This window comes from Halictus rubicundus, chromosome 10, assembly GCF_050948215.1.
Source record: "Halictus rubicundus isolate RS-2024b chromosome 10, iyHalRubi1_principal, whole genome shotgun sequence".
Classification (NCBI taxonomy): Eukaryota; Metazoa; Arthropoda; class Insecta; order Hymenoptera; family Halictidae; genus Halictus; species Halictus rubicundus.
The window spans coordinates 6,700,360-7,816,306 of record NC_135158.1 but is presented as its reverse complement, the minus strand read 5'-3'; the positions used below and the strand labels follow the sequence as shown (position 1 = coordinate 7,816,306).

Below are 1,115,947 nucleotides of genomic sequence, written 5' to 3'. Positions count from 1 at the left end.
TTAATTTAACATAGACGTTGGGCTCGCACAAATGATAAGTTAAATAATAACTGGTATTGCATTTTATTTAACACGTCCACTATCAGCGTTTATTTCAGCAACAACCTTCACAACTATTAAATGCAATGTGTCTTCTTGTAAAACACAAGGAACGATATTGCCATAGAAAAGCTACAAATTCTTGAATAATGACATGTGCAAAACTCATTCGAGTTTCTTTATCGTAATATGTATACAAAATCGTGGTCGTCACACTTGCGTCATGTTGGTATTTAACAACGTGTTAATTTGTATATGAAGGGGTCTGGACTAAAAAATGAAATATGTATGTATTTTTATGTTGCAGGAAAGACACGTTTTCTGAATTCCCAATGATAATATTTGCATAAAAATCGTCTTACTGTGATATTACTATAATTTCCTGTTTTCGTCAGCCACCCACCTGCAGGTGGCAGCAAAAATCGGTCGAGCCTCTCGAAATCTTGCCGGCGATCCGGACGTGGCAGAATTCACTTGGAAATTCGCGAGGAAACGTTCAAACACAGGAATACGATTTTCCAATCAGCCCGTTCACGGTGATCGACAAACTTCGGTGAAAATGTCCGCGGCTTACGCAGGCTTGTTCGGAAGCGAAGCAAATGCATGGTCGAATAGTACATCAAGTTGCCATAGCGATACGGTAATGCCAAACATAAGCATCAAAGTGTAACGATGACATTGTCCGACGCGTTCGAAGGGTTCGCGCGCGGGAAAGCGCGACGCGGACGGATCGATATGAAAACAACCCCTCGGGCGGTTCGCGATCGGGACACCGGAAAGTTGCCTAGTGCAACCTGCAAACCTGCAGCGTGTGACGCGCGACGACGTGCGACTCGTTTCGACACGGATAGACACGGGGAAACTGTATTTAATCGCGGGGACCAAACGCCCAGACACCGCGAAAGCAATTGCCGACGACGCTTCGGAACCCGAAACGCCGCCTCTGTTTAACAATAAATCGAGACTATAACGAACGGAGAACGCTTCCCGATGATTGTTCGTGGGAAAAAGACCACGATGGATATTATTGCGCCTGTGCATTCGCTTTCAAGTACAAGTGAATTAATACCACACCCCAAGCTAACCTTGCTGCTCTTTGAATCCATAGCGCAGAGTTTACAGTGGTTCTTTACGTGTTCGTAACAGGCATCGATCGCTTTTGAGAGGAATCATGGTGGAAAAAACGTGGCATGATGCCTGTGTTCTTTTTTTCTGCAGATTTATTGGGTTTATTTTGCTGTAGAATTTCTTTGTAGCAAATCAAACTGTTTAGATCAATTGATTGATTGTTCGTTCCGATTTTGTAATAGGCATCACTTTGAGAGGAATTACGGTGCAGAAATCGTTGCATGAAATGCCTCTGTGAATTTTCTGTAATTAGGCAATTCTAAAGTTCTAGAATAAAATTGATAGAGCAGATCCCTAAGTGTCTGTTCTATAATTTGTTTCGACAACTTAGTTCGGGAACATAAGAAGTATGATACGTAGACAATCAGTATAACGAATTTAGGTTAGATTCTTGAACACCCTCTGAGGTTCCCATTCAAGACGACAAAGTAATAACAATGAATCTAATAGTAATAATAATGCTATGTATACAGACTAAAAATATTACAAATTGGCAAAGCTATGCTTACATACGTTTACAAGAGCGTTTCGTTTAGAATGAATCGAGTAATTGTTTTACAATCGGCTTGACTATCCCGATCGGAGGAGTCTTGCACTTGGTTCACTCTTCGTATCCTCTTAGCGAAACAGTTTATGGGAATCTATCAAAAAAGACCTGCTCGTACATGTGAACGGACGAACATAGGTGCGCTCGATCGTATTCACTCCGTTTCTACTGCTTATTTCCATCCCTATCTCTCAGGGACCTTTCTTTTTTACGGGCGGCGAATGTTCGAGAAACGCTTTCGACCACCTGGGGGAGGGTCCGAAGGTAATGTGGGATTTTTGTCCACTATAAGAGACGGCTCTTGGAACTCTTACGAACAGACGACTACCCTTCCAGAGACCTGTCTTCTGCTGGATAAAATTGCAAGATAGTGGTATAAAATTTTTTTTTACACGAAGGGTTCAGAGATCGACGATGTTTCGGTTATAGGGTAGGGGACCCAATCACAGTGCCCGTGGTGATTATACTTATTTTCAAAGCTTAATGAACATTAAAAAATAGATATTAAATTTTGTATCTATTTTTTTTTATTTAAAAATAGAAATTAAATTTTTTATCTATTTTTTTTTTAATTTAAAAATAGATATTAAATTTTTTCTTTTTTTTATGCTTTAAAAATAAGTATGATAAATATAGGCACGGTACCCCCACAGTAATTGGAGCCCTGAACACCACTCGAGCGTTAAACTTAAAATTTAAAAAAGGCACACAAACGAGAAAAGACAAAAGTTGAAGCAATAGAATCTGTACATACGAGCAAAGAAAGGGAGTAAATAACACTTCTAAACAAACAAATAGCCAGCAACCAGTCTCGGGTCTTGAGGAAATAACCATAACACTGATCAGCCAGGTGAATCAAAACAAAAGCAGCGAACGCTGCGAGAACAGTATCTATCGGTCTCTGTAATCACCTTTCAGCATCGGAGCGACTTGCGCATAAAGGGGGAATATTTTACAATAATACGGAACCCTACGAAAGCCGGGTGGCGTAGCAACGAGCTGTACAGAAACAATAAATTTCCATCGGGACCGATTGCTTCTTGGGAAAAATCTATATGTAACGCGGGCGTGGAACAACAGGTTCCAATTTGATAATCTTTCCTCGCTGGAACTTTCAATAGTTTGCCGGTAGTAATATTAAACGCGTCGATGCCGGTGATAGACGGAATTGTCGTGACGTTCTATTAACGTGGGCCATTCGTTTCAATAAATTTCTTTCATTACTGTCGGCACCTGGAAGCGCCGGCCCGCGATCTCATTTCCCCGGACAATTACATGTGACTTGTTACTGCGATATAATTTTAATTGGCTGCGAAAATACATCGTGGCCGCGCGTAAGATAACCACGTGCAGCCCGGTTGCATTGTAACGTTCCGAGTTGTTCATAAATTCATAGTGTAACGGCGACACTGTATTCTCTCTCTCTCTCTCTCTCTCTCTCTCTCTCTCTCTCTCTCTCTCACTCTCTCTCTCTCTTTCCAGGAGCTCATGGTAACGGCCCGGACATAGTATTCCACCAATTATTCCTACGGTATCACGAGCAACTAGAAGCATTGATTATTCGACGAACTAGAATGCAATTTGAACCGGAATGAATGTTGCCAAAACGTGTCGCCAGCCCGCGCAACCCCCAATTTATTTATCGGCGTACCCCTCCCCCTCCCCGTTGTTTAAACGGTTTCATTACTCAACTCGCGATTAGAGTGCCTTGTAATACACAACGAGCACGGGGAACAGAGGGTCGAAAGCCTTTTTCATTTTCAGAGAGACGGTTTTTTGGAGTGGATATTTTTTAACAATTGATTAGCACTAAGAGCTTTAACACTTCCAGCGATGCGTCTTCTAGATATCTGCGTTAATGCATCGAGGATGTACTTTGAAGGGTGACAGAGCACTTCTAGAACCGTACACTTTAATATTTATTTTGTTAAATAGATTCTTGATATTTTTATGAAATTGTTTAGACATAAGTTACACGTAAATTTGTATTCGCTTAAAAAACTCGCATTTAGGCTGTGATAGGTGTACAAATTTTCAAAGGTTGATAAATGAAGTCGCTCATTACTTGCCAAAATATGTACACGAAAAATAAATTTTCTTAATAACTACTGGCATAGATATTTTTCAACTTCCAATGGAATCACACGTATGGCTGTACTCCACATATGTGCTTCCCCAGCACATATTCATGAAATAATTAAACATTTCCTGGATTTTCGTAAATCTCGCTGGGGGTTTCCAGGCATTCGTGGTGCTACAGTTCGAAAAAACTAATTAAATTTGGTACAATGAATATATGAACGTAAAAATTCATTCTAAAACCTGGACAAATAATTCGGTCACCCACATATGGGTGACATGGCGGTCAACGTGTTAAAGCTAAAAGAATACATAATATAATTTTAAAAAAACATAATGTAATTACATAACAGAATATACTGTACAAACGAAATGAACATGATAGAAACAGAAATCTTCACTTCAAAAAGAAGTGTTCACTTCAACTCAATAATTTCACCCCTCAATCATTTGATTCCGCATACCTCTCCTCCCATCGTTAAAGCCAACAAAGACGCTTCATCCTCGAACATCAAGCAACTCACCCTAGCAACTCGCCTCGCAAACAACTAATAAAACCAAGTATAAAAAGCGCATCGCCGCCATCAGTTTCAACACACCTATTTACCGGGGATCCAACAAAAACACCGCCGATAAAAGCCCGGCCAACAAAAGCGCGAGTCGCAACGAGTACTGGGCGGCGGCGGCGGCGGCGGCGGCTATCAAACCATTCCATTGATCAAAATCTATCAGGAAGTTTGAAGAGCACTGTTCTAAAGTCACTCGCTCTCGTCTCGTTCCTCCGACGAGATCCGAAGTCAGATTCGAGCGGCTCGCCTCGTAGAATCCCAATCGTCCCATTAATGAGGGGCGAGCCGAATCACCTGTAACGTGCATCGGCTCCCAGACTTCATCAATTATTTGCTCGTCACAATTCGAACGGCTAATGAATGCCGTGGGGATCGGAGGATGGGAACGGCGAAGGGGTTGCGGGGTCCTGTGGAAGGGTTCGATTCACTACGAGCGTAACGAGACAGAACGAACGATAAAGCGGGGAGCGTTGCGGGGATCCAATACCAACGGCTGGTACGATAGCTTCTCTTTGATCAGGATTTCCGGAAATTTTCTGCCGGGTGAGAACCGAGGATCCTCGAGTCCCGGAGGATTGGTACCTTTTCAAGGACACCAACCGGGGCACGAAGGGCTGGGTCATTCTCGCGCAGCTGGAATCCTCGAAGCGTTTCGCGACGCTCGTCGGTGGCCCGCTCGCGGGATAAACGGCGCGACTATCTCGCCGAAGCCGGTCGATCGACTCGAACGATTCCTCCGGTTTTCGTCCGGCGTGTCCCATTAAATCTGCGGAATGGCACTGATAACTATTATCGCGTCTGGCCAACCGTCGATAACGTCGCGAAGTGATTTTGCATCTGTTCTCGTCTGGCCGGCCGGGGCCGGTTCTCTCGGCGACCGGGTTATCGCGCGCTGGGTGTGTCCGCGCGCGCTATAACTATCGATTAGGCGAGCGGATCCACTCGGATGGAAAATGGAATAGCCGCGATCGTTCTCGGCTCATCGGCGCCGTCATGGAAATGCAGGATCCGGCCGAGATAGCCGGTGTTTTGTTTCGACACGCGCCCGTCCCCGCCCACACCCCCGCCCGCTGATCCCTTGAAATTACCGAGTCTCCAACGCTCTGCAGCGTGGCCTAATAAATTTTTCCTATGTTCCCGAGCCTCGTTCCTGCTCCTTCTTTTTTTTTTTCGTTTTTTGTTTCTCCTACCCGGGTGTGTCACAGAATGCAGTAACGACAGGAAATGATGGATATCCAACGCGATATCCGGGAATCCTACGACCCCGTCGATGCTTCATCCCTGAAATAGGCGGATCACCTCGGACACGTCCGAATGAAATTCCGAAATTTATCCTCGAAGAGTGTTCAAAGGACCGGCCAATGGCGGCTTGAAACGCGTGGATCCCGTGTTCGAGCCCAGCGATCGGGGGAACTTAACTACAGTGATTTCTCTATATATGTCGCCAAGACCTGAATGATAAGTGTCGCGGAATTATCCCTATTACCGCGGGGTATGCCCTCTGTGGGGCCAAGTAGCTTGGGAGGTCTCGGCCGCCGAGGAGTGTAAACATAACATGGCTCGGATATGTCTCCTGGACGATATTTGTCGCTGGCAAGACCCGTGTTGCTGACATATATCGAGACTTCACTGTACCGACGGCAGGATATTGTCGGGAATCCCGCACAACGGCCTGAATATTTCATCCGCGTGTATAGCTTTGTTCAGTAGGTTATGAATAAGTTACACGGCCCAATGGAAAGATTGATTTCTTAGGAGACCGGCCGCATCGATGGGGGATTTGTCTAGCATTAATATTCGAATTAGCCAAAGGTTAAAGCTGCGCTATCGTTCGTGAGCGAAACGCAGTGCGCCGGCGAAACATCGATTCGGCATAAGACGCGAATTTCGAAATATGAATTTTATTCCGAGCTGCACAGACGAATCGGAACGCAGAAGTTCTTCCGCGGAGAACGTCCCGAAAAGAACTCGAAGAATTTCGAAGAAAAAGAAACGGATCGGAACGTTTAAGCCGGCGTCCTCCGTTTTAGATTGCGCGGCGCCGTCCACCGAACTTTCGGCAGTTCGACATTTGACAAGGAGAGACGCTGCTGACCGAGACAGAGCAAACAACAAGAAATCAAAGTGGTCGCCGGCGGCATCGTCGACCACTGCAATCGATAACGACGCTGTTAAACATTTTCTTAAAGTGTCCTGCGTAGCTTGTACCCTAATTCTTTCTGGCTTTACGTGCTCGTAAGTCTTTAGGGGAACATCGTTCACGATGTCGCCGATCTGGCGACAGAACCTGCGAAAGGGGTGAATTTACATGAAAAGGTACGGGGAAAATTTCGTACATTATCCCATACCAACTACTCAGTAAGAAATGCTACTATACATTTTTAATTCACTTCTTAGCATTTATGGAGAATATTCGTTCTTAATAATTCACTTTACGTGTATGATTTATGCTAGCGAACGCAACTGCATGATTTATTGTACAGATCAGCAAGAATTCAAAATTTTGTTACCGAGACTGTTTGAATTAGTACGGATATTCGAGATTCTGATGCGTCGAAGCTTATTAGAAAAAGGCTCTGTATTGAATAGAAATTTCCAGTTACAATAGTATCCTGATACCGGAAGAAAATATTACCTTAACGGTTTACACGTTTCTATAAATGACCAAGAGATGTTTTAATTTTTTACTTGGGATTGGTCTTAAACGTGTACGCTGCATTTTCGGAACGTTTTTAACGCGTAGATTTAATTGGAATATAGATTAATTCGGCGAATGGTAGAACATCCTGGGGGCGCCGCGAAGGTGTTAAATACAATTAAACTCGCGAGGCGGATTATTCGAGGGAAAAGTTGAAAGTGAGTTCGGTTAGAACTGATTAGCCGGGAAAATGGTCCAATTCTTGGCCAGTTTCCTTATCTGGAAGTTCTATTAATTACATATTGCACGGAGGGGCTGTAACCGGGGGAAGTTCGGAACTCGCTGCGCTCTTGCATGACATCCCCGGTTCAAAGACTTTTGGCGGTGGCTCGCGGATCAAAGTAGCACGATACTTCAAAAGCTTATGAAATTCCGTCAGCCCCATTTCGTTCGCGAGTCGCTCTCCTCGTCGATCGTTAACGGACGAATCCGATGACTTTCGCTTTGTGCTCGCCAATTAAATCTCGGATTCCAGAGATTCAACGCTCGGCCAGCGACGACATCGACGGTGAAAATTCGATGTAGGTACACTATGTAGAGGCTCGCGTATACATATTTTCGTCATAAATGCATCGAATCTGCGGTGCAGCGACCAAGTGTCCAGTGAAAAACATCGTACGACGATTTCGGTGCTATACCATGGTTTCTGCGCTCCTTGAGCACAGTTTGGCCGCAGCTAAGAGGCGAGAGATAGCGTACACGTGCTCTCATTTGGTCCAAGAGCGTAGGAAAAATTTTTTTCCTTCGAGGGAAACTGTGTTCTCCGAGGGAACAGCCGGGTAAACGGATCAGCGGTGCCGGTCGACGAGCGAACGTTTCGCGGATCCACCTTCGAGCTTTAAACCGGCAGCTTAAAATTCTACGAGCTCCGATACCAGTCTCCGGCGGATACGGAATGACAAGCGTGTCTCGTAACAACCAATTCCCTCGGCGGCACCTTGAGAAAGCAGACGGAAACTAACGCGTTCACTGGAAGACGGTTCGCAGTAACTCTCTGGAACTCGTTGGAACTCGTAATATCTTTGCTACTTCTCGAGTGACAACGAAGGGAACAGGTTGGAAATGTATACAGCGAGATAAAGCCATCTTCCTCTGGGTGCTTTCATTCGTATATATCGCGGCCTGTCGTCGTGGTAGTCGTGCGACTCGTGGTGGTTGTTGTCCTCCTCCTTGTCCTCCTCCTCCTCCTCCTCCTTCTCCTCCTCCTCGACGTCGTCGTCGTCGGCGTCGTCGTGGTCTCTAGTCACTGAAAGGCTTTGATCTTTTACCTTCTCTGTCCATATCGACTGCACACCCTAGCCTACCGAACGGTGAATATTCCCGGCGAACTACAGTCGCCATTTTTATCTCGACACCTCTGATTTGATTAGTCGAGAGCCCCACTCGACACGCCAGGCACGGTCTTCCATACAGTTTGCGAATTGGACACAAATCCTAAGCGAATCCTCGGTTTGTTGACCCCAGCTGACAACTCGTTTGACAGCTGCGTCGGCTTAAGGGGTTGTCCGGCGTGGCGGGTTCAAACTATCGATTTTTCTGCCGTGTGTATCGAAGGCGCAGTGTTTTGGAAGGCGCAACATTTCGTAATCGAATTCGAGAAGATAACGAAATTATTGCTCGACTTCTATGACGCTTTGGAGAACGAGGATTTATATTTTTTGAAATCATTACTATGATACATCTAAAAAGAACTACCGAACCACTCAAGCATATCAAAATATATGATTATCTAATTTTTATAACCTCCTTTCGAGGTCTCAAAACAAAGTTAAAGAAAATTGTAAATTTCTATTCGAAGTTTCGCTATTTATTATTATTTTTTAATAGCTCACTTACAAACAGATCTAGATAAGATTCAATTAGAATTTTCTTATTTAGTGTAACCAGAAAGGTTATATTTTTGTATAGACTTTTTAACAATGAACACATTCATTTTAAACGCTAACTGTATTCGTGACATAATATTCGCGATGTAAATTGTTTTCCGATTTATGAACGTACAATGAACATTATAATAACGACGTAATTTGTCGCAAGGATGGCTAGTCAAATATCATGTACATTGTTATCTCGGTTTGCTGTTGTTTTCCTTTGACGTGTTTGATCTGCAATGAAAACCATTATTTTTTAAACATTTCATTTAATGAGAAATACTGTTACACTGTAATCTTGCAAGAAATTCTGTCGAGTTTGGTTGAGAGTTAAAGATGAAGTGAAAAAAAAACAGTTAAAGATTAAAGTGAAAATTTTATTTGAAATAGCAACCACTGAATGTTCATCGAACCACGTAGTCACGAACATTATATCCAAAGAGTAGGGGACGAAGATCATAAAGGTCGCTGAAATCGACGAGGTCTGAAGATCAACTCCGCTTTCAGAACAACGAATACTTCGAGAAATGTCGTTATGAGAAGAGATGAAGTTAATAAACTTCGCTCAAATCGATGGGAATCGAAAATCACCAGCGCAGTCTGAACGACGAATACTTCCATGCAACCGGCAATCGAAATATATATCTTTCAGTCGAAGAGAATACTGTTGTTCAAACTCTACATTTCAGGAGAATATTTATATACTTTTATATTTAAATATTTCTGTGAAACTTTTATGGGAAAAAATGTTACCCTAAGGAACTTCCTCAGAAAGCGTTCCTGCCATTACTAAACTACGGACTTTATGAATTTGTAACAAAGAATTTAAAAATACTGTTGGAGTTTTTCGGCTTACTGACATTATTCCGAAAAGATACAAATGGCTATGCAGCTCCTGTATCTGGCAATTGATACAAAAATTTTTATTTCGCATAAAAATAATCTATTAATTATTTTTTGACCTTGTCATATTTCACAGACGATAAACAAATTTAGGGCAGCCCGTCACTGGCAGTGAACGAGTTAACGTTAAAAACAGAACCTATCAGAAAATTCCATAAATTTTGCAATCGCTGTAGGCGGTACCGTAATGGTAATTTTGAACCGGACACCCCTAATTTGATTAGCAAGGTGGCACTAGCTGCGCCGCGCGCAGATTTTCTATATGCGCGGCTCGCGAGCCGGACGATACACAAATCTTGCACGAATCGTCGAATTTTTGGCGCGAGCAGCCCGCAATAATCCCGGGTAAAGCAGCCGGGGCAGAGCCCGCGGGCGGAGAAGCATGGTTATATAATCGACATTCGGTCGGTTTTAAATTTATCACTTTTGGCTTGAACCCGCGGTCGTAAAATACATCTGCCCTTAACGAGATATCGATGAAAGCGATCGCTGGTTTTCGAGAACGGCGGTTCAACGCCGGGGATATAAACCCTACACCGGTTCTCCCTTTCCCCTACCCCTACACCCCTCGCCCCTGCCGCTCTCCATGGAATGCGTTATGAAGTGGATCAATTAAGGCGCGGAACGATGGAAATTTAGATGTTAATTAACTCACGGCGTGGAATATAGATGATGTTTAAATGCGGCTGCGAATTAATGTGGCGAATCATTGCTTTCCACTTTGCCGCGGCAAAAAGAATTGGTTCTTTGATAATTCGATGTCGCGATAACGCGTCCCATTACGATTACTATAATCTTCTACTCGACACCCGCGTAAATAATGCACAGCGAACGTAATTCCTATTTACACGAGAAACCAACAGGTATAACGTCGTCTAATTCTATTATTAGTTTACAGATGTCTCGCTGAACAGATCTTCCTTTCTTTATAACTTATTCGACAATGCATTAATTTATTCAGCAGATGTTCGATCATGTTCGTCGTTACGCGCAGTACAATTTAAAATTTCGGAAAAGTAAATTCTATTTTCATTATACAGTGATTTCTCTATATATGTCGCCAAGGCCTGGGTGGTAAACGTCGCGGAATTATCCCCGCTGCCGCGGGGTATCCTCTGGAGACCTCGGACGCCGAGGAGAGTGCAAAATGATGAATTTCGAGTTAAGTATAATAATTAACGAATATAGTAAAATCTATCGGTTTGAATTGTATGCAGCCAGATCATGGCACCGTGGGATGATTATCTCGGCTGATGGTGGGATCATGGAACTCGTCGCGGACGTAATGGTATTAAGCAGGGAGGATGCTTGTGTTTGGTATGTGCTTACGGGTGATTACGGAGTTTAAGAGTCGAGTAAGAATATGCGTTTAATAGTTTGTTATTTCCGGAGTTCCAAGCATATTCGCCAGAAGACGCACCTGCTGCAACTACAGCCTTAGCAGAGCTTCCTAATGGTCCACGGTAATCTCACACACAATAGACTTACCATGAGTTTCGGGAACGGCCCACGTCGTGCATTGGGCTGGCTATTATATTGTCGAAGTTTCGCTGATGCGGCAGAAATTGTCAACAAATTCCTGTTGCACGTCTCCGTCTGTTAATGCCAGCCAAACCGCATCGACTGATTGATAACACGCTGCTTAGTGCTCTATGGAATTAACACCAGTCAGATCTCGATTTTTTCTTATTGACACTTGCAATTTTTTTGCAGCAAAAAATTTGACACTAAAATTTTAATGATACGGTGATAAATAAGGAAATTTATTTAACGCTCCTCGCGTGAAGTGCAAGAACGTGTTCTCCGTACATTTGAAATGTAGATAAATGTGATAATTAATACTTTAGTGGAAGAACATTCTAAAAAATTTGCAGGAGCAGCTTCAAATGGAAATGTAAATGTTTCTTTGTTAGAATTCTAATTACAGCGTCCTACGTAGGAAGTAATGGACGTACAAGTAACGGTACGATATTGTCCCCGTTCAGACTGCATTACACCGTCTACAACAATTTTCAGGCAATGTTCTCGCCTCTTTTACTACTGAAAACCATTTTACGGGACAGTAATATTGATGTCACAATACGGTGACGATAATAAAAGCACGAAGTCTCAGACGACTCTTTTTCTCGATTTCGCTCGAAAGACAAAGGGTCTTCTATTATCCCGTTGAAAAGTTCTCCGTGCCGAGCACAGTTCCAATACTTTCCAATATCATTTCAATAACAGCATGTTCAATAAGAATTTAATAAAGTGCACCTTAATTAGCAGCAATATTTGCAGCTTACGAAGCCGTTGAATCAAACTGTCGAGTAATTTCATAATAATCAGCTAATCGCTGAACGTATGAAAAGTTATAATCGTTCAGGATTTATTAAAATTGCGTGGTTTAATACCTTTTTCACTGGAAGAGTATTTATGAAGTAATTTATCAGCAAATATTTCCAGTGTTCATACGAATCCTAAATTTCTTTTTCGTGCATACCAGTGTGCAAAAAGGGTTTAGCCAGTTGAGGGGTTCAAAAATTCCCTTCAACCGATTTTGGCCGGAAATGGCTCGTTCTTTCGCTTACCAAGAAAGAACCTTTCCTGCAAAGTTTCAACCCTCTACCTCCTCCGTGAGAGTAGTAACGGGGAGAAAACTAAAAACCAGTTGTTGCCCCATTTTCCCCATTCAATCGCATCTCAAAATTTCTAAATAAAAGCTGACGCAATTAACGTACTGAATCATATATTCGTGAATTTTTTCCGATTTTTCAGTTGCAATCTCTGGTTGTAAAAAAATGAAGAACACGAAAAATTTCGAAAAAATACAGATTTCATATTGAAGTTTAAGAGCAATCACTGGTCCAAAATAATTCAATAATAAGGTAACGTCATCAACGTCAACTCCAATTTTTTCATACTTTTTGCTCGAGTGCGTTGTAATTTAAAAAAAAATTAAAACCACTTTTCCGACGCTTTTTCGAAGTAATACCTGTATTTTCTTAGTTCTTTAAATATATTATGCTTCAAGATTTTCGCAAAGGGATTACGTTTCTTGGAGACCCTCGGGGCGAGTATTGCGCAGTTGAATAGTTCTCTTATCAAATCGTCCAAGCACAATGGTGCTGGAAGCAGCGCGAAGTCAACAATCGTAATTAAATAATCATAATCCGCCGACGGCTCTGTTTAATCTCAATCAACCATCACCTCGGAACCTGGCGAGAAAGACTCTATCATAAATCCTTCGAGGACGGAACAGCGTCTTACCATCGATCTTCGACTCTGCTTAAAACACGTTGACGCCAACACGGATGACGACTTAAAGGAAGAATTGAGCTGTCAATCATTTAAGTATAAATGATTCCCCCGATATCACGACCCAGATACGAAATCCATATCTGCTTTTTATAGAGACCCTTTAGCGTCCGACAATGAGTGTGAGAGCGTCGAACATTATCACTCGGCTACCTTTGATTAAAATGTTTCGCGTGTTACTTCATTTATCTCTGCCATTTCTCGGTGCCAATATCTCGGGTTCAACGGCATTTAATCTTCCTCCGCGGAAGGATTTTTCCGGAAGTTCTTGCCCCATCAAGGTAAGCATATTATTTACGTCTTTTCGCCGAGAGCGATGCATATTTTCATGCTCGCATATGTGCATACATATTTGAAAAGAACTGGATACGTTTCTGTTTTTCCCCGAGCGCCGCGTGCACGTCTATATTTTTGCTTCTAAAACCGAAGAAAACCAGTGAAGCATCTCCCAATGCGGAATTACAAATTTATTTCAAGAACGGCGATACATGGAAATGTTTTATCGATAGGTCAACTTTTTTTCTGCGTGGCGGATACGTTAATAATTTTTCCGCTCTAACATTTACGTGCTCGCGATCAAGCGCGGCGCATCACATGCATAAATACAGTTCTCACGAGCACGGAATAGAAACGATGTAAAATGCATGAGGCTGATTTAAAACGGGTGTTATTTATTATTACGTATTTATCAGAAAACATTTTATTCGTTTGTCCAGGCAAGCCTGCTCTCTTTTTTTCTTCTTTTTTGTTTGTTTGTTTGTTCCCCGGGAAAATCGAGTTGTATTTCACTTCGTCATTTCGCATTCCGTTTCCGCAGCGATATACTTTTCCATTTGAATGCCGGCGAATGAAGACGGTACACAAGATAAAATGAAAAGAAAGTCAAAAAAACCGGAGTCACCTTTAGAATTCCATTCTACACCAACGAAGTATATTTCGAAGCATAGCGAAAGCGTTACGAGTAAGTCGATAATTATTACGCAGTCCAGGATTTTTATTTGCAAAAGAATAAATTAGCAGACGTTCGTCAAACTGTTCCACACCGTCCTCTTCGATTTTCACTGAAAATGAGGTTTTCCTGTTACTCTCCAAAATGACGTCCTGCCGATCCGCACCGGAGTATTCGCCAGCTAGGAGGCCATTTTCTGAATGAAATCCGACGAATCCCACGGGCTGCGTCTATTTTCAAGCGGCTTGGCTGGCAAACCGGTTCGCTGGTCACTCGCGAGGCATTAACTATACAACACGATCGCTTGCCGTTTCTCCGTTAATGGTAATTCATCAGCAGCCAGGTTGCATAATACGACAATAAGCGGTAATCATCTTAGTTGCTTCTCTGATTATCCGTATCTACGTTGTCCATGCCGGTATGCCATTAGCATTTACCTATCAGCATTGTGTAGTAATCGGCGACCGGTGAACAACGGTGGGGAACCGGTTCGGTTCTGCGGGCCGCTTAACGCTCGTGCTTATTCTTGAGCGGACCGCGCTCGTGGGAATCGGATGTGTTTCCGGCATGGATATACGCCCGGTACGTATGAATCGGCATTAATTCCGGCCAACAGTTTGCTCTCCCGCGTCAAATTGCGGCGGGCCGCGTGGACGCGGCACAAAACGCGCGGCAAATACGCCGCCACCCGCGCGAGTAACTGGCGCGTACCATCGGTCGCGAGTACGGGTAGTGCTCGCCTTAAATTTCCAAAGTTCGCGATCCAAAAGTCAAATTCCTGCGTTATAGAGCAGCGTATTTAAAAAATATCCTCGTATTGTCCAAGGATTGCCAAACGCATCGCCAATAATTTAATATCGATACGTCCGCTAGTTTTGTTTGAAAAACTTCCCAAAGTATCACTTTCTTCGTGAACTCCTCGGGGGGATGATCTTGAACGTCAGTTTATGTTTCTACTGATAATCCAAAATCGGTCATACATGTTGCAACGGCTGAATTAAAAAATTTGCATTATTGTCCCTCTTTCTCCAGTAGTTTTATTTTCTCTCGTTGTCTAGTGAGACGAGGTGTAGCTGAGCCGAGCTCGAGGCACTGGACGGTAGGGGAAGAGTGCAGATGGCTCGTGCAAATTTAAGCGTTACGGGTCTAGTCAAATTTAAGTGAGCACTACTATATTTGCCACGGTTCCTTACGAAAGGCCATGGGAGTGGGAGCACATTTTCGGCGACGCAGAAGGCGAGGAGGAATCAGCGAATCTGGAAAGATTATACGTGCGTGGTATGACAAGTACGTTCTAGAAGAGGAAGAGAGCTAGAGAGAGAGAGAGTGAGAGAGAGAGAGCACGAGCACGTCCAAGAGTTTTCGGATCTTCTATCGGATCGCGGCGTCGAAAATGCCGCGCGTTCGCTGTACTCCCGACCACCAGCCGTGCAATAATATTCGCATAAATAAGGACCGCGGAACCCGGCGTTCCCGACAAGCCCACCGTCGAGACAAACGCGCCCGGAAAATGAATAAAGATCGTGGGATATTAATTTTGACCCGGTTGGCGGCGAGGGGTGCGTTTGCTCTGTTTATCGTGTGTCTTCTAATGTTTTATTCGGTCACGCTGGGCGACTACTCGGAAGTGAGAGTTATAGTGATGGATAGCGAGGCAGCGGTTTTTGTGCGGGAGTTATGCTTGTTGAAGCGATTGGGAGAAGCTGGAGTACAATGGAAATTTGATCCTTGCAGTGTTTAGGTTGATGTGCCACGGGAAGCGTATCGGTACAGCTAACCTTCGCATCACGCAACATTTAAGCACCCTATTCATGGGGATCATTCATTTCAGTTCTTACTTCTCATTCATGGTTCTTACTCATAATGTGATAGTAGTCAAATTCGAATGCCATGCACTTCCAAGGATACAATCAAACAGAAGGCTACGGGGACCATGGTCTGACCATGCAGGCTTAATCTACTGAAATTCTCTTTTCCAGGAAATCACATTCTCACTCGTATCAGTTTCGACAATAAGTAAGTTTTCTATATGAATCACAGGCTTAGAAGAGTGGCATCTACTTAACCATGAAACGATTGAATTCGTAAAATCAAATATACCAAATACAACAGTTTGTCTTCGTCTTTTTCCGGCTGGATGAGCGAAGTGAAGGCAACTGCAGCTTTCTTAATTGGACAATACCATCGGCAACATATTTTCCGAATTTTTACTTTGTAATTATTCTTTTTACTGTTTCGTTACCCTGAGGCCGCTATACCAACAGTCTGTGAACCTTTCCCTGTGTATAGAAGGCCAGCATAGAGAACCAAACACAATCGATGCATTATTCATCCCTTAGCATAGGTAGGGTCACTCAGGTAGCCCAATATGTGTTTTTTTAAAGGCTCTCGATAATTGTTGGAAGCACAAGGCCAGCGATTTTTCGGTATTCTTTGTTATTAATTCAGACAAGCATAGAACACAGACAACTTATATTGTTATAAGTCTGAACGTTTAAGTGCGTTCGAATGAGTTTAACTTGAACTATTAAGAAGTGAAATTTCCGATTTCAGTTTCACTGTTTCCTTCGAACTCTTAAACTGAACTTTTCTTTCAATTTGTTAAGATTCAATTAGCTCGGAATGTTATAAATGATTTAACCAACGATTTTCACATAATTGTCAATAACACGTCGGCAAACTAAAACAAGTATAAAGCGTCCAGAAATAAACTTCTAATACCGTGCACCTTTATTTCGACGCGACCTACAAGCCTCATTAACTCGCGTTAATTCCTTGAGCTGCCTCCTCAGAGGTAAAACAATTTGAAGCAGTTAGTAGCGTTATGATACTTCTGTCGTGCGAACACGCAATTAGCCTAATGACAATTTCAATGATTCACCGCTAACCTGGCCCTAAAGTGGCGAGGGAGATTGCCCACCCTTCGCCCAAACATAATTCATTGTTTCTGCCAATATGTAATCCTCTGTTTAAAAAGCGAGCGAGACAGTTAAAAATTTAAGACATCTCTCCGCTTGTTTTCAATCTCTTGCTTTGTAATACTAATCGATAATGTGTTCTTTACTTCGCATCAATTAAACAGAAACATTAAGGGAAAATATCAATAATAAATCGACCCTTCGGGTCTGCTGCACGAAATAATTTATAAAAAGAGGGAATAAAATGTGGTTGATTGTGAAAATTTGGTTTATGAAAGAATGAATATTGCATAAGGTATAATGGATTATTATCTGATTGCTGATTTATTTAATTGCTGTGCTAACTTCAATCACGAATCAACATCCATCATTTCGAGTAATATGTATAGATTCTACTAAATTCATTCGGGACTGTTATTTAAAAGATGTTCTTCGAGTTTCTTCTTTACGTAATTAAGATATTAACACACTATACTTCTTTTGCAAACATTATAAAATCGTCACGAAACAGATACGAAGTTCCAACTGTACTGTACTCGCATTAGGAAATACTTTTCATGTTAGTCCGTACATACTGCATTGTTAATGATCGCACGACGTTGTCAGTCACAGTGTTTCTAATTATTTTCTACTGTGACCGGTTCTATTCCCGGGAAACGCCGGTAACCGGGAAAGGAATCACGTTAAACGTGCGAATTCCTGGTGGAATTGCAGCCAACTGAATCGGTCTCCTTATAGAACCGACCAAACCATGTAGAAATCAAAGTCACTTGACGTGAGATCGGTGGAATTTCATTTGCTAGATTCTGTGCTCGGAACCTTTCGGCCGACTAACTCGAACGACAGTCGGGGACGCCGGTACAACTTTGTAATGGCTCGTCCGTGCGTTTTCGAGCTATCAATTCTTCGACTTCTGCCCAATCCTCTTCACTATATTACCCTACGGACCGAAAGACGTAGCGACTATTCACGGCCAATTAGGCCTCGCGTTTTCAAAATCGGCCGGGGACGTTCCCTCCAGCATACGACGACCGTTTAACACGTTCGAATTCAATAAGTGTGTGCTCCATTCTGATCATTCAGTTAGGAACTTGCTAACCCCCCATTTTGAAACTTTTCACATTTTCAATTTCCTTGCGCAAACTACACAACTTTTTACCGCTGAAAAGGTGACGCCGTAACGCCATAATGCTCGACTATTATTACAGACAAAATACATTGAGCGTCGAATTTTTTGTCGAAGATACAAATGCATGAAGATCTGGAAGTAAAATACTCAAATTCAGAATTGTATTCAATGTAATACAGTTTTTAAATGAACCCAATTGGAACAGTGCATGGTTCAAAATCGTGAATAATATGACAACACAATCACGTGAATCACGGCTTCCAAGCAGTCCTAGTAAACTGAAAAATGAATGTAGACGTGGCTGACCATACCGGATTAATCTACTGAAATTCTCTTTCAGTCATTTCAGTTTCTCCACATTATTCTATTACGGCATAAAGAATGTATGAATATGCACAGTGGGTTTGATTTAACATGGATACCTAATGATTGTTCCATAATGTTATACCTATTTTTCAGTTTACCACTACAGTCGATCGACCCTCGTGCGTGAAACCCGAACCGTCATATCGGTATCCGGCAAAGAAGCCTGTGCCCCGCAAGCTGCCCGAGATTCGTGTTCCTAAAGTCTAGATCTGGTCCAGGGCCGTTTGTTTCTCGTTTCTCGTATATTTCAGCGGTGCTCACGGTTGAACGGAGTGTCAGCGGAATCGTGTAAATATCGTCTGGTGCGGCGGAGGTTCTCGAGGTGCCTGCGGGAGTCGCAGGTGTATAACTGTCGGTTAGTCGCACAGAAACGTACACCCCGGTGTTTATTTTCTAGCCACAGTCTACGGCGCATCTCTCTCTCTCTCTCTCTCGTTCTCTTCTTCTTCTTCTCTATTTCTCTCTCCATCTCTCTTATTCGCCGAGATACGCGATTGCGTGCTTGTTTGCGCGTGCACGCATCCCGGCCGTTTTAGCGAGCTCTAACAACGCCGTACCTAGTCCGTTACGGGCGAGAAAATTCTTTGACCGAGGAAAATTCTGTATTAAGGTCAACGGAGTGGCAGCGTTCGCGTGCACGCGCTTCTGTCCGCGCGGAGGTTTAATCTTAAGAGAATTTCCAGTACCACTTCAACAGCACCGGGCGCTAGATGCTGGCGACTGAAATTCTATCAGTACGGTTCGATTCGATTGCGGTTACATGTACGGGCGAGAGTGCTCATTTTTGCGAACCTTTTGCTCTGCCTCCTTTTTGCAGCCACCCTGTTAATCTATATTTTCTCGGAATCCTATTCCACGGGCAGGACCGTGAACCGCTCCTTTCACCGTCGCGAAATAATCGTGTTTACTCGATCTAATCGTACACACGATTTTCATTTTCTGTATTAACAGATTCTACCCTTGCTCTGCTCGATTAGAAGACCAGCTGCGGGCCACTTTTTGTGCTGCAATTCGGTCTCAGCGAAAATCAAATTTAAAAAATGTAGTTTTCATTATCAATTTCTTACGAGCAGAGTGCGAACGATTTTCCTGATTTATGAAACACCGTGAACCTCCGTTTCCAGTTTCGAAATCTCATCTGCATTTATCAAATTCATTCATGTATTAATTCACTCGCTAATTAATTCGTTCATTGATCACCGTATGCTTACATATTACGAGTGAAATGATCAATATTTTCTTGATCCGTGTATTCAGCATGTATCTGTTCTTCTTATTTGATATTCTATACCCGATGTTCATTGCGCAACTCTTTGCAAATGCTGCACCTCGTGACTTCCTCATTACAGTCGAGTTCTCTCCACTTGTTGAGTCAACTTCTTTTCCAGAACAAGATCATCTGTACTAATTTTTATGAGAAAAAAGTTGAAATTGGATGATAATCATGTAAAACATTTTTAGAGTTTAATGAGGAAGATATAGAGAACATTTTAAGATCAGAACTATTTGTTCACACCAAACAATATGAGACGAGATCATTTGACTACCCGAAGCATAAGAAGTCTGCTTTGAAAATAAAAATGTCACTGTACATGTTGATCATTGCTAAACACAGGTAACGCAAAAATTAGAATATACATTAAAAAAAAAAATAGTGTTGATTTATCTGTATATATAAAATGTGTGATTACCATAATTGACAGTGGAAGCTGGAACCAGATTTAATTTGTGAGTGCTACCGTCTCAGAAATTTAAATAATGGCCAAATTTAATAGAATTGCACTTTGACAGCATACACAGATTGCACACGAACGTAAATCAGGTGACAAGTCTATTCATTTGTTAATGACGCGTTGAATCAGGAGAGCAGTTTCCAAACACAGATAATTATTCATTCCCGTTATGTTTTATATAGTTTGTATTGTATTGAGTTTCAATCACGTACGTGCTGTCCCTTAATTATTAAATACACTTAACTGTACTCAAAGTTTCGGTACCTGTTTAGAAATGAATGCATAAATAAGTAAGTAAAACATCAACCGGTAGCCAGGTGGAGAGGTACTACGAGTAATGTCTTGGAGGGGGGTAGTAAATCTTGAAAATATCTTGGGGGACTGGCTGGAAGTCCGAGACCCAGATTTTTATGAAGCACAGATGTAAAGCACCGAAAAATATTAGACACATATTTTTTTATTGGTCGAGGTTCACGGGTGAAGGGGTGAAAACAGCTGTTGAAGTTCGGGGGTGGAAAATCTATTTTGCCAAACATATCGAAAACTATTATCAGGAAAGTGAAAACACTATGCTGTTTCAAGAGAATCTAATTTATTTTAAACAATGTTTTTTCTTTTACCAAGGAATCAAAAACTTTGTGGAATTATTAAGTTAACGAGACTCGCCTTGAAAGGCTGTGCCTAAATTGCGCAGTTTCGAAATATTCGGTTAACAAACTAGTAGAAGAAATAGAAATAAAAGTAATTTAGATAGGATGCATTGCCTCCTGGAATATAACAATCTCAGCTTTTCATAATTTGTAATACCATTAAAGAAGTATAAGATTGTTTTTGCAATGCTGGGATTCTCGCTGTCTAATTCATATTCAGTCTGTAGCCACTGAGGTAATGTAACCGGGACCAATCGAGCTACAGCTGCTGAATGGCCAGGCACTGTTTAATCAAAGTATCGAGAATGCCAATCAGATTGCGACAGTAACGTCACGCATTCCGGAATTGCATTATTTTGCAAACGATTCCGAAATATCCTGTCAAATTGATCCCCAAACTATGCAAAAAGATCCACGATATTATATTAATAAATTCAGCTACACGGTCAACGTTTCGAAGCTTCTATAAAATTAAGCGATTTTAGCGTGAGTTATCAATGAATCATCATTTCGTGGCGTGGATTAATTTCCATGAAGGATTCGGGAGCCGTCTAATTATTTACAGTCGGTGCAGCATGTGTTAAATATTATAATACCGGAATCTAAAACTTCTCTGTGGTACTAAATGTCGATTGATATATTATAAATTCAAGCAGCGCCATTTCCAGCAGGGGATTATGGGATTGCGAGCCCGTTTCTCAAATTAAGGAGGCACCCGATGTCCATGTGTTACATACCTCTGTGCTTTATGCAGCATGCTTGTTCAGAACGCATAGAAAATTCAGGAATCTACCCTAGAAATCCACACCGTCGTCCTCGTGGCCTATATCTATCAGTGTCCGTGCTAGAATGTCTTAGGGGTCGAAACGGGGAACTTATGTCGGGGCGGCGATATCAATTTTGAAAACCCGCCTAGAGGTCGATTCTAATCGCGCAACTTCCGGAATTCCGAACCAACGGAATCTGTAACTCTTGGACTTCTTCGAATTGTACCTCGGAACCGTTCGACCCCGGTGACGCGCGACTCGAAAACTTTGGAGTCATCGGATCCCTTGACTCCTCCCGAAATTCGTGAACCGTGGGAAAAATTATTCGCCCCCGGTCCGGCGAGCTCCGGGAAACTTTCCCAGAAGATCGAAACCGAATTGCGAAGCAAACTCCTCGGGAAAACGTAATTGAATGTTTCGAAATTAAACACAAGGTTGGTTATTCTACTTCGCTCGAGTTGCGATTGCGAGGTAGATTATCGTGTGCTGGCTGCAATCAACTCCCACGGCTTTTCAGTTCGAGTCCGAAATCTCCAATGGCCAACAGCTTTCACATTTACCAGCATAAATTCGTATTTTACTATGAATCCGCGTTTCCACGGTTAACGTTGCAGTTGCTCCCAGATGGAGAGTAACCAACAAGCTTTTGAGTAAGCACAAGCTTCCCAAACTGCGTCCCAAAAATTAGAATTTGAAGTTGCTCATTCTATGCAATGCGCAATAAATTATCAAAAATCGCTCTCGGTTTGTACACGCTGGTACTCTCGCATATGTTACAAACGATTAAAATCTCGAATCGAGAATATTAGCTCTCGGTGCACGATTTACCATCCTGGTAAGTGGAACACATAATTGTACAAGCAAGACATAGAAATACACGGCCATTAAATGTTAGTTAAAATTAACAGAAACGTCTCAACGTGGATTGTCTTGTTGGCAAAACGCCGAGTTCAAATTTCCGAGTTTACTGAACGTGGAAGAACATTGTTCGAATCGTTGAGCTGGTGACATTTCATAAATCAAAAAAGTTTAATATTAATGTATAGGGGAGACTGGGGTTCGTCGACTGATTATTTTTCGTTACTATTAGACCGATTCTACTCTATCGCGAATTAGAATGTCGTAAAATAATTTGGTCACTGAATTGGTACTATCTCATTTATGCACACACTTCTCGGCGCGACTGGTATATTTATAAAAATTGAGAACGCTAAACGTTAGCTAACCCAGTCCGGGATTCCCCTATTTTTCTGGACGTCACTCGTACGAGCAGTTTGGACAAACGACCGAAGCGTTTGCAACGGCAGCGATAAAACCGTTCGAACGCGGTGGGCAACCTCTTGCCGCAGCCAGACATCAATCACCAGGTACGGAAACAATAAGACAGAGATATCAATCGGTGGTTGGCATCCGTCGGGTTCCGGGTACTCCGGTCAACGAAACTGGAAAAGTCCTGCTCGATACAGGACCGACCCTCTCCTCGGTCTGTCACTCCCCCCGCCGCGAAGTGTCAGTTAGAGTCGTCCGCGTGGCCCTCTTCTCACCCTCTCGCTGCAGGTGTTCTCAAGTCGCGGCGATCAGAACACGCGCTCACTCGTTTAACATCGGCCCCGTCCCCATCAATCCCGCCCCGCCCCCCACCCCCGGCGAAGAGTCAATTACCCGGGGCTAAGATCCCCCTTGGCTTCTTCTGAAATGTCGTTCACGAGCCAGCTCGTTAATCGAACCCACCCCTGCGAGACGTGGTGGCGACCGTCGCACACCCGCTGCTCGATTTTACCTAGACACCCAGCTGGACAACATTCAGTTACGAAATTCTCCTCATAGATTTCCAGCACCCGGAATCACGGCCAAGAAATTAATAGATCGAATAGGCCTTCTCGCTAAAGGCATAATCAAGACAAATTTAATTGCAAGTCGGGCAATGTTCACGAAAGAACAGCCAGCCCCGATTTTGACGATTTATATTCGATTGTAATATGTATTATACTAGGAATTTAGTGCATTTGCGACAGAAGTGAGTACCTACAATTTGAAAAGTAAAGGGAATTCGATATATGTCATCAACACGGATCTTGTCCGCGTCATGTATCGTCCAGGAGACATACCCGAGCCGTGTTATGTTTACACTCCTCGGTGTCTGAGGCCTCTCCTGCTTCGCAACTTCTCGCGGGGAATATTCCGCGACGTTTATCATCCAGGCCTTGGCGACATATATCGAGAAATCACTGTAATAGTTTCATTTCTCCAATATTCTCATTCTGACACATCGATAGCAAACAAGCAATTATTCGAAAGGGTGGAAGATTACAAATCTTACGATTAAAACTTTTACGTATGTACCAGAAACAAGCGAAAACCAGGATTCCTCGCGACCTCCGTAACCCGATCTCCAGAATCGTTCGAGTCAGTTCCCCGAACTCTACAATAAAATCGCCACACCCTCGTTCCCGAAGCACGTACACCTGCGCCAGCGATCACGCGTTTCCCCATCTCGCGTTAATCAAGCCGCACGTCCCATGGAAATCAGCTAATTAACTTCACGCCGCAAATCAAAAAGACGCGCGCCGTTCGGCCGACAACATTCTCCTCCGGATTCATCCGGATTCATGGGATCGATCACGTTGCATCGCGGAGATTGTCAGTCGGTTGACGGCGGGCTAGGCAGCGAGCGGGGCGTCCTCCTGTCAGCCGGAGGCGAGCAACCAGCAAAGCAGTGGCGCGTTACGGGTGCGCGCGGAGGGATAAGATGAAACGAGGCGCACTTGATTTCTGGTTAATAAAACGTTACGCGAGACATAAAGCGATACGATGATGTATCACGGGGGTGTACGCGGAGGCAGGGTGAGTAGCTGCAAGACTACGTGTTGCGGCTGAGGGGAATACGGCACGGTCTGAAGCGGTAGGCTGGGAGACCGGTGGCATGGGTCGTTGCAGAACCTGAGAGACACAGAGAGATACATGTACAGGGTGGTTCAGCTAGAATCGGGAAACACCACAACCAAAGATTTGCAGAAACCCTTACCAACCTGGATCGTATACTCCTCAAAAAATAAAATACTTTCAGTCAACAAATTCTGCAAAAATATCAAACGGACGAGTTCATTTATTCGTCTATTCACAACTTGTATGACACGATGCGTACGTCTATAGTTTTCAAGTGTGCAATTTCTGTCCATTTGTGTGTATAAATCTTCCTACCAATAGAGTTCATTCACTTCATGTTAATCCAAGTTGTGTTTACATGTTCGTAGAAGCTAGTCCTCGCATATCGTTCGGTGTTGCCGCACCACCGCAAGTATAACACGAGAAGCTGAAGGTAGCACGCATGTGCTATCCCAAACTATGAGGACTGTTTTCACCCCTTGAATACGAACCGCTAAAAGAAACATATGTCTCATATTTGTGAAACTGCTATGTCCTCCTGAAGTTTCATTAAGATCCGGTGCTGTCACTTTCAGATCATCACTTATTATAGACCATGAGACGTGATTTTGGAAGATTATATTCTTAGTAGATATGGACCTGTATGCCATTGACCCTCAATTTAAGCGTCACTGAACCGGATTTTAGAAGTACTGGACGAAGTTTCCGAGTTACGGTTCGCAAACTTTGATGGCTATTTTCACCCCTCGAATACGAACGATAGCCGCTAAAAGAATAGCATATGTGTGTAATATTTTTGCACGTACCAGGTCATCCGAAAGTTTCATTAAGATCCGTAGCTGTCACTTCGGGATCATCCCTAGTTAGCTGAATCGCCCTGTAGGGAAAGAGATAGAGAGCGAGGGAGTTGGGATAGGACGTGGCCAGGGGGGAAGAAGCAACGCACCAACACAAAGAGGGGGAGCGAGAGGGGTGAAACGTTATTATAGGGGAGCGCGAGCGCACGGTTGCCGGCGTGTTAGCCTTACATCGTACACCGGGAGAGCCCCCGTATGATAAGGTCTGTCGTGTCGGTGTGTTTATGTCTGTGAGCTTGAACGGGTGAGAACCGTAATGGGTTGAAGAGAGCCGAAAGGGCGCAGTCGCGAAGCCGGAGCCATCCTCGACCCCCGGCGGGCAGCGGCGTCGGCGTCGGCGTCGACGGCGGCGGCGGCGGCGGCGTCGGTAGCAGCGCCGGCGTCGGCGTCCTCGTCATCAGCATCCTACCGGCTCGAGAAGACTGAGTTGGTCTCGCGCGAAGGTTCGAGCCGCACACGGTTCGCCGATCCTCCGAACACCTCGATGGAACGCGCGCTAGCAAGTGTCCGTTCAAGTTGGTGATCGATAACCGATCGATCTCGGTTGTTTCTCATCAACGGTGGTTTTCCAGTCTCTATCTGTCTCTCTTATTCTCTCTCTCTCTCTCTCTCTCTCTTTCCCGCTATACCCCGATATACGGTCGTGATCCAGGAAAAAAAGAACGTGTCCCCGGTGTGAGGATCGCTTCCTGAGGTTCGTTTCATTTCCGCGAACAGAGAAGTGCGGCAATTTTCAAGTGTTCAAGGAAGAATGATCTGAGCTGGACAACAGTTGCCTGTCATGCTCGTCGGATAGAGGATCCCCTAGGGAATCGGTGAAATCCGGTTTGTACAGCGTTCCCCAGGATCACAAGCTCCGAGGATAGAAAAGCGTGCACGTATGGGTGTGTGTCTTCTCGCGATGGCCTGCTACGATTGAGTCTACGACAACCATTCTTCCGTACCCGTCGACGAAACCACGTAAGTACGTCCCTAGCCGGATTCACGGCGAGTATGATCGCACCACGATCTACCAACGAGTCGTATCCATGTGCCGCTGTGTGTGAATTTCTTTGAGCGACGGAAGAGAACGAGAGCCGGTGTATATCGCGCAGGATATTACACTCTGGGATCCTTCTTCTTCTTCTTCTGCTTCCCCCTTCTTCCGAGGTCAGTTAAGTTTAAGCCCGTCTGTGCAAGCCTGTGGCGTCACCGGGGGCAAATAAAGGGGAGGATAATATTTTTAACGCGCTGCTCCTCTTCATTTCGTTAAAAAGTTTCTGCGCTCCCCGATGAACGCTTCTCACAATCACGCCAGCGAGGCGGAAACGCTTCTCGAATTCGGATCGAGGATCGATCGATCGATCTCTCTCTCTCCCTCTCTCCGTCTCTCCCCTCACTCTATATATCTCTCGTTACGCTCGCCGAGGCGCAAGGTTAAGCGAGGGGCCGCAATTAATCGATCGCGATCCGATGGGCGAACCGATACGAATCCCGCGGGATGAGTTTCCGCGATAACCGGCGATGGATGAGCGTTCCTCGGCGATCACGCTGCGAAAACATTCCGCTCGGTTTCATCGAATTAGAAGCCCTGAATTAATTGGGGGAACCGCCGCGCCGTTGCGCGCTCGTTCGCCCGACCGATCAACGGGAAAAGAAGATCGCTCGGAGCGTCCGTTGTATAGGACACGCGAAAATATTGCCAACAACGAGAGAGGAGAGAGGAGAGCGCGCGAGAGAGAGAGGGGGGTCGTCCATCGCCTTAATTAAAACCGCTCGAGTGACGCGGCATCGAACTTTGTCTCATTAGTCCCGTTTCTTCGGCGATTCATCGGCAACGATGACGCACGTCGAGCCGGTCCCGAGGACCCAGCTTCCGTTAATTAACCGTGCTTTTAGCTACGGCGCGAGTGCCGTCGAAGCCATGATACTTGTGCATGCCCCCCCCCTCCCCCCCTCTCTCTTTCTATTTGCAAAAAGGAAATGATTGCGAAAGAGTTACGGCCTCGAATTCGAAACCGACGATCGTCGGAAACGTACCAATTTGCGAGCAGTAAAAGAACTATAAAACCAAAATGCGGACGGGTTGGGGGGGAACGGGGGCTTTTCGAAGGGGTAATTCGGAAAGATGGCGAGATATTCTCAGCGATTCGCGAACGAAAGTTACGATACGGCCGTTCGATACCTATTCCCGCGTATTAGAGGAACGGAGCCTCGTCGCGTTATGCCGGGCACGTAGAACCGCGAGTATAATGCAAGATCGTCGCTGGATAATTTCATTTCGCCGAACAAATTTTCTGTTGGATATTACGCTCCGTTCCTTTCTCTCTTTGCCCCGCTCGACTCCCGCTCTTTTCGCGCTGTGTCGTTCGCGACAGAGCCCGGGGAAAAAAAAAGGAACGAGAAGAGAACAAATTAAACGGGCTGCTAGAATACCGCAGCCGTCGCCTGACCTCTGAACCTCCACAACCCCCTCCCTCCGCGAGCTAAATCCGTGCTATTCGACGTAATGATATTACACGCGATAAATTTTCGGGCCAGTCGTGACTCTTAACCACTTGCTGCGACGGATCCTCTGCACACGTCATCGCGATCTTGATGCTTGAGGGAGACATTGCGGGTGGAGGATAAGGGTTTAGGGGCCTGATCGTTAGTCTGATACTGTGTCGCAGATAAACGAAATTCTAGCAATTTTGTGTGCGCGCGTGTGTGTTAACACAATCGTATGCCCAGTGTTATGTAACGTCACTCGTCTCAATCAGGTGTCCCTGATCTCGGCTCTACCGTTGAGAATTAAGACAATTAACGTTCTTTACTAAAATGCGGATCTTTACGCAAAATAAAAATTTTCTAAGCTCGTTGCGAGACTCAGAATGAGCAATAATATTCCTAGATAATCTGATATTAGATTTTTCTATTAAGTTTTTAATATTTTCTTTTATTGACTGTTCACAATTTGACGCATGGAACTGCAAATAAAATTCATTTAATTCTCTTGACGCGAAATAGAAAATCGTTCGTCTAATATCTAAGCACTTCGATTAACAGTTTTCTTTGATTTTCTTTGAATTGATACTCGCATGAAGAATTTTCGAAAATTCATCAGACGCGGCACCGAGTTTTACTGCGCCATTTCGTTCGAAAAAACGGGGAAGTCGCGCTGCGAATCCGTAAAAATTTATGCAAGGTGTGCCGAGAAATTTCATTCCGGAGACCTTCTTCCCCAGGATGCAGCGCATCTGGCCAGCCGCAGGAGATTCGCACCGACCAAGTGAAGTGTTTAATCGACAATGATCCCCGTTATACAACGCGGAAAATTGCACAAATCCGCGCAGCACCGTGTAAACAGTTGCTGAATAAAAATACCGTTCGTGGAGAAAGGTTCTTCTGCTCGTTGAAAACGCTCAACTTTCTTGCTCCCGGTTCAGTATAACAAAGAAAAGCCCATTGTAGTCGATAAGCGTGGATTTCATTGAATAAGGATTACAAATGGCGGTAAACAGTGACAACGATTTTGCAGATATGATCGATAAAGTTATCTAGCGCTGCTTACGTGCTGTAAATTGTCCAGGCTTCTCGGCCAATCGAATATTACAGCCGTGATCTGATCTGTGCTTATTTAAACTCATTTTGTTCGTTAAGCGCACGCACTCTGTCCAAACATTCTATAGAAATGTACTCGCTGAGAATTGCTTTGAACAGATTTGTCACGCACGACCGTCAATCAATTACAAGCGCGTGTCGTCGTCGCTGAAAGTTAAATGTCCATCAAACAAAATGTTCATTACCAATCGTCTAATTCGCGGAGCGGAAGCTACAAATAAACGTGGACGTAATTAAACCACTCTAGTTTTTAATTCACTTATTACTTGTTGCTCGTTGCACCTATGCGGCGACGCGGGTACGTAATTAACACGCAAATTTTGAATTACACTTCTTGACGGGAATAAGTTACGCCGACAGTAATAAATATATTGCTGATTTAATCCAATTATAAACAGGATTTTATGCATTTCTGATGAAATCGAGTGGGAGAAGCTTGAAACAATGGAGAGGTTAAAAGAATTTAATGATATTGATGTATGACTACATGATGTATGGCTCGTATTTCTTGCAGTTGACGCAGACGATTTCTATTTTGCACAAAAAATGTTTACTCTGATTTTTGTGCTAACATTTAGAATTACAAAATATCTAAAAAAGCTGAGTGAAATTTCTATTTCCTATTAAATATAATATGCTTCGTGATAAAGATTCTTCGGTAGTTCTAATTCTAACAAAAGTTCGTGGAATAGTAAGATCAGACATTGACGAACAAAGAAACATTCAATTGATAAGCGAACGAGAAGAAGACATTATCGCTTCATTCATTCGGTGCAGACTTGCCGCAATCGGTGCAAGAATGATTCAAACGATTACACTTTCCATTGTAAATCACGCAAATTTATTTTGCATTTTATATATTGCTGAAGAAAGAAGGTGCAACGACCAACAACGCCACTAATTAATATCCAGCAAGAATATTGTTACGTTTCAGTAAATCGCGCTTATTATTATTCAGCAGACCATTATGCAAATTATGTAAATGCAATTTCTTGTAAAGAGCAGGTCGACGGAAACCATTTAGAATTTTGCCACTTTGATAAAGGTTCTTCTGTATGAAGGAAATTTTTGGAAAATCTTTAATTCGCCAAGATTGTTTTTCTACGAAATAGATGAAATTTGCGAAACAACTTGCACACCAAGAGACAATCAATTTTCCCCGCTGTGTGATGGTGCTGCACATCTCGTTCGAGCGAGGGGGAGGCGCGACACCGAACGGTGTGTACCGCGTTCGCGGTCATAATTTCGCGGTTATTAGATAGCGAAATTTTGGCACGCGAACGCTAGCCGCCTGGGGGGTTGGCAGGGGGAGGGTGGCGGTGCTTGGCCCGTAATTAAGAGAGTCGAGGAACGCGCGAGAGCGAATGGCCCGCGGGTGGTTAGACGGATAGGCGGATAGGTCGTCGTCGGTGGTTCGATTCCGGGCTCAGACGTTCTTGTGAAATCCGAATTTCCGCGTAGGACGGATTGACGGGATACAGTACAATGGCGGATGGAGCGTCGGCTCCGCGAGGCCGCGAAAATCTGATCCGAATGGTACATAGGGATTCGTGCGGTGTTCCGTAACGCTCTACTTTCCCGTTAGCTGCATTGAAATTTTTAAGACGGCGAATATGTCAATCCCGTCGCGGATGAAAGTTTACACGAAAGCACGGGCGCGTGTCTCCCCGTGAATATTGAAAACGGGAAATGCGTTTTCGTATTTTCCATTAGCCGGTCACGTCTGATCGGATCTGCCCTGCGAATTCCCTTTCGGAACGCGAATTTTTTCACGCTGACACCGCATCGACCGGTCCGCGACTTTTATTCGAACATTATTTTACCTTGTTAATGCGTCATCGCCTCTCCGCGACGTGTATTTAACTGACGGATTACGGGCCGGTTTTTCGCGAATAAAATTGTTGGATTAGTTAGTTTGGGTTAGACCCAGCTTTCGGGGTGTTTACAGAAAATTGAATACTTTATTCTTAGGCTGTTTAACAATGCCTTATGAAGTTAATTTTTTTTTTTCAACGTACGTTTGATGACTTTTACACGTTGGCGAATTATTAAATCAACATGTAAACAACGTAGCAGTATTTCGCAGGTGATCAAAGTGAATTTAATTCGTGAATTGTGTTCCCCTAAAATTGAGTGACCTAGATTCTTGTGTGAATTGTTTCATTGATGTTTCCATGGGCGCTGGAAAATTCTTGAAATCAGTCCATAACTAAATACAATTAATGCGATGATATTATTGAAGAATATTATAAAACACCATTTAGAAATACAAATTGTAAGCGATGATTAAACACTTCAATTATCTCATAATTGTATCAGAAAAAAAGAAATACCACGGCATCGCTAAAATTAAAAAATGGAGATTCTAAGTGATGGATAGACGTTTAATTGTATTAAAAAATGCTACAAACCGAAATTCTAAGTAATGAATGGACAGTGTAATTATCACAAGTGCCACGAGCGACTTTCAAATATGTTTCACCGTACCCTACTCGATGTTGCGAAAAGGAATCGCCTTTTTTCCGGTTATATAGCAACTTGACTTTCGTTGCATTCTGTATACGGATAAAACACGTAGCGGACGAGTGACACAGTTCCTAAGATCATTACATTCTTCTTTGTGTTGCTTCTCCTGAACTCTCTCCGGTGTCACTGGGAAATATTATCAAAGTTCGTGATAAGGTTACAGTCGTCTGCATGATGACAATAGGGCTACGAGATTGGATTTTTAACGAGAGAGGAGATACACAAAGAAGACTGAAGTATCAAACATATTTATGAACGTTTCAAATCGCATTTCTCATCTTACTGTGTTTGCCGTTTGTATAGCCGCTCTCGACCCTTAACAATTTCAGCGCAGTCTATATCGTCGCCAGATAAGATTACTTTGCTTCATTGATTCAATTTGCTCTTGAACATTCGCGTTCCTATGTTTTCCGCAATTTCTAGCGATAGCGAGAACGCGCGCTGCAACCTGAAAAATCTTTCGCATAAACAACTTCCAATGCTCGACACAAATTTCGAAAAACGCAAGTGTTCCGAACCAAATGAAATCTAGCATAACCTAATGAAAATCTTCGATGACGAAACGAGTGCTTACATAATTTTTGCAACCAGATATTTCCGTTAACTTTCAAGGCTCGTCTTGATTCTAATAAAATTAAAAACACTAAAAAGTAAAACCAAAACTAAACAGAATTATATAATAGCATTTCAAAATTCTCCTAACATTTGTGTAGTTTACTATGTCGTCTAGTCATTTCTCCAGAAATAAATATATCCCGTCTCGAAGGAAGCACAGAACGAACAGTACGATAAGATAAAGAAACCGCAGTCAAATGATTCATTCGTTAAATCATACAGCGATGTATAATAATGCAGAATTGGCAGGAAGTTGGTACGGATTTCCCACTCATTATCGAATCGTTGAAAGTGCGAACAGCGGCAATGTAAAGAACGATAGTGTGGACGAAGTGTAAAATTCGCTCGTCCGTTCTGAACGTGCAACGTCACTCATGGCTGGCTCTATTTTTTTTTTTTAATAAAAAAAAAATACTCTACGAGGCGTGGATTTAACGATCCCCCGCATATCGTGACCACTTAATTACTACAAAAGTACTTAAAAAATCCATATAACAGCGCGATAAGTCGTAGCCAACTTCGCGGCAACTATTTTCATAATTACCCCGGCCGCCTTATCTCTCGCCGAGGGTTAATTCGTACGTAACACGAGCGAAAGTGATTTACCACGCGAATTTTCTAGCGATTTTCGATGCTCTCTTAGAGGTCGCGACAAGCGAGCCGCCCACGATTTTCGCTGACACGCCTAAATTACCCGATGCACGTGCGGGGGCGTGCAGACACGATACGTTTAAATAGTCCTCGCGTACGCTATTGATCAAAAGCTCCCGCGAATTTACAGAGGCTCGCGAAAGTAATCGAGCCGTTCCGTTGCGAACTGCTGACGCAGAACGCTCTGATCGAAACCGAGTATAATAATATATTTTTATTGTTTCCCTTGCATGTTCTCCACTTGTAAGAAACACATATGTAACTGCAGTGGAAAATAAAATTAGAATTTGCAAATCTGAACCCTAAATAACCAAACATTTTTCAAGTGTGAAGAAAAACTAAATATTTAGGTGCAAATGAATTTTTTGGTTAAGAAGCGGCGGTGTTAGAATAAAATGTTTGGTCAAATTGTAAGAAGGTCAGACAGCATTATAGAGGGTTAAAATAAAACAGAAATCATTAGGACACATTTCAAATAACTTCGAAAGGAACAGAAGTTGCGTGTATTCTCGTGACTGTGATTGCTTTAATATTGCTTCACGAGTAACAAAATACAAACTATGTGCATGCCACAGCCAACGACAAACAGAAAATTCCAATAAAAGTGGCAGTGTACAGTCTAATACCATTTATTACAGCGATGCGTCCATTTTTATGAGGTTCATAGCAGCCATGTATGCTTGCAACAGTACTATGCAGTTGGCACGGGCATCTCTTGGCAACAGTTGACCCGCTTTTATTTGTATACGCACTCTTGCTCTTTTTCTGTTCACTTCTCGGCGGAACGTATGGTAGCTCTTCATGTAATAGAGGCTTTATTATTGTTTCGAAAATGCACGGTATCGATTGGAAAATTCTACCGGGTTGATTTCTCGTCAATGAACAGAGTTATCGTCTCATAATTCACGGGGCAACGATTCACCGGAGTTGCAAAAGAAAAATGGGGAAAAAAAGAATGAAAAATTCCTTCCTTTAATATGCATAGCCTGTTGACTGATAGCACGGGCGCAAACTCTCCCGAAAAAGTTGGAACGAAAAGCAGCCCCGGTAGAGAGAGAGAGAGTTTGTTACATTTGGTGACAGTGGACAGATTCCATTTCCATTCAAAGTGGCATCTCCATCCAGAGATAAGCAAACATTTCGTCAATTCGCCGTCTGTGCATCGATAAATGTAGCATTAAATATTTACAGAAAAATCGTTCCCCCTTACCAGGGAAAGGTGAAGTCGCCCGATTGAAACGATCGATAGCGTTCCGGTCCTCGAACAACGCCAGATCCTCCGAAACAACTCGACGCCATCTTGCCGTAGTTTCCATTCGGTCGTTCCGCAGAAAATTATGTTCGGTTTAATACTGCTCGCGATATAATTTCGTCGCGTTAAATCAGGACCATAAGACAGGGAGATAATTAAACCGTTTGTGCCGAAATACGCGGTGCCGTTGCTTCCACCTACACCAGGAACCGTCGCTATTTAGCTAATGCCCTTGACGAAGATCTTATTTCCGACCAAATTTGTCATCACACGTCCCTGTCCTAGGATATACGCAGCTCGTGTACCGGAATGGCGTGCAATACAAATTTCGAGGCGACTAATGGCACTGGCTTTCAAATTGAATTGCCTTTTAAGCATCGATGAAATTAAACGAAACACCACGAAATAAATTTAACCCCCTCCCATGTATCACCTTCACAGTTACAATGATCGGAATTTCGTTATCTTTAACCTCTTCCAGCAGGCATTTTTTCCAGTGCAAAAAAGAAAAAATTATTCGTAACAGCATTCGTGCAATTTGAATTTCGAAACGTCCGACATGGAAATGGAATTGCATTTGCTGTTTTTTAATCTGTTTTAGCGTTGGATTTTTCGTAATAATTTACGATCGTGGAAGAAAGTGCGGTCGTCGTCCCTGTAGAGTTAAAGGGTTAATACGAGACGTGTAAATTCGACGAAAAATTTTTTGCCGAACCGAGAGACAACAGTTCGCTCCAACCGCCGATTACAATTCCAATTAGCGGGCGGAGAGAATTTTCCAGGGTGTATCGTCGCCGAGTCGGATCGGTAAACAGCGTTTGCGCTATGCAAATGAGGGGCGAAGACACGCACGTCAAAGGAGACGCGAGGAGGGCGGTCTCGTTTTGCACGTCGTAAATCATGGCGGTAGTTCCGCGGCCGTTTTTGACGCGTTTAGAGCGCCTTAAAACTGGCCATTAATTATCGGGCTGGTGTGTCCGCCGGGGGCCTTCCTGTGTGCGTGGGCGTGCGCGAGTCTCGTGCGGGGGGTGCGGGGGTGAGAGCCACCCCTGGCGTGCCTCTTCCAGGGTCACGTAAATCTCGAGTATACATCTGTCGCCGTGTCAGGCCACGTTCGGGAAATAAATTCACCGGTAAAAAAGGATCTCGCGAGCAAGAGTCCAACGAGTGCGCACGGCCTCTGTACGTGCGAGAGCTGGGAATTAACGGCTGTTAAACGATCAAGGCTACTTTTTCTACGCTTTTCCTTTGAATACGTTACACGGGGAGCAGGTTTCCGCTTTACCTGGAGTGCCTTGGATATCGCTGACACACTCTTTGACAGACACACGCCACCCGAGCACCATCGCCGCTCTGATCACGGGCAACTTTGATGCGGCGCGCACCTGTGACGCGACGCCAGCGTCGCGTCGTGTCCAAATATTACACCGTGTAATATTTGTCGGGCTTAATCACTTATTTGGCTCGGTGGCAATTGTTTGCCGTTCTGGCTACGCTCACCGGACTGCATGCAGTGTTGCGCCTCCGATTTCGGCCGACAGGTACACACATGCTCGAGTACCTTGAAATTTCGGTCTTCTAATCAAGAGACTCGGGCGTTTTCATTCGAGTACAGCACTTTTCAGTATTTAGTACAATTCTTCCGAGTATTTTTGTGATCTACTCGATGAGAACGTGGCTTTGTGCTTGAAGCTTCACCTTGCTTCAAAGGTAAAAAGGGAAGAGGTCTTTAAGCTTGATATAATTTTCAACACTTTAGTACCGACGTGGTTTTCGAGAAAACGCAAATATTTGAAGAGTTTTCTTACTTCGAACGATTAAAAAATGATTAAAAAATTTGCCTGCAGTGTTTCCGAAGCTGCTTACAACTTTAGAACATTTAAGTGAAACGTGAACATCCGGGTTACTGGAATCACTTTGCTGTGTAATAATCGTTGAATATTTTTTAAATACACCGTTCCCTTGCGTTTGATTATTATTTTCACACTCTTGCCAATGGGAAAAAAGCCAACAGGGTAAGGAAATGTTGATATAAGGTTTGAGTGGAAAAATTTCTTTCTCCCTTCGTCTCCGTTTCACCGTTTCTCCCTTTTACTTCCTTCTTTTACGCTTCCGTTTAATTTTGTGTTATTTGTCTTTGTCGGCCAAGGAATTTAATATCTCATCAACTGTTTACATTTCATTTTAATTAACTGCGAATCTTTGTGCCGTTTACGTCGTCGTCCTAAGAAAATATGCGAAAACCATGAAGACCTAGACATTTCTACGACATCCAATGAGTTTCTTTCATTTATTTTGCAAACGAGTCCGGTAATAAGTATTTAATATAGCAGGCAAATCGTGTTACGCCGCTGTGCAATTCAGCAAATAAATCTTGAAGAGCGTGAACACGAATGAACGTTCACAATCAAGTTATCAGCAAACTGCAAAATTCTCTCGCACTTACACATACACAATTTTCCGCGATTTCATGTAGTTGAAAGTCTGATAAAGCCCGACAGTATTTCATGCTGTTTGGACCACGATGAAGCCGCAAATAACATAAACGAATTTCCATTTGATTCTTGTTGCTCTATATAACTCCACAATTACAATTTATATTATTATTAGATTTTATGCATTTGTGGGAAAAAATTGATACAGTTGAAATTGAAAACCGTGGGGGCATCAATTTATAAGTATTGTCGACTTATTACAGTTATTAAAAAGGGGAAACACATTTTTATTTAATTTAAGCTTCATCTAATTGAAGAGGACAATTTTTTATATTAACGGGGCTGTAAGTAACATAAGCTCGATAGTTTCCTTTAAATAATAATTTCAGAGGGGGTTGTCGCACTGTGTAAATTCCAGAAGGTTGAATTATGAATGAATAAGCCGTCGCTTTTGAGCAATTTATTGAGAAAACTCTGATTTCAAAGTGACTGTTACAAAACTGCCAGTGAATAAAGCGTTAAGTTCACTAGGAAGTTAAAGTATAAAATCTTTTCAACGCGGTTATAGAATTGAATTTTTCGATTTCTTCGGGGCCGTTACCGTCCAAACTTTCGACTGCACGTTGTTCTTGTGGGAAAATTCGACTCCCGATAAAGCGAAACGATGAGATAATTTTTCAAGCAAGAACTCCGCAACGCCGCGCTCCCGATGGCTTCAGAACTTTGATTCTTACGAGTAATTTCTCCGTTTCTTACTTCTCTGAATTTTATCCCCGTACTGCACCTAATTTATTACTTGTTCGGTCATTTCAGTAACTTTTAATGCGAAAGGATTCTTTACGTACTGCTCCCTCGAAAGAAAACAGAAGGAACTTCCTCGACTTAAAATTTTAAGGGAAACATTTTTCTTTCTCTCGTTTGCGTTTTCTTTATCCCCCCATTCTTTTTTGCTGCTGTATTTTAAGGGACGACTGCGACAGATTGTTCACAGATAGAAGTTGCTAAAGATTACTTGTAATAGCGTCGCGATATTTGCGCTGGAAGCAACTGTCGTTTCGTTATATACTAAAGTTAATTCGATGCGACAGTGATACATGAATTAAGTAGGGGATACATATTTGATGAAATAATTTAATTTTCAACCCACTAAAATTATTAAGAGAAGAAGTAAATGTCTATGTGGCTCCAGTATCTTGAAACTGATTTAGTGATTTTCAACTCACTAAAATTATTAAGAGAAGAAGTAAATGTCTATGTGGCTCCAGTATCTCGAAACTGCCATAGACAATTTTTATTTCGTATAAAACTACATTTGGAAATAATTTACTTACACTGGCATAATTTGCCTTTTTTTTTTAAATATACTGTACATTTTTAAAGTCTTATCTGTGTTCTGTTGGATAGTTGCCTGATTGTGACTACATAGTGATATTCGAAGTGTTGGTATAGTGCACGTACAGGTAGGAAAACCTCCGATACAGTTACCATGCATTGTTTCTGGAAATCCTGGCCGTTGGTCGTCTACTAATGACGTCCTATGGTCAGAACCTGATTGCGCGTGATGTGCAACTGTCCAAGAAACCTAGTTTATGATGTTTTGCAGACCGTGTTGCCACCCTGAGGTTTCAAGCTCATTATGCCTCTTGTTTGCCTGCGTTAGATCGTGACACGAGCTGATCATACACATCACACAAATTTCGTCTTAGTTAGTTATCATTCAGACAATTTTATTCGAACATTACACCAATTTTATGACTATCATTTTATCAAATTGTGACAAAGTAGACTGGTGATCTTTATGCAAGATAAAAATGTCCTAAATCGATTCTCAGAAACAGGAATTCACTAAAAAGTGTATCCTTTCTTCTAATCGTTCTAATAAATCGATAACAGTGTTCAGATATTCTTCAAATGTCTTCACAATTTTGTATTTCGCCAATTCACTGTAGCCATCGATATGCATAAAATCCACAATGCAGTGATAAACTTGAATAGGGACAATCTCTCTTCTCAGAATAAAATGGTCCTCGGGGGCTTCGTTTTAACAGCCGAGGTTGCCGAAAAAGCCTCGGAGTACTAAGGGCTGATTTTCCCCGAACATTTTCCCTGGGCCGGTGTCGCCAATGAAAACATTTCCTGCAACGTACAATATCGATAGTCCCGTGAAACAAGGTTTACGTATTTCCAACAACATTGCCTGCGCCGTTGGTTTAATCAAAGCTCTCGAACGAGTTATCGAGGAAGAAAGGAGAACGAAGCATCCTTAGATTCCAACGACCCGAAGAAATCATACAAGCGCGAATCAAAGGGTCCTTCGGAACAAGTTCCTGCTGTTTAATTTACTCTCGTTACGGGGAAAAGCTCGAGAGTTTTTCGAAAGCTTGGATTTCTCCCCCTCGGCTGAAAAACTTGGATCCAGCGAACGTGTGACACGTATCCCCGGCGAGCTTCCCTTTCGATTCGCGTGTATGCGCGACACACATCGGCCACGGTGCGCGGCGGCGGCAGTGTGTCCACCAAAAAATTTATCGTCACTCTTTTGTAGCCTCGCATCGTTACCGCGTATATCCCGCTTTTTATTCTCCCCGTTTGTTTCTCATAATTGGCCGAGACTTTTAATTGCGCCTCGCCGCCGTAACGGTTACACGGTGTTCCCAATTATTAATTCGCTTTCAGTCGGATTATCGTGCCGCTCGGATAAAGTACGGCCGATGGAGGGCATCGGGGCGATAATAAAACAGACCGAGTCGGATGAAATGACTCGGAAATAAATTTTCGAACGGGCAATATCATCGCGACGCTCCCGCAAAAAGGCATTTACCCCCTCGAACGCGCCATTTCATACGAGCGCGTGCTGATGCACTCTTCTCTCACGGTTTCCTTTTTCCATTTTTTTTCTAGCTCTCTATATATTTCCTCTCTCTCTCTCTCTCTCTCTCTCTCTCTCTCTCTCTCTCTCTCTCTCGTTCGTTCTGTCTCTCTCCCTCACGGCTCGCTTCTAATTCACATTCCGAGCGCGATAACGATCTGCCGCGACAATACCGCCATACGCGTCCCTTCCATTAACCTCCTTCTTCGTCCCGATCGCGATGGTTATTGCTGTCTCGTCAATCGATCGGAATCGGCATGCGAACACACCTTCTTCACCTCGCGCGGAACCATTAGAGCGCGGAAAACCTTCCGCGATGTGCCAAATTGCATCGGGCGGCCGGATCATATCTGCAAGGCCGATCCACCTGAACGCTCGTCAAAGCGAACGAAACCTCCGGGCCTCCAGATTAATTTCATTCCGACCCGCAGATTCAATCTTCCGGATCCCGAGAGTCGGCCGCTATATGAGAACCACTGTGCTGTAACGACGCCGGACCCTGACTTTGTCAATTATGGTAAAGGAGAATTTCAATTAGGCGGTTGTCCACTATGCACGTCCATTTTTCATACGGCACGGAAGTCCGTACCGGTTGTCGCGTTACGAATCTTTTAAGCGATGCGACCAAGTGTCTGCGCGTATGACCGTTCGCTCGTTTATCATTATTGCAGGGCAGATCTTTATGTAAAATAAAAATTGTCCAAGTGAGTTATAAGTTAAAATCGCTAAAATTTAAACACGCATAACTTTTGAACCAGTGAATTCCTCGCGTTAAAACTTTGATTTCTCGCAGTTTCTCGTCAAGATACGTGGGATTATATAGTGAAATGTTCAAATTTTCTGGCTTGCCAAGGTGAAGTTTAACCCAGAAGTTAACCAGCTAAGGGTTAATCTATAACCACTTATGCTTTATTCTCAAATTAGCCACGAGTTTTTCTGATCATTCAACACGAGCGAAAACGTCACGTGAGAGCTCCGTAAACACCTATCGACAAAGGGTGTCCATAATAATCTGGCTCGCAGATAACGCGAGGGAATCAATCGAATCAATCAAGTCCCTTTGATACGCTGCTTGACTTCAATCCGGCTTTTATACTCCTCGAAACACTAAAGCCAGTCATTGATTGGTTCCTGCTCTGATTCTGAGAAAGGGAAGATTTCGTGATTGATTGATTCGAAATCGAATCAGCTCCTCTGATGGTGGACAGAGCGAGAGAGAGAGACAGAGAGAGAGAGAGAAAGAGAGAGAGAGAGAGAGAGAGAGAGAGAGAGAGAGAAAGAAGGAGAAAAGTGCAGTGGCGCGCAGGTAGTAAAGGTAACCGTGACAAGTGCCCGAAGAAGATGCGGCTGAGACGATCCTAAATGGAGCCAGGGTAACCCATTGTGCGCGGGTGTGCAGATTACTTTTACTGTCCAGAAGTTTGACAGCGACGGTTCCTTAGAAGTCCGACTTTTAATTAGGTGCATATCTTTTGTCATGTCAATGGGTTATTGTCCGGCCACGTCACGGAGAGGTAATTGGGGAATTTTGGGCGTCTGAATACTTTTGTCGGTCGGAGAATGTCCGAAGAGAGCGAATTGAAAAATTCTTTCGTTGTTGGAAGGCCATTATAATTTTACTTTATTGTTGCCATTGTTATCTATCCTGAGGAAAATATACGTAACGTTTCATTCTTATTATTAGTAGGACACGATTTCTGGAAAATGATTTTCTATTGAACGTTGCTAATTAAGGGTTTAATGACGCGCTATTATCAACCAATTATTAGTAAGGAAAAATCTGGAGTACCATTGTTGTTAGGGGTCATTCAGTGCCCTATTTTTGCATGATTGTAACCCTTCGACGGTAAAGTACATCATGCGTGTAAGCGTATTATAAAGGGTTTAACAAGTCTTTATCGATAAAAGTTAATAAATGATAAAGTGGAACTTAAAATCTTCCCATTTCCAAGTATATACTTAACTTTTTTTATTTTTCCGTAGTTTTCACCTATGGTAAGCATATATCACTTTTAGAGGATAGAGTATAGCGTTTAATTTTAATGCTAGCCAGGTAATATCACGCAGCTAGAAATTGTATGTTGGAATATTTATTCAATCTGCGTGCTGCAGGTGTCTCCACTCTGTAGTACGAAGTCATCCAATGTGCAGCATCAGTTTGTTTCAACCCCTGTGCGATTATTAAAATTTAATTAAGGTTATGCATTATTTCGCAAACGTGTGCTTACGTATACATATTCATGAATTTTAGTTATGTGTAAAATGTCTGACTGTACAACCGGCGTAGAAACAAATATGTATTTAATTTCTTCAAATTGCAATGTAATTCGAGTAATATATAATTCAGTGAAATAGAAACCGGTGTTTTATCTACATGCTTTTTGCGCTCTGAATCACCGCGAGACGACAAAACGATTTCATTTGAACACATAATTTCACGTTCTGATCTACGGTACAGTGATTTCCCGTTCATCAAACGCGACGAGAATATCGTGCTCAGCTGGTCGAATTGATTACTTCAACCATCTATTCTATAACTATGTACAACGTTTCGTCGTCATAGTCATTTAACTCGGATCTGGCAACGTGATTGCAGGGAACGGCGTATACATAATAATGCTTCTAGATTGTTTAATCCATGATAACGTAATGTTTATCGTATGCAATTAGTTATTCCAATAGGACAGACCTTAATACAATATAGAATGATTATACTAACAATCTTCGTCTGGTTAAGAACATTTCAAAATATGCATCACGGTGCAGTTACCACGAATGTTAAGATTAAAATTGATTAAAGCGTTTCACTTTTTTTCGGCGACATTCCGAGCAATAGCAATATAAAAAAAAAATGTTTACACATTACTTAATAAACTAATTCTTCTTATCTCCAAAAAGGTCGAGTCGTTTGGTCCAATTTGAAAAAGTTGTTAGTTTTCTAAAAGTGTCCACTTAATATTGTCCCTGACTGTACATCTGAAAGCAATACTTTTGCATAACTTTTGAACCATTGAATTCCTAGCTGTGAAACTTCGATTTTTAGCCTCTTATTGTCAAGATGAACAGGATTGCATAGTAAAAAGTGAAAAATGTCTGGGTTGCCAAGGTGAAGTTAAGCCGAACTGTTGAATTTCAACCGTTGAAAGGTATGTAACCCCTTGGGGAGGGTATGAAGGATGACGTGCGTTGCTGTGACCACCCTTGGAGCATGATTTAGCCAGACCGAGCTCGGAACGGGACAACCAACCATAATCTCGACTGGGCCGCGCGGTTCTTTGTTTCTTCTCGTCGATGTGTCCGCGAGATAAAGTTCCATCGGGCCGAGTGCGACTGTAAACAACGCCGGCCGTTGTTGCAAGCATTCGGGCCGAAGGCGGCGTTGCAGGGCAGGGCGGTTAGGTCGGCTCGGGGGTTGCTGTCCAATTAACCAGCACCGGTGCAGTAAATTCCCCGTGAAGTAAAGAAGAAGGATAATAGAGGAGGCGTGCCCGGCTCAAAAGAATCATGATTAGAACACGGATTTGGCTCACGGTCCCAACCGTTCCGTGGCGAAATGCCGGCAGTGCAGCTGGAGGGTGGAACTGCAACCAGGCCGAGGAATCCGCCGCCCTGCATTCTAACATGCTAGGCTTTCTATCTGGAATACCACTGAAAAGCTTAGATGCATCTAATGCCGAGAAACGTGCCTCCACACTTCGTCGCAGACCAAGGGGTGTGACGTTTCTAATCAGTGGATCTGTCTGCGAAACAAAAACTGTCTGCATCATTTGCAAGATCCTGTTGTCTTCTCTAAGAATTTAATATGTCTCACAAAAATTTCCGAAATTTTAAAAGCAGGGTGGATATTTAAATCGTTTAAACGTCTTCATTATATTCGGCACACTAAATTTATCAAAAGAAGAAATATATTTTTATTCAACTTTTAATTATTGCGGTTTACTTGACAAATTTTTATTTTCCATAAAGACCCGCAGTCTAATCTCACTGTTATCTCTTCTCCTTCATTGATATTGTGTATTTGCGTTTTCCTATTTGTCTTTCCTTGATCGTTCCGTTCTTCGCGGTTTAAATACGCCCAATTCTGTTTCTATTAAGCAAGGTTTGCGTTGGTAGTGGTGTCGCGACACGGCTAACCGTGTTTCCCCTGGTGTTTTTGATAGTTTTCCCTTTCTTCTCGTGGCTCGTGTTTTCACGTCAATTTCACGTTGACGGTGGACAGTTGCCGGCTGGTCGCGCGAACGAGCATTTCACGCGTGCCGTCACTGACGCGAATTCAAATATCTTGTGTCCTGTGTCTCGATAGGTGACAATTGTATCGCGAACAATCGCCGATGCGGCAGAAAAAATTACCGAGCAAATATCACTGTTTGTTAGTGAAAATATCGGTCGATATTTTTATTCCTCCGGCGCGTCGTGTCTCCCCCTCTCCCTCTCTCTCTCTCTCTCTGTCGATATTCGACCGATGAGCGAAATGAAATGTGTCACGCGACAAGCGACAGTCTCGCGTCAGTCAATATCCCTGATGCTTTTCATTTTATTGTTCCACTTTTCTGTTTTTTTTTGTTTTCTTCTTTTGGAAAATAGCCCTCCGATATTTCGCGTATTTTCGACCCGGAATTTTTGGTTCTGTCGTTCCAGGCACTCTGATTTAGTGCCACCGACAAAAAAGTATTCGCATTCTTACATTGCACTGTGCTGGAACAAAAATATTCCGTAGACGATATAAATTCAGGTTGTTGCATAGCTTTTTTTCATGTTTGGCAAACTGTACAGCGAGAAAATTTTCGTGGAGCTGAGAATATCCTCTGTTTAAAATAGATCGAAATCGATTGAAGAACGTGAAACGGATGGCGTTATCAACAAACATAACTGTATGCAAGCTTTGCAAATGTAATTCGGAGGCTATTGCCTAATATTCTGGTGGAAGTGCAAAACAATTATCGCGACAGGTATTATGAGATAAATGAATATCCACAAATACTGTATGTAATTAATATTATAATTTCAGAATTTGATGAATAGTTTGTATAAACTGAGGTGTATAATTGAATGTAATGTTGTGTGCAGATAATGCATTAATTTCCTGTGACGTATTTCATACGACTAATTATAGGGGTTTAATCAATGCGTCCAATTTAATGAATGTCACACCGTACGGTAAATTAACGATTAAAAACGATAAATATTCTCTTTGTTCGTTATAAACGAGAGACACTGGCGTAACAGGCTGAAAAATATTATACAACAGCTTGCTTGACGTCATGTGCTTGATATAAACGCCGTACAAGCATCAACGTGTTATATGTATAGAGGGTATAATGGGTCATTCCACGCCAACTCGATCACTGCTCTACTCGATGTCGAGTATTTTGTTCGCATTGAAATATGTTGTGTTCCATTCGCGCGTAGAGGGGATGGTTTAAGTCATCGTTTATCAAGGTTTAGCGATTTTACGGATTTTTATCGGGCAAAAGATTTTAATAGTGAACATAAATTATTCGGTCACCAACAATCGAATTAGTTTTATCATACTGGTATAAAATGATACTTTAATCGTTCATTTATCGTTTACTTGTCTGTTCAGCAATGTATACTGGGTGTTTCGTGACGCAGAGAACATTTCTGGTAGTTTAGTGCACTTTCAACCCATTTAGATCCAACGTACCATACACGGTACAATCCATTAAACAAAAATTTACCGACATACTCGCTCAAGTTTCATGGTACCAATTTAGCTTGGTGTCAAGTAAATGCTACAAATAATACTGTACACATAATATAGTGTGCAGGAATTTTTATTCATATAGATATATAAATAGCTTTAGTTTCTTACAGCCTTCTTCTTTTTAAATTAAGACTCAAGCACTATCTGTCCTGGATTGCGTCAAAGTTTCTCCCGGGATCTAGATTATTTTGTAAATAACTGAAAAAAATGCAACGGAGCAGGGTAGATGAGTTATTTTTTAATAAAGTTGGGGACAAGCTCTCCTCTCTTTTTTTTTTTTGCTCCGACAAAGAATGTCACACAATAATTCCACATCGATTTTCATGAAACTTTTCGCGTTCATAGCCAACAAATATGGGTCACGTATTTTTTCTCGTCGATAGAGATGTTTAAGCGGTGAAACCGTCCTTTGAAAATCAGCATTCCCGAAACTGTCTCGTAAACTATTTAGACTAGAAACGTATAAAGTGAAATAGCTGGTACAGTTTGGATATGAAATTCCGAATTCAACGATACACTTAAACACACACGTTCCACGTACAGACTTTAGTTCGTCGCGCTTAGCATATCAAGTGTGGCGCGGCAGAAAGCTTTCAAAGTTCTCCAGCTATTTTCAATCTATCGAAATGTTAGTTCCACTTTCTCCAAATTTTTCGATAAGAAACGAATTCGTATCGTTCGCAGTCACTTCGGAAAATGTTTAATTCCACCCGAAGATCGGCAGCGACGGACGACAACAAACGCGCGAAACGTCAGACATTCGAAGTTACGAAAGTTTCTAAGATTTTCGGAGCACTCTGCGAAAACGGGTGAATAAACACGCAGGTTCGACGGCCAAGTCCAATCGTTGTTTCCGATAGGAAGTGTCGCGGAACTCGAAGCGAAACAAAACCAGAAAAATGGAGATCTAGGCGTGGGGGCGAGAATAGGAGACGTTTCACGCTTCCCTCGCGACTTTAGATCCCATCGTCGGATGTTTTCGAAGCCGTTGCACCGTGAAACGACAACTTGCAGCCGCGTGCTCACGGGCGCCGTTTGCGCCCGGGGTAATTGCATGCAGGATATTCGGCCGCTCAGTGCCAACTGGAAGTTTCTGACGACTTTTGTTTGGCGCACAAAGCCCGGCCGCTGTACATGTCCCGGCCCATACGTTCACCTTTGATTGGCGACGGGCCAAGTTAACGAGCGTGAGAGTCGTAACGTCAATAAGAACCCGCGCGGCCAGCGTAAGAATTCTACAGGCAGAAAATGCGAGCCGGAAAAAGAACGAGCGGAACGGAAACAAGGCCGAGAGAACGGCCAGAGTGAGCCGAAGTGAATCGCGAGATTCGGCTAAAGCCGAGTACCCGCGTGCGCAATCCTTGGAATGTTGCAAATCCGAGATTTCAATGAGAAATCGGCGTTAATAATTGAGTAGGGATTTTTTGGTGTTGGAAAAGCCAAGATTTTTCATTTATTTGACAATCGATAACATTGGAAGTCAGAATCCATAATTAAAACAATTTTTCGAATGCTATAAGTAAGAAAATGCTTCTCGTGTAAAATCACATTTTCTCGACATTCAAGTGCCTCTCAATTTTTTTTTCTTTTTTGAATAAAAATCGCATTACCCTCGACGTAGCTTCTTGCAAATTAAAAAGAAGGAGCCTTCAGCGAACAGCGGAATTTTCGGAAGGGGTAAAGAGGATTTCGGAAGGAAATTGAATTTTGAAGGGGGTTCGCAATAATAATTCGCAGCTGCGGTCGGTCGGGGCTTTTCGAGGCTAAATTAACAAAAATCACGGTGGCCCGTTAGTGGTGAGAGCAAGCTGGCGTGGTAATAAATTAACACCGTGCTCGTCGCGGGACGGAAAGCGGTTCTTGATGGGATCGAGGAATCGGGGATTAAGATGCCCTGGAGAAGAACACCATTTTGGGCGTCGTGAAACGGCGTCGAATGAAGCTTCTAAATCTACGAAGCTGTAAAGCGAAGGGTAAACGATTCCGCGGACAGCTTCTTGTGAAAGAATCATGTTACCAGGAACACGGCGCGACGATCAATTCTTTAACCGATGCTTCGAGCATCGCGATAGCACACGGAATCCTTTATTAATGAGCGGAGGATGTGGTTTCGAAGCTGGCGGCCGCCATTTGCGGCTGCTTCGCGAATTTCGGCGTTTCTCTGTTTCGCTGAAGACGACGGCAAAGTTCGAAGGTATTTGCTGTTCCGTCGCGGAACAGGACAGTTCAGAAAGTAGAGGCGTTGTTTGATATTTGGTACTTTGTTAGGCCCCGGAATGCGGGAGCCATGATAAATACGGTAAACTATGGAGTTTGGGGACCAGCTTTATGGTGGTTACGGCAAACTGTGCTAGGCCATTCTATCCGCGACGAGGATTATTTATTTCCACAGACGGGTTCTTCTTTCCACCGAGTTTCATATCGTAATGCAACACAATCATGGAGAAATAAACAATTTCGCTCAAGCTAAATTTCAATATCGAAAGCCATGCCAGGATGAAGAATACTAAATACTGTTATTTTATTTTCAATTTAATTCAATTTAATTCGAGTCTGTTGAAATTCTTTGGACGAGAAATTAATTTTTATTTGAATCCTGTTCCCTGCAGTCATTTCAGAATAATTACGGTAAACTATGGAGTTCGAGGATCAGCTTTTATGGTGGTTACGAAAAACTGTGCTAGACGATACGATCCGCGACGAGGATTATTTATTTGTACCGTGTAGACTGGTTCTTTCTTTCATCGAGTTTTAAATGGGACGGAAACGGTGCAATTAATACTGGCTGAAATTCTATGTATTCACGCGATAAGTGACGCGTCACCAGCTCCGATTACTGTCTGGCTTCTGGTTACCATCCACTGCGAAACTGTTATTTTTGAAGCGGTCTCCAGTGCGTGTACGGTCTCTAGTGTTTTTGGGAACGGTCCGGTGGCACTCGTGTTCGGTTCACACGTGTAATTTAATCAAAGGTGCTCATCACTCGTGTTAATGTGTTTGAGTAAGTAATATATGTGAAACGTTGGGAAATGTCCGCAAACAATTTCAGAGGTGATAATAAAATACACTGTGTCACAAAATTAAAGGAACGCTGAATTGTATAACAACTGGTCGAAATATGATTGAACTCTTGTTACTTCGTGTAAAAAATCAGATTTAGAAATTGGTTGCTGATATTTACTAGAGCTGAATTCAACTATGAAATTATTATACCGAACAGTCCTTTTGCGATATAAATGGTTAAAATCTAGTCCAGCCATAACTCGTCATAACGATCGTCATTAGTCAGCGCATTAATTAGCGACCACGCGCTTCTTCTAGTACTCAGGAACGATATTAATCATGCGCAGTCGTTAATGCTCGCACGGTTATAAGAGGATTTTTTTAATCCAGCAATCACATTCCTCTCACATCTTCTCGTCCTTAATGTTTTAATGCTAAGCTTTTTAAGTACGGCATTTGCAATTTGGAAAAATATATGGAAACGTTTACAAACATTAAATGATATTTTTACTATCTTAAGTACAGGAAATTATTTAATCAGCGAGAAATGAGTTTTATTTATTCCGGGATTCAGAAAATTATCTATGAAAACTGGAATTTGCATAACGATCCGCAGTCTACTGCTTTCATCTCATTAGCGTTTCTAAAACTGGAATCTCCAGTTTTAAAAGAGGACTTTTTCTTATAGAAATGAAAGATATCCAGCAAATAGGATGGTCAAGTGGATCAATTATACCGGGCCGCGGATAATTATAGAATATAAAATTCATTGGGGAAATTTATGCATTTTATAACCATTAAAATTATACAAACGTTCCTCGTCTCTCTCAATCATTTTTATGTATCCGTATTAAAGCGAAAACCTGGTTAAATTTTATTTTAACCTGTAGCTTATTACTGGACTGCAGATCTTTATTCGAAATAAAAATTGTCTACGTCAATTGCAAAATTCAGGAGCCACATAGTCATTTATATCCTTAATAAACTTAGAAAGCTGAAAATAATACAATAATCTGAAATTCATTCCATTTTTCTCGTAAATACATAAAATCCGCGGCCTATAGATTAAATATTAATTTTGGTATAAATTACTTGTTACAACAAGATATGCTCGACTCGTTTGAATAAACACTCCTTGCCAGCAGTGCAGAAGCATAAAATCTACAGTCGACTTATTGCAGCTGTACGGTGCACGCGGTGACAAAGTAAACTGCGCGGGCTCGATCGCGTCTAATTCCGTCGCCGATTACGTATTTAAAACGCGAACTGATCTTACGAAATATTCGTATATCCCGTTATAAATTACGCCGCTTATCTGTCCATTTGTTACGAGGCTATATCCACACCGTTAGCCGACGGCGGCAACAAAAGAGCCGGGCGGAGATAAACGTGTCAAAAATTTCTTGCTCGTTTACGACGGGATCGCGTGTCCCCGTTCACAGCCGTCGTCGTCGTACCTTAAACGCGTCCTGTCACGTGAAGCCCTCGAAGACGTACACAACGGCCCAGCCAAAGGATTTAAATCTCGCAAAAATCAGGGCCAGGGGTTTTCTCGCCTTTTCCACCCCTAAACTTCGACTATCTACGGCTCACGTGACAATTTCTTAACTCGCTGCTACGTACGCTCTGCTTTACAGCCCCGGGACCGTTCGGGACTGTCTCACTTTCGCATTTTACGACCGGTACTTTGTGTCCCCCCCCCCTTTTCACCGTTCCCGAGTCTTCCAGCCGCCCATCCCCAACCCCTTACAAACCCCTTTTAGATCCGACCTGTCTTTTACGCGACGCGAGCTTACGTTCCTTCCAACTTTATCGGTAATTGACCTTTGTACAGCGTTTAGAAGGCCACTACCGGTGCCCGGTTAATTTCCGAACGTTGAACAGTGTACTTGTGGCCGACGGTTTGCGGCTGTGCGAGTACACATTAAAGGGAACCTGCTTTTTCCAACCGTTTCGATCGCCTCGAAGAGTCGCAGGTTCTAATATCCTTTCCTTATCCGAGTCGCTTTTTTATCAAAACGACTAACTACGCAAATCATTGATATCTGAGACACATATCAATATGGCGGCGCTCTTACCCGTCAAAAACATTGAAAATCACACGTATTTACACACGCATTAATTTTGAACTACTGATCTCCTACGATTAAAACTTGGATTTCCGACATTTTCTCGCCAAAATCTTCTGGATTACATAGAAAACAGTTAAATATCACTGGTTTCCCGAAGTGAAGTTTAGCTCCGAAAAGTATTGGTACACTGACCGATTTTCGAAAAATTCTCAATATTTAAATTATTATAATTTTGCGAGGAAAAGTCGTACGATGATAAACCCGGGTTCGTTTTAAAGCTTGAAGTCGAATGATGCGAATGAACGGAGTCTTGCCGTGACGCGAGCCTCGTCAGAATCCTTCGCCAGTCGACGACGCTTGCCATCGGCGCCGTAATGATGCACGGTGGCTGGATGGAAGTCGTTTGCAGTTACGATCCGTACGCTTTGCGCGGCGCACGCACGCGACGCGTGGAGATGAAATTCTGTTGGTCTGCCAGGAATAGGGTGTCGCAGTTCACTGAATGGGGGGGAGCTTAATCCAGTCGGCTCCTCAATTGAAAAGCAGTAAAGTTCACGGGGGTTTGGGAGTATCTTGCGGGGATGGTGTTGCGGGGTTTGGTCGCAGCTACTCCATTATTAACTCGCCGCCGCCGCCGCTTGGCCGTGCGCTTCGGAACAAAGTACGTAATCTCCGAGTAAACTTGAAGATCCACCCTATCCGCCGCCTCGTGTGCCTCTCGCAACTCCCATACGTCACGATATACGCGCAGGGGCTGCCGAAAGCCGTCCGACCAATAAATCATGTCTGACTAATTAGCGTAAACTAAGCGATACGTGGCCCGGAAGCGATCGCTCTCCAATATCGTAAGAATTCTCGGATTATTGCCGCGAGAAGCGTATTCGCATCGGGAGTTCTAACAAGCCCGACGCGGCCCGACGCGAGCTTCGACGTTTAACCGTCGAACGACGATGCGACGCGACGGATCGAAACGTTTACCCGGGCACCACCGCTACCTCGTCGCGAGTAATCGCGCTTCCGCCCCGCAGATCCCGCTGAAACGCTTTCTGGGTGACCCCGATGGATGGGGAAGAAGTTATCGTGCCGTGAAGATGATTTCTTAATTGATTCGCGGGAAAAACGGAAGCTATCCGCGCTTCTTTCGCGCCCCTCCACGGTTCCGGTTATTGATGCGCAGCAACATTGATGTGCAATCGATTGACGTACAGTCTCGATATATGTGTATGCGAATAGAAACGCTTATGTCGTGCAGAGACGTTACTCCCGGGTTCTTGTCGCTGGGCGTCGAACGTGGAAAATGATAGCGAGCGAACATCGACATCGGTGGGACAATGATAAAACCTTTTGGATTTTAACTATTTTTTTTTTTTTTTTTTTATATGAAACTCTTACCGCCGCATTCGTGATATTTTTCTGGTTAATATGACATCAAACACAACACGGATTATGGTTCAACAGCATACATTTGCAACAAATGATGTGATACCTTGCATAAACTAAGTCAAATTAATCATGCGGATTGCATGTGGATCTATGATATCCCTGTGCTAACTATATTTCAGAATGCACAAAGTGGATGAGTTGTATTTAACAAAGTATTGTGCCACGAAATTATTAGCGCAAACGAACGATAACAGCGGACGTGTTAATGAATTATATAATGCAATTCAATTTCGTAGAGTGGGGTCGCGGGGAACAATGGACGTTATGTGATTTTTAAACATGTATAGAACCGGCAGTATTATAAACGTTTCTATGTTCGAAGCGGAAACACAATGAAAGTTGCTAACACTGGTTGTTTGTAAGTATAACGATTCATTAGCGAAATATAGATAATGCGTCGGAGGTTGGAAAAATTGCAAGCAGCTGCGAGCCGCCAGGATGCAATTGTATTATACGGTATTGGCCCCATTTTGCACGAATAAACTTACAAAAGCTGTACGAATTGAAGTATCGATTCTAAATCAGTTCGAGAATTGAACGGTTGGATTGCTAGAAAAAATGTTCGCGTCGATAGGAGCGAAAGAATGTTTATATTTACAGCGAACAGAAGAAAAATTGAATGAAGTTCCCTGAAATTGTCGCTCCATTTCGAACGTAAGCCGTATTTAAATGACATACAATTAAAGAGTTGCCGAGTTTCCGGTCTCCAAGTGGCACAGCATGTCTGACTAGATACTTATCCATTTCCCTTCGTCACTTACACTTGCTTCTTCTTCTTCTTCGTTGTATAACTGTATGAATAATTAATGCCTTGACAGACGATACTTTGCCGTCTCTACGACATTCTTTCGACGCGAAACGCGACTCGGAAGAGAAGATATCTTTTCGAAGATATTTATCACTACAGCATTCGCAATTAATAACTATTAGTACGGTCGTCCCAAAAATTTTGTCGGGGCCAGATGACCTTCAAGCATTGATCAGAATAAAAATATTATATACTATATTTTACTTTAAATATTTAAATAAGACCACGAATTAAATTTTTAAATAATTAAATGTGTTTCAAACGAAACAATAAAAAACGAAGATTTATTTTTTGGTTAAATTGACTATCGAACGATGAAACATATTTTCATAGATAGTACTAAAACTATTGATTGAACGATGATGCAATTTTTATCCATTTACCGGTATTACAAAATTGAAAATTATTTTACTCGCCGTTGATATCGGGAATGGCACACGTAACAAAGTTTGACCAGCAATCGTTTCCCGGAAATTCGATTCGGTCTTACAGAATAACACATAAACAAGCGGAAGGATCGAGTCGTATAAAATTGCCGGGGCAATTTGAAAATGGAAACAAGGAAAACGTTCCGTCGCAGATAAGATTTTATTACGGCAACTCTTTAGAGCGAAATTGTAAACTCGATACAGAAATTAATACAGTCAGTTTACGGCGGACCCTAGCCCTTTATGCCCCTGCGTCGACATATACCCGTTGTGCACTTTCATTGCTTTACATGGGCGCCGCCGTGATGTAGACGATAAAAGCCTTTATGTCTTATATTACAGATAAAATTCTAATATCGCCGGCTCGCTCGCCTCGCTCTCCGTATCAAAAAAGACCTTCATATTAAGTTTCGCAACTTTTTCAGTTGCGATTGTCTCTTTCATCTTGCCGAGCACCGTAACAACTCTCGGAAACGATTCACTGCCAGCCAATTTCCATTATGCTTCGTTCCAGCTTGTTGGAATATTTTTATTTAAAAGGTGAACGCCATTCTTGTTATCAACTGAAACTTTCCACATACTTTTCAAGCATTTTAACGAAATATTACAGCAAATTGTCGTTTTCCTGTTTGTGTTCTTTTATTCTGGCTATTAAAAAATTAATTTAATTCGATTTGAAACGTGGAATTTGCCATTTAAATACTGTACAATATTAGAAAATGTGTACACTGGCAAACACTAATATCATTTCTATTCTATGTTCACCGAAAGGAAAAATCTTGTCTTCGAAAAAGTCATTGTTCTCTTATCTTGGATTTTACGAAATAATTTACGAGTGTGAACGAGAAACGAATCAATTCGTTTTGAAATTTAGAAATGATAAAGAGTAGATGTACCATGTAATAAAGTCAACAACCGATATTGCACGAGCCTATCGGGTTTCCACGTCGAAGTAAACACTGATGCGCCGTGATGCGTATCATGAACTACGCACAGGACATTTGGGCACGGTCGTATGTTTTGAAAATCGAATCATGCGATTCGACGCGATCCCATCCGCAAACTGTAACCGGCGAAGAACACTCGATCGTGCCCGGGGGAGCATCATTATACCGGTCTCGTGACTATCTCCACTCGTGTAACAGCGATACATTAGCCAATGGCCCGATATGAAACACGCATCGCAGGGAATTAATGCCGGCCGCCATTCGACAGCATATTTTTTCCCCGCACCGTCCCCGTATTTCCTCGTGAAAACCGAAAACACGCTCGCATACCTTGTAAATTCGCGCAATGACACGTCCCTGCATCGATTTACGAGGCGACCATTAAATCTACCAATTGAATACCCTTCCCCCGCGGCTAATGTATATAAAAGTGAAACGCTGTCGGTGAGTTTGTTTGTTGCTCAATCATGCAAACACCCATTCGACCGATCGACTGGAAATTTTGCATGTGCTAGCCAGTGCATCCGATTAACGTGTAAGACAGAAACCGCTCGGAATTTCAAGCCTGTTGTACAAGAATACTCGAAAAATATCCGCTTTACTCTCGGCCTGACGCGGATACTTTCATTTTTATACAGAGTGTGTGAAATAAAAAAAGAATATGGAACACAATTTTTTCATCCGAAGCTTCGCTTTCGAGACAATCGAGCTGGAAAATGCAGCGAATACGCATGCTATGCCGTAGGATACGTCCGACGGGTCTGATCGTGACCAACCAATTCTACTTCCTGGATATACTATGTGTATAGCAAGCGAACCCGACGAATCTTCAAGTCCTATGAAAGCCACATAGATTCTTTTCATCCAAACGTAAATACAGAATTAATAAAGCCAAAGTATTACAAGATGATAAAAATTGAGTTAAATGTTAAAACGATACATTAATTATACGATTAATACGCGGAAGCAAAGCCAGGCGGAAGTGCCAAAAGAAATAGAAATACCAAAGAGTTATGGAGTGTGCAAATGGTCCGATTAAGAATTGGGAGAAAAAGGTAGTGGACCGGGGCTTATTCGCCCGGCAATTAGATCACGGAGCTCCTCGTGAAAAGGAATGATCGAGGACAGTGTCGCCGGCAAATAGCTACATCAACTGAAAAACATATTGCCGGTCGATACGCAATTTTGTTGAAATTTCCTCACGGCTCGAGAGCAGGCTAGGGCGAACGAGAACGACCAGGTATACCACGATGACGTGCGATCTGGCATGGACATTCGTGTATCCATAACTTCCCGGTGTAATCGAGTAGAAATGAAAAATTAGGGGCCGGCCAAATGACCAGGAGAAAAGAGCTTTTTTTATTGTGCCCGCCGTTCTATTTCAAGACCGGTTGATATTAACCCTTAACCCTTGTTTTTTTTTTTATTATTAACCTTTAATTAGTATTAACCCTTGCGCACCGTTCCGTTAATCGTTGCATGAATATTTCGCGAAACCCGTGGGATCGAAACCGTGCGTTCAATTAGGCGGGAAAAACTGAGACGTGAAATGTCTAGACTATGCATCTGTACGCAAATTCCTATCCTAAGGTAAACTATTTTATAAAAATTTGAATTATGTCGGTCAATAGAATAAAATTACTGGCTTAACTTTACCTCAAGAAACCAGAAATTTTTAGCTTTTTTCAATGTAATCCTCTGGATTTTGACAAGAAAATGTCGCAAAACCAAGTTTCAATCCTAGATCACCAGTTCAAAAGTTATGAGTGTGTAAAATAGCACATCTTTACACACGCATAACTTTTGAACCAGTGATTTCCTAGGATTGAACCTTGGATTCTGGACATTTTCTCGCCGACATCTACAGGATTATGTTTCAATAAGTTAAACATTTCTGGTTTCCTGAGGTAAAGTTAATAATGGTATTAATTTGTTCACATAAGTATTGAATGAAAATGCTACGAGAAAATCTGAAGTTTCCTTTACACGTAGAAATGTTGAGGAAATATGACAAAAGTGTACGCAATCGCAGGATCTAATATTTTTGAGATGAAATTTGGGTCAATTATGGGATTAACTGCAATGTTCTAGTTCTAGAACAGACTGAATTTAGAGTGAACGTAATAAACGCATCATTATTCATTGCCTATTCAGTGCCTCAATAGGTCTTTGGGAAAACTGGAAACCCACAAATGATGCATGAAATAGACTTGGAGATCTATTGGTAGTATTCAATCCAAATGCTTGAACCAATCTCTCGAGATGCGATGGCGTCTACGTTATTTCAAGCGGGGTCACCCAACAGTTCCTGCCAGTCTGAATAGATGACATGACAATAAATTTAATCCGAGAAAACGTAGTTGAATAATTGTCAAAATAAATGTGTATAATTGCTTCTCCCAATTAGGTCTAGTTTTTATGAATGAATGATGAACTGTTCGCTGTGATCCATGATAATTAGACTGCGGATGGTAATTAAAATATAGAATTTTGGTTGACCAATTGACGGAAACTGGAATCAAACAGAAAGGTGTATCAAACGTTCCATCGGTTACCAAATCGACGGAAATGGTCGCTAAATTTTATTATTTTTGCAATCAGTAATATTTTAGTTTGCTTTAAATTCATTGAATATACAATATTGTAAAGCCCTCGTTTATTTATTCTACTGATATTTGGTAATATCATTTTGAATTTGATCAGTATAGTAATTTTAGAACTCTTGAGTGTACAATATGTTTTTACATTTTCTACCATATTTTCAATATTCTAATAGTTTTGTGTATCATTGTGGATAAGATGTGTGACAGAAAAAGCGAAAGATAAATAATGCATTTGAATGTGCAGAAGACACGAAACACGATAAAATTATTAAATAGAATTATTCCGATTCATTGTGCATATTCCGATACGTTTTGCATATTTTGATTTATTCTACGTATTCCGATGTATTCCCTGTATATCAGCGTGTTTTCTGTATTCTGATTTATTCTGCATATTCCAATGTATCTCCATATTGCCATGTATTCTGCCTATTACAATTTATTCTGCATATTCTTTATACCGGCATAAATTCCAGACGTTTTCAACGTGCATTCACGAGATAAAGGACATCTCATACCTTAAACAGATATATAAAAAATATATACAATCCCTGAAAATTTAAAATAATTGACTCGCAATAATTTTATAAAATAAAATATATATTGTTAAAATGCTTGAGGCACAAAACGAATTTCCAACTTCTGCTCTCGTTACCGTTAAAAATATGCTGTTCTATGAACCCCTTACAGTGTACTCATTATTTCAGTATGTTTCCTGATGTTTATGTCATGCTATGTCTTCGGTATTTATAATAGAACAATCAAACTGAAGTATATATAAATTAATTTGGTAAAATTTGGAATATAATCGAAAAGTTTACTTCATCGTGATAATTTAATGATCAGCGATAATATAATTTTAATTTTTCCTACTTTCTTTATTTCTAATAGTAATTTGCAGTGGACAGATTAATCCAATATGTCAGTCACAGTAAATAAACACTGCAATGCCAGTTTCTGTGCATAATTAGATTTTTCGTTGAATTTTTGTTGCACGAAACTCATTCCAACAACATTCGCGTAGTTTAATATACAAAATTTCAATTTCGCGCTATTCTTCTAGAATTTTAATTCGCATAATACTCGTAAAACTTTTCCTCTTATTATCTAGATCCTGCTCTAATGGGAAGAACGAGATTAAACGTTAGTGACAAAAATTTTAATTTTAAAAATATTTCAGACTCTGGCGAGTCCTTATCATAATATTTAGATATAGCTCTGGCTGTGCATATGCGAGCGCGCGTGTGTGTGTGCATAGTGAAATTTCTGCGATACTTCGTGACTTGAACCTAATGAGTTAATTCCATGAGCAACTTTAATCAACCTAGTTATGCGGAAGATAAGTAACACATTATTTTCCATTACTGTTTATAATATTTCTACATGAAACAGCCACACAGTAAAAGCTACCAATTTACTAATAAGTCATGACAGGCGATTTATTATGCTTCTGATGTGAACGATCTAGCCACGCTGCATTTATTGCAATTCATTTGAAATTTTAATAACGTCGTGATGTTCTAAAAATTAAGTAGTGACGTTCAAACGACTCCGAACATTCACTTTTACTATATTTATGTGCAGAAAAATTAAGAAAAAAACAATTCAAAATTATTTACGCTTACATTTTATAGAAAATAAAATTCCCTAGAAACAATTTTGCTATCTGTTACCGAGTAACAATATTCTCTTAAATATTATTGACCAATAGCTTACATTTACATTAATAATTTATATTTTGTAATGGCATCGATTCTATTTGGATTATTTCTTACATTGTTCGGTGGTAGATTGTTCGATCGTTTAGCAGACTTGCCAATCATGATTAATGCTTGGCATCAACGAGCTGATGGTTGCTACTATTATTTCGGACTTGGTAACAGGTCGCCTTAAAAACATATAAAGCGAACGTAGAGAAAGGTAGATTGAGTTTATTAGCCAGAAGTTATAGCGGGTTAAGGAGGGTGCATACAGATGATCGCGGCTGATTATCTCGTTTTAACGTTAGAATCCATCGGGGGTGAAAATTTGAAATAAAATGGCTGCATGCAGTCACGAAACCCCAAAGGCTTCGTTAGTTGCTCCTGTAGATAGGATCGCGAAAGAACCGTACACTTGAAACAAACAGTTAATCGACGAATAAAATATTCAAGGCGACGCTGAATATTCATAAGCGCGTAATTATTAAATAGAAACACGCCTACGTTGTTAAATGTAGTTCAGTACTTCATAATATTCCGACCGAAATCATAAGCCACTGTTAACCGTAAGGTGTATATTTCAACGTTTGAAATCGTATTGAAATCAGTTGATATTTAAATAGTAACTTTGACACTGTTGTCACTGTCTTGATCAAATTTGGCCAGCGCTTTGAAACGGTTTCGTGACCGATCCCGACTCATTTCATTTCCATCGCTAATACGAACACCGGCGATAATATTTATCTGCACCGCAACAAAACTGAGCTTTATATTTCAAGTAAATCACAATCTCCCGGGCGGAACATTTCGTGTCCGCTGTAAAACAAAAGGAAAGAAAAAAAAAGAGCACAAAGCACCGTGGCGTTTCCAAGATGTCGCCCGGAGTTATGTATTTATACGGTTCACGAATTGCGTCAGTTTTTTGTGTTGCCGTCAAACGATCCGGGACCGACGTTATTGGTTCGCCGACGTTTTTACGAGGTCTCGTTGCAGCTGAAGGAGCCCTGTAAAGTGTTTTACGAGCTGTGTTACTCGGGTATCGGGTTGCGGACGCAACCGGGTCTCCTGGCAAGACGCATCGTCGATCTTCGAAATTAAATTCGAGATTAAAATTGAAAGCTGTTCCACCCACGCTCGTGGGAAGGGGGGACGGGGACCGGAAGAAGGGGGGACGGATTCATGAAATTTCATAAGACTCCGTGGCTCCGTGGTTTCCCCGGGTTCTCGAAAATTATGTTAATCCGGGCGCTCGCGCGCTTCGATGACAACGGGAGTTATCGTTGTCCCGGATCGTTCGCACGTTCCCTGCTAAATTAGACGGGGCTGCGAATCTCGTCTGGTTTTTAATCGAGCATTACGTGATTACAGATCCAATCCCGGAATGATGATCCGCCACTATCTGATGCTGCTCTCCTGGCTGTGCGCGGTGCAAGGGAAAATAGGTAAATGCATGCATGTGTACGTAAAACTGTGCCAGTTTACATTTACCTCGCGTCGAGCACTTCTGTCGTTATCGGTGGAGGTGTTTGTCAAACTGATGCTCAAGATTCGAACGGGTTTTACGAGTTAGAATTGCGGTGGACCAATAAAATCTATTCAGTGTGAATGCTATACTTTTCTTTCGGCAAGTGATTTATTTTTAGCAGAAGCCAGTGGATACACTCATCGAATCAAACAATGTCCAGAATTATTGCCTACTTCTTATTAATTCCACAGTCGTTGATGCACTAATTTTTATATTTATCGTGTCACTGACAAGAGTCACCGTGCAACTCTGCAGCATCAGATTGACTATATTCTCCTGTCACCTTGTTCGATTCGTTCTCTACAGGACATACATATGCAAAGGATTTAAATTGTATTTTCAATTGGTAGAGGGGGCAGGTACATAGGTCAAAGTATCAATGAAAAGTAAAGTGTTTCATTAGGGCACTTAACATAAAGTAATATTTTAATAATATCGACAATTATTTAAAACATACTTTGAACGATCCCGAAGACACGAAAACAGTTTTTTAAGGATCATTATTTAGAGATTTTTGAGATTTCTTTACGTCAGACTAGATTATACTGTTGGACCATGTGAAATGTGTAATAAATATCCGAATTAGTACAAATGGGACCCAGCAAATTATCTATAGTGAGCAGTCGCAGATCGTGTAATGCCCTCTCAATTGTTTCTAGCACAATAGCGGCGTAAGCCCTGATCATTCGATACACTGTGTCCTTTATAATTGTCGGTCGCAGATAAACGTGTTGTTTTATGATCACGAAGCGGCGAAATCGAGAGAAAATACCTATTCCGTTTGTTTTTAGTGGAGCTAGATATAGAGAGTAAGTGAATTAGTTAGATCGTAGCAATCTTTAATGGTCAAGTCAGCAGTATTTGTAGCATACCTCGCGTAAAGATATCGGCAATCCTGAGCATTAAAAGAGAAACTAATCTCGTAAAAATGTTTACTGGTGTGTTATTAATTTCCACAAAAGATACGTTGTCCGTAACATAGACATAAATTGTCAAGAGATTTATTTCGAACGAATCGAACAAGGTGAGTCTATTAAATTCTAGGGCTGGTTAAAAAATTCTTCTCTGTGCTTGTTACAACATACAACGTTTTAAAGTAATGGCTATTTTCCTCGAACATTGTTAAAACGTTGCCGAGGAAAGGTACGTTATTTTCAAACTCCCAGGTGGTACGCCGGATCATATAAATTCTGTGGGTTTCCGTAGTTCGTATAATGATCGGCAAAAACCGAACTTTGCGAGAACATCCCCCGAGCGATAGCATGCTTCGGGTCCGGCATGTAAATGTAGGCAAATGAAGTATAGCGTAGCACCATTTACGCGACTCAATCGAATTTTCGGTTAGTCGGTGAATTAATCAGCCCTAGAAACATCGCGATTCATTGAGAGACATTGTACACAATGCTCTAATGATTCTTGCCGTTAGAACGCCATTAGTCGGCCATACGCGAGATTCATTGCAGCTCGGTGTGTACACGCTGAACCTTACGATGTTGGCATGTACGTCGCACACATACACACGCGCGTATGGTCCACAGTCGATTATTAAAACGGGGAAAGTTTAGTCGAATGTGGGTCGATGTTCTTCGAACGCGGCCGCCCGAGAATTTATTCGTTAGTCGTACGTTAACTTGTCCCTGTGCGGTTAATTATGGATGGGGTTAACAAGTTTCCGCGGCGCACTTGCTGCGTAAGTGTTCTAATAATATGGCTGAAACGACGGTAACGCCATGGCCTAATTTCCCAACTTTGACTCAACAGTGTTAAGTCTCTTTGTCATAACTTCCAAATGAAAAACCGAACGATTCGTTCCTTCCTCGTTCCACGCATCTCTCCTCGTAGTTCAATGTTACCCGAGGGTGTGAAAATATTATAACGTTCGAGGTGTTGTTCCAGTATTTCGTAACATTCTTGCCCGTAAGCTTCGTCTATTTGATTAATAATTGCAGTCGAAAGTTCGCTGAACTAATATTGAAACGGTGAGCTCACAGTTGCTTAGCTTATTCGATTAATTGAAACGCTTGCCCGGCGTACTAAAATTAGTTTGGACCAACTGGAAATTTTGAGCTTTCGAATGCTTCGAGGGTGCTCTTTCCGCGTATCGAATATTTGGAAGCATTAAATATGTATTTCTTTTTTTGGCAAATTGAAACGCATCGAGAGCCGTTAAATTCATTTCGAGCGTTCTTACTCGATCGGACATCGATAAATTCGAGGGCTCTTGATTTGTCGAACTGTTTCTCATTGAGAGGAAAAATTTGAGTGCCGAAGTAAATAATAAATGACCAATCCAGTGGAGTCTGCCTACAGTTTGCATTCATCGATAAATCAAAACTTCGATCACTCCAATCGCCTCAATTTATCTAACTTTAATCGCACGTGTTTGTATGATTACCGAGGTAATTTAAATTATTTTTTTTAAGCATTTCAATATTCAAACTTCCCGATCGAATCGATAAAATCGAGGTTAACTCATTTAAACCTTTCCGTTCTGAATTTGTTTACAATTTTGTTTCGAATAACTCCTTGTCGTTTCAAGTGTTTCATTTAAGGCGCGCTTCGAAAGACGCTTCGGATATTGATTGGTGCTAATTTTAAACAATTCCGTTGACCAACTGGGTACAGTAAAAATAGCTATTGAAAGTAAAGGAAAACCTAATGTTACGGATTATAATGCGTATTTTAATTAGCAATTTGAAAATATAGGATTCACACCACACAGCGGAGCGCACGGACTTAATACCTCGCTGATTGTCCAACTTCGATTAGGACTTGATTGGAGCATCCCGAATTTTTCCGTCGCGCCGATGTGTGCAAATTAATCAAATTCCCATTCATAATCGAAAATCCGAAATTACGGGGAAACGCGAAGCGCAGAATTTCTCTGGAAAACAAGCGTTGCCGGGGGCTGTTTGAAATAAATTCGTGGGTAGAACAAACAAAAAGGCTGGCAAAAAGAACACCGGGTTTCTAGTTAACGGGTTAATAAAGAAGAATCCGGTCGAATAAAACAATCATGGGTCGCGTGTACCAATCGCATTCGTATTCCGTTACGGTTTCCATTTGTTTTGATAAATTTAACGTCCGTATCGGATCGATCTCCGCTCTAATTACCTTGCAAAGTGGCCCTCGCCTTGTTCAGTCGTCCGCCCCCCGTCCCCCTCACCCCACGAACGGAGCACCCTCTCTCTTTCCGGTTAATTTAAAACAATCCAGGTTACATCAAGAAATCGAATACATTTCAATTTCAACTCGGTCTCCTAGAAATTTCCACTTCCAAGGGGGATCGGTTCCCTTTGCCCGTGTCTCCCGCATCCTCTTCCACGGGACACACGGGACCGCGTATCGTTCCGTGATTGCGCGCGGACAAAGTCTGTTCTCGCATACACTCCCAGGAAAACGCATAGCTCGTCCTCGATCCCTTACCGACAATGTACAATTTCACGCTCGTGACAAATGATAATCTCCACTTGGACAATAAGGGAGACGTTCAAGAATAGTCCCAAATGACTTTTCATGTGACCCTTCAAAGTGATCTATGAAAAAGAGCGGCTAAAAATTTGGATAGATGCAATCTTGTTAATTTATCTTGTTAATCTTGATACAAAGTAATGTAAGATTTTTATTGCTCCGTGAACCTAGTGTTAAGGACACGAGCTACCTTTTCGCCTGGGAGTGTAGAACCCCTCCACCGTTTCCCTCTATGGCGTACCACCGTCGTCCGCGGCATCGTCCATCCGGAGGGCGACGTTACATCAGTTTGCAGGGCAACCGGGTAGGAAAGAAACGTAGAATGCAAATGCGGCGCGCGACGGGATGCAAATAAAAGCCCGAAACGAAACGATACGAAAGGCGACCTCGTTTCTCTCTCTGGTTGCAGGGTATTTCTGGCACATCACCGACATCCACTATGATCCGAGGTATACCATCCAGCGGAACGCAGCTAGTAAGTAGTTCCCTTGCTGTACGACAGCGGTCCTCTCCAAAGCATGCACGCATCCACCTAGCCCCCCCCCCCCCGCCAAAAACGTTCACAGAGAGACTAGCAACAGCAATAGCCCCCCCGAGCCTCTTTTATATTCGGCCTCCGGTGTTCCCTTGCATCGAGCCTATATCCTCTGCTCGTTCCCGTCGGTATTTACCGATCGTTTTAAAGTACCTGGCGTGTCTGGCTGGCACGAGGTTTGCATGAAATAGCATTGCCTCAAATTGCGTCCCATACCGGGCGGACCCCAACAACCACATGCCGCTCCACTCCCCTCCCTCGCAAGTCTCCCCCTGACTCCGTGTCATTTGGACGTTAGCGAAGCTGTACGTGACCGACCGGTATGCTTTTCCCTCCCTTAAAGGTCACCTGCTCCCACATCCCCGCGACGTTTCCCTCAACAACGCCCGGTTTTTCTTTTGTTCAACCCTCTGTTGCCAACCACCCCCGTCAAACCCTACGGTGTGTTCACGTGTGCCGTTCAACCCGGCCAAGACCGGTCGTTTACTCCGGTTACATTGGAATCGCCGACGAGGGTTTCTCGCTAAGGCTCGCTTCACCGACAAGAATTCGCCGGAACCGGATCCGAACGACGCTATTGGGTACGCCTAAACGGCGCCGGAATTCCTCGAATGTTACAAACTGAAAAAGTATTCCTAACTCTTCAATCTGCCCGAAACATCTGCTTACCAAGCTAGACCCTCTAAGACCTTGTATCAATCGAATATAAAATCTCCTACAACGGAGTTGGGCCATCAATGTACAAAGTAAACTCGCGATTCAAAGAGAAAGGAAATGCTTCTAATGGTAAAATTAATTTGAACTGTAAAGTTTGAGTAGCTATTTATAATTGATAAAGCTTGACAGTTTCGTTCGATCCTCTACAATTACATGAACTCAATGATGAACTTCAATGTACAAAGTAAACTATCTTCAAAGAGAAAGGAAATGCTTCTAGTGGTAAAATTAACTGGAACTGTAAAGTTTGAGTAGCTATTTATAATTGATAAAGCTTGACAGTTTCGTTGGATCCTCTACAATTACATGAACTCAATGATGAACTTCAATGTACAAAGTAAACTCCCGATTCAAAGAGAAAGGAAATGCTTCTAGTGGTAAAATTAACTGGAACTGTAAAGTTTGAGTAGTTATTTATAATTGATAAAGCTTGACAGTTTCGTTGGATCCTCTACAATTACATGAACTCAATGATGAACTTCAATGTACAAAGTAAACTCGCGATTCAAAGAGAAAGGAAATGCTTCTAGTGGTAAAATTAACTTGAACTGTAAAGTTTGAGTAGTTATTTATAATCGATAAAGCTTGAAAGTTTCGTTGGATCCTCTACAATTACATGAACTCAATGATGAACTTCAATGTACAAAGTAAACTATATTCAAAGAGAAAGAAAATGCTTCTAGTGGTAAAATTAACTTGAACTGTACAGTTTGAATAGTTATTTACAATTGATAAAGCTTGACAGTTTGGTTGGATACTCTACAATTACATGAACTCCGTGACAGACTCGAATCCAGTAAACCTCGTTACGGAACGCCGGTCAGCGACCAAGCGGCTAATGGCGCAGCTGATGCCCGCTGCCGTCAAATCTGGTTCCGATGAATTCTTGTCGGTCCGGTACTGTGTCAGTGGAGCCGGGTGTCGTCGGTGTCAATGTAACCGTCGTTTGTCCGTATTTTCAGAGTGCCGGGACACGAGAAACAGCGGCGACAGCGGTCGGATACGGCTCGACAGAAAACTGGCAGGGGAGTTCGGCGACTATAGCTGCGATTCACCGTGGGCCTTGATCGAATCAGCGGCGAGGGCAATGAGATCGGAGCGCGGCGAAGGAATCGAATTTGTCCTCTGGACGGGGTAGGTTCTCTTTCTGGTGCATAGATAGACAGATAGACAGACACAGAGACAGAAGAGATAAAGTGAGGGAGAGAGAGAGAGAGAGAGAGAGAGAGAGAGAAGAGTCGATCGCCCCGGGCCGCCTGCGACGCCCACGCTCGATTAATCGCTTTACCACCGCACCGCGCCGGCCGGATAAGAATCTACCGAGGAATTATGTTTGCCGGACATTAATTGGATGGTAATCGCGGCGTAGGAAATTCAACTAACCGGATCTTATGGAGATTATCGGGCCGGGAGCGGCGCGGACCGGAGCGAAGCGGAGTTATCGAATCGGCGGACTCTTTCAAGATGCATTCCGGATCGATAGATCGTTTCAACCGGAAGAGTTTGCCTCATTAGGACGCTCGAATCTAATCAATGGGAGTGTACCGATGGAATTACTGTGATGGCGGAGCCAGACAAACCCTGACTCCCGAGCTGGAATTATTGACATTCATGAATAACGTATTTTCTTTTTAAATAAAATATAGCCTCTTTGGAAGTGCTTTAATTCGTTGCTCGATCGTGATTCCTGGTATTTTTGGGCAATGCACCGACGCAGCTTGGTTCTTGCATGACTTTGATATACGACGCAGCGTTCCTTTCTCCGAAATGGATTATGGCTCGGTTAAACGGAGACGTATTAATGAAGGTACCTTAATTGAGACGGGGTTTTAATCTTGAATTAATTCCTTCGGCTATAAGAATTACTTGAACGGTTTTGGGTAATGTCTAATCGTGACTCAAATTACGTTTGTTACGTTCTGAAATTGAGCTCTGGAATAAAAGCGATCGATTTTACCGGAATATGATCTGATCAGACGATTCGGAGTAGCTGTTTATACAAATTATGTTCATTTGCAACAGAAGTGTATTTTAATGAAAGCGCTCTGATTGGGGATCGAGAAGATTTAGTCCAGAATCAGAATTTTTTCGTATTAATGGGAAATTCGTTTTTGAATTTCTTTTTAATGGAACAGACTTCGGCCGAAAGGTATAGAGTTACTTTGGTTCGTGTGTTCGATCGTGACTCGTATTATGTTTGCGCAAACAATATCTCATCAGCGCGTGCATGCACAGGCCTGTTCTATCGCATTCCGGCATCTCGGACATGAGTTGTATATTTCGCCGGCATGAAGTCTTTTATTTTCGATGATAAAAAATTTGCATATATGATTTCGTGCATTGTTCGTTCTTCGTTCAATAATTTACGCCGGCCGATGCTCGAAAAGGGCATTCAAGTAAAATCCAAGTACAATAAAGCGAGCTTCGGTTCGAATATCGATAAACCGTTCTTGTGATACTATTTATGATCGGTTGATTTGATTTACTGGATGGCAGAGTCACCGTACGTAGAATGTTTCATTACGAAGAGATATATTATATTTCTGTACGTGACTAATTGATGAAGGCACCTTCTGTCGTAAGAAAATGTTTTGACGCGTCGCTGATGAGTTTTAAATTACTTATTGGATTCGTACTGTTCTGAAAGTGGTTGACCCAAATCTTACATTCCTAAATTTTACATTAAATTGATAATATTTCATTCGCATCAACTCGAAAGAAAATAGATTAAACATTGAAATATTTATAGGTTGACACATTTCAATCCACGCAAATATCTTGTAAAGTATTTGTTATTCAAATTTTTAAAGAGATCCTACTATTTTTAAATGGAAGTGAATATTGTTATTTTATTTTGTTTAGCAAGGTCTATTTCTTGATTCGTGAACCATTCATTGGTGTATAATTTTGTTAACTCTCTGAGGTAGTTTAAGATCGTTTACCGCGGCTAGTCTGACAAGTTGTTCCTATTCCACTTGTTTGATTGCAGGCCGCCTGTATTCTATTTGTCTGACCATGTCCGTCTTCATTCCACTTCTCTGATTGCGGGTCGTCCCTATTCTACTGTTTGACCGTACGCCACGCCTGTTTCACTTGTCTGATCACAGGCCACCGTTATTCTACTTGTTTGGCCGTAGATCACCCCCTATTTTCCTTGCCGGTCGTAAGTGGTCCCTGCTCCCTATGTCTGACTATGGCTATCCCACACTACTTATCTGATCGGACGTCGTCCTATCTTATTATTATTTTGATATATTCTGCTCCACTGTGTAAATTTCAACGAATTCGTCATAGGATAGACACATCTGACCAAACAAAACCACATTTCCGCATTTCAACTCTTCAGGAACGAATGTTTCAATGCGAGAACAAAATTTAACATTTGGTTCGATTAAAATATCAGTGCTTCCATGCGAATTTTTTGTTCTTATCAGCTGGTGAATCTTCATGGTCACATGAGAGTGTATTTGTTTTAATAAGCCAGAAACAATTTAACAATATCAGATAATCGATGTGATGCGTTGATGACTTTTTACTTCACTTGTCCATTTTAAAATCAGTTATTATTGTTGAATGAATCTGAAGTGACTCTAACTTGGAATAATTTAAATTTAAAGATACTAAACGTACACGTATCGATGTCTCTAAAATCATTATTTTTGAATTGAAACTCTACTTTTTAAATAACGTATAGCTCGATTTATTGAAACGAGACAGACCGTATATTGGCTAACAATCTGCACAGTTCGCCATTTGCATCTGTTAATAGCGCGGCTAATTTTCTGTCAAATTTTATTTAAATGTCCCGTAAATCGGTATACCTACGGAATTCAATTTAACTGATTCGGTGCGCTGGTGAGTCGTCGCGTTCAATTTATGATCTCGCCGACGCGACGGCTGTAAAAGTAAAACGGCGAGAGTCTGATTTACACGGTACTTTACAAAATTCTAATCAACGAGTAATTACAAGCGCGCGCTCGCAACGCAATCAGTAAATTGAATGATGAATCAAAACGAAACAGATCGATCTTCAACGCGGTATGCGCGCGGGATACGTTAATCCAATAATTGATAATCCGCAAACTCCGAGCACAAAGATCCAATGGGCCGTAAGAATTTCTGTTTGCGCAGCGCGCCATAGGTACGATTGCGATTCCCATATAAATTAAACAGCGCAAATTGCTAGTTTAATAGGGTTTGATCAATTCATCGACGACTGAATTGCGAAGGTTAATACACCGTTGAATAATTTGTCGGAACAATCAACGCTTCCTGTCTGTCTCGTCAAATCGAATAAAGATTGATTGACGTAATTTGCCGGGTTAAGTCGGTCATTTTTATAATATCCTCTGATGCTGTACGCATCGGACCATAATAAAAATGTCTGTTAAATTCGATTTCACCGTTCCAATAAATAAATAATCGTAATTCACATTCTCCGCTCTCCCGGTGAAATATTTAGTCGAACCTTTTCCGAAAATTTCCCTTCAACTTGTTTTTGCGAAATGACTGAATTTATATCATAAAGTCGAATTCTTTTACATAAATTTGTTTCGAGCGATATATTTGTTTGATATTTTCTCGTTTCGAAAGCGAATAAATATTATCGGATAAAGATTCTTTATTGAATATCTGACAAAGCAAAAATATTTATGGAATCATACGCCTAAATTACGTTTGTTGTAAATATTCCGTTAAAAATTCGTTTTCATGGAACAGAAATACGGTGAAGTTCGTTATTATTGTAGTAACGCTAACCTGTTCAGTGTAACAGGATATATGACAAGATATGAGTATAGATAGGCAAATTGTTTGGCAAATTAACTTTGACTTGCAAGTTTGATGAGATCCATGCCCGATTTAGAGTTAATGCTCATAAAAGCCATATCTTCGAAGGAGCCCATTCCAGGAGGAATTCGAAGTTTGAGGTGTCCCAAATTCATTCTATTAATATCGTGTTTCATAGTCAACTTATAGCACAATGATGATACTGCACGGTTGCACGAACAACGTATGCGCTCTGGTGGATCTACACGCGAAATCCGCCATTTCGTAACTCGCGATTCTCGATTTGAAACTTTTCGCTGCTTAAGCTTTCAATTTTGTTTCGTGTTTCCGGCTGATTCAATCCTTTCTGCCAAGCATTTTCATTTTTTGCTGCTACCACTCGTTCTAGATACCTATTTCAAAACTGTTCGCACAACATATAGAATGAAACACGTTTTTCGCAATTATTAAGTCACAAATCAATCAAATTTCATCAAAAATCGAAGCATGTTTAATTTACAATAGTATTTCTATAGAATTAGTATTCTTAAGTATTTTAGGAAATATGAAGGAGGAAATGAAAATGATTCATGTATGTTTCTGTGATTATCTCTCTGTAAAAAATCATTTGTTTCGAGTAGCATTTCTAGATATTTTAAAGAATGAAAAAATTATGAAATCGCACACTTCGACATTCAAAAATGACTACAATTACAATACATTTCTGCGATTATCTCTGTGTTGAAAATTATTTACTTCATTTTTGGCTATCTTAGGGAATGAAATATAATTCTGTGATTATTTCTGTGTTGGAGATGAGTTTGAGTTCAAGATCTCTGAGTTTAATCGTTTCCATCCGATACAATGCTATTCGTGTCGTAAAAGTAATGCGTGGAAATGGCCGGGAGTAATGGAACTATAAAATCGAATCAGATTTCGAGAAATAAGCGACACTTATTTGTAGGAGGTAAAGCCAGCATTTACTGGCTTCAGTCACGGCTATCTTTCTAATAGCGTTACAGCAAATCACATTTCAAACTTTACAGGTTGCCGAGTAAGCTGTAGCGACACGTGTGCTCACGCGATACCTACAATTTCCCGGCTTACTTTCCCCACTTATACCACTTCATTCCGCAAAACCTTACATTTCGCAGTTTAAACGTTTTAATCTTTCATTTCGTATTCTATTGTGAAATTTTTCCCCCACTCGGCAGTTTACTAAAACGAACAAGAATCCGACAAGAAGCAATTGAAACGCCGTAATCAGTAGACTGTATCTTCTCTCTAACTCGTAATTTTCAATATTTATTACACAGAAAAATTAAGGGTTTTATTTCCCTCACTGGTCAGAAGAATTTAATTTGTTTCATCGTGAAATTTTTCTACTCGACGATTTACAAAAATGTACAGGAATCAGACATAAAAATTAAAATGCTGTAATTAATAGACATTTATAGTTTCGGCGTACCTAACAGTTTTATATATTTATTACTGAGAAAAATTAAGCAGAGAGTAATTCTCGGAACTAGCCAACTGTAAGTTTCTACTTCACTAAACTTTGCATATTAAGAAATGTAATAAATACAGAAGTTCGTACAGTTTAAAATTTTCGCTCAGGTCGTAGGTGTTAACTCGTGCAACGGAAATGAAAAATTAGTTGTTTCATTAAGAATTTGATTACAGACCTCCAAGTTTCAGATCTATTGTATCGAGAAAGCTGGATACATCGTATTTTTCCAATGATGTTCTGATAAATCAGCGTTTAAACTTCCGAACTCCGAAACTTTGAAGTTTCTTAGTTGTTCGGTTTGGCAGGCATTACCAATTAATTTTCAGCGACATGTGAGAAAACGCAATATCTACGGTCGCTCAACTTACTTTTCGCGATTCATACCATTCGACTTCGGAAACTTTCAGTTCCCTGTTTTAAATTGCTACACATAAATCATACGGTATTTTCAATGTAGAGCTTCGGAACCGCGTTCTCGTAAGAACTGGCACAAAAATCTGATACTGAGGGAAATAATGAGAATATGACATAGATTTTCCAGGAATTCACTCGAGAATCATCTTATAACTGAACATAATGCGTACGTCATCTTGTCATTAAGAAAAGAACGCAAATCTGAAACTGAAGAAAATAAAATTGAATTTGCATTAGGCCGTTCGATAGCTTATTCAGAGAAAATACTTTCTGCTAATTTTCAACCCTATATGTCGACATGGGTGGTAGTAATTCCGTAATCTCTCATATCCTCTTGAATTGAAAATTCTGAAAAAATCAGGCATATTTTAGCTATTAGAATGCACATCTATGAATTTTCTCAGAATTTTTAGCTCCGAAATCGAATTTTAAAAATAAAAGAAATTTTGAAATGCCTATTTCTCGTAGAAGTTATGAGATAAAAAGTTTATATTTTTACAGTTCTGGCATCTCTTTATGGTTGTTAACATACAATTCTTTCGGATTTCTCAAAGTAGGGGCACATAGTTAAAAAAATCAAAAACCGCTATTTTTTACTTTTTACACCTACATGACCGTTGACCTCCTTATCCGGCTACGCCCATTCTTTTTCTCGTTGCTTCGTTACATCGGTAAACTTGTTATTTAATTTGCACAATCGCTGGTATCGAACGTAGCTCTCTTTATGTTATAATTTAATTATTTCTCACTTCTCGGTTACGTCAGTGTACCAGTTAATTAATTATTTTACGTAATCTTTCGTGCCGAACGTATCTTTGACGTTCAAACAGTTGGAGATGGATAATCCGATTAAATGTAATATTACATTCGCGCTGTAGTGTACAATCAGTGCAAATGTCTCGACAATTAGACGGAGAGGACGGTGTAGCTCCCGCCTATTTCCTGCGTCCTTCTGTTCGCATGTATCTGAGATGAGTTATAACGCATTGTTGGTCGATTTCCCTCATGGAAATTAGTGAGCACGTAACGAGGTAGCAATTAGAGGGATACTCAAATGTAGTCTATTTATATAATATTACAAACGAGAATCCTTTATTTTCAGTAGCACCAAAGGCTCTGAACTATATGGTCCATCTGTCTCTTGGCTAGAAAAATGATAGTGAAACCATTAATAACAAAAAAATGTTCAAAAAAGTGTGAATGCAAAAGTTCACTCTTATTTCATTTCTACCTCTCACAATTGACTCAGACAATTTTTATTTGGCACAAAATACAGCCTATTTAACAAGACATTACAAACTAGAAACTTACAACTGGTACGTCCACAGTTTCGAAAGTGGATTGCCCAAAAGAGTCCCGAGGGAACAAATGCGAAAAAGAATATGAAAGGTTCAAAAATATGTGAAAGAAAAAATTCACTTCTGTTCGATGTCTGGTTCTCAAAGTTGACTCAGACAATTTTTATTTGGCACAAAATACAGTCTATTTAACAAGACATTACAAACTAGAAACTTACAACTGGTACGTCCACAGTTTCGAAAGTGGATTGCCCAAAAGAGTCCCGATGGAACAAATGCGAAAAAGAATATGGAAAGTTCCAAAATATGTAAAAGAAAAAATTCACTTCTGTTCGATGTCTGGTTCTCAAAGTTGACTCAGACAATTTTTATTTGGCACAAAGATCTGCAATCTTTTACAAGATATTACAAACCAGAAGCTTGTGCTTTTAGAGTCCCTCCCAGAGCTTCTAAACGGTATTGCCCAACGATTCCTAACGAAACAATGATTAAAAAAGAAAAGAATAAAGCGTTAGAAAAAGCAATGTCGAATAGTTTTGAATTTCCAAGAGCTCGTCGTTTCGCATAATCTCGTCGAACAAGTCGACGGCGTGCAGACGCGTTCCTGCTTGCTATCGTTTCCTCGTGTTTACCAGCGAATCGGAGTAATTCCTCGCAGCGCTCTCGTCGTATGTAACCAGTGCTAACGAGGTTGTAACTACTTGTTGCAGTGACGCGCTGACGCGCACCGCCGAGATGAGCGCCGAGCAGCGTCTGCAGTGTTTGCGGAATTTGACCGATCTGTTGTCCCGCACGTTTAAGGAACAATTTGTGTTCCCGGCGCTCGGACACGAGGACCTCGGAGTAAGCTTCTCGCAACTGGCCGTGCTCTGGCAGCAATGGCTGCCGCAGGAAGCTCTGGACACGTTTCAAACCGGTGGGTAGGCCAGCTCTCCGAACCCCAGTTCTCTGATTGTGCTCGTCGCGGCGCGGCGTTTAGCTCCACGGACCGAGAAAATTCCTCGCTGCGGCGAGCGATACGTGTCTTGTAATGGCAAACAAGGCTGCGGGGAAAATACGGAGATGGGATTCAACCGATAGCGCCGATGGAACTCCGAATTTTCGAACTGCTAACCCTCTTAGCACCGAACCACCGTGACGTTCACGGAAAGTGTCGACGACGATATACTGTTCTGCCTAAATCACCACCTGTCTACAAAATACGTGCACGTGTTAGGGACATCTAAAGGCGTTGAATAAAATAATTCTAATATAATTTTCGCCTGGCTTGCAAACGTAACGATCTATTTTTTGAAACGAGCTTCGAGTTGACTTGATAGGCGTACATGTAAAGTTATACGAGCTCGTACTAAACGCCTGTTAAATTACAGTTTTATAAACGGGCAGTATCAATTCTTCGGTATGGCTACAGCACTTAACAAGTTACTTGTTTTACACATTTTATTCGATAAACAGATGTTAATATCGCCGGAAGCTTTAATATCGTTGCAGGCTTCCGTGAGAACGACGGGGTTTCGTAATTCGAAATTTATTCGTGGAATAGCCGAGTTCTTTCTCCGGCGGGCCAATAAAAAGCTAATAATACCGAGCAGCACTGTTGAGGGTAGAAAATTACGGAAGAGGAGGCGGGAAGTCGAACATAAGCTCCTGGCAACTCACTCGACGATTTCAAACACTTGTTACAGCCGGATATTACACGATAGAGCAGCGCTCGGAAAAGTATCGAATCATCTTTCTCAACACAAATTTGTGGCTGAACGTGGTGAACGTGGTGAACGGAGCCGACAATCGCATGCTGCATCGCACGGCCGCCAGCACGATCGATAACACGGAAGATCCTTTCGGTCAATGGTCCTGGTTCCAGTCGACCCTCGACAATGCAAGGAGGAAGAAGGAAACGGTAAGCAATTTCAACAATCTGTAATATTAACACTCCAACTGTCCTGGAATTCTGCGCGATATGCAGCCCCCGTTATTTTTATTATTATTCTTCGACCGACATGCAAACTGGCAATAAGGAGGGCTGCATGAAATGTTCAATCTTAATTGAACGCCTCAAATGTTCGGATGGCTTTTGACTTATGCATTTCTGACAATTTAAGACATTTAAAAGAAGTCTGTCCATCTAAAATTAATGAAGAAAGAAGAAAATTTTTAGTTAGACTAATATTCTTATTATTTCGAAAAATCCTCGTCCGCTAAAAGTTTAATCACTTTTAATGTTCGGTTGTTCCATTTTTAAGGGATGTATGGAAACTTTATACTGGTACACTTTCACCCGGACAATTACAGTATTATCAATATCGGTGGTTAGCCACCGCCACCTCGTTGCGCAACCATAAACTTTTTAATCGTCGTGCTCTCGGAGCGTTCCCTCCGCAGCGCAGCATCCCGGGAATCCTGGTGGAAAGAAAAACCTTCCACCCGCAGTGATATCGCGTAATTGTTCCGCCTCTGCCGCATCGTCAAACATTACAGTTCGAGGCGGACGTGTTCTTAAAGCGGGCGAATTCCGACGAACAAACAAAGGCGGATCTCGCTTAGCGCGGAGTCGTCGGGAGACGATATTATTTGCATCTTCCCGGTCGCGTTTCCCTTTGTTCGCTAAACCTGCTGCGCGAGTCGGTAGCAGAGGAGCGATACGTCGTTCATCCGATAAAGGGTGCGAACTGTTCCGAAGACGGAAGCATAACTTAGCCGTTAAGCATATTACTCCGTTCACAAATTTTGCGAAGAATCACACCAACAAAATTTATGGCTCCAAATTTCCTTCCGAATGTGAATCCAAAAATCTTCTTGCGAAAGACACTCTCTCTACTTGTTTTGAAATTTCGCAAATTACCCACGTCGTTCGAGAGTAACATGTACGTGCCAAAAACGTTGCCATAAGCGACCGGCTCACCTCAGGCTCGTGAAATTTAGCGTGCTCGTACAGAAGACTATAAACAATATTTCTGGGCTGAAAATATCCCCGCGGCGTTGTAAGGATGACGGTAAAAAATATCATTCTATAAACTTTCCAAATAGACTGGTATTTAGCTTTGAAGAACCGGTTGATGGTATAGTCTTTGCTAACCGGGATCGGATCCGGGACCGATTCGGTAATTAAAAGGATCAAGGGGGTCTGTGTACAGGGGCTAGTCGGGATATGTACATACACGCGTAAAACGAGGCCGCGATATCCGAGTCAACGGTAGAGAATCCCCGGACCGATGTTGCAGGCTCGCTCGGCGGCTAGCAGATCACTTTATCGGCGAAACGTCAATTCCCCGGGATAAAAATCCTTTGGCCAGGCCGGCTCGTTTCCTCCATTTTGGTCTCTGTCGCGATAAATTATTTACTCGGCACGCAGTTATCGGGTTGACAGGCTATCAGTCAATAACAGAACTTCCGGGACCCCGGAACTTTACACTCCGCCAACGACCGTCGAATCCCGTTTTCTCCGCGAGGTGTACCGATCGACGGAGGAAGTATTAATATTCGATATTGTTTGACGGCTCCGGTAATCGGTGCGTCACTCTGTAACGCTATTTTTTCGCGAGGTTTTTTTTTTACCGGGGACATATGCCGGGGGATTTCGGGAACTATGAGCCATTCCCGTGCCGATAGACGCCGCTCGAAACGGCTGTCAAATTTGAAATTTTTTTTCTGTGTTGGCCTCCTAACTCGTTTCTATTTATTCAACTATTGAACAGTTTAATTAATCGTGATCGTACAGTTTCCCCAAAGATTAGAATTGTTTGATAACTCTCCATGCTTAATACCACCTATAGACTAGTGCCCATAACAGTCACGTAGGCTAACCTTTGCTTCAGGAAACCAGACATTTTTAACTTTTTATTATGTAATCCAGAACATTTTAGCGAGAGAATGTCGAAAATCCAAGTTTTAATCCTAGGAGATCAGTAGTTCTGAAGTTATGTTATAGTTTTTGACTGGTAAGGGCGCCGCCATATTGGTATGTACTTAGATAGTATATGTTTGATTTAAGAAATGTATTCCTGGAATAAGTAACCTGTGAATGGTCAATTTGACCGGCGCTGGTAGGTATAATAGTTTAATCATTCGATGTTACTGATAGCATAACACTGAGCAAAAGTAAAACTGAAGTGTTCGAAACGATGCGATATTTATAGCAAGCCATAAGTCTCAAGATTACAGAAATTTCATTGCAGTTTAATGCCGGCGTAATTGTACAACTTGTTACAGAGTTGAAAATATATTGCTCTTTAGGAGCTTACCGTGATCATCGAACTTTCTTTGAAAATGTTGTACTACTCTGAATATACTCCGCGAAAGCCGAATCGATATTTAATATCTATGCCAGGAAGTTATGGAAAACAGCACAAAAACTAGCACACAGCAATAAGCCCGAAGCACTTAAACTCGCGGCGAACTTTAGAGAAGAATAGGGTCCGAGATGGTTATAAATGTGACTGACATAGACACACCAGTCAATTAATTTTAAATAGTTAAGCTCGGATTTGGTCATTTGAAACTTTGCTCGCGTGCGCAACAAATTTTTATTTAGCCCCTTAGTATTATTTTGCATTAATATTTTTAACGTGCATTAACAATTTAACTAAATACTTTTGCCAACAACAAGATATTTTCTGTGTCGCTGAATCGAATTTGTTTTCAAAATATTAAACACGAACGGAGAGTGCCAGAAACTCTCCGGGCAAAAGATTTCCGTACGCCGAATACGTCAGTCAACCCGGCGAATCAAAACTGTTGAACAACATCCGGAAACTCGGCGAAGAATCTGGCGCAACGAAAGCTGAAAATTTATTAGCCGTTGCCGGATGGGTTGACGCGGAAGTTTAAATTAAACCTCGAATTTAATTGTCCCTTGGGAAACGTTTCCGCCGATACGACGCAATAATTTCGTAGAAACTGATAGATACCCGGGCAATGTGTCTCAAGCCGAACGAACCAACTTCCCTCGAAGATTTACTCTCCGGCCCAGAATGAAACCGGGCCGGTTTCCTCGGCAAAGTCCGTGGCAAACGTCTATTTCATATGGTCGGGGACGCTGAAAGAAATTCCAGCGAAGGGGGAATGTGACCATCGATGGTTGCACAGAATGGCAAAAAAGAAATGGTTCCGAGATTTAAGTTGGAATTCCCCGTCCAGGACTCGCAAAATATTCTTGTAATTTCCAAGCGAGGAGAAAAAAACGGCGCATGATTTATCGGGTAACCTTCGGTAACCTTTTAGATATATGGACCTTCGAAGATAACGCAACTTATTAAAATCGTTGGAAGAAGGGATAACATTGTCACCCAAAATTTTGTTGCTTACGTTCGACTGAAAATATTTTCACGGTTTCATTTCACTGGATGCTGCTTTCGTACTCGACGAGCCCTGTCTATCAACAAAGTTATAAACCCTTTCCCGCCACTCTGGTCGACGATGGAGCAAAGGATGTGCGAATTTCTGCAACCGGGCAATTACCATCCGCTCGCTGTTTCTGTTCCTTCGAATTGCGAATTCGCCACTGGTAGGTAACCATGCCCGCCGCGATTTCGATGATATCGTGGTGTCGGATAACGCGCCTTCGAGATATCGGTTATCGATTACGCCCCGAGGCGTTTAGAACGAGGCGAATCCTTCAACCCTGGCTGGAGATGCTACGGCCGGTGATAAATTATGGAAGGACTTTGAATTCCATACATGCTACGGAGATCCATATAGCTAAACCGTTGCACGACGATCCCATTGATCTCGATCATATATATATATATACACGCATACACACATACGTGTATACACAGATATAGGCATAGCCTCCTCTCGTGCTTGTCCTCTCCTTTGGCATCTTTGCTACGCCGCCGCACACGCTCGCATGTATACATAGATGAAAGCGACCGTGTCACCCCGTTACGCATAAACCCGAGAATCGTGGCAGGTCGCACGATGACGGGGTGCCGGCATTATCGTCATCAAAATTCACCGCGATCCGACAAAAACAACTTGCTCCCACTATGCACGGAACACACCCTCTCATCCCTTCGCATCCGCACCCTATCGAAGATCGATCTATCGCGGTGAAATACGGCTCCGTGGGGATTATTACTGTCCCTCGGAACAAAATCCGGGCCGAAAATCGGTCAAGGAGCTTGCAAATGGCGATAGAGTGCGAGCTGTGCGTATAGTTGTCTTCCCATTTGCATGACGAGCAACAATGTTTTTATTGTGTTTAACACTAGGTTCACGGGACTCGCCAAATCTCCGGTTTCTGATATTTTTAATTTAAAATTATTGATGTTCTAAGGATGCATACATGAGAAATTATTTAGCAAATTTATTTCTATCGGTATATATTATTTTTTGAATATTGCTAAAAATGTGGGCAGCACGTTCTTGTTATTTTTATAAAGTAATGCGAAATAGTCACTTTTAGTGCTCCGTGAACCTAGTGTTAACACTTTAAGTGCCAAAAATCAATTACAGCGATTCTTACAAGATCAGTGTAATTTCATCAATGCAACCAAAACTGTCTTAACCCCTCTGAATTCTAAAGATCTTAATAAAATTCGGTTTATCTGGATATGTCACAAAAAAAAAATGTTAAAAATGATTTCCTAAACCCAGTCAAAAATCACTGTCAGTCATATGTAACTGACGTGGCAGTTAACGTGTTAAGCAGAAAGATTTCAAAAAGTAAAGACAATACATGTCTCGGTGTACGTTTGTACGTGGTTATACATATTGTTATGTAAATAAAATAGTTACAATTAATAGTTTAATAAATAAAGTTGCAAGAGAATTTTTATTGAATACATTTTATATAATGGGTTTCAGGATTTGCTTATTCCCCGTTTCCCCAATTATACAGTCGTACCACTTCTTTAATAGCTTTTCCATGTCAGCGGCAAAGAAATATTTTTCTCGTAGAGTTTCGGAGAATTCTCTCCATTTCTTCGTCGCTCCGAGACTTCGAGACTTGGACCCACGAAAAGACTTGAAAAATTTATTATCCGATTCATGCAACTCGAACGTGGACACTGCTTGAACGTCTGACCGAAATTTCCTGATGATTTTATAATCGTGAAGATTAGAAATCTTAATGCTAGTGCGTATTCTTAAAACTTTCACAGGATCAATAAAGTACTCTAGAAGAGTTTAAATTGTTTGAAAGCTTCTAAATGTTATATTCTCTAAGTCGACCTATTCAAATTTAACTGAGCGTTGCCGCTAAAATTTTATAAAGAATTTTTCATTGCTGCATAAGTGAAAATAGTGCTTTTAAATTGACGAGGAAGATGGTCAGAGATTTACGGTTGTGGAAATCGCATCGTCGTTCTTCCTTATTTATTTTACAAACCAGAACTGTTTGTCTCTCTAAATATCGAACAACCAGTATATGTGCAAAACTAATATTTCATTTTTAAAAATACATACCCCTAAGATTTCATACAAGCTCTGCTAAAATGCTTGGTTTGGAAAAATGTGTAACTACACATGTTTTTTATGAGAAAGTTATATCAAAAGTAGATTCTAACAAATACTCTGTATTTATTCTTGCTACCCGAAAACGTATTCAGTTTTTTTCGGCACGGGCCAAAAATCAATACTGCCTATATTTACTACTAGTAGCTTTCAGCAACGTAAACAGTTGTACAGTTTTCATTTTGCCACTACTAAAAACATAACTAACAAAAATGCTTTTTCAAAACATCGTTAGTTTATACACTGAAATAACAAATCACACAAAAATTCCAAAATAGTCTTTTAATATTTCTAGAAAACTAGAAAGGAGCTTCGTTTTCTTGGTATTTCTAGTATTAATCTTCCGACGGCGGAGTCCGGGTCTATTTTGACCCAGAGTATCAAAATCGTCATTCAATTACCCAATTTCTAGGGAATTCGTCGTATTAACAGCTGCTGCATTAGGAATAATACTACATACTACATACTACATGTACATACAATACTACATACATATTAACGTATTATACGCATATGCCATCCTTTCGACAAGGGGATGTAGATGCGTATGATGTTCGTACGATGTCAGCATTTCGGCAATGTGCGTTTTCCATAAAATAAACATTTTCACCGACCAAGTTTCACCAGTTTTTACATGCATCTCGAACAACAGAGGTTCCAAAATCCGCCCTGTATATTTCCGGACGGAAAACCGAGTTTTGCCGTTGAAAAAGAGGAACGGGAAAAGTCGAATTTAATTCTCGCTGGGCTAGAATAACCGCTGAAAAGAAACAGATACAAGAGTTCCCTTTTTTTTCGAATAGACGACACGGGAGGTCGGTGACTGATTTCGAATCAAAACGGCCTCATCGATAGTCGGTAAAAATCACGTCGCCATTCGGCCTGGTCGGTCGGCGGGCAACAATGGTGTCGTTGATTGGTCAGTTTCGCCGCTGACGCGTCTAAACGGTCCCGTAATTTGTAATCGTATTACATGTAGGTTTTGCCGGGGCGGATCGATCGATTTCTCAGCGTGGCCGCGAGAGATTCTTGCCGGCTTTCCAGATCGCTTGACGTGAAACTTACGAACCTGGGGTTGACGAGGGGGTGAGGTGGGGGGATGAGAAATTCACCAACGCCGCCGCCGCACCGACGGAAAGCGGGCCAGGGGAGGGAGGGGGGCAGGATTATATCTGTCCAGAGCAAATCGGATTTCTATCTTTTGTTCAGCCCGGGTACACACGGACCAGCAGGATTTCGGAAAATTCTACGGGGAATCTCCGGAGATGCCGCGGCGAGTGGTATTTCACGGCGCGGCTGCTTGAAAAAGATTTATTGTTGCACCGAGACGCTCTGAAAGCTGACACGCGGCTGATTCGCTTGTCAATTACCGTTACTAATCCCGCACATTTTTTCGAGACCTATTTGCCTCCACGCCCTCCCTCCAACCCTCCCCCGGCGAAATTAATGGCCCGTTTAACACGCTTTTTCCGTAATTAGCTCGTGATTTCTGCGGCTAACGGGCCGCGATCGATTTGCCGTTCGGCGTTTCGATAGTTCCAATTTTTACGCGTGTTCTGAACACGTTTAATCGGATGTGTGATTTTTCGATTTTCTGTCTATGTGCGTACTGTATGCTACTGTATTCAAACTGTGTTTAAATTGGTCATTTCTCTATTACCGTGACTCTAACAGATGTAAACCTGTTTTCAAGTAAACCGACGATTATTCCAAATGGAGCACTTTCGCGATGATTTAATTAATTGTCAGTTGTTTTGATCACGCAAATTTTATTGAGTAATTTTGATTATACAAGCTACCGATAACAGTAACTATTAACGGCGACTATATATTAAACTCACAATATTGAAAATAATAGTAAAATCATTTTTTTTTGTTTGCATAAAACTCTGTAAGGTGAAAGGACAAAGACTATAGAATTTCAAAACTTTAGGAGGAAATGATTGCGTTGCGTGTAAGAATTTACAAAATAAATTTGAGATTCATTTACAAGAATGTGTCATTGATTTTTATCTTATTTCGTGGGTTTGCTGATTGCAAACAGTTTTCGCGAATTCGTGAGGCAGCGTTGTGCTAATGGATTCTGTTTCTGGATTCCGTAGACTTCCGAGGATTTTTACAAAGCCAGTTTGCGAGCGATAAAATTGCGATAAAAAGGTGGTGGATCATAATGCTCGTACGACCTATACGGCACAATTAATTACAGGAATTGTCTGGCACATGAGAGATACGAGTTTTAAGCTCCATACATTCGAGCCGCACCGTTGGTTTTTTCTTTATCCGGGGCATTTATAACGTGTAATGTAGGTGTAGCCGGAAGCACATTCAATAAAGCCGTAGATTTGTAGACGCCATAGATTTCGAGAAAAAATAGCCTGAAAAGGCAAGAAATGTGGAAAACGCGTCGGTGGCTCTAGCGGTTACAATTTCTAATTAACAGTTTCCAATTTATAGCCGTATCGATTACAAATTTTCAAATTATTGGGCATGATGTGTTATATAACTCTATGCCTCTTCAAACGGCGCAAGATTTATCTCTACAATGAAAAATTGAATTCAACAAATCTGATGAATTTAATCAAAATTTGATTGGTTCGATAAATTTCCATATACGCATCGCACGCACCGGCTCTGTAATTAATAACAGAACCGATATAGCAGTTTATAATACCAGAAACTTGCGAATGACATCGAATGGAATGAAAATTATGGAGATCGTGGATTAGGTTCGAATAATCCGTAGTAATATTAAAATTCGGTAACCCGCGAAAGCTTTATCATTAATAGCTAAACCGCGTTATGCACTTCCTGCGCATGCACGAGTAGCATTGGAAATATTAATTGCTTCGTTTTCAAATCACCGCTCACAATTCTCATAACGTGATTGTTAAAATCTAAAATGTTTAAACACAAACCAGAGTAACATTTATATTATTTTCAACCTATTAAGCAGTCAAACAAATTTTTCTTTCGTTCCAATTTGTTGCGACTGAGATTAAGAGTTTTCATTTCACATAAAGATCCGCGGTCTTGAATTATTAAAGAATAATCGAAAATGTCGAAGAAAGCAGAAGATAAATCCGCGTAAATTTTGGTATTTTCATGCTGGTCCGAGGAACTGGAACTGTAGCGCAGCATCCGAAATTCCAAGTTTCAGTGCTCCGCCGGTTTACAGCCACCAAAGTAATTTTACGGTTGATGAAAGCTTCCGTGTAAGCCAAAACAATAGTAGTTTGGACACGTTGTAAACGAGTTATTCAATAAGCAATAAAAATTCTTTAAGGGGACGGGCGAAATTACTTTGCAATTATGCGAAGGAGGAACAACAGCTATTTCCTGTTGTGGCCGAAATAATACGGGGGACGGGAACATGATCGCGGGGCTGTATAGAACTCGTATACGGTTTCTCAGTATTAGAGTATTTTATGGAGATTGTTATGAACACCGTTACAACGCGGATTACAAGTTCAAGTAACGTAGAATTAATTCAGTTTATGGGAATGCTCGAACTTAGTTTCTATGGCCCCCGATACGCGCCGCGAACGCTTCAACCAATATTTCAAAAATAACTTGCTCAGATACCGAGTCAAACTTTATTGGTCGCTCAGCGTTCCTTTATTTTCATATCCGGGGCTGACCCTGAAAACTTTTTATCCGGTAGTAATCACTGCTTAGCGTGCAATGTAAATTTACTGCTACCTTGGGACAACGAAATTTTTTCTTTTTTTATCGTTTTCCTATAATTCGTTCGCCGACGAACTAATTTTAAGCTTGGAACGAGGACAATTTCCAGCGACCGTAAAAGCGTACGAAGCGTTTCTCCTGTTTGTTCGTATCAATATCATTTCTGAAAAGGTCGTAGAATGATTACAGAACTTGGAATAGTGAGGCTCCGACAGCCCAAATATTGTCTAGAAGACATGAATTTAAGATATTTAAATGAAATCATAAAAAAATCCTTTTCACAATTTTTTGCACGAAACATAACCTTAAAATACAGAATACAACGAATCAAAATCTTCGTGACCATTGTGGCCAGAGTTCAGTGAAAAGTCTTGTTCCGAATGTGCAAATGAAATATCAAACTTTTCTCGCATTAATGGCGAAATGTTCGCTGATTGAAAAACAAACTGTGTATTTGCAGACGTTAATTTTTCGATAGCAACAATGGACGCCTGTGTATTGTGAACGAAAGTTAACCTTTTTTTTCAAGCCGATATGACACGGAATAGTTCTTCGATTCCCTTTACCCAGCGGAACGCGAGAAAAGCCGCAAGAGCTACGAGCACATGTATCGATTCCCCGTATTGCAGTCGAAATAGTTCAATTTCACGCTGCAAACCAGATTTTTTCGGGCTTCTTCTAATATATAAGCGTTTCGATTCAAAGCGAGCGGCGCGCCCATCTATTCGCATGGGAACGGAAGTCCTTTAAAAGGGGACAATGCATGCGAGGTGTCCTGGAAACCGTATCATAGTTCCGCTCCTGGAAATAGGGTGTACAAAATCCACGATCAATCTTTGCGGACGTGCTACGCGAAAAAGGAAAAATAAATGAATATTATAAATATACCGCGTACCTCCAAATCAAAATCTTCCCAGTCACCTGTGTGTAACGAACGTTAAACGAAAGTGGATCTCTGCGTTTAATAATTTCCATGTACCGACAAAAATATAACAGTTTTCAGAACGAAGATATTTTAAAATGCTGAGAACCTTTTTTCATGGAAACACGGATTACGCGTTACATAATCCGAAAAATGAACAATAAGTACTGTTTTCTGTTTCTGTTCAGTACAGAATATTTAAAGATCCGTCGGGTTCGCGTGCTTTAGCATGCGTAGGAAGTAGAATTGGTATGTCATGGTCAGACGCAGCAGACAATTCCTATCGAATAACACGCGCATTGGCTGCATTTTCAAACTCAATTTTCTCGAAAACAAAGCCTCGAACGAAAAATTTTTATTCTATATTTTCGACTTCTTTTTTCGCGTAGAATCGCCCCTTTTCCGCTTGTACCACCAGTTACCAACCACCCTGTACAATTCTGATTTTAATGCGACCAGAAACGAACTTCTATCTGGCCGGTGAGTCTAGCAATTAACTTGTACAATTTTTAGTTTAACGATGACGATCTGCAGCTACATTAGAAGGAGCCGCACAACTATCATTTTTCCTTCGACGATCAAATACCCGTGGACGTCGAGCGAACTTGAAAATTTAGGCTGAAACCGCGGGCAGCATTCATCCCCTGACAATCCCTTAAAATTGAACGCACTTTCAAGCAACCGAATAATACCACCTGTCAGATTCAAACTGTTAAAGTGCTTCTGTTCCGCGAAACTCGATGAATTTCAGCTTCTTGCTCTGAAATTCCCCAAACAAGACGCTTTAGCAAGCGGGGCTGCTAGGAATACCTATTAATGCACTCCCATACATTATTAACAGCGATAACTTTCCGCGGAATAGGGAATGTAGCTGCTGTTCATAGCAAAATTCGCTGAGGAAATCTCGCCGGGGAAATATTAAATATCACGGCGGGGTGTAGAGGGATGGCGAAGAGGGGAGAGAGAGGAGGGAGGGTTGGCGTCGGGGAATTCGCTAACTGAACGACAAACTGCGAATCTTCGGGAAAATCCATTGCATCGCTCTTCTAGGGAAGTTACGGCGGTGTCGGCCATAGTTCCTAGGCGTCCAATATCCAGCTGCCACGCGTACCAAAGACAAGTAAAACTTAGGCGAAACTGATCGGCTCGGTGCGGTAGGGTGCCGCGCCGCGCCGCGCCGTTGCTCGCGCGATACGAGGCAGAAAGAAGAAACTGTAAGAAAAGAGAGGGGTTCATAATGCCGGTAGGGAACCAAGCTGCCGTGGCTACCGAACCGCGTAACACTTATCTCTTTCGGCCGACAAAGTTTTGCTCGAACGAAGGTGTAGGCATGGCTGGACGAGGAGAAAGAGGCGGAGATGGCGCCCGATCGACGATATTCACCGTTTAAAGAAATCTACTTTTTCCCGGCGGCGCAATTCGTTCAGAAAGAATCTCCGTGTGAATGGAAATGGACTTTTTCACCTTTTTTCTCTTATCAGCTTAACGAGCTTTTCTTTATCCGTCCGATAACGCTCCTCCCGACCAGCCACCTCTCCGCCTCTCTGCGCTCTCTCTCTCTCTCTCACTCTAACAGCTACTTTTTCCTTTTACGCTTCAGTTTCTGTGTGTACCTTTTCTTTCCTCATTCTTTGACCCCTCCGCGCTCCCAGTCCTCTCACCCGTCACACTTTCTCGCCTATTTCTGCATAAAAACGTCATCCTTTGTTATCTCCTCACCTGCAGCACTTAACTGTCTCTATTCCCCCCCCCCCCTCTCGGTTTTTGCAACGGTCTGTTTTTGTTCCGTAACCGTTTCTGTCGATTTTAGCATTAACACTGTTATATCGTCTTTCCAGCTCTTTCTATCTCACTCTCTCCCTCTCTTCTCGTTTTTTGGTTCTTTTTCATCGATCCCGTTCCAGGAGGATCCTCGCGCTCCTCCGACATTCATTTTCTCGCTTCCGAGCATGCCTAGCATCCTTTATCCCATCCTCCTCGTTAAATTGAGTGCAACCAGGCTTGCGAGGCTCGGAGCTGCGCCGAACAAGATCGCTACGAGCCACGTCTAATTTCGCGAACGTGCTCGATTAGCTGTCTCGTGGCTCCTCGCGCGCCTGTATATACGCATTTCCCGAGTCAATGCCGACGCGCGGATAACAGTTACGATATTCCTCCGTTTACCGATCCTAACGAGAGAGTTTCTCGTTACGCGAGGGGACACCAGCCACGCTTTACATCTCAATTCTCGAAGCGACGCGTCGGCGACGCAATCAGGACCGAGGCCCCGGCGCGGCGAAGTTCGTCAATGGACGGGCCCGGACCCATCTCGCCCGGCAAATAAACGGTCGAAATCTTTCACGAGCACGACGATCCTTTCGCAGATTATATGCAGCCCGACGTTCACCGACCCGCGTTTACGGAGCTCGTTCAACCCTTCGCCGGAAGGGTCCGCGGGATCCATGAAAAATATCGCCACCCTTCTGACCCCGTTCGCCAGGTCGCAGATTCCTTTTATGGACTAAATAAATTCTTTTACTCCGAGTCGTTCCGCGTGATAGCTGGATTATCGTGAACTTGGAGTGCTGTATCTATCGATGAAAATGTACAGGAAAATTTGGCCCCTCGGTTATTTGTTTATCTGCGCTATACGTGCCTTCACGTGTCACCACAACTTGGAAATTATCCGTATTGACTGGAAAATCAATTGTTTCGCTGGTAGATGGAGTGTAATTTTCCTTGGAATCTGTAAAATGCAGGAGGAGCGATATTGTTTAATATTATCGCTTTATTGGGAGTTGTTTCGCAAGATAAAAATGGAATAAGAAGATTAACTACGTGTCTGACTTAATAGAAAAATTGATTTGATTTATTCAAGAGCGCTAGTTCATATATAAGTAAATAGCTACGTTATCGATATCACCGAATTCTTGTGCTGCCATCTAGTGGCTCCGTTCATTAGGGGACGCGTGACCTTGAGTACATACCAACATGCCGGTACCCTTACCTGTGAAAAACTAAATCTACGTATAACTTTTGAACCGGTGATCTCCTAGGAATGAAACTTGGATTTTTAGAATTTTCTGGTCGGAATCTACAGGATTATATAAAACAAGTTAAAAATTTCTGGGTTGCCAAGACGAAGTTTGATCAATTATTCGTTTTGGTAGTTCAAAACAGCTGTTCGTGGACTATGCAGTGACTATTAAATGGCTATTAAGCTGAGAATGTTTCCGCGAACAGCGTCGACATTTTATTCGATCGTGAACCGTTTCGGAAAATCCGAAGTGAACTGCATCGAATTTGAACGAAGTTTTTAATGTGCAACTCGTTTGCAGATATTTATACGCTATAAATGTGCGTACTTCAGAAGTTCCGTGATCATAGTTGTTTCGAATTCGGCTGTCCACAGGAAACGGTACATTTGGGTCTGACATTTCGAGCTGTTTTATTATCCAATTGAAAACTTCGCGCTATGAATGTGTAATGCGAATGTTATTGTACTAATAAAATGTTACCGCTTCCTGGAATAATAGACGGAGCCAGGATAAACATAATTAAAGAGTCACTATGCAGGAAAAGATTCCTCGTGTAAACGTTTAGCTCACTCAGTAAGAGTTGGGCAAACGTAAAATATTATACTGTTTCATTTCAAAATCTGGGAGATTCCTACTGTCGGAACTTCGGTGCAGAAAAGTATATTACAACGTTAAATAATTCTGATTCTGTTCGCAAAACCTAAGTAAAAAGATACATTTTTTCGTTCGACCCTTCGTTTTCAAGTAAATCGAGGCAGGAAACTCTTGTTCGGTAACGCGTGCTGATGAATAGGAATCGTCGGACGCGTCTGGTCATGGCCAACCAATTCTACTTCTCGTAAGTGCTACGGCACGCGTGGCCGCACAATTTTCAAAACTCGATTTTCACAAAATAAAAAATACAACTCGTCAACCCGAGAAATGTTATTCGTTTTTCTGAAATACATATATTTCCGAAATACATATATACGTGTCGTAAGTTACGAATCCCCTGTCATATAGGAACAACTTCCCACGCAACTTATTACCCAACTCAATAGCCACCAGTCCACGGTTGCTATACTTAGCTCACGCAACCTCTTGACCAAACGCAACGCCGGTTAAATATACCTCGCACGTCGTTCATCGTGTTTAAGTTTGCACGAAGGTGCTCGCGTATCCACGCTACACCCCTCTTCTCCACGGTGCATACACCCCCGCTCAAAAGTATATGGACATCGTGTTGTGGACGCGTGTTTGTCAGATTGACAGTGGCCCTTTTTGTAACAAACGTTGTCACATTTCTTTTTGTCGTATATTGGAACAATAGTAAAAACAATATGAACAGTATTAACCTATTCCCGTGCCAATACTAGCCGAAATGTAAATACCTGTGACACAGTCGTTTGTAAATCATTCACTCTGACTCGTGATGTTTACATTTGGCAGATTTTCGGTCCACGTGTCGTACTCGTGGTGTTTACGTTTGTGCGAAAATATTGATCACGAGTCAGACTCGTTAAAGTACGGGAAGGGGTTAAATAATGTTAAAGGAGTGAAAGTCATAAGGCAAGGGATCAATTGTTCCGCAAATGGCAGAATAACACATTTACGTGAGAAATGTGTGAGACTGACAGGAGGTAGGGACGAGGGTGAAAGAAACGTCCAGATACTTTTGAGGAGGGGTGTACGGTAGACCCGAGCGATATCGCAACCAACGAGGCTCTTTGAACCATTATCCCCTGGTGCCTACGCTATAAATGCCTCAGAACGATTGCAAAGGGTGCGACACCGTCGGTGATAAATTGTTTATGCGACTGCCACAGGTGTACATCGTTGGCCACACGCCGCCAGGCGTGGACGAGCGGGACAGCGGCGCGGCGGCTTTCAGCGAGAGCCACAACACCAAATACCTGGAGTTTGTCCGGCTGTACGCGGACATCATTCGCGGGCAGTTCTTCGGTCACTGGCACTCGGATACCTTCCGCGTAGTTTACAGCGACACCGGTACGTCTCTATTCTTTACAGCGGCACAAAACTGGTACGTCTCTATTCTTTCTTGCTCGTAGGCGGTTGAACAGGCTGAATCGACCGCTTCGCTCGGTCGAATCGATGCGCCGCCCGTTCAGCCTTTTACACTCTGCGGTTCTCTGGCTAGCAGCCTGCTCACCCTCTCTCTCTCTCTCTCTCTCTCTCTCTCTCTCTCTCTCTCTCTCTCTCCATCCCACTCCGTGCCCCGTATAACTTGTAACTTACGTTCGCTTCGCGCCACATTTTCCCCGCTTTTATAGCCGCGCGCTCCTCTTACCTGTCCCGCGGTTTCAATTTAATAACGCGATCGCGGAATTTTCGCGGGCGACGTTTAATCTGCCATCGGAATGAAATCGGAACCGATGGCCGTTCCGCCTATCCGCCGCACCAGTCCCGGCGAACAACGCGTTCGACGGCTATTGCGATACACTTGGCGACTCTCCGTTTCTCGCAATCGGTTTTTTTTTCCGCTCGCGACTTTGTCATCGGTGGATTGAAACGCGGTCGTTATTTCTCTGTTTCGCTTCGTTCTTTCTCTCACTCGCTTTCCCTCCTTTCTTCGTACCGTTTGTTTCCTCGTTTCTTTTTTTTTCTTTTTTTTTTTTTTTTGTCTCAACGATATACAGCTCGTATTGGCCGAGCACAAACGCGCTCCACTTTCCATACGGAAGTACGGAAAAAATGCGCGCCGCGGTGGTGCTTTTATTCAATCCTGCCACCAGGCGGATACGTGTTTGACGGCGGAATCGCTGAAACGCGTTTACTGCCGACGTTTACTTCGCCAAGCGGCGCGGAGTCTCAATACCGCTTTGGCTGCAGCAGACGCTTATTACAGGGCCGAAAAAACAGACGCACCCGTCGCATTCGGTGGTCGTGGCTTGGCGGCGTTGACTTCGAATTGTGGAACGTGTATCGCGCGGGACTTTGTAGTCTTAACCCCTTGAGCGGTAGCTTTCAGTGCTGGCAATGCGTTCCGGTTGCAGCACCAACTTTTCGTAGACGCTACATGTACACCGTGTGGCTAGGAACCGGGCCGAGTTGTAACTCGGTTATTATTGACGATAGGAAATAATCGTGACGGCAAGTCAGACGGTTTAGCAGTGTCATGCAGCTCTTTGTGGAAGTCTATCGGTGCAGTTGCAACATACTGTCGTCGTACTTTTTTTCTTTGTTTAATGCTGTTTTATAATTGTTTTGCATGAATAGCTCGCGCTATTCTGATTAAAAAGTAATTAGAGTTCTATCGCGAGTAACTCGGTGCTTTTCGCAATACTCATCTACGTTTACTATCGTTCCACTACCGAGGCAGCGAAAATTTGCACTTTGCAACTGCACCGATGCAGTTCCGTTGAAAGCCGCATTACAGGATGGTAAAGCTTATTAAACCATGCGAAACTTTCCTTCACAATTTGTTTCTATCTTCATTAACAACCGTGTTATAGCAGACATTATATTACGGCTCGATATTGAATTAATGGGTTGCAACGAAAGTTCGTGGGGTTTTTAAATAACAATTCAAAGATGAAGTTGAGATGTTTATTCGTCAGTTTATTCAATCAGACGATAAGTTACCTCAAAAATGGCAAAAGTGGTGGAACAGTAGGAGAAGTAGTATTTTAGATTAACTTCGACTGGGCAACCCAGAAAATTTTTCAGAAATGCACAAACATTTTTATAAACCGAGTACGTCCGTCGTTTTCACTGCGAATTGACTTTGACCATGACGTATATAAGGCACTACCGTCAAAGGTTCAGAATAATACAGAATATACTGTTTTCGTCTTTTGTATGATTCCTTTTGAAATTTTTTGGAACGGCGAGAACGAAAGAGTTTATTGGAGTGTGACGCTGAAACAGTATCTGAAATTCGACTGTTTTCGGGGGGTAGGCGAGCTTAACATGAAATTCGTGTTAGCTTCGGTCGTCGCAAACCGAATCTGCGGAGCAGAGGAATGGTAAAAAAATTATTTCATAGCGTGAAAAGAATTGAGAGATTATTTGTTAATGCGAACTGACTGATGGATTACTTGAGTCAAATCGGTGTTCACTTTTCAGTATCGTTAGCTGTGTAGATTTCATTAAAATAACGAGACAATCGTTGCTTTCTGCGGGTATGCATATTCCAAAGGAAATTAGATACGGTTGTCACTTCGTGGAATTTTAATCTAATTATTAAAGCAACGCATATTCATACGGATTTATTGGATTAATAATGACGCTTAAACTGAATCAATGAAACCGACTGTTAGATTTCTATGGTAATATAACCGATCGACTTTAAATACGGTTTCATATTTATTATAGATTTCATTAAATCCTGGAAAGTTCAATTAATTATACTAAATAAACCAAAATTATAATAAGACGCGAAGTCTGGTAGATACCAATGGAATAAATGACCTTAAAAATTAAATTAAAATTAATAGAAAGTAGAATATGAATTTCCGTTTGCCAATAATAAAAATGAAGACGTACAAAAGACGTTTGGATAGCAAATAATCCATTTTCGGCTACGGAGAAACCAATATATTTCTTTTGCCAATTATACGACCGACTTTCGAGAAACTCGCATATTATCCGAAGATAAATATTCTTTATTTCAACCCTGAATTATGATCCAATCGAAAATCGGTACTAACTTCTCAGTCCTCATATCGCTTTCGTGTCCCGAACGCACACACAGAAACATCTCGAAGATTTACAGTTAGTCACATGAAATAGCGACGGCGAACGAAGAAACATAAATTTCGTAAGTCTATCGAGCTGCATACTATCAACTTCCATTTATAGAAGTAATCCTTTGGAAACGCCAGGAGCCAAGAACGATAATCAATAAATTCCCCGGTGTGAGCCGTTTAGCTGAGGAATACTTCGCTGCCGTTTTACAGGCTCCCTTATTGGTCACGCCACGTGGTTGATGCGCTTTAAAACTGTTCCGCCTTTACGTTCCTGCAACCCTGTACACGTGCAGGGTGTGTTTCGAAAATGATCGACAAATGTAGAACCATCTTTTCACATTTGAATAACGAAACACAGCTTTTCTTTACTTTTCAAAAGTATACGAATGTCGATACAAATATCCTTCGAATTCTTTATCATTTTCGTGGCAAAACACATGTTAGGCTCAGCAATAAGTTCATTCGCGACAGAAGTGTGAAAATAATTTTGATTGAACGCACACAAACATTTTATGAACAGGGTATACTTAACTGAACCACGTGAGACGAAACGAACTTTTTCTTTTAACTTTTTCTGTCGTGGAAGTGACTAGAAATTTTTCCAAAAAAAAGTAATTGAAGCGATAATGCTTATTCGCAACCGGAAACAATTTTCACAGTGGATAATAGTTATTCATAACTAAAAATGGATTCCGTCGTAGTCACCAAATGATTAGAAAAATTTCATCTGTAACAAAAGCCATTTACAGAATAGTATTAACCCTTTGCACTCGAAGCTATTTTAACTCCAAAACGAAACATTTCTTCCGACCTAGAATATTTCCATTTTAAAATGGTAGAATTTACTCGTACAATACTGAAATGTTTAGTAATTTACTAAATACAAGCAAGTTTAATGATGTAAAAAATATTTTGAATAATGATATAGCCGTTTTTGGTGACGCCTTACAATCGCCATTCGAGTGCTAAAGGGTTAACTCTTATGCCGCAACTTTTTGGTTATAACGATTATGGTCTCTGAGGGCAATGGTTAACGTCACTGCTAAGCAGATAATAGGTACGGTTGGTATTGTTTGTGATCACGAAACGATTTTCGTGCCGCCAGGTCTGCCGGTATCTTGGATAATGATGGCACCCAGTATATCGCCGAGCACGCCCGGAGGGCCCAACAATCCAGGTTTGAGACTGTACAAGTTCGAAACCAATACCGGTCAGGTAGGTTGAAACGCGTTCAGCGGCGTCCATAATCTCTGTCCGGGCCCGCGTGACGCTCTATTTATGTGACGCGTCTCGATTGAAAGAGCTGCGAATATATACGATCCCCGTTGGTTCTGTCGTATTCAGGTCCTGGATTATACGCAGTACTATCTTGATCTGTCGAATGCGAATATAGTCGGGAAGGCAAACTGGCAGGTCGAGTACACTCTACTCGAGCAATACAAGCTTCAGGAAATAACTGCGATCACTCTTCACGACTTGGCTGACCGGCTCACGCAATCCGATGATAACGCTTTCGTCAGGTACGTACGGAATTACCGGCACTGACAAATTTTTCGATCCGACGACGACGGGGGAACGGCGCGACGGCGTGACCGCGATCCTATCGTCGACGTTTCATCGATCATCTGCGTTTCACTATGCCGAAGCTGAGGCGGCCCGCCCGCGAAAAATCGAATATTACCGACCAGACACTCTTTAACACCTTAATAGGACGGGCGACGTGTCACATTATTCCTGTCCTATTTTCTACCGAATTTAACACTAAATCTGTCGAGCACCGAAACAACACAGGCTGACACGCGTTGTCTCCTAAACATTACAAGATCGAATTTGTTTAGAACTGCCGAAATTTTATAGACGATCACAACCGTAACAGCGACAATTTCAACCCCGAGTTCCTGATTTTAAGCGACGGCACTCGCGACAGGTTACTAAAACGTTCCGAAAATATTTACGACCCGATTCATAAAGCTTTGGGCGCTTAGTCGTTCTGAAAAAAAAAAATACCAGATTTATTACCGTTGTGTCGTTTTTACGTGAAATAATGATCTGTCACGTTGTATTTCAAAAGTATTCTGAAAACTCTCTTACAACTCGAAAATAATGCAACTTTGAACTCACAGATGCGAAAAAACGTTGTCTTCCTAAATAGCAGTTACTAAGGACAATATACAAATTTATTTGTAACTTGTGTTTCAAGAAATCATTGTTTCAGTGAAGCTTTGTGAACAGTAGACAGAAAGTTTGTTATCCTGAAATCGATATTCAAGAATCACTATCAAGCCGAAAATTTTATCTGTATTGAAGGCAATGGAAATATCAATTTTATATTTGAACGGACAGGACAGCTTTCAAGAAATATTGCAGAAAAATCGCAATAAAAATTGCAATCGAGGTGAAAAGAATTCCGCGACTATCGCAGGTTCATAGATTTGATTCCATACAAAAAGTTGACGTTAACGTTAACGTCGACTAACACGTTGACTGTCAAACCGTAACACCTACAAAATTCTACAAACTCGAAGTAATTCGGTCAATGAAAGGAAAACTGAAACGATGAAATCTGTCATAGAGATTATTGCCATAACCCTTCTGCATGTTTCATACCTAATAAAATTGAATATTCTCAATCCTGATAGAATTTTATTTTGTCCAATATATTACAGTGAAAAATTAATTTGGTTAAAACATAGCGTCGCCCGCGTACGACTAGCATGGCAGTCAAAGTGTTAGGAAACTCTGAAAAATTTAATCTCAATGTAAACAATTGATAAGAAGAAAGGCCTCGAGAGTTCTGCAGTTTCAAATAAAAAATAAAAATGACAAGAACAGCACAACGCAGAACCAGCCCCTCGCCCCCAAAAAGTTCATCAGAGCAGAAACTTCTCTCGCGTTTGTTCCGGGACCCCAGCGTAAGATCATCCCGCCCATTAAACCGAGCAACATTCCTCCGAAGTTCGAGGCGTGTACCGATGTCGAACAATTCCCTAAAACGCTGGTAGCTCATCGCTGGTCCCGTAAAACGGTCGCGTCTTCTCGCAAGGGGGACCTTGAAATATCCGGCGGGCGCGGGCGGGCGCAAAGCCCGCTAACAGACGACTGACGCAAATTGCTCGTGACAAAGTTACACAGCGACGCGGCACCTGTACCCAGCCCAGGGTGGCAAAGTGCCCGACACCGTGAGGGCAACATTTCCATGATCCGATGCGGCGATTGCGTGGGAGGCTCGCCTCGCTTTGCTGAATGCCGCCCCCATTCAGCTAGTCGAACGACGGATTAATAATTTCCATATTTCCCGAATAATTACCCGGACCGCTGATAACTTCGGCCGGGTTGACGATGATAACTGTCTATCCTTTTCAAAGCGGAGCCATTACGATGCCCAGCTCTGCCGATAGGGTCCCGGGACCTACAAATTTCTATAAGAACGCCATGATTTATGAAGACATACAGCTGTGTTTCATGAAAATTTATTTTTAACTTCCCTTTTGTGTGCCATATCGACTTGAGGTTACAAGATGTGCTCGACATGTGCAAAATCTTCTCTTTTTAGTTATACGAAAAATTCGCAAACTCCCGGGTGAAAAAGAAAATAAGAAGTGCCCTGATCCGAGAAACGGCAGAAGCCGGTTCGCAGGCTGTGCCGTTTCTCGATGCAAGACCGTGGCAGGTGAACTTTTGTCCGCACCGTAACGATTTTAATACTGCCGCGTTCTATCCGAGAAATTAAAGATAGCACACAGGTGCGAGCATATGTTTCTACATATGTGTACGTTTACGTTCTCGCAGATATTACAAAGCGAACACGGTGTCCCTTCCGCGGGAAGTCGAGCAGATTTGGGGCTGCGGCGGAGCGTTGAACGGAGCCTGCGCCTTGCACCACTACTGCATCGTCACCAGGCTGAACCCCGAGTCCTACAAGGAGTGCTACTCGTCGTACGCGTACGCGCTGGCAGCCACGGGACCATCCACGTCCCCGTTGCACCTAACGATCCTCCATCTGCTGGCGCTGCTAGTCTGCATCGAACTGTTCCGGAACCGGTAGGTGACGGTCGATCCATCAAGAACGAGGGACAGCTGCCAGTGACTAGCAACGCAGCCGCGCCACCGATGGCCGAATCCTCTAACGCAAACCGTGGTGGCGACAACAGTGGCGCAACCTTGAACCAGATCTTGCTCGTTGGACAACCTGCGTGTGGTCCGTCTACGCGTTACAGTTCCAGGGGAAACCGGTCTATCTTGTCTGTGTCTGTCTCTTTGTCTCTACGTCTTCACTGTAAGGGTATACCGTGGAGGGGGGGAGGGGGAATTCTCTCCCTCTTTTTCTCTCTCTCTCTCTCTCTCTCTCTCTCGCTCGTGCGAAACTCGGCCCTGAACTCGTTCTGAAACGATGGAGCAGATCGTTTACCCAGGCGACACGTCCGCGCGATGCTCCCTTTCAACGAAGCGGCCGGGACGCCATGCCAGTAAACCGATCGAACGATCGTTTAATTACTTGGTCCGCGAAATTTCACGGTCCCGAGCGCAATTGGCATCCGGTTGGTGGCGAGCGGTTTCACGGACGGGGGTTGAAAACCGGGGACGCGGGGGTTGTTCCGATGCGAGAGCCGGTACGATGACCTGGCCTGACCGCGAAACGGGGAAAGGGAGGCAGGGCGAGAGACTAAAGGTCCTCGGGTCGAGGGGTTGGACGGGGAAACCCAGTCATTGATGTTGTACTTACTTCTCTTAAACGTTCGGTGTACGTTGTTTTAAGACGGGAGATTGTCTTTGTAGCGCGAGGTCTCGCGCCGAATAGCCGTCGGCCGGGGATCACGAGCGGTGAACACTGTGCGTGCGTGTGTGTATGTGTGTATGTGTGCGTGTGTGCGGGAGAATCTGCGACACCGATCCGAACGGGTCGGCGATCGTTTTGCGAGCCACGCGATATTCTCCGTCTTGGTGGACGCAGGGACACACGCGACGAGAACGTAATAGCTTCGAGAGCCATGATATTCGTACCAACGTTTTGCGATTGTCGGAACAATACAGTATTTCTTAATAAAGGAATCATGGATTTGTAGAGAGCTCGTCTTCATTTCATCCTGCCTCGTTCGCGTTTTTTTTTCCCCACGGAGCTTCCGGTTCGGCGGGCTTTCTGGAACACTGTATTTCGTTTCGCGCGAGCTCCGTTGGCCGGAGATCGCTGGATTTGGAGCAGCAGCTTGGTTGCAGCTAATTTATAGCCCATGGTCGACTAACGCGACTGTAATAACACGGTAAGTATTTCTCTTCTTTTAAATATTAGGTCGCCTCTTGAACCGTGCGGTTTTTCGACACTTCAAAAGCGAGATTTCCCACAAAATCAAAGTAATTTCATTAACGGGACCGAAAATGGAAAGTTAAAGTGGCTAAGTGGATTTGTTCAGATTTTATACAATTTTTGTCGTAATTCATGTGCTGAAAAAAGTGGCTCGGTTCTAGCAATGTTAATCATTTTAAAAGACAAGAAATCGGAAACATGGAATTTTTACTCTTGCAAATAGTTCTATTACATGGCCAAGTAGATTCGCAAAGATTACGCTCAAAAGTTTGACACAATGTGTTGAAACAATTCGCAATATCCTTTTCGCCTGACAGATGTGGTGATCATTTTAGTGCTTGTTATAGTCCAGGCTTTAAGTCCCTTTGATTGGTTTCCCAATTTGTACTTCGCTTTATTCAAAGCACGAACCTAACTTTTAATGGTCACTTTCGTTCTGTAATATTGTTCGATGTCAATAGTTTTATCACCAATGATATTACAGTAAGGTTCTCCCGTTGAAAGTTTATTCAATTGGATGACTGACGTTTATCTCGTACAATGTATACTTGTATCGACTTTTATAAATTATTGATCTTAATACTCAGTTTACGAGGCTTACAAGAAAGAAAAAATATTCCATATGATTTGGAAAGAGCACATACCTGTTACGCCTGCACGAATCCATATAAGAATAATTATATCATCATCTTTCTAAATCCATTTTCACCATCTCTACTTGCAATATTGAAAATACACTAACAGATTTTTCAATCAACTTTCTAGAGTTCGTTAATTATTTCTTCATCGCTCTCGGCAATTATTTCTGCACTATTATTACTGCCCTAGCATCTCACCTGTAATATCATGTTTTTTGCATCGAGTGGCCCAATTTAGCCGAAACGTGTTCAACCGAATTCAAATCCGGTAATTGGGGTGCTTTGCATAATTACTACGGCACATTAACACAACCGCCACTCCTTAACAATTCAAGCAGTCTAGCGAGACCTAAATGTCCGACTGAAGTTTGTAAATTATCTCACGCTATATTGAGAAATTTAAGGTGCACAGTACCTTCATCGAATGATAAATAACCTGCCTTGGGTGTTGAGGGTTACAGCCCATACTATCCATTCTCGAACTCAGCACGCGTACAAAATTCGGCCATAATCGATCCTATCAGCTAACAGATTAATTGCCAACAATCGCACATACAGCAAAACTTCAACAAAAATCTGGTGAACCGATAAGAAACTGAATCTCCAAGGGCCAGATATTATCCTGGCCGATCAGGCTAACAAGACAACCTGTCGAAGCCGAGACGGCCTTTTTATTTCGATCCCTGAAGCTCCTCTAATTAGATGAGCCGGCTCGTCACGGCTCGTTTTCAGACGGCCGATGAGCAGTTACCTGAATCCAGAATTTACTCGGTTAACAAGATAGACCGGGGAGATCTCAATTAATTCCGCAGTCGCTATAGTTAGCAGCTAGCCAACTTCCGTAAACGAGCTCCCGGCTGGCGCAGGCGGTGACAGCAAATATGAAGATAAGTCGTTCATTAACACGAAACGGACATTTAGCGGAAAATGCGAGAATTTTGCCGGGGTAATGAGACTGCGAGGCTTCGCATCCGCCGGAACCAGGGGCTAAACGAACACTTCCTGACCACCGGTGGCATCCTCTCGGACGCACTTCCGTAAGTACTGACACCCCTGTCCCAGGTGTTGCTACTACCCACGCCTTCAACTGGCAGTTACGACGGCCCGGTGATATTGCCGCACGTGTCGCGAATCGCTCGCAAGGATTTCGCACAGCAGCCACAAGGATTTCAAAGTGTCTCTCTCTCACACACACACACACTCTCTTCCTTTCTCAGCAAGCAGACATCGTCAAAGTGACGCGCCAATAAAATTCCTATTGACGTAAACTCTTTTACGTCGTCTGGAATTCCGATATTTCTCAATGACGGCCAGGCAACCACTCGCTGCCAGGCGACGCTTTCGACGGCATGTAGAATTCACAAAGCGACCCCCGACGATGTCAACCATCTTTCACTCGTGTCGATCGAGAGGAAGAGAGACTGCGGAAACTTGTTCGGAATTGATTTAAACACTCGGAAGACGCGTGTACATTATACATAGCTCGGCCGAGAAGTTCCGTCGATTCAAGTTCGTTTCAATCACTGCTGTTCAATATAAGCTCCCGGAAGTTAGGAACCTGCCTCCGCTCGAGCCACGTCCATTAGCTATCCGGCCCCATTTCCGCGCGACGCCGTTTAAACTGCGCTCCCGAGTCGAACCGCTTAAAATAACACCACGGTGTAAATAAAACATCCTTCTCGTAGGTATTTATGCGGTGGTAATTTTGCGAGGATTGACATTTTATCTTCCTTTCAATACCAACATTCGTGTTCCATTCGAAATACACTTTCTTTATGTTCACAATTTATAGTTTTATCAATTGATTCCTTTCTCTTGAACTCGCCACTGAGATGCACACAATAGTAATTTATATTTTATTTCTGCCAGAGAAATTATGTGGGGACGAAAGATCCAGTTATGTGTGTAGGTTTGAAGAAAATTATAGTCAGTAGTACAAATGGTATTAATACAAATTTTGTCCTGTGTTAATACCCACACTATGTCACAACTGTAAGAAGGAAGATGCTATCGTCGTTAATAGGTGCAGAAGATGGCAGAGTCGATGCACTGTGCATTTTGTCTTATCTCGATATCTCAATTCGTTCTCGAGATATAAGCAATCAAAGTTTGGAGTGGGGGTAATAGTGAAGACTGACCTGCCTCAACTGGCGGCGCGTAGGGGTTGGTCAATACACACTGTGCGTGAAAAAATTACCTTTGCTTTGCACGCCGATATCTCCGGAACCAAGCGTCGTATCGTGATGCAACAAAAACCGTTTTAAAGCGCAGGCTTCGTGCTCTCTAACAGCCCTAGTTTCAATAAAACAGTACCAATAGTACCAAAGTTACAACAATTTAAATATTAACTAACTTCAATACGATTTCCCCGAGTGTTTCATGTATTCAAATTGGCTCGATTGAGTAGATATCCTTTATTTAACACTAGTTAACATATATTTTTATAATAATAAAATAGACTTACTGAATGTAAGAAGCATTATTAGGAGAAGAAAAAATAAGGGTGAAACGGTTTTAAACAAACGGCAGAAAAAATTTTCTCACCGATCAACGCGCACAGCTGTTCCAACTCGCCGAGCAACATTATAAAACATCGTTCGCTTCGTGTTCTTTTTAATCAACAGAGTACCGACATTTCCGTACAACATTACATTTGAAGAAAAACTCAAACCGACCTCAACCCTCCTCCGGATTACGGCGGCCGCTGCGGTTCCACACAACTTCAAACTATGCGAGCTTTCATGTGTTTTATGCTACTCTCTGTAATCTCATCAAATTCCTAGTGCTGCAAAGCAAATTAGTTTGCACTCACCAATCCGGCGAAATGTACATTACACGGAAGATCCATAGAACTGAAGTCCGAAATCCGAAGGAGAGTTTAAATGTGTAAAAAGCGATGTTACGCCAACCATTTAACCCGCGCGAAACCTGTCTGAGTGAACGTTACTTTGGTAGTTTTTAAATTACGTACAGTTCACGTCGGAATTTAAACAGCGAATTGTAACGAAATTTCCACTAAATTCAATTTACTTGATTTGTGACTAAGAACATGTACAGATTACAAAATTTATTCACGAATTTGTATCATACATCAAGCAACAATTTTTACTGAAATATTCACTCTGAACTCCTGTAACTTATAAAAAAATGTAGCAATATTTAAAATGTTTAAGATAAAATTGTTCTGAACCCCGGGACCTGCTACTATTTTTTATATCATAAGACTATCTTTAAGTAGAGCAAACGCGGCATATTTCAGCCCCTACCAAATGGCCGGCCTTCCCGAAAAGGAATTGTTTAAATATAAATATCTACTAACAAATCTAATCTACCAAAAAAGCTATTCCTCACTTCCAATGTGTGGTTTCATGCCCCAAAATTATAAAACATTTAGAAAATAGCATATTAATAATGACAACGCCTGAGATGGCCGACCACTGGCCATAAATGGCGCGCTACTGGAACAGTTCCCACAGGATGCTTCGTAGTCCGAGTAAACATGGTACCACTCAAGGATTAATAGCTTACAAGCGCCTATGAGAACGTCTCAACGTTACAGGAACCTCCTCGAAAATTTCGTGTACCGACAAAAGGTCTATTCGCAGAAACGTTCGCGATCCGTAAGAAAGAAAGGAAGCGTGCGTTCGCAGCGGGTGCACGTTTGCTCCCGAAGGTAAAATATTGGCCGAGGAGAAATAGTCTTCCATTTTGAGTCGGAACAGTAGACCGATATTCGTATTTGCCGAAATTCTGCCGGGAGTGCTTCGCGGTCGCGACTGACAGGATGTTACACAATGCGCGGGGTAAAGTCGGGAATCCTCGCGTTCCGCGAAATGTTTTTCATCGGCGCGGGCGTAGGAGAGCACGAACAACGCCGCGGACAATTGAATACGTGTTTCCGTGCGGGTGCGTGACAATATTCGCGTAAACAGGAACCAGAACGCCGCGTGTGCTCGCACACGTCTGACGATGAAGCCTGTCACGCGCCATGAACTCGGAGCTTGCGACGATCCTCATAACGCGACCGCCTCCTGCACCCCCTCTATAATACACCGTGAAAACCCGAAGAGAAAGGAAAGTCATCGGGCGTCATCGATCAATCCGCCCGGCACAAAAGCAAGCCCGGTCCCAGGATACGCTCGAGCAATTACATTGTGAGCCGGGCGCGCCGCGGCGCGGCGGGGTCAGCGCAAAGTTTCTTTTTAAGCTGACTCGGTGCGACGCGAGAGGACGATGTTAAGCTCCCTGCCGTATTCGACCGAACAAGAGTGCTGGGATTGCTATCAACCGACACGCCCCTCCCCCCACCCCCCACCCCGCCACATTTTTCGGGCTTTTCTACCTTCCCCCGTTTCGTGCTCACATTGTTTTTAGACGCTGTTTGTTTGCGATAACTAGGCCGCGGGGATGTTTATGAGCGACGCCGGTTTTCGAGCCGCAATTTGGCACAGTTCTCACTGATCATGAATAAACAGTGTCGTCCGCGCGTCGTTTTATTTAGCTCTGTCACTCGTAGCCCCGACGCATTCCGAAATGCGGAAAATTAGACGAGCCACGCGGAAAATTGATTAGAGAACTTAACGAGATGCGCGAATCGAAACGAAACGGAGAAGACCGCCTGAAATTCATAGAATCAAATTCATGAAAACACTGAGTGGTCGTTAATGAGTGCGGATTTTTATGCAAAGCCAAAATTGTCTGCTTCGAAATGTATGCCTCTTCTAGTTTACATTGGTTCCACTCATTTCGAAGTCCATTATTTGCAATTTTCCGCGAATTGGCGGAACAAATTGCTACTTAGCCACCTCTTCGTAACCAAAGAATTAGCTGACGATAATTGCCAAGTTTTCCAACGTAAATCTCGAACCATGCGGCACACGGCACACTCTTCGTTTAGTCTGGAAATACGTATGCTTGTAGGAGGATCAAAATTCGCATGATCCGCGGCTGTAACGGTGCAGCGAGTTGTAACTCAGGTTCTCGCAAGTCCGACGAAACAAACGGCCGAGAACAACGCACGTGCGTATCGAATGTTGCGTTTCTCAGATTCGTTTTTCCCCGAATGAATTCGAAATGCCTCGAACGAATAGCTAATAATTTGCGTGGCGCGGCACAAAGTACAAAGTAGCGGGTGTTGCCGTTGGTCTCGTTGCAAAGTGCACACTGCCAGCCGAACTGTCCCGTATAACGCGGGACGGCGGCGACCGACTTCGGTTAAATGTAGACCGTCATTGTTTCCGAGCGCGGTGGTCCGATATAAGAAAAAAGGAGAGAGAGAGAGAGAGAGAGAACTGTCTTCCATTGGAACGGTTTAGGAGAGAGCTACGGGATCGCGTGACGAACGCGAGACACTTTATATCGAACGGAATGCCGTCCATTATCGTTAATCCTCGTTTGAATTGCAAGGAGCGCCAGCGAAAAGTCGAATGAGAACGGAACGTCCAAAGTACTTGACGATTATGCGAACTGTGAATTAGGCCGGTGGTTGAAAGTCTCCTCGCGGGAAGGGTAGGGAGGGTCGGCTGGAATCGGGACCCCTGGCGAGCTTGCGTTTACAACTCGAAGAGCTGGTTATGTTCGATGCTCCATATTGAAACGAATCAATCATCCATTTCTGCTGTGTGCTCGAAAAGGCTGCTATACGAATTCGAATGAAACAGCATGGCCTATCTAGATATCAGACGTCCTCCGGTTCGAACACTCCACAACAACAGCCTAAACTATTCGAACATTGCGCGTCTCTTCGAAATCGCGGAACTGGTCGATCAATAAATCGAAATCTAGCAAAAAACCCAGAAACGTAGAATCGATGTTGCATCGAATCTGCAGTCCACTAACGTGATAGAATTAATAAGCCGATTATCCCGGCTCGTCGTTTGATGCATCGTATTCGTGACAGTACGATATATCACGGTTGCTGATGGCTCAGTGTTACGGTATTTGACAATGAATGAAGTTCGCTTGAATTCCGTTTTTCCGACCCTTTTATAGTCACGTTACCTTCACCATGATACTTGTCTTCGGAAAGAGAGAGAATGCGAGAGAGGGAGGTGATGGAACGGTACGTATGAAAGGGGAAAAAATAGAAAGGAGTGCAGAACCATGTTCACTGTTCTTTGTAATTACATTGCTAGTCCCGCCGATGCGACTATACAGGGGGAAAAAAAGGAAACTATGACTTTCAAGCACATACGTGCAACTTGTGGTCCCGAACTGTGCGCGAACTATGTAAAAACGTGTGCGTGCAATCTGTACTATTGTTACGAGTTAAGTAAGAAACGTTTGTTTCAGTCTGTGGGGATAATCAATTTTGATTCCATTAAGTATTTACGCGATTTCATAAGTATACGATTATTATTGAATCTTTTGACGATTTCATGGCAACCGTGACTGTGTCCATTCTGACCGATATTTTTAAGCCTACTTTCTTGACATTAATGTTGACTTTCTTATTCGAGCTCATACCAATAGCTAATCATTTAAACTGTCTACAAGAAAATTAGAATTGACACATTTGTAACTCTGAGTCCAAATGGACCTACCATTCGAGGTACAATAAAAACGACTCGCTTATTAGAATAGCGTGAGACTTTTAGGATTATTTTTTCGAGAGTTTCGTCGAAGATTATTTCTCAGCAGGCAGCGAATATATTTCAGGATTAGGGCCCTTCGAGTAGTTTTATTGCTGCTCACGGTTGGTTCTGACTCCCATGTTCAACATCGATTGAATCAATGATCGTAAGCCTGAAGACCTGGAGCCCCTCGAACCTGCCCCCTCACCTGCAGACCTTCAAAGGGCAATTTTTCATAGCGACCCTCCTCTCAGCGGACTTCAACCCTACGTATAGCCTGATGGCAGTAGCAATCCCGAAAATGACTGCCCTCCAAACATTTCCGTTGGCAAACGATTTTCTGAACGTGCTGCTGCCCTCTTGAACCGTCGGAGTATTTGCCACAGTATGTCACTAGCCTAACGCATCAGGACAGATATTAATATTGAGACGAAATCGGAAAGTTAATAAATGATATTTCAGTTGTACAAAAATTCACAGTTCGCGAAATTCTATTAATTCAGTTCTTTTCCAAAACAATCGGAAAGTCTGAATTGTTCACAGTATAATAATAGAGAAGTGTTTGAGCATCTTGTTCGGTAAAGACATTTTCTAGGAATATCTCAACAACTTGTAATATTTTTTGCACCACAGTACTGTTCTTCGTACTAGAATATCAGAAGGAATCCGTTCACGTTAAGAGAGCATGTATTTCATTCTAAAAACGTGATTTTAAATAATGTACCATTGTGCTCTTCGAATCACATTCTTTCTCCGTCTGTACTTGCAACACGGAGTTGCTACCAGAAACAATAGAGCCTACCGGCCTGTATATTTATGTTCCCCCATATTTCTGGTTTGCGGTAGACTCTCCTCGCCGGATGTTGGCCTCCTGGGTCCGTGACCAAAGTTTCTCAAATCGATGTCCGTCGACTGTCAGATACACGTTAGTATACCATGTAACAACGGTCGGATCTTTGTCTTTGATGCTTGCTCTGGTAGTTGCTTAGCACGAGGGTGGGGGGTCAGAGTGCAACTTGTAACTAGATAAGATATCACAAGAGACCACTGTGTCCCAGACCGAAATTGAAAGTACTTAATAACGCTAACTGTTGTTCCGAAGTAACGGTGACGGTGTTGCGGCGCAGTGACGCGTTGGGAAAACGTAATTCTGCTCTTTGACGTTTGGGGAACTTCATTGGTACTAAACTATTTAGTTTAACGCTAAACCTACGAGACTAACAGACTGCGGATTTCTTGTGTTCGTAATAAAAATGAACGAGTAAAGTTTAATCGGAAAAATTAAAACAACTTTCTTTGCAAAATAAAATTGAATAGATGAAGGGAGAAATTTTAATCTGGCACTTACTAGAACATTTTTCTTTTGTATATCTGCAGTCTACTTAGACGCGAACGTGAAGCTATGTTTCGACAAAACGTCGGAAATATTGTTTTGCTTCCTTGTTTTCGAATATCGGAATTTTGTCAGGCGCGTGTAAACTTTTGCCCGTAGGCCCTAAAATCCGTTCACAGGGCCCGGGCACCGTGGGAAACGTGGCTATCGCGTAAACCGAAAGCCGGTGCACGCACATTTGACAATTGTACCGAGAAATCGCAAGCATATTGCGATCCGCGGCAGAATGCGGACACGGCCTCAACCGGTTATGCGCTCGATGGACGTTGTTGAAGTATCCGAGTCCCGGTCAAAGCGACGTAAAACGCAGATACTTGATGTAATTTCGCGCATCGCTGAACGAACCTTTTTTTTTTCCTTTTTTCGCGAAGCCGTCCGCCCTTTGTCGCCGCCTTTCTTCGAGCCTTTGTCAGCGACTCGTCGATATTATTGAGGGTTGCATTAATTCGTGCCGCTATTCGATATGGAATATTTATTATTTTCATAACATGTTATAATCGGACATCGATCAAATAATGGTCGTTCCTTCCGGCTACGCTTCACCGTGTTTCTGGTAACAGCTGCACCCCTACTTTCTGAGACGATCCAAAAAGTGGTTAGTGTCGGGTAAAACGTATATTCTATATATGTCCCAAATCAACTATCCCCACTATCTCCTGGCCGATACATGTGCGTGCTGGACTCGTGTTTTGGACATACATCGAGTAAACACTGTGTTACTTTGTAATAATGATAGGATTGAATTCTCGTCGTTGCTTCGGTGTGGACATCGGCTTAAGGATCACGGCATGAATAGAAGCAGAAATTCCATCTATTCCGAACGGCACGAATTAACGTAACCTAGTAGTAAAAGTGGCGTCGCACGGCGCCGCCGGCTCGGAATAAAGAAAACCGTGTAACCTAACGATCGTCGAAGACAGGAATTTCTGCCGAGTCTGCACCGGCCGAGAAATCGTTCCAATAAATGGATTGCAATTTCAAAAAAATTGCCGAGGCTCCGGGAAATACCGGGCGAGTCACGCAACAGAACCGAGTCACGTATCTACTCGCCTACAAAGTAGAGGCAGCCGGGAAAATTGAGAAGATTGATATAACAAAGAGTATTTACATATTACCCCCGTTTTCGCGTACACGATCCCGCGAACGGGGGTCGCGGGACTGCAGCAACACCGTTTTTAACAGCCTTATCTGCCGCTCTAAGTAGTTTGTTCCTTTTATCGATCCGTGCTGGTTGGAAAAATGTGTTGAAATCGTAATTAACCCCCTGCCTTACGATTTATTTCGTAACTCCGCCCTGCAGACGTAATTTACCGTTAATTGTTTGCCGGAAGAAACCGGAATTTTATGCTCTTTGTTCAGCGTGTATTTACTCTGCCGGTTAAATATTAAGCTGACTGCGGACTTTATGCACTTATGAGAAAACGTAGAGCTGTTAGAAGATATTAATTGCAAGGTATTACTTTTTTACATTCTTGAAATGTTTTCTGTAGTTTGAATTTGGTTAGCTCAGTTTCAGTACAAATGCAGAAAATCCTGGTAATAGGGAAAAAGTCGCGTTTTAATAGTTGAAGCGGAAACGTCTTTCTTTCATTACGACGAGACGGGACTGGATAAAAAGTTAACACAAATGGTTTTTGACGCTTTTCATAAAACTGTTGTCTAGTATGGAGAACGCAATATTATTGCGTAGATTCACGCTTTTCTAACCACTGTAGCGTAACACGATGCATCGTAGACTCGAAACGCAACAAATACGTTGACACAACTGAGTAATTGGTACCTTAAGTCCTGAAACGTTTCCAAGGTTTGCGCCACGTGAAATATTTGTTTTAATATTATTTCGTTTGATTCGAACGCTTCCGAGTACAACCGAGTCAATTTGTCTTGTCGAAAGCTGAACTATGATTCACTCGCAGTAAAATATTGTCGTGGCATGTTGTCGAATTTTCGTAAATTGAATCATTATAAATAACGAAGAGATCGACCAACAGTATGTACATGCAACGGTGAAACGAACGAATGACATTTCATAATTCGAAATTGTAGTTGCGTTAATAGAAATTAAACTCATTAATACGAAGTCGCCGGTACATTTAATTACTTTGGCAAAGGGTTTTGCCTTTAATTAAAATTCCACTGGATTACAATACCTGAAAAACACGGTGTTCCTGTCCATTAACGTGGATTTTACTTGTCATTAAGTCGTCGCGTAACTGGACTAATTATACTTGCATGTTTCATACATGAAATAGCATGCCCTAATTGAAGTAAAAACTGGATATCTTTCTTTCGGGCTAAAGAGTTTCGCGTTACGGTAAGTTAATTCGCGGTTACATTTTACAATTAGACCCATCCCTGGTCTCTGTTTCTGGTGCGATTCAAAAGAACGGGGAGAACGGCGAAAAGACGCGAAGGAGCCGAAACGTTTGATGTGAAAGCCCACGACCGTGTTTTTTATTACAGCATAAATAAAGCGGTGGCATTAATGTTCGCACTCCTGAAGGATTTCTTTTTTTTTCCCAAAAAAACGGAGCGAACGTGAAAACTGTGAAAATAGTCGACGAAAGCTTCGCGAATCATCGCGTACACGGAGCTTCGTAAATTGTAGAAAATTAATTACACGAACCGCGATTCGTGACTTTCGTTTAGTTACTAATTATCCTTCAGTGTCTCCGATCTTTTTCATTCCGCTTGCTTTCCGAGAGTCAAAGATATTTTCAATTCAAACAAAATCTTCGAAGCCATTTCGAACTCGTCTTTTTCCATCCCACCCCACCCCCAGCCACCAACCCCCTCTAAAACCGGCGAGTAAATTACCGAGCACATAATTAAAACTTCCGTGTGTATTAGTAGGAGTTCGACTCTTTGCTTTACAAACACTCGATAATTTCAGTTCGTTTTCTTCAAAAAACAATCATTACTTTCGGAAACTAATTTAACTAACCCCCGTCCTACTGCGCTTCGACTCGGAAACTTTGTTTTGCTTCAGTTGTACAGTACTTGATATTTCCTTCTCGAGTATAGTATCGTTCCCATGCTAAATATAGGCGAAAAAATTGGAACACGAGTTTAAGGCAGCTGTGCACTCAAAACCGGAACTTCTTAAGATCCATCGATTCGACGGAGGAAAGTTTAATTGGAGCCATGGGCTGATCAACATTTTAATAAGGTGTGTCGGATCATTTTTGAATACGTTCTGTGTACCTCAATTTACTGTAAAAGTGTAATAGTTCTCTATTCGGTAGATTGCCAATTAAACGATATTGTTAGAAATTCAATTAAATTGGCAGAAGTAAAACTGACCACAGCGTGTATAAAATTGTTATTATTATAAATAACAGCATGCTAATATAGTAGTGCAATAGTACCATCACGCTACAATACAGGGTATCCTGTCAAATCCTTTTTAAGTTTTTAAGTTGACGGTCATTTGAAGGTCATGTCACAGGACATATTTGAATGTATTTTTTTTAATGAGCTAAGCGAAACAACACGATTGTTTAGTCTCTACGGGATACTGACCACCTGACACGACTCAAATTGTACATAAAAATTTGTTTCCTTCGTCAAAATGAAAGGAATTATTCTAATACTAACACGCAACCACTGCGCAACCATAATATCGTTGACAACACAACAATCTCTATTTACGTACAACATCGTAAACACAATTTCCTCGGTACAACGTCCACGAGTATCCTACGCATTCGAGTAGAGGGCATATAAAAAATGCAATTATGAAATTGCACTTCACGTAACGCACAATGTATGCTATGTTAAATTATAAAGTTCCAGCGCGCTTACCGTTACCAGCAGGAATTGCGGAGTAAAAGAAACGGGCACGGTTCGTAAGTTGCGCTACGGTTCTCCTTTTTTAACTCGACAGCGCCGAGATATACTACGCAACGACGATTAAACGACATTTGAAAATCTTGCTAAGAAAGTTCGGGGCTACCTACCCGCGCCATCGCCATAACTTCGCGGCATAGCGTTCGGTGGACGTGGGAACTCGGCGCCGGCGAGCCGAGCGTACCGGTGCGGTGGCGCGGCGCGAAGCAATTTCGAAATTAATATCACCCGTCGATATGTGGCCGAAATTTTCAAACTTCCGGTTGGGATGTGCGTGCAGAAATCCCGACTCCCTCCCAGACAATGGGGAGCATCACGCTCTCCTGGTGTCTGGCCGCGACGCGTTGCTGTACATTAACAAACAAAAGTTCGCGATCAACGTCAGCAACGAACGGTGTCCGTCACTGACGCTGTTTAACAAATTTTCACAGGGATTTCTGACAAAGAAAAATAGACGCGAATTCATTCTTTGGATTTCCATTGTTTTTATAAAACTAGAGGACTGAATTAGCTTACCTCGGTTTGTTACTCCTCAGAAATAGTTAAAATTTATTTCTTTAATTTCGTTACATTTTTTGGTACGCTTCAGTTCCGTTTAATTTGCACAATTTAGTTGCTTTATGCAAACAAGCAAACGAACTATTAAGACTGGGAAAACTAATGAAAACAAATTTAATTACTCTGTGTACGCACGGTGCGCTTCAATATCGTTCTGATGGTATATTTGCTGGTCATTGATTATTTGTGTTTGCAATGATGTTTATGAGCATCAATATAATATATTTATTTAGAAACGTGAATATGCGTCGATTTGTCAGAATAACTTACTATAGATTTCTACCCAAAGTAGTTCATGAGATATCACCGTCTCTATGCACTAAGTAGAAATAGTCGGTTATGGCCAGACAGATGAGCGAAATCGGACTTCGTCATAGCGCGGGTGATTTATTATCATTGATTTATGTACATTGCTAACCAATTAGTGTAGATGCATGGAGAAAATACATTAAACCGGCACACTTGTCTATTACGATAGCATTAGAGGTAGGCGTTCAAATGAAAATAACACGGGATAACGTAAGACGGCACGATAATCGATATAATGCATTTTTAAGTGCACGAGGTCAATGGCAGAAGAGATTTACACAGTCCTGCACATAGCTGGCGCTCTACTCGTCATTATTTGATTACAGCAATCGTTAAAGCCATTAAGAGTATCACGTGTTTCAGTTCAGAATAGGAAATGGCGTTCTCTGTGCCATCAATATTGAATATTTCCAACATGAATAACTAAACCACAACCAAAGCAATCACAGAGGATCATATTGACAAACAGGATTAATATCCTAATATATATATATAAATATATTTATTTATTCTCTAATTATATTTAATAATATAATTTTCTTATGTTCCAAAATTGATGAACCTTATTATTTATATTCTTATCAGAGATGATTTTCTTGCGGAGACAGTACAAATTTTATTTACATGTTAGAATTACGCTTCGACTAATTCGTGTATCTGTTAAAGATAAATTAGCATAATCCGTCCACAGTTCGGATCAGAACGCAAGTTTTACTTTCAGTCTTATAAATTTTCATTAATGATTTTCTTACGAAGAAAATTCAATTTTTATTCGGCTTTAGTTTTCTGTTTCTTATACTTCAACTAATTTTTCTTCCAATAAGATTGCACGCAGTACTGCCGTAAAATGTATACAAATATAAATTGGTATAATCCATGAACAGTTCCCCTCAGAAAGCAAGTAGCCCCACAAGAAAGTTAATTTAAAATATCTGAGCTGCCTTTAAACGTTGAAGTCCTGAAATTCCTTTCATCGTGAAGTGCATCATTTCACATGAAATATCTTAAGAGTGTCTTTTAACGAACTACGAACCCATGAAACACTTTGGCATAATCGATTCCGAGCGCGACGGGGAACGATTTTATTAGAATCTACTCTTCTACGTTGCAGGCGCTCGGCATCCGTTTGCAGTTAGTTTTCCTGTATCGAAGGGCCAGGCACGAATGACAGATGAAATTACAGAGGGACACGGTTTCCATAGAACTCGGAATTTCTGCCTGCCTGGCAATCATTTCTCCTCGAATTACAGTCCCCTCGCCTTTTATCAATATACAGCCTTTTGTAAAACAAGGAAAAGCTGCTCATAAACGTCCCCCGTCGCAAACATAATATTACATTAAATCGAGGCGTAATTACACTGTTACCTAGATCGTTGGACACTTGTGCGAACCCGTCTCAGATAAATACACCGCTAATTAATCCCTCGAAATTTCATAATTTTCTACTGCTTCTTCATATCGTTGAGAAAAATGTAAATCTAATTTCGTAAAACACTCGTATGACGTTTGTAGCAAAAAAAAATGTCATAAATTATTTTAACAATCAAATAAAATTTGTATTTCTCTCTTGAAATTTTGCAAATGTCTACTGTTTCTTTACATAGTCTGGAAAAATTTAAATATCGCAGTCAACCCTAAATGTACTTTTAATTTTGATTGTGTAAACTTCCCGCTCTAATATGTTTGAAAAATCGTCGAATTTTCCGGGAAAGTTTAATCCAGATCTGTCTGATTAGTTCCGCAGGTTTTGTAAAGACATGTCTGCGGCAGCTTAATAGCTTCAAACAGTATTGTTCGCGCATTGACTTCTCTGCGCTAACAGAAAGTTTTTTCATTAAACTGATATTTCGGGCCGGTATTACGCGCCATTCTTTCTCACATCTGTTTTTTCGAACACAAAAGGCTGCCTCGTCAAAATTTACTAAACTTCATTCCGCGAGCCGAGCAGCGCCGCGCCGGAAGCCTGAAAAGACTGTAACGAACGGGTGCGATGAATGCGGCTACATGGCCGAACAAATTTTCGACTAACTAAGTGCTCACGCTCGCAGAACGGCGGGTTTTCAATAAGAAGTACAATTTCTTGTGTTCTCGTGCGTGAAACGAACGTGAACTGAACGAGCAAACATGTAAAACGCGAATGGTAGTGTCTATTTAAGAATGAAAAAATCATTTTTCGTGAATTTCCATTCCTTCAAATAAAAGAAATCCCACAATAAACACTGAATAAAAATACAATATTCGCTGATTTTCAGTGTAGTCAACGTTGAATCTCCCCTGCTAATTATTTAAACCCTTGCAATATGATTTTCTTCACCACTACATTGATTAGAACTTTGTCCTTAATAATTTCTTAGTACAAGACGAAAATCAGTATTTAGCAGAAAAGTTAGAAGAAATATATCATATTTAACTCTTTGCACTATAACCTGTCAGACTCATGAGAATGAATTAAATATTTTATTAATTTCTTTTAAATCGAAATAAAGTTCTACGGTACTACATAAGCATGCGAATGCGAATACAAATTTCCTTCTTCTTCCAAGAAATGATGAATGACGAAAAAGTTGTGATCACTGCAGTCATAAATTAAATCGTAATAGAAACGTGTTAATAAACCTCTGTCTGAAATGTTCTTCATAAATCCGACTCGTTATCGCACGGTGAACGGTTGAGTGAAATAATAAAGTGGGGAATAACATTGTCCTGGTATAATCAGATCTTGAATTATAAACGGCACGTTGAATCGTTACAACTGACGCTTCGCGAGCGGCGCGGGCGACGAAATATCAACAAGTATAAACAAAAACGATTCGGAAATCGTTTGAAGCAACGTTTTATTTTCCGGGCGGCAGCGAGAAATGAACAACGAAAATTTCGCCCGTTAATATTTCAAGATCATGTTTTTCGAATACCCGCGGATTACAGTTAAAATCCGCCGTGAACATGCACAATATTCCAACTGCGAATCAACGCATCCATCGCGGCAGAAAGTTGCGGAAAGAGATGTGAAAAACAAATCGAGGACGTTTTAACCGTTTCAGTTATTCCTGGTGATATTAAAAAAAAAAGGAAAAAACAAAAAAAAATCATTCAACGGATCGACCATTTTTCCAGATATTTTTTACGCGATTAGTGATCTTCCCAACGCGCGCTGGACACGCTTAAAAATATCTACCAACTGGCAACTGTGAGCCGACTGCAGTTCGGCATTTGTATTTTTCCAGTTTCGCAGCATTGACAGCCGCGCCAGCTGTTTGGATTATTTTAGTTTGTCACCGGTATTTACAGAGCCCGAAATCGCGCGAGGCTTAAAATCTTTTTTAATTTGTCCACCGTACCGAGCGGAATTTACGAAAACATGTGCAACGTAAACTATGGTTTACACGAGTTCGCACACAGATATTGTTAAACAATTCTTCGGTTTGCTGTAGTAACTCAGAGATACACTTTTGGGTTTTGCGTGAAAGAAAGTAAAATTAATTGTGTACACGTTGTTAATCAAACGTTACAACGGACGGCGCGACATTAAAGGGAGTCTATAACCTTTAGTATTTATTGTTTTAGAACACAATAGAGTACAGTGAAACGAATATACTGCGACAAACCCATTTCATCAATAAAGTCAGAATGCTACAATGACCGGGGGAGATACTATTTGCCGCTCTACCGATACTGCATTGCTTATAAATAAAAGAATAAATCACTGCTAACAATGTTTATTACTGTCTGTGTAACAACGATCTCTCCGTTTCTTTCAGTTCTATGGAAGTTATTGTGAGAATAAAATTGTATAATTTCCTACAAAATATGTTTATTAGTGTAAGAAATGGACCGCAGATTTCATGCACTTTTGATGAAGGTGAGAAAATAGGTAGGTCACAAAAACAGTAAATAAACGAGAAGAATTTGAAAATATTAGACTGAAATATTACTAGAATAGTACTAAAAAGGAATGAGAAAGAATTAGAGTGGGAATATATTTTTATTTGCCTCCCGTTTATAATAATTGAGGCGGATATTTTCTATTTTGCATAAAAATCCCCAGTCTGGTAATGGAAGAAGCTTAAAGGTCTAGTTTAAAATCTAATAGTGGAATCAACCCTTTATAAATATTTACTATCCTATTCTTACTGCTGTGCTGCGCGGCTATGGTCTAGAGATTACGGTTTTGTACGGGACTTCTGCTGGCGTCCCACATAGTCTCACTTCGCGATCGCAATTCGGCCGACGTTGCCATAGCGAAGGGGTTAAAAGCACCTCGAGACACAGTGTTCCAGATGGGAACGTAAGGGAACTGCATCCAAGAAAGAGGATGCTGTTCGAGGCGAGAACGAGGACAGCTGCACTCTGCTAAGCTGAAAAAATGGCTACCCAAAGGGATGCCAGTCTGATTGTTTATTGGACACCCGTGTCTCCGCTATTACAACACATAATAATATATAAAGGTGAACTTTATTTTTCTTTTCCTGAAAAAAAAGACATTTCAGCCTGCTTCAGGACATTATTCCAATGAAAGTTTGAATCGCTCCAAATTTTATGTATACAATCCCGATACTTGTATCTTATAGCAGTAGGACCTTTATGCAAAAGAAAAATTTTCTACTCGAATCGCACCCAACTGGAGTGAAATGGAACTTTATTTTCACCCTTAATATGTTTGATAAATTGAAGATAGTATAACAGTATTTTTGAATCCTTGCAATGCTTGTACAATTTTCGTCATAAGTGCATAAAATCCATAAAATTTGCAGATTAATTCTGAAAAAGATAGAAGAAAGAAAAGGTGCCGCGCTTGTGGCGCCTCTTCCCTATCCAGGAACGTCCCCGAAGAAGAAGAAGAAGAAGAAGAACCTGAAGACCGAAGTATGAAACGCGTAGGGTCTATCCGTCGGCTGAAACGGAAAGAAGAAGGGCGAAAGGGGGAGGCAGAAAGGGTCCTGGATCTTATGCATGTGTCCCCTGCTACGGGGTGGATGTTTTTGCTTCGCGAGAAATGGCAAGCGATTTCGGTCGAACGAGAACTGACACGGCGTCAGCCGGTAATGGAGTTAATATTTTAGCGTTGTCGGTTGCGGAGGGGGCGGGGAGGGGGTTGAGGGGTAACGGCGCATTACGCCGACGTTTACCCTGGAACGCCTCCGACTTCTTCAGCCGACGGGGGTGGAAATGACTAAGGAACTTCCACGAGGAACTGCCTGGAGGCCGGCATGAACGAGAGTCGCATACATTTCACGGTTGTTTTCGTGACAAACGTTACGCGGAATTCCTCGACATACGGGAGAACGAGCAGCGAGAAGAACAAAGTACCTTTTTCCCCTTGGCTTTCCTGTTCGTTCCGCCGGCACACAGACCACTCCTCCCCCCCCCCCTCTCTCTCTTCTCCTTCGTCGAGTATATACGTCTTGGAAGACGCGGACGCTGTTTGCGAATCCAGCCTGGAACGCAAGTCAACCGTTATTTCTTCCCGGACCGGGGAGACGCGATGACGCCACGCGATTCGCGCTTCGACACTCTCCGTGATCCGTTTTGCAAGCGGCTTCGCCAGAGAGCGACACCCCTCCAACGATCCACGTCCGACCGCGATAAATCAGCCGCAATGAATATTATCTGACATCTACGACAGTCGTTGGTACCGCGAGGGGACGGAAAGTAGGCTATCGGGACGCAACCGGCCAGGATACCTGCCATAGGTGCTGCGATCCTGTTTGTTTCCATGTGAAACGCGCAGCGGTGCCTTTCTTTCTTTTGAACCGTGCCTGTAAATGCAGCACCACAGTTGAATAGTCACTTTCATTAACACTTTGAACGCCAAACCAGAAACCCCAAAAATTCCATAAAATCAAAGTAAGTTGTTTAATGAAATAAAAATTGCAAAAAATTAAATGTACGATACTGAGTAATCCTCCAACTTTCTTGCATGTTACAGATCCTAATTAAGTTTAGTGCGATGAATATATCGACGTAAAAATTCATTTTAAAACCTGCACAAATAATTCCGTCAACCACATATGGCTGAGGTGGCGTTCAACGTGTTAATACTCATTTCTTTCACGCGTTGCGTAGGAGAAAGCATGGGACCGATCGATCAGACTGGCAAGCGACGTGCAAATTGTTCTTCGGTTAAAATTAAAAGCAACCCCTCTCAACGTACGCGCACGGGGAATACGCAGACACCTATAGGCGATGGTCCTGGGAGTCTTCTTCCATTGAATTGTTTCGAACTTCTGGCACACAGTTTTTGGGCGTCTTCTGTTCTGGGACACTAGCTTTTCAACTGACTTTTTATCTTCGAACGGGCGCAGAAGTAACGCGGATTAAATCTGGGTCACCGTTTCCTCATGGCGGTTCTAAAACTGTTCTATTGATCAAAAAGTTCCCAACATTCGGCAAACTTTGACGCGATGCATTCGCGATGCACGGGACTTTCAGTTAATTTGGATCTACTTCTAGCACCTCTGCAAATAACGTATGTAAATGACGTACCGAATTTACACTTTCCGCTGGTTGTTAGTTTTGCGAGTTAGTTTTGAAAGTCTGAAATTTTGTGAATTCATACATATTTTTTTTTACGATCACGGCGACCTTCTTTTTGTGCCTCGGAGGATTCTTCTTTACAGAAATCGGAAATGATAAAAGAAATATTTCGTTGCGAATCCAATTTCCACTGCTTTCACTTCACAAAATATAAAATCGTATACGAATATTTGTGTTTGTGTGCGAAACAAAAACAATGTAGTTTTATGTAATAATAGCACGGACCATTTGCACGGATGGTTTTTTGCTCCAAAAGGATTATCCCGTATATTCCAATTTTTGTAAAAACGGTTTTGACTGGACTTCGATTATTGCAATTTCATAAATCCTTGATACCATCCATGGAACAGATATTATGTATAATCATACATAGTGAGTATTGATATAAATTTCAATGGTTCGAACTATTCGCGTAGATATTCAATATTAAAATTGTCTTAGTCGATGATAGAAGAAAACGAGAACTAATCATCTTTATATATAAGAAATGAAAAACGAATCTAGAAATGCAACATCTCCGACTCTTCGTAAAACAAAGAATAAGAAGAACGAACACTGATTTGAAGAACCATTGATTCATCTCGAGCCGTTGAAAAAGGTTTCCGATAATTTCTACCATCGTCTTTTCTTTGGAGTATTAAATGTGATTTAATTAGATTTTTCTTGCTGCTGACGGAAGCTTTCATAATTCTCACATCTCAGCCACCGAGTATTGTTTCATATTATTTAAAGAAACAAGGATATTTGTTACTTTCATAATAATTTCTTAAAACATCAACTATTCTATGAAAACTTTCTAGCGTGGAAACGATAATACTTTCTTTCGTGATACCGTTCGACGACAGCATGTCCCAGAACAAAGTGTAATCGCTCAACTTTAAACGCCCATAACTTTTGATCCAGTGAATTCCTCGCCTTGAAACTTCGATTTTTCGCACTTTCTCGTCAAGATGTACAGGATTATATAGTAAACAGTTAAAAATTTCTGGGTTGCCAAGGTGAAGTTTAATCCTGATTTCTGTTGTAAACGCATAAAATCTGCAATCTAGTAATAACATCCTTAAATTCTTGTAATATCTTTCCAGTTTTGTATTTCACTAGCTCAGTTTTGTCGCAAAAATAGATGGAACCAAGAGTTTCAGTGAACATACTTAATTTTGCCAGTCTCCGAGTTGAAATTGGGGTCGTCCGATAACGAAGATTTCTTTTGAAGTCCCTTCTGCATTCGATAAGCACGCTCGGGTTTCCAAAGCGATCCTGGTTTCGCGTCGATGTATTTGTTGGCGTGTCGCGTGGATTCATGGGGCCACCGACCGTGCCTCTTGGTGACTTTTCATTGTGAGCCGGAGATGCTGTCGCCGCCACTTTATCTCCCCGCAGAAAGGAATAGGTGACACAAAAGGGGAGCACTTTAGCGATTAGTAACCCTCTTCCGCTGGTTACATCGTCGATGTTTACACCGGTTTGAACGCTACAAGCCTATGCAATCTCGCGGCAGCCCGTTCAATTATAATCGCTGGGGGTTCGTCGCGGCTGCGTCTTATTCAAAATCGTGTCATTTCTGGGTTAACGGGTTCGCTGTCGCGGGAACTGGGTCCAGATAGAGTGAGCGTTGAAGGTGTCGAGAATTCGAGAGACCGAGTTTCATCACGCTGTCTTCCCCTTGATTTGAATTAATGAGACAGAGATAACTTGTTTGCGCTGTTCGCGTTGCGGTTTTAAGGGACCATTGTCGTTTCCCATTCGACCCACTTTTATATTCATTCCTGCTTCGAAATACCATCGATTGTCGGCACTAATAACGTTAAGTTGTAAACTTTTGGATGATCGCGAACGTTCCTGCACGCTTTTCGGAGACCTGAAGCTCTGCGAAGAAAAATCTTTTGAGAAAAAGTATCCCACCGAATTGAAAATGTTGGAAGACAATTGTAGAAAATGCTGGTGGATATTTAATTAATAAAATTGTTATTTTAAAACCTAACTGCTTGCGTTCTTCGGAATTTCTTCGAAGAAATTTCTACATTTTATCGAAGGGTTTCCACTGAAACAATAAAAAACTAACTGATTGGATTAAACGTTATCGATCGGATTAAACGAGACTCGATTAAAAATTAACCAGTCTAAAAGATTTATACGGAAATGTAACTGTCAGATTCGTGCTAGATTACGCCTATCAATTAAAACTTTGAAGAACATTATGAACAATGTAAGAATATTAAATGAAACGGGGTCTTAAGAGTCATGGCATAAAACGTCGTCGGTAATAATGAAACTTTCGTTTGATAGAAAATCCGTTCGAACGTTCAAATTGTTCGGCTTTATTGGACATTCAATTAAAGACTGTTATTACGAAATTAAAGAGACAGTTCGTATCGCGCGCAACTTAGTACCCGATAGATTTTAATTCACCCGATACTTTCTTGCCACGTATTCTTTTGCGTAATGGCGGTGAATAATGCCGAGGATCCTCGCGTCCCCGAGGCAAATAAGGTCCGATATCGGATAATAATTCACACAACCCGGACAAAAAGAATATCGCCGAATATAAAGACCGTCCCTTAATAAACGAGTTTATATTTTCTCCGGCGCCTACGCTTCATTATTTATCGGTAATAACGCGCATCGGCTCATTGATTTACCCTACCGCCCACGTATTCTCGGCCGAACAAAACGGCGGATCCATATGCGATCGCTTTTACACAACGCTCATTGTCTTCGTCTCTTCCTTTTGTCTAGCCGTCCTATAGACGCCTATTAAAACACTTGGACGGGAAAAACCACTAAAATATCGGTGTTAAATGCTCGGGACAGCCATTCGCTACGGTTCGATTGAATTACTCGCTCTAATTTATCTCACTTCACAATATAGCGTCTTTGTAGGATCGCAAACAGATATTATTCCCCATAATAATACATTTAAAACCGGTAGCTCATTATTTCGTTAGTAAACTCTAATTTATTAAATAGCAAACAGTTTATTACAAATTCCTACACAGAATAAAATGTTCATTGGACCCAGAAATAGAAGAATTCTTCTTCTTCCAGAATTCTTCTTTTTTTTTCATTTACATATTTTTTACGCCACATTATCATGCAACCACAATTTCTTAATAGCCTAAATGATTTTTAAAATACCAACGAGCTTTGTTGCACTTATTTTAGGATTTTGTTTAGTCGTTCGAATAATAATCCAACCATTATACCGATAGTTGTACAAATACATATGTACAAACACATTGGCTCACGAAAATTGGTTGACAACCACGAAGTGCTCAAAGTCTTGTTCGAAATTCAAGCGAAATCAAATAATATGGTAATCGCACAACAAATTGCCGCGTCGACAAACAGAGAAAATCGCGGCACAAATTCAACTGAAATTATTCACAAGACTATTATCATTTCTCCGAGCGTTTAACTTTTAACTCGTTCAATTACTCGCATAAAATTGCTAACCATGATTACCTTTCACCTCCCCCCCCCCCACCCCCATCCCTCTCCAGAAATTAATTTGTTTATTAATTACGCGTGGCGGACAATTTTTTGCCGTGGCGTCGCGAATAATAAAAGAACCAAGCAATTTGTGTCGGTGCGGTTTTGCTCTATTTCGTGACCGGCACAAACTTCTATCCGGGAAAACTTTAAAGATTAATTCGCTCCTTCAGAGTGAACTTCCGTCGAAAAAAAAATTGTTTCTCGTTTAGTCCGAAGTGCGCTACAGTCCCACGAAATTTTATTAAACTCGGAATCTTCGAGTTCCCCCTGTAAGAAACACGAAAGATCAACATTGCGGACAATTATTATTCCGCGAAAATATTTTCTTCGCGAGCGTGAAACGGCTACTTATCGTGCCTGTCCATTCCGGAACGGTAATGTCCAGGGAAATTAAAACTTTTGTGAAAAGTAGTTTTTAGAAATTATTTAAATTACTTGCGAACATTAGGTAGAAATTCAGTCTGGCACAGATAGGGAGGGCAATGATTCGTGTACACAATTATAGTAGAGGCAGGAATTTTTCCACGTAGGTATAAATTCTGGGATAATAATTACACCAGGAGGCAGCAGGGTTAACAAAAAGATCTAATTTTTTAATATTTATTTGGCACAGCTCTCTCCCTCGCACGGAACAAATATTTTACCTCGAATTCTGCCGGTATGAAGCTGTTTTGTCCTAGTAAAAACGTTACTTTCGCACGAGCCCTTCCGGAAGCCGTACACCACGCAAAATGCTAGTTCTCAGTTTCGTTGACCCTCGGGCGAGCGCTCGTAAGGAGAGCAGCAGACGCTCAGGCACTCGAAGTAATCGTTGGATCGTGTGTCGACTTCCGGCCGAGGAATATTCGCCGGGTGCCGGCGAAGTAAAACGGAGAACCGGATATTTTACCGGTGCAATATTTAGATTAGAAGCCGATCCACGAACTTTTCATTTGGCCGGTGTAAAATATGGCCGACGCCGACCGTACCGACGAACCGAGTGGATCCTAAACGACGCGGCGCGATAGCGGCTCCGAACATTCTATTCAATTTCCAAGTGGGGAAGGGGCTCACGTGATTATTCACTGATTAAGTTCTGCTGCTGATTAACTTCTATTAATTCTGGCTACAGCCAGCCGTTGTATCCGATCCTGTTGTAATTAAAATCCTGCACGTACCAGCGAGCCCGAGACCTCCGGGCCGGGAAACTTTGACTCTTCGACTTCTTTGACTTCTTGCATCCGTACAATTGTAAAGTATTAATTGTAGAGCGCATTTACGTATCAATAGAAAATTGGCACTGAAAAAATGACTTTTCGATTTTATACAATGCAGTTTACGTCACTACGCAAAATTAAAGGAACGCTGGATTGTAACAGAGTAATTCTTCACCTTTGAACTGCCATAACTCCATGCTAAAAAATCGTAAAATATTCTACCGGTGCACGTTTTAAAGGGAGAATTCTCTGCTTTCGCGCCCTTGTTCCTGATTTTTCTCAAATTTTTCTGTGGCTAAAAATAAAGACAGTGGCAAATATTAATGATTTATAGTACAAAGAATTAATTTATGTAGTTGATGCTCAATAAATTCACGTTTACTACGGTGTCACGAAGCACACTGTCACATTCAAAATAATCTAGTCGTGAAAGAGACGCTAAAGGACGTTTCAATGATCGCAGTTGTAAAATAAATCGCGAGGCAATTGGTTAAGCAGATTTCGTGAATTGAAAGCATTCGTTTTCCAATTTTGCCCACGTTTTCAGGGCAAATTAACCGCCTTGTCTTCTGCCGGGCACACCGGCGAACTTAGCCGGATGAACGAGCGTTCCGAGATAATCAAAGATTGTTCGGGGGAGCGCTGTTATGGCGATTAAAATAAGCAGCGACGGTGACGGTCTCGACGTCTTTCACGGTTGGACAGGGAGGAGTGGGAGGGGGAGGGGGGAGAGAGAGAGAGAGAGAGAGAGACGCGGCAGAAATAATTTAAAACGCAAAGGGTCCGGGGCGCGCCGAGTCAGAGAAACTCGTTCAAGCCGTTTCAATTAGGCGAATACATTTTACGAGCCGTCCTGTGTGCCCACGATCTCGACCGGAGTCTCCGCGCGTCAATTATTAAATGGGTCACCGGCCGGTGGAATTTTATTCTTTTCAGGTGAGAATGTAACGACGTGATTCGATCTAAAATTCCTTTTCCGCCGAGCGGAACTCGCGGAGAATGCGCAAGGCGAGTGGCGTCAACGTCGGACCGCGTCCGAACAATAAGCTAGTAATTATCATTCGCTCGAGTACCTCTGTTCATTCATAGATATTGTCGTTCGTTCGTTTGGCCCATTCATCGTTTAATCCTGTGACAGTGTTGAATAATATACCGAACCTTTTTTTAACACGTTTGCCAGCATCGCATCGTTGCGCGCGTGTGACGTCGAATTAATCTCGTACATGCTGCCATTCAACGGCACGATACGTAGGGAGTGGCTGACTGTCCTCTGCTAAATTGGTGTAATATGTCACGAAGATATCGCACTTAAATAAAACATTTCAACGACGAAGACAGACGTACGGTGGATGAATGGCGTACGGGGCGGTCGTGTCAATGAACTATGAGTTTCCTAGAAAATCTCGGACCGCGCTGTTTTTGCGGCTAACAATTTCGCTTTTCGGGACGTCGTTGAACAAGCCGCACAATCTACGACGTTGTGTTACACCGTAATCGTAGAATACCCTGTTCCGGTCACGATTACTGGTTTAATCTTTCCACCGAATCGCTCTCGGTCCGATTATACCGTGTAGCGTGCTGACAGGACCCGTTCATGCACACCCGGTTCCCGTCCACTTGGAGACAAATCAAGGGGTTTAAAGTGTCGAACAGCTCGTCGAGTTAGAGCGAGAGACTGAGAGAGGGGGTGGTAGCGGGTGGTTGGAGGTCACCGGGTGTAATGAACTATTTCGTGTAGAAATTAGATTGACTCGGTGTTAAATGGAACGCGACGTAATTGCGTTAGCAGCCGCGATAAATATTAAGCAACGGGATTTACGGTGACCACGAACGCCGAGCCGAATCTGTAAAGGACCACGGAATAATTGAAGAACGGGCCGGGCGCGACGATGCGTGAATTACATTTCGGTAACCTGGCGAAAATCTGGAAAGGGCCCCTCCCGTCGCCTCGCTGACCCCTCCCGCACACCTGTGTTAACGACAGCTACATACCTTGGTATTGATTCTTTTCTCCTGTCCGCCGCCGCCGCCGCCTCCGCCGCCGCCGCCGCGTATATCACGGCCCGATTCTTGCAGCGCAATCGTGAATTCGGGAAGGAAACGGGATCGTCTATTTGAATTTTAAACATTGATCGCAGCCCGTAAGAAAATACTGCCGCGTTTTTTCTCTTCTTGCTTTTTTCTTTTGTTCATCGTGCTTGTGTTTGATCAGTTAATAGCACGGCAGCAGACATCCCCGCGACCGAATACCCATTATATCCGAATATCTCGATATCCGAACGATCCCCTAACCGAACAGTCTCCCGGGCGTAGTCTCCAAATACCTATTGTTTTGGCGCAGTCTGCACTTTTCAATTATACCTCGTGATTTCCTCTTCGCGAGAGGCATCGCAGGCTGGGAAAATACGCGGCGCCACCGTACTTGCTCATGTTCCTTGTACAATCAAATCTTCATGCGTTCGATAGCAGACGGCTTGACTCTGGATCAAAATGGACCCATCGTCCATGGTCCTATCATTCGGGAAATAATGGACTCGATTCGTTTACTATAGTTCAAAGGATCAGTTTACCAGATGACGCGGAAACGAAATTTCTGGAAGAATTTCAATCGGTCGGGATTCCGGAGAAAGTGCTACAGGTTGCTGTTTACAACTTTTTTCTTTTTGTGCGGGTCTCTGTAAAAAAAATTTAGAAACGGCGCCTCGAAGATACGATATTGGTTTGATCCACTTCCGAACCAATTGTTGTGAAGTTCTTTTAAAGGTTGGACGAATACTTAGGCGGCTCGCTGCACATAAAAATTCCCGGTCGGCACAACTGGAAGAGACGCGTAGACGGCTCAATTCCGATTGCACACCTTGCAACGGACTGCACGACGATTTCCGATCGCCTTTTCCGGGCAGGTCGAATCAAGAGAGGCAGAGAGAGAGAGAGAGAGAGAAAAGAAGAGCGTTAGTTGGTTATTCCCAACTTGATTAGGATTCAGGCAAAATCCCGTGGCGCGCTGGATCACGTGTCGAAATGGGCTGGGTCGTTCGAATCTACTTCCGTTTCCCTGGCGCCACTCGATCCGTAATAGAGGGAACAGCAGCCAGTGCTTGAAGCAGATCTTTGATCGAAGCCCGGGCACAGATTAGCCTCTCCTGTAATTTTAATCCGCGCAACGATACTCCGTGCTCGATAGAATGTGACGGGAATAGTTAGGTCTGATCGCAAACACCGTCGCTTTGAGGAGGAAGGGCTGCCGGTCGGTCGACCGGCTTCGACATGCACAAACGCGCACCCACACCGAGGACCCCGCACGCGCACCTATGTAATACACGTGTCGCCGTGGTATGTAATACGTGCTACTTTGTCCACCGGTGTACAGCCGGTCGATAGACCGTATGAGCGTTAACGCGATAACCCGATGCTCCTCCGCTCTGTTCAAGTGACATACCGAGATCGGCCGGCATTCCGTTATAATGAATTTAGGTGTAGCTTAGGAACCAATTCGTGCCGACCACCGGGCCAAACAGTACCGCCAGAACAACCTTCCACATTCCCCTTGACCAAACCCTCACCAACAACGTTCAAATTGCGTACCGGTTTTCTTTTTTAAAAACCCATCTCCTTTTTTACACGGCCTTCTTATGGGCGAGCGTATTAATAGGGGAAAAATTTTTCAAGATCACATAAAATATATTATTTTTGTGTTTGATGTTGGATATTCGTCGAAGCCAGTCTAATCGGTAACGACACCTGGTAATGAGATTCTGGAGCAGGTGTCACCCATTACGATTACGTCACGCCTGTAATGTCACATTTTTCTCTTTCTAGCTTGTCTATGTGTTTTTATAATGTAAAAATATGAGCTAGCAAATATATTATTTTTTGAGAAATAACCGACAGTTGGGATTACCGATTTTCCCTATAAAGTTATTAAAACTACAAACTTCCTTGATCTTGAGTATTTTTATTTGGTAAAAAATTAGAAAGGTAAAAGGACAAAAAGTTGCTCGATGTTGCTTCGGTGTGGACATAGCTTTAAAATTACAGAAAAATGTCCACCTGTGATTCGTGTCCATCACAAAGCATTCCTCTCGAAAAACAGCAAGCTCGAAACGCTTCGAACAATGAGTACTCCGGGAGATAATTGCGTGGACAGATTAAAATGGGACACTCTGTATGGAGAAACTACCGAAATATAATGTACCATTAACATACATTCGGTCTATTGGTTTCTCATTGGGGTCTGCAACAATGCATCGTTACCTACTTGGTAACGTAATTTTGCTGGCCTAATTTGTCACCGTTTGCTCATAGAAATTAGTGCTCGAGCCAAAAGTGATATATCCGTGAACAAATTTATCATTACTGTGGATTTTCATGAAAAATCAAAATTTTGTTAATCATAATAATGAGTAGAAAATAAATGTATAAAATCCGTAGTCTAATTATTAACACTGATTAATACTCAAAGAAATACGCAGAGATACTTCCGCACTTATAAAATTTCTAGGTACCTAAATATTATATTCACATAAATTATAATAGTTTAAAGTTATTCTTGTAGAATAAAGAAGGGGTAACAATTGCTTTTGTCATCTATATTATCATATAGAACATTCTGTTCTTGTAAATAAAAATTATGGAACGAAGCATATTTCCACATGTTTTTATATCATTAAAATTAATGAACGAAATACGTGAATCGTGGATTCTATACATTGAACGCACAAATTATACAATGTAATAACGAGGACGCATTAACTGAAATTTAAAGTAGTTTATACATTGTTATCGCGATAACGAGGTCCACAATAAAAGGAGTAGTTCATTCGACTCTAGCTCTCATAAGAAACGATTCCTATTAAGAACGGTTGCTATGTTTTAGCCGTCATAACAGTTGATCTATAGCAATTGTTAATACAGTATTCAGGTCAAAACCTTGGTGTCTCATACTAATGTATACCTAGTTTAAAATTGGCACCGCATCATCTGCATTGCTTATTCAAGAGAACTGACTTAACTGTTCATTTCCATCGACAGCAAGTTTCGTTCTCACATTTCCCACGGTACCAAGCGAAACCTGAACAAAGAAGCTTGTCAACCGCGAGCGTTAAAAGTGGAAAACACTATGCAGAGGTGGAATCGCTGCGGTAGCAAACGGCCGTGCGTGTCTGTCGGTCATACTTCGTTTTTCGGGGTGAAACAGCGTCTAAGGACTCGCTTCTTCCGTTTTCAGGGTGGGCCGGCTCGTCACGGTGCGGGGAACGGACCCGTGGATCGAATTTAATTTAAAACTTGAATCCCGCCGTAAGATTACAGAGAAAAGCTCGGCAATTAATTCACGAGAATTACGCGACCGGCAACTTTCACGGAGTTCTGGGCCGTGTCGGGACGGGCTCGGTCAGCGGGAATGTCGAAGGTTGCACCAACCCCCTTGGTTGCACCCTGATTGCCCCCCTGATAGATTCAAATTGGTTCCATGATTGATTATTTTCTTCGTTTCCAGGCTGCCTTGTAATACGCTCACTTATAATCCTCAATCGAACGACGTAACATATATGTACGTACTTTACTATTAAATTACGTTCTGGCCTTTTAATTCTACGATTGATAATTTGGAAAATTATTAGTGGCCCTAATTTTTTGATCAGGGACAGACCCGTGGTTCGCGTCCTATTTTGTTTGTATTATAGTTAACGCCACGTGATACAAGCGATTTTCAGGGAAGTTGCAACAAAAAGTTCGATGTTAGTAATCCCATATAGCAAGGAAACGCTTAGAGGATAATGGCATCGAAATTGCATTACGCGATTCATTGTTGTTTACGACATTATTGTTCCATTATAGACGGCTCTCGTGCTGATAGTTAAGCAATTTCCAATAAGGAAATCGAGTTTGCATTAACGTTTATAGAACTACGAAAAGAGAAACCTAGCACAACAATACTGCGGCGAAATCGTGGAAATACAATGACACTTCTAATATCGCGAGAGAGAAAAACGTGAAATAATGACTTGCTGTAAAAACGGCAAGGTAATAACCTTAAACTGTTTTCAGTTTTTTCCGAGAACACATTTTAACTAGCCTTTTTTAAGCCGCTACTATTTATTAAAGTTGAAAAATAATGATTCTTTTGATTGTTCATTATCTTCTCTCGCCTCTATTATAGTATTAAATGATCACTAATAAACTTTGTAATCTTGTGAATGCTGTTATCAGATGAACGTCCACCATAGCAGTTAATTGTATGATTTTGCTTCATTACGTTACGGATATTTGATTTCCAAATTCTGCAGGTGGTGGTTAATGTAACCCGATCTAATTAGTCCCGCATCCCAATCGATATATTACGTGTGATAAGTGGTTTCAATAGATAAGACAACATGTTTTTGTTTACCGACATTTCCACGTAAGCAGCGTGCACATCGTTAACAGAATCTGACATAACAACGATTGTCGTTTCGAAATAAAAAGGTAAGAGCAAAACAAGAATATTGTCTACAACTACGTATTCCTTGTTTTTATTCGTTAGGCAACACTGGTTGGATACTTGAGCGTTCCGATAATCAAATTTCCCGTTAATCAATATTCCGATAATCGATCGTTCCGTTGACCGGAGCTCCGACAATCAAGATTCTACTGCATTTGCGAAGACTACAATACAGTAGAACGTCATTTCATTTTTCTTTTATAGATAAAAAAGTTTTCAAAAACGAAATAGAATGCCTGTAAAGTATTTGTCAGTTCTTTGTCAGACTTCCGTAAATTTGTATTCAACAACAGCAATAAATCAAAATATTTTCGCGTACGTAACCTTCTGTTGAAATTTATGAAAATATAGTTTTTAATTCTCTTTTTTTCTTTTAATTTCATAATAGGATTTTTGGTAATAGATGAGAAATAATTTCTTTTAAAAATCGCAATAAAACATAACTACACTTTAGAGACTGAAGCATGCCATGGATACATAAACACTTGCGCTTCAACGAGTCTAGTAAGCCCTAACACTCGAATGGCGACTGTAAGGCACCACTAAAAATTGCTGTATCACTATTCAAAATATTTTTTACATTACTAAATTTGTTTGAAACTAATGAACCACTAAACATTTCAGTCTTGTACGAGTAAATTGCACCATTTTCGTTTGTGTAACACGAAAAATATATATATGGAAGGGAAATATTCTAGGTCGGAAGAAATGTTTTGTTTTGGTGCAAAGGGTTAAGCCTTCAAAGACGGCTGGGAATGTGTCGGTTTTCGGCAGACGCGTGCGGTTATAACGGATCCGTGGTTACGAAGGGTTAAGAAATGTCGTAGCGTTTGGCCACGTGGAAGTGCCGGTAGCAAGCGGCTTCCGGTTGTCGTAATATATCGTCGTTAATGTGGATCGTTAGAGGGAGGGTGGGAGGGGGGAGAGCAACACGAGTTATAAAGTTAAAAGGCTCTCGTTCGTCTGCTGCGCCTAGTTTGTCCTCTCGGAACGTTTCGCAACGATGATATCGCCGATTCGTTTTACCTCGGTGTTTCACCGCGGTGAGATTCGACGATGTATGGCCCCGATTCGTCTGTGCCGTGCAGCCAGCCGGGTAAGATCGGCACCGACGGATATTGTCGAGCGTTGCCGGTTATCGTTTGCGACTCGTCGCCGCGGAAACGTGAGAATTTGAATCGCAAAAGGGAAAGGAAAAACGAAAAAAAAAAAAAGAAAAAAAGAATCTCCGAGGCCCCCGTTCGCTGCGCCAGGAATTTCGCACTCGTTCCGAAGCCGAACGTGACGGGAATCCGCGAACCTCCGGCGAATAATGAAAGCCGTTTTAACCGCGTCTGTTTCCTTTTCGTTTCGTCCGCTCCCGCGACTAGTTACTCAGCTACTTATCCCGCTCAAATATTGAAATCGGGAAACGATGTAAACGCCGCGCTGGTCGTCAATGGACACGACGCCCGAAGGCCGTTATCGTTTTACGGGCAAAAGTGTAAAACGATCCGTAAAACGGTAACCGGGAGTTTCGTACCCGATCTATGCTCCAATATCGAAGACAGAATTTATACAGGTTGCCAAGGATTCTTTTGTGGTGAACCGCGAGTGATGTGTTTCATGGGATAAAATAGGGGTCCAATTACTCCGGGGGTACTTATTTTTACAGCATAACGAATAGTGCGAAATATTAACTGGTTTGAATGAAAAAAAATTCAACATCCCCTTTTTAATGTTCATCATGCTTTAAAAGTAATTGTAATTACGGCACTTGGTAATTGGTGGAAAAAATTTCGAATTGCTAGGACGATCGTTCGAAAACACGGCGCAACATCTCCGTCGTCCCACCCCCTTATTCACAATTTGCCTATCCGGCAATTTGCTTCGAGCGGTTAATGCTCTTCCTCTCGGTCGGCGTAATAATAACTTGGTCGCAGATTTTCAATTTTTCACGAAGGAGATGAAGCCGGAAGCCGAGGGGGCGTACGGGGAGGTGTGGGGGCGCTGATGAAAATAGAAGTGGGTAGCAAAATGCGGGTAGACCGGAAGTTGGGACTGGGTATTCGTCGGTGGTGTGAGTGGATCGAGGAAAAAGGGGGTTGTCGGCGAGGCGGGAGGGGGCAAAATGGAGGGTACACGCGTTTTACTTGACGAAAACCGGGTGAAATCGACGATGGAGGAGCGACGGTAGCGGTTGCCTATCACCGGCGATGCTCGCCATCAACGCGACACTGATTTATCATGCCTTGACGTACAACGTAGACGGATCGAGGACGTCGCAGGATAAAACGAATCGTTGCAATTGGCGGTGGCAGGCCGTGAGTTGTCGCCGTGCCGTCCCACTTGTTTACGCCGTCCCGTTATTTTGCCCAAGGGACAAATAAAACTTGGTTAATAAATAAATGCATAAATATAGCGGCCCCGGCTACAATTTGTTCGGCGGATCCCTATTTTCCCGGAGCGGCGCGGCGATTCAACGCGACGCGACGCGACGCTCGGCGTCGTCGTCGTCCCGTGTCTTTCTTTCACGCGAACAAACAGCCCGACGGTTTTTAGGACAGACCCGAGGAAAATACGACGACGACCGAGGAAGAAGCGCTGCGGATTCCCTTCCACGACACAACAACGGGACCGATTTTTCAATGGTGATTACCGGCGCGCCGGTGAAACGCGAGTTTAGGGGAAGTTTGATTAGAACGATCCGTTTGCGAAGCCTGCGCGAATGCTTTCGCCCGGCGAACATTAATTTTCGATTTACCGGGTGTACCTTCTAACGTGATTACACTGGGTGAAGGTGTCGTTGGTGGAGCGATTGAAATGTTTTTCGTTGGGGTTGATGGGGTTTTTGGGGTTGCGTGCTGTTCGAGATATTGTGCTGTTGTGGCAAGAACGAAAAGAGGAAACATAAAACAGTGAAAGAGTTCGAAGAATGTAAGTGCTATTCTCAAATAAGTTAAAAATAATTAATTGAACAACAAAAAATTGCATACTTTTATTTTGCATAGTTCAAATGTCCAGTTAATATTTATTGTGATTACATTGCATTTAATTCAATATACAGTAAATTCTCGATATATGTCAACAACACGCGTCTTGCCAGCGTCATGTATCGTCCAGGACACATGCCCGAGCTGTATTATGTTTACACTCCTAGACGTCCGAGGCCTCTCGTATTTCCCTCGTATACCCCGCGGTAGTGGGGATAATCCCGCGACGTTTAGCATCCAGGTCTTGGCGACATATATAGAGGAATCTGTCATTTTACCTCAGACAATTTTGATTTTGCATTAAGATCCGCAGTCTATTTATTATTCACACTTGATGCGACTCTAAGTAGTCTACTAATCTGCTAAAATCGTCTAATTTTATTCTTGACAAGCTAAACAGGCGAAACGCAACAGTCCAGGTCAATGTAAACCGTTCCGGCCCGTATATTGTGAGCGAACTTTTTTTTCCGGTTCGCGGACCCGTGGACGTATTGTATTTTTCTTTTTTTCGGGGGCATCTGATGAACGACACGATTATTAAAATTCCGTTCCCGGTCCGCCGGAGTAACGAATATTAAATTCTTATCTTGACTCCGCTCGTGATTTTTAAAGTCGTTCTTGAGTCGGCGTCCTTTATGCGCGTTGAGAAGAGACGAGTACCAGCTAAAAGAGCGGACGCGGATAAAAGTCTTCCGGCACCTGACTCGAACTTATTTCCACGTGTGCATATGATCTGAATATGATCGCACTCTTACAGTTCGGACCTACTGAATGTGATAAGAGAAAAATTTTAATCAAACGAATGAAGTTGTCGCCGCGATTTTAAACTAATCTGTACGTAATCTGTGATAATGAAAGCTTGAATGTTCGTGGATCAAGATTTGTTAAGTTGTAGAGATAATTGAATTGAAAATACTTTCGATTCAACATGTATTTACACAAGCATAAATTCTTATTTCTATCGCTAAATAATATAAATTCAGAGTTCGTCAAACGAGAGATCAAATATTTCAGGCTGAGACTGTACAGGCTAGCTTCCAATGTAGCGTGAAATTCAGATTAAATCGGTAGATTAAGTAGCACCACTCCATTAATCTAATCATCATTAATATATATTTAATCCCATGTTGATAAAACTTTGTGAGGCTTTCAAGAGAGAAATAATGAAGTGATCAATATTGAACACAAGATTCGTATGAGATTACGTCTTCGTTTCTTAATAAATTTTCCAAGAAAATTGTACAACTTATTCATATGGAAGCTCGCGTTATTCTTTGAATAATTGAAAAGCTAATTCACTTTAAACAGGCAACTAGATATTACTGGCAATTATTGTTCAGGGCCGCTAACAATCCGCTAATTTCCAATATGATGTGAAATTCTGATTAAATTGATCGACTAAATAGCATTATCTTGTTCATCTAAACACGATGTAGTATTCCGGGAGCTTATCAATGAACCAACATTTCGTTTAATTAAAATATACAGCGGAGCACGAGAACCACTTCCATTTCACAGTTGGATTATTTACGCGTCCGTGGGAAATCTCTTCTTTTCTAGAATCCTGTTGTTATCAAATGAACTTTCAAAAAAATAATTAATTGAATGAGCACGGGCTCCTCGCACTGGCGGCAGATCCAGATTATCCGGGCGCACATATGCGCCGGCCTCTACGTCAAAGCGCGCATTTCTTCGCTCCTAACGAGCTATACATAGAAATTACGCTGAAAACCTGGAGGACGCGGACCCGCTTCTTACGTTCATCCCGGATTATCGCTCGCCAGAGAAAAAAAGCGGACGAGCCGTGTCTGCGCGAAGCGAAACAAAACGATTGGATCTCGTGCTTCAATTAGGCAAATGAAAATGCAACGGATCTGTAATTTAGTAACACCTGTCAACGGTAAATCCCGGAAATAACTGAGGGATCTCGGGGGCCGGATCAGCCTTTTCAGACCGGCGAAAGGATCGTGTAAATTTCTTGCTTTACATCATCCGGACTTTTCGAATGCGACTCTAAGCGAAATCAAATTTTGCAGGAAATTAATCAGCAAATTGAGGGGGGGCGTTTCGCTTCGGGGCTCGTTCTTGCTACAACTTTTTATTTGTCGACTGCAAAAAACCGGACTTCTACATCTCGAAACCTCGAAGCTATCTGCCAAATGAAAATTTGTTCAGTGGATTTCTGATTGAATGCAAAAGAATGTAAGATACTCATATTCTCTGGTAAACAGACAGAAATATTATAGAAAAAAATATCATTAAACTAAGAAACTAAGAAGAAAGTAGAAGGTTCACGTTTTAAAATGAGCCCAAGCATATTAATGTACGATTTTTTTATTTACGAAGTTATAATAGTTCTAATGTAATATATAGTGTACGTAAAATAGTATGAATTAATAGCTGTGTAACGTGAGATCGCACGTATTGGCGAATGTATTGACGCGTGAAATTCACATGTGCAGGTGTATAAGAGTGTTTTTAATGCTCGTGGAAAACCATGATCTGTAATCTGTCCTAACTCCGGCGATAAGCCGAGCCTTTTGCTCTCAACTTCATTTCTCCGGGTCGTTTCGCAAACATCGCGAGCCCGCTCGCGCTTAGCTCATCTAAATCGGTCCTCAGTGCGCGACATCGGTATGCAATAAACATTGGTCGACGGATATCGAAGAGTCGACCACCTATTCCCGACAATACGGTCGTAAATCCGTGGCAAACTGAAGCGGCGCCGCATGCGGCCCGACCTGCATACATTCCCACGCGACTGAAGCTACGTATTCACAGGAAAATAACGCCGGCTTGAAGGATCCTGGGCAGACCTTTTTAACGGGGCCAGATCCGAGACGGATTGTCCAAAGGTAGTCACTTTTATTCCCAGACCATAGTACATATTTGCTTTCTCGAGGCGGAACCGCAGTCCTCAAATAAAAATAATCGGAGTTCCTCCGATGCGACATTTATCCTTGAAATGCTATCCTGCTTTCTCGGATTGCAAAGTGTCATCCTGGAATCTTTCCAAACTTTCTGTAGAACTTCACCAGAACATTTTCAACTATGTTCTTACAACTATGTAAGGTTACAATGTCCAAATTTTTAATAGAAGTTAAGAAATATTTCATTACAATTAGATTGCAACCAATGTGTTCCGTCCTCAACGGACTTTCCAAATTACCTGGCATTCATTAAAACAGCTGTTTAGATTCTTTTAATCGAACTAGCTGCAATTTAAATTTAATGGCTTTAGTCCACGAAAACGACCCATTCTTCAAATGGTCGTTATTCCTTTAGTTACATTAGGTTTATTGTATTAAATTGTCGAGATCCATGCCGTCGAACCGTCCGGCAATAAAACAATTAATACGCGTGCGTTCAATGGGACATCGGGCCTCTCCTCAAGCGACCCTACGTTTACGACGGTCCTCCCATTCATATCTACTTCGGTCTCTAGCTCGGGTACCTGATGTACCGATATTTGTACAATTCTTTCGGGTTTTCCGCACTAGCCAAGCAGCTGCCAGTCATTCACCTAAGCGTATAAAAAGGGTAGCCATCAGTTCAAAACTTCACTTCAAATTTCTACCTCGCTCAAGTCACGTCGATATCTAAGCGTTTCAAACTCGATTCAACTTGCGCTCGCCACGCCGCTTTTCTGTCTGGACTTTCGACTTGTCAAGTCCAGCAGAACCGTCGCATCGATCGACCGCTTACACGATCTGCGACACCAGTCTAGTCGATAACATTGTCAATTCATCATTGTTAAAATAAACGCTTCAACTAGAAACAGCTGTCCTTCATTAATTTGACGTACAGCGGTATCAGAATATCGTCATCGCGTAACCGGCCTTACAACCCGGTTAGATTCTAGAGAGTCGCGGTATTTCGGTACCTGTGTAGGCTCAACGAGCCAGCCTACGCTACATTTTTTGGTCCTTCGAGCCGGATTCAGTCACCTGTGGACGACTGGAAAAGTGAATTCCACGAGCATTCAACGGTAAATCTGTTCTCGATAATTGTGATTCATCGTCACTAGTCAACATGAGCACTGAAAACGGCATCAAAATCAAGCTTCTCAGCAAGAAAAGAGGTGGTATCAAGGCACACCTGTCACTTTTCGAGAAATTTCTGCGAGGATTCCCTGCATCTCCCGACATCGTAGGACTAACCTGCAGACTTGAACGTCTGAAAGAGGTTTATTCTGCCTTCGACAACATTCAGGCAGAATTAGAAGCTCTCCAAGAAGACATCGACCACGAAGACGAACGATGCACCATGGAGGAACGCTACATGGAAGCAATCATCGCAGCCGAGAAATTGCTGTCAGCATCCAAGTCGACCGATTCGAACACTGGGAACAACCTTGTTCATCGAGAGACACCTTCATCCGTCCAGCTGTCATCTCTACACATCAAGCTGCCCAAAACCGACCTTCCTCGATTCGATGGAAAATTCGAGGATTGGGTGTCGTTCAAGGACAAATACACATCGATGATCGACATGCAAGAGGGTCTGTCCAACGTACAGAAATTACATTACCTTCGTTCGGCGCTATCCGGTGAGGCTGCGAAAGTCATCGAAGCCATGGAAACCACCGACGCCAACTACACTCAAGCTTGGCAAATGCTGCAAGATACGTATGCCAACGAGAGACTTATCATCATGCGGCATGCCGATCTACTAGTGCAGACCACTCCGGTCACGCAGGAAACGGCAGCCGGTTTGCGAACCTTCACAAACCACGTCCAACAACATATGCGATCTCTGAAGACGCTCAACGTTCCAGTTGAGACCTGGGACACGATTCTTCTGGCCATTCTGCTGCCCAAACTCGCCCAGAAAACGAGAATTGCCTTCGACCGCACGCTGCAGGACAAGGAACTGCCAACGATCGCAAATCTCATCAAATTCCTCACGCAACGTGCAAGAAGTTTGGAAACGACCGCGACCACTTCACCTCCTACGTCGAATACATGGTCACCGAAACCATCATCTCCGACGCTTCCAAGGCATTCGAGAGGAACATCGAACATCCAGCACAGGAAGATTCAATCGAAGCAACACACCAAGGTGTTCGCAACCACCACGCCTTCGAGGATGGAATGTGCGTTCTGCAAACGCACCGGCCACACCGTCCACCGCTGTGAGAAATTCCACGCTCTTTCAGCCAGCGAGCGAATCAAGGCAGCGAAACAGGCTTCTCTCTGCTCCAACTGCTTACGAATTGGCCATACAGCAGAGAAATGCAATTCGTCGCACTGCAGAATTTGTGATCAAAATCACAATACACTTCTGCACATCGCAAGAAGTCCAAGGAAATCATCGCCTCCTCCAAAATCGTCGGACGCAGCTACCCCTGGACCATCATCCAATTCATCCTGACAAGATTCCACAAGGATGCATGGACGGACATCCCTTTCAGCCCGGACGACGTCCAACGAATTGATGACCACGGCAGAAATTCAGGTATACGATTCATTAAATCAACGAGTTTGTTGCAGAACACTGTTGGACACATGTTCAACGGCAAATTTCATCACCGAGCGGTTAGCAGCGAAGCTTCAACTACGCCGGAAAAAATGTTCAACGTCCATTGGGGTTTTGAATCAAATCACCACGTCAAGCAACCACACGATCACGGCAACACTCCGATCGAAGTCCAGCGGATTCGAGAAAACACTCGAATTTCTCGTCATTCCGCACATCTCGGAGAAGGAGCCGCAACAACACATCAACCGCAACTCTGTCCAGATTCCAGCAAATATCAAACTTGCTGATCCAGAGTTCCATAAACCAGCTCCAGTCGACATGCTACTTGGGACTGGTCCGACGCTGTCATTACTCAGCGTGGGACAAATCAATCTCTCTGCTCGCGATGGACCTGATCTACTTCTGCAGAAGACTCTACTAGGATGGGTTATTGGCGGCAGCATACAATCTCCAGCAAGCCGAGATGAACATCAACAACCGCCTTCTGCAGATCCTGACGCTCACTCTTCCATGAGTCAGGACCGCAACGCGTTTTCCCAAACCAAGGATGAAACGCAACCTCCAACAAACCAAGATGCAACAGACAACTCGAAGGGTGATTCAAACCAGTCTCCAACGAGCCGAGACAAGGCATCTTTAGAAGGGTATTCTCATGACACTCAAATTGAGTTCGACATGAAGAAATTCTGGGAGATCGAAGAGGGACCATCAACGCCTCATCTCTCCACTGAAGAAAAGGCCTGCGAAGAACACTTCCAACAACACGTACAACAAGACAGTACTGGAAGATACATCGTAGCATTACCTTTCAATCAGAACAAGGAACGTTTGGGAAACTCCCGTAACGCTGCGCTGAAGAGGTTCAATGCGCTCCAACGCCGCTTCAAAACAGATCCAGTCTTCAAGGAAAAATACGCAGCAGTCATGCAAGAGTACATCGATCTCGGACACATGACCGAAACACGTGCCTCATCCATGGACGATGGTTTCTTTTTACCCCATCACGCGGTAATCAAGGAAACCAGCATGACTACCAAGCTTCGCGTAGTCTTCGATGGATCGGCAAAAACCAACACGGGGATCTCTCTCAACGATGCCCTCATGACTGGACCAACCGTGCAAGACGACCTTGTCTCCCACATTCTCCGGTTTCGACTACACAACTACGTCCTAACCGGAGACATCGAGAAAATGTATCGGCAATTCCTCATACGCAAGGAAGATCGAAAATTCCAGCGTATCCTCTGGACCAATTCGAACGGCGAATTGAAGACCTTCGAACTCAACACCGTTACATTTGGATTATCATCTGCTCCATTCCTGGCAACTCGCTGTCTCCAACAGATAGCCGAAGACCACGGACATCAATACAAATACGCTGGACAGGTTCTAAGACGCGACTTGTACGTCGACGACCTATTGACCGGAGCAGCCACCTTGGAAGATGCCACCACAATACGAGACGAAATCATCGATTTACTGCATCAGGCCGGCATGAACATTCGTCAATGGGCATCCAACACACCAACACTTCTACAAGGACTTCCGGAAGGCAGCGTCAATCTGAAACTTCAATCGCATGAAGACAAAACATTGAAAACACTTGGTGTCGCTTGGAATTCGCATCAAGATTCCATAGTGTATTCAGTGAATCCCATCGCTCTCGGTACAAGGATTACGAAACGGACTATTCTTTCCGACATCGCGAAGATCTTCGATCCCTTGGGACTGCTTGGTCCAGTCATCATCACGGCCAAGCTCATCATGCAGAAATTGTGGCAACTGAAATTGGATTGGGATGAATCAGTTCCTCTCAGCATCCACTCCACTTGGGTCAACTACGCAACACAGCTCAATTTGCTGAACAATTTGGCCTTCGAACGACGAATTCTTCTCCCGGACGCAGTAAATATCCAACTCCACGGATTCTGCGACGCTAGCGAGAGCGGTTATGGAGCCTGCATCTACCTGCGGTCCAGCAACACCAGTGGCCAAATTCAGTCCAGATTGCTGTGTGCAAAATCTCGCGTAGCTCCTCTCAAGGCAGTCTCCCTGCCTCGTCTTGAACTGTGCGGAGCACAACTCCTGGCCAAGCTGTATCACAGCATCCTTCGATCCATTCACGTAAGAATCGATCAAACCGTCTTCTGGACCGATTCAACCATCACGCTACACTGGATCAACTCTTCGTCACATCTGCTGAAGACATTCGTCGCGAATCGAGTTTCCGACATTCAAACAAAAACTTCTGTCAACACGTGGAGACACATTCCATCAGAAGATAATCCAGCCGATTGTCTATCCCGTGGTCAATTACCATCTGAATTCATTCAGAATCCTCTCTGGCAGACCGGTCCAACATGGCTCAAGCAAGAAGAAGCTCATTGGCCATATCTTCAACTTCCCGCACTGGACCTCATTCCAGAAGCGAAACGGACAACTTGTCTCATAACATCCACAATAGCTCCGCTTGAAATACTGCAACGATACTCGTCCATCAACAAACTTCGACGAATCATCGCATATTGCCTCCGATTCAAACGAGACAACCGCTTCAAGGGTTTAGTGTCATCAGACGAACGGAACATAGCCAACAAGACGATCCTTCGCATGGTGCAACTTGAAAGCTTCGCCAACGAGATGCAAGATCTTTCTCAAGGACGAAGAGTTCATCGTAAAAGCAAGCTCACCACTCTGGACCCATTCCTCGATCGAGATGGCATCATCAGAGTAGGAGGACGTCTGAAACACGCGAACATTCCATATTCGCAGCAACATCCGATTGTGCTTCCACGATCCCATCACATTACGACGCTCATCATCCGAGACGACCACATTCGTAACATGCATGCTGGGATACAAGCTACTCTGTACAGCGTAAGACAACGATACTGGCCCATCGATGGTCGAAATCAAGCGCGCAGAGTCATCCGGCAATGCATGAAATGTTTCCGTGCAAATCCACCAAACACGGACTACATGATGGGAAACCTGCCGAAGGCTCGAGTAAACGAAGATCGACCATTCAGCAACGTAGGCATCGATTACTGCGGACCCTTCTACATCAAGGAGAAGAAATTCCGCAACCGGAATCGAGTCAAGGTCTACGTCGCCGTCTTCGTATGTCTCGCCGTGAAGGCAGTTCACATGGAGCTGGTCAGCGATATGACCACCGAAGGATTCCTAGCAGCCCTGCGCCGATTCATCGCTCGACGAGGGAAATGTCGAGCCATCCATTCCGACAACGGATCCAACTTCGTCGGAGCCTGTCGCGAACTCGACGACATTCATCGCCTACTCAACTCGCAGGAGCATCAACGGAAGGTAGATGCCTACCTAAGCAACGAAGGGATCAAATGGCACTTCATCCCACCACGATCACCACACTTCGGAGGCTTATGGGAAGCGGCAGTAAAATCCTTCAAGCATCACGTTAGACGGGTTATTGGTAACGAATTGCTAACCTTCGAACAATTTAACACTTTCATTATCGAAGTAGAGGCTATCCTGAACTCTAGACCTCTTACTCCGCTTTCAACGGATCCTAACGATCTCTGCGCTTTAACGCCGGGTCACTTCTTGATCGGCAGCGCACTTAATACTGTGCCTGAGCTTGATTTCAGTGAAACTCCTTCCAACAAACTCTCCACTTGGCAACATCTGCAAAAAATCAAACGAGATTTTTGGACGAGATGGCACAAGGAGTACTTGAACGAGCTCAACATTCGCCACAAATGGACCAGCGGCAACCATGGAATCGAAAAGGGAACGCTCATCCTCATCAAGGAGGACAACCTACCACCACTGCAGTGGGCCCTCGGACGGGTTCTCGAAATCCACCCTGGCACAGATGGCATCATCCGAGCTGTCACCATCCAAACTCTACAAGGAACCGTTAAGCGAAACATTCGACAACTTGCGCCGCTACCTATTAAATTAAGCCAGGATAATTGTAATTGATCGGTATCCTCTCAACGGGGGGAGTATGTTCCGTCCTCAACGGACTTTCCAAATTACCTGGCATTCATTAAAACAGCTGTTTAGATTCTTTTAATCGAACTAGCTGCAATTTAAATTTAATGGCTTTAGTCCACGAAAACGACCCATTCTTCAAATGGTCGTTATTCCTTTAGTTACATTAGGTTTATTGTATTAAATTGTCGAGATCCATGCCGTCGAACCGTCCGGCAATAAAACAATTAATACGCGTGCGTTCAATGGGACATCGGGCCTCTCCTCAAGCGACCCTACGTTTACGACGGTCCTCCCATTCATATCTACTTCGGTCTCTAGCTCGGGTACCTGATGTACCGATATTTGTACAATTCTTTCGGGTTTTCCGCACTAGCCAAGCAGCTGCCAGTCATTCACCTAAGCGTATAAAAAGGGTAGCCATCAGTTCAAAACTTCACTTCAAATTTCTACCTCGCTCAAGTCACGTCGATATCTAAGCGTTTCAAACTCGATTCAACTTGCGCTCGCCACGCCGCTTTTCTGTCTGGACTTTCGACTTGTCAAGTCCAGCAGAACCGTCGCATCGATCGACCGCTTACACGATCTGCGACACCAGTCTAGTCGATAACATTGTCAATTCATCATTGTTAAAATAAACGCTTCAACTAGAAACAGCTGTCCTTCATTAATTTGACGTACAGCGGTATCAGAATATCGTCATCGCGTAACCGGCCTTACAACCCGGTTAGATTCTAGAGAGTCGCGGTATTTCGGTACCTGTGTAGGCTCAACGAGCCAGCCTACGCTACACAATGAAATTAGATTATAATATGAACTATAAATAGAGCTATGCAATTGTAATAATTGAACTGCAAATTTTTATGCGAAATAAAAATTGTCTACCTCGATCACAGCAATCAAGAGTTGATTAGAGACAGGTTTTACTTTTCTATGGGATCAATATCCAGTGCTATCATAAATGCATAAAATCTAATAATAATTGTACAGACTATAGATTTTGTGGATTTGTAATAAAAATGATTAGGCAAAGTACACCACAGTGAAAACACCAGAAGAATTTAAGGAGTACTGTTATATTGACTTCAACTTCTCATGATTATTAAAAGAAGAATGAATATTTCATTTATACCATTTGCCATTCGCATACAGGGAACAATTAAGGTATGTACATCAAGATCTACAATCTAATAATATATTGTGCATGTAAATTTTCCTGTACACCTTTCATTCGATGAATCTAGTAATGGAGGAAATATTGAATCAAGATGTAAATAATTTCTGTCACAAATACTGAACAATAATTAAGTAACAAGCCAATGACAGGCATAATAACGTTCGAATTACGCTCGCGGCAATAACCAATAACGAATATAATAATGATTGACAATATGCAATATATTCGTTTTAATTGCAAATTATATCAAACCTTTACAAAGCAGTAAGTGGAAATCAATTACAACTCGATCAATCATATTTCTACTCGGACACAATTTTTCCATTTTTATCGATAATATTAAAAAGTGAATATTTATATTTAGGTGCGGAAGTTCTTTTGTCGGTTCACACATCTGGGTCCTCTGTTTTTAAATTTTTTAAAGAAACAAGAGTCAAATAAAAAGTTCTTTTTCTCTCTAATAATTTTAATCAGTTGAAAATACTACACCTAAATTCTCGTAACGCTTTTACTGTGTCAAATTACACCTTCTCATTTTTGTCATAAATGCATAAAATCCGAAATCCACTTATTACTATGCGTAATATCGGTCAGAAATATTCACCATTATCAGATAAGAAAATACAGCCACGAAGTCCTTAATGAAAGTATACAGGAATAAAACTTGCATTCTATTTGCAAATTCTCAAAGTAGGTAGGAGAGAATAGAATTTACCGTTCCATAGCGGGTTTCGCAAAATAGTTTAAAAGGGTCAACATTTGCATAAAGGTGCGCGGTGCGCTCTTTACTATCTCATTATTCTGTGTACGGTTTCTTTTCCGTCTCGCTGGCGTCTCTCTCTCTCTCTCTCTCTCTCTCTCTCTCTCTCTCTCTCTCTCTCTCTCTCTCTCTCTCTCTCTCTCTCCCTTTCTCTCTCTCTTTATCGGTTTACCTCGGCAATGGAAAGCAGCTAAGATACTTGTCGAGATGAATCGTATCGCGGAAATTCGTGCTCACCTGAGACACTATATTCCATTTCCCCGAAAGCACGCTTCCTCGAGAGGCTTGCCATACTCGTGGCGATTTCCCGTAGAACGGGCGCGCGAGCGCATCAACTATCTGCCGACATAGGTTTCCCAGCAGACGATAAAAGTGTTTTACGAACGGGAACACACCTTTCAGCCGGACCCGTGACGCCAATAAGTATCGCGACTTTATCGATACGTTTCTAATTGAACGCCTCCACGTGCGTTCGGCGTACATTAATTACCACCGTTATCGGGAAACGAATTAGTTGGTGGATACCATTGGCTACCTCCGACGTAACGTGGACAGCAAAATTGTGTTGTGATCGAATGCGCATTGACGTTCCCGATTTTTAGAGTCGTTAAATTCGACTGTAAAGAGCCTTTGTTATTAACGGATTTTGATGCATGGAGACATTTCTTATATCCCCTTCCTTTTTGTTACCTAAATAACGTAAGACGACTTCATGTTTCTCTGTTCATTTAGTAAGAAGTTATTATAAATACTTTCTAAGATTTAAAAAAATGTTCGTTCGCAAAGAATTAAATTAAACGCTGAATAAAAAAAGAGACACAACACTGGTTGAAATGTTAGATTTTATATATTGTTCGCATTGGAATATTGTTATCAAGTACGGTCTGCAGCATTTTAATTAAACTGTATGCTTATAATTAGTCAAATTTCTTGGAGCATGGTCGTTATTATTATTAATATTGTTCTGCTTGTAACATTCGTCCCCCACGACACAATAACACAGTATATACATGACGGACAATTTTATGAAATTTTAATGAACGAACGTCTCGTTAAGTGATTCAGAATTGCATCGGGAACGGAACGACTTCCGGTATCTCAGTTTTATCACAGCATAAATTAACGTGTTAAGAACAGTCGGAGGAGCATACCTATCGCGTAGGAAAACGAAAAAAAGAACAAAGTTCTGTTTGATTTACACAATATTAAATTGCGGAGCGAAACGTGCAAACATATTTCTGCCTAAACTGCACGCAATTTAAATACCACGGGCTATTTAAAAAAATATATTATTTCGCTGGCCGAGACTATTTCCGTACACGAAGGAAACCTATTTACGGATACCGCGTACAACACAATGCGAATAAATGCAAATAAAAACATAAAATCATTCTCATTTGAATATGCCATGGCTCGCAAGGAATTCCCGTTCCACCATTCGCACCGGCCAATAATTTTAATTAACCGAGGCATAATTTATTTCGCGCCGAGTCTGCAAGGAGAATAATTTCCATTCATGAGTCGGTGTAATTAAATCAATTGTTTAAGCCCTTTTACGAACATAGAATTAGTGTAGGTGCTAGCCAAATATCGGCGAATATTTCCTGTTTCTATAGTCGATTATTTTCCATTGTTTCCACCGTGCTATTGATTATGAAATATGAAATTGATTTGAAACTGATTAACAGAACCATAACAATTTATAGAACGTCCCATCTGTTCGAAGAATTTGATGACTTCTTTTCATCGAACACACGGAAAAAAGTTAAGTTCTAATGATCCTTATGTAAAGCAAAAATTCCTATTGATTCGTATTTTGTATTTGAGTATAGCATATAGTAGTATCTCGCAAAAAAATATTCAGAAATGTGGATTAATATTTGAATGGGAAAATGGACAAACAATCCCTACTTAAACAAATAAAGAAATTCTAACGAATATCTGATGAAATAATATAAAGTATTGCTATTTGAACTATCCTGCTAACAGTTCCCATTATATTTGAGGAAACGCGATTCCGACCCTAAACTTTAAGGGTCGTTTTCACCCCTTTAATACGAACGCTGACCAATAAAAGAGATGTGTCAAATATTTTAAAATGTCACTAGGATATGCTCCCTTGTTAGGAGAGAAAAGTTACAATGTAGGAAAAAAATATGCTGCTACGTTTCGTCTTTCAATTAATTGTTAAAAAGAATATAAATGAAATTGTTCTTTGTGATATCATTTTCTTCCAAGTGCTTATTAAAATACGATAGATCTCCTAATGCGATAAAAAGCACTTTTTATTTAAAAACTGTTTAAAAAGACCGATATATAGTAGCTCAATTTTATAAAAAGAAAATGACTGTAAACTCATCAATTTCTTTTTAAGGAAAAAGATTGTACTTTTAGTATTTTCTTTTTACATAAATTTTTAAGAAAAAGACTGTATTTTTTGCAAAATTAATTACATGTAAACTTTCTCTTTGAAAGACTTAAAAAAAGACTGTGGATTTGCTGCCACGTAAGGTGCATGTATACGGTATTTTTAAATAATTTCTCGCGTTATACGGGGATTTACTGTAATTTTCAGTTTCTCGGACAATTTTCGTCGCTCCTTGAGATTGTTAGTGGTCACAGGTCTGCTAGATTATAAAAGACGATAAGGAAGAGGGGGATAGCTGGTCTGATACAAATTACCAGTGTGTTGGGTGAAGTTAGATGGAAACTAGTGTTGGGAATTGAGGGACGCGCGCAGGGAAATTGCTATGCACCTTTTACACCCACCTACCCTCGCCCTCCTTACCAAACATTTATCCTCTCTAATCCGCTTCACTCCCTTCCTGACTAGTCGGAGACGGAACTAGTACAATACTGGTCATCGTTAAACACTGCAAACAGTGGTCTTCTCCTTGCTGAATTTATATATGTATTTACGTGTCGCGATCAAATTCATTAGAATAACATGGAAACGATATATACCACCAAAAATGCTTCTTGAAACATCAATTTTACGTAAAACAATAATAAAAATTCAAATAACAGATATACCAATTTATTTTCAATTTGTTTTCATTTTATTTTCAACTGTTAAATACTTTTTCGCATTCTCATTTAGGTAGCAGCTAGCTTCATTAATGCCTTCAATGTAATAAAACCGCTTGGCTTTCCTAGTAATGATTTTTCTGTTTTAAATTACTACTACAAGAAAAATTCAATATTTTCTACTTTTTCATCAGGATTGTGTTCCTTTCTTATCTTTTAAAGAAGTGAAATTTGTCTCTCGGAAAGTAATGTTTTCATAAAAAATAGTATTGCACTTTCAATGTATTCAACCCTCGTCCGTCCCTTATATTACCTACTTAACACGTTCCGCCACCAGCGTCGCATATTTGTGACGTCCACGATCTCATATTTCGCGTAAGAAGGTAAAATTAGCTTTATGCACGTTGTTATTTAAAGTCCTAAATAAACCGTACATTTCTATAGGTGTAATCATTTCCACGAAATGGTTTGCAACAATTTTAATGGAATTGGACGGAATTCTCTCTATTAAGATCAAATTCACGAATTCTTTCGAAATAAAATACCAAAAGTTTCTTACCTAAAGGGGCAAGAGGAACAAAAATTTGTTTTTATTCTCACGCTTCATAATAAAGCGACGAGCCCCAGTTTTTTTGCGACAACGCGGGAAAAGCACGGTGTATAGGAAGAACGTGTGAAATTGGCACAAGGGCTGGTCGATGGCCACCGTCGGATTGTTAAAAAGTCAGAGCCGAAGATAAGATGAAAATAGTAACGCGCGGCTTCCTAACCGAACTACCCTCGGCCAACTTTAGCTATTGATACTGCAACACTGGAAAGTAGGGTGTACCCTTGGGTTTCTCGGCTCGTTGCTACATCCCGGGCCTCCTCGGGCCACCCTTTTCCTTCCTCCTCCTGTTCCCACTTACTATAGTAAGGGAACTATAGTTCCCTTTCTCTTACGCCCCGGTATTCAGCCTCGCTCCGTCCTCGTGCTCTTGTGCTCGGTGTTTATGAGGGTCGAAGATTCGCGATGTAACACCTGGGGCTTATGATTCCAGGCATTATTGCCCGAGTAAATTAACCGTGCGATATTGTTCTTCTCAGCCGATGTCTTCCGGTCCATTTGACAAATTCCACTTACCGGCGGATTGCGCGGCGAGCGTTTTCGATTTCGGAGCCCGTGTCGCATTTTAACGAACTTCCTGCTTGCGACTGTATCGGCCTCTCATAGCTAAATCTGTCGCCATTTTGCCCTTTATGCTGAACCTTCGCTCGATACTTGCCATTTGAATACCGTGGAACGAAGCGCAATGCGTTATACTTGACTCGAAAATACTGAATCGACGATATCTGATAAGAACGATGTGAAAAATGTATTTTCAGCGATAACGAAATAAACGGGTTGAATCAATTATTTGTATAATAAATCTATTAATTTTATTCCACGAAATATGCGCTTGAATTACAGGATATTTGGTTATTATTTTATTACGCAGTTATTGATTCAAGGGATAGGTCCTGAACATTATCTCATGTCTGCAACTTATAAAAACGTTTATCTGAATGATTGCAAATTCTTTGTGTACTGTCAGCTTACATTCTTCCGTAAAGTCAATTGTTAATTTAAAGTTCACAAATGGAAATGAAGCGTATAAACTATTTCTCAATTATACAGGTACATGTTTATGGTTGCCTGAAAAAAACGTCATTGTAAAGCGTGGCCAAAGTATGGCACTTTGGTCCCCGTGAAATAAACTGCAATATTTTTCTAGAATTAAATTACTGGGTGCAATTTTTCAGCAATGTATGCATCGCAAATAATTCAATAGCCCGTATCAAACCAACGTCGATGCATTGTGTGTTGAGACTTATTGTTAGTTCATAAAGTGTTGATATACAAAATGATGCGCGCAGTTTAACGGGGAAAAAAAAAGGTCACGGATTATTGCATGGGACCTCGAGTTTTACTCGATCACGTTTTTGTAATTCGTTTTGCGTGGTGAAATATTCATTTCGATAAAACAGTTAGAGAATATCGACGAAATTCAATATAAATGAAATGTAAAAAACAAAACAAGGTGCGCCCGATGTCGAAAATGATTAAATTTACGTTCACGTATAGTCCTGTTACCTTTTGTTTTAACTATTAAAAAAAAAAAAGAAAAAGAACACGCGAGGTCAGCGAGTGGAACAATGAATAGTTTATTTACCGGACACTTTTTTCTGTAGGTTCTCTTGCCGCACGTGACAAGGTACTTTCTTTTATTAACAAACGCGGAATTGCTTGGTTGTGTTGACAGAATCGCTGCGAATGCTTCTTCAGCTGTCGTACCTTAGTGAGATTGTCAAATAAATACTACAATTTTTCCTATTGTTGAACGATGTGTATTATTAGCTGGAATTTGCAACAGTTAAAAAATGTTGCAAATTGAAGAATATGGATATACGATTTTTGGCCTAATGGAATTATTAAAGGAAGATAGAAATTCTTACCTAACAATTGTTTTGCCAATTTTCTGTGGAAATGAGTGTCCGTATAAATATAGGCAGTACTATTGTATTTAAAACGATGAGTTGGGTCTAAAATATGTAAATTAATTTCGGATGTTACGCGAGGCCATGTCCGAGCGAAGGGTGGAAATATGTAGTCACAAAATAGTCACTGTAAGTTGTTTAATTTTGAATTTCATTTACTAATTTCCCGGAGGTTGTTGGGTCCATAATTGTCTATCACCACTCGGGCCCCTGAAATTGTCGACGTTACAGCATCATTATTTAATATTAATAACGAACTTGTGGAAGATTCTGTTAAACAAAATCTGTTATGGTTTCGAAAAATTACAAAAATTTAAAAGGAAAAGAGGTCCACAAGAACCTAACACATTAATTGCAAATAATAAATAATTATCAAATAGTATTTAATACGTGGCTGATAAAACATTTACAATGTAATAATGTGATTATAACGAGAAATGCTTCGCAAATGTTACGCTGCTAACTTTTAATGATTCCAACACGTCCAACGTTCTTCAATCAGATACACATGTCACAATTTATAATCGAAATATAGATATTATATAGAATATAGATTTTATTCGGCAAGTTCTCGGAAGACCACAGAAAACGAACAGAAGGCAACGTCTAGAGCGTCATCATCGATCGAAGAAAACGTTCTAGACGCACACGGAGGGATAAAATCATTTCCTAGAGTATTCAATTAATAGATTAAAATTATTTTTAGCATTCGGTGGTATATATATAATTTGCGTACACAAATGTCGGCATACACGCGGACACCGTTTGAATATGGAGGTAACCGTTGGCTACAGAGCGTATCGGTTGTCGTTTCCATGAAATTAATTTCCTGCTCCGAGGATGTTCGAAAGGCTCTCTGGAGAACTGTATATAGGTACCGGTACGAGCTCTGCAAGCACTCAAGATCGCCGTCTAGTTCGCGGTAAAGTCAGTGTCTTACGACTTCAACTTGAACTCCAGAATAAAAGGAGGTAAAAGGTGAAACGTGGGGAGACAGAGAGAGGAGTATAATTGAGCACGCCTTGTTCGTTTGTAGTGCGCCGTGCTTGCTGCGCCAAGTAGACAAAGACATGGAAAGAGTCAACAAAACGGGGATTTGTGCAGATTTCATTCGGTTTTTTCTTTCGTTTCTTATCTTTTCTTTTCGATTTTCAAAGGACCGTAAGCTCTACTCCGGTGCGATGACACTTCCCATTCTAATAAAAAAATTGCATCTCCGGATCGGCGCATTGCGTAAGAATTCTTGTCAGAAGAAAGGGAGAGAAAATTGATTTCAATATCAGATTCTTGAACCTCCAGGTAACATTATCTCCGCGTCCTGGTCGTGCGTTTATTGTATAATACAAGTTTTCGCATAGCTATACACATACAAAACTGAAATATTCACTGAACTGCGCTTTAGCTTTATTTTAGTGAAATTATTAACGCGTTAACGCGTTAACTTAATTTCGATTATTATTTTATTCACGTCGGATCACATGTGAACGTTTAAATTAACCCTCCATGTCCTGAAGCTACTTCAGATAGTTTAAGAACGTGATTTTTTATTACTCCAGAATATAAAATTGACACGAATGGCAATAAAAGAATAACGCCACAAGTTTTTACCCCAACAGCACTATGACACACGTACATTTCGCCTAGATATTATTTAAACGGTGCTAAAACCACTCGAGCAAGAATATCTGGAAAAATCAAGCATTTCGGAGCGCGAGCGGTTAAAATAAACTAAATTTAAAAGCGAAATATCAACTGTAATAGTTAACAACGTACGAACACTTGTTGAACTATATTTCAAAGCGCACGTCATAATTTTTTTCCATTCTACAAACGGAATTTATGGTAAAAGTTCTCGCACACGCGCGTCCCACGGTGGTGCTATCTTTTAATTTCGCGGTTTTCGCAACCGAACAGGAAAGCTCACTTTCTGCTACCCTAATCTGATCTACGGTTCCAGCGTCATTTTTTCGCTGGAACTTTTCCGATCGTTCAGAGTAAGAAAGTTGAAAGCTGCTCAAGCTACTCTCTTCCCGATAAACAGTTCTTAAGCGATTTAGCATTAACGAGTGTCTAAAGGTATTTCTGGGTTTTGCTGGTGCGGTGGCTACACTACCTTAAACCTAAGTGCCTTACTTTTCTCGGCTTTCGGTGCAGACGCGACACTGCCGGGTTTCGCCCCCTTTGTAAACCATCCGAATCCTTGGTAAACCTCATACACAGCGCTCGGCGCGTTTCCGTGGTAGTCGTTCCTTCATTACGACCATTCACAGGGAGCAAACTCGAGTCCTCGACTGGGAAAACAGATCGCCGCGAAGCAGCCCCGACTATTACGTTCCGAATTCTAATAACGTTTGCGCAAGATCTGCACGCGGTGTCAAAAGAAGGCGTTCCGAGCTTACGGGGTGAATAACGATCACTGGCCCGGCCCCGCGGAACAACGTAAACGGAAAGAAATTTTTTTAGAGTACCAGGAAGTTTTGAACTTCGACTTTGTTCGATCTTTCCGGAACAGAGACGCGGAAAATATTTTTCAATGATAATTTCGCGGATCTCCGGGCGAAAACATCCCTTCAGTTAATTTGTTTGTTCCCCGTGGAAACCTATTATGTTAAACGAAGAACTTTTCAAACTGGGATTGCATTCTTCGAATACAGTAAAGCGAATTGATCCAAGCCCATCCCTCGGGTCCGTGCCGTGACATAGATCGCGTAGTACTACTTTATTTGGTATATGTACTTTATTTCAGGTAGTTCTACTGGAATTTCACATTTCTTAAGGAACCCATATACAATAAAGAAATAACTGTTTAAACTAGTCATGGCAAGTTTGGAGAATGGAAAAATGTTTGTTTCATGGAAAAATGTATTACTAAGTTTCCCTCGACACACTATATGCATCTGAAATAATTCTGTACATTATTCTGTATTAAACGAAAGAAAATGTCGATCGAGAACACAAAGAAACAAATGTAGAAAATTGTCCGTACTAATTTCTTTGCGTGCATTCGTCACACACGTCTCCATTTAGGTCAGCGAGCAGCTACACATACTCTATAAGCTTTAAAGCCCTCCATTCTAAACAACTGTTCTTACACCTTCCGTGTCCCTCGTCGGAAGGTGGAGCGCATGTTTCATAACATCCGAGCAACAATGCTGTCGCCGCCCCGATTCTTAAAAACTGTGCGCCCCTTATGGCTTATGTCGCCGGATTACCCTCACGCTGACTATGAACCGAGCTTTTACACGTCACCCGGTAATTCTCCCCCATCCCCGACCCCAAACCCCCTCAAGCTCCATCCATTGTTTAGCCTAGTTTGGGGTCGGGCGTGGCTGTTCTTCACGCGACACTCTAATTTCTCATAGAACGGATAGGCTAACGATTGTATCTTGATCGGTTTTGAACCGTGGAACACACTAGCCCCGAGTGCAGTTATTCAAGCGACAGTTATGTACACGTTGCTGAAAACAATGGGGGATATTTTAGCCGGCTAGAGTGAAGGATTAGGCTGTCGTAAATCTTCCGCGTCATGATCTACAGGCTGTCCCACTTTTAATGGACGTCTAAATTCCGTTCGGTCATACCCGATGCAAGAGGAGTGGCCAAACGCTGTTTACACTTGCTAATTTCCTTATGCAACGTTTTAGAAAATGCTACATTGTTTGATCACAGAAAGAATGGTTCTTTTATCCATCATTTTCAAAACTATGACTCTCATATTCTATAGTACTATATAAATTGTTTTCATAATACGTAATTATTTCTGAATACGTCTTGGACTATATTTTTGAAATATATAATTGGTACATATATTTTAAAATTGTACTTAGTTGTATAATTTCACATTTCTTTAAAAAAAAACATGCTATTAGTAAGAATATAACATTTGAAAACGAGTACTATAAATAAATGAACATGTATAAGTTCTTTGTTAGTCTTTCTACGATTAAAGTAATTCCGGAGTCAGGGTGTCATAAATCTTCGAACTCGTTATAAAGTGCACTCTTGTTTCTAATTGCACTTTCCCTGGCGCGTTTAAAATTCTAATGGCATGAAAAGAGAGAAAAGGGAAACGTAACGTTTTCAACTGTAAAATATTCACAGTGACATCTCAGATAGTTTCATTAATCATGCAAGTCTTAGCACGGGGAAAAAACTCTGCGAAGGGAATGCCATGAGGATTAACAGTCAGTTCCGTTCCAACTTCGTTTAGTAACAGTTAGTCTCATCTCAACTTCGCATACTAACAGTAATCCCACTTAAAACTTGGCTTAATAACAGTAGACCCCGTGCACACTAACGTACTTCTTCATACAAAATCACTGTTGTCGAGCATGCGACATGGTCCGATTCAGAGGATCAATGTTCAGCCCATGAACACAGTTGTGGATAATCGCGGATTCGCATAACTGATGTCCAAAGATTTCCAGCGTCCCTTGTTACACGAATCACTATGATTGCATTACATTATTCTTTTAACTTGCACTTTTAATTATAAATTCTTGCCTTATGATTTCTTTTACAGTTGCAATCATTAGAACTACTTTGTTATCAATAATGTTCTATATGAAGAAGAAAATTTACATTTATTATATACCTCTAGCTAAATATTTATGACAAAACAATATAATTGTATTTTGATTTTGAAGAAATAGATAACATAAATCTCACATAAGTCTCAATGTTATCAAAGGTTTAAGAACATTATAGTTAAATAATATCAATCAGAAAACTCTAAAACTTTTAACAAACTCGCAATAAATATAATTTCAACACATATTTTATCTTCGTATTTTCTCTCCTTACTGTTAAGTGTTTCTCATTTTAATTATACAGCTTCATTTATTGCAATTTTAGTTTTCGCTGTTCCATTTCCAGGTACTAATTAATGTACGGTATTATTTAATGTTAATTTGATACGTGGAGAGAGATGTATGAAGCGCGCGTATAGAGAAATATTATTATTTCATCGAAGAAACTCAATCGGACTGTATTATAGCCAAAATGTTGATACGATCTTGAACGTACATATTGGCGAAGTAGCAAACCAGATGATAACGGTCATGTGAGAGCTCCAGATGTTGACGCAATGATCAAAGGCCCCTCGATATGAAGTGTTTACAGGGATACTGACCGGAAACTAACTGACTAAGTGATGGAGGCTCAATTGTTTCTAATACACTTTAATGACTGCCGACTAATTCGAAATTAATTAATTTAATTGTCCCTCCTAATTCATGTAATTATCGCATTAATATTAACATTCGTTCTCCGTTCAAATTTTAATTGACATATATTACTGTTGCAATTACCTAATTATCCATGTCTACTGAATTAATGGATCTTTAATTTCATTGTTACTGCTCCCACAATATTAATTTCATATTTTTAACATATTGTTCAGTAGACTGATACGTGAAATATTAATTCTTTCGATAAAAATAGTAATATGGTTCGTACAATCAGTAACAATATGTACCAAATTTATTTTCATGCAATTCTTATTATAAAGAATAATAAACGAATCTTCCATTTCGTTAAGCAAGTTGCACACGGTCCGCACGAAAACCGTGGACATATAAATTTACAAAGCCGTATAAAACTGCACCCTAAAGGAGAAACTGGTGACTAAAAATTGGATAACCGGATAACAGGATTACGTGTCTGCGTGCGAACAGTTTCAGAAATGATTTTATAACTTTTTCGCGGGTCGCGGTATTGCATGATGTGGCAAATCGAAATACGATATTTATGGGCAAGCCGTGTCTGTCGTCCGCGACTTGCAGTTGTCGAATATTGTTGCGACACTTCTCTATTTTTCTATACACCCGCAGAAGGCCGGCACGGTTTCCGTAAATTTCGATTGAACGCAGAAAACGACCCCCGGGGGAAAATCGGAAGCCGATTTGAAATTAAATGAAAAAATTTTCGTTTTAATTTAAAATTTTCATACCGTGATGAAGTATTATGCACCCGCTCTGAATGCAAAATAATGCCTCGGTAGGTTTCCGAGTACTCGTTATTGTTTTTGTGTGTTCTCGTTAATACCTTCGTGATAAATTATCGTTGGTGAGCAGATTCTCGCGCTGTACAACTGAAAAGCAGTAAGTCCGTGTTTCGCTCCGAATATTTGTTATTAAATCTCTTTGTGATGCCCGGTGATTAATGATCCCAAACAGGAACAAGCATTAACAAACCCATTTTATCTTTTATTTGTTATTTCTAACGCGTTGTTCTGTTCGACGGATACGCATCCGAACACATTTAACAATATTTTCCATTCGGAAAAGATATTTTAAAATATTCCAAGTTAATTTCACATTATTGCCGATATCGTGCCGTGTTTTTCAACGGGAGATATATGATACGCGGAGCTTCTACCTAATTTCGTCGCGCAGCAATTTTACAGTTCGTTCGCGAGGGAAAAATTATATTCTCAAAAATACATGAATCGGCGCCACGTCTTTTTTCTAAATCGCAGAGCAGAGGGACGTCACGTTTTCCCAATTTCTAGATTTCATCTAGATACACATGGAAAAGCGCATATCTCAATTTTGACGAAAATTGGACATATCACAGTTTGCCATCTGAGCACAGAGAAATACCGCAGTAAATTCAAAAATATGAATCCAACGAAACCCTGAAAATAATACCGGCAATTTCGGAATCGAAATTACGTAAACAATTATGTTTTCTGGCATCACGTTTTTCGATGAAATTAGTATGAATCAATTTGCCGCTGGAAATTCCCCATTTTAGTTCTATAAACGGCACGGATGAGAAACGTTTGGATAAATTAACATTAACTTTAATACAGTAGTTCATTGTTTCAATTGAAAATACTGCATTGCTTAATAACATTTGGACTGTTTCTTCATATTTCGATAAGTATATTAATCATTTCTGTAAGTACGTAATCTGGTTTGAAGGCAGTACTGACAATAAAGAATATTAATTTTATCGAAACAATATAGAAAACGAAATATTTCTCTTAACATCGTACATTTCGAAAATAAACTATTTCTTCCCGGTGCTTTTAATTATTAGACAGGCCAATAAATCTTCACTAACAATACTGCATCGTCATTGTCATTAGAATAAGGCAATAACTTACAATTAATTACAACACGTGACACATTTTAAGATTAATTACCATAATACCACTTAACTCTGACATGAATAGAAACTCAATTTCATTAAACACACGGTGCGTACCATAAATGCACCAATTTATCAATGTTTCAATATTTGGATAGTTTAAGAGAAGATTAGGATGACGAATCATTTTAGACTTTCAGGTAATACAAGATAAAGCAAATGAATATTACTTTAGAGCATAGAAATAGGATTGTAAAAAGGTTCGTAGGAATACGCCATTATTTCAGAGGCTGCATACGCCACGAAAAAATCCTTTTAAGGATGCAAATGTGAACTGTATTATAGAGATGAAGACACGAAAAGAACGAAATATAGGTAACTCACTTAATTTTTAATACCACTGAATAATTGATTGAGACAGAAGAAAAACCAAAATGGGGGAATTGCTACCAGGACTTTCAAGCATTTATAAGGGCCCCCTAAGGGTTAATTAACTTTCTCGTTGTCATTGTTACGTATTTCCTGTCAGCTCTGTACGGTTCCGCCGTACTCTATATTCCTTATCTTAATCGTTTCACGGCTAATTCGTATAATACTATTTATCAGCGCATTAAGAAACACGATAGGAGAATTTATCGGGGCGGGGGCGGGGGGTGCAACGGTGCATAACTCACGACCGTCTTCCTGGATATCATTCTTGCGTAACGCTGTACAGTTATGCCCGCGTAGTTACAGCAGCGTCGCGGCCCGGGTCATAAGTCGCAGACAATTTTCTCCTATTCTGTGACCACTTCCCTTTACTCCGTATTATTCTCCCTCCGTACTTTTATCCCGCGGCCCTCTCTGTTTACCGCGCCACTTATTTCTCTATCTGTCTCCGTCTTAACGTTTATCATCCGCGCCGCCACCCCCTCCCCCTCCCCCGCGAGACAACACGGATAGCGATGGCGGATAGCTCTGCTACAGAAGGTTTGCTCGTGGGCGTCGGAGAACGGTCATAGGGTAGAGAGGGAATTGTCTGCAACTTATGACAACTTTCCGACGAGGGGTATCGTAACTGCGCGGGAATTGTAAACGAAAACAGCGGTAGGAGGACGGGGGGGGAGAGGGGAAGGGGAACGGGGGGCAGGGAAACTTCAGAATCGGGCGAAATCGCTTGCTCGAAGTTAGGATGTAATTCAGTGTCAAATCTACTTGGGAACTATTTAATTGTGCCGTTCCGCGGATCCGGGAAGCGCGGCGAGTTAAAGATTGTTTGCGCCGCCCCGGCTGATACGTGAAACCTTTGATACCGTCCGGCTAACTTTCTTCTTATTGATTGCATTCAACCGGGGAACTTGATGAAATCGTTATTCAATTGGAATCGGAATTCTTTCCGCCCCTTTTGACGACGACGTGACGCCTTCCCACACTCTCCGACGATCCCGAGAAACGAACCCCTTCATGGCCTCGACGAGAAACAATATTTACTGTCTTCTTATACTTCTTGCGCGTCTTTTGTGCTCGTTTTATACGTAAACAATGAATCTATACAAACACGAATTATTATTGCAGCTGGGTAACTGTTCTAGTAATCGAAGACTCGTGTGTTCTACCGACTAGTTGTCACCGAATTGTATCGTGTTTGGTATCGTTCTAAGCCGGAAAATGTTGAAAAGAGAATTTTTCAGGTGTATCGAAACTGTGCTAGAATTATGGGTAAACCTAAAAAAAAATGTACAACGTTGTGTATTTGAGAAAAACTTATATGTGCCTGCTAATCGAAGCAAAATCGAATATCAGCCTGAACGCGGGTCCGCGGAGGAGGACTATAATTTCTGCACGGATAAATCGGAACGATGTGTCAATAGAGGGTGGTGGACGAATAAACAGAAAGAGATGAGATCGTGACAAGGGAAGTGACGAGCAAACCGTTGAGGGGGGGTTAGGAAATTGGCCGCGATTTATGAAACCCTTCTAGAACAGCGTAACGGGCTGGCGATGGCGGCTCGTAGACGGCGATGGCGGCCCCGACATAAATACTAATACCGTTCGACCGATACAGCCGGGTTGTCACCCGGAATTACGTCGGAGTCCATACGTTAACTGATGAAAAAGTTTTAATACCGGTCCGGGCTCCCGGCGGCGCACTATATTTCCATGAACTTATTGTCGGGGCCGCGAAACTCGGCTTTTTGCGGGACACGTGTTGCCTGATGTATTCCAGGAGCTCGAAAACTTATTTGCCCCGGAGACTGCGCGCCACATTTCATAATGCGTCGGTATATTCCCGACGGGCCCGTAACGTCGCCGGAGAATCAAAATAAAGGCGGCGAACCCGGGACGCCGACGCCGGCGCACTTTGCATCCCCGTTGTTCTTCGGTTTTTCCGTCGGCGAATCGCCGCGCATAAATCTGTTATTTTGTTCTTACGTAGCCGCGAGCTCGTTCGCGACCTCCTTTACTGCCTCGTCCCTTCTGGTTTTCCTGCCACATCCGACCGCGGAAAACCGACGGAGACACGGCCGGACATAGGGAGAACACAAGAGCAGAAGGGACGAACCAGACCCCGGACACGGACAGCCTTATTAAAAGTTCATGGGAATCATTTCTATCCAATATACATAACGTTAACCGGATGCCGCGGAAGAGTTACCTCTACAGCGTCGCGAAAGTTCCGTCTGGCCTCAAGTAACGAAGACGTAACTACGCCTCGAGTTCAACCCCCTAACCGCCCACGGGGATTGCTCGCGTTTCTTCTTTCGGCCGCGAATTTTTCATATTTTCTTTGGAATCGAGCGTCTTTATTCCGCATTTTGCAGTTAGACATAGACCCGGATGAATTTTTATTCCAGAGGTATTTGAAGGATGTCCTGTTTATAGTGAGAGAACAGGAGACCAAGAAGTGCGAGAAAGTGTCTAGACGATTTTAAATGTCTAACAAGTGCTATATTATTCTTTTTAAAGATGAAAATGTATATGTATATTTCATATTTTAATATTTAAATCGTGCTTTTATGTCAGTGTGATTTTGGATCCTAAACAAAGCGAAAAAGTTATTACAAGAAAATTCATGATTTAGGATAAAAAAAAGTGCATTAAAAAGAGTCCTGATTTCTGATTGTACCTTTTCATGTGTTCAAGGAGTTGCCCTCGTACAGTCCCCGTATATTATATTGTGTAATTGAAAATGGTATTATTTAAAATGCTTATGTCAACAGATTTTTATCCGAACGATAAAAGCTGTGTACTGACAATATGAAATTTGTTTTTACATGTGTAGTTCAAAAAGCAGATTTAAACTGCACAAAGGTGATTAGGGCCATCCGAATTTTCAAACAACGTTGCAGTTGACGGAAATGAATCCGCGATATTGGTTTCTCTTGCGGTTTTCAATATGTCCGAAACCGATGTACTAAAATTTTGCCATTTTGCGGCGAATGCAAAAGGGTGGCCAGGGGAACGATATAATACGAATCCGAAAATTCATTATTGAAAATCACGGGAAAATCGTCCCTATCTTAATATTAGCTAGCGGTTGGAAATGCGTATTGGATTGTGACCTGGATTTCTGCCCGATGCCTCGTATCGGTTGTCCCTTTGATAAGGATTGTTTAATGATCATCCGGGGTTTACATGAGAACGGCGTGTCTGCGTTCCGTTATTGATTAAAATTGTATTGACAGGGCTGAATAAACGTGTCGTTTTATTTGACGTTGTCTGTAATAATGTGGATTTCCATTGGGAAATGATTTACGAACGACAGAGACGTCAAACTTTGTGTTTTTACGTCGGAACGATTTCAAACACTGATATCCATGAAAGTTTCCATTAAAACTCCACTTGATTGCTGGCTTAATATTGGAATTGTACGAAAAAATACTTGTTTAGCCTCTCAATTTCATAACCGTCATTCGAGTGGAATAAACCGACGCCGTCCGTGCCAATTAAGAAATTTGTAGAAAAATGTATGCTTTAATTTAGTTAATAATACATTGAAGAATTTGTGTTCACTGTTGTAAAATTAATTCTACAATGTGTAGATGTTTTATCAATACAAGTAGAGCTAATTTTAAGGTAGATAGAACGTATTCGTACATATGAATGATTGTGAAAAATTGTAATACAAGTACATACAACTTTACAAAATGGAAGGATCACTTTTAATCATCATGGGAAAATTTTTGCTTTCGCAATTTCACATTCTGTAATTGCATGTATGAATTCTATTATGAGTCACAGAAGCGTTGCATTCAATATTTCCTGCTCCACAAAATGGAGGGACCATTTGAATATGACCGAAAAATTGTCGATTTTTGAAGTCCTGTAACTTCGTGTAAAAAAATCCGACAACATTCTGCCTTTATTCATTTTAAACAGCGAAGTCTCTACTCTTATATGCACGAACCTTATATTTTCAAAGGCATCCTTCTTTGTTGTAAAACAGAGCGAGAGACCGAAGCTGCACAGTCTACTTAGAAATTCTACAAAATGGAAGGACTTAGAGGGAATGGTTGCTACACGAGTACTCATTAACACTTCGATGCAAACAAATTCCCAGAAGTCGTACAATATATGTAAATAAGTTCCTAGCTCAAAACAGAGGTCTAATTAATTTTCCCAGAAAAAATTCTCAAAGATCGCATTTGTCTCGGATGGTCAACTGGTCGCTCAAATTGTTAACTTCTTATCGCATTAGAAGATTTCGCGTGCCAGCAAATCATTGGTTAGTTGTATTATGGAAGACAGAAGCGACCAGTGATATTTCGCTTTGTGCCTCTTATTAATCATGTTCGCCACCGATTTCACGGGCCCGCGCATAAATGTGCGATTTAGTGCGCGTGTATATCCCCCACAATGTGCTACCACATCGGTTCGCGGTTACTCCATATTCACGCACTGAGTGCCGAAATTTGAGAAGCGTGAACGCAATGCGATTCACCGTCGCGCCGCGCGGCGTCGCGCAAAGTGAGGCCCGGCCGAACCGTAATTTTATAGAGGCCGGTTATAAGGCTTTGTTCAAGTAAATTCATGGAGACTGGAGAGGATAATTAATTCACAATAGGTTAACGAATCGGTAATATCGAAATATTAATCGTCATTTATTATTTCAGCGCAGCGCAACGCCGCGGTGGGTAGAGACTGCCGACGCAAGAACGCGCCGCGCGTTTCATTTCGCTGATTTATGTTTCCTGAGGTATTGCTGAACAGCGAATGTTGCCGAATTCTACGGAATTCGCCGGAAATGTTTTCCGTCTGATTACTCGTACAGTCGGCCTAAAAAGCCTCCGGGCATCCTCTGAAACAAAATAAATGTTTTACAATGAGTGTGAATTACTCGAGTGACTCTGAGATGTATCCAAGAGCTGTTTAATTTTAATTAAGAAAATTACGGTTCTACCAAATTTTAAAAAACGATGCAACCGGAAAAATAAACTACAAAGTAGTGACTGTAGAAACATGCGATCAATATTATTAAAAGACCGTTTCGTATTTATTGATATTCGCGTTCCGCGTTAAAACGGTTTTAATAAAACGCATCGATTTCTGCGAGCACTCGGGTATCCGTCAATCGATTAATCGTCGCCGACGCGAAATCGATTGGGAATCGGTATAAATCTGTAACTGCGAATAAAATAAATCGGCCGATTTCACCGTGGCTTTCCCCCCTTCGTCGATTTACGACGATTTCGGGCGCGGCGTCGAATGTTGCACGGTTTAAAAGTGTTAACGACGACAATCGCGTCGATCGCGATTAATTATACTTTAAATTATTTCGCCGGCCCGTTTGCTCGTCGATTCTGTGCTCCTCGGACCTGTAGCGCGCCCCCGAATTTTGTTTCGGATACCGTGTATCAGCGCCACGTCTCTTATTCAACCGAGCATTATAGTTATTACCGCGCGCGCGGTGCAATTATTGCGCGATTTTTATTCATGAAGTATAATGTCGTGTGCACAGTCGAGTTTCATTGAATACGATATTAACTTTGTCGAAAGATACGCAATCGTCCATTAAACAATTACCGCGCTGATACAATCTAAATGTTACCGAGCGCGCTATTGTGCGCGAAAATAATACGCATAATCAGAAATGCCAGGCACAGAATGAGCAGGGAGGTTGTCGAGTTCATTAATATCAAATATTGTTTGTTGTTTCGTTTAACTTTGATTGTTTGCTGGAATGAGTAGGTAAAATACGAAACAGTAAAAATATTAGGAGACCCAGGGAACAGGTATTTCTTTTGTGACTTATTAAAATTATTAAGAGTAAATGTTTATTCGAGTCCAATTTCTTAGACTTGGCTCGAATAATTTTTATTTTTCACGTTTTCTAGGCTTGCATTTAAAACATCTTGAAGCATATAGCTTTTTACAATTTTTTTGCCGTGCCTTTAAGGAAAATGTGAAACATATGGTTTGTTGATGTATGTCATTGTATGCAGTTTCCTCGAAATGCCTGGAAATGTCAACTGTTGAAACCATAAGAACTGTATGGCAGTCTCCTCGCAGACATCGAAAAAATGACGGCCATCTGTCGACCCCGATTGCGGAGAGTTAATATTTTCTAACTGGCGGGCACTGCTCAACAAACTGTCGCTCGACGCTCTAAAATAAGCAATTGAAACTCTCGGATCTGCTTTCGCTCACTTCATTCTCTCGCGGGCTGAATACACTTTTCTAATCTCTTTCCCAGCTTGCCGGTCCCCGTCCCGAGGAGCTTACCCGCCGCGGAAGTCAACAGCCGATATTGCTGGGAAAAGTTTCATCGAATATCTTCGTCCGACTGGCAACAGTCTCCTGAAAGTGAGGAACGAATGGTAATCGCTCGGAACCGAGCCGTGTGTACACAGTGATCTAAGAGTCCTGGGAAGAAGTTCCCGTAAAGTCACCTTTGATGCTCGGTCTTCGGTTATAATACGTTGTTGCGCAATATGCTACCACGCGAGGACACACGTTGTCCTCTGTCCCCCACGTGCTCTACACTGTGTAGAGTACCCGAGAGCAAACAGCCTCGGATGCGGACGGAAGCGACGACGAAATGTCTGAGATTTGCTAGTTACGGATCATTTGCTATTCCACGGCTGGGTAATGCAGTAGAATGCGTTCGTGTACAGACGTTCCGAGGGATGGGAGACCTGACATTCGTCATGGGTAGCTGCTCATACTAGGTAAGTCGAGGAACGATGGCAAACTTCTTTTTAAAACGTCTGTACATTGTAAATTTAATACATTTCTTTATATTCGCTCGAGAGACGTCATAAACCACGTTGATACCTTGTTATTAACACTGATAACATAACCCACAGCTCTTAGTTTTAATAGAAACGCGTCCATTCGTGCAAGTATTATCCAGAATTTCATCGATCACGGTATCTTCACATTTTTATGGGAATTCGGCACAAATGGACAAAAATTGTTGTAAACAAGTGGAAAACAACCGGGATCGAAAGCCCTCGTGCACCTCTCGTTTGTGTTTTCGCAACGCAGCATATCAAAAATACTTAGAGCAAACAATTTGATAGGAACACTTCGTTGGGATTTCATGCGTTCGCGTTTCAGTTTATATTCGCGTACGAGCTCGCCGTTTTCGTTTCAGTTTCGCAAGCGCGGAACGGGGCCGCGTGCGTTTAATAACGCCGCAGCCACCAAGGAATTAATCATGCGCAATTCGTAAGTAAACACTTTTTTTAATTAATGCGTCGGGGTGTAGGCTCGAGACAACGTAGGAAACTTCGACGACCATGAAATTCAGATGAAGCCGTCGCGTCGCGTCGCGTCGTGCGGCGTCGCGCCGCCGCGCCGTGCGTTGGTCAGAATTTCGAAGCATACCCGATCGCGGCGAGGCAACGTCAGACGGGATTATAGAAGATGACGGGCCAAAATAATTTACGTCGGTTTATCCGCGGCCGCTCTGTTATTTCATTTGTTTAATGGCCGGCGAATGCATTATTCACCGGCGCCGGGGATTAACGCCATGTACTCTTTCTCTTGATCGATAGCCTCTGATCCGGTTGATCTCGTAGAAATACCTTCAGTCGAGTGATTTGTCAAAGGATTATGGCTGACCGAGTCTGTTAATCCTATCGCAATGAACCCCGTTCGATTGTTCATTAGCATCGTGCCCCAATGTATCGTTCGACGGAAGAAATCCCGTGACTTCGCGAACGCTGTTTGCAAAAGGTGCAGAATACTTTTTCAGGTGCAAAGTATCGACGATTAAAATACACCTGATTTCTTCTCAGTGTTTATACAGAGAATAAATTTTTAGGGTACAGTCGACGAACGCACACGCCTCTCTGCACCACGAGAATAATGCTCTATTTTATTATTCGCAGGGATGGACATTTGTTTCCGGGCGACAATATGAATAATAATGAGACTCCATTGCTTCAGTGTGCTACAGATGTTGTAGGAAGTAGAAAGGAAAAATATTCATGCATAAATAAAACAAGGGCCGAGGGTGCAAAAGGTGTGCCGCTGCGCGGCGTTGAAGGCTCGACACGCGGTAGAATGAAAAGAAAAACTTTTTTAAAGTGGAATAATCACAATTATAAAATACGAAACATATAAATGTATATGTTTCGTATTTTGTAATTGTGATATTCCACTTTAAAAATATTTTTCTTTTCATTCTTTATATAAATATTTAGTACCTCTAGTTGAATTTTCGTTCTGAATGTTTCACTCTTCAGTAAAGCATTCTTATTACTTAATCGACCAACTTTTACAACTCTGGTGTAATAAATGAATTATTATAACGATTAACCATTGAAACAGAATTACGACTACTGAACTAACTTTAAAATGCTAATCGAGTGAGTGCGCCATAACTCTACACGGTAGTTCTAATTATTCAACGGAAAATATTGAGACAATAATATCGCATTTGCGCATAAGTCTGTAATTTATCGGCAGCAAAACCGTTCGGTTAAATCGCCGAGAAATTAGAATCAAAAGCTACAGTGAATTGTTACATTCTGAATCGCAGTTTAATTTTAACGATTAAGGTACTGCCAAATTATTGATACCAAAACGCGTTAAGCGGCGGCATGGTATTTGTCGAATTTAAATGGAAAACACAATAAGCGCGCATCGAACGAGCTTGCAACAACGAGACAGATTTGAACTAGGAGTTTATCAATTCGCCATTCGGACTGTTTGATTGTAATTGATTTTCCGTTTGTACTACGAGATAAATGGAATGACTGATCGTTTCGATGGACATGGTTTAAACAGTGAAAAGGCTACCAGTTTGGTCGACGCGACGTTTCCGTGGATTAATACTAACTTTTGTATTCCGTTCGTTTTTCATTTTGCGGAGCAAAACCGGAGACAATATTCCCGAAAGCCAGTCTAAAATTGGCTCTTTTTTCAAAATGGTTACTTTCACATACACTCGAATAGTTTCAAGTGGATTAAATACTTTCTAAATGTCTGTAAAATGGATTTTGCAAGCAATCTTCGAATAGCAATTAAATATTCAATCAAGACCCAACAAGTCAGCATCAGCAACATGATCTAATCATTTCTTCCGGGATTATAGTTTAAAAGAAGCTTGTAAGCTCTTTTCTACTGTACCGGAGTTATCGAAGACCCCTTTCTGCAGGTGAAACGTTAATTATAATGTCGCAATCCCTATTAAAAAAATGACTCCCCGGTTATTAATAATTGAACCCCGAGAAGGAGCTGATTATGAGGCGCATAGTCCGCGGTTATTTCACACCTCATCCAAGTCCGGACACTTGTTTAAAGCTAGACATACTTTCTGCGCTTACTGCACTTGCGAAACTTTACCACCAGCCCGGCCTAACAAAAGACGAAGTTTAACGAAGGTTAACGATTATGTGCCTCTCGGTCGTTTGATATAATAATAACGCCGTGTCGTGCAAGGAAAAACAATCTGGAATAACAGTTATGTCGTTAGAAGGTGTTCGTGTTTTTGCAACGTGTTCCGGCTCTTACTTCTACGCTACGTTTCAGACATTCCATTGTTAACTGTCCTCTGTTTCGAATAAAATATTAGTCGCCTTTCTGACCGAGTTTCTACTCGATAATGCACGGCATCGTGGAAAGTTTCGTAACCCGTTGTGGGGCTTATATAACCTAATCGGTTATCAGCTCGTTGTATTTATAGATTGCTATAGTCTCATTTGGTTCATGCGGCTAAGGTGGTTAACACAGGATCTGTATACATTATCGCGTTGAGATGGACACGTGAATGTCAGAATTGTTTTTCTGTCAATCTTGATTGACAGAAAAATTGAAATTATAAATTGACAATCATAAACTGGCCTGATACGTGCAAATAAGGTTTCATTGGAACCTGACGTATCGATTTAACGTTTCTCTGCGAGCCGAGCGATAAATACGCGACCTGACAGAAAGCAGTACCTGTTACGCGACAATAAACGTTTTACTGTTTAATAAACTCTTGATTGCGTATATAAAGCATGGTTTAATAAGCATTAAAAGAAAAAATACGAGTCAGGTTTTACAGCAGTCCTTGGGAGTGAAGAGCAAGGGTGGCAGTGACAATGAAGCTATCAAGAATTGTTTGGTCGTCTGAAAGTCATACCGTCAACCCTAACAACCTTATACAATATTAAAAATATAACAGTTACACATGAGGTCATACTGTTATCTCTCCGATAAATCTATAAAATTGTTTGCCAAAAAGAATTATTTAGTAGAATGCAAAATTAGAATTTAATAACTTCATTCTTCTCGATCGGAATTAAAGAATGGTTAGGTCAAATACTCCTTGACGAAAGCGTTGATAAAATACGTGAGATCACACCGAGAATAATATATTTATTTCTCTAGGAAGCTAAAGGCACAGTGTTCGATAAGAGGGATTTAGTAACTTCAATTTCATCGTCCTGGGTAAATATTCTGTTTATTTAGGAGACTGGCACGCGACTTTAGGAAGATTTAAGACAATGAAGAAATTAATAGAGTTGCGTACACAAGCCAGCACGGCAAGGAAATCTGAAAAGACACGGTGACAGAGCTGGCATGCCCCGACGGGACGGCACGTTCCCCGGGAAGATTTATGAAAAGAAATAGTCGTAAATTATAAACACTGTCTTTCCGCGAGCCTGATGCTGCCCCGAGTATGTGGTTCGTAGCCGGTTTGATACATGACGTGCAAACAGAGCAACTCGTGCCAGTAGCTGCTGCGAATCTGGCTGGAATTTACTATCTATCAACGTGGACCGCCATAAAGCATAAAAAAAAGTACGCTCTTTCGCACCGGACCGGAAATTAGGACGTATCTCCATTTCGATTTTGTATCTTACCGAGCCGGCAGCTAAATAGAGTTATGCTGGACACCGAGCTAGTTTTATGCGCCCCATTCTTCTATTCTATCGTTCTCGCTCGTAAATCAGTTTCCGCGTTGGCGTGTAATTTTTGCGCGTTTGCTCGTGCTCGTTTCTAATATCGAACAATGCTAAAAGATTCACAGAACCCTCAAATACTTTGTTTTATATTTCGAACGAAATTTCTCATTGGACGATGTCTGAGTACGTGCCAATATGACGGCGCCATTATGTGAACTACTGATCTCCTGGGATTAAAACTTGGATTTTCGGAATTTTCTCGCCAAAATCTACTGGATTGCAGAAAGAAAAGTGAAAAATGTCTGGTTTCCTCAAGTAAAGTTTAGCCGTCACTAAATATTTCTTGACGAATTTCTCTTTAAACGTTCAATTTTCTCGAGTGATTGTACATTGAATTCTTACAAATTTATTAAAATAGTATGTGTTATTAGAAGAATCGTGATGGTGGTACGATTTACATAATTACGATTCGTTAGATGACTGTCAGCAACACGAGCTACGTATCTCGTGTAACAAGTCTGATAAATGTGTTATCCGTCGCCTCGGTTTTCGGATGATGCGCTTAGGATAATTGTCCCTTTGCAAACAACAGAACGCCAGTTACTAGTGTTCAATGTTAACGCGTTTCGAGGCAGTCTAGTAAACAACGCATCGATGTGTGTTTACGATCATTCATTGTACTATTACCGAGGCCAATATTTCCAACGCTATTGTATCCAGCGTACCATTTAATGTTCGCCATTGTGCTTCACCAGGCGTAGGGTACATCTCTGGTGAAGTTTTGTATCTCGTTTCCGCCACACGAGTCTCTTACTGTTGAATAACAAGTTTAGAAAACATTTGACAAGTACATTTGCAACGCTTTGAAAAAGGTTTAAAAAGTGCGCGGCTTTTTGTCCCACAAAAGGTCAGAAATCGAATAAATACTTCAAAACAGTATGACGAATAAGCTGAGTGTATGGACCATGTTAAAAAATGTATTGGTACGAAATTTCGTCAGCTGGAACTGCAAAACAAAAAGGTATGCAATAACTACGGTAAAACAATTTGGGAATGTAAGAGCTTCGTTGATAAATGAAAAACTGAACAATTTTTAGGGATTTAATAAAATTGCTAAAAAATATAATTTTACTATTCATTCAGTATTATGTTGCCTTCGGGTATTTCCATGAAAGATGTTGTGGAATAAATCTTTTAAAATTGTAAAGTAAAAGACCGTTACCATTTTCATCGCGATTCCAAGGAAATAGAATTTTTCTAAAATTTTCATTGGGCGTCATTCACTGAATTAATCTGTCGTTTTAACATCGGGGAGATAATGCAATCATTTGGCCGACTTTTAAAAAAGTTATACCAATTTGAAGGATATTCGAACAATTACGTGCATCGCTCTAAAACAATTTTTACGCGAAAGCCGGTCGAATCCCGGTGTTATCGTCGAATGGTTGCTCTTTTCCCATTGTTTCCCCGGGGATGCTCCCGAGAGTGATAAATGTCAATCACGTTTAAGGATCGCCGGCAGCAATCGGCAGGAAGTTTCGCATCCCTCGCTTGTTCAATGACATATCAATGGCTGCTCGTACGTTCGTTGTAAAACCTATCTCGATGGTTCGGCGAGTTTCGGCACGTCTGCTCCCACACTGACGTTTAATTTTCCTCGAAGCTACGATGCATGCCAGCAGATTTACCCGGGGCATCGGTCTGGGAGGCACGTAGACACAGAAATTTGTGTCTTGCGTGTGATTTTGTTCAAAGTTTCCCTCGACGTGTTCAACAACATATCGTGCCGTTTGGACGTAACTCGGAAACGCGAATACACGACGACAGTTCAATGCTCCGATCAAGAAATTCTACACCGAGCTAAACAATTTCTGACACATCGTTTTGCGACGTCCAGCCAATTTATTACTAACATTGCCAATTTTTTAGTTCGTCTACTTTCCAGTTTCTCGCAAAAATGCTAGTAGACAACGTTTGCTTTTTACTGACAAAATCTCAACACGTTCGTTAGCATCTTCTTGAATGCTTGCTTAATCTCACAATCAAGACGCCATTAAGAAATAAACAGAAAATATTTTTTAAATATTACAAAAATGTAACGTAGTAAAATAAAATGTTAGTACCACTTCCGCGTTTCTCTAGTTTCCTGACTGTTGTTTCGTACAGCGATTCAGAGAATAATTAATAATGCAGAAGCCTGCCTTTTTAATGGCAGAGAACAATGAACGGTGGGAAGGAAAACAGAATATTTCTGCGTCAACCGTAATTATTCCATAAATCATTGTTTTTGGGGAACAGGTGCCCCATCGCGCTGCATATTGGCCACAATAAATTTCTTCGGATATGTGCGTAAATTAACTGCTAAAGAGACTTTTATGCACTTGTTGCGCTAATTGTATGTTTGCCCGTGGTTGCGTGTTTTTTTTTCTTTCTTTTTATTATTGCCATGTGTCCTTACGGTCACTAACTCATTGCTTTAAGCCTGACGAATAGCCAGCTACAGCAGCGGAAGCACCGTCGATGACGGTGATTCGTTGGGTAAACGTCAGCTCGTGGATGACGTATGAATATGTATCCAGGCGGAATCTTCATCTACCAAAGAGTCTGTTTAGTCGCTTTCTCTGTCCCCTCGTTGTACGTTCCGTTCCTCCCATTTGCCCGATAGATTCATAGAACGGATCTACAGATTCGCATTCTGATCCAAAATTTATCAGGAAGGCTCACCTGAAGCTGGAAATTTTAGACTTAGATTTGTTTTACAATTTAATTTGTAAAATTATCAATTTTTACAGAGCCTGTAAGCTTCTAAATTCGAGACAAATACTTGATTTTATTTTCAGCGAATTTCTTTCTCTATAGATGTTAAGCCGCGTCGCGTTGTACGGCCGTAGGATTTTAATATACACGAATGCTTTTAGTTCGCAGCAATCGTGCTCCTCGAAATGATAAAATAAAAATGAAATGCGTCTCGCGTATTCAGCAAACAACTGACAAAAGAGAAAATTACTGGTCGGTGGCTCTACAAATTTCCGAAAGTACCAACTCATAAACATCGCGAGTTTATCGAATATATGTCAATAAATATTGGCATTGAGGTAAAACAGAAATATTTACTATATTAAATAAATCGAGAAAATGTTTGACTTATATGTAGAATTATTTTATACTCTTTTAAGGATTCCTTTAATTCTATAAACTCCGAATAAAAATTAATATTGGGTGAATACTTATCAAGTTGCCTGACTACAAAATTTTACAATCTAATATAAGCTGTACAAAATTAGTAATTTAATATAAACAGAACAAGACTTACTGAAATAGCACTACCGAATTCTAGAAATTAGTATAAACCGTGAACGATTAAATTAGAAATTTAATATCATTGGGGCAAGACTTACCAAATTTATGACACTACTAATCAATTCTAGAAATCGATACAAGCTATAAATGACTAAATTAACAATTTAATATAGTGAGAGCTAGACTCGCCGAAATAGTACTACATAATAATTCTAGAAATTAATGTACGCTAGAAATGCATAAAATTGACAGTTGAATACAATCAAAAAAATAACACACACGAGGATCGAGTAATTGATTTTTAAAAATAGAGTTTCCCATTCCCCGATGTATTTAAAAATCATATACGGCTCGATATCAGTTTATTTTACTGTAATAGAAATTCTGATGTTGACACGTGCGCTCGACATCACCTTAAATTTCATTCCCCCACCCCCATCCACCGACAAAATATTAATAATTTGCCGGCGAGGTACGAACGGTGGCTTGTGACGACGGTTGATGGAACACAAATTTATCGGTGATTTAATTCACAATTACGAATCATTAAACCCGTAAAACATCTGTCGCGAAATAAGTTAATGAGTCCATCGAGAGATTATAAAGCTGTCGGGTTGCGTAGAACAGTCTGTTTGTAAAAACAGAGCCTTCAATCGAAATTTATATTCATTAAGGTGGGGGATTAAATTACCGCGAACGACGCCGTCGGTATTTATAAACATTACCTAGCACCAAAAATAACCAGCAGACCGACTGACATACGAACCGTTTTAATTGTAAATGATATTCGAACGCTGCATGTGCACCGAACAAATGAATTCCGTGTTTCGACGAAATCGAAGCTATTTCTAGAAAATATCTACTTATTCGCTCGCTGCACTAACTATGCACCGTATATTTAAATTGAATTTCCATTAACTCGGGACAAAATAAGCACATTACCCTGTTGAATGTTCGTGTTCATTACGTTATATTTATCCTCGATCTCCAGCATGTTCATTAAGCTACTTCTCGATTCAATTCATTTGATATGATAATCCTAAAATGTACCGTCGCAACACATCACACTTCTTCAGATTTTTATAACAGAATTTAGAGAGAAAAGCTAAAATTACACAGTCGTCTAGTTATCATTGCAACATTATTTACGTTGATCGCTTAAACAGACTGGAATGTGAAAAATGGATGGATTGAAAAGGGTGGCGTCTTGAATTCCTTCTCTTAGCATTACAATTAACTATTGAAATTTTATCAATAATTTCTATTAATACTTGAAATGTTGATGGTGCTACGTATTTTAGAACGCTACCAGAGATATAAAATGTTTAGAACCGTGGAGCTCACTATTACTACTTCTTTGATGCCTTCTGAGATGCTATGAAACGATGCCAACGCTAAGAGATACCATATTCAGGTGCAAAATCCGGAAATTTCATCACATGTATGCACGCTGTACATTCTCTTTTTTACTGGTGCATATTGTTGCGTTTCTGAAGGCACTTTTAATTTCCGCAGGCTGACAATTTTTATGCATACTCTATATAATCGAAATAAAGGGCGGAAATAAAAGTAATGTGAATTATTTGCAAAAGCTTTTGTTCAATAGTAATTTCATGGGCACGTATGCTCCAGAAACTACAGCAAGCACTCCTCGTAGTATCTAACAACAATTGTGCTTGAAAGTAATGATTGGAGACCTCAGGGCTTAAATGGTTATTTTTTAGGCGTACTATATATAGTCAATTAAACCACTAAATACAGTTCAAATTATATCGTGTTTGGTGTCATTTTAATCAGAAAAATGCCCCGAATAATTTGGTGAAAACCCCACAAAAAAATAATGAAAAATAAAGAAGTTTTGTAATTGGATTTGTAGTGGTTCACACCGATATACTATACAGTGGAGGGGATAGGCGAACTAAGATCGTGTAGCTCCGTTCGACTTAGATCGAGACTTTACTGCAACAGTTGGACATAATTATGAAACTAGACAAAGTTCTCAAGTAGACGTAATAAAATGACACAGCAACTAGATTGTGAAGTTCGACTGATAACTAGGCTGGCATTTACTCATTTATGAAAAGAAAGAATGAACATGTAAAATTGAAAATAGAATTTATTGCATTCCTCTTGAAATCGCTGCAGAAAATGTTAATATTCCATAAAGATTTGCCGTTCAAGGACAACGGATGCAGAAGAAATCGCGACCGGTCGCGGTTTAAATCCGAAGAGGACAATTCGACTTCGGCCGGTGCTTAACTTGTTCATCGCATTAATCCCCGGAAACAAATAAATGAAACTTTTATCTGGGGTGAAATCCGGGCGCATCCGGTCGTGGGCGGACAGGCTGTGCGTCGCTTCAATCCATTAATAAGGTTGATCAGCATATTGCGCCGGTTGCACGAGGAGTGGTTCGTACAATGGCGAGTGTACATCGTCATTGGCACGTGAGCGCGATTCGTCGCATAATCGCCACGTCGTACACAACGTTTGAATATGCAAATGTACGAACGCGCGCATTATACGCGCGGTTCGCTCTAAATTCGACCAGTGAGTTGTACTGTAATTAATAATCATGCCCGTCGATCTATATACAGAACAAACGGCGATCGGGCATCGGCGGACGACTTCTCTCGCGGAAGCAGTAGCTTCAAGGATTAGGCTTCCAAAAATGTCAATCCGTCGGGTTACATACCTTCAGCCATCTGTCACTGTTTGGATCAATTTGACCAGAAAGCAGATCCATGAATTTAATTGTAATCTCTACTTGAATTATTTAACTTGTAAAATATGAATTTCTACCATTTTGTTTTTTAGCACGAAATGATGTTTCGTTAAAGAAAAATCGATGTGATCGTCAATGTGAATTTCCAAATGGTGGCAGATTGTTCTAGGAAGGTTGTACTGATAGAACAATGATTGAAAAGTCGATTTCTTTCGCTTTAGAAAAGGTACGCAACCCCATATCAGGATCTTCCGGGTCGGCGTAAACTCCAGAAAAATGTCAGCTAAATTATTCACTTACGACTGCCATGGTAATCACAGTGGCCCTTTAAACGTCCCGCCCGGCGGTACGCGTGTAATAAGCGTGTCTCTCTGGATGAATATAATGGCTTCTCGGAAATTTCACTCTTAGCGGGGAATTACCAACACGTGCGGAATAAAATTACACGCTGCCGAACGCTCAGCCACCAACAACAAATTCGTCTCTCGCGAGGATTCTGCCGGTATAAATCTCCACTCGGCTCTTTCATTCGGTTATTCAAATCTCCATTTTCATCGCTTATTCGATCAAAATCGTAACAAAGGGAACGTTTCTTTCACCGGAAGAATGTCTCGTAATTTTTACCGCACTTCATTAAACGGCATTATAACGTGAACATACGGAAACATCTTTTTTTTTGTCAATGATTATTTATTTGGGAAGCTTTCACCAGCTGCGCTACTTGCACGCTTAAAAAGTCACTTGGAACGACCTAACACTAATTAGTCTGCGGGTCTTCGTGCAGATTCTCATTTCCAAGCTGCATTTTATCAAGACTTGAGTAAGGGAAAAATTCTTTTTACACATTTTTAACAGCTTCCAAATAGTTTAATTAATGAAAGAATAGTGTGACTGATTGTGAGATACGTTGTACCGTTAAATGAGGGTTTTTATTACGAAAATGTAAAATGAAAATGTATCTCATCTTCACACACGGTCCCGTCGAAACCGGTTTCTTATTTTCGTGAGAAACGAGGTGAAATATAAATTTCGATATGCTATATGAGCCGTATGCAAAATTGTGTCGATACTTGGGACGTTATTGATGGAAAAAGCGGTGACAGTAGCATGGTTTCGTCGATTCGATACCGAGGGAAGTGAAGAAATATCGGCAGACATTGTGCCAACATGCTGACAATAAAAACCGAATAATCCACCGACCATCTGCATGTATAATCTACACATTTTTCGACGAGTTATCTCGTCCTACGCGTTGCAATAAAAATTGTTAAATATGAATTTTTCAATGAGAATTTAACTCTGTCATTTGTATTTGAATTTTTATCCGAGCTAGCTCCTGAATGACAGTGCACCTTTAATATAATTTTACTGGGAAGAAAAAAACCTGTACTAATAATAGTTTTCCAACCCTTTCCTTAAATGAAGAAGAATTTTGTAAACCATAGACAAAATAATAGCAGAAGATTTAATCATGGTAATATTACAATAGCATTGTATTGTATGTGAATATAAAAATAAATCCTGATGTTATTAAGAAATAGATAAGATTAGCAAAACTAATTCTAATAATTCGCAAGGATTTCTACAATTTCCGAGAAACCGTGTTTAAAGAGAATGAACGATTTTAGAAACACGGATGCAAGTGTTATTGATTGGGAAATCCCCGAATGTTATGCTCGATAGACATAAAAATTTGTTCGAGCCGCGACACCGATATCAGCTCTCTTTGTCGTGCCATAGGAAACATGATTTGACATAGTAACTTCTATATTCGATAACCTATTTACACTAGAGTACCTGGATAACAATTCGGGAGCACGTCGCTTATCTTCAACACCCGAGGGACATGAACCACCTAGGGCAACACACGCCCCTGGTTTTCCGGGGCCACTCGAAATATACAGGACGCGCAACAAAGTGGATCGAAGCTGTGTATACACGCCAGCCACGGAGTAAAACGAAAAAAGGCTGACAAACATGAATTTTAAAATTGTTCTGGAAAACACCGCTCGGTAATTGTGAACGATCGATTGCTGTAACAATCATGTTGTGTGTTTACCATCACGGTCTGGGTAACTTAGCGGTTGCAAAGTAATCACTTTGTTACAAAACGGGCTCTAAGCTTCTGAAAAACACCAGGTTCGTTTACCAGCCCTGCGCAAACTATCGATTCTTCTCCTCCAATAATACAAAATACACTTTTTCTTGTATAAATCATCTTCCTTAGATCGATACTTTATAAAGTACAAATAAATGAGATTTCCCAACTTAATAAAGACCCTTTTCCACCTTTAATATACAAAGTGGGACTGTAATAAATATCTTCCTAGCGTCAGTCAGCAATTTTTTAGATTCAGTCTTATAATTTTCGAGCAATATTTTCGAATTGTTTTTACAAAATCGATAACAAAGGGATACGTTGGCGACCGAAGATCGAATAAGGATTCTTTTTAACAGCTGATCCAATGATTACACGATCTCCTACAAATTGATTTCTGAAGACATCACAACCACCCATCCATTGCCCCGTTAAACTCAATCTGGAAGAGGAAATACAATTGTATCTACCCCATGTTCGAACTCCGATAACTCCTGTCTCGATTCTCTCCGAACAACTAATTTATATTTCGTTCTTCCGAGACACGTACATAACCTATTCTGTTCGTTCATCGCGGACAAATATAGCGAGCGTATTGAATTTAGAGCGACGAGAACTTCAATTTTCGTATTCACCTTGAGCTTCGAAATTATCAGGGATGAGAACGTAACGAGTTTCATTATTTCTGATATCGTCGGAACTGTTTCCCGTTGGCCTGTATATATTTTTAATAAAATTAGGTGGCTTTCATGTCGGAATACTCGGCCAACGAACTTCAAATAAATTAGAAACAGTAATCTGGAAATACGTGGTATTCCTTCAAAAGGACAGTTGTAAAATGCGCCCTGTTATGTCAGTTATGAAAGATATTTATCCTTCCGCGAATTGAAGCTGCTTTTAAAAAATGGCCGCACAACAAAGGAATTCCGAAATGTCTGCCAACGTTTCATAACAGAGTACGTTAAATGGAATAATAACGGATGAAAAAGACTTTCTTAAATTTTTAACAATTCCTACATTTAACCGCAACATTGTATATTTATTGCAATAAACTATCCCACAAATTCTATTCTGAATGAATACAAATGGTTTACCACTACGCTTGACGAATCGAACAATAAAAATGAAGCGAATATGTAACACGTGTTCATTCTTTAGTGACATAATTATGTAGTATTGAAAATACGAGTAAAATTCGTTGAATACGCCGTTCGTATTTCAATATGGTTTTCGCTTATTCCGTCGAAAATACGAATTTTCAAACAAGAATGGATGTGGCATCGTGTTTACCGCAGAATCGTTAATTTAGATTCAATGGGAAATCATAAAACCGCTGCGAATCGCATTATTTGCCGCCGATAGAAAATCTTTTTGCTCTTATTTTCTTATTTTGATGAAATCTTAATTCCCCGTGAAAACGCACAATCGACAATACTTGTTCGGGAATATGTGGGAAACGAGATGGGGCGGACGCCCGATTATTGTGGCGATGGAAACGATTCTTCTGGAAATGTTTATCGACCTGTTCAAAGATTTTTCGCGTGCTCGTGGGTCACACCACGCATTATGAATTCCCGCGCAAAGGCTGAGAACATAATCGCTTGCAACATGCATGATATCACGTACGTCTCGTTCCCCGAACCTGATCGTGGCGTTCTTCCCGGCATTTGCATTCGTTCGCGTCCGCATTGCTTGCTCGGTATTTCGCCGAAATTATATCGTTAATTCCTATCGTAAATTTCGTGACAACCATAAAGCGGAACAGTTTTACTGACAAAGACGGTAACGAATAGAACGCAATAAAATCACACAAGCGCGGTAGAAACAAACAAATTGATATTTAACTACAGCAGTTTTGTCTTTTATTGCTTCGAGCTTGCGTATTTTCGTCGAAATTAAAGCTATAACGAATGGGCCACGCTACTATTCGTTTCTGAGAAATTCAGATTCACTTACAAAACCGTTTCTTTGATATGAAAAAGGTGTGCCGGAGACCGAGCACGAAATAATAAAAGCGCTTCCATTCAGCGAAGTTCATAACAGTTTCTTTCACATTAATGCACTCGCTGTGAATTGTGTGTGGACGGTCGACGTTTATGCATTTATGTTAAAACATGCCTGTTCGAAAACATACTAATTCAATACAATTTATTTCTATGTCGATGGGGGCGAAAAAATAATTACTGTAATAAATTCATAGAGATACAAGGATCCTTTTTAATTTTTGTTCCATTGAATAAATTGCTTCAATTTCGTGACATTTTTATGGGTATTCGTGCACAAACTCGTACAATTTATTCAATATTTATATTCATAATTGCCTACCTTTATCACAAGCTTTTAGAAGTGATTTTTCTTTTGATCGAAACGGAATCCGACTGCGTTGAATTGAACACATAAAAATGACATCTACTTGAATTATCCTAACCACCACCGGAGATTACGCTGCCATAAATTTATCAAATATTCGACAATTTATTTGTTCGCTTGAATTATAGTTTGAAGTCTCTGGAATAAAATCTAACAATTTTTAGACACTTGTCAAGACAGTGTCCACGAATTTCAATCCGTAATGTTGCGAGACAAAAATTGCGAGAGATCTAAAGAAATTTAGTCTTGTAATTTTTACAAAACGGGGGTGTGACATTTTGTGCTCGATGTAGTTAGCGTTAATCGGACTGTTACATCAGTTCAAATGGCATAAGTTATTAGTTCGTTACACCAGACCACGTCTCGAATCTTTAATTACGTGTTTCGAGGGCCGTTTCGACAACCGACACAACAATTATTGACAGGCCACGGGGGACAATTGTTTCGCATCACAATTTGTCCCCTTTCGTCTGGCAATTGAATTGGAAGTTTGTCGAGTTGCGGATCGAATTACAAGACTCCATTGCCCGCGACCGATCCGAATTCTTCCGGCGGTTATTTCCAACAAACCGAAATACATGAATATCCCCGTAGCTGACGTGCCGAACCGTTAAGATAAATACCACGGCGCAAGAATGGCGCTGACTAGACGTACAACGTTCATCCGACCATATTGCGCAGCTATTTCCGGAATTTGCATCTCTAGCCTAACCCCCCCCCCCCCAACGGTTTCTCCTGTAGTATTGCTTTGCGCGACCAGCAAATATCTAGAAGAACACATCGTTTAGCAAGGGAACGTATTCTCACATCTCAATACACGGCGCTCGCCTTGTTAGCACACGCATTTGTCACGTTGAGCGGATCTATTCTAACGAAACTGACAACGTGTACCTCTCGAAACGGTAATTGGACTGCACGTTGTTTCCAAGGGAAATCGATTTAACCTGTTCCCGCGACGTTTCGAATTTCCCTTTGTCCAAGAATTGTTGTTGTTGTTCACGAAACTCAATTCAGTTCGCAAACCGTAAAAGTGACTAACGTGGTCCTTTTCCATTCGTTAATATCATTCTTATTTATACAGAGAGGTGTTTGCTTTCTGTTTTACCGTAGAATTCGTAGCGACACCGATTAACACGCCAAATATCAACTCCAGAGATTCTCACAAAATCAGAGTAATTTAATTAATGAAACCACAACTAGAAATTTAAAATGTATTATAGGGGATGCTGTCTTAACCCTTCTGAATTCGAAAGACTCCGATAAAATTCGGTTTATCTGGATATTTTATAATAAAAATGTGACTGACGTGACAGTTAACGTGTTAAACTGCCATTACTATCCCGCGGATTTGATGCGAAAAATCAAAAGATGTGAAGACATTTAAAAAAACTTGAAAATACTGTTATTTTGAACGGGTTTAAATTGTTAAGAAATCAGTTTTACATGAAAATCGTCACTCCAGCGTTAACCGCAAGGCGTGATTCTCTCTATGGGAAGGCCGGCGTTCTAAAACGAATTGTCGCAAACCGAACGAAAAAATCCGGTCGCGAACGCTGTAATATTTAAGGCGGCGTAACGATCCAGCCGTGAAACGACTGGTAAAAGTTTGTAGCGTCCTCCGCGCGCCGGTGTAACGACGGGCACAGAGTCGTAATGTGGGAAACCATCAGTGGGAAGCTCGTGGCGCCGGGCGTGCATGTATGTCCATTCGTTTCGAGCGTTTTTCCGCGGACGACTTTCGTTGCGAGTCGTTTGAAACGTGTCTCCGGCGTGTTTCGCGTCGCTTCGGGGAAAGGGATCGCTTCTCTTTTATTCGCCGGTACGACGATAATGCGCCGGGGAACGCCGAGCGAACGTTTTGCGAAGGAGACTGCTACCTAGTACCTTGCAGCCGACGGCGACGGCGACGCCGACGCCGACGCCGACGCCGACGCCGACGCCGTCCGTTCTCGTTAAGAATATTACACCGGAAACGGGTCGGTTCAAGGCGGATGCAGATGTTGTCCAGATTGTACGAGCCGTCCGAATACTCATATCATCGCATTATCCGGCTATACGATCGATAAAGTCCAGATAATCGGATTACCTTGATCCTAATGCCTCTCTCCGTTACTCGTTTTATTCTGCTCGCGGGCGCGCGATAGTTGCGAGCGTAACAAGACGCCGAGGACACCGAAACTTTTCACGAGTATCGTCGTCCGTTTATTACGCGAAGTTCACGGGAAAGTCTTCAGTCCTCGGTAACGTCTGGGACATTCTATTTTCATGCGCTTTTATTGCGGCTCCCTGAATCGCTCTCCTCCTTGCAGCCCCTATCTCTTCGCGCAAAGTAATTCATGGCGACGTACTTTCATTTCTGCCGCCCACCCCCACCCCCACCCCAACCCCCCCGGGTTTCCTGATTCCACGGCGAATCCACCCGTGAAAATTATCGATTCCTGATGAGATCTCGGCGCGGCTTCTACACGCGTGGATTTTGCCTTGCTTGCTTTTTTTCTCTTACTTTTTACCCATTCGCCTGATTTCACCGGCAGTGAGAATTATTATTATTACTGACAAAGTGTTCGTTTTTTAGAACAATATCTCCGGACTGATAATTTATGGAAAAATCTCGTGCGGCCAAAGTATTTTACACCCGCCGGTGGTCTTACGGTGGCAGTAGCGCGTGACGTTTCATATAAAATTCTTCGGAGAGATAAGGCGTTTAAGAAGCAAAAGTTTGTTTGGTACCAAGCTTCAAATAGCTTGGCGCACAGTCCGAGAAACATTTTCCGCTTCCTATGAAAGTTTTGACAGTCCTCCGTATAATGCGTAGGCTTGTCGTTGCTTTGAAGGAGAATTAGGTTGCAAAATGTTGAAACTTAAATAATTCGTACATTTCATAAAACACTACGTTTCTAACTAAATCTTTGAACGAGAAAATATGTTTCAATTAAATATAGGAATGACGATAAATACTTCATCAAATCGAGTCACAGACAAATCCTCTTACGTTAAACAATTCGGGCACTTCCTCTTTCTATCTGGTATGAAAATTTCAATTTCCTGTTTCTCAATCCTCGAAGCTATAAATAATCCATCGTCGCAGAATCTGTCGCGCGGCCGCTTTATGAACCGTCCGGAGCTTCCAAACATCAAAATTCTTGAAAAGTCTGCGCATAAATAAAACCGAGGAGTCACAATAACCAAAAAGAAAAAAAGAAAAAATGGCGTAAAGTGAGCGCCGCGCGATCAGGTGTATCATAAACGTCCCCATGCGTCAAGATAAAATATAATCTACGGCAAGTTACGCGTTTAGGCTGTTAAACTTACCGGCGCGGCCCAATAAAACAGTTTTCCCCCGTTCCAGCATCAGAAACTCCGCAACACGGTTCCGAAGCGGCGTGCCGCGTTTCCCGGTCGTTTTACTCGATTCCTGAATAAAAGTGCCGCATAAAGGGGACTTTGTTTAACGAACGCGGCAAGTGTGCCGCTCCTCCCGGATATTTCTTTTTTTTCCCGGGCCGGTTTCCCTTCTAATGAAAAGTTCCGCCCGTAAAAGAAACATGCATCGCGGCACGACTTCATTCAGGCACCCTTTAAAATTTTTAGATAACCACCGGAGTGGTTCGTAATCCGTACCAGCATGTCGTGCCTATCGTTTCAAGCACGAAAGATAAATAGACCATGGCAGCTCCGGGCATTCCATCGCTTTGCTTTCTTTCACCTGCACGTTGGTCACTTTTCTTTCAACTCTCGACTTTTCCTTGTCTTTCGCCTGCCAACTGCGACGCATGCCGAGAAAATGATATCACACAGAATTGGTTAAATATTTTCAAAATTTCGTACGCATATACAACTATATTTCAAGGTAGAAAAGTGTAATTTACTTTTACGGAATGAAAGAAGAAGAGGGCAAGAAAAACTAGTCCATTTTGGCACACATTATTTTCTCACCGAGGGTACCAAGTTTCCGGGGGTAAGATTTTGTAGGTAAAAATCTTGATAGTAACTTTCGAGCCCTTCGGTCGCGGACCAGCCTGGTACGGGTGTGCCTGGTATTTGCATCGGCCGGTGCATCAAGTTGCAGAGAACGCTATGCAAACTCCTGAAATGGCGACACACGAGGCCACCTCTTGGTCCGGCGACGCTTTGCACTCGATTCCGAAAATGTTTGCACCGGTTATAGAATGCGATTCCGTTGAGCAGGTTACACGGATTCGCCGGCCGTCAAGGAACCCTACCTTCTGTCATGCCGATATGTTTCTCGCGTCACTTTGAAATAGCGGACTCGAGTGCACCGGTCTCAGGCGCTCTCCGAGTTTCCTCTGCACAAGTTGCTGCAACGTGCTCGCGCCTGGGTGTGTTGCACCCGCACTACCGCCTGTAATTATTCGAACGACGGGTTCGAAGCACGACTGAGAACGTCTAACGACCCTTTGTAAATGTTACTCTTTACTATCGCCGTAATATAGCAACCGGTGAATAATTTGTTTCCGGGTTTAATCGAGCGTGGAACTCTCGAACTTCAATTTTTAAATATGTCCAGTTTCAGGTTTATACGCTGAACGCATAAATTACTGTGCGAAAAGGAGCATTAAATTTTTGTCGAATATTTTCGTCTGCGATATTTAACAACTAGAACTGTTAAGGAATGATCTGGAATCCGGAAATTCAAAAAATTATGAAACTTTGGGGATATATGAAAATTAGTCGTTTAATGGAAATTAGCGAATACTACAATTACGAGTCATTCTGTATCACTGCTTAGGAGATCCCTTGGACACAGTCATTTCTCCGTAATTGAAATCATTAAGAAATTCTCGGTGGATACCATAAGTGCTGTTTCCCTGTTCAATTAAGTACAGTTCATAATTACGTCGGACTAGTAGTGGTGATTACGTCAGGTGTTGCAACCAAAATTCAATGAAACCGAGAGATCCTCTGATAGACAATAATATCCCGGATGAAGACGCTCATGCGTATGTATATGTTGCTTTAAGCTAGGTATCTGGTTAACGCACTAACTACCGTAGGGGTCGTTGTTGATCAGCACTTGACCTGTCAGTGGTGCCATGGGAGTCATCGACGATCAAAGCGCCGGGATTCAAGCAGATTCCGTGGAAAGATGATCGACACTTAACATCCTCTACATGGTCTTTAAGAGTACTTAAAAAGTGCTCTTTGGACCACTTACTTTAAGATGCTATCACGATCAGAATCTTGCTGCATGTTTCAAGTCTTTTCCACGTAATCATCTAATTATCATATAATTATCATATCTAATTTTGTTTTAAATAATAATAATATTATTTCTCAAATAATATTTGAGAAATTCATAAGAAAACCGATACTGATATTACTAAAATTGTTAGTCCTTTCTAGGAAATTATTTCAAATTTTCAAAAATAATTACTTCCACGTTGGATTGGACTCTCGAGTTCTTCATTTTTCAAAAATAATATCACACACGGGAAATTCAAGAGAAAACTCATACCGATATTATTAAAATTGTGTCTCCTTTCTAAAAAGATTATTTGGAATGTTAAAAAATGATAATCTGTTTGCACGTTCCTCGAGTTTCGAGTCCACGATTTACATTGCTTTACACTCCCGCGGAAGCGGATACTTCAATTGCAAAATATTTCCATTTCATACAGGAATACACCGCATGTTCGCTGCATTCAGCGATCAAATTTTGTTTGATTTCAATTCATTTATTTTAATAAAACTGCACGCTCTTGTTCTCGCCAACGCGCTGAATCCGCGACACGAGTTCCTCTGTTGATCGGAATGATCCTCGAATATATAATTGATAGGCTGATACTCAAATATGCGGACTAGAAAAGATAACAAACTGGTGTAACAATTACCGAAATCGCCAGCCGTGTAATTCGAGATACATCCCTAGCTAATTGGTTGAAGCCTGAATGCTGTGGATACGAGCTAATTGAGAACGATGGAAGCCTGAATGCCTCTAATGATTCTTGTTGACCACTGATTGATTGAGGATCGCCTGAAGACTGATGGAAGCGTGAGGGAAACTGTTAACTAGTTGTTCAACATTAGTCAGTTAATATCCTTCAGCGGCAGTCGGACTTACTATAATCTTTATTCTTGATCTCACCGTTGAAGATCAATCGATCGATGTTTCTTGTCCCGTATCTCGATAACCACGTTCTATAACGTTCTGCTGCATTGTGGTCGTTGCACCGCATTGCTATACATCAATTTGACTGTCTGTCAACGAGAACACGCGCAAAATTTCGAAAATCAATTCAAAACAAGTATTTGATCACTATGTTATTTAAAACAATAGTTGATTTGCACGAACCCTGAAATAGTGACTGGCTAGTCTATTGTAAGTAGTATTAAATGTTAGGCTGAATCATTATCTATAGCAATTTTTCTACCTGTCAACAAGAACATGCGCAACATTTAAAAAATTTTTTTAAATAATGTAAAAATTTTAAACACGATTTTAATTTGTTATTCAATTCGCTTCCACGCTATTGTAAGTAGTACTAATTCACAGGCTGACTCGTTGTTTTACATTTTATACAGAAACATTTTTAATGTCGATTAAGAATATTGCAATTTGCTGCGTTGGAGTACTTATTTGATAGGAACTACGGTTTCAATTTTCAGTGAACTAATAGATAACGAGAAGATCCAGGATAAGATGAACTTTGATACAAACTCCTAATGTAAAAAGTAAATACGATTATGTTAATCAGCCAGGAAAATATTTCAAGAAGAAAGGGTTCAAGAGGAAATTAAATTCCGTCGTAACTTCATTATTAACTTGAATTTCCTTGCTTTCGCTTTCTCGTGCTTCTCTTACAAATTGCACTTTAATACATACGAACTTTTGTTCGTTTTGAACGAATTGTTTATTGGAACATCTAGTTCGGTTTTTCTAAGACAAACGGTCTAAATTTTTACCTGTGACGTTTTCGATTTTCATTTTGGTTGAACAGTTCAAAATTTCATTCGAAATTTTCTAGTTTCTTTTTGGATTATTTACTTTCACTTAGAAAGTAATTTGCATACTACTATATTCAACGTTCTAAAATTTCAATATAGAAAAGTTTTAAAACAGTGTTTAAAACAAATATTTTGTATGACGAATAATCATGAATAATTCTTCAGCTTTCGTGGAATAAATAATTGAATTTCAAGGAGCTTTTGCTGGCTCGGCAGTAAAGGTGCTAAAACTGGAAACGTATTCAGTCCGAATCGATTTTACGAGAGTCTTACCTGTCGCGCTATCGATATTTTCATTGAAAGACACCGATCTCTCGCGTCAGGAAGCATCTCGTGTTCTCGTAACTGTGTCTAATTCAATTCGGAAGTGCATATGCCAATTGTTCGTCGGTAGTCGGGGGACACGCTGACATAGTGATATCAGGTCGGGAAATGTTCCGGTATCGACCGTTTCACCTGTGAAACTATGCGAATACACACAACGGGGAACTGCCGTCTCAGGAAACTTAATTACTCCGAAGTTAAACAGCCCTTTGAATTTCACCCGTGATTGCGACAAATGCAACAGTCGACTAATAGTTTCCTTCGAAATGTTTCCATGCCGTTTCTTTTCTACGTTTCGTCATCCGCTCGTGTTGCTGTTAAATTGAAACGAAACTGAATCATCGTGTCGAATTATATCGCAAAACAGGGATTTAGTATTCGGGATCAGTATCGGCCAAATAAATAGGATCAACCATTAAATAACTATTTATCTTCGTCTCTTATTAAACACAAGCGCAATCAAAATTATATCTGATGAATTCGAAAGCAATGATAGAATTGTCGAAATGAAAAATTAATCGCAACCGTATAGAGTATCGATTAACTAATTTTAGTTAGCTGACAATTATCAACGACGATGTAATTATTATTGAATCACATCTCTCGTTTGTCAATGTTTAATAGAATACACGAATCCAGTTGTCCTTTCACAAGTTCCCATGAATAATAAATTTTAATAACAACTTTCTCCCGTTTTATGCGTTCCCATGAATAACAAATCTTGTTCGCGTATGTAAAATTAATTATTTGCGAAACGTTTTCAGCTTTCAACAGTTACGAAATTATATTGTTGTTGGAGCGTCTAGCAAAGTAAACCGTGCTCGTATAAAGACTAGAAATAACTTGGTTGTTCACGCAAAAGTAACTCGGGAGAGAATCCGTGCGCTGGAAACTCCGTTCTACCGAAAATTGACTGTGAATATTTGATAGATTCAGTACACGTGTTTGTAGAAAGTAGAATGGGTACGCCACTGAACAGACACATTAACAGAACCTTACGAGATAACATCAGCAGAGATTTGCATTTAACGTAAACTTAAAGGAAACAGATGCGGACATTGAACCACTAGCACGTCTAAACCGGCAGAGATGAATACGAATGATCGATGAGACTGTAAGTATGCAGACAGTTTCAATTTGCTACATCGACAGCTTCTATATAATACAATTTATTGCGCAAAACGTTGTACCGCAGTGTTACGGTACAAAGGACCGTGTTATCAATGTTTTATACACGGATCGCGAACAAACAGTCCGTAATTGTTTTTTCCGTGACCAGTCAATAATGTTATTCTTTTTTTTTTTGTTTTTTACTTTGAAAGCGTGCTTCTATTCGATCTCGTGACTTTATTGGCACACTTCCATTCTGTGAAAACACACCAGCTAAATAAACCGTTCTTTTTAGCAACGTTTCGAGCCAGTAATAAGAAATACATATTTTAACGTCCCTGAATGGTGGAACAAATTTTTCCGATATTTTCTTTGTTCGTTAATTTTAACGATTTTTCCAGCAGTCGTATCGAATATTACAAAACACGACTGCAAACATTTGTGAATTCTAGTCCCCGCGTTTTATCGTTCGCACGGGGTACCGCTGTTTTTTTTTTTTAACGTTCATTTGTAAACTTTGCAACGTTTTCTCTGTGATATTGGAAACTACGGATCTCACCACGCCCGAAAAACAAATACCCCTGTTGCTTAAACAATAATGATCCCTCTGTGCCAAATTCTCGCAAACATTTTGTCAAACTCGGACGCTCATGGTAACTAGATCCTTTCAAATAGTTATCACTGTTCTTTTAGATATTTTTAAACGTCTCTGAGATCATTGATACATTATTTGTAACAATTAATTACTGTGAAATCATAATTTCGATGGAACTTTCACGATTCTGGGTCAAAATGAACCCAACTCCAGCCATTCAAGGGTTAAACACACGTGCTCGATATTTATGAAGTAACCAATGTACACAATTTGTATATAAAAAAAGCTTTTTGCTTTACGTTCGTGAACGACGAGATTTTTTAATTATTCAGAATTTTTATACCACTTTTGTACAAATGTACGGAAATCCCTTCGATATATTTGCATAATTTTTATCGCGGTTTAAACTGTCTCTAAACAAACATAATGCACCAAACCCGTGTACAGCGAAACAACCCGAAACATGAACTTTTATAGCATGTTTAACGATGCGTTTAACGTTTGGCCGTGTACAGGCTAATTTTGTCAAGTAGTTTTCTTTATTATAATAGAAGCCAACTCCGAAGCAAATGCGCATCAAAGAATATAATCAGAATTGCGAATTTTATGCGTTTACGAAATGCGATTTTCGAAATCCCAAATATTTCTTTGGACATCAATTATACCTTCGAAAATATCCTCGGAAATTTTCTACGAAAGCAAGCATATTTTCGCATAACCGACTGTAACTCAAAATTTATTCGTCGACCGCCGCAGACCGTCGAAAATCATGGTTGCCCGACGATACTCGTTCGAGGGAGAGACACCGAATGAAAAATTAAAACAATTATGCAATGCGCAACTCGCCGCAACCGCATGCAAATAGTTAAGCAACTGCACAAAGTCACTATAATATGATATGCACGCGAAATAGTTGACCCATTTCGCTCGCATAGCGCAGCGTGCAAGTAGAAATTTTTAATTATGTGTGCCAGCAGTTTTTCCGGAGTTTTTCTTTTTTTTTGAGCTCCTCGGAATGTGTAAACGTTGCATCGGAAAATATTTCCTCTGCGAAGACCGTAACCCCAAAGCGCCTCGTTAAAAGAGGGAAATAATCTGATGCTCTGAAATCCGCGTCCTTAAAAAATTAGAGGCACATTCAAAAGCTAATTCAATAATTAATGTCGCTTCACGAATGTTCTCGGGATAAAGCTCGGGATAAATCTCATTTCCCGACAGTAAATTCGAGAGTTCTGAAACTCGATTGACACGAAAGCGATTTCTTGTATAAACAATATTCGTTCTAGGCTCTCGATTCACTTTTTGGATTACCCTACTGACGCGCATACTCTCGCGTGGATTTTTAATGCGATCAAGAATATAATTATCACACTGTTTGTCATACATACAAATCTTGTGCCTTGCGAAGAGGAAACGTTATTAATTTTGTACACGTTGTTAATTAACATCATAGTGGATGAAGTAACGTTCAAAGAACCTGTGACATTTCTTTGGCCATTCTCTGTCTAATTAGGTAATAAATTAATTTTGTACAGGTTGTTATTTAACACTGCAGATAGAACAATATTTAGAAAACCCGTAACTTTTCTTTGATCATTCTCTTTTCCATTTGGAAAGTTGGACTAGAGTTATTTATACAAAAATACAATTTTATGGGTTAGTTCATTAAAAATTAGAAACGTAGAAAACTGTCTTTATTCCGTTAGAGGTTTTATCGCATTTGAGAGGAGACAGAAGTCTCGTTGAACTTTATTAAATATTTTACGTCACCCAGTTTTGAAAGATGCAATAAATTCCTTAAATCCACAGTCTCTAAATGATGGTAATAAATAGATTCATTTAATTGAATATGAGAATTTATTTTAAAGTAACCTCGGGCACACAAAGAAACGTCGAGGAAGAGAAATCAGCTGATAATATTTCATAGGAGTCGCAGAGTGCATTGCAACTACCGCGGCGCACAAAACTACGTTTCTTGCGCACGGTCGTAGTAAATCAAATCGGCGTATAAATCGAATAATATATCAAACAATCTCGATGAAAGCGTATCGAACAATCTCGATTGAAACACGAGAATCTCGGACGAACGAGCAGCGGCGTATCTGTAATTTACAGTGTCTTTCGAAAATGTTTTCAAACGTCAGAGCATTCTCCCTGTGTGCGCTACCACTTCCGTGAGCCATTTTGAATTTACATCTTCCATATCGTCTTTCATGTCATGTTTCGATCTGTCATAAATCGTAGGACGTGTGTCTTACGAGATAACAGTGACATTAGGATGGGTCTGTGCTTGAGTATCGAAATAATCTTAAGGTCAATAGTTCAATAGTTCTTAGTCTATATTTACAGACGTTTCTTAATACCCGGATAAAATTAGCAATCAGGAATTATCGACCCAGCTCGTAAGTTTGCGCTCTTTGCAATGGTCTTGTTCGATATGCAACTCGATGTATAATGAATTTTGCTTCTTTATTTATCTTCTATGGGTGAGCAGATGATGGAGTACAGTAAAATCTTGATCTAAGCCCATTTTCGGGTCCGCGTTGTGACATAGATCGTGTAGGATTGCTACTTCCGTGTGATCGCGTCGATCGCACCGAACGTAGAAAAGAACAGCGCGAGTAAACAATGGATACAGTTCAAATTATATCGTGTTTAGCGTCATTTTAACAAGAAAAAAGCCCGAAATAAGTTGGCGAAAGTCCCATAAAAAAATAATGAAAAATAATGAAGTTTTGTAAATGGATTTCCACAATAATGTGAAATTATACTGACTTCTATAAAATTTTGCACTTCCTCGATCCTGTTAGATCTGTACAATACAATATGTCGACAATAAGATCGCAGATAAACGAAGAACGCAAAACTGTAGATCGAGAACAGCATCGATTCCATTTTCTTAGCGTTGAAACAAGTTGACACGATTCACCGCGGTCATTTCGAGCGTGCTCGGCGATTGCGAGATAATCGTATATGCCGGTCGCAGTGTGCGTTTCGCGCACGAAGCGCGAGCAAAATGGGGAAACAAAGACCGCACACTTCTCACGTCGGTTTCCCTCTGTGTGTCCTCTTTGTTCCGAGCGCGTCGAACACTCGATCGTTTGCTGTAACCCCTTCGTGTTGCACATCGAAATTATACCAGAAACGAAGTTTTTATTTCTCGCGTGTATTGTTTGGTCGCATTGAAATTTTGCGTTCCCCGGCCGGCATCGATTCTCACCCGTGTAAACAATACAATGACACCTGTATACTGTTATTTCTAGCTTTTCGCGTGCCCGATTTTTTCTCCTTTTTGTTTAGCTCTCGATTCCCGCCGCTCGTATTTCTGCGTCACTTGTTCCCTCGCCTTTGCTCGTTTTTTAGTTTACCGCGCGTGAAATCTCTATTCTCGCACGCTGATACGCGAGCCGCGCTAGGCAGCGCGAGTTCCAAATTGTTTGGATACTGACGCGAGTGTATTTTTCGGAAACCCGACGCCCGGCGAGCCTTATCTCGGTGCCCTAATAGAGGAGCTTTTTGATATTTTCTACGCCCCTGTTCAACCCACCACCGTCACTCCCGCTAATTTGGCACATTTTCCACTATTTCGGGAAAAGCGTGTTCCGCTTGTTTGATTTTTACTTATGAAGCATGCCCATAATCTCATTTCAATCTTTCGACTCGGTGATAATTTCTATTATTTACTTGATTATTTTCAACCTGTTAAACATACTAAGAATAGTTTCTTTCTTCGCAAAAATTTCTGTTGCACTCCGGTTTGTTGCAGTTCAGACAGAACATTTTTACTGTGCGCAAAGACCTGTTGTCTGGCTTTGACGAAGGCCTAACGACCGAGGAAATCACAATCTATTAGAAAATCTGGGGAGGAACGGGAAGATAAAGGGAGAGAAATTGCGGGTCGGATATTTAGAGGGGTTAATGCGATAAGACGGAGAATTAATCCCGAAAATGAACCTGTTCCGGACTGGCGCAGGCTTGACAGTGGCGGTGGTCATCTTTGGAGCCGGAAGGAGCAGTTTTCCGGGCGGATTGGCTTGAAATCCAGCGTGATGCCGCGCCGGGAAACTGAGGCGAAGAAAAAGAGCACCTTATAATGAGTCACCGGCATTCGGACGGATACCATTAGAACCGGTCGGCGGTTTTCGCGTTAACTCGCGGGACACACGCGACAACGGTAAATTCAACTACACTGACTATACACAGAAAGGGAGAGAGAGAGAGAGAGAGAGAGAGAGAGAGAGAGAGACGACCGCGCGCGCCGTCGGCTGGCAGGGTGTGAAAAAGCCATTCAGAACTCGGCGAGACTCGCGACACTTTGCAAGAACCTCTTTACGCTTCGAGCATTATATTCACCGTCTTAGCGGAGCGCAAACACGCGACTCCCTCATTTAACGTACACTTGTTAATTAGCGTGAGGGGGAGAGCGTAGCGGGACCGTTTCTTGCCGTCTAGGCCGACAGAGTCTCGGTTAATGTTCCCCGCAAAAACCGAGCATTCGCAGCACCGCTGAAGAATCCTCTCGCGGTTTTTAATCGCCCGTCGAGCAACGCGCGGATGCGTCTGCCACACGGAAGGGATCGGCGAACGATCAGGCTGCCACCGTGGCTCTATGTTTGCACGGCTAGACGGTGAAATACGCGGAGAGCCTGCCGCGATCGGATCGACGCGTTTCCCGCCGCTGCGAAAAACTCGCTGAATTCAACACAATTTGTTGAATAAAAATAGCTGGTACCGCTAAACTGTGATGATATGTTCGTTAACCCTCGTCCGTCCCTCGTGGATAACGTTATTCCGCCGTTTGTAGAACAATTGATCTGCGACTTTGAGACTTGATTTTTGCTAAAATGTAATATACAGTTAGTATATGCTTATGCAACTTGACAATTGTTTCTCTCTATTCGAACAACCTCTATTCAAAACCATAAAAGTCGAGGTACCATTTTGTTGCTCTTCGACCGAAAAATTGCTACTTTAATCTGGTATCAGTGGAATAAATATTTCCGTGAAATCAGATTGTTGAGTTAGTCCAATCATTGTTTGCAACGCAATCGTGTCCGGGAAAAAAGTTCGGATAAAACGGCACCGTCCTCTCCGAAGCGAAAGATAGTTACTTGATCATGACAAGCTCTTTCAATCCAAGAGTTTCTTGCTCGGAAAAGAATTCTTATCGTACCTCATCCAATTTCCTAAGTCTTTCCTTTTGCAATACTCCCTTCGAATCAAACGGAAGCTACAGGAAAGAAGATTTGCGAGAATCGACATAATTAACGTGAATGCGATAGTCCTATAATGAAATGTTCTGATTAAAGTACATAAAGTAAGTTCGGCAAGCAAGGTACCTAATGTGCGGCCCGTGAAATGAATCGTAAACTACAAAATTCGCCAAGTTTTACAAACACTGTACGAGCATTATCGCCGAAGTAAGGTAATTTATACTCCCGAGTAGGAGCGTTGTTCCTTCTTGTGTTTATCGGCGAAACTCTCGGAAATATACAGCGGATCCAAAAACTATTTGAACACTAAATGTCCCATTCACGAGAAATCATCGATCACCGTGATAATTTCATGAAAAAATATATCATAACAATAAATCTGAGCTTATTTTAAAGCTTGAGACTTCTACAGTAAAGTCTAGATCTAAGCCGAAAGTAGCTACACGATCTTAGTCAAAATAGTAGCCCCACACGATGTATGTCCACTGTTTTTGGGGCCTTTTTTCGACCAATTTTTCCACAAACGGATATTCAGTGTTTAAATACTTTTTCGATCCACTGTAGCAGGTTGAGTGAATTACAAATTGTCCGGAGAAAATTACTTTAGAGAAGACAGTTGGCGATTAAATTCGATGTGTTATATATTTCGTTTCGGATCTGGGTTCTTAGTGCTTTTTTAATCATTCCCGTATTCCGTTTGTGGTCGAGCTATCAAAATCGAACCTGTCGACGATAAAAAAAGCCCACACACACACACACACAGAGCTTGCAGATCGGCTGGCATCGAAAAACGACACGCGTAAACTGTTGCGGGACAGGAATCAAAATGTAATCGAGTTGTATACCAAGAGACTCGTGCAGCGGAATGGAAGGTAGCTGAATTTGATGGGCATAGGTGATGACCAAAAGAGAATCGTGTTTGTTTAAAATTTTTATTCGACGCGCGCGCTCCCGTGAATATTGACGAGTTCCTTCTGCGTCGTAAACTATCAAAATCTTTTTAATTAACGCGAGCATTTTCAAATACCGTCCCCATTTAGAATTCCGGTCCCCGTCTTTTTTAATCGTGTCGCGGACAGCTGTTGGATTGTCAGAGTCGCATATAATTTTGCAGAACTCGTTTAACACAGATTCCAACGGCATTCGATGAAAGTTTCATTTAATAAGAGCGATTTTAATCATCCCTTCGATCAAAAGTTATGGAAATGTGGAATTAAATGGAAGCGTTCATTAATATTTCCGTGTTCGCGATCTACAAATGTCTTATCAACGTTTCGACAGCCGCGTCCATTATTCACCGCGACGTATCTGTAATAATATTTCAGAACTGAAAACAAAGAGGGGTTGCTGTTCTTATTTACGAGGCGATATCTCTCATTTTTTTTCGGTGTACAGGTCCCTTTAAAAGCTCGGTACAATTTATGAAACCAATGTTTAAAAAATATACATACAGGGTGTCTGAAAAATTATGAGCTCCACAGCCTACTACAAAGTTAAAGAAATTTGAATACACTTCAAAATATTTTTAGATCTATTCGTTCCTATTAAATGACATTTTTAACACCGCGTGGATGTGTACATTCCAGTCATCCACGGTAAAAAGAAAGTTCTTTGCATGGAGATGCAGTTCGACTAGGCAATTTTTTATAAAATAACTAATAGGTCTATCTACATTAACCCTAGATTGCCAATCGTTCGTGTGTGGAATAACGCGAGGCTTTTTTCACAGACTCCGTTCTCCGTGGCATGTGCCAGAAGCATCAGGGGAAATCATGTACAGTGTGGCGCAGAAATTTCAACTCCTGTCGCAACAAAAACGTGAATAAGTCACTATCTGTTCAGAATTTATTCTGTTATCGTAATGCAGCACTGTAGTCATATAAACTGCACAACTTATTAATCTACTGTTTATTTCGAGTGACACCACGATATTTTAGTATTTTAAGGTTTAAAGTACGCGACTGATGACAGAAAACAATTTTAAATACTATACTTTTTTATTCCATGAAAAACGTTCTCCATTTCGGGATAGATTTCATTACAGCAGTTTTTCGCAGGACATTTTGTTTCAAAATGTTCTGTCGTGCAGGATTACCATACAGACACCTTGTACATTTCCGCTCGACTTCGAGCTGCAAAGCGCGGAACGTGTCATGCTTAACGGTTTTATCGAGAAAAAATAACTGTGGTATTAACTTGACCGCGAATTCGTGAAAAACACGGATCAAGTGGCGCGACAGTATAAAAATCGCGCAGACTATCTATGGAATAGATTGCCGTCACAGAGAACTAATCGATTCGCGTTTCCTCCTTCCATGTTGCCCGTCGCTCATGGTACTATTCACCAGAATGATTATTTTAGACGATACCGCCTTAAAGAATCAGATACCTATCTGGAATACCGAAAAGAATTTTTTCCCCGTCTTAGGTCTTCGAAAAATCTATTGACACGTAGGAAAAATGTCATTATTATCTTTAAACATTCTATACACTTCAAACAAAATGATCTTCCACGTGGTCTTCATTTTTGCACATAATTGCATAATTTTATATTCTAGCCTCTTCTACTCATTGCAAAACGCATATCTGGCGTGTTAATGAATTATAAGCAGCTAGCGGATCTTTATGCAAAATAAAAATTTTCTACCTGAATTATAAGAAACTGTAGTAAAAGAGACACTTATTTTCTTTCGTAATATGTACGTATAATAGGTTGAATAATAATGCGACAGTACGTTCGTTCTACTGAGATTTTAGGAAAAAAAGCCACGTTTGGCCGAAATCATGTTAAACCATTCCAGAATTAACGGTACGGACAGAAGTCTTTGGCGAAAATATATTTTAACAAGACATTTAATTGACAATTCAGTAATAATGTGATATTTAGGCTAGTTCGCCGGATTCGCTTATACTCTTGAACTAAGCTGTATATCCGATTAACATGCACTGATTGCACATTACTTATCTAAAGTTAATTCTAATCTGATAAGCAGTCATAACAGAATACGGTTTATTATATGCTATATGCACTCCACTAGAGGAGGAGAGGAGTATTTCCAGCAGGAAATAATTCGAATTAAATGTTCAAGACTTTAGCAAAAATAAAAATAATAATTGCCAAACTTTCTCAAACTTTTGTTGGTCCCAGTTGACATAATTTTTATACTTATTACATACCAAATTTTGATAACATTTTACTTAACTTTCATGGAACTTAGAAATTAATTTTTACTTTGATATATTGAAGGAAATGAATTTTGATTAGTAGTGAAGGATGCAGAAGGTTTAAGGGAATAATTACTGTGGTAAAGTTTATCCTTCTCGTCTCGGTTTCATTGGCTAAATCAGTTGGATTTGATTGGATTTCCTGGCGAGGTTATAATTTGGCGATCATCGTGTTAAGCGTCCATGCAAAAGATAAGCCTTGTTGCGCAAGGCTGAATAATATTTGCAGAAATAAACTCCGAAAATACTGTCAATTACCGACAAAAGTGGCGGCGCCACTTAATGGAACTTGAGTTCTGTTAATTAATACACACACATACACACACACACACAATGCGAGACTAGTCTCCGGTAGAGCCAGTCAGCTGTGATGGAGAATAAGAAGTGCCGAGAAAAAACCGTCGTTTGTCGTTAATGACGCTCATTATCGCATTTCCCGGGAGTTTTCATTATCACCGGTGAACGTTAATCCGCGCGACGTGTAATCTGGCTACAATTAACAACCTGCGATTTCGTGCGCTTTTAGAGAGGCCGATGGAGAGAAGTCCTCCAGGAGTAATGGACGAGTATACGTAGACTTGATATGTGAGCTGAAATAAGTCAACCGGAAGCTCACAGTACAATCGTTCTCCAAATATTTTAATTAAACCCCTTTTAGAATCTCCATTCAAACGTATCGCTTATTTTACAAGCTTACCAAGATAATTCTGTGTTACACTTTACAAAAAAAGAAAAGAAAAGAATAATTCACTGGCACTTGATAAAGTATAACGAGTAAAAAGATTGACGATATCGTAGAACCTTTCATACTAAAAAAAAAAAAATAATAAATTCAACATTAAATTTCCGAGCACTCGACACAACTGGTACACATTACAGAGGGTGTCATTAAAACTCAATTAAGAAATAAAAGAATCTCACGAAAGGAGGCCAGGATCGTTTTTCCGAATCCCCGTTAAACCAAAATCGTGTAAGAAGAAAATTCGTGGCAAAACACTGCTGGCTGTGCTTTGATTTCGCGTTGACTTCGGCGGTTCGGTGCTCGGACGGTTGGCCGGTTAAACAATTTCAAGGAACGTATAAACGAAGCTGCGGGCGAGCAAACAAAAAAGGGTCAGGGGAATCTCGTGTTGTTCCTCCGGACCACGTCGCGGCACACTTTCCCCGAGTGATTTTAAACGAACGCGATCGGCGCGGCGCGGCGGCCGCAAACCGAGCGCTTTCGGTCCTGATCCGCCGCGCGGTGAGTTAAATAGGTGGCGCTTGCAAATTGCGTGCGAAATAAACCAGCCGTAAGGGGAGGCTAGCCGGCTAGCCAAGCTCGCTCCAAAGGTCTTTTAATTACTCGCTCACGGCTGTCACGCGATTCGTCGATTCTTGAGCGAGCAGTCACGTAATCGTCTCCGCAAGCAAATAGGATACGCCATTAAAGTTTCGATTGTTGACCGACTATGATAGAGTCGCTTCCACCCGGGCGATGAAATTGAAACGGTCGTGTGGCGAAGAAAAAAAAGAAAAGCAAAATAATAGTTGTCCTGCACACTTATCGTGCCATATGCTCGAACGATTCGTTGTCGTGCGTCGTATAACGAGCAGAAAATAACAGTGCGTCATTTTTTATTCACGATCGAATCCATCGATCGTGTTCCACGGCGAAACCGACTTCGTTAGCATAATTCGTGAGTCGTTCCCAAGAAGAAAATATAATATTATACAAACAGCATCGGCCCCGATATCGAGATGTGGCTCGAAATATTGATACGGCTAGTTATCGCTTCGCGAAATTACCGGAGTTTCGATATTTATTCGTTTATGGCGCGTTTTAGTGCGCGAGACGCGATAAAACCCGTGTTGTAATACTATTTCATAACGTTTCCGCGTTACTATGGATCTATTCGGACTCCGTCGAGAAACGTGTCTCTTGAAATTTGTCTACGAAAATTGGATGATTTCTGAAGCACCATAATCGAGCGACGCGATACATGTTGAATACGCTCATAATTTCGTAGCGATAATGTATTGTACAGGGTGAATGAAGTAAGTGGAGCAACGGTGTCAATGATTGAAAAAAAAAGTGGGCAGTGTTCGACTGCAGAAATGGCATCGATATTGTCTTGCACTGACAAGTAGGACAGTATCAATCTCTAGTCAAGTAGAATACTGCCGTTCATATTCGGACAGGTGGAGAAATATCGATCTCTTGACATGCAGGCAAAATTGGATCGTTTTAGTCGCTCGTGTGGAATGGGTGGCCGTTTGGTCAGATAACTGGCACAACACAGCCACTCATCGTTTAAGTAGAATGGGTTTGTCAGTGGTCGGGTGACTGGAGAAGTTTCATTGCTGGCAGCGAAGTAGTAGAGGGTCGGTTTAGTCAGACAAGTGGAACGAGTGAATTTTTGCTCGGACGGGCGGAAGGTAATGAATTAAGGTGAAGCACGAATTGTCCCGATTTCAGAATTACGAATGTATAAGAAACAATTCCGAAATATCAATGGAGAACTGTTTATCGAACATTATGAATGAAGAATTATTTTGTCGGTTAGGTGAATCGAGTAAGAAATGATACACAGAGAAAATCAGGACTAATTAAGACATTATTTGCAAGGAATGTATTTTGGGGAATTGCGGGAATCCATTTTAGTAATCTTATAATCATAGGGTAAATAACTGCGCATTGTTACATTGAGGAGGAATCGAATACATCGGATTTGGCTTGTAAAATACTATTCCTTTGCTTTAAATTTGTCGGATAAGTACGTACAAGACCCATTCGGAGGGTCTAACTTAAATCGTATTCATGCTTCCCATATTGGCCCATATTCCCAAATATTGAGATTTCCCGGCCGCTATTCAAATGATCGTAATGCATTATTCTGCAAGCCGCAGTGGTACACGAATCGACTGCAGGTGACCTAATCGGATCCTTCCGATGTCTCTGTAAGTTACGTCCTCGTTAAACAGACGGCTCTTATTGAACGACGAGAATTGTAGTCGGCGTTCATATCAAATACAAAAATGCTCATCGTTACATATAATATCCCATTGTTGAATCCTTTTATTATTTTGTAATGAATTTTACCATTCGGTTAAAAGAATATTAAATATAAGCGGCAAATCGCACAGATCTTTTCATTAATATTGCTAAGCACTGTCAGAGGTATGGTATTATACATACATTATAACAGTTGAGCATGAATTAATTGTTTGAAGATAATACGCTTAATACAACACAAAGAATGTCAATTGACACAGTCAATTCTCATTGGAAGTGGAAACAGTCAATAATATTCAGCTGGTTTCCGACCTCTTAGTGTTGCTAAAAAAGGTGTTAGTAGTACTAGTTACGTATGAATTAATTGTTAGACGATGAAGGAACACGGTGAATATTCGAAGCAAGTAGAAATAGCCAATAATAGTCAGCCATAGACTATACCCTTTAATAAATTGAAGCAATGGAATTTAACGTTAAACTGAAGTTTTAGAATATTTATTATCGCCGTTTTCATCAGTCCATTCAAGAAACTGTTGTCTCATTTCGTGATAGCTACATTCATCTCAATCTATTAATTAAACTACCGAAATCAAGGAACAGCCGATTCATTTCAAAGTTTCATATGCAGCAGGACGTCCCTTTGAATAGCCAGGGTCATAGATGGAAACATCAATGGTATAACATATCGATCGAGGATCTTTGCTAGCTTGATGTACATACACGAAGGACCAACTTCCTTAAGCGGTCGGGTATATAGTGTAGGACTATACCAAAGGATCCTAATTACAGGAAATCAACCCGCTAATTAGGGTCTACTGTGGTCGGCTTTGAATACGACTACCTATCGATCTTCGAGATGAATTTCTAATGCGATAAACACTATATATATCTATAATAAAGGAATGCTAATCGTGTAATCATAGTGTACCATTGTATAACAACTGCGATTAATCCTGTGTCCCTGTCAGAATCTCGGACACACACTATATAAATCAAACATTATTGAATAACCATAACATAACAATTCTGGTTGTTCAGTATGGCTTCCAAATACCGTACAGAAAGTACAGTGATTATGAAAAAATTGTGCAGAAATTTTATTGAAATCATATAAAGATCTTTAATTATATCTTCACATATTTTTTATTCATGTATCATACATTTAATAAAATTTTGGAATATTGTAGATTTTAGAAAAATATGACCATCGAAGTGAAATCTTTGGTGTAAATGTAAATTCGAGGAATTTCAGCTAGCGTGGAAATATTTTTAGAATTAAATTCATGTGAGGATTTTTAAACATCGCCGTTTAAATCCTGCTGCATTGGCATGAATTCTGTGAAACTACAATTGGATAGTTTAAATAGTATTCTCTCAGAGTTGTGTATATTTAAAACGTTTCGAACGCTCATCCACCTTTTTCAGGTATTTCGCACTTCGGATAACGATATCTAAATAAAATAGATCCTGATTTTTTTCACGACTCACACCTTACGAAACTTTTTCGTAACGACGCCACATCGCCGCAAAATTTTCCCAAAATCAATTTATTACCGTCCGAGGGGATCCCGTCAGTGGCGGAAGTGAATGGTGGCGAGACTTTCAAGAAACCGGCTGCTGTCGTTTCGGAAATAACGAAATATTGTTACTGGCAAAAATGTTGTCAAACAATTTATTTTACTGAAACAAATCAAATTATATCCCTAAACAAATAAATGTATTATTAAATATTACATTTATGGACTTGGAAAAAAGGTATCACAATTTTGAGTTACAAAATAAACATTTTTTCACGATTAGCACGATACATGAAAATTGATATTAATAACAAATACACGATGTCAAAAATATGTTACACTTATTTCTCCAAATTGTGTATAAAAATTTTTGGTTTTACCTCAGAATATTGAAACAAAGTGTTGCAGTCATGTAAAAATTCGTATACTGTATTTTTATTTCGGAAGTATGAGAAGAAAAGTGTGAGTCACTTTATAGCCAATAAATAAGGTACACATCACTCTTAACCTTTGTTTTCCATGAAAAATATAAGAATACCAACAGCAGCAATGCTATCATCGACGTGCAGTAAATATCACCTTGACTAAACATGGATTGTCATATAAAAAATGCATTTAAGTTTAAAACACGTGCTGTGACACGATTTTACAGAGCAAAAGATTATTCTCAGCAAGCAATTTACTGGTTCCCATGCAGTAATTACAAGGTGTAAAGCATTTGAGAAAGGCCGTGAGGATGTTACTGATGGGCAGACTACGTATCTTTATGCATTTCTTATGCAAATTTATGAACTCTAAGGAAGCCTGCACATTAATCCAAGCTAACAGTCTCTTGATTTTCTTTTTAGTCTAAGAAATCTCTTATTCAGTGAAAGAGGTTATGACCACATTCTAATTTTATATGAAACAAACCAATAAGGAAGGAGATTTGCATAAAAATTTGCACTGCAATGAATAATATCGTAGCAAGCTTACACCAGCAATGAAAAATATTTTTTAACAATTCTGGTTGCCAAGAAATCACACAAAATCAAGTAATTCAATCATTGCAATAAACCCCGCAGACTTAAAGCTTATATTAATCCGCAGTTTATAAATAAATTTTCATATCAGTTTGAACGAAAAATTGTGTCACCCATATATACCCGACGTGGCGGCCAAAGAGTTAATACACTTTCCCAACGCTCTCGCAACTTCTTCTCCCGGGGCAAACTCTAAACACTATGCAAATCCGCGTGAAATCAATTTATTACCGTCGTGGATCGCGTCAAAGTGAAAGGTGTCGACACCAAAGGAACGTTCCGAGGTTCCCGAAAGCAACGACCCGCCGTTACGGTGTAAAAAAAAAAAAGAGGAAAATAAAAATTGTTGCGTGGAAGTTCGCAGCAGTTTCGGCCCAGCACGCGTAGAAGATTTGAAGGTTCCCCGATCAGCCAGGAATAAGATATTCGGGTTGGTAGCGAGCCGTTGCGGAAGAGTCTCGTAAATCTGGTCACGATCGAGTTGGCGTAGCAGTTCACCACGCAGAACGCATAAAGACGACTTATCCATGGGATTCCTTATATCAGGGAGGATGCGCGCGTCGCTGCTGGAAAGGTGATCCTTTTTCCACGGTGTCTCTGTGCTCGGCTGTGTCTCTCTTTCTCTCCCCCTGTACCTTTCTCTTTCCCTCTCCCTCTCTCTCTCTCGAAAATGTCCACGATAAATGAGATTACGACTTGTCGTTTCGCGGGCGTTATCGAAAGACGGCGAACGACGCTACAAGAACCGCCCCGGGAATAGAGTACTGTCCGCCCTGTCGTAATCGAAACTCGATTTTCCGAACGAGCCCGGGATCAAGACCGGACAGAAATCGGTCCCTGGTAATCGGAAGGCGAGATCCTAAGCGGGAACAATTATTGAAAAATCGAGGCCCGGGTGTTTGGAGGGGGATGAAGCCACGCTTCATCGATCGGATCAAAATCAAAACGGGTCGCGTACCGAAAAATGTCAGCCCCGGTTCGGTCGAGAGAGAGAGAGAGAGAGAGAGAGAAGTTTTGCGACGAGAGTCCTTCTGTTTGTCGAAAGCGTCCGAGGGTTTCGGATCGCAATGGCGGCCGAAGCCGGCCATCAGCGTCGAACTTTCGCCACCCAGGAACTCGTTGCCTCGGCTTCGGATCGTTCAGATTGGCTACGTTCGATGGCCACATAAATTCGTAGATTCGGCAAGCGGCGCAAGTATGTTACTCCACGTAGCCTGGACCAGCGATTTGCAAGACGTATGGTCGGTTGTTAGCCTCCTAACGAGGGTTTAAGCTCCGGCTGAGCGATGCCACTCGTTAACGCTGCCTACTACGGCTGTATACTTACTTTCCAGATCCCTGCGCGGCCCCCGGCCGCCATCATTTTTGCCCCCGTGTCCCTTGACATTGATCGCCGCCGATGCGACCACCGAGCCGGCCTTTTTTTCGGCGATCCAGGGCTAATTGCGCTGCTCTAGATCGCTTAACTATTAAATTGGTCGGGTGGCTCACGTTGCATCGCGATTTCTTTCTTTGGACGGATGCAGTCTGTAAAAAACATCTTTAAAAAACGTGTTTTCGAGGCCGATCTGGAAAAATGTGTGCGGTAACGTGTTAACGGACTGCGAAATTTTATGTGAAATAAACATTTTCATTTATTTAATTTGTATTTAATTTTAGAAAGTTGCAGAGATGTGTAATAATCATTTTAAACTCCTCTAATGGCTGTACATTTTTATCATAAATCCATAAAATCTGTAGTCTACTGACTGATTAATATTAAATGTGTTATCATCCTTTTAGGAAGATTCATGCCACAGATACCTGATTGATCACGGTTGGATCACGTTCAGCTAGCTAACCGAGCTGCACGTTATCTTGATAGCGATTCAAAATTCAAGAAGATGCTGGTACAATCAGTCGCAAAAGTCTACGTGCGCGAGAGGCATTTCGAATATTTGTTAGAAATCATGGAATCAAAGTTTTGAGAATTCTGTGGGTATTAATTCATTTGTTATTTCAAGTCCGGCAAATTCTGAAAAATTACAATTTTTTATAATTCGTGTGGGAAAATAGATAAGGAAAGTAGAAACGGACACAACACAATTGCAACTTTGTGCAATTGCACAATTGTGTTGATATGTTAAAACGAGGCAATTTTCGAATAGAATAATTGTAACATATTTCGATCCAGCATCCATAATTCATTTAAATTCTCAGGTAAGTAAATATTCAGTGTCAAACATCTAATTAACAGGTGGATCATTGATCATCAAGTATGTAAAATCTATTTGTTCTAATATTTGGAATTTGCCAAGCGTATGTAGACTTTCGTGACTAACTGTACACGTTTACATGGTCTGGTTTAGAGTGCTATGCTGTAATACACTAATACAGGTGTTAATTACGTTCACCTAGGTACCGTGTTACTAAGAGACATGAGTGGAACCATGGTGGATGAAAACTTAAATAAGTGAATGCAATAGTTAGGGACGAAGAGGTAAAATTATAATAATTAAATATCAAAATCAATGAAATTCAAATATTAAAATCGTCGTTCCACCCAATTAAATTTTATGATTAAATTAAATGAGTAACTGTTACGTTAGGAACTGTACTATTCATAATAGAGTAAAGGTACATCCATGTAAATGATTAATTTACACGAAGTACGTTCAAAAATATATCTGAAAAAATGAATAACGGATAATCAAAGCTAAGCAATGGTAGAAAAAAAAAAGCAATTTTCAAAAGACACAGATTCCCCGAGAAACACTGTTCCCGGTTCGTTACAGATTAAATAAAGCTCCGGGACTCATCGAGGAGTGAAATGATCGAAAATCGATCCCACGGGGGACCTCTCGTTACATCTTCGAGCGGAACTTGACATTGTTACAGCCCCGAGCGACGAAACGGGTTCTACCTGCGAGCTGTGCAGCGCGGGACGATAGGTTCAAGTGTTTAAACAAAAGAAGAAGAAAGAAAAAACCATGGTCGCGCTCGAAGTACCGCGGTTCCCGCGTTAAAACTCTTATCGGATAGTGTTCCGTCTCAATATTCTTTACAAGGGTAGAGTGTCTAGTACACGCGTCCCTCTCTATTTCGCCGGTAGAGCCGGGACGCGCTTTTCTTTTTGAGCCTCGTCTGTCGACAGTGAGTGGCGCGCCACGTGAAACCAATAGTTGTGAACCGACTCGGCTGTCAGACCTGTCGGATGTCCCGAGATAACTCGAGCGGCAGCCTGGCTTTAGTCGCAATAAGAAATGCAACGCGAAGTCGAGGATGAGTTTCAGCTCGACTTCTCTGCCCGCCTTTGCGACGAGATGGTTAATGAAAACGGGAAAAGGACGGGGCTGAATGAGACAGAAACCGGGAAAGAGTTTCGGCCGAGCTCCTCTCTGCAACTTCGCTAATATCGATCAAGTTAATCATCGTCATCCATTCGGCTATTGAAAAACCAAACTGATCGCAAACTTTTCTCTCTCCTCGCTTCCCCCGGTTGCCGGTCACATTTAAACGTCGATTAATTCGCTGAAAGTCGCCTTCTCCGTTGCATAATTTCTTTTTTCCAGGGGGATAACGAAAGTTGAAACTTTGTGTTTGGAAATATGTTGGGAGTATTGATAGACACCACAGCAATAGCAACTGCAATCGTAAATCAATCCCTGTAATCTAGTAATTCTGTTTGATGGTATTGCGTAAAGCAAAGATTTGTAATGTTCCCTTTAAAATTGTAGAAATTTCTGAATACTGCAAGTAATGTAAGCGTGAACGATTGAAAAAGAAATTTTCAAACCACCAAACGACACTGTGGTTTTGACTGTGCGAGACTCAAAGAATTTTTCAGAGACGCAGGCTCGGAAGGGGTTCAATTCCAGTATCAGCGTAACTTACGATTCCGAAGGCTATAGTTATGTATCTCAATTACGCTAGGTAAGGTGTCGCTGGAAACAGGAACTTCGTCGCGAGCTCGCTCGGCGAGAAAGCACATCACGGAAGACGAAGTGGAAAAAGATCGCAGAGTAAATAGGAACGCCGGGAGAGACGACTTAAAATGCAACCAGATAATCGCGCGCATTCGCTTGACAAATATTTGACGTTTCCGACGACTCGGGCGGCGACGACGACGACGACGACAACGACGAAGCACCGAGTCTCATTTCCCCGTGTCCCGTCACTTTCCTCGCACAATGCGCCGTCTATATTACTTGCGCTACGATTGAAGCCGTCGAACTTCATTATCAACTTGCAAAACCATTTCGGTTTCTGACGGTTAAATAACTGGAAGGATTACATAGAGAGGAGGTCGGGCGGACAGAAACTGGAGAAAAAAGGTGCGAAACGGGAACACTGCCGCGCGAAAAGAGAAAATTGTTAGCCGATCAAGTGTCATGTGTCAGTTACGCGAATACCTTAAATTGAAATTCTGATTTAGTAGAAATTACTGGTTTCAGCCCTGCGAGTCCCTTTAATAAAATGAACCCTGGAACACGAGGCCGCTGAAAAGAGTGTTCTCACGATGGTCGATCTTTCTACGCTAGAAATCCAGCTCCCAGCGTAACAGTCTATGAAGACCAATCTGGTGTGAACAGTTTTAATCCTGTTATTTATACGAACGGTAAAATACTCCCAGGACATTCTGAATTCACTATTACATAACAAACTGTTTCTTTTTACGGCTCCAGTGTTGATAGTTTAATTCATCCCCTGTAGCTACATAATTCAAAACTTTTTTTATTCTCTAAAATTCAGTTTCGAAGCTAAAAATTCTGAAAAAATTCATAGATGTGCATTCTAATAGCCAAAATATGCCTGATTTTTTCAGAATTTTCAATTGGAGAGGATAAGGGAAATTAGGAAAAAACCTGATTTTCTTTGTCACCCCATTACTACCAAGTATTTTCTTTGGGGGCACTTTTGACCTCCTTCTCCGGCTACTCCCTTTTAAACATACAATGAATATTATATAAAGGAACAATTTCGAGTAGACGGGTTCAATATCCAATTCAATTTATACAATTATCCCAAAACTGTCTCCTTTATTGTTTAAACAGTCGAAATATAATTCGGAGTTAACAACGCAGCCTCGATTAAATGAAATATGAATTTATATCAATCAAATATTCTTGTCAAGTATTAAGATGTATATAAATACGTCTGTTTCCGGATAGCGATTATAATAACCAATAACCAGCAGGAATTGTGTTCGCCGGTACAGAAGTAGGTCGCAACACAAAATTAAATTAATATTTAATTGTTGTATTCACGGCTGTGTCGATAATCGTGATGTAGATCTGTAAAAAGAATTTCTTATCAATTTTGCTGAATTCGTTCGCTATTATTTGCGTAGCTATTATCTCCACATTTAGCCTTACACATAATTCACAATAAGAACACGTTCGCTTTGAAACCTATTTTCTATATTATTTTCAACTTACTATACACTGCCTAACAAATTTTAACTTTCTTTTTGCCACTTCGATAATCAATTTCTGTGACCCTCTTTAAACATTGCTCAGACACGTTTAAATATTATAAAAAATACAACGTTGTATTCGGGAGAGTCTACAGAATAGACCTACATAAAAATTAGTCATGGTTTTACGGTTAAAGGAGAAAAAATTCTTCAAAATGAAAATTTGACCGTGTCCCTTAAATTATTACTGAAGAGAATAAAATTTTATTTGACACGAGATTCCTGTTGCTTGATCACGAAAATGTTAATTATCGTTACCTGTTCACGACCGGCGACATTAAGCACAGAGAATTAACGAATTTTTTAAAAAATATCCCGCAGTCACGGCTCGTCCGAACGGAATACTTTGGTTCTGTATGCCGTTGGCAAAATAGGCAGCGTCGAGGCCAAAATCCTGCAGGTAATTCCGACCCGTAATCTCGTCCGCGAAGCGGCGAAAAAAATCTGTGTATCTCTCGCGTCAGCCAGGGCGGATCCATAAAGTTCTCTGAAAATCAGCGCGAGACATCGCGCGGCTCTCGCTCGTGGAACGCCCTTTCTCGCGCACACCGGTCCCGGGGTTTCGCTCTTTCCATTCTAATTCATTCGCCATATATCTCGGAAGAGGCTGCCTGGAGTTAGCGAGAAAGTTCGCGCGGAGGTTGCCGGAATCGCTGGGAAAAATCCCCCCCGAGATTAACATTAAGTATATTCCTCGATGCGGTTTACCAGCCGCAGAAGTTTAGAATCGAAGCGTTGTTCCGAGCCCGCCGTAAGTATCTCCAAGCACCTTTTAGTCGATGCTCATGAATATGCATGGGGCGAAGGTTAAATGATTATTCCGGGCAATGCAGGGCCCCGGTGCGCTCGACGAGAATGCATCTGAAAACTAAACCTGCGTAATCACAGCCAGTGGCAGAGTCAGCCTGACGGGGACCGCGACCGGGATCCACTCCCTCTCGCGTTCTCTCTTCCACTCGCGTTGTGTATTCCCACCTTCCCTCTCCTCCCTCCCACACCAACCTGCACAGGCTCTCTCTCTCTCTCTCTCTCTCTCTCTCTCTCTCTCTCTCCCTCTCCCCTCTCCCCTCTCCCCTCTCCCCTCTCCCCAGTTTTATCCACCCCTACCTTCGCTATCTCTCTATCTGTCCCATTGCCCTTTTTCCCGTCTCTCTCTTTCTTTTCATCCAGTAATTTCTACCGGGTCCCCGGGTTTCATTGGTCTCACTCGCGCCACGGCACGCCGCGATCGATTACGGACCCTCCGGTAGAGCCATGTAGAGTCGTCGAATCGGATTTCAGAACGACTCACCTGAAATTCTAATTTAAGACACCGAGACCCGGGACAGGGATCCTTCTCCCGTCCGACCGTACGAATATCGGCCCCGTTGTCGTGCCCGACGAACCGAGCCCTCTAATTGAGAACTCGACGCTCGCCTACTCAACATCCGTCCTATCGCCGGACTGCCAAACACTCCATTCTGCCGAGGCTGCGAGAAAAGAACACGACAAGAAGTTGCCAAGCAACTGCTCACAAGTTTTACGATCCAAATTCATCCTTACACAGATCAAATTCCCCATTTTGTTATATTAAATGCACCCTCACTCCTTTTTTCCAAATCTCCTTTTTTACAAATCAAGTTGTAAATCAGTATCACCCTCGAAAACATTCGAGACGAAATGTTCGAATTACGGTGTTAAACTAGCTCCGATAATATATTCTAACAAAATAACAACCCTTTAGGCTTCGGAACAGTTGTTTTTCCAAAAGCATAGGTAAGTAAAATTAAGTAAAAGCCTAGATAAAAAAAATTTAATTCCTTTGGATTCGTGGAGATGAAATCAGAAATCTCTGCGCAAGGCTCCTCATCGTTGCAAAATATTAGAATTTATATATTCAAGTTCAAGAATTAATTAAAGTTATTCGTATTAGTATTGAACTTGAGGTAATCAAGAATGATCGAAATTACATGGAATTTAGAATGTATTAGTTTTTCAGTCAGGGTGAAACGTGACAGATAAGCGGTGGTGGATTACTTTTGCGCTGTACCACTGCGCAGATGAAACGGATCTCATATGAGGTTTTCGATGGTTAATATAAAACTGTGGTTACTTACGCTGCGAGTGACAAATATCATCGTCTCGCGAAAACGCGTATCGATTGTGCTCGAACCCGACATCTGGATTAAACTCTCTGTTCCTCGCGGTCGAAATCTCGTTAACGGGATCGCTTCGGGCTTGTCATGCGCTGCTTTAATCGCGCGGAAAGATCACCGTTGATCTGTACCGCTTAGCTTTTTGAGAATTTAATGCGCCACTATAGTGCTTTATCTTTTCAAAACCCCGTTATGTTACGGCTATCCCACCATGCGCAATATGTAACGATGCACATGATATCCTGTTATTAGTAGCTACAACACTTTCGCTGTCGTTACGTGTTGAAGCAATAATTCTCAGCTATCTTATTTATTAACTATCAGTCGACTCTTATGTGAATTTAACCAATTTTTTAACTTCTAACTTTTAATTTTTAACAATTCCTTAACTTACAATATTTTAGCGCTACTTAATACTATTCTCTAAAAGAATAATCTTATTTTAATTCTATCTCGCTGTGTCACAGTGTTCAGTTTCAAAGAAGGTATTTACAAATTTAATTATTTACCACCATATTTTTTGCCATTGTATAAATTTAACACCAAAGGATAAATTAAGTTGCCAAAATGAGGGACGAATGAGGGTAAATTTCCTGATCATCATTCTGTCGTTATAAATGCGTCAACTAGCACTGAATGTTCTAAGTGGAAACATCAACCATTGGTCAGACAACAGGAGCAAAAACAGTCTTTCATCAACATTCTTTAATCACTGTCTCTCTACGCATAATATATACATTCATTTAATATCAATATTTGTATTTTTAACCAAACCATGTTTATTAATATATATTATAGTTAGCTAAAGAAAATAAAAATGAAGAAGTACAATAATATAGAATTATAGCTACCAACATTAAATCCTACATTTTGATTAAAATTAAGAAGACAAGATATAATCTATGCACTGTTGCGTCCAAATATTACTGCATTTGTTTAAGTAAACTGAACGAGCACACGCGTTTAGGCTTGTTTATGTTCTTGTTTCCCAAGGGACGCTGGATCTTCGTTTACTTTTATCAAATTATGTAACTTAAGAAATCCTGTACTACCAGTCCGAGGAGGTTAATGTTTATGCGTTTACGAGGTTAATATAAATATAAACCACCAGGAAACTCGAGCTGCATAAAAACGAGATTTCGCGTGCACCAGCCTGATACAAAACTCGTTCCCTGGGCTTCCTATCGCCTTCAAAATTTTCCTTCCTTGACTTGCTCTTAAGAGAAGAACTCTTTAATGGTCACTGGCCTGAGAGCAACTCTTCAACGGCTTATGCCGTGTCTTCACGAGAGAGAGAGAGAGAGCTGCTTCCAAGAGATACTCTCACGTGAACATGTAGCATAATAACTACCATTCTTATCCTCCTTGTCGCCTGTATTTTGAAGAGCCTCGTTCGTGTCTACTTTTAAGCGGACACTAACATATTTTCATAATAATGTACTACTAAAAAGTTACACTCCACCCTAGCCTCAGATCAATTAATCTCAAACGGGTAACTTAAGTTAATATTATTTTCAGGTAATATCACATATTACATATCCCTTACTATTCTGCAGTTAATCTGTAATTTCTATGATGCGTACACACTGCAAAAGCTTCGCATTTGTAACCAGTGCTCTAATTCGAAGTGATGCATAGTCACTTTTAGTTCCCCGTAAACCTAGCGTTCAAGCAGCGCGGCGGGATTCTCGCCGGTAAAACAGCTGCAGTAACGAAGCGTCGAATTGAACATTTTTCCGCGGACGAATTAAAGCAGTCAACGGTGTCCATTAATTAGTTTCCACCCCCCCCCCCCCTCCACCTTTCAACGATCAGCGTTTCTAATCCGGGACGGATCCCGCGCGTAAACATAGGTTACAGAATATTTTACAAGGTAGCCGAGCAAACATCGCGATTCGAACCCTTCACCCGTGAAACGTATTCCGCGACACGCGTCGGCGTCGGCGGCGTCGGCGTCGAGCGACGGGGGCGAGGCTTCGCGCGAGAACTGACCGCCGCCCATGGAAAATTAACCGTGTTGGAAAAGTTTCCATCCTCGGGCGCCGAGTATCGTTGAAACTTTGGTATAATTAGCTTGAACCCGGCGAGAGATTCCGCGAGCCCCGGACCGGTCTCTTCGGGCGCGAAGGGCGGCCAGAGGAGACCGATCTCGAATACGTCCGGAACGTGTTTGTGCTCGCGATGTACCGGAGAGGCGTTCGCGCACGGGCTCCTTTCACCGCGAACCGAGTGCTCGCCCATGCAGAATCCTGGCCAACATTCGCGTCTGAAGTGTTCCGCCGTTTAAATTCGGACGAAATGTTTGCACCGACAGGTGCGTCATATCCGTATGTGCGAGCGCTATGATTATCCTGGGCATCGTGTATTGTAACCTGGTGGACAGGTGCTTCAATTTTGAATGACCTGATCAGGACGCCAGGGGGTTGAAATGCTTGATATAGGCAGTTAAAAATGATAAAACTACGTTTCCTTTGTAAAAAGAGAATTAGGAGAAATTGAATCATAGAATTGAGAAATTTATGTTCCGAATGTGTAAAGTACACACACACACACACACACCAATGATCATTTCCTCTATTCAACTAATTTGCGAAAATATTTGGTTACCTCTATATACTAATTTTCTCTATAAAGTCATCCTTTGACATCGTAGTCGTCCTTTGAACGATCCTTCCACATTTTCCAGGATTTTTGAAATGAAGCAAAGAGCCGCGATTAAATTTTGTTCGAAACGTAATATACTGCCGCTGCGCCAGATCACTGTATCACTAGATATGGTAATGAGAAAGAATTTGGTAATCATATTGCTCCAGTTAAAGAAAGCCACCAGAGACATCCAATTTTATGGAAATTCCATTTCGTATGGTTCCATATGATACTCCGAAAGAGAAATACTCTGATAGCTCTTTGAAAGAGTTTACGAGTGCTCCAGGACTTCTATCAAAAGGTAGGGGACGTTTGGAGAACTAATTAACAAAATTTGATTTAACTTCTTAGTAGATTGCGGATCTTAACGCAAAGTAAAAGTTTTCTGCATCTACGTCCCTGTACTTTCTCCTACTTCGAGGGGCAACAGCCACTTAGGAATTTCTTTCTTTGATCATTTCAGTACTATTTCAGTTCTGCAAATTTTTCTAGCACAAACTCCCTAGTCAACTTGTAAATCTCTGTTTCGTTAAAGCTTCGTAAAATTCTAAATACCTTTTAGCTGAATTCACCTCGAAAAGTCTAAACAGAGAATATCCCTGAATCATTCAAAAGAACTGGAGGAGTTGTAGTTAGTTTTGTGAACTTCCAACGCAAATACCGAAACTGGTCAGCAGACTATGTTAACTTCAATGATAACATTAGTGAAGTTCAAACTAAACTTTCGAGCATTATGTGCTGCAGCTACCTAACTACACTCTATTAATTTATTACACACACCGAAATCTGTTAGACTAACGCGTACAGTTCCAATACTTCACGCACCACCGCAATCAACCCCCGAAAAACCACCTAAACGAAAGTGTACGAGTACACCGAAATGAACTAAATTGCTAATTTGATATATCACGAAAATAATTCATGCAATTTGTAATTACATATTGAGCAACTATTTTCGTGAACATGGATAAATACTATTTTTCATCACCCTAAAGGTCCCTCGAAATCGTAGTAGTAACCGTTTATTTTGAAAAAAAAAAAATGGAGTTACACCACTTTCAGGATAATAATACGTAATAATAATAAAAATTGAGGTGGTCTAAACAGAAGATGTTGCGCAAAAGTCCGCAGTCCAGCAAGGTAAATGAATAAAATGCGTAACTGCTTGTGCGAGAGTCAATGTCGAGTGTGTCTCGAGACTTTCCGGTGGAGCCAGGAAGGGTTAAGTGACTCAACCCGCGCAAGCAGAATCACTCTTGTCCCGATGGCCATTAGTTCCTCGCCACCACGTACGCGCGCACGAAGGGCGCGCGCGTCTCGACGCGTGCACGTGTGCACGAAGGGTGCGGTGTTCCACGTGTGCGGGAGCGCGCGCGCGTTCGCGATGGAGGATCACGCGTTCGAGCTCTCGTTTTTTCAAGTGAATCCCGCGGCATCCTGGCATCGGCTCAATCGTCAAATTAGCCCGATTCCAGATGGCCCGCAGCTAGCCTCTTGCCACGTGCTCTTTATCACCGTGCCTCTTGTATTCGTTTCGTGTTTCCATGGCCCCGGGCAACATAGGCGCGCTGAATTGTCCCAGCCTCTCTCTCTCTCTCTCTCTCTCTCTCTCTCTCTCTCTCTCTCTCTCCTCCTGTTTCTCTCTCCCCAACTCGGCCGCTGACGTACAATGGTAACGTTACTCTCTGATTTTCCTTTGGCTTCTGTACACCCGGGCCTGTCTTGCTAATGGCTTCTCTCTGAGACTGACCAACGGCCTGAATAGCCTGTGACTTGTCGCCGCGAACAATTTCGAGGTTCGAGAGGACGTCGTTAAGGAGCACGGCGTCCTGTTTACCCTTTCTTGAGGCGTAGCCCTTTCTACGTTTGGTCCATGGCTACGTAGTTGCGGGATTATGAGCGGCTTGTTTGATGTAGACCGCCGTTCATACGTGTTTTGGTGCTTATTACTTCGCCAGAGACTGAAATGCACGCTCGTCGCGACCGAATATGTCCGAAATTGCAGGAACACTCGATTATAATCAAAACATCGTCAATATACCATCTCCTCGCGCTTTGCGTGAAAACGATTTTGGAAAATTCGATATATTTTTATTTTAACCCTCCGTGTGCTATGCCGGAGTGATTCGTGACCCGCAGCGGTGGAGACAAGCTCGAATGACGGTATGTACAAATTCATTCCGATATAAGACGATGCTTTTTATCTCGAATTAAGAAAATCGCTATCCCCTCTTCTTCTTCTTCTTCTTCCAATCATCGCCTTGTATCGAACGAAAACCGATAGCCGTGATCATTGCTATTGCGTTGGAATTCATAGAGCAAGGTGTTAGCAATTCAGATGTCGCTAAAATACTCGACAAGAAGAGAACGTTTCAGCAGCAAAGCGAAACAATCCCGCGGCAGGCAATTTTTCCCACAGTGAAAGGCAGCGGACACATTTTCGGCCCGTCGACGATAAATAGACCGTCGTGTGTACAAGCATCGCGCCAGCACACTAATGAACTCTAAATCACGCCGGTAAAGTTGATAATCAATTTCTCTTTACCCGGCCGAAGTTAACCCGCCGGCTGCAAAATCAGGCTTGAAATCGATTATTAATTATTTCGCCGGCTTCGTTGCTCCCAAGGAATTGCATTCTTGAAATTTGCCGAACATACGCGCGTAGGCCCGGCCATTCTTTTCTTTCCGTTTTTCCCGTCCACCCTCGCCTAACACGCCGACGCGATAAATAACGTCCGGCTGCCGTGCGAAAGCATTTCGCGCACTTATCGAACATCCCCGGCGCAATTTAATTACAACGTCGCGTCGGGTAGAAATAGTATTATCTCCATTGCTAACGACCCGCCGGCTCGTTATTTACGTGTAAATTTATGCATAAATTCGCGACCGCGCGGCGGCCAGGCTCGCGAAGAAAATTCGCACGGGCGAACAATTATTTCGGCGAATAAAACGCGCGCGAACTTTCGTCGACAAAGGGACACGGGAAGTGTTCGCACGCGACTGACGTAAATTATTTACGCGTGGCTTCACGCGTGGCACCGATAAAGAGAATTTATAGAGGCCGCTTCACCCTCCCGCTCCCTCCCTCTCGCGATCGAGCGGAACGCACTCTCGCGAAACCGGGCCGCCACCAAAGAGACAATAGCGGGGCCGCGGCGCGGCGCGCAGAAATTATTTACGAAAAATATTTGCGCAACGCCCAGCGACCCGATCCGGCGAATTGTTTCTGAAATTTGTTGCTCGCGAAAAAACGACCGACCCCGTTAATGACGTAAGCTGAAACAACAGAACACGAGGACGCATGATCCCGTGGCGTAATGGCGGATCCGCAATGCAATAATTCTCGATGAATATTGAACGGCCCGGAGCCAGCTTGATTCGAATTTTTTTTTTTTTAATAAAACGATCGCATACGGCGATGACCGGTGAAATTCATAGGTGAAATATTTCGAGCGTGTAGAGTTGTTCTATGGGGTGTTATGTGACCCAGCCAGATTTTCTGTATATATGGAGTGTCTTGAAAGTTCGTGAAATAACCCTTTCAATTTTTAAAAACCGACTTTCGACGATTGTTAGCCTCCGCAAAGATGATATTCCGCCGGCCCGATGAATATATTTTAGGATGATCCCGTGCTCATGTTTTATACGAATCTATCGTAATTCAAAGCTACAAACAATTTCAGCAAATCCCGTAAACAATCGAGCAAACTCGCTCGCTAGAGCAAACATAACGGCGCTTGGATCTGTTGAAACCTGTCGAACATTCGCGTCGAACAAGGCTATACGCGGTGGAACGGCGGCTCGAAAATTTTGTAGTTTCCGCCGCGGCGCGGCGATACGCTCGAAAGGCACAAATTCACTCTCGGCCGCTGTCAAAATTCCAAGCATTCGGTAATCCAATGCAAAATCCCGCCCGAACGCCCCCAACTTCCGCCGGCAAAGCGACAAGAATGTCCCCGTTCGGCCGGCATTAATTGCAAATTAACGCTGCCGCCATCGATTGCGAATACCATCGCGACGTGTCCACGTGTCCCCGACGTAACGTATCGATTCACCTGGGCTACGGGTTACGTGAATTACGCTTGTCGCGAGGGCCCGGCCGGTTGTCTTGCAAACGTTTCGCGAAGAATGCGACGATAAGCCCGGCTCTGTCCATCTTCCGGCGACCTGGCGCGTCGCGAAGCGCAATAATAAATTTCGCTCGGCGATGCCGTGCGATTATACGCTCTCCCACTATCTCTCTTTCTCTCCCCCTCTCTCTCTCTCTCTCTCTCTCTCTCTCTCTCTGTCTCTCTCCCTCTGTCGCTGAAAATACCTGGCGGACGGCTCCCGGGCCCCCGTAAAACCGAAGGCTTGTTCCCAACGCGTAATTTACTCCTGCTACCCCCTTCTGGTTTCCGGGGCTGAAGATCACCCGAAGCTTGTCCCGAGCTCGTTGCTATGCAAAGCACTCCGACCCTATGACAAACGGAAATACTGCGGCTCCAAAAAGTACGCTGGACCGAATTTCTATAAGAACACTGCGATTTACGAAGAAATTTTGATGCACTCTATGAAACTGTTTCGGTAGTTATCAATAAGTTGAAAGTTGTCAATATCGTGCTGCTTAAATATACGCAATAATAGTTCAAATGATTTCTCTTCAACGAAATATCTGCAGTAATTAGTAAATTCACAACGTGGAAGCAAAAGCTAGATTTTATGTTTCAATTGGAGAATAGTAAAAATTTGAAGTTCAAATTACAATAAGTCTTGCACAAGTGCTACTTACTATTTTATATGATTCCTTCATTGTAACATCGAATCGAACGCGTAGTGGAGATCTTAAAATAATGTATAATAAATATTCATAAGGTTGACTCGACCTCTTCTGAAAGATTTTCGATCGCCAACGATATCGGAAAGCATAATTAATCAATTGAGAAATGTAACATCAGAATCCTCCGAGAAATTTTCCATTATTCAACTCCTATTAGGGAGTTCGCATAAAAATTTAGATATACTCGGAAGAGAAATTCCGTGCTGCCAGAAAAGTCTCGTCTCTTTTCTTTAAAACCCTGATTTTACGGGAGCTCGTGGCTCTGAGCACCATTTTTAGCGGTGTGAAGAAACGCAACCCTAACATCTGGAGGTATAGACGAAATCCCCGGTTGAAAGTCTCGGGACTGTTACAATAAACGGCGGGAAATTGTATTACCGGATCACTAGAGTGCGGATGTTTCTGCTTTATCTTGGTACATAAATTTCAAGAGAGCGAAGTTAAGTACTATGATATTTTTTACCGTAATAGTTCACGCGGGATAAAAGTAACCGAAATCTATTCCGGGTTCTACTAAATTCTCGGGTTTATTACTCGCTGCAGATTACGATGAATTAAAAATGCATAAAAATCCGCCGGCGAGCGATAAGCTGAGGCAAACTTGAGGGGAAGTGAAAATGAAACAATATTACACACAAAAAGAGGTTATCAACCCTTAACTGGTATACCGGGGTCTCTCATGATCGAAACAAAATTTCTGTACACCTTCGCCTCTGTATCGTATAATAATTGCAAATATCAAGTTTCTTCAACTTCCTCAGAACATTCGGATTACAGTGATTTCTGTGTATATGTCGCCGAGGCCTGGATGATAAACGTCGCGGAATTATCCCCACTGCCGCGGGGCATACTCCCTGGATGATACATGACGCTGGCATATGTTGTTGACATATATCGAGAATTCACTGTATTTAGTTCGAAACTATATATTTTAAGGTATCTGAGAAAATATATACAGAAATTTAGGATAGTCCTACTGCGATATTTCGCAATCTGAGTAAACACTGTACAAGTGTTAATAAAAGCGAGTAACATGTTTATCTGATGGTAACAATTCTTCTTATTCTGGTCTTCGCAAAACGTCCCACAAGATCCAGCGATGCAGCGACCGGCAGTCTAATTATTACTAATTGACACAGGTCGAACTGAAATACCATGAAAAGGAGAGGCGAGTAGTTCGAAAGAAAATATAACAACGAGTCGGGCTGCCGTTGCACGAGCTCGGATTACAACCACAATACATTAAAAGTTCGCAACAATGAGCTAGGCAAAGTCGCGGGCCGAATCGATACACGGCTACAGCAAGTTCTAAAATACGGAGTTCGCGTATCGAACAAAAAGTCTCGTCTCGTTCTGTCACCATCCCCAGACGACACGCGCATTATCTTCAAACGGCAACGGCGAGAGGGAGAGAGGGCGAGAAAGGGAGACTGCCCCTCTCCCCCGGGCGACACGTTCTCATTACCGATAAAGCGAATGAACGACGGCGAGCGTGGAAAATCTGCAAACAGCAGGATTTGTTTCTTGCGCGAGTTGGTCCCTGAGTGGGTAGAATGAAAACGTCGGCGGCACGGGTGGCAAGGGGGGATGAAACGGGGGATGGGTGGGTGGGTATTAAGAATTTCCATAAGTCCGGGAGGGCGCGTGATTGAAAAGGAAACCGGCTGTGCGTGAACAAGTGACAACGCGACGAGGCCAGCAAAGAGATAATGCAAACGAGCGGTAATGGCGAAATAGAAACAGAGACGGATAGAGAGGAGACGGCGGTCGTTATCCGAGCATCGGGCAAAGCAATTATTCCTGAAGAGTGACGGTCGGTGAATGCGCCCGCGATTTGCCTGGCGTATTCGTGGCAAAAGACGCTCGCCAGTTTTTACTACCAATCCCTCGCTTTCTCTCTCCCCCTCTTTCTTCCTCCGTCTGCCACACGTTGTCTTACCACGAGACACGCAGCCATTTTTCACGTGTATCGCCGATCCCGACTGTTTGGACCCGCGATCTCCCCCACCATTGTCTTCTCTCGCGTCTTTTCTTCGCACGCTCCCGCCAAGGCTTCTTTCTTTCGGCTCTGTTGTTGTTCTTGCATCTTACGTCGGCACCTCTGTGCCCCTCTTAGAAAAATACTCGCCTCTACGTGCCGAGACTCGACAACATTTTCCAACAACCACCGACCATTTCCAAGATGGAGGGGTTGGGTACACACCTAACCGGCCAAGTCAAGCGAGTGACGTTTGATTTTAATGCGATTTTCGTATGATAGGATACTCGGAAGCTCAATGGCATTTGTATTGATTTACACCTGCATGTCTAACACTAAAACTACTGAGCAATAAATGCGACTGATGCATGTATATTGCTTTGTAACAGTGACAAGACTGCGCCCATTCAGACTTCATACAACTTTTATTGTAATATGTGCTTCAATGAAGAGGTTCATTAAAAAATTTCCGATGAAAACATTTTTACAATTTCAGTAATTGGAAAAGAAAAAATTAGGGACCAGTCATTTTGACTGTTATTTATTGAAAGACACGTTCTGTATTGAAACACGTACAAATTATTTCACGACGTTCGCGATTAATCAGCACATTACACTGACGTTTCTCCAATGATAATATTTATTAGAGACTCTGGGAGCCGTGTACGTATGCCACCCGTTGTTTTCGAGCGAACTTTTGTTGCAAGTCAAATGCGATTGCAGCCGTGGTGCGTGCGAAGTGAGTTGGTTCTTATAAGCTTTATATTTACCGTGAAGTTAGTTTGCCCTTTAAAGCGTTATTTCGCGCCACGGAGGAAATTAGTTTCGGGAAATATTTACAGTGAAAGCAAGGCGAACTGAAAATTCTACACCTGCGAGTTCCAAGCGAACAGTCTATGTGTACGATTATGATTACAGCCGGAAGTAGCTCCGCGTCTGAACAGTTTTTTTCTATTTACTCGATCCAATTCGCGCGCGGCCCGCGTGCCTCTATAATTTCGTGATCGCGAAACCCAGATAAAACGGTATTACACGCTGCAGATAATTCTGATCAAACGTCTGCAAACATGTTTACACAGGCCCGTATATACGTGCGCATACGTGTCACGTGGATCTTCAGATAAAAATTTTCCACTCCAGTTGCAACAACCAGCAGTTGAACAGGAAAGTCGATATTTCGAGCAACGATTACTCAACTTAAAAAATTATTTAATCGACTATACCAGTCAGAGAAGGTAGCGGAGTATCTAGTAAGAATATGTGTATTTTATTTGACACTTAATCAAATCTTATAGAATGATTATCTTTCTGAATGTCCGATGTCAGTTCCAGCAAATTGCTGGGAAAATATTACATTTGTATAATTGTTAATGGTCCAGTCGTGACAATAATGGCGCACTGCTGTACTCGCATGCACTGTCGGTATTGTATTGACGCGGTGCTGCAAGCGCAAAAACATTTGCAGTTTAATCATACGACCCCGGCCATGAGTTGCGGAACTTACAACTCTCTCTCTCTCTCTGTTTATATTATTCCACAGTTAGGGAATGCTATTTTTCTGCGTCCCGAGTCATCTCCTGGGATTGCGATACGTGTTCAACATATCGAGAGACTCGAATACCGCATTCATTGAAGGTTCTTCGAAAGATTCATTTTGCCGGGCGTTCCCCCGTTCCATGGTGAAATGACAACACGCTGAGAGACACACTGGAATACATTTTCTTAATGTAGTTCTTTACGCTCCTCGGAAAATACTTATTCACGCCGGCAGGGGGCCCAATGGGAGTCCCATTACAAATGCAATTAAACTTTCCGTCGGCGAACCATCGCCCCGGTGTCAGTTTATCAAGAAGAGTCTCGCTCAGTCGAATTTTAAATAACTCTCGGCCCGAAACGAAACGAAACGAAACCGCCCGGTGCAAACCTCTCTATCTCTATCTTCGATCCCGCGAAAGGGCCCGCCTTCAATTTCCCGAAATATGTAATTTTTTCGAGGCAACCGCAATCCCCGCGCCCTGTATATTCCCCAGCTGTCTGTAATATTCGCCCGAATACTCTGAGAACCTTCTTAAATTTGCCTTTTCGTGTCGTTGACGCGGGACACGTTCGCATTTCTTTCCGCGAGCTGTAACAGTCAAACCCGGATTTCAACCGGCTCAAGGTACGTCTTTACAATATACAGTCAGTCACACAATCGATGGCACACACACTTTAAACCAGGATTACGTCGGCTTTTCTGCCAACCTAGAATTAGCTTACTACGATAGTCTTGTAATAAAAATTTTGGAAAAATTGCGTTTAGCCGGAATCACGAAAAATTTGAGGGAGTAACGAATATTTAAAAAATGTGTTTTGTAGAGCTCATTCCTTACGATGGACTATTTAAAATTTTTATTTCGCATAAAACTCCACAGTCTAGTTGCACCTAACGACGCGAATTACGGAATGAAAATTATATTAATAAAAACGTCGATGTTCATTCGACAATATCGATCACAATATAATTAATATAGGAGTACGTAGACGGAGAGCCAGGAGTTCAGTAGTACAATATATCAGACATCATTAAATACTGTAACGTTTGACGGCGGTATCGGGGCAACGATGAATTTCAAAAATTAATTTTAATAACGTTCCTCAGCGTTCCTACGGTCGTGCGCGATACTCCGCCGGCGCACGCGAATTGTTCATTATTTTCGTCGGTGTGCTCGCAAATATTTCATCGCGCGTTTGCCTGAAAAAATATTACAAAACACGCATTACGTCTCTGCGTATTTTCTCGCGAGTGGAACGGGTGGCAAATGCGCAAGCATGAAAGGACACATTTTTATCGGGCTTCGTAGATGCGAGCACGCTCTCGCCATCGTGGATCTCTCGATCGATGGCCACTCTGGTTGACAAAGCGCGGGTAAGACGCAACTCCAAAATGAAGAACAGGAAATACCGAAAGGACGGGACAGCTAGATCGTCCAATAACTTTGCGCGATTTCTCACCGCTGTACGGCGCGTTCCTTTTCCAAAAACCGTTTAACTACTTCTAACCGCCTGTCACGTGGTTTTCCCATTGTTTACGAGCTTCTCGCAACAGCTTCGCAATGTTTTAAATGCACTTTTGCACGTTTGAACGAAGCGATTAAACAGAGACGATAGACGTTTCCTTTATCTCATTTATTTTCGAGTCGCGTTTAATTATAAAGGATCGACTCTGCGGAAAGCTTTAAAATTAGTCTCGAAATACCCTCTAAACGTCCCTAGAAAATGAATTCGTTATTCTAACCACGACTCGGCAACAGTTTTGCCGCGGAGCGTGGACAGAAGTGAAATAGGGAGAACAAAAGATGTCACCGAGGCTTCGGAAGTAATGAATAAGAATAGAGGATGAATAATGCACGCTGAATTGAATACGACGTACCAATGAGAAAGAGCGTTCGATTTAAGTTGATTGAATGTACCTGTTGTTGTCCTATGAAATTAATATGTCGGTCGGACACGATATTTTATCCGTTCTCGGCCTATGAACAGAACCTATGAACAGAATAAAAATAATCGAGCAGTAATTAATTTCTCGACGACAAAACTTCCATGAATAATAAAAGAATGAGTTTCCGAAATACTTAGTATAAGTATGTTTGTAACATTCGAATGGACAGCATGAATAAGTGGAAAACAGCACAAAAGCGCAATCATTTCTTTTTGTATTGTTTTACAAATTGCATTTTCTTCTCGTTAACTTTCAGTTCTGATAATCCGTACTCTCTATAATATCAATATAGTTTTTCTCAGACACGCATCCTTGCACAGCGGAAACGGTCGGCAGTTTTGATCGGAAATATTGGAAGTATTCAGTAAATACAAGCATTTGCTGAATCGGGAACGTTTTAAAAAAGTTTCATGCATACGAGTGTCATATTATATCGGAGTATAAAGTTTCTACATCGTGTAGCACAGTTTTTCTTTCGAACGAACTTCGTGGATTAAAGCCAATTAATTTCTAACAAGCTATTACTTGAATCTTGTCATAATCGTTACCGAAGTTAATATACATACAAAACGCTTCACTTATTAAACTGTAACGCGAAACGTTGTCAGAGCAAACATTGTTGACTAAATCCTGTTATCTAACTATCCGCCATTCTATCCATCTACATATTACTGTTCCGTTCGGCTTTCGGATTTTATTTAAAAGTGAAGTTTCGTACAATAACATTTTCTGTTATCGCTTGCAACAACTCTTTGACGGCGATTCGATTCGTTGAATATGCTGAAATATTTTTCCTACATAAAATGCTTTTGATTAATCGTTACTGCAGCAAGCATGGTAAAATTATTTGACCACGGTTTGCGTAATAAAGGAGATATTAGATGACTCTTCATCATACCGATCTAAAATACGGTACGGCATCCGTGAAACAACTTCCAGTCACAAATCATTTCTATAGGGGTTCGGTCGCCTCGAATAAATTTTCTACGAAAAACAGTCAAACGGTACGCAACATTTATTTTCCCGGAAGCACGCAAAGAGAGTCGAGGGAGTTTTTTCCGAGATGGTTTCGTTAATTGTCGGCGCGAGAGATGCCTGCTGTAAAATTCATTAAAGATCTCATGTGTGCAACTGTGGGCGCGCGGAACGCCGGCTCAAGGTCTTTGCAAAATTTAGTAGCAATTATGCACGCGCGATTAAAGCCGCAATTTTCTGAGAAAGAGACAAGTGTTTCCTGCGATACGTCGCGCGTCGCGTACCAACTTTGCCGCGCACGCTTCAGAGACATTATGAGAATAAACTTCCGGTCGATACGCGCCTATTTCGTTGTCCCACGGTGATCCAGTCGTAGGTGGATCCCCGAGCGAATATTTCAACGGGCAATTATGCACGCCGGGTTTCAGCGAGGGAAATATCTCGAGTGCAAAAGGAACGGTCCCTCGTATACTTCGGTAACCTAATTTCTTTCCCATTGTTATCGCGCTAAAGGCGAGGGGTCTTTGTGCCGCGGGACACCCCGTAGGTTCGCCTTCGCAAACAACTTTATTAAAATAATATGTGACGTCGCCGCTCGAGCGTTATTATCTCCAGTTCTTTCATGCTTCGAAACGCCGTTTACTACCTCGTAACCTGAGCATTGCAACTTTTCTATAACTTCTGAAGACAGCGTGAAATGTCATTGAATTTTGATATTTAACAGAACAATTTTAAAAAATAGAATATTATACTTATACAGTCCATTACAAGTGAACAAAATTATCTGTGAGCAATTCGTTCTCATAAAAAGTTGCATGATATCAAAGAGAAGACTTTACTTTTGCCTTTTCAAATATTGATGTATAACGTATACAAGTTCAATTACATTTAACATTTCTCTCGTTCATCAGCAAACCAGAGAATTGTACCGAGTGAATTGTCCGATCTCCGACTACGAGCAATTGTGCGAATGTCTGCACCCGAGAACGTGCAATACATTTGATTACTCGTCAACGTACAGACGCAGAAAACAGCTTTGATGTTCGCTTAAATGTTTAAGTGCTTGTTAGTGCCCCTATAAGTATCCTACAGTTACTTGAAAGCTGGTGGGAATTTGAGGATCAAATGGCGAGAAAGCTGCACACATGCAAACATGTACTCTATTTCTCATGGCTGCCCCTATTTTCTATGGCGACGAAGACACATAGAATCCTCGCAGAGGTATAACTTCGGTTTGAACCATCGATCCAGCATCCCCTTTTTGGGAATGGCACTGCTAGTATTTTTCAGATAACACGAGCTCAATACACGCCTGAATATTAAAGCAATTGTGTTAAATCATTGCTTCGATGGCGATTAATACGTGTGCGTTTCAACAACAATCCGTGACCTCGTAAATTTCGTTTCGTTGCGTTCGGCGATCGGAAAATTCGCGGGAAAAAACGCGAGTCGCGTGCATTGAAAATTAGGCACAATTTGCGGTTCCATTTGTCATGGAATTCCGTGAAGACCGTGCACCACCAATTATACCAACGGGTTAATCATGAACGACAAATGAGCGTATTGCAGACCCGTAATGACATGCGCGCGGGTCGTGAAAATTCTATGTTCGAATGGGAACACGAACCCCGTCGGTAATTCTGCACTGGTAATTAGTGTAAAATTTCGCACACGTGCGCCTATTGACCTAGACAGTCTCCCCGTGCGATCGACACACCCTCCACCGTAGATAGTTTCGTGCCAGTTTTACGCGACGTGAACAAAATTATTTTGCCCCGCGCGTATTCCCCGCGAATCGATCGACACCGCGCGTTAAATTCACCGCGCTTTCGTTTTCGATTAGTACATCATCGAAATTAGTGGAGCGTCGTCGGCGGACAAATCGTAAACCGTAGTTTTCAGAGATCATTACAAAGCGGAGACTCGAATATTCGAATCCCTAAAAATTTGATTCCCCAAAAAAGTATCTTCGTGTTTCCACCATTGCATTGCGGATGCACCTTTAAAAAAATAAACAACTGAGGGCTTCGAAAGTGGAAGGTTCCGGCTTGGAAAATGAGCCGAGGAAGATCGTTACAAGATTTTTTGTCACGAAGTTATAACAGGTTACCGGTAGTCCGTGTGACGGTGGCAGAGAATTTTTTTAGCGGGCGCCCGGATTGTACGTTGAACCGGCAAGACATAACAAAGGTTCGTTCGTTTCCATGATCCAATACACCCGGTGAATAAGCCAGCGAAGCTTAAGTCGGTCCGGGTGATTGAATCGAATTCCGTGAGTTTACATCACCGTGGAGCGACGCAACTATCGGCTATGGCGACGACAATTACAGCGACGGTGAATGGGAACGTATTGAAGGCTTCCGTATTCTTTCAGTAAGTATTAAATGTCGCCCAGGGCTCGTGAAAAGTGGTAGAAACTGGGACGAGCTATTATATTAAATTTCACACATCAAAAGAGGGAATGAAAGACGCCCCGGCCGTCAAAAGGAACGGGTACATTCGAAGCACGGTAGATTGTCAATATTTAAGAATGCTCCGCGCAGCCGGCCCCGGCTCCCTTTTTCTGCAGCGTGGGTGCGCGCGCGCGCTGCCTTTTCTGGCTGGATGAAAAAATATCTGCGCCACGGTTAACACCTCGCGCGACAGAACTTTTAAAGACACGACTACTGTCCGCCGGAAATGAACAAGCGAAACATTGGAACGCGCGCCGTTTTCACCCGTAACCCTGTTACGAGGAAAAAGAAAAGTCGCTGGCGACGAATTTGATGCCGACGCGCGTGGTTGCGCGCGAGCAAACACCGACGCGAATTGTTTAAGATTGCATTCCAAATGTGTACCCTCTGCAGGAAATTCTTTTTTCCTTTCATAGCGAACGTTACATCAAATATTTTAACTACGCGGTATCTCGTTAACTTTTGGCTGTGACCAATCTTCGAATGTTTTTGTAGAAATTATTGATAAAATTTCACGAGAAAATACACCTAATTTTTCTTTCACCCTTTTGCTTCCAGAAGTAAAATTCAATTTTCTCTGAGAGAATGAAGCAGATGAAACGTCTAACTTGATTTACCTCACTATGCGGTGATATTTATTGCCCATTAACAAATTGAGAAATTAATTGTGACTTTATCGATAATTTATTAGCGTCACTGACGTTATTAGAGTCAATCACGTCCAAACGCGGTGCGCTGCGTTTGACACATTTTATGTTCTCGACAATAATCAAAATCCCAAAAACATTTGTCACGCCCTATGATCTGCTAACGAAATTATCGGGAAATACACTGCACATAATTTGCAATTTGCGATGGGCGAGACATACATAACTTCCGCTCTAATCAATATCGATTGAAGACAATTCAGACCGGTGTATTAAAAATTATATAAAATATAATGACCGACAATTGAAATATTTTTCCTACCGTTAAATTTCTATTCACTGATTTTCCGTATTTTTAATGGCAATGTTGAAATGTGATTCATTATAGTGGAAGATTCAAAGTGCATATTCGTAGCGCGAAAAACAAAACGAGCTTTACCATATTTGTTTAATCGTGCATCGCAGACTTAAGAAGGTGGTTCTCTATATAAATTTATAATTGCGTTATATAAATAAAAGTCTGTTGAAATCAGTGTTCAAATACACAATTCACACTTCTGTCGGACAGTTAATTGCATCCGAAGCCGGTAATAATTTTCCAGCGAACTAGAAATAAATCTCTTCACGCATCCCGGTGAGACAAAACCATAATGTCAACTATAGTTTGAAAGAATCTGCAGCTAATTCCGATCGAACGGATCGGGCATTGTAAAGCGTTACATTTCATCGGTCTGAAAGCGACGGCCGATCGTTGGCACTAGCACGAATGCGTATATTCGCTTTCGAATATAATATTATCGTTGAATGAAATATTAGAATCGGCCCGGCTCGATTTAAACGTGCTCAAATGCAGCCAATAATAATTCAATCATAAATCTGTCGAAGGCGTCGGACGCACTCGTACATTTAATTATAAAATTATGCGTGTAACGATGTGAGTACGGGATCGGACGCCCGGAAATTAATATCAACCGCGCGGAAGCGTAATTTTTCTGAGATGTCGAATTTCATTCATGCTATCGCGAAACAGGCTGTCATAAAGCGATTAGTAAATCAATACCGCAGTTAATTACTCTCAAGCTCTCGTTGATTCGAAGCACCCGAAACAAACGGAAAGCAGAAGCTATACTAGGTATAATTATTTCTTTGAATTTCAGGTTCGGGAGAAATGATGGACGCGACCAGAATTATTTATAAATCATTAATACGATATTGTGCAAAATTTATGAAATCGCAAATCCGATTATTTTTATCCTGTGGCTTGAAAGGTTTTGCCATTAATCAATCATACAAGTTTTAAATGCCTCAATAATTAATTCACCACGGTAAAAGCCGAAAGAAATTTTCTTCAAAAAATCGGGCAATGATAATTTCAAAGTGTAGCTTTTTTTTTTTTGTTAAATTAGAAATTTGGGAGATATTTTAATCTTCTTTTTATAATTCTTGTGAATACAGTGAAACTTTACCTCAGGAAACCATAAATTTTTGACATTTGTTTAGGCAATCCTGTAAATTTTAGCGAGGAAATGCCGAAGATCCACGTTTCAATCCTAGGAGATCACTAGTTGAAAAGTTACGCGTGTGTAAAGATGTGCGATTTTCAGCGTTCACGAATAGAATCTGTAGATTAATTGTTGCTGTGCTCGATGTTCTAAATTTTGTTTCAAAGGGGAATTCGCAGTGCTGCGTAAAAAACGAACAGAGAGCCGGAAATTTGAATACAATGCAGCGGGTAGCATAGAGAGAAGAAGTGAAGTGAAACGAGCAACACTACAATTCTGCATCTCGCATTCGCGGAAAAACCGAAGAAATAAACATCATAAAATCACATTGAATTGGATCGCGAGCCCATAAACCGCCAGGAACTCGATAAAATATAAAAGCTCCGTACTGTTATGCTCCTCCATGAACTCTCATTCTATACTGGTATCGGATATCGCAGCACTTAGGACAACTTCATCCTTTCGCCGTCGTACCAATAAGTCTTCACTCGATCAAACAGCGCATGCACAATAATACACCTAAACTCAACTTTGTTTAACATGTCCTCCGCCATTGTGCACACGTTTCTGTTTGACAATCTACATAAATCATCGAGTCAGCGAAACAACTTCTTGCTGAATTCTTCTTGCACAGATGATTGTCACATTGATAGCGTATGAATTGTAGATAAACTATTCGTGTGTTCGTGTGTATCCGTGGAAGACATGAATGTTCACAAGAAACCGAGCACCTGAAGCAAACATTTTTCTTTTTTTTTTTTTGGTATCTTCAGGAGGCCAACTGCAGCTGAGCTTCTTGAAGTGTATTAAAACTTTTAATTAGACAATACTGCACTCAAGTTTTTATGGTCGATTTATGGGAGGGCGGAAAGGACCAGATGGCTCTGAACGGAACTACCGTGTAATATTAACATTTAGAAGTCTGGCAATACTTCGATTCATCTGCTTTATGGTGAACTCGGCGGAATAACGAAAGAACTATAACTCAATTTAAAGGCAGGCTGTTTAAAACTGAAAAATTAGACTTCGGAAGATACGTGTCTGTAGAAACATTTAATTTCTAATAGAAACACGTTTTGATTCATTATTCTTACTTAATTTATGCATTTCACCATCTGTCAGTTCAGTAGGAATTTGAGAATACACTTTATTTAAATTGAATGTATATTACTCGTTAAAGTATAACAAATAGGTTGCCGATTTTATGCATTGGCGTCACGTATTCATGAGTCATAATTTCCCGGATATCAACTTGTTAATGAAATAAACAATAATTCTATTTTAATCAATCATATGCGGTTGTTTAATGCGAAAGTGGTGTAAATCAATATTTCTCTGATCGGTTTTGCACCGCGTTTCAAGGGTTTGTCGTCATTGAATTAAAATAACTGTTACGTAATTTACGATTTCAATATTATCGTGTTTTATGGAATAATTACACAATCCCTTGTAACCAAATGATTACAACTACTAGCACCATTTTCGTAGTAAAAGTCACATACGTTCGCTGTCATTTGCAACGACTTGTTGCCACTTCGACTATAACGAGCAAGGTCAAGAGGAGTTCAGGCGACGACAAATTCGCGTCGGGCATTTTTCGCGGATCTCCCGCGACACGTAGATCGCCGAATTAATCTTCGCGAGGGTCATGCGCAACAAAGACGTCGATCGCTTGGAATTCAGTGGCGCGCGCCTGGCAGGGCAAGGATCATGCTACTGGAACGCTGGAAATCCTATAAATCGTGGCGGAAAGTACAAACTCACCGTAACATAAATAATGTACGGTATCTCGGCGCACAATAAATCTGTTTTGACGCCATTACGGGCGGCCCCGGGCGAAGAGAATCCGGAAGTACTTGGGACGGTTCGGCGATCGAGCTCTCGTATAAAATTCCTATTGATTGGCTCGCGTTGCGAACCGCGTTTGCGAAACGCGTTACGACACGAGGGGCCACTCGATGCGTATCGAACGTCATCTCTGATGGTGGTAGTTATGCGGTTCCGTCGCGGCCCGTTGAAACTTTTATGGCGTTCCCCGGTTCTTCCGGTGGTCTCTCGAGTTGATTCGCGGGCAACGAATGCGCCATGTGTGCCCCCCGGAACGCTGTTGCAACCGTGCAAAAGACCTCGAGTGCGAGGACCACTTGGGACTTTAATTATTTAATCGTACCTGCCGCGGATTTTCTTTTTTCTGCAGCCACCGCTCTTCTTGTTTTTTTTTTTTTTTTAAACACAGTCCCGGACGGTAATAGAGGAACCTGCACCTTTGTTTCGGAGCACTTGTGCCGAAGGAAAAGAAGGAAAGTTGATTTTTTTGAAAGTTCAAGAACAGAGTATCCCATTGAAACACCCGGGCTTGTTTTCGAACAGATGCCGAAAAGTGTGTTCAAAATTGCGAGCGAAAACCGAGCCGGATGAAAGTTTCGCAGCGGCGATTCGCTCGCGGGGAATACGGAAGAAGTACGTCTTCCGCGGCGTTTAATGTACAACTTCGTTGTATTAAAGTTTCGGGTAACAGCTTGTCTCGCGATTCATGGCGCGTCTTGTAAATTAGATGTGGCGCGTCGCTAACGAGCGAAAGATCGCGGAAAGTTTCGCGAGTGTAGCGAGCCGAGCGCCGGATCGGTATACCGGTTACTTAGGAACAAGGAGCCGACGACGGTTTTTCATCGTTCCGCGACGCGTTGTACGGTTGATTAACAATTTACCGGGGCGATTCGGTGTCATCGATGAATGAAAGCATATTGGACAGACAAGTAATTAAGCAACGTAATAAACGTTTCGCGCCTTGCATTAATTATGCGTACCCGTTGACGCGATAACGCCGCGCGGCATAATGAATGTAAAACTGTTCATTATACAGAGAATTTGAAACGAGAACGTCAATAATGGGGCGTAACGAGTGCCACCCTTTACGCCGCCGCTTATTAAAATTGCAGTGATTCTTTTTCTCTCTTTTTTTTTTTTCATTCGCCGGAAGTTTTTGAGCGCTCTGAATGAATCGGATTCTAGCGTGTGCGCTAATTTTTTTTTATCGGAAAGGAGCTTTTATGCTTTTCGGTTACTGGGGGATTGAGAGTTTTGAAATTTTGCGGATATAGTTTCCCGTGCAGTAGAAGTCACAATGTTTATTTAATATTTATTAAGAAAGTGAGCGGACTGTTTAGAAATTCGTGTGTTCCAAATATGTATTGCTAAATCGGTGAAAGAACAAAAGTGAAATTACTCTCTTTCACCATAGATCTCTCCAGATTGTGAATAAAGTAGAACTTCCACTAATTATGACGAAAAGTTTCATCTTAACGGGGGTTGCACATTTGCAGGTTACACAAATGCGTGAAATTCGCAGTTTACATTTTTCGTACAGTGAGGAATATGGCAAGCCCATCTTCAAAAGCAGAAAACAAAACAATTTTTATCTGAACGACGTTCTATCGAAAAATTTCTTTCGAATGCTACACCTACCTCTCAAATTTCTTAAATTTTATGTAAAATATCTACTGTTAATCGTTTGCACGTTAATGAAATTTAAAAAGAGTAAAAAGCACGTATTTCGTTCTGAGAAGCTTGATAAGGTATATACTTCCATACTAATACACAACGTGTAATTGCATAGAGAATATGCAATTGTTTAAAATGAATATTCGATGTTCCCCCTCTCGTACGACAATTACATTCTACTTTCATTCGGCAGGTTGGTTTTCAAGCATCGCACCATGTCAAATCAACTCCATTGAAACGCGTACTTTCGCGAAATACGCTTCATTACACCTTTACCGTTCTCCTTTTCATTCCTCTGAATAATGAATATGTCCACCGAGTCGGATATTTATCGAATGTGCAATTTATATAGTCTTCTTCCATTGTCCTCAAAGCCCCCTTTTCCTGATGCAGAATAGATTGCACGAATTGCACGTCATTTTCACGTCACAGTACGCACTCTCCATGACACACAAACAGAGGAATGTTAACCGCATCGACGAACCCAGTGTCGCAGGGCATTCTTCGTAAATTAATTTTTTCATCAATTTATTTTCACCGTTTCCCATGTGCCCTTAAACGAAAATATTTGTTCAATCGTTTACCAAGGAAAGATGAATTGTAACATGAACAACAACAGTTAATTGGTCGAACGCAGAACTGTGTGAAGACATTAGAAGAATGGAATGATGTTGTTAACAGTATTTCCAAGTTATTAACATTTGCTTTTGTTGCCTATTGTAAACCGATCGATTTATTAATTAAATTATCAAAAGAGGAAATGGATTTCCGTTTAACGGAAACACCTTGCAAATGACCTGGACAATGTTTATTTTGCATAAAGATCGGCGGTCCACTGATCGCAGCAGCCGCGAAAACGGTCGTAAAGCAAGAGGTTGGTAAAAAGGAAGTAAGTGATAGTCCATTCGAATAATAAATGATAAATATTTTCGGAAAACGTCGAAACAAACCGATTTAAAGCGTCGCGAACACGGAAAGGGCGGGGAAGCACGAGTAACGACGGAAGAAGTGTACTCAATTAGGGGACAAACCGAGAGAAAAAGTGGTGGAGACGTTTTTGCAGCGGCGAAGATGCCCATTCGATACGAGAGCCAACCGCTGGAGGGCTCGAGCAGCCATTTAGAAGATTTTCCTGGTATACGAGGGGCGTGCGGTTGCTTTCGAGCAACGATTCCACCGTGGGCAGAAGAGAGTAGTCAACAGCGGCCGCATTATTACACAATGTTGCGACGATTACGAGCCTGCCGGGATGGATATAATAACTGGCGGCTATTTGCGGGACCTAAAGCGCAGGCTTCTCTATTACCGTCAGGGATCGTGTTTTTAAAAAAAGAGGAATAAGCGGCGACGACGGCACATACGATTAAATAATTAAAGTGCCGAGCGGTCCTCGCACTTGGGCTCGATTAATATTAGCCCTCAAAAGGCGGCTGTTCGGTCCATTACCAACTTTAAACAGACTTTTCTATATGAGTATTTTAATTTTCCTCGACGATTCATTCGTTTCAACTCGATTCGGAACGGTCTACTTCAAACACCCGTAAACGTGTGTGCAAAATTCCAACGTAAAAAATTTAATAGTTCTTGTGAAAAAAAAGATCGCGAAATATACAGTAAAAAGTTGGCGTTCGAAACCAAAATGCCTGTTCGAAACAGCCACTTTTAAAAGAGCGACTCCGCGAAACGAGAAGCAACGCGGCGTCTGAAGTCGTAAGGTTAGCGCATATACGCGGACGACAGCATTTTCCATTTGTTTTCCAATTCTTTGTATTCCCTCTTTTTTCTTCGTCGCAACGCCGCGCCGCGACGTCCGCGTGTTTGCATATCCTGAAACGTACCCGACCGTACACGTACACACGTACAGTGCACACACGGAAGCGCAATTTCTATTCCTTCGCACGAGTCTGTTGCAATTTTCCAAACGCGCCCGGTCATCGATATTTTATGTTTCCGGAGTCACGCTTTTGTAATCCATACGTTCCTGGGATCTTGTAATCGAAAATATTTCTACGAGACGATACAATCGGAGCGAGACGGCCCACGGTGCAGTGAAAAGAGAAACGTGGACCCGGACCTCTTCGCTTGGAATATTAAAACCGTGTAATATTTATTGGAGGTACAGCGCGCTCAAATAACTGTGGAGCTTTGACGGCCCGAGGTACTGTCCGCAAAGAGAAAATCAATGTGTTGGTACATCGAAGATACCAACACCATCTGAAACTATGTTAACGAAACTAGAAGCGAATTGGTTAAACTTTACCTCGGGAAACCAGAAATTTTTTACAGTTTTTCATGCAATCCTGTAGACTTTGGCGAGGAAACACCGAAAATCCAAGTTTTAATGTTAGGAATATACTGGTTCAAAAGTTGTGCGTGTTCAAGCGCTTTTGAAAGGCGAGGGCGCCACTATGATTTGCAAGCATAATCGGTCAAACGGTCAAGCGAACAAAACGGTCGCAATCAGAGAAACAAGAACACGCCTAACTGTGCCAGTCGGCAACAAGTACAACTTCAGTCGATATCAATCCAAAAACACCGGAAACTTTTACTGTAATTATGGAAATTCCGCTGATTGTATTTTACAGAAGCTCGCTGGCTGGAAAATTAACGGTGTCCACGTATCCTCAGGAATATCACTTAACTCGAGCCACGACAAAAAAAAATGGAGGAAAGAATAATAAAAAAAGAAAAAGAAGTAAAGAGTCCAGCGGTCGGTTGCGGCACGGGGCAGAACAATATTTACCGGGCCGGAACAGTAAATATTTGCGGTGAAAAACGCGTCTGTGGGTCCCTTCTAGCAGCGCGGGAACGACGAAAAGGGCGGTTCAACGTTTACATTGCCGGGTCGGTAGTTGAAGTACTGAGACGGCAAATAACGACGCGAATTATCGTAACGAAGCAACCTGCTGGAGGCCCGCCCCGGAGCCGATCTTCCGCCCCCGCAAAACAGAAAACGCGCACTCGGCCGATCGCTGAAAACGCCACGAACCACGGCTCGCTGGGCAAATCTTGCGAGTCTGCACACATTTCATAAAAATCTGCGATTTATTAAACCCCCATACCACCAGAAAAGATATGCGAACCCCCTGCCCACCCCCATCCCCCTCCCCCTTCCCCTCCGCTCTTCCTGTTTACCCCGTGTATTTACAGGGTTGGTAATAATACGAGCCATTAAATCTTGTTATTCGGCAAATGTAGTTCGAATTTTGGTATTGTTCTAGAGAATGATTAATGGCGTGAATAATTAGGATTGCCTTGCTAGGAATAGCGACGCGCGACTGCGAAGCTCCCGTAAACTGCCGTGAAATGTAAAACGTGACAATGGGGTAATGACTTTTCCGCGAATTCAATCGAGACATTTCGAGTTTCGTGTTCTGTGATTTTTTTTTTTTTTCTTGCGAGAAAGCTAAGCGAGAACCACCATTTGCAGAATATTGTCGACGAGAAACAATAGGCATGAATTCTGGTGTGTCCTGTTTTATATAACATTCTCGAACAGGCCTAATTTTATATTTGAAAATAAGAACCTGCCGGTTGTTCCACACTCGTTTTGAAAGTTAATTTTAATATCACTGTTTCTGTTTAAGCGAGCGTGCGCTCCGTAAATGTTAATATCGCGACATGTTAAACGTTAAACTGGAAATTTACAACTGGGTCTAGAGACACCCACGTACCGTTTAGCGAGGGTTAATTGACAGAGGGTTGCCGAGGCTGCGGAATCAGATTAGGTGAACTATTATATTCTCTTCTGTAATCCAAAACCACAATTTCACCGTGCAAAATTCACGAAAACAAAGAAACGCGAGACAATTTTTCGAGCTTGGAAAGTCATTTCTTAATAAGCAGAAAAATAGTAAAAATTGAATTGAAAATACCAATTTTTTGCTAATCTTGATACTTGTAAGGGTACGCTTGTAAGACATTAATTGCTGAAAATTATATTCGAAATCAACGAGCACAGTTTCGATTTTTTAAAGTTAAAACACACTCCATGAGGGTAGTTTCATAAAGGCAGTTTTTCATCAAAAGCTTCTAAAACTATTCTATTTGTAATTAATATTATATATTTACCGGAGACATGAATTTTGTCCAGCTTCTTGCGATTCTAGCGCACTGTATTCTCCCTAACCGCCGAGGATTTGTCTCGAGGAGAAGAATTTCATTTAAATTAGAGTCTTACGAGCAAGGAACTCGCGGAGCAGAAGTACCGAGGTATTTCGTCGATGTCTTAAGGTGCCTCCGAATTCGAATAGACGCTTGAAATTCTGTAGCTAATGATTTCCCGCGTAGACAGTCGGTGATTTGTAGACCGACCGTGTTTATGCAAATTTCCATTTTCCTAGTCTGCTATCGAGGAACTTGGGGGAAATGGAATTTTGTTTCTTATGCTAATTGCTTCTGTATTTTGACGGAAGTAAATTTCTATTACACGTGAATGCGCAAGATAACAATAATTAGATACAATTGAAAATATGGTTATGAAGATTTGTGTCTGTATAATTTAATACATTATGTTATTTCGCGCGATTAGAATTGGAATTACTTTGCCATGGGGACAGATATGTGTAAAAGACAATGAAAGATGACAAATACTGTATTTGCATTCGCAGATTTCTCATTCGATTTTGTGAGCTTCGGCAGAACAGTCTTTTCTCATTGAACATTTTGCAATTTAGAATTCGAGCTACTTTTCTTATCTGATAATTGGGTTACGACGACACATATATTCAAAAGATGGGAAATGTCGTCTTTGCATTCACAGATTTCTCCTTCGATTTTGAGATCTTTCGTAGAACAGACTTTTCTCCTTGAATATTTTGCCATTCTCCGCCTCTCTGCAAAGTTTAATTGAAATTCGCGCATATATATATATGTATATATATATATGAAGCGGAGTCCCTTGTAAGTTAAAGTTCTTGATTGGAATCTTTCATTACTCGCAATTAGATGTCAAAACTGGCCCCATTTATTCATACCTTAAATTATGAAAGTTTGTTTTAATTGCAAGCGAGAACGCACGGATATCCTATCAATTTTCCATCGGGCGAAGTTGTTCCAAGGTTGCCATGATTTTCTTCGCCCGTCCTCCCATTTTACTAACACCAAAAGGAAAGAAAAAAAAATTCCATACAGAAAATTTAAAATTATAATTAGGACTTCAAAGACCGAAAGTTTCCTGAACTTTTCAATGGCGCTCAATTAACGTATCATAAACTCAAAGTCGCGGAACGGAGAATCAGAAGCCGTAATGAGTTTTCGAGAAGACGTACCGATTTTCTCGAGTCACCTGCATAACCTTGCATTTACTTCAAGTCGCCTGTAACGTCGGGAAAACATACTGTTCATACTACTGTCTTTCTCCGCAATATTTCCCAGTCCATGCTTAACCACTAACGAGCATCAATTAGCATTGAAAAAACTCATTTAAAAATAAATCTCGTAAGCAAATGAATGATCGAAATCAGAATTGAATTTTTGTTATTGTAAAATAAGTTACAAATTAATTTCGACATTTTTCAGCTTCAATTATGCACACTGTCTGTACACATGGTTTTTCATTCTAATTACCTGTTTTAGTAGGCAATGCAGTCTGCAGTTGCACTTTTGGAACAACCAGTTTTTTTACAATGTAGATATATTTTCTACCTTCTACACGAAAGGCATCAATCATCGCTTTTTCTCTCTCAGAAAGTTCTTTTCCTCGTTGCAGTTTTCTTGTTAGCCTTTCTAGGCAGCACAATCGACACTCGCGAATGCCAAATAAAACATATGGCGAAAAAATAGAAGAATAAACAATTATACGGCCGACGACATTATAGAAATATTTATGATTGGTACATTAAAGAAAGTCTTAAACTCTAGCACTTTTGGAAATTAAAATATCAATTTTTATACAATAATATTTAAATGAATTACTATTGCAAAATACTAGAGAAAAGAAAATTAAGTAATATTAGAGAAAATTGATTTTAAATTAATTGAATATTAGTCCCGCATTTTTCAAACGTAATCAAAATTCATCGGACCGAATAAAAAATTATTTCAACCCTTCTGCATCCTTCGGACCTCATAATTTTTAACCCTCCCGCATTTTTCAGACCTAATAAAAATTAAGAGAACAATCACTACGAGCGTTACGTAACCAAGTTCGGTTTTATCAACTACTTTGCTCTTGAATTTTCCGAGGGCTGTAATTTGGCAAGCAACATGCAAAGGACACAATGCACTAACTACCGTTGCAGCTTATCACGATAAGAACCGTCACATCTCCGAGCATCGTTGCATTGTCGTGCACCGGTCGCGTTTTTACGCAGACGCAACGCCAGACACGCGATTCCGCCTTGTCTGAATACGGTGACTCCGCGAACATTTTTCATCGCGTATAGCAACAGATTTCTATGGTCGGAAAGAAATGTGCTGGAGGAGATGAGTGGAAAAAGTTTAATATGACAAGAAACCGTGTACCGGAGGAAAAAACTTCGCCGGCGCGTACACACCGCTACATCGATCTGTCCTATCGAGTACGTTACATGCACAGAAGGCGGCCGCGACGATGAATGAAATGCAGCATACGTTCGTTGCATATTCCGTTGCACGTGCGCGCACACACACACACGCACATGTGTCTGGAAATAATAAGTAGCACTGCTCGGCGAAAGATGCGGCAAGTTAAGTAGAAGCAGAGGGGCCACGGTACAGACGCCGCCGGTTTCTCGGAGGTATTGAAATTTAATTTGTATCGAGTCAAGCGGAACGGCGAATAAAATTGCCAATGCCGCCGGTACGTTCCGCAGAACTTATTGAACATTTCGTAACCCGGAGCCAGCTTGAACACGGGGCAAAACGAAATTGGCTTAAGGAAAGGTAAATATCGACTTAACTTCCCGACGCTTGAATTAAACCGTAAACGGTAATGGACGATTTTGTTGGTCTTCTGCCTGCATTTTTGCAACGACAACTTGTCCGACGAGCTTTATAGAGACGGTTCCGTAAATCGTGGTGAAACTGCATTTCGTGGTTTCTGCATGTAAAAGTCAATCGAAAAGAAGGAATACATTTTTTCGTGTGACTATTCATTTTTGAGAAAATTTAGAAAATCTTCAGATTTGCTTCCATTGGCATTTACAAGTAGAACAGGAGAGCTATGGTCAGACAAGTTTACTCATTGATCAATTCATTGCCTTCTGAGAAAATTTCGAAAATCTTCAGATTTGCTTCCATTGGCATTTACAAGTAGAACAGGAGAGTTATGGTCAGACAAGTTTACTCATTGACCAAGTCATTGCCTTCTGAGAAAGTTTAGAAAATCTTCAGATTTGCTTCCATTGGCATTTTCAAGTAGAACAGGAGAGCTATGGTCAGACAAGTTTACTCATTGACCAAGTCATTGCCTTCTGAGAAAATTTCGAAAATCTTCAGATTTGCTTCCATTGGCATTTACAAGTAGAACAGGAGAGTTATGGTCAGACAAGTTTACTCATTGCCTTCACTCTTCAACGGAACATGTAATGAACGAACAGTTTGTTGCGACGGAAATCGAATTTGAAAACTCGCCGGATATGAGTGGAATTGAATGTAATAGCACTGTCGGTGATTATTTCTGCTTGCGCTAATATATGTAAATACTGATGATATTTGTTTTTCGCATTAATTGGATGCAGATTAAGAGGTGAGAAATATTTACTAATGATTACGTGTAAATTATTATAATCCTGGCGCAACTGAACACTTTCACAGGCAATTTAATGGTACTTCGAATCGATGTTGCTTAATAAACATCGACGTGTGTTATTTTCTAATATTAAATTCGCGTGCATTAATTTCGCGCGATTATTGGAACCTATAATTCTGTAAAGTGAAGACGGAAGTAACAAACATAAATCATTTATTTTACCCTTTCTAAAACAGAAAGTGACGAAGGTCGTATTCCAGTCTGTATTTTCCATTTATTTTCATACGAGTAACGCAACATTTCCTTAACTCCTTGATATATAAAGACGTCTCGAATGCGTCGTGTGTTTCTTATGGCATTGTAAACATTGAAGTGATATTTATGTTTGACAATAATAGCAAATGTTATCAGTAAGACGTCTCTTGCCATCCCGAAAACACATCCGTTTTGAATTTATACGAAAATCTGTTCTGAAGCTGGCATAAACAAGTTAAAAAAAATCACATCAAATGTCATTTAATGCATGTCATAAGAGTAATCAAAATTCGCTTCAATTTAAATCAAGTAAATACATACGTCTCTGCGCGTGTTAGTTTGTCAGAAATACGACAAGATATTATAAAATTTTTCAGTTCGATCTGCAAAAGTTCAACGTACTGTATTAGGTACCGTATTACCGTTTATGGCTGTTACAAGTAGAAACGGCGAACAGCAGCCGGGCAACTTCATGTCTGTAGCATTCAGGCCAATCTCTGGAATCGATTTTCTCGAATACAATAACATTAAATAAAAGATTCTAATCTACATTCCTTTTCGTATATGGGCAGTCATAATCGTCTATTATACCGCGTCATGATTAACCCTCCGTGGACGAGGCGTTTTCAAAATATTGGAAACATTTTTCTCAACAATCGAGATTATGCATAGGTACCGGATGTTTCCAATATCGTGGTACAATCTGAGCGCAAAAATAAGTAAAAAAACTTGGGATGAATTTTTATTGTCCGAGGTTTCGTTTCCGAGAACAGAAGCGTCTGGTCATGAACTGCCAATTCTACTTGTCGTAAAACTAACACGCGAGATTTTCTCGAAAATCGAAACCTTGCTCGAGTAAACTATTTTATATATTTTCAACTTACTTCTTGCTGTAGAATCACCCCCTTACTGTATTTGCCATTAAATCGGAAACACCTTGTGGAAAACAAATTTTCTTAAAAAAAAAGAATTCAGTGTATACGATGTAGCATGAAAATTTACAAATGCAAATCGTACCCGGCCAGTTTTGTCACGAATGCATAAAAGTCCGTAGGCCACGTATCAGTTGCGGGTCCGATTAAAAAATTGATCTGATATCTCCGGGGGCCTCGGCACGTGCTGACGGCGGCACTTAGCGTGTTAAAGACAAATTAAAAGTAAGTAGCTGAGACACGAGGTCCAAAGTGTGCAGAAATATTAACCGGGGTCGCTGCGAGCATTAAACCGGGCGATAACCCTAAGCGAAAACGAAACGGGCTCGTAATTCGAGGAGAAACTCTTCCGGCAAGCGTCCGTCAGAAGTGTACGTGTCCGCGATTGAAAACTGGTTGAAAGGGTCGTCGAGAAAGGGGTGATGCCGTTGCAGCAGCCGTGTAGAACGGAAGCGCGGCGACGACAGTAGAAAATCCAGCGTCGCATCCCGGTGTATTAACGTGGGAGGGTCGTGTCAGTCTTTGCGTGACAGCACTTTTGCCGCAAGCAATACAGGAGAGCCGAGAGCAAACATTGTATCAGTCAGTTCAATCCTTTCGTAAGATTTACGGGGGGTGGGGGGACGGATCCGGAGCCGGCTGCTGCGGGTTCCTGTGTATTTGCTTCAACGATCATGCAACGTCTTTTCCACGCATCGTCCGGGATTTCGGTGGATCGAAAGAGAAACGCGGGGAGAGGCACGGGAGAGGGGATGGTTGTTGCGCGGATCTGTTGAGGGGGTGAAAAGGGGATTGCGAATCTGTTGAGAGGAGGGGAGAATGGGGGTTGATGCAGAAAAAGACGGGCGCAGTCAGACGTATCTGCGTACCGAGGCCATAGCTCGCGTGCGTCGTCGACGTCGGTAGACGCCCGGTCAGGTTTTCCGGATTAAAGGAGACGACAGGAACAAAAGGTCGGCTGCCGGCGGATCGACAGAGAGACGTACTGACTTGGAACGGGGGCATAAAAATTATATCTCCGACGACGGGCTACTTGTTCCCTAGGCAGACAGCGGCACCCGGAAAGAAGCCGATGGTATCTGACGCAAGCGGATTCCGGGATTCCAGAGCGAGAGAGAGAGAGAGAGAGAGAGAGAGGGAGAGGGAGGTTACAGAGAGCATCGAGTGCTCGATGTTGCTAGACGAAACCCCGAGTACCTTTTCGGGGAGGTATTTCCCTAGCAAAAGCCTCCGTAGCCCATGCGGTAGCTCCGCGGTGTCCAAACTTTATGGACCTCGGCACACTAACTTGACGCAACTTCCCGGCGAAGATGAAGCCATCCTTGCGACTATCTTCATAGTTCGCCGCAATGCTTACCCGGAAAAACGACCTACCAACGCAGGCTGCATAACAGAAATTATTGTCCTGGTACCCGCTGACGGACTCCTCAACGTTTTCGAACGTATTCGCATCCTGGCTTTCGCGTTTTGGAGGTATGCTGCATGACAGTACACTGTAACGAATACTGGGTTCATTCGCTGCTGCTATAGCTAGTGTACTCGGTTTCGATTTTTGTCAGAAACATCAATAAATCAAACAATTTTTTCAGTATAAACAAAATAACTTAATATAAAATCGAGCTCACCGTTTATATCATAGGATACGTAACAACATTTCTTTTCTGTTCTTTCGATCCAAAATGGCGGCGTTATTTTGACCTAGAGAAGTACGTAGGGGTGTTTACAAATATTAATATTTTCAGAAATCGCAGACATTTGAAGTCACAGCTGCAATCCTTGCCACATCCTTGCAATCGCTGCACGAAACTTGAATTTTTCATAAAAATTCGCGGTCCAATTATGATCGTAGGTAATAACGTCGAAAAGGTGAAAAAACGGGGAACGAGTTAATTGTTTAACCAGCCAACGATCGGTTAATAAGCAATTTCCGTTTCGTTGAAATTGTAAGATGTTTATTAGATCGTCAAGTTTTAAAGCGTCGTTATTTCGCAAAGTAATCGGGCATCGACAATTAGTGCAGCCCCAATGAATCCCATTAACTGGTGATAATAATTCGCGAGAATTTGATGTTCCGTTCGACGAGGATTTAACGAGACCCCGTGGTACTCCTCCGGGAATTCTCCTGTTCGCCCCGCCGCCGTACATAACGATCAAAAAGACAATAATGATGAAATTTTTCTGAAGTAGGAAAACAGAATGGCCACTAGAGAGTAAGAACTTTAATTCCGTAGCGGCCCGTATACCTTCCACTCCTAATTTCTCTAATTTCTCTCGTTTCGTCGCGAGACGCTGTATACCCTCGGGGATGCACATTATTACGGAACAAAAGGAGTCCGAGCCGGGAGTAGGAGAACGCCGTCTCTCGCGACAAGATGACCTCTTAGCTCCCCGTGAAAGATATGTACGTTCGTTGCGGTTTAGGGCTGTATAATCACCTATGGAACACCGGCACCGGTTAGACCCATGGATTCAATAGGAAAGATTAAAGGCGAGACCGCCGCTAGAGGTGAATGAATCGAACAAATTACACCGTCGAACCTCCCGACGCGTTAACTGCCGAACCAGCAACCGTGAACGCACCGCTAAATAGAAATAATTTGTTTCGTGAAATGGGAGCTGTATCGCTTAAATCAGTCCCAGTAATTATCCGACAATTTTACATTTACGCGGATGGTCTTTAAGAAACCCGAAAGAAGAGGAGACCGTAGAATAAACTGGGTGTGCTTCCAGATATTTCCTCAGATATCTCGTGAACTGTAGGACAATACAATTGTTTTGATTTGTGCAGCATCGACAACCCTTTAAAAATCGAAAACACTCGGATACTTTTCTCGGGCAGCACGCCTATCTCTCGCATCAGCAAGTACAAATAAACAGCCGTAGAAGATTCCCTCGGTCCCTTTGGTCGGCGGAAAGAATTTCCTCGGGGCGTTTCTTAGCTAAATGGATTACCGGAATCCATCAGCGGGTCCCGGCCCGTGTAAGATATGCACGGTTTGGAAACCGCTGGACCATCGTATCCTGCTCGCACGCATTTGTCTCTCTTTTTATTCGCATCCGTCCATTCCGGTGCGCGCACCGCGGAACAGGCTAAAAGGTACGCTAAACGAGACCGCACTAAAGCGAACGTTTACAACGCTCGTATAAGTCCGGGCTAGCACGCTCGATGATCGCCGCTTAAACCCGAGTGCACCGGCCCCGAAATGCAGTCACGTCGGTCTGCCCTCGCTGCAACGCTCTGCAACGCGCTGCAACGCGCTGCAACGCGGCTCGGCGCTGTGCAGCGTGCGCGTTTGTATTTACTTAGCTGTCTTCGATAATCGTTCCGGCTATGAAATAATTAAACCAGAGGATACGGACAAGCCGAAGGGAATGGGGGCCGGCAGGATCCCGTGCAACCCGGGATTTATTACGAGAGCGGTCTGCGCGCAGGGGTGAATGATGTTGACTGGGAATCAGCGCGATCCATCATGCGGGGGGAAAAGAGACCGCGAAGTCTGCGGGAGCTTGTACGGGATGGAATATCATCCGAGCATCGTCGGCGCCGTTTACCCAAGGCTTACTTTAAATGGAAATGAGCGGATATCATTGGAAGGCTAGATAATGCCCGCGTTAGTTGGGGTTAACGTCGTCGGTGTTGCACCATTGAACGAATACCGATAACTATGTTGTCACTGGGATCATCCTCTTATTAAGGCCCTCCCGAGAAAATGTTATTTCCCTGGTTCCCTGGGTTAATGATTATTTAAGCGCCGGTATTAGATCGTTTAATTGAATCGCAGCGGGCTTTGACGCAAATTGAGAACAAGATTGCGGTGCGACGGAATTTTCTCTTCCCGAAGGAAGCTGGAATTTTTCGGCGAGTATTACCGTTGATGGACATTTGTTTCGCGTTGAATTTACCACCGTCGCTCACGTGAATTTAGACGCCATTTGAACGCGATGAGGAAATCCATTTGAACGCTGATACATTTCCTATGAATAACACTTGAATTTAAATATCTTGAAATTTGATGCCGCTGCTCTGTTCATCGATCATTTTTGTTCGAGACAAGTTCGCTCCAAGACGATGTTCTTTTCTAATTTTCTAATGTTTTTCTAACGTAACAAATATAATATAATATATAATATAAGTCTATAATATACACTTTTCACATTTTCCATTTTAAGACTTCTTATATGCGACCATTCGTGGGGAACGTGTGAGGGTTACAATACAGGAACGGTATGTGCAGTGATTTTTCTAAATTATCGGCAGAGCGGAGACAACGTAATTAAAAATGGACGGAAACTAGGAGGGATTAAACCAGTACAGATAGTCGGGAAGAAAGGAACGAATCCCTACCATTTTAATTGTGAAGATGGAGAAATAAAATACTTAGAAATGTATAGAACCACTTCGTTGTGACTGTTTCTGTACAGCATGGAAGCTGAAATATGTTTTTAATTTTCCATAGTCGGATATGGCGGATTAAGGAACGCGCACTCCATGAAACGTGAAAAGCGTTTTTGCGAAGGCGAATGTCGTTCGAGATAAATACGGTGTACACCCATGAAGGAATTTTTGCCCCCGTTGTATAATTAGACTGTGAAACATTATGCAAAATTCGAATTCCGCGGAACAATCGCAAGAAACAAAGAGTGAATAAAATAGTGATTTATGTTGCCGAGAGTTTCGGTAACTGGAAACTCGTAACAGCATCCTCAGCCCTTTTTAGCTCTCTTTCTCAAGTTTCAAAAACACATTACATAGCTGTAATGAATAAAACTGCAAAATTGCAGCTGGGAAATCCTTTGTTTACGTGGACGTGAGAGAAACGTAAAATTAAAGATAAAAACCTGAATATAAAACTATAAAACTAAATACAGCTTAAAAAGTACAAACAATAGACACGTGATATTGAAGTTACATGTGTGTAACATTACGAATGTGTGCATGTACATCTACACTCCGCATGAGTTTGATGGTGGGTGCCCAGAAATAGGGAGAGGAGTCGACCGTGGCTCGCGAGCCGCAAGTTGCCCAGGCCTGGGCTAGTTTATCCTCATCACACCGACACAACATTTGCAAACGATATTTCCGCTCATTACGCGAAGTAATAGAGATGTTTGAGCTATAGGGATGAAATCGGATACGTAAAATTGGGGAAATGCCCGTGCGTACATCGCGTATTGAATATCTTGCAATTCATATCGTGTTTCTCTTAATATTTATTGTTTTTCGCGTTCGTCGCGTTTATTTATTTTTGCGCATTCGATACGCAGTTTTCCACGTGAAAAATACCGTGAACCGTGCGTCTGTAAACAACAAGTTAGTACACAAGATATTGCAAACGAATCTGAATTTTGGTCGTGAAAATTTTGCGAAATGGTTCATCGGTGTTCTTGAAAACCGACCAACGACGTAACATCGAGGACAGGTATAATAGATTCTGGGATTAACGGATTAGCTTCCTTTGATTGGTATCCTTTGCTAATAACTGTTGCTCCATGTATTCCGAAATCTATTCTCATGCATAATACAAACAGTAAATCTATTAGATCATTCGTTGGCTGAGCTGGCGATCGTTTGGATGGAGTTGAACTAATTTATTTTCGAAATTGATGCTCATATATTGTCACATCTATTGTCTCGTAAGCTGAAATTACTTGTTTCGTCAACCGTATATTTAAATGCATCAACAGATGCATTTAAACTACAAATTTTTAAAGATTGACTATATTGCTTTGATAATTCTCTACTTGGATACAGGATAATTCTACGGGTGAAAACTAATTAGAACTTATTATGCAGGTTAAATCTTGAAATGATAGGTTCGAGTTTATCCCTTCAAAGCACTGTACAAAATTATGCATACGAGCTCCCTGTACTCTTTTATGAATACTGATGTAACTACAAGAATAAATTTTCCGGTCAGGGAAACCAATTTGCATCTGAAGGGCTTAAATCTACTTTCAAGAATTATTTGTAAAAAATGCTTCATTTCGAGACCAGATTTATTATTCTGAATAATTATCGCATGAGATTATTTTTATTCAGTGCCTACGGGAGATGTAGATTCGGTCATAACACAAACGACCATTCATTGCTTCTAATATTATTTTCTTTAGTGAACATTTCCAATGTATTATACTTCTAATCATTTTATTGTAATTTATAGCCAACTTCTTTTTCGTACGTTTACAATTACACGCCGTAGAATGAACATTTAAACGTGCACTACCGTATTCTGCTTTATGCTCTGTGATATTTTCTTGTAAAAGGGGTCTCCGAAGCATAAAAGGGTTAAGAACTCCTCCCGTAAAATTTCCTAAATTATAGACGCATCCACGTAGAATTCGAAAGCAGTCGAGAAGAGGGAAGTGCTTCCCGTAAAGGGGGTGCGGGAAGAACAAACAATTTAAACGTATAACCCCGACGCAAAGCAACACCTAAAGAACAAAACGATTCACACGTTGATCGCACACTCGGCATTGTTTCACAAAACGAAACAAAAACACCCTTCAAACGATCCCGGGAATCAGTTCTTTCAAGGAAGTACAACACTTATGGGGCACCCTGTATATGCAAAATAAAAATTTTAAATCGCTTTGGCAGAACAATCTGTACACCTAAAACAAAAAGAGAACTGGAAAAATGTATTCGATTTCTTTGAACAATAAAGGTGGTTTTCGCCTGAATTTTCATGATATTTTTACGTATTGCGACAAAGGAAAAACGGAAATAATAAAGAGTAACGAATAAATAAGAGGGCGAAGTCCGCGTTGAGCGAGAAACGTTTCCGCCATTGAAACACTTTTAAATGGTACATTTTCGCGATACGAAGAATTTCATGTTCCGTTCGAACGGAACCGGAGCGTCTGGTTTCGCGCTTTAAGAAACGAATAATTGTAATTCTTGGGGAAAGCGAACTATGTAAGAAAAAGAAAAAAAAAAAAGGAGGAGCAGCACAGCTTGGCGTTGAGTGCTGAACTATTGAACCGAGAAAATGTATGAAACTTCCCGAGATATCAGAAAAGCGCTTTCCCTGCTCCCTTGGCCGAGTAAAACATTCGGTGTATTTATACTTCTCCGATTTACATTTTATTAAAAATTTGCATAAGGAGTCGGACGTGATAAGCTAGAGAAACGAGGACGCTACAGTACTTAAATGAATTTCACCACCTTGCGCGAAGTCTAATTTAGATTTATAAACAGAATGTAAATTAAATTCTTTCGCTGCCAGCGAGTTCGTTACACGTTCAGGATAGTACATTAAACTAAATTGTATTTCACATAAATTAACATGTCGGCACGACTCTGCATCCTCTGTATCGCCTCTCCGTTATGATACTTTCAATTCTGTCCATATAGTTTGAATATTAACATTTATTTAATATTGCTCGTAGAATAAATTAAACGTCTATCGTTCCATTTAAGTTTCAAGAGTTTTGCTATAGTAGCTGAATAGTGCACGAGGAAAACAGTAAATGAGCAGAAAATGAAAAGACACAGGGAACTGCGAAAAACCATTTCAGCAGAGAAATATGTGCAGAATAAATTAACCTACTCCAAGACATGCGATATTATTATATATATATTTATATATATATATATATGATGCTTCATTTTGCATATATTCAACGTATCGAGCATTTATCGTACATTCCGGCGTGTTCTGTCAATTTTTTATTTATTCCGCGTAATCTGATGTAGTTTGCATATTCCCCCAGCATTCCGCATAACGCGGTTTATTCAGAATATTTCGATTTATGCGGCGCATTCCGCATAACGCGACGAATTCTACATATTTTCGATGTTCTACAGCCTTTCAATTCCTTGTAATTTCAAGCGCATTATGCTTACCAATATATTAAAGAAAATATTCCATCGAATATCTTTAAGTCCGCGCAGAATGTACGAAAATAATGTGTCTGCCTAAAAATTGAATACAAATACTGACGAAGTGTGCGCGACCAAACACACGCATGCCCGCGAGTATGCAAAATATGTGCATTCGTATGCAAGGTATATGCATTTATGCAAAATATGCAAAATAAAATATACCGGTATCATTAAATCCTTAAGAGATGAAACGAGTCTCTGTCCAAGCCGCGTTTTTTGTAACTTCACTCTGCAAAAATATGTATCCCCTGTCTACTTACGAGACTGTCTTTCGGGAATTTACATCGCGAACTGCGCACGCTGACCCTCGACAGACGAAATCTCGTTTTTTACGTCTTCCCAAAATAAGAAGTATGCATTAGAATCTTATCTGGCTGGATTTTTGGGTACTTCTTGTTGAACCTTCATCCCAGCCAATGATAATTTTGTCCATTCTTATTACTAGACTGTGGATTCCGCGCGCAGTTACAACACAAATACATTGTGCATTTTTATCCCCTTAAACAAAAATTTTTATTTTATCCCCTGTACAGTTTTCTGAATAATCGCAATAATATGAAATGTCAACATTTCTTTGGAGGTGTGCTTTCAACCTTAAAATTATTAAAGAGAGAACTAAATGTTTCCACAAAATTGTTATTCTGCATAAAAATCCGCAGTATCACACGAACCACGTTCGTGCAAAGTATTGATTTATAATGTAGTCTTATGACACCGTCCGAGTATCCTGAATAATAGAAAGTCACCCGCACACGAGACACGGAGAAAAAGTAATTAAAAAATATGAAATTAAGAGACAGAATAAATAAATGTACCACGGGGGAGGGGGGGGGGGCCAACGAATTTCTCGGTTCTCGACGCAATAGAGGTCGGTTGTTTTGCTGATTGCTCGCCGGCGAGGTGAATACACACCGGCCGTGCCGTAAATAACTACACCAAAGCCAAAAAATTGCGGGCTCAGCTTCGTTGCGAGTCGAACGTCAGGAAACAAAGTCAATTGAAAATCCGATAGGCTGATCGTGAACAATTGACGTTATATCGATCCGATGATAGCGGCCAACGGAACAGGACAGCGTTTAATACCTCAAAATGTGTTCTATGCATTCTGCCTAGCTCTACGCGTGAAAATAGCTTCGTTCGAACCGGCTCGCGAAATTCTTGCAAGAGGAATTTGCACACTCGAAATTGTCTATTCAATATTTACCGAAACCCCAGTTCCAATTTTTAAGACGAAAACATTTTCACAAGATGATTTTGCCCGCATGATTTTTTTAATTTCAACTCAATTCGACAGTTATCGGAGAGAACACTTTGATTTTGTACTCAAGGTGAAGACTTTCTCGCAAGATTAATCACGACACCTGAAATTAAGTGTTTCACGTAATACAATATTCTTTTCGTGGAAACCCACCGCCATTTGTTTTTTAAATGAAATGATCCCTCTATCTATTACCTGGTCTTCGTGGGAGCTCCTGAAAAATTGCGGTAAACATCGGCGATCCACTTGCGAAAATTGGAAAAATTGTACGCAAAGTTTTCGAAATTGGATTCTCCATAGTACAGCAGCCCTCTCGCCGAGAGAATGTTAACAGGTGGGAATCGATTTATTAAACGGTCGAATTTGGAAAGTTTGTCGAATCACTCGTCTACGAAGTGTTTCAACTGACACTCGAATTTTTCATCGGGCGCTGATCAATTTTTTTTTTCCCCTCCACAAACACCAACTCCGGCTGCTCAGTAGAATGTTTCGCTCGATTACATTCACTCTTTCCGTTATGTTCTTCGGTAATTCCGTTTAACAGCGAATAGTAGTGTGTAACTATCGTTTCAGAAAAGGACTCATTTCTGTAAATGGTGCACAGCCCGGCCATTGACTTTCACGACATTGGTCGTTCGAAATACACTTTCGCGTTTGCATTACGCGAGCCAAAATCAACACCCAAAATTCCCATTATTTCCGCCTATTTACCTATCGCTATATATCAATCACATTCGCTCGGAACACGGCCGATGGTTATATGTACGCGAACGAATTGATAGAATCGCGACGCCTGTTCCGATTGTTCCAGCAATGAGTTTTTAAATGGAATACAGTGCTCCATTAATTAACAGACCTTTAAAGTCTGTGCCAAACTTATCGGAGAGTACTCAATCGATCAGGTTAACCACTGCAGCAAGTATTTGCAAATACACATCAAGTTAACAGTACTCTGAAAACTGCAACAAATATTTCAGGAAATCTCGAAATCTTAATTGGCGTTAATTTAAAGCTGCATTTTATCTGCGGAGAGTAAAAAGTGCATTCAAAAAGTATTTGACTGCTGCGATATGCACACTATAAAGCGACACCTCATTTGAATTAGTAAAAAAAAAAATGTAATACTGGCGTTGATCTAGAGATTTCTGTAACGACGACACTCCAAAAATATTTTTTCGGACAACGTTTGCTTGTTCTAGACTGTTTACTATAATACCTAACAATTCGTGGTCGTTGTAAACCCGTGGGCAGAGAACAAACACGAGCGCATACAAATATTACAAGTGTTCCGGCTATTGTCCTCATAGTCAACATTTTTGTTGCAAGTGTGACGTAAAATATTTTTTGGCCAGTGTATGCACAACTTTTTTAATTTCAACTCGTACATTCTGTCTCGTAGCCAGTGGTGGAAGCGGAAGAGCGGACATTCCGCATGAAATGTATGTCAAATATGTAAAATAAATTCCTGTCATAGTTCACTTTTTTTCCTTGAAAAAGGAAAAATTGGATTTGCATTTTGCTCGACTACGCGTGCTGCTGAATCGAACTTGGCTAACATGTCTGCCCATTGCTGTCCATTTCCACTGATTATATCAATTGCGCGAGCTGCAGCTCCGTCTAAACAAATTTTATTTTACACTTTCAACTCTTTTTTTCAATCGAATTACCACTGCTCGACGATACGGAAAAAATGATTTTACAGGAGGAAAAATTTCGAAATATTCTGATCTGCCCGGAGAATAATTTCAACCTGTGAAAACGCTGGGATTCTGGCAGTTAGTATAAATCGGAAAAAGTCGAGTTCTTTCGATCCATTCTGGCGATTTATGAGCAATATTATTTCATGCAATTTCGGAACAAAACCGTTCTGCCATCGCGCAGTCTTTCGTATTTATTCTCGCAAATCAAACCATCAAGAAATTAGACAGAAAAACGTAAAGGCTTTTTACACAGCCAGAGACAAGTTTCGACAAATAAAATTTTTCAGTACTTAACAAATAAAATGAATTGTTACGAAAAAATAAAATACGAATATTCGCCGGGGAAGAGAAGTGTACGTACATTTTCGGCTGGAAATCCTTCAAAGTAAATTATCGCCGGTTCGAACGTACACCTGGGAACGTTCAATTACATAACGCTCGGGTTTCTAGTTCGCGCGCGAGGGATCACGGGGCTGGCGCGGGCTCATTAAAAGTAATTAATTATACTCGCAGGCGACGAGTCGAGAAATCGTTGATAAAAAGGCGGGCGGCGTCATCCGTATCTGATCGTCAAAGGTATTCTCGATCAGGAAGAACTCTAACGGTCTAGAAACGGGTTGCAGTGTTTACATATGTACCGGTGCACGGTCTCTCTCCGCAGAGTTGCATCGAGGGCGAAGGCGTGGGTGGGTGCGCGTACGCGCAATGCACCGACATGACCACTCTTCCGAGCCACGTCGAACTCAATTACAGCTCTACGTTTACTTCGCGCCACCGTCACTCACCCGGACCTGCCTCGAGAAATCGATGGTGAACGATGGTTCTCTCTCTCCTTCCCTTTCCACCTGCCACGTCGTCATCCACCGGTCTCCTTCTCTTTTTGTCTCGTGCTACCGGCTGCCCCATAATACGTGGCTCTCATTCCAACCAGAGCAATTCAGATGATCGAATAAGCGAATGATGAGGACCCCCCCGGAAACTTACTCACCGAAAAATCGATACTTTCCGGGTGTATTATGGAATTTTTAGGGGCGAATTGCAGACTTTATGGCGACCGGAAATACGGGAAAAATTCTATAGAACTCGCCTAATTTATGAGTTGTCTAAGGGTGGTCGAAAAACCTGGATCTAACGACTTACAAACGTCTTAACAAATTGCATCCCTCAAAGTTGTTCAAAACGTTCGGACAATATCGACTTAAGCCGAGCAAACAATTGTGGGTTTCGTAAAAATGAAAAATTTGTAGATTCTAAGGTACTCCAATCCCTAAATTTTCGACGTGATCCATGCACGGTTTCAGCAGGTCCTGTCGGTGATTAGAAAGGAAAAAATGTTGCTCTTGCTGGTTTGATTTGTTTATGAATTTTCGATGCTTGCACGATTCAAGTGAAAACAAACGGTTGAGAGAAAATGAAAAGGCCACGATCGTAATACAATGGACCGCGGAGTCCATTACTTTCTTTTCTCCGGGAAAGTGTGACTGCTACAAAGTCACGTTTTCACGCGACGGTAAATCGCAACTTTCGCCGTTCCAGCCAAATCATTGACTTTTATGAACTCCTTTCAACACATTCAGTGTCGCGTCGATTTCGCGCGGCTCTATATTTAGACCGCGCGGTCTAATGATACATGTTATTGCGTTCATTCTGTACACGCGTGTTCACTTTACATAGCCCGCGTACAATGCCGCGCACATAAGACGGCGTATAAAGATAAGACAGGTGCACAGTACGACAGCAAACAAAATGATCTGGAAGAAGACAAGGTTATGGGACGAATACGTGCGCAATTGAAGAAAATAATTTATTTTGACTTCGTTCTTCAATAATTCCTCTCAAACAAACGTTTTTTTCTTAAACATAGTTGCGCTATTATTAGGAGGCACGCAATTTAGTAAACGCGCGATTGAATGGGCGCTCAATTGAAGAAGATTAGACATATTTCCCAAATTATTGAAAGCAATATTTCAGCATGACACGCTTTCTAATAAATACAAATTTTTAATATACACCCATATAGTCTTTCAAAAATCTCGTTCATAATTTCAATCGTATACTTTCTATCGGAGGTGTATCAGATCTAATGATTTCAAAGAAATACGTTAAAAAATATCAATATTTTTGCATGTTTAAATATTTCTACAATTTCAATGAATATTACCCATTTTTCTACAAGCAGGAAGAATATAACTTTGCACTCTTCTGTGAAATATGACTCGACACTTTGATATTACCAGTTTAAATATGCATTATATTTCATAATTAGATAATTAAATAGAACAGTTGAAGTGACAGGAACTTGTTGGGAGAAAAATTGAGACAGAATTCGTGCAATGTGCAAAGATTGCCTTCAGTGCACAAAAGTCAAAGGCATCGACCTCCCAAGAGCCAACGTGCTATCTCCTCGCTATCGAGTGCACGATTTTAGCAAGATCCACGAATTATGAAGCAGCCAGTACAGTCGAGCTTCCGCATCATTTCGCGAAGTAAAGTCCAAGTCGCGAAGCGTTCGACCAGCTCCTCAAAGCAATCAGGAAATCACGTTCCAGCGAAGAAAGGACTAGACACGGTCGAACGGTCAGGAGCAGGACACACGCGGTCGAGGAATGTTCTCACGCTTATGAATTTAGAAGCATCGCGGCAATATCTGACGCGGCCCCTTGTCGGGGAAACCCGACCATCGGTTGCCAACAGAAACCGCGGCCGAACTTCCGACACAACCTCGTTGCGTAATGGAAATTACACCCGAGAGAGAGAGAGAGAGTGCCCGGATGTTTTACAACTCAGTGACCGGGAGGACTTCCGGTCGAGACCGACGCTTGTCAAACGTATTTGTCAGAGCTAAATTGCGCGCCGGATGCCGGTCAAATATTTTTCGCTAGTTGGAAAATCTTATACACGTGCTCATCACTGAGTTAACAGATTACACGCGGGCTGTTTTTGACGATTTTAATGGAAGAATTTGAAAACCTTGCCGCAGTTATTAACACATTTCAACATTTTTAGTTTCTCAATTTTTCTTCTCACTATGTCCCGTCCAATGTTCTCCATCAAACGCCATTGTCAGACAGTGGATCTTCATGCAAAATAAAAATTTTGTCAATTACAAGGTACTGGAGGCAAATAAAAATTTGTTTCTTCCCGTGTTCATTTTATAACATATCAACTTTCTACTGTTTCATAAGCCCATAAAACCCGCAGTCTAGTCGTTACATTATAAGTATAATGCAAAACGGTAAAAACATTTAGGGAATCACAAAATACTGTTTCTATAAACTAATGTGTACGTAGCTCTCGTACCTTGCAATTCATACAGACCATTTTTATTTCGCATAAAAATCCGCAGTTTATTTCTCAGTTACAGAGACATTACTGTCTCGTTCGAACTAAGATAAATATTCACGAAACAAAGACAACCGAATCGGTGCTCGGTGGTACACATTACGGATTCGACGATTCAAGTCGATACGAGAGAAAATGATCTTTAATGCCCGACCATTTTCGAATTCTTCCGAATGGTCCGAAATGAAAGTCTTTCAATTACATTTGCGGAGGAAAGTAGTGGCTTGCCTGAAGTTCGGGAAGCGTGGCCGGCAGATACAGGGGATTTGTGTTGCATCGCACGTTGCACTAGGCGAGGCTGCACCCTGTCGAACGGTTGGCCGAGTGACGAACGACGGAGCCGCGGACAATTTGCCCCAAAAATCAAAAAGTTCCGCTGGTCCGCCGGCGCTGTTTCCGAAAGTTCCGAACAGCAGTTTCCTGGTCGAGCAGTTTGCTTCTGGGGCCACAATCTGTGCGAAACTGCAGTCAATTTCGCGAAAAATCGCACTCCCTTGATTTTCGCTCGTTCCAGAGAAGTTTCGAGCCGGTGTCTAAGCCGGTAGCTATGCTCGCGTCCCGTTTCCCTCCGACATTTTGGTATCTTCATCCCCGATGATACTTCTTCGCCTCTCTTGCTCTCCCACTCTCTCTCTCTCTATCTCTCTTTTCTTCTCTATCCCTCACGCTACAGACACATAACGTCCGCATACATCCCGGTCGGTTTAACCATAAAACGTAAAACGAATACCGTGTTGCTAGGCCAGTGATCGGCAACCGTTCGCCGCCGCCCGTAAATAAATAACCAGCTTGCCGGTAGGAACAATTCTGGGCTTACTTCGCGCCGGGTCGATCCGCCCGCAAAAACGGCCACGTTTGTTGCTGTTTGTCCAGTCGAAATACTGCGTACATCGTGCTACAATTGCGCATTAATCGCGCTGTTAATTACTCCTGTGCGTAAACATCGTCTATGAATCGCTGGTTAGTCAGTTGGCTAGTTAGTTAGCTGGCTAAACAAGCCAGGATTCGAAGAAACAATGCCAGACGCGACGGACGTCCGGCCAATTGTAAATACCGCGATAAATCCCGGCGAAGCCTCGAACGTAAAAGGAATAATAAGGGGAGAATTCATTTTCAAAAACATACGAAGCATCAGAAGCATCGTGTAACAATGTCCAAGAAACCACACGAATTTTTGGTACTGTCGACCGAGTCAATTTCAAACGGAACTGATCGTAGGAGGATGTTTTTAACGAATGCTGTCCGATATCATGAATGAAAAATGACGGGTTCTAGTATTTTGAATTCAAAATTATGAAGATTCTAAGGATGCATACATGAGAAATTATCTAGCAAATTTATTTCTTTGAGTATGTATTATTTGCACAGTATTGCTAAAAATATGGGTAGCACGTTCTTGTTATTTTTATAAAGTAATGCAAAATAGTCACTTTTAGTGCTCCGTAAACCTAGTGTTAATTGACTGAGAGCGACGGTAGGATGAGCACGCTCATTGCAGCTGACATTATTAAATTACTAAAGACAGTTTTTCTTTAGTACTTTTAGAACTTTCTGAAAACTATCTGGATTGCGTTTTTAAATAAGAATATTCTCGTAATTATGTTTCTTGCGCCAGGGTACGTTGACCCCGCGCGATTTTGTTCTCTCTTTCGCGAAAACAACCACGTCGGAGCACCGTCCGTGCGCTTTATATGCGGTTTTCATCACGCACGATCTTGAGAGCATGAAGTTGGTCTTTAATTTTCATCGAAACTTCAGCTCCGCGCCGGCGCGGCGCGGCGGAACCGCGCAGAAAGCAATTCCGAAAAAATGGATTCCATGTCCAGTTGCATTCGAGGCTGCATGGTACGCCAATTAACGGCGGCCGATCGTTCGCCGTGATAAGATAGCGGTGAGAAAAAAGAGTGCGAATGGGGATCACGATAAACAGCACGGCCGGCTGAAAAATAGACGAGAGCTTCGATCAGCGCCGCCTAACCGTATCGTGATTTATAATTCACGCGTGGCCTCGTCATTCTTTCGTACAATTAATCAAAAGATCCCGGGGCAAAGAACTGTTGCACGATTATTTCTCGCCGGGAAGCGCAAACAATCGATGCGCTGACATCAAACAACCATGAGTAAACAGACTGCGGATTTTATGCATTCACGACAAAAACAAGTTGATGCAGTAGACACATTAAAACATGTCGAGGACGTCGATATATTGTTTTCAACCTATTAAGATTGTCAACAGCTTGTCTTGCTATTTAATTCCAATATTTTCGATTAAAACATATCGATTATTTATCTTTCCAACATACTGATTTTTCGCCAGTGTGTCAATTTGATACCCAGGAACCAATTGAGTTGTGACAATGTGGGACATAAATTGTGTTAGGTCTCAGTCAGTTTATTATAGCAGTTTTATATTGTATTACGACGATGCGAACGTCAATAAGCCACCGGCTTTCAGAAATTCCGCTGAATGCGTTTTACAGTAATGCCAGGTCGACACAAAGGGCGCAGATTATCGCGAATAAGCTCGAGCATAATTTTGTTTTGCTACACTTGATTCTCGAAAATGAAAATTTTTTCATTTTCAGACTCGTTTCCGCGCACTGCTGAAGTTTCACGGTTCAAACAGTTTCCTTTTAGAAAAATGATTCCAACGTTTCGCTAATATTACAAAATTCATCAGCGAGTTGCGTGATGCGACTGCAGTATTTTCGTACAATAATAGAGATCTGAATTATATCGCGAAAACCTATATTATATCGCGGTATGGGAGGATCGAATCTCCGTTTGCTTCCAGTTAATTAAAACACGTTGTCCTCTGGTGATATTCGCGTTATTATTCTCCGACGTCCTGCACCACTTTTATGAAACACAAAGGCGGGAACGAGAAACGAACTGTTATAAAAATATTTTCACTAAAAATCGCAGAAGAATTCGTAATTAGTACCTAATTGTACTTACCTCTTCATTGCCTTATATGCTCGAGTTTAACACAGGAATTTGCACATCTCTCTTACTATTTAGATGGCGTATGTACTTTTCACGTTTCTATCATGCTTTTGTCCGAGACTATGAGTTGAGAAAATTCTTAATAATCGTTACATTTGATATTGTATTGTTCCTTTTTAAATAATAGTACTGCTGCCGTTAAATTAACTTAAAAATAAAAACTCTAAACCGTGGCATTGAAACACAACGGCTCGTTTTCGTACAACAAGATTATTGAATGAAACATTATAAAAAATATTCAATTCAGACAATCTAGTGAAATGCGTATAATTTTGACGAGATACTTAAAACATTCTTCCCTACAGATGCCTAAATTAATTCTCGTTCTGATCACCGTGGTCGTAAAATAAACCGTCGTGCAAAGAGATTAAGAGGTTTTTGGCATGCGAGGTGTTAATTACAGGACCTCGGGTATTAGCAAATAAGTGGAAGAAAATTCTGTCATAATTCGTCTTCCTCTGGAGGCAATCTCGGGGCACGTGAACGCGGCAAGAACCGGGCGCATCGTTCGAACAACATCACGCCCTGTGTGTCGCAAGTCACGGTGGACAGTGCTCGATGTTTGCGGGCAGAGCAGAATTTAAATCACGGTAACGAAGTTCATATATCGAGCATGTCCGTAAATTCGTCGCAGCCCCGGTAAGATAAAGCGGGGAACCCTTCGACCGTACCAAATTTCACCTCGTTTTCTGCTCCAGATTTGCTTCAACGAAGCGGCGACGTGCAATTAGAGATTACCCCGTACGCCACATCGTTATTCACCGCCTGACTTCCCGAGCAACATTGTATCTTGTCCGCATTTTCCCGTCTCGATAAATGCGTCATATTAATGCTCCGCCCGCATGGATAATTTCCTGCACTTCCCCGCCCCCTCCCTCTCGTATCCTGCACACACAGTCGCATGCACGTGCATAATCGCATACTCGTACGGCCGCGGGCAACTCTTGCGCGCCGTTGTCCTTTATCCGTCCTTTTTTGTCGCGGATTGCCATTAAACGTTTATGCATACATTAAACCGGTATCGATCGAGCGATTTGTAGTAACGGTTAGCGAGCGGAGCGTACGCCGCGCCGCGTCGGAGAGATTTTACCCGAACGGCCACGAATAATTCATAGTCGGTTCGATTCAGGCCGGGAACAAAGTTACTCGCGGAACAAACGGGAATAAAATCTCCGCTCAATGAAAGGCACCAATTGAATAAACCTGTCGGTGCCGGTCTATTCTGGCCGAAGCAGAATCATCTAACGGTTTCATCATCATCTCCGTTTAATGCCCGTGTACCGTCGCGTTCACGGATCCCGAGTAAACCCTTCTATTTCTTAAGAACGATCTATGTTCTCATAGAAATGTGTTTCTAGACTATCGATCCACCGTAGTCCAAATTTTTGTCACGAATGCTAACAAATTTTCGTAATTCGAAACGACAGATACATAAGCTACATGCATATTATCCAGAAATTTGTTTAATCCCATAAAAATGAGAATAAAGCTTGTCCATGGAACAGTGATTGACGCACACATTCGCTGGCCAAGAAAAGTTCGCAGTAATTATTTATGCGATTGAATCTCATCATTAAGTCTACTCTGCTCATTAGCGATTCTTTAATGCCAGCGGTCGATCCTAATCCGGAGTTCATCGAACAGGCTGGAAACGGGGGTTCAATTATTGTGCTGTAGCGATCCTGGCAATTTATCGCCGGCTAATAATTAGTTCGTTAACCAGAACGCAGGCGACGCGACGCAGGAACATTGTGACTGAAGGATCGGGAGCTCGTCGCGCCGCGCCGCGTCGCGTCGCGTCGCGTCGCGTAGCGACATGAGCTCAGGAGTTGGTCTGGCACCTAGCTAGCGTCGACGTCAACATCGTCGTCGTCGTCGTCGTCGTCATAAACGGCACGCTTCCTCGCGGCAAGGGGAGCAAAAAATCAAAGCGATCCGCACGCCTCTGAGCGCCGCGTGCTCTCTGTAACTACGCTTTGCGACCTATCGTCGCAGAAATATTGAACGTTCCGTGAACTTTTCAACGGGATGAACCCGCAGCGAACACGGAAAACATGAAAAACCAGAAAATACCACAGAGAAACAGAGAGAGAAAGAGAGAGGGGGAGAGGCGTGCAGACGAGTGTTGAAAGCTCGGCGAAAAGAAACGGCAAACCAGTTGCAGGCGGGTGCAGGCTCGCGCGACTTTTTAAATTTTCGTTGAAACGCGAAATTCGCAGCCGATACAAGACTGGGCTGGGTTGGAGGAAACGGGGCGTGGAATGGGCCGCGAAAGGTGAACGAAAAGATCACATTATTTCAGGAAGGAGCCGCGAAAAGGGGGAAACGCCGACGCCGGGGACAAAGGGGGTGTGGGCGAGAAAGAAAAAGGGAAAACGGGAACGGCGCCGGATAAAAAGGAACGCCGGTTTCGGAAGTGGTTTTCAGGAGGGTAGACTGAAAGTTGACGGTGAAAGAGAGAGAGAGAGAGAGAGAGAAAGAGGGGAGGGGAAGCCGCATGCATTCGGTTTTACGGTGTGTGTATATACGCGGGGGCCGATGGTGAACACAAAGCCGTGAGACGGGGGCATAGGGCTACGCGAGAGGTAGGAAGGCACACGAGTGGGTCGTCGTGATTTCATTTCTCGTGCGTTGCATTCGCGCGGGAAGCCACCATTAATTAAAATATGGGGAGAAAAAAGGATAACGGAAATGCTGTACACGGAATGTATAAAAGATTCTCATTTCACCGAAGCCCATACCCACAGAATAACCGCGGGAGGTGGATTCTGACAATGCTGCCGGATCCGGCGAATAGATTTGCGCGACTGCCGTGCACAGCATTTATATTCTATCTCGTCTGGCCTCTCTCGTTCTCTGTCTTTCCCGCCTCTTCTCGCTCCTCTGTCTCCGCGCGATGCTCGTTCATCCTCATTTCAACCTTCCGCCACCGTATTCGCTCCTGCTCCCTCCACGACACCCTGTTGCCCTAGCCACCACCGATCCGGACGCGTGTGTGCTCGTCATTTACCTGCCGGTGTGCACCAAATCGTGTCTGTCTGTTGCCTTGCGAAGCTGTAAGATAAGGGTAGTTCTAAAACAAACCCCTAAATTCGTTCCGTTCGTAACTGAGAATGTACAATTAACAGAGTCACGATTTTTGTCTAGCTTTTCGCGACTCTGTCTGTCGCAAGAATACCGACAGACACCGGGGTTCCTTTTTCATGGCACCTCGTGTGTAACCGTCTGGGTGGCGGAACGTCGTTCATAATTCCAGACCGGAATTGGTCCTTGTAGCCTGTGTCAATACAGACCGCGCGAAATCAATCCACCCCCCGCCACACACCCCCGGAAACTCTGTCTGCGGCGTCAGACCGAAACGACGAAAACGAAAGGCTGAAAAACGGCTCGACACGTGTACCCCTGGCTTTGTCTACCCCCTGTATCGTCGCTTTATCACCCCCCGCATCCCGCAACCCCGTTCCTCTCGCTAACTTTCTCCCCCTTCGATCGTTCAGCGCGACGATCGAATTTCTTTTCGATGGGAAATTGGGTCGCGCGCCGCGTAACGCTTCCCGAAAAACTCGCGAAACTTCAAGATCACCGATCCACCCCCGACACCCTCCGACAGGGGTGCAAAGAGCCCGGGCAATCGTTTCCGTTCCAATGGTGGCAATCAACGGTGCTCCGACGCTTTTGTGGATTGCATTCCGCCATCCCTGAACTTCGCGGGCTGACGGCTTTATCGGCCCGCCGTGCGGAAAGTATTACAGAATTTTCGGATAGGGTTGATTGATTTTGCGGATTCGATATCCCCCGCGACTAGGTTACATAGTCCGCGACCCGAGAGGATAATGCGGGAACTCTCGATCTGAATGTACACGCTGTTTCGTTTGGGTTGCAAAGGGTAAAACGAAAGGATTTTTAAAAAATTGCTGGATCCTTGAGAATTTTGGGGTGAAACGAGGTTGGAATTAAAAGAAACAGTAGTCGAACAGAAGTTTCTCTCTTACTTAATAACACAAGGTGTTCGACTACGGACTAGGGATGGTTCTCCACGACAATATAAGACGAAAGTGGAGAGTAAAAGAATTGTGATCTCGGCTTCAGGTTTTAGTTATTAACAATTTAAAATCCGCCTAAAATGCGGCAACCCGGCCAACACAGTACGTTGCGTACGTCATAGAAACGCGCGACAGTCACGTATCACGTGACAGATACGCCGCGTGCCTCGCAAGGAGTCACCTGGAAAGAATTCGGCGTTTAAACCGTCCGATTGGGTCATTCCACAACATTTTCCGTTCTAGTCGAATTATTGGCTAAAATGTGTGACGCCATAGCATAACCATTGGATTCGTGCGAGGACCCCCTTTGATACGTGACCGTCGCGCGCCACTATGACGTACATCTCCGTTGGTCGGGTTGCCGCATTTTAGGCGGATTTTTAATTGACAATAACTAAAAAGTGTAGCCGAAATCGTAATTTTTTTATTCTTCATTTTCGACTGATATTGTCTTGGAGAACCATCCCTTAAATTTTCTCCCACCTGTAGTCGAACACCATGCATAAGTTTGTATAATCTGTCTACTGCTTCAAATTGCACTTACCCATTTCTATATATAAAATCCAATCATAATTTTACGATAATGCTAATATTGATTTAGATCACTTAAATAAATCTTTCACCTCGATTATTAAAATACACCAATATGTGAAGTTACAGAAATTATTACCCATATTATTGTTAACCCTGTAAATATTAATTTTCTTGAGTACATAAATTATTGAAATTGTGTAGCAAATATCGACTATATATTCGTATATTCAGTTATTTATCTGTTTGCGCACACAAACGCGTTAGCATCGACAATAAAAATCGTTTTATAAGTTTTGAAGCTTTTCGCTGAAACATAAATATTTAATAACTGCAAACGTTTATCGAAATTTCGATTTCCGTATCAAGGCAATGTCTTCTTTACCATACCGACATCCATTATTTTGACTGAAGTTGAATAATAAACTTACCAGCGTAAACACATTTTCGTTCGCTCATGGAAATATCAGGCTTTAAAACAACGCGCAGATTAACAACGTTCATTACACTCGCATGCTCTCGTTAAAACATTAAGTGGGGCGTGTTTGTCGAAAGTGCATAACGCGCTTATTTGCAAGCCAACGCTAAATTTATTAAATCCAGTTTGTTTAACGTTACCGCGTACAAGAGAGTACTACGGTCTCTGGCAGCAGTTTCAAGTTTTCGTCGTTTTTATTTCCTGTACGCATTTCTGATTTCATGCATTTATGACAAAATTGAATAGATAAAATTTAGGATAGTGTATTATTAGAGTATTAGAGTAGTATAGTCTATTTGCCCCCTGTCTCTTGCAATCAATGGAAATAATGATTATCTTAGCATAAAGATCCGCCTATCGATAAAACTGAGTCAATTATAAAATTTCAAATGTAAAATGTGTAAGAAATTTGAGAAATGTAAGGTGTGCGAAGTTTAGATGATTTTTTAGCACCAGCTTAACCTCCACTACATGCATCGAATAATTAAAGCACCGTTGCCAGTTACCCACACATGTTTCGTTATTACTTTACGAGCCCTTAGATATGTAATCCCCAAGCGCAGCTACATCAAGTTCATGTTTAGTACAATGAATCACATGTTAAAAGCTATGCTCCCGTACCGCTTTCGGGGATGTAGTATCCGTTAATACGTTCCGAAGTTTAATTAATTTTGCAAACAGCAATGCATGTGGTATTTATTAATCAGCGTAATTGTTCCGTAGGAACCTACCCAGCTAAATTTCGCGATTTTCAAATTTTATTTATTGTCTCGAAAGTTTCACGTTCGAATGAAGACATGCGATGCAACATTTTCAAAATTACGTTACTGAATACAATGATATGTTCAAATGAATGCAATGTATCGAACAACAACGATTGGCAGTGTCTTGAAATAAATTTAAATTTTCATATAATATGTCGTGCCCTCGGTATTTTATAAAAAAATTTGTTTATCCTCCAGTATCTTTTAATTACTTTTCGTACCTTTCGCGAATATTCAATCTTCCGCAAACCGTATGATTAAACAACAGTCCACTTCCCCTTCCACGTCCCCTTGGAAACGGAAACTAAAAACGCAAAAAATTGTAGCAATCATGCCAAAAAAAAACAAACTGAAACTTACTCGTAACTTTCACAAGTGACTTTTTTTCTCATCCTCTCCCCCGAGTGTCGTCCATCGCTTTTGACAGAGGCAAGAGGTATGCGTGTGGGCTTTAAAAGCTCGATTCCTTGAACGCCTGTGTGCGAAAAAATTTTAATCGTAATAAAAGCGTATTTGGAATGTCAATTAATTAAGTTTTCGGACGTTGCATCTTTCGCGTGTACGAAAATAATTCGATAGCCTGGCTTGCTCGAACGACCGATCGATAGTTTTTAAAATTATCGTACAGAAAGGAGAGCACGAAGCCAAACGATTAAAGTATCGCATGTTTTATCAAGCATCGTCTCATGGAATAATATTTGTATAGTCAGGCATGTATGGTGCTAAAATGTTGAAGTGTCACCGCTTCGTCCATTTCTTGTACATCATTAACTTCCCAGTAATGCCATAGTCTTATTCGCTCACACGCAATCCACGACGAAGGACAACAAAATAAGCGCACGAAATGAATCATTTGTTAATGGAGGTTCAAGCTTTTATATTTTTTCTTGTGTCTCCGTAAAGATATTGCCAATAAACCGGTGACAGCTTCCGATATAGGGGATTATGTATCATAATAAACGGACATTATTTCCATAGTTAAATCTGTACATAATATATTAAGAAATAATTTAATAAAATAATAAAGCACCAAGTTCTTTTTATTCTTGATTTTTATCTCGCATTATTATGAAGTTATTGAATAAAATAACTCCATTAACTTATTGTTAGTCAAGCCAGCTATTTTCAAAAGGACGAGATGAGTTTAAGAACATCAATGTATTCTTCCGAATCTATTGAAATTATTAATTATTCTGCGCGAAGATGTACAGTCTATCGATAATCGCGCTAAATCTCCCGGTCGCTGAATAAATAATTTTGCAATAAAAAATTCAAACTGACCGTACAGCATGTGGTATATCAATTTTGTATAGCGCGACGGGTCTTGCGGGAGGATCATGGCGTACGTTTATGCGGCGGCGCTGTTAATTTATTTGGTTTGATGGAAATCATACGGTTGACTTTAAAGTTTGATCAATAGGTTTTCTACTTTGCGCCGGGCACGCTAAATATTCAATTCATGCAGCCGACATAAACTTTGAACCACACGGAGCTTAGTGTTGAATGTATTGAAATGGTCGGGGTCAACGAGACAGAATGCCATTAAAACAGGAAAAAGGGCAGCGCGCTTTGATGGGATTAAACGAACGTTGCAAATATGGAGGGGAATAATTTAAAGAAAAATTTGAATGCCCAGGCCGTGGAGCTTTTGCAGCGCATTTCCTCATGAAATCGCAGGCATAGACACGAACGTTAATCCTCGCGTCGCAGGACGTGGCCGGAACGAAAAATTCTTTAGGGTTACTCGTTAAATTCAGCGAATCACGGGGGTTTTACCCCTTGGAAACGAGCCCGTGCCACGGCACGGTTAGACAAATTTTTCAGAACCGGGAAAAAACAGCGGCGATCACCGGGATCTTATTTAACGAATCGATTCGAGGCCGTGTCTGCCCCGTGAACGATGGCTCACGCTTGATGAAAGAAGTTTCCGCGAAAGTAAAGTCGTTATAAGCAAGCCAATCTCGGAGCTTTCTATGAAGGCAACTCGCAGGAATCCATGTTACTCTATGGTAATTCCTGACGTTCTATCCACAGGACCTGACAAAAGAACTTCCAGTACAGGAAAATGCCTCGGTGATAGACTGCAACCAATCTGACTAAAATATTGATCAATTTTTGCAACCAATCCGACTAAACTATTGATGAATGTTTGCAACAAATCTGGCTAAAATATTGATCAATTCTTTTTTATTTATATTTATGCATTTTTTAAATGCGAGAGAATGCCATTCGATGCCACTCGGAATTTTGTGCAATCAAAATTGATGTAACCGGAAATTGGACTATGATGTATTATGTTTGAAATTGTGCCACGATTACTAGTGTAACACGGTGAAATATTATTTTATCTACGCGTCGGAAGATTATACTGTCAAGAAGTTTCTCCGATAAGTGCAAACATTAGGAAATCGATGGTATTGCATTTTTACTTTTAATATAATATTCGTAATATGTAGTGGTAAGTTATGTAATACATGAAGCCTGACAATACATGGAAAATTCATTAATTAATCCGATGCACCGCTTTCAAAGAATTACATCTATCGCTTCGGAATTTCTGCTCCCGTCGATAATTAAATTTTGCAATTATATAATTCCGCACGAAATCGCCCGATATAATTTTCTTTTGTGGAAATCAATTAAATACCTTTTCGACGATATTAAGCTAATACATTAATCACGGCTACCTAGAATTACAAAGATTTTGCCATTTTATTTTTAACGTAAATGTGGTGCCCCGGGAAATCCTTTTATCTTGAGTATCTTTAAAAGATTATGGAACACTATCTGATTTTGTAAAGAGGATGAATAATGTTTCCCGAATGATGTCTGCAAGCGTACTGAATTATTTATTCTTAAAATAATAACAGTGACCCATGATCAATGGATTTATGTAAGTGAAGCTTTTTTTATATTTTACGAACTAGTGAAATTTCCAAGTGTACTGAATTTCTAATTTTTTTTTTAATAACAGAGACCCATCTTCAATGGTATTTGAATTCAATCGATCATTTTAAAATACGAAGGTAAGTGCATATTTTTCAACGTGAAGTTTGCGAATGTGCCAAGATCAATGGATTCACGTGAATGATCAGATTATTATTAAATAAATTCTGAAGTAGAAAAGTACCCGTGTACTTGACAAATTCGTGAAGTTTGCGAGCGTGCTGAATCTGCTATTCCTTAAAAACGGCGAAGACCCATGATATAACCTCGTGGAAATTAATTTGAACTTTTCTGTCTTGGATGCTTTCAGGAATAACCCTGGGAGAAAGTTTCTCATTCGTCCATCAAAAAACGAGCGTGCCAACGAAATTAAATTTTCTGTAAAGAGCAACAGGGGACGTTAGAAGATGCGAGCGGCAACGTCCACACTCCCCGTTTACCGGAACACTGGCCATATTTCTTGAACGCTCGCGCTAAACTTCGGCCCAACACAAAAATTGACTTCTGACCGCTGAAAAATTGATTCAGCTGGGGCAAAAGGGTGCACGTGTCACCCCCATGCACGGAACTCTCCAAGGTGTTCCGAAGGAAACGTGGAATTCGAAACTGACGGCCATTAATGCGAATAAGAAACTATATATTTCTCGCATCGATAACTTGCCACATTTAAAACGAAAAAACAATCTATGAAGTATTCTTCTGCTTTCTCTTTTAATATCACTTTCAACTATATCTGATCCAATACAGCCTTCAATTTGATTTTCTAATAATAATAACAACGACAATTTTCAATCTAATTCTCATTTATTAAAGTATAGAAAAATGAACCAACCAAATCCGTCAAATTTGTCTTGCAGTATCAAGCCTCGCGGAAACTGATTAATTGCACGCAGCCACGACTAGCAATTACGCGAATAAATGTCGTCCTAAAAAAAACTATTTATTATTGTTGCAGAAATGCATTCTTCTATCTCGAATCAGAATAACCAGTAATTAATTCCTAACGCCGCGCTGTAATTATAAATTTTCAACGGAGAAAGATAGAATCTTAAACTGATAAATGAACCACTTGACAGAGCCCTTCTGATTAATCTCCACCATTCCTGCTTCCCCTCATTGAAATGCTTCCCCTTTACGCTTTTCTTGTTTATTTCCCATTACCTAATTAGATCGCGGAAGTTTGGCAGACGCCAAATTGTTTGCCGGCGGTAAGAGAAATTGTTTACGGCTTACGCTGCGAAAAATTTCATTAAAATAGGAAATACAAAAAATGTTGTACAGACACGTTTCGAAATAATAATTATTTTGCCTGCTGGATATTTTCGCCTCGCGTAGAAAACAAAATGTCAGACACCGAAATCAATATGTTGCTCTCCGAACATTGCCTCGAGCATTTCGGTAATGTGTACACCATCCAGGCAAAGTGTAAAGCACATCTTACTTCATAGTTTGCCAAGCAAATTTCGGCAATGTGTACATTTACCGAGGAAGTGACTCATAAATTATTATAGTAACATTAATTACCACGTTGCCGAGACTTTAACTACTTGTCCCTTAAAATGCTGTAACTTTCTCGGTTTAAGAAAACTCATGACCAGCGCAGAGAGCACACTGTTCACCAAAAGCTATAACAACAACGATAGAAAAGCTATAAAAATGAAAGCGAGTTAGCGCGTTTTCATAGCTCGGCGTTATGACGAAACTTTCTGTACCGCCAATATATCGGGCCCATCGTAATATGTAAATACAACACGTAATAATTGTACCACAAAATAAACACTTTATGCAGAACATTTCAATATCAAAGAGATCGTAGTGCATATTTCAGCGGTATCAATCTACTTTATCGCATCCGCTTATTCTACTTCGTGAAAATTTTATTTAACACTTTGATCGCCAAACTAGAAACCCCAAAAATTCCATAAAATCAAAGCAAGTTACTTAATGAAATAAAAATTGAAAAAAATTAAATGTATGATACCGAGTAGTCCTCCAACTTTCTTCTTTCATATCAACGTAAAAATTCATTCTAAAAACTGCACAAATAATTCCGTCACCCACATATGGGAGACGTGGCATTCAACGTGTTAACGCAACCCGAAAGACAAAGCGTATATTATATATATTAAACGAGATAAACATTTTCGACCCGCCGCTGTAAGGGTTTAGGAGGTGCTCTGGACCAGGATTTCGAAAAATCTGAATTTATTTCAATTTCTAAGGTCGGCTGAGAGTTACTTTTCGACATAGCTGAGATTATATCTCAGGATGTAGTTGTCCGCAAAATATTTAAATTGTTACAATTTCGTGAAAAACGGCTGATCTCGAAGCTTGAACCGTCTGCCGTTCAGCACCTTGCGGGATCCTGCATAAAAACCCGCCGTCTATCCGTAACCCTTTCGATCTGTGGTTTTTTGATTCTGCGATGACCACGGAAATGACCTTTGTCCAGCGAGATCGTCGATCCGCAACACCGCGCAGAGGTGGCGGTGCGAATTCGGGGATTTCGGGCGACAGAAGTGGAAAATTGCGTGGGTGCTCGCGCGGATCGTTAAATCTGGGATGGCATCGTGCAGAAACGGCGGCCGGAAGTTGGGAAATGCCACTGAAGTTGGGTACGAGCAGCGATGCAGTTGCAGGAGTTGCAACTGAGGCCCGCGGTGTCCGGTGATACCGGTCCGAGAGTCCGACCGCGTTGCGCACTCGTATCAGCGATAATATCTCGCTCGATTCCGACGGCCGCAGTCGTAGTCACGCGTGGCGCTGCAACCGACACGCACTAATTATGCAAATGAGTTTAGGACTGCTGCGGGCCGCTGTTAACGAGCGATGCACGTGCATTCGCGTTCCATCGAGCGGAGAAACATCGGGTTTCCGCGCCGAGCGTGACACGCGCGTGCATCCGACGACGTATGCACCGCGCGAAACGAGCGCGCGCGCGCCCTTCTGCACCGTTCAAATCAATTTCTCATCGATCGCGAAATTCTTCTTCCTTCTCGCGGACGTTCCAGCGTCCAGGTTTTCTCCAATTTTCCCAAACATTGATCTCCAGTTAGGCGTTTCGATATCTTCAATATTCTTCTGGTCCTGCCATTTTTTTTTTTTTTTAAGGAAATCTGGTCTTCCGTATTAATTTTTGTTACCTACAGTGGTAGTTGAAGCAGTATATTTTCGGAATTGTACGGGCTGCAATTTCTACGCCTTCTGTTTAATCCCTCGTGGATGACGATTTTTGAAAAACCAAGAATATTTTCCTCGGAAAACAAGATCATGTTAAATAATGTTCTCAGGTGTCTTCTGTTACTGTAAAATTGGCGCCACACCTTTCGTTCGGACATAGGAAACTCCACTATATTACATATTTTACATATCTGGAAAGCGATGATTCTTTAGCAAAAATGTGAATTCGTTGTCCCATATAGTTCGAAAGTTCAAACGCTCCGAGTTCCGGCCTCTTCCGGCCGGCCGCTGAATAACCAAATTTTCCGAGGCGGCCTTTGACATCAACCGCCTCCGAATGCAATTTCCGGGTGGTATTTAAGGTATTCTGGCCATCGCGAAGGCATTGTCATCGTTTATTCAATTGCGGTCGGCGAAATTTTGCGACGGGTAAAAGGAGGGAGTCGGTCGGCGAATCTGCGCGCGGCACAGCGGCCGATCGAACCACAAATCGTCGCCGATGTCCGACCGCCATTTTTTTTCGCTCCAATTCCTCGGTATGCCGAGCGACAGTTAACAAATTGTTTCCACCGCCGCGCCGTTCCCAAGGCTCGAACGAACGCGAGATCGTATCGCGAAGTCACGAGAAAGAAAACTCGAAGCAAGAGATCGGGGGAGAAATCGGGTTGGTCCGCCGGTCAGAAAATTCGCGACGTCTACGTCCGTTTACTAAAACTGTGTTTGCCGGTCGGCGAAGCACTGACGCGGCTCGCCTTCGATTTTCAATATCCGCGGCTTTTCATATTCCGCGTGTTCGACAGCCTGAAAAAGCGGCAACCGGTTGCTCGTAAAATTGCGGGACAGAAAGACGTCGGCCTCGGCCGAGGATATTAATTCTCGGCGAATGATGCGACCCGCTCGGTAGAACTTTACCTCTCGACGTTAACAAAGTTATCTTTCGATTACTCGAGGACAAGGGAATCTCGGGTCCCATTTGCTACGGCGCACAGTGTGTCGAGTATATGGGAATTCGGGAAAAAAGTCATAACTCTTAAATTATGAAATTTTCGAGTAAAGTACCTTAATACTTTTTGAAATAAAATGCAAAGGCGAATCGATTGGTATGTAAAAAGATTTTTTTTTTTTAATTGCGATAACTCTTATGTTTTAATAAATTCTTATGTTTTTTTACTGCATAAAACGTAGTTTACAATTTTAACGAAAATTTAAAAAAAAAGTACAATACTGTATACATTACTTATTCAAATCTTCACAAGGAGGAATTAAAACTTAGGAATCCTTAAGAGAATTCCTTTATTTTACCTAGAAATAAATAAAATGAATAAATTAATTAATTAATAAATTAACATAGATAATATGTTATTAAATAATATGTGTACGTACTATACTACTTCAGCTTCACTATCATCAGAACAAGTGTTTGAGTTGGAATCTGATAAGTAGGATGTTTCATTTAATAATAAATAGTCTCTTGTATCTGCAAAATCCTTTTTTTCTTTTTTCGTATGTTTTTTTTTATAATGGGCAATAATTGGATCCGACTCCAGTAGAAGACGATTTAATAGGTCTTTATTTGAATTTTCTCTTGATGTCTTGCGGGTATTATGTTCCCGAAAATATTTTATATTTTTATGTTGAGCCTCTACAGCTTCTTCGGATAATTTGCCAATAGGAACAATTGTATTTTTAATAATTTCAACTGCATGGAAAAGTAATTTATGCGTAGTTACCGGCATCACATACCAATTATAATGTTTTAAATATAATTCTCTAGCTTCTTGAATTATTTCTTGGAATTTAATAATATTTATATTTTCTCCGCTTGAGCAAATGTGAGCAGATTTAAACCAATGCGAAATTAAAGTTTAATGTGCCACCAATTACTGTAAAAAAATTCACGGGTGTACTTTGATGTACTTTTTTTAAAACTCTAATCAAAGTTGATAAATGTTAAACATAAAAAATTAGGACAAACTGCGATAATTTAAAAAAACTTTTTGGGAGATTGAAGGTCTAATAATGCTAAACACACCCTGTAAAAATCAAATTAAAAAACCAAATAGCTTGCGAGGGACGCATGTTTTCAAAAATGCGCGGAATTTGACAGTGAAGTTTCAGCCTCAATTTTAATAACAAATTGATTTATTCAGTTAAAATTTAAGGCAGTTTTAGAAACTACGTTTTGTTACGAACATTTTAGGATACATAAATTTGCAGATCTTACACTTTGATTGTCGGACTTTTTTCCATTGGACGACGCACTGTGCGGCGGTACACTTCTCGACAAAATGACGGCACGTATGCGTGACATCTTCAGTGTCTCGTACCACAGACTTCTCGATATATGTCAGCAACACGGTCTTCGTGTCGTTCATCGTCCACTATTCTTTGACCAGCACAGAACGTGCAGTCACTCGAGCAATGTTTGTCTTCGCTAAGGAAGTTTCGGTATCGCTGTCGATGCTATTGTTACCCCTTTACGGAACATTGAGCAGAACGGGGTTTCGCGATTGTCCTTAGTGGTTGCCGGGCAAGGGTCAGATTCGATTTTTTTTTCACCCTCCGTGTTATAGGAATTTCACGTCACATTGGAGCCTGAAGGGCTGCGAATCGTGGCTAACTTTGGCCGATGTTCCGAGTTATGATTCCCTTGACCAACGCGCAGCGTGTTTACCCCCGCAAACGGTTTCCTCGTGCACCCCTACTTGCATCACCCACCCTCGTTTTCGCATTCTCACCTTTAACACTTTGACCGCCGGCTATCTCGCGAAATTTCGTAAAATCGAAGTAGTTCATTTGACGAAATGAAAATGGAAAAGTCGAGATGCTGAATACCCTTCCGATCTTCTTGCAAAAATTTATTTTAACTCTGGGCATAAATCATTCTGTCCCTAGTAATAATTTCTAGGACCTTCTAGATACAAAATAATTATGTAAATATCTGACAGTTGTTATCGAAATGTTACATATTTAAAATTACATAAAATTACAAATTTCTGCTAAAGTAATAGAACTGGCCAGAGAGTAGTCCAGGTAATTAACCGGCGCCCACGTCGCAAAAATGAGAGAACGAAATCATTAGCGAAGGTAGACTCTACCGGCCTAATGGAATTATTCTCTTGGGTATTTCTTAACTAAACGGATTATCTGAGGCTATCAGACCAGTCTTTGTTCGTCCATCAGTCGAGCAATCGTCGATTATTGATCCGCTAACCGGTATTACAGTGACGAGAGTGAAAATCACGCACGTGGCATTTAGACAACGGACACAGAAGCCCGGAATTATGAGCAGAGACGCGTCTTCTTTGTCCCGTGGCCGAGGCTTAATCAAAACCGGCCGAAAATAGGATCGTCCTGCGTCATTGTCTGATGGCAATTAATCGATGAATGCCGGAAATTTAATTAAACGTAAAGAGCCGAATCTGAAACTGTATTATGGGACGGAGTATTAGTACTCCGCTGCATTATCAGTATTAGTATCTGTTGCTTTCGACTACAGGATAAATTCAACGATTTAAAACGACACACGCGAGACGAACTATCGCGCGGTTTTTTTTTTAAGCGTTACACTTTTCGCGCTTTTTTGGCAAGCTTTTCTGACACCGATCCTACAGTAACAATTATTTTGTAGTGTCGAAAATACAAAAACGCGGAACAGTAAACGAAACAGAGGAACAGCTCGGAAAAAAAGGCGACGGCGCGATAGAAAAATCGCTTGGAAATTGCTAGTGTGAAACTACTCTAATATTTTTCACCCTTGCGTGGATGAGAGCATCGAGCACCGTTAGTCAATGAAATTTTTCGTGCCTCCATCTAACGAGAAGAGCTTCCCGATTGTTATGGCGAGTTTTTAATGACTTTTTTTACAGACAGAACACTCGTCGAGCCGAGTGCGCTGGTATTCGCTCCCAGGGGACAGTGGCCAATAGTTTGCGAAATATTAACAATTTAAGTTGTGCCTGCTATCTAAAAGCGACGTTTTTTCCATCGATGGTACGTATTCTGGTACACCGGTTATTTTTTTAGTGGATTCCGTTACTTCCTCATATTGCTACCGCTAAAAATACAGTGCCCGTTGTATAGGGTTTTCAATTAACAGCGATTATTTGGTTTGCACAGAGAGTAAAAAAAGAAAAGAACAGCACAATCAATACACAATGGCTCCTACATAATGGATTTTCTCCAAGAATCGTTTACTATTTTTGACAGGACAGTGCCATAAAAATTGTCGTGTCTTAAATTTCAAGATCAGATTAAATCATCGTGCACGAACATTCGCAGGCACCACGAGCTAGTGTAATTTTGGAAAGCACAATTTTTCCAATGACAGATAAAACGATTGCTTAAAAATCCATCGGTCCTTTTAAACTGGAGCAATTTAAACCGGAACAGTACGCAACAATTTCTCGTAACATCGCGACTGTTCACCGTCGTTCGATATTTTTTTTTTTTTTTCAAACACAATCCGTTACTCCCGAAATTGTCGGAATAGCGTCCGAAATAAAACTGGCCCCGGAGTTTCTAGCGATCAAATGTAACCCCGGATCGATAGAAACACTTGTGGCGCTTTTTAAAATTTGTATTCCCCCGTTTTCAAGGGAAATATAGAGACGAATGATGCATCCAATATTTGATGCGATTAGAGTGAGTTGCCCGCAGGGAAATTAAGTGTCTGCGTCCGTGGAGAAGATTTCCGGGTAAAAGGAAGTTTTCCTCTCGCGAGGGGAGGATCGAGTCGAGCACACTTTCAATGAAACTTGGCACACATGTAGAAGACGACGTGCCTGGACAAACCCCGGAATATTAACAGCCAACGGTCCTCGCATTTTTTTACATAAAATTATTTTTACGAAAGTAATTTCTTATTTTTTGAAATGAAAAAGGAGGACATCGCACGGTGCAAAATCTCCTATACAAAACTCCTATATAATGCGATGACAAATTGTTTCAAAAAGACTGTAAGCGTGTAGTTTTTGTGATAGTAAGTTACAGCCCTTTTAAACAATTTCTTATACATTTATTGTACACTTTCTGCCACACAAAACATATGTGTAACATATATGCAGTTCAGTCTTCTCCGACAGTTCTTTTTATTGCGAGCAAATCAGAGTACAGTACTGCCTCGGTCTAAGCCGAACGGAGCTACACGATCTTAGTCAGTTCGCCTACCCCCTCCACACGAAGAAATCATAGACAAAGTTTGATCATTTCCTTTGTCACAGGTGTTTACAAGGCAACTGTTAATCTCCCCTTAGGTATTAAATGAGTAAAATTCCATTACTTTTTGCATTATTTGAGCTGAATAATGCAGCCTCGAAATTTTCATGGTTCAGGCTTTATAAGATCAATTGAAGGTTGGATGAGGGTGTTCTGGTGTCTGTTGAGGTGCTTTATTTCATACATGTGCGGATGAAAAGTTTCAATGAAAAGATCGTCCAATTCGCGGTCTCCCCTTGTCGCAGGAAGAGCAGCACCCTCGCATTTCAAATTGTCTGTAACCCTCGCATTCTCTGAATCCATACACTTCCAACCGGCCCGTGGATTTTTGTGCTCGCTTCAACACGATTTCATGTAATCTCTTTCAACGAACGTTCTACAACTGGAAAAAGAAACAACAATAACTGAATTTTCAACAACTTTCATCGTCATCTCACTCGACAATCAAAAGAACGTGTCTTCGATCGAGAATTAATCTCGAATTAATCGAAACCGTAAAATCAATTAATATGAACGCAAAAATAATCATTCGAAAGTAGTCGACAACGTTATTCCATTACCACGACGTGTTTAACTTAAATATGCTGTTACAGATGAACATATCTGATAAAACATAATGCGATAATTGAAGGTATTAACCCCTTGACACACGAATTAAATGAAATTCGATGGAACCGAAGATATTATTTGTTGTTTACCTTATCGTTGGATAAGCTGAAAATTTTCGTATAAATTCAAAATTAATGTGTTCCTGGAACGATAAGAGACACGTTGCTGGTAATTACAGGATTGTTAATACATAACGCTTTCAACAAACGAACAGATGCCAGATTTCTCGTTTTACGAAATCACTAAATACTTCTTCAATACCCCTCCAAATGTGCATTTCTGATTTTCAGAGATTAATTAGTTGATACAAAAATGGTACGAATTACCAGCTAGATTTTCCCTCGAATATTCCAGCTAGAAAATGTGTCTCTATGGACCGATTATTTCGTTTAAGTGTCAAATTGGATTGTTTCGGAACGACCGAATATCGCGGCTAGAAAATGTGTCTCTATGGACCGGTTATTTCGTTTAAGTGTCACAGCGACGAAAACGCGTGTCGCAAACACGCGAATAGTTCTGATCCGACCTGATCCTCCAATGCCCCGTATGCAAATATCAGATTCTGTTTAGCGCATGAATAAATCACTTAAGCTAATGTCACTATTAGAGACCACTTATGTGCATTAGGGAACATCCCCTCGAAGTGCGGGAAACTTCTCGTCACTATTCGCGGCTCGACATTCTCTAAAGGCTCCTCCAACCGTGAACTGCCAGAGATCTTGATTGAAACATCTTCAAAACTAACCCCCTCGAAAGACGGAAACTAATACCGGATACCAAAACTAGGGGCGAATTACGTGTAAAGGGAGTATGGAAAGCTGGGTATCCTAGGGCCGCGTTAACATTGATACGAGAAAGTCGAGTACAGGGGAATATCGTTGACGGTGTCAGATACCTGTTCCCAACAAAATCTAGTTTACAAATACCCGGAGTTCAGCTTGCACACTAACCATTAGAGCAATACCCAAAATTCGCTATGGTCTACAACGTTGTAGTCGTTGGACTTCATAGTTTCAACAGTGACGGTCGAATGACCGGTTTCAGGTTTTTTAATTTAAAATTGTTGAAATTATAAAGGCATATATTTTAATAAACCTAGTTAAACTCAATCTTTTCAACCTCAGAAAACAACACGCGCCGGTCACGATTAGTGCTCGGTAGGTGTATTGTTAAAATTAATTTACAAATATTTCAGGAAAGTGAGACATATTTTAAAGATTCTTTAAAAGGCAATCGAGGACTCGAATATTGATATTAAGCTATTGAACATATTTTTGTGTGGTTTCATAGCACTGGTTTATATTTTAACATTTTATTGGTGAATTAAACTGCAACAAGAAGTGTTCTACCGTCTTTATAAAGAACTTTTTAATTTAGTCATTACTTAGACTCTATGTGGTTACCACTTTTTGCTGATACTTGGTGCCCCACACTCTTTATTCATGTATTCTATTACACTCCCTCCTCCTTTGCATTTCAAGTAAACGTACCTCAACCTTTAACATTATATTCTCTTAATATGAAATGTAGTTTACATATTTCGTTAAGCTCGGACTGTTTTACTGGTATTTATTCCGAAAATGAATCCTTCAACGTGCGAATTAAATGAAATTCGATTCGACCAAAATTGCTATTCATTATTCAATCTTTGGTGGTAAGCTCAACGATGAATCTTTGTATAGAACAATTATATAAGAATACATTATTTTAGATTACTCGAACAATAATTTTGAATAGATGGTCCTGCTGGAATCTCATTTGCCAAGCTGATTAAGACAAGGACGCACATCGAGTCCTTGCTCCTGGCAACGAAATACATTAGAATCGTTCGTTCGAAAAATTGGTAGACAATCGAGAGCAGATCCTTACAAACTGGTAGATTAAATCTATACGATTCTCAAGAGTGCTTAACCGAAATTTGCATTTTATTACATATTCATGGAGACTTGCCACCTCGACGCGCAATAACCCGGGTCCCTGGCCGGCAGCTTCTGTCGTCTGACAAAAAATAAATTTTATAAGTTTGTGGCCCCTGTCGTTTATATGCGCAACAAAGGTAGGGACAAAAAATTTTTTTAATAACATTTAAAATCGTGGCGAGGTTTTATTGCGTGTCGAAACTTTACAGACACGTCTGGCCAGTTGTCGCATATTTTTGTCCGTTTAAATTAAAGTGGCCATCAAACGATAACAGACGGAGACTCTGGTCTTACGAAATGCATATCAAGAAATGAAGTATTGATCTGCCATAAACGTTCATAGATTGAAACGAAACCAACAAAATCTGTGCAAGTTTAATACAGTGTTTACTCTATATATGTCCGAAATGCCTAGCCGATAAAAGTCCCAGAACTATCCCCACTGCCGCGGGGTATGACCTAGGCCGCGGAGTCTAAGATCGCGTGGATAAAAGTATAGTATCTCCTGGCCGATAAATGTCCGTGGCTAGATCCGTGTTTTGGACATATACAGTGTATTCTCGATATTGTATCAACAATACGGGTCTTGCACTCCTCGGCGTCCGAGGCTTCTCGTGCTTCGCCGCCCCTCATAGTGGGGATAATTCCATGACGTTTATCATCCAGGCCTTGGCGACATATATAGAGAAATCGCTGTATCCAGTAAACACTGTGTAACTTTTCTGAACTGACATGGCCCATTCGAATAAAAAGTAGCCGCTGCTTGTATGGGAACGGTGTACAGTGCCAACGAATTGGATTATGTGCCACGTTGTAACGTTGAATATCAGAGTTCGATTGAGCGGAAATCCCGTTTCATCGTGGATATGGATTAACAAAGAACATTATGACGGACATGTGAACGCATTTATATTTCAGTGTCATCATCGGTTGTCTCATCGGTGACGACTATTTATTATAATGGTAAATGAGATGTGGCTACCGAGGGGGATTATCGAAACCGGTGATGCCTGGATTAGTGCATCGCCGCACAAGCAGAAAGAAAGTGGCAACGGTAATTAAGATTTCACGAGACCGCAGCCCGTGCACACACACAGAATCCTTTTACCGGTGATAAAAATATCAGTCTATTGGTTGTCCAATGGTTTGGCGGAATTTTATCGCGCCCACGTCCAACGATTTTCTTTGATTAATTAACACTCGACATGGAAAATTTCGAGAGAGAAATATACGCGCGCTGGCTCGTATAATAAAGCCAGCAATATACAATAAACCATATACAGTAATATATATAGCAATATACATTTATATGGAAAATTGCATGAGTCTCTATATATTTTTGGTATTACAAATGCTTCGTGACGAATCACTGGAATCTGAGATAAGTAATTTTTTTCTGGAAATGGAAATTCGAGATCATTCGCAGAGAATAAACCGCCCTGTCGTTGTTGTTGATCGGGTTTGACGATATTTTGTTATTTTATTAATTTCCCAGCTATTCTGTGGTCACTTACTAACACATCTGGTTGGATTACAATTTCAGCATTTTATTAATTTCTAATTGATAGTAGAAGTAAAAGGAGTTGCAAGGTAGGTCTATTTGCTTAATTATACAGAAAGGCAACAAGTTGTAAATAATTGCAGCATGGTCTTATTCTTAACAGATCACTTATTGGTGCATTCACCGAATATGGCTGCGGTTTCCGCGATCAGTGCAGACCATTTTGATGTCGCGCAAAGAGTCGCAGTGTACTCGTTAGTAATTAATCCGGAAGGAATAAAAGTGCGCGAAGGGGACAGAAGAGAGAGCATAAATAGAGAAATGCACTTCGCGGTCAGATTTTGTCCACACAATGATCAGTACGCGCGTGCACGGGTCGGATGGGGCGGCGCAGCGCGTCGCGACGCTTTCATAAATTTCATTCGTCGCTCGTCACGCTGCTGGTTCCCATTCCGGCCGAAACTTTTCGGAAACGCGAGGCGAGGCGAGGCGAGGTGAGGCGAGGCGAGGCGAGGCGAGGCGGAGCGCGGCAAGGCGAGCGAATGCAAATTTCGCGACAACTTTAATAGCCCGGATTATAAAATAGATCCGAATTCAAATTGGCGCGAGTGCGTAACCCCCTGTTGAAAATTTAAATCTTCCATTATGGCCTCGTTCGCGGCGAAAGAGGTAAGCTTGTTACCCTTGCTCAATGGAAGAACGAACAAGGGTCAACGGGGGAGAGAACGATCTCCTTTCTCTCTCCCTCCCCCCCCTCTCTCTCGCTCTCTAGAAGAGCGGTCGGCGACCGAGAGGCACGGTAACGAGTGTGCAGACTGCATAATAAATCGAAACAATAAATTTCGAGTCCTCCTTTGAGGCGGGATCGTGGAATCTCATAGAGAAATTCCAGTTAATTGCAGTGCTGGCCGGTTAATGGGAGAGTGGATTCGAACAACGTCGTAAGCTACAATTAGCCACAGATTCGGAAATGACGGAGTAAATGGGAAGTTTCGTGGCGAACTGAAACGCCGTAATTCACGGATCAAAGGAACTCGCGTTCGCTATGTGCTGCATAACAATGTTCGAAGGCTCGGCACGGCGTCACACTCGAAAACAAAAAAGAAGCCTGCTGCTTTGTGCACACCTGCGCCGTTTTATGTACAACTGAATGGCGAACAACATTTCGGTGGAAAAACTTGTGACGTCTAGTATGGGCAGATTGTTGACTGAACAATGTGTGATTCTTGTCGTGCCTTGCCGAAAAGCTTTTGCGCGCTTACGCGGATCAACGGGAGGCAAGATGTTATTCACAATTTGCCTAGGTCCGTGAACTCGTTCCTTTTTTAATGGCTTTGCTATTACAGAGGCTTTACGCTCTTCCGAATATTGTCATTCGCTCTGGATTGTTCTTGAAGTAATTGTTCAGACCTGTTAATCCAAACAACCTGTTGACTTGCGAATGTATTAACACTGGAACTGCCAAACCTGTCAAAATGACAGATTTCGGGTGCTTTGTTTTACAGTTATTAAGATTGTTAAGACGTTCTTGTGGACTCCTGTTGGACAGATTTATTTATTCAATATTTTGTAGAGAAAGATTAGTTTTTGAATGAATTCGGAAGCATTGTTATTTTTAAAAATGCAGCTCAAACCAGTGATTTTTAGATTTCATATAGAAAATATTAGATTGCGGATATTATGCATTTATGGAAAAAATGCTAATTGAACGATAGTGTAAATACTAAATGCAGAAAGAAATTCTTTCCTCGGAAAGAGACGGGGGTTTCGCTAGATATGGAACTTTTAAAGATTTGTATGCGTTCCGCAATAAACGTGTTTGACATTAAATACAAAACTGGACAATTCCACCGTCCGTGCTTTTTAACCTTCTACTGTCGACAATGTCTGATAGACTCTTCAGTGTGTTTTTGCTGCTCTCTTCTCTTGTGTAAACAGACAAGCATTCCATCCTCCTGCCATTCAGCAGAGCTACTACTGGATCTCGTATTTATCAAGAAAACATAACCGAAGTGAAGCCGTAAAAAGACCAGTATCAAAATTTTGAAAAGGTATGTGTATGTGACTGCAGAAGTCTCGCGAACTCTGCAGCACATTATTGCAACAGAGTGTTCTCCTTTAGAAAACTCGTTGCACTTTAAAAAAGTTAGGAGTTAGACTTTTTAAAAGTTAGAATTCTTAGTCAGTAATATTCAGCGATATTGGGAAACTCCATTTCAATTGCGTGCAATTATTAAACACTAAAATGTTATCAAAATGTTATTCCTTCTGTACGAACTCTTTGATCCACCATATGTGCCATTAAATCCAACATTCATGAGTTTAAAAAATCATGGTCTCTCATGCAAGCCATTTTCTTTGAGGCGGGAAGGAAAAGATACAGAAAAGTGTTTCGAAGCTGCGCTTTCGATGGGAATGTTCGGAGAAAATCGAAAGGGCGACTTTAGCTTTTCGAGATGGACAGAATTTTATTGCGCTGTGTAAATGTTTACATTAAAATTTTAGCCGTCTACGCGCGGTTTATAAAGCACTCAAGCACGTTGTGCAGTGTCACAGAGAATATCCGGAATTTTATTGACACTGTGTCACGGCCATCAGCTTTAAACCACGTCATAATGATTAACGATAAACTGACCTCGCTCTATTTAATGTTTAGCACGGCCGAGGTAGTTAACGAAACGTTTATGTTGCGTTATTTTCGCCGGCGTCCCTCTGTTTCGGACAGAGAGGACCCCGCCCCGCCAAGCGTTCCGAACAATATTATATTACTCTCTTTTTGTTGTACGGTTTCCCGGCATTTCTATGTTGCAATTCGTGACATTCTTTCCGCGGTACAATTACCTTCTTCTGGCGAACAATTTTTTTACTCTTTTACTTTCGGAGCGTGTTTACGATATAAAAGAGCCCCCGGAGGCTTTTGAGGTGCATCGCAACGCCGGAAAATTCTTTCGAGAACTTTAGAAATTTCGCGATTTCAGTGGTATCGTTATTTTCATAAAAAATGTCATAGTTTTATGAATGTGCGATGGGAACAAACGGGTCCTTTCCGTGGAAAAATTTCAGAAGAGATAACATTTTCCAGCTACAAAATAACCAACGTTTTAAAGCAACAAAAAGAGGACCCCCCTCGCTGCCTCTCTGCTACGCTGCGGTTGCAGAAAAGAAAAAGGAAAAATGAGAAAACCAAGACTGGCGATGCATCGTACCGTGCATAAATATTAAGTTCAGTCCATTCCCCTTGCTGAAGGATTTAGTTAAATAATAACTTCAACCGAATTTTTGAAAACTTTATTCGCGAACCGTTGCGAGCGCGAATAATCCCCCGTATGGTAATGAAATTTCACGTTTCTGCGAGAATAAGCGGAAAAATCATGCGTTAAGCGGAAATTCGTGTTTACCGGTGGGAAATTTGTTCGCTGAAAAATAACGGAAACGCTTCATTAGGTTAATTAACAGGCTTATCCCAGTCGTTAACGCTCGAACAATCTCCACGCGTGATGTCTAATTTTCTAGAAAACTTTGAGCCCTATTTGATGCTTACATGCTGTTATTATTTAATAGGTTACGAGCTATGGTTAGTTTGTACAATAAAGTCTTGATCTAAGCACAATCCTCTGGTCCGTGATGTGACATAGATCGTGTAGGCCTACTATCTTCTACACTATCTATCTGTACAGTGTTAAATACTGCATTTGTATCAAGGTTTTAACAATACATTTCGTATTATATGTATGAGAATTGTTCATGCTATATTTTTCACTTTGAGAAGACATTTCAGTGACAGAAAGAATTCCCCGTGTCACCAGCGACAAGGTAATTAATGGGAGCTATTAGCAGCTCAAAGAAATTTAAAACTGTTAATTTCAGGTTCAAACGCAAACAACGGAGCGGAAAGTTAATCAAGACTAATGATGATTTATCTACTGTCATCTGGCTGGAATATCCAACGTTTCAGTTTCCACACATTCGAAGTATTGAAGAGGGGACAAGCTGAAATCCAACTTGTTCCAGCGAATACAAAAAATGTCGGTTCGAGATTTAAACGCTCTCTTCGGTCATTAAAGATTTTTACCGAACGCCCAGTTAATCGATGAAAAAATTAGGATCATATGAACGTGAAAGATTCAACCATATTTCTATACCATTTTCAAGCATGTTTTTCGTAAGTGCAGAAAATAAATTCTCACAAATTTTTATTTACAAACTCTTCGTGGGTTTCAATACTTCGAAAACGAAATTTGACAGGAAAAACAGAGTGTATTTTTCAGAGCCATGTAAAAGAGCAGTATAAACAACGCATGTGTGCAAACATAATATCAACTGTTGATATACTAAAAAATTCAAACGACGAAACTGAAGTAGAAATAAACTGTCGCGACAGTTGCCCTAAGGGCCGTGGTCCCATCCCCAAATTGAGCAAAATTTTTCGTACGTTTTACACCGCTTTTTTACATTAATCGAGGAGCACGACCACACGGGAAAATGCATAACGAAAACTACTCAAAACTTCGAACAGAGCAGAGCATGCACGGTTGAGAGAGCTGAACGAAAGAAACCTCAAATTACTTTTTCGAAGTGCATACTTCGATGGATTTGTCTGTCACGGGTTAGCAGAAAGCTCAGAAAGCTTCCAGAGTACACATCGAAACTGATCAAAAAGTTGATTGAAATCTCGACCGGGTTCTGACGGAATAATTTTCTGTTCGGGTATACACATCCAGCATAAGTTGAGGGATAGCTAATGGGGGTTGCGAGGTAGAAGCTCGCTCAAGCTTATGATAGACAGAATCGGAATAGTACGTCCATCTACAGGGTGAGCGGAAAATCAATCCCGATTTTTCCATTATTAATAAATCTATCGAATTTGTAATAGACCGTGGATTTTGTGCATTCATAATAAACAAAGGTTGGTGAAATACGAAACTATCGAGGCATATTCCATTTATTAAAACAATTTTAAAAGAAGAAATACATTTTTATGGAATCTCTGTTTCCTGTAATTGAAGCAGACGATTTTTATTTTTCCAAATATATTTTATTCGACTGCGTTAAAAATTGGCAGTTTATCAATTTTTATTTACGTGTCATTTTCGTTTCATCGCAGCCTGTCTTTAATGTTTCATGTTCCTATGAAGTCACATAAAAATGACCGAAGAAAAAAGTCTAACCATCGAGAAAAGAGCTAAAATTGCCGCGAGGTACGAGATATGGTAGTCAGTTTTCCAAGAACAACGGTGGTGCAGGAGCCAACCAAGTTGAAAATCTACCTAACCCGTTTAAAAACATTTGAGAAATACGCCGGAAGCATTCTGAGTTATAACATTAAGAAAACTAATGGCAATAGGCTCGTAATCAGAAGAAAATTTACAGTGCCCTACTTTCATATCATTCCTTTTAAAAATTCCTAGTGCAAACGAAACCAACTAAAAATCAAACAAGCCCCGATTGTTAGTATTTACAGCATTTTACATGCATACACTTGCGACGCAGTCAACTGATATAGAACAAAATTCGCATTGCCTATAAAATGATAAGATACATACAATATAAAATACATCGCGAGGTCTTGATCTAAGCCCAATCCTCGGGTCCGTGATATGACATAGATCGTGTAGGGCTACTATATTCTTGTGACCGCTACGACCGCGCCGAACGTAGAAAAGGTCAGCGAGGTATGTTTACGTTTACGCGTATGTTTATGTTTTAGGCGAACTAAGATCGCGTAGCTCCGTTCGGCTTAGATCAAGACTTTACTGTACTCAACGAGACGCGGCGACAGTAATCGATGTTCGATATTTCGTTATTTTCGTCCGGGAACGAAAAAGCAATTAGGTCAGCGACAATCAATCCGTATTCCTGCAACCGTTTAATTCTACCTCGAGTATCGCCAATTACTTTCCAAGTTGCCGCGTGTTCGCTGCCATCCGACAAAGATAATCCTATTCCTGAACTCAGTTTTCCTCAACTTTTTCTCGCCGCGCGATATCTCCTACCATAAACTTACTTTGGCCGGGTTCCTCGCCGCGATATAAATAGCCGTAGTTACTTAAACGGTCTCTGGCCGGGTTGCGCGGCAAAGAACGTCCGTTATCTTGATCATCGAATAAAAACCGGCCGAACTATAGTTAACCGCGGACAGCGAACGAAATTAATTAACGACGTGTGTAGAACCGCGCGCGACTTAAGCGCGGCGCACGCACGAGAGGGGTTTGCTGCTTCTCTGGTATAAATTCTTTCTTAAATCGTTACAAACTAGCCGACAACAAAGTATCGTTATCATGTCGAGATTAAATCGACCATCACTTCTGCTCCTCCTTCCGCCGCAGCCATTTTCTTTCTTCACCGTCCAAACCTGTTTCTTTCTTCAGCCGTTGTTATTAAATTATACTCCTTAGGCGAGACGGAGGGTGATTAACCATTTGGTACACGCGATGGGAAATGTGACGAATTTTGGCAAAATCTCTTTCGCCTAATTAAAAAGTAAACAATTTTTCTATGTAAATGGAGGAATTGCTAGCAACTGCGTGTTTTTGTGCTAAATAAAAACAACGGTATTTTTAAATTCTTTAAATATTCTCACTGCTTGACATTTCATCTATTTTTGTCGTGAACGCATAAAATTGGCAGGCTACTGATAAGTTAATGCGACATATAATTTTAAATAGACGACCGAAACTGTTTTGGACATTCAGATTAATTCGCTTAAAATAAGAGCAGTTTTGTAATTTTCACATGTGAAGGATTTTCGATATTGAAGCAGGGCAAAGAAACATAAATGGCACGTAGTATTGAACAAGCATCGAAATATGAAACTCTGATATCATATGCCAATATTTTCATACAGAACGTACCAAAAATAATTTTCTAAGATGAAATTTATAGACGAATGTGTCGCGATTGTGACATTTTTAAAAATATCGCTATACTTTTAAACCAGGATAATCATTTATTCGAGTGAATAAATGCAGATATTTTAAATCGGTACTGTTTGAAATTTTTATGACACGAACTTAAAAAGATCACGCGCATTGCAAAACTGCATGCTGCACACAAAGAAACAACAGAAAATGTTAAACGGGGAGAGTTTTCTCTTAAAATGTCATGTAGCGCGATTAAAAGCAGCAGAGTCAGACATGAAGTGTCCCCGACGAGTAGCCTATGCTTTCAGCTTAATAATGAGAGGACTGAAACCCTACTACAGGTGGACGAGTCGGATAAACTGCACCCACTCCTTTTAATCGGTTTATTCGGTTAAGGTACCTGCAAGCTCGTTCGGCTCTGTGGATCGAAAGCTATTTTTCTCTTGAGCATTCCTCAGCTAAATGGATTATCTAAACTACTCTAAACCTATCAGCGAGACCCTCCAGCACTTGCAGCGACATCTGTCCAACGCCATCTTACTGTGGTCGACTACACTAACCGTGTAAAATACACGCAAATTAACACTTTCTTCTTCCATCTTGATTTCCAATTATTCTTCAACGTACACAAAAACAGTAAGAAATAATGGAAACAGGAATAATTAAAATATTGGGTCGTAACGTACATTCAGTTATCTTCGATATCTTTCATTTATTGACAAAAGAGAGAATTACTAATTAATAAAATCGTCGACTGTAAGTAAATTTTATTCAATCATACGCCTCTACGTTTGCAACGAGTAGTTGTTGACTAAATCATTAAAATTGTATATTTGCAACCGATTGAATTTATGCTACAGCCCGATAATTTATACGTGTTTTTGACAGTTTAAACTACCAGCTGCACAGAATTAGTTAACAATATTCGCTGTCGTTCTTCGCTGTTCAGTGTCATTTTTATTAACCGCAAGAACAGGTAGATAAAGTGGCTCCACGATGCGAAGACACCGCTTCGTTCGCGTAATGCGATTATGGGGAACAGCGCATACGATTTTACGAGTTTCATTGTCTAGCGACCTGCTTCTGTTTTGTTGATGGAGACAAACAGGAACAGCGATGAGTGAGTGAAAGGGAACGAAAGTGAACATGAACTTGCGGCGAGACAAATACTGGATGCTGGGTAACATGCGAGACGTATCAACGGCAAACGGGATCGCAAAACAATGAAAAAGCTGCGCACGATATAATTGTGCACCGTATGCGACTTTGTCTCTGAATTACAGTCGATTTTATCAGTCGTTGTAGATAAGCGACTGACGACGCGTGTTGCGCTATTTAAAAAGGAAAAAGTAGAAATACCTTAGGAACAATAATGTTTCTCGTATGCCAGCACAATTCAAAATTACTATATGTCGACTTATTCAAATTAAAAATTATTGTTATCGACCTGTGAGAAAAATTTAGTACAAAGAATTTTTAATGTTGCAAACAGTATTAAAAATTGATAGAAAAATCCGGTACTGTAAGAATAATTTTTCTCTCGCAAATAATACTGGTCACTTCATATTTGATGTGAAACTCATTGATGCGACTCGTTCCTGCGTGAAATGGCGGCGCTTTACTATTTAATCCTTGATGGACACTCGAATGATACGTCGATGACGAATGCAAAATACTCTTCTTGGATTAATGATAGATTCACCAGCTATTTAATGCTAATTAATACCGAGGATTACGAATCGTAATTTCAGATATGCCAAGTTTGATCTTCTGTATTTCACTTTTATGAACGGCTTAACTTCCGTTTTCATTGAACTTATCTCGCAAATATCGAAATAGAACGCACTTTATAATAATTTCTTGGAAGTTTTTCTATTCTAACTTTCCATATACCGTAATTTGAATCATTAAAGGTATTTGATATTTAAATCGTTAAAAATATTTGATATATCATTAAACATTTATTTACTATTAATATATAATCAATTTTTGACCAGCTTTTTCTAAGACAAAAAATATGTGCACCGTTAAAACGTTGAAAATATTAAAAATTGACCATAATCGTGTAGGCAAAATATATAAAACGGATCTATTGTCTTGTGATAAACTCTGTGAACAAAGAAACCACACTGTTTTTGTGTGTCGTTGCATTCCTTTGGAAAATTCATTCTCACGTTTCACCAACATAAAACTATGTACCATCATTGTAGGGGTCGAGTGACATAGCGATACCATTGTATCGCGTTCACTATTAAAATCTGCTCTTCTCCTGTTTCCGATCGATACCCATCACCCCAAGATTTGAATTTATAAAGTGCCTTCATCGATATCTCTGTGTGTTTTAATCTGCATCATATTTGTTTCGATTTTTAAAATAGTTAAAGACAAAATAGCAGAATGATTTACTGGAACAATTAAAAAACAATATTCCATTGAAAATTTAATCAAATTTATATCTTAGGTTTCACTGCTCAAGATATAACTTTCTAAGAACACATACTTCGAACACATAAAACACCTGGTCATTCACTGTACACCAATTTCTTGGAATTTATTAATCTTGATCATGAAACATCGAGATTGCAATACACACGCAACTTCCTCGCTTGTGTTGGCTATTCTTATCAGTAATTAGTTTCGCAGTCAATTGTAGATTATTATTTTTCCGATCCGTTCAATTAGAACTTTTACGACAGGCGATTGGAAGAATGTAAACCGTTTGTAAATATTAATATCGGCGGAGAAGCGTGTATGCACACAGATTTCTGGTACCATGAGCGATAAGGCGATCGCTATCGTCGATCGAGACGCATGAACGTGTGTACTCGCGTAGGGAAAGTACGGAGATGATGGAATCGATGTTATCGAGAAAGGTATACGCCGATAACGGAATAAATAATCTTAATTGAAGTTTCGAGTACGTTGAAATCCAACCAACTGAATTGTCACGCGGCAATCCCAACTTAACTTTTCAACTTGCTCGGAATAGCCAACCGTGTACTTTCCTCGGATTACAATTCTATTTCACCGTTTCAATTCTCTAACCGTAGTCTTTCTGACCTAATTTCACGTGAACTAAATCGCGATCGAAATCGTTATATAACCGTTACTGTGCACACCTTCACACACACACGCAAAATAAACACGAGGGTTTGAAACTTTCAACTAAAGTTCCCGCACTGTATTTTGTTACGAATACAACGGTATCGAGATTCTTGGGGCGTAAAACTCTAATTTATTTTCGTACGATCTTTTTGTTCAGGTATAAAATTATACACTGTTCTCTCGGGTTTCACAGTCTTCATGGTTACTGTTTCTCTTGTTTTGGTTCGTTCCACGTATTAGATGCAAGACTGTGAAAATGAACAAAAGAATGTGGTTACGTAAGCAGAATGTTTTATCCCGGCGTAAGCAGGATATTTTATCTAGTAATTCCAGTTTTCTCCGGATAACGATATTAAACACCTTTTCTCCCCGGTTCTGAATATGCACCAATCTAATAATATATACCAATGTAACACCAAATAAAATTTTGTTTTCCTCCTGTAATAATTATGTCCAACCTATGGTCGTAACCAAGACCGCCTTAACGATAAAATATATTTTATGAAAACCCATACTGTCATTGAGAATTTGCATTTTTCAACAGGACCTCCTGTGGTTGACCATAACTTCGAAATTAATCAGTATTTTCACTTCAGACACGAAAACATTTTCGGATTGAAGTCGCACAGAGTTTTCGTCTGCTTTCTGAGCAGAACTCAACCGAGCCGATATTGGCAACTTTCCCTGAATCATCGAAAGTACGTGTCGAGAGAAATCAAGTATAAAAAGAGGACTTTCGGCTTTCAGAAAGATAGGTAATCTGCGATGTACAGGTTCGCGGGAACGCGCGCGACAAATAAATACGTGAAGATTCCCGTCGCCCGACGGGGTGGGGGCGGGGGGTGAGGGGTAAGTCCTTTTATCATCGATCGACAGACGCGTCGCGAGAAATCAGTGGGAGACCAACGACCGACTGAAATTCTCATTAGTGTGGAGTGCAAGCCACATTCTCGTCGCCTCTACATTCCCCATAAGACGGGGTACAAGCGGCCGAGACGGCCGCACGATATTGCAACGGCGTCGAGGACACGAAATTCCTCGTAGTGGAGATGTTCCATCGCATTAATTAGGTGGAAACACGGGACGGTACCGCGCGACATTTACAACTTTTAGAGGGCTGCCCGATACAAGAGGTGATCATGGTGTGCGGCCGTCGCGACGCCTAGCGTCGCCGTCGGACTGACGCAGCGAGCACGCCTTGAAACCGAAAATATTATGGTCGTTCGGAAAATTCTGCGGGTTCCTCATAGAACACCCTGGCCTATGGTGCATTCGTATTCTGTGGCTGGTCTCTCTTTTTTTTTAGAAATTAGGTATTCTGGAATAAATCTGGAATAAAGCACTGCGTACAGTGTTTACTCGATATACGTCCCAAATGCCTAGCGGATAAAAGTCCCAGGACTATCCCCACTACCGCGGGGTATAGCCCGTGAGGGACCATGAACCGAGGCCTCTAAAGCTTCCCTGTCCCTTTCTTAAAGAATAGTATCTCCTGGCCGATATGTGTCCCTGGCGAAGACCCATGTTTTGCACATGTATCAAGTTTGAGACAAGCAGCTGTTGATGTATTCTGATCCCCACCAACCGGAAGGGAATATAAAAATGCACAGAAATGTCTCTGAATTACGGAAACATCTGCACGAGAATCGATCCTGTAGCAGCTCAAGAACCAACATATGCAGATCCGCAAAAAATCACTGTTAAGTAACCGGTAAGAGAACCGAAATAGTAAATACGAATATACACTTTCGAAATTTGCATGCACATCGGCATGAATCAACCAAGATGAATGTGTATGACGAAAACCGGAGTATTTATGCTTCTTCAATGAAGGTATATTCGAGAATAGACGAGAATAAACAATGTCTTTTGACATTTGGAGAAATTTGCTTGGATGGATTTAGACTTGTCACGTCCGTTCCACTGTTTCATTGCGGATGAATCATCCATTGAACTCGTCAGTAATAATAACTGAACCTTTGTTTACTGTCCACTACTAATTTCACACATTTGTGACAAAAATAAGTGGGAGCAATTTAAAACAGTGGGAAGACTAAACAACTGAGAGCATTAATATATTAAAATTATTAATGGATGACGTACATTTCTATTGATCCTGAATTCGGCTGAATCGAAACAAACGTTAACTGGAAATTTCGTTTGTTGAACACAGTTATTCAAGACGGAGGTTCTTCGTAATAAGAACCGAAATTGATTATATAACAGTTTCCGAGCCCCGAGCCCACGAGTGTGTCGCCGGGAGTGCATCCTTCGCGAAACCGAAACCGCCGCCGGAAGTGGATGCAGCTGATTTTAATAAGCCACGCCTCGAATTTTGCAAATCCCGACGAGTGCGTCGAGAAACATACCCTTCTTTTTGCCTCCGTGTACTTTTAAGTACGCCGGAAACTTTTGCCGACCACTTCTTCTTGTTTGGAAAAAGTATAGTTTAATATACAGTGGAACGTTGCATAAAGGCCGCATAGTTATTTTCCGTTTCCTTTTTATGGCACTCCCTTCTGCTTTAAAGCCTTTTTATGCTGTAATTGCATAGTTACTTTCGCAACAACGGCTCCGGCGGTTCGGAGTTTGAAAATTTCTCACGCAGTAATAAACAGACTTATTGGCTGAATGCTTCGAAAGTATAGAAACAAGAACTTGTTTATTAATACGTGAATAGATTCATTTGGAGAAGTGAACTGGCTGGTGGAAATGGATTAGATTGTTCTACCTTGTACGCATACTGAATAAAAATAAAGGTATTAATATTTACGCAATTAGTAGACCGCGGAGTTTATGTAAACGAATTTACATTCAACTGAAAGATATAGTATAGCACAAGAAAATGGTTGCCCTACACGATCTATGTCACAGCACTTCGTATCATCCCACCCAATTTTCCAGCAGCCAATTGAAATAATGAACCATTTATATTTAATCGGACAAAAGGAGCAACGTTGATTGCAAAACAGTAGAAAAATAGCAGAAAGAAGATTAATACGTAAGAGAGTACCGGATTAGATCTCGCCACGAGTGTCACGAGATCGTCGAACGGTCTCGCATGGGTGAAAATAATATATAACACCAGAATTACTAAATGCTGATAAAAGTTTTACCAAATATCTATGTTACAGAGTGATTAATAGCCTTGATTGCGCACGGTGTATCACTATTCCCCTGGAACACAAAGGAATTAAAAATTGCATTCAAAGTAAGCATAAAAGATAAGGGAAAGAATTGTGCACCGGTGAATGGTCAGTTGGCGTGAGGTTTCAGTTGCGTGTGTGCAAGATTTACGACCTGTAGAGGACGCAAAGGTGGGTATCATAAGATTGGCTGCGCCACTTCCTCCGTTTTTTAACACTTCCACTTTTCACTTTCTTCTTTAAGACCGCCAGACAGTGTCTCCTGCAGAATTTAGCGGTGACAATGACCAGACGAGCGAACATACGATCTGAAATTTGGCCCATTCTTCATCATAAATCTTGCACACAATCGATCTGAACCCAGCCGAGGAACCATCTTTTCACGTTTCTCGACCGATCACCTGTATTTCCTGTGTCCTCTAAATTACGCGACAGCCACTCCCGTCCTTTTGCTCTAGACTACTCCGGACAAGGAAACTAAACTGAAAACATTGCTTTCTTCAACCCTTAAAAGAACCGTTCGACAACGTGTTCGTAATTATTTAATGTATATATTAAATCAACTTTTATCATCTTTCCATTTTCCGACTCAATACAAATATTACATATTAAATACATTAAATATTGTATTAATGGAATTATTAACATAATTATTCTTACAATTAATCAACGCTTGATTAAAACATTTATTCTACCATTTCCCATGAAAAGATCTCTGCAATTTTAATAACGGTGGGATAAAATATACAAAGCCTTTTGTTTGATCAGCGATGGTAGGTTCGTTGTTAAGGATAAAAGAGAAACGCAAAGCAAATAGATACAAAACAATGTTTATTAACAGAATATCAAAAATATATATCCCCAATATTTAATATAATTTAATGTTTAACGATGCTTAAAATTCCACAAGCTCCGTGGCTATTTTCAACACTGTTACATGCACGTGTAAGTAGAATTTCGCTTAAGAGAAGAGGACGGCCATATTGGAAATTCTAAACCATGAGACTATCTAAAGCTTCCCTTGCGATATTGAAGTAATCGAATTTAAATAATGGAACGGTGAATGAATAATTGAAGTTAAATAATTGAACAATGAATGAATAATTGAACCGTGAAGAGATAATTGAATTTAAGTAACTGAACAGTTTCAGTGGTTTGTTAATGGATTCTCGTGGACGAAGTGAAAATTCGGAGACGCTACTGTTGATTTTTGAATTAATATTTTTAATATTAATGTAAGGATACCGTCTCGAATTTTCATTATAGGTATTTCGTTAATAACGCCAGAGAATCCTCTATCAGTAAAACGTTCGAGGAAGCAGAGCACCGCAATTTGAACACGGAATAACGCTGCGGTAAACGGAATAAGGCAGCAAGAAGGCAATCTACGCTTCTCCTGACAATATCGTCGCCAACAATTCTGCCGTTAAATCGACTTAACTTTCTAACAGGCGTTAAATCGCTTTAAAGCTGCCTCCCATTAGACGCAGTCTGCATGTTCGCGTTAATTCTTCTTGAAATCGATATTACAAATGGAAGATTTCATACGTGAAACCGGGAGCTAGATAATTGCCGCTCGACACGATTATCTTCGCACGTGTAATTGTGTTTAACAGGTAATACGCGCGAGATTTATGCTCGAAACACATTCAATACTAACGGACACGAAGAAGATTAAAAAAATTATTTTCCTCATAGTAATTCACACCTCACATGATTTGATGATTCTCCTTTGACACGAATGAATAAATTCATTTTTAAGTTTATAAATATCCAAATGTTTACATACGTTGCAGTTTTCGAAAAATTCTTATATATTGTAGATTATATATATTATTTTCATTGGCTGTATTCACTTAAAAACACGATATTTATAAATGTGCATTTGTACTTCGTTCAGCTTCGCGGTTAAAGTTATAATTTTGTTTCTTAAAATATTGTATTTCACGCAACCGTATTAGTCGCAGCAATCGAATTATCCAGCGAATTCCGGTCACGTATTTGGTTTTCATTAAAGTTTAGATGACACTGGGTCTGAATGACTTGGCGAGTAGTTCTAAAACACATTAGGATTGCGAATCAAAGGCGCGACAAATTGAGGAGATCCTATAATGTTCCTCGAAACGATGCTTAGGGTGCAACCACGGAATTGAAACCACCCCGGCTGCTCCGTAAATATTGATTTTAGGGAAAATTGGTTCAGGTAAATGCTTTATAGTTCAAAGAAACCCGTATAATCGCTTCGCGAAATTTTATTTGCTCTCATATTTCTTTAGAACACAACCGTCTGCTAAAACAGGAATAATTGCAAACGATAACTGAAAAATTATTCTCCTCTTTCCAATATAATAGACACTGAACAAAAATTCTTTCAGATCTTGAACTTTTAAAATTGTTAACCAACTTAACTTAATGCAAGCATAACGATGCAATATTTAAACACAATTATAATTTGTTCTAATATTTGTATTAACGTTTTACTTCGTTCTCACGGAATTGAATATTTAATTCAATTTTTATTTAATTGAATATTTTTGAAATTAAAGCGAATTAATAAAAACCTTTTCTATAGCTCCGTTAATACTGCTAATACTGACAGCACTCGTTGGGATATTAAAGCATAAATGAATCGTGAAAAAATGGTACGATTTTTCACCCACATTCTCTGTTTTAAATCAATGTTCGCCAAGTAATCGACTCGTGGCCCGCACTGTTGACCGTTTTTCATTATTAATATTACTTGAAAAACGGAATAGAATTCAACTACGCAGAACTTGTTTACGATTTAATTTAAAAGTTAGAATGAAAGAGGAGTTGGCGGTTTTTAGCACAGCTATTGGAAAATATGGAATAAACTGAGTTGTTAACGGCGCACTGTAGCTCTTCGTTTTGGCGCGGCGGCGCAGCTAACATCTTTAAAACTTCCAGGCTGTCTTTTAACGTGTACGAACTCTTAATTGTTCCTCGAGCTAGTTTGAACGAACCGTATATGCGCATAAAGTAGCGGAAGAGTGTAAGCCACGGCCACAATATTCAAAGGAAATGCATTGTTACAGAATCCATTCTTTAAAGATCAAACGATTACAAAAGGTCGACTAAACTCGGTCTGTTGACTTTAAGATGGCATTCGTCAAGATCATAAATTCATTAAATATCATTCGACTGATTATTTTACGAATTTGATAAAAGAGTTTGCACAAAGTAAAGAAACTAAGAAACTTATCAAGCCAGAAGTATTTTAGTGACACATGAAATGATATTAAGAATTTAAAGTGCAAGTGTGAATTTTAATTCTTGCAGTAATATTTACTACTAGGAAAATCTATGTACGACTTTGACGTGTGATTTCGAACATAGAAACTGTAATGAATTCTTTGAAATTGAAAACTTTTCGATCACTTACACGCACACACACGAAGACTTGATATGCTCGACATCAAAGAAGCGGCTTCTGAGTCAACATCAAAGAAATAAAATTCTGTTTATTTTCTACCCCCGTAAATGCATCTATAAAAACATCTTTCATTAAATTAGTTTCCCAAAATATTCCAACAAAATGATTCTCTCCGAGCAACTAGAAATGCTTTCACGGATTTTGTATTGATTTTGTATTGTTCAAAGTAACAGCTCAAGCAACCGCAATTATTTTCCCACCAATTTAAGAAATTGCGATCAACGTTCGAAACGAGATGACTAGAATGTTGCGCAAAGTGTGGGGGCCAAGTTAAAGGGCATCGGATACGTTAGGTTGGTTTTTGGAGATCTCCACCGTCTTGATGGACGCCGTTGAAGGTGTGTCGTCACCGCCGGTTTTTTCCATGGCCGGTCCCCACGTCTTCATCGGTCGAAACAGACTCCAGTCCCTCTGCGGACAATTAAATGCGAAAAGTCAAATTCGTAGAACAACCGACCGTCCCGGAGACCGTTCAAACAATTCGGCCTGAACTTTCCAGACTCGTCGTTTGAATCGGCCTCTGGCAGATCGTCAACTCGATGAAAGATTCCATGGATTTCGCCGGCACGGTGGAACGGTGCACGCAAATGATTTGCGATCGCCAATGAGAATATCGGAAGCATTCGGATTCTGAAACGGAACCGAGCCTTAAATGGTCCACGATCACGGAATAATTCATGAAGTGTCTGGTCCGCCTTATAAATGCCCGCTATGGCTGGACTCTATAAATCTTGGTGCCGTTAATCCGCAATAGCGCGGAAGTCGAACCGATTCTGACATAAACAAACTGGCTCGATGACGAGAACAGATAACTCGGCCGTTTGCATCGCCGCGGAAACTGGGTGGAAATACTTGTCGAATTGAGGGGCTCTTCTAATCGAGACCGTCATTTTCTCGGCCGTACAAGTTTTTCTAACGAAATCGGACGACTGTTTTGCGTCGAGGTTTTGCAACAGAATTTTTTGGAGTCAAAATACTTAAAATTGTAAGAGTTATAATTCTATAATATTCTCTGAAGGGGGACAAGTTGATCCAGTGGATTCAAGAATTATTTCAACACTAAATACCCGATACAGTGAATTCTCGATATATGTCAACAACACGCGTCGTGTATCGTCCAGGAGACATACCCGAGCCGTGTTATGTTTTCCGAGGCCTCTCGAGTTTCGCGGTCCCTCACTGAGTATACCCCACGGTAGTGGGGATAATTCCACGACGTTTATCATCCAAGCCTTGGCGACATATATAGAGAAATCAGTACATTCAGGCTTATGATTGCACTATTTGTAGGAAACGAATCCATTTGTAAACATATTTTTGCAAACGCGTGTTCGAAGAAATCGCGAAGAAATAAAAATTGATTTTTCCAAGGTTTCAGAACAGAACCGCCATTTCGGACCACCGGTCTCGCGAATTTATTATGCGACAGCGAACGTTTCGACGGAAACGAGTTTACGAAGAATTTTAAGTAAAGAAAATTTTGATCGGCTGGAATTGGGTAATCGAGTTCGTAGTTGGTGCGAAACTTTTAAACTATTAACACCGGCGGAAAAAAAGGGAAAAGTTGATGAATGAGGTCGGGCCCCTTTATGAAATTATTTTGTCGTTTCGGGGACGTTATTAGCATTTTTCAAATTATCTTTTGCCCGCGCCGGCGAAAGTTTTAAATATGTCAGGCTGTATTTTCGTTTAACTATTAATAGACACTGGACCGAAGCGTTAAAACAATATTTAAAGCGCAAAACTTTCACAGGCTAACAGGTTATAGCTACTGTTACAAAATTTAATACAATAATGTAGAAGCAATTGCCAAATTATGTTTGCTCACACATATCGGATCACTGTGAATTTACATAACAGTTGTGTGTTAATACACTCGTTAAGAGTTGTCAATCTCTTATTATAAAACCAGTATTAAACCAATATGGTTAAATACACATTTCAATATGTTGATTTAATGAAACATTTGCGAAATCCATAAAGCATCGACACATATTCCCTACCAGCGCGGAGTGACGACTTCATATTGATGTACAATTAACAAAATTATAAATATACAGCACACGCGATATAAAAGTAAAATAACGTCTACTATATAGGGTACTACAGTTAAAAATTTCGTAATATGCAATACTATGCAGCTGTAACTTTTAATATTTTTTGGACACGTATTTCGTACAAACAAGGTCAAATTAATTTTACGATCGCCATTATTTAAGGTCACCGAACACAGCACGATATTCCAGAAGTTAATGACTCCGCTCGGTCAAATATTTCCCGACTAGAACGCGCCGCGTTTAATAAAACATTGTAACTTTTGGAACGGCTCTCGATATAAATGCCGCCAGCGAACGAATTAATAATATATTTCTACACTGCGGTACATACAATCACAGGCAAATATTGAATAAATCGTTAAAACGTGTAGCAGATCGTGATAAAATTAAACGTCGAGGTCATCGCAGGTCAGCAAAGGAATAAAAATTCGCGCGAAATCGAGTTAATAAAGTTAATGGAGTCGTCTGGTCTAGAATTTAAAAAAAAAATCGATTTTTCCATTACAAAACTAGAGGCTGTAAATGAGTCCAAATTTTTTTCACGATTTTCCATTTCTACGTTCGGCAGTGTATCAATGAATAGAATCTTCTAGCCGATAATTGTCCCTGGTCAGACCCGCGTTTTGGACAAGTATCGAGTAGACAGTGTATATTATTTTTAAATTGACTAAAAATCTGGATTCTTGTTATTTTTATAAAGCACCGTAGAATAGTGGTTCGTAAACGTAGTGTTAATATCAGCACAAAAGGATTGTCGTTTCGAAAAGCAAGTGGTTTGCCGGTGTACTTTTCTTCACGGCGCGGTTGTCTCCCATTTCGTTCGGCGGGTCATATCTCCGCGAACCGCACAAGTAGTTCTCGAACTGTGGAACTGGGAGAGGGAGAGAGGGAGAGAGAAAGAGATAAGAGTAATAGTAAATTTATCGGGTAACACAAAGCGGAAGTGGTCAAGAAGGGGGCAGAAACTACGGCGGAAATAGGTTCGATCCGAACGATGGAGCGCGGACGAAACTTTTCGTTTCAAAGTACGATTACCTACGTACCCGTGGAAAAACTTGTATTAAGACGTTCGAAGTTCGCGGGGATTTTACGGCAAACGGGGGCAACTTTTAAAGCGTTGCCCCACCGCCCGCAGCGAACCACCACGCTGGACACCGTGCGGCTTTTAAAAAATTTGCAATTCGTCGAACATTGAAATATTACCGAGATATAAGGAAACTTTGCACGGCCGCGACCGGTTTGCATATTTCTTGCATCAAAATTTCAATGGCTTTATTCCACCGCTAGAAAACGTAACTTGAGAACAATGGACGGTGTGCCGCTCGAGTCCTGATCCTGATTTTAACACCGCTGTTTATAGGCTATTCAAAAAGTGTCTCGGAGGACTTTTAGACCCTTCCATTCTTAATATATTTAAAATCGTGTTTATCCAGAATGCTATTTAATATTTCTAATTTAAATTGAAAACACACATGTTGATTCTCTTATACTCACACTATACCAATGAAACGTCCACACTTATACTTATGATTAATTATGACAAGTATTAAATCACTCCGCTAACATGGCACACTAATACCAATTAATCAGTCCAATATTTAATACATTTCACTTACTGTTAATCTTTTTTCGTTCGATCGGTTTGTCTAAATATTTCTGTAGAAAATCTCTCGAAAGCGAACGAAACGTAAAAGGAGATACAGATAAAAATGGCGTCCCGACAATCTGTAGCCGAAGACGTAAAACTTGGCGCACTCCTACGACTACGGCCACTTTAAACTTGAGATTAGGTCGCGGTATAAGTGGAGATCGGGCCAGCCCCTGTCAAGTCAAATGAGACTCGCACACTCCGGAGCTCGCTTAAGTAGATGGATCCCCCAAGAACCTATGCATCGTTTAATTACTACGCTATCGCCGTGCATACAGCACCGCGCGATCTTCATCTTGAAAGGTTATAGCGTCGCATAAACGCGCGAATGCAGAATTCACGACAGGTTCGGGACATCCAGACAAACGTAAAATGTCGAGCAGTTAATACCGAATGGTCTCTTTACTGCGCGTGCAAAAAAACCAGAGCCATTCAACTGGCGCAGATTTTATGTTCTGTCTTGAGACAGCTTTGGATTGCGGTTACAATGCGTTTCCTGACGAAATAACGTTCCGTGCGGAGGGGTACAAAATTAATTTTTATCGTAATATTATGCTACGACAAAATGGTGAGTGTCAACAAAATTTTCTGCAAATCGTGTTAAATGAAGAGTGTCCGTAAATAGCCATATTTTCATGTGTTTCTGCAAAATAAATAAACACAATCTACATAATCTCGGCTTGATATGATTGTCCTTTCGTGAAGGAAGAAACGCATGCGGAACGTAATCGCAGCCCAAAGCTCGATCGCCATGGGAAACGCAAAGTTTGAAGAGTAGACGACGACGGGGCCGTTAGAATCGCTAAGCATGTTGCAAAAACAGAGAGAGAGAGAGAGAGAGCGATTTGCATAATAATCTCTAGTTTGTCGAGCATTATTCCAACTGATATTTCGATTCAGCTTGTATCCCGCCGCCTCTCCCATAAACTCCATGATTTGATGGCGCGCAATTGCCGGTAATCGTTCGGTCCGAATTAATGCGCTTATTCTACGTAACGATAGTAATTCACGGAGATTTAGCGGTGTCATTATTGCCCCGCTCCTCCCCCTCCCCTACTCCCGTGACAAACTTACCGGTCCTTTCCACAGCCGTCGGATGAAAAAGAACGGCATCGGGGCGAGGGTCGACAGCCCGATCAGTATTCCAATCGCGTTCGCCCAGTCAGGGAATATGTACGTGCCATAATAACCCAACTGGTACGTACATATTTGATACACGAACACCCCCTGCGGAGGAAAATAAATAAATGAAAAAAAAAAGAAAAGGAGAGGAAGAAAAAAGGCTGTCTGTTATTTCGTCCGCGAACGCCTCCGGAGAGCACTGATCTTTCGGTACACCGGCCAATTAGGAATTCGATATTTTTCAGCTCGAGAAAGAAACGCCATCGCGTTTTCCCCAGAGCGTGATCGCGGCTCAAGTGGCACGAGCTTGCGCCGGAATGAAAAATTTTTTGGCTCTTTCGACGGATCGCCCGTTTCAATACAGACCGGGTGAAAACAATCGAAATGACTCGTCGTGACTCGTAAACAGCGTCGCGTCCCTGGGGAACGCGGATTCCTTCTGTTGCACCTTCGAACCCTTTTCTGACGAGACTTCCTTAAAATATGGAAAATCTAATAGTGTTATACATTGCAGCAATATATGTATTCACGATAAATGACGAATATATGTACACGCTGCTTCTCGATGTCCTTTTTTGAGTAACGAAATAATTGTGTACCGTCAGGGATTCTTGATAAGCGTGGGTGAATTTTAAACGAAGTAAAGAAGTGCGATCCTAAAGTATAGCTAGTTGATCACTTTATTTTCGGAATAGGATTTTTTCCTGTCAGCAGGATTCCTCGTGATTGTGCTAAATTAAAAGGAAGCCTAACACCCTCGTCCCTCGTGTCAATTTGCGTTAAAAAATATGTAGAAAAAAGAAACACTTTATTACAAAATACTTTATCATCGATATTTTTACGACTTTAAGCGGGAAACACTGTTTCACCAGTTCTACTGTAAAACGCTCTGCAGTAACATGTACACTGTACAGTTTTATGGTAAAACTATAAAAAAAAAAGGTAATAGGAGAAAGCACATGATATTGCAACGTCGTCAAATGACAAATACTCGTTTATCAGTTCTCATAATCGAGGTACGTAGCGTCGTGCACGCTTTTACGGTAAAGTCTTTAAAAAATAATAAAAAGGAAGCACAGCGTAAATTCGAGCAATTGAAACGCGTTCGAAAATTCCCCGGTTAGATTGTTTATGAAAATTGGATGACCGATGACGGTTTCCGCAACATGCGCGCGGAAACTTATCAGAGGGCGAGCGGTGATAACTCAACGGAGATCACGCTCGATTGGTCGTGAAACAAAGCTCGGTGGTTTCCGTTATTTTTCTGGCCACGGGAGGGGAAAAAAAAAGCAGAACGTGATCGAGCGGGTCGCATTCTTTTCCCGGCGATCAATTCGATTCGTGTGCGGCGGGAGGGGGAGAGGGATAGACAGAAATTATGTTATCGATCAGATCAGTTGTTTTAAAATCAGTCCGCGGCCGACAGACGCGGATCGTAATGGAAGAGAGAATGAGTTGACCGGCCGATTGACTGACGCGATCATTTATTTCGGTGCGACTCGTGATCGCTAAAGTGGAACGTGACAGGGGTTTGAGCAACGTCCCCTTTCGCGGGAAGAATAAAAAGAACCGCGAATGGAAAAGACATTACCAGTCGAGCTGTATGCTCTGTTTTTTCATAGTTATTATTTGACCACTGTCGCGTGAACCCAGACGTAAACAAGTTAATGTTTATAAGATTGATGGCCCGTGCCTGTCACGCGCGTACATACCAGTGACAATTTTCGAGAAGGTTGAATGACACGTTCGGAGAAATTAATTTGTCTAACTTCTATGCCATGTATTCGCCGGTTTTATATTGACGATTTACCTATCGGATGTCGATTAACTTTATAATGACCCAGCAATTTTGAAATGTCGATTAACATTCTATGCTCGATAGGTTGACAATGATGTAACTATACTTTCAAATTCTTGCCACGCGTGCACTGTTTTAAGTTTCGGTTAGTAATTTTTGCCGTAAACGCAGAAAATCTGCATTTTTAAAGCATGATGAATATTAAAGAAAAGATATAAATTGTGTGAGATGCTGTGCATAGAGAAGGTCACTTCATGGAAAATATTTAAACAAATCAAGCACGAATTTAACCAATAGCAGTCGATTAAAAGTTTCTCGAATAAATTGGACAGGAAAGTTCAATTTAGAGCTTGAAGGAAGTTCTAATTATATTTTCGCTTCTATGCTGCGAAATGAATCTTCTTTACATAACCTATACCTGTACAGTTTTTATTCTGTATTTCATGATTGCTTAAAAAACTTTCTGTACTTTCACGAAACTTCCGAAGAACGCTGGGAAAAGATAATTAAAGACACCCTGAGACAACATTAAAGAAGCGATTAATTAACAAGAATTTTCTTCGTCAGGTTACACTGAAGATTTTGCGAAATCTTTCCAGAAAAATTCACAAAGGACCGTACCCGTAAAATCAAAGTATTTAATAAAATGGACAGAACAGTGATTATCCGAAATAAATTGCTGATATTTTTAAATTTGTGAATTTTAACTTATGAAGCGTGTTTACGGAGTGTTAGAAGAACGATTGAACGAAATATTGTTGCTAACTGCTGACAGAAAAAATATTTCGGGCAATAAAGCGATGTGACGCACCCTCTAGAAAAACGTAGGAAAGTGAAAAGAATGGAGGAGCAGTTGTGCCTCATTAAAGCGATCATCCCCTCGAGCGAGTGTCATTCCAAGCACGCATGAACACAAAGGATACGCGCGTCGATGCAGTTTCGCATTTGCAATTGTGATGACAGAAATAAAACAGAATTATAACACTCAAGCATTGTCCAAAATATCTGGTCTAAATAAACTAAACCAGCAGAAAATAAAATCCATCTCTTCTCCTTCTAAAAATTACCATTATTAATTTCATTACCTTACTATTTTAAATTAGAAAATAAAAAATGTTTATGTATTTCTTACTACTGAAGTTGTCGATATTCTACAAGAAGAAAAGTGTACTATGAAAATAATTTAAAAAATCGGAACGAATACATGAAGTAGCAATGGGTCTTATTCTTATGTTGAATAAATGATTTTTCAGCTTTTTTCGTCAAAGAGCATGTTTGCGGTTGGCGTGATTTAATTTCTCGAAAGAAAGCGTCGTTGTCAAAAGAAATTTAATACTGAGACAACCAGCGAAAAGAGATTTGCTATTTTTTCACACTGTCCCTGGTTGAACGTGAGCCGTATCACCAAGATATGAAAAAACGGCGCAAGCATGCATTATGCGCTTTTATATGTCATCTGCAACCCGCAAGAAATAAAATGGAAATATACTGAGTGTCGCTAAAACGGCGACACAACTCGCAGAAGAGTGATTTTACATAGAAAAATAAAACTGTATTCATGAGTTTCGTTGCCAGTTGAAACGACAATGTTCCAGGAAACAATAGACGCATGAACACGATCGGACAAAAGTATCTATAAATTGCCGACACTTTCCGTTAATGTCTACAGGATGGACTGTAATTTTTGAGAAGCCTAAAATAATAATTCTGGAAAACTGCACTATTTTTGAGACATTACGCTTCTAGTGGAACTCTATTGAATAATTCAAGCATCGAATACATATTTGATATCAACGTTCTTGAAAACAGGATATTCTAGGGTTTAGCGATCGTTTAAATTCTTCTAAAATTTTATTCCACGTTTCTCGATTGCCCACGTCGCTATCTAGATGCGCTGCATACGCTACATAACTCAGCAGACGTTATAGTAATTTCGATCGTGTTACAGTACCATGAGAGATGCCGACTATAAGTAGAACAGTGAGTAATAGTCGGACATGGTGCCAGCCGTAGCCGAAAACATCCGTGTACCAGACAGTGTTATCATTTCCGTAACACCCTATACATACATGTGCGTGTATCCTGCAGAGATAGATCTTTACTCTTGGATTTATTGCAGAAGATATTAAAACTGCACTATCCAAAAAAACTGCAAAATAAAAATAATTTTGATCTTGTAAGTTTTAATGCTCGGTAGGTTTAGTATTAAAAACAAATTGGAAGTAGCTACTCGTGTATTGACATGATAAAACAATGAAAAGGGTTTAGATGTGTCTCATTGCAAATGCATGTATGTCTCATTGCAAATGCATAATTGATTAATTTTAATATTGTACGTTGCTAATAAATGGAAAATGATATTAAATATAACCAAACGCATTTGTATTACAACCCAATGTAATACGTACTTCATAGAATCAATGAATCTACAGGTCATGAAGATATAATTTCATTATCAGATCAAGGATTCATGGCTGTTCCTAAACCCGTCAGAAGCATCCACGCCTCTCAAGGATTAAGACGAAAGGGAAACGGGAGGGTTGGGTTAGGCACTGATTAGTAAAAAAAAATATCAAAATATCAAAATAGATTTAGAAGGATTAAAATCTAGCTGCTCCGAAATCAAAAGCGTCCACAGCTCGGAAGGACGAAGGCAAAACGGAAGGTCTGAGATTGGTCCTGTACTGATTGATAAGGGAACTGCAAAAATTTGACACGGGCACAAAGTATCCCTTTCTTGCCAGTGTTGAGGGTCAAGGATTGGAATGCGTCTAGCGATAACTGCCGCGGAATCGTCAAAAGCGTCCTGACCGTTCAAGGATTAAGACAAAAGATAACCGGAAGGCGGTTGCCCGGTGAGCGTTGCAAAGTAACCAGTGTCGAGAACGTCTCGCCTAATAAAATAGTCGATCGATCAAGCTGACCCAGCGGGGTTCTAGTTCTTCGGACTCCTCGTCCGTACGACAGAGATCGAGTGGGTGGACGGGTAGGATCGGTAAGAGTGTTACTACCAGAGGCTGGATAACGACGGATCGAAAATCTTTGCCGGCAAGACTCGGCGTAATGATGAAAATTGCAAAGGCACCGTGAGTGAGGATCATTATTCGGCTCTCCGCCGCTGTTCCCCGTATCCCCGTTCTCCCCCTCCTGCTCGGTGATCCAGATTCCCACAAATTTGCGTTTGTTAAGAGTGAAGTGCGCGCAATGGAACATAATTATTTAGGGTACGATTTTTTTCAATGGCCTCACACGTACGCGCACGCACACACGGGGACACACGAATGCAGACACACACCCCCGCACGCGAGAAGGGCTGCGCCGAGTGCGAGGTCATTTACTAAACGAGATGCAGGAAAGGAGGAGAGGAAAAAAAAGGGACCGGGAGCCGGATAAAGAGTCTAAAACAAACAGAAAATCAATAGTGGAATACGACCATCACGTTAAATACCTGTGGACCGGGAAACCGCGATAATGCCGTCACTGAAAACACTCCGGAAGGAGGAAGAATTGTCGTCTTAACTGCGGGGCGGCCACCGTAAAAATGGCTTCGAGGGAAATCGTCGGGAGAACACTGGGGACGGGGTTGTTTAATCAGTCGGAAGGCTTGATTACACATATAATTGTGATCGACCGATTTCGCACGGCCGCCGATGGAATACTTTGAACACGGCCGCACGAGCGAGCTGAGGAATCTCTCTGATTGCGATGCGTTAACGAGAAATGCGAGCGTTAATAATAATCCTGTTCCGACTCCAAAGTGAAATCGGATTTGGCGTTTGCGAAAGGAAAATTTTTATGATCGACGATCATAGCGTTCGGTGTTTTCCGAGAACCCATTTGAAAATGCTAACGAAAGTATTTTCCTTGCAATCTGTCGATCGTAATTGAGTTAACTTTTTATCTCGTTATGTGCGAAACGAAAAAATTCTTACGAAAATTTACTCGAGGAACGTTTAACGTGCTGTTGTTGCAGATTATGTTACAGCTTCGCGTGCGACACGTATATTACATATTTTCTTTTTTTTTTTCTTTTTGTTCCCCCTTTATATGCAGGCAGTGAGTTTCCTTTCTAAAAGTTTGTATCGGGGAAAAAGTAGTTTGAAATTCAATCATGTTACGGAGCACTTAAAGTAAAATTCAGTTAACGACTTCTACTTTATGTGTGCCTATAATGTTCTTATAGAATTAAGCTAGTCGTTCGGGTAATTATACTATGAAGTTTCTCTTTTTTTTTTCCATCGAATCAATTGCTCACGGACGCTTGCGTGGGTGGCGAACGTTTCAACTTTGTAACTGCCGCTAGATAGAAGAATCATTTTAATAGGCGTTCCAAACAAAAGTTTCGTTGATCTTCCGGTGGAGTTTTAGTACTGCTAAGAAAGCACTGAAGCCGAGATACGCGTAAACTAAAAACGAAGAAGAATTATAGCAAATACGGGTTCGATAATGCTTTAGTTGCTGTGATTTGAAATTAATGAACGCAGGTATCATTTCGAGATTAGTGAAAAATGTAGAATAAATAGAATAACGATTATGCGAGATTATTGTGAATAGATCTGATACGACGTATCAAGGAATATCTATTCACCTGAATCGATCATTTCGTCGATCATTTGTTACAAAATGATACTGTACGTGTATTTTTATAAATGTACGGTTTGAAGACGACGGTGTTATCGATTTTGACATAGGAAGCATGTTCATAAATCTTGTAACACAACTATAGCTCTCGTATTATACATATGACCTCCTCAATCACTGAATTATTGCAGCCAGACTGGGAATTTTTATGCATTCATGATAAATATGGGCAGGTGATATGCAAACCAGTAAAATCATTAAAGAAATTCAAGAATACTGTTATCATTCTCAATTTAGAAAAATTACTAGGCAATAAAATGGAAAAACTTTTTAATAGAGATTCACACTCCAGTTATAACCACCACAGTAATGTCCCGATATAAGGTGCAAAGATGTGCACGATATTTGTGAGAATACTTTTCCGTTTCTAATTATCTTGGTGTGAAACTTTTACCAACATATTTGCGACATAATCCGAAGCTTATTTGCTTATTCAGTACACAATTGGGTAGAACCTCGACTATCCGAACCGACGATATCCAAATTTCATTATCCATCTCCGTAAACAGTTCAATCTAAAGTGTACATATTGTGTATATATTACTGCAGTATTTTCAGTCGCTACAGAAGATCATCAGAACAACACGGAGACTATCCTAGAGTATAAAAGGAACGATCTCGTTACTCTAAAAAAGGGATCAGAGCGCAACGCATGTTGAATCAATTTCCGACAGCGTTCAATCTATCCCTATTCGCCTAACCACGATCCCCTCATTAGAAATAACTTGCCCGTCGAAGGTGCAAAGTACGAGCCCGGTGCGCGGGCATTCTCGACCGTCGGTTCTCCATTATTTCGACAAAGGGCATCCCGTCGTTCCCGGTTGAATCGCGTTAGCAGCTTCCGCGCGTACACGCGTTCCCAATGGTATCCAGCATTCGTAAAACTGGCTGTTCGCGGGAGAGTTAATTATCAGGGAATAACTCGGGGCATAGTTCCGGGCAGTTGGAAGATGCCGACGCTCTCCGACAGGCCGCGATTCAGCAGAAGTGGTCCAGACCCGTTGCACGTTGCCGCTTCTGCTGAAGCTGCTGGTGCAGCTCGCGTTAAGACTCCGGACAAGGTGGATGCGATCGCAATGCACTTACCAGACAGGTGATAGGCGCGAGCACGACCCAGCTGAGCCACCAATAGCTGCGGAGCAAACAGCCGAACCGCATTTGCATTTCGGCAATGTTACGCAGGAATTTGTTGCAGCCGTAACACCAGGCCGGCACGCCGACCTCGGCGATACCGATCAATAGTATCGCCCAAGAAGCGGTGTTCCAGTCCATCAGCGTGAACAGGTAAATACCGCCGTCGAACACCATCGGTACAGCGAGGAGCCAGCAAGTGACGCATATCCCGAGCACCACGTAGCTCTCGTGTTTTCGTAAATCTGGTCGCAGGTCCAATATGGCGGTGTTTATCGCCTGCACGCCTGCGAACTGTGTATCGTAAAAAGTAACGACCCGACCGTGTTACTACGGGATTCGATGCTAGCCCGCCCGCCCGGGGTTTCTCGTTACCCCTTTCTCCTTTTTGCAATTTTTTTTTTGTTGCACACCCCCGGACCCCTTCCCCCCGCCACACGCCTACCCCCTCGGCCGGGTACCGCGCCACCCTTGTATTTTTTTTTGTTTTTTTTTTCGACGCAGTCCGTCTTAATTACCCTTCAACGTGCTGGCTGCAGGGAGGACAGAGGAGCATGTAAAAAACAAAGGCTCTTTCGACTCCCCTTTTCCCGGTGGCCAGCCGTGTCCCGCTCTTATCCGTTGCCTTTTCTTTCGACCGCCTCTCTCTCGAGCGGGTTTCTATCCCCGCTCGTTTACCTTTCCATGCTCCCTCGTTCGAAGGAAAAAGAGGGAAAGACGAGGAGGAGAATGGGAGAGAAGGAGGAGGAGGAGGAGGAGGAGGAGGAGGAGGAAGAAAGGTGTGGATTTCAGTGGGACGGCAAACCATAACTCTTTCCATGATATACGAGCCTCGAGGCGAAGAGACGAGAGGCGATGCAAAAGTAACACGGAACGATCGTCTGGCTACTTGCAAGCACATTTTCGCCCGCAGCTCTTTTGACGAATACAGGCAAACCGGCGCGGGCGTTCCGGTTCTACGGGCCACTTGAATGGCGCCTTCTCAGCCGGTTCGGTAGCACGAGAAATTTTTCCTGCGTAAGCCTTCCTCTCTTCTTTCTCGCGCGGAATAACGCCGTACAAAGAACAACGGCGTGCTTTAAAAGTTTATACAACAAGCAAAATGCCCGTGCCTTTTATTTCCCGACGTCGCCCCCGTATGCCTACGCCCTTTCCCGTCCCGTCGTGGCTCCTTACGGGAGACCTTTCTCTATAGTCAGCTACCATGAACCGCGACACTCGCCCCCTCCTCTTTCTTCTACTTTGAGAACGCGGCTGCTGCAGCTTTCCGTGCTGCGTGCGTGATTTGAACACGTCGAATGCCACGCCAATGCTCGTCATACTCGCGAGAAATTTTCAAGCGACTTATTCAACGCGCTGATTGTTCCGGTGGGTCAGGTTTTGCCGAGGAAATGGACGTTGGGATGTTATTTTTGCACTGCACCGTGCGTACTTACTTGGCTACCGATGCCCAGAATGAACAACATTAAGAAGAACAGAACGGCCCAGAGATTCGGCAACGGCATCCGCACCACGGCTTCGGGGTACGCGACGAAAGCCAATCCTGCGCCGCTTTGGACCACCTCCTTCATCGGCACCTGCATCTCGTGGGCGAGGAATCCCAAGATGGAGAATATCGCGAAACCGGCGAAAACGGAGGTGAGCAGGTTCGTGAAAGTCACCACGACTGCGTCTCTGAGGACAATGGAATTTGAAATGTGTTACAGCGTTTACTCGATATATGTCCGAAACACGGGTCTGGACAGGGACAAGTATCGGAGAGGAGATACTATTCTTTGGTCCACGCAATTTCATCCACAAAAGGACAGCGAAGCTCGCGGCAGTGGAAATAGTTCTGGGACTTTTATCGGCTAGGCATTTGGGACATATATAGTGTATTTCATATTTTGCTTTAGCAACAGTGTCCTCTTCTGATGTTGCTAATTTAAAATCCTAATTTTAGAATTTGAAAAATTCCAATATCCATTCTTGTCAGCAATGCACGAAATTCGCAGTTCGGCTATAACATTCTTAAGTAGTTCACTGACGCGTGAATTTCGTTGCGAAGTATGCGGTGCAAGTTTTAGTAGGTTGCGGTTTGGCTTAACAGCGTTCAGAAGGGAAGTTTCGCCAGTAAATCAGGCTCGACAAAAAATTGTATTTCCTCGCAGGAATCAGTCGGTGTAATTACGCTTTTTAACCGGTCCAGATTTAAACGGTATTTCTGGCAGCAAAACGTTCTCCCTTTCGGCGACACTCTCTCTCTCTCTCTCTCTCTCTCTCTCTCTCTCTCTCTCTCTCTCTCTCTCTCTCTCTCTCTCTCTCTCTCTCTCTCTGTAGTTTTGCTTTGCCAGCTCGTGACCGAGTAATTGTCACTCGCACCGCGTAGAGAACCAGTTCAGAGAGCAGAATCGCGATTCGAACGAAATATTAATTAGATTCGTTGCGCACAGGCTGATCTGAAGTGCGAAATTCGAGGAGCGTTCACAAACCGCTTGGTTTAAATTATTTTACTTATTGCCGAGCAGCAATCATTCACGCAGATGCATGCATAGCAAATGGCCTGAAATTAAGCAAACCCCGACCTCCTTGCAACCATAACAGAAAACCGCAGCCGAATGTACAGTGAATACCAACGGTGTTCGTACACAGGGTCGAAGCTTATTCGATTTCATTTCGGACGTCCATCAATAATTTCGTACAATGATCCGTCGAATTTTGTTGACTTGGAACTCCATCGGATGTAGCAATAATGCATAAAAATTTGTAATTTTATCTGCTCCCCTGTAATCTGATTTGTCGTATCTTAATCGTATTTGTTGCGTTGTAATTTGATTACATTTGATTGCGTTCGCAACAAATCGACAAGTTAAAATTCAGCAATTTCTCTTCCTCAAGTGCAGACACTTTTGTGGGCCGCTACGGGATCCTCAAACGCGATTCTATACCCTGAAGACGCGCACATCTTCGACGCTATGGGCATGCTTGGTCGATGATAAAGGACAATGATAGTAATAAGGGACAAGGAAGTCCGAATGTCGGATTCGACGCGAGTAGCGCTAGATGGCCTTATGTTTAGCGACTTGGTTCCCTTGACGACGGAAGTAGATTAGGCGAAGACCGCTTTACTTGGCGGGTAAAGCCTGGACAGTATGGCTTTAAAGGGCAACGCTCCGCAACCGCGTTGCCCAATGGGCATATTTCTGCTGGTGCGAAAGTTCTAAGCTAAGAGATTTTATAACTAAGCGAATACTACGTCAACAGAATCGTTCGGACTGACAGGGCAGAGTTGCCGTATAGTCGAACACCTGTGTATCAGACTATACCTCCGAGTAGCGGGCTATGATCGGACCATTAACAATGGGGAAGAATTGCAAAGACGTGGCGGCAGCTGGGCAAAGATATAGGGACTCTAACCACAAAGGAATTTTTTCTCGTGGACACTTTTATTGCTGACATTATGTCGGACATTTACAGGGGGACTGGAACGTCGGGCATAGGTGCAATCGATCGGTCATTTTTGCCGGTTTCATTGATACCCCTACGTTCTCACATCTCGTCACGTCCTCTTGCGACAGTCATCGCGAGGGATTAGCGTCAATCGATCTACTTTTCAATATCTTTTCTTTTCACTTTTCCTCAATTACCGTTCCCATTTTCATCATACTATAGGACATGTCCTATAGTCGTTTTATTCCACAGCGCCGTTCAAATTGTCTGTCACATCCGCGGATTGAAGTAAAGTCTATTCAATGAGATTAATTATGGAGCGCAATATCGTTCGAGCGCACCCCAGACGACCCAAATTTCCCAAACCCAATCCCATTAATCCTTCCGGTGTTTTTCTGCCAGTATCTGATCCCGGCAAGAGGCGGAATTCAATTTTTAGTATTTATAAAACATTTGATATGTCACCATCGGACTGCGGATCTTTATGCAAAAAGAATACGTCCTGTCTCGATCCGCGAGCGTTCGTCCGAACGTCGCTGGCTAAGCCTCGCATAAATATTTCGCAAACGGGCATCGCCGATAAAACTCCGGCAAGCATCGGAGCGCGGGTTTCGTGACACTCGTCATCGTCGTGGCGTCGCGGCGACGTCGAACGACGTCGTAGTTAACAGTCGCGTGTTTCCAGCGCCGAGTGAGACGTACTTCTCGGAAATATAAAACGCGTCCCCGCGATAAGAGGAACGGTCGACGCAGTTAGGTGACGAGGAAGAACAATTAATAGCCGCTAGTAAAAGTTAGCCAGCCGGCGCGGCGCGGCAGAACGCGGGCCGGGTCGGGTCGTACGAATTATGCTCGGGGGCGTTTGTTCATTCGACTTGCACCGGCACTGATATAATTTATACAAGCGCGATGCAACGTGCGGCGAATTGTATCGCCGCGGAACGGTGAGACCTCAGCCCCGCCGAATAATAATGCTAATTACGACTTTCAGCAATATTTCGAGAACGTGAACGCTGCCGAGGCTCCTTTAAACCGGGGCGAGGATCAAGACCAAACTCACCCGGTTTACCTTACGACCGACGACGCGCACCAACGCGAAACGAAATATCGGACGGTTTTCGGCCGTGTGCATCGCCGTGTGCATCGCCGTGTGCATCGCGTGCACGCGCTCACTGTCGAAAATACACACACCCCCACGACCGACGCGGAAGCTGTAGCTTAAGCATTGTGCGGGGAATTACGTCATTAGAAACTCGGCATGGTTAATTCGTTCCGTAGAATCCCCTCGTTACGGATGTGTTTTCGTACGCGATGTACGGTACGCCGATGTTGCAGCGACCGGCGGACAACTACTTCCCTGGCCGGAAGTAAAAAGTGCAGTTGCAGACGCGGAGGCCGTTTTTACCGTGTACACGCTTTCGGAATTGTAGGATTATGCTAACGGTAGTTCTTCGAACGTTCACCCTTTTAACCCCTCGCGGTACAATATCGGGTCAGACCGGTGATGAAGAGTTCTAACGGAATCCACTGAATATGTTAGTAATTAATTTCTCGACACGTAGCCACTGCAGAATACATAGGCATAGAATAAACACAAATTTTCTTTTTCCAGCAAGGAACTATGACAAAGAGGTTCAACAATAATATATTGCATGGATCTACAGTAACGTTTTCATCTAAGCCGAACGGAGCTATGCGATCTTAGTCGGCTATCCCCTCCACTGGGGGCATACAGTTGACTCATAGGTATTATTGGCGGTCGAATCTCACCTGTGACAATTATTATTGAAATTGTTGTAGCTGGAGAGCGTGATTAGCGACCCGCATCCGATGCCGAGAGAATAGAAGACCTGAGAAGCAGCATCCGCCCACACATTAGCGTATCCTAACGTTGACCAATCGGGGCTGATGAACCAGAGACAACCATCCTTGGCACCCTCTTGCGTGACACCTGTATCAAGGTTTTATTTAGGGTCTATTCAGACGATCTGCCGTGTTGACGTGTTGCTTCAATGATTCACGTCACTTAAGAGTTCCAGCTGAGGAGCCGCGGAAATCATTAAAATACCGAAGAATTGTAGTTTATTGTCTTAATCAAGAATTGTATTTAAAATCTCGTCAACCACATAATATCATAGCAATATAATAATTTCTGTATCAGCTAGAAAAGGGATTAAACTCTAATACAATACTTTACATAAAATAATGTACGAAGATGAAATAAATATATAATTATTGATATTATATATACTCTCATTAGCAAGAGAAAAAAATATTTTTCCCCTTTCTTCCCACGTACAGGTAGAAAATTCGAGGAAAAGCATAAGTACGCTTGGAACAGTCCTTCAAACTCAAAAAGTACGTAGACTAACGTAGAACAACCGGAAATTTTTCTTCTTGCAATACATGATAATAACATTTATTATATATTATAGTAAATGAAAGATATCAGCACTGTACCTATCGAAAACCTATTGCTAGCATTATTAATAACTGTGCTTTATCTAAAAGAACCTTGATAAACTTCTTTCTCAAAAAATGAATGAACTATATTGCCAAGAATAACTTAGTTTAAGCATGAAATTGCCATCAGCATTGAACGATTGATTGAATTGTTGAGTTCCTTTCGATTTGTTGAAGAAAGTGATATGCATAAAACTGCTTTATCGAGTAACAGAATTGTCGTTTGATCGTTCGAAGTTCAGGCTCGCGACAAGTGAAAAGCAATCCATACCTAATACGTAATATCGAAATATGCCTCAGAGCTGTTGCAATAATGCAATCGATTGGAAAGAGATCCGTTCTGCTATCTCAAAGGTTCGCTCCACCGACCACCTATTGATGAACTTTATTTTTCAAGTGACCATACCGAGAGAAATCAGGAGATCGTGGGGTCGATCACTTCCATGAAGGTTGGAAAATACCGGCTAGAGCAATTTCAGAATCGGAAGCTGTAGCTCTCGCGAAATCTACGGTATACTCTGCACACATTGTATAAAAATTATGGTCGATTTTGTACGTTACAACTGGACAGGACACAAACGCATAAAATCTCTTTACCCTAACTGTGTATTTTACTTTAGTTTAAAATTTCTAATAAAGAAACTAAATATGTTCGGTTTTTCTGCATTTGGCCTAAATAAATTTGATAATAATTAATCGGAATTGTTTATCAAAACATGTTTCCTTAACCCCTGTACTGCAGAAAAATACGTCTTGTGGTAACTTCCACGTGTCAGATACGTGTCAGTAATCGTCGGAAAAATATGGATGTTTAAAACCAGTTTTTCAGTAAATAATCGAAACTGTTCGACGGGTAACATGAAATTTGATACTTCCAGCGGAACATAATTCGTTCCTTAACCCCTGTACTGCGGAAAAATACGTTTTGCGCTAACTCCCACGTAGGAGATACGTATCAGTAATTTTCGCGAAAATATAGATGTTTAAAAGTAAGACTTCAGCGTAACCAGTAGCGAATGAATTGTAAATAACATGGAGACTTATGTGATATGCAATTCGCGACATACGCCAGCATGTGATTAAGTTAAAAGGGCCTTCGATAGAATTACACGGTTCAGTTGGCTATTTCTCGACAGGAAACGCGATATAAGGTACCATAAATACGCGAAAATACTCGGCCACGTGGACACGTGGTGGTTTTCGTTCGTGTAGTATAATGCCGTTCCATTGTGCAACCGCCGGCGAACGTATTTCAAAGCAAACTAAAATTTTAATCAATTGTATTGCCGTATAAATAACATCTCGCAACAAACGTGAGTGCCTACATCATTAGCCAGGCGAAATGTTATCAATGGTCCCCGTTTCGTACGGTTAACCTCATGATAATCCGACAATACCGCATATGTAAACGCGACTTTTATATTTTCACGGGACAAACAATGCAAGGTTTCATTTCGATTCCGTATTCATATTGCAATTTATATATTGTCTCGTAAACTCCCCGTTGTTTGTTTATCGAAGCCCCCCCCCCGCTACAGCGGAGCATTAATAAATTGACAATTAACAGATCGTGATATTTTCAAAAAATATTTCATACAACTTGCACAGCTCGAAACCCTGCTTTATTATGTCCGAATGTAACTTTAATATTTTTGCAATTCCCTCACAATCATGTTTGATAAATTCGCTTGAAATTAACAAAAATGCGTTTCGTATAAAAGTGACGCGAGCTCTATTCCGGATACTTTAATTCGATAGAATCTGCTATCGGGAAAAGTTATTTTAAAATACGCGAGGCATTTGTGTAGAGTGTACAGAATAATTTAGCCCTTAACGGTCCGGAAGTATTCTAAGTTTACTTCCCACCAGGTTCAAGTTATTTTTCATACGAAGGGAAACTGTGGACTCAACATTTTTATATCAAGTATAGAAAGGGAAATATTTATATTTTAGTGAAAATTTATTAATATATATATAAAAGTGCCATTAAGGGTTAGTACAGGGAAAGTACAATCTTAAGAGCTCATTTCTTTTCAAATGTAAAATAGTCTCCGTCGCTTAAACAATTATTATATTAACCTGATGAAGAATCCGAAATCCTACCATTTCGAAATTCAATAATACAATTTTCCGTATTAAAAAATGTTCAATTTTCTGCATTCGATATTTGCCCTCAAAAATGCCACAAGTGCAAACATCTGAAAATACATTTTTGGATCCACTTTATCCACGTTTCGAAATTCTTCTATTCGTAACAATGAAATTCTAATTTATACGATAACTTGATTGCGAATTATTTGTAGAATTCATTTTATCGCGTAGCAGAGACGCTTATGGTTTCAAGCTAGAGAGCGTCGCAGTCAAAGGGTTAAGGTACAAAAAGGGGAAAACTGCATCGACCGCATCGACTGCATCGACCGCACCGGTGGGCGAATTTTCTATTACTCGGGAAACGTTTCTGATCCCTCTTACCTTTTATCAGCAGGGCCAAGAGCATGACGTAAGGGAAAAGGGCGGTGAAGTAGACGACCTTCCCGATGGACTGGACACCTCGCATCAGGCACAGGAAGCAGATTATCCACGCCAGGGTGAGACATCCTAACAATTCCCATCTTATGCCTCCGAAATTTTCCCACGTGGCTCCGCGCAAGCCCAGGACGTAGTCGCTGTATTCGATCAACGATAACATCCGATCGCGATTACATGTTTTACCTTTCTTCGCGACTTCTCGCTTATCGTCTCTAGATATACGCTCGCGCGCGCGCGCGCGCACGGATGCAGGAAAGCCTGTTCTCGGCATCCGATTAGAATGCTACGTGGTGTTAAGCCCACGAGAACGAAACGATCGAGTCTTCGATAAAATAGTTACAATAAGAGACGGAAAGGAAATGTATCCGATTATGAAAATGCTTCCGAGTGGTTTCCTCGAGGTAGATTAATATTTAGGCGAAAGAGTCTCGAGACGGTGACGTGACTTGAGGAATTTCGGAGATTTCTGAGTTCTCTGTGGCAGGAAATCTTATTTTGAAAGTCTGTGTATTCTTAGATACAGTGACTCCCACTAATATTCGGACGCTCTTAAAGATCGCATAACTTTGTCAATATTCGACTATACTACTTGAATTTTTTTTTTTTTTTTTTTGAGAAGTTAGAACATTTGGATCGTTACATAACGTGAAAAAATGGTTGATTAAAATTGCAATTGGTCGAAATTGCAGTGAAAGTACTAAAAGACTTACATGGAAAATTTAGAAAGTACGATTTGTAGATCTGTATGATTTATATATGTTCTGAGAATTTCATCAAAATCGGTTAACGTTGCAATGAGCTACAAACGTTTAACGATGAAAGCTTAGGGGTGAGTCGCAGAATTTTGGCCTTGTCAGGGAATTTCGCCCTTATGTGATCATTTTGAAACATCTGTAGCTCATTGCAACGTTGACCGATTTTGATGAAATTCTCAGAATATGTATAATTCCACATAAAAGAAATTGCAAAATACAACTTTCAGTATTTTCTCTGCAATTTCGACCAATTGCAACTGTTGTACAAAATTTTGATCACTTTATGCGAAAACCAATTGTGCTAACTTCTTAAAAAAATCCAAGTCGTATGGTCCAATATTAACAATGTTATACGATTTTTGAAAGCGTCCGAATATTAGTGAGAGTCGCTGTAGAATGATTTTATCTGCGAAATGGATTCTTGATATAGCGGAAACTAAAGTAAAATTGTACTTTGTACCTTGGACCATGATCGTAGCAATATTGATTTGAACATAGAATTCTATTCTATAGATTATATGTGACAATAAATAGTTATTAATTTAATGTTTCAGCTTGCAATAGCAATTATGTTTGATTTTAATCAGTTCAGTCACGTATCTTAGGACATGTTATAAGTTACGCAGTATAAACAAATGTAACACCGATAAATATTTACAGTGATTAAGCTCGTCTGCAAGTTATCATGATTGCATCCGATTTAAAATTCAATGGAACCAGCAAACGAACGTAAATCATGTTGATAAAAATTTGATTGATAGTATCTGATATAGGTAAGTGCTAATGATAATTAATACGCGCGTGCTAGCAGAATGATGATAAGCCTACAGGAATCAAATATTAAGAAGTTGAAGATTACTTAAAGTGATAAAATGTTTACGAAGATAAACGAAGTAAAACTACAGTTTTTCATTTAAGTATTGTAACAAATAAAAGACATCATTGCTATTAATTTATATGGAAGAAACTAAGAAATGATACGGTGTGTGTCTACAACGACATATTATTTTTTCCTTTATTCACATTTGCTTCCAAGATTCATAAAATGATGCTAACTTCGCCAAAAGGTCCAAAGTTTAACGATACTGTTAAGACACTCGAATATATTTATGTTCATCAAGACTTTCAAATACCTCAAGCACTTCGACAGTTTCAAGGTTCGCCTAAGTTCGTATAATCTCTTAAATCTCCAAGCATTTTCAAAATCTTCCCAGCTTTCGTGTTCTTTTCCAATTAAATACTGTTTTCGTGAATTTTTGCTTCGATCGTCCATAAGTATTATGTCAAACGTAGTTGAAAATATCTCTTGGCAAAAATTGTTCAAAGACCAAAAAATTATGTCCTGCATCTTATTAACGACTCGATGCACTATCCAAAAGATTGCAAAGCAAGAAACTCTCGCAAACAGAATTCTGGATATATTCCAGCATTGCAGCGTTTCTACTCATAGTAAATGTCCTTACGTTCATGCGAATTCTAGTTTGATACGAAAAACTGTACAATTGCATTTATGACGTTACTGAGATGCTCTTAGCTGAAGAACCGGGAGAAAATATTTTTCTCGTATACGTTTTTACAATTTTCATTCTGCATTGATACGTGCCAAAACATTAAGTCGCAAACTCCTTCCTAACTCTATTCAATCTAAAAATACTGATCTCAGTGACAGCCCCTCGAGGGACATGGCCCCCAGTGGAGGGGATAGGCGAACTGACTAAGATCGTGTAGCTCCGTGGAGCATAGATCAAAACTTTACTGTACTTAATTCTCGTTCTAATACTTATGAACAAGTGTGCAGCGTGTGTTGAGGAGCTTTCTCGTGGGCTTAACGATATAATTAAAAAAAAATGGAAGAATATCGTTTAGGATACACTCTAGCATACTTAAAATATTCCTCAGAAGACAGCACCTGGGTGTAAAGCTGGCGAAGCGGCGTAACAGTGGTACCATTGAAGCACGATGTGACGTTCCCGCCGTCGGGATAATTGAAACTTCTGCAGACCACATCGATAGGCATGCAGGTTTTGTTGTAGAATATCGTCCGAGTATCGTTTTTCTGACAATCTAGCTGTTGTAGGCCGCTGTAACAATCTGTTAGGGCGTGATGAATTTTCGCGACGTACGTACGTTCAATATCGTTATACCGGTTATGCGGTAATGAGAAGGAAACATCGGACCGCTCGAAAAGCTATCGTCTATTCGAACGAAATAAGCTGCCGTTTACAGTATACGAGGCCTCGTATAGAGCCAAGAGTTCGATTTTACAAGGGATAATGTTGCTTATGTATCTCCTCATAGCCACTTCGTTGCCATCGCCGGGAAACGAGACTAATTACGTTCATGCCGTATCGTTCCGCCTCCCATTCATTTTAGTGATACTTGGATCCTTCTAACGACCTGTTCGCTCGCTACTCAATGCCGTCGTGATGGGACAATACGCAGTTGTTTTTACCGTTACAGAACTCCACATACACCTGCTTAATTTCCTATATTAAACGGAGAAACGGATTCTTCCCGATTTTGCAGGTAAAATTACGATTTTGTTAAAAGATAATTGTAAAATGTATTCGTATTGGGACTCAATAAGCAGATTAACGTTGACCTTGAAGAGACAGATACTGAATATACATATGAATAGAATTATAATGATAGTTTAACTCCGTAAAAGAACCAGAGAATCACTATATTGGTTGTATGAAAGCAATTGGAGAGAACTCATTTCTATACCTACTATTTAACCCTAAAAAATAATTGCACAAAAGAGAATAGGATAACAAATTCTGTTTCATTTATAATTCCCGGTTTAGGTATTTCAAAGCAATCAAGAGATAATTAAAAAAGGTAAAAGTGCGATTAAAAAGGAACGCACTATAGTTGTTTATAACGCAAGAAAACTTCATTGAATTATTAAATATATAATTGAAGTTGTTGGCAGCGTTACGACTGTTAATTTCCTCTGTCCATTTAGTCGCAATAATGCCGTAGTAATTTAACATTTCACAATTTATTGCGTTATTTGTACATTAAATTACTGCGAAAATTAATGGTGAGGAAGGCAGTAATGTAATAATAACGGGGAAAAAAGCAATATTATTCGTCGTTCGCCTGCAATATCGTTACGCATGAAATAATTATCGTTAAAACTAAACTAGGGAAAGCAATAATGCAATAACACAGAACTCACGTCGGTATTAACGACTGATTGTACGCCAGCCTACTTTAATACCTTACATCGAGGCAGAATTATTTGAAAAATCAACTGTTGCAGGACCAGGTGAATTTTCGAAAATAATCAAGCTTTTACGATGTGTGCGGAGCTTAATCAATTTCGCTAACCTTTCAATATTCCGGGATATATCCATGGAACTACCGCGATCCCATCGTATGTATCTGAAAAATCTCAATCGTTTTAATTACTTTCATAATTGAAGCTTTCGAGAGCTGCCCTCCCTCTTTATTTTTCATTAAAAATTTTTATTGCTCGCTCCAACGGAGGATTCGTTGGGCATGGTTGCTGTAATAATATTTCGTTTACCCCGTTTGCTTGAGCTCCTGCCAACGTCTGCGGAAACCTTACTTCAAAGCAATGATTGCCAACAATCTTGGGAACCCTACTTTCCTGATATTGTGGTATCTCTGGAACTTCTCCTTTCGAGAAAATATGTAAAAATCGAGTTCGATGCTACTTGAACTCGCTCGCGCTGGAAATCTGGGAGCTTTAACAGTGTTAGTACTTTAATGGATGATCCTCCATTATCGACACTTTTTAGAAAACTTTCTACCTCTCCCCCCTTTCTCCCCTCCCCTCCCTCAGTACATTTTTAATCATGCTGTAAGAACAACGATTGAACTATCTTGAAAGAAAAAATTTTTCCTCACCGGAGCAACTTCAGTGTGATTTAATTGTCCCTCAACGAGCATAATTCCTAGAACACACTAGTTCCTTTCTGACGAATCCGTACGACAAGAGTAAACACTGTTAAATATATTTTCAAAATATGAGATGTTAAATAAAAATTGGCATGTAAGGAAAATTCATGTTTAATTAATATTTATGAACTGAGAACTTCTTGTGCAATTATTTTGTAGAAACGTGTAAGGGTTAACAGTGCAACTGAGAAACATTAAACACAATTTATGTACATTGCTTTAGAATATGTAGATTGTCCATGATAATGACAACGTTGGATTTATTCAGATGTTGCGCGGTTATTATGGTAATCTATGCTTGAATAAAAAAGTTAATTCAAAAGACAACGTTTTTATAGTATTACCGGTCCGATAGTTCTAATGTTAGACAAGCATCGCTCGAGATTTTTTAAAGTACACTTATTTGGGAATTTGATCCGTGGTACTCTCCGTATAGCCAGTATTATATTTTCATTTCGCCCTTGACGATTGTGCTGCCGCAGACATAAACCGTATTTCGAAATGAAATCTACGAAACACTCAGAAATTGAAGCATAACATTGCTCACGTAGGAACTCGCCAATAAATTCCCCCCGCGTAACGTTTGCTTGTTCTACAAAGAAATTGAATTTCGAAGAAACGAATCCTTCCTCCCGCGGTTTCAATCGTTTAAAAACAGTTCTAGGAACACCGTTGAATTTTATAGCCGACGATAAACCGTGCAATGCGACATTGTAATATACGTTCCCGTGCGCAAAGGGACGAAACAGCTTGCGAGGAACAGGCCGTCGGATGTAGTTGTAAAAGGAGAATTAATAATAAAAATAATTGTTCCACTCACTGTTCGAGTTGAACTCGTTGTCGCAATAGGCCCAGCCGAGCTTCGGCATGAACGAGACGAAAATGTAAAAGAGTGTCCACGCCACGATGACCATGTAGTAGACCAGCACCAACAAAATGACGACCAGGGTGCAGTAGCCGAGACCTTGAAACGCCGGCGCCATGCGTGTGAAAGCCTCATTAGGACCGAGACCGGAATACTGTCCAATTGCAAGCTCCAGAAAAAATATTGGCAATCCCATTGTTATCAAGATTAATATGAACGGTATCAAAAAGGCGCCTAGAAAGAAACATCAATGTTAAAGCCTGCTTTGATAACACTCGAAATTCTTTTGAGGCGCAATTTAAAACAGTGAAAAGATTAGAAGACTTTAAGTGTGTCTAATACATTATTTTCATTGCATTCAAATTATTCGTGAAAAATAGAAATTTATATTTAGCTCCTGTGTCTTGCAATTGATGCAGAAACTTTTTATTTTGCATGAAGATCCAGACTCTAGTTATTTGTTTGTGAGTATATGCAAACATAAAAAAAAGACGCGTGTGTTTGCAATAGTATCTCGAAGCAAACTGCTATCGAACAATAGAAATTCATCGTTAATCTACATGCGGGACTTTCGAAAGATAAAATGTCAGCACGATCGTCGCTCGATTATCAGTTTAAATTTCAACACACAGCTCAAGTTCGAGTGCAAACTTCTAAGCTTACCAAAGCGTTCAAAAATTATTAATCACACGAAGTGAATTGAAGTGCCGGGAACAGTTGCACCGAGGTGAACAGGATTGAAAGAAACGTCCGGCGAGTCGGATAAACAGATTCTGCCGAACATTAGCGACCGGACCGCGATAAGTATAATTATATACCTACGGTAAATTCGTTTCCCGGTTTCGCGCGACACTGTCGCGGATTAATTGAAATTTATCAAGACCCCTCTGTGCCTGATTAACGGGTTGAAATACGGACTGTAGGGGCGGGGGTAGGTTAAAACGGCGCGGCGTTGCGCCCTTCTTGTTTCCAATCTTTCATTAGTGGCTGACCCGGCGGAACAATGAAGCCCGGCCCCGGGTAAATAGGAGAAAAAACAATGAAACAAGGACCGAGGGAAGTAAAATAGAATAATTAAAAGCCAAGTGTTCAGAACACGAGGGGTCGCCTCTCTTTCGACAATTCGCAAATAAACCCGACGAGGCGAGGCCAGTATCAACAGGCATAACCGCACACGCAGGCCAGGGAAAGATTTATTAAATTTCCCGAACGCGCTCGTTCACAAGCTGCCAAACTACGCTTAATTATTCGGATTAACCATTTCGTCACGTGGGGCTCCGCGGCTCGTGCTCGTGCACGTTTATACGCTCGTTTCGTTCTTCTCTGTCGCATTGTCCGGTCGCTATTTTTTTTTTCGTCCCCCTCCCCGCGCGCTGCTGTTCTCATGAAAACGCCCTCGTGGACGAGAATAAATCATTCCCCGCGTAATCCGGTAGTTCGTTTGCCGCCCGGCCCGGTTACTGTATGTTTAGCGAACTCGACCGGACGTTTTTCTCGTGGGCCCAGTTTGCGCGGGTTTGCACACGTGTACACGCCGCGTACACACCTCCCTCTCTGTGTGTACATACACGCCGTGTACAGGCCGTGGACATATACGTACCGCCGCCATTACGATATACAAGGTAAGGGAAACGCCAAACATTGCCAATGCCAACGGCATACCCGATGCAGGATAGAACAAACTCAATAGGGTTGGCCCAGCTACCCCGTTCTGGATCCTGCGGCAGCTCCACCATGGCGCCGCCGACCCCCAGTGAAACTCTTTTTGCCTGCCAATAACACGAGTCCAACGTCATATTTGCATCGTATCAATTATCACGGCGCCCTCCGAAAGGTAAGAAACCCCCCTCGACAAAATGATACAGACAGGGGCAAAAGGACACATTACGTTTCTTTGTTTCTTTCCATACGATACTGAAATGTACTTTTTAGTACGTTAACCAGTTAGCTGTTGCGACCTCCTTGAAAAATGTGTACCTAAGTTGCGTCGCAAAAATCAACCGCTGTTTGAATTACAGCTCTTTCAACGAGTATACTCGTCAAACACAGTTAACTGGTTAAATCAGCAATGTTATGTTTTTAACATTTTTTTTAAAATCGATAAATGATACAGACAGGGGCAGGACACATTACGTTTCTTTGTTTCTTTCCATATAATACTAAAATGTACTTTTTAGTACATTAACCAATTAGCTGTTGCGACCTCTGCAAAATGTGTACCTAAGTTGCGTCGCAAAAATCAACCGCTGTTTGAATTATAGCTGTTTCGACGAGTATACTCGTCATGACACAAAATGTTGCCATTTCTTCATGACGAGTATACTCGTCAAACACGGTTAACTGGTTAAATCAGCAATGTTATGTTTTTAAAATTTTTTTAAAAATCGATTCTGCAGTCAAACATTCGGGAAAGAATTCGCAGTCGTATGTGCCACCAGGTAGATAGTGTTAACGAATTTTTTCGTAAGTTCTTGTTGCGCGGAACAGAAGAAATGAAACGTAATAACTACCCTTGTGGTAGTGGCGCCGACTCGAAACATACCACAGAGGGCCGTTCGAGCGCGAATGGTTAACAGTCCGATCCGGTGTAATCACTTTTGAAGCATCGGTTACAATGAGTATGGCGCCCGGGCCATTGACCTTGAAGAGACCGTTCTCGGGAACCAGAGACTTTCTCGACTTTCTAAATGAAACACGCAGTATCGTAGTCGGGACGAGTTCTGGAAATTTTTGGGATTCTCGAATAGGTCCGGCAATTTTTCGGGATTATTCTCGGGAATCCGGAAAACTCCCGAGAACCCCGACATTTTTCGAGAACCCGACCCGGCCCGTACCCGACATCGCAGGGTTCTCGCACACCGAGCCCGATTTTCCATCGGGCACGCAGCGTCCACCGGAAGAACATGGAGGAGACGATGATGCCGCTGTGTGCTACTGCGGGACAATACGAACGGCGAACCTAATGCGGACGGTGGGAATGTAAACGCGCCGCTGGAGGACCGGCCAAGGTATTTACGTAACGAGATTAAGGGAACGGCTCTCGAATCGAGCCAATTTATCTCGAAAGTCTAACGGTACGAACATTGCTCGCTTAATCTACTCGCGCTAGAACCCGCGGACAGATAAGATCCGCCGAACGCTGTTCTTTTCCGTACAACATTGTTGCCATTGTTCCGGCGCGGTGCATCGTCGCACGCGAGCTCGATTATGATGCTCGCCAGCTGAGGGAATCGCGAGAACAGGTTGCACTGGGTTGCACAACACCGGTTTAGCAGTTGAAGAGTTTAATGCTGAACTTACCAACTGTCCATCGAACGATCGGTTTTATTGTATATCCGATAACACCGTGGATAACGCGAATTTTGTTTCATGTTTTTGACCTAAGTTATAATCACTAAGCTTCCGTCGCTGGAAGTAGAAAGTCGCTTCTACGAAATTGTGTAACTACTATGAAAATTGTCAGAGGTATATTTAAAACACGGATTGCTCAATGATTGTGAATTAATTCATATTTGTGGCGCAATTATTCGTTGTGACTAATAGATCTGCGTTAGTCATATAGTTTACTGATAAGGCAGTCGAGAGTGTGCAAATATTATTTTCGTTCTTTGTTTATGTCACTTGAAAGAATTGAATTCCTACCAAGTTAAATAAACAGCACGGATATTTCAACATATTAAAAATAAATGTTGACACGAATGCTAATGTTGCCGTGTCTTTTAAATATGTACACGGACAATCATTACGGCGTAATAATAATGAAGTAAAACAATTATTTAACATCTCCAACCAAAAGCAGCATCGCTCAGCAATTAATATAATTAAATTCAACCTCGTGTATGGTAGGCTGGTAACACTTCGGTGCTGGCGCCAGTAGCATGCGCATTAAATAAACGACGCTGATCCTCTGACAGGGCTGCCAATTCATGCTAGATGATACTATTTGAAATGTAAGACCATGCGCACGCTGACAACATTTGCGCGCGGCTATTCGATCACTATAATCCACTTGTCACGATTACACAGAATAAAACCAGACTAAGGCAATAGTTCAGGGTTGTGCCATTATAGAACACTGGAATTATATCATTAACCATAGCAGTTTAAATAAACAGTTACTTTTAGCGGTCGTCGAGCACCTTTAAAAATATAAATATAACACTACCGTACATAATATTCATCGAACCTAATAAGCAACTGGCTTAATATTAAACTAAATATCGTCATTCCTTTCTTATCTGTGCCACACGGATTATCAGCCTCCAGTATCGAAAATCGAAAATGACGCGAGTTAATAGTGACCCGTTATCGTCGCGGCGTGTCGCCGTTTCCGGTACGAAGGAATACCGCGACGCAGGCACAACTTTCCATCGGTCAATAGTGCTGCCAGTCTTGTTTCGACCCGAAAATGGCAGAGAATTTCGAGGCGGTGCACGATATTCGTATCACGCGTATCAAACGTCCCAACGGACACGCGTCCATACACGCGACACCTGACAGTCCATTGTTTGCCGATGAACGAATTTCCCGTGCCCGCGTTACATTCGCCGTTCTCCAGTCGATGGGAAACCGGATGTAAATTAGATCTTACATTACTTATGCGATGCCCAGGTAAACAAACACTGCCCCGGGTACCTAGGTAAAGAATCTAATTAGTAGACTGCGGATCTTCATGCAATACTAAAGCTGCCCGCATCTGTTTCGAGAAGCAGGAGACTTCCTTCTTTAATTTTAATTCTTAATTCCAATTCTTCTACTGTTCCGAACTGTAGCTACACACTTTTGCCATAAATGCATTCTGCAAAGTCACTAAAGAAAGAAAGATTTTTCTATTTGATTTGTTTCTCGCCATCGATGCAGACAACTTTTATTTCGCATAGAGATCCGCGGTGAGGTTCCCGAGTATACGAGACAGTTTTCATTATTATCGCATGAGACAGCGAATGGTAAATATCTATCACCGCTTAACCGGTTAGTTATATGTAGGCAGAATACTCCACTCGTGTTACTCAGACGTCTAGAATGCGATTCACATATTTCTGTGTAAATAACCATATCTAATTCAAGAAATTAGCGTTTTATTGTTACAGTATTTCACTGTAAACATCTGGGTATCGCGAATACATACAACAGTGCTCGGTTAAATTTAACTAAGATCAGCTCGGTTACACGAGTCAATGCCACTCTTCTCTCGCAATTCCCTTGTCGGTGCTCGGACTCGGCAAAGCCGCTTCGATAGATAAGGACGGTGAATGAAGACAATGTAAAGTGTGGGGACAAAAAAAGTCCTACTCGTGTGGGATCAACCATTGGCTCCCGATGTAAATTTAACCGAGCACTATCGCATTCCGATGAAACAGGACATTTTTCTGATTACGAGCCCCCGCGTACCCGTGTGCTTGCAGGCATTCCAAGGCCACAGGATAAGAGGAACTTGCACAGGTGTAAACGGTGTAAAGGTGGGTTGCCTACCTTCGGAGTGGTCTCCTTAGCGTGCGTCATGGCCGGCTGCTGCAGATGGACTCGAATCCGTTGATCACGGTGCTCCGACGTGCCGTCGAAGGCTTGGTCGTCTTCGAAACCGCGACCGCGATCGTCTGAATGGCTTCGCGACGGTTAGACAACTGTATAACGCGTCAGATATCAAGATAATCAACAGGCCCCATTATCGGGAGGCGGGTTCCGGATCCACTTAATACCCGTGGTCACAAATAAAGTGGTCTCGAGCCGGCGGAACGTGGCGCGGACTCATTATTGCTCGTGGCGTCGTCGCTCGAGCCGAGGAGCCGCTCTCCTCGTTTCTCCCTGCTCCGACAGCCGGCCTCAACGGTGCACGATAATGCGATAATTTAAAAAGCCACGCCGAGATATCGCATCGATCAGATCAACGAATAGTCTCGCGCCACGATCTTATCTAGGACCGCGTGCCGCGACGCGAGAACCCGCTCGATCATTGTTCCCGTCTCGATACACCACGTTCTAAAGGACAAACGCAAGATCAAGGTCGTGTGAATTTTCTGCCGATGTACCGATCCTAGATGCAATCTAATTAATATTAGTATCGCAAACGGTGCAAGGGACAGTGAACACGTTAAAACGATTAAAATGCCGGATACAATCAGAGATATTATATATATATATCTTATTGTGGTACGTACCGAAAACTTTGTTGTACTTAATCATTGTTTCACGAAACTTCTACCGCCACAGTCGCGACACTAATCTAATTAAAACGACACCAAACTCGATAGAATTCATGTTTAGTTGCGTCCATTAACGATTCACTGGGACCTCGATTATAAATTTCCCGGTTTTTCGAATTTGCTTTGTATACCACGCAGCAAACCTAAACCTTTGCCATGTGCTTGTCGTGCCGGCCACCTTATGGTCGTCCAGTAGCAGTCAAATTTTTGTTACTCTTTTCCTATAATTGCAGTCCCCGGGTTGTTTTCTCCTTTCTTTTTCCGAAGGAAAGGTTGGTCGTTGGAACTTTCTGCGTTCCAAAAAGCATATTACTGGACCGGTTTAAAACGATTCGAGAAGGTGGGGCCGTCGATAGGACACCATAAATGGGTATATTACAAAATGCTCGTACCGAGGTATTCGAAAGTCAGTCTCTTATATAAGACATCAAACGTACCGATGCAAGACTGAATTTCTGAAATGGGCACACGATTTGGCAACGCTCTCGAAACGCTCTGAATTTGAATTAGTTTGGCCACAGTTGTACCTACGCTTTTCCTGAAGTGTTGCACTATTTTTCAGAATCGGAATAGAGAGCCCAAAGGCTTACGATTTTATACTAAATGAATGGAAACTGCCTCGCCGGTTTCTCCATCGATCCTTACAGCCGTCGTGATCCAAGTCCGTGTTGCCGTGGACCGGCAGGAGACAACGATCATCTTCTTTCGAGTCCCATCGAATCGTCGATGCACGATGCACGATGCACGCATCGAACGTCAATACGCCAGGTAGCCGGCGAGCACACTAAACATCGTTTGATCAAATTCTGACAACGATGTTTGGACAGCTCCGACGTATTAATCAGAGCAAAACTGCCGGCGATACGATCGATCCGTCGCTGATACAAGGAGACTGGTGCGAGGCAGGGAAAAATACGTGCTGGTGTATCTGCTCTCCGATTGTTTAACAAAATCTGCCGAGTTTGCGGAGCAAATGATTCGCTGATTTCGTTCGTAGGATCGTTCCTTCGATCGTGGATGCGTCGGGTTTCTCTAACGATCAAGTAAATACACCTTTGTTAGACGTTGATTGATCCAATTTTCAAGTAGACCACCTTGTTTTCGTTTAATATTGAAATACAATCGATAACCCCGCGCTTCGTCTACACAGTCCGCCCGATGGTTAAAACACGGTGAACGTCGAAAGTAAAACAATAAAATCGATTTTCAAAATAGCTGCTTTCTATTAGCGTAACTACCTACGTCACCGCTGCTGCGCACCGATCGTGATTTCGCGATAAAATAATTAAAAAGCGATACGCTAACTGGATCCTGCGAAACAGCTTTCTGATATCTCTCGATAAACTCGTCGTTCTAATTACATTGGAGAATTATTGGAAATAGAGCTCTGAAATATCCGAATAAGTGACGTCATACCTAAAAATAAAAACACATTTCAAAATCGAACCGATTATACATTTCTCGTTGCATCCCCGTCGAATCGCGTGGAATAACAATAATGTGTTAATATGTGTCCAACGCATCGCGAATTATTTAATCCGGCAGAAATATTGTTAATTTTGAATGTAGTACTTTTGACTATAACAACAACATTTCGGAAAACAGTATCAGATTATCATAATTAACGGTTTAATTGGATGATGATAATTTCGCAACAAAATGTGAACATGATCTACTGCGCTTTAATTATTGAGGATAAATGTATTATAGCTTTTCCAGTTACGCAATTATTCGTATTTTTATTAATTTAGTTATAATAGATGTCTGAACGCAGATACAGTGAAATAAACACCTGTTACAGTAATTTGAAAATGTTTCAGGATGTTTCACAGGTCGATAGGTATAACGAAGAATACTAAAATAAGTTGGGGATACAGAGCATGATTATTTGATCAATTTCGGAAGTTCGTCTTCGAAGCCTGTATTTGTGATTACCTGAAGTAGAAAATACCCGTCACGGGCAGACCCGTTAGCCGATTCTTATGCAATATCACGCGGACTCGGGATATTTTCAAATTCGATTACTCGGGGATTTTCGATTATCCTTGCAATGCTATATAAATCACACACCGGACCGTACGTCCAAAAGAATAAATACGGATCGTTGAAAAATACCCGGCCGGCTTCCTCTAATTATACAAGTTTCCATCGGCAAGAAAGGATTCTTTAATTAACTCGAAAAAAAAGGTACGATGGCGACACCATTATATTCATCGCGCGATAATAATTCCGGACGATTTCCCAGACGACCGCGGCTGTTTGAAATTCCGAAAGTTGAATGCCGAGATGGAAGAACGTCGGAAAAGAAAAGGGGCCGCGATGTTTTATCGCGGAAATGCTGAACGTAAAAAAAAGAAAGAGAAAAAGAAGAAAGAAGAGAGGAAAGAGAGAAAAAAAAAGTTTTATATCCGAGAGAACAAGCGGCGGATGATCTCGCTATCTCTCGATCGCGTATGCACGAGTATCGCGGGAAAGGGGGAACGATTTGAATGGGGAAGGTGAACAAATCTGCTCTACGAGTTCCGGATAAACGGGACGATTTGCAAACTTCTTTTCCAACGGCACACACAGAGAGAACACCCCCGGTGATTGCGCGGCAAACAAAAGCGGCTTATCGTTTGTAAAAAAAGAAAAATAAAAAAGAAAAGAAGAAAACCGTCTCGGCATCTCGCGAATTTTTGAATTACAAAATAATGCGTCGTGCAATGCGTGCGCCGGGAAATATTTCGAGGATTTCCTGTTTTAACGTTCCATTCCTCCCCAGATCCTTTGTCAGTTTTATTTGGTCTTCCCAGGGTCGCGCGCGCGTGCTGCGCAACCGGAGACTTTCCGTCCGCCATTGTTCTCGCGTATAAGAAATCACACGACGACAGATTTTCACTGCGTTGTGACGTTAACATTATTGTTATTGTTATTGCGCTGTGTAAAGAATTTGTGCGTCAATTATACGCACACAGTATCGGAGCTAAGTAAAAGTGGTTATTTCTTTAATTAGTAATTTTAATATATCGATATTTTAATCCTTCTACCGTTTCAAATTAAACGTACTCACATTTATCGTAACTGATTATCAATATGAACGTGATTATCGATCGTCGAAAATGGCACTCGAAATTTCAAATTCGTCTTCTTTATATTTTTGTCGGTAACTCTTAACTAAAACGGCAGGTCTTGACGCAAATTCCAATTTCCGTTGGCTACTTTATAAATATAACAATTGGAGGGAATTTCTGATCAACAAACAGAAGTTCCCTTCAAATTCTGGGAAAATATGGTACTCTCTCAGTAAACGTATCAAATTGACACGAGGAGGGGAAGACGGTAAATACCGTGAGTAAATTACGCTGATGCACGTCAAACTCCGGTGCATCTTAAAATATCAAAATACGTTCCGCACGGGAAATATTATCAGCACAGTTGCTACACATTGATATCGCCGCGGGAGTTACTGAATTATGCGATCCGAAACGGATAACTCGATAGAATAGTTGCGAGGGACGTTCGTGCCGAATAAAACTTCCGCTCGCCAAGGAACTTCTATGACAATGATTCCTGGACAGGCGCTCGCGTTTACTTTTCCCGCGTTTCGCATGGAAATCAGTTAATTTCGAAGCAGTCGGTCAAAAAGGTGGAGCGTGAAGCGGAAAAAAAAAGAGAAAGGGTCGCGCGAACGATCGAACCAGAAATTGTATTCACAGAAGCGTTATTGCGTCTCGCGAGCGTTGTAATGTGCCGGCTAAAAGCGATATCTAGCACCTCTGTCAACAGACAGTGTTCTGTTTATCGTTGGTCGTTTTATTGCCGATAGTCAGCATGGCCGAGCGAAACGTTTTTCCGGTTTCCGAGACGGTTCTCTCGGCGTAGATCATTGCTGTCGATAAATTAACCCTTAAAGTTTTCTGCATTTCACCCCTTAACGAGTTCGATACATTGGTAACAATATGACAATATCCGCAGATTTTCCTAATCTTTCCGTTTCACATTTTACCCAAAAGCTCTTAACCCCAGCGGTTTTAAAACTGCTACTTTGAGATACGCTAATGAGGAGACGTTTTTAAAGATAAATTGGAATGAAAATAAATATTTGTTTTATTTGGATCTGATTCTATTATGAAACGCTATTTTACAGACGGGGTGAAATTAACCCCACATGGTTCAGGGTGACTTCTATTCACCTGGATTCGCAGGGGCTTGAATATGTAACTATAAAAATTGGTAATTAGCACAATGCAAGGTGTTGTGATCCATGTTTGATTCTTTACTGTCTACGTTTTACTACTGATAGGAAAAGCATTGACGAACCTAAGAACATCTGTACCAGGTGCCAGGAACGATTCCAGATAGTTTCCAGTCGATCTTGAAAATCCGAGAAGTTCGAATTGGCGCGGAGCTATTAAACGTCTCGGAACGTTTTTCCGGTTTGCGAGGGGAGTTTCTCGAGTGCAGATGCGATCAATGCTATCGATAAATTAACCGTTAAATTCGCGGAACGCAGCAGGCCGGGCCGAAGTCGCGGCGAACTCGCACTGCGAATGAAATTAACAGAAGCGACCACGGCGGAAGGGACGCTTTTGGCAAACTTGGTAAGCTTGCGTCAGGGTCAATATAGTCCTGGGCGGTACGGCTATCTACGGGGGTCTATATGTATACACGGTTTTAAGCTCGCAGTTTCAAACATTTGGGCCTGGGTGATTATATTACATGCCGGTGTACAGGCGCGGCCCGCCCCGGCCGATGCGATGCACTCGAAACAGTCGACGCATCACTGGCTCTGAGGCTCCGTTTGATTTACAGCCCCGGTCATCGTTATCGAATCATTCCAGGCAGTGGCGATGCGCGATCATTCGTTTTACATTCATATTTTTCCTATCGCATCTCTCTCTCTCTCTCTCTCTTTCCGTCCTACGGCACTGGCACGCTCCGTGCCGGCACACGGCCTTTCAGAATTGAAAGCACGTACATGCATACCCGGGAACCATTGCACGCCCTGCGAAAAAGGAATTTTCGAGCCAGTTCGGCCCTCGCGTCCTCCGATTCACGTGAAAAAGAATTCCCGAAACAACGTTCACGTTCTCCTGTTTTCGAAAGCGGTCGCGCTCGCGAGGGGCAGCGTTCATCAGCGGGGAATGGTTAATTCCTCTTCGGAAACCAAGTTATCGAATCAATCTCTTTTGATCTGACGCTTTCGCTTTTCGAGACACTCTCGACGAGTATTCATCGTTTCCCTTAAATATGATTCTAAAAATTGGTGCATATTGCTAAACATAAGTATAATTGAATCTTTACTTTCTAAAGTATCCTCTACGGTGCGTTAATAATGGTAGTCACATTAACGAAGCCACAAGACGATCCCCGCAAATGTACGTTGCTCGCTCTCGAATCACGAATGTGAACAGTAGCGGGCATGATTCTATCTAGTTCCCAGTCAAACTGGAAAATCCGAGAAGTTGCAATTAGCGCGAGTCGAGCTATTAAACGTCTCGCTAATTGGATACTAATCTACCGATAAGGAAACTTACGATAACTTCGCCAGCAAGATTCAGTTCGTGTAACCACAACTTCCTTCTAGACGCATTGAAATGCTCGAAACAGAAGGTAAGGTAGCCCGGTAGCATTGTGTCATTAGTTCCTTGCGGCCGCGTTCGCTCCCCTTGCTCTATCGAGCGAATTTGTCTCGTTATGCGAACACATCCGATGCTATCTGTAATTTGTAAAGCCAGTGCAGCTCGCAGTTACAAACGTAAAAGCGTGTCATTCATAATTTGACGGCGGTCGGCCGCGTCGCCGCCGGACGCATCCACCGTTTCAATTTATTCTCCGCTTTACTTTCCTGCATTCTCGTCGCCGTCGTATTTATTTGCATACTGTCGTTCGCGTGGGTATTATACGGCTCCATGGTAAAGCTTCTCCCGAGCTTCGGTCTGCTTTAGCTTCCCCTTGACTCTACTTGAACGGTGAAAAGCCAAATGGCACGCTCAACGGAGGAAGGACCGATCGAAAAAAAGAACGCTTTAGGGTCTCTGTATACTTGCCGGAGCCGGCGTTAGTATGAATACTACCGCGTTTTCCTGCTTCATATTAGCCGGGACCGTCGCTGGCAACCTGAGAAGGCGCTCGAGATGCTCGCAACAAAAGCTAAGACCCGCACACAGCGGGGGTTCGCTACCTAACTCTCGAACAGTTTACTCCCCTCTACACCCCGGGGATGCCTATGCATCCGCTGAGAGCTGGGCAAGCCGTTGGGCATCCGTTTTCGGCCGCCCGACACGGGTCGCCGGCACCGGCGGCCGCCAACTGGCAGAGGCCGCGTGGCATCGGCCGCCGGTGCCACCACAGCATCCGCCTCACAATCCATGTTCGAAGTAGAGAAAAGAATATTGTTCATCTGAGTTGTAATGTTAAGAAGTAATGGTTCAAACTATAATCTAATTTAACGATGGAACGATGAAAATCAGCTTCACAAATCAATTTTAGCATAGTTAAATTATATCTTATATCTTATAAGTGATTATATAAGTCAAAACTCCGGAGAACAAGTTTAAAATGATTAGAATTCATTGGTTTGCAAGGTGTATTCGAAAGCTGGTGGAAATAGTGGAAAATTGGAAAAGTGGAAATATACGTATAACATTTGGTTCGCAAGCATCTACGGTTGTAAATCTTAGTACGCTAACGGTGTACAAGGTTCCGCATGTGCTGCATTCGGCTGGCTTAAAAATTACGAAAGTGCTGGGTACAATCGGAAGGATTTTTGATTTATGACGTCCATGGTCGGTAGGTCGTCGACAAGGATTTTCATACCTGGCCTTGGTCGCGTGCTTGTCGCGTCGTACGTAAGGTCTTACGACGCAACCCAAAAAAAACCATTTTAATGTCGCCATTCTTTCAGTGCCACCATTTTTGGGGAGTCTATCGTTAGATCTGCCTATGCCCATCTCAGCCGCGCCCGCAGTCCCAGTGTTTTGGCTTCGACGTAACACGCAACATAGTATGTGTGACCGCTGTAGCCAATATCTCGACTATAGCCGAAAGTACGTGTGAAACGAGGCCTGTCCCTTGCACTCTGATCCAATCGGCCGCGCATTCGTACCTATGCTCTGACCAACGAGACCGAGGCAATGAAGCACCCAGCGTGCGTCCTTTGCTAATTGTCTTGCAAGGGTAACTTCAACTCTGTCGCACTCGAGCGCCTATGTTAACGTCTACTGTCTCGTCTCATTGGACAAGATATAGATACGCCATCGCATTCCTGCCCGGGAACCTTGCATCTAATCATCTTTAAGTCATTATGGACAAGAATTCAGAAGTTTTCCATGTACATTTTTTCGTGTCGTAAGACAAAACGATGCAATTTATGTGGAATTAATTCTTCTTATTCTACAAATTATCATGTGATTGAGTCCTGAGGATTTCTTCCACTTTCACTTGGACCACAACATATTTCAATGTCATCAAAATTCGAGACATAGTCCCCCAAAAATGATCGAATTCACAAGGCATGATCCCCTTCCTAACGTGGATACTTCCTTAAAAAAAAACAACTATTCTCGTTTTTACAATATATGTACAATTTAGGTTAATATATAAGGATGTGTGATGCTGTTTCACGAAGAGGCAGGTACGGTTCCTATTTCCATAATGTTGTAGAGGAGGGATACCGATAGTTTACCTAAGGAGCTGTAGAGCCCCGAGAAACCTTTTTTTTTTTTTTGTGCCACGCACAGCAGGGAACTGTCAACGCGGTCTCGAAAGGCCATCTGGTAATGATCAGCCGCTTGCTCGGCCGACGGGCAACGGCGGCCGGTGGGATCGCTCTAACGCCGGGACGGCGGCGCCCGTTTTACGACAGATAATCGGTAACACGGCATTTGGACCTATAGTCCCCACGTAAAACCCTCCGGTCCCGGCAAGTATACAGAGACCCTTATGCGCCCGTATAGCCCCGGTGCTTTGCCTTTCGCGATACTGTTACGCGTTAATAAAAGTACTCGGAACGATAATCGCGTCGGACCCTAGCCACGAACACGTTCCCCGGCCCCGACGATAGTTTCGCCCCGGCTACATAAAACCCTATTTGCACGACGAAACCGCCGATCTAATCAATAATTAAAAGAAAGAGTTCCAATGTTATCGTTGCTGCGTCCACCTCCCATCCCCCTCTAACCCCTCTCTTTTTCTCTTTTATTCCCAGCCAGTTGTTACCGCTGTTTACTGCGACCATTCCGATGGAATTCGAACGACTATTGTCTGGGAATACTGGATTAGCGAATGGGGTTCTTACCAATGCGCGGGATGCGTTGGTGGTCCGGAACAACTGTGTGTTAGCGTACACAAAAGAAGATTCGCGACGCTAAAATTTTTATTGCGTTTTAACCCCTACGTCGTGTCGACATCGATTTTACTCGCAGGAACTCGTATATCGAGTGCGGATGGACATTTTCAAATTGCTGGTTTTAACTCTTCGACGGCGGACGCTTTGACGACTTATGGCGGCCGTAACTAGATCCATTCGAATCTTTACGTAATCACTTTCTTTTACACATTTTTATACCTACTTAAGATTCACCCCATATCCGCCTTTCGATGGTTAAATATGCATTATATTTTCTAATAATAGCCCTTTGCTGTACGATTTTCATCAGGGCTACAATGATCAATTCGGGTAGAAGATATCAAGTCGGATAGAAGTTCAAAGTTGCAAAACGCGGACATATAGCAATTTGTATACACAAACTGCATTGGTGGTGTCATCTTCAGGTAGTCTCATCAAGCTCTAATATTCCTCCCTGAGGATCCCTGGCATCTAATCCAGGATAAACGTTCCTCTCTGCCGTGGGTATGGGATCTGATCCTGGCTAAACGTAGGCACCGACGAGATATCTCGTCGGTGACGTAGGTGTGGGATCTGATCCAGGTTAAACGTTCGTCTCTACCGTGGGTGATAGCACCGACGAGGTACGCACCTGGTATATGAAATACCGACTCTACCCAAATAGGATAACCAATTGGTGAGCTGGATCACAGCACACAGAACATAACTCCTGAATCGGAAATACTAGTAAGAATCGAGTATCTTGTATACTCCCAATAATCATGCATAAAATTTACTTCGACATGCTCAAGACATGCTTTAAAAGTTACTCTGTATCTCGAGTACTATTAGCCATTTTTCCTAAAAAGATTAGGTGGTAAGACAGCCAAGAGGGTATTCGACAGCATCATTGGTAAGAGGAATTCTCATAATCGTTGAACAAGCAGAGACAATAAATTAATCAGTGTACACTTATTCTTGGTTCAAAAGTTCCTATTCTTAAAATTCATATATTTAGTTTAAAATTGGTATTCCTCCGAACAGAGGTCCCTCAGGGGCTCACTCACGGATGAGGCCGTGGGTGAGTACGGGTATTTGCGAACCCAGGGCACCCCAAGCTTATAGGTCGTTGCGTCCCAGTTTTGCTACATTTATTTTTGATTGGGCTTTTTCGTCTTTCGAATTGAAATTTACTTCTGAACTTTCAAAAGTTCCTATTATAAAATTGCTATATGTGGTTTAAAATTGGTATTCCTCCGATCGGAGGTCCCTCCATTTATTATAGGTGTATGGCCTAAGCTTGTCGTGGATCTAGTTGCAACATTTATCGTTCGTCAGCGTAGAGGGCGTAAGAAATCTAGTTGTTGTTAACGATGTCGGTATTTCAGATCGTGCGACACGAAGCAGCATAAGATGAGATGACTGAACTGACCTATAGAGGCTCTAGAGACAAAAAAATACATTATGTACAGAAGACGATAATTAATCATAATTATGGGATTGTGAAATGTAAATTCGGTGCACAACATCTGTACAAACATTTTGAGACAGGTAACATTAATTTTGGACCAGTAGTTCCTGAATTGTTTTTAAAAAATACATTGCATGTCCAGTCTACTTTGTAGCTTGTCTATGCCAGCGACATTTATTAACCTGTGATAAATAAACAAATAAGTCAGTGTCAGCAAGAATATGACAATCCATAATTTATACATATTTTCCAAAAATGGAACGTTACTGTATTACGCCGAATGGAATAGGTTGAATAAATCTGGAATCACGAAGGAGGAGGTAATAATCAGTTAGTAAACAATCATTTAGTGGAATGTAAATAAACAAATATTGTTTTCAATGTTTGTAACGTCAAACCTGGCGAAACTGACTATTTAGTAAACACCAATGATTATTTTTCATCGACTTAGGTTATGTTAAATATACGTGTAATTGTACATTAAATTTAGGAAGCTAAACTGATGTATGGAATGTTGTTCTCCATCAAATCATTTGTAAGTAAAATATCGCCATTGGATCCAAAGGAAGGGTTTTTGTATTACAAAACTAGTAAATACACATTACATTATTTCGAAACTCCTTCGGGATTAAAATTTGTTTTGAACACGGATAATGCTTCACAGAATGCTAGAGAATTGTTACAACAACTGTATAGAGATGTGAGTAATTTATCTTTGGGGATTCGTGCAAACAAATCAAACAGATTTTTAGTAAGTAAACTCAATAAAATAATAATCAATTTTTTCCAGGTTTATTTAGAATATGTTGTAAAAAATCCTCTGTGCCAACTGAATGAACCAATCCAAAGTGAGCTCTTTAAGCTAAAAGTAGACGAATTATTTAAAAAGTCACCTCTATTTTTAAGTAGAACAATTTAACTTATAGTATGTATTAAAAATGTATATTGTATAAATATAAGGATTGTGTACGGAATCATTAAGATCTTTAACTTAATGAAGCATTCACTAGTAAATATTGAATCGTTAAATATAAATGCAAGTATATAAATTAAAATTATAATGTAAAGAAAAATACCATTTACATTGTATTCTGTTGTATTTACGAATTTACAATCTTCAAAATGGTATTACTCTTAATAACTTTCAATATACAATAAATTGTAATTTTCATACAAAATGTACACTGGCGAAGAAATCTTAGTGAAATTAATTTTAAATGTTGTAAAAGTATAAGTTTATTCCTTGTGGTCACATATATTATTTCTACTAATATATGGAAAATTGTACCTCACTTTATATCAACAAAATGTACTAGTTTAATATACACATTTAAATCAGTACTTAATATACGCAAAAACATTGGTAAAAATGCACATTATCATGAATTCTTCTATATCAAGCTTGCCTTTCTTATACTTTGTATCACGTAGTAGTTTCTCCAGGCATATTCTCAAAACATGCCTTACATAGCTAAATTACGTATCTGTTAGTATACTAATGTGTATAGATGATACAGCAGCTCCTGTCACATTTCATGTGCCAGTTCTTTCAAATACAAATACATGGGTTGGTATACACATGAAATTCTATGAATACAATTTTTCATAGATATTTTTTTTTTTTTTTTGACATATGACATTAGCTCACTTGTACTTGATAACAAAGCTCTTACTTATAACCAAAAACATATACGTATATAATATACTTTTTTTTAAAACACATTTATATGTTCATACATATAAGAGACAATTTTACAAAATTATTTACGCACATGTAAGTTCTTTAAAACTCAAAACCTTTTAGAATATAAATTCGGAAAAATATATTTGTAATATTTCTTATAATTATTAGTAACCTGTGCATAGCATTATGCAAAGGTGCATATTCGAGCAAGAAAACAAACCAAAGCATCCAACATGTTTAATAAAGCACCTGAAATAATTATTAATAATTCCCTGTGAGCAAAAATAAATAATTAAAAGGTAATAAACTACCGTATATTTTCTAATATTGTTATATTAGTGTTTTCTTCTAGAAACTGTAACGTTCAATGTTAAGACATTCATTGTTTGTAAGGATGCATCTCATACTATATGCCAGGTGGGGCACATAAATGGGAACATCTAAAAATTTTTATTATTTTGGTTGTATAAAAAACCTACATAACACAATTACACTATTTTGCGAAACATATGCAAACATAGAAAAAATTTATTCATAGACATTTTTTCTTACGAAATTCCAAGATTATCAACCTTTTTTCTTAATGAAACCATGCACTGATTCATATTGCTTGTTATTGTGCACAAATACACACCAAAACGCGATTAATTTAACAGATACTTTAATATTATTAGCTTTTATTCATTAAACATTACATGTATCTATTAAAAAAATTCAATGCTCTGAAAATCTTGTAAAAAAAGATTTCAAGAAAAATGTTTTTTGTCGTTACATGTGCTTCTTAAAATAGTGGAAATCTGTTCAAAGTAATTTTTTCATATGACCAGAAAGAACAGGTTTATTTATATACATGAAGGACCGTGTAGAATGGGGGTTGGTCACAAATCATTTTATTGGCCCAACTTGAAAATAAAAAATTCATTTAAGAGTACCTTCGAAAGGATAAAACATATTATAAACATTGATCCGAAATGTTATTGGGAAGTTACAGAACATAGGTAAAAATATGGAAAAATGAAAATGGCTGAAGTTATTTAGGTGTTGTATTTAATCTTCATTTTCTTCAGATACTGAGCATATTGATCCGTTTTTAAAATATATAAAAAAAATTTTTTTTACAGAAATAAAACAAAATCTAAAATAATTGTTACATAAGAGTAGCGAAAACAGACATTCTTTCGAATAAATGCTTATATTTTTTTATTTTTTAAGAAAAAAATGGCCATTTTTAACCACCCTTCCCTGTTCGTATGCGAAGAGACTATGATATTATACACTTGGAAACGTGATCGACAAATTGACGAATATACTATGCATAGAAAATAATTATTGTTGTTTCATTTAAAATGCAACATTATAAAGCCTTCGTGATCGTCTACATGATTTTTGTTTAATTTCTGACATAATTCATTCATGATATACCGTACGATAATCGTGTCAACTTTTTACAAAATTATACATACTTTCGAACAATTTTAACGAACCAGATACTCTAAATTTATGAACACTGTGTGTTATATGTAAGAACATAATTTTACGTAAATTACAATATTCATCATCACTAAAAAAGAATCGTATTGGCACAGAACTAAAAAATTATTCGCAATTACTTGCAAAAAGAGTGTCAATTTCATTTTGTAACAAAAGCTTGTGTATGCTGATGTAGAATATTTTTGCACACACATACCTTCGAAGCATGAGAGTGTATATTTGTTCACTTCGATGTATTTCGCTTTTCAAAGCGAATTTCAACTTGTTCCCTTTATTGCACTCGGAGTACGTTTATACATGGTGTGCATAAATATAGTAAATTCAGCGTTAATGTACGCACGTGATGTGCACTTAAATACATATATACACACATATGTAAATACGCATCTACATATCCCGTATTTAAAAGCGGCGTGTACGTTATTACAGAATTACTCAGTCTTTGATTCCTTTTTAAGAGGGTACGTTTTCCTCCGTGTTACTGTTGTCGCATCCCTTGTCGGAAAATGTAAAAATACGAGCACGTTTGTTCTGTGCTCCCACAGGGCACGGTTCTTCTATTACTGATAATCGCTTCTCACGATCCGTAGTTACCGTGGAAATATGGAAGAAGTAGTTTCTCAAAGTAGCAACGTTGACTCGCTCTCGTGATACGTTATCATCCGTTGTTTGATCGACTTTCGCGTCACCGTTGGTTGTATTCCTAAAATGAATCCACATACGTATAAAAATAAATTACAATCAAATTCACTGTTTAACCCTTGGACCATGATACCCGCGGCCAGTAATTAACTCGGTGATTCCAAAACGTTATCTAAAATTATTCAGTTTGTAGCGATAAGGTTAAAGTGATATTTACTTAATCAAATGCAATAAGATTATACTTATACTTCGCCAACTGAAGAGAATTCAGAAACTTCCAAGAGTTTTAATAAATATTATATTTATTCATACTTCGCAGGTTTTTGAGCATCCGGTTCCTGTTCCGTCTCCTTGTTGCGTTTGCGCCTTCCAGCATTCCTATTGCCTACGCCACACGTGCTGACAATTCCTTCCTGATCGGCTTCAATGAAACTGACATGATCGTCGAATCTAACGCGCTCGGAGCCGCCGTCTTCTCCACAGACAGTCCAATTACTCGAATCGCTACACTGACGATCCAATGTCGGTTTGCGCCTAGCACGTTTCGCTAAACCAGGCGCCACCTCCTCGAGGGAACTTAGAGATGTAGCCTGCCCAGCTGAATCCATGTGCCCACCCGCAACTGAACCAGCCCCTTGTTCACCTTCCATGCTCCTACCACCACTTAACGAGCTGCCATCCATCTATGCACACAACGGATACATTACAGTACAAGACTGTTCATTGAAATATTTGTCAATCACTTGCGACAATAGGAAGTACCTTAAAATTTAGAACAGAGCCTGCCAAAGCTCTCGTAGACGCTGCACCATCGTCCAAAGCGATGGACGCGTTTACAGACTTTTCTGATAAACTAGTTGTAGCAGAGGCAGTCTCGCTGCATAAGCTGAAGCGTTGTGTGGATGTTACGTCCGCTTGAACCTCCAACCTGGTTTGCAAAAAAAAAGTAAGAGTATAATTTTTAGGTAATACTTTGTTAGTAACCACCCTAGTGGACATGAACAACTTAGATTTACCTCTGACCTCCCGGAAGAACACTAGAAGCTATACTTCCGGCAAGACTGGTGCCAGCGAGAGCTACATTGCTGGCGCTCTCACGGTCGTTTTCTCGACCTAACTTCTCCAATTGACTTCCACTACCCAACGAAAGCGAGGCTTCACCTATCGAAGGGTTACCGCCACGGTGACTCGCAACATCTATTGACGCCGCATCTGTAACAGACATTGTGCTTGTTATAAATTGGAAGAATCATTGTCGTAATTTATGACAGGGTCAAAGATAGAATCGATTCGATGCTCTACTATCTCTTATTTAGATAGGGGGAACGTTTGCCCCTTGGCGTTAGCCGACGACTATAGTTAGGTCAGTCTCAATTGGTCACTCAAACCCAAGCATTATAAATACAATATTCATTAGTGTGTGGCGCTGTTTTTAACTTTTTAAGTAAGTAATTATATAAAATTGTTCTAATTAAATTAAAAACTACTATAATTAGGGATGATTACTTTGAAATTGTAAAATTGAATTTCCTGAAATATTAAACTGAGCAATAAATAATTTCCATTTTTGGTAATAAATTGTAATGGTGCATTTATTTTCCCAATAATTAATTGTTCTTTGTCTTACTGATACATGATAGACTAAAATGGAAATTATTTATGACTCAACCTAATATTTTAGACGCATGAAGTACTTAATCGACAATGTACTAAGCGCAAAAGTATTTGTCGAATTCATTTGCAAAAAAGAAAATAGAATTTTATATATTTACCTCCACCGTTACGGGCGCCTAAAGTACCCATAAGTTCGTTCTCATCGTCCAAATCGAATCGAACTCCCGAGCCGTTTGTAGAAACACCACAACCTCCGCTTCGACAAAGAGAAACGGGAACAACGCCGTAGACGTAAAATAATAAAATGGGTACACCGATACCCACTGCCAATCCTGCCAGTATTGGCGATACTAAAACCTGTAAAAATTGTGTGGAAATCATAAGTAGTAAAATAATCTGAATGTGTAACTTTTAATTATTAACTGTTTGTTTAATACACATTGTCAACATGAAGATCAAACTGTGACAAAGTATCAATTCAATCGTAAATAAAAATGCTATTCTTATTCTTTAAATTTTCATTTAGTTACACTCTTTGACTAGTTTTCACTAATAATAGCAGACTAATTTTCACGTTATTTAGCAAAATTTCGGAACGTTCAAATTTAATTTCATAAGTACTTTTTCCCGTAACCGCAATTCTGAAGTCGAAAACAAAAATAATAAGGTTTCGAAGAAATTCGGGACAACTTCCATTCCGTATGGACTTATGAAACCAGAAAATAAGGAAGTTTGGTATTACATTACGAACTTTCATCCGTAGTGCGCGTCATTGTGTAGTTTCACGCTACCGGAAATTGGCAAATGTATACAGCACAATTCGGAATTACGTGTTTTCTTTCACAAGACCTTCTCTCCGGAGAAAACAAGCGCAATAATTCACGGCATGTGGTATCAAATATGCTCTGAATTTTTAATTCGCATACACGAAGCTCTAAAAGAAGCATGCCGTGTAAACAAACAAGACACCTTCATTTCAATTGTAAATGTACTCATCTTTTCATAATTTTCTCGTAAAAAGCTATTCAGGCTAATTAGTATCATGAAACTGTCGTAATAAACGCTATATGTAACAAGACGGGAATACAAATACATGGAAAATTACTTGCAATATACGTATTAGTTAATCAAGTTGTCAATACTGTCAAACCAAAACAATTTGAATATAAAACGAAAGATTAAAAAATGTTCATACATACATAATAAGAGTACATGTTTGAGTGATGGTTTTACATATATGCAAAACACTCTTAGTACGTACATAAATATTTATAAGACGGTGTCGACTAAAAAATATACTAGTTTAGTAAACATTCCGGATAGAACTTGACTTTGCCTGAACCTGCCTTTGTAGAGACGAGTACATAATTGTTAATTCACGTAAAAAGAGCACCGCAAAAAAGGTCGTTCAAATTGATGATACGTTGCGATGATACTAGCTCATGTCATGAAAAAGAAAAATATAGAACCACCCCTCAAGACTAAACTAAACTAAAAACTAAACTAAAGGCTATACTCTAAAGAGCCCCGTAATTTCATCCTGTTATAATACAAAAATTGCAAAAGTATGCTACGAAATTTACACCCACAAGGTGGTGACCTAATTCCTTAATCCTTTGAACTTGGAATTTTTTTCAATTGTGTTCTCAACAAGACGGAACGAATTAACTGCGTTACAGGACGGTTGACTGCACATTGTACTGTTTGTACAATATGTATGCATTTGACTGTATATACAAACGAAGATAGTTCGATTGTTTCCAAGGTTCTAGACCAGAAGACGACCCCCAATAAACTGGCGATTGAAAAATATCGAGTCGCACTCAACATGGGAGTTCCTGTGGATAAAATTGATGTCGCACTCCACGGAGGAATGCGAGGGGGGTTAATTACAGATGTCTAGCCACGCCCTGTATGGGAAAGTAGGGTACGATTCCGGAGGACTTTGTCCGTGTATGGAAACGATGGGACAGCTGATTAGTGACAGACGGGGCGAACTGTTTTCCAGATTCGCATCGAGCGCGAAAAGGAGCGGTAAATAAACGACAGAGAGAAAGTGCGTGGTGAGGAGAAGGTGTGGGAGGTGCGGAAGGAAGGATATTGATCGGCGGTAGGAGTGCGCGCATGGGAAATCCTCTCTGTCCCACCCTGCGGCCTGCATCCACCTAGGTGGGTGAGGATAGAACGTGCACACCGTGCCAGTTGGTACTTTAAGATCCACATTGCGCCACGATCAAAGGGTCCCGGCTCCGCTGAGAAACGTCGGATCGGGCAGTTGGTGCTCCCTGCGCCAAGGGTGTGTCGCGGAAGTAAGCCAGTTGCGGATCCCCAATGAGAGGATGTCGAACTGCGCCGGGCTGAACGTCCGTGGACCGGCCGAATGTAACAGGAAGTAGACGTAACCGACGACGAATCCATTCATCGCTGGCGATTTTCACCGAAGCCTCGACAATAAAACCCTGTTGTGCTCGGATGTGAACGGTCGCGAATGGCCGCGCGCTGCTGCCCATTATCATTCCCGAGCGTAGCATGAGCTTGATTAGCATCGATTGGGGAGTAGACTCACGTAGATACGCATCCGAGCCACCACCACGCAATACACACGTATTTTTCCCTCTTTTTGGTTAACGATACAAGCCCCCGCGGGAATCAGTGGTCCCGTACTCGTACTTCCGTCCCCGGTAAACAAAAGGCGGAGAGGAGAGTCTTCGAGAGAAGGTTTCCCACGGTGCATGGCCAATTTGGATTGGAAGGACATGGATTGGGATTGGGAAGACGCGGAGGACTCTTCCAGCGACACGGAGGAGCAGAAGCCGGAGATTCATAAGGACTGGCTTGACGGTATCCTAAGGGAGTTTCACAAAGAACCGGTTAGTTCAGTAGAAACTATGATTTCGACTACGCGCGGTTGCCTGTAGGAATGTTTAAGCGGCCTAAGCTGTTTGATTAGCGACGCGAGCGCGGTGCCGTTGGGGGACACACGTAAGCGTCGCGTGTGTTCGTCACTCCACTTTAAAAATTAACCCGTCATGTACAGGTCACGATAACCGAGTTTAACGCGAACCCCGCCTGTACGGGTAACGAAAGCGTGCTCAGCACCATAATTAGCGTTAAAGTCAAGTACGTGTTGAACGAGTCGAACACCACGCAGGATCTATCTCTAATCGTGAAAGAGCTACCGAAAGACCCGTTCAGTCGGTTTTTCGTGAACGAGTGCCAGTTCGACCTACGGGAAATAAAGTTTTACACGCAGGTAAGCGATGAATCAAATTACCCAAATTAACGCGTCCCACGGACGCGGTTAGGCCTCCGAACGAATAACAAACTATGACTCTGTTTGCATCAGGTCATGCCAGACTTGAGAGAGTTCCAAAAGAAACAACTGGCGTTAGAGAGTACACGCGAGAATCTCGACAAACCCGGCGAAGAGATTCCACTTTCGGTACCCGTGTGCTACCACGCGCAATACACGCCAGCGGAGGAGACCGAGGACAATCTGACCGCACCGGACTCGACTCTGGTGTTGCAAGACCTCCGCGACTCCGGCTTTTGTAACATCACATTCCGAACAGGAATGACCTACGATCAGACGCAGGTCGCGCTGGAGGCTATAGCGCGCATACACGCGCATTGCCTATCGATGAAGGTCATCGAAGGACAGTCCCTGTCCGAACGTTACCCATTCCTCTTCCAAACAGCGAAAGCGACCAATTCGTACCAGCAGCTGGTCGAGCGTGGCCTACCGCAGCTAGCGAAATTCTTGGAGAACAGGGGATTAGGGGCGATACTCGAGGCCCTGCGACTATTAAGACCCAAGACTATGCACATAATATCGGCCCTTCTAGCCCCGGAAGGGCCGCTGACCCTGATCACGCACACAGACTTCTGGTGCAACAATCTGCTCTTCAAGGAGGGGCCGAACGGTCTCGAATGTTGCATTCTCGACTGGCAAATGGTCACTTACAGCAGACCGACCAACGACATTGCTCTGTTGATTGTGAGCTCGTTGCCCGCCGATCTACGTCGGAAATTCACAGAGGTGTTCCTCGATATCTATTGGAACGCTCTGACGAGCACATGCTCCCGCCTCGGGGTCGACATTCCCAAAGATTTGGGCTACACGAGGGAAGACCTAAGCAAAGACTACAGACGGTCGCAACTGTTAGCGCTTCTGCTTTGCATCGGATCGGTAGACGTTGCGTTCGGCGATCCGGACACCGAGCAACGGCTGATCGACGTTCTAAAGGATCTCCACAGCGAGGGCGTGTTCACGGATGAGACCGACGTCGCAACGAGCGAGAGTGATTTTTAGTCAGCCGTAAATGCCGCTCATGATAGTGCTGCTGTGAATTAATAATCTACGCGAGACGCAAATCAAACTGGCGACGGCTGTGGAACCCGGAGGATTCGATGAATCACGGACATTCAGAGTTTGATTAATGTGATCCAGAGCAAAAGGCTTGTGTCGATAACGGTGTAATTGCGGGTAGTTAAAGAAGTCGACGTTCTAATGCCGCTAGCATGGAAAGTATAGCGTTCACGATAGAACTTTCGGTTCGAGAATATTTCGTAATAATGAAAGTATTAACGAACATGTTTAGGAAGCTACGTCTCCGATATGTATACGCAAGACATTTGGTTGTTCCTCTTGCGACAGTTCTTTATGTTTTGGTACGAGTATTGAGTAAGCATGACGCCAATAAATGCTATCTGAAATTATACGAATAAAACACGTTTCGAGAGTCAAGTAATTACTCGTAACCTGCGTGCTCCGAGGTGCTTTCGACGTTCAGTAAAACTTTTAAGTCAATTATCTATTAGACTGACTTCGTTCGAAACCGTTTCTCTGACGAAATTTCTTCCCGCAATTATTATAACGGCTATAAAACCGGCATTCTGTTATCGCAAATTTACATACGCAGTAATTATATTATTCTCTTTCTTTGTACAAACTACATAAATAAAATATACCTTGATGTTGTCATGAACTCGTAGAAGTATATCTGAACACTAGCGCCTATTAGTGATCCCTAAATGACGCCTACAGATTATTAAAATTCTTTTACTATACCTATTTCACCGGTACTCTCCGATTAAAGTACATATTCACTTTAAGATCATAATCCGTAATTTTACGCTGCTATCGTAGGTATTTAATTATGAAGATGAGTAACGTCACAATTGAATGTAAAAAATAATTATTGACTTACCGATGCAGTTACCCCACCAACAATGAAGGCATTCCTTTTATGCTTGTTCGCTTTTTCGTATCTTGTGTACAATTCCCTTCCTACCCATACTGGTATACCTGCGAAAAGATATATGAAAATACATATATATACATGTATATACAGTTAGCCCTCATATAACGCGATTGATTCGTACCGCGTTATAAGAAACTCAGAATTAGTACAAATTAGATCGAAGAAATTAAGTTTGACACAAATCAAATTGCAATTTTTGCTCCGTGTTATAAAAGGGTTTACTGTAATTCCGTTTAGAAACGAATCTAGACGAGAGCATCTCTTAAATAATACAAAAAAATTCGTCTCAGCCAAACGTTATTCTTGTATTACATAATTGTTGTATAATCATTGTTTTCGTACCTGCAATACATTAAGATATGACGATCTACTAACACTTCAGTATTATAGACAAGATATTTGATTCTACGCTGTGTACAAATGAGATTACATATATTATCTGCGTATATGACCAACCTATAATCATAGCGGGTACGGCTATGCCAGCTGCGAGACCAATTCCGACAGGGGCACCGACCAGAGTTCCAAGTTGCCACAATATCTTCTTTTTCCTAGACCACGGCTTTTTGCCCCAGAATGTACAACCAGAAGGACTAGAAGTAGTTAAGAGATTCATGTAGTAAACGACAATGTAAAGGATTTGGTGTTTAAAATAAATACCATATAGTAAAAATTAACTAATACCTTAAGTAATGAAGATCACTGATCTCTTTCATACACAACCAACAAAATTCTGCTCCACAGACAGCACAAATCATATGATTACAACTACCATCGTCCATCTTGACAATCAGGACCTGACATCTTGGACAGGGTTTGATGTCATCTCCTGCGAAAATGAATTACACAAAAGATTGGATCGTGTTAACGTTATATGAGATGAAGCATTCAAGATAAGTAAAGAACACGTACTGTGCTGTGAATCACTCTGACTGAAACTGAGAGAAGAGCTGCGTTCATAGTATTGAGTACGTTGAGCTCTAGCAGCATCGCAGGTTTGATTAGGATGCCATCGTGCTTTACAGTGGTAACAAAAGTACGAATCACATCCTGGTCGTTCGCATCGCAATTTTGGACACGAAGCACAACCACTGGCAATAACAGCGAAACTACAATCTGGAGCTGGACACCATCTTGCATCAGGTTCAACGGCAAGAACTCTTCGTACCATAAAATCTTCATACTTTTCCAACTGTGTTTGGTCATTTAGAATCATTCTAATGTCTGTGCAAAAACATATTTGATGAATTCAAATAAATTCCGAAGTTATGTAATTTATTACTTTTTGTTCCGATTAGAGGAAATCTTTACCATTTGGATGTAATGGTTCAGAACACTCAGGACAAGCAATATTCACTCTAGATTCTGAAATTTCAACCTTAAGGTATGTTTGAAAGCAGTCGTAACAACTACGATGATGGCAAGACTGTACCACAGGAAAAAATTCCACTGGCAATTCAGCCAAGCATAGGGGACATTCCATAATGCCATTTTCGTTACTCTGAAATTATTTTCCAATGTTTGTATTCAATTATTGATTAACCGGTACATCATAAAATCAATGGTAACTTGACATCTCCTGTAAGCTTCGTCACACGGATGTATTCTATAAATACCTTTCCGGCGGAAGAAAGTACAGAGCCTTTGCTGGAAGCACGCTGTAGATCTATGTTCTGAAATTGAAAATGGATCGAACCATTACTTACTCTGGCTTCTCCTTTTTCGACATCCGTAATTCTGCTGCCAGTTTGGTCTTTAGCTGCAATGACAATTACAAATTCATAAACAAAATTGATTTTTATCTATGTTTCGAAATTGTTTGAATATTATTATTTATTATCACATTTAGTATTCCTGTTGCTTGAACTAGGCGTCCTGATAATTCGTCGGCCAATAAGAGGGCTCGAGTACAATAATCGGCGCAAGGAAAATCGTGGCATTCGTCGTGGTCGGGGAGCTGCACCGCTGCAGCCTCCTGAATTGCTATCATTTTCTTTAAACATTCTGCAAGGTACTTAGAATCTCTACAGTCTCATTCTTCGTTTCACTGTGCCAAGTAACTGGATCTGTATGAAACGATAGAAAACAAGAAAAAAACAAAACTTGAATAATACTGAACCTTCAAAACAATTCAATATACAAACACGCTTGCAGCATGTACATCGGTGACTCCCGCGACTCCCGCGATCTAACGCACCGTGTCGCTCTCCTAACTCGCAGGTCATAGAATGTATAAGTTACTTGTAGCATTTAATGCCGATGAAAAAAAATTTCCGTCGATGTAATAAACGTGCGAAACATACGGTTTACAGGTGATTATATACTTTGCGTCACACATGCACGTGTAGCGTTACATCGATCGTACTCGATACACGAAATAAGAGATTAATAAAGCTTCTAGCTTTTCGATCGCGCGTTCATTAGTTTCTAATTTACATAATATCGATCATCCGTCCGACGAATCCATTTTATGTTTTAACTTCTCACGCATATCGACTTTTCTACTTTCACTAAAAAGGGAATTATGTAGTCTGTCAAGACACTTGTCATCAATTACGATTTCTCCGCGATCATGAGACGCATAGGTAATCGGTATTTCGAAATCCTCAGCGTGTAATACGAAATATTTGAACAGATCGCCGATTTATATTTATTCGGAAGATATTATGGAGGATCAAGCAACACGCACTTACTCGATTGCACTTATTTGTTCTTTCAAGGAACTAAATCGAAATACGTGAAGTAAGTACGTATATCCTATTCGAAATAAAATTTCATGAGCAGACCTTGAATCACGATGAATCAGAACGATGAAAGCATTAACACCGTGCATCGATTGTAATTGTAAAAATGTAATTATAATTTCATTTCAATGTGCAAATTTTATTGCTGGTATACCTTGCACTTGATAACTCGATATATATGTATATGCAAACGATAGAATGTAAATCATCGCCGTGACGTACTTATGCATGCAAAAAAGGATTGTAAAAATTATTCTATTAGGAGTAAACGTAATAATGATAGTTAAAAGCGAAAATGTATTGCGAGATACAAAATAATCGCCATTTGTAATGGACTTGAACATTTACGTACGTTGCACAAAACATACGAGTAATGAGTATGTGTGTGTTTATTACGATCGAAATTTTTTCGATAATATCAAATACCAGTCCCCATATCAAGGTATAACCCTTTCTCTCAAACTCCAATCGTGTAAAGAACACGAACTACAAATTTTCATTTTTACTATGAAACCTTACGTATAAATGACTAATGCTAATGCAGGTATGTACAAGGAAACATCAACTAAAATTGATTCAACCAATATGCACACGAACCTTGTTTCTATACACAAATACTTTCAAATCGATCACACTTTCGGTAAAGGAATAAGAATGCTATTGAAAAGTCACGCACTATTGATAAGTTTCACTTATTTTGTTGGTTAAGGATGTTAACTTGACACAACAGCTGACGGCACCCGACTAGAGGCTTATCATAAATACGCATAGTCGAGATGAGGAACAGCAAACAAAATGCGTAAACAAGAACATTTTTTGAAGCCACCACTAGGGGGCCACTAAATGGAAGTCGAATTTTTAATTTTTATATGGTAAAAGTCTATCCCTTTTTGGATCGAAGTTCTCAAATATTCACCTAATTTCGTTCATAAGAAAGATCAGATTATTTGGCTGTTTCCTTTGTTTAAGACACTTGAAGGTTATCTGACAAAACCGGAGCCTTTTCTTGCGGTGTGGTACTCTATGGTCATGCTTTCCTTTAAAACCAATTCTTATGACTTTCAGATAAGGGACCTTTTTCAATTAATTGGCTAAAATTAGCGAATATTCTGAGTTTACGTGATCTACGCCAATGGGTTAGAGTCGTTGCTCTCTATCATTCCATCTTATTTTGTTTTGATACTTCTCCTTGTTACGCAGTATGCTTGTGGATGTACTCATTCCAGCGAACAATGCCAATACATACATGCGATTGAAAGCAGCGCAATTAACATGATTCGTCAGCAACTTATGATTTCTGCATAGTACTTATTCAAATAATAGTAGACCTAGCGCTGATAAATGTCACAAATGAAATTGGGTATTACAATTTCATTCCTATATAGTTAGCAGTATTATGAGAAGAAGAATTTATATTTCGTCATCTACAAAACATGTCACCTCATTGTTGCATCTGAAATTTTCATCATTTTGATTATTACATAAACACTTATATATTATATGATTAAAATATTCATTGAACAAAAAATTATTAAAAATCCGAATACACAAGACAAAAATACTTTATGATTGTTTTAGGAAATAACGAAATCAATCAGAAACAAGCCTTACTTAAACTTATATAACGTATTTTTTAATTTGTTATTTTTTCAAAGTAAGAATATGTCAACAGTATCTTGTAATGTAAAATTATTTGTTGTTTTGAGGATAGGGATGAAGGTTATATTTTAAAACAATTGACAAGATTAGAAAATGATTATTAATGTTTTGGAAAAATTGTGGTTCACCGTACTAATGACCGCTCTATGTACAGAAATGTTTTATTCTTAAATTATGCACAAACTGCAATCAATACAAATGTATCTGAAACAAGCAAGTTGGGGGATATCTCAGTTTTTCTGGCCGCCATAAGAATATTCAGATAAAATGGCAGCTGTTTTGTTGGTGTCAAGTGTTGCATCAACCGCCATGCGTTTTTGCAAAATCCATGAGACACGTCCGATTAGTTGTTGTCATATCCGGAAGAAGAGGCAACTGTTTTAAGTTGACGCTTGATTTTTAATTTTCACTAATAGTCAATTTAAAACAGTTTACCGTATCTATTTTATAGCTTAGTATAGTAAAGCTAGTTTATTTTTTCAGACATCCACATTTCGACTAAGTAGTATTATAGTAATAAAGGTATGCGCTAAGTCTGCACTTCAGCTAGATATCATAAAACATGTATCATTCCTTCTCTGGCACATCATACATTGGTATTACTAAGTATACGTTTACTTTCCTTTTAAATCATGCGAAACAATGCGGAAATGAACTTTATATCAAATCCTAATGTTTGATATAGTATGCTTAGACTGTAATAAAAAAAAAGACTAAATTACGTGAAAGTGAACCCGGAAATAAAAACCGACTTCTTGTGCACACCCATCTGTGTTCTTTTACAATCAAATAAGTCATTTTTAGCATTCATCATGGTATTATTAATCAACACTCAGCATCGAAACATAAAAATCTAGTGTCGTTAAATAATTCTACTAATAATCGTAAATCAAAAAAAAAAACTCAATCTTGTGAAGTAAATAGAAGGAACATCATTGGGAATACCTTTTAACCCAGATTTCATGCAGCTGCCGCCTACCATTGTTAGGTCTAACAACGGAAATTCATTTTTCCTGCATCATGTTAAGTTTCGTCATAGTTATGTCGCAAACCAGCTCCAAACCCAGTGGGCTTAATTGACACTTTTCCAAAAAACAAGTACACAACAACACAAACGTCGTACGTTTATACGCAATAATATGCCCTTCAATATATTGAAAACTTCTTGCAACAAAGAACTCATTAATGAAATAGAGAAACAACAACAGAACCGATTAAAATACGTGTTCCTGTAGGTATCGTGTGATATTTTTTTTTTACTTTTTTTTTTGCAGTAAATAGAGCGACACATCTAGACGAAATTTGCTCAAATTGATAATTGACGTACGAGCCACGTATATCCAGCCTGTTATTGGATCATTTCACAAGTGATTAAGAGGTACTTTATAGTACGTCCAAATTGCTGTCACACAAGTTGGGAGCTCGGTATAAAAATGAGGCACAGTTTCACAATCAGGGGATTCCTTTTTTTACCAAATGCTTCCACTACCTCCCAATGAATGTATCCATATATCAAACATGATAGTATAACTACTATCATTAAACTAAACCATGCATGGATATTAATATGTGTCCTTAAATGTGTTTAAGGAGAATGACGATTTCTTAAACAACTGTCGTATTTCTTATCGGTAGCAAACAGTCTTAACAACGAGCGTAGACTAATCATGTCGCGTTCCATAATCGTGTAGTCCTTGCGTAGGTATGCGTCATGTTATGTGCTGGGTGTTAATAGCTCTCATCAGGTGTAACGTTATACATAAGTAGCATTTGTCGACCACAGTGGTTATTTAGCCACTGGTACCATTAACCAGAGCTTCTTTAGGCTTGTTGCTCTGTTGCATGCGGGGATGACGTGCCCGTTGCTCTCTTTGGCCCTTGGGCCCTTGGGAACTGTTTGTAGCAGAAATGTCGTTTGCTGGTGTCCCTTCTTTACTAGTTACTGTTGATTGTTCGCCTGGGCCGGCATTGCTGCCTAAACAAATGCACGGATTAACTTTGAATATTTCTCCGTAAATATTAAACACTGATTTATTAAAAGTGTCCATCTAGTACTGCACTCAATAAATCCAACCGGAACCGATCGTCCTAAAGGAACACTACAACAATGCTTTACCTATATAGTTACCTTTTCGATTATTCGTCGGTGTAGCACTACGCTGCCGAGAATGTCGAAGTCGTCTTCGCCTCATGCTTTTAGGTCCTCCCTCCACGCTTGATACAGACTCTATGCATAGACAAACCATTGTGACCATCTTTTTATACACCATTAAGAGAAAGCCAGTATTCAAAATTTACATATATCTTATATAGTTATATACCATAAAAAGCTACTGCGTATGTTAGTAGCGTGCATTAGTAGTTAATCACTGATAATGTTAGTGTTAGATGGTCACAAATGTTTGCTCCACAATCCATGCCACTCTCAAAGCATATTTAATTAAATGTTCTATTCTCCTTAGGACGAAACGGTTGTTGTGATGTGAAGTGTTATTCAAACAATGCTGTTACCTCTATCAATGCTTGATACATCTTGGCTATCAAGAACTGTATCTTCATCATCCGTGGTTCGGCGACGTTCGTCTCTACGATCTCTACGTTGGGCTGGAGGACGGCCTTGTCTACTCATGTATCCCGAGTTTCCGGCACCACCTTGATGGCCACCTCTTGGAGGTAGATCCCTTACACGATCTTCGCTACCGTCTAAGGTATCTCGGCGCAAACCTACAAATTGAATAATGTTTATAACAAAAATTAAATAAAACTTAATCAACGGAATATAATGGACACGGAGCACCTTAATGATTTCGCAAAACAAATGGAACGATGAAAGATTAGTGTTCTTACTTGCAGTGCATGCTGATCGATATTGGACCAAAGACATTAACAATAGGTCCTCACCGTTATGAGTATTATAATACATATTAATTGGGAGCGAAGAAGCATTTCAAGGGACTGAGTAACACTATTTTTCTTTTAAAATCATTTTTCCATTTCATAATAGAAACGTTTTTAACATGAAATAAGTACGTTTGTATCAACTCATACGACACGAAGTAATTTTATGTGACTGCATTAAAACAGCTGAAAGTACTTGCAAAATATGTGTAATTATTATTACTTACTATTTTCTACCTTAAAAATCAGATTCACGTGGGAGTATTTCACAAGATAAATTTTATTACAAAACGTATGTAAGTACATTATTAATAAAAATAATAACATAATAATCGTTCCTTAGTCACCAACTTTAAACAATCTATAGCATTAACACTTAGTTTTGTTAATAGTTAAAGGCAATAAAGTTCATTACATTTAGTATATTGTTAAGACAAATCTTTCATCTTTCATTCGACAATACATGTGTTATTATAAGATGAATCAAATATTAAAAATTGTTACACAGGTATGTATTATAAATTTATCGCAAAATATTTGTTATTTCGTAAAATTTAACCATTCTTACGATATATTTTATGATTCGAAAATTCGCACACAAAATGAGAATATGTATTATATTTAATTTTTAAGTAACGAATAAATCAAATTTATTACGCATCATGAGTAACTTACTCACTACATGCATTCTTATTAAAGACATACATGCAAATGCATATAGTTGTAGTTATTAGTGTCTATTATACTACAAATTCATATGTCCTATGAATGACGTGTTTACAAATGCGAATTGTTAATATACCAATGGATATGAATTAAAAAAAATTTTAATGTTGTAATTATGAAAACATACAATGAATTACAAATAACGATCCATATTTAAAAATTAAATAGCTGAAACAACTTTGTAACAAGTATAGTTTCAAATTTATAGAATCAAACAATGACAAAATTCTAACCAATCTAAGTTTTAACAAAAGCTAAATTCAATTCAAGTAAAAGTAAGTAAAAGTTTTAACAAAAGCTAAATTCAATTCAAATAAATCGAATTATTCTGATTTTGGCATAAATAAATATCATCAAACATATTAACAGATTTAAAAAATGATCTTGTTCCTTTTCCTATATTTAATTAACACTTTCTGGACTTATATCAATATGTTTACAAATTTAGAAATTTTTAATTTTGATCAATGTTTTAAAATATAAATGACAAATCACTATTTAAGAAATAGTTGAAAGAATCAATTAAAGTACAAACTCGTTTATCCGAATACCTATTATAATATATATTATTGTTTTAATTCTAATATATGTATATATTATTAATTTTTGTCTCTTTTAGCGCAACAAATTACTGGAATGTAAATTTATAAATATTTTTTATTGTGTATAACATAGTGACATATCTAATGTATTGCATACAATAATATATATTACTTTATTTATAATTAATTATATATAATCAGAAAGAAAAAGAAAAAATAAAGAAAATATTATAATAGAAAATATTTTGAAAAATTTCTTTTAATAAGACTGATATTAATCAATTCCTTAGATATCAAACTGATAAAATTTAGCAATCGATTAAAGACAAAGTAAATGAAATAAGATGAAAATGAATTATGGGGACGATTTTTAGGGATTCAAAATTTACTTTTCCATGAAAAGAGGAAAAAGAAAACAATGAAACTTAAGTATTATTTGGAAATGTAGTTTCAAACATATTCAGTTCTTCAGTCCGTAAGTTAACAGTTGACTACAAATCTTACAATATATGATACATTCACTATGAATTTACATTATTGATTGCTACTTATTTTTGAACTCACAATTTGAAAAACCAAACATCTTTGAAATTATTCCGTTCATTATATGTCCGTTAATATTTGTTCCATTCAACAAGTTTCATGAACCCCTAAAATTAATGTTCATGCTTTATGTACATTTACCAATTATATTAAGTTAAAAAAGTAGTAGTAAGCGTACCGGTAATAATTATCTTTTTTTTTTTACCCAAACCAAATATCGTCATTTTATATCGAAATAAACGAGTTTCTACTAGGTTTATCCTATGAGAAGTCTTGTAGAACTGATTTGATGTGAACAATTCATCAAGTGTTACTTTGGAACAGGTCGTTCTCTGTTTCTAAAATCTCTGGACTCTCTACTGTCCCTGTTGTTGGGGCCACCGCTTCTACCAATACGTTTTTGTGTGTTCTCTACATTGTTGATATAGTCAGTAATAGTATTACCGGCATTGTGTCTGGTAGGAGCCCTACCCCTGCTGCCACGTCCTCGAGACTGACCGCCACGTCCTCCTCGACCTCCACTACCTTCTTCTGGGCCTGCATTCATTCCTCGTCTTGTCGGAGGAAAGTTAGGCATTGGTCCTGTGGTTGATCCGTGCATACTTCTTAACTGCTGGTCAATTTCTAATTTCTCTTGCCGTAACTGTTCTACTTCCTTAAAAACGAATAACAAGATTACATTAACAAAACATAACAGAGCTGAGCAATAAGTTCTATCACCTTGATTATCTCCAGTATCATTAGAGACATGAAAAACATTATTTAGTATGAATTAATAGAAATAATTTTATTCTTCTTGTAGGTAGCAATTTGTTAAAGATTTTCAGGTCAACTACGTTTTTAAAATGGTTTCTTCCCTAGCAAATCAACGACCATATGATAGAAGCATTCGACGTACAATGAAACAACAAAAGGTGACGCTAACATTTAGAAAAATATCATTCGTATGCTGTAAAATTAAAGGAGGTAATTAAGGTGATGAAAGTAACCGACTACTTTTGTATATTTTTGTTTAAATAAAATAGAAACCATTGTATGTATATCAAGTCGCAGGGAGCAAAGTAATATTATTCGAATTGTTTGTACCTTCAGGTGTGCCAAGTGATATTCCAAACACATTTTGGCATTAGCAATGCTTTCCACTGTTCCAACAAAGACAAAGGGCACCTGACCCTCTTCTCTGGGAATCGTCGGTTGAGGTTCGTTGTCTCCTTCTATTTTTACACGTACCTGAAATTTATAAACTGAGAATAATATTGTCCATTAAACCAGCACTAAATATTCGATCTATGAATAATTTAATTTCATATCCCATCCATACACCTTTAGTTTTCAGTCACCCTTGCTTGTTAGTTTTCGTCAATTGATTTCAAATTCGGGTTATTAAATTTTTCTACGCGTACCGTTTGATAAATAATTAGTTTGATTTAATAAAGTAAAAAAATTTGTTTCTAGATATTATTCGATAGTTTTTAAAGTAAGTATAGTTCTCTCTTATAAAACAACTTATAATTTTAAATGATAAAAATTCAAATTTTTGTAAATAAAAAAAAGCATGAGCAAACAATTGATAAAAAAGGATATTTTTAGTATTGGGTGGGACTGGCTCGAGTGGGCTGTCTAAATTTTAAGAATATTCGTAACAATATATAATTCATATAACTGAGCTAACGGAAAAAATCAAAAACAATGAACATGATATACTTACTCTATCAGTATATACATTCCCACTCGAACCAGTCGTTATCTACCGAGAACAAACAAGGTTTGTATAGCATATACCAAACCCATAACAAATAATTGTCATTTTCACTACAGTATTGAGTTTTTGAGTTTAACTATTTCCTTTAAAAAATGTTATTATATCAAAATATATAGTCAACAAAATAATGGTACACACATACTACTTTTGGATTCAATTTATATGCACAGTTATGATATGAAATTAGTAACGGTATAAAAAATTGTTCAATATTTTAAGAAATAAGTATGTGTATACAATTAAATCAGATGTACTCTACGTAATGTAAAAATAAATATATGTATCAAATTTATATACTTCAAAGTATAAAAAAAAAAGAAATAAAAGTATAAAATATTACTATAACAGAAATATGCTTATAACTTACCAGAGTAATAAATAATAAAATAAATATACTTACCACACCACTTTTGTCCACAATCTCTTGTATCACACGACCATTTTTGCCAATTACTTTGCCTACCAAAATACGTGGAACTTGTATAGATTCTTCGCTATATTCAAGCATGGAGCGAGCTTTTTTCACAGCTTCGTGAGTCTGCAAAGAAATAAAAATATAATATGTACCATTTGAAGAGGTTATGACAATTTATGAGATATCTACAATTTTTATAAGTACCTCTCCATATATTTTGAATGTGCACGTATTTTCTTCTAATTCTATATTCGTAATTCCATCAACTTTCCTCGCTTGTTGAATATTTGCGCCATGAGCACCAATTGCTAAACCCATCAGCTCTTCTCGTACATTAAATTCATCTGTGTATCTAAAAAAATAAAGCGTATTCCCTTTCAAATATTTCGTTTTAGATAAGGATGACAACATACAATTTCTTCTGCTGAAATAATGCAGGTAATTATCACGAACATGTTTTGGTACAATTGTATTAAACAATGTGTTTGGAAATCTAATTAATACAATTAGTTTTAGTAATATGTTTAATTATTTAACAATATTCAAGTGCAAATATCAGAAATATATGTATATATATTTAGTTATATTTCTGATAGTATGTATATATCAATATTAAACTTCATATTTCTGATAATACGAAGTTTAACTTTCTTTGTTAATAACATGCAATACAATATTAATGTGTTAGAGTACAGTTATGAAAAGCAAAATGTTTTAATAGAATTGAAGGTCCTATCTGTGGCTTGCATCCTGACAGATAAAAGTAATAGAATTTTTTTTATAAGGTGCATTGAAGGTACATGATATGTGAAAGATAAGCTAAACAGAACTATAAATCGAGAATAAATCTAGTATCTATTCTACGTAGTCTGTAATAATTAAATCTGAATTAATGTTTATATTACTTTGATTTTTTATATTATATACACACGTACATTAATTTTTTAAAAAAGGAGTAACTATATATTTTGACATAAATACATAAATAAATACATTTGAAGAGTAATGTAATGTTCTGAACTTCGAGGGAAAAAATAGGTCATGTGAAGCAGTGAAACACAGTATAATCACATGATTCTATGAAGCATGCATACATTCCTATTACTTAAATATGTAAAGTATTACGACACTTGTGATATACAACATCTAAAAACTTATATGATTATAAAATCATTTAAAAATCCAAAAGAATTTAAATTAGAGTATTTATTATTCCTATATTGTTATTAAATAGTTCATTAGAACGATAAGGGAAATTATGATGTATATACTGTCTTCCGAAAAAAAACCTTCTAATATAATAAAAAATTTTTTAAATACGTATATACTAGTATAATATTTGATATAGTTTTAAGTTCTTTTTATATAAAACGTAAATCATTTACACCTTTTATAAAAAATACATAAAATCAAATAACAAAATTACCAAGAAAATTTTAAATACAATAAAAGCTTAATTCAGATTATTCAACATTGATATCTTAATAGTAAAATAGTATTTTTTAAATTATCTTTATTACAATTCCCGTAAATAAATGATTTACTTTTAACAAAACATGATATAGAGTTATTTAATTTTTTGTGCAAGACACTTAATATATCAGTGTTTCTCAAACATTGGCAGGCCAGAATGTTTTCTTATATATATGGGAAAAATGAACAAACGCAAAACTCTACTTAAACACATATATGTATTTAAAAGAAAAAAAAAAACGAAAAGTAATTGAAACCGATCACAGCTACTCATTTATATTTATTCGCTATTTCATCGGAAAAATTCGACTACAAAACAAATAATGAATAGAAAAGAATAAATAATAAATTTTATATGTCTGTGTATTTAAAGCATTTGGGTCTCAGTGAATAATCTACACAACGCCGAAGCATGCACATTTATAGTGTAGTCTCATTTTTCAATTTGAAAAATACAGCTGTGTATTTGTCATACAATAAGCTAAAGTTAACTTAAGACTAAACCACGCTGCTGTGATCTCACCTTGAATTTGTTTTCACTCCTGCCTCAAAGTCTGAGACACGCTGATATATAAAGTTTGAAGATCTAAATTTGCTGAAATGAGAAACAAACTCTGGTGTAACTCAGTGGAAAGTCATGTGTAAAATGGCCCTATCCTGTGTCCCTGCCATTCTGTCTGTTTGCTCCTCGCCAATAAATATAGAAAATTCCATTCCAAATCCACTTCCATTATTATTAGTTAACACATAGAATTAGTGAAGTTTTCACTCTCCTACTGAAAACGAGTCACACTTCTGTTAATAGCAGCATTAGCAGCGATGCAATGTTAAAAAGTATTCGGAAACTGTACGTTTTATACATATAAATTTTGTTAGTATATTAATAATTTAAAAAATAAAACATAATGCTATATAAAATTTTATTGCTTACTATTTATTATGTAAAATATTTGTCTAGAACCAAGAGCTGTATTAAAACAAATGAATATCCAGAGTTAGTACCCTAAAATTTATCCTCAATTTCCACTAGATCGCTAAGATTTATTAAATATTGCTATTTAATTAATTGAACAAAAAATCATACAAACCGTTACTTGAATGTTTTTGGTGAGAATCTCAGTCTAAAAATGTCTAATGGAAAATCATTGTAGTGTTCCAAGAATATAACATGTAAACAAATTTCAAGTGCAAGCAACAGCCCTAATTATACGTATTAGTTGCTGAGACATACAGTGTTGTTTACTTGCTGAAATATGTGAAGCATCTAAAACTACGTAAACTTTTGTAAAGTTTTTATATGGTTGTTAATATACAAACATTTCGCATAATAACTCCGATGAAATGATAATAATTGAAAATTTTGTAACAATAGTTTAGTATTGTCCTAGTATATATAAATACATGAAAAGTAAAAAATGCATGCATATTTTATTCCTTTTTCGCATTATATAATAACTGAACTATTCAGGAAATTTTCGATTTCCAAAATTTATGTTAATTATACTCAGTTATACAAGGTCTATTGGAGAATAATAATGATTATTGATTAATAGGATGATATCTATATATATATATATACTTTTTTGTTCACTTGTCAAGGTGATAATTTAAGATGGGAAAGCAACAAGTAGCAATAAATATATTTAATACATTCAACATGAGAGTGTATTACGAAATGCATTAAATAATATTGATCTGATCCTATTCTATAGAGCTGATAATCGTAATCAGCAAATAATGAATAACATAGCATTACCCTACATGTACAACAGTATTTCAAAACAACTCAAACAGTATGTCAACGGAAAGTGACATTTGCTAAAAGACAGATGAAAAATACATCGTGTGCTGACTTAATACAATATGCACGTCGTGCTCTTGTGATTGGCAGAAGTATGAGAAATAAAATGGCGATTGACACATAAAATTATGTATGAATCTTGAAGAATGTATTAATAAATTTCTCGAGAAGATTTTATATACAATCACAAATGTAACATGTGGAAACGAAAATGAAACGTATAGGAACGTTTTTAGTGTGATTACATAATAACATTCATAAAAATTATATAATATTGAAGCAAACATATTAATTAATGATTGGAAATATTGTGAATCTTTCCTGTCAGTAAATGCAAACCACAGACAGGATGGTAACCAGGACAGTGTATGGATAGGGGCAGGTATTAAATGTCACAAGATTTTATGTTAATTGCAACACCAAAATAAATTGTTTTTTTACTTACCCCCCAATCGTTTGTAGTTTAGTTGATTCAAGTTGACGTGCCGCTTCTTCTGTTCTTTTTAAAAGTAATATCTGTAACACACAAATATATCTGTACGTGCTTGAAGAAAGATATAGATATACACGAACGATCTTGAATGACTCGTTTATATTTTTGTTAACAATAAATCAAAAGTACTAAGAAAATTAGTTAAAAAAGATTAATTAACAGTTAAACTAATTTGTCCACATACCTTTTGCGATAAGCTTCTAAAGTGCATTTCTTGGAGCACGCTACTATGACGATGTAAAGTTTCGTGACGGGAGATGGCCAGCAATACTCCTCGTTCAGGCACATATCGGCATACTGCCGCAGCTATCGCTTTTTGAAATTCCTTATGTACATTTTCCATTTTGGCACTGTGCACAGTAAAACAGATTTTTAAGATATTACGCGCGTCTGTCCAATGGTCTTAATACTTATCGAACAAAAGAGAAGATATTACATACAATTCTCTTAGATCTTCAGGTACTTCGATTTCGATCTTGTGAAATGTATTTTTATCAATAGGGGGGTTAGGATTTTTAGCCCTCAGTCGCTCGCTAGCTACAATTTCAGTATAAGCACATTCCCATCCTGTATATTCGACTACTTGAAAACCACCTTTGCTCATCTGCAACATCAATGTGTAACATATAAAACAAAAATTTGTTTATTTAATTTTTAGATAATTTGTTAATATACAATTTTAATAACCATTTGTGCAGCATTTTAACCCTTTCTAGTTTTAAGCTAGGATATTCCCAGGAAAGTTTGTTTCTTGTAGCAGTTTTAAGCTGGGATATTCATCCATTTGAATATGAAATACGATTCAATCATTCTTAACTGCATTGACATTAGAGTGGCTATAGAATCATGCAAAACATTTTCATAACATTTATCTATTGTTCATATGAAACATAACATTGCACAGAAGCGAATAAATAATGTTCCACATAAAAATTATCAGATGAATAGGACATACACTAATGAGTAATTCATGACCAGAAAGGATTAATATGCAAGAATTTTAATGTGCATACCTAGATTCAATATTTCTATAGAAGAGTAATGATAAATTTCAACATTAATACAAAGTAAGTAGATAGCCTTTTTTAAAAGTAATACGTAAAAACAGAAATGTACTGTTACTAACCTTAATAATTGCTTTCCACCATCCACAGTGTTCATGATCATTGGACCTAGAAAATACTTCGATTTCTTGATTCTCGACGAATTCAGCTTTGGGACCATCTTTTGGAGGTAGACGTACTTGAGCAAATGGAAACTTTGACTCTTGTTGCCAACTAGAAATGGAAAATAATATGTATTATTATATTATGGAAAATAGATGCATGTAAATGTTCCTTGAAGCATTGCACAATATTGCAATACATTTTTGTTCAATAAAAATTTACAATACAAATAAATAGGACCATATAATTGTATAAAATTAGAATTTTTTACGATAAACATGTTATCCTAACAGTTGATATAGTTACATGATTCAAACAATGGCTTTATACTTTGTATATTATAGTTACATAATAATTTCTTGAAAATGTTACTGTATTCAATTTCAAAAACTGAGTTTTATAGTATTAGTAAACGTTAATGGCATCAGTAACACGAACACGAATGTGATGTACGTTCATACAAGCTGAATCATAAAAATACAGATTCTGAGACATACTATTATAAATTTCAATGATCCTTCGTAACGCTTTATGAAAATTATGAAGCATACATTAAGCTCTTTTTTTACACGTATTCAGAAACAAAATAGTAAATAAAAAAATATATCAGAAGATTATAAACTACATAGATACAAGAAACATTCGACATCTATTGAACTTATAAATGTTTCGCTACCACGCGTGTAACTATCGGAAGCATAATTGATAAAAACAATCGAATTCCTGCAGCCTAAAAACTCTACTGTTTGTATTAGCATAGTTTGTAATCATAGTGGACCATAGAGATACTGATATTGAAATTGTTGTTGGAGAAGCATGGAAGAGACTTACTCATTTTCGAACTGTACCAGAACCTCGTCTTCAAAGACATCGGTGACAAAGCCCTAAAAAAAAATGAAACACGATGCATGTAAAGATACTCATCCAGAAATTAGATGTGCAGCGAGTGGCATAAGACAGACAATCGGGCATAATATTGCAATGCGTTCGGGGTACCCACGAGAGTAGCGTTTCTAGAATTTCGATATAAAGGGAATGCGTTCCCGTGAATCGGGAAAGCGTCGAGGCGAATCCTAACATTGAAAGCTGACGAAAATCACGCCCTGTCAAACGAGACATGGCGTCGGAGGAAGCCGCGTTACCTCGCGAACATTTGAGGACCGCGCTTTCGCGAAGTACGGGCGTCCCTTTTGTGAGATTATAACCGCGCCATGGGCCGTGAGTTGGTCTATCCACGGCCTCAATCTTCCGCCCGGTTTTTTGTATACTTTTCACAGAACGAACCTTATAATATGCTCCGTTTTCGCCGCATACTTCGACTGTGAGATCCTCCATCTTGCTTTTGTGTGACGGCTCGCCTCCTTTGCAGCAGGCATGCTGGCGAGCGGGCAGCTGCACGAGTTCGAGGCTGCAAATTCGTTGTTCACCAATCGCACAACTCTTTTCCATGACGCGACCTCTTTATTGGATGGACTCGTGCAGTGTTACCACGTTTGCATCGTTAATACACGTCCGAAAGAACTAGGATAATTGAAATACGCACCAGCGTACTCGGCACGGGGCAGTGCATTTGTGTAACCGCTATTAGAAGTCAAATCATGACTTCGTGCCGATCGCAGTCCTGTAGCCGCTTTTATCTAGCCCTAGTGTTCGCGATTTTGCGAAACGCGTGACGCGTCTTGACAGTATCGATGTGGACAATATTATTATTACCGATCATTCAGTGCAGACGACAATGTCTGGAAGCAGCGATTCTGAAGAATTTTTTGACGCGGAGGACGATAGTTTCCAACGTAATTCACGGTAATTTCACTAATCCTCGCTTGTCATGTGATTCGTTTCGAGATCTTAACTAATATTTTATTTACAACACTCATGCATTGTAAATTGTTACTATGTAGCTTTCGTAACAATTTGAACTGATTCGCTTATGGAATAATAGCTGCTACGAACTGATTTTTTCCGCGTTTCTCATTTGCTCGATGTCATGTTCCGTCCGATTTTATTCCGACCCCGCAAAATTCGCTCTACGTTCTAGATCATTTTATCGTATCTGTCTCTTCTTGTTGTATCATGTTCCTACCTAATTATTCTTGGTTAGGTCTGCAATTGAGTACTTTCATGTAATCGCTTTTTATGATTTTATGCAGTCACTTCAGGGCCGGTATTTGTAACTGTCGTAGAGCTCTAATTGTCGATACTATATCTGCTAAGAGTTAGTAAATAACTTTTAATGTTATGGTAATTATCGTGTTACCTATGTCAACCTATATTTGTATGTCTTTCTCGTTTTAAACATAACATTGTAATAAAGATATTAAATAATTCCCTATACAATTATTTATGTACTACAATGTAATTTATAAATTAATAAATTTTATTTCTCTGTATACAAAACATGGAAAATACAAAATTCAATTTCTAACAATTTTAATGTCTTCTAAGAATAGAATATTTGATTTTCATAGGAGAAGTAAGCAACGCGAATCCTTTAGTATTGAAATACAATCCAATGATACTGCAGATATTACTAAAAAAGCAGATGATGAGGATGATGTGTTTCTAAAGCCTGCTGAACCAAAACCAATTATAGAACCAAAGGATAATGTAACTACAGAATCTGTACTTTGTAAAGATAAAACTGTAAGTATCTATTCTGTTTATAATATTATTGATACTGCCGGTATTACTAATAATAATTTTAATAAATTTGTGCATTATTTTAGGAAGAAGATGGAAAGGAATCGAGTACGGATAAAATTGTTGGTCGAAGGAGATTTCGAGAACTTCGACATCGCATGCAAACAGAAGACGATGATATCCCAATTAATAGCTCCCCCCCAGATAGTCAAACTTCATCTATCGAGGGTGTTTATCCTGCTCCTTCGAAAACGACGCATCCCTTTAGAATTATTGAACACGATACTCTTAGCCTACAAAGCATGACCTCTTTAGGACGAGTGGGTCGAATTTTAGCTGGAGTTGGGGACAGTGCTTCTGCTGTACTTGTAACAAATGTAACCCAGTGTCCTCCTTCTGCCATCCTTACCCGAGAAAGCCAGATGTCCTCCATTGCTAGTATTCCAAGCAAAGACGAGGACACAGTATCTGGTAAGGTGTCCCAGTCCTCCAGCATCCTTACGTTATCAGGGGATCTCCTACAGGAATCCTCTGTTAACGGCAGGTCAAACTATTCTTCTCACTCACAAAATGATAAGACTGTTATGCTTCAAGAACCCGATGTCATCGCTAGTACAAAGAATAATGGAAAATCAAGCGAAGATGTTACTGTGGTCGGAATACCTGTTGCACCACCCAGACGTAAAAAAAAGTCAAAAGCTCAAACACCTACGGACCTTGCTGTACGATACATTTCAATTAGTACAATTATCTTAGTGTGTAAAACGAATTTTTCTAAACTTGTTAAATCTATCGTATTATGTTTGAGAAGTTAATAACGAAGGCCTATAATTTTAGCCTTCCACAACGGAATCAGTGCTGCCTGCATCGCCACTACCAAGCCCAGCAAGTACGATCGAGTCGATCACTAGAGAATTTGAACATTCGCTCGATATTCGATCCGCGACAAAGGGGCAGTATGTTGTTAAACCACAAGTGTGTATTGCAATTTATTTACATAAACGTACCCTGCGTAAATATATGATACAAATATACAGATCATTATTTATTTATAGGACGAAGATAAATTGAAAGCAGAAGGTCCTTCAGCCGAAGAATTGGAAAGAATAGAAAGAGTCAAGGCTGAATTAATGAGTGTGAGATCGAGCGATAAATCTAGTAGCCCAATGGGGTCCATGTCTAGTAACAGCATTGGCCGTTACTCTTTGGGTCCCCACAAATTTTCAGGTATAAGTTCTCCAGGTTCAAAGGAGAGACGAAAATCTGCTGGTGATCAAGACATGGTCAAACAGTTAAACATGTTCGTCAGAACAAGAACGGATTCCGGAAAACGCCTAACAGACATGGTATAGCATTGATTGAAAGATTAGATAAAGATGCTACGGTTTGTTATGTAATTTATCATTGAAATAAGGCGTTTATCTCGTTTCAGGAAATACTAGAACAAGTAACTGTATTAAACTTAGACACTGGTGAAAGAGTGCCATTAAGTATAGCAGAAGATAAGCTACCGCAGTGTATTAATCCTTTATCGCTTCATATTATGAGACTTACTTCGGAATATATAAGCAATTCTAGTCTCGAGAAGGAGAAAGAAAGTGACGAGGAGAGCGTCGACAGTAAAATGTCCAGTATACCGCCGGACGAAGATGTATCTGTAGGCAGAGTTCGAAAGAGGACTCAGAAGATAAAACGATTTTTAGGATCCACTGTGAAAAAAACAATGGACAAAGCAAAGTCTATCGCGCAAGAGGTATCTCATGCAAGGCACAAGGAAGACGTTATGGACATAGTAGACGAAGTCTATCCTGGCGAACAACAGTACATCAAACTGAAAGCGTCCAACAGCCATAAAGGGCCGTACGAGTTCAGTTGTCTGCAGCATGTTCAGGACTTGAGTGGCGAACACGTGGGTCCCGTTTGGTGTATGAAATTCTCTGCCTGTGGACGATTGCTTGCTACAGCGGGACAAGACCGAGTTCTGAGAATTTGGGTCCTGCGCGACCATTTCACCTATTTTCAGGATATGCGAACGAAATACAACGCGGAGAAAGTTAGTCCCACGCCTTCGCAAGAGTCTCTGGTCTCGCAACAGTCGATGGAAGATCCTAACGTTGTGGCTAGTGCCTTTAGTGAAATCGAGGGGACGAAGAGTCCGTTCATGCCGAAACCGTTTTGCACTTATACCGGCCATACTTCGGACTTGCTCGACGTGTCCTGGTCTAAGAATTACTTTGTTCTGTCATCGTCGATGGACAAAACCGTGCGGCTATGGCATATATCGAGAAAGGAATGCCTCTGTTGTTTCCAGCATATTGATTTTGTTACGGCGATAGTATTTCATCCTCGCGACGATCGATACTTTCTGTCAGGATCCTTGGACGGTAAACTCCGGCTGTGGAACATCCCGGACAAGAAAGTTGCCGTGTGGAGCGAGGTCGACGGTCAAACCAAATTGATCACCGCCGCGAACTTCTGTCAGAATGGGAAATTCGCGGTGGTAGGCTCGTATGACGGCCGATGTATATTCTACAACACGGAGCAGCTGAAGTATCACACGCAGATACACGTCCGGTCGACCAGAGGCAAGAACTCGACCGGAAGAAAGATCAGCGGCATCGAGCCTATGCCCGGTGAAGACAAGATCCTGGTCACCTCGAACGACAGCCGTATCCGATTGTACGACTTGAGGGATTTAAATCTGTCATGCAAATATAAGGGCTACGTTAACGTCAGTAGCCAGATTAAAGCGAGTTTCAGCCCCGACGGGCAATATATAGTTAGCGGTTCGGAAAACCAGTGCATTTATATCTGGAAGACCCACCACGATTATTCGAAATTCTCTAGTGTACGCAGAGACCGGAATGATTTCTGGGAGGGCATCAAAGCTCACAACGCTGTAGTAACATGCGCAGTATTCGCACCAAATCCAGATAGTATTATTAAACAAATCGAGGAAAGGGAGCACTGGGAGAGCAAGGAAGACGCGAAGAATCTAGCTAGTTCGACCGTAGGCGTTCCTCCCGTTGATCCTGTGGTTGAACAGCGCACCAAAGGCTGTGGTGGCCATGTTCTCGTCAGCGCCGACTTCAATGGCTGCATAAAGGTTTTTGTAAATAAAACGAAACCTAAGCACAGTTCCCTGCCGGCGTCCGCTCTTGCATAACATCACATTGAATTCATTTACGCACTATTGTTAATAACTAGAGAATGCTATGGACACCAGTATACATACTATATGTATATATATATATATATATATGTTTTGCATCGGCGAATGATCTAGGATTCACTAACCGCTGTTTTTTCAAAGTAAACCGCGATTGTGCTACAAATTTTCGATAACGGGATATTTTCTGATAGAGGATTATTTGAGAAGCTTCCAAAATCTAATTAGTAATACCAAAATTAACTTAGCGATGTCTACGCGTTAGATCTTCCGACAATATTTCAGGATGTTTTCTGAAAAAAAAAACAAGTTGGAAAGCTTGATTCTCGACGGATCGAACCATTGATTGTAACTATTATTATTTTCACTAAAGCTTTAAGTAAGCCATACACGAGAGACGCGTATAGATTTTTAACATGTATTTTCATTATCTTTTGTTTGTATTTCTCTCTTTTTTTTTTTAAATTTGACACGATATTTTTTTACTGACTTTCTTTTCTTGTATTTATATATCTTTTCTTTCGGTGCTGGTCCACTGTGATCATTTTACGTTTTATAGAAACGCATTGCCAGAATGGTGTCACGAGCGAAAAAAAAACAAGAAAAAAAACGAGTGTTTGTGCGAGCAAGTGACATCGCACATTTTCAATTTAATTTATATAAAAGCTAAGAGCACCTTGGTGAAAAACAAAGTATAAACGGGCACCCAAGCGACGGTCGAGTAGAAAAAAAAAAAAGAAATCAATGATCGAAACGAATCATATGGATAACCGGAAAACTTACAGATATATTCCCTGGTGATCCATCGTTAGACAAAATGTTGAATAGTATCTACAAAGTTTAAATGAAAATCAAACTGGATTTTCGGATCCTAATGGTTTCTAAAAAAAAAAGTATATACTCTATAAAACTTTACCGTGATAAGACATAGCGTAATACATCGAAGACAATATTTAGAAGAAAAAAAAAAAATAAAGAGAAAAAACAATGGAGCAGAAGTTGAAAATGCATCATCGTTAAGTTTTTCTACAAACGCAGTTTATATTTTAGAAACGACTTCACAATGTTCAATATGAAAGTTAATTGTTCGACGTACCATACGGATCATCATTTGATGTTGCGCTCTATATAAAACGCAGATTATAAATTTAACCGATTATACTAAGCGCAAGGTTTGTCTTGCATGTAATCATTATTATCTATCGCAAAAAGAGTTACATTACATGCTCACAACACTCGCTATGTTCGGTGTCCGACACGACGTCGTAACCGTGTGTCGCTTTGGTTCGATTAAAAAAAAATAAATAAAGAAATAATAAAAATTAATCGAAATAGTGCAACAAAAAAAAAAAAAAAAAGAAAACACGAAGAAAAAGCTGTTGTGCGAAATAGTATTTTCGCAATGTGTCAATTATAGCGGCGAAGTGTGCCGTGTAATACAAGAAATGACGGCTTAAACGCTGTTCGGGAACTCTGCATTTTACGATTCTCGATTTATTTGATAAACTATGTCGTAAAAGGTGATGCGCTATTCCAGTCGCGAGTTGAAGTACGATGATGATGGTAGCCGCGAGATCTACCCGGTACTGCGGCCATAATTGAACGATCAAATTGCCGATATATGGTGTATTTTATTTGTATTGCAAACTCGATGTAAATACACAGGAAAGAAAATGTAGGTATTTTGTGTAAATGCAATTGTAAATAATATATATTAATTCGAGGCGATAGTATCGATCGCTTAGTAACGACAGTCATTTCGACAGCGGCGTGCACAAAACTATTGTTTGTGATCTCGTAGTAAGCAGTAATCATGTAATATATTAATGTATCAATAGTGTACTCATGTATGGAAATGTGTCTGTTTTTTAAGTTGACGTCACTCAGCAATATACATCAACTTTACATTAAATTATTGAAGATCAATTCTTTATTCATTCAAACTACCATGTCAGGGATGAGATCGAGCACAACGCGTTACAACATAGTTGCAAATCTAAGTGAATTACTGTATTTCATTTGCAAACTAGTTGAAAGTATATTTACAAGTGCCTTTTCGATTTTACTTATTCTTAATATATTTGATTCGATAATTTCTATGTAAGTTATCAACATTTTCTATGATGTTCAAAAGCTTTTTTCCCAAAATGTTCAGTATGTATATATATATTTTATGTAACTTAATGCAAAATTGTTCAAAGAATTGCGATTCAAATCAATTTTGTGATTTTTCACCAGACCGATAAAAAAAATGTTGAATGCAATAAACAGTTCATTCTTAGAATGAAAATTGCATATTCTTCGTTACAATACTATATCCGTGTAGTAGTATACATAGTAAAGTAGTTCAATAGAAATATTTTTATCCTAAAAGACAAAAAAAAGATTTTTATTTTAAATTCTCTATAGTAGTATATAGCAAAATAGTGTAACAGAAATTGTGTTTCTAACAGGCTAGAATAATAATCAAGATTCAATTAGAAATATGTGTTAAATATGTCATATGTGTATGTACTCGACGTAATTAGGATTTAATTATACTTAATTTTCTAATAGTGCACTTGCTGCTACCGTTGTTATGGCCTGTGTATTTTCTTCTTGGTCATTTATTTCGGTAGCTGTAATTTATGGTTACGCAAAGTAAAATAGCAACCGAGCTTCGATTCAGTGTCGTTGCTAGTCACTTGAATAGCTGAAAATGCGCGTTCATCATCATGTTCACGAGTGAAAAACCGAACAATGATTTCCGTTAATAAGATTCCATCCATTGTTCCACACAAAGGCACGTATCCAGCTGGTACTCACCTATAGGTCACCAATGTGTGTGCGGTCAGTCGGTCGGTCGGTCGGTCGGTCGGTTGATTGTCGGCAGATTCACCCATTTACTACATTCATACCTTGGTTGTACGTGTGTGCACATGTTGCTCTTAGTAATTAGTATGAAAGTGCACTATACGGTTAAATCCTCACCGGAAGGAGGCGCATTCTGTAACTTTGCGGTTTATCGGCTACCGAAGTATCTGTTACATCGGAAAAATTGGTACACCCAAGACGAAACGAACATGTTTCCATATTTTCATAAACAAATTTAAGAAATGAAACGTATTTGCCACGTGTTTAGTAATGATTTTGTTAATGGACTACGATACTTTGCATTCCATTTCCATGAAATACGTTTGACCTACTTTTAACCGATCTTGAAAAGTGTTTGGTAGAAGTTATGATCAGGAAATCTTATATTTTATCATAAATTGGTTTCCTTTTTTGCTTCTTGGAGTTTGATTAGGTGAAACGAATCAAATTCGAAATTACTTTGCACGATTTGCATTCGAAAATATTAAAAATAGGTCAGCAGACTATATATTATTGCCAGCCTCACAAAAAGTTATTTGTATTTTAAATTATTAAAGAACGGAGAACAATTTTCAAGATGATAAAAGTACTGAAATCGTGTAACTGTTGCAGGATGTGTGGCTAGAGTACCTGTCAATGAAGAACAGACACGATTAAAAATTATTGAAAGTGTTAAATCATCAAACGAACCTTTTCCTGTCGTACAATCTTATTGAGAAATTAATAATATTGTTCCTCGATTCGTTCTTATTTTACACAAATAGCAATCCCTAATATTGACAGTCCGTAATAAAATCTGGTCGGTAGAAAAGTTACGGTACAAAAGACGCAACAGAACCGGAAGTCGGTGAACAACAAATGTTGAACCTTTATAATTTCATTGAGAAAATGATTTCTGAAACCACAGCTTTCTGTACAGATAGCAGTCTCGAATGTTAAGGACGCTGTACAGCTAACCATCAAAGTTCCAATTCGGAAGGGCCAACATCCCCGCAGGTCGTTATACAAACTAAGTCCCGTCTCCTCGTTCCCGAAGACAATCATGAATGAAATTAAACCTGCATGCTCGGTGAAAAATTCGCAGTATCGGTAGCACAGTATGGCAGCAGGTGCAGGCCAGAGACGCGTGCTAACGACGGTGCGGCGTCGTATGTCTAACAAGTCGCGTGCATACGGCCAGACGGCAACAGGGACACCAAGAAGGACAAGAACGACGAATAGGAGCACGACCGCGACCACGTCCACGAGTCATGGTCGTGGTCGTCAAGAGTGTGGCCCGACCGAACGACAAGAGATATCCTCCGGTCTGTTGAGGGACCTATATAACTGTACCATGTGTCTGGGTCAGGGGGCGGGCCGCCACGTTTATAGTATACTCTCTATATCGGACAGGTGTACCCCATTCCGACTCGTTGAGTTCTCGCGTGCACCATCGGTTCCGCAGTCACGCCGCAACCGCGTCTTTCTAGCTGCCGCGAACAGATATCGCGACGAATCCCGGTGCGAATCCGTCTGTAGATCAGTCGCGCGGGAAACGTTCGGAGGGCTCGAAACGACACCGGGTTCTTCGCAACGAGGCAGCAAAACCAACGAGTCGGCCGCGAAACGGCTTGCAAACGTCCCGGGATCCTCTACCACCTCGCACACACGTTCGCCGATTTTGTCCCCGTTTTCGCGGCTGAAATCTGTTGAGATCAACCGACTGTGCTTTAGAGTGCCTCCGACCGCGCGGCCACGCGGAGATTTCTCGGCACATGGTGCGTCGATCAGTGTAACGTGCGTTCCTGCTGCTCGGTGCGACTTTGATTACGGATTCGCCGAAACGGAAACCGAAAAGAGACCGACGACCACCTGGCCGGCGAAACGTAAGACGATTTTCTCTTCACCTTTTTCCAATGTCACGCTCGATACCGCGCGATAAATATAGGATGCACCTGTCGCGCGCTAGATTGTAATTGCAGCGCGGCTGAGAGTGTGATCGAATTATCCGAGCCATTGATTAAACTGTTATTTACAGCGGGATTCGTCGTAACGCGTCGCTAATGACAGACGCTGCAGTCCCGATCGGAGAAATTATATGACGCGCCGTGGGATACGCTGCGCATTATGTACATATAGCCGACCACGTGGTGACCGCTTTCATTCTATCGAATCTGCACCGCCGCAACAGTTGGCGGCTGCTCGCCGGTTGGGGCTAATCTCGCGCAGTCAGCTCAGAAACCGCGCGCACGTACGAAACGCGCGTACGTGTGCGTTCACGCAGCAATTTTTTCCCCATCAATCGCGCGTAATCCATTCCGAACGACCACCGGTACGATTTCTCTCGAGACGAAACGAGACTACGACTCGAGAACGACGGGAATAAACATATGAAACTGTAATGCGACTCCTCGTCGACGACGGGTCCACCGAAGTAATTTTCTGTGTCGCTGTACGAGGGGACACGGGGGTGTAACGGAGATGATTGTCCGAAAGCAAGTATGCAAATCATGAATGATGGTGGAAACGAACAGATAGGAAAGGAGAATAGTAAATCGGCGGCCGGTATATTAACGGTAGACGATTTTGCAGCGAGCTTCGGCGAATATCTCGCGCGATCGATCAGCAATACGACACGTTTACATCGAAAGTGCATCGAGTTGTCATCAAGTTGTCAATTTGTTTCGTTACGCTCGATTACCGCGTGGTCGTTACGACGCGCATAGAGTAATGTGGATTACGTGCGTATCATATGTCGTATATAGGCGCGTCCAGCATACCAGTAGTGATTGCTAACGTATTTATCTCGCTCGGCGAGGCATCGATCCCGTGTTAATCCCGCGACGAGATTATTAGCAGATTTGTAGGCGACGATTCCCGATGAATATCGCCGTGTTCCCATTCTTGCCCGAGGCGTGATTAATAACACGAAACTTCTTGTTTTTCACTTCGCGTCCGGCTCGATTGTACCATTGATCAGGATCTTCGATTTAAACGTTATTAGTAGACCGTGGATCGTAATGAATTCCAAACGAACAGATGAAACGCGAAACAGTAAAAACGTTTCGGGAATTTAATAAATACCTTGTACCTTGATATTAATGCAGATCATTTTCACTTTGCACGAAAACCAATCAGTCTATTATATATATATATATTTCTTTTACAATTTTTGGTTTACGAAAGATACTTTAATTATTTCTGACCTATACACAAGTGGAGGTATATTTAATTTGTGGTAGGAAATATTTACGCCATTGATAGTGCAGTTGTGCACAAAATCGTTTTCATCATTTTTATTCTTCTTTTTCCTTAACCACCTTCATTAATCCTTATGATGAATAATTTACTTAACCCTCACACGTTCCTCAGAAATAGTTGCATGAAACATGCTAGCATAATATTTCACCTATTATACTTTTGGTTAATTACGAGACTACAGATCTTTGAATAAAAATATTAAAACTTATTTTGTATTGTAAATAAAAATCCGCAGTCTATTAATTGAAGAATTTTTTTAAATTTAGTATAACAATTTCATCACGCGGTGGGATAAAATTGTTTGGGAATAACACGGAATTGTGCGGGGAATGATAAAAATTCTCTGTCCGAAAGAAAGGGGAACACGGCGGGATTTCGAGCGGCTCCTATATAGGTTACTATTAGGTGCTCATTATGCGAATGCCTGACTTTGGAATTACCACACCGGTAGAACCGTTATATGTATTTGGCACCACGCCACATCTTCGGCGTGCCCGATTCATGGTTAGCATGGAACAACGGACGTGTAAACAGCCGGCAGTGATTTTTATTCAGCCACGGCCCCGTAGCGAAAGAAAGAACAGGTGTCGCAGTCTATCCTGGCACGAATCGCAAAGCGGAATAATAACTAATGTATGCCGGTAATAAACAAGCGTCCGTGGCTTCGCCGCGCTAACGGAATTCGGTATAGATCACTCGTTGGATCGTAATTACCTTCCACTCGATACTCGGCGCACGCGGTCTCGGCTGAATGCATTAATTATAACCGGGGACACCGTGAACTTTCGTGTTATTCGTGGACGGCGGAAAGCTTTATTAAAACACGATCGGCGCGCTTGACTCATAATTATTTTCATTTTCACAACAGCCGAGATTTCGTGCATGGACGAAACAGTGTGGAGCCGTGATCGATCGAAAACCAGGTGTCTGCAGGGGTCAAACAGGGACATGGAACGGCTTGTCCGTGGTCTTTTAGAAATTCCCAACGCGTTGCCATCGAAATGCCAGACAAACAGCCACTCAAATCCGAAATCGGTGATTTGTCGCACGTATCGGCCGTTGTCCGATCCGGAATCGAACGAAAATCTATTGGCTGGGACGATCCCGGCCTCGGATCCGTGTAAGTGGATTCGAGACTCGATAGACGGGGGAACCTACTTGCCTACATTCGTGCACTGCGTGCACCTTGAACCTGCATAATTCCGACGGATCGCATTGCCGTGCGGCGTCTCCGCCGCTCTTCTCTTTAAATAGGAAAACACAGCACCGTTCGTCGAACGTGTTTTTGCCAGAAAAATAAAGATCGTATCGAAAGCGTTCGAGTCCGGAACCGATGATTCCTTTTACCGAAAGATCACGTTCGGGTTTTACATCCGGTTTTCGACAAATCGTGTTCTCGCTTTTCCGGTTTTAACCGCGACAAAGGACTTCTGACCGATGGCGAAACGTAGAAAATATATTTGCGATTTTTCGGGACGCGATATCGGGACTCGACGAATTCAGTTCATACCTGTAGATGTCGATCGTGGCAGTCGGGTGTCATGAGTACAACGAGGTAACGGAGCGAAAACCCGGACATTCGGCAGGAATTTGGGACAGGTGGCCTAGTGGTCGCACGAGGCGAGCGTGTCTGATAATTGACGATTAAACACGAGTCTGCCGTTCAATGATGGACTGGTTCGTTCGTTCGACGTTCGACGTTCGATACTAATAACTTATTATGATGTTTTCACTCGTTCCACCGAGGTTATTGCAAAAGGAACGCGGCCGAGACAACGTCGTTCCCTCCACGAACTAATGGATGTTTTTCTACTGAAATTGCAGATCTCGATCGTCGATCTTGTTGCAGAAGAACCGTACCGGATAATTACATCGTCACGTGTTCACTTTGGCTGAAGTGTACGCTTTGACGCGTTGAAAGGGTTGGCCAGTCGAGCACGCGAGATCACTATCATAGGTACGTTTACTTTTGTTCATTTTTTTTTTACATATCGAGGAATTTTTGTGAATGAACGATCGTGTGTTTTTGCAGTCGCACGTTCACAGTACTCCACCGTGGACCCTAATACGGTATGCGCTGGCGAATCTTCATTTTTGCCTGCCTCTTATTGAAGGGGGTAAGTAGCTCCCTAATTTCAAGATAACACAAACATTTCCATCAACCGCATAATCACGGTACATCGGAAACTGAGAAACTATTTCGGTATTCAAACGAACAAAGCATTGACATCGATTCTTGCGCGTTGACATCAAGTAGGTCGCAAAACAGTTTGCACATTTCCGAAATTTACGTGCGATTTTCGAATGATTAACGCCACACTCACCACGGCCGAACGACCTGTTTCTTATTCTACAATTACTGAAACTGTAAATATGCATTCACGGAGAATGATGGGATAAAATTATAATGACCAAATCTCGACGAAATTGGAATCAACTGGAGTCGCGGAGAAAATTCCAAACGTTAGAACTAATTGTTCTGGATAAAATCCAAGTTCATCCTTAAAACAGTTATTCTCTTTTAAAAATCGATTTTTGAAAGCGGAAGACCAGAATAGCGCCTTGATAGGCTTTTCGACGGGTGGGGCGTTAATTATTCAGCGTTCCGAGATCGTTGTGCAAAAATGTTGAATCACCATAAACGTCGGCGGCCTAGCATGAAAGATTACAAGGGCCTTATTGCGTCTCGTTAAAATTCAGCGCAGAGGAGCGGCCGTTTCTGTGTTAAAGGCGGCGTCGTGCGCGAGTTGTTGAATGGATGGTCAAAAACCGCCGGGAAGTAAAGAAGAACACGCGGCGACGTTTTAAGGGGGGTAGGTCGGTATGTCTGCGTGGGTAATTACTACATTATAACCCAGATTCGCGGTGGGTACATAGCCTGCAATGCCGTTACCCAGTGCTCTGACCCAGAGCTAAGGGCGACTCGAGAGGCCCGGTCGATGTCTTGAAATGGTGCGCGGCGTTTCGATCCGGCTCATCCACGTCTACTACGAAGTAACGTTGTACCGTCGGAGCCTTCGCCACGCAATCGGTCTTACAAGATTGCGCGCAAAAATTGCACATTAAACTACCGGTTCCCCTGATCCTGCCCGGTTCCCATCCTGGATTCTTGGGGACCCACACGACTTTAATTCGTTCTCTACTTCTTTTTTACCCCCCCCCCCCTCTTCCCCTTCCTCTCCCCCTTCCTCGCCCGCGTTTCTTTTTCGAACCAAGCTCATTCTTCGAGACCACCGAGCCACTTCAAATATTCGTGTCAGCAACGGCAATTTTTAGATTGATTTCGTTCGCCTTCTCTTCGATTTTATACGCAGCTACGTTCCCGACAACCTCGAACATTTCTCAAGGGAATCCTGCTCTTTTTGGAATTGTGCAGTTACTTGGCAAGCTTCACGCGCCGATGTTCAAGGTTCTCCGAATGTTTTGGAAAAGATTCTTATCGGAAAAGTGATCGAATTTGTCAACTGTTTCGAAGCTTCTTTACTTTTTATTTATACGTATCTGTTTAGAATTGCGCAGTTAGTCGTGCAGTTTCTGGCTGACGTTGAAGAATCTCTGAATATTTATTTTGGAAAGGTTAACGTTTTTTTTTTTATACATTTTGTGATATTTATAAAAGCGACAATTATTAAGTAATCGTACACTGTTTTCTGCCTGTCGTTGGTTTGATCTATTCTGATTTTAGCTAGTTTCAATTACATTATGAAACTTATAAAAAAAGAAGAAAGCTTCAAAACATTATACAGTTACCATCATTTAATTATAACATACCTTTACAATATTTTCGTATGAATTTTAGGTTACACGAGTTATATGGCATATCTACATTTCGAAGTACGGAGAGAACAATAATTTATATCGAGGTACAGAGTCGGTCTTGAACGACAACGATTCATTTAATCCGCATGAAAATCTTTTACGGTAAACTACATAGCGAAAGACTCGCGGACGGTCTGCAACAAGGCGCGATAGTTCTTGCGGAGGCTGGAGCAGGTGAATGGAGGAGATAGTAGATGAATGAAATACCTTCTAAGATGATAGAAGCACCTCGAGATACGAGGAGAGACTGCTCGGAGCGCGGCGGATAATTATTACTCTTCCAACGTTACTATAATTTTCCCTTTTTGCCGAATGCTGTCTTCAGCGCGATATTAATCTTCGGACACGTCGTAACGGAAAATTAATTACGTCATTACAGTTACGGGGTGCGGAGACAACATTATTATCGTTGCCCGGGACGATTAAGTGATTACGTTTCCCGGGACGGAAATCATCTGGCAGCCGCGGCTTGATTTTGCGTCTCTCTCTCTCTCTCCCTCAGTCTCTCGTTCTGTCTGTGTATCTTTCGGTCTCTGTTTCTCTTGAAAAGGAGAACGAGATACATGTAATATGCAAACCGACGCGTCCCGTCCCATTCCGTCTGGTCTGGTCGTTGCGGTTTCTCTCGAAGGACGGTCATCGTCTTTTACAGTCGGCCGCGCGCAGCCCGCACCGCGCCGTCATCGAAATCCGTCACGAGTTCGTTCACAGGTGACCCAGTAAGCTTTCGTCGAATTATGGGAACGCGTAGGCTGGAAAGCCGAACAGGCGCAAGATAAGGTACAGCCGGAAAACCGAACCCGCGTCGTATCTGAAGCGGCTGAGGCTGACCGATTGACCTAAGGCTAAAGACACGGGTGGTCCGTTATGCCCCAGGGTCACGCGTGACGCAATCAGCCACTAGGCTGGCGAACAGGCCCCGATGTGCTCCTATTCCGTCGTTTGGTCGCCCCTTCTCAACCCGGCTCTCCGAACCCGTCATTCGTCGAACAGCCAGAACGGGTTTGTTGGTCGGACACTGTTGTCTCCCATATTGGCCATCAGGAATGCGTACGAGATAGCGCTCCGAGCGGATCTTCGAGAGGCCGCTCATGGAAAATTGCATCTCTTTTTGCGTATGTCCCAGGGGCCTCCTCTATCGCCGATACCCTCCTTTACCCTGGCTCGCCGGCAATCTTCACGCACCGGGTACCCGAAAAAGTCGATTATTTGTACTCGCCGAAAGTACACGGCCCGCGCGAAATTTGATCGAAGCACCGTAAAATCGCGGGATTCCTTGCTCGTTTTGTCCCCGCCGGATTGGGGGTGCGTATTACAATGATCGTAAAAAATACCTCATTCCCTTGTACACCGAACGGCGCGCGTATAACGTGCTCTTTATAAGCTTATTATGTTCGGGATTTTACGGTACTCGAGAAAACTCTGGGGGAAGCGGTTATTCTACAAATAATAATTCACGGAGCGGTTGTTGTGATCGTGGGTTGGCAACGCTGGTTACTGTTCGGTAATGATATAGAGATTCTAAACATATTGATAATGGTAGTTCACTGTAATATACAGTAACGCCTCGATGCGTGTGTGAAAACTTCGGACCGAAATGTCACTTGTATCGTGTACAGACATTTCCTGATTTCAATCAGAAAACTGTCACGAATCTGTCGGTAAAAATGTCACGAAGAAATGGTTAGTTATCCTGCAATGGTAAATCAATTATAGCTTAACGGAAGACGCGCACTCTCGAATAGACCTACAGCGAGGAGTTGAAGTAACATTTTTGATCGTTAAACGCATCGATCACGTGATTGATTGCCCGTTAAGCATTTAATCGTAAACGAAATTAGTTTCGTGCAACCGGAGCTCTGCCTATACTAGATCGAGTTTTCTATCCGAATGCATAACGGTACAACAAAATTATTCAACGTTTTAATAATAACGATCTCCCATAATCCACGCTCGGAGAACGCGAGCTCTCGAGCGCGTATGTGTGCGTGTGTACGATCGTTTTAACGCGAGGACTTCATACTGTCTGTGTGTGACACGTCCTGTCGTTAACACGTCGAGTTTATGGTAATTTTTTCGTTGCGATCGTACGGAGTGAATTCACGGATCGTTACATGATAATTTAGGGGAGTGCGGTATGTACCGGCATTCGATGATTGCGGTTACGGGCTCGTCTCGGATAAAAGGCGGTCCATTCGGGAAGAACTCACGCCTCTGTAAATTATGCAGCCTGACAGCATCAATCTACTTTCACACTTTCTCGCCGTTTATCCCTTTCTCCGTGGCCGATGTTCTACAAAGTATTTAACCGCCCGTTTCGCCCGGTAACACAGCATCCCTGTAACGACGGTTCCTCTTCGTGTTCGCAGCTGGCCGAGGGGGAGGATGTGGAGGTCGTCGAAGCGATACCCGGAGAAGACAATCGGAACGACAATTCTGCGTTGAATCGACAAGACAACGACATCAACACACCCGACCAATTGGCGTTGGAGTCACTGGGAGAGAAAGACGCGGGCAGCAACCACTACAAACCAGGTGGGCTTCGAGGTCATCCGTTGCCTATGCCGCCGAGCCGAGGAAGCTTGGGTCTTCCACATCCGAGGCCGCACCACAACGTCGCCTATCACGGCCCGCCTCCGCCTTTGCCACCTTCCAAGACACCGTCGGAAGCCATGGACAAGATCTACACGACAGGTGGTGGCATCAGCTCGGCGGTAGGCGTGGAACCCTGGCCGGCACCCACGCCCGACATGCCGAAGATCATCTCGCTGGACGTGAAGTGCGAGAAGAATCTGATGAAGGTGTACCTCGGCTTCGACAAGCCGTTCTACGGCATAGTGTTCAGCAAAGGGCACTACAGCAACGTCAACTGCGTGCACCTGCCGGCCGGTTTAGGACGCACGTCGGTGAACTTCGAGATTAGCATTCATGCATGCGGCACAGCTGGCAATACGGAGAATGGTTTATACGGGTACGGCGCCGAGTCCGGGTCGGGAACGTACTTCGAGAATATAATCGTGGTGCAATACGATCCGCAAGTTCAAGAAGTTTGGGACCAGGCGCGCAAGCTGCGCTGCACTTGGCACGATCTCTACGAGAAATCTGTTACTTTCCGTCCGTTCCCGGTCGACATGCTGGACGTGGTGCGAGCGGACTTCGCCGGCGACAACGTGGGCTGCTGGATGCAGATACAGGTGGGCAGAGGGCCGTGGGCGTCCGAGGTCTCCGGCTTGGTGAAGATCGGCCAAACGATGACGATGGTGCTGGCGATCAAGGACGACGACTCCAAGTTCGACATGCTCGTGAGAAACTGCATGGCCCACGACGGGAAACGAGCACCGATACAGCTGGTAGACCAAAGGGGCTGTATCACCAGACCGAAGCTGATGTCGCGGTTCACCAAGATCAAGAATTTCGGCGCCTCGGCGTCGGTCCTCTCCTACGCCCACTTCCAGGCGTTTAAGTTCCCAGACTCGATGGAGGTCCATTTCCAGTGCACCATACAAATCTGCCGGTACCAGTGTCCCGAGCAGTGCTCCGAGTCCCCTCTCTTGCTGGAGTCTCAGGGACTTCTCGAGAATCATCATCATTCACCGTCCAGCGGCCATCCCGATTCCAGCTACGGTATCCCGCCTCCGATTCCGCTCCCGCTGGAAGCATATTTGCAGGCTGCAGCCGGACGTCCTCGCGACGAAAGGCGGAGAAAATCTCGGGAGATAGTCCCACCGCCTCAGAAGGCGGTCGGTGTCAATCGGATAATTCGCGTCGTCTCGACCGGCGATTTAACATTCTCCATCGACGAGTCGAACAACGCAGAGTCGAACGGGCCCACGATGGTGTTCCCGGTTCGCAACGAGAACACCGCGACCTCCGCGATGATTTGCATGACTACACCCGGGTTCGCCATCACCCTGATAGTACTCCTAGCCGTGCTGCTGTCCTCGTGCATCCTCTCCACCTACCTCTGTCTACGGTTAAGACCGTTCTCGGGCAAGGCGAGAAAGGTCGCGACCTACTACACCGGGGAGCAGAACGCGGCGAAGAAATCGACGAGGACGTGTTTCTACTCATAGTTCTACGATCGCCGCTATCATTTTTCGTATCCGCCGAGCTTCTTCGGAGCGAGACTCGCTCGGGACGACTCTCGCAGAGGATCGTTCATCGAAGCGAACGAACGGTGAACCGTAGCGGAAGGCTCCGTTCGTTCGTGCAGAAAGTAGATGGAAACGAGAAAGTCGAACTTCGACAGACCAGAGTTGCTCAATGAAGGTTGCCAGATTCCGATTAGTAGTTTATACGTAGAAAGGAACTTTGGTGATCGGGTTTCTTGTTTCGTGCGCCCGCGCCCGCGCCCGCTTATTTTCGAATCGTCGAGATCGCGTCTTCGAAACTTTTAAGCTGTACCTACTCCGTTCGATACTCCTTGCGCAAACCGGCCCCCCTGGCCGATCCATTCCAGGTATTGTAGAGGCTACAGAATGTCGCAAGCACGATTCTGTACACCGGCACGTACCGGATAGAGGTGTACACTGTACACCTCGTCCGTAACGAAATAAATAGGATAATCTCTAGGCTACGTGCTTTCGCGTCTGAACAATAAAACAATATGGATTTGTGGTTCGTCGTGGTGAACGTTTGTTTACGCGGTTCATAGTCATCTGCGAGAGAGAAAGAAAGAGATGGAGAGAAAATTTAGTCAAAGATAATCAAACACTCCGCTCACGACATACAATTATTCCGGGACACAATGGTATTTGGGTATTCTATAAGTATTTCTGTTTTAATCTTGTACCCGTTACATGCGGACGACATGTAACTCGGTCACAACGTAAGGCTGAAACGTTGCGAGATAATAGTCTATGTTTATGTTTAAAGAGGAACGTTATAAATATTGTTCGCAATAATATCCTCGGTATCGTTATTTATTCAGGATGTTTGTCATCCGTACGATGTATCTTGCGGGCTTGTAATTGTGTAAGTGACTGCCAAGAGATCATTAAAGGAACTGTATACGTCTAGCCTGATCATTTTCAAAGCGTGGAGAACAATTTGCAGTTATAAAAGAACGGTACTGTTGGTATCGTAGCGTCACATTCGACCATCACCTTTAATAAAAAAAGAAAAAAAAAACGACAGAACGATTTTATATTGCGAGTATAATGGAGACAAAAGAGAAATCGAGGTCAAATGTGTAAAGCAATAGTCAGTAGCTTGTAATGGCATGTAACAGTTTACGATATAATACTGTACGTTAACTTAAGCAAGTAGGTAAGTTTTGTAAGTTGTACGTCGTGGTGACGATCTTTTTGTTGTAAGAATCGAATAAGTTTATACTTGCCATTTTATTTTTCGTGACACGAACACGCTGGATATTCGTAGAATTGGTCAACAATTTGGAAACGTAGAGGTAGTTTCATATTTTCAGAAGACGGGAAAAGGAGGAGAGGAAAAAAGTGAACGTCGGATCTGTGGAAATCGGTTAAGGTGCTGTAAATACATTTATTGGCATTATCATTGATTTATGTTAAATAAAAACAGAACGTCTCGATTAACAACCGACTTAACCTTTTGTTCCTATCGCTCGTAGCAGCACCGATTCAATGCTACGCGTCGCCCCAATTTGACAATGTCAGCTTTCGCTGTTTCGTTTCTGACACGTGTACGCATACATAGATTTCTATATTCGTGAAATGATTTCGCGCGCTGGAGCTGTTCCAGCGTCGCGAAAAACGGTTCGAAATCATCGAGTGAATAAACGAAATTACCCGTTCGAACCGTCCCGTCCCTTTCTCTCAGGCGAAACACATCCGTTTCTTTTTATTACAAGGACAACGTCGAAAAAATGATGGGGGAATCTGGGGAAGTTTCGTTCTCCTGTACAAACAGCTTCTTCCGCTTTTTCCGTCTCACGTCCGCAACAGCACTCCAAACAGATAAAACCCATCCTGCGATAATGTTCTCCAAATATACGCATCTTACTTATATGTATATAATTACGTATATGTGGTGTTTCAGGGCTCTGAGTAGCGTCCATGGTAATCGGGCGAACGTCTTCCTGGACGTTCCTCGACACGCGTGTTGCGTTCGAAAGGTTCTTAAATAATTGTTTCTACGGTCTAGTCGCCTAACGTGAAAGGCCCGCGACGGGGAATGACCACTAACCTTCGGTTGGCACTAGCGGGATAGAAGACTATAAAACGAAAGGAGACGAAGAGGTATGATACATTAGTCCGAAATCATTGAACGATAAGAGAAGCCTTTCCGAAATACAGTGCTACCGGTTAATTGTTCGCGTGTCAACGGAAGGTTAAAATGCATCGAGGTATCCGCTAAAATATATCGAGAGCTCTTGCATTATACTAGAGATATACATTATTGAAAATATAAGAGATATTTGATCTTCCCAGTTTTCAAACTATCTCTCTCTTGAAAATATCCACCATTTCTCTCCTATCCTCGATTAGGTATTATTACTTTCAGCCTCTTTGGGGCTAGTTCTAGAGGTGCTGTTACTTCGACGTTACATAATAGTGTCTTCTATCGAACGCTCGTCTCGATAGAACAACTTTAACGTTAGTATCGAATTCGACTCGAACGATTTATTAGAATCAACCTCCCTCGCGATAATAAATACTAGATTCTCTAATTTCGAGAGTGTTCCGTACGAAACCTTTGTTAAATATAAATTACAGTATTCGTTTGTACTAACTTTTTTTATTTTATTCGTTTTCAATCGTAATTGCTATAGCTCGTCAAGTTAGAAAAGATACGACGCGCGATCCCAATCCAAAGTGTTCCCATAAGGTTTCCCATGGTCTCCAGTCTCTTATATTATATTTCCCAATTCTTCCGATACATAGTTTCCGTAAGAATTACTATCTTGGAGAAACATTGATCCTCCTGATTGTTGCAGTTTGCCGAGGACGCTTCGCGAGGAGAATGCTATAGTCTCCCCCCCGTCTCTTCTAACTTGTGAGGCTACAAAGTGTATATCCATAGCAGCATCCCTAGTAAATCGATAATTAAATATGTATAAATCTATAAGATATATAGATGACTTACGTACAGAAAATAGATTCTCGTAAATCGCTTTAGTTTACATATGTATATGCCGGCGATTATGAAAGTGATCTAACACAGATGTATGTATATTTTCATTAAATATGTTTTGTGTATATATGTATATATATACATATACGATATATGTCAACAACACGGGTCTTGTCAGCGCCCAGTTATGTCCAAGGCCTCTGGAGCTTCGCAGCCCTTCACGGGGTATGCACCGCGGTAGTGGGGATAATTCCGCGACGTTTATCATCCAGGCCTCGGCGACATATATAGCGAAATCACTGTTGCATTTATAAAAAGTAAGAAATTCTCCAGTTATTTAGATCCCTTTCGTAATGACTCGCGCATATATGTTATACAGTCTACAGAATTGAAAGAGTGTTAATGCGCTTCGTTCTTAAATTATCTAAGAAAAGCGATGCACCCGTCGCAAGCAGCGTGATCCTGCTCCGGCGATCTTCGATCCGTCGAACGAAGAAACACAGTTTCCTAATCCGTAATCCTCATGGTTATAGAGTTTTTACAATATTCACAGCGTCGGCTGTCGCATTGTACTTTCTCTTTTGGAAATTTCCAGTGACAATATTCTCCGAAAGTACTCTTACTTACCCAATACCAGCTAGCCAAAAACGAAATCATCATCGATGTTTTCAGTTTCTGATTAAGAAAAGACACCCCTCATTGAAACACCTATTAAAAATAACTAGTCTCTAGAAGGAGTTCAGCATCAAGCGCACCGTTTCGGACACATTCTCTCCGGCATCTCACGCACTCTGTCTCGTACTCTTTTTCTCTCTCTCTCTCTCTAAGAGGAAACACCCGAAGGATCAACGGAACAATGGTCCGTCAGAGAACTCTCTCGCGCGCAATCGTACGCACTTAAAGTAATTTGTACAGCATATTATTGCACATTGTCTCTCGCTCTCGAGCGCGCGCGCGTGCTCTCTCTCTCTCTCTCTCTCCCGGGGGTCACACGCCGATTATATCCAAAAGGTTACGATCGTCGAATCTTGGTCAACCCCTTTCGACCGAGGGGCTCGCTGCGACCGAGTTCGTCTGTTTTGGTTGGATCTGTTCCGGATGAGCCGGTCTCGTCGTGCATCGCACGCGCAGCAGCCCGTATGGTAGCCAACCGTTGGTCGTGTGCACGCCTCTATTGTTCTTTCTGCTGTCGACCGCTTCCCTTTGCGCCTGCAGCCGATGAAGCATCGCGCCGGCGACCAAAGCAGAAATCACAGCGGACAGTGCCACGACGATGAAGAGCGCGCTGAACCCGGGCATCGGCAGACAGATGCCGTAAACCACCTCCTCGCGTATTCTACCTTGGAAGACCGTTACCGCTTCCGCGTGAGTGTCCGGGCTGAAGGCCAGATCCGCCTCGGAGATCACTTCGTACAAACCACTCACGCCGACGTCCGCGCTACGGATCTTTCGATCGGACACTACGACGGACCTCTTTCGTCGGCCGCTCGGAGACGTCAGAGGTGTCACCGGCACCGCCGCGTTGTCCCCTTCGAGGTTCCGGGGACCGTGAGGGAACTGTTCTTGGTCGCTCTCGTATCGCGTCACTCTTGGAGGATCCTGCAAACAAACGATCTCTTTATGGGCGCAGAAGATACAATCTTCCGGGGTCGTGGAAGATCGGAGAGGATCGGAACAACTGGGTTTCGGATTCCTTATTTCCGGACATCACAATTCTTACAAGCAGAGATCATAATTGTTACATACGAAATTCATAAAAGTTTGCACGCAGGAATGAAAGTTTTTCTTTAAATGATTTTTGTTCCATCTAACCGCTATACAGGGTTTTCAGCGTGACGGTCGCCACGATTTTTCAGGCATTTCTGGTAATGCGACAAAATATGCTTGAAACTAAAAATCATCAGTTTTCAAATATAAAAATGCTAAAATTGCCAGAAGCGCCTGAAGAATCGTATGGAGTCTGTTATGCTGAACACTCTGTACGTGACTAACCATTATCGATGACAGGAGTTATGTTTCGGGTACGAATAATCGTTATCGATCGTAGGGACTTTTATTTTAAATAAAAAATTTTTATATTTAATAAAAAAAAAGAGAGCCAACAGCACGTGGTGTTCCCAAGCGGTCACCCATCCAAGTACTAACCACGCTCAACGTTGTTTAACTTCGATGATCGGACGAGAATCGGTTTATTACAGCGTGATATGACCGTTGGCCGACACTAATAGGTTTAAATATGCAGCAAGTCCGGCCTAATTCAAATTTTTAACCCTTTGCACTCGAGTGGTGACTCTGAAGCACCCCTTGAAATTGTTGTGGCATTATTTCAAAGAAATTACAAAAAATATTACAAAATATTTGTTACATTACAAAATTTGTATTCAATAGATTACTAAACATTTCAATATTATATGTAGAAATCGGATCAGTTTCGTATGAATAAAATGAAAATATTGTAAGACGGAAGGAGAATTTAGTTTTAGATTGAAAACAGCGCCGAGTGGAAAGTGTTAATATCCCACGATCAATATTGGTTATTTGTAACCAAAACGAAACTTCTGTCATCCATAGTAGTGACCAAAAAATAATTCTCCTCAGTGATCATTATTATTCCTAACCGAAAATCATTTACAATAATTATTTGTGACTAGTACGATAAATCCTTAAAATTTCTATTCCTTGAAATTGTATCTACACATTTTCATGATTGCACTGCGGATTTTATGCATCAATATAGAACTTTCGATCTAATAAAGTTATAAAAGAAAGAAAAACGTTCTTAAGTGGCTCCGTATGTCTTACAACGAATGCAGGAAATTTTCTACTTTGCATAACTATACGCATCGTAAATCGTAAGTCTATTTGTCACCAGGTGTAGATGGGCGAATCATACGAAACTACGTGTTAGCTTTTTCAGGACTGTGGGATAAAGGTGAGCTTCTGGACGAAGAAAAAGTGAAAAGTGTGGAGTATATTTACTAAGGACGGTCTCGAAAGATCGTCATCGTCCGAATGGATCTCCTCGTCAGACGTCTCGACGACTGGCGCCGGTAGCCGGTTGCTCGTCTGCGCCTGTGCCTTCGGTGCCGACTTCTCGACCCCCAAGAAGTGACCTCCTATAGAGGTCATCTCGTCACCATCTTGAATGATATCGTCGTAAAGGGAGCCATCAGGCTGCTCGGCCCCTCCTCCTGTGTTCTTGTTGTCCTTCTCGGCGCTGTTATTGTCGTCGTCGTGAATGGTGGGCGGTGCTGTGGTCTGCGAGTATTGCGGTCGTATCTGATCCTTCCGGTCTTGAATGTAATGGCCAACAGACCCACTGAGTTGACAATGATCCAAACACCCGTGACGACAGATCTCCACCTTGACATTGATCAAAACAACTTCAGATATCTCTCTCTCTTTCTCTCTCATAGTCGTCGGATTTTTTTTTCATTCTAAATACGAATTTGCATAATCAATCTAACACTTTTTTTTACCGAGCAAATTGACTAAATCACTCTGACAGACATTTAACATTCGCTTGTCAGTTTCATGGACAACCCACGAAGGCAACGCGTTACATGCCCGCTCGTAATCAGATTTTCATGTAGGTGCTTCGTCACAACATGTTATAAGATGTTTCAAAACCTGTTGAGGATTTGAAGATTAATTTTTTATTTCAAACTCTACTGTCATTGTCACATTTACTACGCTCGAATGGTTGAATCATTCCTTGATTCATCCCTTGCATTATCCTGCTCATTCTTTTATAATTTGCTCAGGACAATTTCATTTTAATCTTGTCCCAGCTCCCCGGCTTCTAAGCAGAAGTTTCGTCTACTGATAATAAATTGCTTCCTGATTATGACTTATTCGATCCGCTACCGAATTACGGGCCGTTGTTTACCTTGCACTTGATGTGCACGCTCAACGCGTCCGGGAACTTGAACGCGTGGAAGAAGGCGTAAGTGATGACTGTCGCCCGATCATCGGAGCCTCTGGCCTTCAGGAATCGGCTGATCATCTTCGGCCTGAGCACGCATCCGAACTCATCGCTGAGCTGTATCGTGTGTCCGCCGCCGTCCGAGGCCACGCACGATTTCACACGCATGTCGAATTCTCCTGCACCGAGATAACGATGAAATGTACATAGTGCCGGACTTCTTGGCCGATTGCACATACAAGATGATTCTCTGGATAGCGTACTCGAAGGCAGTGCCACTGCTAGAATGTCGCGGCAGGAAACGGGGGATTCACTTAAGTGTCAGTAAAAAGGCCGATATCGCTTTTGTGTGTAGCGACCTCCACAAGTGGGCCAACTCAGTTCCAGTTCGATTTTCACGCAGCTGCTGTTCAAGAATGGACAATAAGATCGAACCGGAAAAAATTGAGGATATAGTCTGAGCAGTGTACAATATGTTTTGATAAAAAGAAAATTAATATTTCAAAGTGTACACAATATGGTTAGAGGCGACGCCCTGTGAATAATTCTTTCGAAAGTAAAACTATGGGTCAAGTAGACTCGTAATGACATCGGAGGGTTAATAGGTCAACGATTCGTACAAATAGAAGAACAGAAAACATTATTGATATAGCATTTAAGGCAGGGTTTGACCCGGGAGCTTCCTTTTTCGATCACCACTGCCTCTTTCTAACTGCGATATCGTCCTCTTCGCGGACAGTTAACTGTAGCCAGAGCTTTTTTGTTCGCTAACTAAAGAATCAGCCTGCAGTCAAGAAACAAAGTTTGGAGGACTGTTGCGCCGTTGGAAAAGGCGTGTTACCTCGGTAATCGTTAATGGCGACGACCAGGGTGAGCGTGGAGCCCAATGGTACTATTCCGGAAACCGGTGGCGCCCATGGTCCCTTGCCGTGTTGAATTTCCATCCAGCAATCCACGTTGTCGCCTGCAATATCGATAGAATAGCACGGTCTCGTGTTTGTGCCCTAAAGGTAGGAGAGGGCCGTGTGGCGGGCCGCTTTCTAGGCACGCCGTGCCAGGTGCAATTTATACGTGTTGCATAAATTGAAATTAAGTGGCGCGGCTGCGGTTCCACCTGTGGTCAACCACGAGTGCACGAGTTATCGTGTACGGTACCATCATTTACCTCGTATTAAACTCTTTGCGCCGGGGATCATCGTTTCTCTTATCCGCTACGTGTCCGTGGACTTGTACACGGTAAAATGTGGCTGACGTAAACCGCCGGAGCGTTCATTCAACTCCGAGTGCCTCGCGATTGCTCTAATGCGCGCCCGTTCGATTTACAATACCGCCTTTTATCATCCGAAAACTCTTTACGATCGCGTCTACCAGATTTATGTCCGCACCGCGTAAACTGCTCGGAGATCTTTTAGTTGTTGCGCGTGAAGACGAGGTTTTGTTCTCGTTCATTTTGTCTATAGAAAAGAATTAGAAGATATACCTCTGAAGTCCAATTGTATTACGTCGAGATCCGCGATGACCATCGGCGGTTTCGAGGCTGTTTTCTCGTAATCGTTGAACCACTCGCATCGCAATCGCTTCGCCTCGTCCCAGACCTCCAGCAGATCTTTGTCGTACTGCACGACAACGGTGTTCTCGTAGAACTGACCGTGCATGTCCGGCTTGGTACCGCATCTACAAGCAAACGTTCTTTAGTTCCTGAATTAGCTTCTTAGGCAATGCGGATGTTGAGCATTTACGATGGAAACGAAGCCGCAAAATATGAAACTAATAAACACAGTAATGCCTCCATATATGAGTAAAAGATGTGCACGATATTTGTGGAACCCTTATCCCCACTAACAATGGCTAATCTTTTTTCTGTTTAATTGTTTTGTTTATGAAACGTTCACTCTCCACATTTAATTACATTTAATTACACTTCCCATATTTAATTATTAGTCGAAGAAATACCGTTGCTACGAGAAACGTGATCTTTGAAGATATAAAACAAATGTTTTGCAATCTATTCTAATTGGAAGAATCAAACGAATTCAGACGAGGGAACGAATCCGAAACAATTACTGGCTCGTCAAATAATTCCTCGTTAACCCGAAGACCTTATCAAGTTGCACGTTATCTGGAATCATAAAGTCGTGAACAGCCCTATCAAGAGCCAACGATAAATAGCGAGGCGCGATCGATCGTGGCCATGAACGATTCCACGCGCCTTAAATCCCGCGAGCAAGTCGTGCTGTATAGATCCTGGCCATAAAGATGTTCCCCTGGATAGATACGGTCCGGCGAATCAATGGGAATCCCACGGTCTTACCTCGCGTAGGCTATTCGAAAGGAGAAGAAAGTCTGCCCGGTCGAAGGTGGAACGTAGACGCATCGCGGATCAGCGTGCTGGCCCTTGGACGAGACTATGCCCTCGAAGGGTTGGGAGAACGAGAGATGCACGTCCATGTGATCCTTTCCGCACATCACTTCGAGGGATTGTATGGCTGGCATCCCTTCTGGCCTCTCCAGCGGCCAAATGTCGCTGCTGCTACCGACCCTCTTCAAGCCAACCACCTGCACATTCAAACGGATATGTTACACATTTTATGCATCCAGTTTTCTTTCATGGAAATTATGCAAACTCTAACGCGGGGCTGACGAGACCTTTCCCTTTGGTTTTGGGATAAATGTTTAATCGCGGTCCTCTTTTCTTTTACACTTCGTGGCTAGACCCTTATCTACCGGCAATTGTTCCACCAGTTTTGAAAGTCTGTGGCCCATGGCTAAGGACCATGACTGTTTTTCAAATAAATCCTTCGACAGCAACAGAATTGTTGCTATACCCCGCGACAGTGGGGAATGTTCTGGGAATTTTATCGGCTAGGCATTTGGGACATATATGGAGTAAACACTGTAACAAGTCACCCCCAATAAATTAATCTAATAATTTCAACGGCTTCCTTCTTTGTTTAACTTTTGATCTTTTTCTTTTGTAACCATGCATTTAACGACTCCCACATCTTTCCGGTTGGCTCCCGTTCGCGCGGCACTCTTCTATGAATATCCTTCAGCCGAGCGTCCGAAAGTTACGCGCGTAAATCACTCGTTATAGCGGCCGTCAACGGCGATCAGGCCATTGTGTCAAAATTTATTACTAGTTTAGAAATTCTTCGTGGTTTATGTCTGTATCTGTTCGGAGTAGGTATCCTGCTGCATCCCGCCGTCATTTCATTAAACTATCGAGCGTGAAATCGCGAGATGGACGGCTATCAGCATGCCACTGACCTACTAAATTGATCGTTCGGGAAGTGTATGCGGAATACTGACCAGGGATCGGAAGTATGTAGGATAGCGTGTTATGGAGACAGTTCCTCAATCGTTTTGGAACGTCACTGTTGATCCACACGATCCCGAAACGTGCACCAAAAATTAATGATAATATTAGTACGAAAAATTCTTTAAAATGTTTTTGAAAGTAGAATTTTGAATTGATATTGAATTTCTTGGCTGCATTCGAAAGACTATAATACGCTGTTCGCATTAGGCTGGAACGAAACGTTTAATCGGAGGCCTGACACGGACGATCAAGGAAAGTTGAGGATCGAAAGATGGTGTCCGTAAAAATCGTCAGACATTTTTACAGTCTCCGTCGATCGTAAAGCTGTAATCGCGTAATACATCGTGGCTACAACTATATTGCCGGCCGCGCGATTTACAATAAGTGAAATGAGACAGTTATGGCCGCAGTTACAATATAAAGATATACGAAATTGCGGATACCGTCGGAGATATCTCATCCTTGAGGAGCTTTGTTGGGAAGTACAACCGCGAAAAGATCTTGTACTCAGCGATTTTGTAGCCGTAACGTGATTTGCATCTCGTTCGTTTTCTGCTCGTTGGCAAGAAGCCGCCTGAAAGACTGTCTTTCCTTTTTGGTTTTTTCTTTTTCGTTGGTTCATGGTTGCACTGCCTCAGCCGCAGCGCACGACTCCTCTTGTGAATGATCTACATGGTAGTGGTGGCTCGTTGTGGGTGTATACACGATAATAACTTCGAGATTCACGACAGGGAACCTTCTATGAATTGAACGGTACGTGTAATGAACGATACCGTATCTATTACAGAAGTTGTTAACTATCTCTTCGAGGCGTGCTTAAGATGTCTCGCATTCTTGCGGAAATGGATTCATAAAATAGAGATCGGTTGAACGCGATAAAGAGCGTTCGATTTAAGCGTTAATCTCAATTGATTTTCATTGCATCCCATTTTTCAGAATCCGTAATTGATTGCGACTATTAACAATTTAATTGGCACTGTTTATGGGGAGGATGTAAAAACACACCTTCGCCTTGCGTGTCCGTTTCATTACTCTAACTAGGTTTTTTATCGACGTTAACGTTTAACGAAGCACGGCGTGCACATGTAGCATTTATTTATGAATCATTTAACTGTGTACAACTGTTAATGGTACATCTCCAATGGTTTTTAGGTAGCCTGAAGAGTGTACGACGATCGACAATCAAAATGGCGACGACTTTCTCGGTAGACACGAACAAAAATAAAATAATGCTTATAAATATTTTCTATCAATTCAATGCCAAAATTCTGTAGTTTTTATATCATACAGAATTTTTCAAAATCTCAGCAATTCCTACAATAACGTTGAAATAACAAAAGACAAGCAACGGATGTTCCGACAAATTGCATTGTACCTCATTTTGTGGTTCGCACACATTACTGAACGTGATCCTAATTCACAGACTACTTCAAAGAGAATTATGGACCGCAATCCTACAAACTTGCCCCATAATTACCTCTCTATACGCGCGATACTCTACTTTCTTTAATTTAATTACGCTTATCGCGTAAAATCATGTTCCGAAGCGTACCAAGAAGAATGAAAATATCCCTCTTATCTATATTTATTCTATACTTATTCGAAGTATCAGGTTAAAAAATACAAGTCGGCAATTCTCTCGTCCCGTAATTACTTCATCCAGTGGGAATATAATAGACGTTGTACATGTAACGTACAGGTGGCATAGATGTACAGAATTCGCAATCAGGATACTCCTCCACCGTGCGCGGAGCCTTGATTATCAGAGCGTCACTAACCTTGTAAAATTTTTACAACGATTATACAGATCTAGGCAACTATACTGAAGCCTCCACCATCCTGTTATATTATCAGATTCGCTTAACACTGGCACGCTGCGCCGTGAAACTTAGATTGTATCCTCTAATCGTAAGACCGAGCGGGCTATGGTTGCCCTTTAATCTTCGCCGATCTCATCTGTCTTATAGGTTCCATCGAGTTATGCGGACCATCGATTTATCGCATAAAATACCGAAACATAGCTATCCAGATTGAATATAAAGTGCCCCGTTATTCGAGTTTTTAGTGCGAACAATTTACGAGCAATCGAGATAGAACGAAGAGCCGCGTGGATTCAGTTAGCCTGTGGTTTGCTGTCTCCCCGGTGGACAAATGCGTCTTCCATCGAGCTATTACTAATATTTTGCATAATTTTGCAGTTGGAATAACCAACACGTGGCAGGGATTTTTTCTTGTGAAAACTTACAGCCGATCCAAGAAGCGTTGGAACACTGAATACCAGATTTTGGAAAAATTATATATTATATTTGACAAATACTTCAGATTTCGATACTGAAGCTTCCTTCTCACAACGACACCATAAAAATGGATGCATACGATTTTTCTTAGCCGTTTCGGCAGCTTCATTTGCGCAAAGAGTTTGATCCTCGTTCGATTCCAAAGATTACGACGTCGTAAGGGAAAGGTGTGTGTCGCGCGGTAGCGTTCGAAACTCGTAAATGCAAAAACTCGATCGTGCGAGGAAAAGAACGATTAGGGCAGGTCAGAATTCGCCGGGGCACGGCGGCAGGTGTGCCGTTCGCGGATTCCGTGAACAGCCGGAATTTCGAGGTCGGCGCAACGTATTCTCGTTACGGTGGCCGTGGTGTTTTTTTTTTTGTTGTCCGCAGGCGACACGGTGTCACGGCCGTCGAGACCTAAGCGATCCTGGAAGAAACCTCGGATGGCAGGAAAGCTCTCCGTCGCGGCGGAGCCCCGGTGCAGGCCGTGGGAGATTAGGCGTGTTTGTCCGGAGGATTTCTAGAAATGTCTCTGCTCTGCGTGCATTCTTCAGGTACGTCTTTGGGCGTATTACCTCGAACCCGCGTCCACACACGCGCGCACACACGAGGAATGAGAGCCGCAGAAAATCCGCGGACACGTACGCGTTAGCTCGCTAGGCTGAGCAGAGCGCGTCGCTGAAGGAAGGTGTTCCCCGCGTTGTACGTCGCCGGTGCTCAAGCAATGCTGTAACGGGAGAGGCGTCTTTACCGCTGCATTAACGGTCGCCGTTTTTCGCGCAAGTGAAAACAAGTTTCTGCGCTCTTACAATCGCACTGTTAAATGACAACGTTTCATTAGAAATGATTACGCACCTGGCATACGCACCGGCCCGGGACGCGCCTGTGTGCGCGTACCCAGCTACGTGCTGTCGCGGACCGAGCCTTGTTTTTCCTCGGGCAGCGAGTCTTGCCGTGACTCGATTCATGCCTTCCGTCGCGTCCCGGTATCGAGCATCGAACAGTCCGCAGACAACGGTTTTAGACGACCGATCACCGGGATCGTAGGCAAATGAGCATTCACGCTGAGATGTCACAGGTAATGGCACAATCAAACTGTATACAGTCGTGTCGGGGCAGTTTCTTCATTTTCTTCAGTTACAAACGAAATCTGGACAATATTTATGAAAATAATTGCTATCCTCCCTGAAGAAATCGTCGTCGGAACCACGTTTGTTGCATAGTCACAATGCAGCTGTCGACTCGTTAATAGATCGTGGAAATAATACCTTTTGCACTGAGACTCTAATTGGCTATTTAGCTCTTCTCTTCAGATTTCTGCCTGAATTGACGTAAAATAATATCATGATGTTAATTGGTCTATTTTTCATTATGTTAGGAATATTTGCTCGTTTGTAATGTTTACTGCTGACGCAGTGTCTACTTATGCAGTTTGTCGTCCATTTCTTGATATTTTCGTGGCCCATTGAAACGAACAAATAAGGAATATCCTTTGATTTGTTCTTGCACAATAGATATTACAATGAACGGTCGAAATAAAAATGTATTATCATCGTTTTTAATTTGTCGAATGTTGAATTTTGATTCTTCAACATAATTGAACAATGACGAAATAAATTTTTGTTCGTTTTTCCTAGAAATGAAGAGAATAAATTTCCCAAAGATGGAACAGAGTGTGCCAGACAGAAGATAGAGTATCATGCCACAGAGTTTGCCTCGTTTATATATAAATCTTTCACCTGCAGGCTCATTCACGCGTACTAACGTAGCTACCGCTGGAAAAATGCATAAGTACACAGCACGTGACGCGCCGCCTTCTCCGAGACGTTGCCAGACTAAACTGTGGAAGAGTTAATATGTTTAAAGTGTGCTACGTGCTAAAATGCTCATTTGCTCGGTTCTACCACTAGTTTCAAGACAGCCAGCACGGAATTAAATTATGTACCGCGGTAGCACATTTTGCAGAGATTCAACGATCTCATAATTAACTCATAAATCTCCGTTTAACATCACATTCACTTATTTCCCGAGGAAATGTAGCATAATCTGGACCGGTGTCTACGTTCAACTCGCCTACCATGGAAAAGAGAAATTCTTCTTGTCGATGGCATTAACACTAGGTTTACGGACCACTAAAAGTCACTATTTTACATTATTTCAGAAAAATAACAAGAATCTGCTGCCGAAATTTTTAGCCATTTTTTTTTTAACTAACGTATACCCAAAGAAATAAATTTGTTGAATAATTCCTCACGGATGTATCTTTAGAATCTTAATAATTGTAAATTAAAAATATCAGAACCTGTCGTTTTGACGATTTTATCTCCGGTGTTTATCAACGCGAGACAATGCACGCCCGTGCTTCCGGACGCGAAATGAATGGCGAACGATATTTATATTGCACGGGCCAGACCGGGGCAATTCGCGGGGATGCAGGTCTTTACGATTTCACAGCAGTTCGTTACAACGGCGAATGTATCAGTATTCCGAGTTACTCGAACGTGAGGCACGCCGGTAGGTGAGTTTCCCATCGTGGCTCTTCTGGCATTCGAATACTAATGCCCGTCTCTGTGCCCGATTGTGCTCTTCGTGACACGCGGAAATAGCTTCCACCGTGCCCGCTTATGCACCGTCTCTCTGCTCAGGACAATCTCCTATTTCTTTGTGTCACGTTCTATCAAGCGGATACCAATAAAGATTCCGCCGCTCGCTTATATTAGAAAACCGTCGTTTTACTTTTCCGCCGATGCCTCGCATTATTATTTGAGGACCAAAGATTTGCATGAATGGTCGACTAGCATCCGATCATGTCCCTGCTCGTACCTCTTTCCGACTGATCGTCAGAGGATTTTCCATGGAATAATAAGCGTGCTTCGAATTCCGAAGATACTTCTCCGAGTATTCCTCGAAGAATCCTCCTGCCTCTATACAACTATATGCATCTTGTATTATGCAACGATTGTGCTTAATGGCATGTTTGCGTGTTCCTATTACTCGATTTCTTCCAAAAATATATCCTGTTTTATGGTTCTGGTCAATTACATCGGTTTATTGGAATTTGGTGTTTCACCAATTCAGTTTTGTCGTGAACGCATAAAACCCGCACGCTGCTTGAGTCCTTCGCTTCAAATCGCAGAAAATTCGTTAATAATGAAACGAACATTTCATTTGCACAGAAACTATCCTACGGTGCTAGTGAAATTAGCAGGCCACAGGTGTCAACGGAAACGTCCGCGTGCATTGAGTGAACCGCAGCAGCTTCGTTCGATGAGAGATTCTCTCCGGCAATTAAAGGACTCGTTAAACGAAAGCCAGAAATAAGTTTTCTTGGTTCACGTGCGCCGTAAACGCGGGAAGTTGGCAAGTCGGTCATTTCTAATCTAAAAGTTGGAGACAATCGTGCGGTCGTTCAGTTATTCCGCGCGGGTATAAAGAGCCGCCGAGTAACTTTTCCGAGCCGAGGCGAGGCGAGGCGCCGCGCCGCGGTACGAAGGGTATGATCCTTCTCGGAACGAATAATAAATCCCGGAGCGCGAACAATATGGACGCGGAAGTGCATAAATTCGCAAGGAGCAGGCACGCGAAGGGGCGACGCGTTTCCTGCGCCAGACCGCAATAAGAGGTCTCACTCCGCGAGTCGCAATACAGGGTGTTTCGTTCTGACACGACAACACGGTGAGACTTTCGAATTGCGCGCCCCACCCTTCGGCACCCTTTACCACGTCAATCTACTCGTTTCGATGTGCTGAATGCGAGCATGACTTTCGTTTCTCGCGGAAATTACAAATAAAACTGCCATAGATTGTCAGTGAAGCCCCTAATGGTGTAACTTTTACTACTGTAAAGTTAGCGGCACGCCTCCCGATCGAAGCTCGGTAAAAATCGTACGTCAATTCTTAAGGTGTCGTTTGTGAAGAGATTCGAATTTACGGCAGTTGCATTGACGAGAAAAATTTGTTGAGACCTGGTACGTCATGTGAAAGTATGTTAGAGGAAAATGGCAACGACGTCGTGTGGCGAAGACATTGGAATGGAGAAGACAAGCGACACACCCTGTATAACGTCGTGGGGGCAATAGGTTGTGCACGGGGTCCTGAATAACTTTCCGTGGAAGCAGGTGCACCTTGGGGAGGAGGCGAAAAGAAGGTCGTAAGACAGGCGTAACGGTACCTAGAGTAGGCAATATCCGCTTGTAAGTTGCCGCGTCTCCTGCTGCGTCATCGCATTGTCATCGAACTATGACGAATTTCTCGTTGGGAGCCGAGTTTCAGGACGAGCGAGTCGCCGATGCACCATGCACTCTCTCGCACGGCGTGCATTCCCCGCGAGACAGCCGCAGCTGTCTCGGGACTCTTGCGATTTCTCGTTCTGAACGGTACCTTTACTTATTAGAGTTTGACTCCTAAGCCCGTTAGCCTTTAATTAAAGGATCCACGAGCGCCGCGCGGCGCTGCGTCGGCAAACATACTTGAAATTATAGCTAGCATTATCGGAATTGGTGGCCGAATCGCTGCACGATCTACGGCTTAATTGGCCGATGAAAGGAAGGGCCTGCCAGATAAGAGACTGAACCGGCCGTGAGCCCTGCGAATGGCTCGTGTAATGGCTGCGGATTTGCGTCCCGGCGTTTTAAGCGCGCTGGATAACACGGGATTTCCGAAATTGTTGCGCCCCGTGCTTTTTGGAACAGTTTTCCCACCTGTGGAAAGCGCTTTCGCGTCGATCAGACTTTTGTGCGCAAATGTACGTGAAAGAGACACTGGGAGATTAAAAATGATTTAACAAATTCACGTGTTGGCAACGGCAACGTTCTTGGAGCAGCTGAAATAAAAATATTCTACTTCAATTGCGACAAACTGGAGCGAAATAGAAATTTATTTTCTTTCTTTAAATACTTTATTATTCAAAATACTATTTTGAAATTCTTCTAATGTTTTCACTGTTTTAAATTACACCTCTCCATTTTTTTTCTTCATAAACGCATAAAACCCGCAGTCTATATATTACTTCCAAACTATCAAAATGATTAAGGAAAGAAATTCCAAAGTGACTCCAGTTTCCAGCAAGAAATGCGGAAAATTTTTATCTTTCCACAGCCTTATGTCAGTTTGCACAGGACGTACGAGATTAATCGAACACAAATCTGTAGACACCGAAAGGTATTGTTTCTATTATTAAAAAGCTTGCAGTAAATCTTTGAACGTTCGGAAAGGATGCAATGTAGCGCGAGTGCGTTGCAAGTATACTGCACTTCGAGCGTAAAGTCGGTGGCCAGGAAATCCGACTACCTCCATCCGGTCCGCGTACGATACCTATTCGCTGGAATCGTAATTAAAATTTCTATATAGACGTTTCCCATGCAGGCTTTATATAGGCTAACCGTTAGGTCAATATTGAATTGCATTTTCCATGTGGGTCTATCCGTGCTCGTATCGCTGTCTGTGTACCGGCATTATGGTAGGCGTAAACACACGAACGCGTCGGCCACAATAGTGCCCGACGCCACTTCGATCGCTTCGGGTTCATAACATTTAGCTGGTTCGTGTGAGCTGGATAATAATTAGCCGGTGTAATCATATACAGCGTAAGTGAAACCTCCCTTGAAGATTAAGGTACTCACGGAAGCATGTTATCTCATATTTACGTTCAACTAGTGTTGGGGAAGCATAAATCAATCTTCCTCGCGAGGCGAATACTTTTGACGGCTTCGTGACAGCTGTGGCTACGTTTATTTAGATTTTTATACTTCGATCTTCTGTTCGTAATATATTCTTGAACCTGTTTCTTTAAATTCAATGTGGATTCTTTTATTGGGCATAATATAAATTCTTATCCATTAATCTTCTGTTTATATGTTAATCATTCTACTCCTTTAAGATCAACGTTGATTTTCTTAGTAACTAATCATTTTAATTGGCTAATAGAATAGACATGATCAGACCATTAGTTGTTTCTACAACCTTTAAAATAATACATAGAAACCAATGATTCTAACTACGCTTCAGAATTGAAACTAGAGACATTAATTAAGCACATAAATGAGATAAAATAGAGTATATTAAAATAGTAGCTACACACATACACCTTTCTTGATTATTTTGAACTTTACTTTAACATACATATATGTATGATCTTTACACAAATTAAACATTGTACGAGTCAATTGTACGAATCGGAAGTGAAATAAAAATGCATAATATAGTATCATCCGAATTCTGCTGATGTATTTACAATTTTGTCTAGTTGTTACTATTTCGTCTTCAGTCTTTCGACAGTTGAATGAAAATAAATTCACATGAAAAAATGTTGTTGTCCTTCCCTTGGAAAATTAGAAACAACAAAAGCCCTCCAAGTTGAGTCAAAATGTGTAAAAACGGTGTTTGAAAATTCTTCATTTCATGAGAGAAATTGTGATCTCTAATTGTTGAAAAATATCTAGAAAGATGTGTGCTACGTACAGCGGCCGATTATAACGATTCAATCAAACAGGCGCAGCATGCTCGTTAATTGGTCTACCACTTACCATATAGATCATCATACGTAGCAACCTCCACACCCCTGGCATCCTGGAGGTCCCAGCCTCTCACGATGAGATACGCTTCTCTGCAAAGACAAATGCGCCTCGTTAGAAATTCGTTTCGATTTCGGAAAAATCCAGCAGCCGGTTAAGAGCTGCCCGGTTACGTTGCGAGCCGGCAGCCGGATCTATTTTAATTTATCCGAGCAGCATGGTCTAGCGAGCAAATTAACTGAACACCGTCTGCCAGGTCGCGGTTCGAATCCCAAGGAGGTCTCAGCGCAAAATTGATTTGCCGAGAGAAATCATGGTTATGGGGTTTCGAGTGTACGCGTACCCGATCCATTCCGTGGAATCAGGATACCCGGCTGCGTTCAAGATCGGTTAACTATGAGCGATCGAGATTATTAGTCTCGAAATTATTGCTCTTACTTCGAGGCGGTTCTACGTTATCCCGACATTGTACGCGCGCCGATAACACCGATGCGTTCCAGTTATCATACCTGAAATTTACTGCTCGCTGTAATTTTACTCGGAATTACGCCCGGCGTTACGCGCGCCCGACCTCAAACATTTTTCAAAATCGCCGAGCTCCTCGAACTTTCTCGATGTTGTAAAATCTTGCCGCGGAATTAGCATCGCGCGTCGAGAATGTAAAAAAATGTCAGTCCATTTCGAAACCCGCTGCAGGAAACTCTTCGAAACTCGTTAGAGAAGAATATGTTGGGGATTGTAAAAAATGATTTAAGTCTCCGGGCTGCAAAAACTTTGCTTGTTACAATATTCAAGGATTGTGGACTTTCTCAAGGTGCACGGAGAACCTCTGAAATGTCCCGTTGTTAAGGAAAATTGTTCAAACGATTATTAACATCTAAAATGTCTTGTTCAATAGAAGAAATAATTCTAACAATTGAATCACCAACTGCAGCTCAAATTCTACGCTTGGATAAAATATCTTCGATTAGGGTAGTGTACGTACAACTTCTCCCAAGATCAATCCCACACTTTTCTCCCACATTAAACCCAACCATCGATTTATCAAACGCGCATGTGTGTCAGCGAAAGTGTTACAGAACCAGAAACTATTTTATTTTTCGAGTTGACATACAACAATGATCTGTCCCGTGCTCTCAGTGTCCGCTGTCCACTCCATAAATCTCGAGCCCATTTTCTTTAACACGTTGTACGTCGTCCATGGTTTCCGGCCGAACGCCGGCCGGAATGATTTACGCCATCAATAAATCTATTAAATCGTGTACATTGTACAGCATAACAACGAAACAAACAAATAAGACAAATAGCTCCGAAACAGGCGACTATCGGTTAGGCATCCCCCGTACCGGTTACTCCTATCCGTGATTAGCGTTGACCCGCCGATGATTATCATCCGAGATAGTCTCCGAAGATAGTCGGGTGCGTTGTCTTTATTCGACAGAAACAACCTACTCGTTGTGAAACGCGTAGAAGGGCAGAGGGGGGGGGGGGATTACAAGCAACCGATTTCGCTGTGTAACCTACTTACCGACGATGCTTTGTTGATTAGGACGTAGTCGAAACGCGAAGTCGCTAATGAATCGATAAGCGACGGGTTACCGGTCCGGTTCGGCCGGTTCCCTGTTCCTCGGAGCGTGGATCTAATGCTGGTTTTGCGTACCGGCAGAGATCTATGATCAACGAGCGGGACCAGTACATCGGCGCAACAATATCTCGTCCAGCGATCCGTATCGCCCATCGGGCGCGAATAAACGAACGATAGGAAATCGTAATTACATGGGAGACCGAGCGTTTGCTTTAGCCCGGTTACGCATCTTATTACACGGCAATAAATATGCAAAGGTAATCGCGCAGTATCAAGGATCGCTGGCACGCTCGTCTGATCGATTCAAGGTTTCAATTTCATAATACGGGAAAATTAATCACGAGCAATCGATCGTCGGCATTAAGGGACTGGTGTGGGGGGGACACGTAAACGACAACGAGATAAAAATGAAATAATGATCGCGCGGGCCGGACTGAAACCTGTTCCCGGTAATCATTCATAAAGCCACCGGTCGTTTCAGCATTTAGTAGCTGGCTCGGGCCGATAGGTCCCTTCGACTAGCGTCACTACCATTTGTCTAAACGCCCGTTTTTAGAATTGCAAGTGCTACGAAGCGTTTTCATCAGGAAATGTTGTTGCAGTAAAAGTAGCGACACTCTTCCCATTCGGGGCTCGATAAAACGGTTAGGGAAAATCGTATATCAAGTTTTCTTGTCTCACTGTGCAGCGGAGACTTCGATCTTCAAGTCTACGGGAGATTCGTTCGCGAAAAAAGTGTTTGAAAGTTTTTAGAAACGCAAATCGATTGGTGCCTTTCTTTGAAACTTTAAAGTCAGACTAGGATTATTATTGTGCTATCTGTTTCAGCGAAGTCGTCGACTGGGAACATATGCACATATCTTCGTAATATTTGGAGTGTGTTATTTAAAAATCGTGTAAGGAAAAACCGTGTAAAAGGAGTTGGGTGTGTTACAAAATTCGAGTCGTTTAAAAAATGGTAGCTGATCCGTGCTCCAGCCTAAAAACTAGATCCTCTTACGGACTGGACAAACACCATCATCGACTCTTGAGTATTTAACGGGTCCGCAGCGAGGACAGAAAGAGCACTCCACTAAAAAGGCAATTAAAACCAACATTCGAACTTTATAACCTGGTAATCGTGAATCATAAAGGACTCCTGCATCGTTCGTACGGTTAATGGATCGTGCCAAAAGCCGACGATCAAATGAACTCAAAAAGAAAAAAAAAGAAGAACTCGAGGAAGTTGGACCGCCGAGGCGGTTCGTCTGATCATGTTTTTTATGAATAAATTACGGGATTGATACCTGTCAAAAAATGCTGTGCCCACGAGAACTTTATCTCTGGTGATGCTAAAAAAAAAAAAATAAATAAAGAAGGACGAGTAGTACGAAGAAATGATGGATCGTCAGATGCTCCGGGTGACATAGGTGCAAAAAAAAAGAAGAAGAAGTGTTGCGAACGAAGTGTTCGTTGTTGGAGGATCGATAGGAGGCGTAGAAGAATGAATCGCTCGAAGCGGTGGTGTCGTCGCGTCTGCCCGGTCATTATGAAAACGAGGTTGTAAGCCGATCGCTGTCAATCGAAAGGCTCGGCCAAGCGATGCGTTTAATCCGACAAAAAGTTGGACGTCGGACACCGTACGAAACCGCAAATGTGCTTGGGAACGATTTTGCGACGATCGGGGCTACGTTGTCTCGATTTTCGCGACGATAAAGCCGATCGCGAAATTCGCAGTGGGCCCATTAAAGTGCTGGACATAATAGTTGACTGTACTTTGCATGTTTATTAGGCGCCGGGAAAGAAGGTGCGGTTTTCTTCCTGGAAATGAATCGAAGTCGAATTTTTATTTATACGTGACCCGCAACTTTCAATTGCTTCGATATTCCGTTATTTATACACGGTTAAAGATGGCTAGCGAAAAGTTGAAAACTCGTGGCTTCTCGCTTTACGAGTTTAAAATCGGAAATACATCAGCCAAGAAAGTTTTATCTCGTTCTTGTTACAGGCCCGATCTGTTACCATCCATTTTTATCCGTGGCAAATTTCATTGCAAACTTCAAGAATCATGCCAACGCAACGTGGAAAACGGCAATTAACTCATTTCTTTGGAGTAAAATCTAATACTAAAATATTATTTCTTCATAAATAGTGAAAATATTATTAGTGACACTAGTACGCTATATTTTAGTAGCAATTATTATTTTACGACCTTCGCGTACGTCGGTATTACAAAAAATGTTGTAAGGATGTACGTACATGTTAGTACAAATTGATTACGTAGTGATTCATCGTACTGGCGTGTTTACGTTTTTACAAGCATAAAACGAACATCGCTCGCGGGGGGATTACAAGAAATTATACCGTTTATGTTTATTGAAAGCTGACACTAATCAACAATCAAATAAAATTTTATCTATCTACCACACCTTCAGGCATTTTCTCTTAACTCGCGAGTTGTAAAATTTATATCGCAACATTTCTTAAAAATATCAAATAACAGCAACGTCGATTGTAATTTCTTTAACTACTTTAACAATTTCTTTAATGACTTTACATAATTGAAAATTACATATCAAAATCGACTGGCTCTTCTAAACTTTCTGCTCTTTCAAATTTCTCCTACTTCTGATAAAAATGATTTACAGAAACACTCGGACACTATTTAAAAGAGAATAACTTTCTTAAATGTTGGGTAAACGACTTGGATCTTTTCGAGAAATTAGTACAATTAGTTCACTATGTAGTCTCGAAGTTGCCGAACGCAGTTTTTAAATTTTCAATACAGTAATCTAATTCTAGTTATTAATCTAATTGTTCTAATTTCTCAAAAAAATAAATTCAAGCTTTTCGTTCCAATCTTAAACAAGCTGTACTTTTAAAGAGGTGAAAATGTTGCTGCGAGTGACGACTGCTCATTGTCTGGTGAGTAAATTAGGGAATCAGTGTCCGCGCAGTTTGCGATTGCAAATAGTTGGCAATTAAAAAGCCGAGAAGTGTGTGTACAGAATGCGGGCTGAGATTCGGCTGCACCTTGTGCACATCTGGCAAGGCCACTGGGCTCGTTTCAACCTCGGGTTTATGATACTTGAATCGGTGCAGCGGACAGCCGGCTCGGCCACCGGGGCACACACGTGGCCAGCAAACTTTCGTGGTTAGAAACAAATTTGACTAACTGATCCCGCTCGCCTCTTTGAAGCCGAAGGTAACGATCCGCCAGATGTACGGGCCATAAACTCGGCCATTAAGAAGTCTTAATAGAACCCAGCAAAATAATGTGACTTCGGTACTGACTTGATTACGCCTCGATAAGAAGTCTTGTACGCGCGGGGCGTATCGGTACAGTTTAATAAATCGAAATATACAAATCCACCGTGTTATCTTCTCTATTGCCTCGAGTTTCTACAAGCGTATAATTATTTTCCAAGCTTTCTGTTTGCCTGGTTCTCGGGACAAGCATAAACGCAAATAAAGATGTTGAGTCAATACATATTATAAATTTATAGTGTAACTGTTGCATCTGTACACGAAGTAAATATTTTTTTCTGAAAATGGCAAATTGATGATAATGGTTTTGGAGTTCATTGCTTCCAAGAAGAACAGTTAGATACATTGACAAACGCAGAAACGGTCTGTTTCATCTCTATTCTAAAGCCTGCCACATCTCCACGGAAAATAAAAAATTTTTTCTATAGAAATACGAAATTAAGAATGTAGAATGAAGATTTTAAAGTTCGTTGCTCTCAAGAAAAATAAATGTAAAAACGCTGGAGCTATGTAGCTTCGCGTTTACAACACAGTAGAAGCGGTACGCAGTGGTCAGACATCAAGAAATCCTGGAAAGAATGGTTTCATGCAGAAAGTAATCTTTTCTGCAAGAAATGCAGCTCTTCTAATGATCATTTAATCTACTCAAGAGGTTCTCGTTTAACGAGGGAATGATCTAACCATTTAATCCAGGCAATTAGTGTTGTATTAGATAAATCAGATCAGTGCGTTAAAGACTGCAGAGGTGGTGCATACACAAACACTGAAGAACTTCTCATCGTCCAGTGTGAATAATTAATATTTGTATTTCAGATTACCGTGCAATGAAAAATTCTGTAATACGAGAAGCAAGATTTGATTCGGTCCTTTTGTCTATAAATTGACTGACTCCTACACTAATTCAGCGTAGTGTGGTACGAACAACGTTTGTCAAAGCGAAATAAGAGAGGGGGACTACCGTGGGAGGCGGAACGGCACATTCGGGGGAGGGGGGCACGGGGAATTAATTAAAATTGTATGTAGCCGTGCCTTGTACGCATAAATGATTGCGGATTTCGAGCGATAGACGTCAGTTACGTTCGCGAATCTACGTGTGCGGTTTGCGCCGTGATGACGGGATACTACGAATGCCCTGTTTGCCGGGCATATCTAATTAACACGGCCGCGACGCCTGTAGCGAGCCACGCCTGCTTTCGATCTGAATTTACATTAGCGAATGCCAAACAATTACCGCTGATTGGTTAATGGCTCGTGGTCGCCGGTGAAGAACTATCGGCGCCGTGCTTATCCTACCAGAACCATCGCGTCGGTCCAGGGTGAACCTAACGCAGGCACGAACGCACCGTAAAATCACGCGAGTCCCAGTCAGATTTAAGTCCAGCGGAAAAAAGGTTACGCCTGCGATCTTCTGACAAGGAGAAGTTTACGATCGCATGAATCTCCCGGCATTACGCTCTATTCAGGATATTAAGTCGTATTATAAGTTATTCAAATTTCTTCCACACGATCGGACCAATCATTCACAATCACTTTTACCTCTCTCGAGCGTAAATGTTGGCTTGAGGCGCCTTCTCCGCGAATTTATTACTGTCTAAACTTTTCTTCCCACGGGGGAATGTGAAAAATAATTACCTGAAGTTTATTGGAAGTTCCCCGGGACCCTGACAGAAGTTTGTGGGATATAATGGGGGGTGAGAAATGGCGGAGTTCAGAGTTTTTTCCTTTTGTCTGGGAGTTCACATTTTCATTGATCACTCGATAAAAATTGTAATCAAGGAACATTGATTTTATATACTAAATACATTCTGATAAACTGTATTAATCTTTGGTATAAATTTACCCGTTTTAAAGTTAGAATTAGGGGTATAATTTTCGATAAAGCATTAATTTACTTTCATGATGAAAATACTACAATTTAGTCTCTAAACATTTATAAATCTTCATGATTGCCAAACCTCCGTTATCCTCCTCAAGCATTCCGCTCGCAAGAAGAAAATTCACGCGTCATGTTTGTTAATGAGATTTTCCAAGGCTTAAGTGAAATTAAAAATCGACTTCAAAGGAATCCTTACATCGTAAGAAAACAATGCGTTCTCTCGCACCACGCGGAAGCGTTAATTGACTAATTATAATCACTCATAATTCGACCCACATACATGCTTATGCATCATTTGCGTCTGTTTTGCAGTGAATTAACCGCAGAATTGATTGACACATAGATCATCTCTGTAATCTTATAGGCTGTATTAATTAGAATGCTCGTTAAGTAGTTCACGAGTGCACAAGTTACCGTCACAATTTGCATTATCCTGTCTCGAATGCTAATCACCATTAATCCTATTTTCGTTCCAACTATTATTACCGCGTAACTGTTGTTCTCGTGTCTCGCGCGTATTATAGTTCTCGACATGGTTTTGTCATGCCTTACTGTCACGTGAGAAACCGCGGTCTTTCGGTCTCCGTCGCGAACAGGTCGAACATTTAATAACTTGCTTTTCATTTTACTTTCGTTTCTTTCGAAACGGTCAAAAATGGAGACGCTGGTCGCTAGACTTCGGATTTTATGAATCTGCGTAAAAGTGGGTAAAAAAATTTCAAACAGTGAAGAGATTATTAATTTTCAACTTTGCTATATTTTCACAGAAAGGAAAATATTTGTATTTCGTTCGAGTTTCTTACTATCAAAATTTTTATTTTCCGTACAGATCCGCTGTCCAGTGTTCAGATATTTTCAAATTGTATAAATGATGGACCGGCGTACGGTAAATCGTAATACTAATCGAAGATGCCGTTCCGTCGATCGATCACCTGTAGGGTACGCGGCCTGTTCGTTTGATAGAATTCCCACAGAATGGCATGATTATTCGCTGCGGGGCTGAAAAATCGAGAACACCGAACGCCGGGCACCGGTGGAACATATCTTGCGTGCATGATGGTGCGCGTACGTGCGCGGCGATTTCCGTGGGGACTGTCTGAAAGGTAGGCAAGTAAGACATTCTTCGGATGTTTCGTGGCTGGAACGCTTCGAAGGGCCCGGTCGTGGTGGCCGCGTGTATCGTTGTAACGGTGTCTCCGGGTTGCCAGTATCTGGCACCCGGCAATAGATCCCACGCTAATAATTTCCCCGTTGGCATCCTTTCTCGACAATGTTGTTTCCCAGACGATTTCTGTTTCATCGATCCCAACATCCGCCGAACGAAACCGGACGTGCCGCCGCGAGCGTGCACGCGTGTCGGCCGGCCGTGATTTGTCTCCGCGAATAATCGCGGACGGCTTCGCCGCCGCGGAAATCTCTTGATCGCGTTAGTTACGACGCAACGGGGCTGCTACGGCGCTGTTTATTTTTTTAATGCGGCGACCATTAATTCCGAGTACGTTAAGACGCCGTAAACTACCGACTTTATCCGCTCGCCGAGGAATTTTTCCAAAAGGACGCTTTTCTTTCGACTTTCTGTTCCTTCGCGATATCGTGTGAATCGTTGGATTAGATCTTTGTGCAAATGTTCGGGCGCAACGTTCGCCGTTAGCTTTACGCGGAAATAAACATTTTCTGCGTTAATTGCAAGATACCGGGGGTTAAGGGAGAATTTATGATAAGTTGGAAATAATGCAACAGTATGTCTGGAAGCTGTTTTGCCTCCAGAAATTCGAACATTTCGTCTGATCTTTTTTCATTTTCTCCATATGAATTCGAGTCTTTTATCATGTATAATGCGTACACTTTACAATTTATTAAACGTAAATACGTTTGGTGATAGAATAATTTCTTTATATAATGTATACAGGGTGTCCCAGAAATGTGTTTCCTTGGAAGAGGTGGTTCCAGGCGCAATTTGAAATAACTTTTTCCGTTGCGAAAATGTTCTCCGCGGCTTTATTAAGGAGTTATCAACGAAAAACACGGACCAATCAGAGCGCGGATACAGCAGACGGATTCCGACTCTCTCTCCGGATCTCTCTGCTGTAGCCGCGCTCTGATTGGTCCGTCTTTTTCATTGATAACTCCTTAATAAAGCCGCGGAGAACATTTTCGCAAAGGAAAACATTGTTTCAGATGATCTCAGGAATTATCCCTGTCAAGGAAGTGCAACATTTTGGGGACAGCATCTTCATTAATATGAATGACTTCATATTAACACTAAACCTACCAAGCATTAACAGTATCTGGTAAATATTGCCTTATAAAAATGGCAACCCTAAATTTATGTGAGATTGTCCGTAATTTTCCATATAATAAATGCTTGGACAAGGAAATTTATTCCACTATTTTCCATAAATGTTTATAATTTCAATAATTGTAAAATATAAAATCGGTCATTTGACCGTGGTAGGTTTAGAGTTAGAATTGATTTTCGCTTGGTCTCGCGCGGTGTCAGTTGATCCACGGATCACCAGCGGGAACTGTTAATAATCTATTCGACGATTAAGAAAAACTTCTCGATTGCAACTTTATAAATCACTATTATGGTGTAACGTGTGCGCACTGGGGCAGCTTCTCAGGGTCTCGCTGCGAGCAAATCACTCCTGGAATGTACGACGAACGTATGTATATCGTCGTAGAAAGATTCTTAGATCTCCCGCAGCCGACGATGCCGGCTCGGGGCAGCAGTCGTTAATTTTCACATCTCCCCGTAATTTGTAAGTGTCACCAGAGTCAACGATAACTTATTCCAAAACCGTCACTGCCGTCGGATCTCGTAAAAAACCCGAAAGATTCTGATCGTCAGGTATTCGGTGTACACCACGGTGGCCAGCGAACAAACTTGTTCCAGGAGCAGGAATCGTTTCGATCCACTGATAGGAAGAATTAATTAGGATTGCGCGCTAATGGATACATTCTCTCCTACACGGATAGCTATTAGTAGAACCAAGACATCCACTCATATTTCCTTCTTAGGTTGCACGTCCGGCGTTTATATTCCGAGTTGAATGTATAGAAAAATAATAATTTGCCCGTATAGTATTCTCCGGTGCTGCGTATTATTCGTAGGAAGATCATTTTATTGGTAAGCTAAGTAATTGGAAAAATGATAATTTCGATATTTAATAACCCGGACGCGAGGTTTTAGAAACAATTAGCAGAAACTGAGATACTAATCTTTGAAATCGCATATTTGGAATGTATTCTACTATATCGTAGTAGATTGTTCTCTATTCTAGTATCGAAAACCTTTTTACACTTCCTAAGTGAAAAGCTATGCAAACTAGAGTTTAAAAATCTATGCAAATTAAAGATGTACAGACTTATGCACGCAGTATTGACATAGTGATTCAATATTTAAAAAAGTGACCGAATACTACCGCGAGTTAATTGTACATATCTTATAAAGCTATAACGAACAAGCCTTTTAAATCGAATTAGCACGTTATAGTCTACCCCGTCGTACCAGACGAAAAATCGTCATTGGTCGCTAAACCGCAAAAAATATGAATAGCTCAGATTGTGCTCGCCAATAGCAACGCTCTAAACCGTTGGGTACCGTTGCTAAGGAAATCACGATACCGCAACACAATAATAATTACCGGCGTCTATCGGCGTGCGGCAATAAAAGGAAAAAAGTGGTGCCGCTATCAAAAACTGCGATAGGTCGACAGGAATAGACCATTAATTCCATCCGGTGAACGAACCGAATCACCTAATACCCTAACCGGCGATGACCTTCGGCTCCCATGTGCTTGGCCGCAAACTGTTGCCTCCGAGAGTCGAGTTGGCCAAGAATTTATAGCTCGGTAAATCGAATAGAATACGGAGAACGAAACGAGCGTGGCCGTAGCACGAGCTCGCGCGCGCGCGAGGAGATTCGTGCGAGCCGTAACCGAGCGCGTAATTGACTTTACGATCCATTCACCGCGATCGGGATCGGTTATGTTAACATTAACGGTTAATGTGACCCAGTGATCGCAGTCTGCGCGGCAGCGGCGGCGAGGCCGAGCTCTCTCGTCTTCGCGCTCTGCTCTGCTCAGCTCTTTTCCGCTTTGCTCGGCTCGGCTCGACTCGGCTTGGCGCGACGATGAGCAATTATCGCGTGCGGTATGTCCATCTCTTGTACCGGTCCTCTCGGATGAAGGCTGCGTGGCAGCCGCGTATTACGCGGGCTGCACTGCACGCGCCGATCATTCGACCGTGTGAATGCAGCCTGCACCTATACTTGCGCATAAGGGGATCTTCTGGTCTAGAGCGTCATTTTATATCGCTCGTTTGAACATTGTTTCCAACCAAGTTCGACAACTGTTTCGTATTCAGGTTCTTTTGCGTACATATTTTCTATCATTCGGATCATATCATTTTTTGAAGTCGGAACACTTTGACCCCTCGACTGTAAACACTTTGACGATACACATCCGTAAATGTGGATCTGAAAGTTTTCACAAAAATTATCACAGTTTAAATATAGCCAATTTTTCCAATTCATTGTTCAAACACTTCCCCTCTAAGGAACTATAACTCCTACAATTTTAAGCATTTCGACCTAAAAAATTGTATCAGTACAAAATTCATAACGATACAAAACAGTCGTTTCTGGTTTCGTTAGAGAAATTCCCAAGGCGCACAAAATGACACTTTAGACCGGAAGACGTCCTGACACTAGGTTCACAGAGACACGTGAGAGTGCTAAATGATAATTAATTATTGAGACTGTAAAGGTGCGTCTATGCAGAATTATGAAACAAACGTATTTCTCTGGATACAAATTACAGTAGAAATGGCCAAAAATTTGGACAGACATATTCTCGTTATTTTTATAAAGTAACGTAGAATAGTCAGTTTTAGTGCGCCGTAAATGTAGTGTTAAATACCAATGCGTGTGTATGCACGTATGTGCGCCGTCGCACGCGGCCACCGCAGCTCGATAAGAGAGCATCGTGAATGGAAAGGACGCCGATACCGGCGGGTTCCGATCAACGAGTACCATTCTACCGCAAAGCATAGAACCGACGCGTGGACACTATGTGTAGGAAGTCGCGGCGACTATTCAGAAACCCGTTACTGCCACTCCGTCAGGTGTTCTTCAGGATCGCGGCTCAACGGCGGCGGCGTCGGCGTCCCCTATTAATCCATAGAAATCAATTTGATCCGCGGTGAGATCGCCGACATGTGTACGGCGAAGTAGGTTCATTGTGCCAAGAATTTACGATCAAGGTTGTATCATAATAAGGATGATGTAGGCTACCGTCGCTCGTACACGCGGATGGAAAGCATCCGCGCATCTGGGACGCGCTAATGTGATAAGCAGAAGTTGATCGCGCGGGTTAGATCGCCGTCGATCACACTGATGCGAGAAAGAGCGGTATGACGCGAGTTGCTCTTGCTGCGACGGCGGATCGGATTCGCGAGGAGATTAGGTTTCGGATAACCGAACATATGCTGGACACTGTCGATCCGTGAGATTCGTGGTAAAAATTCATGTTCTTTTGTCTTCGCTTGACTGTGCAATTTTGGTTCATTCGTGGTGTATGCTATCAAACGATTGTGTCTGGCGCATGTGACTAACGAGGTAGTCAAAGCGTTATTTGTTAAATTTTAAAGGTCTACTAGCTTAATATTTGGTCTTTTTCTAATGAGTTTCCAGTGAGTTAGTTAAAATAACGAATTTTTTTAATGGGCGATCTGCCATTTTGTAGCTGGCGCTGTTGTGCATTGGAAACTGCAGTTTCCGGTTATTCAAAGAAAGGTACGAGAGTGTAAGAGTCGACAATATTTCAAGATAATTCAACGTGAAAATTGCAAAAGTTATTAGGTGATATGACGAAGTATCGGATCAGTTTTAATTCTATGAACGGAGAGGATAAGGGTTGTCAGAAAATTTCCTCAACACCTGGCGATGATTGAACGCTTCCGCGGACGGTGTTCCATTTTCTTATTCTGTTCTTTGCGAGGGAACGTTATTAATTTTTCCATTAACCTCCGTCCACTGTTCAGACAATTGCTAGACACGTATTTCGCGTATAATATGGAAACTAATGCGACGTTCAATTATAGAAATTGGTTGTCGCTCGACTATAATATGACAGACTGTTCGAACATGGTGAATACATGCTTTCACAATGAAAAAGTTATGGCTACTTCGAACAAGCCGACCCGTATGTACTTTGTGCGGAAACGTTACTCACTTTCGCGTTGTTTTGATAATTGTTGGACCCACATCTTGCGTGTAAAATCATAACAAATGTAGCACCTAGTGGGAACAAAAACTGACTCATACTGCTTATTAAAAACAACATTTATGTAGATATTTCGCCATTCTTATTGCAACATATAATCGCATGCTGTCGAATAGCAGACGCGTCTGATCATGACCAACCAATTCTACTTACTCGAACCTTTCAAACTCGGTTTCCCCGAAAACGAAGCGTCAAATAGAAAAATGTTGTTCGTTCTTTCTTCTTTCTTTTCTCAAAAAGTATCGCCTAATGCTCGCTTATACCACCCGCCCTGAGACACCCTGCTTGTCTGTAGTATTACAACCAGAAAGAAGAATATTTATTAATAACAATGCAGGCGAAAGATTTTCTATCTGGACATTGGGAGGGGTTCTATTCTGACGCCGTGAGGGGTCACCGTAGCTAAACCAGATGGCCGCGGTCTCGACCCACGGTTTTCGCTTCCTTGAAATCGATTGAAATTCATCCTGGCACGGTCCAAGGAATTCTACGATCATCTCGGCGTGTCGAGGCCCCAATCGTTCACCGCAAAACCGACAGCTGTCGCGATGCGTCATTATCCTCGTTCGGCCTGGCTACGGGGACGCTATAGAGCGCATAGGGGAAACTGGGTTAACGCGGCACCGCGTTGCTCCGTTTCCGCGCGAAGTCACGCGGATTTTTTCATCCGGCGTCTTCGTTAGAAATTAATGAGAATCCTCGGCGAGCGTGGAGTGTGTCTGGTAACGAGCCTGGATCGTATACGCGTGACGACGCACACGCACAGAAAGACGCGTTCGTGCACGTGCGTCGCGACGCGTCGCGTCGGTGGAATTGTTTCGGTGTACCGGTTGCGAGTGCGGATAGCGTGTCAAATGAACGTAATACCTCGGTAATTAATTGATAATGGCACGAATCTACGGCGATACCGGTTTTCAAGTACGGTAGCGCGTTCGTTCGCTCATGCCCGCTTATACTCGCTCGTACCCGCTCGCTTCTGCTCGGACTGTCCACTGTAAATGATACGCGACCGCGTATGTACGCGCACGCACCCGCAACGCGTAACCCCGCTCCGATTACGGCCCTAACCAGTATTTGCGATGCTCGATGCGTAAAGTATTATAGGCTGCGCCGCCGCCTGCCGCCACTGTCACCAGACCAGAATGCGATAACGCTTTCGCGGTATACACCGCCGCTCAAAAGCCTGTGGACACTTTCGTAATTGCGATCACCTACAAATAGTTACCGACCCATCAGTACGAAATCTATGAACCACAACCTACTTCTACTTCTGCGAAATTTTTAGCGACCTTTATTGTAGCACGAGGGTCTGCCAAATATTAACCCTTTGCACTCGGCGCTATATTCATTCTAAAACTAAATTTTTCTTCCGTCTTAGAATATTTTCATTTTGTTCATACGAAACTGATCCGACTTCCACATATAATATTTAAATGTTTAGTCATCTTTTAAATACAAATTTTGTAATGTAACAAATATTTTGTAAAATTTCTCGTCATTTCTTTGAAATAATGCCACAATAATTTCTAGTGGTGCTTCAGAGTCACCACTCGAGTGCAAAGGGTTAACCCCTCAGGGACTGTACCTCGTACTTACTCGGGGGAATATTTAAAAAATTGATTACAAGAGGTCAGATTATTGGGTGCGATTCGATGCATCATTGTTCGCTTTCTAGAATTTGAAGATACAGTTCTCTATACATGTCGCCAAGGCCTCGATGATAAACGCCGCGGAGTGTAAACATAACACGGCTCGAGTATGCCTCCCGGACGATACACGACGCTGGCAAGACCCGTGTTGTTGACATATATCAAGAATTCAATGTGCATGGTTACGGAAAATCGATTCTCAACAAAATTGCGACCGTCCACATGCTTTTGAGCGGCAGTGTATACGCCTGTATAGACTGTGCATGTATGCATAGGGGATGCACGGGAAATCGGCGACCGATGATCAATATTGCTGTTTTCACACCGTGCAATCCGAAAGCCGTGAAATCCACCGCACCGGTCGCGCACGCGGTTTAACGCTATCGCGAGACCTCCTCGGGAGTTAATCTCAGCCGATGCTTTTAACTCTTTTTTTTGCGATTCCGTGTCAATGGAAAGTCGACGTTTTTCACAGGTCCGACAGCGGGCCGCGTAATCTGGTGGCACCGTGAAAACGAATTAAGCGAATCTAATTTTTTCATTTTTTTTTTCGCCCGGGAAAGCCGATAGGATGAAATTAACGCCCGGCGCGTTGACTGCTGAACCAGCATGGAAATCAGAGTAATTTATTTCGTGGAACAAAATGTTAAGATTTAGTGCTTGACCGTTATTGATTTTTGTGGGGTTCCGTTCAGTTAATCGAAATAGAAATTTCAATTTAGAAATGTCTTTCTTTGTCCAATAAATTGTAGTAAGTCGGAAGGAATGTATTGCTATCCTTCAGCTGTTTTAATTCTTTTGATTTTTTTCCTGTTTTAAAATCTGAACACCTTGTATAGCAGTGTGGACAGATCTGAAACTATATTGACAATGTGTAACTACGAGTATTCATTTTTAATAACAGAACTTAAAATTTATAATTTCTGATCATCTAGAAAAAGCTGAGTAGTACTATTTCATTTCTATTTTATTTTTTAAAAAATTGATTATTTTTCTTGATCAGGTACCTTTGGGCTTACCTTGTTAAATGATACAATAGTAGTTGTAAATGTACAAAATAGTGGTTAATTACATCCTGCAGAAAACTATAAGGTTGCCAGAAGCTAAAAAATACCACCATGTCATTAGTGCGTGGCGTAAGTAGAAACAGACGGTGCTAGACGGACGAGGCAGCTAACCGTGTCTTTAAAGCGCGTAGAATTCCGAGTGACCAAATTTGATTTACTTCTAAAGGTTCGCTAGCATATTCAACTTTTTCTTGAATTTTGTAACTTAAAAATAATGTTCTATTTTTTTCAATTAACTTTCACACTACGAGTCACGTGTTTCGTGATTCTATTACTCATTGAGCGATTTTAATTTTGGACCTTAACGTTAAGAAGCGTATTTTATAGTAGAATAAATTTGTCATTATTTTTATAATGTATAATGATTATTCGTAAGCAGAAGGACAAGGTCGAATAGTTAAATGTAAACGCGAATCCGGACACTTTAACGTAGTCACTGTTAAGTAATTTACATATCCAGGTCGTTGACGAGTTGTCGGAGGCGATTCGAATAATTAAATAAGGTAAGATAATGACGGTATGTAAGACACGTATCGTTGTACAATCGGCACAACACGCAATGTTACCAGAATGTACCGGAAATGCACTGCTGTATCCGAGTTCTGGATAACACCGGACACCATTTCGATCTTCCTTCAACAAGCCTACTCACTGTTAATCGTAAGATAAATTCACGATACTAAAAATATTTGAAAGTTTGACAATCAAGCCAAGCGCAATTTAAGTGAAATTTAAGACTTGTTTTAACGGGGAAACTATAGTGGATACACTATTAACCTAGAAAGGTGAACGGATGGCCATTGCTGCCATCTTGTAAATCTTTCTGAATGGTTGCACGTAATTAGACGTACATTAAACTCGTTCCTATTATTAAATTCGATTTTTATTCATCACTCATTGTACGTTTGTATAATTTTTAAAAATGAAAATATTGTGCACGTATTTTTCTTAGTCAAGATTCAAGATCTAGTAATTTTTGTATCTTTTAGAGAAATACGTTTTTCATACTCAACGTAGACAGTTGTTTTTACCGTAGTTATGAACGATCGTCTAAAAGTACTATTCTATATAAATTTAAATAAAATTAGCATTTTACTCTTAAGCGATTCTTCAGTGTCTCGTTAGGGCATTGCGTGAGAAGACGACCAAAGCACCGGAATCGTAATTGTATCACGGACGTCTCAATCTTTCTCTGTTCGCATTTGCATATACAAGAATGTCGGACATAACCTTTCTTGTTCCAAATTATCAACCGTAAAATCAATTGTGTGCTTTCGAAACTTATTAGCGTTTACGTTCTATCCACGCCGTCAGACATCTCGTTCCTGTGTTTATGTATGTAAGTATGTCAGTCGTTGATCTTATCCATTGTGTTATTAACTGAGCTGATTTATTCGTGATTAATATTAATTTTTTCGCTGGTTTTGTCTCGTCCCGAATGACTCAGAAAATTGTTGCTGTGAAAATCACCACTGCACACATTAATCACTTCAAGTCTGTCAATTGAAAAACATTCTTGAGATATGCAGGAATCTTTAAACTTTTTCATATGATCAATGTACTGAAGTTCACAAAGAATGAATTTACATTTATTTGAATTTTATAAATTTATCTATGGATATTCGAGATTACAGAAACATTAAGAATTTGCATACTTGTATGACAAATATAGAACTAGTCGTTTAAACGTCACGTTTAAGCATCTTTAACTTACAGTTAAAAATATCTTAACCCATACGCTTATCTTCGTACAATAGTTCGTATCTTTATTTTCTTCTAGTTAAATTACAATTAATAGGCAAACTAATGAAACACGATAATTCAATTTCCGATAGACATGTAATTTTAGAATGCTCTAATTGTCATGAAATTCGAGATGTACCATGTTTCAATCTGCGTCGTAAGCACAGCAATAAAATCTAGGTCTGCAATCATTAGCTCCGAAGTTTCATTAAAATTGCAGGAATCCATATTTTATCTCCTTCGTTTCCGTTTCACGTAAATCTACGATTACCTTCTAACTAATGCAGGTGTTTAAACATTAATGTACGAAGTTAAAATCCCTCGCAGAAAATTACCGTCCAACAAATTAAGGAACTTTAAACGTTAAGGTAAAAAGTTAAGATTTTTTATACAAGAATGACATTTGTAAAGTCGTTTTTAAAATTACCGTCTACCAAATTCTGGAGTTTAAACATTAAGGTGTGAAGTTAAGATCTTTTGTGCAAGAATGACATTTGCAAAGTCGCTATAAATGTTAAAAAAAGTGTTACCGAGAAGAGAATCCGGTAGGCCTGGTTCAAGGGGTTAATTCCTGAAGAAATATGGCCGCCAATCGAATGCAAAGTTATGTCGGGCGTGATTCCAATGTCGCGGCCAAGAGGCTGAATGTCCCTACACAACGCACGTATTAGTGCTCGCTACTAACGTAATCGTATGCCTGGTGAATATTTCATGAAGCGCGGAAAAAAGAGATGACACCTGTTCGAAAACCGTTAGTATACTCCTTTTGCCCGCCAACGACGGCGCGGCGATTGCAAACGGACGTTCGGCGACTTATTTCGATGCAAATTTTAAAAGAAGAATGCTCGGCCGCGGGTACGCCTCGGGAAGCGGTTGCGCGGCCATTGTGAGCCGATGGTCGCCGTTGCGAAAAATCTCCTCGAACCTCCAAACCAGAGAGACCGTTTCCCTGTCCCCTAATCAATCTGCATAAATTCTTAGACAGTAGACGATTTAATAGGCGTTATCTAAACGATCGGTGTGATTAACGATTTTGGCGAAAGCGCCGCAAGGTTAACGAACCTTGCGAAATCTTGAACCCGGACGTCATTTATAATGAAATTCCGTTCGATTATGGTCATTTTTAACACGATCTCTATCCGAACGATCGTTTTAGCACCATCGTTAATATTTAGATTCCTTTTTAGAAAAATAGTATTCTCCGAAGGACGGATTCCAACAAACGTGTGAAATGTTAACTCGGAGGACATTGGTTCCCGTTTTGCGAGAAAGACTGGTATTCAAATCGCGATTGGGACGTTGACATTTTTATGGTAATTGTGTTTTAACTGCTCAAAGCACTTTTATGTTTCTTAGCTAAATTTTACAATCGATCCTCGCTCAAGCGAGAATCCATAATGATGTAAATATTTAATTTATGATGGATTGTAATATTAATTTTGTGTCTTTCAAATCTGGACTTAACACTGTAGTGGTATCCGGGGTCTCTCATGACCCCAGCGAAATTTACTGTACACTGATTTTCGTATCAGCGTTGCGAGACAATTGTAAATATGACGTTTCTTTAACGTCTTTTAAACAATTGGGTTTTGTAATCTGGAAATCTTTGAAATTTGAAGAAACATAATAATTTTCAGGAATAATTTTTGGTCCGAGGAAACGGTGTGCCTCTCCAGGGTTAATAAGCTTTGTCCCGTTCTTACCGAGCGAACCCTCGCACGAATATCTTCGGTACACGTTCGATGGAAAGTAACGCTAATTGACTGAAACTACTTTAATTGCCCGGGGGAAGGTAACGCTTCGAACCGCCAACGTGATATATTTTCTTGGCCGGTCTTAGCACTTCATTCGCGTGTTCATCGGTACCGATAACAGACCATTATGGCCGAAAGAAGTAACACACAAATGTAGCCGCGGACGTGCTCGTAAAAACATGTCCCCAATTAGTCTACAAAGCCCGGGATAAGAAAGTTTGCATCCTTAACCGCGGGACGGATGGACACGGAAAAAAGTTTAATGGCTTAGTTATTCTAGCCGATAGTGGACTGAAAACGGCCGTAAACTTTATTAAAATTTCAGCCGCGGTTGACTTGCGCGCATTCCGTTCGCGCATTATAAATACATAAAATCCGCGGCCGTCGGTCGTAACGACGCAAACAAACTTTTAAATACCTCCCACCCCCCTCCCCCAACAGTCAATGAACAGTCGTGACGAATTTTAAAGCAATCCGGGGAACAGTATTCCCATTCATAAAATCCCGGAAACTGTCCATTATTCCGAAGAATAATATATCCTTCCCTTCATTGTACATAATTGGACACGTTCCCGGAAATAAAGTACATAAATATTTAATATAGTTGCCACGGACGCTCTGAAAGCCTCTCGGAAATGGGCTCGGGATGGGATGCTACGAAATCAATGACTCAGCGGATCTCCGAAGCGAATTCTCGAGCGGCGTGTAGCCAGGTGTACAGGGCGTTCTTCTGCTCGTATATTCGGCGCTTGGGACATGTATGTATGCATGTATGTATGTATCGGGATTGCTTGATTCGGTCCACCTCTGCTGCCTCGCATAATAGCTCTCTTTACATCGCGAAACGTGTCCGGGAACCGAAAACCGAGCCGCGGACATTGTCACTGAATTTCGACTTTTCTATTTACATGGTGCGATCAGAATGAAACCGGTCCCTGCGAAGGTATATAAGCTAAAGTTCTTTCTTATATCCAGCATTTGGAAAATACTAATTTACAAAATAATAATCGGCTGATTAATAGAAACTTATTGAATTTAGTCTGGTTTCTGTCCATTTTTCGTACATTGTACATTGCATGTAGCACGCGTTAAAGTATGCGGATGGAAATTGACTGATGCACAAGGGCTAGTGACCAGCCGAGTCACAAGATTGTATGCGATACCGTTGGCATTGTTGTTAAATTTCGGCACGATACGCGACCCGTTCTCAGAGCTATAGCAAGCTTTCAGGTTCGATCCTCGTTCGATTCCACAGATTACATCGTCATAAGGGAAACGTTTCGCCGTGCAGCGAAATCGTATGCGCATTTAAAACAGCAACGTTTCCAGGGTGCATCAGGAGCAGCTCGTCGCCGGTCTTCCACGCACGTGAGAATCGCGATCGCGAGACGAGATACCGCGTTTAACACCGTTCAAACAGATATTCCCGGGCCGGCGAGGGCCGATCGTATTCCCAAATCGAAAATAGAGATACGAATCCGCCGGCTATTGTGTCTGATTGCCGGGTCTCTGGGAATCTTGACAAATTTCGGGAGCTTTGGAAACCGGAAATAATGCGGGGACCGTTCACCGCTGTGATCTATCGGATCGTTTCGTGTCCTCGATAAATTATTTCGATCGCTCAAACGTTCCACTCGGAAAAGTGATATCAAATAGAAATTATTTCCTGGCTGCATTTAGTTAATAGACATGTTAGTTCATTTTTCAAGTCCATTTTTTGTTGATAAAAAGATGGTACAAATATACAAATTATTTGATATCTCATTTTTTTTTTAAATGGACTTACACCATTTTCAAAATAAACGGTCCATATATTTGTATTGTGACAGTTATTTTGTGAAATATTGATTACCGATTTTCTAATTGTACCATTTTCGTTCATTAGGCATTTTTCTCCGTAAAATATGTTTTCGAAAATATCGTAGGATTTGGAAAGATTAACAAAAGTGCACCGATATATTACGTAAATCATTGAGAAAAGTCGGAGATTTCTATTTACCTCCCGTCCCTTGCAATGAATGAAGAACATTTTTAATTGAGTTCGCATAATCGAGGTTCCACGGTGTCTGTCCTTGTGCCGGATACAGGGCCAACGAATGGTCCCCGTAAGGGGGCTAGGCGGTGTCGGCCGATCGCGGAATTTCAGGTTTCCGGAGTATCATTCAAACCGATCGGGTTGTTACGTCATATATTCAAAGTGACTCAATCCGTCTCGAGCCCGTCTCGATCTACAGAGACGACGCGACGCGACGCGACGGGGCGGGACGGGGCGGGACGGGGGCATCGAGAAAAGAGATTCACGCGATTCCGTCCGCTTCCTGGATGGGATCACGCAATCTTAATCGGTGGCGGGTCCCTCCGATCGTTTCCGACCTTCATCGCGTTCGAGCACCTCGAACGCTGCCGGAGATCGCGGCGGAGTCATTGAATGACAGTGGCGAGCGATACCAGGCGATGTCGAGTAGGGAGGAGAACAGCAACGGTTAAGCGTTCGTCGGACCGCTAACCGGAATGCGCGTGCTAACTCTTCGGCGTCTCAGGGCATCGCGAAGAGCGGTTGGGTGCTCCACTCAGCTCCGATGAAGAATAAGAGAAAGAGAAGCCGACGTGGGAAAGAGAGGAGAGACACGGGACGGACAGACGGCGAGACCGGTGGGAGGGAGAGAGAAAGAGAAAGAAGAATGAGTGAAAGAGAAAGAGAGAGAGAGAGAGAGAGAGAGAGAGAGAGAGAGAGAGAGAGAGAAGGAGAGCGAGAGAGCAAGAGGAAGAGAGGCCCGCGGGAACGGAGCCTCCGTGCCCGAGATCGACGAGGACGGCGCGAGCACACCGTGGAACGGAGGAGAGGATAGTGGGGGATAGAGGAAGAGGGACGATTTCGAAGCACGTGGAGATTCGAGGCACATTGCGCCCAGAACAGCGGCACGAAAATTTGGTGAGGCCTCCTTGCCTGCCGACCGACCACATTCCCTCCCCACCCGATTTCCTCGTACGAGAACCTTATCCGCTCGGCTGTTTCGTCCTGGTCCGTTCTATCCGCACGCGCGTTAACATCGACAGCCGAATATCACCGTTTGCATGAGCTGTCGCGCGGCGGTATGGGAGAGTTCGTGGGGTTTCAATGGGAGGCCCGTTAGGAGAAAACGCCAGGGGAACTCGCAGACGACCTTTTCTCCTCCTCGCGTGTTGGCCGGTCGCCTCACGGTGTCCTAACAGTAACAGCCCTTTACAGATCTCACTGTCGAGGCTTTCGGGTGTAAGCCGTGTCCTAGCGGAATTAGTTTCCCAACGTTTCGCGAGCATTGCAGCTACCTTGGTCGAGGGGTTCGAAGACACACCGATACCGAGCATAGGCTTACCACCCGAAACCCTCAAATCTCCGAGTAACAGACCTTTCAGCACGGAGACACACGAATCAAGTTCGCGAGGTACATATATATATATATATATATATATATATATATATATATATATATATACATATATATGTATATGAAATTACACGCTCGAAACGTGTGTGTCGCCGTGCGTGAAAGCGACCAAATCGGATCCGTTGCGTTCGGAAAAAGTCGAAACGAACGGAAGCCGTTTAAATTGTAGAATACTCGGCATCGACTCGATCCGATCGGAATCGTCCGGTGTAAATTTAATTAACGGGTAGGTTCAGCTAGAAGATCACGGGCAAAGGAGTCACGGATAATGAGCTCCCCTGCACGAGAATATAAGGCTCACCTAGCGATCGCGGAGTGCGTGCGGAGTCGCCACGTGTTAGCTGCAGCTTAGCGGCTCCTCGTGCCGCATCCCGGCAGCCGCGTTATCGCCTTATCAGCTCCGCCTTCCTTCCTTTCACGTTTGCAACCCCTCGGAATGCTTCTGTCTTTCTCTCTTTCTCTCTCTCTCTCTCTCTCTCTCTCTCTCTCTTCCTCGGTTCTTCTGCGGCTGCGCCTCGCACCGACGATCGTTGGACACCGCGTTTAAATCACCGTGCGATCGACGGAGAGCACACCGTTTATCGTGCGACGATCGTTCTCGCGTGTTGTTCCTCGCCGGACGAGCGTTCCTGGTAGGTTCCTGGCCACGGGATCCGTCACTTTAACACAATTCACCGGCGGTCGGCCTCTGGAACGGCAGTTCGCATCGGCGCGGTCGCGATCAACCGCGGAACTGTGCTCGGCCGATGATCGATTTCGACCGGCAGCACTCGGGATAAACTGGGCCGAACGATCCGAGCCGGTGCGGTGGTCTCTCGTGATTATACGCGGGTGCCGTTTCCAATGGTCATTCAACGGAAAAGGACCGGCAGGCGAGCGTCGATCGTAATCGATTTCTCGTGGGAAAAAGTCTCGGCGGAGTCGCCGGTGCCGAACCGTTTCGACAAGTCGTGATCGCGAGAAGGGTAAGAGGCTCGAACCGCTCCTGTTCGGCGGGTCTTACGAGTACGTATCGGCGACGGGAAAGATAATGGTACCAGCAACGACGAACAGTATCCGCCAAAAATGCCTGCGTGACGTGTTACGTTCAAATTTGTCCTCTCCTTCACTGTTACTGCCTTCTTTCTTCCTCTTTTTTTTTCTCTTTCTCTCTCTTTCTCTCTCTCTCTCTCTCCACCACGAAAGAATGAGCAACCACACTGGTTTACTGTTCCGTTCGCGACGAAGATGTTCTGCGGACTGATAACCTGCCGTCTACTTACCTCCGGCGAACGCCCCTAACGCGCCGAACTCCCTGGCACGACAGGTGCTCCGAAGGAGGAGTGGGAATAAGAGGATGGTTTCGCGGAGGGGACAGGGATAACCTACTCGTAGCAGCAGCAGCAGCAGCGGCGGCGGCGGCGGTGGCGGCTCTTGCTGGTGTGTACGCATTGCGAGAAAGAGCGAGAAAGAGAGAAACCGGGACAGAGAGGGAGAGAGAGGGAAAGAATGCCGGAGAGAAACGGCAGATCAAGGTGGAACGAGAGGGAGAAAGAGAGAAGGAGAGGGAGAGAAAGAGAGCGCAGAGACTCGGAGAGAGAGAGAGAGAGAGAGAGAGAGAGAAAGGGAGAGAGAGAGAGAGAGAAAGAGGGTTGAGAAGGGGAGCGAGACAGCCAGAGCTGAACGACGACGACGACGACGACGACGGCGGTGGCGGCGGCAGGCTGTGCAACCAGCACCGAGCAGACCGAAGAGAAGAGGGCAACGACACCGCATCGCGGGTCGGTGGGCTTCGACACATTTCCCGAAAACTACATCGCCACCACCGCAACCGTTGCGGCCGCTCGGATTCCCCGAATCCCTCGATAATTGATCGATCGATCGCGACACCCCGAGAGTTTCACGCCGCCGGGAACTCTTTAGCGCGGTCCCCGAGAATCGTCATCTCCCTACCGTCGTCTTTTAGTTTCCAAGCGAATCGGAACGTTCGGAGTCCGATCAGACCGAGGACAGGACACCGTCCTCGGTGCGTTCGGTAATTCGAATAGCGAAAAGCGTGGAATGCCGGGAATTAGGGTGGTGTCTCGTCATTATTTAGGGAGACGTCGGGTGGTCATTCTCGATCGTTGGCCCCGTCGCGTCGGTGCCCGGCCATTTCGTAGCCGGACCGCGTTTTCCACCTCCCATCCTTCTCGTCTTTGCCACTATCGTGCCACCTCATCCTCTTCCTCCTCCGCCTTTGCCCTTCTCTTCTTTCTCCTCTTCGTCTTCTCCCGTAGTCTTATACGTACATGTTTCACCCTTTTTCTTCCTCTCGTCTCCGTGCCTTTCCTCTTTCTTCGACTAGGGCAGAGCTCCGGGAACACCGATATCTCCCGAACGATCTGCGATCGTGGCCCTTTCCTTGTTGCGTTCCACGCTCGAGAAGTCCCGATGACTATTCGCGAGGGCATATCATCCGCGATCCGATGTCGCCGTGATCAGGATTCCCCTCCTCCTCCTCCTCCCCCGCCCCCACCCTCGCCGACTCCGATACAGCTCCCCTCTCGCCGGGACCGGAGAACGGCTATCACTCATTTGCAATTTTACTATCTGATTGACAACGATACCCAACCTCCCCAGTTTTTCTCCTCAGCTCCTCGGCTATACGCGGCCGCCGCCCGGCCCGGAGAAAGGTTGCGCCTTCGAACCTTTTATTTCCCGTCATTTTTCTTCCGGCCGGTGTATCGGTCTTCCCCTTTTCCCCCTATCGATACCTGTCGTGTACCCTCATCCTTTCTCATTCCTCCAATTGTGGCATTCCTTATTCCCCGCGCATCGTATTCCGGGTTTGTTCGACATCTGAATGACGTTCGCCATCGATCATGCCGTTCTTCCCCGATTTCCGCGTAGCGCGCGGCTAACTGTTCACCGTGACACATTCTCACGGCCGACGAAAATCCGGCGGACGCGCGTTAGCCAAATTAATTTTGCATTATCCGCCGATAAATATTCATAGCCCAGACCGGAGCCACGATCGGAGCCCCTGCCGTCCGAGGATGGTCCCTCTGACAGTAAGCATCGCAACGCGATCGCTGTCAGCCTTCGCGATCTTGTCTCAAAGAGGGAGCCCTTTGGCCGATCCTCGAGTTCTGTGTTAACGTCATTTTGTATCTAAAATGAGGCATAAATATCCGGGGCTCCTGTCTCCCATACGACTCAATGAAAACCTTTAAATACTTCACTTACCCGATCACATACTCTGCCTCATCCACGTCTGTCCTTACAATATCACACTCGAGCTTCACTTGTGCATCCACCACTTAGCCCAACTATCCGTTAGTACTACAATTATACAGAGCTAAGACGACAACGACTGAAAATGAAATTTCCTTTACGTTCATTTTTGTCCATGCCGATCTCATATTTTGTCGAGCTATGCTCGAATCAGATCTTCGGAAAATAAAAAGATTCCAGAACTTATAAATGCCACCATGCGCTACTGTATTCGTAGCTATCGTCGTCGAAGCGGCCGATGCTCGAATAGCTGATGCCTGCGTTCACCCTCGGCGAGCTGTACCTCGCTGGAACTCGCTTAGACCCGCTCGCGCCGGCGATGGGCGAGTTACCGGGCAGCAGCAGCTCGACGAAAAAAGAAACATTTTCCGTTTTCAAGATCGCGCTAAAAACCCGGTGCAGTCTCTAGCGCGCGTTCTGAGAAGGATCGGGGTCGCGGGACCCGGGATCTCGTCGTCGGCGCAAGAGCCGCGTTCGTTTACGCGAGAAGATGCGACGCGAGGCGGGGCAGAGCGCGATGGGCGATCCGATCCGATCCGAGGCGAGGCCAGGCGAGACAAGACGAGACGAGAGGATCAACCGAGGCGTCGTCGTCGTGCGCTTAACTGCCCTAAAAGGCAGTCTTTGCTACCTAGTCACCGTTGTCTCCACGAGTACCACGCGTACGCCGAGGTGTCCTGAAAGCGCGCCGCGCGATCCCGCAACCATCAACGATCGAACCCGCGAATTCACGGTGACATAGATCTCTCGATCTACGGATTCTATCGAATTTTCAGTTATTAACATACTCGCATTTTATCGCCCGAGCATTTGATTGCTTGCATTTCTACACTTGGAATACAGTGTTTACTCGATATATGTCCAAAACGCCGTTCCAACCAGGGACATATATCGGCCAGGAGATACTATTCTTTGATCCACGCGACCTTACACTCCTCGGTGACAGAGGTCTTTCGGGCTTCGAGGCCCCCCACGGGGTATGCCCCGCGGTAGTTCTGCGACTTTTATCTGCTAGGCATTTGGGACATATATAGGGTAGACACTGTACATTTTGTTAACACGTCGACTGCCGCGGTGGTCACCAGTGACCGGCGAGTTTAATAAATACGTGTTATTAATCTCTTTTAAACCGATACAAAATCCTATTTTGCTATTTTTAATGTTCAGCTATCGGAGAACATATAGAAATAAATAGTAAATAAAAAGGTAGGAAGAAAAATCGTAAAATAAATCGTAGTGCAAAGGGTGAACCACTAAAACCATTTTGTCAAAACTATTTTTAATATGCATTGTGCACATTGATCGAAAGCGAAACGATCTTCCGAGACAATCTGCCACATCAAAATATTTCTCACGTGCCAAAGCCACCCGCAAATCCGTAAATCTAGATCGCTAAAGATCTCGACGCTTCTTCTAATCCGTGAGATCGCTCGGCAACCGGAAGTAACGAGTACGGCCAACAAATCAATTGGGCCGGGCATGCTCCGAACAAAAGGAGCGATCCTTGGTGTCCGTTCGTTCTGGACTTTTCGGAAAAGTTCTCACGAGACGATGTGTTCTCTGGCGACAAGCCGCGATCGATCCTTCTCGTTGATCCTCCGGACGTGTCGGCAGCCGGCCGAGCACGTTTTGTCGCACGTGAGACGCATTTTCGGGGCCGGGGCGTCGTGGAACGGGGCCACAGACGCCGCTGGCCATTGTCTTGTTCCCTTGTACCGATGAATCCTCTTAAGTCGTCGACCGCATATCAATGAATCGGCGAAAAAAAGGCGCCCGTAGCCGCCGCGCCGTTCAAACGGTGTCACGTCGCCGTGCGCTAATCACCCTCGCGCGTTAATGAGCGACTTGCTTGCCAAACGACTCGCGCGCCCGCATCCTGTCCGTCTTCGAGAATCGCGATCGGCTCCGATTCGACCATTAGAGCCCTTCAACACGGAGAAAAGACGAGTCGCAATTCCCGTGTTGCATACGCGAGTTAGGCCACATTGCGACTTCGAAATTCTCGTTTTCTAGGCAAAATTCCATTACTCGAAATGTTTCAGACGAAAGTTGTAGGAGTAATCTTGGGAAGCCCCGTAGAGATTACAATTTTATATTCCAGCATTTTTTGAAAATTTTCGTCCGGAGTCGAATAATTACAAAATATTTTATTCGTGGAAATATTACCGTGCATTTGAACTAGCATTTTATTTGAATCGTAGAAGAACTATTTAAAATAGTATTTAAAATAGTTTTTTCCCCCCAAAATTTTTCGTATCGCGATACGTATGCGACGCGTGAACCGAGATTCGTGTGTCGTCATGTGTCTGGCGACGCGACGCCGCGCCGAGACTATTCGTTTCCAGGCATTTCAAACTCGCGCGGTCAACTAGCTACCGGAATTTCTTTCCTTCTCCCTCGCTCGCAAGAAACCGGCAGCAAGCTATTGTTTGGTCTGCGGCCCGCGCAAAATACGCCGCAGGAAGCCCGTGACGCTTCTTGCACGATGAACGGGCTCATAATTTCCATATTCGTGGGCGATCCGAGATATTCAGCCAGACTTCATGCAGCCACGATTCCGTGCACCGCGAATAGCTGATGCGACCTGTTTGGGAAAAGTCGATTCGACGGTACCGAGGTACAATGTAGAACGTCATTGAACTATACATTATTTATAACATTCTGCATTGGCATTACGACATTTCAGAAGCATTATTAAAACGGATCAGTTGCTCTTCATTGAAATTTTTCCATCTGCCATGGAATACAGTGATTTCTCTATATATGTCGCCAACGCCTGGATGATACACGTCGCGGAACTATCCCCACTACCGCGGAGTATATCGTGTGAGAGGCCTCGGACACCGAGGAGTGTAAACATAACACGGCTCGGGTATGTCCCCTGTACGATACAAGACACTGGCAAGACCCGTGTTGTTGACATATATAGTGAACTCTCGATATATGTCAGCGATATGTATAGAGAAATCATTGTATCGAGAATTCACTGACAAACTACCGTAGTCATAATCAGTAATAATGTAATAAACGCAAGTGATGAATCAGGCGGTGCGACACAAAGCAAATTCCTCGAATTTAGCAGACTCCGAGTTCTTTTACTTTCGCGGTTGAAAAGACTATTAACGGTTTCTGCGAAATAAATTTTTGTGAAGAACGTTTTCGTCGGAACATGTTGACCACATTGTTAGGATGATTGTTAGGATGATTCGTCGGTATCGTTGGGACGATCGGATAAATCGGACACGTAATGCGAAGAGCAATGAACGATTCGCTCAATCATATTCGAGGTTTCGAGTACCACCAAAGGCGATAATTGTAAGCTCTAATTTCGTTTCGGTGCGGAGTGGCTGCACGCCATTCATTCAGACACTGGTCTTGTAACGGTTCCCGGGTATTATAAATGTAGAACAGATACTAACAGATACGAAAACCATACAGAGCCAACTGTGTGACTCATTCATCTGTGTCATGGAAGTTATATGTATGTATAGATCTCTCGAAATTGAAGCTCCGGGCGGTTCAACAAAACGCACCGGCCAGCGCGCAAAAAATTGCACGAGACCTATATTACGCGGGCGGAGACCCGATCAAATTGATCACTCTGGATCATTCTGTAAACTCTCTTACTCTATCGGAGGAACGGAAGAATGAGAGCTCGATTTTTCATCGGAACACGCCCATCGGCGTCATGAACGGATTGCTTTTTGCGAAAGTATAATCGGTCCCACGGCAACGAAAATTATTGCAAAATTATTATCGACACATTTCAAACCTTTTGCGAGATATTTTTAACAATAAGAAAAATTAAAATTTACCTTTCGCATGAAAAGAGAGATACAAACAAAATTTAATCATTTTCAAGCTCGTTTTTAGTAAAACAGATGCAAAGTTTATGTATTTGTCGTATACGTAAACAAGTCCATTGCAATAAGTAAATTGGACTGGATACGTACAATTAGTTTCCAAATTCTAGCGAAACTAAGTTTTCGATCGGTGATCTAAGTTATTGATACATAAACGAGGCAAATAAGATGAGGGATTAATAAGATTCATAATCTATCGTCTCATCAATAATTTGTTTGATCTCTAATCGCACACGAAGGTTTTAATTAGGTTGTTAGCGCAGTTTACAAGGTGCTTGCACCATAATTCAGTATCTCCCAGGTGAAGAACCATAGTAACGAAAAGAAGTGGTTCTGGGCCAGTTGTTTTATAGATGCTTAATATTAATTCTGCTCTTCGGAAGCATGAACAATTTCGTCACGCTGCTCACTTTATGTTTCCTCCTTGTTCTAATTTCCATGTACAATGGTACAGTTTAATAATTCATACGCACAAATTTGATAGGTACTTCTCCACGTGTTTCAATCTCTCTGTAATACAGCAACAAAATAAACCATTAACAAATCAATGGGAGCAAAATCGATAGGAGTTGAAGAGTAATTAATTATAAATTGGGTCGATTTGCCGGGTAAAAATATTTCGCACGTGAACCGTCATAAAGTGATATTCCACCGAGTTTCATAACAAGTTTAGTGTCGGTTTATGCGCTTTTAATTCCCCTTGTATCCTCGAAGTGTGAAGTAGTTTATGCGCCGATATATTGTAACTTAGCACTCTCCTACACTTTTGAATTCATAGTAATTAGTTCAGTTCATAAACTTCTATGACGACGAGCGAATAACACGCTTTTAAAACGTTAATCTTCCACATCGAACTGTTCGCCGTACGGTTCATGAAACTCGGCGAATTCTGCGCGCGAGAAAACAACACTCGAAAAGTAAGAATACTTCGATACAGAGCTTCTTTTTCGAAAAAAAAATGGGAGTATAAAGTTCTTAGAATGCCAGAAAGTTTTTCGTTCGTGACGATAACTCCGACTCAGCGGCGGATCTAGGCCCGGGCATTATGGGCTGCAGCGCAGGGTAACAAAAAAAAATTAAAATAAACACAATTTAAATTAAAACCTTAAGAGAAAATAAATTACACAAAAATTATTGGTATTTCAGTTAATTCGGGTTAATTGGGGGTCGGCCCCGGGAGGAGGGTTAGTCCAGGGCCCCAAAATTAACGGTCCGCCGCTGCTCCGGCATGTAATTGCAAATCCAGAAAATAAACTCGAGTGAAATCAGTTTCGCGGAATCTACTTTGCAAAACATTTACAAAATACAACAGACACAATTTCCGCGAACGTTTCAATCCTCGGGCGAGCAAGAGAAAATACTATAAAAAGGTTTTAGGTACATGCGAATACAGATAACGAGCTGATCGGGTCTTATCTGGTGTACGGGTGACAGCGGCGCAGAGCGCTCGGATTGATCGTATCAAGTATCCCGAGGCTACACACCTAAGAATCCCGAGGAATTAACTCGACAGGTGTGTTGGTATGTAAATCATGCATCCCCGGGATCAGGGTTCCGTGTACTTTGTCACTTTTCAATTCCGTGTCCGCTCAAGAATATCTGTGAACCGAGTGTCCCCCCCCCTCCCGAGTGGGGGTGTGAATTGAAACATGACTTTTTCCCCCATTGCGTTGTCATTTGCAGGAAGTAGAATCGGTAGGTCATGATCAGACAACCTTCTTCTATAATACATCGCGCGCACTTCGAACTCTCGATTTTCTCGAAAACGAAACCTCGTATTCCACCTTTTCGACTCATTCCTATACTGCGGATTTTATGCATTCGTTTAAGTAGAGAAGTAAAGTTTAAGAAAAACGTTTAAGTAAAATTCACAGCAGTGGAAAGGGATGTTTGGCTGGTGTCTGGTACAATTTATGCGGGCAATCCTTATTTCGTATACAGTTCCGCAAGTCTAATTATTACATGTAAATTCATTTTTCACCATCGGAGGTCTTGTGTGTTATCCGTAGAAGTTGGGTCAATTTCGAATCAATTTTCCGTGGATGTAAGGCAAGCACACGTGCGCTATCTTTTTGACCGGGAGTGTACGTGGGTTACCACGCAAACTTCGGCCAGGATTGAAGAGCGTTTCTGGCCGAGACCCCGGGCGGTAAGTTACTTGGTACGTGTTCCTCATGCAACCGGAGTCCTGGTTTTTAGGTTAAAAGTTCGAAACTGGGCGCGCACGTCGGGGATTCGCCATGTGACGCGAGCCACGCCGAGCGGATCGAGTTCGCCGATGCGAATCCTCTCGTTCCTCGCACGCGCACGTTCGAACCCGTATCGGACAGATCTATGGATGAATTTCGCTGGCCGGTTATGCTCGCGAGTTATCCACGGTCTCGAGCCAGTTTCTAAGCGGGCCGCCGCGTCGCGCCGCGCCGCACCGCGCCGCGCCGCGCCGGTGAAAACGTGACGTCAGGACGGCGCGCGAGTTTTAGCACGGAACTGGCCGTTTATTGGCACGGATCGGAACGATTTCCCGGATCAACGTCGGGGGGTGGGGGCGTCAGGAAAAAAAGCAGGTTGCAAAATTACTTTCGCACGATTTCCCCTCGGGACCAAGGACGGACGATGTCAAGGTCGAATAAGGCAGTCGCGGGATGCTACCGGAATAAACTCTCCGAGGCTGAGCTCGTACATGGAGCGATGCACGAGCGAAGTACTTTTACGATAATATTCATCGAGAAATGATTCTCCGCCGCTCACTCTTCCTTTCTTCGGGGGCACCCCGCGCCACCATTTTGGACATTCTCAAGTTTTCCTGCGACGCTTCCGCTTTATTTGCTGCTATAAGCAATATATTCGTTTCGTCTAATTCCCGTATCGGAGTGTTTATACACGCGAATGGATATCTGCGACATTATGGCTGCGTAAACTGAAATCCGCAGAAGTTATTCACATTTATACGACTGCAATCATCCGCGAACATGGCAGGCATGCGTAACGGTGACATTTAGTAGGAGTGAAATGTGAGATATAACACTCGTTTTATGGTGTACGCGAGGAAAATTTCTGTGAAAGCAAAACGTTTTCTACCCGGAAAATTATGCGAACCGAAATCAACGATCATGCTGTTTACGACAAGCCGATTGTCGAGAAACGTCGAGGAAAGCACTGCCGTTTTGCTGGCATATACCGAAAACTCTAGGTTTTAATTATAAAATCAAAATATTTTTCAAATAATATGTACCCGAAGAAATAAGTTTGCTGTATAATTTTTCAGAATCTTAATAAACTTAAATGAAAAATATTAGAACCCGTTATTTTAAGGAAGTGCCCTGTACTTTTGAGCGGTAGTGTACGCACGAAGGATACGTTCCGCGAGGAAATAAATGCACAGCGGCGTTCGGCGATAGATGACTTTTACCCCGACCGATTTTATAGCTCGGCCGCTTATAGCTGTGCCGCGCCGTTTCGAGCGGACGATTTTACTTAACACTTGCCATTAGTTAGCGGCCATAATCATTTTCATCGGTCTCGCGGCTAGAATTCTGCGATCTCTACGCACCGGTGATCGTAGTCGCGCGACCGAAATCAGGAATCAGGAACAACCGGACGTGGAAGAATTTTATACGTGTCGTGCACTTGGCAATGCACGTATGTAGAACGAAGTGCAGTAAACCGGGCGCATTGCCACGATGCAACGTGACCCTAACTCGGCACTAGCGATTCGCGGCAAACGTTTCCGGACTTCCGTGTGCGCTCCCGCGCGGGTTATTCGTTTTGGTGGAACCAGGAAATCGAGCAGGATAGACTCAATTAGCTCTCTCCGGGCCGGTTCAAGGATTCATTGATTCGCTTTAGACATATTCTTTTCCCTCGGTCCAACGCTTCGGAGGAAGCAGCGCCCGTAAATTAGGCTCTTGCTAAATTAGGAGAACTAAATTCCGAGATAGCATTGTTTTAGATTTGCGATATTTCAACGTGCATTTCATACATAAAGTTACCTGCATCAACTAGACATTTTAATCAGGCATTATAAAACCAATTTATCATAGATTCAGGTCAATGCTTACACGCGGTCTACAATAGAAGTGTGATAGAGAACGATATAGGAACGGATGTGATATTTTACTTACTCGCAGTGTATAAAAATCTTCAAAAATGTTGCACTGACTACGAAACGGGAACACACTGCAAAAATCTTTGTGCAAAATAAAAACGTCCTACGTCAATTGCATGGAACAGGAACCAAGTAGACATTCTTTTAATAATAACTTCAACAAGCTCGATATAATTCATCAATATTCCGAAATTGCTTTAATCTTTCTACTTTCGTTTTCTAATTGCACCGACTCGGCTTTGTGCTAAACGCGTAAAATCCGCAATCCAGTTATAACATATGCACGTTGTACCGATCGTTTAAACGAAATTTCTATCGAAATAATAATATTTTCGTGACTTATGGAATATTTCATAACGATTTTTACGCGTTCGTTATTTCATTGAACGCAACGTTTTGGGGATTAAATATGGAAATGTTTAAATGGAGGAATTCGACAAAAAAAAAAAATTAATACTTTAATCCTGCAAATAAAAGACCCTCACGGACAACGGGTCGAGATTTAAAATTATATGAAAAAGCGTTTGCGAGCTCGTAGGCATGCCCATGCCCGTGGCCTGTATTAACGCGATTCGCGCTTTTAAAACGTTCTTTTACATTCGCGGAATTGCTCTTGACCTACTCTCTTCGGTACATAGTAATGACTAGAAAATTTACGATTATAGCGTGAAGCCGGATACCCGAGTTTTCGTCTTTCTTGACGAGTTCGAGGAGAAATGCCGGATTCGAGATTGAACGGCAAAAGTGTGAGCACCTCGTTTTACGCTCAATTTGATTTTATTTGTGTCCGCTATTATGCGACCAGACGAGATACTGTCCCCTTCGTTTTGTTCCTTTGTGAATGCGTACAACTTTTTCGCAATTTTAGGCTCGCTGTTTCGCATTTACATAAAATCGTTACAACCTAATCGATATGACTCATTCAGCAGAAGGTTGTTGTAAAAAATTGTTGTGATAAAGGAGTACGAGTAAACTTTCCGGTTTATCCACTTTGTGTAACGACAGTGAATGTTTATAGAGCTGCAAGGATGTTAGCTGTAGGTTTAGTGCAACGTTTTAGTGCAATCAGTAATTGCAACATTTTGAGTAGATAATGAGAATTTAGTGTAACTACCTAGAAACATAATCTAAAGCAAATGTCATCTGTATTGAATACTCACAGAAACAGGAAGCATTTTAAAACAAGATATGCAGTGTTTTGATCGATGATATCAATCTATCGATATTAGTTTATCACGTTTTAATAATATATATTTTTCAGACTGCAAATATTTCTTTATATTTCCATCGTTATAAGTTACACAGCAGTTTCACGTTTCGTGTCTGATTTGTTAACATTTGATCTACTGGATACGTACTGGCAAGACTTTTTAACGACAGGCAGCCAGGCTCGCGTGCAGAAGCATTTACAAGAAGTGGAACTGGAAAATCATGATCAGCCACACTGGCATATCTGCTGGACTAATTTTTAAATGGAATTTTCTCAAAAGAGAAAGTCTTGGACGAAACAAGTTCAATCCAAATTTTTCAAATGCCAAAGTTTAACTGGACTTTTAATATAGATTTGTAAAATGCAACTCTATTAATCAATTGTACATAGTCACCGCAATTCCCTGCAATACTCCATTGCAACATTTTACAAACTGGTGAGTTCCGCTTCCATAAAAGTTGCGCGCATCTCTTCAAAGAAGCACTCGAGATCCCTGCAAATCGGTTAGAAACTCTGATATACCAGCGGATACAGAGACCGCAGTAGTAAAAGTTGTTAAATGGATCCAGAATAAATTCTCGAAAGCGCTTCTTTAGTTTCTGCGTACAAGTGTATCAGCGGCGAGAGCAGGTAGAACGAAAACTCGACGACGTACATACAGCCAAGGACGAAGAAGCGAAACGGAGAAGAAGAAACAGACTACTCTGTTAATGCGAAGTAATGGACGAAGCTAACTCGCGAGCTACACAAATAATAGGCTACCACTCAGACAACGACGTGTTTGCGAGCGCCAATTCATTCTTTCCTCCCTTCGTGCCTCGGTCCTCCATCCTCGCATACTTCAATAACAGACCGCCAGCGCTTCGAAATGGCTAATTCAACTTTACGACGGAAACGGTTACGGGCAACAGGCCGCCGAGCTGCGCCGGTTTTCTGGGATCGGACGGGGAGGGGGTTATGCAGAACGAATACCGACTAGCCGATTCGAAATACCGATCTCGTTTGCGAGAAGGACTCTTAATCTCCTACACGATCGTGGCACGCGCTCGCGTTCAACAGTAGCTTCATGGGCAAGCGATCTCTTCCAGGTAGAGGCTGCTTAGCGGCGGCCAAGAGATAAATGGAAATACGTGGAACCCGCTGGAGAAATGCAAGGAGCGCAATTAAGATTTTTCTTACCGGTCGCACACGTGAGCCGAGACCGAGCCACAGCTCGAGGATACTTTGCTGGAATCAATGTCAAATGGTTTAAGGTTGCCCCACGGTAACAATACCGCAACATATGGCTGACATTTATTGCGCGGCTGCTCGCGCGAACCTCGTGAATTCTAATTGCGCCGGGAAAAGTAATGCTCCGGGGATACCTATTTAGGGCGCGGCGACCATGTTCGCCACGCTGCGGATTCCACGCGCAAAAGTGATTTCGACGATGACTCGAACAGGCTTGCTATTTTCATTATTTTTATCTGTTCCCGTAGAGAACCTTCGAGACTTATTAAAAACGTACAAATCGAGGCTCGAACGAGACTGTTAAATTTTTCATTGTAAATTATATTTCTTTATGTCTTCAATTAACCTTGTGCAATATATCAACGCTCGAACTTTTTTGGAAGAGTTTGCGTTCAAAAAATATCACAACTATTTCCCGGTTTGTCAGAAATGTTTTTGTTCACGTTTTGCACCGTCTGTTGTTTAAAATTTTAAGTAAACTTATCCTTGCTATTGCTAAAATATTCATAATGATCTTGTTTTTTTTTTATTTCATGTACAAATATTAAACAATGTTGAATAGTATTATTAACATCGAAGAGAATATTCTGTTTTCTATGAATAAATTGAATCCCATATTAATTTTATTCAATCATTATATACCGCTAAAAATGTTATACTATTCTCCGTTGAAGCACTACCGTGTCTGTTCATTACTCACCGTTTCTACTTACGCATATGGTAGCTGCAACGACATTATATATCATCAATCACACTACTTTCTAGGCATGAATTTGTGCCGATGTCAAATGAAATAAATTGCCAAGTGTTGTTCATTACACAAGATTAAAAATGTGGTAAAAATTTGTTTTCACCGTCAGAAATGATGTTCTAAATCAGCAAACTATTTTCCATTCATAATGTCACATCTTAAAACACAAATGGAAACAAATGAAATATTTTGTGCAGTATTCAAAAGAGAAAATTCGTGAATTATCACTCCGAGAAACGCACGAAGGATAGCAAACAAGTTTAATTTTCCCAGCAAACGTATGAGTGCACGTGAAAAACGAATTTTTTCTTCTTCTAAAACATGATTAAGAAGAATAAACAAGAACCACATAAAAATAAGAATAAAACGGATTTTAATCAGTGCAGTTGCGAAAGAAACCGTGCGTCAAAAAGCGGCCAATAGATTGGATTTTTACAGTGAACATGTAAGTACAACAAAAACAAACATCTCCGCCTCCTAAAAAATGATTACGAAGAATAAACAAGCACCACACAGAGATAAGAATAAAACGCAAGCGTAATCAGTGCAGTTGCGAAAGCAACCGCGAGGCAAAGAGGTCAATAGGGTTCTTAATGGCCGTGCTCTGTCAAAAAGAAGCTTAATTAGACTGTGTTATTCAAGATGACTCGCCGCTTCACAGCCGTAATTGCCGTGTCCATCGAAGAATGTGTACGTCAGCTGCGAATCACTGAATTTTCTAATAGAACGCTGTTAACACTAGGTATGCGAGACCCGTCAAAATGGCGGGTTCTAATATTATTAATTTAAAATCATTAAGACTCTAAGGATGCATACACGACAAATTATTTAGCAAATCTATTTCCTTGGGTATATATTATTTTAAAATATCGCTAGAAACGTGGGCAGCAAGTTCTTCTTATTTTTATAAAGTAGCGCAAAATAGTCACTTTCGATGCTCCTGTAAACCAAGTGTGAAACAACCGCGCGGTCGGATGGAGCTGTTATTATCCATCATGGTTTTGAACGCACGCGCGGAAACAGCCGTGCGCGAGCAAATCGAGTGAAGTGTCGAGCGCAAATAATGCGCACCGTAAAACCGATTGCATACCGTCGTCATTCACGATCACGTAGAATCCCCGGCATAGGATTCAGAAGCGCGATCCGCCGTAGAAATTGGTCTCGGTTGGTCTTGGTGGCACGGGGCACCGCCATAAAACATATCGAGACGGCACCGTGGCCAGACACCTCGGCTGACAACGCAAATAGCGTGTCTCCCGCGTCCGTATAAACTGCTAAAACGTGCCCGTCACGATCCAGAAATCCTTCCGGATCGACTCTCGACGGCGCGGATTTATCGATTGGCGGCTTTAGACGGCGCGCCCGCTAATATATCTCGATTACCTGAACGGAGGAGAACGAGTTTAGATCCGGCGATAGCGGCGGGCTAATTATACGTTGATACGCGTACACGCGCTGCTACATAGCAATGCTGCTCGGAGAACCACGTGCCGGCTATCCCGGTCCCGGTCCCGGTCCCGGCGCTATCTTTCCATTGGCCATTCCTCTCCTACCGCGGTAGTACTCACTTAAATTTACAAAGTTTCGGGATCCGGAAGCGAAATTCCTCGCCTTACTTCCGGAATCGAGCACAGTTTCGCAAAGCAAGAGAACAGATAGCGAAAACGAGATAGACACAGTCCTCCGTGTTCGAACTAGTATTGCTTCGCTCGAAATCAACGTTTCTGCATATAAAAATTACATTCATATAAACAGTAATCAAACTTAAGATTGCTATGTCCGCTAGTTTTCTAGGTTAAAACATTGTCAGAAGTACCATCTCCTACGTAGGCTCCTCGTTGGATTTCCTATAACGCTCTCAACTCTCGACCTGCTATCAACACCATCAAAAGTACTATTTTCTAGCAGAAAAGATTTAATTCACGTAATATTTCAAGTTGATACGTCTACTAGTATTGTTTAAAAAAAAATTTCTCTTCCCTCGTCTACCGAGATAAGGACCCGCCGATCTAGAGATCCTGGTGGGGGGAAGAGTGCGGGAATGGCTCGTGAAAATTTAAGCGTTACAGATTTAGGCGAATTTAAGCGATCACTGGTCGGTACACTTGACCGCGAGGGCACGCTGAAACGCGATGGTAATAGCCTGACAGCTAGTAAGACGGATGTCGGGCCATGACAGTGCACGCGCGTGTCGCCGATGTGCCCGGCGAATCCGTCGCCGGGTATACCTACTGCTATCCATGCGCCATTAATTAGGTACTCCGGACACCGGGGAGGCCTTTAACGGTATACAAGAGAGACACGTCGCCATTAACACGGACAAGCCGACGACGACGGACGACGCGACGATTCGACGCCGATCGCACCTCGTCGCTAGTCTAGAGGTCCTGCCCTGTACACAATCTCATCAGCGAAAAGGTGGCACACACGCGTTGTCTCTGACACGTTCGCTCGGCAGTCGCCAAAAAATTCGATAACCTCCAAGCAATTTATTTGGACAAGCACGAGTCAATTTTCTGCACCGTGTTTGTCGAATTTATTTTAACGAATTTCACGAAAATGGAAACACTGGGTGGGCTCTTCTTCCACTTTGAAAAATGAACTCTTTCATTGCTACATTCTCAGGTAATCTTTCTACTAGATTATAGATTGTTGTTAACGTTTACATAAACGTGAACAGAATTTATACTATTGCTAACTATACTGATTAATACGGTTCCTGTAAATGTGACACAGTGGAGTGCCCTTGTAAGCTCGCGCAGAAATGGTTTAAACGATAGATCCTTGTGATTTTGTGCGAAGTCAGACTCGCTAATTAAAACGATTCCAAGTTCATAGTAATTTCACACAGGCGATCGCCGGTCACGCTTCGTCGTGTGGGAAAAAAAGAACGACCGACGTCTCTTGGCAAATATAGGCGCAGCCTGGCGTAGACACGGCAAAAATCGCCACTCCGGGCATGTTCCGAATAACAGTAAAAGAGGCGGTTTATTTGCATGTCGTCTGTATAGTCGCCGGACGGCGACGTTCCTCGAAAGACGGCCGGACGCACCGTGCATAATTTTGACACTTTTTGCCATCGACTAGTTTCTGCCTGATCGTCCCGCCGGCGACCTGTTAACCGCAGACAAGGCAATCCTCTGTTGCCTAACCCTTAACCGGTCACGTGCCGCCAGACTGACTGATTCGTTTGTAAATTTCCGGGTGATTCTTGCGGCTTTGCCAGAATTTGCGTATGGTAATGTATCCTAACTGCGGACTAGGTTTCGTTTTGCTCCAACCACTGGAAGCAAGCTTCGCTCAATGCTTAGTTATCCTTGTTAATGCTGGAGCACTCTTTAACCTTTCAGCTGTGCGACTCAATTTTTAGAAGAGGGTCGCAAGAATTTTTAAATATTTCATTCCTGGTACTCGTCACATTTTTATCTCTTTTTCTTTTTTCTTGACTTGAAATATTCTAAAATGTCCGAAAATTATCGGTGTTTTAATTTACACCAAAATTTCGGTGTCAATAGCAAGTTAACTCATGCTATCCCATGATGTTGCGTTTCGTTGAACCACCATCTACGAACTGTGTATACGACTGGAAATGTCTGTGGCAAATCGATTATCAGAATGGTAAATGCTGGCAATTAGTGGAAGCATCCGCTCTAAAAATTGTCACTTTTACTGCAGATTAATGTCCCGCTTTCGCCGGAAATTCTGTATGCAAATTACATAAAGGGAAAAGAGTTTGCCGCTTCTCAGGACCGGTTATATGTGCATTTAAAGATCAATAAAAGTACGAAGAAATGCAGTCTGCTGAAAAGGAATGTACAATTAACGCGTGTGATAAGGAAAGATATGATTGTGTCGTTACGATTCAATGAAGCTGTTCCACAAAAACAAAACTAAACCGTTCCTTCTTGCATAGCAATTGAATGTAGGTGCCACATTTTATAATGTTTATGAATATTAACAAAAAAAAGAAAAAAAAAAAGAAAGAGGAACATATATTTTTCAAACTCGGCGCAACCTTATTTTCCCCGCGACTGTACTCTCATTTATACACAGGGTAAACCAATAAACCAACTAAACCAGTTCACTTAACAATAAAAACAGAATGTCGGAGATAAACATGACATCGTTAGAACCACCTGCATAATCTGACAATTTCACACGAAACGAACGTTTAGCTATGCTGAATTCTTATCATTAATTGTCAATAATTACAAATGTAATTGCAGCTACTCGAAGGGTGTTGCAACATGTCTCTCGATCGTTTCTCCATGTATGTAGATCGCGGCATCGTTCCCGGATCGCGAAGATCCACGGGTGTTCCCGGTAATCGTGCGTGCACGGGGGAAAGAAATAGCCCGCGAGGACAGCGGTTAAAATTATAACCACTTAACGATCGCGCGAACACGGCGTAGAATGTCGATGCGTGTACGAGAAACTCTGAATCGGGAGATAAAAGAGTCGGTGGATAGAAAGGGGGGAAGGGTGGACGAGGAGAGTAGAGGAGAGGAGGAGAGAGCAAGGGACGAAGTTGACCTCTTGCCCGTGGCATTGTGCGTCCGTCCGGTGGCTCTGCAGCTGTGTTTCTTGCTTAGGAGCAAAGTATCAGCAGCATGTAGGAAAGCAGGAGCCACGCTGCTTCTTGGAGGCCGCTCGGTTCTCCTTCCTGCAAGCACGACGCTCGCACCTGCCAACTAACTAGTCGAACCTGATTAAACTCTGCCCTGTGTGTCGTATGACATGCCCCCTGTACTCCCCATTGCCTTAACCTTCTCCACCTCCACCTCCCACTTCCCGTAACCCCCCTTCCTCCGAACTTCGACTCCCACCTTCTTCAGCTTCTCCAGCCTTCTCCTTCTCCGGGTTCTCTACGTTCGATCTATGATCCTCTCCCCCCGTACCTTCAATTCTCTCTCTCTCTCTTCTCCTCTCTTTGGTCGCCTTCTTCAACGCGATCTTCCTCTCTGTCTTCCCGCCACGATCTCCCTTTTTCTTGCCAGCCGCCGCCGCCGCCGCCGCCGCCGCCTTCTCCTCCTCTAGGTTCTCTGCATTCGATCTATGGATCTCTCTCTCTCTACTCTTCTGTTTCTTCCTCGTCTCTCGTTCACCTGCTTCAACGCGATTTTCCTCTCTGTCTTCCCGCCACGATCTCCCTCTTTTTCTCTCCGCGGCTGTCGCTCCGGACGGTCGCTCCACGGCCGTTCCCGTGTCGTTCGCTAAGACGGGGGAAGAGTTACAGGATCACCGATACCATATCCGACCTGCTCGCGATTTCTTCGCCGACATAGAAATACGTCCGAGTTCGCCAAACGCTTCTTCCCGATTCGTTACGAGACGACGCGAGATCCCTCGCTCGAGATTAGAACACGACAGCCTTTCGGACGGGATCGCACAGTCCACGCCACGGCCACGGCCGCGCCGCGTCGAGCCTCCGCTTTCGTCGACGGTGCGCACTGCGCACACTTTTCCACGATCCGAGGATACTGCGCGATTACTACGACTCCCCGTCACGGGGATCCCGCGATTGTTTACCATACTTGGGGATTATAGGGCCCGGCGAAAAGCGTTAGCCGCCGCCGCCGCTTGACAATTGTTTCTCTGTTAACACCAGGGGCACCAAGAGTGACCGTGTTACATTAGTTTATAAATATAACAAGGTGTGTCTATCCAAATTATTTCATAAGGCGTCACTGGAAATTGCTGTATCATTATTAAAAATATTTTCAGCGATATTAAGTTTGTTTGTATTTAACGAATTAATGAATATTTCAGCGTTGTACGAGTAAATTCCACCATTTTCGTATGTATAACACGGAAAAATATGTATATATATAGAAGGGAAATATTCTAGGTCGAAGTTTTATGAATTAGAATCGCAACCTCTCGTTAATGAATCTCGTCCCGTTTTGCTAGAGTTTCTTTTTCCTTTTTTTTGCGAAGCATTCGGTAGGAAAGAGTAAAACGTAAACTGTTGTTGAAACAGGTAAATGAAGTTTTCCCCAATAAAACGTAAAACGCGATTCGTGGCGAGGTTTGAAACCCTCGACGCCCGGTTTCTACTAATTTGATTAGACGATTAACTGCATGTCGTGTTCGATTCAGTTTGATTAGACTCCTCCCTACGCAATGCATGTCGTAACGAACTCGACGAAGCGCCGCTCGATGTAAATGAAAATTACGCAAATGCCGATACGAGGCTTCCGTTGTCATTTGTAAACCTTGCAGATAAGAACGTTGATCTTTAAATTATGTAGAATTTTCTACTTATATATATGTAATGCATGAACGTGTTTCATTTTACTGAGAAACCTATGTCCGTGCTTAAAACGATCTTCTGGTTGTAAATTAGGGATTTTCACAAACAATTTCTGAAAGTTTGATCAATTTGACGGTGTACGTTTTCCCTTGGGTTCTTTATGCGATGTAACACGGCAATACGTTGTTCGCGAATGCAATAGCGAACGATATTTTACTTAGAAATGAGAACAAATAGAAAACACAAGTTTCCTCTTGAGAGTGCTTCCACCTTTTCGCAGTAACAGAGTTGAATGCACGTGACACGATCCTTGCTGAACCGTGAGATCACGATAGCATCGTTGTTAAATATTACAGCGTGAGCACAAAAAGTGATTTACAAAAACGTTTTATATACAACATGCCTCGAAGACAAATTGTACCTTTCAGTAATTGAGATTTCAAATTAAGATACAAATAGCTGATGGTTATTAAAAGAAGACTTTGCAAATTCCTTTGTAAAATTGGTGGCTAGAAATAATATATAAAAACGAGGCTTATACGATAAAAAATTATTTCAAAAAATTTTTAGAATTATTTTTATTGCAACATTGGATAGTTTAAAGGTGAATTGAATTTTGTACGGTGATTGCAATGATCGTCTTCACTGAAACAATAAATGTTTATTGCTTTAAATAAACTGAAATATCATTTCAGATATGGTATAGCATACATATTAATGCAGAAAGAACGTGTTCAATCAATTTTAATAATTTTCCATTTAGACTTGTAATTAAACCTAGTAAATCGATGCTTACAGTAAAATTACAATTAATAATATCTTCATTTAACAATCATATCTAGCACAATAAATTACGGTTAATTGCATTCACAGGGAACCGAACATGTCGAGTATAATAAATGACGTGAAACAATGGACGTGGCGTTTTTCATCTGTTCAATAATCCCCAGATCCGACATTACGAAGAAGAAAACTTCGCAAAAGTTCAACAATAGGAGAACCGTTAATAATAAAACTGCCAGGGAATTAAAATGAGCTATCCGTAATTAATCTTCGTGAATTTCCGAAATACTTTTGCTTTGTGGCTTTGAGAGAATTAAAATTCAATGGAATCTTGAAGTAAACTGCTGTATTGATCAGATTTTACGCTTGCAATTCTTCAATTAACGAAGCAAGTCTAAAACTTGAAATATATTCTTTGAAAGTTGTCGTAACTTATCAGCCACTTGTATGTACAATTACCATATACAGCGATGGGCATAATTAATTTATCTTCAATTATGATTCTCTGCGGGGAAAGTTAGGAGGAATTATACAAGTAGCGCCGCATCGCATAAAATCGTTGAACTAATCATTTACTCAGGAGAACTTATTGCGTATTTCGTGAGATGGCGCGATGTGGCAGTTGTTAAAGGCCGATATAAGAACACGTGCTCGAATATCGAGTGACCGGAAGTCCTTCTCTAAGGCTCTTCGGAGGACACTCTATTTTTTGCTGCTCTTATTCCCACGTTGTAACCGACAACAAAAATATCAACCCAGTGAAAACAACTGGAAAAATCAATATTTTTATATTTGTTAAATTTTTCAGATCTAGCAATAATTTTGTTCTTATTCTACTTTTTATTCACTCCATAAAAATATTAATTTTACATTGGTCAACATATTGCCAGACAAGTCTGTGTTCATTAAAGTTTGGCGCACATAAGAAATCAGTAATAAACATCCAATAAGGTTAATAAAAACAGTATGAAATAATTTTTCTATAGAGTTCTCTCACTAGTATCTCACGTTATTTAGTTTTGGAAGATGTATTCTTTTGTAGACGAGTGACATAAGAGTGAAAATAGCATTTACTATTGTTAAGATAATCGGTTAAATATTTTCTAGAATGCAGAAATTCATTTACTACTATTTGATAATTCGCGCTCGGTAAATATGTAAGAGAAATTTATTCGTCGTTTTCACCATTCAATTTGTGTCCCGTTCCAGCGTCGAAGTTTTTGTACGAGGACAGATATTTAAGAGCGTCTGAGAATTTTATTATTACACCATACTTCTCTTCCTTATCTTTCCTTCGTTTTATTGAATGGTGCAGCTCTTTCCTGGAAAATCTAGCTTCCATCATATAATTTAAAAAATGAGTATTTACCTTACACTGTTCGTTAAATGTTTATTCGGAAAGAAACAATAAAAGAAAAATTCTGTGTTAAATACATATTTAATATATGAACTACGGATTTCCATGCGAAATTAAAGTTGCAAAAGCTACATAGGTAATTATAACTTTTTTCTTAATGCGTGTAATCGAACAAAAATAATAGAATAGCATCTCCTAAAATTCTTTAAATGTTTTTCTAATTCTGCATTTGATCTGCTCGTGCGTGTTCATACATAAAATCCACAGTCTAATAGAGCATCTTTTATAAAAATTTACATTTCATTTATTATATTGACGATTTGAACTCGGCAAAGAAATCACAGCGTTCCGAAGACATCGCCATACTTTTTTTTGTGAGAAACTGTACCCACGATACCAAAACCCGCAAACTTCATTTCGCTCGACATTTTCCGAAAATGTAAACATTTTGGAATTTCTCAGCCGGAAATTTCCCGTGAATTCGCGTCACTTTAAATGTTGTTGTAATTGTAGTAACCAGTGAAATAATAAAATGTTTCGAACAGAATATATCAACCCTTGGGTTCGAATGAGAGCGAGCGTCGAGCACACTCTGAAGGCTGCTAAGAAATATCCCGTGGTAAGTGAAACTTTCAGGCGAATTCGAGGCGTTAATAATTAATGCCTAGTGCACGTTCGTTGAACGCTCCATTCTGGAAGTTCGCTTCTGCGGAAACCGTAGAACAATTCTCCGCTGTTAGCGGAATCGGGAATGTATGATTTCAAACATGTTCTTTCTAGTTTCGCGAATTCCGCTGTCTCCCGTTATTTTGACCAAACGTGAATATTAGACAAACACATACGCTTTCCGTTCATAGATACCCGTTGGAACGCTAAATTCGGTTTTCAATTCGGTGAAATGATTAACGATGGAAAGACATTTTCATTCGGTGCTTGTGCGCTGCAATTGATAAATTAATTTGAGGTTTAACATCCAGCACAGGCTCCCTGCAAAATTGATTCTAGCTGGAGCCGTTCGCGCCCCGACACTCGATCTCGTACTTTAACAATAATAAAGAAGATAGCACGGGATCGGCGTACAAACGTCTTCACAGCATGGAGGATTACGACCCGAAGAAGCCACGATGCGATCGCACGAAAGCAAGCCTTTATTGGTCGGAGATCTCGGAGGAGAACAAAGGTCACAAGGTCCCAATGACTTCTAATCACTGGTACGGTCGACCGAACAGGATCCGAGTCGACGTTCTCGAGAAGAAATTCAATCGGTCGAGCAAAATGCAGGCGTTCTACGGCCGGTGCGGTATCAACCTAATCAGCGACAGCGACGAACGAGGAGCCAAAGTCTGTTAGCCGAGCCATCTCGCCTTTCTCTCCCCGTAACAAACGTCGAGGCGCCTTTTGTTTGGACGACCGATGGCGCGAACGAGCCGAACAAACAAATAGAATCTGTTTAAACGTTTGAATCCCACTGTCGCAACCCTTCTCGAACGCATTAACATTATTTGAGGTATAAATGCAAATCTTTTTGGCGCAGCAGAATTGTTGAAAATTTTATGAATGAGCTTCCGGTAGGTAAAATGTAGGTAAACAACGCGTTGCATTTCCAGTGTAATTATTTTGTCGTTAATAGTACTCGAGGAAAGCGACTAAAGTATATTGAATGATAAAAAAGTTGTGCAGCTTGAATTTGTTCGCTTCACTGTACAAAGCAATGCGAGGTTGTGGAAGCCGAATGTACAAGTGGATTAACAAGCCCAAACACAGTGATTCCAAAACGTAGCGTACGAAACGATTATTGTCTTCGAATTATTTGCAGAAGCTCCAGCAGCCTACGATCCGCATACATTAAGTTCGAAATTGCGAAATACTGCGTAAAAAACAAGTGACTAGCAATATACCAGCAACTCATTGATAACATTGATGTATAAAACGTCAATGCGTCAGGGTGCGTTAATAAATGCAAGCTCGATCAAATAATCGCTTATAACAGGGACGCAGCGAATTTTATAAATTTGCGAAGCTACGACGTGTACGATAGAAGCATAAATATTTCTCGTTTAGTTTTAGGTCGAAAAATCTCGCAATTGATCGAACAAACTTCTGGCTTTCCGCTGCTCTAAAACAGTGTACGAACATTTGCATAAAGAACCGCGGTCTTTTAACGACCGTATTTTATAGACACGTCCTCCGCGGCGATAAGGAACGAGACGATTAAAGCAGCGGAACACATACACGCACACCAGTTGGCAGAACGAAGTCGGCCGCGTTTCATCCGGGTCATATATCAATTCGATTAAAAACATTGCTCGGTCCGCGACGAGTTGTTTGCACGCGGTAATTAATTTAACTGGTACGCAGGGGAGAGGCGGATGCGATCGTTTCGACTTTTTCTTCGCCTCCGTACAATTCCTTACAGTTGAAACCACTGCGCTCGGGCGAAAACCGGCGAGGGTCGATCTTCCTCACCCGAGGACCGGAGATGGATCGAGTAAATATCAGGGGGCTCATGGACGGAATAACTTTTCGCCGGAGCAGCCTCCGCGAGGATGGCGTTGGCGATTCATAAAGGACCACCACGTGTGCGGATCCTTGCTCAGTCTTCGACGCTCGGAATTCTGCTGTACGATGCTTGCGGCACGTTTCTCGAATTCGTCCGAAGGTGGATCAATGTCAACCTCGATTGTGGCCAACTTCTCACCCCCGTTCTACCCTCCGCACAATCTCTTATGACCGCGGATTTTCGAACAAAAATCGTCCGCATTAACCGCGAGATATAGAAGCTGCGAACAGCGAATTCTCGATATATGTCGACAACAAGGAGACATACCCGAGCCGTGTTATACACCGCGGCAGTGGGGATAACTCCGCGACGTTTATCATCCAGGCCTCGGCGACATGTGTAGAGAAACGTAGACATTTGTCTCTCTTCCCTTGTCCTATCGTATCGGACTCGTTACGAAGATTTCTAATAGCACCCCTAATTCCTATCTTACATTTAATATTTTTTCTTATTTGTTTACGTAGAATCCTGTATACTCGCGACAACAGAATAGAATTTTATTCCGGTTTTAAAAGAGATTGGTAGATATTTCGTAGATTTTGCGCTGGTACCGCGAGTCTGACTTGACGTTACAGCGGGAATGGTTTTACTGTTTCGCATTCGATCTACCCATTTTTGTGACAAATCCATCAAAATCCGCAGTCTATTAATCAACGGAGTCACGTGTGACGCACGCGTTCCGCGTACGTGTGCTCCGGTTTGCACGAAGTTTCTACGATTCGCGTCGATACTTTCCGCGAGACCTTTGAGTTTCCCACCGATCCCCCGATATATCCCGGCACGAAACTGGAAGCCAACTTACCAACGGAAGTGTATGGTATACACCATGCTCAGGATACGGCAACAGAAACCGAAACGCCACGGAACACGGTCGACGAGTATCCTCGAGGACACCGGACGAAATTGTTCGCTGTGCTCGCAAGTAACAGCGCCGACAATTTTTTGATTCCTCCGTATAGCTTCAAAGCCGGAATTACATCGGCGAGATTAGAGAAATTAATGGAAAATTTGAGAAGTTGCGAAAAACGTTCCCGGGGGCGAATAAATGGACCGCTTCGGGCTGCTTGTAATCGAAACTGGAATTATAAGGTTCCCTTCTATCGTTTACGGTCCCGTGGATTAAAACCCGGCGTAATTAAACTAGGCAGGTTTCACGCGTTGCATGCAACGCGCATGCAATCGGTAGCAGTGCGAGAACCCTGACATAAACAACAAAATGTTTTGTGCTTTATTCGAGCAAATACATATTAACTCACCCCTCCCCGGGGTTTTCAGTAGCTATGTACAGCTGTGTATTAAAAATTCACTATTACTAAGTGCACCTGTAAATGACCCACTTCTTTAGTAGCTGTGTCACCGTTTTTTCTTATAGCTCAGTGTTATAGGATAACGACGAATATTAATTTTCTTTATTGATATATAAGAATGTGTATGACAAATGTAACAGTGTTAGATGCACTCACAAGTAATTCAACATTTCTCCAGCGAAGCTACGATTACATTTGAAACGTGTTCATGCGTAATTGTTTCGTAGAAGCGTTCAAGAATTGGGGTAAATATTTTATGTAGTTGAAAGATGTACTCCGTGTAATGAAATTCACGTGATGCTGGACGAAAGTTATAAAAAAAAAAAATGTTTAATCCGAACCGTAACGACAACGAAACACCGAGTTTCTCTTGACGAGATTCCCGAGCGTCGCGCGGGAGTCAATTTTAGTTAGCTATGCACGTCGGAACGTGCATCTGCACTCATGACGTTCGTATGGACACAATCTTGTTCAGCCGACAGGTCTAATGACGCAGTCCTTGTCTCTAAATTTGGACTTGGCTCAGGTATCTCTTGCGACGCAAAAAGAAATGTCAGAGGGTTAATGTGTAGCGCGCAATACACAGAGACGAAAATTAAGAGAATAATCAATGGCAGAGCCCCGGTAATAATTTCAAACGACGTTCATATTAATTAGCGAAAATATTCGACATTTTCGTTCTTTAATATTAGAACAAAGTAAACGGCAGAAATGGATACAATTAGACGAGAAGTTTTAAAGTTACTTCTCTATTGTTGTACTTCGGTTATAATTTCCGTTCGCAACACCGGAGTCTGTCGTTGTCATCGAAGGGAATAACGTAGAATCTATTGTTTAAGTCCGTTTCTGAGAAAACAGCTTCAATTTCCCACGAATATAATTAACTGATTTATTTGCAGAGTATAAACTTCGCGATGTTGCCAATTAACGAAAGTAGTACGCTTCTGGGAAAAACACCGATATTTAATATGAACTAATAAAATAGAACGTAAAATATGAAAAATAACAAAAATGCTAAATTCTTTTAATCTTGCTACTCTTCCAAATTACACCTACCAATTTTTGCCCAAAAAATCCACAGTCTAGTAATAAAAGACTATAAAGGAAGATTATAGAATAAATTTTTTGTTTAATTTTGGAAGTCTCCCATTTTAAATATCAATTTTACAGTATAATTAAGAGCTTTTCTCCTACGTGCGAGGTATTCTCTTACACTCGACATAATCTTCTTGAAGCGGCCCTATCGCGCCTCATTATCGCCATCATTAATCAAGGACGAGATTGAGGCTATTCAACGAGAATTTTCGCAAAAAATCGCTGTAAAACTTTTGTCCCAGTCACCGTTTCCAGACGCCACTTGTCGAATAGTTCTTTGGCGCGAGGGTGGAAACTACACACGCGATATTCGCATCACTAGTGGCAACACAGTGTTTAGTCCAGCTCCATAAAACTTTATATACTTGTACGTCACGAGTATACTAATGTCCCACGGCGGGGGATAAATTCGAGCCACATTTGATTACACCTGCAGATTATGGTCTTCGTGCAGAGTATATTAGCAGAATATTGAAGCAGTGGTATTTGTTCAAAATATAAATGTTCGCCAAAATAAATGTTTTTATCTCGGCATTGTGAAAAAGAAAACTCGGTCCCTAAATAAAAAGAGCATCCGACTGAAATGTTTAAAGAATCAACGTGACAATTTTGTAAACAATTAAATATTCTCACCGCTGTTTCGAATCTTCCGCTTTAAAACATTAGTCTCGATAAATCGACCGTTCAATCGAATTAATAAATCCGGAACAATTATTAAATCGACAACGATATTTATTACGTACAACTCGAATTTACCGAAACATTAATTTGTCACGGATTAGTAAACATTTGTCTTACTGTTAAGAATCATTCGATTAAATTCAAACGATTTTATCAACAATTCTCCTTTTTTCTCTTCAATATTTATTAATGTTTCGTTTCCCTGTTTCCATTTTCTCTTTCGTATTTTCCAGCACTAACGCCGGATTTGTAGACTGAAAATGAACACTGGCGGAAGAAGATTGCGAGATGAGAGACCCGGTTGGTAATCACAGGAGATTTTGTGCAAATTTATGAGCATAAATTCAGCCCCACCACTCGACGTACGTCTTATTACGCAAGACTTTTCTCTATTGTTGATAATTAATCGTCCGCGGTCACGGCCGGCAACACCTAGTCTCGGAATCATTCGTTCTTCTTCTTTTTTTTCTGTTCTTTCAGTCTCGTTAATTAAAAGTTTAATTAAAACCACGTCAATTAATCAGAATTCTGTTTCGGCCCGTTCTCCGCCGCGCGGAAAAAAGGAGTGCTCGGCTGGGTAACTATCAGTCGCGGTGGCCTTGCAGCAACGTCACAAAAAAACGAGCAATTAAAAAGTCGTCTCGACTCGAAAAATTCGTTACACAATGACGGTTCAACGAAGTTTCCACGGACAATTCGAACGCTGATCTGAATCACCGGCTGGTGACATCTAAAGCATTATTACACGGTTAAACGAGAACAACATGAAAACGATTGTTAGGATTTCAGTGTAAACGACATTGTATTTAGCGTAAATGACAGTTTATGGTCCTCGTAAAATGTCTTGCAATTTCCACTTTACGAGGCTCTACAAGAATGCGCAATTACGATCTTGCCGGTACAATGACTAGGGTGTTGTATCTGTTTTACGACTGTTATCATACATATGATATACGCATGTTTTGTGACACAATTATAATACCGAGGATATTTTCAACATCTACTTTCAACTTCTTGACTTACGAATACGTTCACGATTATTAAGTTCTATAAAGTATGCCTAATTGCAAAGGGATTGAAATTGCCTGCTTTCTAAAAAATTCATCCCTGTAGAACAAAGTTTAAATTTAAATATTAATCAATTTTATTTTTCTCTGGTTCTCGATTCACTAACTCAATTACTTTGATTTCGTTGGATTTCCGGGGGGTTGTAATTCGGCAACGAATGTGTTAATAGAACTCGAGAATGCATCTTTGCTCCGACAAACAAAAAAAAAAAAAAAAAAAGAAAGTTGGAGAAGAAGTTCTCGGGGAAATGACGAAAGCGAAAAGTTTATCAGCGATAATTCAACTGTCTATTTACGTCCGGTAACATTAACAAGTTTGCCACCCCCCCGTTAACCCCGGGAACGCGGTTAATCGAATTATCTTCGGTACCGTGGAAGTAACGGAGCCGAAGGGGGTATGTAGAGTGTGACCTCATTAATACGTTGCTTGGCTAGGAAGTTAGATGCGTTCCTGGTGAGCGGAAATAAATTTCGCCAGCTACGAGGGGCCTCGAAGTTTCTTTGGAATTGTTTTATAGCACCCCGCGGACTTTAACGCGCCTTTCTTCCCTCTCCCAGGGATTACGCGTTCATTGCGCGCTCTTTCGCCTTTACGTTTCGCCCCGTTTCTTGACTTACAGTTATACGTGGCCACGTTCCGCCCCCGTGGAAATTCAACCGATCGATCACCGGTAAATTGGATTTTATTGGAGGAACGAATATCGAGTACGATCGTTGAAAATCACCTGGCCAAACGAGCCCTACCTACCCTTCCCCTTAATTAATAGCCTAACGGCAATTTATGATTGAAACGCTTCTTATTAATTACATTCGGGGTATTTCTTCGAGTTTCTTTGATTTTTCCTGCTATTTTATCCGTTATTAATTGGTGCAGGTCGTTTGTCGAAATAAGGAAACTCGAAGCGTATTTATCATTATTTATTTCAATTATTAACCTAGCAAAGACGTCCAAGATACGTCACGTGTCGGCGCAAGTATGCACACTTCAGATATTATAAATATTTGATCTTGTTGATTTCATCATTTCGTTGCCTTATATTATCTAATGTATAATCACACGTATTTTGTATGTGTCATTACTGTTGACTTGCAAATATGGTATCTCGACTGCGGATATTCATTTTTATTGCACATGTAAATTTATAAAACACGAAAAAATATATGTATCTAACCTTTCCTGTAATTCGACACCTAATTATTAGTTATTAGATTCAAGAACGGATTTCCATAACAGACTTGAATGTTATCATAACTGATAAATCTTGTCATTTCTTTATGTTAAATGGTAGAATGTATTTCTCTGAAATGTGAAATTATAGATGCACACAATTCCTTAATGTAAAATGTATGGTAAAGGTGGGTGGGGTACTATTTTAGAATCTTTTGTGTAACACTTTTATTATTAATTTTTGTGTCACAATTTATGATGGGTAGGATGGATAATAATTTGGGGGTTATTTACTTAGTTCAAGGAAAATGCTAATTTTTGCATTTCCATGACAATGGGAAGGGAATCCACGTAGATTAGGTTAACGTGATTCTCTTCTGCTCAATCAATAAACAGACAAACGAACTTAAAAAATGTTGACGAAAATGAATTCCTATATTGTCCATGTTTTCCACAAAAAAAAAAAAAAAATAGATAAAAATTATTTGCATTTATATCTGTTGCGTCAGAATCCAACTATCGACATAAATAACGCATGTGACAAACAGCACGTTCAACAATTTCCACGACTATCTCAGCCTTATATCACAATCGCTTTACGTAACAATAATTACCCTCGTGTCGCCTGATCACCGTACAAAAGTTGGTGCGCCGTTTCCATGTGAAATGAAGTGGCCGTTTTAAATCAAACAATCGATGCCAGAAAAGTTCGTGGCGAATATCTCCGCGGTTTGGCCAGCGGCACGGTGGTCTCGACCGCAAAACTTCGAACCGTTCGTTCCCGCATTTTTCTAGTCGATCTCTTTCTCGCGTGTGCGCGCGTATGCGTCCTCGCTCGCGCGCTCTCGCACCAGTAACTTTTCCCCGCGCACGCACGCGTGCTATCGCGGTCTCGTTTTTCCGTGAAACACCCTAAATCACTCGGCTGGCTTCCTCGTCAAATCTCCAAAGTATATCCGACAGATTTACGGGGATGTATAAATTACCGGCGGCCGGGATGTTTGTCGAACCGATGCTCTATTTAATCGTTAACTTCGAATTTCCCGCCCCTCGAGCGTTTCCGCGTCTGTCTGTCCGTCTAGACACCTCAAACAGTTCGGAATGCTTATTTACGATCGGTCGTAGATGGCACGCGCGCACAGCGCCGTGATCGAAACGGTCATGCGCGTACCACGGTTTGCGCATAATATAAATTCAGTGTTCCGTCGTGTACAGACAAATCGATTTCTGGGATCTTCAGCATGTCGTTGATCAGCACCAATCAAGCCTGCACCCGTTTAACCGAGCCGCCGACGGTACGCAGCGTCGTCGACAAACCGGCCTCGCTTCTCACCGATCACGATGTCGATAAGATCGTCGAACGGAAACTCTGCTCGAATAACTTTCGCGTTTTGCGCTGGAGTTTGGACAGCCTGAACGAGACGAACGGCTACCTCGGCTTTTACTACACGCTCTCCGTCACCGTGGAAACCGGCGGCGACAAATCGCGAGAGCTGAAATTCTTCGTGAAAACACCGCCGCCGACCACCAGCCCGCAGTACACCTTCCTGGTAGACACCAACGTATTCAACAAGGAGTTGACCGTCTACGACGATCTCGTGCCGAGACTGGGCATAGGGACCGGGTCGAAGTGGATACCCGATTTTTACCTCGGTAAGAATAACACGATCATCGTCTTCGAGGACGGCAAAGAGTCCGGCTACGAAACGCCGGACAAGTTACTGCCGTTCGACGAGGAACAATGCGTCTGGATAGTGAGAACGCTCTCGGCTTTCCACTCGAGGTCCTTGATACTCGATGAAAAGCTCAGACGCGACACCGGCCAGACGATACACGACCTTTACGGACACCTGCTCGTGGAAGCGGGGTTCTGCGATGACAACCCGCTCTCGCAGAAATACCTGAAGGCGAGCATCAAAGGTTCCGTCGCGATGGTCGATCTTCTCGAGGGTCTGACCGACGAGGAAAGGAGACAGTTGGAGGACCGGATTTCATGGTGGAGCATGAGGTTGCCGAAGCTGGTGCTCCCATCCACCAAGTACAGGAACGTGATCTGCCACCGGGACATTTGGGCAAATAATATCATGTTCAGGAGGGACCGTTCTGCCGGCAGGATCAACGGTTGCTACTTAATAGACTATCAATTCATAAGCTACTCTCCTCCGGCGTTCGACTTCCTTCTTTCTCTGTACCTGAACAGCGATCGTGCTACTCGAACTGCTCACTTTGCGTCTCTCGTCGATCTCTACTGCGACACGATGACAGCGGAACTGGCCTCCGAAGGTCTAAATATGGAGGAGTGCTTGTCCCGCGCGGAATTCGTTCAGTCCTGCAAAGATTACACGGCCACGGTGTTGACCTACTCCCTCACGAATCTGCAAATCATGTTGCTCGGCAAGGAGATCGTCGAGAAGTACTTCGTAGGCTCCGTCGAACAGCTCCAGTACATGATGTACGGCGACCGGCGACCGGAAGTCGTCCTCGAACAGTGCCGCAGCATCAAGCCTTATCGGACACGTATGATCGAGATGCTAGAGGAAGTCAAAGAGAACTTGCCCGATATCCCGACGGATTGTTAGCGGACGGGACGTCGTTTGTACCTGCATTACGATTCGTGATAAAGGACCCTGGAACACAGCCAGTCGGCTGGCAGGTCAGCCTTATTTCTGGATTTGCGGATGTGTCGTAAAATCTCCGAAACGTGCCCGGAGATCGCGGGGAAGGCCACGCGCGGGGCACCAAGGTCAATCAATAGCCGCGCAGACCCTCGGAGCTTCGTTTCGCGTTCAGACCTTGCGTCGCTCGCGCGATCGGCCTTAGTTCAACTCGAAATTATGCTCTGCGAGATGAAAGAGTGGTCTCTGCGACGAGTTTGCCGACTTCGACAACTCTTCATGGACCGTGGATTTTAAGCGTTCGCGACGAACACGAGTCGGTGGAATTTAAAGACGTCGCAACCGTTTAAGATTACTTGTGCATTATTTCCAAAAACTACGAATACTAAAGAAAGAAAGATATTACTATCGGACTCCTGGTTATTGAGGTTTTGCCACTGATTTTGTCAATTTTTATATCAGTTTTAGGTTCGAAAATTTCCAATGATTAACTTCCTGATTTCCTGATTAATGTTATGATTTGACAGCCTTAGAGTAAATATCATCTGTGCGAATATCATTGGTGGTTATAGTGGTTTTTGGAAATTACGCGAACCATCAAAGCTGGGCATAAATAAGGAAAGTTGTTTGGGATATAATGAAGTTTTGTGTTTCAGGTGTTCATAAATACAGAAGATATCTGGGTTACCCTATTTGCGTGGTGCACCCAGTATAGTCCTATCTTACCAAACAGTTCAAGAGTATTCCCCACTGTGCAATCGTAGTGTTTAGTACTGGCAACACGATCATGCACAGCCGCAGACTCGATTCTGGTATCGTCTCATTGGCTGGTAACTCTGACTTGTCCTATCTCTCTCTCTCTCTCTCTCTCTCTCTCTCTCACACACACACACACACACAAACACACTCTCTCCCCCTTCCTCTTGACACCGAGAGCATCGAAACTGTGTTTGCTAATTATCAAATAAATGTCAGATATTGTGATGATTGTATAGAATGTTAATAGATATTATTGACGTTTTTAAACAGGTTTGGAATCGGAAAGTTAGAGAAAAATTCGGAAAGTTAGTTATCCTTTCTCAAAATTCTGTCTGCATACTGTACATCAAATTTGGAGAGGGCACGCGAGCTAAAGAGTTTCTTGAATATCGTCAATTATTAACGGTGATTATTAACTGTAACTAATTAAAAACGTGTTTTATCGATTAATGTTACGTCGATTATTTTAACTCTTTAGTAACACGTATACACACTTTCTAGTATTTCTTAGGCACATGCCATAAGTGTATAAAGATCCGCAGACTAATTGTAATACACAGCGAAAGCGTTCTGTTTTAATGTGAAAGTATTATCGCTGTTACAATTATGAATGGAAAAGAAGTTTATGCGAGCATACAATCTAAACACAGTATATTTTCGAAGGACTAAATTAATAAATGATGTTAAAATGACATACAAAGTCTTCTTTACTACCACCTTTAAATTCCTGTACTATCTTCAAGTTAATATTCAAGTTTTGATTACATCACCACAGTTAAACATTTGTAACTGTCCACGTGATACATTGATACGTATGATACGTATAGAGCTATATATCATAGAGTTATATTTTCGGTATTTGGAAACACAAATTGTAATTATGCCTTTATCATCCTTGTCACTCGTCACGCTTGAGCTACCTTATAAATCATACCAAGTAATTAACTGTAGATAACGGTGAATGTACGATTGATTAAGATATACGGTACACGGCGATAATGCGGAACACCTGATCTCGAAAGTTTGTCACAAGTAGAATATGTATCAGTTGCTTGTACTATTTTTTTTCTTTTTTATTATACGCAACCTGTTACATATTTTTGTTTTACAATTTACTTTATAATAAATCTGCTTTCAATATGTATTTCTTCAATGAAATAGAAATTCGTGTATCCAGTTTTCAGAAGAAGTAGAATAAGTTGGCCATGATCAGACGCGTCAGAGCTGATTGCTTTTCCACAGCACACGTAGTCACCGAATTTTTCAGCTCGATGAATTTTCTCGAAAACGAAGCATTAACCGGAAACGAAAAACGTTTCTTATCTGTACTATTACTCTCGTTATCTATTTCACTCGCAAATGAGAATGTAGCGTAACAAAAACGATTTATAACTCAACCTACTCTTACGTCACTCATTACGATTTCGTATGCAACAACCTAATATGCCAACTAGACAGCGGATCGTTATGCAAAATAAAAATTTTCTTCCTCAATTACAACACATCGTGAAATAGAAATTTATTTTATTTCTTAATATGTTCAATAGGTCGAAAATGATATAACAGTATTTTAAAATTCTTCTACTGTTTTAAAATACACCTAGTCATCGTTGTCATGAATGCACAAAATCCGCTGTCTGATAATAACATTGCGAGACACACGTGTGCTCACCAATTCTGAAACACGATGCATTCGTACAAAGCCATTCAGCGCGGTTGCATAGCACTGACGATGGCAAAAAAAAAACAGGAAAAAGAAAGGCGGAATACTTCGGGACAAAAGATCGGAAAACAGTAAGCTCTTTTTTCTATTAACAGGTGCGCATCTGTAAAGCACGTGGCTCGAAGTGCGCGGGGTTTTGTAATTGATGGCGAGGACGGTGGTACTTCGGGGCGGAAACGAACGCACAAGAGCCATTCGACCAGGACTTTCGTGGCCCTCCGGTACCTTTTTTTTTTATTTTTTTGTTTTCGTGCGCCGTCGCGTTGTTTCGTCGTTTCTCCTTCTCCCCCACTTGAGATTTTGTTTGGCGGTAATGCGAGCGAGGGGAATACGTCAACCAGCGACCGACATTGCTCTTTATTATTTCTCCGAGAGGGCGTTCTCTCGCCGCGAATTGCTCGGCTCTATAGGGTCGTTCGCAGCCGGGCCCCCGCAATGTTTCAACGTAATTATTTCGTTCGGTGGATTTCGTGGCGACCAGCACGCGCCCGCGCGCACACACCTCCGCGGCAGCTTTGTTAAACGCGGAATCGTTAAGAAAGCTAATTTCCCGCATAAAACCGTTGTGTGATATGGGGCTTTGCCGGCTTAAACGGCGTCTTCGTTCTCCCCGTTAGACGAACCTGCCCGTAAAAGGGAAAAGGGATTACTGCTCGTAATATACTTCGCGGAAACCCCCGCCAAAAGGCAGAAAGATAGAGAACGTTTAATATTTAACGTAACTTTTCATCGCGGCCTTAATTGCAGATAGACGCGACCGCGTTTGATGGACACCTTGCACGGCTGATATCAAAATTTCCCAGCAGTCTCGTTTCACGAACCGCCCTCGAAAAACTTTTTAAAATGTCCGTAATAATAACGACCCTCGCTCGATGCAACCCGCCCTACAACCTAATGGAAATGCACATTGTAATTTTCGACGTACGGTGTCCCGTAAACACTTCCAGCAGGAATTTCGCAATACGAACGACATTTCATTCTCCCCGCTGGAAATCAAATTTTCTTCGCGATTAATACTTCATTCCGACAGACAATACAGTTTTCTTGCCTGTCTGTATCTACTGCCATACGATTTTACTGTACATTTTTCCGAAACAATCTACTATAAGAAGAGTAAGACTACATTGTAGGACCAATTATTCTACTCTATTGGGTTCATGCGATTATTCGAATTAATTGGCTTTCAGAAATGAAAATATAAAAGTGTCTGATGTCGTTTATAGAAATTTTGACTTTGATGTGGTCATACTGTAAAATGAAACTGTACACCGAATACGAAAATTGTAAAACGTGTCTCAGCTAAAAAAAGTACAGTTGCATTAAAAAAGTAAATCAAACTCAGAGGTCTGGGTAAGTTTAAATAACAAAAAAAAAAAAAAAAAAATGGTCAATGACCAGCGTCGATCGCTTAAAAAAATAAACAGAGAATCGAGCAAACCGAACATTGTTACAGTCAACTGTGGTTCCTCCGTTCGCGACGTTCAACAACATTCCGACAAAGAAACCTGGTCTATTGTTTCGAACGAGTCGAGCATGGTGAAGCATACCGAATGAAAAGTGAACGACGCACCCGTGATTTGACCGGCTGGCCAAGTTATGCCCGCGTGATGATCAAGAAAACAGTGTACGCTAACTTATCCGGGGAACGATGACAGGCTAGTTTTGTTCAACCGCTCGGGACGTTACGGCACATTAAAGCAGAAGTTCGTTTTATGGCCGGCAATTCGAAGCCAGCGTAATCGTTCCTACGTCGAACTAATAACATAACTGTGGCACGTAAATTGCGCAGCCTATCGATAACAGGGTCGGTACGATTGGTCTGTAAATACCACGGCTCCGCAGCGGCGCGGGCACATGGACACGTTGTTCCGGGTCGGCTTTTAATATTTGTTTTATTTCGACCGACTGTCTATTGTTTCTTTCAGCGCGGAAATTGCGCCGAAATGGAAAATGCGGACGCGAATTCTGCGGCCGGGCCGCAGACTTGTCAAACTTGAAATGAATTGATCAGGGGAGATGGACGTTAGCGTGTATGAGAAAAATGAGTAAACGCAATAATAAGAAGGAGTGGGCGGATTAACCCTAACCCTAACCCTGCGAGTTCTAGACCTATGCCCCGGAGTCATTTTTTACGCATGACCATATATCTCACTACGGTTTTCTTTCGATACAAGGCGACGGCTCGGGACCGGCTTTCGTCGTATTTCGGACGAAGAAGAAAATGAATTGTACGAATGAATGTGACAATACGTTATCCAAAAGAAGTTGTGGAGACCGGTTTCAACGATTTAAAAATTTTAATTTTGACGTGAAAGACCGTGATCCATGTCGGAAATCTTTTTCTAATCAAACATAGTACTTTTGTTTACCTAAAGAACGGCAGAAACTTAGACAACCACCTAATAATTTCCACGAAACACTATCTCGGTCGAGATGCCTGCTTGCCGGTTCTAACTCGAAGACTTTATCGGGATCGTTAGATCTCGGGCAACTACCCTAATCCCGTTGTAATATTATTGTAGTTGTACTGACGTTGCGAAACTCTGAGACTCCGATCAGTTTTTAGTCGAAATGTACAGCATATTCTCCAGTATAAGAATTGGGCATCAAGTGCAATTTTGAATAAAAGAGTTGCATCTTCTCGAGTCTATCAATTAACCCTCCGATCGTTCATGTAACCACGTAATTGATGATGTTTAGGATCACTGCTTTATTTATCCATTTTTTGAAACATATCTTTGCGTTGTTTCTAATGCAGCAGTTGTTCGTTTCATTAATTCGCCAGAGACTGTGAACGACGATTTTGATACTCCGAGTCTAGTTAGACCCGGACTTCGCCGTCGGAGGGTTGAAAAATTGCTGATCGATAGTTTTGCTATAAAAGAAAACTTCCAACTTGGAAAAGTTGAACATCTGGGAACTAAACGTATCGCTGTGGGAGTTATGAATTTTTCGGAGTATTTTCTGCAAAGTGATCTGCCCCGTTTCATCGACATAATTAATCGGTTTCGACTATTCATTCCGTTGCCATTTAATTCGCTCCGGATCCCGCGACGAACGCGATTATTTACAGAGCCGTGTCAATAGATATACTCGACGGGATTCCGCATGATTTCGCGAAATCTGAAAATGCTTTGTGCGCACTTCGACGGCATTAATGCCATAGCGAAAGATGGAATTAGTGCCCCGTAACAATCGGCGGTTTCATTGGAACCGATCGGTTACACAAAGCGAAAATAGTTCTCAAGGTAAGGAGATTATTCTGCGGGATATATACGATTCGAATCGATCAGCGCGAAATTAGCAACGCATTGAAAGCTGTATCGTGCCAACCATGTTAATCTCCAAAGCTTACTGTTTCCCGCGTGTTCATTATACTTCGTTCCACCTGAACGTTGTAGAATTATCATCGATCAGGCAATAGCATTACGATTCCATTATCTGCAACCGTGCTGATCTCGGCCTGACTAACCTCTGCTCGTTACCAGTCCGCCTTCCCATAACGATCATTTTGCAGATCATGATTCACCCGGAGATTCAACTTTGTTCAGAGAGAGTTCGTTAACACCTTCAGTCACTCTGACTTGCTTAATAATTAAAGACTCCTTTTTCTAACTTGAAAACGAACTTCGATGTTGTTGGGCTGGTGCTATCCAGAGGTAGCCAGCAAAATAATTTGTTTATTGCCGTGTTCACGTCCCGAAAGGTGACAGATAGCCGAGCCCAGGGATTCTGATCGGGAGTTCAATCGCCCTGACAGTTTTATCGATCTTCGTCTGGCGAAGGTGTTAAACCTGACGAAACAGGTCGCCACCGCAACACCGTCAACTTCTGATGGTGGGATTTCATCGATTGAGTTAGCGAGCTTTTCACAGTCACCCAGAAAGGTGGGATCAGCCTTTTTAAGTGTCTTAACGCCGCTACTTCTGCGTCCGCGTGTGGGTTCGTGGCGAGTCTTTGGTGGATACGATCCTATAAGATTTTTCAAATACACGCGAGTGGTCCTTTGATTTAGATTTAACGCAGTCTTTCAGCGAGGTTATACAAAAATCATTCGCATACGTCGTGCAAGCACAGAGGGTGGAAATTTAATTGCTGAGAAATAAGATTAGGCATTCATTTATAATCTGATCCGTTTTCTAAATTGTGGAGCCTGGCCATTTCACTGTGAACAATTTTTACGATAATGTTTAAGATGGATTTTTGCTGCGAAGAAAGGTGCAGTTCACTGGATATACCGTTTTATGTTTGTAACGAAGAGGGTACTGCGAGAGTTGCATTTGGTAGTATTTTTCTTAGGAATGACAACGAACGTCGAAATCTTTGATGATTGATGGGAACAATTTATCGCCCACGATTACATCCAGATCGGATACAGATAACGAATTGTTTGGGGCATTGTAAACCGCCCTACGAACACGAACGGGTTTACGAGTTGAACAATAGCGTACTCAAAGTTGCCTCGATAGTTTACAGGAACTACATTGAAGGATAGCTTGTTGTTGATCACGAGGGCCACTTTGTTGCGCGGGTGGTAAGAATGGTTTCCTGTAGTTACTTTGTAGGGTTGGATGATAAATTTAATTGTTGGGGAAAGTTAGGTCTGTGACGGGAATAACTCTGTAACTATATTTTGTTTGAAGTGCACCTAGACTGCGGGGATTTTTATGGAAAATAAAAACTTTCTACGGCAATTACAGGGTACTAGAATCAAACCAAAATTCTTTTCTTCTTTTAATAGATCTGCTAAGTTGATGATACTCTGTATCGATACTTTTGAATTCTTTTTATTTTGCTATTGTTTTTCATCTACTGATTTTTGTCATAAATGTACAAAATCCGCAGTCTATGTACATATATTTCTGATTGCTTATTTTTTAAAGACACCATTTGGAAATTGTAAACGGAAAATATATTTTAGTTACGGAAAAGCAATCAAAATAAATTTCGCTTCGTCGGACAGCATTGAACGCTGCTATAATTAAATCAATAGTCAAGATCCACATTCTGCAATCAATTGTTCAAATATACAATTGAATATTACTTTAATCGAAAATGAGAGCAGTATTCGTTCGTCGTTAAATTTTTCATGGAACGTATCTATATTTTTAACGACGTTCCGCATGGTTGCTCGAGTTTCTTTTCATATTTTTGTTTATTTTCCATCTTTATGGAAATAGTCGAATGCGAAACTCTTCGAATGAATAGTTGAGAGACTTTTCTGCACGGAATACTTATTCGACCAGCTAAGAAATGCAACGGAGGAAATCATTAACCGGTAGGCTTCTTGCTAATCATCTAAATTGATGTGTAATTAGGGGATGATTAATTCAGGACGATATTTAAATTATCCAAAGAGAGTTCGGAATAACTTTCGCATACATTTCGCTGCAGGTCTTCCAAGTCTGGATATTCTGCGGGGGTGGGATTTATTTCTCAATGGCCTTGACCGGCCAGCTAATTTCGCGCTAACTTTAGCGCATTAACGTCTCAACATATGAGGAAGATAAATGTAGTGGGGCTTGTTGTTGAAGATAAAAGCAGATTTTGTGGTATATCTCGAAAAGAGTATCATTTTTCATACTGTTAGAAAGTTTCGACATGTTTCTTTTGCAAATCGTTCGAGTGTATCGCATAAATATCTACTATACACTTTATACACACAGTATATGCGCGTACATTTCCCAGGAAAAAGTGGAGTGGAGAAACTGTGAAGTGTAGAAAAATGATATAACTTTCCCAGAATTTAGCAAAATTATTCTATCTGACTTTGACGATTTTTCACATTAGTATACCATTTGTACAACATAGAGATCGAATTAAAATAGAATTATATCTATAATAGATCCACGGACATTTGTTTGTCTATTCAAATTTCCTACAAACAAAATAAATTTTGAGATATTACTAATTTAACGTCATGCATTTAATGTTAACACTATTGTCAGTACAATGTCGCTAAAAATGTAACGTCACCAATGTAACCGTGTTAGAGGAGGGTTGCATGCATTTAACTGTCCCTCGTATTACATATACTCTAACGATTAGAATCTCATACATTTTTACCGTTTCTCACTCCATCTCAAGCTCATTCCGATTCAAACAAGCTCGCGAAAATCCGCGCTAGATAACCGTCTCGATTCAGCCCCAGCCGCGCGACACTTAACCGAGCTGCATTGGCGTTACGCTGCAACCACCCTTGGCATAGCCATCCCCGGTGGGAGGGAAGGGGTATAGCTGCATCTAAAAAGTTCTGGTGTGGGGTAAAACTTGTATTCCAGGGAGCGGGGTGTTATGAAAGCAGCCCTAATAGCTGGAACAGCAAGCGTTTCCCCAACGGTGTACCGGATCTGATTATAGTCCTCGTGGTGGCGCGGGCGGGTACACACCTGGTCGTGGAACGGTCTCGAAATGGACTGGCGCGTTAGGCCAATCGCACGAAATCTCGTGGCTCGTGGTTTTCAGTGGTCTGTGCAAAATAAAAATGTACACCAAATAGGAAAATGATATCACGTTCTAAACATGATCTTATCCGAAACTCTTGAACTTTTGCAGGAACTTCAAAGCGGCCCTAATCGTGGCTCGTGTCTCGTGGCTTTGAATGGCTATACTTTACGCGGAACAAAAATGTACATAGGAAAATTATATTTTTCTAGAATGTTGCTCAATATTACTCTCGCATAATTTTATGATAAACAGGCAGATCCTTCTAGTATAGTAGAATCTCAACAATCCACTGGTACCACGTTCGAAAAGATAAGACAAACATCACCGAATTTGAAATTTGCCTTTTGAAGTGTCTAACCTCGATCGCCGAAGCTTCGGAATATTTTTTAAACACTAGCAGACACGTCGATCTTAAATTTTACTGGCGGTTTTGTCGATCCGTAGACAATGTGAATATAATTTTTGAAATCCAGAAGCAATGATTTCACACGTAGTTATAGTGCTTCAAATATTAAGATCGGTTGAAGAGGTCCATATGAAAAATGATATGTTTGGGAATTTTCTAAAACGATACAGGTAGACGTATCGATTTTAAATATCGGGGGTATGTTTCGCAGTCCTTACAGAATAAAGTATAATTTTTTTATGAAAGAATAATGGTCTCGATGGAAATTATACTGGGTCAAATGTTAAGATTGCTATAAGAAATATATGTTCAAGGAGTCCACGTGGGGGATGGTAAATTTGGGAATTTAAAAAAAAAAAAACTAGTGGACATATCGATCTTAAATTTGGCAGGTGCTTTAGGCGATGCTCAGACAATACGGATATAATTTTTATACGCAGAAATGTTGATTTTGAAGGTAGTAATAGTAGTTCAAACATCGAGGAGGCTAATAATCTAGATTGCGACTGCCTCGCTTTCGCTTGGTGCATCCATTCTCTTAAAATTTTAGTGATCAGTACCGTGCTCGTCGCAGCGTGGCGGGGTGCACATCTGACCGTGGAATGGTCTCGGAATGGACTGGCGCGTTAGGCCGATCGCACGAAATCTCGTGGCTCGTGTCTCGTGGCTCGTGGAGGCGGTGTTGAAGGGCGCAGGCGTCCGGTATCCGGCGTCCGGTGGCGGCAAGCGGGTTCCGATTTTCTCTAGTGCCGCGTCAACTGCCGCTGGAGAGTCGTGTGCGTCGCATCCTGTCGTCTCCGAGGGCTCTTGTTTTCGCGCGACACCTTTACGCTATCGCGAGGAAAAGGAAAAAGAAAAAAGAAAAACCGTTCGAATCGCACAACCGATGATCTCTCGTCAACCGGTAGACCGGATGTCGCATCGACGACCGGTCCCGGCGTGGTTATGCTAGCCTCGAAACGAACGCGTGTCGCGCGAGTCCTTTATCCTCGTCCAGGAACGGTGTAGATTGATCTCCGCCTAAACGTGATATCCGTGCTGTCAAACGGAAGAAGTGCAGGGTGCATTTCGCCGTTTCGCCAGGTCCGCAACGTCCGCGTGGTCTTGTTCGGAGTGCTCGAGTGTGTGCAAACGAGGAATAGTCCTGTGTCCCTGGTAGCCGGTTGCAGCTTACAGTCCCGGGAAAAGGGGCAATTCGTGAAAGTGCGTCGGCTATGAATTGGTGCAAAGTGCAGGCTGTCGCGACCGTAGCGGAGACGTCGTCCGGCTGGAAAAGTATGCTTTTATCGGACGTCGGAGCATGAGGGACGCCGCATCCTCGACGTAATGGTGAGTGCTGAGCTCCCTTTGACGGGTTCGAGTATCCCGAGATCGGTGCGATCGGACCTGCCACCGCAGAGACGAAAATCCTGGCCAAGGAAGGAATCCGTGGTTCCGCACCGCTTTCAAAGTCCCTTGGAAATGCAGCTGACAGCGCGTATATGGGGGTCCATCGGGAATTTCCTGGGAAGTGCGTGAGGGTTTGCCAGGCTCGCACCGCAAAAATTGCGAGTGCTCGAATCTGTGAAAATCTACCACTGAACGCGTGGTCACGTGTGCCTCGGTGAATTGTAAAGGATCGCGGGGTAGTTTATTTTTCACGTCACCCGGAGCGACGGGGTTAAAAATAGTGCGATTGCTGGAATGAGCATCGCGTGTGACCTTTTTCCAGGATCTTCTCCGCTTCGGTATTATTTGCGCCGGTTTACTGTACACTCTCGGAACGGTAATGATGGTTTTTTCGGGTCACGCGTTTTTCTATAATTATCTGCTCATTTCTGAGAGAACTCTGCGGGATTGATGACCTGATTGAAGGTGGTTTCTCCAGTTTTTTTTTTTCGTTTTTCCACGAAATAATGGACGCACACCGGGCGAGCGAAGTTGATTCGCGTGTTTCACTGTTCGGTTTAAAATTTTCGTTCGAGTGGACGTACGGAAAATGTGATTCGCCCCGCGTTTTCGAGAAACGAACGTGGCGTAGTGGAACTTTTGTTTGGAATTTTCGTGCTTGATGTAGTTGACCGCGGCAGCGCGGTGACGATGGGAATTTGACAGAAATAATCGCCATTGAAAATTAAAAGCCAGTGGCTAATTATATCTGTCACGTTTAATGGATTATATTGGAAATTAGATGGTCAGCGCTGTGCTGGTCACCGGTGAAATTTTCGCAAACGTGTCGCGGCCAGGTCTGTCTTCTTTTTGCGGGATTCCGGAGTGTACAGTAACAAAACTGGCAGTGATATGCAAATTACCTATTATAGTAGATACCAGCATGAATCGTAATTTATCTTCATTTCTATTTCGAATCCCCGCGTGCGAAGATAAATTAATTTGACGCTGTGGAATAAGGTGATTAACTATGGAAGAAACGTGCGTACTGCTCAAATGTCATTTCAGCGATGTGTCACTGTACTGACAAAATGTATAATAAGAACCTTAATCATAGCTTTAAAAATTCTAATCGCTATAAAAATTCCGTCATTCGTCGCTGAAAATTGAACAGAAACGTGCAACGGCAATGCTATCGAATAAAGAATTCATTATCGCGTGGGATGTATAATAATCGCATATAATAATCGTGCGCGACGATAAAATACATCGAAACGAAAATCAATTAAGCTGCGGTCGAGAACATACTCGATCGAAAATATTTTTCCCGCGATACACCGCGAACGGGAGCGCAAGCTTGACATATTAATAATTAGGGGAATTAATGTTTCCCACTAAAATTTAACGACTCGTGTGATTATGGAATGGCCCGGACCAGCGCGAGCACGATAGAAATAGGATAGGGACGGTTTTTTATTTTATTTCCGATAGCCGGTCACGAGCACGTTTTAAAGCTTTCGTGGATGCGTCGATTTTTTCGTCGAAAGCTTTTGCTTGCTATTTGCACGAAAGGGTGGGAAGAGAAAGGGAGGCAATCAGCCATTAATGGCACGTGTCGGGGCGCGCAATTTACATACCTGAGTATGTGTCTGCTCTAGGTCAGACACAATGGCGCTTACGATTTTAGACTCTGCATTATTCCACTTTGCGCCAGGCATGTCGATACCTGGCGGATGAATAATCTCAATCGATCACATTAACTGGTCAATCGGTTTATCTCCTGGCCATTCATTGGAAGAATGATTCTGATCCCGGCACAAGAGCCTCGGTAATTAGCTCAGTTACCGCATACATTTCCATTAGTGAATATACCAATTTTATGCTAATTACGTGTTGCCGATGATAGCTCAAATGTTATTCAGTTACCGTGTCGACCATCCTGTTTCAGTAGTAAAAACAGTCCGTATTTACACGTATATTTACGTGACAAATGGACAAAGGTATGCACGAATTGGTCAAGTAAACCTGTTCAGGGATTTCGAATAATTTTAAAGTAAATTGGAAAAAGGAGGTAATTGTTTATGCGTTCAGAGATACTTGTTGATCGTTAACACCAAACTAAACTAACATCGATCAACTAAGAAAATAGTCCCTTAAAGCCTGACGTGACCATTTCATTGAGAAATTGAAGATTAGTAGTAGAAGATTTATTATGTCTGATCATGGTCAACCAATTCTACTTGTTCTGAATACTGGGACACGCGAGGCCATATTTCTATTTGATTAAAGAAGTAGATATTAAAAGCAGGTTTATTATGACGTAAATTATAAAGTACATCTAACAGGTATTAATTTGAGCAGCAATATAAAATTTAAAAACCGGTAGAATCGACAAATTAAAACCCCCCCTTTCGCTGTGAAATCTGACATTTCTATTTCGTTGAGGAAACAGATATTAAAAGTAAATTTCTGAAAAAAAGTGAATGGTGAAAGGGGTTAAACGGGTATTAATTCGAGAAGCCGGGAAAATTCCGCTCGATTAATCCCGTTTTTAATTCAATCGGACGCGTGTAATAATTAACGCCGACTATAATTTATCTCGCGCAACAAGATGGCTACGGGTTGTTCGCGACGATACATCGCGCGTCCATAATAAAGTTCGTCGCGGCAAACAGGCATCCGCAATTAAAGGCGATCAGATCAATGATTAACTGCGGCCCGGTCGAGAACTAATTAGAAAGTTCATCGATTTTTCACCGTTCTCCCGATCACGGTTCCCTCGCGTCGAAGATTTATCTTCGTCCCGCTCCTCCTCCACGTGCACGACCGTAGGCGTGAAAAATGATTTTCGAAAAGTTCCAATAACGGCCGCGGAACAACGCGGGCAACAGTTGCGTTCGCGTCTTTCGATTCGGGGTGTTCAGATATCACACGAATTTAATTTAGGTTTACGATACCACTCGTAAGTATTCTCTTATTTTCGACTTATTAACATTCTTAAAAGAAGAAGTACCCCAACGGCCCCCTTCGGAGCCCCTCACGCGGTATACCCCGTGGTAGTGGGGATAATTCCGCGACGTTTATCATCCAGGCCATGGCGACATATATGCCGAGAAATCCACCGCGACAATAGCCAAGTTGCTTTGATCGCGTTCTGTAACCGGCAAGCATATTTTTCACAGGTAATGATTTATTCGGCGACGATAGGGCCTCGGAGGCACGCACGTCGCTCATACGGCATCGAATCGCGTGTACGCGCACATGTATCGCACGCGTAAACGCGTGGCTGCGTCACCGAGCACATTTCACTTTGGCACACAGCCGTGTGTCAAAACTGCATTTACAAGCAACCGACTCATTCCGCGTCGAGTTTTTCAATTGTTCCGGCCCGCCCTCGAAATTGATTTCCCGTGTCACTGTTATTTTTCGACGCGTTTAATTACCTACCCGAGCCTACGCTCCCACGCCAGTCGACAAAATTATGAAACACCCTGGAATTTTTTAATTTAAAATTATTAAGATTCTAATGATGCGTACGTGCAAATGTATTTCTTTGTTATTTTAAAAATATTGCTAAAAGTGTGGGTAGCGCGTTGATATTTCTATAAAGTAATGCAAAATAGTCACTTTTTTAGTGCTCCGTAAACCTAGTGTTAAAGTGCACGCAGCATTAAGGCGTTACATAAAAAAGTTCGATAAAAGTAGGAGGAAGTACGGCGAAACAATACCACTTCGTCGAGAACATCGACGATCTGCGGGCAGAAGTGGAAAAGGCGAGGAATGGTCGGACAGGAATCTTGGTTCCTGCGCGATCTCCCGGGCATGGTCGATAAATATTGAGAATTATTCGTCGAAAGTGAAAATATAACGTTCTCGTCTGAGCGGGAGTAATGGACCAGAATGTCCGATGAGTTATTAAAAATGAAAAGCCCGGAACGTTCCGGCACCGCGGCGGCGTTCAACGCGTTTCGCTTTCACGTAGCCCGCGGCGAACAGTTTCCAGCTGATTTTAAAGTTCGAACGATATACTCGTTGCACGCCTATAACTTAGTGCGAACCAAAATTTACGCTACTGTGGCAGGTTTATTTATCGGGGGCGTTCGGAACCGGGTAGCTCTCGCAGTACACACAGGCCGAGGGTTTATGACTTCTTCTGCACTGTAGGAGCCATTCGGATTGCCAAGAAAACGTATATACCTCCGGCATTCGTACTTCCGTGTTGCAACACGTGCAATGATCGTAAATGCACGCGCTTACAAGCGTTTGAGGCATGCATACCGAATCGCGATCCCTTCGATACACTGACTGACGCGCGGCACACTTGATCTACGTGCTTCGCGCCGCTGATCTATCTGCGAATTTGATCCTATCCACGATACTAAACGCTCGACTTCGCCAATTTCAACTGTTGTGCGCGAACCGACCTTTTATATTCCCGTTCCGATCAATTCGGACTACTGCTGTCGTACATTTTTACCGACAACTCGCACGTAAATCTTATTTATTACTTTTTCTCACATATTGGAAAATCATTCTTTCTTTTTTTCTTTTTTTTGATAAATGCGCGAAGAATTGTGCATTTTTATGCGCTTTAGGCAAGTCTGGAGGCTGCTAAATTTTTTCAAATAATTTAGAAAAATGGGGTAACAGCGTACAAACATACGCGCGCAAACGAAATTTATGACGCAAGGTGTTAATTTGGCAAACGCGGAGAGAGGGATTGCCGAATTTTCGTCTGCGCCATTAATATCGGCACGTCGCAATTAAAATATCAAATCGCCCGGGCTTATAATTAAGCCGATATTTCAGAATTCTAGCCGGCACGCGAACAACGCGATTAACAGAGGAAAAACGCTGTGCTTTGATGCTATTCGTTTACAAACACGATTTATCGTCGGCGTGGGCCGCGCGTTCCGTCGCATATGTGCGTCAGGGCACATCGCACACGGGCCACGTGCAGATGAGATATCAAAGTAAATTGACACGGGCTTGCTTGGCGACCAACAAAAATAGTCCAGCACTTTCTGCGCGTTTAACCGCGCGAACGGTACAACCATCGGAGCGTATTTGCAGTGCAGAATAAGTTCTCCCGTCGGATCTCTCAATTCCCGAAACGGAAAGTGCAGCCGCGAAATGTAATGCAATCAAACCGGAACTGTGCAGCTTTGTTTGCTTAATTCCGCCAAGCACGTGTGCAGCGGCAGCGCCGGGCCTGTGTTGTCAGCGTTATTATTCAAGGTACGCACGATTGACACCAATGGCGAATAAAATCGACGAGAACAACGTTATTTGGCACGAACGTTCTTTGGAACAAAGTGCGTAATAACTCTAACATTTTTTACTGTACTTGTTATGTTACTATTAATATTATTATGAATATGCAATTTTTGGGAAAAATGAGAAATTATTTATTTCTTATTTTATTATTTCGTTCTGGCTTTGCCACAAAATAAATGCTTTTCAATTAAGCAGTGTACTCAAGCTTTAGGTGGAAATGAAATAATACTCGCACTCTGTTTCCGATAAAATCCAGATTCGTCTTTACTGAGGCTATTTTTTTAGATACATTGTAGTGTACTTGATTTAAAAGCTCGTAATTGTGGGTGCTGTGTGTAATTAAATGGTTGAATGTTTGAAATGGTTTCGAGTCGCACAGGTTGTAAGAATGAGGACTGCATAATCTTGCAATGTTAGGTAACATCGTGGTCACAATTTATGGAAGAACGCAGGTCATACGAGTGTCTGAAGTTACGTTGTTTGGCACTATCGCCAAGGGATTCGATGCTTTGAGAGTATACTCCCGAGCTATCGTACACACGAGGATGGGTCTCGCAATTAGGTTCATAAGGCTGCATGTGGGAGTATTGGGAAACTCCGAAAACCACCCTCGTCATGCTTCATATATCGATCCTTCTGCCTAGCCGCAAATTAACCGTGGGACGTAGCAATTTAGACTCTGTCACTTTCGGGGAGGTATTCATTGTTCCTCGTCAAAAACTGTCCGTCATAATGCTGTGCAGAAAATCGACATAATTGTAATGCGACCGAAAAGATTCGAATATCTGGCCGATGGCGATGAGGAAAGATTTATTTTTACGTTAACGTTGTCTTCAAAAACCTGCTATTTGCACAAACGTTAATAAACAAGATGATTCTAGGAAAATTAAAGTTTTGTCTTACTGTTCAAGATTTCTTGTATAAATTGTTTTTATATCGTTGTAATTACGGTATCACCGCGAGATACTGATAAATAGACGATCATAATTCGGGGTAAAGGTAACGAGGGTGTTAATTATTATTTTAATTCGCGTTGTGCCGCTTCACAGCGAAAGAAGTAGTTTTTTTTTATCAAATCAAATTCGTTGAAACGAATATTTGCGTTTTCATGCGAGGTACGGCCGCATGTACACTGCAAAGGAGAAAATAAATTGAATAAATAGATTGGAATTTTTTACCGAAGCTTAATGCTCGTTTCGTATTGTTTTCATTTTCACCCGTAGACTATACGTTGGCAAAATTTTATTTGTTCGCTTTGGAACACGTTGTCCATGGTCCTGAAGGGCTCAATTTTGAAAATATAAATTAACGTAACATCTCGCGTATGCGTATCGTGAAGTTTACACATTTTTTGTTCATTTCTGCAATATTTTATATCTGCAGAAAATTCATTGTATTACTTACGTCGACATTATCTGTCTCTATCGATCTATTTGTGGAAATACACGTTCGTTACGATTTAATCGAGATTCATTTTCGCGGAGATTTCAAAATATTGAACGTTTGGAAAAGCATTCCACTAAAAAATGACTGTTCCGATCGCGCCGTTTTACGCCGGAAAAACAGCCGATTTCGAAGGTAAACTCGAATGTTTCGTCTTATTTGCAATTCTTATTGGTACGTCGTGTCGAGGCTGGTACATTCGCATGGTTTATGACACAGACCACGGTCTTTCATTTTTGGCAGTTCGAACTGGCCGACCGAATAACGGTAGCTTGCTCGATGCTAGATTATAATTTATCTTATCTACGTCTGATATGCAGATCTATTTATCTTTAATTTTCTAAACTGCGGACATTATGCACTCGTACTTTTGAACCCATTAAAATAATTTAAAAAAGAACAAAATGTCCGTATAATTGCATAACGATTCGCTGTCTACATATAATTAGACATCGTATGTAAAATAAGAATTTACTGCATCGATTGCGAAAAACAGGTACCGACCAACAAAATTCTTTCTCTCTTCAAAAATCTGAGAAAGTTGAAAATATATCGACGTTTTTATATTCTCGTAATTTTTCTCCAATTTTAAATCGCACCTATTCGTTTTGGTTGGAAATACTACCATTTTATAGCAGTATCAAATAACAGTTTTGTGTTGTGGCGGCCAATACGTTAAATATAATTTCCACGAAAATTATATTGCACAGCCGTCGCGCGTCAGGTACAGCACACAGCTTTTCGCGAAACGTTTTGCGAACTGGTACACGTAACAGCTCTGAAATATTCGGAACTTGGTAGCGCGAAAGGAAATCCCGTATATCTCCGGCGTGTCTTCGATATCCGACGAATTCCACACGTCGGAGGAGTTGAACATTTGTCTTTGAAACTAGTCGGAGACAAACGCAACGAATTAAAAAACAAAAGAGAGAAAGGGAAGAATGGACGCCGCGCGTTGCCGGCGAGCAGAATGAAAGGAGATTTAACTAAATCGTAATGAAAAGCGACGGTGAAAAGGAAATTAAAACCTCCCCTTTAACCTGTCCTAATCCACGGTGGAGCGGGTTCAATAAAGCTTCCGTGATTTCCGGCGGTTAGACATTATAACTCGGTAATCGTTGCCCGCGGAACGTGTTATTATGGAAACGGTTATTTGCAAATGGCCAGCCGACAAAAGTGAACCGCGACGCAAGCGAAGAATAGCGAATACCACCGTGCGCATTCATTCACGCGTTCCCCGAGGAGACGATATTAAAACGTATATTAAACCTGCGCTTTTAACACGATTCTCAAAAAACCGCGTCTCAGTTATTGTGGTCAACGATATTGGCAATCTAATTGGCCCCTGTTGCCCTGTAATTGTTTCAGAATTAATTCAATATATGCTAAAAAATGTGTTTTGCGACGAATAGTTATTTTCACTCCTCCACGTATCAACTGAAATATTGTTCGACACTAACACATCGATATTGCTTAAAATTTTTGAACATGTCGATTTGTTTTGAATTCAAGGGTATTTATATGTGTTTCAATATTGCTTAACAGTGTCTGAATTTAAAAGTATTTTAGCAATTACAATAGTAAAGCAACAAATTTCTATAGCTTATTTTGTGAAAATCACAGTTAGAAAATTCGTCTAGCAACGGTGAAATAAAAATACCATTACTGTATCTATCGATATGTACATTTTCTTATACATCATATATTCGTAGATAAATGCATGAATGCAAGATATAATTAAAAGTATAATAACGAGTCACAGACGTCGTTATTTTAGGACGAAATAAAACTCCATTCGAATGTAGACGTACAGTAAATATCACGTTTCTTGTATTTCCTGTAAAATTATTGGGTATACACATTACAGAATGACCGTAGCCGCAAAGAAAGTCGTGCAGCAAGGGGTTAAGGAACGTTAGGCATACAAATGTTCAGTAAAACGCGAATTAATTCAAAGAATTAATTCAAAGACCCCCGGTGGTTGTCGCGGCAGTTTGTCGCACGAGGTGTTTGCAACGAGGTTATATCACCCGCGAAATCATAATCAGTTTAATCTACTGTTTAGATTAAAGCGGTAACCTGAGCAAGCGGACGCCGCGAGTATTTTGATTGCGTTTGATCGCGCGCTAATGTAGTTTGTGTAAATAAAGATTCATTTGTGGAACACAAGCAAACCGACAGTGCCGGGCCGGAGCGGGCCGGTTAAACAAAGTATGCGAAGAATATTTCAGTGCGTCGGCAGGCGTGATATTTGCCGTAAGTCAATAGAGAGAACGCGAACGAGCGTGTATACAACTGGGAATCGATCGACCCGCGACTGTATTGTAACTTCGGCCTGCATCGCGTTTTAACCTGCCACGTAAAGAACCCCGGGGGGGGGGGGCCCCCGAACAATGACATTTGAGACGATATTAGGGGAACATTGAATATTCGGCGGACCACGCGATTATGTGTGTACCACGACTACGCGAAAACCGCCAAATTACCTACGGACACGCACGTACCGCTTGGCGGCGGGGCCGCGCATGACTGCTCTTATCGTCCGACGAACAACGCGATAAAGACATGTACGTCGTTTCGATTTCGCGTTCTACTCGTTTCGCCGCGATAAACTTAATAAATGATTCCTCCGAGCGAGCGTGCCTCCCCGCCCTCTATCACCGGCCAAGTATCTGATAGTTATTTTTGCCGTTTCCAGCCGTGAAAAAGTCCCAGTCGACCGAGGGCGCCGGGACACAATGGCGTTCAGATCGCCTGCGAATCGGGAAACTTTTTCCCTCCTTCCGGCAGCTTATTCGTTAGGTCTCAATTTAGTTGTACTTACAAGCTCCCCCCCCCCGGGACATTAATCAACGTGCGAATTTCTATAATAACGGATAATTAAGGGGCCATTCTGCTTGCGCCCGAGCTATAGCTCATCTTTCAGGAGTTTTTGCGGGCAACGTAAACTTTGTTTTAATCACTTGACAGCACTTTTAACGACATTTATGAATCTTTTCACCGTGGTAAAATAGGTGCTGTTAAGATGTCTCTGCGCGAAGGTACGATGGTCTTCTTCCACCTGTCTCAAAGCGTGGATCAAAGAGTAGGTATCTCCTTGACGATATATGTCGCTGGCAAGACCCGTGTTGCTGACAAGTATCGAAAACACAGTGTAGTATGGTAAGGTGTTACGACACTTTTTCATAGTTTAAACAATGAGAATAGAGACACTGTGAAAAATTGGACATGTTAAATTTTGTATCAATATTTTTAACATTTCCTACAGTTAGACATGCGGGCAAGTAAAATGGTTGGACGCTTAAGTTTTTTCATCAAGTACTCTTTACAGGTTCACGAATATTTGTCACCAAATAAGACACCTTCTCGTTACACTGTAAAATGGACGAACGTTTCAAGGACTCGGACAGTCCGCAGTCGCGTAATTGTCGATTGTTAAATCGTGCCGGAGTGAGCGTGCGAGTTAAAGCGAAGGAGTGCATGGTCGTTTAACTACAAACTACGCGATTTTATGATACTTCACGGGCGGAACAGCGCCGGGCCACCCGAAAATAAAGCTGCGACGATGTACGGGGAAAATTACGAGGAAACCAAAGCGTTTTGTTTGCAAAAACGAGACACTGGACACTGCCTTCGGATTCGGGAAAACGACTACGGAGTGACATTTATCGTTCGTCAGAAGCGCGCGAGTAGATCGCAAACAACGATCGGTCGGCTTTATGTCTGTATCGTTGGCGACATCGTAATTTCAGGGGTTTTTGTTCGAACTTTAGTAGAATCGTAAAAAATTTCTGGAAAATCTGGCTATTACTTTCGGCGCGCCGCGGCGAGGGCGTCTCTACTTTCATTTCACAGTTCCGTGATGAATATCGCGTATCGTATGCCACTGGGGTGCCATCCCCTTCAAACTATAATCTACCAAGTCAGCATATACTCCGGCCGAAGTGGAGAATAATTTATATAATAATGCCAGGCGTTCAACTGCTTCCCTCAACTTGAAAACGTTCTAAAAAATTAATTTTGTTCGGCATTGCACTCCAGACATTACGTAATAAGTGGACTCTGTCGATTTTAAACATTTATATTTATTAAAATTACACACGAAGAAACATCTGGCTTCCATTTTTTACGATCGACTTGGATAATTTTTATTATACATATAAAAGGCATAAAAATTAAATCGGTGCTTGGATAAATTATTTATACACATATACAGGGGGTCTTTTGGGTTTTAGAATATTGTTTTTTTTGGATTCGGCGTTGTAAAAACTGGATAGAAACGATTTGCACGGGTTGGTATGCGCGACACCAATATTTTCCGCTTCGAAACCGACTAAACTGAATAAATTATCAATTACTATACACCATTTGTTTTACCGCAACGCGCTCGATGGTTTACAGTGCAACGTCACGGTGAAAGCCGCAGCGTGTATCGTAATTGAGATGCGAACTGCGACCATAACTACATGGTTAATATGGAATGACTGCGTATGCTACACTTACGCTCTTCCGGATCGGGAATATAATTCAAATACCACACGAGTAGCCAGCTAACCTATAAATAATTGTTCGTGCCAAATGCATCGTGATTTAACGTTACCTGTCAACGGGCTCCCTTAAAAGTATCGAATCATAATTAATTTTGCGCTGTTGCGAGCCTTCGTTGTTTTCGCAATGGACTAAGAAATAATCTGTCATTGCTCGTGTCTTGCCTCCAGTTTTTTAAGTGCAGATAATTGTTAATACCTTGCACCAAGCGTTTTCTTTTCAGTCATATAGCTTTCATATGTTTTATTCGTATAAATTACACACAGCTGGTTATTAGGCAATTTTTATAAGTACGTGTAATAATTGCTTTGACATATTTTATATTTACTAATATATTTATATTTTTTCTTAGGGAAAATTTATTAATAGGCTTCTCAACAATTATACTATGTCAGGAAGGACACCAGTAATTTTTCTAACATAATATCTTTGAGAGAAAGTTTGAGTACAGTGGTCGAGACAATTTCCTTGTTAACAATTAAAATTAAGCTTGAACGGACAAGTGAATCAGCCAGAATAAAACGAAGAGGACGAAAAAGACTCTTCTAAAGAGGAGACAATAACGACCGAAATAAACAAAGTCAGCAACAAGACGAGGAAACGAGGTTATTCATTTGCAGAATAAGAAAAATATGGGACAAGATAAAACAAGAAAGAGGAAAAGGACCTGCTCCACCCATCCTTAACCTGAGCCATAAAAAACCCAAGATCAAGGAAAGGGAAAAAGGAGCCCCACAGGGTTGAAGACTTGGTGAGAACTGAAGACCGAGGTTCGCACTCCGTATTTTATAATCGTGATATCCCACCCTCCAATGCGCAGAAAATTGCGCGGCGAGCTCTCCGATCGAGGTGACAATTTATTTATCGAAAAATTTCATGTCTTGAAAATACCGTTAACAATTTACCATATAACAATTTGCTCTGTAACGAGCATTGTTCGACATCGTTCTCGCTTCTTTTTGTATGCAAATTATTGTAAAAAATAATCAGCAAAAAAAAAAGAATGATCCACAGAAATAATTGTGAGAAAACGATGTTTCACTTAGAAAGGGAAGTGCAATTGAATTTTTTCACAAATTCTTTTATCGTTTGATAAAGATGGAACTAGTTGTCTTAATTGGAATCTGTCAGCTAAACATGCACGAACGCAACAAATTATTTGGACTCGCGTCTCTTTAGCAACCGGTTCCGCATCCGTTTAGGTGCGGTGCACATAGATCAAAGCGTTTCCGCATCTAATGCAAAACCGTTAAGGTTTTCCAGAAAGTATCTCCCATGAGCCGATATGGGTGTTCTGCTCGCAATTGTTTCATTTGAATCGCAGATACGTGAATCCGCTTAATAGCTCTCGAGAGTTGGATAGATTACACGGGAGGATCCAAGATTGGATACACTACTTAAAGTGTACGGCATGTAGACGTAGCGAGATTTATCTCATCCCGCAGTGAAATGAATTACATCGTTTTCGCGAACTTCAACGGGAATTCCTTTGAAATGTTTACGTTTCGCGTAACGAGCGGATTAAGGTTGGTGAATGCAGGGGGGGGGGGGGAGACAAACACGCGAGATGTAAAACGCTCGGGAAAAATATGCGTGTCGGACTAATATTTTGTTTAAATATTCCGCGGCAGATTAAATATTTTGACTTTCGCGGCAACAAGAAACGCGGAGGTGAAAAAATATCGCGTTTTAAAATTTCGAGAAAAAAAGAAACCGTCGTTTAATAAAACTTGATTGAGAACGTAAACGTGAGATGCAAATACATGAACGTTGAAAAAGAAACGTATGGAGTGCGAGAGCAAAATTTGCTTTTTTCTGTTAACACATTTTTCCAATCGCGTGGAGAAATACAATATTTCACAACGCATTCGTGCCACGGAATATAAATACATCGCAGATTTAATATTTCAAGATTAAAGTTCCGAGCGTGTCCGATGTATCATACAATTATTATTAGATTACGGACTTTATGCACATGTGACAGAAGCGAGTAGCATGAACACGAAAATAGTAAAAACATTTGTAGAATTTAACAATATTGTTATATTTTCTATTGTACTTTAGTCGTTCAGCTTGTAGCTATTCAGGCAGAAAATTTTCATTTTGCATCGAGGTCCTTAGTCTAATTATGACCCATCACTTTATGTATTTAGTCTCCATGTAATTGACGACTATTCATATTAAATAGTTTTAATTATCAAGTTACGCCACAGAGTAATTAAAGCAAATATTATCAACGTTTCACACCAGGAATCCAAGTGCTACATATTATTATAATGCAAAATTCATCATATATATTATCTAATTAATATTAACATAATTACTGAATCTTAATAATGAATAATTTTAGTTATCAAGCCATGCCACAGTACAATTTAAAAAGATGTCATTGTGAATGCTTAACACCAAATACCCAAGTACGTTTACAGATTACCTTCAATATGTCCTTTTCATTTATTAACAAAGAATTACAATCGATTGCATTACTGCTTTAATAATAAATTATATTATATAAAACCCTACAATATTTATATTTGCATCCGAGTAAATTTATTATCGATGGTTCTAGAAGAAGAACGTTAATTTTTCTCGAAAATAAAAACGGTTTCACCGTGTATTTTACTTTTGTTTTGTAGAAAGTTTCTAAAGGGTTGTACCTCAATTTACGGAACACTCGACGCATAAACTGTTTCGTTATCCACAGTATGGCTGGGGAGATACGTCGTGCGACGGAACGTGCTCCCCGAAGTGGTAATCCTCACCTTTCTCAAGCGCATGGACTTGAAACCGCCACGAAATCTTGCTCATTTGTCATACAAATGTCGTCGCGTTGGTCGCGGCATTTCGATTACACAAAGGCACGTGGAACTTTTCGCGGAAAACAATTCGAAGGAAAGTTCCGCGCGGTTCGAATGCACCGCAGACATCTCGATATTTTCCTTTGTCAGCTAGTAACTTGGTACGGAAGGAGATGCGAATGTCGGCCCGCATATGTACGTGCATCGCTCGGCTGAGATACGTATATACCGAGCTCCACAGATTCTCGACACATGAGGAGAATATGGCAACCCCTTTCGACCCACAGCAGCACGCTGATCCACAGTTAGGCGAAGCTAAAAGGATCCCCAGGGAATGGTTCGAGCCTTTTCGACCAGCAAATTCAATACACATGAATATTAATTTAATACGTTGTCTACCGACGGTTATTCTATAATTTTTGCAAGCCTACGGCCCATGGCTTTCGATTGATCCTGCAATAGCAACAGAAACCTTCAATCATGAACCAACTACTCACCTTCAATAACGTCATGGTGATTGGTACAGCGCAATCGTTGGAAAGCCTATTACAGTAAAGTCTTGATCTAAGCCGAACGAAGCTACACGATCTTAGCTCGCCTATCCCCTCCACTTTATTTTTCATTATTTTTTTACAGGACTTTCACCCGCTTGTTTGTGGCATTTTTCTGATTAAAATGACACTAAACACGATATAATTTGAACTGTATTTAGTGGTTTATTGCTGAACGTTTATACAGAATTTTCTTTCAATATTGTCGACATGTATACTAACCCTTTGGGTGTTTATTCAGTTTTTAATGTCAAAGTGCACAAGCTACAAAACAGTTAAAAAAATGTCGCATTGCCTTTTACTTTTTCAATACTGGATGGAATTGTTTTCAGTTCGATAAAAATGCTGTTTCTCAAAAAATCGTTGAAAATAAATACACAGAGGTGGTGTTGCGTGGGTTTTTTTTTCAGGGTTTAAATCAGGAGCCAAAACGTGTTTCGTAATAAACGTAATCCAATAAAATCCATTCCGGAGCTCGTGTCGCGCATTCGAAATCTCGGAAATCTTGACGTTTTTTTTTGTCGCGCGATTCCTTCCAGTATCTCGAATCCGTTCGGACTCGTTTCGACCCGTTTCAACCCGGACCGATCATTTGCCGACACTACCCGAGCGTCGGATACCCGTCATTTCAGGTTCTCGCACAGCCCAAGTAATTACAGAGGATCGAACGTGTGCGAGTGTATTCCGAAAGCCAGTCTCATTTGCCGATATAACTATGCAGAGCTTGCATATATCGTTGCATGTGTCATGAATATCCAAGTATACTCGAGACGTCCTTTATAACCGCATAGAGCGCTATATATCGTTTATTGCTACTCTAAAAATGTTCAAAGAGAACGAGATAAATATCTAATTAACATTACGTTTACGGGATCCGCTAAAATGAAGGGTTCTAAAATTTTGAATTTAAGATTATGGAGATTATTTCTTCGGGTATATATTGTAAAGAATTGGGTAAAATCTTCAGTAGACACATTCTTCTGATTTTTATAAAGTATTGTAAAATAAGTTTCTTTTAATGCTCCGTAAACATAATGTTAAGCACAGTGTCGTTATAAAAATATTATCATGACTACACCACCAAAATAAAAATTTTCAATTTTTATTAATTTCAAGACTCGTATTTTCACCATAAATGCATTATGATGCACAGAGATGCAATCCAGGGAGCGATGATTGCGTGGGAAAATACGTTGAAAACGTACAACAACATTTTTGCACGAAACTTCCTTTAAAAAATCATAGTGCCTGCACCTCGGGGGAAATAAAAACTTACCTCTCTGAACAAATTAGCTTCGGAAAAATTTAGTGAACGCTCTGCGCTATGTTTACAGGTAGAACTAATTACTGTAATAAATATCGGAGAATTTTCTGTCTGAAAGACGTTTTCCAGAATTTTTCAAACTGTGGATTATGTAGATGTAGATTTATCAATGAACACGTGGAACATTTTGACTCGCACAAGAATGATAAGTGTGTCTTGAGGGAAAATCCCCTATTTTCCCCACGCTTGTAGAAATCAACGGAGTTGTTTGTGCAGAGACAGAGCAAGATTTGCTCGGTCGGGTTAGGAAGGTGTGAAATTTCCTTGCACTATGTCACCGGTGTCAAGACCAAACGCGTATGAAGCGTGCCTATGAAACCATCGTCGAGTAATGGTGACCTGTCAAGGCGGGACATGGTACACAATTTTCTGTGTACCGCGGGACCATAGGCGACTCGAGCGACGGAGTTCTGTGAGGATCGGTTCACGGTGAAATCCGAACTTCCTATAATACTTTTGTGATATGCAACGCGGACGAGATTCATCAAATTTTCGTGTTGCGCGCAACGCCGGGTTGGAACAACGAAACTGAACAACAGGATTGATTCTACCATGCACAAACATTCAATAACATTGAATAAAATTGTTACTGTATTTCGCTTATTTCCTTTGTAAATTTAATTTAAATCAGTCACGCAGCTTGTGAATCGGCTGGTTTGTATTTTTAGTGCGTATCAGTTTCATTTTTGGCATACGGTGGCAGCGATGTTGTGCACATTGTTTTGTTTATTCGTTTTCAGTTACTTTCTACCAGGTTAATCTATATTATGTCAAATCATTCTTGAGAATAATCATTCTTGACAATTGTTGGTTTGCTATATTGATTTGCCAGTACTGTTAACTTAATTATCAACTGGTAACATGCTTAGCATGTCACGTATAAATAAAAAAAGATTAAAACTTGCATAGACCTAGTACATGTAGATAAGCAAGAATAATTCGAGCAATAATTCATTAGATAAAATACAAGAAATATGTTCGAGAAATATACTCCTTAAATGTAATTGAACTGGTATCTAAAACTACTTTTAAGTATGAGAATATTCAAATAATGACAAAATTGTTTATTCTGCTTGACGACGAAAAGTACTTGAATGAGCACCATTCAGCCCAATAGCAAATTGATGGTGTTCGTCTCAGTGCGATCGAAAGTTGCAAACTTCGAATTCTAAGGGGAACACTAAATACCTATCTGCCAGACAGAGTCTAAAGTATACCTTTGCGTCGCAATACACGGCAATTTTCACTAACCACTACCATGATACCGTGACCAAACACAGGCAAGCGACAATCGCATTGAATTACATTGTGTGCAACTTACGATCGTATAGTTCGCTATAAAGTTCAAGAGTCCTTCCGGCCGGCCGCTTCTGTTTGGCTCTAAAAAGCTGATCAGGGCGGTGCACGGCGGACCACTCGCGGTTCAAATAAAAAGTGTAACAAAGAATCAAGGTCATTTAGAGTTGTTCAAACGAATCCATTTACCTAAATTACTACAATGTTTACTCTACATATGTCCCAAATGCCTGCCCGATAAAAGTCCCAGAACTGTCACCACTGTCACGGGGTGTACCCTGTGAGGGGCCCTGAACCGAGGCCTAGAGCAGGTCTGGGCAACTGGTGGCTCGCGGGCCACAAGCCTCTTCCCACTCCTGAGACCCCCCACCATGATCCTATAGAGCGTGGGAGACGGGGCGGGGCTAGGAACCTATATAGGAGGTTGGCTCCAGGAAAGATAGAGGCCAGTGGTGGGGGAACCTGTACACTGGTGGTGGGGGTAGTGAAGCGACGGCGGGGAAGAAGTTGCCCAGGCCTGCTTTAGAGCTTCGCAGTCCTTTTCTACGTTCGGCGTGGATCAAAGAATCCTGGCCGATATATGTCTCTGACTAGACCCATGTTTTGGACATATAACGAGTAAACACTGTGTGTCCTTGAACATTCAAATAGTGCTGAAATCTTAATAAACTAGATCGGGACGACTGTGCTTCGTTTCGAATCTCGTTGTCCGTGCTTCCATTTTGCGGCGATATTATTTCCATTCGAAATAACTTAGTGAATCGATCGGGATGGATGAAGCACTTCGGTAGAAACAGAGAGAGAGAGAGAGAGAGATAGAGAGAGAGATAGAGAGAGACGATCTCGCGCGTTAGCTTCGCGCAACGATTAAACCGGGAGATAAACGATCTCTGTGACGCGATTCACTGTCTTAATGCCCTTTTGCGTGGCTGAATGCTCGTTTGACGTGCGTATGATCGAGGAGCCCGCGAACAACACGCGACCCTATCGATCGCGATGAGTGGGGGGAAAAGTCGGAGGCGAGTTCGCCACGGACTAGGATGAAATTTCTTTCGCTCGACGCGCGGCGAACTTCCCCGGAAACTCGCTGAGGGCCCAGTATTATTTTCGAGTTTCTCTTAGAAAAACTCCGAAGCGCGACCTTCTTCCCTCGTCACCTAGCCAGAGACTCTAATAGGAGGTCTAACAGCAGAATAATCTCGCTGCTTGATAGAAAACTCACGGACACGCCTGGAAGATTTATGTTCCCTGCGGAATACAGTAAGTACTGCTCGCTTGAATTTCTAAAGTTTGGGAACCGGAAGTCAAATTCTTGCGTTAGTAGCATTTCTCTTCCAGGAATCTCTTAATGCTTGATCTGGTGTAACTCCGTACAAAATCAATATTTTTAGACATAAAAATTACGCTCGCATTGTTTAACGATTGCCAAAAGTACACCGAAATGTACAATCGATATGTCCACTAGTTTTATTTTTAAAAATTCCCAAATTCCTATGAACCCATTTCTTATGGAGCTCTTAACATTTAAAGTACTGCAAGATAAAAAAAAAGTTATGTTCATATTTCCTAAGAGTAGGCAAAAAAGCTATAAAAAATTGAACATCGATCAGTCCACTAGAATCGTTTGAAAAAATTCTGAAGCGTCGACGGTCGAGAGTGCGACACTTCGAACGCACGCCGCTCGCTCGTTCGGAAGCCATCGATACAGACCGATGTCGCCCTAATTTATTGGAACAGAAGCGTGAATTACGGTAATTAATATCCTACGCCACGGCAGTGACGAAAATATCGCGATAACGCCCGCGACCGTTTACGGTGTAATTAAAAGCACACGGAGATTTGAGAAATTGCGCCGCGCGCGCCCGCTCCATTGTTCACCACGTTGAACGAGTTCTTTCGGGACTTCGGATTTCGAGTTCGAGCGAATATCATCCTGGAAAGTGATAAATTATACGCTTCGGTGAAACTAAACTTGTTTTGCGGTACACGCTAAACGCGAATCGCGTGCGTGAAGTACGAATGCGAAGCACAATGCAACAGCGAATAAAAAGGATCGTTCGTGTGTGTTTGTGTGCGGGTGACTTCGCCGGGGAAGTGATATATAAATAAGGTAAATTGTAATGTAATGTAAAGCAATAACCTGCACGGTACAGGCTGGAACGTAATATTTTATTTGTTTATTCGCCGGTGGGATTTGCAAGTGCATGAAAAACAGAGGGACATGGTGACAAATGTTAATGACATCTGTACATGAATTCCACTGTAAACAATTTTTGCGAATGAGAAAATTAATTTTTCAATTATTCTAGTGTTTATGATGTTGGGAATTTATATTTATTTTTATTATCAGCGTTGGATTGGATAATGAGATTTTTCTATCGATTTTAAACGCTTATTTGTTATACGTGATATTGAATAGGAATGAGTTAGCTTGTCTGACCACTGCTTACCTTTTCTACTTTTCTGAAAGACTGCTCTCATCGGGATGGACGAATGACTTTCCTCTGTTAGATTGTTTTAATATTTCGTAAATCAGTTGTGGTGCATTTAATGAAACATTTGGTAGCGAACGTTAATATTATCTGATATGAACGTTAATATGTATGATCTGAATCGCAGTTATCAATACATTAATTCAAATTTCGATATCACCACGAAAAATTCAGCCGGGAATCAAAAGGAAATAAAAATCTGCTAAATTGGCCTCGGTGTTAGATCGTAAATCTTCTAAAAAATGCGTCGAACGTAGATTTACGTCGGTCGCGGCGTTAAATTTTTGCAGAGAATTCCACTAAATTTCTGGCGGTGACCATAAGTTAAAATCAATCTGTCGGTTATTCGCCGAACGATAAGCAGCCAGAGATCAAAAAGGAGATGTTTCTGGTAAATTGATGTCCCGCGTTATGGAATATCCCGGGGTCTGGAATCTGGGATCTGGGAAGGAAGAGAGGAGGACGTGGGGATCGCATTGAATGGCATAGTGGATGCCAGATTCTCAACTACCTATATATGGAAGGGAGCGCATCGTCCTACGAACTTAAGATGGATTGATTGTGGCCGGCACTTCTGCGTCGACTATTCCTATCATAAATCATAGCGCAGCCGTGCTAGTATCGATAGACAGTGGCCTTGAATGCTTGCAGGCCGTTTGACGGTAATATCGTGAAGAACGAGGGGGATCGAGGGATTCGAGAGGCAACGCAGATGTCGAACCTCGGGCAATCCTGACGAGTGGACGCGAGGATCGTTTATGCTAAACTTGATCCTTAATGGATCAACTTGAGCTCGGGTCCATTATGCAAATAACGCGGGACCATCTTACGGATGATACTTGTTTTTCGAAATGCTTGTCGTCTCGACTAGGACTTCTGCAGATTATTATAACCAGACCGCGGATCCATATGAAACAAAATTATTTGCGTCGATTTCGACAAACTGGAACCAACTGAAATCGCACATCTCTACACACACATAACCTACGAACTAGTGATCTCCTATTATTGAAATTTGGAGTTTCGGCACTTTCACGCAAAAATCGACAGGATTACATAAAGAAAAGTTAAAAACTTCTGGTTTTCCGAGGAAAAGTTTTATTTCAGTTGTAACAGTGAATATATCATGGACCCATGTTAAAATACCTCGGGACGATATCGATAAGAGTAGACGACACGGAAGTAATTAATGACCGGACTTAATATATTCAACATTATCCTTAAGCGACTTCCAGAATTCGTGAAACAAGAGTACTTTTTTCCTGCGGGGCCAAATTAATTGCAAATTCATCGGAATGAATCAAAACTTGGAGATTTTCGTTGAAGTTAATAGTCACGGTAGAAAGATACTGCTCGGCGGGGTGCGAGGAACAGGCAAATTATCGGGTTGAATGCGATTGCACGAGGTCCGACAAAATCGCACATCCTGGACCACCGGTCATAATAAATCAACCGTTTTTGCAGGACAATGTATTTGGCGTCGGGTTCAAGCCACGAATCCCACTAACACCACCCACTTGGCATCCTGCCATTTTAGCCGGACCGTACATATATATCATCAACGACAAAATATGTGATGTTATTGGTGCGACTTTTTTTCAGGTATGAATAAGTCACTTTCCAAGAAAACTTTCTGCGATCGTTGGCCACTGTCTAAACCAAAGCAAACGTGTAATTTATGTATACGTGCACCGTGTACTGTGCGAGCTCCGAAATCCGAAAATCAGTTTTCCCCCTTATTTGCCAATATAAATTATTCAACTACGATAAAAGCTTCATTCTGTTTATCCGTTCTTGTTTGGTATTTACAACTGAACGATATAATAATTACATGAAATTACCGAGCTCCGCTGACATACATTTTGTCAAAATATTTTACGGAAAGCTCTTCACGTTTTTCACTCCGCGGTCCCATTTAATTCGAAAGGAGAATACGTCGATACGCGCAATAAATTCGCAAAAGGCAGCTTGTAATATTTCATATGACACACTCTGTATGCACCCATGAAAAATTCACTGTTTTCCTAGCAAAGTGGCGATGTACTTTAAATTCAAAACATCTTTCTGCTCGTATGTTCGGTACAAATAACGCAGAATTTCGGAAAGCACGGAAAAATACGTGAATAGTTTACGGGAAGAACGAAGTTTATTTACCTTCTCATTTGAATTTCAAAGAATCTCTTATGCTTCGCCCGTGGCAGCTCTTCGGCGATCGCGAAAATCGATTTTCACCGATGATTATTGCGCTCCAAAAAATCGAAAGAACAATCTCGAGCGTAATGTGTTTACAAGGCGGGGTGTTTCCCGTTGTTGCGTGAATTTTCTGCGTCGTCTATTTTCCACCGGGAGATGCGTTTACAACCAGGAGTATCCGTTGGCTACCGTGGGTATGCGGCTAGCTAAACAACGTGTTTACAAGCAACTGACATCGCTAACCTCTTCCTCGCGTGTTAGCCCTGATTGGGATATGTTGCTCTTGTCCGAGTTACAACATGCTCTGCGACCGACTGCACTGATAATTGCTTTTTGTATGAATATTCAAGGATCGAACTGTCTGTTCGATTGCCCGAACGATGCTCCGCGTCACGGTATTAATGACTCTGCTAGGAGTTACGGAGATCAACGATTACCATCGAATTAACGTCACTTTACGACCACCCGCGAAACTCGCCAATATTTCTGCCGATGCTGTCGAAATATAAAACAATGAAACGGAAGAATTGTAAAGGATCTCGTTAAATTATTTTCGACCCATTAACATTTTTAAGAGCATTCACATTTTTGTGTACGTTCTGTTTGTAATAATTGACATCGTCACATTATTTTGGACACGCTAAAATAATTAACCGAAGACATACATTATGCACTTTCTATTTAGAGTAATTCACGCACAACATTTTGATTTTTCATAAATGTCCGGAGTCTACTGCATACATTTATACAAACACGAATTTTTACAGGAACTTTGTCTCCGTTTTTATAGACATTGCAATTTAATGAAGATACGAATTTTTTATTGCACTCTCCGATAGATTGAAACAAGTTGGATTTCGTTTTAGAAAATCTCGAGCTCGGATTGTAAATGTAATTTGGTTTGTCGCGAGAAATCTTTGTTGGTAAAACAGTTTGTGTCGTGTTATTTTAGGCGTCGGGAAGAGTTCGCTTAAAACAAAAAAACTGGCTTGTATAATAGCTCAGGGAAGTTCGTAAGATAACATCGGAGGGGCGAAAGTTTTAGGGGATACTCTCGCATCTTGATCCTAAGTTATCGCAGCTGAAAAAATACAAGTTTCTTATTTTTGACTGCGCCACAATCCTGAAAGTTTTATCCAATTCGGAGTTGGGCACTTCGCAGATCTTCCTTGTACGATTTGAATGTAACTTTTAATCGGGACCGTTTTTTTATTATCACGTCACACTTGCAAACGAGTAATCTCTAGCAAATAATAATTACGCTTTTAATTCCATTGTGCAGTTTTACGATAGTCCGGTGTGTATATTTATGCAAATTCGTATCTTTGCCAATTAATTTAGGAAAACATTTCGGTTGATGTATTAAACCAAAAATTAGGTGAGCAACATTCATTTGTCCGTTAATAAAATATTGACTTTACCGTGTTCTCGATTTGCATACGCGTTAAATCATGCGAAATCCGCGATCTACCGACTGGCAATAGTTCGCGCAGAGAATAATGCGACGGAAAATGTTATTTTTTGTTTGTTTTATTAACGGGTTTAGGTAACATTCAATTTCCCAAAATCTCTGGTCGACCTGAAACTCCGATAAACGTAATTGTTACAATGGTCACAGCGGACGTGAGCAGCATGAACGAACGACGATCCCGTAACCTTTACGCCGTTGCAAAATACATTACGCTTTAATTGACGCAATTAAAATAATTTCGCCCGGCGGAATTCGCCGGCGTCGTTTTATCGTTTTCAGAGGGAGTAAATACAACGAGGTTCCCCGGCGAGGATCGAATCACGTCTTGCTCGGATAATAAAGGGTCGGGGCGATAATTTAATTTACGGAGACAGAGTCTCCGCGGCACGGACTCCGAGGGGGCTAACAATAAGCCAACGTTGAACTTTTTGACTTTCACCAAGCGGGATTTCCAGGAGTTACGAAACGGCGCCCGGGATCCGAGGAAGCTCAGCCGGAGAGCTCGTTCGAAAGCGAATCGAGAGCCAAGGAGAACTACGATTATTTGGATCGTGGTGAAAATGTGCTTTCATTCTGCGCGTTTCCCACGCATCGTTACGGCTGTTTATGGCAGAACGAGTCGACCGTCCTCCGGAAGTAAATATCACATGTTCTGTAGTTAAAGGAAGTGTGAACTAACCCTGGCAACAAAGTTATTCGATCAAATAAATTAAGTGTCCCATCATTGTAATTACCAGAGACTACGGATTTCAAGAAAATCCAACTTGAAAATTCAGCGCGCTGTTGAATAGGAATCGGCTGACGCGTCTGACCAGGACCAACCGATTCTACTTCTTGCCAATTCTGGGAATACAGTGTTTACTCGATATATGCCCCAAATGCCTGGCCGTTAAAAGTCTCAGAACAATCACCACTACCGCGGGGTATATGGAGACCCCCATCATGCTCCTATAGTACGTTGGAGAAGGGGGTGTGGGGCTAGGAACCTATATAGAAGGTTGTAGAAAGTTACATCCCTCTTTCACAAATAACCCTCAGGTTTTAATAAGCTCGTTAAGGCGAAGTTTATCTTGTTTCACTTATTGAAAGTATATTTCAGTTTTAATATTGCGTCCGTTATTGCAGACGATACAGTTTGTTTACTGTTTACCAAAGGAAGTTCAAATGCTCACTAGTTGTTCGAACTTTGCTGTTTGATTTGCCCCGTCCTCAATCGTCCATGTTATCATATCTATAGGATATACGATATCGTGCAGCAGGTATCCCTTATATAAAAATGAACATTAGAGATTTCAATTCATATTCTATAAGGATGTCAGGGACTCGTTCCGATGTGTTTTCACGCGCAAAATTTCTTTTTTTTTATTAGTATTATTCTGATTTTTATGTTAATAAAAACAAAAAATGTTTCTCTGTATTTAAAGCTTCCCGAAAAAATGATCCTTAGAAGTTTTTCAATGTGCACACAATGAGAGTTTTAAACGGAAGTAGCAAACGGGTACACGGCTATTGACATAAGAGTTAATTAGAAGCTGAGCAAGATTGTTTGACCACATTTTACCGTACAAAAAGAATTTGCGACAGGAGAGAATAGCCAGTTATTATACCACTGTTATCAGCAGACTGCAGAAAATGCAAATTCACAGTTTCAAACGCCAGATAATTCGTAGAAGAGACAGTGAAGCAGGACATTGGTTCGAGTGGGTGAAGATTTATTGTGTTCGTCGTGATAAACTAGTATTTGTACACCATGGGAGGTACGATAAATCTAATCAATAGATTACGGTTTATATAAAATTCTCTTCTTCGATTCTCATACAAAATATAACAACTGTCTGGTGGTTCCAGTGATCAATTCGTATAATATTAAAAAGTATATCTATACTTTTTCAATACGTATCATTGAAACACTTTAAACAAGACTGAGGTTAATAGCTTTTTCCTTATGCTTTCAATTATCTAAATGGAAAATGAAACAAAATTAAACAAAGTAGCTCTGCGTGTAAGGGGGTATACATTTTCATTTTAAGGGGGTTTTTCTCGAAGAATAAGCGTCACATATGCACTTCAGACATCGACGAATATGTATGCAAAATTCCAATGCGAAAGGTTCAATAATTATTGTGAAAAAAATTCCAAAAAATTCATGCAGAAACCCCCTTAGCGTGTCAATTACGTGATTCCAAAGTAGCAGGCAGCTATAGGGAGGTTGAGAGATTTTCTTAGTCATGCGTCTGTAGCACTCCGTGTCTCGGAATGACGTTGTGCCGATTGCATATTTCCGGGCGGGCAGACAACGGGGTCAAGAGGCCCGTAGATGAAATAAAAGTAGGAGAGGCTACGTACGTGTAAACATAGCCGGGGAGGAGCGCATACGTAATAGAGGCTAACGTCGCGAGCCGCTTTGTCGGTGCACGGTCCGCGACGGCGTTCCATTATGTTTATTGGAAGAACGCGACACGACGGAAAAATGCTGTCTGACAAACGGCGAGGTGGCTTTATTATAACACGGTGAACCGCGGCCACGCGCGCGGAATGATAATGCGAGCGGCGTCGCTGACGATACCGCGGGATAACTGAATAAAGGCAAGGGTGCACGCACCCCGTCGTAAACAACGATACAACGCGGACGAGAACATGCCTAGCGTGTTCCGACCTTGTTCCCCATTGTGCCTCGTTCTTCTTCTGTCTTACCTAACCGTGCCTTCGAAACACGCTCACCAGAGACAGAGAAACGTTCCTCGGAAGTGCACTTTGTCCCATTTTAATCCCTCGTTCTGTACCGGTACACGCGACTCCCCAGCGTCGAAGGACCGTTGAAACATTATAAAAGTCTTCGCTGGACTCTGACGATCTGTAAGTGATTTTTTAAAAGATCGATTTTGCAGTGAAAAATTCGGAAAATGTTCGTGCTCGTATCCGCTATCCGGGAGGACGTTCGTGAAGTTTTTCGTCAGCTTTTGTCAAGCAGAAATGGAGCATAATTCGTTGAACACTACAAATAATCTTGTCAAGAAGCTTGCCACACAGAGTTTTCTTTTGGGGGCCTTATCGAAAGGTATGAACAAAGATTAATTTAGTTTGGTAACAATTGGCCTTTGTCCGGTTATACAGCTTTTAAAAATTATATTTGGCGGAGAATTTATTGAACCATTCGGAGACTCGACTAATCGCAGCGACGAGTTCAGACTGATTCGACGGGCTCGTAAATAGCTGAATGGAGAAGGCTCGTACGACCGGCACAGGTGAATAAGTTTTCCCACGTGTGCAAGCCGCGTCGCATATCGAGCTTCTGACCTAGACCACCGGCATCGACGATACAGTGAGAACGTTTATTAACATCGAAGTGCTTTCAACGAATATGAGCATCGAGAAATCCGCAGGGATGCGGCGAGGAAAAAAGCCAATCCGTTTCCCATTTTCGGCCGATAGAGAGAGGGGGGGGGGGGCCGTGCACCTCCGACAAAAGCTCTATCGTTCATCATTTACGGGATCCTTTCGCGTTGAACAGCTAGCCCGAACTGTGCACGAAAGGAATGCACAATCCGACTTTAATCCGCTGACGGTGAATTGCATTGGAGATTGCACAATGGGCTTCCGACATGAGTTAATTTCATTACAATTTTTGTGTGCCAGAAATGATTTTTCTGTGGCGACGAATCTTACTTGGACTCTTCAGTTCACAATCATTGAGATCACAACGATGTTTTTGTGGACACTGGATAGATTTATTCGGACGTATTTTGTAACAAAAATCGTGCGATGTCTTGATGAAAAAATGTGGTTTAGTTCTTATAGGCCAGCACAAAATTTGTGCTCGGTGGTTCTAGCTGTTCTAATAATTTTAGAGTTAGCCTTACTTGAGTCCAACTGAATTGGTAAAGTATAACGTCGCGTTTCCATTTATTTTCTCGTGTGAATTGTTTTAAAGAGATTATAAGTCGTCCAACGCGACCGAGTTGGAAAAAGGTTTGAAATTTTGAAACTACAATCCTTTCGCCACGCGCGGAGGCTATATTTATGCAAACCGGGAATTAAAATACAAAATGCGCGTCCCCTGATCGTTTTATACCGATGATTGTCCCCGCAGAATTTGCGACGAATAAATGGTGGGCGATGATTAATAAACATGAAGCTCTCGCCATATTTACCGTATCGACGTGTAGTTCGTGGTCGGCTACAAGTATGTCGGTATCAAAAAATCGGTAAAAAATGTCAGTATAGAAAGTTGGATGATTGTTCATATTGTTTACCTCGTTTATTAGAACCGATTTCAGAAATCTGTGTCAGACTTACCGGATCGGCTTTGAATGGAATTACAGAGCTATTCGCAGCTAGCATGCATTCATACAGTTTACTCTAGCAATGGGAATTCCTCTATCTATGTATGGTATAATGTTGACGGCTATTATGGCATATAATGTAACGGTGACAGCTATACTGTCACTATTTAGGCATAATTAGATCCAGAATCGCGGGATCCGTGATAAGCGAATGAAACATTTCGACAATGGCTAATTAATAGAATCATGTTACCGCACGTTACACCACTGCAAGATTTATGCGCGACGAAGTGTTATGTACTCTGCCATAACCGACAATCGATATTAATGCGACCAACGAGGGATTGTGTGTCCGAAAGAGTAGCGCATAAAGAGATTTGCTTCGTAAGATTTTGTATTTAGACTTTATAATAATAAGTTCACAATTTCTATACAAAAATTGTGAAAGATACGTTTGTTTCGAATTCTTCCATATCGGTGTACTAGGTTTGTTCAGTTTACTAATAATTGTGACAACTTCGGTTTTTCCCGTTCGCGTGTTGGTCGACCAGGTATCAAATCCGCCCGAAAACCGTGAGTCACAAAGAAACAAAGAGAAAAAAAAAAATTAATTTACCGTGAAAAAACATTCGGCCGTGCAGGTTTTCTCTTCGAATTCTGTTTCATCATATATCTTGCGCGTAAACCACAGAAAAATAAAATTCGGCGCGCCACGAAGCTGGAGAAAATGGTTTTCAATATTCGAAGAGCTGAACCCGCGGTATGAAGTATTTACTGTTCAACACATCTCTCACGTATGCGGGGGGCCGTGGATCTGTATAACGAAATCGATTCGGCCACGATTTGAGAGGAAGACTGGCCGTTCTTCCCTTTGTGTATCATATTTTATTGCGTATCAATCGGCCGACCGGTTTATTCGGGCCGAGTCAATAGAAAGTTCCTATTTAAACCATTTATTGTTTCACGATTCCAGTGTTTTGCTGGCAAACTGTGAAATTTTTACGAACTTTCTTTTTATCGGTCGATCGACTATTCGACACGTATACACTGGCAACAATAAAGAAATGTAGAATGGTATCTTTCAGTGTTCGCGGAAATGTTTACGGAACAGACAGTTTCGTCATTTTTTACGTTAACACGCGACGTCTTTGTGAAATCACTTTTATGTAGGTGGAATTAGGATAGGTCTGAATATGTCAGAATGATTGAACACAAATGGTATGTGCACATAGTCTAAAAGGTCAGATTTCAGGCATTTTTAGAAAAAAGTTTGATTAGGATAAATTAATTTTTGTTAGTTTTGTACGCTCTTAAATATGGAAGGAAACAGAGTGCATTATAGGCGTTTGATGCTTTTTTCTTCCAAAAGCTGTTGGAGCTTGGTTGATTTCCATCTCTTTAGGTCAATACAGAATTCCCACAATGACAAAAGCTTTAACTCTTTGGTCGACATAAAAAATGACATTAAAAAGTTTTTCGCCGAAAAACGCAAGTTGCGTGAAAGGTGTAGAAAGATTATGGAACAAAATGGCACTTATAATAATTCAATAAATGTGCTGCGTTTGAGTTTTGCATGCATAAAACAATAACAATTCAAAATATTGATGCCGGCTAACAATCGTCACGATCATCGACGATCGAGTTGAAATTAATAAATCAACGTTCATCGCGGAGTGCTTTCATCGACAGAAGTTTCGAAAAGGAAAAGCGTAAGTTATTTATGATTCAGCCAGCTGCATTATGCTGCATTGACGATGTGAATAAATGATCAGGCACTACGGGGATCGGTGAAAGCGAGCATTTTGAAAATATATGGCGCAAAAGTAGTGCCTCTCTCGCACGACAGAATTTTGCGGCCCGTGAAGAAGTTTGCGATCGAAGGGTCAGGTGCCATAATGTTCAAAAGGAAAAGCGTCGTCGGTCGACGGCTTTCTGTGGTCACCGAATAGAACGTCGATCGTGTTCATGAGTAATTCGAGCAAAATCCATAGACTTCAAACAGGGAGAAGGAGATCGGTCTTCCCTGAAGTCTCAAGAAAAAGTCCCTTGGTCTGCTTCCTCGATAAGATTTCTCGTAACTATAAGTCTCGGTTCAAAAGGCCCATTACTGTTTTGATGCCTCCATTCCCGTTTCTTTATGGCTCTCTCTCTTACTTCTCGAGCCTCCTCTTCACTAAAAAAATTGTAAACAATGTTTACACTGGTTTCAGCATTACATCACTAAATATAAACGAGCAACGTGACTACCAAACGCTGATAAGTTTCCCCTAAAATATAGTTCATGACTTTAAGACATAATATATGGAGTTATCTGTGTTTTCAACAGAAGGTACAAACTCTTGTTTTACAATCGAATAAATGAAAAATCTTTTATATTCTTCACAAGAATGTACACTCGAATTTACTTCATAACTTATTGTTTCTTATTTTGGAACGTGTTAATACTTCGCATTTTCATGTTAACAGAAGCTTGGTATTTAATAAACGAACAAGAACATTATTTTTCAGTATTACGTACTTAAGCGATTTATCAACTAAGGAGCTAATTACTTCCTCTCTTTGTATAGTACGTGTCAAAATTGCTTCATCAAGTCATTTACGACCATGAAGGGCTTAGAGCCAAGGCGGCTCAAGACAAATAATAGTAGCTGTATATAGTAATACTTGAGTCTACCATAATGACAAAGCACTACGTCGATTCAGTCTATCATGAGTCTATTAACTGTCCGTAGGTATTATCGATTTTTAAGACCAGCCATGAAGTTATATGAAACTCGCGATGTTCGTCGGAGCCAAGGATAAAAATTAAAACAAAATAAAAAGACTTTTACGTTAGTGTTGCGATGCGGATGTGTCGCAGAATTTCTGTGTTAATAAATTTCGCATATGTCCTCCCGTAAATATAAATTTCATGGTTATTTTCAAAGCCTTCCAGGAGCAGTGCAATTTATTCACTTTTCTAATCCAGCCGAGGAGATTGTACGCTTTAAATAAGCCGCGTTCGAGGACGCCAATTGAAAATTTTCGTGCTGCGATATCAAAAGTGGTGTGTTGGTCTCCGGTTCCATCGCTGCCGCCAAAAGATACCATTATATCGAACTTCTTGATCCAACAGAACGAACACGGGCACCGCTCCGAAAGAGGTAGAGCGTTCCAAGTTTTCAGTTCAATTAAATGTTTTCGCCGTTTCTGCCGATTTGCACGGACGAGGATCCTTCGGGTCAGCTGGCACGGTTCAAGCCGGATGATTTCTGTAATTTCTGTCAGCGAATCGGAGAGCTCCTTGCTCCGGGAATCCATTGGACGCTGCACTTTTCTTTTTTCTTTTTTTTTTTTCGCTGGGATCATCTGCGAATGTTCGTTCAACGATACGGCGCAGATGAATCGCCCTGATGCTCGTGAATCCAGAATCCACTAATTATAGGGGACACACCTAGTGTTTTGGTTGGGCACCGTTTCGAGCATGATTAAAACAACCGATGGAGCTAGGTTTGATTAAACTCTACCCGAAAATTTATGTACATTTAGAGTACGCGATTATCGCCAAGTTGTCCGGTTGTTTCTGCCTGTACCTTTTCGGTTGATCAGATTTTTCTTACGAAAACTGAATTGAAATTTGCTGGGTAAATCGATCGTTTGGTAATATCCCGTGTGAAATTTAAATATAATTTTTTCAGGCTATCGATAAGCCGAAATAGTGTATCGTTTTCCCCGACGATGCAGTGAAAGATTTTCACGCTAATAAATTCGAAATTTTTAATTAAGGTCACCCAGGTCTGAAAATGCAGTTCTACACAGTTGAATGACAACGATGTCCAGGTAGGAACTGAACTCTATTTCTGTGCAATATTTTTTCTACTATTCCTGTCATACAAAAATTGCTACATCACATAATTTAATTAGATTGGAATATGTAACATTAACGATCCGTTTAGAACAGTCGAGAAGTACGAAAATTGTTGTGACATGCCGGGTTCAGTAATTGTGACAACTATTGCTGCAATGTTCCATAGGGATCGAAATTCCGTAAAAAAGAAGAAAATGAGTCGACGTAACCCCATGAAACGGAATATCGGCTTTAATACGCTTCCGGTCGGCAGAGTGTTAAGAATCAATGCAAGAACATTGTGTAAGTCGGCGACGATCGTAATAAAATCGTTCGGTTCCCTGGAGGAGGCAGAGAAAATTCGCTGTTGGCCGAGTTCGAGCGAGTTCGATTTCAATGCCCGTCACTTGCCCGTGGTACGTGGTACGGCTGGCAGCCACGGGGTCATAGAGACACAATATTTCCCACAGAATACTCGGAACGAGAAGGCCAAGGCGTTTCCCCTCGCGAGCGCTCGCCTGGCTGTGTTCCCTTTTGGTCTGTATAGCTGTACAGGGTCTCTCTGGTCTACCGTCTAAAAACTTGCCGAAGAGAAATTCAGCGAAACACGCAGGGTTTCCCTTTTAGAAGCACGCTCCCGTATACACGGGAGCGCAATCTACGTTCAAGAGTGCAAAATAGGTGTCCGTTTCTTTCGCTCCGCTCCGGTACCGGTTTGACTGGGTTACGAGATGCGACGATCCCTCGACTTAATTGACCCTGGATTTCATTTACAACACACGAACGCCTCCGGTATCTAGCCACGGTTACATAAAGCCCTTTTATAGTAATTCTTAACATAACGCTTCGCTCTGCCCGCCCGACGATTCTTCCTGTTTTCCCACTGAATTTCGTCGCGATTCCTAGATACCCCATGATCTCATAATTTAAGCGTTCAACTATTTTTATCAGAGTATTTTATGTACTTAATAATCGAAACATTGTTTGCGGATATTCAATGATCTGTTAACTTTTTTTTTTTTTATTTATCGGTAACTTATGTAAACGACGTTAAAAATTACTTTAACCGGCTCTGAGTTACGTCTAATTTTCTTTGAACTATTTTATTTATCACATAATCGTGCAAAGCAACTTTTTGCCTCGTAAACATATGTAGCTCGTGTATTAATTAACCCGGAAATGCTTAGTTGAACGGCACTTCCGCTGCGGAAAGACACGTTCGGCGTGAATTTGCGCATAACACGAGGACTCATTATATTGTAAATTACATCTCATTTAGAGCGGGCATGAACCGTAGTAATGGGCTGATGTTAATTATATCATTCCTGAATTAATTTTATCTCATAAATTGTGCATTATAACTTCGTTTCGGACGGTGGTGTACGTGCGCTGCCACGCGGTTCTCTCGCTAACTTACAATTTGCGAAATAATTAGAATTTTGCGTATACCGAACGGATAATAATAATTGGTGCGGCCGCGTGCGCTCATTATCGGTGTTGAGAGCAAACGGTTGAATAAATACACTCTGACAGGAAGTCGCGGTAATGGGGTCATCGATTTCGATCGATTTTTTTTTTCTCGATCAATCTAGGGGAGAAATAGGCAGAATAGTTACTGAACATTTATGCGAACGGGCATTATTTGAAAAACTATTTTGGTTTAACGTTTTGATGCACGGTCAACATAGATTTACTTAACAGCGTGTAATGATTTTTTTGTTAACTATAAAATTCGACTCCAGATATTTTCATTAGTCGTAAATTGTTTCAATTTTACTTGCCTATTTTGCGTGAACAAGATAAAACGTAATTTTAAGTGTGTTATTAGTTTTGGCTTTTACCTCTGTAAAACGTTTAGTTTGACGATGCTCTTTACATTATTGAACACTGTCATCAATAACTTAATTACCAGAGTTTCTCGCTTTAAGACAAAATTGCTTCGTCATTAGATTACCAGTGGTCCAACCCTCGGTGTCTCTCAATGTTTTAATTAACTCTATGCGGCGCATTGTAGAGCTTCGTGTAGCATGAGTAATTGCGAAGAGCATTACAAAACGTAACGAGATAACAACGGTATTTTGCGGAAATTATGTAAAAGCGCAATAATTTAAGTAGCATTGCGTGGTGTGGATGTAATTTGCATTAATGTGTTATGAAGGTGTAATGAAAATAACGTGAGTAACTGATAACATTTTTTAGAGAAATCGTTCGCGATCATTAGAAAAAATTGTTCATACAGACAAATTGCCAACTCGATATAAAACTTCGTAATAGGATTTCCTCCGTAAAGCAGCGTCAAGTGAACTTTTTTCCACAAGGTGTACGCTTTCGTGGAACAATACGCTGCGGAAATTCGCGAGTGCTCCGCAAGATGCACCATGGCGATGCATTTTCTGCGTTTGTAAATATCTGGGTAATAAGATACGTGATGTATCGCGATGTAGCGCGATGTTAAAGTGAGCCAAACAATGCCGGCCCGATAGAAGTGCCGGCTCGAGTGCGGCCCGGAAGAAGCTTTTGAAGGCTGCACGGATTTCCACTTGGTCATTGGTGCGATTCGCGTTGTTGCCTGTAGGGGGAAGGAACCTGAAGAGGATGCGAATTGGTGTATCTCGGCACAGTAACCCGAAACCCGTCTTCTTTTCGGGCGGGGGATGAAATTAATTGGTATGAAGTGAAATTTTTGGGACACCCTAATACAAAATTACCAAATTGATTGAACACTTTATCTAATTTCCTCTCTTTTTCAATAAATGCTTTAAGTTCATCAACAGTTTGCAGCATTGTTTAGCCGCACGCATCGGAGCATTTCAATTGATCATCGGATCTTCCACTTGGTCGTTTGTGCGATTCGCGTTGTTGCCTGAACAGGGGGGAGGTGCTTGAGAGAATGCGAATTTGTGCATCTCGCCGCGCTAACTCCCGAAATGCGTCTAATTTTCGAACACGCGAGCACCGAGAGAGCTGAATCACGCGAATCTCGGAAAACGAACGGACAATTATACCGCGCGTAAGTCCGAGGTAAACCGAAATCTGTCGGGACCACGATCTGCAGAGAAGTTGGACGACAACTCTTCGATCGAGGCGCGCCGCATTCCGTGATTTCAAACTACCCGTTAACAATCGCTTACGTGGCCGCAACATCGGTCTTTCGGTTTCTAAATAGAGCATCGCTCCTCGACATTTTATAGGCGTCCATTTAGCATCCCGTGCAAAGCCCCGGACTTTGCCTTGCTAGTTGCTGCATCCTAGTTCCCGATGTTTCGCTGAGCAATACCGGCAGACTGCGAAAATATTTCTCCGCGCTGGCTGAGCGCGTTTGTTCGACTGGTTTAACCCCTTGCTTTATAACGTTGGTCAGGATCCTGCCGAACGCTTCAAACTCAATGTAGTACTTTACCCACCCGAAGATAGATATTTACTATTATAAATATATATATATATATTTATAGAATATTTATAACCCCATTAATTAAAATGACATCTCAGAAATCATAATAGAGCCATGCAGGATGCAGATTTAAGTGAATATACTTTAATGTTATATAAAATTGGTGAATAGTATAAACAGGTATGCACAGGTTGTCCCAAAAATGTACTTTCTTGAAGAGGGCGCTTCCTCGGGTCATTTGAAGTAAGTTTTTCCTTTGCGAAAATGTTCTCAGTGGCTTCGTTATGGAGTTATTAACGAAAAACACGGACCAATCAGAGCGTTGCTATCAGCGGACGGACTCCGCCCCGACGAGAGGCCCCGCCTGAGCGTGGCGTTGGCATTGGCCAAGCCGGGATCCGTCCGCCTTAGCCGCGTTCTGATTGGCCCGTGTTTTTCGTTAATAACTCCTTAACGAAACGGCGGATCGGATTTTCGTAAAGGAAACAGTTGCACCAAATGACTTCGTCTAACTGCCCGTGATACTGCGATCATTGAAACTAGAAAGAAACGTTGAGACGATTCGTTTCAATAATAGGATCCGTCGCGAGCCCTCAGAATAATCGTCACGCTCCATTCTCCATCATCGCGAAAGTGCCGTCGCTGTTTTACAAATATTCCGCATATTCCGCATAGGTGGATCGTACTTTCGTTTTTGGGGGGATTCTATGCACGTTCTTCTTCACTTAGTACGGACATATCGCGGCGTGAAAAACTATTTCTACGGAGCTGTCTCCGCGGCGTTGCGCCGTTCATACCTATTCCAACTCGAATCTTTTATGATAAATTTTTCCCTGCGACCATTGTGCCGCTGGACTGTTACCGTTGGAACTTGCTGGCAGCTTAGACCGCGAGTAAAAACAAAAAGAAGAAGAAGAAGAAGTAGAAGAGAGAAAGAGTAACGAGAAACGCGGCGACTCGACGGCAACTCGCGGAACAGAATACGTGCTTAAAATTAATTGTATAAGTTGTGTCCGGCTGCGGAAAAATAAGTAGCTTGGAAATATTTATTCTCGACCCCTTTTGTTTATCTGGACAAATTTATACCGTTGTGCATTATACTTATATTGTACCTCGAGAGACAATGTTTGGTTCGTTCTGATTCTACATGGACATCGTAACTTCTTCTAATTCTTTTTCCAAATATAATTTTTAAGTCGTAGTTGCACCGAAAAGAAACCGGATAGTGGAAATTTACGCAACAATTTAAATCCTTACGAAAGACTTATGTCAATGCTCGGGGAGAGTACTGGGAGAGCACTTCCGAGATTTCAAGGTGACCTCTGCTTTTTTATACGGATCTCTACGTTTTTATTTAGGTAAGCGTATAGTCTATCCCGTGACGAATTCCCTGATGTATAACACTTTCGACTTCCAAGGTCATTCAAGGTCATTCGATATATGTCTTTTGTATGTGTTATTAGCTTTATGAGAAGCTATATACACGTCCTTCGTAGTCAAACGGTCAACATTTTGTGTGTGTTCCTATTGAAAAATAGAAAAATTCCTGTAAATTTCTACTTTCTTGTCTAACTATGAATTGATTTTGCATTTGAGGCATAAAAATACTGCCTGAGTCCATGAAGTCTTACCGTTGCAATGGTATTGAACGTGAAAGAAAGTTTGTAATTATGTTGTTTGCGAGTAATTTGAAAAATTGTTGTACGCATCCGTAGCAAAGAGGAATGTTTTACTTTTGTCACCAATCGTGTATTCCATTCATGGAGACACGGTAACGGAGATTCGCGCAACAATCGAGACGCTTGGAACCGTATCCTTGGTCAAGGTACGACGCCGCGGGTGTAACTGTGACCCGACTTTCTTGGACGTCGGGCTACACGTGCTTATGTAGGTCGTCCCGAGCGAGGTTCGCGTGTGCAAATACACCTCGTGTGGAAATAAATTTTCCAGAAACGTCTCGCTATGACGACAATCCAGCCGCGTCAATACAGCACGCACTAATGTATCGACGATTTCGGTGCATGCCATCGGACGCGAAAATGTGTTTTTCCAAGATGTTCTGGCTAAAAGCTAGACAAATTTTGCCAAAAATTCCTACATAAAATACACTACTCCACGAACTTCCAGAAATATTGAATCATAACGGAGAAATTCACAATTTTCGAATTTTAGTAACTTCGTGTAAGAAAATCTGAACATTGCTTGTGCCCATTGAAATGAGTTTTTATAAGATGTTCTGGCTAAAAGCTAGACAAATTTTGCCAAAAATAAATACCAACTACTAATAAAATATCAATTAATATATTCATATACTGTTGTATTTTTTGTCTAGATAGAAATTGACTAATCTAATTTTCTGCTGCAAACAGAAAAATGTTAAAATAGATGCCATTAAAACGGACATGTAATTTTCATTTGAACTAATATGTAGTGGTATAGTACTTGGTATTGCACAACGGTGTGCATATGTAGAAAAAAAAGTTTGTTAGAAGGAGGAAACAGCTTGCAGAAGCAAATATTACTTTCATATTTTTCAGAAGTGGTAAGGGCTACACCAGAATGTTAATAAAATATATGAGAACAATATACTCCTGATAGTACCATGGCCAGCCATTCTAGAGACTTCATGGCTTTTTCTCGCAAGAGCCTGTTTCGAAATAACAACCAATATTTGTGTAAAATTGTTCACAGAGGTAGAACACTGGAAAGTATATCTACAGAGATGTGCTTGAATTTTTAAAGCCGCTACATATTTATTGTTAGGATGTTGTCATTCGCGAGATACACTGTGCGGTGTGTGAAGTTTTTGGACATATCCCTATATTTTCTATATTTACGGTCGCAGAATGTCAATAAAAGCGTACAAAAATAAATCTGGTATAACTGTAATATTACAAAAAAAAATATTAACGTCGAGCTTCGCTTTACAAACACAATACTAGTAAAATAATATTACTTCCGTTTTTCAGCATTTAAACACATTTCACAAAGTTTTTCATAATCTCATGGCGAATCATGGCGCCGCCAACTTTTTCACGACTGAACCCAGCGCTTTAAAACTTGTATTTTTTAAAATTTTGTCGCCAAAATCTACAGGATTGTATAAAAAAAAAGTGCAAAATTTTGGATCCCAAAAAGTTCAGCCGATTATATTGTATACTTTGCACGTTAATACGTATTTCGATGTTAACGTTTCAGCGCACACTCGAAATAAAGCCGCTTGAAGCGCATATTCGCATAATAAACGCACCGATACGATGAAGAAGTGGAAGCCGCATGTTGCATAAATCGTTTCGTAAAACGATTAATGCAAAAATTTCGTTCCGCATAGTGTGCAGGGAATTGTTCGCGGCGACGATAGATCGCTAGCGGAGTATGCGACCTGTGTTACTGTTATAAGTGGATCCGGTTGCAAACATTCGCATAGTTCACGATGCAATTTGTCCGTGCGCCAGTGCAACGTAGCAAAGTCGTTAATCGGTCTGGCTCCTGACCGTATGAATTCTCAAATAACAATGTCCCGTAATACCCGTTTGACGGTGTTTATGCGAAAATTCGCGCCGATATCTGTTCGCGGGATCGGACCACACGAGTCCGATATTATAATTGCGAAACGCGGAAACACGGAAGCTCCGCAACCCGCGTCATTTTTAGGGAAAAGACGCGGCGGCCAGGCGATAGTGTTCGTCAATCGTCCCTGCAATCGACAGTTCCGCGAACGGGGTGCATGTAACTGAGATAATAAAAGAGAGTTACGATTGTTGTTAACCGGCGGGGTATACGTGTTTTTCAAAAGGCTGTAGATTACATTGAAATTCGTCGACGCGTCTTGTATGCACGCTCGTTTGCAAGCCGGGCAGTTTCTGCAGCAACGTTTATCGACAATTTATGATATTGTACCGTTTAGGGATTGATTTACCTTCGCGGCCGACCTGAATTTTCATTTCGATCTCTCGTCCCTGTGTCGTGTTGTTCGCCGCGGCCCGTTTATCTAAGATTTATTATTTTTATTTGCTGTCCGTTTAACATGTACCAGACAATCTTTTGACGCCGGGAGCTAATGCTTTATCAAAAAATTGAATCAGAACGGACGGATTGTATCCACAAAAATAACGAGGAAAAATTAATTGAAAAAACCCAATGGAATTGACGAGTCTCCGAAAATGAGGAAGTTTGTTTGTCGAACAATTGAAACGTAGTGGGGGGATTCGATCAGTTAGTTAACGCCTCCCCTGATACTTGCAAAATCAGGACGTTTTATTACTTCTTCGATTCGTTTAGGCGAACGAAAAAAGCGAAGAAGGAAGTAAACAGAGACACAATTGCAGCAAACAAGATGCATGCCAAGACAATTCCAAGGAAGTATTATGTAGCGAACTATATTTACCGGGGGGTTCTTCGCTGGTGATGTTAAAATGAATACGGAACTGGAACACACTTTGCAAATAAACATTCTGTGCTGCTGCGAAGCGTCCTTTTAAAAAACGCTGACAAACGATGATACGGCGCACAGAGGGAAGCGAATAGAAAGAAAACGGAGAGAAATATTAGTACACTGGAATATGTCTTCTGCCTTTATGTAGAACAGCAGGTCTTGAATTTTTTCCACTTCATAATTCACCGGTGCTCATAAGGTGTTTTAAGATCTCCCCGGTACGGAGGGAGAACACTTCCGTTTTATTTTAAACCGCAGAACCGGGTAACTAAATTCTAAGGTTCCGTCGTATCTCGATGCAGAGGAACCGGGAAGCCAAGCATAAACGAAAAAAAGAGAAAACACGAAATACAATGTGTACTCGGCAGTACGACATTACTTATTTTCGTATTTGTATTTCTATACTTCGAGCAATCTTTACAGCTGTAGAGCAAACGTTTCCACCGGAGTCCTCGGTAATTCTATATACAGTAAATATTACGTTTTCCTTGTGCGCCCATAATAGTCCCCGGCATTTCTGCTTGTTATGATAACCGGGAAATAAGGTGTATTCGACTAAGTAAACCGTAGACGGAGTTTTGCGGTGATGGCCGCTTCTGGATCGATCGGAAACGATACATTAGAATTTTCCATCAGCAGGTGGCATTAATTCATCTCCTTCACATCACCGCAGGTAAATATAATTCTCCGTTGATGCTGACGTTATACATTTTACACATGCGAATTATTTGAATTCGGCCTCAATTCATTTCTAAGAAAATTGCACGAACTTTTTCCGGTACCAAAAATATTATTAAAATAATTAGTACAGTAGAACCTCGGTCGTTGGCACCTCGTTCACTGCACAGTATCCTTGTCTCGTTGTCGGGAATACGGAGTGGCAAAAGAGATCGCGTGATTGGTTACCTCTTTCGTTCTACAACCTCGATTTTTGCACGAATTTTCGATCCTGTCTGGTGCAACGAGCGAGGTTTTACCGTATTCGATCCTTAATATTATTATTCCAAACGCTTCGAGTAATTTCGATCCCCACTCAATTACGTCGACGTAAGATTAGGCGGAGCTAATATTATTATTCGTCCCGCGTAAAATCGGATCGGAAGAAAAAAGAAAGTCCATTATAGATTACGGATCGGGAGAGTCCTTCCCAAGGCATTGAAATCGTTCCCGGGTAACGACTCGCGCTTCTTTTGTTCGATCTCGTACCGAGCCTATTAAAACGATTCCGAGATCGATCCACGAGGCCGCCAGAATTTATAGCGGGCTTACGGACGCTTCGTCACGGTCCCATAAATGTTGATTCGCCTTATTACAAGGCACCCATATCGAATGGAAATAGTGGAAAACGATAGTGACGCCCTTTTGCGCAAATAGGTAATAGAGACGGAGATTAAGCGCGACAAAATCGCATCCACTCCGCCGGGAGCTGTGATAGCTGTTACTGAATCCTGGAATGCAATTAACGAAGGAATTTCGAAAAAATTAGTTAGAGCCAACGTTGATATTACCATCACGTTGTAGCTCCGCTTGTGCATTAGTGAAATATGATGTAACATATTTTTCTTGATGCAGAAAAGACGAGTTCGACGACCTACAATGCGATGACCTTCGGTTGACCTTCCGATGCAAAATATTTTTCTCTTCATTCTAAAAAATAAAGAACGATTATTTTTCCCTCCATACCGATAAATAATTTTCTGTACAGTTTATATTCGTTTCCCACGTCTCGAAAAAACTCCATCAAAAGCTGAGAGGCGAAATTTTCAAGGATAGTAAAAGAATGTCGGTGGTGTTCTCGAAAGAAATGATAAATATTTGCACTCGACTGCTGATTTCTGTCCGTCCGGCGACTACTTTCCCCGCTAGATTGTTGAAACAGCCCGCTGCGCGTCCGATGTAGTCGAACAAAGGTGAAATGGCTCAAAAGGAACCGTTTTGTCGGACGATCGTGCGAGCCCCGGGGGCCGGAATGGCTTTCACGTTCGAATTCGAATGCTCTCCTCAAAGGGGCCACCCACGGCCCCCAAGATTTCCCGAAATTTCTCGGTCCGCGGCAATTACCTCGATAGTCGCGCGCCGTCTCCCCCGCGCTTGACGATCAGGCGAATGTAAACGCGTCCAGAATTCCATTACGCGCGTGTCCTCTCGCGTTCCTCAGCCCTCAAAGAAAACACAACGCGTTTCAACCTTGCGCCGCGTCGCATTACCCCCTGCCCCGTTTCTTTTCACCGCAACATAATAACGGGCGAATGTTTTCCACGGCGGGCGCGAGACGTATCGTGCTCCTTTTGTGCCCGGCCGTGGACTAACTTCGTCGACAAACACAAAAGGTCTCGTTAGTTTTTTGATTAAGCAAATGCGTTTGAGATTTCATTCGGAACGAGGGAATATCTTTTGTCAAAGGCAAGCCATCCTTGTAACGGGACACTGTTTCCGCGTCTTCGTAATTTCGTCGCGTTTTTTGGAGGAACGGACGTCCAATGAGTTTATTACGTGTACGACATTAACCCGTTTGCCTGGTCAATTTTCCTGGTCACTGTCACCGGAGCCGTACGCATACGCTCAACTTTGTTGGTCACTATCATTATTCGTTAGCTAAAAAATGGAAATGGAGGGTGTTGTTGGAGATGAAAGTAGTAATTCTGATTTTCTCTTACAATGTTGAAATATGAAGTTCTTTTACTTGTAGTCACTTTTGTACTTAAATATAATAAAAAAAGAAGTTTGGTGATAAAGGTCTTCTTTTTATATTTCCTTATGATGCAAATGGGTTAATTCGTGACCCTTTGTCCAAAGGCTAATTCACATTTTTTCTTTTATAATTGTTGAAATTACAAAGATGTTTCCATCGGAAATTACTAAATAGATTTCTTCATGTAAGAACATATTTTTGCGAAAATTGCGAGAGATTTAAATAAATTCTTGTGATTTTTATGAAACACCGTACAATTGTCGGATTGACACAAAATAATAAAAAATTCATAGTACAGCTAGTGGCATTAAATGTTATTTACATACGTCATTGTTGGCTTCATACTTGTTCCAGATTTGTTGCGAGCCGCTGGCGACTGTGATTGGAATGCTGCATAAATAAGCAGTATAGTAATTAACGTCAGAAACCTAAACTGGTTTAAACGGTCAATTTAATTATTGATCGGCGCGACAACATACTGGCAGAAAGGGAGCAATTGGAATCCAGGCAAAATAATTTCTAAACAGTGTTGCAAAATTACCAATTTCCAAAAACAACATAAAATATCCACCGGCCGGAAATGATCGAGCAACGATGCCCGCAAATTCGACTCGAAATTAATCCGAAAGGAAAAAAGGAGATAGACGCAAACAATGTTACACTTTGCTGGCTCGTTTTCCCGGCATTCTAATCGAACGGGGGAACATTGTGACATTAGTGGCATATAAAACGGAAAAACAATACCGTTCAAATTGATTTTCCATTGTCTAGACTCGGTCCAGGAAACGACGTGCTCGAAAGGGTTAAATCGTTAAATTGGATGAGAGAATAGGGTTTCTAGGCGGTCGATGCTTCTTCTATTTTTTATTTTATTTATTTTTTTGTTTCACCTTCTTTCCTCTTTTTGTTCTCGCATCGAATCAACTGCATTCACCTCTGGACATTTGCATTTCGTTTTGTTTCACTTTCGGTGCTTGACTCGATTGTCTAGCCAAACGTGATTTCAATGCGGAAGGAAGAGAGGACAGACGGACGGACGGACGGATGGACCTCTTGCGTATTCGAAGTTCACGCTTGCGCCCCGACAAATAGATTCGACGTCGATCTCGAGACGAGGACCGTGAACGAGGAGATGTACTTTTTCGCAAAAACCTGCAGCTCGGGTGACTTCTAATCAATTGATGCATTGCCAGGCACCGGGGCTAAAGCAATTTAGTACTTCCGAGAAGTTGCCGAGCATCCCGTAGGAACCCCGTTGCGTTTCTGTTTCTTCTCCCGTTCCTTCCGGAGCAACAATTAAAGTTTCGGGGATTCCGCCGGCCCCCGCCCCGGACCGGGCTTGTTTTCAAAAAAGTTGCGGATACTTCGTAAACTTCAATATCAATTTCATTCGGAGGTTTATACGAGGTTAGTCCCAAAACTACCAAGAACTTTCCCGTCCAGCCACCACCACTACCCACCCCCCACCCCTCCGCACCGAATTAGATAGCGCGCGTTGCGAAACGCTCTCTACTCGCGTAAAAAGGTAAGTAAAAAGTAAGTCAACTATTTATTAAGCTAATTTACTACTTGCAGATTTGTACCGAGTACTCTTTCTTTTTGTTTCGTGTGGAAGGGGTAAAAATGCACTTACACACTACTTCCCGGGATTACATCGCAACCCCGGGAAAGTGCGGGACTCTACGGTGATCGTCCCCTACGATGTGCAAACCGGGACTACCCCCCTAAACACTCCCCCTCCATTGACCTCCTCCTAATTGGCTGGATCTGGCCGGAATTGCCCTGGGGGGCTGTACTTCGGCCCGAGTCATAGTACTCTACGGAAGCGTAAGGAAGGAAATCAATCTTTATAAATTTTTGTGTTTTGCGTGAAAATCCGCAGTTTAATCGTTAGCCTAACCTAAAGAGAAATTTCAAGAATTTCGGCAACGGACACCGGGACGGACGGGATGAAACATAGCGCGTGCGGCTCCTTGGCAAATGATCGCCGCAAGAAAACTCGATTACCCGCGACGACTAATTTGATCGGCGAAAAACGCGCCACCGACAGGCCGAGGATGACTTATCGACCCGGGCCGGTCGATACGAAAACGACACTCGTGTAATTAATCTTTCGAGTGCGGTCGACGTTACGCCATCAATTTTCGATGAGCCCGGGCCAGGGCCATCCGCACACCAATGGTTAATGAGACCGATACCATCGGCGGATTTTTATCGTCGTATAATAATAATCGAATTATCGCGTCCTGTCGTTGATAAACAGAACGGCACGGCGCGGATGCGTCACGCATATTTGCGAATGCATTCGACCTAGTGAATAATAGCTGGACACAATGCGCCCTCCCGGTTCCGCGGGGCCGTTTACCGTTCGATATCGTTGTGTGAACAACGTTTGTTTATGTATTAGAATCAATGAGAGACGGATTACGTGGCCATACAGACTGCTCGATATTAAGGAATATTACGGCCGATAGTCAATGTTATTGTTACATCTTTACGAGCTTGCATGACTGTTTGCACGGCGATGGTGAACATCAAATAAAATGGGATTTTATCTTCTGCTTTTCGTAGCTTCGGGATTTATGCAATTTTTGGGCAGAGATTATACTTCTTCGTACAATCTCTGTAATGAAAAATTTCAACGTATTGAAATCATTATTGCAGAAAATAATTACGTAAGCGATTGTTGCCACGTTGCTCCTCGTAATTAAAGGATTGCTGAAGTATAATCGAAATACTCTCTTGTTCTTTGATCTCTCTTGTAAGTTCCTGTGACAAAAAAAAAAACGTTTTGCAACGTCATGCCTCTGCTCGTTTTAAAGACTGAAGCCTCTAATTTCACGCCCTTGAACTCACAATTAGTTTTTTTTTAAAGACCTTTTTTACATTGTAGAATGCAGCAGAGAAACTCAAGTTGCTTCTTTCCCTTTGAAGGGAAGAGGAGGACTTTCGAGCGACTTTGCAGAGTTGAAAAAATTTTATCTCCACGTTCGTTTCGATGTACTCTTATAGAGGATAGTTTTCCCTTTGCAATGACTTTTTGAAAGTTGATCTGCGATTTTTTGTTGCGGTGTTATTATATTTTAAGCGAGAAGCGGTTCGCCGTCATTAAAAGCAACGGAGATGCGATACACAATAAAAATACAATAAAATACAATAAAAATAGTATCAAACGTTATTATTTTAAGTTTCTTTCGCTCGATAGTATCTAGTGTTATTTATTATTCGCAAGCGTATGTATCGGATGTAAACGAAAGTTCGCGTTCGAATTGTTTCAAAATCAACTAGAAATATCGATCCAGATCAATTGAAAAGATTATATCACAACAAAATCTACCATACAAGCCTTTCATTACATACGGAATAAACTGAAATGTGGAACACTGTTACCAGCTAGAAATTTTTTCCAAATACCAGCGCTATAAATTTGAATCGCTACAAAGACTCTTTCAAATAGTGAGCGTTATCTACGGAATATTGAAGCATGATGGCCATAGTATCTAACAAGAATGCGGGCGTATTGTGTTTGTGTCATAAAAATCAGATAACGTTATTGGTCGTGGCGTATTTATGGAAAAAATTTGCAATTTTGATATCGTGGTTCCAAAGAGATTTGACTAAAATATAGATACGCTTGACGGTATCGCATGTACTATTTAACGTACTATAAAACGTAGAATATTTTTTAACAAGTTATTTAAAAACAATATTTATCACAGCGTTTTTGCAAACGTAACAAACTCGCGTCTAAAAGAAACTCGCAAATATTTTTGCTCTCGACAGATTTTTTACAAAGCCGGCAGAAATCGGAATTTGTTGTATGTTTACAATCGTCGCCAAACTCTCACCTGCTGCGTCGAATTTTTCGAAATATCGCGTAGCCTGGATTTCAATTTGATCATTCCATACACACGTCGGAGTTCCGCGGAATTCTTCACAGTCGGTTTTCCCCGGGATTTTAAAATAAACAGATAAAACTTTTATTTTTTGTCATGGTTCTCATTAAGCTGCCAAAAATTTCTTAAAAAGAAAAAAAAAAAAGAAAAAAAAAAATGCGAAAATCGACGAAAAGTGCACGGCGCAGACCGCGTTCCGTTTTCACGCTCGCGGTTAATTAATACGGAAATTTTTGCGTGTCGTTATTCATTTTACGTTCATCCTTGGTTCCCGGAATCCTCTTGTCTCTTAAACGAATCTGTCGTTGCGCGATACTCCGCGTTCCGCTATTTGTTTGTATCGCGACATGTTAAACTAAACCTGACATCCCTTTCTGGATTTGACAGTGCGATGGCAGATCGATTCTCGCGTTCTCCGGACAAATAGGAGGAGGAATCCTAGGCGACTTCTATTCGTCTCGATAAAGAAGTGACACGTAAGATATTATTTTCAGCAGTGGCAGCAGATCCTTTTGCGTCTGATTTATGCCAAGTATCAAACTGACGTTCGCCTCGATCTTGGATACGGTCTAACCGTCCAGGTTTTCCAACATCATCTTTAAATTGCAGATTCCGTATCGTAGCTTTTAGCAAAATTATTTTTCAATTTAATTTTTTGTTTTGGTGTATAAGCTTCGTTAGAAAAATTATTCGGAAAACGGAAACCGAAAGAACTCTACCATTACTTTTACCAATTTAAATTTAATAATCGTATAGACTTACAGGTGTATGAGTTTCCTTTGTTTTATTTATTATAGTTTGTATACGCGCAAGGGATTCGTTGTACCAGATAAAAATTGATATGAAAATCATTTTTGTTTACCATACGCGGAAGCAGTTTACAGGGCAAGCGGACAGGAAGTGATTTAATGTTTAAAAGTAAAACAACAATGTCGTATTCCATATTTCAAAATCAAACCTTGTTTATACACCGTGCGTGCATTTCCATGCAACTCACTAACGTTTTTGTCCATCTGTTACATTCTGTATTTATCACGAAAGCAGTATCTGGTGTCAACTATATTTTACACGTCTCCAAAACCTTTATCCTAACGGTGTAAGTGAGTTTGGCTAACAGAATTATTAGTGGTTAATATCACTATTTATAATCGTTGAAGTTACTCGGTCAAATTACTGCTGCGCGCTCTTTAGTCTCATAGCGATACGATTTTCTGTGCGATCGTAATTGAGTTCTAAACTGATTACAATTGCTACAAGTTCTCCCCTGTTACCGTGTACAATAATGTCCCGTAAACGTGTAATTATCGACACTTCAGAACTATTGGATTTATCAGCTAAGCAGGAACAAGAGCCCCCAGTTTCGTAAGCAAAGATTCATTGTGCTAACACAAGGGTCACACTTATATACATATAAGTATGTAGATTCAGCTGGCTTAAGATGGCTTACTGCAACTCTATAACGAACCCCGCTGTATTTAATAGGTAGCAAATGACTCGATGGGAGCAAATGGGTTTGCCGAAGATCGAGGGAACCGTTAACCTATTGTTACCCAGCCATTCTATAGTTCGCGGTTCCTAATAATTTATTCAACTCGTGCCTTGATTTCTGTCCGTCGAATTTAATTATTCGAGAGAAGGTTTTAACGGTTGTTACGATCACAATGCAATTATCAACGAAATAGAATCGATTAAATTTTATCGTCTATGTTCAATTCAGAATAAGAAAAAAAGGGATGAACAAACGCAAATTACGTTTCTCTGCTAATTTGTTAGAATAACGATGCTCACGGTTGACCGGGTCATACGAACGTAACGAGGAACCAGTAAATAAGCATAAATTATAACCTACATTGAGAGAAACAGCAGTTCAAGATAATTGTTCTCGCAATAATGCATGATTTCATTCGGGGGTGGCATAAATTCTAAAACGCGCCAGCAAATTTCTACATTCTATTCGAATGGCGGCCATTCTTGTGGAAATTACGCTATAAATAATAGTATTTATGTCTCAGAGAGATGGCGGACATCCTCCGGGAGAACAGAACCATTTCTTTTTTAATTCTTTTCGTTTTTCTGAACAGAATATGTCACGGGATTGTTACTTATTTCCGAGTAACGAAAACAATATACAACAAAAATGATTCTAATTTTAATAACTGGGTTCTAGGAAATTTATCACTGCGCCATTTTTAAAAAATCGAGGAGCGTGCTTGTTTCGATGCACTCTGGAAATTATGACGAGTAGAGAACGTGTACACGTCCGGCGTGCAGTTAGGTTCGCAGATTTCAGCATTAATTAAACCGAATTTACCTGAACAACGACAACAGGATCCCATTTCGTCGCAATCCGGCTTCTGTGTCCACCTCTTCCAAGGAAATTTAATTAAAAGCACGCTTTTTCGGCCGCTGACATTTAGATAATTTAGCCGTTGATTGAAATTAAAAAGACACTCTCTTTCCCCGTGAAATCCTTAATTTCGCTCGCAATTGGTTAACCTAGAACAATCCAGCTAGTCTTATAGACAATCCCTACGGTTCTGAATATATTCGTGGCTGGCGAATTGACCCGGTCGAACTCAGGAAAAGAGGATTGCGAGGCAGAAGAGCGCGGCCGAGATGAGGTTGTGTCACCTCATTATCAAGCTCTTAAAAATTGCAGGACGAACGCGGCTGTAGCACGCCCACGATTTTGGGCGTCATTAACTCTGTCCTGAAATTTTCATGCTTATCACCGACCGACGTCGCTCGTTCGCCAGTCGCAATATACAGGGTGATCAGGGGGCAACTAATGGTAGAACCGAGAAGTGGGTAGATTCCACGTAAGAAAATAAATTGGGAATGTAGAATTACATTTTGTAATACGAGGCTTTGCTTTCGAGAAAATCGGCCAGCACGCGTGCTATCGACTAGGACTCGTTCGACGTGTGTCTGGTCATCACCTACCTATTCTACTTGCAAACGCTAAGCACGGCGCAGTTGACGGATTTTCCCGAAAACAAATCCTCGCAAGAAAAAATTTTATTCTACATTTTCGACTTACCTTTCGATGTAGAATCACTTTCTCTGTAGAAAATGTGGGCGTGGTCTTATAGCGGAATAAAATTGTGCATATTGGTGGTCGCTCGACGGGTCACGAATGACTCCGCCGCAGCACGCGGAGGGTTAAGTTTCTCCTTTCGATGGTACTTGGGGTCCACTCGATCCCATCGCTGCCTGTCGGACCTAACCAAACACTGTAGCGTGTTTTTCGAAAGAAGAGGTTCAAGATATGATCGATGAGCATAACAGCTGTCCAACCGATCCCAATCATTCCGGATTTATAACATATGGATTACAAGAGCGAGTGGACAGCTACTATATGATCATCGTCGTCGAATCTCTTCCTTCGAAAAGCACGGTGAAGTAAAGTTCGAACACGGGCGCGCGACTAATTCGCCAAATAATTACATTAAATTGATGACACCCATACGTTATGATTAAAAACCGGCACGTTGCTGCCACGCGACGGGCGAAGAGCGCAAGATAATGTCCCCAGGCGAGCCGTTCCCGCGATCGTAATTTAAAAGGCATCGATTTTACCTTGCCAAGCAAATTCATTAATTAGTACTAATGAGGCGGGCGCGAAGGAAGTTGGACTCTCCGGCCGAGGGAAAAGTATCCAACGAATGCGATTAACCATCGGCGAACGGACCCAATAAACACGAACTCCTTTCTGCACTCTGCGAAATTGGGCAGCCTGGCCGCCGCGCCGGTGCGAGTCCTTAGACTTCCTCGATAAACACATGGAAATCGTTGAAAAGCAGTCACCGCGATCGGTCCAACCGTCGAGGGTCACTGAGCCGGGGATGCTACTTTGGAAAAGTCTGCTTGTATCCTTCCGAGAAGTAGAATCGTGCCAAATTGTAGACGCCGCAGTCGGATCATGGCAAAAATGCCACGTTTCGGACTGTGGAATTTCATAAAAATCCCTTTACCGCAGAGGCTGGTCTATACACTTGATTTTCATGCAAAATAAACGTTGAATTAATTGCAGGCACGGGAGTTAGCTAGACGCTCAGTTCTTTTTTTTTTGTCTAATAATTTTAGCAAGCTGAAACCGAACACAACTGTGCACATAATTCCTTTGAATGTCTTTGCCGTTTTGAAGGATAACATTGTCTGCAGTAGCTGAATGTATTTTGACAGATGTCAAACTCTTTGGAACTCGCCAATTTAGAGATTTTATTTGGTTATGAAAGAATTAAAAATTTATAATTTCTATTTTATTTAATCTGACATTGATGCAATTCACAGTTTCATGGCTTGAATGTCTGAGATAGTGTTGGGGCACATAGTGCGAGAAACGGTATCCATCTTATCCCTTTCGGACCACCACGTTTATAAAACTATTTGCCACTTTATCTCCATCAGCAGCTTTACCAAGGACACAGAGTGTAGACACACGTGTGTAGTATATTCACAATGACCTAGTGATGCACCCTGCTGCATAGGGACGTATGCATTTCGACTGAAAATGGCAGGAGTTACGAAAGCAGTGTACATATACATGTATGTACATTTGGCTACACGTACATAGACTCGTGTCGCACGTGGGCGATGTGGCTTTTCCTTCTAGACTCTTCTTATATTTGATCAGCTGAGGTAGAGGCCCCGAGTGCTTTCTGCTCGGAAGTATACTTACAAATGACAATAAAGTATTATTTCCTGCTGTTCGTTTGTGTCAGAGACAATCCCAGGAAGCTGTCCCAATTAAAAACGGAAAATTTATTTTTTTTTGCACCATAAACTGTTTTGAAATATTTATTCGATTATCATGACCAGACTGCGAATTTTTATGCGAAATAAAAGTGTCAGTTGCAGATAAGCAATTTATTTCTTTCCCAAACAATTTTAGTGAGTTGAAAATAATACAATATCATTTGATCTATTTATTTATTTCCATGAATACACAAAACTCGCAGTTTAATTATGACATTTATTAATAAAAGGATGAAGCTTTGTAAAATATAAACGATTTAAACTTACAAGAAATTAAGCACAGATATCTAAAAATAATTTCAAGAAAAACCGTAAAACGCGGCTGTTGCCTTAATGGAATTTTTTAAAAAGGTGAAACAGGATTTTAGCTTGCGAATTACGGTTCGTACACGCATTTGAAAAAGAATGTTTGCCAAAGCGACGTGCGTTATTTGTCTGTTTTGAAAATTACTCCTACGAGGACGTTATTAAGCAGAAAAGAAAAGAAAATTACGAGCTTAGTCGATGTTAGGAACTTTAATGCAGGCAGCAGGTAATGCTGCTATATTTAGCGTTTCTGTTTCTCTGCAAACAGAAACGGAGCAGGGGAAATCCGATTTATTTGCGAGCAAAGCTGGATAGCTTTCTAGTACCCGGTAAGACGATAGGATTCTAGCTGCCGTTAAGTCGCCGTTGAAATATACTTCAGTAGATCCTGCATGCTGAAGTGCTAACTGATCCCGCCGTTATTACTTGTACAAATGTTTTCGCTACAATACGGTAACCAAATGATGTAAATCTAACAAGACTATCACGAAACATTCCAGAAATTCTCTCAGAACAATCATTAATCCTCTTTCGTTCTTCGTTACGAATGGTCTTTACCAAAAGTGATAACCATTTAAGTCAACAAATAATGAAAATCTCTCAGGAATTTTTAAAGAAACGATTATTAATCCTTGTCATCCATTTCTCGTGTCAATTTCACATACATTTTTAAAAAATTCATATTGATTTCTTTCCAGTGTGTCAATTTAATAACAGTGGGCAAATGAATTTGTATGAATGTATATGTATTATACAAGAGCTTCTTATTTTGTATTTGAGAGCAAAACAGGAGTGTTGGATGCATAGGCGAAGAAGATGCTACGAATTGTCTTCTTTTGTTAAAGAACGACAGACACGTATTCCGTGTCGATGATAGGTGATAGCACATTTGTACAGCCATCATTGTTTCACGGTGTTGCTACGTCCATGGGAACAAGTCAGCAGAAAACGACCTGAGCTTTTGCGAAGTGATAGATGGCTGTTCCATCACGACAACGTACCGGCTCTCAGTACCCTGTCAATCCAAGAATTCGGTGCTGGGGAAAAAAAAAGATTTCCAACAATACGTCATCCCTCTTCTGCATCCTCCCGTGACAATAGCATTCGCCATTTTTAATAATAGAACCAGTCGACCGACCTACATAATTTATTATTCCGTACTCGGTACTCTCAAAATATCCACTTATAGATTAATTTAATTTGATTTTCACAGAAGAACCCAAAATTTTCATGACAAATATAGTTCAACGTGTCCGTTGCAAACCTCTCCGAATATAATTGTTACGGTAACGAATTCTAACGACAATACTGATAATCTAATGCCAAGTCTACAGTTGGGGATGAAACGAAGAAACTTGGAAGCGTTTAGTCCCTCGACAGAAACTGTAGGATAGAAGCCCAACTATGTTAAACGACAGATTTCGAGGATGCAGCGCATCGATCGAGGAGAAACATACGGTATTGAGCGGCATATCGGTCCAAGACACTTGGGAATTACTTTACACATAGTGTGACGAGAACAGTGTTCCGCCGACCTATAATAAGACAGTTCCAGAACACGTAATACCAGACTCATTAGCGTTATTAAATTTATAATTATAATTTAATAACTCGAACAAGTAATCCGAAATATCGAACATACGTTGGTAGTCTCGGATAAACTGAATAATTCAACACCATCGAATTACTAATAAATTTCATATATTCGACAGACTGGATCACTGTACTGTAATTGTTTTATCACTCGTTCCGTGCTATTGATATCTCTCTCTCGAATATTTCGAGGAAATACTGGGCTTCTAGTGGAAGAAACTGAAAAATGTTATATCTATTTTTTCACTGAAGCTGAGATTAAATGAAAGGATATTTCTTTTCTTAATAAATTCAGTCAAACGAAATTGACATATTCGTTTATTCTTCTGGTATTTTCCTTGTTATACACGATGTATAGATGTGTTTGTTTCGTTCCACTTATGATTACCTGGGCTGAAATCTGTGAATTCGAATCGTATCGACGCAATCGTGTTGCGACGAGCAGAAGCACAGGGGCTGGAGGAAAAATCGATCTCCATTTTCCAAGGCGCATTTGCCTTCTGCCCAACAGAGCCTCATTAGCCATCCACCAAACAACGCGTTGGCTTCTGCTTTTTCCTCTCCCTCTCCTCTCCCTCTTCTCCCTTCTCGCTTTTCCAGTTGCCTTCGTCCTCCGCCTCGCTGCCTCGGCGTCGAGTATGTTTTATTTCGTAGCAGAGATCAGCATTGTTACGGAAGTGCTTCGCATTTTATCCTTCCCTGTTACTGTCTTATGTTCTATCCCACTACTGCGAACGATTCTCCCCTTTCATCCTATATTACCGCTTTCACCTATTTCGCTTATCTTGTAATCTCCGCGCCGTTCGGTTTTGACTTTCTTTAGATCTTTCGTTGCCTTCTTACATGTTCGGCTTGTGTTCGTTGCACTCGAGGATCTCGTTTCCTCGTTGCTTTGAAATAAACGCCGATGTGTACGATATTGGTTTTTTGTTGGTCGACTTAAAGAAGTGTTTCTTTTTTTGTTCTGTCTGCACAGTTGAAGCGCACATTCAATTGTGGTTTCAATGCTACAGATTCTTATCTTTTGTGCCGCGTGTAAATGCACAAAATTTCGGAAACGTTTACGTTGATAATGTGCTCGGTTTCTACAGCATGATCTATGAAACTAGAGATTTATACAGAGATCCACAGTCTACTAATGACTCAAACTCCGCACTCTCAAGAGACAGACTGTTGAACTCTCGCGACCCAAGGTAAAGTGATACAACAATTTCCTGAGCAAACTGTTAACCCCCTCGCGAACAAGATATGTTAAGAAAGTCATCATTAGACTTGTGGACATTTACACGAAATGAAAATTCTCTGCATCAATTATACGAAGCTGAATGAAAGTATATTCCTTCTTCTGGCAGTTTTGACGACACGAAAATAATATAGTAGTATTCATTAATATACATTTATTGTTCTGACATTTCCACGATTTTGTGTTTCATCTACTGATTTTTGCTAGGATAAAATCCGCAGTCTAGTTTCATCACGAATGAAAATTTCGATGATAAAATTGTAACTATGTTTAATGATAGTAACTATTTTTCAAATTCATGATGCAATGTAAAAATATGCAGGATGTTTATCAAACGATACGTTCTCGACGTTTGAAAACGGACTTTGAAAATTCATCAGGTTCGCATGCACTAGACGAAGTAGATTCGGCGGGTTATGGTCAGACGCATCAGGCGATTTCTATTCAATAGCACGCGTCCGTGACGAATCTTCAAATTGAATTTTTCCGATCATTGGATTTTTGAAATAGCCTTCCTATACATTCTACACCTGTCCGCAAAAGGTAACATAAAATATAAATTATATTTTATCCCATCTCGACTGATATATATATTTCCTTATAATAATAACCGAATTGAATTTTATTTTCAGATGTCTGTAATATGTGTGCGCGTTTTATATAAATTATCTAACTGCAAATTTTTGTCTATTGGCATATCTAATGCAACTTGAAGAACCGTTTAAAATTCACATAAACTAAAACTCCCATGTCGGACACCATGCCGCCGACAAAGGGTTCATGCCATTGCCCGATAAGCAGTGGCAACCGACCGGCTTTTTAATATCAATTTTTGTATAATGGAAAACTCGTTCTGTAAAGAAAATGTTATCAAAGGACGGAGTTCTTGTAAAATTCACTGAGCCAGAATTGTATCTCGACGGCAAAGTAAACGTTAGCTCCTCTGAAAAGGCGGAAAAGATGGCGTACGGATCGTGAGACGAGGACCAGTCGCAAGGGCAGAGGGCAAAGGTTCTTCATAGAATTAGATTTTTGTTTTATTTCCCGCTTTCGTCACCGTAGTACAAAATCACGAATTATTGTGTCGGTGGGGCGCGTGGCATCGCGTGCACATCTCCATTACAGGTACAAACAGTAATTCACACGATTCAGGGGGTCTTCTGATCTAGAACCCCAAAAAATCGCTTTTTTTTTATTTTATTAATAGAATTATCCACCTGGACTATCTAAAAATGTGCTACGTTTTCAGGAATTTGTTTCAGGACAATCAATACGTGAAAATTACGGTGTTTCACAATGCTATTTTAAAATCCAAAAAAAAATATTTTTAACGATAAATATGATCTACGTCCTTAAATGGCACGCTGGTGTGGACATTCGTTCTGTTCCTGGTTCCGGCGATGAATTCTCGCATTCTTTTGCGCCATCTTTCGACCGCGACGATAGCCGCCGCGGACAAAACTTTCTTAAGTCCTCACCTCCGGCGAAAAGGAGCGGAAGTTTCACCTGCAGTCACGATTTCGCGGTTTCCTGCCACCCCCATCCGTCCCCGCACACCCCCGCCCCATCGTGTGGCCGAACCCTTCATTAAAGTTTCCACCGGCCCCGCTTTGGTAGTTTTCAACGGGGCGGACAGATGAAACTCCGCCGCTTTTCTGCTTTCTCCGCCCTATCCGTGATCCCGCCTAACCATCGACGTGGACGCGATAAAATAAAATAGCCGACTGAGCCCGAACGGGTTGTTTAAATTGCAACTCGATCCCACGAGCAGGTGGTGTTATGTACATGTAACATAAACGCGTTCACTGCCACCTCGGTCACATATAGGTGGCACTATTCTTCGAAAAGATCTAGGAAACCATTTTTGTGATATATTTTAATAAAGAATATTTTATTGGGATTCGACCCTTCGCAGACGAAGCTATTTTGAGTCTCTTTCATTAATCCTACAAATATTGTTCGATCCCGGACATTTTATAACATGTTTATTCATTAACAACTCCCACAGTTTTTAATAAAACATCTTGTAAAAATTCATGAGACTACTTCGAACATGTATAAACATGTATGCAAAATTTCATTTTGCTACGTTCAAGGGCTCGCTTGAAATTAATTCCCAAATATGGTACTGAAAACGCACCTATGCTAGAAGTAGAAACGGCAAATCATGATCAGACTAATCTATTAATAACTCCCACAGTTTTCAATAAAAGATCTTGTAAAAATTCATGACATTACTTCGAACGTTTACAAGCACGTGTGCTAAATTTCATTTTGCTAGGTTCCCGCGTTTGACTGAAATTAATTTCCAAATACATGATCTATTGCAGCAATACTTCTTATGTAGATATCCAAAAATTTCTTCCATCGCGGGATCCATTTATCACGTGAAAAGTGGGAAAAGTTTATAGCTAACGATGGAAACTGCTTTAAATAAAATATTCTTCATTTTCCATTCAAATAGAGGGCATCTATATACCAAAAAATTCGGCAAAAAATTATTCGAGTTTTTCGGCAAATCCACGCTTACAATGTTTGCACGAACAGGTGGCCTCGGTGGCGCCATGCACGAATTTCGAAAGTCAACGCTCCCGCTCGCATTCTGCCCGCTTTTATCGGCTTAACATTAGACTTATTCTGCTAATGGATTAAACGTAGTTTTTAAGTTACGTCCCAGCGAATAAATCGCTGTCCGGTGTTTATTTTGCGCCAGAAACCTGAAAAGAGTCGCCGTTTCAACAGCAGCGATCCGTTTTTAACGCTTGACGGAGTGTTAGCCAAATTTTTTCAGGGTTTATTTACGTTTTTATGGGTACTAATCCTTTGACGCAGTCGTAAGTAGTTACAGAAGCATTTCGGAATTCACTGTTATCTATATAAAACATGCAAAATTTGTGTGCGGTTGTATTCCACCCATAATTCATACATAAATGTTATTCAAGCCTTTGGGAGAGCTATAGGCATTCTTTAAATGAAAGTTAATAAATAATTTATGAAGCATCATTATACTACAAACTAATACATTTCGAAAAACATTTAGAAATTTTGATCGTGACTAAATCTACCATAGGTTTCATGATTGGAGCTTCCCCTTTACAATGACCCCTAAAACTTGATATACGATTCTTCCTGATCGTTTTACTGAGTTTTCACTGAAAAATGTACAGCTGATTTTACAGTAGCATGAGGTACGCCAAGCGGCCTTCACACGATCCTACATTCTCCTCATTTCTGTTCCATAAAACGGATATAAAGAATCTTACATCAAGTTTTAAGGGGTTGTTGTAAAGGGGGAGCTTCGATCTTCAGGTCTACGGTAGTTTCATTGACGAAAAAAATTTTCCAGAAAAAACTTTGGTGGTAGTAGTTTCCGATAGAAATTAGAAGCCCAAAATTATGAAATTCAAACATACAATTTAATCAATAGATTGTGAATTCGCTTCTTCGCTAATTGAATTTTATTTCACTAATTCAAATTTGCTTTTGCAACGTTGGATGGCAACTGATGATTTTATGTGAGCTATTCGGTATTTACAGATAGTTCCAGTAACGTTTCACGTTCCTTTATACATTTCAACAGTATAGGTTCGATTGATCCGTATAGGGTGGCGATTCAGTGTTTTTTTTTTTCGTATGTATTCGTGTGTCAATCTGACATATTCGATTCTCAGTCTGTGTACTTTTACTATTGTTCTTCTGTCCGTGGAGATTTCAGGTGTTCGCTGGGAAAAACTTTCCGTTATCGAGTGTGTAGACTAGCTATGAAAACCGACCAGACTTTTATACGCATCGGTATTTTTTGTATTCTTGTGTTCCGTATTTCTCTACCAGAAACTTTTATGCATTCTTATTTCTTCGAATTTCATAACTCGTTGTCAACATAACGAAATGCTTAAAATGGTTCACTTGAATTTTAATATTCGTCGACATACAATATACAGAACCTTTGATAAAATAAAAAAGATGTTTCGACAGTACTAGAAATGAGTATTAATTAAAAAATTAATTTCTACGGAGCGATATTACAAAAGGGCCCGGCATGCATGTACAAAATGTATGTGTTCATATGCGCTTATAAGAAAATCCGATGTCGGTGTGAAAATGAATACTGCCTGTTCTTTTCTAACTGCAAATGACGGCCGTTTTTGATGGGCACATACACGACAGTGTCTCAATTTCAATTTCCACGGAGCAATTTTAAAAGACTGCATACTTCGTGGAAATTGAAATTGAAACCGCTTGTACGACCATCAAGAAAGTCCAGCATTAAGAAATCAGAGATAGAATTAATTTCCATAGCAATATCGAATTTCTTAAGCTGAGCGTACACGAATAGCCGCCGAGGTAAAAATGTCCGGCGGAAATAATTTCGAATCCGCCTATGACGGAAGGAAGCGACTCGAATTATCTCGAAATCGTTTTCGTAGTTCGCGAAGCGGTGTCCCGCCGGTTCTCGTGCGTCCTCTTAGTCTCATCTCGCTTCGTGGAATATTGAAAATGTGTATCGTAGTTGTTTGCGACCTGGTCGAATAAACTTTGTCGTCGAGAAACACATCTCGTGAACGGAACGCCGTTTAAAAAGCGAGTATCTTGTCGACGCGTCGCGCGGGGTGGGGGAATAGAAATTGAAATATGAATTGCTACGAGCTCGTGTAAAATGACGGGACGAAATTGAGTCACACTCGAATCCTGGTAGTCATGCATATTACATTCGTCGGCGGATATTGCGTTACGGGGAAGAGAAGACGTACACGGCAGAAGCTCTGTGTACTTCTGCTCTCGCGGTTGTGTATAAACGCATCCTTTCCGGGCGTCCGCTGATTCCGTAAATCCAGTAAATTATTAATCATTGCCGCGGAAGCCCCCTCGCGAGAACGGCAACCGGATCAAAACCAATTCTGTGTCCGTCGTTGGGTTTACATACTCCTGAGAATAGAGCGAATTGCTGGGCTCATTGGATTCTATCTCCACCACTTCTATCTCCACCGTCTACCCTTCTGAGCAATGCATGAGAATCTACGGTTCCCGTTGAATACCCTCTTCCTCGATATTTTAAACCCTATCACGTAACGCGATTCCGCGAGTCATCTCATCTCTCCACGAGCGAAGGAATACCTGCCCTCTAAAACCATAGAAATATCGAGCGAGGCTGAACGTCATCGAATTCTCGGATCCCCCATTCCGCCCCGGACAAGTTTTAAATAGGTCCGCGTTTATCAAACCGCCGACCGACCGCGTGATCTCTTTTCGAGTAGTACTAAAAGCTCCATCGTTTATAATTCCGTCGGAGGAGACAGAATTTTATGGCCGTTTTACCGCTCCGCATTCGCTCCACAGGCTCGCACGAAGCCGAAAAATATTAGCTCTGTCCGAACAGCTCTGATCGGATTAAAAAACGATGTTTTAATCATCTCCCAGCCGCGGAAAAAGTGGAATAATCATTTTTCATCTTCTGCTTCGAAACGGTGTGTATATTCTTCTTTCCAACGGCGAACCACAATTTTTAATTGCTGTTTCTGAAAAAATAACGTTTTAGAAAGGTGTTTTCCCAATATTTTTACTGATATTTCGACATTTTGTGCGCCATTAGAAATTAGCTTTTACTAATTTTTTTCAGTACTGAAATTAACCCTCGGACTCGAATGAGCTTCGTTATTTTTATTCCCAATGGTCAAGAATTTTTTATATAAAAGCTAATCCTAAATTTTACATGCATATAAAATAGTGAACTTCTTGCAAATTTTCTCTGTTATTTCGAATTCAAATTGTTATGTATTTTTTATGTAACAGTTTATGTTTGCTACGAATAATACTTTCACCGAAGTTGGCACAACGTCGAGACAATTTTTTAAAAAGGATAGGGATTATATCTGAAATCTGAACAATAAGAAACGTGCCACGTCGACCTATGAAAGCCTCAAACAAATCTCTTTTACTTTCTACCCACGCGCTTTCATAGTAATTAATTTTCATACTCCCGCGAGACCTTTCAGGATTTCATCAGTTCTAATAGAGTAGCATGTGCAGATTGCTTCACATGTATATAGACTCCATTAATGTAATACGTTAACGGGTAAAACCATACATTCTGATCAGTGTTCCATTTGATCAATTCGTTTCGAAAGTAAAAATTCAGCCACAGAATTTTGATTGGAGTTGGATTTCATTTCCGGCCGATATATCACTGACTTTTTCTGTGCTGTAGTGTACTATTCTCTGTAAACTTGATATCGCATAGTATTACAAAAAAGTAATTCATTTGTCGTCGAAATTTTACACGTGCTTGTTATCGGAATCATAATTGGTCTACGAACCTGAAAATAAATCTGACAGATAATTTAATTCTATTTTTCATGAGAATCAAACAAGAAAGAAACTCAATCAAATCTAATTTAAATTCGAAACGTTCTATCGCCTATTCCTTTTGTAACGAACAGAAGAAATCAGTATTGTAAACGTAGCGAGAGCGGTAAAACCAAAACAGCAAACTTTTTCGCCAATTATCCTGCCCGGGAAAGTCAAAATACATCTGCTTGCGACATCTGCCATCCGCGACACCGTAATTCCTGTTTAAGTTGTAGCATCACCGGTACAAAGTGGATTAATTTTGATCCTTTCATCACAGAACGAGGGAAAACTAATTTCTCAGTAAACGACACCGAATGAAAATGGAATCAACTTTAACGTATGTTTCCAAGTCGTAAATTCCGAACACGGTTGGCGGGGGGGGGGGGGGAGAGAAGGATCCATTATTTAAATTTATTTGGTTTCATTAGCGGACAGAACGAATTGCTGAAGTAAAAAGAAGCCGCGTAAAACTACGGGACAACTCCTTATAATTTCATTAGCCCCGGATGAAGTTGTTCCTAGCATCATCGGGCATGCATCACGGAGCTCATTTCCAGAGTATTTCGAATCTCGTTACGACACCCTCGAGCTGTATTATTGCTGCGGGTTACGACGATTGCGTCTAGTATGTAATTTACCCTGCAATTTCAGCGAGGTCGCGATCCACGGACGAATTGCAAATTATTATTTCGTTGTCGCTCATTACCGACGAATCTGCTCGAGTCGCTTTCATCACTTTCAAATTTGTCCGACAGCCACCGTTCGATGGAGAGGGCCCATCGATTTATTCATACGTTCAATTTTAGCCATTATGGTTGGCCAGAACATCGTCCCGCACGTTTTAATATTTACAGGTCAATTCCAGTTCGTTATATCGAAATCGATCAAATATACAGTAGGTCCAAAAAGTATTTATACAATACGTTCCCTATTTTTTAAATATTGTAAATTCTGATAATCTCGTGAAAACAAGTAGGTCCAAGCATAAGCTAGAACTCGCACAGCAGTGTTCATTTTCCTCCAAGATATTTTACATGATATTTATCAGGTATTTACGTGTCACAATAGAATTGTAGTAACATTGTTCCCAAGGAAATTAATGCCATAATTTTTTTCTACGTCCGCAGTTGGCCACCGGCTGTCAGGCGGACGGCCATTGGCTAAGCGAACGCGGAATAAATTTCGAGTGAAATGGGAAGATTGGCAGAACAATAAGAAATTAGTGGGATCGCAAACAGCTCGTTACCACGTTTGCGTGGCCCTCGCGCAGAACGCGGCGGACAAATGCGATGAAATTATCCACGGTCAGTGCACAATGGCGCAGCGCATCGAATATGTCTCACAGGGTTTTGGGGGGCCTATTATCAGCGAGGCTTCCATTCGCAGGAATCACCGGCGTTTTCATATGGACAGAGCCCGGCCATTAATTCTGCTTAGCTCCGTAATTATTTCACATTAATCGCGCACGGGGATTGGCCGTGATCCATCAGGCGTCTAGATCGGCCGCGCGCGTTTTGGTAGCCGTTGTCACGGGTATAACCTGTAATTCGTAAACGCAGTTATTCACACGTCCCCCTGAGGGACTCTTCTGGTCTGAAACCTTGCAAAAATCGATGTATTTCATTGTCTTAACGGAGCGGACCACCTTGAATATCTAAAAATGTGCTTTCAGGAATTTTTTTAGCCATAATTTATATGTGATTTATTCTGATTTCAAGTGCATACCATCAATTGTAAGTTGATTGACTGCAAAACAGTCTGATTTTTCGTCACAAAAATTTTCAAGCAAGACCTACGGAAATTCAGACCAGAGAATCCCTTTAAGTAGCTGCCAGATAATGATCAAGCCGCCAATGCGGCTTTGTTTCCGTGCACGTCTCCAGTTATCAATCCGACGCACGCGTGCCCGCATGGAATTTAAATGTTAAATTTGCGCATGTTTTCATGCCCGTGCCGCGGACACGCCGAATTTCGCGACATTTGCGATCCGACTGCCACCGGTTACGTTCCCGGTGAATTATTGCGCGAAAAGGCGCCTCGGAGCCTGTCAAATTGTCAATTGATACGCGGTTTATTTGTAAGCTGTTCGAACATTGCCGAACAAAACAGTTGTTCGACCGACTCCTGCCGCACGGAAAACACTGTGCAAAAACAGCATTCCCCGTGTATCAGCTCGGCTGCGGTGCAAATGGCAGAGTCAGTGATTTTTAGACTTCTGAATCAACGGAATCCGCCCGAATTTTATCCTGCTGAAAGGATTGAACGCGGAAATCAGGATCGGGCGAGCAGAAAAATTGTGAAAAATTCTTCTCTAAATTTATACAACGTGCATGCATAATATGTGTATTGTAAAATACATCTTTTCAGGTTGCTGTTGTTAAAGATACAAAATTCTCCAAATTTGGACATTTGTTTTTTATTTGTTTCTTACTTTAGTAAATAGTCTGTGTACGTTTTCAGTGTGCATTGATCTTCCAGATTATGCGTGCCTATTTTGCGCTCGTTAATGTTTGGTCTACATTGTTGCATGAAACTTGCAGTCTGTGTAAATACAGATTCCGTATTCCATGAATAATTTAAACGGTGCCACGGAAAATGTACGCTCTATGTAAAAATGTATAAGCAAATATGCAAATCACATTGATTACCTAGTTACTGCTTTTGGTCATATTTATATCTGGTGTATTTTTAAGTAATGTCACGAAACTGATCACGTCACATATTTCTAAATAAACAGGCTGTTTCGAATCTGATGGCGCGACTGGGAAAAACAAGAATCGATCTGAAAATAAATTGGGAACGTGGAATAAGATTTTGTTGTCCGTTCTTCTTTCGTTCTTTAAAGTCGCGTCAACAGTATGATCATCAACGACGACTGTGCCAGTATTTAGATTTCATTCCATCTCGTACGATTTACTGAGACATCAGGAACGATTGGGTAGCACAAATATCACGGACGAATGTTTTTCCAGTAACGTGGAAACAGTTTCTTGCAGCAGCGCCGCCTAAGGTCTCCGGAATAAATATTTGTAGACCGTATTCCTGATTGGCGGCGATCATTAGGGGAAGCAACGTTTGGTTTACCTAAACATGTTTTCTATAAATGTTTCTGGCTGGCTGGCGCCCACTCGAATGGGATCGACGTACAAACAACCTTTACGATTCAATTAGAGTTGAAGTGATCGTGCGCCACTAGGGGTAACGAGAAGGAGGATAGCGGTTAGCCTTTTACGCGGATTCCATGTACCCCGTGCACAGAGCCGCACACTTACACGCACACCGGTGTTAGCCCCGGATGGGGAAAGTATATAGCGTTGCAATCTGCCGGAATGAGAAGAAGAGGCCATTCCACGGTACGGATTTTTGCCCTCTCATCCGATTCGACGAGGAATCGCGAAACAGAGGTCCCGAAATGTCCTCGACGACAAAGCTACCAATCGAGAGTCAGAGAGAGAGAGAGAGAGAGAGTGAAAGAGAGAGAGAGAGAAAGCTGTGGAGCAGCATAGTGTAGCCATTTCGGACAATTACTCCTACACCCATTCATCATACTGAAGATAGCAGCAGAAATTCCGGAACAATCGATGAATCTGTGAATCGCTCCGACTAGCAAAAACTCTATTTACATTTTATTCCTAATTTTCCATCACGGCTTACTTATCGATCCGACAGCACGATAAAACGATTAACAGGCAAAATAAATTTTTCTTGTATTATAAGACGTCCATTTTGCACAAAGACCCCGCAGTAGTTTCCGTAAAATACGAAAGCGATGATATGTGAACAGGTTCGCAGCTTAATTATCAGGCACGGGGCGCGAACTGTCTTGAGAGATCCATTTGGAACTTGGCCATTTCGATTCCGCACGGTGAATATTTCGAAAGTTACCAACTAGCTGGAAGTAGAAATTGTGTCGTAGTTAGCGGTCGCGGCAATCGCCCGGAGCGGCCCCGTGATTTTGCTCGGTCTGTACCCGTCGCACCCGCGGGAAACTGCGAGGGCAGGGAGAGAACTCCTTTTCGAACGTTTTTCGGGATCAATCCGTTCTTCTTGTATGACTCGGCGAACAGCCCACATCCGACCGTTTCCCGTGTCTTTCCCTCCGAGTTCCTTTCAAACCGATACTTCCGAACTTTGGGTAGGAGGATGTATAATATTACTTCCTCGGGGCGAGTTTCGACGATCTCCTCCTCCCACCCCCCACTCCCTCACCGCCCCTCGCATTGACGTATCCTTCTTTGATCAACTCGACGACGCGTTCGAATGTCTACAGAAAATTTCCCCGCGTTCCTTTCGCCGCGCTAGTTTATCCGATACTCCGATACCGATACCCGGTCGGTCGCCTTTCGTGAAACACAATATTTGCCCGTCTGCCGCGCCAAAATATTTCTGCCCGCCCCCGGAAAAATGCAGAACAATTTTTTATTCGCGGATACACCTTCCAGCATTCGGTTTGCATCGGTTCCACGCGATAATCTGCGGGACGATGCATCATTACGTTGCGTTGTCTCGCGATCGCGGAAATCGGAGAGCACGATGTAATTTTGCTTTTGGAATACCTTCTTATGCTTTGCAGATCCTAACAATTTCTTTTTCACGTAATGTATTGTAGTGAAAATTGATTTTTCGAGATTCAGTCAAAACTATTGTCAGGGATATGTGATTGACATCGCGGGGGTAAAATTGCCAACAAAAATGAAGGAAAACTTATTTATCAGCATTAATTTGATTGATTAACGGTAGTTTATATTGAGAGATACAGGAGCATTAAAAGAGTATGTTGTACTACGAAATATGGTGTTTCAAACACACGTGAAAATTTATAATTTTCCTGGCACACCTTTCGTTCGATTAATTTCGTTGCGTGTGAAGACAAATGCGCCGTGCGTGCAGTAACTTTAATTGGTTCTACAATTAATAGAGTAATATGTACTCCGAAATCAATAGAACTCCGTACACGCTAAATTTAATTACCGCAAACAATTGACTTCGCTTACGTGTTAACATATTGTTGAATTTATGCAACTGCTGGACGGCGCACGTGTTAATCATGACAGCCGGAGGAGTTGTGCTTCGTAATTACATCACACATTATTATTATCGTTATTTATTATATGATTACGGAATCAATTTTCCTTGATTTCAAAGAAGTTTTATAACGAAGTTATATTTTCGACGATTAGCCAATTTTTATCGAAATATTTACAGCAGAAGGTTTCAGGCACTATATATTTGTTTAACGGGGCAGTTTGACAACCGTAATCGATTTGTCAGTGAAAATGCAGCACTAATTGAAATCAATTGTTTGCCGAACAGTAACGAAGGCTCGTGTAAATTAAGAACGACGTAGCGAATGTCTAGCGAAATTTGAACGCGTTGTTTTGTTGACACGTTTCTGCACGCGCGCATTTGCATTATCGCGGAATATTGAGGGTTTCCGTGAAGTACGAATCGATTACAAAATCGATTGCGGAAAATACTGGACAAGTATCGGCGGGGGTTCGTTAAATATTTGCGCATTGTTATGTTCCACTCAGGATCGGGCGAAATTGTTCAAACAAATTCGGCGAATGAGAACAACGCGCGTTCGCGAAACAATGCGCGATTTCCGCCGATCAGTTTGTAGTCGGGCAACGCGACGTTAGCCGGAAAAAAGATCGCCATTGAGCGTCTCGCAAATAAAAAGCACACCCTTTGTCCGCGCTAGAAATCATTTGCCAATAACCAATAGATCCATAATTTGTCGTTTATTAAATAACTTTGTGCTTTTTGCGGGACACTGATTTACTTGGAAAAGTCGACATTACGAAACAGATCGTAAATCCAAGAACGAGTTTTTTCAATATCGATAAGCCATTATTACTTTAGAGACTTATCGCTAGACTTTGTTAAACGGTTAATTATACCGATAAACGCTTTAATAAACGAGCAAAAACTGTACGGGACGTTCGGATAAATCAGTTATTGATTGTTCGAGAAAGTGTTGTAATAACTAAAAAACATTTTGTTGTTCTGTTTCTCTAGATTGAACAAGTGGGAAGTAGGGTCGAGTTTGTACAGTTGACAAAAGTTCATAAAAGTCGGCGATACAGTTTGGTACAATATTATTTGCACGATGCCGGGCCACGACCTAACATAGTGCGTTGACTCATGCGGGCTAACCTTTCGGGAAGAGAAACTACAGGTATTTCAGAGCTAGCTCTCAGAGGATTACTCTGCAATATGTGTTTTCTAGTGAATTCTACTCGCCAGAGCAAATCTCGAGAGTGTCACTTCTGTCGCCGCGTTACACATAACGACTAAAGATATATTTCGAATAATTCGATTATGGCGGCGGAATTTTCGGGTCCGATTTTAAAATATTCACTGCTTGCAGTTCATAATTTTCATAATCTTGCATAATTTATCACGTTGTCTATCAAACACATTATTCGACCGTAATTTTAAAAGCTGTGACCAATTTTAACCCTTCGCACTCGAAGCCATTTTAGCTCTGAAACGAAACATTTCTTCCGTTCTAGAATATTTCCCTTCTATATATATTTTTCATACTATACTGAAATGTTTAGTAATTTATTAAATACAAACAAATTTAATAATGTAAAAAATATTTTGAATAATGATACAGCAATTTTTAGTGACACCTTACAGTCGCCATTCGAGTGCTAAGGGTTAACTTTCCAATTTTGATTTCGTTGACCCCTTGACGTATTTTCTTCGTAGCTATGTAGTGATTAAAATATCTTTTACTATTATTCTGTTTACTTTGTTACTATTTACCATTACATTTAAATCTCTATTACTGCTTCAACATTGGTAATAGAAAAATAAATGGACGCCATTCGTATTTAGTAGACTGTTTGAAATTTCCGTCACGAGTCTGACCCGGTCATCTTTTTATTTTGTGAAATTTGTAAAATTCCTGAATTAGCGAATTATGCATAAACTAGATACATATACATATAGCAAGCAAAGAAGGTAGAGATACGAATGATAATAACAATAATTATTATTATCATTATTCAGTGCAGATTAGATTTTACACGCCACAGGAATTATTTTTAAAGAACATGAAAAATGATCCGTATCATGAAAGCAGCGTATTACACAAAATCAGCGAGCGCAGCAAAACGAGCTGCAACGAGAAAAAGTATGATAGATTGCACAATTCACAAAACACAATGATACGTCAGCAGGCCAAAAACTGAAAATTATGTCCGTGATAAACAGAATACGTTCCGCGAACTCAGAAGTGATGCTAAATTATAAGGTAGAATAATAACGGTGATAACTATTGTCGCGATTGTGGTGGTCGAAGACGTATGCACGCGAGGTTAGGCGAAACTTTTAGTGCACGGCAGATCTGCGCGAAAAACGGCCACGCGAGATTGCTCTCGGAACGGTTATGGGATGAATATGACCTGTAACAAAATGTATGTGTGCTCGGAAGTAGCATAAACGCGATATCGTGCATCAGGAACGAAGTAAACTGAAAAAAATTCAAGATCTGCATCGAAGTGACAATTTTGATTCGTACACTGTTCGGAAATTCTTTTTTGGTACGAGAAAAGGTAAATTATTGTCCCTGTTACTCGAAGAATTTTTCAATATATTTTGATTTATAGTCGAAGATTGAGCTATTTAATTTTTGATCAACGAAATCTCGATAGACAAAAATTTGCAGTCGTCTCAAAATGGATAAGTTTGATTAAATACGACACGTACGTTGATAAAATGTTGGAGTTTCATTGGATCGCAGTCCGGGGGCTACGTTCGCATGGAAAGTGTTAGTGAAGTTTCGGATCCGCCAAGTTTTTAAAAAACTCGACGAAATGTTCCAGGCGGGGAAATGTTTTATCAAGTTTGGGAACTGAAAGAAAGACAATATAAATGTTCCTGTGTAAACATGATGAAGTTTCCCGGAACTTGTGGATTTAATAAAACGTATCCTTCGTGGCTATCTCATCTGTAAGTTCCTGTTCCAGGATTCCCGAATCGTTAGTCAGTATTAAAAAAAAAGTTCGAGCTTCTTAGTTGGCTTACGATGTTTTATGCGTGGACCTGCGAACTGATTAAAATAAGAGAGTTGAAAAGTTCTACCGAACAAGCGTGATAATACCCGCAGCAGTGTAAAAATGTTTAAAAAATAAAAATCCAAAATTACTTAATTGTACTCCACGCTGTTTGAGTCTGCAATTATTTAGGAGATATAGGTCCCAGTCAGCTGCAAGGTGCAATAATTTGTAACTGTACAGATTAGAAACTTCATCCTGTGTAAAAAATGGCCCGGTTCCTTCCATTGTTTCATCCATTTCGTCCTCCAACAATGGAAGAAAAATGAAATTCGGGAAACATGAACAATTCGCTTAAGATTTCCGTTTCTTGGTCTGTTTTTGTGTGCTTCAAGAATTTTTAAATAATCGAGTAAACGATATTACCTTCACGAAACTTTACAGAGTTACTTGTACACGTTCAAGCTGCATCCATGAATTTTTATGCACAGCTCTCTTCGCAGCTACAGCTTCTGTTATTAATTAAGGAACGAGACCGGTGGAAAAAGTTTCTGCGGAGCTTCTGACTGGCTTGAAACTCGCGCGATCGTATGAATATTGCAAAGAAGTGTTTCATACATTGTCTCCAGCTGTCCGGAGTGAAATGTTAGCGGTCTCCCTGTGGCGAAGCGAAAAATCTCGAAGCCCAGAGATCGGAAGACACGTCGTCGCGTCGCCGCGAAAGAGTATTAAAAACGAGACAGATTGTTTTCCCGGTGCATCTTTCTTTTCTGACCGACCATTCGCTGCCCAGAAGGAGACATGCCGCCGATCCCATCCCGTTGCACAGAAAAGCCCCGCGGCGAAAGGTAAAAAAGACTACTCGTTAGTTCCGTTCTTTTACCCTCGCTTCGGTTATTTTCGGTTTGCGTGTCCGGTTTGTTCCGGGGGTACGGAACATACACACACACACACCGAAAACTGTGTCTGCTGTTCCGTAACGTTTCACCTTCTGAATTTCTTGTTCAGATACCACCACAGCACCCGCACATCGTTTGAACACGCCCGTTTCGCGAAACCTGCGAGACCTTTCCGCCAACGATAACTGCGATTCGTTCGCGCGGAAAGGACAAAGTTTAACGCTTTCCCCGCGCCATCCGCTTCGAAAATCCGTCCACAGTGATTTACTTTCGCGCAAAACCACCGAGCCCGTGCGGGGTCGATTATTATGCGGTTCTACCGGCTGTCTTTGCCTCTATCGGGACGACAGGCCCTTAATCCTCGCTGAAGTTGCCCATCGGAAACCTCAGTGGGCTCCAAAAAAGTATTGGAACACCGCACTTACGATTTTCAAAATACTCGCGGGATTTAAACTGTTATCAGAATCCTTAAAAAAGAGTTGCACAGACTCCATTTAATTCACGACTAAACCGCTTCACTGGGAATATTGGAAAATAAAGTATGATTGCACGAGCATCCATCTCTGATTTTCTTGAACGGGTAAGTCGAAAATAAGATATGATGAAATGCGATAATTCTTACGGTAAGATTGAATTTATTCAATTTGCCTCGATATCAGCTCGCTATGAAAATGAATCGAGACATTGTGAATGAGATAGGCAGAGAGATAAACCAATCAGTGCTCACTGTATAGAACACTACAAGATGTTCCATAATAAATGACAGTCACTTTCACGAATCGATTAATTATTTATTTTGATTACTGAAGAGTTCTCGCACAACGATTTATTTCATGGAACACACTACAACCAAACAATTTTGCAACCAAAGAATACAGTTGGAATTGTCTGGCAAAACATAATGTAAAAAATTCGCCGACATTGAGAAAAATAAATATGAAATTCGGTAGCGTGGATAATATTTGCGTTGAACGACGATTGTTTCGAAATTAAATTGAGTGAGGCATATGAAAAACAAGTTTGAAGACATGCTACTTATTTCACAGAGAAAAGTAAATTGCTAGGTCGTGTACGACGAAGCGCTTTCTTTTTTCTTTTTCTCTACGAACTTATTTCGGAGACAACTGTGTTCTGGCTTCGAGTATGCTTTTCAAATTCAATTTGGGGATGGCGCTGGTTTAGCATTCTTTAGTAGTTGATTTGGAAGCGTTTGTAGCTCGGTGTTCCTTTCCCGAAGAGCTGGAAAAATTATATTAGGAAGTTCCCCAGGACTTGCTGTCTGATGTGCTGATAGAGCTTACTGCGAGCGCTCCGACTATGACTGGATTCAATTTGCCGTCTATACGAGGAAGTCGATTGGATCCACGGGGTTCAAATCGCTACTTAAGGGACTGCGATGCTCTAGCACGTGAATTGAGATAGCTACTAGTAATGCTGATAGAGCTCTTTCTTCCGGGATAAACATTGCTCAAGTTTTCACCTATTTCCGATGCGCACGAATAATATAGCGTGATAAAAATTAGAAATGTTTAAACAGAAAAAGGGAAAATTAAAGAAAAACAAGCAATGAAAAATTAAGGAAAAATTTCCTTCGCTAACTAGGTAATTCCTTACGGCAAGAATAAAGCAAAAGAGCGAATAAAAATAATGAAAATGCAGATTTTCTGTACCGGCACCTTACGGCATAAAGACGGCCGAATAAAGTCAGCAGCGATTTTCATTTTATTCAGACGCTGATCGAACGTTCAGCGAGATAAGCGAATTTTTATTCAATCACAGTTCCCATAAATCGGTGCGTGGAAATTTTCGTGGTCTCCGTGCGCGCGACACAACGCGTCTATTCCAGGGCGATTACACGCGTAATAAAAGCTCGAAGCGTCCCCCCCAATTTTTGTCGCCCTGAAATCCTTGAAATCTTTAGCAAAATTCAAATCGAACGAGTCTCGAAAGTAATCAACCGCTGCTAGCCCGCGCATCACATTTCATCAACGCACCGCGTCCTTTACGGGGCCGTCTGCGTTCGACAATGCTATCCGATAGAAGAAATGAGATCAAAGCTTCCGTGCAATTTACGGAGAAAACCGATCGACTATGCATGCGAGCGCGCAGTACACGGGTACACGTAACGTTCCGAAGGGCGAAGGGAAACGGGGAACACGGTGAATCGAGATCAAGGTGAAAAACAAGATCCGTCCCGTTGAAAGCCCTTTCAAGATTGATCAACATGATGGCACGGCGGGGACGGGTTCCATAGACCCCGGTCGTTGGCGTTGTTGTTGTTGTTGTTGTTCTTTGTTGTTGCTTCATTGACGTCGTTGACACTTTTTTCCCGGAATAATGCCGCGCGCGGTCTGGATACTGCGTCGATACACTGTCCCGCGTGCTGGACAAGTTTTTAATTCACTGCCAACCTTATTAAAATGTTCGCTGTCCCGTGTCCTCGCACGTTGTACAATTTTTTCATTCGGCGACCACTTCGTTAACACGTGCGCTGTAAAACGTGTTCATTGTAACTGCTGGTTTATCGCTCATAAGAATTATTTATTTATTGATAATTTCTCGAGACTGGGAAATTCAGCGTTCAAATATTTTTCGGGTTCGCTGTATACACACGCGTATCTTTCATTGTTTGGACACTGTGTTTTTCAAAATCGTGTGATGAAGGGTTCTTCTGTGGACGTAGCGTGAAGCGTATGATGAAGCCTGCCGGGGTTCATGCGGCTATTTTGGAAGGACCCAGCATAACAGGTAGCGTGTCTCGTCGCGCAGGATTAATATACGGGCCGGCTTCTTTTCTTCAGCTTTAAGAAGGCAGGTCAAGTGGTTCGGTTACTGGCTCGTGGCCACTTTGGCTCGCGGAGGAAACACGATATATTTCCTGCAGGGCCGAGAGACCCCCGTCATTCTCCACTCCGCGACGGCACAAAGGGCCAGGAGAACGAACAAAAAGGGTGGCTGGAGCCTATCTGACGTCTGTGTACACACCGGGATGACACTTGCGAAAGTACTACCCCCGCGACCTGACGCGCAAACAATGTACCGCCGAAAATATTTCTTCCTGCTCGCTGGCTATACCCGGAGCCGCTTAACAGTTATACGCGCCTGAAATTCGAGCCGAACGTTCCCCACGCTTTCTCTCCTCCATAAAAGTATTGTTTTCGCCTAGCGAGATGTTGTCTTTGGGAAATCGCGGCTGGGGACCCGACTGGTACTCTATTCGACACGATCCGACACCATACCATCGAATATTGAAATGCAATTTGCCTTCGTCGAATAAACATTGTTTTCAAACTACTCCACGAAGAGTTTGGAGCAGAGAAAGCCAAGTTACACTTTACATACACTTTACATACACTTTTTGGTTAAACTTCACCTCGGCAAGCCAGCAATTTTTAATTTTTTAGTATACAATCTTGTACATCTTGACGAGAAAATGCCAAAAATCGAAGTTTCAAGGCGAGGAATTGACTGGTCCAAAAGTTATGCTTGTTTCAAGTTGACACGATTTGCGACTTTTCCCTTTAGAAGGTGCACAGACAGAATATTTTCAAAATTTTTTACACGGCTTTACAGGAATTGAAAGATTGACAATTGTTTGGTTTTAGACTTTCAAGTTTTGTACGCATTCTCTAAATGTAGCAGCTATTATAGCGTTTCGACGAACCACTGAAATCTCGCTTGTTGCAATTTATCTGTAACTAAAATCTGCCATTTTATCTGGAAATGAAAAATGTTTCACTCGTCGATATGACGTGCAACTTGTGATATTCTCATATATCAAATGTATCGGAAAAACCATCATGAAATATAGAATATCAATACGGAAATATCACAGATTGAAGCGTATAATAGTGAAAAATTACTCGGAACGTTTTCAATTCCGCATGTAAGTCGTGCAAAAAGATGAAAAGATTGGCTCTAATCGAAGAATCAGATTTTTTCCTTTGCTCGTTCTCTAGTTAGCAAATGTAACGAATACACCTCGCAGTGTTTTCATATTTTTTTACATGCTATTCAGAATGTCTAAAAAAAAAACCAGTCCGTGCTTTTCATTGTAGATGTTTGCAAAAACACAATTTCTGCTGGCGTTTCATCGTTTTAATGTTTCCACTGTCTGTTGTTAGCTTTAACAATGAGCTACATTCTTTTGTATTTTATGCTTGTATTTCTAAATAGGTACATTGAAGTCGGCTAATAAATCTGTGGTGTTCCCTAAACAATTAGCAATCACTTATAAATGACTCGTTATCGAACCACACGTACTGCTTTATTCCGAGTCTAAACTAAACGTTCATTTATTCGCGCCCCGATAATTAACTATCGGTTCCGGAATACCGAGCAGTAAAGCCCCAACGAAGTCGAGAGCAGTTTCCGAGTTGGTCGGAACAGTTTTATTCACCGCCGAAGAAAATGGCAATTTTATATTTCCCGTGGTCTTCCGGCCGGGAGGTTCCGCGCAGAAATATCAGCATCCCGCTGGCTGCCGTTCCCCTAATCTTCCCGCGGTCCCGTGGAAAGTTCCCGGAAACCGTACAATTTTTCCTGCCGGATTTTTTCCCGTCTCGCGAACGTTGTCGTTCGTTTGCCGCGGGCTTGCGACTTCCGGGTCTGTTGCATCGGGGGGAGGAACGAACGGTTTTCTAAGCATGCGATCGAATCGGCATACGAATCTCTCATTACACGGGTCGCGGGTCTAGCATGGTTCTCGAAATCGGCCGAGCGTTGCGAAACGGGAAGAAACAGAGGGATAAATAAATGGTAACATCCAGGGGAATGGTACCCATCGGCTCTAGTCGTTCCCGCAGTTGCTGCTTCGAATGAGCTCCGCGGAGGCAATCGTACGCGAATTTCTATCGTTCACGGTGATGCATGCCGGCTACGCAACGAAATGCCCTGTTTAATGTTGCACGAACGGCACACTGTCCTCGAGTACACAAATGTCTTCGGGATGCGAGAATTTTACGGGAACCCCCGCCGAGTAGATTGCGGCTACCATTATTGATGAGGCGCAGAGTGTTTCCGGTTCTACCGGACTTCTCGCAGACTCGTAATATACACACAGTTGATTCACGTCTCCTGTCGCTTATGGTTTACGGAGAATATTGTCTCCCAGGTGAACTGTTGATACCGCGTGTGCCCTGTATCATGTTAATGCGCCCCCTTTTTCTTATAAAGGTACCAGGAATTTTTTTACTTGATCAACATTGAAATATTAACGCTACACCTATCGAGACATTAAAAGTGATTGATATACCGTTGCTCTATTAAAATGGCAAAACTTAATTTGACTCTTAGTTTGCTGTAAGTATGAAACTGTGCAAAGTTACAATAAATAAAAGTGAACATTTCCAACAGGCTGTTTTAAGCCAGATTGCAATTTCATTATCACGGTTTACTAACAATTAATGTAGGTCTCAAAGAAACGATCGTTTGTTCTTATAAAACATGATATTTATACCGATTAAGGGACCGGTCTCCGTAGATTCGCGATAAGATAGAGTGACTATATTACCGTCAAAAAATGGTTTTATCTGCTTCAAGTTTTCGTCCTTAAATAAGAATATTTTGTCGCTGGTAAAGGGCTCATTCGAAAGAGGGAAGTTCAATCTAGTGCGCGCTGGTTAGGAGCTGCCGAGATTATGCAGATATTTGGTAATATAAGCGTTCGAAGTAGGCCAAAAATTGACGATGTGCGTGTCGTGGCATCCAAGCATTTTTATGCCATTGGATGAGTTTTCTGGATGATCTCCAGCTACAAATTGAGCTATATTTTATCTTGATTCTCTGCGAAATAAAGCCAAAAACTTGAAGCACATTTCAGAATTCATAATATCGATAATACAGAGCAAAAGATGTGACAAGTTTAGTCACAGACTTAAGACCCGTCGGATCAAGACCAAGACGGATCTTAAGTCTGTGTCTGAAGGCTGTGAATGGAAATTGTTAATTAAAAAGATACGTGACTGCCCCGGGCCCTTAAATCTTCACATTTCACGACGGTCTGGATTTGAAAAGGGCGCGTCTTTGTACCAGGATCGGCGCGCGTCCGTCAAACGGTTTTAGGGGGCAGCACCGCGAGCGACGACCGCGCGTGCGTCGAGCAAGAGATCAGCATGGCGTGCGTCTTTGTATTGAGATCACGCGCGTGCCGTTGTTTTCGTGTTTTCGATAAAAGCAGTCAAATCGGAAAGTGTCGAGTTCTTTCCAGTGAATTTTTATCTGTGCGCGAACATTATGGAGCAAAATGTATTTGGTACGTATGCTGGGAACGAACGTGGTTATATTGTATTAAGAGAATCTATACGGTACCTGCGGATTGTGACAGCGAAATCCTTCGGAACATTTCAAACAGAGTCTACTGGGTATGAACGGTATCTTTTAAATCGAAATACAATTTTATTTTTCCAGCATCAACATTGAACATTTTTCCAGTATGAGATTATTAAAGACGACGCAGTTGTGATTGTAGCTACGCAGAAAATAATACGGCAAGGGGTGAATCAGATGATTGAGTGTAAAGGGCTGTGTGCTTATTAACAGGTTGATTGCCGTGTCACCCATATGTGGGTGACGGAATTATTTGCCCAGGTTTTAAAATGAATTTTTACGTTTATATATTCACTGTACCAAATTTGATTAGGATCTGTACAATCCAAGAAAGTTGGAGGACTACTCAATATCATACATTTAATTTTTTCCAATTTTTATTTCATTATATAACTTGCTTTGATTTTATGGAATTTTTGAGGTCTCTAGCTTTGCAGTCAAAGTGTTTAAAAGTAAAGTGTCTTACCTATTCGTGCCTTCATCAACACGAACGGGGAACTAATTAACTTTTCTAACACGGAATGAACGAACGCGGCCGCAAACAGGATCGTTCACCTTCGTAGACGGCGCGCTGTCGATGAACATGCTTGTTTGGCTGCGTTTCGGCCGCGATGCATCCGCGCGAATGCAAGTAAAGCGGAAAATTTATGTGGCACGAAGCGTGTCGTATTTTCGTGACATTTTGATGGTCTCCTTTTAAAAGAGTCTGCCATCGGTGATTGTAGTTCATGAAAGAGCCGCTCTTTGCTCAGCACCTAGCGGCCATTGTTCGCAATGGAACGTGTGGCGGCTGCTGCGCTATATAAAACTTCAAGAAAAACGAAAAATACGAATACAAATCTATCTCGTCGGAGCAAACAACCATGGCCCCGGGTATAGAGCTTGATATGCTCGTTACCAATGCATACATCCGAACCGTCTATAAAAAGCAAGATTGCCCTAGTAAAACCGTTGGTTCGGTGACTGTAACACTTTTTCGAATCGCCGCGAACAACAATTGAACTTCAAATATTTAAATATCGCGGGAAATACGATCTATATAAAACGATTTATGTCTTAACAACGCTATGAATCTGAAAATATAGTGAACACACTACACACTAGCTGATGTATGCTGTGTTGATAACACTAAACCTACTTTTGTCGGTGAAACGGCCGGTTTCAGATTAAAAAAAGATTTTTTTTATTTTTTTCTTAGAAAGAAAGTGGGAAACACTAGACTGCGGGTATTTATGCGAAATGAAAATTACATTCATTGCAATATACAGGAGCTAGATAGACGTTTATTTGAATAATTATCTAGTGAGTTGAAAATTATACAATAGTGTTTCTAAATTCTTTAAATGTTTTTGTTGTTGAGTGTTAAAGCCATGGAAGAGTTTCAAATAAAAAGACTCGAGGGCAGAGATGATAATAATTGAATTTATCGCATCAGGCAGCTTCTCATTTTAATTATAATTTTAAATATGCGAATATTTTCAGAAAGTTCATAATTTATTACGTGTAGTCTAAACGGCGAGTCAAGTTTGAAATAATTTGTGTAGATTTATACCAAACTTCGGTACAACTGGAACTCTTACAGCGCGGAAAAATAAAAATCTATACATATTTTAGCATAAAAGCAATACTTAAGTCGGAATTAATTAAATCTGCAGTGTGCTGCACTCGCAGCTTCGGATGAAAGCTACTTGAACAGCCGAATGGTCGCAAACAAATGATCTCGCATTTCGCGAGCTTCGAAATGCTGGAATTTCATTTAAAATTTTCACCCGTGGCTGCTGATCAAATAGTTAATTACTAAATTGCGGATCTCTCTGAAATACTATTACACGGGAACCAGGGAAAAATAAAATACAGTTTCAGAAAACTTGTTAAAGTTTCTATTTCTATTGCAATATCTAATATTTATTAAACAATAATTTTACTGTCAATTTTAACTTTTCATAAACTTGTAAATTCATAAGAAATTTTAATTGTTGTTCTTCGTGTTACATTTTTTATACACATGGAAGTTAATGCTTACCGTTTCACGAAACAGTACAATGAAAACGATTGCGGAATAAAAATGGGATAATAGTTCAAGTATTCGGTAAAATAATTGTTTCGTTATATTCCCCGTGGTCGTACATATTTATACAGCATAAAAATTGAAATTCAATTATTATTGATATGCGGATTTTCTGTGATCAATAAATAGATATGGCTGTGCAGTACGCGGTTGCAGAAAAAGCTTAATCGCTATTGAATGCCGTTTCTTTGCATTGGTAATCTAATAAAACCTATAACAGGGAATACAAATTTCGTTTTAATTTCTGCTCTCTTAACCGTTATGGCTCGTTTCGATCAATTTGACCTGCAAGCGAACTTCTCTTTTATTCGTCTTTCTTGCTCGGAACTATAATCAAATTTAATCTTGGTCAATTCAAAAGAAATATATAAAAGAGTTAAATACTTTCTATATACATGCAAAATCTTCATGCAAAATAAAAATTGCAAGACACAAGAACCAAGAACGAATTTATTTCTCTCTTTAATACGTTTAACTAGTTAGTTTAATCTTTCCACTGTTTGCAATTTTACGTACCCATTTTTATCATAAATTCATAGGATCCGCAGTAAAGGCATTTAATCAAATTAAATTCCCAAGTGTACGAAAAAGGTAGATAAAAGGAGCTGAAAATAGAAGAAGTAGATGATAAAACGAAACAATAGAAATAATTCAATTTTCCAACAGAAGCTATTAGTGTCATAGCGAACGTAGGTTAAATAGACATTTGAAAATGTGAACTCGTAGAAGCATCTATCTGTTATTGCACTTCAAAAGGCAAACTCGTTGAACACTGCTGTGGTTCGATAAAAATTACTTCGGTCGATCCAGGATCGAGGAGGGAGCGCAAATATGCTTGAAAATGAGCCTGAGAGTACGGAAACGTGTCGTCTTATCTAACCAAGCTTGACAAGTCGCCTCTTCATCGAGTTCCCACGGAGAGAGAGAGAGGGAGAGAGAGAGAGAAAGAGGGGGGCGATAGAAAAACGAAAAAATAAAGGCGCAGAAATGTATAGTTGATCGCGAGGCTTTTCAGCAACGTCAGCAGTCGCCGGTGGTTTTCAGGCCGCCGGCACGAAACGGGGTCACCGATCGCATTGTACTACTTTTGCAAGTGGAGGACCGAGGCACTTCGCAACAATTCATGCGCTTTTGACCTTTGCCGCGTTCTCTCCCTCCGCGAGAGTGTAACTGGAACGGCCTACTTCTTCTATGGACCTGAGCCGACGCTAATGCAATTTTGAGACAGCAGCCGCGGGGACAAATGTCAATGCAACGCACGTGTGCAACGGCGACGCAAGTCCCCGCGACGTCTTGCTCTTGGGCTCGACGATGGTTCGTGCCCGAGGACGGAACCAAGTCTGCGCAACAAATTTTTGATCATTTGAAATGGTTCCCCTACTTCGACACAGTTGAAGAAGTCGTGGTAAAGAAACGTTTAAATGTAGAATAATTTAAGAATTTTCAGAAAACCGACCTTTGAAACTTTACGTGTCTGCATTTTATAGAAAAGAAAATTCGAAGCCAACGAAATGACGAGGAAAAGCCCTAGTAATTCCGCGTGTACAACATCAAGTTCATCTTGATCAAAATCCCCGACATTGACAGCAAAAGAATGATCGATTCGCCGTAAAATGGCTCCTAGTGCACGTTTTACAAGCGGCAACCGGCGTTCCCCGGCAACGACGAAGAAGAAAGACCGAGCATTTCCGGTTCGATCTATACCGGAGGTACAGAAAAATAACGAATGGAAAGTTTAAAACATAAAAATATTTCATTCGAATGGGATCTCTTATTGTTTGCTTTGTAAGATAGCCGATACAGATACAGTTGCGAACACTGTCGTCTCCGGCGTTCTATTTATCAATCCTCGTTCGATTTATCGAACTCGTGGACTCTCCGTTAACCTCTCAAAGGACCAGACCCGCCATGTTAATTTATTCCATTTTGTCGATGAAAAGGTTCCACGAGAAATCCGAAGCGGATTCCCGTCCTGTGTAGCATTTCGAATCTCGCGAGGTCCAGTTGTTTTAGCCGTTAAAACTTTTATTCGGTGAACACTATCTATCCCTTCTTGAATATATCTGTAACTACATCGATTCTTTTATCTCCGCCTGGGACTCCTCCATTGTTTTCTCTGCAATTCTATTACACCGAGATTCAATACATGAATTCTTGTCGAAAATTTTGAACGAGCTAATAGTCAACTCTAGTACAATTACCAAGGCACATTGAACGTCTGATCGAAGTAAATGTATTTCATTCTGGTGACAGTATCGAGTGGTCATTAACAATTATTTTTAGGCCATCTTGCATTCATTTATTATTAAAAGTTCGATTTTTGACTTATTTGTTAGCCCTGGTATATTTACAGATAACATCGCGTTCCGTATTATCCTGTTGTCACAGTTGTGATTACACTGCGAATTTTTATGCAAAATAAAAATTGTTCTTTTCTGAACAATTTTAGTAATTCGAAAGTAATATAAGAGTATTTTTGAACGTTCTGCTGTTTCCTATTCGATCTACTAATTTTAATATATATACAGTTTTGCAAATATGTTTTGTTCGATTGCGTTATCGAGGAGTATATCCTACTGTATTTTCACACTGCTTGTTGGACGGTTCGATCTGCAACTGGTACTTCGAATATATTCGAATAGAGTAAACAAACATGGATAGTTTTTTAAAATCAAAACGGATTAAAAACAATCCGCGGGCAATAACGAAAAATAAAATCGCAATCTATTAGAATCTATAGGGAACAACAGAAAAGCGAACGAAGAGAAACGTGGCCCAGTCGGATACGTGTTAATATTTCGGTTGTTTCGGCAGCCGGAGATTTCTATTATGAAAAATCTGATTAAAAATCCCGGTCGAAATTGCCCCGGCAACGGTCGCGATCGGGGGCGTGAAAATCGAGAAAAGCAAGAAACAATTCTGCGACGACGCGACGTTTCATTAACCGCCGTCGCCGCCGCCACCGCCGCCGGCGGATTCGTATCGATCGAGGGTTGTTTGAGCGAGCGCGATCGTTGACGTACATTCAACCTGTTCGGGGCTCTTGTGCCGAGTTGTTTTCCGTGTGTTTCGCGCCGCTCCGAAAATGAAACTAATACCGTTCAGCCTCGTCGAGAGGACTCGACGCGCTCCCCTGTCCACTTTAGGGGCGGACTTTCGTCGCGAGGAAATTTATTTGCAGGACAACGCTTCGTCTCTAAACAGTCGTTGCCGGATATTACCGTGGCGATCCATGCCGTTTTCGGGACGGTAAAAAACCGGCTTCCCGCCGTTAGCCATCGTTGAAGCGCCATTACCAACTAAATTAACGGACGCATTATGCCCTTAGCGGACCTACGCACACGTATGAACGCGTGCTCGCCGATAACACGATTTTAACCAGGACGAAGCATCATTGGAAAAATTTTATTATTTTCATCATCCCCCCCCCCCTTCCCTCCCCGAATGTACAAGAAAACGATTTTACCATGCCTGCTAACGATTCCGATAATGCTTTGTTATTTTATCGCCGCGATGCGATTACTGCAACGCATTATTTCGCGCTTCCGCTGCAGATTTTATTTCGAATTTTCATGTTAGGTTTCATTTAATACGCGCTACACGATCGTTAACCAGGTGTTGGATAATTGTTTCGAAACTCTAGATTATACGTGTTTGCACACATTTGTAGTTTCATAATTTACATCGTTTATTTATTAATCCGTGGTTTTACAACCGGGCGAGGAGCTCTGGTTGCATCTGCCTTACATACTTTATACTTTAGGTAACTTTATACTTTATGCAGACACTAATCCGTCTGACCGTAACTATTTAATTCGTGACACAAATTTCTTTGGAAACCGGAGGCTTTTCACACTGCTCATCTTATTGCATTATCCATTTGTTTGGATAATGCAATAGGATGGCTGGCTTAAAAAATTCAACGCATCGTAGAACAGCGAGAGAAGCATGGAAAAGTGTGCGTGCGTGCTCGCGCTTATGTTTCGTAGCTGCGCGGCCGAATTTACTGGGAAAGAATCAGCGAAATGTCAGCATTTTAATTATTTCCATAGGCAATGGCGCGCCATTTCAATTTCAAAGGGGTCGAAATATTCTGAGAGGGTCTCCGCCATTGTTCGGCAATGTCAACAGTACCTTTCTCCTCAAAAAGGGGAACGCGCGCCGGGTGTACCTAGAATCTCATAACTGCTCGGTATCTCCGCGTGGGATCCGCTCTTTTTACAGTTTCACGCGACATTGATCGAACCTAAATATATCTCGTTTCCCTACATTTTCGTCCTGCCTTTTTCCTTCTGTCGCGGTATAATATCTCGCGCCGGTGCAGAAAAATCTCCTTAATACGTGTCCACATAAAAGGAGCCCACCCTCCATAGTATATACGTACGCGGGGCGTGGCAATTTTGGATTATGGTATTCGTAGAACGTGAATTCAGTGGCCGCACGATCTTCCGCGGGATATCAGGCGGACGGATCCAAGCTTCTCCAGCCCCTGTCGAGGCTTTAAGTGGATTTAACCGCGCGAGACCTCTCGACATTCGAAACCAATCGATGATGCAATTTTAATGAATCTCCGTCATTTGCTTAATTCATATTTACGGCGAGCTATTTTCCCGGATTACCGCCCTGTTTCGTTCGTTCGAAATACGTTTTTAAGGGGTATGTACAGGCGCCGCCGAAACTATAACATTCTGCGGGGAAATTAGTACGATCGGTGCTAATAAAATTATGTTCCATCGGTCGTTGGAATGGTGAAATAATTATATTCGTGGTTCTCGCAGTTCATCAATTGCAACTTCAATCTGAAGTAAAACTTTTTAGATGCAACCGAAAGTAACGGAGATTATTTTGGAGAGTAGAATTAACTCTAGTTAATTATTCCTCGCCTTGAAACTTCGATTTTTGGCATTTCCTCGTCGAGATGTACATTATTTTATAGTGAAAAGTTAAACATTTCTGGGTCGCCAAGGTGAATTTTAACCCAAAACTAATGTTACAAAGTTCGTATAGTGCATGAGAGGTCGATATCCATAATTCAATTTCAGCGTGTGCCTTAAATTTTTAGTACCAACGTTATTTTGTAATTAAATTTCGCTGGATTTTATTACAGAATTCAATAAAATTCATTATGAACCACGTGTCATCCAGGAATCAATATTAAAGGACTCGTACAGTGCATTTCATCTCGTCTTATGCATTTATTATAACACAACTGATAACAAAGTTACCAGCCACTGAAGTTTGAGTAGCATTTAGAACTAATTTCGATCCTCGAGTTTCTTATTAAATACTGTATTAATTTGATTAATGAGAAACGAATAGCGATTGCGGCGGATAGGTGTCGGAAACCACACTACTCAGCGCTCGCACAGACACACACACACATACACACACACACAATGCTGGTGCTATACAAACTTAAAGTTGTTTGCTCGCCCAAGTTCGTTACACAACTCTCGTGTTACAACGTACCTTCGCAAAGTTACAGTCGAACTAGCTTACGACATTAAGTTATCGTAGGTGCAGCGGTGCATCTCGTCGGAGGATCAATCAGAATTCATTCGTGTCGTGTTGTCAGAATTCAAATCTCATTTGGAAAATCACGGCAGCTCATAGATTAGTTCGCACATTATCGCAGTTATCTCATCGAACAGAATACACTAGATGACATTGCCGAGCGACGGTCCCAAAACTTCAGCAAAACACGGTTCAAAAAATAGTTAAGATATACTGCTTCACTGACATTGGTATTGAGTCAAAGGAGGGATTTTAATTAATAGCATAACTCTCCCGAAAAGGAAAGGAAATGGCTCCATAAACCGATCTGGCAGTTGCTTTTAAACTCGCGTCCTTCAAATGCGGCCCGCGCACGCGAGTTCCATTGCGCCCGTTCCCCAAGTAAATTTCTAATGGTCCACTCGGGAAACCTGGTCTCTGTTCTGTTCCCGGGCGAGCTTAAAATTCCGCGCGTTCGCCGGACGAATCAATTTGACAAATCGTCCGTCCCGTTCGTTTCCTATTTCGTAAAGGATCTCTCCGAGCGCGGCCCTTTTCCTCGCGGAGGCGACGGCCGCCGTGTTTCGCAACTGGAAAAAGTTTCGTCCGCGGAAAAGTCCAGTACAGTGTTTCGCGAACGAACGAACGTCTCTGTATGCAGATCGCTCGTGCGTGTACGCGCGCGCCCGTTTCCTACGGAGAGAATTCATTTGTTCGCGCTGATAACGGTACCGAAAGAATCGATTCGACCCACGGTCATATCTAGCCCCTGAGTCGCCTCTAACGCTTCATTCTCCTGACTTAAACAGCCATAGATTTGAAGATTGAAGTCTCCTCCTTGCAACAACTCTTTAAAAATTCGTGTACGATTTTTTAAAGTCATTTTATCGCGCTTCGAGTGAGAGGTCTGCCGTCATGTTTACAGCAAGATTATACGACCGAATTTGTTTCTAATTTTTATTTCATGAAACAGTGAAAAAAACGTCGTACATCAATTTTTAGGATGTCGTTGCCAAGAGGAGGTTTCAATCTTTGGGAGAAAAATTTTTGAAAGTTTTTGGAGATTTCTGAATTTCAGCATTTTTTAAGAAAGTGGGTCTTCAGTTTTCCAAAGCGGAACACTGAAAGCTTTGCGAAGTTAGAGGAAGGAAACTTAGAAGCGTATTGATTTCGAGATTTATTCATATTCAGATGCGAATATTGGTTTTCGAATGTTTCTTCGCTCGATATCAGGATTATCTCCGTAATTAGCGCTTGATCTCATGGCTTCTCGCGGTGGCTCTCTCGATGCCGAGCTGCTTCGGCTCGTGAATTTTAATTAGTGTATAATTATAGCAGAAGGCGGTCGCCCTTGCGGAATAGTAATTAAACAGGACGCTTGTGAAAAATGCTTGCGGTTTTTGTTTCAGATGCAGAGAGCGGTGCTACTGCTCTGTTGGCTGCCGCTCCTCAACCACTGCCACGCCGTACATCCAGGTAACGGAAAGAAATTATGCCTAGTTTCCCGTTTAATCGGCAATTTCGTAACTTCTAACCCTTACATCGATAACCTGATGCCTGGCCAATACCATCCCCAATTTGCTTCTGAAATTTCTCTTAGCTTTTTCTTGGAAAATCGACAAGCGATTTTAAGTACTCGCAGTTTAAAGTTGCTTGCGTTAAACTATATTTTGGAACTTTCAGAATCTACTTTGATTCAGACCTCGATTTTAAAGATTGATTCATGAAAATAAGAATTTTTGTCTGAACGAATATTCTCGTTCAGTAGAGAGGATTATTAAATAAGCTTTGATTTATTTAATCAATAAATACCTACTTTAATCACAAATTTTATAGGTACCTGGTCTAGTTATAAATTTTATAAATACCCACAGTTTAGTCATAAATTTTATAAATACCACAGTCTAGTCGTAAATTTTTCTCATATTTTATATTATAGAATATATTATTACAAAACAGAATATAACATACAGTCTTGTCAATATGTCAATAGCATGCCTGGCTCTACAGTGGATATTAATGCTCATGGAGCCACTTTTCCATGACATATGAAGATAATTAATATTATTCGCTGTATATGAATATTGTATTTATTCGATACACACATACATCCTTTTTTAAATTCAATCATTATCATCAGAAATGTTTAATTTAATCATTGCATGCCAGTACGGTTTCATTTATTCGACAAAATCTGATAACTTTATGTTACAAAATGTGTTCTGTTAATTATTCAATTATTATTTTTCTTTATTTTCACTACGAAATAGTAAAACATTCGGAAATGTCATGCAATAAAAATTCAGTGGTACATCATAATTTTGAATATGCTAAAAATAATGATTTGTGTTCCGTTTTTTTCTTATATTATCGATAATATTTTATGCTTTATTCAACCAGAACTTCCCGTATTATAAATATTTTATTTTTCACGGATGTCTGCTTCTGACTTAATTGAAAGTAATAATTTAAAAAACAGTTATTTACGGTCCGTTCGCAGTCGTATCGTGTTCTCCCGTCACCCTAAATTGTTAAGCACTAAACCACGTAGAATCACGTGTGTCCATCAACGGCGGATTACTGACAACGTCGAGTGTACGAACCGCCAGATATTTTTCCAATTTGTGGGCATATACGTCTGAAACGTCCGCCGCGAATCGTGTCCAGTAAAAAATTAACACCCATAAAGTCTGCTAAATTGCTTTATAACTAGATGGCGATCGATCGTCGTGTTCTGCGAACCGATGGGATTGATCGGCGGCTCGTTTCCGGGTATCGTGCTAACATAAGTCGCATCGGACTTAACTTATAGCCGGAAGTCGGGTATTTGAATGCGTTCGTATCCAGGCAACACGTCCAACAGAAACGGTGGTTTGATCACTGGAAGCGAGTGCACTCCGCCATGTTACAATTATCTGAATAGTCCATCTAGTAATGCAGGTTTGGCAACGCTAATCTAATTTCAAGTACCTACTTATGCACTATTTGCATACATTCGGACGAATTGCAAAATTGTCCCGCGATTTCTTTCCCAACCAAACCCATTACACTAACAATATTTCTGAATTGAAAAATATTATTGCATTAACGCACGTATTATTTAGAATTTGATATAACATAAGGAAAAGGCATAGAAAAGGTAAAAAATAGCGGTTTTTGATTTGTGCTTTTAAAAATATAGACTTAGTATCTCATAATTTCTACAAGAAATCGGCATTGCGAAACTTTTTTTATTTTTTAAAATTCGGTTTCGAAGCTAAAAATTCTGAAAAAATTCGTTGATGTGCATTCTAGTAGCTAAAATATGACTGATTTTTTCCAGAATTTTAAATTAGGGAGGATACAAGATGTTACGGGAAAACCTGATTTTCTTTGTCACCCCACTACTATCCCCCATGCCGACATATAGGGTTGAAAATTGGCACAGAGTATTTTCTTTGAATAAGCTATCGAATGGACTATTGCAAATTCGAAGGCGATGGCATGATTTTATTCAAAGTCACGAATTTCAGCGACGCGTTCGTCCTCTTATATTGCGACACTTATTTATGCCATATCGGAAGCGTGTTGCATGCTTTACCCCGCTTCGTACATGATCACCGATAGTGTCCTACGGTTCTGCTGCACCGGTTTCGTAGATACACGTTGAAAAATGATCGGGAAATGTGTCAAGTATATGCCCGCGCGTTGAATATTAAAGAATGAAGTTATATACGACTAGACACCTTTATTTATTACACGAGCAAAATTAATTAACCCTTATCCATTCCTCCAGTCAATTTCACACATTTTTCACCGTTTCTCAAAAAGTAGACGTTCTGCACACCACTCTATAATTTATTAGCTATAGCAACAATTTCACATTAATCTTACTCTCAGTTTCTTTTTTCATATCGATTTTTGCCATGTGTTAAAAATGATAGGTGGAATTAGACACCTTTATTTATTATACGCGCAATATTAATTAACTCATGTCCATCTCTCGAGTCAATTTGATACATTTTTCATCGATTCTGTGAAAGCAGTCATCCTTATTTCGTATATTCTTTATTTCTATATTTTTTTAGCAATATCACAAATTTTATTTTTATCATATCCTCGGTTCATATCTTCTCGTTACATTGAAATTTTTGAATGATGTATAAGCGACGATATCGTGCAGTTAACAATGTGCGTGTGCGAGATTCCTAACGTTTTGTCGATGTTACGCGAGGGTGACGAATGGTTATGCTATGCGTTATTCATCAGGGTACACAGATCGATAGATATTTATGCAAATGCAGATTTTTAAGTGCTAATTCATAGACGCTCGGGTCAGGGAGAAATTTTTCTTTGCCGACGATTTATTAGAGGATCCGTTATCGGGCTTCAAAATATATTGCTTTTGTGAAAACTAGAGTATAAGTATGAACATAAAAACCTCAGTCTACTCATGAGATGTTTAACTAACGTGTAACAGGACGGATAAAATACTTGTTAAACACGAGGTACAGAGCGACGCTTGGTGTATCCTGATTACAAATGCAGTTACAGTATATGTAATACATTGTTGAATATTCAGAGCGTTCCTCTAGAATTCGGGCACCCTAATATCTCCTTTGTTACTATAACGGTAATATTAGGAAATTTTAATCTTATTTAACCTATCAACATTTTCTTGTATAAAATCTACTGTCAAATAAGAGGCAAACAACAGACCCCAAAATGATCTGCAAAATCATATTAAAAATATCAAGAGGGTTTCTCCGGAGCGTTAAACAAAATTGTTCATACTATTTTCACGTCACTTCGAATAAACAACAAAAGCATATGATTTGGATCTCCTGAAAATAGCACAGTTACGTCGTACGTATTTGGTACGGCCAACTTTAAGCGACATCGAAATCCCTCGTTATTGTTACTACATACGAAGTAAAGTGCACTTCCGAGCATGAATTACAGTCTATAAAGTGTAACGATAACTGTAAACGTCTTTTGAACCAGAAAGCTACGTAGGCGAAATCGGATTTGTGACTGCAAGGGGAAAATTTACAGCTAATAACAATTAATTAAGAATCCTCGCTCGGGTGGTATGAAATTTACATAGTTGCACGGCAATTTAAATTGCTACGGCACTAATTTACGTAGTGTGTGTCACGGTACTTAATTATACCATGCAGCATGCCTAAGATATGCACGATTTCCATGGATAATGTTAAACGTGATATATTTGCGGTGAAGAGTAGTTTACTGCAGAACAGACTACGGAGAAATTAGGGAACAATGAAAAATTTCTTGCAACTTAACGTTCATTCGAATAATCATTCTGGATGTAAAATTGTAGAAAAAATTATTTAGCATATTTAATTATTTAAAAATTTGGCCTTAGTCTCATATGTTATTAAATTTTTGAGGATGCTGTTTAGATGCATACAATTATTTACACATTGCTGTACAGTGACAATGTTTTCGAGTGAAGCAATTTAACGCAGTATTTTTAATACGATTTATTTTGTAAATTTTTATGGTTCTAAATGATTGCAATATTCCAAAGCTAGTTTATTCATTTGTTGAAATCTCACTTTCAACTTTTTCTCTGATTATTACTCTGTACTTATTCTACTTGCCCGACCGTATAATATACTTATTCTACTTGTCTGACTATACGCTGCATTCATTCTACTTGGGTGACTAACAAGAGACCTTCAGTAATCCGAATCAGATGTTCCTTAAACTTTGCGACTCTTAAAAATTGTTGAAAATTCGCTGACTAAATAAATAGACACCACGTTAATTAAAAAAAATATTGAGTTTTGTGGAATATTAAAACCCATTCCACTGACATTATTAGAATTAGAACTTGAATTTGTATTCTCTTGAATTTTGAATCACGCCCAGGATAACATAAGAGAAACTTCGGAAGATTGTTTCATCCTTCATAGTAAACTTACCAAAGAACATGTGTTCCTGGCTTTTAGCTGATCTATACGCCAGCCAAGTTTCGTCCCGGTCATCGGACACTTGGAGGATACTCGCTACTTCGACAATAAGGATAAAAAAGTATTTCTTAACACGAAAAATAACAAGACAAAGTCTTCGGCTTCGTATTAAAATTAAATACCATTCATCTTGTCAGCACGTACAAATTTTTAACACATATTTCAGCATCTAAAAAGATGTTTAAAAACTGGCATGAAATCGACGACGAAAAAGTCTCACCCATTTCAGCTGTGATTCCACCGTTAATGATATTCGCGAAATTATTCGTAAATAACTTGACTATCTACGTATCTTAATTAGCCTGACGTAATTGCTTTACGCAACCGGGTTGCAAACCCCATGTGAATTAACGTTATGCTAAATACTATCGCGTGTAAACAGGGTGTGCCCGACCACGATCGTTTTTACAATTTTTGTTCGCGATTTATTTGGCCGGCTTCGATCCGATTAAAACTCAACGTGTTGTTGATAATCTTGCTCCCAATCAGTCGTGTAATGTGCCGGTAATTGCTCGCACGCGAAAGAAATTTACCCCATTAATTTGCCATAATTGGCTTCAAACTTGAACACAGAAATCACATACTTTGCAGCCCTAAAAATACTGATCAATAAACTACCGAAATTAATGCATTCACGGCGCAATTAATAAGCGATAGGTAACCTATGTATATATTAATGAATATATTTGAATAAATTTAATATTCTTCTTTACTTGATGTAAACATGAGATTTCGCTTCTTCATGGGATTGTTGGCTTCAAAAGGATGAAAAATTGTTTTCGGCTTTTGCATAATCTTTTATGCGCGTAGGAAAATTTTCGTAATTTATTGTCTGTGTGTGTAGGAAGTTGTAACAATGTAAATGGCTACACGTCACGTGAGATGAATGTTAACTTCCAACTTTAATCGTGTTTTTTCTCGAAAGATAAAGTTTCGAGGAAAACAAGTTTCAAGTTTTTTTCAGACCAGTGACATGGAAATATGTAGCTATACTTGTTCCAAACATTTATAACCTCGTTATTTCTATAAATTGAAACAAGCTCTTTCGCTGTTGTATTCTCCAAGTAATATGCTTTAAGAAAATTTCATTGTTAAAATTTCTGTTATTTATTCTCAGTTATGGTAACAAATACTGAACATTTATTGACCATATTCTACAGCATTTGCTCCGTAAGAACATTTTTTGGAGTTTCTGACAAACGTAGAAATTCGAACAGAATTTTTCGAAAAACCAAACGTAATTTCCCCTAATGTTCTTCTCAAATCACAAAACCTGGTGAAGTCACATCCTTCCGCGACAATGTTTTCCGCATGCGAGTCCACCTGCATCGCCAATTTGTCCGATTTACACCGGCCTGTCGCCGGTTGAACGAACATGCACGGGGAAATTTATTTCGGTGTTAATGATTCGTTAGGCGACAGCGGGACACGGTTGTAACAACGATTTGTGCGTTGAACAAAAATTACGATTTTAATTAAAGTGCATCCGAGGCGGAAGAGGTTCGCGGCAGAGAATACGAACGCGGGCGTATTTAGTGAGCGGCGGTGTTGTAATTGAATCCCCGGGTTCCGAAGACTATCGTAAAATCCTAATTTGAAACGGCGCGGCCCGTGACGCAGCCTGTCGTAATTCCTCTAGACGCTCTCCGCCGATGATAATTGCGACACGGTATTCGCGCGAGAAAAAAAGAATGGCCGCGAGAGAAAAGAGCGTCGGGTTTCATTACATGGAGACCGGGGGGGGGGGGGGGAGCGTCGTTATGCAAAAAGTGCATCGCATTTAATTTGGTGAACCGTGGGCAGCACAAACGGTATTCATTGCTTCGGCTGGCATCACTGTACCTGTTACCTTGCCACATTCGTGTCGCATATGCGGTTAACAGCACGGAACAAATAGCATTCCGCGCGAACCTTTTTACTCCTGTACCTTCCGCCACCATCACCCCTTCCTCCCCACCCCCCTCTATATAGCCTGTTGACCATTTTCTCCACATTTTTCGGCCGCTTTGTGATACGCCCGTAAACAAACGGTCAAAACTAGGGGACACGCATACTCGCGATATCGCATTTTCCGTTCCCCAATGCGTTTCGGCGAAGGAATTTACGATCCTATGATTATAAAAAGTCCGCACGGTGGAAATGGTTTTTCCTGTTCGGCACGTAACGATAATGCAATGTAAAACATTTATTTCTGTTATGGCTTCGTTCGCTCGGCTTGCTCTCGCAGATTTTGGTTTGTGCGAATTCATCCGCGGTTTGTGATTTGGTTTGTGATTTTCATCCGAAAAGTACCGCAGAAGTTTTCAAATTTTTCAGTTCACTCTGTTCTGTGTTTCTTGCCTTACGCGGGGGATTGGGCGAGAAACGGCAAAAAGAGAAAAATCGAAAACCAAACGGGAGATTTTGAATGCCTTCGGTATGAGTAACCTTAAAATTAATATATCTATAATTAATTAATCTGATCATTATTTTTCGTCTACCTTTTCCGATTGCGAACAGTTCAGAACGAAATGGAAGCAGAGCTAATACAATACGCGTCCGTGTTTCGCCGAGTAAGAGGATGTCAGACCGGTCTCACATGTTCCGCCGGTTAGCGTACACAAACCGAATGCAGGCGAAATGCATATGGTATGCTGATAGCTTCTTGACGCCTCTACAGCGTGTAGGCATTACCTTTGATCCGGAACGACACGATGGTGGTGTATCAACTGTTTAATCTTCGCGCGGAATGCGTTTACCAGTTCGGACTGGCCATGAAGTTTAATAACACCGTTTGCAGAAGGTGCTGAAAGTTTTGGGTTCACCTATACCCGCTGGGCGCGCGCAAGAATGGTTATATACATATATATACACGAATTTGCTGGTGCACTCCCATTAAAGTAGCAAGTAAGTCGATGCGAGAGGAACATCTATTAAGAGAGCTATTCATTTCACGTAGCCGAGTGCGTACTGTCGACTTTGTAATTAAGATTCATTGCTTAGCTGTTTGAAACCGCGCCGGACTTTGACGTTTTATTATTCAGAATGGCCATCTTGGCACAAAATTAACGAGCAACGCCCCTCCCCCCCCCAGTCGTGTTTAATGTAATTTACATTATTGCGACGAGCAACGTTTCAAATTGAACTCACGAAATAAATTTGATACTCTTCAGGCTGGTGCACAAAAAATCTTGGATTTTTAAGTGGAATTTCGATCGAGTTGGTCACACAAAATTCCGATTATGTTCGCGTCACTTTCAGTGAAAATTCTTGGAATTTTATACTTCAATTTTAGACTTTAATTTTAACTTCAATTCTAAATACTGGCAACTGATTAACTCCTAAATGCTTCAGGTATTTTTCTATTCCATCTGCAACGTTAGTTGTTAAATAAGTTGTTAAAAATAGTTGTTTAAAATAATATTCCACTGTTACTATGTTTTAAGAAATGAGATGTTTCTCGGATTGAGAGGAAACGTCTCCGGACGACATTTGTGAGTTTATATGATATCCCGTGAAATTCAATGTTATTTCAACAAACCTTTTAGTTTGTCTTCATAACTCACTGCAAAACGGTTCTCCGTGTAATACAAATTGCATGCAAATTCCGGAGAATGGAAGGTCGTTATTTAAAAAATTTGCAAACACCTCTTCGATGGACTGCGTTTTAGAGTACTTGGAACGTTATCGCGGGAAACGTAATTTTCTAGACAACGTTTTAACATAATTAAAGTCTTGCATGCTAAAGACGCAGCTCGAAAAATGTAATTTTTAAATCAGTCACAGAATTCTCATTACTTTGATGGTGTTTTTATGGGCATGGTATGAAGTCTTCGCAGTGGTCTATATTTAACTTTAGAAAAGAATTTTGTTCCAACAACAGCCAACGGATAAAAATAATATGCATACAAGTTGTTTGCAGCGTTTTATTGCTTCGAATACGATGCATATCGAGGCGAATCATTATACGTACGTGCTACGGAAAATAAGAATTCTTCGCTGTATTTTTCCAATAACTGGATAATGATTCAGAGACTGTACTATAAATTAGATCAGTGAAACGTAAAACAAGTTCAGTTATCACAAATTGGTACCTGTTGCTTTCTTAATATTATTATTAATGGAATCTAAAGTGTATGATTCTAAAGTGTGTGAATGAATATTTGACTTAACATTTTCAAATTTAGATCTACATACACAGTGGATTCAGAAAGTATTTGAATACTACCTGTTCATGTTTTCAAACATTTTTAAGGAAAAATATTGTCTTCAGTTTGCCATCATGTAAAAGTACCTTTCATAGTTTCATGTTCAAATACTTTTTCGATCCACAGTATAAACTGGTGTCTATAAAATGATTAATCTTTAGATGGAAAATGTGATAAATGATACGGACAAAAGCAGAAATCCATTTTAAACATCATTGTATCGAGAAATCAAAATTTCACGCAGGTTTATTGTGAACGTGAGTTAGCCTAGGGGAGACTAAGGGGAGGGATTGATCAATAACTCGAAATGAGAACAATCAAATGCAAAATATTAATCGCATTGTTTGCCAAAGTCGCATTTATAATTTACGGTGAGCAACGGTTTATTAGTCAAGAAATTTCTTTACTCAAACAATCGTAAGAAAGTATAACAAATTGAAATATAAGCAAATAATTATTTGACAACGTCTTTGTGTTTCAAATTCCGAAAGAAATAGATAGATCAAAGTTCTGAAAAGTTCTAGTTTGAATAGACCTTACATAAATATGAGAATAAAAATGTTCCATTATAAGAATAGATAATTTATTCGTTTTCTTCCACAGAAATCTGACAGGAACAATATCTCTCAGGAAAGTAGAATTGTCTTAAATAAAACAGATAAGTTCGACAATAAATTCTTTCGAAGGAAAACATAACTCGATTTTGATCCTTTTCTGACAGAATCAGGAACATTCTCTGGCTTCTAATTGATCTAAACCGTGCCTTAACTATACTTAGCCGGCTGACCTGGCTCCTATCGATCCAATCAAGTGGAAACTCGAAAGTCAGACCCGAAACCCAATTGAACCGATTAGCGATACCGTGGTTTGATCCGTGGCCTCGCGGCCCACGATTGTTTGATGAGCCTCACCTTGTTACCTAAGTTGCGGAAAAGTTTGTCAGGCTTTCCGGCCGGCTGGCAATTTCCGCGGCGGTGTTAAACTTATTCCTGCTGATCACCTGTGGGATGAATACCGGCGCGGCGCCGCGGCATCGCTGGAAGCCTGAATCCCAATGAGAGCTGGGAAATGCGTGGGGCTGCTTTTCCCCGTGTATTATTCATTGGGAGCAGCCGATATCAGCCAACGGAGAAATGATAACGAGAGTTGTCGGCGCGAGGCTCCCGGTGCTCGGTTTTGTTGCTCGTTATTATTCACAGCGACGCGAACGCGTCTTTCGACAGATTTAATATCTCGGATACTTTAATACTGTTGGATCTCGATATGTCTCGTATCGGGGATACTTCAATACTCTTTCGTTTCACAGCCGAACCAAGCACAATTCCTCGACTTTCTATCGGAGCGATATGAACCTTTAGGCGAATCGTAATTGTCTGTGTGTCGTCTAGAAGAAGCTTTCTTATTCGACAGATCTGAGAGACCTGCTACGCCCAGAGAGTATGAAAATTTATTTGAATAGAATTCACTCTTTAGATCTACATCGATGATACTGTACATGCATCATTTTATCTATGGATTTGTCGATGATTTGCTTTTCTTTTAGTGTTTTTTTTTTGTTCAGATTTTAAGATTTGACAAGGTTCTCCAGAAATTTCTGTGATTATGTGAAACTGATTAATTTTGCATGTTGTGGTAGAAGAAATTTGATCCGAAGCCGAAAAGTACAGTATTTGTAAATGAGATGGAAATCAGATATATTGTTGTTCGTTCAATTGCTTATTCACTCGGCACGGTAGGAGGTTATAGTGGTTTGATTGAAACCAAGAAGGGAAGTTTGTATCATCGAGAAGAGAACCACCGACGGCTTAGTCTTCCCAAGTCTATAAGCACCTTTAAATAAAGAAAAGGATCAACCGCGATTTTTCCTTTATCTCCGGAATCCTCTCGATGGTATTACAAGGATTTTCTCTCGGAACTTGGCCGTCTTATGAACACGCGCAACAGCAAAGTTGACTTGTTTCTCGTCCGTGCACTCCGTGGATTTATGTACCATCTAAGAACAGAACAGTTGATTAGAACAACACATATTTCTTATTTAAACTATGTTCACTCAAAATTATGTTTTACAAGGTATCCTGCCTAGAAAAGAAAACCGAAAAAATCTTCGAAAATTCGATAATATAAAATCGTTTAGGAATGCTGCTTTACTTTAAATTTAACGTACTGAAATCTTCTTGTAAAATAAGATAATTTATTCTGTATCAATGCAATTTAAATGTCTTTATAAAAATATATATCGACATTCATTTCAGAACAATTTCCACACTACCAAATTCGTCAGTATTTAATATAAACAGCTAAAAATTTAAGAGTGGTATTCATACGGTTTTGTGGAATCAAATTTCTCGAGTTAATCTAGCTTCGAGCGCGAATAATTTAAGGAAACGGGAATCTGTTGAAAGAATGATTTCAAGCCTGTCCGATACACAGACATTTTTAAACAGAGCGTTCAAAGCGTCGATCGGTACGCAGACACGCGGAGCACGTTTATCAAAGGAACATGCTTTATTCGCGCGGAACGACGGATTCCGTAAAGCATCCTCGTTTCCCGGGCGGCTCACGTCTTGTTTCGTAAATACGGACGCATCTGTGCATTTATATCGGCGTTCGACCACGTCCTTGCGATTCGGGAGCATATCGGGGCCGTAATTCCTTCGCCCCGTCTCAATAACGCCGAGCGGGGGGCTACGTGCGATGAGAACGACGGCAATAAGGAATACATTTTGACAGATAAAAAAGATGACGACTTCGAAGACGAAATATATACGTATATATGTATGACGCCGAGCGTAGAGCGTTTTGGTCCCGTTGGCGCGGCAACCGGATCGCTGGCGAGCATATAGCGTGAAGTAATAACGGTGGAGATTCGGGCACGCCAGATTTATCGCGGCAACGCATAACAATGACGTGACAGGAACGGCAACGAGGCCCAACGACAGCTGGTGCACGCGGCCCGATCTACGCGCTCTCTCCTTTGCATACACTTAACGCATGTACGTCCCAGATACCCCTCCGAATATCCGCCGAGAGACGAACCCCTATGAACTCGGCCTGTCTTACGAACAGCCGGCGTAGAGTTCATCTCGTGCTCGCGGACTCCGGTTACAAAGCTCCGGATTTCAAAGACGTTATCAATTTTTCTGCCTAGAGAAATATCTGACCCTGAGAGCCCTTTACCTCGCTGCGAGCATTTCTCGATGCCGTTGGAAGTTTTAGAACGATACGCTGCTTGCGAACCAAACATTTTGTCCCGTAAAGAGGCAATGCGAAACTATTAAGATATATCTTATAACAAACGCAGCAAATTTTTAGTTTGCGTAAAGATCCGCAGTCAAGTGGTCGATGCGACGATAAATAATTAATTGAAAAGAAGAATTTTGAAGATGTGAAACAGAGAACTGAAAAGAATAGGTGCATACAGTAGAAACAGTGCGTGTATGGTCAGACACGCGTCGGAATGAGAACCTCTTCAATTTTATTCTCAAATATGAACTATATTAAAGGTACACGTACAGAAATTGATCAAACTACCTAGTGATGTAGGTTACGGCGGAGGAGTGGACTCCTTTAAATAAGTAAATCGATTTTCTGGAATTGGTATGAATGGATGCTCGCGTAATGCTGAGAGTACCTCGCCTTAATATCCGTTCGTGCTTATTTAGATTTCGTTTATGGTACAAATAACGTAATGGGATTTTTCGAATTTATGCGTAGCCTAGAGCGGTCACGTTCACCAGACTGGCCAAACTAGGGCGTGCTGGCGGCGACCATAATGTGTGTTTATTATGTGTGCGATACAAATTTCGGTACCTTCAGCGTTGCTTAAGAGAACTCTATATTCTCCGTAACGATTTAAAAAGATGCGGCTAGATATTGAATTTTCTTGCAGTCCTGTATTGTAAAAATACGATTCGCATAACTATGCAGCTTGGAAAAATTAGAAAAGAAATTGGGAAGCTAGATTCGATTCAATCGAATTTAATTCGATTCAATAATCTGAAGTAGGGACAGTTGGGAAAATAAATAATACGTGTTTCGTGTGTTCAATTTAAGGTTAGGCTATATTATATGCATACATATATGTAATACTTACAAGGGAACGTGCTAAACCCGTGCAAGACCATTTTGATGAAATTTACATGAGAGATATTTCTCAGAAAAATGTTTGACACGTATTTTTTTTTATAGGCGGCCATCCCTGCCGAAGGGGTGCAAGCGACCCCTATAGCTGGGGATTGGAGCCATATTTTCCAAATATTTTCGAAACTGGAGGGTGGAAAGGAAACGATTTCTGTAAAATTATTTGGCATTGAATTAGGGATCTGTTCACATAAAACATTAAAAATATACCATTTCTTTAAAAAATATGTACATTCAACTTAGAGTTTTCTCGTGGATAGACTATAGTGTGGTTATAGTGCGGACTATTTTTAATTTATTAAAACTATTAAAAGAAGAATATGTATCTTTACTTAACTCCTGATTCATACAATTAATACACAACATTTTCATTCTATTTAAATATCCATAATCTAATAATAGCTGTTACAAACGTTTCATGCGAGAAGAATATATGTACGTTCGAACGTACACACCGTCACAGGAACTATTATAAACATTTACCGTATTGAGCGCAATCATTCTGTACCATATGTCGCTGGTTGTCCCTTCAGCAAGCACACGAGGTATCGCAGGTGCAACTGTGATGCGGTACCAATCACCGCTACAGCTGTACACTGACTTGCAAGGTAACATACCGAAGCCATAACCGAAGCAATAGATCAGAAACTGCTAAAGTTAGAAAACCATTTTCCCGAGCTAAGTTGCGCAGTGTTCAGCAAGAAATCCAGTAGCGCAAAAAGATGAAGATAAATACACGTGAACCAGAGCCGAGTTTAAAGCAAAAATAACCAACAAAATAATTTGTTTCGCGTCGAAGTATAAGTCGTTCTTGCAACTGTAAATAATTCATTTCTTTTGTTTTACATAAATCCTGCTAAGGATCGAATAAAATTAGAATAAACAACGGGCTGAAGGACAGAGAACTTCGTTGATCCTTCCGCAGGTCGAAAGTTACTCTATTCTCCCGCATATTTGTGCGGAAAAGGCGTACACCGACGTATAAAATACGAATAAAATGAAATATTCATTTTTGCGTTTGGTACAGCAGCAGTTGGGACAGCCGCATATGTAGGGGAACGGCGGTTTGACTTTTCGGCGATACGTCAGGGCGGTTCGGTCGCTGCCGTCGTTCCTCGACGTCCCTCAGGCGAGCGCTGTCTTCCCGTCGCCGCTGACAAATCGGACGCGGTTACACGCACAAGTAGGTCGCGAGACAATTTCACATCGAAAATGTTTTTCCGGTGCGTTGGACAGCGGTGACGATAAAATCGATACGTTCACACTGCGGCGCGAAGGTGTTCGCGGCGGCGGCGGCGGTGGCGGCGGTGATATAGTCAGCTCGCGACAAATCGAGTGGTCGCCATAAAAATCCCTGGACTGAAAAAAAGGACGCGAGAGAGCGAGGGGTAGGGTGGTGGCTGCGGGGAGGGGATGAAATTCCACGAGCACAATTTTCAACCGATATGTTCGAGCGACCCCCGGCCGCCACTTCGCGACGAATATCTGGCATCATGGAAATTCAATTTCAGGGATCACCGCCGCGCGCTCAGGATTGACCAAACCCCCCGCCCCTCTGTTAAAAATAAGTCCATCGTCGAAAATAATTAATAACTATCGCGACACCGATCGATGCCTCGTCAAGCTGTTGAATCGTCAGGTGCATTTCTCTGTCGAAATTCGGTCGAGGGCTTTCCCTTCTTTCCGTTTCTTTTTTTTTTCTTTTCTTCTTCTTCTCCGCCGCCGCACCTTTCCCGCACCCCCTCGCAACGGAGTTTACACAGCCTGAATCAATTTTCGTTTGACGGCAAACGGAAATGTCGATAGTATTCGACAGCTTTGACGATTCAAAAAATTCTTTACATAATACGAAATACACGTCGGGCCGGTCGGAATTGGAAAAATATGTTAGGTCATGGCATTCGTTGGCTAATGTTGGATTCCGATTGACGGGCGTGCGGTGGAAAAATTAAAAAAGGGGGGTAAAAGCCTTTTGTGACGTCAATCCACGGTTGTTTAACGGTAACGCCAGCCTCGGTGATTTGCAAACGGATTTGTCGAAATGGAAATTGTTTATAGACCACTGTGTTAAATTACACGTCAAACATCTGTCACATTAGTTTCAATGAAATTGTTGCTTGATAGACATCGACATGGCGTTCAAAACCCTATAGATATTCACAGCCTGTTCTAAAAGATTAATTTCTTCATTGTGCATAAAATTGTAAGTATTAATGTATAGTTAAAAAAATTAATATTTTGGTAGATTGTACAAGTATGAATTGTCCAATAAATTAGTCTTTGATTTATTCGTATTACTAGCAGGTATAACCAGGTTCGAAAATAAAGAACGTGCAAAGAGTATACGCCTACAGTAGAAACAGTCAATATATGGTCAGACACGCTTCGAAAGTGAGCCGCCCTTCCACTTCGATGCTCAAAGAATTTTCAAACTGCACGTTAAAAAATTGATCGGAGTCCAATAATGTTTTCCAATTACTTGAATATCAATACAGAAAATTGTATTGTTTCGAAATAAACCGCACGTATAAATAATTTTAAATCTGCTTCTGTATGTATTTAGCGATATTTCATACTTTGAGTATCCAAACGAAAATGAACGGAAGTTCTACAGACACGCGTCATTAAATCTGAACCGAATCGGAAAATAATTCGCAGCCGAGCATAGAACGGATAGATCGCGTTTCGGTGTTGTATTTTGAAACTGCGACACGTCAGACACTTTGCAGGAAACCGTCGCGTCGGTCACGTCCGGCAGGAGCGACAGCGGCGAATAAAAATTGCAGAGCCAAGTCGTTCGGGGTTGCCCGGGATATACAACGGGATTAGCAAGTTCCGTGATGGCTCACGATTAACAATTTATGAAACTTTCGTAGCTGTTGCCAGTCGACCGGATGATATTTCGAGTATCTTCGTCTCCGCTCGTGAGCCGACATTGATAAACAGGGAGAACGTATCGATAAACTGAATCGAAGTTTCCCAGGCTACAGTTATAGCAGCTTTGCATGTATCATTGATCTATTTTCTCAAAAATTTAGACGCTCCGCTACTTATATCGGGGATCCGCCGGGAGATTATATTCTCAGAGTGACAGCACTATCCCGTGAAAATTTCACGACCACGATCGAAGGTACATCTAGTACAGAGCGATAAGATCTAGTACAGAGCGATATCACATATATAATACCTAAAATAAACCATCTGTGTTTAAAGAAAGGATACGGGGAAATGTTTCAGGAAAATGTTATTTCTAAAGGAGACGCTTTGTCGAACTACGTTTTCTCCAACATTAAAAATCATGAGAATCGTGTTTCGTAAGATTATATATTTCTATTATCACGGAGTAATGATCTAGACCAGATCCAATCGAATGTAGAAGATATCAATCCGACAAGAAGATAAAGGGAGTTTTCTTACTGTGATATTCTTGAGAACGACGGTAGTATACACGAGAAAATTTTATAGTACACTTTTGTTTCTCTTTTACGCGAGGAATCGCTTGTTTCTCGGTTACACCACGATTTCTGACATATTCCTCATATTTTCCGCGCGGGCTTGGATTAAACCCGAGAACTACATAAACGAAGCGAGCATGCGAGCGTATGTTTTTACCAGACTCCTTCTGGCAGCCGCACTTACATAAATAACGTATCTCTAACAGCGTCAGGAGGTCAAAGGATGAAAGTAGCCAGTCCTGTATCGGTGTATCATTCGGAAGTGAACGAAAAATACGTTCTCGAAGACACCTATGTTTGGGTGTAAAGCATGAACCGGTAGTCTTAAGAATTCTTGTAGCGTTATCAACAAAATTAGAACAAAATGGGTATCGTTACCAAAATATTTTCAATGCATCATTTTTATTCGTAACTCTTTGCTACTGAAGAAAGGAATACGTCCTAATACCAAGAGTTAATAAAACTAATAAAACAACGTCGCCAAGTCAATTCGAAAACAGTTGGCTTTTTTACTGAAAGGAATTTATCTTGAAAGGATTTTAGAGGAACTTATTTTTATCTAGGTACGAAGTTGTATATTCTCATGCAAATAACTCGCAAAGCGTATCCTTTAATTCTGGGCGAAATTTCTGTTCAGCGTGTAATGTCCTCCGAATCATAAAGTTTCAGCAGGAACGATCTGCTAATGCCTCTAATCCCTGACGAGATATTTAACTACTCTCGGGCAACAGGGACGCGTTGTACAATTTTCCGGAAACGTTCACACGTCAGTGCCAGTGGTAGGTTTGGGAGTATTTCCGCATCTTCTGCAGGGTGTTCGCAGGGCTCCGCGTTGGTCGACAAATAACAAAAGTTTCCTCGGCCGGAGGGGGAACAACGAGTCTGCCAAAAGGGTATTCGCGGCACTTGTTCGGCCGGAATGCGCAAAGGGAGCCAATTCGACCGGCTCTCGAGAATCGTAGTCGCAACATTTGACGCGAAATTCGACAGAACGGCACGTGATTAACAGAAGAGGTGGGCCGAACCACGAGCGAGCAATCGTGCGGCCAGCCCCATTGGGGCCTCCGATTCGCTCGGATTCGTCGAGATCCACGATCGACAGGACCGGCTGTTTCTATCGTATGTACGAAGTCAGTCAATACAAGGTCCTTTGCATGTCTATCGGGGCACTTGACGGGAATGCGTCAGTCAACTGCATAGTATCAATTCGAGTAACTAGTGGTATCCGTTGCAGCCACTTCATCCGGTACAGATGCTGCCTCATTACTAACCTGAGATCCCACTGTCGATCGAGTATCTCCATACGCACAATAATCATTGTCTGTCGCGTTCCATATTGCAAAACTTTCGGTTGGCGATACAGTTGGCAGAACTAGTTATTCATTTTTCAAGAACCTGGTACTAGTTCGTTGTGATTGCGGCGTTACCTAAAGGAAACTGCGTTCCATTATTCTCTCGACCAATTACTTTATATAATAATGTTTTTCCAGACTTATTTGTTCTTTGTTTCCTCGCAACATTATTTCATTGAAATTCACACTTTTTACCTTTACAATTAATAATATTCGTTCTCGGAATTATTCACTGCATTTATATTTCGAAAGAAAAAAAGACACCTAACTGTCTTTGGGAAAGTAGTGATTAATCAGACTAGCGATTAGAGGAAACAGTAATTTATGAAAAGTAGTGGTAATTTCGACCAGAATGATGACAGCCTGTTGTTTGTAACAGGATGAATACCCTGCACTTTCAATTGTATTCTGTCCGTGTGAAACCGAAATAATTCAACCGGAAGAATCGGTAACATCGACACTTGTATGGTTAACGTTCGATTGCGGTTTCATTGACGAAAACCTAATTCGTAACGTACAACACAATGCTTAGCAGGTCGTTCATCATGGCGCTTAATTGAAACGTGCTTGCGACTCCCCTCAATTACTCGGCGAGGGCCTGGTGCAATTTTCCATGAAATAATTCCTATGATTACTGGAATCAGTATACTTTGTCCATTGCCAGGCGAAACCGTTGCAAATATTTGCGTAGAATGAAATCCATTGATAGCATAAAGCGTACAAAATGTTCTCCGTTTTAATTGCTCTATTGTGAAGCTTTTCGTAAACCTGGCCAACCGTCGGAAATCACGTTACGCTTCACTGATTAATTGCTTTCGACTTAAATGTGTTTAAAGTAATTTTCGATGAAAGAAATTTCACGATGAAAGAAATATAGTTGGGCAATTACTGTGATAAGTTAAACGAATACTTTTGGGGTTAATTATTGTAATAATATCTGTACAAATAGAGAAAAGTTAAACGAATAATGAAAGCTTCTTGAAATTGTATTTAAATATCAAGCACTGGGGGGAATTGTTATTAATAGTCAATTAGTAGCACGTTCAACGTAAAGTGCTCTTCCAGACGACAAAGTTTAAAAAGCATCATCCAATATCACTGGCGAGTTAGCAAAAACTGCCTGGCATTCACAGAGCAGAAAATTTTGTTTGGATGTCGGCCAAAACACCGGGAGAACGGATTTCCTCGATCTCTTTGTGATTACTGATACTCCGTACATTCCCAGCTTCTTTAATTGATCCAAGAGTGTAATCAATCATCTACGTATCCTCGCGATGGCTATTTTCTTTTTTCTGATGGATTAGTTACAGGAGATGAAAAATGGGTATGTGACAATATACTGGGTAAAAAAAAAACTATCACGTGCAACTACACGTAGAGGACTATATGAAAAATGAGCTTCAGTTAATATCGTGAGTTCTGAACATTATAAAACTGTTCCACGATAAACGAATAACACGCAATTGGTGGAGTTAAAATGTAAAATAAAAATGTATGAATATTTCCCGAGACAGCAATTTTCTACTGAAAAGTATTTCGCTTAAAAAATGATGTTCATCGTGCTGCAGCGTGTATAGTCGAATAATTTCTATTTACAAAGTTCCATAACAATTAGTTCAATTTCGAAACTTGTTCTTTCGGGTGGGTTAATTTTTGACATCATCCATGAATACAACACTCCGCCAACGAATTTCGATAACGACGATAACGATAACAACGACATTGTAACAAATGAAGACTAAGAGTTTGAACGAGCAACGCGAAACTTTTGACAGAGCGTGCGCACACGAAATATCCGAAACGATCCTGAACTTCGGGGTCAATCAAAATTTCAAATGGCTCTCATTTGAATAATAAATGTAACCGCGTCGGGCGCGCCGGTATCAATGAAAGTAATCCATACGTTGTATATATCAGTAAGGGCTTTGTCAGAACTTGAGCTCGGATTAAACGGAACACCAATTACCCGACCCCGGATTAACGATACACCGTTATAACAGTAACTGCCCTCGGTCGGCTCTGTGTGCTCGTGCCTGATGAGCCGGCGCCCGTAATAAACCATCTATGAAGTTTCAAAGATGAGCAATGCGTGCTCGCTAGATACAATAATGGGAATCCTAATTCAGGATGCCCGGGCCAAGGTAACTCTGTCCGCGTCGTTGGTTACCACGCAATAGAACCGGAGAGCCGATCCATCATATTGGTCAATCTATCGCGGAATGGTCCCGGTGAGCTCGTTTTATCGCGCGACCTAACCAATCCATCGGATCTCCCTCCGGTGGGGAACGGGGGAAGGGCGCACGATTCGCAGACGACCACCCGGGAGGAAGCAAAGTCGCATTCGACCGACTCGTGCACACCCCCCTCCCCCCCAGACGATATCTTCCTATGTACCCCTACGATGCAGTTTTCGTATAATTGATACATAGCCCCAGCCACCAGCTGACCAAGCGGCTGCTTTCCGATGCCAGCCGGAGGGAAGAAAAATGTTGTTAGGACACCGATAATACGACGATCTATCACGGCTCCCGACGTTCCGGACCGCTTCTGGTTTATTTAAGGTTCTACACAACACTTAGCCCTTTGCTATCTGAACCGGGCATTTTTCGGAAACTCCTAGACAGTTTGCCAAGTCATATCTTCCGACTTCTACCGGGCGAAGGTGATTCTGATTATAGTACAGCCATTCTCAGCGAAATCGATCATTTCTTGCCATCGATGTCAGCGAGCTCGTCCTATTTGAAATATGGCGCGTCGTATGAGGAATTCGGGAGCGTACAAGGCGTTAACTGTCTTCAGAAAATACGGATCCTTGAATTTTTCAATGTTTACTTGTTCGCATAGAAATGTCCCAACATTTTTCTCATTTACAACATTTTCTCGTTTACAACATTTTTGTATATAACATACAGTGTTCCCTACTCGATTGAAATATTTACAGAACACTAAGAATGTATCTTGGCTAGCTTTATGCCAAGTCGGTGGATCTTTATGCAATATAGAAATTCTTTTCATTAATTGCAAGACACTGGAACGAAACAGGAGTTTATTTTTCTCTTGATTTGATGAAGTCGTAAGAGATGTATTGGTACGGTGTATGGTTTATTGGTGCGGTGTGTTGGTTATATACAAAAATGTTGTAAACGAAATGAGAAAAATGTTGAGACATTTTTATGTGAACAAGTAAATATTCAGTATTCCCTACTCGATAGAAATATTTACAGAATATACTAAGAATGTATGTTGGCTTGCTTTATGCATTTACAGACTACTTGACCGTGGATCTTTATGCAATATAAAAATTCTTTTCGTTAATTGCAAGACACTGGAACGAAACAGGAGTTTATTTTCCTCTTGATTTGATGAAGTCGTAAGAGATGTATTGGTATAAACCACGGCGTGTGGTTTATTGGTGCGGTGTATTGGTTCGTTGCAAGTATTTTATTTTTGCAATAAATGCATAAAATCCACGGTACACATAAACGGTTAAGAAGATTTAGAAATTTCATAAAAGTTGATAAAAAACAACTTGCTTCCCGACTGATTAAACAACTGGGGTACTGGACCGTCAGGATGCAATTCAAATCGTATCGCGTCGGACACCGCGGATGATAAACGGGCGACCGTGAAAATTAATTTTTCAAAGGGGAAAGTTTCTTTTGTCTCGCGAAATTATTCTATTCGTCATCGATTTTCCAAAGAAAGTCACTGACGACCGACCCGACGCCGCGCCACGCCGCGTCGAATAATGAATGAAGAATAATGCCCGGCTCTATCACCTCTCATACCCTGCGTTCCGATATCTTCGACTACATTAAGCTGGCGAAGTTGCACCGAGAAGCCTTTCAACCTTTTTCACTTTAATTCCTGAATCTTGAGAGCTCCTGCGATGAACACCTGCAGAGACATCTCCATAAAATCCACAAGTACCTGGAACGCTTCGTTTCGATTGCACTTGAATAAAAATCGAAATATCGTTCCGTCCGAGTATCATCTTCAGCGGATTTTGCTGGTAAATTGGACTTTTAACGAACAATATAGCAATTATTAGCAATTCGAAGTATGAATTACAATTATTGCTAAAATAATCAGTATTAATGAGTCAGTGCTCTATTAACTTTCTTAATATTTAAGCAATTTTTTAAAGGAAACGATTAAAAAGGTAATGCGGTGAAGTTAAATTTGTTTTTAAATTCTGTGAATTAGCGGATGACCCTGTTGAATCTTTTATGTGGCTGTAAATTATGGTAATTAAATGTTTGTAATAAGTTGCACAGTGGAAACGTGAGTAAGCAGCTTATTTTAAAATCTATTGTACTTTTAATTATCAGCTGTGTATTTATGAAGTGCACGTATGCGAATGAAATCCCTGCCGTGTTTCAAATTTCTTTTCCTCTTAATAATTGCCACAAGGTAAGTCTTACATGCGTGCCTAGTGGTAAGGTACTTGATATTTCCGACTGATATTTACCGATATTTTTCAATTTCCCGTTTAAACTGCTTCCGGCGGGCACAGTTGTCTATGTTGAATCGTGCATCGGATGAAGCGTCACAGTCTCTCTCTCTCTCTCTCTCTCTCTCTCTCTCTCTCTCTCTCTCTCTCTCTCTCTCTCTCACACACTATTTCTCTGACAAAAATGATAATCACCGCCAAAGCTTTGAATGAAATTGCTGCGAACGTAGCCGGCGGCGCGGCGGCGAAACGATACGCGTCCATCTCGGTTAACCTTGAAACGTAGGTATATAAACTTTCACGGAAACGCCGATAGGAAACGGCCCGCTAAACACGTCGATTCGCGGAAACGCAATAGCTCGATAGCCTCTGGTGGAATTCCTTCAATTCGCGCGTTGAATCGCGACCGCGGCAAACGGGATGCACTTTTACGGGGACGCAATAACGGGGGCTCGCGACGATATGTTTCACGTACGTATGCATGAACAATTTCATCGTCGGCGGTGCTGTTGGCGACGGGGGGAAGGTGGAGGGGGAGAGATCGCACTCGCACACATGCATCCACGGATTTTACCGAGTAAATGCCGGTATCCCCGAGATAATAGTCGAATTGTACACTTTGCCCATTATGATCTGGCATTATGAGCAGACTAAAGCCGAGTATTTATGTAACGCGGCCGTGTCGCAGTAATGCATGCATTGCACGTCCGTCGACACGGGGTTACAGAGCGTGTTAATTACGGCGCGGTCGTTACGCGTCATAAATTAATATTTCAATTACGATTTCGCTAATGCCGTGTACCCTAGGCCGCGGGACACATATTTCGGTCGCTCCCCCCTTCCCCCTCCCGACTCGCCTAACTTGGACAACACTTCGTCGCAGGACAGCCGGTTTTCTATTATTCCCTATGGTGTGCGGCCAGTGCTCGGAGACCACCGGCCGCCGGTCGGCCGTTTTTGCCCCCTTTTGTGTCCGGCAGCGTGGACCGTTTTTATCGGGCCGACGAATATATTCGAGATATCGACTGACCTTACGTTTAACGGCACTCCGAGGAATTGCGTGTGCCGGCTATTTACAACGGCAACGCTACTCGGCCGCGATACCAGTGAAATAAACAACCGCGCGATGCTGCCCAGCTTATTGATTAAATTACGTATACGGTGGCCAGCGTGGAAACCTAGCTAGGAAAATAAATTACCCCCCGAACGGAGCGTGGGCGTATCGCGGAATTCTTTCCACGGTCGTTGATAATTGCTCACCGTCTATACGCGCGCGCGCGCGCGCAATTCGTTCGATATTTAATCCTGCCGAGATTGATACCTGAATAATTGGTTCTCCAGTTAAACAGCGCGGCGCTAGGCGTGTCAGTTTAGGCGCGCACAGTTTCAGACGCAGGACCGCGATGATGGATCAAGCTATACCCAAGTTTGGTTTTAACTGCGCCATCATTTATGGCCCCTCCTTCTCCGACTCGCTACATCCAGAGTTTAATTCGGTCTTATACCATTTGCATTGGTAATATCCTCGAGCGCAGAATAATGTTGACCGACGCGGGTAAATAATTACTTTGCTGGAAAAAGTCTCATTACTAACCGGTATGTTGTTTTTACAGGATATACTTATCTTAATGGAAAAGGGAGATCTCCCTTTGACAATCGTCCTCTCTGTTCTGAGCGGTGTTGTTTCTCCGTTACGCAGTATTTCGATTTTAATAAATTGCGAAAAAAATAAAATTAAAATTCACAGGAAACTATTTATTTTAGAAGGAATCGCGATCGGTGGAAAAGATATTTCAAGAGAACGTGAAATGAGCTGGTTAACCAGTGAAATCTGTAGAATTGGATTCAGATACGAAGATTACAAATGAAACGAAAGTTTCGCGTCCCAAGCCGAGAACGTTAAGCGGAAAGTGTACCGTTATGGTTACATCGAATGACGAACTTAGGGAAGTTTCGAAAGAAACGTCGATGTACCGAGAGTATCATGCAAAACTTGGCTTGTCCTCGCGGGAAACAGAACTTTGCTTTCCGCGAGAAGTATTCGGTTTATTCTCGCGAATGTTCGCTTCGCGGCCCTTTGCACCCTGGCAGAAATGATCGACTAAGTTCATAATTAGTTGCGCGGTTCAATTACTTTCAACTATTCTGCGGATTACTCGTCGCGGACTGTTCCGGGCGAACGGCAGCGACAAGAGAATTCGAAATAGCTCGCGGCCATCGGGAACAGTTGTAAACAATTCGCGGATTGTTTTGGTATTTGACAATGTGGTCTTCGGCCCGTGTGTGTTAGGCTACCTGCATGCAAGCCCCGACGTGAGGATCGTAATGTTGATTTATCGCGAAGTACGCGGCAGGCGATCCCGTTGATCCCTTTACCGAGATTCGCTGTCAGCCATTGCTAAACCATGCAGTATTGCGAATGGAACAGTTCCACTGTGATTTTTTTTTTATTTATCCATCGGAGAAGGCCGGCCAATTTTGCACCCGCATTTCGTTCTTTCTTTCTTCTTTTTGCAAAATAATTCTTCGGACTGGCCGATCAAAAGTTTCAAGTGTGTTGCGATTCCAATCATCCAGAAAAGCTCTATAAAATTTTAAATTTAATATTTGGAGATTGGGATATGGTGATAAATACGATGTAATACAGTTTTATTTTATTTCTGGTTCAGTGAAATCAATAAAATAGAGAAAAAAACCGTACTCGACGAATGTATTTCAATATTTTTGAATGGGATCGTTAATTGGTTTGGAATATACAAACTGTGCTGTTACATTCCACGAGCTCCTGACGAAATTGAGATGAGTCAAATGTATTGTAATAAATATTAATTTTGAAGTCTGGAGAGAGAATGTTGAAACTGATGTGACAGTGGTTGTATCGGTGAATATTTCATTTCGAAAAGTAATGAAGTAATGAAACGGTAATTACAAGTTGAACTCGAGAAAACAGTGTATTGACGTCAATGCCCCGGAGTTGTCCACTCTTTTGAAAACCAGAAAATACTTTCCAACGGGCAATCACGAGTTCTTGAAACCCTCTACTGTCATCCGTACGGTGTCGGCGTATAGGTTCGCTCCCAATATTATGTGAAAAATTTTCTGCTCGATCGTGCCGGCGTACAAAATGCAGGAAATATCTGAATGGTCCATTGGGGGCGCTGTCTATCGGTCCGCTCAATATCTGCCTCTATCCCTGGCGCGAACGGTTCAGCTTGGAAACCGTAAACTATCGGATAGGGTCTGCTAGGTGCGATGTCGTAAATATATTTTGAGTACACTGAACCCGCTCCGCTTACTCTGAATCAATCTGACAGGAAATATTGGGTCTATCAACAAGTAATCCGCCGTTTGTTTTAATAAACTGGCGACGGCGTTTGAATTCGAAACATGTTTCCGCGCTTTTCTATTTAAAAATAATAAACGCCGCGGGCTGCTGGATACTCGAAACGAACGCCCCTGTCCAGGCTTTCGGCTTTTCAAAGCAAATATTGAATTGAACGGGAAACGGGCGTACGAAAGCAACTATTGCGCAAAAATAATTGAAAACACTGTTTTTATTATATAATCTTCTCGTCTAGGCAAGAATTGATTCGTGCCTCATTAATTCTGAAAGGTCGAAATGGATCACACTGTTTCTTCTTCCTCTCACAATTTGATGCTATGAAATGTTCCGAAATAAAATTACAAAGATCCTAAGAAAAATTTAATTAGAAATTTTTGTATGAACTGCCATCTTTTTTGTAATGATTCTATAAATATGTCCGTATTAATAATCGTATTAATAAGAAAATATTGCCGACGGTTTCGTCAGTTTAACAAGATTCGCCATCACAAACGTGTTCAAACTGCCCCAAACATCCGGTTGAAAACAATGCTTGTTTCCTCGGCCAGTTCAAAATTCTCGCGACACGAGAACGGACGGTTTACCGTGGATTTCCAGTATTTTTGCATGAACCGCATCATTCATTCGGGCCTGTCTTCAAACAATTTATCAACCGGTTGTTCGAAAGCAAATACGGGAACGTTAAATAAGTACCCGCTCGCGATCGACCGCGTTAAATATTACGGAACACGCCAATTTTTGTCTCTTAAATTTACCTTTCGCTCTTTGCAATTCAAATGCGCGTTAAATTTGCATCGAACCAACAAAAAAAAAAAAAAAAAAACCGACACGCACGTAGCCCAGAAGCGTGTAAATCACGAGGCTCCGTCCTATGTAACTTTCGCTGGATTGGGGAACCAATCGCATGAAACGGAAACGTCGCGGCTACAGTGTCATTTCGGATTCATGAATAAATACCTCTAGCGTCCGGTGCGAATAAAAAAAAAACAACAACAAAAAAAAAAAGATAGGATTCAGGTTGCTGAGCGTCGCGCGCAAATCCCGACCAATAGAAGATAAAACAATACCAACGGATATATAAATTCCTGGGTGAGCTGTTTGGCGGATCGTTTGACCACCTGCTCCTAGATTGATGCTCGTTGCTTGCTCGCCGTGAAATTCGCCAAACGGAACGCGTCGCGACGCGGACACGAGAATCATAAAGAAATGGCGACGCTTCTGAATTCGTTCTCGCCGGTTACGCCCTCTGCCAGCCGAGGAAGCGTTCGTAAATAAAGAGGGGACGCGGTCGAGATTGAGAACGGCACCCATTGTTTACGTGACAAATAACCGGTCCCTTGCTAGTTTTTTCCTTTTTCTCTTTTTTTTTGTTTAATTTTTTCGTCCACCGGACGATTCCTTCCGCCGCGATCGTCCGAATAGTTGAGCGCGCGGAATCCCCTCTGTGTAATCCGGAAGTGGCTCGCGCGGCGGGGGCACTTCGCGAAAACAATCCAGTGGGTCGGGCGATATCATAAATTTTACAGGAGATTTTTCCACTACACACTGTTTTTGGCTTTTTTAGCACTCGTTTAAAGGGCAGATCTTCGCGCGCCCGCCATTGTCCGCTTCCTCCGCTCTATTCCGGCCGGTCGATTTATGGCCGCGTTATTGCAACCCAGGTGACTTTGAATGGTTGAAACACTCCGGTGGACGCTAAAAAGGATACTCTGATGGGGCATTCGCGAGAGAATTAACCTCTTCAGCGGATATATCCCCGCCTGTCCTCTATTTACAGCTTCAATGTCGACCGCGATTGTCAGCGCGACTCCAAAGCTCTTCCGAACCGTATATAAAACCCGCTGGAAATGTTAACTTTATTTTACTGGAATTTATATTTCAGCTGGTGTTGATTAAATTTTGCTAACAAGAAGATACCGGAGGGTCCGGTTCTCGTGTTAACCAGTCAATCTATAGACTGCGGTTGTTATGCATTTGTAACAAAAATGAGCACGAGCCGGTGAAATGGTATTAGTTTCAGCTTAATACGACCGTTAAAAGAACAAAGAAATTTCTATTATGCTTCTGTGGAAGAACTAATCAATATTTATGGAAAAGCGGGGGCTCGAAAGAAATTAAGCTATTTTTATTGTCGTCTTATTTCGCTGCGAAGAATTACCTATCCAATTTTCTGCCACCTGTTGCCGAACACGTCATGTTGCAGGGCAATAGGGGGAGGAGCTGACAGAAATTGGCAGACAAAATTCAAGATTGCTTTTTGTTCATGTTGAAGAAACGTTCATGCACCAATATTTGTGTCAATGTAGTCGCTTATAGGTTGCTTGAAAAATTTCTTTCGCATGCACAAACAACACGACCGTTCGAACTAGTATTTTATTATTTTCTAAGGCTCGCCTAGCTCAACCACGCAATTATCTGTCTCAAAAACGAACAAGACTGGAGCAACATAATATTTTCAGCGTTTGTTACTCGATCTAACGAAGTCCAAATATTTTCCGTAACATTATTGCGCACGGAGCACAAAAGAGAAATTTCAGATATTTCGCGGATAGCGTGATAAGAGTGGCCGGAGGAAGATAAAATTGTTGGAGCGGCGTTGTTCAACCGCGCCCATGCTGGACAGACGTCTATTTCATTACCGGGTGGAAATGAAATTTCAAAAATTTCGAAAGACATAACAGCGAGCCCGTGAAATATCGCGAAACGTGAGACGACGGGGAAGAACAGCGGCCGGCAAAAACGTGAGATACGGTTCCGCGGGGTATCGATCCCCGAGCCAGCTGGCACGACTATTCCTTTGAGAACCAATGCCACGAAGTAGACGAAGCTAAGTGGGCGCGAGATAAATTGAGAATAATACCTCCCCTATTCCATGCGCCTTCTTGCCACGTGCTATTTTTACGAGATCAGCCTTTACGCCGGGTCCTTCGACGCTAACGTTTTCGTAACATCTGTGAGCGTCAATTATCCCCCCGGACATTTTTCAATTGCGCGCGAACCTCGGCCCGCAAAATTCCGGCGCGACAGTTTTAGACGGTGTTCTTCTTGCATACTTACACACACACACACACACACACACACTCTCTATCTCTCTCTCTCTCTCTCCATCTCTAGATTATCGAGCTGAAACTTCGCCGACTTCCGGACGTTTACTTTTAATTAACTTTTCTCCGGCCGCTTGCGGATTACCGTTGCGGCTGCTTGTTCTGCTCATCTGCACCCCGGCTCTCCGTTAAGATGACTTTCTCTTAATTTGTCAGATCGCACGTTTCACCCCTTGCAGGATTCGGCTTGTTTGCCGGACACTTTTCCTATGCAGATGCCATCGCCTTTATTGAATTACGCTCGGCCGATGTTTAAATGGCAGTCGTTCGCGAGTTTGTTGGGGGTCATTAAGGGACGCTCTAGACGACACTCCTCGGAACGGCGGTTTCGCGTTACCTGCGAACTACGAGACCGAATAATCCGCTGTTTTCTCGATAACTTGATAATTAACATTAACTGTCGCGGCACCCCGATTTTCTTGATATCAATTACGAAATACGATAGAATCAAAGCCATTGTGTGCTCGTGAAGGCACTTCCCGCGAGTTTATGGTCACCATTAATCGGCGGAGAGCGTATCGTTGCAATTTAAATGCGTCGCCTGCTCGTTATATACTGCAGAAATTGTTAATGAAATTCCAAATATTAATTATATTGTATAACCGAATTGTCTTCACACGCCGCTGGGCGCAAAGTTAATTAATTAACTTGAAGAATATAAAACGCTGATAATATTCGGTGAAAGTATTGCATTAATCGCTGAACTGAGCATTGAAATTTAATTAAGCGTATCAGCGTGTAGCTGAAATGAATTTTAATTATTACAATTCTGGATTGTATACGTAAAAAATGAAATTTAATACAAAATTGTGTATTTACACTTTGACGTACCTAAAAATACTACCTAATTAATAAATTTAGATATTCAACGAACACAACGTTCCTGAAACAAAAACGAAATAAACAAAGATCATATTTGTATATTTTATTGACAGTATAGAAATCAAATAGAATAATGAAATATGTGTCTGCGAACACGGTAAAATAGATACGTATGCCCTCTTCGATCAAAACATTGACACGAGAAATTCGATTATGCATCATGTAGCCGAATTAATTCCTATAATTCAGGAATCCATTATATCAGTGCGAATTTATTAAATTTCTAATAAAGTGCACCGTAACATGCATATCCGTAATACAGGCGAGGCACGCAGAAATTTCTTTTATGAAAAAATAATGGCTGCCCCCATGAAATTGTCAGGTCACAATAAAGTACCTAAAAGGACATTCTCTGTTATATCACACACACACACACACACACACACGCTACAAGTTACCCAGTACACAAACCTCTGCTAAGTCGCAAACGCGCAGGCGTTCGCGGCATTCCGCGCCGCACACTAACGAAGTATCCCATTATATCTAATTGCAGTTAATAACGAATTCCTTTTGTTCCCGATGATACAATTTTCTTCGCGCACCGGGTGTGACGATTGCGTGGACGCAAGCGGAACGTTACATAAGCAACACAGAGAGATGGCGAGTAAATTATTATACCTGTACTTCGTTTAACTGGCACGACCGAGCGCGCCCGGTGTGACGATCGATTACAGAGTCAATAACAATGTAAGCAGTATTTAACAACGAATTAATTACTCCGTATTCGCCGGCCGAGTAATGCGCCGTAGGAGAAAGAGAGTGGGATAGATTGGCCGAGTCAACAGTGCAACTGCATTCACTGTGATTGCACGATACGATCACCGCAGACTCCCGCGCATTTGGAACGCGACGGGCCCCCTCCGGATTTTAGGGTCTCGATTTTATCCGCGGCGGCTACATCTTCGGAATAATGCGGGAACGGTCGCATTGTGTTTGTAACTAGTCGATTCATTGGCCTGGAAGATCGCAGGAATCCGCTCCCTTCGCGGTGAAAACGTTCCCGCCCGACCGGATGCTACTCCATTCTCTTCAGATTCTATTCCTTCTCGTCCGACTCCTCTCCTCACTCTCTCTCTCTCTCTCTCTCTCTACTTCTTTTTCTTCTTCCTCTTTTTTTCGTCCCGCTAGCAGCCCCCTTTCTCCTCCTTATCCGACAACTTTTAGCAGAAGCCTTTCTGTGTCCACGGGGTAATCGCGTGATCTAAGAGCGGCGGAGCTTTCAACGGATATCCGCTTGTGCTAGGGGGTGAAAGGATGCATCGCGAAGTATCCCGAACCGCCACGATATACACAAGGTGTTCCGTTCGCTGTTGATGCCGTGTACCCACATCGCGAGCCAGTATGTACACGGAAGCCAGGGGCCAAATAGGGAACCTGGAAAAAATTACTTTAGGACGCAAAGGGTCGTCAAATTAAGAGCTATACAGCTTTAAATTGGAATGAAATCGTATATTTAGCGTATATTTACAAATACCATTACATGATACTATATATAATTTAATTGTTTAATGTTGCTTCAACATCAAAGGTCATTAGCAACACGGTACATTTTCTTACAATATATTATACATATTTGTATCCTTGATATACTTGGCAAGACCGGCGATATACTCCTTAGAACTTAACAGAAAGGGTAAGGATCTAGGCAACTTAGCGTTTTTCCTTTAATTCTCATATTTTTTGCATTCTATTATTAGGTGGTTTATGTTATAAAATAATACTTAATATTATACAATTTCAAAGAACAAACATTTTAGAGCTGACTTTCCCCTTGATACCTGTTATTAACAGTACTAGATAAGCTGTCGATATTTGTGCACGTTGACTGCAAAGCGTACGAAAAAATAATGCTGAACATTAGGATGATGCAATGTCACGTCTCATATGCAGAGAACATGGGTGCTACTATTTGCACCTGTCACAGCGTAAGCAACGCCATTGTCCTAGGCATTGCCACTGGCGCATATACGCGCACCCAATCTTGACATTCTAAACACCTAATGCATCTCCCTGTGGATTCAGGAAACAAATAATCGCAGAAAATACACGGCTCTGTCTTAGCTCACATGTACTGTCTTGCTTAACAGCATGGTGGCTGTTTCAGTTGTTAATCCTCTGCAGCTATACGTTCATACGAGTACGAAATTCAACTGTATTGGAAAAACCACTTTATTTCAACAATTTATGAAATATTTGCTTTTAACCTACACCATTTAATATGTCTGCAACGTGACAGCTCCATCAATGGCTTAAATTAATTTACCAAATTATCGTATTAAAATGTAATGAAAATACACGATTTTTATTCCGATTTTAAAATAACAGAGAGAAAATGTTTCATTCCTGCAAAAGGGATATTCTTTGCAAGTAGAAAATAAAATATCGAGCGAGTGCAAAAGTTTTAATGAAATTTCCTGCAGATAAATGGGTTGTGTTAACTTATTAAAAATTAGTTGTGTGTTCGTTCATATAAAAGGTATTCAGTCGAGTACATTTCTCCCTATATGGTTAGTAGTACAATTAACGTATAATAAAATGTAATGTTTGTTTAAGAATGAAAATGACCGTCGTTCTTTAACCATTTTGCTAGTACGGCCGACTATAGTCACCGGCCACAAGATTGGAGCCAGAAGTTAACCCAAAAGTTATTATTTTCCATCAATTTATGTGGATAACAAAACGAAAAGAAAAAATCCACTAAGAAAATGTGTGGTATGCGCAAAGAACGACAAAAGCATTCAAACGCGATATCAATGTGTCAACTGCGATGTTGGATCATGTGTGTATCCGTGTTTTGAGAAGTTTCATACAGAACGTTATTATTAGAAACTTATTGCTCAATATTGTGTTATAGTTATAGTTACTATTTCGTTGAGTAATTTAAAAATATTAACTGTATCGTTGAATCAAAAATACGTTCACGGAAAAATTATGAACAGAAATTATTTTGCTTCTAAAAGTAGTGTCACAAAGTCGTTTTTCAGACAAAATTCTTGGCCCCGAATGCTGAAGACTGCGCGCCCTTAATGTTCCCACTTTCCGTAGCGAAAGGGTTAAGCATTCATGAAATTGTTCATAGTCTTTGTAATATTTGATTCCCCACGAAATTTTAATATACACCGTTTCTGGCACACCCTCTATATTTAACACGTTGACTGCCACGCCAGTTTTGCAGGGTTTGCCCGTGGCGCCACGATGAATTTTCCATTATACGATACATATAATGTTGAAATATTACCTACAACAAATAAATTACAGTGTGTAGCCAATGTTAATACGTTAGTTGCCACGGGTATCACCGGTGACCCCCCCTGGAGTGCGGTTTTTATTGATAAGTATTGACATTTGTCGAAATTATGTATTTCTAAAAATCTGGGCGCGCCGGTCACCGGTGACCCCCGTGGCAGTCAACGCGTTAAGAACACACTTCGAATTGTAACTGGACAGAGTGGACGCGACCAAAAAGAAACGCTCCCAACTCTGACGAGGAAAACCAGCCACCATAAAAATATAAACTAATTGGACTCGCGGACACCGTTCAAGTTCCGTACACGTTCTCCCAGACGGTGTAGTTTGGTGACAGCCGGTGGCGTTACAGGCGAGAAATAAACACTAACACCGTCTCGGCGGCATCCCTGGTCCGGCGCGGCTGTGCGAGGCAAAAAGTCGCGGAGTTTCGAGGGAATCCGCGGGAGGAGTCGCGACGGCAGCGTTCGGGATTCGGGGCGGCAGCTTGCGGTGTCAGCCCGAACATACCGAAAAGTCAACCCGCCGTTCCGCAATCGGTTGCTAAGTGATTTCTAGTGTTTCAGCCGGGCGCAATAATATCTCTTCATGGCCACGCCACGCCGCGCCGCGCCGCGCCGCGTCGTCGGGCGTCTTATGTATCTAGATTCTGGGTTGTACATAGGTGTATCGGTAAACTATCAGCAGCCAGGACCTGCTGGCGCGGATCGGCACCGTGTCAGCGGCCCGTGAATCACCTGCGAGGGTTCTCGAACTACAATATAATGCTCCGGGGAGCGGCGGAGGCGGCCGGCTTTCCCGGGGCCGCGGCAGACGGAAAGAGATCACGATCGTGTTGCGGAGATATAAAGCATCGGGCAGCAGCTGCGGGCGTCTTAATGCGCCGGCTTGCCTCCCGTAAATAACTTTCCCGTTGACGAGGGAGAGAAGCTGGAAAAGTCAAAACGGTGCCAAAGCACGCGAAAAGATAACTCGCCGCGCCGCGGCCGGGGGACCTATCCCGAGAATTAATATCGAAGTTCGCCGCCCCGCGAAATACTTAAACCCCCCACACCCTTGCTCGGTACGTGTTCCACTAGTTGCCGCCTCGGAACAACCCCGAAGTCGGTAACCGCCGAGTCTTATCTAACGATGCGCCGCGATCGCAGCTTTGCGTTTTTTTTTTCGCGTAATTAGCCCCTGCCTTGTCATTGATGAAGAAAATTTTTATTCTGCATATAAAGATCCAGGGTTTACTCACTGCATAGATAGAATTTTAGTAGACTCTGATTTTCTATTTTTTTTTTTACAATCGAAGCGAACAATTTATATTTTGTATGAAGACCCAGAATCTATTTATTATTCATAGGTGGTGGCTGTACTTTGACCGTTTCATTAAATTATGAAAGTAACTGGACCGGAAAAATGTCAGTAAATACATGGCGTTGGTGGGTGACTCTTGGGAAAAATAGTTTACGTTCCGTCTCATTACACTGTTAATTGGTTTCACTGGTGGGCGATTTAAAAACCATTAATTTTGTTACACGGTAGTTTTGAAGTTTTTAAAGCAGCAGGATCGATCGCTCGTGATATACAGCTTTCCTTGAAAATGCGAAACTTTTCCGGCACAAGCATCTTTCTCTTTTTTTTTTTCTTACCAAAGCGAGGGGGTGAAGTATTTTACGTGCAATAGCTTAAGCGTCACACGTTATGCGTATATCTTTCACTGACAAAGCAGTTCACCTAAGCTCCCTTGCATAAGGATCGCTTCCTTTCTATCCCGGGGGAGGAAAATCCTTTATTTATAAAGATGAAGTGTTTAATATCCTTTTCCCTTTGACAGAGAAAGTAGGTGGAATCTACCTCCGCGGATCGGCCATTATCATAAAATGTTGATCATTATCATAAATTCTCATAGAGAAGCGAAGTTTCGATCATACCGCGAGAGCATTAACTTCCGACATGTAGAACATGAAAAATTGAACATGTAAAACTGTTTTAGCAGGCAAGATCAAGGGAACGAGCAGTGACTTTTAAACTGTCGCCGATGGGATGAAGAAAGTTTGCAAACTGCTCGGCGCCCGGTTCGCGAAGATATAAAAATAAATAGAAGTTAATAAAGCTATTAATAACTAGGCCAGTAGAGTTTTACACGGGAAGAACGGTTTAGGAGATTACTTTAGAACAATTTTTTCGCGGTAAGTGACGGGATCCAGAAGGATTTCTCTGTTGACAAGACGTATTCTTGTTTTTTCCTTTTTTCACGCGGAATATTCACGGTAGACCGGAGACATTATAAACTCATTGATTTAAAACCGGCCATGTATTTATTTCATTTTCATGTATAATTTATATTGGCAACTGATGCCTTGACAAGATAAACGAGTGGACACCGATAACTGCACTTTTCGATGCCATAAATTTCTGTTGCAGTTTTTGGGCACACAACTCCCTATCTCATTCGTTTAAAACGTGAATAATGAAAAAGGTATCGATTTTCTGAAATTTAAGTACACGGGGTGTCTCTTTTTCAACTACAAAATCTTAGTAGAAATTTTTAACTCGTTCCTCTTCAGCGAAATTAGAACACGATGTAATTCACTTATTGGAGAAGTAATAATAGTTTTGCAATGTGCGAATTCTGGGGATTGTTCAGCTTAAAAATATCATCTCTTCGGAGCAGCTATTTCTTACACGTTTTGCCATCCCTACTTTTAACTTGTTTCCACGTCGGTTCTAAAATTCGCCGATGCCGAAATAATTCCGAGCCAGTAACTTGCACCCTTACTTCACCCAGATTCGAACTTATTAATACACGCGGTATTAATACTGTTACATCTTGCTACAGGACTTTACGGATTGACGTAACCTATTTTTATTAAAAGACCGCATGTTGCCTGTTCCTGCACTTTTATATGCTTCTTCACTTGAATAATTTAAACACCCTTACTATTTCAATTTTTATGAATATCATCGAGAAGAAAACTTTTGATAATTCTATTACAGTAAAAACTTCACTCCTCGGGTACGTGCTGTGACATAGATCGTGTAGGTCTACTGTTTTACTATTGGAACGTATGCTCGTAATTATTTCATGTGTATCGATGCAGGTAACTATATTTTCTAGTTTTTCTAGTTATCAGTTCGATGAAAATAAATATTGAATATATTACATGATTGATTTGTTATATTTTCGGAGTCTATTTGGGAAGTCTATTTGAGGATTAAGTGAGTCTCGCGAGCTTCCTTTGATTGGTACGTCGAACGTATGCAAGCAAAGTACGCAAGCACTTACGAAACAACGTTATCGCGGGCAATACTGATGAAGTAAACGTTTGCCAGCGGAGATTCAGCTCGCTGCTTAAGTCTAAACCGCCAAATGGCCGGCATCGTCTACAAAAGGGAAGTAAGCCATCGTCCTGAGAAAAGTAACTTAGTCCCAGCTAAAGCGTTAAATGTAGTGTATCCTTCGCTCGAGACCAGCATAATTGCCCCTCATAAACCATCTACCGAGGAGGAACGGGCGAACAGTAGAAGCGGATTGTATCCTCGTTTTCTGCTCTGTAACTTTTACAGGAAAAAAGAAGCCGCGTCACTTTTTATCCATTAAGCCGGCATGCCGTTCGTTATAAATAAGCGAGGCGAAAAGATGCTCGAATCGGCGGGATAGAACGTGACCGAACAATGATCGTCCGCTGGGATTTCGGATCAGCTCGCTGGAGAGATTGGCCAATAGACTATACCCTCTTCCGTGTTGTCGAGCCGCTTTTTACATAACGCGAGCCGCGACGTGTATTCATCATGCCCCGTATTGTTCTTGGAAGATTCACGATTATTATAGGGCAACGTCGCAAATTGTCGTACAGTATTTCACAACGTTACTAATCTGGCGGTTTAATTCGGCGGATAGCAATTTTCGATCTCCTCATCCGGCCGTACGGTTTCAAGAAAAATTGGATTGAACCCTTGAAACGAGAATACGCCTCCGTTCGGTTTCGAAAGTTTCCGGGTCGCGTTGCGCAATCGCGCCGTGCCCGACGAATGCCTCCTAGTAGATCACGTTCATGGGAATAATCAGCGAAACTGCTGGCCCCATCGTCGACGCGGACTAATCACGATGAAGGCCGGTGATATTGTTTCGGATAAATTATTGCACTCGTATCGACGAGGTTTCGTAATGACCCACATTTCGTGGATCGTTCAACCGGCCTTCCATCTAGACCGCCTAGAGTACCGTCGATAACAGCGGGCCATGAACTTTGATAGAACTTCTCCGGTTTATCCGATAACGATCTTATATGAACTGTTATAAAGATCGACGAGTCGCGAGAGAAATATTGCTGCCACCGGTAATGTCGCGGAAGACACCTAGACAAATATACAATATGTTGTAACATGTTTCCATTTCGAGGACGTTGAACGAAAACTGTGTTAACGCAAAATAACATTCTATCATATATAAATTACAAAATATGTCTCAATTTCAATGTTAACGTATTTAATCATTTATACATACGGGTGTATGAATCTTGTTGTGGAAAAATGTAACAAAAAGTTCGATAAAATCGTGTATAGAGGATTTACGTGTAATACAGCGATAGAATAAATTATTTTTAAAAACCTGTTGGATGAAGCAATTGTATTGCAGAGCACTTTAATCTTTCAAGCGAATTGTATTTTATATTCGGAAATAAAAGCTTTACGCACTACGGTTTAATTCGGGATGAACGTGAGTTGTGGAAGCAGAACAAATTGATTATTTACAGAGTGTTAACAAACATTGTAAAATTGGAATATTTTAGAGGAGCGTATAGAGGAGCTTTGTTTCCTTTATTATAGGCAGTATCCGGTTTAGATGTTTGAACATTTTGACAAAAATTCGATTGGGACATTGGGTGTTATCGGATTCTATAATATAGGATTATGGATTTATAACAATTTAATACTGACCTGTGTGCGTATGATTTTTTCTTTAGAGTAAAACGGATGTTTTACCTGTCAGGAGATTCATATTGCATTTTCACGCTCCGCATATTTTTGCCTCGTGGAACAAGGGAAAATGGAGGTTCACGGCCGTGCTAATTTCAACTATTACTACAGAAATTTCCTAGCTTCCAACTAAATTTTTCTCGCGGTTGCATAATGTTTTTTATAGCTCCTCCAAGCATTTCGCAATTAATATAAATATTTTAAAATTAGCAAGGCGAAAACAGAATGCATGCAATTAAGTATAGTCATGAAACATTGTAAAACGTTGTGTTCCTTTTCCGTTTCAGCAAGCACATTCCTTCCTAAATTGCACAATTGTGAGATATTCAGAATGGAATTCAGCTCATTTTTACCTCTTCTTGAGTTTATAAAGAATCTTTCTTTCACATGTAATTAAATGGTCAAGTTTCGAAAAATATCTGAAATCAATTATCTTCAACTTTACGGTTGAACTTATGAAATTGTATATTATATGCTTGCTAATGACGTTGAGTCCGATCTAAAATATGTATGCGAACAAACATTGTTGTTCTAAAGCATATAAAATCTGTCGAAACTAGTCAGGAAGATGTATCGCTTGCTCGGGTGCTTAATCCTGACAATCGACAGGTCAAGTGGACGGAATACTGAAACCTATACTTTCTCGTTTCAACGCTCGCATATTCCGCCGTGAAAGACCAACGAGGGGAGAAAAAAAGGTAACGTGTGATTTTCGATCGGTATTACCTCGCATCGACAACTACAATGGAGTCCCCGATGCATAAAGTTGGAAGGATCCGCTCGACCTATTGTGCCGGCAATATAACTCAAGTGTCGCCCCGTTATTTAACCATAGGTACACAGGAGCCTTTGTATTCTCCGGTGAGCTGTTGCGAAGACGCGGCAGCAGTTTCGCGTTGCGGAAAAGTCAATTAAAAGACAAGAAATTTAATTTTCCTCAAGCCCCGCACTCCGTTGACGAACAAGGGGGTAAATCCTTCATCGACTGCTTAAAGTCGGTCAACTTTACACACGGCTAACATTCGAACCACCGATCTCCTAGGATTAAAACTTGGATTTTCGGCATTTTCTCGCCAAAATCTGCAGGATTACACGAAAAAGAGTGAAAAATTTCTGGTTTCCCGAAGTAAAGTTTAGCCTTTAAGAAGAAGAAGTAGATACCGAAAATGAATTTCTGCATTTAACATCGATTAATTTAATCGTCCGACGCTTCTCGAGAACACGACATAGCAGGGAGTTGGATAAAAGCATCGACTTTGTTTCTGGACTGTGGGAAGTGTGGGCAACTCGTCTCCTCGGGAAACGAAGGTTCCGCTCATTGTTCCCGATCGATCATTAACCGCGGAACCGTCTGTCCGAGTAATCGATGATTTCGTTGCTCTCGCCTGGGAAGTTCGTCGCGAAAGTTACGAGTCCCCAGCGGGCCGCGTTCCTTCACGGGTAAGGGCAAACTTCAATTTGATTCTTCGAGATTGACGACGGGTTCGATATTATAGAAAGAACTGTGGTTAGAAGAAGCGTGATCGGCCCGAGCAAGAGACCGCGACGCGGCGAGAGGAGGAAAGGATGAGGGGGGAGGGAGATCGATGAGAGAAGTGACGAGTTCATTTTGGAAATAAGAAAAGTTTCGGGCGAGACATTAGTTCGGGACAGTGTCAGATGGCGGATTTCATTATCATGAGATTTTGATGTCATTCCATTAGAATTGCTACCGGCAACGGTTTTCCGCCGCGATATTGGCACGCTCCGTAAATTTCCATTTTATTGCGCACCATTCTCCTGCCCGAAAAGTAGTTTTTAATTAAACAGTTTTTCGACGCGGCCCTAGTGCAAATGAATATTTAAAGTTAAATATACTCGATTCGATCTCGGGCATGGTTTCATCGAATTCCAAACATCTTTGCACACGGTATGGTTGGGATACTATTTCACGATTTAACATTCTTGCACCGACGAATGATTTGGAAGCATTTGAACAATCCCTTGTATATTCTGTGTTAGGTGTTTTCCCTTCTGTTGGGAAAATTAATTTTTTTCATTTGCTTAATAAGAACAATTTCTACAACTTTTAGCCATAATATAATTAAAATTTCAATATATTTCATATGTTTAAAAAAAAATTTAACACGATTCAGTGATCCAATAAATTATGGTAGAGGAATGTACATAAATACATGCAGTTGGAGGTACACACATTTGTGGACTGATTGAATAATTTCTTAGTTAAACTACTTTATTTAAGATCAAATTAGGTTCGTCGATTTCTTAATCCTCGTTGGATGCTTTTCATTTTTCATCTTGAGATTTTTTGTGAGATTTGGATACACACGTGGACGAGAAAATGATACTAACGTGTTTGTTATAGGTTGCTCATGCGTTGTCTACAGCAGCTCGGACAGACCTCAAGGTGGCACATTTACATCTCCTTACTACCCTAAACGATATCCGTCGAACATCGATTGTCTGCTTTACACGTTCATCGGCCAACCTGACGAAATCGTCGAGCTGTCGTTTCATCACTTTCACATTCATCGTGCCCGAACCGAGTAAGTAATCTAACAAATTACTTCTTTATAATTTGTGAAACGTGCAAGGGATCATCCAAAAATTACTTTGTAAGTAATTACATAAGTAAGTGCTCGCATCCTTGAATAGTAATATTAAATATCTGGATAATATAAGGACAACTACACAAAGAGCTCCAACGAAAACGAAACATATGTTCAATTAATTAAGCGAGGAAACGCCATAACTTGCCGTGTGCCCATAGTTTTACCGTCCCAAGCGTGATGAATATATCATACAGACCAACTTGTAGCTCTCTCAGAAAAAAGATCGTCTCAAAGATGGTCGACTGGAGCTTACATTATACATAGATCCGTGCACGCGGCAGTTGGACCGAAATTTTGAATAAATCATAACGAACAAAAATAGAGATGATCCAGATGTAACAGCATTTCGTATGTTAAATTATACGGGTGCCCGGGCCAGCAATATGTACGCACGAGGGTGCAGAATTTGCAAAGTACGGTTTACAGATTCAAAGTGTCTTGTCGCAACGAGACCCGTGGAACTTTACATTCAATAGAACGTTCATTTTCCATTAACGACATTTGAAATGTTCTGCCCCTCACTAAAGGCATATTCCACTGCGTCTATAATAGCTAAACAATAATTTACGAATTACAAGATCTCATGAAAAATAATGAATGCACCAATTGATACGTTACTCGCGGTGAAAAATATTCCGCAATAACCGTCTGAGGAATGCGTTGAAAATATAATCATTTCCAGATCGGAATGCAAGAGAAAAAAAATTTTTGCAGGTATAATTCGAAACGAAAGTCCTGAAAATATATTTCTCAATTAAACAGATCTCTACAGGGTGCTCTATTAAGGAGTATCAACTTGACGGATTGCATGTAGCTCTGCTGCCAAGGGGAACTTAACTTATTAAAACAGATGCAAGATTTTGTTTCGAGCACGGGGAATCCGCTTTAGAAACTGCTATACCGCCCGGCAGAAGTATGACGAAGAATGGGGATTTAAAACGAGAACGTTGTAATACCTTCCTGGCCATTATTCCAGCACGGCGAATTAAAATGAGGATCGATTAGCATGCTCCGAAGCGGTATCGTGTCGATGCTCGTGACGGTTTTATCTGTTGCACCAGGGAAAAGAAACTTTCGCTGGTCGAAACGTCTTTCACGAGAAAAGGGAAAGTGGGACTGATTTTGATCTCGGATCACGGAGAAGAAAAACTTTTCCCTATCGTGATCTCGCGTTTATTTATTCAGAAACCGAAACGAAACTTCGACCGGCCGGAATGTAAATTCTAATTTCCCCGTCGCGTCGGCAAAACTCGGGTTCTAACAGCAAAGTTTGCAGGCGCGGAGGAACACGCGGGAAAAAATTGCACTGCGGAACGGTGCTGCACAACCGTTGACATCGTATTCGACATTTTCGCGTTCCAGTTTAAGCTTTCTCCGCCGTGCAATTCTCTCCCCCATGTTTTTGTTCTAATGAATGAAAAATACCGGGAACGGTTCGCTGTACGTTTTCGAATTTTTTCCGTGTATTTATCCAGTTGTTTAATTGAATTCCCATGTTACGGAATGTACTAATGGGATCCGTGGGTCAAGGTCTCGCCCGGACACAGCCTCCAGCTAGCCAACCAATGAAATGGGATAGTACTAAAGGTATTCGACCGGTCCAGAATAGGAGATCCAGGTGTTCAGTCACTGGAATTACTCTGCAATACATTATGGTGTACGAATGTTAACACTAGAACTACCGCTTTGCGATAATGACAAGACTGCATCTATCCGAATTTGACAATTTTTTTTTAATATGAACTTCAATAATAAGGCGGCATTCGAAAATTTCTGATGAAGTCATTTCTATAATGGAAAAGAGGAGAAAGGAAAATTTCGAAATTCACAATACCAAGAAGAGATTCTACATTACGAAAGAGATTAGCACCAATACGACGGTACAGTCCATAAGTCGAACATTTCGCGGAACTTGTCCTAATCCCTGAATCAATATGGTGATCGTCACGGTTACACGCAAGGGTCCGTACTCAGCCTCCGAAGACCAAGTTCTGAATCTACGCAAATTCTGTGAAATTGGTCATATCTTAGACACGTTCACCGGCTCGGATAGAAGCCGACTAGATTTGCGTATGAAATAGACTTTGAATCTGATTTAAATCCGAGCGGTGTTCGTTATAATTAAACTAACCGAGCAGCAACTTCGACGAATCAAGTTCTTCCTTCTACTCGCAATATAAAATGGGAAAATTGGAGATGCAAATTTTGACGCCATTCATTTTAGATCGCACAATTAAGAGTGACAACTGGACCGCGGATCTTTGTGCAAAATAAAAATTTTATTCAACGAAATACGAAAGAAATACTAGACTTCCAGCGGTTAAACTGTTACCACTGGATAATTGTAAAAGAGCGGGTGCGATTTTTAGAGATTCCAATACCCCTTTTTAAAATTCTAGATTTGAAGATTTGATTTGCAGGTTACAAGCGAATATGAAATTGCGTCTTAGTGGCAAAGGAGCAAAGTGCCATTTTTCCCCGGATGCAGCAGTGCTCGTGCCCAAGGATTAATTGGGAAAAATGTTCCTACGACTGAGACAACGGCAAACAGAAGGCAAAGCTGAATATCCCTAGTACCGTCGAGTCACCGCAACATTATAAGAATAAAACCCGTTGGTCCCCGCGCAGTACATATTCACGTTCATCCCGGAGGGACAGAAATCCTCTTTAAACCCTGTCAACGGTGAATCCTTATTACGGAGTACGAAGGAAACAGTTTGTTGCGCCGGATTTACATGTGTACGGGATGGGTGGGGGGAGGGGGGAGGGAAGTAACGCCGCTACAAATTGGCTACCCCGGTTCCCTTTTGTTTTCTGGCGTGTTCCAGGGCAAAACTGGCCAAAGTCACCGCAAGTCTTTTCGTAACACGCCTCCGCCCTTCGTCTAGGGACGAATCGCATCTAGAATTCAATTCCGCGGAATAGTCGTTACACGGTGAATTTCCAAGTGTTCCCCGTGCAAAAATGCGGGGAACACGGGAGACACTGCGGGCTCCGGAGGCGACGCGGTTCGCGCGAGGATATTTCATGCACTGTTCGAAACCGTTGGGAACTCGGCTGCTCAGCTGACGTCCATTTACCTGGGACGCTTATTACGAGACCGCGGATGTTCGCGTGTCTCAAGCATCTCGTAACTCGAAACGCCGAGCGAGCAAATATGTTAATAAGCCTTGACAATATTGCCCGGCCCGAAAATAACCGGCTCGCGTTTACCGAGCGAGACGGATGTCGCAATTTGTTGCTCTCGCAACGCGAAATAATCAATCGACTACTTCGTTCAATGCGAAAATTTTAGAAATTGGTTCATTGGTTTACGAGGTAAATAAACGATTGAAATTGCGAAAATTATTCACTTCTCGGGCAAAATCTACAATCTATAGAACACTTGAAGTTATTAAAGTATAGTTCGTCGACTAGTTCCTTACCGAGCTCCCCACCGCCAGTTTATCGATTTGGATCTGCATTCGCGAGATAGTGCGCGTATCATTCACGGACTGCATTCCTGTAATTGTATGGATATTCGCCCGAAAATATAGGGTCTTACATCCGGTCCTTCGCGAAATCATATCGCGGTAGCCTATAAATATTTACATTCATCGCAGGGCCAATCGCTGAAGGACGTTGCCTCCCTTATTCGTCGGGGAGCTGGCTCATTTGAATTCCATACTCAAAACTCAGTTCCTTACTTCGCATTTCTATGTATATCTATATGTATATATACATATATGTGTGTGCGGTTTACTTTCTTGATATTCAGATACGATCGTGAAAAGTTCTGAAGTCTAATACGTGTGGGAGCGTTGCGCGGCCATAACTGCGACTTTTAATAATTCATTCATCGATAACTCGCTGGCAATATCACTCGCGTTGCCAAAAAGTTCGGTGATATTTTCAAGATAATGCTGCAGCTGTCGCGCGACAAATTCAAGTTTGTTAGAACACTGTTTTGAACATTCTGTTGAATTGTGTACTACGAATTGGTAGACTGTGTCATTACCGTTTTAATTAGACAAATTGCTACCGCCAATTGTCATTGGAAATGACGATTATTAACATTGGAAAATTGGAAAACTGACCATTGTAATAATTGTTCTAATTTATAGTTGCTCGACCATGTCGTTTGATATTTTACCCAAGAAGCATTAATGTTGGAAGGATAGGCAAACTCTAAACGAATATCTGAAATAAATTTGAACAATTAATCTAAATTATCTGGTAGTTGCTACAACTTCGTAATCATTTCTGGTCAAGCACGTTACGGATTAATAAAGCTGAACTTCAATTTACGAAAACACCTGTTCTAAAGAAACACCATCGAAAAGACGCGGTTTAAGGGTTGATCTGAAGAAATAGCAAAGAAGTCACTTCTACGCCATAAACCGGAACTCGCGTTCCTCTGGCTGAATAAACTTGGAGTTAGTTGCGGAAGAATTTTCGGCAGGCCCATTGTTCACCATCTCATCCAGCCAGGTAACAAGGTCTCGCGATGCAAACCGGATCAGCGGATAAGAGGCATTCTGGTTTAGGTTGTCGGGAGGGGGGGGGGGGAGCACCGCGGCTGATTGCTCGATATTTGTATGGCGTGTTCCTCTGATGGTTGCTGGTGGTTGCTACCGGCGGGATTGCAGACCGTGTACGTTGTATCCGACGAGACGAGACGAGACGAGACGTATACAAGCGTCGTGACGTTCCGCGCCGCGACGAACCCTCTAAAACACCAGCCCATTTTCTGTTTCCCTAACGTAGGCGGTGGTTGGCTTTGCCATCGCGTCGCTATCCCCTGCGATTTAGAAGAGGCATTATTTTGATAAGAGAATCTGCTCGCACGAAGCCGGGAGAAAGTTCTACGCGGTTTGCATGAATTTAATTCGGTATGTTCAGGTTAGAATAGCGGGTAGCTCTAAGTGCACAGAATAGGCAATTCTGATCGATAATCGATTTTGAATTTTTCAACCCTCGTCCATCCCTCGTTTTTCAGGCTCTGTCGAGTATTTGATTTTCAGTAGAGAAGGTGCACTTTCATGCATGACTGTTTCATTTTTGGATAAATTCTTTGGAAGAATGATAACGTAAGATAAGAGATGATAAATTGTGATTATTGTGAGTAAAATTTTAGAAACAGAGAGGTTAAAAGAATTTAAAAAATCTTTAGCTTCCTGATGTTACAGGAAGATTAAAGTGAAATTGAGATGACAGAAGTTATGTCATGATCAATGTAAGTACGGTATAGTTTATACCGACACGAATACACCCGCGGTAGTGGGGACAATTCCACGACGTTTATCGTCCAGGCCGCAACGACATATATAGAGAAATCGCTGTGCTGTGACTGGACTGCGGGTTTGATGTGTTTCTGACAAAAATGGGTATTTCCAAAAATGAGAACAGGGAAAATATAACTTATTAGAATCATTGAGGGGAGAAACAAATGTCTACGATACTAAGCAGACTAAAGATCTGCAGTCTATGATGCAATGAAGTGATAGGTTCGTTGAATTACCAAAAGAAAAATAAATCGAAAATTTCTGAATACCGATGGCGAATAGAAGGAACAAGAGTTACCGGCTAGTTAGTAACCAAAGCAAGCCGTTAACTGTAACCTTTCTCGACGAGCCCCTTAAAACATCATCCCCTTTACGTTTTCCCGAGCGGAACCGGTGGTTAGCGTTGCCACCGCTCGGCGATCTCGTGCCGCGGCGATTTAAGAGAGGTATTATTTTGATAAGAGAATCTGCTCGCACGTAGCACCGCCACAGGAAGATTCGGGGGGGGGGAAGCTCAGCAGCATTTCGAATGCATATCGCGGAGCATCCCGGTAGGTTTAGAACGCTCGGCCACGGGGAGGGTCAGCGAAGTGACACGGCCTCGGTCCCGGGGAGTCGGTTAACCGTTCAGAAACGAGAAACTTATGAGACGAAAACGAGGACCGACCCTTCCCCCCTGAATATAGCGGCGAGGTTCTCCCGCGGACGGGTCAACCTCCCGAAGATTTTATTTTCCGCCCCGAATGCCGATGTCTCTCCGAGCGGAATATGAATCTCCCTTTTGTGAACTTGCGGTGTCGCTGCTCCTTTTTTTCCTCCCCGTTCTTTCTCTCTCGTTCCTTTATCATCGTGCCTATTTTCTTCGTTCGGCCTTCGTCGGAAAATGTAATATCGTCGATTGTTCCGGCGAGCACAATGCGGGCCAGACGGATAATTAACATGGGCCCGGCGAGGCGAACGCTCGCGCCACCGAATAATATTAATGATTCGCGTGATACGTGTCCGAAAACCGGCTGCCACGCCGTTTTAATTACAGCCGCCCTCGCCTTGGCCGAACCACCGATCGATCGATCGATCGGACGATCGATCTTCCCTGGACAATTCCGGGGTCGTCTACAGGGGGGGGGATGACCGTGCGTGATACCAGGCGAGGGGGACGATTACGTATGCAAATATGCGCTGGCAATTTCTGCTGACAGGCATTATGCATCGAAGTACGACGGGGCCGTGTCTGCAGCGGGAACTTCCGACACGGCGGGACAGACCGTCGGAAACGTGGGCAAACAATTGGGTAATGCGCGTTGCTTCCGAACCGGCGTGACCTGCACACGCGCCCCGGACAAGGAGAGTCGCTCGACTCGGAAATTTCTCTGGTTTAGGCGAGTTCCCGCGCCGGCAACGCGGACCATCGTCAAGAACGATCGTCCACCGGGAATCGGTTGTTCGGAAATTTCTAGCGGGACTTCTTTGTATCCTGTGATCCAACGTGACCAATCCTCCGTTGTTTACACGCGGGCGATCAACCGATCGACGCTCCCGTTCTATCACCACGGAGAACCTTCGACACACACGCCCTTCACGAGCGACATTGCAAGCTAACCTCGCGACTCTTGGGAATTCCTTCGGCGGTATTGAAGGACTCGACCCTTCGTGCCGGTTTTAACACGGGGCTATTTACTAGCAGGCAATTTACTTGCATCGTAGGAACTCGGTTAACTGAAACTGATCACGGATACACCGAGTGCTCGGATAATAGTTGGTTTTGTCACTGGATTAAGTGTTTAGTGATTTTTATAATCGGAGGGGATGTCTCGTGCAAAGCAGGAAAATCGACTAATGTTCTAACATTTTTAGAAAATACAGTAAACAATTTTTTAGGAGAAGTTACACGAGAATCCCCCTTAATGATGTTGTAAGTGGATTGCCTTAGACGAGTGTAGAACAAATTGCCTGTACCTCGAGTGTAATAGATTCACAAACATTTGTACCTGAGGCGAAATTATTTTTAACCCTCGAATGGTGCCACGGGGTCTCGAGAGACCCCAATCAAATTTTCCGTGTACTCCTTTTCGCTGATTTGAAACGTTTGAATTTTCAGATAGCTTCTAACGTGACAGATCGCATTTCGGGGGTTTAAAAAGAATTGTAATGCGGTTCAAACGGCGATAGAATGAACAACGTGTGAACAGACTATACTTCGAGTGAACACCTACAGACAGATCGTAGCCCGCACCCCATAACATCAATAAAGCAGAATCCAATAAAACCATGGGATCGGGGCTACTGTTTGCTATATTGTTTTCATGGCAGCGGGTGAAATCTTTGCGAAATTCTTAGAGTGGTAGAGTTATACTGAGCACGTGCCTGTCCTCAGGGTACTCTTCCTAGCTGGGATTCTATTTACAAATCCTCCATCACCAGGGGCCATAAATCGTATCTGCTTCTAAGGACCGTCCAGACGCTTCGTATCCAATATTAAACTGGCCATGAAGATGGCCCTATTAATATGGTGTGCCGAGGTGCGGCGATCGTTTACACAGCGCCGCTCACTATAGTATATTCTAAAGCTGAGAAAATCCCTTGGAGAAGAGAGGAAACTTCGCCTTTGGATACGACACGTCAATATTAAGCCGCCACTGGTGCGAGTTATATGCATAGAACCAGACATTGTCCTAAGTTTCCGGGGGGAAACCTAAGTCTCCGGTATAGCGTCAGCGATTCTAATTATCGATCGGCTTTGCGTCGATATGATCGCTCGGCGATCTTCCGTACGACTGAATTCATTTCCAAAAGTACGACAGGATATACGCCAGCTTTCTTCCGAGAATTAAGTACAATTACGATCGAACACCTTCTCGTATAATGCAAATAAAAATTTGTATAAATACTTTCCCTTTAAAATCAGTTTAATGAAATATTTATTGGCGTTTGAAATTATATATGGGTAAATATGTAGAAGATCCTAATGCAGAAGACTGTAGTTCCTTATTCCCTTTTCGTTTATAAATTCTGTGTGGTGTGAGTGATCAAATATTTTCGAACGATAGCCTAGGCACTCGTGGCAGGAGAGATATGATCCTAAAGTTGACTGGAAACTAAAGCACATATGCTTTAGATATTGGGACGAAAGAATAGTCAAGGTAATATTGTCTTGAACATACTCGTTTCCCAATTGAGCATGATTAGTGGCTCACTAATAATTAATAATTTCATGAAAAATTCTATCTACAGTATAAAAGAATTTACACAACTGGAAGGGATAGTATACTGCGAGATAATCTTTCAGTAAACACGAAACATTGCGAATCCAGTTGCATAAAAATTTGCTCGAAAATAAAAGAATGTAACAATACGCGATTTCTGCCAATTTCCAAAACGGATACTCAGAATACAAAATAACCGGCATTAAAGCAGCGAGGGCCCTGTTTCGGCTCGTTAGTAGCGGAAGTAGTTCGTAACGTTATACCTTATCAGACAGGTATGCCATTTGCCTAACTCGCGAGTCAAATAAGATAAGATGAGGTAAATATAAGGATCGTTGTGTACAAAGGCAAATTTACAATTCATATTTCCGGGTAAAAGATACTCTCTCTCTCTCTCTCTCTTGCTCGCAGGAGAGAGCTAAACGCGTTTAATCGATCGACGATGCGAGGCGACTACTTCGAAAACGGGGTCTGTCCAACAAATCGAGGAAATACACAGCGTTCGTTGCCGATGTTTTTCGATTCCCAGTGACTAAGACGGATCGCCGATCGGTTACTTCGATACGGTGAAACGGAATTTCGATGGTGTATGGGCGATGTATTTCAACGAGATGTGTTTTCTGCTTGCTCGAAAAACACCGTCGACATGCTGTCCGCCGGTAAAGTAATCGATTACACAACACTTCGGGGATGCGGTGTACGTGCACGTCGCGCCTCGCGATTCTTAATCATAATCACCCTGAAAATACAATATTATCATTGCATGATGAATCGAGACGGCGAAATAATCGTTCTAATGGAGCCATCCGTTTTGATAACCGAATCCGTGTGCGACGCGACGTCCGCGTACAAGCTGCATCGTGCGTGATAGTTCACTATCCAATAACACACGATACCGCGGACGTGTATGGATACTATTGGATACATATTGGTTGGCATTTATTCGATAGGTAGCGGTGCACTAAACGCGGGCCTGTACTCGGCGAAAGTTTTAATAGATTTTGTAATGGATAGCTTTGAATCGGTGTGCTGTTTCATGAGGAGCTCGAGGGATATCTTCGACTCGGCGGATGACTTTCCGACTTTCCACTTTATCTGTCGTTTCTCTCGAATTAACCCTCCGGTTGCTATGGAGCCATTCGCAGTGAGGATAGCTCCGCTACTTCTTTTTCATCCGAAATACGACGAAAGCCGGTCCCGAGCCATCGCCCTATATCAGTGATGGCAGGCGAAACGCTTCCCCCACCAACGTCTCTTTCGTGCAGCGCGCACCTGCGCTGCGCAGCCTCGTGCGCGGCTCATGCTGTCTATCCACATCCACGAGGCACCGCTGCGCAGCGAAGATGCGCGCTGCACACCACTGCCTTATATCGAAAGAGAAGCGAAATGTCGGCGTGGGTCAGAAACGACTCCGGCACAGGCCTAGAAATAGCAGGAGTCCGAGGGTTAAACCGCGGATAATTAAGCATTCGTTTTTGTTTTTTTTTATTGAAGCTCTTTAGACCCTTAAATGGGTCCATTTCACTTTACAATGTGGTATTACAATTTTACAGGTTGGTATTACAATGTTACAAGATGTAATTACGATTTAAATAGATGATTTACAATCTTTGAAATACGACTGAATATAACTGCAAGCCTTAATATTAGGTTCCGCTATGAATATGTCAATATTTAGGGGTGATCGGTAGCCCTAAGCATTTGTTGCATATTTTACTGCGGGAAGGATATTGGAAGAAATTATCTTATAATTTAATATTTTTTTCTTTTTTTTTAACAAGGTCAGCCGCCACCACTTTGTGTGATTAACGCTAACGAATAGCATTTCTATACGGAGGACCAATATCTCATTCGAATGAAACGGCGAGCGACGAGATCTGCGGAACAATCGTGTTATAAACGGTCAAAGCCTAGAAACACCGTCAAACGATCCGACCAATTCTCGTACCCGGTTTCTTAATTAAATCGAACCACATCGCGCCCGATTCATTCTGAACGAATTGTTTCAATCCTCAGGAAAAGTATTGACCAATCAACATGCTTGTTTTTCCTCTTTTCGATCAATGCAGCGATTTTTCCGAGCCTCTTCGGTTCGCCGCTAGCAACACGGAAATTCTGGAAAAATTGCCGGTCTATTCGAAATCGTTCTTCAGGAACATTGCAGCAATTCCACGAGAGAGTTCCATCCGAACAGCGACGTTAAAAATTTCGAACGACGCGTGTCCGTTCAATTTCTGTTCGAAACATAAAGTATAACAATGTTACATTGTGAACTGCATCTTTGGGCGCATAATTCGTGGAAGACGTGGAAGAATAATTAAGAAAACGGAACAGAAGTATTAAAACTTTGATTAGATCTTTACTTCGAGTGTAAAGGGGATCCGCGGTCTTCATATCCTCGGTATATTAAACTCTTATATCTGGACATTGCTCTGGACATTGTTCCCCGTTTATAGTTAATGGGATACAAACTTTTTATTTCTTTTCTTTATCGACACTACTGTGCTAAATGATCTACCAGCCATGGAACCTCCGCTTCCGTTCGTTGTTCCAGTTAATTTATTTAGTCTGTTGGAAACACACTCTTAAAAAGATACAGGACATCAAATTTTATATTCAAATTTTATTGTGACTGCAAAGATGCACTACAGGGAAATTATTCAATAATTCGATTGTTTGGAACGCACAGGGTGATCGGTAACTGTTGGTACAACTGAAAACAAGGTGATTCTACGTAAAAAGATTAAGCCGAAACATAGATAAAACCGCGGTCGAAATAGTGTTAAACAATCCCCGTGCAGTTTATAAAACCCCGCGTAATGCAGTGTTCCTTTAATTTTGCGGGGCAACGAAACACGGACTCGCTCGCGAGGATTTCTGTGGCAAGTGAACCGGCCGCTAACGGCCGCGGAATTTCGCAATTTGAGTTTCCGAAAGTGAAGTCGCAGGGGCGGAGCTCGCGTGAATATTCGCCGGGGCGACCGGGGACGCTTAAATATTACAAAGTGCGACGGATACAAGGCACCGGGTGAATTTGAAATGGAAAAGTAACCGCGTTCCCTGGCGTTACTTGTCACAGTGATCGCGCACGCAGTGGGACCCGGCCTCTCTCGCTCCATTCCGGCCAGGTATGTGGCAATTTGAACGCGTCGCGTCTCGGCGAAACTAAAGCGACAAGAGCTTCGTCCGCTGTTTCGCTGGATGGAAAACGGAACAGCTACTGCGGAAGGACAGGAAACCTCGAGTTTGCGGCGGGAACAGTAGTGCGGAACGTTGTAGCATCGGCTTTCACGGCGGACCGGCCGGATGCCGACGCTAGCACGGAATTATACTTGTCTGGTGCGTAATTGCCGAGATTAATTATGTGCAAGATGAAATTCCTGGCCGGCAGAGTGTGACAATCCGCGGCGATCCGTCAACATGGCCGCGCTCAATGGAAACAATCCACGAAAAAGAGGTAACCGGGAACAACGCCGCGTGGCCTCCGCCTCTTTTCAACTTCTTCGCGTCGCACAATATTAAATTAATTAAGAGCCGGGGAAGTCTGCTTACGGCACCGGCTAGACGGTGCTTTTTACGTTAAAAACATCGTGGCTGGACTTCGCGACTCTTTCCTCGAATTGTTGTGGTTGCCAGGGTGGACCGAGTGTGAAGATCCACCACACATAATGTCGGACATGGTTAGCGAGAATGTGAAATTTCAGTGCACAAATTCAGTTCATTATTATAGCATTTTTCACAATATTTTCGTGGAGAACGTGCTGGAATATACCGTCACTAGATTGTCAGATTTTACATATAGAATTGAAGAATTTGATTGAAGAATCGATTGAAGAATTGCTGAGTCCGCAAACTGTTTATCATAGGCACTGTACATTTTTAACCTTTTAACCTTTTTCAGTTTGACTACATTTTCATTTTGTTACTAGGACGACGATCGTGAAATACTATCCTCATTCTTTCGTGTAACAAAGTAGCGTGTAATAAAATCTTTATTAACACGCCTCTCTCTTCTCTATATTGCTTGAAAGTGCACGACACGACGACAGCAGCACTGTTAACAAATGAATATGACCTGACGTTGAAAGCGAATGCGATATTTTTACAAAAATTTGCTTGCAAAAATTAATTTCGAATATTTGCCTGACACACAAGTCAGAGAACAGGTGGCATAGTCACGAGAGTGAGAGGAAGAGGGACAGAGAGAGAGGTAGGGAAGTTGTACTACATGAAACAATAACAAAAAAATTTGGAACATGTTTTCGTACAGAGTTTCATTTCGAAGGTAATCGACCTCGAAAGTTTATGTAGTACGCATGCGTTAGTGTCTACAGGAAGTAGGAACAGCGAGTAACGAACAGACATGTTAGCCGATTCCCATTCGATGGTGTTCCGGTCGAAATCCGAATGAAATTTTTTCGAAAACAAACCCAGCCACGAAATGTTTTACTTCGAATGTGCAAGTTCTATTTTCATGTAAAATCCCCGCACCAGTTCGCTTTTACCGCCTGCTACGTTGCACTTTGCGCGTTGGACCAGTTTTCGAAGCTGTTCTCCTTTGAAAGCGACTATTCAAATTCGATTTGAATTTTATTTTTTTTTTTTTTTGAACAATGAAACTGTGTTCGATTACGCAACAATCACGGCCACATTGCCTGAATTATCGTTTTAGTAAAGTACAGGGTGGGCCAAAAGTCACTTTCCGGTATCAAAAACTCGTATATATTGAATTCTCGATATATGTCAACAACACGGGTCTTGCCAGCGACGTGTATCGTCCAGGAGACATACCCGAGCCCTGTTATGTTTACCCTCCTTGGTGTCCCAGGTCTTTCGAGCCTCGGGGTATACCCCGCGGTAGTGGGGATAATTCCGCGACATTTATCATCCAGGCCTCGGCGACATACATACAGAAATGTATTCCATTTTTAACACTTTTCTTGTCCAAGATACATAGCTAAACTAGACCGAAAGCGTATTATGTTTTAATTGATTCGTGTATATTAAAAGAAATAAAACTTCTGTTCATTGATTGCAAGAGACTGTTCCAATACTTTTTTGGATCCACCGTGTATCGAAACCGTGATCATCTTCTCGTGTCCCTTCAGAACAATATATTTCTGAAACTCCAACTCTGCCCGAGTCAGCCGCGCACAGCTGGCAAGAGAATCTTTGTATTTCGTATCCGGTAACAAGGAAAACCCCTCTCTGAAATAAAAGAAAGAAAACAGAAAAAATAGGAAAAAAGAGAAGAAAGAAAACGACGACTTACGAGCGGATATTTGAATACACCGCGGGTCGCCCGGAAGGAAAGCCAAGCCCGGTTGAAAAGTTTGAACTCGGTGCGCTCGATCGCGGGCCGCGGAATCCGGAATTGCTTATGGAAACTCATAATTCTCCGGGATTGTCTTGGAAATTGCTCACGCTTGATGTTTATAAACGAGCAATTTGATGGCGCTTCGTAAACCGAACGAAAACACCATTATCGTTTCCATCCATCTTCGTGTGCCCGGGACACTATCCTTTTCGGTTAATGCGGTCCGCCGCTTCCAGCGAGCGGTCCCGCGTGGCTGGCTGGGTTGTTGCTCTCGCAGAACGGATTCCGCGGGGCGAAATTTCCATAAATTTGAAAAGAAAGTATGTATACATACCCGGCAGCAGTTCGACCTTCGACCGGGATGATGGAAGACGCGCTAGACTCGTTGGCTCTCGAGGAAGGTGCCACAAAGGAAGGGGACCGGAAGTCCTCTTCCGCGGTGGCCGCAGCAGCCTCCTTCGGATCGTGTCCCGTAATTATCATAAATACAACGACCTTAACTCTATGAAATATTCAATGCGAACGGAAATCGTTGGACGGAGATAGCGATACAAACTTTCGTCCGCGAATAAATGGCGCCGCTAATGTGCGGGGCGGGTAGGAGAAAAAAAGGGGGCTCGGGCGAAACTCTTTCATTGATTTTACGACGACGGTGCACGCTATTAATGGTAATGGCGGCACAGAAATGGACTGGAGATCGCGGCCGGGCTCGAAGAAACGGGAATATTCGATAATTCGAGGAGACGCCCCGCACGCGGATCGACCAACAAAAGTCGGTCTTTCCCCGGATAATAGATTCGACCGGCGTCGGGACGCACCGTTTACACCTACGGCAAGATTCTGCCCCGGAGAACGGCTTCCCTTTCGTTTCCAGAAAAACAGGGAGGATGAGGGGAAAATGGAACGCGGGGCTGGGTGTGTAACGGTTACATGACAGTCGCCGGAAGCAGACTGGTGCCCTGCAAACTGCTTGGAAACGTCTACGCGGATACGGGAACGGAAGTCGAGAGACTGAAACGACGAATATAAAACGCGGTATTTGTAACGCTACTAGCCCCCTCGCCCATCGACGGTTTATGGAGTCTACTGGCGGGTTTTTTTTTTTTTGGTTTCTGCGGAATTTTTTATCGTCTGCGATTCCTACTCTGTTTGTAGTTTCCCTGTGGCTTTTCGGGAGATTTTGTTTTATTGGTATTAATACGGTGCTGGGTGATTTATAGTTGCGGGAGTTGTGCAAATATACACTTTTGTAGGGATGTGTAAAGTTTCCCTTTGATAACGTTTTCGGCAAATTAAGAATATATTGACACTATGTTATATTTTGTTGTTTTGTAGAAAATTTGACACAGGAAGATTCAATTTGGATAAACTTCAGCTTGGCAACCCAGAAATGTCAAACTTTTTACTATATAATCCTGTACATCTTGACGAGAAAATGCCAGAGATCGAAGTTTTAAGGCGAGGAGTGCACTGGTACAAAAGTTGTGCGTGTTTAAAGTTGAGCGATGTTAACATGCGAAGCGCGGAGCTTGTATCTATGGAGTTTCCGTTGACGGTGCAAGCGTAACTGCAAGTTTGTGTCGAAACAAAAGTCACCTCTCCGAGTCAACAGAGAATATTATTCGCTAATTTTGTATACGTCTCTTTTGAAAATGTAAATATGAACGCACGAAGGTTTCGTACTTGTTAAAAACATTTGCTGCTTCATTTTCGGAAGTCTTTGAACTACAAAGTGAAGGCAACATTTTGGGTGACCTATTGTTTAGTGATGAGGAGCGAAATTACGCGTTGATGACAGTGCGACTTCGAGATAGGAAAGTCTTAACCATATTGTCTTGTTATTTCGCCCGGGGAACTTCCTTGATTTACTGGAAGCAACTGTTTCGCAGGCTTGTTTAGAACTGAATGACCGACGTTCCGAGCTACGATAACATTTTACGTCTAGTACGTGACGTGGAGATCTGACATGCTCACCATACAAATGATCAGTGCAACCGAGGTTTCCCTTTATTTCCTCGAAGCATTCAAGCGAACATTACCGATGCTTCCCAGTCGTGATCACTGCATTGACGGAAAAGTAAAGACAATAAGACGATACGAAATACAATGAAACAGTAAAATGTTTTGTGCACCTACAGACCGAATAAAAAAACTTATTTTTATATCCTTCAAGTCGTTCAAACATGAAATCAATGTTACATCGTTTCATCTATTCGCAGAACAATAGAATCGAATTTAATTCTTCTCAAGAGCATTGTCCTGCTGAAATTTGTTCCAAAATGATTTATAAATGACACTTGTTGTTTGCAGGCACAGCATTTCTTATTTCGTGTACAATGCACTGTGTCATTGGAGAATAAACATTTATAACATTTATATGCATATTGGGAGGACTGAAGCTTTCTCAGCAACAAAATAATTTAAAAGGTTTTAGAGTATCGCGTTTCTAGCAAAAATTTTTCGCGATTGAATTTACCATACACATGAAGAGTGAAGTTTCACCTTTACTACGAACCTCCCAAAATTCGTGTGAAAATTTTTTCAGCTGTATGTTTCGTAAAGAATAAATGAAAAACAAGTTCGGTCCTTCTAAGGATTCTTAATCGTTGACAACTCGTACACCAATTAATCTCGACGAAATTTTCAGCATGTAGAAAAAGAATACACGAGTCCACAAAGCACGTTTCCTAAATTTTCGTTACCAGCCCGGAAAAAGTTGCGAAAAACAATTTTTGCTATTTTCATCTAGTAAACTGCGCACCCAGCTTGGCAGGACAACTGAAATCGTTTGGTCCATTTGTAAAAAAGATATTCCGTTTTAAAGCGTGTATCTCGCAACGACCGCGGAAAATGTTGACTTTCCATAAAAATCCGCAGTCTAGACATTTGATTCGCGTCGTCCGACGTAACTGTGGAGGTGGCATTTTTACAGGATTACCGGGTAGAAATTTTGTTAAATTTCGATCACGAGCGAAAATTCAAGCGACCGTCGAAGCGTGACGGTGGCGAGTGTTTACCGGTTCGAAGACAAAAGACGAAATTTTCGGTATTCCGATCACGCGGGCGCTTCTAATTTCCGAGGGCGAAGTCATATCGGCCCCGCTCCCTTTGATTCTGTTCTCGGTAGGACGGTCGACGTCGATGTCCCAGGAACGACGCTTCAGCGCCACGCGATGATTAACCGTTTCGGCCTTCCGTCAGTGTCCCCCGTAGAAAAAAGAGGCACGAAACACGAATTAACCGAGCGTCGGTTCTCTGATTGCGCGACTCCTCTGTTGGCCTTTTTTTCTGCCCTCTCTCCCGGATGAATAATTCAAAAGATCTCGACCCCCTCCCCCCCAAACCCACCCCGTCGACGTGTTTTCCACCTCTTCACGCGTGCCTCTCGCGTTTCCCGCATTCCACGATTTCCGCCGCCCGACGCCGCCGCAAAGGTACTCGCATTTTCTGTCGCTCGGTTGCCTCGCCCCCGTGGATTTTACCGGCGTTTCACCCTTTGGCCTTCTTAATGCACAAACTTGAGTACACACCGACCCCTCGGTGTCGCAAGAAATGCCGTATGAATAGATTAATATGTTTAAACAGGCCCCGTTGTTTGCGCAGCCTAATTTCCCAGTCGTGGTACAACATTCTGCTCCCTTCAACGTCCGCGTTCTGGACGCTCAGGTAGGTTAATTGACTAGTTACCGGTTTTTAATATTCTGCAGAAAGCATCGGCTACTGTTTGTTCCGCAACTTCCGAGACACGCTGATCACAATTATATGTAAAACTAGTGTCTCGACATCGGCAATACAACACTGATACAACGATGAAACTTCTCTGATTTCAACTATTCTTTTATTCAACTTTCACTAGCATATTCCTGACATTTTTCCGATTCGTATGAGACCTAACAATTTGAATCGTATCTACCTGTTTAATTCACACTATATGTAGTAAAGCCTCTGTTATCCATATTTGGAGTAGAATAATTTTAAAAGATATTGTGTTTGGGATATCATCGGTTCGGATAATCGAGGTTCTACTGAATCGTCAATTAAACAAGTATGCACCGAATCATGTGTGGTCACATTGTAATCAGAGAAATGTCGCAAATATATTGGCAAAAGTTTTATAAAGAAGCAGTTTTAAAAATAAAAATGTTTTGTCATTGAGTACCCTCGCAAGAAATGCTCTCCAAGACGTGGAACAGTATTTTGTTAACGTTTAACGTTGTCGTCTGCACGCCGAGAAAGGTTAATTAACCAGTTCTTAGTTTAATAGCATACCGTAGAAAGCCTTTGCGAATTTCAGTGCAAATTGGCGTAAACCTTCTAAGAAATACAAACAGCAATATTACGTTGCTTCTACAATTTGTATTAAGCATGCTATTTATTCACTTTAGTTAATAATTTATATCGTGCTTTATTTCGCTAGATTACATTCATATTTGCGTTCAACTGAATTTCCGCCATAATTTTAGTGGACCATTCGGTGAATTTATTTGACCAAATACCAAAACGGAGATTACCTTATAACCCGTGAGAACGTATAAATATTAAGTATAGCAATTAGGGAGCCATTATGTTTTACGAAAATTGTCGTTGGTATACAGGATAATTTGTTGTTCTTCAATGAACGTTACACTATGGTGTATTAAGAAATTAATTCGTTAGTGATTCGTGTAGCTTGTCTAAAAAGTATTACCGTATATCGAATAATCTATTTTTAGAAGTTCCACTTAGAAGGTGCAGTTATAAGTGAATTGCAAATATGCACTCTTGTGCATCATAACATCGACCACGTCGGGATTAAACGAAGAATAATAGATCCGAATTATACGATCTCGGTTGTTTTCTTTTTCGTTGTTGGAAGTCGGTCGTGATTACTCGTAAAACAAATAGTCGAATCGCGTGCGTCATTTTTAACGATTCCGTGAGCTACAGTATTTTTCGACTGTAACGAAAAGAGGCGAGTAGCTTCGGGGTGTGACTCTGAAACACCCTTACTCTTCCCCGAGCTTTTACAGCCACTAAAACCAAGTGCCTGCATGCAACAATGTCCGACTACTATAGTACGTACCTGTCGTCGTTGCCCAGAATCTCGAAAAATTTTCATTCGCTTCTGCATCAAGAAGTATTATTCGCTTCTATCGTAAATCTTTCCGTCAATTTTCCGAAAAGTGAGTGAACATTCGCCCTCTATAAATATTAATATTTCTTTGAAAAATCTGCAAATCTATACAATCTAATTAAGTTGCACAGCTGAATATAATATAATTTTAGTTTTCAAGATAAGAGAAAGATTGACTTGACCGATGCACAAATTTATTTCGTCACTCTGACAAATTGTAAAAGTATTTCGAAGAGTTTTTTCCAAAGACACAATCCCGTGCACTAATTATGCACGAACCATAACTTAAATTAGTTTCAACAGAATTCCAGCAGTGCTGCGAGAAGAAATTCATTCGTATTGGTCCGTAAACTTCGCGTGAGAGTTCTACAGCACGGGCTAGACTTTTTTTTGTTAAAAAGGAAGATCATCCTTTCGAAGGGACGTAGAAGACTACTCAACGCTTGATGGATAACATCAGTCCCGCCGGTCGATGGTTAAGGCACCATCACATCCGAAGTAGAAAATTTCATTAGATAATGAAGTGTGAGCTGAAAGTAGATAGAATTGAATGAGAATACAAATAGCGGCGGAAAGGGCCGAAACCATAGAAAAGGTAATATTAAAGAAAATAGAACGGGAGGGCGGAATAAAGGGCGGAAAGAAATGAAAACGAAGGAGATGAGCAGCGGAGCGGAAATGCTATAAAAGAAGGAACGAATTTTATCTTAATCCCTTCAATGTGCATGGAGCTAACAGACATTTGAAACCTAAATTAGCACTTGCACGTGCTTTATAGACTTAGACGAAAGCTGCGGGTTTCATAATGATTAATCTTGGTTGACGCAGGGATTTCTGAAACAGATATTCCTGAAAAATCTGCACAGTGCTCCGGAAAAATATTCCGCAATAAAACCGGCACTTCTATTGATCGTACCCTTCATCCTTCTTCTTAATTAGGCTACTTTTACACTCTCATAAAAAGGTACTTCTACGTATTCTAATTTAAGGGCTATATTACACTTTAATTCTAATTAATCTTATTGCTGGTTTGCACATTGTTTCCTGCATTTAAAAAATTTTTAATCTGTACAGGATTTTATAGTTGTACATTGAACTAATACGAGTTTTCTTTTACTGTTATTAAAAAACGTAATGACTAGTTTATATAATGCCCCATTAAATGTAGCAAATTAGTCCGCTTACTTATGTTAACCTGAGACGATTCTTTAATTACTCTAAGAAATCCAATCAATTTTCCAATATTTCCTGCATATTGGGTTCACATGCGATTTAATATTGTTAAGAAAATTAATTTCTTTTGCCAATCCCAGTCGCTTAATATCGCCAACATAATTAAATTCCAGAGAATTCATACTACAACGTTGAAACCCACAATTTTGATTTCTTTTAGCAATAATAACTTCTGATTTCTCATTTCTCGAACCGATATGAAATGACGAAGAAGCCTACCAATAGTTTGATAGCTGACCGTCGGTTGAAGTTTCTTTCTAATTAATTTTTAAATGAAAGTGGTTCAACAGTGAAGGGGGAGAAGGAGAGGGGAAAAGAGAGAGGCAGAGAGAGAGAGAGAGAGAGAGAGAGAGGGAGAGAGAGAGCAGCAGCAGCAGCTAAAACGACGAGCTAGGGATAGGCAGAGATCCTTCGCTCCTGGAAACTTACTGCAGCTGCGAGTGCCAAGATATTATTCAGCCTGTGGAGACCTTTATTAACTTCCAAATTAACCTTTGTATCGAAAACTGTTCTCGGAAGATAATGACGAAGCTTCTTATAGCGATGTAATATTAAACACATTCGCGGGCTAAACCAAAATATGAGTGTCTTTACACTCTGAAATAAAAACTTTAATCTCACTGTCATTATTAGCAAGTTCTTGTAAATGGAAAATATAATATTCGTTATAATACAAGGTAATATATTCACCTCCATTTTCCATATTAATTCTACCCTACAAGTTCCAATGTATTCATCTCTGATAAACTACACAGACGTTTCAAATTATCCTTGCTATCACACTAATACACTTTCTAAAATTTCAATCGTGATTGCACGCTAACATTGCATATTTTCTAAACGAAAACAAGAACCACGCTTTCGTTTATACATTTTCCTGATGTTCGTTACCTGTTTGTACATTCAATTAAATTTATTTGTTTTGTCGGAGAACTTTTAACGTTGACGTTAAGATGAAATATAATGTATAATATAAATAGTAACATAGCATTTTTCATCTTCTTCCCCTCCATTCCGAGAACTTTTTGACCCTCTCTCGTATATATATTACCTTGTATACATGCCACATACCATAAAGTCCCAGCAAAATTTCACTGAAATATGTATGTGCCGTATTAAAATTAATTTATTTTTATGATGTTGCGACTTGATTAATATTCTCTTTAGTTTACGATACTTTCAAAAGTTACGGGATGAGTATGTGTAATATTAACTTTGCAGATAGAAGCCGTTACCTTAATGTATCCTCGCTCCGATGACATGAAAAATGAATGCTTTGTAAAACATACAATACACGGAAAAATCTCTTACACTACTTAGTTTAATTTTCCTGCATAAAATATATTCATGCGTACATTTGAATTATTTTCTAGAAATTTTTCTGTCGAAATCAGCACCGAAAGAGGCCAGCGCTTTCGTCAATAAATTAATGGAGCTGGAAAGCTTCGAAACAAATTAATGTTTCATCATTTCGCGGAATTTTCGCCTCGCTGAAGGATTGACGAAGTTTAGGAACGTTCAGTGTAACAGCGAGCGAGCCATGAATGTTATGAATAATAGTGACATAAAGGAAGTTGCGATTAAACGGACACACGTAACGAGAAATACCAAAGATATTTGCAACAGACAGCAGCGGCAGAAGGTCGAGGGGAAGAGAATGAATAGGACGATTTGCTGGAAACTTAAACTTCCCTTCGTTCCGCGAAACAGAAGTCTCTAATTATCACGACATAGCTCCAGTTTCGCAACTCGTCTCGGTTCTTATGAGAAACGCACAGCTCCTCGGTAATCCAAAGTTCTGCAGTCCCACTGCACGCTTCCCTTTCGCGATTCACTCAACGGCGTGCACTCCACTCATTGATTCGCTTGCGGCAAAGTTTTATTGTCCCATAGATTCTCTTCTGGTTGCTGATGTTACGAGTGCATACGAACAACACCGATCAATAATATCCGTGTTATGCGACCGAATTTTGAAAGTAGCATGTTCTGCGAAAAGTTCAGCTTCTTCCCCAATATGCTCATCTCAAAAATGCACTTTTTTCCTTCACTTCAGTTGGCACATTTGCACTTCGAACGTTCGCTTTTATAATTTTATGTCAAATCGAGCGATTACCGATACCCGAGTCCGTTTCAAGAAACTGGCATAAAATAGAGATGCATTTAAAGAGTTTCGTAATATTTTTGCCGCTCTGTAATTCGCCACCTCGTATTGTTTAGAAAATAAAATTCCCAGTTACTATTGCATGTACCGCATGAAATGTACAAAATGTAATTAGTTCTTCAAGCAAAGCAGGTTGACGACACTTTTTTCGTTCGAGCACGCTACCGTTTTCAAAATTACAACGAAAACATTTTTCATAATTAACCTTGACAAATTTTCGAATTTTTCGAGGTTGCGCAACCGTGTGTATTTTTTTTTTTGCACGGTATTTGTGGAGAGAGAAATGGCAGCGGCTGTGTAACCAGAACGGATACTCCCTTTCATCGATAAGACCGAGGGAAGTTCAGTTCGTCACCGTTCTGGTGACCAGACTTGTTACTCGAGTAAAGAATTGGTCACTTGTTTCTTTCCCATGAGGGAACCCCGACCCGAAAAAGAAGAAGAAATTACATGGGCGGGTGATGGTGGACAGTCGAATGGGAGAAAAAAGTAACTGCGCAGTCGTCCGAACAAAATCCTGACGCTCCGTCGTTGAATTAAAGGGAACGGAAACCTTTCCGTATTTGGCCAAAGGAGACATCAAAGTCGAAATTGTTGAACCATCCTCGCGGAGGGCAGGGAATAAGTTCATTTGTAACCGGCTTCTCTCTCTCTCTCCCTCTCTCTAACGGCCTTTCTTCTCCGTTTCATTTTTTCATTCCGGCCATTTTGTTGTTCGTCAAAGGATTGTTATAATTCGTTCACTCTGCGGTCGAGGCAAGAACGTTACTCGTAAAAAGGAAGTAATAAAGGAAGCTAAATATATCGTGTAATATACATTCAAAGAGAGAATGAAATGCAACTGTGGTAGAAACGATACAGACGAGAAACCTTCAATTTAATTTGTTTGCGATGGAAGAACCATTTGCATCGTGCACGGTAATGTTAGCTAGCGAAATCTGTAAACAACTGCATTCAGAATGAAATAGTATTGACAGTGATTTGATTGATTGCGGTATGAAATTTGATAATAGTGAATCCTCATGCAAAATTGAAATGTTCCGCGTGTAGTATTGGTTTTTTCGGCTAAACTTGACTTTAGGAAACCAGCAATTTTTAACTTTTTGAAATGTGATCCTGTAGATTTTGGCGAGAAAATGCCGAAAGTCCAAGTTTCAATCCTAGGAGATCACTAAAGATGTGTGATTTTCAGCGTTTTTGACAGATAAGGGCACCGCCTATTGGTCGGGATTAGGTTCGTGTAAATTAAATTAAACTCGGATTTTCAGTATTTTCTCGCCAAAATCTACAGGATTGCATAAAAAAACGTTAAAAATTTCCGTCTTCCTGAAGCAATGTTTAACCGAAAAAACTTGACGATAATATATCTTCTAATCTTCCTCATATTTTATGTTTCACCTACTCGTTTCTTCATAAATGGGTAAAATTCGCAATCCAGTTTTAACTTTCTTCCTGGCAAACGCACTGTATGTGTTGATCTAAAAAGAGGACTGATTGAGTTATTGTTACAGCCAACTGTAAGACGAGCACTCGCCACGGGTCTTCAAAAATAATGTCTCCGTTGAAGTGACAATCGATTTCATTTCGTCTTTATCCGTCGAGCGTGGAAACAAACGGAACCGAAAGTGGAGCGAGCGGCGACGATGTCTCGGAAAAAAAAAGCAAAAGGCGCGGGGCAGAGATAAAACTCGCCGCTTTCACGTAGCTAATTAGTTTCGAAACAAATTTCGCCTGGGTTAAACTATTTAATTAATCTCGAAGAAAAATACGACGGCCAGCACTACGCGAAGGCGACAGCAGATATTTTCCTGCGAACTTTTTCTGATCAATCGATTTACACCCGGGTGTCCATGCCGTGGCCCATCTATATCTTGCCTTTCATCGGGGAAAGGTTGAATGCAGAAGGAACGAGGATTAAAGGGCCCCATGGCCGATTAGCGGAGAAGAAAGAGTTCGAAATCAGGAGGTACAACTTCCGCGGAAAATTGAGACGCGTCGCTGCCTCGCTGCTTCCTTATCGATTTATGATGTCGACTCGGGAGAGAAAGGCTGCCGTAACCTGAACAGGTGCGACTTAAAGGGAAACTAATGAATAGACACTAGAGTCCCCTAGCTGCCTGACAAACCCCCTGAACTTTGACCCGTTATATAATATTTAACTCGAGCGAGTTCTCTTCGACTCCGCGTTTTCTCAAATGGTCCGCGACAATGACAATTTACAATTTAGTAATGTCACTAAGCTTTTCTCCCGTTCAATAAACCACCGCGATCTTCTGTGCTCGCACACAATGGACGTTCAAATGTATAGATCAGCGTTAATTCTCGGTTGGCAGAGTGCCTGATAAAGTTGATAAACAATCCGCGGCAAGGTTTATTATCTGTGTATTAAACTTGGAGTTTTTCAGCGGAACAGAGTGGGAATGGATGCTTGAAATTTTTATTCAATTAAAAGTTCGTATTTATGACCGAAGAGAAAAGCTCATGCTACAATTACGATATAATGGATCGTCGACTGTTTTATTTTATTTTCTTCGAAAAATTGCTAATGCTGTGCATAATGGAGCTCTTTGGAACGATACTCTATCATGAGCTTCGTCGTTGAATAACTTTTTACAACTGTAGCTATACACATTTGTGAATGAATGGGCTCCGATCAGGCGATTTTCAATACTGTAAAAAATAATAAAATAAAAGAAGAAGTAATACATTCTCGCAAATAATGTAAAATGTTCCTAACATGGAGTGAAGACATAAATCTATTCGAACTTAATCATTGAGACTATATCTTGATCGTGATAAATATACAATCGGGCTATGCGGGAAATTATATCTTTATCACAATGAATTATAAGGTATCCCTTGGAATTAACAATTCGCTAATAAACGGCAGATGGAACGTGTATCATCTGCTGCTATTTTTGCGAACTCGATTTGGTTTCAATTAAATATTTTGCTACTATTTCTTCCGAATATTTTGACGGAGAATAAAATTGAATCTGTACATAAAACGGTCACACTTTTTGCTGAATTAATGCTTTCGATATAGGATTCTGAAGTTGACGAATATTTTACTGCGCCTCGTTTCGGTTCCTACAAAATAAAACGCTGAGTCTTCGGGACTCCCCTTTGCGTTTTCATTTCTCCCTCGTCAATTATATCGCCGCGAGACCAAAGTTCTTTGCGCTATTCTTTCCAGCTTTCAGAGCAGTGAGCGATAATGCTCCCAGGAAAAATACTTCTCTTCTCACCGATTAAAAATGCATGACGAGGAATCAGAAGTAGGTCAAAGGTGCAACCCGAGTCGAACACTCCGCAGCCAATTTTCATAGCTTGCTCCCTCATGAGTGCGCAGTATTATTTTTAAGAGTTCGGTCGAACTTTCCCGGCTAATTCGGAAGAGGTGTACTACCGTACGGCGAAAGACATTTAGCCGAGATCGACGGAGTTGCTTCTGAAGTTAAATATTGAAAATATTCTTCGCATTGCTGGAGGAGTTCAAGCGAACGGAGTAATTCGATTTCAGCGAAATGTAAATAAAATTGCTCGAGTTACTCCGCGAACGAAATGTCCTATAAACGTATTTGAAACTCAATCACTCACGAGGTATTCCATTTTCCCTTTTAAAATTCATCACGCATACTCGAACGTACTTGCATTCACATGTTGAGCCTTTCCTATTCACCTTCATATTATTTCTCAAGAGATCTTCCAATTATTTATTTACACGGTAGTAAAAAATATCAGCTTATACTACCATCTATTCTTATCTCTCGTGTATGAGAGATAAGTATAGATGGCAGCACGTGTCCTTAGTTTCCGACCTGCTGTGACAAGCAAAAATGTCATGTCATAGATCAAAATGACCAACGAATAAAAATGACTCCAGGTTCGTTCTATAATTTTTCAGAACGAAATTACAACAGTTTACACGGACGATTTTTCGAGAATCGGATATGCAGTGTTCGAGCGCGTTGCTGGACCGAGCGTGAATAAAATCTGATAGGGTAATGCGAGCCACCCAGTACATTCGGCTACACTTCGCAGCACGATCGTCGCTATTTACGTCGAATCGAGGCAAACGACCAGTGAATCGGCATCCGTTTTTATCCGGTCCTATTCGGCGCGTAAGTAATCGCCGCGCGCCGTCGAGAAGCCGAACTCTCGCCCTGTTCCCGCGGCACTTTTTCGCTTGCCTGGAGTGCGCGCGGGGGTTGCGCGGGGAGGGGGAACGGTGAAAAAAGCTGCGGCGGTAGGCAGGAAGAAGAAAGAGAAGCCGGGATCGATAGTATATCCCGAGTACAATGGCGAGAGGAGCAAGTAGCAACGAGTGCGTTAGATTGTGCAGCTACGAGGAGCGGGAGCCACCATTAGACCCGTCATAGAAACATTCTATCTGCCGGATAAGAGGAAAATCGGCTGGCGCGACCGTGTAGCCGAATCAGAGTCGATAGAGAGATAAAGCGCGAAGAGGACGAGGAAAGAGAACGGGACAGCAAGGCACTTCCCCTCCGGCCCTCTCGCTCGGTTAAAGCAATGGAAATCCTTGCCACCGAGAAAGGAATAATTATCCAGTAATTATTACAGCGGCTCTCAACCCACCAAGTGCGAAAGCCACTCGATCCTGGCGCGGATTCATACGGGAAGGTGGCGGACGTTCGAGTAAATGGAATAATGGCCCGGCCACGTCGCGACTAAGGGGATTCTCGTTTCCTGTTAATTTCGCCTAACTGCTGCTCTCGATATTACCGCCACGCGTTACGACGGCTGACGCACCGTGCGCCAAACAGCGATTCCAACTAATGAAACATCAAAAGCTCGATGTTTCTATGGTTGAGAACATTGGATGTTAGGTGTTCCTCTGGTGACTGCTTTTCTGTTGCAGAATAAAGCCCTGGTGCAACGGTTATTGCCGTACACACTGTAAATATGAGGAAATTTATTTAGTATCTGTACGCTTCCGGACGAACCTAGACGATAGTTTACAATTTACAAAAGTATACAGTTGTTGTTGTTGTTACGGAGTAAAAGACGTAATACTGTGAAATATTTAGGTATATTTCTTATAATATGTTCACGTTGTAAAAATTAATTTAACAAAGTCGAAAATAATATAACATCGTTCAATTCTTCTGTCTTTATAGTTTTGTAGCTAACCAATCAATTTTTACCATTAATGTCTAAAATCTGCAGTCTACTGATTAGACAAGTAGGCTACAGGTCCTCTGGGTTCACGCAAGTAGATTGCGTTGACCTTTTTCACTTGATCACTAATCAGGCTAGTGGAGTAGTCCCCCTATAGTCAGACAAGTAAAGTAGAGGCATTGTCTAGTAGAATAGCTTAGCGTATGATCAGACTCGACGACTACGACCTATGGTCACTCAACTAGAGTATGCTGGTCTTTTTAATTTGATCATTAGTCAGACGAAAACAAATATATATGTAGATCTATTTAATCTAACAACTAAAATAGAGATCTTAATGTAGTTCTATTATTAACTAGACAGGCAAAAAAGAATAGAGTCTCTGTTATAGCCAGACAAGCAAAATAGGGGCGTTACATTATTGTACTAGTAGAATAGGTTGGTTTATGATCAGACTCGTGGATCAATGGCTGGAAAATACTCTAAAAAAATTTGTCATGGTCCAAATCGCAATACTTGAATATTAATCCGTTATAGTGATCCCATACACGTTGCCGGTAGGAGGATGCCACTCGTCGAGTATGATCTTTTACTAGCCGAAATCGCTGTTCGGCCACTGCGCGACGTCTTGGAAAATATTTTCTTGATACTGTTCGACGCCAGCGCTGTCGGATTACCAAGAGGTACGATATTACGTTGCTCCTCCTTGTGATAAACGCCGTCGAAAGTGTCTCCTTACGTAGCGCGAACACAACAAAAATTTACTTTTACGAACTGCTGTATATCTGCTTCATTTTACGCCCCTGACGGCTGAGTGAAATTAAAGACGTTCCGAGGGAGCGGGTTGGGGCTTAATGGAATTTATACGCGGGATGTGTTATGGTAGAGAGTCGAATTCGCTGTTTCTTTAAAAAATTCTGCCTCTCTGTACGTTTGCAAGCACAGCGAAGCTTCATACAGCGGTTGAGCAGTGGAAAGAATTTTATGGGTGATTTCACGACAAATCCATTATTTCTTGATGTTGGTCGCGGAGAGTTTGTTCGAAATGAAGAGCATAGTGCGGCGCATGTGAAATTAGGGGAGGTTTCATTCATAATTTTCCTCATTTCGAATCTGTTTATAAAGTACAGGACTTTGAATTTCGCAGTTCATGAATATATTTTATTCAGCATTCTAATGCATGAGTAGAACTCTGTTTCGATAAAGTACATTTATAATTTAAATTAAATTTATACCCTGGAGCTTAGTAAGTAAGGCTACGTATAGTAAGGCAAATGTTGTCGTAGGTATTTATTAAATTATAACAAGAAATAAATGTAGAATGATATTCTTGTAATTATAAAGCGGTCTTTTTGTGGTTAAGCATATGATTCGATAAACTATCGCGTTTGTCACGTATCTGCACGAAACAAAAACCGTTCTTCAGTGTCGATAATTCTAAAAGTTGACTTGAAGCGCCAGCGCACCCCGCGAATGCAGTTTTCGTTCCACTCGAAGACAATCCGAAGAGCAATCTAAGCCAGCCGATACGAATGTGCAAAAAGCGGGTCACGAATCTGGCAGAATGATAATGCTGCGATACACCGAATCAAAATGGTGCTCGAATATCGACGTTTAATAAAGCTGTGCGAAACGTTTCAGATTTCCGTCGCGTCCGATGCAGATTCCACTACTTTCGTGACAAAGTGCTTTCAAACCGTTCGCCTTCTAAAAGTGGTTTAATGCGATCGTCGTGTAATGTAACGATAATAACGCTTTCAGGCGAAAGTGACACTCTTAATTCCGAATTTCAGAGAAAATATCTTCCGTGTCTTCCATGCCCTTCTTCTCTCACGTCTAGTCTATCAGTGACTCACATAGTCCTTCAAACTAATTTATTTTCGTACCTGAAAACACGTTTTCATACTTCCACGATATTTTTCCCGGTTAATAGAATTGAATCAATAAAGTACACAATCCTTATTTATAAAATAGATGTAAAATCGTTTACATTGGAGAGTACGAATGACATTTTTATTTTATATTTACCGTAAGGAGTCTTCTACACATCGAATTAAATTCTTTTCATATTCTGGTTTCGGTAGAATTATGAAAATAGAAATTTGCTTAAAGATCTGCAATTTGAAAAAGGAATCTGAAGAAATATGAGGAACCACGAAGAAATATGTAAAAATTCGCTTCTTCTGGTATTTGATCTTGCTCTCGAATTAACTGAGAGGATTTACACAGAAGTAAATATTGAAGTAAAAAGAAGAAGTTACCACCCGCAGGGAACGAACCCACTTTTTCGTTTCGAGATTAGCGGTGTTATCAGTTGACTTGAACACTTTGCGTTACCAGTGTCTTGGTGCAGATACCGAAGAAAAAGAGCTGAATTTTTAAGGAAAATTCAGACCGTTGCATCTCAAATGTTTTTTAAAAATATCGCATAGAAGTTGAATAAAACTACCTATTACATTAAAAAAGAAAAAATGTGTTCTGTAAAATAATATGGTAATAGACTTTTATGGCATAAAACATAAATTTCATTGGAAATGAAAAAAAAGATTTGTAACGTTGCCAATTTATTGAATTTTTAAATTTTTTAATTTGGCCTAAGGAGCAACCGACAACAAAGAGGAGTCTCACTGGCGTTTCGAATTTCATGATCGACCCGCTGATTCGCCCTTTGATTTTTTGCGACCAACATTGCACGATCTGCGCATATGAATTTGCATTAATATTTTCCACTAATTGCTATCGCGATAGAGTTATGGAATTTCCTTTGAACTGCAATCCCTAGGAATCTGTGCATACTCGTTTGACGTGTCGATCAATTATGTGAACGGTTAATTGCTTCTAGCAATCTGCGAAATCGATTGCATTTCAAACCTGTCGATGTTGTGCTCCAACATTGTCCTTTGATAAAAATAGTCAATCAGAACGTACTTGTCCGAACGTGAATTCCTGCACAATAAATCGCAATATATTTTCTACAGCATTCCGATAGTATTTCTATACTACGTTGCCGAACCACGTTTGCAATACTGCACTCGCATCGATAGACAAGACGTCAAAGTGCTGCGTTATTGCACTTTTATTAGGTGCTATATTCTTGCGTCACGTTTTAAATTACTCACGTAATCAATTAAGGAAATTATCCAATCAACATTTTACTTCTTATTACGCGATTGCTAATAACAGAACGCAACATTGTCACTGGAATATAAATGTCTGTGCAATTCTCAGCTCACAGAGATAAAGTAATTCGCTCAACGTCAATATCAAATTCTCATTTGCTTCTTGAATTATTTATAAATACTAGGAACTCGGTTAAACTTCGCCTGAGGAAACCAGAAATTTTTAACTTTTCTTTATGCAATCTGAAAAAATACCGAAAATCCAAGTTTCACGGAGATCACTAGTTCAAAAGTGATGCGTGTGTAAAGATGTGCGATTTTCAGCGTTTTTGATAAGCAAGGCTGCCGCCATGTTGGCACGCAGTGACCGTCGCGCGTCGTTTTACGAGCGGCGACCACACACGTTCTTTCTATTATCTATTCTGCCACGCAGTACACCAAAACGAAAATCGTAGCCTATAGAAGTCAAACACAAATCACACATAATATCCGCGTAACTATGCTTCGAGGACCGTTCGATTCCCCTGAAATATAGACGTCAAGGGTTAAAGCCGTTCATCAAACCGCAATATATACTAAATAATCGTCGGTCGTTATGATCTGCAGTCTTGTAGGCGTGCTGAATTGTCTCTCGTTGAGCGAACGTTAATGATCCAGCGAACATTAATACCTATAATGGCGGGCCGGTGACAATCTATAAGAGAATTTACAGGCGATATTTCACCGTGTTTCGGCAGGCAGACCGGTGAAATGTAACATAAGGTTACGCTCGACTTACCGTTCGGAAGCAGTTTTACGATCCGCCTGGAGTTTCTAGAAAGAGTGCCTGCCCAGGTTTCCGGAGAGGTACCGGCCGCATTATTTACGTGCACGAAACAAGTCCAATAAACGGTGGGACGGTCGGAAAAAAAAGAAAGAACAACAACAACGAAGCAGCAGGGGGAGAAAAAACGACGAGGAAGAAGAGAAAAGAAAATTTTTCTCGTCCACCCCGCGCATAGCAAAGCAACGAATACTTTTTATTTATCGTCGCAGTTTCGTCGGCGATGCTATAACTTCTTCTTCCTCCCTCTTTCGTTCGCTCTCTCGCTTTTCCCACCGTTTCTCCGTTGTTGTTTTACAGCGTGACGTTGCGAGCAGCGAAACGTGTCGCTTCGTATTCCCCGGACGTCTCTGTTCTCGGCAGAGCCCGAGAACGGAACAGACGGACGTCCGGATATCAATGACGGGCCGAGCTGAAATCTATATATCCGGCCCGAAACGGTTCGACGCCGGAGAACCTGCTCGTTCCACGGATTTTTCGATTGGTGGGTGAGTTTGTCGCCCGCGTCCGAAATCCGATTAATACGGGACGGATCGAATTAATTTGGAACGATACCGTGAGTTTTTCGGGGTACCCCCTCCACCTGATCCAATGAAATGTTTATTGTGCCTGGGAAAGTGCCGATATAGTATAAAGTCACGGGATACAACCGAGAGCGCCAATGTACGTGACCGGAGATTTGTTCCGAGTTTATCCTTCTTCTCTTTTCTGCTGTTTCTTTTTTTTTTTTTATTATTATTTATTTCGGCTGTATACGTATCTCTGATATTTCGTGATGAATGTAATCCCATTGTGGAGACCGTGCTCTCGCCCGGTATTCATACTACGGCAAGAAATGAGGCACTTGAACTTGGAGGTTTTTGTAAGTGATCGTCGGCCCCGGTGGAGAATTTCTTCAATCATTATCGCATCGATGGAACGATGTATCTGCGTGGAGTTATTGATAATTCGGTGAAAGGCTGCTTCGTTGAATTGATGCTTTCTGCCGGTGAAAGGTGAAGGGCGAAGATTCTTTCGCGGATTTGTTTGAACATCTCCGTAAAGTAAATAATGTTCTGTAGTCTTAATTAAATGTATTCAAGTTAGACGGGGAAATTATTTCGTGTTGAATTGATTTAGTATGGTGGCAAAGAATTGCAAAACTACCTTTACACTAGGGATATTGTTTTTATACTGAAAGCGTACGGCTGATTACGGAGAATAAAATAAATAAAAATGTAAGCTTCAACTGCATTCTGAAACGCTTCTAATACATTCGACTGCGGTGCAATGTGTTCTCAGTGTGCATTATGTTCAACAATTTCACATCATCAGATTGTCGTAATTTATTGTTCACGATTCCCTGTACAACCGTCTGTACATTGACTAGCCTGTAAATTAATTGTAGCTAATTTAACAACTGCAACTCTGCTTGTAATTGTTGGAATATTGAAGCGGAATTCAGAGAGAAGATTTGTCGACAAGGTATGTCTCGCAATAAAATGGATTAAATCCGGCAAAAACGATAGAAGCGAACGTATGCAGGAAAATATTTTTATACATGGCTTCGTTTCGGAAAAAATTATACCTCAAATAATATTTTAGTGTATCTTCGGTTTATTGTTTTCAAACCACTCCTGTCCCAATTATACCATCGATCTTTCGTCTTACAATATCGTGACAGTCTCGTGCTGATAATTTCAAACAGATTTTTACAAAGAAAAATAGAATTCAATGATTTTTACCAATCTTGAACTTTCAGAGTAAATGTAGCTGTAGAATATGCGTGGAATCAAAAGTAGCTCTGTCATATAAAAGTAGTTTAATGCAAAGGTGGTGTAAATCGACAAATAGGAAGACAAGTAAAATTTTAGTAAAATGTATACAAAAATTTTACATCTCCTTTAAGTTGCTCACCTGACAAGTGTAATAAGAATTGAACGCGATTTCTCATTTTTCGTTGGTCGAGTTCCCTTGGCGCGCGTCATTTTGTCACGAATTAAATACGCATAAGGGAAACGTGAGGTGGAGCCACGGCGAAGGATTCACGTCTTAAGACAGCGATCAGGGAGCCTTGACGAAGCGTCGCAAAACCGCAGAATAGGAGGTGACAGGTGTAATCACGGCGGCAGAACTTAGGAGAACGGAGAAAATAGCATGCGTCCTAGTAATCGCTCAAGAGGTGGCACCGAGTAGAATTCGTCTTTCTGCTATGCTGCTGGCTACGTCTGTGCAGAGACGTTTCGTCCCCCGAATTCCTCCTGTCCTCGAAGAACGCCTCGCAGTTTGCGACCCGTACTCAATCATACTACTTACAAAGCAATTTGACATTGTTCTTCCGTCTTATTCCCATTCTATTTCACCTAGTCCCGTTTAAGCCGTTCTAAAGTATGATCGATCATTCCCGAGTGTTGGAGGTTACAACAACCGAGACTATGTTGCTAGGTGGTAAAAACAGCGAGAAGGAAAATGCCGAGAAACTTTTCGCTCTGGGTCTGATACCGGGCTAATCAGTAGAGGATGTTTATGCAAATTCACTTCGCCGGACTTGCCGTCGTGTCTCGAGAAAGTAAAATAATTCAATATTTTCAAAATGCTGTGAAAACGGATGACTTTCCGTGAAAGTTTCGAGTTTATGCTATTTGGTAAATATTCGGGAGTTCTAAATGTATGAAAATCTGCAGTGTGCTGTTCAGTGAGATTGCATTGTGAATAAATTCTTTTATTCTCTTCAGAGTCCAAATATTTCATTTTCATTGTTAGTGTATACTTTATTCACAATAAACTCGTTTTACATAATAACGGCCACGATTAATTAATATTTTGGAACACGAGATGAAATAAGGGTGTGAACATTGTTGCCCAAATATTCTGTGCTGTTTGAATCAGTAAATATTAACAAAATATAGAAATTTATGTCATAAGGAAAATTTAGCATAACGGTAATTAAGGTGGAACAGAATATGACCAAGAAGAATACGTTATTCTCATCTTACTTGTCTGACCAAAGGACGCCCTTATTCCATCCGTCTGACAGCAGAAGACCTCATTTCACCTGTCCGGCCACAGACTGTCTCAATCTACTTGCTCGACTACAGACACTCGACGTTCTCCTTCTCCGATTGTAGGTTATCCTACATTTCTCGTGATTTTAATACATTTGCCACTTCAGCAGCTTTTATATCACGTTCATTCGAAGGTTAAACAATTACAATTAATCCTGATCAACCGCCAACAGATTTTAGTGAATAAGATTATCGTGGAGTGTACAACTGTACATTAATGTTGACCATGTTTATTTTACGTAGAAATCAGCAGTCTAGTGACAACGATAGGTAGGAATATAAAATTAAAAAATAAAAGATATGTCGATAAAAATTTATATTTCGAGAGATGAAGAATTTAGTGGAGACTGTATTAAAAAAGCCAATAAAATAAAAGATAACGAATTGGTCACGAATAAAATGAAATACTACGGTAACGAAAGATAAATATAATTTCTTTCCTGTACATATAAAAATGTCTGCTTGGCAATATAATTTCCATGGCCCAAATGGAGCTGTCACAGCCCGGTTTTTCAATATCAATTTCCATTGAGCGTAAGAACAAATTCCATGGAGGAAAGTATGCCGGAAAGCACGGTATAGTCTCCTGTGAAATTCAGTTCCGCAGCGCGCATAAAGCATCCGCATCTGTCATCAACTAAAGACTGCGCCGTTACACACGAGGGACATGAAATCTCGTTCCATTTTCACCTGAGAGTTTCTTCCCCGGATCCTCGAACGCGTTACATTTGATGGCGTTGGGACGGTTCGAAAGAAAGAATCTGGCGGGATTCTCTAATGACGTTACACGGTATTCTCTCTCGCTCTATATTGTATATTTCTGTTGCGTGCATTGTCGAAAAAAAAAAAAAAAAAATGGGAAACGCATTATGACGTGACGTATCCAAGAGCGATGTTGTTATTGCAGCCTGCCGCGCAGGCGTTACGTTTAATATCAGCTTTGGTAATGGCGAAGTCGCGGTATAAAAGCTTCCGTTCATAGAGGAATTAACGGCGGATGTTCCTCCAGACGGCTCTGTGGCTATATTGATTATACTAAGCGCTCCATAGTGGGATTTACCTGTGCGAATCGGCACAACAAGGAAAATGAGCGATCTCTTGCTTGCCGAATACAGAGGGCGCCCGCTACAGAGCACCGGCGATACATCCCGTTAACAGATCGAATGAGAAGTGATTGATGAACGGAGTGATGTAATGTCGGAGACAGATATCAAATGGACTCATTAGAAACGTGGTTGCGGACGAGTTTGAGGATAACTGTCGATAGATGTTGCGATTAGCGGCAGCGCGACCGATGTCGAATCTGCTACGTATTCAGGCAATTGTATAATAGGAATTCAGATGATCAAATAGGTCAGCGCGATCCTGATGGCCCCGAACAGTTCAAATGACTCTCTTGGTATCTCTTACGTAAGTTACAGGACCGCGTTCATTGAGATTTCAATCATTAATTTGTACGGAAATGTGCACTGAAATATCTCAATTTACATGATACATTTTCAGAAAACTTCTACATTTGCAATAATTCTGAAAGGGGAAATTGGAAATCAACATTGCGCCCATTTATAACGAATACTTTTTTTCAGAAAATTATACAAATATATTCTCCCAGATTTCTAGTAAATTTTAATGTAATATGATCAATAAATTCAATGTAAAGAAAATCTTTACGTTTTTAATAATCAAGTAACGAGATATTAATAATTTTGCCCGTTTACAGCGAACATTTTCGTCGGGAAATTTATAAGAATACATTTATTGAGATTTCTATTACATTTAAATGAAATGTGTACTAATAAATGAATTTTTTTAATCAGTCCTCCGGAAAATCAAAAATGGATTATTTTGTCGATTAAGTATTTCTTTCTGCGTATTGTAGGAATGTATATATCGAGACTTTGATTGCAGTAGACTCATTAAAGTACTTCATTCGATCGTCGCATTAAATTTTCTTAGTAACTGTAAATAGAGAATTTATATATGAATTATTTCGCAGTATAATATAGAGTCAAACTTGCCCAATAGGATCTTAAATAGAATTTAATGCGTACGAATATTAATTCCGTTCGCGTAAATCAAAGAGAAATTCTATTTAGTGGTTATGCGTACTTAACCTTTACAAGGATTGGGCACCTACAATGAATATGCAATTAATCCTCCCTTTGAGAAATTATTAACAATGAAGTGAGTCTTACGACCGTAATCACCGAGAGAAGTGTAAGCTAACGGTGCAATAATGAAACCTCGTGCAATAAACTAAATATCCGAGCTATGTAATAATCTGGAAATTATGCTGTGAAGAGTATTATAACAAGAATATTCTGTGCAAAGTACATTATAACGAAACTATTCTTCAGACCTTGAAAACGTTATTTTCTAGAATATTTCATAATCGAGCTCGCGACCGTTTTTCGTAACACACGAATTCCTTTATCGAAACGTAAACTTGAACATAGAAAATATCATGATTATTCCTAAATGTATTTATTTGTTCGTTATTGAAGATCTTAAAAAATTTATGAAAACTTTACTCCCGGTGAATTTATACTGTATCGATTTCAGGATGAAAGCTCTTCGACGAGACTTACTTTTTCAGTTTATAGGCTGTTTTCTGCGCCGCGAAATAGCCACTAAAAATGTTTGCAGGAAGTCGACCGTTCTACGTAGGCGAGCATCATTTGATCTCATTTCCTCGGGCACAGTACTGTCATTCATAAAAATGACATTAAAAACTTGTCTTTCGCTTATACACCCCGGCACTTGAAACACCCCGCGCCCTCGTTTGTACACACATATTCAGATAAATTTCCGTATAAAAGATAACTACGCCTATAAAAACGCAAAGATAATGAAAACAAACGCATGAAAAATGCCCAGTGATACGAAAATAGGGATACATGCAGGAAATATAAACATAAAAAAAACGGTCTCTTGGGAAATAAAAGTACCTAATATAAAGCGGAAAAAGGGTCTGCGCATTTCGAAGATATAACCGGTGCGTTAAACGTGATTGTTCGTCGAAAAAATTATCTTTCGGCCATTGGAGCACTAATTGGTAGTAATTCTATGGGGAGAAAAATTTCTGTACGTATAGATTTAAAGAATTATACATCAGAAATTGCCGATCAAACGACATACTTTTAAACGATAAAAATATTAAAATGCAGTCTTACATATTTTCATGATTACGTATCAACAGTTGTGTATTCATCGAGAGAAAATATTGAAATATAACTTCTATTATTCTTAAGTCAACGTAACTTTTAAAGGGAAAGATATGGGGCTACATACACACGTGGAAGTATCCTAAGCAGATTTTCGCATACGACTTCACAATGTTGCCTTGGCGATTGTCGCGGTTTTGTATACGATCGGGCCACCTGTTATGGCAACATGAGCATGAATACTTCTGTCGCGGAATATCTTTATGGAAATCGAACTTCTGTCGGAATTTTTGACGTTGCTATCTCAAAATTCGTGAACCTTCAGGCATGTTCTCTGCCTAAATACTTGCTACGTCGATGTTGTACAATTTCCTGAGTACAATTCACAGATAACATCGCCATTGAACGTTCCCACAATATAGATCTATCCTGATGAAGGCTTGTTACCCTAATGTACCGTAAATGAAAATCGTGTATGGCCCTGATCGTGCGTATTGACAACAAACGTCACCTGAAATGAATTTTTAAACAATAATCACGATACTGAGATGAAGAGGATGTAGAACGATTACTTCCTTTAATGATGAATCATTATTAATGTCGTAAATGATTTGATGTCATGATTTGTGTGCAGTTTCATTTAATTAACATGTTTATACGCCGAGTTCCCTGCAGCGACATTTCCAGAAAATAAAACAGCAGCTTTGGATGCAGACTGCAACGGAAACAGTTTTAAACGCAGAAGTTTGCCATAAGTCATAAACAAACTATTTAAAAGCCACTCGTATAGATAACAAGTGTATATTATAGATTCTTACGTTTCACTTGAATTCAGAATCTGCTTGATCCAAAATTGATTATGTTATCCGAAATTCCATGACAAATTATAAATCACAACACGAGGTCGTGTGTACATGCGACGCTGAATAATTAATTTGAACAAGAAATTATGTTCAGATATTAATTTGCGAAACTGCAGGCAAACTACTACATTCGTTTACTAAATTGTGACAGGTGAAACGCAGTGGGAACGAGGATTTTTTATCAAAATTATCGTTAAAACATGTAGTGCAAGAAATTACATAAATTGTGGCGATCTAACTTTTTCGCGAGTTAATATTCAAAATAGCGAATTTACATAAAGTTCCGCAGCCTATTTTGTTATACGAAAGCTGAACAGTTCGAAGTGGAGGGAAAAATAATTGAATATCGTTCGTGCGAATTATTACCGAAGTTACCTATTCTCATTGTTAGCTGTTCTAGGAGCCATTAAATTCGTCTGCCTACCGAAACTAAGATTTACAGCATAATCTGAATTATGGATCTACCATTAAACGCCGCGGCGAAAAGAAAATTTGCTCGTTAAACGGTATATTCAAAGAGGTTATTTACAATTCCGAAATCCGATGTCGCTAATTGGAAATAATGAACCCGATGGACTGGTAAATCTGTCCCCTTTGCTGCATTATCATCGAGCATCGCAGACCAAAGGAAGCAAAGCAACTGCTAAATTTTTATTCGATGGAGCGGATAAAACATATTGGCCGTAACAAAAATGATTGCGCAATTTCAGTTCGTTATACTCTGAAATCGCCGGTATAAATGTTTCAATATTTTACAGTTAACCGTTCGTGAAGTTCAGAAATAGCCGGTGCTCTGTTTATTTAATATTGCCTTCCGTTTGCTTCCGATTGACCACGCAATTTTAACCGCACATGTATGCAGATATTACGTTATTTGTTAAACTGGATAAATAAATTTATGAACAAATTTTATACCGAATAATAGAATCAAACATTGGACGTATGCAAAAGATGTGATCTCTTTCAGTCGTTCATGCATAATGTCTTAAAAACTTTTACATACATTAAAAATTATCTATGAAATAACTTCAGTACCCCCAATGTTCTCCATACAAGACTAAAATATACCTAAAAGAAGAGCATTATTACATTGTATTTATGCATTTCATATTTTTGTTGTCTTTTGAGAAGCATTTATTCTAATTTTTTGTGACATGATATTTTAGTATTTCTTTTTATTACCCAAAAAAGACACCAGCAAAGTTCGAATGAAGAATTGTGGACCACCCTGTGTGCTAAAATTGCATCAGATAGATAACATAAACGTATCCGATCTATAATGTATATTAAACGCACGGTATCTGACAATAGAGAAGATATTACATCATCCACAAGCGAGACATTGTCCCGATGAAGCACATTAATTTGTTAACAAGCGCAGGGGTACGCGATGCTTTATTGCTTTAATTTGTTCGCCGAAAATAATGCATTTTAATCGCCCATTAAATGCATGTATTCTGTCAAACGCACGAGTCTGACCACTTTAATCTCCAGCTCGCGATCATTTTACGTCAAAGTAAGTTTGTTAATCACAATTATTAATTCGCGCGACGGAATAATTTAGGCTGGGTTGGTCAACATATTTTTTATAACATTCGAAACTGAGCACTCGTCTTGATTAAAAGTGATATTCTTCTAATGCGTCGATAATGAAAACTCGAATGAAAGCCTCGCAACGTTTCCAATGCAAATACTTTCGAACAAATGAGTCGATCCTCGGTTATCGATTAAGTCATAAAAAAAAAGAGACTCGGGAATAAAATTTTTACGACGTGATAACTATACTTCGCAGAAACCTTTGAGAAACAACTTGGTACAGCGTATCTGTATTAAAAAAAAAATTCGTGTTTATCGAATATTCCAACAACGCAGTAAAATCGTGAATAATAATGAAAGCAGCCGTTTTAATATGCCCTAAAGCAACAAAAAATACGCACGCCGGTGTCATTCATTTTTACGTTCACCTAACATTCCAACATTTTGTCTAAAAAGGACAAGGACACGAAAGTTTCGAGGTAAGGTACGGTGACGTTGGCCTTTACTGTGCAGTTATCGAGAAAATTGCGCGTAAATTTTCAAGAGAATTTTGTACGGCCCGGCGAGAATGTCGTAACCAGCAGCAAATGTTTAATAACGTATGAAAATTAAACTGTTATAAAGCACGGCGCGTTAGGGAAGAAGACGCAATTTCATTTTTTTTTTACGGAGCAGAATTAAATTCTCTGTTGCCGACGACGTATCAGGGCGGGAATAATTTTAACATTTGTCGTTCGTTCGTCGTTATTGAAAAACGGAAAGTTAATATTTTTAGCTGTGAGCGGTACGTTCTGCGCTACAAACTAGCTGTATATTACACCCGAGGAGAAACGTTCTCAATCAAAATTATAGTGAGTAAAAGTGACGGACACCGTGTGCGAATAAAATGTTAATGGAAAAGGTAATTATTCATATTCTCTTTTGAGAAAGACAGCTCTCAGAAAATTAAATAGGTGTGTTTTTAATACACGCTACTGCTTGGAATGGTTCTTAGCAATTTTTACAATTCAGTAAGCACCGATAAATGCTGTAGTTAGTGAAGAGATATTTCCGTAATTTTAGTAAAAAAAAAGTACCGTTTTCTCTTACTGATTTGTCCCTCTTTGGATAGCGCCATTAATTCCTGGACCACGCGTGATAAAACTGTTTCTGTTGGAGGTGACAGATTACTGGTTAAAGTCCAAATTAGCATAATTGTTATTGGATAGGTATATTTATTCTGGGTGCAGGTACCATTTCAGGATTGTAGCGCCAAGGTACAAATCTCTTGTCACCGAGATAGTCCCTTAGTGGTGTTTGCCGAGGACTTGGCTGGTCGACTGTACGAATCGGGATTTCGAGGGATTTCAACAAATTGTTACGCTGAACTCGCCTCGCTCGGTTCCCGTCCACTTAACGACGAACCGAGATTATACGCTAAATTTATTACCTTCTACGCCAACGTTACCAATACCGAAATAGTACCAACTGGAAAAACACTACCCATCACCGACCAGTCCCATCAACTTTCAGAAGGGGATTTTGCCACGAGACCGACGTTGTTTAATAAATAGAAATTCACTTATTGACCACTAAAGTGCGAACCTCACTTACGATAGCGATGGATACTGAACAGAGGACTTTATTTTTCAGCAGAATGTACCATCGCATAATTTTGTGCATTATTTATTTTAACATTCAGCGATGATTTTTATCTGCGCATGCTATTTACAGCTCTTTTTATTTCAATGCTTGGCGAGTTAGAGTCTATGAAGATAAAAGGACGTTATCGATCAATAACGATTTATAAAACACGCGCTTTATGGTTGCGGCTCGCGAAGATACTTTTTTTTTTACGTACCATTTCAATCTCCCTTAAACTCCTTACTATATGCTCCTTTCATCTAGTAAACACTTTCCGCGTCTTAAACAAGACGATAAGCCGGAGTTTCCGGAAAGAAGGAGTCACGTGTGACGTGCTTTACGTCTAAAAAAGATCTCAAGCGTTTCTTATGGGTTTGATCCGATTACTGACCGGAACAGAATGCACCTTCTATTCCCTTCTCTTTTTTACATCCTAAGTAATGATCGTAAATCCCTAGAAACAGAACAGTACATCATGGTATTTCTAAACGTACATGTGCGGAAACTTGAAAGCCAGAGTGTAGCTGTACGAGAAGAAGAAGAAGTAGAAGATTTAATACTTTGGAAACGGCGTGCTTCCAGCTTTCAATTTTCTGAGAACATTGAAAGATCAAATTGGCGTTGAAATAAAATTTATAATGTTTCAAAAGAAAAAAAGACTCAAGTTGTCAGATTCAATTTTAGTCGACTTAATTTTGCCCCCTGGACTGTACGTACGTATCTCTTTGTTTCCGGACCGTGTTATTTGAAAATTGTGCGAAAAACAAAGCGTCGGGTGTAATTCTTTCTCAGGAAATGAGAACGATCGGAATATCGAGAATTTTTCAAAAAAAAAAAAAGAAAAAAGTTGGGAGCTTAGAATTGAAATAGTTTTTCCGAGGCAGCGCGTATCCGATCCGGAAGGGCGTAAATGTTCTTCGTCGCGGTGGCGCGGCTCGTCTGCGCAACAAAATTCTAATCGGCCAGCCGCTACACTTGCCATCCAGCGAAGCACTTCATCACGGATAATCCGGATTCAGTTCCCTTCCGAGGCTCGAAAGTTACCTCAGAAATTCGTTATCCAAGCTGGCTTAGGATTTAAGGAAGGAAAAAGCGCCGATAGTATTAAGTCAGACGCCTGATCCCCGAGCCTTGGGTACCGGGGCGAGCCACTCTCTCTCTCTCTCTCTCTCTCTCTCTCTCTTTCTCTCTGTGCACACGGGAAACAAGGGGAAACCGAGCGTCGTTCACGTCGCATCCATACATGCATGACCTTACCGGGGGCCAATCCTCGACAGCCTTTTTATCTTTTATCCGTACGCCGAAAGTCAAAGCCCAGGGCTTCTGGCCGGCTCGTGTCCTCTCGGTTGCTCATTATCTAGTGTCTGTGTAATGGAGTCCTTTACATGGATGCGGAACGCTTGTCCCATTGTGTCCCGTTTTTGCGAGTAGACGACGGTAAAATTCCGTCGAGGAAATTCTCTCTGGCAGAGCCCCGGAGCCTGGGCCCTCCCCTCCCGAGAAGAGTAGAAACTCTCCTCGTATTCTGTCGACGACATTTCCTAAATTATTGGCCGAGATGGCCACTCTCCCATTGTCAGATCATATTCCCACCAGACGACAGACTGTCTTGCGCGCTACCGAGGAGCCGAGCAAGAACGGCACAGCGGTGGCCCCTATTCCGCGTGGACGTAACGAGTTCGAGCACGAAATTACCTGAATATTTTCCTCGATTGGTTCCAGCGAGATCGCGCCTGGAAACTTGGGAATGAATTTCGAGTTTCCTTGCCCCACCGTTTCATAATTTCCAGCCATCGATCCGGTACCGCTACTGTTATTACGCCGGAACTTCGATTATCCGAACACCTGCGTTGATTCGCGATTAACCGGGCTGGCTACGTGTAATTATGTTTCTACTTGGGGAATGTGTTTCACAGAATGCCCTGTTTAATCGGCGGTGCTCTAATCAGACGGTCTTTTCCTTCGTTTTGTATCGTATAGACATTCTGCGCTTCTACGAAACTATTTTCTTTTGTATTGTTCATAAAAAGCAACAAAATCCACATTGAATAAATCTTGAATCTTTCTTCATTGCTCAGACACAAATTACGGGACTGTGTCAACCGAGAAATGCATTTTCGGTTAAACTTTACCTGAGGAAGCCAGAAATTTTTCACTTTTCTTCGTGCAATCCTGTAGATTTTGGCGAGAAAATTCCGAAAATCCAAGTTTCGATCGTAGGAGATTACTAGGTCAAAAGTTATGCGTGCGTACAGAGAAATGAAAAATAATAAGACGGTGAACTTTATTTTTGCAGTCAGGTAACTTAGTGTAATCTCATAAACGGCAGATACCACTATTAATGGGACTATTCCAGTGGTCTCTTTAATTGTCACATCATTTCGGCAGAGTCTTAACAAATCTCAATTTGTAATGATACTTCGTAGAGCGAGAGAGATTGGTGCAAATCGTTTAGCAAGGCGAAACGGTATATTTTAATATTCATTCGGTAACTTTCGTTACAACGAATTCAATGATGTGCGAGACTATCAACAAGTCATTCGGTTTTATGGTGGATCGTAAAATTGCGAGGCGCCCTGGAGTCAGATCGACGCAAGTCGCACGCCTTTGCCCAGCTAAATCTTACTTAACCCCGCTACTAGTACAAATCAGATCACAGTTGCTCCTGTAATTTACGACCCACCATAAAACGGAATTGCCGAGTGTTACACATCGTTGAGTTCGTCGTAACAAACGTCAACATTTTGCAGCAAAGAAGTAAACGCAGCTTTCCATTTAACGGAATGAACTTGTTCTTCGTGCGTTTCTTCCCGTGTCGGAACAAATCCTTGTCGAAAAGAAATTCAACATACAACGAACCTCGTAATAAAAATTACATTTATATTTTATGCAACCGCACAGTTTTTAACCGAGTATACAGTGTCGCATAATTAAATATTTGTCACGTAGCCGTAGTTCCCAGCGAGGAATTTCGTAGCTAACCGTCGTCGGCTTACCGAAGTTTCCCGGTAAGCACCCTAAGAAGTTATTGCGCTGTCTGCTCCTCGTGAACGGTTCCTGAGGTGTTTGTTATCCACTTCAGCTCCTCCGGCAGGACTAGCCGACACAACTGCGTCTCGTGTCGTATTAAATGGCCGCGGCTACGGGGCACGGTCAAGCATGAGCAAGTGCTCGACGGGGGCCTCTCGTTCTTCTCCGGTGTCAAAGAAAATGTAACCGAGGCACCGTTCCGAAGATTTCTGCGGTGCCGAAACAAATTTCACGAAGGAAATCTTCCGACACACACGAATGCTGTTTGCTTTAATAGGGATGGATGGCTCGGGGTTCCGCGATAATATCCACGGAGTACTCGAGCCGGGAATTTCGCCGAGTCGAGTTACGGCGGCGAGTCACGACATTCTCGTGCTCGCCGAGTGGCCGACTACGATTCGAAGAGCTAGCGATGGGACCAAGTGTGTCGCAAGTAGTATCGAAGTCGTCCATAACCTCGGACTTCCCTGCGGGCACCGTAGAAACGCCTGTGTCCGTATAAATTGGGAGGGTTACGGGGAGAAGTTGGGTAAAAGGGAAAAAATATTTCCAGTGTTTTTATAATTAAAATGTTAAACCCTGGAATGCGTACGGCAATGTCTTTAGAAATTTCGCGGCCACTATAAATCGCCTAAAATCAGAATAATTTCGTTGCCTCTTTCACAAATGTCAGAAGTGATCCTAGTCGATGTTTAAGCTGTCATAATATCGAGAAAATAAGCCGTATAAATCTGGGCTCGTTTTAAAGCTCGAGGCTTTCCCTAAAATACTTTTGCACGATATAGCAGGTGCGAAAAGAATGTTAAATGAAAATTAGTAAAAAATAATAAAAACTTGAATGAACAAAATATTAAATTTCTGCAATTAAAAGAAGAGAGAAAGTATAAAATGTGTGTGGTTCTTTCATTGATAAGGGGTATTATCTCAATGGTAAATTAAAGATATGGTTCCATGTAAAACAGCACAATTAATTAGAGTCGAATGTGCTGTAAATGTATGAGTGTCCGCAGTCTAATTATAATTAGAGTCTCGAACGTAGTTTGAATATAATATTTGCTGCGAGATACAGTAGTCGAGCTACATTCGCTTCGACGGTACGGAGAATGAATTCGTTTGCGCAGGTACTAATCGAACTTAATGAAACGGATCATAGATATCGAATTGATCGTTATGCATGAATAGATATTGAACTTGATCCCATCGCTACACACAACGACAGGCGGCAGTGTATGGACGCAATCTCGAACACATAGGCGGTCGACTAGCCACGATTACGCGCACGCCAAGTTCGTTATCAGTGTTCGCTTGTATGCGTCGGGTCTTAGTGATTAGCACTGAAAGTTCCGTGGATGATCAGCGAATATTCGCGGCAGAGATCTCGCTTTCGTTCGGCTAAAAGTTACTCAGCCGATTGCCTATCGATTTAACCGGTTACCAGACTCGGCCAGGCCCTGTAAAATTTTCGACTTTCGTACGGCTTCCGGCGCGATCACGCCATCCGAGCTTCCTGTTTCGCATGGCCGGACTTCAAACACGTGAGGAATCGCGTGCTGCGAATAATTATGGAGCACACTATTACGACAATATCACAATTGAGTCACTTAGTACATTATGTTACACGTGTGTATCGTGCTTTCACCTATCAGTGTAACGCGAATTGTTCGTTTTATCCGGAAGCGAAAGTAACATTCTAAACATTTTTATGAAATCAGTAAATTGAAATTTTTTATCCATTCAAGTTGAAAAATTTTTTTTTTTTAGTAATTTTAGTGAGTTAGAAATAGTAAAACAGTATTTATAAATCCTTTAAATGTTTCTGCGGTGTTGAAAGAATATTTTTGGGAGAACGTTTTTGTTACAAATTGTTTTAGTTGTAAGTTATGGTCACTGGCGTTTTATCTTGAAATTTTCTCGAGCATCGTAAAACGCATTCCACCGACAGAAAAGTTGATGTGCATTTTGAGTGTTGACCATCAAATATTTAACTAGGGCAGTTCCCTCGATTTACTGCTTCAACGTTTTTCTCGACACTGTGAAACAAATGTTTAACTTTGGAGTTTAGATAAACTTTGCGGGCTGTGTTGCGGCTTGGAAATGTGTCTCTAATAATTTCCAGGGAATTTAATGTGACAAGTTTTCGAAGCGTTCGCTCGAATAGAAACATTTATCAACGGAAACGATCATTCTACTTGCGAACACAGATAATTTGAAGTCAGTCATTCGTTAAATTTAGCACGCAATTAACGCTATCCAGACGACGGACACTAAACACTGAAACTTTCAAAACGTTATTCGGAGCTGCTCGCAGAGAATTCGAAACGGGCATTCAATATTTTCATTGCAGCAATATATTTGCTTTACTGTCTTTATCTCGGTTTGTGCCACAGTGGAGAGAAATATACGATAATATGTAAATGTATAATATTATAATGTGCGATTGAATAACAGGAATATTTAAAAGTCATTGTTGTCAAGAATATTCCCGATACTTTTTAAGATAAATCCTTTACATTTTCACCCGTTTATTCAAAATTTTGTGAAAGCTGATGTACAGTTTTTAAATACCACTTGATCGAATGTATCGTTAAACGTATTATAAATTGCTTTTCATTTCATACATTGTTTTAATATGTATGCAATGTTACTGCCTGGAATACGTTATTGTATTTATAATGGTTTCGTTCGTTTTTCTTTATGGATGTGTGCGAACACTTAGCATTTTCACGAAGGTTTAAAATTGAAAACGCATGACGCGTCCAATTGTTCTATCGAGCTTTTGAAATGCATCTATAAACCATCCCGGTTTCTATATATAACACAGTTTTCAATTCCATTCGCGATCTCTGCCAAATGGTTTGAAAACGTACGTGAAATTTCGAATTTCTTGTACTGTACAAAAAACAAGCATATCAAAATCAGAGGACGTTTTAAATTTTCACCAGAGGTAGCAAAAATCGTTCCATTTCATCCTGGCTGCGACGGTTCCAGGCATCCAATACTGTTTCCCGTTTACGACGTCGTTTCTGGACAATAAATAACAAAATCGAAAGACGTACGCGGCACAAGGTCAACCATGACACCTTAAAATATCGATCGTTGCACGTGCGTCGCAGAGACCGACGTCCATTGCGGCGGATTTAGGTCCTCATGAAGCTCCATTGTTTAGCTGAGCCCGCATTCCTAAATCTCCATTGTAGCGACGCAGTCGGTACAATTGTGGGGCGTTGAAAGCGGCGATCCTCGTTTCCGTTAAGCTATTGCAAATCGAATGATAGACGCCGGCGATCCTGCAAAACGATACTATACTTCCGATTTTTTTATTCGCAAACTCGATGGAACCGCGACTTGTCCTATCACATGCGGTGACACCGCGATAAGGTCTCAGCAATTTTCAAGACACTCTTAAACCAACTATAAAAATCTCGTTAATTTTTCATCATAATTTAATACGAAATACAAGTGGCGAAAGAACATTAAATCTGAATGATTCCACGTGGACCACAAGTGACGCACTTTTCGACCTCCGCGGTGCATTCTCCGAGAGTTAAAAAATATACACTGGAAATGTAACGGCGCAAGAATGGTTTTCGCGGCAATTAACGGCATAGTCTTCACGGCGAGTGTTTCTGATAGCGTCGCAGCATGCTCTCGCGTCCGTTTGTGCAAGTGACTTTCGAGTGCATCGTCTCGGAGGTCATTGTCGAGTTTTAAACGATACGCGGTAACCAATAAAATGCTCTCCTACCGGAACTCGGCCACGTGCCATTTTCACGGCTGACAACAAAGGGTCTTTCATGACCACCGAACGCGCAATGTTCGAGTCCCTGCTATGCGCTTTTCCACAACTCGTGCCCTGGGCATGAATCGGGCTATGACAATGGAACCTAGTTTCTGGCTCTATACAGACGCATTCACATCGTCACCGCCTGTTCATTAATTTCTGTTAATCGATTACGGAAATCTGGCGAAGAATTCGTGAAAAATAACAACGAAATCAAATTGTCTGCAAACATTCTTCCGGAAGCGGAACAAGTTCTTTTCACGGAAAGTGCATAATTCAGAATACTACATGTACGAGGTGTTCACGCTGAACACTAGCCAGCGTTTTTCTTGCAAACTTATTCTTTTAGAAATGAAAGTGACGTTCAATTTTTTTAATTGGAATGGTTATGTGTTTTTTTTAACGGATATAATGACCTCCAAGGTCACACAAGGTCAGAAATGGAAGAAATACTCTGAATGACATTTTAAGATGTTGAATGTCCATTGTTGTATAGGTACGTTGCTGTTGTTGCTGCATTTTAACATTGCCAATAATTGAAATGAATAAATAGCAAGAATTATGAATTGCAGCTCGGCAAACAGTAATTGTCCCGGTATGATTTTCAATTAAGATAAGACAGGGTCCTTTACAGGTTGAGTAATAGGAAACAGGTATTAAATATATTGCGACGGTGACGGAATAATTACGAACGTAGTAATTGTTTCATTCCCGTTGAACCTTGAATGGTCCGTAGTACGTCCTCTCATTACTTTGTCCTTAAACGGTCGGTTGAAAAACTTTTTCTGCTCGCTGTAGTGGCTGTATTTCTCTCTCACAATGCGCTGATCGCTTTTAAGAGCACTTTCATCCCCATGCACTAAAACACTTTCTAGCACACGTACACCGTCTCCAGCTGCAAGTCTGCCGGACGCACACTCCTCTGCGAAATCCTCGTGGTTTCACGTTGAAATATTTTTACTGTGGCGCAGGTAATTTTATTTAATAATTCGTTTGGGGCTGGTATAAAATTCGACTAATTTGAAATCCTTAATCACCGTGCTCGGGAAACTTTCACTGCACAGGAATTAATGAGAAATAATTCGAATTGTTTTGTCAGTGTTAGCATTAACGGTTATTACTAATTACAGTAATTATATTACTTTGTAACTGCTAGAATAGCATCTCCTTCTGAAACAATTAATTAGAGAATATTAACGTTATCGATTATTTTACCAGTGTCAGGTTTCTAAAATTTCTCATACAAGATTAATAATGAACTTTCAGAAAATTAATTTAATCATAATCGAAAACTCTCTTTTGATGTCATCAATTAAAGGAAAGTGTAGATTTTTTTCTGATAATGTCTTCCATTAAGGTTGAGCTTGTAATCGGTAAATTGTTAAGAAGCATGAAAGATCAATTTATCGATAAGATTTTAGTGAACTGCTTTAGAGGGGCCATCTCTAAAAAGTTCCCCTTTCGTATATCTGCATTAGAAGGCAACGGAAAAAGTTGATTTAACAACGATCTCGAACGCTTTTTTTTTATACCTTTAAGAGGAATAAAAGTAGTAAGTGGCGCCATGAAAACGCTCATAAATTTCTTCTCCTTTCTAAACTTCGTTCCCTCGAGAATTTACATCTGTCCTGTTAGAGTTGCTTAATGGCTCTGATACAGTAATTAAATATCATTTAGACTTGAGAGACTGCTTCGCGTTATTTTATAAAAATTACAGAAACGCGTTTATTCAGGTGTTCACTGATTTTTACCATAATCTATGACCAGAGAAATTAATTTGTTGAATAATTTCCCATTGAAAATTTTTCACTGAAAATAAGTAGTACTAGACTGTGACAATGCAGTATTAGAACGCAACAACAAGCAAAACAGTGACGCTAAAATATTTTCAAAGGGACCACAGGCCGTTTGTAAAATCCAATCGGACATTCCCTCGGATCGTGGAAGTTGAATGCCGGCAGGCACTGAAATTAATCCGTCGCGGATTAATGGTCTTGATAATCGGAGTAATTACGTGCGACGAGGTCGGTCGGTCTTTAAAAATTTGCCGGGGCATCGATCCTGTTCAATGTCGGGATTCTTTTGAAGCGGTTACGTTGCGCTTTTACGAGAGCTCGATAGAATGACCCCGGCGAACAGGAGCGAGGGAAGGATGCGTGGCGAGGAAAAGAGAAGCGCCGCGCGCCGATGCTTCCTGCCCGAGGAAGGAAGTCGGCAATCGCAATCAACGGTCCAAGGATGGAGCACGGATTTAAACCGATAGAATGAAATAATCATTGGGATAGAGTTGTCCGATTGGTTTCACAGGCTCCCTTCGTTTGGCCGCCCGCCGAAAAGTTCTCGGTTTCTCTCCTCTCCGTCTATCGAAACGTGCCACATATCCCTACCTGGGAAAAAGTTAAGAAGCGGTGCGATTGACACGCTCTTCGCTGTCGAGAGCGGCCATCTACCGGGCCTGGCAAATCTCTGGTAATCGGTTTAACACCAGCCTCGGACAAGCAACCATAAAAGTTCCACGAACCGAGATTTATCGTGGCAATTAATTGTGCTCGGGAACTTTGCGCGCTTATTTGGGTACAATGATAGCTTACACAGAATATAATATTCAAATGGGTTTGATACATCGTATTTTTTATTTACCGATCGTGAGAACTTCCCGATCGTGTCATTAGTGGAATGAATGGAATGTTCAGGAGCATTTTTAACCTTCGCGAATCATTAAAGAAAGTAATTACTTTTCGCTTGGTTGGCATTTTTCGTGTAGACCTTTTTTTATTTTGCATATAGATCCGCAGTCTAGTAATCACAGAGGGCAAGCTGAAAGAATTTAAAATAGAAAATCTGATGAAGTTCTTAAGGGAAGCGAAGTTCCTAACAGGACGAGCATAATAGAGGGTAAAAGCTAGTAAGTTGATGCGACTTTGAAGAACCTAGGGGAAAAAAGAAAGATAACTGCTTCAGGATGAAAAGGACAGAGTTTCACGGAGGATAGTACAAACGGGATTAACATTACGTTCGAGTTCCGTGAAACAGGCGGAATGAAAAGAGCCGGGGGTGCTCGATTTTCCGAGCATGTCGTCGCGACGTCAGTTTCATGAAGATTAAAGAGCGTTCAGTGTCGCGGAACGTCCGTGCACCTACTTTCGCGACTTTGTTTCCGAATATTGAAGGAATCCCCGGTATCCATTGGCGCGGGCAAAGTACACGCACCGATAGAAACGAATGAAAGGGAAGCGAAGACACAGAATGGCCGGCGCGCCGCGTTACGACGCTCTTTGCATCCTCGGCCAGATGCCCGGACTCGAATCAGAAAATGGCCGTGCACTCGAAACAAGTACAGACCGAATGGCTGGTGCCCGGCGACGAGCCCGTAAAAAGACGTCTGGTTCGTTCTACTTTGGCACCGTAATACGTGTTTTCCATTAACAAAAACAAACACACAAAAAAGAATAAAGTGGTAAGAACGTGTGTGCACAGAAACTTCCCCTTTCTCTCGATTCAACCCCAGCTTCGGTCTTCATGCAGCAACGTCTCCGAGAGTTAAGCGGAGGTCGTCTTTAAAATGTGATCTGCTGCGTTAAAGTGAAATTTAACTGGCCACGGCAATTATGTTCCGAGCACCTTCTGTTTTTGGTTGCCGCCGAGACTCGCTGCTTCTTAGGGGAACTTCGTTGACTTTGCAGTAATTGTTATTCTTTCGGCGGGCGTTAGAATTTTCATGGAAATTATGGAAATCTCAAAAGTTCACCGGGTCATTGTTTACCTGCAACTTGTGATTTACGGTACTTCCGGTTTATGCGGGATCGAATTATTGGAAAATACCTACAACGTTACGAATGTTATAATTACTACGTACAGCTTCTTGCTCAATTATAGAATTCAGAGTATCAATTAACGATACATTTCGATAGCGATTAAATTTGATATCCTTCAATTTATAATCCGTTCCGAAAGCCAAATCTCACATTATCAAGCTAAATTACGATATTTTGGCACAACATTTTGAATCATACTTGTCGCTGATTTACTTTTCAAAGGTTGAACAAATGATTAATATTACCCCCTTTTTGGTTTAATCACAATGAATCTCAGTTTTCTATAGTGCAGAAATTATGACAGCCTTTTCTGTGCACATCGACAGCATAAAATATTACTATATAATAATGGAACGAAGGGAAGGTCTGTGTGCAGAGAACACGTAAAAAATAATGAATATCCGCTTTTGTCCACGAAACACAGAAACTGTCAGTTCATTTTCATATAGAAATTGTACAAGGACAGTCAAGTAGTAATATTAAAAAAAATCATTAATATCTTTCTGTCTTGGATTACTGTAAAACAAAACCTTCTTCGTTTATAAAGTTTTGCATAAGTTCAACATACTTCCCCCTTCATTGTGTTTCAGTTTCAGTGATATAAATTCTAGTTTAACCGAATACATGTTTCGAAAGAATCCCAGCACAGTGATAATAACAATTTCCTGTTTAACCTTGTACATCCGATTCCATGGGTGGCTCGATGTTCATGTGTAACGTGACTTACAATTCGAAGAGCTAGATAATATCTCCGGGACAGTAGCTTGAGCATGCCAAGGTAAATGGTGGAATGAGAAAGGAAATTGCACACGATTCCATTACAGATATTCCGTATTGTTCTCAATAATTTAAAACTCACTGGCTTTTGTACACTAACAGTACTTTGCAGTATTAAGCGCTGTGGAAGACACGTATTTAATAGAATGGCACAATCGATATATTGCCTTACCAGTGTTGTTTTTCAATCAATAATCTATTACGTTGGTAAGCCAGAACTTACAGCATCAAGTACTAAAATTGAATCCATCTTCAGTGGCCAAATTCTCGTCACGTGACACGTTGCCGTGGATCCATCTCGAATTAAGTCACGATTTCTGATTGGAAGGCACGCAGGAGAATCGAAATGTCGTTTGCACGATACCTCGCACGCTGAAAATGCCAGTAACGTCGGTTACGACACACTAATGGCTTATTAAAGCGATACCTGTCAGGTAACCGATTCTCCAACGATATCGCCTCGCAGAATAGTTACAATAAGTTTAATGTTTTCGAAATCTGTCTCTTCACACGCACAACTTTTGGACTAGTGATCTCCTAGGATTGAAACTTAGATTTCCGATATTTTCTCGCCAAATCTACAGGATTACATAAAAAAAAAAGTTAAAAATTTCTGGTTTCCTGAGGTAAAGTTTAACCGGAATTTGTACAAAATACGTTATGGCCTAAGGCAAGCGCATCAATTTGTACAAGTGGCTTCCAATAATTCGATCAGCCACTGTAATACGTATACTAATGGCAGCCTTTTGCAAATGGGGCACGTTAAATTAAATTGGGCATTACCGAGTGTATGCAATATTTTTGTTTGCGTATTTTTCACGGGGTGGATCGGTTCGCAACGCTAACAAGTTAAGTCCGATCTATATGGGTTTCCAATTCTTACGATATTCCCAATGAGGTCTCCACATTATGTGAGTTATACTCGTCTTCCCGGAAGAAGATTCGACTGGCGCCGCGACGTTAAACGATTTTCGATTCGTAAGTCGTAGACAAGCGGGCACGGCTGGGTCCCGACATGTTATATAAATTTCTAACGTAATATTCGAAAAACATTCTTCACGCTCGGAGATCCTCAGGGGTTATACGTCTGGCGTAAGGCCAATCAGAGGTAGGGCTATTCGTGAAGTTTTGCACGCTACGCCCGTGATTTCGTGCCAACGATCTCGGTGAGCTCTTAGGAAGAACTTTTTGAATTGTGGCACGCTAATCAGTTCCCATTTTTTGCGCACTGCGACGAGCAGGAACTGTTTCACCCGAACCTCGCGAATGATATCCGCCCTTCGATTCGGCCAACTTTTATTAAACACGATTTTACTAGCAACCCTCCAGCCTCGTTCAAATTTTGCTTTCCAATTGCGATTTTCACTGACTTTGACGCGTTCATTGACAGCTGGATTTTCACTGACTTTGACACGTTCATTGACAAGCGAGTTTTGACAGCCTTCGTCACTCGGCAAATTATTAAACTATGATATTATTTATGAAACCATTTTTCCGGAACTGTTAGACCTTCTTCTTTAGCTCGAAAGCAAATAACAAGCAAAATAATCATGTTATGATGAACAAAAAAGTATTAAAAAAAGACAGAAAAGGAAACGAATTAAAATTTTCAGAAGATTAAAAATTATTCGCTTCAGTGAAGTGTGCACTTTCGGAAGTCTCGCGCGTAATCATTAAATAACTTCATTGTTGAATTCACACTTTTGAAAAGAGGATAAAAATAATGATGTATCGCGAAATTAAATAGGAATCCTCCTCCCTATCAGAAGTTATAGATAGTTGTAAAATGCTCGAAGAATAGCGAATTCGATTCTTATCGAATCTCACTTCGACGATTGCTTCGTGCTTCATCTGGTGGGAAACTTTTCTATCGTTGTTTTATCGGTTCCATCGCCATATTTTTCGCGGTTTCGTGGATCCTCAGTTTATGTGCGATAGAGAGATTATAGTTAGACCGTGGTCGTTCGACTGCTTCGCGGAATTTCCTATCGATTTTCATACCGAATTACGGTGGAACGAATCTTGTTTGCTACTCTTTTGAACAGGAACAAAGCGTTTGCCGGGAGTATTAACAAAGGATGCGTCGGAATCTCGCTGTGGAAGCAAATCTGTATTCGCCGGGGGAGGTTATCGGGTGTTATTAACGTTATTTTGCTGGTGCACCGGATTCCCAGAAAACCTGACTTTGCTGCGTAACGTGAAAATATTTTTTGCCATGGAGGTATCATGGAAATACCGACAAAATAACGTTACATTTTAATCGCCCTGCACAGCGGTTCTGCTAATATTTCGTTAGCACATTCGCATTATCTGTTATTTATACAAACCCTATATTATCTTTTTATTCGATTTATTTAAGTTCTAGGATGAACTTTCTATTGATATTTTATTCTTTGTAAAACTTATAAAAATACAAATAACATTTATTACTGGAATAGCGAATAAAAATTATTTTAACAGACATCGAGAAATACCTACGATTATCTCGACTCATTCGAAATAATGGAATTAGTTCTAACTTTAACGAAAAAGATAAAATCTATTAAGAAAAATCCAGCTTCTGTTATAACAATTGTTCCGAAAGAACCCCCTAATTACACGAATAATCTGTTCAAGATAATCACATTCGAAAAACGTCCGCGTCTAATGTATAATTAAAATCTCTCGAGCAGAAAATGCAGCAGCCCGCAACATTAAAACAAAACCAAGTAAATACATAACACGCTGGTAAATCGATTATAAAATCGCATTACGGCGTCGATCCGGCGCATTAATTCTTTCATTAAAATTTATTAATTTCATTCACCTTGTGCTCTCGCGTCGACACATATTTAAAACAACTCTCTACAGCGTAAAGCATCGGAAGCAATCAGAGAAATTTAACTCTTCTGTTATCAATGTTTAAGCATTAAATATTGTATCAAAGTAAACGCGGGCACACGATAAATATTTTTGTATACTGCGGTTCCCCATGACATTTCGATTATTTAATCTTAAATTATACATGCTTACTCGCTTGTACTGTTACATCTACTCAGACTCCTGATAAAGATTCCGAGCACATCTTGACACACGCATAACTTTCGAACTAGTGACCTCCTAGGATTGAAACTTGGATTTTCGGCATTTTCTCGCCAAAATCTACAGGATTGCATAAAAAAAAGTTAAAAATTTCTTGTTTCCTGAGGTAAAGTTTCACCTTAATTTCCTTTAAATCGAAAATTTCTTTTTCTAGGAAATCTGCAAAGAAGTCCTAATCACTGCAACCATAAATCGTAGTGCAGGGGGTAAAAGTAATCAGAGAAAATTAATACAGAGTTTCAGAAAGGTGCTACCGTGCCACTTACGGGTTAAGTTGTAAAAATTCGGGACGGGTGTGGGTTAAAAAATGTACAGGCGCGTGAAAGTTCGGTTTTTATTCTCGGCCTCGGTCGTAATCAGTCCTCTGTGGCGATCTGTAACGAGTCGGTAAAACGTTGGTCAGATACCGTGATAGCAAAGGTGAAAAACGCGATATCTCTGGCAGCGTAATAAATCGTGGCAGAAAATTCTTCTTTTCCCGCGGCTAACAGAGAAGAGCCGACGAACAAAGCGGATACGTGCTGGTTTGAGTGTAGCCGGTGAAAGGGCTGTTTTCATCTTTGATTGTGAATCTCCTGTGTACGCGTCTACGTCTATATACAATGTACACATATACTATATCTGTGTACATATATTGAGCCAGGATGGCGGCAATGCCTCACGATCGGCGGCTTTTTCGGTGTCGTGGCACGACACGTTCTTTGACGACACTGTCATGTCGCCGACCATGCTAGATGTTTGCCAAGAATTTAATTCACAAACGCTCGGGTGCTCGTGTGTCTCTCTGTTATTCTGTCACGTTTATTTATGCCTCTCCTGTACACTCTACTTTGCGACGCAGAATGATCCAGCCGGATAGACCGGGATACAGCTTTCAAACAGGTGGAGCTAGGAAAAAACATTTTCATGGCAAGAACGATTGTTGTGTGCGCGGTCGTTATGCTTTTGGTTGTTGACTTTTCATAATGTTTTGTCTCTTTAGAGTAAGCGAAATACGAAACTGTGACGGTATATGTCAGAGTTGAGAAAATTTCTGTAAATTCACAAATTGTAAAAACAAAATTTGGAATCCGCCATTTTGACGGGCTCGGTGGTTCCGGTGTTAACGGAACGCGGCGGTTCGGAAGAGCGGGTGGCGCATGTTTAACAGTAGATCGGCGGGTTAAATAGCTGTGGATCCATAGCAAATAACGTTACATGCGAAATTTCGTTGTGTACTCCTGTTGCCGATGTCTCTCAGCGGTCTGTATACAGCAACGTCGTTGTCTCAAGGGACATGTAATTTCACGCGTCCAATACCCTGTATCTTCCCAACGTGAATATCGCTACTAAATCCGACCGCCAAGAGCAGCCACGAATACCCCACGGCACTAACATACCGTCACACAACGGCGACTCGTCGATCCCGACATTTAGCATTTCGCATGTAAGAAACCTTGGCCGGAGGACACATCTCTCTCTCTCTCTCTCTCACCCCCTCTCCACAGAATTCCGATATCGACACCGATCGCTAATTGACAAGGACGATCTCCGCGACCGAGGGAGCTACACGGTTCGCCGGAAATACAGCTGATAAATTATGGGACGTGATTAATAGCACGCTCTGCTCTCTGGCTCGATATGCGGTCTCGGTTTTTGTTCGTTCGACCTCTCGCTCCGTTACTTTCTATACGATACGATGTCCCTCATAAATATGCGGACGCCTCGCACATTTGCATAGCGACCGTGCGCAAATATTCTGGAAACATGCAAATCGATATTATAATAATTCTTAATGCCTTCTTATTAACAGCTTGCCATTATCTGTCGATGTTCGAAAGTTATTCCTTTGTGGAGGAACGTACCGTTACACCGAGAAAGATTGTTATCGTTACAAATTAGCAGACAGATTGTCATTAAACGCAACGTCTTTTCTGTTACCTAATTCTTTAGTAGATCATTTTGTTTCGTGAAGCCGTAGATTTGTTCGATTCATCGGAAAATATAGCCAAAATAACTTCTCGTGCGCGAAGGGATGTATTATTTTTGTACGAACATAATCGCTGTAGTTCAGTTAGAATGTACGAGGTGTGTCGTCGAAAGAGTAACTATGACAAATCTCGATTGTTAATTTTTTATTCTGGCAAACATAAACATCGATTTTGTGATACTCTTATGTCACGTTTTATTGGGAAACGTACACATTGTACAGAGTGGCCCAAAAGTCACCAGACCATTTAAAAATGGAATAAACCTTGTGTGCTTTAAAAATGGTCTAGTGACTTTTGGGTCACCCTGTACAATATTTCAAAGTATTTCGAGATGAACATCAACGGATATCACGACAGTTTTATCGCTCGAAAAGAGGTTGTCGCTGTTGGTCTGATGGAAATAAAACTGGATAGCAATAATACATAATAAAAGAACGGATAGTTTCACGGTGTGAGACAAATGTGAACACCGTTGCGGAAACGTCGAGAACGCGTGACAAACGTAGGATGTACTGTAGACGCTTGGTTTCAGCCTATCTCTAATTTCAGCAACCGAAATTTCCCTTGAAATTTGAACTCGAGCGGGCTTGTCATAAACTTTGTCGTAGCGAAGCTTTTACGGGGACTGCGTCATACAGTTGTGACTATTAAAGCTTTTGAGAGCAATCCGTGTCGTTTCGGCTAAAGTAGTCCGACGTGTTTTACATGGTCCGACTGACCAATGGAAAAAAAAAAATGCGGGATTGTTCAAACAACGGAAACCGTGAACGTGGTCGGGGCAAGTGTTCCCATGCAACACTGTTTAACCAGTGGCGAACCACGCCGATACCCAAGAGCTTCGGTGTATCATTTGACTCTTGATGAAGCTACCTGAAACTGTGACTGGAAACGATATCGGATACTTTTTCAAAAGGTCGCGGCTGTCGATAGCGTGCACTGTAACTGGCTCGGATTGTGCGCGAAATATAAAACATGCTGCATAAAAATGCAGATTCAGTCACAAAAAGGGATTCAAAGGCTTCTTTTTTGTTGAAATTATCCATGTCAATGGGATGAAAAACAATTGAAATTTGAAATTCAAACTATTTCACTTGAAACATCTTTAATGCATAGAAAAGAATGTGATAAAATTGTAAAAATACATATTTTAAACATACGAGAAAGGAGACCCGGCTATAGTCACCACAAGTGATGTTACTGTTCGATTAAAACAATTGGGCATGATGTAGAAATTCTTCTAAACAGAAAACAAAATCCTAATAGAAAGCGATAAGCAGCGTCGCATTGATTCGACAGAAAGAAATACGGAGGTGGTGAGTCGGCCACGATTCCTTGGCCGCTAAGTTAATTGGCGTTTCTTCGATCGCGAGGTGAAGTGTTACAACGTCGGGTCTCGGGAAACGGTTACGACAAATAGAATATGGCGAGAGGTCTACCGCTAATTAATTAGAAACCGTCCGAACGGTCGTGATGAATAGGTTGCGTAACGGGATCATTAAAGCCTCAGTAAATTCCGACCGAAGCTGCCGCGGTGTGTAATTAGCGCATTCGCGCTATTTGGAGACGCGGCGAGGGGGGTCGCGGGCGGGGTGAGGGTCAAATAATTTACTCGCGACAATTTCTAGATTATAATTTGATATTCCCGCGTGCCGACGGAGTTTAAGGATTTAAGTTTCTTGCCCGGGATGAGCCCCGGGCTAATGAATGTCTTCCAGAATTCACACGTTCGCGTAGGATACATCGGGAGCCCCGCTCCTCGGGTGTTTCGTTAACGAGCCGGCAAATTGTTTTTGCGGATATGACTGGCTTCGTAAGCGTCCCGGCTCTATTATAATCTGTGCTAATTTCGACATTGCATTTCGCTTTAATGCCGGATCGGAAGTGCTCCCCAAGCACGCGAACTCCGCTAATCTGTGTACAGTTAGACTTACGAACACCTGTTCCGTTTCGGTGCCAGGACTAATTAGTCAATTAGCCATTCTACGAGTATCACGGCCCCGTAAGCTTAAACCCGCCTGATCGCGTATATTGGCGGTATCGAAACGGGCTCCACGAGGTTAATTCGATCACGGTGCTCTCCTTATCCGTCAGGTCATCTCGCTGAGCTGTGCCATTTTTTTTATCGACAAATTAGCCTGATCCACGTGGTAATTGAATGTTGCTTCAGTTCTAGAATACAATTAGTAGATAGCAATTGATTTTTGCTCTCTTTAATTGCTCTAACAAGTTGAAAACATTGTACAGTAAGGTCATGATCCAAGCCGAACGGGGCTACACGATCTTAGTCAGTTCGCATATCCCCTCCACTCGGTGGAGCGTCAGCATCTCTCATAATTATCTTTGTTGAAAATTTTTATTGCATCGCGAGGCGTTTTCGATTTATCGACTTTCTACATGTCGAGCTTCAGATTGTTGTTTGGTTCTGAAATTATAAAATTCCATCGCACTCCTATTGTCGGTTGTGATTGACGTATCGTAAGCCCAGATGAATGACGGACCTCGATTAGAACATCGCAGATTGGTTTTTTTTTTCAATGGCAAATGTTGGCAACGTTTCCACATTTCGTATTTCTGTCTGCCATTCAGCGAGATTCAACGAGGCTGAAACTTGGTTTCCATACAGGAACACATGGTTTAATAACAAAATGGAATAAACAATAAATACCTAGATTGCGAGTCTTTGTATAAATTTACTGTTTCGACGATACACGTTCGCCGAATGCGAGAAATATTGGATGGATTATGAGTGCCATACCACAATATTAATTTCTATGAAATTTTCAATTTCATTGACGAGGGATTATAGAAACAAATAAATACACGGCGTACTAATAATATATCACATAAATATGTTATTCGTAAAATAACGAAATATTAAGGACATCGCTTAATTTTCAAATAATTTTGGAAGATTCACTGTTTTAACATCATATCGTCTGAATAAATTAATAAAACCTAAATAAATAAGTAAACGGATACGACAATGTGTGGAATTAGATGGATGTGTGGATAGACAGTGATGTAGGAAATATAACTGCTTTCGGTATGAATCCAAAAGTGTTTCAGTAATATGTTCGTACGATTTGCAAGGTTGTAATAATTTTCGCTCTGTTTATGTTTCAGTTGCACGGGTGGTGATTTTGTAAAAGTGTTTCTACATTTGGAGACCACCGGCGTTTCCGAGTACACACCTTGGTCTGGTGTACTTTGCGGTGAACTGCGTGACATTCCGCAAATATTGTACAGTTCAAGATCTACGCTTATTTTGGAACTGCACACACAGGGACCTCCGTCGAATGCAACCGGCTTTTTTGGAAATTTCCGGTTCATCGATAGACGTGAGTCGATAACATCACATTTATTTATTAAAAAATTTTAAAGGTTAAAGATTGTTTTATTTATTAAAAAAAAACACCACACAGCCATAGTAAATCTCACAAGAAAACACTAAATAAAAGTTAAAACTCATTTTAGAAGAAAATGAACGACGGACTGTAAAAATAGAGTCGTCAAGCTTTAACCCTTTGCACTCGAAGCCATTTTAACTCTAAAACGGAACATATCTTCCGACCTAGAATATTTCCCTTCCATATATATTTTTTCATGCTATATATACGAAAATGGTGCAATTTACTTGTACAATACTGAATTGTTTAGTAATTTATTAAATACAAACAAATATAATAATGTAGAAAGTATTTTGAATAATGATACAGTAATTTCTAGTGGCGCCTTACAGTCGCCATTCGAGTGTTAAGGGTTAAAACGACTTTCCGGTTTATTATTGTAACGTTGTTTTTTAAATACAAACAATTTTCAACGCTTTCTGTTCGAACGCTTTTTTCGGAGCACTGCGTATACGAAGTTCGTGATTTTTTGTATACAGTTTAACTGCACGGGTCTCGTTCGTATGCATAGAGATACACAATGGATCGTATACCCCGGTCATAAAATTCGGAAAAATCCCATAAGTAAGTCGATGGTATCGGAATAAGTGTTGCTCGCGATATAAATCCCATAAAATCGCAGCGGTCTTTCTTTCCCAGATGGATAGGTACTGTATCTTGTCGGTCAGTTCCACTCAAAGCCGAGGTTCTCCGGAATCAATAGTCTCGCGCTGATATCTCCGAAATTGAGTTTCTTAAACCTAACTCGCGAGACTTGCGAACACTGCAGGCTATAAAACAGCACACCTCAAATTTCCTTTTTCAAACTCATGCTTCCGAGTGCCCAACGAAACTTCACCTTACTTCATACTCCTGTCTGTAGAGAAACTTTCGGAATCCGTAATGCGACCCGATCTTTTCTTCGCTGTTTGTAAAACTTAGCCATTAACTGTCCTCAATAGAAATTGCGCGTGTTACGGCAATACTTTAACAAATTTATTATTCAACGCGCATCTACGAAATTTACGACTTCCTTCCTCTTACGATTATCTATTCGTAAACCTTTGTCGTAAAGTAGATAAAACTTTCAATCTATTTCATTTAGGCATTTAAATATTTCGCTAGTCTCTGAAAAAGAAAGTTCTCAAATTCTAGCATTTGCTGCGTGCTCTAGGGAAAGAAAAATTTACAGGAAATTTACAGGATGGTAATAATAATGAAACAGTGTTTCGAGAGAAAAGTGATGTTATCGTAGCGTGGAGCTAGGACCAGTGTCACACAGATCAAGACATGTTTCCCCACTCTAACTTCCCCTTCTGTCGTGCATACTACGGTACTGGCAGAGAGAGGGTAACTTTTTCCCCTCGATTGGTGCTCCCTCCCCTCATCTGGCGACACTGGCTGGGACAGCGTCGTGGTGTTTTCAGTCGAATAAAGCAAACACGGAACCCATCAAGCGTATAACGACGTATCGATTTTTTTCATAGCATATTTCGACGCGCCCGCAGCAATGCGCCCGGCAAATTGCAAATACGGAAATTAAATAAAGACTCGCATCCCCCGTCGATCTTCGAGGGTGACGTTACCGCCGAGCAGGAAGCATTGTCCCTCAAGTCTGAGCCAAGGAATAAACTAGATTAAGACTGACGGCTTGTTAACAAAAGCCGCTTGGTAGTTCCATCATGGGAGAGGGAAGCTCTCTCTCTCTCTCTCTCTCTCTCTCTCTCTCTCTTCCTTTCCCTCCTTCTCTCTTCGGGGAATGGAAGAAGGTCTACTCGACCGGCACACTTATCGAGAAACTGCAGGTTTCGTATTATGAAACTCTTTTGAGTGGAGGCTTATGCTTTGCGCCGTGCCAGCTCAATTGGAAAATATTTTTAAAGTTATCTGGGTATCATTGAAAGACCTCGCAAGGACGCGTTCACTTGAAAATAAGGCTAATTAAAGCGCCGCGTGCACGAGCGTTCCGTCATTTGCTCCGACGAAAATCTATAGGTGGATCGGTCAATTAGTGACTTGCTGCTCGCTCTAAAATGAGAGTAACACAACTTTCTTTTTCATTTCTAATATCGGGTGCATGCGAACGTTTCAGATTTCCTCTTGACTTTCTTTTCTTCGTGGACGATACACGGAGCAGCTTTTCGAAACAATACAGACATTTTTATAACCCTCGAATGACGGGACTTGGGTCCATTCCGGCCCATAGCCATCCAATTATCGATTTTCCGAAAATTAATTTTGGATAGCAGTCGATAATGAAGTCGGTTATTTATTATTTATGAAGCCAACGATAATTCATTATGCGCGAACGATTGGAAATGATCAATTTTCCCGTACATCTATAATGTATGTGATTTCTTTGGTCCATTATTTTTCGAGACGGCCAACGAGCATAAACACTTATCGTATCGGGAAACCGATTATAATGCGTTTCAATTGTAAAAAATTCCGATTTTCTGTGTGAAATTCTCTCGCAGCACTCATCAATAACTAGACTGTACATCTATACGCATTTACGGTATTGGCAAATGCGCGAGATACGAGGAAGCGTTCACATTAATAAACAATAATGACATTTTTACCGTAAGAAATATTTTTGTCGCCGATATAAATTTCTCGCTTAATCTGGTTTTGGAAAATGTGAATTTACATAAAAATTCGCGCTCTGTTAATAAACTCTGGATGTTGGTGGCTTGTAAAATATTTCTCCAATAAATATTGTACTACAGTGTCCGTTTCTCAAATGTGGATATATTATCCGCGATAATTAATGGCTCTCAATAATTTAGTGTTTACGAATATTTCGTATCGATAAACGAGGTATGTTATTCTCTTTTTACATGTACCGAACATTTACGGTAAACGGATTGTTTGTAATCAAAATTTCAGTTCCTTTGCCAGCGGGTAATTACGATGAATAAAGTATCATGCATTTTTTAATAATCTATTACACAATCGTGTACGTGTACCATTATTGTCATTTTATTCACTGTGACAGATAATTTTCTAACCTCTCAATTTATCGAAGTGCAATTTGTGAAATCAGCACTGATACCAAACAGTCTAGTCATGCGAATAGCGCGATTATTGGCACATGACGTCCAGCTACACACATTCGAATTACCAGCTTCATATTACCTCCGACTGTATGATCATCTCATGTACAAACCACTGTATTCGCCATCGGCAAATATAGCAATTCTTACTACTAAAATAACGAACATTAAAAGCAACTTACCAACAACACCTTATGAAAATGATAAAAAAACGGTGTAGTATGATGGAAATTTAAAAATAATCACAGTTTTATTACATTTAATTCTTTCACTGTTTTAAGTTCTCATATTTCTCATTAGTTAAAAAGCAAAAAAAAAAAGATAGAAAAGCGAATCAATTTCTCGAGGAACCGTAGCAGAATCAATTACCAATATCGTGTTAAATTTCTTTAAAGGAAAGCGTTCTCCCCGGGTCCTCTGCCCGTTTTTAATTCCCTGCTAATTGCATAAAAAAACGAGGATCGCGCGGATCGTCTTCCCAGCGATCACGAGAGGGCGACGTGTTTACGCACGCCCCGCCGCGCCGGTAGATTTGCAAGTGACGCGAAACTAAATAGCAAATATTGTGGGGATTTGGTTGAACCGTGGTTCGTTAGTAAACGCTTCACGAATATGACTGGCCGACGCGGAGCTTTAAACATGCCGGCCCTCCCCGCGAATTTTTTATTTCGCTCACGTGTTCGCCGCTGGCTTACACGCGCAACGCATAACTGTGACATAATTCTTTCTGTCCGGGGAACGGTTCTCTCCCTGCAATTCCAAAATGTACAATTTCCTCGCGCGCCTGCCACCTCATGCGCACCATCTTCCCCGTGTATGAGAAGAAAAAAAGGCACCGTTGGCCCCGTCGCTTCTCAAGAACCCGTGTCATTTGCATAAGGACATCTGCGACAAGTTCACTAATTTCCTTAAATCTTCCTGTAATTTTCTAATTTGTAGGGAAATGGGATATTATCTCTTAACCGAACATTTTTTACTGTCTCTTTCAGAAAAAAGTAAGAAAATTAATGAAATTAACAGAACTACTTGGAATTTACTGTAAACGTAGATGCTTCGACAGCAATAGCGTCTTCGATCGTGAACCAACAACTCACCCCCAAGGCACGTGATTTCATCATTTATATTCTAGCAGTTTCTTCTAATTGAACAATTTTTTGTTTTTCGGAAATCTTTTTACCGATACACTGGGTCAGTTACTGCCATTTGACATTTTTTCTAATTGTTAATTCTCTGTTCGTGTTGCTAGTAGTCAAATTGAACACGACCCCTATCATTTCACAGCCAAATTCTGTTTCATGTTAACCCTCATGAGCTCGTCGGGTAAACATTCATGCATTTCCAGTTCGAGAGACAGTAAAGTTTTTTATTTCTCTCTGTGATCGGACTGCACTATGTTTTTTTTTCTATTCAGTGAACCGTATTTTGTTCGTGACGCCATATTTTAAAGTACGAAATAAAACTACAAAATGATTACAGAGAAATCTTTTGGCCTACTATTTTCGAGGGGAGTACAAGGGTTAAAAGCAAAGGTATAACGTAAACGAACAAACTGAGTTAAATTACTTTTTTGCTTCGATAAATATTTTGTTTCTAATAATTTTCTAATTTTTGTAGTTTACTCTGAAGCATTTTATCCATACAAATATTAAATTCTAATCTACTTAATTTTTGTACTCCTACAAGTACTCATCTATGAGTGTACAGTCTTGATAGATTTCGAATGAACGTTTCTCAAAGATTTATTTATTCATTGCCGTTGATACGAGAATCCCGTCTTAATTTAGTCGTCGACTGTATATCGCGAAGAAAATTAAATTTTCAAGACGGACGAAGAATCGCATAATCCGAGCAACGTGGCAACGTACGCGTCGACGCCTTCTTGGCGGGTTGTTTTCACAGGGCGAAACATTCCGGGCCGAGGTGGGTCCATCGCGCGTCCACTCGAAACAGATTTCGGCGCGCCGGTTAATCCGCGGTGGCCAGAATCTGTCTACAAGCCAACCGACCATAATGGAGGCTGATAACCAAAGAGATTAGTCAGACAGAGATTAGACGACAGATAGCGAAATCGGTGTTCGGCAGCTGGCTTACCGTAAACCGTGTTATCAAAGCAGCCTAACATATAATGTTTCGCAGGAAGGATCTTGTTGATCCCGGGCTAATTCGATCGATATTCAATTTCGCTTGGATCACGACCAACGGCGAGACTTCATCTTCGCGATACTGGCACAGCAGCGACCCAGCAGCATGATCGCCGATTACACCGTTCTCCGCGAGGCCAATATTTCATCGGCAGTGATTTGCGGCCGGGGAATCGAACAAAGACCTTGACGAAACGCGAAAGAAAAATGCGCCGGCGCTGTCCTAATGCGTGCGGAAACGTCACGAATCCATTTTGTTCGATCCATCATGCCGCGAAAGCCGTCACTGACGAATACGCTCCGGCAACCGCCGATGTCGCGAGAAAAAGGAAAAGAACGGGGAACGGGGAAAATCCTGGCCGCTGTATCGGTGAAATATGTGCTCCTTTTTCGACGATACCATCAATGCAACCACGCTTTTCGCCTGCACAACGACCCCGCAACTCCCTGTGGACCGGGCTGGTCCTCGAGCACGAAAATTTCTTTTAAGATTTCTCTTCTCTTGCCCTCAAAATTGTAATACTTGTACAGTCAAGACCTGGATGATAAACTGCGGGGTATACCCCCTGTGAATTAACGCATTAACACACAAATATTATTCACTTCAAGACATCGAGTTTTATATTACATTGCATATAGATAGAAGATCGACCCGCCGCGGCGTCCGAGGGTTAAAATTTGAAAAGTTCGACCGAAACGCAGTACGGGCTCCCGTCGTCCAATTATTTCCAAATTTGGCACAGTACATTTTCCCGCCAAGCGTCGCGATTTAAGTGTCTGAGACCGGAAAAAATCGAAAAGTTGGAACCACTGAGGACCACGCTTTTCTCCCCGCATCGCCCTGCGGACCCAGTTCTAGGTGTCTCGAGCGACGAGCTAGAAAATTCGGCGTGCCCCGTGGGTTCTGCTTGTCCATTAAACAAGAAATAGAGGGCCGACCGTCTGCCCGGTGTAAAGCATAGCCTGATTAACCATGTATAATTAAAATGTAATTTCTCCCTCGTAAGAGCGGGGAGTTTTAATCAAACAGGGGCTAAACCGAAAGGGGGCGCGGACGGAAACTGCGGAGCGAAGCGGGGGTAGGGGTGATTATCGCGGTGACCGGAGACCGCGACCTCACCGGTCCCCTTACTTTCCTTTATTCCCATTTACACGACTAATGAGTATTACCGGCAATATTTTCCAGTTTCGCGAAAGCCTTAACACGGGATTTATTCGGCTAATGACTATGAATATATCGAGATCCCTTTTTTTCCCGCGGCGGGAAACGGCGCGCGGTACGACCAAATGCTTGTTTCCATGGAGAACCAAAACGATATTGGATGTGTGACGATTATCGATATCTTATCACATTATTAACACGTTGAACGCCACGTTAACCATACGTGGCTGACGGAATTATTTGTGCAGGTTTTAAAATGAATTTTTACGTTGATATATTCATCGTACTAAACTTAATTAGGATCTGTAACATGCAAGAAAGTTGGAGGATTACTCGGTACCGTACATTTAATTTTTTGCAATTTTTATTTCAGTAAATAACTTACTTTGATTTTATGGAATTTTTGGGGTTTCTAGTTTGGCGTTCAAAGTGCTAATTAGACCGCAGATCTTTAGATGAAAGTTTCCCAAGTCAACTGTCAGAAACAGAGACGCAATAAAAATATGTTTGTTTTTATCTTTGTTCCAAAGCTGTATTTTGAAATTTGCAGAAATTCAACTGTTCGTAGCACTGTGTGAAATGATATCAGTTGCAGTTTCCGTTCGTTTTAATGGATATGAGGAATTTTTAAAATCGGTGCTAATTGAACTTTTCCATTTTCTTTTGGCATAGCCGTTTCCATCCGCGGAGGATAAACATGCTCGGTCGTCTTCGAAGATTTTCGATCCCCTTGCCAACGAGAGCGCAGTCGTTATAACGCGTCGTGCCCCGTGAAAATAGATGGAATGGAAGTTACATTACTGCGAGCTAATTGATTTACCACGCTTGCTGGCTCACGGTACCAATATCCTCGAAATTCGGCAATTAACGGGAAAATTGCGAAAGCGGTTCTTTGGCGGTCGTTCCCGCTATAAATATCGCTCGCAGCCTCTTCGTTAACGAGGATCCGATCGTCTTCCATAATCAGTGGAAATTTCATAATATTATTCGAAACTTTATCTCCGTACACTCGGCCGCGTCGTCGAGCAGTTAAATGTGTTTAATAGATTAATAGAGAAAGTGAGTAATAGAATTGACAAAAATTCTCATATCGATGGTAAAATGGTAAATAAATTACGTCTTCCCTCTATAAAGCATGGGAACACAATTTGAAGAAATTCCTCTTTTATTGCCAAGTTAAATTAAACATCATTAATGACGCCAGTTTACATGAAGCAACCAGCAATTTTTTTAATGAATTCACTTCAGACCAACGCTAAAAGAGATCAGAAACATTATGAAATAGTGACATTATTTTTTTTTACGCATTCTGCAAATTAATTTGTTCGAAGTAGAGAAAAATTAAGGGAGCAGTGAGTACAGTAGAACCTCGCTCGTTGCTTGAAAGAGGTACCCCCAATCGTAAGCACCATAATCCCCACCACGAGTTCCAGGACCTTGAACACCTCATGGTGGGAATCGACAGTGTACAACGAATGAGGATTCCGCGCATAAACGAGATTGCAACTAGCGAGGTTCTACTGTATGATATTCCTATTTTCGGTCTCGTTAACTAAATGATTTAGTAGGAACTCTTCGTAATCGTGATTCAACATATTTGCATTTTTAAATTCGCCAAAGGACGATGAAACTTCCGAAAACTGTCGTCGAAATTGCAAGAGAACTTTTTGACTGGTTCATTGTAGCTCTCGAACTACACGGCAACGGTTGTACTTAAGTTCGAGCAACATTGTTTACTCGAAAATTTCGAAGAACTGCTCTTCGTGGTTAACTACTTGGTAAATAAATATTGCAGGTGCAATTACTCCGTAGCTTGCTGTATCCATAATTTAAGTAACCCATTTTCAGACATTACAGATTCTCCGATCAAGAATCCCGTGTCGCGGGCTTAATTAATACGCTGTAACTAATCGCGAAGCTCCGGGTTCGAGGTAAAACTTTCGTGTCGAAGAGTAAGAACGTCCGCGCTCGCGCACACGCGCGCGAGCATTCCCTTCCCGAAACTCGGCAAATTACGATTAAAATTCTAACGAGTCCGAGCTAGCTTATCGTTTCTGATAAAGCGAGCGGCGTTACGATGTTCAAGATAAAAAGGAAATATGGTACAAGTACGGAAAGTCCCGAGGGCTATTTGCACTGGTATTGATTAAAGAGGGTAATTCAGTCTCCTGGACTATTTTCAACTTTCTCTACCGGCGGCTTCGTGCTAATTACTCGGAGAGCACCGGCTCTGAGATATCGACTCAGATTCGATTTCTTCTTTATCAGAATCCATTTGAAGTCCGCCGGCAGTTGGTAGCCGCTAAATTACAACGCTCCCTCATGTCCCATTAAATATCCCTCATCAACGTTGCCTAGAAACAATTAGCCACGACATAGCTTGCAGAATATATCGCTGAAATGATTGTATTTTTCATCGAAAAATATAAACGGTTCTTCCAAGCAAACTTTTTCAGAATAAATATGCCAATTACATTATCTTCCATTAATATAAACATTACTGAACAATAAAATTAAAGAGATCTAAAACAGATTCCATAACTAATTTCTAAGTACTCATAGATGGCAGCATATTCGAATTATTTCGAGATGCTTTATTGAAAGCAGTTTATAGAAGAATTAAACTGTATTATACGGTTGTTTAATAATGCCTGCAGTTTTACTTATTCCATTAATTCATCTAGAAGAAACACGTAACATTTTTGAGGACATGATTATGAGATGAAAAAGTGCGAAAAGTGATTTGAAAAAGTGGTTCCCCTGGTGCTACACATTTTATTAGGCGGAAGAATAGTTCAGCCACATTTCTCGTGGCAATAATAGAACTGCCACAACGATAAAATCCGAGGGCGTATGCTTGAAAGATGAAACCCACGTTCATCGCGCCATCATTCTGTTCATAAAACCAGATCAAGAATCTTTAGAATGTATCACGCATGTAATACCACAGAGTACTTGACCGGAAGCGGAACTTTTGTTGAATCCTTTGATGCTCGCGCTATCAAATTGAGGGACCATGACTTAAAGCTTCTTGACAGACGTCTTTAACCTTCTCCATGGTCCACCGGATGTGAGATGAAAGGGAGGCATTCTGTATGAAAAATTGAAGATGCTGGAAACCTTGGTGATATTCGAAACGTAATACTATAGAACATTTTGTTCAAGAAATATAAACTATTTCGTGAGATGAATTCTACTGGAAACATTGCTGCAATCATACATGATATCAAATAGTCTTATGTGCTCTTATAATAGTATAGTGCAACAGTGTTCTTATACACACTTATAATGATTTTATGTATGTTCGTATACTCGTATTTGTATGCATTTTAAGAAATCGAGATTAATTGGTGATTTTAAATATTAATATGTTGCTGCTGTTCGTTCAGATCTAGTGGGGGATTATCTATTGATTTTCTTCAAGTAACTTTCTCTCAAATTTTTCATTTTCCTTTCATTGTCCTTTTCGTTTTTATGATTTGAGTGGCTGCCTCTCGAAAAACATCTTAGACATTTAGAAACACCTCGGATATTCCCTTGTACGTCTACCAACACCTGTGCACGTTACTTCATGTAACATTTACGAGAATTCTGCGAGCTTCTTTGGAATGCGCTTTAGAAATGGCCACAATTTCGTGAAGCACCTCTCTCTAGTTGCCCGAGTTTGAGACCGGAGACGCTCGGATATTACATATTTTGGAATACTGCTGACAAATCGCCATAATTAGGAACGTGTAACTCGCGTTTATCATCCCTGCAAAGCCGTATTAACCAGGTTGTCATTTTGAAATAGCGCCGCATAAAATCCGCGGGCTAATTGCAAGACAAAGCATAACCGTTGCATTGACGAATTGTTCAACAGATTCGTTTCTTCGAACACATGTTCCAATAAAAATGGCTGAAAATCGAAGTAACTGCAACTTCGTTGTTTTCACAAGGCAATGTAAAACAGTTGCCTTCGGTGCTCCGTAACGTTCGGACTTCTTTCAACAAATGTATGCTGAAGCAGATTCAAGTGGCTGAAAGTGCGCGTCTAACGGAGTACCAGAGTTCCCTCGCGGAAGTGATAATTTCTTTGGTGGTCCCGTCGGGCCCGGAAAACAACTCGAAACCATTTTATGCAACCTCCTCCGTTTGTTGCACGCTCTACGACACCTCGGGGACGCATGATATGGAGACTACTTAAGCGCGAAAAGTTTTCCAACGAGTTAACGTAAATCTCCTCTTACGGGTCGCCGAGTGACTGAAGAAGAAGAAAACTTCGCGTCCCCCGTCCGTCTCCGTTGACGTCCTCGTAAGCGACAACGGTGCGTCGTCGTTACCGGTTCCGCCGGGCGACGTGTAAACTCAATGAACCTGAAGAATATTTCGTCCCGTCGTTCGCCGCGCGAAGGTGTGGCCAATGCCGTTCGTTCAAGAGTTAATTTCGCTTAACGAACGTCGAGACGACGAACACCGGAAGCGGAAACTGACGCTCGTCGGACACGCTCGTCACTCCGCTCGGAAATGATCCACCAGTCGAACGACTATTATCTGCGAGAACGTTGCTCGTTTGATTGCAGCATACTTTCTTTTTTTTTTTTTTGTTTCATGAGAACCGGCGCAATTTACGATTAATTACAACGAATGTAATCGCCCCGCGCTTTTGATGGCCGACGCCGCCGACAAATTATCGGCACTCATTTCGGCCGCTCTACTAACAAGTGGAGCGAACCCACTGTTTAAAGAGCGTTAAAACTTTTCATACGTGTGTGTGTGTGGGTGTGTGTAAGAGAAACATTACACAGTTATCGTAACCAGACCACAATTTTTTGTGTAAATCTACACTTTGATGGATTAGTTCATGAAAACTGGATTAGAGAGATTTATTTCATCGATTAATGGATTCTTACGATACACACGAGTGTTATTAATGGTTGTTTATAGACGCTTTATTTTATTTGAAATTTATTTTGACTGAACTGCAGTGAACTTCTATGCAGACGAAATTTTTCTTCGTGTAGGTAATTCACACGAATAGACAATAATAAGAAATGTGCTCTGGCATAATTATTATTATGAAATAAATAATAAGAAATTCAATGATGCTTCTACGTTAATATTGGTATATTTAAGGTGCCATTATTTGGTTCCTTATCGGTCTGTATTAACTTTATGTATGTATATTTATACGCGTGATTCTACGTAAAGTGAGTATAATAACTAATGTATAATAACTAATTCTTTATATTCCCGATAGAATATTTAAAAAAGTAATTTTGTCACACAATTGGAAATTGTAACCTGCATTTCTACGTTTCTCACAACTATAGTTTCATATTAGAAATTCCACGTGCTTACCGTTGTGTTCGAACTGAGTAGAGTAGATCATTTACAAGAACCGTGCAATACGTTACCAAATGACTGTCATAAACTGGCAAACATTAGCCTCGGTGCCGCCGTGCGCCAGCTCAGTTGGGACATCAAATACTGTCATTTGGCGTGTTCGGTCAGTCCGATTGAATTTCCTAAATTAATTGTGAAACGACGTTTCTGATTTAGTATCAATTTGCCGGCGGCCGGTGTAAATTAAGGCAATTGCCATAATATACTCCGTCTGTCGCGCGAGCGTAACGCGTTGGGGGCTGTCGCGTGAGGCCGATTCTCACGATCCGTGGCCCGAACCGCAAATTAGAGTATTTTAATTACGGTCGCTGCCCCGAAACGTACGTTCAACACGATTCAAAAGTTACATCAAATAACAGACCCCGGGGCGCGCGAAACGTCGCAGATCGTTGTAAACCGACACTGTTTGCATGCTTGATTGCCGCGATCGTTAACTAATGAGCCGTTCGTTGTTTAAGTCCCAATTACGCCGGAGCGCAATTTAAAAACTGGTCACGGTTGTCTGATCGAGTTAAAAATCATATTTCTGGACTACGTGGACACCGATGCACTGATTGCTGGGAACGGTATACACGATTTTTGGCTAATTAATCCTATATTCCGAAGGTACTTTAATGTAACATTTCTGACAGAATGCTTCTACAGACTAAACAAATTTACTTGTATTTTTATTCTTGATTTCATTTGAACAAAATGTTTCAATATACTTCATTTTTATAAATATATTATACAATGCACTTGCTATACCTGTGTGAATTAATACAAAAATAATACAAGAATTCGGGGCACGAAAAGTTAAATATTCGCAATTCTAAAAATTACCTAGGCCAATTCCGGAACTTTTAGAACGATTCAGCGATCACGGTCGTGTAGTTTTGCATAAAAAATTGCAATGCATAAAATCCGCTGTCTATTCTTACAAACTAGTAATTTAACCGCCAAGAAGATTTTATATAAAAGAGACACCTCGAACTCTGTGGCTACATCAAACGACCAAAGTGCTAATGAACTCGGTTCTTTAATTACATATTTTTTTCCCTCTGCAGTCGGAGCGACTTATACGAGAACTGAAAAAATTGCAATATTCATAAATTTCTTTCAGTGTATAATTTTTAACACGAACTGTACATGTACGGTCTTTTTTCCTGTTTGATTAATTCTTATAGTCCGAAGAAACAGAAGGAATGAATTACGATCTCGTAACTTGCAACGAACGTAACGTAATCACACGGCAATGGGTGCAACCGTGAGAGTCGCAGGAAATAATTTCGGAAACGCGTCACAGATAAATCGTATCGTTTCGTGTCGCGCGGAGCAGGGTAGACAAGTTATAAAAAAAAGAGACTCGTTGCATTATTCATTGTCCGTGACGGGAGTGCGACGAGTAATAAAAAATCGGGGTTGGTAAATGCAATTTGATTTGAATGCAGTGGCGATAAACACACGGAAGAGTGACAAGCTACGGGGAGTAACGAACGGGATTTAATGTCGATATTTTTGCGAGCACTACGAAGATCTAAGTAGTTCCGTGTGCGAGTGTAGAACGGTGTATTAAAGCGATTTTTCAAAATTTGAAACCTTTACACGACTTAGAACCAGCGAGTGGAGACTTCATTTAGACTTTTCTAGAAATGATACGATGGATTCTCCTCAAATTTTAAACAGATATTCTACATATAGTACTTTAAAACATATTTCTCGACATCTCAAATATTTCATGGGTTACAAATGATTAAAGGTGATTTTTCAACGCCGCTGCAAACACAGCGAATAACTTTGGCGTTCTTAAATATTTCGTTCTGAAAAAAATGGAGGATACAGTAGAGAGTTATATATTAATATCGCCGTGAAAACCGGAATTTTTCTGCTCGTTGATTATCCTTAAAAAAAATTCCCGAACCGATAGCACATTTTTAGATAGTCAAGGTGGTCTACCCGCCTTGCCGCCGATATTTTCGCGAGCAACGTAAGAATTGAATTGAACGTTTTGTGGAGGCAGGTTCGCGCACAGGTAATCCACCGGCCCGCGGAATAAAATTATTCGCGGGGGTGCGCGCTCCGCGACGCGAAACTTTCGCGTATTCCGACTTTCCGGCACATCCGGCGTCGAGATAACTAGTTGCGAAAAGGTTGGCCGTGTTTACTGGTCGGCGCGGGGGAACCCGTAACTGTCGGGCAAGAGGAAATAACAGAAAGAGCAAGTCAGTCACGTTCCCGTAGGTTTAATACTTTCAGAAACAGGCCGCTCCGCTGTTCTTTCCGAGATTCGAAGCGTTCCTCGCCCCTGCGCCCTCCCGCGGCCTGCACCCCCATCGCAATTTCATTTTACGCAACTGCAATTTCATAACGGCACTGTCACGACCAAGGCAGCGGATTCGAAGCGGTTTCACGGAGAATTACTCCATCCCTTTTCAGACAGGTGCTCAAAGAACGAGCGTTAAAAGAAGCACGTAACGTCGTTCGAAGTTTATAATGCCGACTTTAGGCTTGTACGGTAAGCCTAACGATATCTCATAAGGAAGGTCGAGGTAGGAAAGACAGAACAATTTCCGTCGAAGTAGTAATGCGGATTTAAAAATGGTCAGACGATGTGCTCGATTGCGACAAGTAGAATATACAGTAAATCCTCGATATATGTCAACTGCACGGGTCTTGCCCGAGCCGTGTTATGTTCACACTCCTCGGCGTATGCCCCGCGGTAGTGGGGATAATTCCGCGACGTTTATCATCCAGGCCTTGGCGACATATAAATGTTTTTCGTAATGGGATTAGCTTCGAGTAGAAGGCGGGACAAGAGGAAGATTAAGCTCCGAGATTAATCGATGAGACAATACGCAGCATAAAAGATTTTCTGCGGCTTTTCGAGGCGGGGGAGGGGACGCAAGGTCGGACCATATAAGTCAAGCTTGTCCTAAGGTGTTACCGAGGTCAAAGCAACTTCCTCTACTCCGTTTCTCTTACCGTAGTCTACAAAAGCTGGTTGATACTGCGTCCTATATGTACATGTGGGCTCCTACAATCCTAATACAATGCATAGAGATGGTTCAAACCGTGCGGGGGTTGCGTCTATAGACAAAGCTGATATAAATCATCCTAGGACCGTTCGCAGACCTATATCCGTTCGCAAAATTTAGATATCTATTCAACAATGTTTATTATATCCGCTTGCGTAAATTGTCCAGTTACTATTTCACGCTGTGATTTACACGCGCAATTCATGTACCGAATAATAGCGTACCTAAACTTGTCCATTGTAACAGTGATTCATTACCGTTAAGTGACCATGGGCATTCAGATTTTAATACGATCAATTTATCGACTTTAATTGTGTAATCAATGATTTACATGGTACAATTAATTAAATCTTGATTTTTTAATCACCTATGATGATTTTGTAATTCGTTGATTAATTGTTTCCTAGTGTTCAGAACTTTTGTAACGTATCACAGTAAATGAATGTTATATTAAACCATGTAACGGAATAAATACAGTAGGACATAACTTAGATAAAGCATTATAACGTATTGCTTCGATGAAATTGCTTCGTCGAAATTGTTTGAAATATAATATCAACTTTACAGGAAGCACTACATGAACATATAAACGGGACGTCTATATTTCATTAATTCTTCGTGAGATTTGATTCTATTCCATTCTACAATATTATTAAACCAATATATATGTACATTTTCACTAACTCTGTTGTACGATTTGTTATGCCCTCTAATGGATAGAGGAGCAGGACCTATTACAACGCAGAGGAATTTCCTGTACAGATTTCACATCTTCCCGTGTTCCCGACTTATCATTATAATTCCTTCCCCTCCAATTATGTAACACATTATCCATGCCGGAGTAGGAGCTTCCTCGAATCTGATAAAAATGATTAATAGCGAGAAGAAATTGATTTCCCCCGTTCTCGTTCGTCATCTATACAGCGCGCGGAGGCAGAGGCGAGAGCGTAGCTGTACATCCAAGTTTTCTTTATCAAGTAACCGGTTCGTTCCTTTATCAAGAATTTCAATATCGCTAGGGGAAAGGAATTCACTAGCGCGCAAACTTGTCCCGTGAACCGGGGAGCGGCTGTTACGTCGACCTTAATAATCAAACCTTTTACAGAGCGCCATCCTGATATACCGTTCGGCGCGTCGCGCAGTGGTCCCGAATCGGGATTTAGCTGCTTCAAAGAATCGATACACGCAATTTCCTTAACAGTTTAGAAAAAGTTGCCGTCGGTCGAAACAAAAATTATCTAGGTAGGTAGAAACGCATGGCTTTCGAGTTCAAATAGTTCCGAGCGAAAGTGGATTTATTTTCTTTTTCTCGATCGTCAACGCTCGAGACCGTCAAGAGACCGGCGCGACACGGCGGCGTCCGGTTCGTTTTATCAGTTGTTCAAATCTCGGTCGAATTTCTAATCGTCGCCGGTCGTCCCGTTAAATGGAATTAAGCCACCGAATCTGCTATGTGCGGCATCGTCCTTAACGGAGAGAACGCGCGAACGCAGGGGGGAACGACAGGAGGACGCAGACGGTGTGCGGCACGAGCAGCCTGCTGGCGCAAAGTGACTACGTGTCCCGCGTACAAAGTCCATTAAAATCTATCTGCCGGGGCGGAGCACGAAATTTAAAACGTATCTCGGCTGTACTTTCTTGTGGCTCGGCGAAGTATCGCCGGGGGATGGGGTGGGGGGGGGGGGGAAGGGACGGCTACGAGAAAGTAGAGAGGGAGAGACGAGAGAACACACCAGCCCTTATCGCATGCGAGACGACATCCCAGGATGCCCGTGTTGTCGATCGCGACGAAACTTCTGCTCCGGGAATTCCTTCCCCCGGTGAGGAACACCAGCCCCGAGGGAATCGCAGCCCGGGGTTCGTTTATGCGACTGTTCCCTACCCTTTCTGTCTTCTTTACGACAGAAGTCACTGTGGCGGAGAAGAGCCACTCGATTGACCTCGGGAGCTCGTCTCCCGGAAACGTTGCCTTTCTCTCTTCTCTCTCTCTCTCTCTCTCTCTCTCTCTCTCTCTCTCTCTCTCTCTCTCTCTCTCTCTCTCTCGGCTCTTGCAGACGGAGCCGTTCACGGATCGGGAACTGCTGTCGCAGAGTTCGGAGGTGGAACGCGGCCATCGCGATGAAGAAGATCCATGACGTGGATGCGTCGTCTTTCAATCAGCTCCTCCTGCCGACGCATCACACTCGTGTTCCACTGACCGCGATTACTGATCTCGAATGTTCGCTCTGGATCGTAGAGGACTCGATCGATTTTTCCTTTTTTCTCATTCAGGGAAGTTCTACTAAATGCCCGATTTCGGGATGGAAATTTTATGAAATGTTTTAATCAAGAAACGCTATTATAATCCACGGGATTATCAAGGCTCATCTTCTCCTCTCTTCAGTTTCTATCTGTACATCCAATTTTGACCTTCGAATAAAATTGATTTCGGTATCAGTCGACGTGACCTGACGTTCTCTTCGAATGTACTATTTGAATTCTTGTTGGTCCCATCGACATATACAGCTGTTTAGTAACTGTGTAGTAACTTTTAGTGTCCCGTAAATTTAGTGTCAATAAGGAGCAATTTATTAGTTAGACGTTGGCAAAAATTTAGTGTCTCGGCCCATCGCCTGCTTATGCGCGCATGGTGGTAAAACGGTTCATGAATAGAATAATGCGATACCCTTGGACCGTTGAAATGACTAATAGTCAGTCACTTTGAAGCGCAGTATCAAAGGACATAAACCTAAGTTCAGTTACGGGATTAAGGCACTCGGTTTAATCCTCGCGTAATAACACGACAATAGGGATGCCATATCGAGTGCTTATAGTTTACTTGCTAAGACGGCCGTTCTCGTGTAGCGGAATTAACGTTCCTCCTCTCATCTTACCAGGCCATTGTTGGCAACCATATCAAACCTGCGACGCTGAAAGCTCGAGTCACTTAATTATCGTTGGCCTAAATGTAGAAAACCAGCACTAGAATTAGAACATATATACGCGCGTAGCCTTCTGTAATTACTGCAGGCTCGGCTATGATGATAAACCGACGGAGATTCAGGTGCATGAACTGTTGGTTCGCGGAGTACTGTTATAAATGAGGGAATGGAATTCCGCGATACCTTTTGTTGCTACTGATGCACCTAGCCATTATCCTGTTGTTCCGCGATACTGAATATCTCGAGATTCCACGAGGAAACATGCAGTGATAAATTGTGTTCGTCGTACCGCGGGCGAATTTTCAAGGTCTACATTGATTATGTTCGGGGGGGGGGGGGCTTGCAAACCACTCGAAAAATAATTTCGAACAATTCTGTACAATGTTCTTTATTCCAGACTTTGGCATTGTCCAAATAAATTACTGAAAAAATAATCACAATAATATGTTATCTTTAGAGTTTAATAGATTATTGGAAGTAATAATAAACATTTATGCGAGTATGGTAGGTGTTTTTGTAAAGTTAATTCGTTTGAGATGTGCCTGCATGTTCCACTAACTTGCTATTTCCAGCGATTTATTAATAACTCTGTACGTAAAGCTGTGCGGAGCTCAAAGGTTTAATTTGCAAAATTGGAAGCATAGACTATGAATCAAACGAGAACTTGCACTATACGTGTACGGTTTAATCAAGTTTCGGGTCACATGAATCGAGTGGATGCCATATGAACTTTCGTGTAACAGTATATGATAAAATAGAATCACATTTTGTGCTGTCAACACCGATCGATCACAAATATTTTTACTAAAGTTCGTAATATGTGTTCAAATACTATTTTAGAAAAATGATTTGAGGAATTCCTGTTTGTTTCGAAACAGATAAAATTGGTATGTAATTCTATATTTTTACTGCGTACATTTTCTCATTATTTTGGTCCATTCAAATATCCTTTCACAGAAATGAATCAGGTCATTTAGAACACCAAAAGGGAGACCAAAATTTGTTTAAATGTTTTAGTGTATGTAATGGCAAATAAGTATTCATTTTCAGAAACAAAAACAGAAAAGGGGTCACATTTAGAACAGCAACAGTGAGATTAAAATTTAAATCTGCGCATAATCAGCTTTAGAATTCGGGGGCCAAGTGTCCTTGCATTCTGAACAGTACATTTTGAATAACACTACTAGCTCTATCCCTGCACTTAATTCCTAGATACATTTGAATGTAATTCAGACACATCTTTCGTGCAACTTAATTACTTTTATGATATAGTTCGTGCACTCGTATGCATTTCAAACGAAACGGATAAGAACGATGTGTTTTCAAAAGGTGACATTACCTTAATTTACAGAGATGAATAAAAAATACAAAATGTATTGAAATCGGGCTTTTTTAAATTTCACTTCTAGCTTCGTTTAAATCCGGATAATTAAAAACAAGGTTTCTACACTTTTTCAGTTCATCCGTAATAACGTATAAAAAAAAAATACTGGAAAAACATGTTAACAATTCGTACGGGCATGTTCGCTGAAATAAAACTAGTTTTTTCAATTTGCTTCCATTTTTATAGGTAACAATAACTGCATACTACAGATCCCCAATTTGCCTAGAACGTGGAGAGATTTCAACAATTTTCACGTCGATACTCTAAAAGTTCAACTATCATTTTTGGAACTTCACAATTTGTTTCCTTCACACGATACACTCTTTCATATCACCGGTAAAATGTAAGAAATAAATTCGTGAAAGGAATCGTGTAGTTTTAAAATTGTTAGTCGAGCATAAATTCATTATATCGCGAACTGTACTTCTAACTAAACCCTTAAATGTCGAAGTGGGACATAAACCATGCCTGTAACTGAACCTCTCAAATGTCCAAGCTGGACATAAAGCATGCTTGCAAGTTAACCCCTAAATGACAAGCGAGAGATAAATCATGGGTGTAATTTAACCCCCCAACGTTCAAGAGAAACCGCGAGTTTACAATTTTCCTTACAAATTTATTACTCTAGCATTACCGACATTATTGCTGCGTGCTATTTGTCATGCGGTGCTTCAAAATGTTGTTAAATCGATGGTTTCGGTTCCTCCGTATACCTTCGTTGTTGTGTATGTTACACACACATAACTTTTGCACTGATAATTTCCTAGGATAGAAACTTGGATTTTTGACATTTTCTCGCCAAAATCTACAGGATTACATAAAAAAAAGTTAAAAATTTCTGGTTACCTCAGGTAAAGTTTAACCAATGGCAATTTTATTTTAAATTCACCTCGTTCAACTACCCCGTTAATTGCTTGTGAAATGAAGCAAATGAATAGAAAGTGATGTAGATTATTTTTACTAGTAGAATGTGCTTTAGTTGCCTTTAAATATTCCATAAAACGAAGAGAAATTTGCGAAATTAGTTTGTACGGGTAATATTATTAAGCCTCGGTAATGTCATTTTCAACATTGTCGTTTCAGGTCTCGTCTATCCGCTGTCATAATTGACTTATTTATCCGGTAACCTATACGGGAACACAATTATGTGCGAACATAATACATTAGTACGAGGTTGGCAGTTTCGAGCTATCGTAAAAAAAAAGAGCTAGCAAGCGAGTTGAAAAGTGCATCAAACTAGTTCAAAAGGATACTCTTGAGCTTTTGTTCCCATGATGACGTCAGGTGGCCAGTAGACCGCTATGGCCTCGCGCTCAGGGTAGAAACTAATTTTGAATTCTACAATTAAGCGAAACAGGTTCTGTTATTGTCGACAACGAAAGTTTGGCAATCTATGATCAGCAGAGGAAATTTGATACAACGGTATATTTGTGCAAAGTTAGAACTCCCGTAAGACCACCTGTATCCAATTAAGAGATTGAACGCGTTACCATAGTCCGTCCGTGAACGTATGCGAAAGAATTAAACACCAACGGGTCTCGATATTTTCAACAGATTTTTTTTCCTTGTAAAATGTTCAAATTGTCCATTTCTTTTGTAACAACTTTGTGTCTATAAAATTTCATTTGCCATTCCCATTTGAAACCCGCCTGAAATGGAAGTTCTATTGTTGGTCAAAATAACGTACAGTATTTTCCTGTTGCCGCACACGCCCTATTCACATTCCGAGGGTCAATAAAGTTAGTAAAGTTCTTTACCAGGCAATGGCCACTTTTTCAAACGAATTGTGCAAAGAACGATTGCATTTGGTGAAAAATGCTTTCCCATTTTCCTGGTGTATAATTACATATCAATTTATTCTGACATTCATTTGAATAGGAACCCTTAATAAAATTTGTGGTAATATAGACACAGAAAGGCAACTCTGTTGAAATTATTAGTGAAATTATAAAAATAATGTAGTCTTACTTGACACTATAATTATAAAGAGGGAATATCATTTTCGTTTTAATAGCGAATATCAATTTTTCACACTTTTCAGATGAAAATGAATTAATCCAAAGCTTTCTATACATTTTTATTATACTCTTATCATATTGCTAAAATTTTTTCAATTTCATTTACTTAGAGATACAGACTCTGTCGCCTATGGACTTGGACGCTTCGCGAAATTGCTTTATTGACGGTTGACACGATAACCGTCCTCCAGTTTTATCGGACATCAAGAACTCCGATTCAATTTTATTTTACACTGGAATAGTATCGTTTCAACGACACTCGGCAACAACAAATTATTTTCAGAAAAATGCTAACCGTTCAAATCCAATCAGTAAAATCCAACAGTTTAAACAATAACTGAAATTATTTCTTTTACTTTAGTTTCAGTTTCATTTTTCAATCATAACATACGGAAAGTGATGCTTCTTAAATCCATCGAAAGATATCGATCATTGTATATTTTACGGATCAAGCTCTGCACAACAAAGAGCACAGAATTTCCCGTTAGCGCTTTGTTGTTCCGTAGCTTCCACTGAAGGATATCCATTATTAATACAGGAGAGGAACGAAATACGCGCGGAATACAGTTATTTATGTGATCGCTAAACAAAAAAAAAAAAGCGCAGAGTGTGTATTCGATATTATCCCGCGTGGAGGAACGTCGAAACGGAATTCATCATCGGGATCGACGGAAAAAACGACCAGAAATGGAAATGAAAAGCCGATAACGGTAGAAATACTGATTTCCAGCTGTTGGCCCGAAGGTTTTCTATATCTTGCGATAAAGAGCGTCGTTCCGCCACGGATGCAGCTTTTATTCGCAAGATGAACAAGACGGAGGGGAAAATTTAATTCCCTCGCCGGGCCCGTGAATGTATTTCACCGAGCGGACAAATAAAATTTAAAGTGTTCCTCTGTATATATACTTCTCAAATATTCTCCATCAGCCGTCTCGCTCTGCTCCTGTTGCCTTATTTGGAAATTAAAGGATTAAATTTTCCATGACGTTTATGATGGTAAATTCACGCTCGAGCATAACTCGTGCGGAGTCCCGTCACGTCGTGTCGGTATACAAATAAATTTCATTTGTTGTGGGATAAGTCCATGATCCTGCGTTTTCCCGTTCTTTTTGCGTTCCGTGCGTCGACCGGCCACTGAATCTCCTCGTTTCGCATGCATCACACCCGGAATTTCATTGTCCGAGATCGTAATAATCAGACACTGCATAATGCAATTGGGTAATAGCGGTTATCGATGCTCCGAGCGTCCTAATTTGTTGTAACAGTCATTTAAATAGGTTTTAATCGGTTAACGCGTGCACCGAGCGTATTTTGACAGATTTTACACGCATACGACGCGTAGAATGTATTGTACCAAAATGAACGGAGAGCAGAGTAGAACGAAATACCATGTTTAATATAATTATTTCCGTCAGTCTGAGTGGCAGTGTAAACACAAGGAAAATTCTGTAAACGAAATGCTGGCATGCCAGTCAAGTCGGTGAATGTATTGTGATTTATTTAAAATGGAACGTCATATTTTGTGAAACTTAATTCGATTTACAGATACTTCAGAATTTAGTTAAAATTTGATTTATTTGAAAAAAAAAGAAATAATTAAGTAATGCTGGAAGAATTGATAAATGTCGCTTTATGCTGTCATAAATAACCGTACGATAAACGTACCATGTAATCGGAACAAAGGGTTTTAGAAGAAGCGACTGGAATTGAAAAAAATTTGTGGAGCAAAATATTTAATTTTTCCCCGACAGAGAAAATAATACGGCTTATTAAATATCCTGAGCAGATTGCAGTTTCGCCTGCATGTATGCAAGGAATACCTGCTATATAGTAAACTACTGTTGCAGAGGCACGGCAGCCAATATGTATGTAAATATTTTATACACAGGAAATATATGTCGTTGTATATTAGCAGAAAGGAAGTCGGTTGTCCAGGCCGGTGCTGGGTTCATGGAATTTTATTAAATTACATTTTTTTTTAAGCGCACGCAAATTGTTTTTCGCTTGTATAACGTGCGCCCCTAAAGAAGCATCTAGTAAACGAGAACTAATATACGAAGAAATGAATGAATGAGCGTTTTAATTGTATGGATGAAATGTAAACGATCGTCTGAAATCTGAAAAGTTGTTAATAGTTTTAATGTACATGGTGATTTCTAATCTTGTTAATACCAATTTCAGAGTGCTTGCAATATTCATAACGCAATGCCTTTCATATTTCCTAGACTTTATTCAATTATTTGGAACCCTTATCAATTTTTCATGCCTCTTAATAATTTATACATTTTTTCTGTCGTCATTTTTCCAAGAAATAAATTGAATCCCCCAATATTAAAACATTAATTAAACTATTAGTCTGTGAGACACAGTCTCAGTCGATAAATTAAAATTTCAGATCAGTAGGCACTTGTGAAATAAATAATGCATGACTTAATTTTGATATTATAATATATTATAATAAACGTTAAATTTATAGCTGTTAAATTACATTAACGAAACGAGTTCACCGGCACATAGTATGTAAATTTTCGGTTGTACATAAATGTGTAAACGTAACGTGTACTGTGTCGAATTTTGAGGCGTCACGTGTTTAACTTACCCATGCGTTGAGAATATTGCAAAAATAAGAAAATATTTTTAATTAACTAACTACATATTCTTTTTTTTTTCATTGCTTTGCCAGCATTTTTAAACAGCTGCGAATTTCGGGAAAGCCAGATTTGACGAGTTTCTCAGAGGAGAGGTAAAAACTATTTAGAAACGTAAATAGAAGAGCACAAATTCTCATTTTTAACACAGCGCAGAGCGAAAACTGGAATCGGGCTTTACGCAGAGAATAATACAAAGTAATAGCACGGAGGTGTAACAAAACAAGGTAACAAAGCATAACGTTAAAATAATACTTCGTTAAGGTGGAGTTCGCAGTTCGTCTTTCCCGGCAAATTCTTGGAAATTGTTCGAAAAACTTCGTAACACAAAATGGACTAATTTGACAAATGTGTAGAGAAATATAACAACAATTGTAGAAGTAGTGTGGTTTCCATTTTGCAGAGTGCACAGAACGAAAAATGGGAAACGTATCCGCCGAGACTGTGAGTTCAAGTGCGTCCTAAAACTTCCTACATCGATCGTTCTAAATAATTGCAGAGTGAATTTATTTTGCTCTCGAGTTCATTCGTACTTCTATTTCTGTCTGCGCTATTAAAACAGTAAGTGCTCGAAATTTTTATCGTCGAGGGTTAAAAGTTTTTCTTTCATCTCGCGGAAATAGCTTCCTCGAAAAAATGAAGTGTCACCGATAAAAAAACGACGAAGGTTAGTCTAGCAAGTACCAACCTTTCTTGATCCTAGATAAATAAACTATAACAAGTGGAAATAACAATGCCAATTACTGAATCGAGTGGGATTAATTTTAATTTGCACAATTATTTCGGACACCGGTTTCAAGGGTGAAACTTCCCTGTTTGTGGACAAAGAGACTGTGGAGTTCCTAGACGAAGTGCTGTTAGATACTTGAGACGTGCTTGTAGGGGAAAGCGATAGCCTTGGCAATACTATAGTCGCAACACTTAAATACCCGATAAGCCTTAACATTGTCCTTTAGGACGTTCGAGGATGTTCACCAGTGGCGTCAGTATTGCAGCTTCCACATTATTCAACGCGATTTTTCATTGAAAACTACTACTTTGTAAATTTTAAAATCCTGTCTTTGAAACACACGAAATTGCTTTGTGTTATTTGTAAAATCAGCTGAAATGAATATTAATGTTCACTACTCTTTTGTTAAGTTACTGCTCTGCTAAAAGAGATGCGGCAATTTTTACACGGAAAATATAAAATAGTACCGTATAAGATTTTATTAAATTTTATTATTTGAACACTATTTTAACTGAATTAATAAATTTGTTATTTTACTTTATAAAGACTGACGTGTTTCACATACTACATGTAGAATACAGAGTGGTGAGTGTTTTTAACCGTTTGAATACGTGTGAAACGACCACGGGACTTGTCAATTTCATTTGTAGGTTGGTTCAAGTAGTATTGCTTTAACGACCCGAGACCAGGTACGCACCAGACTATGTGGCAGCAATTAACAGCACAGTACTCCGTTACTAATTGCTGACCGACCTTTACGGTCAAATATTGTGTGAGGGACGCGACAAAGAATTCAGCTGAATTTATCTAAAAATTTTCCATTTAACCCTGCGATCTATAAATGTACTATTGGATCTAACTGTTTTGCGAAAGTGGATAAAAGCAGCAAATTCCTTCGAAATTGCTAACCAACAAATGGAGTATTTGTAATTTAATACAGAATAAAACAATAATAATTATCGAAATACACCATTTTGTTTGATACAAATAATTATATTGATCTGGCAAATGTAAATACTAAATTATGACGCTTGATTACCTTTCGAAGGACTAATGATGCATACTGAACAGATATAACAATGTTCATGTGAAAGTAATGCACAAAGTAAACCAACTTTCAATTATAATTTGCGAAAAATTTCAAACGATTAAAAAAAGATTCAGATAATTCGCACATGAAAATCGCACATACGTACGCACGCATAACTTTTGAAATACCGATCTCCTAGGATTAAAACTTGGATTTTCGGCATTTTCTCTCCAAAATCTACTGGATTACATAAAAAGAAGTTAACAATTTTTGGTTTCCTGAGGTAAAGTTTAGACAAAGAAGATTTGGCTTCTGCTTCGTGCAACTGGCGCAAACAATATTTATTTTGCATTCCATACAGTCTACTAAAGACTGCAAGTCGTCTGGTCACCGACAGTTGACAAAAGTACAGCCCCTGCCAAAGGTGTTAATCGCATTTCACCCTTTTTCAAACTTTTTTGTCGCATAATTACGTCCGCAGCATCGGCTTGCCGCCTTTGATAGACAAATATCGTTGAGCCACGGTTTTACGTACACTGGAGCGCCGTTCTAGTTCCAAATTCCATTACCGTGAATTTGAATAATTATATGTGCGCAAATACTGAGTCACCATGCCGGTGTGCAGGTTGAATTGCTAACATATACCAGTCCTTAACGAACTCCATGGTTCTACGAGTCCTTAAGACAACAAAACGCTCTCAGGGACTGGGGGACAACGCGTTAAGTTGCCCAACAATTGCGGTCAAACGACAAACATGGGGCCCCGTTAGATCAACTCGCAGTCGGCAAGTATATTTAAAAAGGGATTACTTCCAAACTCGGGCGCTCGGAGAAATTCCAATTTTTCTCGTTAACTTTTCGCGATTGAAAAACAGAGTATTATGTTTCCATGATAATCGGCTTGTCGCTGGCGATAAAAAAAAATGGATTACATACTGGAATAGAGTAGTATAGAATAAAGCGCTTGCCAGGGGTGAAACTCTCCAATACTATCGTTTCTTTTTACAATACTGATACTATTCCACGAAGTTTTCGATTTGGAAATGTATTTCAAAATTGATCTGCACAATTCAGTGGATCGAACAATAAATTTTATTGTTTCACCATGTTTTTGTATACATACCGTTTGGAAAAAGCGTGTCCTTTAATAAAATCCTAGACCATTTGCATCTCACAATTCTATTAGCCTTTTTATCGCAGAGACCGAAACACGATTTTAACCCGTCGCTAACATCACGATCACACTATACTCCACCGTGCCCAGTACACAGATTAAACTTGGTTCAATCATAACTTATAACAAGGGATCATCGGTGTCCTGAAAATTTCGATGGCATGATGAAATTATGTAAAATTTCTAGTTTCACCTCTTACCTTGCAATTTATACTGCGTCAAGACTCTCAACAGTTACTTTGGCGTTAATAACTTTCTAACAGGGACACGCATGATACATTCATTACAGGTATAAGTCTACTTTCAGAATTCAGTCTCGACGAGCATCAAATATTATTTCTGTTCAGCCCGTATATCGATTAAATGTGTGTTGTACTTGCCAAAGTTATTTGTTAATATTTCCCAATAGCTTCTTGTATAGTGTATACAAAAACCCGAATAAAATAAAGAAAATTATAGATTCGGATATTTTAGAAAAATATTTGGAAAAACGTGGATCTCAGAAATTATTTCTCAATTCTTCTTTAACGCATTAATTGGAAATTTCGAAACATTTGATTATTTTCTAAAAACCATGCGTTTAATAATCAAAAAGTTTCAATGAAACTGTAGCTGTATAGAATGATTGTGTCCTGCAGCATAGTCGCAAGACAGCCGCATTATATTGGTCATAGTATCTCGCAGACCTAATCTAAGTCACCATCAAGTGTACATAATATTTCCACCCTGTAACCTGCATCGACGAAAACCAAAACTGTCACAGAAAACTTTTCAAAACCTACGTTTTCTCGCAGGAAGCGGGCTTAGCGAAATCCGTCGCGTAACGCATAATCGCGGATGAAAGATGGCGTCAGAGAGGTCGTGCGTTCTGGTTCGGTTTGGTAATTCGGCGGCTACGTGTCCCGTCTTCTCCGTGTCCTCGGGCAGAACGGTTTTCCTCGAAATTCTCCGCAAAACGGCGCAGTTCCGGGACCTCATTTTCTTATCGAGATCTACCGCGTCGGAATTGATTCGTTTGCACGTGTACAGTTTCCTTCTCCTTATCGGCGCAGAAAATCAAAGGAGTCGACCCCTCAAAGGAGGCCGGGGAGAGGGTAATAATCGAATTCCACGAAATCAGATCACCTACGGAAATAGAGACGGTCGCGGAATGTTCTTCCTTGAAAGGCACAGAGAGACCCCCCACCCCCACCCCACCCCCACTCTCAACCCCCCCTCTCTTTCTCTCTTTCTTACGATCGATGCCTTGCGTCGATACCAAGATAGATTCTATTTCAATTTACTGTTCTACTTACTTTGTTTCGGCCGCGACCGGAGTAAACAACGCGCCTCTCCTTACGGTCGCGCGACGCTAGGGGATCGTTCCGAAGTTTTGGGTACGATAATCGGCCGGGAGAGAACCTCGCCTGACAGTTCTTCCTCTGGGGAAATTCTATCAGATGAAATGACAGTGGTGCAGCGAGGGGGAACGCACAGCCACGAAGAAACTCCTACGAGTTAACCTTTTGCGCTCGAACCCGTTTCAACGGTAGGAACCATGGGAATATTCGCCGACCTATATTCGTTTTAATCGCTCGCGAATTTCTTAATTTGATCTATGCTTTATTAACTTTAATGCTGTTTTATTCGGTCGCAGTTGGACTGCAGACGAGTTTACGCGAGTTTTATGGGACTGGGAGGAGGAAGCGAGGGCAAGTACGATTTCATTTTCTGGAATAATAGGTTTTGCAGCAGAAGAGTAACGTGAGGATGAATTCAAATACAATTCTAGTTCAATAAATTGAAAAATATATATATAAAATAAGATTCGAATAGAATTCGAATGCCAGTTCGATTCTGGCAGACAGAGTCTCTTCAATGTGATGAACATTTATTCACTTTTTATTTTACTTAAGGTCGCTGGTTGAACAAAATTCGGTACTGAGAAGACAATCAAGATTTTCAATATCTTCGGCGCTGCGATCTTCTTCGTTATTCCGATCTCTCGGCGCGAGGACCATTCATCACCATTTACTCCGAAATAGTCCAGGTGGAGAGAGGGAGCAGTAAATTTTGAGGGTTTCGTTCACCTTGTCGTTGCCGATGTCTCCGAGTTTCAGATGAAAATCAGAGGGATTCGATCTATTATCAATTGTCCTTGGAGGGGACGTACGAGGAAAGTCATTTAAGATTTATGCGCCCGAGGCGAGGGAAACTATTCGCTTTTGTATTTACGGGTTCCCGGGCTCGAACTTTCGGGACCGAAAGTCGAAATCTGTGCGATGCGACTGATCCGTAACTTGCATTTCCGGTGGCGAAACTTCCGAAGATCATTGGAAGGATGCTCATTAGACACCTTCCCACTAATAATGGGGACGGCGTTAGTACGTGCTCGGAACCTCGAAAGAGATCATTCGGTTTTGTAATGAGTAAGTCGGATCCAAGTTAAGGGAAACTTTGGTTCAATTGTGAAAAAGCAGACTGTAGCAGAAATACTTCATTATTTATTAAAATAGTCACAATAATAGTCACCATAAAAATAATGAATTGCATTAAATATAGTAAAAATGACCGCATGTCAAATATAGAATTACCGTATGCTCGCTCAATATGAAGAATATATAATTTACGAGCGCAGAAAATGTTTAATATTCATTTCCTTTTTGCGATGTATTTTGGTTCATTTTACTTGATTTTTGTGGCTATAGGGTTTCACGCATTGCATGGTAATACAGGAAAGTCCACTGATTCCATTATCTGAAACAACGGTACTGCGTATTTTCATATGAACGCGTTGGCAGAAATTGCAGAGAATAGTTTCGAGGTAAACGCGTATGTTCCAAACATCTTTTTTCTCCCCATAATTACAAAAGCTCGAAATTTTAATAATGCGCTTCGATGTTTTGTGGATTTCAAATGTATTTCGCTGCGACGAAATTATTGGTCACGGGCAATTAATATTTCACGAAGTAAATGTAGTTTATAATAAATAATTTCACGATCGCTTTATGGGCTGCTGTGTTAATAAATTCTGAATATTACATTGCATTCTCAAAATTAACGACGTCCAAACATGGGTGCATTAAATCAAAGATGAGAATACATAGAAGTTGAGAATTTCTAAAGTACGTATGAATAATGAGAAACGTGGGAAAGAAAAAGTCTTACTACACCGCCATATTCGAATCTTTTTGTGTAAGGAGAAAATTCAGTATGAAGTGGAATGAGTTTCATACTATTTTACACAGTAGAATTCGATTGCACATCTCCTATGAAATTAAAACTTGAGTCGAAAACTTTGTGATTCTCACTGTATTTAATTAAATCGCGTGTTAATTTTTATGTGTTCTATAAAGCGCGATAGTCGGGTGAACCGCGAAATCTCGTGTGACAAAGTATTGCATTTTATTTGACCAAATTTTCCTTTTTCAAGTACATTCGATAAAACCTACAGTGGATAATTGTAAAAGTTTAATGTTCAATTCGTACATAATGTTCATTCGTATTTAAAATGGCTAATCGATTAAAATAATTTTTGACTATTAAATTTTTATGTCGTCGACGGTTTTCCAATTGTACGTATACTTTACTAATTGATGCAGCTAGCAATTAATATTGTTGATTCTGTGTGCCTTAAAACGCGGCTTTTATTGCATCTACTTCTCGGTAGAGACAATTTCATCGACGTAAACGGGAATAGTCGTTTCGAGTGTTTCGTCCCGTAGATTTGTCTGCTCTTTCGCCTCTCTAATGAACGCAATTCCCTTCAAATCACGAACAAGGTCACTAATACTGCTCCCATTGTTGGACACAGCTGGTTTGCATCCGGCCTCGGCCCTCTCTCTCTCTCTCTCTCTCTCTCTCTCTCTCTCTCTTTCTCGCCACTCGTTTAAGATATTTTGCAAAACATTATCGTTCGAGTACCGCCAGATGTGCCGTATTAATTAACAATTATACGGGAACGGCGTCATTGCCGGTGTTTGCGTCCTCCGAATGATATCTACAACCGGCCATACGCCGGTAATACAACGGGGCTATCGATTCAGTATTTACTCCCTGGTCGGCAGCGTGTGAAACGACAGTCGTTCGGGTGCACATACCGTGTATACGCTCCTGTCGACATGTTTCTGAAACAACGTTTAGCATCAACAAAGTGTGCTCCGTCGATTCGGCAGTACGTGTTCCGGCCCACTCCGATAAAAATATCGACGATGCGATCGTTATCCGTTGCAGTTCCGCTTCCGGAACGGCCGTTCAAGGGTGAAACAGTTGTGCGACATCACGCACGAAATCGTTCGATTCATTTTCGAGATCGCCGCGAGATTGACCATTCCGTTTCCGACAACTCGAAGCTGTTGCTGAGTAACGCCTCGTGCTCGACACGATTTTTACTTCGTGTGTCCGACTATTTCTAGTCTTTATTCACTTACGGGGAAAAAACATCGGAATTAGATCGACTTACTGTATTTCTTAATTAACTTCACCTTGGCAACCTAGAAATTTTTAACTTTTTACCTTATAATTCTGCACATCTTGACGAGAAAATGCCAGAAATCGAAGGTTCAAGACGAGGAATTCACTGGATCAAAAGTTATGCGTGTTTAAATCTGAGCGATTACATTTTGTTCTGGGACAAGCTGTCGTCGAACTGTAATTGAAATATAAATAATTATATACGGGATCTCAAATAGAAGGTATGATCCAAGTTGGTTGGGATTAGATCGTCGGGCGGCGGAGAGCACGCTTCCAAATGTACGTTATCGACGTCTGCGTGTGCTTGTGCTGCCATCCAGCGGTTCCGCTGATCAAATGACGCGCAATGCCGAGTACACACCAACATGGCGGCGCCCCTGCCTGTCAAATCGCTTAAAATCGCTCAATTTTAAACACGCGTCACCTTTGAATCAGTGAATTCCTCGACTCAAAACTTCGATTTTTGGAATTTCCTCGTCAGGATGTACAGGATTATACAATACAAAGTGAAAAATTTCTGGGTTGCCAAGGTGAAGTTTAACCAAAATTAGCTATGATGGAGGATGCTCTATATCGAATTAAGTGGAATGAGATCGACGTGTGATCAGACAAATGGAATAGAGACGTTTAACCGAATAAAATAGAAGGTGATGTGGTGAGAGGGAGGGAATTGAAACAGTTAACAGGATTAAGCACAACATATATCTACACAAGTGAAATTAGGGCCACCTGTAATGAGCTAAGTGAAGCATAGTCTATCTATAATGTGGCGAGTAGAATAGGAAATTTTATCGATCCGATACGAAGATTGAGAATGGCTTGTAAGCAGATAAGCGGAATGAGATCGATCTGTGGTCAAACCAGTAGAATAGAGACATTCATGTGCATAGAATAGTGGAGATAAGTGAAGCAGGGTCAGCTTATGATCAGACAGCAGAGTAAAGATGTCATATGATCATGTAAGTAGAACATAAAGAACAAATACATGTTTTCAACGTAAAATGGAGGGAATCTACGGACAGATAATTAAAATAAGGACGATCCATGCTGAAACAAATTCTTTATAAAAATAGTTGAAATTATATTCTCTGCAACTTATAACGTAAAATTACTACACGACTTGATGTTTTCGATATTAATGACTTTTTTTTCTCATTAAATATCTTTCAATACATTATGAAATGAATATATTGCATAATTAATGAAACTGAATTATTTTACGAAAATTACGATGTTAGAAATTTGCAACTGTCAAAAATGTATAAGACCCTTACCAGTAGCCGCGAAGTCAGCTAGCGAAGCAAATGATACGAGCGCGCGTGTTAATTGCCTTCTCATAGGTAATTGATGGCCTGTAAGACACTATTCATGTTTCGTAGTAATTTAATATGACGCCTCACAGGCGAAAGTTGAGTGCGAAAGGTTATTAAAGGTTATTAAAGACTGCTTTTGAAACATTGCACGCCTTTTAATGCGGGCAGTGTTAGAAGTTTTCTTATTAATTTTAACAATGTACTTTAGGTTCTGATAATAAGTATAATGACGCGCCTGAGACCGCTTCAAGCGAATGTCATGCGAATATCGCGCCGCACAATGCTAATGGTTTTTCGTTGGAGCGTGGAACTGCCAAGGAATTAAGTGGTACGAGTTATTTCGGGGCGCGGAGAGAACAAAAATGATTTAACAAGTACACTGCAAGGGTGCTTTTCTGCTGATTGCTTTGCTAATACAGGAATCAACGAAAAATTAATTCTGCCTGCAAGGAAAAACTTAATACACAGTACAGTTGGTAAGAATAGCATGTGTTCTTTCTACATTGCAAAAACGTAAACGTGAAAATACCCAATACTGAACACTGCATTTTATGCTTTTAAATACAAACAAAATTAAGCCACATTTTTTTATCCATCATACGTAGTCCCATATTAACCTCAATTGTACTTTTTCTACAGCACTTCATTTACTTACTTCATTTCGTTAAACGCGTCACATACGTTTTTCTCCTACTTCGTGAACTGTTATAAAAATGTTGCAATCAATTTTTCGTTGTCATTTTATTTCAATTGCAATGGAAATAGAAGTGGTATTTCTTTTTTTCCATCAAGTGCTGTATTGATTAATTTGACATGCTGTATATGTACGCATTCATATGGTCGGAAGCAATTAACGAACATCGACGAAGAGACAGAAAAGCATCTATGTGTAACCTCTTTCAGATTGAGGAACTATTTATTTTATCGTGCAGACTATATTTGATTTGAATTTCCAATTGATTTTATGTTCAATTTGAACATTTTCCATACTAGGAAAGTATTCGCATCAAATTATTTAAATAAGGAGAGTAACGTTTCCAAGATTTATGATTAAACCGGTAGAATAGGCGCGTCCTATGTTTAGACAAATGAAATATTCAACCAACAAAACTAATGCTGGAAATATAGAACGTTAACTGCGTTATGGATTGCACCCAACAAATCGTTGCTCAACGATCATCTCCATCAAGTTTCGCTAGCAATTAACAATTCTACGAACTATTATTTGCCTTATGATATTTCAAATTTAGTGTTTCGCGAGCAAACAAATTCGGCTGTTATTCGTTGCCCGTGCAATTATTTTCGTTAATAAAACGAATTGGGTTTTCTCGCATTTTCGTGAGTTCGCAGATTTCTACGCGTACAAACTGCGAACACCGAACACAGTGCAAAAAAGCACGAGTTAAAGCATTAGATTTTCGCAACGAGTAATTTCTATGGAAATTAATACTGTCCTTAGAGAGGACGAATAATGGGCAGCGCAAACGCTCCGGCAGAACACTTCGGGCGCATTGGACAACGCTGATCGATTTGTAGAACCGCTATTTATCCGATTTTAAACAATGCAAATTACAATTACGCCGTGCACCGATAACAGCGTCGCTCGCACTCTCCGGACCCATTCGCATTATTTACAGTAAAAGCAAGCGCGTTGTTATTCCATTATCCAGCTTGGGCTTAATTATTCCACGCCTCCCACGTGCTCCGATACGATGTCTAACGAGAAACTCGTGCAACTCAATATTTGAGGAAAAAGGTGATCGTCCAGCCTCCGGCGTTCAATAACAGTTCGTATCGATTCGCCCATGCATTTTTTACCGCTCGAAATTCGCCAAGCAAAAGGAAAGATATTTTGCGTTCTAATTGCAAAACAATTCGCGATCCTCATCGATTGCAGCGCCATCAAAGTCCCATCGAATTTCCAAATCGTCATTGAGTTTCCTGCGAGCCGTTTCAAAACACAATTCTAACAATATTTGATGATCACAGCTAGAGTATTAAAAATCTGGCACAGGTAAGTAATACGACAGATAATTTTCGTTTTCCATCGAGAACCGATCGGGTATCGAGGAAACATCTTTCGAATCGTTGAAATTCCCATTTACCCCGGTGTATGCGAAGCTTTAAATCAAAACCACTATGGCCGGATCACGGTGGCGAGAGTTCACGAAAGGTCTTTCGCTTGATGCAGTGCTCAGAATTTCCGGGATTCAAATCGCTATTAAGGAGACCGTCGAAGTCGTTACTCAATGCGCTGATTTGAGTCTGCTGGTTCGAAACGTCGATTTCCTTCTTTTTACGCTGCGCTTTAGGACAGGACTGCCGACGTGCGCATACTTGTACAATTTCTTGCAATTGCGGCTACAATCGATCGACCTATTATGTTTATCAAACGTACAGTACCGGTTATAGATTGCATTTTACTTCGTTGAATAGTCAGCGATTTACGGGGGTTGAAAGAAATCTTACGATCGAAGTAGACTCGGTGATATCAGAACCAGATCTACAATGTGAAATATTTGGTCCTAACAGAAATATTTTCGATTATGTTCGGTATTTTCAATCAGAGTTGCACGTAAAAACACTTCAAGAATTGTAAAATGCTGTTTTATTATTTCCAGCTCACTAAAATAATTTTCTAATAATTTTACAACAAGTAGAATGAGGACATCCTATGGTTCTACAAGTGATACATATTACCTATAGTCAGACAAGTGGAATAAGGTTGTAGCTGATGCCAGTAGAAAAGGGCGACGTGTGGTCAGACATCATGATATGTTTGTACATAACTGGATAAGTAAAATAAAAGCCTAATTTTTATTTTTCTGCAAAATAAAAATGGTCTGCGTTTATTACAAGATGTATGAGCTATTTAAGAAAGTTTTCCTTTCTCTAATAATTTCACTAGGAAGAGATGAATGTATTGATGCTATTGAACTCTTTGATATCCATAGCCTAACGATAACATACGGGATGGGAAACACAAGCAACGTTCGAGCTGACTGACCTAAGTGAGAAAAATCTTCCCCCGTACATCGGCCCCTCGCTACTTGATGTCGACAAACACGAGAATGCGGTGTCTTGTGCACACGACTTGCCGAGCCCTTTGAGAATTCCGCTCCCCTACCTTCGCCGATTCGTAAACGACTCCGAAATCGATTGATCTCGGTCTTTGTTGGCCGCACAGTCTCCGCTTCATTCCGGTCACGCGGATAACCGGCGTGAACCTATGACTTTCACCGCCACCCCCGATTTCTCGTCGTATTGGCAAACTTTCGCGCGTTTCACAGCTGGCAAACGCGCCTAATATTTATCTGCAGCGATCAACCGATCCCGTGGAATGCCTGGGACAGTGACGAAATGAAACTTTGGATTGTGTCGTGAATGACCGCGCGTGGAATGGAATTTCAAAGCACTGTTTCACGCTGTGCGCGCGCTATACGCGGGGTCCTAAAAATTTTCGATTTTTACTCAAGTCATATAAGTTCTGTTACAATTTTTCAGGATATTGCTTTTCAGCTGATAATTGTATTGAACTTGAATTTTTCTTAAACTGTGGATTTTCTCGAGAAACAGAATCTCGAGACCAGGAACACCAGTCATAATTGAATAACACACAGAAAAATTTGTCAAAACCCGTTCCCCGTCGATTAAGCAAAGAGCCCGGGCGCATTCTCTTTCCGTCGTTCGGGCGGAGTCCAGCTCATTAAAATACTTTTCGCGTAATGGTTCCGAGCGATGCCATCAATTACCCTCGCGCCAGCTTCCGGGCCGGCGCGTCGTATCGGAGGGGAGTTTAAGTGAAACATCCGAAATTTATTTAGCGGGCCGAGCTCCGGAAACGGTCAACATAAATTCCAGATAATTACGAACCGCTTTGTGTGTCGCTGGAATCGCTTAAGAGCGCGGCGGTTTTACCTGAACCCCCGTCTTTCCGCGGAACTTAGCTTCGCGAGCAACTTTGGAACCGCGCCACAATTATAAAATGGAAGTTGAAAGTTTCGCCCGAGACAAAAGGCGGCAGGCGTCTCGTCTCCGGTGCAACAAAACACGCCACACGACCGCGAAATTAATTTCTTCGCTTAACGCACGACTTTTATACGTCGCGCGGGATCTCAAGCTTAAATGGGCTCCGCGTAAGCAACACAGGATGCGCGGACAGAACCGTGCCCAGTTTCTCTGGACAGGCATCGCGTGTGTTACCGTGGACAGGCACAAAGTGGGGCTCCCCACTTCATCCCCCTTCTTCGCCGCCTTCGTTTGCCTTTTTGTCCAGCATCCAGACCGCGGAACGTCTTCAAAATGTTCCCGAGGATTCCGCCAGCAGCCGGGAAAATTGCCGGATTTACCGGCGCTCACGGAATTAGAAGACGCGACGGGGCAGAAGAAAGTTTGAAGGGTTAAAATTGACCGTGGGAAACGTGGAAATTGAGTGTCCACCAGGTGACTGAATTCAATCCGCCGGCTATCGGTTTCTGCGTACCTGTCTCCTGGAACTGGCTTTTTAATTATCTCCGCGGGAATTAGAAATTGATTTTTATTTCGAACGCTTCTTTCTTATCCTCTTGTTCGAGGGAAGGGAAGAAACGATTTGTGCCAAGTGCAAGGTTTCACGATGAAAAGTAAATGTAGAAATAAATTGCGGGCAAGGGAATAAAAATTGAATTATCCCGCTTTCCAATTTTCTGTTTCAATCAATTTTCGTTTAATAATTGAAATTCTATTCGGCATGCATTTCGATGTACGTTTTGTTCGCATATCCTTTAGGAGAAAGAACAAAGACATCAACATTTTACGATCGACAGTTTACATACTACTCGGACATATTGTAAATTCAGCAGAGAAGAATAGAGTCAATTCTTTCGATAGAAAAATTAATTTAACTTGTTTCTGGGTCACGAATATTCTATAAAATAATGTTCGAATGAAATTATTAAAAGTTTTAAATAGGTTACTTTAAAGTAAGGAGGTTTGCAATTATTTTATAACGATGAAATTAATGACACGAAGTTGATGGGATACGTACATCTCATTAGAATTTTAAAGAAATTTTTCATCGGTTTATGGGAGGTTAAACTTCTAACCATCCACCAAGTTGTACTTATCTAACTTTTTCCTCACTTAAAATTTTTTAGCATAGGACAAATAATTCGTATGGGATATGTTAAATGTTTGAATTGAATTTATTACGGATTTCGATTCCTCAAATAATGCTAGTCTCGCTGGAATTTATTTAGTTCTCAACTTTTCCAATCAAGGGTAAAACCAACTCTCAGCACGTCACAACAATTAACAGTGCACAACAGTCCACGGGTAACGCGTTAAGTAGAACGGTTGTCATAGCTGTAAAAAGGTAAAATATAGAACTTGAGAAGCTTGTGAACAGAGAGGGAGGAGACAGAAAAATGACTGAAGCGATACAAAGAGCAGGAAGAGGAGCGAAAATGGAAGTACAAGAAGAAGAAAACAACACATGGGTGAAATGGTCGTGGAGTAGGAGCAAAATTGTCTGCAACTTATAACAATCGTCTTGAACGTCATATCTCTATAACCTTGCTACCGTGCTATATACCTAAGCACCGTATCCAAGATAACTCTCGTCAGTTGCAATTTCCTCTGTGTTGAGACCACTTCTGTTTCCTTCGGAATCGCGGAGATTAGGGACCTGAAGAATAATTCAGAAAGAGAAACCGGGAAACTAGCCGAACATTACGCAGTAAAGAAACGACGAATTCATGGAAATTCGATCTCCGAACATAAAATGTTTTATATTGTTTCATGATTTGCAGACTACGCTGGAAATCTAGTTGAATATAATCGGATCGCTTATCGGTGCTATTATCCCACTCACTTATCAAACTTAAATATATCCCTGATGTAAATTTAATATTTCTACATACAATTATTGTTATATATCTTTCAGTTCAGTAAGGAAGTTACCAAATGATTTCAATCTGATAGCAGCAGCGGAAAGGAAACGAAAATTCAACGATTAAGGAAACAATCTTATGCACCACGACGATTACATTTTGGGAAACAAACGTCACTGGCATTGCCATAGTGTTTTCTATATTGGAAACGACTCAATTTGCATCGCGACTAGCATTATTATTCTAAAAAACTGAAATCACGAGTTCTTCATCACTTCTTCCCGGCAGTATTCAGAGCGTTCTGATGGAGTCTACCTCATTTTCTTTGAGCTCGAAGGAAAAAAAAATTGCGAAGCTTTTTCTTCGCTCGGAATGAGGAAAAAATCCTCGCACTACGTTCGCCGCGAATCTGGGTCAAGTGAAAGCGTTTGCTTTTATTCCCGATAATAGAGGAACATAAAGGGGCAAAACCTTTTGTCGCTATGGACATTGATAAAGCTTCAAGAGAATATTATTTTTTCCTTTTCGATTATTGTCCGGAACATTCTCGCCGGAGAAAACTACCGGGTATCGTTTGCTAACATATAATTAACAATACGTCGCCGCGACCTTTTGTTTGGACGAGAACCCCTTCCGATTGATAAGAAACCGAGCGAGTCCACCGTCGAAAGAACAGATCAATGAATGGCGTATGAATTGCCAGCTGAACCGATCAGTGTTCAACTCTTTGACAAAACTCAATTGCTGCTTAATGCAAAATATTGTTATTCAGTGGCATAGTTTGAAATCCACTATTGAACTAGACATAACTTTTCAACTAGTGATCGCCTAAGATTGAAACTTGGATTTTCGGCATTTTCTCGCCAAAATCTACAGGATTACATAAGAAAAAGTTCAAAATTTCTGGTTTCCTGAGGTAAAGTTTAACCCCAGCATTCAAAAATTACAGTAACGATGAGAATGAATTGAAGAAAAGGAAAATAAAATTATAGAGTAATGAAATGGCAAAAGTAATGTTGAGCAGATCAAATTTAACTGTATTATTAATACAACTATTAATTTTACCGTGTCAGTAGCACCCAACTGTTACGATTAAAGTCTGGCAGCCTGTTATAGTATTTGCACTACTTGTCTCGGGTACAAAGTGGGGACATTTCCCTCTTCATCTTAGAGCCTTCTGGACGCCGAGCAACGAAACTTTGAAGTGTATACAAGTTGATCAAAAGAGAAACTATTTGTGTCTGTGTTTTATTATCGGATTCTCGGTCGCCGTACAACCGCCGGCGAATCAAATCCTTCCCTTTTACGTGTTCCTCTCGCGCACTGGAACCTGGGTATTTATCTTTGGTAGCAATTTCGGAGATCTGGGCGGCAGCTCATAAGTTAAACGAGCAGGACTGCGTCGTGTTAAACAGTGCCCCTTTTTGTATTGAAATATTTTTCGCTTTCTCTCGGGCTGCGATCACGCCACCTAACCAGAAACGCGACAAATTGAGTATTCGTTCACTTGGACATCGAGTATTAAAGCCGGCTTTTATATTGTCACGCTTTGCCTAAGTGGCGCCATTTATTTCCCCTCCCTTGAACAGCCTTCTGCGGTATTCTTGGTTATTACGACCAATTCTTGGTAGTAATAACACTTTATGAATGATAGTTTTGTGGCGCTTTACTGGCTACAGATTTTTTAACCGTAATAGATTTTTATGGCTCATGCTGTTTTAATAGCGGTTTCATATCCACCCTTTATGTCTTACTTGTATGTACCGTTTTATGTGTAGAAGCGTTGCGTTCAGATATTATGGTGCCTTTGATTTAAACACCGATGGTGTCTCTGGCAGGACGTTGCAGTACCTGTGATGCGTTTCCTGTCACTTGTTTTTTCAGCGATGCATTGTGCAACGCGCTGTTTTGTTCCAGCACAGTTTCACAAAATGGACAATAGCACCTTTTCCAATGACAAATCAAAATTTCGAGCAAAAATCTCAATATTACAATATTTGTTGTTGCGTTGAATCCTGATCGAAAATTAAATATAAAGTTCTAAAATAAGTCTATTTTAGGATAAAATCATTTTTTTAAATTCCAGATAACAAATCTATAATCTGCTTTTCGAGAAACGAGGCTAATTTATTTATTAAACTGTGCTAACTGAATCTATGTATTGAAATGTTCTTAGCAACTTAAAGGCACTCGTAAAATTTTGCTGTATTCTTGATATGCATTTGTTTTTTTTTGTATTTTTTGTAGCTTAAACACTTTTGCATGTTAACTTTCTTCGGAATAGTTATGGCATTTGTTTTGTTAGGCTGCTGCAGTTAGCGAGATTTTCCGTTTAGCATAAATAGCTTCGAGTTGTGAAATGATTACATTTAGCGAGATTCTCCATTTAGAATAAACGGCTTCAAGTTGTGTAAGAGGGACTTGCATTTATTTAGCTGCTACTGTGGCATTGAATGAGCTTACACATAACATAACCGTGTCGTCAGCATATAACACCGTTTGTTTTAGGGGAGGCAATTACATCGTTTAGAGATATGTATATTAAATAGAACTGCCCCAGAAGAGACCCTTGTGGCACTTCTGCAGCAACAAGTTCTTGTTTTGAATAAGTATTATACGGTTACCTTGAAATGCCTCTGGGTTAACGGGTCACGCTTACGTTTCATGCATGAGCTTGCATGTCGTTGCATACTGGTTACTTCCATTCGAAAGTATACAGTTTTAATTTAAAGATTAATTAGGCAATTTCCTATAATCATTAATCTTGTTTTAAACTTCACCTATATATCTTCATACGTTTACAAATTATTTTTACAGAAAAATATTGTAACCGTTAAGAAAGACGTTTTCACATTTTCTATTTATTCCGAAAAAATGAACAATATAGTAGCAGCCTTGCAATTCTGAAGATCAGTTTAATCAGTTCTAAAAAGTTTAAAAAACGGTTTAAACAACAGTTTAAGAAACGGTTAAAAAGTTTGAAAAGTTTAGAAGAGTTTAATGAACAGTTTAATCAGTCCTAAAAACACAACGTCGCTTTCGTTCCCACAAAAACCTTCAGCAAACGATATTCAATTAAATTTGTCTCTAGTTCAGAAGCCAACAAAAAATCAAAGTCTTACAAGAGCCGTAATAGCATGTGGCCCCTTGAATTTTTATTACTCAATTTAAAAGCGCCGGCTGTTAAAAATTTCGCGAGCAGTCTCAGCAGCCTCCGGTGTCTCCCGCGATTAAATGACACGACGCGACACGATTAAGTGACTGGCATGCATATTCATGCTGCGCGGCATTATTAGCATACGTTCATAGTGTTCCAAGGGCGGTGAAGAAGCGGCTGCGTTGCCCATTCAGCCAAGAAAGTGAAAGCCCCGCTCTGCTAACGGGACAAAATAATGAGCCGGCCGCATTTCGCAAACAGCGAAGCCGCGCGTGTTCGTGTTGTGTAACAAGTTTCGCGGGAACACGGTCATCTTCCGTGTCGCTTTTGCATGCTCGATAATTCGCTGTTCGAAAAGTTTCGTCACGCGCTGATGCTTTTTCCGGCAGCGACACAAGTCAGAACCCGACAACTGTGAAATTTCCGACCGATGAAAATTTCAGTTATCGCGTCCATCCCTCCCTCCCTCGCTTTGATGCACCCTCCCCACCCCCTCTCTCGGCAACCACCATCGCGAAATTTTGGTTAACTCATTGTGACGGCTACTGCAACCGCTTCGGAGGGAAACTGCGCCGGCGAAGTGCTCGATACTCGCACGGTTAGTTACCCAGGTCGACGAGAGTTTCTAGCGATCAGCTGATTTTTAATTCGCAATTTTTCTGTCGGAGTCTTCGCGCCCCACCGAGCAGCCTGTACTCCAAATTGCAGCGGCACCGCGATGACCTGTCAATCGGTGACGCTGAAATTGCTGGTCGGCTTCTTCCGGTTCCGGACACGCTTTGGAAATTCGATCGCTAATATTGTTCGTTATTGTGAACGTTCGTGACGCTACTTTGCAGTGTTCGGACCTGTTTACTCGGTGGAATTTATGCGATTTGGTTTCACTGGATTAATGGTGATCCTATTTCTATTTGTACGTAGATGCGGCTAGTTTGAAACCAGCCCATCGGTCTAAACTTTATCTCGCGAAGCCAGAAATTTTTAACATTGTTTTATGTACTCAAAAACTCAAATTTCAATCTTAGGAGATCACTCGTTCAAACGTTATGCGTGTGCGCAAATGCGCGATTTTCAGCGTTTTGACAGGTAAGGTGAATTTTTATTTATTGGACTTTTGGTGTTATTTGTTTTTGAAAATTGTAAGAATGTTTAATGTGGTGTCACAGCACAACAAGTAGAAGAATTTTTAATTGAAGATGGTTCAAAGAGAAATACGAAAGCGTGTAGAGCAGACCGATGAATCTCAAGCAGCAGCTCCGACAAAATTGACTCGATTTTGCAGGGATTCGAGTCGACTTTAGAATGTATTCCCGTAGGAATTTTCGAACGTTCGGGGGCTTAAATTGAAGGCGCAAGATAGCACTTTATGATAGACACGGTTCGGTTCAAGAAGAAATGCGAAAGCCCGTCGAAAAATCCACGAAGCCCGACTATCAGTTCCGACAAAATTGACTCGATTTTGAAGGGACTCTTCAAGTCAATTTTAGAACGTGCTCCCGTAGGAATTTTCAATCGTCTGAGGGCTTAATCTGAAGGCGCAGAGAGGAACTTTATGGTAGACACAGTGCGGTTCGAAAAGAAATGCGAATGACTCCGGTATGGCATACGGGAGGGGGTTAAACGTTCGTAGAAAATGTTACCTAGAATTAATTGATATTCTTGCCAGTAAACCTACACTTGCCAGCATGGTAACGAATCGAATCAAAAGGCAAAGGGTTAATTATGAAGACAAACGGCAAAGTGGAGTAATTATAACAACTAACTGATCCGTGGAATTCTGATTGAGGATGTAACAACAACAGATATTCCCTTTAATGTGTACCGGGTGGAAAACAGCGCGCTTGAAACTCAGGTCACGTGGAAAACGGGGTGATTGTTGGAGAGCCCAAAGAAACCGAGTGTAATGCTCGGAAAGATTATCGATATCTTTTATCGGTGCGCTGTGAACCCGAGAAATAAAGGCACGGAGGGGGGGGGGGAGGGGGGCGAAGGTATCCATCAGATATAAATTCGATACGTGTGTACTTCGTTTCGCGTTAATATTTCGCGAATTGCGCGCAGCACGAGTGAAGCGTACACGGAATCCGGAAGAGTTCTCCGGAAACCGCTGCCGGCTTCAAAGTATTCCTATTAAATCTAACTCGCCCGTGCGATTTTCGGATCGAGACCGAGATTAAATAACATTCTCGACGAAACAATTTTGCTTCGTTGCACTCCGTTTCTTGTTCGATCGGACCTGGTGCACCTCGTTTTTCGAAAGCACGACATTCACAGGCATACCGACAGGTGAAAGGCACTTGGAAATCATAACCGTTGACCAATTCGAGCGAAGGGACGAGAAAACTCTGCTGCAGCGAAAATTTCGGTTCTACCTGCATTTTCCAGCTTTTCCATTCTCCCGCCGCGCAAGACTATCGAAAACTGCGGCGATAAAGCGAACGCGGAACACGTGATGTCGGCCATTGAACACCGACAAGAATTTTTCTCTGCACTTGCATGTTTTCGTCTGGAGAGAAACGCGAAAAAGGAACCTTTGCCTTTCCTTTTTTATGAAACAAACGTGTCGGAATGGAAATTCCCAAAATGCGAGGAAAGATTGCCGAACACCAGGCTGAAACGCTTTTACTTTTTTTTTTATATAGTCGACGGACAAAATTGTACAAAATATTTTTTATACCGATGCGTTGAACGTTACTTTATGCGTTTGTATGCAATACTGGGGGTACTGTAAAGAATAAAATATTACTTATAGAGAAAAAATTTATTTTGTATAAGTACCTCTAATTTGTGCTGCTGCGAATACTCGTCATGCTATAAGATTAAATATTTGCCACTCCCGTTGCCACATTTCATAAATCCGCCGTTTAATAATCGCTTTTCCAACAAATTTTCTTTCCCGGAGCCGCGTAAACAATTCCCGCCAGGAGAAGCGGTTAGGGGCAAAGCTGGCCCCTTCGAACGCGATTACAGTTAAACGAGAACGAAATCTCGTTGTCGAGAAATCGCACGGCCGTAATACGCGGGTATTATACGGTACATGAAATTCAGGAGGCAACGTTAGGAAGGGGTCGAGGACCGACAGATCTCATCTGAATATTTTACAGGCCGCCGCGATGCCGGAGGTGTCGCGCATGCCGGAGTGTCGATGCATAAAATTTCGCGTCACATCCTGCGACGTTTTCGAAGAAAATAAGAGCGAGCGTGAAAGCGGGAAAGATACGGACGAGGTGGGAACGTGACGCTTCGAGAGACCGAGTACAGCAAGTGGTGGAAAACGAGGCCTAAAGGACCGGGAACAGCTAACAAACGTTCGAGAGATTCAAAGAAACGTGAGTGGTAACTCGGGAACAAACAGCGGGAAATAAATTACGAGCAGGTTCTCCTAAATCACGTTCAAATTTGCAACAGCGTGGCAAGTTTCAGTGTGGATAGCTTCTTGAAAAGCAGTTTTTAGTTGGAACTACGGTGTACCGAGCACACCTACTCTCGCTTGCCGAGAAACTTTTGACACCGATTGTACGCCCGAAACGGTACAATTTATTTCGGAAATTTCCAACTACATTGCAGAATTAAAATGAAGATTCTCGAAGAAATTTGTTGCCGGATGACAGCGAGGCAAGGGGGCATTATATTGTGTCCCATAGTGCTTCAGGATTCTATGGAGAAAATGTGCTGTACATTCCAGCTGAAGAAAGACAGTTTTCATTTTGGATATTATACGTATATCAAAATGCCTGTAAAACACCTATAATTGATACGTAGATGTTGTTATTAATTATTATAATGTCTAGTCGATCATGTCTCTTGTCAATTGTCTTGCCAATTTTGAACATCTTCCAAATTAGATGTACTTGCTGAATACTTGTCCACTTTCTCGACACTACTTTAACTCTAGGTTAAATAGTTTGAAATTCGACGTACATGCATTATCATTTCTGAGCACTTACCATTACTACAGTAATTCCATAAAAATTACACTGTTACCTTCAACTGTAGTCATACACGTCTATTCAAAATTTTGTGCACTTGATTTAAATATTATCATGACCACTTTTTATCTCATAAATCGTCGAGAATCGACACTTCTGAATGGGAATGACCCCTTAACCAGAATGGGATGGAACTAGAAGACAATACCCCCGAACGTGACAATGGCTGACAGAACGAATTTTGTAAAGGAAAGAAGTTCCAAGATCGGTCTCGTTTTCTTCGGTCCGAGGAAAGGACGATACCGAGATAAAGCTATGGGGGGAGAGGAGAGGAGAGGAGAGGAAGGCAAGAATTCCCAAAGAAATGACCCAGAGAAAGAACGTCGAGAAAGAACGGAGCGAAAAACAGAGCCGCGTCTCGAAAGGGTCGTACACGGTTCAAGAGTCGAGGAAGTTGCCGGTGGAATCATGTTTGAAACCCGAGGCCGTTCCCTCGGACGTGTTCAACCGCGACTACTGAACGAGCCCGAAGGATCGCGAGCGACAACGTGTCACATTTTCGCATAATCTTCGCATTCGTTTTAACGATGCGACCGCGGCATCATGCGAGACCAGGCTGGGAACCTCGACGTCCCGTCAGCTTTGCCTCTCGGTGTCACGGTCTCTTCGTATCGCGTCTCGTATCTGCGATTCTCGACGTTTGGGGAGGCGCCGTGCTAAAACGCCATAAACCTTCAAATTAGTTGCATCGTTCGGTGCCGAACGGGAACATTTTGTAGTCCACAAAGGGCGGCTTACTTGTTAATGGATACTTGGCCGCTTCGACGTAAATTCAACGAGAAAGGATCCTAACTTAAATCATGTAACTCGGTGTACGCGAGATGTATTACTCTAAGCTGTGGCGGCTATATAATCTTGTCAAACGAATTCAAGAGCAATCCGGTTGAGATAAAATTTTTCACGATAAGAAAAGTAATCAAGTGCAATTTCGTTTCTTTTATCCGTGATCTTGATGGTTGTAGTCATTGTGTTCACTGGAATGTAAGCCACGTTTATAGACTCTAAAGCGCGCACACACTAAAAGACACTGTTACCACAGTAAAAATGTAGTAAAGATATATGGACCCTTCCAAAGGAATAAGTTCAGCTAGAAAACTCTTAAAATACTGTGAAACTTGGTAATTAACATTTTACGTATGCATCGAAGATTTTCAAAAATATTTAAATGTCGTTATGTGAAACACGACTCCCAACTCTCGGAATAATTCACAGAGTAAATATGTTATTCCTCTTGCAGCTGAGAGGTCGTTAAACATACTAGTAGTTGAAACACGAAATAGTCCAAGTCGTCTGATAGTACGTCGACCTGTCAATCATAATCGAACGAATTGCAGAGCCCAGATGGGTCGGAAAATGTGTCATATAAATCGGCATAAATTTTCAATGAACGGAGATGTAAAAATGTAGTGTTTTACGAGCATGTGTGCTCGCAATCAGCAACTAAGGGAAAGGGTGAATTTCCGGGGATGTTGCGGCTGCACTGCGAAATCGTAAAAGATTCATGGCGTGGCGGTTCCTTTCCGGACAAGGCGGTCAATGCGGTATCTCGTTTACAGGGGGTCCGCAAGCGCCATTTTTTTTTTCTTACAGTCTTAAACGCTTTGTTCACCTTAACGAGAATAGGAAAAGGGACATTTAAATGTTCCCCGCGAGGTAACGCCCCCGCGCGAACGAACGTTTCAACTTCCGCGAAACTCGTCGTTCCAATTCACCTCCCCCACCCCCTCTCCCCGTCCCAAACAATGCTCCTGGCTCTTTCGAAAGTTTCAGCGAGCCGAGGTTAGCACATTCTGCGATCCACGTAATCGCGGGGAACCGCGCTTTCAGAGTAGTCGAGAACGCGGATGATCTCCAATTTCCTTGCGTAGCGCGCTGGCGAATATGTGTCTGATGAGGGATAAAGTTTTCACTAATAACTTTATCTAAATTTCGATCGGGCACACACACCGGGCCCTCCGTTGTTGCAGATGCTCGGAGACGCATAACTTTGGAAAAATAGTGTCGGGCTGGTCCGTGAGTTCGTGCGGTTTTGGGAAATGAGAGAAAGAAAACTTCTTCGAACCCTGGCGAGGTGGACAATTTTTACGGTTTTACGCCGGTCGTGGCTAGACCCTGTTCACATCTTTATTCGACAGCATTCTTTTACGTGTGTTTGAACCTGATTCTTCGAGATCAACGTTGATCTTTCTTTTTGAATTAATATTATTTTTAAATATATACTCTTGGTTTTTTTAATCTCAGAACTCAATTTCGAAATTTTGAATGGAACACAAATTATTAATGGCTGCAATCCATTATACTATTGCTTGAATAAATAACAAGTACTGTTGTATTAATAGACAAAATTAGTTTCATGAATTGGAGAAATGTGGAATAATATATGTCATAATTTTTCACCTACTTTTTGTAGCTTTTAATTTCATGTAAAATTGTATAAATGTGACACGAGTTTCATTGTATAGGCAGGGCTACAAGTCGCTCCCAAATTATAACAAATGGGACGCTGCATGGCTCCTAGATTATTACGCGCAATATAGATCACTATTAACGTGGAAATTCGGGGATTTTGTTTCTGATTAAATGTTATACGAAAAATGGGAAATTAAGGGGAGTTTAAGTATCATTAAAGAGATATTAAACGCGTCGTTCTAATACAAATTTGATATTCTAAAAAAAATTGTGATACAAAAAACCCGACTGGTATGCTCCTCTTTTCTATAACAAAGCTTGTGTTGTTTTAATTAATATCTTAAAAGAAGGATCAAAATAAAATACAAAATGAAGTTAATTTTACCGCTGTTTGTATCCCAATATCAACGTGAATCGAAATCATTGAAATAGAAAATGGAATTCCGTTCAGTCTTTGTGAATTGCGCAGAAGAAATTAAAGTTTCGCACGAAGAACAGCGATCTGATTACGTGCAATGAAGCCCGCTAATTGTATTTACGTATATAGGGATGTGAGCATCCGTTAATCGGAGCCGCAAAATATTTTCGCAACGATTAATTATAAATACGGCAAACAAGTTCAAACGGAGGGAATTGGTACATAATTCACCTGGGCGCGGAACGATTCCGCATTTATCTTCAAAGTTCCTCAGAAAAGAATCCAACGGCGAGCTGACGGAAATTGCATTGCCGGAAGCGGTACGAAACTGCTTCATAACCAGCTAGGGTAGAAGGAGAAATCACCTCTGCTGAAACCGAACTGGCCCCGCGAATATCTGAAAATTAAATTTACCCCGTTGCTCTTTCGACTGGAAATCTTTCCTGCGATACGTATAACGTTCCGATTCCGTCCACCGACGGCTACAGACATACCATATATATGTATATAGATATAGATACATATATTCAACGTTCCACCACTTCCTGAGAACAATAAATTTACCAAAACGTCAAAGACGTCCGATCTATTTTTAATGGACGTATCTCTTCCCAAAGAGAATCGACGTATTGATAGCGGATCCGCTTTGTGACGAATCATATCAGACATTTGCACGAACAAATACTGGATTCAATCTTTTACGTTCTAAAGAGATATTTTTCTCTATGTTTAATTTATAACTAGCTACTGTAATACTTAATATTTGCATTAGAATGGTTCTGTGAACAAATTATACTTACAATTGCTGTCTTCATCGAATTGAATTGAAGGCTGAACTTTCACTCAGGAGACTAAAAATTTTCAACTTTTCTGAATGGAATATTACACAGTTTCGCCAGAAAATGATAGAACTGTATGTTCTGATGCGTGCAATTGAAATTTCAGCGCGCGGAGTTCACTCGTCTAAAAGTTATAGTAGAATTTAAATTCGACTGTATTTTTACCGTGTTGTATTAATTTTATGTGTCTGAAAATCTGACAGACCAAAGAGCTTGTTAGAAATATTCCAATTCCCATTGGAAGTAAATCTGCTAAATATTAATTTGTCCGTGACTACTTACAGTTTCAAAAAATATATTTGCGAGTTGTTGGCCACCTCTATTTGCAAAGAAAACGGTTCTCGCTTAAATTAGGGTACGAGAACAGCATGCTGAACATTTCGCCGTGCGAAGCCAAGAAAAGCAGCATCCGGTTCACGCGAACACTAATTGTGGAGGTATAAAATCCCAACAAGGAAGCAACCCAAGAGAATTCGCAACTGAATCGTGAACATGACACGTCGTTACTGTTGCTGTGCAGCTCCACGATCTCATTTGTACGTCTTTACACTCAATTAAGAGTATGTGCCCTCTCTTGAATGATTACACGCGTACACGAATGGTAAAAACAAATTATTATTTGTAGGAACATTCCCCCACAAAATTCTGAAAAATATATCAAATATATTTTTAAAAAAGAATTCTTCACTGATCGATTTTTCGATGAAGTTTGTGTGACGGGGTCGCCCGAATGAAAAACGAAATGTACACGCGATGATTGGTCAATTATTTCCTGGAGGTGAGCAGCGACAATTCCTCGAGGACGAATCGGTCGCGGGACAGTTCGACCTAATTAAGGGACCGATTCCGAGAACTGGCCGTGTCGATCGCTCAGGGTGTCTCGCAGGGGCCGCGGTTTATGACAGCATTGTTCCGCGGGACGGTAGATGTCTAATGGTGCATCGAAACTGGTACACGAGTTAATTGCGACTCACTTGTCGTTTCGCTTATAGAACAATACGCCGCCGGTTTTACCAAATGCGATATATCATGTGTCAACTACGGAACTTTATGGAAATTACCACTCCATGGACGAACTGACCAAAACAGAAACTAGACAAACTCGCGCGCACCGCTCTGCCCAATTCCACGAAAAAATATTTCATTTTTAACAAAAAATGACCAAAAAGTGAAGTTTTAAAAAGTGACCATTTTACATTTATGACAATAACAAGAATGTATTTATCCCGGTTTTTTAGTGGTTTTTAATTATAGCTCACTCACAATGTCTATCCATCTGTATTTCAATTTTTGTTGCATTGGTTGAACTTCACCTTGGCAACCCAGAAATTCTTCACTTTGTATTGTATAATCCTGTACATCTTGACGAGAAAATGCCAAAAATCGAAGTTTGAAGGCGAGGAATTCACTGGTTCGAATGTTATGCGTGTTTAAAGTTGAGCGATTACACTTTGTTCTGGGACAAGCTGGTCGCCAAGCTGGTTGTCAAGGTGAAGTTAAGCCTAATTGATCGTTTTGGAATGAATTCTGAAAATTTATGATCCCGTTTGATAAATGCCTGCAGCTGACATTCGCGAGGATAATATTTATGTTACATTATATAGCATAACTTCGGCGACATTCTAAGTAATATTGTCCAATATCGCCGAACTTTGAAAAACGACATGGCAGAGAGCGTATTTTATGATTGTTTTGGCAGCAGATTGTCCGGGTTATTTTATACTCGGGGAGTTTATGACTGTGTTAGAAACTGAATGGCACTTTCACAAGCACTATGCTCTCTCCTAGATGAGCTCGAAGAGATGCCTGCTGCTGAGTCATGTATTATACAAGTTATAGTGGAATTAATTATTTAGCGAAATTCCTTCAATTGTTCAAGGTCTGCACCTAAATAGTCTGACTACACGGAATTTTGCCGTACAATCAAATGAATTATGCACAGACACTTTGTCGTGACCTATTAAATTAACCATGAACGTGCAAAACATTCTTTCTACAAAAAAGAGAAAATAATTAGAAACTACAGCTGGATAAAAAATGAATTTTGAAATTTTTAAAACGGTAGAAACACGAACAATTGGGTCATATCGATTTACTATTCTCTACCTATTAAAATGATTAAAGACAAAGAATCTAACTCCTGCCTTTTGCAATTGACGCAGAGAATTTTTATTTCGCATAAAGATCCGAAGTGTATGTATTAGTAATGAATTTTAATTCACTGAGAAAATTAAAAGTTGTAATAACAATAATAATGTGAGCAAACGTATCAATCATTAGTTCCCACGAAGTCGTGATGACAAACCAGGCCACGGAATAAACAGACAGAGACACATCGGTGACAGTACAGTTAAATGCCGGGTGACATAATATGCTAATACGTTATTATCGTAATCTGGTGTGTGAAATAATTACATTTAGTGTCAGTACAGTTTGAAATAGACTGCGAAAGATTTGATCTGTATTTAACAGTAATTATGTATTCCACAAAGAGATAATAATTCAGATGATCCCGAATTATTGACCAGTAATGTGCATCATGAATTAATTACGTTCGACACATAATGCGTCAATAATTAGTACGTATTGGACGTAGCAGCACGATAAAAGTCATCCAGCGTTGAATGATAAAATCGGATTCGCATATTTCGATGGGCGAATCCGGCAGCTGGGGAGTCCTCCGCAGATTTAGGCGTTGACGTGTCATTATGTTACGGTCCGATTACGTCAGTCAAGCGTTCCTAAAGCAGATAATCGCCATTTGTCAAGATAAGTAGTTGCGGTCAGTCATATTGCGTCGAACACGGCCGCAAGCACCTTGCACCCCCTTCCCTTATTACCTTGTAATTGTCCAATTGCCCAAGACTTCGTTGCATTAGTGGTAAACACATCGTCGAACCCACGACAATTAACCACAGAATTTGATTGTTTTGTAGAAAATAGAATTCAGTTAGAAGGCGTGCAATAGAAAATACAATAATGTCTTGATGTGCAAGCAGAAAATTATAATAAATCGTAAAACCATTTATTCGGATTACTTAATCGAAATTCTCCTTATTAAGTCCTTTAAAATGTACCAATAAATAATTCACTAGTTTCTAAAGGAAGCTAAGTATAGCCAACGTTAAAGGGAAATTTTAATTGATAAATTAATCCGTGCAACGTTTAAAATGCAACCTTCTCTTTCTATTTCATGTTAATTAATTAAATTTTCTATGTCCGCTAAAAACTCGTGGACCCTTTACGGTCCTGCCTGATATTTCTAAGGGATACTCGCCCATTAATTGAGTTCAGTTAATTCTCTAATCAATTGAAAAATGTGCAAGTGTTCCGTTTCTCATTTTAAAGTATACAACAATTTGAATCGAATATTTTTCAACCGTTAAGGGAATGAAAACGTTGAAATGAAATTTTTTAAAACGAAAAATCATAATCCGACCTCGTAAGTACCTCTTATTTGCTTTACAAATGCTACACCCTCTATCGGAGAGCGGATCCTAACGGAATAATAGAGATGAAAAATAATTCGACAAATTAATCGAACGCCGAGCCGTCCACTATTTTTCCAAATCTATTTGCAACGAAATTGGAATGCTCGGAATATCCACTACTTTTCTGCGCTCGATGGTATTTCCCGACTTTCCAATGCCCGGCTTTAATTTAAAATTACACAGTATCTGCTTCAGAGAAAAATAATTCCGACGGGCACACACGCGCGCGCGGAATCGCGATTCATGCGATCCGAATATGTTACCCGACAATGACGCGAAATGTTTCGGCTTCACCGCAGGCGTGTTTAATAAATGGACCGAACAAATAAATTTCAACCGAAATATGCGCAATCATAGCCAGCGATTTTACCGCCACGTCTACTTTAAAACGAAACCGAGACGCCTGTTAATCAATAACTAAGCCGTCTGTACGTGAAATTGCATTTTTCCGTTTATCTATTTTATATTTTCCCTTTCTTATTACATTTACGAGAAAAACGTTGTGGTAGAAATTTAAATCAGTATCAATATGTAATTCTGAGATTTTTGAAATTGATAAACCAAGGCAATCTTCATTTTGCATAAAGATCGGTTAACGTTTCTAAAAAATAATCGGATCAGAGAAAAAATAAATCGTTGCTGAAAATTAATACTTCTGTGTAAACTGATAGGACGTTTCGTTGATATCCAATGAAATTTTGAATAACTAGTTAATGAGGGTATTTATTATCAAAATTAGATCAGGCACCAGCGAATTTTAGCCGTGTGCATGATAATATATTGTCATTATTATATGTATATTTTATTGTTATTCAAGCATTATCGTGCCCGGTCCATTTTCATCGGTAAGAGCTCCATTAACGAACATTTTATAAAAGGAGTAACGAATAATAAATGCACTGCTAACTGAAACCAGATCGGTAGTTCAACGACATTTGTTTACCGTTTTCTGCATTTTAAAAAGTCCGGAAAGTTTTGAAGCAGTGCATGTAACTTACGTTAATTAAATTCAAACGACTGCAGATAAATAACGTTCTGAGTTATTTAATGCTTCCGACCTGTGGAGATTGCGAACTGCCTGCTATTGGTTACGGAAATCCTAAATTTCGCGAACTTATATGGAACGTAGAGCGTTCCGAATATAGGTATGTGATATGGGTTGCGTGGGAATTGGAAAAGACATAACATACGGTGTTCTGGTTTGAGACAAGTTTTAACCGTCCGATGTGGATTCGAGGAATTTCGAAATTTCTGGTGTTTCTCGGTATACAAAGCGTCCGGGGACACCCGGAAACGACGGCCGACTTCTGTATAATTGTCTGAAACAGTAATAACGTTCGGAAGTGGACAATTAAATTGATATTGATCTCGCGCGGGTCACCGGAAATTACTCCGGACTGCTCTATCATTCGACCTTCCATTAATTCGATTAGCTCCCTTAAATTCCAAACTAGTCCAGAGTTTGCGACGTGGCGTCATCCTACTCGAATACCAAGTGGAGTAAACTTGTCCGTCAAAGGATTTCGTCTTTCGATATAAGGCGCTGGCTCGGGACCGGATTTCGTCGTATTTCGGATGAAGAAGAAAAAATTAATTATTTCGAAATAAAAAGCGACACGAGTCACGAACGACTTCGGCACAGCATACGCTATGTTAGATTGCACATTATTGTTTAGAAGTACTCGGTATTTGATGTGCATTGTGCAGTATACAAATTATGAAGCAATCGGATTATTTCATGAAAGCATAAGTCGATAAGTAAACGATGTGCGATTTAGTATGTTGATGCAATTCGAGTAAATTCTATTGTTCCCAATGATACAGCATTCCCATTTTCGAATATTACGGAATCGTGATCACTGTTGGAATCATTAGCTGCGTGAAAACCAGAGTTGCGTAATATAAATTGGTTTGCTCAGCTGTGCTTTACGCTGTATGCAAACTGTATTTTCGCGGATTAAGGTATTAATAAAGTTATAGTGCCACTAATTGCTGGTGTACTTGCTTCTAGCTTCTCGAGCCGAGTACAAATTTATTTTTGATTAACGGTGTACGGTGTTAACGTATATCACTAGAGTAACATAAATTTTCATGTTATGCAGGACGTGTCCAAAATTGTAACCGAACCACTCGACACAACATTAAAGATAAATTGAAATCGTGGATAAATAGAATACCAATTGTATTGATACGATTTGGGAAGTTTGTCTGCTGGTATTCTGAAAACAAAATATTCTAAGAACACTGTATCACGATTTCTGAAACATCCTGTACACGAGATTGCCGAGCAAACGACTTTTGCATACATTACAAGTTGGAAATCTACTTTGCGAAATAGCAAAACATTTTCTGCCCTCCTACTAGTTATGAAGAAATTTCTGGGATTTCACTTCCAGTAAGAAATTATAAACGAACACGTACTGAAACCCTCGACGTTCCAATGGTTCAAAGGTCTCTTCGAACCTGGCCATAAACAGCTTAAGGTTCACTATTTAACGGTGGAAGTTAAAGTCACCTACGCTTCTACAATCTACAAAATCGTCCAACAAAGCACGAAAGAAAAAAGAGGATTTCTATTCTTCATTTTAAGGGCTGTTTCCTCCCTGCGAACCTGCATGCAACAAAATTTCGCAAGAATCGACGTACACGAGTATGGGAGCGTTCCCTGTCAGTAGTTTCCACAACAATGCAGTATTTATGGCGTGTCCCGAAGAATACAGTCATGATTCAGAGTATCATTCTTCAAGTTTAGCCTGTCCCCAAAGTATTCACAATCTCCTCGAGAAGTTCCGCGGCGGTGGGGGGGGGGGGGGGGGGGAAGGGAAAAAATAGGACAGGGGTGAGACAAGCGAGAGAAATGCATTCCCACCTGACCATTTATCACTCCTTTCTGTTCCAGGATTGTTCGAGACGGACGGTGTGCTGATTCCTGGCACGATGTGCGACCTCGAGTTTGTCAGTTCACAGTCAACGCCGCAGTACGGACGATTCTACTCGCCACGGTACCCGTCCTCTTACCCAAAGAACATCCGGTGCTCGTACCTCTTCCGGGCAAGGTAACTAGGCTGACCTGCTATTAAGCTCGCAAACTGATCCCGACATAATCCATATATAATGCATCCCCGAGACCAATCTCAAGTCACGCCATATATCTAACGTTCTCGCGCATTTAACGGCTCCGATCCGTAATCCGGTTGCCAGTTAATTAACATCCGAGCCGCGATATCTTCGTCTTCGTGTCTTAGATAAAGATCCTCTGCCCGACCTCAAATTGTTCTTGACTGATCAATCGTACACCATTTTGCTAACTACAGTTAGCAAGCTATCGCGGGGCTGACGGAACTTTGAAGTTCAACACGTTGACTGCTGCGATGATACTTGTGACTTGCCTCCGCGCGATGCCGGTCGACAGTGATCGACAGCAGACATTTTCATTTCGAAGATGTTCGGGGCGTATCGACATTGCAATCAGAAGTTTCACGAATTAGTTCCGGATAATGAAATAACGCAATTTAATGCAAAAATCGATGAATGACTTCTGTGAACATTTTCTTGAAAATGTTACTTCGGGACAGGACAATGTACGATTTTAATATTCGGTTTGAATTTTCTTGGTTTTTCTATCTGACTGTAAAATTAAAGTTTAACGGCTGTTTTCGCTTTCCAATCGCAGATAATCGTAACAAATAAAATATTTATGTCAAATGGACGTTAAATTATGCAATAAAAATGATTACATTTCTAATTTGATCGAGTCAATATGAGAAACAAGTGGAAAAATCGAAAGTTTAGATTGTCGACGAAGTGAGATCTGTGTGGCATTGCTAAACTCTATTTAAATAGCCATCTCTCGTGGAATATAATTTTGTTAGAGAGCGCGACAGTTCTCCCTTGTCACTAGAAATTTTCCGGTTTCCTGACCGACGCGTAACTTTCCTTGTTTCTCATCTCCGCTCCTTGTTACCGTTGATTGTCGAAAGTTTATGCCGGGGTCTGCTGAGCGTTTTCGTTATAACCGCATAAAAGGCCGGACAGAGTGAAAAAGAGGGGCGAGATGTTGGCACGGGAATGCCGGAAGTGCTGGTATTCTTAAGGCCGGATCTTTGAAATAACTGTGCGACTACCGTGGCAAAAGACGCTGATAGATGACGCTGGCCCCCGGTATGTGGTTCACAAAAGACGCGAGAGGTAGACCTTGGAACTTTTTGTAGTTCTTAGATTGTTCCTTATGTCAATTATTCAACGAACATTCGCCCCCGATCTGATTTATACCTTGCCACTTTTGATACCTGTCTCGCAATTACATTTCAAACAAACTGACAAGCAGACTGCGGATTTTATGAATTTATTGCATACATGGGATGACATAACATTTGATACAGTGAAAAGATTAAATTCTAGATTGCCAATATATTATTTCGACCGGATTAAATTGTTTAAAGACAGAAAAATATTTGTCCATTCAGCTCCTGTCTACAATTGATGCAGAGAATTTTTGTTTTGCGCAAAGATCAGCAACGAGACACATGTGTCCAATAAATATCGCCAAATTTTCATTCGCGACTTACGATTATATAAAAAAATTTATAAGATGTCTAATTGTAAGACAATTTAGCATTAGCAATTTGTCTAAACTTGTTTGCGAAAGTTCTAATTTTAATAAAAACTGGACTGGTGTAATTATTTGTTCGTTGCAACGCACTTGAATTTAGTAAGAACTACAGACTACGTGTACAGATGCATTTATCGTGGAAGGACTATACGCACAAATCATTATTTCTAATGGCGACTGGTGTGTTGTAAGAAGGTCGCTGGTGCGCAGTAAATTTAACCGGGGCGCGAAGCCAATATGCAGATATGATTTCCGGAGTATTGTGGCTTCCGCTTAATTGCAGTAATTGTATCAAAGTTGCGTTTGCACTTCAGTATGCCCAGCGTTTACGGCGGCGCGGCGGCGGTGCGACGCTCGGCGCATAACTATAAACCTGACGAATGCGCGCGTATCCACGCATGCACATTCCGTTAGGTGCGCATTTGTACCTGTCATAACATTAACACCATAAACCGCTCCGATAGTCGTTCCGCCGTTAATGAATCAGCTTATAGACACGTTAAAAGAAATCCGATGCGTACGCAAATATCGCCGAATTCACTCTATTAGAATGATTAAAAGGTTCATTTAGCTAAATTAATTTCACACGCGCGACGTCGCTCAAAGCTTACCGCACATTTCGCTTCTTAGATAAGTGAATTTAATCTGTGCATATTATATATTACTTGCTTAATTAAAAGCGGGATAAACCCGTTATGAGAATATTATATTTCATTTATTTGCTATGTACACAACGAAAACTCGGCATTTCCATTTTCATTAAATTCGTTTTTTAATTAGAAGTTTTCAGAAAATACATACGCGTTTAACAATATTTGTTATTCTTCTTACAAAATTTACATTGATTTTTGTTGAATACGTTGACCGAGAAAATTTGTTGTGCTGAAATATTTATCTTGTTCTTGAATTTATTTTTATTAGATTCTTTGTTAAACGTTGATTTTAAAAATAATATTTATTACGCTGTTACACTGTTACAGATTAAAGGAGAGGATTCGATTAGTTTTCGAGGAAATCTTTCTACAAAAAGGAGACTTAAGGTGAGTTTTTGAATTATTTATTGTACAAGGGTAGCCAAAGAAGCTACAAAATTATTGACAAATTATTGCGTCAATGAAAATGTTTGGACCACATTTTCTCAAAATCTTCGTTTACTTTATTTCACGTTACGGAATACTGTGAAAACTTAAACGTCCACTGTATAGTGATATCGGACACAGGTTTACGATTCTTTTCCTATTTCTGAGCAGTGCAATCAGTAACTGTATTTACGTTTACGTCTTATGGAACGATCCGTTCTATGGAGATTTTTATTCGAAAGAAAATTTGCTGAACTGTGAAACGTGTATGTCACGGTATGTTGAATTAAGGAGTTCGCTTGTATGTATATCCATCCCATATCCCGTACAGAAATTGAGTTCAGCAAGTTTTAAAACAGGCAGAGAAGGAGAGGAAGTAAAGGAGAAAGATTTAACATAGAGGATCAAAGACATGAACTCGCAAAGTACGGGCCCGACCTTTCCCGACGCGGTAAAGAAAGCACCATGAAATGAACTATGGTCGGGGACCGCCGATTTATAACTTACAAAACTATGTCGCGTCACAAGCCGCGGCGTTGCAAAATGCGATACGATCGGAATAAAATGCCGGCGCGGAATTTATGAAATTTCTTCCGACTTCGAACAGCACGTGCAAAACTTCTCGCGTGAATGAACCGCGAAGACTTTGCATTCAAAAATTGCATGTTTGCTCGCGTTTAACCAAGTGGAAATTTGTCGTCTTAAATCCTTGGCAAAGAGAGTAGGAAGAACAATCAAGTCACAGATTATTTTTGAAAAGTAGTTCCCACAATTAATATACTGTAACTGTAATAAATATATTCTTCACTGAATACAAAATTCATTGGACCAGTTTCAAATGGAATAACCTTTTGATTTTTTAATAATTCACACTTTTATGAATAAATTCGAATTTTGAGCCATCCGGTATATTCCCTTTTTGTTTGTACGTTTTTAATTTTGATAGCAAGCGTAACACATTTAGTTCAAGCTTCAATTTTGCAACGTGTTACAGAGAAATGTATGTTAGCGAATCGTGAGCACATAATTAATTGTTTCAAGATAATGGCTTAAACAGATGCATCATAGAAGCGTTTCTACCGATTTGCTATCCTTGGATGCGCTATTATAGTGGATGTAACGTTAACCAGTTATCTGAGAGAGGTATTTTCTGCCTCGGAGACGATCGTGATCCAATTTAACACTAATTGTGAGATCAATTTAGTACCCAGTAATTTAATACGTCGACTGCTATTTTGGACAAGAATTGCTGACGGTAATACAATCTAATAAGAACGTAAAACGTAGTAACATTGGAATCATTTCTGGAGTCTTGCCTCCGTGACCCATCAATTTCGAACGGTTCGAAAAATAGTAGACGAACAGGTTCCCCGTTCTATTGCCGTAATTAAACAATTTAATTACGCGGTCGTTTCCGGATGCCTGTGAAAGTTTAACGGGCACCGTTTTCCTGTAGCGTGTGATCAATTTTAAAAGACCGCCGCGCGGTTCTGGCCTCTCGTATGGAAGCCACGGTCTACGTCAGTTGTGCTTCTATTAGGCTAATTGTGAATTACGACGCCTGTCGGTTATTAACGTTTACGAGTTAACGAGGCACGATAACGAGTAGCAAGATCGCGAGTGCCGGGGGACGAAACTTTTCTATTTAAAAGTTCTCCGAGCCCGAACATTGTATTCGTTACAGTTCGATGGTACCTGAACCTTTCCTTTTCCCCTACCCTCCGTCGACCAGGGGACCAAGGCTTTAGGTGGATTAAACACGCAATGGAGATTTGCGTGCACGATAAACTTCCCGGGATTAATATTTTTTCCATTGAACCGTTTGTTTAAACTTTAATGGGATCTAAACAAGGTAACGCTAAAGAGCCGTAAAGTTACCCGTGCACCTTGACGTCTTTACGTTTAAGCAAGTGCATGATACCCTTGGTCAGGGATTTGCCGATATACCGCCGGTCATAAACCAAATTCATAGCGCACACGAATTCGTGGATATTTTATTGCAACGCGATTTCGAATTATTTATTCAAATACCACGTCAGTCATGAGCGAGATTTATAGTGCTTACCAGATCGAGTCCGATGGTTTTTTATTTAATATTCTAGTTTATTTTAATGTAACTTCGAATTATTTATTAGTGTGCTGCCGGTCGTAAACTAAATTCATAAGTTAAATTTAGAATGCATAGGAATATGAGTTCGATAATTGTTTATTTAATATTACATAGTAACGTGATTCTGAATTGTTTAATAACATAGCACCGGTCGCAAATAAACTATACAATACATATGAATTTGAGCCGTATGCCTGTTTACTGAATATTCTATTTTATTGTAACATAATTCTGGATTGTGTATAAATGTGCTGCTAATCATAAATAAAATTTACAATGTACACGAATTTGAATCCTAAGCTTGTTTCATTTTTAATATTCCGTTGTGTTGTAACGTAATTTGGAATTATTTATTAACCCACAGCCCCAGTCATTAACTAAATTCACAATATGAATGCGAGCCCAATGCTTATTTATTTAATATTCTATTTTATTGCTACATGACTTTGAATTCGCGAATAAAATGCACAATGTACATGAATTCGAGTTCGACGATTTTGTATACATTCCATGTTATATCGACGTGATTTTAAATTGTATATTAATATTACTGTTTATAGCTTCAAGTAAATAGTTGATTTTCCATAGGAATTGCTGCGTGTCCTGGAGATATCAAGGGTTTATTGTGTTCGATAAGCTTATCGTCGCTTCATTAGTGCTTGCTCACGCATTGGAGCAGCTTATTTTTTCATATCATTGAATATTTAAGTAACGCCACTTTGCGTGAGACAGTAATATTATTTTCTCTCTTGTGTAGAAGCGAAAGGGTAGAAGATATTTTAGGCAATTTTGACTGATATCTTTCATATAAAAATATTTACATTTTGACATTTATTATTTCTTTCCTCGATAACTTTAATCGGTTGAAAATAATACAGCAGTATTTTTAATACTGCACGCTACCTATCACCGCGGTAATTAGTTTCTACGGCTGGCGAAATAATCGTGTCACACAGCTATGGATGATGATACACATGACAGTCAAAATAATAAATTCTGTGCGATCAATTTCCAAAAATCTATTGTATTCGTGTAAACGTCTGCGGAGCAGTTACCTTTGTGTTTATCATAACAGTTGACGTAGCAGCGAGCTGGGAACGAACGAAACAGCGAAATCGCGCCATAATCGCATTATGTTAATAGAGCAACGCGATTATATAAACGGTTTTGCTGCGTATCACTTCTGTACAAATATTACAGTGGCGCATTTCACTTAGAATATTACGGGGGCGAAATTTTGCGTAAATACGTACCCGCGCGCGCTCGCGCTAGACCCCGAGCAACGGGGAAAGGGCGTAAACTAAAATGAACGACTAAACTAATCAGAGTTGTCCAAATGTTTGCGAACCGGTAATAATGTCGACGACGAGGCACTGCGACATCACCGCTAGTCGTCGACGTAGGCGTCATCATCGGTGTCGCGGAACTTTGATATAAAGCCACCTAAAGCTGACTCTGGCAGCTGGCGAACAATCGCCAGAGAAATCCTGCGAAGGGGGATGGAGAACTGGTCCGGTATTCTTCCCTATTTCCCCTGCTCTTCCACCCTCCTTTTACCTCCCTCGGACAGATTCGTTCCCTTCGTCTTTACCCGCCCTTTCCCACGCTGTCTAACCAGTATCCTCGTAGAACACCGATAATGTCAGCCATATATTAGTCCGATGTACGAAATCGACCAGCAAGCTTTTCCCGATAAGTGAAACTGTCCGGATGCATCCTTAGGCAACGGACGAATTTATTTCGCCGAGAAAAATAATCCCCGGATGATTGTGTGATTTAAACGAAGAAGCTGCGCCTGAAACCATACTTCTTACCTGGAACGATCACTTACACATTAATACAGATAAGGCGTAACGGTGTCGAGTTATTCGGATGCTCTACATCGAAAAAATTAGTCGAAAAGAAAGAGTGATGTTAGTTCGTTTGAAGCTTTATTTTCGAGATAAGATGCTGCTAGCATTCGCAAGAAGTAGAATTGGTTGGCCATGCTCAGACGCGTCAGACGCCTATCTAATGTACGCGTCATTTCCTTGCGTAGATTCACTTGCTCACGGTTTGTACCACCAGATCGGTGACACCCTGTACATATCAACATGGCGGCGCCCTTACAAAAAACGCTGAAAATCTTTACATACACACATAGATTTTGAACTAGTGATCTCCTAGGATTGAAACTTGGATTTTCGGCATTTTCTCGTCAAAATCTACAGGATTACATACAAAAAGATTCAAAATTTCCGGGTTCCTGAGGTGAACTTTCACCCACCTTGTATATTGATTAGTTTATGTATTTCAAAGTGATTTAAATTGAATTGAACTAACTTTTGTTTTAGTCCACGACGTTGTCGAACATAAAGTTTCTAATTCAATTAAATTTATTTCTGTCCCAAGTAAAACTAGTGCGATGATTTTAAGATAATTAGTTAATATTAGATTTATGACCATATAACAATTTCTGTAAAGTGTCTGAAAGTGTTCGTTAGAGGCATATCATTGTTGCCTAACGAGACTTCCCGTTTTTCGTCAACGGGCTGACGTCCAACGATCTTATCAGCCATGAATCAAAGGTAAATCTTACGCTTCTTCAAACTTTACGGTCGCCAATATGTCAAACGCCTAAAGCGTTCGATATTACGGACATAAATCTGTCATGTGGTAATGCTGAGGGCTCTGTTATAGTCCCTTTAAACAGGTTATCATGAATTCCCTCGTCTTTCGAAGTAGCTTCGCAGAATAGCGCCGTAAAATCTCCTGGATCAAGGATGTTAACCGTTTCGTAAACCGACGAAACAATCTGCATCATGATAAAATTTAATTGTATTACTTCCGACGCGTTTTCATAATAAACATTTCCTCGCGCGAGAAGAAAAAACTGCAGCAGCGTAGATTAAGTCGTTTCAAATTACATTGCAATGTAATTCAACATAATCCCCTTTGATAAATTTACGTTGCGTCTGCCATTTCTGACAGACCAATTAACAACAAGTATTTATTGAATTGCTGTTTCAATTGTATTTGAATAAAGTACACAGCACACCTCCGTCAACATTCGATCAAGATAATAATTTAACAATGGAATAATAAAAAAGTATTGGATTGAACGGAATTCCATTTTGTTTGAAAATGTTATCATAAAGGTTCATTTACACGAGTGTCGTTTAAAAGCACTGCTAAATGGGTATAGGAAAACCTGATTTCAGTCGGGTAAGAAAGATTATACCGATTTATTTAAATACCGTGGCTGTTCCCCTAATTCTGTATAAGAATAGTACCGGACACGGTGCCATTCTTTCATAGTGGCTCAGGAACGGCAATAAAAACGTACGAATTTAACGCGGCGTTTTAACCATCAGCCGTTATTAACCTTACCACAATAGGCACTTGAAGTGACGGGAAACGTACTTTCACGGGAATTCTCTTTTTTTAAATCCTGTAGTGCTGGGCTATACCTGACCCCTAAATCCTTTGAGCGTGGCACGGACCATGATTCTACTTAACCCACATAAAGTTCCTCTCTGCACGAAGACTTAGAGCTGGGAATGGTGATGGGGAGGTCGACTTGGGAAACAAGAGGTGCACGGAGACTTCCAGCTGCAGCGTGCAGGAGTTAATCCTTGATAAATCCTCAAACTCTGTCCTAATTCTGTATCGAGCTTCCTTAATTTCATTCCGCAGTTGACCTCTCTTCCTAGCTTTCGGAACCTTGAATCCGAATGAACACTATCACCGTTTAAGTCGTCCCCATTGTGTCTAGCCGCCAGGCAACCAGGGCTCCACCTACACTCGTGAACATCAATCAAAATTCAACATCCGAGATTCGTTCCATTCGATTACGCACGAATGCGATTGCTGCTCTGCTGCTCTCGGAAGACAAGGGGACATGCAACATGCAAAACAGTATCTATGCTCCAAATGCTGCAAACAATCCATTTTCTTCGATGAAACCCTTCAGGATTTTCTTTTCTGTGCATTTATTTAACCGTTGGAAAATTAAAGAATTTTTATGACGTAAACATTTCATTTCCTTCATTGAAGTCCTCCTGTGTGCGATCTTTACTATGGTACAGAAAGATTGCACTCGCTCGTCAAATGTCTCCGCGAGACCGAAACGAATATAATTTTCGAGACGGACGCAAGTAATGAACAACTTTGAAATCGTATTATGTTATTACGTAAGTCGGAATACGAAAACAAGACAGGGGAGAGAAAGAATGAAATATCGTCAAGAGCATAATCGGCTTTCACGCCGACAATATTTTGCCGACGTCTGGAGGATGGAACAAGTTTTCAGAATTCAGCTCGCACGCCTTATAGTATTGTTCATAAATACAATTTTCCGTCAAGAATTTATGTGTACCTTTTGTTTACTGGGAACAATATAGATTCGACTCCACTTTTCTTCGAACCAACAATTTTCCTTTCTACTCGCACCACAAACAACTCACGTCTCATTTATTTTACACACCACATTGTTCCTTTTTCTCTGTAATCTCTCTTTAAACTCTTTAATTAATTAAATAATAATATCGAAATCTTGCCTCTTTATGCAGTATTTATAACCCGTTCAAATCATTAATGTTACACCAAATTTTCGGCTAAACTTTACCTCAGAAAACCAGAAATTTTTAACTTTTTCAAATGTAATCAAGTAGATTTTGAAGAGAAAATAACGAAAATCCAAGTTTCAATCCTAGGACACTAGTCCTAGATCACTAGTTCAAAAGTTATGCGTAAAGTGCGATTTTCAGTGTTTTTGTCAGGTAAGGGCGCCGCCATGCTGGTATGTAGTGACCTTCGCGCGACGCTTAACGATTGGAGCCGCTAGATGGCAGCACGAGCCAGAAAAAATGAGAGTTTATATTAAACTGGTGCTAAATTATAACACTAACAGATGCTATCGAATAAAGTGTTTCATTGCTTTCAGTATTAAAACTCCATTGCTTATATAATGTACCATATCCTGGTTTAAACATGGTCCGGACTTCGATTGCGAAACGTAGAACTTTTCTCGAAACCCCGCGGATTACTTTTGTTATCTTATTTGCCCGAGATTTTTTTACGGGACACCGGAAAATTTGTTCAAACAGATACTGGGAGAAATAGATTGTTTTTCGAACTCACTTGAGTGGCCGATCCTGTTAGAACCCGTGTAGTATTTTACGAGCGTCCCGTACTTCCGTTTTGCTTATATCGGCGGCGGCGTTGATTCATGGCCGATTCAAGCTGCAGCTACAAAAACCTGCAATTACAGCAACGTGGAAATTTGTGACTCTCAAATATTAGTTCGTTGGGAAGTGCATATTTTTTCCGTGTTTCGCGCACGACCTAATACCGAATCGTTACGAGTTTTCGGCTGGGCACAAACATTCTCCGACAACGGATAATTGATTGAGTCCGTTTCACTGTTTCCGTTGAATCGATTAACCTAGCTGTGTTTCCGTTGGAATTAATGTTTTGTATTCGGCGCAACGTTCTCCGATTGTTCGGTTATACCCCTCGCGGTAAAACGGACATTAAAATTTTAGAATGTTTCCATTCGGCCGCCCAATCTTTATGAAAACTCAAAATTGCCCGAAGCGGCCGTACAAAACGCGGGCGAAATAGAAAAATATTTCTTCCATTATGGCTTTTACTGGATTCGAAATTGTGATTACAGCCTATCCAATTTCTCCTTCAATTTTCTGTAACGTTATATTTATAAAAATTGATTCCATGACACAATTCTTTTAATACGATACAAATTGCAATTAATTAATTCCGGATGGAATAAAACTGTAATGGAACATATATCATATATAATTCACTTATGCTCTCAAAGAAATGCCCGTAAAGCTTCATAGAATAAAACTGTTAATATTCGACGAAATTATATTTTTATTTTGAATCTGACAAAGCATTCGTTGAAAGTCGATTTAATTATCGTTCCTGTCGATTAATTCATGAAAAATGGGAACTGACATATCCATCGTTTATTGTTCTTTTGTTCTCTTTGTTGAAGAAATTTTTGACATTGACAGTAATATTTAAAAGTGGTATTATATGCAGCACCCGCCTCTAAATTCGCATTTCCAGGGAGTTTCATATTTATAACGTGGGTTGCACCTTGCCTAAAAATTTAATTTGCAGCAGCTTCGAGCTTCTCTTTTACAGTGCCCCTTGTTCCGGCTCACTCTCTAGTACCCGTCTTTAATAGTTATGTACCGTTCACAATTTTCCGGAGCTGACGTGAGTCGCTAACTTTTCCAAAAAGGATCGGGTTTCCGTCCGACAGTCTTATATCCTCGCTTTACTATCGCTCTCAAAACTTTGAACAGTGCGAAGCTATTATACTTTAGATTTCGTGGATTATATGCGACACTGTACGGTGCTCAAACTTTTCGTATAAAGAGAAACGCCAAATTGGTAAGTGACTAGATGTAACTTCCATTGAATTATTGTCGTCCAACTTAGTGTTTACCTGCTACCAACTCGAAACTTTCGAATTCGAATAAAATAAATGTGGAACCGGTAGACTGCAGACATTTATGCTAATTCGCATTTCCATGGAGTATTTTGCGAGAACCAGAGTAAGGGAGAAGTTTATTCCGCTGACTACAATATATCTTACGGTTAGGATAAAGTACACTCGCTGTTTAATAATACAATAATTTGCGTTGTGTCGGATAAATTTTCTACAAGTAAATAAATTGTGTTAAAAATGTTTTCTTATAAATTGCTGATTTGAGATACTAACAGACACGACATGAAAGTAGATCTGACGTTAAATGTAATTTATTGGCAACGTTGTTAACAAAATATAATTAAAGTAGAACGTTTTGTAGATGCTTATCATTCTGACCAATCGTTACAAAATCGATTGCTAACTGGACCAGCAAATATTTTACGCTTTATAAACAAGAGAAGAATTCGCAGAAATATTTCGTCTTGTATTCGTTTGAATAACTATAGAATGAAAAATGTGAAGTTTGCTGCCATTAGGTCGCTATTATTCTCGATGAAGTATTGTCAAACGTGCGCTGAGGACAATCTTCCTCAAGGATGTGAAGAATTAAGTTAACAATACTTTATAACAGTGAATGTGTACAAGGTGTAAATTTTTAATGTGTGTACAATAATTTGCAAGAGAATGTAATGTTTTAAATGTCCATCACTTCAATGTATATTCAAATTAGTTAAAAATCTGAAAAAGTGAAGTACTCTTCTACTTTAACTTAAAAATTCTAATCCAATTTTTGTGTAAATTAAATGTTCGAGTGGGTTGAAAAATCAGCGTTACTTAAAAGAATTGAATTTGTCGATGGTGCGAGAACCATCTTGTACCGGCTGCTGTACAATTTGTGTTTTAAAGAATCCCATCGAAAAACACGCAGAGGCCGAAGGTTCAAGCGATGTTTAATTAAACGTGTGGATCAGCGGCCTGAACAAATGAAATGGAACGGTAGCTACAATTCGAGACCGATTCAATTAATTAATCTCGAGCCTGATAACGTTCGCCGTGCAAGTCGTGATAAAACTTGCTAAGAGTGAGGAAGACCGCTGAGAAATGCCTCGATATATCAGCGTTGAGCCGCACTGTCAGATGCACTCCGATATTATCCTGAATGGAGCTGATGTATACCAAGAGACTCTTCTCCCTCAGCCACTCGATACATCCATTTCTGAACACTCGTGGGAACTTGTATGTTGTGGTACGTAGTACACCACAGTCGACTTCTCGTTTAGAATCGGTTCTATATAATCACGCAAACATTCGATCAAAATTAACGTTAACTGTACCGATCCGTAATTCCAAACCTATCGCCTTACTCATTTCAATATGCTAATTAGAACCCTCTATCTTGTTACGCATCGTATCAAAGCAAACAGCTGATTCGAAATTTATGTTAACTACACCGACTCGTAATTCTATATCCACACCGCCCTACTCATTTCAACGTTGTTAACTAAGACATTTTCACTAACTCAGATATTTTCAAACGATTAGGGAGTAAAGTATAGTCATATTTTAACCCTTTACACTCGGAGCCATCTGAATTTTGAAAGTGGTGCAAGCCCACTTTTTGTTGATAAAAAAAAAATAAACATTTTTGCGATATCCCACTTTTTTTAAAGAAATTGACTCGCGCCACTTTCAGAATAAACGGTCCATCAATGCTAGACTTACAATGTCCCCTTAGAGAGGACATTCCGACTCGAAAGGGTTAAATTTGAAGAAGAAGACACAGATATCAAATTAAAAAATTAGAATTGAAATTCGCTTTTGTCTTATCTCAACGACGCGGTCACAACCGACCTGTAACATCGAGTTCGACCTCGTCGTCGCCGGTCTCAGTTTACGGCTGCATGTTCCACCCGAGGGCCTCTCGATTAACGTTATTCACAGGGAATAGTTCATTTCCGTTCGAGATTCGGGCCACACGCGTTCCGATTCCGTGTACATGCACGCGGCTTTCAGTAGGCGTCGAACGAAAACGGAAAGGTGGGGAGAGCGGAGAGGGTGGACTCTTTAATCTCCGGCTGTTCCGGCGATAATATTTCTCAGCTCGCGTAATTGCTTAACCGGTGGAAGTAATAAGGTTATCCCGCGGTCATCATCGATCAAGCTCTTAAATCGATCGGATCACCAGGCTCTGAGACGCCTGTAACCGTGAGGTGTAATTCTCTTCCGTTCAATTGAGCAAAGTAGCTCGCGTATATACCTCGCGAGGAGAATCACCGGATGGCTATTGATGGAACAACCGCCGCCAGTAATTTCTCTCTTTCGTCTCCTTTTCCCGGCCCTGTTCCCGCCTTTGTCCGCCCCATTTTCTTCTTCATTTTCATCGTCGTACCGTTCGCAGGCTCACCTTTAACCCCGGCTAGGCTCCTCGGTCGCCACACTCTCTTTCTCTTTTCTCTCGACCTCGGCCCGCCTCTCTTCTTTTTCCGGCCCCGCGCACCCGGCAGCTTTTTTCGCGAGATTTCGCAACGAGGCGAGTCACTCGAAGGAAATTTATCTCACCTTCGTCGAGCAGACCTTGAAGAACACACCGTGGCACTCGCGCAGACTACTTCAGACCGCCGGAGGGAGAATCGACTACGGCGAGTAGCCGCTCTTCTTAAGCCGCGCGAACACGTCGATAAATGAAGGAGGCCCGAAAGTCGTGCAGGTTTTTCCCGCTGCGCGTTTCAATTTCCGTCCCTTTCGACGCGGAACTCGTTCATCAGCCCAGAACGTGAAAGGGATTAACGTTGCTCTGATGAATATATGGATTTTTAGCCGGTTTATTTTCTTTTCTTGTCTTCTTTTCCCCTTTTCTTTCTTTCTTTCTTTCATTCTTCTTTTACTCCTCCGACGAAGTAATCTCCGCTAACCGCTCTCGTTTGACTTCGACTCCCATTAAATCCGGACAAAACAGCAACTCATTTTGCGATAACGTTTTTGCTCGGAGAGATACTCGGACACGAGCGATCGACATCGTCGAGTGCGTCGGCATGATTCTATACCAGACGGTTTTATTTGATTGAAATGAATGGCGCCAGTTCGCCGCGTGAAATGCGCTCTGCTTTTTGATCCTCAAGTAATTCTCGTCGGGTAATTCTGACACGTACGGATTGTAATTTAGATTAAAAGCAAATTGACTTTCATTTCGTGTCGTCTGTTGGAATCAAATTCTATTAAGTTCAAATTAAATTAGACCAAACAGTTGAACAGTGCTTTGTGTACATGAAACGAATCAGTTGTAACTACGTTAATTAATTTGAATGTCTGTAGCCATTTCGAACCAACGTAACCCGTAAATATAAATTTTGATTACATTCTTGTACTCATTTCGTCACCATTCTTTCCACGTTCTTCTCGAAAAGCTATGCTAATCAACGCTCGTTCCACAACAAGTCGGCGCAACAAGATAAAAAATCTTCACAAGAGAATTTCGTAAAACTTGAAATTAATTCCACGAAAACACAGCAGCACGCACAGAATAAATTTCAAAACACTCTCCGCGACAGACCTTATCACAAAAACAGCGCAAGGACCCGGCATCAAGTAACGCGTTTAAAACATTAATTAAAACCCCGGCGTGTTTCAACAAACCGAAAACAATTTACTCGCCGGACACCGGCGTCCTACAATTTTTTACTTCGTACGAATTTCATAGTTCCCGTTGGACGTTTTTCCGCATTCTTTTTTTTCCTCAGAAGAAGCCCGACCACGTTTACGGATTTCTTCGTACGATACACCGAAGCGAGCTCATTTATTTTTTTCATCCGCAACTTTCGCGGATCGTAACACTCGCGAGAACTTTCCGGATTTCCATAACGAGCGGTACCTTCGGTTACCCCTTCCTCCCCCCTGCCGCCCTATCTTCGGATTACTTCGGGACTGAATACATTACGAAATACCGGGACAAATAAACTAAACTGGCGATCTTCATTGCCGGGTGGTTCGACGACCGGCAACTTAAACCGCGCCACAAGCTGAATCCGCAGACGAAGAAGTAAAATGGAGGACAACAAGCCAGGATCTTCAAAAGAATTCTTCGTAACTGGTTTCGCCGCATACCGTTCGGTAAAAGTCGTACCGCCGAAGTGTGCCGCATGGAAATCGAAATTAAATCGGCGAACATTTTTCGTTCTCGGAAAAGTCGATACACAGTCGATCGAAAAAAGTTCCCGTACATTTTTTCAAAGTGAACTGACTCTTTCAAAAGTGAAACGATTTCTTTTTTTTATTACAACTTATAACACGCGAAAGATCTAATTTATATTGGGCCTGGTGTCACGACACCGTTAATCGGACGATTTCATGATAAATCAGAACGTAGAAAAATTTCGTTAACTCTATAAAACAAAACCGAAACGCGTACATTAACTCGCCAAATCTAGTGCACAGAATTGCTGGCGAGAAAAAGTTTTATGTATTCAGTGGGTATACGCGTTTCATATCTTCCATTCGTTCCCATATTCTATGCTCTACGGAAAATTGAACACGGCGAGCGAAGATATAAACAATCGTACGTTCATTCTTTATGAACCTAAACGTGAGAGTACAGCAGTAAGTGTGTCAAAGTGTATCTTTACTGTCTGTGTGGAAGATTTTACTGGCGCGGAAGAATGGCACAGAAATTCTTAAACAGAAACCGTATCGTCAATTATTAATAAAAAATTGTTCCTCGCATTCCAATCCACGGCACAAAAGAGTCGTTTCATACAAAAGTGGTTTCAATAAAATAATTGTAGTATCGTTTTAACGTGGCTTCTATAATATCACTTGTTTCATGGAACTTTACTTAATGGCTCGTTATCCTTTGACTTGTACCACTTTTGCACGAAACTGCTGACTTGGATGCGTTTATACACAGCGTCTGTGTACGGGGAGGGGGGGGGGGTACTTTATAGCATTTGCCTTCTAAAATGCAACTTTGCTCCGACACCTACGGGCAGACTTTTCGATTTGGTCGACGGTTTCGCCGAACGAGGGGCCATAATGCCGTCACTCGGACGGATCCGGCTGCTTTCGGTCGACTTATTCGCAGCCGAGGGTAATATACCGATAAGTTGTCGTTGTTAACGAAAGGCATCCTGTTGCAGTTGCCTGAATAGAGCGGATTTAATCAAAGTGCACGACGGAACGGATTCAGGGGCACCCACAATAGCTGTACTCTGCAACCAAGGAGCGGAAGTAGAAGTACTCAGCACGGGGCCAGACCTGTACGTCGAGTTCGTCGCTAATTCAGAGTGGCCGGGCCAGGGATTCAAGGCGGTGTTCCAATTCCAGCCATTGGACGATGCACCGCATCCTGGTGGGTAACGAATAGCATTATCCGACAGCATTATGAAAATCCACCGACACCCTTTCCCCTATTCTCTTTCACTAATCTCATCCGCGTTTCCGGCGTCTCCTTTGCCGCTCCGCAATCCTTGAAACGCATCCCCGAGTCGCGTATCCCGAAAGATGCGTATCTCCGCGGCGATATAATACATTTCTCGTCCTGTTTCGAAATCGTTTCGCGGAATTATCGCAATTTACCGACCAATTCCCGTCATTTGATCCGCAGCCAATATACTCGCCCCGTTCGGATTTCCCTATCAACGTTAAATTCGTGCAACTTTATATCCAGCTTGTGTGCCTATTATCGAGAAACACAGGTGTAAATTGAAGCCGGTACTTCGCGAATCAGCGACTTTTTAAAATAGTTGGTCGGCCATGTACTCGTGTCGCTCGGATCTCGTGGATAACGTTAAATTCGCGCGATTCCCTTTACATCCAGGATTTGTTACCTCGCAGATCGAGAGCGTTTAATGTAGTTGATCGCTTAAGTACCCGAAGATTGGAGACGTTAAAAGGTAATTCGATTTACCAGCGGTTGAAAGTAACTTTTCTTTTTCGCGTTTGAGATGTCAATTATAAACTAAGTTGACTTTTCGTAAACCCGTTATACCGAGTTTTCTACAACTGTACGGTGCAGAGGAAAATTAAAAAGGCGTGCTTGTAAATTTTGTATAGAAGTAAAAGCTCGTTTCTTGGCATACTAACAAAGACTCGAAGGAATTTATGTTAATGAAATTAAACTCCGACCATCTTCACATTTCTACCATTTCTACACGACACGACAAATTACTAAAAGCTAGATCGAGTATCTAATTATACGAAGTCGGACGAACTTCCGGTCTTTATTTCGTTGCTGAAAGTGTAACGATCCCGAACTTTCTAAATTACTTTCACCGAGCTTTTTAGACGGATTGAGCCGGTAAAGAGTTAAACGAAACTTCGAGAAATAAAAAAAAAATGGGAAACGAGCTTGTCGGGAAAAAGTTCATTTTTACCCGGGCGCTAAAGCAGTCCACCGTCCCGCCATTTTTCGTAAATTTCTTGCGTCGGTATGGCAGGCATCCGCGAGAACGTTTCGCAAGCTCCTCGCGGAGTGTCGTTACCGAGAAAGCTCTCCGAAGTAGAATTTCCGGGAAGCTTTCTTGAACCTTTCCTGCTCGGTCGGCAAAGCAGTGCGCGAAATTTTCGCACGTACCCACCGTTTTTCTGCTAGCCCGACCGCCAGTTATCTGCCCGGATAAATCGTTTGAAGTTCTGGCCGCGTACCAGCGAAGCAAAGGAGCTTTCGAGCTTTCGCGAGCTACCGTGGCCATTTTGCCGGAGACTGGCTAGTGCACAGTCGATAGCGGCGGCGTACCCTAATTAGATAGATCCCTTTAGGCGTTCCGGTAACGTCGTAATGAACGACTTCGTCGAGATCGGCAATGTTGATCAGGGCGTTTGCATTTCGCGATTCGTTCGATCAGAAACGATCGGAATTTGGAACCGCGTTGCGTCGCGTGCGAAATGGCGAAGAAATAAGTGGCGTTCAAGCGCCCGGCTATTTATGGGTACGATAAATCATGAATGGGGATCCTTTGCTACGGTAAATTGGCCGTGTTCCATTCGCACACGCGACTCCCAACTGTAATTAACGGCACTGTATATTCCGAGGATAATTACAATAATGTATTTCAGAGCTGGACAAGGTCATCCCAGGGGCCGTTACCGGTAACCCCAAGTACTCGGTCATCGGACCAGCTGTCAGCGCTACCAGTAAGTATATCACTCTACGGTGACGATTTATTGTACCTCTCAATCAATAATTTCCTCCTCTATTATCGTTCCCCGGGCGAGTATTCGCCTCGTAAGTGACTCCGCCTCGCAGATAATCCCACGGATTGATTCCGCTAGGGGAGGCAAGACAAATGTTTAAGTAAGAAAAAGCGAAGGGTGGCAATTTATTAGCCGCTGTTTCAGCGGCCGGGGGTGAGACGAAATGTTTTCGATTCGCCCGAAACGATATCCTTGATTGTATGATTAAAAGACGCTCCCGGAGCGTTTCCAGCGATTTGTCAAACTGCTTTTCTGGAAACGATCCGAGACAGACCGATTGCCCGTGATAAAATGAATCCAAGGCGTGCGCTACGGAGGCTATTTTACGCTAAACGTACCGAGCTCTGAAATTAGCTGGTCCGTGTTGCCTTACAAAAATTTTGTGCGATAATGTATGAAACTATATCACTCTAATTTCAGCCGCTATATTCTCGTTTACATTAATTTAAGTACGGATAGGTAATGAAAAATTATCAATATATTGCCGAAATCAAATTTCAGTGTCTACAAAAATATATGCTCGATTTATTTCACATTTGTTAGGAAATGAGAGTTTTATAACCTGTGTTAACTAATTAGGATCTCCCTACATATTACTGACAACTAGCAACAAGCTGGGCCAGAAATTAATTTCAGGCGCGATGAAATAATAAACTCTGATGCATCGTAATTGATCATTTAGTTTGTATTACCTCCACGATGAAAATTAACAACACCACCAGCGGTGTCATGGGACAAATTTCATAACTACTTCATGAAGCAACTAATGTTTGAAGTACCCCTGTGTACGCGCACATTGTTACTTATTGTAGGTGTTTCTATTAACCAACGGCAAGCAGCGTAACATAAGCACAATAGCTCTCGAATGTACGTTAAATATTAAAACCAGATTCTTAATGCAACTTTCGGGGACGAAAATCCTTGTGTAATTTACAAATCAATTTTCCGCCCACGTAACTTCAAAATTCAGTCACTTTCCGACTGAATATCGCGTGTTATTTTAATTATTACTAAAATTTTGTTAACATTATCAGTGTTGCACAAGGAACATTAGGATGTACTCTTTTAAATGTCCGTTTTTCGACATTCGCGGCTCTCTTTAATGAATTCTCCAATGAAGATTATCATTTCAAAAACTTACTGTTTTTATCTTTGCTAAAACAAAAGTCTAATCTCCTATATTCCGATTAATATTTACATAAACCTGTCTCGCGTGTATCACTTTCTGTAAAAAAATGTGCGAGCAAGTATGGTTCCGGATCCTTCCTTCGGCAGTATCGTCCCACGCAACTCGGGCTTCCCAATAAGTGCAACAAATTTTTTACGCCGACAGCGAGGCATTGGTATAATAAAATAGTTGTCGAACCGAAGTAAAATTTTACATCGCGCGAAGGTTTTACAAGGGGGATAGCTCGAGAAATAAAGGTTGTAACGACTGCGGTGGCTGCTGCTACCGGTGTTATTCAAACAGATTATTTTGATGTTTCTTGCGGGGTGTGGAGGGGAGGGGGAAACGCAGGTAGACGTACACCGGGCAACGATATGATTTCCCCGGCAGTTCTTTGAATATAACTTCACCGCCGACTCGCGTAAACTTTGCGAGCGGTGTGTACTTTCGGAGTCATCAACTGCGGAGCTACGTACGCCCTGAAAGCACGGAACGAACTTTATACCTTTTTCATGAAAATAAGTCCCCTAGATTAGGAGCAGTGGCACTAAACTAAATTATTCGGCTGACAAGTACAAGGTGATCCGGCCTTTGTATACGAGTTCCCGAAGTTTCGGAACTTCCAACGGTCCGTATCGATATTTACACGTGATGCCTCTTGCCTCGCGCCCGTCCTCCGACAGAATGACGGCCTGCTCCTTGTTTTCCGTGGACAGAAACTGCTGGCACTAAAATTCGAACTTCGAGACTTACGAATTTGCCGTCATCGAAGAATTTCGACGAAGTTACACGGTCCCCGGTAATAAATTCCCATGGCCCAACCCTAGCCGTTTCATCGAAATGTTTGCGGAGGATTCTGGGAACTTTTAAACGTTCGAGCAACGCTGGCCAACTATTACACGGTTTGTACTACTTAATGCTGCGCGCTTTCGCCGAATTGAATTTGTTTGGTTAGTCTATCCGGGGGATATAGATGAGATAATTTATTTTATTTGAACCAATTTCGTTTTATTACAAAGAAAATTCATATTTCCGTGATCTGTAAATTTTCTTTAATGAACTATCAGACAATTTTTTAATTTGCGTAGAAACTTGCCGTATAGATTGTCATAATGTGCTTCGATATGACGCGTTAAACCCAGAGATGAAACGGAATATAAAATATGTAAACTATAATGACAGAGGATTGAGAGGGTATTCTTAAGTAGAATCAATTACCCAGCTCCATTTTCTTCGTTAGACAACGCTGGAGCGGATGTTAGACTTATAGCGGACGAAGTTCGAAAGCTTTTCGAGAATAAAGCAGTCACCGATGGTCGAAAGACGGTTGGAAAATTTCTTCAGGAAACTGACGGCACTTCTGTCCATTACAAAGTCACTTTATAGTTTCAGAAGTATTTATGCGATTAAAACTATCTGAACAGAGATTTTCAGATTTTGTTTCGCCAAGAGTTTATATTATAGCTGTCTTAAAAAGGAATATTATAGGCGGCTTAAGTTCTCTATTGTAACGGTCGGAAGTTAGCGAACCTACAGCTTGATTTTTCCGAAATTTTCAAAATTGTTGGCGTATTTCTATTTGGTGAAAATTCTCCCGCAGAATTTCTAATACCGCAAAGTTTTTCCAACATATTTTTATGGGGAACTTTTGGAACTTCGCTTGCTTCGAAATCAGCGATCTGTATGTCTTGCTTGTCGGTTTGACGCAACTGCGACTGAAATTCGCGGACACGTCTTAAAAATTCGAGGGAAACTTCGCGTTTTATTGGTGCCCCCTCGGTATTTTTCGCTTGGTTGCGTTTCATATGTAAGCGTTCGAGATTTTCAACTCATTGTGCGGACAAGACAAGTAGAAAATGTAGATCAGGGTTCTCGCTGGCGTTCGTTCACTCCGACATTTGTTTCTTCTCTTTGAAACATTCGGAAAATATTCTTTTTCTCCGAAAAAGAATGCTCAGAAAAAGGTAAAATTAGATAGCATTTATTTTCTTTTCTTCCCTATTTCCTCTCACAGTTTAATTATATAGTACAATAATTTTCTGTACATGTAGTTGCCAATTATGTGAACATTCCTCCATCAGATCGAAAAGTGGAAATTACAATTCCATTCGCGCGTCCTTTAACACGATAATTTTTCCTCAACACTTGAATTGTTGAAGCTATAACAATTTGGTGAAATCGAAATTTCTTCGCTGAAACGGAAGCTTAAAAATTGGAATTATACTCGGATAACAACCGCGCTTCGTACAATCAATGCACCAGTCAGAAAATTAATTTTTAAATCGGTTCCAATAATTGCGTCAATCACACGCAACAATCGTCGTGTCGAAGGAAACGTTTCAGCTTGAATTATTATCGATGTTATAAATCGCCGACTGTTCAACGCCCGACACCCACGCAGCGCGCGTGCAACGTTAAAACTCATTAAAAGAAAATGTCGCGCAGGGACGTTCAGTTGCCGAAATTTCATAAAATGTGTCCCGCAATATAATCCGCGTACGTCGAAAGTGCCGTTCAAAAATGGCCGCTGTTAACCCGGGGGACCATTTCGCATTATAAAATAGCTCGAATTCCTGGAAACGATTTTCCCCGTAATTTTTCAAAGATCCGGCGAAACGTTAATCGTCCTTTGTATTGCGTTCAACTTGACTCGAAAATACCTGTCATTCTTTCCGGTATCCAGGCCGGGTGAAAAAAAAAAGAAAAAATGAAAATATCAATAACAACCGGCGGATGTTTCAGGAAATTCTGCAACAATGGCGATGGCGGAAAATTTCAAACAACGTCAAAGAAGCACACACTGTCAAGCAATTAAACGACCCCTTCCCCCTCTCCTGCCCCCCTCGTCGTCTGATCGATATCGCTATCGCGCCGCAAATTTTTCCATCGAACATTTGGGGTTGGGGGGAGGGGAGGAAATTCATCGGGCCAGGCCAGCACTTTATGTGTGTGTATATATCTGGCGTTGTGCAGGTGCTCGGATAATTTAGAGCACTTACCCAGGAGTGTAGAGCATACGAAAGTAGGTTTGGTGTATAAGAGCATGCAGATACATCGCGTACCTTGTTTTACGGTTAAGCCTAAGTATCGCGAAGAGGGTTACAAGGGGGTAAGGGCGAGGTCACGCTTTCCACGGAGAAAGTTTTGAACCGAGGCCGAGTCACCAACACTCCGCCAAGATTCTGTTCCGTTGACAGGTTCTCCACTTCAAACTCACGATGCAGCAGCTCATATTCTCCCTTTCGCAAATCAAATTCTCCCTTACGCAGTTCAATTTCAATCGACCGCTAATGTATTTTACACTTTCGCTAATCAAGCATTCGCCGTAAATTCGTTTCCTTCAGCGGAGCTTCGAAGTGTACTTAAAAAATGCAATGACTGTATCTCCTGGTGAATAGAAACGTTTTGAGATAACAAAATTTCATCTAAATCCACGAGTATTTATATTATTAATAATAGTTAAGCATTCATGCCACGCAGGACCTTCTCAGACCCAAAGAATCTGTATCCCCAGCGAGAGTACACAGCGTTCCGGTTTGGCTCGTTCAAGAAATCAGATCATTGAAAAACAATTTCCGATTATCCGGATTTGTACTAATGAAAATCTGAATTTGCATGAAGATCCCGCGGACTAGCAATTACATTTCCGAACTTTCCACTCCGGTTCTAGGACGCTCGAACACCATGAAATACCGACGGCCATTACCGAGCCTCGATGCCCTTAATTGATTTCGATTAATTCGCGGGGGAAAAATAATTCGAATATTCAGGCGGGCTTAACTTTAATCTGAATTTGTATCTGGACCCCAGATGGCAGTGTTTACTCGTGTAAATCTATATCCTGTAACAGAGAAGAGACTGGTTTCGGAGTCTTAGCAATAGTTCGGAGCCATTCCGACATGTCCGGGAACACTCGAAGAAAATGCAAACGAGAATCGATTTTATGAAAATTCAAAAGCGGAGTACGCCCTCAAACGAGGCGGGTCGTCGCGCGCCGACTCACCGCGTCCTTATAAACAACCGGGGAGCTTGTCCCGTGCAGGTGGAATGTTAAACTTTTCCAATTTTCCCACGGTCAGCTGTGAAACGACTGGCGGAATCGCGGGGACGGATACGGCGGGTTGCGGGACGCAATATCGTGTGCATCTAGGATCAGTTTACGGTTCCTCGTATACAGCTGTTTTGCTCCGGAGCCGACTGAAACGAATAAGCAATAAATAACGAGCGCGGCGGCCGCGCGGACACCGGTAATGCTGTGCTAAACGTATATACGCATTACGCCGCCCGGCGAAATAACGTATCCCCGCTGATAATGCGGAACAGGAGATGGTAAATTCTGATGACGTTTACCTCGCGGCGCGGCGGCGGGGCAAAGTAAAGACGAGCCGAGAGAGAGAGAGAGAGAGAGAGAGAGAGAGAGAGAGGGAGAGAAAGTGAGAAACGAAATAAGACCCAGCGAAATGATGGATTACATCTTCGCCACAATTTTTTGTCCTCTTTCCCGCCAGCTCAAAGTTGAAAGTCGTTTCAACTACGGCCGCTATTATGCCCGGCGAAACCGGCAGCTTTAAATTAGTTTTATCTGCTTCATGCGTCGTTAGGGAGACTAATATATTTGCAAAAATGAAACGAAATTTTATGTTTATACTCTGCAACAATTTATTTACGCTGGAATTAACAGGGAAATTCGAAATCAAGCGTATTGTGGGAGATTCTTGAATGAACTTGTTCACTCGCGCACGAACACTGTAAATAAAAAATGTGCATAAATGTCTCGACTGGTATTATTTATTCGCTCGGATTGTGTTGGAATCAAACGATTTGTTTGTAAACATTTTTACGTGAAAAGAAATGAAAAGATCGTTCATACTGCTAGAGAGATAAAATCGAAAACACGTGTAAAAACGAACACAGCAAGAAAGCCATAAGCGAGGCTGTTCAAGCTTGTCTGTTGAGGAAATTCTGCTTTGTTAGATAATATTGTGCTGATTCAATACTATTCGTGGATCACGCTATTATATCATGAGCGGTCGTATTCGTGTGTTCCAGTTCCAGTACTGTTAGTTAAAACAGTAGATTGTTGTTTGCCCCATTCTGTTAGTTACGCATGCGCTCCATTTGATTGATTCGGAGGTAGCTATTCGTGTATAGTATTTAAGCACAATGAGAAAATGAATAATTAGATCGCGAATTTTAAGTAAAAAATAAATAGATCCAATGCAAATCATTGAAACCATTTAAAGAATTTAAAAATGATCTTGTGCCAATTATTAACTCGCTCAAAATGATTAAAAGAATAAATAAATATCTGTGTGCCTCCTGTATGCTGGAATTAACTTAGACAATCCGTACTTCGCAGAAAAATCCGTGGATTATTAATAATATTGCGAAAGAAAATTTTCTGTGACCCAGTTGTACGATAAACCAGAATATTGATGTCTCTCGCCAATAAACAGGACATGTTTCAGATATGGCACTCCTTACTTACCGAATATTCGCGCTTTCGAATCACCCCATAACTCTTTAGGGCCGGTATCATCGTCGGAGATGAGCCATGCTCGCCTAACTATGCAGTAACGTCGAACGCAATCCCACTAATGGTCTTTGTCATATCCATATATAACGGCCGAAGCGCTGAAGAGAAGACGCCCTTGCGGCCAGAAGATCCAAGACGTTCTTCTTTCCTTAAAACCCTGATTTTACGAGCGCTGATAACTCGAAGTTCTAACCGAGACGCTGCAGAAGACTGCACCTCAACATCTGGAGGTTATAGGCCGCAAGCCTTCGGGCAATTGACCCCGATTTGCTCACTTATGAATGACACAAACTGCCTAACTAGTAATGCCGCAAGTTGCCCTAATGCTCTCTTTTCGCATTCATGAAACGTGGCCGAACAATCTTGCCCGCGATAAGTCAAGATCGATACAGATTTCGTTACAGTGGATACTGTTATACGATTTTTACAACGATGCGATTTGTCCAATCGGTTCGACCTTTCGAACGGTCTCGTTCCACTCGCTTTGTCTACCGCAGGTTCGGCTTAATCGCTTTGGTGCTTCTTCGGTTTTCCAGCAAGCCCTAAATCACAATCAATGCCTAACTAGTAACTAAAAGATCATCAACTAGGATCATTGGGCGATTTTTCTTCCCAGGTCTGGAAGCAGTTCCGGCCTGCAGTGAACTCTTAATTTTATAACCGAGCAGAGCCTGTAGACCGTTCCTGCTTGCGGGCGCACGTGGCTTATAATTTCATGCACTTACAACAAAACTGAGCAGGTGCAATGCAGAACGGAAAAATTCAAAGAACTTGAAACTGAGAAGTTTAAAACTCTCTTGATATTAGATGCTTAAACAGATCGAAATATTGCAAAAGTTACAGCGGATAATGATGATGCAAAGACTAAAACTGCCCTCGGGTCAATACCACGGGTCAATACTTCAATTTCTTTCCAAATAACTTTATAATTTATTTTTCGATGGAACTTGAAACGAGTGACATTTTCGGTCTGCCCATTAAAATTTGATTGCTCATTTTACGTCAAGTTCTCGTTAAAGTTGTAGGACGTCATGTCAGAAACAGTCTTCGCGAGATGTCTGCAAGAATTTTCTATGAAAATAGAAGACCTTTAGAAATACCAGGTGCATATTAAACGAAGATCGCTACTAGTAATTTCGTTGCAAGAAGTAATAAGACCAACGGCTGCTCTGCTGATTAAATCAAAAATAGTAATAAAAAAAAATAACTTTGTAATTTATTATTCGGCGGTACTCGAAACGAGCGAAATTTTCAAAATTGTGTTACTCACTCGTGCCACCGCATCAGTTCTCATTTAAGTGGAGGGGAGTCATTTCCGAAACAGCCCTAGCAAGACAGTCACAGATGTCTGCGAGAGTTTCAGGGTGGTCGAGCACGCACACCACTTTGTATGGTAGCTGAAATGTCTAGGTCATGTCCAAGGGGTGCTCGTACGAGGCAGTTTCGGCAAGTTGAGAGCCAAGAGCGCGAGCGCTGCGCAAGCCGCGTATCCGAAGAGCGCGCCGGTGGGGTCTCGCTGTGTCTCGAATACCGCTGCAAACTCTACTAAACCGGAGACTATCTCCGACAAGTCTCACTCACACAAGCCGGCCGTCTTTTTTATGGTTTGGCTCGTCGCGCGATTCGCTGGCCGGTTCGCGAACCTCGAAAGCATCTCTTGCTTCGCGAAAGACCTACTTGAACATGCCTGGTCTAGGCCAAGGACCCATTTCAGTCTGTTTATCGTACCGATATGCGTACGCTACGCCCAGACTCCGAAAGCATAATCTCAAGACGTTATTTTGCAGAATGTACTCTCGAGATTTCCGTAAATTCTCACTGATAAAACGTTTATTCGAACCGTCCAGTGCACGGGTCGAAAGTATATGTTGAAATTCCTTCTGAAAGCTCAGAGACATTCTTACATAATGTATTGTACAACACTACTCACAGTGAAACAAAAATTCATTGAGGAATTTGAAAATTATTTCAAGAAAATTCGAATCGTGAATCGTGCAGACGCACTACGTGCACTGAAGGGTTAAAGTGAACAGAATGTAAGTTATTTGATCGTTTCGAGAATAAACATGAGACATAGGGTAGAAGCAGGGAAGAAGCTGGGCATTAAAGAGGAAGCTGTACAATGTGTCGATAAAGACTGGCGCGTTTTGGCGCACCTCCTGCGGACGCGGGGAGGAGAAAGTGAAAAACAAATGCCAGTTTCCTTGAATCGACTAAAGAGAAAGAGAAAGTTATTCTTCCGAACGCTCAGCCAACACGCAACACGTATTCTACTTCTGGATCGTAGGGTACGTAGACTTCAACTGTCAAGAAAACGATCCATCTTCGTTTTTTATCCTCTTTGGAACCGATGACCGAGGCAAATTAATTTAGAAATTTCAATAGATGCTGTAACAATTTTATTCTTGACGAACAAACGTGACGAAAACAAATTATTAATCCATTGGCTAATTTTTGTGTTAACGATTTATTACAGTAGCCCCGATTCTTGTTACTTGTATTAGCAGATTGAGGTTAGAACGTTTCCTGTTTCAATGAATAGCTGTCAAGTAACTGTTGACATTTTTAATTTTTACTATTTCAAATCAGTAATGGTAATTATTAGAGAGAACTGGCTACTTCGAAAAGGAATATTTAAAAAGTCAGTGGCACACATGATTCTATGGAAACGTCATTTACAAAATCTTCGAAACAATTAAAAAATTTGATCGAATCTTTACTCGGTCCGTGAAGATTTCGAAATTCTCTGAAGTCTTAAGAGACTTCGTCTCGGTGTTGGAGCATTAAACGACAAGACTTTGCTACAGAAAGGCAGTCAAACATGGGACGTCTTTGATCACATTATGTTCCATTTGAGCGTCCATGCCAACCCTTAAAATATGTCACCGTGTGTAAAACCCTGTATATGGAACAGTGGCTCCGGCGAGCGTTTCGTTGTTGCTTAGACACTGTGTACAGATAGCGCACGTTTTTGCAATTATCTCTCTTCCTTAGCCTCCGGAAACTGCCGCGTATGCCGCGTTCACAGGACACTAACTTTCCCCGACGATGTAATTTTGTTCCCGGGGTTATTTCGCGCTCGTCTTTTCAATGGAAAAACTCCGCGCCCGAGGAAAGCCCGAGAAAAAATGTTGGTCGACGGATAAACCGTTCCGCGCGAGTTTATCATAACGGGAAAGTAATCGCGCCGCGATTCGAAGTAATTGGCTGCATTAAATATCGCTCGGAAAACACGGGTCCGGATATCTTGGAATGCGTTAACGACTCCCGTGGAATTTGAATTCCCCGTGAACGCAGCCAGCACTCGCTAATTGGTCGGAACGCAATCTTTCCGTCAAGCGTAAACGAACTGGATATCTGCCGCTGCTCCTTTCGAAAAAGCTAAATTGGTTCCTTTCTTCACCGGCCAAAAACAATTCGCCGTTCTTCCGTTCCTTCTGGAGATGTAATATCGTTTTACATCCGGACAGAAAATGCTCGAGCAAGTTATCCTTTCGCGAGTCACGTTGCAGTCGTTCCTGAATAGCCTACGAAATAATTTGCATACTTTAAGGCGCGCAATGAAACGAATTGACGACTGTGATTGTAATAGTTCGCGAGTCTTCTCTTTCTCTAGTTTACAATAAATACTTACCAAGAATCGTTAGTAGAAAAATCTATTAATTAGTGTTTTAAAAATTTACGAAAATCATACAGTCGTTCAGAAACGAGTTAGTGATATTTTAGGAAAGTTCTTGTTCAAATTTTAAAAATTATTTTCAAAAATAAAAATATGGAAAAATTATGATCGCACGTACGTAAGATAATCTCCGAATTTTACTTCTGTACTTTAATAAAAAAATATATTAGATGTTTCTTTTCGATCGAGCGCCGACATATTTCGTTGTATTTCGAGTATGTAAACGCGATCACTATCGTATCCATTGTATTTCACACAGAATAGAGTCACGGATGCAATCGGAACGAACGATCGTCGAACACGGGGGTTGGTTCGATCATTAAAAATTTCGAACGGACTCGCACGTAGCCTATAACTCTTCGTCCAATTTTTTTTGGCCAAGATTCATCGTGCACGAATTTGTAACGTCAACATTACGCTCGACCGGTGAAAAAGAGCTTTTGCTTTCTGTGAATTATGCGTCGCCAATAACGTCAACACCTGGAAACGTCGATATATGGGCCGCTGATCAATTATCGTCGACATATTTCGACAATTCCACAGGTGAAAACAGTCGGGAAGATTTATATACAAATGCGCGATGGAAGATGCTGCTGTCGTTCAATTTATGTCGCTAAACATCGGTTGTAATGTTCTGTTCCAAAATTATGTACTCGAACGTTCCGAAATTATCTGGTTACAATCTCTACCGCGTAACGTATATACATGCGAATATTATATGAACTATTATTCAAGAATTAAAGGTAGAATTATGTCACGCGAAAATGAATGAGCAGTTGATATGAGAATTTTTGAAAAATCTACGGAGCTTAATTCTACCAAAATACTTATAATTATAATTTTATTTATTATATAAACAGTCTCCCTCTTCCCGACAATTTCAGTGACTGTATGTGTGATTACAAAACTGTCAGAATGTAATTCATTACACTTTAAAAATGAGTATATCTGACATAGGCACAGTAATTGGGTCGCCTTACGCTATTCATCATGAATCAGGAAAATTTTTATTATTCCCTTAGTTTCCTGGCAGACTGGGTAATCGAGGCATAAAATGCGAAACCGTGTCCGAACTGGGAAAGGTGAAACCGGTGACGGAGAGCTGAAGGAAACGAGTGAGGGTTGAAACACAAAAGCTTCGTCATAAAGCTAATAGAACAATAGCGGCTCCAAATATAAGGATAATACTTCATAGTGGCCGAGTCTAGTGGCGTCAACATCCTTCACAATCAGGTTTGATCGTAATAACCCGGACTGTAAACCGTGCCCACCTGCAGCAATGCGTCGGATGCAGAATAATCCACTTGAAACGAAACGACCACACCGTGATAAAGTGGGTACTAAAGCAGCAGCGGCGGGTAAAAAAGCGGTACAAGGAGCCTATTACAGACACTTGTTCGGCGAACGCTTCCGGGTTAAAATTCACCGCGGAACTTTTCGCCCCTTAAAACAACCTTTTAAAGAGTTTGACGACGGGGATTTATTTATCCGATCGGGCCGCGGACCGTGGGACCACGGATATTTGCCAGTGTGCGCGTGCGCCACGTCCGCCGAACTGTCGACTACTGTTACCTGAAATAACTTGTTTCCTTGCCGCGGGAATCAAAGAGTAATTTCAGATGAAAATGGAGGGAAATTGTCACTGTGCCGGAGAACCTGCCGTGTTACAGAAAACAATGCCGTGTTTTTTCACAGATTGATGTTTGGCGGAACGGCCGCGGCGAAGGGGCGGGGAAGCACTGTTTGCCGAGGATTCAAGTGGAAACGTTGTTACAAGTTGCTGCAAAAAATTTTTTTTTAATTCGATCGCCACGTTCATATCGCCAGTGATTTAAAAGAACCTCGAATATTGAATGCTGAATTTAATTTACGGAGTTACGTTCGAGAGGAAAGCCGAGCGATTTGATTTTAATTTACTGCCCCTTGGCGCTGTAAAGTTGTCTGGAAACGATTTCGGTAATACGTATGATTGCGAACGAAGTGTTTGAGTAACGCGAGGCACTTGATGACAGTATAAAGTGCATTATTCACTGATTAAGAGTCTGTAACCTTCGATTACTCGCGTTCCATTTTCTGTACAATTAACCAAATGGACACACACGCCCATGGATATGATTACAGAAATGTTTGCTAGGAATAAACTGATTTTTCCCGGTGTTTCGTTGGAACTATTCTTTCGGGTGTACACTAAATGTTAGGAACGCACCGAACGTTATTATTGAATATTCAGTACTGGACGTCCTCACAATTTGATAAAAGTAAAATCCAATGACCCAATAACTTCAGTCGATTAAATATTCTATGCAAACGTAAACCTTACAATAGCGTGAATGAACTCCAACGAATGGAAATCTATTCAAAAATTAATGATACCGATGCAAATTGTTACCAACGTCACGCCATGCGGTACTCACCCTCGCGGGCAGCGGGTTCCGAATACTTTAATGTCCAATGATAGATTTTCCGGAAAAATTCTCACAGAACGTCGACATTAAAAACTTGTTATTTGCATTTACTTACGATTCGAACTAAAAGAAACAATTAAGACAATCTTTGCTTTCACAGTGAGAAAATATGCAACACAAATTGCCTGAACAGCAGTTCTAAATCGTCAAAAGCAATAGAACGAGCTCTAATAGAATAAATTATTTTTCCACGTCTCGAGAAATGTATTTACAGAGGATTCGTGACGTTCATTACCTAAATAAAATTGAGGAGGAAGGATCTCCTTGATCCATCCAATTACGCTCGTCCGCAGCACTCGTGCGAAGAGCTCGCGAGACTTGGAACAAGATCCAAACTAACTGAACGTATAAAAAAATGATTACCAATAACAGGATGTCACGTCTTATTATCGTTCTTTACGGGAGAAGTAGAATCGATTGGCACGCACCGTTGGCAAAATCTTGCAGTATCGAGGATCCACGTTAAAGATCGCGACGTGTACAGGTCGTTGTATAACGCTGGCCGATTTGGCGAGGAGTTATCGATTTCCCGGCGATACGCTCGACAAACCTGAGATCGGGAGGCGGGAACCACGGGCCGTCAGAAACGTATAAGATCCATTTCGCGTGCTTTTCAGGGATTGACGTTGAAAGAGTCGCGATTTACGCCGAGCCTTTTTCTTGGCGGCGATGGGGGTGAAAGGATGGGAAGCCGGTGACCCCTTCGAAGCCGTGGAAATCTAATAGACCGCAAGCGAGGATGAGATATTGGCTTCATGATCGGGCTCGATCGATGCCCCGTAACAGTACTTACACCGAGCAGAGCAGCGGCCTGAGCTTCCTATCGCGGAAGCTTCTCGACGGAAGGTTGCGCGCCATCGGCGACGCCGTGTATCCGTCACGACGATTAAATTATCACCCGACGACCGACCTTTCTTCCCGGCTGATCGATTAACTCTCGGACCACTCCTGCCAGGGTCCGTTCTGACCCAGCTTCCCGATAGCTTCGTCTAGCCCCTCGGCTAGACCATTCAGACTGGCGCGCGTCATTCTGCTACTCACCGCTAGACGGTTTTCTAATGACTCAGCCCGTCAGCTATCGCTCCCTCTGTTCTCCCGACAGCGAGACATGATTTTTCGTCGTAGTGGCAGTTCGCGGTCGAAAGCTCGACTTTGTACTTCGTCGTCCTTGCTTCCTCTGCTCGCTTGACACAGTTTCCAGAGCTTCCGTTGTATCAGGTGTACAATTCAATCCATTCAAAATCAAATAACAATTAAACAATCGGATATTTATACTCCAGCAGCGTCTACACATTTTTTTCTAGCTTCCGGACAGGTGACGAATCCCATTTCTAGAAAATGATCCTCTTCATACGTTTTGAAGCGGAAATCCACTGAATGGTATTGGACTTCGTCTTCTTCGGCTAAACTTTACTTCAGGAAACCAGAAATTTTTCACTTTTTTTATGTAATCCTGTAGAGTTTGGAGAGAAAATTCCGAAAACCCCAGTTTCAATCCTAGGAGGTCAGTAGTTGAAAGGTTATGCGTGTGCAAAGACGTGCGATTTTCAGCGATTTTGACAGGAAAGGGCGCCGCCATATTGGTACGTACTCGGCGTCGCGCGTCGCCTAACAAACAGAGTCGCTAGATGGCAGCACAAGCTTATCAAAGAAAAATGACAATCATCCTCAGTTTTGAAACAGATTGGCAGTGCATGAAAGTGTCAGAAATTCCAATAACAAGTATGTGAACAACACCAATTTGTCAAAATTTACGATAGATCTGTAATTGAGATACAAAAATCGAATCGGAACAAAATCATGCAATTAAATAACAGGTTATAATATGTATAAGTTCGAAATACGAGCCGACGAATACACGATAGCAAATTCCTGTGAATTTCGGCGGACTGCAAATTCGAGCGGTTTTCTTCCGACAATGAAGATTATGAATTCAACGAACGTATGCGTGTATGCAGCGTAACGAAGACTGTGCATCACGTATGATGCACGGGACGTGGCAGGAACGAACACCCGTGCATCATGTATGATGCACGAGACAGTGAACGTGTTAAGATTAGTTGTAAACGGATGATAAGGTACCGGCGACTGTGTTCCGTGTACATAGAATTGGTGCGCAACAGCGAAGAGCACGTGTGTCCGACAATTGCTAAAATTTCATTTACTCGGATATGAAGCCTCACGCTTTCGATTTATTTTCGTATGCACAATCGTGTGTTCGGGTGCATCCACCCTTCCTTACAAAGCATCCACCCTTCTATACAACCGTCACTAATATGATACGATATTATTATAAACAACGTTCATATAAATTACGAAGTGCTTTCTGTGAAATCGTAGCCTAATTATAGAGTTTCGAAAATTAGCTTATCCACTGGCGACAGCATTAAAGTCAACAATTAAAAACACGAATACAAGAGAATTCGTTTCATCGACAACAAAAATTATTTCACAATGTAAAGAAACAGAATGAACGGAAGTAAAAAGTCGCATCAAGTTGACAGAATCAATTGAAAATACGGACACAGTTGAATTTTGTTTAATCGGCAATGGAAATATGTTACAACACAAAGAAACGGGATAAATGAAATTAAAAAGTCACATTTGGTATTGAATTTAGTAATCGAAACATTTAAATGTTTCTGTCGTCGCTTTTCGAATGGTTAGCTATCCAGAATTAAAAATTTACGTCGTAAAAAAGAACAGACATTAAAATGCCCTTTACGGGAATGTTATCTGAGGGTGTAAGGGTTAAAGGATAATTTATCCAGCATTTTTTTCAAAGGAAAATACCGGGGTTTCTTCGACAGTGTGTTTTTATCGGTGTCGGCGCATCCGTCACTCGCTCATTAACTTTCACGATGGAAATAACACTCCGTCGAATAAATCAGTTGTTTCGGTTTAGCGACGCGTTATACAACGAATGTACACCTCGATTAATTGGATGACGTTGCCGCATCAATTATTTATATGAACCGCTCGTTTCATGCACAAAACCCGTCGTCTCTTTGCCCTGTCACCGGCACGCAGTTGCGAGATCGCCGAATTTTCCGCCAACTGATGCGTGCCGTCTATACGTTTCCCGAAATTTACTGTGCGCGCGAGCCCTAATAAACTAAGCGACTCGTTTGCGAATAACGAAGACAAACGAGCCTTTCAATTTACCGGGACGCCTGTGAAAACGGCCGAAACTTACGGTGCGACCCGCGCAGCGTTGTGTTTTCCATACACCGTCACGTGTATGCGATCCTTTTTTATTTTTTTTTTTTTTTTTTTTTTTGGTGTGTGTGTATCACCGACAGCCCATTGTGCCATTGACGCATCGTGATTAAAGCGATACACGGCGAACGATTAAAAACGTGGCAAGCAACAAGCCCGCCTCGGATGAGATTGTTTCCTCCGTACAACTACCAAGAAGCACACAGTCACTGTTACATGAAGTGGACCCAAAAAGTATTTTAAACTTCCGATTCTTGAAAATTTGTCGATATTTAAATTCTGATAATTTCGTACAAGCAAATAGTACAACCATGAGACTCGACGCATTTTGAAGCACGATGCCTCTACTTTTGCAAATCACTATTCACTTTTCTCTGAGAAATTTTTACATGATGGTGGGAAAGCCTATTTTTCTCAAAATTGTTCCAAATTCAACCATCATATCGAACAAGGGTTAATACCTTTTGATCTTGATCATATATAATGTAAGAGTACAAGAAATATTCGACAAATCATTTTCTGTTAAAAAGCAATTTACAAAAAGTATCTAAATGCATAGGTTTTACATGTTTTGAGAAGTAGACGTCAAATATTTTTTTTTTATTTTGGATTTAACACTTTTATCAGAGGATTTTTTGACATCTGTCGTAGTTTTGTTTCAAAGAAAAAGCACACGATTTGTAGATCCGAAATCGTATTTTTCGATTTACATGACTATCATATTTCGAAAAATTGGAACGTTTCGAATTGGCTGCGACAGGTTCTTGTTTTATTGGTCTACTTTAAAGCGAGTGCTTTACTTTTTTTCATTTGAACACAAACTGACAGACATATTTGCGGAACCGCGAACGCCCTTTCCAAATATCTGTCGCGTACAGATCATTTCGTTTGCTGTACTTCTATCAATTTTTCCGTCAACAATTTCTCAGAAAAATGATTCGATATAATATATTCGAAAATAATTTCCACGTTTTTGATTCTTAAATATATCCAGCTTCTTAAAAAATAGTTAGTTCACTGGAAACAGTATGGAAAAAATATGTTCCATGAACCATTATATACGTTGCGAAACATTTTTCTCAACAGTGTTCGCATTTTAATATTTCGCGCGCCGGTAGAACATTATTTGAAATTTTCTGCCGGCTGGCAGAGTAATATTTTGAACGGTCTATGTGCTTCCTCGAGTCCTGAACTCCTTCGATGTACAGCTTCAGCGAGTGTTTCAGTTAGTATCTCCGTTAAGTTCCCGGCACGGTTTTTCCGCGATTTATTGTTGAGGAAATTTTCTAGATAGCGTGCTCGCCAGGTAAATTTCGACAGGAGCGTCTCTCACCTTTCATCCGGTGGCCCTGGCTCGTGGATTATTCTGACTGGCGTTACACCTGAGACGTCGCCTCTTTAAATATTGCTGGCTCGGTGACTATTTGATGCTCGGAAGACTGCTGGTCCACGTGCGCGCGACGTGCTTCGATCCAGAAAGTATTACGATCGAAGCCGGTGGAACAATCAAAGAAGCTTCTATTAAACTTTCAACTAAGCCGGCCAACTTTAAAAAGATTCCATCCTGGTCCCTACCTCGGCCCACAGAGATCTCTGAGCCGGAGTATGCGAAATTTACAAGTGATTTGTAACGTGATTTGCAACGTGAACGTTCTTGATTGACCGCCAGCAAGCATTCATAATGCACCTGGGAGATTGAAAGATTTATTAAGAAATTCTCAGTTGTAAATCATAGAGCTTAAATGATAATATGTTAAGAGAGACATAGTACTCTCCAGTATTTGACCAAATGATTGTAACATATCTTCTGTGAGTGAAAATAAAAGGAAATAATAAGATGGTCGAGACCATATTAAAAATGTAATCACATAATAATGAAAAATATCGTGTTGTATGCATTCGAAAATCAATAAACCGGAAATTGGAACGGGATTTCAACATTCCCGCATAACCAAGGCTTTGAGAAACGAAAATGGAGAAAATAAAAATCGAAGCTTGGGGACGAGCAGTAAAATGTGAGAGGTAAAGGGCAGGGAAGGAAATATATAAGATCAAAATGGAGGAAGGAAGAAACTGGGGACGACGGGCAGAAAGGAGCTGGCACGAAAGAAATACAATGCGCGAAGATAAGAACAGAGAATTAGCAGAGGACTTGACGCGGACTGACTGGAATGAACAACTACAAGAACAATATGAAAGAGTGCGGAGTGAAAAACATAATGAAAGATGTATCACGACGGGAGAATACGAAACAAGGGTGCATTCGCAAATAAATTACAATGGCAATAATAAGGCTCTGAATTTCCGAGAACTGAACTTGGCACACAACATCAGCAATGTTTCATTACAAATTTTTATTATTCTTTGTGTATTGTCTTGTGAAATTTTTCAACTATAATTTTAATATTTCTTGACTTTGCCTAAAACTATTTCTACAATATTAATACGAATTGCTGGAATTCATTGGAACAAATTTCCAGCCTTAATTTCAATATTTCCTGAAGTAGCACATATTTTGACACATCATTGACGCTTAACTAATCCTTAATTATACACTACTGCACAGAATTGAGGACAATTTCAATTACAACCGAAATCTGTGAACTCCCGTAACTTGGTTTAAAAAAATATTAAAATGTACTGCCCGTGATCATTTTGAAGGTTGAATTGTCTGCTTCGATGTCCGTGAACCGTCCTCCTAAGTTTCTTCTCTAAAAGAGAAAACCACCTGATTGCTGCGAGCAGTAATCAATAGAGTGAGCAATGTACTAAGGACAAATTCACTGGTAATCGCAAGTTTAAATCCTCTCTACAGACAAGCTAAAATCGCGAAGGAAGCTTAATCAACGGATGTCATCAGCCATCTACATCGAAATATTAATCCTTATTTAGAAATCTCGAAGGGCGGGGGGGAGGCGGAGGGGGTTAACGGAGAGAGAAACTGTGAACGAGTATCGGAACGTCTCCCGCGATGCTGATAAAGCACAGAGCCGTCCAGCTCGTTGCAGCCATTAGTTTACGCCAACTTCGTAGGTACTTAATCTAGGCATTAGACTTAGCCTCAAGACGTGACACGAAGTTTCTCCTATTTCGCGCAGTACGTAATACCGTACGAAAACGGCCGTGTCGCCGAGTTCAATCTCGAGCGTTTCCAATTTCCCGCGATGACGTTTTACTCATTGACGGAAAGAACGTTAGAAACATTTGCACCCGGTCCTGAATGTGAAAGCTTGCACAGCATGAGGGTTCGAAGCCCGAACTTTAGGGTTTCTGCTGTAATGCAACGAATCACTGAATGGGTCATTCGTGACCAATCGCGGTGGGGATAAGCTCTGCCAAGCGTCAATATGTACAATTTTACTCCGATATAATTTACTTCTTCTTCTTCGTCTGAAATAGGACGAAAGCCGGTCCCGAGCCATCGCCTTATATCGAAAGAAGAAACGAAATATCGGTGTGGGTCAGAAATGACTCCGACATAGGCCTAGAACTCGGTGGAGTCCGAGGGTTGTCTCACAAAATATTCCATGATGTCTGTGGTCATGGATGAAATAAGGAAATTTATTCCATAATTTCCAAGACCTGGTTTTTATAATTTTGAACAATCATCGAAACAGGTCCGGTAGTTCGTGGTAAGTTTCGTATTTGAAATTCTATTTTTCCGACAGGAACGTACAACATCCGCAAGATGAAACGAAAGGCGCACGCGAAATCCAATCCCGGCAAAAACTGGCGGTCATCAAAGCCCCGAAAGAAATCGCCGGGAAACGGGTTAATTGCACGAGCCCGGGGCAGCGTGCATGCATTTTCCGCGGCGTTTCGTTGAACCGGTCGAGGTTGAACGGTAACAAAGCGTCCGCGCGCAAAAGAACAAAACGTGCCAGTCACCAAACATCCCTGGACTATCGAAAGTATCGATCGAGGTTTTTCCGAAGGAGACAAGGACCGTAGACTGGAAACCTTCGGGGAGTAAACGGTGGGTCGGGTCCGGTGGCTGTGCTGGTTGCCCGTGTACCGGTACATTTGTTACGGGCATTTGTATCCAGGAATTATAGCCACGTAATGTTCGTCCGGCGAAAGTTGCGCCAATGGTCTCGAGAAGAGGGTAGGGGGTGAGAGGTGGTGGGCGCGGCGACTAACGTTCCCTGTTTTTGCGAGGACGCCACCGCGGACAACGGCCTGCCCAAAATAAAAGCTATCGCCACGTGAACGGAGCAATTATCATTAGTTGCACTCGCGCGAGCACCGCGACGCGACGCCCAGCACAGCTCCGGTCCGCTCGGCGACGTTTCCGGCGGAACCGAGCGGATTCGGGGCGCGTCTTCGGCGTGGTTTCTTTTGGCGAAGTCGCGCAAATCCGATGGCCACCGATAAGAAGTTTCGCCGACGAGGAACTTGATCGTTCCTAGTGAAATTATCTCCGTGCCTGCGTTCCAATTACAGAGACGAAGTTGCTCGGGCTCCGCCCGGGCGCTCCATAGAGCTAATAATGGCCACCTATGCAACGGCATCCGTCCCCGTGGGCCGGTGATTTATCTGCGACGACGATTTTAACGCCTCGTGCTCGGAAATTTTATGTACTTGCTTGCCGAGATTCGTGTAAAGAGGGACCCTGCGCGGCGGCGGATGAATTACTGCTGGCTTATGGAAATCGAGAGCCGACCGGGCCATTCGTGCGACAATTTGTACGAGATACGTTCGATCTGATACACGCGAACAGCAACCTAATGAAAGATAAGACCTGTTTCTTCTCTGCAACGTGTTATTTCAACCCCTTGCCCTAGCACAACGAGTCGGACTCGCGACCAACATGTTAAACGAAGTCTGACAAATACAAGTGTTGCGCCTTTCTTTTTAGATGAAATCAAATTTTACCGAAGTATAAATTTTAGTTTCTTTTCTGATCACTCGAGCCGTAAAGAAAATGGACCGCAAGGGGTAAACGGGGATCCAAAAGCTTGGGGGTCTTCAATCGGTTCTGTTTAATGCCTGAATTTTTTAATGCACTGCATGGTACCAGGAAAATTGTGCTCTATCTGAATAAATTCAATTTTCGTTAGAAATATTTTAATGAGAGTAACGAGTAGACTGAGGATTTTTATGCACAGTGAAAAATTCCCAAGTTTGAAATTAAATTGTATAAATCTCAGTGTACGAACAGTTTCGTCTTTATAGTCGAACTAATTTAAGCTTATTTAGAATGTAGACAAGCCGAAAAATCTGTGCCCTTTTGAACTGTTTTCAACACTGTCACTTTATTTTACGGTATTTAACGTGGACCCGAAACGTCGAGCTAATGTTAATCGAATTCAGCATTTGTATCAAAAGCAATTCTATTATGTGTAAATACGGTAAAAGCTGTCTTATCCGAATTCATGTAATTGGAATGCTCCACCATTTGAACATTAATTACTCCTGCACCGTACGTTTATACGCGATTCGTTATAAATCGAGCGCTATAATTGATGTTATGGCATTTTAATGTTGCTGATATAGATCCGCATAGTTGTAGGGAGCGGATAGGAATCAATTATTTCCGATGAGACTCATTAACTGATTATACTAATCTAAATTGTATAGGGGTGGCTAAAAATGAAATATTAGATCAAATCATAAGCGAATTGAAGAGATTAAATTCGCATGAGGAAGAATTTTTGAAAATACAGTAAGAAATCTCGAAAAAGTCTGATTAAATTTGTTTAAAGAAAGTCGGGTCGTTCTTGTGACGTGTGAGGTTATAATGATCGTTTAATCTCCCGAGTCCTTTTTGTTGCAATATGCACGATATAAGAAGACTAAGTGTTCTATTATCCGAAAATCCAGTTATCCGCACACTCGTCCCCCTATTAAGTCGGATAATCGAGACTCCACTGTAAATCAGTGTTGTCCATGAAAGACATGCCTCGTACCATGGCCCGTCCCTTGACCAATTGCATTTGTATAGGGTACACGAAGGGAACACGACATCTAATGGACCCAGAGTGGCAGAAATAATGAAGACTGAACGGGGAAAATTTCTAACAAGGCTTGTAAGCTCTGTAGATTACGCTGGGCAACTTTAATGTATATAGTAGAACCTAAAAAATAGAAGAGAACTTAAACTGTGGATGGGACTGCTGAGGATAAACCCGGAAAATATTAAACGAAAATAAAAAAACGTACATACACATACGTTACTGGACAACATATTTAACATTTAACCAATTTTTCTCTTGATTTTCGTTTTCCATATAAGATAGTTTGCTTACAAAGAGAAATCTATTAGTTAATAAAACCAATTTTGTGACTATATTCCAGTAAAATCATTGTTGAAGGTTTTCATAATTATTTAATACTTAATCATTGTTTTTCCAATCTGCTACTATTTAATAACGGTTATGATAATTACTTATCATACAAATTAGAGCAATTATTAAAAGACTACAGTAATTGATATGTGCATTGACGTGATTAGTAGCATATAAAATACTGTTTAGCATAATGCCCACATAATTATGCACCCATAAATTAGAATTAATATTATATATGTGTATGACAAAATTGTATATTTCTAGCATATCCGCGGCTTTAAACTTGATTCCACTCAGACGTTAATTAATAATTTAATTTTAATTACTCTGTTATTCTTCTCGAAGCTCTACAAATTGGTAAACACCAACCGCCTTAAACTTGAGGAGCTTATTAAAACAGCGAATTCTAAATTAATCGTCCGCGTTTTATTAAAAATTAATCACATTTTTAATTCTACTGTACCTTTGATATTCACGAACTTTCAGAGGAAAATAGAAAACATACATACATGTAAATGTCCTGTATACTTCAATCAATCAATCGTAAATTTCACAGCTGTTATCAGTTTGTTTGTGTCATTTTATTCCTATCCTGGTAGAAACTCCGATATTCCTCTAGAGGAAAAAAATTCTGCGACATATCACTTCAACATAATGTTGCACGTCAAGCGTTTTAAATCCTGATATAGCCTGGGATTTCCAGTAAAACATACTGAGTCTTTTTATGAATTATACAGAGAAGATAATTAGCACGAATAAAATCTGCCCGGAGTTGAATATTAGTTTCGATAAATATAAAATCGACTGTAACGCGTTAATTAAATGCAAATGCGACTCCAGTCTCGTTCTCACATTTTGTAGACTTTGGAATTTGTGAAAACGTTGAACTTTTTCATTGATTACATTAATAAACAACTTTTTCTGTTTCCATGCTCAATGTTCCGACCCATCTTTTCCAAAACATATTCTGCACAAAAATACATAACTCGTGTAATTTTGATAAGTCTTACTTCAAAGAATTCATACGTGCACCACAAAAGCCAATGAATGTGTATGCAAAATCCTAATGCGAAAGGTTCGTTATTTTTTTCGGAAAAAAATTCTTCGATATTCGTGCGGAAAACCAGAATTTAAATTTGGAGATTTGTACTTTGCGTTGTGCTTGTCATGCTAGCGTTCGATTCATTTACCATATAACGTGACTCCACAAATTACATGGGTGCTAACAATGTTAATAGTCAGCGTACCAAACTGTTGGTTCATTCAAAGACCTTTTGCCCGTTCGTCCAGGACAAGTTTGTAGCGACGGATTCGCCGTGCGTGGGCGCGTCTCCGTTCGTCAGCGTTAATCGGGACGTCGTTCGACTTTCGCGGAACGGTTCTGAAAGATTGCCAGCCGATGCACAATAGTGTCGTTGAACTTGCTGGTTTTGCCAGCGCGATGACATAACGCCGATAGGAAAAGCGCGGAAAAGAGCACCGCGCGACGCGACGCGACGCGACGGGACGCACACGTGTGTACAGCCGCAGCGATTTCGCGCGGCAAACTTTGAAGGATGATAGGGCGCTCGAACTCGACAATTTCGCGGAAGTTGCGACAGTTTGTCTATGTCGCGCTATAGTATCGAGGAAAGTTAACGGGCACGAATAAGCTGTTCCACGCCGGTTGTCGCAATCTCCTTCCCTTTGTTTTCTTACCGGCACGGAAAAACATAGCGGCGCATTAACCAAGACTGCAGTTATTTCAAGAAGTTTAAGATCTCCGGGACTGCCTCGCGCGAAACTAGCCCGGCCGTACCCTTCGCGTTTATGTTACCGTAATTCCTTCTTTCTTTTTTTCTTTACCTTCCGATACTTACTATATATGCTACTGTTGCGGGCCGCGGTTGATCTGCTTCAATCTGTGTACAGGGTGACCCTAAAAACTAATTAAAGTATTATTTTCAAGGTTTCAAGGTACCCAATAGTGTACATGTTGGCGAGACAATGCTAATTCATGGACAAAACTATCCTGTTTTTAATTATTTATTTATGACACTGGTACCAACATATTTGTGACATTTTTCCGATTAAAACGAGCCCAAACACGACCCAATTCGGAGCATATTGGCATTATTCTTTGATCCACGCGACCGAGGTCTCTCGAGCTTCTTGAGTGGGGATAGTCCTGGGACTTTTATCGGCTAGGCATTTGGGACATATATAGAGTAAACACTGTACCCAAGTGCACATGAATTCCAATCGATCCGTATACTACTCGATGTAATCTAGTAAAGATTTAATCTAGTACCGCAGCTAGGTAACTGTTCTATATGTATGTATGTGATTAGTTCGGATAATCGAGGTTCGACTGTACCGCGGATTACACCAGTAATTATTATCCGAATGGCGTCGTGTTTGGTATCGTTTTAATCGGGAGAATGTCAGGAATGTGTTAGTAAACGCGTCATGAAGGAATAGAAATAAAGAAACACTAGAAATAAAGATGTGTGATAAAGATGTGTTTATATACATGGGGATCGGTGTTGTCTCATCGATACGCTATCGAGACACCGTTGTAATGCAAGTTTTAAGCGGTCACGAATGTGCGGGACGCCTTGTTCTTCGCGTTTCTTTCTTAAGAGAATGAATAGGTGGGTGTGTGGTGGAGGGGGGTATTTTTTGTTCGGCAAGGAGAAAGAATGATTAGGGGAGTACGTGCCCTGTACCGATCCACCGCATCCGGTTGCATCGTCGGAATGGATTCGAATTTTGTCTGCGCATCGGTGGAAGGGTACGCCAGGTTAGGGAAGGGTAGGGGAGGGGTTGGGGGCTTGTGATTGCTTTGGCCGGAAGTACTTTCCGTGGTAACGTAGAATGGATAACAGTCCCAATAAAATCTAATTTAACCTGGGAGTACAAACTAGGAGATGATACATTTTGTGGTCGACTGACTCGAAGTTGCGGTGTAGCAGACGGAAAATAGGAGCTCCGATGGGGTTGGCCTCTCCGTGTACGGGTCCACCATACTTTTGTCCGACGGTCTTTGTGTCGGTGCGCCTACATGAGCGCCGGTGTGCACATTCATCCGAGTGTGCTGTAACTATAGAATTACACGTACATACTCGGGGACGTATGCGCATTCGCCCGGCCAGATAGAAACAGACAGCGATTGCGCATCCCGCGAGGGTGATAGCTGTTTGGATACGATTGTAATTGGCAAGTCCATATCCTCAACACGTAATATCCTACCTATCTGTTTCCCGATCCGGTTTTCATTAATTTCTATTTCCGTTCGGCTACGTCCTTTCCGCGAACGCCAATTGTCTGTCAATCGGTTAACCCCTTATAGCGCGATGGATCATGGTCCACCAGATACGTCGGAACGATAAAATGCTGTTAACCATTTGCCGTGTGATTTTGTTCACTGCTACAACAATTGGAACTTCTACGCATTCAATTTTTCCCTGGGAGGGACAGGGAGGGGAGAAGGGGGTGCATCGTCATGTAAGTTTAAAATTATTGGTCGAAATTCAAAAATTGTTGAATAAAATGAAAACAATACAAATATTCACGAACAGAATAATTAAACATGCGAAAACCGAACAGTTTGGCCAAATGACTCCATTTAAAGCATGCTTTTATGACATTTCAGTATCCATGCATATTCTACTCATAGTGAAGATATATGTACGTTACATAAAACGAAATAGCTGAAAACAGCAATTACTTATTCACTTATAATCTCTTTGTTATGTGATAGGGAATGTCGGGAAATTAGTTCCATTAAAGTTTGAAGGTACGTGAGTGGAATATATGGTACATTTCAGAATGGTATGAGAATGAACGTTGACGAAAAGGTTGAAATGAATATCTACAAAACGACATAACAAACACTGATGCAAGCATAATGTTCGAGAAGAAAAAAATCGAAAGATAAATTACAGTTCTCGGAGGTTGCGAATCAATTTTAAACGGTGGCGGCTTAACCTGGATAGCGAATGAACGCTCGAGCGCATCAAGTCACTTTCGAACTACCGTGCATACTCGAAAGAAAAAGATTAACGTTATAAGCAGCTTTCCGAAGCGTTTTCTACTTCCGCGGAAAGTTCCCGCTCGACTCGAGGCGAAGAACGCAGTTTGCGTAGTTGTTGAAGAACGGCATTATGATCGCGGAGAACAAAGTCGGTTAATTTCGGAATTTTTGAGAACGACACGAACCACCGTTACACGGCGCAGTTAATTAGAAACCGATAATTCCTCGCGTGACGATGACATTACAGTTCGTTGACGTAATAACGCGTCGTATCAGAAAAGCTTTACCAGCTATTAACCCGGTTCCCACATTCTCAAAAACGAAAATATGCGCCCCGGGGGCGTTTGACAGCGCCGTATTGATCCCATCTTTCGCTAAAGTTAATTTATATGGTCACGTCCTGCCGTTCCTATGAAAATCTCCTATCATATTTTATGAATGATCCGGTCGGTGTACGAAGTCAAACCTTCTCTTCACGCGTGATGCATCCCTCAGCAGCCGTCGGGGTTCGTGAGGAATCGATGCCTTGAAGAGATCCAACTTCATTCCGCTTTTCGGTCCCCTTTGCGACCCTGTTGAAAAAAAGATAAATCCAGGAATAATTTTCTAACGTGAAATTCTGTCACCATAATTGTCTCTCAACTTCACTCTCTCCGAACAATAATTTGTGAGGCGTGGTTTTGTCCTATTCTACCATTTTGCAGCTAAGAAAGGCTGACATTGACGGTCGAAGCAGTAACCATGAACATTTTATCCGAATTAAAGTCATATATTAAGGAGAACATGGTTTATGATCATCAAAATGTTTATGTTGGTTAACAGCATTAATTACAGCGGTAATTGAACACTATTTTTAACAAAAATTTTATTTTTAAATTCTATTTTGAACATAATAATACACCGTACAACTGATTTATGTTTTATAGATTTATAGAATCATATATTTTCTACAACTTGGTACACCATGTATATCAGTGACCTATAATGGATCAGAGTAAAAATTAATGATGGCTTTAAGAGCATCGACAGTAATAAGCACTGTCGAACGAAGTATCTAATGCGATTAAAATAAATCGTGGGCTTACAAGGAAACTTCGATAATCATGAAGTTCCAATTTCTTTCCAACTGTGTAGGCTTACGAGAGACTTCTATAGCAGGTCAGATTATTTTTGTTAAACTTTTTGGTTCTTTGGAGATAAAGCATCCTTTAATCTTTAAAGTACCACTTTCGTGAAAATTCTGGGCGTATCAAATACGTGTATACCTCTTCTATTTATTTAATTATTTTCAATTTCCAATGAACTTCATAATTGTCTTTATAATTGTCTTTAAACTCACGAAAGTATAAACAGCGATACTGTAAAGTGCTGTTACAGTAAAGATTAACAAATTAATTTTAATTAATTAATTAAAAGATATTAAATCTCTGCTGAATGTGGAATATTAAAAGATTGCACTGGCAGTAATTTGCTTTCGTGCATTCATCACCTAAAGTTATTATGAAAAAGCAGGGTGCACAAATACCATATTGGTACACCGTAGATGCAACGGAAACTTCTCCAGCATTAGTTATGATTACAGTAATAATCTGAGGTAATTTTCCATGGAGTACTGCAAATAAAAAATGCCGTTTGCATCTACACGCTGCCAAATTCCAATCAGACTATATTCCCATGTTTCTTGCAATGGAATAACTACATGGTCTTTGATCTTTCCGCCTCATTCCACAAATGTTCGATGAAATTCAGAACGGGACTTTCCAGTAAAGGGTGTTTCAATAGGGCCGATGTGTTCGTGAACCTTTCACAGACATCATCAGTGACCTTTGTTCACTAACTACAAAGCAAATGCGAAATTCAGTGCAACGTAGAAATTAATAAAAATTGATGAAATAAAAATACCGGTCGACCGATCTCAACGTTTCACGAAGCTTATTCATTGTAAAAATACCTCCTGACATTTCCTGTTCCAGAAAAATCATTTTAAGTAAATCACCACACAAACGGAGACAAATATTAATCAAATTTATTTACGCCGCAGAGTCTAAATTGTCCAAGGAATCAGTCGTTAATTAGAGTAATTGAATTCGTACTGTGGACCAGAGGTGTTCATTTAATACTCACGGTAATAATTGGAATGGGTTACGGTGATGAACAAGTTTGAAGTGCTCATATTCAAAATTCTATAGGTATACAGGTACTCATGATGTTTCAGTAGAATTACTAAAAGCGGGTTTACAATTATTTCATAGAAATATTACGAAGAATCTTTCGCAATTAAATTACAAATCCAACAGCATCAAGAAATAAAAATTTGAATAACACACACTGTAGGTTTCATTTCGATTGAACAACCTATCATTCTTATCGAAACATCCTTTAAACAGCACAATATTTCGATTTTATTAACGCGCTAAGCGATTTAATATTTCCGATATGAAAACCTGAACCGCGTAACAAAATAAAAATTTAAATTTCGCGCACTCGGTGGTTCATTTAAATCGAACGATCGATCATTCTTATCGAACCACCCTTCGATACCACAATACTCCGTAAATGTTACGCACTCGAACCGAAACAGGCGGCTTTAGAGAGCCGTTTTCCCCGCGTTCCGAAAATAAATAGTTCACGATATCGCGTAATTTATATCCATTTCAATTACAAGTGCACAGCCGTAGGAATACTTCGCCGGTGTTCGGCTATCTTCCCGCAGCAGCTCGCACATGCTTCGCTACGATGAATCAAACCGTTACAGCGTCGGAGGTCAGGTGATTTATCTCGTGGACCGTAATCAAATCTGCTTAAAATCATGTAGGACAAGGCGATCAATAAACCGGTGCATAATGGATCGGTTAGAAATCGGTCGGCGCGTAGGCCGAGCCCCGCGGTGCATCGGACTTTATTATTATTCCAAGCACCAGCTGTCGAAATAATTCAAATCCAGCCGAGTCCGAGCGATACGATCGATAGAATCGCCTCCGGGCTCCGTGGTTGTTTCAGCACATACAGAAAGGAAGGTCCAAGCGCCGTGGGCCAGGCTTCGGGCGCGTAACTAATTTCTATGGTTCCGTTTACTAATTTGTCGTGGCGAGGTAATTTCTCGTGCGCCACGGAGAAGCACTGGGACCATGCTCGGCCGGCCTGACCTCGCCTCGCCTCGGCTAGGCTACGATCACATTTTCATTGAAGTTTACGCGAGGAATTGCGGAGGGCTGGTCCTCCCCAGCGTCATAACACTTTCATGATTTGGGGCAACGCGTGTACTTCCATAACATGCGACGGATTGCGAATCTAGGCGAGCTCCGTACTTTAACCGTCATGCATAACCTGGACCGGTGAACGCTCACCTTCTGACCTGCGGCCGACCCTGGAATTTAAAAGGAACAACGAACGGGAAACGGGGAACGTGCTCCGCAATTGTTAACGCGCGTTCTTCGCCGAATATCAACCCCAAACATTCCCGTAAAATCAAAGAAACTGGAACGCTACCTTGAACGCGATATGTTTAAAATTCCGTAAAAATTTACCGATAAAGTTTTGAATATATAATTAATTCGAATATATCGATTTAAACCTGAACAAATAATTCGTCGTATTGGCAGCTCAGCGATCAACGCGCGAAAGACAATTTTAGGTTGGTTGGCTTCGTTTGCAGGCTTCATTCAGTTACCGCTTCTTTTAGATGATACGACCAGCAGACCGTGCGACCTAGCTGACATACCTGCGGCAGGCTGCTTCAGCAAAAAGCAGCTCGGTATAGGTCTCCCGTAATGAATTGACCCAAAAGAGGAAAGAAGTGCGTAGGGATAAGGAAGTTGCAAGTGCTGATGCACCGGTAGCTGGCTGCGGAAACCCGACCCAGTTAATAAGGTGCTCGTTCGTCGCGTCATTGTCGACGGTCTTGTTCGCGAGAGCCGCCCTTGTACTATAATTTCCACTGTTCATTTTCATCTTGTTCGAATCCATTTTAGAGACAATAATTCTCAAGTGGAAATTAACGGACCTTTAATTTTTTTAAGATATTCTGCTTTATCAGCCATACAATTTAAAATCCATTAAATAGCCACCGGTAGTTAATGTGTAGACTGCGGATTTATGGTCAAATTCAGAACGGTGAAACTATTAAAAAAATTTAGAGACACTGTGGTGTCGTTGTCGACTTGTTAAGAAAATAAATATCCACACAGGCCCCGTGCCATTAATTAATGCAGGCAACTTTTATTTCCCATCAAAATCTGCAGTTCATTAATGTGTTAGGATCAGGCGAAACAGTCACAGGAATTTTTCGGGAACGATAGTATCAAAGTGAAAATAAGTTTGTGCTTCGTCGAAACGATTGAAGGCAAGCTTGCACGTCTCGAATTTCAAAAAACGACACCTACATCACACTTCAGTTTCGTCAACACTCCCGACACCGTGTTCACAAGCTGACCGGCAACGTCGCATATTGAAGTTCGTACGATCGGCACTCGTATTGCGTTTCGCCGGTTCGCACGTCAAAAACTGCCGCGCGTCGCATCGAAATAAACTCTCTCCGTTGGCAAGGGAACGAACGATCGAGTTTTCCGTCGCGCCGTTGCGACGGTCTCGATCGTTTCAAACAATCAAACCTTTCGAACGGGAGGGGTGACATTAATTCGAAGGCACGGAGAATCCTGGACGGGAGAATGAATCGTGCTGTGCACGGGTTACGTGCGCGAGGGCATCGCCGATAGGAGTACAGACATTCGGCCCTTAAAAGCGGAGAGAAAGAAGGAAGAGGGAGGCTTCGGCAAACTAAATGAGGAGTCATAATTCTCAGTCAAGCGACACGTCGCGCCGCCGTGACCCATAATCCCTCCTCCTAGTCTCTTCCTAGTCTCTCCCTGGTCTCTCTTTCCTCTCGAACGACTCCCGTCTACACGACCAACCCCGCTTCGCGCGCCACTTAACGTAACCCAAAACTTCCCTTCGTTGTACCCACGCGATGCTTCTTCCTTTTTCGCCTAGCCCGCATCCTTTTGCTCAGCTGCTCCACGTTTATGGCCACCGTGCGCTGTGCTGAGATGACAAGTTGGCTAGCACAAGTACGCAGGGACAAGATGCTCTCCGTACTTTCCGTTTGACCCGCCCTTAACACTGTTTCGTTGTCCCAACCATTTCCTGTGTCTCGAGTTTGGGTCTGCAAGATGAAGCGACGACAAGTTGGACCAGATCAATTGGTTTATTATTGTACTGGGAGTTTTCTAGCCGTGATGTAACCACATTGTGGTACTTTTTCGTAAATTTTTAAATATTTTGACACTTTTCTATAAGCTTTTAAAATTAGCATTAACCCGAGAAGAAAGGGGGTCTTCTACCTTAGATATTTCAAGCGACCAAGTTATGTTGTTCGCCCTGTATAATTCGCGCACCGTACATTCGTCGTGCCAGTTGTAGCGATCAGTCCGAGCTGGGCTCGCGGTAGTTCGCATTGCTCACCCCCTTGGTTCACGGGGCGTAGACCATGCAGTAACCAGGCTACAGCCAGCTGAGACGCGGTAGTGGTCTGAGCCGTGCAGGAAATTTATAAGTCTACCTCGAAGCCCGACTTTTCGGGCCTTTTCACGCCCGCCAAACTTTTCCTCTTATCCACGGCTCTCTCCCTGGGCCGTCCGCCCGGGAAACTTTATAATTTTATCGGTGGCGAGTTTCATCGCGCGATACCCATTACCGTTAATTTAGCTCTTCTTAATCGTTGGCCGGGCCCGGGCGACTAAGTGGATATCGTGGGTAAACATCTAGCCCTTGATATCCCGGTGGTCAAGAAGCCACGGTCAAGAGCTTTTCGCTTCAGGGGATGGAAAGAGAGAAAGAGAGAGAGAGCCACGGGTATATCGCGAGGCAGCGATTTCGGAGACCGGGTCCACCCTCCGGTTTTAAGTGGAAACCACTTGCCGCGATGGTTCCTTGGGAAATTGCGTCGGGATTATAACGCCGTTGCCGGGGCGTTTCTAGTTTTCAGCTTTGTAGTAGATACTCGAAGCTAATTTAAGAGAAGCGGTAAAAGTTGGATAGAAGTCGGTTGACCCAGAAAACTGCGGCGACTATCGAAGATTAGGGAGCGCGTGCCACTGGTAAGAACGGCAGAAGTATGCACGTTACAAAATGAAATTCTCGCCGGCCGAGGAAAAACGAGCCCGCACGATAGTGCACCCCGACGATGTTAAAGTTTCTCGCATCCCTGATACTACCCCGGACTATCTCGCGCAACCCGGAAGTTCTGTGAACGGCCCGAACAGATATAAAGTTCAATGAAATATAAAAGACCGGAAGTCGACTTATTGTGAATTTGTAGTTTGCTATTTCGGCATGGTTCCATTCGGGAATGGCTATGACACAGCTCCAACCAATTAAATGCTTCTAGCGAAACAAACTCTTTCTTCGAAGAATACTTTAATGTTTCAGAAATCAGATCGTGCATCAGACTTTTACTGCACGGGGATAATTATAATTCATAAGTAGACTATACATTTTTATATTGTAGTGACTAAAACTATTTACGCAATTTCAACATACTTTTGCATTGCTTTCAACCTTATGAAGCTATCAATAGAAAAAAATCCATGTGAATCCTATGCTTTGCAATTAGTACAGACGATTTTTATTCTGCATAAAAATCCGCAGTCTACTACAAAAATCTTCATGTAAGCAGAGGTTATACGAAGTGAATCGAAAATCTAAAGTAGAATCTGTTCGAACAAGACATTGTTTTCGAGAAAATCGGCTTTGAAAGTTTGTCGGGTTCTCGCGCATTAGTATTTCAGAAGAAGTAGATTCGGCAGGTCATGATCGGACGCATGATACATGAACGTGCTGTTTGGTTCAGCAGTTAACAATTCTGAACTCAATATTCACTAAATTTTATGGCTTTGCAGCTGATTAACGAACCTGCCGCGCTATAAATTCTAAAGGCCACAGTGTCGAGCAATATGATTGATATTTTGCATTTCATGGTTACATTTAAATTCTCCGTCATTAATGATTCCTATACAAGCAAGTGATGTATTTAAATTACAATGGCAGTAATTCAAACATATCGTCCCCGTTTCATTATTGAAAATGTTAAATTCCCATTTGTCGCGCCGTTTAATACGTCCGCGAGCTTTTCGCAAATTCTGTCCATTATTTTTAGCCATTAATTTTTAATCGTTAGAAATCTTCTAAATAGCAAATTGAATTTGTTCCTCGTCCAGTCTCTTATAAAATAGTCTATGAAAATTGGTACGTGCACAAAAATCAACGCACTAGTCACAACACTTAATGGCCATAGTTTAATTGCTTCGGATTAGCACAAGACTCACAGCAGTGGGACGAACATCTATTATAATTAAACGGATTTTACGGTGGATTTTACGTATTTATGGCAAAAACGAATATAATAAAATCTTTAAGAATTTATAAGAATTTAATTCGTAGCTGTGCATTTCTTCTACTTTCTTCGATTATTGCAGAAAATTGTTTCACTTTGGCACAAAGCTCTTTCAAAGAATTTTTCATTTTCTTGAACAGCCTAATACATCTTCGATTCGATTAATCATCCTACCGTTTTAAATCGCAGCTACGAATTTTTTCCGGAAATTCATGAAATCCGCAATGGTACTCGAACTATCAATCCACGTTAAGCCTCTTCCTTCGAAAGAACAGATGGCAAAACCGAAAAAGAAGACGGGCAACGTCGAAAAGCTGTGCATGCACTCAGCGAGAGCCGGCCGAACCATGGCACCGGGGAATTCGCGCAGTAATTCGTATTCATTTGCGTTAAAGCGCAATCTTTCACGACGTTACCCGCAACCGCGCACAGCTTGAAACGCGTCGCCCGCTCGTGTTCCATTCCGCGGAACATCAATTTCTCGCGTGTTCGCGACACTTGCCATAGAGCATTCAATTCCGGCGCGCGAAGCCATCCCGGACGATTCCGCTAATTCGTATGCGCGAACGTCGCGCAAAAATTCATACAGATTTCGCTTTCCGCCGGGTTTGCTCGAGGGGTAATCCGCTCGAGCTTACAAGCGGTACGTTTTCCCGGCGAAGTCGCGCGATACACCGGGGCGAAAGCAAATATTTTGCGGACGAGGTCGGTCGGTCTGCCGAAAGCCGAGGTACAAAGAGAGAGAGGGGGGGGGGAAGAGTGGATGGGTGAATGAATGTTTAAAATGATCTATGAAATGATCCATAGAAGCGCGGCACAACGGGAAGCAGAAGCGCGGCAGCGAAATAAAATATGAACCGAAAGTACGCCGGGTTACGGTTCCACGGAGAGGATCGAATCACGGAACAGCATGCGAAACGGATTAAGTTTTAAGAGCGAACAAACCGACGCCCGAGAAGGGGGGCGGGGGTGGGTGGGACGTGATAAGACGATTCGCAATAGCCTCGTCTCAAAAAGGAATCGTCGGATAAGCTTTAAAAGTGAATGACAGGGGAGCGTGAGCTGACAATGTGCGTACGCTGGTGGACAAAATTGTTTGGAAGCTTGAAAATGACTCGGATAATGGGTATATATATATATATATATCACTGCGAATTTTCATGCAAAAATTTGCTCTAGTTAGCTGTAAGACAACAAATGAAAAGTTACTTTTTCTTTCAACCATTTCATGAACTGAAAATAACCTGATCCTCAATTCTTCTAATCCCACAGGAAAGTTGAAGGTTGTACTGAAAACTGAAAAGACATTGGAAAAATTTCAGAACACTGTTATATCACTTTGCAGTGTTTAAAATAATTCAAAGAGAAAATGTTTAACTTAAATCGACTTGGACCATTTTTATTTAGCATAAAATTTTCCTGTAGAACACGAAGCCATTGTTCGAAACGTTTGCCATTTTGTGTACCGGTGTAGCTGTTGTTTGAGGCTAAGCAAATGTGGGCTGGGAACTATAGCGGATGACAACGGGGTGTGACCAGGGGGTTGGAAGGAGACGAACGCGATGACACGGCGGCGAGCCCTCTCGCGGCAATGAAAATTATTATTACCCGTTTGGACGGGGAACGTCCCGGTGACTTTTGCCGGTTTACGGCTCCTCCGTGCTTTTACTAGCGTGATTTCCGGCGAAGTCCGCAACCCCCCGTTCGCGAGCGATGAAAGATGCAGCCGGGGAGGGTAACGAGGCATGATTGTAATGTATTTTAACATCATATCACGTCGGTACCCTCTTTTTCTTTCGTCCCGAGGGCCCGGAGGGGTGAAAAGCAGCTGGTTTTATTAGAACTGGTGGGAATAGAGAAGCGGTCCGATGCGATACGTCCACGAACCGCCTCGCTCTCGAGGCCGGAAGTATAGTAGTCGTCTCGCCGCGCGAAGATGGTTAAAAGTTCGCGCAATAAAATGAACGGGGCATTCTATTTTTACAGCGACGCAGGAATGATTAACGGGAGATTATGCAGCGTTAACTGCGTCACGTAATTGACGGGGAAATGGAGATTAATGTTGTAAACGCCGCGGGTGTGCGATGGCGGCGATATAACTTGTCCGACGAGGTAAAACTCGTGGGCTGTGATCCCCCCCGGATAAAAGTGTGCAGGTCTTTTCTGTGGTTCTGTATACTCATACTTTTTCAACTGAAAGGTAATTAACGTAATTATTAAGATTAGAATAAAAGATGCGTCTTTGTGCCCCACGTATCATTGATCTCTGTCAGTTATTATTAAATAGAACTTGGAATATTCCATTATTGATTCTTTCTGAACTTTTTTTTAACAGAACATAGCGTTTATGTTGAATATCATTTTACATGTAATGTAAAGATATTCATCCCTTGGTTGAATATATTAGGTGTACAAATTAATTCGTGGTTCTCCCAATTGATAAAAGTAAGATGTAGAGAATACATAGATCGAAAATTATGAAGATCATTTTTGGAAATTATATTTTGCATTTTGTAAATAATCTACAAATTTAAAGAAAATGGGCTACTTTTGCACTACTCTTTTGCATATTTAGAAATATGTTGTACACTTGTGGTGTAATTTATTATAAACATACTGGCAGAAGCACTGAATAGCATAATTCAAGTTATCAGTTATATTTATTCATTTGCGTGGTCCTCTTTGTGTGGTATTTGTGCACCGAATTTATAGGTTTTTGGAGGAGGCAGTGGACTGTAATTCTTTATTAGGGATAATATTATTTTTACATGGATTAAATATTTATGGCATCATTAATGGCCAGATAAGTAACCAGCGCTTTTATGTTTACCTACGTATACCATAGTTGTCCGACGTAAGCCTCGGAGATTATGGAACTTCGTACACCCTGTCCCGACATTATATAGGACGTTCTGAAAATAAGTGGGCGAACTTATGGACAATTATTCTACTTAGCTTGAGGACGATACAAATCATACAAGCGTTTGCTATCACACTTTTTAATTCCAAGAGATCTTTCACGAAGAATTTGCACCAACACTATAGTCAATGCAGAGTATTAAAAAGAAGTGGATGATCGACTTTTGAAAAGATTTCAAAGAGTCAAACCTTAGTGTGAAAGGGAAGCTGGGAGTTTACTGTATGACAACGTCCACGTTCACAATGGTATCAATGTGAGGTAGTTTCTTAGCAACGAACGGGGTATAGAGATTAGGCAACCATGTTTTTCATGGGATCCGATCCCCATGGATTTTGTAATATCTCCGAAGCTGAGGAACATCGTGAAAGGAAAACAGTTTTAAGAGGTGACACACATTCAGAAGAGTGCATCAAATACTTCGAACACGTTTAACATGGTCTAGCATTTTGTGCATAGCTTTATAATTTGTAAACATTTGTTTTTGCATTAGAGAAAGTGGAAACGACAGAATATCCATGAAGAAATCGAATCAATTTTAGAACTGTCTTCTGATGTTCACAATTCAAATTCTACGTATAATTTGTTTGAACTAATTAAAATATTTTTACGAAACATTCTAGACATACTTGCATACACTTAAACAGAATTGTAATACAATGGTGAAATTGTAGTAATTATTCAGCTTGGAAGCGAAGCATGTGAAACATGTATCTAAGTTTCAAATCGATTAGTTAAAGATCGGTTTATAAATTTGTTAGTGTAATTCAGAAGTCTATAAACATGTTTACGAAGTTTCAGGTTCTGAAGTATATTTTTAAATCTGTCCGGGATAGCGGAATATCGTCTTAAAGAGTGCATATCAAAAATATCAACGAAGCGATTATGAATGGATCCTTCCGCTTAAACGATTTGCACAACGATTTTGCATCGTTAATAATTCGTTGTGAATGCCACCGACAATATTATTGAAAATTTTGTTTCGAGAAAGTCACTTTAATGGAAACAGTGGAAACATTAGTTTCATGGAAACATTATACACTATTGTTGAAGTGATGAAAGTAGCTCGGGAGATGTGTAGAAAGCGTTCCTTTCTGGCGAGATTTAAAAATACATAGTTCTTATATTCTGCTCACGTAATTCTTAATCTACGTTCTCTGGCAAAGTGGGTACAGTGACGAATAAGAATTCCCTTTGTACGCGTTTCAATTGTAATTATTCGTGCATTAACAAAATGATATTTGCCAACCTTTGTGAAGCTGGCATTACTCAGTGGCTCGCGCGGTAATAGGCTTTTCCAAAGGTCACAGTCTCTCGGATATAATAAGATAGAAAATACACCAAAATATTATTATTAATAGAATAAGTATGATAATTTCAATAATGTACTTTGTGAAACGTATCCTCTGTGCACAGTGTATAATTAGAATGTCTTCACAGACGTCCTGACACTACTTCGAGCCGCCAAGGAGACGTCACTCAAGAACGACACAGTTTGCCGATACTGGGTCATGGGTGACCCAGACCTGGTTGACAATATTTTGAACTATTTTTAACATAGATCGGAGAAATACATTTTTATAATTACATATGGATTTTAAAAATACTGTGTGACGCGTAAAACACAAAGACAATTTGTTGACTATTTCGACATTGCACAGAACAAAAACGTACGAAAAATTAGTGCATACAAGAAGGATTTTCTTTCTAAAAGATGCGAATATAATTTGTTTTCATTGCATGCTAATCATACTGTATAAATAATTTATTTAACCTTGATCCGGAGATACAGTCATTTTAGATGTCCAATATCTAATATCTTTGTGTTCATTGTATTAATTTTATTACAGTATATTCGTTCAGGAAAACGAGCATGTTTGCTTTATCTTTTAGAACCGTAAATATGCCGAGAGATTATTTATACCGATATATACCATAAATCTGTGTGCAATCAAGAATAGATGAAATAACCGATATTTATAGGGTAAACTGTTTTAAACGCGACTGTTTTAACTTCGACTTTCAGGAAAATGATATCGGAAAACAATAAAGGCGTGCGTTTGGCATGTTTGACTCGGTTCAGCCTGTTCCGCAGCAATTTTGTATCGAGCATATTATTTATCCTGGGAAATTGATATACTTTGCGATCGTTAATACATTGTATGTACAAATTAATAAATCAGCATGTACTAATTAATTTACACTGCAAATTATTGCCACGTTTATTACGAAAATTTGAGTGGTAATCGGTATTAGATATCAAATATTAATTAAAATTATTTGCCAAATTGAGCTGGAAGTCGAACGACTGTTGTATGATCGGCTCACAGTTTCTTTCGCAATCTCTCGAGATGATTTGCAAATAGTTTCGAGATAATTGTAAAATTATTTCGAAAAACGAAATTCCACGCTCAGCAATAATGAAACTTTAATTCACAATTATAAAGTCACAGCGTTGTAGATTACTTTGTCTCTTTAGAATTCACCACTGAGATACCCGAAATGGCATTTTATCCATTTCATCCATTTCAAAATTTTATATGTATCTTCAGCTTTGTTTAGGGTATAATTTAGAGTAAGTGCTGTATCTGTTGAAACCAATTAACCTCGCAACCAGCAGTAGACGCATATGTATGCGCCTAAGGAAAGTCGGATCTCGTTTGTTTTTTCAGACGCAATTAAAAAAAAACTTGGAGGAAAAGGTTAAATGATTCAAAGGGGACTCTCCAGGATGGAATCTTTTTCGCGGGTGCAACAGAGCGCGTGCAATATGCAGTCGCATAAATTTTTTAAATGCATACGCGTATATTTTCATTTAGCTCGGTTTCTCTCGGTTATTCCACGCAAAACCGTACCAAGATAATGCAATTGAAAACTGAACAGTTTGCGGGAGATGCCGTAAATAAATTTAGTTAAAGATTAGTTGAGAAACGATGGGCAACTTGAAATATTTACATTTTTCCTATAACATTTGCTTGCTTGATTGTTTTAGGACACTTAGTATGTCAAAGTAGGTATCACACTGATTCCAAAGGCAAGATAAACTTTTAAACTTTACAACAAAGTGCAATATAAGTATAGGAAAAAGAAGTAAAGGACATAATGACAGTGATAAATGCACTGAGGGTATTAAACTACGAAAAGATTACAAACTGGGGAATTTATTCTAAGAATATCAGCGAAAAATAAAAGTAAGATTATGTTGCCAGTACGTGTGCCAATAAGATCATACCATTAATTGTCCTAGTATACGTTCTCATTGTTGGACTGTGTTTACGCATTTATGACAAATTTTATATAAAACAGACACAGGCTAAAATTCGCTATTTTCGCACAATGAACATTCTGCAGTATGTGAATTACAGTGAGCAAAAATGCCAGCAGTTGAGTTCGAACGTTTAACGTAAAATTAATAAAATGAAACCTTTTCTGTCGCTGTTTGCAGGAATTAAAAATTTTCGATTTGTTACAATTTTTGTGCGAGAGTGCAAAAAATTAATACTATTGTTATAGTAGAATTTTTATAAAAATACAATAACTGCTACATCAAAATCTCTCAACATGAAGTAGCAATGTAGCCAGGATAATTCGCATAAACGGGATAAATCCGTCACTGGAACTACCATTTCACTGATATTTGTGTAGATAAAAAATAGGATCTGTCGTACCTTGCTTTTACGGAAGTTGTTCGTACCGACGAGGGCCGGGGGTTAATACATTAATGTCTGAAATCGCGTATTCGCATACGCTCCCGGAGACGGTGCCGGTAATACACTAACTTGGAAAGCCGACATGCGCAATGCCTCCACACCTGATCTCGGCGCGAAATAATGTTCCAACGAAATCGTTCGTAATTCCGGTCGGTGAACAAGAAAAACGGGCGCGCGCAGGTGTTCGCCGATCGGCGAACGCTGCCTTAATTGATTACGAGACTGTCGAACAGTGTGTTAAATAAAAGGATCCTCCTCGGGACGCTAATCGATGAGCGGGAACGGCCACCGATCGAGGTTCACCTAAACGCCGCCCGAGGGTGGTGAAAAAGACAAAGAAACAAAAAAAAAAAAAAGAGACGAGCCGAAGTAGAACGAGCAGGCAAACAGTGTTGCGCCATCGAACGACAATTTTTCTCAGACGAGCACTTTTGCTCGTTTGAGCAGAGTTCGTGCTTCCTGAAAATACAATCACTGTCCCAGATCCGCGGGGCAAAGTTCACCTCTTTGTGTACCGTTCGAAAGTGGAGTAAAGTGCTCTTTCCTTCTTTTCCCATCCATTCATCATTTTCCTCCTCTTCATCTTCTCTCTCTCTCTCTCTCTCTCTCTCTCTCTCTCCCTCTTTCTACACCCTATCGTTTCTCGTCTTAACAGGTCTATCTTTTCCTCGTAGTTCGCACGTCCCGATCATCTCGATACTCTCTCGAAAGAAGAGCGTCGGCCCTGAGATGCTGGGCTGGAGTTATTTGTGGGACTACTCTGCGAGATTCCTCGAGCCGACTGAACATGTCTTTTCATCGCTTCATCGTTCATTGATATCGGTTGTCGTTCAAATTCCATGGAATTGGGAAGTAATCATCATCAGTAATTGACTTGGACTGATGTTAGCCATATTCTTACCAGCTCTTTCCAGTACTTACTTGAAACAGGCGATTCCCGAGGTCATTTGAAGTAACTTTTTCCTTTGCGAAAATGTTCGCCGCGGCTCCGTTAAGGAGTTATTAACGAAAAACGTGGACCAATCAGAGCGCGGCTACAGCGGGCGGATACCGGCTCGGCCAATGCCAACGCCACGCTCAGCGGGATCTCTCGATAGCAACGCTCTGATTGGTCCGTGGTTTTCGTTAATAACTCCATAACGAAGCCGCGGAGAACATTTTCGCAAAGGAAGAAGTTCTTCTAAAGGAACTCGGGAATTTGACTGACTCATAAGGGGCATTAGCATTTTGGTTCAGAACGACCTTCAAGTTTGTTGGATTCGTTTCGATATAGCCTGTATTCAGGGCGTCGCTCTGCCGCGGAGTTTAAATGGCTGTCGGCGAAACGGAAACGAGGCAACGCCGTTACATAGAAACTCCTTTCTGGGCACCGGCAAGGACGCTACGATCCAGCAGTCGGCTTAACGGAAAAGATTGCCTGTCGGTCTTCGTCTGACAGAATAGTCGAAGAACACATATTTCCGGTTCGTTTGAACGGTATTAATAAACCGTGAATACTCTGCCCAACACGGACAAACCAGACGCCATTGCTCCCTCTATTTCATTTTTACCACGTATGATTGGTAATAAATTAATTGGAGGATCTTCCAAGTTATTTGTTTCTTAGATCACACTACGTGTGCTTATATTAAACTAACAAGTTATTGATAAATATCGAAATCGCATTTAGATCGTTTGTAATTTCATAGAATTTGATAGTGCTAAAAAAGGAGTAAATGTATTACATATAATACATGATACCAAAAACGACATTCATAAACAAATAGAGGTTCGCAAAAATGTACTGGCGGAGAATAATGTACAATATTTCCGACACTTTGACAACTAATGCTCTTTCTAGATAACGGTGCAATATCAATGGATGAACTTCCAACATGTACAAATGCATATGCACATTTCAAACTGTTGCAAAATTTAGTAAAACGCTTGAAACTAAGGTTAAATAGTTAAACAAATATACGTGAACATGTACAATACTCGATACTTGAAACTTCACTTCTTGGAACTGTCTCTACTTGAAAGATTATGTAACAGTGAATGGAACAGATTAGAAACTCATGTGAAAATGATTTATATAAAAGCTTGGCGCGTAAAAGGAAATCCAGATACTGGGTGTAGTGAATATGTGTTGATATTTTCAATAGATTACGAAATATTCTAACGAGTCCCGTGAAACGAAACGCTCGGTACCTTACGTAGCTCCTGAATCGAACTTTGGATTATCGCGTATAGAATAGTTGCCTATCCTGATTTACCGCGATGTATCCAAAATATTCCTTTCGCGTCTCCAATTTCGATGAGCTTGATTAAATTCCACGCAAATTCTCTTCTTACGCATTAAGCGGCTTAAAACGTAAATACCTCCGCTGGAAATTACAATCTACGTGCCGGTAACGCAGTGGTTGTTGGTATACCATTCGCCTACTCGACACGGTCGTTCTTGGATCTCCGGGAGGGATAACTTCTCGACGAGTTCGCCATTGTGACGTGCCACCACTTCAGCCGTTCCACATTAGCCTTCGAATTTAATAAAACTTAATCTAGTATAGCGTCTAGATAAGTAAGCGATACCCTGGTTAGCTTCGAACAGTGTGGAACGGGCTGCTGCGAGTTCAGGATTGGCTTGGATAGCTTGGCTTTGAGAAACGATCAACTATCTCCCGTGCGGTTATTATAAACCCATCATGACGGTGATAATAAACAATTTAATGGGCAATGCATTAATTCCGTCTCGAATGCGATGTTCGCCAAATGCCGGGAACGAGCTCCGAATAATATTTACTACTCCCTTTCATTTCCTCAGGTTATTTTTACTGAAACATTGAAAACAGTAAACATGTTTTTCAGCACTTTCAGTATTTAGTTTTACTAAACAACACCCTTTCTTTCAATTTCATTTAGAGTAGGTTCGTATTTTTTTTTTATGGAAAAGTAATATGAGGATAAGAACCCCTAACTTGATAAACAAGATTTTTGCAAACAAAAAAGTAAAAACTACTAGGGAAAAATTACCTGTCCCCAAGTTTCCAACATTTATTTCAATAGAAAATCACTTTGATTTTATGGAATCTCTACGGCTGTTTGTTCGATGGCCAACACGTTGCATAAATATAATGATGAGGAAATGAACGTTTGAGAGGATTGCAGGAAGAAACCAGACGAGTCTGCACCGTTAATCATTGATATATCGATCACGCCCTGGCAGGATTCCCCTGGAATGCCATTCAGCTGAGTGGGTATTGTCCAGGAGACCGACAATAAGTGTTAGCCCGAGCATGGAAGGATAATTGTGTTTACGATTCGCGTCCAATTTGCTTCTCAAAGGGCAGCGGAAACGAGACATCATCTCGCGACAGAGTTGCCTCTTTAAATCGTATCCCCGGACGGCGCGGCGCGGCGAGCGATACGAGCGATTTCCAACGTTTTACGAAGTTAATTTTGCAATTTAATTAGAAACCCTTTCGTTCGCCCTGTTCCCTTACCGGGAGTAGATAAAAGCCTGCGTTGCGCAGCCGTCCGTGTGCCGTGGACGCGTGTGCCCTTCGGCGCACCCCTTAACCGCGTTAGGAGACCTCGTTCTGACGCTTACCCTTTCCTTCTTGTCTTCAATAATAATGATCCGAGCTAATTCACACACGATACACACACCGTCCAACATCCTAACACAACAAACTGCAAAACATTCAGTATCTTCGCTCACAAAAGAAAAAGAAAGACGGTCACAGGATTTCTGCAATGAAACTTTTACGAGATTTCCTCCTAAAATGGTAGAGGCAATACTGTAAAATAAAAATCCTACAATTCACTCACAATGAAGAAAAGAGAGGTCGTAGAATTTCCGTGACAAAATTTCTACGAATTTTTATTTTCAGTAAAGACACGTGTGTCGCCAAACAACCACAAATCGAAAATGTTTTTTATTATCTCGAGGCGAAATTTATTCGTCGTGTTAAGGGTCTTTGTCTCCGAAATTCGACCGCCCCTTTGCAATCGTTGAGTTTCTCAACACGATTTATGAATTTTCCACTAGTTCTACTACTCGGTCTTCGTTTGAACCTCCCTGCATCTTCCAACTAATCCTCGGCTGCTTTCATTAGGCAAAAGTGAAACAGTTGCATCTGTGTTGTGTCGGATGGAAAAGTTCCCAGCAAAATATCAAATGGAGTTCAGAGGGCTAAACTTGTAATATGAACAAACGGAGTCTACAATTCTGTGTTAATACCGGTACACAGGATTGGGGTACGCGGGTTGTACAACAGAACAGGCTATTCGTTGTTCTAAGCGTGAACATGAATTTTAGAATGTGCAATGAATTTGTTTCCCGTGAAGCTTCATTTCCGGGAGAATTTAAGTTGACCATTTGTATATGATGCTGACTCGATTGTGGGTCTGGTCACCGTTGACTGTTTCTACTTAAATTGATAGCGACATTGGTAGATGGTGTTTTCCACAGATTTTACCAATATCTAGTTGTAGATTTGTAAATTATTGTAGAAATACACTTTAATAATTTGCGTAGACAATTTCTTTCATATATTTTTCTTTAATATTATATTGGTTATAATTCTAATACAATACCAGCATTAATAAGTTACTTAAATTAATTTAGTCTATTTCTTTCATTTCCTTTCTTCTCTATAATTTTATTTATTTAGTCTACTAGCAGTTTGCATATCCGACTCCCATTTATATAGAAAATTATTTGTATCTTTGTGCAATCGTTTGCTCTAAACAATTTATTGTATTTTTTGTCTTTTGAAACATCGAAATCCCACTCTGTTTTCTATTATGATAACTAAAATTACTTGAGAAGGGGAGTAATTGTATGGAAAGAAGTTTAGAGAACTAGACTGTCTCATTTAAATACAAAGTCACGACACAAGTGTGGCGTAATCGCTCCGTTTTACATAACTGCTTGGTCGTGTTGGAATTAACGTTAAAATTCCCAAGAACGAATGGAGCTAGTGCAAGTTTTCCGCTGTGAAAGAGAATCTGCATTTGCGGTCGCGGAATGAGTTTGTTCGGACCCTTCAAAACAACCAAAATAACAACGTATGCACATTTTAACACAATTAAACAGATTGCTCTCCAAGTACGTAAAAGCGCTTTTCCAAAAGATACGTTCCCACATGCCAGGCCTCGAAAATGCCTTATAAATCATGCATTTAGCACTAAAACGATATTTTAAATGGTTCTTAATTCTCTCAGATTAAATCATCTGTTGTAGCTTAATAGAGGGATCATAATAGCTAATGCAATTTTTGTGTGCCTATACTATTTTCTTTTTTTGGAAATGGCCTTCATTTTTTTAAATAGAATGCTATATATTTTTTATATTAAAAATTCATTCAAACGAAACAAATTGAAAAAACTTTCTTTTCTTTCATATTTTTCTAATATTTATTATTTTCAACAGAAAAGCTGGCTAGTAATAGCTTGAACACCCTGTAGATGTAACAAAGAAATAAGTTTCGAATTCTCATTCCGTTACGGCCGAGCGGATAAAAAAAAAGAAAGAAATACCGAAGCACCGTTCCAGCCGTAAAATCTCTTTCAAACAACAAGCCAATGGAACGAAAAAATTAAGAAACCCCTTTCTTCGTAGTAGGAGCGACAGCGGCCGCTTCCCCGATAATCAAATTGTTATCTAGTTCCCCGTTGGCGCGTTACCGGCGCATTCCATGATACTCTTAAAACCGGCGTCGGAATTAAGGGTAACTGCGAGTCTCATTGGCCCGAACGAGATTGGAGAGTCCGGTGCGGAAAAATCGCCTTGGTCGACCACGTGCGAGGCCGCGCGCGCCTCCGTTAAGTGGAAAAGCTCTCCGGGAATTGCATCCCGTGTTTCCTTTTTCTGACAACATCGGCCTCGTTACTGTACGCGTCCGGCACTCTATGCTCCGCTCTGCTCCGCTCTGCTCCGCTCCGAACCGCTCTGCTTCGCGCCGCCGGCGAGTCGCGTGTTTCAGTTTGATCACGATTCGTCTCCGGCGATTGCGCATACGTGCTCTGTAGCTGCAATTCTCCCGACCGGCTACGTAATCCGAAATTATTTGCACGTTAACGTAGACGTGCGCTACCCGCCGACTGATTTCCTGAAAATTGTTGTCAAAACTATGCCGGCGGAACGGCCGGAACAGCGAAGTTATGCGTGTCGTCGATATTAACCCCTCGGCCTGATGTAGGGCCAAATTGAGTGTCGTACCTCCAGATTGAAATAAAACAAAAAAATTGTTGTCAAAAAATTGTTGTTTGTTGTTGTTGTTGCAAATTGTTTGTATTTCGAGCGTCGTTCTCTATTGCAGCTGAGTATCAATAAACAAATAATATTACATTATTACATTGTCGTTTTCGACAAAGATTCAGCTCGGCTGACCAATGTGTCTGACCTGCGCTTGACATTTCTACTTACTACTACTACTTATTACCTACACCTCGTCATTTTTACCAGTTTATGCATCATGGAATTATCATAGAAACTTATGAATAAATTGCGGATCTATCTGTCAAATAAAAATTGCCAAGTATAAGAGTCGGAAGTTAAAAGAAAATTTTTCCCCTCCTCAATTTTAATGAAATCCGAACGCTTCACACTTCAACTCGAGTCCAGAACGATTGTCCCATTAATTCTTCGTCACGAAGTTAGAAGAGTTCAATCGGTAGACTACCCGAAGAACAATTTCTACAATAATTGAGTGCTCCTATAATTTTGCAGGTCGGCGTGTTTGGCGGAAAATTTAATGTTCGTGGGTTGGAGCACTTTAAAGCGTTAAATGATATCTTTTGTGTGGAGAAATGCGAACGAAATAGCAGGGGTTAAAGGCTAGTTAGTAGACCGGGACCGGGTCACTCGGCAAGAAAGGCTGGAGGACAGCACCGCGAATGTTCACAGAGCATCAGGCGGTCCCCCGGTGTTCGAGCTGGTCATTTTTTTGCACTTAAGCCTCCATTTTCCTTGGCTGCGGAGATGGGGGCTCACCGGTAATATAGGAATACATAAACCTATATTACAACGCGCCTATTTACTCATCCACCCTTCCCACCGTCTCGCGACCGACACGACCTACCTAACTACCTACCTGCTTCCCTTGTTACCTACAACGACAAGGGGACCGCCTCTTCCCCCTTTGCTGGAATCGTTACTCCCGCAGCACGCCGCCCGTATCACCATTTCAATCCTCTTCTTCATCTCCTTCTTCTGCCCTTTTCGTCTTCTCACCCGTCCTTTCTTGCTCTTAGTCTTCAACTTTTTCCTCTGAATTTTTTATTCTCTTTCTCCTCGTCGTTTCTCTGTTTCCTTCTTATTTTCCTCTTTCTTAACGTTGTATCCACCCCTTTTCAGTCGGTTCTCCGTGTATTGGGCTCTCCTTCTCTCCACCTCTCTCCCTCTTTCTCCCATTCTCCCTCGCGTTCCCGCGCGATCCCAACAAGCCCCATTCACTAGCCCGAACTTTTACTTCCGTTTTATTTTCTACGCTTAAAGAATATTTTCCGCGATAAAGAGATCGGGTTATGGCGCACAAAGGCTGGAGCTTTCATTCTGTTTGTTCCGGGGGCGCCGGAAGAGACCGCAACGTGAGCTGTATATGTATCCCCTTCTTTTTTCCCTCGGCACTTTACTCCTTACCCTGCTTCTTACCGCAAAAGCTCACCGACTCTGTCTCGTTTTCTACTTGCACCCCCGACCTCTTCTTCATCCCTCTTTTTTCTCTCTTTCTCTCTCTCACTCTCTCTCTCTCTCTTTCTCTTTTCAAGTTCCGCCCGACGCGCGACTCGCAGGTTCCTCGACATTTAATGAAAGCTTTCGGGGGCTGAAGTTGTGCAGGATAGTTTTCCTGTATTAATTAGAGGACTCGAGTCAAGTTATTTCATTCGAGGGTTATATGAATCGTGATACAGAAAGACTGACGGGCGGGCCCAAGCTTCTTGCCGTTTCGAGTTGTTTACCTCGTTCCTCGTAATTAGAAATGAAAATTGAAATTCCTAATTACCGACCGGGAATCGATAAACCGGTCCCCGCCCCGTGCCGGCGCGCATCCACCGCCGCAACATTTTATTCACCGTCATGATGAAATTACCACCGGTGTCCGGAATTGTATTATCTTGTTGCACGTCCCGTCGATTGCCCGTTACGGATCGCAATATTTCATCGCTCCGTTTATTTGATGACGACGATGTTGAAAATTTCATTGCTGGAAATGGGAGCGAGCTGTTTCGAGCTGTTCTACTTGTTTTTCAATTTTTCCGTTACCGTAAGCTGATCTTCGTACCTTCGGTTCGATTGCTTTCTTGTCTTCGAGAACTTCACCTTAGGAAACCAGAAATTTGTAACTCTCTTTTATGCGATCCCGTAGATTTTGGCGAGAAAATGCCGAAAATCCTAGTTTCAATTCTAGGGGATCACCAGGTCAACAGTTAGGCGTGCGTAAGGATGTACGATTTTCAGCGTTTTTGTCGTTTCGTCGCCCGTCGCTTGGTTTGTTGTAACTGAGGCAAAGTGGAAGAATGAACGCACGAATGGAAAGTATTAGGAAGTTCGGCGGCTGAGAAAGGGTTCGGATTTTATTAAAATGTTCCCGAACAAGGAAGTGAATAGAGAATAGGGTTCATAGGCCGTGCAATATCTGTTCGCCATACACCGGCCTAAATCAGCGAACGAATTGAATCAAGTTTTCCTTCCAATCGGAAGCGTCCGGGGAGCAGCGGCTCGAATCAACTGGCCGAACGACCAGCTTCGCTACCTTTGTCGTACAGCTCATCTGGTAAAAAGATCACCGGAAAAAACGAGCAAGGATCGTGGAACGAACTGATAATGATATGCGGTCGATTCAGAGGCTCAGCCGTGCCCTGGAAAAAGTTTCTCGTCATTGAACTGACTATTCAAATTATTCTCGGCCGAGGGGGAAAGAAAGTTTGAGACGACGGTTACCGCAGTTGCCATTTTATCTTGGGAACCGTTTCGCTAGAAATCAATGCAGTGCGTGTCATGATTCATCTGAAAAAAAAGTAAATGATGAAATCAATTTTCAAAATGATCGAAATCATCCGTTTATTTTAAGAAACATTTAATTCGGAAAGTTTTAACAGCAGACTGATTTTTTAAAAAAGTGGTGGATAAATGTATCCATAAGTAACGTCGTCTTTATATAATTACAGTGAATTCTCGATATACGTCAACAACACGTGGCCCCTTACGGGGTATGACCCGCGGTAGTGGGGATCATTCCGCGACATTTATCAACCAGGCCTTGGCGACATATATAGAGAAAACACTGTATACACGAAATGTATTATGGAGTAATTTGGAATATAATCAGTCAACTTAATTATGAGTGTCGTCAAGCTGCGTGTAAAGGCGTTGCACACCTGGAGGAACAGGTGGAAAGGTTGCGTCGAGAGCGTTTCGTGCGACAGAAAGAAAATATCGATGCGCGGTTCTGATTATTGTTCGTAGCTGCATTTAAATTCGCTGGCCGAAAGATTTTATCCATTCGTATTAAAAGCGGGAAGAGCTCACGTGGCTGTAACTAAGAAGATTATTAAGTTCACGGCACAGCGGTCCACGAAGTTGACCTTCGCCGCGGTCCAAGGCAAAAACGTTTCACTCCGGTAAAGTCGGCGGAAAGTTTCCCGAGAGAAAATGCAGGGACGCCGCATTAATCTTTTCACACGGCTTGGAATATTAACGACGATGTCTTTAATGGAACTCAGAATTTCTCTGCCTCTCTGCCGAGAGTTAGAGAGAATTGAAACTGACGAGTTGTACTGATCTTTATTTAATGAGCTGAACAAGCCGCTTGATGCGGCCTCACTCCGTTCCTTTGTAAATGAACACGATGAGAACCGCCCTTATCCGGCGTAATGATAACGGGGTACGTACCGAGAATTTCACCGATAGCTCGGATACTTTATAAATATTTTTCACGATCATGGGGACCGCATTGTTCGAACACACCGTAACGAGAGAATCGTTCTCTGATCGCGATCCTACAGAGGAGACTTTCGCAGGAAACATCTTTGCAACTCTGTTTTATATTCCGACAATTTTTAGAAATTTTTAATTTTTAGTCTGTAAATTGTTTAGTGTCAAAAATAATATGCATCACTTTCTGTGTGTTACTTTCATTTTATAAATAATTACTGACTCTTCAATTCCATAGATAAAAGATTGGGATCCAAAATAAATTCATTACTGATAGCAAGGCTAACGAATTCGTTTGTTTGGAATAAACAACATTCTTTTTTTCGGTTTATTGTATATTCCAGAAAATATGAAGCAGGCTTTTAATAAACGTCGAGTGATATACACTGTCGGATAAAAGTGCACTGTGAAGTACTATTTGAACAATACAATTTTATTTAGAATAATTGGTTACAAATGGATAGCTTTCGTGTTAAGTTCAATATTCAGAATCAAATAACAACTCCGGTATATCAATCATTCGATCAATCCATTTACTTACATTTGTTCGTCAAATAATTTGCAACTGTCATCAGGAAAAATCGTCTTTCAGAATGGCTTTATTATTATTGACAAACACTAGATCGCTGCGCAATTTTATTAACGTTTCAACGACATTGCGATTGAATTATTGAAAGACATGAAATGAAATGTGCTGTGTATACAAGAGTTATATATCGATAAAAATCACAAAGTTACGGGGGACGAAAGTTGGAAGTAGAGCCACGCAGTAATAAAGAGAATACTTTGTAATAAATTCCATACTAAATGCTGTAGCACATAAATACAACCTGTACAAATGCTTCCCTCATCTTTCTCATTCAAATGCGGCATCAAAATTTCAGATATTTCACGATTCTTGATTATTTAAGCAACTTATAGACCTCGGTAAAACGCGAAATTATTATATCGACATTTGACGTGAAATAATTATTACTTGTTAATGCTGCTTGCGTACAACAATATTGTGTTGTGATAATTATTCAAATTCGATGATGTTCAATATTTTAATACTTGTTGAAAACTTGGCACGAGCCATTGGGCTTGGCGCGCTATTGTTTTCAGTTAAATATTATTTAAAAATTTCTTTATTCTTCATTATATTTTTATGGGACTTTCACGAACCTATTTGTTGCATTTTTCTGACTAAAATGACATAATTTGAACTGTATTTAGTGGTTTAATTGACGGTATGTAGTGCGCCTTCAGCCGCGCAATCTTTGTTTACAAGCGCTGTCACAAGAAAATAGCACAGTGGTTTCTCTATATTCTCGATGATAAACGTCGCGGAATTATCCCCACTACCGCGGGGTATACCATTCGTTTGTAGTTGATCCAATTAGAACCGCAATATTCTCGCGTATATCAGGATTTCCTGGACAGAAAGGTGCATAAATCAAATTGCAAATTTTCGAGGAACTATTATACTTTAATTCGTCGTTGGTTCACGAGCTGTGTAGTGCCTTAATTCCTTCGGATTTCTTGCAGCGGCAACATTTACCCGATGTAATTTGAGGCTGCAATCTTAGAGGTATGCAAGAAGCCGAAGCGGCCTTCGGGGTGCTTATTAATTATTCCGTCCTTTCCTTGGTTACTTCCAATCATCCTATCCCCCTACCCCCCCCCCCCCACTCCCGAATTTACCCCGTTCCTTGGCCCTCGACTTAGCGGATCGGTTTGCACCTGAGTACATACGGGTCCGTAGTTTATTCTACACGCTCTTAATACTTATTTATCCCTGACCTATTTTACCGCATGGCTCGGAATAACGTACCACGACATCGATAATGTCTTCCTGATCCTGTATCGAGCAGCGTATCCGGGCTGCTCGCGGTCGACTTCAAAAACGTTCGTAAATTCAATGGAGCGCGTTATACTGCCGGCAAGTGCGGCTAAATCGCGAAACTTTCGGCGTATATTGAAAGTAGATAACATTTAATATCAGGTATTCTGAACGATGGGACTGATAAACGTTTCTAGCCGGCGCGCGAACCACGTTGCAAAGTGCTCCCCTGTCTTGTATTTATTCCAAAGAATTCATTACGCGACCATGAAAATTATTTACTGGCCTTGCCCCCCCCCCCCCCCCACTTGCGAAAGTCTGAAAGTTGTTTTGGATCGGGTGAACACTTTTATTTTTCTTTTTTCCACGCGATGATATTGAATACTTTGTCAATACTTGCAACGTGCTTTTCAAATACTTCACCGAGTCGTGCAACTTGTGAATATGGTTTTATACAATACATTTTATAAACGCTTATGTGACGCGATCGAAACGTTGTTTCGAAAAACTGCATATACGGTGGATTCAAAAAGAGTTTGAAAACTACATTTCCCATTTTTTAATAATTGCCGATATTTAAAAAAAAATTCATGGCACGATCTGTTTGTTTAAAGAAAATATCCCGTTGACATCCAATCACTAAAATGCCTTTTCCATTTTTTTTTTCATTATAAATGTTTCAAACTGAATGTTTAAACTTGTTATTGTTGGTTTCGCACATTTGTGAAAATATATATTAAAATTCGTCGGGAGTTATAAACTTAGCGCCTTCGTTACTAAATATTGAATGCAAGAACAAACAATGGCGACACGTTGTCCGAGTGATCGATCACGTCCTCTGACGTGGTGTATAATCTGACAGACTTATTTGACAAGCACAAACTTTACCACCTGGGTGTGACTTTATAAAGTATAAACACTTAGCTGATTCGTTTGCGGCGAAGCTCGACAAACTACGAGTCAATTTTTAAATCACACAAATTTCTATAATATCTTACTATGCGATATCATTTGTTCGATCACGTTGCCTGGCTCTCTGTAAATGTTCAAGCACGTGAAATCACTGATCCGGTTTCCTGAAGCGTTTAAATTTCAAATGGGTTCGCGATCGATTCAACGACAAGGCACTGAATCAATGTCCACGCGAAATAATAAACAACCTCCAACTACATCCAAGAAATTTCACACCTCATTATCAAGAATCTCGCAAGGCAGGGGTCACTGCGTCACAGGGCGTCGAATCCGAAGTTTCGTGGAGGGTGCTCGAAATAAACAGTCGACGTCAAAAAATACATAAATCAAACTTCGCTCGTTCTCCATCTCGTTGCTCGATCGGGATGTACAACTTCCCAAGCACCTCTATTTCTTCGATCCGCTGGAATTCCAAGCTTACCGAGATAGATAGATAAAGAGGGAACAGGGAAGAGAGAGAGAAAGAGAGAGAGAGAGAGAGAGAGAGAGAAAAAGACAGATAGTACTCGAGCAACTCTGGAAAACGATTCCCCGTATAAAAGGGCCGTGAACTTAAACGGAAACGGTTGTCCGGCCCGACGGCGGGACGTTAATTCTTTCAGTGACGGGGTTTAACGTTCCGTTTTCTGGCATTGCCGTGCGCGTAACAATAATGTATGGCCGGGCGTAATCAATCATTTTTTGGCTCGTGACACGGCCATTTTCCCGGGGCCGCTATCAATCGTGACAGATTCGACGCGGCGTGTACGTGACCGACCGATTCGCGGAGCTAATCGAATTTATTTTACACTCTGTTTGAAAACGCCGGAACAAAGTTGCCAGGCGGGTACGGCGCGGGTATCGCGGGTATCGCGGGTACGTAACAGCCGCACGGTGTTGTGCCCCAATTGCTCGTATCTGGCCTCCAAATCGCGAGCATCGAGACCCCGGTTCGCGAAAATCAACGGGCATCCTAGGAAAACCCAAATCCGGTCAATTATACGAAACAGTAAGACAAAAATTAGTATTCTAGTTTTCAGGAGTTTTTCCAGAAAACCTATTGAATCTTCTTCGGTGAGATTTTACAAACAAACTTGTCCGGTATTCGAAGTACGCGTGTGATTTTGTCAAAGTAAAAATAATAAAAATTACGTGAGTTATATATCTTTTTATAGGGCACGTTTTGGAAAACAAACGGCTTCTCTACTGATTCCAAACAAAAGCTTCAGTTCTTTATTAATGGGTACGAAGGTAGTTACAGACCGAACCAAAAGAAACGAAAAATCTTGTACCAAATGGCGGGACTTTGAAGTTGAAAATTACCGATTTCTCTTTGTATTGTTCGAGCTGAAAATTTCAAATGGGACACCCTGTATGCATTGTGTACACCCGTCGCTGCCAAACGTTGATGTTAGGCTGTTCGGATACGGGAGGCTCTACTGTGACGTTTTTTGTAACTTCTGTCCGATTTTTCATACTTCTCGACCACTGTGGTCAGGTGACACGGTCCGTTTGCCACGTCAGAAGCAAATTAGAACGACTGAACGGCCACGAGTGGCTCCGAAACCGTCGAACCGTCGGCCGGTTTAAGGTCGCCGATTAATGCGGGTCGATTGCGATCGAGCAATTGCATTATGTCTCGCGGTGACTCTCGCGGACAGCCAAACGAGCTTAATGACGGTCACCGTACCGTGAACCGGCCGTTTCCCCTCTCTTTCACATTTGTTCTTCAATTTCGAACGGGTTATTGGTATTTCGCCATACTCGGCCGAGCCCGAACCGTGCTTTCTCAGCCATGCCGTCGAGCAAATCAGGTTCCCGAGGCCGAGCGTCGATTCGCGTCGCGACGCTACCCGGTCACACACCGTGGGGCCCGGTTCATAGCTCGGTCCGAGGCTGGAACGCGGAATTCTAAGTGAATTCCGGCCAGGCTAACGGCGTTTGTATTTTCCCGAATGCGGTATCTGTCGTATGGCCTCGCCCCCCTCCCCCGGCAAAACCAGAATACTTAACTCGTCAGTTTTTATCGGTTACGTTTGTTCTACCGACAGCCGTTACAATCGTTTTCTTAACACTAGGTTTACGGAACCCGCCGAAATAACGGGTTCCAATATTTTTCATTTACAATTACCGAGATTGCAAAGATACATCCATGAGAAAAGGAATAGTTAAAAATTTCGATAGGTAAATTCTTGTTATTTCTACAAAATAATGTAGATTAGTAATTCTTAGTGGTCCGTAAACCTGGTGTTAATTTACAATTATAGAGACTGTAAAGATGCATCCATGAAGAATTCTTGAACCAAATAGTTAAAAATTTGGCTAGACACATTCTCGTTATTTTTAGAAAATAAAGCGAAATGGTTAGTTTTAGTACATCGTAAATCTACTGTCATACGAGATATGTATGTAAGTTGAAGCAGAATTGTTTTTGTAAGAGGGAAAACAATCGTTTATTAAAATTTCGATTTTCGGCATTATCAAGGACTAACGTTGCGCACGCAGTATTCCGTACCTCACACAGAACAGCACATTCGTCTGACCGCAAACTATCACAAATGGCCGGTTAGAATCCCAGAAGGAACTCGTTTCGTTCATTTCGCCTCTCCATGAAAATGTAAACGCGGTAGTACAACGTCGGGAAAACAACTCCGTAATTCACATCAGGTTCTTTTTTCTTTCTTTCTTTTTTTTTTGTTTTTTGTCTTCGTTCCCCGGGAGCGGAAGCGGCGGCGCACCTCTGCGAGCATTTCCACGCTTGACCGTATAATCGTAAGAAATAGGAGAGCGAAGCCGTTTGAAAGGGGCAGAGGTTCTTGCTCGTGGCGGCGGCGGTGATACCGCGAGCCCTCGGAAAACGTCGGATATATCACCGAGCGAAATTGAAAATCTTCGGTTCCTCCGGCGAGCAATTGCTCCGGAAACTTCTGCAAATTTCAGCATTTATTCTCTGGAGAAATTGATGGGCCACGAGGCCCGGATAAATCGCGGCAACTTGAAAACGTAAACCGGCGACGTGGATTAACCAAAAGGATTCCGTTTCGCCGCGCGACTAACGCTTCGCGGCTTGTTAACGATATCCTGACACCCGCGTTCATTGAACCGGCTAAATACGCGAAACATAGCACGGGAATGCCGCAATGGTTCGTTTGCGACAGAAAAGAAAAAAAGATAACATAAAATTTGCGATGAAAGTGGAACGTATATGTTTTAATTTCAACCTGATAGAAACGGTAACAATTAATCTGATTTATATTCCCATTTATATGGAGGCTACGCGTTTTAATCCAATTTATGAAAAAAAGAAAAAAAAATGAGATAGCGAGCAGTGAAAAGAAGGATTTGAGATTTATTGCTCGCGTTATTTTCAGTTTATTAGAACTATTAAACGAAGTAATGTACGTTTATTTGACACCCGTTTTCTACGATCGACGTTGGAGGTTTTTATTTCGCATACAAATCCGCAAGCTGTTTATACGATTAGAAAGTGTGTGACAATGGTTTTATTTCATATAATTTATGCAGTTCGCGCGTTGCGAAAACATTGCCAATTAAAGTTCTAACTCGACTTAAATCTCATTTTAATTTTCACAAAATTGCTTTCTGTATACCTGTGTATTATATGTCATTGTTAAAGTAACAGCTGATAAGTACAATTGTCTCGGAAACCTATTATATTATGTCGTGTATAATATACCCTATTGCGTAACATTTACGCACAGATAGATAGTCTTACCATTGCATGCAATTACGCATGTAATTACACATGATAATAATCGAATTTAATTGACGTACACACGCGATGATTGACATTCACGTGGAAACAGTTAATTTACACCTTAAATTAATTAACTATCTGTGTGCTATTATTATTTGCATATAGAATGACCATTGTAGAGGGACATTCATATCCATTGCTATAACTATTAATTTCCCAATGTATTCTCCAAAAAATGAATCTCGACGATTTGTCGACATTTAAACTGTAAATATGTCTAGACCCTAATTTTACAACTTGTAGCCTCTTCATTCACAATCCATCGTTCATTTTTGTCCGAGATATTAGTGTACGATATTGGACGCGAGAAACTCAAGATACATTTTTTCTCGGAAATGTTGTAATTAGAAACACCCGTCGAAACATTGGAAAATTGTTAAATATTAATTGACATATTGAAATTTGATGTACGATTTTTTTTCTGTTTTATGGAACAACAATGAGGAACAAATTCACGGAGTGCTTTATAGAAACGTAAGGTTGACAGTACACCTTTCGTTTAAAGTTGAATAAAATGGCAAAAAAAAATCCAAGATCAAGATTTAAGGGATCGTTGTGAAGAGAAAGCTTAAATCGTCAAATCTTTAGTAGATTCAGTCACGGAAAAAGTTTTCCAATATTTTCGCAAACGTTTCAATATGTATCATTTTTGAAACAACATTTGTCTTCACTTTTGCAACCCGGTTACACCGTGCAAAAATATCTCGGACAGAAATAAACAATCGATGGCACAACACAGAGGTATTGCTCTTTAAAATCAGTGCAGGCTTATCGCTGTACCATCTCCTTTAACGAAATGATCACGGAAATACTTTTTGGTTTCCACTGTACGTGTAAGAACCATCGCGTGGAAGAACAACTGTGTTCTCCGCGGAATTAATGGCACACGCGCTCTTACAGACATTTAATAAACACCGGCCAATTAATATCGTTATCTGCTAAGTACAGTCGCCTTAGAGGGGAACGGTAACGGGCGATAAATCCATATCCCGTGGCACGGGCGATAAATTCTTCTCCGGCACGACTGTATAAACATAAAGCTCTCTATCCGAGGTAAGTTGACAATTTTTCCACCCACTATACTTCGCCGACCATTCTCAACATTCGCTGTTTACCTCACGCCCCTCTCCCACCGGGTGACCCAGTAGCGTGAATAGTTTATATTTTGAGATCTGCGCGATTAGTTATAGCCAAGTGGTGCCGTAAATATGTAGGACCGCGTTCGGGCCACGCATTATAGGCGAGCACGTTTGTATATACGTTTAACATTCCATATTCAGAAAGCCCGCCGCATAGATGGTCGATTCCGATTTATGGTCCGTCCAAGCATTCGTGGAACGTCGGATTTATCGTGTTTCGCGCTCGGACCTTACTGAAACCCAGCCGATACGTCTTTGATCTGTTCGTCGAATATTTATGAAAACAATACCGAATCGTACGAGCATGATCAGGGTTGATGAATTGTTCGCATCCGAGGGACTTAATGAACGTTGCCAATTCCGCGCTACCCCCCGGTGGATACGTCGAAACGAATCTTCCCTCGGCGAATCGCGCATAGTGATCTCACAAAGATCTACTGCGCCCGTGGATTACAGCACGCTAAATCACGGACGATAGCGAGAATTAACGGCTCGGACAGCCGAAGGCTGCTCCCTGAGAAATGAAATCGGGTCATTCCTGACCCGAGCGTCGCTTTCCTTTCGATTTATTGATTTATTCATGCAACATTGACACGGGTTGTTGAATGTAGTCGTCAGAAATTTACCATTCGCATTATTAATTCTTTATCACCGGAATCATTATGGAAATTTTTTTTATATAATCGAGTCGATATTGTGTTGAAGATCATTTTATATTTTAAGAAATTCAGCTGTGCACAGTTTCCAATGCAGGCCGGATATGTGTCACAGGAATTTCGGTTTACAACGTATTATGACGTTGTCGGGAAAGTAATATCGACTTTGTGGGCCCTCATGTGCCAAGTTCTCCCCCCCCCCCCCCCCTCTGAGAGCTATTGTCAGAGCCTACCGACTTCCGTGGGACGTCTTCATATTTTGAACGTAGATCCGGTTACCTCGGGAGCGTGTTCAGGCGGATATGGAATGTATGTTCACACATAATTTCATCAAAGAAGGCGATGCACATTGCCTGTGCGGAGATAATATCTTTACTTTAAAATATTCGGGCTCAAAGAAATTAAATAGTTTGCCGATAATACAAAGGCAGAGGTAATCTTCAATACGAAAACGTAACACGATTATTTTTTTGAAAAAATCGAATGGCCAATATTCAATGTAAAATAAAAACGGTTTGGAGAAAGCACATTTGAATTTCTGGAATTGATCAAATTAATCCCAGTAATGGTCTTGAAATCACTCCATAAAAAATACTTGATTTAATTTCACTGGTGGGAAATTTTTCAAATTTATTTTTACATTACTTTCTTTGAAGCGTTTGATGCACAGAAGCACGTTTACGTTTTCGATTTGAATAATCTTCCTTTGTCGCACACGCGCTGTAAACCACCAGTACGTTGAATCGTTTTAAACAGTTCCAAAGAGAACGATCGCAGGTATGAAAAAATATGGTTCGAATAATTTTTCAAGCATTGTACCGTGCTCGAAGCGCATCAAAACCGACGTCAGTTACCTGCTTTCGGTCCTGCGAAGTATTGGTTCTGTTCGCAGAGGAATTAAAGCTCCGGCAGATAAATGGAAGGAGACAGTTGAATACGATGGAAATTCCATAATTGATTGGAAACTTTTCAATTTGAGAATGAACGCAAGACTTTCCCTTTTCAACGTAGAAAAATGTGGAGGAGAACGTGGAGATTGAATTCAGTCGAATATCATATAGCATTGACCCGATTACTGTGGGAGTACCAATTACTGCCCCTATATTAATTATACTTATTTTTAAAGCGCAGTGGAAATGTAAAAGAGAGATATGAACTTTTTTTCATTTTCGTTATATATCTCTTTCTTACCCTGATACGTATTAATATAAAATGCGTAACAAAAATAACAAATATGCAAGTAAAAATATTATTAAATTATTACAGGAACTAAAGCGTCGACAAGAGTCAGCAGAAAGATTCAGAATCCCGTTTAGATTTTAAATTCTTGCAACTTTCGTCGACAGATTTGCCACGGACCAGTGGCAATAAATTCGTTTAAAACAAACCCATCGATTTTCTCGATGACATTTTCTATCGTGGAACGTTATAAATGAACGCTGATATTATCGCTAAAAATTCGTTCGGAGTACAATCAATATTTGTCGCACAAATAGCTTCCATCACGCCTTTCGAAGCTCGTCAAAAAAAAAAGCGTTCATTGTTGTGTCGGACCCGGTCGCATGCACACACCTAATCCTCGGTGTATCTCTATTTATGCCAACAAACTTCTCCGGTATCAGAACTGAATTGTCGGATACACAGTTAGGAATGCGTGATTTGATACTGTTTATTTAGTAGTGTGCGAAGCATACACAGCCTCCCCATTGTTACAAAGACAATAGTTCAATTACAATCGGGTAACCGTGAACGGCGTGCGTTGAAATCGATAACATTGATAGATTTAACCTACTAATAACGCATAATTATGTTACGCTAAATAACAAATTGTTTTTTCGGTGACAAATCGTGCACACGATTTCAACGCTTTAACTAGGGTGACTTGACTCTTTTCTGGACTAACTTCAATCCACACTTCGTGTTTTGAAGCACGATAGGTTTTCCAAAACTTGGGAATTTGTTAGAGAACATGTACTACACGAGTCACTATACGAGCCAGAAATCGCGTTTCACTTTGCATGTTGGTGTTAGTACACGATATTAATTCGTAGAAGGAATTTTAAATCAGGTCACAAATTAAAAACAGCGTACCGTGACACTATTATTATTCACCAGTTTGCGTACCAACAAAACGTGACGAAAGACATATTTGGTGTATCTCGTGTGCGTTGCGAATAAAATCTACATAATCCGAGCTTTCTTCCTCTGTTATCTATTGAAACTATTCAATTTCGGCGAATGATCCACAGAAACGTGAATTTACACAAAGATTCTTAATCCAGATATACGAAATCTGATTCAGTGAACGAGATCGAGAAATTTCGAACCGCGAATTAAAAGTTGCAAATGTGATGAAAAATCGGCAAAGGATGCTCGAAGAATTACACTAGCTTATAGTACGAATCAAAGCGTACATGCGTCATTTTTCTATAGAGTGTCTCCTACTTTGTACGGACTTTCTTCATCTCGTAATGGCTTCCGGAATTTCTTGCTGGGAGAAACTTTTCGGTCTCGTGAATGGCCGCTGTTAGACCGCATGTTGCATCGTCATTTTTGCGGCGGTCAATCTGCACGCAGATGTCGCACTCGTAACTTTCACCACATTGTTGCTGCACTCCGCAAACAATTTACGTTGGTTTACGCCCCCTGCAAAATTTCGAAAACTCGTAACTTGCACTTTTTTTCGATTAAACAATGGAATACGCATTTGGAGCACGTGGTCGGTGGAAATGCATACGCCGATGTTTATTACCATTAGAGAACGCGTTCTCAGTTAAATCCGTACGCTATAACTAGTTATTTCATTATCGTTTAATAGAGGGATTCAAATGTATCGACTTTGATCACAATTATATCTCATTTACGCAGCCAATAATTAATTATCATTACAATTGCAAGAAAAGCCGCGTGTTTTTAAACCCGTTTGCGCGGAGCTACAGCGAACATACGGATGATAATCCACAAAGGCAGACGTAATTATTAGTAAAAATATACAGCTCGATTTTGGAGGATGTAATTAGTTATAGTGGTGAGTTAATTTTGCAATTCCTTGATTAATTACTGGTGACGCTTCGTTTATTGGATTTTGATGTAGGTGTGAGAAAAAATCTCAATAATAAGTCAATAAAAAATCTTAATAATTATGTAACGATGCAACTATAGCTCACGGAAGGTGCTAAATGCAATTTATATAATTTTGGATCACTTTTTGCCTACATAAATAATATTTCTTTCAATTTTACATCTATCTTAAATCAATAATGTAGATTTTATGCACTTATGACAAAAATGAGTAGGCGGAATGGAACGTTGATAAAAGTATTTAATGAATTTAAAAATACTGTTGCATTACTCTTGACACATTAAAAGCTTTTCCCCGAAAATGCTATACGTTCAAACCTCTGCGAAAACTTTGAGGAATTTTGTTCGTGACTGAAACCACCATAGATCTAAAGATTGACGCATCCTCTTTATAACGACACCTTAAAAATTGATATACGATTTTTTAAAGTGATTTTATCGAGCTTTGAATGAGAGGCGCGCCGCCAACTTCACAGTACTATATTACCCCGCGAGGGCTTTAGACGACCAAACTTGTTCTTCGCTTTTGTTTCCTACAACGGTGACAAAAAATCGTACATCAACTTTTAAGGAGTCGTTGTAAAGAGGAAGCTTCAGTCTTCAAATCTACGACTGGTTCGGTCATGAAAAAAATTTTTTAACCTTTTTGGAGCCGTTCGAATTTGCAGGAATTTTCAGGGAAAATAGGTCTTCAGTTTTCCATCTGCTACACCGTGTATAAATATCCTGGAGGAAAATAAATAATGCTGTCGAGTCCTGACATTATACTCGATTTCACAAAATTGTCACAATGTAAATATCGGCAATCTTTCTATACAGGGTGTCCCAGAAAAGTGTAGGAAATAGAAGGGTTGGCTACACCCTTTCTGGGACGCCCTGTACGTTTGAATTTTTACAAGGTAAATCTTCACCCTCCATGACTATATTTTCGATCAGTGTTTGCGAGCCAATGCTGGCACCGCGGCTGAATTTGACTTGTTTCCACTTTCCCGTTCGACTATAAACGTAGGGATTTCCATAAATGTCTGCGGCCTCGCGACGACATTTATTTTCCGGCACGCGTGACGAGTGACTTTTCCGCGGCGCGTTTTCTGATGCACGTTCGCCATTGGACGATATAAATCCGCGGGCCGGCTCTAAGTTATATCGCGCCCGGTACCTTCGAAGAAAGTTCGCCTGATCGGCGATGCCGGTGTGCGCGAGAGAGCGCAACGGGGAGCGGAGTCGAGCATGATTTAAGCCAAGGATTAACGAGGGGAAATTTTCGAAATCGGTGTGTACGAAGCGAACATCGGCGACGGGAATTATGGGGTCACAGGGCCTGCCAACAAGACTAATTTTCTCGGACATTTCAATAACTCGGAATCCAATATCCCAACTGCGAGCAACGAAGAAAAGAGCCTCGAAACGGACTTGCTCGGATTCTTCGCCGGCGAATAATCAGCAAAGAATTTCACCGTTTCCTGCCCGGACCGCTCTTCCCTCGTGATTATTTCTTTTAAACACTTCAATCTTTCGGAATTCGATAATCCAATTATAAAATAGCGGGCTCCTTTCTGTGGGTTTTGCGACCGTGGCTTGAATTACAAGGTTGATATAGAGGAGAAAGTAATTAAAAATTGTCTACGATTCGCCTCGCCGTCGATGACTGAAATTATTTACGCTTACATTTGTCCGGGTTGAGTATTTTTTCCACGGTTTTTATACCTTTAACTAATCAACCCTCGAATAGAAATACGTTCTGAATAGTATCAATTAATTCGCCGGATGCTCTTCCAGTGGTTAGAGAGGGTAATTAATTGAATGTGATCAAGATCAAATATTAAACTAGACTGACTTGAGAAATTTTAGAATACCTGCTTAAAACGGTATCTGGACTATTATTAGAGAATATGTCTTGGAAATTGTTACACAGATTTACTGCTTTATATAAAGTGTTAAAAATATATAGATTTGTTAAATGTGTCCTTTAATGCTATGATTTACGTAATATACACAATTTGTAAAAATAAGATACAGAATCCATTATTTTATCACTGCCATTTCATTATTCTTAATTTGTTGCATGACCGACAATCTACACCTCTGAATAACTTTATTATATGAATTAAAATTAGGTTCTCGCAATATAGCGTTAGGTTTTGCCATTAAGATACGGATACGAGAATGCTACACACAGAAGCCTGCACACAATATTATTTTATAAAACAAGCTTATCATAACGGTAGTGTAAGACGTATACTTCGCGTGGCTCATTTCAATAAAAATGTATAAGCCACGCATACTTAATGCACTGTAAGTAGTCGTTTCTACTTAATGCTACATTGTAGGCAAGCATGAACATATTGATCAAGATCACTATTTTATGGAGAAAAATATCTGATTTGTTCAGGTTGTCCTGTAAGGTATAATCAAAATGGTGACCAATCTATGGGAAACATGTTGAAGCCATAGGTTAACAATAAGTTTATTTTATTTCACATTGGACCTCAGTTTCTTATTTTCTGTGGAAAACGCTATCCAGTTATACCATCAATTGTAAAACTCTCTACCACAATAATTAGAACATTTCTGTTATTATTATAAATTATTGAGACGTTTGTAAGACCACAAATGAAAACGATGTCAATACAGATTTCTTTGGAAAATTGTCTTAATGTGTAGAGATAATGAAATACTTTTCGCATCGCTCTTTCTGTACTTTATTAACAAACATAGGTACTCATTTACAAAAGGATGTTATCGAACTGCCGGTACGACTGAAAAGGGGGTGTAATTCTGGTTGTAAAAAGCAGCAAAAAACGTAGAATACAATTCTGTTGTCCCAGATTTCGTTTTCGAGAAAATCGAATTTGAAGACTCGCCAAGTAAGTACGCGTGGTACTGAATAGGAATTGGCTGATGCGTCTGATCACTGCCTGCCTATTCTACTTCCTGTAAATACCAATACCGGAGGACCTGAGGAGTCATCAAAGCCGAATACCGTCGCCTAGGACTGGTAAAACATTTACAAATTGTTTATTTGATTAGAAAAATGTGACAAACAGTAAAGTTTCAGCAAATATCACATAATGTCAATACATTATTTCTCCACTCATATGAAAATTTTTATTTTTTTTTAGTTTAATAAATTTATTAAGACTAAATAAATTTATTTAGAGGTTGAATCAGGTACCTAAATAAAGATTGAAGGTCAGGCCTTAAAGATCAGTTTCGTGCCTTAAAATGATGTACAATGAACATGTAGATTGCAATGTTATTTCGTGATCTCTGAAACCGGGCATTTAATACTTCTACAACCTAATAATATCTCGCGGCAGCATTCGGCATTCATCGAGCGACACTAAAACGATAAATCCCCAATTCCCAGCCTAACTGTCCAGCAAGCTGAAAGTGTCCTGCTACCCGAAGTTCGCCAAGTTCGATTACAAATTACGACTATCCAACCGTTATCTGGATCGCGATACACAAACCTGGTTCTTCGACATTCCTCTCTCAGACTCGCGGTCCCCGAAATCAGAATCGCTTCCGCAGGCCGTGCAACAACTAAGTTCGATTAGGAACCGCGCAATTCAATTTTATCGCGATCGCGATTCCGGCTACGTCCTCCCGTTGTTTCCTCCGTGACAATCGGGGAAAGGTCGAAACGCGACCGGAAGTTCCACCGACGTCCGTAGATCACCAAGTTCGGCCTGGGATCGGCCGCTGCTAACCGAAGCGGCCGACGGCGGTCGGTTGTATCTCGGTCAAGCCGCAGAAATCTGAAATTATCGAGGGTAGGAGGGTAACGAGGAAAGGGTTGGAGAACGTAGGGTTTGCAGCGGGAGGGGGGGGGGGGGTGGGGTGCAACGAGGGTGTAAGGGGATTGGCAAGAGGGTGCAACAAGGAAGGGTGTCGCAGCGGAGGTAAGACGGGCGGGCGGTCTCGATCGTGGAGGTGAGCGATGGCGAGAAAAAGAGAGGCGTGCGAGGGTGAGGTCTGGGTTACCGAGGGAGACTGAGAGCAACGGTGGGGGTCCGGGGGACAAAGGAAGCGAGAGGGGGCCAGTTTGGTGGTGTTGAAGGGGAACAGGGGCGTGCGTGTATTATGGGGAAACGTTGGAGGGCGCAGTCTCGGCTCGCGCGCCGGGCATTCGCGTTCGCGGGCCGCGTGTTCGTTGCTCAGTTTCGGTCCAGGCACAACTGCACGCGCTCTCTTGCGAGTCCGCTTGGCGGTGCCCTTCGTCTCGACGCGTACCAAGTACCCGCGGATCACTCGAACACGCGTGTGAACACACCGGCAATCACCAGATTGCTTCCAGGATAATTACGCCCGCTCCGTGGGCCCGGTTCACCAGTTGAAATAAAATTTCAGTTTCAGTGACAACCAACCGGTGACAATCTCCCGCGATGGAGGACATGTTATGAAAGCCGCGATCAACCAGATCGGTCACGCCAGTGGCACAAGTGTCGTCTCGCGGTTTTACCGAATCATTTTTCGCGCGCGTTGTGTAAGACCGCGTCTTCCAGTGATTGCTCGTAAATCCTCACCGAAAGTCGCGCTTCCTCGACGCGCTCCGTTCGATTCCACGCAGACTGAAATCTCCTCGACGAGTAATTACGCTCCGGATCGATAGGCGACACTCCGGGATCATCGGTGGGCTCGCGCTCGTTCGAACGAAAGATACTCGGCGGGCGCACGTGAACGCGCGATAGCCGCGTTTCAAACGTTTTCGCGGGTTCGGTGAATCGATTCCTTGAGACTGCAACTGTCCCGCGATAATCCGACGACGGGGTAACCGTGATTCCCCGGTGACAGAGGTATTCTAATAATAAAATCGACTAATCTAATTCGCCGCGGGTGAGAGCAGCGTGCTTTGTCGTCGCTCGTCCGCGAATGATTGCGAAACAGTCGAGTGTCCGAGGACCGCGGTATCTGTGCAGCAATCACCGGCCATCGCGGGCCGAAGAGTTGAAAAATTCGATTGGTCGTCGGTCTCTCGCCGGCGGATCGTCCGGGCTCGGTTTCGTTTTTGTTGGCCTTTGTTCGCCGACGTTCGACCACCGGCCGATTTCACCGGCAGAAAAATATTTTCGATTAGTGCCCGCATTCCTGCCGTTCCCACCGCGTTTCGTTTTCTCGTTCCCGGTGCACGTACGTGCGTGTGAGCGGCGCGGTTGTTCGGTCGACGATTAAACGGCCCGCCTCGTGTTTACCTCTGTCAGGAATTCAAGTCGCCAGGGGCTGGGACTCCCGTGTAAAGTGACACCGCGATTCGGTGGGGCCGCGCTAGCGCGATCTCGGCCCTTGACGTTGCGCCGCAACGTGAACGGGTAAAGGACGCGAGCGAAGGGACGAACCGATATGACGATGTTGCTGCTCGCCGTTTGGTGGCTGGTCTACGCCTCTCCGGTGATTTTCGCTCTGCAACGGGCGAAGGAAGTCGGTGATGGAAAAGGTAGGCGGCATCGGGCATTAAAGCGCTTCCACTTTACAGTTTTCCCTTTTCCTACGGCAGGGGCGGGGAGGGGAGGGAGAGGGGGGGGGAAAGAACTCTGTGCTTATTCTCGTATGTGTGTGCGTGTGTGTATATCTCTGCTTGTGTGTATGGGCAACTATACGTGGCCGGGTTTCCTTCGAACAAAGCTCCCGGATGGGGACGATTACGGAATGAGAAGCGGCAGACGATAACCCGACGAGAGACAATTGCAGAGTCGCGCAATAAGGATACTCGGCGCGCGCGCCGCGCGGTATAATAGGGACTCTGCCTTTCGAGATATCCCTGTAAACCGTAAAGGAGGACGTTACGAGGCTCGATGACGCAAGATTTGCACTTTATTAAAAGACTCCGGCCGCGAACGGCCGGGCATTAAAGCGTCGAAATAGAAGCCGGTCCCGCGCCAGGCAGTTCCTCCGTGGGTTCCGCTATTTCACGCTGGCCTGCGATAGTCGGCTTCCTCAATGTCTCCCTCTTTCTCTCTCCCCCGTGTTCTCCCTTTAAGTCGATTAAAATGAAAATAACCGGCTCGATGCCGATCGGAGGTAACACACCTCTCCCCTCCCACCCCCGGTAAATGGCTATTCGTTTACCTTCTCGCGGAAAGGAATTAATCTCCATTGTGTACTCACCCCTCGGTGATTTTAAACGAGCTACCAATTAAAATCGGTTCGATCGACGCCCGTACCAATTGCAACACCGTCGAAACGACGACTATGGGAGTGGGGGGGGGGGGGAGGAGGATGGGAACACCCCGGCGTCGCTGTTGATCCTTTTCGTATTCCGTGTTCCGCGTCCTTTGAACTCTTCTCGCTCGTTCTATACCTTACAACCTCTCCCGGCATAGGTATCGGTGGATGCACGTGAATGACGATCCGCGTTTATCGAGCGTAAAATTTGGATTTGCTTCGGTGCCGTAACGGTTGCTCGAGTTTACGAGGTTTGCAAAGCACTCCCGGAAATTTCGTGTACAACCGACTGGCTCCCCTATTACCAACTTTCGCCCGTGTTCCCCGCTGCCCTTGGAATCTAATTGTTCGATAAAAAGAGCGTATCGTCGTCGTCGTCGTCGTCGACGCACGAGTTCGCCGTTGTTCCGCCAGCGTAGACGACGGGGGAGGGGGTGCGAAATTCCCGACCGTCTCAATGAAACCGTTACCACCGTGCACCGTCACGTGTAATTCGCACGACGAGCGAGTCTCATTAATAAAAGTGCGATAATCGATGCCGAACGAGAAGAAAGGTTCCGAATATGAAATGGACCGTTTCGGAGCGGTTCCGCGCGATTTCTGTGCAGCATTGTGCTCCGACGTTCGGCGATACCTTGCGCTCCGCGTCGACACGACCGAAATCCGCACTTTCCTTAATTGCAGAAGCCATCGGTGGTGGGCGTGGAGCGTAACCAGGAGATAAAGAGGAAGATAAGATTACGAAGACAGCGAGATTGGAAAAGTGTGTGAGCGGGAAAAAATCGGCCTTAAATCTTTCTCCTCGGTGACGTGTGATCGCGATACTATTCGAGCAAGAGGAAATAGTAAAAGTGTAAAAGCGTTCGAGTAATTATTGTACAGATCGGCAGTGTGTTACGAGTTTCTGTTTTCTTTTGTTTCCGTCCCGCGCAAGTATACGCACCGGGGCGTGATCTTGAAACAATCGGGATCAGGATTGAACGTTCACGAGTCATTTGACAATATCCGAGCTGATTCGGAGCGAACCACTCGGTCGATGGAACAATCGAGCCCCGCTGCTGGATCGTTAAGTGTTCCCCTACCACCGATCATACATTTCTTCCGTATCGTCGAAAGACGGAACAATTTCCGGAGTTTGTTTAGCCGAAACTGTGAATGAACATTGCGCCACGCAATGTTTACCAGCGACGATTACCATTACGCAGGGATCTTTACGCTTCTATTAATTAGTTCAACGAGGGTTAGTCAACAAAAAATCACACGGAGTGCCATTGGGAAATAACGTCACGGGAAAAGTGAAATTCGCACAGCCGAACGCGCCAGATAAAAGAACGATTCCCGAACCGTCTAAAAATTAAATTAATATCCGTTCTCGTTAGGAGCGACTCGACTTCGTCGGGCGTGCGGCGCAAGAATAATATTTCGCGCAGGATATGAAAAATTGATTCACGTTCGAGCACGACAAGCCCCGGCGAAACTGGTCGTAAAAATATCGTTTGATTATCTTTACACGATCCCGGTGCCGTCTCGCGGATATTTTTTAAATAAAAGTTACGGCGGGAGGGGGCTGACCGTTTGTTTCGCCGCGGACAGTTTGCGCAAGTTGCAGAGGTTGGTTCGGCGCGACCGTTGCACGAAAAAGTTGCCCGAAAAGAGGAAACAAAACGGAAAAATAAAAAAATGAAACTCCATTTTCCGGTGTACGGCCGCGTGGACGGTGAACAACCTGTTCTCCAAAGAATTAAGAGACCGACAAGGAGGACGTTCCGCGAAAGTCTGTCCGATACGAACGGTGGGAACGAAATCTGGAGGACTGTTTAACCGACCGAGGCAATAATAAAACATAATTCCCCGGGGCGGAATAACTACAAGCCGCGGGAACTGCCGAAAGTTTTCGAAGAAATTTCATCGCGCTCGGTGGTCATGCTTGCCCCTGCTCCCGCGGCCGCGTTCCTCTCTTTGTCTCGAGTAAAAAGGAGGTAATTTGCCGGGGTGTGTTCATTTGTTGAACCGGCACGCCGTGTACGAACTGTTCCACGCCGCGCTGCCGTTTCATTGTCTCGCGGAACGTTGCTTTATTTTACAGGCGGTTTTATAAAGACACGCCTCGGCGACACACGAGCTGATGCGCCAGATACAGTTGTTCTTGGTGGACGAGCCACGCGCGCGCACCAATGTTGCGGTTTTTCTCCGAACGTGACTTCATCAACGCGTAATCCAACGGAATGTCACGCCGCGTTATGGTCGGCTCGTCCCTGTTAGCTTAATTTACCATAAATTTAACAAATACCGGTATGTCGGTCGCTAATGAAGCCGCGGCCCCCCACCCCTCTCCAGAATCAACAACGTTAGGATTTCGTGTCACGTCCGCGATTAGAGTCCGCGGCAGTTCTTTGCTGTGCTGGGTGGTTATGGTTTGTAAGAAGACTGTGATACAACGGTCGACCGATCCTTGATTTCACTACGGTTCAGTTTTTCAGTTTTTGCGATCGGAAAGCGGACTTTTATGCGACGTAAAAATTATTCGTGGTCACTGTGTTAGAGTGATTGTTTAGAATGACGCGTAGAATCATATTCGGCCATAATTCTATTTGAAACTGCAGTGATGTTTGTACGCATTGAGTAAAATGACCAAGTGCCTGAACACACACTAATAAGCATCCCTTTTATCGATAACAGCCATTCAAAATCGACGAGATCATCCATCAGCTGGAGGTATCATTATTTCAGTGTATATTTCTGCGATAGCAGCTCAAATATCCATTTGCCTCATTATTTATATTCTGTTCTCGAAATAACTAATATAATCATGAAACGTCCTGCATATTTTAAAAAATATAATAGGTACGACTATTATATACGTTGTGTAAAATACACGACGAAAAACGGAAAAACTTTGTGAACTTCGGTCGAAAGAAATTGTTAAACTGATATTCCGAATAACTTTTTCGTTGAGTTACAAATAGAGTGCACGCTCGCGCTTAATTAGCGTTTGAACTTGGAAGAATCAAACGACAGCGGGGGAAGTATTGTCTCACGTTCTATCGAGGCCCTTAACTAACCTGAAAAGTTTCAACAAAATCAGTATTTTCAAGCTACCGAAGTTTCCTTGTTAGTCCCGTCGTCGGATTTGAAAAATAGAGAACGAAAACAAAGTGAAAGCAAAAGTGCACGGCCGTTTATACATAGAGCTCGTCGTTATTTTCAGTTAAGACCACTCGAATCGATGCGCCCCCGGATATTCAGCTGTTTAATTTGGAGAGTGAAAAAGTGATTGTTGGGGGCAAACTTTAGACGGCTTCGAAATTGTGTCACGAGGCATCAGTCGTTCTGTACGTATAGTTAAAGCCGAAGAGATTCGCTGGCATTTCAATTGACCAGCTAGACATTCCTGAAACCGTCAGGTCCGCGTTAAACATTTAATAACACGAAGGTATTAATTATATTTCTTGAATTCTATTTGGGTGAATTCGACTGCGAGGCATATTTTTGCATTAAATAAATAATCAAGTTGTGACCCATTTTAATTAACACGAAACTGTGCTGCGCGACTGCATATTGTGAAAGGCACTGTTAACGTTTTTCTGCACACATTAAAATGGAAAAACCATTAACTTTGCCTCTTCTGTGATCGCACTTTGCCTGTCGTTTCATAACAATACATTCTAAATTACGGAGACGGGAACAGCGTTCGTAGCGTTTCATTTCGCTTGCGGACCGTAATCAAAGGCTCCCGTTATAATTAATTTAACTATCTGTGAGATAACATAGCAGCGTTCGATTCGGTCCTAGAAGACAGTTATTATTCGTGGTGCGGCTACATTCTTTCATGATTCAATTGTTACGCACGAATGAAACAAATCAATTTACCAATGTGAAATATTATGTTATTAAACATATAATATTATAATATTATGTTATTAAATATTATATTATGTGAAATATTGTTTAATTGCTACAACAATTGTAACGTTATAATTAAATCATACACATAATAATACAAATGAAATCCTTATAAAGTGTAGTTTAAGGTAATTTGTAATCCTGCAAACATTTAACCGACAGCCTCATACATAATCATCCGAATTAATAGAGTTACAAATTGAAATAATGCTTTCTGCGACAATATAATATTAATGTCAATAATTGCGATAAAGCTGGTACTTTTATATAGCTTAAATGTATGGAGATAAATCATTATGATTTCAAACAATTTTTTCGGTTGCTGGGTTGGCTAGTCGAAGTGTCGGGAAATCGTCGTTAACATTTCGTAAATTAAACAAGTCAAAATTCATGATAGAATAAGGGACAATATTTTCTCCTTAATTTGCCTTTACTTGCAGTACGTGGAAAAACGTTTGGAGTATTACGCCGATTCCTGTACTAATAAGTATACCTAAAAACAGAGGTTGATTTTTAGAGTCACATTGACCTGACGTAACGGTTAAACGTACAATCTCTGCCGTACAATGAACGCAATCAACTTTACCATGGGAGCTGTGAGAATTGGTGGTGAGTAGCGCAGCTAAATCTCCCGGCGCGGCACCTCGGCTGATCCGTTATTACGAATGCAATCATTCAATTAACAGCACGTTAGGGCGTCGCAGACGACACGGTGCAAAAATGATCGGTAGAGAGCCGGCCGTGAACGGTTCGTTAAACATCCCCCGATTTTGCGTTAATTAGCGATTATGGAAGTAGGATCGCACTTAATTGGGACGCGTCGGTCGTTATAAAATAACGCGAGCAGATCGGCTAAATGTTCTTTGGTCTGAACCATCCGCCTCCCCGCCCCCACCCCCGCAGTTGGAAACGCGTGTGACCAAACACCATTACTAATTACGGGCGCAGGACCTACCAGTAAATTGCCCCCATTAGGTACATAGTTCGTACCGCATACTTGCTTCGGCTTAACGTCGCAACAGCTGCGACTAGCTAACATAGATATCTGCGCCGTGCCTGTGAATATTTATCCCCGCAAAAATAAACTGTTCGGGGCCGAGAGAGAAAAATGGAGGCTGTACACCATTGCCAAACTATACAGTAATTGAATCGGTAACGTTTAAATTAAGATCTGCGTTCGTGCTGTCACATACAGTGACATCGAGTGTTATTACATTCTGTATTATATGAACACCTTGACATGCTGCACCTCAAAAAATTCCATAAAATCAATTTATTGAAATCAAAAATTGAAAAGTTGTAGTGTATGGTCACCAACCCCTGTGAACTCATTTAGTTTGACTTCGTGAAACTATGTAGATGCACTTCCTGCATGTTTGAATCTACAGAGTGATACCAATGTACAGGGTGGCGCAACCGAAAAGGGGGCGATTCTGCATAAAAAAAAGTTAAGTCGAAAATGAAGAATATAACGTTTCCAGATGAGGCTTTATTTTGGAGAAAATCGCCTTTGTAAATTCGGCGAGCACGCGTGCCATTCAATTATTTGCACATTCTCCTCGTATGGAAACATTGATTATACATTTTCGACTGACTTTTTCTATGCAGAATCATTCCCTTTTGATATAGAAAAATATGTCACCAATATACGAATGTGCGCGCAGTGAATGTTATTAATCGAATATTATACGGCCTGAAATGTTTCTACTTTCTTATCGCAAGTTAGAGGACAGACAGCTGAGGAGCAGAGTTAATTCGTGCATTAACGTGCGCGGCGCAAGGCCATTGACGTTTTCTGGTCATCTTTGCTGGGAATCGGTCCAACAGGAATAACGCCGGAACGTCGAAAGAAGATAGTCTTTACCGGTTATTTGTCCGGGATTTTACGGTTTCTTGACAACGGAATACCGGTTCCGGTGCTATTCCAGCCCCGTCGAAATCGTCCCCTAACTGTTCCGGCGAAAGATAATTCGGAGTTTCTTGCCTGCCCCCACCCGTGGAAAGTTGTTTTCTGTATCTGAGCTCCGGCCAGGGCTAATGGCTCCCGGTGAGTCACGTCTCCTCCTGTGTGCAACCCACGCACGGAAATCTCGAAGAGGGCAAAAATGCCAGAATCCGGTGGACGCCACGGATTTCGGTGCGCGCGATACAATCACGGAACTGCTACGTGGTTCCCACACGGCTGTGCACCAGACACATCCAACGGCTTACATTTCGAAGTAACTTTGCGTTGCTTAGGTTAGTCTGGAATATTATTTCTGTTCACCGACCGATAGGATTTTTATTGGAAACGAAGATTCTGTGCATTTATTTCAAGCTACAGAACCTGGATTTCATTATTTTCTCGATCATTTTACTAAGCTGCACATAACGCAGCAGTACGTTTCAATCCACCCATTTCTCTCACAAGTTATTGCAGCACTGATGAATCGAAAATGTATCAGCAAACCCAAATTTCTTAGGACTGGCTCCAGGGAGTAGTTGAACTCTAAATTCACAACTCTTGTGAAAGTTGTCGATTATTATAAATTTGTAATAAAGAGTAGTACTTCCTGCTCGGAGCCTCCACTCCCGTAATAAATTATTCATTTTCTTCTAAGATGTTTTTGCATGATGCAGAAGGTGGGAAACTGAAGAGACGTTTTTCCTCGAAAATGCTACAAGTTCAAGCGCCTCTGAAGGCGTCGCGAAATTTTTTTCGTGACGGAATCTACAATGGATCAGCAGACTGCAGCACAAAATTTGATGTGTGTGTGTGTGGAACAGAAATGAGGAACAAGTAGATCAAAATTTGTTAGAACCCGTTAAGATTCCTTTAACGTTTAAGGAAAGATAAAAACTAAGATCACCACAGAGAAGCGGAAAACAGTTAATAAATGAGGGTTTCATATCTATCAGACAAATGCCGATATTTGTACAAAGAACGAAAAATTGCCTCGTTTGGCTCACTTTACAAATTCCCGGTAATTCATTTCAGAGGTTCGGATTGCGTCTAATCGGTGGTACCGTGGCAGCGCGATACCAGCTCCGGCAATAACTTTTCATTTAACGACTTTTTCCGAATTTAACGACTTAGATAATCGCCATTTAAATTAGGGGCTGTTAAGGGGGGACCATTCGACGACAGATCGATACGCGAGTAGGGCCACCGGCGCGGAGAGAAGAGACCCGGTATAGCCGGCAGCGTGTACTTGCGTCCATGGTCCTTAAGCCGCCCCTAAGCTGACTTAAGCTCGCTTAAGGTCGCGTCGTTTCTTCGCGAGATGAAATTGGTACGCGTGCTTACCCGTCCAAATTAAATACACCGTGAATGACGTTTACGTAGCTGTCAGCTGCGCGGCTTTCGCCCCGGCGCGGCGCGGCGTCGTCGGCGGCGTCGCAGCGCGTCGCGGCGTCTCGAATTCATTTGTCCTGGACCCGAGTTCTGGATGATTAACTTTCGAGCTTTGTCACGTGTTTGGATGTTTCGGACGGGTCCGTGATTTCTTGTTACTCCTCGCAGCCAGTCGATGGGAACTCCGTTGGGAAACGCTTCGCCCGACTCGTATCTTCGTCCCATGTCGACGGAAAACGGACAGATTAGAGTGGCCCACTTATTTTCACAGTCTACGCGACGTTCTCGCGCGTATTAAAGCATGTTGCAAGATTTAGAAGCTCAAATACGGTGTCGTAGAATTGAAAATGCTATTCCTAAAAATTTAGAATTACCCGTAAGATTTATTTCGTATTTAAGTTTTCAATTCCTTTCTAACGTTAAAAATTACTTAACGTTATGTATTACACGTTCGCGATAAACGAATGTTCATAAATTCACTTTTAAATAACTTTCTTAATAATAATCATTGACAGAGCCATTCGTATTGATTCTTTTGACGAACATCAGGGTAATATTATATTGATAATTATAATAGCATAATTGATGTTAGCGCAATTGATTCCAGCATAATTGATGTTAGCGCAATAGTAAATATTTAATTTCGATACGTGTTAAACGATAGAGCTTTCGGCCAGCATTACAGGAGAAAAATGTTATGTGTTCTAGATAGGTACACATTGCCCGAGCTGAGTAGTGAGTGTCAATATCATTCGCGACACATATTGGAGAAACTCAGTAGTAAATAATAAGTGTCAATATCACCCGTAGCAAATTGGAGTTTACGTTCTCAGCTTGATCAATACCTTAACTTGCACGCGATATAAACAGATTCGGTTATCGAAACAGCTGTGTCATATCGCAAGAATTATCGGGGATGCGTTTAATACGGCAGAATATGATCGATAATTGAATTTTCAATATTGCTGTATTTTAAGCTCTTCGTTTCTCATTTCGCCCGTTAGTTGGGTATTAATTTAGCTTCGTACTGACGCGATTCAGCTTCGTTTCACCGTCCAGCGAAGGTGCGGAATTGAAAATCGTGCAAGATTCTATTTAAACGAATCTAAATTGTATGCTAACATTATCCGGCAGTTTCATTAATCGCTACAGAATTCTGTCTTTGTTCCAACGGTTGCGAAAATCGTATGTACTCAAACGATTTGATATCGTGAATTTTTTAAAATAATTTGCGAATTTCATTCCCTTATTTTAAAGAAGGATTGACACGAGATGAATAAAATTCAATAGCCATTAGCGCTGCTGAACGATAACAAAATCATTTGATGTGAAATCGATAAAATTTCGTACCCATTATCAGTACCGAGAAATATAACAATTTTAAATCGAACAAATACAATTTCGTAACCATTACCAGCCCCAATCAATATAATAATTTTATATAAAATAAATGGAATGTCATAACCGTTACTAATGTTATCGAAATACTTGCGACGATGTCATGAAACAAATTGCACAATGTTCATGAAAATAGTTACCTACACGGCATCTCAGTTTTTCACATTATTTAAAAATTCCAAAATGTTCACAATGCCATACGAAATATGCCGTTGCATTCGTTGGTTCGAGCAAAGAAAATTCTCGAAGTTGAAAATCTAAATTTTATGAGGTGAAATCATTGGCGACTACATGAACAATAGATATATTTTTCTGTACTGTGGCTCTAATAATTTGTGATTTAATAAGCTAAAACATGGAACCAAATGTTATCATTAGACCGCGCGTTTTTATACAAGATGGAAATTGTTCTCGTTGATGGAAATAAATTGTTAATAAAAGCAGAGGAGTGGAAGCGAAGCAGAAAAGGCTGTGACGGTACGTATGTCTCAGCAGAGGGAAGTAGTTTAATATATTTCCGATGTTTTTACTGTCTCGTATTTTATAGACATGTTCTTATAAAAAATCCATGAAATCCACAGTCTACTTATCACTATATGCGAGTGATTTTAATAATACTGACTGTGAGAATCGCTGACTGGTTATTGAAAAGCAAAGCTGGGCGGTATAATCGAGATTAATAAAAGCCACGGAGGAGCAGGAAGGGCCGTGCTCGACGAGTCTTCCCGGGAAGGAAAATAATTTGATCCCGTTGAATCGGCGTCGGGGACCGTAGGTGTCGCGTCTTTCTCACGCACGAGCGGTTTTATTGTACCGGAAACGATATACTCGGCGACGCGTCTCGCCGCGATTCGTGTATCGTAAAATTGAGGCCACTAGGACTTCTCATTGTCAAAGCGTATCCAGCCCGGCGTGAAAACCGACCACGAACGGGAAACTCGTGGAACGTGTTGCGGGAGGAGAAAGGAGCCGGGCAACCGTTCGGCAAGATTCCGGGCTGTATCTCTTTCGCCGGGTACATCCTCGCGAAGGAAGAGGTGAAAAGGGTAGCACGGAGTCCTCGAGTTCGTCGATAAAAAGTCACGTCATGTCAAAGCTTGCCGGGGTTGTGTGTCGTATATAGACGGTGCCTTGCCGAGCTGTGCTACGGTCCGGGCCAAACGGTACACAAGAGCAAACGTGTAGTCGCAAGATGCTTCCCCCGGCTTTTGTCAAGAAATTTCTTCGAAGAGAAAAGACGCCGCCGCGTTGCCCGCTCGTAAAAAGTTCCTTCCTTCCTTCCTTCCTTCCTTTCCCCTAAACATCGTTCTACGTTCGTTCAGTAACCGACGGCACGAAATTAACTTTGCAATCATGCGTCGGTTCCGGGGACACCACGTGCTCGGCCCCTTTGCCCGAACAAATGAAATTTAGCCGCGACGCGACGTCCGATGGGCAAACTTTGATCCGTCAAAGTTACTCCGATATTACTGGACTCGACGGTTCCGCGGACGCGTCCCGCGGATTTTCGGCGAGCATTCAACGTCGGATTGTTGGATTACTATGCAGATCGACGGCGATTTATTCGCCGCTCCCGGCGATGAAGATTTGTATCTGTGTCGAAAAAATGGTGCAAGTTCATCATTGGATATGTGAGGAATTGGGCAAACGTTCCTAGAAAACACGATAATTATGGAAGCTACGCTTTTGTAACATTTTTACAATTATATTCTGTAATTATATGTTTATAATCGTATTCCAATTGTTTTGTCGAATGACGATTACACCCATGAGATTAGTTAAAAGTATTGCCAGCTAAAGTCCGCACATGCAGTAACCAATTTATTTTCCATTCTCTGGAAAATGAATTTTAAAAATGTCCCTATAAGTAACGTTTATAACAAAAAATCATATTCTGCGCAAGGTATATTTACGAAGCATCAATTTTTAGCACATTGTCAGCTGCATGAAATATATCCGACTACGCGTTGTTTAAATTACAATTTGTTAGGTTAGCGCAAATACACGAAAAATCAGCGAGCTTTGGCAGAGCGTGATTGGGTTACGAGGTATTCAACAATTGAGCAAACACAACAGACCGGTCCGTTTTTACGATATTTGTACAATACACGAGCCCTCAACACACAGTTTCCAAAAAACCAGTCGAACGACTCGGGAATTTCGCGAGGAATCGTTTCCATTTGTCTATCAGAACAGTGCAAATACAAACACTTAGTTCATTAAACATTTAAATTTGCCAATAAAATGATGGACTATATTCCGACACGTCTAATGCAAAACAATTCGCAACTTTGTCTTCTGAATATTCGGACGCAGCAGAGATTGAACCGGAAACTCAAAATGACAATTAATTTCTCTGTAACGAGCTTCCCGGGAGGCTTTTTTATTTTCGGTTTTCCAGAAAAATTACCATCCTCTGCAACGTCGCACGTTAAAGAAATTTGGGATCCAGCTGTATGTAAAAATTCATAAATGCACTTCTTTTTTCTAAGCTGCCGCACCGTTTTAAATATTCCACTCGCAGCGGAACGTATTAAGATGTCTCTCTCTCTCTCCGGCTTCGCCGAAAAAGTTAATTTTGTTTTTCCTGGTAAATTAACGGCGTTCGTATTTAAACCGGATTCCGCGTGTTCAATTTAGACATCGAAGCATGCAAATACGCCGCCTCAAGTTTTCTCGACGCGGCACCGTTACAGCGCGCTCGCGTGCTCGCCCGTGTTAATGTAAATGAAGTACCGTTACAGCAGAATTTTGAAATGGAAACGCTTCGACAACGAGCAAGTCCTGGGCGGCCTCAATTTCGCGATGCGCGAATCGCGGGCTCTGCTGACATTGAATATCGCGGCTGTTACAATAAAGTCGGTGTAACGTGAAGAAGATACGCGGTACGTACACGGCTTCGATACCCGAGATGGAATTTTTCCGTTGATCGGGGAAACGCCCGTGGCCTATAACCCGTTTTTATGTTTCCCGATCGCCTATATTTTTTCCTTGCTCGCGGTAACCCGCGCCGGCGCCGGCAATCATCATGAAACGTTCGCCGGGAATAACCGTGCAGATTATTCGCGTCCCGAAAAATTTCAATCAAACAAATCGAACGGTCGCCGCGTACGTGTAAAATCCATTTGATAAATTTCAACCGCTATTTGCTTACTCCAATCGAATTAACGTTCGCTTTACCGACGGCCAATAACGTCGCGCCTAAATCCCCCTGATGGCCGCCCTCTTAACCCCTTGACCAATGCTGCGGATCTGTGTCGCCTGTTGACAATATTACTAAACGGAAAAATAACATCCACAATAGTATTCTCGGTTCCCCTGGAAAATATATATATATTTTTTTTTTGTACTGTAAACGGGGCACATCGTGGTGCCGCTTCATAATCAACCCCCTTCTATTATCTTCTATAACTTCCTAGAGGGAGGGGAAAATTTATATTTCAATAAAAATTATTTCGTAACCGATATCCGAGGTTCGGAGAATATTATTTTCGGTTACTGTACTTTTTCGTAATTTCTTGATTTTTTCCCCCCCGGTATCTCCATTGCAATGCCGCGCTGTGGCGTCAGTTGAAAAACTGTTGTTTGCGTTTTCTGCATCATTTTGAAAATAGAATATGCCCAAGCCCAATTGTACAACCCGCCCTATGACACCGTGTGCGGTGTCTGCCTCGTTATTGTACGAATGGGCGTGTCCACCTGCGCCAATCGTAACCGTTTCACCTGGTCGCGTGAACAGGAAACGTAAAATAGTCGCGAGAAGATTTCGAGAGCATCGTCGCTGGTTGCGGTCCATTCTTTCGATTCAGATAGCAGAGAAATTACAGGGATGATTAAGCATTTCAATCGCGCGTCGAGGATCCTCGTGTTCCGCGTATGAAGCATACTTTGAGATTTCAGAAATGCACTTACTCGCGCGCGGGTATGATTGTATCAGCGCGAGATTTCCGCAAACAGAATGGAATGTGACGATAGCGCGGCAGTTAGCAGAGAGTGCGGCGACGATGGCGCGGGTGGGATTCGAGGTGAAACGGAGAAGGGACAGAGAGAGAGAGAGAGAGAGAGAAAGAGAGAGAGAGAGACGGCGTGTTCTCGCGCCTGCTACGTGTTTCTGTGACTTCTTGTGCATCCGAAGCCCATTTTGACTATCTCCTCCTGAACGTTCACCTGAACCACACCGGTCTCATTACGCCTGTGCGCCGCACACGGTTGTGTATGTACTCGCCCCTATTCGCGCGTATGTGCTTACGTGTAAATGTGCCCGGGCGTGTCGAGGAGCGACTCGAAAGCACGAGGGCGGAGTTTTAGCACGATACAGCCGCCACGAGTGAATAACGTTGATAAGCATCCGGCCCATGACTCTGGCTCCTCTTCCTTTTATCTTCGTCTCGCGTTGCTTCGGCTAACCGACCTGTTTCTTTAGGCAGACCCTGCGCCTCGCCGCAACGACGCCCCCACTACCCATCAAGGGACATTACCAGACTCCGTACGTGACGGTTGTAATTAAACTTCGTGCCCTAGTGGTCCATTGAAGAAAAAAAAGGACCGAAAAGCACAGGAATCCTAAAAATTTTTCGTGAAAATAACCAGTGACAGAAACTTGCTCGTTACGGGTAGTACGGTCACTGTTCTACCAGTCAGCCATATTAAACGTTGCTATTATCAATATACGAACTTCCATTTCCTTTATTTTTCTTGCCCTTTATTACTTCAGTTTTCCATACTGAAAAACAGTATTCGCGTGTCGAGTGTATGTCGATTTTGTGAAAAAAGAATCTACACGAAGAAACAAGTAAAATATGTAGAATACAATTTTGTTACACGAGGCTTCGTTCGCGAGAAAATTAATATTGAAGATTCGTCGAGTACACGTACTGTTGAATAGAAACCTGCTGCCGCGTCTGATCATCACCGACTTGTTCCACTTCTCGTACTAATGCACGCGAACCTGATGAATTTTCAAAATCGATTTCGTCGAAAATAAAGCTGTGGGCAACAAAATTCTATTTCACATTCTCGACTTATTTTTTCATGTAGATTCATCCCTCCTCCTCTTCGCTCTTCTGACTGTAACAGCAAATTGGAAAATCTATCTTCCCTAAAATCAGATAGCGAACTCTTATATATTTATGAGATTCGCCAGACATATTAGTTAGAGATCTACTTTATTTTTACCAGTAGGAATCTGACCTTACTAAATAGAATATTTTTTCCTTACTCTCTCTCTCTTATAATGCGACCTTCAAAACTAAGAACTTACACAAAAATCGTCCAACAACATTAATACAGACGTGAACTTCGCTGTGAATGGAAAAGCGCGCAACATCTCTGTTTACCGTTTCCTTCCGCTTCTTTTCTTTTCCAAGGCATTTAATTTTCTACTTTGGTGGTTCGGTTCACCCACTAAACACGAATACGCGGAAGTAGACGCGAAATATTTTCCGATGCTCTAGTTGCGCGTCGCGGCGGAGGTCGCTGCCACCGGACGAATCATCTCGACATTTGCAAACAGTGACCCGTGAAAGGCGAGTCAGCCCTCCGGGGCGAAACAAAAATGAATTAGCTGAAACCAAACTCCCTCCCCACAACACGCAACCCCCGTTGGCTCCCTCGGGTAATCTGCTTATGAGAAAGATCAGAGGAGTTTCTTTGAATGGCGAAATGATCTTCTCTCGCGACGCAGCGCCATTCGTTAAAGTGTATTTACACTCGGCCGAGGAAGAGCTCCGTTTCTGAATGACGTTCATATCGAGATTCAAGCCGGCACAAACGCACCGGGCGTAGGGTGGAACGGGCGGCGAAGGTGTATCACGTCTTATTGCCGTCGAGCCAGCGGGCTTGCTCGATTCGAGGAGCCGTTTCATCTGTCAATTAAGAGCCGACTTAGCAGCTAGCAATTGGCTCAGTTGGAGACGTTTGCCTCGCCCCCCCCCTCTTTCTCTGACCAGGCAATAAATGAGATTTGATTTGAGGACAGGGCGAAGGTGGCGCTGGGATTTGATTACTCCGAAGAGTTCCACTGTAATACCAATTTAATCCCGTCCGAGGGGGCCGGAGGGTCCGCGTTCGACCGATCTCTCGGTATAATAAATATTCCGCTCGCCATTCCGTCTTTTTTCTTTTTTTCTTCTCTTTTCGCCGCGAACTCGATTCTCTGCTAGATCACAGATAAATCCAACGATGCTCGAAACGAATAGCCGCACCCGTTTATCGAGCATCTGCGGGTCCAAGATTGAAATTATACGTGCCCCGTGTTTTTATTAGATAAGCACCTTTGTTAACTTCTGACACTTCCGTGCGGAGCTTCCGTGGCAGAGCTATTACTCAGCTTCGCCTCGAACAGAGTAAACGGACGAGGTATCGTATATCGTAATAAATGTCTACAAAACAGTGCGTGAATTTACTTCGATGCGACAAATTTTGATTGTATTGAGGTCAGTTTAAAAATTTTATTCATGTACGAAATTTTTTCGCAAGCAGTAATTCGTTCGTTTGGAGAATTAGTGAAATTATTTTTCTGTTGAAATTTTTGTTCGTTTTGTGCCCGAGATTGTGCGTGCAATTTTGTATTAAAGAAGCGGATGTACTCGTGAATTCGAAATCGTGGTAGCTGAAATTGCAACTATATTCTTTCCCCTACTTAGCTCTTGTATGAATTATCGCAAGTTCTCGCGAGGCAGCTGGTTGCAGCACTCTGCTAAGCTCCCGTGTTCATGTAAATGAAGTAACATTACAACTAAATCTTAACGTCGCGAATCCCACTTGATCCCCATTGTTCCTAATGTTTCAAACTCCGGAATTAGACAAATGAATACTGTATAAATTGAAACAATATTAAAATAAAACACTGAAGAAAGATGTGAACCAATAACGAGTAAAAAATAATAGACACTGCGACATTGTTAATTCTGTACACCGTATACTGAAAGTCTTTACGAACAAGGATCAATATTTTCTTGCGTTAATATGCTAATAAAAAATAACAAGCTCCCGAGGGTCAGGTTTTATGTATAAACCGAATAAATAGAATGGTGATGCAGATTAAAAATACAAAACGATTAGAATACAAAGTTAATTGCTCGACGTAAATTGGAATTCTGCAGATTTTTAGAGTATCCATTTTCGAAATTACCTGCCCGCGACCTGTAATTTGTGGATCATTAAAGTCCTAATGCAATAATACTGCGAAACCTCTACTTTCTGAGCCTTTGTTTCGATTACATTGGAATTGCAGTTTCCCTGTTTGCTGTGCGCCTTGTTCTACCTCTTGTGAATCGTTTATTTAACGTCGCAGAGCCCGCAATAGTAATTCAGATATAATAATACGAAAATATATCTCTTTCTGTGCTCCACGACTACATTATTCAGCTTACATTGACTTTATTCCTCACCATTGCATAATTCATGTAAAATATTTTGGGGTTTCAATTCGGGGTAAAAAATTTACTATTAAAACATTTAAACAAGCAAACAATTTTCACGTCTGCTTTCTTCAGGTTGTTACAGTAAATACCTTTTAATTAATTAAAATCAGTCAAACATCCAATTTTGTTATCAAAATTCCAGTTAATTGTATTATTTTTCAATCATTTTTGCAGAAAATCCGTTCCAGAAAATTTTCCAATAAGTCCATTCATACGCATGCATGCGACTACAAAATCCGCACGGAATTTCAATAAACGAAACCTTGTAATTTTTATAACAAATAACGAACCAATCGCGGCCATATCCACCACCACGCCGCGCCGTATGGAAACACACAAAGAACATGTGCGAAACAATGGCGAGCACAAATTTGTTCAGCGGACAGATCACACGTGTCAAAATTTCAAAAACTCGCATTTCAAAAGAAAAGAAAATTTCCCATTCATTTTCAACGAATTTACAAACCGTCGCTGTTTTAATAATTTCCAACCTCGTTTTCGAACGTCCGATTAAAAAAGAAAAAGCTTGGTCGGCAAGACGTTTTTCATTCCGAGCCGGGTTACAAATTCATGAAAAGCAAATAGCGAATTATTGATTTGCAAACGCGATACTGCGAACCGATTCCCCGCAAAAACCTACTTTCATAAACCAGGAAGTTTATTCCTCGACATACGTCGGTGAGTCAGAGTGCAGCATAAGCGTGCCTTATTTTTTATTCGCGCGATAAATGGTATCGGGTAGGGTTCATTCGAGCATAAACTATAGCACGTGAACTCGTATCATTAGGAAGTTGCATTAATTCGTGCAGCTGGAACTAGACGACTCAGAATTTTTCTTTAATTCATGCCGCCGTTGTTATTTGTTTTTTGTAACCAACATCCAGCCAAAAGATTTAATTCATGTGCATAGATAGAAAGAGTTTTTAAAGAGCGAATCCATTGTGGAACACGATGAAGTAATTACATTGTTGCGAGAAAAATGCAACCGGAGCTTATCAATTGAATCCGGCCATTCATGACGAAGCTGCTCTTTAGGGCGTGCAGGAAATGGACGCGATGGCTTGAAGAATAAATAAATATTCTAATTAAAAAAGCAAAACGAATAACCCGAATAATTGTTTCCGAGTGACTGTTTTCAGCCCGCATTCACCGGGTCACTGCGTTCATCCGAGTCACGAAGCTGCCCGCGGAAATATGCACGCGTGACGAGCCTAACTTCCGTAGGCGTGCCTCGAAGAAACTTGCCACGCGATGGATACCTTCTGAAAAGTTCAAGCCGCCCGCAACTTCGGAATTGATATCTTGAAGAACTGTTGGCCTAGGGAAATGAATTTCCCCTCGATTCCTGCATAATAAACAGTCATTTCGCGTGAAACCGTATCGCGCGACCCACAAACCCATTCTCTTGATGACTTCATCCAGCCCTTGTTCCCTCAACTACAGTTGGTGATCGAATTATTCAAGTGACTTTACAAATGCATAACAGCAAATGAATAATATAATTAGGCCATTTTATTTAATTTGCGTTATTTAAATGTAGAATTAAAACGTTTCCATACGGAACTCCGTTTTCGGTAAAGATTCAGCACGGCCGACTAACGTGTCTGACCAGTGCTTGACATTTCTACTTACAGTACAGACGAAAAATTGCTGACGTTTAAACCGTTATAACTGCGCGACAAATGGTCGTACAACGATGATTCTGGGCTCATTTTAAAGCTCCAAGCGTCTACTTTCGCAAGCCATAATTCATATTTCTCTAGGATATTTGTGCGTAATATAGCAGGTGCAAAACTAGGGACACATTTTTGGTAAAAAGTGTTACAAATTGATTCGTTTACAGAAGCATCAAAACATTTTTCTCGGAGTGACAATTGTTCGAGAATGGAACATTTAGTGTTCAAATACATTTTTGATCGACGAAATGTACTATTTTTGGGTTCACTACTTTCCAAGCTGCTCACGCTATGTTTGCCATACGCACCAAAGTGCCCATTGCATTAGGTTGTCACCGGTTTTGCGGGTGCAAGTGTGTCTCGAGGCATCCGTGTTCCAGTTCCGTTGGAATCCTTGAGCAGGCGTAATGCTCGAGCGAAGGAACAGTCGCCTCGATTGGATAGAAGCCCGGTTCCTCGAGTTTTGCGTCGCGATGGCGAATTTCTGCTGACAGTACGTTTCGCCTTTGACCAAGCGAACGGGCCACTGAATGGACCCTATCCAGTCCGCTTCCCATGCATGAAGGTCCAAAGGTTTTTGCTTCGGTCGCTACCTAACGCGATGTTCGTTCGCGACTCGGTCAGTATATATTTCCTCGTACGCTTTACAAGAAGGTACGAGACACCCAGGGTTTGGGGATGCTACTCAAGACTATGCGATCCCATAAATACTAAGGGAGGGCTGTTTCGCGGAGCATGTCGGCCGTGGATTAAACGGGATGCCATCGTCTGGGCGATAGTACACGATCGAGAGTAGACGCGCGGCGTCCTCGGCGTCTCGTTACCGCGGGCGAATCACGTATTTAGGGGATAACGGGATCGAATTGGCATAAATTACTCCGCGGAATTGGTCGAGTTGAACGTCGGTCAATCGGTGATTCGATGAGGAATCACGTGCCGCTTTTAATTCGCTCGATACCGGTAAATTAACCGGTAATCAGCTGAGTTATCGTTAGCCGGCGCGAGGGGAGAGGGAAGCTGTCGACCAATCAGCCTAATCAAACCGTTCGTTCATCCGGTTTTTCCACGGTCTGTCAAGCCGCGCTTTCATCGTCGCATCTGTTGACCTTCGAATTTATTGATTACGTCAGAGCGACGTTTTGTTGACGGCAACAATGCCCAGTCTATTTTCTCGTTCCAGTGTTGCATTCAGCTGTGAGATCTGTTTAGAAACGATACACAAAGGAGCCACGTTTGTAGGAATTTTGCTCCTTTTGTTCCGCTCGCTCGATACACGTCTTTTATAAGCGTCCATGGGACACCGGCGTGTACGGTATACCGGGCACGGAAATATTTAACTAGTTTATAAGCTATTGATTTTACAAAATGAAATGTGCCGTGCCCCGACGATATTGATGGATAATTAAAATGCAATAGGGAGATGTGGCTGCGGTCGCTGACGATTTAACGTCCGGATGCATATGCATACCGTGCCGGTGGAAACTTTTGAATCACTTGGCGATTTTCATTGAAATTGTTAACCGGTACGAGAGAATGCGATTTTATTAAAACTAGAAGTTGGAATTAGATTAGTCGTTACGATGCTGGCCATTGTTACCGACGGCTTTCCTACGACACGAGCTGCACATGACACTGCAGCGGAAACTCGACTATTTGTGCAATAAAGTCTGAGCGTAAAATGTTTTCGAATTTGAATTTTGAATTTCGAATTTTAACTATCTATTTTCATATTATCGTACGTACATAATGATGTATAATTATAATGATTATATGCTTCAGCCTTCTTCTGCAATTTTTTATTTGTTATCGATGCATCTGGGGAACCAACTTCATTATTCACAGGCAACCTACCCCGTATGTCGTGCATACATAAATGAAAATTCACAAACAGACTAGAACCTTTGTACATACTCCTAATACATTTGATTAACAATTTTCGCTGACATACACATTATTATAGGTGTACAATATTGAATTATCATTTTAAAACAAGCTTTGATCGGGTTATTCTACAATTAGATTAACTACAGGTTAAGTTAGGTTAAACTTCGAATTCACAAAAGTACTTTCGCTCAAAAACAATCTCCGAATAAACGTTAACGAATCTGCAGAATCCGAAAGCATCTTCGACTCTTCCGAGACAAAAATATTTCTAAAAGTTGCGATTTCTCTTTAGCGTCACAGTAAGCAGCTTCGCGAAATCCTTCCGGGCGAAGGATGAACCTTAAACCGTCGGTTTCCGCGCGTCGGCCGTTAGCAATGTTGTAGAAGTAATGCACTGGCCGAAATAATGCATACAGCAAAACGGCCACGGTGATCTCAATCTCGAAGATCGCGAAGAAGTCACGTCGGTATCGTAAACCGTGCCGAAGCTCGGGCAACCTCGCAACGCCATCGCATCGCGAAATTCGGTTCGGTAAAGTTGCTGGCGGAACTTGCTGTACAGGAAATTGCTGTACAACCTCGAGCCTGGTTTTCCTTTTTATTTCGATCTTTTTTCACCGGTCGTTCGTGTAATTAATCTTCATCAAGTTCGCGTAATTTCGACGTACCCTTCATAGATTAACGAGCCCTGCGGAGGAGGGTTAGAGGAAAGAGGGGGGGGGGTGGTCGGGGAATCGGGGGAGGGGGACGGGCGGAGGTAATACGGCGAATTGCAAGCTACCTCTGTAACTCGGTATTACGGGGAGCGAACGGGCTCGATAGACAAGCAGACTCTAATAACCGCGTCTACGAGCGGTTCTGTGCGAGAGGCGAAGTTCGCGGGAGCGCGTGCGAAGGAAAGCAAATATTGTCTTCAAATAATTGTTTCGGTGTTATTGCACGCGGACGGACAACCCCCGCACCTTCCGTCCCCCATCCTCACCCCCCCCCGTTCCCCGACCCCTCTGCGACCGTACTGATTGTGCGCCGAATAAACGAGCCGTTTACAGCCGTGTCAGAATTAATTCGCACAAAGCTTTAGGCGGCCGGGAATCGAGGACGCCACGAACGCCGTCTGACAACAGTGTTGCCAGCGTGGGCGTCTCAATAGCACCTGCGTTGTCGGCAAAGTGTAGCCGAGAGAGTGACAGAGCAACTGAGAAACGGCGAGCGTCACGGAGTAACGCAGAAGGAGGAAGCGAGAGAGCGAGAAAGCTCAATAGTGTAAAAGAGAGAATGAGAGAGAGAGAGAGAGTCACTGAGTAACAAAGTAGCTGAAAGAGGGAGAGTATAATATAGTAATAGAGTAACAGAGAAAGGCAGACAGTCACTGAGTAACAGAGCAGCCGAGGAAGGGAGAGAGTAATCGAGTGACAGAGTAACAGAGAAAGGGAGGGACAGAGAGTAACAGAGAAAGAGAGAGAGAGAAAGAGAGAGAGAGTTACTGAGTAACAAAGTAGCTGAAAAAGGGAGAGTATAATATAGTGATAGAGTAACAGAGAAAGGCAGACAGACACTGGGTAACAGAGCAACAAAGGAACGAAGAGAGTAATCGAGTGACAGAGTAACAGAGAAAGGGAGGGACAGAGAGTAACAGAGAAAGAGAGAGAGAGAGAGAGAGAGAGAGAGAGAGAGAGAAAGAGAGAGAGAGAGTTACTGAGTAACAAAGTAGCTGAAAAAGGGAGAGTATAATATAGTAATAGAGTAACAGAGAAAGGCAGACAGTCACTGAGTAACAGAGCAACAAAGGAACGAAGAGAGTAATCGAGTGACAGAGTAACAGAGAAAGGGAGGGACAGAGAGTAACAGAGAAAGAGAGAGAGAGAGAGAGAGAGAGAGAGAGAGAGTTACTGAGTAACAAAGTAGCTGAAAAAGGGAGAGTATAATATAGTAATAGAGTAACAGAGAAAGGCAGACAGTCACTGAGTAACAGAGCAACAAAGGAAGGAAGAGAGTAATCGAGTGACAGAGTAACAGAGAAAGGGAGGGGCAGAGGGTAACTGAGAAAGAGAGGGAGAGGGTAACGTAGAGAGTGAGAGGGGGGGGGGAGATGAGAGGGGGTTCGTCGCCGTGGCAAAGGACCGAGAGGGCCGAGTAATTACTGTCGTACACGCGTCCTTCAAAATTCTCATTAATCACAGTTGGGAAAACTTTCGGCCTGTCGATTGCCGAGCCAACAGGGAAATTACGGGAACCGCGGGTCGCCCTCCAATTACATCCTTTCGCGCAATCTGTAACCGGTATCGAAGAGAACGGGAAACGGAGGCCCGGGAAAAAGCCGGCTAGCTGCGAGACCGATGTGAAACGGCCACGCTTGCTCCCGGTGCTAACGAAAAAATGTAAACGCGACGAAAAGGAATAAATTAGCATGAATCTCGACGCTGGCGCTGCTCCCCGGCCTCGGTGCTGTGCATTTCGGAAAAAATGATACCGTCCATCCAATGTTAGTCTGAGAGGTGTAACGGTGTCGGGGAAGCTAAGTGCAGATGGTCGTAATGATTAGACCACGGATTTTGCGAGTTCCCGACAAAACGAGCGGAGTAGACACGGTAAAAAGATTGTTTGCAAAGATCGTGTACAGTAGACTCCCGTATAACGCGTTAAAAAGTTTATTAAGATTGTATATACGCATCTTCTGTAACAGTAACTGAAGCGTATTAACGTTAGAACTACTGACCTGTAAACGAGACTGATTTGTATTCCTTTATAATAATAACTCGACTGAATTTATTCAGATTTCATAGGATTATTATGGTAACATGTACCTCAATGAAGAAGCATACTGAGAAATTTCTCAAAAAAATATCTCTGAATTGTGAAAGAAAATTTCTGAAATCCATCATTTCGACGGACTCAGTAGTACCAGTGTTGACGAGTCAGACGCGTGATGAAGATTTTAAACGAAGTCTAATAAATATTGTGCCTTGATTCTTTCCTAGCCAATATTTAAGCAATACAGTAAAGTATATGTTTTCTTTTCCCTTCTGTGACATTTTTGGGGGACAAAGACACTGTAGCCGCAAAGAAAATGGTACGGCCAGGGGTCAAAGGGCGTTTTCCCATTCGAACTTGGTCAGCGTGGACGGAGGGAAACACAGGTAATCCAGCCGCTGCACGCGGAGTGCGCTTTTTACTGTAGAACCCAAGACTGACATCAGCAACTCGCGACTGACCATAGACAATTCCATGATTTATGACACGCCACTGCTATTCAGGCACAGAAAGAACCCCGAGTCTTTCTTCCTGACACGAAATCAAGCGGTACAGCGTGGCCCGAAAGTCAGTGGACCGTTTAAAGTCGGACCGTTCGTAAAAGAACAAGGGCGATCTTAAAAAAAGGAAATAATAAACTTTCCACCACGACAAAAGAAATTCAGCTTCAAAATGGTCCAGACTTTCGAATAGCCCATCAAGCTTTTGGCACCTGTTATACGTGATTCTTGTAACGCGTAATTCCTTCAATTTTTCTACGAAAAACTTCGGCAGACAATTTTGAAGTTCAGTGGATGGTCTAGTAACTTTTCGAGCATTCTGTAAAACTGCTATAGCGAATCACAGGAACCCGTACAAGAAGGTGAAAGAAGCCATGTCGATATCGAGAATCTTGACTAAATTCGATCCATGTATTTGCAACATCAAGCTGCCTGTTCCCCAGATTTTCATGCGATAACGTAGCCGGGCCAGCGTGGCCTAACCGATCACGACGCTCAATAACCGTGACGCACGTGTTCGCCGGAAACGGCTCGCCGGAACGAGGCGAACGGCTTGACAGATCTTTCCGACGGCATTGATCAAATATCGCGAGCAAGACTCTAATAGTAACGGCATCTGCAGCAGGCTCTAACGCTGCTCGGTGCCACGATAGCGAGATTGCTATCGGTGGCGTGGTGATACACGTCTACGCGTATAGGCCCGAGCTGTAACACGCGGGTGCTACGACGTTACAACCAAGTCGAATGACGAGTGGTTCTAATTAACGCTGATGCTCAAGCCCGGAGCCGCCTCTATAGCAGCCGCGAGAGTCGCGGTTTGTAAGCGGGCCGTTCGCCTGATTGGCCGGATTATAGTCGGGACACAGTTGCGAGCACGGTTGCTGCACGGCCACCGTATACGCGGTAACGGATAGTTTAATTGCGTTGTTAACGATCAATCTGAAACATCCGCACGCGCCCGCTCGCGCGCCCCGCTGCAATTACTTCGACTTCCTCGATACTAATGAGCGACGATCGTGTCCACCAGAGCCAAAGCCGTCTCCCAGGAGGCCGGGATGCGGATGCGGTACCCGAGGATGCACCGGGAAATCTTGCGGCAAATCTGCACAGTGTTCCACGCGACGAGTGTTTGCTTGACCCGCGTTTACCTTGCCGTGACCCCGTTCACTGTGCTCACTATGCTCCCTCTGTTCACTCTCTGTTTCCGCGTTTTATTTCGACGTTGCCGCGCAGCGAAACGAGTAAAACAACTGGACGTGTCAATTGCCTCCGTTGGTTTCCATTCCGTGGGAAAATTGTTTAGGTCAGAGTTGACCCTTCAGTGTACGGGTCAAAAATATTCATTGACATTTCTTCCGAAAATACGTACAGCTTTCCTTACACAATTCTGGAAAATTGCTAGCGAAACGTTCACCGAAGAATTCCGGAATAATTTATTAAATTCGATCCGTGGATCTCACGGGCCCTGCGCATTGAACGGTTAAATTGGAAAATAATTCTTATCGATCTCATTAATGTTTAACATTCAATTGCTCAGGAAATACGAAGCCCAGAATGTCTCGCAACAATTTTGAGAAGCCTCGTATTTCGTGTAATATTTTGTTTAGTGAAATATCTTCTCCGTGTTTGGGGGAACGGACATTTCCTAAATTTCATAATGACCAGTGCTTGTTTAGCGGTTCGGGCGGAATATCGCCTCGAAAAACTCTAATATCGTGTCCCTACCTTGGGAATCACGAGTTCTAAATCCCCTTGATTTCTGGGGGTCGTTTGACCGGCGAACCGTGTAACAGTTCCGCTCGCAGCTCGGAATTTCAAAGCGGCTCGGTACAATGTATCCGTGTGTCTACCACCGATGCAATATAAAAATGACGGCGTATTTCGGTGCGTTCCCCCTTTAGACGATCTTTTTGCAACGAGTCCGGTGGACTTTTCTGCGGTACATTTTCGGCAAATGCGTGGTCATTTTTACGGGTGATGACGGTATCGTTTCGTTCTTATTCGACGGCTTCTTAAAATCAAGATATTCGTCGACCCTTGCACGCTCTTTACGCATATCTGAAATTTGAAAAAGTTTTGAAAAGTGCCTATTTATAAGCTTGCAACTGCTAATAAAAGGCGAAGTGGTTTGGTGCAATTTTGAAGAAAGTTATTCTGAGTTAAAGGGCGTTCGAACAGTTTCGCGCACCACTGTGCTATAATCAGTGCTCCCGGCAACGTATTACGATGCAAGCGCACGGCAAAATTCAACCGATCGTCGAAGATGCACGGTAGCTGGCGCGATGAGACGGTTTCAGCCGATAATCGCATATTCGCAGCTGCGAGGCAATGAAACATGAATTCGATTCTTCGAGGCCCGGTGGCATTTCTTGTAAACCGGTATTAATCGGGATAGGAGAGCGGCCGGGATGCCGGGTTCTAATTATATTTCGTCGGAAACAGACAGGCGTTGGGAATTCCCCGCGAAACGTTGAATCCGCAGTTGCACTCACACCCGTTACGACCCATTAGGATGTTTGATGAATAGCGCATTGCCGTGGACTATCAGGCTCTTCATGTTGTCTGTATTTCGGTCGCGACGGGTTCGCGCGCCGGTGAGTCCCGCAAGCCTCGGATGTATTCTAGAAATGCTGGGAAACCTGGAGGGAACCGGCGCAGGATGGATAGGCGAGGCGAAGAGCAAGCCGCAATAGCACACTCGCACGTGTCTGTGATTCGACTTAATTTACTTTCGCAAATCCGCGCGCGAACTTTCTGCCAATGAGCTCGGCAAACTTTCCCATCCCTCTTCAGCCGAGGCTGAACTTCAATTAAGTCTAATTTCATGGCGTCAAAGAAAATATACGTGTCCACTCTTCCCCCCCCCCGCCTTCTCCTCCCCCTGCTGTTTTCTCGCCATTAAAACGAACAAATATCATCGGATTTATTCGAAAGATATCGAGAGGCAGCCCGTAACGACCCGGGTAACTTTACGAGTGTAATCGATGGAAATAAATATCTCGAAAGTTTGAACCGTTTCGACTCTCCCGTGTCGGGATTATTAATGGGCTGCTACGTGTTAGATTTATGGCCCTGATAGAAACGGTTCGTATATATTAGTGTTCCTACTTGTAAGTATATTTACGACTGTTCATTGTCGTTTTTGAATTTTCGCGCAGGGTACACGTACCTCGTTTCAACCCGTCGCGGTCAGCCCTCCTGAAAACAAGTCGCTTAGAAATAAATAATTCGATGGAAATTAATAATATGTAAGCCACTGCATCGTTTAACTTTACAAAATAAGAGGAAGAAAAACCTGAGGAAGTGGTGTCGTTTTTAAATGGTCCTTCAATTTTTTATTAATTTAAATTTAGTTAGTAATCTTTCTCCATTTGGATGTAGGGTAAGGAACCCCATTACTGTGTCGATATTAATTATACTTATTTTTAAAGCATAATGAATATTTTAAAAAGGGATATATAACTGTGTTAACTGATTTTACTGAACAAAATTTAATATCTCTAAAAATAAGTATAATTAATATAGACACGGTAAATGTTACTATAGACTCGACTGAACGAGATCCGATAGAAATAGAAACGACGTAAGAGAGGAGGACGTAGCTCGTTGTAGGGAAAATGATTTTTTAAAGGATCCTCTTCGATTTTGTATTAAAACGGAGGCGTAGCCAATCCTCTGGAGGAGATTAATTACACGAGGCGGGTTTCGATTGGTCGAACAATCGGATAAGGGACCGCTCTGTGTGCACAAACGAAAAATATGGAGTACATAAATTATTCTGCGTGAAGATTAATTTTCATGCAAATCGGGATTGAAAATTCGCCTGATTCGCGTGCATTTGAATACTGTTTTGCTACCGGGTTTAACAACGGGCAATTATTTCATGTCGCTGCTTGTAAACATCGGAAATACTGTAATCTTATTAACGTTTTGTAAGAACACGATCGATAGTTATGGCCAAGCAGCACGCAATACTCATTATTACTCACAGGTAATGTTAGTGTAATTAATAATTACTAATTTTAATTACCTAATTTTTTACGTAATAGATTGCAGTTCAATATACATTGTTCCTGTTAAACGTATAATAAAATGGCAGAACAAAAATCTTATTCAAGCTTCGATTTCTCGAGATAAATATTCTTTCATTGTTGGCCAATATTTGCATTGACGGGTGCGTACGCTTATCACGATACGCGGATGCACGTTCATAAACTATTCTCTTTAATTAAAGCGCTCCATTTATGACCGATATTGTAAACACAATATCATTATGAACGTATGTATACAAGCGACTACAAAGGGACGCGTAAATGACCCACGGTAAATTTATTGGCGTACTATTTGCAGCTTCGCGTCATTCATATTTTGTCTGTGCCCTGTGAATTATAAATGTTTAATCTTTAGCGTGTCGTATAACGCGAGTCTGAAGTAAATGATAAAAATATTTAAAAAATCATGCGAGTATCATTGTGTATGACGAATGGGTCTAAATTGATCTAAATCTAAATAATAAATGGATCAAAATCGAGACGTCCTTCAGCGCGAGTCGAAAATAATTTGTGACTAATGAATGCGCGACTAAAATTTACAAACTTTAATTTTTTTAAATTGTAAAAGTAATTTGGAAAAATATTGAAAGAATAAAATGCATACTGTGAATGATAAATGGACCTAAAATCGAATTTTGAGAACTTGAATTTTCAGAAAATTGGGAAACGTGTCGAAGAACAGTTGTGTGTTCGTTAGATTTATGATTTTCTGTTTTTTTTTCTTTTCGTGGCATAGTGCTTGCGTTTTTTAGTTCGGCCAGTAGTTTCGTTGCTTCCGGCGGAAGTTCAAATTGCTCGGTCATACGATCGATTTAGCAAAGTGATTAATATAATATTCGCTTAAGTCGAAGCAAGCCTCTGCAGAAGAGTGTTGTAACACGCTAACTCAGCAGCGGGTTCGCTGTTTAGGCAACGGCAATCAATCCTGTGGTGACCAGGAGCCTGGTTCGCTCTAAGTATTCCGATACCACGTGAGCTTCGGATCGCTCAGGGACTGGCTGTAATATCCAATCGAACGGCCCTGTGTTTCATGAACCTGAAAGCTGTTTGATGGTTTACAATGGGCATTAATCAAATGTCTGCCATTGATTTCGTTCGGTTTCAAGTGGACAGTCGAACAGCAAAGTCCAGAAAACTCCTGTAACCACTTCCTCCAGATTTAGAACGCGTCTTTAATCACCAGGCGATTATTAGGTAAAGTAACAAACAGTAAAAAAAAAAAGAGTTTAAAATTATCAAGAAAATTCCTTCATTCGGAGAGATGAAATAATCTATTCAATGAAACAGTAATTCGAAATTTTAGATTCATTGCAGTCACTTGTCATAGTAGTGCTTTCAACTATTCCGCGCTTTTCATGGTACGCCTGATTTATCAGCAAAAAATTCAGTTTCACTTTAATTAGTCGGAACGAAAGACCGCGGTGGGCTATAAAATATGCACGTACGTAAACGGTCGGTCGGATTTCTGATAGGAAGCGTACAGGCGACTGCTCTTTTTAATATTTGAAGGAGAGAACGTGAGCGTGAATCAGTTAGGTGGAATTGGGTTTTCAGTTTCCGAAGTCTTTGGCGCGAGTTGTCTTTTAACAACTCACGGTGAAAGGAGCGCTGTCAATGCTCTCAGAAAACGTGTCAGTTAACATTAACGTCCCCCGAGCATTGCATTGTCTTTAGACCTGCGGCGAACAGAAAATGTTTTGCAGGTGGCGCGTTGCGAAGCTTAAGCTTAAGCTCTGAAATCCTATATTCACTGGTGACAAGGAGGACACGGAACAATCTTGATACATACATAATTACAGACTGCTTGTGTGAAATAATAATTTTCTTTTCTTCGACATTCTTGAACTGTTTTAAATTTCACCTACTCGTTCTATTCTCTCCATGTAAATGCATAAAATCCCGTATTATTGGCAATTTAAAAATAACGGAAACATTGCTATGGTTGTTTCCTGTTGCTGGCACAGCTAGAGAAATCTTTGAAAAACGTTTCGTGGAGAGTTCAACTTTCATTAGCGGATGAGCAAAGTTCGGAGGACATTGAGAGGGCAGGTATCCTCGAAGAAAGGTGGGCGTTATACGGCGGAGACGTCGGGTTATGCGCCGCGCAAATTGTTCTCGGCCAAGACACAGTAATTAAACCGTGAACGTGCTTAGAACCATTAAGAGCTATTAGAACGCTGATGAACGGATCATGGGGAGCAGCGTGGCGTTACTATTGCTATTTCTATTCAAGTGCTGGGTGCGCTTCGTAAACGAAGGACAGCCCGGGGCTTGTAATTTGCGCGGGAGTGCATAGAACAAAGCGGAAAGGGATGAATAGAATAGGGAGCCCCTGAACCGATCTACGCTCTTAGAAGACGTGGAGGTATTTCGGGGGCGCAATAGGTGGTACGAATGACCGACGAAAATACGATTTCGTTCGAACCGCGTCGCTTTCAAGCTAGGACAAGGCGGCGAACGAATTCCGTCCGTCCGTTTTCCATTTCGTTCTTGACCGAAGCCACCCGGTCTCCCTATACCCGCTGCGCCGATTTTACCCGAGCGCTCTCTGCGGCCCTGTAACGTCTCGAATTCAAGTAAGTGTGCAGCCCTACGCCCTAGGGTTCCGGAGTGCTCCGCAATGCCATGCCGTCCGCGCACTCAGTCGGAGCAGTCGGTCCGTCCATTTTGGAGCCAGTTTTGTTCCGCGCAAGTAATTTCGAAGTCCGTTTCCCGGGACCGCGTGCACGTATACGGACGGTCGTTTCCACTCCGAACGTCCCCGAATTTCTCTCTACAGGTCCTATCAAAAACGGAGTCACATTTTCGGAACGGCTGACCGGAAACTCCGAATGGCGTAATGCAGTAACGCGTCGCAGTATACCTGGAAAGTTTGGGACCGAAATCTCAACCGTGTCGCGTACAGACAGTAGTTTCACCGACAAGTCTACTTTGTTTCTATTATTTTTTTTTCTTTTTTATTAAGAAAAGTTTCGACAATGTATTCGTGACCTTTCTCTCGTTGAAATGACTCCAAACACGGCACCATTCCGATAATACCGACTCGTTTAATTCACGACACAGTAGAACGTCTATTATCCGAACTAATCAGTGGAGCATACGTTTTCGGACAATAGATTGCCTAGGCACACAGGTAAATTCAATCGTTACAGATTTGTATAATGAATCGTGTTGCATTGTGTATCAATCGCTTCAGATTGAATTGTTTACTTCGCTTTGAATTCAGTTACCCGTTCGGATAATCGAGGCTCTACTACGCCGCGGATTTAATCAGCAAATATCGATCCAAATGGTGTCGTGTTTGGCCTCGTTTTAATCAGAAAAATGTCACGAATCTGTTGGTGAAAGTTTCATAATTAAAAACAAAAATGTTTTGTCGTTGGATTATTATTGTCTTACCGATTTACCATACGATAGCTCGATGAGCTGGAGGGACCGTCAATGTGTACAATTTTATTCCGATATAAGACCACGCTTTTTGTTTCGAAATTAGGAAATCCCCTCCTCTTCTAGTGCATCCGAAATACGACGAAAGCCGTTCCCGTGTCATCGCCTTATATCGAAAGAAAAAACTGTAGTGAAATATAGAACTCGCAGGAGTGCCAGGGCTAAATGTAACTAGAGTGTAACAATATTGTGTAAATAATATTAATACACAGCCAATCCCGACAGAATCGACGCCGCTTAGGTGGATGATAATTGTCAAAACTGACAACACCAAAAAATGCTCGAAATCGCAGGTTTTTCTGGGAACAAAGTTCCTGTTAGCTTCGAAATTCGCGACAGTTGTGCGGCAAATGTTTAAGTTGCGGGTGTTGGAACTTTATTGAAAATGTACAGAACGGTATGCTTGAACGATCATAATTGGTTCTACTGTTTGACCCGTAACTTCGCGCAGCTGTTTGCCAAGTTGACGTTAGGTTGCCACTATCGGTAAAGATGGTCGGCTTTCGCGCAGTATCTTTGTGCTAGTATTTCGAGCTAACTTTGGAGTATACCTTTCGGCGAGATTGACAGCGGTCGAATGATCGCAGTTATTCTTTCACAATTTAAAAATGGAGGGTGGTCACGAGCTGACACAAACGAAGATTTATTCTGTGTACTGAGAGGATTGTGCGAACGCCCGTGGTCAGAATGGTTTTACACATTTTATTTGCACGGTAACATTTGAATGAAATTACGCGGAAGATCGCCAAACAGAGAGGATCCATTCGTGAATGAAATTTGTCTTTGTCAAAAATGTATTTTATTCTCGTATAATATTGCATTGATCGTCATGTGAAAATTCACATGATATTATGAATTAACGCTATAGAATCTCGGTGCTTGCAGGTTTTATCGTGGTATATGTATTTATGGAAATTCTGATCCGATTAATTTATTAGCGATATAGCTTGGAAAAATAATATCAACGTTTCCTCGGTATGAATCATTCGAAATTATACGCTGGTGGAAGAAAGGGAATCGGTACTGTCGCTAAGAGACAGAAATGGATTAATTAATCGTTCGTTGTAGCACACTGTTCATTGTGGCATACTCGACTGTATTTAATTTACAATTACAATTGCGAGCAACTAGCCCCAGTGAATGCAGATTAATCTTGCTCGTTTCACTGTCAGCGTGATTCCGATGAAAATATGTGTATGTAAATGTGTTCGACAAATATTTTATCCGTTTCCAGCTGTGTTAATATGTAAAATCCACCGTTGAAACAGAACAGCTCGAGTTTTTAATCATAAAATTTCCTCGACGATTCAGCTTACGTTCTTTCAAATTTATACTTCAACTTAAAGTCCCTAAAACGAAACTTCGACTCATCGAATTTGCTGGATAAATCCTGCCGCGGGAATAAATCAGCCGAGACTACAATGGCGGCAACGAACTAACAAGAAGCGAGGAGAAGCCATTCATCTATACGTCGACGAAGATGATATTTTATGTAGCATGTGGGGTAAAGTATCGAAACTTTCGAAATAAACCAGATTGGCACTCGAGGTGCGAAGTGTTAAACTTAATTGGTTTTTGCTCTATAGTCCGTTTATGGGTCACACTGTACTTTAAACTCGGGAATTGTCAAAGTGCTCGGAGATATTCTGTGACGGGATGCAAACGTAATGCGCTGTGCGTAGTATAACAATGTACCAGCAGTTGCAAACAGACCCATTGTTCCTTCATACTTCATTATTCTTCTCAATCCATTCACGTCATGTCTGTTCTTCCACGTCTTTACTAACAATCTTATTAATTACATTTTTCTTTTATTCGCGACTCGAGCAGATTCATATTTAGAGTACACACATTCAACTCAGGAAATTGTATGATGCGATGCAGAAGTCAACTCTTTTCGGCGTCAATGGCCGAAATCAACCGTATAGTGGATGCAAAATCTGCAGACCGGTGTTCATCAGAATCCTTGTGGCACGCGGGATCCGCCGACGAGTTTCGCCGCCATAGTTTTGAATTACACGGTACACGTGCAGGCCCGTAACTTTACATACCGAAAACGCGGTAACCGCGCTAGCAAATAATGCGCAACCATATGAAGCCCCCCCGCGAGCGGAAACCGAGGCTGGAGATTAAATGACGATCGAAGATGCGGCCGGGGGATCGGCCTCCACGGTTTTCCTTCGTCGGCTAACCTTGCGGTAGCCGCTGATTTATCACGGGGCTGAATTTATATCGCAATTAAGTGCAAACTGCGGTGCATTTTACGCGAGAGATATCGATGCCGCAGCCCGCAATGGGTTCTGTCGAAGACAGAGACCGGGTAAAAGGTATCTCGTGTCGGAACCGGGGGAATGCCGGCCAGGCGATTCTTTCGTCGGTGTTCGCCGCTGACGAGAGTACACCCTCCCCCTTCCCCTAACCTCCCCTCTTTTCTTCCTTCGTCCAGCTTCTTCCCGGATTTCTTCTTCTGTCCAGCGATCCGAGCCGAAATCATATCCATAAATCGGCCGGCCGACCTTCCTAATGTCGAGAGGAAGAATAAATTCCGTTTCTGAAGACACCGGAGAACTTGCTTGCCGGCCTCCTCCCGGATTCTCGAAAGTAAAAGGGTTGTTGGTTATGGCCGAAGTAGTCAGGACCACGGTGAAAAGAGGACGGGACCACCGGAAGCCCAGCTTCAACGGAGGAAACGAATGGGTGGAGAGGACAAACGCTTCCGCCGGAAAAAGGACCTTATTCAGGGGACACCCCTGGAAACCTATTTTCATCTGGTTGACGTCGGGTTCGGCTATGACGAATGTTGTTCCAAAAAATACTACGTTTCATTAGCGTTGTCACCAGGGCTTCGAGCACCCGGGCTTTCAAATGCAGACGATTTTCATCGGTACCTAACCCCGGCAGAAAGTATTAAATCAAAATTGTGAATATGATTGTTGGACGAATTGTTTGAGTGTATACGTTAAATATTAGTATAGTGTATATATTAGACAAATCTGGTATAAGAGCTAATGATATTTTAGAAAAATATCGGCGAAATAATGAATCGTTTTGCATTTTAGCAAATATGAAATAATAAAATTCTGTAAGAAAATTGTAAGAAACTTTCAGTAGCATAAGGAGATATAAAAAATGATAATCAGAATTGCCATGTACATGTTTTATAATTGCATTTACTTGAATTTAATGAGAAAATTTTTCACATTGAAAATATTAATAATTACGATGTTACAATGTTACTTGATTTGTTCGATTCTTTACCATGGTTAATGAAACACCCAGTACGTTAATGTATAATATTTGGTGAAACTGTTGCATACGATACGTACACACGTTAATTAGATTCGCCCGGAAATCATTCAGTCTATTGCCACTTGCTGTTTTCTACTGAATTTTAAATTTGTTTTTGAACTCGACAAATTGTCAGCTAATTAAGAATTTTTTGTCAGTTCGACCGATTTAAAAATAATTCTGAACCGTTCCAAACTTCTGAAACTCGACTAGCTGGAAAATACGATTTCCCCTTTTTAAAATGATCCGCTCTTCCGGTAGTATTATTTGTCACGTGACATAATATGGGTCAGCTTTGAAACTGTCCAGAGTTGGACATTGTGGTATAACAAATGACAAAGTAATGGCAACAATAACAACAACGGGAATGATAACAATTGAAGCAGATGTGATATTAAATAATTTTAATCAATACATAAGTAATCAGTTAATTTTTTAATCAAATATTTTCTATTCCACTGTATTTTGTATATTTCGAAATTTATAGAGAAGACAATTTCTAGTGTGAACAGATCGCATCATATGTTCCATAAAACTGCACAGCAGTTTTTATAAACTCTCATATTTCTTTAAGGATTACTATTTACAAAAGAATCAGACGCACGCTCAATCTCCCACTCGAGATTCCGAATATTTCATAGAAAGAAAGAAATAAGTAGTACATCGTAAAAGTTCGTCGAAAGCTTCTTCCAAAAAGTTCCCGAAATTGGATTGCTGCGAAAATCTTAACGGAAATAAAAATTTCATCATCGGTATGAAAAGGAGCTTCGATCCTGAAATCTTTCTAGCATCCGGTGGAAAATATCGGTTCGCTAGTTCCTTGTATGTTAGAGAACTCGTGCGAGCGAAAAATATCGAAGCTCATAAAATAAAAAGGATTTACGGGCATCGTTCCATCTCGGCCGGGTTCGAGGACTTTCTGAGTTTGAGATTGTATCCGCATCGATCGGGCCCTCAATCGCATCTAATTTACGCAACTATTTCGGACCGGAATCCTTGATGGTTACCGGTGAAAGTGGCCACTTAGAAAGCGATATAGCTGAACGGCGAACGGTGAACGATTCTAATTAATCGATAGGACGGGCGTAAAAGGGCCGGAAAAGTTTTATGACGACGTGTAAAACTCGATCTACCGACGCGCGCCGACATCGATGGGCTCTCGTTCGTTTATAGGGCGAAATGTCTTAATGTAACCTGTTGGTGGTGAATTCATTACTGCGTCAGTAGAAAACCGAGCAAATATTGTAAATTCTGTTACTCCTTCACCAAATTAACCCGTACAAAATTTATTTCGTTCCTTGCGTTTTGCTTTGCTTATTAATAAAATAAAAACTGAAGCCAACAGTATAACACGCCGGCCTTTTAATGCAATTTTAAATTGAAATTTAATTGAAATTTAATTGAAATATAATGTAAATCACGTATTCATAATACGTTCTATTGTCCAACCGGAACCTAGTCTGGCTACAGACCATCCCTATACTACTTGTCCGATTGTACTCATTATGTGTACAGGTTTAAAATACAATGCGTGATTAATTGTTGCAAATTATTACCATGCTACATGTCTGGCTATGTACCGTTCTTAGTATACTTATTCAGTTATAGATTACCTGTGTTCTACAAGCCTGACAATGAGCCAGTCGTTATTCTTCTTGTATGACTATATACTACCTTCACTCTGTTTGTCTGACCAGAGACTATCCATATAATACTTCCCTGGCCACAGACTGTTACGATACCACTTGTCTGACTATGTACCGACCATATAGTAGTTTCCTGGCCACAGACCGTTCCTACACCACTTGTATGATCATGGACATCGGACGCTTAAATCACGCAAACTCAACATGCGTACAGGCTAAGTGTAACACGTGATCAATCACTGCAAACTATTCCCATACTATTATTCTGGTTATAGACTAGTCCTAGTATACTTATCTGATCGTAAATCAGTCTTATTCAATGTGTTTGACCATAAATCAGTGATATTCTACATGTCTGGTTATGAGCGGACTCCTTGTCTGACCATATACTCCTTTATTCCACTTGTCTGACTACATAATACTTATCCGGTTACAGATCGTTCTTGTATAACTTGCCTGACTGTTTACCAGTTTTATACAACTTTTCGACCACAAAGCGTTCCTATATCATTCGTCTGACTACACCACACATATACTACTTGTTGGTCACAGACTGTTACTATACCACTTGTCTGGCCATAGACCATTAGGCGTTTAAATCAAGCAAAGAGACGAAATACCTTCATAGCGTAACATGTTATTAAATACTGCAAATTATTGCAATACTATTTTCCTGGTTATAAATCATTCTTAGTATATTTATTTAATTATAAAGCAGTTCTATTCTACATACTTAGTCATGAGTCTTATTCTACATGTCTGACCATAAATCAGTTCCATTTCATATGTCTGACTATGAGTGATCGTTATTCTCCTCGTCTGACCATATACTACATTTGTTCCACTTGTCCGACTACAAACCTTCTATATACTAGTTCTCCGTCCTCATACTACTCATCCTCGTGCTTGAATCAAGAAAATCCAAAACAACATAGGTAAAAGGACAAATTCGGTTTGTCGGTGACGTAAATTTTGTTTAATTACTTGGAACACACGTTTTATAATTTCAAGTGGAGCTCGTACTAAGATTCCAAACTTGCAATATAAATATCATTGTTTCTCGCGTAGTTAAAACGAAATATACTTTTCCCGTTATCAATAATTAATCTGCCGAGCAAATGTAAACTTGCAATGAAGGGGGGTCGACTTGCATTTCGCGGTGGGATTGTTAATGGCACGCGATCGCATCGATCGTCGACCTCTTCTTATCTTCCGAGGACGAGTTTGTTGTTCCTTCCGTCATAGCAAATCCGTTCACATTTTTCGTGAACTTTCAACCGGTCCGCGTTTGCACAACAATTTTTCCTTATTTCAAACGGTTATTGGCCGGGCGTATCCGGAACGTCCTGGGACACTTGTGTATACTTTCGCGTTTCGCCGAAAAGATCGTTACTCGGGATACGTGTTCGAAGGATTTGTACAAATTTAAACAATGCCCGGTCGACGTTGTTGTGTCTGTCGCATCCTTCCTATCCCCGGAGACCGGAGAATCTACACGCGTCCCAGGGGCAACGACGCGGCGCCCGCTGAAACTTATAAACGAATGAAGTCACGAGGAAAGTCGATGGTTCGTCCCGGTTGTTATTTCAACGGATGTTCGAGAATTGTTGAAATTCCTCGGCTTCGCTCGCGAGCTTTCGATTTCCAACGATAACTAAATTACTCGCGCGGTATAAGCCACCGTGCGTCCGTGGATTTTTAACGTGAATTCGAAGTTACGCTCGCTGGCCCCATTGTACAGCCGGAGCTTTCTTTTGCGCTGCGCCGGGCACCACCCCGAGACTGATGAAAGTTCTAATCCTTTTGACACCATTGAACGAAAGCACTTTGCTCGAGAAAGTCAAATAAGGAAAAATGAACCGACCGGTACGAACAGTTAAAGTCGTTAGCACAGTCGGCCGTCGTTATCTTCAGATGAGTAAAATGTTATTCAACGTTCCAGAAATTTTCTCGGCTATTTTTACACGATACATAGAGGCTAGGAATCGTAAGTATATAAAAGAGATCGTTCCGATGTTAGATAGCGAATTATTATACAAAACAAATTGATACATACCAGAGCTGAAGTTATTTCTTTTTATTTTAATTTTATTGAGTCGAAAATACAGTATACTTAAAGCCTCTAAATTTTTTATCTTCTTTCATTTGATTTGCTCATTTTGGTAAAAAATGCACAAAAGTCTAAGCTGCATAGATGTTTATTTCTTTTCACAATAATTTTCTTGACTCGATAACGATACAACAGTATTCTTAAATTCTCTAAATGTTTTACCATCTTGCATTTTATCTACACAGTTTTCAAAATCCGATGTTTAATGATTACATATTTACAATATATCATGACGCACACCTTTGGAGAGCTTCAATTTTCGAAAAGCTTTTACTCGAAAATATATTTGAAAAAATATTCGTCACACGTTTGCCGGGAACGCTAATAGTGTTGACACGCGATGTTTCATTCTGGGAATATACCAATTTTGCGTCCTGGATCAAGGGTTGGCGGACCAGAGGTTTTAATTGAATCAATTTAATTGAGGTAACGTACTCGTGATATACATCACTGTTCCTTTAAAACATATTTGTTACACGAGTTCTACATTTAATTGCTCTGTGATTGAATTTTCATCAGCATTCACTTAAATTTGATTAGTTTCTGATTAAATCATCGGTGTTGGCTTGCTACAGTAGTTCTCATCAAACCGAGATGTATGATTCGTGCTTATTTTTCTGTACTGGAAGTATTAAAAAAAAAATGCTAATCTCGTGAAAGTAAAATTTTTAACATAATCATTTTAATTAAACCTATGTTTAATAGGTACAGGAAACGATATTCTATTATCCCAGCAGCGAAGTATGTAAAGTAACAATGGTTATGGCGAAGTGCTCTCAGTTTCTGTTTCATTAAATAAATGATTTCGACTTTGTGGAGGTTCAAGGGTGCTGGTTCGGCGGTCGGCGTGTTAAATAATTTCCTTGATCCTATCCCCGGGTCTCAAACATTCTCAAAGCAGGCTTTGTTTGAACAGCTGCTGCGGTCAGCGACGCTCGTGTGAACATTCATATGCAGTCGAAAAGCAACTCTCTGTTTACTCGTTCATTTTTCAATACGGCATTTAATTAAGTCGAATTCACGTGCATTCATATGTCCGTGCAGAAACGCTCGGCACTAACGTTTTAAAACCGGCACCGAGAATTAAGCTCGCAAGCAATAGACCTTGCGTCATTAGCGAACTTCATGAATGAGTTATTGAGGCTGACATAAATACTAAACTCTCGTGGAGCCCGTCAATGTGTAAACCGTATCCGGCCTTAAATTTATCGAATTTATAGATACCGCACCGATATCTCCTGCCAACGAAGTAGAGTCGACTCCTCATATTTTTTGTCCAAGCAGCTTAATTAGCAACCTTCGCGAAGTAGCTTCATCAGCTTTTGTCGCAAGAACTCTCGATGTGGCCTGGTCTCCTGTTCCCTTATTCTTTTATTAAATGGGCGCACGGTATAAACAGCCCTAGATCATTTTTCAAGTGATCCATTCGCAACACTGTTCGATTATTACTAAATACAAGGCCCTTACGTAAATTTACTGCCTCTGTTCTCTTTTATTAAATGCAAAAGTAGAATTTTCATAGCGTTCATTCCAAATACATAAAGATCTACCATTTCTAATATTTTTGTGCAAACGGATTTAGGCGAATTGTAGAAAATATTCCAAACTGCTCGACCGATAATTTGAGAAAAATAATAAGAAGAATAATTTTCCTTATTACCGCTAGCAATTTGGGAAAAAATGATTTGCCACCCCCTCTGTCAGTTGCGTTGCGAAAAAGTAAATTCGTAATCGAGAATGTTGAGCTGCTTGTTGCAAGTATTATCTCGTTGAAGTTTTCTTGGACAGTATTCGCCGTTCCATGTTTGTTTTCGTAGCGCCCGGCATTATGTGACTAACAAAACATTTCAATTCTAATTGGGGATTACGCGACCCCCAACACTTTCCTATCTCTTAACACCGGCTGACGTATCGCAAACCCACAACACCAGATTTTGGGACGGATTTGCCGTGGAGGATTGCAAGCCGGTGTCCCAAATTAGGGACACGTATAACGACCCTACATTCCATAGCTCCGTGTCCAATGCATCGGATCGGACTGTGGAGTATGCAAAATTCAGGGATCCTCTGCAGAATCCCGGCTCACTCTTATGTTTCCAGTTCTCATCTCGTTGGAAGTACATATGTTATGTGAACCAGCGAAAAATTGAGGGCAAACATTCCATATAGAGTAATATCTCGTTTAACGAATCCTCTAGCCAACGGCTGCGTAACGAAGCCAATATAAATTTGTTAATAACAAACCATTTTAAAATGTAGTCTGATCAAACAGTCGGACGGTGGGTCTTAATGCAAAATTATACTTGTAAAAATGATTCCACCGGTACCGGCAGGAGAGAAAAATCTCTCTCCACAACTAGAACATTCTTTCAAGTACTATCCACCCATTTACAAGGTTTTCGCGTGAGCCAGAAATAACAATCGGAACAATGAATGTTGCTACCGAATGCGTGAATCACGAAAAGTATTCGAATTTTGATTTCTTTTCATAGTACCTGTGTAGAAAAATATTTTTACAATTTATCCGTTGATTACGGACTCGTGTGAAAGAGTGTCCTGCACAATGGTTAATACACTAAAATCTGCTTTTATTAAAGAAACAATATAGTTTACACTCCCATAAAGCACAAAAAAAAAAATTAGTGAATGCACGAGGAAACAAGCGAAACAATTTCGCTTGCTCTCGTTGTGCAGGTACTTGCACAGGTGTACAATTTTTCCGTATTTATAGCGTGCGCACCATCCAATTCGAAAAGCTGCGAAACCCGACGGAATCGGCTAAAAAGTTTTTCTCCTGGCGAGCATTTGACAGCACTTTTTCCAACGTGACGTGTGGTCTGAGGTGACATTTTTTAAAGTATGTAAAAGCGCGGGGCCCTAATGCTCGCACCTGTAAATTACGAGGAAGGGGGAGGGGGAAGGGGGGAAAGGTCTCGCCGCTGTGTGCGTTGAAAGTTTTCTGGTTTAATATACGTTCATCCAACTTCATATATGAATAATTAAAGGGGAAAGAACACTGGCCTTGTCCGACGGAAAAAAATCATGCCGCGCGATCATTTTACTGCGAACTCAGGGAGCCCTCATTTCCCGGTTCTATAAAAGTTACGCGAAACCTGCGGTCCGGACGTGTTAACATTTATTGTGTTCTAGATTACGTTCTACGGCAACACTCACCCCCCCCCCCCCCCTCTCCTCGCGACTACTAACAAATGTTTGTCTAGAGGAAGAAAGGTAAAATAGCCTGGAATGCGAAGAATTTTTAATATGCTTTGTGTAGGCTCCTGTAGCACGATGTAAACGGATGGTTATATTAAAACAATGTTTGAAGTCGACATAGATTAATTTCACTCGCCTCATTGTATGCGGTGGAATAATATTCGGTGTTTAATAAGAAGACCGGTGACGCGCGGCGAAACAAGTTTGCAGTAGTAGTTCGCGTGTTTCTTCGGGCCGAGATTTACACTACAAGCACCGGGAGCATTCCAGCCGACTCATTTTTCATTGCTTACAAAAATCACGGGAACTCATTTGCTCGGATTTAACGCGACCAGCAATTCTATTCAAAACAAGTGCGCAGTTTCGTTTGTTCCGGAATTGTAAATACGAAATTTTAAATTGGTTATGTTTACTTTCCTTCCGGTGCTAATTATACGCTGAAATCGAGTAAATAGGAAACGAGAAATTTAATGAAGTCGAGAGGGAAAATAAGTTCACGATTATTTCTTTCATTTTGTTGGAACAAAATATTCCAAGATCACGTACTATGAAAAGTATGTTCCCACTTGAAATGTTTATACAAATACGCTGCCCAAAAAAATTTAACACAAAATGTTATAAACATAAATTGAGCAGATACGAACAAGTAGCTGTAAATTCGACAGCATTTTCGTGGCAGCTAATGGCGAATGAAACGGCAGACGCAACGCAAGGTAATTAAATAAAACGAGAACTTGTATTGCTGGACACGAGGAACTATTAAACAATCGTTGTGGTTGTGAAAAATAAATTTTTCGGGGAACAAATACAGGGAACCATAAATTGCAAATTTGACTTCATAAACGTGTCTGTTCTGTGGAACCGATGATTGTTTTTTTCCATACAGTGGCCACGAGGAGCGGGTCGATGAAAACACTGACCGCAAGCCGGTGTGTGCAATCGTGAAATTTAAAAACCCGGTTCACAAGCATCGCCCGATCGTGTCTTTTATAAGAATTCCGCGGTTTCCCCGTGACACGCCGGGGTGGTTCCACGGAAAAGTAACTTCTCGAATACCTCCGAGCGAGCTGACCGAATGCCGAGTGAAAACAAAAGGCGCGTTTCGGCCATGTATGGAACCATACCCGTGCACGGTCGGGAACAACACGAAAAGAGACACGGGAAAGTAATTTTCTGCGTTGGGAACACAGTTTATTTCGCTGTACGGCCGATGCACGGGAACATTGCGATAGATTTGTTTCGGCGATTTCGCCTCTTCTTTCGTTCTTTAATCCTCGGACGGCGGACCGTTCTTATAACTGTGTAACTGACGATGTTCTGGACCATTTACTGCTGTGTTTATCAATTTTTTGAAACGTATTTTTGAAGGTACAGTCTTTTCTCGATATATGTCCCCAAATATCTCGCCGATAAAAGTCCCAGCTCTATCCCCTCTACCGTGGGGTTTACCCCGCGACGGGTAAATTCCAAGGTATCAAAAAATAGTATCTTCTAGCGAGAAAACACTGCACGTCTTGTAAAAACGGTAATCTTCCCATCATTCCTAACACAGTAGTTCGTTTAACTAATTGACCAGAAACTCTGGGTCAGAATAGACCCTGACTCTCATCACTGATTTTTTGTTGCTGTTGCTCGGGGTGTCACTCATTATTGGAGTGTTCCAATGCTTGTCACGCGGCGTGTATTAGTTTGGATTTTTCTTTGTTATATGCCCTTGCAGTTTTGTCCGTTCCGTGACAAAATATAATTTCGCATGTTATTTTACTGAATTATACAGTCCTCTTTTTCGAGGATTCGAGAGCAGGTATGAAAACGGTGTCGTCTGCACGGCTACATAAATTTGCCGAGGCAGTGGGCACGCACACGGACAGGCAAAAAGCATCGTATAATTTTTATCGACGGTTCGTACGCGCGAGTAACAAAGCGTGCACTCGACGCTCGTTCGCCATGTTATCGTTTGCACGCCTGTTACACTGTAACGCCGTAGACTAATGGCTTTAATTACCAAGGCATTTCCCGCTAAGAGTCCAATTTAGTCGTCTGACAAAGTTTTTAAGGCCAGACTTGTAGGACGTGTTTCGGGGGAAAATCACATTACACGGCTGCTGAAAAATGTCGGCGCTGCGCTCGTTCTGTTCTTTTCCAAAATTTTACTTCTGGAGTGTACAAAATTCCACACGAAAACCGACAAACAATATTTCACAAGTTCCGGAGCTTTCTAAAGAAAATAAATTTATATATTGTACAATTGTATTCACACGATCCATCGAGCGAACGTAGGATACGCGGTTTCTGTCGACAGTAGATTGTTTCTCTCGCAATTATGAAATGAAAGTTGACTCGATGCGAGCAAAGTTCTCGACAACAATCTCCACAATTTTCCGATACATTTTCCGGAATTTCGTCCCGTGTTGTGCACAAAACAAGCTTCCTCGGCACTGAGAATAATTACATTCTACCCCGGCGGGCATCTCCCGGGGAAGCGGCTTTGATGTGTGCCTCCCATTCAATATAATTATGAAAAATAACCTGGGCGACGACTTGTTCCCGTCGCCGTTAATTAATCACAAGACCAGTCGGCAGTCTCCGCAGTTTTTCATCGTGCCACGCGACGTGTGTTGATTGGCACAAGTTCGTTGGTTATTAAAACGCGACGGTATGCGTCACGGGGGTGAGACAGAGTTCACAGACAGCGGAGAGGAGTTATCGATAAACGGCGGGGTGGGACTTTGCGAAAAAGCTGGGGATAAACAGCGAACACGATGCATGAACGAAAATTACTTTAGCCGATTCATGACGCGCAGCGACAAACACATACGCTTGCAGTGGGCACAGAGAAAAATTTTAAGGGGTCTTCGTAACAATATAAGACGGAAATGAAGAGTAGGACAATTATGATTTCGGCTTCATTTTTTAATTGATAATAACTACAAAATGAAGCCGAAATCGCAATTTTTTGATTCTTCATTTTCGTCTTATATCGTCTTGGAGAACCATCCCATAAATTTTCAAATGCCTAGCCCAGTTAACTTTCAATCGAAATTAGAAGATTTCAAAGTGGCTATCAGAATGACTTTTGTCCAGTTAGATGGACGATTCGCGACACCGCGAGCCGACCGAATTATCCAATTAGCGGCATTACGGCCACGTTTTTCACCGTAGCCGTTCACGAGACCGTTTATTAGTGGCTCCCCATCGATTCGACGCCATTGCAACCGATCTCGTTCCCTTTTTCCCCGGTCTCCCGACACGGTTTGTCTGAAAGTATCGCCGCCGGTCGGCTCACGCATGCGGAAAAATGTAAATCGAAATCGTCGAGTCCCGTTTAATCGGTGGACCGTCGAAGGATTTATGCTGCACAGATTTCAGCCAAGGATTTCGACGGTGGCGGGGGGTAGGGGGATGTTCGGGAGACCGCCTAACAACGAGGAGTGTATTATTTCACCCTGTCGGCTTCCGTTTACATTTGTAAGAATTATGGTACCGCAAGATTTCCCGGAGGGATGGTCGGGGCCGCAGAACGACTGTGAAATGAGTAACGACGCTCGTATAGTCTTGCCAAAGTCAGAAATATTTATTCCACGATCCTATCGCCTAAAGAGCGGAATCCCTACCCGCTCGAATAAACTTGGCAGGGGATATTGATATCCAGAAAACCGGTAACGTCGGATAGATTCAATTCCATCAAAGTTCGGAACCTCGGAATCTCTGCGCGCAAGATCACCCTACCACCGACCCCCTCCCTTCTACCCATCAGATCCCGGAGTATGAAAATGAAAATACAGGGAACGTGCGAACATATCCCGCTGGATTTTCGAAACTCGTTCTCTTTTAGTGCTTCATTCTGTACAGTAAAAATATACCGGGTTTGGAGCCTGTTAAAACGCTGAGAAAATGTTTATAAACTCTCTCGGATCGCTGCGGCAACGGCGGATTAACAGGTGACTTCTTTCGTCGGTATTAATTTCGATCTTGTCATTTGCTTTTAACAGTTTTCGTTTTTATCATTTCAGTCCAGTAGAAAATGTAGTTACACAAACTTTAAACAGGAATGAATGTGGAATGTTTGTTGGAAATTGCACTTTCAGTTGTCATTTTTCATATGCAGCAACTTTTTATGCAGATAGTATAATTCTACTGCAATGCGGTTTCTCAATTGTTAGCAAGTGTTTTGTTGCCTGTAGCCTAGTTACCGTGTGTCCTATTTGATGTAAATGATGTGCAAACTTCATTTTAAGCATGTAGTTTGACATTGTTCGAATGAGCATAATTAACTGATAGGCCGCGTGGGGCACTGTTTCTGATATACTCTGGAGCTTCAGTTCAGCCAACTTTTACTCCTGACACTATTCCATTAGAAGCAACGTGGCAGTAACCAATGTTCATATTGTCGCTGACGAATTAAGGTCTATGGGGTTCCAGGGACATTTTCACAGGGAAAGTAGGGTAACACTTTTTTGGAGATGGCAATTTTTAACTGAAAAAATTGTGTTCCCCGGCCTCGTAACTCCTATTTAAGACGACGCTTCGGCGTCTTCCCATCAGCGACAAGTCGTGCTTCCGTCATTTCGCCGCCTACAAATATATACGGCTCCATACGTATTCATCCTGGAACGGCGACTCTGATGTAGGCGCGTCAGGCGCAACTGCAGAGAACGGCGGATACCCTTAAGTACCGTCTGATATAGGCGCGTCAAACGCAATTTCTTGCCCGCGTTATCCCCAGAGTGTCCCGTATTTGCATAGTGTAACGTGCCGCATTAAGTTCCATCGGAACGTGCAACCCGATTGCAGCAGGCTAGCACCTAGCCGCAGACCTGCACGCGTGTCGATGATGTGGCGCGTGCACACGCGACGAATCGGATTAAGGTTTTCATGGAAACGAATGGCGGCTAACTGTATATCCGCGCCTTCAGTTAATTACTTTGTCGATACCAAGAGGTTTCAGGTTTTCACGACATCATACAGTTTTCACTGATTACGGCTTAACTTTACCTCGGGAAACCAGAAATTTTTCACTTTTTTCTATGTAATCCTGTTGACTTTGGCGAGGAATTGCCGAAAATCCAAATTTCAATCCTAGGAGATCACAGTGCCGTGTCGAAAACGCTGGAAATCGCGCATTTGTACACGCACATTTGAACTAGTGATCTCCTGGGATTGAAACTTGGATTTTCGGCATTTTCTCGCCAAAATCTACAGAATTGCATAGAAAAAAGTTTAAAATTTCTGGTTTCCCGAGGTAAAGTTTAACCCTGATTACAGGCTTATAGCTTCTCAGGTGTAAGCTGTGTCCTTTTGAGATTGTTCTCATGACATCTTGCTAGTATTGCAACTATTGACTTCAGCAGGATTCATTGATATAGTAGAGCTAGCTCAGGCTCTGATTCATTTGTGATTAATCGATAGAGAGACTGTTTATATGGTCAGCTGAGTCATTGAAGGTGCAACTATCGACTAACTCCAGACTAAGGTAAAATACAGGAGTATCTAAAACTTTGAGAAGTACAATTTTACTGAATAATGGACGTACACGATTGATACATCAAAGTGTCTAATTGAAAAATTTGTAGGAGTGGCTCTAGATTGGGTTCAGCAGGTAGTATGAATCCCTACTGAATTATTCTACTTCAGGTCCACAATTTCGGAAAAAAAAACATTTCATAGGAATTTTTTGTGGCACCACCAACGGTTCCATGGACATTCGAGAGAACTGATTGCAACAGGACACCCATGTGCATAATACTGAAATACAATCTGGTCGTCAGATTGCATTCGAAAAGGGGAATGGGATACAGTGGCAAGCACATCTCTAGGGGTCAAAATTGGCCCGGGTTGACCACGGTGCGACACATTGAGTCTTCGGGGATAACATCTGTGCGCTAAGACGAATATTTCAAAATTGATTAATCGACAAAGTCAGATGATGAGAACCAATACAAAGTCTGGATCGCCAACAGGTTAAGCTGTAACTGGTCCACGAAAGTTCAATGTTTTAAATTGTGTCTTTTAATTGTACAGAACCTTAAAAGCGCCTTACCAAAATGTTATACTGAAATTCATTGAAGTAACAAAGTTATGACGATTGTGGGAGCACGTTGCTACAGAGTTGCAGTTAAATTAAGATTAATTTACTTTTTGCCGGTGATCAAGGACACCGCCTATGGTAGTTGGTTTCGGCGATTACACAGAAAGAAACGAACGATCGCTGGTTGTCCCTGAAGGACGAGGTTAAGCAATACCAACGATCGCGAACAACTGTCGTGTATTAAGGCTCGCCTAACCGGGGCGTGTTTTTCTTTAGGCGGGGGCGGCGGCGTCAGCCGATTTTTCGTTTACCAAAGCAGCGCCGCAAGTTTTTCGTCCCGACGGAATCTAGATGGTTTTTATGAGCCACGGTATAACTCGGTCGTGCGCAACTTCATCACCATTAATAAGAAGTTAACGAAGTTACTCTCTTGGCTGCAACCCCCGCCGTTCCACCCCTTCTACGTTGCCGGGCGTCGCGTTCACATCGCAATCCCTTTAACCCCTCGGGCTGCCACGCCTTCTACCAGCAGCTACTTGCACCGTTACCGAGTTTCTGTATCGCGGTTGCTCCCATACCCCCGCATCCACCCCGAACACCCTCGCACGCCCTTTTCACATCCCTCTCTCTCTCTCTCCCTCCCCCCATCCTTTGATTCTGCTGAATCGCCGATACCGCTCAACGACGCTCCGTCGACTTTCAACAATTAATACTTGTGTCACGCGGTCCGTTATAAGCCTGCCCGCCTCCGACCGAGCAGGAATATTGTCGTAACGTGCGACATCAACCCACCCTCCCCCCTCCTTCGACCCTCCCGCAACCTCTATCCAACCCCACCTCGCGCACCACCAACACGCTCCGTTTATACGCTCGTTTATACGCCAGCTACTTCGGGGGATGAAATATGATTCCCGTAGGAGATAGAATTTAAATAAAATTGCCGCGGTGATTTTCCGTCATTATGCGACCGTCTTTGAGATCGTTTCAGATTCACGGCCCATACCCGGCGAACGTGACATTGTTATCGATACGGATAACGCGGTTCCCCCGGCTGATGTAATTAGAAAGTATGGCGCACGGCGAACGGGAAATGATACGTAGATCGGGACGCGGCCGGGATTACGCCGGCCATATTACCCTTCGATCTTTTTACGTCCCCGTCGATGATGGTGCTGTTACTCTTCGTTCTTCGGGTGTAAAGCAGATTGCGGGGGTGCTATATTTTAACTGTTATTAGGTCTCTCGAGAGAGGAAACACAGAGTATTCTACTTACAAAAATGTTGGGACAAGAGACGAAGATCCCGATTTCTCTATATATGTCGTCAAGGCCTGGATGATAAACGTCGCGGAATTATCCCCACTAATTATACAATGTGAGGGTGCACGAAAATCGAGAGGCCTCGGACGCCGAGGAGTATAAACATAACACGGCTCAGGTATTTCTCCTGGACGATACAAGACGCTCGCTAGACCCGTGTTGTTGACATATATCGGGAATGCACTGTATACTGTAAACAAATTGTTCTTATTAATTGTTCTTGGAATTATTCTTATTCGTACTACGTGCAAACTTCGGGACAATGTGACACGGTCATTGTCCCGCTTAAACATCGTTGCTCATTCTGCATAACTGTCGCCAGGTCGGTTTGTATAACAGAGATCGAGTTTTGCAGCGATTGTATCGTTCAACGATATAAAGTCTTTCGAGGAGCAATGCGACTGCAATCGATAAATTCCGCGTCCATTCTATCTAATTTACTAATTGCGAGTTATTCAGAGCATGACAGCTCAAATTATAAATTAGAAATTTAATAAACAGCAAATTCGATTTTAAACGGATCGGGAATTCGATGTATTTATAGTACACGCGACTGTTCGAAAATTCGGGATAGCGAAAAATTTGCAAAGCTTCGGCGAAGCTTTTGTTTCATTTAAAATCCGATAGAGACTTCGATACAGTAAATAAATTTCTGCTGGATTTCCGTTGATGGAAATTATGGCTTCAATCGGGGAGCGTGGCGTTCGTGCCCCGGCTGCGTTGGTATGCGTGCAGCAATAAACAAACGGAAGAAGGAGAAAAACAAATTAAGTATTGGAAATGTTGTTATGAATTCTTTTTCACAGTTTGCACACGACACTGCGATTAAAAACGACTGCGAGGTATTTAAATTCAGATGATAAATAAATCTCTTGGGACATGATTGATTGGTTAAATCAATTTATTGAATTTAAAAACGTCGCAGTTGACAAATTGATGAACGACGACAAAAGATGGAAGATCACTTTCCATTTGAGATTTGACTATAATCGAAGAAAGTAAGAGCAACGACCACAGGTCAAAAAATTAACAACGACGATAGTTCTATTTTTACTCGCACTGGAGGAAAGGGTAAGAGTAAAGAAATTCGCAACAATGTCTAACCTGTCCTTATCGGAACATGATCTTCCCCCGAGCAAAATGTACTGGAATTTCTGATCGCATCGAAAAAATGATTGGAGTACGTCAAGGCTTAATATTCGACGGCGGTATCCGTAAATCACGGTAACCAATGTGTATTACGAAACAATTGCGTTCTTACATGGCCGGTAAAGGGGTGATTTAGCTTATCTGGTTCGCAACGTATCCCGGTGTTTTTCAGCACGTAAAGCCTCCCCGGTGTTAATACAACATTAAGTCGCGGGAGTTATCAGCGCCGCTTAAATGCAGATTGCCGTGGCCAAGTTTTCGCGCATCGCGTCGCGTCGTTTCGCAAAATCTTTCTTCTGTTGCTGGAGGCAACACGAAACGAACGTTATCTGTGGAACAATAATTCAACCGCCGCCGGGATAGCATGTGCCATTAAGCGGGATATTATTTCCACGGGGCAACGTCATTTTTCCTGATTCCTTATACGTAATTACGTTGCCCGGGAATTCCCGGTGACAACGAGTATTCCGGGCTTCCGGTATCCAGAACTTCTCGAGCACTTTACGAGCGACGTTTACGTGGACTCAGGGTCGATCCTACTCGCAGGGCCTAAGTTCGGTCGCGTGCCGGCGCGGCGTTCGCTATAATTCCGAGAGGCCCGGCCCCATCGCAAACGCGAGCCAACACGTGATTTTTCGAGTCCGGCTGAATAACAGATTTTTTTCCCCACCGATAACCGATCGCCTTCGCGGAATTTCAGAAACGTTGCGCAGCGTTGTGAACTGACAATCTTGCTGGACAAAATTGCAAGTAGGCGATTTTACTGCATTAACCCCCTGGCCGTACGATTTTCTTTGAAGCTACGGCGAATTCGAACTTTTTAAATTTCTCACACGACCGAAGAATTTAATTTTCTAAAAATTGAATTGACTGGAACACTCATTATTTCGCTGATTTCGCTGACAAAACCGAAAACATTGTATTCTCATAATCGCACGCGCCATGAATGCACAAAGCTCCGCAACAACGAGTTTAATGGCGAATAAATGATTTGATCTTTTTGTAAAGCGAACAATGTAACGCCGAAATCTTTTCCTCTTGCGCGTAATTACAGAGACAGTATAGTGTTCGAGGTATCAGCGTGAGCAGAGTCGAGGGTGGCGCAGTGATTTTCTACGTGACCTTAAACGATCGCGCGGCTATTCTCTGCTCTTTTATCGCCGGCCGTAGCCGGGGCTTTTTACCGGGGCCGCCATAAAAACGCTGTTGCGAATGTTTTCGGGTAATTAATCACGCGCGAAATAGATGCTGATTACAACGACGCCGCGGCCGTTGCTTAATTAGCTTCGACCGCTGGGTGGATCAGTCGAACAACTTCTTTTTACCGGGGGATGAAAGGAAAAACAGCCGCGTGGAGGGAACAACGAAAAAAGGAGAAAAAGAAACAACAGTAGAAGCCGTCCGAGGGATACCCGTTGGCCCTTTCAACGCCTTCCGCTTCTATCGTGCGCAACATCTACGACATCGCGTTCTAATTATGACCACCGTGATATAATGGTGTACCTTTAATGGCTTCTAAAAGGCAAATTACGCGTAGCCGCCGTTAATGACGACGACATCCACCCCCGTAGACCCAGAAAAGACGCGCGCCGCGAGCATTATGCCGGTTAGCCGTGTGCGTTCCGGTTCATTAATTGTAACAACGTTTATTGATAGCGTTAGCGACAAGAGATTGTCCCCCCGTTCGTTGCCCCGAGGAATCTCGTTACACTTGTTCTAGAATTTGAAACTACGTTCCAGAACTATTGCCGACCTCTAGCTAGATCCTCATTTTTGTTTCGCGAAACTTTTTCATCCTATTAGTCAAATTTATGGCTGCTCTACAGTGCAAATTCGGGTCCCAAATAGAATGTTTTCTGTCACTTTGATTTAACTCCTGCACTGACAACGTGTTTTTTATGCAGTTGTGTTTGTACAGTCACTGGGGAAACTGTGGAAACCGCTTCAGATGACAAAAAGAAAAAATAAAGATTGGCACCTGTGATAACGCAGTGGATGATTAAAATATTAAGATCGCTGGTTAAACCTGTTCCGAAAATCGTGCCTACGGACGACCTTCAAATTTCAAGGCAGCACCTTGCGTGCAGTTTGCTTACACCTACAGACACTTGCGTCCGTGTAATTTCGACCATTATCTGTTCCACAAACTTCCAGTTCACATTTTTTAACCGTCCAGTGTTCGGGAGAGTGGTCGACTCGGCGCGACAATCGTTAGTCGTAGCAAAATTAATTTATAACCATCAGCGGGCGTTGCTGTGAACATAAATCTTCTGTGATAAATGTTCCTTCCGGAATCAAATACCGCGCCGGCAACTGGAAGTTACACGTCCGTCCGGAAGTCATGCGAATGACCATCCTTCGCAATGTCCAGGTTCCGGTTGAAGAACGTCGGGTCAAAGAAGGCTGCCGGATTTCTCATAGATTACAGATCTTGGGATGCCAAAGCGCACTGTCATTCATCTTGCCGTTTAACAATGGGAAATAGGGTGCGGCCGACAGCATGATACCAACGGTTTGGGGACGATGATATGCATAAAATTACACATCTTCACACACGCGTAACTTCTGAACCGCTGATCTCCTAGGATCGAAACATGGATTTTCAGCTTTTTCTTGCCAAAGTCTACAGGATTACATAAGAAAGAGTTAAAAATTTCTGGTTTCCTGAAGGAAAGTTTAGCCACAACTTTTTCCCATTTCTTCGTAATTCAGACTAAACGCAATTTCTCCAAAATTGTCATTACCTATCATCTAGTAGACTAATCCATCTTCTGATTTCAAGGGTGTGCCATCAAGTATGCGACCGTATATTTCGGCACGATTGCGATACGGACGGTATCCAATCGAAATAAGTCGCGATTCCACGTAAGAGTGTCCGAGCCTGAATCGAACCGTTCCACTGTAATTAGAAGAATAAAAATCGTCGGAGATCTATCCTAGCGAGCGTGTCAAACTTGCACCGTGTAATTACCTATCACGTGCGATAGTGGCGTTTCGTATGTGCAAAGGAATTCTGCTAACTGGTTTTTGCGGTCATCAACGGATACGATTTCAACGAAACGGCAACTGGACCCGTAAACCCGTACCGTTTAATGTTTCTTACCCCGCAGATGTTCTGGAAACACCTCCACCTAAAGACGGAACAGTCGGTGACCAATAATCTCTGACGCGAGGAGCCGTGCGCCGCTGCGTCGCTACTTTTATAGCTCGATAAAAAGATCGCGACGACAACGGTCCCTCGCAGTACATACATACATACGTATGTATGTACATGCTAGAGCGGGCTGCTCATAATTCATAAATATCGCGGGCAACGATATTCGCCCGACTTTCGCCCGCCCGTGAGAAACGAGCTCCCTAAACGCTATCCGATGTTTCTCCGTCTCCCCGTTCCCTTCTCGTCAGCGTCTGTCCTCGTATCTTTCTCGTGATATTAGCTACACCCGAGGAGGACCAGCGCTTTCTCCGACGCTAGGACGAAACAAATTATGAGCACCGTAGATTGTGAAAGTCTCTGGATACACCCCGCGTCGCCAGGACCACGGGAATCCGCGATCCCGCGCGAAACCTATTCAGTGTCCAAATCCGGAGTGTAAAATCGTTCTTTCAAAATTAAATCGTTTCCGTAGAACAAAAGTGGCATCACTCGAAATTCGGTTTTCCAAATAATCTGCTGAGTTGATACTACCTAAATAGAAGAAAATGTTGAAACTTTGCGCTTATCGCAACATTATGTATTTTTATCCCAATGTGGGATAATGTTCTGTCACGATAGAGTGTCAAATATGATTTCTCTTAATTTGAAAATTTGTTTTTTACGAAACAATAAAGTTTTGACATCGGATTAGCATTCTCTGACCGACGTGTCTGCAGACGATGCAAGTGATGGTGCCAAAGTTTTCGCGTACATCGAGACGCCACTGTATCATCGCTGACGCAGAGTTGGTTTAAAATTTCGGAATTTTCAGGTTACTCGGTATTCAGTGAAGTCGGCCATTTAATAAACGTGATCTATCAACGGGATCTCCTTCGAGATCCGGTGCCTCTAAATGGTACACAAAGGGGAGGAAGCCGAAAACCAGAATATCGCTCGATCCCAGTCATTCATAGACAGCACTTCCAACTGAGTTTCAATGTTCTTGAAACTTAGATTATTCGTGACTCCGGTATGCAAATTGTTGCAGATGCAGCGATAGGAATCAACAAGGGAATCCCATAACTTTGAGAATATATAATACATTACTCCGCTAATTGATTTCGACTTACAAATCATTTATTTTGATTCGCGCGGAACTGAATTCGGAAGTTCCGGTGTATTTCAAATTACCGATTATTACTGCACGACCGTGAAAACTAGTTTACGCGAGCGTTCGTGCTAAATGGATTCTGCGATGCTTCCGCAACAATCAATTATTTACCATGAAAATTTCATTATCGCCAGTCCTCAGCCATCGTCGAAAAGTTCTGCGAACAAACTCCAACTTCGCTGTTTCGTTCGTGCATAGTATTATATGAATTATGTGATTATTTTTTTTTTTATGTTGAAACCGCAGAAAATATGTTATTACCGGTATAACAGTCAACGAAGTCGTTCAGCGAGATGCTAGCTGAATAACGCGAATTCGCGGTATTTCAGGTTCTCGAAATATTTGTTCGTGACAGGTTAGCTAATGTTTCCAGAAATATAACATACAGTTATTCAGTTAACCAAACTAGAGACCTGCGAATGCGTGCACAGAGAAAATCTGAAGGCAGAGGACAGCGAATCTCAAGACGACGCAAGTTAACCGCTGTTGGTCGAGCGTTCATAATTTCATTCGCAAGTTAACTCTTGGACTACTTTACTTTTAACTACAACAAGCCACCCTTTTAACGGGCTACAACTTTCGTCGTACAAGTTAAATGTACTGCCGATTTTACAAGTGTATTTTGTCTACAACCAAGTTGATAATTCCATTTCCCTTGAAGAACGTCGATGAGGATATTAACGGGATTGAAGGTAACTAGTTTAAATGTGCATTCAAGTGTGCATTAATGTTTTCATCGAATTTTGTATTTTCCTGGCGATCTCTGTAATTAAATGTTCTCCCTTTTGTAGGATTGTCGCCAATTCACTGTAAACATGTTAAATCGTGCTTTTAATTATTAAAAAATATATGAAACAAGGAAACGTAAACGTATGCGATGCGTAAAATAAAATGAAACTGTTGAAAGCAATGTAAAATGTACATTATTTTATAGGCTAATTGATGATTAACGGTTCAATGAAACCATTCGATGGAAACAATTGCATTTGATATGAATTTAAAAATATCAAAGACCGTGTTAAAAAATGTTGAGAACGTCATCGAAGTGTAAAGAGTATACAAAAATGGTAACAAATTGTTGGAATGCAAACGGTACCATTATTTTGGCATATTAAATCATGGTGGTCGCTGCTTAAAAACGTATAAAAATACAAGAATGTATCTAAGGAACGCTAATGAAGATTCCACGTTGAAATTACATACCTAAAGAGCTTCTGACAGAAATTACTTTTAGTTTAATCCCGAGGACCTGATCTCGGAAAATTGATGTACACGCGAAGGTTAACACCCTAGTCGTCGGCAGCGTGTACGAGGGAAATCATGAATGTAGAGGAAGATTGATTGTTTTTCGTGGCAACGAAGTGGTGGATTTAAGCGGAAGCAGTTATGAGGCTATCATCGCACATGCTGTACGAAGCAGATAGTCCGTTCAGTCCTTATGCTGATCGTAATCCGGCTTTTCGAATAAGCCCGCGTACACTTGTAATCGTTTGGTGCGTCAGGATCAACTGTAATCCTTCCATGCGACGGTGTAACGTCGTCTGTTCATGGGAGAAACGGTTTCCACGGTGTTAACCGAAAACTGATTTCGCTGTCTGTTTTCCTCGCTTACACGTCTTTACGTTTTTCAAATACTAATCTGCTCCTGAACTACTTAAACGCCTGACATAAGCTGAGAGACAAAGTACATGATCGGATAAGCTCTTTTATCGCTCGTATCATTTTAAATTAATATTTTTAGAAGTAGAATACTTCCTATACAGGGTGCTCGACTACAGCTGGGAGACAATTCAAGGGGATTCACCTGAAATCTTTCAAATCTGTATTTTTCTTTAAGCATTACACAGTATACCAACAGATTACACGGCACTGCGTTTACGTTTGTGCATTTCTTTCATTGAACGTCTGTGTCATTCGAGACTCTGTGCAATTCTGCCGCCTTGTTATCAGAGGGTCACTCGCCAATTTTTACCGTGTTATTTTAGGGTGGCTAGAATTTTTCTCGTGTTATTCGAAACCCTGTGCGATTCGAGTGTCATTGTTATTCGAGACTCTCTCGTAACTCTCGCAATAAGCAAATAAAATTTGAAATTCTTTTCAATCTACGAGCGACAGTTTGATAACGGTTTTCCGGAAAGAAGCTTTCGTTTTGTCGTTCTCCATTCTCTGTAATAAATCTCAAAAAAAACGCTACGTAAAATCTCGAAAGTCTAAGAGACTGGATATCGAGAAAAAAAGAGATTAATTTCTTTTCTGAGAGACTGGCGTGTCACCTTTAGTGTCACGGTGCAGCTTAAGCACCATCTATCATATCGTCTGTCGTCCCTTTACTTACACATTGGTCTTCGAATTAAAGGACAGCGTTGAAAGTAGGTCATTTCGGCTCGAAAAATTCCAAGAAGAAATAACAAATTGTAATTCACAGGAACGATCGTGAAGTTCTAGAAAATGCGAGATGTGCAAGTAACTCCTCGATCATCCTTCACCTTCGATGACAATCCATTGCTAAATCAATCTTCGTGTCATACAAATCGAAGAAGGAAAATTTTGAAATACTTGACCTAACCATTCCGACCCGATAAGTTGTCAAAAATTGACGGCTCTAAACGGAAATACCCCCTTAACACGTTGGCTGCCATGTCGCCCGTATGTGGGTGACAGTATTATTTGTCCAAGTTTTAAAATTAATTTTTACGTTAATATATTCGTTGTACCAAATTTGTTTAGGATCTGTAAAATGCAAGAAAGTTGTAGGACTACTCAATATCATACATTTAATCATTTTCAATTTTTATTTCATTAAATAACTTACTTTGATTTCATGGAATTTTTTAGGTTTCTAGTTTGCCAGTCAAAGTGTCAATGAAATATTTTAACGGTGTTAAAGAATGTAAGGAGACTGTTTCGGCTGATCAGACAATTTTTGGATCCGATCCACGCCAAAATCCAGTGCGAAAGAAAAAAGTCTCGTCCCTCCGCGAAGCGTTTAGCTTAAGTCGTTCCAACGTTCGGATAATACGCGGCAGGCTGGGAATCGCGAAAGAAACGGCCAGTCATTCGCTAATGTCGCGCGCAGACCCGGCCCGAGTAATAACCGGGCGAAGATTTCTTCTTTGACAAACATAAGAAGATACCGGGCGACGGAGTCTTCTGCCCGGCGGGCAAGAATGGGGCTGCGGGCTCGGATTCAAGGGACCCCGGGCACTGTTAGACGTCGGGCGCTCTCCGCCGGAACTAATTTGCGGAATTATCGCGTCACACTTTTTCCACCCGCGAAAACTCAGCCGGGCCGAGTTTCAACGGCGGAATGGCAGACGACGACGACGACGACGACCCGCAAGTACGAATGAACTGGGGATGGGCCGCCGTTGCACGCTCGTACATTAGTGCCAAGAGACGCCTCGCGGTGGGTCGTTAATAATTTTACTGGTCACCCTAACCCCCTCCCCCTACTCTCATACCGTGCATGCCTTCGGTATTTATCCCCTCTGAGGTTATAACGTCAGACCTAGATTGTTGCGTCGCTGTAGACCGTCGTTCCGACAGGCAAAGAATTTGCGTCAGCAATTTGCGGGGAACTGTGCGTGCGTGCTGGCCGACGTATAAGTCAACAACGAATACTATACCGTCGCTATTAAATAATCACAACGGTGAAACTGGCACTGATGGTTGCGCGGAGCTCAGTGGCGAGATTGTGGTTTGGATTAAACTTCAACTTGGCAACCCAGAAATTTTTGAACTTTTTACTATACAACCCTGCACACCTTGACGAGAAAATGACAAAAATCGAAGTTTTGGGGCGAGGAATTCATTGATTCAATCACAAGTCGGGTGAAACTTCATGCAAAATAAAAATTTTTTACTTTGCCTACTGTAGATTCTCCGAACTCACGTTCTTCGTATTTTACAAGTATGTATGTCAACGTTTAACAAACTTATATTTCTTAGGTCTTAAGAAATCGCAATGTCGACGTCAATGTCGACGAAATACGACCCTTTTGAAAACCACGAAATCCACGGAAACGTTTGAAGTCAGCCCTATCTTCACACGCTGCTTATAGGTTTTTTACTTTTCAAAGCAGTCTAGAGCTGACTTTCTGTCAAGGCATTCAGTGGGTTCGTCGTTTTCTTTTTCTTCACACCTCCCCCCGCGCAGGAAGTTAAAATAGATTCCCTTCGACGCGTTTTTCGCTGTTAGGGGAACGGAAAAGTTCGAGCACACCGCGTATTCACCAGATTTGGCACCCTACAATTTTTTCCCTTTTCCGAAAAGTGGAAAACTCATTGAAGAGAACGCATTTTCCCTCTTTGCAGGAGAAAATCAGTACCTACTTTGCTTTGAGGTCTGGAAAATGCGTTTATGATGACATGAAAAATATCATATTTCTTGTAGGCAACTGTTGTCGTTGAAATGGTTTGGTACTTTTGAAATCAGGATAGCATTTCAGTTCAATGCTACGGTGATTGTAATACACTTGTGAAGAAACATCGCTTATTCGATTTTCAATTCAAGAAGAGCGACAATTCCAAAATCAATTGAAAAATCAAGAAGGGCGACAATTCCAAAATCAATTCAAAAATCCATTAATGTAAACCGAATTTTAATTGGACTGAATAGTGTCTGAAATGTATCACGAGCGACTATGTTTCCACATAATTTGTACATATTACATAAGTCCACAATATATTTAATAATCAATTAAACGAACATGGTGCTAATTTCTATTAAAATTGACATGCAATATTGTCTCGAAGAATCATCTTTCGCGAGAACAGCTTCCATGAATTTATGAAACTCGAGTAGTTAACAGGATTCCTGACAAAAGTGAATGTCTGGAATAATTCCAAGAGACATAAATTAGATTTTCTTGGAAACGAAGTTCCATGTAGAGGCAGCTCAATTCGTCTTTTCGATTTGCTCTCGCTGAAGCAATCATTCCTCCTAGATCTACCTAAGAAATGTATATTCCTTTGCTTTTCTTGAACACGAATTACAAACGCACGACCTCCGTCTATGGATATATGTTTGATCAGAATCTAGTGAGGTTTTAATCTGGTCATCTTCGTGCAATCTGATCATTTTACAGAATAACATTAAGCATTATTTATTAGCTTGCGGAATGGCTTCGGAATATTGCATCACCGAGGGGGACTTCGATTTCGCTTCACAATTTCTCTTGTGGCCAACGTTTCGACTGTACAGAAAGAATCGAAGGTATCGTGAAAGAAAAATACGTAATAGAGTCTCACTTGGCCCGATTGCCCCGGAAACGAACGAATCCCGATGGTAAGAGTGCATCGTAGAAAGATAACGCAGAGAAGCGTAATCCCATAGAGCCCCGACCTTCTCTCGTCTCTCATTTTACGGTTAAAATACGAGAACCCTGATTTCGTCTTTGAGGCAGAAATTAGGGGCGCCTTTGTACTTCCGTGCACGTACAAAGTGGAAGAGGTGCAAAAATAACATTCGATTTAGTATTACCATTCGGAATGTAAACGTTCGATTGAACACTTCCGATATTACTATTCTCGGAAGGGAACTTCATTACAGCGCTTCGCGGCTTAGAGAATAACTTGAAATTCCCGGGATGCGTGACGGTCCTTGAAAAATGTTTAAACAATTTTGTAGATGTTAGCTCTGCTGAAATTACGTCTCCTCGCGAGCTACCGTTCACTGCCAATCGTGTAAAATTAAGTTCGGTGTCGCGACATTAATGTGATAATTCGCTAAATTTTATATGACATTCAATCTAGAACCGTCACACTTTCCACAGAAGTATAATAATACAAGTGGTGAAATATTCGATCAGTTTTAAATCAATCAATTGTGTTTCATTTGTAAGTTTATATTTTAAAAGGATGCATCAAATTGTACAGTAATGTCTGATATTTTAGAATTTTTAGAAAAAGGCAATTGACGAATATTCACTGATGTATATGATAATAAAATTCATTACTTTCTGCCAGGTTAATCTTTAAATATAAACATTTCAACGTATATATAGATTTTTCAAAGATGAACTAGACTAAATACTTTTTACATAGGTCCGATGTACTATGTAATTATTTGTGTACAAGCAGTGTGATTTTATAAATGAATTGAAATGATTAACTGCGCGCACCGTGAATATTTTATTTGTTTCTATTGAATAAAATTGAATGTGATTTATAGAATTATTTCCATGTACACAGCTTGTGCAACGTGGCACAGACACGTATATGTTGTTTGCTGGAGCAGACAAAATTTGAAATTGCAACGCAAATATTTCTTGTGCGAACATTTCTTTGCAAAGAAATGTTTTCATATAATTTGTAATATATTGAACGATATACGTGTATGTGTATGTTTGTACCTATCAATTTCTGCTTCAAACGAGCACACATATTTGTGCGGTATTTCCGTATTCATCTGACTCCCCTGTGCGTTGCAACCCATCATCCTGCATTCACATAATAGAGTTCAAATATCTCACGAATTATTGACTTTCCAACAGTCCACCTAAATATTCTTTTCAAAATGCTAAAATGTAACAATTTCTCACTGATTAATCTGCAGTATTTAATATTTTATCGGAAAAGCTGTACACGTGTCTGTCCTAAAATTACTTGATTATTTGAAAACAAGTTAAATTCAATAATTTTGTAGAAATTAATATTTGATCTTTTCCGTTGTCACCGTTGACAAATGGAAAGAATGGCAAGCGAAGATTGTCCTTGGTGGAAGGAACGTCGTCGACGATATGAATTGGGTCGCGCGCAATTTAACAGGCGCTGGCTCGTCAAGTTCAAAAGTCGCGCGCAGTCGTTGTCAGTCTATTCGGGGACCTGAAACGAACCGCGTCACAGGGGCCACCTTTTTCGACTTTCAATTAAATCGAAAAAAACTCTACTCTGTCTCTGAGTCTGTCAAGCCTTTTTTTTTTTTTTTTAATCAAATGGCCACCGCCCGCTGCCACGACGAGTACACCCGCACATGAGACAAAGAGGACTTCTCAGTGGAAAATTATTTTTATTGGAACGTCGACGGTGCGGTTTCCTGCCAAAATTAAAAAGTTCTTTTTCCATTTCACTTGATCCGTCACTGTCAAGGGAAACTTTATTCTTGTGTCTCGTCGCGACTGTGTGCACGAGCGCGGTGTCGTTGTAATTGGTACGCAGTTTCGAGTTTTTCGGTTCCGGTGGGGAAGCATTTTTTCGGAAATATTGCCAGGTCTGGCAGTCGGCGGTTCCGATGGCCTATAAAAGTCAATGAGAATTTTATTATCTTTTATTTTCTTCCGCAGCTGATTCGACGCTCGTGCCAATAGAAGTGTCGATGAAAAATCAAGTATTTATTGAAACTGAACGATTCCCGGGGAAATGAGTTTAGCGTAAATTGAAACAACGTCGGGTATTTTGTTTGACGGACAAAAGCATTCGCGGTTCAAATCGTTTGAAACGATGGTTGTACCTTGCGTATAAAAATTTTGTTTTGTAGTTGCACCTTGCCACAGAAAATCACCACGTTTCTGATTGTATCTGAACGGCGATACGATTCGTGCTACGGTATAACTCGCTATTAAAATAATTCTGTCACATATCGTAAACGTTTAGAATATTTAAATTTAAATTTAAAATTATTAAATTTATTTAAAGAGAACTAATACCGATTGAAAATTAAAGTTCGAATATTTTGTAGGAAAATTGGAAATTGTGGTGGGTACCATTTTCATTCATGCGCGTGAACTGTTACTTAATCCGCCATTGTATTCGCGTTCGCGTACGCATTCCAAATAGCATAATCAGAAATATTGTTTTCCACCGTCATCGCAGAGGCGTTTTCCGATAATTGCATTCAAATTTTTGCTTGAAAATATCATCATTTATAATGCACGTTCTCTGTGCGTAATTCTAAACGACTCTGTTTGCAAAATTTGGATATTATATTGCATATTTCTTGCTGCTATTGTCAACATTTTCAGATCTAATGGAACTGAATTTCTCGTTAACTTTTAGTGGCCTGACAACTGAATATCAATTGAAGTCGGAAATTCAATGCATTATTCTTCTCGCGAAATGGGCTACTTTATATAATTGCGTGGAAACCATGACGCTTAATAACTAATGTATTCATGATGTTTCAAATCACTCCTGACATTACAGTGGAATGGATAATTGAATCTCATTAATAAATTCATTACCGAATACACACAGTAATACACAGTATAACACAGTAACTGTCTCCATAGACATTTAAAGAAGATTAGTTGGAATCACCGGTTGACGCATAAACAGGATATTTTATCACTTTTAGTATGATCGGAAAGGTCATTTTATAGTCAAATATACACTAAAGAGTTGCCACCTTTTCCTATTGGCGATTGAAATATTTTCTAAAGCTTCTAAAAAGAATTTTTCCCTCAGTATTAATAGCAATTTTCATACAAAAAATTGTAAAAAATTCCTTTCATTTCCTATTCACGATTTAATACTTTGTGTTCCGTTGTTTATGCGTTCAATGGCACGAATCCCGCTTCCGTATCGCCTTATTAAATAGATGCGGTTTAGATTTCTCCATCACTATCCATTTGCTATGTAGGTCTATACATATGCATGCGGAAACTACCTGTATACCAGGGAAATATCAGGGATATTTCTTGGATTGGAGTAATAACGCAGCGAGCACAACTAGGGGTCGTGTTTACAGATTATTCCCTATATCAACATAGGTATAACATGACTATATAGACCGGTACGATTTATTGTTCAACAATATGATGCTCCCATTGATATAGACCCAACAGCGTTTCCAACCATGCATGATAAAGCAGTCTTCTGTTACAATTAAATTTGTAACAATTATTACCCCTCCTTTCACTACAGTAGGAACGGTTTAAAATTTTATGAGACAAAATTGAAATTATTTTCTGTATAAAGAATTTTTGTTGTATCATAAATGATGTAAAGATTTCGCGAAATGTTACTGTTTCACGGATTCAAATGTCCCACAAACGCATCTTCAACAGTTTATTTGTGCTGCACGAAATTTTGCTCATTATCGCCCAACCGCTTGTATTTAACCCGCCCTCGGCATTAATTATTCACACCAGCACATGTTAATCACATTACTATCGTCATATTTGCTAGTACATTATCGTGTTGTTCTAGAACCATATTAACACGTTAAAGTGTGGTTCAGTTCATTTACGTGTGCAGCCATTTATCCCGAAAAACGGTATTTCCTATCTGTTAGAATGAATGTTTATTACCATAGCAATCCGAAATGCTGTAAGCACAATAACACATGTTCCATTAAAACGTACTAAACTGTCACAAAATACATATCGAACATTTTCTTCAGGAAATACGATTTGAAAAAAAAAATAAAATCACCACTAAATCCTTCGTATCGATTTTAATATTTCATTCCGGTTTTCGAACATAACAAAATCAAAAGAACTAATTTTCAACGCTAGAACTACAGGGTCTGCCAAAACGACGGGTCCCAATTTCTTCATTTACCATTATTAAAATTATTAAATAGCCTTATTTCTTTGGACATATATTACGATGAAAATAACCAAAAATCTGAATAAATACATTCCCGTTATCCTTACAAAACAATGTAAAATACTCGATTTCAAACTCGGCGTTTAAAACCCGACGAACCCGGTTGCTTGCATCAGTATGCCGCAGGAGGAGGCGAGGCACGACAAGCATCACAATTAATAAAATCAAATTAGTAGGAAAACTTTCAACTGAGGCATCGAGTCGCCGCAAATTGCGCGGAATCTCGACGGTGCGGAGTGGTCGCGGAAAGAACTGGCAGACGATCGGTGACAGCGTTGCCAATCGATGAAACAATCGGATCGACCACGGCCGACCAAGGTCCCTTTAATGCGGCACCGCGTCTTCGACCGTGCGGTATACAAAAGCTCGTGAACTAGCAATTACTTGCGGATGCATTCATTCAACCGGGAACAGGGACGGCGGCAGAAGAGGACGGCGTGTACGCGAGTCGAGTGCGCGCGGAATATACACGGACGCGGTACGAAGCACGCATAATTAGTGACAGAAAAGCGGGGGACGTGACAACGCGGGCCGCGGCAATATGTCCAAGGGAACATGATTGAAATGTACGACAATACTCGCCGAGAGAGCCGAGTCCCTTCCACGTTGCATAATTCCGGAAAGATTCGATTGCCTGTGGCTTCAACTAGGTTGCGCAGCTGCCTCGTCATCCTCATCTTGGTTGACGTTCAATTTTGGTCCAATCGGCTCCCACATGTCCATACTGCGTTATTTTGGCGATGATAATTGAAAAACGTTGCAGTTGATGCTAATAAAGCTTCTCAATAAATCATAAGCAGATGCTAGAAAAATGCATAAGAAAAATGCGGCATCGAAAGGTGAACGAGCTTCGTCGATGCAGCAACTTGTTTGTTACTAACTACAAATAATAATTATAAAATAAATCAAATTTGTTCTGTTCAAATTGTTGTGTTTCTAAAGAGAATTGATTGAAATTCTGATAACGAAAACAGGATGTAAACTGGATTAAAAATTTGTTGATAATTTCACGAAGTTTGGAACTTCATTAAAATTTCGCAAATCGTTTAAACGGAATGAAACGTCGCACAGTTATTATGAACTATTAACGTTATTATAATATGTTGTGTCCAGACAAAATATGCACGAGTAAAGGCAAGCACGTTATCGCGCGTACCTTTCCAGGCACTATTGTCCTCGCATTCATTTAAAGGAATATTTACTGCAAAACTATGTAATTAATGAATTATATTGTTACGAAAATCGTGTGTCCTGCGTATATCTGAAAACGATGCAATTAATATTTCCGGTGCCATAGATTTAAAGTTAATGTATCATTGTCATTAATCGACATTGTCCGAATTTAAATAAACTTTGCGCATGCGTACATTCAAAGCGAAATAATCGATGAATATAGGGATTACTATTTGTTTCGTACGAAGAAATTAATAGAGAGCACGCGAAAACATTGTCAAACTGTGATCGGTAATGAAACGAATTTTCGAGAAACATATTAATATTCCCAGAGATATCACTGTTTCGCAATTTGTGGAACAAACCGCGCTAATGGACGTGATCCCAGCAGATAGGTAAATAAATATCGACCTGAACATTTGCCTTCGGTGACGAAATCTCTCTGAATCGACGTTGGATTCGCTCGACAGATAACTCTCGAGTCGAGCCGAGTCGGATGCATAATCATTGAAGTATTCGATCGCCCACGGCCGGGACCGGGGATGCGGAATCTGGTCGCCGCTCTCTTCTCGGTTGATATGCAATTCTGGTCCAGCGGGGTTCGCGCTTGTGTCACGAAACAAGTCGAGGAAGGTCAGAAATGTGCTTGAACCAGGCAAAGAGCCACGCCACCGCCGCCGCCGCGGCGCCGGCCAAAGGAAATTAATCAAGCGACTCTGTATGCCGACCTCGCGGCACACCTGAACTGAAATTGAAATGCCACGACTGAACCAGCGCCCGGCGCCCGGCGCCCGGCGTCTCGCGCGAATATTACGAGGGATTATCTGGGATCCTTTGGCGCTGGGAAAGTGGCAAAACCTCGAGCCTCGGCCGCTGATCGAATCAAAATCGGGCGACACCTGACCGGGATTCAATCGCGGCCTTATTTCGACCGGCGATATCCGGCCCGTGATTCGGATCGTCCGCAACACCTAGAAAACACACGGCGCAGATTTTGTATAACGCGAGAGGTCCGACGGCAAATACGCGTGTACATCTCCGGAATTAACGTGCTTCTCTATCTTCGGAGCCAGGCGGCGGCGTTCATCTACCCGGACGAAAACGTTGCGCTTTGATTTAACGTCGTTCGCCGCCGGAAATTATTATCACTTCTTGTTCACCGTGATGAATCCACTTCGGGGGGAAGTACGTGTTTCGCGTTCCACGATCCCCGGGGATGATTCCAGCTTGCTTGATTGCGTCACAAACACCAGTCGCCCACCGTCTTATATTAACCTTCCTGCGGAACAACAAAAGCGTGAAACACGCCGAGCTGCTGCTGATCGATGCGGAGGAAACCTGGCGAATGCGGATTGGTCACCTGTAATTCTGCAATTCCTTGATCTAAGCCCACTCCTCGGGTCCGTGCTGTGACATAGATCGTGTAGGGCCACTATTTTCGTGTGACCACGCCCAACGTATAAGAGGACAGCGCGTGTAACGCGTGACGGGGGCGGGGGTCTATTATGACCCATAGTATCAAAATTATCATTCAGTTTCTAGCGAAATAATTAAATAATCAGACGCTGCATTAGGGACAATGGAGAAATGAACCTGTCTGCATGAGGTAACTTCAAAAATCTGTTTGAAATCGTTGACAAATGCAGCAGTGAATGATCGTGATCATCATCGATTGTATCATTTATTCGATCCATAAAATTTGTACGAATGCTTCCATATTTTCCAGAAAAAGGCAAATAATACCTATTATTATGAATATCGTTGAACTAATAATAACGACCGATGTGCGATTCAATATATTTGTTTTCCTGTGTCAAAGGTACATTATTTACCTTATTTACATTTAATTATTATCTAAAGGTACCTTATTTATATTCAATTGTTTCGTTAATTATTTTAACACCGTCTAGAGTCGTTTACTTTGTATCAATAATTTTTGGTATCGATTACGTTACGTGCAGATACATCGGTGTTGTAATTATATTCAAACAAAGTACAGGAATAAATAATAATGATTTGTGACTATCGTAAAGGGGAAATTACCACGTGGGCACGTTTTTATTTATAACCAGGAACCAGTGTACACCGAAGAGAAATACGAGGCGAAAATGAATATCGAACGGAGAAATCTGCTCGTTCGGCACGTTCTGAGCTGCGCCGCTGTTCTTAAAATATACATCAATGTTTGAAAATTTTCGATGAATCGCCACTGAATACTTATCAGACGATCGAACTTCAGATTTTTCTAGAATACGAAATACCGCGGGAAATTATTAAATACACGAGTTTGCATTAAAATTGTCAATCTTCAAATGGACGTCTAGCTGCACTGAATTCTAATTATTTTCATAAAGTGTTTTATGAAATGTGAAACTACAAATACGATACATTTAACAATGCTGTAGACAACATTATTCGTTACATGGGTAATAAACATATTTTTCATGCTATGGCTTTAATAATTTGATACGCAACTGTAATTGTACATTTCCTTTCAGTTTTAATATTAAAATTAAATATGAAATTCATTTCTGAATTCAACAAGAAAATGCGTGCAACAAAAAAGATTATTTAACGATAATGAGGGGTATAAATAATTTATTTTAGTGGGCACTCATCCTTTGTGCTTTCTTCTTTCCGTTTAGCGTCCGAATGTTCGAACTAATTCAATTACGGAACTTCCCGTTGGAACTTTGATTCCAATGTTCGAAGTTGGGTCAAATATTTCTGCTTATCGATTTAATTGTACTTGGATTTTGAGAGCCTTCGAAAGTGTATTAGTAAATTGGAAATATCTTTCGTGTCATCAATTGCATTAATTGGGGTTGAAACACAAATCGATTTCAAGGTAAAATAATCTATCTAAATTCAAATTGTAGATCAGCTTTACACGTGGAAATAATATACGATAAATCTGTAACAGTATTTCTCGATCGAAAACGCTTTGGAAAATTTTGATTCTAAGATCGGGCATTTCATACGCAGCAACCTAATAATTTGATTCGCCTATCTGGTCCAAACCAAAACCGAGGCTTTCAGCGCAATAACATTCGAGAAATTACTGAGATCCGATCAAGACGAAAACTGTCAGCCCGTTCCCCCGAGCGGTATACCGTCGCGAGACACGGTGTGCAAATATCCGCGACAGCCGGATATAAATTTCATTCGAAAATCCGTATCACGTTGCCGCATGCGACGCGGCGCGACGCGACGCGGCGTCTCGCGCGAATCAATGGCTCGAACCGGGCGACGATTTTCCTTCTGACCGTCAGATAAATTCCCCTGAAAAATACAGGTCGGCGTCGTAACCGTTTACGATGCTTTCTGCCGGAAAGTCGTTGTTACCCTAATCCCCCGGCTCGCCGGTATATAAGAACCCCGTGGCCGGGACAGAGATTCGTTCCCTGGCGCAGGAGGTCGACTCCGAAAGATTGCAAAATGAGTCTGATCCATCGTCGAACTCGTTACTTCCGCTTCATTAGACACCATCCACCATAATCCTGTGAAAGCCGGGAGCGGACGCGTCTTGAATTTTTGGTCGGGGCTCCCGTACTGATGAATTCTTCGGAAATAGGGCGAGTCGGTGCGGCTCGCGGCGGTGAATACGTTTTCTTAACTCGCGCGTCGCAAGAATATTCCCGGCGAACCAAATACGTCTCCCTGGAATATTGTGTCTTTTTACAGCTTTCCTCCCCGTACATATTCAATTCCGTGTCGAGCACTTGCGAGACGAGCCCCGAAGTGATTACATTCATTTGACAGACTTCTCGGTCTCGATACTGTATCTTAATATTCAAATCTCGTCAAAGATTCTGTCCACTTTCGTCCATTTCTCTTTTATTTCTCCATACGGCGTTTCACTCTTGCCGGGAACGTTTTTGTTGCTCCTCTCTCGGAACGTCCTCGTGTGATTTTATAGTTCCTAAAATGACTCGGAACGGAGGTATTCTTCTCACCGTTTAGGTCGTTCGCAACGCAGCCCTTCACTTGCTGGAAATAGCGTGTTGCTTGCCGGTTGTTCGCGATATAACGCAGGAAACACATTCGTAAACGCAACGGCCGCCGATAAAATGCATGCACACTGTACTCTCTCCTCGTTTCAGGCCAATAAAAACGCTGGCGGAGCTCCGCTGAAATGATTTGTCCGGTTTGAAATATTTTTCCGTGCGCGACGTGCGTCGGGGAACTACTTCCTCGCATGTGACTATCATTTGGTCAGATAAGTGTAACATTCTAGAAAAAAAAAAAAATGAAAACAACAGAACGGAGAATGCGAAGTAAAATTTGTGTACTTCATAACAATTGTTCGAACATTTTTAAATGCTCCTTCGTTTCCAGATAATATCGTTGGTAAGACTGCATTCTCAAGGACGCAAGGAACAATAAAACGTATCCTGGATATATCGTTGACGAGAGGAACAATATGTTTTCGGCGTGGTGAAATTGGTAGACTCAACGTGTGTACCCTCTGGTCATTCTGTTAGAAACACACGTTGCTGATTCTACTGTGTCAACGAGACCGAACTTTTCTTTTTAAATCGAAATCGAGTTTTACCGAAAAAGCATAGTGCCCTTTCTACGCTTAATGCATTTAGAGGACAGAGTTGCGCAGCGAAACGCGAAGCGGAGAAATATGTTGTAGGTGCAGTAATCTTTGTGTTTCCAATAGCCTGGACGTGTTCTCGGATACGTTGAATTTTCAACTTCCGAGTGAACAAGCTTTCATTGCGGATTTTTGTGCGGAATAAAAATTGTCTGCATTCGTTACAAGACGCGGGAGCTAGACATACAGTTATTTCTTAATCATTTTAACAAGTCGAAGCTGACACAACCGCGTTTTTAAATTCTTGTACTATTTACACTGTATTTTTGATCTGCACATTTTTGCCAGTAATGTATGAAATCCGTCTGTTGATAATATTCGTAACAGGCTACCAGGAAGTGTAATCAACGTCCCGCGATAGTGAGGATAATTCCGCGACGTTTATCATCCAGACGTTGGCGACATACATAGAGAAATCACTGTAACGACGAATACATAAAACCAACAGTGCTGTCAAGCATAATTTCGATATTCAATAATCACATGAGAAGTATCTTAATGCATCTCCCTGCCACGTAATGCGAGCTCGAGAAGACGCGTGCATTTAAGGTTCGAGAGGATACCCGTAGAGTGCGACGCTTTGTGCGCGCCTTGGCTCATGGCGTCTCGCAGTGGAAGGGACTTCCGTGACATAATTTCCTATCGAAGCATGGAAGATCTCATTTTCACTTTCTGCAACGTCACGTCGCTTCAAAGGATCGTTTTTCAAGTGCCCATCCCTGGGAAAAGACGACCACCAACATCGGCGCACAGTCGAGTGTGCTCCGAACGCCTTTGAAAGCGGCGAAAAAACTATACGGAAGTACGATTACTCGTCTTCTGGATTTTTAAACAGGTCAGAGCACTTTTTTCGCGGATTCCTACAGGCTCGCGCGACACCCGCAGTTCTCGCTCTTCGTCAAACTGATATTTTGCGATAACGACGCCGTCTCCTATCATTTTTTTTTCTTTTGTTTTTTTAATTTTATTCTCCTCTAGCGACCATTTCTCCGTGCGCGGACGTCAGAAGGGTTGTTTGATGAACGAAAGTTTGATGATATCGAGCTTTTTCACGAGAAACGTACGTCGTCCCTTCGATAATGCGGCGTCCGCGCGGTGGGGGTGCCATCTTGTTCCCGGAGAACTGGCACCCCTTTCAGACGATTTTTCGGCGAACAATTTTCGACGCTCGGCATCCTTGACCGAGATTCCTACTCATCAGGAAGGTGAATATTTGAACGGAGAACTTCGTGATATTGCGGCGGCGTCGGCGTCGGCGTCGGCGTCGGCGGCGGCTGTGCGTAAAAATGACTGCGCGCCGAGGAATAAAACATTCTACGTTGTTGCCGCTGCGGAAGTTTTTCGCGTTCGCAGTCCGCTCGATAACGTGATTCTTTGCGATAAAGCTTTCTATGCTGTCTTTAAATATATCACGCGAATAACTTTATCATTCACATTTTGTGAACTAAATTCGAGAGAATGTGATGGAAAACTGAGAGTTAATTCAACTCAGTTAATAAAACTGAGATTTAACCCTTGAGAGGTATCACATTTACTCAGACTAGGCAGTAACTTTCCGAAACTGGACGTCTTTGAAATTCTCTAAAAATTTACCGACACACTCTCAGGTGCAGAATTTAGGACTGAAAAATTCAAATTTCCTAAAAGGAATGACTAAACTGCGGATCTTTATGCGAAATAAAATGTTTATATTATTTGCCAAGGAAAAGGAGCTAAATACAAATTTACTTCTCGTGCGAATAGTTTTAATTGAAAATAATACGTTCTTACATTTTTCTACAGCTTTCCCCCTTTCATCCCGGGGAATGGGAAAGTATCACAAAGCGGCCTGCAGTGCTGCACAAATTTGCTTCGCCAAGAAAATCTTGAAATCACACCGCGAGTCAGAAGCGTTGTCGGAACGCAGCAACCACTTATCGCTTCTAGAAAGTTGAGGACGTTTCCCCCGGCCTTTCTCCAGTTAGCACGTCGCAGCTCTGCAAAGAATGATGGGCCCGCGTATCCACTGCCACCTGCTATCGATTTAAGCTACAAGTCATGTCCTACCGCGGCAGATATTCGCGTTATTTTTTTATCAACGTTCATCCCCCCGTAACACGGGTTCCATCGGCAGGATCCAAAAGTGAATACCATGAAAAAAGAGCTCTCACCGAGAAAGTACGTTTCGAAGCTTGTCTCGTCAGAGAGATAAACTCTCGATAAACCGAAGGTCCAGAAGAAAATCTGATCGTTTAGCGCTGCGAAAAGTGTCTCGCCAGCGGATGAATTCGCGGAGGAAGGTCTTGTTGAAATTTCCGGTCAAACGAAAACCTCCTGCTCTAATCAGGAATGGAATCGCGACGTCTATACAAATCCCGCGTCCCTTTTCGCCCAGCGGGAGAGCCAGTCAATTTTATCGGTTTGGAAACATCCGCGAGCATTCGGAAAGGTTTTTGCGGCCCCGGACCTGGGGGCCTGTGGAACTTTGCGGCGAGATATTTCGCAATGGACATGGCTCGGGGAGAAGGAGCTTCATGGTAATCGATTGCGAGAGCTGGGATCAAGAAAGTCATCTTGGAAGGAAAACTCCGTTCGTCTCGAGACGGGCAGAAGGGATTCCGGATGCAAGGGAAGAGCCGTGGGACGAGACAAAGGATTCGTGCGCGACCGACAAAGTAGATGTTCTACCGCGATAGGTCGCAACGGCGGCGGCCAAGGTGGGACGCAGGTAAAGCCCGGCTAGTATTTCCCGTGAGAGTGCGGCAACCCGAGCAGTTGGATTAGGAGACGACGACACCGTAGATATAAACGCGCGAGCTTTACACCGTGCCTAACGGTTACCCACGTAGTTACACGTGCATCAGCATTAACGTCAACGGCCACCGCCGACAGAAACAATGCCGAGCCCTTCGCGCGTATCTTCTGCCGTCCGAATTGATTGTCTATGCAGATACGATGCGCTTCCGCGGAGTCTGATGGACGCCTGCCTCTGTGGGCCTCTCGATCATCGTTTTATTAGATTGTTGCGTTCGAAATGCACGATCATAGAACGTAAATGTTGCGAAGCTTTCGGCAAGAAATACTACCACAGGTTTATTATAATTCAATAAAACACAAGCGGTCACATTTGAAAATAACTATTTTGCTTAAACCCAGTGGTTTATCGTTATTCAGGTGCTGTTATACCGTTGATGCAAAAAACTGGACTATTATAACCGTTATAGTTATAAGCCGTGATGCATAAACGATCGAGAAAGACTAAGACAAAAATATTCACGCTGGAGATAACGAATGCAGAAATAAATAAAATTATGCAACTACTAATTGTGCCGTTTCGGTAACGGTGGAAGTGAAATTTCGCGGCGGAGTGTTTCGCGTAATCTATCAGATTTTGCGGATTGGACGGAAGGAACGGTAAGCTAACGAGTTCAGCCTGCCCCCTAAGAGGACAGAATACGGAAATGAAAAGGAATTAAAAAGTGGGCAGTGCGGCTAGAAGGAACGGGGGATCGCAAAGTAGGGAGCATCAGCAGAAACCGAATGAAATGAAATTGAAGTATTATCAACTATATATATATATATATCTTCGTTCAATTACTTTCCACGAATATATTTTTCATCAACATTATTGCCGTACTTGACTGATTTCTCGGACTGTGTCAAACGCGCGTTTATTGTTTGCCCCTCGAACAAAATATTTTTAACTCGCACGGGCGATTGCTTTCTCAATAATGAAATTGGAATTTTTTATCGATTTCCCTAACAATAATACGTGATATGGCGACGGTGTAAATGAATTTGTTTTCAAGTGTTGGTAATAGGACAAATTTGAAAGAATGCTTTAATGTTAACGTCTTTGCCAATTGTTTCGCGAATTTTTAAATCGTAAATGTAAATAGGTGATATGGAGAAAGTAGTTCTAAATATGCTCATAATTTTTAGTCAATCAATGACATATTGTGAGATTTTGTTATTGTGTTTAATGCGAAGCACAATGGTTCTCCCATGCAGATCCATTTACGACAATTTCTTATTCTCAGCAACGTGCCGTTTGCCATAATGTAAGAATTGGAACAATAGCATTCGAGTTAAACGAAATGCGCTTTTCAGGTACTTTCGAATACTTTTAAAGTTTTGTTTCAGAAAAAGAATAATTGGTCAGCAATTTCAGTAAAAGCGTTTACTGCGAGACAGTAGCCTGAATATACAAGTAAACGGGCGTGTATATTGAAAAGAGTATTGTGAATATTGTTAGGAATATGCGAAAATGAACGCCCAACACTGGCAACGTTTCAGGAATAATATTGAATCGATGGAATGTTTTGTTTCGAATTCTGTCGATCGATTTTCAAAGTTTTATTCTCGGCGTCGACAAAATACATGCGTTTCATTATTTTGTTTTCGATACACGGAGTCGCAAATATTTCGCAAAAGGTTCGAGCCGAAGGGGATCTGTTTCGTCGGTAGAAATATAACAAATATTTCGTGTATCTCAATGAAATATTTCGACATCGACGTGTTTTTCCAGATTAATGAGTAGGAAAGCTTCGATTTTATAAAGTTTGCATTGTTTAATTCTGCGATTTAATTAAAAAACAATAACATCAGAAATAATTCAATTCGATCCGTTATTAACACATTCGTTCATTTATTTATTCACTAATTTGTATATTTTTGCCTCTTTTAGTCTGAAATGGAAGTGTTCAGTGATATTTCGACCGTCAACTCTAACAAAGCCACTTTTGAGACATTGTCAGAGAGAAAGGTGTGAAATGGATCTGCCTGTTCGTATACACCTGACATAAATTTTGAAATTACAAACTGTGAAAGCAAATAAATTGCGCGCACACAATACCCAGAGTTTTCGCTCACCTGCGAAACTACAGAACGTCAGTTGTTCGTGTATTTTAGCTGTCGAAATTGTTTTGCTCTGCGAACGTTCTGATTCGAAATAAGTATCGTACTTATTAGCCATGAATCGAATACGCATAATAGATTGAATTAAATGAAAAAGCTCCCTACAGGAACAGATGTTTTATATAATAAAAGTGTCATGGAAACAAGTTTTCTAGAACGTTTATTAAAAATCGTTCCATCGTTTCATCCGCATCGTGTAGAATAGTGGAAAAGCAAAGACATTTTACCTTTCCAAAAATCCTTAAATTCAAACGACACCACCGAAATTAAAAATTTTTTTTGCGGATGAAATGTCGCAGGATTTTTATTGTACCACCTCCATTTATATTATTTAATTTCGAGTTAAAGTGTTCCCATACGAAGTTTCTCGATAAAGACTCATCACGGCCAACTGATGTGTCTGACCACTGCTTGACATTACTACTTACAAATACTTCAGGCGTTGCTCTACAAGTCATCATCTATCTCTCGTCAGTTTTACCATTCTAGGCTTATCAATTAACATAAAATTATTATAAAAGCTTATCACTACGACGTTTGTCATCGATGATAAACATTTACATAAATGATTCACAGCAACCAGACAAATGAGTAACAAGATATTATAGATTTTCCATGAGGAAGTAAAAGGAAAATATACACAGTAATCTCAGTTTACTCAGCCACTACAGGTGCCTCATTCAAACATTCCACTTTGTGTATTGTTAACACGTAACAGTAACACTCAAAGCTTAACATAAACACTCGCCCCGTCGCTAATTGTAAGTTCAGCGCAATCTACGTGTTCCATTTAACTTGCACACCGCATAGTGTGTAGAACGCGTATGAACCACGTTGCAATTTCTGTCAAACAATGGCGGTAAGACCTACGGGTACACAGTAACCCGAAGTTCCGTTCCTTCCTCGAAAACGAACCGTTCGACCCGACTTTTCCCGCGACACTTACGCGCCCCGAGATTCATACCTTTAATTTAACCGCTCCTCCGCGATATAAGGAATTCGAAACGCTTCCTCGCCTCATACATATTTCCCCGAGGATTAAAGGTTTTTACTGTTTTCTTTTTTCTGGGCCGGCCATATTTCGGCGGCGATATTTCACAAACTGCAGAAAACCGTTCGGAGAGTTTTTCTGATCGTTATTCATCAGCGGCTGGCCGCGGCCACGCGGTCGCCCCGGAGGAGATTTAAACGATGCGATGGTTAAAACGAACCCGGCGCAATCGTATTTCGATCCGCTGACATTCGACGCATCGAAGACATACCCGCGCCGACCGCGAATTTTCGGTTACACCGACGGCAATGGAAAATGGAAGCGAGCGCGGGCCGTGGCGCGAATCCAAACGAGAGAGCGGTAACAATGTGAAAAACCGGCGGTCAACCGCGTCGGTTTGTCAAATGCGGAGGAAACGCATGCGGTCCCCGCCGGGAGCCATTCGATTTTTGTTGCACGCTGTACACGCATTATACGCAGAATATTCCTCGCTTGGATCGGCAAGGATCGTCGCCACGTTCTGCGCAGCACCGCTCATCGCTACATAGACTGCGGATCCGTGTGCAAAGTACGAATGATACCTTTTGGCTGTGGCACAACGGAACCAAATTCAAGCTTATTCCTTTCTTTTTGGAAGGTTCATTAACCCTTAGCAGTCGAATGGCAACTGTAAGGCGCCACTAAAAATTGCTGTATCGTTATTCAAAATATTTTTTACTTCATTAAATTTGTTTGTATGTAATAAATTACTAAACACTTCAGTATTGTACGAGTAAATTGCACTATTTTCATATGTATAACATAAAAAAAAATGTATACAAGGGACATATTCTAGGTCATAAGAAATGTTTCGTTTTGGAGTTAAAATAGCTTCGAGTGCAAAGGGTTAACACTTCGTGGACGACGTCAGCACTGACGAATATTTGAAAATTTTCTTACACAGGGTGAGATTATTAGGGGCGATAAACTTTCGTAAATCCAGTACTTGAGATATGAAATAGTAAGTTTACTAAAACTTTAAAAAGTCCAAATCATCATCAAGCGTCGCCCCTGAAGAGGTATTCGGGCTTTGTGCTTTCAAAAATTCATTTCTTTGCATTTTCTTCGAGTCTAAATATTCTTAAATGCGCGTAATCATCATACCATACTCAGAGATATATTTTTCCCCTTCGTATAATCCCTGCGGTGTTTCAAATTACACGCGTTTATTTTTCTCGTAAACGCACAAAACCCACAATCCACTGATTACTTTTGTCCCCGGGAAACGCCGAGGCAATGCTCTCTTAGAAGCCGAGGAACGGCACTTTTAATTAGGCGCACAGCCACCGCACAGTCAATAGGTTATTGTCTCGCCACGTCGAAAACGGATAATAGGGAAATTTGAGAATTCCTGATTGAAAGGAACGCTCCGCCATGCCAGCGAGCTGAGAACCAGAAGAATGCGGATGGGGAAATTCCGACACGACGATGGAACACATACCATCAATTTTTCTTTCTTGTTTCGCTCACGCTCTATATTGTCCACGATTTTATCCTGAAATAAAACTGTGTTAATGAACAATGCGCTGGGGCGATTTTTAAAAGAGTTAATCGATTATTTGCACACGAAATAATTTTATCCGTGTTATGTCATGAAATAAGTCTATCGAAACGTCCTCTTTCATTTACTGCAGTACAAAGTGTAAATAAATATAATATTGTCATATTATAAAGCAATATCTATTAATGGTATTCGAATATATGTAGTGGTATTCATATGTAAGTTAATATGTATCAGTGGTATTCTAATGTTCAGTAATACCAATAAGGGTTAAACTCTAACTCAGGAAACCTGATTTTTACGTAATCCTGTAGATTTTTACGAGAAAATGCCGAAAATCCGAGTTTCAATCCTAGGAGGACAGTAGTTAAAAATTTCTGGTTTATTGAAGTAAAGTTTAGCCCCAAGAGATTCCATTCGAACAATAATAGCTTTGGATTAAATCAATATTGCTACTTAAGAAATATACTACGCCCTCTTGAAGCATGCATCGGCAAGCCCACAAAATTTGAAATTCATACGTACAATACTTTCCTTCCAAAAAATTCTCAAAAATCGCCTCTTTTATCATCGCAATATTCACTTCCCTGGAAACGGAGGAATTGAAGCACCTCTCTTTAGGAAAATGTTATTATCTCAGGAGACAGTTAAGATAACGTTATGTAGTCTCAAGGGGAGGCACAAGAGGATCAAATGGAATCGTGCTGGTGACATCGTCGTCTTAGGTGGAAGCCTATGTTTCTTGCGCGGTAATGTTACAATGACTTTTTGGTCAAGCCTGGAATTTTCGTTAGTCTTGACACATGCTGCCGCGCGCTAAGTAATTAAGAGACTGGCGCAGTATTAATCTAGATCCTAGTATTTACAATAGAAAGAGAGATGTCAGGTCAGCACGTGGTCACTGGCAGAAAGCGCGAACAGGAAGACGCGAGGACAAAGGAACGCAGTGGCTTCGCCGCTTTACAATGTGGGTATTGCTCTCCGCCTTTTGTGTCGCCAAGGCTACGTTACTTAAATAACTAACGGATTACATGGAGGAAGAACAAAGCTGAGGAAACGAAGGGAACCGTCACTCCATTTTTCCAATTCTTCTTCATAAATAATGTGTACTCAAGTCCCTTTAATCACTTTATGCACCTTTTTTTGAAGACGGTATAGATTCGTCGACCATCAAAGATATACACTTAGTTTATGTCAAATTGATCCTTCTAACTTTGTTGTGTCTGCATTGTTGTTGCTAACTATTAACAGACTGCGTATCTTTATACACTGATTTAAATTATTTTATAATTTAAAGCAAAATAAGCAGAATATATTTTCGTCTATCTCCTAGATGGAATGAAATCTGAATAAAATCTCACAAATTTATTTTTTAACAAAAGATAGATAGACAGATCATCATACCTTTCATCGGTGTACTATGGGAATATAATGAGAATATTATTGCACCAATCCAATATTTGCTTTTTCATTAGGCCTCCGGCAATGGATTACGGACGATGTGTACACATCTTTATAATCCATTCGTATTTACCCGAAGCACGAAGCGACAAGACCAAAAAGTTTCGAATTATTCTCGGTCATGCTACATGCCACGGTTGCTGTATGTATTATTGGCTTTTCATCCTCGTGCATAGGATACATTCATCTTCGTTGAAGTCGCACACTCGCGGTGAGAGATTGAAACGGGCGATCAAATATTATGACAGGCAAATGCATGGAAATTTTGTTGGAAGTGTTTTCGCCGTTCATATTTGCATTTCATAAACGTGCTGTCTATGTACTCGAGTCGGCCCTGCCAATTAATCCGGCGCAAGTTAACATTAATCTCAAAAGATTTTCGTTCGGGACACATCGGCCTCGACGTCCTCTGCGCCCATTTAAATTACCCGGCAGACCCCGACAGCAATTAACCTACGGTGTGCTTGGTGAATTGTGAAATTTGTTGATCGAATGATTTAATGACGAATCGAGCAGTCAAGTGCCCCGAGCGGCATTGAAAGCACAGAGAGCAATCTGATTCAGTCACACGTCACAGTGGCCGGCAATCATTATAACCGTTCCTGACGTTGGCATTAGGTCTTGCTCCGTGGTGGCCATTATGAGACGTTTCCGATTCGATGTCTGCTTTCAAGAAGATAATTACTGTCTGTACAGTGTATCGAGCTTTGTATGCTGAAAACGTCTGACAGAGTTAACGTTCGTCGCAGTACGTTAAATAATCAAGAAATTCTTATTCAAAAATTGTACCTGTTTTGTTCGCAAATAATCTAAACAAAGGGCTACGGATTTGTATTTCTATCATTTTAACGATATAATAATGTTTCCAAAAACCATATAATATTAATTACTTGTAGACACTATTTATATTGCTCTTGGGTAATACCACCGCAATTCGGTAATATAGGTCAGAAAATTCGGGGAGCTTTTATCATACTGATAACGCAATAATCTGTTCTGATCGATGGGCAGCTGGGATTTATATTCGATCAGAGAAGCTTGGAGCGCAAAACGCGGTTTCGTAGTCGTGTTCTATCGGGTAGATCCCAACCCATCCAGTTTACAGTTTCGTGGGAAGAACGTATTGGTTCTACGTGAACTGGCGGCTTCAAGAGTATTCTGCATTATTTATATCCGGATGGTGCATGGGCCTCTCGGTGCATCCGAACTCTGCCTCACGTGGCTTACACAGATCACATTAATGCTTCGTGGGGCATTGTCGTATTTTACGGTGGTGCGACCCAACTTTTCTTCATTCAGACAACCACGTGGTGTCACGCTTTCCCCTGATAAATGATGCTCTCGATGCTTCTTTCAATCGCATCGTGAACACTTGGACCTTTCCATCTGGTTCTCTTATCTAGTTCTCTTAGACAATGCATTGGTCGAATTGCCAGATGCTAAATTTATCTTACTAATTTATTTTTATTATTAATCAATCTCTATTCGATTGCCAATTACGTGTGCAAAATATTTCGCTAATATCACTCTTTCAAATTTATCATTAACAAATTTCAAAAATGAAATATTATTACATTTCACATCTGCAATAAAAAATGATAGTACAGTCTAAATTGCCCTAAATTGTGTGTTTCTTGTGACTTTCAATGCGAGTTACTACACATATTTTATCCATTGCCAAAAAGAACGACCATTACCTCTGCACCAGTTTTTTGGAAAACGGTCGGTACGTTTTGCACACAAATTCTGCATATCATCCTTGAAATATGAACGCAGAAACCGCAGAATTTTTCCAACGGGCCAAGGGATATGTGTGCATTCTCTTCCCTCCCGCTTCACTATAATGCCAGGAAAAATTAAATATGGCTACTGCCGTATTACGTAAACCATCGTCTACGATATCGTCGTGATTTTCCCCGGGAAGGTATGTGGTCCAAGGAAAACAATTTTACGAATGCTGAAGGCGAGTTGTACAAACGAAAACGTCTCCTTAAGTTCCTGGTATGTGAGCTCCTTATCGGAAAAATGTATGGATTATGAGACGCTTGAGAGTCACGTAATGTTCTGCTATCTAAATCTGTAAGATCGCGGGACTTTTGCCAAATTTATCGCCGCGCACAATGGGAATTTCAATTTTTCTACATTTTGAGTAAGAGATCTGTGATTCTGCGGCTGCGATCTAACGAATTTTAAAAGATCAAAACTGTAAAAAAAAATTGAAAAAACACAATATCACCTACTAACTGAAATAAAATACAATAAAAGCACATACATTGTTCATATTCTGTGCCTTTTGATGCAGCAAAAATGCAGTCGTTTCTTTTTTATATTTATGTTCTAAAATACGTGACAAACGTAAATTTGATTCAGTAATCATTTATCTGTTATTTCAGTTGTTTAAGTTTAAAAATTTCAACTAATTAGCAACAAGGCGAAATCCGAAGATCTAGAGACATTATTTAGCCGTTCTCTTGCTAACCAAAGAACTACTTTCAGAAATGTAGCCCAGTTTGTGAAACGCGTGTAAACTGTACTGTAATCTAATCACATCGTCTCCACCTCGAGTTAATTAGATACAGCTTTGCTAATAGGAGTGGGCAGTGCAACAAACTGCTGTTGGTTTTCGGACGTATTTAACATTCAAGACCCGACTCATGTTTCACTTAATTATATTGAAACCGACGTATCGACAATGAATTGTTTAATAAGTGATATGGTTGATTCCCAAAAACAAAATCAAACTTTCTTCTAAAATTCGATAATATCATTTTTGCGAGCATGTACACTCATTTCTTCGACGTGCAAGTTAATTTACTCTGACATTCTCCAAGTTTAAAATTTGGTACAATATTTTAAAAATAAAAGAATTATTCGTCCTCACTGTAACATACAAACTCTTCGTAAAAAAAAGTAATAAAAATGCAAGTGACTGATAATTTGACCATCTAATATGTAGAAAATGTGTTTGTATTTTTCAAACAAATTTGAGTCCGCAGTTCGGCAAAAATATGCCACGGCAAGCTGCGTGATATGCAAACAGGACAACTTACGCATATTGGTGAAACAAACAGACTGAAATGGGTCGTTGACCTAGATCAGTGATGTCCACAGGTGGGGCCTCTCATATGGCAGGTTCCCCTTCTACGACCTGTTGCCAAACTCTGCCCGGCATTCCATGAGAAACCTTCGTGTTTTGAACGAAGCTTTGGATAGCGAACGCTCAAGGGTTGAAACTCCGAAGCTCTAGGATAGAGTAGGGGGAAGGACTCTAAGCTCGCGAGCTTTGTTTGGACATCACCGGCGTAAACGTTACGGTTGTTCAAGAAAGTGGTGTGTGGCCAGCAGCGTCTTCAGGTTTACGGATGTAGTTGTACGTTGGTTGATCCTAGATTAACCACTTGCCTTATTATTTCTAGTCGGACTCTTGACGCACGTGTTGAACACAGTTGCACCTGTTAACCAATTAACCCTTTGCACTGGAAGCCATTCTCACCCCTTTCATCTAATCGAGATATATTTTTGTTGGATACGACTAGACTTCTGATTTCATGCATTCACGTCGATATTGTGTTCACTCTATATATGTCCCAGATGCCTAGCAGATAAAAGTCCCAGAACTATCCCCACTGCCACGGGGTATACCCCGTGAGGAGAAGCTCGAGTGGCCTCGATCGCTGAGTGCAAGGTCGCGTGGATCAAAGCATAGCATCTCCTCTCCGATATTTGAGTACGACTAGACCCGTGTTTTGGACATATATCGAGTAAATGTTGTATGTACAATATTACCCCCTCTTCTATTTCATCCGAAATACGACGGAGGTGATCGAACAAAAGAACTGTAGTGAGAAAATTTTCGTTTTATTGAACAATTCTGGAACATGGTTAATAATGTATGGAAGTATATCGCACAATAATCTGAGCTCGTGAAATCAATTATCTGATAACGTAAATTGTATACAGTATACAGACCTGTGAATCTGCGTGCAATTGGCAAACTGTAATCCAATTTTCAACAAGATTGAAATTCGGGCTGTCCTATGCGTGTCTGTTTGGAATGTAGAAGTTAATTGAACACGATATTTTTGTGGCACAGTTTCGAAAAATGATCACCCGTCATGACACCGTGAACTTTTTGTTACTCCACGAGCATTTAATTTGTTACTTGCGGATAAAATATTATTTGCGCATAACGTAAAATCTAGTTGGAACCGAAAATACATAGCATACCTTCAGTTGAAAAAGCTGCAGACCCTGACAATTTCGTTGGAAATAAAGAGACAGTAGAACAATAAGAGGTTCGGCCAAAACCGCAGTAAGAAAGACGTAACCTCTGGCGGAAAGTTCATGGTCGTTACAGAGGGTTAATTACATTGCAAGAGTAGCCGGCCGATCAAGTATCCGTATATGGCGGTGGAAACGAACTTGACGCAAAACCGGGAGGAATTGAGAGACCGTTACGTATAACTTTGAACGCTCGTTATCGACCCCTCGATGCGCCTAACTTCTTCGGGCCAATAGAGTATGGTCGCCGATGCGGGTAGTAACGATCGTCTGGTGCACGGGTCGGTGGGAAACTTTTCGGCGGAAGATCGCGAAACTTGAACGACGGGACGCGTCGCATCGGGGCTCTGTGCAGTAGCGATGAGTGGGATCGGTGAAGTTCAAGGTGGAACATTTAGCCAGACGATGCGCAGGCCGATGCGGGGGTCTAGGGTCCTCGCACATTCATCATGGTCGGGCGTGCACGCAGCTGTCACATCGGCGTGGCATTAATCTGCGTATCATGGTGCATAGGCAGACATTTAGGTGCTTCGCCGTCTTCAGGAAGTGACGCGCCAACGCTGATCGATCGATCCCAGCGAAACGGAATCACGCGGCCCCCCACCCTCGGGCATTCGATCGGCCGGTTCAAGTCGATAAGTACAATTCGATTTACTGCATTGCTACCGACGTAATGCATACTTTATACTCGGTTTTCTCGTCCTTTCAATTTCCTTCCACTCGAGCCCCGAAGACCACGGCGACAACGAACCTTCGGGTCCCGGTTTGTAATGGGATCACCACATTTTCTCCTCGACTTCGTCTTCCACCGAGAAATCAATTACCGTCGCCCGGAACCAATTCCAAGATATTCCGGTAGTCACGTTTTTACCTGGCCCCGACTTCGGACATTGCTTTCGACCGTTTACTTCATTGCCTCTCTGCTTTCGGATCTGCTTTTGAGGATCAACCTTTACTTTTACTTTATCCGCCAGAATTCCGTCGATCAGTTCGCCCCAGGGGGGGGGGGGCGCCCCCGGTTTTACAGCGGAGAGAGATTGTCAGTAATGACGGGGTCGATTCAATGGCACGCTCATTAATACCAATATAGATGCCTGCTTACACAGCGATCCAGGGAAACGAAAACGCCGACGATTAAAAATACAGCGAAATCACCCCCGACTTCAAAGTCCTTTGAAAAACCCTTGACACTATCGCGAGTGAAGGATTGATGAACGGAATAAATTATTTTACTCGCGGGACTAATATAATCCCTCCCATTTTGTCGGGTGTGCAATGTTATACTGTTCAATCCCATAGTAGTAACAGCATATACCCGACACATGACATATACTCTGTAATTTTGTAATTTCGTAACTCTATAATTGCATGCAAGGTGACGCAAAATAATCTGGGTGCAGATTAAAATTGCATAAATAAGAAAAAGAATTAATATCAATATGTGTCGATTGCTATTTCTTACGGTAAAGTGTTAGGTTGTACCAGAAGTATTATACATATTGTTAAATAACACGGGAATGTATAAACGACGCGATCGCCTGCTCGTTTACGCTCGTAATCATAATCGAGAGTATGTTATATTGCTTCTTTGCATCCGGAATGTCTTTGAGAATTAACCTTTACTTTTATTTCATTTGCCGGAATTGCTCCCATCAATTCGGGACCCCCTAATTTCGCAGCGGAGAGATTGATAGTAATGGCGGGATCAATTCAATGGCACGCTCATTAATAGCAATATGTATCGATTCATGATTAGTGTGCTACTGTTTCGAGCCGGTATTCAGCCACCCCATTAGCATTAGTAAAATCCGTTTGCTACTGTTTTGTGTGGGTGAAACGGTACCGAAGCAATACGATTACGAGATGCTCGCCGAGGATGACAACGAGACAGGTGACAGTCTATAATAGCGACGGCTAGACTGGAATGTCTTAGCCAAATTCCCATTTTCGTATCAGGTCGGTGTTCTACGTAATGCGAGATGCCTAATGGTTGTGATTATATTTTAGTGCTTCATCGTTCCAAAATACGAAAAGAAAATTGCGTTATTTGTCAGACAGTACAGAATTATATAAGAATAAAATTAAGAGAATAATTTACGATTCGCCGATTCATTACAGTAAAAATTAAGTGGAATTGTTGCAATTAACAGAATTTTAAGTGTCCATAAAATATGCTATATGTGCATACATGTACTATACTAAAGGGATATTAAGAAATAACTTTAACTACAAATATTTGCAATATTTACTGTTCGATGTAAAAGACATCAAATTGAATTGTTAGTTCAACATTGTTTGTACTACTTCTACCAGCAATATTCAATAAAGGTGCAGCGTGATACAAGGCAGTGCTTTGTCGCTTTTCTTTTCTTTTGTTTTTGGTTTTGCTCTCAATGACTTTTTAAAGAAAAAGTTCTTACGCAATAAGTGTTTACGAAGCTTCCGAAACGTCGAGCTGTCTATTACCATGAGAACCCGAGAGACGCCTTTTTAAATTGCAAGTTGGATCGAAAGATAAACGCAAGTTCCTTCATTAAAGACTATTGCGTCTACAGAATTCGTGGACAGTGAGGGTAGAAGAATAGGGCCGGAAGAGAATATGGAATGCTTGCTAGGAAGCTTTGCAGTGTGAGCAAAGTGTACTAAATTTAACAGTTTAATATTTACTATGTCTTGGTGAAACAAAAATTGTAGAGCCTTCGCGTTCATTTTCTTATTTGATAATCCGAAATGAATTCTGAAACAACTTCAATACAATCCACTATATATTGATGATCATCAAACTTGGACTTTGAACTAAATAATTATGAAAAACAAATTATATATTTAACATAAACGTAACTTTAAATTTTTTACAAAATCGTGCTCCGATTAAACGCATATGTCTCATTGTCCGACCACGGTGTAACATTTAAGAGAAACATTATTTTTGAAGATATTAATTAATTCCCGCGCGTGTTTATATGAAACGTGATTTTGAAGGCAACTTATGGAAGTAAATTATGAATATTTATTCTGCATAAATATTAATTTATTTTAACAATTTATTTCATGAATATTTATTAACCACTTCTGACGGTTCTTCGCGAGATCCCGGCCCCTATTTTTCGTAGGCTCCAACGTTTTTATACGTACACAATTTTAAATAAACTATTATGCTCTATTCGACGTGAGTTGGCACTATCACACGAAACTTTGCCACTAACCTACTTCCGTGATCGCGTCGAGTAATCACGGGGCTTAATTCGAAGCATCATAAAAAGCTCGAAACTCCAAATGGTGGCATCACGATAACGATATGCTTCTTAATTTTGCATACAGAGTTGTTTCACTCCGAAAGTTCGATTTTATGTGCATAGCATTAAAACTGCAACAAGATCAATCAATCTTTTATTATTAATGTTTAAAGCTCCATTCAAGAACATTTCACGTAAATATTTGCATGATCACAGTAGTAATAAAGCAGCTGAATGTAACTAGGTCAAAGACTGTTAACCTCTCGTATAACGTCTGCAATTTTTATCCGAATTTGTTCGAGTTTCACTCTTCAGTTTTCGGTGTAATAATAATAATAAAAGGCTTTCTTAAAACAACGTACGCCGACTATAGCAGAGCGTTCTCGAGTAGGGCTATTGCTCTAAAACTTCGACAATCTTCAAGCTTCACTTGTTTTTTTAAATCACTGACAAATGTGTCGACAATGAAAACTGTAAGAAGTAATTAGTATCAAAGTAGTCCGGCCCAGAAGAAATCATTGATTATAGCTATCCGATACTGGTGCTAGGTCCTTAATGTGCCGCGGCAACCGGAGAAAATTGTAGCGAAAGTTTTGATACGCTTACATCGCTCGTCAGGCCAATTAATGCGGTAACGGGTAATCTTTCACAGATTCCCTCCCTTTGCAAAGAACTGCTATCGTTAAGTATCACTTAGCATATTAAACTCCCATTAAATTAGTTAGAAACACGGCCACTGTTCCCGCTACTTGGAAAACTACGCTCCTTTTTTCCTCATATTTTTCATTAGTCAGCGACGGGGCACCGTTCGTTGATAGAACGAAAATAATACACGGGGCCCGCGACGTAGAAAATTAACACGCGGAAAGAACGAGATGTAATTAATTTTTAATGCACGAACGGGGAAACATTTTTATTTCATCGTACTCCTGAATATCCTTGACGCGGCGAGCATACTTCATTATTCCGCCGGGAATGCTTGCAAGTAAGCAATTAAAAATATTTAATCATCTTAGTTCACGTTTTGTACAAGATTATTACCTCCGGCAAATACTAACAGGCTTTACATTCGCGAAACTTTTAATTATCGGACTCAACATGTTATCAGGATTTTAATATTGGGAATCAACTTTCTTCCTTATCATTTGGCTTTCCCTCTTTCAATGCTCGTATAATGTTCGTATTATTTTCGATGCTCGTTAATTTGAAACACTATCATTTGGATATATATACAGACATTTTTGTCGATGAGACTTCGATGTAAGGAAATCGTACTCGTCGTTTAATTAAATAGCCATCATTAGGTAACAGTGAATAATCAAACGCGAAACGTTAGGTAGTAGTAAATAATCGAATACAATAGCAACGATTCATTGAAATTACATTAAATACATAGGTAGCCAATTTGCTGCAGATATGCTTCAATGACTTGCATCCCAAATTACTCTTATCCAGAATCGAAATCGAAACCACACACACACACATAAACCTAAACAGACACATAAACAGAGCTGAAAACAAAATTATATACCCCACAATTATACGTTTAACTATTTTCGAATCTTTTTAACGTAACTGCTGCCAATTACACACATTATTAACGTGTGAAGGAAATATTAAAAATATTTTATCATGTGATGTCAATAATGAAAGATCTGCTCAGGATAATTTTTATTTTTCAGACAAAATTTATTATATTTTTCAAACATTTATTTTACACACAAAAATTTGAGAAAATTAAAAATCTAATGTTCTGGAAATTAGAATCCACTGGAGCTCGTTGGACGATACCTGTCAAGAACTATGAAAATCGCACATCTTTGCACACACATAACTTGTAAACTACTGACTTCCTAGGATTAAAACTTGGATTTTCGGCGTTTTCTCGCCAAAAATCTACAGGGTTACATTTAAAATATTTAGAAATTTCTGGTTTCCTGAAGTAAAGTTTAGCCCTTTTCTGGTGTAAAGGATTCTGTTAGCCGAATATCATATCACATTGCAGGAGTCCTTCTGTGACTTGATAACTGGTTTACAAGAGACGTTAAGAATTTTCCTCAGTCAACTTCAACTGCTCATGGATTCGTGTACTTCTCTCGTATGGAATTTGTACAAAGTTTCTTTCAAATTTTTCGTTTTGCTTAACAGATTTACGCACAAAAGTTCTGCAACCCTCGACTTCCAGTATACTACACTTTCGAATCCATAACAGATACTAAGCTACTTCTGGAAGGAAAGCTGCATTCGCTTCTTCTACATGAAAAGGATGCAATAGAGTGCTGTCATATGAACAACAAATTACAAAGAAAAAATAAAATTTGCACTACTAAAAATTAAAATTTAAATTTAAACGTAAAAGTTTCTTGCAATTCATAGTTCAATCATTACTTCTGCGAACACACAAAAAATGGAATGTACATTCTCTGCTTCTTCAGAGACTGAACTATATTGTACGTTATGGCTTATGTTCATAATTTCGAAATTTTCTCATCTTATTACATTAACACGAATCTTGCCTTGGCAAGCCCTATTACTGCACAGAAAATCTCATGATATATGAACACATGAATTGTAAATGGTACGGCGTATATGCAGGTGAATGTGCATATTGAATACACCATGTACGAAACAATTATTCTGCAGACTCGAATAATAGAATGCCCGGGATGTGTTTATTCACTAACGAGAATTTTTTCTCATACGTTTTTATTTCAAATAATCCGAACGATTTCTTATTTAAATGATGCATGCACGCTCGCAGATTCAAATTTCAGAATTTCCACAATTTTTAATTAATTAATTAATCTCTTTAACATCGCGGCGCGCGTGCCGATATTTTTTCGAAAATCATCAACGGCTCGCGTGTCAGTCACGCGTGCTTAATTTTATTTAATTTTATATTTATTCGGGACTCTGAAATATTGGATTTTATACAATTTATGAATCGATCTCCGATAAGTTTGACGCGCGATAATAATATATAATCGAATCGGTTCCCGGAACAGTTGAACGACACTCGAATTCACGAGAAGGAAGTCGATCGAAAAGAAAACGGCCGTCGCAGCCACTACCGAGTCAGAAATCAGTAGCCAATATCTTAGATCCTATACCCTGAAGGTGATAGACGAGGTGGTCCCGTAAAATTGAATTCTCGTGTGACGCGGAGATTATTGCAACGCACGTAGACCGCTGGTTAACGAACTTCGTGTTGAATCTGATTCTCTGTCACAGAAAATGTTCGCGAAAAATTTCGTCCTACATTCCTGGATTACTGATCGTGAAAAGCACGCCGGGAAAATAATAAACAGCACACCCGTGCGACCAGCTGTGTTGGCGCGCTTGTGCACGTATGCTCAGAATCGCAACACAAACTAAGCCACCGGTAGCTTCTCATTATTAGCAATGCAGCAACAGCTCAATGGGATCTGTGTGACCAGTGCCCTCGTCATTCATCATATTCAAACCGTCTGCTACAACTACAAACCCATTCAGATCGAAACGCTCAATCGGTATTATTACTAGGAAATCCTGCGACGTCATTCACTGTGCTGTTACATTCCTGTGGAACACTAATCGTTTCTTCAATTTTTTAAGTGCCTACCACGTTAATACTCCTTTATTTATAAGATCGAATCTACAGATTAAAAGTTAAGAAAGGTGAAACTCGTTTTATTTTATTCCCCATGCGTTAAGGTAATTTTCTTGTCAATATCTACCCTCGTCTTCATCTCTGGAAATATTAAAAAGTGCTCGAATGATTTATCACGCTACATAATTCTTTTTATAATCTTCGTGTAGCGGGAAACCGTTGATTATTTTAATTTTAAGAAAATTCTATTGATGTTTTAACAAAATCAAGTAACTCGAACCACTGTTTAAAAAATAAATTTTGTTTTGAAGGAGACACAGTTTCGGCCAGCTGCTAATTCGATTTACGCCATACTCGAGAACGATTTAGACTGTAGATCGTCGAAGTTAGGTTCTTAACAGAAATTACCCGTTCGTCGATCAAGTACCAAAGGCAATTCCCGTGGCCATAATACAGAGCTGATGAGTCTGTCGGACTGCGATCCGCGATAACTGGCGACAGTCGCGAAACGAGGCGTGAAACTTCTCTATCGCGAAGATAATCTAACTTTATACACGTTTCGTGATTGTTCTGTACATTATTAGCCCCGCGTAGGCGGTTATTTTATTATTGATACCATGGCTGGAGCGTGGAGTGGGGCGACAAGTGGGCGCGCGAGTTCATCATCTCCCGACAGAGCCTTGGGGGCGTGTAAAGTCAAGTAGTTCCTGAAATATGTAACATCCACGACGTCGAGTCCGTTCTCGCGGCGGTCGGTCCCCTCGCAAAAAGGTTAGCCGGAGATTTAACTATTCTGACTGTACATAACGCGGGGGAAATGTACAAACTTCCATCTTTATCCCTCTCCTCCCCCCGGAGCTGGGGAAAAAAAAGACATAGGTCGCGGTTCGTGACTTATGACCTAAATCGATTTCACCGCCGCTGCGAAATGCAAACCATGACCTTTCCGGTTTCTACGATTCCCCCGGATGATAGACGAAGTATTTCAAACAGAAAGATAAACAATTAAAGAAAACAAGAAAACTTGCGGCATACTGAATTTTGTTGTCCGAGGTTTCGAGGAATCGGCTGTCGCGTCTGACCATATCCTGCTAATTCTACTGCTTGTCTAAATACTAACACCCGAGAAACTGGTGAATTTTCACAGCTGATTTTCTCAACAAATTTTCTTCTATATTTTCGATTTCTCTGTGTACAACATTTAACGATATACGATAAAAAGTAGATCGAAATTTTCAAAGCTTCTAAAATTTTTTAACCGTTTTTCCACCTAACGAGGATTATTTTCTATTAGACTGGAGATTTATCTTTATGAACTTCACTAGCTCTTGCAGATCGTTTTTCTTCATTAAGACTAAAATTTCCCTCGTGAATCTTTTTGAACCAATTTTTGCATCAATCTTTCATTTGTAACATCATGGTTCAGCACATATAAAACATTTTTTACTTTCTCTACGGCATTTTGTCTTCGTCAATGATATAAAACAGCATAATTACAAGTTCAACACAATTTTTTAAATTACTGCCTCAACTTTTAGGCTCTACATGCATTTTATAAATTACAAATAGTCGTGTTTGCTTAATAACTAACCGATAGTACTTACAGTCTTGTCTTCAAGAAAACGATTTTGCACTGTACTGTTTCGTGCTCCCTAAATTGACAGATTTTGTCAATTTTTCAATCAGCAATATCGTTATTGAAAATGTCTCAATCATATTTTCTTGTGTATGTATTGACCAAAAATGTCGATTTCAGGGCAGGATATGAATCGGATTTTTAATTCAGAATATTAAAATTTCAATCGCGTTACAATAAATTGTTTGGATTCGTACCAGTCTTAATAAAATATTTCACATCAAACGAGCCATATTCTGTACGCAATGTCAGAGATTGCAATGCAATTAAAATATGATTCAGTCCATGTGAAATTGGAGGCAGTCTAAGTCACCGTTTCGCTGGACACGGATTTTTAAAAAAATACTGTCCACGTCCATTTTGTCGAAAACAGGCAGCGCGGATTCATTTTTATCTCTGAAAATATTCGATTACCAATTTCATTCTTTTTTTTGTTTCAGTCGCATGGTATTAGTATACCCGAATGAAAATGGTTGTACCTTGAAAATGGTGTTTTTAATGCAAAAAAATCTAAATGCTAATTCACTTTGTTATTCTCGTATTAAATCATTACTTAATGCCTCCTGTATAGAACATGTCACCATGAAAATCCGACAGCAATTAGTATAATTGGCTAAAACTTTCTCACGCAAAAAAGTCTCTGTTTGAATTGTATTTTTCTGGCACTTACAAATAAAATTAAGTGGTCTTTGTCTCGTGAAACAATGTAATAATTGTAATGATAAGAACAACACTTATGGTAAAAATTTTTAATTAAGTAATACGGTAAATGTTGGAATGCAAAAAAATTCGGAATAACATTGAAATAAAATACAACGGAGAAATGATACAAGAATTTCTCAATAACGACAAAACACTACAAGGAAATAAGGGCGCAGTAAGTGCCGGCCTCGAGATTTCCGAATCAAGAAGAAAATAATGCCATCGTCATGAAAAGAGCAAGTTTTGTACATTATTGTACTTCGGATTTCTGAAAGGACCAGGAATTGGTGAAGCAGCTGCAGAGCGAGCCTTTCATCCAGCAGCATACTCTTTCTACTCGTCTCGACTAACGTAATCAAACGAAGTGTTAGCAAAAGCTGTCTTTGCCCATTCAAATGGGTCTCGAGGTTTAAGAATCTCCTTTCGATCGAGCTTCACAAGCTTGCAGGTAGTGCGAGTCTTTTAACGACTCCTCGAATGCCTCACGATCTCTCATTGTACACTCTTGGAGAAAAGAAAAACGCTAATTAAGTAGAACATAAAACCCACTAAAGCGGATGGAAGTTGGACTGAATTGCTGATACAGTATCTTGGGAACATAATTCTACGAAACCTTAGTAGAAAGCTGTCTTCACAAACTCATACCTGCCTCTCTTATAAGAGACATTACGTCATTGAAGTGATTATAGACAAGCTTTTCTTGCAGTTTCAAAATTGACGCTGCATTAAGTAGAGAAAAATAAAAATTTGAATACTGAAGTGTGCGATCGTGAAATCAGTGAGTTGGTTTGATTGGATCGTTAGGTAACGCTCGAACGTACAAATCAGTGTTGAATAATGTGTCAGGACGTCGGGGAACTATAGCAATGTTAGGACACCGGGGGACTATAGCAATCTCCCGCGAAGCGGATCTACTTGTAACTGGTCCCACAGCAGCATTGCATTTCGTAAGCAAATGGTCAATCATACATACCAAAGAGAGGTCGTGCCAGACTCTCATGCATTATAGAGACCGGCTGGCTGGTTCTTACCAAGTTGGTATCGTCTGTTCCGAACAACTAGGCGCTAACTTTCGCCGAATCCCTTCTCCGATATTCTATTAAAAGCGGTCGCGTTAGGGGCTCGAAATTCGCGCCGTACTCGCGGCGCGCTACGTATTTTATTCGAAACGTTCGCACGTTACAATGTAACTTGTGGATCGTTCCATATTGCTCTCGGTGTAACGAAGCTTTAACTTCGATGGGTTTGCGTTAAAGCTTGTTCGATAATCTGTTATATACAGTGCGATCTCTGATTGCCTAACAACCTGGAATTCCAGTTCTCTTGGGACCCGTTTTGCCGACGACTTTCGAACGCGTCTCGATGGAATTTCGTTCCTCCTGGTTTATTCGTCCTTTCCGTTAATTAATATTTCCTCGTTCGTTCTTGTTACACGGACAATCTACACGAATTAAATATAATTTAGTTTCGGGTATTCTCAAATTAAACCAAGCTTACTCTGGGCACACGTTACCAGATCTTTATGGAGAATAACAATTTTCTGAGTTTTGGGTTATTCTAATGGCGGCAGGTTTTTCCCTCGGAATGCGATCAAACAGAAAATATAGACACAAACAGTAAGTTCCTAGATTTTAGTTATGAAAAAGGCCTCGAACCCCCGCTCGTTTCCGAAACTTGGTTTGCAAGTTTCGTTCCGCCAACGTCAAGAGTGCTGCCACGGCGAAATTATTAGGAGTAGGACACATTCGCTTTAGCGGGCGATAAAGGACGCGACGTGGCAAGACAAGCTTTCAAGTTACCGGTCCTTATCGCTCGAGCGGCGGCTTGCTAGACGAGCGACACACGAACATTTATAATGACACCGTGCCCGCCCGGGGCTTATGAGTTTTCGCCTGTTTTCGGCGCTCATTTTTGCGCCACCGCGACAACGCGATGGCACTACCCATAAATTCAATGCTCTCGTCGCTTGAACGTGAGGTGTACACTCGCCTGTAGGGTTTACCGATTTTTATTTTCCCCTGAATTCTGTTGCCGGGTGAACTTATTGCTCTTGGACGACATACTCGGTTCCTTACTTTTGTCTCTACGAAACGTTTCACAAATTGCATGTAACGTGTGGCGGATCCGGTGTGCAGTGCGTGCAAAATTGTTAACATAGACATCCTTCCTTTCCGTAACGCTCGAGACGGATAACGATTTTCCTCGGGACGAGCGGTAGCATTCGGTGATTCTATGTATAAAAATAAGAGAAAAGAAACGAGTTTGAAGGTCGTATCCATATCGCACCCGAAAGCGAACGTGTCCTGCTTCTAATAATTTGGCCGTGACAGTACTCTTAGCTATTTGACACGGGAAGGGGGGTGGGGGTGCAACTTGCAAATGAAGTTGGCGAATCTCGTTCGCGAAAGGAGCGGATAGCAAGTCCTACAATGGTTAATCCGCAACGGTACGCGGGCGTGGCTAATTTAAGTACGCTCTCGAATCTATGGGATTATTAGGAGAAACAGCCATTTGCCCTCGGTCTCCTTTCCGCTCGCCATCGCGCGTATAAACGTCGGGGGTAGTTCGGGGTTGAGGGGTGGGGACGAGAATTGTTCCTTTATGCCGCTGGTTTCGAGCGGCATGCGTATAGAAACGAACCACTATCCAGCGATTGTTCCATTCGCGCGGCGCGCACACCGGGTTCCGCTTGTTTCGTGCGCGTACGAAAATTTGTGTGAGCCCGCGCAAACGTAAACAATGAGTCCTCCGCTCTACTTGAATAACCTCGTTACCAATACGAGCGTATAAAGGTCACGTCCACAGTGGCGCAGAGAGACCGATAGGGCCCCTCTTGAAGCCCGGTGCTTTCCGACCGCCTCCTTCGCCTCCTCTCTCACTCTCTCCCTCTCTCTCTCTCTCTCTCTCTCTCTCTCTCTCTCTCTCTCTCTCTCCCCCTCGCCCGACGTATTTACTTGTTCGAGCGCAGCGCGGGTAATTATATTACTCTTTGGAACTGCGCTCGTCGGTCTTTAGAATGTTCAACCAATCCGGCAATGCGTCCCGGCTAGACCCCGCCAGAATTATGCTTCGTTACAAACGTTGCTACCGGATCGTATTCCCTTCCGTCTTTGAATACGGCCTTCGGCAAACCGAAGGCTCAGACCTTCCACTCCAGGTCCGGGAAGATCACCTCAGAAAGGGAAAAAGATCTCCGAAGAGTTCTCTCCTCAAAAACTCTCTTGAACTTTTTCTATGCGTTAACATTAGGAACCGGCGGCATTTGTTTCGCGGCTTGTCTCCATCGGTAAAACGGTAATTTTGAAAACATGCATTTCTCATTACCGTGACAATTATATTTTCTTTTTCTTTTGTTCGATAATCAACGGCCCAAACGATGACTAGTAATTTCATGGTTCCATCGATTGATCGCATAGGATCATTTACCGAATCGTTGGAGCCGAACAGAATAAAACGTCATTATATTCGAAGCTGGAAAATTGTTCCTACTTATCCGGAACAATTTCCGGGAACGATCGCTTGAAAACGGACTCGGAGCTACTTCAGGAAATCGATTCTGCTCGCGAATCTTATTATACCTCACTTTTAATTCCACTTCAATGGGAAACTTGTTGAACGCTGACGTGACAGTGCACACAGCGATCTCAATGAGCATGATCCGCAAACTGGCATCTCTGTCTCGCCATCGTTCAAGCTGAAATCGAGGGAGCTCCCGAGAAAAAAGGAATTACCTTTTAGTCTGTCATCTCGCGAGGAAAAAAGAAAACGGTAAGCGACGGCTCGAGTTTGAACCTTTCACGATATTCCATTTGGATTGTCAAAGGTTGTCAGAGATTACGCTTTTTGCGATTTGAGCGTGATTTTTTATCGTTCCAGCGAGAGATTCTTATTGCCTTTTTTTTTTTTGAGCTCGCCAGTGTTACCGGAAATATGCGCGCACTGATTACATGCTCTTTATGCTATCCACGAGACGTTGTCATAGAAATTATACGGTACAAAGGTGTATATGAATTGTAATTGACATGGGTTGTAATGAAAACATGATATACCTGCTTTGATGCGTGTACGTGATTTTATACCACGTTCCCGAAAGCGTTGACATTCTATGCGGGTTGGAAACATTTGCTAATCCCTATGATATTATGCAAATTAGTTATAGTTTAGAGATAAACAACCATTCCACAGATATGGAAGTTTATCTCTGATCCGCAGTAGAGGGTTATTAAATTTCCGACGGCATACGAATTATTTTAGAACGTTCAGTTTGAAGTAATAAATGTAAAATAATTTGAAAAATATCTGAATATATTTTCACTTTCTTCCATTTGATCGTGTCATTCTCGTAATGCGTTGCCCATTATTATAATTACGTTTCGTGGAAGTTCGAAACCTGCTATTGTTGTTAGCATAAACCGTCGCAGACGGATTAACAGTGCGGACATGGTTCACACTCTGAAACTAGACTGTTGTGGCCTTAGCCGGAGCTTCAACGAAGAGGTTAGAGCCACTCAAAGGGGATGATGAAGCTCGCATTCAGCTGCGATGGTCAGCGTTGGCCATTCTTTCCAACTGTCCAGATAATTATGATGAATTGTTGCATCCAGCTGTGTTGAATGTTAGTTAACGCGGAGCCATAGTTCGTAAACTGCCACATACCCGGCCGTGTGCAAGGCAATATTGGATTAAAATGCAATAAAACTCAATTACACGTTCATTAGGCGCGAATTATCGTCGCTTTCGGCACGCGGCTCTCATTTCGCTAGTGTCGTAATCTACTTACTTCCGTGCATCGTGCTGAACGAAAAGCGACATCACGATATCGTATGACGCGTTGCATGTGTAAGAACATTTAACGAGTACCAAACGCTAAGGCATTACGAATGACTCATAAACACGACACCTTAACAGTTGATTCGGTTATTAACATGCTGCTCTCTCTCTCTCTCTCTCTCTCTCTCTCTCTCTCTCTCTCTCTCTCTCTCTCTCTCTCTCTCTCTAAAATCATATTGCTACAGTAATAAAATCACATTATTGATAACTAGACTGCATTACGCATTTATGGCGGCTGAAAATTTAGGAAATACAACATTTTAATTTTAATCTTACAATTTTCTAATCAACGAAACAGATTTATCTCTGAATTTAATTTTTAGAAAATCGTACGTTGAGTATAAAACAATATTTCCACTGTCTCGTGATAATTTTACTATTTTCTATATGGCTTGGTCAATTTTTCTCGTAAGCAATTCAAATCCTAATCAGTTTTCGACAGAATGTGGTCCACACAAAGCGGTCACATACAATCGGGGCTTAGAATTACCAGGCTGAGTTAATAATAATGACAAGCTGAAGCCCGTGTACTGTTCGCTGTATTTCACTTTCGCCGCCATTTCAAGCGGACGCCAGCAAAATGCGTTTCAAGGAAAATGCATGGTTTATCCGGCGACGACAAAGCAACGGACACGGCATACATCGGCGGAGTTTAAATCACCTAAACAATTTTTATTGACACGTTTTCCAATCCGCAACCAAAGAAGAAATATGTCCGCCAACAGGCGTGCGTCTCGCCACGTAGAACGCATCGTCGGTTGTTGCTTTCATTGAACGCCCGTGTCGTTTATATGGAAAAGTTAAATAATAGTAAAGCGATTTCCGGTGACGTCAGGCCGGATTCGCTGCCGGTGTTCCGAGCCTGACAAATGCAGAATTCGTCGCCAGCTATTTGTCAGCAGGTTTCCACGGGCGGGGGCAAAGTTTGCGCGCTTGAAAAATTCCGGCCGAGGCTTGGTTCGTTTGTGACCGCGACACGGTAACGGGCATCTGCGATCGTCTATTATGCAACAGCCCGTTTGCATTATTTAGACCACACCTGGAGAGCCAGAAACGGCGAGCACTCCTGTCGTCTCAATTTAATGGCAGCACGGCGAAGCCCATGCCTCGCCGGCCATGTTAAAGTAGACTGAGTAGTTTCCTCGGTGAGGGCTATCCTACGGTCCCCTAAATTAGATATCATATTCATCGTGGCGTTTGTAAGCGTCGCCGTAACGTAACCTAATAGCAAGCGGCCGAATTCATTATTCCGTTTGCCCCCGGGAGAAAACGATTGCAGCGTTGCGATGACAGAGAAAGAGAGAAAGGGAGAAAGGCAGAGAGAAAAAGACAGAGGACAAGAGGGATAAAGGGAGGAAGAGGGGAACCGCCGGATGGAAGAAATGAGACGAAAACAGGTTGAGGATTATGAGGATGGTAGCGCGGCAGCAGCCGACCACACGGCGATGCCTTATTTCAGACTAAATTTTGTCCGGGAAATCTTTGCATTTTTTCGTCCCCGGACAAAAATGTTAATCCACGGAGAACCTGGCCGCCTGCCAATGATCGCGGACGCTCCTACAGATCGCGCTTCTGGGAATTTACACGCCCCAGTAATTTTACGCCCGTTTCGGATCACCTCTCCGAAGAATTATTCTTTTCTTCCGATCCCTGCTCGATCGAAATTTGTACGCTTATCGATTGTTTTAACTCTGTGAATACTATGCCATAATTCGACTACGGATTTCAGAGACCGGAACATTCTTTCATGCAATAACACGCAGTTTCTGCTAGACTCGTTTCGATCCTAAAATGATTAAATTCGAATATTAACACAGTATCATTAAACACGCACTCAACTAGAGATCTCCTAGGATTGAAACTTGGATTTTCGGCATTTTCACGCTAAAAGCTACAGGATTGCATAAAAAAAAGTGAAAAATTTCTGGTTCCCCCAGGCGAAGTTCAGCCCCTTGAAATGTTATCCATTTGATTTATGCAAAAAATCATATTTTTAACCTATTACGTGGGAATTTAATTACTCCACCGAGACGAGTTCGACCGTCGAACCGCGGGCAGCGTTATGAAATTTTTAATACGAGACAGCCGGAGAAATAAAGCGAGCTGCTTATTTGATTCTGTCTTACCGTGAATAATGTAGGACTGGCTAAATCTACGTCGCGAATATTTTCTGGGGAGTAGGCACCGGCTCAACGCGGACAACTACATCTTGCTTTGTGAAATACATGTCTTAGGTGCACGAGACTACCGTATATATTTCATTAAATTGTGTACCCACCGAAAAACAGTTCGCGAGCGCCGTTCCGCGAACAGTTGCGAAAACAAATATCCTCGTCTACACAAATATTCTTTGGCTCCCATGCTGTTTGTCAATTATCTCGCGTGCGTTCATTACACACCGAACGTTCACATTTCTATTGCAAAATTCACGGGGGGAAATTACATTGCCATAATTACCTGGAAGCGGGCGGAATTATTCACGATCAGACGTTTACGTGAAATGAAATCCTGCGAGCGAGTCCTTTGTGATCTCAGGTGAAAACGTTCGTTATAATATGAAACCTCGCACAAGCGTGTTTAATCTACGGTATTTTAGTAATTACTTTAACACTTTGCTACCATTATTTCGCCGACGAGGTGAATAGAATTTTTCAAAAAATATTGTAATTATTTCCGAGGTTATTGTACTGTTTCAAATAATACAGAAACATGTCTACCAAAGAATTTATATCATTTTATATCATATTTTACATCATTTTTAATATTCTGGCCTGAAGTTTTCTGATTTATTATTATTTTTTTTTATGTCAAAAAAGCCTAAGGGAAGTAATGGAGCAGAAAATTTCTATTTGACTGTTCTACAGAATCGAAAATTCAAGGAACTTTCATTCGAGGAACGGTATTCCATTGACAACGTTTGTTTTAGGAAATTGAAAATCGGGATTTTCAGCAGTTCTGAAAATAATTTGAAAGCTGAATTGTCAAGACGATGCCCCCGCAGCGATAAAACTTTTCCGTCAAATTAATTACTTCCATAGCTAATCCGAAGATCTGATTAACCAAAAGGTCGTATGAACTCGCAACTAATGCGGAGGACTCAAAGCACACGATGAAAGTACTAATTCAAACTTATCCGACGATCGGATAACATTCTGGAAACACGTACTTTCGACCCGCGTTATGCAAGACGAGCGGAAGCCTGAATAGGATAGATAGAAATTTACCCAGCGTTCCCCGAAATCTATGACAAGGATCTAAACTCGCCTTTGTACGGAACGATGTTTGCGGACGCGTCGCCGACGGATATACCGGAATGCCATCGTCGCGGAAGAACACTTGATTCGTCTGCCATCTCCGCATCACGCCATGATAACTGCGATCAAAGTTCCCCAGAAAACAGCTTCGACCACGTGTCCCATGGCCCCCTCGTGTAATAACTTTGACCGTATCGCGGAAGAAGAATTTTCTTTGCGAGACGCTCGGAAAGATCAGATTTTTATCGAGCTTTGATCAAGTAATGTAACCAAAATTTTTTCCTTTCATTCATTTACCATCGAGAATCGTATGTGGGAAAGAACAAATTCTTTCTTCTTTAAATTATTTTAGTACCGTGAAAATAACACATCATTCTTTTATTTGTCATAAGTGCATAAAATCCGCAGTCTATTTGATCTCTCTTTAGCAAAAAGTGGAAAGACAATAGATCGGAAAAAATAAAAAATAAATAGATTGAACACCGAAGCTGTTATCGATGATGATGTTCGAAGTGGAAGAGGATTGAGATTCGTGCTCTACAATGGCTCTTATTGTTAGTTAAGGATCACCGTTCGTTTCGTTTGAACATTTTTTGTTTCATGTTTTCAAAGTTACAGTGCTTTCAAACCTCGCGTAGTTTTGCTTGATAACGAACTTTGAAAGGTAAATAAAAGTGTGAATATTTGCGTGAAAAAGTTGACCTAAAAATCTCGAATTTTTTATATAACCGGACACACTTGAACACGTATATTTTCACCTGTTTCATTAATATAGATTTTCCGAGGGCGTATATCGACAAAGTAATAAAAAAAGTTCAATATAAAATCTTTAGAATATCTGCATATACAGATACATACATACGTACATACATGGGGATCACGTTAACTGGCATTCAATACGGATATCACTTTTGGAATATTTCGTAACGGATTAAACTGTATCGTGATTCTATAGATTTTTTGTACACACCATGCATGAATATTTCTATTCCATCTGCTATTCTCTATTTCACATCCCGTGTCTCTTTACCAGCGATTTTTCAGCCGCATTCATAGCGTTAAGATTAATTAATAATATTCTACAGCAAGTGGCTCGAAATGGTCAGTTACCGCTACCGTCAGTTATTGCATACCGTTTGCATACGCACATTTTAGCTTCCAGCAAAACTTTCATAAAACGTTGAACATTATGGTTAAATATACTGCGAATTTTATGCATTTTAGAGTTTTAAAAAGTATCAATAGCTCTTGTACCATATTTAACCATACGTATACATTATTATTTTTCATATTCAATATAGATAATTCATATTTTATTCCAGGGTTATTAGTTTGTGTCAATACACTGATCTATAATGAAAATGAAAAGTTGAAAGAAACGGCTTGGCGCAGGACGCGTTAAACCACCCACTTCCATTTGATTTTCAATTTTCAATTTTTAATTTCCTATCTTCTCGGTCCGCCGTAACTTCACGCTCAGCATTTCCCGGCAGTATTTCCCGTTCTCCGTCGTCTTCGTTTCCCGTTTATCGCGTGATGTACACCTCGTATTTGCATGAATGAAACTTTAACATCGTCGAATCGAGTCCCCGGGACTATAAAAGATCGGCCGTCTAACTGCCGCCTCCGAATCCGGATCGCAGGGAACGTCTCCTGCCGTCTGACAAATATTTTTCCGGGCGTCTCGATTAAACGCTACATCTCCGGCAGGAAGGAACGCCCTCCATCCTGGGCCGCGGGGGGTGCCTCTGTTTTCGCGTGGAAAACGACGGAAACGAATCTACGCTCATTCAAAGCCCCCCGTTCTCCCTTACCCTCCCGCCCCACCACGGTTCCGTTCGCCTTCTGTCTACTTTTCCTTCGAACGTTTGCCTCGCAGGATGTCACGTCAAATAAAATGCGCAATTAAACTTTAAATCGAAATCTCCGAGGGCTAACGGAAGAAAGGTAGTCGGGAGTCGTGACCCGACGTCCCTGGGTACCGGGCCAGGGCAACTTCGCATTTTCTGTACCGTCGGTGGAACTCCGTCGGGTGTAGTTACGTCGTTAGACACCGGTTCCGAAACTGAAAGGGAACCCGCACCGGCCGAGGCGAAAAGCAGCTCCGCCGGAAACGACCACGTGAACCGGCGTCCGTGCAAAATGCCACTCGACCGGGCCCGGAGAGCACTACCGACGTGTAAACTCGCCTTCATGTCACAGAGAATCGCACGGAATCGCAGAGCGTCGGGAACCATCGCCGTTAACCTTCGGACGGCAGGCTATTCTTCTACATATATAGTCGACGATGTTTAGGACCGTTTTATTTGCCAAATTTCTTAAAACATGCCTCCGAAGGCACTTCTAGTAGACACATTAGTCTGTCCATTGTTCCTGATGCAACAGAATTGCACCGGATAATGCAGATTCGCAGGGCGTCTCAGAGCGTCGCGAACCATCGCCGTTAACCTTCGGACGGCAGGCTATTCTTCTACATGTATAGTCGACGATGCTTAGGACCGTTTTATTTGCCAAATTTCTTACAACATGCCTCTGAAGGCACTTCTATCATTTCGAACATTTATAAAATACAGGTATTCTGCTTCCATATTTTAGTTTTATACGTTTTTTCTGTCCTTGACCTTGAATGACCTTGGACTAATTACAGTCACTGAATTCCTAATGAAAGGGACTATCATTGTAGGTGTTTAAAAAAGGGTGGTTCGATTTAAAAAAAGTCAAGGTGGCCTTGATATCTCCAAAAAAATGACATAAGAACAACAACATTTTTTTTGCATCGTGTCAGCCCCATTGTACCATTCAACTTTGTCCTTACCATATTTTACGTATCTTTAGAAACAACAAAGATATTTGAGGTGCTAACGTTTGGTGACTCACCCTGTATAGTTGACGATGTTTAGGACCGTTTTATTTGCCAAATTTCTTAAAACATGCCTCCGAAGGCACTTCTAGTAGACACATTAGTCTGTCCATTGTTCCTGATGCAACAGAATTGCACCGGATCATGCAGATTCGCAGGGCGTCTCAGAGCGTCGCGTACCATCGCCGTTAACCTTCGGACGGCAGGCTATTCTTCTACATATATAGTCGACGATGCTTAGGACCGTTTTATTTGCCAAATTTCTTAAAACATGCCTCTGAAGGCACTTCTATCATTTCGAACATTTATAAAATACAGGTATTCTGCTTCCATATTTTAGTTTTATACGTTTTTTCTGTCCTTGACCTTGAATGACCTTGGACTAATTACAGTCACTGAATTCCTAATGAAAGGGACTATCATTGTAGGTGTTTAAAAAACGGTGGTTCGATTTAAAAAAAGTCAAGGTGGCCTTGATATCTCCAAAAAAATGACATAAGAACAACAACATTTTTTTTGCATCGTGTCAGCCCCATTGTACCATTCAACTTTGTCCTTACCATATTTTACGTATCTTTAGAAACAACAAAGATATTTGAGGTGCTAACGTTTGGTGACTCACCCTGTATAGTTGACGATGTTTAGGACCGTTTTATTTGCCAAATTTCTTAAAACATGCCTCCGAAGGCACTTCTAGTAGACACATTAGTCTGCCCATTGTTCCTGATGCAACAGAATTGCACAGGGTCATGCAGATTCGCAGGGCGTCGCAGAGCATCGCAGAGAATCGCAGAATGGTGGTCTTCGGTTGTATACGGGCGTCGACTTTGTTCCTGTTCCTCCAGCCCATATAACAACGGTATCGTCGATTCTATTCGGCTGACACGACAAACAGTAGATCGCATTCTCTTCTCGATAATCGCCGGGACAAAGTGCACGCATTCGACTGCATCGTGGACACGATAATCGGCCATCAACGGGTACGCGTATCGCGGCCGGTGTGCAACACACCGCCGTGATTGAGGCCTAGAAAACGATCGATATACCCGATGCCCAACGACCTCAAAAATTAGGTGTCTCAGGGTTAATTGACGCGTGGGCCGGCGGACACTGTGGTCCACCGATTTTTCTCTGGAAACGGGAAATGGAACCCTCTGTTCAACCGGTATTTTTAGTTGGCTGCGCTACGCGGTGAAAGAGACTCTGCATTTTTTCGAAAAAATGTTTCCCTTCTCCCGTGATTTGAAGTTAACGTTTTTTTTTTCTTTTTAGAAATTGTTACGCTCTTCCGGTTTACGTTTGTAAATTAATAAAATTATTTTTGGTAGAGTTTGTTGGCTTAGCAAGCACTATTTCGTATTGCGTAAACTTTACCTCTGGAAACCAGGAATTTTTATATTTCTTTTAGGCAATCCTGTAGATTTTGGCGAGAAAATACCGAAAATCCATGTTTCAATCCTAGGAGATCACTAGTTCGATAGTTATACGTGTATAAGGACGTGCGACACTATTTCTGTACGTGACAATAGCGATTTGAAATTTTCAACTAGTTTAAAACTTTCATTTTTCGAAAAACTGTATCCCACCCATCCATTTCTTATTTGATGTTATGTCTATATATTTCATAAATATACGGTAATAGTAGGTGGATTTTTTCTTTTTCACAGGAACGGTTCTCGAATCACTTTCTCAGCGTAATAAATAGAAATCTTTTAGCGACTGTTGTTTAAAATATACACCGCATAATGTCATGCCCTTAGCAAATCGAAAGTTCAAGTAGCGTCATATTGTGCTAATATCTTCATCAATATCGCGGTGTTTTATTCATCGTTATGCGGTAACAGAAAACCTTCCTATAAAAGTTGCATCTGAGCTTTCAGGGCACTCTGTGAGGATAAAGAGCAAGCTATTTTTGTCAACTTGCATTAAAGTTACGTTACCCTAGAAAAATATCAGTCTTTCAGCTCCAGTACAATTTACAATATTGAACGTAAAATTGTTTAATTTTGTTTTATTCAACATTTTGCAAAATGCAATTAAAAATACTGTTTAATAGCACGTAATTGAATTCAGTGCAAGATTGAATCGAACAAGGCATGTTTCACCGAGTCGTTTAATGGTTCCGATATTTTCGAAAAAAGTAGCTAAACATTTAAAACTGCATTCTTCACTGCCGAATCAAGTCCGATTATACTCGGCAAAATTTATTGATCGATCCAACAATGATTACGTTCGACGAAATTCATCAATCAAATCAAAGCTGATTACGCGATGACAAATTCCTGATCGCTTTGATCGACTCTTCAGAAAATTTCAATGTTTCGTCCGTACAGTTTGCAACAAACACTGCTGGACTAGTGAATATTAGATTAAATGTTCTTCAGAAGTTAGCATTATTATTTTAGCTAATATTGGCAACTAAATATCCTGAGATATGTTCACCAATAAAAGTATGGAAAAAAATTTTTAATTTAATAGTTGCTCTAATACTACCTACTCTATTTTTGCCTGTGTAATATTTATTTTGCAAGATATTAAAAGGCTGTACTTTAATATAATTAAGAAATAAAATGTCTATTCCATTCCTGTTGGTTGCAATTCGGGTAGAATATTTGTATTTTGCATGCACAGTTCAGTAATTATAAATCTATAATTACTTACGATTTATAATTAAATTTGTCTTATTTAAACTTGTTTGTTATTCCTATATAGGAAGATAGGAAACCATTTGGAATCGAATCTCAGTCTATGAAAACGAGATTCTATTAAAGCAAAATAACCACTGGTATAGATTTCAATGAATGGCTCTCATGTACTATGCACACAAGAATTTGCGAGGTAGTCAATTTCCATCAAACGTCGCATATCAGCGCAGAGGTGATTGCATAACACACGCAATCAATTATTATATGTATGTATGTGTATGTAAACGTACGAGTTACGGGACGCTGCGTAGCACTCGATGTGACAGAATTCCGCGGTCGAGTAAAATTCTTGCGAAAATTTCGCCATCATTCCATCCGATTAGAATCCTGTTTTCTTTTTTTATTAGTCTCGCAAATCTCCATATTTAATCAATATTCCATCACCGAATGATTTGGCAAACATTACTATTCCGCCGAAAATCTCATGAATTTTTGTCGTCTATATTTTCACCATTTCCGGTCGGGAATTTCGCAGAATGCACGGTATTTGGCGGACAACTATTCTGAATGCCCTCAAATCAAATTCATGCCCGAGCTACAATTCATGCGCGTAGTTTTTCATTATTATCGTTGGGCATTCACTAGTGGAATTCGATTATTAAATCAGTTTCAACCGGCGACAGGTCTGTGGCAAAAATTCACTGCCGCCGTTCGAATATATTCCAGTCGCCCCCTTCAGCTTTCCCTTCCGTGCAAATTTCTCGGATTTTTTTTTTTTTTTGGTTAGGAATCCGAACGTATCAGGTTATGTAACAAATGACATAATACCGGTCTGAACATTTTGTAATTTTTAAAAATTCCCGTCGTTGTGTGCTTGTCGCTCGAATCTGATTATTATTTTAATCGGATTGAATGGGACACTGTTTTCGCGATGAGGATTTCTGGTTTTTCTGATATATTTTTTAAATGTTTATTGTATTTCCTGTTGACGCGTCGCCCGAACGAAAACACGCATAACTTTTGAACCAGTGAATTCCTCGCCCCAAAAGTTCGATTTCTGGAATTTTCTCGTCAAGATGTGCAGGATTGTATAGTAAAAAGTGAAAAATTTCTGGGTTGCCAAGGTGAAGTTGAGCCGGTTTTAAATGCTAATATATTTGAATAAGAAAATGTTTGATATGAATAATTGTCTGAGCAAAACATGATGGTTGAATAGGTTTTTCATTAACGGACAGGAAAGAAAATAGAAAGCGTTGATGCGAAAATTCCGAAATAATATTCGCACGGAAACCGCGAACACGAGGAAGTGTAAACAAATAGAAGTGTATGAAACGTTGAAGGTCCCGTGATACGTGCATGTACATGCGCCCAGTAGTAAGTTGAAAGGGTAATAACTTGCTAATAAGTTATAGTCACAGTTACCACATGTATACAGAGTGGTGCTTTGCTCATGATCCCCCATTATCTACTGTTCCACAGTTTGGCAAATGCCTGCATTTAAACAAGACATCTTTGTCATACAGTTATAAACAAAGCATTCTCCCCGGACTATGTCACGGTTCTGTAACATCAATTCAATATACACATACAATCTTTCGACATTACCGATTTGTATGTTTTACACTTTTTTTTTTGTGTCTTTACCTTGCGATGACAAAACTGCAGTCAACGTATTTGAGTTTCTGTATACGCTCAACAAATTATTGAAAATTGAATGAAAATCGTATTATCACAGGAAGATTCGAGACGTATTGCAACCGCGGTTTGCATAGGCAAAGAAAACCCATCCGCAAATCCGTGTGCGGTCACGAGTACAGCGTGCAAAATAGATCTGGCTAAGGTTATCTTTCCTAAAATCGGTGTACACGGTTCTATCGCCACGCAACAATGTACCGTTACGTGTAATGGCTACGTACACACGAATCTCTGACGGTAGCATTAACTGGCCAACTGCGTACACCCGGCCGGTTATAAATATTTAAAATGACGATGAGGCCGGTGCTTTTTGAAAACACTCTATTATTGCCTCGCGCCGATTGCAATCTCTACGGACCATTTGTGTACGGTGCACCAGCTATTGTTGTTCCTATGCAATTTCCCAGTTCCGTGCATTTTTAACAGCGACCAATACGGGCATTCTCGATTACAGGTCGGCCGCGTAGCGTCCACGGTTTTTGGTCGAAACACGTGGGGAGGGATGTGGAGGGAGGAGAGGGGGCACAGTGACACGTACTTATGACCTCTCTCCACCCTCGGCTTTTTCCAACTGCCGTCCCCCCTTTTTCCACCACGGGTTTCCGGCGTTCGACCCCTCGCGGCTGTAATTCCTCGTCGATTTTAATTAGAATCATTTTAGTGTATTTAATGCATGCGCGGACTCGGTCGCGTTAATTGAATTAATTATCTTGCCCGAGCTTCAATCGTCGGCTGATAGCGGCCGCGGGTCCAACGACGCGCTATACCCCACCCCCCACCTCCCCCACCCCCGCAAAAAGAAAGGATGCGACAACACTTTTTCGCTCGTTTGCAATTACTGGCGGAACGGTGAATTTCCTCGGTGAGACGCTACGCGAGCGCCATTCGCGTTCGCTGACTTCGTTCCGCGTCGCCGGTCGATTTTCAAAATTATTCTATTTATCCAATTTTGTTGAAAAACGGTAGAGCGAGCCCAGCCAGGTCCGTTCTCGCGATTCTGTTTATGCGACTTTTGGATGTCTGCGCCCGAATAAACGTCTACCGTACGTAGTTAGGGCGTACTTGTATAATGGTAACATGGACGAAAAATCACGATAACGAGCCTCGTTTTCGGAGCCGCGCACTGACGACGACGACGACGACGACGACTACCCCGGTGAAAAATGGTTGCACGCGGCACGGCACGGCACGGCGCGCGTTGAGCGATCACTGAAAAATCGATCGCATCTATAACGAGGAATGCGTTGCTTGGCAGCCCGGCAAGTATTGTGCACGCGCTCCTTCCGGCGTGCATTCTACGCGACGCGACGTTTCCGCAACCGTCCGATTATACTAGCAACCTGTTCAATATGTTTTTGCCTTTTTCGCTCTCCGCCACCGACGCTAATTCATGCGCTACGCTGCCGCCTGTAAATAAAACCAGCGGTCTACGACGTTCTCAAGTTGCGGAACTACGTAACTCAAGTGTTCTGGATTCAACACCTTAGTGGAACAGTGTCTACTAAGGTTACAATGTACCGAGTCTTTTTAACACGATTTGAAAATAACACGGTTGAAAGAAAAAGATACGTACGGTACAATGGATCTTTTGGAAGACCAAAAAAATTATAAACGCATAGAATCCGCACGAGACCGATGAATCTGAAGACAGTCAGTAAAATAGAGTGTCTCGATAGAATTTATTCCGTTGAGTTGTCTGAAAATATATGACAAATACGGCAATATTCGTATTCTCTTGCACACTATCGCGCCGGCAATGCGAACTATCCATGGAAAAAATCTCCAATTTGATAGTCAATATATTTTTGCGTGACGTATATCATCCCAATGCCATGCATGCGAACTTTTTCCCACTAAAAAAAAAAAAAAAGTGGGATGTAATCGAACTTGCTGCTAGTACTCGGATGGAACAACGTTTGCCGAATGTGGAGGATGCGACAAAGTCTCTGGCATTATTTTTGCCTACCGTTCCGCCGTGAATTTTGCGGCGTGTGTGGTCAACTGTTGATGCGGTATAAAATTATTCCGGTCGGTTTTATCAAATAAAAACAGTTCAAATGGACATGAAATGTAGAAAAATATTAAAACCGAATGTTATATAACATAAGAGCCGACACAATGAAATTTACAATCGAAACGATCTGTGGTAACGTCGACGCGCGTAAAACGCAATCGCAGAATTCATACATATTTATTAATTAAAATCATTCGATCCACTTCGTTTCTTCATTTCGTTGTTATCTGAAATGATCGCCACCGATCATTGTCGTTAGCTCTGAAGCAATTTTTTCTATTATATTTGGCGTTTTTATAATCGTTTGTAATTATTTGTGATGCAGTATATCAATTAAATATGTTACCGTCTATTTAATCGCTTACGACATTTCAACGAGCTTTATTTTCACTTCGTTCTCTTTATTTATCTAAATACTATGCCACGTTAACAGATGTAACTACTCCGAGCGGAAATTCCATCATGGTGAGCCTACTGTTCAAATTGCAGCAGTCCCGATTGTTAATCCGAGCCGGTGCTACCGAACCTGTAAATGGCACTTTAGATCGATTTCCTAGCGTTAATTTATTAAACAGATTTCCATTTGGGTAACGCAATCCGAGTTGCAAATTTCTCCGGCGGAATAGTCAAAATCGCAGCTGAAATTCAACAATAGATCTTGCTCATGAATTTGTCGCTATCTGACCCATTTGCAAAACACATTAGAACCGCTTGCGATTAGGAACAATAATGTTACGCGATTTTCCGTCACAGTTATTTCGGAGCTCGGGCCGAAACGTTCATGTATTTTCAAAAGCTTGGAACAGCGTCCTAACGGAACGACGAGAGGGGAAGAATTGAAAAAGAAAAGCGACTGATTTAACCAAGCAGAACCACGACGATTCTTCTTCTCTTAATTCTTGTAAAATACGGCATGGCTGACGCTTAATGCTGTTTTCGCTTTTATTTACGAGACGTAAAGATTACACGTGAAAAGTATAAAATATTACGATGCCACCGTGTGTCCAAAGATAAATTCCCTTTCAGCCATTTTCAACGTGTAGGAATAAGCAGAAATTGTGCAATTAAAAGCATGCTTTTTAAACGCTGGTTTCACTTTTAGAAGACTTTCCTGAAACTAAATGAAAAAACTAATCGGTTTGATACATTTCCAGGAGATACGTCTGTGTTATTTTCAACTGATTATAATTAAAAACAAAACGAACAAAGTTCTAGCTTCTGCATCTTGTGATCAATGTAAACAATTTTTGTTTCGCATAAAACTCATGACAACTAATATAACTCTTATTTTTGCGATGCAGCTTTCATCAACAATGGATTTCGCTCAAATAAATCAAATGTTATTTTTGGATGTATGTCCCATAACAGTTTGATTGAAACTTTTTTAGAAAGTTTTTGGCACACTGTGTTTATACAGTAGGTATGCCGTATCTGATGGAATACTGTCGATTCTACTCGGAGAAATAAGTCGAAAATAAACAATAAATATTTTTCGTATCTAACTCGGTGTCCGGGGAAATCGAGGTCCGATTTCGACCGGAACGACAACCTCGAAGTAGATTTATCGATACCTCGAAGATATGATGACGTTCAGGATTTGATTTCTCTTTTACCGTAGTTTAAATCACGTTCTCGTTATTGCAAATTCAAACGAAGTCAGTTATGAAAATGTTTCATTGAACTTCTGCAGACAATTTCTGCGGATCGACGTGTTGAACGCACGAAATCTTCATTTCGTTTTATTACGGGTCTTCGATACATAGTGTCATTAGTTGTCAAAAAAATGTCAAAGATTTATTAAACTCTCAATTGCAATCTATTTGTTAGAAATGAGTTAGGGTGAAAACTTTCAGTTTTTATGTTAGCTCAATCAAAGCAGGAAAAATTAAATTCTCTTCGGTGGCATTATTGTCTATAAATGAGTCGCAGTGTTAATTATGCGAATTTAATTTATCCCTCGCAGCCGTCCTAATAATTAAAGCCGACGGTATAGTCACCTAAAACAGGTCTTTAAAATTAAGCTGCTGGAAGAGATAGTTTCCACAGAGACTAAAGGTTTCGAGCAAGATATTCGAGTCGATGGTAGAGATCGTTACGCTATAATTAGTTTAATTACCCCCTAGGCTATTGCCGTGGCCGTGGAATGAATAATCGTTCAATTACTCAAACAATAATCCCGCGTACCAGTGATCAATAACGCGACCAGCATACAGGCTGTACGGTTTATAATATCTCTAATACAAAACCAAATAGACCGGAGCGTGTACGCGCACTAATACGGTGGGGGTAACTGCCGTGGGCCTGCTGGAGAGTAATCACAATTATTAACTCCGGAGCCATTGTCATTTATGGGGGGCTATTAAGTTTTCCCGGCATTATCCGGGAAACGCGGCCACGGATCGGTTAGGTTCGCGAGACGCTCGGAGATAAACGCACGAGTGAACGGTGTCTCGAACGGAAGAAAAGCACGCCCACGTGGACGTTACGAGGGTCAGTTAAATATAAACCGGACTTTCTGCATAGTCATCCTTATCTAAATGAGTCTGAGTGGGAGCTCGAGTAGGCATGTCTTACGTCCTCCCCCCCCCCCCCCCCCACATCAAGCCAAGAATTCTGGGTTTTCAATCTCAAAAAATCTATCTTGTCAGAAAAAGAAATTCATATACATTGACAAATAATTTGATTATACAAAATTCGAGAGAAAGTCTGGCTTACATTTGACCGCCCCTCGTAGACACCAGAAGTCTATGTATCAATAATTAATGCACGGTAACGACTGTGTCTTGCGGCACAAGAGGCCAGGCCATCCCTCTCGTAGGGACAACTAACGCTCGTATAAGGGCTGGGTAGAAGAAAAAAGAACGACGAGGCAAGAAGAAGTGCAGGAAGAGGAGGAACGAGTAGAAGAAGAGAGGAGAAGCTTGAACAAACAAAGCGCACAGACCGTGCAGCTACTTATCTCGACGCAGCTCTGCAGAAACAAGAAAGGCCCGACTCGACAGCTCGGCAATGACCCAGCTTTATGAATGCACGAGCAAAAGTGCGCTCGGTGCATTCCCTTGCCTTCTCTTTCCCTTGCCCGACTCCGCGACTGGCACCGAATTTCTCGCATCTTCCGGCTCTCGTTCCGTCGGACTTGGCTACTTTCCATTCCCTCGAATATCCGTTTTCTTTGTCACAGATGTTCCTAATTTTCGTACGACGAGGAAAAAGGACGCTCCGGAGAAGCGTCGAAACGGAATATCGTCGCCTCCGCGCCCGATCCTAACCGCTCTACCGCGCGCGCCTACAACAACCAATGACGCCTTTGAGGTCCCTGGATATTAACCGGTGTCGCATTTGAAATTCCGGAATTACTTCCACGATTGACTCTTCGCTCTGCTCGCCGGGAGCCTGCAGGATCATGGGACACCGGTCGAATTAATCGCCCTCGGTTCGAACTTTTAACCCCCTTTGACCTCGCCGCGAAGAACTTGCTACCTAAACACTCCGCCCTTCGAATATAATCTGCACTTTTCTCAGCGATCTTAATGTAGCAGAATTGTCGCTTTGAAACCTGAAACAAGAGGTTACCAATTTGGTGAATTTCTGAATTTATTGACATTTTCATAACCGACGATCTTCAAGTAAAAAGTGGTTTTTTAATCTGGGCTGCGAGGAAGCGTTTCCAGGGGTGTGGAAAATTGATTTTTCAATAAATAAATTTTCTATATAGAGAAGTAGAAACACATTTTTTTTTTAAGGGGGTGCGAGAATTTATTTTCAGATTCGAGGGGGTGCCGATCACTGAAAAGGTTTGGAACCGCTGGTATAGCTTAAAGCGGAACGTCTAAAAATGGAGAATATCTGGTGTATGGCGGGTTCTCTTCTTTGCTTTTCTTTCCGGCAGACACAAAGATACACCGTTGAATATGATACTGTTTACTATCACTTCTGAGCAGATTTTAAAAGCTGCAAGGTTGGGAGACCGTCCTTTGTTTGAGAAGTTTCGTGCTCATCCACCGCGGAACAAAAGAAGCGTTACAGAGAGAGAGAGAGAGAGAGAGAGAGAGAGAGAGAGGAAGAGAGAGAGGTTGTGCACGTTTTGGTTGTATATTATACTATTTCGCAGCAAGATGAATTTCACGGTTAACTGGCATCGTTATTTTTCACCGAGATAACCGTTATTAACGATGCGATACATCTATGCGGAGCTTAATCTACTTTTAATTGCGTGTGATATTCTTTCGGTGAGATGCGAATTAAACTCTTAACTGCGCGCCGCATTTTTAACTCGCGCGGAATATTATCAAAGAAGCCGATCCGTTGGAAATATAGCGAATGCTCGGCGAATTTAGACGGTGCAACCATAACTGGCACTAGTTGTGCATAACTTGTTGCGGTCGTGCAATATTTTAGTGAAACATGCTACCTTTGATACACTGTTCATACAATTTTAAATCTTTCGCTTTTCCGTATAAAACTTGAAATTAAACTGGACATTCTTAAAAATTTAATGCACTATTGTTATAGTTCACATACGAGAATAATCCAAATTTTATGGTGGGAAACTCCAGGAATGCATTCAGTAGATATTCTATTAAAGATAAAATGGAGACACGGCAATTTTCAAATGTTTCCTTATTGCTTTTGTAATTTTGTCATTATCTAGAATATTTTACGGTATTCGTACAAGTGAGAAAAACATGAATTGTAATTTTTATGAATGGTTCATTGAAACATGTAAATATTTCTACGTACAGTTTTAGTAACAATGTTTTCAACAGACTTTTCGCCAGAATTAGAAGAAACAGAGTACTTGCTCAGAGAAATCAATGATTCACAAGTAGTCTGGCAGATCAGGGACTGGAATATTAATATTACTTCCTTGGGATAGATAACGTGCAGGATATTAGGAGCAGAGCTAATTTTCCTTGCGCAGATAAGTATCGTCTTAAAACTTAACAAATTTGTTATAGTACACCTACCACAAGTAGTTTTAATCTTTCTTAACTACTTCCGCTGAAGCTAAATTTAAATAAAATACGCTGGCCACGTGAAAGCATGGACAATGGGGTAGTATGCTAATCTCACAATCCATTTAGTAGTCACGCTGATCCTTTTTATCGATTTATTCGTTGAAACGATTTGCTGGCGGAAAGTGTGCCTGTCGATATCGAAATTCCCTTTAACAGTTATTATTTATAAGATACGTTCGCGATTATGAAGGTTTCACTCAAGAAGCTAAGAGGGAAAACTGATTTTTCCAAAGGCTCAGGGGTTATGGATTTTATTGGAAATGTGTCACTTCGGTTGTGGAGGAGTATACAAAGTGAGACGACGCTTAACGTTGTCATCTAGGGCAGCTCTATTCCCTCTTATCTTACAAGAACACTGCTCGCACTATGTTCGAGTGCCACTCCGAGCTTCGACTGTTTTTCAAAAAGGAGGATACCGGCAAAGCTCATTCGAGGAACCAATAGCGCTATTCCTTGCACAGGCTGCTGATGGAACAGCTTTTACGTCGATACGTAGATTGAGGCTAGCTTAATTGTACAATTTTAAATTTTAGCAACACGCAAACTTAAAAAATTCTAATTATACCAACCCTAGGCGTGACATCGGATGATCCACTGAATTCTTCAATAAATAAATTCGATACTCAATGAGAGCTGGACGGACAGAAAGAGTGCAAGTAAATAATAAATTTTCAAATTTCACGTCCCTGTCGCGCACAAACGAAAAACGCAAAAGAAATAACGATCGACGCGTCATTTCGAGTTCGGTAATTTGCAGGCTGTTTGTAGAAACTAATTGGATCGTTTTAGTCCTGTTTGGTCAAGATCGAAAGATTAATCGAGAACAACATAACAATTACGAAGCAGCGTATCAATAAGAATTCGCGATGGCTGCCTTCCGTGCCAAATTCCCCGCGATTCATATGATGTTTGAACAGGTCGAGGAAAGAACACACGGCCGATTTATGACACGCCGAATCGCGTGCTCCGGTACATTGTTTAATTTTCCGTTGCGCCGTGATTACAGGAACGCGTTCGCCGAGTGGCAACGTAATTATCGTCATAATGCCCCGGCGGTAATGTCGGAAATGAATTTTCTACTCGTAATCGCGTCATTAAAACGTCGCGGCGATGAATTGTGGCCCCCGAAATATTCGAATCGAATCGCCGATACTTCTCGCGCTTCACGGCGGCCGAGCGAACTCGATTTCGCATTAATTTGGAATTTCAACGCGTAGCGAACGTTAAAGCTCGAAAAGCTGCCGAAAGGGTTGCGAAGCGGTGCAAAGCGGTGCAAAGCGGTGCAAAGCGGCTCGGAGCGTCGCAGTTCTCGCGCGTTACAGGTTTCTTCGGCGCGGCTTCACCGTTTCTCTTGAACTTCACCGCCACATTATGCACTTACGCCGAATGTAAGCGGGGGCATTTAAATTAACGATAATTTTAGTCTGCAAGCCGGCACTTGGCAATTCCACGACTCTCCCCCCCCCCTCCCGTAATCGTCCTCGGCTTTTTGTGTCGCCGTGACTTCACGCACTACCGGCCGAACGATCGTTTCCACGAGGCATAATGGCGTATATACGATTCGTTAACATGATAGTTCGCTCTGTGCTGATTTCATTAATGATTTCACAGAGTCCGCTGTTTTTGTAAGAAGCGCCCCGGCATTAATGCCTTTTAATGAGGTCCGCGCCTCGTAGACCGGTTTTAATGCGTCGTTAATGACGTCGTGAAAAAGTTTACTGAAAATGACGATCAACATGCTCCGATTATCCTGACAGTGAACACGGGACGAGTCATTTAACCCTTAGAGTGCTGAACAATGTCGTTGTTGGCTACATTTGCGAAAATTTTATAGGTTAAAGTTTACCTCAGGAAACCAGAAATTTGTAACTTTTTTTTTTATGTAATCCTGTAGATTTTGGCGAGAAAATGCCAGAAGTCCAAGTTTCAATCTTAGGAGATCACCAGGTGATGTAGAAACCTACATCAACTCAACTCGATACTTTTCGTTTGGATACATTTTCAGTTGGCACTGAAAGAGTAATATCGTTTGTCAAACAATCTGACAGATACAACAATTTTATAAAAGGTGCAAGTGTTCAGAATCTCGTGTTATTAAAAAATGGAAAATTCGTGTTATTCTCAGTTACTAAAAAATGCAATCGTCTGTTTAATGGGAGCACTCTTTATAAAACCCTCTGTTGTGGAATTTTGTTCATATTGTGTTTCATATGCAAGGATCACAGTTAATTAACAACGATAATGTTATCTTATAACGGTGTAACGGAGCCCGCGAAGACTGTATTTTGCACGAGTTCTTAGAATTCCACTTTGGTGTACGAGTTTCCTTACGGTCTTCTAGAATAACATTTTCTTTCTTCCTTAATAGAAGGTACTTGGGTCTCCTGCATACTAAAATACAAACTCATAATACTGGCGCATTAAAACGTAAATTATGCCATTAAATATATTAAAACGAGAATTATTTTAATCGACGGGCGTAACATACTTTTTCATTGCACAGGAGGACACAATTCTCATATTTTCGCCTACATCCTGAAGACTCTTTCGGCACACGAAAGAGAGAGAGAGTTTCTTCCGGTAAAAATTAAGAAAATTAACTAAAATAGATATTTAAAAAATTAAATCCACATAGTAATTTCACATACCCAAATAATTGTATATGTCACTGTTTTGATTGAGACAAGTTATAATGGAGCTGTCTGATCAAAAGGGCAACAAGTCATAGCACACAATCATGAATCCCTTTAATTAAGATTCAAAGGACATACGGTGCGAAAAAAAATGTATAAAGAGTGGTCTGTCATATTTGTTTAATCGTTCGCTGCAAGCGTTCCGTGGCGGTTCCCTGTATTAATTTGTAATTATGTGCTGTAACTGAACTCCTGTTCCAATCAATGTTCAGATATGAAATATAAAAACGAAACTTCTATTTACCGCGGCCTGATATAAATGCAATTCGAAATTGATATTACCCCAAGCCGAACATGTGGAATCAGAAAATTGAGGCAATCATCAAAACCGCCGTGGACCTGGAAATTGATATTAAAACTGTCGACTGAATGACGCTAATGATTCCGGCATGCTCGTTCCTCTCTGAACCCCTCCAAATTGCGCGGCACAAAAGAAATTCCTCGGTTATTACATTACCCTCAGAAATGGTTTCTCCGGCCGGGAAGCCGGCCGAGTCACAAAGGTGGGCGTTATCGCAAAAATCCGAGTCAAAATACGTCGAACAATACCGCGAATAATAAGTATTCGATAACGAGCGTCGGGGATGCACGGGGGAGATAATGCGGTGGAAAAAGACTTGCGGATTGTTCGTTTCCCCTTTGTAGACGGGAAATGCGCCGCAGACCTGTAAGTCGCGTACTCGCTCAAGTATTTTGCCTCTCGTTAAACTAAATAAAGCTTTTTTTTTGCGGGAAGCAGTAGAACTGGCGCGGGCGCGCGCGCGCGAAAACGAGAACCGGCGCAAGAAAGGATACCCATGCACGATCGTTCCAGGGTGAAGGGTAGCAAACGAGCGTAATTAGACATCCCATCTCAGTGCCTTGGTCGATCGTTTACTTTTCCCGTTGCCCCCCTCGCCCTTCCGCGCCAGCCAACGGTTGTTGCTCTATCTCGTCTCATCCCTGATACCCTCGACTGCTCTCTCATTCTCACCCATCCGTCTCTTTCAGTCGCGATATATCCAGTTGCATTATACGAGTCCGAGTAACGGGAGAAACATTGTCCGAGCGCTAATGACGGAGGCATCCGTCCAGCCAGTGCTTTCCCTGGCGGCGCATTCGCTCGTTTCCTCTGAGCACTTCTCACCCGCGTTTTTCTTTGGTCGGCTCTCTCCGCCGCCCACGTTGCCCTCCATCCTCGCCCTCTACCCCGTTCGCCAATTAACGAATTACTCCTTGCCCCCGCGGGCCCCGCCGATCTTGATACGAGCTCACCGTTTCTACGCACAACTCCGTTCCTAAATAACCCGACGCTCACAGTGACGGTCGTTTACCTACAAGTCATATTTCAAACGATAATGAGTACATTACGATAATTAGACCGTTTTAAGGCGGAGAAGCAAGGGATACTCTGTCCCCCCGGACGTCACAAGAACGTTCCCTGCGAGATTTACTAGCGCGCCGGATGTCCTCGCGCGTTCAGCGTCCAGGATAATTTCCAAAACATTACCGGGAGACGTGGAAACGCCCCCCTACTTGATTTGCATTTAATGTTCTACTTGTATAAACGTTGTTACTTTATAGGAGGGACTCGTGATTCCTCGTGCAAAAGTGAGGAGAGAGTGTGGAATTTGTAATTAATGTGGTGGGGCGGAATTGTCGTTTCAGCTGTGGCGTGTGTACGTTAAATACCTCGTCGTACTTTACGTTGGCAACATTTTGTCCGAGTGCGAACGATTTTGATTGAGTCCCCTACAAACGAATCGTTTTCTCTTGCTAGAAATAATTTATTTAACACTAGAACTACCGAGCCCTAAACGTGACAGACTAATCCCTTTATAATAACAGCAAGATTGAATTTGCTCAGGTTTCATACGATTTTTATGGTGACATGTACTCCAAAGAAGAGATATATCAAGAAATTTCTCGTGAAAACGTTTTCATAGTTTCAGTTATCGTGAAAGAAGAAATCATCCACCAGTCATTTGGAATGGTTCGGTAGTTCTAGTCGTCGGCCCTTTCAATTGCTCGCTTCTACTGTTTTGACGAAGCTGAACTACTCTGTAACAAAATGTACCCACATTACTTTCTACATGATTTTTACAGCGTAGTAGTAGGGAGAATAATCGACTAGGAGAAAGTAGTTGCGAATACTGTTGCGATACTTTCTGTCGTTAATTTTGTTTAGCAATAGGGTGACGGTATTTCGGAAGAAGGCTGTACAAGTTGGGTTATGTTGCAGGCGAAGCTATTTATTCGTCCAAGAGCATTCGATAGCTGATAAACTGAAAGTGTATCGACTATAGCCTCGCAATATCTGGCCAGGATTCGTAGAACGGGAATATTTCAAAAGGAATTCTCGTTGCGGCGAAGATTGCGAACACAGCCGAGCATCTTCATCGCGACACGGGGAACATACCGTGGAGCAGATGAGGCGAACGATTGCTTTTATTGTACTTCTTATCTTGTTCTATTTACTCAGCGTCTGGTATCTCCGATAATTTTTTGCGCTGGCTCGAATCGTTTGTCCTGTACAGAAATAATGGGGTCGACGTCCGCTTGATTTCTGTAAGCTGGAAACTCTGCAATCAGCCGCCGATGAATAAAACGAGCAGCACAGAATGAACGGACGGGAAGAAATAAATTGAAAAAAGGAATTCGTTACTTGGCCGGGAGCCGCGGAAGCTTTAAAGGAGTTAGTCGCCTTAAATATTGTTCGTTGTCCGGTTATTACTCATCGGTCATCAATACACTCCCCTAAGAATAGCCTATAATATACCGAAATAATAATAAATATATAATAAAACTGTTTGAATAAATTAAAAACAACAACTATTATGTGCAACTGTATATTCACAAACATGTACACTTTACATTCCACCTTGAGAATCCCACCGAGGGTGTTAACTCGTTCGAAACAGTTTTAAGTAGATGAAGCCAGCGTTGGTCAGACGCCAGCAGGCGCGTCTCAAGCGTGTGCGACTACACTCCGAGAACTGTTCGAGTGAACATTATAGCACGTATTCAAAACCGTACAAATCTGAATCAATGCAACCTTGACATCATTACAAAATTATTAATTGTCATTATTACAAAGTACGTGTTTACTTCTACAGGCTAATGTCCACAAAGAGCTCTCCGACGACTATAAATCGTCTTTCGAACGGCAGAAAAGAAAGCGAAGTTCCCGTGATTATCCCGGGGAATAATGAAACCCGGCGAAACTGCAAATTACTCGCAAATCGAGCCAGTCAGCTTCGAATTCCCATCCGATACAGGCCGAAACCGGGTACTTGCGCGGCGTTCATTCAGCTCGCCGTTTAAATACGAACTGCGACCAAGTTTCCGCCGAAATTTTCGTCAATCAGGTTGCATTATTTGTCGCGGAAACTCCGACTTTCGCGAGCCTGGTTTTCCCGTCGCGGCGCGGCCGTTGGAACGGCGCGTATCGATCAGCCGAAAATTGTCGAAGCCGGTCGAAGACCTGCAGAAGTTTCGACTCATTGCACGTAGCATTAAACGAACGCCGCGCGGCAAATTGCTCATGGCGACTTAGCAACCCGTTCGGTTCTCGGTGGGAAGGATCGATGCCGCCTTCTATGAACGGATCGTTGAAAATTAAGGCGGGTTAATCGAGCCGGTTGACCGATATAAAATCATGCGTCAGCTCGACGGCGAGGCTCTTAGAGTTGAATGGTATCTTAAAACCCCGGACGTCGACGGGTGGGCTAGTGTCTCGGTCCCCGGAGCCAGGGGATGAAGACCCCGGCGATGAGCTCGTGATGCTCACGAAACAGCAGATAACTGGCCGTGGGTCGTTGGCGCTAGAGCATAAGAAGAGAGGAGAGTTTGCGTCTTCGCAAGTTCGCGCGAACATGCACGAACGAATGGCTCTGGGTGCTTTGGCAGCCGGCCAGCTCGAGTATCTCTCATGTGTTTGGCAGAATTTGTCGTCGTTCTCGACCCCCTCCCTGTCCCACCCACCCACGTTCGATCCTTTGTTCGCCCGTTTCCCATCTCGTTCTAGCCGGTTCCTCCGCGCTCCGTAGGCCTCTCGCCGCGCCGTCCCGTCTCCTACTCCAGATATTCAACGTGTCTGGGTACGTATGTTTGGTTACGCGAAATCCCCTCGTGCATCCCAAGTCGAATGTTTGATGGCGTTCTTCTGTTTAAACACGGTCCTAGACACTACCGGCGAATAGACCGGTGTGTCTTCGAATCTGCATACCTACGGCAACGGCATTCATCTGTGCCTAACATCGTCGTGCTAGCAACCAGCTCGGTTCGCGCCAACGCCGCGCCGCCACTCTAATTCGATCGGGTTCGACGAATCGTTTAACAGCAGATCGTTCGTTAACACGTTCAGTGCCAAAAATCAAGCCCAGAGAGTCTCACAAAATCAGTGTAATTTCGTTAATGAAACCGAAACTAGGAACTTAAAATTTATTATAGGGGATGCTGTCTTAACCCTTCTAAACATCCTAATAAAATGGATATGTCACAATAAAAATGAATTTCGAAACCTAGTCAAAAATCACTGTCAGTCATATGTGTTAAGGGGTTATTCCGGGTTTGAATCCCCGAAAAATCAGTTCTTCACATTTTCTTCGAGTATAAATACTCTTCAACACGTCTACATATAAAAGGATTTTACACAAGAAAAAATGTTTAAATGAGTGTTCTCATTCGAAGACTATTGTACATCAAGTTTTAAGAGCCTGTTATAAAGAGAGGACTCCAATTTTTATATGCATCGTGGTTCTAGTCATGGATTAAATACAAATGTTCTTGAAAATAATCTGAGCTCAAAATGCTGCCATTTTGGAGATAATCAAGATTTTTAATTTATCTTAGACAATAGCCACATTCATAGCGAGTGTTCCTCAATTTCTGTTTTCGATCAGCAGAAGGGTCGGAATCATGTTAGAAGCCGAGACATGTGGTTCAAAACATGCTCTGTACATTAATACATGTAACTCGTGTAATTGTGATTACTTTTGCTTCGAAAAAATTTCACATATAGTTTAAATGCCGGTAAAAGCACGTGCAAAATCTTAGTGCGAATAGTTAAATAATTTTTTGTGAAAAAAATTCCTAAATATTAGCAAACAACGCCCTCGACACCCAGAATACTCGAACCAATTTCGTGTTCTTTCGACGAGCCGGGCCAATCGAGCGATGTGAGTTCGTACCGCTATATAGGAGCGATTGTATAAAAAGTATTCGGTTTTAATCAATGGCGGGGAATAAAATGTTCCCAGGTGGGAAGGGTGAAACATTTCAATTACAGTTCACTCGTGAAATAAAAGGTACCGCTGTATGATCCTTACTTTCGGCCGGAGTAATATAGGGCAAAATAAAATCCCTCCAACTATTTTATTGGGAAAGTTCGCCGAACTTTTCGAGTTCTTCGACCCGAAGCCGCGGAAAGCAACCGTAAGAATCACTCGTTTCAGATGTCCCGACAGTTGCTAAAACCGGACGCCGAATTGTTTGAAAGTCGACTACCGACAAATGCGCTTTAACGGTTTTCGGGCGAGGAATTAAAAATCAGTTGCTGCGAAGACACCGTTTTCCTACAAGAAAATTGATTATAATTCCTTATAAAGTTCCGTCTCTTTTTTTAGCGTAGTTTTCTTCTATTTTGCTTATAGCATTATAATTATTGCCCCGAAGTGTCGCATCGGTTTCCTCAATTTTGCCTTTAATCGATTACAGTTTCAACGAGATGTCGAGAGGTAATCGCATTTTGCCTTTTAGCAAATTTTAAATAGTCGCTGTAATATAATGAATATTACACCGAGATAACGGCGCCCGTTATTTTACAAACGTAAGTTCGTTAAGGGGTCTATTAATTTATATTTCCTCCGGCAGTGAATTTGACTTTCCAAATAATGCAAATTCGTCTTAAAGAGTTTTTCCGTAGATGCACATATTACGAACATGCCGAGTGTTCTCATTTAAATAAGATTTAACGTGTACGCGCACGGTCTTCCTGCGAAATACCGTTATGAGTAATGGTCGCAGTTTCGCGGACACTATTGTAATACTGTTAAATAACACCGGTATATTCTGATATTTCACTGGTTATCGTTAATTGAACTTCGCTATCTGGCATTACAGGTAATATTTTACAGATTATCGTGGTAATGATAAATTAATAGGTTGCGCTCGAAACTTTCGACATTCTTATCTTTAAATAAGTGTTTGGCACGTTGAAGTTAAAGCTGAGCTTTCTGTGAAACGCGTTCAACGGAATTCTTTCGTATATTAAATTCCTTCAAACTATAAATTGACGTTATCCGCGGCCATCCCCTCGAGAAAGATGGCCATACATTACTTTCGGGGGCAATATTACACTCAATTTATAAAACTGAAAATTGATTACCTTCATATACATCTATACCGCTGGTAATTATGTCACGGACTCCCGAGAGGATTCATGAACTCCTGCTACGAGGCTCTTGATTTAAACACTGACATTCTGAAAAGCTCCACTTCAGAAATTCAATCAATCCACTCTATGTGATTCTGGAAGTTTATTAAACATTCCTGCACGTCAAACGATTAAAACTTGATCAACTTTCAATCAATCTTCCCCGAGACCAATGTGTGGCGATGAAAACACTAATTTCTGTTCACTGCTTCGCGGGGTGCTCGGTATAATTAATAATTGCATTATGAAAATTCTATGAATCGTATAAGATGTATAAATCATATTTATATAATTATATTATGTTAACCGTTTTGAAATAAGACCGTTATAAATATAAAAAGTGAATGAAGCGGAAGAGTTGTTGATTCTAAAATGTTTAAAATCAATTTTAAATTTTACAAAAGGAAATAATGCGAACAGTAGGAAGAATATTTTGCAAGTTCGCAGCCGAACTTGAGACAGAGGATAATCAGGAAACTTGTTTCGATAAACGTACAGGAAGAAATGTCTCTGCATTATATTTTACCTTGACTCTCCTCACAAACTGTGGATATTTCAAGACGTTTGAAACTTTAAAACTGCAGAATACATTCCTCCGGAAAAAGTTTCCACATGTAAATTTCACGTTAGCGCGTTTTATGAAAACAGACAGCGCGCGAAGAACTTCGTGTAATTCGAGTGTGGCTCGAAAATTAATCGAAACACATTGTGTACAGGAATGACTTTCGCTTACCGCGTCTCGAAAAACTTTTCGAAAGCAAACGGAGCTGCGTCCCTTAATCTTATCTCGTGATCTCATTTCCGGTTTCATCGGCGAAGTAGTTACGGAGTTATGAAAAAATGTATGCCCGGGTTTGGAATTTCCGTTTCTTTCTGGCCGTTTAGCATGCAAAACGAAATTAACGATGAGATAATGTAATTCCCGGGCACTGTAAAACGCGTTACACTTTGATCGAGCTCTTTTAAAGCGATAGATCAAATTGGCTTACGGATTCCGAGCGTTCCTGTACAAAATTTCGCGATCAATGCAATTTCCCAACGAGATTATGCATTTTTCATAGGCGACGCCTTTCATCCCGGGGATTCTTCATATTGGTAAACCTTTCGGACATTACTTTGCCAATTTCGAGTAAACTATGAATATAAAATTTTATGACACGTGTCAATTGCCGCATAGAAAAGGGGCGTGGAAATTATTCCAAATGATAAATACTCCGCAACATTGAAGGATTCCGTTCTATCTGAAAAATCCACTTCCGTGCCCATGAACTTGTTTTAACCCTTTGCACTCGGCGCTATTTTCATTCTAAAACTAAATTTTTCTTTCGTCTTAGAATATTTTCATTTTATTCGTACGAAACTGATCCGATTTCCACATATAATATGTAAATGTTTAGTAATCTGTTGAATACAAATTTTGTAATGTAGCAAATAAATTGTAATATTTCCTGTAATTTCTTTGAACTAATGCCACAATAATTTCTAGTGGTGCTCCAGAGTGCAAAGGGTTAACAGAGATTATAAACAGTACGAAACATTTGGCGCAGTTCGTAGCGCGTGTGCACCACTTACAGCAACGGCGTGCGCACCGTTCGAACGTAAAATCGGAGCGCGACAAGACCGTTCAGGATCGTTACGGCAAAACAGACAAATCGAATTTATGCAGCATACACCGATACAACGCGCGAGACACGCTCCACTAACGAACAGAATCTCCCGGCGGTGTTCAATCGTGCAGAATCCTTGAACGGTTTCATTTTCCCGTTGGTCGGTTCCGGCCCCGCGCCGTTCTCGCAGCACATAATTTTCTTCGAATCACTTACCGGCAGGATTGCGCGGATGGTGGGCGAAGGGCGATAGTCCTCTCTATCCCTCTCTCTTTCCGGTGGGTTATTAAGCTCGACGGTGAGCGAATTTACCATGGTTTCTCGCATAAGACTGTCCATCCCCTACTCTCTCGCGCACGCCACCAATTCTGAGCGGAGCGTGTAATAAATTGCCGTGTAATGTTTCCGCGACGATGTGCCGTTTCTAAGAAAGGTCTGCCAAGTCGGCGCAATAGAAAAACATCATAAATTCATATCGATTCGCGGAGACATTGTCGGCGGCCGCGTCGACAACCGACGATGGTTCGGCGACGACCACCGAGACGAAGAACACCGACGGCGACGGCCAATAAATATCCCCGTTGAGCAGTCAACGTTTTCTATCCCGTCGGCCCGTCGATCGTCGATCGTCGATCGTCGAAAAATCCGCGTATAATGCAGCTCCGTACGCCGCGTCCCGCGAAATGACAGATTTTCGTATCGCGCGGACGGATTTACAACAAGCCGCGACCACAGTCCCATCGTTCTGCTCGTCCGTGTGCCTTCGTACGCTCAGACTTCCGTAGTAATTCAATTTGTCACGCAGACGGAAGTTTTGATAACATCCTTCCGCTTGATTTGTGCGTTTCGTAGCGTACCGACCAAAAAAAAACAAAAAATAAAAGAAAAAATCTCGAGTTGTACGGACAACACAATGGCGACACCCCCCCTCCCCCCCCACCCTATCGATTTTCAGCCTGGCCCGCTTTATGCCACCCGTCACTTGCTCATTTTTTTTTTCTTTTTGTTCTTCGTCCCCCACCACCACCGCCAGAGCACCGGCGCCCGACGACCGTGTCAGTAATTGAATTGTAACCCCAATTTTAACGAACTTCCGCCGACATTATTTCACGGTGAAATAATATCCGCGGACTGCGCGGCCGGGAACTCGGGATTCTTGAATAATCTACTTTTTCGCCGTCGTAATCTCATGAATTTCAGCTTCTTTCGGCGGGCCCGGCTATATAGTGTTGACAGATACCCCCCGGCTAACGATATCGCGGTTATGTTATGAATGGAAGAAATTCCGCGCGGAACGGCGCGGCGGCCGCCGTATTTTAAACCCATAATCGTCCACCGAGTGTGATTACTTTCCTCCCAGGAGCTTCTCCGTTTCTTTCCTCGGTTACGATTCGCCTTTCGCCGGGACTGTATTAATTGTCCCCCGGGAATCGTTGCGCGCGTAGTTCGGTTCAAGCATTAGCGTTATGCGATCGGTACGAGTTACGTTTCCGAGGGTCGCGTCGGCGAACGAGCTAGAAGTATTTCGGTGTCGGTTGTTCTAAAATTAATTAACACGTCCGCTGACAGTCACGCGTGTTTTCGACGACCGTGGAATTTCACGCGGAGGAAGTGAAATTAATTGTATGCACAGCGTTGTGCGAAATTGTAATGAAAATTAACGAGAATTCTTTGTCACGGTTTTTGATATTTGCTGAATGGGATAAGCTTGTGTTTGGAAAAATCTTGCAGGTGTGAAGATTGTTGCTGGAATTGGTTAAGTTATCGAGACAAATCGCTCTCTACCGACAACTCTGCGCACTAAGTAGGCATAATGGATTTTTATTAGACGTTCCAAGAGCTTAAATGATTCGCTAGTTCATTAATGCTACGGAACATCTGCATACAGAGCACGTAATACTTTAATCTGTTAAGCATCTTATTGCTTTATCCGAAACGTACACAGAATATTTGATAAAGAATAAATGGCAACGGGCGCAATCAGTGAACCCGTCCTGCGCAAATCGTACGAGACTCTGCATGATTTCACGCTAATACATATTAGTTTTTATAACGTTGGACGGAGGATTATCGAAAAAATATTAATCCCTTTCCAAAGTTGCGTCGCTCTCGTAGCTGATCTGCCATTTTATGGGCTGTACCATTATTCCATCACCATAGGATTTAAATGGTTTACAACTTTTCCGGCTATCCGGTAGAATAGTCTGTCAGATGTGACGCTTGTAACCATAAACTCTAAAATTTTAGTACCGCTTTGTTTCAGCGTTTCCCGAGATAACAGTTGTGTTTTTTAACCTATCGCTGTCTGAAGCATTTTCGATCTTTTATTCGTGAACCGCCATAAACGTTGTGTAGCTTCGTTACGATTTAACATTTCGGTTATACATTCACGAAGTAATATATTAATTTATTTATACGTCCATAAAATAATATTTTAATATTGCATGAAACTCGTGAATTAATATTTTCATTTAGTACTACATTCGTGGATTTATATGCTAATTCAACCCTCGTACGCTGTTCGGCTGAAAATTCACCCATTCACTGCTTTAGGTATTGTAAAATTGTTTATTCCTTTTCAATTGAGTTCAAATTTTGCGTATTCGTGTACATGACGACATTATGGATAAAATGCGTTTGCTCGAATTATTTCTAAAGGGCGTTCGAGGATTCAAAATGTATTTATCAATTGTTGAGCCAATACTACTTTTTTTTTTTTTAATATTTCATGTCTAGTTAAGGGAAAATTCTCTCAGCCGTTGAAATAGTTCGAGCAACAAGATTACTGCGTTCAGTAATTTTACTGTGAAATACAGAAACAGTTAGACTGAAAAAACTAAACACAATATTTTTAATATGGGAGAAATTGTTTTTAATAAATCTGTAAATTCAAATAATTCTACCAATTATATTGACGACTTTGCTCGAGTGATTTTACTGCTCGTAGTCATTTTACTGGCATTGTGAAATAGAGGAACAATTGAATTGGAAAATGTCTTATTATCTTTAATACGGGTGAAGCTAAGCTTTTCGGCTGACACTCGCGTGCCACAAGGTGGGAACGGAGCGTAATTAGCCGCCATTCCTGCCAAAATAAAGAACACCGTGCTACCGGGAACGGTCGGAGAAAGATTCTCGAAGGAAAGCCTCCTCGGGGCTCCGCTTATAGAAGGTGATTTGTTGATCGATGTGGTTGGCAGGAGTGGTGCAATGCGGTTATCCTGTCTTTTCCCCCGCCAATTCTTTCGATTCTCGTTTTTCTTTTTTTTTTCTTATTCATCTCCAGTTCCATATCCGACGGAAAAAGCGGGCAACAGCCTGGGTCATCCGTTTCATTAGCCGCCACTGGTTTAGAGTAATTACACTAGCCTTGTCGAGCGTTACACCCACGCCTGCCGAACGTGCGAACAAAACATGGTCAATCCCGAAGTATTGATCTGAAAGCCGTTCCGGCCAGAAACGTATAATACTTGTCGCTAATAAACGACAAAATGAACTGAAAATTTCCTCCGCGACACACAGAGAGCCGTCGATTGCAATTTATCGGCTCGGTTATTAAGAGAAATTGATATCGACCGGCAACTTTTTATCAACCGCCGCACCTACCCAACCCATATTTTATATTTTTGTTTATTTCTCGTTTGCCGTGTAAACAGCTCGGACCAAATCGAATGATCGCGGGTTCCAAATGCGCCTTGCATTCATTGAATTAACATTTCAACGTGCCACTGTTAATGACGGCTGCGACAATATTAAAGCACCGTAACGCTTATTAATATAACAGTGATCCTCGGACCGGTTGGATTTCTGATGTGTTATTTAATTTATGACATTATAAATGTACGATTCTGTGAATAGTATAGCTAATTGTGCTGGCGTTTCGATCGTGCTACGCAGTAGATCCGCATTAATTGTAGGCAGTGATTAGCGTTGATTTTCTGCGTGTCATTCGGTGTCGTGTGTCAGTTTACTTCAGGTTGTAAAACACTCGCAAAATTTCGAATACAAAATCACGAATATGAAGAGATTTTTTACATTTTGCTTTCTAATGATTTACCTGAAACTTCGCTGAGGATTGTTTCCATCGAGTCTGAGAAATAGTGTAAAGAAATGATTTATTTATCTCTTCTTCTTCTTCTTAATGCATCAAATCCGCAGTTTATTATCTGACAACATCAAAAGTTAGATATTTCAGGTACATTGAAATTTAAACTTTCCTGGCGAAATTGGACAGTACCGTAATTCCCGCAGATGACGTTTGTAGTAGGCAGCCATAGTTTGACGCGCGACAGTCTTCGTTTGAGCCCCGTGGCTCAACGAAAGATTGGGGAAGGTCCCCAAGCCCCATAGCTTACAGTTACTTTCGACATCACGAATCTACCTTGTGGCTATAGTTCCGGGTACATACCCTAAACGTTACCTCTTGCGCAGTAAAATACAAACTCATAATATTAGTGAACCTCGCAGTACACTTACTTTCTCGAAACCTTATTCCACTTACTCTGAGTTTAAAAATATGCAGTGGCCCAGAGCATTCTCCTCGTACAAACGAGAATATAAAAAAGGAGAGAAGAAAAGCTCAGGTTTGCAATTTCCGTTTTCTTTTTATTCTCGTTTCGATGTTGTCTTGTTAGACTTCGGATTTTATGTATTAGGTCGTCCCATGAGTTCGTGCCGTTTACTCTTGTACCATTTAAATTCTAATAATGCAATATGTAATCACTCTTTCTTTCCACAACCTCTTCTGACCTTTTTGGCAAAGACATCAGTCACTATAAAATTTCTGCGGTTTGTCACTAAAATACTTTTCAATGGTGAATAATATGAACATATCCACAGCACGAACTTATGGGACGACTTAATATTAATAAAAAAGGCTAGGTGATGCATTCCTACCAGTTTATTAAACTTGTTCAAGGAAGAATTCTCGAGTTACGTGACACTGTATCCTAAAAATGTGTGTTGTTATTGTTAGAATACTTTGAAGTAGATTAATGTTCAGTAATTTGAAGTAGTAATTTCTAGGGTGGCCAGGTCCGTGGCGCCGCGTGTTCCCCGTTTGTCGATTGACGAGCGTAAGCCTACAACCATTTTCCGGGAGTCGAGTTTGTTCCCGGTTTCATTTATTGTACGTAATGCGTCTCGGAGGTATTGACTGGGAAAGGGCATTGTTAGCGTCGCTGGCTGCTTATTGTTAACAGGATCCCGAAGAGTACGAGGAGATTCCGTTCGAATCTATCTTTCAGTGAAACCATTTCGTTAGCCGGGGCACGCTGTTGCGATCAAGTTTATCGTGTTTTCCCGTCCTCCCCCATGCTTTCACGTGCGAGCTGTCTCGCCACAATGAGGATGCGAATATAATAGATCGACTTCAAGATGGGGACGACGACGACGACGACGTCACCACCGCGGCGCATCTCGAGCAGTACGACAGGAATTTCTATACATCCGCTTGGCAGCCGTCGCTCTCCGAGGATTGTAATTTCAGTATCCGCTAACCTCGTCTCTTATCCATTCTCCATGTGCTTCCCATCGGATGCCTTATTGAAATGATCGTAACATTATGTGCAAGGAAATCATCTTCGCGGTCCTTTTTCCTCCCCGCCTCGTCATCCTCGTTTGTGTTACCATCTTAACGAAAAGCCGGCTGGCTCGCCGCGAGCATTGTTCGTGAGAATTTTGTCAAGTTTATTTCTTCCCGTTGCGACGGTAGTTCCTTGTCGCACTAGCAATTCGTACGGCCGCGGATTCCTTTGTACGGTTAATTAGCGGCGTCGCGTCTATCGGAGAACAGATTAGAAGAAGCTCCGCTTTGTTGCATTAAAAACTTCACCGGCGCGACAGCGTTATTATCGTTGTTGGTTCCGTGCTCGGAACTTAACCGCCGTGGACTCGGGAAGACGAGAAATTTCGAATTAGCGACAGAGCTGGAAACGCGTATCGCGGTTTACGAGGTGAATCAGTGTTCGTCTCTCTTTGAACTCTTATCGTAAACAAACCGACGAGTTTTCGCGGTTTTGCTGCACTTTTACAGCTCGACCATTTTCCGAACGAGTCTCATTTGGAGCTTTACGACAACTCTATGAACCGCTATAACGCTGATTGTTTGCATAGATGTCCACGTTTACTTGAAAACGATTCCTTCTTGGGATGAACGTTCTGGGGAAAATTATTTCGGATTTATTTTCTAATTCTATCATACGATGATCTCCTCTATTCTTTAATTGTCAATCGTATCTTATAACGTCGCGTGGTTTGTTCCTAAAATACGTGGCTCCATCGAATCGTGCTTAATATTTATTTTCTTGGAGCTACCATCTTTAACCCTTAAATGCATGAATGGGGTCCGCAAAGGACCCCAGTGTTGGATTTTCTGTTAACATTTTTAGCCGCGCCATTTGTGAACTGAGAGTTCAGCTATTTGCTTCTGTCAATATTTAGGTTATGTTTAATGTGTTTGCAGAAATAAATTGTTGCTGTACTCAAAGTTAGCAAGGAATTAGGTAAGTGGGGTCCTCAATGGACCCCATGTATGCATTCGTGTTCCTAATATTTAGTTTACCTATGCACTTAAGGGTTAAACTCGATTTTCCCGAAAACAAAGCCCCAAACAAAAAGCCCTTTATTTTCGACTTATTTTCTCACGTAGAGTCACCCCTTCCACGGTTGTACCATCAATACTGGAACACTCTGTATAGTGATTATTAATGTTGCCTTAGAGGGGGCAGTCGAGTGCGAAGCGTTAATTGGGCGGTTTAAACGCAGTCTACAAAAAGAAAAAGAACGTTTCAGCAATTCTGTCATACTCCCACGAACGCGGAAGGACACGGAGCGGTGACTAGAAATCAGCAGCGATCATGCTGCCTTATTCGAGGTCTGTCGGAACAGATTCATTCTCGTCGCGTTAGCGGCCATAAATCCGCGCCCAGCCGGGCGCAGGTTTCCTCGGTTCTCCGCCGTGAAATTCCGATACACGTCGGGGAAACTCCGAGTCGTGATCGTAACTGGCGAAGCATGGGAACAACTTCGGTGGAGAACTGGATTATGTCGCGGCCCTCGTCACCGATTGATTGTTTTTTTCGTTTTTACGGGTTCCGGGACCGCGCTCGCGCGCTCCGCTCCCACACACCGCGTTCCACACCTGCACGCGAGGGATGTAAAGGGGTGAGGGATGGGGGAGAGGACTTTCTCCTTTTGCGGCGGCAAAATAAGGCCACGGGATAGAGGATCGTCGAGGGAATCGACGAGTCGGGGGAAACAGGCGGCTCGGCCGAGGTACCCGCGTGTTCGGGAGCACCTCGGAAAAGCGCGGAGCTGGAATTCCTGGGAGGGGTTACTCGCTCGAATCGAAATCGGAGTGCGGGTCAATCTCTTCGTCGAGTTACCCGAGCGTTTCATACAGGGAGGATACGCGGGTATGTAGAGGACTTTAGCAAAGAATCGGCTCCCCGGGAAAGTTACAGAAAAATGGCGTGGATCGTCGTCGGCGAACCCGGAGTGGGAGATGGGGGATGGGGGAGGGTGGTAGGGACGGTGGTACGTCGAAACTTTTTACCGGGTCCCATCGTTTCGCCCTTATCCATAGCCCCATTCTTCCCTTCTCGTTAAACCGGAAACGAAGCGAATGGGTTTGCCTGGTATGGCCGAAATAAGATTCGGGGGCGGACTTTCCCGGCGGTCTCGAGGAGAGGAAAAAATAGGGAGGGAGAAAACAGGCGATGATGCGCCACCGTGAATAACCGATCCCCGTGAAAGAGCACGTGTGCCGAAGCACCGTCTTAAAAGACGCGTTTACGAGCCATAGAGGATAACCGGCGGAGCGTGCGCGGATCAAGATCAATTGGCCTCCTACGCTTCTGCCCATTCAGGCATTTCGAACGATCCCGTCACTCGAGGACACACAGCCACGCGAAATTTTCCTGGACGAGGCCTGAATTCCCGATCCCCGATGCTTGATCGCCTTTTGTCCAATCTGCCTCCGTACTGCCGTTACTCCTTAACACCTTACCAGTCCGAAACTGCTCCCTCGCTTTTGTAGCAGAACTTGCTACAACGTTATTCAATTATATTCCCATGTGCGACTCCACCGATCCACCTGGAACAGTTGAAAAACGATACAATTGTTCTGCCGATGTTAGTCAGTAGAGTAAGTGATCTTCCGAAAACTTGACGCTATTGCGTGAACCAAACGCTTCTACAAATATTGTTATATTTCTATTTTCTTTTTTATTGCGCCAAATCTCTATTTTTATATACTGCCTTTCAAGCAACTATAACTCCTACAATTTCAAGTATTTTAACTTCCAAAAATTACGTTGTATAGTTGAATGAGTGAACAACTTTAACCTACAAAATGGCGCTGTAGACCAGAAGACACCCTTAACCCTCTCGATTTAACTCCCTCTGTTTTGGACCGGTGGAACGGATCGACTTGTGTAAATAGAATGGACACGAAGGATCCACGATATAATTCTGAAACCCGTTTTCATTCATGACCTCGAATACGCGTGGTTATGGGGCGACTGATGCCACTATATGGCGAGCCCTATAAATATTATGGCTCGCGAAATCTAACTCCGTGGTCGCAGAGATGTTGAAAGTGGTTTACATTATATTATTGAGCCTGATACGGAGCCGCCCAGCGAAGAGTATCGCTGAAATTTTACCAAGTTTGTCTGCTCGAACTGCAGTGGGAATATCGCGGAGATTATTGGCACTGTTCTCGAGCTTCGTTGAAAATGTTGGACTGTCAATGTTGGGATTGCATGAAAGTCTTATTGCTCACGAAATGTGGACTTTGGAGTGGCGTGGTGACAGTTTGCCGTGCGAGTATACTACACGGTGTCGTTCGTCATTCGCGATTGAAAAGATATCCGGAAAGAAATTTTTATCGGTATATTTTATTATTGTTGATGATGCTACGGCACATTTATTGAGATTGATAAATATACTTTTTCAGCTGCGAGTCACATATAGGTCCCATTAGGTGTTTGAATACGTGTGCAAATGCATAGGTGCTTCTCTATGCTCAATAATATAAATAAAAAAAAAAAATAATTTAAGCGAAACAGTTACATCATATTGTAAATTGAAAGGCTACGATAAAAATGTCATCATTTTCATTTTGCAAAGATCTCTGCTCTCATAAATTGATCGGAAATAATGTACCAGTGATATCACATTCGTCTGATGTCTGATTTATTATAGGTTTCATCCACTCGCGTTTCGCCACAAATACGTAAACTCCGCAGTCTAGCTATGAATTAATTTGGACACCAATTTGCTGATAGATAGCGTTAATAAGGAAATATGGAAGAACCTCGGTTCGAAGAAATCTTGAAGAAAAGTTTCGAAACCCGTATTCCCGGCGGAGTGCCGGATTCGAGACGGTTTGGCACAGTGGGTGTCTGGCCCCACTAGATCTCAATTATTCCCGTTCGCTCGATTTTCCGTGCACGATCTTTGTCGCCGTTCGGTCGAATCGAACGGAGACGAACCGAGACGCATATATCTTTGACGGAGGGTGTGCGCAGGAAAATTGAAATCAGCCGTGAGAGCATCGAATTTACGTCGGGTGATAAATACGGGCGTAGCTCACCGGCTCGCTTGGCCACTTACATGCGAGCACGTCGTGGCGCGTTGGGAACAAGCGGCGCGCCGGTTTACCCGCTCACGCGACGGTCCAACGGCACATTCCTTAAGAGCGAATTGCGCGATCGTGCGAATCGGGGAGCCGTCGAACAGCCTGGATTACGCTCTCCCGGGGAATTACCACGTACCCGAGAGCCCGTCTCGGCAGCACGTGCCGGTGCGGAGTCGCATGCGCCACTATGTCATGCGGTTTAGGATGTTTAAATGTCACCCGTTTAATAGACTTACGAACGGTGGCGGACGTCACACCGTATAATACGTACCCGTCGATTCCCCCGAAACCGGCCCACCGGAGACCCACGATTTTCCTGTCCGTCCTTCCAGCCCACGTCAAAATGGCTTACGGATACCCCGGGTCCCGGCGCGGACAAACGAGTAACTGTTAATTGGATCGAAGTGGCTCCCGATGATGTTCCATTGTTATTCGAAACGCGAGCGAGTTGTTAGAAGCGCGAGCCTTTTCGGCGCGTTCCTTTTTCGAGCGTCGAGGACCCCGTTAAAGGGGAACGTTCAACAGCCGATTTTCAGGCGTTTTGCAAGGAGCGCTCGTGCATGAAACCGGAGGATCGAACGGCCACTCATTTATGACGAACGGGATCAATGGGTTTCGGATTTAGATCAGAATTATTTTGAAAACCGCGTGCCGTTCGACCACTCCCCCTTCTCGCTGTCGCGTGTGAAATCTGAACTTTGAATACGACGCTTCTTTGCCCGCGTCGAGCACGGATTCCGACCACTTGTGTTGAATTCGATTTTCGGAGAATATTTGGCGAGTAGGTGATGTGGTTCGTGCAGTCTGTTGACGCTGCAAAAAGCTGCTTGGTTTTAATGCATTTCTCGGTCGACGGATTTTGTGTTTTTCATTCACTCTAACCGAACGTTGCGTTTACGGAAGAGCTTAATATTAAACGATGTAGAGATTGGGACGGTTCATGCTTCTGGAGTTCATATACTTCAAAACCTGTATAATTTTTTTTTTTTTTTTGGTTTTACAGTTGGTTAAACTTCACCTTCTGGGACCAAAAATTTTTCACACTTCTTTTTATATACGTCTGTAGATCTTGACGAGAAAATGCGAAAAATCGAAGTTTTAATGCAAGGAACTTGACTGGTAGGGGCGCCGCCATTCTGGTGTGTGCTCTAAAGTCTTAATTTGCTATTTTAGTACGATATTTTGACAAATTTTGACAAATCGCGAATGGCAAATTACAAATTTGCAAGTTTCAAATGACAATTTCCATTGTCCAAATTACGAGTTATAAATCACAGTTCATAATTTATAAATTAGAAATAACGATTAACAATCGGCAAGTTACCAATTGTAAATTACAAATTACAGGCTAGTATTGATGTTTACGGACCATTATTTTGTCAATCATATGTTTAAATATTATATTATTATGCACTGAAATCGCATTTGCATTTAAACAAATGGACGAATATTGATAGAATTATTTCCGTGATGTAATTACTCACCGAAAATACCATATTTTGTTGACAGCTACGATCCAAATATTATTCAAATTATAACAACCACAAATTGAGATAAAACTGTCGATTGTTCAACTAAGAAATCTAACAAAATATCAACAAGAATGTCCTCCATCGCAAAAGACCATTTACAACGTTCACAATAAAGATTGTATTACATATCAATCTAAAATTGAAAGAAATTCAATACCTAACAAAATTTATAAAAAATGCTTTGATCGTCGATTAATTCGTTTCATCGGTTACGAAGGTAATTCCATCGAGCAACATACAGAAGGTGGGTACGATTATCCATTGTAACAATTACACGCAAGATCTCGCGTAACCGTGATCGCGAATCACTGCGCACAGTGATATTACTCACTACACATTCGCTACAGCATAGCCAGGCTACCAGTTCAGGTAAAGTCCGATAATGCTAATTCGATCCAGCATTCTCGAATTCTCAAGAGTAAGCCGTGCAAACGCGAGCGTTTATCAATTCGTAGAATAGCCGTCAAAAACAGTCCGAAATTTTGCACGGTTTCGGCTATGGAAATTTTGACACTTGGAGCACGAATTGCCGTACCAGATTTAGATCCAATGTTCACAGAAGAACCTCAACTTAAAAATACCTGGTCAAAAATGATCTGACACCAAGCGATATCAAACACGATTTATTCTGCTGTAGAAATACGCATTACTAATTTAATGTATTTTCATATGTCCTGTTATAACATACACATTGTTGACCGGCAATTTTACGCAGAAGCTATCTCATGTTACCAGCTACTGTTTCGTGATTGAATGTGGAGGTAAAACAATCTAAATAAACTTCACTAAACTTTATCCATACATAATGCATTGAAATGAAACTGTGATCGTATCTTTTATATTCTTTTTGGATGTTGTCCCAACAACGTTTGAGCATGACAAGGTGATCGGTCAACAGTGTGTTAAAACGTCGATTTAATGTCGAAATATTTTGTAGAATAATGTTAGACAGATGACAGAAGAAGATCGAAGAAGATATGGTTTTACTTGCAAAGCGAGGGTCCAAGGAGACCCGAGCGTCGTCACGCGCGTCTTAATAAATCCGCAGCGATACCTGGTCGCTCCGTTTACGAGAATTTCCATTCAGCGTTCCGTCGCGAGTCACGACGGCACACATTTCACGGACACATCGGGCCAAGACGACCTATAGCCCCGGTTATTGTTACGTTATACGATATCGCATCACAGCTCGGAGAAGTTCTGTTTCGATGTCTGCAATACGACTCCGGCTCGACCATTAATACGACCAGGGTAACTTCGCAATACCTTTCGAGTTCTCCAGAACGGATCCATTTCGCGCGGTAACAGCTAAAGTCACCCTTCGATATCGGTGTTCTTTCGCCGTGGCCGTATAACTCTTTTAAATTTTCTTCGTGGATCCTACGACCGCCTGTACTTTTACTTGTCAACGCGTTTCCACTGGCCGACAACCAACAACCATAAAAATTCTACAAAATCGAAGTATAATTCACTAGCGAAGCATAAACTGGAAACTTCTGATTTATCAGAGTTATTATTACTCGGCTGCGGGGTTCCGCGTTCACGGCGGACTTCAGTATGCATATCGAATAAATGTTCAAGCAGAAATTCGTACAATTTTTATGCACACTCTTTTTTTTTTTATCGCGCAGCACATGAGCTCCTACTTAATGTTTCGCCTCGGCAAATTTGTTTTTAACAACTTCGTGTTGCGTAAACGCGCGCAGTTCGGCAGCTAAGATTTAACCATCCGCGTGCTATGACGGAGCCATTCCTGACCAATACGTACGATTTTATTCCGATATAAAACGGCGCTTTTTATTATAAAGTGAGAAAGGGGGGAATGAATTTGTAAAAAAAATTATGTTCCAGGGAAGAATTATTGCAATCGTCGTTTCGAATAATCCCAGCCGTTTATCAGAGTGGAAACAGGCCTGATACAACCTGTTAACTTGAGAAATGTTCCGAAAAGTTGAATCCACTTCGGCGAGAACATATATGCAGATCCGAAAGACTCTCTATTATGCCATCGTATATTCAATAGACGTCATTTCCACCCTCGACAGAGAGAGAGAGAATAGATTCGCCGGATTATACCCTCGTATAGAAACGTGCCCTTAGATTGTAGAAAACGCACACTAACGCCTACGTTCCAACAGTGTCGCGAACAAACGTACAGGATGTCATTCTTATCTCAACACTTTTCTTGTCTACGTTCCAATATACTGTACGCTCCCGCGAAGATGTTCGAAGCTGCTGCTTCTTCGAGCCTGCGACTTCGTGCAAAGTTTTCATATACATAATTCAAGGACAATGCGCCCGCTTTCAATTTCGGGAACTAGTCGACCCATAGTTCCCGACCGTAAGTTCGACGCTCCCACGGGGCTGCGATACGTCAATCATTCTCGCGAAACAAGAAGAAACTCTGAGCCCCTTGAGCTCCAATTAGAATTCAGGGTACTGTTGTCCATAATTCACTGGATTAAGATATATGATTATTCATATCGAAATTTCATTTTCTGTACAACTTCAACGTAAAAGCACAAACGAACCTAAACGCTAGGTACTCTTAAAGTACCTAGGTTCACGGGATACTACCGTTTCACATTACTTTATAAATATAACAAGAACGTGTCTATCCAAATTATTGGTCGTTTTTTACGTAATATATACCCAAAGAAATAAATTCGTCGAATTCCTCGTGGATGCATCATTACAGTCTTAATAATCGTGAATTAAAAATAGTAGCCGATGACATGTAAGATATAAAAGATTGTGCAATAATCTGTGTTCCTCGATATATTTCTTTCGAGAACGGGCTGCGACAATTTTCACAAATCCCCCAAAAAGCTGTTCAACCGATCATTGATCTCCAAAGGACAATTAACGGACCTCCCCGCGGCGGATAAAGCGTTAGCGTGACTTTCATTAAAGTGTCCCGAAGCGAGTGAGAAGCGGCCGGCAGTCGTTGAACTTGGAAATCCTCAGGATATTACAGGTCAGGATCAACAAGGGGAGGACAGTCGAAAACGAGAAACGAAAAGAAAAGAAGGCGACGCGGCGCGCGGAGAAAGATGAAGCTGTGGAGCCGGGGGTTACTGGCGGAGCAGCGCGAAGGTACAATACGTTGTGCAAGATAGTCAGGTCGTCTTCGGCGACGGACGGAGAGTCCTGTGGGATAAGCCGAGAGTGGCTGGTAGCGCTAACCACGTTCGATAAGCGGTCAGGTCAGGTCCGAGGGATCCTCTTGCCACCCTCCGACCCTCGCCTCTCCTTCCCGCTATCGTCCGCTGTACCGCGGTAACAGCGAGCTCATGCCCTCCTTCCGAACTTTCCGAAACTGAAGAGCCGATGGAAGGAGTCCAGTGTTGCTTCAACAAGTCTTCGTTTTCCTCCCCCGCGGAAGAACTTGATTGCTTCAGCGCTTTCAGCCCTCAGCTATATAATGTTCTAGGCCATTCCCGTAGGACGGTACCACGTACATATCGTCGTTACAGGGAGAAGGACGATCTTCTGTATGTGTGGCAACGTCGACACACAGACGCACACCTACAAAGAGATACAGAGGGACGCCGGGGGACGTGTACACAGCCGTACGTCACGACGCGAGACGTCGCTCCGGACAAATGGGATTCGTGCCGTGCCATTGACTGCGCCCGACGTACGGACAGATTAGCGTTAATGTGTTTTGTTGTCCTCTCAGCCCGGATTCGGGCTGGACCTATCAGGATATCGGAGATCTCCGCCGAGCCGCCTGGCTGTACGTGTCAGTGAGATTTTCGACCTCCTACGACCAGGTCGAAACATCGCCCGTGAAATTAGACCGGCCCGGCCGGCACCGACGCGACGGCCTACGAACCTAAGTCCACGGACCTTACGAACTTACTCGAGAAAATCGTTTCGAAGCCCTTATCTTAGGGAAGTTCGTTATCCGACGGTTGCATCGCGCGAGAAACATGAGGTGGCTGCAAAGAGTCGTCGAGTTTAATTGCGTCCGATGCCGGGACTACAACCTTTCCATTCTTCCTGGCCATTGATGGGGCTCTTCGCCGGTCGACGAGGGTTATCGTATTTGCCGCGGCACTGTTCCATCCGGTGAAAGGGAACGGACCGCTGATAAAACTGAAAGAGATGTGGGATAATGATTTTCCACCCAATTTAATGGAGTGAAACATTCCCCGGCCGCCGAGCGTACCCGGTTTTTCTTCCTAATTGAATCGTCCTTTGTTTTGTCGCGGCGATGTTCAAACCCGTGTTTTCTTGCGGTCTTAATATTTAGTTGTCGCGCGCGCGTGACTGTTTCAATTCTCGTCGCTTGGAAACGCTTTGAAATGTTTTTAGTGGAGGTTATGTCTGTTTCTTGTATCTTATTGTAACTCTTTAGTTTAGTTTTTCTTTTTGACACGTGTCGAGCTCTGTTAATTTCATGAATTTTCCAATTTGCACCATTCCTAGGAAAACTTTCTTATGCATACGTTCTCGAATATGCTTTTTTGAAATTCGTGTATTTATTTTAAATACGAAATAAAATTAAAGTATGTGATCATCTCTATTGCTGCACAATTCAGTTTGTGGTATATCTGTAATGTCATATTGCGCACTTGTATACCATCTCAATTTTTATGTTCGACGTTAATGATAAATATAATATCGATCAGATTTTACAATGATTTAGTATAACTTAGCAAGCACAAAATAGTAAAACTAACGACACAGATAATAACTTGTAGGTGATAACGATAATAACGTCTGTACTGTGTATGAGTAGAAAAGCCAAGCACTGGTCAGACATCGGTGCAGAATCTTCATCGAAAGCGAATCGTTGTACGGAAAAATTTTACTTCGATATCTGAACCACACAATTAAAATAAAATTACCTAACTATATAAATAATTTATTGCTTTATACTGGTCAATATAAACTGACACACATAATACAATTTACAGCCCACTATAGCAGTTTAACTATCAGCAATGTGTCGAATGAAAGACGATCACTGCTAAGTAAAAATGTCACGTGATCAAATATTTATGAGCCACATAATCCCAGCTGCTAGTTACGTATGCATTGCACAAAAGCGCGTCAACTAATTCTGCTCCTTTTATTTCGCGTTTCTGACGCTGTGATTCAAAGGGCAGTTTCATTACTGCGACAAGGACTACAAAAGAAGCAGCAATTCAGCTGCATTTACATTTCAACGGTATATGCAGTCTCCTCAAACGGCCTCTCCCTTTTTCTGTCATTTTCTTGATTGTGGGGAAGTCCTGAGCTGTTTCGAGTCTGGCCCGCCGAAACCTTTGCTGGCCGTTGCTACTCTGACCAGAGTACTCTACCCGTTTCCAACGAGCAGGGAACAGGTTGCGCGCAGTAGAATCACCGGGCTAAGCTCTCAACGTTTCGCGGTGACCGTGCGCGAATGTCTCAAAATTGCAAATCACGCGTTGGCACTCTTGGCCGAGGATAACCGCGTTGCGTCTCCTTTTCGCCTATCTCCCATATATTTTTCTTTTTTTTTTTTTTGATACATGTATAATTTGCCGGGGCTCATTTCTGCATTTAATCCGCTTTCTCTTCCGCGGATCTCCCCGCCGGGACTCGTATAATGAGCCGCGGTACACGCAACGAACACGACACAGGTATACACCCAGGTATCCAGCAACATTTTAGCTTGAAATTCGCAAATTACCTTACAGCGGAGTCAGAGACGGCAGCAGCGGTTTTATTTCTTTTATTTGCGGTACACAATTTTCCCTCCTTTGAGGAATCTACCGCCTACCGCGGCTCCTCTTCCAGCTCCCTGTCTCTCTTTTCCCGTTCCCACCCAACTCCCCTTTTTGCCATCACCCCCCACCGGTTCTCTCCTTAATGCACAGCTCCTCGAACCGCCTGGGTATTGTATAACGAGCCGAAGTGTACGGGAACGAGATAATATAAGCCATGCACGGTTGCAGTGCACGACGAATTCTTGCCTGGAATTTACAAAGAACGAGGACGACGACGACGACGACGACGACGACGACGGGGAGTTAATCTCGCGCAGACCGGAACGAAGGGAACTTGCTCCATCGCGTTTGGTTTCCTGTTTTAATACTTTCCCGCGGTGAGTAATTTCTCCCGTCGGATTTCCTGTCGCCGCTCTCCTTCCGCTGGATTTTATTACCAGCAGCATTATCGTGTCTCGGCAGAAGAGGTCGCGAGGTGATTCTGTGCTTTCTGGGTCTGATTAACCCTCCCCCCGACGAAACCCGGGTCACTTTGACCCGAGTTCTATCACCGGACGCCGCGCGGATTCCTAAGGCTTTATCAAGCAGCGGCTCCTCTGACGGATATTCGCTTATTTTTCGGCTCACTGGCAATTTGATCGCATTCGCTGTCTGCGATCGAACGAGAAAATTATTTCAGATTGCTGCGATTTCTGTTTAGACGTTGTCTGTTATAAAAAGTATGCACACAGTATGGGATGTCGGAAAATTGAATAACGATTTTCTGTGTGTTCTCTGGTATGTGTTGCATCTGTCTTCATGCATCTGGTTCCTGGCATATTCTTCTTTCTTTTAACTTTCACTTTCCACACTTTCTCCTTTTTCTTAAAGTTCTTAGCTGTCTATTTTCCATCCTTGGTGTTTTTCATCGTAATTAGAGACAGAACACTGCATTGGTAGTGTAACTACAGTAACACTAAATTACTGTAGATTATTGGAATATGATGTTAACAGAACGATAAAGTAAAGTACATATACAGAAATTGTTGAATAAACTAATTTCAGTTCTTAGAACAACAACTGGTTAGGAGCTTCTCAACATATATCTGATTGTATCTGTATCCAGCATCCCAGTTCTGTGTTTTAATTAAAATGCTAATTCTTATTCACTTAACTTTGCTGCCCATTTTTGCTTCCAGCTTTATTATTTCTACTGTTTTAATTATGCTATTTTCATCGAAATTATAATCCGCTATATTCTTCGTATCACTTTACCGTGCATTATCGTACATTATTTAAACAACACTTCAACAATTTCAACGAAATTTTCGTTCGTAGCTACAAAGGGTCCTCAGGTGGGTTAACTTTTGCATTAAAGTAAAACTAATTCTCCGGTCTACAATACAATTTCACTTTTAAAGTAACGGTAACTTTAAAAAATTAATTTCGCGTTTACGTCCGCATTTAATTTCTCGGTAGAATGTATGCATTTACGCGCGCCGCTGTAGAAGGAGTTAATTGCACATTTAAGAAATAGAAAAACACAGTGAAAGAACATGTGCTGGTACGCGCGCGTGGAGCAGTAACGAAATTAAGAATTAGCCTAATGAAGGATAATGGTAATGTGACTTCCGGGATACTTTAATCCCATACGGTCCCCGTTCATCAGATTTCTCGACGTATACAGAGACGCGTATTCAGCATTTGAAGTTCTTCCACAAGATTTCCCAAGTGACTATTAAAATAGATGACACGATTAAACAATATTAACACTAACATTGAACACTCGTGTGTTCCACAGTGTGAGATTCACTCATTTTCTTCATTATTTGCAATATGTATGTATCTGTAAACAATTGTACATCTTACATCTAAAATAAAAACGTTCCGAGACGACTTCAAGGAATGGAGGTCACATGAAAATGTATTTTTTTCTTCCAAAACGAAACACTTCTCGTTAAGAAATAATCTTCACAGCAAATAGTAAATTGTTTCCAAGCAAAGATCAATTTGTTTATTCTATCGATAATAATAATACCGTCTATGGACAAAATTCGCCAAATAATGTCCGGGACTGCAAGTCCACTATTTACAAAAGTCAGTTCTAGAACATGAAGTTCAGAAAATATGTGTCCAGTTGTATGCTTACGCAAACCTCTCGAGTATCGGCGGAATCGCCAAGTCGTAAGCTTGGATTCCCATTTCAAACATTCTTTGGAAGGAGACACAAATAGATGGAAACATGGCGAAAGCAATAGAAAATTGGGGCACTTTCTCATACTCGCTGCGCCTGCAGACAATTTAATATTTTAGAAAAACAATATACTAATATTGTGTAGCTGTCTGTAACCCTAAGTCTTCTCAATCGATTCAATTCGCCTTGGAATTATTACTGCTTAAATAATTCGAATTTTCCGAGGTCAATGAAAAATGTTTTTGTCACAAACAATATTTTTCCGGCTCGGATACCTTCCAAGATATTCTACGAAAAATATCTCTCACTCTCGCACCGGATTGTTTTCACGACGTAAATATTGACGGTCTCGATAGTGACATACTAAATATTTGTGGAGAAACTACTTTGCAAGTTACATCAAAATTGCTATCTATAATTACTTCCATTATTGAAGATTTATGGGGTTCGACATAGACTTTTTTGGCTGCACATAAATTACTGAATTAGGGTTCGATTGGGCCGCGTCGTAAAGTGCATGCACTTCTGGACGAAAATGGGCTGCTGGGTTATTTAGAACAACAGAGAAGGTCCCAAGAGACGTTGACTTTTTAATGAGCTTTTGCAAGGTGTTAAAGCTTCGTACATCAAACCTATTAATATGCGGTTTCTGGTGTACACGGTCGATAGCTTCAGAGATATTTAGTGCTATAGTTATCGCAGGACATTTGTTTGCTTTTTCTCCCGAACTAACAGCTAACTGTGAACGCTCGGTGCAGTATACTATTATATTTATGCGTTTATATACACAGACTTCCTGTTGATTCGTTCGTGATACATTTCCGTTACTGTAATTGTCCTTTTCAAACGCGCACTGAACTATTTTCATTTTTATGTGCAGTCTGCACAATATTTAGAATATCGTTGAGCAACGTTCTGTTTGTAAATCACTTTCCAATAACATTTGTCATAGAAACATGCAAGACAAATGGTTTGAACGTGGACCTTTTTATTCGGCCCGGGAAATACAGTTTGATTAACGCGCTGGAAATATGCATATTCGCGCGAACACACTTGCATAGAATCGCCCATGATCATCGTTCGCTTATTGTACATATTTAAATTTTTACAGCTTTCTATGAGTAAACGATCGTTTTCGAGTTTTCTACAGATCACGGCTGCACTTACGATGCAAAATGAAAATTGTCTGCATTAATCTCAAACTATACCAGCTACATAAACATTTATTTCTCAATAATTTTAATAAGCTGATAATAATGCAACAGAGTATTTAAATTCCTTACTTTTTACCCTTTCTATGTTTGTTACGTGGAAGTGGAAGTAAATATAAAATCCTCTAAATAAATTTATAATAATTTTAAAACCACACCAACATGCCAGCTATAATTCTAAGCCCTATCATCCTGCAGAGGCTCAATAATAAATTCGCGCATCACCTGCGACCACCTCGAGTGCAAAGCTGTCTCGTGGATTATGCATTTCTGCAAAGAACTCGAATTTGTCAAGTAGTATATCAAATAACAGCTGAACTATAAAAGACGCATGAAAATATTGACTGTCATGTTTCACTGTGTTTTCTTGCATGCCCGTTCGGCAGTAAACTTGCGAAATTATAAGACGGTAGCATTATTAATAGAGCGTAAACCGCTTAAAGCGTTTAAAAATCTTATGACGGTGTTACTGCGAAGAGGACGTAGATCGGGTATCAAGTCATGCGACATTTTTTTCGTTTCCTTTAGGACCCCCATAACTCCTAAACTTGTTTAGCATGTGATGTTCGGTCTTGCATAAATCGCCAATAAAATTAAGTAGCTGGATTGAACGCAAGCATGCTATAACGACGACGAGTATCTCAAGGTATAACGGAAACGAATTAACAACACGAGGTGTGCAACTAGAAAATATAATTTACTTGAATGAGGACATTGCGGATTGAAACATATTTTTGAAAGTCAATTTTCAGTAATTTGGTTAGCGAATCAAAAACGAAAATATACCTCAGCGACAGTGTTCTGCTCGGGTTGACAGTTTGAAATGTCTGTGACGTCAATCTCGAATATCGACATGCTATTCGGCAAGCTCGAAATTTTGTTCTGGCACATGGTTTATGATTTCTTCAAATCAGTAAGCTGCAATCTAGCTAAACGAAAGCAACAGTGTTGTTCCAATTATTCGGATTAATATGTGCTTAATATCTAATAAGTGTTTAATAATTTTCTTTTAAATAGTAATTGGAAAAGTCGTTTAGTTTTTCAGATACATTGCGAACGAAATTGATTTCGTTATCGAACTTATGAAGAAATTCTCAATTATAATGTTGGAATGTTGATTTACAAAGTGCACGTGGTCTTTAAATCTTTTATCGCGAAAAAAGATCTACGTATAAAATAATGTGTAGAAAGATATATATGAACTATAGTTTGCGAGAACCGTTCTTGGGAATATTGCGAGCAACACGAGAACAAAGAAATGGAAGATCTATAAGCAGTAAAGGGCGATTATTTCCGTAGACTGGGCTGAACGTACGGAAAGGACGTTCGCGTACGTTTGATAGCTTCGAATGTATTAGTTAGTAACAGCGTGCCGATCGATCGGCGAAAACGGTTTATTTGTTTTGAAAAAGAAAATGGTCGGACACAGGAAATTGAAAGCCAATTTTATGAAAAACTTTCGAACTCCCGATCCTATGGAACGAATAAATTGCCGAGACCTATCTCACTAAACCGTGCGTTCTAAAGCTTTGTGGAATCTTCGTGCGAGCTCGCAATACAAACATCGCGTTACCGTTATACCGGAATTGTTTTGAAAAACGATTTTTCCGTCCTTTATAAACAATATCTCGTTTAAATCAAGTTCAATGGCATTGAATCAATGCGAATTTAAATCCGTTGTTCGCCCTTCAACACGCAATTTTCCGTTTATTCTGTTTAAACAACAGCCGGGCTTCTCCTAAAAAAGAAACTCTGTAAACTGTAGGTCGAGTCAACGATGTGTGTTTTCTTACCGGAAATACGTGGAAACTATTACAGAACAAAGGGATGCAGAAAAGTTCAAATATCCGTTTCAAAACAAATTGATCCGAACACTGCGCAAGGTTTCAATATACGAAATTGCGGTTTTTCAAACGAATAAATATTATACTTTGTCTCTTATCCTGAAGGAGATATGTACATTCCGAATCGACTTCATCTTACAGTCAAAACATTCAATTTTGAATGAGACTTCAAAGTGAGTGTGGTTTCGAATTAAGAAAAAAAAAAAAAGAAGAAAAAGAGAACTGTTAAAGGGTATTTGGTGACCATATTGTGCACCGCTTTAGTATTCATAGCACTTTGCATTCCATTAAGACCTTCTCAAACACTAGAACGTTTGCTCTCAAAGATCGAAAGAATTCTTGGACAGGAACGCGGCGGTGTATGAGCTGGAAAATATATTTTCAAAATTCAAATTGTTCTACATTCTAGCTTGACAGCGAACATTATTTTCTTTATCTTTATTTTTATCTTTAAACGATTTTGTTTCTGGATAACCTCTACTTTTCAGAATTGTATTGACAATTATTTTTTTTTAAATTTATGCACGTTTCGAATGTTATTTTATTTTTTATATCACACATTCGGTATCCTTCTATCGATCTAACCGTACACGAGCACACTTCCTTACAGAGTGAAACCGACGTTTTGAATTTATCACTGTCTTTCCGGCTCGCTTTGTTAACTACTTCTATTGTACTGTTCTATTATTCCCGCATTGTACTTTTTCCTGTAATTGTATTTTCCCCCGGTAACTAAGGTCATAGAAAATACAATTTTATGAACAATCGAATCACTCGCTTTATCACTATTGTCCGAAAACAATGTGCAATAGCCGCGCGGAAATCTCCCGTCTCGGCCCTCCGAATCTTTCACTTCGTAGTTCGTACCTTTGAAAATTTCAAGTTTGACGTCCTCCCAATCCTTGACCAGCGATCCGTTGAAGAGTTGATATCTTTATGTTGGAAACTTCAGAGCAACGTCGCATACCGTATTTATGTGTCCAGCAGCTGTGTAATGTGAAAACTTACATTTTGTTTTTTCGAGAGAAACTTGCAGTTACTTGCAGCGTGAACGGAAAGTCCACAGATACAAGCTCCGCTCTTAACGTGTTCAAATCGCTCAACTCTAAACACGCATTACCTTTGAACCAGTGAATTCCTCGCCATGAAACTTCGATTTTTGACATTTTCTCTTCGAGATCTACAGGATTATATCGTGAAAAGTTACAAATTTCTGGGTTGACAATGTGAAGTTTAACTCTGACCATTTACAAAACCGAATAAGAATATTATTCTGTAAAAAATTCGATATTCCACCGAACCAATTTTTGCATTTCAAATGAAAATAAGAAAAAATCGAACTCAATTTCCCTGGAATCGCGACTTATAAGCTGTGCCGCGGTAGTAACATGATAAATCCGGTATCGAATGCCTAAAATAATAGTACTAGGCTCTTCCGTACCCCGTGTATCGTATTGTTGCCGCACCGCAACAACTGCACAGTGTATCGATTCCTTGCTATAGTAATACGCCGTTTCTGATAACGCGTCACCCCCTGTATCGTTGTTCGCGATAAAATAACAATAAATTATCCGCGATCTTCCTGCGGCATTACGTGAACTTACAATCGCATAGGTGCACGCCGCGCCGGCCTATTAAGTGTTCAGCAATATTTTGCGCTTATACAGTGAGCGCATCGATATGCATTATGCTACCGCTTATTAGGGGATATTTATGGGGCTACCTTGGGGTATCGCGACGAAGCGAACGTATTCGGTGTCACGCCTCTTCTAATGGTTCCTGGGGAAAGTCTCCGGCGACGTTAATTCAGCCATTGTGTGCCGTGATGGCCGCAATCTCTTTTTTTTTTTTTTTAATACGAAGACGTTAGAGTGCTGCAGTAAACTGCGCCACGAGACAGAGAATATCGATACACTTGCGAGAGATAATTACTAGACTGCAGGTGTTTATGCAGTTTTCAATTTTTATAGAGGAATTTTAAGACAATGGAATCACATGAAATTTTCAGTGGGAATAGCCTTTGTAGATCCAAAATAAATTTTTGGGGCACCCTGTATAAACTTAGGACAGTGAATTGGGCCTCAAAACTTCGAATTGTTATGCATTTATAGGTCATAAAAAGTTTCCAATGCTAATAAAATACCTCCTCCAAAGAGTCCACTAAAGTCTTCGGTTATATTTAGCCTGGCGTAGCTATTAATACCGAAGCTATAACTCACATAACTTTAATGTATATAAGGCTGCCTATAAAATAGTAAATTCGCATAAGTATTCTCTATGATAATGAAATCGATAAGTCAATCAATATAAAGATAGGGCGCATAACCGTTAAAATGAAACGAGATATCGTATAAAAATCGGTGACCAATAAATTGTTTAGATGTTAAAATAGCATCGAACACCGTCTGTCGGTAGCGTGTGTCACGAAGATAAAATAATATTTGAGATTTGTTTCCGAGTGACAAATGCAGCTATGATTTTCTATTTTATACGCCACTCCATTCCCGCAAACATTTCTCAAAAAAAGACAACAAAGCGACAAAAACGGTGAGCTCAAAAAATCGCGAGAGAATACCGCGAAATTGCATATTTTTCGTGTGTCAAATCTAGACACATCCGTCAAGGGAAACATTAATTTCAAAAGGGAATATCAAATTTTATTCGCGGACGTTTCGAAATGTAATTGTTACCTCGATTTCATTACGATTCAAACTCGATTTTTTCATAGTAATCTCGATTTTTCCGACACACGCGAAACCTCTTTGAATACGAACCGTCGAACAAATAAAAACTCGGTCTCTTTACCCGACTGAAAAATTGTGAACGTATAATATTTGCCTCTGCCTTTATTATTTATTTTCGCTTCCCGGACACGACAGGCAAAAGCTGTATTTGAACGGCCAGGTCTGACGGGGTCGACAGGCCAGATTCATAAACATTGCGAACTCTTTGAAACGCTTTGTTTTTTTTTTTTTTTTTTTATAGCGGTTGTCAAATGATCTAACTTCAAAACGATATTATTACCAATCATTCAATAGCTAAACTCCTAACTTTTTCCTCGTATCGAAAATATTTCCGATTAGTCGAATTATTTGTTTCTTAAAACAAGTTTCGCGTTTCTGAATTCGAAATGGAAATATTTATTCCCGCGGCACGTTTAAAGTTTTCATTAAAAATTTCGATGGGGTTTGATTAAACAAATATCCTCGATTTCACACTAATTAATATATTGACTAAAAGTATTGCTTGTAACTACTCTATTAACAGACTGAAAACTCGGTGTGGTTATCGATTAATTTTTCCATTATTCTTTTTTTAAGAAAGTTATTAAGTTATTAAGATATATGCTGAGAAAGATCGAATGGATTTACGGAGACTTTTTCGACTGTCTGCAAATGTAACCCTTTGCACTCGGCGCTATTTTCATTCTAAAACAAAATTTTTCTTCCGTCCTAGAATATTTTCATTTTATTCATACGAAGCTGATGCGATTTCCACATATAACATTCAAATGTCTAGTCATCTATTGAATACAAATTTTGTAACGGAACAAATATTTTGTAATATTTTTTGTAATTTCTTTGAAATAATGCCACAACAATTTCTAAGTGGTGCTTCAGGGTGCACCACTCGAGTGCTAAAAGGGTTAATTTGCAAAAGTCCTCAACACTGTCACAAGCTCGAGTCGGTCGAGGTCGTTTAACGCTGACGCCGCTTAAGCGGGGCTCGCGTTTTGTGCATTCGGCACGCGTCATAGCCGAGCAAGTCATAGTTAATCGGTAAGTTCTTCAGGCGGTGCCGTGACTCGCGACGGCCATCAACTTCGCACGCCAATAATCGCATGATAAATGATCAAGCTCACCGTTGGTCAGAGCAAAGATTCTTCGGATTCCTGGGATTCCCCGGGAAGCCACAGAATTTCTCGATTCGATCCGGGCTGCTGGGAAAAACGCGTTAATCATCGGCTTCCCGGTGTCCGTGGGACGGAAACAGTTATAAGGAGAAACGAGGACGTACGTGGCGAAAAGAAGTTGGTGGGGACTTGCGGGCGGGTAGGAGAGGAGAGAAAGAGAGAAAGAGAGAGAGAGAGAGAGGGAGAGAGGAGAGGTCTCTAAAACGTCGTCTTCCCCGGTTAAATTCCGGAAGAGGGATCGGCTGTCACGATTACCGATCGTTTCGTGTTGCTGCTCAACGAGCGGCAGAAAAAATAAGAGGAGCGCCGGAACACGACGTGAGGAATGGATCTGTCGTTTCGAGGCAAACCCGGGGCTTGTTGTTTCGGCTCCCGGTTGTGTGAGTGGCAGAAGGATGAAGCGGTCTCTACAACCATACTCGGATTTTTAGTTCGGATTGTCGAACAGACACGCCCCTTTTCCACCCGCTTCCGGTCATTAACCCTTTCGTTACCGAGAACGAGACGTCTCGCCGTCGTTATGTCGCTCGCGCGATGCTGCGAACGACATAGACCCCTGGACAAAATGGTAGCGCACTTGCAAAGTTTACACGTGTGTACAGTCGGACAAAAAACTCCCCGTGAACGCACTGTCAAACGGAATAACCTTAAGGGTTAATTACCTTCTGACTGTACGAAGAGATAGTTTCCTCTTTTTCTTTTTTTGTTGTTTTACAAAGAAAGATGAACTCGTCGCGATCGAAAGTGTTTATTTCAGGACGTCGTAATTCCTCGCGAAACGCGAACGTAATAACTGCCTCAGCCCATCAAGCCCGCGCACGACATTCATTTATGAAATAAATGCGGGGATAACGTATGACTTTAATGCAGCGACCGGGTTTCCGGTAAACTTTTAATCGAGTTAATGCGTTACGGCTTTTACGCTGAATTCGAGCAAACATTATTTATTTAAATGTGCCTTGCGGAAATGTTTGCTCCTACAACATTCGCCGGCGGCGCCTCGCGTTCGTGTATACCGATTATATTATTTGTGATTACTTCGTCTAAGGATTTTTCGTGTGATTTTGTTCGTTGGAATTGTGTCGTGCACGGTAATCGCTGAATTGTCGATTTTCGTGCGAAATAAAAATTGTTTGCGCAAAGTCCTGCTTGAAATTACTGAGATTTTAGTTTTATTTGTCGATCACCGATGATATTAACGCTAAATATTGGGCGAAGCCGTTAATAAATTCCGTTTCTTTTTCATTAATTTATTGTATAGTTCCCAACGGTGTCGACAGCCTTCTTCCGCTCGTGTGGCAATTTGTCAACACCTTATGAATAATAATGAGCGGATCTGCGCTTATTGGCAGCTTTAGAGCTTATTCTCACTGATTCGCAGTTAAATTCGTCAGGGCCGTCGGCAAAATTCACTGGTTAATATTTGTTGTTCGTTACGACAAACACCATGGACATGTTATAGTCGTTTATCTCCCCAGTGCTTAACAGCTCCGATTCACATTTTTCCATATTCTTACAAACATTGTAAGTTTATATTGCAATGTTTTCTAGTATATACGTACATGGTTTTCAAACAAAAATTCTACGGGATCTGGCGAGTCGTTGTTGTCTACCGTTGGATGCAGTATTGGAAAATCACGCGTCGCGTCGTCCTGAAAGTGTTAAAAATTTAATACCACCAGCACAAAGAATTTTTCATGTCACGCTTAAAAAATGTATGCAATTTCGAAGCTAGAAAAGCGTCGAGCGTAAAATGTAAGTCAATAATATACAATTTTATTTGTAGAACTATTCTGTGCTCAAACTTTAGATAACTCGAAGCTGTTAAACATCAAGCACACTCCTAGGAAATAGTATTTCTCTATATATGTCGCCAAGCCGTGGAGGATGAAAGTCGCGGAATTATCCCCACTACCGCGGGTCATACCCCGTGAGGGGTCACGAGGCTCGAGAGCATAACACGGGCATGTCTCCTGGACGATACACGTCGCTGGCAAGACCCGTGTTGTTGACAAATATCGAGAATACACTGTATATCGACGGTCACTCGAGCTTATCCCCACTCGTGACGGGTCACGAATGACTCGGGCACAGCATACGGAGGGACCAGTCTTGAAGTCTCTGGAAATCGGTGTCACGAGCTTCTGCAGTCATCCGATAGTTGAATGAATAAAAAAATTAGCCTGTACCCCGAATTGACCGAGCGGAGCAGCTTCCCGTCGGATCGAAGGCCGATTAATAAATTGAAATTGCGGTATTTAGCGGAAGATTCGAGGGGGAGTGGGGGGGGGGGGTGGTTTATTTGCTGGTCTGGAACGCGAGGCGGTTGCACGCTCGGAGGACAATGAGCCGGTCGAGTGGCATGGTCCATTCATTTCGAGATCTTTATCATCGCTAATCGGTCCCTTGATAGACGAGCTCTCTCCTGTCCTGACGGACTTGCGAGATGATGGATGTTCCAGGTTCGGAAGCTCGTCGGGGGTCAGCGCACCGTGTCCGTGTAAGAGACCGCGTAACAGAGAGATATCGATTCGGTGCAGAGCGGAAAGAAGGTGAACGCGTCGCTTGAATGTTTCATAGGCATTCTCCGGGTGCGAATGTACAGAACCGATGGTCTTGTAACGGCGGGCGGGGAGGCAGCTGGTCCGCTGCGAGCACGGCACAGCTCTGCAACGGACGTCCCTTTTAAATATTTCATTTCCGTTTAACGCGCGACGCGCCACGACGCATTATCGTTCGAACTTGTCGACCGGTGCACAAAGCCCCCGGACTCTTTCCTCGTTCTTCACCGACGTCGTCCTTCCTCCTGGCTCTCCCCCTCCCCTCCCCACCTTCCTCTTTCTTTCCCGCGTGCTCGTTGTGTCTGGTCCCGGGGAACCGTTCGCCCGGCGAGCTCATCAGCTAATGGAAATGCGATCGAACGATGAAAACGATATCAATCAAAATATTTGTCATCGACGCGAAGCGCAGAAACGAGATAGGAGAACGAGCAGAAAAAAGAAAACGCGCAGCCTAGACCGGAAGAGAAAATAAAGGAAAGAAGTGAGGAGAAGAAAGTTCGCGTCACCGTCCGGCGCCTGCAGGCGCGACGAGAAATAATCATGCGTCGATGAGAACGACGGGTTGTCGCCTCGATAATACCGGGCCAGAGATTGTCCGTAAATAAGAAGAGAATCCAGAGAGGGAGAAACGAAATCACTGTCAAAGTACCCGGGAATACTTTGGTAAGAACCGACTCGAATAAGCAACCGGGGGACGCAGAAATGCAACGATGAAGAACCAAAAGCCGATAAATCAGCCGGTCTAGTCAGAATTAGTTACCGTTCCATTTTGCTGCGCGACGTTAAGTAAGTTCTCTTCCTTCCTCCTTTCCGTCCCCCCGACCCTCCCCTTAGCGTCGCCCACCCACGCCAACCCCCCCGGTGCTCCCACTCGATTTCCTTATTCCCGTTGCCGGTCTTATCTCCCCTCCGTCGGCTTGTCTGCAAGCTCACTTCGTTTCCTCCCCTTTTCTTCGCGGCATCCGGATCCGTGGCTTCTCTCTGAGACAAAACCGCGCCGCAAACCACCACGGTTCGCCAGTTTTCCAGAATTCTGCTCGCAGACTCTAGCGTCAGTTTCCGGCGTGGCGTCACCCGACTCTCAGATTGTTCTATCGATCTCACTCTCTCTCTCTCTCTCTCTCTGCCTTTCTCTTGCTTCATTGAACTTGCTCGCCCCCTCTTTCTTTCTCTCTTTTGTTTTCGTTCTGGTTCCCGGTGTTACCGTCTTTGTCGGTCGTAGTCGGTATCGTCGATCCCGCGAGCAGTCGATCGGCCGCGACCGAAAGTACGCGATCTCTTCGGCGTCGACGGTTCCTGCTGATAAAGGGCCACCGACGATTGTTACGACGGTGAAAAATTTCACGCCTCCCTGACACGCCGGGGGAACGAAGGGTCGCAATATTTTGCAATATACGACGCCCTCCGAGAGGAACGGAACGTTGTTCTCGCGACGACGAAACTGTACCGTTTGCCTGGCCGACGCGTTTCCCCCTTCTGATTCTACTGGAGCTAGTCGAACGACGATTTGTCTGAATTTCGAGCTATTACGGGTATTTGTCGATACGCATCCTGTTCACTCCTTGTTCTACGAGGTGAATGTTGCCTTTGATTTCGAGCGTGCTGGTTCAACGGGAAAAATTACGATCGAAAAATGGCCATGCAGATCGGACGTTTAATCCTTCTAATGTGTTCGAGTTGATTTCGTTTGACATCGAATTTATGGAATTTTGCCGTGTGCCTGTCCGACGTTATTCCCTTTTTTAAAATGTTAGTTTAATGGGTGATAAAAATTATAATTTAAATTGGCTAGCGTGGCAATCAGTTTTGTTTTAAATTCAATTTACACAATTTTGCCTTGTGCCTGTCTGTTCCCTCTTTGATTCCATTCGAGCGACGATTTGTTTGAATTTCGAGGCATTATGGGTATTTATTGGGTACGTATCCTGATATCCTATGACGTTGTTATTGCTTTCAGGAAATGTTATTCTGGATTTCAAATGGCTAAGAAGGTAGGCACATTGTTAATGGAAAATTATAGTTAAGAATAAATATGGCCAAGGAATATGTTAGTTGAAAAATTATCCAAGTCTTTTTGAACTACTCGAATATGTTCGATAAACGTTGTTTTATCGTTCCAAGCAGAATTAAGCGTTTCCAGCATTTAAGCTATACGGCTTGAAAAAGTCAATGTTTCCGTTAGAAAAAACGAAATTTTGTATATCAATCAATCCAATGTTTCTATTTTTTAATAGCTCTTTTTGTTCGGGTTCAGTCGACAGCCAGACGCTCGTACAGATAAAAATAGTTTTAGCTTCATCGGTTTCGTATAACTGTGTTGTACACCGTGCTATCATGTCAATCAAAAGTAGTTTTTTCGAGTTGTTCCCACGAGCAATTGAAGTTTCCGATTAAACATCATCATACATCAAGTACAGCCATAAATTATTATATTCTACAATTTTGTTTTTCTTTCAAGTTAACTTGTTCAAATGTTTCACACGTACTTCGAACGTAACTTGTGCGACGACTTTTCATCTGTTCCAATTCTCCCGTCGAGAAATTAAAATGCATGAAGAAATGAAAATTAATGTAGGTCTGGCTTTGAATATGTGATCGAAATGATAAAAAGCGTGTGTAAATAATTCATAGGTGTGAAGTAACGGCTGGCAAATGGTGGCTATGAAACTTCACCGAAGTGAATAAAAATTCTCTTTACCCTATCTGGCACGATGTTAGACACCGCGGACGAACAATCCACTATTTTTAGGGGACAATCCGCGCGTGTGTCCGAAGAGAGAGAGAAAGAGAGAGAGAGAGCAAACACTTGCGACTCTACGCGGAAATATAACTCGAAAATTCTGAATCCAATTTATTCGTGGGTTGCTTCGTTTTCGAAAAAATTCAGGTTGATTTCGAGCGGGTACGAACGTTACGGGACCGAACGCGACTGCGTGTCCATTCATTGCTTGCCGTTTCTATTCATCAGAATCGCGGACACATCTGGGTCCAATAAAATTTCCAAATAGTTTCCGTTGTAGAGGAAACAAAACGATGTACCGCAGAAAACAAGATACGCAAAAAATATCTATTGTACAGAACGGACGACAAAAAAAAATAGCATGAAAAATCAAGTGATTGCAGCTTTGTGAAAAAGAAAATTGTAGAATCGAATGGGCCGAAGACATAGAAAACATGATCTGTAAATATAACACAAAGCGAGAACAAACGCCTTAAAGCACAATGATAATTTTAATAGCAATGCATTCATCACGAGGCGTATAAACATATTTTTAGCAAAGAAGGGGTACGGTTGTTTGACTGCAATTTTGGAAGCCCTGTGCAAAGATTCGTGACTGTGTCATCCTCGCTGGTTCATCGTCTTTTATCCTAAATGGCGTACCTAAGTGCATCCCTCCAAAATCAAGATTGTCACGCCACCCTTATCCCTCTAACAAACACTCCCAAAATTGGAGTGCAGAATATTCGCAGAGCATCCGAGTTTGCAATATTAAATTGCGGTAGGATTAATTATTTAGCGTAAATATCATTTGCAAACACACCAGCGTTCATTAGCGACACCATCACGGTGATTATTAAATTACAAACTAAACGCGTTATTTCGATTTAGATGAAAGAAGAAGATTTAACGAGATTCCAAACGAAAGATAAAAATCGAAGAACAACGAAGCGAACAGTTTCAACTTCGGAACTGTATCTAGATTCTTTCGAAACTACCCCGTCTCCCGGGACTTATTAGTTTTGTCGTGACTTCTTTATGTTTGTCACGCAGTTTATTTCATGAAATTGCGAACCCGTCGAACATGTATTCCTACGGTTCCATTTCGATCCGGACAGATAAAAATGATCCATCAAGCCGGCGCGGCGGTCCGACAATAAAATAGTTTAGAAGAGAGGTTCCCGACTTCGAGGATTGCTGAAAACTGTGGAAACTGAAGCGATCTTTCGCGCGAACCGGTGCATCCTTTTCGTACAGTATTTTCTTGTGTTAGCCATTTCTCATCTTCCGCTACAACGTTCCCTAACAATGACTCATTCGAAAGACACGGGACCAAAGAAATGATGATTGACAAACGATCCGGTTCGCTCTTCTCAGATAAAGTGTGATCTACCCATATTTCTGTCGTTTTTTGCGTTGCCGATGGCACGGAACTGATGGACAACGTCTTCGTTGTACCCGAAAGCTTCGGTAAGCCATTTTCTTCTGTTCTATAGATTCCCGGTCGTTTTTTCGTAGCGCAGCGAAATATTCGCGAATACGAAAGAACACGGTACGAAAGTTTCGCGACAAACAAGAGAAGTTCCTCGAGTATCGAACTATTCTCGAAATAGGTGGTTTCTTGCGCGAAGTCTTTTCGAACTTCGTCTACGCTCCCGTACTTCAATCTGGATCTCTCTGATTGTTCGTCGCATTAAATCTTTCGTGCGAGAAAAAGAGTTCAATCATTTCAGTCGTGTCAATATAAGACTCCTCTCCTGTCGGAAGTAATTACTGTTTACATAAGGAAATTGTCACACAATGGACCCCACTCGGGACATCCGGGCGCTTCTCCTTTTTATTTTAAACCGACCAATAAATTATGCTAAGTACGTTTGCCAGTGGCAAATATTTTTTTAAACAGACCTGTCTCGCGGTGTATTAATCGTACAAATTCCATAATTTATTACTCCCTCGACGAATTAGTGGATTATTGCGCCGGAGAAAAGAATCAACCTTGCGAACCTCTTGAAAATAAACTTAATAAAAATGTTTCTATGACACTATTGTTTAAATTAACCAGTCTTCTTGAGACCGTGGAAGGTATCTTTCGATAACAGAAATAATTGATTGATCGACAGCACGATGGATAGTTTTATTAGGAGAGGACAGTTTACCCACTTCATCAGCATAAAAGTCGTTTACTGGAATTTATGGGTCCTCAATACCTGATCTAATAAAGCTCTCAATTACTGGAAGCGATAATCAGATTCTTTCTGAGCAGCAGTTACCCGATATTTCTCTCCTAATCAAGACTACTACAAAAAAAAACCCCCCCGAGGAGCAATGACTTAACTGCTAAAAGGACTAATTTCTTTCATAATTATTGAAATCATGTAACAACATTAATAGTTTCGTGTAAACAGACAGTAGATAATAGGAGCATTGGAACTCTAAGTAGAAGTACTCGACATTGGCCAGCCACAGCATCAATAGCATTAAACAGACAGCAGAGAATAAGATCATTCGAACTCTAAGTAGAAATACTCGAGATTGGTCAGCCATCGCATCGGTAGTAGTACACAAACGGTATAGAATAATACCATTAAAACTCCAAGTAGAAATACTCGTCATTGATCAGACCCAATATCACTGGTTTTAAACAACATGGCGTTTTTAATTAAAGCATTAATTTAAAGCGTTATTTTATAGAAACGGTATTTTCAAATTATTTGTTTACATATGTATAATCAACTTCCACGTTTCACAATACCACTTTAACAACACATGTACCGTAAAGTGAAGTGAAATAATATGAAACCTGTGTATACTCATTTTGTGGAAGTGCAAAATATATGCAGGATCGGTTATCAAATACTTTGTTCCAGCAATCAAGGACCAATTAACCATGTTATTCGAGAGTCTCCCGTAATTTGATTTCCAACGAAATGTTCTGTGTTCTAAAATTCTTATTTCCATTATGGAATGTTTTATTACCGCAGCAAGCGAATGCGAGAAAGTCACGTTGGAAATATGAAACTTCGTGCTTAATCGAATGCATGATATGTTAAATTTCTGTTGAATAAACGTCAAGTCTCATTTCGTAACTCATTGCTAACCGTATTCGCGGGCGGTTTTAATCGCGCGTTCGCCCAGAAAATTCATAAACTCGAAAAGTAACGGAAACGTAGATAAATCTTTTAGAGGCGCGTAACACCTTGCGGGGGGCAAAGGAGAGTTCCTCTCGCGCGGGTTTTTAAAGCCCCTGTTAAAAAAATAAAAGCGCATTGACTCGTATTCACAGCGCGTTGTTAAGAATGTGAGTGTTCTTTTACACCGGGTTTTAATGACATAATATTCTCAGACCCGCGGGTTTTAGTATTCTGTTCCGCCGTGGTTGTCGCTGCAGAGCACTTTTCCTAAATAAATAACTAAACGATCTTGAGTTTCAAAGCATTCGCGAACGAGAGTAGGTTTTCCCTCGACGTGCACGGACAATTTTTACTTGTATCAGTCGACTGCATTCGGAAACAAGAAATACAAATGGAGACCCGCCGAGTTTACACTTCATTCTATGAATTTTGCTAAGCTTCTTGTACGTTTAAAAAGAATTTTCACGCAATTTTTCGAGTTATACAAAATTTCCTAAATACGGAGTTTGTATAGCAAAGTAGCATTTGATATTGATGGAGCAGCTTTTACTTTATGTGAGTATTTCCCAAATACTTCCACAAATTCTACCCAGAAATATAAAAATTCTCAGTCCTTTTATTACCAGCTGTATTAGTACTGTCAATTCACCTGACTGTTGGTGAAAATGTTGTTTCTATGTTGACAATTTCAGTTACGCTCTAACGTTTATCTTCTTTATCGACCGTGAACGTAGCATCGATATTGAGTTATTTGTATACAATAATTTTTCGTTTCGCCGAAACCTTTTTTGCCGGTTATTTTTCTCGCAGTCGACTTCGTGTAAAAATACAGGGAAGCTTCTAGAACGTTTCGATCACAAAACAACGCAAGTAGAACAAAATGAAACGATTTTATCAAAAAATTCATGTGCCTATTAAGACAGAGTCAGATATCGTGGTACTCTGAATCAGAGGCCTTTCTACAAAATATTAAATATATATTTTGCCGTTTTGGATAGGTAGAAAATCGAGGCAGAAATAAAATACTTAAAATAATAATTGTTCCTCAAGCTCAAATAAATACAAAATGTGCTCCTGGAGATCGTCGGGACTCGGTCTGAATAAGTACACCAATAAATGATTTCCCCTTCGCTGTAAATAAAAATTCGATGGAAGAACAGAAAACGGAAGTGGCCGCTAATAGCCGACAAACGGACGAGCCATTAACTAAGTAAAGAAAAATAACGTGGGAGCTTTTCTTCGAGCGGAACCGAGCGTGAGCGAACGAAGAAGCAGCAACATTAAGCCGAGGTTATATCCCAACGTGACAAAGGCGCAACGATATCAACGGTCAGCGTGTTAACGGCGGATTAAAGTTCACTCACCGGAGGTCAATTAATAGAGATACCGGCCAGGCGAGCAAGCTGCTCATCGACGTATTAGGAGGTCGCCTGATAATCTTTCACCCGGCCGCAATCTGTCTTCTTTGTATTTTTTTTTTTTTCATTTTCCCCCTTTCCCGCCCAATAATCCCGTTTGCACGGGCGAGCAAAGGGTCAGGAGAGCATTTTGAAACGCGCTTAACAACGTTTATGAAATGACATACTATTATACGGAGAGTTCAGTGGTTAATCGGTTTAAGTCAAGAGACCGTAAAATGGGGATTCGTGAGACACAGTGAAACAAGCCCCTACCCCCTGTGCAAGCTTCATCGGTGTGTTATATCGGAAATTATATAGCACCTTAAACCAGGAGATAAAGCACCGGACATATTGGACCGGATAAAATTGTCTCAAAGTGTGCGCCTCACCTCTCGCGGTAAACCCAAATGCTACGCTATTATTAGGTGCTTGTCGAGAAATTGGCTGACATTTGCTCGGTGAAGGAAGAGTTTTCACGTGGGTCAGATACGACTGATCACCGGAGAAATGATTACGAGCCGCCATTTATTTCCCGACAAACGGGAACGTACATCGACGAGCCAAATCGAAGGATTACTTTCGCAAGAAATACTTGATATTCAAACTGTTGTGTATTACAAATCGTACAACAATCTCTTCGAATTCATTGTAACACTAACCTATCTCGCAATTGTTGACATTGTAAAAACGTTTTCATAGGAAATTACTGAATTGACTTCTTCATTTAAGCACATACTATAAGACGTTTCACTTTTCAATGTTTTCTGCTTGGGTAGGTGTAGTGTTAAAGAGCAGTAGAATATTTACTGTGATATGTTTAAAATGTGATGTACAAGATTTTTTTTTTGGTCGATGTTACACTGCATTTTTAGTAACTCGAGGTGTACCGCGAGGAAATTGTATGGTCCGTGTTAGGTCCGAGTTGTTGGGCGACACTTGTTACAGGATGTACGATAAAAAAAGTTTCGTCGACAGGTTGAATTAATACGTTTCAGGATCTAGTTCCATCGAAGAAGTGGGGAGCGGTTCGAATCTTTTCCCGGCTAAGGGTGTTCTGTAAGAAAAGTTTGTAGTTCGCGAAAAACCGTGTAGGTACATGCATCGCGCGGTGGACATTTTGTTACGCTCACGTTCCTTCCAATTTTTTCCCGCAATTCCGGCAAGATTCCTCCGTCGCTCGTGCAGATCCTCGAGATCCTTAAATATTAATCGAATCGTGTTGACACAGCGAATACACACTAGCAGCCGATACGGCTGCAGCGATATTCCGGCAAAAACTCGGGAGACCCAGAGGGCCGGGAAGGGATGGAAAGAAGAAGAAGAAGCAGAAGAAGAAGAAGAAGAAGAAGAAGAAGAAGAAGAAGAAGAAGAAGAAGAAGTTGGGTGGCAAGACAACGCCGTTGAATTTCCAGAGTCGGGGGGTTGGTCTATGGACTTTTCATAGCTGACAAAGGCATAACCGTGTGCGGGCACGGGCGGTGAAATATTCGTGCGTGAATAATGTAGAAATCCGCAAGAAAATATGAAGCGGCGTTACCGAAACGGAACAGGATATTTGCGCGAATATTTCCTCGCGTCGCGGATTCTGCTGAGCGAGAGCGCCGGGGGTTGGTTGGACAATCGAATAGTGTTCGGGGATGGAGGGTTAGTTGGCCGAATCTGCAGAGTTATCGCAGGACCGGCGCGCAGGGAAAGACGCGCGACCGGCAAATGGCGTTCGAAATAATTTCGCCAAAGTTCCCCACTAAATTATTAATACTGGCGGGCCGGTGGCGCCTGCTGACTCGGTTGTCCTCAGTTAAATGTGCTGTTTAATTAGGAAATCCGCAATTGTGGTAAGGCGGGGATTGTCAACGGTTGTACCAGCTTCCCCCACCACCGCCGGCACAACATTTTCACGCGATGACCGCTAGCCAGACGACAGATTGCCTGTATAGCAATGCCTGTGCCGTTGCGGAACCAGCTCAAAACTATTCCGCGCGCAGACCATCTCTCTCTCTCTCTCTCTCTCTCTCTCTCTCTCTCTATCGTCCTCTTCCTCTTCCTGTACAACCACCCCTCCTCCCTCTATCGACCACCCCCGAAGCTCGTCTACACACTTTGTGCCGCGCTGCGTGGACGTGCAATTACCCGGCGAACAAGAGTTTTCGAAATTACACGCTCGAGTCCGCTTGACATAACGGAATTCACACGCGCTGTATAAAGTTTCTTTTTATTGGAAAAAGGGGTCGGCACGTCGAAAGGGGCTCGACACGATCCACCGTGATAACTCGGGATCCCCGTCCGCGAAGCTCCGCTTGTAAAATGATTTTTGAATTAAAATCGCGGCGACCGGGATCGCCGCGTTATTGGTAAACGCGAGAGCGAGCATTTAAGTCTCGTTCGGTGAAATTTTAATTAGGTACCGCGATTCCGCGGAATCTCTATTACGGCGCCGCCGGCGAAATTGGTTTCGATCGATTTATATGTAGAATTCGACGGGCCACAATTTTTGGGGTCTCGAACGTTTGAACGTGTTAATCATATGTGCTCGGAATTAGCATGTTTAATGCCCGGCGACGAGGTTAACATTGATGGGTGTATTTCTAGCGATACTACTGCGAGTTTCATTAATATTTTATCTCGTTATAGGAGGAAATAACTTTTTCGAAACTGATCAAATGATCAAATGATCTAGAAATGAAATTTTAAAATAAGCTGCTATTCGTTTAATTAAGGCTTGTCGCTTACAACTTTCTTTAGAGGGCATTGTACTGTAATTCAATTTCATTTTGCCACACGTTTTTATACGATACGAGAGAAATGTGCAATCGAATGAAAAATTCATCGTTATTTTTTAAACAAACACTGCAAACAGAAAATATTTACATGATGTTGTTTACACGTTCGTAAAAACAATTTTCTCACAGTATTTTGAAACGTGTTTGAATAATTCCAAGCGAGTTGTAATTGCAAATTATTCGCGAGTACGGAATACGTGAACTCCATTAGAGAGTTCTGAAAAAATTTGGTAATATTTTGGAAATACGTAAAATTCCGTAACGTTAATAAATAAATGGCTTTAGCGTTCGAGCGATGGTTATTCGCAGCCGCGTGAAAATCGTTTCGCTGCGATTGCGTTCTTGCACAATATTGTTAATGGACCAGTAATAAGCGGCGGGGGAAACAAGTATACGTCAATTTAAACGAAATTCTGTAATTGAGAAGCTGTGTTTAAAAGTGGAAGTTATGGGCAGTTCGTTAACATTTTCTAGAAAATTGGAAACCCTTGCATAGCAGCCGCGTGTTCTATATGCTAACTATGTAGTTGCGCCGAGGGGGATCAAATATAATAAAATCAGGGATACGCGTAAAGGAATTTACATTATGGAAAAAACGTGATCTTATTTCGAATGTATTAAATATTTTCCCTACTCGCGCGTGATACTTGTAAATTTTTTAAATGCTCGGATAACACGAGTTTTGCTGCTTTTACGTACCGCGAAATTACAAGGGGGAATAAACGTTTCCCAGTAATTACATGAAAAATCCCAGGAAATGGCAAATGGAAATGGTGGAAATGAATTTGATGAAACGAATAACTGAATCCTGAGGTTTACGCAAATTCGCACACATGGATTTATATTCGTGTTAATGGTTACTCCTTACTTTGTAAAGGAATAATATTTTGTAATATCATAAATGTTAAAATAGATGAGCAGAAATGTCAGTTACAATTGAAATTTATAAAATTGAAGGATGTTACAAAATTTCGACTTTAAAAACAATAAGCTCTTTTTCTAAAGCTCTTAATTCTATGACAGCGTTATTAACTTTTAAAATTTAATGGATTTATCTGAAACCACTCTTGAAGAGAGCTATTATTTTATTACTTTCGTACTTTTGTGAATAATATATATATTACAAAATAATAAATACTAATACAAACACGTAGGTACGACGGATCAAATACAGTAAATTGTACAGATGCTTGAAGAAGTTTAGATTACAAACGACGAAGATTGACAGTAAAATTAAATCGATAAGTTCGTTAGAATGGGCGTGTCTGCATTTAACGTTCTGATTAACGTACAGTCACTCTTATGAAAGGATTACATATTCAATGGAAATACCGATGACTTTTCTAAAAAATAATTGAAAGGGTGTTCAAAGAGAGTACCAATCAGCTTACAAAAATGTCCGATATTCAGTGTCTGCACCGTTAAACTTCATTACATTGACAAAAGGGCGAAGCAAAAATTGTAACTTTTATCGTCACATTTTTTACAAATTCTTGCCGAGAACAGTTCTTAAGCTTTCATGTTTATGTATAAAGAAAGAGAAAAATGGAAAAACTGAAGAAAAGTAAAAGAATGATAGCGCTATAATTCAATAAGATATATGTTATGTTAGTATAGCCTGTACCTTGATCTCACTTTTCTCGTAATGGTGAAATGTAGTATTTCACCCCCATAATTTCTCTTCGTCGATGTCTTTATAAGCGCATCACTATCCCAACCTTCACTCTATCTGATTGCGAGAAAGAGCTAGAATAATGGGCCAGTAAGGAGAAACAGAACAGAAGCGAAACGTCAATAACCACCCAGACACCAACAATCTTTCTCGTGAAAAGCAGAATCCATCCGGAAAGAATGGTAGGTAACGCGTCGTGAAAGGATTGTTATCGTTCTGTGAATCATTACGCTTATTCTTGCCGTAATTCTCTCCAACGATTCAAAAGGAATGAATGTTCCATTTGTAACCAAGAAAGTGACACTTGTTCCATGCTGCAAATTGTGCCACAGTTCGTCCTTTGTTACTACATTTTACAGGAAATATTTCCAACTGCTGGAAAACCTCTTTTCGCGTAACTCCTTTTGTGAATTTTTACTTTAATTCTACAGAACTTTTCTCTGATATCGCATTTTATTCAGTTGGCCAATCAAAAGCAAGTCTTCATCCTATTAAAGAAGCAACTTAGAGAAATATAAAATTTCGAATGATTGTAGCCCTACACGATCCATGTCACAGCACGGTCCCGAGGAGTGGACTTAGATCTAGACTTTACCATATCAAATAAATATGAATCTAAATAGTATAAATTCTCAAATAATTGTATCAAAGTGTACCTCAAACTCCATAAAAATTGACTCAAATTTAAAAGGTTTTTAAAAGGGTTCTAGAGCAATTAAAAATTTCACGGTAATAAATGAAATATTCCGGATCATCGCAAGATGTACGCAGAGGTAATAAAACTTTCTCATGCAGGAAGAATCTTCATGGAAAAATGGAGAACATGGTCGAGGGAATAAACCGTGTGCAAGGATGTCAAACTTAACCACTAACTCACACGCACACCTTTTCGAGGTGTGTAGAGAGACGAATGACTCTTGGAAACAAGTTCCCCTGCTCGTGTGCCGCGATGACATTATATTCTACCGAATGATCAAGGGACAGAGCGGCAAGAAAGAATGACACGAAAATCGACAGGAGAATTTTCGAGTGGCCGAGCACACGCCAACGTGATTATCATCCCGCCGACTTTCTCGACGAATATCAATGGCCGCGGGAGAAGTAACATGCTTGCCCCCGTGGAAAAAGAATGTTGCTGTGTGGGTAGCTAATTAATGCGACGATCAGCGGAATCGTGTCCGCCATTCTCTACATGCGCGCTGCGAAATCCTGCCCCTGTAACCGCAGGGTAGAAATAGTGTATATGGAAATCTACTGTTTCCAACTTTCTCCGGTTAAACCTCTTCTTCCCTTAAGCATTGTTCGCATATTTTATTACCGCTTACTTCTCCGAAAGTATTCCGAAAAATTCCCTTCTCAACTGTGCTATCTACACCAAAAAAGGAATTTAATAATTTCCTTTTAGAAAAATAATCCTAAAAGAAATCCTCAGCTTAATCTATAGGACTTGTACCCTCACTATTCACATGATTGTTGTCGTCGAACAATTCCCAAAGAAACTTAATCATTTCGAAAAATCTGTCACTCGTACGTGGGCGACGAAATTATTTTGGTTTGATTGATTTTTTCCCTTTTTCATTTGTTCTAAATAAATAGTACACGCTGCGCATTTTTTTTTTATCGCAAGCGAAAAACTGTTTCTGTCTCAAAAATTATTGTACAATCACTAATTGGTTCTTAAGGGCGATATGATAGACGTTAACTCCTCGGTTCCGGAGTCGCGGAGTTGCTCTGATTCCGCGGAATTTTTATGATTGCCGGTTCGCCGTGCTTCAACCGGCAGACAGATGAAGTGTTCAGTGACCTCGTTAACCTCCCAACTTAAACGCCTGAGAATACTCGGGTAATATAATATAATATAACACACACTTATACAGAATAATTGTTTAGTTAAGAGGTTAACGGGGAATCGTTCAACCGATTTCCGAGGAAACCCGTCAACAGTGCCAGGAAGGAAAGAAACCGAATCTCCGTTTAGCCGATCACTATGTTCCTTGGGATTTTTCTATCCCGCGGAATTAACGCTGCTTTGTATTCCGCTCGAATTTCCATCCGGATTGGTTACTTGGCGAATACATTAGTCCAGACCGGGCATATACTTTGAAGTAGACGCATCGATCGTCATAAGTGAATTCGTTCCCTCGAATATAACCGGAGACGTACTTGGAATACTTGGTGGTTCTAAGAATTTTGAGGGGATGGCTCATGAATGCAAATTAAAACGTTCGCCCGACTCCTATGACGCGCCTCTTTCCTCGTTTCCGTTATTTGATTTCCCGTATAAGCGGCATTCAGAAGTCGATAAGCCGCGGCACTGTCTAAGACTGAAATAATGAACGCCCGGTAAACAGGTCTCATTGTTTAAATTCTCCGTTTCTTTCGCCGTAATGCCAGCATTTTTTATTTCCTTCTTTCCCCCGGCGAAAAACGGTCGCGTACAGGCTGGACCAATAATTGTGACCACCCCGAATATTTGTTTGCAATAATACAAAAAATATCGTGGTGCTAACGTTTTTCATATAGGTGAACGCGTTTCGGACGTTCCAAGGTCACCTTGAACTCTTACCTTTTGTACCGTGAATCGATAGAATTCTGCGTAGAGAAATAAAAAATGTCCCCCTCTCTATTGTTAGAGGTAACGGAGATATTTGAGGCAGTCACAGTTATTGGTCCACCCTGTATACGTAAATATATATTTTTTGGCCGAGCCTTGTATTAGATGGCCGGTTCGAGTCCGGCCTGGAAAAATGGGTCAGCCGAAATTACCATGAATTATACCCCCGGCCTTTTTCCCGTGTAAAGTGAAAGAGAAGTGCGCGTTAATTTCATACGATTTTTCGTATCGCCGCGCCGCCGGGGCAGAAAACTACAGAAACGGCCGCGGGCGAGTAAATTGGAATTCGCGAATCGCGTTATGTCCGAGTGGAGGCGGACCAAAGATTATTTAATTAAGACCCGTTCGTTGCGCCTTTGGTATTCCTTGCCATTTTCAGCTTCGAAGTAAATGGCCTCGTTAAATTTCTTTGCCGGCGCCGCGCCGCGCCGCGCCGCGCCGCGCAGAATTTAACGAACTGCTCGACGCAGCGCGAACGTTTACGTTGTTGACTAATCCCCTACCCCCTCTCCCCCTTCTTTGGTCGACTGTATTGCATATTCCTTCGTTTTCTTTTTTTCTTTTTCTTCTTGTACCGCTTCTCTAGTTTCCGCTGTTTCACCCCATTCCACCCCCCTCCCCGCCACCCTCAAGCCGCGCCGTCTGAGTTGTATAACCCTATTTGGACAGAAATTGGGCACTAACGAAGCAAAACGACGGGGTAATTGTGGAAAGAGTAAAAGACTACTAACCCGGTTATAGAATTTACGGCCCGGCCGCAAAAATATCTCTGTCCGCTTTGTACCAATTTGCGGGGAAGAAATATGCCCCCGCATTGCCGCAGGAAGAAACAATGCGAAGACAAAGTTTCGAACTCCGACGGAAGAATTTTTAGGAGCTGCGCGGCGCGGCGGCCCACGCGCAAAAAGGAACGGCGATTTTTATTCGAATCACCGCGTCGTTTGTCTCCGTTGTTTAAAACCACGGTTAGGTCACTGTTAGCACTCCGCAGCTAGCTGCAGCGAAAAATTAATCCTTGGCGAAATTTGCAAATTTATCCAATTTTGCGAAAACATCGACCAGTTTGTCGGAGCATTTTTGCCAAAAATATGTGGAAAATTCTGTTCTCTTTGAACATTATATCTGTGACATAATGCCTCGAATCACCTCTGTTCTACGTATTTCATGTGAAAATCATCACTTGAACGGAAATTAATTTCACACAGACAACTCGTGTGACAACTCGTGAACAATATTGCGTCGTTAAATGAATACGCTCTAACTTTAACGGTTTAGTTATGGCTAGACTGCGGATCTTTATTCAAATTTCCATTTTCACGCGTTATTTTATAAAAATCTGAATTCAGAGAAAATTCTTTCTCGTCGATTAAAAGCTTACCTACTCCGAGGACAAAATAAAAGTGAAATATAAAACTGAATGGACGCGAAAAGAATTTGAGAAGGCTATAACACAGGAAAATTTTTCATTTAAATTTCGTTTCTTGCAATTGTCTCATAGAATTTTTATTTTGCGTAAAGATCCATAATAATGATAATTTTCATCCAAAACATTTCGGTTTTAATGGTATCCCGAAGATCAAATACAAGCATGACAAAATCTGTGCAAAGGATGAGCGTCACCGATTACAAAATTTTCTGGAAGCTGTTTTTAGTATACCAATAAGCATAAGCCGACATCAAAAGTTGGTCGTTCATTTTGTATAGATACTGAAATGCCTGCAGCCTGTGCATTCACTGGAAAGTTCAGCGAGTGGTATCGATCTTCCGACGCACAACATTTATTGCTAATGACGTTAAAAGTTTATTCAAACGTCATCCTTTGAGCCGAGCGCTTTACGCCACTTGTGAAGAAACTTTTTTCAACTTCGGAAATTAGTTTAGTGTTTAGCGTCACGTTGACTCGGCATCTGTGTATTCAGTTTTAATTCGTTTTCGAACAGGATCGAATTTTATTCTAACAGTTAGGCCAGCCTGAAAACTGAATTTCTGTCTGATGGTTTTAAACAGCTTTGAAAGTTTTCTAGGACAGCAAGGAATAAGGGCCATTTATCCAGACGTGGTAACGCTCATTACTAGACTGCAGATTTTTATGCAAATTTACATTTTTATGGGCAAGAATCACGAGACCGAGGTAAAATAGAATTTTCTTTCTGAGCCAACAATTTCGCTGGGTTATAAATTATTTACGAAAGCGTAGAGTATTTTTTCTTTTTTTTTTTTTTTCTTTTTGAAGAAGAAGATTTTTACGCGTTGAAAAATACATGAAAATTCGCTGTTTCTATTCAAAGCAATTGTAATAGTATTTTACATTTATGCATATCCAATTCTTAGACTGTACATACGATTAATATTGCGAGGAAATCACTGGGGAATGCTATCACTTGGAGAAAGCCTTGAACACAGCTCGTCAATGTTCAAGAAAAGCCGGGACATTCCCAGAGCCGTTTCAACCTCGCTATAGCAACTCAACAAGGTCCGACACGTCCAGGTTAACGATCGCGGAACAACAGAACTGTCCTGAGATCGTTCTGTTATTTCGATGACATGCCATTTTGCAAGTAGGGCCATGGGTATAATTCCCACTTTGATTTCGGTAGGTATTGTATTGGTTATATTGGAGTTAGAAATATTGAAGTTGGTTATATTGAAGTTAGAAAATTACGAATTATTAACCCTCGGACTCCTGCGAGTTCGAGGCCTACGCCGGAGTCACTTCTGACCCGCGCCGATATTTCGCTACAGTTTTCTTTCGATACAAGGCGACGGCTCGGGGCCGGCTTTCGTCGTATTTCGGATGAAGAAGAGGAAAGAGGAGATACCGATTTTCTTATATCGGAATAAAATTGTACAAATCTAGCTTATCTAGCCGCTACGGGTCACGAATGACACCGGCATAGCATTCGGAGGGTTAAGCACGGGCAAATGAGCGATACCGGGGACAGTCACTTCGGAATACGAATGCGCTGTGTCAAAGCGTATATCCTTCAGCGTGACATTGTCATTCAAAGTGTCAGGAGTTGCTTCAAGGGGAAGAAGAACTAGCGGAATCAGTTTAAAGAGGAGCACACGAGTATAAACAATATTTTCGATATGCTAATAATCCCGAGTACGATATCAAGATACATGTATGCCCGGTAGCACTGTGATCCAAACATTCATGCAACATTCATGAGCCATCGTCCGTATCGCTTCACCCTTTCAGGTTCCCGTGCAGTAAATCCATGTCATATCGTATCTCCCGGCTTTCAAGCATTAAAGAACCTCCTCGCGACGGTTTCTTTAAAAGTGTGATTTTTCTTGGGCTGATTTGCGCACGCGTTCCTTTTTGCTCGGGACGAGCGCGCATTAATGCAATGACACAAAACAGACAAACAAGCGGATGGAACGAATGAATAATGAGATTCGAAGAGAAAAGGACGCCGAGGATGAATGGATATCTCCAGCACAGAGCTGGCGACACCGCTGCAGATACTACCTGTCCCATAGAGTGTATAAGTAATACAATATTTCACTGGATTTCTTATACAAATTGTTTTATTGTGCCGTTCCAATATCAAAGTGAAACCTTCGAGACAACAGCTGCTCCATTATGTGTTATCATTCACGAAGATCTGCAAACATGTTAAACCGCAAATTAAAAAATATGGTGCCAGTATAAACAAATTCGTAATTTAGAAAAATTTATTAGGAACGCTTCCTAACGAACTAACTAAAAAGTGCAAACTGAAGAGTGTAAATAGAGTACAATGTAAAGTATTTTTAAGCATGATTAACATTACAGTTCAATAAAGAAATGTTTATGAATGAAATATAAATGTGAGAAAGATACATTATGCATTTCCGGACAAAATTAATAGGTCAGACACAAAACTGTGAAGGTATGACAAAAATTTCAGTTTGCTGCTTATTCAAATTTTGCAAAATTGTTTCAGATCATTTTTACTTCACACAAAAGTTCGCAGTCTAATCAAGAGTGTAGTAAAATATTTTTAATTGATTTTCACTTTTCACGTTTTTCCAAATGTCGAAGTGATTTAAAAGCAAGGTTAAAAACTAATCGACTTACACAACCAATCGGTAACAAACATTCGTAGATTAGTTTTGAACAAACATTTACCGCTACAAACTGTACAAGTATTAGATCAGGTTGAAGAAACTTCAACGGGTATTACCAGACATATGTTAGAAATATAGATAAGCCCAGACCGGAAGCTTATCTAGTTTCTAGTTTCGAGTGAGGTAACAGTATATATAGTACAGTGGTGATTCGCCGTGTATGTATGTATGTGCTATGGTATTGATCGACAATTTCAATTAAAATCTGGTTCTACTGTTTCAAAGGTATCGATTTTAGAAGGATACATTTCGCGACGCGAAAAAAAAACTCAAAACCATTGAATTTCTGGTGTGAACACGTTTTCCGTAAAATTTTTCATCCGGCATATTGCTGTTCCGTCAAATATATCTATGTTTGAATAACAAATACTTGAATACGATTATTGAAGCTCGTGTCGGCACAGTTGACCACCCATCGACAAATGTAATATCATCGGATGGAATGGTTGAATTCTCGTTGACGGAAGTTGTTTTTTTCTTCTAGCTCGTTCAAGCAAACTATGACGTCCTTTGGTTTAACTTGCAATCACAATTTATATTCTGAATAATAATTCCATAGGGTAAGAGACCCAATTACTGCGGGGGGTACCAATTACTGTGCCTATATTAATTACACATATTTTTTCACTTCTTCGAGACCAACGTTGATCTCATTGGATCGAATGCTAATAGCTAATAATTTAAGCTGGTCGCCATAAAATTACAATTTAGATGGAAAGTTTTCAACCCTGTGTCAAAACGGACCCAAGTCCCGCCCAATCCGGGGGCTAATAAAAATTTATAGTCTTCCAGCCGACAAAAGAATCGCTGTTAGTTACCAGAGCATCTTCTCGAGGTATTAAAATGCAATGTCTCATGTAGCCCTTCGTCCTACGACATCGACAGAACCCGTTTTTCGGAGATCTATTTTACGAGCACGCTATATCATTTCCACCAAGGGTGTATTTGGCGGATGAGCTACAGTGGAGTCGTAAACTTCTTTTTTGGCTAACCTCAGAAGCTTACTCCGTGTCTTGGAACAACCGCCCGCAGAAATTTGAGACAAGAGAAATTTGATCCCTTCGGAGACCATCGTCGCCCGAGTTCTTGTAGCTGAGGCTTTAAGATGTAAGCCGTGTCCCTTTTGAAAAAATTATCTCGAACGTTCCGCTATTATCCCAGCTGGTCTGCCATTTAGTTCACTATTAACGCTGGAAGTTCTACACAGTCAACATAACCGATTTACACAACATTTTAACCAAGATTGTGTGAGGAAATTTTGTTACACAATTTGTTAACAATGTGTTAGCGTTTAATTGTATCTTCTTGCACATGAATTATCTCTCACAGCAGACAGTTTTTAATCGGTGAACGTTTATTGTTGTGCGATAGTTAATAGAATGTGCGTCGACCCGATGCCACCGTTCGCGTCCTTTGAGTCGTTTACTCTCACCACTTGCAACTCCATCGATGTAGACTTTTCCGCATGAGCACGGTATCTTCTAAACTTCCGCTGCTGACAGTTGCAGCTGTGGATCTTCGGGATCGGCAAACATCTGTCCAATCTTGGCGTGCTTGATTTAGATAGTTTCAATTTAAAAAACAAGTTAAACAAGTCACTCCTTTATTTAATAATTTCTTTCTTGACAAAGAACTACTGATCCCCCAGGATTGAAACTTGGATTTTCGGCATTTTCTCGCCAAAATCTACAGGATTACGTTAAAAGGAGTTAAAAATTTTTGGTTTCCTGAAATAAAGTTTAGCTAATTCTTCTAAATCTTGTTTTATATTTCTTCTAACCATTTTGTTCATTCTTCTTTTATTCTTTATTTAGTAAAGAATTGATCTTTCTTTATCTTTCCGACGTGTTAAGTTCCATTCCAATAATTAATGGGAAAGCCGAAACATGTGGAACAATTTCAAATTGAATTGTCTAATTTCTTTCTTCTTGATGAAAAATGTAAAAGCACACGTAACTCTAGCTGGCGTGGAGTGAAATAAAAAAGCCAGATAGGATAAAATGTTACTTTCTTTTTTTTCTGTCACTTCATTGCATCCCATATTGCATTAACGACGATCATATTCCATTATCACGAGATGCATGCCAGACCGGAAAGCTTTCCGTCAAGTTCGCGTTATTAAATATAGGAAAGAGTTCGTAATTTTACATCGGCCTGCGAAACGATCACCGTGTGCGTCCGCCTTTGAAGCGTCTACGTTTCACGCGTCATGTGGCATCCAACTAATTACGCAAACAGCTCAATGAACCAGACGAACAATAAATTAATACTCTTTGTGTCCGGTAATTAACAATGCGTCGGCTAATTAAAACTGCGTTCAATGGCGTGGAACGGACTATGCGGAATGATTTTCGTAAACATTTCCCAGAAGTTTACATCGTATCGTTAGTTCAGGAACTTAGGAGATCTATGATACGACTCATGAAAATATTTTGATAAAGTAAAAAAGTAAAAAAATTCATTTGCTCTTACTTGACTAATACGCTTATGATAATTAGTCTTAGTTTTGATTGCCATCTTACATGTTTACCTCAACAGTGTCACGAACATATGCGAATAAAAATTTACTTGAAAATCGAATTGTATTTACAGAGAAATATTAAAGCGACGAAAACTGCAGTTATTTCTGCATCAAACACATAAATCAGTTGAGATGAAATTATTAGTAACACAAATCATTTCGGTTATCTTGAATATCTTCCTTCCATTTATTAACAGAAACGGATATTAAAATAAGAACATATTTACATTTGCAACCGAACGAATTTATGTTCCAATTTAATAAAATACAAATACGAATTAGAAGTGTAAACGTGGAAACAATGAGTAAATACTTAAACATGCGACAGAAATGGATTCGCGGCTGAAATTAAATTGCTGTCATAGAGTATCGATGGATGGAACGGTATAAAGTAATTAATTATTACATTCGAAGGTATCCGAGCATTTCGGGATCGATACTGGCAAATGTAAATTGCGGATGTATTTGGATTAGGACTGCCTCAAGATTCCTGGATGAGCAGTCAGTCAATGGGGGGCTCTCCTGGTTACCGTAATTATCAATACCAGAATCGCAATCAGAGATACTGTCAGGATTATAAGTGCGATGAGAGAAACTGGATTTGCTCGAATTCATCAATGTTGGTATACTACATCCTTGCAGACCCATCATCAAACTGACTAACCCCGCCTGTGCAAGCCCTTAAACTTACACTTAAACTAAACTTAAACTAACACTAAACAAGTACGCCATTTTAAACATTTAATAAAATGGTTTCCTCTGCAGAATGCGTTCCATTACATTTTTCCAGCATCTCCGCGAAGTTTCTCCTAAGAAAAGTTATAACCGTGTTGTAACTTTATCATAAGTCCTTAACTATGCAAAATAGAGAAATGCTTCAAGTGAATATCATTCGCTCTGGTAACAGCTATCCAAAGCAGACACGTTAATGTGCCATTTCATTAACAAACAACCGAGAAGAATCTTTTGTAGCTGTTGACCTCTGTCGTTAGCTGCAGGTTCGAAAAACTAACAGCATTGTGACTTCTTTAGCGTTTAGCATTTTGTTACCCTGAAGAAAGATGATGATTGGTGTGGTCGTCATGAAACTGAGCGGAAAGACGAACATATTACTTGTTTCGCGTGTAAAGTGTCCTTTTGATACGTTCAGCAAGTTTATTCGCTGGAGTATCGAGCGGTTATGCGACCATTTTATGTGGAGAATAACATCGACATTCTTTACAAACTTCTTAAAAGAAAACCCCAGTTTCAATGAAACGTGTATGAGTAATATTCACAAAAGACGTTTTCCTTACTTCTGTGTAACTCAAAATATGGCTGAACTTCGCTTTCTGGGACCAAAAATGTTTAATTTAGATCGTGTTTCAAAATTATAACCGTATAACTTTTGAATCAGTGAAGTCCTTGCAGTGCAACTTCGATTTTTGGAATTTTCTCGTCAAGATCTACAAGATGATCTACAAGATCCCAGAAGGTGAAGTTTAAGCCAAAATATAATTGCACAAAGGTTACTTAAATACAGGTGCAAAGATAGTTAGTAAAAAGTGTTATAAAAATTACTTTTAAGGAATACTTTACAGACTTTTACTGGAGGTTACGATCGAAAATATTAACAAAATTCGCGAGTATAGAGAAATGGGACTACGTTAGAAATATAATATTTTAAGCGGCAAAGAGATTTAGGTAGTAACTAAACTTATTGTTAGGTTTAAAAAAAACTGAAAGAATCGGAACGATTTATTTGCGCCCGTAAAAGTGTTCGCACTAACGAGGGGGATGTCCGTTAGAATTTAATTGGGTACGGCTTTATCACCGTTCGAGCGTTAATTAATTATTCTTGTAAGCTCGCACCACTTTTTCTTTGTTGTTTAGCGTGATGCCACTGTATCTCGGCCTCTATCTATTTTATTATCCTTTTGCTTGCAGCGTCACGGTGCGACGCGATCTTCAATAGTGACATGACGAAAACAGGGGTGGTCATGTCGCCAGGATATCCGAATCCTTATCCAGCCAGGTCGCACTGTACATTCGACTTCAAAGGACGCGGCAAGGAACGGGTCCAAGTGATTTTCCAGGATTTAAATTTGTATCATACGTCCGACCTACCGAACGAGTAAGTTTCACACAATTCTCTCCATCTCAACTGTTGCCACGACTGCGGATTTTCATGCAAAATAGAAATCCCCTGAATACGTTGCAAGGAAGAGACGTCACATAGAAATTTCTTTCTTGCTCTAATAATTTCAATAAATTCAGAAGAAAAAAATATATTGCTATCCCATCAGTACTTCTAATTTTTTCACCGTTCTAACTGCCACCTACTCATTCTTCTCGTAAATGTATAAAATCCGCAGTCTACTTATTACGTGCGAATATTTATGCAAAATATAAATCTCCTGCGTACGCTGCGTTCTCTAATAATTTCTCTGATAACACTCTGTTTTACACATTATTGTTATTCGTAAAATTTTAGCTGTTATAAGTGCGCAAGAACCCACAGTATACTTACGATGTGCACTAAGCCATTAGAAGCATGTTTCCAACCATGTAATAATTAAACTGTGGATGTAATGCAGTTACAGCGCGCACGACTGTCTAAAACTGGATCTAGTGAGAAGTTTAATATAGCTTAACCGGATTTCGGTTCGATTTCTAACTTAATAAAAGCTTGGGTGCATTAAATCAATTTCAGTGCGATTCCGGTCGCTATAAAGTGCTACAAAGGAACTCCAGTTTGCATAAATATTCGCAATCTCGATAATTCCAATTAATAAAAATTCGCCAAAAGTCCATTTTCCGTGTCAGCAATTTTATCGAACTGAAACTATTGATAATTATGGAAGCAATAAGGAAAGTTCCGGCAACAAAAGGCACTGGAACATTTGATTGACGAGCATTTGAAAATTAAGTTCGGGCCATACAGCTGGGGCATGGTCTCTGCTGATGAATGAAATCCCCAGGAAAACACCGCGATTTTTGTTCAGTTTCTTGTAATTAATTCTTGGCGTGATATACGCGGGGCACATCGCGCAAAAGAAATATGGCGGCAATTCTTGCTTCTGACCCAGTTTCCATTCGCGCCGGGTCTTTAAACAACATCCTTTCCCATCCCTGAAAAGCTGAACAGCCGCATTTCGAATGCAGACATTCTTCCTTTTACGCTCATATCACTGCGAGCTTGTTGACGTAATTGACTTAATTATTTTTCTTAATGGTTTCGCAGTTTCCTTTCACGCGAAACCATTAAGTCGAAATTACAACTCTTTTTGTCCGGCAAGGACGTCGGTTTCTGCGATGACCTGGTTAAGCAGCACTTGCGTACATCGCGTGATTAAAAATTCGTTCGGCCCGCTCTAATTGTGCTAACGGGTGGATGAAAAAAAAAAGGATTGTAAATTATTCGAAGTGCAACGATTCTGTCCAAACTGTCTCACGTCCGTTGTTGCGAACGGTTACATTAATTGCAATTAGTGGAACTTTTCCCAACAGATACAACGTTGCCTCGGTTACATTTTATATTTCTGTTAAACGTTCACGCGAAACGTTGCAACTCCGAAAAACTATGTTTGCAGCAATTTCCTATAAAGGAAAGTTCACGTGCACGTGCATACTTTCTTTACAGAACATGCCCGATCTACAAACGTTACTTCTCCGTTTGATACTTGTTCGTTCACTGGACAGGACGCTATATTTCTCTAAAATATGCAATTACAAATGCAGCAACTACTTGTTAAATAAAAGCACACGGTGGAAAGGAGTAGAACAGCAGCTGGGGACCACGCGTGCCAATCTCTGAGCGCGGTATTAGGTTCAAAAACGAATTTCTCCGGAGTATACGGTACCACGGCTTGTGGAACACTCTCGACGAAAGGGCCACGGTGCTTCGCATCGCGGATATCGACGCGGAAATATTGGGAAGGGTCCCGAAGGTCACGTGCATGCGGCAGACATATTATCAAACACGCGAGTTTGCGGAAGAAAAGCCCGTCAGCCCGACCAACTGAATTGAAGAAAGAGCAAAAAAAAAAAAAAGAACAGGCGTTCGCCGGATGAAAAATCGGCACCTATTTCGAGCGATTCGATTCGATCGACCGCTTCTTTTCCCGTGCTTTCGCCGCACGGGAACGGAGGAAAAGGGTGAAAAACCATGGGAAATCGGGAACAATCGACGTCGTTCGACTGCCGTGCGTTGTGGTGGGGGTACGTGTGTACGTGTGTGTCCGTTAAACGTTAATTTAACGGCGTCGCGAACCGGTAATGCGAAAAAGAATCCGAGACCAGGGCCCCGTCCGATGCGTACCGCGTTTTCGAGCCCTTCGGGCGCGGCGTCCCATCAAAAGGCAATGTAGAATTTGGCAACCGCGATCCTGAGCTCCGCTTGACGTACCTTCAAATACAATTTGCACGGAGTGGATCGAGAGTGGTGTGCCCGAATTCCGCCATTAGTGTGCCGATTGATCGACGAGTTCGTTCCGTTGTCCGACGACGAGGATCGGACGTTCCCGGAATTCTGCTTGTCCTTGTGAAAAGCACGGGAACGGACAGTTGCGATCGATTTCACGAGCGCGAACGCGACTCTGTGGCTGTGTGTCTATGCGTCCACGTATCCACGCGTCGATTGTGTACATGTGAGCATGTGGACAGCCTCTAAAGCGGCCCCGTTTGGCGACAATTGCCGTCTACAGTGATCGACAAAGTAATAAGACGCTTTACATGTTTACCGCGAATCCGAAAAAGGCATTCGAACACTAAATGTCCGACTCTCGAAAAATTCCGAACGTTCAACCCTTAGCACTCGAATTGTTTACCTTATTAAATTTGTTTGTATTTAATGAATTACTAAACACTTCAGTATTGTACGAATAAATTGCACCATTTTCGTAAGTATAACACGAAGAAGAATATACAGAAGGGAAATATTCTAGGTCGGAAGAAATGTTTCGTTTTGGAGTTAAAATAGCTTCGAGTGCAAAGGGTTAATAGTTTCGTGAAAGAAAATGGTACAGCAACGAACTTGGACTCATTTTAATGCTTGATTTCTCTATATCTTCTCAATCCTTCATTTTACGCCAGGGGAAGGAACTGAAAACCTATTTCCCCGAAAAATGCTACAAGTTCAAATATACACTATATAGATAATATAGGTAATAATACGCTAGATAGATCCTGTATAAATTCGTAAAGTGTCTTATTATTTTGTGCAGAAGCACGTTTGCAGAGCCGCCACGCGGCAACCAATAATTCATGGACAACAGAAATCGCAGCAATCGAATTTGTCGGAAAAATAACTAAATCGCGGAAGCGCGAACGCGAACGATCGCGCAATATTTCCCTCGTTACAGGGATGACGCTGTTGCACCAGCCGAATATCATCCGCATCCCGGCTTCTGTGTGTTTCATATGCGCTTTCATTGCTATGAAAATAGATGGTGCCCGCTACCCCGATGACACGATTCGATTACGAGCGGTTTAGGAGGATTTATTTACAGGGGCGTTACCCCCAAGTGACCCATCCCGGGCTCCCTGAAATTTACATGTAATGTAGAACTCGGCAAATATTCGACACGTGTATGTGTACGCCCACGTTTTTCGACTACCTTCGTTTATATTCCGGGGGATGGAAATGACTCTCAGATTTGGGGTTGTTTGTGTCCGGAAACTATTGGTCACGGAAAAATATGTTACAGTTTGATCAGGGTATTATTCGATACTGAATTCGAGCGTGTAGAGAGATTTCTGAAAAATTTGTTCGAGTAAAAGGTACACTTTGAGGACGATGCGCGACTGTTAATTTATTTCTGTATGATCGAAGTTATGCGTTACCGATTGTTGGAGATCCTGAATTTTTTATATTTTTTATTGCCATCCTCGAGTTATGGAAAGTATACAGTAACGCTTGTAGGTATATCTCACCTAGTAATCTTTGAAAATGTTTTCTTATTTTGAGGGTTGGCACTGCCAATAAATTACGATTGATTAGATTTTTAAATTACAATCGATTGAGAGCCACGAATTAATTGGTACACCCAATAATTTCAATTAACATAATCACAGTGGGATCTATTTTGACTAATTTTCCGGTCATGCTAATTGTACATTTCAATGGACCGAGTAACATAATTATATCAGACATAATTATATTAGATATCGATAAATAAATGTATAACATTACCGAAAATAAAATTTTGTGTCTATTAAATTTTTAAGGCAGAAATGTTAATAGCATTACCTGGGATAGAATTATTTAATTTTTCTGTTAACTCACGACTGAATATTTTAAAGCAACGAACGCGTCTGTTTCGCGGTTTATTATCAATGCGGCGTCGACAAAAAGTTCCGTGTCGGTCACTGGCGACTGGCACGGCAGCGAATATATTAAAGCCAAAGTTAGTTGTACATTGTTGTTTAATTTATTTTTTCTTTCAATTTATGCGTAATAAAATTCTCTCAACTGCTAAAACGAAATCCCTATAAACCTGCGGAAACTTTTTAATCGAATGGAATTTTAGTAGCGTCATTTGTTTTAATATCCTCATTAAATCAACTTTAATGCTTCCTTCAGGAGAAAACGAATTTTTCCCTAGAAACAAAGAGTTGAAGTATAACAGATCGGAACTTGCCCCGTTGCATGAGTAACGGACTGTTATGTTAAATAATTCTACGAAATTAAACTATGCAACGTTATGAAATATCCACAGCAGAGCAGTTCTTATTTTTTCACTTTACTTTGCCTCAAATTTTTCGTCAGTTAACTACATAAATTAGATAGGTATTTCATATGATATTCATTTGTATGCATTTAAGAGTGGAGAATGGATAAAAATGAATAAGGGAAGGCATTTCATTAAATCTAGTGAATGTTTCAACATTGAATATTTATTGTAAAATGCATCACTCAAACTTACTTCAAATTCGGAATTTACTTAAAGAGACGCGAACTTTAACATTACTGCAATATCATTGGTAATTGTTTCACATCGTTAATCAAAGTACAACAGCACAGGTACTATATTTCACCTTCGTTTATTAATATTACGCGCCCACATTACCAGCAGGTTCGCCAGCTTTAAAACTCGCCAATCCTTACTGCAGGTTTTATCTGATCATGCTCTGAGGTGAATTTAAATCCTTGTATCTGCAGTAAATGGAATGAAGTGTAACTCGTAAAATGTTCCCAGCATGAATGAAAACTTTATCACAGTTTTACAAACGATGGTACAACATAATACAAAGTTTAATCTGTCTACGAAAAATTTTACTCTAGTTACTATCTCTTGTTAATTCCAAAAACATCACTTTTCCCGTGTCAGCTGTACGTATAGTGCACACGTTAATCTTTCAAATTTGCGATAAATACTGTTCCCCATATTTCATCGCCAATTTATCAACGATTATTATCGCTCTATTAATTTATTTTATCACTTTCCGTGACTAAATCAAGTTACGGGCAAAAACAAAGTGATTATTAGTCTGCTGAAATAAAACATAAAATAGGGAACATTCAAAGGATTTAAAAATGATGCTGTGTTATTTTCAACTATTACTTCTGATCTATAAACGATAAAGATAAATAACAAAATCTGCTTAAAAGGCAACGCAGAGAATTTTCGAGACATTGCTCTTCATCGTAGGATCATTCAGCGTAGGATAAGGAATCAGCTAGCGAATTCCGGTTTCAAAAAAGTGCTCGTCCGCTTTCCGGTAAGCATGTTAGGGTTGTTTCCTCCCCTTCGTCATTCGTGCTGAAACGCTTCCCAAGCGGTATCTTTTTTCATTTGGCAGCGCCGTAACGCGTCGCGCGCAATGCCTACTTCCCGTGCAATTTCATCCAATTTTGTCCGTCGATTTGACTGAATCAGGCCATCGACCTCTTCAACATTCTCAGGAGCGTCGGGTCTTCTTTCGCGGTACCCATCGGGCAACCCCCTCATGCTCGTTTTGAAATGGTTTGCAGCACTTAAGCACCGATTCACATCTCCGAACACTGTGTCCGGCCGCTGATTCCCAATGAACTGCGAATACTCCTCAAATTAGTTATTAGTGAATCGAGCGTTAATAACAATTAATTAAATATGGCTGTGTTGCGAGTCTCTCCAGAAGACTATATTAATTCATACAGGGTCCCATTGACTTCTACATTTGGCCGATATTCTCTGTGGCCTTGGTAGAATTAAATTCACTGCAATATTATGAGTTATCGCGTCCCATCCTTCCCACGTGAATTTTTGAAAAATCTTTGCCTCGTGCCATTGAAAAATAGAAGTACAACATAAAATATTTCTACAGAGATCTTGTTCGAGACTGTAATTTACGCTTGGAAATCGATCGTCGGAATACTTTTTCCGTTTAGTAGAGACCGTGGAACTTGTTTTGTTCTACGTAATACGCAACGCAGCCTCTTGTAACTTCTGCAACAGTTGGAGTGGGATTAAATGCAGACACTCGGCGGAGCAAAACATTCGTACGATCGAAAGGACAACAACGAGCAAAAAGAAAACCGTTCGCAGTCCGAACTGATTTGTCCGGCGCAAGTAATTCGTGTCTGCAAGTTAGATGCGCCGCGCCGGTGTATTTTTCGATGCTCGCGACGCTGAGAACTTGTACGTTGATATTGAATGATGCAATTCCGTTACGAAAACACGGACGGAGGGGATATTGTCGGTAGTGGTGCTCTGAAGTCTTATTTAAATCCGACAAAGGGGGCTGTCCTCGATCGACGTCTCGACGAGCCTTTCGAATTTCTGTGAGTAGTGTATCGAGAATCGACAGAACGCTGCATCGGTGAATGCAGCAAAGAGTGACGTACACAGGTCGAAGGGAAACGTCTGAACGGTATTCCGAGAATCTGCCTATAACACAGCGGCTGCCTGACAACGGGAATTGCGATCGGTCAGCTCCTCGTTCATTTTCCACGTGCTTGGCCTTAAACGCCGTTTAATTGCCGCCGGTACGTTTCATCGTGCGGTCGCTCGAGCTGTGTTTCCCTGGCGGTGTAATTGTTGCCGTTACGTTTCGGGGAAAACGAAATGATCACGCGCAACACCGTTGTTACCAGGAACTTAACGCTGCTGAACAACAACCTGCACGCCGGGGGTCGCTTGCATTTAACCCCGCGTTTAAACACCGAGCGCGCAGATTTTCTCACGGTCAAAATTCTGCTTGATGGTTTTATCCGGACTTGATTCTGCAAAACCCACTATCACCATGGAAACTATTAATGCTTCCTCTCATAATTAATTTGCAAACATTTACATTCTATGCTCCAAATAAATCACTGACAATTTTACCATTATTAACACTAGATTCACAGAGATTTAAAAACCTACTAGGCTTTTAGACTACTTCATCAAATTAGAAAGATTTTTATCATAATGTATGCTTAAAGAGAATAACTTTGTTGAATAGATTTGAATGATCATGAATTAAAAATTTCGGATCCCATGATTTTGACGAGTAGATTGCTATACATCTAGTATTAATTGCACGTCTATATTTATTAAAATAGGTATAGACAGATAAACGGTATGAGAATTCTCGAAACTATTAGATATAGTTTATACTCCCGCTGGGGCTCTCACTGTTTTAATATTTTAATAGATCCATCTACATAGAGAAAAAAATGTTCAACAAGAGAGGTTAAAACTTCACGCAGCTTCTGCGGAACTTTCCGCGAAAGTAGACGGCTGTTATGTTCGAAGCTTAAAATTTAAACACGAGTTACGAAGTTCTGGCATAAGGAAAAGTCATATCATGCACGCTCATATATCAAAGTTTATTGTATAGAATGTTCCTAAGCGTGCGAACGTAAAAGTTCTAGGTCAAATACTATTGGGGAAACACAATACTTGAGCAATAAGTCTTTCGTGTTACTGTGATTGTTTCCGAAGAGGATTCCGCAACGTTCGAATGTGCTGGACGAGGCAAGTATCGTAAATTCAGGAATCGAATTTAGGTTTCTTTCAGTGTATTCGTACCCAATGCACAATTTAGTTAAATTTCATGTACAACTAATTTATTTTGTAACGTGTTTAATATACAGCAGAGCTAATTTCTGTAGAACTTTTTACGCAAGACGATAAAATCGATCGGAAAATTTTGAACTTTAGAACTTACAACTAATTTCGTTCTGCAACGTTTTTAGCGTATAGCAAAACTAACCTTTTCATCATTTTTTACGCGAACAGAAATTGTTGATCTCGTGGTTCGGAAAAACTCTCCCCCATTCTCTTTGAAAATCCAGGAACTCCAACATTATTGCTACAAAGTGGAAGTATATCGAATATGGTATCAAAGGACATTCTATGTTCCCTTTGAGCTACGCAAGCAGCTTCACAATATATTCTCGTATATCTCGAATACCCTGTGTACACATAACTAAGATACTGTTAATAATCAAGATAGTCATTGTTTCGTATAGGTATGTCCTTGATATATATCATCACTTCTAATATAATATCGTGAATATTAGGCTTGTACTTCCGTTGAATATTGTCTATTACGTCAGAGTAATTTATTGGAGCGTAATATGTGACAAACTTAGGGCGAGAAGCTCTACGCTCGCCCACTTGTATAGGCACTGACTTAAGTTCTAAATGACAGCTATACCGTTAAAATATTATTCATACTCCATATTAGTTGCCTTGTAAAATAATAATATAATTATTTTACGCTTTTATTATAACCAGGCAATTTTATTTCAATTTAGTAATTTAGGTACAATTATATTTAGATATTGGAATTAAAACACTCCCATACGCAGGTTTGGCTGACTATATTTGGTTGCTCTATAAATTATTACCTATCTCACGTAATTTTTACCATTTCATTATAGATGATCAGTAGACTGCAGATCTTTATGCAACAGAAAGATTATGCAAGTCGATTGCACAAAAAGCAGGTGCTAAATGGAACTGCATTTCCTCTTTTCATAATTCGAATAAATCAAAAATAATATTGCAACGTTAAATTCAATTCTTCTAACGCCTTTACTGTTATGCATTTGACCATTTTCGTCACAAATGCACAAAGTCGTAAAATAAAGTTTGAGCGGACGGATTGGAAAGTTCGAGGCGATTTTCAAACATCCGAATAACGTGCAAACCTAAAAATCATTTGTCCGTGGTAAAAGAAAAAAATATTTTGCCGCAGAAAAAGTGTCTCAAGTGCTTTCGTTTTATATCAGGTTGGCTATGGGTATAGTGCGCGTAGCGAAGGTGCATTCAAATGCAGAAGGGTATTTCGGTGAATAGGACGAGGAGCGTCCGCGACCAACATCTGATTTTCCTGGCCAGTTTCCTTCCAATCATCCGAGTGGATTGGTTGAAATTTTCCTTGAGCGTCACACAGCCCCCCAGGCCCTGCATGTATGCGCTCGGCGTGCATTCATTCGGTGTGCAACAAACGCACACAGTCTGCCGCGCACGTAACGCCAGCCGTATGCGCATGTAATAATATTCTTTATGTCGTCGCACTCGCCCGACCACTTGGCTCGAACGCGAGTCGAAAACTGTTTGCTTATTAAAACTGGCCCGCAGTGTGTTAAGATTATGGTTGGGATTATTGGGGGAATAAACCAGCGTGCACATGGAAATTGAGATGAACATGTTCCGGCGGAATACGGGCACGGTTCGCGTGCGAAAGTGTTCATTGTAAACTTGCGAAAGAAGAACGAAACGTAACGATGCCAAGACGCGAGTGTCTCTGGTAAAATAATCGGGAATTGAATTGGTAAACTCTTGTGAGGACAACATTTTTTCAATTGGATGGTTCTGGTTTAACATATAAAATTTCGTCAATTTTATCATCCCTTTAAAAACCCCGATAGGTTGCATAAACGGAAAAGAAAGGGAAAATGTTCGAAACAAGATATACAGTGTAAGTAGTATAAGGCTCCATATGTCAGACACGTGTCCAAATCGTTACATTCGTGCACAGAGACAACAAGAGCGAGTACGAATATAGAACATAGAATACTTTTGTGTACACATACACATTAATTGCATTAAATAAATTCTTGTATAGATATATTTGACTTTAATTTTTTAAAAATCAAAACGTACATACTACAGGTTATAGGAGCTCGTCTTTTATAATCTGAATGTGTCAGAATAAAACATTTCAGATATCAGCACTCCATTTTCGAGGTTTTAAACCAGCAGCGAACACGAAATTTTCGAACAAGGCTAAACGAGAAAATAAAATGTCTCCAACGAACCCATTAGCGAAAGAAATCATTAGGCAAGAGGTACAACATTGAACGAAAAATCAACAAGCAGGGTCCCGCTAATGCCTCGGCGAATTTCCGCTAACAAATTTCAACGACACCGCTCGTAAACTACGAACAACTCGAGGACTCGATAGCGTAACATAATTCCTCGTCTAGCTGTTAAGATAAAATCGAGGTTGCAATATTTCCTGGCGGAAGAGGCGAAAACGGCTAAAGGGAGGGGTGGAAAGGGCGACGATAGAGAGGGAGAGAGTCGGTGTACCTGAGCAAAAGAAGACGGAAAATGGGATGGAACGCAGGGATTTCAGCGTTGGTAGGGGTATCTGAGGGAAAAACGAAGGTCACGATCGAAGAATGTCAGGCCGGCGTCGGGGGCCATTGCGCAAAGTTATGTGGTAGTGGCAGCGAGTGTTGAATATGAAATTGGACAATACGCGTAGGTGTGAGGGTTTTTGGTTGTGCGCGGGCCGGGGGGAAAGGGCGTACCGGGAAAAATGCATCTTGATTTCTGTGTTTCTAACGGGACGTGAAATCAGTAGCGAATGGAAATACACGGTGGTCCCCGGGGTTGAAGCTTCTTTTGTCGGGGAAATGAAAAGTTTTCCCATTGAATATGTTTTACGCCACGCGCCACGCGCCACGTCGCGTCGCGTCGCGCCGAGCAGACGGGAGTGTGAGCCGAGCGTGTAAGTAGTGCGAGAAACGGTTCAACTAGGCGAACCCCGGCCCTCTATATTGCGATAACGGAACGAGATGAACTTCTTTCCGAGCCTTCTCACCCCGGCGGCACTCTCTAAGTCACCGAATTGCTCGAATACTCTGGTTATCGTTATCGCCTAGCCTTATCCGGAGAGCTGGAGCTCTAAGAGTTACAGACTGTTACGTTTCGTCGGCTCGTTCGCTTCGGTGGCCCGGCCCGACAGACTTAGGACCGAGATTTTCAGAAATGGCCGAACTTCAATCCCAGAATTGGAAGTCGGGTGATTTCGATTGGTATTACTGTCAACCCAGTTTTCCTGCAGCTAGTTTTACCAGAAGTACAGTAATGTCTCGATATACGAGCAAGAGATCTGCACGATATCTGTGAAAAATGTATTCCTACTAATTGCAGAGTTATTATTTCTTTGCGTAGCTTTCAGCAATGTATTTGCCGCATTTTTCTTATTAAAATGAGATCAAACGGTAGTAAAAGTAGTAGCAGTAGTGTTTCATGCGTTTGGTGTCAAAGAATCGTTAGAAACCGTTAGTGTCGATATTTCGTCTCCTCACAATCCTCAAGTTCTGACATATATCGAGACATTACTGTATATACTTTAATACTAATCTACGCCAGTGAATAGATTCCTGTCACGTGGTCAGTACAACAGAACATTGATCAGTCAGTTGATTTAGTTGATCGGCTTATAGATTAGGAGGACGATAACGAGAGGAGGATGTTCAAGATGGGATTCATGTGATAGTGATCATCTGTGTTTCTGTTCCTCGAATGTCGTTTTTACAAAATCAATCGTAACAAATGAAAATTTTCACGAGCATTTAGTTGTCCACTATTTGTTGTTCACTCGACCGAAGGTAATACAAAAAATTTCATAGTTGCAATGTTTTCGTGACCCGAGTGGTAGAGATCAGTGTACAGGAAATTTCGCTGAGGTTGGAGTGTCCCCAGCGTATGGTCGCGGGGTTAAAAAAGATCAAGAGTTTCCTGAAACCATTTCGCCCACACTATTGCGACTGAAGACTCGATACGTGCAGTTCTATAGGACGCTTGTGAAACGACTGAACGGTCCCTGGATTGTATTACTTTGATGAGGGTCTACTTTCCAGGTTGAATCACGGATACAAAAATCGTCTGGATCCCCTGTGGACTTAAAAATTCTTTTGATTTCTCGGGCGTATTTCTTACAATAATCTTTATTGTCTTTTTGGATTTCCGAAGAAAATAATTGTAGTATTTCATTCCTACCAGGGCTTCTTCTTTATTATTTCACGTTGCATCGAGTTTTCTATAGGTTGTTGACAACCATTTTCAGGGGTCAACGTGTTGAATTTGACATTTGTTAAATTTTGTATGCTAAGAAAATGTTTAAATTCTCTTTGACAACTTCTTTTGCAATTTCTCCAACTTTGCAAGATAGAACGACTGCATTATATTCGATATTCTTTCTGACGCTATCTCACCTCTTCGTACAACCATCAATGTGAATCCAACGTAGTGTGACAAATTTTTCTTTTAATCCTGGCGCCCTTTGTGCTCTAATTGTTAGGTGATTTAATGGAAGAGTGCTTAATAGAGAAAAGAAAGGGACGGCATAAAAAAATTATGTGAAAAACAAGTAAAAATAAAGGAAATGCTGGACAGCGAACAGTAGAATTGCAAGAGAAGCAATTTGAAAAGATTTTCGAAAGAAAGTCCGTTATTAATTAAAAACATTGTGAACTAGACAAGTTGCTGGAATATCTGGTAAAAGATTTTAAAAGTGTGAAAAATTAATCCGAAAGCAGTATCCACCAATCCAAAAAAAAAAAATAATAGGTACAAGATTCGGAGAGAAGAGAAGAATGCGTGGAATGTCTAGCGAAGCAAAAGAAAGTTTGAGACATCAGGTGAAGGAATGGGGAAAGAGAAGAGACGCCAAGACAAAGCTGGAAGGCGTTGTAGCACGTAGGGAGAACGAGATGGTGCTGTAATGGCTCAACAAGGTAAAGAAGTGCAAAAAAAGAGGAATAGTTGCACGTAAGAAAGGAGTAGCAGAGTAGGAGAAAAAGGGAAAGAAAGAAATTGGTGTAAAAGATTCCGACAGAGTTAAAAAGAAGCTGAAATTTACTTACGTACCTATTAAGTCAAACGTAAGCTCAGAATATAATGAAGACACCAGACAAGAAAAGATTAAGAAAATTCAATATAATTTAATACTTAATTTAATTTTTGGTATTCAATACCATTAAAATTCTTTTGAAAGTTGTTTCATAGCTAGAACCAGAATCCATGACGTGTCATTTATAACAATAAAATGATTATGACATAATTCCATAATGTTGAAAGCACAATACAAATTCTCTATATATGTCAACAACACGGGACATGCCCGAGCCGTGATATGTTTACACTCCTCGGCGTCCGAGGACTCTCGAGCTTCGTGGCCCCTCACAGGGTATTCCCCGCAGAAGTGGGGATAATTCCGCGACATTTATCACCCAGGTCTTGGCGACATATATAGAGAAATTACAGTATACGATTTATTGACATTATTCGCCACGCATGTTAATAAATACACACTAGTATCTGCGAAAAAAATTGGATCGGAGACCGGTCGTAGATATTATCGGTGGAACGTCTTCGTCAAGAGGGACAAAGGCGAGCACACCAGCGCGTCACTGTTTATCCCGGAATTCATCGGCTCGTTATTATCGCGAGTTTTCATCGCGCGTTCGTTTCGCCATGCTTCCAGAGGCGAACTTCGACCTGCACGCGATCGTGATCTCGTCACCGTGCAGACTTCCAATTATTTGATATATGAGAACGTTCTGTTATTTCATTCTCCACTCTTTTTACTCTCTCTCTCTCTCTTTCTCCCTCTCTCTCTCTCGTCAGTAACGTGTTGCAACGCGATCGTGCCAGTATATAATGCGCGGAATGAGATGGATGGGCAGAACTACACGCGAGAGAGAGAGAGAGAGAGCTCCCGTACGCAAAAAGAAATTGAAAATGTAAAATAAGTATTTCCGCTGCGGGATGCCTCGTTTTCAGGTAAATGAAATTTGTACAGTCACGGCGAAAGCGCACTTTCCGCACGCGGCCGGTTAACATGCTCGCCGGCGAGAAATAATGGAACGAAGTAGTCAAGTGCCAGTTTAAAGCCGCGTTTTTGAAGTGATCTTTAGAATTTGCTTTTGATGAACGGAACGACCAGCGTGCTCGAATTGTCCGTAAAATATTTTTGCGTGCTCTTGCTCTTTGTGTTCGTTGTGCTCATGCTTCTCGGTCGAGCTAAAATTATTTTCTATGGAAAGAAATTGATTGGGATTTTTTAGCGATCGAAGCTGATTTTTCACGATTTTTTTATGCGAATCGTATTCCAGAAAATTTGAAATTCTGAAGCCCTTTCCGAGTATGCAATTTCATTCATCAAATTAGTTTGAAGCTATTTATGCGAAATATTGTGTATTCCCATTGCTAAACCTAGTTTACGTTACACGCCATTTGCGCACATTGCGGTGCACGGGATCGCATTCATGTTGTAAAAACTAATTTGTGGAAATAGGTGTTAAACAGAGATTTGTTTGTCGTATTGGTAATTTCGTCGATTTTCGAATGACATAAATATCCCGCTCGAACTTTACAACATTTTTTAGTACATTTCCTTTAAATATTCGTGTGTAATAAATATGCATAAACCTCTGCGGTGTATCTCGCTGGCTGTGCCTATGGGTGTGTGCGAACATGTTGGTGTCTTTCCAGAATAAATTTGTATATTGAAAAAGGCATTATTCATCCTCTTTACTGGGAAATTCGATGGGGCGTGTATTAATACGCCGTTATTGATTTCGTTCAGTGTGTAAATGAAAAATAAAAAACTCTTGTACGTGACTATAGTTGCTTCTATTGACTGGTCGCTGTTGTGTCAGTAATTTCCTTACTTTTGATTTTCTCATTTTGGCACACAGAATTATCATAAAACTCATCAAAAATGAACATTCATAGTTAAATGTTCTATACTCAAATTTCCTCTTTAATTATACTTCCACAAACTGTGACACAACGTAGTTATGTATCTCTTCTTTCAGAGTCGAATATAAAGTAGAAATTTATTGAATTTCATTACAGTTTTCACTTAATTGTATTTTACAGAGTCGCCCTGTTGCGAACGCATAAAATCCCAAGTCTTGCGATGGAAAACGTTTCGATCCTCTACAAAACGCGAATATTAATAATTGCACAATTTTGACGCATTGAAAACTAAATACTCTTGAAAAAAGATATAATTTTAAAATAACTTCTTTCTTTCTAAAGTAACCTGAAATATTTCGTTTTGTACTGAGTGAAAAATGTATTTCCTCTTTTCATAAATTGAAAATACTATGATGATATACTATAAATTCTTTCAATCTCGGTACTGGTTTATACTGTTTTCATGTACTCATTTCTGTCATAAATCGATAAAATGAGAAATGAACTGACAGTCTTTGATTTTGATAATTTACAATTTTATAATTATCCTTTCCTTTTAGCTCACATTGTTAATACATTATCGCCCAGCTCGTGAATTACTCGTGCGTATCGTAAAAAGCGTAACAGATTATTCATTAGGGAGCCAATTTAATCCACGAAAGTTAAGGATTACCTGGGTCAGCTTAGAGACATACATTTAACGGGAACGGAACGGAACAGTTAACTATGGAATTAGTACGATTCGTTATCTTTAATTTAAGGCTTGCCATTAACGCACCCTTAGCACTCGTTCCGCGCATACAAATTGTGTCGTTATGCGGTGAAAAACTTGGAATATTTCAGAACCCGCGATGTAAGTACGTGTATCTGAGAAACGCGGTTCTTCCAAGGACATGATAAATTCTCGACTCCGAAAGAACGTATAGATCTTTTGTATCGTCCCCTTTTTGCTCGAGCCGGTTTTACGCAACATTCGTACTTATTATAGTCGGTTCAGCGATCCCGGCGGCGCTGGTACGAAAATTTAGCGACTCCTTGAAATATACTTGGAATCCTGTCTTTGTGTTCCGTTACGCATTGGACCGTTTCATCCTAACGAACTGCCTGACTCTTCGGCGAAATATTAAACCCCCTCTTCATGAACACAGTGTTCGTCTGAACCCGTATTTGCACTTCGTTCGTCGCACAAACTAACCTTACAAACTATTATATAAAAATCAAGAGAACATTTGAAATAACAGCATTACAAAATCAAGAATAATTAGATCAATCATAAGAATCGGTACATCAATTTTTAAGGAGTGATTGGAAAAGTTTATGGTAGTTTTATATACGAAACAAATTTTTGACTGTTTTTGGAGACCGTTGAATGTGTAGTATTTTCTTTCTTTTTGGAAAAAGGGGTCTTCAGTTTGTGGAATGTTTAAAAAATTATTAAAGGCGATTTATTCTACAGAAATTAATTACAACGTGGCTATTTAGACAACACTATCTACAGTTTTACCTGTAAAGCAATTTTTGACAAAATTTACTCACTTATTTTTAAGAAATAATTTTATAAATCCGTGGAAAAATATTGCATGTATGTCCATATTTGCTAAAAAGAAAAATTTGATATGAATTGCAACGAATGAAATTTAGCACCTTCGTAATTTCGAATTCTGATTGCAGAATTGATTAATGTATACAGCTTGCCATTTTCAACGCATATTTTGGCCATTGTATGAAACCACTGGCAATTGCGTGTAATCGTTCAAGTATATTGCATTTCGTTGTAATATCTGATGGAAATGTTATGTCAAATATGACCTACTACAATATATCGATTTATCGACAAAAAATGATTTCCCTGAATTATTTTGTAATATGATATAATTTCCTTGAATTATCCATACCTCTGAATTTACTTAATAAATTCTTGCAATAACATTTTTATGATTTTATAATAAGTTAGTTTCGAGTCCATACGACGCAATGGTTTGTTCTTCGCGTGATTCGACAATTAAATTGTGCAGCAGCGAGAGTTATAATTACAAAAGGAATTGGAGATGCAGGTACCGTTTAAAAATTTTCTGGCTGTCCAAACATTGAGTCTAAAGAAATAATAGGACAAGAAGAAAACAACCGCTTCCCCGCAGAAACCGTCTTACAGTTTGCAGCCCTACTAATTTAAGTTACTTTAGCTTGTTTGTACAATTACGTTCGCAAAACGATCCTCTTCCTTCCTTTCACTAACTTTTAAGTGTACCATAACTGATTTTATGACGGTACACTTAATACGTATTCGCGGAGAGGCTAGCGATATCTTTTGCACAAAGTGGTCCGCGCAACTGTTACAAGCCGTGGCTGTTTTCTCGGCACAATCGAGACAAATTAATAAATACAGACAGTGAATTCAAGGGAGTACTATGGCTGAAAAATCATTATTACGACTTTCGCAAGCGCGACAACGCGTAGACATTTAACGATGCTTTATTATCGCAAATAGAATACGTACTTTCAAAAATATAATTAATTCCAGAGATATCTGTACAATAATAAATAATATTCACTCTCCCGCGGTCTGCGGTTGAACTATACATTTGAAACAGTGTGAAATTTGAAAAATGTCAGGGTGTAAGCAAACAAACAAAATTGTTATGCAATCACGGTAACCTTAAATAAATGAGAATGTAATTGGGTCGGGGTAACAACTTTCAAGGTATGAGGATCCGAGCGAATAAAAAAATTATTATACAATCGTAATATCCTTGAAGAAATGAAAATGTAATTGAATCTGGGTTGCGTCTTTGAAAACGTGAGAATGCAAGCAAATAAAAAGATTATTATACAATCTTAATATCCTGAAGGAAATGGTTCGAAAAGGTCTCTGCGAATGCAGTAAGGTTAAAAGAGATTCTCAACTACTTTCCATGTTTCATTTCATACATTTCGTGCAACTCTTCTTAATTACTTTCATAGCTGAACTCATCTGATCACTAAGACTTCGTAGAAGTGCTACACTTCCCAAATTATTCTCCAATTTGTAATGAATAGTCAAAGCAGTCCGAGTATTAATAATTCGCAATTTTTCAAACGCTTTATCACAATATTTTTTCCATTCTAAAAAATTATGCAATTGTGTGGTGTCGCTTGAAAAATCCATTTCTATGGGCTAACAATTTTTTCTGATTATACTCGGCAATACAACACGTGCACTAAGCACGTGGAAAGTTTAGGTTGGTAATCAGAGTTGCAGGGAACTTACGATCGCTAAAGGGAGCCGTTTGACGAGCGTTTAACAACGCGATGCGTCTGATCCATTGCCAGATCAGCGGGTTTAGCATTCAACTCGAAATCTGCGTCGAGTTCGCTAACGAGTAATTTGAACGAATCTCTCGCCTATTATTATCGGGGTGAATCTACTGTTACTATCTCCCGATCAATATTACCGTCGGAGTCGTGCCAGTCAAACAAAGGACCTCGTGCGCTGCAATAACCATTCTAAAGTACGGCAAAAAATTATCATGGTTTCATACGTGCCGCGTGTAACGAGCAGATCAAACCGATTCGATTGATCCATCTAACGATGGAGCGGAACGTCAAGTTGCTCCATCAGTAGATAGATAAAGAGCTTTTGCGCTTCAATGACTGAACGACTGATCCCTCCGACTCTTGCGGCCCCCTTTTTACAACGGGGAAATTGCAGGATGGAAATATGAATACTTCAAAATATTAATAATTTCCGGCAATTTTTCATAGTCTTCTTAAAATCGACGATCTACGATTGAGAATTTCTCAACTGTCCGGAAGTGATAGAAATCTTATTCCAGCAAACCTTTGGAATCGATATAATTTATTTATTATCGCTTTGTGAAAACTTCTTCCAAACTGACTGTTAAAGAAGAAAGTTATCGAGCTTCTTTCAAGTATTAATATTGATAAAATGCCAGTCACATTTTATATGTAGAATACACAAATTAAAATATGCAAGGTGTATACAGGAACTGGGTCAAATTATAACTCGATTGTTATGGAACATACAAAAGAGGCGTAGAGGAAAATTTTGCATGGCTTAACAAACTTTATAATCCTATCATTCTATATTTCGAGGAAGTACATTGGTGCAGTTGTAAATTGATAAATATTGGAAAACGATGATTCGATTGAGTTAAGTAAATTTATTATTATTTAGCAATGTTTGATTATTCCAGAGGATGTACCAAAGTGTTGTCGTGACTATTTAATATCGTGCAGGAATAAGAGAAAAATTATTTCGTACAATTTGCACGGTAAAAAGGGCCATTAAAAAGACCATCGCGCAAGTTTTTTATAGACAGGGTTCGTTTTCATAACACAGCTGTAAATCGGGAATTTCGTACGAGGAAAGGCGTCGTCGCAGTTCTTAATAACCCCCTGATTCGCTGGATTTAGCACCGGCGGACTATTTGGTATTTCACAAGTTGAAATTCCGCTCGGAGGGGCGTCATTTTGACTTCATCGAAGATATGCTCGCCGATGCAACGCTTAAGCTGAACGATATTCTGGCAACAGACTTCCGTATGGAAATTCGGAGCCCTTATGAGCGTGCCACTTGGTGCATAGATTTAGAGGGGGAATATGTTACGGCTAAGGAGAAACAAAATATGTAGCTCCGAGGAAGTTACGTTTTTTCCCAGTTAGTATTAAAATATTTATACGCGCGTAATATAAACCCTCTAATTACTCATGCACGTTTAATTATCTCTGTTTATCTCGTGATCTTATGTGTTCACCTATGATCCTACCCTGTACGGAACAGTTTACTCGTTTATTCTGAGTTTATTCAGAATCGGTACAATTCTTGCTTGCCAAAATCGGATACGAACTTTTGCAATCATCCAACGCAATCTGTTTTCCAAAAGAAGAGGTCTGACGTACCAGTGCAAAATCAGTTTCCCTACCGTCACTCCCGAACATTGTAATCAGTCTGGAGTGATCGTGGCAGGGTGGACAGCTATTATGACCGATGGCGTAGGTCAGCTCTCTGCTTTCGCCGAGCGAGTCATAATAAACGCTTCAATCACTTTGTCGGCTGATGCCCGGCGTTTCTTATAACCGCAATGAAAGACAGGTTGCCATAAAACCGAGTACGATTGTTTCACCGAATATATATGTATCTGTTGGAATTGCATGGTTTCATAGATTATCGAAATAACAGACAGTTTCGCGAAAAACATTTTTAAAAAAACACGATATACGTCGTTCACAGCGACAGATCAACAGTATTGGATCGTGACGGATCACGTTCGCAGTCGCGAAAGGATTAAAATTTCAAAATGCACTGTTCACCGAATTTTCGGACGAGCAATTCGCGAATAAATCAATCTCCCCGGGTACCGAGCTGCGAAGATACGAAATAAGTTGCACGAGTAAAATGAAATTTGCATGTTCGCGTATGCGTGTACATGGTACATGTATCGTTACAGGGATGAACATTTTTTACTTCTAATTTCGTGGTGCGCCGCAGAAAGCCTAAGTGCCTAGTTAGTACTCCACTTTGTAACAAGAGAAATTGTGCACATTAAGAGGATTTCTTTTTCAAATGCATCCTCGTCGATGTTGGCGAGCTCCACATAATTCCCTCAATAACCCATGTACCAGCGGAAGTATGTATCCGCGGGGAACGTGATTTTCTGAATGGTGTACGAAAAATTAGGTACTTCCCTTATAATTAGATGTCGGGCCGTCGTTGCGTGCTCCCCAGTTTCTTGTCTGCTTCGAGTTCTTTTCAAATTCTGTTACCGGTTATACAATTATTCTCGGTAATAATTTCAGATCGTTATAGAAAGGAACCTCGATCTTCCGAATATGTTTATTCACTGGTAATTTATCTCGTATATCGTGAATGAATAAAAGGAAAATTGAGAAGGGAAACGAAAACTTTTGCATACACCTAATAGTTCAATATGAAATTGAACAGCACTATAACTACCAAGATCTGAGTTAAACTTCAGCTCGGGAAACCAGAAATTGTTAACATTGTTTTATGTAATCCCGTAAATTTTGGCGAGATAATGCCGAAAGTCCAAGTTTCAATCCTAGGAGAAAATAATGCACAGCGAAATCGGAGAAAATGAACGGAAAAGATCGATCGATGTGTTAAAAAGCAATTTACGTAAAACATTAGGAAACGGTTGAAAATATCAGGATGTTTTGCGCTTGCTTTCATGTTGACGCAAGCGTCGTATTTCTCTTGCAAAATCAGAAGTTTCGCTGCACGTGTTGACTGCATCGTACGGATCAGAAAAGGTCGAACTTTATTAATTAAACTCGGTATGTTCCCTCTACTCGACAAAGTTCTAATTGTCTGCGAATTGGCGTCGTTAACTCCCCTCGAAATCCGAAGGATACGCAAAAGTGATTCGGATACAGAAATCGTAAATCACGACCGAGTATATACAAGCCGGTTGTCACGAGCTGGTTTATTCGCTTCAGTGAAAAGACTTTCTCAAAGCAATCAGAAATTATTCGCATCCTTCATTCAATCAATTCGTATTTAATGTAATACTTATCATCAGCATTCACAATTATTTTCAGTAGTCCTGAATGGAAAAAAAGTTCAAAAATTTCGAAAAATAGTTCGAACATAGTTAAATAAAAATATTTCAATTTCAATATCGAATATAACCAACTAGCAACTGCAGAAGCTACACGAGAGGTAGCAGAGTAGATTTTTTAAATTCAGAAACGCTAAATGCAGACTAGTGTTACAGCGCACCACGTGGGACATGCAAGTATGCAATTTGGAACACTTGCACAAGCTCCTAATTTCGAACAACCCCACCCGCAAGTACTAAACCCCATTACTGATTCGATGTGTTCGAATTCGGTGTATACCCGAGTTTACCATACGCTACGGGGACATCAACCCTAATTAGAATTCGGAGTTCCCTTGGCTATGAATAAATAAATTATAAGCGCAATGTGTGCAGTCAGTCACGCGTCACGAAAGTATTAATTTATTCCCGTGAATGTTCAGTCGAGAATTCAGATCTTAATGAATACGATTCATTATCGTCTAAATGTATTAACGTCTCGAACTTTCTTACAATCGATCGATTGTCTTATTCATTGGTTCAATATTTGATTAGTAGACGCGCTTGACTTGTTTGATTAAACAATGTTTACCTGCAGTGTGTTTCTTTTTCATTCACTTCAAATTCGATTACGTTGGACTGTATTTTTAAAAAAGGAAAAATATAAAAGTGCTTAGTTAAACTTCACCTCGGGAAACCAGAAATTTTTAACTGTTTTTTTATGTAATCCTGTAGATTTTCGCGTGAAAATGTCGAAAACCGAAGTTTCAATCCTAGGAGATCACTAGTTCAAAAGTTATGCGTGTGTAAATACGTACGATTCCTCTAGCATAACCGAGAATCCATTTCGAAAGCAAATCGATATCACAGGTCTGTAATTACCATAACAAGAATGAGAACAAAGCGCTGTATCGTCCGGCGGCAATGCCTCGCAAGAAAAAATGATAGTCAAAGCGAAATATCTTCGTATGATAATTCCCCAAATTTCGCTAATTGGTACAATGATATATAACGGCTATTATTGCGGTTAACCTACGGCACAGTTACGCGCGTTTATTGAAACAGTTGCAACTGAACGTTAATCGGATTACCGACATCAAGCTTCGTCGTTTTGTACACCACTGAACAGAGCACACGCAAATACTGTTGTTGACGGCCGTTTGATTTTCTGTACTTTCAGTTGCGACAGTGTGGACTCGTTAGTGGCATACGTACTCATAGACGGCAAGAAGGAGAAAATAGATGCATTCTGCGGTGAGATGCCATCACGACCTATCATGAGCAACGGACCACAACTTTCCTTGGAATTCAACGGTATCACGTCGTCCCGGCATTCTAAAGGTTTCAAAGCGATGTATATTTTCACCGAGAGTGAGTACAATTCTCTATTCTATTTATTCATTTGTTTATCGTATCGTGTATCACTGTGAACAAAACTCCGTTGTTATAACATTAACGTAGACGCCAGATGGCGGATCATCATACACTTCTAGCTTCTGAAACTATTCCGTCAAACAAATCAAACATTTTGCAAAAGTAAAGGCCGATTTAGTTCAGCAACTTTAAACCGCTGTAACTCGGCTATTTTACTTTGTTCAAGGAAATCGGAACCACTATAGTCGGACAGATTGTGCAACACATTATAGTTCATTTTTATGCGAAAAAAATTATCCGCATTCGTTGCGAGACACAGGAGTTGTATAAACATTTATTCCACGTTCTGTTCATTTTAATTGAAAATGAAAATATTTTTAAATTTCTTTCAATGTGTCCACTGGTTCGAATTTAACCTGTTCATATTTGTCTGAAATCTGTAAAATTTGCAGTCTGGTAACACAATGCACAATATCAGTAAAATACAAAGCGAGTGGAATACGGCCATTACTTTGTCTCTAACATAATAACTGTTTATATATTTATATGACATGGAAAATGTTTTCATCGTCGAAACAGGCAAACGCAATGATGAATGCGTATTATAAAAATGAATGTACCTGTTTTCTTTTAAGAGACGGTTACACAACATTTTGTACAGTAGATGGTATAATGCTTCAGCAATGACAATATAAAAACATGAATAAACTGGGACATGGAAATATCCTTTTTTGTCTGACTAAAGAGTTAATACGTTTTTAGTGACGCGGTTGTACACCTAAAAATTGGATACACGCAACATCATGTATAAAACTTTAAAGATTCATGAATATGTAAAACAATGAATAATACATAATTCGAAAATAATATTCATCGGATGGGTGAGCAATTATTTGTCAGCAAATACAATCAATTGTTCCTTGAAAACGTGACTTTGCATGAAACTCTCAAATCTAGTAATATTGTACACGTAATGCGCGTCGAAAATTTCGTTTGATTTAAACTATCGCCACTCGTCGCGGTAGAAATATGATTGTTATCTCGACAAGAACCAACGCCCAAGTGTGACACGTCGTACTTTTTGACCTTCGCGCATGAGCAACGCGCAGGAAAATATTTGATACGTATTTTTTTCCATACCGTATTCCTGTCGGCAGAGTGAAAACTACCCTTCAAAGTTTCGGGCAGAAAACCTAGTTTATCGTGTGACTCGAAAGCTAATAGAGATAGAGAGAAAAAAAAATGCTAAACGAAAAAGTTCTCTGTTATTATGTGAAGAGAGTCGCTGTAGTTGATTTCCGACTTTTTTTATAAACGACTGCCTAGAAAAAACTTTTGTGCAATTTTAGGCACCGCGTGGACTACCGTGACAAATATTTACCTCTTTTCGGGAAACTCTCTGAAATGAAAAATATTTCAGTTATTGGAACATGCTCTCAATTCCTGGTTATTGCTGGACGTATGAATACGCATAAAATGCTAGAACCTCGATTATCCGTACAGTGGATTGTTCGAATAAGTAGCTACCTTGTTTCGCGCTGCAACGATCTTTTCCCCCACGGTTATCGTTATTTCCTGGGAGTATTTCGAATCAGTATTCGGCCGTAACAACAATCGACAGTGTTGAAACACTTCGTCAGCGTGTCGAACAACGTTGGTTGGAAATTCGTGCGACACCGAACCTTTTCGAGCGGGTCAGACAATCCATGGTGAGACGTATTTACGCCTGTATTCAAGCTGGAGGCGGCCGCTCCGAGCAATTTCTGTGCAGACAGGTGATCAACCGGTACAACACAAAAACGGCTGTAACTCTGAAACAGGACACACGTTTCTGTGAACTTTTTTTTTTGTTTGTTGGATACTTTTGTCTCCCGAATCAGCGTCTGCGACAATTCCACCGTGCCCGCGGATGTGCTACGGAATAATTAGGGTGACTTGTAAAAATCTGTTAAAACCTGCACAGGGTGGAGCATTTAATCCTTTGTATCCTGGATTATGCGACTGTTGTTTTCTTTTTTTTTTTTACTGCTACTTCAAATCTGTTCAGTCTGTACGGACGAGCGCGTACTTATTTTACAATTGTCAGAACGCGAACGCGTAGTCACAGTGGTGAAATTAAATTAAATCTTATGGCAGAGCTTCGTTTCGTACTGGCGTTTTAATAAAACGTGGTACTTAAAAATACTTTTGGATCGTGAATATATTAATATTTTAGAGCCAGTAGTGTGGACAATGCTTCAATTTAAATATTCGGTATAGAAGATGGAATCAGTTTTCAGTATTAATTTCGAGAAGGTAAAGCACAACCACTTCCACACACAACAAACGCTAAAACATCTTGGGAAATATTTTGTTTCGTAGAAATGGAATAAACCATCTTGCTGCAGTATGAAACGGCAAAATACGGCAACTAGTCTATTAAAAACAAACTACGTGCTTCCATTTATAGCGTACCAAAATTTCCCTTGTGTTTTGAAGTTGAAATATTACTCAATGTAAATATTTCTCGGGAAAAAAAAACGTAATACTCTTTTCAGGAAACCAACACAAAACTGTATACTACGATACGATATTAAAAGTTTGAAGTTAAATGGACCAAAAAATACACGCGTGCATCCGAATGCATTACAGTGGTGCGCAAATGAAAAATAAACGCGAAAAAGTATACCATTCTGCGGCTGTATGCATCTCTGTATCTTTCACCATATGGCTGTATTATTAAATAACAGCTGTTTCGTTATCGTGGAACAACTTTCGCGAAATATTCCATGAAGTTCTGTAGCGCGGAGTTTCTTAAAAATATTGAACAAACAAATCTCATGGAGTGGAAAATATCCATTCTTTTAACTCAGGAACTCAGTGGGATACCGCGAGCTTTAAATAGTTAACGATTTTAAAAATATATTCGAGACGAAAGGAAGCTGTCAGACCTATTAGCAATAGGAAATCTTACTGCAGAATATGGAATAAATGTAAAAGTTTTAATTGAGTTTTAATCTTTTTATATTGTCAATATTCTCCATTTTCTCTTTATATTATATTTTATATTCTCCGACTACTACGAATAAAATAACGTATTCGGTAAGGGTTTAGGTTTTGCGAAGGTGTCTTTTAGCGTCAATGGTCGCAAAACGATTTGAAATGATCGTTTTCACTGTGGATTAAATGTACAGTAAAGTAATTACGCGGCGGAAAACGCGCGTTGAAATGTCTGAAATAGAACAGATTAGAAATGGGGTTCATAAAATGGAGTACCCTTCACGAGCATCCCAATGAGCTCGATAGTTCGACGGAAAATATTAATATTCAGCTGCCACAACTCCGGCCTCTTTTGAACGAATAGAGAATTCTAATCGAGTGGATTCCGAACCGACAAAGCGTTGAAGGAGTATAGGTATAGGTTGCCTTCTCAGTGCATCAACAATTATTTCGTAATAAATTCATGTCTACAGCGATTTCGTATTAACGCGTAAGCTACTGACGGTTAATCAATACTTTTTGAACGTCCACGCTCCGCAGCCACGGACGCCTTAAGTAAATATTTCAATAGCGATTGCATTTTAAATCGTGAACCAGTATACCAGCAAACGGAACATAATTGAATAATTCCTTTGGGTATTACTTTTTAATAGGTTCCCGACAGGAACCTTTTTTTATAGTGTTCACTCTTTCTTTTTCACAGTAAAAATGCTTAATATCAAATTTAATAATTGCTACAAACAAGTTTTAATCACTGTTCTTTTTTTATCTTTTTTAAATGAACTAATTTTAAAACTCGTTGGCTTACTAATTACCCCCTTATAAAGTATATATTATCAAACTAGTGTTTCACTGGCACGACCGATTTGAAAAGGTACATGGAAAACCCTTTGCCGTCAACGTACGTTTAGTATGATCAAGCTACATTATAATTTCTAAAGAGAATCACCACAATCACGCTTGATCGACATATTAAATTACACAGATTCAGTCTGAATGGAGATTCTGCTCCGCGCATGAAATTCTATACTTCACCCACCACAAGAAATAGAATTACATGTATCGTGTTTCGTTTTGCTACCTCATTTATGATATTAAACAATATCACAGTATTTGTTGGCGCCCGTGTCGAATGGGCGAAGTTTCGAGTGGTAACTACAATTTTCAAATCTATGGTAGATTCGGTATAACGAATTTTCCAACTATTTTAGAGACGTTTCTCAGACGAAATTTACTGTACACTGATTTTCGTGTCAACGTAGCTAGAAAATTGCAGATATGAAATTTCCTTAACCTTTTCTGAACATTTGGATGCTTTAACCTTAAACTATATACATAACAGTATTTTAGTCAATTTTAACTAGATTCCTAGTCTCGGGAAATACGATTTCGGGGTTAAGAAAATGTTTCAAACAATTCCAAAATATCCCCAGCTAAGAAAGCAGTGTTTCTGACAGAATTCTGCCAGGACCCAAGCAGGCAATTAACCCGAGGACGTCGGACCATTTTTCTAATTATAACATTAATGACGTTTATTCATGGGTTTATTTAGAAATTTTTTAAATAAATCTGCTTCTATACTTCTTGCAATTAGTCTCTCTACGGTTGCTAATAGCCATTTGATTTGCACGCTGGAAATTGAGTGATTGCGATTTTGACACTACTGGTCAAGATAGAGTCGGGCACCGCTGTCGGAGAGTTAAACACATCAATGTCCACAGAATTTACACCCGCGTCTGTCTCTCTCTCTCACTCTCTCTCTCTCTCTCTCTCTGAACCTTCGTCCGTTCTTTGTCTAGTAAATTCCGATCTTGTCGGTGCCATAAATCGGTTCGATGTGCTCGACTAAAGATAGACGATACGCATCATTGAGAATAAGTTATTGGTATAGGACGTGTTCGGGACGTAACATCGGAACATTGACGTACGGTCTTACAGGATCGCGTACGCACAGAGAGAGCGACTGTCCTGACGGCGCGCGGGCCCTTTCTCCTGCGTGCCTATGTCCCGTCGAAATTTCAATTTCCGTTGAGCATTCTATCGTGATGGCAATGTGTCTCTCTTCGTACGGCCGTTTATCATCCGCAGGCGAGGTTCAGATTGCAGGGTACACGGCCGGGATGCCCGGGCTACGGAACAAATGGATCGCGAAGTGTGTTTGTCTTTTGCTGCATCCCCGGGAAAAAAGATTCGACCCGGCACGCGAGCGCTCACCGCCGCCGCCGCCTCGATACTCGTTTCGCGAAACTCGAAATTTCGTTTCTTTCAAAGTCTCTCGCTCGCTCGCTCGCTCCGGCCACGGAAAAATGGGGACGGAGAAAACGAGGTAGCCAGATGGCCGGGTCAAGCAGAACCCACCCCGCAAAAGCGCCGGGTATGGGAAGAAGCGGAACCGGGCCAAAGGATAGATAACGCGCCAGATCGAATTTAAAAGCAAGAGAGAAATCGGACGGGATTAAGCTACGGTTTACAAGTTTGGTCCATTGCGAATATTCCGCCCGACTGCGGAAGCGTTTTGATACCGAAAGTTTCGTCCTATTCGGGGGCAAACAGTCGAAGATTGCGGTGTTTAGAACTCGAACGGCTACGAGTCGGGATAGAGAGCCGAACGCAAATGGGAAAGAGGAAGGAACCGGGTCTCTCCGACGCGGATTCTTGCATATAAAGTCGCCGCTGTTGTGCGCTACGTACCGAATTTCCGTGCAGAAACGTGATAGAAAAATATGCAGAAAAAGATACGGGATCAGACTCGGTATTAAACCGTTTGAGTTACCGGCTCTTCCGGTGTTTATATAGTTCCGTCCCGGAAGATTCGATGGAATCAAAATGGAATTCAGTGTCCACTCCGATGGTGTTTACTTCCATGGATAAATATTGATTACGGGAAAGATACTTACCGGTATTATTTGTCTCCGCAACTACACCGAAACTGCTTCAACCCGAATAAGTTCCTAACGCAAAAGTATTAAATGTAAGTTTCAGTATTGATTATACTCGATCCTCCCGGGTGGCTCTTCTCTCATCGTGCTCGCGGAAATGTTCAAATCTCTCGCGTTCCCGGTCATTTCACGGACCGATAGAGCATTCTTACGTCCCTTGATTGTGCAAGTTTTACAACAGTTGGAATGTTTCCCGGTGAAACAGGAAGCGTCGAAGGGCCCCGGAGATTGAAAGTACGCGGGTAGGGGAGGGAGGAAGGGAGACGCGACAACCGGTGTACATCGGGGTCTCTGTTAATTTTAAGAGACAAGTTTCCCATGTTAGCTCTGACGCTGCCATCTTACGGCCGTCTGGGTGTTGTATTGTTTCCCGAAGTTCCCGTGAAGTAAACGAGTCTCCTATTATCGCGTAATTGAAACGCGGAACAAACGGATTCGGACCTATTCAGAGAGAGGTAGGAAAAGAGAATCTGCGGCATCGAACTTCCCCGTTTGAACCCGGCCCCCGAGTCAACCTCCGCCAGGGTTTGTGCGCCGCGAAACGAAGCACGAATAACGATAAAAAGTTTCGCTTTAATTGCTATGGTGGTATACCGTTCGCGGAAAACTTCAAAGCTGGATATCGTCCGTGAAAAAGCCGGACTTCTCGTTGCACGCTCGAAGCGTTCATAACTGGATTTCGAAGTTATTTCCAAGACAGCGCGTGGTCCCGTCTTTGAAATCAAAAGCCATTAAAATTTCGCCGCGGCGCGATGCGTGCGTCAAAGAGAACCGCGCCGTTCCCCTCTCCCCCCACCCCCCGAGTTCACCTGCGACTCACCTGCGCTCCGTTATTCGTCGAATAAATATGTCCAGACACCCGCGTTTCCGTAAACTCGACGTCGCGTTGCCGCCACCAGCCTCCGCGCGTTTCGCCATTCCTAAATCTCGTTAGCTGATATTTTTTCGTCTTCTTTTTGCTTTCTTTCTTTTTCCCCCTCTCGCGAATTCAATTAGTCCCGCGGACGTTCGCCGGAAGCGTTCTTTCCTACGCGTGTAACCTCTGTTTATTGTCCGCGCGCCCGGTGCTTTTCGAAACGTTACTCAAAATGCGCATTTACCCGCAGAGAATTGTTTATATTCCACTGTTGCCAGGCGAACCCGTGGGAAAGAACGGTTCGGGACTGTTACCGCGGTGCTCGCGAAACGCATCAACTTCACGGGGAATATCTGACCCTTTCGAGCGTTTCTTCCTTTTTTTAAGCCTCCCACTCCCAGAGCTTTCAAACCCTGCGCACTTTTGAAATTTTTTGGCAAAGTGTTTTTTTCACGTGGAAATATTATTTCGTCGTCAGGTCATCGTCAAAATACTGAAAAATAACCAAAATGACTGGAAAATAAAAAATAACCTGTTAATATCTTATTCCAGAATAAACCTATTAATAACTTATTATTCTAAGCTGTGTAGAACTAGTTTTGTATCTTTCGTATCCCTGGTAGCCCCATTCATAATCTACAGTCAGGAATAATATCGATCGAAAACGTATCCTTCCATTTCCGGTTGCATCGGGGCGCGCATCGTCTATAGCGATTTTTCAAATTTATGTCGCCGACCATGAGCGACCAACGGAGAAATGAAGAACAACGCCCACGACGAGAGACAATGACAAATGAACTTGTGAAAAAAAGCGCGTGCTTAATGCATTAAACGTTCTGTTGGAGATTAACGACAATATTCTTTCAACGATAGATTTTTGTTGTCAACGTCGCCGGTGACTATGAAGAATTACAGTTTCTGCGATTTTCTTTGGAAGCTCATCAACCATCGCGATAACCGCAGGAAGATAACGGCGTCTTACCGGCAGCTTCAGACGCGCCGTTCTGCACACGGTTAATTACCATCTCTTGTCTACGGCTTCCCTCGGCTTGTTTAGTCTGCCGTCTCCCGAACTGACTAACACTTCGCGTACTCTCGCGGGTAACCTTCGCGTTCACACGGTTTTCCGGAGATACCCGATTGCATTTCGCCATTGACGACACTTTCACTGATTACGTTAGAACGGAAATCTGCCCGGGCTTAATTCTGCCCCCCTCTGAACCATGCTCAGACTCGACTCTCACACGAATCCTTCATCTTAGTTTGCTCGTTATAAACGGTAGACTGTCATACAAATTAAATTTCCATCGATTGTTCCGAGAAGTCTGGAAAAGATATACCGTCGCCCACGAAACAATTTTTTACACTTTCATTGATTATGTATTAAAACAGAAATCTGCTCGTGCTCGATTCTGCCCTCTCCGAACAATATACGGACTCAACTGACATAAATCGTCCAGCTCACTTTCCTATTGAGATTCATAGACTCTACATTTCATGCAAATTTCCATTTTCACCGCTTACTTTATAAAAGCGGAATAAGTAGATGGTATTCAGATGACGAAAAATTTCTTTCGGTGCAAATAAAATGAGAATTTTAATTTGTATTAGCATAAACATTCCTCTGCAATTTTGCAAAGTTACACCTATCATGAATAAAAAACACGTAAAATTCCGTATCTGGTAACTAGGAGCTTAAAAGATAGAGAACTTAAAAAGTAAACGTCAGACCAAAGAAAAATAATTCAAAATTGTACGATAGATATCAAGACGGACGTACATAATGATAGTTCACTTTTGTCTCGTCCAGTTTCTTAGTGGGAATCATTTTTTCCCTTTCAAACGCTTTATCAGTATGAATTATATCGAATATGGTCGCCAGGGTTGCAAGAAGCAAGTAATCTTCCAAGGATAAGCCGAGACCGCCTTAGGAAATACAAGCCGAGTTCTGTGCTTCTATCAATTTTTCAGAACTTACACTCCGGAGTGTCGTTAGGAGACCTTGTATCGACTTCCGGCGTGATCGAGTTCACGATTTTTAGGCCAACGCGGCACAACAATATTTTCTAAGTGACAGTGGAAAAAGAAATGTTCTTGTAAGTTACAGGGATCGACGTGGTAGTAGAAAAGTAACTTGAAACTCGGACGAATCAACAAATTATCTCTGTGATAAATAATTTTGCGGCAGGTTTCTCTTCATGGCAAATTCATGGCAAAGTGACCATTAGTTTTTCTCACACCCTGTACACGCTCGAATCGATAAGCAGACGCGCGAGTAAATACAGGGCGGTCGAGATAAGTCCGGAATTTTTTCGCTCCCAGAGATAAGACGAAAGCAAACTAATCGTTGACGAGGTAACTCACTATATGAAGCCGCCAATCAGCGAGCAAGTAGGAAAATGTCAGCCGTGTACCGGGAACACGGCCGAAGAGCGGCAATGCTCGACTCGCTTCGGGCCGGAAAATCGCCCGGGGGCATCGCCGCGCGATGTGGCTGCAAGAAGACGCAAGTTTACGACCTAGCCAAGAAATTCCGAAATTCTGACAAACGGTAGAAGGTAACTGCATCCGGGGCAACCCGCCGGAATTGTTCCGATCGCAAGAGTAGCGCCGGAATTCGCGATCGAATTGAAAGAAAAGATTAATCAGGCTTTGCGAAAACCTCTGTCGTCGCTGGTCTCTTTCGGCCTGCCTGTAGCCAGGATTTCAATCCTCTCGGCTATTACACGCGGAGCGCAAGGCAAAGGTCAAGATTCAAAGCATCGCGACACCAAAGATACAGAACACCTAACCAAAAGCCCGCCATAGCGGAAAGATGATAACGAAAATGTACAAGGAGGACCTGAAGCGAGCAAGCAGTGGGTTCAGATGGAAGAAGGTCGTGTGGCAGCTAGTGAAGACTACGTCGAAGTAATTCCATTCGTTGTACCATTTGCGTAGAAAATGGCGACGGAATATATGTACATTTCCCTGGAATTTCAACTATTTTTCTTTCGACTTCTTCGTTCGTTTTTCTTTTCCGGATTTACCTCGACGACCCTGTATATCGGGATCCGCGGAGCCAGTCCCGTTGTTTTCGAGACTCTCCGGAGCACTTCGCGCTCCCGGTGGTTCGTAAATCCGTCAGGGTGGTCCGAAGGAGTTTTCGAAAAACGTCAGGGAAAATATGTCGCCCGGGCGTTCGCTCTTCTCTCCTTTCCGCGCACCCTTTCTCGAACCGGGTTGGCTGTTGCTATTGATGGTATCTAACTCGTTCGACTGGATTCGTTGGAAAGTTTCGCATCGATTTCGGTCGTGGCGACCGGTCGCCCGGCGTCGTTGTCGTCGTGATCGTCGTCGTATTCGGCTCTCCTAGACCCTGCTCAGGATTCAACGGGTGTGAACCGGCTCCCCACACCCCCGCCCGGCAAAATGAGTCATTCCCAGACCGACGCGTCGCGGCGACGTTCCCCGTCGACGGGAATGCGGAATATATCGTCGATCAGATAGGTGACGGGATGGAGTTTGCCCGTTGACGAGATCGGAGGAACACGCCTCGGTTTCTACGACTCGAACTGGACGGGTTATGCCCGCCCGATTTGCCTTGGGGAAACGTTTTCCGGACGGGGGAAGAGCACGCCGCCTCGACTTGCCTCGGCTTGTCTCAGCTTGCCTCAGCTTGCCTCGCATGCTTCCTGGTGTGAGAGCGCCAGACGTACACAGTGTTTTTACATCCGCCGGATTTCGGCCCCGGGGTCGAGAATGCTAACCAATGCTTTACCGCTTCCAGCGTCGCCAGTAAAAATTTCGGGGCCGATAGGAACGCGTCGCCACATGCTATAAACACGTGGGACCCGCTCATCCATGTAGCGGAAACTCTAGCGTCCCTGTCGTTTCGGTTAAATTATTTTCAGACTCGCGGAACTTCGATGTTCGACGGGTTCGGGCGACCGTGTCGGTCGTCCGTGGGAAAGACGACACGGTCGTACCGGGTCTCGAATGATCCTGCTTCGGATTATTCAACAAGGTGGCCGATCATGCCACTGTTCTTCTGCCGGGTGATGCCTGGGCAAAGTGATTACCTTCTCGCTGTACTCTGACTCCGCCACTATGCATTGCAGCTATTGGTCGAAGACGATGAGTGGACATGAAATTAGAAAAGAAATAAAATTAAAATTTTCCGGGATGATCGCATCGAACGAAAGTTAAATAGAAATGTATTCCTCCTTGTAATGATATGAACAGTATTTTAAAACATGCTTAAAATCGTTTAACCTCTTAAGCACGGCGCGCTCGTCCGCATCTCGGTCTCCCAGGTACGGCGCGCCTGGCCGTGCATGGCTTAAAAGCCACTATACTGGTTCGTGCCGTTCAAACTGATGGTTTTCACGGAAACACCACTATAGTGGCGTACCGTTCAGAGGGATGATCTCCACGAACACACCACTATAGTGGCGTACCGTTCAGAGGGGTGATCTCCACGGACACACCACTATAGTGGCGTATCGTTCAAGGGGATGGTTTCCACGGATACGCCACTATAGTGGCATACCGTTCAGAGGAATAGTCTCCACGGACACACCACTATAGTGGCGTACCGTTCAGAGGGATGATCTCCACGGACTATACTATAGTGGCGTACAGCGCTTAATAGCTTGACTGCTTCGCATTGCACCCACTAATTTTTGTCGCAAATGCATACAATCTGCAGTCCAGTTTAGATTTGCGGCGGGATTCTTTTACAAATGTCCACCGATCCAGAGTTGCAGATCCGCCCGTACTGACCCATTCGTTTTCTTGCACCCAGTATAAGACCAAGGTGTAAAAAAGTTGTGCATGGTGGAAGATTGTATGGTGGAGGTACTAGTGGTCCGATACGCGTGGGTGTTGCGCTGTGTCAAACGCTCTAAACTTGCGTCCATGTCCGCGGTTGCGTTTTAATGTAACCTGGCGTATTTCACTTCGAAAGTTCGCTTCGGAGTTCGGATGCAATATTTCCGGCGTATCCGGCAGAAATCGATACACCTTTATGCACGTCCGCGTGCATCTTTGCCAGAGGATTCTAATATTTCGTAGGAGTCGAGGAACTCTCGTGACTCTGAGGAATTTTGTCCGCGCGTCCCGCCCGCAAACTGGGATTTTGAATAGTTCTATTCTGTGTCCGTGGCGACCATACATTCGCGTAAAGCAAATTAATAATCAGTAAATAAGAAGTCGTGGATTATAGATAGACTGATGGATTGGTATGTCGTATCATCTTTAATTTGTTCAGTCTTAAAATATGCTTGTAAAAGCAAATGCACGGAAATATTATAATATCAAGATAAAATGAGAAAAAAGTCGTTTCGTCTTTTTTACGAAAAAGGAAGATGCATCTTATGCATGAGGCCATAAAACCCAGATTGTCTGGGTAGGATAGCTCGTAGTTTGGTATGTCATAACATGTTTAGTACGTGTAGTCATACAATGTATTTTTTTAAGTAAATAAACTCCAAATCGTAGTATCAAGATAAAATACAAAGATAACCACAGATATTTCATAATACTATTCATTCCATTTTGAGAAGTTTCAATTGGTACATCGGATTGCACTGACAATAAGCTACAGTTTAGAAATGACTAAAACGCTTTCTGCCGGAATAACTTTACATTGAACTGAACTATCAAAGAGTCGGCGAACAGTAGATTAATTCTGCTCTGCTAATTTCGATACATTAAAAATAATCGACGTCCTGAAATACATTGACCATTTTCACTATTTCAAATTCCACCGGGAAATGTTCGTAACAACAGCGTGAAATCCCTACCGCGATCCACCGAAGCAATTTTAAATTCAATACCATCATGGAAAAACGCACGAATTTTAACATTCAATTTCCGGTGACATAACCAGCGATATCGTCGGCGCGGCCATAAACGAATGAGCCAAATTAAGTTCTCGTGTAATTTACACATTAAAATCGCCATGAACGCGTTTACACGCGCTCGGAGACCGTTTTCCCCGTACAGAATCATAAATGTAATCCGCGCGGCGGGGGAGTTTCATAATCGGCCTAGCGGCTCGTCATTTTCAATCAAAATTACGGGGGGGGGGGAGGGCGGGGCGTGACGATTTCGGTGTTTATAAAATCGTAACAATTCGTCGGAAAATTAATTAACTCATAATTATGAGGACGAGGCACGTGTTGGGCGTTTATATCGCTAACGGGGAGAAATCAATTCGCGGTTACGGTGTTCGTGACGGTGAAAACACGACGCACCGTTCAAGCTCGAAAAGACGATACTTGAAATTGGCGGTGCGAATGGGTGTGCGCCTGGTCGGCAAAGAGGGGGCGAAGGGTGAAAGGGGAGGGAAGGGGATCGGAGTGCTATCGGCCGTAATCGGTTAAATGGAAGCGTTCGAATGGCCGTTTTGCATTTTGCGAATTATTCCGCGCGAGCAACGAAACGAGGTGCCGGAATCGTTATCGTTGATTACAATTGCAAAGTTGGTAAGCAGGCGGACAGGTAGGCCAGACCAAACAGGAAAGGAGGAAGGAAACGGGGAAGGAAGAAAACGAAATGCGGGCTCCTCGGCTCTCCTCCCGGTTACGTACACTGCCAAACTGCCACTGGCCCCCGGGATCTTTTGTAATGTAGATCGCGGTACGATTTTACGACAGTTATGCTCCCCGAAAGTGTGATAAACAGCCCGCACCTACCCCCATAGACGCGGAACTCGAGATCCTCGGAAACAGGGTGGGGCCGGACTGCGAATCCGAGTGGATGGGTTTCGAAATTTTAATTGTTTCCTGTTTGCTCGTGCTCGTACATCTCTGTAAACCTTTAAACGGCGCACCATTTGTGCTTACATATTTTTTAAATACCGTATTGTTTATTCGTTTATGTGTTGACGCCTCTCGCTCGTTCTTCCGGAATTTGAAGAATTTCGATTTTTACATTCTCAACCGTCTCAGTGTCAGTAGATTTCTAATAATATCGGAGTCTTAGAATTAAACTTAGAACTTAGAATTAAATAATAAGAAACAATGAAAATTTTTCTTCCTGCCAGATTTAGTGTTCGTTACACTGTAAGACTTCGTGGCGAGGGGTGCGGCATCGCCTAATCGGGATTCGAAGGTGGCCGTTCTGTCGGGAAGAACATAAATTGCCAACTCATATATACTTGAACATTCTTCAACGGCTGGGTATTATGAAAGTTCCGCAGAAACTTTATCAATTTAACGGATTCCCCACCTACAACTGACAAGCCCGGGAAAAAAGTGTTCACCCGGTCAGACTTCCTCTGCGAATCGTTTTCTCGGTGTCTAGAATTGATTCGAAGTGTTTACGGCGCGTTGCGGGATGTAGGAGAGCGTCCGTCTCGAGAAAGGTGGGGAGGGGAGCAAGTGTTTGTGTTTAAGGTAATTATGGAAATGCCTATTTTCGAGAGTACACCGTTTAATCAGGGCAAAGAGGCTTTGCTGTTTGGAGGGAAGCTATTATTCTTTAGCGCCTCAAGGTGGGAACAGTTTGCTTCTGATGCGATATGAATTTTTAATTGTTCAGCAAACGAGAGAATCAAAATTGACCAACCGTTCGAACAGACATTATTATTATATTCATGGAGATCGAATTCTTAGAACCGTAGACTGTGAAAGTAGACTGACAAGTTCAAGTTAAAACAATTAATTTTTACATGAAGGAGTGGAGTTACTTTAATAATAACTTTTGGATGTTACTTTCAGAATGTTGAATAAAAAGTTTAAAAAAAAAAATGTGGAACTGTAATAACTATTTTGAAACGTTTTTCGTGTCATAAAACTGAAAAAAAAAGAATCCACGAGATACTTTTTCCCCCGTCGACATGGTTTAACCGCAGAATTCATCGATATGCTTTTTAGTTCTGGGTGCATAGTGTTGTATAAATTGTGGTATAGCCAGCAGCTGACAGGTATATAGACGCAAACTCGACAGTATACGCATATGCGCATAAGTTACCTACTACAAACTATCTTCGAAACATTTATATGTGCTCATAAAGAACGGATTTCGATCGACAGCAGCTGTGAAAGTTTATAACCGCGATCGAAACACAGACGATTCTTCGTGATCCGAAAATCTGTTATCCAAATTCCATTACCGGTTATCAATGCACTCATTAATCTTTGAATGTATAATCTACTAAATAATACTATCTCTAGCCATTAAAGAAAATAAATATTTTAATGTTCCACATAAAAGAGAAATTACTTGTGTGTGGCAATCAATATGTTAATTCTTCCCAGTACCACAAATTGTATTATGCATTTCTAAATTTGTATTAAATTAAATGATTTTCTCGTACGATTAAAAACATTTAATGCAATTCAAGGTTCGAACGTTTGAGTACTACTGCATATTGTACATTCCATTCGCCAGGTCGACAAGACCATATTAATCGACGAAATGGAATTGCATCTGAGATGTCGGCTCCTGTTGGACATTTATATGTCACCTTGTCGCACAGTGGTAATGCGTAGAGACCTGTTTAGACCTGAGATTATCATGAGATAAGCGTGACGTTTCTTGAAGACAGCCGTGTATCTCGGATTTCGCACAATGGACTTATGCAAAACCCCTTTCAATGATTCATGTTGTTGCGACGATAATGCACTTAGCCGTGCACAATATCTGGCACAGGAGATGCCATGGGACGTATCCCCGAAGGCAATACGAATCATTGCATCGTGTGACACTATAGTCATTTCGTGTCGCCCTGGCGCAATAGTGTTTTATCGTATAGATAATACTCGTTTCGAATTTATACAGATTGCCGCGATCGAGTTTGCACAATCAAGACGGCACGGGCGACTCGAAACGCGCACGCATGAAAATAAATCGAAAAAGATGCATTCAAATTGTTCCGTACCGTCGCGGGTCGCGTGCGCTGACTTTCCACTGTCAACAGAAATAAACTGAAAAAGCGAAACAACGCTACGCGCGTCAATTCATAATTCGATTTCGACTTTTACATATTTTCTTGTCGGCTTGTAATAAAATTACCTCCGCGAAAATAAAATAACAAGCACTCGGTTCGTCGCTTCCTCGTTAACAAAAAATGAAACATGCAACATTGAACTCGGCGCTTACGTTTAAAAATGAATCAGAAAAGCAGAACATATATTTTATATGAAAATAGTAACGCGCTACATTTTTACCATTTATTTTCGTCATTTTCGCTAATTAAGAGACATGCGGAATAAATTTTGTTTGACAACGTTCTTATTTTAACTTTGCGAATGCCGAATTTCGAGAGATGTCTTTGCGAAACCATTTATTAACCGAATTTCGTTCGATTCGAAGAACCGACTATTGTCGCGAATTCCTATTCGAATTCATGTAACCTGCATTCATGCAGCAACTTCTCTTCGCTCTTTCCATAGCAACGACGTTTCTGTAAGACTGCACTGTCACGTGCAAAGTTCAATCGCTGAGGAATTTCCTCTAAAGAGGCGTGTCACAGGTTACGACTCGCGGAATCAGTTGCGTATTGCGTAAACCGTATCGTAATATTGGGAAAGAGCGCGAATATTCCATTGGTTATTCTGCGGTCTGCACCGGCCGCGGTTTGTAATTCGAAACCGCATTATATTCCATCTATTGTATTGCTCGCCGCACGAAACACTTTTACGTTCGGGAGAGACATGCTGTAATAAATCCATGGCGTTGCGGATTGCAGGTTGTAACGCGCGGTTTAGATAACGTTTAACTGCGCTACGGGTCTATCACACAGATAAAAATATTCTAAAACATCGCGCTGTGACTATCGCTGGGCAAAAATACTCCTGTCGAAATCGCAGCTGTTGGTCAGCATTGGTACCAAATATAAATAATTAAGTAACATTTTTAACACATTAACTGCAACATAAAAGTCGCGTAACATCAGGAGAACTTATTTAATAGTATAAGAATGCAAGAAACAAGGTTTAGTGTAGTTCTAATAATTCTTATAGTTTGTAGATCCTAACAAGGTACGGTCTATCTAGTACAGTAAAGTCTTGATCTAAGCCGAACGGAGCTACACGATCTTAGTCACTTCGCCTATCCCCTCCACTGGACCACAAAGCTCGAGCTGCCTCGAACTCTTCTGTCAAACTGTATGGAATACTGTACATATGTGTAATTGAAATGGAAACTCGATTTTGTCGAATTTGGAAAGATGCAAGAACATTTTCTTTTTCCATTAATTTTGTTCAGAGAAAATCAGACCAATTCGCGAGTTGTCAAAATAGCTTGGAGCCGTTTGAATATCACGTAATAATCACTTTCTACATATTTCAATGCCGTTCAGAATGATCAGAGTTTGTTAATTTAGTTTCAGTTTCGGCAGAGTTTCATTTAATTTTCAAAGGCAGGATTATTAACCTCAAGATTGCAGACCTGGATTCATCTGACCCGGCTTTTTAAAGACTTCATCTAACTTCGCACCTTCTGACGGCTATCTTAAATCCTCTTGCCTTAAAATATCAAGCCAGGCTCCTGATGAAGATCTCGAATAGATTCCAATAAATATGAATGTTGTTCATTTCTCTCGAGGTGAAATGAGATACTCTCTCCTTTGCCAACAGTGTTTAATCGTTAGCGCAATCGCAGAGAGAAAATATACATATATTTCTGCTTCTTAATCCAGGAAAATATTAACCACGAAGCGATCAGAATCGAATTAAGTAAAGCATCGAACATAAAATTATCTGCATATAATCAAATTAATTGATTGAAACCAATGTCACTTGCAATTTTTATGATTGCAAGCCCAGATAAAAACGTGTAAAAAGCAGCTGCTACTATATTTTTTAAATTCGGACAAAACGCAATCTTGCCAAAATACTCATTACGTGTCGCCTAATAAACCAATGCCCCATCAATTATAAAACTGGCGTTCATCTCGGAGTCGAGTGATTTAAACGTCCGCGGGACCATAAAGAAAAGCCGAGATGTCTTGTCCCTTCCGTGATCCCTCGAATACCGTGTCTCGCGTGCTCGTAAAAAAAGAATTTTGATCGACAATAACTATAAAAGGAGATACGAAGGCCATCATTCCGACATAGAAATCTTCTGTTTTCCCGGTTGTAGTATCTGTCACCAACTATAGCGGCCGTGCACGTACATACATCGAAAAGCCACGGGGGATATCGTCGTAAGAATGGTAAAAGAAAAGAAGAAAACAGCGTATGCGCGGCATCAAGCAGGGCAATAACGTAAAAATGGCACGTGATGCGTTTCGCGCGGTGTGGTTACGATAAATATTTTAAAAGCACCGGGGAAAGATGTCACTGTTCGTGCGGCATCCCGATACCCACGGGCCACCGGATGTTGGGGACGGGAAACTGACGTTCTTCCGCGTGTATGAATTCGACTTGTGGTTACGTGCTCGACCGGATACCAGACCGGAAGAAATTTTCCCAGGGAGCGATCTTAAAAAATTGATGCCACGGGCCCGTCCCGGTTTGGTTTTATCGGCGTAACGGGCTATTAAACCGGCTATTTTATTGGATCGACCTCGCAGCAAATACCAGGCCTGGTTACGCTACCTGTACAAATCTGGCTTGCGGGCACCGACTCGCCTCGAAACGACGAACACTATCTTATTGCGCCCTGTAAATTGTCTACCGAGAAAACGCCACGTGACGATTTAGTTTCGCCCATCACTTTCCTACGATGCTCACTTGATGCTACGAAAACGCATCAAGTTTTGGACATTATATAAATACTATATTTGGAAAGATTTCAACAATACATAACTGAGAAAATACTGAGAAAATAAAATTATTATTACTTTCTAATGAATGTTTCCTTAATGCTTAACAATGATTTGTATTTACCATATTTTCTTGGACGAGACATTGGAAGTCAGGGCAATTTTAAGGGGAAAATTTTTATTTCTTTAAGCATTTTTACCGTTTTGAATTTAATTTACCCTCATTCTCGGTACAAATCCATAAAATCCGTAATCTAACTACAATAATAGCCACAAGGGTTCAGGTCGTTTCACTGATGTAGGAACTGTTTAAAAGGCGAACACTGTCAAGGCCAGCAGATTTCTACAATTTTCACAGAAGCTTTGTCCCGGTCCGTTTTGGTTCAGTCGTAAAGGATTTGCTCTATTTAACGAACTGTTTTGTTCAATGTTCTCCTCGGACTGTCATTTTTTGCCGGGCTTCAAAAAAATTCCGGATGAAAAAGTTCCGGTGTTTTGTGTTTTCTTTTTTCTCCTTCAAATTCCGTTTCTTTAATTCGCGGAAGCTGTAAAATTGTGGACAAAGCAGACTAACGATCCGTCTCTTCTGCTAGGCTTGACTTGAAAAACCGATTATCCTTTATACCGTAAACGTTATGAACGAAGTTGCGTAATTGCATATTGTAGACAAAGCCCGCCTCCCTTGTTTCGCGTGAGCTACAACATATTTCAATTTAAACAAAATTCCCAACACTCTATAGGAAAGTGTTTCGATTTGCCGTGGAACGACCCGTACTTAATGAAACAGTCAGCTTGAAGCGGCTACCAATTCAATTCTACGAGTTTGTCAGGGAAAATTTGAAAATCGTAATTTCTGCAGAAATGTCGTGTCCCGCATGAAATAAAATAAAACAGTTCGCCAGGAACCGATAAACGCGGAAAAATTAATGGGGAACACTTGTCGCTTGAAATATTCATTTTGAATTCAATCAAATAGTATAATTTTAAAATTTTACAAAATGCCATAATTGCCTACTAAAAGTCACTGTAACCGCTCAGAAGATACCGTTTTGATTCGAATCGAATAATTCCGAGTTTTCATTGTCAGAAGACATATGAACCCCGTGATTGATATGTAAATTTTATTGCTTGTATAACCGAGGATATTGGCGCTTCTAAAACGGGCTGCCACGTGGTGGAAACTTTTACTCATTCTCTAGTTGAATCTTCCCCTCCAATAATGTCTCTTACAATCCCCTTCTAAAATTGCTCTCGAACACCAGTAAAACTTTCCGGCACGATAGTGTTAAACGATCCTTCTAATTGCAAGAATTCGCACCTCGGGTAACCTGTCCCCGGAACGGTCGTTAAGAATGGCAAACGAACGTGTAGCAAAGCGTTCTAAAAATTAATTATTCAAGCATTACTACGGATACAATGATAATCTTAAAATTGTAGCAAGATTCCCCGTATCCAAACGCTCGTTACTCGAATATTCTAACACGCGAACATTCTGCTCTACGGATGCAGTTGCGTAGACTTTCATGGCCAGGTGTCGTACAATTTTCACTGTCTATGCTTTCGGGTGTTATTTCCTTTGTATAGGCACAAGTATCGGCTGAACTTCACTTTCCGGGACCAACAATTTTTTACTTTTTCTCACGTAATTTTGTAGATCTTGACGAAACAATGCCAAAAATCGAATCGTTTTAATTAGCAATTCTAAGCGTTTTTAAACGGTCTACCGGCTGGCCCTCTCCGTCAGGACCTACAGAATTCCAGTTCAACATAAGTAGCTGTCGCTCATTTATTTTAAGGCGAAATATATAAAATACGCTGTTTCAATATCTAGTATTCAGAGTAACGTTTGAGATAAGACGAATCTTAAATGATACGTTAAATAATACAGTGGCCGAGGTCGCATAGAGTTTCATTCAGCAAAAGTGCACTTTTAAACGACATTACGGAGCGTGTGGAGTCCCGGGGCAAGAGGGACGGGTGTCGCGTTCTTTGGAACAGTGGGATTGTCGAGTCGATACGGAGCGGAGTCGACAAGAAAACTAGTGTCCTCGGCCCGGGAATTTAAACGCTCGAGCAATACGGAGACCAAGTTGTTTTTCCAGTTGCCCGGCATGAATGACGCTCTTTTTATAATTCCAGAAATGCGCGGTACAGGTTTACATGGCGGGCATCAAAGGCGAAACTTTGTTATCACGGCCAGGAGAGGAAAGAGACAAAGAGAAAGAGAAAGAGAAAGAAAGAGAGAGAGAGAGGTCGGCCGTGAGAGCGTCAGGGTCGTAGCGCCGGGAAACCATGCTGCGGCGTACAAACAACCTCTTGTAATTTCCGTAAAAATGCACAAAGCGTCGGCAAACGTGGCGATCTCGTTACTTTAAACCACCGTTCTGACCGGCGTAATCGAGGACATTGTTTGTTGCTCGCGAAACAACCGGCGTGTCCTCCCCCGACCGACCGGCAACCAAACAACAAAGAAAAAAAGGAAAGAAAGAGAAAACGAAGCGAGCGCTCATGCTTGCGGGAAGAGGGGAGAGGGGAGGGCCAGAGCCAATGCAAATAGGGTCATTTCAAAATGAAAACCAGTCCCGGACGAGAGCGCGCGGGGCTCGGTCACGGGGAATTCCATCGCTTCGGGTCAGGGGTGGGGAGAGGAGAGGGGGCGAAAAAGCTGGGACATCAAAACTGTCTGGCTTCCAGCCTGGGCAATATGAGACTCTAATTTAGAACGCACACACTCGGCCCGTGTTCGATGTACAAGCGGCCACCACCCCCCCTCTCCCGCGTGACACGCTGTCGCTCTGGTGAAATCGAGCGAGAAACGTACAGCGAAATAGCACTTAGTCAACGACGACGCAATTTGCAGTCCCGTGTCATTCTTGAACGATTGATTCATTTTAGCGGACGTTTGCCGCCGACGATTCACGTTTCCCGCCCCGGAGTGATTTGAAACAACGTTTCGACTTCCATTCCATAAGGAATCTGATGAACGATGAAACCGACACGGGACTGCTGCTGCTGCGTCCGATGCGATACTACGTTTCGCAGTAGGTCGTGTAATATGAAACGTAGCGCTGCAAATTATTTGCGATTTTTGATACCTCGAATGTGACTTGTTGGGATTCCTCTGTACTCGTTGATTTGCCAGATGCGAGAGAACATTGATATTCGTCTTGTATCTACATTTTGTAATCCTGCGAATGAATTAAATAACCAGGCCGAGTGCTTTTGTATTCGAATGAATTGTGAACGAAAGGTAAATTCTGGGTTCGAATGGTACGCGTTATAATAGGAGGAAAATTGTATGCAACAAAAATCGAAAGAGCATCGAAAGGAAGGGACACAAGTTAATTGGGGTCGCATTGTCCAATATTAACGAGGTTAATGGTAATGCAGTATGCGAGTCTATTTATCAAAGATACGAGGGTAGGATCGCAGATTCAAGATTCCGGAAGTATCGTGGTACCTCTCTCCAGATCCCGAGACTTTCGGCATCCTGAAAGCTTCCGGTACGCGAAACTCGATTTGGGGTCTACTTTGACATGAATCGTTTCATGTTCACAGTAGGCTCTCGACGTACATGGCGTTTTTAGGCAACCAAGTACCTGGCGGTGATGTGCAAAAGCTTTATCTGCACAAGTAGTTAGGGTAAGGCGTAAAGATGCCTGCAGCCCCAGTCAAAACGGAATGAAATGTTTCTAAGAATCGAATAACTTGTTTAATGCAATGCAGTACTCAACTTTATTTATATCTGATTTTATTATAATTGCATAAATCGCTCATACAACTCTTTCCATTAAAAATATTCGTACGGTCCAAAAGGAGAATTAAACAAAACAGAATTTGCAATTTTAAAAAATGATCTGTACTTACTGCTAAAAACGAAAATTGTTTACCAGTGTTTTTTATTGTATTTTGTTAACTTTTTTTTTAATCCTATATTTTAGCTGTTGTTTTAATTAATTTTGGATAGGGGTTTTACCTTTTTCTAGCACGTGTATAAAAATTATATTAGAGATGATCTATAAGCTTCAGTAATTTCAATACGCTAATTATAGTTGAACGTATTAACGGGATAGCATCCGTAAACTGTGATTTGCAGATTTGGATCGCGCTTATGCCTCTTTACGCGGCAATAGAGATTCGATCATGGTATGTATATTCCACGAGCCGTGGAGCGTACATTCCAAGCATTGAATCGGATTTAAAAGGCTAATAACACGCATTCGGAGATCAGAAAAATCACGAAATTAACGTGCGATCTCATCGAATCGTTTAACGCTTCATTTGACACGAAACGGTCGGTTAATTGGTATTGTTTTGTCGTTAATCAGCGAATCACAGCTATTCGTTTCATAATAATCCCAAATCATACGCGTGTAAATGAGAACGCACGATCATAATTATCCGGTATTCAGTGCATGTCCTATTGTTCATTGTACGATTAGGCTGAAAAAGATGCAGCTAAATGGTGAACGATTAATTTCGATTCCATGATCAATGTACTTACTATTTCATCCAGTACTCACTTATTCCGGTATACTTCATTATTTCAAGTAACTTGGAAAGACAATACTTAAAGGGCAGACATAATATCGTGACAATGGCGCTTTTCAGCAAATGGTGGTACATACAAAGCACGTCCATTTTTTATAATCTGCTTCAAATCTTTCCTGCACCTCATCAACAAGAAATCTCTTCTAAGAATAATACAAATTTCTTTTCATGTTTTAAAAATTGTGTTTGACAACCATGTAGCTATATCTATATAGTGTTAAATGTATTTTTCCTCATTTTGTACTTATAGGATAATTTATGGAAGACGTATGATAGTGTGTCTATACTATAAATGTATACAAATGAATGTTATGTATACATAATTCACGTGATTATCAAAAGGCAAATTAGTTATGAAAATTGTGCAGCTGATGAATACAAGCCTCCTGAATCTGCATTCCGTGCCTTTCGCCGTCTGAAGCTGCGTTCTCTTTAAGATACTCTACTTATTAAGGGTGTTTCCCGGTGACTGTGTACAGTCTGGGAGTTTCGACGACTTGGCATCATTTTAAATTTTGATCCTGCGTCCCGCTAACTAACTCCTAACGAGAGAGCGCCGCCGAGCAGATAAGTAGTCTCTTCGTTTTCTTTTTCATGGACACACTTGAACTGAACGAGCTGCTAAAGGGGCGCATATAAAGCGTATCATTACGAGAACGAGAAAGGCGCGGCAGCCATCTGCACTACCTTTTTCTGGCCGTTATCGATAGAAATGAAAACGGGCACAAAGAAACGAAACCTTTCCGTATACAGGGCATAAGCACTATGTATATCCCATTCGATGTTATTCTCCTGGCGAAAAAATAAAAAAGAAAAGTCCAACGACGGAGTCACATTCACCTGTAAACGCTTTCGATAAACCACCCTCGCCGTAGTATGAATTCAAATTAGGACAATATTCTCGATACCGGCGATTCTATTCTGTACAGAACGGACTATTGATTTTGCCGGGAATAACTATGTTACGCCCTTTAATAAATGTTTTCTAAACCGTACCGCACACTTTTCGTTTTATCAACGTTCTTTCGAAAGAGTTGTAATGAGATTTAACGAATCACATTTATTCGGATTCGCGCGACCACTATGAAAACTGGAAATTTAATTTTCCTCTCCCTTGCACCTTTTAATTACTTATTTATTCACTTCACCCGTACTACAGTTTTCATATTTTCGGCGTGGAATAGTTGTTGAAAATAATTCCCCCTTTCGCACACAGTGACCTGTATTAATATTCTGTACAAAACTGGAAATTTGTTTTTCTTCAAAAATGTATCAAGTGAGTTGAATTTTTTCCGAAATATCAGAAATATATCGGTGTACTAAAGAATTTGAAAAAGTGACGTTCCTCAGAACCTTCTCACCTAAGAAGAAGATTTAAGTCCCCCGATAGCATTTTTTAAAATATTTCTTTGGCACATCTTCTAGCAAACTAATCCATGTAACTTCTTGAAAAAGCTTAAACATTTCTTTCCAACTCTTAAGGAAATATTATTCCGCATAGACCGCTCAAGTATTAATGCAAACCCCCCGTACGTTTACAATTCCCATAACTGTTCGTACATTAATTCGTACATTAAATATTGCACGCCAGTTACCAGATGTAACAGTGCGGCAAAACGCGTTACAAAATCCTTTCATGTTTCAGCATTAAGCTGAATTCATGAGATGGAAAGTACTTTTTAGATAAAAACAGATTTCCCCGGAGTAGCGGTCCGTCGAGGCCAGCAGAGATTCGCTGGGCAAAAGTTCCTCCACGTTCGTCTAAACAAATTGAAATATTCGATTGTAACTGCGATTCAAGACAATGTGGTAAATTTCATTTCCGGGAACTCTCCCGCCGTTCTTTGCTGGCTGGAGCGCGCAAAGATGGTTCGGCAAATATTAAATTGTTTAAGGGGTAAGAAAGAATGTGAAAAAAGAAAAAAGAAACAAACGAGTGGAAAGAAACAGTTTCGCGGAGTACATCAAACGGCCGTGCCCTCGTAATAATCCAATGCGAAAATACTTTCGGGCAAATAAAACGGGCATAGCTTCCGCTCACCTGTGTATCAATATTTACCCGCGGTGCCCTCGGCGATCCTTTCAGAACTTTCAAAGGGATTTCCCTTAGCCGTCATTATTTACATATCGTTACACGCTCGAGAGCGCAAAAACAAACTAATAATCCGCGTCGGATAATAAAGCGGTCGTCGCGTTATGCTCCGGATGCGACGCGTAATAACGATCCCAATTGCTCCGAAATGCGTGTAATCCGTGCCCCGTTGCATCGCACGAGCCGTAACTATCGCGGGAAGGTCATATACTCGAAAACGAGAAACGATGCAGCCACCATCGCGAAGCTGCATCCTCGCCGATGCAACAACCAGCACCTTTCTTGTCGCGTTTTGCTGCTGCACGGTCCAAAACGTTGCCAACAAACGCTCACCTACGGAAACACTTCACCAACTTCGCTGCTTACCCTTGCCTGCCAAAGATCTTGAAAATCGCACATCTTTACACACGTATAACTCCTACACTAGTCATCTCCTAGGTTTGAAACTTGGATTTTCGGCATTTTCTCGGCAAAATCTACAGGATTGCATAAAAATAAATAAAAAATTCCTGGCTTCCCGAGGTAAAGTTTAGCCAAGCTTTATTTTAATCTATCTCCTGCTTTAAATTGCGCCTACTCATTTTTACGTTGCGTTCGACCAGACAGAGAGAGAGGGGGGGAGGAACGAGGGAAGCGAGACGGAGACGAAAACGTAGCGAAACGAGAGAATGCATTACACGCGTGTACAGTCGAGGCCCCACCATTCGGTTCGCCGCAAATGAATATCCGATTGCTCCCATATAGGATCCGGCGTGTATGTATATCCGTTATCTGACGATACCTTCAATCGTGCGTTATCTTCCATGAGCAATCGATAAACGTAATAAAATCGAGCGTGACTCTGTCACAAATGGTCAATTCAAAATCTCGAAATTCAACGACCCCGCCGCGCCGCCCGCCGACAAACATGTTGTGCGTCCCTTTAATGGCGGCGATCGATGTCGCTTAAGATCGACTGGGACCCGCTCGACCATTCCATTGTCGCATCGCGGCTGCCGGTAACGTTATTATCGAACGGTATGAATTTAATATCAAACCCGGCCCAATGGAAAACTAATGTCTTCGATTGACTGTCGATCGCTGACGGCGCCGACGACCTGCCCCATTATTCATTCAGTCGATGACGATTCCACAGAGGGCCAAACGATCAAGACCGTTTCGTTGGAGTTGTAAATATTGTAAGTTGTGGAGGAAAAATTGTAATGTTACTCGGTCTTTTTCTATGGGAGAAAAATTGTCAATATTGTGCCATTTATCTCTTTTAACGAGTGGCCTTGCAATTATGAATACGCACGAAGGCGTACATATAAAAATGTTGGTAAAATGGAGCAACAACAATTTTACTATGATCAAAATAAATATAATATATTATTGATAATAGGACACTGGTGATTTTAATCGTCACGGTTTGATACGTAGTACAATGCGTACCCTATTATTGATTGTACTACTTACTGCGTTTACTAAACCTTACTGAAACATCCTACTAGCAGAAATAGTACATGTAAAATGATTGAAAATTGTAACAATCAACGGGGAGAGCGTGAAATTAATGTATGCCGTTCCCAATCTGCGCTTTTATAAGCACTATCTTCATTAAAAATTGTATGAATAACTAAATGCCCGGCAAAAGCCTTAGTAAAGGGCTGTCGGAAGCGTTCTTCAAACTTAATGCCGCCATTAATTTAAATCAAAAGAATTTCGTATCTCATTAGTGAATCTGAATCTACACCCGCGAAATTTCTCGTCTCATTTTGTAATGCTAATATTAAATATGATGTGGTCAAACTGTTTGGAAAGAAAAATGTTTAATTTTTTCTCAGACCTTTAACATTTTTGCGTTATTTATACGTTTGCTATTGGCTATTATTCGAACTTGGAAGCCCTACATTCTCTGCGAAATATTGTAGTAGCTATTAATTTTAATTGCAGGGAATCAAATTCTCTGTAGAAACTGATTTAATATTATACAATTCAAAACTGTGCTTCGAAATATAAATATCTTAATTAATGTATATTGTTGAATTTTCATTCGAATTTATCTGGGCAAGATATATTAATCAAATATTTCGTTGAAAATAATTACGAGTTAAAATAATTTTCTACCTTACTCCGAGGTGCCAAAAATTGCCTAATTTACAATAATTTTGATATCGCTAAATTTGGTCGTATTTAATAACTTGATAAAAATGGCGGTACAAGTAAATGAGCTCGTTTCTTTTATAGAAAAACGAAGTTCGCGAAGTCATTTCGCAAATTTCCTAAATGTCTAGTTTGATACAGCAGAAGCCGGAGAATCATTTTCCACCTCCTTAACGTTATTGTCCCAATCTGTTAATGTAATTTCAATAAAACCGTAGTGTTCGCAATTGCGGTGCTCTCTCGTTAGTGAAGTTAGTGAATTAATTTGTCTCCGTGCACGTAGAAAGTTCACCAACACGCGGGAGTACATACATCGTCGTCTACAATAGCGTTTGCTGGTTAAGGGCCCGTGTCTCTTAACAAATCAGCAAAATCGATTAACTACCTCCAAGAGGTGAACCCGTAAAATTCGAATGTCTCGGTGCCGTAAAGCGTCACGTATGCTGTATGCTCTGGTGAACGGAATCAGAACGGGAAAACAAACCTTTAATTAGTGAGAACGCATTCCGGAAGGTACAAACTGGAATGACAACAGTTTTGCGCGACTTCAATAGAAGAGGTACAGGTTCTTCCAAAACAAACCGCCGACGAACACGTTCTGATGAAAATTTTTATGAAAGAAACCACGGTATTGTTGATTCGAATCTTAATAGATTATACTTATCACATAATTTTATTTTATCATTATACAATTCATCATTGCCCTCAATTAAAAATATGCAAAATGCATTCACTGTTTAAAAGTGTATTCTAACAGAAAAATGAAGAATGTCATTAAACGAATATTCATCTTCTACTTTATCTCCTTTACAATATTGAAATTCAGAAGGCTGGTGGAACCGGTGATTATTTATTTCTGAACAGGTGTAAATTGGTTTTGCGAATTGAAAGCGTTGCATAGTAGCGTCGCGCGTAGCTAGAGTTAAAAATTAAATGGAAAGCTTTAATGGAAATGCCTTTAGACGTTATCATCGTTCAGCATCAGAAATAATCAGCTGTTTCTGCAGTATCCGCGGCTCGCTGTATTCCATCGGACTACGCAGTATATCATACGCAAATATTTGTACACCCCCAATCATCACTGACAACAGCATTTACTAAAGGCAAATGCGAAGATACACGTGCTTTGCGGTCGATTTGCCTGGCCGGTAATTATAATGAGCCGTACCGTCCATGCTCATCACGGAACGTTATACCTGTGTACCGCGTGACAGCGGGAAAAAACTGCAAACATCGCACTGCCCCGCGATTTCAGAAATTTAATGCCGTCGAATAATGTCATATGTCCGTTACATTCCGTGACGTTTAATACCGTAAAAGTTTTTTCGTGTTATTTCGGCCCGTCCATAACTAGTAACAAAAGGGGTGGAGCATTTTTGGATTTTTAACATACTCGGACTCTGACACGGCGGTCACAGTTTAAATTAAATTGATACTTCTGTGCACCAGTGGAACCCGTTCGAATCGGCAACTGTTATAGGCACTGTCGTTATCGTTATATGGACCTTTCATTCGCGTCGAGTTCAATTAATTATCTCACTGGGCATTTATGTTTATTAAACGTGTTCATTCGAAAGAGTTCTGGTTGGACTAAAATGATCATAAATTCGAAAGTTTATTGAACTCATACCAGAAAGTAATTCTCCTTTTTCTTCTGAAGTTAAGTTTGTTTAATAGCATGTTATACAGCAAATTAAATGGTTAAAATTAAATTGATAAAAATCGTTTAAAGTTATTCACGACGGACACTGCGTTTCACATTTCCCGTGCAACGAACAAAATTAAGCGTACCTGTTTAGTATAGCAGTGCTGCCACTTGCTATTTTGCATATTTAATACCCACTCACATATGCTATCAAGGAACCCAGCAGCTACTTGTACACATTGTAACTCAATAATTACGGCGGAACATCTGCTACCATACTGCCCGGAACACCGAATCCAGAGAGACCGTTTCAAAATCTGTCCAATGCTATAGGACAACTTCAAAGAAGACAAAATAGAACAATTCGTGAAATTCTTAAACAAAATGACTGACAACAAAATTCTTAAAAATAAATCTTTACGCAATTCCCATTTCCCGCAATCGATCTACAACGTTTTTATTTTGCATAAAGATCCGCAGTCCGCTTGTGAGCGTCAGGAAAAATATTTAAGGTGTCACGTGAGAACGACGCTCGGAAGAAGGGCGAGAGCCAAGTTCGTTGTTTCCAAAAATACAGAGGCGCGGCCTTTAAAACGGAAATGTGCGGAACACAGTGTGTGCGGGTTATACGTGTATTCAGCACAACGTTTCGCTGGTATGCCGCCATTATGCCGGATGCTAAACGCTCGCAATAGTCCCCGTGCAGCACAACGCTCAATTCGACGCTGGAAGTCTCTCCAGGAGCTGACACAATCGTAAAAATCGCGAAATGATACGCGTGCTTCCTTCTAATTGCGGAGAATCCTCATATCGTCGCGAACCCTCGACGTATACCCGGCAAAATGAATCTTCGCATCGAGAAAATAGACGGAATGATCAGAGAATTCAATACTTCATCGCGAGAAATTCGTTCGTCGTTTTAAAAATAAATTTTATCAAAAATTTAATTTTTTCTTGCATCTGCGAATTTAATTAGCAAATATTCGAGTATTACATTGTCAAAAAAGAAAGAAGAGAACGAATGCACAAAATTAGAGGAGCACCGAATTGTTACAGAAAAATTATCGATCTTCCTAATTTCGAGTAAAAAACTATTTAATTCCCATTTTACACGGTGAACTCTCTACTTCACATTACGGACCTCAGTTTTTTTTTTCAAAACGAAGATCAACTTTTGGGAGGCCATTGTAAAGGGAGAGACACATCCCTTCAAAATATCACGTTGAAATGAACGTGTAGAAAAATTTTTTGAAATCTGTAAAATCGTGTGAACGTGTGAAATTTCAAAAACACCGTCCGTGAAAGCAATCCACTGGTGTTGCAATCAATGAATTAGAATCATTAACGCGAGGGCTTCATTTACATGATATTTGGCACGACTTGCTTGACTAGTAAAATTAATTGCTCTGAAAATAGTCAAATGCAAGCATCGAATTCGCATATCTCTGCAATAACTTGATTGCACAGAAATGTTCAAAAATGTATCGACGTACACATGGCCTATATAAAAAGTTGAAATAGAATTATATTCCATAAAATTTTATTTTTTTCCACTGCGTCGAATTTTATGCATTAGATTATGAAAAATGACTGCAACGTTCTATTGAAATTTTCATTTTATCGTCGATTCGACCACTCATGCATGCTCCGTACGCAGAAAAAATCCATAAACTGTTTATTGGTACACTATGAATTCTCTGCATGTATGAAAAAAATGAATAAGAAAAATGTAAAAAACAGTTAAAAAATAATTTTCACGCATTACTTACCAGAGATTCAAAATCTGCTTTTAAAGGATTATCCGGAAAGAAATAATTGAATTATGTAGCTGCAGGTAAACAAATTAAAGAATGAAACTTTTTCTTGCGATTCGAACAGAAAGTTTTCTTTCGCACAAGGATCAACAATCTTATTTGTTGCATTGCAATTCTCCTTGTTTGGCGCTCCACTAATCTGGCGATTCCCGTAAATGACAATGTTTATTAAAATCACACGGAAGCTCGTTGTTTACGCGACAGGAAGTCACGGGAACGGCCGAGCTGGTACTATTACAGAGTCTTTAGGAAAGCACTGGAGGAAGTCTAGTTGACTCATAACCGGCACCCCGCACACTCTCCAAGAAAATATCAAATTTAAATTTTTATAGCGGAAAACACTGCAGCTCCGGTTCCCCCCATTATCGTTTATTAAACTAAGATTTGCCAATAATTTGCGACTTAAAAAGCAATATCGGCCGGTAGAAGCGTTACGATGAAAGTGAGACGCTGTGCCATATCGTTCGACTGTTTATACAGTTCCACGTAAACTGTCATGCCAGCAAAATTACCACACTGCGCAATTTTCCACCAAACTAAACATTTTCCAAATCAATTGTAAGAAGTAGGAAGTAAATCAAAATTTTTCATTTAACTTCTTCCAATGTCTTAACAGCCCTTCACCTTTCCTTTTTATGAAAAATGAATAAATCCTAAACATTACAATGTCAGAGTTACGGAAATTTAACACAATGCACATTTACAATGATGCAAAATTCATAGAGCGCGCGGACCAAAGCATTAAACTACAACATATTCAATTCGGAATTCTTTTGATGCTGTAACAATCAAGTTTTCGTAACGCACGTTACGTAACAGGATTGTTATCATTTACATGAATACCAAATACAGCGTGTGGTACGATGCAACACTTTATCTGATGAAATATTAAACAAACACATTGCAATCCGTATCGCGTCTTTCGGTTTCAAACGTTTCATTCGCCCAATAAATTAACGTGTTCAATACATCTTCTTCAAAGTATGCTATATTTCCGCTGGAAGTGTCATTGTTAAAACAATTTGCAGAAATGAAACGGCAATCTGTCCCTTTTTTGATGCAGCTCCGTTTAATGGTAAATTCAAATTCCCGGAAAATTAAAGTTCTTTTTATCCATCGCGACAGGTATCAAACGCTTACAAGCGAATGAATATCCTGCGATGAATAATGCACTGCATAAAACTCTAGAGAGACAGAGTATGCAATCCAATTATGTTTTCATGAGAGACAAAAACCTCGCGAGTATTTTACGCTTTAAATCTTAAGCAAGCTGCTATTTACACGTCCATTGAAGCCGAAACACTGCTCCTCCATTGTTCATCTAGGAGCGTAAATTTTTCGTAAAAATCAAGAGAACGGAGTTTTAAAAACGGTTTCGGCACGTCCCCAGACTGAAACAGGTTTGAAACTCTGGGACAACTTGGAAAATTTGTAGTTTATTAAAAAATTCTTTAAAGTGCCGAGCGCCTTTGATCTTCTGAAATTTTTTAATATGAAATATTTTGTTCGCCTCGAGTTTCGAATTTCGCGAACTTATAGAGAATTAACACGCCGAGCAAACTTCATTGCTGCATATGTACGCATTAATTAAGACGAATATTTTGCTGCGGGGATGTACGACAATGTTGTTTACAGTACTTTGAATTTTATGAAAATAGATCGACCAGATTATCATTTTATTTTTATGGGCTCCTCTTGAATTAATATTAACATGCCACACTCGCACACCATTCTACGACATGTACAATCGATTTCCATATTAGCAATTTAAAATCGCCGGAATTTAAAATTCAATTCACCGGCGTGGCGAATCATTATTACTTATGGATCTGCTGTGACATCCGTCAGTTTCATATCCGTCCATAAATAATTTAATATCGCACTACTTATTTCGTCTGATTGCGAAACTCAAAACATTTAGGAGTGTCGTCTCTTCTGGCCCAGAGCGTCATTGCATAGACTTTGCAAATTTTTATAAACCAATCGGACAACAGTTTTGTATTGAGCGGTTTCCCCATTTTTTTGAAGTCAAAAAATACTTGAAATTTGTAGGAGTCACAGTTCTTTGAAAAGGGGCATAAAAAGTGTGCCTTATTGGCTAACAGCAAAAGAAGATACTTTTCTTTTGTGACCGATGTTTCGAGTAAACATACTAATCATTGTAGTCGCATGGAAAATTGTACGGCAAGGCGTTAAAAGTTATTCGGCGCACGCAAACGCCACAGTTCTTTGTGCCGAAATAATTGATTCGAACGAATTTAGTTCGAACAATGCAGTTGGCTCGAAGTTAGCAACGAAGGGGGAACAATTTCTAGTTGCATAAAGGCTTTGGGAATCACGCTTATTTGAAGCGAAAGAGAGAGAGAGAGAGAGAGAGAGAGAGAGAGAGAGAGAGAGAGCTGCCAGCTAGGAGCGCTTTATCATTCGCAAGACGCTTCCTCGACTTCTCGTCTCTCTTAATGCATAAGTCGAGCGGTTGATGCACATCGTCTCCGTAACAAATACGGCTAACTAAGCGCAAAAGTGCGCCGCGTCCGCGAAAGCTTATTACTCGATGTTTACAACCGCGAAGAAACTTGGCCCGACGTACATGTTGGTAGAATCACACTTTAGGAACTCCGGAGAGAAGTTCCGCGGCAATTCCAACGACCATACTGAACCATTTCAAACGAGCCCTGACGACCCCTGATCTTATAATTAACCCATTTCGCTTTGAAGCTTTAATATTCAGTTGCGAGCCGAGATCCAACGATTCTGACTAACGCCCGGTCTAGATCGATGCAGTCAAGGTGTACACTCTCGTCTAGAAGTCCTGCGACGCTCGGTCATTCGACAGATAACAGAAATTGCGACCACTTGTCGCGCATAACTCTGTTCCAAAAAAAAAGGGGGGGAGCGAAATCAACAATTGCCAATAAATTGTGCAATTGATATTACTATTTTACTTTTTCCTTCCGCGAGTATTCGGGACGTCCACGATCTCCAATTTCTTAGAGAAAAATGATTTTTGTTAATAATGTTCTTTCACAAATTGTCCACTGTTACTTCTAAATGGATGAAACAAACTTTCACCTTGCAGTACTTTTTGTTTCGACAAGTCGCAATTACTTTATTGTTAGCTCTTCCGGCGCGACTTAAATCATTTCCAGTAGATTTTCATATACGTTGTCGAAAAAAATCCTCGCTGTCCATGATCCAACGAAACAATTTCGGATTTAGACACCGCACGACTCTAATCCTTCGAACAATGGCAGAAAAATGCCTGGTAGAATATCAATCAATGGATGATCGAACGTTATCTCGGCCGAAGAACACTGTCACAGAAAATACATTAACTACGAAAGCGACTGCCAATATTTACCGCGAAATATTAAATCATGCGGTATGATTTATACGTTAAAGCATCGGCGTATCAGTCAGTGCGATAGTGCATCGCATTCTGATCACCGGGCGAGATGTATATTCATTGGCAAATTGAGGTAGCCGGTCCCAGCGTTTGGTTTTCGAACGTCTAGTTAATAATACGTAAGCAATTATGCCCCTGTTGTTTATTAATGCTCATCGTGTTACAGTATAGCGATTATGACGGTGGTGCTTTATATTTCGGACGTCTGACTGTTCATTAGCGAACGTCAATATTTATTAAGCGTACCAGATGGATAGCAACGGCCGCGCCAGCAATCATAAACATCACGAAGTAATCGAATAATGAGCAAATACAGCTAATAAGAGTCCGTGTAAAGTAATAATTGGTGGCCCCGTTGACTCGCTGAAACATTCTAAACCTACGCAGTCGACGTTATACACAGCTGCGTGTAATCGCAAAATCTAATTACGCTCATGCTTCGAGGAAAATTTCAGTTCACCGCGGATCGAAATGTCAACTGTCTCCAATATACTGCATAACTATTTGCACAATTTACGGGTCAATATAAACCTGCCCACATTTTCTACAAAATTATGTACTCATTTTTATTTAATTTTCTTTTTTTATCGATTAATTCGTTGGTGTTTCATGGACACCTATCCGATGTTTCCTATCTGTTCAAGCGTTGTACAAAACATGTCTTCTCATTCTCAAGAAAATGTATAACACAGCGAAGACTGTATATGTCTCCGTTAAAAATTCGATTCGAAGAAGCAGCTGAGAATCGCGTGACGCTAAGAAATAATATTAACTGCGAGACAGCACGCGCGCAAAGATGGAATATTCGTTGGCCAATATTACTAAAGTTCAATTGTCTTATTAAACAATATCAAAATAATTATACGTAATACTGAGTTAATCAGCCTCGGCGGTGCCCGGGAGTTGAAACTTCTCAGCCACCCCTATTGTTCCGCGTCTAAGGCCGAACTCTTTGAGCGACTTTTCATTAAACAAGTGAAGGTGGAAGGTAAAAGGTAACTGCACGGTCGATTCGAAGTTACAGACTTCCTTCTTTCCGCAATTAAATACACGGAATAGGCGCTATTTAATTAACGAGCTCACGGAACGTCATATTTATTCGGTGAAACGCGGCGCACTGGCCATATCTCGAACAGAGAGGCAGAGAGAGATAGAGACAGAGAGAGAGGGAGGGGGGCTATTTCTGCACAGTCAAAGTTTATTCTCAGTAGCACAGAAGATTTAGAGGACATTAACGCAACATTGTTTCGCTGTTTCAGACTTTGGCATAACTACGGGTCGGCAGGAGGCGCAATATCCCTGTGCCTTTGTTTATAACAGCAACGAGACAAGGAACGGTACGTTCGCGTCGCCAAACTACCCGGGACTGTACCCACGTAACACCGAATGCCACTATTTCTTTAATGGCCTGCCGACTGAACGTGTCCATCTTCACTTCCACTTCTTCGACATCGAGGGAGTACTACCGTAAGTCAGAATTCATTACTCCCCGTGTACATTTATACCGAGAGAGTGCTCGCGACCTCGCTGTAGAACCCGCGAAAGTAGCGAATCTGCATGAAAGAATAAGTCGAAAATCTGGGGCGCGACGATTCTTCACGCGAAACTCTCCATTTCCGAACGAGTTAATGCCGGAGAGTCGTCTGCGAGAAGATTTATGGCACGATTAACATTGAATCTACCTAACTGTGAAAGCATAATTAGCGGTGGGTCTTTATGCAAAATAAATACTGTTTGCATCAATGCACCAAAAAGTAGACACACTGCAGCTCCTTTCCATCTTTCTTTGGACATGAAGTACCAACTGGTTTTTGTCACATGTACATGTATAAAATCCGATGTGGTGGCTTGTATAACAAAACTGAGAAGAAAGAGTTTACATGATTTCTTAACATTGATTTGCTCCTTACTTGGAATTGAATAAACTCTGAATAAATAATGATATTCTACTTGCAAGTGTGGACTGTCCGTGCCTCGCAAGAAGTCTCACGGCGCAAGGGCAAAGGGTCATTCGCTCGCTCCGCCTATTGTGCTCGTTGACGCTCCAGTAGGCCAATCCTTAGGCTTTGACGTCACACGCTACGTAGTTGTGCGACCGCTTTAGCCAATAGCGCAGCTAGAGGCGTGACCCTTTCACTTCTTGTGCGGCACGCACAGTATGTATAAAGGAACTAACGATAATAAATAAGATAATAAACTTCGAAGAATTTATTTGGCTCTCTGCGATGATGTATTAATTTCTTGGTTTTGTTCGCAATTTACTCCGTCGATTCGACGAATTTTATTTGATAAATTAATCAACATATCCCGCAATGATTTTCCGACAATGAGCTGAATAAACAGAAGTTTCGGTATTATTTCAATCGGACGGTTGAAAAGAGAAATATATGTAAAAATGATTTATCGGATTGAGATAACAGAAATACGAGCATTACGTTTAATAAAATATATCTACACGTACAGTTTCACCGTCCATTTTGATCGCTTTTACGTTAAATATCTCATGCGTCTAAAGAATGTCCAGTGAAGAAATGAATACTTTCACCGTAACGCGTGCTCATTTAAAATAGAAAGAACAGAATTTCTAGAATTATTGATTGACCAAGAGGAGCTGATATTAATACAGGAGAGACGAGTACGGAATGAAATAAACAAGAAAATAAATATTATATTAAAACATTCTCGATCTTCCGCATTTAATAAAATCCGCAAAATACAGATAAAATTTTTCTTTCATACTCTTCCTTCCCTGGGCAATTCCCCCGAGAATATGAACTTTCATAAACGTCTGTGGTTCGGCTGTAAGATAGTTTCTTTTCGTGTATAATTAACCATCTGTTCTCTCTTCTATCTGGGAAACGTTAATAACGGAATTCTCTTCGAGAATTGAGGACGAAGGAGGATCGTTAAGAACAGTTTCAGAAAATCATATCGATAACTCTCTTTGGAGACATAAATGCCACGAAAAACTTCTACTTAATTGATAGGATAATTAATATAACCAATACGGTTGAAAATAATACCACAGTATTTTTAATTTCTGCAGATGTATTCACAATGTTGTGCTTTCTTTGACCAATAAGTTTCACTTCGAGAAGAATTAAATTCGTTTAACGCCGCTATTCGAAATTAACCATTCTATACATGCCTACACGTGATAATAAATTCGATTCGGGCGAAGCTGTATTATTAATCAAAGAATTCTTTCACTTCGTTCCACGAGCGCCGCAAAATAAAAAAAAAATATATATAATTCCCCATAAAAGGGGGAGTATGAAGCAATAACTCTGAAAATCTAATAAAGGAGAAACTTGGGAACAATATAAGAGTACAGAGGAACGTAACCATCGTGCAGACGAGATAAACCGACAACTCTATCGTGACTGGAATCCGATGTATCGATTCCGGTCCGACTGCCTTTTCGTCACCGTGGAGGACGAGGTGAGACAAAGTGAGCATCCTTAGTCAACTAGAAGTCTACTGGATGAGATTCGATACTAGTTCGATTGGTTTCCTGATATAATTCGACGTTCCACTAAATCAAACTGCGCCAAACAAAGTTTCGAGCTGCCCGTTCGAGACGTTCAGTGTCCGAGAAGCCCAGCGTTTTGTAACCGATAGGCCCGGAACGTCCATCAAAACGTAAAGTGTTCGCGTCACTGGCTCCGGTGGCTCCGCGGATGGAGCTGATTAACAAGCGAGTTTAATTAGCGTAGAAACAGCAGAACAAAACCTGGCACCGAGGCACTACGATCGGACGCGAAATCGAAATACTATCACGGGGGGGAAAGAAGAAGCCGACCACACAACGATCCCTAATTGGATCGCGTTAAATCGCCATCAATAACCCACTGTAACGCGTCGCTTCGTTCATTACCGCGGGGGAACCGCTAATTAGTCCTGTGTTTTTTTTTTCCAATTTCGCTCGAACTTTTAAACAATCGCGCCAAAAGGAAACTCGAAAAGTAGGTCTCGCGGACTTCATCGATCCTGCGAAGCCTCGAATTCGGCCTCGATTTGACACACAAAATCTGACGAGTGTCGTACCAGTCGTAAACTCTTTTTAATTCGTTAATGGAGTTGACACTTTGTCTGCCGGAAGCGCCTATTAAGAGGATTCTTTTAAATGTTAATGCAAGTGTTAATTCAAGCGTTAATGTAACACGAACTTTAATGATTTTAACCAGAACATTTAATAAAACGATCTAATCGATATATTTGAAACTATTTTCAACATTTCGAAATAATGATCCCACTGGAAATTATTATGACTTCAAACGATTCGAATTCTTGTAATTAAGGGAAAACCGATTAAGCAATTCTAACCTGTGCTGCTTTGTTTTACGAATTATTTGCTAGTTTTAACTGTTCCTCGATAAATATTATAGGAAAAATTCTTTTAGTATTTTCCGCGTTTTTCTCCGCTCAGGCGAATAATTCCATGAGTCACTGTATTATGGTTCAAGCGGAAGTTCGATTAAGGGGTGTGCGCGATAAGGGGACAGGACAGTTCCTTAGATCATTGCGTTTCCATTTCGGAACAAGGAAGATACATTCTTACTCGTAAATCCAAGCCCGAGTAAACAGTCGAAAATATATGTCCCCAAACGAGAAGGCCGAATGATGATCTATCACAGGAATTGCCACTTATGTCATCGGTACAAGGAACTGGTCACGATATATTTTTCCCCTTTCGCGATAATAGCGCCATCGCTCTGCTCTCAATACTTCTTACCGTCGCGATATATTATTTTCAGGAATGAATACATTCTTCGTTGGAGGAACGGTCGCATAAATCGGCATCATCGATTACATTTATTCCTGCCATAACCTGTTTCCATTTCGTCTTTAATTGCGATACATAGATCACCAAAATTCTCAACGATTCTTTCAACAAGACAATTTTCATAGACACTTTATAAGCGGAACATGAAACAAATTTTTATTCTCCTGTTCCTTGAAATTGAAACGGACAATTTTTTATTTTGAGAATGGAAATGTGTCTAAAAGTCCACGATCTAGCCATAGCAGCTCTCTACTCTGCTATAGTCAATCCCAATTTATTATACTTGAGTGTTCAAAATGGGGTGGACGGCCATTGTGTCAGTGTATGTTCTTTTTCGAAAAACCGAACACGCCATTAGACCATAGAAAGTCAGGCATATCGTACTTTGTTACGTGTTTGCTCTCTAAAAATTAATTCGTTATCGACCAGAAAAATATCAAGTATTCTTTCGAACTAACTCGAAGTTTTAAATGAACAGTGCCTTTGTTGTCAGGCTTCTGTTTGTCTTAAAAAATGAAACACCGTGACACTTCATCGTCCAGTCCCCCGGGAAAAGGAAATTCAAATATTTGAGGAACAAAAGGTGGTCTTTCGAGATCAAAATTGTTTAAATCATTGCCGAAACTGAAATTGTTCCACTTGTGCCAGTTGTTTGTTTATAATATGACAAACTAGGTCGCTGGACTAAAAATCGACGGAATTAAAAATTTTACGAAGTACTTACATATTTACTGGGAGAAGTATTAAGGCATTTAATTTTATCTTCCTACATTAGCCCACGGGTCCCGAGAAAAATGCTGTCCATAAGAAGTTTTGTTCCGAGTGAAACTTTTAATAGATATAAGCTGCATGCTAGCTAGTCTCCTTTAAGGCCAGTCTTTTTAGCGTCACTTCTGATAATATATTTGGGATTCCAATGATAATCCTTTATGAACTTTGTCGCTTTCGCTTTAATTACGTTCGTATGAAATCCAATTCTCTTCTGAATTATCGCGGGGAACAAAACCTAGAAAAATTGGAGACCGGAAACCATTTAATTTTCAATAATTTTTTTCTTCTGACATTTTCATCCTCTGAACGTAAACACTTTCTGTATCAATTGCAAAAGGGAAATAGAAATTGCTTTCGTTTTTTTTTTTTACTGTTTTAAACAACACCTGTCCAATATTGTCATAAATATACAAAAATCCGCAGTATAATAATGACGCTACCAGTCCGTAGTTATTCCCGGTTCGCATGAAAAATACGCGTTGACGTAATTCGAAAGAGCATAACAAATTCCCAGTAGCTTTTACCCGGTCTCGCCTAAAAGTATGAATTCACGCGGACATCCTCCTCTGTCCGCTTATTACCGGAGGAATACATCACTATATCAATTTCGAGGCACCCTTCCGCACAGCACTCTATTTAGAAACCCTTAAAATTTATGGGACGACCTACTATACACGGAAGAGGAGTCTCTGTGTCGGCCGTCCGATTCTATTATGTATAATATACAAACGCAGGTGTATTATTCAAGGCCGCCTAAGCTGGCCGGCCGTTCGGTGAAAATTTATATTTTCGACGAAGTTGAACATTATACAGTCCCCCGTAAATTGATATACATAGAGGACGAGGTGTCCGGGCGAGGATGGCCCTGAAATATTCACCTTTTCACGGGTGAATATCGAGGGTAGTTCGAATGCTTTTTCTCGGTCTTCTTGCGCCTGCCCATAAATTGCTTTCATAGCCGTGGACCGGCAATTCCATAAGTAATTCAATCTTGGCTCTTCCCGCGCATAACTTTAATATACATGCGTAGTTGAAGTCGCTGTGCCGCGTCGCGGTGAGAGAGCGAGAGAGAGAGAGAGAGAGAGAGAGAGAGAGAGAGAGAGAGAGCGGCTTTACAATCAGAATCCTTTGGATATTCCCCTGCCCTCAGATTTTATTCCGGTCTTGGTGCTCCATAAATATTTCCCGCCACTTCAACCGAGTCAACGAATCCATTCGCCGGTTACATAATCCGTGATTAAAGTTCGCGAACGCCGCGGCGGAACGTCTGAAACAACGTTTTATTTCTGCATGGTGCGAGGAGGACGGGCGCGCCGCGCCGTGCCGGCAGCAACCGTGCTGTCAACTTCGATTTTTTGTTCCGTTCGGATGCGCGAAAATAACTTTAATGGCAGCGTAGGCACACGGTCCAAGGAACACCACCGTCCAGCCAATTGTCCACCGTAAAAATAACAGAAACGCGAGCTCTGAAATTGCCGAGCGCAGCGGAATTAATTAGCACTGTTTTATTTGCTTAACGCGCTCTCTCGCGCCAGAAAAACTGAAGCGGGTTTTTCCAGTCCACCGGTTACTGGATATATTATACCAAAGTACAGTAAAGTCTTGATCTAAGCCGAACGGAGCTACACGGTCTTGGTCAGTACGCCTATCCCCTCCACTGGGGGGCGTACCCCGCGAGGTGCCGCGAAGCTCGAGCTGCCGAGTAGTGTAAACATGCCACGTAATCCGATACCGGGTCGGGCATATCGGTGTGAACCACTACTGATCCAATTACAAAACTTCCCTATTTTTCACTATTTTGCAATGGGACTTTCGCCAACTTATTTGTGGCGTTTTTCTGATTAAAATGACACTAAACACGATGTGATTTAAACGTTTAATTTCTACGTTTGGCGCGATCACAAGAAAATAATATCCCTACACGATCTATGTCACAGCCCGGACACGAGGATTGGGCTTAGGACTGTAATAATATACAGGCTCGACTGTAGGCGAAAAGCTTGTACGTTTGGGCTGGTGTCACGCGGAGGAATCCTTTGTGTTAACTTTACTTTTACATCGTTATCAATCCGGCTATCGTTTACGGAAGCATAAATATACAGTGATGGGCAAAAGAAAGCTTAAGTAGCTACTGCTTTCTACTACCTCTGCAAATATTATGAAAATGAGATTTAGCATAAAGACCCGCAGTCTAATAATAAATTTTGTTACACACATTTTTAAACAATTGTCTCACTCTATATTCATTACTATTTTTTTATGGTATTTGAAAGAAGTTGTAAAATGTTCGGTCGTCTAATTCTTGTGGATTTTTCAGTGGATTTTCTGCAGTGAAATTTTCTGCAGATTGTGACACGTGTAATTATGACTTTTTCAGATGCGACCCGGTGTCTGCGAGCGACTTCGTCGAATTTTCAAATTACATGTCCAGGGACAGGAAGTACCCGAGGCATTGTGGCCAGCTGAAGGAGTTCGACGTAGCAAGCGACAGGAAGTTCTTTCGTGTGACTTTTAAAAGTAATGACAGATACGACGGAACAGGATTTAACGCCAGCTACGTGTTTGTGGACGAAGAAGGAAATTATACAACAAAGCCACCAACGAGTAACGCGTCAACGTTAAAAGGTACAACTAAATTTCCTTTGCCCACAACTTTCGTCTCTTTCCATACCCGAGGCTTTTACGTTCCCTCGGGTTTTCACGCCCTTCTGGCTAATTTCTTTTCGCGCGGAAATTAGTTAATAGATATATTAAATTCACTGTCCGATCAAATACCTTCGAGGATGCATCGAAACGTTCGTAAAAATATGAGAGAACATTTCTATATATTATTTTCGTGAGAAAATTGAAAGAGCAAACTGTAGGAGCGTTACAATATTTACTAGAGTTATTGAAAGAGTGGTAAAAAATTCTTTCCACATTATTTACACTAATTCTGAGTTATGACTGCGAAAATTGTTCGGTGAACTGTGATGTTATTTATTTTCGAAAATATTAATGGAAAACCTGGCATATTCACTTCGAAATTACTTAAACAATGCACGAAGGGTCACAAAAGAGTAATTATTAAAAACACAATGATCGAAACAGAAAATTTGTAAACATCAGTACGATAAATGATAATATGTCTCTTGCAGAGTCTTTAATAATATTAAAATTTAAGTAAAAACGTGTTCGAGTGAAACATGCTTTTCGCGTGATTAATGCACGGGGGACATACAATTTTAATAATGACAAAACGCGGAGGACCATTAAACATTTCAGTCCATTATAATTAACACGAGATTTTCTCGTATTGCGTTATACATTTTTTATCAGAGTTCAATAAGTAAAGTGAGAAAATACCTACAAAGATATTGAATTGAATGTGCGTGTAATTAATTGGTGAAACCAATTCTCGAATATCCTATCAAGCGTGATAATTGAGTCAATTGATATTAGAACATAGATGTGCGAGATTGATTAGGGGAACACTCGCGAAACATAATTTGCAATGCAAACGCTATTACAATTCCGCGCCGAGAGTCGCAACGGCGACGCATAAATTTCTTATAATACCACTTGTGCATAACCGAGCAAGGAGATCGCTGACAGATGTAAAAATTCATGTGAATATCTCGCTGGCGCGTAGATAACAGGGGACAGCAGTTTTTGGAGGAGGGGAAAAAAAAAACTCGAGCCACTCATTGGATTGCAGGGATTTATCATGCAATCCCATGAATAATAGACAGTTTACATCCGAAACAGCAGAAGCTTGGCACCAGTGGAAAAGAGATTTTATGCAATTTATAGGAGGATTTGCGATAGGCCAAACCTGGCCTGCAGGCATCGATAGAAGAAATCGAGTTTTTGTGTACATTCTTCCATTATTAATCACCCCGGGGATGGATACGTTTGCTTAAATCGTACATAAATCGGACGAATCGAGGGCACTATGGGAAACAGGAAGTAAATACCGGTTCCTGCATCAGCCCTCTGGCTGTTGCGGATGTACACGCTTGTAATATTATGCTTTGTTCAGGATAGATATTATGTTCCACCACGAATACGAATACGCACGAACAGAACCCGGGGAAAGGTTAATATCAATCGGGAGCTTAAGTTTAAAAAGCAACCTAAACGCCGGACAAACCGTCGATCGCGACTGTTATCAAACAAAAGCTATAATTATTTTAATAGCTCCTTTTCTTGTATTCGATTCATCGAAAATTATTCTGTCGTCATTGGATTGCAAATGTTTAGCAGACTACTGCACAAATTGAAAAAACTCCTAAGTATAAGTCTGTAGCTTCGACTAAAACAATTCTACGACGCTCTGCTTCTGCTCCTTTCAAAGGGCGAACTTTCTACTTCCACGCCCTTTAATTGAGTCCCCTTAGTTTTACAATTACTCGTTGTAAAACGTAGTGAAAACCAGCAGATACATCATTAGAGACATCCACTGGTCAGACAAGTTAAATTGTTTAATATCAGATTGAATTAGTCTATGAGCATCGAAAAAATAAATGTTCGCAAGCCAATTATTCCATGAAACACTGAATCGTTAAACAAGCGTTTCTTTTAAAGCCGATAAAAATTCACTTAACGCAGAAGATCAAAGTTACTAGATTGGAATTGCACTTGAAAATCCGATTACGGATGGTCATGAAGATTCGATAACAGGTGTACAAATTAAAAGGCGACCTTGAATTGTTCACGACCGACGAGATGAAAACGAACGAACAACGTGGCGTAGCGTAATTAATCTCACTGAAAGAAAGCAAAGCTTTCGTAAAGCTCTGGTTTCTGTTAGGCGCGTGCGCGGACTTTATGGCGATCGTTTCGAAAGCGTCGAAGAAAAATTGCACGTGCACAATTTAAAATGCATCGCCCCAAAAGGTTTCTGTGCGTTTTGTTCGGCTTCCCTTTATGCATGGGAAACATGATTCTTGTCTTTACGATTGGTTTGCAGTTTACAACACGTGCGAATATAAAGAAGAAATTGCAAGTATCCATTCGGGACGTGCTTCCAACTTCTTCTTGCTCTTTGTAAAATTGAAAGGTACAAAATAACAGCTGTTATTTAATCATGTTTTATCATCTTTTCATCCGACACTATATTTTTGGTAATATTGAAAATAGAGCAATTTCTTTTCATCAAATTTTTACCTACAATCGACTTGGAAAATTTTTATTTTGAACAAAAAACTGCAGTCTTCTCTTTGTAAAATTGAAATGTACAAGATATGAGCTGTTATTTAATCATGTTTATTTTTTGTTTTATCATCTTTTCATCCGACACTATATTTTTGGTAATATTGAGAATATTAAGAGAAGAGAAATTCCTTAAAATTTTTACCTACAATCGACTTGGAAAAATTTTATTCTGGACAAAAAACTGCAGTCTTCTGATGACTATAAAAGCTGTTATGGAAACGAGCCCGCTGGTAGCTAACGCGTTACTCTGCGCAGTTTGAATAAAAACATCAAATTATAGGGATTTTTCGAGCAGCATCGAAACGCTTTTATTTTCACGATTACCAGACTCTGTGCTCTTCGTGCAAAATAAAAATGTCCGATCTGAATTTCACCAAACTGCGGTAAAATTAAAAAATTGATATTTCCCCCTAACAGGTCCAGGTGGATTAAAAATAATATGACAAATATCGTCGGAATGTTTCTACCACTTCTCCCACTCGTTTCCGACAAATCCGCATAAAATCCACGATCTAATAATTACGGCCGCGTAACAGACGAAATATTTGATCATGCAGAGGAAGAAGGGTGCGAAGAAAAACGACCGGTTAAATAAAGCTCAGCGCGGGAACACTTGATTCTGTGTTCAGCCGTGTAATGGATAGGATTAATAAAACCGATTCATTACGGCGCGTAATAGTCCCGGTGCCGGGCGTTCAGTCCTCCGCGGGTCACAATTTATGAATAAATCGACGAAGACATTAATGCCGAAAAAAGGAGCTGAAATAGATTGTTCGATTGAATCCCGCGGAAGTTAAATGGAATCGGAATTACTGTACCAGGATTTCGGTATAATCGAGGAAATTGCCGAATGGATGGAGAGGGGGAGGGGGGTGCGTAGGGGGACGTTCGTACACGGAAACTAATTACATTTGCATGTAAAAACGATAATAAAAGGCCGGAGGCTGGAAGTATTAAAAAGTCCGAAAATATTAGGGAAAATCAACAAGTAGACTTAATGAATCGCTGATTTTCAAACGGACCGGATAGAGGGCAATTAATAACGTACCGACCGGTAAGTTACAACGAATCCGATCAAAGAGGTGGTGGCCGAGGATGTAGCCGCGTACCCGTACATTAATTTAATGAATTTAATTTATGTAATGACATATTAAATACGAATCAGGATGTACTTGCACGTTGGCGGGTGGTGGCGGATATTGCGCGGGGAGCACACACGCCGGCAACCTTTGCATTAATTTAAATTGAATCCGGTTTACACGTTACGAAAAGTATTCCACCCTGTAACTGTCCAACTAATATCCCCGTTCACGGGAATATCTCGCTTATTTCTCGGCCGCTTAGCGGTTACGCTTATTAATTCTTCCTCCACAATTCATCGTGATCATCGTCCGGAGAGCCATCGTTTTAATTCCCGACATTCATTAGCGGCCGCCGACGGCCTATTAGACCCTATGTGTTCTCCGCGCGGATTTCAACATTGCAATTCACGCACTGGCCAATGCACAGATCAGCCATTTTGTCAATGTTGACGCGCGACAAACTTCAATTAGACTATTCAAACAACTCGAACAACTCAGTTGTTGCGAAATTTATACTATTCGAAGGAAATAGTTTTGTTTATTCCTTAGTTGAACACATACTGGTTTCATTAAAATTTAGTTACTTCTTTTTTGAAATACTTCTGTAAACTTCCCTAACAATTTTTATTCCGATATTCTCCTGAGACTTTTTAATACCCTTTCCTTAATTATATCATTTTTGTATTACCAGGAATTACTGCACCTTACTCTGCAAAATCGTTTAAAAATTGCGTCTTTCGTTATATTAATTGTTATATTTAACAATAGACCGAAATAAATCAGAGAAGTTGAGAAAAAGAATCGCATTTTGATCATTTTTCTTGTTTCAAAGAAATGCTAAAATCTGAGATCACCACATTTTTCCATTGCTCTTTCGTTCATTGCCCCGTTGTTCTTCAATAATTGTTTCGACAAAAATTCGCCGCGAAGAGGCTCGAAACTGAAGAAAGCACAGCGACAGCTTGGACTAAGAGATAAAATACGATTGCGTAACGGTCGCAGCGATGGCAAACAGCAAGCTCCTAGATTTGGTCGATCATGAAAGTAATTAATGCGTCCGGTTCGATTTTCCTCTATTGAGAGTCTGCCCGGTAATTGAACCGGACCCGAAAAAAAAAATACTCCGTCGAAACTAAATGGAGGCAATTATTGCTGGGCGCGCGCTCTCTCCAAACACGACTGATCAAATTGAATTGGGTTGCATTGTTTCAGAAACCGGCTTGCAAAATAGAACGGCGATGGGCGGGCCGTATTTATAGCGCGATATTAACATAGCGATTTCCTCGTGTTCAGAAGACGCTGGGAATGTTCGACGTTACTGATTGCAGTGCCGGGTACCTGATATTTCTATTTACCGCGCGGCACAGAATTGCGTAACGTTTCATTACGGTACAGAAGAGTTTCCCGCGTTTCTCTTTGACGCCCCGGCCCTTCCGCCCTCCGTCCCCCCTTCCCCCGGATCGTGTACACCTTCGATCGCAATTACTTTCAAGGTATATGTCCGACCGGCTTGCCTCGATGTAGGGATTTTTCCGATGGTCGTGTCATAGCAGGACGAAAATCCCTGCAGGTCGTTTAGGATGCAGATCAACGCGAAAAATGCTGCGATACCCTCCCTCCCCCCGCCCCTCGCTGTAAAAGCGCACCGCATTGTACAACACATCGGTTCGGAGGATATAAATGTTCTTTCGCCGCTTGTAAACTCATTCGAACGTCTGGTTCGAATCGCAGTGATCAGAGAGAGAGAGAAAAAAAAAGGGATTCGATTCGGAACCAAAACGAAAACGAATGGCCCACTTCAATCAGTGTAACATTTAACACGTTTTGATTGTCGTGAATTTTACAGTTGCGATAGCAGCGAGTTACATCAATACGTTCTCCGGTTGAAAAGATAGAACGACTCCTTATTGATTTCTTCGTGACAAATCGTGTTTCACACTGTTCTTCTTTATTTGCCTCGGTTGGCAGTGCTAAAATGTTGCTCCGCGGGAATTTTTCTAGAAAAATGTAATTTTCCAAGACAAGTTAATGGGACAGAAAGAGACGTGTCTTTAAAAAATATGTACAAAGAGAAATTTACCAGTTTAGCTTAATATTAAATATTGCGGAGAGCCCACATTTATTTTTTCTCACAGATCGTGATGTGAAGTGAGAACCTCGTTATTAAGTAACCGACAATTATTACCAATAACGCTGATCATTTTTATAAATGAGATAGGTGAAACTCGCGTGAACCTACCGCCTACGTAAGCTATCAAACCACGGTACCCAAGTCCAATGAAAAAAATGACGCTCCTACAGTTACTCGCTTATGTCAGCGGCCACTCTACTTTCTATATTACGATTTCGATCGTTACGCGCGTCCATTTAAAAATAAGCCTTCATAAAGAGAGTTTCATCGGCGCCGATCTACTGTTCCCTCTCCGCGTTCATCGCGTCATCCGTTTAAACGAGTGTTCAGGCGAACGTCGTAAAAAAAAAGAAAAAATAAGAAAGAAAGAAGCGGACGACCGTCGTATATCGGAAGTTATTTTCTTCGTGTTGAATGCTCGTTATCGCGTAACTCTCCGAACTCCGGATGATTGTTCGCGCGGGAGACGTGAAAAGATTTTTAGAAGGTCGTTATCTCGATGATCGAGGCCTGGCGTAATCACGAGTCTTGCTCGGTCGATTTTTTGTTTTCGTTTTGTGTGTTTCAGGCGCATCGATGATGGCGTTACTGCTCACGAGTCTGCTGCACGGTCGAGTTCCGCTTTAATCACGATCGGTAACTAGTTGGACGGGTCTTGGCTCAATTTACAACGAACTGTAACTTCGAGGGGCCGGAGGAGCCATTTTGAAATCTCTCCCGTCATCCGGCAATGCCGAGGAAAGTGGCCGCGCTACATTGTTTGCTGCATTGTCGTGAAAAGCGTCGACGCGAACACAGGGGCGGGATAGTCACCGGCCGATCTTCCGGCGACGACGACGACAACAACAACAACAACAACAACAACAACAACAACAACAACAACAACACGGGACATCGTAATTCATTTATTAGGTTCATCGACACGCTGATACGACGCCGGTTCGATCTCCATTCACGTCACGACCTACCATCGGAGAAAAATTATTGGCAATAAACTGTATTCGAACTTACTACGGGGGGAGAGGGAAAATTCTCGACAAAGAAATTTCAAAGATGACCGAGCATCCGCGGACTGCATATTGGAAACACCCTTACATGTACACCGGATAGAATATCGAATTTCTTTAATTGTTCGAGCCTGATTTAAGAACGACGCGTCGCCGACGACGATCCGTCGTTCTGAAGAATTATCGTTTGTTCACGGTAGTTCGCGTGGAAGTACGCGATTCGGAACAGTTAATTCGTAGATCGATTGCTATCGTAGCTTTCCTTCGCTCGTCTTATAATTATTAACGCGCGGCGTTGAATTAGGAGGATGTAACGAAATCTCGCGGCGTTCTTTTAGAGAGGTAACTTCTTTTTCGAAATGTATCGAGTAGCTCGTAAAGAATTCCATCAGTTCTAACAGTTCTGGCGTTACACTTTCATTCCTTGTAACAGATAGATCTATTTTCCGAAACGTTCGTTTCTTCGAGTGAATTTTTATAACCGAACTCGCTTACTACTGACCAAAGCGTACCCCGTACATGTATCAACGTATTTTCATTTTGGTTTTCGAGTCGAGGATCACCCTAACTAGTGTACTTAATTAATGTAATAAACACGTGCGAAAAGAAAGAGAGAGAGAGAGAGAGAGAGAGAGAGAGAGAGAATGTTATGCGTGTTGTGTATGTAATAGGGTATGTCTATCATTTGTTGTAGCGTTGAAGCGTTCCAAGAATGATGGATCCATTCATGTTTCTCTCCTTGTACGGAACGAATTTATTAAATCGCTATGAAACTATCCGTTCGATGAATTATTCGAAAGTCAAACGTACAATGAACGATATAAGAGACACGAAAAAATTTGCCTTCCTAAGTACACGGATCCGGTACGGACACACATTTATTATTACATCCTCTATACGACTGTGATGTTTCCATTCCTTCTTAGTTCATTAGAGAAACGTATACAAGTCTGATTGTACGCGAGAGAATATATAAAGATGACGAACGAACACAAAACAAAAACGAGAAAAAAAAACGAAAAACGGATTGCCAAGCGACCGGATAAACCGTTCGAACGCAGATTGAATAAGAAGAACGTTTCGCGAGCGAGATTTTGATAAGGGGGTGTCGTAACCGAGCAAGGAAGCGTAATCAACTGGGATTTAATTACACTAGAAAATTTGGAGCCTTTCGAAGTTGTTACTTCAGTTGATCAAGAGTGGTAGTAGTGTTAAGCAAACTCTGTTTCGTTAGAGATGTTACTCTGTTATTGTTCTATGCAAGGTGTCCCAAAAATGTCGGAAACCCTCGAAAGGGGTGGTTCCTGAGGTCATTCGAAGCAACTTTTTCCTTCGCCAAAATATTCTCCGCGGCTTTGTTAAGAAATTATTATTTTCGTTGATAACTCCTCGACAACGCCGCGGAGAACATTTTCGCAACGGAGAAAGTTACTTGAAATGATCTCCCTGAGGTGTTAAACGACAACCTGTATACTTATCACATAGAAGAATAGTAGAGAGTGCTCCCGATTTTTTAGTAGAGACAAGTTCCACAACATAACCAGCGTAGATTGAAGTAATTTTCTGGGAACAATGATAACCCACCGTCTCGCAAAGAACTCTTGTAACATAATGAACATCACGAACTTTGTACTGTATTACGTTCCGGCATTTGCGAGGTGCTCGCACAGGTGAAACGAAACAGAGGAGGGATGAGACAATATTATCGGCCGGGAACGATGCGTAAAAACGCGTCTAAAGATCGCCCGCTCGAGTTGCAATCGATAAAGATAAATGTTTAACGGTCGATGTAAAAGTCGACGGAGTTGTACGGAGAGATGCATCAGCGGCGCTGCGGCGGCCGGGTAGAAACTCATTAATGCCGGAGTTAACGGTAGTTTCTGGCGAACTTTATCACACAAAGATCCGCCACTTTCCCAGAAAATTATTTCGAACTATAAACTCTCGCGGACTAAAGCCAAGCCGCGCTTTCTCGAGAGCTTATCGCGGCGAATGTAACAGCAATAAGAGAGCGGCGTGGGTTTTTACAATTACGACATCCGCCGGCCGAGAATTCGTTGAATTCGTTTGAATGTGCGTTGCGCGCGACGTACACCAGAAAAAAACCAGAAAGGAAAAACAGACAAAAAAAAACGAAATATACGAAAACCAAAGAAAACGTCGCGAAGGGTTCGTGGAGAAAAATGAAAACCGATCTAACGGTAGAAACACACGATCGAGGATTGAAAACTCTCTTTGCGAATACAATATCAAATCCATGTATCCAGTGATACATAAATAGGTAGTAATACTGTCATTGTGTACGTTAGACTACTGTGAATATTCTTTAATAGGTTTATAATGCGTTAACTACTTCTCCCGAGTTTCTAATTGATTTATAAATGATAGTATGATTGTGAGATAAGTAACGATACGAACGTATCCGAGCGTGTGAGAAAGTCGAACGGCGGACTGTACGATGTATATGAGGCAGTTAATAATGCTTGCATCCATTGTTATTTATATGTTGTCTATAAGAGGTGAGGATGACAGAAAGAAAACACTATTAGGAAGTTGTACACCCAAATCGGCACTATAAAATGCTTACATGTAAGTATTCACATTGTAAATACTGTTATATTTAATCCGTTCGAGCTGCTGTCACTACATACGTAGTTATACTGTTTTATTCCGTACCAATAAGCTCAGATGTAACGGAGTTAACTAAAAAACGAGCAGAATGACAAGTCGTAGCTTTGGTCGTTCCAAACTTGAGTCTACCTAATTATGTCCTTTCGCACTGTACGGATTCGTTGTCTGTGACGGTATGTATATCGGTAAATTAGTTTGTTAACCCCCGCGAGAAATGCTCACACCTGTTGCTCGTGTTAAGTCGTAAATCAAGTCTTTGCAATTTATGTTTCACGTCACGACGCAGAATACGCGAAATGTTTTCTAGTCGCATCTGTTTGTCTGCCAGTATTCTAATTACCCTGCGAGAAAAATTCGTTTCCGAGTCTTTACCGAAAAAAAAAAACGCAAAAAGGTGTTATTTAACAACCTGATGTCAGACACTAAGCGTCGAACGCAACAAAATTAAATGTACACTGGGACTCGCGAAAGGATTTTCACACGTCACAGGAAAGTTCCACGAATGTATATTACGCAAAAATATTGTTGACACTCTGAATGATCAAACTTGCTACTTTAAGATTTTTTTCTCTGCAGCAACCATAAATAGGTGCACAAATGATTCTTACACAGAACGATTCCGTAGACTTTGCCAAATACAATAGTATATATTTTTATAACATTATGATCGTTTGAACGTGTCTCAAGTGAAGTTTAGGGATGGGCATTTTGAGGCAAAGAAAGATGGCGGGAGAAGCGCTTGTTAGAAACTACACTGTTTGAACATTCTTATATTTACTTGGGAGCTTAAGGGGCAAGGGTCTTATTGCAAATATCGGTTTAGATTAACACAACGCATATTCGCAGAACCTTCCTTCGGCGAGTGTATAAATATTTATGCGAGTCAGTGTACAGTAAGCGATGTCGAGCATTGTTATTCCGTAGTGTTGATTTGCGCCATCGAGATATAGTTCGGTTTCGCGACGATCGCCAGGCTTTCATGCGTTTCGCGGAATTGATCCAATGTGTACGAGAACGACTTAATTAGAACGAATAATAGTTACGAAAAAAAGAAAAAGAAAACCCTCAACACCTCTCGGGATTTACGACTCGACGAGCGCTCCGTGATTAGGCAGGAAGTTCAGGAGCGGCCTAGCAGCAAGTTCCTGGATCCGTAAAGCAAAACAAAAAGGGAAATAATGAAAAGAGTAAAATAAAGTTTTATCCTTACACGACGACGCACGTTACACCAAGATCTGGCGTGTTAACGAAGTCGCGCCTGGGGCGCCTCAACACTTTGTCCTGCGGTTAAAACTACTCAAAAGCATCGTAGTCGTGCTCCGGGCAAACCGGATACGTTGATCTGAGCATCGACTACGGTATCCGCTAGTGGCGGATGTATTTTCTTATTCTGTTTTGAGGCTCTTGCCAATCATCTCACGCATAAGTTACTGAATTGTAATGCAATCATCGTTACTGTCCTAATAAATCTTAGTATATGAATCCATATGAAACGAATCACCATTTCTTTCACTGAACACGACCACGAAACGTGAAAAATCTATCCTCGCTTGAAGAATTGTAATTTCCTGAATATACGATGAAAATGTGGCTAGCTGACTCTGTTCTACTATCCGAAAACTCATGTACTGCTGATTAGTACGGATAATCGAGGTTCTACAATGTCGTGTACTAGACAAGTAAATATAAACAGTAAATAATACCGTGTTCGTTACCCTAAACTGCCAATCTTTGTGGAAGTTTTACATAGAATTTGTTATAGAATTTTTCTCTTTTTTTTTTATTTCATATCAGAGAACCTTCAGAAAAGTATTTCCTCGCTGTTCATACAAGTATACACTAGTTCTTACATGATCTGTCGACGATACTATTAAAGGAAGATATTGCTTGTGTAAATAAAACGCTCAATCTCTGTGAACCAGAATCATTTTATGTTGATTAATCAATTTCAAATGAAACACCTATTTTATCAAATTACCTGTCAGTAACGTCATGCCATTGATTTCAACAAGCATGCTTATTTTTTTTTAATGGAAATACACATACGATATAAATCTCTCTTTCTTCCATAGTGTGTGACTACACTAAATTCGTACTATAAAATATAGTGATTGACCATTTAAAGCACTAGTATTTCAGCCCATAAGTGTGGAAATTCAATTAATGCTATACACTATCTTTTTTACCGAGGAATCTGTAAGTATAAAATGGTATTTACATGTAAACACTAGTACTTTCAAAGATAATCTTTAAAAATATGACAATTTATATTTTATTCTGTTAAAACAATAAATCTTGGAGAAGAATGACAATTCACAGAAATATTGATAAAGAGATATTGATAGAAGAATTTTCTTTGAAACTGAAATATTTAAGCGTCTGAAATGTAAGATAGGCAGACATTTTCGCAGACGTTCACCACCCTAATTCGTTCCGTGGTTATACTACGGAAGCCTGTTCATCAATTTCACGTCATACATTCAGTTCTCGCTTCTCAGCATTCCTTTTGTACAAAAACAAGCCGCGATACTGAAGAGATGGGTTAAATTCTACCGTAACTGCGTCAGATCGTTAAGCAACGAAAGATCTTCCACTTCAGCTTAAGGAGCTATGAAACGAGAATGCTCCCCTTACTACACATCATGTAAGTGTCTGAGTATAATTGTTTGAGATAATTATCCGTAGCAATTAGAACCCAGACGAATGTCGGAACGAGCGGCATAAGCGTTCCCGCGACAGTAAAACTTGATCTTATTTCACTCAAATTATTTTTATAAGGTACAAACGATGTGAAAAGAACGATACGAAAGAATATGCATATACCTGTTGATTGAAAAATCGTATCGTTACTCGAAACCGCGTTTAATTACCATGACTCTGTAAAAGAATGCAGTTGAAATAAAGTATGATTTTCGAAAACAACCTCTCTGTAATTTCTATTAGTTATACTTACACGTCATTTAATAAATACTTGGTATATACCGACATAAATTAATTTTATTTAAAAATTGTGACAAACGTTATGTAATTTGAAAGTCCCGTGAATTCTTTGATAGTTCGTATCTCAATGTAAAAATCAATATTTAAATTATACAAATTTATCAGAAAATATGAATAAAAATTTAGAAAATTTTACAGAACTATTCAGTTGAAAAGGAACTTAAATTCAATATGAAATTTTGCATTTACAATTCAACAGAATTCTATAAATGCGAATTCCTACATTTATAAGAAGTTTTAACCCATATGCGTATGTAGTACATACTATGTACTTTTGACGACAGACGGCCGATAAATTATCTACTACAGCTAATATTACAACTGTTATATTTTTACGTAAGGAATTCAATTTGCGTGTACTATCAGAAGCAGCGCCACATAACAGTGAACACCGGTATTTCGATGCTCACAGCTCGATGGATAATCACAGATAATTACCGACTCTGTAGAATTTTTTCTTTTTATTGAGAGGGAGCTTTGGATCGTCTCTGATCCATAGGCCGTATAGATTATAACAGACAGAGATAAACAGAGAGTGAGCACTCTCCTATTCTCTCCTATTCTCTCTGATTAAACTGACAATGGAACTTAGGATGTCCGACTCTGTAGAAAATGCTCTGGTACGATAGCGGACTCTCGTAATGGAATTATCGAGTTATGGACCTACTATAATCAGCAATCGGTAACACTTGACTACGAAATTGAGCGTTTTGTCACTGCATGAAATGGCGCTGTACGAACGTTTGAATGGAGCAAATAATTCGTACCGGATTTTGTATTGTGTCTTATGAGCAAACGGCAAGAATCATTCGCACTTTGTTCTTTTAGAAGCTATCAGTTGGAATTTAGTAATTTTTCGACGCGATCTCATATTTTCTAACAAACCTAAATACACCTATTAGAAAGTACAATCTTCCACCTTTAATTTGAACCCCCTAAACTTCGAAAATTTCTACAGGAATATATTTTAAAAGTCTACATACGTTGCGTTCTCATTTTCTCTCTGGCGTTATCAGAGAGGAACATCTTCAGTATATCGAAAATTATAAGTTACGAAAAATCATTAAGCTCCCAGAGGAATTACACGCGATAAGCAAAAGTTTGTTTTAGTTAAAAATCGATTTAAACACAGATAAGAATATAATACTTGCGTTATTCTTCTGTGTCTCAGACAGACTCTGTCTCGAAGCAGCATTGTCTTAGCAGGGAGGATATCCTCTCTGGTCTTGTTAGCAACGAATCTTCAGCCAATTAAAGCACAGGAATTCTTTCACGGACTTCTTGTACAGCTCGACCTGCGGCCTGAAATGTGCTGAGTACAAGAGACATAATCGTACGGTGCGTATTGCGCGCGCATGCTTTATGGCGACGGTATCTTGCCCCAGTCCGTCAGATCATAGTCCTCCGTATTTTGCAAAAAGCGATTGTCATCGTAATCATTTTCGTTTGCCAACGGTTCATCCGGTGATCGACTGGCGAGTCGAAATTATTTTCAACAAATTTGTTCTATCAAATCGTCAAGACGAAGCTCAAAATGCCATTGGTAAGTTTCCACACTTTTCACTTCGTCTTCCTCCCCTTTTTCCACTGTCAACCTCGCGACTAAACAAACGCGTTTCTCTAATGTTTCGAACGCCGTAATTCGAATTTCGATTGAAAGTTTTCAAACGCCGTTGTTTTTCGATCTTCGATAGAGCCATGGCTTTACATGGAGTCTTTCGCCGAGCCAATTTGGGTGCGGTTTTGTGGTTAGATATTCTGACGCTCAACTTTCGCGATAGAGTAGAACGGTTATCCTTACGGAGACAGATAACGATAGGGTTTAAAGATTGTTTACACCAGGAAAATGATAAGCGGAGGATTATTCAGTTTTTCCTTTTCAGGGCAATCACGTTGCCCTTACACCCCTGGAGGATATGTCAGCTGGCCTGGGGCAAGGGGGTGGGGGGCCACCTCCAAATTGTCAAAAGGTTTATATACAACGTGACTACAGTGAAGGTACTATGGTCAAGTTCCAGACACGGTTTCCTGTGCAGTTAGAGAGCAGAGTATGTAATTAAATTAATTTCATGTTCTTTCTTTTCAATGTTTACGTTGAGCATTGATTAGATCGTACAGATTGAAATTATCAGATTTTCGTATGTAATATATTTTCGCAGGAATTTCTGAGAAAATTGAAATTGGAACTCTTTTTCTAGCAGATAGTATTTCTGAATATATAACGAACTTATAGTACATCTTGTCCCTATATTATTTTTTACTTTAGCTGGACAGACAATCGTTCGAGCATACAGTCACTCAGTTGAACAACTACTTTGCTGAAGCAGAACAGGCCAGTTGTTCCACGTATTGTGAAGGCTGCTTGGCTTGCCTCACGGGTTATCTAATTTACATATGCACAGAGACTCAGTACGAAAAGTGTTTGCGTAAGGTGGCCAAGTTTGTTAGTGAACAGAACGACAGAGTATATAAGCCTCGTGGGCTGCTACTAACAGATCCGACGTTGCGTGGTCTTAGGCTAATAGAAATCTCGATATTAGATAGACCTGCGTCGTGACTGCACATTAGCCGATCCAGGGAGTTCTTTATGTGATCCGCGCATTTCTGCCACTTTGCCAGGATCGCAGCCCCGTATGAGCCATTGGTGTTTCTGGACATGACCACTTTGAGTTCAGATCTTCTTCGACTTAATTGTGCAATGTGAATTCTGCAACGATCCGTGAATATCAACAAATTATATTTTCAGCAAACTCTACTGTGAACATACATGCAATGTTGTTTGGAATTCCTCGAATGACGCTTACCTTCTCGGATGGTATGTGGGATAAGAAACTAGGTGCACATTTTTATTTACGACTTCGAGTTCGAAACAAGAATCTCGGGAGCATACTCGCATGAAAGGTTTGTCTACAGACAACGACAATGTTTAATTGCATGTATGTTTTTTGACCGAACGAATGTAACTTCATTCGGTGTTCATGCTCGGACGCTGTGTGGACACTCATGACACCATAACGTTGTATAAGTTCAATTTTGTACGCGTACAGTAATATACCAGTGTAAGCGAAACGATTCTGCAAAGAAACAATAACGTATGCGTGCAAAGAGCAAACGCCGCCCGGCTGAAAACAGAAAAAAGAAAACGAACATTGAGCAAACCGTCTAAAACACACGGAAGATGTCGTGTACGCGTTGTTTTTTTGCAAAAACTCAAGTTCAAGCTAATTTTTTTACTGTTCATTTAAAGACTTTACCGTCATCTGCATTTAACAGGCGACACCGCGAGCCAAACTTGAGTTCCACGCGCTGTTCTCCACCGGGAACAGACCTGGCCTCAAATTTGATTCACCAGCTAGCTCTCTCTCAAGTAAAACGAGAAACGTTATCCGGCTATTGTGAGTTTGACACTTTTCGAAGACACGCAGAGCGACATACTTCAGTTTTTCCTCTTCCGCGATCTTATCTTCCATGAATGCTTGCGTTTGATTATCGAGCATATATGTACGGGTCAGGTTATTCGCTTCTGCCGTGGTTGACAAACCTTCAGACGAACACAGAATTCGATCGAAATTGCTGGCACAAAAGTATTTGCGCTGAGAGAGATCCAGGGATTGGCTAAGAAAAATTGTACCGATAGAAAGAAAGAGAGAAAGGAACGAACGAACACGAAGAGAAATGAAAGGGGTGAATTATATTTAGTAGATTATATTGTATTAAAAAGAAAAACGGATTCATTGTGTGTACATTGTGATCAAGGATAACCACACGAGTACGCACGCCGGCGTCACGGTGTTGAGTGCACGTATGCTGTATGCGTGGCGATCATTTTTATTTTATATTTTTGTACAAAGAACCGTCGGTTACACATCGTGCGAGCGACTCGACCGTTTGTCCGTGTTACACGCTGGTCGCTCGACGTTTCTCTCGGGGTCCGTTTCTCAAATTCGATTCGTTTGAAGGGAAAAACGGGATGATCTCAAATGCGACACACTATTGATTTCATTGTCGTCGGTGACAGTCGCGTCTCCGCCCGGTCTAGAGCGAGACAAGCGTCCACAAATACTATATATACATATATATATATATATATCATTATAATGCCTTTTTATGTGTCGAGCGTCGGGGTATAGATACTTATCTACCGCGCACAGTTTCACAAAGTGGAGTAAGGATTCATTTTATACTGCGGACAATGTACGGTCTCGTCCTTGGTCACAATGAGCCGCGGAGCCTGCCGATGGAACGTTGCGACTGTGATCACCGAACGGGAGAGAGAGATGTGCATGATATTTTCCATGGCCTGGATTCTTGACATTGATAATGTTCGAGGCGTTCGACTGTGCTGGCCTGTCCCATTTGGAAAAACGGGCGTACAACGTATCATACAATCATCATACATCCTCACACGTTTACCACGTAATCAGGCTTTCATACGGTCGCACCATTCAGTTTTTCGGTTATCGTACACCACAGTTGTGATATAGTTATTGTACATTATGCTTTTATCATACTAACGTATTGTTATTATACAATTATCATATACCAACGTAATATCACACGGTTATCATACGGTGATCACACTGTTATGTCTTACAATTATCATAGCCAGCATATTTTTATCATACATTATCATACACTATTATACAGGAATCACACGATATCATACCTTTACCGAACACTATCGGAGCTCACTCGGTTGGCATATGCTGTCACCTCGTTATCATACACTATCATACAACTATCGTACGTCGTCCAACATACAATTACGCTGCTCTCTCGCGGTTCTATTATTCCGTTATCAAGCAGTGCTCGAATGCTATCACACTGTTGACGAACACTATCATACAATTATTCTATTGTCTTCGTACCCTATCATAGGATTAGGCATCCAGTTATCATACAGCACGACGTCACTATGTGTTCAGTGAGGCTGAGCGGGAATTTCCAATGGGACAGCGCGCACGCTCGCGTTCCTCGAACAGCATTAATCAAGGGATCAATGAATACCGCCAAATAGCCGCGTCACTGCCACGACGTTTGTTTCTGCGTGATCAGTGAACAAGAGAACAAGGAACGAGGATGAGGAAAAAGAGAGATTCGAAACTCAGTAGCTGACCTGCACAGATCAAAAAGAGATTGGACAACGGTGTCCGAAACGATGATGTTGTCACCGACGTCGCAAAAATTGCATCGCGCCAGGCTCCGCTCGTATGCAACGACCCACATACACATACACACACACAGACACATATACAAAGAGAGCGAGAGAGAGAGAGAGAGAGAGAGAGACGCGCGTTGCATAATGTAAATAGCGAATTAATTGCCGACAAATGTACCGGAGAGGGAAGAAAAAGAACCGTTTGTTATACTTAATTTAATCGTAGGACCAAAACGTTTGCTGATTCGTTAGCGTGTAAAAGGACACCGTCGTTCGAGTGTAATTTCTAAATGTTTTATTAATAAAAACAGCGTAAAAGCCACCGATGGGAGTACATTATCTTCCGAACGAAAGAAGTCTGAACAATTCAGAGAGAAAGAGAGAAAAGTTGTGCGACTGAGGTAACGAAAGAAAGACAATCGAGAGTGAGGTTGTATGATTGAGAGAGAGAGAGAGAGAAAGCGGTATTTTGAGCACATTCAGATCTTTATTTAATCGGGCGCAATAATCTTCTCGACAGGCGTGCCCTCGTTCGTAACTATAAGACTAGAAACCAGTCTCACTCGTTGCACTGAATTCTCGTGTAACGCTTGGAATCGCCACAATCGAGCATCGTGGGGATAATAATAATATCTGTAGCGTAGATACGACGCATGCATTTCCATTGATTCGCTCCTCCTCCGCGATACAGTACCGGATAAACGGTTTTCTCGGTTTGTTCAGTATCGTTGAGCCCTTTCGCGAAGACAATCATGAACGACTCTTGTCGTCTGTGAAACCTTTTTCGGACAACTTATTCGACGTCGCGAGTAAAATATTTCTTAAAAGACGCGCGCTCTTTTCTGATTAATGCGGGAGGTAATTGACTCTACTACTCTTCGCAAACGCGTCTCGACATTTGACAATACATTCGTCGAATTAATGTTTCATTAAAAATATTCTGAAGACTATGGTGATCGTTGATGACGGAAAAAACAGACTTCTGAACATCTGCGATGTTGGAAACACAACTGCACAATAAGGTTCGCAATACACATTCCTCCGATTCGTTTCTTTCGCCTACACTTTCCTTTTAACACCTATTTTCTACATGTCTTACGTGTTCCGGTGCGACAGAGACGTAACAACAATCGTTTACGGTGCAACAAACAATGTACAAACACATATTTCTATTTCCGTCGAGGGCACAGCGAATATTCGTGCAGTGGACGCATTGATCGATATCGTTCCGCGGGGATCTTCTGGTCTAGACCGTCATTTTGTAAAGAAATCGGAAAAACATGCTGTACAAACAAGTGATTTTGATTATTTTCGTATAAAAAGAAAACAACGTATGTACTTCAAGCACCCACGAATACGCGTGCAATATCTTATCGCGAAAAGTTCAATAGTTTTTTTGAAAAAAAATTCCTAATCGGAAGAAGAACGATCTCGAAAACCAGAAGGCCCCTTTAACGCGTAACTGCGATGCGGTTTCCGTGATCGTGCAAGAATATCAAACAAACCGGCAGGGTTTTCGAGCACGTCCGTCCGGTACTGTGCCCGTTTCGCTCTCGGACGTCATAGCCGTCGATCAGGACGCTGATAATCCCCGGTAAGAGGTTGTCCAATCGTCGTCGGTCGTTTTCCTCCTTGTCGATGTTTGCCTTGGCCGACGAAGAAAACAGAGGTCTAATGAAATACAGGAACGACGGGTCAACACGAGGAGCCCGTGGCTCGTTTCCTCGAGCCTCGACCGTATAAAAGTGGAATGCGAAATCGTGTTTTTCGTTTCGACGACGAGAGACGGTCGGATTTCGGCGCAAGGCCCGCCTACCCGTTCGTCTCTGACGTAACCGAAATCATTATTGATCGAATCGATCCGACGTAGCTCGCCGGCCGACCGGGATTCGCCATTTCCGGATGCTTCCGGTAAAGCGGAACGGGAACGCGACGTGTCCAGGTGTTCCATCGTCGTCTCTTCGAATATATAAAAATGTCCTTCGCCGCGAAACGACAGCTCCGTTCCCCCCACCGTGCTTCGATAGCTAGCCTAAGTTTTATCGAGATATACAAAAAGATTGTCAAAATTGAATCCGCGTTCTCGGCCGCTGTTCAGCGTTCAGCCCAACTAGCCTAGCCATCGACTAAACTCTGAATTACTCTACGTTCGTCAGACATGGGCGCAGATCGCCCTGCGGGCCACTGCCCTGGCTCCGTTCAGCATCGAAGCCACGCCCACTCAGGGTTCTCTGCGAACTGGGAGCAAGATAGTTTTCCATCTTGATTGCTCTCAGAAGCGATCTAGGGTATTCCTCGGAATAAAGCACCCTCTGCCCATGCCTGCTTCTTGCTCATTCCGTAAGACTTACGCTTCTCGCGGTCGATTTTACGTCTCGTTCCAACCGGACCTAGAGTCCCGTCGACTTCCAAGTTGCCTCGCGTAACCTTGGTTCCTCCTGGCTTCTTCTGTCGACGGGATGTCCTATTTAGGAGTTCTCCTCGTTGCCAGCTGGTCTCCAATGATTCATACCTCTGCGGTACGTCATTCGCCTCATCAGCCGGCCACCCACGCGACTGGGCGGCTAGAATTGACCTTACGGAGTACGATTAACTCGCCCTCGATCTTGTTCACAGACTCTCCAGAGTAGTCGACGTAAGACGTCAAATGAGCAAGCACAGTTTGTTGCGGCTCTTACGTTCGGGGATCAACGCCTTCGTCTTGCTGGTGTCCTCCGGAGTTCCGGTTGCGTACAAGGACCTGCTGATACGGTGTCTGAAACCTTTGCTCAGCGTTCGGCCACCCTTCCTCACGGACGAGAATCTGCCGAGGGCAGACTTGGGCTCCGGAGGGCCCTCCTTCTTCTCGGCGTGGGCGCAGTTTAATGTCGTTACCGTGAACTCGATGTCCTTCGGTTCGTACGAGACGAATTCCTCCACCGGTTCGTCGATCGTGTCCCGGTCGATCCAGGTCAGACCCATCTCCACTTTCTCAGCCAAGTCCTGCCAGTGCTTCCTGTTCTCCATGGTGCCGTCGTACAACGGCATGATCCACGGGAACGTCTCCGACATCACCTTGTACAGCGGCAGACAGATCACGTCGATGAATCCGACCTGCATTTGGGGGAGCTCGTCCCTCTTCTCGCGATCCATCATCGCCACCGGCTGCTGGTTCAGCTGGAGACGTTCCAGGTCCCCTTGGTCGAAGAACTCGTCCGCTACCAACTTAGCTACCCGGTGCTGCACCTCCCACGGCTTCGCAATAGCGCTCACGTCGCAGGCGGTCATCATCATCCCGCAGAGCACTGCGAACAAACAACAGGGATATTAGGGTTGCGTCTCTGTTTGCTACATTTTGGGGTGCGCTAGGTTCTGAAGCAATTAAGACAAGAGTAAGGGGATTGACTCGAAACGGACTATTACGACAGTAGGAAACGCGTCACGTGGCCAGGTCATGGTGAGGGAATAGCGTCGTAGAAGGGAAAGGTAGAGTGGGGAGACTTAATCTGACGACACGGGGTCTAGGAGAAGCTTACGTTCTTTTTTCTCCTCGCTCTGCCAGTCGAACTCCCCGTCGTCTATCAGCTCCATGAACCGATTCTTTTTCTTGAAGTACATCGCCAAGTCAGTCGATAGAATTGCGCTCTCCACTACCTTCATCACCCTCCTGTAATCCTGCATGGACAGGTTCTGGAAGATGTTGTTGAGGTCAGAGTTCAGGATCATCACGCACTGATCGAAGTGATGGTGCTCCATCGTGCTAGTAGAGTAGAGGATCGCTAACGGGGATTCCGTCTTCGTTTGGAACGCGTTGTTCGTTCCTCGGTGATCTAAGTCGTGGCATAGACAGGCTACCAGGAGTCCTAGGATCTCCAGGTCGGTCATGAATTGCTCCATCTTCCCGGTCTTCAGCATGGCGAACATCGTCTGCGCGACGTTCAGCGCGTGCCTCCAGTTGTGGTACTTGACCGGTCTGTTGTTAAGAGGGGAAATCAGTTTCTATGTGATCCCCATGTCTTGCAGCTGATACAGAAATCTTTTATTTTGCATGAAGGGAACAGTATCGAAAGATTACCTGTAATTCTTCTTAACGCTTAGTATCCACCTGCACAGAACCTCATAGGGTATGTGAAACTTTTGGATCAGGTTGCATTGCTTGAACATCCGGATTGTAGCTCTGCAGGTGTCCTCGTCGGTCAGGTCGAAGTCGATGAACGTGAAGCTGTACAGATTGAACGTCTCCGCGGACGGTATCGGTTCTGAAGTCAGTTTGACGGTGTCGTCATTGCTGGCGGTCGCATGGTAGCTCAAACATTCGAGAGCCACCTTCTGCTTGGCCATTAGCTTGCAGGCGGACTCGTACATCTGCGTATTGTGGATCCCGAGACCGCAAAAGATCGCGAACGCCTCGAAGATTGACACGTCCGAATCGGTGAAGGACGTCCCGTTATCCTGCCAACCAAATTGTCCTGTTAACTATGAAATTCCTCAAGTTGGCGAGGGACCTAAATCACGGATTAAGACTCTATCTACCGGGGGCCTATTTATAGGACTTTCTGTAATACTCCTAAACAAAACTGTTGTTGTAGTTTTGGAACTTTAATTTCGGAAATAACCGCCGGTAGATAATGTGTTGGGATTGTTAAAAATGAACAGACCTTGTTGATCAGCTGAGCAACACCAATCACAGTTCTCTGACCGTTCACAATAGGCATGCAGAGGATGCTCTTGATGGGCTCGTTCCCCGATTGCATCACGTCTTTCTTCAGCCAAGAAGCAACATCACCGATGTTCAAAATCTGCCCGGTCGATGCTACGTATCTAGCAATCTGGCCAAGAGGACTCGCAAGATCGTTCGCGCTGGGCCTGTAAACCTTGCCCTCCTTGCTCTTGTTGTCCATCTCGAAGATGGTGGTGAACTTGTTGCTTTCGGTCGAAGCCTACGAACATCAAAGTTAAATGTCCTTGTCGAAACGAACAGGCAACGTTCGAGTATTACGGTATGCCCCCTATCTCGGCAAGAAAGATCGAACTTTTTGGGACTATAGAGTTCTGGTCTACTCACGTGCTGTAGGAAAATGTCCTCCATTTCGATGTTGTTGCTCTGAGCCGCCAGGAAAGAGAAAAACACGATCAGACTTACGAGTTCGAGCAACGGGAGCCGGTCTCACTCACCTCTCGCCTCGACAGCGGCTTTCTGCTCTCTTGCGTCGATTTTCCTGGCCGTTCGACGATCTTTTCGAGGTGTCCCTGAAATCAGACGCCGACCTCTAAACACGCTCTTCGACACCCTGGTCTGGGTCCTCACGGATCCTCTATTTCCAACAATTAGCAAACTATCTACTCCTCTTGGTCTAGGAAGTTCTAGGACTGCGTTGATAAAAATGGTGGAAAGTCTTTCGGAAAATTGTGGGAATTCCAACAATGACACTGACAAACAATAATCGTTAGACTGCGGATTTGATGCATTTATAATAACCCGGGTTGTTTCCTCAGGAGTCGATCTTTCTCAAAGCCAATCCCAAAAGTTCGTGGACACTAAAACTGCATTCTTCGGTGAACGACATCGAACTTACTGCCTCGCCGCAATCGAGATCCAGAAGATACACAGCGCACCTCTCGCACTTGAGCAGCTCTTTGGCCTCGGTCATGATCTTGGTGACGAGGCACTCAAGATTGTTCTGCTCCTCGAATATGTTCCTCGCCAGGTTCAGGAGGATCTGGTTTCTCCTGTACTCCTGGACAGACAGCTCGAACAGCTGGGCATTTTGTATACCGATCCCGCAGAACGTTAGATACCTAGAAGAACCGATTTCACCCGTTACACCAGGGACCATAACCACCGCACCAACAAATCCACCGTTGGCCAACCTTTGGAACACTTCCACATCTCTGTCGGTGAACTCGTTGCTGCCGTTGGTCTTGTTGATGATCTGCGCGACCCCGATCACGTCCCCCTCGTAGTTGCAGATGGGCATGGACAGGATCAGAGTGGTCTTATATCCGGTCCGCATGTCGATGGTGCTGTTGAACCTCGGGTCCTGAAGAACGCATTCGAAAGTTGGTCTTATCACCCTAGGAAACGCTCAACCGGTTCGATGCTTTCGATCGTTCGGACCTTGTAGGCATCCTTGATGTTGATGATCTCCTTGGTCTGAGCGACGTAGCCGGCGATCCCGATCCCGAACGGGATCTTGATCTCCTCGTTCTTGGCTTTGCGGACCGCTTCCTCGAGTTCGGTGTCCTGCGTCACGTCGAACAGCTTCGCCACCAGGTACCTGTCCTCCAGAGGTCCTTTGGCTAGGAAGAGGCTGCCTCGATCAGCGTGGGTCAGCAGGCCGACGTTCACCAGGATCTTGTGGCAGAGCACGTTGATGTCCAGCTCGTTCGCCACGTCCCTGATCAGTTCCATGAACAGGTCGCTCTCGTCCAGCCTGTTCAGCTCCTCTCGACGCCCCACCAGCGACGAATACGTCCTAAACGGAACATCAACGGGTTTAACACGTTCACAGAGTTTTTATCTAAGTGGGGTCATGCTGGTCATCGCTAGACTGCGGATATTTATGTAAAATAAAAATTGTTTGCGTCAGAGACCAGCTAGCAAAAAGGGGTGAAGCTGGCTCCAAAGATTTGCGTTCGACCGCTAGGTTCAGTTGGATTCACCTGTTAGGGCTCTTGCACCTCTTCGCCGGCGAGCTGGAGTCCAGCCACGTTTGGAAGATGTCCGACGTCACGCTGTTACGCTTGCTCCGGACCAGAAGGTTCTCTTCTTGGTGCGAAGTCCTCACTGGTGAGGACCTTTGGAGTACGGTTGATACACCTTGAAGACGCAGCCGGAGCTCCTGGCTAGCGTTCTCGCGCAGCCAGGCCTCGACCGCCTCTGGATGTGCCTCTAGGTACCTTTCATCCAAAAATACTCGGACTGTACTGATATATCGATGGAAAATATTATGTTGGCCCGGTTTTTCTATTTCCGTAGTTATCGGACACGAAACGTTCGATCGACCAGAAATTTTCGAAAATTTGTTGGACGCGGATAGGTGTCGGTTAGAATGTCCGATACCGGCCACTGAATTTCTACATGCTGTTGCAAACACTATGCATCGGTCATTAAACTTCTACAGGCTGATACAAATTCCTTGCACCGGCTGTTAAACCTCTACAGGCGGATACAAATATATTATACGTGGTGGTATACAAATATATTATACGTTAGTTGGACGCGGATAGGTGTCGGTTAGAATGTCCGATACCAGCCACTGAATTTCTACATGCTATTGCAAACACTATGCATCGGTCACTAAACTTCTACAGGCTGATACAAATTCCTTGCACCGGCTGTTAAATCTCTACAGGCGGATACAAATATGTTACACGTATTCTAGGTCTGACAATAAAATTCTACAGGCTGATACAAATATATTGTATCTATTCTAAGGCTGCCAATACAATTCTACAGGCAGATACAAATATATTCTGCCTACTATAAAATAAAATTTCACAAACTGATACAAATATATTGTGCCTATTCCAGGCCTGACAATAACATTCTACAGGCTGACATCTTGCAGCGAGAATTTCTACAGGGTGATACAAATATTCGATTCTGGATAACTACCATAAATACCTAGCATCGAGCAGTGGATTTCCATAAATTGATAGAAAAGTTTGGTGCTTAGCCCGGGTGTTGCAATGGATTTCTACAGGCTGATACAAATGTCTGGAACTCGACAATGAATATTTGCAGACTGTCACAAATATCATATTCGTGGTTTGCACAGAAGGTTCAGGACAACATAAATAATAAACGATGCATCTTCTCGTGTTTCACACAAGTCCGTGCACAGAGTATCGGAAAACAATTACCAACGTAATTACCTAATGAAGCGTGCATCGCCCGCAAAGTGTATTTTATACAAGGTGACAGAAATCTAGGCGTAACCACGGAATATTCAAGTGGATGAAATTATGAACAGTTCACACCACCTTACCTTCCAACCTTCTCCATAGTCAGACCATCGTCTTCGTCGTACTCGTGTATAGTCTCCTGACAGGTGATCCTCTTGCTCCTGCAGAGCCTGGCTATGTCCGAGTCCTTGACATCAGTCTTGCTACTTGAACTTAAAGGTAATTTTGATTTTTCTTGCGTGGACGTCTCCATTTTATCGGATTCTTTAAACGGATCGGGCACGTTCGGCTCCTCGGATTCTTCAGGATTCGGCGAGCACACCAGCTGGCACTCGCTTCTCTCTGCGGACTTCGAGGACATCGGTTTCGTCGAGATTTTCATCGTACTGAAGCTCTCTATGATATCATTGTGATTCACCTGTTCGAAAAATCGGTACCGCATTTTTAACTCATATTGATGCTGATTAACTCGAACGTTCCTCAGAGAGTTTTTCCATTCAACGTTCGATTATCTCATACAAATTTGTACAAATTCATTCCCTTATAGAACAACCTCCGGATTACTTTTGAAAGCTAAATTTGTTCAGCAATATTTATTCGAGATCGTTAGACTGGAATCGTTAGAATAGTGAAAACATCATTAAGGTGATCTATCATTTTCTACTCACTGAAATTATTTAAAAAAGAAATAAGTGTCTATGCAGCTCCTGTGTCTTGTAATTAATGCAATTTTGGTTCTGCATGAAAATCTGCAGTCTGGAGATCGTGCTTGTAAAATTAGTTCTGTTTGGTCGGTCTTTTTAGTTTCTTTGTCACTTGAGGGCGATGGGGAAGGTTGATGCAAATAAATATCGTTTAAGATTTTTTTCTGGGTTCCGTCGAGAAATTCGTACCTCTGCATCTTTCGGCTCCGGCAACTTCTCGTCCACTTCGTCCTCAGACTCCATATCATCTTAGGTCTGAATTAATTACCATTGAGAGCAATGGTAGGGGACGTCTCCGCTTTAACTCGCGGAAGTTGAGAACGAGGTGAGGACACTTCACATTGTACTCGCGCCGCTTTGTTAAACTTTACGTACTTTCCGAGCTGTGCAACTCTCGGAACTCCGGGTCTGGAATAAGCATTCGTTTCGGTGAACTTGCGTCGGCTAAATGACGGAATTCCGCGCCCAAGAGAATTCAATTTTTTTAGGCTCGGAAAAACGAATTATTCGTACGCGATAAAAATATATCTTGCCCGTAATTATTAGAGTCGCTCGTGTTTGCCTCGTGTGACTCATGAAAAAAAGAAAATTATTCAAAATCGGTTTCTTATGACTGCTGGTAATAAATTGTGAAAAGTTACTCTCGATAGGTTTAATTCATTTACGCTGCCAGCAACAAGTTTAGTGACAAAGCGAGGGGGAGGGAGGAACGGATAAAGATCCGACAGTTAATAGGTCAGTGTAAAAATAAGGACGCACAAATAACCGGGTAAATAAATAATCTCATGTGAATAAACTTACGAGTCATCGGTAACCGTCTCTTTAAGAAAACCTGTCGACGAAATTTACACGTTGCCGCGACAAAATGAATTTATCACTCAATTTGCATATCGGACCGAATAATAACACCGTTCAAGTTTTATTCAACAAACATCGATCGTTGTTACGGTCCGATGATACGAATCCACTAACAAAACTTTGTCGTTTTTAATCATTCTTGTATGAAACTTTTCTTATAATAGTTTTGACATTTTTCTGAGCGGCTCATGTATCGAGACTTTACTGTACTTTTATATTTTGGGAAGATTATTGCGAAAGGTGCGAAACGAACGTTCCGGTGAGTCGAAGAGGCGGAAATGAACTCGCATTTTATTTTCGCGTTCAAAGACACCGCGAAGTGCGTGCACCGCGAACACGAGTTGTCCAACTTCCCCATCCCCCTTTCATCCCCATTTCACCCGGTTTCACGGAACCGATGGGAACGACTCGCGTGGGAAATCCTGGTCTAATCATTGAATTATGAAATTGCGCGATTTGATATTCAACGGGTCGTCCCCGGGTTTTCTACCGAAAATAACCGGCTGCAGCGTAAAACAACCCAGCCATCCGTTAAATTAACGTCCGCCGTCGGACATATTTGCCAAGACGCCGCGCTGCCTTTGTACGTCGTCAGCCGTTGCAGCGTGTCGCCATTTTCAAAGATAAAATTAAGGAAGATCGATAGTTCTTTTGAACCGTGCCGCGGAATACCTATTTTTGCCAGATTTTCGCGTGCTTTCTATCCACGGGAGTTTGCGGGATCGCGTTCAACAATTTCGCTCGGCTTCCGGTTTGAAACGGTTTTAGGTGTCATCCAACTGTATTTCAATTAGCGTTTCCCGACTCGAAGTCTGATGAAACAATTTGTAGTTCCCTCTCTTCTTTTTCTCTCCGTGGTAAGTTTAATTAAATCGCAAAAATTAAACGGCGCCGTAAACTTTGACAGAGCTCTTGTTTTATTGTGCCCCTTTTGTAAGTGTGCAAAACGCACGGTCTGCTGGCGACAGGCTTCGGGCAAAGGGATAAAAAAAGAAAATGCAATACTACGGTAAACTTTATAATTTAACTCGCGTTAGAGTACGCGAATAAATATTCTTCGACGGCTTCTTGACGCGCCGTGCAAATTATGGTCGCGCACAGTGAGGGCGCACAAGTTTTGCGTAAGATGCATACAAGCACCGGTGCAATAAATCGTCTTTTCATAAATATTAAATCTCAAGAAACTGCGCCGATAAATCCATCAGTTTCCGAGACAACAATCTTGCACCAGTTCTTATAAATTCTTCGCTGCATGGACGTTTAAATAATAATTACTGTTTGTTCGCACCTTTATGCAAATTTGTACGGGTCACAACAATTTTGCAAAAACCGGAGCAACAGAACAATTCTTTTCGTCAACCAGAAGATTCCTCTTTTCTTAAACGTATTGACAAAGAAAATGATTTCGCTCCAGTTTTGTTGCAATAGAAAATGTTTATTTTCCGAAAAATATCCCCTGTATACCTACAATCTATACCTGAAAAAATAAATTTTCCATCTCAATACCAATTAAAAATACTAGGACACTTCACTTAGACTAGTGTTAAACTCGCGTACAGAAGAAAATTACCACTTTAAATATTTTTGACCAATAGCACAGTAGTTAACATATTAACCCTCGCAGTCTACTATAAATAACGCGAATATTGTATTTAAATGATCAGAAAAGATTCTAATTGATCGCGAACATACCTCCGAGAACGCCGTTCAGACTCCACAATTCTTCGGGAGAAGTTCGTGTCGGAAGTTGCTTAAAGAGTCACTTCCTCGCGGAAGATCGAAGCGATTCTCTTCGGAATTGCCAGCCGCCGGTTTATCGGTCTCGTAGATCGCACATTTGTCTCGTTGGAAGATCGAACGTCGCACGATCCGATCGATCTTCGGCAGACTCGCTGGCGAGTATTTCGAAGTTCGAAAGAGCGAGGAAGAGAGAAGATTGCGCGTCTCTTCTCTCGGTTGGCTCCCTTGCTTTTCACTTACGCACCGCTTTTACTGCATCCCCGGGCCTGTAATCGAGCGAAAGTTAATCCTTTGTGGGGCTTCCCATGGTCGGCGTCGAGGTGTCCCCATAATAACTCCACGCGACTTCGGGAAAGAAGGATCGCCTCGGTGGAACGAGCACAGGCTCGGCAGAGAGTCGAGACACTTTTCGGCCGGTTATTCGCGCGAAAATCTGCGGAATCTGCGGAACGAACTTTTCATCTTGCGCGTTTCCTCTCTGGCAGATTTCAGTTTCGACATTTGAAAATTTTTTACATGTACCACTGCTTTGACAATGTTCGCACAAACTCGCATTTCAACCGGCTCCGGAGAAAACGAAAACGATTTTCAAATGTTCTGCAATCACAGTTTCGGTAAATCTGAATGGAACAGTATCCTATCGAACTTCAATTATTCTGTGAAGGCTACACGAATGAAATTACTCACAAATGAGTGTGAAAAATTCGTTTTCCCTGAGAGTTTCTCGCAACGAAATTGTGTTCCACATCGTCGCTTTATTTTTCCGCGTAAAGTCTCTTCTCTGCGTGCCATGAAGCACAGTATAACGACATAGCGAGGTTTCTTTGGCAGACGAGGATCGCCGAAATTGTTTTACGCTGCGAGGAAGCGTTGCTCGCTCGGCGGGACCGTAAGTTAGAAGTTTAAGGGCCCGAGGATTTTATTACTCCGTTCTGGGATCGGTTTCCGGCTTCCCGTTGTGTCTCTCCATCCTCGAGCCCTTATCTAGGGACCGAGAAGGGTCAATCCTGCGTGGATCCCGAGTACGGCCCTTCGACACTCGGAACCGTTTCCGTGCGACACCCTTCCGTTTTTACGAGTCTGCGTTCGTTCCACTGGCAGCGCAACTTGAAGGTAACGATGCGCGGTAGGGCCTCGATAGTTGCACGAGAGCGGAGACAATTTGACGAGGTAACCGTTCAGCATAAAATCTTACAATTCCTCTTACCAATGAAATCAAACTGAAAACCGAGCTTGCTCATAGTTGGATTCACTTTTATTCTTATTTTCCATTTCATCCTATTGACCAAAATATTATTCTGCATATCTAAAGTTCAGAACAGGGAACGGTGAGTAATCTTTAGATTTATCATTTTTAGAACAGGAAATGAATTGTGTAATTTTATGCTTAGTGGATAACAGGTTGAAACGAATAAATTAGTTGAAGTTAATGACAATTTTTCCTGTTTAAAAGCGTTTTGTGATTCAAGCAATGTTTTATCGAGCACCTACTACGGCGAGATAGTAAACACAACTGGTTCACGAAACGGCATTTGCACTAATTAATGGAAGATAACGGCAAGAAAATGGCAGCTTGCTCGCTGGTGGGCTTTTATTAGTTTCCATTTTGAGACCAGTTTCGAAATTGTTTCGAGATGATGAAGATTGTCCCGAGCTCAAGGGCCATGGCCCGGAGCTACTGTTTATATTCCCATTGGGTTTACTACTTCACCATGCTGTTAACTTCGAGTATATCTCAAGATCAAATGAGAAAGGGCTCTTCCAAGTTTAGTGTATTTATTTTTCAAGCCCTCGAGTTTCTCTCCTTTCTTCGGGACCTTATATTTTCGGGTTGATGCATATGAAACGGTGAATTCCCATCTACCACTTCTTTCTTATAATATTTCAAGTTCTTTTCTGTTGTGACGTTTACTGTGTTTTGGCAGTGGAATTACTCAGAAGCTTATATTCGGTGTTATTAATTAAATTAAACCAATTTTCTTACCGAGTCTTGTTATTGCAACGAGATCACTAATCTTAACGTGTTTTGATGAATAAATTTCAATAAATTTACGGGATACCGTTTTCTCAGAAACAGAATCAAAGTAAACAAATTCCTCAGTATGAAAATTATATAATATACAAGGTTCGATTAACCAGAATAATTTTTTGGTAGAATTTGTCTTTAATTTTAAAGAAAATTTGCCTGTTTGTGAGTAATAATAATATACAGGTTAAAATAATTTATAAAATATACAGCGATATTTTACAACTAAAACTATAGAAAACAAAAAAAAACGAAAATCAAAACGATTGTACAAATCGTTTACACTCTGTTTTATTTACACTCTGTATACAATTTTTGTAATTTTTCATCAAACTCTTCATTTCTGCTATTTCTAAAACATAAAAAAATAACAGGTATATCAATCAAAATAATACCGACCGTAACTCTGTTCTTTATCAATTGGGAAGGGCAAGAAAGTAAAATGATTTCACAAAACAATCTTTAAAACCTTAAAAAATTCTACGTTACTCGCAGATCAATCTACCGAACAACAAATCCACGAGAGAAAAGATCTCGAGGAAAAAACGACCAGAAATTAATAAAGCAAGCTGTACAATCTTAAGAAATCATACATTACTCACAGACTAATCACCCGAACAACAAACTTCCACGAAAAATTCAACCGAAAACAATTCCCCTCGACTCCGGAGGCCGGCGATCACGAATCAGCAGCCACAGATCAGTTTCAACTTCCGTCACCACCGAAACGAACCCAATCCAAACGAAAAAGCAAAGAAGAAAAAAGCTCGCGGGAAACCACCGTTTCCCATATACAACAACCGCAGAACGGCTATCTGTGAACATACTTCGCCACCTCTTCGAAACCCAGTGCAGATCTCGGTGAGCGGGTTGTTCACGCGGCCGGGGATCCGACGCCGAGATCGAGCCGGGCCGATCCGTCCTCGATCATTTAATTTTCCCGAGGAAATCAGTGTGCGGCGAGTCCGGCGCCGCTGATCCTTGCCCCTATCCGTCTTCCGTGACAGTAATCAAGCTGATTCGACGGTCTCCGAATCGATCTCGAGGCAAGAGAGAAAGAGAGAGAGAGAGAGACAGAGACAGGCGGAAAGAGAGGGAAATAGAGAGAGAAGGATTTGGTCCTGCACGTTCGTCCTGGCTACCGTGACTTCCGGTCGGGATAGCTGATCGCTATTGGCGCACGGGTCTGGCTGGTGTCCTAGGCCCGGCCAGTGTCGAGCCTCCGGGGATAGCCGAGCATCCTCGTTGATCGACGTTTATCTCCTCTCATCTCGTCACCTCTCATCCACTCAGCCCTGTCCTCTTCGGCTCGCCTTTTGGCTCTCGTTCACGGCTCGCCGCTTCTCGGGCCTGTTCTCCGCTGTTGGCCAGTCTCGCAGCTCTTTGCAACTGTCATCGAGAACCAGGTCCCTGTCGCTGTTCCACCTGGTGCTACGGTTAAGTCTGCGTTAGGTCACTCGTGTCTTGCTAAGCTACTGTCATCGAGAACCAGTTTGCACCGCGGAGAGAGCTTGTACTCGTGCACACCTCTCTCTCTCTCTCTCTCTCTCTCCCTCACTGTTTCACCTGGCGTGAAATCGGTTGGTCTCGCCGGCGGGGGACGAGGACCCGAAGGACCCTGGAATCCTGGAGGATCGAACGCGGCCGCAGGTCGTGTGACAAGCCGAGCCAGGACACGCACATGTCCCACGCAACTGCGTAAGAGAGGATGCGTCGCGACGGGACGCGATTGGCCGCGGCTCGATCGAACGCCGCGACTGGACCGGTCGAAAGCTCCGAGCTTACTGAACAGCCAGGCCAACCGACGGGTGTTCGTGAAACGCGGAGCTTGGCCGGATACGCGCAAGCTATCCCCGTCTCTGTCCCGTCGCTGGCTCTCCCTGTGTAGGCGTCTATCTCTTACCCTGTGCCTGTAAACGCGCCAGTATTTGTGCCTGTAGCTGTACTCGCGCTTCGCTCTCCCTGTCTGTGAGCGTGTCTCTTTTCCTCGTAGCTGTACCGGTAAATGTGAATATACTTGCGCCGGTGCTTGCGCTCGAGCTTGTGCTCGTGCCTGTACTTGTGCTCGCCTCCCCTTGTGTTCGAGCGAATCTCTTTCCCTGTGCCCGTACTTGTGCCTGTAACTGTGCTTTTTACACTTGTGCTCGTGACTGTAAATGTGCTGCGACTGTGCTTGTGCCAGCGCCGCCGCATGAGCCGCCTGTGTCGGTGGAACGCGGAAACTAGCGCGCCAGCCTCGATCCTACCCCCGGTCTCTCTCTCTCTCTCTCTCTCTCCCTCTCTCTCTCTCTTTCTTTGTGTTCTTCTTCGGCTTCTTCTTCTTCTTCTTCTTCTATATACTTCTCCCTCTTTCACCTTTCCCCGTCTCTGTCTCGGGCACGAAGACACCGACGAGAAGAGAGAGCGACACGTAGCACCGGTGGACGCGAGCTTGCACGACGACGTGCGCGTAAGACAACCCGGCTCCGTGTTTGGGCTACAGGGTAAGCCTCTCCCTCTTTGTGTGCGCGAGCCTAAACGCCTGTGTGAGGACGCGTGCATGATACATACCTCTGCGACTACTTTCACAGTGCGTCAACAGGGATTGTAACGCCGTGAAAATTACTGTATGGAACATTTTTTTCTTAGGAATTTTTGGGTAGTTTGTTGTACCATTGAAGTAGGGATCTTTTGACAGAAACGCGGTGTTTGTCCAGGTTTTTGTTCGGTAACTATGTAACAACTACTTTCGAAGTTTTGAAAGTATTTCGAAAACTTTGGCCTTTTATATGAAGAATTTAAATTCAATCTTTCATTTCAGAGATGTGGAACCGCTACAATGTAATCCAAGCCCAACCCTGATTTTTCTTCACCATGAAAAATCTACAAGCATTGTTAGAACATAAAGAAGGGTCTACACAAAAATCTAACACTGAAAATTCTTACCCTTTGATGGTAGAAAAATGCGAAATTGAATTTCATACGTCACACGCTGAATGCTCCCCGTGAAGAGTTGTCGCGGGGCAAAATTGTTTTTGGTTGAATCTTTGTGCCGGTTTTATATAAGCTTTGTTAATTATTTCGTTCTGCGTCTCGCGTGGAGAGATTCTAATAGTAACGGAGACGTGAATTCTTGCCCGAGAGTCAGTTACGACCACCGAGCGTTTAACTTTCACCTTTAGGGGTTTTTCTCCGTCCGACGGCTTCGTACAATCGAAATTTTTTTCTCGGGAAAATGAAGTTTGGACGTTGAAGTGGAGTACGGCAAACGTCCTGCGGAGAAGTTCCTTTTAATGGAAAAGTTAGGGCCTTTGTTGCGAAAATTTGCGCGGCGTGGAAAAATGAACGTGGAAAGCTGCGAATATGTTTTACTTCTGTTGATGGCACGGATCGATATTAGACTTCACAATCTCGGCCCCAAAATGAAGTTATAAAAAAATCATTTTCCACCCATCGTACTTACAAACAGTTGCTATGACATTATCCAGGTGGAAATACTGAAATAAGCTGTCTACTTTTCCAGTAGTACAAATTACCTTTTCCGGTATTTCAGTAGTACGAATCAATGAATAGGATCAATACTCTTATGTTTTTACTGCAATTCAATTCACAGGATGAGAATGTGAGAATTTTTCAAATTGTGCGCAAACGGTAAATGGTATATTCGACTATACAGAAAATATCTTTGTTATCGTGTATTCTTCATCGCTAAAATTAATGTGTTAATGAAGCATTCACTCAGAGAATATTCCACGTTGTTTCTTCGTCCGTCTGATTGTTTTCGTTGCTCGACTATTGCGTCTAGCACGAATCAATTAATGGGATTATCATTCTGGCCGTATCATTGGTTCCCTGTGTTGTTCCACTCAGTTATGCCTGGAGTCCTCTAATAACACGGCAATTGTCTCGAATCATGCCCCAGTGGATCGGTGCCCGTGAATTGTAACTCGTCAACGTTCAAGTAGAACACACACACGATACGTCGGACTATTTCATCCGTGATCGCCGGGCAAAAGCGTAAGTCAACTCGATGACACTCTATCCCGTATCCTCGAACCGCAATCTTGCGCGAATCTCGATATCTTCTGGCCAATTTCATCTCTGACCATCTAGCTGTGACCAAAATACCGAGGCTACATGGCAACTTCTGTATCAACGCGTCCCTATTTGTGCTCGCGTGTGTGCATGTCCATTCCCGACGATTCCGACACAACCCTAACACATAGTCGAAATGGAAACATCGTTGTCCGCTTTTTTCCACGTAATTTTCGAGCGAAAATCTTTCTGAAACTATACGTAATTTTATCGGTGAAATTAGAAATCGTAATCCGAGCACGTTACCAATTTCTCCGTAGCGGATGCCTCAATGAAAATACCATTGTTCGGATGACGGTGTAGTGTTACCATAATTAAACTTGTTCGTAATAATCGTGTTACGCAATCCTCGTGTTTCCATCCCCTATTTTCAGAGGAGATTGCAATAACCGCTTCAAATGTTTTCAAAGTGCTCTACAGGTCTCAATTATAGTGCTGTAGACTTTTATAACAGTGTTATTTTCATCCCCTATCTCTGCAGGGGTAGAACACGAAGGTTAGTTAAAATTTTCTCAGAGATGGCTTTATAATTCCCAATTTTAACTTTTCGATATCCTAACAAATTTTTAATAGTCGTGCTAAGGGAAGCCCGTCCGTCTTCATCCCCTATTAGTTATTTTAAATTTTTTCTGGGGCTCCTGTAATTTCTAATCGTGGTACACTGATTTGTTTAACAATGTTGCTTTCATCCCCTATTTTCTCCGGTAAATTGGTATATTACTTCAAATATTTTCGCGGAGGGGGCTTCTTCAATTCCTAATTTTAGCTCGGTATATTTTTAGAACAACGTCATTTTTTACAGGGGGAGAACACGAAGTGAAAACTTTGTAATTTCCAATTTTAATTTTGCGATGACCAAACACGTTTTTAACCTTGAGATTCTTTAAACTAGCAAATCGATTTTCAACATTCATTTTTGTCATAAATGCGTAAAATCCCTTATTCCAATGTCCGCAGAACGAACGAATAATCTCAATTTTTAATGAAAATGGCCACCATTACTCTCCCCAATTAGAGATTTTCAGGTTAGAAAATTATCAGTCCCCCTTTTATCACGGGTAACATTCACAAGATAATCCAATTTTTCACCGAAACGGTATCGTTCGTGTTTCTACGCGTTACTTTGTCACGGGAAAATATTTAGTGTTAGTGCACCAAACGGAGCAGTGGGGGGTGGGATTGAACACTGTATCCAATTTCCCAGAAAATGTTGCTCGTTACTCTTCTCGAATGTAACTTTATAATGACTGGTAACCACCGGCGCTAGTCACGCGACGCGGTGATACAACTTCCGGAACGACGACTGTCTGACAGTGACGCATGCATCAGGATATTTCACTTCGAGTACAGTCTCGTGTTCTTCGCTTCTACTCGAAATAGCTGACATTCGTTTTTTCCGCTTGTAACTTAACGCGTAGAATACATAAATCCTGTATCAACATCCTGAACTAGTCGCACGGGGGACTGTAACAGTGGTTCTCACTCGCAAAGTCATCTGTTGTCTCCATAATGTAAAAAATAATATATACGACAGTTTTTCATCGAAAAATATTTCCTTCATTAACGTCGACTACAAAGAGCTTTCGAACAAAGCTTGTCGAGAAAGTGTCTAAAAGGTTTTCTAAATTAAACTGACCATTAAACTTATATTATAGCTTTTTAACGGGTTAAATTTAACGGTAAATTGTCATTTCCGTGGACTATTTCGTGAAACTCGGGATAAAGGAAGAATGAATTTAATCGACTAAAAATATCACTGTAATTTTTTAATGAAACGTAAGGCATGAATGTTTCAGGTTCTAATTTTGGGGTACGTGTTTGCCAAATGTTCAAGTTACAATCTGTGTGTTGTCCAGCATTTATATTTTACCAATCGCTTTAGGTGTGTACCGATGGTATTAAAGAAATTTGGGAGACACTGGGTTACAGAATTTCCTATATCTCGTAGGACACGCTTGCCTATCTCTGACAGTGACGCATGTGCCTCGATAGATTTCAGTATGAATAGAAAGCAAGGATAACGTTTCCAATTTTTCTCAAGAATTGCGGCCATTAGTCTGTAGAGGGGTGCCTCGTTTTTTGAGAACGGTATACAGCTGTGTCTGCAGGTGCACTCGTATAACAAGTAGAGCACATAAATGTTTCAACAACCGGCCATTCTGTATGGCCAATATTATACAATCTTCTTCCCGTCGAACAATAGCAAGCACCGATACAAAGAGTTTCGTTCGGAACGTTGCTGAAAATATTTATAGTGGTGCTAGAATGTTCAATATTTTATTTTTGTAACCGCTTAGTCTCTCTATAAACAAAATTATACAAAAATTGCACCTCTTTCTTATACTTAGAACAGTCTCCAATTTTAAGGGTTGCTGATAGGGGTAACTCGAGAACCACACATCAAACACAAAGATGATACAACCTAGTTTAAACTTGCCTCCGATACTTTTCGCCTTCCCAAATCTATTCCCAAGAAAAATCTCTGCGTTCTTTTTAGGGGATGATTTCCCACAACCGTAACAAGGCATAAACAATACTATATCTGTTCGCAAACTCTCATAATTGTTTTAATTTCCTCAAACTGCCCATAACCAAAAAAAGCTTGCAAATCTCAGAAAAATAAGCTCCCAAAGTTCTCTTTGAAAACCACCCCCGGAAAAGTCCACGTCCTCAACTTCCGGTTCCACGTGTATCTCCACGGACAGACCCATACCAGGAGCGTGTCACGGACACGGACACACACAGTGACGCCCCGTAGCTTGCAGGTTCCCGTGGCGACGCGACGGTGGTGTGCGCCCGTTTCAACCCTCGTGCTCGCTTGGCGAGTGCGCGCGCGCTCTTGCGATTTCGAGTCCGAGCCGCCAGGTTAGGCGCGAACTTTCCACGGGCGGCTCGCACGATTGTGTACGAGACACACGGACGTCGCGGGGCGTCGGTGTGCCGGCGTCGGGACGCCTGGAAGATCGATAGCAAAGTACGGGTCCCGGACGCAGCATCCCCCGTGTCTGCTCGCGCGATTTTCCACCGAAAATTTCTCGCTGCTCCGCCGATATCCGATGTGCCGCGTGCTCCATTGATCCCGAGGCTGGACCAGAGCCCCCGTTCACGGACCCATTGTTTCGGCATCCAAACGTTTTCCAATTGATTAGCCGCATTTTTTTCGGAACCATCCTGACGGCTGAACATTAGAGGTCATGGCTTCGGACGTGCGTTAAAGACGCACGTGCACGGGACACGTGTGAAACGTGTTCACTCTGATGAAAGAGCACTGGGTCGTTTGAAATCCATTCCCGAGGAAATTGCGATGGAAAACGTTTAGTGGTTTAATATTATTTATGGATTTATTCGATCGTCATATCACAAGCGTGGAACGTGTTCATTCTTGTAAAAAAAAACCACTGGGTCGTCCGAGACCCGTTCCTTTGGACATGGAGACGGTAAACGTGTATTTGTTTTTATATTAATTTTCTCTGGATTTGTTCGATTGTCATCTGATACGTGTAGAAGGTGTTAAGCCTTCTCAGAGAAACCTGGGTCGTTTGAGACCCATATTTATTTCAATATTAATATTTTATCATTTTTAAGTATCCAAGTCTGCGATTTAGGGTGATGAACATTTTGATCTGGGTCAGAAGTGATCTAATATTAATCAGTTATAACATTAGTATTAGTATGTAACGTTGGTATATGCGATAGAAAAATTTAAATGTTTATCTATATGCAGTCGGGATATTTGGCATTTAAATTGTTGTATACAGTATGTTTGAATTACCTATTAGGAGGTTCTTTGTACAGCTAGGTACTTAGTATTCCGAGAGGATCCTTGTAGTTTCAACTTTATGCTGTCGGATTAATTTCGTCCTCATACTACTGAAAGCAGTACAGAACGAACGTAGCCCAATGCACCGAAGAAGTTTTCGTTTCTTTTTTTCGTTTCATAGTCGAACAGAGACTCTGACGCTTCGTTCCGAGCGTTTTTAATATTATTAACATCATTAGTAATTGTAACTCTGTTGGTAAATGTAAGATACCTTGGACATGGTGAGAGAAGAAAATTCTATCTAACGTTGACCCAATGATACAGTGGTACTACAGCCAAAATTATCTCCGGAGACACTTTTGTCTCAATGGAGGATCTCTGAAGGGAGCCCTCGACTAGTTTTGTTCATTCTGAACATCCTTGGTCAATGACTATGTTTTGATCCTGTGGGGATCCTTGGTACATACCAACAACTCTTAGAGATATTCTCGATGGTTACTGACCTGGACGACTGCTGGCAACTTTTGCGGACCTTTGGAGCGCTTCAAGGACACTCATAGAAAGTTCAAAGGTCCTGCGGATCTCTTTAAGGATATTACAGAACTGTTAAAGCGTTTATATATTATCTTGATCTCCGAGTGAATCTACACAAGTCCTGCAGAATATTAAAAAATCTTTCAATCGTTTGGGTAATCCTTGGGCGTATTCATGGACTGCTGCGGAAACCTTACTCCAAAGGATCTTAAGGACTTCGGACTTTTCAGAGGATTTCGAGAACTCTGTGGACTTTTGGAGGAATTTTAAAGACTATGGATTCTAGGGAGAGCTTCAAGGACTCCATGGACTCTTGGAAAATTCTCAGTGATTCTAATATGATCTCTAATATGATTTCAAAGACTGTGGACTTCTCCAGGGTCTGGATACATCTCGAGAATCTCGCGTTGCATCCAAATACACTTGGGATGCCTTAAAATTCTGCAAAATCCGAACAGCCCCCAAGAATATAGAGTAGCGGAGACACTAATCAGCTTTACGAATTCCTGGACAACTTCGAGGAGACTCGTGAACCGTATATGTATACATCTGCAGGTTCTCCACGAACTCGAAGCTAAGGGAATTCCCAAGTTTGTGCAAAGTCTCCCGAGTTTGCCTAAAAATCCCAGGGAGCATCTTACGATACACATCATCTTCAGCAATTACAAAGCATCCTAATAAATTTCGAACATCTTCATCAACCCTCAGGAGACTCCAAAAACCTCGTATACCATCTCAAGCAACCTTTACACTCTCCAAACATTTCTAAAAGAATCTTCCCAAGTGAACTCGAAGAATTGTTAGATTGAATTTTTTGCAGTTCGTCCCTCGAATCAGTGCAAACGTTTACAATGATTTTCCTAAAGAAAATTATTCGTCTTGACATGAAGCAAATAAACACCTAATTAATAAAATGTTTTCTATCCTACCAATTGAAATTTCAAGACCACTTCGTTACTCTTCGATTGAATTTTATCAATCAGATCCGTTCCTCGACTGAATGTGACGGATTGAAACGGTATACCTGAAGGAAATTGTTTTCTCCCGTCGAATGAAATCAAGATTTAATTAAACGAACGAACAAAAAAAAATTCTCTCCATTTTATCAATTCAATGTTCAATACCCGCTTTGTTATTTTTTAAACGAACTTGCCTCGATCCCGTTCCGCAAAACAATGCAAAATACCGAAAGAACGTAGGTGTCTGCAGGAAATTGTTTTCTCCCGTTGAATCGAATCAGCGTCTAATTAAACAATCCAATAAGAATTCTCTTTATTCTGCCGATTGAACGTTGCAATACCACGTTGCTATTGTTCATAGAATTTCTCCATCGAGACCCTCAAATCGATATAAAAGATTGGAAGGATGTATCTAAAGGAAATTGTTTTCCCCTTCGGCGGATTTAATCAGAATCCACCTAAACGAACTGATAAAAATTCTCTCCGCATTGCCGGTTCAATAAAGCTTCGCTATTTTTCAAACTAATTTCCTGGACGAGACCGGACAAATGCAAACGAGTTAAAGAACCACTGAACTGTTATAGGGTCGCTCATGACCCCAACAATATTTCCGTATACTAACTTTCGCTGCTGTATCTACTTCCCAATTTCAATTGCCGGTGGCCGGATTGAAAAACTCGACCAATGGAAAAGTCGGGCGCGGTTAGAAACAATATCGCTTTTCCATAAATTATTCGGGCGCGCGCGCGGACACCCGTTTAAGTAGCCCGTCCCGGTATCGTTCGGGGAAACGACACGGCAGAAATTATACATATATACCGAGGTCGTGTAGCCTGAGGTATCGACACCGTTCGCTGGCTCGTTCGATCCGTTCCTCGACGCCATCATTCTTTCGGCCCTGTCCTGCGGTCATTTATCTTTCGCCGGTGCGGCTTTACTTACGGAACCATTGCGGTGTTTCTTTCTCCCTGACCCCCCCCCCCCCCCCATCAGGCTCGTCAAGAGCTATGGAATCGTCCGAATTATGAGGTACTACATATACATTCGTGAATACTTAAATAATCTCTACAAGTCTCTCTTTACAATTTTTAGAAAAGAAAAAGAAAAGCAAAATCATTATTTCTAAGGATCAACGCAAGCATTTGCAGTATATTTAGTGATACTATTTAGAGAAAACTATACAACGAAGGTATGGTTTCTCGAGACAATTATTTTGGTGATCAATGAAGCCAAATTATCTGAAACAAAGGAACCTAAAATATCTCTTTATGAGTGTGTGCTTTATCGTTCAGTTTTGCGATCGAATGAAAATGCTTTCAGAATATTCCTGTGACAATATACATTCGGAAGAAAAGTGTTTTTGAAAATCGATTTCTTCAACATTTACGTGTAGAACCCCCCAAAAATCGACGTCGTCGTTACACCACCGGGACTGCCGGTTCGCTCGTTTGCACGTCGTAAATCGGAGCAGCGTCGCGTGATGCCGTCGGCGATAGCGCGTCACACGATCCCGAAGAAACGGGGAAGATCGTGAAAATCGATCGCCGAAGTCTGCGCGAACGATTCCCATCGCAACCCCCCCGGAACGATTTCCGCGAGGGTGGCAACGCGAGTTTCATCCCTGGGATGCTGGGAATGGTTCGAGGGACTGTACGTGACCAGCTGGACCGTGAATGTTATATTCACCGCCCCGGCATCCATCGGCATGAAATAAGTTTCAGGCGATAAGTTTGAGAATTACTTACTCTCCGTGCGGCGACGGAACGGTCCGATGCAGGAAGTAGAGAATAAGGAAGCATGGTCGAGGAGTTTATGGTGCGCGATCTGGGTTGAATCTGGGCGCTTAACGAGTCGTAGTATTCAACACCCATTTTTCATCAAAGAAATATCGGTTTTAATTTAATTTGATCGCTATTCGGGAAATCTTCGATTTTTGCCGTTTCTCTTCGGCTGTAGGAATTTCTTACAATTGAACGGATAAATGTAAGTTTTTAAAACTGCCGATATGTTTCAAGGACACTTTGGAGAATACGTAGAAAAATTAGCAGCTTGAAAAATATATTTTCTAATGAGATATAAATATTTGTCTGACGGTCCCTACTGTTCGGACTTTGCCAACAGGAATGGAAACATTTGTTGCTACACCTGCATCGGTTCTGTACAACTGCATCTACATAAAATTGGATTTCTACGGAGATCACAAAAACTCCGTAAATTCTATTTAAAAGGGAATGGCATCGATGCAACGGGAATTTAAATATCTTTTATGGAATCGCATTGACCGGAGCACCGAGGTTCGAAAACGGCGACGCGATGTGGCAGTAAAATCGTTATTAGCGTTGCTTCCAATTTTCCAGCGTCAGTGTACATTTCATAGACGGCGTATTTGCCGGTGCAAACGCTGGACGGTTGAAAGCGAGCAGATTAGCGAACGAGGATGGAGACATTTGTTTGTGCTTCCTGCGGGATAGGTATGCGGATACAGGCGAGACCGATCCTGGAGCCCGTCCAGATCCGCGATCGACCCGGATGGGAATAAAAATTTCATAGCGCACGCAATGGTAGGGCACGTGTAAATATTTAACGAATACAAGGAGGACGAGATGGAACGGGACGGGGGCTGAGGGGCGTCTCTCGGCTTCTCCGAGGAAAACTCGTAAGCCCTGTTATCTGTCGTAAATACGTTCGTCGCGAAGGGTTGGACGATGTTTGCCGTTTGCGCCGCGGTGTTCCTTTTTTACTGCCGGATAAGTAGCCATCGAGCGAAGCAGGTGGGAAACTCATTGATTAAATTCATGAAGCAGTCCAGGCAATCGAGGAGGATTTCCCTTCCGAGCCATCACGAGACTTCACCGGCGGCCTCGAGAGCTTTAATCGCTTGCCTCTTTTAATTAAATACAAAAGAGGACCCGGATGGAAGATTGATATCCGTTCCCAAGACCGCAGGGTTCGCGAGGACTGCCGATGCTTCCAATATAGACCTGTCCGTCGTATTCAACAGAATTTAACCCTTAGCACTCGAACGGCGACTGTAAGGCGCCACTAAAAATTGCTGTATCATTATCCAAAAAATATTTTTTAAATCATTAAATTTGTTTGTATTTAATAAATGACTAAACATTTCAGTACTCTACGAGTAAATGGCACCATTTTCGTATGTACAGTATGAAAACATATATATAGAAGGGAAATATTCTAGGTCGGAAGAAATGTTTCGTTTCGGAGCTAAAATGGCTTCGAGTGCAAAGGGTTAATACCTATTTCTCATTGTTCAAAGAAAAGGTGTTCATTCACGATCCCAGAAATATTTATTTTTATGCTTATTCAGCTTTTGGAATTTTTGAAAATCGAACGGCTAAATATAAATTCGAGAAATTTTTACCATATTTAGATGACGCTTTGAGAAGTACGTATAAAAATGTTCAGCTTGGAAAGTGCATTTTCTAACGAGATATAACAATTTTTCATAGCTCCCCTCTGTTCGGGCGAACGAATTAAAATGCAAAGATCATTTTGCTTCATTTTTTTGTAGATAGGGATGGATTCAAAGGGCTTATTTGTGGTTATTAGTGTTTCTAATATTTCTAGGATTTCTTTATTTCAATGTTGCCGTAGGAAACTCTTTCCCTCCCGAGGGTGGAACAAGAGCCAGTTTGTATCGTTTCTTGCGCAGGGGTGCGCACCGTGGGGCACTAATTGCCTCGCGATCGGAACAAAATGTAATATTGCCCGTGCACCGCGGGGGAGAGCAAGAAACCAGCCAGAGGAGTCAAATGGCAGCGTGAAAGCTCGTCGCAAGAAACAAGGACGAAGAACTCCCTACGGAAAGATAAACTCCGTTCGCGAGACTTCCTTGCTGGCAATTGCTTCTTCGTTGCATTGGCAAATAATTATTGCAAAAAGTCGGCGGTATTTACGACGATAGTTCACATTCTACGTTCCGAATGCACTTTGAAGCGGCGTTGCCATTGAAACGCTGAATGCAATGGCCTTCTCTTAAATTTAATTACGTCCGAGGCACCGCTGCGTACGTTCGTCCTGAGCAATTGAAGAGGTAATTGAAAACCTGAATAATGAATTCTTATGCGAAACAGCGAAGCACATATAAGCACACGTGTACAAATGAATGTGGTACAAAAGTTTTTGGACATAAAAATGGAACAAAATCCTGAAACAATATTCTGAAGCTAATTTGCAACGTTTCCGGTAATACTTTCACTAGCACGTTCCATAAATCCATAAAATCCGAATTAATTCGCAGCCACGAGGCAACGAGCATTTCCGGGAACGGTTTCATGGAACTGATTGAAAATTTCGATATTCTATTTTTTGGCTCGAGACAGAAATGCCGAAGCGTGCGGCGCAGTGAACGAGAACGGGGGCGATTCGCAGTCGGCCCGGATTATTGGTAAAACAAATATTTTTTCGCACGCGCTGTCCCTTTTATTTTCGGGCGTTCGTCGGTAGCAACGGGAAGAAAACATCGGAAGCCACGGTGGTCGGGTCTCGCGTTCGCGAGGCGAAAATTGCGAGAATCGCGCGCACGGTTAACGCGGTTTCGCACAATGAGCGGAAAGTGTGCTTGACGCTCGCGAGAGAGCGGCCGCAGTCAAACGACTAATTACCCTTCGAATCGCTCGCAACTAAATTACCGGTGTAATTGCGCGCGACGTGACGCTAACGTGGAAGCAGTTTGGATATTTAATAACGACACGTTCGTGTGCGTGCGCGCGCAAGAGGGGAACCGTGAGAGAGAGAGAGAGAGAGAGAGAGAGAGAGAGAGACACACATACATACACACACGCGCACAAACATAGCAACTATCTCGTCCCTCATCGAAAATTACCCCGCTGGACACGCGTTGAATGATTCGTGGGACACGGAACACCTGCACGAGCTTTAATGGAGCCGATCGCTTATTTGCGAAGCGAATTAACCTTAACGCGCGGCACCAATTGAAGAAATTAGCAGGGAAACGAAGCAGATTGTATTAACCCGTAAAGAGGCTGCCGTTCAATTAGAGTTAAATTTAATGGCGGGCTAATTTCCATGAACTTTGTACTTACCGACGTCATTTGCGCGGCAATAAAGCAATTAAGACGATGCCGGCAGCATTTTCGCTAACGGAGTTGCTCCACTGTTTCCAGTTCTTGCGGAGGCTGTTTATTATTTTGTAAATTATGCATCGGGCTGGTATTACTTTTCGCTGCCGTTTTGATCCTGCTTTAAGATTGTTTAGCACTAGGTTTACGGAGCACTAAAAGTGACTATTTTACATTACTTTATAAAAATGTCATGAATGTATCTATCGAAATTTGTAGCCACTTTTTTAAATGATATATACCCGAAGAAATAAATTTGTTAAATAATTCCTCGTGGACGCATCTTTACAATCTCAATATTCGTAAATGAAAAATATTAGAATCCGTCATTTTGACGGGTCCCGTAAATCTAGTGTTAATGCAGGTGGACGACATAGACTATTATTATTATTATTATTTTTGTACCCCAAATTAATTTACAGTTTCTACACCTTGTAGGGGCCATTTATTTATCGCTTCAATGATTATTTTTTGCTTCGCTATCTTGGATTGTCCAACAACATTTATTACAGCAAGAGCTCCTAAAATGTCCATACAGGGATGCTCCAGTAATTTCAAATCGAAATCATTCAGTAATTAGAAGCACGTAGAAATTATAGCTCCTTTTTAAGTAAGTATCGCGATGCGTGTTGTTAGTCCACTGTTATGCTGGAAGTCGCAAATTTCATGTGCGCAAAAATCAGTTCTGATTCCGCACGAATCCAATTCTCGGTTTCCTCGAAAGTTTCGCTGTTCCGCGTCAAGATTTCGGCGGAGTAAAACGAAAACGTTAACGTTGCATCGGAATGTTTCGTGCCTCGAGTTTTCAGTACTCCGGGAACGTAGACATTCGCAAAGACCCGCAGCGCGCTCGCAAACAACGAAAGTTCTCCGCGTGTTTTCCGGTTGCGCGTAAAAGGATGATATTCAAGGTCCCGTTGTTGGTTTCGGTTCGCGGGGAACCGGGAGCTGCGGGATTTGTTTCGCGAGGGTCCCGCTTGCTAAAATAATGCTGCTGGCTGCTGCGAGACCCGCGGCGAGTTTTTCTCTTCTGGCATTTCGAAATCACCTTAATGCAACGGCGAAACTTCGACGGACGCTGTGTCGCAACTATCGGCCAACAGCCCCGAGGCACATTCCTTAGCAATTCGGGGGATGGTAATTTACTTCTGTATAACTTACGATGGAGTTAGTCTCCGAGGCACGGTTAAGTGGAAGTACAATGATGTTGTTAATGCTGTTTCGGAACGCTCTCCGGGCTTTAATTTAACGTCGGATAGCTGTGGAAATTGATGAAAACACCCGGCAATCTTTCCTTTCGCTCGCGCCGATAATGAAAACGCTGATTAACGCGCGTTTCTTTCGCCAGAAAATTAAAGACTGACTCGACACGCTACCCGACAGTTCATGGTTACTCCGTCGTGGACAATTTATAATATTTATTTCGTAGTTCGATTAACATGAATAAATATTCTTTTATTTCTCCTGGGTGTCGATGGAAATCTTCGGTGTTCGTTTGAATTACTTTTCTAAAATGGTGGGGGTTAACCGAGGAGGCGTATCCGGTGATAGAAAATTGATGCGTCCGTTCGATGGTGATCGTAAAAGGATTAGAGGTCGTCATCGGAATCGTGAAACCGTTCGTAGCTCGTCACCGGTTTCTGGAAGATCTCGTACTCCCTTTTTTCATCGTCTTGTCTCGATGATTTCCCTCGTTCCAGGGCGAGGTATATTAGCAGCGGGCAGTAGACCATGTTCATTAAGCCGACGATACCCATCAACCATTGGAAACCAATCGTTTTCACCATTTCGCCGCCCAAGATTGGCCCTGGACAAAGTATACCTAATATTAATTCCTCTGTACCCGTATTTCGCATCGAACATCAGAAACAAATTTTATCTTTGCTTATTCGTCTACGTTCTAAATATTGAATTCCCTATCAGTCGTAAAAGGAAATTTTACAGATTCTTCAGTCCCTTGAATACGTTTTTCAATAGACCAGTAATTTTTTGCCAAAAATTGTAAATTAACAATTTTTCACTTCAGAAAGCCATTAGAAGCATACTGTAATTTCTATTTTATTCTCGTTCGCTCAAAATGGCTTCAAGAAAACCGTTCGCCCAAACATTCACAGTAGTTAAAATGGTTATACCGTTTCATAAAATGGTCAGCGTCGGATTCCTAACACTGGAGAACAACGAAGATCGTCGATGAGGCATGAGGCACGGATTTTTATCGGACTAAATGGTAACTGGATAAAGAAGCAACCAGGTCGATAAGCCTAATATTGTTTAACGAGAAAATGGCGTACCAAGGGAATAAGCCAAACTGACGGCCACTTGTTGAATCGAGTAAATAGGTCCGTAATCGCCATTACGGTCCACCAAACTAGCCAACAGAGGCACCAGAGCCGCGTCTGCCACTCCAATGCCCAAACCCATTCCCAAATGCGGAACTATTAGCTGCGACATAGTGCTGGCCGACGGAATCAAAATGGCGCTCACGCCGACGACGAACATGGCCAAAGCAGCGAGTTTGCTGCGCCCGTACCGGTACGCTATCATCCCGAAGAAATTGGTACCGACCAAGTACCCGACGCTGTCTGGAATAAACACTGTTCCCAGTTGCCATTTCTGCAATAGAATTCAGAAAAGAATGTAAATACAAAAAGAAATAGAAAATAAATTTGTAATGTACGACGAAAGTAAATTTTTCTTTAGCTTCTATAGCTTGCAATTGATGCATACAAATTTTATTTTGCACAAAGATCCGCTAATCATGTGTTTATGAAGAGTTAAATTAAAATCTAGCTGATTAAATGATTAACGAGGATTTCGTTACCTTGGGTTTGATGTGGGCCCGCAGCCATATTGGCAAACACGGCTCCAAAATGGCCATCGGAGACGTCGAGCACCAAATGGCCCCGAATATGATGAGGATGTGTGGATCGGATAGCAAATGGGTCCAGGACGTTTCTTTTTCCTTAAACTGACCATAGAAATTGTTTATACGTTTCATTTTGCAATCGGTCTTGTGTAAATACTCACCTGGACTGGTGTCTCGATGTCCAGAGCTAAAATTTGCAAACCTGAAGGACACGTGACAACAAACGTCAATTTTGTATAGAAATGTATTATCGAAGATCGCAACAAAGCTTGCGCAACAACGTCAAGAAGAAGAAGGTTATTGAAAGAAGCAGGTTTACGGATTGAATGGAAGAAAACGCGTACATATGGCGACAACAATGAAGCAAGCGACCAGCAGGAAGGGTGCCATTTTTCCCTCGAGGTCGTAGAGCACGGAGCCAATCGGATATCCGACGAGGACGCCTAATGCAATACTCCCAAGAACGAAGCCCATGATCTTCGACCTCTTGTCCTCTTCAGGGTATTGCGAGGCGACCAGCGACATTCCGGAAACTCCGATACACGCGGATGATATGCCCTGGACACTTCTTGCGAGGAAAAGGACCTCGTAGGTCTGCCCAAATGCAAACACTGCGAACAGATTCGAATTTCCCGCCTTTAGCCGATCCTCTTCAAGTTGTGCTGTGGCGTCAAAAAACCTTTGTTTTTGGAGAATTGGATAAAATTCTTTAGACTCTACACTTTAAGAACAGCCACAGTAAAATGTCACGGAACCATTAGTTTCGGTTAACAAATTGTTACTGGACATTTCACGTTCTTTAATATTTTTTAGACTCTACACTTCAAGAATGACTACAATCAAAATTCATGGAACCATTCGCTTAGTTTGAAAAATTGAATAGAACATTATATCCTCACAAATTGTGTGGGTCCTCCACGAATTAAAAATTAAACGACTCTATATTCGAGGGTCATAGAAATACAGTGAATACCTTTTTTAAATTGTTTTTTAAATTGTAGATATTGAATTGTCTAAATGAACACTGAAATACTGTCCACTGATACGGGATCTAATTTGCTTTTAAATTATTTTCTTTTCTAAATTCTAGCTTCGGTAACGTTACTGTGTCATTGCTATAACACAATCATATTTGTAATGGAATTTTGTGTACACAGACCGCTATCGTCATTGTTTTGATTGCATCGATATCACTTGCAATAGGCAAAACGGATTGCGCACACGATGCAATCGGCGAAATGAAAAGCGCATACCCAGAGTATTTTCAGGGAAATGTTTGAAATTTTATGAAAAATTGTTTCACATACTAATTTCGATCTTCACTGGCCATATACACGCGTATTTCGTTTACGTGTTTACACGTCCATGTATAGAGAAGAGTATAGCTTGTTGTGTAGGAGTTTAATAAAATTCTGCGTATCAGAATCGATAAACAGACACGTCGTCGACTGTTTATTATCTGTGGTTCACAGTTAAATAACTCGAATTGAAAGTTCCACCTTAATGGAATGCGCTCTCGAATTTCATTCGCTTTTCCGCGAATCTCTTTCCAAATAATTATTTGCACAGACTTGACAATTATCGCACGAGGCTTAAATAAAAATTCACTTCTTCTCTCAACCATTCTGATAGATTAAAATTAATACAAGTTTATAGTAGATTGCTTTGATTCGCTATTTTTGGTGAGTGCAGGTGAATCAGAATTCGCAATCACTTAGAATAATTCCACTTGACGTAGAGTGGGTGGGGGCATCTACGAACGGGCCCGAAAACAAAAGGGAACTTACGCATGGCAGCCAGCAGAAGACTTATATTTCCAAGGAACAATGGCTTGGTATATCCCAGGGTACCAGTTAATGTGCCCACGGCCGGGTTCAGTATTAATTGTACCAGCGCCTTCGAGCTCAACAATAATCCCACTCGACCGTTCTCGTCCTTCTCGGCGTTTGTCGTCGAATTCCCGTCGATGATGCAGAGGTAATCGGGAATAATCGGCACTGGAACGTGCAAATTCCCCATGAACGGTCTTTGCGATCGTAGGTAAAAGACCATCAATTACGCCGACATTAGCTATCAGCGTCGAGTGTTCAGAGGCCGTCCTAAGAGCGCGTTATTTCAACCCTAATTTCGCGATTTACTAACAAAACCACCACAACTTTTTTCACGAGGCATTACTGTACACTTTCGTCCATGTTCGTACATTTTCTGATCATTTTCTCCGGGAAGAACGAATAAAAATTTAACAACTTTTAGACTGGTATGGCCCCTCAAGGTCATTTCGATTGTTTAGCCTTAAATTGTATGCCTCAAGGTGTCCGAGAGAATTTATACAGAATTTTAAAAAGGGTTGATGGAAACACGGAATAATGAAATGAAAACTCACAGTGAAATTAAAATCGAACAACTGGCATTGAAAAAAGATTACCAACAACGGTGAGCAGGACGTTGTCCAAGAAGAGGCTCAGGTATACAAGCGCGACGACGATGGTCCGTGAATTCCACGGATTCCCGAACATCATCATGGACATCGTTGTGCGATTCCTTAATTAGAAGCAGCCGGGAAGCACGCGTGAGATCACGGCTGTCCGATGGTTCGAAGGGCATGCCTTCACTGTCCCTTGGTTCTTCAAGTTCTCCGTGGCGCTCCCATCCCCGCGATTCTTCCTTAATTCGCCCGCCGTAACTCGAATTCCCGTTTTCCCCGATACCAGGAACGGGGGTCCGTGTACGTGACTGGAAACCGTGCCGGTCCAGATCGAGCTTTTATAGCGTTCGAAAGCCTTGTCCTTGCGCAGAAGCTTTTTCAGAATCCGCGGAGTAATCACCCCCGGACACCCTTGAATCTCGGGGCCCTTTCACGTGCCGATGCACCGGCCGATTTATCGCCGGTTATGGCCGCTTATCGTGCCGAGCCAGACGCCCACCATAGTGATTTTTCACGTGGCCTCATGGCGCGGAAGTAAAGCTGCCCAACATCTCCAAGCTGCGTCCCTGAGATCCTCGAACGTCTGCTCCGCGTCCTCTTTCCTCCGTCTAACGCGATTACTTTGTCACACATATGGCAGAAAACTCGCTCTTTTTATCAGACTATTGCCAAAGTTAATTTTCTTGGGAGACTAGGCGCAAAAATTTGATAATGCGAGTGCTGTTTGAAGTGGTCGGGGTTTGTGCAAACTCGAGTTGGTATGAATGTAAAATATTTAGCTTATCTATCAACAGATTTAGCAGAAAGTGTAAATGTTCATTTTCAGGTTTATAGTACTGGCAGATTTTATTTATACTAGTGTTTGTGCAAACTCGAGATGCTGGAATTCTTGGAAATGTCGTGGAAATGTCCATTGTTTATAGTGCACATTTTCTTTTTCTTTTTTTAAATTTAGTCAAGACAATTCCCTCTGGTTCACTGCTCTGTAATTTAATAGATAAATCACGTATCGGGTTTCTTCAAACATTTTGCCGAGAGTTAATAAAAAAATGTCGTAAAATGTCAGGTTTATTTCGGAACGGAATTGGAAATTTTTTGCAACATAAAATTGATGTCTTGATATTACGAGGGGACGTAAAAATATCCGAATTTTGATGGATTCAATCCTTTCGGGGCGAAGGGGTCTGCGCCTCGCGCGTTTCCGGTTACGGCACTGTCATCGATATTCATCGGCAACATACACCTGTGCCCTGATTGCAGAATTACGATCGACCATAACACAATTTCGGAAGGGAACACGCGAAATTGGTTCTCCGTTCGACGAGTTCTCGCGGCGCAAAAGGGGCCTGGCACACCGGTGCGCTGCATCGTTTTCTACTTTAATTACGAGGACAATGGTGAAACGAGCGCGAGGCCGCCATTTTGTGGAACGTGGAATTGAATGCCAGTTAGGTAACTACCTCTCAAATCGATTTTTACCAACACAAAATAGTTCTTTTAATTCAACGATGCCCATTCAAGAGGCTTCTTAAAACAATTTAAAATGGCGACGTTTGAACAACTTAATATACTCGTGCAGTGACTTAGAGGCTCATATTTGATATTTAGACAATTTAGTTAATGCAAGTGTTACATTTTGACGTAATATTTTCGTTAATATTGACGTTCAGTCTTTTATTCATTTACTTGAAAATTCAATGAATTGTGTCGTTGCATTTAAAGCAGTCAGAATCAAATTAAAATTGTGTTCACTGTAAAATAAATTCCCTTAGACAAAAAATTCTAAATATTTATTGAAATAAACTATAGTTCTTTATATGTTAGAACATATCATGCAAAAGTGTTTCGTAAGCGAAGTGCACGCTATATCTGCCAAGAATAATAATTCAGTGTTGGAACAGACGAGAGATAAAATTCAATAAAAAATTTCGCGGTATTGTATCGCGTATCGAGATTTGAAGGGGATGAAGAGAAATCGGAAGAACACACAGGCCGACCTTTCGAACGAAGATTTATTTAATCGGGAACAGAGTTCTCTATGCGGCGCGTGACTACAATGTGAACACCGGCGGGATCAAAGTCTCAGAACCGCGTTATCCTGGTCGGCTCGTCCTCTTCGTCCTCCTCGCGTATCGTCGCCTCCATTTGCGTTAATCTGGGGCTGGACGATCTGATCGGATAGATCTCGTCGTGATCCCGTCGACTAGTTGCGGCGTTGCTCTCCACGTACACGTCCGTCTCGATGCAGTCTTTGTCGTCTTTGGTCCTCCGCTTCCGGTGGCATCTTGGACGGGCGTACGTTGAATTCACGCTGCTTCTCTCCACCGGGCTGGTCCTAGACTAGAAACCGTAGTTTTTCAGTCCTTAATGTAGCAACATTCGTCGAAATCAAATTACGCTTGCATCGTTTCCCGTAATTATAACCTCAGGTTATTCGATATTATTCGATATTACACTGCGGATCGTAGGCAAAAGAATTTGAGAACATCGATATATTAAGCTCAGCTTATTAAAATTATCAAAAAATTTTTGTATACAATGTATAGCTTTGCACAGAGATCCGCAGTCTAACTGTTATCACCGGGAATATTCAGATGCACACTGGCACTAGGCACACTAAGGATAAAGATTCTTATTTTGTAACTCGAGTTTTACAAAATATTTGTTAATTTCATTGTGGTACTGGTAAAAAATTATGAGATCTACACCTCCGACGAAAAAATTAGAAACATGTGTTGAAAATACCTGCACACAGAATTTCTTTTACAAAAAAGAATTAGCACGCCTAGTTCTCGTATAATTGAAGATTTTACTGTGCGAGCCGCGAATTTATGAGATTTTTCGAGAACAGCTGCGTGGAAAGATTTTCTCACCCGCTGTGCAAGCCGCGAAACTAGGCTACGAGAAAAATGCAGAAGAACGCGATCGGAGGCGGGGGGAAAAAGCGTAGAAAAAATCTCACGTCCGCATCCTCGATGCAGACTTGCGGTATCGTGTAAGAGTTATTCACTTCTCGCATCTCCGTGTGGAATCCGTAGTTATTGTACCCGGGAATCCGCCTTTGATCCGAGCTTCTGTGCTGGCTCAGGTACTTCTGGTTCGGACTAGAGTTGCCATAGTAATTGGGGTACGCCACGTTCAAGTTCGTCAAGCTCCCTCCACCGGCGTGAACGTAATCGTAAAACGGACGTGACTGTACAGAGGAAAATGTCTGTTTCTGCTTAAAGAACTGTTAACAAAGATCCTCGATGTACAAGTAATAGAAATATTCATTGGAATATTATTTAGACATTTTCAGTCAAGAAGGTGGTAGTTCAATGGTCCATATGTGGGTGACGGAATTATTCGTCCAGGTTTTAAAATGAATTTTTATGTCAATATATTCGTTGTACCAAATTTGATTGGGATCGGTAAAATGTAAGAAAGTGGGAGGACTACTCAATATCATACATTTCATTTTTTCCAATTTTTATTTCATCAAATAACTTACTTTGATTTTATGGAATTTTTGAGGTTTCTAGTTTGGCAGTGAAAGTGTTAATAAACAATTAACCATTAAGGTATAAAGGGTGCTGGTAGAATTAATTTGATTAAAAATGGAGCCACGCGCTTGTAATTGCAATCATTTTCGTCCACAATCGAATGTTCACTGTGTACCAATTTCCTGAACAGTGCACTAGGATTGACTGAATTTATTTGTTAACCGGAAGTCTAAGAAACGTCACCGGTACCGCAAATGTCTGACTGACCTGTCTAGTGACAGTATTTATCCTCGGATCGCCCGTCAACTCCGTCGATCCAAATCTCTGACCAAATTCTCTCCCTCTGGCCAGATGAGTGACCATGTAATAAGTCCTGGGTATCAGGACACCCGCGATGATCAGGTAAGCGGTGGCGATGATGCCGGAGGAGACCACTGTGTCCCTGCATTCTGGCTCCACCAGGATGAAACAGGTCAACCAGATCGCCCAGGTTATCAATAGACCGATAGAGGTCCCGAAGAAACACTTTCCCTCGCGATAATTGCGTGGTAATCGAGCGATGAAGAAGCACACCACGAAGAACGCTGCTAGCAGGAATATGTCGTACCCTGAAAATGATTTTCATCGTCACCCCGTTTCCGGAACCCTCAGCAAGTAAACGTGTCCAACAAGTAGAGAAGCGGTTTACAATATTTTGGAGAAATATTGAAAATTTTCTTGATACATTGAATTTAAGATTGCACTCGTTTAAAAAGTAGAAAAACAGAATAATGTGAAGATACCCAAGAGACCAATGAAGATCAAGCTCCTCACGATGACGGCCGAGTCCTCCGGGCCGAGGATGAAATACATAAAGGACATGGCGGCCTGCACGCCGAACATGAAGAACACCATCAGACCCTGAAGATAACCGTTGATGTGCGCGGTGAACATGCCGCCCTTGGAGAACACCAGGAAGAACGCCCTAGACAGCATCACCGAGAAATCGATGCCGAAAGCGAGGGTCGTCACGAGGATCTTCCTCGAGTTCAGGGCTTCAGCGCCTACGTAGCCGTCGTTCATGCTGAACGGGACCACCGTCAGCAGCGTGAAAACGTTCGCCAGTATCAGGACGATCGTTAGCGCGGGATTCCCGTCGAGCACGTCCTCGACGATGAAACGGTAGATAATGAAGACGGCAATCACGCTGCAGGCGAACGCGCCGCACACCGCCACCGTCAGGAAAATTGGTATCCAGTTGCCCGGCTTCAATAAACCCATGTCGAGCGTATCTGCAATCGAGAGACCTTCTTCAGCATTGCTCTTCGACTAGTTGCTTTTCTCCCTCGTCGTTTCTCCTCGCCGTCATTCACCGAAACTCTTAATCAATTGCTAGCGAGATTCGAGTGTGGACCTCCGCGCCTTTTCTCTTCCAATATGGCGGACGGTGATGGAACTCGTGTCAATTTTTGGAAAGATGATTGCTATAATCGTATTTTGGAAGAAAAATCGTGACTCCCCGGTGTTCAACTGTTGTGATGCAATTGACAAGAGTAAATTTGCCAGATCTAGTGAATTTTCATTGAACTCGGTAATTAACGATTACTAAAGATTTTTCTCGTCACGAACAACATGTGTTCCGAATACGAAAATTGAAATAAAATATTTTCCTCTTCACCTCGTAATTCTTGGAAGAACTATTAAAAAATGGCCCCTACAGAGCGTCATTTATTGCAAACCTTTGGTCACACCTCGGGGGCCGAATCTCTTCTTGAAGTTCGAGCAACTCTCGCAGTTCTTCGCATACTTCTTCAAGCATAGCCTCGGCATCTTTGGTACTCTCGACTCGGGAGTGATCCGGAACTTCAGGTTCGCAGGTTCCACCCTACAAACGATCGATTGCATTAATATATTCGACGTTTTTCAATCGCCAGTTTAAACGTACGTTATACTTACTAATACGAATTTCTTGTTTCAGTTAGACAAGTAATATACATTTATTTCGTTATTTTCACTGCATTCGGTAACCAAAGATTGTGTGAAATCAAGGAATTTGAAGTACATTTTGAAAAAAAAACCGTTTGAAATGACAGGGAGTAGAAAAAATCGGAATGGAATGGATCAATCGTTGATAAAAATGGGATTGGAAACGATTTGATGTTTGATTAAAAAGCTTTGCAGCGTTCGCGTGGGCGGATGCGAGTTTGATACCCACCTGTAGGCGGCCATGTCGACCAGCTCTTGCTGGCTCTTCATCGCCACGATGTACTTAATCGAGTGCAATTTCGGCAATATCCGTAGAGCATGGTACACTTCACCGTTACGAATCTCTTGTCCCGAATTGGGATTGAAGCGCGGCATCACGCAGCCCGTTTCCACTCCCCGGGGACAGTTTCGTTTCTGGAGGTCCTGGAGAGTCTGGGCCAACTCGACCATCGCTTTCCCGACGCCCAGGAGACGGGACGAGTGAATCACCGATTCGCCGGCCGCCTCGAGGAAAGCGTCCGTCGAGGACGCTTCGTGTAGTAGATTCGGATCGAACGATGGCGTCCTTATCACGTACGATCCTGGGGGAATCAGCTCTGCAAACATGGACGCCGTTCCTTCAGCCTTTTCTTACAACGTACACAAGTCACCATTCTTTTCTGGACGCTTTCGACAATTTCATTCCTTCGAACGAACAGAGCCCTCAGATGGATAAGAGCAATAAATAAAATCGTTGAACGCTCGGGACCCAGAACGTGACTATAGCGAGCGGTGGTCATGATTCTGTCGATAATTGCATCATTGCAATTACTTGCAAGGAGAACGAAAGCATGTTCTTCACAAGAGAAGTTTGCTCTTTCACCATTTTTGTCGAAAGCTCGCGCGAAAAGTACGACATCGATTTATTGTTACCCATAACAGGGAACTCTCGTCGAAATATTTATAATCCAGAAAACTTCTAAATTGTTCACGAACTTCTACGGTTCACCCGACCTCTAAGCGCGTCGACTCCGAAGGGATGGAACGCTATGCCATTATACCGCAGACGCCTTCGAACCTCCCTAAATCCATCATGCGAACCTAAACCGATTTCGATGCTCCTACAGGCATACAAATTCGACTAGGGTAATCCATTCAAAAATCCAATTTTGTCAATTTCGCGGGGAAACTGGCGCGCATTAAAGTGTAATCCTATCGAAGCAACAAGTGCGAAACACGGGCTCCTCATGACCGTTAAAACAGTATCGATAACGCGGTGTTTAGAGCCTCGATCGCCATCTTGAAAAATACTGTAGCCTCCACACCTGTCGCCTGAGAAGTGATATTATAACATTTAAAATTGTCCAATATTTTATTTTAATTAATGGTAAACTTGGTATGAATACAAAATATGTGGCGATGTCTTTGCTTAATCAAAATGGCGACAGGTATACGAGAATAAAAATGACGAATTTATCGGACAGTACAATAGGATAATTTTGTCAGCCCAAATCGGTGAAAAGAAAATATAACAAATCGTACCATCGACGTTGGATCCATCGATGGGCAAAACGATCCACGTCTTCTTAGGTCCTTGCAGCTTCTCTCCCCTCTCGATCCACTGTCGAATCTCGTTCCTGGCGCCAACGACAGCGATCACGGCTTCCGTGTCGCTTTCATCGAGCACAACGGTGCTCGCATAATTTTTCACGCAGATCCCAGCCTCCTTTGTGACGTCCAGGAACAGATTCAGCGGATAATCCGAGTCGACCAGTAGGAGATCGATCATTTCGAACCTGGTAGTCAAGTAGTGCACCATCAGGTTGATCAAGGGCCTCGTCAGGTTCTGCTCTTTGTACGTGCTGACCGGAAGGACGCTGTAATTACGAAGCGGCTCGAGGATCGTAGCGTATTCCGACGCCAATAGGATCCCTAGATCGTAATTGTCCACGCAGTCGGTGTCCACTGCCGCTTGCAGAGCTTGTTTGTACACTGTCATTTCGTCGTGGCAGGTGTCGTACACCTTTACACCTGAAGTCAATGAAAAATCAGCAACTCTCCCCAAAAAAGTAAAGTTGGATTTTACAGAAAATCTTCATTTGGGAACCCTCCAAAAATAATAAAGCTGGGTTTTAACACAAAAACTTCATTCAGCAACCCTCCAAAGAGAACATACTTGGATTCAATACAAAAGCTCCATTTTAGCAGCCCTCCCAAAAAAGAAAAGTTGGATTTTATACAAAATTTGGGAACCCTCCAAAAATAACAAATCTGGGTTTTAACATAAAATCTTCATTTAAGAACCCTCCAAAAAGAATATACTTGGATTCAATACAAAAGCTCCATTTTAGCAGCCCTCCCAAAAAAGAAAAGTTGGATTTTATACAAAATTTGGGAACCCTCCAAAAATAACAAATCTGGGTTTTAACACAAAATCTTCATTTAAGAACCCTCCAAAAAGAATATACTTGGATTCAATACAAAAGCTCCATTTTGGCAACCCTCCCATAAGGTAACGTTGGATATTATATAAAATCTTCATTTGGGAACCCTCCAAAAATAACAAAGCTGGGTGTTAACACAAAATCTTCATTCAGCAACCCCCCAAAGAGAACATACTTGGACTCAATACAAAAGCTCCATTTTAGCAGCCCTCCCAAAAAAGAAAAGTTGGATTTTATACAAAATTTGGGAACCCTCCAAAAATAACAAAGCTGGGTGTTAACACAAAACCTTCATTCAGCAACCCCCCAAAGAGAACATACTTGGATTCAATACAAAAGCTCCATTTAGCAACCCTCCAAAAAAATCAGTTTGACGCACCTATCGAAACGTCAGGTACGAATTCGTACTTGTTCAGAGCATGCGCCACGTAAAACGCAGTGGAGACTTCTTCGAGACCTTTCGCCGAAGTGATGTTGCAATAAGGTCCATGATTTATGTCCAGGAATACTGAAATTCGTGAGTATTATTTAATTTTCGTGCACAGTGCTACAAGTAATCGTAGGATTAAACGAACGCAGAAAATACAAATCAACAGAATTTCAATGTATATTTCAACCCTTCAGAATCAATCATTGTCATTTATTGAATGAAACTGTTATTGATTTAAACTTTTAGATATTTTTCATACCTTTCTCGAACGTCTGGGACGTGCATACAATGATACGTGTATCGCTCCTAATAATCTTGTGCAATAAATAGTGAAATATTTTTCAGAATTAATTCACAAACGTCGTTCCTGAAGGACGTTAATTTCTCCCCTTCTAACCTTTACTTCACGCTCATTAAGCAAGCATACCCAAGCATCTCGATCAGTGCACAATTTACAGCCTGTTTTCGAAAAAAAAAGACACCGTAGACATGTCGGTAGTCACAATAGCTGTCCAGCTCACCCATATAACTTCACACAGGCAACCTTGAAGGACAACTATTACGACTACGAACGTATCTGTGACATCTTCTTCCGAAATCCGAGCCCGCCCAAGCGAAATCATCTTACATGACAGAACAGCGTCTCCAGGGATCTCGAACAAGCTCCTATTCCTCGGGCACATGTTCTGCTCCTCGATCGCCAAGGTCATCCAGAGCAGCTCCGCAAGGATGACCACCTTAGCGAGCATCATGATGAGACTAAAAATCGATCATGCATCAATAAAACATCTGGAACAGCGATCACTGTGTGCGGAGCTTCGAACGGTGCCTCATCACTGTTTAATCGATATCCTTGGTCGAGGGGTCGAGTCCTGTTTCCGCTCGAGTTGCTCTCACTCGATTCCGGAAGTGACGCACGCTATCATCGTCGGGAAACGAAACGGAGACGTCTCCGGTCGAGCTGGTAAACCGTGTTCAATCGCGGGTCAGCATGTCTCTGATGGCCCCTGGGGGCCTTGGGGCGCCTTTCGAGGGCCACTCGGAGCTCGGAAAAAATGGCGGCGGGTCACGCCGGTCACTTATCGCGATCAGTATCCGGTTGCGGAGCGTGATCCCCGGGATTAATTCCGATCGGATCCATCAAATCGCGTGGTAACCGCCTCTCCGGGGGCAACAACTGCCCCGGGACACGCTCCCCCGTCTCTGTTTACGATTATCGCCGGCTGCATTTCACGCTAATGCAAAGGAGAGGATCCTCCAGGACGCTACGAACCCTGTTTCGTTCGCTGTCCTCTTTCGAGGCCGATTGATCGCCGCCGACCGACTCCTTAACGTTTCTTCTTCGGGCTGGACGAGGTGCACGGGGGGTAGCACGGTTGTTGGACACCCTTCCTCACGCACTTTCCATGGCGATAGAGCATTATTGATTCGGTACCTTGGCTGGGGGCCGTGTTAGGGACACCTGGAGGAATTACGCTCCTGTCCCTCGGCTCTACCGCCGGGACTATTTTATTTTCAGCCGGGACCCGAAGATGGGGCGAGATTATTGCCTCCACGACCTTTTTCCCAGCTAATCGAAATTCAACGAGCTCGACTAGCTGATCTTTCACCTTACTAGCTCTCCTTTTAGCTCCCGATTCCTCCGATGGTGAAATAGTTCGTCGAAGCTGATTAGAATTGCTGCTCCACGGGGACTGACTTCTTCGTGCTCCAGAAAATGTCTTCTTCCCCGGAAGCTTCTTAAGATGTTTATGTTGATCTTCGTCCGATTGAAAATGGACCTTCTTCACGGTAAGCCTCCGGGTTCCTGGCTTTTAAACTTCCCCACGGTGAATGCTCCCTCGGCTGACACCTTCTTTTCAGGGTATTCCTCGCCGTCTACTTGGATCTCATTCACTGTACTCGCGGAGCCGTTCAGTCCTATCACGATCAATCATCAATACGGTCCGTACCCTACACTTTTACAGCACGGAATCCCTTTTCGGTCTCCTCGAATTCAATTCGGGACGAATCGACGCAGTCCTCTTATCCGGTAACTATTCGTGTCGATATCTGTCGTGATCTGTCATTGATACATCTCTATGTCCACTCTGCGAGCTTATCTCTTTGCTCCCTTTCTGAACGATCGGCGAAAGTGAAGCACGCTGATCGATAAATAAAGATTTCTCCAGCCTGCGCTGAACCTTATGAAACTTGTATGTGTTTTATTGAATGTATTGTACATTAAACCTAGCACTACCGGTCAAACAGCCGGTTGAAATTATAGAGGAAATAATTTACTCAAGCAGGTGTTACAATACAGATTCGAAAAAATTGACACGAATTCGAGTTTGTTATTTTTAAAGGACAATATTCTTTAGATCGATCGAAATATTTTTCTGAATTTTACCAATTCATCAAACGACGCGTTGGAAATGGTACTTTTAGTTTTTGGTCGCAAGCCAAATCAAAGATTTTGATTACTCCGCCGTGCAGACCAGGAATTGACTAAACGACCCATCGGTTATGTTACTGCATATCCGCCGACCGAATTCCACCAAACGAAAATCCTGCTTTTTTTGCAAATTTCATTAATTCATCTCGCGAAAATATTGCTCGCGGTACGACCATCATTTGGTTGCCGGCCAAGGTTCCGGGTACACGGAGAGACGTTATAAATTCGGGAGCTGAGGGGATGAACCGACGATTCCAACAGGATTGCGGATTTTTATACAAATTCACTTTCTTTTGTGGTTTGGTCGTAAAGAATATAAAATTCCATGAAAATGTCTGTTTCATTCTTTTCTCGACTTTGAGAGCGATAGATCTAGGGGAAATATGGTTTCGGGGGATTTAAAAATGGCGAGTGGACTGGGGACCTCGAGTTTTGGTCGGATGAAAATTCGCTTATGACTATAATGATCCACTAAAAGGATTCAAACGTGACAGAGAGGCTAGGAATGTCAATACGGAGGGTCAGGAATGGTGTGGAATTTTTGGAAACTCAGGAAGATTCGCTAAAGTCCACTAACAACGTTTCAGACCTAATCTATACAAATTAAAAGGCTTCGCGAGACCAGGAAACGACAAGTACACTAACAGTATCGATTTTCACGGGATGTGAGTGCAAGGAAATTCACCGAGGTCTGGTAACAGGCTTTAGAAGCTACAAGTGCATACAAATCTGCCAAAAGTCAACGATCCTCGACAAATAAGTTAAAGGTAACATTGATTACAAATAGACTGTACATTCTAAAATTTACGATAAAAAAAATGGGTAGATCAAATGCGAAACAGTGGAAAGATTTAAATACTTTAAGCTAACTAGAACTAACTAAAACGTATAAATTGCAACTATCACGGACAATTGTTATTTTACATAACGGTCCGCGGTCTAATGATAAATGGCAAACGGTCTCGAAATCTCGTCTTTCGAGGGCTACAAGCTCATAAAGCAAAGATCAAGCTACAACGCTGTTATCTTCCGCAACCAATTAGTAGTCAGCGAAATCGTTGCGGTGGCCCGTAGGGGCCAGTCTTGCGAGCGCGAGCGTTCCCGAGTGCTCCGAACGGGTCTCTCGGAGCGAGTACAGAGTCACGGCTTCCCCTTTCGAGCAGTTTCTCTCTCTCTCTCTCTCTCTCTCTCTCTCTCTCTCTCTCACTCACTATAGTCCCCACTGTGGGCGCGGAATCGCGGTGTTCACGTCGTCCGCGAACGCGTCTTCACGGTTCGAACAACCACTTTGGTGCTCGACGCGGCTGGCCGCGGTCCGGGGGCACGACTGAGAAACAATGGAGTGCGTTTTCGGCGCGGCGTGCTGCGGTATGAAAGTTTCATGACCGCGGGCGAAGGGAGCAGCTGGCGGCAACACACTGCACACGACAGTGACCACCTTCGAAGCCATAGTTCTGGCCCTCCCCCTTTTTTAAACGTATTACGCGTACGGTCACGTTGCGTTCTGCAGCCATTTAAGCGGCGCGCACACGCGATCTAATTGACAGCCGGGGGCTAGTCTCTTGACGGCGTGCTGGCTGCTCTTCTTTGACTTCTTCGCGACACCCCCGACTTCCTTCTTCATCTTCTTTTCGAGTTTAATGAATTTGTTTACATGAATTTTCTTTACGAGAAAGTGGGCGATCATAAAAGAGAAGTATAAGTGTCTTCAAGAATGCTTTAAAAAACTGACAAATGAAGAACGAGTAATGTATCCCCACTGCTGACGCTCCAGTAGGCCAATGCTGAGGCTCTGACGTCACATGCTACATAGTACGTGCAACCACTGTAGCCAGTAAAGCAGCTAGAGGCGTGTCCCTTCCACTCTGACCAATCAGCGCCGCTTTCCTTTCACGGGACTTCTTGCGCGGCGGGCACAGTACACGTTCGTAAACTGAAAATGTAAGAATTCTCGAAAATATCCGTCGGTTTCAGTTCGGAACGAATTGTCGCCACGAACAACGTGTCGGGCTATTAAAAATCGCCAATGCGAAAGAAGTCTTAGGATCGTAGGCGTCCGAGCGCACGATAGATCATCGGAACCGTCCCACCGATGATCGGACACGACAGTCCGCGACGATTCCCGCGTCGATTTCTCGCTCTTTCTTCGTCTAATGATAGGATAACCCAGTTCCGGATCTGTGTCGGCGTTCCGTTTCATTGAAATCGATGCGAACGACAACGACGGACCCCCCGGCTGCCGCCCCAAGACCTTCGGTTTTCATTCCGCGGCGAGGGGGGTAATCGTTTTTGGCAGTTCGATGGATCGGAACGGGAAATTGAAGTGTTCCGTCGAGCGTTTCTCGCGTTTTTGTTATTCGCGCGTTGTTGCCTCCCCGATCGAGGTCTCGAGCGTCCATGGGGGACGACGCTTCCCGGTTCTTGCTGAGAAAGTAACTTCCCAGGACCCCGGAGAATTTTTTCGGAATTTTCCTCGTTTCCCGTGGACCCCGATGGATGTACTTTGCCAATCGGTTCTATCTTTCTCTCTCTCTCTACGCTATTTTTCGGTTCATTGAGGTGAAAACCTCCCGAAAGAGTTGCTCCACTATTTTTCGATATTGTCGCTCGTCGGAGGTTACGTTCATCCCTTGGACGAGGAACAGCGTCGTTCGACTCGAGGCGTTTATGGCATTCAGCGCAGCGCTGGCAAAGCGAAATGCAATTGTTGGAGATGGTTGAATAATTAGAGGCATCAATTTTTGATTAAATCCGAAACAGTAGCCCCCACCTTCGACTCGAGGCGTTTATGGCATTCAAGAGTGAGCTGGCTAAGCGAAACGCAATTATTGGCGGAGGATGAATAATTAAAAGTATCTACTTTCTTAGAGTCGCTCGTCAGAGGGTAGTATTCATCCCTCGGATCCGGAACAGTATCCCCCACCTTCGACGTGAGCCGTTTATGGCATTCAAGAGTACGCTGGCTAAGCGAAACGCAATTATTGGCAGAGGATAAATAATTGAAAGTATCAACTTTCGTGGAGTCGCTCGTCAGAGGGTACTTTTCATCCCTTATATCCGAAACAGTATACTCCGCCTTCGACTCGAGGCGTTTATGGCATTCGAAAGGTGCTCTGGCAACGCGAAACGCAATTAGTACTGATGGTTAAATAATTGAGGTCAATGCAAAAGTGGTGTAAGTCAATATTTGTCTAACGAAACAATTCTGATGTAGCGTGGCTTGTATAAGACAAAGGTAACATCCTTCCGTTATTATTAGACAGCAGGTCTTATGCAAAATGAAATGTACTAATTGCAAGACATAGGAACCAAGTAGGAATTTATTTCTCTAACGATGAAAATCGTTGATCACTAAAAGAAGTTGTAAGAAATGTATATCGATACTCTTCAATTCCCGTAATCTGTTTATTGTTTGAAATTACACCCATCCATTTTTTGTCATGAATGACTTGCACCGCTTTTGGCAATGAACGGCTCAATTAAAAATATCAATTTTTCGATTCGTTAGAGGTTCGGCGTTTTTTATGGCAATCGTCGGAATAATTGAAATGATCAGGGTATCAATTAGTCTCGATTACCGCGGGAGAAGCTCGGAAAATTTAAATCCACGGTATAACAATATATCCGAGCAGATTTAATGGCTTTGTCGGAATGAAAATGATGTATTAATTGCGACCGGCTCGATTTCGGAACAACGACATCGCCTGATGAACTAATTAACGGGCAAAATTATGGCATGAAATATTTTACGTGGCCGAGAAAAATGGGCTAGCACGCTGCCTGGTACATTAAGCTAATGAAAGGTAAATGAACATTCGAATGTATCGGGGCTACTATTACATCTGAGGTTACTAAAATATGTGTAATCTATACATATACATAGTATCCGTTCGATTTTGCACGTGAATATTGATTCAACACGAAGGCACACGTTGTTCAACTTTTGTTATAGAATTAATTTAAGCGACCGAGTTAATTGACAGCCAAGGCCCCGCTGCGAAAAAAGTAGGTGAGGCGACCGATTCTCGGCCGCTTCTAATCATCAGATTATAGCCAATCATGATCGAACATGACAGTGTCTTCGTTCAAACAATAAAAAAAAAGTAGGCCGATTGAAACTTCCGAATTTCCGCACCATCTTATTTAGTAATTAGTAAACTGCAGGGAAAATAAGAACAATTTTTCTGGACTGTTCTTAATATAATTTATTAACACATTATATAATTTCTTTGAAATTAATTTCAACAATTTCATTACATCTCGTACTTCGAATCCAGGTAAAAAATATTCAATAGGAGTGTAGCTCGATTAAAAACTGAAAAATAGAATGGAATATATAGCTTTCATTAGAGTGGAATAAATACTTTAGAATTTATTAAAACAAATTATTTATTTTCAACGAAACAGGACTTTGCGCACAACTCTCTCCAATTCTTTTAGCTCTAAATAAATCAATTACACATTTGTTACTTAGGAAACGTTCCACTAATTCTACCTGCTCTTTCTCGTTCATTACACCCCTTATCCTTAAACAAAAAAGGAAATTGGAAAACGTTCGTGGTTGAAAGGAATGAGAAATTTAGATCTTTCTGATTCTCGTTGGGAATTATGTCTATCAGGTGTCCAGCAGGAGGTCGAGCCGATCGAGTATTTCCAGGACACCGAGTATCGACTAGACCGGGAGCAATGCGGTAGACAACGGGTAACCCTCTCTCTCTCTCTCTCCTGAATTGTTCATTTATTAGCGTAGTCGCGGTTTAAAATCTAGAACAAACTATGAGGATAGCGCGCGAGGTCCGACGTCTATAAATTCGGTCCTAGACTCCAAAACTTGAGATTCCGTGCGCGGCGAGCATCAGACGCGAGGAGGTCGTCCTGGAACGGCTTCGATCTGTCCGACTGGTTGCGCGGTTAAGGCGCCGATCTATAACACCTTCGAGGGTAATGCAGCTTCGACACAACGGATAAAGACCATAGTCTTCGACATTATCCCTGAAACAAACTATCGATACCGGGAAATTCATTTCAGACTCCCTTTGTTACTCTTCGGAAACGATTGGACGCTTCGTTGCCTTCCGAGGGACGAAACCTGATTCGGTTTCGTGGATGGTGCTTGCTTCCAGCAAGTTTCGAAGCAAATTTAAACAAATTCATGCCCGTGCCAGCGGCCAGAGTGCAGGAATAATTTTTAATAAATGTAGGAATGAAAGAGGTTTAGAAATTAATTTTCAACCTTTTATATTGCATTATCGAAGATGTTGTGTGCTAGAAGGATATGCAATTAACAATCGAATGAGCCAAAAGTGTTGAAAAATGTACTTTAATTGTTTAGTGATGATTGCATTGAAAATGTGCATGCAAAATCTTTGCTTTGCTCTTATAATTAAGAGGATGGACACTTGATGTATCGTATGATCGATGGAAACGCGCGTAACACGCAGAACACGGTAAATATTGTAAAACGATAAACTCTGGTGTTTTGAATAATGTTTGTGCCCGGATGGTTGCTAGCGTAAGCGATGAAACATTTTTGAGCGATAATGTATAACACATTCCACGAGTCACTGGAGCGCGATGAAACATTGTGGCATTAATCAGTCAAGAAGATTGAGAATGCACGCGGAAGATGAATGAAGCACTCCCTTGGAGGGGCGAGGTGAATGCGGGAGTGAAATTAGATGAAAAATGGGTGAAAGATTGACCGTCAAATTGCGATGACTGATATCAACGGCTGCGCCGAAACCGAACGACTTATTAAAATTGTTTAACGCTGTTTGTGAGACTCGATGCCGCTTCTGAATGACTAGTAAGAATATATTTTAAGAGTTGAGTAACATGTTAGCAATAGCAGAGATAAAACTGTTCGAACGAAAACAACTTTTCCTGTGAGAAACGTCTCAGTTGAATTAACAAATTGCAAGATTTGTAAACGAGCGAGAGGATCACTGTAAAAAGCTATCTAGCGATCATGTTGAATACATTAAGACGGAAAAAGCCTTTAAAAAGTCGTAAATTATTATTAGGTATCTTGTGCGAGTTAATTTTGCCAAATGGGGTTCTGAGGACGTTGTACTTCGTTTCGAGCGGGCTCGGTGCATTAACTCCTTAACTCTCGTATCGCGTGAGTAATCAACGAGTAAGTAAACCACGCTACTTACCGGAACCGCGACACTTTTTCAGGCCTCTAGGTCCTCGCAGTTAATGCGGCAATAAAACGGTTAGGATAGAGAGAGGGAGAGAGAGAGAGAGAGAGAGAGAGAGAGAGAGAGAGAGAGAGAAGTCGATGAATTCTAGAGGGAACCACGTGCCAGTGTACACAGAGAGCTCTTCTCTGATTTTCTATTTCTAAATCCGCACGAATTAATAATCCCCTGTCTCGCCACGCTTCTTACGACGGTCTCCTCAAATGAAAATTGTATATCCCAAAAGAAATAGTGACATAATTAACCCCTTGCCCTTCGTTATCCAGTCAGACTCGCGATGGAGAACAGAGTCTAATAAATATTTCATTAATTTCCTTTGAACCGAGACAAGAGTGAAACAAGCCGAGTGAAATAGCTATATTGGCTGTATAAAAGTGAAATAACTTGATATAATAACTTCATACTTAATATTATAATTTTCGGTTGTGCCTCACTGGGAACAGTATAGTGAAAACGATTAACGAACTGGAAAACGAAGTAAAGGACTAAATTATTGAACTAGAATCTAAAGAATCCTGCGTTACAAGATGGCGGTTATTGGGATGGAATGGCGCGAAAGAAGAGCACGGATTGCTCAGATGGCGAGTTTATTGTCGACGACCGCGAGCAAGAACAAGCTGATCGCGTTCGAGGAGGTTGACAACGGTCCGTTATCGTATCAGTTTCGATTCTTTCTTCTGGTTCGACCTCGTCATCGACTGACGACGACGTTATCATCGCATAATGGTCCTCCGTGTCAAGGCCTGCCCATGACGCAACCGTGCACAGTAGCAAAGACTCCCGTGTAGAGTAGGCGACAAATCGCCGCGTTATTGTCGAACGACATCTCGCCCACTTTGAACTCCGGATTCACCGCGACCTGAAAACGTAAATATCGTTCGATTATCGTTACCCTCCTATGGCATCGCGATTGCTCGGCTTCTCTCTCGCGCTCCCTCTCTCTGATTCAGTTTTATGGACCGGGGCCATTTATTCGCGTGCAGTATGGAACCGGCTCTTATCCGACGCGTTCCTATTAACGTCATCCTCCGGAGACCGATCCGTACATCCGATTAACCGTTCCCTTTACCGTTTAATGTTTTTCCGTTATGCAATCGGAGCGAGTCGTGCTCGTTTTCTCCTTTTGGCGTTATTGTACCGAGATCGGCGATCGGAATGAGTGGGACTATAGCAATTACTCCGTATTGATTTTCTGCAATAATGACTCCTCTTCTGGAAACCTACGTACGCTCCGATTTTCGCGAAACTTTGCGAATGGATTGCTCTTAGATCAAAACAATGAGTCTTGAACGGAGTTTTGGAGACCCAATTGTGCAGATTGTGAAGATTCCTTTTTCATGTCTGGTTTGGAAGTTATTCGATGGCAGAGTGTGTACGTGCACTCGAGAAATTGATAAAGAAAATGTTGGTTATTTTTTATTTATCCAAACAAATGATTTATTAAGAGTTACACTTGTTCTTTATTGAAACAAAGATGAGAACTGGAGGAGATCGATTTTATCCATTATTAGATGGTATAATATTGTTTGTTCTAGTGTGAGGAATTTAAGCAGTATCAATAATCATATTCAACATGAAATTGTTAAAGAACCCATGTTATTTGCAAAATTCCAGTCGAATCTAATTCCATTTCCTTTAGAATGCGTTCGATGAATTGATTGTCGATTTAAAATTGTGTTTGAATGGTTTTCCAATAAAGCCATGCACGGATAAATTGAATAAACATTTCTGCTCGAAGATAGAGGTCACTAGTAAAATGCAGATTTTTCGTCAGAGCCGGACAACCATAAAATCATGCTAGTAACCTTTCTAGTTATTTTCATATTCAACAGAAATTGACTGAATAAATATCGAGCGACCTTTTCTCACTTTTACTAAAAATGGCACGTAAATGGCCTTTAGCTTGAAGCAAACGACTCAGCTCGAGTTCGATTCTAATAATACTGTAATTTGAAACAGTAAAAAGATCGATATGTTACTTCCTAGCTACTACAGTTAATAAAGAAAGAAATTTTTATTTTTCCTAAAGATCCGCATTCTAGTGACCATCATTTGAAAGAATACTTTTAATCTTCCTTCCGATATACCATAAAGTTGATAATCCAATAAAAAATCTCCCAGGAAATGCCGAATCGAAAATACTGACAAAGGGGACTCTTTCGCTCAACATTGACTTTTAAAAAATCGTACTCCGGACGATAGTGAAAGCATAAAACCCAGAATCTGCCTATCAAGGAACGAAACCACCGTTTCGGAACGCACAAACATGCTCCGGGAGACAATCAAGGCAACGCCAGAAGACCCGTACCTTAAATGTATACTGTCCGGGCTGGAGCTCCGATATGTCCACCCACTGGCAATCGATATTGTGCTTGTACACGTCGCTGCAGTTTACTGAAATTCCTTGGTCACCGTAATTGGCGCATTTGTACCTGAAATCGCGGACCGTGGCTCGTTTAATTGGCCGGCCAATTAGACGGGTCGCCGTGTCCACGCTCGAAAAATCTCGATGACGGGACTTCGGCGGGCTGGGCTACGCGAAAAAACCGATTTCTTCCGATAACGATCACCGATGGAATCAAGCACAGCGACAGTAGGTTCAAATTTAACTATACAATCTTTACTCGATACATGTCCCAAATATCTAAAATGACTTCCATGGTTACAGAAAAATGCCACGGTCTTCCAACTTTTCAGCAAACACTAATCAAGCGTTATAGAATAATACGTATATATTGATTTTTAAAGAAATATAATTTTCTCCCCGAAGCTCGTGAAACGCAGCCCTGTTATCGAAGTTCACACCCGTACCCGTAAGTACACATCGAGCATGATCCCATCCGCATGTTCGGATCGGTTGTTTTACCTCGGCTCCACGCCCGGCATGCACTGATTGTCCTCGAGGCAGAAAGACGCTTTGTGGCCCTCGGCGAGCCTGGTCCCGTTCCCGTCGAACACGTCGAATGTGGCGAACACCTCCATCGAGTGGTAATGCCTGTCGTTAACAAGCCGTAATGCGGAATTAATGATCGTAGCCCGTTCCCGCCTCGAGTAATCTCGACGCCGGCGTCGCGACGATTGGAAGCCAGACTACGGGGCTCTCTTCTATTCATGATTAAAGATCCGATCCCCAGGCAGCAGATAAGGATGCGAAAAGGGGGAGGTTCGAGGCGTACCTTTCGCGATTCTAATATATTTTACCTTGGACAACCGGGGGAACGCCTATTAGACCCTACCCGGTGTCCTCGAAGTACGGTAAAGCCTCAATATACTACACTCGATATGCTCAATATACTCCTTCAGGAGAAGAAGAAGAAAAAAGAAGGGACAACATGTACTTTGGTTTTTAAACTTGTTTTCAAACGTTTTTGTTTTTAACTATTCTTTTGTGAATTGTTCGACATTTTTCTGGTCAAAACGAGTTCAAACGCGATTTAAATCGGAATTTATTTACTCGTTTAATACGCGATTTAGTAGAACCTCGATTATCCGAACTAATGACATCTTAACTCTTCAGCATTCGCATGCACTCGGTTCAATATGAAACGATACATATACAAAACACGATTAGTTGTACACATCAGTGAGGATTTAATCCATGCTTGAAGCAACCGAGTTCGGATAATCGAGGTCTTACTGTATCGTGGAGTAAACAAGCAACCGTAATCCAGATGGAAATTCTCGCGAATGTATTAGTAAAAATTTCATAAAGAATTGCGAGTATTAATAGTAAATATTTTTATTAATATTGAAGAGTAATTTTGAATGGAACAGCGAATTTATTGGCGCGTCGTTTTCGACGATACGAAATGTCAGAGAGCCACAGAATGTTGCTTCCGTTCAATGCGGTCGCCTCCGAATATAAGAGAAAATAGAAATTCGCCGGTGTCGATAAAAATGGAACCACGTTGCAGCGAAAAAGTTGGAAACCGCAAACGCCACTGGACCTATATTACTTTTCTCCCCCTCGACACACTAATAGTTGTATAAAACGTCTAGCAACACCCTTGCCAGTGGCGTGAGAAAATGGGGAAAACCGAGACACGTTTAAAGTTTGCCTGTCCAATTTCCCTGGCAAGGCGGAAACAGGGTTGATATTGATATCGTCGCATTTGTCAGCGGCTCTTGTGGTTGCTTGTTCCTAAGATGTTTCTTTTAGCAACACCAATCCTTTCACCAGATTGCAAATTCAATCCAACGAAACGTGAAAAGTTAGACGCATAATTTCTCAGGCAACATATATAGTCCAACAATCTTCTGGATACAGATGCCAATAAAATATAAAAATGGCCCAACAGTACGGATTTGCTCTTTAATAACGGTAAAAAGACGGCAAAAGTATTTTCTTTAACTTGAACGTTTGTTAAGCAATCTCCAGGATACAGACGTCAACAAAAATATGAAAATGACACAACACAGGACACAGACGCCAATAGAATATTAAAAATGGCACCTCTCGTTACACAAAGAATCAAGCAGACAAAACTGTATAAAAATCCTCTAGCAACGAAATCAAATGTTTGCCACTCGCTAAACGTTATCTAACAGCTACAGTTTGGTCACACAACGTTACCGTGGGGCGAAAGAAAATCACTTTTACAGTGTTAGCGAACAAGATAACGGTTCGGCCATTTTTTCGTGTAGGATTCCGTTGGGGAACAGCGAGCCCAAGTTGGCGGCCCGATAAGCAATTGACCGGCGCTTTATCAGGGATGTTTCCGGCGAGCGGAACGCTTATCACTCACATGTGACACATATGCCATTCCCAGAGGTGTTTCGGGACAGAGGGCCGGAAGTCCGCGGTCCCGGCGTTCAGGATCCTCGCTGTGAATCGGAGCAGCCTCCTTGTCTCCAGGTGCCAGTTTTCCGACTCCCTTTGTATCCTGTAGGCCGGCGATGCCACGCAATTCTCCTCCATAGCGCATTGCAACCAATAGAGCTGTCTGTCCTCCAAATGAGCGGTCCGCATCAGTTCCAAGTGATCGAAAACCAGGTCCGCCATTTCTCGATGACACACCACGCTCGCTACGTTTTCGACGCTACCTGCAACACGAGACGAATCTCTCTAGAAACAAAATGTGAAGTTTCAAGCTCGGTCTTCAGTTTCGATAAAAATATATATTTCCATAACGTAACAGCACCCGTTGTTTCTCCCGAGGCATTCACTGGTTTTTGAATTATTCCAATTCAAGTCGGTCCATTTACAAGACAATACATTTCACTTTTGACGTAAGCCGAGTGTAAATCGATTTGGGAAATGAGTAGCTCGCGTATCGACGCTGTTCGCCGACCAGGACAATGGAGAGCCGTGCACCGTTCATTCTCGGAATTAAAGTAAATCGAGTCGCCCATTCACGGGCATGATTAAGCCCCTAATCTGCCCGGAAGAATCCTAGAATGGGTTCGCTTCGGCCGGGAATTCCTCGGTCGGATCCTATACCCACTGCGCCGAGCGGCACTTGCCATTCTTTAATCTGTTACCTGGCGATTCCACTTAACACCGGATGCTCGAGCCCTTCCACCGTCTCGTCGGCCAATTGACATTCCTTTCCTTTTCAATGAAACCAGGAATCCCACACACGCGCGCACGCACGCAAACACACACAGCTACCGTATCACATTCATCATATACGTCTCATTACGAAACCGTCGAGTGGTGTCTCTAAAGCCGGATCCGCAATTGACAACGGCCGCGTCAAGCCGCGACATAATTCAATAACTCCAGTTTACCGGCGGCTTGATCCAATGATACCGAGAGGTTTCTGTTTTAAATATGCAGAAGCGGATTCGTCGAACAATATCGAAAGCTCTCGGAGACAAGTGTTGCGCCAGCTTTGCGGAGCGGAGACTCGAAAGGTGTGTGCACACTTGGGAAAAATCTGTCGCAGGAACAAAGAGTTTACAGCACGCTCTCGGACATTCCTCGATCTACTGAAAATTTGTCGGCGAGGAATTTTTAAAAGAATATTTAACCCTCGAACAGCGAGACTTTTTCGCAACTGTAACATTGATGTTGCTCGAAAGAGAAAGTCTCTTTACGGAGACGTCTGTGAACGTGCGATAGAATTGCTGAATAAATTGCAATATGAAGGGGACATCAGAAATGTTGTTTGTTCGTTCAGTGCGAATTATGTTCGTTCGCTGGGCAGGTCTAAAGATTGTGTCAGTTCCGGCAATGTTTTGACGGCTTCTGCTTTACCTGGACAGTCGACAACCTTGTCGTGCAGACACTCGGTGAGACTGTTCTCGTCCCCGCGACACTGCACCCCGCTGACGATCATCGGGACCCTCTCGCCGCCGAAAAAGTTGGTCTGAACGGCGTCGGAGGCGTAACCGAGACCCAATTGCCGGCAAACCACCGCCGCCTCGAACAGAGACCAGCCGTCACCGCAGACGACACCCCAATCTAAAACAAAATTGCACCGGGGCCTGCATTATATGCGCCCGCGCCCAAATCGACACGCCGTCAAACCCTTCGACGCGCTGCGTCCAGCTACCTCGCTAATTCTGTCTGCTTTGCTTTTGTTTCAAAGACGTCCGTCACTGGCGGATTCGCTAGCAAGATGAGCGCCTGAAGTGGCGAATTTTCGACGAGGAAAAGGCGAGGCATTGAAAAGAATTTATTGCACAGTTTTGGTTTAAACGGGTGGCAAAATATTTTAAAGGCAAGAAAACTGTGAACCGACCACCGGTTGCAATAAATTTAATCGCTTCAATTTCCGCGCGATTAACCGAACTACTTTGACTTCGTTGCAAGCATGTCGAGTGTTCCATTATCTTGAAGAATGCAAGAGCACGTATTTCAGGGTCACCAGAGATGCCCATTGCGCCTAATAGATACCACGAGGCGGTCGATTAAGCGGATCCTCTGGCTCTTCGAACGATGCAGCCTCTCATTGGCCCCGGGACCAAGAGAGTCGTCATCGTTTTGCCACACGTGGACCAGAGACGTCCAACTTTGAACTCGCCTTAGCGAAAGACTTCAAACTTTCGCAGACCGATGCAAAATCATCTGAAAATACACCTCATTTTGCTAGAATATTTTTCAAATAATAACAAATCTGAATGGGCACTATTATTGAACGTCCATAGGAACTTCTGGGCATTAATTATGCCGTACCTTAACTTCAAAATCTTCTTTTGTAGTATAATCTGTAGTATAATATATAATATTTGTAGTAGAAAAAAATGTCGACGCGACGTTGAAGAAAAAGAGGAGATTTAATATGAATTTTTATTGTTACAAATTCTCATCGAAGAACCAAAAATTGAAGGTCCACTGGAGAATCAAAAATTTAATTGAGAAACGAAAATTCTAGGTGTGTACCAGAACCTTCACTATTTTCTCCATGTCCTCCGGGAACATTCGAGTTGAAAAGAAAATTCGAGAAAAAAAGGCCAGTGTAAAGTTAAAAACGGGACCAAAGGAGAATCTCATTACCACCTGGACAAAATGACGAGTAACGGTAAGGAGGCACGCAAATGCGAGCGTAGCCTTCCATTCACAGACCACCTTGACGCTCCCCGAAGGTACGTCAAGTTTCGCTAGTAGCTACGCCAAAAATGGCACAGCCTTGTCGGACGTCCCTGACGCGTACACTATACCTGAGTTTCCTAGCTTGACCTCGACTCTGCCTTCGGCGTGTATCCGTCCACCGGCCAGCCTTATCGCCACTCCCTGCTGATGGATATCCTTGATTCTCGACTTCTCCGGCTTCCTTTTGGGCTTCTTCTTGGCCGTCGTCTCCCCCGCCTCGTCCTGGTCTTCGCGGGCGCAAATTACACCGGCCGCCTCGCTGCTCTCGCAATCGGAAGTGGCCCATCCGTCGAACCGGCATTTTGAGAGCTCGTCCTCGCTTCCATCGCAGTACACGTTGTCCATCCAATACCTTCCTGGAACGTTTCCGACAGATTCTTAGTCCCACAACCCCCCGCCCCACCATAAACCCATTTCCAACCCCTTCGGAGATCCTTCTTCAAGGTTCGATCCAGAACAACTGCTCAAGTTTTGCAGATTATTTTATTTTTCGTGCTCTCGAATATTTTCAGTCGGTGACAAAACTCACCGTATGCAATGATAGAAGTTGTTCAATTCAACGTGTGCGTAAAAATAAGTAAACCATTGCAAGCATTAACACTGAAACACACACTGTGCTTCAATTCAATTTAACAATTTCCCACGGAAGAGTTCCCGTAATTTTAACTACGTTGCGTTGGAAAGTTATTTAGATTTTCAGCCATTTTTATTGCAGTGCTCAAAGAAACGAATTTATTGAACAGTTCTTCACAAGTGCGTCCTTGCACTCTTAATAATTGTAAATTTTAAATTTTCGTCAGTTCGACGGGTCTCGTAAATCTAGTGTTAATCGTAAAATAGAGAACGGATGGTTCGACGGTGTTAGGCTCAAGGTTGAGCGCAAGGATGGATGGAGGAAGTATTGGCTACAATGAAGAGACAATATTATCTCACTTCTGGCCTGGCCAAAGTGACCGTTCACCGTCGGTTTAATTGCACCGTCGAAGCCTAATTGCCTGCAAACCACAGCGGCCTCCAAGTAATCCCATTCGTCGTCGCACACGCTGCCCCATTTCCCGTCGTGAAGTATTTCCACGTTTCCTGCGCTCACCAATCGAATGATTAGCTCACAGTTTTCCGGTTCCGTCGGAGCCCGCAGTAAACTTTATGGACCGTCACGGAAATTACTCGGGTTCAATCCTGCGCGGCTGCCGCCATTTCGGTCTCCTGATCAGGATGGATAAACAATATGGCCGCCATAAACGTTCGAGGGGGAGGACCATCGGTTTTATTCTCTGTTTTTCGCGACATCTGCGCAATCTATCTCGTACATACCACACAAGCATTTTCCTTTATTTTGCTTGCCAAACAACCACGGTAATGAGCATCATTTTACCATTTGGGAAATGGCAAATGGACACTCTTCAATTCTTTCTATCATCTCACTGTTTCTAATTTAATCTTCCACGGTAAAATCAGGAGTCTAATCATGACACAGCTGTAGTAACACTCAATTAAAACTCTAGTATATATTTGTACTAAAAATAAAGAACAAAAACAAAACTCGACACTGGAACTACCAAGCACTGCACACAACCGATATTATAGTGATATCAAGAGTGGATGTATCCAGATGTTTTATAATTTGTGTGTAAAGCAACATTTTTATAGTTTCAATCATTGTGACAGGGAAAATCAGGAGCAAGTAATTTTGACTTGTCCGGTATTTCTGCCATGGAATAATGTTAGTAGTGTTAAAATAAAATCAATGACAATTCCAGTTAAACCGTGATGACAGAGCCAGTCCCAACGACGGAGGTTAAAAGATTCGCGGAATTCGAGGATTCGTAGGATAAATTGTCGTTAATGAAAAAAAAAAGTGGGAGCATTTTGTTCGTAGATAAATTGATCGGGAACACGAAACAGAAGAAGGAACGAACGCCCTCCCGGAATGTAATATACCCAATGGAAGGCAATAAAAATTGACATGCGAACGTCTGGGACGGATTCTATCCTGTTTTATGGTCCAATTTGACGGTGACCGTACTCGTCCCGTGACCCGACGGTCGCGGTTCTCCGGAGCTACGTGACGTTTACTACGCTGACACATAGTCGTTGACATAAATCATCCTCGAGTTGACCCCTTTTTAATCGGCATTGCATAACTTACACCGCGTTCAGCTGCAAATGTTCCGCGAAAAGCTTTTTTTTCCGCTGCCCGGATGATTTATGCGCACTGACGCGGCGCGCGTGTCATTCTTCGTTTATCATCGGGACTTGATGACACGCATACCCGGAGACGGTTGCGTCAAAATCATTCGCAATGTTTATTTTTACAGAACCTCTAACGCAGATGTTTAATTCGACTCGCTTATTCGTGCGTGTCTAATAACCAGATAAAAATGCAAGTGCAAAGTGTTTAGAATTTGTAAAAAAATTCCTTTTCGATATTTTATACTTTCTTAGCATCTCGTAGTAGTTTCGCGACGGTTGTATAATAGTATTATAAGGAAAAAAGAAAATATCTGTTACTAAAAGTATAGAAGAAAGGACTCTCCACTGTGGGTTTGATTTATATTTTCAAAAATTTTGAAACGCCACGTTTTAGCTGCTTGGTATTTTCAGTCTGAACAAGAAGGAAATACAATTTTTCAATGCGTCGATGAGACAGTTTTTAAAGACGAGCATACACGACCAGGTCGAGAAATATTGCACAATCGTAGCGACGTTAAAAAGCAGAAAATACGGGAGATGCATCGGGGTGCAAGTTTGACGCGCAGACCATCGAGCCAGAAAATAGAAGGGAAAATTTACAGCTCCGTGGTCGGCGGCATAAATTGTGGGGCTTGAACATCGGATTCGAAAGTTTGTATCCGAAAAAAGCAATTTATACTTTGATATCTCGTGCGTCAACTCTGTCCGTCGAGTTGAAACCGTCGGATCCGCGACACGGAACCTTTCGAAAAACAGGAAAAACCGAACGGCGTTTACGATAAGAAGTTGGTCGAACTTCTTCGAGAAGTTTCCGCGGGTCCATTTCCGTTTACCTTCGTAGCCATGCTGTCCGCCCACGAGCTTCACCGCGCCTTCCTGTTTCTTCAGCTTCCGGAAGTCCTTCTTGAGCTTCTTGACGATCCTCGCCTTCTTCTCGCGCACCTTGTCCCAGGTGCTGTCGCCGTTCGCGGACGCGTCGAGCAGCATCGACACGCAGAGTCCGAGCAGAACGGTCCTCCAGTTCATCTTGAATCTGATTCGGCCGTAAGCCACGATGGCGGAAGGCTTTCGTCTCGGTAAGAAGGATTACGGGATCTGATTACGCTCGGAGCGGCCGGTCGTTCATCATCGTTCTATCTCTCGGAGCCCTTCATTTTTCACGGAAACCCTTCCGCCGTCGAATAACCAGCCGGCGATCCTTTCTCAACAAGTGGTCGATCTTCTCTTCACTTTCGGTCGAAGGAGACGCAGACGGCGCCGCCGCGCATTCAAATCGCGACACGTGTCTTTCGTTTACCGATCCGCGAGCTACTGGTGCGTGCACACGCCGATCACGCAACAAGATACGTTTGCCCTGGTTCGAAGACAAGATATCACGCTTCCAGTGCGTACACTGTGGAACTTCGCTCATGCTCGCCACGCACATGGCGGATCGCTTTTTCTAGCCTCCCTTCCTTCTTCGTCTCGGGATCCCAGATGACGATGGCTCATCCGAGGACTACGGTCAGACCTCGACGCATCTGAAACTCATCTACACGGTATTTGTGAACAATTAATCACTACTACAACGGGGAGCACCGCTTGGTCAGATGTATCGGCGAGACAATGCTACTTCAAGGACAACGTCTGTTTTATTTTGTTTATCAAAAATGATACGATTCGAC

General features: G+C 41.4%; 17 protein-coding genes and 1 non-coding gene across 36 annotated transcripts; 9 read left to right on the top strand and 9 right to left on the bottom strand.

Annotated features, from left to right (window-relative positions):
* The first annotated feature begins 25,540 nt into the window (after positions 1-25,540).
* On the top strand, positions 25,541-97,110 carry LOC143357831 (cyclic GMP-AMP phosphodiesterase SMPDL3A). 3 transcript variants are annotated; one of them, XM_076794460.1, is made up of 11 exons: positions 50,701-50,777; positions 51,882-51,917; positions 59,414-59,487; positions 63,451-63,516; positions 65,256-65,427; positions 72,993-73,198; positions 73,968-74,182; positions 89,166-89,346; positions 93,154-93,263; positions 93,393-93,568; positions 95,838-97,110. In XM_076794460.1, the coding sequence occupies exons 2-11, from the start codon at positions 51,892-51,894 to the stop codon at positions 96,091-96,093; spliced, it is 1,482 nt and encodes a 493-aa protein (XP_076650575.1). In that variant the 5' UTR covers positions 50,701-50,777; positions 51,882-51,891; the 3' UTR covers positions 96,094-97,110. The 3 variants fall into 3 exon arrangements, with proteins under 3 accessions (XP_076650576.1, XP_076650577.1, XP_076650575.1); XM_076794461.1 differs by lacking the exons at positions 50,701-50,777; positions 51,882-51,917 and adding an exon at positions 25,541-26,346; XM_076794462.1 differs by lacking the exons at positions 50,701-50,777; positions 51,882-51,917 and adding an exon at positions 47,962-48,042.
* A 39,622-nt stretch (positions 97,111-136,732) lies between these two features.
* LOC143357625 (uncharacterized) lies at positions 136,733-140,785 on the top strand. Its single transcript, XM_076794144.1, has one exon. It carries the CDS (start codon positions 136,733-136,735, stop codon positions 140,783-140,785), a length of 4,053 nt encoding a protein of 1,350 aa, XP_076650259.1.
* A 151,544-nt stretch (positions 140,786-292,329) lies between these two features.
* Positions 292,330-325,622, bottom strand: LOC143357955 (sodium- and chloride-dependent glycine transporter 1). 2 transcript variants are annotated; one of them, XM_076794694.1, is made up of 10 exons: positions 325,390-325,621; positions 321,518-321,686; positions 319,873-320,151; positions 317,006-317,213; positions 314,311-314,504; positions 311,146-311,326; positions 307,383-307,620; positions 305,902-306,240; positions 298,329-298,481; positions 292,330-293,960 (listed from the first exon to the last, which is right to left on the bottom strand). In XM_076794694.1, exons 1-10 carry the CDS (start codon positions 325,417-325,419, stop codon positions 293,820-293,822), a joined length of 1,932 nt encoding a protein of 643 aa, XP_076650809.1. In that variant the 5' UTR covers positions 325,420-325,621; the 3' UTR covers positions 292,330-293,819. The 2 variants fall into 2 exon arrangements, with proteins under 2 accessions (XP_076650809.1, XP_076650810.1); XM_076794695.1 differs by lacking the exon at positions 298,329-298,481 and having other exon boundaries at positions 325,390-325,622.
* Positions 325,623-335,896: 10,274 nt separating this feature from the next.
* Bet5 (blocked early in transport 5) lies at positions 335,897-337,276 on the top strand. The gene is made up of 3 exons (XM_076794697.1): positions 335,897-336,222; positions 336,393-336,602; positions 336,693-337,276. The coding sequence occupies exons 1-3, from the start codon at positions 336,124-336,126 to the stop codon at positions 336,819-336,821; spliced, it is 438 nt and encodes a 145-aa protein (XP_076650812.1). The 5' UTR covers positions 335,897-336,123; the 3' UTR covers positions 336,822-337,276.
* Positions 337,277-338,611: 1,335 nt separating this feature from the next.
* On the bottom strand, positions 338,612-350,114 carry LOC143357952 (E3 ubiquitin-protein ligase RNF19A). 4 transcript variants are annotated; one of them, XM_076794684.1, is made up of 13 exons: positions 349,939-350,114; positions 348,441-348,663; positions 348,214-348,356; positions 347,909-348,098; positions 347,510-347,821; positions 347,282-347,426; positions 347,054-347,190; positions 346,544-346,641; positions 341,492-341,690; positions 340,736-340,931; positions 340,482-340,647; positions 340,032-340,402; positions 338,612-339,780 (listed from the first exon to the last, which is right to left on the bottom strand). In XM_076794684.1, the coding sequence occupies exons 2-13, from the start codon at positions 348,598-348,600 to the stop codon at positions 339,531-339,533; spliced, it is 2,367 nt and encodes a 788-aa protein (XP_076650799.1). In that variant the 5' UTR covers positions 348,601-348,663; positions 349,939-350,114; the 3' UTR covers positions 338,612-339,530. The 4 variants fall into 4 exon arrangements, with proteins under 4 accessions (XP_076650799.1, XP_076650797.1, XP_076650801.1 ...); XM_076794682.1 differs by having other exon boundaries at positions 348,441-348,657; XM_076794686.1 differs by having other exon boundaries at positions 348,304-348,356; positions 348,441-348,657.
* On the top strand, positions 343,726-346,321 carry LOC143357956 (putative oxidoreductase dhs-27). Its single transcript, XM_076794696.1, has 3 exons — positions 343,726-344,203; positions 344,371-344,586; positions 344,680-346,321. Exons 1-3 carry the CDS (start codon positions 344,066-344,068, stop codon positions 345,643-345,645), a joined length of 1,320 nt encoding a protein of 439 aa, XP_076650811.1. The 5' UTR covers positions 343,726-344,065; the 3' UTR covers positions 345,646-346,321.
* Positions 350,115-351,143: 1,029 nt separating the features above from the next.
* On the bottom strand, positions 351,144-364,278 carry Fmr1 (synaptic functional regulator FMR1). 6 transcript variants are annotated; one of them, XM_076794687.1, is made up of 15 exons: positions 364,104-364,268; positions 363,651-363,703; positions 362,780-362,930; positions 362,094-362,257; positions 361,838-362,003; positions 361,606-361,676; positions 359,883-359,954; positions 358,091-358,238; positions 357,872-358,009; positions 357,418-357,456; positions 356,796-356,939; positions 356,154-356,364; positions 353,512-353,724; positions 353,129-353,227; positions 351,144-352,975 (listed from the first exon to the last, which is right to left on the bottom strand). In XM_076794687.1, the coding sequence occupies exons 1-15, from the start codon at positions 364,266-364,268 to the stop codon at positions 352,791-352,793; spliced, it is 2,019 nt and encodes a 672-aa protein (XP_076650802.1). In that variant the 3' UTR covers positions 351,144-352,790. The 6 variants fall into 6 exon arrangements, with proteins under 6 accessions (XP_076650802.1, XP_076650805.1, XP_076650803.1 ...); XM_076794690.1 differs by lacking the exon at positions 353,129-353,227 and having other exon boundaries at positions 364,104-364,278; XM_076794688.1 differs by lacking the exon at positions 357,418-357,456 and having other exon boundaries at positions 364,104-364,278.
* Positions 364,279-364,498: 220 nt separating this feature from the next.
* Positions 364,499-370,540, top strand: LOC143357951 (WD repeat-containing protein 44). 3 transcript variants are annotated; one of them, XM_076794681.1, is made up of 7 exons: positions 364,499-364,622; positions 365,288-365,462; positions 365,546-365,930; positions 366,054-366,214; positions 366,297-366,434; positions 366,515-366,805; positions 366,892-370,540. In XM_076794681.1, exons 1-7 carry the CDS (start codon positions 364,555-364,557, stop codon positions 368,623-368,625), a joined length of 2,952 nt encoding a protein of 983 aa, XP_076650796.1. In that variant the 5' UTR covers positions 364,499-364,554; the 3' UTR covers positions 368,626-370,540. The 3 variants fall into 3 exon arrangements, with proteins under 3 accessions (XP_076650796.1, XP_076650795.1, XP_076650794.1); XM_076794680.1 differs by having other exon boundaries at positions 365,546-366,181; XM_076794679.1 differs by having other exon boundaries at positions 365,546-366,214.
* A 6,005-nt stretch (positions 370,541-376,545) lies between these two features.
* Dy (transmembrane protein dusky) lies at positions 376,546-382,740 on the top strand. Its single transcript, XM_076794673.1, has 3 exons — positions 376,546-376,678; positions 376,754-376,838; positions 380,910-382,740. The coding sequence occupies exons 2-3, from the start codon at positions 376,794-376,796 to the stop codon at positions 382,611-382,613; spliced, it is 1,749 nt and encodes a 582-aa protein (XP_076650788.1). The 5' UTR covers positions 376,546-376,678; positions 376,754-376,793; the 3' UTR covers positions 382,614-382,740.
* A 3,197-nt stretch (positions 382,741-385,937) lies between these two features.
* Positions 385,938-424,728, bottom strand: M (zona pellucida domain-containing protein miniature). The gene is made up of 8 exons (XM_076795562.1): positions 424,561-424,728; positions 401,637-401,716; positions 391,827-392,071; positions 390,996-391,189; positions 390,357-390,479; positions 389,480-389,694; positions 388,570-388,953; positions 385,938-387,189 (listed from the first exon to the last, which is right to left on the bottom strand). The coding sequence occupies exons 2-8, from the start codon at positions 401,676-401,678 to the stop codon at positions 386,623-386,625; spliced, it is 1,770 nt and encodes a 589-aa protein (XP_076651677.1). The 5' UTR covers positions 401,679-401,716; positions 424,561-424,728; the 3' UTR covers positions 385,938-386,622.
* On the bottom strand, positions 387,687-387,806 carry LOC143358476 (5S ribosomal RNA). The gene has a single exon (XR_013082957.1). It is a non-coding gene; the product is annotated as a 5S ribosomal RNA (ribosomal RNA).
* A 31,426-nt stretch (positions 424,729-456,154) lies between the features above and the next one.
* Positions 456,155-459,009, top strand: LOC143357874 (uncharacterized). The gene is made up of 2 exons (XM_076794518.1): positions 456,155-457,987; positions 458,216-459,009. The coding sequence occupies exon 1, from the start codon at positions 456,186-456,188 to the stop codon at positions 457,521-457,523; it is 1,338 nt and encodes a 445-aa protein (XP_076650633.1). The 5' UTR covers positions 456,155-456,185; the 3' UTR covers positions 457,524-457,987; positions 458,216-459,009.
* A 9,016-nt stretch (positions 459,010-468,025) lies between these two features.
* Sol1 lies at positions 468,026-1,043,587 on the top strand. The gene is made up of 13 exons (XM_076794675.1): positions 468,026-468,223; positions 552,632-552,698; positions 592,696-592,876; positions 654,125-654,339; positions 709,888-710,044; positions 712,581-712,640; positions 726,361-726,572; positions 728,279-728,356; positions 971,898-972,084; positions 994,604-994,794; positions 1,030,179-1,030,386; positions 1,036,854-1,037,101; positions 1,043,454-1,043,587. Exons 1-13 carry the CDS (start codon positions 468,221-468,223, stop codon positions 1,043,510-1,043,512), a joined length of 1,866 nt encoding a protein of 621 aa, XP_076650790.1. The 5' UTR covers positions 468,026-468,220; the 3' UTR covers positions 1,043,513-1,043,587.
* Positions 1,043,588-1,050,884: 7,297 nt separating this feature from the next.
* Positions 1,050,885-1,052,636, top strand: LOC143358405 (golgin subfamily A member 7). Its single transcript, XM_076795539.1, has 3 exons — positions 1,050,885-1,051,066; positions 1,051,407-1,051,571; positions 1,051,790-1,052,636. The coding sequence occupies exons 1-3, from the start codon at positions 1,051,058-1,051,060 to the stop codon at positions 1,052,078-1,052,080; spliced, it is 465 nt and encodes a 154-aa protein (XP_076651654.1). The 5' UTR covers positions 1,050,885-1,051,057; the 3' UTR covers positions 1,052,081-1,052,636.
* Positions 1,052,447-1,069,424, bottom strand: Pde6 (phosphodiesterase 6). Of its 3 annotated transcripts, XM_076795537.1 has the most exons (14): positions 1,068,499-1,068,631; positions 1,065,823-1,066,136; positions 1,063,462-1,063,680; positions 1,062,652-1,062,986; positions 1,061,324-1,061,560; positions 1,060,779-1,061,136; positions 1,060,532-1,060,701; positions 1,060,237-1,060,459; positions 1,059,836-1,059,910; positions 1,059,726-1,059,764; positions 1,059,319-1,059,600; positions 1,058,736-1,059,112; positions 1,058,197-1,058,633; positions 1,052,447-1,057,965 (listed from the first exon to the last, which is right to left on the bottom strand). In XM_076795537.1, exons 3-14 carry the CDS (start codon positions 1,063,513-1,063,515, stop codon positions 1,057,325-1,057,327), a joined length of 3,228 nt encoding a protein of 1,075 aa, XP_076651652.1. In that variant the 5' UTR covers positions 1,063,516-1,063,680; positions 1,065,823-1,066,136; positions 1,068,499-1,068,631; the 3' UTR covers positions 1,052,447-1,057,324. The 3 variants fall into 3 exon arrangements, with proteins under 3 accessions (XP_076651652.1, XP_076651651.1, XP_076651650.1); XM_076795536.1 differs by lacking the exon at positions 1,068,499-1,068,631 and adding an exon at positions 1,069,039-1,069,424 and having other exon boundaries at positions 1,060,237-1,060,701; XM_076795535.1 differs by having other exon boundaries at positions 1,060,237-1,060,701.
* A 14,322-nt stretch (positions 1,069,425-1,083,746) lies between these two features.
* LOC143357937 (synaptic vesicular amine transporter) lies at positions 1,083,747-1,087,896 on the bottom strand. The gene is made up of 7 exons (XM_076794666.1): positions 1,087,617-1,087,896; positions 1,086,979-1,087,188; positions 1,085,536-1,085,802; positions 1,085,353-1,085,393; positions 1,085,147-1,085,293; positions 1,084,617-1,084,938; positions 1,083,747-1,084,132 (listed from the first exon to the last, which is right to left on the bottom strand). The coding sequence occupies exons 1-7, from the start codon at positions 1,087,717-1,087,719 to the stop codon at positions 1,083,915-1,083,917; spliced, it is 1,308 nt and encodes a 435-aa protein (XP_076650781.1). The 5' UTR covers positions 1,087,720-1,087,896; the 3' UTR covers positions 1,083,747-1,083,914.
* A 1,714-nt stretch (positions 1,087,897-1,089,610) lies between these two features.
* Boss (G protein coupled receptor bride of sevenless) lies at positions 1,089,611-1,098,090 on the bottom strand. 4 transcript variants are annotated; one of them, XM_076794662.1, is made up of 9 exons: positions 1,096,545-1,098,090; positions 1,095,866-1,095,994; positions 1,094,585-1,095,073; positions 1,093,293-1,093,659; positions 1,092,817-1,092,962; positions 1,091,881-1,092,369; positions 1,091,366-1,091,706; positions 1,090,579-1,090,809; positions 1,089,611-1,089,956 (listed from the first exon to the last, which is right to left on the bottom strand). In XM_076794662.1, exons 1-9 carry the CDS (start codon positions 1,096,666-1,096,668, stop codon positions 1,089,699-1,089,701), a joined length of 2,574 nt encoding a protein of 857 aa, XP_076650777.1. In that variant the 5' UTR covers positions 1,096,669-1,098,090; the 3' UTR covers positions 1,089,611-1,089,698. The 4 variants fall into 4 exon arrangements, with proteins under 4 accessions (XP_076650777.1, XP_076650779.1, XP_076650778.1 ...); XM_076794664.1 differs by having other exon boundaries at positions 1,089,611-1,089,951; XM_076794663.1 differs by having other exon boundaries at positions 1,090,627-1,090,809.
* A 7,049-nt stretch (positions 1,098,091-1,105,139) lies between these two features.
* On the bottom strand, positions 1,105,140-1,115,672 carry LOC143357863 (lysyl oxidase homolog 3A). Its single transcript, XM_076794508.1, has 8 exons — positions 1,115,117-1,115,672; positions 1,113,024-1,113,170; positions 1,112,159-1,112,446; positions 1,110,753-1,110,959; positions 1,109,299-1,109,596; positions 1,107,420-1,107,548; positions 1,106,862-1,106,985; positions 1,105,140-1,105,412 (listed from the first exon to the last, which is right to left on the bottom strand). The coding sequence occupies exons 1-8, from the start codon at positions 1,115,307-1,115,309 to the stop codon at positions 1,105,290-1,105,292; spliced, it is 1,509 nt and encodes a 502-aa protein (XP_076650623.1). The 5' UTR covers positions 1,115,310-1,115,672; the 3' UTR covers positions 1,105,140-1,105,289.
* Positions 1,115,673-1,115,947: the final 275 nt, after the last annotated feature.

What these genes read in the sequence shown, in the direction of transcription:
- LOC143357831 (XM_076794460.1), top strand. Translation starts at nt 51,892, where the DNA reads ATGAAAGTTGCTAACACTGGTTGTTT. An exon ending in CGCGGTGCAAGGGAAAATAG is followed by an intron (nt 59,488 to 63,450) that starts GTAAATGCATGC and finishes CTCTGGTTGCAG; the next exon opens with GGTATTTCTGGCACATCACC. An exon ending in CAAGGAGGAAGAAGGAAACG is followed by an intron (nt 74,183 to 89,165) that starts GTAAGCAATTTC and finishes CGACTGCCACAG; the next exon opens with GTGTACATCGTTGGCCACAC.
- LOC143357625 (XM_076794144.1), top strand. Translation starts at nt 136,733, where the DNA reads ATGCATGGACGGACATCCCTTTCAGCCCGGACGACGTCCAACGAATTG.
- LOC143357955 (XM_076794694.1), bottom strand. Translation starts at nt 325,419, where the DNA reads ATGACGCACGCTAAGGAGACCACTCCGAAG. An exon ending in TTCTGGGCATCGGTAGCCAA is followed by an intron (nt 306,241 to 307,382) that starts GTAAGTACGCAC and finishes TACGATACACAG; the next exon opens with TTCGCAGGCGTGCAGGCGAT. An exon ending in TCGCGCCTATCACCTGTCTG is followed by an intron (nt 298,482 to 305,901) that starts GTAAGTGCATTG and finishes TTTCCTCCGCAG; the next exon opens with GGGGTGTTCGTGTATCAAAT.
- Bet5 (XM_076794697.1), top strand. Translation starts at nt 336,124, where the DNA reads ATGACAATCCATAATTTATACATATTTTCCAAAAATGGAACGTTACTG. An exon ending in CTGGAATCACGAAGGAGGAG is followed by an intron (nt 336,223 to 336,392) that starts GTAATAATCAGT and finishes CATTAAATTTAG; the next exon opens with GAAGCTAAACTGATGTATGG. An exon ending in TACAACAACTGTATAGAGAT is followed by an intron (nt 336,603 to 336,692) that starts GTGAGTAATTTA and finishes AATTTTTTCCAG; the next exon opens with GTTTATTTAGAATATGTTGT.
- LOC143357956 (XM_076794696.1), top strand. Translation starts at nt 344,066, where the DNA reads ATGGCCAATTTGGATTGGAAGGACATGGATTGGGATTGGGAAGACGCG. An exon ending in GGGAGTTTCACAAAGAACCG is followed by an intron (nt 344,204 to 344,370) that starts GTTAGTTCAGTA and finishes CGTCATGTACAG; the next exon opens with GTCACGATAACCGAGTTTAA. An exon ending in AAATAAAGTTTTACACGCAG is followed by an intron (nt 344,587 to 344,679) that starts GTAAGCGATGAA and finishes TGTTTGCATCAG; the next exon opens with GTCATGCCAGACTTGAGAGA.
- LOC143357952 (XM_076794684.1), bottom strand. Translation starts at nt 348,600, where the DNA reads ATGTTTAAAGAAAATGATAGCAATTCAGGAGGCTGCAGCGGTGCAGCT. An exon ending in AAGCAACAGGAATACTAAAT is followed by an intron (nt 348,357 to 348,440) that starts GTGATAATAAAT and finishes TTGTCATTGCAG; the next exon opens with CTAAAGACCAAACTGGCAGC. An exon ending in GCTCTGTTCTAAATTTTAAG is followed by an intron (nt 340,403 to 340,481) that starts GTACTTCCTATT and finishes TTGTGTGCATAG; the next exon opens with ATGGATGGCAGCTCGTTAAG.
- Fmr1 (XM_076794687.1), bottom strand. Translation starts at nt 364,268, where the DNA reads ATGGAAAAGAGTTGTGCGATTGGTGAACAACGAATTTGCAGCCTCGAA. An exon ending in GGAGTGAAAACAAATTCAAG is followed by an intron (nt 358,239 to 359,882) that starts GTGAGATCACAG and finishes TTATTTTTTTAG; the next exon opens with ATACACAGATGAATTTAATG. An exon ending in GGAATGTATATACTGATAGA is followed by an intron (nt 356,940 to 357,417) that starts GTAAGTATATCA and finishes TATAAATTTCAG; the next exon opens with GTACGTGTAAAAATAGAAGG.
- LOC143357951 (XM_076794679.1), top strand. Translation starts at nt 364,555, where the DNA reads ATGTCTGGAAGCAGCGATTCTGAAGAATTTTTTGACGCGGAGGACGAT. An exon ending in AGTTTCCAACGTAATTCACG is followed by an intron (nt 364,623 to 365,287) that starts GTAATTTCACTA and finishes TGATTTTCATAG; the next exon opens with GAGAAGTAAGCAACGCGAAT. An exon ending in CAATTAGTACAATTATCTTA is followed by an intron (nt 366,215 to 366,296) that starts GTGTGTAAAACG and finishes CTATAATTTTAG; the next exon opens with CCTTCCACAACGGAATCAGT.
- Dy (XM_076794673.1), top strand. Translation starts at nt 376,794, where the DNA reads ATGCGCTGGCGAATCTTCATTTTTGCCTGCCTCTTATTGAAGGGG. An exon ending in CCTGCCTCTTATTGAAGGGG is followed by an intron (nt 376,839 to 380,909) that starts GTAAGTAGCTCC and finishes TCGTGTTCGCAG; the next exon opens with CTGGCCGAGGGGGAGGATGT.
- M (XM_076795562.1), bottom strand. Translation starts at nt 401,678, where the DNA reads ATGCCAGGGGTGTGGAGGTTGCTACGTATGATGATCTATATG. An exon ending in TACGTATGATGATCTATATG is followed by an intron (nt 392,072 to 401,636) that starts GTAAGTGGTAGA and finishes TTGAATGTGCAG; the next exon opens with GTGGTTGGCTTGAAGAGGGT. An exon ending in AATACAATTGGACTTCAGAG is followed by an intron (nt 390,480 to 390,995) that starts GTATATCTTCTA and finishes TCGATATTGCAG; the next exon opens with GCGACAACGTGGATTGCTGG.
- LOC143357874 (XM_076794518.1), top strand. Translation starts at nt 456,186, where the DNA reads ATGTCGTTGATCAGCACCAATCAAGCCTGCACCCGTTTAACCGAGCCG.
- Sol1 (XM_076794675.1), top strand. An exon ending in CTACAAAAAGGAGACTTAAG is followed by an intron (nt 712,641 to 726,360) that starts GTGAGTTTTTGA and finishes ATCCTGTTGCAG; the next exon opens with TTGCCTGAATAGAGCGGATT. An exon ending in GGACGATGCACCGCATCCTG is followed by an intron (nt 726,573 to 728,278) that starts GTGGGTAACGAA and finishes AATGTATTTCAG; the next exon opens with AGCTGGACAAGGTCATCCCA.
- LOC143358405 (XM_076795539.1), top strand. An exon ending in CTGTGCAGTTAGAGAGCAGA is followed by an intron (nt 1,051,572 to 1,051,789) that starts GTATGTAATTAA and finishes TTTTTACTTTAG; the next exon opens with CTGGACAGACAATCGTTCGA.
- Pde6 (XM_076795536.1), bottom strand. Translation starts at nt 1,063,515, where the DNA reads ATGGAGTCTGAGGACGAAGTGGACGAGAAGTTGCCGGAGCCGAAAGAT. An exon ending in TTGCTCAGCTGATCAACAAG is followed by an intron (nt 1,059,113 to 1,059,318) that starts GTCTGTTCATTT and finishes TTTGGTTGGCAG; the next exon opens with GATAACGGGACGTCCTTCAC. An exon ending in GAGCGAGGAGAAAAAAGAAC is followed by an intron (nt 1,057,966 to 1,058,196) that starts GTAAGCTTCTCC and finishes GTTTGTTCGCAG; the next exon opens with TGCTCTGCGGGATGATGATG.
- LOC143357937 (XM_076794666.1), bottom strand. Translation starts at nt 1,087,719, where the DNA reads ATGTCCATGATGATGTTCGGGAATCCGTGGAATTCACGGACCATCGTC. An exon ending in TCTTCTGCTGGCTGCCATGC is followed by an intron (nt 1,085,803 to 1,086,978) that starts GTAAGTTCCCTT and finishes ATCTGTTCGCAG; the next exon opens with TGTTTGCATTTGGGCAGACC. An exon ending in ACATCGAGACACCAGTCCAG is followed by an intron (nt 1,085,294 to 1,085,352) that starts GTGAGTATTTAC and finishes TTCTATGGTCAG; the next exon opens with TTTAAGGAAAAAGAAACGTC.
- Boss (XM_076794662.1), bottom strand. Translation starts at nt 1,096,668, where the DNA reads ATGATGCTCGCTAAGGTGGTCATCCTTGCGGAGCTGCTCTGGATGACC. An exon ending in CGATGGATCCAACGTCGATG is followed by an intron (nt 1,093,660 to 1,094,584) that starts GTACGATTTGTT and finishes CCATGTTTGCAG; the next exon opens with AGCTGATTCCCCCAGGATCG. An exon ending in CCCCCGAGGTGTGACCAAAG is followed by an intron (nt 1,092,370 to 1,092,816) that starts GTTTGCAATAAA and finishes TCTCGATTGCAG; the next exon opens with ATACGCTCGACATGGGTTTA.
- LOC143357863 (XM_076794508.1), bottom strand. Translation starts at nt 1,115,309, where the DNA reads ATGAACTGGAGGACCGTTCTGCTCGGACTCTGCGTGTCGATGCTGCTC. An exon ending in CAAGGTTGTCGACTGTCCAG is followed by an intron (nt 1,109,597 to 1,110,752) that starts GTAAAGCAGAAG and finishes CTCGTGTTGCAG; the next exon opens with GTAGCGTCGAAAACGTAGCG. An exon ending in ATGCCGGGCGTGGAGCCGAG is followed by an intron (nt 1,106,986 to 1,107,419) that starts GTAAAACAACCG and finishes CCGCGATTTCAG; the next exon opens with GTACAAATGCGCCAATTACG.